Source organism: Homo sapiens, chromosome 6 (genome assembly GCF_000001405.40).
Source record: "Homo sapiens chromosome 6, GRCh38.p14 Primary Assembly".
In the NCBI taxonomy this organism is placed as follows: Eukaryota; Metazoa; Chordata; class Mammalia; order Primates; family Hominidae; genus Homo; species Homo sapiens.
The window spans coordinates 37758250-38669199 of NC_000006.12; the positions used below are offsets into that span (position 1 = coordinate 37758250).

Genomic DNA, 910950 nt, shown 5'->3' on the forward strand with positions numbered 1-910950 from the left:
AGATACAAAAGAATACATTCTGTGTGATTCCATTTATGCAAAGTTCAAAAATGGGAGAAGCTAGTCTATGGTGTTGGAAGTCACATGAGGGTTACTCCTGGCAAGGGGAGGTGACAGAAAGGAGAAATGAAGGCACTTTCAAGGGGCAGGGTGGTATTGTTCCATTTCTTGATCTGGGTGATGAATACATGGTGTGTCACTTTGTGAAAAGTCATCAAGCTGTATGGTTATGATGTGGGGACTTTTCCAAATACATCCTTCAGCAAGAAGTTGAGAAAAAAAAGTTTGGTGTTGGTGGCTGGAAAACAGAATCCACTCTTCTTCTCTTGACAGGGTTGCCAGACTGACAAAAAGGAAACCATGTCAGAAGTGATGTGTCTTGTCTTCACTGAGAAATGTGACAAGGCCCCTTGTGATGTCCTTGAGAACAAACAGACAAACATGCCTGGGTGACTGTGTAATTAGGTGGATTGAACCACTGTCCCCAAAGGGTACTGATTAAGGAATCTGTGTCCACCTGGAGGGAAACTTCTAGTGCCTCCAGGCTCTGTCCTCGGCTTGGGCAGTCGAACACTGTTATCAGGGACTGCAATGAAGACATAACAGGCAGGCTTATCACCTTCGCGGATGACACAGAGCCAGGAGGGAGAGAGAGGACAGGGCATGCAGAAACAAGATCCAAAATGATTTTGGCAGAATGGTCAAATGGAGCAAATTGAATAAGATGAAATTGAGTTGAAGATCTGTGGAAGGCTCTGGGATTGGAGCTAAAAGCTAACTTCGTGGGAACAGGATGGCGGCACAGGGAGTCATGAAGTTACAGCTGCCGCTATGCAAGTGGAAGGTATAAGCTCCCCAAGGGCAGGGACTCTCCTGTTTGTCTCTGCATCCCGGGGCCTACCTCGGGGCCTGGCGCAAATGAAACACTCTGAAATTGTTGCCAGGTTAATCCATGAATGAAGGATGAGCAGTGCCTAATTGTGACACCTTGGTCCCAAGGCCATTTGAGGGAATCAATGGTTGCATGGAGTTGAATATCCTGCTCTGGCAGATGCAATCAGGAAGCTGTCACTCAGTTCCGGGCCCTTCTAAAGGAATGTAGACAAACTACCACCAGGTCAGACAAGAAGCAGGGAGCTGTTTCTGAGGAATCATAGAAGGCACTGGTCATGTTTACCCAACAAAAGAGAAGCCTGGGGATAGAGGCAGGGGTGAGGAGGATCAGCGTCAAAAACCTGCAGGGCAGCCCCGTCCTTCACGGTCTCACAGTCCATGGACAGAACTGGATTCGCCACGTAGCTGATGCAGCTTCTGCTTCAGGGCCGCTCACTTACATAGGCCCCTTCCAAGGTCCTTGGAAGGGCTTTAGCAAACATGTGCACGTGGTCATATGGCTTTGTATAATTTGCAAATGTAGAAACTTCAACCATGATCAGTTAAGATCCCTGTCTCTTTTCCACTTTTTCTCTTCATCACACTTTCCCTTGTGTTGGGTGGTACTGGAGTGGCCATGGACATTTATGGGATCCAGCTCAGGGGAATTTGAGTAAGAGATCCATTTAGGTTGGGTTTAGTGGATATGTTTATTTGATTTGCAGTCACTTCCATGTTAGCTAAGGAATACTCCTGACACCCACTGTGCTGACTGACTCATTGGGCAACAGGACACAGAGTCAGAAGTCAGATCTCCGTGTGACTGTGCCCTGCCTGGCACCAGAAGTATGTGCCCAGCAAAGAAGAAATAGTTTCAAATGTGCGGGGCTGGAAAACCAGAGCAAATCAAAAAAAACCCTGCAGGTTGGTCGTGTGTGAGGTGTTACTCATACTCCATGGTGCTAAGGTTCAGAACAGGGACCAAGGGCAGAGTTTTGGGCTTCATACGAGAAGACTTTCTTTTTTTGTTTGTTTTGTTTTTGTTTTGAGATGGAGTTTTGCTCTGTTGCCAGACTGCAGTGCAGTGGTGCGATCTCAGCTCACTGCAACCTCCGCCTCCCGGGTTCAACTGATCCTCCTGCCGCAGCCTCCCGAAAAGCTGCATACAAGGAGACTTTCTAATAGAGCTATGCAAAGAAGGGCAGACATTCTTCATGTTTGTCTGTGTCTTCTAAGTATCCAGCATTATCTTGCATTACTTTTCAGCATGGATGGAGTGAGCTCCTGTCACTAAAAGGGGTTTCCACATAGGATGAAACACCCACCAGGGGTATAGGAGAGCAGGCTTGCCTTCGCTGACTTCAAGAGTCTAAAGTTCTAACCAGTTCATTCAGGAGGTGAATCCCCAGTTGGTGCTATTAAAGGGCAGCCATCTATCATCTAGTGCCTTGACTTCATGGAGCATCCCAAAGCAAGATTTTTAAGGACTTAAAAAAATTGTTTTAATTGTGATAAAATACATATAACATAGAATTTACCATCTTAACCATTTTATTTTTTATTTTTTGAGACAGGATCTGGCTCTGTCACCCAGGTTGGAGTACAGTGGTGTGATCTCAGCTCACTGCAACCTCTGGCTCCTGAGCCACGCCTAGCTTATTTTTGTATTTTTTGTAGAGACAGGGTTTTGCCCTGTTGCCTAGGCTGGTCTTGAACTCCTGGACTCAAGCAATCCACTTGCCTCAGCCTCCCAAAGTGCTGGGATTACATGCGTGAGGCACCATGCCTGTCCCATCTTAACCATTTTTATGAGTACAACTCAGTAGATTTAAGTATATGCATATTGCCGAGCAACCACTTTCCAGAACTTTTTCATTTTGTAAAACAGAAACTCTGTACCCGTTAAAAAAACAACTGATCCTGCCTCTCTCCCTGCTGATCCTGGCAACCACCATTCTGCTTTCTGTTTCTATGAGTTTGACCACTGTTGATGCCTCAATAAGTGAAATCATACAGTATTTGTCTTTTTGTGACTGTTTAGGGTTTGGTTTCTGCATTTTAAAAAACGAAGTATAATTTACATACAATAAAATACGTAAATCCTAAGTGTAAAGCTCAGTGACTTTTTAACCTATGCATACGTGTGTGTTACCACAACCCAGATCAAGATATGGTCCTTCCAGTTCCCCAGGAGGCTCCTGTGTCCCTCGTCCCACCACTACCCTCACCTGAAGCTTACCCACATTACTGACTTCTGCCAAAGTTATTTCTAGCAGAACACACTAGCCGAGCTTAGATTCAAAAGTCCTGATTTCTCTGCAGCCTCAACCTCTGGGGCTAAAGTGATCCTCCCACCTCAGCCTCAGGAATAGCTAGAACTACAGACACGCACCACCACGCCCGGCTAATTTTTGTATTTTTTGATAGAGATAAGGTCTCACTGTGTTTCCCAGGCTCGTCTCAAACTCCTGGCCTCAAACAATCCTCCCGCCTTGGCCTCCTAAAATGTTGGGAATCCAGGCATGAGCCACTATGCCCGGCCTCTTCCCTTGTTAACAGTGCCGCTTTAGGCAAGTTAGTCTGAGCCACGGTTTCCTCTGCTGTGAAATGCGGATGCTAATGTCTACAACACAGGAGCTGGGAGGGATCCAAGACATAGCTTATAAGAAAGAGCCCAGAAGAGACTCAGAACACATTGGTCGAAATATGAATGTCCTCCCCTCATAGTGGCACCACGGTGCGGTGGGGTGTTGAGGGAAGGACACTGTACCGTGGGTGTAATGAGAGGGGTCCTAGGCTATAGATGACTTCAAGAATGAAGGTCCATGGCAGGAGCTGTTGGGAGTGTCCCACTATGTGGAAAACCTGGCCAAACCAGCTGAGCTACCAGCCACAGACCTGGGTCCACAAACCCATAAATAGCCTCATGTGCAATCTGCTGATCAGCCACACCAGCTCTAAGTCCCACAAGTACCGAGACTATGACCCTTGTACCCTGTGGTTCAGTGTTCTCCAAAGTTAGCAAGTGCCAGAAGCACCAGGAGGAGCTGCTAAAGCAGAGCTTGCAGGGCCCCACACCCAGAGTGTCTGATTCAGGATTTCTGAGATAGGACTTGAAATTTTTCATTTTCCACAGGATGCAGATACTGCTGGTCCAGAGGCCACACTTGGAGAACCACTGGTGTAGTGCAACCTGCTGATAGCATGCCTGGAGCCCCTGCACCCACGCGGGTGCACCCATCCCTCAGCTACTGTGGATATTGGCTGCTAATGGCTCCCAGCTGCCCCTCTGCTGGGGTCTCACCATCTGCTGATGGGAAGCACCTTGCCCTGGAGGTTACCCACCCCCCAACAGCGCACAGGTAATGACCAACTGAGGAGGGAGTGGGAAGGGCTGGCCCTCTTCTTAAATGGGGAGAAAACTTTGCAGTGTGGCGTACACTCCAGAGCCCTCTGTGGATCAAGTCGAGGCTAGACTTTAGCTGAGAGCACATCCTCGCTCGGCCTCCTCCTCTGCCACGGGTTCCTGAGAAGTGAGCACTCCCTGAGTAAGCAAAGGTGTCTGAATCCCTGTCTCGGGTTCTGCTTCCAGCAAACCTGATCCAAGACATAGAGCAGGTGCTTAGTAGTATTTGTTGAGTGAATGAGCAAGTGTGAGATGCACCAGGCATGGGAAGACGAGCCCCTTCTTTCTACTCCCCCTACCCAGCTCAGACTGCAGGATCCGAGGTTCATGTGGTCTGGGTTGGCAGGGCCTCCCTGGCTGCAACCTGGTTGCAGTGGCTGCTGTCTCTGTCTGCTGTGCTGTGTCCAGGAGAGGCTGTCATGGGCCTCCCCAGATGGATTGATTAATTAATTATCGCCATCCTGACAGCTCCGGGCTGCTGGCAGGGCCCTCGGCACCCCTCCCAGTTCCTTTTGGCAGGTGAGATCTTCATTTCCCAGCACTTGGCAGAGTCAGGCTGGGGAGGGGGTAGAACTGAATGTTGCAGGTTGTGGGGAGTGCAGGGTGGAGGAGTAGTCTAGAGGGAGAAGACACAGGCAGAAGAAAGGCCTGGAAAATTGGTATTTCTTAGGCTCTCATCTAGGGTCTCCATGTGGAGAAGTTATCCCACTGTCCAGATTGAGAAACTGAGGGCTGGAGATTTGCCTAGGTTCATAGGTTTGGCAGAGAGAGGAGCAACATCCCAGGCCCTTTGCCTCCCAAGTTGGCTTTTGGCCTGCTTTGGAGTGTGGGTGGTAAGGGAAGAGGGATTTCTGGTAACTTCTCTCCCCTTTTCTTTTCTCTACTGTAAACCTTCCCCATCAGCAGGTGCCTCCCCAGCTTGAGACAGACCAGGAGAAACCTCATCCATGCACATTCTCCAGAAGGGACCAGGAATGATGAGATGTTCCACTTCCAGCTCTTTGAGTTTCTCCATGGCTCCCCCACCCCACTCTCCATCCCATCCTCCCCTGGGCTGAGCTGACAGCTGTCAGGCTAAGAGGAGTGACAGGTGCTTTTGTGATTAATCACTGCAGACCACACACCAAGGAGAAGGGAATCGGGGCGAACAGAGGGGAGGACTGGAAGGGCCCCCCCAGCCTTCTCTTGGTGGGAGTTTTCCAGGGTGGGCATCCTCTCTGGTGTTCTCTTTGTTGCCCTGTACAAGCCTGGTTACAAGCCTGGCATTAGTGTTTGCAAGGGAGTCCATGGGGCTGTCCGCTTTTGATGGGGAGATAAGAGTTCACCTCTTTGGCCAGGTGCAGTGGCTCATGCCTGTAATCCCAACACTTTGGGAGACCAAGGCTGGATTATCACTTGAGCCCAGGAGTTCGAGACCAGCCTGGGCAACATAGCAAGAGCCTCGTCTCTACAAAAAATAAGAAAAAATTAGTCAGACATGGTGGCACTCACCTGTAGTCCTAACTACTTCTAAGGCTGAGGCAAGAGGATTGCTTGAGCCTGGGAGGTCGAGGCTGCAGTGAACTGTGATTGCACCACTGCACTCCAGCCTGGGTAACAGAGTGAGACCCTGTCTCAAAAAAAAAGAATTCACCTCCTGGTGCCTCAGTTTCCTCATCTCTAAAATGGAGACAGTAATAATTCCTACCTCAGATGGCTGGGAAGACCCAATGAGTTAATACATGTAGAGCAGTTAGGACAGTCACTGGTGTGTTGTAAGTACTATAAGCACAGCTACTGCCATTTTTCATTCAATCTAAGCTGTCATGGTTTGGACACACCATGACTTTATGTATGTCTAAGAAAAAAAAAACACTGCTGGAAATATAATGTTTGTTGCTTGTAAGGCACTTCCTAGTTTCAGAAATGTTAAAATTGTGGGGAAAATATGCTTCTTAGAAAGAAGAAAAATGGCATTATTCTCATTCTTATTGCTCTCTAACTGAAGCACTTAGCCCCCCACCGGCAGCGCAGCAAGTGCTGAATAAACATTTGTTGAACAAATGGATGACAGGCCAGCACAGGTTGGAGGAAGGCAAAGGGAGCCCAGCCCCTCTACCTCACACTGGCTCCTGACTCCCTCACCTGGAGCCTCCAAGGACAACAGTTTTTCCATCTCTACCCCTTCCCCTTTGTCCAAACTCCAGCACCCGGCACAGCTCCCAAGGGGTTACTTGGGTAGACTGGCTAATGGCCCCTTCCCCACTCCTACCCATCCAGTGCTCCGCCCAGATAAAACACACCTTCTCTGTGGGCCCCTCAGGAGTGACTGGTCACAGGGAAGAGCAGTTAGAAAGAAGGAAGGACTTCCCAGCTCCTGAACTGGCTGCAGAGCAATGCTCTTGGGGTGGAGGGATGGGATGAGGAAAGGGCAACAATGTGTGTATTCCCCTCCTTTGCTTTTTTTTTTTTTTTTTTTTTTTTTTTTTTTTGAGATGGAGTCTCACTCTGTCACCCAGGCTGGAGTGCAGTGGCGCAATCTCAGCTTGCTGCAGCCTCCGTCTCCCGGGTTCAAGCGATTCTCCTGCCTCAGTCTCCCTAGTGGCTGGGATTACAGGCGTGTACCACCACGCCTGGCTAATTTTTGTATTTTTAGTAGAGACAAGGTCTCACCATGTTGCCCAGGCTGGTCTCAAACTCCTGAGCTCACGTGATCCACCCGCCTCGGCCTCCCAGAGTGCTGGGATTACAGGTGTGAGCCACTGCACCCAGCCCTCTCTCTCTTCCTTTTCTTCTCCCCTCTCCTCTAAAAGGAGATTCAAATCCCAGCTGACATTAGCAGCATGACCTTGGTCATGTCACTTAACTTGGTGAAACCTCAGTTTTCCCTATCTGTAAAGTGGGGCTAGCAATAGCAACTCCCTCCTGCACTTGGTGAGAGAGGTAAATAAAGCAGTAGACTGGCAAAGGGCCCCACTCCCTTCCTCCACCCTCCCCTCACTGCTTGGCTCCCTCACCTGCTTTTTCTTTCTCTCTCCTCCTACCACTCTCTGGCCCTGCCCTATAACCTACTTAATACAAAGACTGATTAATTTCCCCTCTTGCTGCTGAGATGCACTTTAATCCTGCGGGGAGAGAGGAGGGTGGCGGGCCCAAGGCCAATGGAAACCTGGGGCTGGGGGCAGCGGTACCCTGAGGGGCCTTCCTCACACAGGGAATCGCACTCTGGCTGTTCCCACAAAGATTTAATTTGTGTCTTAATGGGCCTCAGCCTCCTCCGTAAAAGCCCTAAAGTGCCTTTTTATTTAAAAAAAAAATAAAAGTTGCTGATTGTGTCTACTGCTTCCTGGGGGATGGTGGAGGAAGGGCAGAGGAAAGGGAAGACCGGGAGAGAAGAGGAAGGGGTGGTAGGGCCTTAGGGCTGTCAGATTCTGCTTTTCCCCTGGCCCCCCATTTCCCAGGCCAGCACCATGGGGAATCAGCCCTGGGGGCAGTGAGGATGTGGGTGCTGCTGGCTGACGTTTTAGAACAATTGTGGTCTGAATTACTGGACCCTGTTTCCCTAGGTCCCAGCCCCTGGGAGGTCAGGGAAGGTCCGGCTGCAGCCATTCAGCTTAATCCAACCAACAACTGGCTGGGCCCAATGGCTCACGTCTATAATCCCAGCACTATGGGAGGCCGAGGCAGGCGGATCACGAGGTCAGCAGTTTGAGACCAGCCTGGCCAACCTAGTGAAACTCCATCTCTACAAAAAATAAAAAATAAAAAAAATTAGCTGGGCATGGTGGCGGGCACCTGTAATCCCAGCTACTTGGGAGGCTGAGGCTTGAACCCCGGAGGTGGAGGTTACAGTGAGCCAAGATCTTGCCATTGCACTCCAGCCCGGGTGACAGTGCAAGACTCCATCTCAAAAAAAAAAACAAAAAAAAACAAAAAACAGCTGATCAGACATCCTACACTGTATGAAGATCTGTCAGGGGCCCCTGGAGCTTTAGGGAGAAGGGGAGGGATGGAAAAAGGAGCCAAATATTTTGCCAAGTGCTTAGTTGGTTCTCACTGGAGAATTGTAGCAAGTTCCACCTCCCTCTCCCTCCCCACACACAGCAACTGCTCAGCATCCCCTTCAAAGCCTCCTGGCAGAGAGAGATGAGTGAAGACCCTGGCTTTGTCAAAAGGCAAAATTACAACAGATTTATAGATTTCACTGGCTTCTATTCACAATTCATGAATCAGAGGAGCCTCCATTCTATGAAATAGAATGAGAGCTCCCACTGGGCAATGGCAGAACAGTGGGTTTGTAAAATGGGAACACTGAAACAGAACAATAGAAATAAATTAATTAACATCAGATTAGTTCATGTTACCTTTCTGTAAGGGGTAAAGTAGAAGGGGCTTCCTTATTACGCTGACTCAGGTAGACTGGAATCTCCTGTTTTCAGAAAAAGACTGGTATATTTTGGGATCTGCTTCCTTAAAGTTGCAGTTTGACTATATGCCATTTAGCATGAGTGACTCCATTTTGGTTTGGGCTGGTCTGCTGGGGCCTAGGGCAGGAGCTCAGTCCAAAACAATGGCCTCTCATAATTTCAACAGCCTCAACCACCTCTGCATCTGTAGCTCCTCCTGGAATCCCTCTTACTGCCTTTTGTCTCTTTCATAGCTGAAAAATTCCCACACCCTCCAATATTGGAGCAGATGAGTATGGAGACAACTGAGGAACCCAGAGTGTCTCCCAGCTGGAGACACCAATTCCAAAAACAGGACTCCCAAATCATTGTCTCTTAGTATCAAGATCTCTCCTTCCAACAGTGGAGCCCAGGTAGGTAGTTGCAATGGGGAGGAGTAGATATATCTGAGCAATACAATTCATTGCCAATCAAGATAACATGTTGCACTGCAGATAAAAGTGAAAATAGCCAAGCACCCAGCTTTCCTTCTGTTGAGGCTTCTTATGTCTTTAAAAAAATTTCTTTTGGCCGGGCATGGTGGTGCATGCCTGTAATCCCAGCACTTTGGGAGGCCAAGGTGGGCAGATCACCTGAGGTCAGGAGTTCGAGACCAGTCTGGCCAACATGGCGAAACCTCGTCTCCACTAAAAATGCAAAAATTAGCCAGGTGTGGTGGCAGACGCCTGTAATCCCAGCTACTCTGGAGGCTGAGGCAGGAGAATTGCTTGAACCGGGGAGGTGGACGTTGCAATGAGCCAAGATTGTGCCACTGCAATCCAGCCTGGGCAGCAGAGCCAGACTCCGTCTCAAAAAAATTTTTTTAAATTATTTGTAGAGACAAGGTCTCACTCTGTTGCCCAAACTGGTCTCAAACTCCTGGGCTCAAGTGATCTTCCCACCTTGGCCTTTCAAAGTGCCGAGATTACAGGCATGAGCCACTTGCCCGGCCAGAGGCTTCTCATGTCTTTTTTTTTTTTTTTGAGACGGAGTCTCGCTCTGTTCCCCAGGCTGGAGTGCAGTGGTGCCATTTCCGCTCACTGCAAGCTCCGCCTCCCGGGTTCACATCATTCTCCTGCCTCAGCCTCCTGAGCAGCTGGGACTACAGGTGCCCAACACCACGCCCGGCTAATTTTTTGTATTTTTAGTAGAGACAGGGTTTCACCGTGTTAGCCAGGATGGTCTTGCTCTCCTGACCTCATGATCCGCCCGCCTCAGCCTCCCAAAGTGCTGGGATTATAGGCTTGAGCCACCACGCCTGGCTCTTATGTCTTATTTCACTGTGCCAACCTCATTCCACTGGGCGTTGATGATTGTGCCTATTAGTCAAATAGGAAAACTGAGGCAGTAGAAAAGAAAACAGGAGCCAGTAGATTACACGACTAAGGAATCAGAAAGTCAACCAAGCTAAAGTGAGCCAGCCTTATTTCCCTCCTCTCCTAGCCCAATTTCCTAACTCTAATTCATTCTACTTCTCTAGCCCAGTTCCAGGATATTTTTAATGGGAAGAATTAGGCAGAAGTTACATTGCCAAATACCTCCTTTGCCATGGTGCCATGCTTCTCTGGAATTCTGATCTCTAGAGGGTACCTCAAGCAGTGATAACTGCAGAAGGAAGCCAGGTAGAAAACATAAATGTGCAAATCAGACCTTGGGCAGCACTGCAGGGAGTGGGGAAGCCTGAGGCACACTAGACAGTGCATGAGCTTCCTTACAGCAACCAATCTTAAATAATTAAAATTAAGAATGTGCGTCTCCTGATTAAAGTAATTGAGTATACTCATTTATCTCTTCTCCTTCCTAAAACACCACTAAATGGCAGTCAAAGGTGTTTTTAAATAAAGGCAAAACCACACAAAACAGTGAAAGATGATAGCAGATGAGAGAGATTACAATTTTGGAAAGTTGGAAAGTTGATGGATGCGTAGCATGAAGGTTAATTTATGTGTTAACTTGTCTGGGCCAAGGGATGCCCAGATAGCTGATAAAACATTTCTGGGTGTGTCTGTGAGGGTGTTTCTGGAAGAGATCAGCATTTGAATTGATAGACTAAGGAGGGAAGACATCATTTCATTTACCGAGGGCCAAAATTGAACAAAACAATGGAGGAAGGGCAAATTCACTCTGGGTTTTTTTTTTTTTTTTCTTTTTGAGAGGGTCTAACTCTATCACCCAGGCTGGAGTGCAGTGGCGTGATCTCAGCTCACTGCAACCTCCGCCTCCCGGGTTCAAGAGATTCTTGTGCCTCACCCTCCTGAGTAGCTGGGATTACAGGCACGCACCACCATGCCCAGCTAATTTTTGTAGTTTTAGTAGAGACGGGGTTTCACCATGTTGACCAGGCTGGTCTCGAACTCCTGACCTCAAGTGATCTGCCTGCCTCAGCCTCCCAGTGTGCTGGGATTACAGGCGTGAGCCACCGCGCCTGGCCACAAATTCACTCTCTTGAGCTGAGACATCCATCCTCTACTGCCCTTAGATATCAGACCTCCTGGTCCTCGGGCCTTTGGACCCCAGGGCACACACCAGTCCCCTCCCCTGACCCCTGTGCAAGTTCCTGAGCTTTCAGACTCAGGCTGAATTGTCCCATCAGCTTTCCTGGTCCTCCAGCTTGCAGATGGCATATCATGGGACTTCTTGGCCTCCATAATTGTGTGAGCTAACTCCCATAATAAATCACCTCTAATGTATCTATATGTATATTCCATTGGTTCTTTTCTCTGGAGAACCCTGAGTCATACAGGTGGTAATGAATTTTTACTGTATAAAAAGGAGAATCATAACCCTGCAAGTTTGGGGGTTGGGAGGGGATTTGCCAACAAAAAGCCAGACAATTCGCACCAGAGAACCTCAGCAAGGCCCAAGTGAGGACACCAGGTACCACTGCAGGTGGGAGTGAGGGGAAGGCTGAAAACTGGAATATTAAAAGCCTCTAGTAGATACAATGACAGCCTCAGATCTCAGCCAGTTACTCCGCTGTCACTCCAGCAGAAGACTGAAGGTTTATTCCCAGGAAAGGTTGAACCAAAGGGCCCCTGGTCACAGGACTAACAGGCTAGCTGAAGGTGGGGTGCTGTACAAATGCTCCTTAACTTACAGTGGGGCTATGTCCAGACAAACGTATCATAAGCTGAAAATATTATAAGTTGAAAATGCATTTAATACTCTAATAAACCCAACATAAGGTTGAAAAATTGTAAGTCAAACTGCTGTAAGTTGGCAATCTTATAAGATTTTTTTGTTGGGTTTTTTTGTTTGGTTGGTTGGTTTTTGAGACAGGGTCTCACTCTGTCACCCAGGCTGGAGTACAGTGGTACAATCTTTTTTTTTTTGAGACGGAGTTTCCCTCTGTCGCCCAAGCTGGAGTGCAGTGGCGCAATCTCGGCTCACTGCAAGCTCTACCTCCCAGGTTCACGCCATTCTCCTGCCTCAGCCTCCCGAGTAGCTGGGACTACAGGCACCTGCCACCAAGCCCAGCTAATTTTTTTGTATTTTTAGTAGAGACGGGGTTTCACTGTGTTCGCCAGGATGGTCTCGATCTCCTGACCTGGTGATCCGCCTGCCTCGGCCTCCCAAAGTGCTGGGATTACAGGCGTGAGCCAACGTGCCTGGCCCAGTGGTACAATCTTGGCTCACTACAACCTATGTCCCCTGGGGTCAAAAGACCCTTCCACCTCAGCCTCCCAAGCAGCTGGGACCATAGGTGCACACCACACCTGGCTTTTTAAAAATATTTTTAGTAGATATGGGGTCTCACCATATTGCCCAGACTGGTCTTGAACTTCTGAGCTCAAGTAATCTGCCCACCTCGGCCTTTCGAAATGCTGTAATTACAGACATGAGCCACTGCTTAGGGCCTTTTTTGTTTTGTTTTGGAGACAGGGTTTTTTTGTGTGTGTGTTTTTGAGACAGGGTCTTGCCCTCTTGCCCAGACTGGAGTGCAGGCGCTATCACAGCTCACTGCAGCTTCAACCTCCTGGGCTTAAGCAATCCTCACAAGCAATCCTCAGCTTCCCAAGTAGCTGGGACTATAGGCAAGCACCACCATGCCTGGCTACTTTTATTTTATTTATTTATTTTGAGACAGAGTCTCACTCTGTCGCCCAGGCTGGAGTGCAATGGCATGATCTTGGCTCACTGCAACCTCCACCTCCCAGGTTCAAGCGATTCTCGTGCTTCAGCCTCCCGAGTAGCTGGGACTACAGGCACATGCCACCATACCCGGGCTAATTTTTGTATTTTTAGTAGAGACAGGATTTCACCATGTTGGCCAGGCTGGTCTCAAACTTCTGACCTCAAGTGATCTGCCCGCCTCAGCCTCCCGAAGTGCTGGGATTACAGGCCTGAGCCACCATGCTCAGCCCCTGTATAAGTTTCCAAGAATGGCCATAACAACCCAAATTGGGTGGCTTAGAACAATAGATATGTACTGTCTCATAGTTCTGGAGGCAAGAAGTCGGAAATCAAGGTGTTGGCAGAGCTGCCCTCCCTCCAGGAGCTCCAAAGAGATGCCATTCCTTGCCTCTTCTAGTTTCTGGTGGCTCCAGGTGTTCTTTGGCTTGTGGCTGCATCACTCCCACCTCTGGCTCCATCTTCACATGCCCTTTCTCCTCTTCTCTGTGTGTCTCTCCTCTGTGCGTTGCTTATAGAACACTTGTCATCGGATTTGGAGCCCACCTGTGTAATCCAGGATGACCTTATCCAGGATACTTAATTATATATGCAAAGACCCTTTTTCCAAATAAGTTCATATTAGGCTGGGCACGGTGGCTCATGCCTGTAATCCCAGCACTTTGGGAGGCTGATGCGGGCAGATCACGAGGTCAGGAGTTCTAGACCAGCCTGACCAACATGGTGAAACCTCATCCCTACTAAAAATACAAAAATTAGCCAGGCATAGTGGCGCACACCTGTAATCCCAGCTACTCAGGAGGCTGAGGCAGGAGAATCACTTGAACCCGGGAGGTGGAGGTTGCAGTGAGCTGAGATTGTGCCACTGCACTCCAGCCTGGGTGACAGAGCAAGACTCCATCTCAAAAAAAAAAAAGGTTTATATTAAAACATCCACAGCCAGGCATGGTAGCTCACACCTATAATCCCAGCACTTTGGGAGGCCGAGGCAGGTGGATCATGAGGTCAGGAGATCGAGACCATCCTGGCTAACACGGTGAAACCCCGTCTCTACTAAAAATACAAAAAATTAGCCAGGCGTGGTGGCTTGCGCCTGTAATCCCAGCTACTCGGCAGGCTGAGGCAGGAGAATGGTGTGAACCCGGGAGGTGGAGCTTGCAGTGAGCTGAGATTGTGCCACTGCACTCCAGCTTGGGCGACAGAGTGAGACTCCATCTCCCAAAAAAAAAAAAAAAAAAAAAAAATCCACAAGTTTCAGGGTTTATAACATGGACATATCTTTTTGAGGGTCACCATTCAGCCCACGGCAGACACTTTGCTGGAAAAGGTGATAAGGTGAAAGTCGGTATTCTGAATAGTGGAACTACAGCCCTCTCCCTCTGCTCAGTTCTCAGTATGCTGGCAGTCGGGTTTATACCCTCAGGCAGGAGATTGGAGAATCTCTCCTTGGAGAAACTGACTGGCTCAAGAGAAAGTGTGTATATACTGACACTGGGCATCTGCCAAGGAAGCAGCTGGGTCCCCACCTGATCACCCTTCCATGAGGCCCACATAGTTGACAGCTTTCCCATGGAGCTGTCAAATGATTTCCTAGTAACCCACTTTTAAATATGAACAGACAGCAGGGATCATCACATGGGTACAGAAAGTCTCCAACTTGAAAGACAGAGACCAAAACAAACAGACAAAAAGGAAATATGAGAAAACATAAATTACGCAAGAAGCAGATTAAAACTTACATAATAAAAAAGCAATATAAACATTATTTGTGGAGAGATGAGACTATGTTATACCCATGAAATAAAAATAATATAAAAGGAAACAGAAAACAAGTGCTCTTAAAAATTAAAAATAATTTCAGGCCTGGCGCGGTGGCTCACACCTGTAATCCCAGCACTTTGGGAGGCCAAGGTGGGCGGATCACGAGGTCAGGAGATGGAGACCATCCTGGCTAACACGGTGAAACCCCGTCTCTACTGCAAATACAAAAAAAAATTGCCGGGCGTGGTGGCGGGCGCCTGTAGTCCCAGCTACTCAGGAGGCTGAGGCAGGAGAATGGCGTGAACGCGGGAGGCGGAGCTTGCAGTGAGCGGAAATGGCGCCACTGCACTCCAGCCTGGGCAACAGAGCAAGACTCTGTCTCAAAATAATAATAATAATAATAATAATAATAATTTCAAAGGATAATGGCTTAAAATCAATATAAAGGTTGAAAGATCAAGTTGTGGGACTCTCCCATGAAATAGAAAAAAACAAAACAAAGAGTGGGAATATGAGAGACAAAAATAAAAAAATCCAAAGATTAGTCAATTAAGTCTAACATAGGACTAATAAGAATATCAGAAAAAGAAGAACAGGCTGGGGAGCAGTGGCTCATGCCTATAATCCCAGCACTTTGGGAGGCTGAGGAGAGACGACTGGTTGAGCCCAGGAGCTCAAGAACAGCCAGGGCAAAATAACAAGACCCCATCTCTAAATAAGCAAGTAAGCAAGTAAGAAAAAGAACTGAGACTATAGAGGGAAAAAATAAGTAAAGAAATAATAAAAGAGGCGGACGCAGTGGCTCACGCCTGTAATCCCAACACTGTGGGAGGCTGAGGCGGATGGATCACTTGAGGTTAGGAATTCGAGACCAGCCTGCCCAACATGGTGAGACCCCGTCTCTGCTAAAAATACAAAAATTAGCTGGGCGTGGTGGCAGCCACCTGTAATCCCAGCTACTAGGAAGGCTGAGGCAGGAGAATGGCGTGAACCTGGGAGGCGGAGCTTGCAGTGAGCAGAGATCACGCCACTGCACTCCAGCCTGGGTAACACAGCAAGACTCTGTCTCAAAAAAAAAAAAAAAAAAAAAAAAGGAAAGCAAGCAAGAAAGAAATAATAAAAGAAAAATTTCCAGCACTAAAATACATGTTTGAGATTATCGAGAACAATGAACAGAGACCAATACAAAGCATACATCATTATGAAATTTCAAAACACTAGCGATAAAAAAGAAACCCTAAAAGCTTCCAGAGGGGGGAAAAAAATTGGTTACTTGCAAAGAAAAGGAAGTCAGAATGAACTCAGATTTTGTTTATCCATAAAAGTGGAAGCTAGAAGACAATTATCAATGTATTTTAAATTCTGAGGACATGGTTTTCTATCTAGAATTGTATACCCAACAAAACTATCAACCAAAGGGCAGGTAGAATAAAGACATTTTCAGGCTTGCAAGATCTCAACATATATGTCTCCTATAGACCCTTTCTCAAATCTTGGAAAATATGCTCCACTAAAAGGAGGAAGTCAATCAAGAAAGAGAAGATTTTATGGCCCAGGAAAGAAGGAATGCAACACAGGCGAAAGGTACATGGCATTTGTCAGATAAGTGTAAAGGGAACTCCCAGGATGAGAGCTGGGCAGCAGTCCCAGAGAAGAATCCATCCAGATTGAGTGGAGGACAGGACACTTCCAGAAAGATATCACTAAAAAGGAAACAAAATGGTTAGCATCTAATGTGTTTAAAAGTGTTAAAGAATTTGTCGGGGCCAGGTGCAGTGGCTCATTTTGTAATCCCAGCAATTTGAGAGGCTGAGGTGGGAGCATTGCTTGAGCTCAGGAGTTGGAGGCTAGCCTGGGCAACATAGGGAGACCCCATCTCTGAAAAAAAGAAAAAATTAAAACATTAGGCAGGCATGATGGTGCACACCTGTTAGTCCCAGCTACTCTGGGGGCTGAAGTGGGAGGATCACTTGAGTGGGAAGATCAAGGCTGCAGTGAGCCATGATCATACCACTGCACTCCAGCCTGGGCAACAGAGTGAGAACTTGTCTCAAAAAAAAAAAAAAAAAAAAAAGGATTTGTCAAATTTGTGATATATATAGGAAAAACTAAGATTTTTTTTTTTTTTTGAGATGGAGTCTTGCTCTGTCGCCCAGGCTGGAGTGCAGTGGCACAATCTCGCCTCACTGCAAGCTCTGCCTCCCGGGTTCACACCATTCTCCTGCCTCAGCCTCCTCAGTAGCTGGGACTACAGGCACCCGCCACCATGCCCGGCTAATTTTTTATATTTTTAGTAGAGACAGGGTTTCACTGTGTTAGCCAGGATGGTCTCGATCTCCTGACCTCATGATCTGCTCACCTCGACCTCCCAAAGTGCTGGGATTACAGGCGTGAGCCACCACACCTGGCCTAAGATTTTTTTTTTTTTTTTTTAACAGAGCCAGTAATTAACTCCACAGGAAGCAGGGTAATACAATTTTCAAAATGTAATCAGAGTCTACTTTTTGGCTCAACCATGAATAATATTTGCAAAATCATAATAAAATAAACATTGAATATTGATGTATTAAAATGTGAAAAAAAGTGGAGCCAGGTATGATGGCGCATGCCTGTAGTCTCAGCTACTCTGGCTGGGGTGGAAAGATCGCTTCAGTCCAGGAGTTAGAGGCCAACCTGGAAACGTAACAAGACCTTGTCTCTATTAAATTAATTTAAAAGATGGAATAAAATGATAAAACTACATTGGTGGAGAAAAAGTGGAGGGTTGGGTTTAGCAAACTTAACGTTTTCATCTTCCATACTATAAAGGCAATAGTTTATACTTAAAACTAAAACATCAATAGGAAAATAAGTATTTTTTTGCATAGAAATCTGAAAATACTAGGAAAAAACCAAAACAGTTAACACTTAAAAATGGCTGCCTCTCAGGAGCAGGACTGCAGGGTGCAGAAGGCCAGTGTGGAAATGGCTGTTTCATTATAAGCCTTTAAGTATTTGACTTTTTAACAATGTCTATGTATAATTGTAATTTATAAACATCAGTGAATATTAATATAATACTAACATGCCAGCCAAACAGAAATTAGTGAGATCGCTAATTTTTACTTCTACCTCCAGCTCTAATTCTCTGAGTCTTTTTTTGAGACAGAGTCTGGCTCTGTTGCCCAGGCTGGAGTGCAGTGGCACAGTTTCAGCTCACTGCAACCTCTGCCTCCCGGGTTCAAGCGATTCTCCTGCCTCAGCCTCCCGAGTAGCTGGGATTACAGGCGTGTGCCACTGTGCCTGGCTAATTTTTGTATTTTTTGTAGAGATGGGGTTTCACCAAGTTGGCCAGGCTGGTCTTGAACTCCTGACCTCAACTGATCTGCTCACCTTAGCCTCCCAAAGTGCTGGGATTACAGGCATGAGCCACCGCACCCGGTCCTCTGAGTCTTCTGTGCCTGATTCTAGCTGTGCCTCAATGCTCTTTGTTCCTCTATCCTCTTCCCACCTCTTCTTTCCTCTCTTCACTCCCTCCTATCTCCCCACTCCCACCACACCCTGACACCATGCTCCTGCCAGTCAGTGAATCTCGGGAGCTGCCATAGTGCCCCCAACTCCCCTCTTACCTCTGGCTTGTCGTCCCCGCCCCCTTGATCTCACCCGCAGTTCAAGGGCTGAACTGAGTGGGCATGAGCACGAAGGCTGTTGTCCGCAGGCCGGGGGCCTATCATCTCCTGAGCCTGTCTTTATGTAAAAGGCTGGTATTCGGTTCTTCATTGTATTAGTTTCTTATTGCTGCTGTCGTAAATTACCACAAACCTAGTGCCTTAAAACAACACAAGTTTATTAGTTCCCAGTTCTGTAAGTCACAGTCTGACACCGGTCTCACTGAGCTAAAAACAAGGTGTCAGCAGGACTTCATTTCCTTCTGGAGGCTCTGGGGGAACATCTGCTTTCTCGCCTTTTCTAGTTTCCAGAGGTTGCTTGCAGTCCTTGGCAGTGGCCTCCAAACGTCTTCAAAGCCAGGCGAGTCTTTCTCACACCATACTTCTCTGACTCTACTTCCGCCATGACATTTCTTTCCCCGATTCCAACTCTTCTGCCGCCCTCTTCTGCTTTTAAGGACCCTTATGATTACATTGGCTCCACCTGGACAACTCAGGCTCCTCCCCCTACCTCAAGGTCTGCTGATTAGCAACCTTTCTTCCGCCTGCACCCGATCTCCCCTTTGCCATATAATTTAGCATATTCACGAATTTTAGAGCACGTAGACCTCTTCAGGAGGGGGGCATCATTCTGCCCGCCACAATCACAGATCTTGTTTTGCATTAATTTTGATTTTTAAAACTAGCTCATTCAAGTATTAAGTCTCTTAATTGCTGAGTTTTTTGGCACCCCTAAAATTTGATGCCTGAGGTGAGTGAGGCACCCTCATCCAGGCCCTGTCTATCTTTCTTTCTTGGCCCACCCCTTCCATCCTCAAGCCCAGCCCAGCCAAGCATCTTGCACCTCAGGCTGCCCAGGATCCAGCCAAGTTCTGCAGGTGGTTTCCCAACCGCATGCATTTCTCTGCTCCGGTTTCAGAAGTGGGGGCTCAGGCTCTCAGGCTGCCGAGTCAAAGATGGGAAGAGAAAATGTTCGATTTCTCCTGGGCCCCAGGGAGGAGTCAGGCCCCAGTCACTAGACACCTGATCCTCCCCTCGTGGCTGCAGAGACAGCAGCCTTAAGGCTGGCCACAAGCAGCGGGGCCTGAAGCTGGAGGAGCGGGGAGGAGAGTTGAAAGAGGATCCTAGCACTGCTTGAAGGTCATGGGCAGCCAGCGGGTGTCTGGGCCACCACAGTGGGGGATACTGGAAAGCTGATGTGGCTCTCACACTGGAGAGGCCCCTGGGAGGTAGAGGGCGTGATTCCCAGCCATCCTAGCAATGTCACAAAGGAGACTGCTGTGTTGTGGGGGGACGGGGGAAGACTGGGAGGGGAGAGGAAAACTGGGAGAGGAGTGGGTCTTCCTGAGGCTGTGGGGGAAGGGGAGTGGCTACCAAACATTCTGCAATGGAGACAGTGCGTACCTGAGTTCTCAGGAAGGTGGGGAGGGGGTGGTAGAAGGAGAAGGGCAAGTAGAACCAGCATGCCGCCGTAACTTACACCTCTCCATGAGCCTGCAAAGCCACCCTCATGGGGAGGCCATGCACTTGAGACCCTACCCTTACATAAAACTTTCAAGTCCCCAGAGCACCTCAACATTCTCATCTGATTCCCACAACCCCAGGAGGCAGGCAGGAGCACCCCCATTTTACAGATGAGGAGGCTCCATGCAGTGACTTCCCACTTTCATCATGGCTCAGAGAGCCCCCACATCTCCCAGCTCCTCCTCTTTGCCTCCTGGCTTCTCTTCCTAGAAGGAAAGGGAGTGTGATGGAGAAAACTGGGGAAGAGGTGAGGGTCCCTGGGCCAGATAAGAGACAAACACCACCACCATTGCCACCCCTAACAACAAAGTGTCTGACTCCAGGAGTTACTGTGCAGGAAAATGCCAAGCTCAACACATCCTCCTGGAGTCAGCACTCCACGGAACTGGCATGAGGATTTTAGGGGCTCCTCCCCTACTGTCCTCCATCCATAACTGCTCAGAACTGCCTGGTGCCCCCTTGCTACCCACATCCACCACTACTGAGGGCCAGACTGTGGGGTCCAGTGTCACTGGTTAAGGCTCCTGTCACCCCATCCCCTGGGGCAAAGGTTGGGCCAGATGCCTCCTCCTTCTACCCTCTGGGTCTCCCTCACCACCTGCTTCAGGGGCCCCTCACTTTCCCAGAGAATGCCCCAGAGATGGAGTTCCCCACTCAGGCCCACAGGCCTACAGACCTCATCTTGCTGGCAGGGCACATTGAGGAAGGGGGTTTCAGAAAAGGTGGTTTCTCTGAATACATTGTGCCCACTCCTTCACTTCATTTTATAGCACTGTACCCAGAGCACTGCCAGCCACATGGCAGGGACTTGGCAAATACAGTATTGATTAATTTACTTCTCTCTCCCTGCCGTGGCAGAGACCCCAGGAAGAATTTGCCCCCTCAAGTGGTCTTGGGGGCAGGCTCAGATATTCAGAAGGTGATGGGATCTCCCTGGGTCCTGCCAGCATGGAAAGCCCTCCTTATGTGCCCAGCATGGCCTGGTGGGAGGCAGCAAGATGGACAAGCTGCCCTCAGAGGCAGGCATGACTGGCAGCTCCCATCAGCAGCTGCCGGTGTTCTCAATGAAGTGAGGTGATAGAGGAGGTCTCCCTTCTCCCTCCCTGCCCCAGGGCTGGCTGGGCCCTCTAAATGTGTCAAATGAGAACCAGGTGCAAATTAAGTGACTGAGGCACAAAGGCATTGAAGTTGGTATTTCCCATCCGAGGTACTGAGGCAAGGTCACTGGGAATCATTAACAGGTGGAGAGAGGGAGGAAGTGGGGCTATTCAGACAGAGGCTGAGAGGCCAGAGGGAAAAGGGTAGGGTGGAGGGGGAGGGAAGAAGGGAAATTTGCACACCATGAAAGGGGAGGGGAGAGAAGAGACTTGGCCCCAGTACCCTCAGTGGGTGAGCTTGGCATGGCCGCCTTGAGGCTGAGGGCTGCCTGTGCTCTGGAGCAGGTGGGGCGGTTTGTAGCATGAACAGAGGTTTCTCTGATCCTCCAGCTGCCTGGATCCCTTATTGCCCAGGGGTGGTGGCCTGGGAGGCTGCCCAGAAGGGCTGGTGACCTGAGGGGCTGGAGGTCCTGGGCCAGGCCCCCCAAGGTCATGCCAGCTGGCCCTCCCCTGGGCCCAATCAGAGGCTTGGAGTGCACAGCTGCCAACTTATGACTCAGAGGACCTGAGTAATTGACCCACAACTAATCACTAATGGTTTGCATATTTTGCATTTACTTTACATTCTCCTGGGGGTCTCTCTGCAATCACTCCCTACAGGCCCCTCCCCCTGCCCCCATCCCCCGTCCTTCTGTCTCCCTGCTATTTCCTCCAGGCCCAGACCCACAGACCCCCATCTCCTGTCCCTGCTCTCTCACCTGGGATCAGATAGGGCAGGTCATGGGTGGGAACATCCAAACTCCATCCTCTCTGACTTGAGGGCGCAGCAAGGGCAGCTAGGGGCACCTTGGGAGTGGCCAAGATCTGTCTGATAATTAATCTTCCTGCTAATGGAGGCTTCTCTGCCATCAGGGCTTTTAAGGAAACTCAGGGAAGTCCTTTAGTGCCATCAGCGCTGTCTCTGAGGTCCATAGGGGGCTCATTAGCAGCCCTCCACCTCACAGTTAGTGGCCCCTCCTCCAAATGGCTGCAGGAAGGGAGGAGAGCAGCCCAAGGCCCTGAGTGGAACTACTGCAGCCTGAACTGCTTCCCCACTACACCCCCCGCCAAATCTCTGAAGTGGAGTGAAGCGGCTCCTGCCTCTCTTCCAAAGTACTCCCCTTAGCTAGAAAGGACCTATCCTAGACAAGGAAAGCAAGGTCCAGAGAGGCTGAGTGATTTGCCCGAGGCCACCCAGGCAGCGGGACAAGCTGAACTGCAGTCGGCTGTAACCTCCTAACCTCAGGTCTCCTCTACCTCCATCCCTAACATGGGGAAAGGCAGCCCTTTCTCCAAGGGCTTTGGAAGGCAGGCAGGCCACTGATCCAGTTGGGACTGACCCCCAGGCCAGAGGCCAAATGGGATGACCCCTGGGAGTTTCCCATCATCCCAGGATGCTGGGGTTCTTTAGTACATTGAACCAGACCTCTTTCACTTTCAGGACAGGCTGTAAAGCTCTCCATTGTTTGTCACAGCAGTTTAAGGCCAAAGAGGCCTCTCTCAGTGAGAAATCAGGTGCAGAGTGGGGTGGTGGGCAGCAGCCCTTTTGGGGCTGCCCAAAAGGAAGGATCGGGCACAGAGGGCTGCAGTTTCCACCTATTCTACAAACAGGAGCACCCCCCTGAGCTAGACCCTCTGCTGGGTGTGAGAAGTCCCAGGAGTGAAAGAGACGTGTTTTACTTTCAGTAAATAACTGATCAAAATGGATGGAGTGATTTGCAGCAAATCTTTTAAAGTATTCTGGGATTCAGTTTCCCCATCTTGTTTTGTTTGTTTGTTTTTGAGACAGAGTCTTGCTCTGTTGCCAGGCTGGAGTGCAGCGGCACGATCTCAGCTCACTGCAAGCTCTGCCTCCCAGATTCAGGTGATTCTCCTGCTTCAGCCTCCCGAGTAGCTGGAACTACAGGTGCACACCACCACGCCCGGCTAATTTTTGTATTTTTAGTAAAGACGGGATTTCACCACGTTGGCCAGGACGGTCTCGATCTCTTGACCTCGTGATCTGCTCACCTCAGCCTCCCACAGTGTTGGGATTACAGATGTGAGCCACCACGCCCGGCCTCCCCCACATCTTTAAGATGGGAATCTGATCTGATGCTCGAGGAAGCCTGAAAGGCCACAGAGAATCAAGTCTCAGGGAGCAGCCACAGATGCTGCCTATTGCCACAGATGCAGATGATTCACAGATTGGAGAAACAACAATATAATTCTGCAGCACAGTACCAGCCATGGGAGTGCTCGAGAAATGGTCATGGGTACTCTTAATATTACTTTGTGGTGGTGGTGATTGCTTTTTGTTTTTTTGAGACGGCGTCTCACTCTGTTGCCCAGGCTGGAGTGCAGTGGTGCGATCTCGGCTCACTGCAACCCCCACCTCCCGGGCTCAAGTGATTCTCTTGCCTCAGCCTCCCGAGTAGCTGGGATTACAGGCACCTGCCACAATGCCCAGCTGATTCGGTGGTGGTTGCTTTTGAGATGTCTTTCTGACCTCAGGTCCCAGGCTGGAAATTCTATATAGCAACCTTCTTTCCCAGCTTCCCACAGATTATGGGGATAGAAGAAATGACATTTATTAAGCACCTGCTGGCACTGTGTTGGACACTTTGCATGTGTTATCCCATTTAACCCTCATGATTTCCTAATGTGATAGCTAATACCTTCCCTCCCTCCCATTTTAGAGATGAGAAAATTGTGGCTCAGAGAAGTTAGGCACCTTGCCCAAGGTCACACTGTTCTTAATGTGCAGAATGTTACAGGTATTAGAATGTGCATGAAGCTTTATTCATAATAGCCAAAAACTGAAAAAAAATCCAGCTACTTATCAGCAGGAGAAGGGTTGAATGACTTGTGGAACGTTCATATGATGGAGTACTCTATAGCAGTGAAAAATAATGAGTTACCGATACAAACAGCAACATGGACAATAGACAGACATAAGTTGAGCAAATGAAGCCAACATAAAAAGATATATACTACATGATTCTATTTATATGAAGTTCACCAACAAAACTAATTTGTGGTGGTAGGGGTCAGAATAATAATTACCTTGGCCGGGTGCAGTGGCTCAGTCCTGTAATCCCAGCATTTTTTTTTTTTTTTTTTTTTTTTTTGTGAGACAGAGTCTTGCTCTGTCGCCAGGCTGGAGTGCAGCGGCGCGACCCCAGCTCACTGCAAGCTCCACCTCCTGGATTCAAGTGATTCTCGTGCCTCAGCCTCCCGAGTAGCTGGGATTACAGGCACGCGCCATAACACCCAGCTAATTTTTGTATTTTTAGTACAGACAGGGTTTCACTATGTCGGCCAGGATGGTCTCGATCTCCTGACCTCGTGATCTGCCCACCTCAGCCTCCCAAAGTGCTGGGATTATTGGCACCTGGCCAATCCCAGCACTTTGAGAGGCCTAGACAGGTGGATTGCTTAAGGTTGGGAGTTCGAGACCAGCCTGGCCAAAATGGCGAAACTCCATCTCTACAAAAAATACAAAACTTAACCAGGCATGGTGGCGGGTGCCTGTAATCCCAGCTAGCTACTTGGAAGGCTGAGGCAGGAGAATCGCTTGAACCCAGGAGGCGGAGGTTGCAGTGAGCCGAGATTGCGCCACGCACTCCAGCCTGAGCGACAGAGCAAGACTCTGGCAAAAAAAAAAAAAAAAAAAAAAAAAAAGAATAATCGTTACCTTAAGGTGATGAGGGGATGAGCTTGAGCTCATGGTGATTGTGGTATGAGGGGACTTCTGGGGGTGCTGGAAGTGCTTTATCTTGATCTAAGTGGTTAGTGTTATGTGAGTGTGTGTATACTATGTAAAAACTCATCCCGCTGTACCCTTAAGATTTTTCTTAACAAAAGAGAAAGTCAATAAATAAATGTCTCATATATATCATTTTAAAAGATGCAGGTCTAAGATTCGGGTAGCTCAGTTAACTCCGGCTGTGCATCCTGGCAGGAAGTGGGGCTGGGGAGGCCGACCCTGCCCACTATCCCTTTGAAGGCACACGTCCTGAGTCTTTGCTCAGGGACAGGGGTGTGAGCTTCCAGTCCCCAGCAGCACACCCTGCTAGCAGCTCTGCTTCCTGTGTCCACCCGGCAACTCGTGGGTAGGGGCACGTTTTCTCCAAGCCGCCCCTGGTTTTGAATTGGGTGGGGTGAGTTCAATAAGACCTTCTTAGGCTTCCCGGGAGGAGGCCTGGGGATGGCAGGAGGCTGGGAGGCCGGGAGAGAGACATTTCTGTGCATTTTGATGGGCCCTGAAGAGCATTCTCCCTGAGTGCTCAATGATATGCCAGAGCATGTCTCAAATGCGGAGGATGGGGAGGCCGGCTCCCTGGCAGATCTTCATGGAGAAGCTGACTCCAGCCGGCTTGTGTGCCCGTCCCAGAGGAGCGGAAACAGAGCCGAAGCCCACACCCCCAGGGCCCAGGCCCAGCCCTTCCAAGTCCGGAGCTCACCCAGCCTGCCCCTCGGCTCCTTCATCCTCCTCCAGACACCGTCCCTTCTTCTGTCTCTGCATTTCCCATCCTCTCCGCCCCTCCCTGTGCTGCTCTGTCTCCACCTCCCTGCCCCTGTCTCTCCATCTCCATCTCTCATTTCTCCCCCAGGCCCCCTGCTCCCCGCTTCCCCGGGCTGTGCTTCCTCTCTAGCCCAATATAAATAATAGAAATTAATTTGTCAGCCAGCACACGCAGCCCAGGCGGCGCAGTAGCGAGCTGAGGAGGAAAGCTGGTCGAAATAATTATTCTTGACTTACGAAATCATTCTTTTTATTCCTGAAGGCTAATGTGCGAGCAGCGCCGGGCCGGGCTGTGCTAATGGCGGACAGCGTGGGCCTGCGGAGGGCGCGCAGCCTCTTCTGTCCTCCTGTAATGAGCAGAGCCCCCACTCACAGCCCATCCCACTCTTCATTTAAAAGGCAAATGAAGCGTGGAGAGGCACTCTCTCGGTTAATGCAGTCACAGGTGTGGTTTTAAACAGGATTTGTCCTCAGGAGCACTCCCTCTGTCCCGAAGTTCCCGTCTCAGAGCGCGCGCTCTCCCCAGGTCAGCTCCAGGCAGGTGTGGGGAGGAAGCCCCTCCGCAAGGGGAAGGAGCCGATGGTTACCGAGGCTCTGCCGTAGGCCAGGCACTGTGCCACGCACGCGACTCGCGAGCACGCGTTGAATCCTTGCAAACATCCCGGGAATGAAGTCGGACAATTATTCCCACTTTTCCCAAGAGAAAACTGAGAGCATAAGCAACTTGTGCAAGCTCAAAGGGAAGAATCACCAGTGACCAAGGGAGATCTACAAACTCTCTCGCCCCGCAAGAGGGTGGAGGGAGAGGGAGGCGGTGGGGGGTTGAGGAGTGTATCAGTCAGTCCTGGCAGGGAACACAGGAAACACGCCAAGGTTTCATTGAAGGGGCATAAATGAAGAGGCTATTTACAGAGGTGGGGGGCAGCTTTAAGGAAACTATGATAAAGCACCCAGGGTGGCTACCATCCCAGGAGGAGAGGGAAAGGGCGGGAGCTGTGGCCATGGGAGCTGGCAGCCCCCGCAACAGGAGCTGCAGCCTACAGCCTTGGTAGAGAAATGTAGCCGCTGCCCAAACTGCCGCCTGGCAGCGAGGGAGGGGGTGGATAGACGCCCTGGGCTTTATCTCCTCCTGCCTTCAGATCTACAGCAGTGCCTCCCATTGCCTGCATCCAATTAAAAGCCAGAGGGCAAGAGAGTCCAGTGATGCAGTCGTAGAGGTCAGCCTTCCAGGCACAAAGCAAAGTGGAGGACAGAAACCAGCACCAGATGAGATGTTCTCCTGGAAGCTTTGGGAAAGGCCATCTCAGTCCCATAGAGACTGGAGACTTTAGGAAGAGAGAGCCCCCAGTCTTGGAAAAACAATTCCTAATAGGAGAGACACCAGTTCCTGTTCATAAGAGGTACCAAGTTGGGCGTCCTTGGACCCAGACATAAGCTGGGGAGCCAGAGAAACCTGGATGGAACAGGGACCCTAAGAAGTGGCTGAATAACCACCAGGAGAGAGGGAGTGGCTTCCTGAACAGGAGCTGACCTGCAAGACCGGAAGAGGGAGGAGGAGAGGAGCTGGCTGAGTGATGAACAGGGGCCAGCACTGAAGTACTGGGAAGAGATGAGGGGCTACAGCGTTGGTGGCAGGGGAGCGCAGAGCCTGCATAAAAGCATCCAGGTAGGAAAAGGTGTCTGGAGAGGTGGGCAGGCAGGGACGGGGGACCCAGGATGACTCCTGGGTCTACCCAGCAGGAGGCTGAGGTCATGAGTGAGCTGTGGGCTGAGTGAATCCGTCTCCCTGCTTCATTTTGGAGGTGAGGCAATGTGGCCAGAAAAGGCTATGATTACCCCAAGCCCACATGGGAACGGCTGGGTGGGCTGCCAAGCCGGCGAGGTGAGTGGCAAGGCCTATGGCTGGAGTGCCCAGCTGGCCTCCCTGCTGCATCTGCGGCCCCTCATCCCATCCATCTTCCTCCCACACAGCAGCCACCGGGATCTTTCCAAAACACGAGCCCGATCACGTCACTCACACTTGAGCCCACTGGATGCTCTCCACTGCACGGATCAAGTCTAAAGTCCTTCACTCCTTCCAAGGCTGACAGGAGGGCCATCAGCCCCCCTACACTTCCCCGTATTGAATCATAGCGTCTTATGTCTGCGCCTTGTGCAAGTTCCCTCAACTTGAAATTCTCCTGCCTGCCCACTCGGGCCCCATCTGGCGCCCAGCCTCGCTGTACTGTCACTTCCCTCGGGATCCTTTCCCAACACTCCTCTGCCTTTCTAGTTCTCCCGTTATAAAACTTACCAGGAGACAAAGGCACCTGTCTGTGTTCTTATCTTTGTCTCCCTGACTGTAAACCCCAGGAAGGCAGTAACTTTGGCTGGGTTGTTGTTACAACCTCACTGCTCAGCAAACGCACAGTGCCTGGCACTTAGTAGGTGCTGCATGTACGTGTTATAATCCATTCAAGGGAACAAGCGAGGAAAGCTTGATGTGTGCTGACATGGAGCCACCACCACGACACACTGTCAAGAATTCAGGACAGGCTGGGCACGGTGGCGCATGTCTGTAATCCTAGCACTTTGGGAGGCCAAGGCGGGCGGACCACTTGAGGTCAGGAGTTTGAGACCACCCTGGCCAACATGGTGAGACCCCCATCTCTACTAAAAATAAAAAAATAGCCGAGGGTGGTGGCGCAAGCCTGTAATCCAAGCTACTCGGGAGGCTGAGGTAGGAGAATCACTTAAACCCAGGAGGCGGAGGTTGCAGTGAGCCAAGATCGCGCCATTGCACTACAGCCTGGGTAACAGAGTGAGACCCTGTCTAAAAAAAAAAAGAATTCAGGACAGTGTGTGTTTGTATAAAACAGAATATACGTGTATTTATGGATCTGTACATAATATCTTCACAAGCAGACTGAAGAAACTGATAAGGTGATTGTCTCTGAGAAGAGCTGGGTGAGTGGAGATAGGAGTAGAAAGACATGATTAACACTAAGTGGGAAATATTTAATAATTAATTGGGGCTGGGCGTGATGGCTCACACCTGTAATCCCAACACTTTGGGAGGATGAGGCAGGCAGATCACTTGAGCTTAGGAGTTGAAGACCAGCCTGGCCAACATGGTGAAACCCCCATCTCTACAAAAAAAGAAAAAAAAAATTAGCTGGGCGCAGTGGCACGCACCTGTAATCCCAGCTACTTGGGACGCTGAGGCACAAGAATTGCTTGAACCTGGGAGGTGGAGGTTGCAGTGAGCTCAGATTGTCCCACTGCACTGCAGCCTGGGTGACAGAGCAAGACTCTGTCTCAAAAAAAAAAAAAAATAATGATAAAAATAAAGGGGTGGCCTGGACACCCTGGAGTGTGGAATTATGGGTTTGGTTTGGAGCAACTTGCCACTGCCACCCACTCCTCCTGGGATGTCCAGCCACCAGTCACCCTAGTTGAGATGCCCAGGTTGTCCCAGGTGCCATCCCAGATCTGAGGTGGACCCTAGGGGTTGGTGCAGACAGCAGCCAAGTGAGTCTTCCCTAAGTGAGGAGGGTCTGGTAGAGCTGTCTCGGGGCTCAGAAGAAAGGCAGGGAAGTGGGGCCTAGAGAGAGTGTCATTTACCTCCCTGCTCCACTGTACAGATCAAGTCTAAAGTCCTTCACTCCTGCCAAGGCTGACAGGAGGGCCATCCTGCTGGCTCTCCACTTCCTCTGAGGACAGAGGGCTGGGAAGAAACTCAAACAGGAGGGATGGAAGTTAGATAGCAGAGAGAACTTCCCAGAAGTAAAGTTCTCAGATCAATGGAATCACACTGTATGTGATTTTGTTGTGCCTGTTTACTTTCACTCAATACCATGTCTGTGAGATTCATCCATGTTGTTGCATGTGGTTACAGGAATTCTCTTCATTACTGAGTAGTACTTCATTGTATAATAAAGGAAAGGGCGGAGCTACGATTTGTTGGTGGTCTGTTCTCATGGTACCTCAGGGCTGGCTAGAGGGCAGGGACTCTGTTCTCTCTTTCCCACATAGTAGAGGAACTGTGTGTGTTCTTTCCCTTGAACTGGGACTAATAATCATAGTTCTGCAGGGCATCACATCAAGTGCAAGCAGTCCACCTCTCCTTACTGCCCCCTCACTCCATTGCTGCCTCTTACCCCAGGTCTCCACTGCATTAACTTCTACCCTCTGCACTCCCAGCCAGCTACTAAACATGGGAAATTGTCTTAAAGCAAAAACCACATGGAAAATTGTACTGAAAGGGTTCAGCCCTTCTCAGGGTGGCCAGCAGAGGTCTGTGGGGTGGGGGAAGGGTAAGGAAGGTGGTGTCGTGGACACAGAAAAGAAGGAAAGCTTCCAAGTTTCTTCTCCCCTGGGGAGCGATGTGGGGAAAGACAAAACTTTCGAAGGACTCCATACACCCCCATAACCAGCCCAGTGACTACACACATCTTCCTGTCTTCCTTCCCATACATGGGTACCCATGCTGATATGTCATGGCTTTGGTCACCAGATTAGCGGAGAAGCCCGTCCCCAAACCAAACTCCTACTCCAACCTAGGGAAGAGGAGGGCTGGCTCTAACACCAGCTCTCAGCTAACTCACCAGGGGATCTTCTACAAGCTCCTCAACCCTCAGGACTTGTTTCCTCAGCAGTAAACTGCAGTAAACCCTGGAGGTTTGATCGAGATAAAGAGCCAGCAAGGGCCTCGAACACCACCTCTTCTTGAAAGAAATATGGCAGCTCATTCTTTGGATGGGGGCATGGGTGGTGCCATTTGTTCAGTGTGTCTGGAGAGAATCCCAGAGCACAAACCAGCATGCCCAGGGCAACATTCCTTACTGATGACTTAGGGGATGGTTGGGGAAAAAGGGCACCCACCTGCTCCTAGAAAGGGGCTGGAGTATGGAACAAGTAAGTGTCCATCCTGCCCTCTCTGAGAGCCACTGCTGTCCACCTGCTCAGCACTCCCTGCCCTTTTCTTAGGCAAAGCTTTCCTTTACCCATCCTGCTTCAGGTGGCCATGGCTGAGAGTGTGCACAGGGGATCTGGGGGAGCAGCAAGACACATGTAACACCCTGGGAAACATTACCATTATTTTTTTTCTTGATATATAACATATATGCAGTAAAGTGCATAAGGCTCAACGGTACAGCTCAATTAGTTTTTACATGTGTGTACTTTCATGTAACCATCACCCAGATCAAGATAGAGAACATTTCCACATTTCCAGCTCCTCAAAATGTATATGCCCCTTCCTAGTCAACACCCCCCAAAAGGTAGCCACAGTTATGATTTCTATTGCCATAAATTAATATGGTCTCTTCTTGGACTTCATATAAATGGAATCACACTGTATGTGATTTTGTTGTGCCTGGTTACTTTTATTCAATATCACGTCTGTGGGATTCATCCATGTTGTTGCATGTGGTTATAGGAATTATTTTCATTACTGAGTAGTGCTTCATTGTATAAATATATATACATGTATGTATCACAACTTTTTAATTTTGATTTTTTTTTTTTTTGAGATGGGGTCTTGCTCTGTTACCCAGGCTGGAGGGCAGTGGCACAACCATAGGTCATTGCAGCTTCGACCTCAAATGATCTTCCCACCTCAGCCTCCCAAGTAGCTAGGACTATAGGTGCATGCCACCTCACCCGGCTAATTTAAAAAGAAAAAAATTTGTAGGCCAGGCGCACTGGCTCACGCCTGTAATCCCAGCACTTTGGGAGGCCAAGGGGGGCAGATTACCTGAGGTCAGTAGTTAGAGACCAGCCTGGCCAACATGGTGAAACCCCATCTCTACTAAAAATACAAAAATTAGCCAGGCGTGGTGGCACGCTCCTGTAATCCTAGCTACTTGGGAGGCTGAGGCAGGAGAATCGCTTGAACCCGGGAGGCAGAGGTTGCAGTGAACCAAGATCATGCCACTGCACTCCAGGCTGGGCAACAGAGTGAGACTCCATCTCAAAAAAAAAAAAAAATTGTAGGGATGGGGTTTTACTATGTTGCCCAGGCTGGTCGGAAACTCCTGGGCTCAAGCAATCCACCTGCCTCAGCCTCCCAAAGTGCCGGGATTATAGGTATGAGCCACTGTGCCTGGCCCAATCACAGTTTATTTATTTAACTTCTTGTTGGTGGACACTTGTGTTGTCTCCATTCGTTAGCTATTCTTTTTCTTTTTTTTTTTTTTTGGAGACAGAGTCTCACTCTGTTGCCCAGGCTGGAGTGCAGTGGCATGATCTTGGCTCACTGCAACCTCCACCTCCTGGGTTCAAGTGATTCTCCTGCCTCAGCCTCTCAAGTAGCTGGGATTACAGGTGCCTGCCACCATGTCTGGCTAATTTTTTGTAGTTTTAATAGAGATGGGGTTTCACCATGTTGGCCAGGCTGGTCTCAAACTCCTGACCTCAGGTGATCAACTCACCTCGGCCTCCCAAAGTGCTGGGATTACAGGCATGAGCCACCATGCCCGGCCTTGTTAGCTATTCTTAATGAAGCTGCTGTGAGCATCCTTGTACCTGTCTTTTGAATAATTCATTATTTTGAGACACATTTCTGACTTTTAAAATAAATGGCAACATACCATTTCCACCTCCTTCCACTGGGTTGTGCCATGCTGGGATGAGATTACTACAACACTACATCATGAACGTATCTGTGGGAGAAGAGGACAGCCTCAGGACCCCCTGGACGGGCCCTAGAAGCCTCCAAATACAGTCTTGGGTCTTCATGCCATGCATGGCACAGCTGAAGCCCTGACCAAGGTCTTCGCCATGAACCTAGGGGTGGGGAAAAGCAGAAAGGGTTTCTAAACCCGCTAGCCTGTACCTAGCCTGGATTTTATGTATGGCACAGATTTAGTTTACAGATGAGGAAACGGGTTTGGGGAGGTGGAGTGACCTGGGTTCAAACCATGGCTCTGCCAGCTGTTAACTGTGTGGTCTCAGACAAGTTTAACTAAGTTCTCTGACCCTCCATTCCCTCACCTAGAAAAATGGGGATAATAATATTTACCTCGCAGTGTTGTCAGGAGAATTAAATAACAGATGTAAATCACCTTGCATAGCACTTGGTGTCTATAATAATGGTTTCTTTTTCTTGTTTGTTTTCTGCTCAAGGTCACATAGCTAGTAAGCTGAAAAACTCAGAAACAGAGCTTTTGAAGGGAAGGAGGAAAGAGTAAAAAGGAACAGTTTGGGGTGCCAAATTAGGGACTATGACAATGCTTTGTGTCTTTATACCTCTAGTATCCCCCATAATGCCTGGCATACAGGGGCCACTCAATACATGCTTATTGAAGGTTTGAATGGATAAGTGAACAAATAGATCCAGAAATTCACACTAAGATTGCTTTCAAGCCTTGATTTAGACTGGCTACCAAGTGGGATTTATTGGGATGGAGAAACCAGCTTGGGGACAATGGGGTTGCTGGGTATCAGTAATGAATGATCCGCTGACAGGCTCTCACCTCAGCCAGGAGGGTTTGGGCCCAGTAGACAATCAGGTTGAGTTAGAGAGTACATGTCAGGGAGCAGGGAGAAAGGGGCTGCTGGAAAGAGAAAGAGGACTTGGGAGCAGGTGCCTAAGGGAGGGTAGGGGAACCATTTGGTCAAGGAATGGAAGTCTCGCTGGGACTATCAAATGTAGAGGCTCTGGGGGCTGGGCATAGTGGCTGGATCAAGAGGTCAGCCAGGGCACCTGGGAGATAACACTGCCATCCCTGTTCTCCTGTAGACCCAGGGGCTGGACAAGCAAGTTTGCAAAGAATATGCAGCAGCCAGGCAGGGGAGCCACTCTGGGATTCCTGCCCCCGCCTCCAGAAGGCGGGGTTTGTTCTCCAGCTCATTCATTCTTTGGGATGACTCATTACTGAGTTGTCATGTTGTCATCGAGTGCAGAGTTACAGGGAGGAGGGGCAGCCTGTCTCGCCCATCTGTGCACAGGCAGTCCTGGCAGCACTGCAACTGGAGAGTTCCCAGGCTGGCCACATGGGGGCGGGGGGAGCCAGGCCTGACATCCTGGCCATCTGGGCGACTCCAGTTCTGGGAAGAGCACTGGACTGGGAGTCAGGGGCCTGACTTCCTGGGCCTCCTACACCCTGGCCACCCTCTGTGCCTCAGCTAATTCCAAAACAGAAATGATGATACCTCTCCTGCCTAAAACCAGGACGTCTCATCCCTCATTTGTGTTTATACCTTAATTTGTGTGTCAGAGAAATCTCCCTGGTAGTTAGCCATACTCCAGTTTTGTTCGCCCGGAGGACTTAGGGCAACTAGTTTTCTTGAGATTACATCTTGCAGATCCATCCCAGGTGCAGATAGGGGATGAGAGAACACTGCGGTGCCAGGCAGGCCCTGTGCGAAATGTTTCGCTCTCACCAACCCTGTAGCCCTCACAATCACCTTTTAGGATGGACTTGAGAATGAGGGGCATCTTTTCTGTTTGTTAACTTTTTTTTTTTTTTTTTTTTTGAGATGGAGTTTCACTCTTGTCGCCCAGGCTGGGGTGCAATGGCGTGATCTCAGCTCACTGCAACCTCCACCTCCCAGGTTCAAGTGATTCTTCTGTTTCAGCCTCCCAAGTAGCTGGAATTACAGGCATCTGCCACCACATATGGCTATTTCTTTTTTTTTTTTTTTTTTTTTTTTTGTATTTTTAGTAGAGATGGGGTTTCACCATGTTGGCCAGGCTGGTCTCGAACTCCTAACCTCAGGTGATCCACCCATCTCGGCCTCCCAAAGTGCTGGGATTACAGGCATGAGCCACTGCGCCTGGCCTATTTGTTAACTTTTATATTGGGCTATAACTTACATGTTAGTAAAGTGCCCTTATCTTAAGTGCACATACAGCCGGATGAATCTTTAAATGTATGTACACCTGTGTAACCGCCCTCCACATCAAGATACAGAGCATTTCCAGCATCCCCTATGCTTTGCCCCAGTCAAGGCTGCCCTGTAGGTAACCTGTATTCCTACCTCAAAATAGTATTTTTGCCCATTACATAGATGAGGATACTGAGGCTCAGATATGTACAGATGGATACTGATGCTCACGATAAACTGCTGTGCCCAAAGCCACATAGCTAGAAATACTACTGTTAATGCTTTTGGAGGCAGAGGGTGGTGGGAGAACTTGAAAGAGGATGTAAGACTGCTGGAACCAAGACTTCCCATTCAGCAGCTGTCCAGCATCATCTGCGCATCCTTGCACCCTCGATCTTCAGCACCCACACTTCTCATTGCACCCAGCTTTAGGCAGGAAATGCTTTTGCCTCTGCTGGCCTAGGCTACACCCTCCCTGGCTCTCTGCTTCTTGTCCCTGCTGGTGCCAGAGTGCCTCCCCTTGACTGGAGGGTCCCCTCAGGAGAACAGAACCCTGCCCAATCCCAAAGGGTTAAGCCTGAAAGCCTTTACTGAAGAAGTGATTGAGGCTAAATTCTAGGAGCGAAATGCAGCAGTTTCCTATTCGCAGCTGATAAGCCCTCTCCATAGCCCAGCACTGGGCCACCTTGGAGTGCTGCTGCAAACTGTCTTGTCACGAGGAAACTATGCTCCCTCCCAGGTCCTCCCTGGGGGCCTGGCTGAACCCGGGCTACAGGATTCTGCCTCTTGAAGCTGTTGCCCAAGAAGTGACCTAAGTCCTTCTAGGAGACTTACCCCAACCTCTTCCTCTACAACTAGTGACATCACGCGTATTTGCCAGCCCCTCAAGGAGAGATAATCCACCCCTGTGGGACCTGACTCAGTATGTGCATTTTGATGCACAAGTTCCTGTTGATCTTGACCTCAGAACTCTCCTATCTCCAACTCCTAGCATACTCTACCCTCTCTTTAAAAAGTTGTAAATACCTTGCCCTATCCTTTTGATTAGAAGTGTCTCATAGAGATGGGCTTGAGTCCCAGCTTTGGCGAATTCTCCACTGTGTGGCCTTAGCTAGGTTACCTAACCTATCTGTGGCAAAGACTGCTAGGGTTGCCTCTCTTCTTCCACAGCAATAGAACTTCCAAATTTGGCTGGGTGTGGTGGCTCATACCTGTAATCCCAGCCCATTGGGAGGCTGAGGTGGAAGGATCACTTGAGCCCAGGAGTTTGAGTCCAGCCTGAGCAACACAGCGAGATCCCCTCTTTAAAAATGAAAATTTATGGGAGGCTGAGGCAGGCGGATCACTTGAGGTCAGGAGTTCGAGACCAGCCTGGCCAACATGACAAAAACATGTCTCTACTAAAAATATAAAAATTAGCTGGGTATGTTGGTGCACACCTGTAGTCCCAGCTACTCAGGAGGTCAAGGTGGGAGAATCACTTGAACCCACGAGGTGGAGGTTGCAGTGAGCCAAGATTGTGCCATTGCACTCCAGTCTGGGTAACAGAGCGAGACTCCATCTCAAAAAATATAAAATAAAAATTAATTAATTAATTAAAATTAAAATTAAAAAAATAGAACCTCCAAATTTTGGCTTAGCACATGACCACCCAGAAGACATTTCCCAGATTCCCTTAGTGAACATATAACAAAGTTTTGGCCAATGGGACATAACAAGAAGTACCATGTGGCAGCTTTAGCAAAGCTTCCTTAAAAGTCATGCACCTGGCCAGACGAGGTGCCTCACGCCTGTAATCCCAGCACTTTGGGAGGCCGAGGCAGGTGGATCACGAGGTCAAGAGATCAAGACCATCCTGACCAATATGGTGAAACCCCGTCTCTACTAAGAATACAAAAATTAGCTGGGCATGGTGGCACACACCTGTAATCCCACCTACTCAGGGGGTTGAGGCAGGAGAATCCCTTGAACCCGGGAGGTGGAGGTTGCAGTGAGCCAAGATGGTGCCACTGCACTCCAGCCTGGCGACAGAGCGAGACTCTGTCAAAAAAAAAAAAAAAAGTCATTCACCCTTTGCTCCCTTCTTCATTCTTCCCTTCATCTCTACCTGGAACAAACATGATGGCTGGAACTCTAACTACCATCTTGGACCATGATAACAAGGGGCACGTCCTAGAGACGGTGGAGCAATGAGCCCAAAGGACTTGATGCGGCAGAGCTGCAATACCTGGACAGCTCACCTCTGGACTTTCACTTAAGTGAGAAATAAACTTCTCTCAGGGCCTCTGATACTTGCAACAGAACCTATTCCTAATATACCCTGTAAGTCTCAGTTTCTTGGTCTGTAAAATGGAGATAACATTTTAAGAGTAATTCTCTGAGGAGGATCAAGGAGGGTAACATACAAAAAGAGCATGGCATTCATAGCATGTGCTAATAAATACCTGTCCTCTCTCCCCACCCCAATGTCTGTACTCATTCAGTACAGCACTGAGCATCTGCTGTGTGTGCAACACCATGCTGAGCACTGGGAATACAGAAATAGAAGGTACAGTCATGACCCTCAAGCAGTGCCCAGGCCATGGGAGTCAGACTGGCAAACTGTCAATATAACAGAGAATACGATTACACACACACTTAAGAATGTTTGTTAGAACTCTGCTTGCAAGCAATAGAAACTAACTTAAGGACAAAGAGGGAAATGTGTTATTATAAAGACAGAGGAGTGTCTTGTGGAATCCAAAGATACCATCACAACTTGGCCCCAAAATACATAGTCTTTGCCCAAAATGAGCTTAGATTATAGGACCAGCCTCAGGTTGAGTTTGACTCAGGCCCCCTACAGACAGCTTTCTCGCGCTCTCTTTCTCTCCATTTCTTTTTTTTTTTTTTCTTTTGAGGCAGGGTCTCACTCTGTCACCCAGGCTGGAGTGCATAGTACAACCACAGCTTACTGCAGCTTCTACCTCCCATGCTCAAACGACCCTTCCACCTTTGCTCCAAAGTAACTGGGACTACAGGCATGCACCACCACACTTGGCCTTTTTTTTAGAGACGGGGTCTCACTATGTTGCCCAAGCTGGTCTCCAACTCCTGGGCTCAAGTAATCCTCCCACCTCGGCCTCCCAAAGTGCTGGAATTACAAGTGTGAGCCACTGTGCCCAGCCTCTCTCAATTTCAAATTCCTAGGTAGAGCCTCTGAATGTCAAAGTTCTGGGCAGGTGCACCCTGATCCAATCCCAGGGTCACAGTAAACTAACTTGGTCCCTGGGAGACCATCCCTGGAGAAGGAAAGAGTGGGGAACAATTTAGGGAATAATAGAGGATTGGGTAACTAGCCCCACAGGAGTGTAAGTGATAAGGAGGAGGAACCACAGAGACCAAGATGAGATCAAGGTGTACTTATTCTCAATTCAGAGTCTTACAACTAATAGTAGGAATAATGATGGTAATGATAAGACCTATGCCATAGCCAGGCATGGTGGAGAACTCCTACAACCCCAGCTACTAGGGAGGCTGAGGCAGAAGAATCGCTTGAGGCCAGAAGTTAGAGACCAGTCTGAGCAGCATAGCGAGACCCTGTCTCAAACAAACAAACAAACAAACAAACAACAACAAAAAATACCCATGTCATATGGAGAACTTATTTGTTGCTGGGTGTTGTTAGAAGCATTTTAAGTGTATGAGCTCATTTAGTCTTCAAAACAGCACTGTGAAGCCAGGCATGGTGGCGCATGTCTGTAGTTACAGCTATTTGGGAGGCTGAGGTGGGAGGATTGCTTGAGTCCAGGAGTTACAGGATATAGTCAGCTATGATACCACCACTACACTCCAGCCTGGGCAACATAGTGAGACCCTATCTCTAAAACAACAACAAAAACAGCCCTATAATTAGGTATTATCATCACACTCACTTGACAGATGAGGACACTAAGGCAAAGTGATTTATTAACTTAGTCAAGGTTGCACATTCAGAAGCCAGGATTTGAATCCAGGCAGTATGGTTTCAGATTACTTTTGTAACCATTGCACTGTTCTTTCTCACCCTCATCAGGTTACAGAGATTTTACTGTGTGTCCCAAAGTGAGTGTTTGAGCCTTGGCCCTGACCCCACATGCATGCACAGCAGGACTCGGGTGTGTGCCATTTTCTATTTGGCTTCTAGCCCAGGCTCAATCACAGAAAACTGTCTGGGATAAAATGCCTGACCCTAGGCCGGGTACGGTGGCTCACGCCTGTAATCCCAGCACTTTGGGAGGCTGAGGCAGGCGGATCATGAGGTCAGGAGATCGAGACCAGCCTGGCCAACATGGTGAAACCCTGTCTCTACTAAAATTACAAAAATTAGCCAGGCATGGTAGCACATGCCTGTAATCCCAGCTACTCAGGAGGCTGAGGCAGGAGAATCGCTTGAACCAGGGAGTCGGAGGTTTCAGTGAGCCGAGATCACGCCACTGCACCCCAGCCTGGTGACAGAGCGAGACTCCGTCTCAAAAAAAAAAAAAAAAAAAGAAAAAAAATGCCCGGTCCTGGCTACATGAGGTCTCTATCAGCCCTTACTTCAGGGCCAACCATACCCAGGCCAAATTGTCCCAAACCCTTTTGCCTTCTCCCTTGTCTGCTATAAAACCTGCTCTGGTGAAAGTAGTTGAAACTCATTCTCACAAGGATGTAAATGACTGAGAAGAGCTTAAAATACTATCCTGCATTTAATAATCCTTAAAACCCAATCCTGGCTGAGACAGTGGCTCACACTCTGTCACCCAGGCTGGAGGGCACTGGCGCAATCACTGGTGCTCACTGCAGCCTCAACCTCATGGGCTCAAGTGATCCTCCGACCTCAGCCTCCCCAGTACCTGGGACTACAGGCGTGCACCACCACACCCGGCTAATTTATTTTTATTTTTTGTAGAGACAGGGTCTCACTATGTTGCCCAGGCTGGTCTCGAACTCCTGGCCTCAACAGATCCTCCCACCTTAGCCTCCCAAAGCACTGGGATTACAGGCCAGGGGCGGTGGCTCACAACTGTAATCCCAGCACTTTGGGAGGCCGAGGTGGGTGGATCACCTGAGGTCAGAAGTTCGAGATGAAGCCTAGCCAAAATGGCGAAACCCCATCTCTACTAAAAATACAAAAAAATTAGCCGGGTATGGTGGTGAGTGCCTGCAATCCCAGCTACTTGGGAAGCTGAGGCAGGAGAATCACTTGAACCACAGGAGGTGGAGGTTGCAGTGAGCTGAGATCACACCACTGCACACTCCAGCCTGGGCGACAGAGTGAGACTCCATCTAAAAAAAAAAACCCAAAGCACTAGGATTACCGATGTGAGCCACTAGGCCCAGCCACTATCACTGTTCCAGCACTTTAGGTATATTAGCTCATTTGACCCTCACAATACCCCTATGAAGTAGGTACTATTATTGTTCCCATTAAATGCTCGAGGAAACAGGCACAAGGTGATCAACTCAGCTCCTGTGGCTCCTCTCAGTCTACCCTGGTCTCTGTTAGAGCCCCATTTTGATTCTCTTCTCCTTCCAACCCATTGCTTTCTTTCTTCATCAGTCAACCATTGTACCTGGGCCTCGCGTTCTGCCTCCTGTTTCTGTCTGCCTCGCCTCCCCTCATCTGCTTAGAAAACACACATACACTTCCCCACTCTAGTCACTCATCATTCATCACAGTCAAAGAGGGGGAGCTGGCACAGTGGCCAAGCTCTGTGCCATCAATAGAGTGCTAATGCCCCCATCTTGAAGGAGGCTGTTGGAGAGAAGGCTGGGGATATGGACACCTGCTACTGGTGGAGACCGGGTAGGAGGGCAGTGCCATGGTGGGCAGAGAGTCTTGCTTCATCCTATTTGTCCTAAAAGGGCTTTGCAGTAAAAATGGCATGGATTCAAACCTTAGCTCTCCAGCAAGGGTCTGGAAAATCTGGATTCCTTACACTCCTGCAATTATTCCTGACCCCGTCCTGGGACACGGTAGGGAGAGAGAGTCCATGAAGTTCACTTTGTATGCCAGGCCCAGCTCCTAAGGATGAGGCTCCATTTGGAGCTGGGAGGCTGGGACAACCCAGGGAGGGCTGCGGCAGGAGGGAACAGGCAGGCAAGGGCCCAGGGAAACTGCGATACAAAGAGGGGTTCTGTAGAGGAGGTGGAGGAGTCACTGAGGGCAGAACTTCAGTCCTTGCCACTGCACTTTAAACCCACTCCTTTCCATCTGTCCTGAGAGGCTGGTGCACAGTGTCTACCGGTATGGAACGATCAAAGCGGCTCTTCTGTACACCTGGAAGGGATGAAGGCTGTATTTGAAAGTCACTGCCATGCTAACAGAGCGATGTGAAGATATGTGAAGTGCTCACCCATCTGTTCTATCACTGGATTCTTTATCATCTGCATTAGGGTGTCCTAGCATGGCAGAATTAGCAGGAAAAAAATTAGTCCAAAGACTTAGCACAAGAGCGGTTGGATCTGGATCAGCACATTACAATAAGTTAATAAGCCCAGCAGCCGTGGGTCAAATAAACATCCTACTGACACAAAGCTGGTTGATGGACAATTCTCCAGATTGAGTGTACTTTTGGACCATGGCTTTTTACTGACTTCCCAAAATCAGAAATTCTGGCAGGAACAGACTTTGGCAAGAGGCAGAAATACAGCCGAACACATACACACAAATCAGATTATGAGGAATTACAAAGGTGGGAGGTGGGATTTTAATTATTTTGTGATAGCGAATCCAGTAGGAGGTGGGGGTGCCTCCCCATCCCCTTTCCCTGCTCCTGTTGTATGTCTAGGCTCAGGCTTTGTCATGTGATTATAAACATGTTCTTTGATTTCCTCTGCGTAAACTGGAATGTTCTGGCCAGGCCTTCTTCTGGACCACATAAAAGCTTTAGGAGATGTATAAATAGAGTTAAAGTCACAGGATCGTTTCCCCACAGTTTGTTCTCTAAATTGAGAAGGCTAAAGTGAGAGGTGAAAGGACACAGGGGATGGGGACTCGCCTCTGTCCTCCCTCTCCCTGGGCAAATTCATTGTCATTGCCTCTGTCACCAGGACTTTGAACCCTGGGAGATAATGCTCCTCGTGCTTCCTGGCTTTCTCTTGTCCCAGCTCGAGGAAGCAGAATGTGGAAGTTTTCCACCAGCCCTTGCCCTGCCCTGCCCCTTCTGGGCGCGTGGGCAGTTGAATACTAGAAAGATATCGACAAATTCTAATAGCCCACTCAGTCAGAAGTGTTGAGGCCCTACTTCTGTTAGAAAATAGCCTCCTACTTGGAATTTCCTTCTTTCAGAAATCTCCTCTTGGCAAGAAATTTCTTTCTCCTTGGAGAATCTCAATGTATTGAAACCTCCTTCACCTGGGGCATCTCTGCTAATGGAGAATCCCAAAGGAATCTCCTTTCTTAGCTTTTTGGTTCTTGAGGCTGAGCTGGGTACATTGCGGGACTGGAGTGGGAGAGGGTGGAGGAGGCTGCTGGAGGGAAGAGTTCCTGGTGTTTAGTCCAAAGGCTTAGATGGCCATTTATTACTTATGTTAGAACAATGTTGATAGATTTTAGATGCCATCTTGGGGGCAGGCTAGATGAGACAGAGTGGAAAGACGTGCATGTCTTGTAGGATTCTGTCACCCACTCCTCCTATGCACCCTCATTTCCCTACCTTCCCTGCAGGGCTGTGGTTCTCAATCAGAGGCGATTTTGGCACCCTGACATCAATTGGTTTTTTTTTTAGATGGAGTTTTGCTCTTGTTTCCCTGGCTGGAGTGCAATGGCATGATCTTGGCTTGCTGCAACCTTTACCTCCTGGGTTCAAGCGATTCTCCTGCCTCAGCCTCCCGAGTAGCTGGGATTACAGGCTCCTGCCACCACGCCCAGCTACTTTTTTGTATTTTTAGTAGAGATAGGGTTTCACCATGTTGGCCAGGCTGGTCTTGAACTCCTGACCTCAGGTGATCCACCCGGCTCTGCCTCCCAAAGTGCTGAGATTACAGGTGTGAGCCACTGCATCCGGCCTGCCCCTTCTTCAGCCTCAGCGCAAACCTACCTGGACCACCTGATTGCTTGCCACAGATACTCCCATTGCCACTGCCCCAGCCCCCTCAGTGTCCACATTTTTGGAGCTTTAGAACAGGGCAGAAGGACTTTTTCGAGCTACTCAGGAGGCTGAGGCGGGAGAATCGCTTGATCCCGGGAGGCAGAGGTTGCAGTGAGCCGAGATCATGCCATTGCACTCCAGCCTGGGTGAAAAAGTGAGACTCCATTTCAAAAAAAAAAAAAGAAGAAGAAGAAAAAGAAGAGGTGAAGGTGCCACAGCCTCTCACCCCTCCCACTGATGAATGTGGAGAGTGTAGTCTGTCCCTCCAGAGCAGGGAGGATGGAGGGGTGACGGTGTGAGGGGGGCACAAAGCTGGCCACGCTGCTACTGTCAGAGCGTCTCTCTTCACAGCTGATCTCAGGGGCAGCATTACTGAAGCCCATTACAGCCCTAACCAGAGACAAATACAGCAGCATTAATTTAATTTTATTTACATTTCAGAGTCATTTAGAGGGAATAAATTGAACCAAAGTTGATTGAAAGTGTCCTACAGGATGGCCCCTGAGCTTCCTCAGGCTACTGGGCTTTGATAAATGATGGCAGCAGCCTCTGCCCAGAGCACCAGCCCCCCTTGAAGGCAGGAGGGAGAGAAGCCAGGGAGGGGCAGCCCACTCCAGGCAGCCAGCACGGGGGCCCAGCCCCCTCTCCCTTCAGCACCCTCCACCGACTCCTTAAACAATTTGTCCTCTCTCTGCTCCAGTTGTCCTCACAGGCCCAGGACCTCTTCGTCCACCCACACCCGCCAGCCATCCTTTAATTAGATCCAAATAGGACACGCACTAATTGAGCTCTGACCATGTGTTCTGACACTTTGCTAAGTTCTGGGGCTACAGAGATGAACAAGCCAAACTTCATGGACTTTGGAGTCAGGATTCAACTTCCAGCGTCACCAGTTATGAGTTTTGTGATCAGGGCAAGTAATTTAAACTTTCTGGGTCTCAGTTTCTTCATCTCTAAAATGGAACAAAAGCAGGACATAAAAAGTGTGCTATGTTTTAAGAAGCGGATGTGGTTCCTCCTACCTCCTGAGTAGATGTTTCTTTCATTTAGGAAAACACCTTGATGAGTCTTCATAGAACATTTTGGTGAGAAAGAGGACAGACTGTGGGCCCAAGCTGGAAGAGAAGACCAGGCTAAGAGGAACTGAATTGCTTTGCATAGCAAAGGAGCAGGGTAGGAGGCCCAGAAAGGAGAAGAAGAGAGAAAAGCCCAGGGTTCCCAGCTGATAGCACTGACTGGATGCAGACCTCAGGAATGTTGGTTGGAGCTGAATATGGCTGTCCTTGTTTCATGGAGCCTGGACCCCATGGTTCATCCTAGTCCCTCCTTGAACCCATCCACTTTGGCTGCTTTTCTGTCCCAGGTAGGATTTAGAATTTGTGATCCTCACTGGGCCTAGAGTGCAATCACGTGCAATCACGTGCAATCATAGGATCAAGAAGGAACCTAGGAGAGACCCCCTCCAATGACAGAGAATGGCCAATACCTTTGAGTGCCTGCTCTGTGTTCTAAGAACAGGCAACACTCTAACCTATAGAGATAGAAATCAGAATGGTGATAGCTTTTGTGAGGGGCTGGCTTCTTGGGTGCTGGAAATGTTCACTATCTTTTTTTTTTTTTTAGACGGAGTTTTACTCTGTCACTCAGGCTGGAGTGCAGTGGCAGGATCTTGGCTCATGGCAACCTCCACCTCCTGGGTTCAAGCGATTCTCCTGCCTCAGCCTCCTGAGTAGCTGGGATTACAGGCGCCTGCCACCAGGCCCGGCTAATTTTTGTATTTTTTAGTAAAGATGAGATTTCAACATGTTGGCCAGGGTGGTTTCGAACTCCTGACCTCAGGTGATCCACCTGCCTCAACCTCCCAAAGTGCTGGGATTACAGGCATGAGCCACCGCGCCCAGCCGGAAATGTTCACCATCTTGACCTGGGTGGTGGTTATACAGAGGTGTGGTCTCTGTGTGTTTCTGTATATAAGTCAAGCTGTACATTTTAGACGTGCACTTTTTTGTATGTGTTAGGTTGGTGCAAAAGTAATTGCGGTTTTGACATTGCATATAATGGCAAAAACTGCAATTACTTTTGCACTGACCTAATACATTATACTTTAATAAAAGCAAACAAAAATTGGCTGGGCATGGTGGCTCACACCCGTAGTCCCAGTGCTTTGGGAGGCCAAGGTGGAGGATTGCTTGAGGCCAGGAGTTTGAGGCCAGCTTGGCAACATAGCAAGGGCCTGTATCTAAAAAAAAATTAAAAAATTAGCCAGTCATAGTGGTACATGCCAGGAGTCCTAGCTACTCAAGAGGCTAAGGTGGGAGGATCCCCTGAGCTCAGGAGTTTGAGGGAACAGTGAGCCACGCACTTCAGTCTGCAACAAAGCAAGATTTGTCTCTAAAACAACAACGACAGCAAAAACCCAAACAAAAAATAAGGAACAACAGGAATGACTTTATAAAGTTACAGAATGGTGCAACCCTCACCACAATCTTTTGCCCATTTGGCCTCATTTCTTTTCACACCCCCAGTCACTGGTAACCACAAATGTACTTTCTGCCTCTATGGATTTGTCTCTTCTGGACATTTCATACAAACAGAATCATACAATATGTGGTCTTTCACTAAGCATAGTGTTTTTGAGGTTCATTCATGTTCTAACATGTATCTGTGCTTTTTCTCCTTTTTCTTTTTTCTTTTGAGGCAGGGTCTCACTCTGTTGCCCAGGCTGGAGTGCAGTGGCATGATCTCAGCTCATTGAAGACTCCACCTCCTGGGCTCAAGTGATCCTCCTACCTCAGCCTCCCAAGTAGCAGCAACTACAGGTTCGTGCCACCATGCCCAGCTAATTTTTGTATTTTTTGTAGAGATGAGATCTCCCTGTGTTGCCCAGGCTGGTCTTGAACTTCTGGGCTCAAGCGATCTGCCTGCCTCAGCCTGGCAAAATGCTGGGACCACAGGCGTGAGCCATTGCACCCAGACTTTTGTCCTTTTTATTGCTGAATAGTGTTCCAATGTATGGCTATACAATTCACACGTTAATGAATATTTCAGTTTTTTCCACTTTGGGATATTATGAATAACACTGATATGAACACTTGTGTTCAAGTCTTTGTGTAGAATATATTTTCATATCTCTTGGGGGGTAGATACATAGGAGTGGAATTGCTGGCTGGTATAGTAAACTTATGTTTACTCTATCAAGAAACTGCCAAATGATTTTCCAAAGTATCTGTACCATTTTATATTCCTATCATTTTACATTCCACGTGAAGTTTCCTACCATTTTACATTCTAGATGAGGGTTCCAGTTTTTCCATATCTTCACCAAGACCTGTTACTGTATGTCTTTTTGGTAACAGTCATTCCAGTGGATGTGAAGTGATATCTCACTGTAGTTTTGATCTGCATTTCTATAATGGCTAATGATGTTGAACATCTTTTCATGTGCCTAATAGCTATTTATATACCTTGTTTGGTGAATTATCAATTCAAATGTTTTGTCTGTTTTGTTTTGTTTTTTAGGCAAGGTCTCACTCTGTTACCCAGGCTGGAGTGCAGTGGTATGATCACAGTTCATGGTAGGCTTGGCTTCCCAGTTTCAAATGATTCTCCCATCTCAGCTTCCCAAGTAGCTGGGACTACAGGTGCATGCCACCATGCTTGGCTAATTTTTTTGATTTTTAGCAGAGACAATATCTCACTATGTGGTCCTGGCTGATCTCGAAATCCTGAGCTCGAGCAATGCTCTCACTTCAGCCTCCCAAAGTATTGTGATTGCAGGCATGAACAACTGTGCCCGTCCCTTTTGTCCATTTTTAATTGTTGTCTTTTTATTATTGAGTTTCAAGTGTGTGTGTGTGTGTGTGTGTGTGTGTGTGTGTGTGTGTGTGTACTTCTTGGATAAGTTTCTCCCAGTCTCTGGCTTGTCTTTTCATTTTTTGGATGGCATCTTTTGAAGCATGAGTTTTTATGGACTTCTTTTCTTTTTTGCTTATTTATTGATGTATTTATTTAGAGGCAGAGTGTTGCTCTGCTGCCCAGACTGGAGTGCAATAATGCAATCATAGCCCACTGTGGCCTCCATCACTGTGTCAGCTGGACTTTTTAAAAATGAAACCAAAATAAACTGCTGTTGTGCTTAAGCCACTGTTTTTTGGGGTGTCTGTTATAAGCAGAAAATAACTCATGCAAGGCTGTTTTTCATGCACCAGTTCCCGTGGGCCATGCAATATGTACAGTATGGAGCATGAACAAGAAAGTGCAAAATTCTAAGAGGAATATTGGGAAATAAACCTTCTTTGGGTATTTGGCATTTGAGTTTGGAGATGAGTCAGGAAGTTTTCTTAGGCAACTCATCTGTCAGTTGTCTTCAGGTTGCTGATACTCACTCAGTCTGGCCAAACTAGGTCCCTTCAAGTTTTCAAAACAAATTCTATCAGTCTCTGTATTTTTTGGGAAAAAATTGAGGGGTGGATTCTAAACAATTTCATAGGGAAAGAACTCCCACCGCACAGCACACAGCTTCATAAGCCTCTATAAAATTAGACTGCTCTCCCTCAGAGTTCTGAGTGGGCTACCAACCTGGGAAACTGTCCTCACTCCCCTAAGCCTATGTCTTTTCCTGGGTCCCTTTTCTTGGATCTCTCTCAGGGAAACTTTCATTGTATTTATTTATTATTTATTTTATTTTATTTTCATTTTTTCTTTATTGAGATGGAGTCTCACTCTGTCACCCAGGCTGGAGTGCAGTGGTGCGATCTCAGCTCAACTGCAGCCTCTGCTCCCCAGGTTCAAGTGATTCTCCTGCCTCAGCCTCCCAAGTAGCTGGGATTACAGGCGCCCACCACCATGCCCAGCTAATTTTTGTATTTTTAGTAGAGATGGGGTTTCACTATGTTGGCCAGGCTGGTCTCGAACTCCTGACCTCAAATGATCCACCTGCCTCGGCCTCCCAAAGTGCTAGGATTACAGTCGTGAACCACCACGCCCAGCCTACTTATTTATTTTGGAGACAGGGTCTCACTTTGTCACCCAGGCTGGAGTGCATGGCAACATCATGACTCACTGCAGCCTTGACCTACTAGGCTCAAGGGATCCTCCCACCTCAGCCTCCTGAGTAGGTGGGACCACAACTGGAACCAGAGGTATGCACCACACTCAGCTAATTCTTTATTTTATTCATTAATTTTTTTGTAGAGATGAGGACTCACTATATTGCCCAGGCTGGTCTTGAACTCCTGGGCTCAGGCAATTCTCACGCCTTAGCCTCCCAAAGTGCTGGGATTACAGGTGTGAGCCACTGCACCCAGCCCAGGGATTTTACTTGTAGAGCTTATCAGTTAGTCCCAGCTGCTGCCACCAACCTTGTGCCAGCCTGCCCGTCACAGACCAGGTCCCACCCCATGGGTAATAAATCACTTCGTTCTGGCCACGCAGCTATCCAGTGTGGGTGAGGCATCTTCCACCTGCCAGCCTTTCTGATATTTGAGGAAGCTCTCAGATTCCAGAGCATCTTTTCTTCCACTTTCCAAACACATCTTTACTTGAATGCCAGCCATGTACCATGCTCTGTGCCAGGTGTTTTAACTATATAGTGTCATTTAGTCCTCAAAGAGCCTTTACTACCAGTGACTGCATTGCACAAGGAAGGTAACCAAGGTTCTGAGGGGTTGAATAGTTCTCCCTACATCCCACAGGGAGTAGAGGATCCAGCTGGGGTGTCCATGCTGCTATCTTCTCTTGGCCACTGCATATTGACCACATCTGGTGGCCCAGTCTTTACACTTAACTCTCCTTGTCACTTCTCATTCTCCTTGTAAGCTCCCCTGGAACACTCAGCTCAGAGTCCACTGACCTCAAGACTTTCTACTCCACAGCCTAGAAACTTCCTGAGGCTCAGACTATGTCCCCGTGATTAGAAGAGAAGCCCCATAAAGGTAGGCCCAGTGGTGCTTTCTTTCTCTAAATTCCTCTCAGCACCTGGCAAGGTTTTTCTTTTCATTTTGAACTCCTACTGAGATGAAACATTCATACAGAAAAGTGTACGAACCATACCTACACAGCTCAATGAATTCACACAAACTTAATGCACCCATGTAACTAGCACCAGGTCAAGAAATACAATATTACCGACTGGATGCAGAATTGCTGGAGCCCAGGAGTTCAAGCCTGAGCAACATAGTGAGATCTCATCTCTAAAAGAAATTTTAAAATTAGCCTGACATAGTAGTCCATGCCTGTGGTCCCAGCTACTCGGGAGGCTGAGGTAGGAGGATCACTTGAGCTAGGGCATTCAAGGCTGCAGTGAGCCGTGATTGCACCATTGCACTCCCGCCTGGGTGACAGAAAATATTACCAATTACTAGCCCCCCACAAGTCCCTCCAGTGTCCCCTTCCAGTCATTCCCTGCCCCTTGCAAGGCTAACCATTCTCCTAACTCTTGATATCATAGATTAGTTCTGCCTGTTTTTGAACTTGATATAAATGAAATCGTGTAGTAGGTATTCTTTTCTGTCTGGCTTCTTTTGCTCAACATTAATTTTATGCAAATCACTCCTATTGTTGTGTGTAGCTGTAGTTTGTTGGTTCATTCTCATTGAGAAGATTTAGGAGAGGATGAAAATTAAATATCATGTACTGTGGAATAAGAGACATGGTCTTGAAACCGGGCTCTGCCACTTACGAATTGAGTGTTGGACAGCTCATTTAGCCTCACAAACTTTGGTTTCTCATCTGTAGCATAAAGAAGATAAAATTTCTTTTGAGTGGCACTTGTAAGATTTATATTAACTACAATAACCAAAGTGTATAAAGCACCTACTAAGTTACTCCATGTGGAAAGCATTTAAAAAACAGAAGCATTATTAATTATTAAGGACTTATTTGCTCAATGATCTCTGAGAAGGAAATTGAACGCAATAGTTTTGAATTCTCAATGTTCATGTTTCCCCCGTATGTGCGTGCGCATGCACATATATAAACACATCTAGCTTCACACCTGTGTACTCACACCTGTGTGTACACACTCCTCCTGTACATGTGTATACACGCACACCCTCCCACCAGCATGAGCAGTATGTGGATTTTTTCTTCCAGCAGCCCTTTCAAGAACATACACCAGATGGGATTGGGTCTGCTACATGACTGAGCAGCCCCCACATCAGAAAGTCATCATCATTGAATCCATCATGTGGTGCAGCCTTGGCAAGGGCACAGCTCCTCGTCCTGCCCAATGGGCCGTGGAGGAATGCCTCCTCCTCCAGAGCAGAGAGCAGATATGGGCAGGCAGTTGCCAGGCAGTTGAGCCGGGAGAACAGATGGCAGCTGCACAGCCTCCTTCTAGCCCAGTTTCCTGGCTGCCGGGGAAGGAGTTGCAGGCGGCAAGGATCCTGCAGAAACCGCCCTCCCTATAACAGGCCATCTTGCCCTCTATCCTCTTACTGGGCTTTGGAGGTCCCAATCCTGCCCTGGTTCACCACCTGTGTGGCTTACCAAGCTGTGCAACTTGGGGCAGGATGAATATCCTGAGTGCTGGTACTAGAACTCTAATTCTCTAATCTCAGTTATAACCTCAAGTCTGCTCCTTTACTCCTAATCAGAAGACAACTAGCCTTACCTGATTAATCATGACCTTAGGAAGAAACCCCTGGATAATTTTAGCAAATATCACATCTCTCAAATCTACACACACACATTGTCTCCAGGTATAGGAGACACTGTAGATGCCAGTCTGGTCCGTATCCCTCAGCCCTTACCACTTCAGTGATCCCACCAAATTCCAATGGCCCGTCTCTGCATGTCTTTGCCTGAGGGTTTTCTCTGAAACCAGAGAAGCCTGTTTTGCCTGCAAAGGCAGGCTGAAGTGCAATGATCTATGTCAACTATTGATGGAAGTGGGTATATAAAACTCAGTGTGCCACCTCCCCCGACTCCTCAGATGGGATGGCTTTAATGTGAGGTTTTGCACAGTCACTCCCAATGATAACTGGCTCGATGATACACCCTTTATTGGCCACCTTGCCATCCCCAGCTGTGTTCTCTGTACCCCTCAATCCTTATCTCAGGCTCAGCTTCTGGGGAAACCCAAACGAACACACCAATCTTTTTTTTTTTTTTTGAGACTGAGTCTCGCTCTGTTGCCCAGGCTGGAGTGCAGTGGCGCGATCTTGGCTCACCGCAAGCTCTGCCTCCCAGGTTCATGCCACTCTCCTGCCTCAGCCTGCCGAGTAGCTGGGACTATAGGCACCTGCCACCACGCCCGGCTAAGTTTTCTTAGTACAGGTGGGGTTTCACCGTGTTAGCCAGGATGGTCTTGATCTCCTGACCTCGTGATCCACCCACCTGGGCCCCCCAAAGTGCTAGGATTACAGGCGTGAGCCACCGCGCCTGGCAATGAATACACCAGTCTTAACCTTTCGACTTCATCCTGTACATCTGAGCTTCTTTCCAGGTCATAAGCCTTTCCTTGAGCCACTAATTCTGTCTGGCATTCCAAATGTCTACTCCTGACTCTCAAGCCCAACCTCCCCAACTCTGGCTCCTTCCCTAATTTCACCCTAATAATGAATTCTAACCGTTTTATCCTAAAACTCTCTTTTTCACAAACAGCCTTGGTTCTTCTCCTCGAGTCAGTTCTTGGAGTCCATCCCAGCCACACATGGTGCATTCACCCCTAGAAATGATCTGTACAAACAAGCAAGGGACTTGATAAAAAACTTCAGGCCAGTCTCTGGGATCTCAGAGTTACATGGCAGCCTGGCTGTGGCTTCTGGCTGCTTTTTTAAAACCTCTAGACAAGAACGGGGAAGGCTGGGGCACGTGTCCTGGATGGTTCACCCCAGGGAGCTCAGGGCTGGCATCAAGCCTGATGGGCTGGGCCAATTCATGAAGTTCTTGGCCATTTATTGGTCTCTAAGCTGAGCCCGCTTGAGATGAGGTGGGATGGGGCAGGCTGTGGGGGCAAGATTTCTCTCAGCTGCCTGCTCCCCAATCCCTGCAATATCCTGTCTTTCCCCCTTTAATTTTCTCCTTTTCTTTTTTGCCTTTAAGCAACAAATAGAGGACTTAAAAAAGAGTGCCCATGTAGGCAATTCAAACATTAGCCAAGGTTAATTCACATATTTCAACTGCATTTTAGATATCTTGAAAATCAAAATTCCGAAACCATCATTCTCAGCAAACTATCGCAAGGACAAAAAACCAAACACCTCATGTTCTCACTCATAGGTGGGAATTGAACAATGAGAACACATGGACACAGGAAGGGGAACATCACACACTGGGGACTATTCTGGGGTGGGGGGAGGAGGGAGGGATAGCATTAGGTGATATACCTAATGTAAATGACGAATTAATGGGTGCAGCACACCAACATGGCACATGTATACATATGTAACAAACCTGCACGTTGTGCACATGTACCCTAAAACTTAAAGTATAATAATAATAATAATAATAATAATAAAGAAAATCAAAATTCCTAGATACAATTAAGAGACAAATGACAGAGAAAGAATTTGCAGTGCATATGACAATGAGTTAATATTCTTAAAACCAACATTAATGGCTGGGCGCAGTGGCTCATGCCTGTAATCCCAGCACTTTGGGAGGCCGAGGTGGGCGGATCACTTGAGGTCAGGAGTTCAAGACCAGCCTGGCCAACATGGTGAAACCCGTCTCTACAAAAAGTAAAAAAGTTAGCCAGGTGTGGTGGCAGGCGCCTGTAATCCCAGCTACTGAGGAGGCTGAGGCAGGAGAATCGCTTGAACCCAGGAGGCGGAGGTTGCAGTGAGCCAAGATCGTGCCATTGCACTCCAGCCTGGGCGATAAGAGCAAAACTCTGTCTCAAAAAATAAAATAAAATAAAATAAAATAAAATAAAATAAAATAAAATAAACCAACATTAATATCTTAAGCTAAATAAGAAAAAAAAAAGCTCCTGTAGAAAAACGGACAAAGGACATAAACAGATAATGCCATATAAAAGTAAATTCAAATTCAAATGGTATATTTATATACATTAAAAAACCCAGACCTCATTAATAACTCCCAAAATGCAAATTAAAACATCTATTATGTGCCATTTTTTACCTTTGCATTGGCAATGATTAAAGAGAATGATGATATCTCCAGGCTACGGAGGTATGGGGAAATCTGCTTTCTCATTCACTATTGGAGGGAGTGTAAATTGGTATGAGCTTTCTGGAGGGAAGTTTGGCCATATACAATGAACGTTAAGTGGCATTGAAATTCTTTTTTTTTTTTTTTTTTGAGACGGAGTCTTGCTCTGTCACCCAGGCTGGAGTGCAGTGGTGCAATCTCGGCTCACTGCCACCTCCACCTCCCGAGTTCAAGCGATTCTCCTGCCTCAGCCTCCCGGATAGCTGGGACTATGGGAATGTGCCACCATTCTTGGCTAATTTTTTGTATTTTTGGTACAGACAGAGTTTCACTGTGTTAGCCAGGATGGTCTCCATCTCCTGACCTCATGATCCGCCCACCTCGGCCTCCCAAAGTGCTGGGATTACAGGCATGAGCCACTGCGCCCAACCAGCCTTCCATTTTTTTTTGAGATGGAGTTTCGCTCTTGTTGCCCAGGCTGGAGTGCAATGACCTGATCTCGCTTCACCACAACCTCCACCTCCTGTGTTCAAGCAATTCTCCTGTCTCAGCCTCCCAAGTAGCTGGGATTTACAGGCACTTGCCACCATGCCTAGCTAATTTTTACATTTTTAGTAGAGACGGGGTTTCACCATGTTGGCTAGGCTGATCTCGAACTCCTGACCTCAGATGATCTGCCCGTCTTGGCCTCCCAAAGTGCTGGGATTACAGGCATGAAACACCGTGCCCGGCCTGAAATTCTTTTCCTAAAAAATTTATCTAAGACATTAATAGGACAAATGGACAAAGATGTTCATTGTAAAATTGTTTATAAAAGTGGAAAGCTCACGCCTGTAATCCCAGCACTTTGGGAGGCTGAGGCGGTCGTATCACGAGGTCGGGAGATCGAGACTATCCTGGCTAACACAGTGAAACCTCGTCTGTATGAAAAATACAAAAAATTAGCTGGGCATGGTGGCGGGCACCTGTAGTCCCAGCTACTCGGGAGGCTGAGGCAGGAGAATGGTGTGAACCCGTGAGGCAGAGCTTGCTGTGAGCCAAGATCGTGCCACTGCACTTCAGCTTGGGCGACAGAGCAAGACTTGTCTCAAAAAAAAAAAAAAAAAAAAACAGTGTGTGGCATTCCCCTGTCCCCCAATTCTCTCTTGTTCTTGCTTTCACCATGTAAAGTACCTGATCTTGCTTCACTTTCTGCCATAAGTAAAAGCCCCTTGAGGTCTCCCCAGAAGCTGAGCAGATGCTGATGCTATGCTTCCTATGCAGGCTGCAGAACCATGAGCCAATTAAATATCTTTTCTTTTATGAATTACCTGGTCTCGGGCATTTCTTTATAGCAATGCAACAACGGCCTAATACAGTGCTCAGTAAGTGTCTTTTGAATGAATAAATGAAAGCAAATGAATCAATGAGAGAAATGAATCAAGAGGAGATTCTTTAAATAATTCACCCATACAATAGTCAGTAGCCATTAAAAAGAAACAAATAATAATAACAATAGCACGTGTTTATGGAGCTTTTTTTTTTTTTTTTTTTTTTTTTTGAGACAGAGTCTCCCTCTGTGGCCCAGGCTGGAGTGCAGTGGTGCAATCTCAGCTCACTGCAACCTCTGCCTCCCAGGTTCAGGCGATTCTCCTGCTTCAGCCTCCCAAGTAGCTGGGATTACAGGTGTGCGCCACCATGCCTGGCTAATTTTTGTATTTTTAGTAGAGACAGGGTTTCACCACGTTGGCCAGGCTGGTCTAGAAATCCTGACCTCAAGTGATCTGCCTGCCTAGGCCTCCCAAAGTGCTGGGATTACAGGTGTGAGCCACCATGCCCGGCCTGAGCTTGTACTACACACTACATACTACGCTAAGATTTCCTCACAGATTATATACTTTAATCATCACAATAAACCTATGAAATAGGTAGATACTACTAGGGATGGTCAGGATTTTCTCATGGAACATAATGAAACTCAATTTAAATTGTGCAGGTAAAAGAAGGAATTTATTGGCCCATGTAACTGAAAAGTCCAGAGGGTAGCTCTGGCGTCAGACTTAGTTGGATTGAAGGACTTAGACAACGTTGTGATGATTTAGTCTCTCTCTCTCCAACTCTCTTCTTTCCCTTCTGTGGGCTCGATTCCCCAGGCAGCCTCACTACAGATGGTAGGTCCTTCAGCAGCTCCAGGCTTACATGGTCTTTGGGACACTTGATCTCAGAAGACAAAGCTCACAAGTCACCCTAGGGAGGGCCCTGCCTTTCCCTGAGCCAATCCCAATTCCTGTGTCCAGAAGGATAGGGCTCCCTGACGAAACCAGTGAGTGTGTGCACCCCTGAAGAGCAGGGAGAAGTAGGCAGATAAAAACCACAGCTCATTACAAATGCCTCCTTTACAGATGAGGAAACTAAGACACAGACCAGCTAAGTAACTTCCCTCAAGTCTCTGAGCTAGTAGGTGGCAGAGCCCACATTTGAACTTAGGCAGCCTGACTTTTGAACTTAGGCAGCCTGAGTTTGGAGCCCATGATTTTAGTGTGATAGTTAATGTTACATGTCAACTTGACTGGGCTGCACAGTACCCAGATATTTGGTTAAATATTATTATGGGTGCATCTTTGAGGTTGAGATTAACATTTGCTACAGTCTGAATACTTGTGTCCCCCAACACACATAGTCCCCAGTTTATATGTTGAACTCCTAATCCCCATGGTGATGGCATTAGGAGGTACAGCCCTTTAGAAGATGATTAGATAATAAAGGCACAGTCCTCATGAATGGCATTAGTGTCCAAGGGAGCTCATTTGCCCCTTCTACCATATGAAGACATGGCAAGAAAGTACCATCTATGAACCAGAAAGTGGGCTCTCATCAGATCAAATCTGCCAGTGGCTTGATCTTGGACTTCCCAACCTCCAAAACTGTGAGGAATAAATTCTTGTTGTTCATAAGCTGCCCACTTTATGGTTTTTTTTTTTTTTTTTTTTTTTTTGAGATGGAGTCTCACTCTGTCGCCCAGGCTGGAGTGCAGTGGCGCAATCTTGGCTCACTGCAAGCTCCGCCTCCTGGGTTCACGCCATTCTCCTGCCTCAGCCTCCCGAGTAGCTGGGACCACAGGCGCCTGCCACCACGCTAGGCTAATTTTTTGTATTTTTAGTAGAGACGGGGTTTCACTGTGTTAGCCAGGATGGTCTTGATCTCCTGACCTCGTGATCTGCCCACCTCAGCCTCCCAAAGTGCTGGGATTACAGGCGTGAGCCACCGCGCCTGGCCCTTATGGTATTTTGTTATAGCAGTTTGAATGAATTAAAACAAAATGGTAGACTGAGTAAAGTAGATTGCCCTCCCCAAGATGGGCAGGCCTATTGAAGGCCTGAACAGAAGAAAAGGCTAAGCAAGAAAGAATTTGCTGTCTGCCTGAAAGCCTTTGAGTTGGGACATCCATCTTCTCCTGCTTCCGAATCAGACTAGAACTTACACCATGGATTCTCCTGGTTCCCAGGCCTTTACACTGCAAATCTTGGGACTTCTCTGCCTCCATAATTGTGTAAACCAATTCCTTATAATAAATCTCATATATAATTTCCCATTGGTTCTGTTTCTTTAGAGAACCCTAACTAAAAGACTATACTGCAGAACTATATATGGAAGATGTACGTGACTTATTTCAAAGTTAAAAAAAAATCAGCTAGAGTATACTATGTGTTACATGATTCCATTTATATGACCATACACAAATGAAAAGCCTAGACGGCTATATACCAACTGTTAGCAAAGGGTATCTCTAGAGGACGATGGTATTAGGGAGGACTTCTGCTTTCTCATTGTTTGAATTTCTTTTTCCCCACAAAGGTCAAGTATTTCTAGGAAAAACAATTATTTCCATTCTTGAAAATAAATTTAAAAGTCAGCAAAATCAAATTTCACACCAAGATGGGTGTGAGCAGCAGGGAAATCAGCAATTGCTTCATGAACGTGAGGAACATGGGACGTGAAATGGCAGCATTTTCTCCCCTCCTCCCTTTCTCCCCGTCGCACTCTTCATTTTATTTAATTCATTTTTAGTTTCCTGAGACAGGCTGGAGATGGTATGCTTGGTTGCCCTTCTTTTCCCTTGGCTCTGAGAGTTTATCCATGCCAACTGGACCATAAGTGACTAAAAGAATCAACTGCACATCAGAAAACTCAAGGGCCAGAAGGAACCTTAGAGAGGATCTCGTTCAATGCCTTTTGAAAAAAAATTTCTCATCCCCTTGGAAAGCCAAATTCAAATGAAAGAGGAGAGCAAAACTCAGAATTCTTGCTCTCTGAGAACATAGCGTAAAAGCCACTCGTCTAATCTAACCATATTGTTTTGCAGAGGGGTCACTCGTCTAATCTAACCATATTGTTTTGCAGAGGGGTCTCAGGTCTTCCACTGTAGGCCAACTGTACCTCACATTCCTGAGTCTACATAGGTGACTTGGAGTGCATGTATTCTGGACTTTCAGAGGCTTAGTAGTCCCTGAATTAGGCAACAAGAAATGTGACTGGGCAGGGTCTCTGCCTCCTGCTCTGGTCACAGATGCCCCACTTTCTCTTTCCTGGCAGCCCAAGGCCTTGGATCCAACCTGGATTATTGAAATTGGCTCTCATTCTCTCCAGAGGTCCAGGATGTTATAGGGTTCTCTGCTCTCATTCGTCAGTCAGGGTCAAGGGACCCAAGAAAAAGGAGCTAGGGAAAATAACTCAGTGGCAAGGCAAAGAGCCTTTGTTAAGCTCATAAAACTAGAGTTGGGAACTGAGATTAAATTTTACAGATAATATTAGGATTAGAATTAAATCTAGAGTTTGGATTGGACATTGGGGCTAATACTAGGTTAGGATGGATTATAATGATGACAAGTTTTGAACTGAGAGTGAGTTTCAAGGGTAGGGATTAGAATTAGAGTGGAGGATCATCTGCTTTCTCTCAGGTCTCTACAAGTCCCTTCTTTTTGGTAAAGTCTTCCAGGGCTAAGTAGGTCTTTTGAATTCTTACCAAGAAGGCAGCCATTGTTTGCTCCTGACCTTGAATCATACCAGGCTCTTTTCTATACACCCTCAGTTCCTACTTCAAAAGCTCTGGCTGCTGAAGAATTAATATTATCCTTTACTAGACCCCACTGAGCACGTAGATGGCTCCTTTTGGGCCAATGGTGATTGCAAACTACTCCCAGGAGTCACATCACAGGTTCATCTGGAACATAATACACGACAGAAAATAGTCAAGACAATTACGACAAAAGCACTCTGCCAATTACCCCCACACTTTGCTCCCCTAATTTGATGATGCCCTGAAATTTTATGTCCTCTCTGAGCTTTCAGTCAACTAAGTGGGCTTGTTATAGGAATTGGATCAAGGGCTCTATAGATAGAGACACTGGGAACTAAGAGTAAAGAGTTATCTGGCTAGGAACGTCATAAGCAGCAGCTAAATACTGTCTCATCTCATACAACTTCAGTGTGACAAAAAAGCTGGCAGCCTTGTGATGAATGAGGTCAGAAAAAAAAAAAAGCAGAGAGCTTCAATGTCTTCTAGGGAGGGTGGGTTGGTAACTAAGACATTCCCCCAGGATTGTCTAACTATGACTCCAATCCATTTGTGGGTCTCACATTGACTAACAAATTATTGTGCTTTTATTCATACAACATTTATTGAACGCCTCCCAAATGCACCTTGAGTATTGTGTATATCACAGTAAACAAAACAGACATGATTTTTGGAGAGGAGACTCACAAATACATATTTAAACTATGATAGGTACTATAAAGAAAAAGAGTGCCATGTAAGATAATAATGGGGCCACCAAATTTTGATTGGGGCTTGGGTCAGGGATGACTTCTTTGAAGGAGTTCCATTTAAATTCAGGTCTGAATTTGTTTAAGTAGGAGTCAGTCTGTTGAAAATCCTTAACATGTCAATTGTTCTTTATGCTTTTGAAGTTCAGCTGCAATTTACTCCTTTATGGTCTGTGGTGGACATTTTTTGGAATCTTTGCCAAGTACATAACTTTGAGAACATAGCCTACAAAGATGGGGTTCTGGCAGCCATGTCTGCTTTACAAAACAAAAAGACCTGACTACATAACTGCCCTGTTGGTCAAAGGTGATTGTACCAAGAGTACACAAGCGGACATAAATCGAACCAATCAGTTTCTTTCTCCTGGGGATTGGGATTCATAGATACTAATTAGTCTCTGTTTGTTCTTGAAGTGAGGCTGGGTAAACCTGGATTACGTTCCCAAAAAAGCAGTGAAAACAGCTCTGCCGAGATTATAAAGCAGCTTTGTAGAGAGAAGCAGAGATGGAAGAACCTGTAACCAGAGAGAAAAAGATATCGAAAAAAACCAAACACTTGGCTTCCTGTTGATGTATTAGGTACCTATTTCAGTCCTTCATGCGATCTTACTGCTCTCTGTGTCCTTGGGTTGTATAAGATTATCTCCTTGTGTTGTGTGTATACATATAAAGAGAAAAGGCAGCTGAAGCAGTCAGGAACAGGAGGACAAAGGAATGGAGATGTGGGAAAGCAAGGTATTTGAGGAATGGCAACTAGTGTCTGCTTCGCAGAGTGAATAGAGAAGAGTAGAAAATGAAGTCTGAGAGGAAGACTGGAACCAAATTATCTACATTATATGTAGGGACCTGCTGGTGAATGCTACATTTTATTAATCCTTTTAGTCTCCAGAGTGCTTAGCAAAGTCCTTGTGTATACTGGGTACTGAATAAATGTTTGTTGAATAACTGGCAAACAGGAAAGCAGTTTGGAAAATGACAATCACTTTTTATGTTGAATTCTCCTTTTAGTTGTCGAGTTTCCTTTTCTGTACATAAAAGAAAATCATCAAGATGCCAAGAGAGATAATCCCACTTAATCTTTGTTAAACTCAAAGGCTGTTAAGTATCTCACGCATGTGGGAATTTTATGTCGGCTTAAATGAAGATTTAAGGGTAATATGAATCCAATGAGAGCAAGGTGTGCTGTATGGCTTTATCCTTTCTATGCATTTTTTCTTTCTTTCTTTCTTTTTTTGAGACAGAGTTTCGCTCTCGCTCTTGTTGCCCAGGCTGGAGTGCAATGGCATGATCTCGGCTCACTGCAACACCCGCCCTCCGGGTTCAAGCGATTCTCCTGCCTCAGCCTCCCAAGTAGCTGGGATTACACGCGTGCCACCATGCCCGGCTAAGTTTTTGTATTTTTTTTTTAACTAGCGACGGGGTTTCACCATGTTAGCCAAGCTGGTCTCGAACTCCTGACCTCAGGTGATCCACCCGTCTTGGCCTCCCAAAGTGCTGGGATTACAGACGTGAGCCACAGCGTCCGGCTTTTTCTATGCACTTTCTTACAGATATACTTATTGAAGGCTTTGGAAAATCCACCAAATTAAAACTAAACATTGTGCATAATAAATCAGCACTCACATTTTAGGGTGTTTTGGCTTTAAGTGCTTGATTTTTGCAATCATTAACTTCACCATCAACAGCATCTGTGGCATATTAAGCTAAATGCGATCCTTGCTCTTTAGAGGCCAAAATAAACATCAATGTTAACAAACCCACACAGTATGCACAAACAGAAATGTGATTTGGTATATAAAGAAATAAGATAGCAACATTTGGTAATCAAATTAATCTAGGTAATAGTCTCTCTGAGGCTCTGATATACCCGACAGGCAAGGAGGGTATACGGCAGCTATTCCTAAGAGCCAGGAAGTCTTCCTCAGCGATGGGTCTCCAAAAGGTCTGGAGGATGTTGCCTCCGTGTTGAATTAGTCATCAATAATCGATTTCTCTGTTCATGACTAACTGGAGATCAGAATGAGCTCAGGATCAAGGACTAGGATCGTTAAAGGACTCATTTTTTTAGTGTCTCAAACTTCTTTGGTCACTTACCAATTTCCATTACTGATTCAGCTACAGCTCCCCTTTCCCCTCCAAAAACCAAACGTGTCAGCTGTAGGAAGAAGTGCGGCTCTCCTAGCCTGGGCATAGGGACTCGCCTGGGCATAGATAATGTACTTGTGGCTCTGTGGTTGGGAGTGGAGACAAGGAACTCCCCAACACCGGTGGGGGAGAAGAGACAAGGAAGTTGCCCCAGACAAGGGGCTGGGGGAGGGGCATTTCCCAAAAGTTCCTGTCAAGAGACCAGTATACCGGGTGGAACTATAAGAGTTGTTTGGGTGTGGCGGGACCAGGAAGAGAGAGAGAGATGCCCAGGGAGTTGGCAAATTGGGGAGAATGGCTCCCCGGAATCGCCCAGGAGCCAGAGCGGCAGCTCCAGGGACCTTGACTCCGACGCCCCCGGGAAGCCAGAGCTCCACTTCCGCGTTTGGCATTGCTCCCCCAGGCCCCTCCTCGCACTCGGTTACGGGTTCTACGGGCGCATGCGCCGCCACTCTGGGACTGGCCCAATTTACCCTACACAACTAATCTGCTCCTCCCCCTCCCGCTTGGAGCGCACCATTCGCGTTTAGGGGGAGGCACCGCGCCCCGGAGTACTCAGAAACCTGCTCCCCTTCTTCAGACAGGGGGAAGATAAGTTTGCTTCAGATTCTAAAAGTTCTAAGAATACGAAGGCCTCAGCCGCCCGTCGCCGGGCGACAGCCCGAGGCTCTCGTTTTCTCCCACAGCCCCGCACTCCGCCTTTGAGGCGCGGAACGAAGTGGCACGCCCGGATCCCAGCTGATCAGCGGCTGGGCTTTGGCGTTGGCTCCCCCGGGCGAGACCATTGTGACTCCTCGGGAGGGGCGCACGCCGGGGAGGGGGCGGAGCGGCCATTGTCCGGTCAGCGCAGCCTCCGGGGGAGGGGACGGTGTTACGGAGACAGCAGGGCCCGGGGCTTCAGAGCGGCCGCTGCGACTCCGGAGCCGGCGGGGGGCTCCGGTCCTTCCCTGCGCCACCGCACAGGACATCTCTCTGGCTGGGGAGCGGCGGTGAGACCCGCCGAGGGCGTCTGTGTCCCTCCTCCCCCGCGGTCCTCGGTGCGTCCGCACGCCCCTCCTCCTCGGCTCCCTCCTTCTTCTCTCCGCGCCTCTCCGCCCCCTCCCCGTCTCCGCAGGCCGAGTGGTGCGGCCCGCCTCCAGCTGACCGGCCTGGAATCCCGGCTCCGAGCCCCGGACTCGCGCCCGCCCGCGCGCCCGCTCCTTCCCCCTCCCCCCGCCCCGAGCCCCCCGACGCCGCCGCCACCGCCTCCTCAGAGCGGGGCCCGGGCCCAGCCGCCGCCACCGCTGCCGCCGCCGAGCTCCGCCGCCGCCGAGCACCATGGGAGACGCTGGGAGCGAGCGCAGCAAAGCGCCCAGCCTGCCGCCTCGCTGTCCCTGCGGCTTCTGGGGGTAAGTGCCCGGCCGGGTGGGGGCGGGGGGCGGGGGCCGGGGGCGCAGACGCCAGGGCAGCCTGGGCAGGCCTCGGGGCCCGGGAGGCCGGAACCTTGGAGGCTGGGCCCAGCCCGGGCCTACGGGGAGGGGGTGGGGGTCGCGTTCCGGGGAGGGGTGCCGGGTGGGGAGCTGGGGGTGGGCAGAGAAGGCCCTGCCGGGGGTGCGTTGCTACCCTTTGGGACTCGCCGGCCTGAAGCTCGGGCCCACGGGGGCCTCCTGGGCCACGGGTGAGGGGGGCAGGGCGGCGGGGAGGGATGAGGGGGCGGCGTTGACCGCTCCGGGAGGAGCAGGGGTGCCCCTTCCGTGGGCATGTGGAAGCCAGCCCTTCCTCCCTCCCGGGGCGTGAGTTGGTGCCCAGGCACTAGGAGGGTATTTCCTCTGACTTCTTCACCTCCCCTCCTCCCCGTCCTCCGGAGACTTGCATCATCACTTCCTAGATTATATCCCAGTGCCCCATTTGCTTTTAGGAAGCTATTCACACGTCACCCGTTTGTAAAAACCGAGTCCAGAACCAGGCTGGGGTAAAGTTATAAGATTGTTGAGGTCTCACCTTCATGTAAAACACGTTTCAGGAGATATGTAAAATTTCCTTGTCAAAAAGGAAGAAAAAAACCACACAAAACCTGAAGTCAGCCTGGATTGGGGAATATGAGATCCAGTTTCCTCAGTTGGCTCTCAAATTCTCCTCTTTCTCAATTTAAGTAAAAATGATAAAAATGTTGACAGTGGGTAGCATATATTGTTTGGCCATCATGTGTTAAGGCGAAAAAAATGTGAGGTGGGAAATCAGCTCCTCTTCCTCCCCCCATTACTGTTTAAATTCTCCTGGTAACACTTTAAGCTTCATGGATTGCCACCTAACAGGTGCCTCCATCATACCACATGACTGTAGTTCTGCAGTAAGAAAGCTGGAGACTTTGAAGGCTGGCTTTTGTGATTTGAGTCCCTTTTCTCTTTTATCGTTTTGTTTTAGTTTTATTTTTTGAGAGATTCCGTATATTTGGAGACATAGAGGCAGGAAGGAAGATTGTTTCTGGTGAGGACATCTTGGGAAGAAGTATGGAAGTAGTTTTCCCTTTGCTATCTCCCATATTGTAGGAATGGTTAACAGAAATTAAGAGTAATTTTGGGAGTGCAGAGAAAGATTAGAAAGTGGATCTTAATGTAGACTTCTGTGGAAGTTGTCGTATCTCAAGGTTATGACAAAGAAGTGGATTTTCATTTTCTCATTTTTCTGCCTTTCTCAAAAATTTCCCTGTGGAAGGACATTAGTCAAAAATAAGTTGTGGCATATAAAAAGTCCTAAAAATGTGAAAATATTTCTAGTCTTCCCTTCATTTTGATTTGAAAATAATTGGTTTGCCTGTGAAGTGCTTTCATGGACTGTCTAATTCCCACAAGAATCTTGCGAGGTAGGAACCATTATCTCATTATTAGCTGGGGAAACTGAGGCTTTGGGTGGATAATTTGCCGCTTCACACAGGGAGTGTAGGGTGGAGCTGGTGAGCTCTTTAGAGTGCGTAGTACCATCATGTTTATGGTATCAGTCTGCTGCCCTGGAAAAATCTTGTGTCACAAGCCTCAGATTGTAACTCATTGTAAGACATATGTCCTAAAGAAAGTCGCTGCCAGTGGCAGCTAATGCTCAGGATGTATCAGGTCTCTTTCCTGGCAACACGTTTATGTCCTTCGGACTGTTACCATGAATGGAATCTTTATCGAAAGACTTATATCAAGGCTTAGAAACTAAGGAAATGGAATAGCCTTTTACCTTTATTTATTTATTTATTTTTGAGTCGGAGCCCTGCTCTGTTGCCCAGGCTGGAGTGCAGTGGCGTGATCTCGACTTACTGCAGCCTGCACCTCCCGGGTTCAAGCAGTTCTCCTGCCTCAACCTCCCAAGTAGCTGAGACTGCAGGTGCACACCACTATGTCCGGCTAATTTTTGTGTTTTTTAGGAGAGACGGGATTTTGCCATGTTGGCTAAGGTGGTCTCAAACTTCTGACCTCAGGTGATCTGCCTGCCTTGGACTCCCAAAGTGCTGGGATTACAGGCATGAGCCACCGCGCCCGGCCAGCCTTTTACCTTTAGCCGGTAGGGTTCTGATAATGCCAATAGAGTTTGGTGGCAGCAGACAGGAAAAGTTACACTAATGTTGTACTTGACCTATAAGCAACCAGGGCTTCTTTTTAGATATTTTCAGTCTGATACTTTTTATGAACTTCAGTTTACCTAGCAGGAGTAGTGACCACAAAACTAGTATTTTTATCGTGAAAAGTGTTCTTTTTGGTGCAATGTTTTAACCTTTCCTAAGGACGTTTGTAGACAATTGTGTAGTTTGTATTTTATACCAAAGCATAGCAACATTGCCGCCTTGTTTCCATCGTATCACAACTGACTTTGGACATGTTTCCCTTACTGTATGGGCCACATTCATATTTTGTTCACTGAGTAAACTTAGAATATATTTAACAGATATTTGAATGCCTGTGATATAATGGTGGGCAAGGAGGTGCTGGCCCCATACTCTGGGGCAGGGGGCACAGGGAAGTAAACTGACAGTTGCAATACGTTGTACAGGTGCTCTAGGGGAGGGGCACCTACCCTAGCTGGGGTGGAGGTAGAGGAAAGTAGCCTGGAGAAAGTGACACTTTAGCCTAGACCCACAGGAAGGGTAGAAGTAGAGTATGGAAACAAATATTCCTTTCAGGCAGTGGGACTAACATGGGTGAAGGCCGGGATGTGAGTGAGAGCACTACTCATTTGAGGAACAGGTTTGTTGGGTCTGTTGATAGATTGTGAAGGGGGATCACAATCTAGAGATAAGGGGGTCTGTTGGTAGATTGTGAAGGGTGATCACAATCTAGAGATAAGGCTGGGGAATTGAGAGGAATTGGTGATCCAGGGCCCTCATAGCATTGTAATGCTGAGGACTTTGGACTTTTATCCTGAGTGCAGTGAGGAGCTACTCAAGAACTTTGATCAGGGAGTGATGTATATCTTTAATGTGAAAGACTATTGGTGGTTCTTGAGAATGGCTTGGGTGTGTGGGTATGACTCTGTGTGTCTGTATGAATGTGATATACGTGTTTCCGTGGAACGTTGCCAAGTCCAGATTTGCCCTGTGGTGGCGTGAACCAGTGTAATGCCTGGGGAGAATAGAGCGAAGTACATAGAAGTGAAAGCCATTCAGGAGGTATCTTTTGCCTTTTCCCTTCATGAAAATGAAGGTGAATATGTTTTAAAAATTTTATGCAGCTTTGCACTCCTTGGAAGCTCTAGGTCTAAAGTCAGCTAGCCAGGGCGCACACCCAGCCCTTTGCTGAGGAGCCTCTCAGCAGAATGTTTTGGCTCCGGCAGACTAACGGCAGTTCCTTTAGGATTGCTGCTCTTTCGAGTGACTTAGGCTGCAGGACTTGCTGCCCAGCATTGCCCAGTCAGGACACTAATCAGTGTGGCTCGGTTGAATAGGAGAGCTTTAACTGCATTCTCTTGTGAGAATGCAGTTGAAGAATGCCAAGAGGAGTGTACAATTCAAATGCGTTAGTGCTTGTAACACGTGGTTCCAGTTCTCTCCCTCTTGGCTTGTATGGTATAAATTGTGTACAGGTAATTAAGTTATTTTATAGAGGCCATCTCCACTGGGAAACTTTGCTGCCATGGAAATTGTTGAATATTAACCAGTTGATGATAAAGTTGCAAGTTGTTTGTATTATATATGTATTTTTTTGTATTTTTTTTTGGGGGGGGGTAGGAAGTTTTGCTCTCATTACTCAGGCTGGAGTGCAATGGCGCAAGCTTGGCTCACCGCAACCTCTGCCTCCTGGGTTCAAGTGATTCTCCTGCCCCAGCCTCCTGAGTAGCTGGGATTACAGGCACGTGCCACCACACCCAGCTAATTTTTTATTTTTAGTAGAGACGTGGGAGACTGTTATCGAACTCCCGACCTCAGGTGATCCTCCCGCCTCGGCTTCCCAAAGTGCTGGGATTACCGGCGTGAGCCACCGCGCCTGGCCGGTATATATTAACGTCATATTTTTAGGATTAAAACAAATTTTTCTTGGAGACATGGACTTAAAACTTTAAGTGAAATATGAACATTTTCTTGGCTCATTTTAGGCATTTAGTACTCAGGCAAAAAACGTATTTGTTGATAATTGTTGTATCTGAAATGAAATAGTCAATTAGTACACTTTCTTTAGATGAAATATACACATACACGAAAACACTTTTAAACTATACAGATATAAGTGGTATTAGTTGAAGCTGTATTTTAAATTATTTAGACATTTAAAAAGTGCTGAGGTGTGTAGATTCTTCACAAATGTGAAGACCTAGAATATTACAGAAAAGATAGGAAGAAAAATAAGTATAAGAATATAGTATGTGTATTATAGGATAATAGGGTAATTAGGATGGAAGATGGAATTGTTTTCTAATTCTATTTAAGTACAGAAATATAATTACTATTGATATTTTGCTTTTACAATTGGAGATAATCTCGTGATGACATATGGAAACCTTGGGAATTACTATTTTGTAAATAAGCTTAAAGCGTACTAGACATAAATGTTCAGTCTGGTATTTAGAGAATAATGGAATAGTTAAATATGGGGCTTATTAGGTAAATTATTCATTGTTTTGATTTTAAAAAAGAAGCTCTTCTAACAAGTCATGACAAAGCAAATATCATATGGGTTCATTTTCTTTAGGGAAATAGATTTTGTTAGTATTTCATTTTTATAATCATTGCTGTTGAAGCATTTTGCCTACAAACTAAATTGGCTGGATAAAAGATGTACTTTAAGATAGGGATGGGTAGAGATAAGGATAGGGGTAATCTCCTAAAATAAATTTCATTTCTGAAATCGGTAATAATAGAAAGTTGATTGAAAACATAACATGATTTGTTTTATTCCACTTTATTTTTGGCAATCATAAGATACTGACTAGTTTAGAATCAATGTATATATTTTTTCCCTCTGAGCCCAGGCTTAGTGAATTGCTGTCAAACATCACCTTTGTTACTGTCACTGTGTAGATCATCTAGCTAGTGTGCTTGGCTCCTCATAGTGTGTGGACTTCACACTCATTTTGCCTCTTCAGTCTCAGTCTCCCAATTGTAACATGTTGCCACACTTTAACCAGCTTAACTTGGGCTTTCAAGATCATGTGAACACAGTATGAATTACTAATCAGTAGAATGTTCGTTCCATTGATGTCACTACTTATCCCTTGATTATAAAACCCCCTTAAACATTCTATTAAAAAACAAAATGCTTGCTTGTGGAGTTTTACTTTGCATCTTTGAGTATTGTGTGCATCTGAAGATAAAACATGATTTAAATTAAGTATTCACTGTCGGTTCATTTATCTGCTTGCCCTATTTTCCTCATTACATTTGGGGGATTCAGAAAATAGGAAACTCGTCCCTTTGATGTGATGGAACACAGGGAAATAATTTTTTTTTTTAATTTAAAGAAACATAGTCTTCTTTCTATTGGTTTGAGGCAATAGCTTTTTAGAGTTAGGTCCAGTTAGCATATGGCTCTTTTGGTTTTATCATCTTCTCTTCTCCATTTACCGTCTCCCACTCTTCCAAAATAGAAGAGAATTCTAAACTTTAAATCATACTGAAAAGTTTTGACTAAAAATCTCTTTATAATCCTTAATGGTATCAAAATTAACATTAGTTTTCACAAATTAACCTTTCCTTGCTCTAAAAATCAGAGAACTAAGAAGGCTTTGAAAAGAATAAAGTCCTTAAAAAGAAACCAAGAACAGTATATAAAAGATTATTTATTTAGAACAGAATACTTAGAGGGTGAGAACTAATATCATTTGGATTTTTTATTAGGTCATAGGGAGGTTCTGTCCATGCAAAGTGATGTAGTATTTTGAATTCTTGCAATAATCACAGATTAAAATTGAGGTTAAATATTGTTGTTTTCTTTTTCACCCAGGCCTGGGACTGGCAGGCTGCATGGCTTTGTGGCTGAGGCTGGAAGCAGAGCCTATCAAAGTCCCCTCTCTTGCAAAAAAAAAAGAAATTCTTTTCTGTTTTTGAAGAAAGGTTAAGGTTGATATCTCAGCAAAGCTACTTGAAGGAAGTGATTGGTCTTGACCCAGCACTTGTAATGCAGTACTTACAAAATCATCCAGATTCTGGCTTTTTGGATTTCGTGGGACTTTGTGTCAGAGTGGTTTTCAAAAGAGGGCCTTCATTCCAACTGTGTGGATGACACTGATGTTACTCAATTTTTCTAGGGTTTCTGAGGAACAGCGATCCTGCTCTGGGCTGGGTCCCTGTGTAACAAGATTACATTGCTGAGTGAGATATTTAAACATAAGACATTTCCTGTAAGTGTCATATGCAGAAAAGGAGGTTAAGGAACTTTATTTACAGTGTCTTGGCTGGATGCTGTGGCTGGCGGCTGTAAACCCAGCACTTTGCGAGGCCAAGGCGTGAGGATCACTTGAGGTCAGGAGTTTGAGACCAGCCTGAACAACATGGTGAAACTCCGTCTGTACCAAAAATAAAAAAATTAACTGAGGTGGTGGCATGCTCCTGTAGTCTCAGCTACTTGGGAGGCTGAGGCAGTAGATTCGCTTGAATCCAGGAGGCAGAGATTGTAGTGAGCTGAGATTGTGCCACTGTACTCCAGTCTGGGCAACACAGTGAGACTCCATCTCAAAAAAAAAAAAAAAGTGTCTAATAATCAGAATCTAAAACTGTATCCTAGAATGGCACTGCCCAGTATGGTGGCCATTAGCTGTAAGTAATAATTTAAATTCAGATTAAAGTTAAAAATGTGGTTTCTCAGTCACAGTAGCTACTTTTAAGTACTCACTAGCTCAGTAACTAGTGATTACCCTATTGAGGAACACAGATATACAACATTTTCATCCTTCAAGAAAGTTATGTTGGACAGTGCTGTTCTAGAATGTTGACTGATGGGCAGCCAGAATTTTCAAGCCTGTTTTCTTGTGGGCTCTCTAGATCCCTTTTTTTCTTACATTCTGAACATGAGGGACTTAGCTAATTTAGCTCTAAATTTCTTTCCGGCCCTAACATAGTTTATTTCCACTGGGAGAAGCAATGCTATTGTTAATCCAGATTACTGGGATGTGTTCCTTTGGTCAGGAATGGGAATTAACATTTCAGTAATGGGAATTATAATGTAGTCTGTAATTTGAACCTTTTTTGAAGTGTTACTTTTGAGTCAGACATTTTAGCTCTTTTAGCACTGTTAAACTGGCAACCTCAGCGGCTTGTACAGGGAGGTATTGGTCTAACAATCAGTTTCTTTTTGGTTCAAAGAATTTTTGAAGCTACTCACCTTTTTGAAAGTTGATAGGTTGTAGATAGGCTCTAGTTAGCTTTTATGACTTTTGTGGAGGAAAAATATTTGTTTTCACAAATGTAAATCTCATGGCAGCTTTTTATATGTGATTAGGGATAAGTGCATTGGATTTTCTGGTAAATTCAGGTTACCATATATAGAGAAAGGTGGGGTATATTGGAATTTCCAGCAGTAGTGGACAAAACCAAACTGATCTGTGATGCACCCAGGCTAATAGAAATAAGTGAATGAAAATGCATGTCATCCATGAGGCTGAGGGACAGAGCTGCAACAGTGCCAGGCACCTGAAGTTTTGGCTACAGCTATTAACTCGAGGGATGATGTACTAGCTAACTACATCTGTTCATTTAGCTGTACCAGATGTCCCATATCATAGGCAAGTTCGAATTTATTAGGGCAGAAGAATGTCCTGGGAGAGGTCATTGATGCCACTTGCTACCGCTCTGGCCTTGGATGGAAGAGGAGGGCCAAGCCACACCAGAGCATTTTGTTTCCAGGTTGTGGATAAGCTCTAGTTAGCTTTATTGATACTTTAGTCATTACCTGGCAGAGTGAGGTTGGTGATGTACTTAGGACCTTTTTGGGAGTGTCTTTTCTCATTTATTTCTGCTGAAGTAGAGTGGTGTGGAGGAACAGCTGTTGATGTATCTGCTTCTTGGACTCTTACACACTGATAAGTTGAAGTGCAGTTGCATAAAATAATCACACTCACAGCCACACTTCCTGGAAGGAGAAACATTCTGACCGTTCAAGAATATCACAAACACTCTTCCTGTAGTCAGCTTCTTTGTCCAGGCACTTGGTTTTATTCATTTATTTTTTACAAGAAAGTAAAAAAAAATTTCTGTGGCTTATGGTACCTAACTGGAAGAGTGGAGGCAGGAAGTTGAGGAACACAGAGTGGGTGGTGGGCTTTGCTGTCAGTTCTGTGCTTTGAAAGCTTTTATCTATTTCAGATCATAATTTTTTAATGGCAGCCCTTTCTAGGATGCTTTCGGCAGAAAAATGTACTGGCAAAATCGTCTCCTGAAAAGATTTACGATGAGACACATAAAGTACATTGAGTAGTATAGTTATTCTTAAACTAGTCATAAGAGTATTAACTAGCAATAAATAATAAAAAATAAACCAGAGGTAGGAGAAGGTATGGTGATTTCAATGTGAGTTGCTTTTGGATTTATGATTTCTTGGTTTCTGTGCCTAAGGAGGCATGGATGGTATTATTTTCTTTTCTTTTTTTTTTGAGACGGAGTCTCGCTGTGTCGCCCAGGCTGGAGTGCAGTGGCGCCATCTTGGCTCACTGCAACCTCTGCCTCCCGGATTCAAGCCGATTTCTTCTGCCTCAGCCTCCCGAGTAGCTGGGACTACAGGTGCCTGCCACCACACCCGGCTAATTTTTTGTATTTTTAGTAGAGACGGGGTTTCACCGTGTTAGCCAGGATGGTCTCAATCTCCTTACCTCGTGATCCGCCCGCCTCGGCCTCCCAAAGTGCTGGGATTACAGGCATGAGCCACTATGCCCGGCCTGGATGGTATTATTCTTTTTCTTCAGTTGCTGCTGAAATCTAAAAAAACCAGGTTTTTCAAGTCCTTATGTGTTCGTGTGTGAAACTTTGCTTGTACATACAAAATTTTTACATTGTTTAACTTTACTGCATGCAGTTTAGTTTGCCTTTTCCTTTTAATATAACTTAAAGGTATTCTCTTACGAAGTGGAGAACTGTTCTGTGGACTGATCAGCAGTGGGTTTGAGCCTGTAAATCGCCACTGCACTCCAGCCTGGGTAACATAATGAGGCTTTGTTGCTTTAAAAAAAAAAAAAGTGGAGGATGCCAGACTTGGTGGCTCATGCCTGTAATCCCAGCACTTTGGGTGGCTGAGGTGGGCAGATCACCTGAGGTCAGGAGTTCGAGACCAGCCTGGACAACATGGTAAAACCCCATCTCTACTGAAAATACAGAAATTAGCTGGGCTTAATGGCCTGCGCCTGTAATCCCAGCTACTCGGGAAGCTGAAGCAGGCGAATCACTTGAATCAGGAGGTGGAGGTTGCAGTGAGCCAAGATTGCACTACTGCACTCCAGCCTGGGCAATAGAGTGAGACTCCGGCTCGAAAAATGAAATGAAATAAAATAAAATAAATGGAGAAGTGTTTTTGTATATTGACCCACAAAAATACTTGCATGTAGAAACTTTTAATTTTTTTTATTGATTTGGGAGGACATGTTCATGTAGTCTCTGAGGCCTGAGTTCCCTGTTTCTGTGGATCAGTCACTGTTAACTAGCTCACCCTGTTCCCCCAACCTCACCCATGCTGTAGCACTTCCAATATGTGCTTAAAACCGTGCATTTTATTTGTAAGGCTGATGATCTTCTTCAGGGAATATTGAGCAGGATCTATTAAGGAACAGTTGCTTTGACTTAAATGAAAAAGTCTTTGCAACTGACAGATAAAATCTTGAGTGAAAATGTGTGGAGTACTGCACTCTTGTATAGTAGGATCTCTTTAGGGGATCTCAAAAATCCTGATCTGTGGAAGTGTATGTCCCTACAAACTGCATTTTCTTACCCTTGGTTTTAAACTTTCTAGGATTATATATTCTAATATGATAGTTGAAAGCCACCAAATTTACCTAAATAGTTTTCATTCTAAATAAATTAGATTTTTACATTGTGTGTGTTTTTGGTTGGAGTTAGGGACAGGAAGAGTAGACTGTTGGTTTTGTGTTTAAAGTTGCGGTGCAGAAAAGTCATTGGACAGAGATCTGTGTAATTTGGAGGTGAGTTGGAAGGGAAAGGACACAGAAGGTGGTCAAAGGGGAAGACTGGGGCAAGGGGGATGAGGATGGGGACACACAGAGGAAAGTAGAATGGTGGGATTATAATTGGGAATGAAGTTGCTTTGTGGCCACCATCGTTTAGTCAAACTGTGAGAGGTGGTCTCATCTGTAAGGCTAGAGTAATTAATGTGAAAAGGTGGTGGTTAGGGTGAATGAGATGTTCTGTCTTTTCTTGAAGTGTGGTATGTGAGTCCCCTGGGACCTTACAGGAAAGTGCTAATGATCACAGGATGACAGCTGAGATACAGATTCCAAACTAAAGTTTAGTGGAAATAGCAGCAGCTTTCAGCAAAATTGGTGTTCCATCATTTTAGAAACCCACGGGCTCTTCTGCTAAGACCATAGATACCTTCTTAGCCAGTTAAAGAAAAATGCTTCATGGTTTCTCTTTGCAGCAGGCCATGGAGACTCAACCTACCTTTCTTTTATTGATATTGCCACAACCTATTAATTCCATTCCTTGGGATTGATTTTTCTTCTCTCCTCTTTCCCCCATGCCTGGTGGGGAATTCAACAGTCTTGCCCATCGTCTGTTTAACTTGCTCTTCTTAGAAAAACAACTCACACAAGCCCTTCTTTTTTAAAAGATTTTACAGTGAATACATATGGGGAAGTTACATTAGATCTTAAAGAATTTAACAGTAGTATTTCCTGGGGAATGGGACCTTTTCTTATTTGCTGAGAGGCTGATGAAGGGCCCCCTTTCTCGTCTATCCCAAACTCCTCCAAAACTCCGAAGATGAAGGGCATACTGATCTCTTATCTCCAGAAAACCAGCTGAACCAAGTGGCTAGGCATGGGTTTTGGAATCAAAGATCTGGATTGGAATCAAAGACGTGAGTTTACCTCTGTGTCTCTTTATCTTTAAAAAAATAGTATCTTAGAGTTGGCTTTGAGATTTAATGAGCTCTGATGCCTCTCAAGCCCTTGCCACAGAGCCTGGTCATGGTAATTACATTTATTAAAGGCCAGCTTCCCAACTTGAAAGAAGGAGCACTGATGGCAGATTAGTAAATACAGAACTATCTTACCTCATATGGGAAATTTGCATTTATAGTGATCTCCAGACTGATGCCACCTTATTAATTGGTGAAGTTTCTGACCAGCTTTTGGCCCCTTTGGCCATTTTCCAGAGCCAGTCCTTTTTCCAGCAAGTGTTAAGCACTCTATTGTGTGTCTTGAGCTATGCTAGGCAAGAGATACCTTGGTCTGGCTTCTGCCCTGAGAAAGCTCACGGTCTAGAAGGGGAGATGGATCAATAAACTGACAAAACAGTGTTCGAGAAGTGCTCTGGGAGATCACTGAGTATTGTGAGAACTCTAATGGGCAGCTTACCTAGATGGGAACTGAGGGCGGCCAGGAGAGCTTCTCATGAGTTAGGTTTGAGCTAGATATGAAAGACGAGCAGAAGTTAACCACATGAAGATGGTAAGGAGGGGATTTCTGGGCAGAGGGAACAGCATGTACAGAGAGGCACAGAGGAATGGGAAAGTGTGCTGAATTAAGAGAGGTGCAAACACAAGTCCATATGTTAGCTGCAGTGTATGGCAGGAGGCAAGACAAACCTGGGGAGATGAGCAGGGGCCAGTTATGAAGATACTTCATTGCTGCACTGTTGAACTTAAGGATCAGGAAGCAACTGGGAAGCATTTAAAGATTTTAAGCATGGATAACAGATGATATTTATAATATGTTTCAAAAAAGTTAATGTGGAGGATGCATTGGAGTGTATAGGCAGAGAGACCAGTTAGAGCAATTAAACCTTTTTGGACCATGGATCCCTTTGGCAATCTGGTGAAGTCGTGGACCCCTTCTGAGAATAATGCATAAAACAAAACACTTGTAATTACAAAGGAAACCGGTTAGCCTGTGGACCATGGGAGCCTGTGGACCCTAGATAAAGTAACCCTGGGAGAAGGCAGCAGTAGGGGGCTGAAAATAATTGTAGGCTGGCAGTGGGGAGTGAAGAGGGGGCTTAAGTTTAAGAGCAGCGACAGATTGGATGGTGGGGAGTGGTGGTAAAGGAGAAGAGAGGCAGCAGGGTCTGACATGGACTGCAGGATGGAAGATGATGTCAGGTCACTTGCGGTGGGTGTAGAAGTTCTTTCACTTACAAACTCTAGATATGAAAGGTCATTTGTGAATTCATCTATTCCTAAATCCAAAGTGAAATTGGAGAAGCAACTAGTAGTGCCCTCTGTCAGTGGTATGCATTGTTTTGTACAGTAGGAAAAAGTTCATGCTTTGGAAGTTCTTAAGTTGAAGTGATTCAGTGAATTTGTACTAGAAGATGGTAATGGGTGGTGAGAGAGATGATTAGTTTTAGACAGGTTAAGTTTACTTACTGGTGAATTATAGACAGCTTATAAGACAGTTTCTTGCTTTGCTTTGCTTTTCTCTTCCCTTCCCTCCCCCTCTCCCCTCTCTCCTCGACAGGGTCTCGCTCTGTTGCCCAGGAGGCTAGAGTGCAGTGACAGGATCATAGTTCACTGTAGCCTCGAACTCCTGGGCTTAAGTGATCCTTCTGCCTGAGCCTCTGAAGTAGCTAGGACTACAGGTGCATGCCACCACACCTGCCAAATTTTAAAGTTTTTCTTTTTTTTTTGTAGAGATGGGGGTCTGTCTCTGTTTCTCAAGCTGGTTTTGAACCTCTGGCCTCAAGTGATCCTCCCGTCTTGGCCTCCCAAAACATTGGGACGGGCGTGATCCCACTACTGATGAGCACAGGAGTTTTGACCTGCTCCATTTCTAACCTGGGCCAGTTCACTCCTCCTTTGGTAACCTGATGGTCCTTTGTTCATGGCAGGTCACCATATTGATGCTGAATTTAGTGTGGACACCTGATCAGCATAATGCAGTACTGCCCAGAACTCCTGGGCTCAAGCAGTCCACCTCAGCCTCCCAAGTAGCTGTGACTACAGGCATGCTACCATTGTATCTTTTTTTATGTGAATTTTTTATTGAAATATAAATAATGAAAAATACATGAATCTTCAGTGTATAGCTAAATGAATTTTCACAAAGTGAATATGCCTGTGTAACCAGAAATAGCTAACAAGAAATAGCATTTCCGGCCCCCAAGAATCCCTCTTCCTGTCCTCTTCCAGTAACTGCTCCCTTCCTCTCTCAGGGGTAATCACTATCCCAACTTGTACCATCACAGATTACTTACAATTTTTTTCTTCTTAGATGTTTTTCTACTTTTTAATTGAAGTATGACTTAGTTTACTGCAAACATTTCAAGTGTGTACTTTGGTAGATTAAAAAAAATAGACTTCATGGCCGGGCACGGTGGCTCACACCTGTCATCCCAGTACTTTGGGAGGCCGAGGCAGGCAGATCACTTGAGGTCAGGAGTTAGAGACTAGCCTGGCCAACATAGTGAAACCTCGTCTCTACTAAAAAATACAAAAATTAGCTGGGCGTGGTGGCGAGCGTCTGTAGTCCCAGCTACCCGGGAGGCTGAGGCAGGAGAATCACTTGAACCTGGGAGGTGGAGGCTGCAGTGAGCCAAGATTGCGCCACTGCACTTCCAGCCTGGGCGACAGAGTGACACTGTCTCAAAAAAAAAAAAAAAAAAAGGACTTCATTTTTGAAAAGGAGTTTCAGGTTTACAACAAAATTTACTAGAAGGTAAAAAGAGAGAGTTCCCATATACCCTTTAACTGTCTACACACACAGCCTCCCCTACTATCGACATCTCACATTAGTGTGGAACATTTTATAGAATTGATGAACCTACAGTGACACATCATTATCACTCAAAGCCCATAGTTTGCAGTGGGATTCACTCTTGGTGGTGGTATATTCAGTGGATTTTGACAATGTGTAATGAATCTACCATTATAATGTCATATAGAACATTTCACTGCCGTAAAAACCCTCTCTGCTCTGCCTGTTCATCTCTCCCTTCTCTTCAACCTTTGGCAACAACTTTTCATTGTCTCCCTAATTTTGGCTTTTCCAAAATTTCATATTGTTGGAATCATACAGTATGTAGCCTTTTCAGATTGACTTCTTTTATATAGTAATAAGCATTTAAGTTCCTTCCATGTCTTTTCATGGCTTGCTAGCTCATTTTTAGTGCTGAATAATATTCCAGTGTCTGAATTATACTACAGTTTATCCACTTACCTACTGGAAGACATCTTGATTGCTTCCAAGTTTTGGCAATTATGAATAAGGCTGCTAGGAACATCTGTGTGCAGGTTTTTGTGTGGACATAAGTTTTCAGCTCATTTGGTTACATACCAAGGAACACAACTGCTGGATCATATGATAAGAGTATGTTTAGTTTTGTAAGAAACTGCGAAACTCTAACAAATGATTGTACCATTTTGCATTCCTATCAGCAGTGAATGAGAGTTCCTGTTGCTCCATATCCTTGTCAGCATTTGGTGGTGTTGAATGCTGACACTATATGATACATATGCATATATCATTATGTATATATAATGATATATGCTCATATGCATATATCATTATGCATATATAATGATATATGCTCATATATGCATATATCATGCATATATAATGATATATGCTCATATGCATATATCATTATGATATATGTGTGTATGCATGTATGTTTCAAAAAAAAAAACTAGATACTACCAGTTTTCAAAAATGATTATATCGGTTTACATTCATACCACCAGTATATGAGAGTTCCGGTTAGTCCACATTTTGTCAATAGTTGCTGTTGATGGTCACTTTCATTTTGGTTGTATAAAGTTATTGCATTTTTCTTTTAATTTATATTTCTCTGATGACTAACAAAATAGAGCATCTTTTTTCATTGGCCATTTGGCTAAACTTTGTTGTGAGGTGCCTGTTTAAGCATTTTGCTTACGTTTCTATTAGGTCATCTGCTTTTTTCTCATTCATTTGTAAGAGGTTTTTGTTTTGTTGTTGGAGATAGAGTCTCACCACTCTCTCCCAGGCTGGGGTGCGGTGACAGAGTCATGGCTCATTGCAGCCTCAGCCTATGGGCTCAAGTGATCTTCCTGCCTCAGCCTCCCATGTAGCTGGGACCCCAGGTGTGTGCCACCACACTCAGCTAACTTAAATTTTTTGTAGAGACAGGGTTTCACCATGTTGCCCAGGCTGGTCTTGAACTCCTGGGCTCCAGTGATCCTCCTGCCCCAGCCTCCCAAAGTGCTGGGATTACAGGCGTGAGCCACCATGCCTGGCCTGTAAGAGTTTTTTTTTTTTTTTTTTTAAATGTATTCTGGATGAGTCCTTTTTTAGATAGCATGTACATGTACTGTATGGTTTTGTATTATTTTAAATCCTTTTTTAAAAAAATTATAAAATGAGTGTATTTGTGTGGTAAAAAATTTAAACACATAAATGGGTATATTATGAAAAGGATGTCTCCCTCCTAGTTTTAGTCCCTTACTGGGAGACCATAGCCTTAGTCCCACTTAGTCATGGTTATGTTCTTTTGAGTATGTTTCCTATGCATGTACTGCATTTGTTCTTTTTTTTAACACAAATAGCATACGACACACTATTCCGGAACCACCTCAGTTTTTTCAGTTAACGTATCTTGGAATTCTTTCCAAATGAGCATATACATTTCTAGCATCCTGTATAATAAATGGCAGAACAGTATTCCAGTTAGGTGCATGTACCAGATTTTATGTAATCAGTTTATCTAGTTCCTTCTTGATGAGTATTATTATGCTACAAAAGTAGCATGAAATATGTTGAATTTTAGGGCTTATGGACAATCTAAGTGTGAAAATGCCTTAGGTGTCTGAATTAGGAGAGAGGATGAGCTAGGGCTTTATCATTTAGGGTGACATGAGTGTGTATTGTCATAACTGAAGCCAAGGGAGCAGGTAGAGTCACATAAGAAGTATTGTTAGATCAGTGATTCTCTGTGGGATAGAAATGGAGTTGTCAGAATCACTTCGGGAGTCTTTTCTAAAAAACACATTACTCATGCTTTCCCTAGCCCCAGTTTAGTGGGTCCACGATAAGGTTTGGATAGTTCATCCTTGACCTTTTTTCTTTCATCTCTTGAAAAAGTGTCACTTTCTTTTGAGACCCAGTGGTATAGAGTGAAAAGATAACTAAGGATGGAACCCTGAGGAACACAGGTAGAAAAAGATGAGTTTGGAAAGGAGTTGGATACACTGAGATAGGAGGTAAATCAGGTGAGTATAAGGTTAGTGAAACCAAAGGAGGTGATATTTCAATGAAGAAATGGCAGTAGGTTCATGCTGCAAAGAATGGTCAAGTTAAGATGATAATTGAGACATCTCTGCTCCTTGAAGGTCCTAGAAGAACTTGAGTAATGCTTTTAAAGTCATGTTAGTGCCTCTCAGCAGTATTCTGGCCCAGCATGGTACCAGGGTATGTTTTGTGAAAAATTGTTGTAATTACATCCTATGTGTACCAGAAATGAACATCTTTCATTAATCATTCATGAATCTAACCATCATGAATTGAAACTTCTCTTGAATCTATATTTTCACTTCTATTAACACTTCCAATAATATATATGTTTTTAGGGTAATTTTTTAAAAAACTCTTGAACTTCAACTTCTTAGTCTTCTAGGTTCTGGCAGACAAGATTGCGTTCACCTCATTTGTCTTGATATTTGACTTAATTTTATAGACCTAACCATCTCTCTCAGCTTTTGTTTTTCTAGGAAGAAGTCCCTTTTATTTAGTCTGGACTTCGATTCCTATAAATATTTAGATGTCTTTTCTGAAGTCTTTCCAATTGTATGTTATGTCTTTTTGAAGTGCATCTGTGTTGCTGAAAAGATACTAATACTCAGATTCCATGTCTCTCCCCCTCCCCCGTATAGGTTGAGATGTCATAGAAAGAAGGCGTTCATGTGGGAGATAATGAAATATATTTCTTAAGAAAAGCTCAGTATATATATAGGAAAAATTAGGTGAAGTATGAGGTAAGATGAGGGGACAGACTTCTTGGCTGATACTGGTTTATGCTATTTTATTCATGACATGTGCTGTATGTGTCAATATGACACAAGAAGAAAGGACATATTGGAATTATTAGAGGAGACAGTGTGAGGATTAAGGTCAAGTAGTTTTTTTCAGATATTCTAAAAATCTTATTTTGCTGTGTGTGATTTTCTGTAAACATTCTTCAGCGTATTTTGCTATATGTAACTGCTCTGTTGTTATTTTAGGGAATTTTAAGCATTTCAGCATTGGAACTGTGTAATCAGAGACAATGGGTCCTTTTAATGTATAGATAGTCCTTTTTTTTTTTTTTTGAGATAGAATTTTGCTCTTGTTGCCCAGGCTGGAGTGCAATGGTGCAATCTTGGCTCACTGCAACCTCTGCCTCCCAGGTTGAAGCGATTCTCCTGCGTCAGCCTCCCGAGCAGCTGGGATTACAGGCATGCGCCACCACACCCGGCTAACTTTTTTGTATTTTTAATAGAGACAGGGTTTCTCCATGTTGTCAGGCTGGTCTCGAACTCCCGACCTCAGTTGATCCGCCCACCTCAGCCTCCCAAAGTGCTGGGATTACAGGCATGAGCCATTACGCCCGGCCGATAGACTCTTATTAAAGAACAACATATATAGAGAACAGCGTGTATACCAATATGCTAAATATACACAAAAATACACTTTGTTTAAAATTATATTGATACAATTTAAATAGTGTCATAAATATTACGGCAACTTGATGTTACTTTATTTTAGAATATCCCTGGAGGCCTTCGAGGTTGAAGCTGTTTTGATTTCACACCCTTCTGTTTTAAAACATAGGGACTGACAGGGAGACCCAGGGCTGCAATCTGGGTGGTGCTACATTTGTAGACAAGGACAACTTGCTGTATTTTAACCCAGAAACATTAGAAAGTTTGTTCTTGAACTTCTGGCTCAGATTTAGATGCATCTTTGAAGTGCTGATATTTGGCTTATCTGAAGCTTTGGGATTATCATTTTCTAGTTATGAAGGGAATGAAAGTGTTCATAACATTTTTGCAGGTGGAAGGTAAAGTTGTTGTTTTGTTCCTCAAATTTTTTTTTGCTTAATTTAAAAAATATTGAGATATAATTCACCTACCATAAATTTCATCCTTTTGGAGTGTATAACTGTGTGTGGTTTTTAGTCTCTTCACAAAGTTATGCAACCATCACTACTGTCTTAATTCCAGACAATTTCATCACTTTGTAATTCAAGACAATTTCATCACTTCATAAAGAAATCTCATATCCAATAGCAGTCACTTCTCCCCTCAGCTCCTGCTAAACATGAATCTACTTTCTGGTTCTATGGATTTGCCAGTTCTGGACATTTCACATAAGTGGAATCATACCATATATGACCTTTTGTGTCCGGCTTCTTTGACTTAGCATAACGTTTTCAAGGTTCTTCCATGTTGTAGTGTACTTCATGTCTTTTTGTGGCTGTATAATACTCCATGTGGATATACCACATTTTGTTTATCTGTTCATCAGCTGATGGATAATGAGTTGTTTCAGGTTTTTGGCTATTATGAATAATACTGCTGTGAACATTTGTTTACAAGTTTTTGTGTGAACACCTGTTTTCACTTCTCTTATTTGAATACCTAGGAGGGGAATTTCGGGATGATATGGTAACTCTGTTTAACTTTTGAGTAAACTACCACCCTGTTTTCCAGAGCAACTACATTATTTTACATTCCCACCAGCAATGTATGAAGACTCCAGTTTCTTCACATCTTTGCCAATACTTGTCATTGCTGCTCTTTTTGATTATAGCCAACCCTGTGGCATCTCCATTGTGTTTTGATTTGCATTTCCTTAATGACTGATGATGTTGAGTATCATTAAATATGCCCATTGACCATTTGTGTATCTACTTTGGAACAATGTCTGTTTAAATATTTTGCATGTTTTAAAATTGAGTTGTATGCCTTTTTACTTGTAAGTTGTAAAATTTCTTTTTTTTTTTTGAGACAGAGTCTTACTCTGTCGCCCAGGCTGGAGTGCAGTGGCGCGATCTCAGCTCACTGCAACCTCCGCCTCCCAGGTTCAAGCGATTCTCCTGCCTCAGCTTCCCGGGTAGCTGGGACTACAGACGCGTGCCACCATGCCTAGCTAATTTTTTGTATTTTTAGTAGAGACGGGGTTTCACCGTGTTAGCTGGGATGGTCTCGATCTCCTGACCTCAAGTGATCTGCCTGCCTTGGCCTCCCAAAATGCTGGGATAACAGGCGTGAGCCACCGTGCCCGGCCAGTTATTTTTTTATTTTTTATTTTTTGTTGTTGTTGTTTTGTTTTTTTTTTTGAGATGGAGTCTCGCTCTGTCGCCAGGCTGGAGTGCAGTGGCGCGATCTCAGCTCTCTGCAAGCTCTGCCTCCCGGGTTCAAGTGATTCTCCTGCCTCAGCCTCCCGAGTAGCTGGGACTACAGGCGTGTGCCATTACACCTGGGTAATTTTTGTATTTTTAGTAGAGACGGGGTGTCACCATGCTGGCCAGGATGACCTCGATCTCTTGACCTCGTGATCCACCTGCCTCCGCCTCCCAAAGTGCTGGGATTACAGGCTTGAGCCACCGCACCCGGCCATAAGTTGTAAAATTTATGTATTCTGGTTACTAGTTATTTATCAGATACAGGATTTGCAAATTTTTTTCCCATTTTGTAGGTGGTGGTTTCACGTTTTTTGGGGATGTGTCCTTTAGAGCACAAAAGTTTTAATTTTGATGAATTCTTATTTATCTTTTTGTTGTTTTTGCTTGTGCTTTTGGTATATCTGAGAAAACTTTACCTAATTCAAGGTCACAAATATTTACACTATGTTTTCTCTAATAGTTTTACAGTTTTAGCTCTTATTTTACATTTAAGTTGGTTATCTATTTTTTTTTTTGAGATGGAGTTTCGCTCTTGTTGCCCAAGCTGGAGTGCAGTGGCGCGATCTCGGCTCAGTGCAACCTCTGCCTTCTGGGTTCAAGCGATTCTCCTGCCTCAGCCCCCAAAATAGCTGGGCCTACAGGGACCCACCACCTTGCCTGGCTAATTTTTTGTATTTTTGGTAGAGATGGGGTTTCACCATGTTGCTCAGGCTGGTCTTGAACTCTTGAGCTCAAGCAATCCGCCTGCTTCAGGCTCCCAAAGTGCTGGGATTACAGACATGCGCCACCGCGCCTGGCCAATTTTATTTCATTAATTTCTGTCTTTATGCCAATGTCACACTGTCTTGAGTACTTCCTTTGTAATAGGTTTTGAAACCAGGAATTGTGTGACTTCTACAATTTCATTCTTCTTTATCAAGCATGTTTTGGCTGTTTTGGGTCCTTTGAAATTACATATGAATTTCATCAGCTTGTCAGCTTGTCAGCTTGATCAGCTTGTCAGCTTCTGCAAAAAAGCCAGCTTGGAGTTTGGTAGGGGTTGCATTGCATCTCCAGATGAATTTGGGGAATGTCTCCATATTAACAATATTTAGTCTTCCTATCCTTGAACATGGGATATATTTTCATTTATCTGTCTTCAGTTCTTTCAACAACATTTTGTAGTTTTCACTGTACAATGATCTGGTCTTTTGCTTTCCAAAACCAGAAACTCTTTTTTAAGTTGAAGGTTTCTTAAGACTTTTGGGGAGGCAGTTCTGCTAAACAAACAGAAAAGAGAACATTTGGTTAGAAAAAACAGAGATAACAGGAAGATTAATTATTTTAATAATAAAGCAAGGAACCAATTTATTAAAATTTTTTAGAATATGCTTTGTAACCATAATGCTTGAATCTGTTATACATTTGTCTCAGACTGGAAGTTCCCCTTTGTGACTTCAAGATACTTGAGAAACAATCAGTAATCAGTTAATGGGTTGCTGGGTTATAGAAAAATCAACACAGAGGAAATTTAGAGATCTTGAGTAAATATTTCACTTTAGTTATGAAAGAGGGTAATGAATGAAAGAGGGTATTTTAAGAAGGGTTTCCGAATAAGTTTCAGTTCTTTGAGTAATAACTTTATGGAAAGAGAGACTATTTCTCTAGTGTCTGATTTTCTCCTCCCCCATAACATTTTATCATGAGAAATCAAGAATTGTACATCCATTTATTTACTACCTAGATTCTGTAATATTTTGCTTTATTTGCTTTCCATCCTTCTATCCATCTATTAATCTTATTTTTTATTTTCCAAGTAAATTGTAGACTCAATACATTTACCCTTCTGTACTTCAGCATGCATATCATTAACTAGAGTTTAACATTTGTTTTTAAGTTTTTGTTTTGTTTTGTTTTGTTTTTGAGATGGAGCCTGGCTCTGTTGCCCAGGCTGGAGTGCGGTGGCGCGAACTTGGCTCACTGCAAGCTCTGCCTCCCGGGTTCACGCCATTCCCCTGCCTCAGCCTCCCGAGTAGCTGGGGCTACAGGGCCTGCCACCATGCCCGGCTAATTTTTTTGTATTTTTATTAGAGACGGGGTTTCACTGTGTTAGCCAGGATGGTCTCGATCTCCTCACCTTGTGATCCACCAGCCTCGGCCCCCCAAAGCGCTGGGATTACAGGCGTGAGCCACCGTGCCCAGCCTGTTTTTAAGTTTTGAAGTACAATTTATATACAGTGAAAAATACATCTCTCAAGCATAGTATTCAGTGAGTTTTGACAAATGCACATACCTGTATGTCTTAGTTTGGGCTACTATAACAAAATACTTGGGTAATTTATAAACAGTGTAAATTTATTGCTCATAGTTCTGGAGGGCAAGGTCAAGGTACTGGCAGATTCAGTGTCCGATGAGGGCCCATTCCTTATAGGCGGCACCTTGTTGCTGTGTCCTTATGTGGCGGAAGGGTCTAAGGTGCTCCCTTCATCCTCTTTTATAAAGGTACTAATTCCATTGATGAGGGCGATGCCTTAATAACTTAGTTACCTCCCAGAAGCCCCACTTCTTTATACTATCACATTCGGTATTCGGTTCCAACAAATGAATTTTGGGGAGGACACCGACATTGAGACTGTGGTACTCTGTAACCCAAACCTTTACCAGGAGATATACTATGTAATGCTACTCTCGCTCCAGAAAGGTTCCTCATGTCCCTTCCTAGTCAGGCTGGTCCCTTCTGCTGTTTCTCGTACCCTATCAGGCAGCCATGGTCCTGATTTTTTTCCCCATCATAGATTAGTTTTGCCTGTTTTGAAAGTCGTATAAATGGAGTCATATGCTGTGTACATTATATACTCTTTGACACAGTGTAATGTTTTTGATATTTATCAGTGTTGTATGAATAAGTTTGTTCATCTTTATTATTGCATACTTTATATAGTATTATTTCATTGTATAACTATACAACCAGTTTCTCTATTCTCCTGTTTATATATACCCTAATTTGCTTTTTAAATAATAATAATAGTACTATAAAAATCACTTATCAGCAAACACCCTTACTTGACATCAAGAAAAGGACTAGAATAGATTGGAATTTACTTAGATAACTTTATATTCCATCCTTGCTCTTTTAGTTGCCTTAATTTTATTTTTAGAGTTTGGGAGATACCCTGGCCCTATGAGCATCCCAATGTTAAATAATCTCATTCATTATGTTGTGATTTCTGCTACAGGATGATCTTTTAAATCTTAATTTCTTTCTGGGTGTGGTGGCTCACGCCTGTAATCCCAGCACATTGGGAGGCCGAGGTGGGTGGGTCACTTGAGGTCTGGAGTTTGATACCAGCCTGGCCAACATAGCAAAACCCCGTGTCTACTAAAAATACAAAAATTAGCCAGGCGTGGTGGTGTGTGCCTGTAATCCCAGCTGCTCAGGAGGTTGAGGCACAAGAATTGCTTGAACCCAGGAGGCGGAGGTTCCAGTGAGCTGAGATTGTGCCACTGCACTCCAGCCTGAGCAACAGAGTGAAACTGTTTCACAAAAAAAAAAAAAAAAAATCTTAATTTCTTAAGCCCACTGTGCCTTGACTATTCAGGTGATTTTGTTTCTTTAAGTGTTCCTGGCTGAGTGTGGTAGCTCATGCCTGTAATCCCAGCACTTTGGGAGGCTGAGGCAGGTGGATCACGAGGTAAGGAGATTGAGACCATCCTGGCTAACACGGTGAAACCCCATCTCTACTAAAAAATACAAAAAAATTAGCTGGGTGTGGTGGCGGGCACCTGTAGTCCCAGCTACTTGGGAGGCTGAGGCGGGAGAATGGCTTGAACCCGGGAGGCGGAGCTTGCAGAGAACCGAGATCGTGCCACTGCACTCCAGCCTGGGTGACAGAGTGAGACTCCGTCTCAAAAAAAAAAAAAAATGTGTTCCTGTCTTTGCTTGTTATACAGTTTTGTAAAATCCTATCTGTTTCTGTTTCTCTGAAGCTGAAATCAGATCTGAGAGCTAATAGGAGAATTTTGTTTTGAGAACTATGCGGTCCACATTATTCCTGTTTAGAGACCAGTGTTTGCTTAATGGCTTGGGCCTGTTTTTGCAATTACTCAGCATTTTCCTCACTAAAAAACCTTTAATATACTCAACAATCATTGGTAAATGAGACCTCTTTTTCTTTTCTAGCTGAGACATTGCATATTCTTTTAACATTTCCAACACTGATAGTTTTCTGTCCTTGTGTATCCTTGTAGTTTCTAAAAAAAAAAAAAGCTAATTTGAACATATTCTCAAAGTTAATAAATACTAACAAATGCTGAATACAATAAGATTATTTTTTTTCTATTGTTTTCTTTTTTTGGGGGGACAGAGTCTCACTTTGTTGCCCAGGCTGGAGTGCAATGGTGTGATCTTGGCTCACTGTCACCTCCACCCCTTGGGCTCAATTGATCCTCCCACCTCAGCTTCCTGAGCAGCTGGGACCACAAGACCACCACGCCTGGCTTTTTTTCTTTTTTTCTTTTCTTTTTTTTGTGAAGACAGGGTTTTGCCAGTTGCCCAGGCTGGTCTTGAACTCTTGGGCTCCAGTGATCTGCCCGCCTCGACCTCCTAAAGTGTTGGGATTATAGGCGTGAGCCACTGCACCTGGCCAAGATTGATTGATTCTTTGTCTGTCTGTCTTTCTGTCTTTCCTTGTCTTTCTTTCCTTCTCTGTCTTTCTTGTCTTTCTTTCTTGTCTTGCCCTGTCGCCCAGGCTGGAGTGCAGTGGCGCAATCTTGGCTCACTGCAAGCTCCACCTCCCAGGTTCATGCCATTCTCCTGCCTCAGGCTCCCGAGTAGCTGGGACTACAGGCGCCCGCCACCACACCCGGCTAATTTTTTGTATTCTTAGTAGCGATGGGGTTTCACCATGTTAGCCAGGATGGTCTTGACCTCCTGACCTCATGATCTGCCCGCCTTGGCCTCCCAAAGGGCTGAGATAACAGGCGTGAGCCACTGCGCCCGGCCAGTTTTTTTCTTTTCTAAGTGAAACAGTGTTTAGGCTATTGGTGTGGTGAAAGGCCTGAAAACTGGAGCTGTGGTCTGCTGGCTGAGGTTCTGCTTACTTGTTGCTTCTGAACAAACCACTTTAACACTTAGGGTCTTAAAAAGCAATTATCGGCTGGGCGCGGTGGCTTACTCCTGTAATCCCAGCACTTTGGGAGGCCGACGTGGGCGGATCACGAAGTCAGGAGATCGAGACCAGCCTGGCTAACACGGTGAAACTCCGTCTCTACTAAAAAAAAAAAAAAATACAAAAAATTAGCCAGGCGTTGTGGCGGGCGCCTATAGTCCCAGCTACATGGGAGGCTGAGGCAAGAGAATGGCATGAACCCAGAAGGTGGAGCTTGCAGTGAGCCGAGATCACGCTACTGCACTCCAGCCTGGGCGACAGAGCAAGACTCCGTCTCAAAAAAAAAAAAAAAAGCAATTATCATCTCTCACAGTTGATGGGCTCAGTTGGAGACTGGCATAGCATCACTTCTACCATATTCCGTGGTCAAAGCAGTTATGGAGCCTGCCCAGATTCAAGAGAAGGAGAACTGGACTCCATTTCTCAATGAGAGGAGTAGCACAGAGCTTGGGGCCATCTTTAATCTTCTACTGATGGTGTGACTGGCAAGTGGCAATCTTGGGAGGCAGACGTAACTGAATTACAGACAGCAGTCATTTTTAGGTGTTATAATGTGTTATATACACCCTCCTTATCACTCACATTTTTTTTTTGTTTTTTAATTTTCTTCTGGGTTAAAATTTACCATGCCTAGGCACAGCTCCAAAGTAAACCTGTTTCGTTGTCTTTGTTGGCAGAAGGGTAAACATAAATGAAATTTGGTTAGGGGAAAGGTTTTTAATGATACAGATAAGAAAATAAACTGTAGAAAAATGTCAGATTTCCTAGCCCCTTTTCCTCAAAGGAAGCATGTATAGCTTAATCTTCCAAGAACTAACTTGTTTTATTGCTTTTTCGTACTGTGAGCTGTGGTAACTTGCAGCATTTAGGAAAATGGTTTTTGAAGCAGGTTGCATGTATCATCAGTAGAGCAGCGTATGCCAGTCTCTACTCCCTCAGAGACTTGCTAGGCTGGACTTGTCCCTTCCTTGTACTCAGCGTCCTTGGAACATACTCTCTTAGATAAAATGTTTGTAAAGTGCTTTGGGAAATAATGATGAAATGGGTTGAAACCAGCATTGTTCATAATTTTCCTAACTTCTGAGCTTAAAGTGAGCCTTAGCTTATCCTTCATGATGTTTACCTTTTAGAGGTCTAAAGACTAATGGTACAGTTTTTCTTTTCCTGGTTAGATTTTTAAAATGAAACATTATTTTTGGAATTTTAGAACTTGCACTGCCCTGCATCCTGGAATTTGTGAAGTGAAGTGTTCTCTCATCTCTACCTCAGCTCTTAGAATTGCTCTGTGACCCAGGCCCTGATTAAATACCTGTACAGCTTTTCCTGATCCCATAGGACACTCATGTTGGCTTTTGCCTGTTCCTGTTATAGCCCTGATTCATCATTTGTATATGTCTGAGTTCATTTTAAGCTGTTTGAGGGTTGAGGCCATCTCAGTCATCTTTAGTTCCACCACAGTGCCTTACATTATGCTTTGCTTAAATGTATTCAATGAAATATACTTCTAGGTGCACAATATTCCACTAAGAACCCAAGCCTTAGCAGAAACTAGCAAGTGCTATTAAAAAGTGTGGAAAATTGAGCCAGGTGCAGCTGTTTGGAAGGCTTAGTTAGGCAAGAGGATCCCTTGAGCACAGGAGTTTAAGTCCAACCTGGAGAACATAGCAAGACCCTTGTCCCTTTAAAATAAAAGGGAAAATTATAGTATTAAAGTTATGAAGAAAGCCATCGAGCACCTAATAATGGCAGCTGATATTTCTGTAGCACTATGTAGTATACAGACCCTTTCACATAAGTTGAATTGCACGCTTTGACTACTCTTGGACGTTGCAGATATTTACTCCTTAACAGTAAAGAGTCTGGAACTTGCCGAAGCTCACTCATCTAGAAAGAGGTGGAGCTGGAACTCAAATCTAGTTTGTTAGTATCTGAGGCAATCCTATAATTTATACTTGTGATTTTTTTTTTTTTGTTTTTTTTTTTGGAATGGAGTCTCGCTCTGTCGCCCAGGCTGAAGTACAGTGGCGTGATCTCGGCTCACTGCAACCTCCGCCGCCCAGGTTCAAGCAATTCTCCTGCCTTAGCCTCCCGAGTAGCTGGGACTACAGGCGCATGCCACCATGCCTGGCTAATTTTTTGTAGTTTTAATAGAGATGGGGTTTCACCATGTTAGCCAGGATGGTCTTAATTTCCTGACCTCGTGATCTGCCTGCCTCAGCCTCCCAAAGTGCTGGGATTACAGGCTTGAGCCACTGTGCCTGGCGTATACTTGTGATTTTTATTCAGGTAGGTTTTGCATTTGAAGTTACAAAATAGATTGAAAGATGATAGTTGAATTATTGGCTTTACTAAAAGAATGTTTATTTCTGGTGATATATTAACCAGAGATTTAATTTGCACCAGTTTGATTTATATCACCCGTTGGCAATATACTACATGTGAAAGTTACTTTTTATGTTTTTTATATTTTGAGAATTATTTTAAAATATTAGCTCATGTAAGGTTATTTGCTCAAGTTAACAAGTGCCCCCAAAAACCTCATCAATCGGCCGGGTGTGGTTGCTCCCGCCTGTAATCCCAGCACTATGGGAGGCTGAGGGGGGCGGATCACGAGGTCAGGAGATCGAGACCATCCTGGCCAGCATGGTGAAACCCTGTCTCTACTAAAAATACAAAAATTAGCTGGGTGTGGTGGCATTTGCCTGTAATCCCAGCTACTTGGGAGGCTGAGACATGAGAATCGCTTGAACCCAGGAGGTAGAGGTTGCAGTGAGCCGAGATCGCGCCACTGCACTCCAGCTTGGCGACAGAGTGAGACTCTGCAGAATATTAGACAATCAGAGTACTATTGATACACAGAAAGTGTTATGGGTGATTATTTTCTCTATTCTCCATAATATGATACATAATTGGTACCATTCTAGATACATAGGAAAGAAGTTAATCTGTTACATGTAAAGGATGCCTTGGGAATAGGTCAGTAAACTGCCTAGAGCCAGATCTGGCCAGTGAATTCAGAATTTTTTTATAAGAATGATGTTACGTTTTTAAAGCCTTGGAAAAGTATTTTTGTGTGAAAATTACATGAAATTCAATTCAGTATGTTCATAAATAAAGTTTTATTGGAACACGGTCATGCTCATTTACTTATCATTGGTGGTTAATTTTGTGCTACAGTGACAGAATTGAGTAGTTGTGACAGAGATGTAGTGGCCTAAAAGCGTAAAATACTTACAGAAAGGTTTGTTAATTTTTCTGCCCTAGGGCATTAGTGCCTAATTCTGCCTTGTGGAACCTCAACTGAGAAAGGGCTAAGATTACCAGTGATGATCCCTTTTAGATTGCTGCAGTCTTCTTTATATTTAGTAGGAAAGTACAGATATCATTACTGTTTTGAGAACTTTATCCTTTCTTTACTCTTTGTCACTTGGCTTTGACAGTTGCAACCTGGATTGGGCACTCAAGTTTTATTTTGTTCTAACATGCTGAGTTTGACTAGTCCATTGTATTTGGCACTTTGAAAAGTACTTTTTAAAAATAGCTTACATTGAGATTTGCTTTTGAGAAGCTACTAATTGGCAGTTCCAAACTGGACAGATTGAGGCCAGGTAAAGCCTGTAGGTGCCTGTCAGGCAGCGGTGAAGTTAAAAATCACCTGCTGTCAACACCAGGGAATTCTGTAATCATTTTCATTTTTGAATAAATGGAGAATCATTAGATTCCTGGAGCTGCAGCACTGAATGGGGAAAATGGTTATTCTGCCTATGTGCACTATTTCCTTTGTCTCTGTAGCCTCATCATAAGTTACTCTTTGCTAACCTCTTTCTGGCTTTGGTTAAAAATTATTTTTCTGGTAAGTTTTTAATTAGGAAATGCAGAAATAGAGCTGCTTGAGTTGTCGTAACTTAAACTAGCCATGAAACTTACAAACTGGAGAGAGAGCTGTCTCGCTTAGAATGTAACTGAGTTTATTGTTGAAGTTATGTTTAAAAAGAAAAAACTTGGGAGGGTTGTGTTTGCGTCTTTATGTTTTTTTCTTCCTCAAAATTTTTTTTTAACAATGTTTGGTGTCTCGATGCTGGTAGTCTGGTATTATAATGATGCTGAAGACAATTATAGACAGGCATAAGAGAATTGTTGAGAGAGCTGTCAGCTTCTCCTTTAAACTTCTATTTTGTATGGAACTTTTTAAACTTTGATCTAGTTTGACAAGTGAAGTTCTTTAAACATCATGTTTTTCTGTGGAAGGGGAATTTGAAATAAAAAATCAACTCTAAGATTTGACAGAAGTCTTAAGGCTTATAAGCCAATAGTGTCTTCTATTATTCTGGTAATTATGATAAACTGCTTTGCAAGTTGAGATGAATTAGTTTGGATTCTATATTCCTGCTGCTCATCAACGGGGGCTGCAGGGGGCCAGAAGGTTGGAGTGAAGATGGAGGAGAATGGGAGAGACGGGGGAGGACCATAGACACACTGCATTCTCAAGCGAGAGCTCCCCTTTTAGAGTTGCATTGTTCTATTCAATTTTTCTTTTTGACTTTTTCCCCTCTCTTCTTCTTTGGGCTATGGGGAGGTAAGTAATTCATAAACACCTGTCTTCCCCAGATGAATTGCGTCATATAATAGTTTGTGCTTGTGCCATTAGTATTTTTATTATTTTTCTTCTTATTATTTTTGAGACGGAGTTTTGCTTTTATTGCCCAGGCTGGAGTGCAGTGGCGTGATCTTGGCTCACTGCAACCTCTGCCTCCTGGGTTCAAGTGATTCTCCTGCGTCAGCCTCCTGAGTAGCTGGGATTACAGGCACCCACCACTATGCCTGGCTAATTTTTTGTATTTTTAGTAGAGACGGGGTTTCACCATATTGACCAGGCTGGTCTGGAACTCCTGACGTCAGGTGATCCACCTGCCTCAGCCTCCCAAAGTGCTGGGATTACAGGCGTGAGCCACAGCGCCTGGCCTTGATTTTTGTTTAAAACTTCACTCCTTTTAAAATGATATAGAGTTGTGATAATAGATGGAAAATGTCCTAAAGGGCAGCAGATGGACTTCCTAGAACTTGATTTAAGAGCCCTTTTGGGAAGGAATGTTACGGTCCTGAGTAAGGGATGAGTGAGGCTCTGTGGGTTCTGCCACCATCTCCCATCCTTTCCTTTAGTTTCACCTAAATGTGATTGCTTTCTCTGCTGTACTCCTTCCTCTGTGCTTCCTTCTGTCTATCCTTGCTGCTGCCACCACTGCTTGCTGCGGGTACCTATAAAATGGCTATGTGGTATCTCAACAGCAAGTTGAGCAGTGGACCATTAGTGAGAACATTCCATTCATCCTGGGCACAGCCCTAGTAGGTTTATTACTATAGTAGGAGGTCTGTCTTGTAGCCCTTGAGTATCTTATCTGAATTGGAAGCTAGAGAAGAATAAAACGTAGATGACTGAAACATAACCAGAAGCAGGATGGTTTTATTTCAGTTGAAGCTCTTTAGAGCCAGTCAGGAGAGGCATTTTGGAAGAGATGAGGTTTTTCTATCTGAGGAGGGTTAGAATGGGATTAATAGACCTTTAAAAACTGGAATTGGGAGTGAGAATCAGTTAGTCAACAAATATTCTGCTGTTTACTTTGTGCCAGAAATGACTCTAGGCACTGGGCATACGGAGAATAAGTCACTGCCCTCATGTATCCTGCATGAGGATGACACGTCTAATGGGTAATAGTCATGTCAGTCAGTGACAGACCACAAATACGAAGGTGGTCCTATAAGATTATACTACTGTATTTCTACTGTACCATTGCTATGTTTAGATACACAAATACCACTGTGTCACAGTGGCCAACAGAATTCAGTACAGTAACGTGCTGGTTTGTAGCCTAGCAGTGATAGGCCATACCACATAGCCTAGTTGTGTAGTAGGATATATCATCAAGGTTTTTCTAAGTACACTGTATGGTGTTTGCACAACAATGAAATTACCTAATGACATGTTTTTCAGAACATATTCCCATTGTTAAGCGATGCATGACTATAGTTAACGGAGGCAGCGATGGGTCTTGCTATGTTGCCAAGGCTGGTCTCTGACTCCTGGCTTGAAAGCAGTCCTTCTGCCTCAGCCTCCTGAGTAGCTGGGATTACAGGTGTGAGCCACTGCACCTGGCCCTTTGACTCTTTATACCCACTCTGTTTCCCACCCCATTAGTCACCAAATTGATTTTCTTGGTTTTATCTGTCTTGTCTCTCCCTCCTTGCCATCACTGTCACCCTAATTCAGTGAGCCTCTGCTTCCTGCTTGGCCTCTTGCCTCTTTTTTTTTTTTTTCTTTTTTGAGACAGTGTCTCGCACTGTCACCCAGGCTGGAGTGCAGCGGTGTGACAGGCACATGCCACCATGCCTGACTAATTTTATCGTTTTCTTTTTTTTTTTTCAGGTAGAGATGGGGTTTCACCTTGTTGTCCAGGCTGGTCTCGAACTCCTGACCTCAGGTGATCCACCTGCCTTGGCCTCCTTACGTGCTGGGATTACAGGTGTGAGTCACCACGCCCAGCCATTGATCTGTTGCCTCTTACTAGAGCTTCTTGTTGGATTCCAGTTTTTTCCCACTCTATTTTATTCATTTGTGGCCTTTGGAAAATAGATCTGTTCATTTCATTTACCCACCAAAAAAGGATAAGTTCTTACTCTTTGAAATAAAAATCAAACTCCTTAGTCTGCCTCCTGAAATAAAAATCAAATTCCTTAGTCTGCCTCCAAACTATCTTGTTTAGCCCAGTCTCCCACCCTTTCCCACATATACTGTATTTGAGCTACGTAAAACTAATTGTTGTTCCCTACTTACAGTATTCTCTGAAGATCTCAAAGTGTTGTTGCACAGTTATGAATGGATTTCATAATGACCCTGAATCCTAAAATAGAATTATTTTTAAAATTTTTGTTCAAGAATGAAAGGCAGTATATGTATAGAAGTAAAGATTTCTGTCCAAGAGAGTTAAAATTGGAAAAAAATACCTTATATCTAAGGGGACAGATTTTCAGCCATTAGGAAAAATTGGCTACTTAGAGAAGATACTCAGGTGCACAGAAATTTGACCAGCTATTATAGTGTAAGTTGCACATTGCCTGTTTGAGCTCCCTCAGTAGCTCAATTTCTGTTGTTGTTTTTGTTAATTAAAGATTGATTCTTTAAAGGCACAGAAACAATAGCTGATACATTGCAGTAAAGTGTTCATCTTAGGCATATAAAAATAATTTTGATCTAACTTCTAAAGAATTGTTGTTAGCCATTCTAATTATAATGTAGGAATATCACAGAGCCTACTGTGACCAGTGCTTTTGGGCTTAGTTTATATTCTAGCTGTAACAAAACCCAAACTAGGCTGTGCGACTGTAGCAAGTTATGTGACTTACCAGGAAATCAGTTTATTTATCTCATAAAGGGAGTTGGACTAGGTAAGTGGTTCTCCATGGGGGTGAGGAGGATGGATTTGTCTTCCAAGGGAGCATGTGACAATGTCTGGAGATATTTTTGCTTGTCACTACTTGGTGGGAAGTGGTGCTAATGGCATCTATTCAGTAGAGGCCAAGGATACTGCTAAACATCCTACAGTGTACAGGACATCCTCCACAACAAAGAATTACCTGGCAGTGACTCAGTTTTTTTGTCTATTCAAATCTAACCTGTACTTGTTTGCTTGAAGATTTTTCTTTTTCTGCCTGGCTCCATAAGTCTACCTAATCAAAACCATGCTTCTGTCCTACTTTATCCATTGTGGTGTCTCTATCACCTCATGCACATATCTTGCCGTTTCCAAACTCCATGCCTTCTTATTTCTTCTCTTTTTGGAATGTATTTCTGCCACCTCTTATATTTACAACTTCTCCAGACATAATTTTTGTGTTCCCTTAGCATTTTGTGTTAATTTAGACTAATCATAGTTCTTTAGTTTCACACATTCTTATGTGTATTTCCTTTTTCTTTTCTTTTTTTTTTTTTTTAAAGACAGAGTCTTGTTCTGTTGCCCAGGCTGCAGTGCAGTGGCATGATCTCGGCTCACTGCAATCTCCACCTCCTGGGTTCAAGCAGTTCTCATGCCTCAGCCTCCCAAGAAGCTGAGATCACAGGCGTGAGCCACCATGCCCAGCCTTTATGTATATTTCTTAAATTTTAAGTTTCTCAAAGGGTGTCCATTCCCTGCTGCTAATATTTTCTTCACTATAGATGTCTTTGTGAGAAGGTTTGGTACTTTTCAAAACCTGTTGGTCTTAGAAAGAAGAAGGTAAGAATTGTGAAAAGCTGATTGCGACTGGTGCCCTTGTAGGTCAATAATGTCTATTTTGATGTGGCCTGAATATTTCACTTCATTTTATATGGTCGGATGCTCCATGTTAGGATTAAGGGGTAATTAATAGTAATGTATGTGGAATTCAGTGTGAGTTGATTCATTCATCTGATTCTGTATTTAATATCTAAATGGGATCAGTGACACTGGTAGGATGGGTGAGAGAAGAAAATTGGCTAAAATTGCATCATGGAAGATCAGGCTTGGATGGGGTGCCATAGGTGGGCCTGAGGGGCAACATGAGATCCCAGGAGCACAAACTTAGAGGGGTGTTGAAAGATACCAAGACAAACTGTCTGCTTTAACATTTTGCCAACAGCCCTTCTGAGCCTCAAGAAAAAAAAAAAAAAAAAAAAAAGAAGGTGGACTCATTCTTGCTCTTTGGTGGCATGACCCTGGATTTCAGAATCTGGACCAGTAACTCTTACTACTAGAATTCAGTAATACTATAAATATTTTTGGGGGGTTAACTTAGGAATTTTAATCATACTCACAACATTGTTTTTAAGGGAAAATGAATTCTGAGTTCCAAACAGTTGAATTACAAATGGATTATATTCTAAAAGGGAACTGCTGATATATAAAATATAATATGGTTTTAGTAAATGCATTTTGTTTGCAAGCCTTTGCTCATGAGCAATGTAATAGGTACAGAAGTAGGAAGAAAATACTAAAACCCCTAAGAATCTAAACTATTTTATTAGGCACCTGAATAAATAAGTAGATTGTATAATAATTCTTGATTACCAGTAAACTATTTCGGGGGGAAAACACTAATCTTACAATGTCTATTGTATTTTCTGATTATAATAAGAATGTATTTTTAGTACAGAAAACTGAAACACATAAAAATAGGGCTTTTGCCTTTTTAAAAAATTTTTTTTTTATTTTTTAGATGGAGTTTCACTCTTGTTGCCCAGGCTGGAGTGCAATGGTGCTATCTTGGCTCATTGCAACCTCCGCCTCCTGGGTTCAAGCGATTCTCCTGCCTCAGCCTCCCGAGTAGCTGGGATTATAGGCATGCACCACCACACCTAGCTAATTTTGTATTTTTAGTAGAGATGGGGTTTTTCCATGTTGGTCAGGCTGGTCTCGAACTCCTGACCTCAGGTGATCCGCCTGCCTCAGCCTCCCAAAGTGCTGGGATTACAAGCGTGATCCACTGCGCCCGGCTTGCCTTTCTTTTTAGTGGACTAACCCACTCTAGGTCTACAAGGTAGGAGGAAAACAACAGATAAAACATTTTCATGAATGTCCCATCTTTAGGGGAGACATGAATTCAGGTGAAAAGCATATTATTGATTTAATTTCACATGTTTTGGACATTTAAAGACAAAGTTACAGAACTTTATAGCTCAAGTCCCTTTACTCTTTAGAGATTGTTGGAGGTGGTGATGGATCCAGGTCCCCAGGTTATTATAATGTATTTTAAAGCCTAGAGAAATGTTACTAATGATTAAAACATTTATTGAGCATTTTCTGTTTGCCCGGCACTGTTCTAAGAGTGTTATGTGTATTAATTATTTCCTTTCTTCCTTAAGAACTCTATGAGACAGGTATTAGTAATATCTTTATTTTATAGATGAGGAAACAAGTACCTTATCTGAAATCAGGCAACCATGTTTTGATTCTAGAACTCTCTCTTAACTGTATTATATTTTATTAATGAGACTACATAGGCTAAAATGCCCCCCCCCCCCTTTTTTTTTAAGAAGTAGGCTGACCTGAAATTGAGTCACTTAATTATGGTTGTTTCATGCTTAACAGAAGCTCTGCAGTTATATATGTCTTTGGTCTGAAAAGCTAAAGCTAATAAGTTAGTAATGAGTACAGTCTAGGAAGCAAAATTATTACCAGTTGAAAGGTTACAGGAGAAAAATAATAGGTGTTTTTTTTTTTTTTTTTTTTTTGGTGAGGCATTTGGGATCTTGCTGGATTATGGTATGGTTGCTCACTAATTACCTCTTCTTTTTAATCTCTGGGTGATCCCCTCTGATATCAACAAATCTTTGCTTTCTAAAAAGCAAGGTAGCGCTAAGGGAGTCATTTTGGATTTTGTGGCAATTTAATTTTTTTTTTTTTTTTTGAGACAGAGTCTCACTCTGTTGCCCAGGCTGGAGTACAGTAGTGCCGTCTCGTCTCACGGCAGCCTCCACCTCCCAGGTTCAGGCAATTCTCCTGCCTTAGCCTCCCGAGTAGCTGGGATGACAAGAGTGTGCCACCATGCCTGGCTAACTCTTTTTTTTTTTTTTTTAAGTAGAGATAGCGTTTCACCATGTTGGCCAGGCTAGTCTCGAACTCCTGACCTCAGGTGATCCACTTGCCTTGGCCTCCCAAAGTGCTGGGATTACAAGCATGAGCCACTGCGCCTGGCAGCAATTGAAATTTGTGTCCATAATTTAGTTCAGGGCAACACCTCCCCGCCCCATATTCTTTGGCAGAGGTTTGAACCCCATATTCTTTGACAGAGGTTTGAACCTAATGAAAGAGGGAAGGAATTTAGTTTTGATGTTAGAGACTTTTTTCTTACCAGGGACACTTGAATCAATATGTTAAAATTTGAAGAGAGGAGTGAGTACTCTCTCTAGTATCTTTTCTTTTTGGGGGGCAGGTGGTGGGACTGCATTGATTTAACCATTGTGAAATCTAGGTTCCATTTTGAAAAAGAAGAGCATATGTAGACCTTCATGTACTTTGCATATACACAGTGTACTTCGTTGGTGCCTCAGTCTTTAAGGATTAACTAGGAAGAATTTTCTTTCTGCATAGAAACTTTATAAAATAACGACATTGTTAATAATTCAGGCATAATATTACATTATACCTTTCTTGAATGCTGACGTTGCATACAAGGGTGATCTGTAAACCTCCATCATTTCCTTGCTCTCACTTTTAGACCTATTTCCTGACATAAAACCTTGGTGGTAGTTCTGGTTTTTTTTTTTTCTTCTTCTTTTTTTATTTTTGAGACAGGGTCTCACTGTGTCGCCCAGGCTGGCTGGCATGCAGTGGTGCTCAAGTGATCCTCCAGCCTGTGCCTCCTGAGTAGCTGGGACAACAAGCACAAGCCACCAGGTCTGGCTAATTTTTATATTTTTGGTAGAGACCCAGTTTCGCCATGTTGCCCGGCCGGTCTCAAACTCCTGAGCTCAAAGTGATCTGCCCCACTCGGCCTCCCAGATTGCTGGGATTACAGGCATGAGCCACTGTGCCTGGCTGGTTCTGTTTCTTCTCTAGTCTTACTTCTGTCAGGCTCACTTACCTGACTTCATGTAGAAGCATTCTTCCTGGATCCATGTTATTCTCTTTTCTGCTAACCTGATATTCTCTTTCTAGCAGTGCTAGTTACTTGTTTCTTTCAGTATTCAGCATATATAGCTTTTCGTGACTGCTTCAGATTACACTCAAAATTCCACCTGCACAATGAAGCAGATACCACCTACGGACTTCCACCTTCCCTTATTTCCCCTTCCATTTAGTCAGGGGCACCCTCCACTCCACCTGTGTATGGTTTGTATTTACTTTAGGTTGTCTTTAAGTTCTAAACTCCTCAAGGCACAATTTGATTTTGTTCTCTTGATACTGTGCCTAATACCTTTGTATTTCATAAATAATAAAATATACATATTTCTTATTTTTTATATACAATAATTTTGTGAGGATGTATTTAATAATGCTAATTAACAAAGCAAATACTGTACCTAAAACAAAATGCATGGTTATAATTGTCCGTTTGGTTTTTTATTTTTATTTTTTTTGAGAGTGAAAGTTTATTACAAATGAAAGATTTGACAAATTATTAAAAAAGCTGACAACCCACATAAACATCGCAAAATCTAGATGATTAATATTATTTATTGTTTAACTCTTGACCTTTTTTTTTTTGAGACAAGATCTCACTCTGTTACCCAGACTGGAGTGCAGTGCCGTGATCAAAGCTCACTGCAGCCTGACCTCTTGGGCTCAAGCAATCCTCCCACTTCAGCCTCCCCAATAGCTGGGACCACTGACAAACGCCACCATGTCTGGCCTTTTTACTTTTTGTAGAGATGGGGTTTCACCATGTATAGCTGTCCTTTTTATGTGTTTGTGCAACTATATTAGAAAATCCAGAATAATGGAATCATAAAAATAGCCCACGTTCAGATATGCTTTATAATAATCTGATTAGGATAAATATTATGTTTATCAACACAATTGTTTATTTGTTAAGAATGAAACACTGTGCTAAGGCTCTGCAGAAACATATAACATGATAAATACCTTGTATTGGGGAGACAAATGAAGCGAATACAAGTGAGTCTGAAAAACATGGTACTGTGGAAACAATGGTAAGTAAACATACCAGGCAAACTGTGTGGGAATAAAAGTATCTATTTTTAAAGAAAAAAAAAATTAGAGGCCCAGCAAATTTCAAATACTATTTAGCATGGGGCAGTTTTTTTGGATTTATAAATTGGATTGAATCTCAAAAATTCATTGAAATGATGTGTGATTTATGGAACAAACTAAACATATGGAGGGTTTGTAGAGTAAAGGAGTTTCATTTTCAGCAGTTGTAGAAGTCTTGCTGAGGAGGCGACTTGTCGAGCAGCTTGAGATTATTATGGATTTTTACAGTAAGAGAAAATTGTAGGTAATAGCCTAATATGGTCTAATCTCAACTTTACCAGTCCCTGCCTCCATAAGAGTATAATAGTTTATGTGATGGCTTGAATGCCAGATGACCAGGTCCAGTGTGTGTGAGGGTGTGGTGAGTGAACTTGTTGGTATGTCTAGAGAACTTGGTCAGTTGTATCAGATAGACCTTTTAGGGTTATGAGGAAGAGATGTTAACTTCAGGAATGGGCCTTTGAGTGTACAATAGTGTAGGATAGTGTCTGTTTATTAATTGTGCATTCACTCTGGGTCCTCTTCCTTCCTAGACTAGGAGTTAGAGTACTCTTGGTGGAGAGAGCTTAGAATCACTTGGAAAACTGTGTAAACTCTAGTGACCTGCCCTCTCTGTGCCATAGTGTTTGTGAGAGGGTCTTTTTGGATAGTTTGCTAACATTCCTGTGTAGTTGCCCTTGTTGAGCCAAGTTTGACCCTAGGTGTCCAGTCAGTCTATGGCATCCTTTGCTGGGACACCAATAGCTGGTTCAGCCTGGCACAATCAGAATATTAGGGTTGTCTTCACTGATAGACACTGGCAACTTTATGCTGGAAGAACTTCTTGGGACACTTTTCCTGGGGAGGGGATGGTAGATTGTAGGTGGTTTGTAGCAGGTACTAAGGACCTTCAAGACTTCACCAGAATGCCAACATGTGGTTGTAAGAAGGGTTATGCTTGACGTGCCGAAAGGTTAGAATAAGATTGAAAACTAGCATTGGAGTAGGCTGTGGAGTAATAGAGCTTTGAAATCCTTTTTGAGGCTTTATGTGCTTTCAAAGAGGATGGCTTCTGGCAGTGGAGAGTAGTTTTTTCCATAAAACATTTACTTTGCAAATATATAACAAAAGACTGTTTCCACCTATATGACTGAAAAATGGAGCATTGACTATAAAACACATCCTGTTATATTTTCCTGATTTGAACACAAAAGACATGTATTGCTCATCTAACACTGTGTATTTAATATTTCCTGCGTATGAGTGAAACCTGTTAAACAAGGTGAAGAAAATCTATAAAAGGTTAAGATGTTTTTAAAAACAATTTTTGGGGCAGCGTTTTGAAGACCAGTGTGTTTACTCCTTGAGGATTTATTAATGTTTAATTGGCTCTTTCGTGTTTATAGTGCTCTGCTGCAAACACCTTTTTTGATTTTACCAGTAGCTGCACTGCCATTTCTTTATACTAGAAGAGCTAGAAGATTTGCTGCCAGGGCCAGCATTGTGCATGTCGTACTTTCATGCATGTATTATTATTTTAAAAAATCCTGTGTCTGTGGGAGCAGGTCAGCTACATTTCTGATACACGTATGTTTTAGCCCTGGCTTCAACAAGGAGCAGCATGTTGTGATGTAAAGAACTTTGATTTTGGAGCCAGAAAGCCCAAGTTAGCATTTTGGCTCCACCACTTGTTAGCTTTGTTGCCTTGAATAAGACAACCTCTCTTTATTTCAATTCCATTACCTGCTTTACAGGATTGTTGAAAGGATCAAGTATGTTAATGTATATACTAGTACTTTTTAGCTGAACAGAGAAAATTTATGTTTAGATTCTATCCATCTCATTGATTCTTTCTATTAAAGACAGATGATCCTGGCACACTTTTGCTTAAATTTTATTTCAGTGTTCTGTGTTTGGCAATTTGGACTTGGCCTGTAATATCTTCTGTTGCTGAACCCTTTCTTCTCTTCATCGCTCTTCCATACCATCTGTAGCTATGATTGTCTGTAGTTGTCACCAGAGACTTTGTTGCTCTTTAAATAGTATATTGTATGTTACAAAATACATAATTTCTACCTACCAATTTTCTGATCTTATGGTCTATTTTCATATCTTATGGTCATGAGCTAAAAATTAATGTTTGCTTATTGGGGAGGGGCATGATAGCAGCAGGCTGGAGACCTTCAGGTGAGGCTTTGATTTCAGTGATAGGTGAGGATTGAATTCATGAATGGCTTGCAAATATTGTGGGACTGGCCTTGTACCTCAATCAGTTTGTGTAACATTTTAGAATGTAGTAGCTTTTCTCCATTGTCATTTGAATTTTGATGAATAATGATTTATTTTTCTGTCTTTAAAAAGGGTTTTTTTTTTTCCTGAGATAGAGTCTAGCTCTGTTGCCCAGGCTGGAGTGGGTTTTTTTTTTTTTTCTTTCTTTTTTTGAGATAGACTCTTGCTCTTGTCACCCAGGCTGGAGTGCAGTGGCGTGATCTCGGCTCACTGCAACCACCACCTCCTGGGTTTGAGTGATTCTCCTGCCTCAGCCTCCTAAGTGGCTGGGATTACAGGAGCCTGCCACTACGCCCAGCTAATTTTTTTTTTTTTTTTGTATTTTTTAGTAGACGTGGGGTTTCACCAGGTCTCGAACTCCTGACCTCAGGTGATCCACCCGCCTCGGCCTCCCAAAGTGCTGGGATTACAGGCGTGAACCACCGTGCCAGGCCAAAAAGAGTTTTTTTTTTTTTTTTTTGGAATGTACCTGTAAACCCAAAAGGACCTGAGGTAAGAAGTGGCAGTTTTATGGAGTACTTACATAGTAAAGAGGAATAATATTATAAAATATTATGGTTTTAAAATGCATGGCCTCCAGTAGTTTTTGTGGCTTATATTCAGAAGTTTGACTTAAAAAGAAATTCCAGAATTTCAAAAATTTGTTAGCCATAAGTATTTTGTGACTATGATGTTAATGAATTTGCACTCCCCCTGCTGGCTGACTTTTTAGGAAGACAGTGAGTTAGGAAAAGCAGAATCCTAATTCAGACCTGAGAATATCTGTCAAATTTTTTATTCTCTGTAGAAGTGGCTAAAGTTATAGGGGGTATCATTTTGAGTAAGAAATTGATTGCATTATGTCTTTCCTCATTTGGACTTGTTTGCAGTGATGTTTAGTGCCAAGGGGATATTCACTTAGTTTTTTTTTTTTTTTTTTTTAAGTAGGTTTAGATTTTAGTTAACACTATATACCATATATTTACTCTTCTCTGTTTGTGACGGCCACATCAGGTACCTTTTTCACCCAGTTTTTTTTTTTCAAACAGAACAACTTGTAATTTCTGTGCCTTTATTTGATCATTTATTCATTTATGGGATGTGGCTTAGTTTCTGTAAAGCACTGATAGGTGTTGAGGTGGATGTAGAAGGATGAGATATGGTACTCCATGAAGCCTTAAAGCTTCTCTGCTGGAAATCTGTACCATATGCCAGTGAAATGTTAAATAAAAATGAGAGCAATGTCTAGTTAAATAGCATAAGGCCGGGCGTGGTGGCTCACACTTGTAATCCTAGCACTTGGGAGTCCCAGGCGGGCAAATCACTTGGCAAGGAGTTCAAGACCAGCCTGGCCAACATGGTGAAACCCTGTTTTTACTAAAAATAAAAAAATTAGCCAGGCATGGTGGCACACTCTTATAATCTAAGCTACTTGGGAGGCTGAGGCATGAGAATTGCTTGAGCCTGGGAGGTGGAGGTTGCAGTGAGCCAAGATCGTGCCACTGCACTCCTGCCTGGGCGACAGAGCTAGGCTGTGTCTCAAAAAATAAAAATAAAAAAATAGCATGATGAAAGTAAACAGTTTGATTTCAAAGATGAGAAAGGCTATCATAGTGTTGTAGATAAAGTGGGTATCAAGAGTGACTAGAAAAGGACACTGAAGAAATGATGTGGTCTAGGTAGACAGGAGCGGGGAGGAAAAGGACAGGCATTCCAGGCTGAGGGGACAACATGATAAAAAAGACGAGTAGGAAATTAGTGTAATTTATTAAGGGTACAGTGAAAAAAGAACTGTTTCAGGGGCTTTACGTACTTACTTGATTTGATCCCAGCATTAATCTTCTGGTGTGGTATGAGTGTCTACATTTCACAGGTGAAGAAAGTAAGACTTACAGGGGTTAAAACTATTATGAAATATTATGAAAGAATTATGAAACTTCTAGGTTTTCATCCTCCATATATCTGGCTGCAAATAAGTCTGTGCTCCTCTAGCAATAACTTCAGAGAGAGTTGGTTAGTACCACAGAGCCTTATGTATTATGATGTGTGGTTTTCACACTCCAAAATTTACTTAGAAATACTTCTTTTTAAGCATTACATATGGATAACTGGAGCTTTATTCTAATATTTCACTGTTTTTAGAGCCTTGTAAGCTTATTGAACTATTTCAAGTAGAAATAGAAAATATGTTGTATGTGTTTTGCTGCTCTGCATCATAAGCATTTTCTTATAATCTTTCCCAGTGTTGTCACTGATGCAAATGGAATAATTGATTCATAACATTCTTTCTTATTAAGTTGGGCTATGACTTCAGAATTATTTTTTAAAAATGTGCTCAAAGAGGAAATAGCCTAAGAAAATTTTATTTTTTAAGTTATGTTTTGATTTCTGTTTACTTTTTTATATGTTTACTTTTTATTGAATTTTTTAATGTTAAAAAATTTAATTTTTAAGTTATATTTTGATTTTTGTTGTTTTTTAACCATATGTTTACTTTTTATTGAATTTATTAATATTGCAAAGTTCTTGCACTGCCAAACCATGCCTAAGAATTCAAAGAAAGAAATGGTACAGTAGACGGCCTCATTCACCCATCATACAGTATCTTAAAACTTGATTCATGTACATTTTGATATTTTCATAGTCTTTTAAGAAGTTATAACGAGTTGGAATTTAAATCTGCTGCAGGGGCTGAGCACAGTGGCTCATGGCTATAATCCCAGCACCTTGGGAGGCTGAGGCTGGAGGATTGCTTGAGCCCAGGAGTTGAGACCTGGGTGACATAGTGAGACCCTATCTTTCCAAAAAAAAAAAAAAGAAAAAGCAGGCATGGTGGTGCTTGCCTATAGGCTCAGCTACTCAGGAGGTTGAGGTGGGCGGGCTCACTTGAGCTCACTCAGGAGGCTTGAGCTGGGGAGGTCAAGGCTGCAATGAGCTGTGATCGTGCCACAACACTCCAGCCTGGGTGACAGAGCGAGATCCTGTCTCTAAAAAAAACAAAACAAAACAAAAAAAAAACAAAGTGCCCTGGGCCTTCAGATGTCTAGCATAGTATGGTATTACAGAACATCTCCACGTATTCATGTCAGTTCATTCCTCAATAACATAACCCCTAACAAAATTTTGCTGGGAAAAAAAAATGGGTATTTTCCAGGGAAAATATTTGGGCCAACTTCCAACTGATTATTTGTTAACGTTTTTTTTTTTCTCAGATGAAGCCTTGTCTAACTAAAAATCCCCTATTTCTTATTTAATCACCCAGCCTCCCCTTGGCTTGCTCAGCTACTCACCCAAATCCATCAGAAGGCAGGCATCGAGTAATGGCAACACTATTGCTGTGGTTGGCAGGTCTTGTCAGGAGATACTGTAACCTTCCTAGGAGTCTGATTCCTGCGCTGACACTTTGATCAAGACTGAACTCCAATAGGAGAATGCTCCCACATCAGGATAAGTTTATTCACCTATTTGCTTTATTTACTCTTGCCAGAGGCAAGTCTGCAACTCCCTGCATTTGGCAAAGGGATTTATTAGAAGGAAACCCACATTCCACATCAAGTGGTCACATACCACTTTGAAATATTTCTATTGAATCAGATACAAAACTAGTAAATTGCCAGACTGTCTCATTAGGTGGAAAGAAACTTCTGTAATCCTGGGTAGGTTCCTCAAGTCCCTTTTAAGGACCAAAAACCGCAATTACTTTTGCACCAACCTACAGGTAGTTTAAACTGTAATTATTAAAAACAGAAGTGCTACATCACTTGTCTTTCACCCTGACTCTTCAAATGACAATAAAGACACACCAAAAGGTTGATAATAGAACTAGTGATTTCTTTGATTTTTAATGATGACCTGTTTTAGTGTTATTGCTTAACAGTTTTAGGTTTCACAGGTTTTTTTTTTTTTCTTTTTCAGTTTAACCAAAATGGTTTCTGAAACATATTTTCAAATGGGTAAGCAGTCATGGCTTTGATTATAGTATCCACTTAATTAGGACCAGGCAGTCAGTCATCTGTTCTGGGAGACAAACCAGTCCAGGACAAGTAGCGTTTGGACAATATGCCAAATCCTGTCACATCACATTGTTGCTCTAAAATGGGTGGATGGATTGGGTTGATGGCATACGCTAAGCTCCATGAGGGCAGGGATTGTGGCTGGACTAAGTCTAGTGGCAATTAAATAGAGCTCAAATTAAATAGAGCTTTTGCTTTGAGGTCTGAATCCATCTCCATGATTTGTCACTAGACTAGTGACAAACAGTGGCTGGGATAGCATATGTTGTTTAGACAGCTTTTGCTTGTTCTAAAAGTTTGAATGTGAATTGGGGTTTGCAACTCAAAATTTGTGTTTAATATTTGCACCTTATGTTTAATGAACATAAAGTTTGTGTAGGCCATGTGAAAATCAGAGACTGTATATTTGGCTGAATTGCTCTGTAATACATATATTTTATTTGGGAGCTCTCTGTATTACCGAGGACCAGGATAGAGACTCTTACTGTTTCTGACCTGATCATTTAAGGGCAGGTTTTTGCCAGGTTATGAGACTGATGCATCATGCCTTGACCAGTTAAGATTAGTGACAATTTAAATTTTCTGCTTTTGATTTAAGTAAAAATTCAAATTAAATAGAGCTTTTGCTTTGAGGGCTGAATCCATCTCCATAATTTCTTTCTACATGCACATGTGTAGACAATTTCCCTTTATCTGTTCTTACAGATAAACTTCTCCATAATTGCACACTTATCTGGGGATCTGAGATAAGCAAAATGATGGTTTCTTAATTAAATATGAGTACTGTGCAGTAGTAACCATAATTCTAAATGAGGATTATGGATTTTTCTGGAAGATTCTTTTTTCCTGTGGAACATGATGAGAAATGTTTAGGAGAGGGGACATAGCCATTTTTGTATGAAGACCAATTCAAGAAAAAAATATATGTATGTGTGTGGGTGTATATGTGTGTATATATGTATATATGTGTGTATGTTCATATGTTTATGTATGTTTATATATGTGGTTATACACACACACACACACACACACACACACACACATGCACACATACACGCACACTCTCACTCTATATTTATTCTTTGGTATTCCTGGGGGATTGATTCCAGAACCTCCTGTAGATACCAAATCCGAGGATGCTCAAGTCCCTGATGTAAATAGCTTAATATGGCTGGGCGTGGTGGCTCACATCTGTAATCCCAGCACTTTGGGAGGCCAAGGCGGGCAGATCACTTGAGGTCAGGAGTTTGAGACCAGCCTGGCCAATATGGTGAAACCATGTCTTTACTAAAACTACAAAATAGCTGGGCATGGTGGCGGGCACCTATAATCTCAGCTACTCAGGAGGCTGAGGCACGAGAATTGCTTGAACCTGGGAGGTGGAGGTTTCAGTGCGCCGATAGCGTGCCACTGCACTCCAGCCTGGGAGACTGGGTGACACTTCGTCTCAAAAAAAATAAAAAATAAAAACTTTAGTATTTCCATAAACTTGCGTACATCATCCTGTACGCTTTAAATCATCTCTAGATTGCTTATAATACCTCATACAATGTAAATGTTGTATAAATAGTTGTTGTATTGTTTTGTTTAGGGAATAATGACAAGAAAAAAGATCTGTACACGCTCAGTACAGGTGCAATTTCTTTTTCCGAATATTTTCAATCTACAGTTGGTTGAATCCATGGATGCAGAACCCACATTAAACAGAGAGCTGACTGTATGTAAAATATGGCACACACAGATACACACGCACACACTTGTCTCTTGAAATTATGCCTTTTAAACTCAGATCAAACAATATCTGTCATTGTACTTAAGCCTTATCTCTGAAGAATTTCCCTTTTTTGATGAAAAGTTAGAAACTACATATTTTACATGCATTGCAACATCTGTGACTTTGGGTTGGGGATGTGGTTTGAACAGTTTGGGTGGACAAAATAAATTGACTTCAGAGTTAAGTTGTAGACTCAGGACACGAAGGACAGTTGTGTTATAGCGTCACAGGTGCAGAGGAAGTCAGAGGCAAGGGAGTTGCCATTTGGAATGGAGAGCTGGGTTAAATAGGAGTAGGTCACAAAGAGTGTGGTCCGTAGGTAGGTTGCAAGTCGAACGGTAGGTGCAAAAGTGCAAAAACTTCTCTTTTCCAACTATGAAACTAGGAGTGGGGCTTTCACCCTTCAGTCTTCCTGCATCTTTAGCTGCTTTACTTAATTTCTGGTCTGTGTGCCCTAATGCCATATCTCTGGTGGCAACTCCTATCTTTTTGCCCCTCACTGCTGTAGAGATGGAGGTCTCACTATATTGTCCCGGCTGGTCTCAAATTCTTGGCCTTAAACTATCCTTCTGCCTCCTCCTCCGCCTCCCAAACTGCTAGATGTGAGCTGCCCCAGGCTCTGTAGTGGCAACTCCTACCTTAACCTGGAGATAGTAGGAGCTCTGTTTGTCCCAGGTGGATAGTAGGAGAGTTGATTGGAATTGTTCAGCTAAAGGGAAGCTTTTTAAAAAAAGTATGTTAGAATGGGATTAGGTGAGATTATCATTCTTTTATTTTCCAGTCTTTTTTGTTTCTTCCTGAAATTAGATTTGAGGGTGGTATTGTGAAGTTAGGTGGTTTGGTCTATATATAGTTTGCCCAATGTTGTTATATGATGTGGTATTTGAGAGAACTCTAAATTATCTTGATAACCCCCACTTCTTTTTTTCTTAGATGATTAATAAGAATAGAATTAAATTAAAAGACAGCTTTTTAATTTTAAAGACATTATTAGACTGTCCAAACATGTCTGAATTCTTAGAATTAAAGGGAAGTTTGAAATTAAAATATTGGCTTATCCAGAAAGTAGTCATGTTAAGGCTGTTTTGTTGACTGCTTGATTAAAAATTAGGTTACCCAGTGGTTTTCACAGGACACTCCCAAAGATTGTTGAAAAAGACATTTTGAGTGTAGAAGTATCTGAGATACTGGTGCACTGTACTTGGTGTAGTGTATTATCCAGTGACCTTTGAATTTTCTGTGTCACTTAAAGAAAAGAGGTTCTTATTTTTACTTCAATCACTGTAAATGTCAGTGAGAGATAGCTCTGTGGTCACTGACTTTCAACAGTGGTAAGGTCAGGTAAGAACTTCACGAAGCCTTTTAGGAATTTGTCTGTAAAGGGCACTGTGTTGTCATGAAACATACGGACTGCTTTACTAAGGACCTGGGATGCTCACACAGAAGGCAACTCCATTTGTGGAGAAGGCTTATTTTGTCTGAATTGTTTAATGTCTTGTCTCAGACAGATGATGACTCAAAGTCAAATGTTCACCTTTAGGGGACCCAAAAGGATACAAAAGAGAATGCATAGTAATGATTGGCCTATAGGCGGTTGAGTGGCAAAGCTAGTTTAAAGAAGAAAAATCCTTCCTATCTTTTTTTGTAGTTCTGTAAGCATTATTTGAAGAAACTTGGATTTCCCTGTGTGCTTTAAAGTGAAGTGCATGTTGTGCAGTAAAGAAGCAGATCTAACCTCATTGTGGAACTTGCTTGCTGTGGTGAATCACAGAAGGAATGATGTGAAGGCAACATTTATATTTTCGTGCGTGAAAAATTCATATGAATCACAGACAGAAACTCAGAAGTGGCCATGTCACTCTGGTTTCTCTGTTAAGGAGCTGTGGTCCTAAGCTTGCTGCTGACAGGTAGCGAATTAGAAATACATCTTCAAATTACCAATTTTTCTGCTGCATCTGCTGCATTTTAGACTAGTAAAGGGAAGGAGCAGACCAATGATTATGCCCTTTCCTCTCTGTGGCACCCCTATTTAAGGAAAGGGGATTTGAGGTTGTTGTATGGGTCCTTAATGTGGGTTTAAAAATTTTTCATTCCACATTAGTGGTACTTGTCCAATTTTTTTTGATCAGCTAATGAAATATAATAACTGTTTGCATATTTTACTGCCTATTCGCCATAGTTACCTAAACTAGTGGCATTGCTAGAAAATGTTGAGAATTGTCACAATAAGAACCAGTACTCAGTCTTTGATAAAGTTCCCAAAGTATGCTTTGTAGGAGGGACTAATTGTCCATTGTGACATGAACCTGAATATTAGAGATAGTGTACTATAGTGAAAAAGTACTTTGGGTGAAAGACTGGATTCTTGCCTTGGCTTTCTTACTTGAGTATATGATTTAATATTTTTGACCGAGAGTTGCTATTATACCAGGGGACAATAACTTCCTCCTTTTTTCTTTTTGTTTCACATTTAAACAGGGTGGTTGTTAAGACCAGTGAGAGATAAATAAGCTAATGTAAATGTTGACACCTGCTACTTGAAAGTTAAGAATGATGTTAATTGTTAAATTTTTCTTAGATGTCTTTACTAGATTGAAATTTCCTTTAATTCTTAATTTGATGAGTTTTTTCCTTCATAAATGTGTATTGACATGTGTCAAATGCTTTTACTGCATCTTTTGAAATGATGATATGGTTTTTCTTCTTTATTCTGTTAATGGGGCATTCCCTGCCCTGTAGGAGTGATAGTTGAATAGAAAGAAAAACAAAGAAATGGTAATATCTGTTGTGATTGAGGGTTACAAAAGATGCAGTGGGAGTGTAGAGAGAGGAGTAATGAAATCAACCTGATAAAGTTAGGAAAACTTTCAGAGAAACTGGAACAAGATGGAGCTTTGGCATTTGTGATAGAGGGAGGGAGGGGAGTGGTATATCTTGGGCAGAGGACATGGCCATTGTAGTGGGAATATGGGGTACATAGTGGAGGGTACTACCTAGAGATGTGACTGTAGCGCGGGGCTGGGGTTGTGAAAGGAGCATTACATGCTGTGTTAAGGTTTCTGTCTTGTATGTGGTTATAGGAAGCCAAAAACCAAGCCAAAGAGTTTTGAGAAAGTGAGGAATGTGATGAGATTTTTGTGAAAGATCTCTCCTGCAGTATTATGGTGTGGGTGTTGATGAGTTGTTTTAACAACCTTACATTCCTGTGATAAACGTCACTTGGTCATGATGAATCATTTTTAAATATATTACTAGACTCCATTTGTTAGTGCAGTATTTTGTTAAAGATTTTTGCATACGTGCTCATGTTTTCTTTGTCACAATTTGATATGAGGTGTTATGCTTGCCTCAAAATCAGTTGTTAAATATTCGTCTATTTTTCTGGAAGTGTTCAATTGATGTTAGTTATTCCTTAAATGTTTGAGAGAATTTGCCATTTGAACCTGTGGTTTGGTTTGTGTGAATATTCGCATTTGATAACAAATTCAGTTAGTAGAGTTAGGGCTATTAGGATTTTTTAGTCTATAGTATGTCAATTTTGATAAGTTATATTTCTCATGGAATATGTCCATTTTGCCTAAGTTGTCAGATTTTTTTGGCATAAAGTTCATTGTATCGTTCATTTAATAATATATGTATGGTCTGTAGTGATTTTGTCTTTATTTATTTATTTTTTGAGATGGAGTCTCGCTCTATCATCCAGGCTGGAGTGCAGTGGCACGATCTTGGCTCACTGCTGCAACCTCCACCTCCCGAGTTCAAGTGATTCTCCTACCTCAGCCTCCCGAGTAGCTGGGATTACAGGCGCACCACGCCTGGCTAGTTTCTGTATTTTTAGTAGAGATGGGGTTTCACCATGTTGGCCAGGCTGGTCTCGAACTCCTGACCTCAGGTGATCCACGTACCTGGGCCCCCAAAGTGCTGGGATTACAGGCGTCAGCCACCGTGCCTGGCCGTTATTTTGTCTTTCATTCATGATATTGGTTAATCTGTATTTATCAAGTTTGTTAATTTTTTTTTTTTTTTGAGATAGGGTCTTGCTGTCACCCAGGCTTAAGTGCAGTGATGTGGTCATAGCTCACTGTAACCTCCAACTCCTGGGCTCAGGCAATCCTCACACCTCACACTCCTGAGTAGCTGGGACTACAGGCGCACACCATTGTGCCTGGCTATTAAAAAAATTTTTTTTTGTAGAGTTGGGGGTCTCACTTTGTTGCCCAGGCTGGCCTCGAACTCCTGGCCTCTAGTGATTCTCCTGCCTTGCCTCACAAAGTGCTGGTATTATAGATGTGAGCTACTGCACCCAGTCTTGATTTTGTTAATCTTAAAAAAAAAAAAAATTAACTCTTGCCTTTGTTCATTTTCTCTATTGTTTTTGTTTGCCCTGATGTTTGCTTTTATTTTTCTTTCTTTCCTTCTATGTTGGGTTTAATTTGGTCTTTTTCTAGTGTCTTGAGCCAGAATCTTGGGAGATTTTATAACTTTCTTCTTTTCAGATATTGGCATTTAAAGCTATACATTTTTCTCTCAGTACTGCTTTAGTTGAATTCCACAAATTTCGGTACGTTGTGTTTTTATTTTGATTAAATTCAAAGCATTTTCTGATTTCATTTGTGATTTTTTTCTTTGAAGTGTGTTGTTATTTAGAAGTGTGTTGTTAGCTGGGTGTGGTGGCACACGCCTGTAGTCCCAGCTGTTTGTGAGCCCGATGTGGGAGGATTGCTTGAGCCTACAGTGAGCTGTGATTGTGCCATTGTACCCCAGCCTGGGCGACAGAGCGAGACTGTCTCAAAAAAAAAAAAAAAAAAAAAAAAAAAGGGCGGGCACAGTGGTTCATGCCTGTAATCCCAGCACTTTGGGAGGCCGAGGCAGGTGGATCACCTAAGGTCAGAAGTTCGAGACCAGCCTGGCCAACGTGGTGAAACCCCGCCTCTACTAAAAATACAAAAATTAGCCAGGCATGGTGGCACGCGCCAATCCCAGCTACTTGGGAAGCTGAGGCAGGAGAATTGCTTGAACATGGGAGGTGGAGGTTGCAGTGAGCCAAGATAGCACCATTGCACTCCAGCCTTGGCGACAGAGCAAGGCTCTGTCTCAGAAAAAAAAAAAAAAAAAAGAGCACTTAACATGACCTTCCACTGTCTTTTGGCCTTAGTTATTTTTTTAACTAAGAAATTAGTAATTCTTTTGTGAATGAATGAGACAGGGTCTTGTTCTATTGCTCAGGCTAGAGGGCAGTGGTGCGATTATAGCTCACTGCAGCCTCAAACCCCTGGGCTTCAGTGATCTGCTTCAGCCTCACAAATAGCTGGGATTACAGGTGTGCACCACCACTCCTCGCTATAAATCAGTAATTCTTATGATTGTTTTCTTATATGATTTGTCATTTTTCTCTGTTTTAGCAGTTTTGTCTTTTTCGTTGTTGACCATTTGACTATGATGTGCTTAAGTGTTTTTCCTTGTATTTTGTCCTGCTTATGTTTCATTGATCTCCTAGAACCTGTAAATTTCCATCTTGTACTCCGTTTGGGAAAATTTTGGTCATTATTTCTCCAAATATTTTTCTCTGCCCCATTCTCTCTTAGTTCTGATTATAGAATTCCAATTATACCTATTACATGTAGGTTTAGACCTTTGATGTTGTAATACACAGTACTCTTCAGTTTTCTTATTTTTTCCCTCTGTGTTGTTCAGATTGAATAGTATCTATTCTAAGTTTACTGACTCTTCCTGTCATCTTTATTTTGTATCCAGTGAATGTTCTTATTTTGGTTATTGTAATTTTTGGTCCAGAATTTGTGTTCTTTTATGGTTTCTGTTTCTTTGCTGAAATTTCCTATTCATTTATTAAGAGACTATTTTACTCTTTAATCCTTGAGCATAGTTATAGTAGCTGCTTTAAAATTCTTGTCTACAAAGAAAGACTGGGGAACTGTCTCAGACTGGTGGAGACTGAGAATATGTAGCAACTAAATGCAGTGTGGCATCTTGGATTGGATCCTGGGCCAGAATAAAGATATTGGTGGATTGATTGGCAGAATTTACATAAGGTTTATAAATTCCTTGATAGTATTGTATCAACATTAATTTCTTGGTTTCTATAGCCATATTAGGGTTATTTAAGATACTAACATTAGAGAAAACCAAGTGAAGGTAGCTTAAAAAAATCCTTCTCTAATTACACATTCAGGTTATCATAGTGTTGGTCTGCATAGATCACCTTTTCTCTTTGAGTATGGGTCATGTTTTCCTGTTTCTTTAAATGTCTAGTAATTTTGAAATGCATCCTAGACATTGTGGACAATTTATTATAGAAATACTGGTTTCTGTTGTATACCTCCAAATAATATTAATTTTTGTTTTAGCAGGCATTTCACTTGAATGGTCTCAAAATTGAAACCATCTTTCCCACCACCATCAGCAGCTAAATTCTTTATTCAGTTTTTAGTCTTACCTGGGCTGCTGTAGTCTATCCCATGCATGTATATTTCATGGATCAGCTGGAGATTTGGGCCAAGTTTATAGGTAGATTTGAACCTCTCCATTTCTGGCTTTCTCCTTTTCTTGATTTCCCCCTCCACTTTCCACCTGATAGAATCACTCTGAACTCTGTCATCTGGTTCTTCATCTCAGTAAGACAGTAGTTTCTATCTGGATTCTATTACCTAACGTGGCTTACGTAGGCCTTCCCTCAGGCAAAAAGCCATTTAGAAAAACAAAAGGAAACTTTCTCAATGCAATTCCCATTTTCCGGTGCAGACTCACAGTTTCTGCCTGGTTTTGATTGCTGTTCAGCGCCTTCAGGTAGTTACTTTTTATGTTTTGTCCAGAGTTTATGGTTTTTACGTATGGAACAGTGGGGCCAGTAGGAACATATTCAGTTCCACTTCTAGTAATCTTAGGAAGTATCTCCTGGAAGTGGAACTTGTTTTTTGTTAACCTTTTTTTGTTGAAATATATCATACACACCCGCAGTAGGGAAATAGAATATTACCAAAACCTCAGAAACCCCTTTCATTTCTCTTCATGTCCCTTCTCAGTCATTACTCCCACTTGCCTCTCCAGAGTACCACTCTCCTACTCTGGCACCATAGATTAGTTTTGCTTGTTACTGAAATTTACGTAAATGATATCATTCATAGGTTTTGCTTTTTGTTTGGCTTTCATCTTTGTGTTTATGAGGTTATTCTATGTTGCATGTAATTTGTTCATTCTCATTGCTGGGAAGTATTTCATTGTGTGAATTTACTGTGATTAGTTTATCCCTTCTACTGTTGATGGGCATTTGGATTACTTTCAGTCTGGAGCTATTCCACAAAGTACTGCTTAAACATTCTTTTACGTGTCTTTTGGTATACATGTGTATGCATTTCTGCAACCTTAGTACATGCTGCCAAACAGTTGGCTAATGTGGCAGAACTTAATTGTTTCATTGCATTAACAAACATTGAGTTTTTAGCTTTTAGAAAATTGGGGCCAGGTGTGGTGGCTCACGCCTGTAATCCCAGCACTTTGGGAGGCCGAGGTGGGTGGATCACGAGGTCAGGAGATCGAGACCATCTTGGCTAACACGGTGAAACACCTTCTCTACTTAAAAACAAAAAAAACCCCCCAAAAAATTAGCCAGGCGCGGTGGCGGGTGCCTGTAGTACCAGCTACTTGGGAGGCTGAGGCAGGAGAATGGTGTGAACCCGGGAGGCGAAGCTTGCGGTGAGCCGAGATCACGCCACTGCATTCAGCCTGGGTGACAGAGCGAGACTCCGTCTCAAAAAAAAAGAAAGAAAATTGGAACCTAAGGAGTTAATGCAGACACAATTAATCATTCTTTCTGTGTGCTACCCCCTAGGGTTTGGTCAATAAATCGGTATTTTTATAATAGAAGGTAAACACAGCCCTAATTCATACATAATCACTTGTTTGCTTGCTTGCTAGAGCCTGTCGAATTTTATTGGGATCATTTATGCGGTTGTGATTCTTGGATCTATCGTTGAGAGTTGTATGAGGTATTTTATATAGTTTTATCCGTCACATAAGTTCTTGCTGACAGTAGTGGACTTAACAGATTGATGGTCCAGGGATATGTAAATTGTCTGTTGACCTAATTTTTAGAAGAAAAGCAGAATAGTGAAGGTCAGCTGGAAGATGGAAAATGATAACAAATTGATCTTCTTAGGGAGCATGTACAATATAAGGTGTGATGTTTTGTAACACAGTAGTTTTTCTCAGATTGGCACACTTTTCTGGAAAGTGCTATATTTTAGCCTTTGTGGGCCACAAGCTCTCTGTTGCAGCTACTCACCCCTACATTGTGAACACAAAAGCAGTTTGTCATAGGTAATACATAAACGAATAAGGAATAAATGTGACTGTGTCCCAGAAAAACTTTACACTGAAATTCGAATTTCGTATAATTTTCACGTCTCAGAATAACATATTTTTTTTAACCACTTGAAAATGTGGAAACCATTTGTATTCATCTGCCAGGGCTACTGTAACAAAGTGTTGCAAACTAGATGTCTTAAGCAACAGAAATTTATTGTCTCATGATTCTTTCTGAAGGCTGTAAGTCTGAAATCAAGGTTTGTTGGCAGGGTTTGTTCCTCTTCAGGCAGTGAAGGAAGGATGTTTTCCAGGACCTTCTTCTTGGTTTGTAGATGGCCATCTTCTCCCTGTGTGTTCACATCATCTTTCCTCTGTATGTATCTGTCTCTGTGTACTAATTTCCCTTTTTGGCCGGACGTGGTGGCTCACGCCTGTAATCCCAGCACTTTGGGAGGCCAAAGCAGGCGGATCACCTGAGGTCGGGAGTTCGAGAACAGCCTGATCAACACGGAGAAACCTCGCGTCTATTAAAACTACAAAATTAGCTGGGTGTGGTGGCGCATGCCTGTAATCCCAGCTACTCAGGAGGCTGAGGCAGGAGAATCACTTGAACCCGGGAGGTGAGGTTGCAGTGAGCCGAGATCGTGCCATTGCACTCCAGCCTGGGCAACAAGAGTGAAACTCCGTCTCAAAAAAAAAAAAAAAAAAAAAAATTCCCTTTTTTACAAGGACACCAGTCATATTGGATTAGGGCCCACCCTAATGATCTCATTTTAACTTGATTGCCTCTGTAAGACCCCATGTCCAAATAAGGTCACATCTGAAGTATTGCAGGTTAGGTCTCCAACATATCTTGTTTTTGTTGCCAGGGGTTTAGGGTAGGGGAGGGACACAATTCAACCCATAATACCATTCTTTCTTTTTCGTTTTTGTAGAGATGAAGGTCTCGTTTTGTTGCCCAGGCTGGTCTCAAACTCTGGACTCAAGCAGTCCTCTCGCCTCAGCCTCCCAAAGTGCTGGTATTACAGGTGTGAGCTACTGTGCCTGGCTCTGTAACACCATTCTTAGCTGTGGGGCTGAAAAATATGGCTAAAGGGCTAGACTTTATCAGCTGGCTGCACTTTGTCAGCCCTTGGCTTATCTGATTGTAGGAGAGATGATACCTGTAAATCTTACAAAGGCCTGTGTAGATGTATCTTTGAATGAGATGGCTAATCTTGTGTACCTTTCAAATACACCAGAAGAACAATAATCATTTTCATTTTTGAATGTGAAGGACAGCAGTTTATACTGATGTACCTGAGTATAGGATTATGTCTTCTCAGACATTTAGAATTCAGGTTCAAATACCATTTTTGTGTTATTTTTAATTTTAAAAATAATAGACTCACCCTGGCCCCCCAATTGGAGATATTTTTGGGAGTGGATTGGAGTTGCAATGTAATAAAAGAAGGCTTGGAAAGTGATTTGAAATAGTTGTCCAGCATTTTGTAGAGATGCTTTTAAGGATTTTATAAACATTTGATGAAAGTGTTATTTTAGATGTTATTCAAAAAATAAACTTAATTTTAGTACATGATTACCAATAATGCATTAGTTGTTGCTGTTCTGTTAATTCATTTTTGTGAAGATCTTAAAAGTAAATGATTTTTTTTTTTGGCCTGCTCTACTTAAAGAGCATCCCAGAACTCTGAGGTGAACTGTTTAAAATAAAGATAAATCTGTTATCAGCAACTTATGTTCATGAACAAGATTTTCTTCGTTGTCATCTATATATTAGTTCTTGTTTATGTAATAGTTAATTTCTGTATTTTTTTTTTTTTTTAAATAGAGATGAAGTCTCATTGTGTTGTCAGGCTGGTCTTGCTATGTTGCCCAGGCTGGAGTGCAGTGGGGCAATCACAGTTCACTGCAGCCTTGACCTCTTTCGCTCAAGTGATCCTCCCGCCTCAGCCTCACAGGTAGCTGGGACTTCAGGCATGCACAACCATGCCTGGTTAATTTTTGATTTTTTTTTTTTTTTATTGGTAAAGATGAAATCTTACTATGTTGCCCAGGCTGGTCTCAAACTTCTGGGCTCAAGTGATTTTCTCTCCTTGGCCTCCCAAAGTGTGGAGATTACAGGCCCAGCAGTAATTTGCTTTATAATATGTGAATGTTTTATATTTGAACTTAGGAGATATATTTACCCTAAAATCACTTTTTTTTCTATTTTATATTCACGTTCTTTGCAAGGTTTAATTTGAAAGAAAGTTTTACTGTTTGAAAATTTGGAAAATTGCTGATTCAGTATATGTAACAAATTGGAAAAGGTGAAGCAGGAAATAAAGGAAATTGGTTATTTTAAATTGAGTTAATATTCTGATGGGGAGGGCACAGCAGAAATGAAATCAGTTCAAATTTCTGTTCCAAGTTTTGTTTTCATTTCTTTGACAACTTTTAGAATCCCGTAGGCATTGATTTGTTTCTGCCTTCAACTTCAGTAGATACAACTTAATTATTTCCTGTTAAGTAGAGTTACTGGTAGCTCCTGAAAAGGTGAGAGAACTTCTTACCTACGTGTTAGTGGTAAGTGAAGTCATCTCAGTCAGCATTACGGCAAAGCAGGTAAGTCTAAAAAGGCTTTAAAGTAAAGGTACTGCTTGACTGCCAATAAAATATAGAAGAAAATAGAGAAAAGAAAGAGCCCCTACTGTTGTAAAGGCTGTATATTTGGAATATGTTCTCATTGTAGGAGTTCTTGTATATATTCATGTAGTTGAAATGATCAGAGGTAATGAGATAGTTAATTTTATCTCTGGTCAGTCTTTCATATCAATTCGTACTCTAAGAATTTGTAAAGAATGGCTGACATGGTGTGTGTCTTAGTCTGTTTGAAAGGCAGGGGACATTTTGGAGTGTGGTTGAAAGAGCAGTAAGCCTCTTTTGCATATATTGATAGGAAAATAATGTTTATAACCATGACCCTTTTGGCTTGGGACACTCATCTCATGATCTTTTTGCCTGTGAGATTAAAATACACGTACATATACCTTGGCTAATTGAGGTTATTTTCGATGTTTAGTTGTTTTTATGCTATTAAATTCCTTTGCTTTGAAGATATTCTTTGTCCACTGTGGAGACTCTGGAAATGCATCAATTAGTTCTATGCCTGCAACAATCATTTCCTTGAGTGACACACAGATCCTAGGTTTTAATCTTTGTGTATTTATGCAAGTACTTTATGTATATGAAAGGAGGGCTGGAGGGTTTTGTATAGGTCTTTAATTACACACACGTGCATGCGACATTTTTAAAATTTATTTCACCAGTGGGAATCAATAAAGTGGGTGATTTATTGTTTATCCTGATTATGGACAAATCATACCACTTCTTTCTTGGGAGCATTGTTTTGTTGGTATTTCTTCCACACTTGTGAGGGAAAAAAAGTCCTTAGTGCAGCATTGTCATTTCTTATCCTGTACATATTTAATATGAACCTCAGATTATCATGGAAATTGATTGTTTCCTTGGTAGCTGGTTGTGGAGTGTTTTTGTTTTTGTTTTTGTTTTTTAATTTTTCCCTGTAAAGAATTGAAGGGTATCAGAGAAAAAAGCAGGAGTCCAGACGAGATAATGGTGGCTTGGATTACAGTAGTAATAGAGGAGATGGTGAGAAGTAGTCAGTTTGGGGCTATGTTTTTGCAAGCCTTGTGATAGACTGGATGTGAGGTGAAAGAAGAGGAGTCAGAGATAATGCTTAGGTTTCTAGTTTAGCACTGAGCAATCCAGTGGATGATGGTTTCACTTACTGAGGTGGGAGGATCTACTGTGTAAACATAATTTGTTAAGAACTTTACATGCTTGATATTGCTTACTTGTGGCAGGGCTGGGATTCAAACCCAGGGAGGCTCACAACAAAGCTAGTGTTCCAAACACTACAAAGTACTATGTATTAATAGCTTCTTCTGGGAACTACTGATATTGAGAGGAGATGCGGAGAGAGAATGAAGCAAGAGCCAAACCAGACAAAGTCTTGGTCAAGCTAAGAAGTCCGAGTTTTATTTTAAGTGAAGCAGACGCTGGAAGGTTTTAAGCAGGGAATGACTTAATCAGACTTACACAATGCAAAAAGATCAATCTGGCTGCTTTCGTGGAGAACAGATTTTAGAAATGAGGTAGGAACAACAGCTGTATCAGTCCAGGCAGGAGATGATGGTGGCTAGATGGTTGGTGACAGCAGTAGTTGGAGAGAAGTAGGCAGATTGGAAACAAATTTGCAATACAGTGAGAGTTGTGTGGGAACTCGTACAAATGTGGACAGCCTGTGACACTGGAGGGAAAGTATGATCCGATCCAATCCAATCCCTATTTGATTTATGGAGGTTCTCCACACAGTCATTAGCTCAGCTTGAGTCACTCCAGGAGCTCACTGCCATTACTATCCGTGGGACAGTGGGAGAGACAGATTGAGGGCAGATCACTGGAGTGATGAAGGGGGCTTGATGCAGCACTATGTGTGAGCCCTATCCTGAATGAGTTTGGACAGACAGAGGCAAGCCGAGGTCAGGCCTTGAACGCCCTGCTGAGTAGAGGGTTGTGTTGTAGGCTCCCCAGCGCTTGATGTAGCTCTGAGAGGTGAGGCAGGGCTTGATGTAGCTCTGAGAGGTGAGGCAGGGCTTGATGTAGCTCTGAGAGGTGAGGCAGGGCCTAGATCCCTCCCGCTTGGCATAGCCCTGCCCCTGTGACCTGAACACCCCACAGCAGCACCCTGGGGCTGAGCAGCTGGGGAGTCCCACCACTGGCAGCTACAGCCTCCTCCTCTGCTGGCCGAGGCAGTTTGTCCTGCTGGTTGTGTAGTTTCTTGAAACTAGGAGAAGTGAAACAACTTCAAGCTGTTAGATTTGGGAATTAGTTTAGTTTCTGGAAAGGATTTGTCCTAGCCTAGTCTGGTTGATCAGATTTTTTAGTGGCAAGGAAGAGACACTTAGTAATCACAGGGATGGAATGAGAGGTAAACATTTTGTGTCATTTATTATATAGGCACCCAATCTCCGTGTTCCTGGTGAAGTTCTTAAGAAGCTAGGAAAGTGTCTGTTTCTCCAGGACAGGTCAGCTGCTCCAGGTAACCTTTCCCAGCCCTGTGAGTTAATTCTAGAGCTGGATTGGATTGATTTTAGCATTCTTGTGCCAGGGTCAAATATCCTTCTTGGTCACAACTGGAGTCAGGAATCTCAGAGGAAGAGCCCCTTATCCCCAACCCGTATGTAGTTGAGTATTAGCCAAAGTAAATTGATTTTTCTTCATCCAAACCCCTGTGACATGTGTAACTGTTGGTTTTATGTTCCTTACAAAGTATACCTTGGAGAAATCACTGAAGAGTGGGATAGGGTGAGAGAATAGGTTGGGACCACCATGCTCAGAACTATCTTTGTATGTGATGGGATGCTTAATATCACTTCTTTGGTCCAGCAAGAACAGGTTTCTGCTTTACCTCTAATTCCAAATGCAGAAGTTTTTTTTGTTTTTTGTTTTGTTTTTTTTTTGTGGGGGAGCGGGTGGTGGTGGTGCAGGGAGTAGGTAGGGGAAGATTGGTGTTAGAAATGGGGGGAATTGCATGGAACCATCTTTATTATTCTTGATACCCACATGGACTTGCATACTTGGGTTAGTTATTTCTTGTGGCTGTGAAATGGAGTTTTCTCTCTGTGTAACTGACAAATATATAGGTATATCTGTGTACTAGAACCCAATTAAATGAGTTAACTGTAATTAAAGGTACTTAAAAATGTGTGTTTCTTAAACTTTATTTTGCCTGTATTTGGTGAATATTTTAAAAGAGTATTCAAGTAACTGGGATGAATGAGCATGCTTTTTCTCAATCTGGATGATAGTAAATTCATTATTGGTAGAAGATATTATCCTGCCTGTTATAGAACTTTCAGAATGTGAGTTAGGGTATGAAATACTGAATAACACTTGAAACCAGATATATCTGGTACTTAATTCTTTTGAACTGAATACTGCATTATTTTCAGGATAGCATGAAGATGTTGGCTTGGAACTTTTGAAGGGGCTGCGTTATAGACTCTGCATGGAGACAAACCATTAGTACTAACCACCTGGCTGTATTCTAAGGCTTAAAAGCAAAATCTTTATGTGTGATGTTTTGTATATTTGGCTTAAAAAATTCACCAGCTTTTAGAGGTTGTGAGATATGGGTCATTTTTGTTCAGATAAGAGAGGTCAATAAAGCATTTACTAACATGAAATGTTTTTCTTTTCTCCTTTCTCAGTATTAAAAGAAAGGTGAATGGACAAAAAGCCAATAAAGGGCTTAATTTTAAAAATGTAGCAACAAAAACTCACACTCTGGCTGTCATGGTACTTGAAGCTTCATATTTCAAAACTGTATTAACAGCTTTAGAAATAAACTTTACAGTAGCTGCATGGTGTCAACCAGTGCTTTTCTCCTTTGCTTTATCCTATTGTGTCAGCAGGGATGTTGCAGCAATTCTTTTTGATCTAAAAATTACTTTGTTCTGGAGCTGAAAAAGAAAAATGTTCTAATCTCCCACTAAAATTTTACCTGACAGTGAGGTCAGTCAAACAATGGAATAACTTGCTAAGGGAGTTCAGTGAGAATCTTTCACCAGAGATGTCCTGAAGTTGACTAGAATGAGCCAGTTGGAATCTGAAGATCAAGTTGGAAAAGTCCTCCAGGATGAGATACCCCCTCTGAACCAAATTTTTAAAAAGGAGTTAAAAAGTGTGTATTACAAGGTTTGAGAAAACAGTGCCTATTTATTCAGAACTTAGTTTCAGGTCTGTTTTGTACTTTACAAAACATCTTTCATGAAGGATATATTTGATAATGGAAAGTATTTTTTTTTTAAAGCTGTATAGTTCTGAATCACAAATGATTGTGCTATCGTGTATATTCTGAAAAGTTCGTGATTAAATCACCTACTGTTGTGTGCTAGCACCTCATAAAAAATACTCTTCAATGAGATCACATGGACACAGGAAGGGGAATATCACACTCTGGGGACTGTGGTGGGGTCGGGGGAGGGGGGAGGGATAGCATTGGGAGATATACCTAATGATAGATGACACGTTGGTGGGTGCAGCGCACCAGCATGGCACATGTATACATATGTAACTAACCTGCACAATGTGCACATGTACCCTAAAACTTAGAGTATAAAAAAAAAAAAAAATACTCTTCAAGGGAAGGCTGATTATGATAGTCTTTATTTTTATTTATTTATGTTTTTTGTTTTTTTGAGATGGAGTCTTGCTCTATTGCCCAGGCTGGAGTGCAGTGGTGCAATCTATACTTACTGCAGCCTCCACCTCCCGGGTTCAAGAGATTCTCCTGCCTCAGTCTCCCAAGTAGCTGGGACCACAGCTGCACGCCACGATGCCCAGCTAATTTTTTATTTAATCTTTTTGTATTTTTAGTAGAGATGGGGTTTCCGTATGTTGACCAGCCTGGTCTCGAACTCCTGGCCTCCAGTGATCTGCCCACCTTGGCCTCCCAAAGTGTTGGGATTACAGGCGTGAGCCACTGTGCCCAGCCTATGATAGTCTTTAAATTAAAGACCTAGTTGGGTGGCTGGCAAGACTGTCAGTCATTATTAATGCCAGAGATCTGGATTTGATGGTCTGTTCTGTCTTTCTGCTTAGGCCAGCAGGAGGTAGGATTGCTGCTGGAGGGGAAGCTGTTAGCTCTGGGGCAGGCTAAATCTTTAATCTCTCCACAGGTTCCTCTTTCACTAATTAGAAAAGAAAACAGCTGGGCTGCAGGAGCTTTGCTGTTTTCAGATCTCCTTAGCCAAAAAGTACGAGCTATATAGGGTTTTGAACATAACAATAGAGCACTAAAAATACGAATTTTTAGTCTTTGGGACCTTCATAGAGATTTTTGTTCCTTGCTCCTTAGGGTTTGAAAGAAAAGTTCAGTGTTGAGAGCTGGACTTCAGGGATAGGGGTAGGCAAGAGTAGAGTTGAATGCTGTTTGTATTTAGAATTTCAACAATTTTAGTTAAAAAAAAAAACATTCCTTTGGATGCTAGTATATGGTAAGAAGTACAACGAATTCAAAAACATTCCTGTATAATCACATGAAGACTATAGGTCAGTGGTGCAGAGCTCAGCATGTCGTCTGTGTCATGACAATTTTGTTCTTTTCACTTCTTAATAGCCAATTTAATTTTGCAGCAAAATGTGTCCAATGTTGAATTTTCCAGGTTCTCTAAAGTATGTCTCGTGCAAAGATAGCTCTGACATTAGGGTCCTTTTCAGTGGTCCAGTTGGGTGGCCATGTTGCTGGAGTGGGAGGGGAGTGGGATTTAACTTTAGGCCTTGTGTTAGCAAAAGTATTACTCTTTGTTTGTTTGCCATGTAGGCAGTCCAACCTCCCCTGAAATAGAAATGACTAGTAATGATTTGTTTCTTGTCAGTATGAGGTAGACCACACGAAGCCCCTCCCCGTAGGCTCTTCAGATTCTGTTTATTTTGGGGGCAGTAGTCAAATCAGAAGCATGATATAGCCGCCCCCCCAATTCTCTTCCTCCTTCCCTTTGCCCAAGGATAGGATACTTGTTAAGGTTAGGGCTCCCAGGCCTAGGGTCCCTTTGATGCTTGAAAGGATTGCATGGCAAGCTATGTTTTTCTGGATTAGTCCTAGGGTTTAGTCCCTGCTACACACACTGCTGCTATACTTCCCCCTTGGAGAAGGAAATGAATGTAATTCCCATATAATTGGGAAATGCCAACCTCACTGGTCTGTGCCCCTCCCAATCCCCACCACCCCCATTTGTTTGGTTTGGAGTGTTTGTGCCCCCCACCCTTCCACCCTTTTGGATATTAGAGATGTGGGCCATGGCCAGACTAGGTTAGCCCACTACCTGGTCTGGGCTGCATACAAAGATAATGAACAGGGAGTAGCTGGCCACTTCTTTTGGCATTTCTTTACAGAAATCCTCTTTGTTTCTATGTCTGTTCACTGTGGGACTTTGGAATTTCTTTGTGTTTATCCCATAAACATTTTCTCTTGCTCAGGACATTCCAGTGGTTGCTTAATGTTTCTCTAGTACCATCCAGTGTATGGCTATATTTAAAACATGTAGCCTGGGTGCATTGTCTCATGCCTATAATCCTAGCACTTTGAGAGGCCAAGGCAGAAGAATCATTTGAGGCCAGGAGTTCAAGACCAGCCTGGGCAACATAGTGAGACCCCTTCTCTACAAAAAAATTTAAAAACAATTAGCTCGGTATAGAGTTGTGCACCTGTAGTCCTAGCCACTTGGGAGGCTACATTGGGAAGATCCCTTGAGCCCAGGAGTTTGAGGTTGCAGTGAACTATGATCACGCCACTGCTCTACAGCCTGGGTGACAGAATGAGACTCTTTTTGTACAAAAACACAAACAAAACTAAAGCATCTTACAGTCCTAGTTAATAAAGTCAATAAAGTGAGTCACACATAGTACAAGCAGTGTACAAAGCACATCCAGAGAGTAAGTTTAGCATCCTAAGATAGTTTTATCTTACTGTACCAGCAATATTGTCACAGTAAAGAGAATTAACATTGGATGGCCCCCACCCCCTACCCTTCGCTGTTGAACGTATAGAAAGTACCCAGACTACAAATGAGTTTTGTTTGCAGATATTTTAAATAATGAAGACTGTAGAAATCTACCCCATATTTAAATGATGTATACCTTTTCTTTTCTTTCTTTCTTTTTTTTTTTTGAGACGGAGTCTCGCTCTGTTGCCCAGGCTGGAGTGCAGCGGCACAATCTTGGCTCACTGCAACCTCTGCCTCCTGGGTTCAAGCAATTCTCTGCCTCAGCCTCCTGAGTAGCTGGGATTACAGGTGCCCGCCACCATGCCTGGCTAATTTTTGTATTTTTAGTAGAGACAAGGTTTCACCATCTTGGTCAGGCTGGTCTTGAACTCCTGACCTCATGATCCACCTGTCTCGGCCTCCCAAAGTGCTGGGATTACAGGCGTGAGCCGCCGTGCCCGGCTTGATGGATACCTTTTCATTATCTATTTCCCTTTCTCCCGTCCACCTAACTAGTTCATAATGTATGTTCAGGAGATTCGCCAGGCCTGGGAACCTTTAGCCAGAGTTTCTGAAGGTTATAGTCATCCTTGGTGGAGAAAACTTGGATGACCAAGAGCTTTACAAGGGCCCTAGAGCTCCTGGGTAGGGAAAGATGTCTAGAGTTCTGATGTATGTGTAGCTCTTATAATAGAGATTGATTTTTAACTTGATCACATGGAAGTGGGAGATTAGAATGGTTTTGATATTGTTTGAGTCTAATCAGGGCTTTACAAGTGATTGAAAATGAAATATACCTTGATTCAGGAAAGTGAGAATTGAGAATTACGTCAGGTGGCTGGATGCGGTGGCTCACGCCTGTAATCCCAGCACTTTGGGCGGCTGAGGTGGGTGGATCACCTGAGGTCGAGAGTTTGAGACCAGCCTGGCCAACACAGAGAAACCTTATCTTTACTAAAAAATACAAAATTAGCCAGGCGTGGTGGCGCATGCCTGTAATCCCAGCTACTTGGGAGGCTGAGGCAGGAGAACCACTTGAACCTGGGAGGCGGAGATTGCGGTGAGCCAAGATCGCGCCATTGCACTCCAGCCTGGGCAAAAAGAGCGAAACTCTAGCTCAAAAAAAAAAAAAAAAAAAAAAAAAGAATTACATCAGGTAAGTTTGCATGTCTTTTGAGAGATTGTTAGGCTGTAATTCCAGTGTGGCTTCAAGCTCCAGACCAAAATACCAATGAAATACTCTAGACCAAAAGGCCAAATGAAAATCATTTGTCATTTATCTGCTACTCTAAATATCAAGTGGCAGGGCAAGATTACCAACAAGTACATTAGATTGTAGGGTCATTCCAGGTATGCAGTGATGTCACTCAGAACGCTTTTCTGAGAGATGTGAATGAAGAAGAAAAATTATCAGTGGATTCCTCAAGTTGCTGTTGCATAGAGAACATTTATCATACTTCAGTCACTCTAGCCCTTGCCAGATAGGACTAGTTTCCAAATCCACATGTGAATTTTGGGTTGGAATTTTGAATTCATCTATATTTTCCCTCCACCTTCAAATTCCATTTCTGATGGAAATGAGATGAGTAAATCTAACAAGGCTCTTGTAACAGACATCCACATGATTGTTTTCAGAAATCTAGTTTTCGAGCCTCTTTCTTCCAACAGTACCATCATTGCTCAGAATGTCTTGGGGGCCTCTTGAATCTGTACTCAGGTACTGAAGAGCATCTCTGGTGGCCAATCATCTTTTGGAGCTTGTATTTGTCTTTGGGTGGGAGAAATGATTAACATGTTTTTTAGAGACAAGATTGGGAAAAAAGGGGTGGGTAATTGTCAAGTTGAAGGATACTAAAGGTCTCTATTGAGGTGACTATAAAGAGCAATGAAAAGAATATTTCCAGAGATTTGGAGTCACAAGACTTGTGTGACCTTGGTTTCCTCATCCCTAGGAATACATTTATATGGTTTATAAATGAAGATCTGGGCTAGACGCGGTGGCTCACGTCTGTAATCCCAGCACTCTGGGGGGCTGTGGAGGGCAGATTAACTGAGGTCAGGAGTTAGAGACCAGCCTGGCCAACATGGTGAAACCCCGTTTCTTCTAAAAATACAAAAATTAGCCAGGTGTGGTGGCATACGCCTGTAATCCCAGCTACTTGAGAGACTGAGGCAGGAGAATTGCTTGAGCCTGGGAGGCGGAGGTTGCAGTGAGCTGAGATCGTGCCACTGCACTCTAGCCTGGCTGACAGAGCAAGACTCTGTCTCAAAATAAATAAATAAAAATAGATGTAGAGCTGAAGACAGTTCTGAAGAATTTCAACCTTATTTGAGTAATGGTGTTGATGTCCAAAATTATTTCCTTGAGATTACTCCTTTAAAAGACAGCACTTAATTGGGCATAGAATTTGTTTGCTTGGGGAGAGGGGCAGAAAAAGTCAGTATACTTTGCCAACTCCTAGGCTCAAGTGATCCTCCTGCCTCAGCCTCCCAAAGTGCTGGGATTACACGTGTGAGCCCAGCCAGAAGTCAGTATACTTCTGAGCGGAAGCAACTGAACAACTATTTTAAGTTCGAACAGGCCAGGTGCGGTGGCTTATGCCAGTAATCCCAGCACTTTGGGAAGCTGAGGTGGGTGGATCACTTGAGGTCAGGAGTTCGAGACCAGCCTGGCCAAAATGGTGAAACCCCATCTCTATTAAAAATACAAAAACCAGCCGGGCGTGGAGGCAGGTGCCTGTAGTCCCAGCTATTCAGGAGGCTGTGGCAGGAGAATTGCTTGAACCCAGGAGGTGGAGGTTGCAGTGAGCTGAGATTGCGCCACTGCACTCCAGCCTAGGCTACAGAGCGAGACTCTGTCTCAAAAAAAAAAAAAAAAAAAAAAAAAAAAAAAAAAAAAAAAAAAAGTTCAAAGAATATGCTGTTACTCAACCTTGATTACTACAACCAACCTTAATGACAAAGAAACCAATGGTAGGTTTAAATTCAGTAATGTGATCTTAGGTAAATCACTTGTGCATCTCTGGGCCTCAGTTTTCTGTCTGTACAATTAGGAATTTAGATTTGATTTGTTAGAACACAAGCCTTGTTGGTTTGAAAGGCTGAATCCTAAAATAGTACAAGTTGTTTGGGTCAGAAGTAGTGGTTTCTAATCACAGGAGATTTTCTGCAGTCATATCATGGAAAGGACCCTTGATTCCACATTGGTCTCTTCAGCACTGTTGCTCAGTAAAGCTATTAAGAAGGTGGTACTGAGGTACATGTGCATGAGTATCCATGCATATGCTACAAGTGAGAATTCCATGTTTTGGATTTTATAATTAAGAAGCTATTAGTTGTCTGGACGTGGTGGTTCACGCCTGTAATCCTGATACTTTGGGAGGCCAAGGTGGGCGCATCACTTGAGGCCAGGGGTTCAAGACCAGGTTGGCCAACATGGCAAAACCCAGTCTCTACTAAAAAAACAAAAAACCCCAAAATTAGCCAGGTGTGGTGGCACATGCCTGTAATTCCAGCTACTCAGGAGGCTTAGGCACATGAATTGCTTGACCTTGGGAGGCAGAGGCTGCAGTGAGCTGACATCACATACACTTCACCCCAGCCTGGGTGACAGAGTGAGACCCTGTCTCAAAAAAAGAACCAAAAACTGTTAGTTGTATATCATTGTATATCATACTCCTATTCCTTAATCTGGTAATGTATTATCAATCTGAAAATTATCAAGCATAAAGAATGTTTTAATGAAGTAAGAAGTGTTGTGATATAATGAATAAAAGCCCGTTTGGCTTTCCTTTTAAATGTCATTCTAAGTATGAATTTTGCTCTTGGATTTGAAAGCAGTGAAATTACAGAGAAATGGAAGTAATTCTCTTGTAAAAACACATCAGAGTTACTTCTCAGTTTAAAAGAAATGCATTTATTGTTCTTGGCATATGTAAGAATTTGTATTAAATATGTAATAATCTTGACTTTCTTTTTAAAAATCAAAATCATGAGTACTTTGTACCAACTAAAGCATTTGTTTTATATCAAAATTATTAAAAGAAATATATTTTAAACAAGTTAGGTAACCTTAATGTATATTATGAGGAAAGTCATAATCAAATCAGAACTTACTATGTTGGAAATTAACTTGTGATAAAAAGAAAAAAATCCACCCTAAATTGTATTCCCTGATGGGAAGAATCTTATCTAGGCTAAGGCTGATAAAAGTATGAAATTGTATTTAAGTTTTGCTTCTATTTAGATTGGGGAACTTTGGTTTGGTGCTAGATGCAACTGTCGTAAATATACCATGTATGCATCTTCTCTGTTAAATGATTATTTTATGTAGTGTTAGGCATTTAGCCAACAAGAGTTAATCTAATTAAGCTGTGAAGATGTTTGTTAACTACCATATATGTAATTTCTGGCCAAGTTCTCTTAGCCATTGATTGTAGAAGGAGGAATATGGTTTATTCTTTGAGATATTAATGTATAGCCTTTTGGAAAACAAGTGGCCTTGGCAAACACATTTACAAAGTCATGCTATCTCAAGTGCAGTTGGGCTTTTCATTGTGTTGAGATTTTTGACTTGTATGTTCTCATCTATCCGTCATTCTTGACTATACTAAGAAGGCATTCATAGACTCTTCTTCCTGAGCATTTTCCTAATTTACTAAGTAGAAAAAACAAAACAAAACTGTAAGGTGGAACTGGAAGTTAAGGATTTTTTTTCTTAATTGTGTTACATCTTTCTGGTAAGTACCTACGTCTACAGCTATAAATTTTTTTATGTGTATGTTTCAGCTTCCATATATTAGAGTATGGTTAAAATTTTTGCAGGTTTGATTAGAAAAATAAATTTTAATGTATGAGTAAAAAGTTTCTCATTGTGCATCGTTTGAATGTCATTAAAACCAGACTTGCAAGTTTGAATGTCACATAGCTCAGTCTCTGATACTGTAATAGATCAGCTTGACTTAGCTCTGAAGTAGTTTAATGAAGTCAGATAATTTTCTAAAGAGAATTAACATCTGAAATGTAGTTGCATAATTATGGCATTATCAATAGGAATACATAATGGTTCAATCATTTATGCTTTATTCTTTTAGAGCTTAATTTTTTCACTTAATTTGGATTGTATGTGCAATCCAAATTATGTGAAATTATATATGCATTGGCTTGTATATCCCTTTTCTTTTTTTCCACGGTGCTCTGGAATCCTTGGAAATATGATTAGACAGGAGACCGAAATCCCATTTTCCAGATCACATTAGTTTATATTTTTGTTTAATTTCCCTGGATATGTTTTACTATTTGCGGAAAGGTTACCCTTAAAATGGGTGAGGATATAAGAAGACTTGTATAGATCTCTTTCTCTTTGATGTTGCTGAGACCTTGGACTTTTTGGCTGCAAGAGACTTAATACCCAACTGAAAGTGGCCTAAAAAATGCTATTTCTACTATATGGTAATTGACCTTTTTAAACAAAATTCAATTAAGTGCAAACTTATATTTTGTAAATACAATAAAAATGCTGCAGCAGTATAAAATTACTATGAAGTTTCTAAATGTTTGCTCTCTGTTCCTGTATTTATCCCACTGTGGATTGGAAGCAAACCTTTTTTGCAGACTAGCAGTAGCACATGGACCATCTTTTGAGTAACACAAGCATAAACTACACAATTATTATTTCACTTAACAAGAAGTCTGGATTTGGTGGTTCCAGGTTGGGTTCAGCAGCTCTGCAATTTGCTTGTCTTTCTCCATTACGTAGTTAAAAAATGACTACAGCACCTCTGAGCATGCCCTCCTCAAATGAGGACATCCAAAGCTAGAGGAAGACGGAGGAAAAAAAGGAAGCTTTCCTTCGTCTCTATTTTCTATATTAATGGGGAATAAAACTTTCCCCAGTGATTCATCTGCCACTTTGCCAACTTCCGACTCCCAGAAAACTTCCCTTTACATGTTATTTGCCAGATCTGGGTCACATAGCCACATCATCAATTGTGTGCCAAAAGGAATAATGGATTGCTATACTGGCTTAGACCAATTTTGATTTCTCCCCTGGCACTGTGTCTAGGGCCACCAGAAGTAAATGGGGATTTTATTAGTGAGAAGGATGGAGTAATAGCTAGGTATGTTACCAAGTATTAACTGCCACACTGACAAGAGAGGTCAGAGTGTCTTAGACATTGAATTTAATAACTTGTTTCTTTGTGTTATAGTTAAGAAAGGCATACAAAGTTGATAAGAAAATGGTAAATGCATTAGCCTGTGAGACCCAGTGTGCTTGATACTGAACTATGACTCCTCTTGGTGAGTCCTGGAATGTGCCATGGGGCATTGCTGTACTTGGCTGCTAGCTGGAATATCTGATTTGAACCATAGTTTAATAACTGGCCAGGTAGTTTGAAACAATAGAACATTATTATTGTTATTGATAGAATCTTTATTGTGTAATGTATATTATTAGGACTTTCAAATGTGTTTCATTTTTAGAAGCTACATAATACATATTTTAAGCAGCGATTTATTTCTGATTATTTTTGCAGTATGTTAGAAAAGTAAAATAATTTGACATGTTAAGACGTGTTCCATCCATCTTCAGGGTACTTCTCATGACATTTCATTTGAGCAACTAGGCTTTGTATTTTGTTACTGCTTGCATTTAGCACTCAATTCTTACTTTTAGATAATAAGAAAAAACAGGTATTTTAAAAAAGGACATGTAGCTGCTAATAATAGCATGAGTCCTATGGTTCCTTCTCTGTTCATATCCTAGCTGACAACACATACAAGCATTGCTTTGCTGGAATATTCTGAAATTAACAATTTTGAATAAGTTTATACATGTATGTTTATAAATCCTTTCCCAGTTAACATTTTTTAATTTTGTGTTTTTAAGTAAATAGCACTTCAGTTTGAGTCCCTATAGGTTGACTATTATCAAATTTGAGATGCTTACATGAGTGATCCCCGATTGCTGATATTTGGACATTTGGGTCTCAATAGAGAGATTGCAGGTTGAATGGAAAGACCATGAACCTGAGAGCCAGAAGCCCTCAGCTCTCTTGTTCTGACACTGTTACTATCTGAATGGCTGCGAAGAAGCCCTTTATTTCTTTGAGATGTGGTTGCCTTTTCTGTAACATGTGATCTGTATTGTTCTACCTCATTGGGTTGTGTAGATAGAGTTAATACTCTAAACAATTTCACAAATATATAGTGGATATTATTATTAATAGTAAGTTTTATGGAGTAAACATATTAAAAGGTACTCAAAGTGTCGGAAGTATGGCCAGACTAACACTATCACATTAGTTATAATTGTTGCTAATTCACAAAACCAGATTGCTTTATCAGTTTATTTCAAGATAAGCACACAGTTCTGGTATTGTAGAGTTCTTGATAATCTGAGATTTGAATATCAACATATAGAACAGCAGTAGTTATTCTAAATTCAATTTTTATTTTGAAACAATTTAAACTATCTTGACAATTCATCCTAGTTTTCAGTATGTTAAAAGTGACTCTAGCCAAATGGCAGAGCAGGCAGCTCCAAACACACTAATCTCTTTACAGAAACATCGGAAGATGAGCAGAAACTGTCAGAAACAACTTTATCGAAACTCTCAAAATAGTCAAAGCGTTATAGTAACTAAATGTTTTCATCACCACACACACACAACAACCCTGTATGTTTTAGCTATCACTTCTCTATCCCCCAAACCCGGAGTCCTCATATCCACTTGCTGTCTAAAATTTCCTTCTTTGGGACATTTCATATAAATGGAATCATACAATACGTGGTCTTTTGTGACTGGCTTCTTTAACTTAGTATAATGTTTTCTAAGTTCATCTGTGTTGTAGCCTGCATCATATCAGTGCTGCTCTCCCTTTGATGACTGAGCATAATTCCATTATATGGTTGTTACCATTTTTTGTTTAGTCATTCATTAGTTGATGGGCATTTTGGTTGTTTCAACGTAGAGCACCAAAATACATGAAGCAAAACTGACAGAAATGGATAATTTGACAAATAGTTGGAGATTTCAGTCCCCCCCCCCGCCTTTAAAATACAAAAATTAGCCGGGTGTGGCAGTGCATGCCATGCCTGTAATCCTAGCTACTTGGGAGGCTGAGGCAGGAGAATCACTTGAACCTGGGAGATGGAGGTTGCAGTGAGCCGAGATCACACCACTGCTGCACTCCAGCCTGGGCTAAATAAATAAATAATAAATAAATAAATAAATCATAGAACAACTAGACAGAAGATAAACAAGGAAATAGAAGACTTGCATAACACTGTTTAAGCAGCTAGAGCTAATACATTTATAGCACATTTCACTTAACAACAAAGTATACATTATTCTTTTTTGTTGTTGTTGAGACTGAGTCTCGCTCTGTCGCTTAGGCTGGAGTGCAGTGGTGGATCTCGGCTCACTGCAACCTCTGGCCTCCCAGATTCAAGCGATTCTCCTATCTCAGCCTCCCGAGTAGTTGGGATTACAGGTGCATGCTGCCATACCCTGCTAATTTTTTGTATTTTAGTAGAGATGGGGTTTCACTGTGTTGCCCAGGTTAGTCTCGAACCCCTGAACTCAGGCAATCCACTCGCCTCGCCCTCCCAAAGTGCTGAGATTACAGGCGTGAGCCATAGTGCCCGGCCAAAGTATACATTATTCTTAAGGGCACATGGGACAGTCTCCAGTATAGACAACGTAGTAGGCCATAACATAAACCTCAATAAATTTAAAAGGATGGAAATAATACAAATCATTTTCTCTGACCATATGGGATGAAATTAGAAATCAATAGCAGAAAGAAATTTGGAAACTCTAATACGTGGAAATTACAGCATACTCTTAAACAATTAGCTGGTCAAAGAAATCAGAAAATACTTTCAGATGAATTCAAATGAAGACATAGCATGTGAAAATGTATAGGATGAGCAGGGTGTGGTAGCACGTGCCTGTAGTCCCAGCTACTTGGGAAACTGAGGTGGAAGGATCCCTTGAGCCCAGGAATTTGAGGCCAGCCTGGGGAAGCAACATAGTGAGATGCTCTTAAACATTTTTTAAAAAATGTATTGGATGGAGCTTAAGTAGTGCTTACAGAGAAATTTACAGCTGTCAATGCCTATGTTAAGAGGGAAGAAAGATCTCAAATCAATACCCTGTCCTTCTACCTTCACTAGAAAAAGAAGAGCAAGTGAAATCTGAAGCAAACAGAAAGAAGAACAAAAATAAAGATTAGAGCAGAAATTAATAGAGAATAGAAAAATAACAGTAAATCAATGAAATCAAAAGCTGGTTCTTAGGAAAGAGCAACAAAATTGACAAACATTTATATAGATTGAACAAGATACAAAGCGAGACTCAATTAGCAGAATTAAAAATGAAAGAGGAGACACTACTGTTGACCTTACAGAAATACAAAGGATTATAAAAGAATACTGTGAACAAATTGTACACCAGCAGATTATATAACTTAGAGGAAATGCATCAGTTCTTAGACTCTGAACTTCTGAAACAGACTCAGAAAGTAGAAGAAAATTAGAATAGGCCTGTAACAAGTGCAGAGATTGATTCAGTAATTAAAAAGCTACCTCTTAAGAAAAACTTAGCTCTAGATGGAATTCTGAGGGATTCTACCAAACATTTAAAGAATTAATACCAGTTCTACACACACACACACGCATGCACACACACACGTTTAGGAGGAAGCACTTCCCAACTCATGAGGCCATTAATACCCAAATACCAAGACCAAAAGTAAAGTATCATAATCACATTCCAATATCTCTTATGAATATGTATGCCAAAATCCTTAACAAAATGCTAGTAAACCAAATCAGAGATGCATAAAAAGAATTGTATCCCATGACTAAGTGAGATAATCTCAGGAGTATAAGGTTGGTTTAACATCTGAAAATCAATTAATGTAATACATCAACAGAATGAAAAACAAATTATATCATCATCTCAATAGAGGCAGAAAAAGCATTTTATGAAACAACACTTTTGATAAAAACATTCAACAAACTATGAATCGAGTGGAACTTCCTCAATCTGATAAAAGGCTTCTAGCTATTACTTTTTAACTGTGTTATTTTAGTGGTTACTTTTATCTTTAACGTATGACAGTCTGCCTTCAAGTGATACTATACAATTTCAGGATCTTCTGTTTTTGTTTGTTTGTTTGTTTTTTTGAAGGTGGAGTCTTGCTCTGTTGCCCAGGCTGGAGTGCAGTGGCACAATCTCGGCTCACTGCAACCTCTGCCTCCCAGGTGCTAGCGATTCTCCTGCCTCAGCCTCCTGAGTAGCTGGGATTACAGGCGCATGCCACAATGCCCAGCTGATTTTTGTATTTTTAGTAGAGACGTGGTTTTACCATGTTGGCCAGGCTGGTCTCGAACTCCTGAACTCAGGTGATCCACCTGCCTTGGCTTCCCAAAGTGCTGGGATTACAGGGGTGAGCCACCGCGCCCGGCCCAGGACCTTTGTTTCTATCTCTTCAACTTTGTGTTATTGTTGTCATGCACTTTCACTTCTCCATATGTTATAAAACCCGTACTACACTGTTACTAATTTTGCTTTACACATTTGTCTTAGGCTGGGTGCCGTGGCTGACACCTGTAATCCCAGCACTTTGGGAGGCCGAGGTGAGTGGATCCCTTGAGTCCAGGAGTTCAAGAGCAGCCTGGGCAACATGGTGAAACCTCATTTCTACAAAAATACAGAAAATTAGCTGGGCGTGGTGGCTGGTGCCTGTAGTTCCAGCTACTCAGGAGGCTGAAGTGGGAGGACTGCTTGAGCCCAGGAGGTGGAGGTTGCAGTGAGCTGAGATAGTACCACTGCATTCCAGCCTGGGCAACAGACTGTGCCTCAGAAAAATAAAGCAGTTGTCTTTTAAGGAGATACGAATAATTAGAAAAGTCTGTTTACTTGTGCTCATTTCTTTGTGTAGGTTCATATTTTCATTTGGTATAATTCTCCTGCTCCTTGAAATCCTTCCTTTCCTTTCCCTTTTTTTTTTTAAGTCTGTTGCCCAGGTTGGAGTGCAGCCGTGTGATCATAGCTTATTGTAAACCTGGAACTCCTGGTCTCCAGTGATCTTCCCACCTCAACCTCCAGAGTAGCTAGGACTTAACCGGTGTGTGCCTTACTAATTTTTTTATGTTTAAATTTTTTGTAGAGACAGAATCTCTCTATGTTGTCCAGGCTGGTCTCAAACTCCTGGCCTTAAGCAGTCCTCCTGGCTTAGCCTCCCAAAATGCTGGGATTATAGGCAGGAGCCACCACACCCGGCTTTAATATTTCTTGTGGTGCAGATCTGCTCGTGAGGAATTCCTTTAGCTTTTATGTTTGGAAATGTCTTTGTTTCTTCGTTTTTGAAATATATTTTTGCTGAGTATAGAATTCTAAGTTGATAGATTTTTCTGTCAGTATCCTAAAGATGTTGCTCTACTGTCTTTTAGCATGCAACATCTCTAATGAGAAATCTGTCACTGTCCTTATCTTCTTTCGTTTATATATAATGTGATTTTCCTGGCTGCTTTTAATAATTTGTCTTTATCACTGGTTTTAATTAAGCAGCTTTATTATGTGATGTGCGTTGGTGTAGTTTTCTTTGTATTTTTTGTGTTTAGTTTTGTAGAGATTTTTGGATCAAAGGGCTTATTATGTTTCCAATCAGTTTTTAAACATTTCTGCCATTATTTCTTCAAAAAATTTTTTGCCTCCCTTCTACCTCTTCATAGACTTCAGTTATACATATATTAAGCCTTTTAAAGTTTCCTCACTCATAGATCCTTTTTATTTTCTTCATTTTTTACTGTTTTGTTTTATTGTGACTATTTACTGCTAGGTCTTCAGGTTCCTTTTTTCTTCATTGCTTAATCTGCTCTTAATTTCATCCAGTGTTTTTATCATCTCAATATAGTTTACATCTGTAAGAGTTCTATTACGTTCTTTTTCTCTTTTTTTCTTTGAGACGGAGTTTCGCTCTTGTTGCCCAGGCTGGAGTGCAGTGACGTGATCTCCGCTCACTGCAACTTCGGCCTTCTGGGTTCAAGTGATTCTCCTGCCTCAGAGGTTCTTTTTTTTTTTTTTTTTTTTTTTATCTTATATGTCTAGACTTAACTTTTTGAATTTTCTTTTTTTTTTTTGATTTAGTACAAAAAACATGAACATACGGAATACAGTTATATTTATTGGTTTAATGTCTTTGGTTACTATTCTATCATCTGTTTCAATTCTGGATCACTTTTGATTGAGTTGATTTTTCTTGTCACTGTGGGTCATATTTTCCTGCTTCTTTGCATGCTAGTTAAAAGTTTAAATTGTATACCAGAGATTGTGAACTTTACCTTGTTTTCATAGATATTTTTGTATTCTTGTAAATATTCCTGACTTTATTTTGGCATGCTGTTAAGTTTCTTGGGCAGAGTTCAGTCATTTCTTGTCTTTCTAAGTTTTGTTAGGCTGTGGTGTACCAAATCAACATTTAATCTAGGGTTCATTTACTCCACTACTGAGGCAAAACCCTTTTGAGCACTCTACCCTGTGTCCTATGAATTGTGAGGTTTTCCATTCTTACTGATGGGAACACGCACTATTCTAGGCCCTGTGTAAGCTATGGCATTTGTTCCCTCTAGTTATTTTCAGAAGTCTTTGTCCTTCCTTACATTGAGTAGATTTACAGATGTCATCATAATGGTTATGGTTATACTGATTTTGTTTCTTATTTGAAACAGAAAGCTCAGCTTTTCACTGTTAGGTTTGATGTTCCATTTTGGCTTTATTTAAACCTTTTTTCTTTTTCTTTTACAGTATCCTTTTTTTCTGAAAGAAAGTTTCCTTCTGTTGCCTTTGATTTTTTTTGTTTTACAAAAAACCGTGGATGAATATTAATTTTTATCCAGTTATTTTTCTCTGTCCATTGGATGCTCAAGTTTTTTTCTCCTTTATTTTGTTAATGTGGCCTATTACATAAATGTTTGAGTATTAAATCAGCCTTGGACTCCCATGAAAAAACCCAACTTTATTGTACCATGGTATTTTATTGCCCATTTTGGTTTGCTAAATTTTGTTTACATTCTTTGTATCTGTGTTCATGAATGAGGCTGGTGTCTTAATTTTTTTCCTCTTTCTTTTCTTTCTTTCTTTCTTTCTTTCTTTCTTTCTTTCTTTCTTTCTTTCTTTCTTTCTCTCTTTCTCTCTCTTTCTCTTTTTCTTTCTCTCTCTCTTTCTTTCTTTTCTTTCTTTCTTGCCTTCCTGCCTTCCTGCCTGCCTGCCTTCTGTTTTGTGTGTGTGTGTGTCTGTGTGTGTGTGTGTGTTTTAAATACCTATAATGCCCTTATTGAGTTTTGGCATCAAGGTTATGCTGGTCTCATCAGGTGAGTGGATGAGTGCTCCTTCTCTTGCCCTGCTGTGTTTAAGATGGATTTATTTCTTAACTCTTTGTAGAAATTGCCAGTAAAGCCAACCGAGACTGAGATTTTCTTCATTTCTAATGAAGTTCTAAATTTTGGATTTATTTTCTTCTTCACTGTAGGATTGGTTAGATTTTGTTTATTCTTTTTGGTTTTGGTAAGTTTTTTTTCCCTAGAAGTTTAAAATTTATAATTTATTAACATGATATTGTTGATAATATCCTCTTTTTAAATTTAGATATGACTTACATATAATAACAAGTATGATGTTAAATTTACAACGTAATGAATTTTCATACATGTATATTTCTATCTATATATGTCTATATTTGTGTAATCAACAGCTAGAGCAAGGTAAAGAATATTTCCTTCATACCTGTAGGCTCCTTCTTGCCCTCTTCTACTTAAAGCCTTGTCTGTACGTAACTATTATTTTGATCTCTATCACTGTAGTTTTAGTTTTATCTGTTTTAAACATCATGTAACTAGAATCATAGGCACTTCTTCATGTCTGGTGTGTTTTGCTCAACATTATGTCTGTAAGGTTCATCTTTGTTGTTGCTTATGGTAGTAATTCTCATCCCATTGTGTGAATACAGAACAGTTTATGGATTTATTCACTTGTGGGTAGACATTGGCTTATCTTCCGTCTTTGTTAGGTGTAATGCTGCTGTGAATGTTGCTTTATATGTCTCTTGGAAGAAATTCAGCTTCGTATTTCAAGAGTATATAGATGAGAGGGAATCGGTGAGTCATAGGTTATCAATGCTAAGCTTTTGCGGTAGTGGCTATACCAGTTTACTCTCCCAGCATCAGCGGATTAGTATTTCAGTGTTCCACACCTTTGCCAGAATTTGGATATTTTCAGTCTTCTAGCCTCTGGTGGAGTTATATTGGTGTGGCATTTTAATTTTAATTTGCATTGTCTGATGTCTACTGATGTTGAACTGTTTTCCATTTTTTTATTGACCGCATAGATGTCTGCATTTTTGAAGTGCCTGTTCAAGTCTTTTGTCCAATTTAAATTGGGAATCAACAGTCAGCAAGTAGTCAGAAAAGAATAGCAAAAACACACAAAATAAATAAATTGGGAGTCAGTCTTCTTATTGATTTATAGTTCTTTTTATAGTTTACGCACATACCCACACACACACCCCATGTATGTGTATTGCAGCTATCTTCTCCCAATCTGTGGTTGACTTTTTTATTCCCTTAGTGTTATCTTTTGATGAACAGAAGTTCTCAATTTTAATGCAGTGTTATCTATCATTGTTTTATGTGGTCAGGACTCTTTGTGTTTTAAGATATCTTTTCCTATTACAGAGTTAAAAAAGACATTCGAGTTCATTCTTCTAGTTTTATTGTTTTATATTTCGCATTTGGGTCTACTGTACACATTTACATGTGATGTAAAGTAATGGTGAAAGTTCATTTTTTTTTCACACTGATATCAAGTTGACCCAGCTCCGTTTATTGAAAAGACCATTTTCCCTAGTGCTTGCTGTGGTAGTGTTAAGCCACATGCAGGTCTGTTTCTGGACTTTTAATTCTGTTCCATTGGTCTGTTTGTCTGTTTCTACATCAGTGACATGCTGTCTCTATTGCTGTAGCTTTCAGATAGGTTTTCATATCTGGTAGTGTAAGTCCTTCAGGTTTTTTATTATTCTTCATGATTGTCTTAGCTATTCCACAGCCTTTGAATTTTCATATAAATTTTAGAGTCAGACTGTCAATTTCAGTTAAAAAGAAATGCTGTGGTTTTGATTGAAATTCTATTGAATCTAAGCATAGTATATATATTTCCATTTATGTAAGTCTTTAATTTCCCTCAGAAGTGTTTTATAATTTTCAGTGTAGCAACCCTGTACATCTTTTAGATTTATTTCTTGGTATTTGATATCTTTTGATATAAGTACTATGATTTAAATTTCACTTTTTAACTTGTTTATTGTTTTAAATGAGGAAATAAAATTAATTTTTGTATGTTGACCTTATTCAGTGACCTTGCTAAATTCATTAGTTAATTCTAATATTTTACAGATTTCTTTCCATGATACCCAGTCATGTTATGTATGAATAATGACAGGTTTACATATTCATTTCTTATTTATTTATTTTGAGACGGAGTCTCACTCTGTTGCCCAGGCTGGAGTTTAGTGGCGCGATCTCGGCTCGCTGCAAGCTCTGCCTCCCGGGTTCACGCCATTCTCCTACCTCAGCCTCGCAAGTAGCCGGTACTACAGGCGCCCGCCACCACGCCTGGCTAATTTTGTTTTTGTATTTTTAGTAGAGACGGGGTTTCACCGTGTTAGTCAGTGTGGTCTCGATCTCCTGACCTCGTGATCCACCCGCCTCGGCCTCCCAAAGTGCTGGGATTTACAGGCATGAGCCACCACACCTGGCCATTCGTTTCTGATTTTTAAGATTCCTTTTTCTTTTGATGATGTTGGCACCACTAATCTTTTTGATTCTTATTTGACTTTCCTTGCTTAATTCCACTTGCTAGAATCTCTACTATAATGTTGAGTAGTTGTGGTGATAGTGTACCTTCTTACTTTTTTCCTGCATCGGGGAAAAGCGTGCAATATTTCACCATTTAATGTGATATTAACCTATTATTGTTAGCCTTTAACAATAGTGGCTGAGTAGCCACTATTATTGTTAAAATGTGCCCAGCCTGTTCATTTTTGTGTTGTGACTTTTTCTGAGGTTTCATGAATGCTTTAATGATCCGAAGTTATTGTTCATTTGTCCAATTTAGATGTATATTTGTATTTAAATTGTAGATGTAAACTAATACTTGAAATAAGCACTGTTTAAATAGGATTGATCTAATTTTAGCCCTTATGTTTTAGACGTTAGAGATGCCCGTTATTATCTTTGCATATTTCAAATAAAATTTCTTTACAATTCTTTAATTGCCCTGTTTTGAAGAAATAATACAACTAATGCACATGGTAAAAATTTAAACAGTTCAAAATGGTTTACAGTGAAAAGTAAATATTTTTACTTCCGTTCACAGTTCCATTACCCCGAGGGCAACCTATGTAACCATGGTGTTTTTTGATGGGGAGTATCCTTCTACTTTGTACTGTGCTTAACCATTATACATTTAAACAGTATATGTTTGGGCATGTACTATACATACTATTCAGCTTCTTATGATGTGTTTTATTGATTGTTTTATAACAGTGTATGTAGAATTACGTCATTCTTTTGGGTAAGATTGTTTTATATCAGTATATGTAGAATTATTCTTTTGGGTAGTGTCATATTATACTCAATAGATTCAGCATACTTTAGTCTCTTTTTATGGACATTTAGGTTATTACCAATCTTGTTTTAACTGTTTAACTGTGATTTAGTTATGTAACTATTTTAAACAATACTGCAGAAACCCTTGCAATACAAGTTTTTCTGCGTATGTGTGGGAATTTCTTCCCATATTATCTTAATGTTTTTATTTATAACTTCTTTTATACTGTGTTCTGAGAACATTACATAGCAAAGTACTCTTTCAGTACTCTTGAGAATTAGAAATTACTATTCAAAATTTTACTCTCTTGGAATAGGCTTGCAGAAGACATCTCTTTTTCAAGAGGAGAAACTCATCTTACAAATGGTGTTTGAGCAAACTTCCTTTTGTGTAGAAATTCAGTGTAAAATTTTAATATCAAATAATGGGCAATATTGAGTTGTTGCAATTTTCATTACTTTTAAACTGATTTAGTTTTCTAAGTAGAGTGCACTAGTTCTGTAGATTTTTTTCCCCTCTTTTTGGAAAAGCACTAGTATTTTGTAAAGAATACATTACTTGCTTGTTGTTAGTATTTGTAGTAACAAGGTTATTAACTCATTCAACAAATACTTGTCACAGGTCTGTTATGTTCCAGGTAGCGGAAATTCCATGCTATGGAAATATATCAGTAAAGAGTTCGTCATGGAGCTTTTATGGAGTTGCAGAATCGGGTGGGGCAAGAATAAAATAATTGATTTAATTGTAAATAATAAAAATATGTTGGCAGGCTAATTGGTGATCAATACTAGGAGAAAAATAAAGCATGCAGGCAGAATATGGAGTGCCGAGATTCAGAGTTTAAAATAGGATATACCTTAGGGAAGGACCTACAAGAAACTGGTGGTTGCTTTTAATAGAGGGGAACTGAGTGTGTGAAAGACAGGAGTGGGAATGAGACATACGTTTCACTAGTACTTTTTTTGTGCCTACTGAATTTTTTTTTAACATGCAGTATGTTTATTGGAATAAATTCAATTTTATTGAAAGATAGGCTACTGTGGTGTTAGAGGTGAGGGAGCAAGGGAGCAAGCCGTCCAATTTTTGGCAATTCATTCTGGTGCTTTCACTGTGGCCAGGCCTTCTTACTCAGAAATGAGTAGTAAGTGGTTCTATAATCGTATATTCCTACCGATAGCATATTAAGGAAGGAAAAGGGCATCCTGAGAAAGCAAGGGAGATTTGAGTGGTAAATGGGTAAGAGATGAAAAGTTATCAAATCCAGAAAAACCTTTTACTGTTATTTTAAATCATGAACAAGGCTGTGTTGGCCAGGTGTGGTGGCTCCCGCTTGTAATCCCGACACTTGAACTGAAGTTCGAGACCAGCCTGGGCAACATGGTGAAAACCCTTCTCTTGAAAAATACAAAAATTAGCGAGACGTGGTGGCACACACCTGTAGTCCTAGTTACTCATCAGGAGGCTGAGGTAGGAGGAGGATTGCTTGAGCCCAGGAGATTGAGGCTGCAGTGAGCCGACATTGTGCCACTGTGCTCCAGCCTGGGTGACAGAGTGAGACCATGTTTCAATAACAACAAAAAAAGGATGTGTTTGTCTTTCTAATATGGAAATGAAATCATCAATTACTAACTTCCAGTATGTTTCAGTTAAGCCTTTTAGAGGGGCTTCAGCCTTTTGAATGAAAGCAGTGAGGTTGAGTGAAGGTTTGATACTCACTTCCATGTTCTGTTTGCTGCATCTGAACCACTAGCAGACTGACTTGAGGTTTCTCTCACAAAAGCTGAAGGGATTCACAGGTGCTTAGGTTAAGTACTGGAGAGACCTTCTTGCTGAGGCCTTTAACAAAATTGCAAAAGACAAAAGTAATTTAATTCCTTACTTGGTTCTCTGGTGCTGTATATAAAACCAATTGACATGTAACACTTGTAGCTGTTGAGGGTTAATTTTAAATATTCTGTTAGTTTGTTGAGTGTCCTCTGGTAATTCTGTTTTTAAATTCAGCGTTTGTATTTGTATATTTGGAAAGTATAGATACTGCCTGCAAAGGGTAAAGGTGGGGTTAATTTGGAATCTGAATATAAAATATTTGTTATAAAATGAATATAATAGCATTATGGCCAGGTACAGTGGCTTACTCTTGTAATCCCAGGACATTGGGAGGCCAAGCCAGGAGGATTGCTTGAGCCTAGGAGTTCAAGACCAGCCGAGGCAACATGGTGAAACAAAAAATACAAAATTATTGTATTTTGTATTTTTAATACAAAAATTAGCTGGGCATAGTGGCACATCCCTGTAGTCCCAGGCACTCGGGGGGCTGAGGAAGGAGGATTGCTTGAGCCCAAGAGGTTGAGGCTGCGGCTGTGGTGAGCTGAGATGATACCACTGCACTCTAGCCTGCCATGCACTCTAGCCTGAGTGGCAGAGTGAGACCCTGTCTCAAAACACCACCACCACCACCAAACAAACAAAACAAATATAACGTTAGTAAAAATTATAAAAGAAAATGTTGTTCATATCTTTTCAGGTGTGTTAGACCCTTCTAGTTCTTGTCTGTTGCTTCCACATCTGTTTCCAATAGCTGTAATCATGAATTAGATCCCATTTCCTTTTTTAAAAAAGTAATTTTAATTGAATGTAGACTTTTTCTTTTCAGATAGAGATGCAGCAGCAAGCTTCTTTTACTTACTTTTTTTTTTTTTTTTTTTTTTTAAGAGATGATGTCTCACTATATTGTCCAGGCTGGACTTGAATTCCTGGGCTCAGGTGATTCTCCTGCTTCGGCTTCCCAGGTAGCTGGGACTATATATAGGCATGAGCAACTGCACTGGCCATGTCCCATTTACTTAACATTTTACAAACATTACCCTATGTTGTTACTTAGTTTGGAAGTAGTTTCATAGATGATTTTAAATAGTAATAATTTCAGAGTAACATAAAGCTGGAAAATTGGCAAAGCATGTCAAGCTGTGTGCAGTAATTTAGGATGGATCCTTACACTTCTCTAAAAAGTATTCATTTTTAAAAGGTTGCTTTGATCACCAGTCTTGAAAGTTTTGAGAGTCTTTATTGGTACATAATGAGAATTTTTAAGCTTAGAAAACCAATTTTGTGTTAAAACTTCTTTATTTATTGGGTAGACTTGTATCAGAATTATAATTACCTGTATAATTGAAAAATCCTATAATTTAAGGTGTAAATATTTAAGCTTTCTAGTTAGAGTCACCAACAAAATATATAGGAATATTTAATTTCTTCTTTGACACGTGAAATATTCTGGCAAGCTTTCAGACTAGTAGAACAGTTTCCAGAGATTGAATAAAATTGTTTATCACTAATTTACTGGTCATCTAGATTACCACATTGGTTTTCTGGGAACTTCATCATTCAGGGGCTAATCATCCATTTTCTGAATTTTCTAAATTACTGTCAAAGCGTCTCCTATCTACTGTATCACCTTTCTTGCTACCAAGCTTTTACTTACAGCGCATATTCCGTTTAGTAGAGTAAGATGGAATAGCAAGAGTATGTAACATTGACCCTAGGTCAGTGGTCTGTGGTTCTTGGGTGGGAGAGATAAAGGAGGTTTAACAATTGAGAATTTCAAAGTCATCAGTGGCAGAGCACGCGCTCTAATAGCATGAATAATTTAATCATAACTAAGGTAGGACTGATGAAAATTTTAAACGTGCAATTCATAAAAATGTGCTTGCTTTTTAAAAATTGTTTTCCATAAATAAGTTGGAATCTATCCTCTGTACCTTGTAAGTTGCTAGCTGCTATTCTAAACAATAGTCCCTTTATGAGGTGAGAGGTTTTTGTTCTGTGGATATTCTCAAAGGGCAATATGACGAAATTCTGAAATAAAGGGACAGATTTTCTTTAAAAAGAAACAAACTACTTGGCCTGCTTGGAAAGGAATAAATAACTATAGCCTACAGTTTTTGCTTTTCTGGAATGCCAAATTTCAGCTCAGAGCAGATTCTTCAGCTGAGCAATAAACCTTTGAAAATTGCTTTATAATGGAAATGCTGACAGACCATTAACTATAGTGGTGCAAATGTGCTGCTCTGACATACATAAGGTTGTCCCAAGTTGCTAAATAGAATAAACCATGTTGGGCAGTGTACATCCTGTGGAAGCCTATGTGGGTGTATACAGTTTGTCATGTTATGCCACCTGATTATTAATGGGCGAAGTTCCATCATATCACCTTTGACATGCAGCAGAAGTACCGTTTTAGAAGGAAGGAGTGGTTTAGGCTCTGCTGATGCTGATAGCTCATTTTATATTTGCTATACTGGAAAAGGCCCAGGGTAAATTTAACATGATGCATTTAATCACCATTCCAATCACAGTGCCACTGAAGCAAATCAATGTTTTCTTACTACCAATTCATTGGAACTTCCAGGTCATAAAGTATCATTATTAGGCATATTGGAAAGTCTCAGCCCAATGAAAATGTGGATTCTGGGATTTTCCAGTTGCTTTGAAATAGTGACAGAGGCTGCCTGGCTGTACATTTTCCCCATGTATAATGAAAACTGGAATTTAAAGGGATTGATACGACAAAGCAAGAATTATATAATGACCTAGGGAAGGATGAAGCAGAATGTTCACTTCTAAAAGCAAAATAAGGAAAATGATGAAGAGGGGTGATTATTTCCATAGTAGCCTGCTTAGTGACTCATGTCCCTGCTAATAATAAGTATTGTGAGAATGTGTCTTATTCTTGGCTATATTCACAGCGCCTAGAACAGTGCCTGGCACATAATGTGGATGTCAGTCAATGTTGGATTTACTTGTGCTTGTTTATTTAAAAACTATTTGGGGTTAGATTGTCAGGAACCCTGCTACATGTTGTGTAAGGCTTCTAGTGTGTACGTGTGTGTATTTCATATAATACATTTATGTGTATGAGCAGTTGGAATTGATCACTAAAATATTTCTTAAAGGTAATATAAGTACAATTTGGTATGTTGAGTATCATGAATGAATCAATGCAAAGATTCAAGTATCTTTGGGTAGAATCATGTCCTTTGAAATGTCAGTGTACAGTAAAAAGGTCTGACATCATAACTAGATTATAAATCCTATACTCTTGTACTCCAAAGTCAGTATAGTTGGACTGGCTTGTATGTCCTGTTTGACAAAATATAAATTTTACTTTCCTGTGGCAATTCCCAAACTGGGCTGACCACTTGGACTTTTAAGAAAATGTAAGCACTCTTGGGCATTGACCCAACGATTTTCATTCACTAGATCCTGGGGTGGGGCCTAGGAATCTGTGTTTTTTAATAATTTCCTTTCTGTAGGTGTTTACATATAGTCAGTTTCTCTGCTACCCACCTTTCATGATATACTTTGAAATTTGGTGACAATCACCTTGGACCTTTTGGGTTCTCTGGAAATGGTAACCAGTAAGGTAATTAATAATTAATATCTTATACTGGTAGAGGGAAAGAAATGCTAACATGTGTCATACTAAAGATCTTTTAGGACTAGTGCTGACTTTCTGTTCATATATTTCACTGGAAAGCTATTGTCAGGACATTTTGCGGAAGGTGTTTTTTAAAATGTGGCATATTCATAGAGTTGTATTGCTGGAAGTTACCTTAGAAATCATTTAGCTTATTCCCTTTTATATTTGAGTTAATCTTAAAAATGTTAGGGTTAGGGTGTACCACTTATTAGTTAAGTTGCCTCATTTCTCTTAGCCATGGTTTCTTAAGCATAAGATGGGAATGATAATACCTACCTACCTTATAGTTTTTTTTAAGGATTTAACTGAAATTCAAAAAAAGTTGCTAGCATACATCTTGTTTGTAGCAGTGTAGCAAGTGTTCAGTAAATGTTTAATATTTTGACATACCTATAATATGATCTATGGTATACATAAAAGCCAAAAGAGGTAGAAAAAGTTATAGTAATTAAGTTCAAGTTAAAAATGTTGTACACCCACAGGCAGAGTTTTATTTTTAAATTATGGTATAATACTTACACAATACACCATTTTAAACCATTTTAACCATTTTTAAGTAAATCATTCAGTGGTGTTTAGTACAGTCAGTGTTATGCAGTCATCACTGTCTAGTTTGAGAACATTCTTATTACCCCAAAAGGAAACCTGTACCCATTGAGGAGCCACTTCCTATTCTTTTCTCTGTATCCGCTTGCAGCCACTAATCTATTTTTTGTCTTTATGGATTTGTTTATTCAGTCTCTTTCATATGAGTGAAATAATAAAAAATGACTTTTCACTGTATAATGTTTTCAGGGCTTATCCGTGTTGTTGTGTGTATCTTACTGCATAACTTCCATTTTTTTTAAATGACCGAATAACATTCCATTGTATGGATATAACAGCCTTGTTTATCCAGTAATCAGTTGATAGACATTTAGGTCCCTTCCACCTTTTGGCTGTGTGAGTGGAGCTGCCACGAACATGCATGTATAAGTTTTTGTTTGAACACCTATTTTCACTTTTTGGGTATACACGTGGGTGTGGAATTGCTAGGTCTTGTGGTAATTCTATGTTTAACTTACTGAGGAAGTCCAAACTGTTTTCCACAGTGGCTGCACCATTTTACACTCCATTAGCAATGTATGAGGGTTCCAGTTTCTCCACATACTGGCCAACACTTACTTTCTGTTTTTTTTTTTTTTAATTAAATTTTATAGCCACCCTAGTGTATCTTATTGTGGTTTTGATTTGCATTTTGCTGATGGCTAATGACAGGCATCTTTACCTGTGATTTTTGACCATTCGTATATCTTCTTTGAAGAAATGGCTGTTCAAGTGCTTTGCCCACTGTTTAATTGGGTTGTCTTTTTGTTGTTGAAAGCAGTCTTTTGATTATGAAATTAATTTATGTATTCTTCTCTAGGGAGCTTATTTGGAAATATATACTTGGTAATATAAAAATTTATTTCGGAATATAAAATAAAGGACTGGACTTCATTACTTTTTAAGTAAACTTTTATTGGATGCTTCCTTTTAATGTATTTTTTTTTGTAGAAATGAAATTGTTTTAATTTTATAGCTTAGCCTGATGCCTGATTCCATGCTTGCACTGACTCTCTGTCTGCACTAACAAATTATCAGATTTATTCCTTTCCAAAATATCATTGATTTTTTTTCAGATCATAGAATATTCCTCTCCCAACTTTTTTGTTGACAGCTTTACTGAGGTGTAATTTACATGCCATAAAATACACCCATTCTAACTGTACGTAGTTCAGTGATTTTTAGTCAACTTAACAGCATTGTACCACAGTTAACACAATGCAATATTATAGCATTTCTATCATTCTGAAAAGTTTTCCTCAGACCTTTTGGAAGTCATTTTCTGTTCGCGCCCCTTGGTGAACACTGATGCTTTCTGTTACTCTTGATTTGCCTTTTCTGAGTATTTCACATAAATGGAATCATAATGTATAGTCTTTTGTGACTAGCTTCTCTCACTGAACGTGTTTTTGTGGTTCATCTGTGTTGTCGCATGTATCTGTAGTTCTATTTTTTATTACTGAGTAGTATTTCATTCTGTGGATAATACCACATTGTGTTTATTCATTCACTAGTTGATGGGGATTTGGATCATTTCTAGTTTTTGACTATTATGCATAATGAACATTCAAGTACAAGTCTTTGTGAGGACATCCTCTTTCAACTTTTTATTTTGAAAAATTTAAACCCCACAGAAAGATTGAAGTAAGTAGTATAGCAAACACCTATTTACTCTTCACCTAGATTGACTATTAACATTTGCCTGCTGTTCTTTGCCTTTTTCTATAAATATACCTTTTCCAGAACCATTTGTAGATATTATACTTTATCTCTTATGTATTTCAGCATGAATTTCCTAAGAATGAGAACATTCACATACATAACCACGATTTTATCACACTTAAGAAAATTAGCAGTAATCTCATGTCAGCTACTTTATAGTCCATATTGAAACTTGTCCCAAAAATGTCTTCTGTAGTTCCCACCCCGCCGTTTCTAATGTAACATCCCCAAATGATTTATGAATCGCAGTTGGTTTGATATTTCTCTTAGTCTGTCTTAATCTAGAATGGTTCCCCTTCTTTTTGTTTGTCCTGTCAGTGAGGTTTGGAAGAATACAAGCCTTCCACATTTTAGATCTGTCTCATTGTTTTTAATGATTTGTTTTAGGTTAAACATTTTGACAAGGATTCTTAATTTTAAGGTGAAGTTGTGTACATTTTAGCACACCAGTGATAAAGTGAAAAAGTGAGTTATAGCACAGATCTAAAAATACCTTAAATGCTTTATTTTAATGTAAAACGTAAATGTACATTGCCATTAGTGTGAACATAATGTCAAGTTCTCCCCTTGTGTAGAAAAGTTTGATCACATGTGCCATGCTGGTGCGCTGCACCCACTAACGTGTCATCTAGCATTAGGTATATACTAACCTGCACAATGTGCACATGTACCCTAAAACTTAAAGTATAATTAAAAAAAAAAATTAAAAAAAAAAAAAAAAAGAAAAAAAAGAAAATAATTAGGGAGCTTCCTGATAGCTTAACACATGGAGGTTCCTGGAGAGTGGCCCACTCAGGAAGGCTTGGAAGCTCCCAGCACCTTCCCCACTACCTTGCCCTACACATCTCTTCATCTGTATCCTTTGCAATATCCTTTATAATAAACAAGTAAACTTAATTTTCAAAGAAAAAAAAAAAAAAAAAGAAAAGTTTGATCACTTGCTTAGAGGTACTGAATGCCAGATTCTAAAGGAATGACTTTCTCTTTGTATTAAGTAATTTGTAGGATGAAACTTTGAAACCGTATGGGATCTTGTTTGTCAGTAACCTTTTACCTGATTGTTTCAGGGTCCTTGAAATAATTATTACATTGGGAGAATGCTTTAAAAAATAATTTCATAAGTTGTGTATTAGTTGAAGACATTTGACATTGTCTCCTTAGGTTTCTGTACTTGGGTAAATATACCCCAGATGTCTCATTGACTTGTTACATTGTATTTTATGCTTAACTCTTTCAGAGAGAAATTTACTTATGAATTTGTTATGGTAGTAAGTGTGGAGATGGATTTTGTTTTAGAAGTTGCTTTTGATTTTACATTGATAACTCGATTGCACTTTAGCACTCAGCAAGATGATAGAGAAATTAATGGAATCCATTAAGAGGGAAGACTTTCTAAATAGATGTTCACCTGACAAAACGAGATTTTTTTTCTTTTTTTCTTTTTTTTTTTTTTCTTTTTTGAGACGGAGTCTTGCTCTGTCGCACAGGCTGGAGTGCAGTGGTACGATCTTAGCTCACTGCATCCTCCGCCTCCCAGGTTCAAGTGAGTCTCCTGCCTCAGCCTCCCTAGTAGCTGGGACTACAGATGTGCGCCACCATGCCCAGCTAATTTTTGTATTTTTAGTAGAGTCGGGGTTTTGCCATGTTGGCTAGGCTCCTCTTGAACTCCTTACCTCAGGTGATCCACCTGCCCTTGGCCTCTCAAAGTGCTGGGATTACAGGCAGGAGCCACTGCGCTCAGCCTAGGTTTATTTCTGAATGTTAAGAATTTTGTTCAGAATTCTTTTTTTTTTTTTTTTTTTGATGTTTTGCTAAAGCTTTTGGTGGAGTTTCCTGTTTTGTCCTCTGCATTTCTGAAATTGCTTATACTATAGTTGTGCTGATTAATCATGGGTAGAATCTCAAAATGTTACATTCAAGCCTGTAAATACTTCCATTTCTTTTCCTGGGAAAAGAGAATACAGCATGTCAATAATATCAGTAATTAATGTGAAGCTCTTTGCTCTATCATTGATTTGTGACTGGCTTACACCAGAACATGGGAAATGTACATCAGAAGTCTCTTATTCAAATTGATAAAACTGATAGGTAAGTAAAAAAATGTGTTAAAGCATGGAATCTTAAAAAGCAACTTGAATGTTTAGTTTAATTTAAAACATAAATTTACATGATTTGCGTTTTTAAATGTAGGTCTAAGGCTTGTTCTTTGCATGTCATCAACTGATTTGAGAGCCATACACTTGTTTCTGCATAAGCCACACAAATAATACATAGTCTGTGATAATTTAGCATAGTAGAATGTGGCCTCTGAGACCAGGCCTCCTGGGCTGCAACCCTTATTCTCTTTTCTTACTAGCATATGAACCAAGGCAAGTTACTTGACAGTTCCTTGCCTCAGTTTCCCCATTTGTAAAATGCAGATAATACCAGTGAGTCAGTAATTGTCAAACACATACTAGTTTAAAATGATTAACTCATTTAATCCTGTTGGTAACTGGCATGTAAGTGCCTAAGTAATTGTTAATTAAGTAATGTCCAGTTTTGGTTTCATTAAGTGACATGAGAGTCTAAATACATTTGTGAAGCAATCTGAAGGTACTCTTTCTAGATTTAAAAAAAATATTTTAATTAAGACTTTTTAAATCTTGCAAATATAAATTGTGTATGTTTATGGTGTACAGCTTGGTGTTTTGATATATGTATACATTGTAATGGCTAAATCAAGCTAATTAACACCTCACACACCTATCATTTTTGGGGGGTGGGAACATTTAAAATCTCTTAGCAATTTTCAAGTATACAATAAATTGTTACTAAGTATAATCACCATACAATTGATTTATTCCTCCTAACTGAAATTTTATGTCCTTTGATGAACATATCCCCAACCCCCCATTCTACTCTCTGCTTCTGTGAGTTGGACTCTTTTACATTCTGCACATAAATGAGATCATGTGGTATTTGTCATTCGGTGTCTGGCTTATTTCACTTAACATGATGTCCTCCAGGTTCATCCAGGTTTTTACAAATGAAAGAATTTCCTTCTCTTTTAAGGCTTAATAGTATTCCGTTGTGTTTATATGTCACATTTTATCCATGCATCCATTAATGGGCACTTAGGTTGATTTCATGTCTTGGCTATTGTGAATAATGCTGCAGTTGAACATGGGAGTGTAGATATCTCTTCAGCATCCTGATTCCATTCCTTTGGATATATACGCAGAAGTGGAATTGCTGGCTCAATTCCACTGGTAGTTCTATTTTTAATTTTAATATACTGTTTTCCATATTGGATGTACTAATTCCAATGAGTAGTATACAAGGGTTCCCTTTTTCCCCCACGTCCTTGCCAACACTTGTTGTTATCTCTTGTCTTTTTGGATCATGGCCATCTAACAGGAGTGAGGTGATAACTATTCCACTGCAGTTTTAATTTGCATTTCTCTGGTGATTATTAATGTTGAATACTTTTTTGTGTACCTGTTAGCTATTTGTATGTCGTCTTTTGGGAAATGTCTATTCAGATCATTTGACCATTTAAAAAATTGGGTTATCTGTTTTCTTGCTATTGAGTTGAGCTCCTTGTATATTTTAGATGTTAAAGAAGTATGGTCATCAGAAGTACGGTTTGCACATATTTCCTTTCATTCTGCAGGTTGTGTCTTTACTCTGTTGACTGTTTCCTTTTCTTTGTATAATCTTTCCAGATTTATGATTTTTATCCATCCCAGTCTTTAAGTTGTCCTGACCATGCTTGGCAGTATGTCTTTTGATCTGTTCAAAGCAGTCAACATAGATTTTATAGAAATAATGCATCCTTTTTGCACTTACTGGTTTGGGTTGTAACTGATTATATTATCTACAGTAACAGAACAGGCATAATTATAAGGCAGATTTGGAAACAGAAACCACTGATTCTTGTTAGACATTCAGTTCAACAGGTGGGAGTGGAGATGAGCTTGTATATTGAAAAATAGCTTTGCTGCCTGAGATGGCATCTGGCAAGCTGTGGTTATGTCATCCTATTTTATGGGGGGCCTCACTAGCATAGGTTACTACAGTCAGTTGAGTAGAGTGTTGCCAAGAAAACTTAATGCTGCTTTCTTTGAAGATGAGTATGATGCAGATTCACCATCTTAGGGTGCCTAATGTAGGTTGGTTGCTATGGATCTGTCTTCTGCCAGTCTTTTATCTGTGTGTGTGTGTGTGTGTGTGTGTGTGTGTGTGTGTGTGTGATGGTGTAGGTAGCATATGTTTGTGAGAGGTGGCAAGTTTTGTGGCTAAGAAGATAGACTGACCTAGGACTATCAAGATCCTCTGAGAACAATTACCTGTGGCTCATCACCAGTCCCCAGCACTGAGGAGGGGGACCATGCACTCTGAGTTGAATTCTGTCAGTCGGATCCTGATCCCAGTGCTTTTTAATACTTCCGCCAGAGTCTTAGATGGTAGCACACAGAGTATGCTCATTAAGATTGTGAAATGGCATCAAATTGAATAGGTGGCTCAATAGAAAACTTGATTAAATTTCAGAATACCTGATGGTTCAGGAAAGTTGGCGAATATACATATGGCATTTAGCTGGATCAGGGCAAGATAATTTTCTTAAGGAAAGTAAATAGTTGTTGAAATTTGGTATGGGAGTAGAGTTTTTGTACTACACATGATAGTACAAAGTATCCCAAAGTGCTGAGAAAAACCAGTTAAATAAGGGTCATTGATAATGCTTTTGTAGTTGGTCCAAGTGTTGTGGGTTATTGTTAAGCTGATAATGCCTTTGCATTCAAAATCATTGATAAGAAGTCATATAATTGGAATGGTGCTTATGGAAATTACAGGGCTTCACTGTACTTAGTATTTCACAGTGTAAGCATATGATAGGGATATCAGAAAGAAATGTTCTGAGTGAGAAAACTGTTTGAAAAACTAGTAAATAGTCCTGTAGATGAATGTTGTAGTAGATACTTAGTTTAGAAATATTAGGAAATTTAGTAATTCTCTTAATAAATTACACAGGTATACCTTACAGATAATGCAGTTTTTGTTCCTGACCACCACAGTATAGCACAAGTTACACAAATTTTTTGGTTTCCGAGTACATATAAAAGTTATGTTTATACCATACTGCAGTCTGTTAAATGTATAATAGCATTATGTCTAAAAAATGTACATACTTTAATTAAGATATATTTTTGCTTAAAAATCTGCTAACAATCATCCAAACCTTCAGTGAAGCACAACTTTTTGCTGGTGGAGGATTTTCCCTTGATCAAGGTGGTGGTTGCTGAAGGCTGGGTGGGGGCTCTGGCAGTTTCCTAAAATAAGACAACAATGAAGTTTGCTGCATCAATTGCCTCTTTTTTATGAAATATTTCTCTATAGAATGTAATGCTGTTTGATAGCATTTTACCCACAGTAGAACTTCTTTCAGAATTGGAATCAATCCTCTCGAACCCTGCTGCTGCTTTATCAGCTGAGTTTATGTAATATTCTAAATCCTTTGTTATTTCAACAGTGTTTACAACATCTTCAGGAGTAGATTTAACTCAAGAAACCATTTTCATTCATTACTCATTCATTTCAATTTTATTATGACATTGCAGTGATTCATATCTTCAGGCTCTACCTCTGATTCTAGTTCTCTTGCTGTTTCCACCACATCTACAGTTATTTCCTTCACTGAAATCTGGAACCCCTCAAAGCCATCCATGAGAGTTGGAATCAACTTCCAAACTCCTGTGAATGTTGCTTTTTTGACCTCTTCCCATGAAGAGGTATCACAGATGTTCTTAAGGGCAACTAGAATGGTCAGTCCTTCCCAGAAAATAGTCTATTATTTACTTTGCCCAGCTGTCTATGGCAGCTATATTCTTTTTTTTTTTTTTTTTTTGAGACAGAGTTTTGCTCTTGTTGCCCAGGCTGGAGTGCAATGGTGTGATCTTGACTCACTGCAACCTCCGCCTCCCGGGTTTAAGCGATTCTCCTGCCTCAGCCTCCCGAATAGCTGGGACTATAGGCACAGGCCACCATGCCTGGCTAATTTTTTTTATTTTATTTTTTCATTTTTAGTAGAGATGGGGTTTCGCCATGTTGGCCAGGCTGGTCTTGAACTCCTGACCTCAGGTGTTCTGCTCACCTCAGCCTCCCGAAGTGCTGGGATTACAGGTGTGAGTTACTGCACCTGGCTGGCAGCTATATTCTTATGAAATGTATTTCTTAATAAGACTTGAAAGCTGAAATGATTCCTTGATCCATGGGCTACAGAATGAATGTTGTGTTTGCAGGCATGAAAACAGCATTCATTTCCTTGAACATCTCCATCAGAACTCTTGGGTGACCAGGTGTGTTGTCAGTGAGCAGCAGTATTTTGAAAGGAATTTTTTTTTCTGAGCAGTAGTTCTTAACAGTGGGCTTAAAATATTCAGTAAACCATCCTGTAAACAGATGTGCTATCTTCCAGACCCTGTTGTTTCGTCCCTGGAGCATAGGCAGAGTAGATTTAGCATAGTTGTTTTGTTTTGTTTTTTGAGACAGGGTCTCATTCTGTCACCCAGGCTGGGGTGCTGGAGCGCAGTGGTGCAACCTCTGCCTCCTGTGTTCAAGCGATTTTCCTGTCTCAGCCACCTGAGTAGTGGGGATTACAGGTGTACACCACCACACCTGGCTGATTTTTGTATTTTTAGTAGAGATGGGGTTTTGCCATGTTGGCCAGGCTGGTCTTGAAATCCTGGCCTCAAGTGATCAGCCTGCCTTGGCCTCCCAAAGTGCTGGGATCACTGGGATCACAGGTGTGACCCATAATTATTTTCTTTCTTTCTTTCTTTCTTTTTTTTTCTTTTTTTTTTAGTGGAGACGGGGTTTCGCTGTGTTAGCCAGGATGGTCTTGATCTCCTGACCTCGTGATCTGCCTGCCTCGGCCTCCCAAAGTGCTGGGATTACAGGTGTGAGCTACCGTGCCTGGCCAGGTGTGACCCATAATTCTTAAGGGCCCTAGGATTTTTGGAATAGTAGCTGATCACTGGCTTCAACTTAAAGTCACCAGCTGCCTTAGCCTTTAACAAGAGAATCAGTTGGTTCTTTGAAACGTTGAAGCCCAGCATTGACTTATCCTTTCTAACTACGAAGTCCTCTGTAGTATCATTTTCTAGTATAAGACTGTTTCATTGGCATTGAGAATCTGTTGTTTAGTGTAGCTACCTTCATTTTAGCTAGATCTTTTGGATAACTTGTTCCAGCTTGTACAACAGCACTTGCTGCTTCACCTTGCATTTTTGTTATGGAGATGGCTTCTTTTTTTTAAACCTCATGAACCAACCTCTGCTATCTTCACACTTCTCTTATGCAGCTTCCTCACTTCTCTCAGCCTTTATAGAATTGAAGAGAGTTAGGCTCTTGTTCTGGATTAGGATTTGGTTTAAGGGAATATTATGGCTGGTTTGATCTTCTGTCTTGATACTAAAACTTTCTGCATATTCGTATGTTCACTGGAGTAGGATTTTAAATTTCCCTTCAGAACTTTTTCTTTGCATTCACAACCTGGCTAACTGGCATAAGAGGCCTAGCTTTAGGCCTATCTTGGCTTTCAACATGCCTTTCTCACTAAGCTTAATCATTTCTAGTTTTTGATTTGAAGTAAGAGACATGTGACTCTTTTCAGTTGAACACTTAGAGGGCATTGTAGCATTATTGACCTAATTTTAATAGTGTCCCAAGAAAATGGGAGACAGATGGAGGAATGGCCAGTTGGCAGAGTGATCAGAACACACATAACATTTATTGATGAAGTTTGCTACCTTGGGCTTATCCATTGCACTCTGGATGTGCTGACCCCTGCAATTTTCCACAAATGTGAGAAACTTGACTGCATAATTTATGGTAGTGGGAGGCTGCGTTTGCACTCTCCCCTGATGCTATGTGTTTTTAAAAAATTTTTTGTTTATTTATTTTTTCAGACGGAGCTTCACTCTTGTTGCCCAAGCTGGAGTACAGTAGCACGATCTCAGCTCACTGCAACCTCTGCCTCCCAGATTCAAGTGATTCTCCTGCCTCAGGCTCCCAAGTAGCTGGGATTTCAGGCATGTGCCACCACGCCCAGCTAATTTTTTATTTTTAGTAGAGACAGGGTTTCACCATGTTGGTCAGGCTGGTCTCAAACTCTTGACCTCAGGTGATCCGCCCGCCTCGGCCTCCTGAAGTGCTGGGATTACAGGCATGAGCCACTGTGCCCGGCTGCTGTGTTTTTTTTAACTTAAAAAAAAAAAAAAAAGTTTGCTGGCTTGTATGGGCATAGTTTATGGTGTCCCAAAACAATGACAATAGACATTAAAGACACTGATCACAGATCACCATTGTAGATATAATAATAATGAAAATGTTTGAAATATTGCAAACCTTATCAAAATGTGAAACAGATATGAAGTAAGCACGTGCTGTTGAAACAAAGACTTGCTCAATGCAGGGTTTCCATAAACCCTCAACTTGTAAAAAGTACAGTACCTCCAAAGTGTGGTTAACTGTAGTGCTATAAAACCAGGTATGCCAGCCGGGCACGGTGGCTCATGCCTGTAATCCCAGCACTTTGAGAGGCCAAGGCAGGCAGATCACGAGGTCAGGAGATCAAGACCATGCAGGCTAACACGGTGAAACGCTGTCTCTACTAAAAATAAAAAAAAATTAGCTGGGCGTGGTGGCACGTGCCTGTAATCCCAGCTACTCAGGAGGCTGAGGCAGGAGAATTGCTTGAACCCTGGAGGCAGAGGTTGCAGTGAGCTGAGATTGCGCCACTGTACTCTAGCCTGGTGACAGAGCAAGACTCTGTCTCGAAAAAAGAAAAAAGTAAGGTATGCCATGTATAATTACAGTGGTCTCCCTTTATCCATGTTTTCACATTTCGCAGTTTCTGGTACCTGCAGTCAACCATGTTGTGAAAGTATTAAATGGAAAGCTCCTGAAATAAACATAAGTTTTAAGTTGCACACCATTCTGAATAGCATCATGACATCTCATGCTGTTCTGCTCTGTCCTGCCCTGGTGGCGAATCATCCCCTTCTCCAGTATAACCACACTATGTATACACTACCTGCCTGTTAGTAGCTGTCCTGGTGATCAGGTAGACTGTCATGGTATCTGTCATGGTATCTCAGTGCTTGTGTTTAAGTAATCCTATTTTACTTAATAATGGCCCCAAAGCACAAACATAGTGATGCTGACATAGTGTTAAAATTGTTCTGTTAATTATTGTTGTTAATCTTTTACTGTGTCGGATTTATAAATTTGGAAATCTGTTTGTATAGGAAGAACACAGTATATATAGAGTTCAGTACTATCCATGATTTCAGGCTTCTGCTGGGAGTCTTGAAATGTATCCCTCAAGGATAATGGGGGACTACTGTATATCATTGTGTGATCATAGATTTATAGAATGTTAGCGGTCATTGGTCTCAGTAGCTCACTTTATTTTAATGGGTGACAAAACCCAATTGCGACGTCCCACCTTCAAGCTAAGCCCTTTCTTCCCAAGTCATTGCTCTTAACACTACCCCTGTAGCAACTGTTTTTACCCTGAAGACAGAATTATAAAGTTTACAACAGTGGGAGGAAATATGTGTTGGACATTAGAAATTTATGATTACAAAGGCAATGAAATATGATACACAAAAAGCAATAGAATCTCTGGTGATTGTAGAACAGGAATACTTTAAGTCTTTTTGAGGCAGAGATAGAAAAGATGTACTCTTGAGTTCCCTTCTGTTTTTTTGCTGGGGGTTATAACCAGATAATTTTCTCTTGCAAACTCTGGTCAATCTTGTATTTTGTGATGAATAATTAAAATAGGAAATGAATATTTTGAACTTTGAGCTTCACTTGTCAGTGAGCATTGGACTGGGAATAAGGAAAGCAGTTTATTTTCTGCTGTCACCTTTCAACCATTCCTTATCTAGTTTCGTCGTAGGTGTGGTATCCTGACTCTTTCACAAACTCCCTGAGAATGGCCTAGTAGATTGATGTAAGGTATAAAATGTTTGGAATTTGAACAAATGAAAGATGTTGAAGTACAAATGACATTTAAAAAATATGTCAGTGACATTATGTATACATTAAAATTTTTCTTATATGTGCATATTGCTAGATATTGCTTTCTCCTCCTCCATATTTTGTAGATGTTCTGTCGGTATTTTTATCTTACCTGAATGACATGAACAGAAATGTTGCATCGTGTAGAAGTCTTTTTTTGTTTTGTTTTGTTTTTGTTTTTTTGATATGGAGTCTCGCTCTGTTGCCCAGGCTGGAGTGCAGTGGTGTGATCTCGGCTCACTGCAAGCTCTGCCTCACGGGTTCACGTCATTCTCTTGCCTCAGCCTCGCAAGTAGCTGGGACTACAGGCACCCACCACCACGCTGGCTAATTTTTTGTATTTTTAGTAGAGATGGGGTTTCACCATATTAGCCAGGATGGTCTCGATCTCCTGACCTTGTGATCCACCTGCCTCAGCCTCCCAAAGTGCGAGGATTACAGGCGTGAGCCACTGCGCCTGGCCTGTGTAGATGTCTTTTCCTGGATATCCTCCAGCTTCTAGAAGTACCTTGTGCTTTTCTTTCTCAGCCATACAGCTTCCTTGCTAGCCTGTTTAACCTTGTAGTTTGAACCCTTGTAACTCTATTATCTCCCAGGTTTATGTCTCATTTTCTGACAAGGAAAGATCTAATAATAATACTTTAGGTTACTTTTCATCTTTCATTAAAATTATCATGCCTTTGATTTAATTTACCATAAATATGGATAAATCAGAGCCTCTCTCTGTAAGCCTGAATTATCTTAATGAGAGTGGATGAGTGGATGAAGCAAAAATATTTGGCACTTGGGTAGGACAGGTGAATATTTAATTATTTTGACACACTTTGGGAAAAAGTACTCTGAGCTCCATAAATGTTGTTGTTCTCCCAACCCCACCTATTTTCAAAAGCAACATTGTTAGCCAGAAGAAAAATAAGGTCAGATAATACCTTATTGTTATCTCTCTTAAATTTGTCATTCTCAGTTTAATTCTCAGATACTTGCTCTTGTACTAGATGGTTGGGAAGTTTTCTGTGTGTTTTCAAAACATGAAAAATGCCTTTTTTTTTTTTTTTTTTTTGAGACGGAGTCTCGCTCTGTTGCCCAGGCTGGAGTGCAGTGGCGCAATCTTGGCTCACTGCAACCTCCGACTCTCTGGTTCAGGTGATTCTCCTGCCTCAGCCTCCCGAGTAGCTGGGATTACAGGCATGCGCTACCACGCCCAGCTAATTTTTGTATTTTTAGTAGAGACGGGGTTTCACCATGTTGGCCAGGGTGGTCTGAATCTCCTCACCTCATGATCTGCCTTGGCCTCCCAAAGTGCTGGGATTACAGGCGTGAGCCACCGCGCCGGGCTGAGAGATCTTATATATATGTTCACCCATTTTGTCCTGATGGTAACTGCACATGCATATTTAAAGGTCATGGATTATATAAAATTATATGTAATTTGTATATGCTCGTAATATAAATTTTAAAATGTTACTTTTCCTAGTTATGAACAGATTTAAATTCTCCATGTCTGCACAGACATCAGACTTCAATATTTACCAAATTATTATTTAATATTTACCAAGCCGTTTTAAAAGTTATTGACCATGGTTTTTCAGAGAATATCACATTCATTTTTTTTTTTAGCCTCCAAGTTGTTTGAGATAAAGCACTTTAAAATCTGTAAATGTTGCAGTCACTGGAAAATTTATCCCAAGCCACAAGAATTCATTCATGTAACATTAGGAGAGTTGTCATCATCTTGACGTCATTTATGATCTTCCTCACATTTCAAGGCTGTTACTGCATTGCTTTCTAGAAGATCTTCAGAGGCCTTCTTCAATGGCAGCTACTATTTGTAATCACTCTCCAGAAATAAGTATTAAATCTGTGTTTAAAACCGAATCCTCCCCTTTTTATAAAACTAGTTTGTTGTTGTAACCATGACAAAGTATCCAATATTAGAGTTGGCTTGACATCCTTCCATACCTCAGTGTCCCTGACTAGTGATGAGAACTTCACTGTCTCAGCCATTTCACAGACTAACTGGAGAGATGCCTCTGGGACTGGGACTCTACATTCCTCTTTTGAAATCCCAAACACCATTCCTTTCCCTGGGCATGACTGCATACTTGGATTTCTCTTTCTCACTTCCAGGTTTTTTTTGAAGCTTTTTTTTTTTTTTTTTTTTTGGCCCTTGTTAGTATTTAGTATAAAATAATTGGTGTCTGCCTCAAAAGTAAGGATTTAATTGTAAAGCAATTCCTTCTTTCTGAAAGATAACTTTAGGGAAGAAAACCTTATCTTATGTTTGGGGATATATAGTGGGACAGTTGCAATCATTGTATATATTGGGTGTGTTAGAGTTGATAGCCTCATTAAGTTTCTCTTATGTGGAAAAATTATTTGGCATTTTAATTCACTTCATTGTTTTTTTTTTTCTCCTTTTCTACAGGGGCTTTCATTCATATATTTTAATTTTTCTTGTTCTTCTTTTGACTAGTTTATTGATGGCCATGCCTCATCTTGTCTGTAATTGTTAGATGGTGCTGGACTAAACTTTCAGTAATATATACAGGGCCACAGATGATAATGGGACTAGTTTTACATCTATACACTATAACTTTTAGTGCAAGTACTTGAAACACACAAAAATCGAGGCATTTTGCTCTGCTGTCCTTGAATTTGGGCATAAAATGCTAAAACCACTGCTAATTACAGTAACCCACTTGGAATCTAAATTGTTACATTAAAATTAGTTTTTAAAGTGAGCAGGATCCATATTGCTACATTATAGAAACTAATACCCTTATTAACAGCTCCATCTTCTCCATTGTAATATTTCCTTAAAAAGAAAATTTGCAGACATGGTCTGAATGATTTAGAGTGATGTGTAACAGTTTGGACAGGCTGGTTGCACCCCTGAAAGCCTCCTTTGTCATTGCCAGCTAGGATGTCATCTGTTTGAACTGGTCTTTTTCGTGTTTGCCTAGGGTGAGTAGAGAGTGGTGATTTAGTAGAGCTGTTGGCTGCTTCCTGGCTGCTGTAGGAAGTTAGTTTTTCTGGCTATATGTGTATGAGGCGGGAAGCAGATTGTTAGGAGTCTTTAATATTCTAATTTTACCTCTGAGAAAACTGGGATGACTTAGAGTGTAGTAGGTATTGTGGTTTGTTTTTCCCTTCCTTTCCTTTACCACCCCACTCCTCGCCGCCTTCTCCTTCTCTTTGTCCTCTTACCCATCCCTCCCCTTTCCTCCTTTGTCTGGATTATTAGAAGAGGTTGAATTCAGAAATGTGACTAATTTTTACAGATTGTGTTTTTACAGACTAGTTTTTAGAAATGTGACAGTTTTTACAGATTGACTCCCTTCACTGAAGAAGGAACTTTCTTTGTAGTCTAGATTTTTTTAGTTTTATGATACATGTCTAGTGTAGAGAAGTTCAGGGACCATAGGACTGGAAGAGCTTGGTATACTTACGTGCTGGTACTGTTTTTTTTTATACTTTTCTCTATTTTTCTTGTGCCCTAGGTTTTTCCTTCCAGTTGGGTTAAAAAAAAAAAGTTGTTGAGGAACATTGATATGGTGAAAGAGTTGTTTTTTATTTCCATATTTATATTAAAATAGTTTTTTGCATGTGTATGTTTCTCTGAGTGGGGAGAGATAGTAGTCTTGTGTATGTGTCAGGAAAATATTATAAGATGTTTCCAGAATTCCCAGAAATTAGGACTGTTACTAGAATTCCCCAAGATGAATTAGCATGAAGGCTAATTTGTCATTAAAACATTGATATCCTTCAAAATTGAAAAAAAAATTTAGAAGAAACATTTAACAACATAATCATTTCTGCCATCAAGTAAAAATTAAAAAGTACAACAGTGTTGGCCAGGTGCAGTGGCTCATACCTGTAATCGCAGCACTTTGGGTGGCTGAGGCAGGTAGATTGCTTGAGCTCACTAGTCAGAGACCTGCCTGGGCAACATGGCAAAACCCCATCTCTGCAAAAAAAAAAAAAAAACAAACCCACACAAAAATTAGCTGAGTGTGGTGGCATGTACCTGTAGTCCCAGTTACTTTGGAGGCTAAGGTGGGAGGATGGCTTGTGCCCAGGAGGCGGAGGTCACAGTGAGCCGAGATCACACCACTGCACTCCAGCCTGGGCAATAGAGCCAGGCCTTGTCTCATAAATGAAATATAAAATATAAAATAAAATAAAATAAAACGTTGTTGGCAAAGATGTATTCAAAATAGTATGTAGAACTTACCTGGAAGGTAATTTTGCAATATTTACCAAAATATACTTTTTCATCTAGTAAGGTCTCCTTCTCAGAATCAGTCTTAAAGCCATTCAAATACAGATTTATGATTAAAGATTTAAGTCCAAAAATGCTCATTATAGCAATATTTATAATAGGAAAAATTGGGGAAAAACAATTATACATCCAACAGTAGTAAGAGTGTGACTACATTATAGTATTAGTATGTAATGGATTGTCACAGAGCAACACACATGTTTTTGAAGAATATTTAAGGCGTGATAAATATTAAATGTAAATGTAAATTGAAAAAATGATATCTGTAGATTTTCATTATGCATTTCTTTATGAAATTTTTGTATATACACAAAAGAAAATAGTCATGCATTGCTTCATGACGGGGACATATTCTGAGAAATGTGCTGTTAGTCGGTTTCATTGTGGAAACAAATGTTGAACATCATAGAGTGTCCTTACACAAACCTAGGTGGTATAGCCTACTCCACACCTACACTATATGGTATAGCCTGTTGCTCCTAGGCTACAAACCTGTAGAACATGTTACTATATTGAATACTGTAGGCAGTTGTATTTGTGTATCTAAACATAGAAAAGGTGTGGTAAAAATGTGGCATGAAAGATAAAAAAGTGTACACCTGTCCCAGGCACTTACCATGAATGGAGCTTACAAGACTGGAAATTGCTCTGGGTGAGTCAGTGAATGAGTAGTGAGTGAATGTGAGGGTCCTAGGACATTATGTTACTGTGGATGTTATAAGCACTGTACACTTAGGCTACACTAAGTTTATTTTTAAAATTTTCTTTAATAATAAATTAGCTTTAGCTTACTATAGCTTTTTTACCTTATAAACTTTAAAAAAATTTTAAACTGATGACTCTTTTGTAATCACACTTAGCTTAAAACACAAACACATTGTATAGTTACACAGAAATATTTTCATTATATCCTTATTCTATAAGTTTTCTTTATTGATTGATTGACAGAGTCTCACTCTGTTGCCTAGGCTGGACTCAAAAGTCCTGGGCTTAAGTGATCCTTCCTTCTCAGCATCCTGAGTAGCTGGGACTACAGGTGCATGCCACCAGGCCTGGCACCTTTATTTAAAAAATATTTTATTTTTTGCTTTTAAAGCTTTTTTGTTAGGCCCCAGCACACAGACATGCACACAATTATCCTAGGCCTGCACAGAGTCAGGAGCATCACTGTCTTCTGCTTCCACATCTTTTCCCACTGGAAGGTCTTCAGGGGTAGTAATTGGTATGGAGCTGTCATCTCCATGATAACAATGCCTTCTTCTGGATACCTCCTGAAAGAGCTGCCTAAGGCTGCTTTACAGTTAACAACTACTTCTTCCTCTTCTTTTTTTAGTAAGTAGAAGAATTACAGTCTAAAATAATGATATAAAGTATAGTAAATACACAAACCAATCACATAGATGTTTATCATTTTTTATCAAGTATTATGTACTATACATAACTGTATGTGCTAGACTTTTATATGACTGACAGCACAGTTGGTTTGTTTACTGTGTTGCTCTAACACTACAGCTATGATGCCATTAGGTGACAGGAAGTTTTTGGCTGCATAATAATCTTATGGGACTTCTGTTGTGTATGTGAACTGTCATTGATGAAAGTATCATTATGCAGTGCATGACTATATGTAATGTGTATATATGGTATGAAGCATAATAAAATGAACACCTGTGAACATACCATACAACAACCAATACTGTAAATATAATAAATTCTGAATTATAGATATCTATCTAAAAAAGTATTTCTTATTTTGGGGAATTATAAATGAGTTTTAGTTTTTACTTTTTGTTTTTTTTTCTACATTCTGTTCAAGGGGTATGTATTTTCAAAACCAGAACATACTATTAAACATTATTAGAAAAAGAAAAAAATTTAAGCAGATTTCTCACTCCGTGTCATTAGAAAGAAACTTTTAAAAGTGTCTGCCACCTGTTATATTCTGAGTGACAGATCATGGCCAGATACATAGGATGACGTTATCTACCAGCCATAGGTAATGCATTGTGACAGAGCTCCAGAAAGATGACAGGCTGACAGCCACAGGAATTGTGGAGAACCTGTCTTCTAGCTGGTGTTTGACCTCTACAAAATACATTTCAAATATCTACTTAAGTGCTTTTTTTTTTTTTTTTTTAATGGTTCAGGCCTTCAAAAGAGATTTTATTTCTTCATTTAACAAGCATTTATTGGGTACCTGTTAAATACCAACCAAGAGTGACCAAAGGAGTCTTTGCTCTTATGGCACTTACATTCTAGTGGTGAAAGATAGCAGGCAAACAGGCATGTGGTGAGATATCAAAGAATGATGTGAAAGAAGAAAACAGGAAGAGGAACTGATTTAAATTGGGTGGTCAGGCCACAGGAGTTGTAGCTCACACCTGTAATCCCAGCATTTTGGGAGGCTGAGGTGGGAGGATCACCTGAGCCCAGGAGTTTGAGATCAGCCTGGGCAACAAAGTAAGACACCATCTTTACAAAAAATAATGGACTGATGTGTGCCTAGAGTCTTATCTGCTTGGGAGGCTATAGTGGGAGGATGGCTTGAGCCTAGGAGGTCAAGGCTGCAGTGAGCTATGATTGGGCACTCTGGTCTGGGCAACAGAATGAGACCCAGTCTCAAAAAAACAAAAAATAAAAAAATAAATTGGGTTGTTGAGGGAAGGCCAGTGAGGAGGTTTGAACTAGGATATGAGCAACAAGAAAGAGACAGCATTACAGTGATTTGGGGGTACAGGGAACAGCATGGGCATGAGCCCTACAGCACAGTCAGAGAACAGAGAAAAGGCAAGCATGGTTGAAATGTGGTGAATGAGGGGGCAGAATGATAAGAGAGCAAGAGGGGAAGTAGGCATAGTCAGATCACAAGGAGACTTCCAGACTTTTTTTTTTAAAAACTTTCTCCAGGTAAAAAGTTTGGATTTTATACTCAATAGGAAATTGTTGGATAGTGTTAAGCAAGAAAATAACACGCTCCAACTTGTTTTAAAAGATGACCATAGCTGCTATGTGGAAAAATCATTGTATAGGGTCAAGAATGGGAACGAGAAGACCAATAAAAAGCTATTTACAGTGGCCTAGGTGAGAGTTAATGGTGGCCATCATAGAAGCATTAAGGAAGGAGAGGAATACATAGATTTGAGATCTATTTGTAAGTAGAACTAATGCATCTTGCTGAGTGTTGTATCTGTAAGACTACAGGAAGGACGGGAATCAAAAATGGTTTCTGCTGGACGCGGTGGCTCATGCCTGTAATCCCAGCACTTTGGGAGGCCGAGGTGGGCGGATCACCTGAGGTCAGGAGTTTGAGAGCAGCCTGGCCAACATGGTGAAAACCTGTCTCTACTAAAAAATAGAAAAATTAGCCGGGCGTGGTGGCGGGCGCCTGTAATCCCAGCTACCTGGGAGGCTGAGGCCGGAGAATCGCTTGAACCCAGGAGGCGGAGGTTGCAGTGAGCTGAGATCATGCTCCTGCACTCCAGCCTGGGCAACAGAGCTACACTCCATCTCAAAAAAAAAAAAAAAAGGTTTCTAGATTTTTGATGTGAGCAACTGGGAAGAAGGTGTTTCCCATTTATATGAGTGGAAAAGATGGGTCAGGCAAATTTGTGGGAAATACTGAGAATTCTAATTTGAAATACTAAGTTTGAGTCAAACGTTGAGATGTCAAATAGGCAGTTAGATATGTGAGTTTGGAGCAAGGTAAAGAGATTTGGGATTGAAGGTAAACATTTTTGCATCTTTCGTGTATAGATACAGTATTTTAAAACCATGAAAGTGTGGGAGATCACTACCAAATGAAAAGTAGAGGTAATGAAGACTGAGTTTCTGGACCTCCAGTTAAGGGTCTTTGCAGGGGAGGAGCAGTAGCAAAGGTGGCTAAATGGGAGCAGTTGTGGTGGAAGAGGGTTGTTTGATCTGGGATTTGAGTGACATGAAGGTATGTGAAGAGTGTTCCGGAAAGAAGGATGGATCTAGCTGAATGCTACTGAGAGGGAATATGCTATGATCAGATACATAACCCTTGTATATTAGTTTTCTGAGGCTATTGTAACAAATTACCACAAAGTTGGTGACAGAATAATAGAAATTTATTTTCTCAAAGTTCTGGAGACTAGAAGTCCAAGATCTGGGAGGGCTTCCTTCCCTCCAAGGTGGCTCTGAGGGAGAATCCATTCTTCACCTCTTCCAGCTTCTGGGGGCTGCCCCAGCATTCCTGGGCTTGTAACCCTGTTACTCCAGCTTCTGCCTCCATCTTCATGTGGCTGTTTACTTTGGGTGTCTTTCTGAATTCCCTTTGCTACTCCCTTGCAAAAATGTTCTTTGCCTCTCTCTCTTGTGATGTCATTTAGGGTTCACCTGGATAATCCAGGGTAATCTCATCTCAAAATCATTAATTAATTTGGAAAGGACCCTCCACCCCCTGAGTAAGGTAACTTCGGGATTAAGACTTGATATCTTTTGGTAGCCATTATTCAACCTACTACCCCTTGGTTTTAGAAACGTGGTACCCATTGGAGAGCTCAATAAGAGTAGTTTCACTGCTCCAGTGAAACTTTACCTTTCATGCTTACTGTCAAAAAGAGAGCTCTGTTGTCTGTTCCAAGACCATGCAAGTTGATTACACTGCTTTTTGTTAGGTAGCGAGTAGTTGTATGCCTGTGATTAGCTTCAAGTTTCCCATGTTCAACATGAGAAAGGATCAAAGTTCCCGGAAGTCTCTGCCAGTTCTTTTGGATTCAGTGTTCTTGACCCATGTGATCCAAGCTGGCATTGTTTAGAATGACCATTATTTCGGTAGCCAAAGTCTGGTTTATTTTAGATTTAAAACATCTCTGTTTTGAGTAATAATATCAGTAGTTATATTATTTCTTTTATAACCTGATTGACAACCATGTTGCTGAAAAATTTCTATCCAGAATGTGGAATGGATGTCATTTAGGTAATACATAGGTATGGTAGGCATTTTAAATACATAAATTATCTGAAGAGAGATCAAGGGACTCTGAGAAAAAGGCCATTTTGCCATTTTTTTAAACCAGGTTTCTGAAACTCAGATGTTAAAACTGGCACACTGGTTGCCAAGTTATCCTCTGAAGGCTTTCCATGATTCCTGCTGGGCAATTGGGAGTAGCAGAAGTTATATGAGTTATATCTGGCTTTTTGTGGCATTGCGTGGACAAGAGATAGTGACCGCATCAGAAGGGCGCCTGATTCTCTGGCAGGGAATTCTGGCCCCTTCAGAGAAGTTGAGTGGAGATGAGAGGGGAGGGGACAATCCCAATATTCCAACAATAGAGAATGTTCTGCAAACTACAGATGTGTGTATACTGCATCCATACTAGTCATCTCTTTAGGATGGAGAGGCGCCTCTAGTTCAAGTTCAGTTAGTTAAAACAGGCATGTAGGATTTTCTTCATTCTCACTTCTTCCTTGCGTTGGAACTGAAATGACTGGGAATCTTGGGTTGTTTTCCTATATGCCTGCAGGGTCAGGGAGAGCAGAAGTTGTGCTTCTTCTAGATGAGAAGCTTTACTTTCTCAGGGAACTGACTTGATTTCCATAGACATTCTCACAAACCACCAGAGTGCTGGTTCTGGACTGGTATATGCCCCTCAGCTTCTATATTGGGGCAGAGGCCGAAGTTTGGCATGATGAATAGAATACAGGTGTTGGAATTAGACCAGATTAATTCACTTACTAGTTCTGTAATCTTCGGCAAGTTACATACCCTCTTGGGACCTCTGTTTTCTCAATGGTAAAATGGGGTTGAAGGTATCTGGTATTGTGCCTGCCACATTATAGGCATGTAATAAATGTTAGATGCTACCATTAACACATCTCTTTATCTTTTTACTCATCTTATTCACTTGTTGATACTCAATTTTCCTCATTGCTGTTGTGTTTATATTAAGCAGGATTCTAAAGGAATATCTACTTGTTGACAGCATCTTTTTTGGGAAAGAAATAATGACCCCCTTTCCCCCATCTTGTGACAATTGCTGTTAGGTCTTTGGTTCCAGCACATGGGGCAAACAATCAGCATCAGAGAATACTTCCTGAGGGAGGCTTGCTTTAATTGTAAAACATAGTAAAGAGGGCAAAAGAAGGTTGGCTTATTCTATTTTTAGGGGCAGTTCTGGTCAAAGGCTCAAATCTTGGGAATGGAGTTGCTGAGGAATGAAGTTTTAAATAGGTCAGCTTGCCTAACGTAGAGCACTCCAGGAGGTCTTTGGAAGGAAGAGCTGTTAAGAATGAGTCCGCTTGGGAGAGGATCAGGAAGGGAAGCAGCGGTGAGATGAATGTAACAGAAAAGTCATTATTATTTATTATTACTATTTTTTGGAGACAGAGTCTTGCTCTGTTGCCCAGGCTGGAGTGCAGTGGTGTGATCTCAGCTCACTGCAACCTCCGCTTCCTGGGTTCAAGCGATTCTTGTGTCTCAGCCTCCCAAGTAGCTACAGACGTGTGCCACCTCTCCCAGCTAATTTTTTCTATTTTTAGTAGACATGGGGTTTTGTCATGTTGCCCAGGCTGGTCTTGAACTCCTGAGCTCAGGCATTCCGCCCACCCCTCAGCCTTCTGTAGTGTTAGGATAACAGGCGTGAGCCACCGTGCCTGGCCAGAAAAGTCATTATTGATTGCCCACCATGTAGTCCCTAGGGTGCTGTGCTGTCAGGTGCTGTGTTGTGAACAAAGGATGTTGGGTTGGCCTTTGGAGATAGCTTACACCCAAGGTCAGATATTTTTCTGTAGTTCCTAGCTTTGTGACCTAGAACAGTCTGCCCACCTATGTAATGGGGATGAGACTGTATGTCTTTGATTTCTAAGACCCCCTTCTAAGTTGAATAATGCCTTGGCAGAGGAAGGGGTAACATAGTGTTCCATTATTGGAACACTAAGCATGTGGGAATTATTTATATCCTGCTCAAGGTCATTGCCCTGGTCTCACTGCAAAAATTCAAAAAATTCCAACCTCTGGCATAAACGGGTTAAATTATTCATCGCTTGTAACCAATTCTAAGGTATTTCCTTGTTACAGAAATGCTAATGTGATTTTTTTAAAAGTGCGTTTTAAAAGCAAAACAATATGGTAATACCCATCTTAGTGATGTTGGGACGATTAATAAGATAATGTATGCGAAATGCCCATCCAAGTTAGTATTCAGTGAATTGTAGCTATTATTAATGGATGAAAGGACATGAAAACTAATTTGATTGGCGTATCTGAAGAAAGAATTTTAAACAAGAAGGTCATAATGTGATTAGGATCTGAAATAGGAAAGATCAAAGTTCAGCTAATGTTATAGAGATAAATGACTGTGTATATGAGGAGAAAGTTTTACCCATTTACGAAGTATTTGTGATAACTTCATATATTTTTCTGTATGAAAAGAGGGAATGTGGTAATCATGTGGTTTAAATTGACTCCCATACCATCTTCTGGGCATTTTATAATGTTTCTGAACTTGCTGCTATATAAGCTGCTAATATACGCAATAAATAAAAGCAAACATTGGCTAATTTACAGGTAAAAAATAAAAATAAAAACCAAGTGTTTATATTTTTGTTTTTTTTTTTTAATTTTTATTTTGTTGAGGGGGGAGTGGTGGCTAGCTAGGGACTTGTTATTAATTTATCAGTTTATTAGTTCAGTTGCCTGACCAGAAAGTTCTTTGCCTACGTTTCTGACATCTTATGTTTTGATTAGAGTGATATGGAGTTTTTAGCTCTTCTTTCTTTCTTTTCTTTTTGTTTGCCCCAGGTCCAGCAAGACTATGAATCTCTGTTCCAAATGCTTTGCTGGTAAGTGCAGAAAAAGGGTTTTTTAATTTACTTTCATTTTTCTTTCTTTTTTTTTTTTTGGTTCTTTTTAAGACTAAATCATTTGACCCTAAAGGATTTATGCATGGGGTTTTGTTTTCTTAGCTTGTGTGAGAAAGCAGTTTCACCTTACCAAGGTGCTTCATATATTTGCCTAGGACGGTTGAAACAGTTTTCCTTGAATGAAATCCTATCTCCTATGTACTTGCACCAAACAAACTTTCCTTGGTTTACTGTTGTTGGTATACAGTAGAACTGTAAAAAATGCGTGCTCATCTTGACTTGAATGATTATTGGTTAATGTTGCTCTATCAATGAGAATGTAACAGAATATTTTCATGTTGGAGTCAGGAAGAGAATCAAGCTGAGTTAGCCCATCATCAGATCCATCATAGAGGCTGCCATGGTGTCTCACGCCTATAATCCCAGCACTTTGGGAGGCAGAGACAGGAGGATTGCTTGAGGCCAGGAGTTTGAGACCAGCCTGGGCAACATAGTGAGACCTTGTCTCTATAAAAACAAAAAGCCTCCTGCAGATCCCTCATTCAAATCACCTCGGGTAAGTCACGTAATCTCTTTGGACCTTGGATTCATCATTATAAAATGAAGGACTTGGGCTTGACATGTGCCAAGGTCCTTTTCTAGCCCCAGAGGTAATTGGTTAACTTCTGGAATTATGACTCCTTCATGAAGTTGAAACTTTTAGGTCTTTTTATTTTTACTTTTTAAAAAACTTTCTATCTAGCGATCCTATATAAATAAGTCTTTGCTAATTAGGATATGTTTAACTTTCCTTCTTTATTCATTTTGTCAAAGGTAAACAAAGCTGCATACTAGCTAAAGTTCTAAGGACAGGTTTTAGTCAGTAATACACTTTTGCAATAGGGAAGAGAGTCCAGTATGAAATGAAGTCAATGTTGATTTGCAGAGATGACTGGGAGTTTTAAAGGGAGAATGGCAGGGGACTTGGCAGGGTGGATAAACGGAATCTGTAGACTCAAAGAAGTGAAGAATTTAAAAAGATTGGTAAAATATGGTGATTAGGCCAGCTGTGCCTGTTAGCTGACACTGTGACTGGGGAATAGATACCCTATTTTTCCTGATGGTTACATTTTTAAAGGAATGGCTTTCAGGTCCTTGAGAAAGACACTCCTGAGTTGTAGGAGTACAGCTCAAAGGGACAGAGGAAGGATTCACAGTTGTAAGCCCTTTTTAGTAAATGATCTAAGAGGATAGTTAGGGCCTATCTTCAGATGCTGGCTAGAACAAACAGTAGATTCTTTGGCAGCCTTGAGCTTTAAGAGGCAGACAATTTGAGAGAGGCTAGGGTCATCCTAGGGAGGTAACCTTGAGCTGTTAGAAATGTTAGTATTTAAAATTAGCTGGATGTGGTGGTGTGCACCTGTAGTCCCAGCTACTCCGGAGGCTGAGGCAGGAGAATTGCTTGAACCTGGGAGGCAGAGGTGCAGTGAGCTGAGATTGCGCCACTGCACTCCATCCTGGTAACAGAGTGAGACTCCGTCTCAAAAAAAAAAAAACAAAAAAAAAACCAACCAAACAAAAAAAAGAAATGTTAGTGTGTGTAAGTCTTTTAATGTGAAAGGAGGGAGTGGACCAAATCATTTGTTTTGAGAGTCTGTAGTTTTTAAAGGTCCAGGTTGAGGCCTGGTCCAGAAGAGGGCTCAGAGGAGGCTGGCTAGATTTTTATTAAAGAGATTTTTTTTGTTGTTGTTAATTTTAATCTATTCATTATGCTATTTGGGCAAGGAAGTAATCATGGTGTAAGCTTTAGACCGTTACATTTGTGCCTAAACTAGGGGTTAGATGGGAAAGAATTGGGGAAGCTGACAGCTTTTATAGGTTCAAAATTTGGAATTTGTCAGATACTTAGGTTTTTAAAAGAAAAGAAATATTGGTGGGTTTTTATTCAGCTTTTAGCAGTATTTGTGCCATGTTAAAGGACTGTATTCAGGCCGGGCGCAGTGGCTCACGCCTATAATCCCAGCACTTTGGGAGGCCGAGGTGGGTGGACCACGAGGTCTGGAGAGCGAGACCATCCTGGCCAACATGGCGAAACCCCGTCTCTACTAAAAACACAAAAATTAGCTGGGTGTGGTGGCCCGTGCCTGTAATCCCAGCTACTCGGGAGGCTGAGGCGGGAGAATCGCTTGAACCTAGGAGGCGGAGTTTGCAGTGAGCCGAGATCACGCCACTGCACTCCAGCCAGAACGAGACTCTGTCTCAAAAAAAAAAAAATAAATAAATAAAAGGACTGTATTCTGCTGCTTACCTTATGTATCTACAATTACAGATATGAAGAAATGCTTCTTCACTGATGAAAGGTTAACTTTATAGTGAAGACGAAAGTAGCAGTGAGACAAAATGTATACAGGTTGAGAACCCCAAATCCCAAATCTGAAATGCTCCAAAGTGCAAATGTTCCAAAATCTGAGAAAAACAAATCCCAACACTTCTGGTCTCAAGCATTTTGAATTAGGGGTACTCAACCTGTATTAGATTATATATTTGTCCCCACATGGAGACCCCATTGTAATTTAGTAAAGTATGGCTTTGGGAGAAGGCCAGACACCTTTGAATAATAAGGTGGTTCACATCAAATACTCCTGAGGAACTATCTTGTGCCCCTAAATGAATACAAAGTTAAAAAAATTTTAACTATGAAGCTAGAGTTCAGCCATGGGCTTTGTGTTTCTTTGGACTTGTTACAGTTTTACTTTCTGTGTTTATAATTATCTGTCTCGTGATCTGTGTCTATTTACATTTTATACAGCCTTGCCATTTTTGCTTTTATAAAAATATTAGGACATTTTCAAGTATCTAAAGAAAATATTCGCTTCTCTCTATATTTTTTACCTACACACTACTGCTTTCTCCAGTTGCATTTGCGTGGCATGACTAGTTAATATCCTGTCTGCTGAAACAGAATTTTATGTACCTTTAGAAATTCAAAAGAAAAGAGATCATTGAACTTTAAAAATACATTTTTGGATGTCATCTCAGTATGAACATAAGGAGAGTATAGTGAATGCAGTATTACAGAAGAGCCATGAGTTTTACAAGACAACATAAAGATTATTTTGGCCAAAGCCACTGTGATCTTAAAAGACTCTTTTTAAAGTATATTGTAAAATGTACAGTGTACTTTAAAAGATGGAAAAATCACTTTTTAAATAGTTATTGTTTGCCACTAGGTTAAACATTTTCTTTTCAAGATTCCTTTTCAAAATCTATGTGGTGAAAAAATTAGTTTGTTATAACTTGTTTACATAAAATTGAATGAAATGGGAAAAACATCTTTAAAGTCTTACCGAGAGAATACGTTGTAGGTTAGGAACTAGGGGTGTGTGTGTTTACTTGGAGAACTGTTTTGCTGCTGGTGAAATATTCTGCTAAGTGGTGAGCACACACCTGACCCAATAGCCATCATTACTTAAGCTGTTTCTCCTTTATAAAATATTCTTGGGATGTTTGAATTTAGAGGAAAGGAATAAGAAAGGAGAAATGAGTATATGCAGAGTGACAGTTGCTAAAAGCCATTGAAATGTTAGTTGCTGGTAAACTATATACCAAATTATAATGCTTCTGTGTATTGTTAGAATGAGAAATGTTTGTATCAGACCTTTGCATGTATGTGGAAGAGGGCCCAACCTGGCTGGGCTGGATTTGCTAAAGACTCGAAGCTCAACCAAAATTCCTCTCTTTGAAATGAGAGAGGTTTTTTTGTTTGTTTGTTTGTTTGTTTTTTAAACTTTTTGACAACTATCTTATCATTAACCCTGGTTTGGCCTCTGTTACCTTTAAAGGCTAAAATCATTTAAGACTGTTTAAAGGATCTCTCTCTCTCATTTTTTTTTTTTTTTTTTTTTGAGACGGAGTTTCGCCCTTGTTGCCCAGGCTGGAGTGCAGTGGCGCGATCTCTGCTTACCGCAACCTCCGCCTCCCGGGTTCAAGTGATTGTCCCGCCTCAGCCTCCCAAGTAGCTGGGATTACAGGCGTGCGCCACCACGCCTGGCTAATTTTTGTGTTTTTAGTAGAGACAGAGTTTCTCCATGTTGGTCACAGTGGCCTTGAACTCCTGAGCTCAGGTGATCCGCCCACCTTGGCCTCCCAAAGTGCTGGGATTACAGGTGTAAGCCACTGCGCCCGGCCCTTTTTTTTTTTTGAGACGGAATCTGGCTCTGTAGCCCTGGCTGGAGTGCAGTGGTGCCATCTCAGCTCACTGCAGCCTCTGCCTCCCGGGTTCAAGCGATTCCAAAGGACTTTTCTTCACAAAGACATTTAAGTATACTTCTTTCTCAGTCTTAAGAGAAAGGCCTTGACCTAGAAACCTTTATCATCCAATATTTTCTATGCCAGGATAACTACGACACTTACAGTTAAGTATTCTGGGGAAGTACCAGGAAGTGATTGACTCAAGTATTAGGATTTGAGGTAAAGTGGACTTAAATTGCTCATCTACATTCTCTTTATCTGAGGTCATTTAGTCTATTTAAAAAAAAAAAAAAAAAAAAGTCCAGACCCGGTGGCTCACGCCTGTAATCCCAGGACTTTGGGAGGCCCCAGGTGGGTGGATGGATCATTTGAGGTCAGGAGTTCGAGACTAGCCTAACCAACATGGTGAAACCCTGTCTCTACTAAAAATACAAAAAAATTAGCTGAGTGTAGTGGTGCATGCCTGTAGTCCCAGCTACTCGGGAGGCTGAGGCAGGAGAATCACTTGAACCCGGTGGGTGGAGGTTGCAGTGAGCTGAGATTGTGCCACTGCATTCCAGCCTGGGCAACAGAGTGAGACTCTGTCTCAAAAAAAAAAAAAAAAAAAAAAAAAAGCAAAAGTTAATCTTACCATACTATATTCTCTCCATTCCTGTAAGAATTCCTATTTGTTATTTTTCTACCTTCCCCGTCAGTCCCCCTTTCACATATTCTGTATTTTCTTTTCTCAAATTACAATTCAGTACATTTGTTTGGAAATGTGGATCTATATCTCTCAAGTCTAAGACTATTGTGTAGGTAGAGAAGCCTGAAATTCCTGGAGTTTGCATAAGGACCTTTTAGTTGATATATAATTCTTCCCAGTCAAAAGTGTTGATTATTTTTATATTATTGCTAAAGAAAGGTTTTGCTTAACAGCTTTGCATTTTGAAGTTGTGGAGACTTTCTAAACTATTGAAAAGGATGGTATGTAAGCACCCTGGGACATGAGTTATCAATTGATTTTGCCACAAATCTTTCCAATTATCAGAGCTGGTCTGAGGATCTCTTATGGCCTAATTTTGGCTTTTCTTACCCCCTTGATAATATTCTACCTGTCACACTGTCCTTTCATTAAATATTTTTATATTGTTTTATATATGATTTTACTTAAATAAGTAAATGAATATAAAAAGCGAGAAAATTTTATGACATAGTTATGGCAAATTAACATTTATTGGTTGAAATACTACCTCTTAATGCAGTTTTTCAAACTGGGTATTGTCACTCATTAGTGGGTAGACAATTTAATGGGTCATGATTAGTATTTAAAAAATTCTGAGTAGAATAGAAAATATCAGTGTATTGCACATAGTAAAGTTATTTTGTGAAACCTTTGTTTGACTTGCATTGAGTTGAAAATAATGTGTAATGGGTTATAATGTAAATATGTGTATATTACTATTATGATTTTAAGTTTGAAACCCAGTGAACTGCAGGAGTATGGCTTTGGAAAATCTTGGAATCTAATTTGCTTTGTAAAATAGGGAATATTTCATTTGTGTCTTCAGGCAAGAGGTTAATAGTTGATTTCTTGTGATCTTTGTCAGTTCTGAGCTGTTGAGTAGTTTAGAAATGAAGCTTAAACTAGACCCGATAGCCTACTACAGTGTTAAAATACATATGAAAAGTCAAGCATAGAGTCTAATGAATATTCCTGCCTCTTACAAAGGTAGAAATGATACTGCCTATGGTATTTTTTTTTGTTTGAGTGCAAATCCAATTCATGAATTTGTGCATTTTAGTTGACCAGTGTTTAATATTTAGGAATAGTTAGTACCTAATTCATGATGACCTCTTGTTCTAGCATACTGAAGGCCAGCTATCATTAAAGCAGTGCTTTTCACAGAATGGTTTTGCTGACCTCCTAAATAGAAGTGTGGATGGCAGAAGCATCAAAGAGGATGATCACAAGTGGGGAAGGCAGAAATTTTAAAAGAACTGACTGAAGTAACTCCTCTACTAATGTGACACCATCTCTATCCCCCACAAACCCTTGGAAATACTAGTTTTGGGAGAAGAGAGGAGTATGGTGACTAGAAAGTAGCTATAACCTGTTGATCATTGTATACTTTATAAGGCAGTGAGTCAGAAGATATGTTTAAGAAATGGAAGGTTGTTGGAGTAGCTCTGATGACAGATGCTTATCATAAGGCAAACTTAATATATGTTCCACAGTGTTCAGAATACCACTTGGTCGGTGGACTTTTAAATGTGTGCATACTTAATTTTTAATAAACCGTAGACATGGTATATTTAAACATACTGTTTCATTTAAGACTAACTTTTAAGAAATTTGCTATCACGTGGTTCACATATGATGTACAAGTGTATAGTTGCATGAGATAAAGCTGGAAGATGACATGAAAAATTTAATTGTGGTAGTCTCAGAGTAAGAGTAATTGGGGAGCTTTAAATTTTAATTTTGTCTGTGTTTTCAGATTTAAGTATTAATGTAATTGCACAAATTACAAATGTTTAAAAAGTGAAGTGAATTTATACAATCTAGAAGTGGTTTGTTTCTTTCTGGAATGAGCAAAATAAAATTAGCTATCGCCTGCAGCATTGGGAATCTAAGTGTTGACATCTAAGGTGAGTGATATAACAATGCTGGGCGCAGGGTGAAATGGTAGATAAGCCAAAATGCTAACATTTTTCTTGAAAGTGACTTGAGTTTCATGATAGTTCCAGAAGAGGATAACAAATTCCCATTTCATACCAAGTAAATTAAAATATTTCCTTATGAACTTGCAACTTAGTGGTTGCAGTTACATACTAATCTCTTTCCTGCTTTCATTTCCTGTTAGAATACCAGAGTAAAAGTGGTCTGATTCTAGTCACTTTTGAAAAGCAAAGAGTTGTAGGTTACAGCTGAATTTTGAGGCTTTACAGTAAGAGAAACAGAGTGAGTCTGACAAATTTTAAGCTCATATATTTTCCTTTTAGAAATGTAGGAACTCTGCACAAATAATGTAGAAACAAATTACCAATTTCAATACAAAAAATTTTGCAGGATAGTGGAATTTGTAAGCTTGTCATACCTTGATTTTTTGAATTCACCTTTTCCCAAAAGAAAGCAACTGTTGGCCAGGCACAGTGGCTCATGCCTGTAATCCTAACACTTTGGAAGGCTGAGGTGGGCGGATCATGAGGTCAGGAGATCGAGACCAACCTGGCCAACATGGTGAAACCCCGTCTCTACTAAAAATACAAAAATTAGCTGGGCCTGGTGGCACATGCCTGTAATTCCAGCTACTTGGGAGGCTGAGGCAGAAGAATCGCTTGAACCAGGGAGTCGGAGGTTGCAGTGAGCCGAGATCACGCTGCTGTACTCCAGCCTAGCGACAGAGCGAGACTCCGTCTCAAAAAAAAAAAAAAAAAAAAGGCAAAAAAAGTAACTGCTGCTCTTAAGACGAAGTGTTTGAATAGAGTATTTCTGTTTTTGTAATCTTTTTGACTTGATTGCTTTTGTATACTCTTTGATTTCTTCTAAGCCAGACGCCCAAGAGGGATTTCTCGTGTAACACACACACACATTTTGGTCATGTGTTTGTTAAAAGGGGACAGCTCAACTTACCAGGCTCTTCTTAACCATTATGTGTCTGTTGGTAGGTATCTGTTGGATGGTTGGGTGTCTGACATTCAGAATATCCACAAACCCACCCAGAAGTAACAAATGTTAATGTTTTGCCTTTTTTCTTATCACACTAAAAAGGGCACTAAAATGTCACAGTTTTCTTTTACCCTAGTCATCATCTTCCCAACTCAGAGACAACTACTCTCCTTCTTATCCTTGTATTTACACTTTTTATTATGAATGGGCATTTATATAAATATTGTTATGATTCTGTTTTTAAAATGTTTAAATGGTATTTTGTACTAGTCTACAACCTGTATTCTTTTAAATAATGCTTTTAGAAACTAATCATGTTGACACGTTGCTCTTGTTCATTTTAACTATAATATTCCATTATAATTAATGTCTAGATTTACCTAGAACAATCTCCGTTTATGCATTTTGTGCCAGTGAAAATACTAATAGTACCTCTTTGTACCAAACTGGTACTATTGTAAGTGTACCAATTTGTTTGATACATTAATTGGTCACCTTCATTATAATGTGCCCTAATTTATTTATCTAGTCCCCTGTAGAGGGACATTTGTTTTCAGTGGCCATTTTTATACCACAGTTGCAATCCTGTGTTTTCTCTCTCTCTTTTTTTCAGCACTTGCTTGACTATGTTAAAAGAATGTTTCTGTAGGAAACTCTGTTCTTTATGGTGTAGCCTCCCTTACTCTGAAATGCAAGCAAGACTCGGGCAACAGTTCCTTAACGGATTAGCAGTGCTGGACTGTGGCAGCCTTTTCTAATCTCTTAGTCTATAGCAGTTTGATGTCTTACTAATAAGCATTCTTAAATTGTGTGGTTAATTATTATGCTAGTCAAGATACATGAAGCAGTGTGTTAAAGATGATGATGATGATGATGTTATGGAAATTATGTCAAAAATAATTGTTGCATTTCTAACGGGAAACAGTGCTCAGTGCTGTGAAATAGCTGAGAGGTGGCTTCTTTCAGGCCTCAAGTGGGAAAATTGTGACCATGTGTTAGAGTATGATAGGGAAAATGGAAGAAATTTAGTAGTTACTAGGTCTTTTAAGATAGTTTAGTCTGTCACTTGGCTTTATTTCTTCCCTCTTGTTGGTCTAAAGCTGTAGTCTCTTTGTGGTAGACAGGATTATCCATTGTGGCATAGAGAGAAAATGTTAGAATTCCTACTTGTGTTTATTTTTGTCCTGTATACATAATCTCATTGGTATCTGTATTAGTTTCCTAGGGTTGCCACAACAAATTGCCATACACTTGGTGGTTTAAAACAACAGAAGTTTATTCTCTCACAGTTCTGGAGGCCAGAAGTCTAAAACCAAGGTAATGGCAGGGTTGGTTTCCTCTAGAACCTTTGAGGGAGAATTCATTCCATGCTGCTGCTTGTTTCTGGCTTGTCAATAGTTCTTGGCATTCCTTTGCTCATAGACATATCATTCTAGTCTCTGCTTCATCCACATGGCCTTCTCCCCTGTGAGTCTCTATCTTTCCCTCTTCTGTCTCCTCTAAGGACAGTTGTCATTGGCTCAGTCTTATCCCGGATTATCTCATCTGGAAATCCTTAACTTAATTACATCTGCAGAAGCTTTTTTTCCCAAAATTATCACATTCACAGATTCTGGGTGGACATATTTTGGGAGGTGGGGACAGGGACAGGGTGCATCATTCAGTCCACTACGGGAATATGTAACTACTTTTAAAACAGAAATGGAAGAGATGTGCACTCAAATTTTATGCTGATGGTACACCTTTATCAAAGCTTGGAGACTTCTAGTTTAGAGAACTGTTTGGGTTGGATACAGTTGGCCTCTTTTCATGTAATTAGACGACCCTCTGTGACATGAAAAGTAGTATAAGAGTTAAGGCCAGGAACGGTGGCTCACACCTGTAATCCCAACACTTCGGGAGGCTTAGGCGGGCGGATCACGAGGTCAGGAGTTTGAGACCAGCCTGGCCAACATGGTGAAACCCCATCTCTACTAAAAATATAAAAATTAGCTGGGAGTGGTGGTGCACGCCTGTAATCCCAGCTACTCCGGAAACTGAGGCAGGAGAATCACTTAAACCTGTGAGGTGGAGGTTGCAGTGAGCTGAGATTGTGCCACTGCACTCCAGCCTGGGCGACAGAGCAAGGCTCTGTCTCGGGGTGGGGAGGCGGGCAGTGTGGGGAGTTAATTGGTAATATTCCCTATGTTTCATATCCTCAGTAGACTAATACAGGCTACTGTATCAGAATGACCAGGCTTAGGTTTATGGGCTCCCTTTTAGACTTGTCAGGAATATGGATAACTTTCAGATAGACTCAGAAAAGCACGGGACTGTTTTGTGCTTCAGAGGCTTTGGCTCCACCAAGTTTCAGATACTTAGCGTAATTCTTGTTCTGGCTGTTGCCTTTGTGTGTGAATTAGAAGATTATGATGAGGTTGCTTTTTGACATTTTTCCTGGATATAATACCCACTTGTACTTAATTCTTAGTCCACAGTAGGGATGATGAGTAAAAAGATGGGACATTATTTTTGGGCCATTAATGTATGACTAAAATATCATCTTTCATGCTATAAAATTTTATACCCTTTAAAAGCTTCAGTGCTTAGCTGGTTCTTGCAGTGTAAAGTAGATCTAACTGTATGTTAACAGTCTTAACTATTTTTTTTTTAATTTATAAAGAAAAGAGGTTTGATTGGCTCACAGTTCTGCAGGCTGTACAGGAAGCATAGTACTGGCATCTGCTTCTGGGGAGGTCTCTGGAAGTTCCCAGTGATGGCAGAAGGCCAAGCAAGAACTTGCATATCACATGGCAAAAGCAGGAGCAAGAAAGAGAGAGTGACAATTTTAACTATTATCAAAGGTTGTTTTACATTTCTTAATTTACTTTTAAACTAAATATTGGGGAGAGAGAAGAAAAAATACCTTAAGACTTCCGGCTTGAAGAAAAAGAAAAATGACACATAATCTTAAATGGAGAATGCTGAAAGACAGATATTTTAGTAGTGGAACAAGAATTAGTTTTTGTGAAAAAAGAGAGGAAAGGCATAGACAATTACATGGGTTTTTGTTTGTTTTTGTTTTTAAAGGCAGTAAAATCCTGAAATGAAATAATTGCAATTGTAACTAAGATTGCTGCAGCCCTTTTATATTATGAAGTCCTTTAATACAATATTATCACATTTGATTCTTACAATGTTGGTGATTTTATAGCTCCATTTTACAGATAAGGAAACTGACTCAAATGGGTTAACTCATGTTCCCAAGATTAAATAAATTTTAAAGAACTGAGATTTGATCAATGGAAGTTTAGACTTGGATCTAATCTCCACTGTTTGATGTTATTAGGATGAAAGTAGTAGACTTAGATGGAATTGTACTGTGAAAACCAAAGCTAAATAGATTAGTCGGGATTGTACTGTGAGGATGTAACAGTAACATTGTTTTGCATTTGTGTGTAGGAGTATTCTCTTTTCTTCTGCTCTTTTCTTTTAGTTCAGTTGTAGTTTGCCTCTAGATCCCCTCATAATCAGAGAAACAGTGCTGAAAGCTTCACAAGAGTAGCTAATTTAGGAAAAGGTGTGCATATGTGGTGGGGGGAGTGTTTTTGTCTAACACATTTTCTGTTTTGGTGGTGAGATCTTCATTTCTTAACATCTTTCTTGTTCTTGTTCATATGACTTTTAGCTCATTAACCTTGCTCTCTGTGCTGCGTAGTGAAGCACCATTTCTATTTAGTCTCCTGTGTTTAGCTTCTCAGAAGAATTTTTTTGAAAATGTTTGGAAGTGTGATTTAATTGCAAGGCTGTTTGCACATTGTCAGTGTGAAAGCAAAGATGAATTTCGTATTTAGACTGTGCAACCTGCAGATTTCATTTGTTAAACCTTCCAGTTGGTACTCCCGTTCTCTCATACATGTGTGCATAATAATAGTATGGAAAAAAACTCCTGTTTTGTTGTATCCATATTTATCAGTTTGGTTGAGTTATGGAAAAGCCTGTCCTTTGCTTTGTGTATTTGCTCATTTGGAAACCTTGTATAGTTTATAGAGACACTAGTGATTTGTTCCCCAGCTTCCCTGTGGGTTTTGTTCCATATTACAATCTAATTCCACCTCTCTGTCCCATACTCCTGAGCTGTTAATTTGTACATTTCGATGCCGTTTGTTTCATCCTGTGTTTTTTAATCCAAACTGAATGTAATGGGCTGTGTGCTTTAGGGACCTGGCTTTGCCTTGCCAATTAGAACAAAGTGGTTACTGAGTAAGAGTATGTTTTAAATAAAACATGGCACCTCTGAATGGTGCTGATACTCATTTGGGAATAAAAGAGATGGTTTTAACCCTTTGACTCACAAAGAAGAGCCATTATAAAAGATCATATATATATATTTTTTTTTCTTTGAAAAGAAGGGTAAAGTTTACCTCCATAAAATGTGGTTTTACAAGTTTCTTAAGGTAACTAAATAAATTTAAAAGTTTGTCATTAAAAATGTACTTTTTTCCTTCATGATCATTTGAGACATGTTAGCAAAATTCTGTAAATTTATGAATATTGAACCAATGGCTGCTGCTGAATTTTGAATTTGTTCATGTTTAGGAAGGTGAGGGTATATGAAACCAATAGATATGTCAGCCTCTTTTTATTTTTATAATATATCAAGCCAAGTTTTCAATTTAGTGGTGACACTCCTTCCCCCAGAGATACTTAAAAATTATGAAGGTGAATGTAAGCTTCTACAATCTTGTGGGAATATTATTTTCAGATAATTGAATTTTGAGCCATCAATGACTTAAGGCTATTTGGAAGTTTAGCTGCACTTTCACCAAATATTTATAGCACAGATGTTTCTGAATAGACCATAGGCTAATAGTTTACTAATTCACGTCATAGAGAGACACTTCATCAGTTACTTCTGTTATTGTATTTGCATCTACCCTAAAAATAGAGTTCTCTTTTTAGCTGATATAGCAGATAAACTGTAATTCATCATTGGAATAAGGAAAACATAAAACTTACTTTGAAGAAAAAGTGGGACTGTATCAAAAACTTTGAAATAAAGACATCCAAGGGAAAGCTAGACGTAGAAAGACTTGGTGACAGGTTTAGACAACATTATAGCATGTATTAACCTATGCAAACAAGAGAGAACAAAAGGAATGCATTTCTGTAGAACAGTTCAATTAAAAAGTATGTAGGAGTATCATGTTGAAAAAAAAGGTTTCTAGAAAAATGATGTCTGTAGTAGAGGAGGCCAGTTAATTGGACTAAGTGAAACTAAACATAGGCATTTCTAACATTGTACTGGGAAAGTCTTGCAAGCCCTACTGCTGGTTTGAAGAGACGATCATTGTAACAGTATTACTAAATGCCCTGTACTTCAGATTTGAAGATTAACCTCCATATTGCTAGTACTTTAAATTGTTCAGTTTTCTGAGTAAAGATATTAAAGTTTAAATGTGCTTCCATCTTCTCCTCAACACTGTTTTAACCTGTAGCTAAACTGACAGTCCAGGAGATTGAATTTTGTTTAAAAATGTTTGATATCTGTAGAGAACACTGTATTTTCCAGCTTTGCATAAAGTGACAGTGTTTTCCTTAACTCATATGTTTTAGGATCCAGTAGCTGTTAATTTCCATGCCTGAAGCACAAATTAATGTCAGGAAATCTTTCTCAAAAATTATTTTCATGCAGGTCCCAGGCTTCCAATGGCAACTGAAAGCTGGGTTATTCATTTCTCCTATACCTGTTACTCAGTGTGCATCATAAGTATTTGTAAACACTGGTTTTGCTTTTAGGAACTCTAGAAGTGCGAATCCCATTAATCATGTGATATTAGTAAATGATGATCATAGAATATTTGAGTGGAAAGAATTTTAGAGCCCTTTTCTTACCAAAACACTGGTACTCAGTCCAAATGTCTACTGAATTAATGAGTTTCAAAGTAAACTGAAGTGGTGAGGGTAAAGTGGCTTATTATTTCATCTTTTATTTGCATACTTCAACCTCAGTTTCCTTTCTCCTTCCAGTGTTACATGCTATATTAGTAATCTTGAAGATGAGACTAGAAATAAATCTATAACAAAGTTGCAACAACCCTTTAATTTGTAGATACTGCTTTAGGATTGTATGCCTTTTTCTGTTTACTATCTCTTAATTCAGGTGCTGTTAGTCTTGCAGGTAAACATTCATTGTTCTGTAGAGTTGATACAGTTGTCAAATTTTTGTGTATTTGTGTGTATGTGGGTTTATGCACATGCATACAGTTATTTAGATGTGTTGATTATAATTTTTAATTAAAATTTTTATTTAAATATGACAGTTGGATTTTATATGAGATTTTATACCATATAGCAATTACAAGAAGAACTAAAACGTCCAAAAACACTATCTGCATCATTAGTACCTTAAAGAAATTTCCCCAAACTTGATGAAAATCTTTATTATAGATTTTTAAAAAACCCATGATAAAGTGTTTCATGTTCTAAGATACATACTCTGTGGAAATGGATCTTTTTTATAGTGTCCCTCTATCAAGTAGCCTGGGTTTATAAAATATCACAGAGACAAAATTCTTTTCTCAAAATCCCTACATGGCCCTACAAGAGGAGGAGCCTAAAAAAAGAAAAGAGAAAAAACTGTGTGTATGCTTCCCTTAGGCCAAAATTTGTCTTCATTGAATGGGAAAGGCAAAACTACTAAATCGGTTTTTCTTTTGTGATGACTGAGGTCTTGTGTTTTGACCTACAGCGTATATCACGTGGAGAAAGGTGCTTCATATAACTTGGGTAGCAATTTGAGAACTTAAGTAATGACAATACTAAGTATTTAATATTTTTTCTTTTGGGCTGATACCAGTGGGCTGGGGGAGGTCCCTAAATGCCAGTGGGACATCAACTCTGATCAATGGTCAGGCTCTTGACAGTGTCTTCAGTAGGAATTCAAGGATGAGTTGGAAAATAGTGAAATGTACTAAGATTTATTGCAAAATGAAAAGTACATGCTCAAGAAAGGGGAGTGCGAGCATACTCCAGACAGGGTTTGGCTTCTATCTGTATGGGTTTCTTTAATCAAGGGGTGGAGTATTCATGAAGATTTCTGGAAAAAGGTGAAAATTTCTCAACTTTAGTGCCACCCATTTTTACACCAGTATGGGTGCTCCCGGAACTGTCTTGGCATTGGTGGGTGTGATTTAGTATGTTAATGAGCATATAATGAGGTCCTAGGTGAAACCTAGGTCAAATCCAGTGCCATGTTGGGTCCACTTCGTCTTAGCTAGCTTAACCCACACTCTGCTTTTCAGGGTCTTCTTGGCTCCTAGCTTATGTATGTATTTCAACAGTTTCCTTTTTGCTAGTCATGTGAAACTGCTGCCTGGAATTTTCTTTTCCCCTTCAACCACCCTGTATTATTCCTGTCTCAGGGCTTGGGGGAAACTATATGGTATTCTGGAAAAATACCACGTGGAGGCAGATAATTTTGGACAATGGGAAATTTTGCATTGGAAGATCATTGACATAGTCTTTTTTTCAAGACAGAGTCTCGCTCTGTCTCCCAGGGTGGATTGCAGTGGTGCAGTCTTGGCTCACTGCAACCTCTGCCTCTCCGGTTCAAACAGTTCTCCTGCTTCAGCCTCCCTGCACCACCATGCCCAGCTAATTTTTGTATTTTTAGTAGAGATGAGGTTTTGCCATGTTGGCTAGTCTAGTCTCGAACTCCTGAACTCCAGTGATCCACCTGCCTTGGCCTCCCAAAGTGTTAGGATTATAGGTGTGAGCCATGGCACCCGGCCGACATAGTCTTATTTTAGTTATCAGTGGTAATTTATTTTTGGACACACCATATGGTTTAATCTTTATAAAGCAAAAATGAATGTCTTGTCTAAAACACTGTTTTATATAGTTGTCATATAAAATACCTGACTTTGTTTTAGCAGACTTTTTCCTTTTTTGGTGTCAATACTCTGAGTTTATGAAAAGCACAGCTCTTGCTTGAGTGCTTATCAGACACCTGGATACCTGAGGCACTGCTGGTCACCACTTCTTGTTAAAATTTGGTCAGTGATTCTAGTTGCATTATAAATTAAAATTCAGAGAAACAACCCCACCCTAACATCAGAGTGGTGTTTTTGGTGTCTTAAAGGGTTGGTGTGGTTTGTTTAGTGGCTCCATTGAAAGGCTGCCTAGGACTTCTGTCTGAATTTTAGATGGACATAAATACAGGGTATTCATTGTGGAGGTTCAGAGTGAGAGAATAATGGGGAATGTAAAAGCATACAAGTCTGTTTTTTAAAAACTGCAACCAAGGGAACCTTTTCAAAGTACACTGTAAAGGTCAAGTGTCTTGTATTTCCTACCTGATCTCTATGTGACTGAATGGAGGCTATTTCACTTCTGATTTATAAGATACTTACCATGACTCAAGGTTTTGTGAACATCTGACATTATTAGCGCTTTTGTCTTTTGCATGGCTCCACCCTTAAGAAGGAAAACACAGACCTAGTTTACATTTAGAGAAGCCCTTCCCTATAGGCCTTTGTCGCACAGCTCAAAAGAGCAACAACCTTAGAAAAGTAATTGGGTTTTTCAAAACACAAAATTACAATTTTTCCCCCCATTCCTTCATGCACACTGTAAAGTTACCAGGATACCCTTTCTCAATAGTTTAAAATTGTGACCTATTTTTTTCCCCCTTTTTGGTGTCCTGATCAGGGTTGGGGGAGAGGGAAGCATTAATTTTTTTACTAATTTCCCTTGAATTCACCAGTGCCTTAATTTCTCACAGCATTATCAAATAATTGATGTTTATGCTGTTTTGGAAACTGGCTTTTAACAAGTGTTTTTGCTATAGCGTGAATGAACCTTGACAACATTATGCTAAGTGAAATAAGCCAGTCACAAAAAGAACAAATACTATTTATTCTGCTTACGTGACGTACCTACAGTAGTCATATTCATAGAGACAAATAGAATGGTGGTTTCCAGGGGCTAGAGGGTGGGGGAACTGGAGAGTTGTTTAATGGATAAAGAAAGTCAATTTGGGAAGATGAAAAAAAGCTCTGGAGATGGATGTTAAAGCTCTGGAGATGGATGTTAGTGGCAGTAGTTGCACAACAACGTGAATGTACTTAATGCCACTGGAACTGTACGATTAAAAACGGTTAAGATGGTAAATTTTATGTTATGTGCACCTAACCCCAGTTAAAGATAATGATTAAAATAGTGTTTACTTTTGAGTACAGTTTTGTTCTTTACACTTGCCAAAATCTTTCTTTGTTCAAATTTCTTTTAAAAATCTGTTAACAGGAGGTTAAGTGTGAATATTTCATCTTGTTCTGTGACAGTAAACTAGTCATCTATAGTAGAGAGCAGAAAATAAAAATATTTCCAGAAATAAAACTGAGATTTAAAAACAATTTAATTTTTTTCCTTTTCATATTTATCTGTGTAGATGATGCCATAACAGGCATAATTTATATTATTTATATGATTAAATTAAAAAGTTGTGGTGGCTTAGATTTTGGACAAGCTACTTTACCTGAAATATTAGTTTCCTCATTTGTCAAATTGGGGGTTACTATACCTCCTTCCCTGGGAATAAAATTAGATGATATAGATGAAATCTCTTTAAAGGTATTTTATTAAAGTACTACATGTATGTAGTTTGAAAAGTCAAAATATTACATGTAACAAAATGCCCTGCCCTTTCTACTCCAAGTTTCCCCACATGCAGTGATTAAGAGGAAACAATGACTCTGAATTCTGTCTGCTGTTTCATCTAAATTTATACTTCTCCATATTTATGATTAATATACATATATTGCTGACTTTTTGATTTATCAGTTGTACACATTTTTTTTTTACCTTGTTGTGATATATAAAGCCTTTGCTTTCTTATACCACCCTCTCCTATTCCCCCCAACATATTTGTAGTGAAGTTTTGGTTAAATCTTCAGTATTTACTTTTTTATGGGTATATAAATATTATGACATTGGAGCATTTAGCTTAGTATTTCCTTTCTTTTTTTCCCTTCCTGGAGGATTTTCCAGAGATCTTTCTGTTACTTCTATTTTTATTCCATTGTGCTCAAGAAACATTTTGTATGACCCTCATTTATTTATTGAGACTTGTTTTATGACAAAATACGTCTTGGAAAATGTTTTGTTTATATTTGAAAAGAAAGTGCATTCTGCTGTTGTTGAGTAGTGTGTTCTTCAAGTGTCAGTTAGGTCAGGTTGGTTGACAGTGTTCAAGTTTCCATGTCTGTTGATTTTTTGCTTACTTGTTCTGTCAGTAACAGAGAGGGATAGTGAAATATCTGAATACAATCATGGATTAAAGCAGTTTTTTCTTATATTTGTATCATATTTAGCTTCATGTGTTTTGAAGCTGTCTTACTAGGTACATAAATATTTAGCATTTTTACATCTTTATAAATTGACCCCTTCATCATTATGAAATGATCTTTTTAATTGCAGATAATGTTATTTGTTGTGAAATTTACCTTGAGATTAATTTAGCCATGCTAGTTTTCTTTTGGTTAATGTTCACCTGGCATAGTTTTTTTCTTTTTGTTTTCTTTCCAACTTTTGTTTTTAGACTTAGGGGGCACATGGGCACATTTGTTACATGGGTAAATTATGTGTCATGGGGGTTTGGCGTACAGATTAGTCACCCAGGTGATAAGCATAGTACCCAATAAATAGTTTTTTGATCCTCACCCTCCTTCCATCCTCCACCCCTAAGTAGGCCTGCGTATCTATATTTGCCTTGTATCCATGTGTACTTAATGTTTAGCTTCCACTTATAAGTGAGAACATGTGGTATTTCGTTTTCTGTTCCTGTATGTGTTTGCTAAGGATGACTTCCAGCTCCATCCATGTTCCTGCAGAGGACATGATCTTGTTCTTTTTTATGGCTGCATAGTATTCTGTGGTGTTGTCTGTACCACATTTTCTTTATCCAGCCTATCATTCTTGGGCATTTAGGTTGATTCCATGTCTTTGCTATTATGAATAGTGCTGCAATGAACATATATGTGCATGTGTCTTTATAATAGAATGATTTACACTCCTTTGGGTATTTATATTCCTTTAGGTATACAAACTCAGTAATAGATTGCTGGGTCAAATTGTAGTTCTTTGAGAAATCTCCAAACTGCTTTCTTCAGTGGCGGTACTAATTTACTTTCCCACCAGCAGTGTATAAGCATTCTCTTTTCTCTGCACCCTCACCAGCATCTGCTGTTTTTTGACTTTTTAATAATGTTCTGACTGGTGTGAGATGATATCTCATTGTTGCTTTGATTTGCATTTCTCTAATGATTATTGACTTTGAGCATTTTTTCATGTTTGTTGGCCACATATTTGTCTTTTGAGAAGTGTCTGTTCATGTCCTTTGCCCATTTTTTAATGGGGTTATGTGGTTGTTGTTAATTTCAGTTCTTATTGTGTGGGGAAAACTCTGTGTTTTTCCTCTACTCTCACACCACAGCAGTCATTTATGCAAAGAAAACTCCTGTGACCAAATGTGTGTGGGGGGGTCTCTCCCCACCACCAAGCAGTGGACACCAGCCAGGTATCCTCCAGTTCAATTCTGACACTATCTACCTGGAGGTGTAGTGCCAGATCCCACAGGTTGAGGGCTCCTTCCCCAAGACTGCTCCCTCCTTTCCCCACCAGTTGCAAGCCCAGGTTTCCGGAACTTCTGACACACACATCAAGTTGAGATTCCCACAACCCCCTCTTTGGGTTCGATTAATTTGTTGGGGCTGTTCACAGAACTCAGAGAAACACGTTTACTAAGAAGGATATTTTAAAGGATACAGATAAATAGCCAGATAAAGAGGTACATAGGGTGAGGTCTGGAAAGGTCCCAAGCACTGGAGCTTCTGACCCTGTGGAGATGGGGTGCACGACCCTCCCTGTACATGGAAGAGTTCTTCTTCACCTTCCTCTTGCCCTATACATGTTCAGCTATCTGGAAGCTTACTGAACCCTCTCTTCTTGGGTTTTTATGGAAGCTTCATGACATTATCATTTCTTCCCACAGGGTATAGGGTGGGACCCTCTCATGGGAGGGTATTAAGACCCACAATCAGAAAAGGTAGGGGAACATGAGACAGGAACTGTGGATTGTGGATGTTGGACCTTTGTTGGGTGCATAGTTGGCAAATATTTTCTCCCATTCTGTAGGTTGTCTGTTGATAATTTCTTTTGATGTGCAGTCTGTTGATAATTTCTTTTGACGTGCAGAAGCTCTATACTTAGGTTCCACTTGTTAGTTTTTGTTGCAATTGCTTTTACAGTCTGCATGAAATCTAGGTTTTCTTCTGGGTTTTCATAGTTTTAGGTTTTACATTTAAGTCTTTAATCCATCTTGAGTTGATTTTCGTATGTGGTAAAAGGAAGGAGTCCAGTTTCAATCTTCTAGCCAATTATTCCAGTACTGTTTGTTAAATTGGGAGTCCTTTTTCCATTAATGTTTTTGTTGACTTGTTTTTTTTTTTTTTCTGAGTCAGAGTCTCGCTCTGTCGCCCAGCCTGGAGTGCAGCAGCGCAAACTTGGCTCACTGCAACCTCTGCCCCCTAGGTTCAAGAGATTCTCCTGCCTCAGCCTCCCACGTAGCTGGGATTACAGGCGCCTGCCACCGTGCCTGGCTAATTTTTTTGTATTTTTGTGGAGATGGGGTTTCACCATCCTGGCCAGGCTGGTCTCAAACTCCTGACCTCAGGTGATCCACCCACCTCGGCCTCCCAAAGTGCTAGGATTACAAGGGTGAGCCACCGTGCCCTACCTGTTGACTTTGTTGATGGTTATAGTTGTATGGCTTTATTTTGGGTTCTCTAACCTGTTCCGTTGGTCTGTTTTTTACCAGTACTATGCTGTTCTGGTTACTATAGTCTCAAGGTGGGTAATGTGATGCCTCCAACTTTGTTCTTTTTGCTTAGGATTGCTTTGGTTATTCTGGCTCTTTTTTGGTTCCATATGAATTTTAGTATTGTTTTCTTCTAATTCTATGAAAAATGTCTTTGTAGTTTGATGGGAATAGCATGAAATGTGTAAATTGCCTCGGGCCGTATGGCCATTTTAACAATATTGATTCTTCCTATCCGTGAGCATGGAATGTTTTCCACTTGTTCGTGTCATCTCTGATTTTTTTCAGCAGTGTTTTATAATTCTTGTTGTAGAGATCTTTCACCTCCCTGGTTAGCTGTATTCCTAGGTGTTTTATTTTTATTTTTTTGTGACTACTATAGAAATGGGATTGCAGTCTTGATTTGGCTCTCAGCTTGGACATTGTTGATGTATAGAAATGCTGCTGATATTTGTCTGTTGATTTTGTATCCTGGAACGTTGCCGAAGTTGTTTATCAGATCTAGGAGCTTTTGGATAGAGATTGTATTTTCAAGGTATAAAATCATATCATGGCTGGGTGCAGTTGCTCACGCCTGAAATCCCAACACTTTGGGAGGCCGAGACAGGCGAATCACGAGGTCAGGAGATTGAGGCCATCCTGGCTAACATGGTGAAACCCCGTCTCTACTAAAAATACAAAAAAAATTTAGCCAGGCATAGTGGTGGGTGCCTGTAATCCCTGCTACACAGGAGGCTGAGGCAGTGGGATCAGTTGAACCCAGGAGGCTGAGGTTGCAGTGAGCCGAGATTGTGCCACTGCACTCCAGCCTGGGCGACAGGGAGACTCTGTCTAAAAAAAATAAAAATAAAGATTAAAAAAACCATATATCATTTGCAGAAAGCGATAGTTTGACTTCTCTCTTCATATTTGGATGCCTTTTATTTTTTTTCTCTTGCCTGATTGGTCTGGCTAGGATCTCCAGTACTGTGTTGAATAAGAGTGCTGAGAGTGGGCATCCTTGTCTTAATTCTGATTCTCAAGGGAAATACTTCTAGTTTTTGCCTGTTTAGTATGATGTTTGCTGTGGGTTTGTCATAGATGGCTATTATTTTGAGGTATGTTCCTTCAGTGCTTAGTTTGTTGAAGGTTTTTAACACGAAGCGATGTTGACTTTTATCAAAAGCCTTTTGAGACTGTTAAGATGCATTTATTGAGATGTTCACGTGGTTTTTCTTTTTAGTTCTGTTAATGTGATAAATCACACTTACTGATTTTTGTATGTTGAAACAACCTTGCATCCCAGGAATAAAGCCTGCTTGATCATAGTGGATTAGCTTTATGATATGCAGCTGGATTTGGTTTGCTAGTATCTCATTGAGGATTTTTGCATCTGTGTTCATCAGGGATATTGGTGTGAACTTTCATTTTTGTGTGTGTCTCGGCCAGGTTTTGGTATCAGAATGATGCTGACCTCATAGAATCTGTTAGGGAAGAGTCCCTCTTCCTCAGTTTTTTGCAATAGTTTCAGTATGATTGGTACCAGCTATCCCTTATTTGTCTGGTAGAATTCAGCTGTGAGTCTTCTGGTTCAGGGCTTTTGCTGGATTGGTAGGCTTTTTATTACAGATTCAATTTCGGAACTTGATATTGGTCTGCTTAGGATTTCAATTTCTTCCTGGTTCAATCTTGGGAGGTTTTATGTTTATAGTAATTTATCCATTTCTTCTAGATTTTCTAGAAGAAATGTGCATAGAAGTGTTCATAATAGTCTCTGATAATTTTTTTTTAAATTTCTGTGAGGTCAGTCGTAATATCCTCTTGTCATTTATGATTGTGTTTATTTGGATATTCTCTCTTGCTGAGGTCCCATTTCTGCCACTTCTCCATACAGCTCTTCCTGTCAGCTCAAATGTCTGTGGGGGTCCTGGGGTCTCCTGCAGCTAGGATTCTAGGTCCATAGTGAGAGTGGGCTACTTCTCACCAATTTAACTCACCCCTTCCCCAGGAACGACTGTGGGTCAGGAACAAGTCCTGGTGCTCAGCAGCCCCATGCAGGGTTCCCAGCTTCCTTCTCCTCTAGCCCAGAGTCTGTGTCCTCCCTCTTTCCACTCTCGGTGACTTTCTTCTGCAGATCTGCTTGGAGTGTGCTGGTCTTCTTGATGGTCTAGTCTCGGTGGGAAATATTCTTCCTGGCTATGTCTAGTTGCCCATCTTGGCTCTTCTCCCATTTATTTTTTCCGTAGTTTTTTTTCAATTCTTTTAACCTGTGGTGTTTTTATATTTAAAATGCTTTTCTTGTAGGAAGTAGGTAGTTGAGTGTTGCTTTGACGTGTACTACAAGTCTTTACCTTTTAGTTAAGGCATTAAGATGATTTTATTTAAATGTGGTTATTGGTATAATGAAGTTTAAATCTCTCATTTTGGTTTTAGTTTTCTATTTGTCCCATCTCTTCTTTTTTTCTTCTTTCCCTGCTGTCTTTTCAATTAGTTGAACATTTTTAATGATTCTAATGTATCTCCTTTGTTGACTTATATTAATGATTAGGCTAGGGTGTATCATATATATTTAACTTCTCACTATTTGTCAAGTGATATTCTATTACTTTATATGTGGTATAAACTTTATAATAATATACTTTCATTTCTTCCTTCCTGATCTTTATGCTACTGTTGTCATACGTTTTACTTTTGCATAATTATCTTTTTTTTTTTTTTTTTTTGGCCTTTCTTGAGACAAGGTCTTGCTCTCTTGCTGAGGCTGGAGTGCAGTGGTGTGATCATGGCTCACTGCAGCCTTGACCTCCTAGGCTGAAGCAATCATCTCATCTTAGCCTTCGAATAACTGGGACTCAGGCATGTGGCACCACACCTGGCTATTTTTTTTTATTTTTTGTAGAGACAGGGTCTCAGTATATTTCCCAGGCTGGTCTTGAACTGCTGGGCTCAACTTGTCCTCCTTCCTTGACCCCACAATGTCCTGGGATTACAGTCGTGAGTCATCACCCCTGGACTATAGTCAATTATCTTTTAAAGAGATTTAATTAAGAAGATATCATATGTACTTGTCTATTTAATAACCGTTTCTGCTGCTCTTGACAATATAGATCTAGATTTCTCTCTGGTATCATTTCCTTTTTGTCTGAAGAATTTCTTTTAACATTTCTTTTGGTAGGGGACTATTGGTGATAAATTCTTTCTTTTTTTCTAACTTTGAAAAAGGATTTCATCTTTGTTTTGAAGATATTTTCACTGGGTATAGAATTATAAATTGGCTTTTCTTCTTTAGTATTTTAAAGATACTGCTCCACTGTTTTGTCACTTGAATTGTTTGTGATGAGAAATTTGTTGGCTTTATTTTTGTTCCTCCATATTTAACATATCCTTTTTTTCTCTGGGTGCTTTTAAAATTTTCTCTTTATGGCTGGTTTTGAGTAATATGATTATGATGTGCCTGGTGTAATTTTCTCTTTCCTATGCTTGGAGTTCATTGAGATTTTTTGGACCTGTGGGCTTATACATTTCATTAAATAGAAAACCTTTTTTCTATTTTTTAAACACCTCCCTTCCCTCTCCCCATCACTTGAAGGAGATAACTGATAGTTATCCCACAGCTAACTGATGCTCTTATTTTTTTCTTGTTTCTCTGTGTTTCATTTTGGATAGTTGTTATAGCTTCATGTTCACTAATCATCTGCAATTTCTAATCTTCTGCTAATCCCATCCAGTGTATTTTCAATCTCACATGCTACAGTTTCCATCTCTAGAAGGCCAGTTGGGTCTTTTATATTGTCCTTGTCTCCCGTCTAGCTTTTTGCACACAGAATATAGTTATTCCGTATGTTTTAATGTTTGTATCTACCAATTATCTGTGCCAGTTCTGGGTTAGTTTTGATTGATTTTCCCCCTTCATTTTTGGTCATATTTTTATTACTGTATTTTGTCTCGTTGCATTGGATATTTTTGTATTCCTTAAAAACTTCCCATGCTTTATTCTGGGATACAGTTAAGTTACTTGGAAACAGTTTTATCTTTTGTGGTCTTGAATTTATTATTTGTTAGGCAGCCCTACAATTCACAGTCTAGGACTAATTATTCCATGCTTTTGAGGCAAGATGTCTCCTGTACTCAACAGTGTCCCATGAATTGAGAGTTTCAACCTTGCCTTGTGGGAACAGGCACATTCCCTGGCCTTGTGTGAGCACCAGGTATAGTTACCTCTAACCCTTTCAAATGGGTCTTAGCCTCAGGCTCTTTCCTCACACAGATGCCCTTACCCAGTAGTCAGCTAAATACTCCAAGGGAGCCCCTCTGTAGGTCTCCTGTGTTCTGTCTCTTCCAGTACTCTGTCCTGCAAATTCTAGCTGCTTTGTTCTCTGTGGACTCTCAGCTCTGCCTCTTCAACCAATTTTTGTGTGTGTGTGTGTGTGTGTGTCTCTAAGGGAATCACTGTCCTTATCTAGTGTATTGAAAACCGTTTGATACATTTTGGCAGTCTATTGGTTGTTTAAGACAGGAAGATAAACTTAGTCTCTCTCCATCTTAGCTAGAAGTGGAAGTCCTCCAGATCATCTTTATTAAAGTTAGTAGGAAAGCTAAAAGATATGTTGTTTAGTTCTGAAAAATAGAAAATCTCAAGGGAACCAAAGTTTGGTTGCTTTTTAAGGGACTTTCCGCTGTCCTGTCAGTTTACATTGGCCTTTAGTGATATATGTGCCATTCATTTCTGCTGTACAAGTCAGTAGTATTATATTTGAGCTTTTAAAGTGATGGAGCACCCCAGGATAGAAAGGCTCAGTGTTGGATCATAGGAAGAGAACGGTGGGTACAATTTTTTGGCTGCAAGTGCCAAAGTAGTAAGTTCTGCTATGACCCAGTAACTATTATAAACCACTTAGGCTCTGAAATAGGGAATTAAATGATGCCAGTGCTTTGGTGTACTCCAAGGAATCAGTGTAGCTTAATGAGTGAGAGCTTGAGCTCTGGAGGCAAATAGCCTCTTCCTGGCTCTGCCACTTTACCTCAGGGCAAATCACCAGTATAAAGTCCCAGATCAGCGCAGTAGTATGGGAATAGGAGCAAGGGTGAAATCTAAATTACATTGGGATAAAAGAATCCATGGGTTCTTGATGGGAATCATATGTAAGGAAAGAGGAAGAAATAAATGTGACTATAAGGTTTTCAGTCACTGAACAGAATAAGAAAATTGGTTGCCTGTGCTTGTGGGTGTGGGGAGGGTGGTTTAGAGTCGGGGTGGAGGGTTGTTGATGAACTGGGTTTTGGACGCAGCTTGAGATAATTTGGGAAGTGCATATGCTGTGTAGGGTACTCAGAATTTGGAACTCTGTGAAACATCTAAAATCAATTTTGAAAAATTGCCACGTTAAGATGAGGTCCTTGCACATAGCTAGTATTCATTAAATGTTTGAAAAACAAAATAATAGAGTTGAAGCTTACTGTGCTCAGGGCAATATTTCTAAAACTTGAGCATATACCTAGAGGGGCTGTTAAAACTCACATTGCTGGGCCACACTCTACAGAGTTTCTGATTTAGGAGGCATGAGGTGGGGCTGGAACCATTTGTGTGTCTTAAAAGTTCCCAGGTGCTGCAGTGGTCTGTGGATGACACTTTGAGAACCAGTGGCTTATGGAAGTAAATAGAACACAAAGGAATGCTCAGATCCTTGGAGGAGGAAGCAGAAAAGGAGATAAATGAAGTCACAGAGGTCACAACCATCAGTCAGAGTTAGATGACACTAGTGACATAGATTATAGAAAGGGGATATTTTAGGATTTCAACTTTGGGTAACAAATGGCATCAAGTGAGGTAGGGAGATTAAAATGAATGAGAAATGATTATTGGATTTAATGAATACTGTTATTTGTGATCTTGGAGAGCAGTGTTTATCTTTTTGGGGTCACGGAACTTTGAAAACTGATGAAAGCTGTGGATCCCTTCAGAAAAATGTGCAAGTGCTCATAGTTTTGCATATATTTCTAAGGAGGTTCATGAATTTTATTGAGGCACTTGCATCTGAAGTAATTGAGGCACTTACATCTGCTTTAGTATGGATGGTCTCATTAAGAGTGCTAAGTGTGGAAGCCAGATATGAAGAGAGGGAAAGCGTGGGAAGAAGGAAGTAATTGTGGATATGAACAGTCCTTCGGGATTGCAAAGCCTTTTGGGAGTGGACTGATAATTGTCCAGTTTCCTTACTTGGAGGTCTAAGCCTGTGACAGTCTTCACATCTCGCTGAGTTTCTAGGGATATTGTGAAAAAAAATGTACTCATTTATGAAAACTGAAATGACCCATGGCTTTCCTGACTTCCTGGTCACTTGTTTCTTTGCTGCTCTTCAGCTCTGGTGTGGTCAGAGTTACTGTGTTTGAAACGATTCAGTCTTTTAGTCTTTCTGTCCATGTGTTAAGCAAGTTCCCCCCCTTTCTTCCTCTCTTTTCAGGAATAACGCAAATTATCTTTTTCTAGAAGAACTATTCTATAACTTGCCAATTCTAGTTGAAACATTTTACCATTTCTTATATCCTTAGTCTCATGCTCTGGATTTGGCATCAATTTTTTTTTTTTCATTGAATTCCAAGACTCTTTTTGTTGATTGTGTAACCTTGGACAAGTGACATAAATGTCTCGGAGTCTCAGTTTGCACTTGTTCTTGGTGGGGATGGTGATAACCTGCTTTACAGTAGGTTTGTAAGGATCAAAATAAATTAGTGAGGCACTTACTAAACTTTCAACATGTATACATGTAAGTTGTTTCTTATTAGGTACAGTGTAATAAAATATATTGGTAAGCAATGCTAGGGTCATCTAGATTTGTTTTTTACTCAAGCAGAACATTTGGCTGTAGTATCTTGAAACTAGAAGCTGGTATGGAATAATTGTTGCACAGATTTAAAATGATGGATGGAATGAAAATAGAGTTGCCAGCTACTTTTTAGCTAAGAAATATGGTAGAACTCTACCCTTAGTTGTTTTCAAGGACACATGATCTACTCTAGGAAACTTGTCAGTACTTTTGTATGCTAGTTGCATACGGACCTAGGCCGAAATTATGAGGAAAAGCAGCAGGACCCTGGTAAATATTCCTGGTGGGATAATTTATGCATATACCTTTGGAGAAAAACTCCAATATGCTGTGTGTGTGACATATAGGGTGTTATGCTCTATGATTTGTTTGACTATATTTAATCCAAAAATCGTGTACACAAATCAAATAGAGGGACTGGACCAGATCAATGAGATCAATAACAAAGGTAAATTTGGATTTTTTTTTCTTGGAAAGAATTTATAATATGACTATGGACAGACAATTAGTCATAAAATTTTAAAAAATATTTGTCTTTATTCTTTAGTGGTGTCCATTCAGATCTGTAAATTTTCAGTACAAAAATATGATTTTAAAAATTGCTCATTTAGGCTGGGCATGATGGCTCACGCCTGTAATGCCAGCACTTTGGGAGACCAAGGTGGGCAGATCACCTGAGGTCAGGAGTTCGAGACCAGCCAGGCCAACATGGGGAAACCCCATCTCTACTAAAAATACAAAGATTAGCTGGGCGTGGTGGCGGGCGCCTGTAACCCCAGCTCCTCGGGAGGCTGAGGCAGGAGAATCGCTTGAACCTGGGAGGTGGAGGTTACAGTGAGCTGAGATTGTGCCACTGCACTTCAGCCTTAGTGACAGAACAAGACTCGGTCTCAAAAAAAAAAAAAAAAAAAAATTCTCATTTAGGTAGATTCTGAACCATTTTATGTAAATGAGATTTTTAAAAAATAATGCTGTATTTCTGCCGTCACTCTAATTAGCAATCCTGGAAGCAAAATATTTGACTTAAGATAATGAGCACTTGAATTGACTTATACTTAGGGAAAAAATGGAACTACATAGTCATAGCAATTAAGCTTGGGATGAGTATGTATACATCACCTTTTCTTCCACACTTAAGACTTCTAAAAAACCTTGCTTGGCTTTTCAGGACCGCCCCCCCCTTCCCCACCCACCGACGGACAAAATGTACCTTGTGTTTACATTGCTTGTATTTTACAATTGTAAATTTCCATAGGGATAGACGTGAATTCTGGTAAAATTTCTCCCCAAACCTTGCTTCATTTATTTTCCAAACTTTAAGATGACTGGCCCCCATTAATGTGTCTGTAAAGTTTGAACCTTAGTCAAAAGTACAAAAATGGTTAAAGGGCTTTAGGAACCAAATTCCTGCCATAGATTTTATCACCAACATCTTTCCTCTGGGTCATTACCCATTTGTTGGCTTCAGTGGAAGTATTGGTGAAGAATGAAAGAGCTAAGTCCTTGGGGTATAGAAGTGGAATAGTGAGTAAGCTGAGGTGTGGTATTCTCGGCAGCCCCCATTTCACCTTCTGAATTTGCTTAAATGCAAGACTTTGCTTTTGTGCTGGTTTTAACCAATGTGATGCAGCATAGCCTAACACAACACAGTGGTTTGTAAATCAGGCTCCAGTCTAGTTCTGTGACATTAATGTGCAACAGCAGAACGTGTTTCAACATTATCAGTGCAGTTTCTCTCCACGGTAGTGATGGTTTCCTGCAGATGCACTTAGTCTGACTTCATCAAAATGGAAATGTTAACATTGGAATTACATAGATGGCTCCAAATCCAGAAATTCTGTCCACTATTGTTATGTAAATGAACAGTGTCAAGAATGGATTTTCACTTAATTTTTTTTAGAGCCTAAAGTATTAATAGTTAGCCTATTCTCTGTTGGTTGTGGTAGTATTCCATTTTTGTTGCTTTACTGAATGTCAGTTTGAATAATATGGATTCATATTATGTATAGAAATGGTAATGATTTCACATAAATTGTCAAATATGTAAATATTTGAATATACAAGAATTTGATGTAGACATTATTGGAACTTACTATAAAAGACCTTACACTTGTGATCCTTGCTTCATATGGACAAGCATTTTCTGGAGCTGTTTCCTGGTTGTATCTGTATTTTGAAAGTCTTTCCATTAACTTTCATCTTCTAGATCCAGAATTAAATTAAGACTAAATAGAGGCTAGTTCCTCAGGCTTACAATTTAAACTGCTTTCTTCTTGAGAACACTTATCACCTAACCTGGGCCCATGAAACTTGAGAAGGCGAAATCTGTATGGAAATAAGTTGTATTTGTTCAAAAGATTTTCTTGAATATCTGCTTTGTTTACTGCCTTACATTAAGCACTTTAGGGAGAAGTAAATATATACTACTTGCTCTCAAAATCCTTAAAGTCTAATTGGGGAGGGTAGGCATAAGCATTGAAATAGCAACACAGTATTTCAAGCAAGACCACTGAAATGTGTTCTGAAATCTTCAAGATACCGCAGTGTAGCATCTATCTGTCTTAGCTATAAAATGGGGATAATAATAGCCCTACTTATTTTTCTGAGGATTAATTGAGATCCTGTGTTAAATAAAATAGTAAAACCACACTGAGCTGGTCAGCTTTAGGCACACTGACCAGCCAACTCACTCATGCCTGCAAAGCTGTCCTGCAACACAGGTAATTCAGATTCATACTTAGCAAAATCATTTGTTATATGCAGTGAACCTTGAAACCTCAAATGTCAGATCCTTGAATGCCAAATGTTTAGTGTGACAAACATTTCAAGTCTATGTGGGCAGCAAACATTCATATACATATACACCCTTTACTTTGGACAGAAGGCAATGGGGAGTACCATCAGTGATGTTTGCCTGAGCCTGGCAACTTAATTCCTTTGTGGCACTGCTCACTTTCCATGAATTACATCCTCTTAGCACGTACACATTCTGCTGATGTTCAAACAACTACCTTAGAATCCTGTAGCTACCTTCGCATTTGTGTGCCTTCCGTTTATAAATAAAGGGAATAAAGGGAAGTTTAGAAAATGTTGCTGTATTTACATGTTCATTCATTCTAGGTATAGAAACAGAAACTTCTCTCATCACAGTTTTTACTCATCTCCAAGTTAAATGACATTCATCTGTTCTGAGAGTTCTTCCCCACTCCTTTCCCTACCCCTTGGGAAAAAAAATTGACTGGTTTTGGTGGCTCACACCTGTAACCCCAGCACTTTGGGAAGCCGAGGCAAGAGGGTCACTTGAATCCAGGCATTTGAGACCAACCTGGGCAACATAATGAGACCCCACCTTTACCAAAAATTAAAAAAAAAAATCAGCTGGGTGTGGTGGGATGTACCTATAGTCAGGAGGCTGAGGTGAGGGTGTTGCTTGAGCCTGGGATATTGAGGCTGCAGTGTTCTGTGATTGCAGTACTACATTCAGCCTGGGTGATAGAGCGAGACCCTGTTTCAAAAAATAGTAAATAATCAGTGCTCTTAGGATCTCTGATTCCAGGACTTGGCTCTTGGATGGCATTTCTGGACCTGCCCTGGGCCACCAGACAGGAGCCCACTCCCTTGAAAAGTGAGTCACTGCCAGGTGGTAGTTGGGCAGTACTCCCTGTGGGCCTGAGGTATCAGTGGACACGAGGTGAGGCTCCTCTGCCTTTGGAAAGGGGAGGGAAGAGTAGGAAGGACTGTGTCTTGTGGTTTGGTTGCCAGCTCAGCCACAATGCAATAGAACACCAGGTGGACATCTAAGGTTTTTGACTGTAGTCTCTGGCTCCAGGATAGCACCTCTGGCCCCTCCAGGATCCTGGGGGAGCTTGCTGCCCTGAAGGGAAGGACATAGGTCTGCCTGGCTTTGCTACCTGCTGATTGTAGAGCCCTAGGACACTGAGCGAACAGAGGTGACAGCCAGGGTGTGGTTACAGTGGGCCTTGGGTGAAACCCAGTGCTATGCTGGCTTCAGGTTTGACCCAGCGAAGTCCTAGAGCTGGTGGCCATAGGAGTACTTGTGTCAGTCCATCCCCATCTCTAAGTGGCTCAGAGCAGAGAGAGAAAGAGATTCTATTTGTTTGGGAGAAAGTACAGGAAGAAAACAAGAGTCTTTTTCTAGTAATCCAGAGAACTCTTGGATTTTGTCCAAGACCGTCAAGGTGGTACCTCTTAAGAGTCTGCAAGAAACACAGTCCTGCTGGGCTTGAGGTCCCCCCTAAAGCAGATACAGCTTAGATCACAACACCTAAGTCCTTTAGAATATCTGGAAGGCCTTTCCAAGAAGGATGGGTACAAACAAGCCCAGACTGCAAAGACTACAATAAATACCTAACTCTTCAATGCCCAGACACAGAGGGGTGTCTGCAAGTATCAGGATGATTGAGGAAAACATGATCTTACCAAATCAACTAAATAAGGCACCCGGGACAAATCCTGAAGAAATAGAGATATCAGACCTTTCAGACAGAGAATTCAAAACATCTGTTTTGAGGAAACTCAAAGAAATTCAAGATAACACAGAAGGAATTCAGAATTATATCAGATAAATTTGAAAGATTGAAATAACAAGAATTAGGCAGAAATTCTGAAGTTGAAAAATGAAATTGGTGTACTGAAGAATGCATCAGTCTTTTAACGGCAGAATTGACCAAACAGAAGAAAGAATTAGTGAGCTTGAAGACATGCTGTTTGAAAATATGCAGTCAGGCAAAAGAAAAAGTAACAATGAAGCATGCCTACAGGATCTAGAGAATAGCTATAAGAGGACAAATCTAAGAGTTACTGGGCTTAAAGGGGAGGTAGAGATAGAGATAGGCATAGAAAGTTTATTCAAATGGCAGGAAACCTTACAAACCTAGAGAAAACTATCAATATCCAAGTACATGTGAGAGGTGAAGCCGGCTGGGCTTCTGGATCTGGTGGGGACTTGGAGAACTTTTCTGTCTAAAGGATTGTGAACACACCAATCAGCGCTCTGTGTCTAGCTAAAGGTTTGTAAATGCAGCAATCAGCACTCTGTAAAAACGCACCAATCAGCGCTCTGTGTCTAGCTAAAGGTTTGTAAATGCACCAATCAGAACTCTGTAAAATGGACCAATCAGCAGGATGTGGGCGGGGCCAAATAAGGGAATAAAAGCTGGCCACCTGAGCCAGCAAGGGCAACCCTCTCGGGTCCCCTTCCACGCTGTGGAAGCTTTGTTCTTTTGCTCTTCACAATAAATCTTGCAGCTGCTCACTCTTTGGGTCCGCACTGCCTTTAAGAGCTGTAACACTTACTGTGAATGTCTGCGGCTTCACTCCTGAAGTCAGCGAGACCACGAACCCACTGGGAGGAACAAACAACTCCGGACGCACCACCTTTAAGATCTACATGTAACGCTCACTGCAAAGGTCTGCGGCTTCACTCCTGAAGTCATGCGAGACCACAAACCCACCAGAAGGAAGAAACTCCGAGTACATCTGAACACCTGAAGGAACAAACTCTGGACACACCATCTTTATGAACTGTAACACTCGCTGCGAGGGTCCGCAGCTTCATTCTTTAAGTCAGCGAGACCAAGAACCCACTGGAAGGAACCAATTCCGGACACATGTAGCCTATGGAACACCAAGTAGATTTAACCCAAAGAAGACTACTTAAAGGCATTTAATAATGAAGCTCCAAAGGTCAAGAAATGGAAAAATTCCTTGAAACAAATGATAATGGAAACACAACATACCCAAACCTGTGGGATATAGCGAAAGCAGTACTAGGAGGGAAGTTCATAGCTATTAGTGCCTACATAGAAAAGAATAAAAACTTCAGATAAATAACAATGCATCTTAACTAAAAAAGCAAGAGCAAACCAAACCCAAAATTAGTAGAAGAAAAAGTAAAGATACGAGCAGAAATACATGAATTTGAGATGAGAAATAATACAAGAAATCAATGAAACAAACAGTTGGCTGTTTAAAAGTTAAACAAAAGAGACAAACCTTTAGCCAGACTAAGAAAAAAAAAAAGATCCAAATAAATAAAATTCGTTTCTAGTTCTTCAGCTTCCATCCTGCTTCACCAGCAACAGTAATACCTTCTCTTTATGATAGTTTCCAGTCTGCTTCTGAATGTAGAAGCCTTCTTTCCTCCTTTTCTTTCTTTGACTTTCTGCTGTTTTTCCTCTCAATCTAGAATTTAAAGATGTTCTATTGATCTAGGTGTCAAGCCCTCTTAAGATCTCTCTATTGGATATAGTACTCTCTCATACAGCAACAGAGTAAGTAAATAATGCAAGGTACATTATAGATAAATAGCTGTGCGTTTTCCTGTACTATTCCCAACATCTCAATTATGAGTCTGTTATTTTACAAATCCTACTTTTCTGGAAGAATTGTCAACTGTTTTTGGCTTGGGCTAGTGTTCCATATATTATAATCCTTTCCATATTTTGTTCTGTTGTAATTCTATTTCTCCTTCTGTTTCATTCTTTTTTCCCCCCTCAGGTTTTCCTTGTCCTCCCTTCTCCTAACTCCTGCAAAATAAAACAAATCTTTGAGTGCAAATCTTTCCTCAAGACTTCTGGACTATTGCTGTCTTTTCAAAGATCAGGTAATAAAGTAAAAGAGATATGAACTTTGATGTCCTGCTCTGATGCCTAGCTGTTACAGGTGCATTTACCTAGGTTCTGTATCACATGACTACCCTACCATGCTACAGGACCAGAAGGGATGCTTGATTCATAAGGTAGCCAGTCTATAACTTCTGACCTGTGTGGCTCTTGGGGAAAATGTGAACTTCTGAGAGAGGCAGAGGGAGATTAAACTGGTGATGTGCAGGTGTATTGGGCTGGGCCATCTTTGGTTGTGCAGGTTGAAGAAGAAGAAGACCTTGGCAAAGAGAACAAAGCAGAACCACTCATAGTGTCAGTGACTGCACAGCCCCTTAGAGACAGCCAGCCATCTTTGATTTCTGACATTGATTCAATCCCTGCCTTTGGATCCCAATGAGACGTATGTATTCTTGTATGCAGTTTATCTTCACTTGAGCCTAGTTAAGTAGACTACTCTCTTATATACCGCAGAGCAAAGCCAAAATACCCATATTCAAAGAACACCAACTGGTCTATCATGCATTCCGGCATCCCTTCTTCCATCATTTCTCAGTAACTTTAGTTTTCTTTTATTACTTTATGTGGTTTTCAGGACTCTATGGCTTAGTGATTAAGGGCTTAAGTTCATATCATTTACTGTGGAACTTAAGCAAGTTGTACATCCTCTCTGAGCCGTAGTTTTCTCATCTGGGGAATGAGGGTAGTAATAGGACTTAGAGCCCTGTGAGGATTTAGTGAGATACTGGGTGGACAGCATACAGTAGCAGGCATGTAGTAAGTGCCCAGTGAATATTAGCTTATTGTGTGTAAATGTAGGATATGAAAATTAGTGTGTTGCTTTTTAAACTATCTGTGGTAAAAGACCAGTTCTTTTCTTCCCTCAACCTATGACAATTCAGTATTTTTGTAAAGTACAATAAAAATAACTTGATTTTTAAAAGCACCAATTGTAAAGACATAAAATATGTCCTGATTTTTATTATTATATTCAGCAAACTTATTCTGTCAAGTTATTATAAAATTTTCTAAATTCTACCCTTAATTTCTCTACTTACTTTGTTTAGACCAGTAACTACTTATTGACCAGTTACTGGTCTATTTTTTTAGACCAGTAACAATTTCCAGACCGGCACTGATCTGTGGACTGTGAGTAGCACTGTCCTGGTGTATACAGACACAGTCTCATGGATGTCAGAATATATATGCGCACACATGTAATTGGGGAAAATACCCCAACCATTTCTATAAGGTTAATAGCGAGTAGCCGGGAGTTCATATATCCATTTCTTGACCCGGACAGTATACAAGGGACATCTGAGACCTCTGGAATTCCTTCCTTATATGATTGTTATTCCACTGCTTCCCAGGTGAGGGTTGTCATTCTTTTTTTTTTTTCCTTTGAGTTGTGCTGTTCTTCCCTTCTTGTCCTTCACTTCATGAGGAAACTATACTCCCTGAAGGCCAGGTAAATATATGTTGTCTTAGACAAATCAGCTGTGCTAAGTAGTTGAGAATAGGATACTGAATACTGCTGCCTTATGGACTGAAGTGAAGCAATCACTGGCAGTGTGGCCAGAAGAATAACTTTTTAAATTTGAGACAGGATCTCTGTAACACGGGCTGGAGTGCAATGGCATGATCATGGCTCACTTCAGCCTCGGCCTCCCTGGGTTCAGGTAACCTTCCCACCTCAGCCTCCTGAGTAGCTGGGACTATAGGCATGTGCTACCATGCCTGGTTAATGTTTATATTTTTTGTAGAGATGGGGTTTTGCCATGTTACCCAGGCTGGTCTTGAACTCCTGGGCTCAAGGAATCCTCCTGCCTTGACCTCCCTAAGTGCTGGGATTGCAGGTATGAGCCACATTTCCTGGCCCAGAAGAATAACTTTAATGATCCTTTACACAACCGCAAACCAGACTGCATGGTTTGTAGACAAAGGGGGAATGAATCATAGAAGAGGTTGGCATTTGCATTTTCCTTCTATGCAAAGACAGTGACAGACCATGATACAGAATTGCAAACAGCAGGTTCTAGAAATAGTAACTGTGATTGATGACTAAAAGTCTATACAAATGCTAGAATGTGACCAGGGTTGGGTATTCTCTTCCAAGTATTTTAGGGAAAACTAAGCATTACAGTACCAGATTTTATTTTCAGAGAAATTAGAATTTTCAGTTAAAAAGCACATACAAAGTGCCAGGCATTGTGCTAAGGTGCCTTATATCTCTCACTTAATTCTCACCACAGGTTGATCCTCATTATTCACTGAGCAGACAACGCTTAGAGAGATTAAGCAACTTGTCTGAGGCCTTGCGGTTCATAAGTGACTGAACCTGATTTTGAACCTAGGTTTGCCAGACTTACAGTTGAATTTTCTGGATTTTCTCATAAGTGGATTTTCTGGATTTACCTTAAAAAAAAAAATCACCATAACTTTGCTGGAACCATTTGAGAAGAAGTTGCCAGCTTGATGCTCTATCACTCCCAAATACTTTAGTGTTTATTTTCTACAAGAACACTTTTCTTTGTAACTAAAACAAAATGTCCAAAACCAGGAAATTTGTATTAATAGATTGTTACCATCTAATCCTCAGGTTTAATAATATCTTTTATAGCACACGTCCCCATAATGCCCCTTTATTTCCTTCTGGAACAGTTCCCTAGTCTTTTCATGATTTTCATGAACTTGGCACTTTTGGAGATGACAAACCAGTTATAAGTTGTATTTTCCTTGATTTGATTTTATCTGTTATTTCCTCATGTGATGCAAGCTATGTACCTTTGCAGGAATATCATGTAAATTATGTTGTTCTCATTGTACTCTGTTGTTACAGGGCATACATTTTCAGTTTGACTGATGACTAATGATGACCTCTCTAACTGCTTCATTAGGGTGATATCTGCTGGGCTTTAGTACTGTAAAGTTACTCTTCTTGTTTTTGTAATTAATAAATGTTTTGTGGGAAAGTATTTTAAAACTAGGTAAGTATCCATCTTTGTGACACTGTTTACTCATTTAATTTGTATCTACTTATACTCATGGTTTCCTATTTTATTCAGTGGATTATGATCTTCTGTACTGTTATTGGTTTTGATGCTCAAATTGTCCTAGATTTGGCCTGTAAGAGCCTCTTCAGGCATTCTATGTCTATTTTGAGTAGTTTCAGTAGTTTCTTGCTTTCTGGCACAAAAAAGATATTCTAAGCTCACCTTGTACTTTCTGCATCCCAGCCCTAGATAATCAGTCATTTCTCCAAGGAGCCTTGGTTCTTTTTAAGGGAAAGAAGTATTTAGAAGCCAGGATCTGGGTAACCAGTGTGCTCATTACCATTGGGGTGTTGCTACTTCCAGATCCTCTCAGTGGATACTTTTACATTTACCTATATTTTCTATGTTTATTTCTATGTTTAAATATATTGAAAATTGTGAATTAATACTGATAACTCCAGTTCCAACTCAATACCTCAGGATTCATTCTAGTTTTCTCACTTTCTTTTATAGTGTTCTCTTACAGCAAGAAACTTGGTTTCCATTATCCTTGATACACATGCTAAATGATTGGTCTTCTCTTGTATGTTGCCAACCTCCCATCTTTGACACTATTTTCTCCCCTTCATGGATGTCCTGTTTTTCCTTTTTAAGTGTTGACTCCACATTCCAGACACTTCCCCTTTTTTGATGTAGTCACCCTTTTCTCTCCATGTGGGCTCTCAAGTAAATTTACTTGATGATTTTATTTTACTAACATAATCCTCTTGTTTTGGTGTTTTTGCTGCCATACGTAAATTGTAACATTAAAGGTTCCCTAAAACAATTGCCCTGCTGGTAGGAGAGCACCAACTAGAATATCTAAATGGGAGTAATTGAACATTAGAACTGAAAAATAACATTTCCTGGGATCATCCTGGGTCAATAATTTGTATTCTGCAAGTGATCACAGGACTAGAATTGGTTTTTTGACAAGAAATTGGGATTTAATGGGCTATCTCTAGAAGTCTCATTAGAGATTTAAAAGAAAAACAAGTTTTACTATTCTGTAGAGGATGTAGAATGAGATACGTTCCTGGGGAGGCAAGAGGGCTAAGAATGGATGGGGGAAAAAAAGCGTTTTTATTGAAATTATTAATTGGGTGAGGCCTAACCATTGATAGGATATTATGCATTTAGTAAGCCAAACAAGATAGAGAGGTGGGTTAGCGAATACTAGATGCAGACCCCTCCTTGGAAGGGTGAAAAACCAGACCACCTGACAGAGGATCAGTAGGAAGCCTGAAGCTGGGTGTTAATATGGGGGTGTGGTATTGGTAATATTTGGTGTGTGCTGCTCCATGGGGAAAATAAGCAGTAAGGATGGCTAGCAGTTACTACGAGAGAGGCTTTAAATCTTTTCAGAGTGAGAACTGGGACAGGGAGTGACCAGGGTTGGCACACTCATTCCCAAGACCACATACTTTCTCATGTTTTCTCATCAGGCCAAGCTGATCAAATTTATTCAAACCCTTCCCCCTTCCCCCTTCCGCCTTCCCGCTTCCCTTTCTCTGTGTTGCTGGGGCTGGTGTTAAACTCCTGGTCTCAATTAAGTGATCCTTTCACCTCAGCCTCCCTGGTTGCTGGGATTACTGGCGCAAGCCACCATGCCCAGTTGACCCTGTGTTTTTGAAACACCCGAGTGTGTCCAGTAATCTGCGAACATTATGAAGTCCTACCCCTAAAATTCTTAAAGATATATTTCAGTGCAGTTAAACTGCAGTCATGTGTCACTTAACAATGAGGATATGTTCTGAGTGAACTTCCTAGAGTGAACTTCCACAAACCTAGTTGGTGTAGCCTACTACACACCTAGGCTATATGGTATAGGCTATTGCTCCTAGTCTACAAACCTGTGCAGCATGTGACTGTACTGAATACTACAGGCATTTGAAACACAGTGTTAAGTGTTTGTGTGTCTAAACATAGAAAAGGTATAGTAAAAGTACAGCATTAAAATTTTATGGTATCACTGTCGCATATGTGGTCCATCATTTACAGGAATGTTATGTGGCACATGACTGTTTATGCTATTTGGAGTATTTTTAAGCAAGAGAAAGGTATATAGGGGAATCAAATACAGATGCTTCTTGATTTAAAATTAGGTTACATCCTGGTAAATCCATTGTAAGTTGAAAATGCCGTAAGTCAAAAAGGTGGTTAATACCCTTAAGCTGCCAAACATTATAGCTTAGGCTACAACCTACCTTATACATGCTTAGAGCACTGACAGCCTATAGTCGGGCAAAAATCATGTAACAGAAAGCCTATTTTATAATAATGTGCTGAATATCTCATATTTTATTAAATAGTGTACCAAAGTGAAAAACAAAATGGCTGGATGAGTACTCAAAGTATGGTTTCTACTGAATGTGTATTGCTTTTGTACCATGGTAAAGTTGAAAAAGTATGTAACTCAAACCATTGAACATCAGGGAATGTCTGTATACAATAGTGGTCAGAGTAGTGAGTTACTCAGAAGAACTAAAATATTGTGTGTGAGGGGAGGGGACTTGCTTCAGTAGTTATTGAAATTTGCTTTAATTTTTTTTTCTCTGTTCCCCTGTACTAGATTTGAGTATTTGGGAGATACTTACTCCCTAAAAATCTGAGGGAAACTGCTTCTTTGATGGGAACCTTGCTTAGTAGATTCTTGCTCAATGTTTATTTTTAGGAAACAATCAAATCCCCTTGTGGTTATTAAATTAATTTAGTATCAGGCCGGGCGCCAGTGACCTCAGGAGTTTGAGACCAGCCTGGCCAACATGGTGAAAACCCTGTCTCTACAAAAATCCCAGCTACTTGGGAGGCTGAGACACAAGAATCGCTTGAACCCAGAAGGCAGAGGTTGTAGTGAGCTGAAATGGCACCATTGCACTCCAGTTTGGGTGACAGAGCAAAATAAATAAATAAATAAATGAATAAATGAATAAATATAAAAATAATTTAGTATCATTAAAATCAGAGAATTTAGAAGGCTTGTTAGGATGTAAAGTCATACCCAGAAGAAAAACATGTATAGGTCAGGGATCAAAAATGTGTCAGATTTTTCATAACAAGAAAATGTGAATAGTTGGTAAGTCCGTAAATGGTATATGGCAGATCCTTGAATTATGCTTGCAGTTTTTGAAAGTTTGAAATTAAGTAAAAATTAAAAGTCACAAAAGATTTTGCATGTCAAGATTCTAGCCTTTTTCTTCTGGTGTACTGAGAGGCCAGAGGAGCCCATTCTAGGGACTAAGTATTGACAGAATTTGGTTCTGTGGCAAGAATTACCTGGTGTCCTAGCACTAAGGACCAGTAGGTCAGAGCCCTTGACTTAGATTTCAGGACAAGAAACAGAAAGATTGGAATAGGATTGGAATGGAGTCTCCCCGTGATTTTAAAAAACACTTAGTATGGGGCCAGGCGCGCGGTGGCTCAACGCCTGTAATCCCAGCACTTTGGGAGGCCAAGATGGGTGGATCATGAGGTCAGGAGATCGAGACGGTCCTGGCTAACATGGTGAAACCCCGTCTCTACTAAAAATATAAAAAAAATTAGCCGGCCGTGGTGGCGGGCGCCTGTAGTCCCAGCTACTTGGGAGGCTGAGATAGGAGAATGGCGTGAACCGTGGAATCAGAGCCTGCGGTGAGCTGAGATCGCACCACTGCACTCCAGCCTGGGCTACAGAGCGAGACTCCGTCTCAAAACAAACAAACCAAACAAACAAACAAACAAACAAAACCCACTAAGTATGCATTGGTCTAGGACTACCATTTATGAATATCCTTAGTCTTTCTGTGATGATCCTTGTTGAAAATTTAGATTGATGATGTAGTTTGTGATGTTGATACAAGTGTATTTGTTCACAGAGATTTGAGCATATTCCTTTCAACATCAGGAATAACTTTTAGTTTTTGTTTGATTGTAATTTTTTAGTCTCCATTCTCTGTAATGTGCTTTACGTTGAACAAAGTGCTTTTGTAGTTCTTGTTATTTTGAACCCATAATCTGAGACCTTTTTTTCTAAGCCGTCTCGTGCCCCAGCCCTTACTTACTGAGCCCTCTTATTGTATATACTGAACGCATTTTTAAATTGAAGAGATACTATTCTGTGTATCTTTGCAGGCGAATGAGTCCTAGGTTGGCCAGTGTCTCACTAGTTGAGATTAAATTTTTGCTTATACTTGTTGATTTGACTGCCTTCTGAATAGTATTAGGAACACATTGTAAATTTGTTGTTGATGGCTGGCTGAAGTTTTCCAGCACATTTCTTGAGGTTGCCAAGTTCTTCTACAATGACTGAATCTACTCTTCATTCATTCTAGTCAGCAGTCTCACACTTAATTCCAAGGTTTACTTAAGATTTTTTTCTGAAAAAGCAATGCTTGCTTTCCATATTTGCATATTTTTTCTCTGCCTTAATAGCAGAAACAATGGCTTCATCTTGCATTTGTATCAGATTCTTTCCATTGATATATCTTGTCCTTATTAGCTAGTTGTTTCCCAGCTGGGTGCAGTGGCTTATGCCTGTAATCCCAGCACTTTGGGAGGTCAAAGCGGGAGGATTGCTTGAGCCTAGGAATTCAAGACCAGTCTGGGCAAAATAGTGAGACCCCATCTGTACAAAATGAAAAAAAAAAAAAAAAAAAATTAGCCCAGTATGGTGGTGTGTGCCTGTAGTCCCTCTACTTGAGAGGTTGAAGTGGGAGGATTGCTTGAGCCGTGATCTTGCCACTGCACTCCAGCCTGGGCGATAGAACAAGGCCCTGTCTCAAAAAAAATAAAATAAAATAAAATAAAAATCTTTGCTTTCAAAAAGGTTTTTGGTTGCATAGGAGGGAAAGAAAAAAAATGGAATATCGAAATTAGTTGTGTATGCTGAGTTTTTCTACCACTTCCTTCCTTTGGGTTAAACAGCCTCTCTCCTATTTATTTTAACTTGTTTGCAATTTATTAGGCTTGGTAGGACCCAGCTGTTATACCTCACTCAGCACATTACCCATTTTGCTTTTTTAAAGTGACTGAGGCAGCAGCTGTTCTCCAGCTGCACACAGAAGGCCCACATAAAGCTGGGTTTAGCACATAAGCCCCACTCTAAGAGCATTAATTCACCAACCCAGTCTTTCTATTTTGTCAGCCACTCAAAGTTTATACTTGCCTCTGTGAGGCTTCAGAAATAATGGATAAATCTTCTGTTAATGAAAATACACCTCCAGATATAATATTCACACTAAGTGTGGTGTTAGAATAACAGATATGGCTCCTCAGTAGTTTTTGGACTCTTGTAGGTATATGGAATTGTGAGACTGTTCATTTTGAGGATCTGTAAAGAGTTAGGACTTACCAGGTATGATTTGAAACACTCAAGATTGTCTCTTGGAGTCTCACACAACAGCTATTATTTTATTTGAATGAGATTATTAGCAGATTGATAGTTGGACCAGGTGCTATACTTTATGCCCTCTCTTCCCTTTGTAAGGTTTTCAGGCCTATTAATTTTTTTTTTTTTTTTACACCATTGGGGTAAGATTTTATTTTGGCTGAAGGTACTTAAAATGGGTGGGTGAGTGATAGATAATATTTGTCTTCACTATTGGCTGTAAACTGGGATTAGAGTAGATTTATTTATTTATTAAGCAGTCAACTAGAAACAAGTGCTGTGAAGTCAATAATATATGGCTTTAGTGAAGATTCCACTTAACTGAAAGTAGACCTGAATTATTCATGCAATTTGCCAACATTTATATCCATTAATAAAGTGGTAGTTTATTTTGAAAAAAACTTTGCACTTACTGAGTTTTTGTTGGCATTTCCCTCCCTCGAGTTCATTTGTCAAAGTCATCATGAATATACTGTTAGTATATTCATGGCTTTTGATTGTTTCACTGCTTTTTCTTAGTTTCTGAGTTGCTGATTTGGTAAAACTGTCATGATTTTCTTTGTCAGTTTTCAAATGTTGCAAAGGGGGCAGAACAACTTTGAGTCCCATAGATGATTGATGGTGCTTTGCAAGTAGTTAAATACACCCAAGGTAAAGGAAATTTTATGGGATTAAAAAAATTCTATGCTCCATTCTAGGTTGATAGTATTTGAAGCAAATTTCATTTCATTGGTGGGTGGCCTCAGTACCTAAACTTTAAAAAGCATGGATTCATAAAACTGTTACAACACCACTTATGAAAGTTTCTGAAGAACTAAAGAGTTGTTAAAAAGCTACTGTCTTTCTCTAAACTTGGTTACTGTGGAGTAGCACTGTCTGATGCAACTTTTTGTAATGATAGAAATGTTCTCTATCTGTGCTATCCAACATGGTAGCTACATGTGGTTATTGAACACTTCAGGTGTGGCTAGTGTGACTTAGGAACTGCATTTTCCATTTTATTTAATTGTAGTTAATTTAAATAGCCACATGTGTCTATTGCTTTCTGTATTAGATAGCACAGCTCTGAAGCATTACACTGAGTACTTAAGCTAAGCTAGTGTTTCTGAGAGAAAGTGATCCTTTGTGATTTTCCTGAAGCTGAAGAAGGCCTGTGTATGGCCTGGAGTCAGAAATTGTTGTGACTTTTCTTGATTTTTTCATGAAATAATTTAAGGACTGTCTTTTCTTTCAAATCTGGGAAAATTCTGAAATGTTCTTTCTCATCTACTTAGAAAGCATTTACTATCACCTTTGACGAGCAATACAGTGGCCAGTATATTGTGTTGTAGGTTTGATTAGTTCTCTATCTCAGAGAGACAGCTTTAGTGACCGAGAGTTTATTGCCTATCTGCAGGAAAATAATAAAGTTTTCCTGTACTCAAAATTGCCAGACTTGGAAGTAGAAATAGCAGCTTTTGCCTTTCTACAACAAATAATTATTCTTTTGGCTAATTCCCATACCTGCCACCTTTACCTTCATTATTTTCTCTGAAAAAGAAATCTGGGCTCATTGCAACCTCTGCCTCTCCCCTAGGTTCAAGCGATTCTCATGTCTCAGGCTGCCGAGTAGCTGGGATTGCAGGCGCCTGCCATGACACCTGGCTAATTTTTGTATTTTTTAGTAGAGACGGAGTTTGACCATGTTGGCCCAGCTGGTCTCGAACTTCTGACCTCAAGTGATCTGCCCTCCTCGGCCTCCCCAGACTGCTGGGATTACAGGCGTGAGCTACCGTGCCTGGCCTGAAATCATGCATTATATACTCTCTCTCTCTCTCTCTCTTTTTTTTTTTTTTTTTTTGGAGACAGGGTCTAGCTGTGTTGTTCAGGCTGGAGGGCAGTAGCGTGATCACACCTCACTGCAGCCTCAACTTTCTAGATTCAGGCAATCCTCCCACCTCAGCCTCCTGAGTACCTGGAGCTACAGGCGTGCGCTCCAACACCTGGATAATTTTTGTAGAGATAGGGTCTTGCTGTGCTGCCCAGGCTGGTCTCAAACTCATGGGCTCAAGCGATTGTCCCACCTTGGTCTCCCAAAGTGCTGGAATTATAGGTGTGAGCCACCATGACCAACTATATATACTCTTGTTTGGTCTGGCTACTTTCACTCAGCATATTTTGAGATTCATCTATGTTGTTGTCTATATCAATAGTTCATTCTTTTCTTTTGCTAAGTAGTATTCCATTATGTGGGTAGTACTACAGACTGCCTAATCCATTTATTAGTTGATGGACATTTGGTGGCTTTGAGCTCCTGAACTCATGTAGTCCTCCTACCTCAGCCTCCCAAGTAGGTAGGAATATAGATGTGTGCCACTATGTCTGGCTATCACATAAATGTCTTTATATGGATGTATATTCCTTTGCTTCTGGGTAAATGCCTGCAAATGAAATGGCTGATCATATCATAGGTTGTATGTTTTAACTTTTTAAGAAACTGCCAAACTTTTCCAAAGTGGTTATATTGTTCAACATTCCTACCAGCAGTGTATGGAAGTTTCAGTTCCTCCATATCCTCACCAACACTTAGTATGGTTAGTCTTTTTAATTTTAGACCTTCTAATAGGTGTGTACTGATTCCTCATTATGGTTACAATTTGCATTTCTCTAATGACATTGAGCATCTTTTCATGAGCTTATTGCCATCCATGTATCTTCTTTGTTCAACCGTTGAAATTTTTTTGCCTATTTTTAAATTGGGTTTTTTTCTTTTGTTACTGATACTATTAATATCCTTTATTCTGGATACAAATCTTTTTCATATTTATGTTTGCAAAGATTTTTTCTTGCTCTTTGACTTGTCTTTTTTATAACAGTGAGTTTTGAAGAGAAGTTTTTCATTTCAATGAAGTTCAGTTTATCCATTTGTTCTTTATGCTTTTAAATATTTTTTCTGCATTTTCTTCAGGAAGTTTCATAGTTTCAGGGTTTATATTTATACTGATGATTTATGTAAATTTTTATATATGATATGGAGGTATACATCTGAGTTTATTATTTTCAAGCACCAGTAGTTGAAAAGGCTATCTTTCTTCACACTGCAGTGCCTTTGGGACTTTGTCAAAAGTCAGTTGTCCATATATGTGGGGGTTTTTTTTCTGGAGTTTATATTCTGTTGCATTGATCTGTTTGTCTGCTTTATGCCAATACCTCTTTTGATTACATAAACTTTATAATAATTCTTGAAATCAGGTAGTGTTAATCCTTCAACTTTATTTTCAGAGTTGTTTTGGCTATTCTAGGCCCTTTTTATTTCAATATGAGTTTTAGCATCAGTTTGTCAGTTTCTCCCAAAAATCCTGCTGGATTTGTGGTTGGGATTGCTGTGAATGTGTAGATTAACGGGAAAATTTACATCTTAACAATGTTGAGTCTTTCAATCTATGATAGAAGTGATCTCTCTTTAGGCCTTCTTTAATTTCTCTCAGCAAAATTTCATATTTTTTGTTGTATAGGTCTTTCACATGTTTTGTCAGATTTATCTCTAAGAAGTTAATATTGTTGATGCTACTTTAAAGGGTATTTAACCTTTGAAAATAGTATGTGATGGTTCATATATTGATTTTGTATCTGTAAACTTGGTAAACTTATTAGTTATAGTAACTTTATTATTTATTCATTGGGTTTTCTATAAAGATGTATTAGTCCATTTTCACACTGCTGTAAAGATACTACCAGAGGCCAGGCGTGGTGGCTCATGCCTGTATTCCCAGCACTTTGGGAGGCCAAGGTAGGTGGGTCAGTTGAGGTCAGGAGTTTGAGACCAGACTGACCAACATGGTGAAACCCTGTCTCTACCAAAAAAAGACAAAAATTATCTGGGAATGGTGGCACACACCTATAGTCCCAGCTACTTGGGAGGCTGAGGTGGAAGAATCACTTGAGCCCCGGAAGTAGAGGTTGCAGTGAGCCGAGATTGCGCCACTGCACTCCAGCCTGTGTAACAGAGTGAGACACTGTCTCCAAAAAAAAAAAAAAAAAAAAAAGATACTACCCGAGACTGGGTAATTTATAAACAAAAGAGGTTTAATTGACTCACAGTTCTGCATGAACAGGGAGGCCTCAGGAAACTTACAATAATGGTGGAAGGCAAAGGAGAAGTGAGGCATGTCTTACATGGTGGCAGGTGAGAAAGAGGAAGGGCCACACTTTAACACCATGAGCTCTTGTGAGAGCTCCCTCACTATCATGAGAACAGCATGGGGGAAACCACCCCCATGATCCAGTCACCTTCCACCAGGTCCCTTCCTGGTGGGGACACGTGGGGATTACAATTTTAGATGATATTTGGGTGGGGACACAGAGCCAAACCATATCACCAGACAATCATGATGTTTGTGAATGAAGACAGTTTTACTTCTTTCTCTCCACTTTAGATACCTTTTATGGTCATGTGTCTCTTAATTGTGAGGATGCATTCAGAGAAATGCATTGTTAGGCAATGTCATCATTGTGCTAACATCATAGAGTATACTGCACCAAATACTGTAGGCAATTGTAACACAATGGTAAATATTTTAGTATCTAAACATAAGTAGAAAAGGTATAGTAGAAATATAATCTTATGGGACCCTCATTGTATATGTGGTCTGTCATCGACTGAAATGTTGTGTTACGTCGTATAACTGTATTTCTTTTCTCACATGATTGTACTGGTTAGACTCTTCAGTACTATTTATTTATGTATTTATTTATTTTTGAGACTGAGTCTCGCTCTGTCGCCCAGGCTGGAGTGCAGTAGCACGATCTCAGCTGACTGCAACCTCTGCCTCCCGGGTTCAAGTGATTCTCGTGCGTTAGCCTCCCGAGTAGCTAGGATTACAGGTGCCCACCACTACGCCTGGGTAATTTTTGTATTTTTAGTAGAGACGGGGGTTTCACCATGTTGACCAGGCTGGTCTTGAACTCCTGACCTCAAGTGATCCGCATGCCTCAGCCTCCCAAAGTGCTGGGATTGCTTACGGACATGAGCCACTGCACCCAGCCTACAATGTTGAATAGAGGTGGTGGGAGCAAACGTCCCTTTCTGTTGCTGATCTAAGAGGGCAAGCTTTCAGTCTTTCACCAGTAAGTATGAGATTAGCTATAGGTTTTTCACAGATGCTCTTGATTAGGTTAAGGAAGCCCCCTTTTATTTCTGGTTTGCTGAGTTTTTTGTTTTTTTTTTTTTTCAAATGAAGAATGAATGTTGAATTTTGTAAAATGCTTTTCCTTCCTTCCTTCCTTCCTTCCTTCCTTCCTTCCTTCCTTTCCTTCTTCCTTCCTTTCTCTCCTCTCCTCTCCTCTTCCTTTCTTCCTTTCTTCCGTTCTTCCTTTCTTCCTTTCTTCCTTTCTTCCTTCTCACTCTGTCTCCCAGGCTAGAGTGCAGTGGCTTGATCTCAAGCTCACTGCAACTTCCGCCTCCTGAGTTCAAGTGATTCTCCTGCCTCAGCCTCCTCAGTAGCTGGGATTACAGGTGCCCACCTCTATGGCTGGCTAATTTTCGTATTTTTAGTGGAGACACAGGGTTTCACCATGTTGGTCAGGCCAGTCTCGAACTGAGACTGTGCCTGGCTGTAAAATGTTTTTTCTATGTCTGTTGAGATCATGTTGTTTTTCTCCTTTAATTCATTAATATAGTGAATTAATTACACTGGTTGGGTTTCAAATGTTAAAGCAGTCATACAATTTTGGGATAAATTCCGTTTGGTTGTGATACATTCTATTTTTGGATAAAATTTTGCTTAGAATTTTTGCATCTACATTTCATCATGGATGTTGGTCTGTAGTTTTATCTTGTAATGTCTTTGTCTGGTTTTGTTATTAGAGTACTTCTGAACTCATAGAATGAGTTGGAAAGTATTCCCTTCCTCTTTAATTTTCTGTTAGGGGTTTGTTTAGAGTTGCTGTTGTTTCTTCTTTAAATGTTTGATGAGATTCATGAATGAAGCCATCTACACAGGGAGTTTTCTTTGTCAGAGAGTTTTAACTGCAAATGCAATTTCTTTGATAATGATACACGGTTATTCAGAATATCTATTTCTTCTTGAGTGAGCTTGTCTTTTAGTGCGTTTGTCCATTTCCTCTAACTTGTATTTATGGCATAAAGTTGTTTATAACATTTCATCCGTCTCAGCTCACTGCAACCTCTGCCTCCTGGGTTCAAGTGATTCTCATGCCTCAGCCTCCTGAGTAGCAGGGATTACAGGCGCCGGCCACCACACTGGGCTAATTTTTGTATTTTTAGTAGAGATGGGGTTTTACCATGTTGGCCAGGCTGGCCAGCATTTTATGCTTTTAATATGCATAAAACTGTAGTGAAGACACCTCTCATTTCTGATACTGATAATTTGTGTCTTTTTTTTTTTTCTCTAGTCAGTCTGGCTAGACATTTATCAACTTATTGATAATCTCAAAGACCCCTCTTTTGGGTTTCATGGCTTTTTTCTGTTTCATGAATTCTCACTTTAATCTTTATTTCCTTCCTTCTACTTTGAGTTTAATTTGTTCTTATTTTCTTTCTTAAGGTGGGAACTGAGTTTATTGATTTGAAATCTTTTCTAATAAAGATTTAATGCTAAAATTTTTCACCTCGTTACTGCTTCAGTGGCAGCCTGCAAATTCTGCTGTGGTGGTGTTTTAATATCCATCTCTGCTAATTTCAACACCTCTGTCAGTTCTGAGTTGGTTGTGATTATTCTTTTCATGGTGGGTCAAGTTTTCTTACAACTTTGTGTATTTGATTATCTGTGTTTGGGTGGCAGATACTGTGAGATTTACTTTGTTGGGTGCCATGTATTTCTGTAAATGTACAAATCTTGAGCTTTGTTCGAAGATGCAGTTAAGTTACTTGGAAGCAATTTTGTCTTTTGGAATTGTGCTTTTATGGTGTGTGTGTGTTTAAAAGTGGGTTTGGAGAGGTGCTCAATGTAGAGTTAATTGTTCTCTACTTCCAAGATAAAACCTTCTTGAGTACTCTATGCAATGCTCCTGAATTATGAGTTTTTCCAGTCTGACATTGGGCACAGGCACTATTCCTTGCCCTGTCTATGTGCGTCTCAAGCCCTGTCAAAACAATCCATTACGATGGTTCTTTGCCTGGCATCAGATAGTTTTTTCGTATGCATGTGCTGACCTGTACTTGGCTGAATAATCAGGATCCTCTCCTGATATATAACTCTTCCTTGTGTGTTTTTCTGTTCTGTGAACTCTAGCTGCTTTGTTCTCATCAGGCCTCTTAGCTTATTTCCTCAACTTACCACATCTGCTGAGTAGGACCAGCTATATAATTAGCAGGGCCCAGTGTAAAATGAAAATGTGAGCCTTTGTTAAAAAATTATTTAGTTTCTTAAAATTCTAATTTTAATCAGATCATTAAACCAAGCACTGCACCCTTCGGAGCTGCAGCTGCACAGGTTACATGCCTACCAAGCCAGGGCTACTGCTGTACTCCACTTCATGTTCCCTTCTCTGTTCCATGGCCCAGTAATTCTCTTCAAGGCAATAAGCCAAGACAATTGTAGGGCTGGTCTCCTTTGTTTCCCATCTCTCAGAGGTCACTGTCTTTTTTTTTTTTTTTGCTAGATATCCAGAGTCATGAAAATTGTAATTTTTGTCTGTTTTTATTTGTTTTTGTTTCAGGCAGGAAGAGAAATCCAGTCCCTGTTAACCTGCCTCGCTTGGATGTAGTTGTTTTTAATGTACATTTTGTTTAAGGACCTTGTAGTAGCTGCTTTTGTGTCAGACTAGGCAAAGATTTCCCTATTTGGCCTCTTGGCTTGGTGCCTTGTTTAGAGCTGTTTGGGTAAAATCTCTCTTGTATCATTTGCTGATCTGTTTTCCAATTTGTTTTCCTGGTAACCATCAACTCATTTTCTGAATTGTATCACTTGATTTGAAGCAAGTATTAGCTTCCTGCTTGAAACCACTCTACCCTTATTCTTCTTTCTGCTGCATTTAACTGCAAACTGCAATGGGTGAGGACAATTCTCTTCTTCCACCTCCTGCACAATACATCCCCTTGCAGTACAATTTGATCGGCATTTGTGCAGTAAGGTATTAACAGCTTTTCAGATATGCCCTGCCCTATTAGCAAGAATATACAGTGATACAAAAATGAATTTGTCAAGAGTTTTATGACTTCATGATCTATCGTACAATATTAATCCTGCTGCAGTGTTATTAAGTCATTTTTCATCTCCCCTCAAATTAATGTTGACGTTCTATTACTGGATTTGTTCTTGTCCCCAGATTAAAACATAAAGGAAAAAAGCCTTCCCTGCTGCAATATTAAAATTAATTGTAGGGTAAGCAGTACCTAGCTTGGTGAAGTAGATTCCTGCTGGAAAATTTATAATGGGAATTTATTTCTCTGCTTTCTATTTGTTCTTGTGCACAAAAAAGCACAATTGGAATATACTTCTGAGGGCACCAGGAGAACATAGCAAGGAGCAGGGGGTACATTTAAAGTACTGAGTTTCCTAAAAGGGAAATGAGGAATCAGTGGTCTGAGCCTAAGGCAACCATACCTAGCTGGTAGTTCCAGCCTAGAGGCTGATAGGGATGCTTGTGGTGATAGATGTATAGGTAGAACAATTTTGGCTGACTTAGGATGGTATTTTCTTCATAGGAATAGCGTGTTTCTTGTATTTCAAGACATTTGGGGCACTTAAACAAAAACTACAACATGGTGAGGTCAACAGTTATAAATCACAGTACGACCTTGTTCAGGACTCTGGAATGAGAAGACAGCTGTTATCTTTGTTTCAGATTTGGACTAAGTGATGCTGTTCTGTGAATATTCTCTTTTAAAAATAACTGTTTTCACCCATATTGAAGCCAGGATCATCAGCTTCATGTCTGTGACCACTGTAGTGAGATCTTAGGGTATTGTGATTTTTGGTCATGGTTAGGTAGGTGCTTTAGAATGCTCATTGTTACTGTGGGAGGATCATGGAATTCTCAGTAAGTTTTGTTATAAATTCTAAATTTAAAATTTGTAATATGTAAATATATATGTGTATGTTTTTGATGGGAAACACCAAAATATATAGTGTTTGACTCTGGGTGGTGGCTTGTGGGGAAATAATATTATTTAAAAAATTTTTCCTTGTAGAAGGTCAACATGAGTTGTGTAAACCGAAGAGTGTCTGAGATAAGTCTCAATTTAGGAAGTTTATTTTGCCAGGGTTAAGGATGCACCTGTTACAAAGCCTTGGAAGGTCCTAATGCCATGTGCCCAACGTGGTCAGGGCACACACAGCTTGGTTTTATATATTTTAAGGAGACATGATACATCAGTCAGTACATGTAAGATTTACAGTGGTTCAGTTTGGACAACTCAAAGTGGGGAGAGGGCTTCTGGGTCATAAGCAGGTAAATGACAGTTTCATTCTTTTGAGTTTCTGATTAAGGTTTCACAGAATACGCCATTTACAAGGATAGTCATTTATGCCTTAGTCTGGCTTAGTGAAACAATAGGGCAAAGGAAGCAATCAGATGTGCGTTTGTCTCATGTGAGCAGAGGGACAACTTTGAGTTCTGTCTTCTGTCTGTCCTTTGTCCACAAGGAATTTCCTTGTGGGCAAATGGTGAGGGAGGTATGTAGCTTTTTTTTTTTTTAATCTTTGTATGTATCTTATTTAGGGATAGAATAAGAGTCAGGTTTGCCATATGCAGTTCCCAGCTTGACTTTTTCCTTTGGCTTAGTGATTTTGGGGTCCCGAGATATATTTTCCTTTCACAGTTGTGCAATAAAAATGTAGCCAATTATATATATTTTTATATTTGTAAATGACATAAGCAGTGGAGCAGCCTTCTAGAGGGTGAAAGATGATGCAAATATAGTCATGTGTAACAATGTTTGCATCAAGGGCAGACCACATATGCAACAGTGGTCCCATAAAATTATAGAGGAACTGAAAAAACTCCTATTGCCTAGTGACGTGGTAGCCATCCTAACACAATACATTACACATGTGTTTACGATGATGCTTGTGTAAGTATATCTACTGTGCTGCCAGTTGTATAAAAGTATAGCCAGTACAATTATGTACACCACATAGTGCTTGATAATGACAAGAAATGACTATGTTACTGGTTTATGTATTTATTATGCTATCTATCCTTAGAGTATGGTATTTATTTTTTTAAAAAGTTAACTGTAAAGTAGCCTCAGGCAACTCCTTCGGGAGGTATTCCAGAAGAAGGCAGTGTTGTCACTGGAGATGATAGCTCTATACCTGTTACTACCCCTGAAGACCTTCCAGTAGGAAAAAATCCTTGTGGAGGTGGAAGACAGTGATGCTGATGATCCTTACCCTGTGTTGACTTAGGCTAATGTATGTGTTTGTGTTGCAGTTTTTAACAAAAAGTTTAAAAAGTAAAACAAAAAATAAAAATGTTTTAAAATAGACAAAAGCATATAGAATAAGGATATAAAGAAAATATTTTTGTACAGCTGTACATTGTGTTTGTGTTATAAGCTAAATGTTAATACAAAAGAGTCCAAGGTTTTAAAAATTCAGAAGTTTTATAATATAAAAGTTACAGTGAGCTAAGTTTAGAAGTAGAAGGAAAAAATATTTTAAACAATAAATTTGGTGTACCATGTGTACCGTTTATAAACCCCACAGTAATGTGCTAGGCCTTCACATTTACTGACCATTCACTTACCCAGAGCACCTTCCAGTCCTGTAAGCTGCCTGCATGGTAAGTGTCCTATACAGGTGTACCAGTTTTTATCTTTTTTTTTTTTTTTTTTTTTTTTTTTTTTGAGATGGAGTTTTGCTCTTGTTGCCTAGGCTGGAGTGCAATGGTGTGACCTCAGCTCACTGCAACCACTGCCTCCCGGGTTCAAGCTATTCTCCTCCTGCCTCAGCCTCCCAGGTAGCTGGGATTACAGGCATGAACCACCACACCCGGCTAATTTTGTATTTTTAGTAGAGATGGAGTTCCTCCATGTTGGTCAGGCTGGTCTTGAACTCCCGACCTCAGGTGATCCACCCGCCTTGACCTCCCAAAGTGCTGGGATTACAGGCGTGAGCCACCCCCCACCCCTGGCCCCATTTTTTATCTTTTATATGGTGTTTTTACTCTGCCTTTTCTGTTTTCAGATATGTTTAGATTCACAAATACCTTTGTTTTATAATTGCCCACAGTATTCAGTACAGTAACATGCTTATACAGGTTTGTAGTCCAAGAGCTATAGGCTATACCATATAGCCTAAGTGTGTAGTAGGCTATACCATCTAGGTTTGTGGAAGTTCACTCTATGATGTTCACACAACAATGAAATTGCATTTTTCAAAAGATAACCCCATTGTTCAGCAACACGTGACTTACTTTGGGCAGTGCAATGAAAAAAGCTGAAGGATAATTATTTATTTCATGATTGCATCATCCTTCACTGTAGGTGATTCCATCATTTTTCTTTTTTGGGTTATAGTCTTTTTGAAAGCACAGTTGGATATAATTGATGAGTAGTGGTAAACTATCTGGATGATGAAATGTTAACATGTTTCAAGATATAGGAAAAATAAGATCGCTAAACTTCCATAATGTGTCTTATATTTATAAAGTGAGTCTATTGGACCAATATGGTAATTGCAAGATAGAGCATGAAATTTCTTGCAGTGACTCAAAAGTATAAAGGTCATGAAATGCCAATTCTTACAATTAGTTAGAACTGCTGAGAAAGAAACTAAAACAAAAATTGAGTCAGATGAACTAAGTGTTAAGAGCTTTAAAGGTAAAACTGTCCAGGTTTCCCGTTGTACATATGAGAAGAGGGAGTATATTATCAGTGGCAGAGCCATGGGTTGGAATGGGGGCTCAGATGTGCAGTCTTAGCTTTCACATTCCCTCAGGTGGTACTAGAAAGCAAACTAAAAATTTGAACAACAGTCACTCCCTTGTGAGTTCCTCTATAGTTGATGGTAGGATGTGAAGATGGTACTTTCTGAAAACATTTAAATTGTATATGATTACATAATTTGAACAAAGCAGTGTATCAGTGCTAAAAGCTAGTTGGCAGAAACTTTTGTCTTAAAAGTGATTTATTTAAAACTTCTACTGAAGCCCAGTGGACTTCTACATTCCAGCATCCAGGTGTCCAGTACTCTCATCTATAAGAGTGAGCTACTCGTCTAGAGGCTAAGGCAAGTTTCAGCTAGATCCAGCTAAGCTGGTCTGAACTAGTGGAATGAGCCAGTTGTAGCTGTTGTCATTGCATCTCCCTTTTGAGACTATGGAAGCCTAGGACTTAGTCTGTTAATTATCAGAGAGGTCATTGCTGTATGTGTTACGTGTTCATGGGGCTACTGCAGCAGTTATACTTTTTTCAGCAGTCTCAAAAAGTTGAATGTGAAAAATGTCTGAAAAAATTAAAAAGGGATGTTTTATTTCTAATTGTTCAATGATATAAGACTTCCAGTACTTTAGTTTTAGTTTCTCTCAGTCTTTAGTTTATTAAATAAAGATCTATAAACTAGGCAATGAGTGTTTATTGAGCATCAGGTATGTAAGGCACTAGAGGAATGTGATACTCAAGGGAATTCTTTTATAAAATAAAATTTCAGCTGGGTGTAGTGGCATGTGCCTGTAGTCACGGCTTCTTAGGAGGCTGAGATAGGAGGATCACTTGTGTCCAGGAGTTTGAGGCCAGCCTGGGCAACGTAGCAAAATAAAAATAAAATAAAACAAACATTTCTTTGTAATGAAATAACTCAGTTTAACAAATACTGATACATTAAGAACCTAGGCTCATGGCTGTAATCCAAGCACTTTGGGAGGCTGAGGCGGGCAGATAGCTTGAGCCCAGGGATTCGAGACCAGCCTGGGCAACATGGTGAAACCCTGTCTACACACACACATGCGCCTGGTGGCACGTGCTTGTGGTTCCACACACACACACACACACACACACACACCCCCACACACGCCTGGTGGCACGTGCTTGTGGTTCCAGCTACTCAGGAGACTGAGGTGGAAGGATTGCTTGAGCCCAGGAGGTTGAGGCTGCGGTGAACCAAGATTGTGTCACTGCTCTCCAGTGTGGTGACACAGTGAGACCCTGTCTCCAAAAAAAAATAACAATAAGTAAAGTTTAGGTTGGTGTTATTACTTAAGGTTCACAGTGCCACCAACATACAAAGCACATGTAGTTGAAAAGTAAAAAGAGGAATAGATAAAGGAGAATTAAGTTAGAAGAGGTAGATGAGACAGGAGAGGCAGATGTTTGTCAAATTGTGAAGCTATGTGGAATTTGCTTTTATTATTCTAGTCTCTTTTTATGCCTGAAATATTTTGTAATCTCAGATCTATCCATCCATCTAACAAGTCTTTATCAAGCACCTCCTGTGCTAAAAGCATTTTGTTGCTGTCCCAAGACTGAAACAGATAACCAGCTCTCTCAGGGACATTTGTATTTTAAAAGGAAAACACAAAAGTAGACATTGTCTGCAGATACGTTTGATTTGGCCTGCAGTGTTTTCAAAGTAGGGGAGATGTCACATAAATTCTGAGTTTGGGTTCTCTTTACAAAATATAATTTTTTTTTTCTTTTTACATTTCTTTGTGGCTCTGGTTGGCAGGAGTTGAGTAGATATTGCCCATTAGACTGGCAGGTATCCTTGAGTTTGCCAGTCTAAACTACTGCCTGTTGTCCTGAGCCTAGCTTACTTTACTCACTTACATTACCTGCCTTATCCTTTAGACATTTGAGTTTGTGGTCTGTTAAGTGACTGAGCTCTCATGGGATTCACCAGCTGTTACCTAGGTGAGTATTTGAATGGATTTTTGGGGTGGTGGCAGTGGTTGCATGTTATAGGCACCAGAAATTATGTTCAGTAAGCCACTACCAGTACCTGCTGTGCAAAGAAACATCTTCCTTGGGGAGTGAAGAACTAACCACCAGTTTTCTTGTGACATTTGTTGGTTTTTTTATCCTTAGTTTAGTGGATAAAAATAAGCGTTTAATTAGTGAAAACCCGACTACCTCCCAACCCCGTCTGTCCAGCTTTATGTTGACCTGGCTTTTAAAATCATTTATGTATTTATTTTCGCATTTTCGCAGTTCATTTAGTCTTCTTTCTCTATTTAGGAAAGTTTAATCATTATAGCAAAGGATGAGTCTCTGAAGAAGGGAGGATTGTTATATTATTTAACTATCCATACTTAACCAGGAAGGAGCATATTTTCCCCTCATTAAGAAGCCTAAGTATTAAAAAGCAATTAATACTTTATTAAAACCACAGTTACACCAACCTAATAAGTGACAACTATGTCAGTGGAAAAAAAAAATCTAGAATGTTTACTAAATGTTCCAGGCACAGGGAATACAAAGATAAGTAAGACATGGACTCATTCAGATAGCCCACAACTTATCAGTGTCAAAATTTACATTTCCTGAATATAGGGCAATGATTTATCTCTGAGAATTAATAGCCTTGAAAATATTTAAGAATATTTAGGCTGGAGTGGGACTTTACTTTGAATCAGATTGTGTTACCTGCTGTAAAGTGTGAAATTTAATCCCAGTTCTAGAAAACATTATAAACTCAGAACAAAGGAGTGGAGTTAGAAGTGAGTGGCCAGTGGAACTCTCAGCATGAGAGAAATTCATTTTTGTGATCTGATGAGTCAGAGGTTGCGGGTGGTGATGTTCAGAGGAATACATTTCTAGATTTTGGAAAAAATGATTCAGTTTTGAATTTGCTCAAGAAGTCCTCCTAGTAACAATATCTAGCATTTCTTTCAATTGGTGAGTATTAACCAAAAATGTTTACAATCAAATAAGAAGTTAGTAGTAGGCATAGAATTCATTTTATAGAAACTTTAGACCCTGGAGTGAATTATTCTGATAAAGATGATGATACCTATAATTGTGTGTGTTAGTGGGACTATAAATCTGAATCTATAAATCTAAAAATGTAGTAGGCATCTCAGTGAAGTGATTGTACCCTTTCAAATGGTTGTTCCAACTCACCTGCAGAACCTTTGTAAACTTTAAATACCCTGGCCCTGCCCCAGACTTAGTGACTCTAAATCTTAACCCCTGTGTAAGCACTGCTGTTCTGCCACAGAATTTCTGAGATCATTTGCTAGCACTTTGTTGAATCAGGATGGAGAGAGGGGAGAGGAGCAGGAGCCAGATACTCAGGTTGGGGTGACATGCCAATTCTCCTCACTGGAAAGTGGCACAGATGTAGTGACCCTCGGTCATGGTTTGTTTGGTCTCAGCTGCCCTTTCTTTAGAAAGTTGCATTATTACTGTTGGACATGCCTTCAAAATGAAATATCCTCTTTAAAATAAGCTCTTTTGAATAGATTTAGTATTTTCCGGGAATAAATTCTGAGTTTCTCAGGCAAGTCCAGAACTAAACTAATTACTTGCATATTCTTACTCTTACAGAAGCATGCTTTAAAAACTGCTGGTTAAAGTTATTGCAGTTAGAAGGAAATATTGTGTGAATTAAATTTTTTAAAAAAAGTTTTTAATGCTTCCTTAGAAGAAAATATTAATTTTGCCAATAAGTAGAAAAAACTGGAAGCAAAGTTCCTATAGTAACGTTATCTTTGCCTTTACACAGCTGCATTATTATTACCCCATTGGCCTGTGTGATTAATGCTTTTTCCTCACAACTGTGGAAGCACATAGGATTCTTTCTGTATCACTGCATATGAACTTCAATGCTGCTTTCCTAGTAAGCTGTGTAAATATGTGGTCTCAATATGTATCTCCAGTTTGACCTTTATGCTTTTACTCCTGCCAAACTTTGTCCTTGCTGTGGTATCTCACTACATCTATTGCAAACTTTTCCTCATCTGCCAGAAATGTCATTGCTCTAAAAATTTTTATTTTGTCTTTGTATCTCGCAATTCCTGACATTATGCATTATTTTCCCCCATGTAGTTCAAGCTGTTCATTTTCTCTCAGTAAAGCTTCTGTTTATAAGCTTACTGTTTTTTGTTGTTTTGCAAAATTAAAATATATTGCTTCCTAAATGCTTATTTGGCTCCCTGTCTTTGAAGCCAGCCTCATTCTGAGTTAAAACAAATATCTTACATTGATTTGTCTTCATAGTTCTTCTGGTTCCTCTTGTTCCTGTTGGTTATTTAAGGATGTGGCCTTAACTTAGATTCTTAGCTCCTCCTTTCCTCCCTCCTTCCAACATTATTGAATATTTGCTCTATGTTAGGGACTCTTTTGGTCTCCAGAAATAGAGCAGAGAGCAGCTTCCTGAGTGGTGTGCTTGTTCGCATGTTTTTTTAAGGGTCTAGTTTTATTCATTCCACAAATATTTAGCTGAATTTTTTTTTTTTGAGACAGAGTCTTGCTCTGTCACCCAGGCTGGAGTGCAGTGGTGCGGTCTCAGCTCACTGCAATTTCCACTCCCGGTTTCAAGCAATTCTCCTCCCTCAGCCTTCCCAGTAGTAGCTGGGATTACAGGCACCTGCCACCATGCCTGGCTAATTTTTTGTATTTTTAGTAGAGACAGGGTTTTGCCATATTGGCCAGGCGGGCCTCAAACTCCTGACCTAAGGTGACCTGCCTGCCTTGACCTCCCACAGTGCTGGGATTATAGGCATGAGCCACCATGCCCAGCCTAGCTGAACATTTAAGGTATACCAGGTACTATCCTAGCATAGGGATATAGCAGAAAATAAAACTGGCAAAGTCTCTATCTTAAAATACCTTGGTTTGGGTGGCTAAAACAATAAATTTATTCCTCATAATACTACTGAAGGCTGGGAAGTCCAAGATTACATGCTGGCTATTGTTGGGTTCCTGGTGAAGACCCTCTCCTTGGTTTACAGACACCTTCTTGCTGTGTCCACATGGCAGAGAGAGAGAGAAAGAGATCAGCTCTCTTGTTTCTTTTTATAAGGGCACTGATCCCATTCGTAAGAACTCTACCTTCATGACCTAAATAGCCCCACAAGTCACCACTTTCTAATACCATACATTGAGGAATAGGCTTTAACATACGAATTTTGGGGGGACACAAACATTCAGTCCGTAGCAATAGATAAAGAGCAAGCCACATAAGTTATCTGGGGAAAGAGTGTTAGGCAGAGGTGACACCAATTGCAAGGGCCATGAAACTGGGAGTGTTCCAAGATGGGTTCAGGAACAGCCAAGAAGCCAGTGTTGGCTGGCACGGTAGTTTTTGTGATTTTAGTTTTTGTGATTTTATTTGCATTTAAATCTGGAATCCATCTGGATGTTAATGAAATGAAATGCTGTTTCTAGAAGAAGGTTGTTGAAGTAATACTCTAGAAAGTTAGGATGCAGAGCCAGAGGCACAGTGCTCACCTGATCTGGGACATGGAGCAGTTTTCTCGAAGAGTTTCAAGAAAAGATACCATAACGGAGACGAGCCTTGTCTCATGCTTCTTATATTTATCCTCTGGGAGGATTTCGTTGGCTGTTACTGGTATAGCCCAGGACAGTGGTTCTCTAACTTTAGGGCTGAATCAGCATCATCTGGAGGGCTTGTTAAACTATAGACTGTTAACTAAGTAAGTCCCACCTCCAGAATTTGACTCTCTAGGTCTGGGTAAGAGCTGGAGAATTTTCGTTTTTAGTAAGTTTTCAGGTGATGGTGATAGTCCTGGACAATACTTTGAGAATCACTGGCCTAGGGGTTCTGAGCTTAAGCTCTGGAATGAGAGTTTTGCATTCAAATTTCTGTTCTGGTATTTACTAGGCTATGATTTGGGGTACTTTTGTGTGTATATTCCCCCTCCCCTCAAGCCACAGTTTGCTTTCTTTGAACCCAGGGTATGTACTTCCTAGAGCCACTGTGAAGACTAAAGAGAAATACTGTATTTGAAATAGCACATAATTGAAACCTGGCAAGTGCTCCTAATAAATATGAGTTGCTGGTGCTTTTACTGAGCTCTCTTTTTGGTTAGAGTGTGTCTGACCCAGTGCTGCTCAATAAAAATATGTAACATAATTTTAAAACTTCTAGTAGCCATATAAGCAAAATCAAAACAAGGCAAAATAAATGAATAATTTTAACACAACATACATGAAATATTTTAAAATATAATCAGTATAAAAGTATTAAGGTTTTAAAATATTATTTTCTTTATACTAAATCACTTAATTTGGTGTGTCTTTTGTACTTAAGCACGTTTCAGTTCAGACCAGTCACATTTTAAGTGCTTAATAGCCACATGTGGCCAATGACAGCTGTTTCACATGGTACCAGTTTAACCAGCACTCTTCCTCACCCTTTCCTCTTGGCCACCTCCATTACAGATTCTTAGTCTAATTAGTTATAGACGTGGAAGTAAGCTTGTTTTAGTTAATGCACAAAGAATGACCCCAGGCATGGCAGGCATCCTTGACAGGCTTTTCTGTCTCTTAAAAGTTCAGTCAGGGATAAGAGTTTGTCTTTGTGGGAGTCAGTTTTCACTAAGGATGTCATGTCACTTATAACCCAATGTCCTTTGAAAGATCTCTTTTTTTAAGTTCTGTGGGTTTGAATATTTCCCACTGGAGGAGGGTCTCTGGAAACCTCAGGAGTCTAAGGAATAACTCCGCCTGATTCTTAAAAGCTAGTCACGTGTGCTAACATTGGTTTCCAGAACTCAGCGTCTTGACTCATTGGACAGGCATTTTCCCTCTGTGTGTCTGTGGAGACTGTTGTGAAGGAGGATCCCCTTAGGATTTGTGATTATTTTTATTTTATTAATTTAATTTAATTTTTTTCATTTTTAAAATTTATTTTATTATTTATTATTTACTTTATTTTCTTTGAGACCTAGTTTCACTCTGTCACCCAGACTGGGGTGCAGTGGTGCAATCTTGGCTCACTGCAACTTTTGCCCCCCAGGTTCAAGTGATTCTCCTGCCTCATCCTCCCGAGTAGCTGGGATTACAGGCGCCTGCCACTACACCTGGCTAATTTTTGTATTTTTAGTAGAAATGGGGTTTTACCATGTTGGCCAGGCTGGTTACGAACTGCTGACCTCAGGTGAGCCACCTGTCTTGGCCTCCCAAAGTGCTGGGGTTGTTGCAATTTTAATAAACAGGGAAATTTCACTTGCCCCTGTGTTTCTGCACAGTAGCATATTTCAAAGGCTTGTGGTGTACTTTTGTCTTCAGTTAAGTATTCATTTAGCAAATATCCGAGTACCCACTGTGTGTCTGTCAGTTTTCTTACGCTTTTACAGACCCTATTTTGGAGTTTCATATTTTTCAGTGATTGTTTTTTAATCTTTTAGCTTTTATATTATAAGCTACTCAATGAAATCCTACCAGAAGGAGTTTTGGTTATTAAACTTTTGTATTTGTTCAGGATTCTTTTGACATTTAACCCATTTGAAAATAAATATATGAAATGTTAAGATTTTTTTGCCTGTGGTGATAAATCATGTTTGGTAATACCTTTAAATTTATAAATGGACAATGTGATTTGCATTTTTTTGAAAATACTTTATTCTTGCTGACTGGCTTTTTAAAAAATTGATTGGGACTTTTCTTGCAACTTATGTAACAAGTTTGGGAACTGTGTTGTTTCTTAGACTAGGCTTTTAAATTCACTCACCCTTGAAGGGCTCTCTTTTGAATTTGTATTTCTAGGTAGTATTTCCTATGCTTACAAAAAAAGGAATTTTTTGTCTTTGCTGCCCATCATGTATCAGCATTTAATTTATCTTTTGCTACTGAGAGAAAATGATGATTTGGGTGTGTTTGGCAATAGAAGCAAAACCTAGTATAGTGCAAATAAATGAAAAGAGTGGAGCTCCCACAATCATTCTTCTCCTCTATCAACTTTATTGTTTAAAAAGGTTCAAACCTACAGGAAAGTTAAAACACTAGAACAGTGAATTCCTATGTATCTTTCACTGAGACTGAGCAGTTACTTGCATTTTTCCACGTATGCTTTCCCTCTCTTCTTCTCCCTTTGTTTTTTTGCTGTCTTGTAGCTGGTTGCAAACATTGACACTCCACCCTTAAATTCTTCAGCTTATTCTCCCCAAGAATAAGGATATTATTTTACATTGCCACAATATTAAGAAATATACCTAAGAAAAATATCAATAATTCCATAAAATTGAATATACAGCCCCATTCAAATCTCTTTAATTGCCCCTCAAATGTTTTTTATTGTAGTTTTAAAATTAATCCAAGATTAGGTTTAAGTGTTTTATTATGTCTCTCTTATTTTCATCTACGCTGGTTCCTTTGACAAATTTTGGTTTGTTTTTTTGTTTTTCCTGTCATTTTTTTTTGAAGAGTCTAAGCCTTGATCAAAGTCTGTTTTATACAGTGTCCAACATTCTGCATTCATCTAATTGGTTTCCTCACAATTCACTTTAGCCTAAACATTTTTTGGCAATAATACTTTATTAGTTGACATGCATTTGTTACTGCATCACATTCCATAACATCAGATTGTGCTTCTCTTGGTATTGCCATGTTTGATCATGTACTTAAGTTGATGACCACCAGATGATTTCATTGTACACATACATTTTTCCATCTGTAATTACTGTGTAATCTGGTGAGTTCAATCTCACGTTTGGATTAAAATTTTTATCGTTAAGAAGTGTCTTTTTAATCTAGAAAAAAAAACAGGTTATTTAATAGCCTATGTCACATTTTGTTTTTGTCTCCTTTATGTGACATGATGAAACCATAGAGCTAAAAATACAACCTTTGCTGATTTCTGTTCGCCTTTAAAAAATGATTTTATTTTATTATTTATTTATTTATTTATTTATTTTGAGACTGAGTCTTGCTCTGTCACCCAGGCTGGAGCGCAGTGGCGTGATCTCAGCTCACTGCAACCTCCACCTCCTGGGTCGAAGCCATTCTCCTGCCTCACCCTCGCAAGTAGCTAAGATTACAGGCGCGTGCCACCATGCCTGGCTAATTTTTATATTTTCAGTAGAGATGGGGTTTCACCATGTTGGCCAGGCTGGTCTTGAACTCCTGACCTCAAGTGATCTGCCCACCTTGGCCTCCCAAAGTGTTGGGATTACAGGCGTGAACCACTGCACTTGGCCTGTTTTATTTTTAAAGAGACTGTTTTTCTCCAAATTATTGATAACATGAACTGCTTATTGTTACCAATAAAGTATGTGTGCACGTGTCATTTCCTTTAAAAACTCAGGAATTTAAAGTAAAAAAAAGTTTTCTGAAATATTTCATAGCTTGCCTTTATCTTACTCAGATCAAAATTGTCACGTGATAATGATTGGCTTAAATGTACTTACATTATACAACACAGTAGTATTTTTGTTTTGTTTATTTAGCATGTAACTCTAAGTTCTTTAGGCTCTTTGTGATATTTTCATTTTTTGCAAAGATACTAAAATCCTTGAAAAAGTGAATGTTACCAGTAAAGATAAATCGTTATCGAACTACCATTCCAACAGAGTATATCATAGGACCGGTAAAAGAATTGGATTTCTAACTTTTTAAAAAAACGATTTTTACATTTGCTTACTAGAATTATGTGTCTGTAGTTCAAAGAACAAGTTCATGGAGTGTGTGTCTGTGTGTGTGTGTGTGTGTTTTGGCTTCTGTTACAAAAAATATGATTACTTAACAATTATAATGTTATGATCCTGAAGATGATGGAGTCACTGTAGGAAAAATCCTTCAGTGTCTTCCATAGGACAGCAGCTTATTTCGCCTCCATAGTGGACCAAGGAACTGACAAAACACTCTTTTGTTTGGTTTTTATTTTTCTTAGAATGGCTTCTACTCACAATCAGGTTAGGCAGACCACCTGGTGTCTGCCTGTGAATGGGGATATTTATGAGCAGTCTGAAGCAGTTCTTAAGTGTCCACTTCTTTGATAGAGAGAGACTGCTTATTCCAAGCTCAGACATTACTTTTCTCTCAGAAATTGCCTGCCAACACCCCCCTCATAGTAGAATGACTAATTATGAGCTGCAGTCTTAACATTTTTCATTGTTTTGACGTTGTATGCTTGGCAGGGTATAGGGTAGCTCTTTACTTCTTCAGGCTGTCTATATTTATCAAATACAGTGTAGATGCCTTTATAATATTAAATATGTGATTTGTAACTCTTACTCTCCAATTTCTATCAATAAAGCACAGCTGCTTAGTTACAACTCTGGCTGGATTAAGCAGTTTGTTTTATTTTGTGGCTCACTAGAGTAATTTGAAACAATGAAGATTTACCAAGGATATAAGGCCAGATTTTTGCAGGTGCTGTTGTGTGTTTTGTAAACAAACATTCATCTTTAGTGGCTAGATATCAGGCAGGTCCCCCCAAATTTCTGGTGTACACTAGAGATCAGCCCAGATGTTTCTTATCCGGGGTGGGGGTAAAGAGAGGGTGACCCTAATGATCATGCTCAAGAGTGTTATGTTTGGCTGATCCAGTGGTTCTGACTGCCTTTGTTCCAGGCAGTGTGTAGCAGTTTAACAGCTCCTTTGAATGTGTTAGTGAATGAATGAGAGAGTAAAAGTTGGGGATAAAAGCAGAAAGGTGGTGGCATGATAATACTGGAGAACCTGCGTGAGCATATTAATTATATGGGTGCAGTATGCCATGTCAAGGCAGCTGCTGACTCTTGACAGATCCTATTAACCCCATGTTTTTTTCTTCTTCTTTTGAGGTGATCTTCTTAGTAGAAATTTAATTTTAACCTCTTTCTTAAAATAAGGAAAACTAATCTTGGGTGTCAGTCACATTCATAATTGTAGGGGCAAGCATTTTAGAAGAACTTAACTGTTTTCAAGCACTAAATTCTCAACCTGAGTTGTCTTCAGCAACCTAAGGTATTAATATGTCTAAAGAGCCCGGTCTCTTGGTTTCTTGTGCACGTAGTTTTTGGGTTTCTATTAATGAAAGGTTCTGGAGGTTCTAGAATAAAACAGGTATACCCTTTTGGAAATTGCATTATTAACATGCAGTGATCATTATTTCTTCACCATGTTGTTGGAAAATTTAATTTTGCAGTGGGAATAAAAAATGTTTAAGAATTCAATTGATGTTTATTAATTGTTGCCTATATATGTTATGTACTGTGCCTGGGGAGGGGAAATACAAAGATGAGTAAAGCAGGACCTCTTCCTTAAATGAAATTTTAGTTTTTAAAAAGCCTTTTAATGAGCACAAAAAGCCCTTTAGTGAGCAAAACAAACACAGTTAGTAAGTAAAATGAGTGCATGTGATTTTTTTTAAAGGAAACTATCAAATTATTCTAAATATAAAAATTTTAAACGAAATTTAAAACAGTGAGACTTGGCCGGGCACTGTGGCTCACACCTGTCATCCCAGCACTTTGGGAGGCCGAGGCAGGTGTATCACTTGAGGTCAGAAGTTTGAGACCAGCCTGGCCAACATGGTGAAACCCCATCTCTACTAAAAATACAAAAAAATTAGCCGGGCGTGGTGGTGGGTGCCTGTAATCCCAGCTACTCGGGAAGCTCAGGCAGGAGAATCGCTTGAACCTGGGAGGCGTAGGTTGCAGTGAGCCGAGATCACACCACTGTACTCCAGCCTGGGCTACAAGAGCGAAACTCCATTTCAAAAAAAAAAAAAGAGACTCTTATCTTTCTTATCTTGCAGAAGAAAAGGAATTTTAAGTGCAGATTTTCAATGGTTATAATTTTCCAACACCAGACAAATAATGAACACAAAATATATGCTGCTGTAAGATTATATTGATAGTCTCACAGTATTTCTCTTCAGCATTATTATCTGATCAACACATATATGAATGGAATAGTAAAACTTAACATTTATCATACACTTGTTATGTACTTATTTCTTTTTTATTATCACAAAAGTATAAGTGTCCTCAATTTAAATGAGGATGCACAGAGATTAGTAACCATCCCACAGTTAACAGAACTAATAGTTTAGCAGAGCCTAGATTCAAGCCAAGCAGTCTGATCTTTTATCCAACATTTCCTGAGTTCAGTTATTCTTAGCTGCCCCTTAACCCCCTAATAGGTTTTTTTTGTTTTGTTTTGTTTTCTGTTGAGTATGGTTTGGAAGAACCTGCAAAACTCTATCTAAAATGAAGGGATACATTAACTTTTCTTCAGACTAATATTGTAAGAGAAAAAATTTAAGGAAAAATTTGGTTAATTTAATTATCTAAATCATTTTCTGTATATTTTCCTTCAGGTTCTTTATATATATGCATATTTTTGCAGTGTATAAATATATTTGTAACCTTATATTCTACAATATGAGACATTTCCCATGTTTCTATTTTGTTTTCCAATTATTTTGAATTGTTGCATATTATACCATTGACCTAATTTATTCACATTTGCTCATCTTTTGGGATTGTTTTGGTTGTTTCAGTTTTTCATTATTATACATAACATAGTAATGAACATTTTCTGCATAGCATATTTTTCTTCTCTTGAATTATTTTTGTAGGATACATTTCCAGGAGAGTCACATGTACTCTAGAACTTCATATGTTAGTTTGTGCCTGGCAGTGCCTTTATTATGTGAATTAGGTAGGGAGAAGTAAATTTGCAGAATAAAATGTGTTATATTCCTTGTAAAGTCATTTTTGCATTATCCAGTCATTTTGCATATAAATAGTAGAAAGGGGTTTAGTTATTTATACTGTTTTCTTATTTCCATTGGGGAAAGTAAGAATTGGGGAGATACAGGCAATATTAAATTAGAAGTGCTTTAACGTATCAGTCTTCTTCTTCGGCATAGTCTTTTAGTTCCTATATTTTCAGGAGTATGGCTGGTATATGATTCCAGGCCCTACAAAGAAAATGAGAATGGAGGAAAGAATAGCATTGTAATGATAGAAGAGGGTTAAGGAACACCTGTTGACTCTGATGATAAGAATTATGATGGATTTGTCATTCGTACAGAAAGCTAGGAACTTAGCTCAGATGCATGCATAGTGTGAGAGACAAGACTCAAATAAAAATACACAGGTAGTTCATATCACTAGAGAGCCCCAAGCTAGTTTCTACTTGAAGTTAAGACAGCCACTGCAAGGAGGGAGGGATAGCTGTTGGGGTAAGCTTGGGAGCACTGTGAAGCACTTCTGTGGTCCCTTGTGCTCCTGGGTGAATTAACTGGAGGTGCTTTGCTTTCCTCATAGAGGGCCATGACCACTGTTTCATTCATCCTTTGAATCCTAGTGTATACAGTGCCTGACACATAGTAGGCCCTTAGTAAATGTTTATTCGATTTAGTAGAATTCATAGGTCCGTCAGCTTTGAAAAGAGTGGCTAGCACATGTGCAATTAAAATTGTGCTAGAGAAATAGAGGATTATTGGGCAGATGCACCAGTTTGGTGGGAAGAGACTTTGGTGACTTCAGTGGATAGGTAGCAGAATTGGAAGATTGTTCAGGAAGAAGGGATGGTGTTAACTGCTATATTGAAATTTCCTTTGAAAACTTAGGTTCACAGAAAAACCTGCATATGAATGTTTATCATGGCAGCTATATTATGATCTCCAGAAAATGGAAGTAACTAAAGATGTTCTTCAATAGGTGAATGGATAAACAAACTGTAGAATATTATTCAACTGTAAAAAGAAATAGGCTGTCAAACCACAAAAAGACATGGATGAATCTTAAATGCAAATTACAAAGTGGAACCTGATTCAAAAAGGCTGCATTCTATATAATTTCATTAGTATGACATGGAAGATGGAAAACTAAAGTGATAGTACAGAGATCAGTGGTTGCCATGAGTTCAGGAAGTGAGGAGGATTGAATAGGTGAAGCACGGGGGAATTTTTAGAGGGATGGAACTATTCTGTATGATCCAGTGGAATAGTGGCTACGTGACAGTTGTCAAAACATACAGAACTTTTGCAGCACAAAGAATGAATTTTAATGTGTGAAAATTAAAAAGAAAATGTTTAGGAGATCCCAGGATAGAATGCAGAATGTTTTAAAAACAGACTATTACAGATGTATGAAACATCTGTAATGAGGGGGGCGGGAGGGGGAGAGAAAAAAATGCTGAACTAAGTAAATTTGGAAGTAAGTGAATTCTGAAAGACTAAAGGCAAAAGAACCTGCACCTGAGTATTGTATTCTAGCTGATGAAGTTGTTTTTCATGGGTGTACAGGTTAACAGTTCTGATACTGTTATACATGTATACTGGAATTGACCAAATAAATAAATGGATGGTGGAAGCCAGATTTCTCATTGTTGGGGTGGGTATTTACAGAAGAGTAAGGGGAAGAGGCTAGAATGGTCCATGTGGTAATGAATTAGAGAAGGATATATCAGTAATGTGGATACTTAATGTGGATACAGATGGTTACATATAGAAATATTTACAGAGATGAATGTGTACACAGATTGGTATACACATATATTTCCTTGCTCTGTCTGCTGAGAGGGCCTAGATGCAGCAAACAGTGATTATATGTAGCACCTAGATCCTGGTTTCTAATAACCATTCTCCAATAGAAGCAACCAGGGCTCTTGGAGAAGTGGTCAGTTCTAGGACTGGAGTAGGAAATATATAAATTGAGCTTTGAACATATTATAGTGCCAAAAAGTAAAGTGCTTTAAAAAACCCCACAATGAAGGGGGCATGTCAGAGGGACACAGGAGCCAGCTGAAGAGCTCCCAGTGGCCCAAGCTGGAAGGAACTATTTGAACAACAAAATAAAATACTAACAAGTTGTAACCCGAAATATAAAATAAATATCCATGAGTCCATACTGATATATAATTAGTGATAGATAACTAAAAGAGGGAGAAAGAGATAAATTTGCCATGTAGCATTCCAAATAATTTATGTAGCTACTCTGCCATTAAGGAGCAAGGGGAGCCTGACTCTCTGTTCCTTAAGTGTGGGCTGTGCTGTGACTTCCAAGTGTGGAAAGGGAGGGAAAGTAACTTTAATGGAGAAACCTGACAAACACTGCCTCAGCCAGGTGATCAAGATTAACATCAGCAGTGATAATTCATATTGATTGCATATACCCTTGATATGGTGTGATGAGAATGGCCTCTGTGATCTTCCTCCAATCCCATTAATCCAGTTTAACCATGAGAAAAATCAGACAAACCCAAATTGATGAGCATTGTACAAAATACCTGACCAGTACTCTTGACAAATGTCAAGGTTATCAAAAACAAGGAATATCTAAGAAACTATCACAGCTAAGAGGAACATAAAGAGACATGACAACTAAATCTAATGTGGTGTCCTGGATGAGATCCTGGAATGGGAAAAGAACATCAGGTAAAAACTAAGGAAATCTGAGCAAGTGTGGACTTTAGTTAATAGGGTGTCAATATTGGCTCGTTAATTGTAACAAATATACCATACTAGTGTAAGATATTAATGATAGGAGAAATTGGCTCCTGAGTATATGGGAATTCTCTGTACTATCCTGGCAACCTTTTTATAAATCTAAAACTATTACTAAAAAATAAAGCTTTATAGATTCCATTGATTAGAAGGAAAAAATAAATAAAGCTTTTTTAAAAAAGGAAAATACTTCTGGGTGGCACAAGTAGAATTGCTTTTACTTATCCCCCTATTGGAGTTTAAACAATTTTTAAAAAAATAAAAGCAAATTCAGATACCAAACAAACCAAAAAACTTACTGTGATGATCCTGAGAGGTTTTGAGATGATGTTGATCTCAGATTGATATTGATCATTTGCGAGACCCATAGCACCTTCCATTAATTAATTATAAATTCTTCTCATCTAATTCTGAAATTGAGAAACTGTATTTCCCATGCCCTCCAAACAAATTTGTGAAAGAGCGAAAATTTCATAGATCCTGACTGTATTTATTAGTTCATTCTTATACTGCTAATAAAGACATACCCAAGACAGGGTAATTTATAAAGGAAAGAGGTTTAATGGACTCACATTTTGGCATGGCTGGGGAGGCCTCACAATCATGGCAGAAGACAAAGGAGAAGCAGAGACACATCTTACATGGTGGCAGGCAAGAGAGCTCGTGTAAGGGACCTCCCCTTTATGAAACCATCAGATCTCATGAGACTTAACTTATTTACTGTCAGGAGAACCGCCTGGGAAAGACCTGCCCCCATGATTCAGTTACCTCCCACTTGTCCCTCCCATGACACGTAGGAATTATTCTCTAGTAAAACAATAAATTAGATCAAGGATGCTAAACTCTGTATTCACCTAATATATCAATATTTAGACTAAAAGAAAAGACTAAAAGACAAAAAGAAAAGATATCAGACCAACAGCCATAACTCAGTTCTCTTGTGTGTAACTACTTTTTACTCCTAGAGACAAAGGAGTTGTCTTTACTTTTATTCCAAAATGAGATTTGGGTGGGGACACAACCAAACCATATCACTGACTGAGTCTTGCGCCTACCTTCTGCTTAATGCTTCTTTCTTTTTAGAAGTAGAAATATTCATGAATGAGAAAATTATAGGCACTGGACCTTCCTCTGATGCACTGAATAAAGCTCAGAGTTCGCTCTAATCACACTTGAAGGAGAATAGGTTGAAGAATGCAGGGTAATTTAGAAATGCAAGAATGCTTGTATATCCTTTTACTAAGGAGATTTTTAAAAAATCTTCAAAATAACTCTGACCACCCTTAGTGTAGAAAGTATTCTAACTCATTTTTATTCATTCTTTTAAATAAGTTACTTTCTCTTGACCTGGAGTAGGACAGTCCCAACTTCCAGTTGAATAATAATCCCCTAGAAACAATGCTTTGTTATTTCTGACACTGGTTCACTGCTCTCCTCTTCACAGATCCATTACTACTAGTGTTTGACCTTCTGGAAGGCACAAGGTGCTCCTGAAATCATAGTTAGGACTGGGAACTGAAGGGCTGATGCAAATGTATCTTGTAAGACAGTCTGTGTTCTGTTACAAATGATCTCCATCCTGGTGTTCTTTCCTGCCCAGTTCATTTATTTTTCCTAGGATCTTTGCACAGAGCAGAGCAACATAAACTCTATTACAGTCTTATCTTTTAGTGGGCTTTTGGCCAAAGGTTCAGAGCTCTAGAATTTAGAATTACTTTTTACTTCATAAAATCACAGGGTTGATGTTAGCACTTTTTTTTTCAGCCATTAATTCATCCCTTGGTCATATGTAAATAAACTAAATTTGTATGATGTAGTTGGTGGAGTGAGATGTCTGGTTTATTCAGCTTGGAAAACCTCTTTCAGAACATGGATAAACATGTATTTGTGCATTCCCATAGCTTCCGGCAAGCTCTGTAGAGAAGGTCAGAGGAATAAAAGTAAAGGCAACTCCTTTGTCCCTAGGAGTAAAAAGTAGTTGCACACAAGAGAATTGAGTTATGGCTGTTGGTCTGTTATCTTTTCTTTTTGTCTTTTAGTCTTTTCTTTTAGTCTAAATATTGATATATTAGGTGAATACAGAGTTTAGCATCCTTGATCAAATTTATTGTATTACTAGAGAAGTACATTTTTACCAGTGAAAATACAGTCAAGTGTGAACATTTTAAATGCAGAAAGCCTGAGATTTTGTCCTATTCAATAAAACGGCTGAATTATAGAATACTCAAGAGATGTTGTTTTCCTTAAGAAGATATACTATAAATATTCATGCGTACTAAGCCTATAGAAACATAAACTAGGCTTAGTTCAACAATAAATACTTGCAAGCTCAATGAAGACATAATGGATACAAAGATGATACCCTCAGGAAGCTTATAGTTTAGTTCTAAATTACACTACTGTATTTTCTTTTCTTTTTTTTTTTTTTTTAAAGAAAACAGTTTAACATCAAATGTTTCCCAGGTTTACTTTTTGCACAGTGCATACAGTTTTGGGAAAATATGTGGTTACAACACGATATTCTAGGCCAGTTATGTTGGCTCACACCTGTAATCACAGCGCTTTGAGAGGCTGAGGCGGGCGGATTGCTTGAACCCAGGAATCCGAGACAAGGCTAGGCAATATGGTGAAATCCCGTCTCTACAAAAAATCCAAAAATTAGCCTGGCTCGGTGTTGTGCCTGTAGTCCCAGCTACTCAAGAGGCTGAGGTGGGAGAATCACTTGAGCCCAGGAGGTGGAGGTTGCAATTGCCACTGCACTGCAGCCTGGGTGAAAGAGTGAGACCCTGTCTCAAAAAAACAACAACAATAAAAACAAAATAAAACACCCTATGATAGTCCACAATTTGTTCGATGCTACTCTAGATCATCCTAAAGGAAAAAGCAATCAGTACGACACCAAGTCTTTAGAATTTCGAGGATTGGTTGATATTATCTCCCAGTAGATGAGAGAGCAGATCTTATTTTTTTTCTGTGAGCAGATTCGCTGGCTTCATCTGGGCCTTCCCTATGCTAAGTTCAATTATTGATATTTTCTTTTTAAAAAGCCACATACCTTGCTAACACGAGAAGAGGGCTGGGGGGAAAATGCCACACTTGGACAGAATGACTATAATTATCAAAACCAGAAGGCCATCAACGTTGCCTCCAATGATGGTAGGCAAAGAATGTTACTTCTCATCTTTCAGGAAGATGACAATGATCTTAGTTCGTTGGTTCTCTATATTCAGCCCCTCATATAGAGATTTGTTGAAAGGATCCACAGTTCAGTTACATATCTTGGTAACAGTTTAGAGTGACCCAACGAAATCTCTGCAGCCATGGTTACATTTTCTTTATGTGACGTGATGGCATAGCTCACTGAATGCCATTCTTCCACATGCTGAACTAAATTGATCTCATAAGTGTGCTTCTGACTTTGGATGCACAAAGTGTAGGCCTGAAATGAAAGCTATTCCTGGGATGCACTGAGCAAATAAACTGCCATAGTCATCTGCCCCCTCTCCTCTATACCGCTGTATTTTAATTTAGTTTATAATAATTAAAACAGCTTGTACATTGTATTTTATTATAAATGCAATTAATGAAATATGAGTAAATGAACCTTTAGTATTAAAAACCATCCATAATCTTTTTTTTTTTTTGAGACGGTGCCTCACTTTTGTCGCCCAGGCTGGAGTGCATCAGTGTGATCTCAGCTCACTGCAACCCCTGCCTCTTGGGCTCTAGCAATCCTCCCACTTCAGCCTCCCAAGTAGCTGGGACTACAGTCATGCACCACCACGACCAGCTAATTTTTGTGTTTTTTTTTTTTTGTAGAGACGGGGTTTTGCCATGTTGACCAGGCTGGCCTTGAACTCCTGAGCTCAAGTGATCCACCTGCCTCAGCCTCCCAAAGTGCTGGGATTACAGGCGAGAGCTACAGTGCCTGGCTAGTCCAGAATCTTAACATTGCTATTTGTATATCTTTTTCCTTCTGCCTTCAGGGAACCCCTCAATCACTGCTTATTACTGTGAGTTTGCTCTAACCTGCTGCCATCACCTTCTGTCGTCCGAATGAAAAAACTAATTTTTTCTTGATGACTCTAATATTGTTTGAGGGGCAATTCTTCTTTTTCTCAGCTTTTCTCATTAATGTTGTTATCTTTTATATGAAACTGAAGGATGGCCAAATCCCATTATCCAGCTATCCTGGGTCAGCTTTCTAGGTTTTACAGTGGTCCCTTGGAGGATTTTAGGAGTCCTGTATTTTAAAAATTTGGTGACATGGGGTTTAGTGTAGAAGATGCAGAGAGGCCATGGGAAGGGATTCCAGTTTGTATCCCAGAACATGGATATATTCAGGTTGAGATCTTGTGATTGTCAAAAACTCTTGTGTATTTTGAAGGTGATTTCTGATAGTACATATTTGGTAGAATCTTACCAAGGAGGCATTTGATTTCCAACACGTTTGCTCATAGCATTATATTGCTTGCCTTGGTGATACCGTCAGTGTTCCTCCTCTGCAGGATTTTTATTTCTTTTAAATTTTTCTTTTCTTTTTTCTTTCTTTCCTTTTCCCTCTCCCTTCCCCTCTCCCCCTTCCCCTCTCCCCCTCTCCATCCCTCTTTAGGACAGCAGTGTCCTGATAGAGTTAACACACTTGGAAGTGCTAAAGCTGTCTACACACACACACACACACACACACACACGAATGAATAAGTAGGTCTTCAGATTGAACGGTATTAAATGTAACAATATTTTCATTTATACTTTGATCCTATATTTTCTAAATTTTCAATAATAGAATATGCAGAATATAAGTTTATAATCTTCAGACTTGAATTTTTAGCCCAATACATGATGTTATTGTAGAGTAGGAATGGTATGGAAAAATGAAATCGAGAGATAATTCTCAACCTTTATTCTTAATCATTTAAAGTCAGAATTTTTGTCTCTTCCATTAAATGTCTGGCTATAACACAGATCATCATCATGTGGCAAAGGTATGTCAGACTGAGAAAGAGAGTGGCAGTTCTTTTGGGGGGCTCAGTAATTAGAGCTTACCTAAAACCCAAAATGTTGAACTAGAAAATCACTGTGGTCTCTTCTGATTCTAAAAGTTGGTGATTTTCTTGACATCACAAATTCATGCAGTTGCGTGTGTGAATAGTGAGATGTTAAACCTGTAACAAGAAGAGATAGATCTTCTTCAGTGAGATAATCAGCTTCTGGGTGGCTGAGAAGTTTTTATATGAGTAAGATCAAAAATGAGAGTCTGCTCAGCAGATTTGCAGAGAGTCTCTGATAAATTTCTTTAGTGCCATTTCAAACCCCAGGAGCTCCACATATGATGGTTTTATATTGGGCTCTGTTATGGGCATATTCTATATCTCTACTCTCACTCTGCAGATCTGTCGAAGCATGTTTTGATAAAGAGTATTGAAGTCTCAAAGATGGGTTTTAATATCTTTACCAAAGGATGGCAGACATTGACAGATGGTTTCTAAGGATAGTTCCTTGCAATCAAATCTTATTTATAGTGCCAGTATATAAAATGAGTATAGGTGGTGTGCATTATTACATTATCAATAAAAACTAACAGTTGATTTCCACTGTCAATGGCATCTGACTTTTCTAGATCAGAATCATGTAATGTGGTAGAAGGAGCTCTTAAGTAGGATTGACAAGCCTTTATCTATCCTTCCCTCTCTGTTTTGAGCACTTGGGCAAGTCATTTGAGCTACCTGAGAGACTGTTTTTAGAATGAATCACTTTTCTTATAATGATGGATTTTTAAAAATCACATTAATTTATTATACAGTTGTTACATTCTGCATGGTTAATAAAGGATGACTTGCCAAGAGAAATCTTAATTTCATCAGGTTTCTAGAACAGTTTTTAAAACAGTATTGAAAACATTACTATGTTTTTATACTTCTTCACTGTGTATGAGGAAAAGTTGACCACTTGAGTGTTGTTATCAATGTACACTAAACTAGATGTACAGTTCAGGGGACATCAGCACATATATGGACATTTGGCAGATTTCTTGAGCCAATAATTCTGGTCCTTCTCTTTTAAAAGTTCTTAGTTAGGTAACCACAGATAATTGAACCAGAGAAGTCGTCTCATGGTGTGCTAAGTAAACACAGATGAAGATAGAGCCAGCTGACTTCAGCAACTCTTCTCTGCATGGTGTGTCTCTGAGACTTACATTGAAGATGTATAATATGGGTTACTTTTACTTCAGTTTCTTGTAGTTACAGCTTCTGCATGTATCATGCCCCAGAAAAAGGTAATCATCTTCCCATTATGACATGCAGTATACAATTTATAGTCTTTTTTGTGGGGAAGGAGTTGGGGAAGAAAGTGAGTTTAATGGACCTGAGGTAATGTTTAATAACAGGATATGTAAGTTAAATTGACCAGCTGTTGTATGTCTCTGTGTTTGCTGTGATAGAATTTGGGATAGTGAGAAATTTCACACTAATTTTATTCACACTAAACAATTCTAATTGTTTCTTTTTTATAAAAAAATGTGAAATTTGCCTAATTAAGAGGCTGTCCTTTTTAAATTAAATATAAATTTGGTGTTCTTCTGGAACTCTGCTGTTTCGAGTGCTTTTTGTCCTCATTCAGTATTATTAATGCAAGACAACCTGCTTGCATGCAGCTAAGCATGGCTTCTTTCTCTTATGTATAACACAGAGTGGGCAGGGTGTACAAAACTCATCTACATCCTTCTCAGAAAACTTCTGTGTAACACTGCCATGTGCTAAGCCTACGGAGGTGAGGAAGAGGGTTTTTTTTTTTTTTTTTTTTTTAATTGATGGTTTTGGCTCAAGCTTTGGAGGGACGAAGAAATGGTGTGGATTCTGTGAAATCACAGGATGTCTAAGTTCCAAGGGCTTTAGGAATTGCCTCATATCGTGCGTCTAAATATTGCACCCCTGCCCCTCTTCCAGTCCAGACTCATCCGAGAGGATCAGCACAATTCCATTAGTAAATGAAGTCACAACTTGGGGATTGATGGGGATAATTAATAAAAAGGGCCACAAGTGGTTCCAAGTGCTCCTGCAGTCATACACACACATACTCTGTTTAGCATCCCGAGTTCTCAGAGAAGGAAGAGGTGTGGAGAAGTTATTTGAATTTGTTAGTTCTCAGATTTTTTTATCAGGGTAAGCAGTTTTTAAAAATTAAAGAGTGAAGAGAAAGTGATGGACATACACTTGCCAACTTTTATTCATTTGGACATTTAAAAGGAAAATCATCACCATAGAGTTATAAATAAATTATAACAAATGTAACAATATAGCATATATTTAGCTTTATGAAAAACTGATATTGTCCTTCTCATTTAACTATAAAAATTTCATCACTGGCTGGATGCTTGGTGGCTCATGCCTGTAATCCTAACACTTTGGGAGGCTGAGGATTACATGCCTGTAATCCTAGCACTTTGGGAGGCCAAGGCAGGAGGATCGCTTGAGCTCAGGAGTTCAGGACCAGTAAAACTCCATCTCTACAAAAAATACAAAAATTTGTCCGGCATGATGGTATATTCCTGTAATCCTAGCTCTTGGGAGGCTGAGGTGGGAGGATCACTTGAGCCTAGGAGGTCGAGGCCACAGTGAGCTATGATTGTGCCACTGCACTCCAGTCTGGGTGACAGAGTGAGACCCTGTTTCAATTTAAAAAAAAAGATCACTTAGTTCGTTGTGTAGGATTTAGGAATTGCTAATCAAGTAGTTATAATTAACTTGAAGAATAATTTAACAGTATACATTTTAAATTTAAAACTATGGTATTAGCCTATATCAGCTCTAAGTGAATTCTTGCCTGATGCAAGATGTGATTCCTGCACAGCCACAGAGGGGTATTTTTAATTAATTTAGGCTCAATAAACTAAAGAAGCTTTTGGAAAATTTGAACACAACTGAGAAAGCAACCCACATCAGTTTCCGTAGGTACTCACAAAGCTGGGTGGTGGTGTACATTGGTTATATTATTTACAAATACAATTTTTGGGAGACTGTGGAAGGGATAACTTGAAATCTTGAAGAATGATTTAGGGCCTTGTTACCCAAAGTCTGATCCAGGGACTAGCTACATTAATAGCACTTGGGAGCTGCTGGAAATACAGGCCTCACCCCAGACCTGCTGGATCAGAACCTGCATTTTAACAAGATCCCCAGGTGATTCACATGCATAGCAGGTTTAAGATACTGATTTAGAGTACCTTTCTGAAAACAAGGGTTTCAGTTAGGTAACTTTCACATAGCCTTTGCCTTATCTAATTAACAAGTGTTCCAAAACCAGGATTATTAGAATAAATAGGTTGTTGAGAATAGCAATTAAGACTAGCCTTAAAAAAAGGTAGTATAGAAAGGCCTTGAGACCTGCATTAATGATAATATAGCTTATAATTAGCTTATCAATTAAATATGCATGGCTGTATCTAAAGGGCTTGAAAACTGTTTTTAAGGTTTTTCTTTTCTATCTTGATTTTATATTTAGGAAAACCCAGGTAAACTCACAAATAGAGGAACATTTTTTTAAGCAGGAAAATATGTAACAATTTTTGGGCCAAATGCTTAAGAAGTGAGAATTTTGAAATGGAAACAAAAGTTGGAATCTGTCTTAGAAGTAATCTACTCCACCCCTTCTCTCCCAGCAGTTTGAGTGCTCTATTTAAAGCTAGAATTTTGAGCATGAGAACGCCACTGTGGACAACAGAGAGATTTTCTCTCTCTCTCACCTCTTCTCTTTCTCTCCTTCTATCTCCCCCTCCACCACCATCTCTCTCATCTTCTTCCCTTTGTCCCCACCCCATTGCTTTTTTCTTTCTGCTTTTCCTGTTCCCTATCCTTACGCAGGATTGTTTTACTGTTAGCCAGGTTAAGTTTAAGCTTCTTGAGGACTTTAGTACTGAAAGACAATGGCTCACTTGTAAGACCTAGTTGAAGAGTACAGATTTAGATTTGTTCAGTGTGCTGTGATCTGTAAAAAAAAAAAATCACAATGGGATTTCTACTAATGGATATGTAAATATATAATCATTCCTTTTATGCTTACATCCAGGGTTTAATTAATCCTTTGGTAATTAAGAATCCCTTCAAAGTTTGCTTGTGAGCATGTTGTTCCGACCAGCTATTAGCTCCTATACTAAAATTGGTTGCCTTGCAGACCTGTGTTATCAGTAATAAGCACCTCAAAAGTCACTCAGGAGGAAAACCGAATGGAAGACCTGAGCAGAGGGAATCTTCATTGTATACCTTTTTGTGTCTTTTGAATTGAGCCCTTTGAGTATATTAACTAATCAAATAAATAGTTAAATAAAATTTAAAGAGAAAACTTTCTAAACTTTTTCACTATGAGTGTGTGATCTCTGATGCCAGGTACTGTTTTGTGGAAGGGGAGAAAATACTAGGTTTCGGTAGCATCTTAACAAGTGATAAATGCTTTTGGCTTTATTTCTCACTGACATCTTGTACTTCTGGTGGTGTATTTCTTCTTTCTACTGACCAGCAAGTAAGTTCCAAAATACTGCTGAATATCAGGTTAGAAGAGAGCCAGTGTTTATTTCCCACCCTGCAGTCTTCAGTGTAAATATCTGAAAATGGTTATATTGGGAGAGACAAAAAGATCTTCCAAATCTCTCTTATACATCTGTTAGTCTACAAGAGCTTGCCAAAACTGTATTCTGAACTTTTACAGGATCCTGCTATAACCCAGCATACGTAGCCACCATCCAGATTTTGTTTTAAAAGTAGGTGTGGTTTAATTTATATTGAAGGAGGTTTCCCAGGAAGTTCCTGGGCCAGATTAGGTCTCCTCCTTCATCTTAAACTCCAATAGAAATACAGAAACCTCTCTGCTTTGATCTGAATATGTTTTAAGAGACAATGTTATGACTGGTGGTTACCGTTGCATTTTAAGTTATAAACAGTATGTAGCCACTTGCCAGAATTAACAAATAGGTTAGAGTTACATTACATTCTTTTGAATCTGAAATTGATATTTTATCACTTGTTTTGGCCTTTTTGCTGAAATGAGAATTTGTGGACGGTGGGGGCGCAAGAGAAAAAAATGTTGGTTCCATGTCTGTCAGGTAACTGGCAGAGTTAAATTCCTATGGCATATTTCTGGTCGCAAAAACATCACTAAATGTCTAAATAAAGACCAAAACACTTCTAACATTGAATATTGACATAAATGTGAACTGTACATATATTTAAGACAGAAACTAAGCACAAGATAATATTTACCCAGTTATTCCAGCTCAGGGTGCCAGGTGAGAACCAGCCCTGGACAGGGCACCATCCCATTGCAGGGCGCACTCACAGTCACTCATTCTGGAACCGTTTAGACTCATCAATGAACCTAGCATGCATAGCTTTGGGATGTGGGAAGAGTACGCAGAAAAAAAACAGGTGTGCATGGGGAGAAGGTGTGAACCATATAGACAGTGGCCTCAGTTGGGAGTTGATTTTTTTCCCCCCTTACCATCCTTCTAATGAAATGATGTTGAAGGAAACAGTGTTATTTGAGGAGCCATTGTACAGGACTTTAACTGGGATTTTGAAAGTTTATATCTAACACTGTCATTTTGATTAGATTAATTCAGGTTTGGTGATATGTTGCTTGCTTTTGTCTTCAGCTGTTAAGTCTTTTCATGCCCTGGTCTATGACAAACATGGACCTGTTTTCTGTCACTATCATTTTGCTTTTACGCCCCCAACCTTTTTTTTTTTTTTTTCCGAGACAGGATCTTGCTCTGTCACCCAGGCTGGAGTGCAATGGCGCAATCTCAGCTCACTGCAACCTCCGCCTCACGGGTTCAAGCAATTCTCTTGCCTCAGCCTCCCGAGTAGCTGGGATTACAGGCGCCTGCCACCATGCCTGGCTAATTTTTTGTATTTTTAGTAGAGATGGGGTTTCACCATGTTGGCCAGGTTGGTCTCAAACTCCTGACCTCAGGTGATCCGCTCACCTCGGCCTCCCAAAGTGCTGGGATTACAGGTTTGAGCCACTGCGCCCGGCCCAACTTTTTTTTTTTTTTTTTTTTAAAGAGATGAGGACTCACTGTGTTGCACAGCCTGGTCTTGAACTCTTGGGCCCAAGTGATCCTCGCACCTCAGCGTCTCAAGTAGCTGGCACTTACAGGTGCATGCCAATGACTGGCTCATTTTGCTTTTTCTAAAAATTCATATTAATGGATGTATACAGTTGTGTCTGGCTTGTTTCAATTCGCATAATACGTTTGGGACTCATTCATGTTGTTTTCATGTAGTTTGTTCCTTTTCATTGCTTTCCATTGCATAAATTTACCACAGTTTGTTGAGCTGATGGATATTTGGGTTATTTCCAGTATTGGAGTATTTTAAGTTTCTGTAGACCTTTGAGTACAGGTCTTTGTATGAATGTATGCTTTTATTTTCTTGCATAAATACACACAGTAGAATTTTGGGGTTGTATGATAAAGTACAGCAGCTGTATGCTTAACTTTATAAGAAACTGCCAAACTGTTTTCCAGAGTGGCCGTACTGTTTTACAAATTCCCATCAGTAGTACATGAGCGTTCCAGTTGCTCCATATCCTTGCCAACACCTGGTGTTGTCAGTCTTTAAAAAATTTTGGTCATTCCACTGAGTGTGGAATGTAGTTTTAATTTGTATTTTTAATTTTAATTTGTAGTTTTAATTTTCATTTCCTTTTGGTTTGTGGATTTGTACTTTGTGGCATTTATGCTAAAAGTACCAAGGAGGAAGAAAGTTGTTTTTTTCTTCAGATTGTTATCATCTTGGTTTGTAACTTGTATGTTCTCAGAACATTATTTGATTCTCCACAATCAGTAGCACAATTAATTTTATATTAATTGGTTTTGTAGTTGTCCAGAACTCTATTACACTTAAAACGTGATCAAATACTATAAATTATTATATCATTTATGATCACACCTGATCAATTAAGAGGATTCGGGGAAGGTAAAACTTCATGTAAATCTTTGGAAAATGGTTTTAACCTGTTTCTCAGCTAATTAAAGAATACGTAGCTATATTTCTTGTCATTCTTTTTTTGGAAACTATAATATGAAAGTTCAAAATATAAAAAAGATACTTAAAATTAGACATTTGATAGTTGGGATATGTTATAGTACTTTGAAACAAATTCTGTAATAGTATTCAGAATTGAGATGTTTAGCACACACTGCGTCAGTTATGTTAAATGGTGGGGATGGGGTGTGGCAGGCAGTAGTGGAATGTAGAATGCTGCTGTATGCTGTGTAATGTAAGCATCTCCGTTCCTAGTGGAGAAGTTGCGTCGTGTTCTCAAGAAGCACAGAGGGAGACATTTGGTAAAGTACCAAGTAGTTGAATGAAATACAGTACATAGCAGATAAATTTTGTATATACTAACAAATCAGTAGCTATATTTGATATCCTGGGTAGCCGTATTTGATATCCAAACTATTAACACTTCATTACCCTGAAGAGCTTCCTCCTTTCTTTTTGATAGTATTTTTTTTTTTTTTTTTTTGAGTCGGAGTCGTGCACTGTCACCCAGGCTGGAGTGCAGTGGCGCGATCTTGGCTCACTGCAACCTCCGCCTCCCGGGTTCAAGGGATTCTTCTGCCTCAGCTTCCCGAGTAGCTGGGACTACAGGTGCGTGCCACCACGCCTGGCTAATTTTTGTGTTTTTAGTAGAGACTGGGCTTCACCATATTGGTCAGGCTGATCTTGAACTCCTGACCTCGTGATCCAGCCGCCTCGGCCTTCCAAAGTGCTGCAATTACAGGTGTGAGCCACCATGCCTGGCTGATAGTAATTTTTAATCTTTATGTGATGAGGTGTGCAGGTCCAGAAATCGTAACATGAATGGCAGTTAAAGGCCTTTGAGAAAGTAGGGGAGGGTGATGGATGCATCAGCCTCGGCCACCCTCTAGTGGCTGCTCTGACCATATTGCAACTTCAGTTGATCCTCTTAAGTGTACATCAGGAGGGGGAATGGCTGAGGGGCTTGTTGTTTTTTATACAAAATTCTTTTTTGTATTATAAAACATCTGGAGTAATCTAGAGGAATAACTTCAGTAAGGAGTTACCTTAAATATCAACATTGGTTATTTGGGTACTAGGATTATGGATGATTTTATTTTCATAATTATACTTGAGTGTATTTTCTAAATTTTACGTAGTCAACTTTTTGTTCTAAGTCAGAGAAACAGAAAGGAAGACTCACTGATCACCTCTGTGTGCCAGACACTGTTATATATATCATTCCTAATTCCTAATACACGAATTTGAGTTACATTGATTAGTATATACAAAATTTATGTCCTGTATTTTCAACTTCACTTGGGGCTTTAATGGAACACTATCATTCGCTAACATTTTTGTGGCACAGACTTCTTGCTGATGTTGTTTACCAGAGTGTCCTTTGATTCTACTTCAGTCTTGCCTAGTAAAGTCATCTTTCTCCCTTAATGAATATCTCACCTTCTTTCGGGACCACTCACCAGTCTGTGAACCTTCAAAACAAATACATTCCATGTTCTTATTCATGTTGACATATGTTTGATATAGTACATACTGCCGTCTGTTGTAGTTATTTGTGTGTATTGCCTATTTCCTAGCTTTGCATCCTACAGCCCCAGAACAACACATAGAAAGCACACAGTATTTGCCTAAAACCATATATTGGAAGCTTCTACCTGCCTCAGTTTGTGATGTAATGGTATTTGACTTATTTTAATCAGTTGCTTGGCATTGTAGCACATTTTCCTAGAACCAGTATTTCAAATGGTGTGTAGGTGCCTAAGCCCTGAAATACTGGTTTTAAAACTTAGCCACACATTTAAAAACTGGAGAGTTAAAAAAAAAACAAAAAAAACCTCCAATGTCCAGGTTACACCTCATACACGTGGAATCAAAGTATTTGGAATGGAAGCCAGGTATCAGTATTTTTAAAAAAGACACCCCATGTTATTTGGATGTTCAGCAAAAGTTAATGAACCACTACCCTATTTAATCTATACTGCATGGGTACTAAAGTTAAACTCCTGACATTTAAAGTTTTGCTTTTGGGGAAAATACTTTTCTCAAGCCAGATGCAAGAGGTTTTGATGGCATAAGACCTACAGATAACTAACAGGCTTATTTAAGCCCAGGTATTTATTGTTAAAGGAGGTATTTGTCCAACTTACTCTCAAATAGTTCCCAAAAAATGTTTGCAAGGGGAGAGAGAGAGAATGAGAATGGTAAAGCAAATGGGGGCAAAATGTAAACGGTTGCTGAATTCTATAAAGGCTGTATGGGATTGACTAATATTAGTCGTGCAACTTTTTTGTAAGTTTGTAAAACTTTTTAAAAGTTTTGTTAAAAAGAGAGAGAGAATTTGTTAACACAGATAAATCACTAATTGGTGAAATAGTAGAGATTTTTGTTTGTAATTTTACTTTATTATTATTATTATTATTTTTTTTTTTTTGAGATGGAGTTTCACTCTTGTCGCCTAGGCTGGAGTGCCGTGGCGCGATCTTGGCTCACTGCAACCTCCACCTCCCTGGTTTAAGCGATTCTCCCGCCTCAGCCTCCCGAGTAGCTGGGATTACAGGCACCTGCCACCATGCCCAGCTAATTTTTGTATTTTTAGTAGAGACGGGGTTTTGTCATATGAGTCAGGCTGGTCTTGAACTCCTGACCTCAGGTGATCTACCCGCCTCAGCCTCCCAAAGTGCTGGGATTACAGGCGTGAGCCACCATGGCCAGCCCTAGATTTTTGTTTTTAATTTTTAAAAATATTGGAGTGCACAGAGTATATCTGGCTTCAATCATCTCTTTTCATTCATGTTGCTGTTTGACTGAAATCCTCTTTCTCCTGGCGGATGGGATTGGCGGGTGGTCCTATTTTCTAAAGGGAGGAGGCATTTCCTATTTAATCTTGAGGATACAGGGAAGATGGTATAGAGTTAAGCATCAACCCACTTCTCTGTCTCTTCTTTTTGCCTCTTCTTTCTGCTTCATTGGCACAAAATACTGTTTCCATTAAGATGCTTAAAAGTGATGCAGGTGCAGTTCTGCAAATTTAGAAAATAATCATTCGTTGGAAGATACGTTAGATCGTTTAATTTTAACCTCCTGCTTTTTACCAATATGATGACTAAACCAAGACTGGTAGATGTAACCTTATACTTTATTTAAGGTCTACAAGGAGGAGGAGTATATATTTTACTGTTTCTCTTGTTATCTAGAATTTAACATGGGATATTTACCTTTAGGGAAATCTTTTATATTATAACTCTGCCCTGGATGCTTAGTTAGTTAACTGTGCTTTTGTAGTTTCTTTAAGGATTGTGGCTAGTAATTATGAAAATATACTAAATCTCATTACTAATCAGAGAAATGCAAATTAAAACAAAAATGAGGTAATTTCACACCATTTTATTGGCAAAAATTAAAATGTCTGGCACTGCCAAATGTTAATGAGGATGTGTGGGCTCTGCTATTGGTGGGTGTAAGAATTGAATACTGCCTTCATGAACAGTTTGGCAATATTTGATAAAGGAGGCATTCCTTTTGGCCTGACATTTCTAAGTCTGTATTCTGGAAATGCTTGTTCAAAGGAGTCAGGTACAAGAGTATTCATCATAGCAGTGTTTATGTTAATGGAAAACTTAGAAACAAGCCAACTCTCCAGCAGCAAGTGAATAGATTAATTGTGGTTTGTTCATACCCTAGAACACTATGCAGCTATTAGCAAGGAATACATCTCAAAAACATGGTTGAATTAAAAAACAAGTTTCTGAATGATGTGTATGTATGACACCATTATATAAAGTTGGGCAACTTGCAAAATCTTGTGTTTGTGGATACTTATTTGTAGAAATAGTATTAAAACATGCATTGGAATGCAAACCCTGAACCAAATTTAGGATAGCAGTTACTTCTAGGAAACAGAGAAGGGTATAGGATTTGAGGAGTACACACAGATTTTCAACTTGACCTGTGGTGTTTTCTTTCTTATTAAAACTCTGAAGCAAATATAGTGAAATGTTAAGATTAGACAAAGCTAGCTAGTGGGTGCAGTTGTTGTGTTATTCTCTGTAACTTTCTGTATATTTATAAAATACATGATTAGATACATTGAGGGTAGTATGTTTATAATGGGCCATACATTCAGTCACCAGTGGTAACATAGAACAGCAGACTGTGTCTTGCAGATGAGACCTAAGACAGTAGTTCCTTAGACAGTAGTTCAGAACTTAGGTTTTGGAGTCAAATATACCTGGATTAAATTACAGCTTATCCACTTGTTAGCCATCTGACTTTGGGCTTTAGTGTGCACATCTATGAAGTAACAATCAAACTTACCTCTTAGAGGTGGGTTGTGAGATTTTAAAAAAGTATGCTTCAAGTAATACCCACTCAATATATGATAGCTTCATTTAGCCTTTAACCACCTAGATTAAATAATTCTTGTTTCAAAGAACCATACTTCAGAGAACCATGGGACGATATGTTACAAATACAATATCGCTTCTTTTCTGTATGACTGGCATAATTAAAAGTTTCTAAAAGGCAAGTCCATGCCAGAACTTAAGAGAACACACTGGAGTTATATTCTGTACTGAGTTCCACCTACAAACTTAATTATGAAAGATGGTTGAGGTTAACTTTGTTATTGTGCTTTCCTCCTGGATAAGCTTGCTTTTTAAAAGGAAAAAGCTCCTTTAAAAATAGGTTCAGTTAAACTTACAATTTTGCAGCAACCTCAAATCCTCACTCTTAATGGATTTGTCCAGTGAAAATGGTAAACAAGAACACATACATGGTATGTAAAGGTAGATATAGGTACAACAAATGAAAGTATATTTTCCTGGACTGGAAAAATTCCTTTTTGCAAAGGTTATGTTTTTGTTGATCCTTTTCTTGATTTTCAGTGCAGAATTACTGTTAATATATTTTAATTGACCTTTGAGAGCTGTCTTAGGGATCTCTAGAAATATTATTAAATATATTCATAAGCCAGGCTCAGATATTCATAATCCATAGCGAGGAAAACTCTTCCTTACTATGTGTCAGAAAGAGAAGAAGGTAGATGACCTCTCTCCCCCAAATGTCTTGAACTTCCCTTTTCTAACCTGGCATTGCTTGCTTGCCTTCTGACCAAATTCATCACATTGGGAAGTGGAAGTATACATTGCTATCTGATGAGATTTCATTTTAAAAGTTCTCCCCAGTGAAAGCATTATAGGCACTTCAGAGTTGTGGGTGTTTGGCAGGTGTCTACAGCCAAGGAGAGTGAGGGAAAAGTGTTTCAAGCCCAGCTGTGTGGTAGAAATGGAGCATCTTCATCCAGCATCTCCCAGTGAATTGATCATGTGTGGAAACACCAGTCCAAAAGGTAACTCACAGCTTATGGAGGGACCAGAAGCTTTGGAATAAAGCACAGGAGAAGGAACCCATGTGAGGAAGTTGGGCAGGAGCTGTTTGGCGTTACAGTTAGAAGCATTGCCTTTCCATTCCACGATGACTTCAACTGGTATTTGAAGCTAGTTATTAGTGTGCCCAGTGAGCCATGCATTTCTGAGGTATCTCAGTGTTTTTAAAATAAAGTCTGAAATCTTGATCTGCTTAGTTCCACCAAACCCTGTTCAAATTTTCTGAAGGCACTTTAGCAGAGCTTGTCTTTTCATTTTGTGAATACTAAACTGTAAACAATGTTCTTAAAGCGGTAAAGGGAATATACATTTTTAGAATTTCTATATTTGATACTTGAAAAGTTGGGATAGAGGAGAGACCTGGTGTTTGTGTCTCACTGGAGAGGGAAACTCCTGCTCCCATTAAAAAAAAAAAGAATCATATATTTCTAGATGTATATTTCAGTCTTCCGGGAAACTCCCTTTACAGTTTACCTTCCTAGGCAATGATACAGACCTGTTTGTTTTATGGAAATGAGTGTTAACTATATTTTCTCAAACTACAGAAAATAATATTCATGTTATTCGTGTCAGCATTCTTGATCTCTGGTTTTGGGTATTGTCCCCTCCCCCAAGTCTTATCTCATTCTCAAAAGTATGCCTTTTCCTAGGTTCCCAGAAAACTACTTATAATTTGCCCTTCCCTCCTTTTTGCGGACTTTGAGGATCAGCTCCCTTTTGCAGTTGTTGGTGGACTAAAATGACATTATACTATCACAGTTGAGGTGCCAGTTATCTTAATATAATATGAGTTTAGCATGTTTATATGTGGCTTTTGGAATAAGATGGGTCAGGTAATATCACCTGTAACCTGACTCCTATTTTTATAAAATGGTCATTAGCCTCATCATCCATAATCTTTATTATAAAAGGGGCCCACTGATACTACACATTCCTTTAGTATCTTCTCATATTAATAAATGAAGAACATTTTAGTTAGGTTTGCATTTTGAAATGAAATACAAAGAACCTAAAACTATTGTTTTGTAATATATCACAAGTGATTACAATAAAGCCATTATCAGGTAACGTTTTCCTCTTTACATTCTATTTTCAAAACATATAACGTTTTATTTTTTTAAACATAAAAACATACTAAGTTTTTGAAGGGGAAGTACACACATTCCACAGAATTTTTAAAAGGTATAAGGGTATACGCTAAATCTCCCACCTGCTCCTGATCCCCATCCACACATTTATACTCATTTTGTTTTTCATATTTACACCTCTGCTGTGCCCTTTTCTTTCTACTCAGAATTTCTTGGAGGTCATTTCGTATCGGTACCAATGCTCATTCTTTTATTGTGGCTGTATAGTTTTACATTATACTGCCATTTATTAAACCAGTTCTCTGTTTTGGAGTATTTAGATTACCCCCTCCTAGGCTTTTACTAAAACAACTCTCCAGTTATTATTTGTGTATGTAGGGTACTTTGTACATGCAAGATTATATCTGTAAGATCAACTCTTTGATGTAGAATTGATGGGTCAAAGTGTATGTGCACTTTTCATTTTGATATTGCCAAATTGCCCTCTGTAGAGGTTGAAATAATTTACACTCCCACTGGCAGTGTTTGAGAGTCCATTCTCCTGGCAGCAGAGAAGAAACTTTTTATTTTTGCCAATCTGATAGACTTTTTTTTTTGGGACAGAGTGTCACTCTGTCACTCAGGCTGAAGTGCAGTGGCGCCATCTGGGCTCACTGCAACCTCCACCTCCTGGGTTCAAGCAATTCTGTCTCAGCCTCCCAAGTAGCTGAGATTACAGGCATCTGCCACTACGCCCAGCTGATGTTTGTATTTTTAGTAGATACAGGGTTTCACCATCTTGGTCAGGCTGGTCTTGAACTCCTGACCTCGTGATCCACCCACCTCGGCCTCCCAAAGTGCTGGGATTACAGGCATGAGGCACCACACCCGGCCTGATAGATTTGTTAAAATGATATCTTATTTTGCTTTAGTTTGTATATGTTGAGGTTGAACATTTTTAATACACTTAAAGAGTAATTCAGATTTCTGTGAATTTTGTGTTCATGCTCTTTGTCCATTTTTTCTATTAGACTTTGGGTCTTTTTTATTTGTGGGAGCCCTTTTCACATTAAGAAAATGAGTCCTTTTCTATACTGTGTGTTGCAAATATTTTCTCCAACAATTTGTCATTTGATCATGTATGGCATATGTTGAAATACAGAAAGTTTTTATTTTTACGTAGTCAAATATATTAGTCTTTACTTTTATGGCTTCTGGGGTTTTTTTGGGTCATTCTGAAGGTTGTCCCTTAGAAAAATTTATGTTTTCTTTAAATGCTTCTTCGGTTTGCTTTTTATAGTTAACTAGGCTTATGTTTTTGATGAAAGACATCTTAAACATTAATATCAAAACACCATTTTGTGTTTGTTTTTTGAGATGGAGTCTCACTCTGTTGCCCAGGCTGTAGTACAGTGTGGCACGATCTCGGCTCACTGCAACCTCTGCCTCCTGGGTTCAAGTCATTTTCCTGCCTCGGCCTCCCAAGTAGCTGGGATTACCGGCACATGCCACCACACCCAGCTAATTTTTGTATTTTTAGTAGAGACGGTTTCAGTATGGTGGCCAGGCTGGTCTCAAACTCCTGGCCTCAAGTTATCTGCCCGCCTTCGTCTTCCAAAGTGCTGGGATTACAGGCGTGAGCCACCACACCCAGCCTCAAAACACTATTTTGGCCTTCTCATAATGCCTTTGCTGTTTAACTGCAGGATGGGCCTGCATGGCATAGACTGTAGATCCAGGCACATGGGCAAATCATAGCTTTGTTACCTAACTGCTGTGTGAGATAGACAGATTAATGTATCTAACTTTGTTTTCTCATATGTAAAATGAGAATAATTATACCTGCCTCCAGAGTAGTTACGAGAATTGGAAGATAATGTATATATTAATTATATTCTTAAAGCACAGTGTTATAATTTATAATCCAACACACATTAGTTTTCTTCCTTCATCTGACTTAAACATCATAGTGATCGGAAAGATAATTAAAAATTTTTTTTTAAGTAGAATCACTTGGTGGTTAAAAAAAAAAACATGTTTCAAATTATCTCAAAAAAATACTGTGCTTTAGTAATACTTTTGTATTAACAAACAAGTCTCCAACATAACTCTATCCCTCTATTTATTGCATTATTTATAAATAAATGGTAGCATTTGCTTTCCAAAGAGGAGACAACTGCTGGCTTTTGTGTTAAAGCAAGACAACTATGTAATGGCATGTGGATAAAAAATATTTTTAAAATTCTTCCTCCTTAAAGGGAAGTTTAGGAAAATACATCTCCTTATTTTGCCTCTCTCCCCATTACACAGCCTGATATTGTCCAGATTGCTGTGGATCTTCTCACCAAATGAGTTTTGTATCTCTAAGTTAATTTTCTGCCAGAATCACTTCAGGCTGATGACCGTGGTGTTTGTGTATCCATTAAGCACACTGCCAGGATATGTCCACTACTTTCCACCTCTCGTATTAAACAGCTGTCAGCAGGTTTACATAGCTACTCTCTTGCTCTGCATTAAGTGTAGGGAGCCAAAGGATGCTATGTAAAATGGTCTATAAAGGAGTTACATAGAGCTGGCTTAGAAATCACAGAAGATAAATTCTGTCATCAGCTGGGTCAAATTTATTAGTGTTTTATACTTATATGAACAGAAAATATATGAAAGGAAATACATTTTAAAAATTCTGTTTCTTGGTTAACCTTTTCCTTTCTTCATTTAACAACCTCCAACTAGTAAAATTCAACAATTCAGAAAAAGCACATATTGGAGGAGTCTTGGGTAAGAAGCTCTCATTAAAGTTGTATATAGCACCCTGCTGAGCTTTACAATTGGTTTTGAAATGAAAATCTGTTAGATTAGAGCAAACATTATCCCAGCTGCCGCGATAAGTAATGTGGAGAAGATTAATGATTTGTCTATGAAAGCCAGTGAGCATTAAAGTCTGCTACTGTGCCCTTTTTAAAAGGTGCAGGTGAGAGAAGAGGTAGGAAAGAAGGGAGGACTATGCTATTCATAGCTACATGTTTATCTTCTTCATATGAGTTAGTGATTCCCTAGCTTTTTTTTCCCTTGATAAAACCAAGGAAGCTTTAAATTTCAATGATACCCCCAGGACTAGAATTTTTCATTGACTAGGGAAAGTAAGGTGGAACCGGAGGAAAAAAACACTGCTCTTATGTAACATTGAAGGTTCTCCCTTCTTCCAATCAGCAACGAAATTTTCTTCCTCTTTTCATGGAATTAATTGCAGTACCATAATCTGTCTTCTTGTGGTAAATGTCTGAAGATATATGGGTGAAAATTAGTGATGGTAGAGTTAATACTTTTCCTCTTCACCCATTGCATGCATCATTGAAGGTAAAATAGAGCAGGGCTGCTGTTATATAACCTTAGATTTCCTGGCTTGGTAGGGCTGTCCAAGACAATTCCTGCTTTCCCCATTCAGCAAGTGCCCCTGTTTTCTGAGACCTTCAGTGTGAGGCAGGGAGAGTGGCACCAGCACCACTGTGTGAAAATAGTGCCCTGACAGAGAAAGAATGGCTTAGATGAGTATTTAGGAGACCATCAATACTTAAATATAGGTTTATATATCATAGCAGACTTACAGTTTTATTAGCACAAACCTAATCTTGTGATTTGGAAATCAAGTCTGGTATTGGAACCAAAGTTGATTTTTATTGTTGTCTTTTTGAATTTTGGTATCCTGTAAACTCTTGCCATTCAAAATGTGCTCCTTATCACCTGAGAGCTTGTAAGAAATGCAGAATCTCAGGTCCTGCCCCATGCATTCCAAATACTAAATCAGAATCTGTATTTTAACAAGACTACAAGTTATTTGAATGCACATTAAAATTTGAGAAGCTCCGATATAAACCATGGCCTGCTTTTCTAAAATCAGCATCTATTATACTTTTCCTCTTTTCCAAAGTAGGCAAGAAGGCTTTAAAAATAAAAAAGGAAAGAAAATGCTTTTTGTTTCACCAACAGGAAGCCTGATCATGATTTTAATGTCATAGCAGTGCCATGTTTTTTGATGCTGTTTGTGCATCTTCCTGGAGACACTGTTTTAAAATGCAGCTATTTCTTCTTAATCCTTGCAACAGAAATAAGTCAGCTCTTTGCTGGTCTTTTAATAACAACAGCCACCATTTATTAAGAGTTTGCTGTGTACCACACGCTATACAAAGTTTATACAGTGCTCTAATCCTTAAAATACCGTCCTCTTCCCACTCCATTTTTCAAATGAGGAAATAGGCCCAAATAATTTTAATGTGACTTGCTTAGGTCATGTAGCTCCTAAGTATTAATGGGGTACAGACTTGATTTTGTTTGAGTCTAAAGACTTTAACCTTGCTTTTCTATCCCTTTACCATTTGGTCAGAATTTATCTAAGAGCAGATAGGTAAATTGTGTAATTTCTACTAACTTGTAATATGTACTTAACTTTAGGATTACCATTATTTTGATCCTGCAGGGCACAGCACAACTTGATTGGAACAGCCTTGGGCTGGAGTAAGGACTCTTAGTATAGTTCAGCCACTAGCTGTCTTGATGACTGTTTTGTTTTCTTTCCTTTTTCTCTTGTAAAGGCAAGGAACGGGTATGTGTGTTGGGAGTGGTTAGCTTTAAGGACAAAGAATGCATATTCTTTGAAAATAAGTAAAATCAAAGTTGCTACTAGAATGTACTATTCTTTGTGAATTCATCAATTTGTAAAAATTACTGGGAGAAAAAGCGTTTGGTAATACCTTTCAATACACTCTAACCATGAATCTATAAGGCTACAAGGAGCTTTCAGAAGAAAGCTAGCCAGACACTGAATCAAGGAGGGTTTTATCCTTCCGATAGGTTTTTATTCACAAAACCTCTCTAGAGAAGGAGCTATGCATGTGTGTGTAATATGTATTTTAAGGTAGACATTACCCCTTTTCATTGAAGACAGTTGATGTGATTGAAGTATTATTCCCAACAGCTTAGCATGAGACATTTAATAACATTTTAAGACATTTCAATAACAACATGGAAGTTTTATATTTTAAAAAGATTTGAGAGATCAAAAAATGATAAGTATATGAAGTAATGCATATGTTAATTAGCTTGATTTAGCCATTCCACAATGTGTATATATTTTGAAACAACATGTTGTGTATGACTATGTAATTTTTATTGGTCAACTTAAATAAGATTTGAAAGTTTTAGAATCTAGAATGTCCTGCCTCTAAGCTACCTGTAATCTGACTTTTTGGCATAGGCAAGGAAGAAACTTTTCATTTTGGCATGAGGAAAATATTCAAATGTAAGAGCAGTTTCATACACCTATAGACAAATGTCTTTTACTTGTCTGGAAAAATCCAGAACAATTCAAGAAGAAGAAATAGCTTTTACAAAAAAGTGATGTATAATAATTTAAGTGGTATTTCCGCTTCCTTACTCAGTTTAGTCTCTGATACGTCCTATCACTGTCTAAATTACTCCATTATTAGGGGAAAAGGCCAATTTTTAAAAGCAGGTTGGGTGCAGTGGTATGTGTATGTAGTCCCAGCTACTCGGGAGGCTGAGGCAGGAGGCTTGGTTGAGCCCAGGAGGTCAAAGCTGTAGGGCACTAAGATTGAGCCTGTGAATAACCACTGCACACCAACCTGAACAAAACAGTGAGATACCGTCTCTTTAAATCAAACAAACGAGACGAAACCAGGTTACTACTATTGACCAACTGTAGAAATCACTGGGTTCAGTATTCCTTTCTTTAAAAATGTATGATTCAACCCAGCAGTTCCAATACTAGTTATTGAAAATTCAAAACAGGTGTATAAAAAAGTACATATATGGCCAGGTGTGGGGGCTCACGTCTGTAATCCCAGTACTTTGGGAGGCCGAGGCGGGCAGATCATGAGGTCAGGAGATCAAGACCATCCTGGCTAACATGGTGAAACTGTCTCTACTAAAAAATACAAAGAATTAGCCAGGCTTAGTGGCTGGGTGCCTATAGTCCCAGCTACTTGGGAGGCCGAGGCAGGAGAATGGCATGAACCCGGGAGGTGGAGCTTGCAGTGAGCTGAGATGTGCCACTGCACTCCAGGCTGGGCGACAGAGCGAGACTCCGTCTCAAAAAAAAAAAAAAAAAGTACCTAAACGTGCATGTTTGTTGCAGCACTATTCACAATAGCCAGTAGGTGGCAGGCAGCAGCCTATTTCTTCCATTGGATGAATGATTAAATAAATGGTGGTATATCCATACAGTGGAATATTACTCTGCCATGAAAAGGTATGAAGTACAGATGATACATGCTACAACATGGACAAACCTCAAAAACATTTATGTCAAGTAAAAGAAACCAGACACAAGAGGTCACATATTATATGATTCTATTTGTATGAAATATGCAGAATAGGTAAGTCTGTAGAGGTAGACTCAGATTGGTGGTTACCAGGGGCAATAGGAGAGGGAATGGGGAGCAATTGCTTAATGAGTATGGGGATTCCTTTTGGGTTGATGAAAATGTTTTGGAACTAGAGAGAGGCAATGGTCAAACAAAGTTGTAAATGCACTAAATGCCACTGAGTTATTCACTTTAAAATGGTTTATTTTATGTTCTGTGAATTTCACTAAAGTAGAAAATACATATGTATTGTTCATTATTTCTCCTTTGGTTAAATCCTTTAATATATCTGGTATCCATTCACATGTCACATGATCATTCTGAGAGCTACTCTTCTCAGATTTCACATGTCTAGTAGATGTTAATATTGGATCCATTCATTACATTCCTTTGTTTTAGAAATATGTTTCCATTTTCTGACTCAGGGCTTAAGCTGCTGTAAAAATGGCAACATTAAAAATTCATTTTTCCTATAGGAATTCACAAGTCACATACTCTTATTAAGGGACATTACTCAGGAGAGACAAAGGTCTTTTTTTAGTCACATCAATACTTTTTCATAATTACTGGTGGTACTTTCACCTCTTAATTAGAAGTGGTGGTTTGTTTTTATCCCCCCTTTTTTAGGAGGCACAATATCCAAGTAATTTAAGTGGTATTTAAATGGTATGGAAGAAAAGATAATTTCTCTGAATTTTTATTTTTTTGAAACTTGTATTAACATCAGAGTCATTACTACAAAAAGTATACATGAAGATATTGAATCTTGTGAACTCCTTTTTTTTTGGTCTGTTTTGTTCTTAGTGAAATAGTTATGCTGAATTAGTGGTATTTATTACTATAAAACATTAGCCTTTAAACAGAAGACTAGTTTGGCAAATAGCTTGCTTACTCATCTTTTGGCCAGTCTCATTCATCCATACAGGGAATATTATTCAGAGATATAAAAGAATGAAGCACTGATACATGCCACAACATAGATGAATTTTGAAAACTTTCATGCTGTGTAAAAGGAGCCAGTCATGAAAGACTGTATGTTGTATGATTTCACTTATATGAAATGTCCAAAATAGGCAGATCTACAGGGACAGAAAGTAGATTGTTTTGCTTAGAGCTGCCGGTGGGAGTTGTCTGGAAAGTCGGAAGGGAATGAGTGGTCCTTGCTAAAGGGTACAGGGTTTCTTTCTGGGGTGATGAAAACAATCTAAAATTGGTTGTGATGCTTGCACAACTCTGTGAATATACTCTGCCTAAAACTATTGAACTATTGAATTGTACACCTTAGGTGAGTTTTATAATATGTAAATTGTATCTCAATAAAGCTGTTACAAAAATAACCTATTACTTAAAATATAAATTATTGACAAATTCTTTATCAGATCCATTTCTAAACCAAGTTCTTCAGCAAACCTCTTAATGTCTCTGTCCCCTAAATACACTTACATCCAGTTTATACTGGATCATTTTTATACTTGATATATTGTTTTATGACTTTTCTTCATAAATCCTGTTTCTCTAGTCCCAAGGTCCAGAACTACTCCTTCTTTTGCCGTCTGTTTTAGCACTGTGATCAGGAAAACACTAACTATATAAGGTCTCAGAGGATGATTACTTAGCCTTGACATTCTACATTACATTATGGATTCTGCTAGCATTTATTATTTGTATTACTTTAGGATTTTTTTTTTTTTTTTTTTTTTTTTTGAGACAAGAGTCTCACTCTGTCACCCAGGCTGGAGTGAAGTGGCAGGATTTCAGCTCACTGCAACCTCTGCCTCCAGGTTCAAGTGATTCTCGTGCCTCAGCCTCCCAAGTAGCTGGGTCTACAGGTGTGCACCCCCATGCCCCACTAATTTTTTGTATTTTTAGTGGAGATGGGGCTTCACCATGTTGCCCAGGCTGATCCTGAACTTCTGAGCTCAGGCAGTCCGCCCACCTTGGCCTCCCAAAGTGCTAGGATTACAGGCGTGAGCTACCACGCCCGGCCAATCCAATTTTAGGATCTTATGTGGTAGATATTATGGCTCTTTGCATTTTAATAACCAGAGAGAGAGAGAGAGAGAGAGAGTGTAATTTAATACTAGGTATCTCCCTCAAGGTTTGGGACACTATTTGGGAAGCAAATTTAGTTTTATTTCCTGCCTGCACATTAGCTAATTTACTCTTTACAGATGAAATTCCAGGTCTAAGTTTTTGAATCAATTAGTGTTTACTAAGTAAGGAATAGATTTACTGACTTTTTTTGGTGGGGGGAGGGCGGAACTAAGTAAATTCCTATTCCGTTCCCTAAATATTTTCCCCAGTCCACGAAGAGAGGTCTTCAAGAGCCTACAGGGCTCTAAGGACACAGGTTCTAGTGATGGATAGTGAACAGTTAGCTCCAAGTGAAATGATGTTGTCTTGGGGTTACAAACATGTTTGTCTCTCAAAATGAGGAATAGTTACGAGAGTAGATGATAGTGATTTTCTTGCGTGACATCCTACCTCTTGCTTTTTAAAATATTTCTCCCAAATATGAATTTGGCAAGTGCCTTTTAAATGCCTTATTGTCAACAAATAGTCTCATTCAGTACATGTTCAGAAACCGCATGGTGGATTTATGGAATCTTTAAGGTCCTTCTCAAAAGAACCAAAGAGCTTTGACTAGCCTATCGAGATAACCTTTTTTCTAAGGTTACCTTTTCCTTTTGTAGGTATATTTTAGTCTACAACTTGCCTTTCTAAAGGCATCTTTTTTATAATAGAGCATTTGTAATAGAATATATTGTTTAGCTGCCTTGGAATTAAGTCTATAAAATATCAATGAATGTACTAAGGCTTGAAAAACCCAGTGGTATATGTGTGTAACTTATCTAGCTTTCAGAAGCTCAGAGAGAGTAGCAAGGAATCAAAGCAAAATTTTGAAGAAAAACTGTTCTTCATGGCTGGCTGCCTCGGTAGGTATAAAATATTAATATTTGTGCAAAAGGCGGATGCTCTCAGCAGAGGCTTTGAAACCAATCTGGATGTCTTAGGCAGATGGGAGGTATGGTTGGGTAAGTGGAAGACTGACTCAGCAGAATGTCTCAGGGAGCCTGCAACTACAGTTTGGGTAGGAACACAACTAATTTCATTTGAGCACAAGTGCTCCTGAAGCTCATGACTGCCCTGCTATGGAGCCTTTCTTTTGTTTCTCTGTAATTTGTGCAGGGACTGAGAAGACATTGCTTTTTCTGAGGCTGGGCTTAAAGGTGGTTAGCCGGCATTCCCCAGGGCATTGTTTGCTCTTGTCAAGTTGTCTGCTCTGTTTAAGAGAGCACATTTGCTACAAGAATATTTGGAATTTGTCTTCAGTTTCTTATATCATGGATGGTTCATAAGTCTCCCTTCAGCCAGTATCCTAGAATGACAATCAGTTCCAAGAACAGGCTAAAGCACTTCCTTCCTTTTCTCTGTTCTGTAGTTTGTGCCTCATATTGAAATTTAGTTTTAAGAGTACTCATGTTATGTGGCATACTTGTACAAGACAGTGATGTATATGAGTTAGAAAACAAGTCTCTAGCTTGCATTGTTAATTTTGAGTAGGGTTTATAGGACCTATATGTTAGTGTAGTAGATATATTATTAAGAGAATTTTAGATACACATTACACCAAATTTTCTGTGTTGTATTACAGTTTTTAGAAATACTCTATTCCCCTCACATTATCTTTTTTTTTTTAAGTGTCTTATCACAACCTTGGTAAATTACAAATTTGAATGTATAGTGGTCTATATTCCATGCTTGCTTGTATTTATTGTCTAGTCAAGATGTCCTTGTTTTGAATTAATTTTCTCAGGCAACTGCTGATCTGCTTGATTAGATCCAGGGGTAGTGTCCCATTGCGACTAAAGTCTGCCTGACCTAGGGTACTATTGTAGTAAAGAATCCACTTAACTCTCCTTTGCAGTGTAGCAACAAAATAAGCTCAAAATTAATGTGCCAGTGAGTAAATTCCAAGTTGTAGCTCTTTACCTTGGCTTGAAGTGATTCTGTGGGGTCTTGGTGTGGCTTCTGGTTATCATGGATACATTTCCTGTATTCTATGTAGAATTCTATTACAGAGTATAGCTAGGTGACTTGGCTTTTTCCTTTCTTTGTGAAGCAAGGCATGGTGCAGAATAGTCCATTCCAAATCAAGCTCTATTTTTTGCTTGTAAGAAATTGTTTTAATGACTTCTGATTAAATGTGTTTTCAGTGAGGTTGACCTTGTCTCTCATTACAGAATCATGTCTTTCTCGACTGTCTTGATTGAACTTTACATAATAACCGGTGGAAGAAAAATAAGTTAGTAGAACCCAAATATTCAGTCTTGGGCATGCACAGCTATTTTAGTTTTATCTGAACTCTCTTACCTTGATAAAATGAAAGTTTGTAGAAAAGCCATTTAAAAGTCCATCAAGCTTCTTTACTCATCTTATTTAAATAGTACAGCTTATAAAACACTTTTGAAATGTCTCCATCAGGCCATATCTACAAACGAGTACGGGTGGGTGGCCCTTCTTTCTGACTGCTGATCTCAGGGTAACCAGAATAAATTGATTATACAAATTTTCAGCCTTTGGATTTCAGGAAGAATAGCTATTCTGATTTTCGTTTTATGTTTTGACTTTATTTCTACTAAATCAGTTTCTGTATTACTAAATACCAGCAAGCAAAGCATTTTTTAAAAGTTGGGTAATGAAATGTCTTCCTTGTGATTTCTTTTCTTTCTCTTAAGTATTCATTTGGATCTCTCTAACACCAGTGAAACAGCACAGCATTTATGGTTGTAATTGGCATAATCTCAGGCAATGACTAAAGTATGGACACATAGCCAAAACATATAAAGAATACCTACATATTAATTGAAGAGACATTCCCCCTCAAAAACCTTATAGATAAATAGGCAAAAATTTGGGTACTTTAAAAAGGAGAGATATTCATAAACACATGAAAAATATGTGTAACCTTTAGTCATCAGGGAAATACAAAGAAAATATGAAGCGTTGGTGAGGATGTGAAGTAACGGCAATCCTCATGCATTTCCAGTAATCGTATAAATTATCGTCATGTATTTTATCTTTGCATATGCTTTAAACACACAAAACATTGCTACTATGTTTGTTTTAAGCTTTTACTGATTAGAGCAAATACAAATAAGAAAAACATAAAGTTTATATTTGCCTTAAATTATTCTGTATTTAGTGCTTTTCATTTCTATGTGTAGATCCATGATTCTGTCTGGTATCAAATTTATTCTGCCTTGAAGAACTTTCTTTAGCATTTCTTGTTATGTAGTTCTGCTGGATATATATATATATATATATATATATATATATATATATATATATATATATAGCCTGAGAAGGTCTTCTTTTCATGTCTAATCTATCTTTTATTTTTCTTTCCTTTTCCTTTCCTTTCCTTCCTTTTTTTCCTTTAAAATTTTTTTTGTTTTGTTTTGTAGAGACAGGGTCTCTCTATGTTGCCCAGGCTGGTCTCACACTCCTGACCTCAAGTAATCCTCCCCACTTGGCTTCCCAAAGTGTTGGGATTACAGGCATGATCTACTGCACCTGGCTGTAAATATATGCATATATTTTTACCACAGTAAGCACTGTTTTTTTCTCATTATAATTCAGTTTGGGTATTTTCTATAGCTGTATCATCAAAACATACAAAATATAGAGCAATTCACACCAGTACTTACTGTGGTAAAGCTCACCATATGGGACAACAGAGAATTGGGGAACAATCATAATATAGCTACCCCAAACTAAAGTATTCAGAGAAAAGGACACATTTCATTCCAAGAAGCAGTGATAAGACCAGCAACTGATTGTTCAACAGAAACAATGAACTCCAGAAGGCAGTAGGAAGACATCTTTAAAAGGGGAGAAAGAAAACAATTGTCAAGTTATAATGTAAGCACAAGGAAAATACCCTGCAGAAATAAAGGAAAGAAGACATTTTTATCCAAACAAAAACCAAGGGAGTCTATGACCTACAGGTCTGCATTGAAAGAAGTACAAAAAAAAAGAAAAAAACTTCATGGGGGTAAGGGGATGCCAGACAAAGTGGTAGAAGGAATGGAGAACAGAGGATGAAGTAAAATTGTTGTTTAAATGAATGTTGATTGTGAAAACTAACAATTCTAGTGTCTTCTGGAGTTGAAAATAGATGCAAAACCACAATGGATGGCAGTAACATAATGGAAAGAGGGCAATAAATGGTGCAAAAGCTTGCTAGGGTTCTAAGTTGTACCTGAGATGGGGTAAAAGTAATTTAAATAAGAATGTGATAGATCAAGGATACAACCAGTGGAAAGAGCCAACCTTTCTTAAGGTTACGTAGCCAAGATAGGACCCAGGTCTTTCTGTATCCAAGGTGCTGCTTTTTTCACTACGTAGTTTTTTGTTTCTTCTCCGTTCTTGGTGCTACTACCTGTTTGTTTGCCTCTGTATTTGGGTCCCCTCTTTTTCAAAAATACTTAGTTACTCTGTAATCACATACCTGGATTTTGCTAGAAGTTTCTTTCACCTTCTGACTCATCTCCTCAATACTTAATAAAGTTTCAGATTCATCTTCTATACTACTATTGTCATTAAGCCATTCTCCTGATCTTCAGCAGATCTATGTTTTATGCCTTAAACTTTTATCTGTGACCCCACTATGCTCAGCCATTTTCTTACTTTGCCCTTCGGGAAACAACAAACTCCCTTTAGCATGTTCAGTCCTGTCCTCAATTCATTATATACTTGCAAGCCTGTCTCAGTTATGGCATCTTTCTTTCGTGCTGGAGGAAAGTTCTCAGACTTTGGAGTCCAGTAGACTTGAGTACTTGTATCCTGACTCTATCACTTCCTAGCTTTGTGATTCTGAGCAAATTTCTTAACCTCTAGGAGCCTTAGCTTCTCCAATTGTAAATGAAGATATTAATAATTATAACCGCCTTAAAGTTTTGTTGGTTAATTGAGATAACACTTAATTGCCCAGTAGAGTACCCACGTAGCCATTTTAATACCTTTTAATGTATCTCCTTTGTTATGCATATGTAGACTCCAACTTACAGTTTCATATTCTGCCCCTCCCCCCCCGCCCCACGCTGTCCCAGGGTCTTGCTGTATCACCCAGGTCCTTGCAGTGGTGTCATCATAGCTCACTGCAGCCTCAATCTCCTGGACCCAAGTGATCTTCCCGCCTCAGCCTCCCAAGTAGCTGGGACTACAGGGGTATGGCACCATGCCCAGTTAATTTTTGGATTTTTAGTATAGATGAGGTCTGGGTCATGTTACCCAGGCTGGTCTCTAACTCCTGTGCTCAAGTGATCCTCCCTCCTCAACCTCCCAAAGTTCTGGAATTACAAGCGTGAGCCACCATGCCTGGCCTGTATGCTGCATTTTTTAATGTATTATGAGCATTTATCTATGTTACTATAAGAGTGCTAGTAATACTATTATAGATTACTGTAATATAATCAATATAATAGTTACAAGATTTATATTTTATAGCAAAGATAATATTTGAAAATGTTCTTAATGGTATAATCCTAGGCTAAAAGGACGTATTATAATTTAACTATTTTATCATTGAATATGTCAGTTGTTTGAAAGTTTCACCAATAGAAATAATTTTGTGGAGAACATTTTTGTCAAGTCTTTGAGACAGTTAAGTTGTATCAGAAATGTCATTTGAACTCTGCTCAGTGGTCATGGAGCTGTGATAGGAAGTGTCTTTAGTGTCAGAGCAGATTATAGGAAGACATGGACCTCATTACCCAAAAGAGAATAAAACTCTGAGCACCTACTTTACTTAAAATGTACTGAAGAACTCTTGGGAAAGGTAGAGGTCTAATTGTTTTCAAAGGGCATTTGATAAATATCTTCATCTCTTTATTAAAAGCTAACATTAAGAGCAGCTGGGAGGAGTTGATTATCTAATAACTGTGGAGGGGAATGGTGATCAAGCAAAGCACAAAAGAGTCCCTGAACTTTATTTAGCTGAAGTTGTGCCTGCACAGTAGATGCCATGTCTTATCTTACCATGAACGTAGAAAACTTCTTTGCTTATAATTAGCATTTCATTGATTTGAGTGGTGTGTTTGAAATTGAATTATTATTATTTATTCAAATCTAGGAACTAAAATGTAAAGATAAGTTTTGGTTTTGTGTGTATGAATGTACTATGCAGAGTCCATGTTGCTACTCTGTATAAGACCCAAGCCTTGATTGCCTCCCCGGAATGCTAATACAAAGGCTGTCATAGTTACTTTGTGGGCTAAAGCTGTATCCTTTAGGAAGGCAGTGAGAAACTTACTGAAAAAAAATGGAAGCCTGCTAGCTGAAAAATTTAAACACATTAACCAAAATGGCTGCAAGTAAACTCTTATCCAAGAGCTAAATTCCTGAGAGCTGTTTGAAATAATTTATTTAGACCTGTAAGAAGATCAGAAAGGGGTTGGATTTAGTTTACTCTCTCTAGAAACTAAACATCATATAATATAGACTCTCATCTATAATGAGAAGGGATGTTGTATTCAGGAATAGGCTGGAAAATATTAATCCAGCTTTTCCAATCTTCATTATTTTTTTAAAAAAGGAAATTTTGCCTTTCTCTGTGTAAATCAAGTTGAAATGTTTCTCTAGCTAGAGTTGATGTCATTGCACCAGCCACTTGTTTGACCTAGTTAATAGAACTTATATTTATTGCAACCTTCCCCTCGTCACCTCATTTTAAGACAGGGGTTCACAAGGAATGGCCTGCAGGCTGCTTTAACCAGGTAATTAGAACAGCATGTGTGTGACAGCTAGTAGTTTAAAGCAGTAATTCAGCTGTGTCTGAAAAGATTATTCACCTTTCCATTTACTCATTTCTCTATTTGTACTGAATTTTACATGCCAATCCACAGTTTTCTATGTCAGTGCCTATAATTGACTGTACTTGTTACATAATTAGCAACTGTGCCTTGAATTGAAACTCCTTCTATCTTTTGTTTTACTGATAGCCAAGAAGCAGGTAGATTTTCATGTTCTCTCTGAAAGCTTTCAGGGATAGCTCAGTCAGTCAGTCAATCACAGGGTATCTCTATGACAACTCTTGTGACATTTATTTAATGGCACTTGGCAAAATAATTAAAATTAATAGCTTATTTAAACAAGCAGAGTTAAAGCTTTGTTTAAAAGGGTACTTACTGTTTCAAAATAAATTTTATTTTACAAATGACTTAAAATTCTAGAATTTAAAAAGACTTCTAATGAAAAAATATTTTCTAGCTTGTGCATTGATTTTCTAACCTTTTGTCCATTTAGGGATCTGAAAAAAAGTGGTAGTACAATGTTGGGCTTCTTAAACAGTGATTTCCTCAGCTTTTTAAGAAAAGCCTATTATGTTTTACATTCAGTTTCATCTTTTGTGTGAACTTAAATGTGCCAGATTGCATCTACAGTGTTTTTATTTAGTGGGGCAAACTAGTCTCTTCCTTTTCTCTTTGTATGAAGCTTTTACCTTCTCCACCTCTACTCCAACCCATGCAAGAAATGGAGATGTTAAAATGCAAGAAAATAATGCAGAATAAGAAAGGATAAAGTCCATTGGGGTTGGCCTAATATACTGTTGCTAAACCTGCTTTACTGAAAAGCCGCCTGATATATTATACTGGGATGTATCACCCTTTGATAGTTATTTTATTAGGAAAAAAGTATTTGCATTTCCAGTTCAAGATATAAGGAGCATCTAAGAAAGAACTACTGCAAAGCCAGCAGAGGGAGCACATCATGTGTTTGCTGGCTTGTCTTGAAAAATATGCAGTATCTTTTGAAAGATTCTTGACCAATGTAACTAAAAATAAACAAGATCATTTTTTCCAGTGTGGCTTCAAAATTAATATTTTAAAAAGGGGAAGAAAAAAAGATTCTTTGTCAAAAGCTGATAATGGATCTTCTCCCCAAATAGGGACTTCTAGGCATTTTAAAAAGTTGATCTAGACAAAAGAGGAATTAAGTTGAGTCCTCAGCAGGAATTGTAGCTTGTTCATTGAATGGTATTTATTTTCCCATAGGCCTTTTTGATTAATACTTCAAATTTGACTTTTAATTTGATACATACAATTGTTCTCATACCACTTCCCAAAAAGGGTTTTATTTTTATTTTTATTTTTTCTAAGTATGGAAATAGCAGCACATAAGAAGGTTCCTATTACATGTATAGGATTGTTGATGGTTGTCTTGCTTCTAATTTGTGCTGTTAAATAGTCACAGTTTACTGGAAATTTAAGTTTTTACACTTCCTGGGCCTAGTGTAAAGTTGATTTCCTGTTGAGCTTTCGGGGTTCATAAATATAGGCCTGCTTTTCTTTCTTGGTGGCTTTTTTGATGCATGGGATTATGGAAGTTTTATACATGCATTAAAGTTCTTTTTCCTTGGTGAACTATAGCTGAAGTGTGTAACTCGAGAGCAGTAAGAAATACTTAAAAGTATTTTGCTTAAGAAAATATCTTCACATGTGACATCCCGAATCTTCTATTATGTTTCTTTACTTTGCAGTCTCATTTTCAAAATATATTATCATAGCCAAGGCATTTTTCTCTAAACTTCTTTTTAACAAAGGGTTCCCTCCTTATGCTGCTCTAATTTTGCTTATTCAGGACGTGTCTCACGGTTTCTAAGCAACCAAGATAATACATATATAATAATTGTGTATTTTAGCTTTGAAAGTCTTAAAAATAATCCTCAAAAAGGGAGAGAGGGTGATTTGTTTTCTTAGGTACCCATGTTCTGAGTTATCAATATTGTTTATATTTAGACACTGACGAAATAGTAAACTTAGGTTGCTTAATTAGCATATGGGAGATCCTCATTAATGTAATTCTCTTATTGTACTTAATACAAATTCCTGCCTTTTCTTTTTCTGTAATATGAACTGTTGTGTAAGCAGTATTGAGTCATTCAAGAACTCAGCAAACACCACTAATCTAGGAAAGGTGCAGATTCTATCTCATATCCATGTTTTAATTTTCTAGAAATTGTTTAGGGTGGGAATTTCTAGAATGCTGGTGTGTGGAGCTTGGTTGACCTTCTAGGTGAAAAGGCCATTTAGTTAAAATTATTTAAAGCAAAACATTTAAAGTCTCTGGAAATTGTCCTAAGGGCACACAGCAAATGGAGAAATACTTTCAATAAAGTCTACTAAATCTCAGTAAGAACTGGAGACCTTGTGGCATTTGAGCCACAACCAGCTTCCATCCATTACCTCTCCCAGCTCCATGTTATGGAAAGTCTCCTCCAGGAGAGTGCAGCCAAGAATTCAGGGTCCCCTCTCTCCCAGACTCTTGAGTCTGTTCTCCCTGGCTAAAGACAGGACAGAATAATATATTCCCTGAAATGTGATAGCAGTTTCCAAGCACCACATATTTTCATTAGTAAAGGGTGAAAATCTAACTGGCTAAGGAAGCTTAAGCACTACCTTTGACCAGTAAGAAGTTTATGTGAACCCAGGGGTGACCCCTAAGAAGCCAGGCTGAAAGATAAAAACAAGGAAAAAAATCTGAGCAGGGACATCAGAAGCTGCATACTGCAGGGTAAATAGGCTTCACAGAATTATTCCAGCCAAGCCACTAAACAAACAACAAGCAACACCAGAACAGGGATAGGATAGGAGAGGAGGATAGAGGGTACATAACCAGACTTGGTTGTATTATCTAAAATGTCCAGTTTTCAACAGAAATTCATGCAGAAAAACTAGAAAGTGTGACCACCTACTGGGGATAAAAACAGAAAACAGAAATTGCCTTTGAGGGGGCCCAGATGTTGGATTTAGACCAAGACTTCGAATTATAAATACATTTCAAAATTAATGTAATTATAAGTAAATATAAAAGAGGTATGATTACAGACTCATCAAGTAGAGATTATCAATAAAGAGATTATACAAATAATCCACATAGAAATAGAGACTTAAGAAACTAACTTGACAAGCATGTTTTTAACATGTAAATACTAAATATATGAGTATATATTTTTTATTAAAAATCTTTTTCTTTCAAAAATTTTAACAGAAACAGGGTCTTAACTATGTTTTCCAGGCTGGTCTCAAACCCCTGGTCTGAAGCAATCCTCCTGCCTTGGCCTCCCAAAATGTTGGTATTACAGGCATGAGCCACCATAGCCAGTCTTAAATACATATTTTAAAAGGTAAACCATCTGAAGAGATATTCAGAAACTGTAAAATCAGAATTTATCTTATATATCAGTACTTTTTCATTTAGTTCTGCTTATTTTATGTAACACACCAAGTTGCTTCAGAGTTTGAAAAATGTCATGTTCTAAATAGGATCTAAACTCTAGTCATATATCCTGCCAACTCAACACATTCTTTGAGCTACTCAATCTTTTAGTGAATAGAGAATAGATATCCCTTGGCCATGTCTACCTTAGAACCTCTTAAAGGTTTGTAAGGTATAATGAATGGGTAAGTACACACAACGTAACATAACAGGCCATCAGTGGGAAATATTTTTAGTGTTATTTGAGTGACAACCAATTCGTGGTGTAGCCTTCTTATTGTCTCCCTGATGTCTGATACAAGCTGGCAATCAGCAGTTCAGTAGAACAGAATTTCTGGAAAGGGTAGTTGAGTTGTAAATTCATGTCAGAGTTCTGGTTTTAAGAGAAGTATGACTGCTAATTTAACAAGCATTATAATCACCAATCCGTCACCATTTCAGAGGTAGATGCGTATGTAACTTCTTGATAAAAATTTTTCCATGACTCGGATTGCGTGTGAACTTGGGTGACTGAAAAGCATTTAATTGATTGAAAAGCATCAGCTAACAGGTAAAAGGTATACATGCTTTAATGTAGGTAAAGCAAACAACTTATTCATGCCCAGAGTAGGAGACATAAGCAGCACTTCCATTGGGATGGGGCCACACAAAGGGTGCACATCCACGACTAACTCCTTGATTGGGCTGAAGACTTCTTGGGCCCTTTAAAAAGGCTCACCTTTATCATTCTAATGAAAGGCGGGCGTGTAGGTTATGCGCTGTTCTGGAGACCAGCCAAGTGGATGCCTGTTCACCAAGTAGAAATAACTGATAACAATCCCATCATATTCCTGAATGTTTACTGCAAAGTTGTATGAATCAAAGATTAATTTTCCATGCTGCACATTTTTAATCCTTTCTTGCAGTGAGTGACTTTTCCTTCACATGATCTTGGTATGTATTATATATGAGGGGGTTATGTGGAAGAAGAACGTGAGCTAATTAGCCAAAGAACAGAGAGATTGGAGGGTAAAAGCATTAAGGAGCCACACTCAGCTCCTTCATGGCAGTCTGCGTGTAGGGCCTCCAGGGCTGCTGTGCGGCCCAGCAAGTCAGTCTTCAAGGATTAATCAGCTGGCCCGAGGCCTCTAGTCTTTCACATCTTCTCCTGTCCTTCTCTTAGCCATTGAGATATTGAATACCCTAAAAGTAGAAGTAGCTCTGTTAGAGAGCTTTGTTACCCTCTAGCATGTTGACGATACATTTTGCTTCCTCCTCTGTGGTAAAGGCAGAGATGATGGATGCAGTGCAGCCTTTTGATTGCAATTAAAAAGGAGATTCTGCTTAGCATGGTGGTCAATTAGCTCTTTATGAAAAGGATTCTGACCTTTTATTTCATACAGATATTTAAAAATATGTGAGCCTTAAATGAATCTTAGCAACTAAAACTGAAACAAATGTACCATTTTAATTGGGTTTGGAAATACTGTACAAGATAAATTGTTTATAAAATGAGATATTTTTAAATGGCAGGGTTCACCTTAGGCCCCCAGGAGGATATTCTGAGGCAGGGTCTCTAAAGACATTCATATAGGAGAATGAAAGTCGTTTCCCCCCCGCTTTGGTGCTTTATTTTATTTTTTTTAAGAGAGAGAATAAAAAGTTTCTGGCATGAGATGGAAGATTCAGAATTGTCACCTCTACCTTTTCATGGTCAGTAGACTTTCATAGTCATTTGTCTTTACCAAATAACTTTAGTCTTCAGATGTTTACATGTCATTTTAGATGCAAAGATCTTTGAAAGCAAGGCATACCAAAAAGGAGCTGAATCTATATCATATAAGCGGCTTGGGGCAGCACTATCTCTCAGAAGCTGTTGGATCCCATCCTGAAACCTGGTTCATTTGAAGCTCAAGCTAACTGGGATCTGGCTGTTTTGCTTTTGAGAAGTAAAACTACGGAGGTTGAAGTAAACAGGTTTGGTTTTAAGTATCAGATAGGTTGGAAATAAACCTAGATCACATTTCTCAATCTGGAATCACCATACTATACTGTTAGTGTTCCAGAATTTCTCAAGTTTGAGAAACCTTGGCCTAAAGGAGTTTGCCAGTTATCTCTTCTCTGTATTTCTTTGTGTTTTGTTAATAAAATTTTAAAAGGTATTGGGTCTTATTTCTACAAGGTATGTCTTATTCCTCTTAAAATCTGCTTCCTTACTAAAGGACAATCTTAAAGGACCGTAAGTATTATTTGGAAAGAATGAGATGATCTGAGGGTGTATAGAATCTCAGTGTTTTGTCTCACATCAATGATTTTTAGCAACTTGAAGATTAAAATTGTTCATAGCCAGCTTTAAAACATACCTAAGGTCATGGAATGACCTAATTGGCCACTTTCTTCCTCTTTAACCTTTTCTATACACATTTGTGTTCTGGGTTGTAAAGGATTTATAATTTTCCCCAGGATTTGCCTCAGAAGGAGACACAAGAGGAGTATAATGTATTCATAAGGTAGAGTAGTAGTCAGAAGATAAAATGCATAAATTAGATGCATATGTGTCAGCATGGATATACATAAAAACGAATTGAGGAAAAGCTAGTTATAGTGTAAGACATGCAGTACAGTACCATTTATGTAAATTTTAAAAATCAGTACTCTGTAGTGCATGGAAAAGTATAAGTATGTGGTCTACAAGGAGACATTCCAGAGTCATGATATTGGTTGTGTTTACAGAGCAGAAAAGCACTAGGGAGGAGAACCGTAGCTTTATTAATAATACTTAAAAATTTTTATATGCATTCATATGCATAATGCAAATATGACTAATATTAAAATGAATTCTAAATGGTGGACCAAGTGGTTATTAGGCATGTTTTCTGTGCTTTGTTTTTAATATTTTTGAAAATACATGCTTACTGTGAAAGAAAGCCGACTATTGTTCAGAAAACAATATTATTCTTCCTCATTCTCTCACCTGAATATTATTACTCTTAAACTTATGCATCTCTTGAGACATTGGGGAGAGAAATGGATTAAAAACTAGAAAAAAAACACTGAAAAATTTTATTTTTGTACAGTCAGTATATAAAGCATAGTACTTTATAAGCCTGCATTTTCTACTTTTTTTCGTTGTCTGTATGTAGATACCTGCCTCAGCTCTTAAAGGACCTTCTGGTTGTTAACACTTACAGAAAAGGTTGTAGTGACTATTCTTGCATACACATCTTTTAAAATTTTTAAAAATTCATTATATATTTTTCAAACTTTCAAATTGTGGTAAAATTCACTTAACATAAAAGTACTATCTTAACAATGCTTAACTATACAGCTCAGTATTTTTCTTTCTGTGACTGGCTTATTTCACTTAATATTCTTAAAGTTCATTCATATTGTAGCATTGGACAGAATTTCCTTGTTTTTTAAGATTGCACAACATCCTGTTGTATGTATATACTACATTTTGTTTATACATTCATCTGTCAGTGGACACTTCAGTTGCTTCCATGTACGTATCTTTTTAAAACTTTAGTTTTGATGTGAAGTACAGCATTTAAAAACATAAATCTTTTAATTTTGATACAATTTCAAACATATACAGAAAAGCAGCAAAAACTAATACAAGATCTCCAGTATGTCCTTTATACAGATTCGGGAGTTGTTTATGTTTTGCCCCATTTGTTTTATTCTGTATGTATGTTTGTATGTACACACACCCACGTGCATATTTTTCTGAACCATTTGAGCATAAGCTGAAGACATCAAGCCTTTTAATCCTTGAATATTTTCATGTATACTAAGAACAAGGACATTCTCTTAATTTAACCACAGTACAATTATCAAAATTAGGAAATCTAATATTGATAAACTTCTGTTATCTGATCCACAGTCTATATTCAAATTTCATCACTTGTCTCAGTAATATCCTTTTTAAAGATAACTATTCCCTGCTGCCGCCTGTGCCCCTCCCCCTGCCATCAAGTTCTAATTCATTTCTGGCATTTAGTTATGTCTCCTTAGTCACCTTTAGTGTGTGACAGTCCCTTAGCCTGTTTTTGTTTTTCTTGACCTTTGATATTAGTAAGGGGTATGGGCCAGTTATTTTGTAGAATGTCCCTCAGTTTGTGTTTGATGTTTCCTCATGATTAGATTGAAATTACGCATTTTAGGGAGCAATATCACAAAAGTAATGTGTGTCTGTAGTGCATAGTATCAGGAAGCATGTGATTAAGGTAGTGTGCTCATGTCTCTCCACTATAAAATTCCTGCATTCCCTTACTAATTAGTAAGAAATTGTGGAAGATACTTTGAGACTATATAAATGTCCTTTTCTTCATGGAAATTTCACTTACTAGTTTTTTTTAGCATCTATTGATGACTTTTGTTAACTGCATAATTTCTTCTGTGTTTATTAGTTTGCTTTCCACTGTAAGAGCTTTTTCTTCTCCCTCATTCTTAAATTATATCATTATAAACCCATGGATTTCTATTTTATTTAGTAAGCTATCCATTACTAATTTCTATTGTTATTACTATTATTGATGCTCAGATTGTCCCAGATTTGGCTCCTGGGCATCCCTTCAAACTGATTTCTGTTTTGTGATGTCACCACTGTTTTTTTATCTACTTTTTCTTCTTCTTCTTCTTCTTCTTCTTCTTCTTCTTCTTCTTCTTCTTCTTCTTCTCCTTCTCCTTCTCCTCCTCCTCCTCCTCCTCCTCCTCCTCCTCCTCCTCCTCCTCCTCCTCCTCCTCCTCCTCCTCCTCCTCCTCCTCCTCCTCCTCTTCTTTCTTCTTCTTCTCCTCTTCTTTCTTCTTCTTCTCCTCCTTTTTTTTTTTTTTTTATATGAGACAGAGTCTCGCTCTGGGCCACTGTCATCCAGGCTGGGGTACAGTGACACAATCTCGCCTCACCGCAGCCTCTGCCTCCCAGGTTGAAGTGATTCTTGTGCCTCAGCCTCCCAAGTAGCTGGGACTATAAGTGTGCACACCACACACGGCTTTTTTTTGGGGGGGAGGGGGAGAGACAGGGTTTCACCTTGTTGACCAGTCTGGTCTTGAACTCCTGGCTGCAGGTGACCTGACCTCAGCCTCCCAAAGTGCTAGGATTACAGGTGTGAGCCACTGCCTGGCCTAATATATATCTTTTGTACTTGTTTTGTTTTCCTTAAAATGATTTTCTTAAAATAGAATTTGCTGCATTAAAAAGGTTATGCATTTAAAACAATGCATGGACTAAGTAAATCACACTTTTGGCCATTTTGAGGAGGAAAATAAAAGTATGCATGTCACATATAACTCCTTCTTGAGCTTGCTTTTTTTTTTTTTTTTTTGAGATGGAGTTTCGCTCTTGTCACTCAGGCTGGAGTGCAGTGGCGCCATCTCGGCTCACTGCAACTCCACCTCCCGGGTTCAAGCAATTCTCCTGCTTCAGCCTCTTGAGTAGCTGGGATTATAGGCGCCCACCACCATGCCTAGCTAATCTTTGTATTTTTAGTAGAGATGGGGTTTTGCCATGTTGGCCAGGCTGGTCTTGAACTCCTGAGCTCAAGTGATCCACCTGCCTCAGCCTCCCAAAGTGCTGGGATCGCAAACTTGGACCACTGCACCTGGTCGAGCTGCTTTTTAAGACCTCTCTTTTAAAGGAAATTTTGTCATTATTGGCTCTCACAAGAAACATATGCAAGAAAGGAAGGTAAGAAAAACAAGAGTATCTTTTCAGTGCCATTCAGGACTAATAGTTCACAACTATCTGAATGGTTGAACTAGGTTTATAGGGTGTATTTTCAAGAATAGATGGTTAACAAAATAGATCATTTATATTAAGTAATAAAAACCTACTTGAGAAAGTCATAGATTAGCGTTCATGGTGGGAGACGTTTCCCTTTTCAAATCAGACATTTCTGTATGTTTCTCACTTGAGCTCCTGCCAAGGATGCCCAGGACAGGTTGATATCTTCCCTTCTGTGCCTCACTTTGCTCGGATAAAAAAATAATGTATTAGATCATTGGTATTATAATCTTTTTGACTACAGCCTACATTAAGAAATATATTTTTTATTGTGATCTAATATACACATAAGTGTGCATAATAAATATATATTACAAAGTCAGAAGTTTTATAAGAGACAGTTTAACCTTACTGTGTGTAGTGCATGCTGATATTTCCTTTTCTGTTGTTTCTCTCATCTCGTCTTGTCTTGTCTTGTTTTTTCCTTCTTCCTCCCTCCGTATCTCCCTTTTCCCTTTCTACTGCCACCCTGTGAGCCACCATGCCCAGCCCTCTATTCTGTTTATTTAAAATGTTGCTAATACCATTGACCTTGATTTTAGGTTAAAAAAAAAAAGAACTCGTAGTAGATTTTTGCCTCTCCTCTCTCCTCCCCCTCTCCTCTGCTCCCCTTCCCTCTCCTCCCTTTCTCTTCTCTCCCCTTCTCTCCTATCCCCTCCCCGTCTCTTCTCTCCCCTCCACCTTTTTCTTTTAGCTTTTCTCTTTTCTTCCTCCCTTCCTCCCTCCCTCTCTCCTTTTCTCCCCTCTCCCCTTTTCTCCCCTCTTCCTCCTTCCCCTCTTCCCCCTTCCCCTCTTCCCCTTCACCTCCTTCTCTTCCTTTCCCTCTCCCGCTCTTCCCCTTTCAACATGGTCTTGCTCTGTAACCTAGATGGAGTGTAGTGGCATGACCTTGGGTCACCACTGCCTTGATCTCCAGGGTCCAAGGACTCCTCCTGCCTCAGTCTCCTGAGTAGCTAAGACTAAAGGTGCAGGCTCATGTCACCACACCCAGCTTGCTTGCTTGCTCGCTTGCTTATTTATTTATTTATTTATTTATTTAGAGACGAAGTCTCACTGTTGCTCAGGCTGGTCTCAAACTCCTGGCCTCAGGTAGTCCTCCCACCTTGACCTCCCAAAGTGCTGGAATTACAGGTGTGAGCCCCTGCGCCTAGCCCAAGTAGATTATTTCTAAAAGCCCTTCATCTACAGAATTACATGAGTATATTCTGTGAAACTATTTTTAAATGACACAATAAAAAAAATTCTGGGACAAGGTCTGTCAGGGCCAACAGTCAAAAATAACAGCTTCTCTTGTATACGTAATTGTGGCCATCTCAACAAAAACTAATCCAATAAAAAAGCATTCCAAAGTCTTTAATCTGTTCTTCTGAATACAGTCACTACTAGTATAAGCTAATTTTGGTGTTTTTGTTTTCTCCTTTAAACTGACCCTTTTCACACTTTTCCTTACACCCATAGCAGTACACTAATTACTGTCTTTGGTGCATTTATTTCTGGCCATGACTAGTTAATGGAGAAGATTTATTTAATTTAAAAAACATATTGCTGGATTTTAATTTGGTTGAAAGTAAGTCTAGTTAACACTCTTACTTTTTTTTTTTTAGATTGGCAGGGTAACGTTTTTAGTTTGTCTGAAATGAATGAAATTGGTCCTTTGGCCATCTTGCAGAAGAACTTGAGCGCCTGAGTGCTAGAGCCACAGTTCACTCTTGACTAGGCATCTTTAATGTCTCAGCAAGACCTTTGCTGCAGAGATGGTAATTTTCCTTGTCGCTCTTAGTTTTAGTTTTTCTTTCTAGGAAAAAAGATGAATGGAATCTAACTATCGAATTGATAAACAGTATTAAAAGAGGAATTGGGAATGTGCTGCAGCCTTTCTTGACATGCTAGTTTTTCCCTTGAGTTTGCACTACAGTGTTTTTCACATACAGAGCTAAGCGAAATGGTAAATCACTTTCATGAAATGGGAGTTTTGGGGCTGTTTGTGCGGAAGATATTTTTGCGAAGATGCAAAAGTAATTACTGTTTCTTTTTTGAGCCAGTCTTTTTAGATTTGTATGATTTCTGCTGAGACAATTGAAGTATAAAGTGTTAAGGAAATTGTACTGCTTTTGTTGTATTGTAGCTAGCCTCCAAAGCGTCTTCTGTTGATTTTTGTCTGTGGTTTTTCAACTCCTCCTGTTTTTAGATCTGTTACTTAGACTTGGCATGTCTTACCTTAAAACCTGTTTAGTTATAGCTGTCATCTCCCCATGTGGAAATTCTTTTATTTATTTATTTATTTATTTATTTATTTATTTATTTATTTATTTATTGAGATGGAATCTCACTCTGTCGCCCAGACTGGAGTGTTAGTGGCGGGATCTTGGCTCACTGCAACCTCCGCCTCCTGGGTTTAAGCAGTCCTCCTGCTTCAGCCTCCCAAGTACCTGGGATTACAGGTGCATGCCACTATGCCCGGCTAATTTTTGTATTTTTAGTAGAGATGGAGGTTTTGCCATATTTGCCAGGCTGGTCTCAAACTCCTGACCTCAAGTGATCCACCCAGCTCGGCCTTCCAAAGTAGTGGGATTGCAGATTTGAGCCACTGTGCCCGGCCATTCCTATGTCGAAATTCTAATACATTAGTTGATATTTCTTATGCATGCATTCTTTGCCTTGAAAGATAAAATGAAATAAGAATCTAATCATAGTTCCTTATATAGGAATTCTAATGCAGTTCATGTAAAATTTTGTTCCTAATTTGATATACATTTTTTCTAGCAATTTTTCTTCCTTTTAATCAGTAGTCTTCACTTAAATATTGATACAGATATAAATATATATTATCTCAAATGTTTATGAAATCTCCCACATAAAATAAGATTATGGTATTTTATTTAACACTACCTCTTTCTAATAAGAGTAGTTGAGTAAAAAATATCATATATAGATTACAATAGTTTTCTTTTTAAAATGATGATATCAGGACAAAGGGAAAATACAGATTGAGTAGTAAGACCAAGATGAGGAATTTGAACACAGAAATCCATATATAAACATCTATATAATCATTAAAGACAGTGCAGATTGAAATCTGAGCTTCCTAGGGATCAAAGCAAAAATGGAAATACTGTGTAAGCAGTTCAAAGATCATTGTGTTATGAACTCTAAAGTGGTTAGCGAGAAGAGTAGCGAACAGTGTTCTCAGTAACAGCTCTTCAAAAAGTGTTTTTTACATGGCTTTTTCTTACACCATCCCTCATTATAGAAGCCAAGGGCGTTATATTTGAAAAATAAGTACCGGTGATGATGACTGAACTATATCTCATTTTCCTTTTGCCCATTTGTCAGAATTAATGGTAAGCACCATCTCTCAGACTAATGCAAGATCTAAGCCTAATAAATTGCCTAAATGAGAAAAAAAATTATAAAGGATTTTTGATCTATAAGACTTCCTATTGAGCTGCATGGAATAAGAGTAAGAGATAATGGGAGTTGTCGTCTACATAGAACTTGATCGTTTAATTTGTTTAGTGCTATCTGAAGGAATTTGCCTATATCACATGCTATTAAATATTTGAAAGATAATTTCAGAATGGATAACTTCTGCCTCTTCCGCTGTTCCATTCAAGACATAATTACCCATGCTTGCAAGTGAAGTAAAAAGCATATTCCCAAATGAAAAATATTTCTAAAATGTGTTAGTTATACCCAATTTCACTTGTCTTAAGTGAAATTTAGACAAACCAGATTGGATTAACTAGGTATGAGGCAGTTCATTCCTAAGAAGGGCTTTGTAATAATTTGTTTTCTCTGTTTGATAGGGAGCTATAAATAAAAAAATTTAATACATTGACTTAGTAACCGGTGTCCATTTGAGAATCAGGAATGAGCCTGACTCGTAATCAGTAAAAGATAAAACCAACATGTCGTGGTCCTATTAATTTAAAACACAAAATTTTGAGTCAGGGTTAGATTATCTGATATTTTATAAAGAACAAGGATTTTAGTTGCTTGGAAATACAGTTGTTTCAGACAAAACTTTATTTTCAGTAAGCCAGTATCTGCTTAATATGGTTTTATGGCATTCATACACTCAGATTTTTATTAACGCTATTACAGAATTTAGTACAGCCTGGTAGAAAGTTCAGTTGATACCCCAGCCCACATTGTCTAGTAATCAGCAGCTGGGAAAATCAGAGTTAGAGCTAAAGTGTACTGATCTAGTATTATAATTAGTAATGGCTATATGTTTGAAATACGACTTCTGGCCAGGTGCGGTGGTTCACCCCTGTAATCCCAGCATTTTGGGAGGTATGCGGATCACTTGAGGTCAGGAGTTCAAGACCAGCCTGGCCAACATGGTGAAACCCCGTTTCTACTAAAAATACGAAAATTAGCTGAGTGGTGGCACACACTTGTAATCCCAGCTACTCAGGAGGCTGAGGCAGGAGAATCACTTGAACACAGGCGGCGGAGGTTGCAGTGAGCCAAGATCACGCCACTGCACTCCAGCCTGGGCAACAGAGGGAGACTCTGTCTCAAAAAAAAAAAAAAGAAAAGAAATATTACTTCTTTCAAACCCAATCTGACTTTTTCTTTGGCCCTTTTGGTCTGTGATCTGTGATGCTTTGCAGAATATAGTATCTTTATTCCTTTATCTGAGAGGGAAAATGTGCCTATATGCATATACAATATTGCATATAGTTTAATAAGATTACTCAAAATTACATGCAAAAGTTTTCTGTGCACACACACTATGAATCCCAGATTATTGTCCCCACATATTTGGTGCCCCTCCCAGTGTGAGGCTCATACTTCCCTGTCCTGATCATCAGGCTCAGCTACGTGACTTCTTTTAGCCAATAAAATGTTAATGAAAAATTTATTTGGCTTTTATGACCAGAAACTTTAAGAGCTGTTAGGTGGTTCCATTTCTCTTTTCCCTTTGCAGTGATACCAGCAGTGTTCCATTAAGGGCCACTCCTTCATTCTGGGTTCCTGGAATGAAGATACGTGGAGCAGAGCTGCTGTCTACCCTCAGTAGACCTATAATGTGATCAAAACAAATAAACCATTGTTATAAAGCCTGTAGATTATAGGGTCATTCGTTTTTGCAGGTAAATTAGCCTAAGCTGACTGATAATAAGAACCGTAGGTTAAGAAGATCTGTTCCAGACCTAGGTTTTTGGGTTTTTTTTGTTTTTTTTTTTTTTACTTTTTGTGTGTGTTTGTTTATTTATTTATTTTTGCGACAGGGTCTCACTCTGTTGTCCAGGCTGGAGTGCAGTGGTACAGTCATGGCTCATTGCAGCCTCACCCTCCCTGGGCTCAGGTGATCCTCCTACCTCAGCCTCCTGAGTAGCTGGGACTACAGGCGCGCACCATTATGCCTGGCCAATTTTTGTATTTTATGTAGATACAGGGTTTCGCCATGTCCAGGATGGTCTTGAACTCCTGAGCTCAAGCTATCTGCCCACCTCCGCCCCTCAAAGTGCTAGGATTACAGGCATGAGCCACCATGCCCGGCCCCAACATTTTTTTATTGGTCATTAAAAAATATATTCAGGCCGGGCGCGGTGGCTCACATCTGTAATCCCAGCACTTTGGGAGGCCGAGCCGGGCAGATCACGAGGTCAGGAGATCGAGACCATCCTGGCTAACATGGTGAAACCCCGTCTCTACTAAAAATACAAAAAAATTAGCCAGGTGTGGTGGCAGGCACCTATAGTCCGAGCTACTCGGGAGGCTGAGGCAGGAGAATGGCGTGAACCCAGGAGGTGGGGCTTGCAGTGAGCCGAGATCGCGCCACTGCACTCCAGCCTGGGTGACAGAGTGAGACTCCGTCTCAAAAAAAAAAAAATTCAATGCCTGTTTTATGAGGGGCAGCTGCATTATCTGCCATCCTCACAACAATCCTACACAGGTTTTAACGTTTTTGCAGTTGAGGAAACTGAAATAAAAGTAAGTAACTTTCTTATGGTCATGCAGTTTCTAAGTAGCTTAGGCAGGATTCAAACAGGTCTGTCTGATTCTTTGTGTATTATACCTCTAAACTTTCCTGTTTGTTCCTTGCATTTATTTCACATATATCTGATCAATCATTTCTTTACTGATATGCAGAATCAATAATGCAGTTTTCAAAACTTTTATATAATAAGTTCATTTGTCTCTGTTTAAATCAAGGGTCTTACATTTTTGGCTTTCAAGGCACAGACGTCTTGTATTTGGAGGTTTTTATTTTTTTTACATTTGAAATCACATGCCTTTAGGTGAGACTTACACTTGCCAGTTAGCCACAATGACTAGCACTCCCTGTTGTGTTAGGCCACCTAACTTCACACATTCATGATACCCACCTGGTCCCTGAAAACTTTCGTATTTGTATCCCCAGGATTGGCTTGTTAGTGTACATTGTTAATGAAGCCAAAGACTTCGCTATAATTCATACCAGAGAAATTATTTTCATTGCATTAGTCTCAAGCTAGCAACTTTTTAAGAAGTCGGAAGAGGAATAGCAATCATGGTTAATCCAAGATTTACTATATGTCAGGCACCGTTCTAAGACTTCCACATGTATTATCTGATCTGCAAAATAACTTTATTAGGTAGATAGTATTATTATTCTCATTTGTAGGGAGAAAACTAGAGCAAGAGAAGTTAAGTAACTTGCCCAAGGTTACACAGCAATTAAGAAATAGAGCCAGGATTTGAACTCAGGCAGTCTGGTTACACACACCCTACTGGGACAGAGGATATGTAGGTTAGTTGTGCATGAGCTTTTCTCACTAGTGGAGAAAGCTTTTGTATCAGTAGTTGATAGCCTTAATATGGAGATAGATACCTTTTAGGAATTGTGAATTATATAAACATCATGTATTCTGATACCTTGGATTCACTGGATAAAAATTAGTCAGTTAGCCCTAATCTTGGGAAGATCATTGTCATCTTCTCTGAACATCCCCCTGATATGCTTTAATAGATGTAAGAAGAAAGTGTTAGTAAGCCCATCATTTCATCCTTCAAAAAAATATATCTTAGAAGTTTGAACCACTACTTGGTCTTTTACTCTTTGGGAAAGAGATTGACTCTCCTCGCTCCCCCACCCCCACCCCCACCCCCTCCCCCTCACACCCACCCCGTCTTCATTCACCACTTTTGAGTAGGCAATTAATTTTTTTTTTTTTTTTTTTTTTTGGGGGAGACAGAGTCTCTCTCTGTCTCCCAGACTGTAGCACAGTGGTGCAATCTTGGCTTTCTGCAACTTCTGCATCCCAGGTTCAAGCAATTATCATGCGTCAGCCTCCTGAGTAGCTGGGATCACAGGTGCACGTCACCACGCCTGGCTGATTTTTGTATTTTTAGTAGAGATAGGGTTTCACCGTGTTGCCCAGGCTGGTCTTAAACTCCTGACCTCAGTTGATCCACCCACCTCGGCCTTCCAAAGTGCTGGGATTACAAGCGTGAGTCACCGTGCCTGGCCAAGAAGGCAATTCATTCTTTGCTTCTTTTTCCCCTTCTAGAGATGGAGTTTTGAGATGTTACCTAGGCTGGCCTGGAACTCCTGGGCTCAAGCAATCCTCCTACCTCAGCCTTTCTAGTAGCCAGGTGATATGGTTTGGCTGTGTCCCCACCCAAATCTCATCTTGAATTGTAGTTCCCATAATCCCCACATCATGCTGGTGGGAGGTAATTGTATCATGCGGGCGGTTACCCCCATGCCGTTCTCGTGAAAGTGAGTGAGTTCCCATGAGATCTGATGGTTTTATAAGGAACTTTTCCCTGTTTGCTTGGCACTTCTCTCCTGCCACCTTGTGTAGAAGGACATGTTTGCTTCCCCTTCTGCCATGATTCTAAGTTTCCTGAGGCCTTCCCATCCATGTGAAACTGTGAGTCAATTAAACCTCTTTTCTTTATAAGTTACCCAGTCTTGGGTATTTCTTCATAGCAGCATGAGAACGGACTAATACCCTGGGACTATAGGCGTGCACCACTGTGCCCAGCTGACATTCTTAAAATATAACATATTGTATTTCTTGAATTTAAGCTGAACATTTGCAAGTTTTATCTTAAGGGAAAACGTGTCTCAAAAGTTAATATCACCACTCTAAGTTGAATTTACTGAAACAGATGCAGTGGTCAGCTTAGTAGCAGAGCTTAAATGAAGGAGACCTGAAGATTGGTGGTGTGTGACCCTGGTAGGAGATGATGAGGCTGAGAACTGAGTAGAAATACTCAGGGAGTATTGAGGGAGTATTTAGGGGTAGGAATAGCCCCTTAAGTCAGGAGCTGCCTTTGTGAATAGAGGGAAGCAAGAACGAATAGGACCAGATTGTAAGAGCATACATAGGTGGGCAAGAGCAGTCCCACCACCGCTCTACCCAGTCCCACCACCTAGGCTTTTCCCAGTCCCACCACCATCCTCTCCCTCAAAAGAGAGGTGCAGTGGGAATTATTTTTTTGTCTTTTCTCCTGTCACATCTGCATGGTAAAATGAAAGGCTAATAGCATTAGGACTGTGGATACAATTATAGAAATAATCAGTGATCTAAAAAGGGGGGTGCTAACCTGCTGTTTTTGCTAATTTATTCCCAAATACTTTTCTACTTTTCTATTCTGTTGTCATTGAAGTCTTTATGGGACATTTAAAGCCTTAGGTCTGGGGTAAAATATTGCAGCCTCCAGCCTCTCCAGCAGTTACGTTCATGCCACTTCTGTGCCATTGGAGTAATTCATGAATGACACTAAGGACTAATGGCTTGAGGGGAAGTCTTTAGATTATACCAAGGATCAACTGTAAACAAAGAGAAGTTTTTTGTTTTGTTTTTAGGCTCCAACTTGCCTATTTTATTTTGTCAGCTTTACCCAGTTTTTCCACAATATGCCAAACCCTATCTGTAATTTTGATGGCTGAACTGTATGTATATATGCGCACACAGCATAAAGTGCATATTTTGTTAGAACTAGATTAATGCCACAATATTCAGAAAACTTCTCCCTGTGTTTTCAAAAAATTGACATATTTTGTGGTTAGACTGAAATGAGGTAAATGTACATGTTATTGTAGTACTAATGGATTGTTAGATATTTGCTGTAATGTTAACAGTTAATTTATGCCCTGTAAATGAATATTGAATATGAAACACTGTTACAGGGAAAACTGTATAGTCTGCACAATAAATGCTGTATAGGAAACAAGCCTTACTCCAAATAATTTTTTTTGCTAGTTCACACCTCTGAGTAGTTGGCTCTATAGGTGTGAAGAATCTAGAGAATGTATAATTTCAGTGATAAACTAGATTATAAAGTAAGTTTAATTGCTGAAAAGAGTAAGCTTTGCCAGCTTCATATATTCTCTTGTTGCCTGTTTTTGCAAGACACATTTCAGGATATGCTTTTGGGAGCCAATCTAATGTTACCTGTATTTGCCTCTCGTAAAAATCTTAAGCTTTGTGATTTAAATCTAAGCAAGCAGGAAGTGACTTGAGAGACCTTGTAAGTCCTGTTAGGACCAGTTATCCATGATGAATAATAAGGAAGAAATTTTTATATGTGTGGGGATAATTTATGAAATCCAAACATCTACTTATTGACAGGGTGCTTAATATTTCTCCTGTAGGTAGGAGCACTCTTGCTTCCTATAAATACATTTTGTAGCAATTTAAAATCCATTTTAAATTGTCTGTAAGAGAATTAATATTTTTCAACTTTGTGTGTTCATCAGTATCCAATACGCTAAATTCAGCAAATTTATATTATGTATTATGTGGCAGGCATTTTGCTAGGGGCTGAGGCACACTGTGAATAAGACATTCATTTATCCAACAAATATTTAATAAAGTACCTTCTATGGGTAATCTTAAGGACTTCCCTTAGGAAGTAGTGCTTATATTAAGAGTTCAAATATGAGTAGGATTTACCAAGGTGAATATGAGGATAAAAAAATCTCCCACGTGTCATGATTAAAGCACTCCATGTTGACCGCCGGGCGTGGTGGCTCACGCCTGTAATCCCAGAGTGATTACAGGCACGAGGCTGAGGCAGGGAGATCATTTGAGATCAGGAGTTCGAGCCTGGCCAACATAGTGAAACCTTGTCTCTACTAAAAACACAAAACTTAGGTGTGGTGGTGCACGCCTGCAATCCCAGCTACTTGGGTGGCCAAAGCAGGAGAATTGCTCGAACCCGGGAGGCGGAGGTTGCAGTAAGCCAAGATCGTGCCACTGCACTCTAGCCTGGGCGACAGCGCAAGACTCCATTTCGAAAAAAAAAAAAAAGAAAAAGAAAAAAAAAATAGCACTTCGTGTTGAGAAAGAGCATGGAGTGTCTGAAAAACCAAGAGCACTGGAGATGGCTAAAGCAAGGAGAGGGAGAGGAGGAGCAGTGGCATCAAATGTGGCTGAAGAAATAGCTAGTAGCTGGTTCTAAGTTCTAAGCCATGGTTAGGATTCTGGATCTGGTTGTGAAGGCAATGAGAGACCATTGAAGGGTTTAGGCAGGGAGGTGATGTTATCAGAATTTGTTTTCTTACAATTTTTTTTTTTTTTTGCAATCATTGTGGTTGCTTTGTGGAGAGTAGATCAGACTGAGCCGAGAGAGGACACAAAGATTTCAATTAAGATGTTATCGAGTCTGGGCATGGTGTCTCATTCCTGTAATCCCAGCACTTTGGAAAGCCAAGGCAGGCAGATTGCTTGAGGCTGGAAGTTCGAGACCAGCTTGGCCATCATGGTGAAACCCTGTCTCTACTAAAAATACAAAAATTAGCCACACGTGGTGTTGCACACTGGTAGTTGCAGCTACTCGGGAGGCTGAGGCATGAGAATCGCTTGAACCGAAGAGGCTTGAACTCAGGATGCCAAGGTTGCAGTGAGCCGAGATTGCACCACTACATTCCAGCCTGGATGGCAGAGTGAGACTCTGTCTCAAAATAAAAAAGATGCTATCAAAGGAATCTTATAGATGATGATGGCTTAGACTACAGTGGTAATGGAGAAATAGATGGATTCAAGAGATATTTAGGAGTTGTAAATGACTAGAATGGTAATTTGGGGGATACAAAATTAAGAAGGGAGAATGTGAAGTTCAAGATAATTCCTGGCTTCTGACTATTCTCTATGTGAATGTTGATATCATCTGATGAGATGGGAGGAAGGGCAGAAGACAAGGTCTATTTTTTTTTTTGAGGTATTACTCAAATTGCAGATTCATGGACATAAATAGGGAACATAGGATAGGAGTCATTTATCATCATTAGGATATATACAGGTAGAGGTGTGTGTGTGTATATTGTATGTATATATTTTTAACTTATTTGAAAGGACATAGGCTGAGCATGGTGGCTTACACCTGTAATCCTGGCACTTTGAGATACCAAGGTGGGAGGATCTCTTGAGCCCAGGAGTTTGAGACCAGCTTGGGCAACATAGTGAGACTCCATCTCTATCAAAAAAAAAAAAAAAAAAAATTTAAGGTAGCTCGGTGTGGTGGTGTGCACCTATAGTCCCAGCTACTCAGGAGGCTGAGGTGGGAGCGTCACTTGGGCCCAGGAAGTCGAGGCTGCAGTGAGCCATGTGTGTGCCACTGCACTCCAGCCTGGGTGACAGAGCGAGACCCTGTCTCAAATTAAAAAAAAAAAAAAAACAAGGAAGCACACAAAAACCGTGCAGTGTTATTCAGTCTGTCTATTCTGAGATCAGTGAAGAGAGTCTGATTTTTTAAATTAATAAAAATAATTTTTGAAAGAGAAAAAAATAATAAAAATAATTTTTTTTAAAAAAGAAGATAGTCTGATTTTTAAAGAGAAGGAATCGCCATGAGAGGTTGGGTGAGAATCTGATAGGTAAAGGCGTTTTGCTTTTGCTTTTTAAAGAAGCTAGAAGATAATATTCATGAAAGGACACCTAAGTAAACTTAGCCACATTCAATAGCTCACAAGTCCACATAAGCTACAACATATGCATAAGGTGATAAGGTTTTCATAGTAACCAAGTCCATAAGTGCATTGGTTCTTGCTAACTCCTGTTTAAACAGTTTATTCTTGCTGAGGCTGTTAACCCAGATTAACATCCAACTACCAGAATTTTATTAAGATTTTAATCAGAAGGCTAGAAGTCTGGTTTATGAATTGGCTGGCTACTAATGGCTTTGTAGCTTTTTAAAATAAGATATTTAAGTTTTGCGGTTGAGATGGGGGTGGGGGACAATGCAGCTTTAGAAAACTAGAAATGTTTCTATGAACGGAAGCTGTAGCCTATTATGGACATAAATTGGGTGGAGAGGGGATGGTGAGCAGAACCCTGTTCTGTTAAAGGAGACCTTTATACAGTGCCTTATATGAACCAAACTCTTGAGATATGGGAAATGAATTTTTATTTTTAAGTGGATTGAGAAACAAAAACCCCTGGCAACCTTTTCCATTTTTTAAAATTTGACTACTTGAAACATGAAGTATTTTATGGTGTGAAATACCAAACTAAAGCTTCTGGTGGGTGCATGGATTTGTAATCTGTGATTTATAGTCAGATGGGGTTTGGAGACTGAGAATGGAAATGTGGGAACCAGCAGTGTACCCTGTGCAGGCTGTGAGCTGTTAACATTTTGGGAAGCTGGGAAGTGGTTGCTTCAGTGGTGCATGCTGTAGTGGGAAGAGCACAAACATTAAGAGTCAAATAAAGCTGAGTCTCAAACCCTAGCTCTAGCATTTGTTAAGGAGGGAGCAGGTTTGCCCAGTTTATTTTGAGGGCTAAATGAGAAAATGAATGCAAAGCCCCTGGCAGAGTGCTTGACTCACAGGAGGCGCTTAATTCTTAGTTCCTCTTCTACTTCGAATTTGGTTTCCTATATACCCAACTTTAGTGTCTACAATAAAGATAGAAGCCTTATTAGTGAGCCCAAGTAGTCCTAATGAGTAAGTTGGAACAAGTGCAGTTGAATTTCTCATCTCTACTTACTGATTATGAAATTAGAAATTCACAGGTATTAAGCACTTTATCTTTTAGAAATGCCGACCCACATGATGCTAAGAGTACCCTTAAAGACACACAAAACAGTTTATGAAAGGTTTAAAGTAACAATTGATAAATACTTTTAAATGTAATCCAGTGATGGACTTTCTGCAGGAAAGCATTGGCCACTTATTTATCCAGTTAATGTTTATTGAGAACCATTTTTTGTCCTGGATCCTGAATAATGTAGGAGACTGACAAGTGAACGGATGATTCTTATATACCATAGTAAGTCTTGTGCTATGGGAAATCACAGAGTGCTGTGCCAATAGAATTTGATAATACGTACCAAATGCTGTAAAAATGTACGTCCTCTCTTACCAGTTGATATACTTCTATGATATAACTTAAGGAAGCTCAATGAAATCTTGTTTATAATAGTGAAAAGTTGGTAAATGAAAACGTGTAACACTAGTGGATTGGTTTAGTTCATGTATCTATAAATGAATGAGACCACGTACTCATTAGTGATCACCCATTTATATTTGACAAAGAAGAAACAGTCATGATTCCTTGCTAAGAGGAAAAAAATAGGTTATGGAACAGGGTTAAAAAGAATTAATTTGTTTTCAATGAGAGAAAAAGTTTAGCAAAATTACCGAAATTCTTTCTAAATATTTTGAAGAAATCATTCTGAAAGACGTATTATTGTAATAATCTAGAAGTGGGATTGGGGGTCTAAGCATCTTGCCAAATCAGCATTGTACATCTGAAAGATAAACAATGGGGCATGTGCATATCAAAGGGAGTATTGCATAGTGGCTAGATAGGGTGTAGTTCTAGAGAGACTGCCCAGGTTAATGGGCTTGTGAAGCAGGACAGGACAAAGTGCTTTCACAGTGCTCCCAGTATTTTAAGTGCATTTTGTAGTAAGAAGATTGACGTGTGAAAAATCATTCTGAAAACAGTGGAGAAAACTATGCCAGTGAGTATGTGGGTAGCCAGTCCCTGGGACTTCACTTTGCTAGCACCATTAGGTCACTTTATCTTCTGGAGACATTCCATTTCTGGGTACTAAAGGTTTCAAGCATATCTTTGTTGAGAAATTATTTTTCCCCTTAGATGATAATAAGGTAAGTTGCCAAGATTTGGGCTGCTGTTCACTCTTAACAGTATTCCCATTAAAGTGCAAACGTTTTTAAATTCAGTTTTTACAAGTAACAGTTTGCTTTGGAAAAGCTTTATTCACATAAACCTCTCTCAGGCTGACAACTTTATTCAAGACAAGTTTAAGACCTTTGGATATACCATTAACTAACTTATAAAATTAGTTATTCCTAAGTTTTTTTCTCATTTAGAGAGGTGGGTAAGCTTGGAGACTTCTAGTTTTCTCATTTATATGAGAATTATAAAATATATCAAGGGAACAGACCTTCACTGTGTCTGAATCAGATGCAGTGGCTGTTTCTGGACCTTTCATCTGCACTGCTCTCCAGTGTAGAATGATGGGAGGCAGGCTCTGTGCCTCATATTTTGTTGTTTACTTCTTTACATGTAATATAAATCTGTTCCCCTTCATTTTCAGAGTAGACTTCTGAGAGTTTCTTTCTTTTTGGCAGTAATCAGAAGTTGGATGCTGGGTGGTTCAGAAAGAAAGGCCTAAGAGAATAAGAACTGTGATGCAAATATCAGGGCCAAAATGAAGAGATAACTCTTACTTAGTGCCCCTTTCTTTAAGTTAGGAAAATACCTTTTCTTTTTAATTCTGTCATTTGTTAAGTACTCATGTGCTAGGTTCTTCATGTACATTATCTTATTTAATCCACATTTTCCTGAGAGGTATAAATAACCACCTCCCTTTGTTTTACAGAAGGCCTCAAAAGATTAAAGAATTTGCTTTTAGCTATATGCCCAGTAAATAGCCAGGTCAGGATTTGAATCCACGTCGTCACTCTAAAGCTCTTTGTATTGCACAGACTTTGGCATGGAAGTTAGAAAATTCTAACTCAGTTTCTGGTGAGTTGTAGTAATTTTCTCAGCTCTTGCATTCTCTATCTGTAAAATGAGAGGATTGAGCTGAATTTTTAAAGCCATTACAGGTTGTAACATTCTGTGATTCCTGGATTCTTTTTCAGATTCAAGTAGAGAATATATAGAGCTTCTACTCCTCTCTTTGTGAGCAGCCAGTTGGGTTTGTATGTTAGCCAAATGATGTTATGACACCATCACCCTGTGCAGGTGTAGAAAAGGCATAGAAGGAGTATGGGTTAAAAGAAGGTACACTGTGTCAACTGCTGATTCCTAAAAGAAAACCTGAAGTTTTTGAACTGCCAGTTCACAAAAGAGAACTTGAAAGTACCTGAGCATCAAAGTAGCATGGCAAGCATGGGCTGGAGAGTGTGTGGGTGGGACCTGGTATTCATAATTGTCTTTAGATACCAACATCCTTCACCTTCAAAGGCTTATTGTGCCTGAGTGAGTAAGTTTCTGTGTGTGCATCTGTCTCCAGGCATTGGGGATTATGCTAGATGGTACAGTGATGACTCAGTTTCAGTTCTTTCAGGATCATATAACATTTCCAATTAAATGGTAGACAGATGGTTATGGGAGGGACACAATGATTATTGACATAGGAGAGCTAATGAGATTACATGACATAAAAAAGAAGTATCATTATTGCAGTATTTTTATTCCATTGATATAGTACCTGTTTCTTGAAGGTGCTATACAAATAACACTGAGATAATAAGCCATTTTTAAATGTCAAAACATGGAAGAACAAGAAAGTGGCTAGGAGAAATAAATACACAGAAAAGAAGCAGTGGGGGCTTTAGAGCACTGATCACCTTAGCAGTTACTAACTGGCTACATTCATTGCACTCACTAGTGGTGCTGGAAATGGCTGGGGGCTTGACATGGAGGTCTCTTTCTTGGGCCATCTTGGTGATCACAGTGCCACATCCTGTGGTTGTGATTGAAGACCATGGGCTTTGTTGTCAAATGGACCTGTCCTTGCTACTTATTAGCTGTTAACTTAGAAAAAATTACCTAAACTTTCTGAACCTCAATTTCTTTATCATTAAAATGATGTTATTTATACCTTCCTTGTTAGGGTTTTCCTGATGATTAACATAAATACGTTATACACATAAAACATTTAGTTCAGTGCCTGGCACATAATAAACGCATCATAAATGCTAGCTATTCTTACGCTGAGAATATGTCAAAAGGTAATGATTCTGATGAAGTTATAGAGTATGATAGCAACACTTCCCTCTGGTTCGAATGCTATGTCAAGTTGTAAGAATCTTGTACTTCTCTGAATTGATATAATAAACTATAATCTGTACTTCATAGAGTAGCGTTAGATTTTTAAAATATATAGAGAATAAAGACAATAATCACACTCAGATACCTACCAACAGCTTAAGAAATAAAAAATTACAGAACAAGATAGAAGACCCGTTTTTCTCCTTATCCCTTGGCCTCAAAGAGATAATCACTGTCCGAAATCTGGTATATTATTTCCTTGAATGTTTTTATCTTGTAATTATTATCATTCATGTATCCATAAACAATATGCGGTATTCTTAACATATTTTAAATTTTTATATAAGTATTATTATACCGTGTATATCTTTCTGTAGCTCACTTGCTTTTCTCTCTCAACATTCTTTTTGAGATTTTTCTATTATACTTGTAGCCTTATTCATTTAATCACTGTAGAGCATTTTAAGATCAATTTTCTGTTAATGGACATTACCTGTCTTTGGATATTTTTGTGTGCCTCTCACCATCATACCACCCTCCCTCAATCTGAGATTTAACTGCTATTCTGAATTACGCTAATATTCAGGGGCTTTGAAAAGGTTTAAGGCCACAGGCGCTGTGGCTCACACCTGTAATCCCAGCACTTTGGGAGACTGAGGCGGGCAGATCACCTGAGGCCAGGAGTTGGAGACCAGCCTGGCCAACATGATGAAACTCTGTCTCTACAAAAATACAAAAATTAGCCGGGTGTGGTGGTACACGTCTGTAATCCCAGCTACTCGGGGGCTGAGGCAGGAGAATTGCTTGAGCCTGGGAGACGGAGGTTGCAGTGAGCCGAGATCATGCCACTGCACTTCAGCCTGGCCAACAGAGTGAGACTCTGTCTCAAGAAAAAAAGAAAATAATTCATTCTCTAATTGTTGGATACTTGGTCTTTGTATGCTTATTAATTATTTTGTGTGAGCGTTACATTAAAATCGTCCCCTGTAGGAAATTTGTCAGTTTCTCATCAATATAACCATTTTTGGTTTAAGTACAGTTGGCCCTTGAACAACACAAGTTTGAACTTTGTATCCCTGCTTATATGAAGCTTTTCAACCAAACCCAGATTGAAAATACGGGATGCTAAACCTGTGTATATGGAGGACCAGTATTTAATATACGCTGGTTCAGTAGGGCTGACTGTGGAACCTGAGTATATGCGGGAGTTCTGAAACCAGTCCCCTGTGTATACTAAGGGACGACAGTATTTTGTGGCTTTGGAGAAGCCTCTTTTACTATTTTATAATGATCCTCTTCACCTCTAATAATACTTTTGACTTAAAGTGTACATATTCTGACAGTACTCTAGCCATAGTAGCTTTCTGTTCATCCTCTCCTCTCCCCTCCCGTTTTTCTTTTTCTTTCCTTTTCCTTTCTTGGTTCTTTTTTTTCCTCTTCTCCTCTCCCTCTCCCCCTCCCCTCCCTTTTCTCCTCTCTCTGCTTTCTCTGTTCCTGTCCTGTCCTGTCCTCCCTTCCCCTTGCCCTGCCCTTTCCCCTTCCCTTTCCCCCTCTTTCTTTCTTACTCCTGGACTCAAGAGATACTCCCAAGTAGCTGAGACTACAAGTGTGCACCACCACCCTCAGCTCATTTTTTAAAACTTTTAGAGATGAGGTCTTGCTGTGTTGCCCATGTTCGTCTCAAACTTCAGGCCTCAAGCAGTCCTCCCGCCTCAGTCTTCAAAAATGCTAAGATTATAGGCGTGAGCTACTGTGCCCTGCCTGTTCATTTATATTTATTTGCCAGGTACATTTTTTTTTATATACGATTGTGTTATACTTGGGAGATTGGCTACAGGACTCCCCTGCATATACCAAAATCTGTGCATACTCAGGTTCATCAGTCTGCACTGCAGAACCATCGTATATGGAAAGTAGGCCTTCCATATATGATTTTTGCATCCCGTGAATATTGTATTTTTGATCTGCATTTGGTTGAAAAAAATCCACGTGCAAGTGGACCCACACGGTTCAAACCCATGATGTTCAAGGATTAACTATACTTTAACATTTTGTTTATCCTCTCATATTTATGTTTTTAGTATGTCCCTTGTAAATTGAATACAACTGGACTTCATTTAGTCCAAATATTCTGCCTTTTAGCTGATAAGTTCAGTCTGTTTACATTTATTACCATTACTGACATATTTGTACTTATTTCTACCATCTTATTATGTGTTTTCTGTTTACTCTGCTGTTTTCTCTGCTGCCTTTTTCCTTATGACCTTTCCTTCTGAAAAGTTTGAAAAACTATTCTTTATTCCCTTTTTCCTTCTGATTACCCTTAAATTTTTAACATGCGTCTTTGGCTTTGCACAGAATGTTAAAATCAGTATGTTTGCATTCTTCTGAATAATAAGGGACCTTGGAAAACTTTTAACTCTAGTACCTTCCACTAATCTTAAACGTTTTTGACCAGTGTTTTACTCCCATGGTTTTTTAGTCACCCAGATCAGTCTTTATTATTGGTGTTGTTGCATTTAATTTTTGTACCAACTTCCATTGTTTTCTAATCCTCAGAGACTGTGAACTCCTTAATTAAGCTCGTTTTCTATTTTTCTTCAGATTTTCAAAAGAAACAGCCAGACGATGATTCCGCTCCAAGTACAAGTAACAGCCAATCAGATTTGTTTTCCGAAGAGACCACCAGTGACAACAACAATACCTCGATAACCACGCCAACTCTTAGTCCCAGCCAGCAGCCGCTTCCGACAGAACTGAATGTAACTTCACCGAGTAAAGAGGAGTGTAAGTGTCTGGCTTCTGAGGGGTGGTAGAGAGAGCAGCTTAAGAACTTTAGATGAGCATCTTGGTAATGCCTGACCCCAGAAAAAACAGCACTTCTTTTAATTCAAGATAAGTGTCCACATACAAGGCCCAAGCTCAGCAAGTTAGAGAATAAGTTTCAGCCATTCCTGAAGAAATAGCCTTTTATACCGTCAAAGTACATGAAGTTTGAACCAGTCTAGAGAGCAGTGGCTCTCACCTATGTCTGCACATTAGAATCCACTGGGGGTTTTTAAAACAATTTTAATCTTTAGCACCATTCCCTCGTTCTCATTTAATTGATCTGGAGGGAGGCCCAGGGATCTGTTATTTTTAACTCCGCAGAGGATTTCTAATATGCAGCAAGGGACCAGTAAGGGATTCTAACCCTAAAACCCTAATTTAGGAGCCTTAGATTGAAGCTTTACCTCTGTCACTAACTGGGCCTTGACTGTTTCTAAGCATTTAACTGAGATAGCACTATACTTCATAGAACATAGGATGTTTAAAGGAAGGAGGAGATGGTATTACTCTTCTGTAAGTCTTCAGTGTTGGAATGCTATTATGTAGGTTAGAAGTTCACTGTCTACTTAATTTCTTTTTTTTTTTTTTAGATACTCACTCTGTTGCCCAGGCTGGAGTGCGGTTGTACCATCTCAGCTGACTGCAACCTCTACCTCCTGGGTTCAAGTGATTCTCCTGCCTCAGCCTCCTGAGTAGCTGGCATTACAGGTGCCTGCCACCATGCCTGGCTAATTAGTAGAAACAGGATCTCACCATGTTGGCCAAGCTGGTCTCGAACTCCTGACCTCAAATGATCTAACCACCTTGGTCTCCCAAAGTACTGGGATTACAGGCATGAGCCACCATGCCCAGCCCATTGTCTGCTTAATTTTTATAATGTCATAATATACATCTCTTTCCCTCCATCCCCCATCCCTGGCGGTATGTGAGATATACATCTCTTTTAGGGCACAAATATAGTTGATAGTATTTGTTGAAAATTATAGGGATATTATGACATAGTAGTTTTTGCCTTTTAAAAGCTCTACTTGGCCAAGCCAGGAGGATTGCTTGAGGCCAGGAATTTGAGACCAGCCTAGACAACATGGTGAGACTCTTGTCTCTACCAAAAAAAAAAAAAAATTAGCCAGGCGTGGTGGTGTGTGTTTATGGTCCCAGCTACTTGGGAAGCTGAGGCAGGAGGATCTCTTGAGCCCAGGAGTTCAGGGTTACAGTGGACTGTGGTCTTAACCATTACACTGCAGCCTTGTGAGACCTGGCCTTTTTTTTCTTTGAAAGCTAAGTTGAAATTTAGTATTTCAAGTTTCATGAATATCTAGAAACACAGTAGGTTAGAATGTTCTGTGTTCTGTATACTAACTTTGGAAAGGTTAGCAGAAAACAAATATTTATCTAAATCTGTCATAAACTGCTATATTTGGTAATATCGAGAATATAAAATAAGCAAGGTCATAGTCTTTGTCCTCAAAGAATTTGAAGGGGAAATTAAATATATTTGTTGTAGTTTATCAGTGGTTATCAACCAAGAGTGATCTCCCACCCCACAGCCCCAGAACATTTGATAATGTCTGGAGACCAGGAATGCTGCTAAATGTCCTGCATCACATAGGACAGTCCTCTGCAACAAAAAATCATTCAGCTCACGATACCAGTAATGATGAGCTTGACAAACCCTGATACATGTTTGCATACACCCATGTTGGTCCTTATGTATTAAAGACAGCAACTGTTGAAGGGCATTGACCTACTGAGGAAGTGGTGGTAAAGATGGATAGAAGGTGGTGAAGAGACATACTAGACAGAGTAGAATGAGCTGTGGAAGGAAAGCTGCATGGAGTTTCTCAATGGCAAATGACTGTCTTAGGGCCATTTGTGGAAGAGAATGAAAGACAAGGCTGGAAGGGTAAGTTGTGGCCAAGACATAGAGGCTAAATGTCCAGCTAAGCTATTTGGACTTGAGACAGTAGCCATGTTTTTGAGCAGAGGAGGTGATATTATTACAGTTCTTTGGAGAAGTAACCTTGGTTGTATTGAAAATGGAAAGGATTAAACAGGAATAACATTGCAAAGAAAGAATTTTTTAAATATTATAACTTATTGAATAGAGGCCAAGGTGTAGAAATCATATAAGAGGAGAAAAAAAAAAACGGTGAAAATGGTAGTGGTCATGCTAAGGCAGTAGATTTTGTTTTGTTTTAAAAAATCTTTTCAAGATCATGTACTTACTGAGGAGTTGATGACAGCTGTGGCCTCTTGTCCTAGAAAAATATACACCATCCATTTATACCCAATTTTGCATAAAATTTCTCTACAGCTTATTATGGCCCTTGGGTTAAGAACTCCTGGTCTAAGGAAAAAGTTGGTCAGGATCTCATCTGATGGAAACTGGATTGGATTCGTGCATACCAGGATCGGGCCACCACAAATCAATTCAAGCCACCAAAATGCATGTGAGGCTGAGATAACAGTAGCTACCATTTATTGAGCACTTTGTATATGAGACATTATTCTACATGCATATTTTCTCATTGTTTTTCGTGATAACCCAATGAGGTAGATAGTGTCATTATACTCATTCCATAGATGAGGAATTAGACACAAAAAGATTAAGTAATTTGCCTGTGGTCACAAACGAGTAGATACCAGAACCAGGATTCAAATTTAGGCATTTGGCTTCAGAGTTCATACTTTTAATCAGTTAATTCACAATGTGAAATACAACTGTCATAGAGAATAATATTTGTGTGGGCAAGAGGAATGCTTTCTCTCCCTGTCATTAAGATATGTGGAAATCCACATCATAACCAAGAGTTACTTGCCAGTTTAGGCCACTGTAGACTGCTATGGGCTTTTTTTTTTTTTTTTTTTTAATATGAATACCTTCAGCCTGATTAAAGATGTCTAGTTCTACTAGCTTCGTTTCCTTTCTCTCTCTTCTTGGTGACATCATTGCTTTGAACCATTGTATGTTTCTCTTAGACTTATACTCTCTGAAGCTAATCTCTTTCCTAATTCCTCAAGTTTCTACAGATCTAGGGAAATGAGATTTGCCAGTTGGAGATATGGTGATGACTTAAGTTTGTATTGTGTGCAACTGGGCAGGTTGAGTTGGAGCTCAGAGGAGTGAAGTCAAGATTGGCTTCATCCACATGGAGATGATAGTTTAAGCCATAGGTGTTAAGTGAGGTTGCCAAGAGTGAGAGCAAAGAAAAGCAGGGAGGGCTGGGCACATGGCTCACGCCTGTAATCCCAGCATTTTGGGAGGCCGATGCGAGCAGATCACAAGGTGAAGAGATCAAGACCATCCTGGCCAACCTGGTGAAACCCCGTCTCTACAAAAATACAAAAATTAGCCGAGCATGGTAGTGCGCACCTGTAGTCCCAGCTACTCGGGAGGCTGAGGCAGGGGAATCGCTTGAACCCGGGAGGTGAGGTTGCAGTGAGCCGAGATCACTCCACTGCACTCCAGCCTGGCGACAGAGTGGGACTCTGTCTCACAAAAAAAAAAAAGAAAGAAAAGAAAAGCAGTGAGGATAAACCTGTGAGTGAAACTTCTGCACTTAAGGAGCAAAAAGGATAGAGGAGGCAACTGAAGAAGTCAGGAGGAGAATGATAGTGGGCAAGGTCACAAAAGCCAAAGAACGAATTTCAGTTTAGATAATAATAATGTTAGCTCACATTTATGAAACATTTGCTATATTCTAGACATTCTTCAAAGTTCTTTAGATGCGGTAACATTTAATTTTCAATATAGCCTATTAGGGTAGGTGCTTTTATTATACTTGTTTTTACAGATGAGGACATTAAAACTTAGAGAGGTTCATTAACTTTCTGCCCTAAGTTATAGAGCTATTGCAAGGCAGTGAAGCCCATGCTCTTAACACATGAATTTGGATCTAGAGCCTATGCTTTCAGTCACTATAAGATATTGTCACAATATTATGAAAATGCTACCGAGGCTGTAAACTGACAAAGAGGCACTTGGATTTGGTGATCATAAGAGGGATTACCTAAATAAACTATTTAATAAACTGTTTCAGTGGTTTGTATATTCATTTAGCAGTCTTTGCTGAGTGTCTGCTGTATGTTAGACACTAAGTTAAGTGCTGAGTATAGAAATGAGTAAGATTAGGTCTTTATAAATAAGGAGGTCACCTTTTTGACTACATATGTCTCTCCCTGGGAGTCTGGCTTGTTCTCCCCAACAGGTGCATAAGAATTTTGGGGTGGAAGGGGGGAAGTAGCTAGTAGTGGTTAACAGGCATGTCATTTGCAAAGCTTTTTCAGGTCAGCTTTGCTCCCTCACCTAGGTTGAAAGCAGCTGTGCTAGAGTGAGGAAGATGTGTGCCAGATTTGGGGGTTGAGAATATGGCGTAAGAAAAGTACCTTGAGTTTGTTAAGAGCTGTCAGGGTGGATGCTTTAAAAATCAATGGGAGATAAAGTGATTGCCTAGTAGCAGTGAAGACCCAAGTGAGACACTAAACAGCCTGATCCATCTACATCTTGCAAATTTTTTAAGCTGTGATCTACCAAGGTGACAAAGGATGGCGGAAGAGGCAGCAGGAGATTGCCTATGTTGATATTTTAGTATCCTCAAGGGACCAGAATTTCATCTGTGGGTTCCTTCTTAGCTTCTCCTGAAGAGATGTGGAGAAGTAAGATGTAGCAGTTGTTGGAAAATGAATTTGGGATGCCAAATCCAAGTACCGTGAAATTTGTAAACTATTTAGTAGTTATGGATCCATTGTTATTGCATAGAGCTAGAAGTGCTACATTTTGTTTGGGGCTTGTGGAAGGTTTTATTATTTTTTTTCCTAATGTACAAGAAAACAGATGTTGCTTAAATCTACTTTCACCTTCTTACTATCAACATGAACTTGAACTATGAACATATCAACAGAAAGTGGTGAGAGTCTGGGTACATTTTCTTTTGAAAAGACTGCAGATAGAGCAATAACTATTGACAAAAGTATGTAAAACTTAGAAACAGGACTAATTTTTACCCAAAAGAATTTCTTAATACGCTTCCCTGCAGGTAAATGAAGCAGGTATCTAAAAGCTCTTAAGTGATATTTCTGTATCTGAACATAAACATATGTCTCCCTGTCCCAAACTGTGTGTGTCTGCAGAAGAGTCCATGGAGCTTAGCCGTTGGAAGCCTTTTCCAAAAATATGTAAACAAAATTCAAATAGTGACTAAAGGACTTGTTACAGCATTTAAATGCGATAGTAATGGTAACGGCTCACAACAAGTATCCTTGCTAAGTACCAGGCACTGTTCCAAGTACCTTATATGCACAATCATCCCTCATTATACACAGGGGATTCGGCGCATACTCAAGTCTCACAGTCAGCCCTGTGGAACCCACTTAGTGAAAAGTTGGCCCTCCATATATGTGGGCAATACTTATTTTCCATCTGTATTTGGTTGAAAAAAATGTGCATCTAAATGGACCCACACAGTTCAAACTGCTCTTGTTCAAGGATCAACTGTATTAACTTACTTCATCTTCATAATTACCCTGTAAGGCAGGTACTTCTATTTTATCCATTTCACAGGTGTGAAGATGGAGGCACAGGATGATTATCTTGCCCAAGATCACAGAGCACTCTGGCTCCAAGGGCCTGGGTCTCTGCCACCACACCATAGCTGCCATTCTCTATCATGATTTACGATCTAAAGGACATTGCATGCAAATTAGGCTATACAGTGGAAGGTGTGTTGGACAAACTCTTAAAAAGAATAAAACATTTCTTTCTGCTTTTGCTACTGCCTATTTACTGTTCTCCCAGTTTTTAGATTTTTTCTGAGGGAGATAAAGTGTGATTTGTAGTTAAGTTTTTTGACCCAACTTTTGCAGAGAGAAAGGATAATGCCAGGTTGTAGTTAGAACGCTGGAATCAGTTGTTTTGTTGTTCTCAAGTACAGGCAGATGATTGCTCACAAGATGAGGAAGTGCCCTCTTAGCTCTTTATACAAGTCAGCTTTTCTGTTGTTATGCTTTTAAAGGCCTGAGCATCCCTATTTATGACCTGTTTGGTAACATGATGTGCATGTCTACCTGAGTTTTTGGATTTTTCTTCCCAGTCCCACTAGCATATTGAATGGAAATGGAGGTGTTTGGGGGGTCATGGCTGGTCTGTCTCTTTCTAGGCAGGAGAGGAAGAGAACTGATACCTGCTGCTAGGGAGGATTAATGGCAAGAAATGGACTTGTTTTCAAATAGTCTGATATTCTAAACTAGCAGTTAGAGAGTACCTATCTCATACAAAACAGTCTTCTAAGCTCTGTGGAGGTACATACTAAGAATTAAACAGCAACCAGCTCTTACATAAAACTATAGTTTACAACAGGGGTTGACAAGCTATAGCCTACAGGCCAAATCCAGCCTATCATCTGTTTTTATGCTGCCCACAAGCTAAGAATGATTTTTATTCTTTTAAACAACTGAAAAAAATCAAATAAATATTTTGTGAAATGTGGGAAATACATGAAATTCCAAATTCAGTGTTTATAAGTAAAGTTTGATTGGAACACAGCCCCACTCATTTGTTACTGTATTGTCTGTGGCTGCTTCTGTGCTACAATAGCAGAGTTGGGTAGTTGCTGTGGAGACCCAATGGCCTATTACAGAAAAAGTTTGCAAAACCCTGTTTTACAGAGTTCTTTGATACACATGTTCCTAGAATCATCTTGACAGTGTGCAGCATAGGTAGGGCAAATATTCTCCTTCCTATTCTATAGATGAAAAAGGGAGGTTTAGATAGTGACCCTCCTTAAGTCCCAAGAGAGGGCCACAACTGAACTCTGGGCCTTTTGCATCTATAATACGGGACTCTGGTTTTTTTCCTGCTCTTGTCTACTGCATCCACCCAAGACATACTTTTGTTGTAGTAAAATAAAATATACAGAAAAAGTGAGAACCATATTAACTGGCATGTTAGTGAGGATTTTTAATGACTAAAGCTTCGTTTCCAGGTGCTGACTGGATTTTCCTTTAATATGACACTGATTCCCAAAATAGAAATTTCAGAACGTACTCCACCTCTGGTTAAATTAATTTGGTTGAACACAGATTTCCATTGTTTCCTTGGAAACTGGTTTCTGGTGATATCGTAGCTCCCTCAGGGATATTTAAAAAATGGTAGTGCCTTTTAACAGATGTCCTTGCTAGACTGCCCCGGGTCTTTGAACATCCATTGGGCGTCATTGGCTACATATCTTCATTTCTGTCTGACAAGCCTTAATCTGTTCCCTGGAAATTTAGTATCACTGCCACCAAGCGGCTAAACTTCTGATTTGTTTGTTTTTACCAATTAAATTTCTAATAATCTCTAAATGAAACCAGTGTTCCCTTTTTCAGACTATGCCTACTTCAGGAGGCCAGATATTGGGCAAAACAGGCTGGTTTCTTCTAGTAAAGCATTTAGAAAATATTGCCTATTAAAAAATATTTTATGACTTCCTGCTGGGCTGGTTTTAAGTGAAATATGGTGGGGAGATTTATTTACAGTTCTCTGTGTGTGTGTCTTTCTCTTTGCTTTTCTCTAATGAAGCTCAAAGCATCAGGCCATTTATCAGAGATAATTATACAACAGATGGAGTTTTTCCGATATATAATAGTCTCAAAGTGGAAGATTCTTTCCCATAATGAAGAATGCCCAAACTTTAAATGTCTCTTTTGATTTTAATTTAACGGTGTTTTTTTCCCCAGTGCATTTATTCATTCATCCCAAAGCTGGTTCTGCAAAGCATGCTGCTTTTATTAGGGCTGTGTTCTGAAAAGATTGATACTTTGCAGTACAGTATAATAATGTACAGTTATATGCTATATTGAAGTGAAGAGCCATAATTTATCAAAAATCAATGTGTGAGATCATTAAGTTAATCTCTGTCAAAATACAGGAGTTGAGCAGTTCAGCAGTGTTTTCTTATAGAAATTCTTTCTGTTCCATAATGTCAGTTGGATAGGAACTTGTTTAAGTACTGGTAGTATCATCTGACCTTCCATTTGTAGTCAAAATAAGAACCAGATTAAAGCAAAACCATGATTTTTAAGTTATTCATTTTCTGGCTTGCTTTTCTTTTTCAAAACTTTTAATCCTATTTTTAAGTATGCAAGTAAAACATGACTACATTCTCAATTTTTGAATTACAAAGACACAGGTTTAGATAGAATAGAACATGAAAATATTCTAACGTCACCACCATCAATCACCACCACCCAATTCCTACTTTTTACAGAAATAACCGCTGTTTATTCATTATGGGTTGTATTTTTTCTATGCAGCTGTGTACATGTTTACATACAAGATTTTATCTTGGCTGGGTGCTGTGGCTTGCGCCTGTAATCCCAGCACTTTGGGAGGCTGAGGTGGGCAGATCACCAGGTCAGGAGTTCAAGACTAACCTGGTCAACATGGTGAAACCCCCACCTCTACTAAAAATACAAAAATTAGCCTGGCATGGTGTCAGGCCCCTGTAATTCCAGCTACTCGGGGGGCTGAGGCAGGAGAATCGCTTGAACCCGAGAGGCGAAGGTTGCAGTGAGCCGAGATCACTCTAGCCTGGGCAACAAGAATGAAACTTAGTCTAAAAAAAAAAAAAAAAGATTTTATTTTTATATAAATGACAGCATACTGTATATATTGTTTTATAACTGCTTTTTAACTTAATATATTTTAGAGCTCTTTCCAAGTCTACACATGGAGATCTGCCTTACTCCTGCATAATATTCTATATTGCCCTTACTATCCTTTTCTCTACTCTCTTCTCTGGAGGTTGTTTTTAATATTTCACTATTATGAGCCATGTCAAGTAAACAGTTTTGTACGTGGCTAATGGTGCATATGTTATTTTTCCATGATAAATACATAGAAGAGGAACTAACAAGTCAGAGAATATGTATATTTAAAATTTTGATTTGCATGGCAATATTACCTTCCAAAATGACTGTATGACTTTATATTCCTAAGAATGATGTTTGAGAGTGATTGTTTACCACAGCATTACCAATATTAGGTGGGTTTTTTCTTTGTTTCTTCTTCTTTTTTTTTAATAAGTTGGGCAAAAGAATAGCTCATTTTAACTTGTGTTTTCCAGACATCTCCTGATAGTGAGATTCAGCATTGTTTTATGTGTTTATTAGCAATTTATAAGTCTCCAGTGATTTGCCTATCAGTGTTGTTCTTTGCTTATTTATTTTTTATTAGCTATTTTTTTCTTACTGATTTGTAGGAATTCTTTTATATATATATATATATGTAACAAATTCTGGATAAGTATTTGTTACATATATGTAAAAAAAGAATTCTAGATAAGTATTTGTTACATATATTGCCAGTTTCTTTTGGTATGTTACTTGGCTTTTAATTTTCATTTGAGTGCCTTGTATTCATTAGAATTTTTTAAACTTTAAGTCTGTTGGTCTTTTGTCTTCCAGTTTTCTGTCTTTCTTAGAAGGCTGTCTGAATCGTAGAGTTATAAAAATATTTTTCTATGTACATTTAATACTTTCATGGTTTATCTTTTTCTATCGTTAGCTCTTGAGCCCATCTGGAATTTATTTTGTATTTAAGGCATAGAGATTTACCTTTATTTTTTTTTCCCAAGTGGATAACCAGTTATGCAAAAACCATTCATTGAATAGTCCTAGTTTAAAATGCTAATACTATTACATAAAGACATAGATCTGTTCCTAGGCTCTTTATTTTGTTTTATTGGTCAACCTGTATATTTCTGAAACTGGAATATACCTTTATAGTATGTATCAGTAGCTTCTGATTTGGATTATATTGAATATATAGATTTTTTTCAGAATAATTGACATTTTAATAAACTTTTGGGTCTTCTCATAAAGGAATATAGTTTGTCTTTATTTATTCAAACCTTCTTCTATGTTCTTGGCAAGAGAATGTCATCTCTCTGCACAAGTTTAGAGACTAAGCACCAAATTAGCAGAGGCTTTATTTTATGCTACTTTGCTCTGTCCCAGAACACCTAGCACACTGCTGGCATAGTACTCAATAAATGGTTAGTGATTTAAATATTTAGGAAAAGTTTTGTTTTTAATTTTTCTTACTTTTAGAAACCTACTTTATGTGTTTTGATACATTAAAGAAGGGACTTCTCATTGCCTGTACCTGATTTTTGAATAGCTACTTAATTTTTTAAAATAATTTTCTGTACCATACAGTAACCCCAAGACAAAGCAACTCAAAAAAAGGCAGTGTCCCTACCAGATTTTGAAAATTTGGATGCTTTGTGGTGGTAACAATTCATCTCAGACTTTTGGAATAATGAGAGTCATTTTCTGTTTCTCTCTCTCTCTCTCTCTCTCTCTGTCTCTGTCTCTGTCTTCAGTACAAATAGGCACTTGCCTGTTGTAAAATAACCATTTTTGCTCGTTGGTATTTATCACCTAAATTTCCCTCTTGAAGATTCCCACTTGCAAGAGAGAATACTAGCAAGCTTTTAATACTCATTTTCAAAAGTCCCTTAAGAAGTCTGCAGATCTGAAAGGTTAGTTTCCCAAAAGATTACCTCAGTCACTTGTGAGATTATACAGTTACTGATATTCAAACTAGATTTTCAAGCAACATCATCACTGTCCCCCCTGCCCCCAATATGGATTTCTTTAAATGTTCGTATTAAATTAAATGCTCTGTCCTTCTCTGTGAAAGTAAAGGTCATGTAAACAACCACACTTCACACAGCTTTAGCTCTTGCACTCGTCATATTTTTATTTTGTGTAGGTACAAGTAATATGTGACACTGTGCTGATTTTAAATTAAATCTAAGCTTTATTTATGACAAAAATGTTTGGCTGAAAAAAAAACATAATGGCATTTATGTGAATGTGTTGAAGCAGCCATTTTAAGCTTACATAAATATATTTTAATTGTGCTTGTGAACTTCTTTCTGAAAATTCAGAGCTGCCAATGCCAAAAAATGACTATGTAACTGTACATTTTGTATTCATGGCCTCTGTTACTTTATAAACCATCTCACTTTTTGATCCATCAAAAAGATGATTCTTTAGATTTAATAAAAACAATAAGATGGCACCTTAGTGAGGAATTTTTAAAATTCTGAAATATCAGTATAATCCCTTCACTACACAATTAAAATTGTGACATTTTCAACTATTAGTTGCAAAGAGAGATCCTATTATTAAGACCTGACAGTGTTCACTTCTGCCTGTAAAGCAAGACAGTTGGACTAAGGTAATTTCTGTTTAGTGTCACTCATCATATTCCAGCTGTGGTACAGCTAGCTATGGGAAAGGCTCAGCAAAGAGGCAGAAGAGAAGGGCACCGGTGTTCCAAGTTGTTTTTACAAGTCCACGCAACAGTACCTGTGGCCTGAATAGATGTCTTTTTTTCATTAGTCCTGAAGCCTCTTAGGAAGAACATGCACCAGTCATTTCCCTTTCTAAGGAAAGTGTTGCAGCCTTTTTTCAGTAGCTGCTGCAGGCTGAGATTTATGAGAATAGTCTTGCTAGCTGAACTATGTTTGAAAAAAAAAAAAAAAAGCTCTTCCAGTGCTGAGTGGTGTCTCCATTAATGTTGTTATGAGAATCATGCTTGTGTTGATGGTAAAATGCAAATGATGCAAATCTAGAAATCGGAGTTGAGCCTTAGTTAAGCCTGTAAATAGTCAAAAGTGAAGCCTAAATTGGAGAGGTGACAGCCCCTAATTTTGTATTCGTATTAAATATGCTTTGTCACAAGAGAAAAACAAAACAGTGTCTAAAATTAGTACTGATTTTATTAGCCAGGTGATATTTTGACCTCTAATAAAATGGGGATTATTCTATTTTTATCCCCAAGAGGGTGATGATGTCTTAGAATGTCACTGTTAATCGCTGTTGGACTTTATCACATTTTGAAGTATCAGTGGTAAGCGTTTGTCAGCATCTTAACATATGGAAAGGTATAGGATTCTAGGTGAGAGATTACATCTGAAAAACTAAAATTGAACATATTTAACTGCTTACCCAGAATCCTTTGAGAGTTCCATGAAACATGTTTTTACTCTTCTTACATACGTAGCAGAAATGGAATGTCTTGGTTTGAAATTTTGACTAGCTTATTCCACTATCCCTTACCTTTATTTACTTAAATATTCACATTTTGTTGAGACTGGGAAACCCTTTTACTGTTATTTACACTTAGTACATCAGTTGGTTTCTGCAAGACTAGAAATAAGTCAGTTGGCACGTAAGGAGTATGGGGAAATTGGATCTTATATTAACCTTTAGGTTCACTGGTTCTATACCAGTGGTTCTCAAATGTGGTCCAAAGATCCATAGAAGTCCCCAAGTCCCTCTTAGGGCATCCATGAGATCTTTCCTTTTCCAACTACATATTTATGTAATAGTGTGCTTTCTTCATATTCATATAAATAGATTAAATACAGATATAGACATGAAAATCCAAGTAGCTTCCTTTAAGCCAGGCCACTCTCATTATTTTTTAAGTTGCAGTTATTTTTCATAAAAGAGTAAGTTTTTATGTTGACATCTAATTATTTTAATTTTAAATGAAAACATTTTTGTCAAGTTATAATTTCATATGGGATAAATATCAATGATGTAAGATACATAAAAAAAGTTTCTTAGTGTCCTTAGTAATTTTTAAGCTTTAAAAGTTCTCAAGACAGAAAATACTAGCATGAGGACTACCATGCTAGTAAAGAAGTTACAGAAGAAAAGCTTGGAGTTAGCAGAGGTTGGTTCATGAGGCTAAGAAAAGAAGCCATCTCCATAAAAGTGCAAGGTGAAGCAGCAGTTGCTGATGTAGAAGCTGTAGCAAGTTAACAAAAATACCTAGCTGAGATCGCTGATGAAAGTGACTACACTAAACAGCAGATTTTCAAAATAGCGAAAATAACCTTCTATTGGAAGAAGATGCCATCCAGGACTTACAGGAGGAAAAGTCAGTCCCTGGCTTCAAAGGACAGTATGACCCTCTTGTTAGGGGCTAATGTAGCTGGTGACTTTAAGTGGAAGCCAGTGCTTATTTATCCTTCTGAAAAATCCTAGGGCACTTAAGAATTCTGCTACATCCGCTCTGCCTGTGTTCTGTAAATGGAACAACAAAGCCTGGATGACTGCACATCTGTTTATAGCATCATTCACTGAATATTTTAAGCCTACTGTATAGACCTACTGCTGAGAAAAAGATTCCTTTCAAAATATTATTGTTCATTGACAATACACCTTGTCACCCAAGAGCTCTGATGGAGAGGTACAAGGAAATTTATGTTTCCATGCCTGGTAACACAGCATTGATTCTGTAGTCCATGGATTAAGGAGTCATTTTGAGTTTTAAGTCATAATTATTTAAGAACTACATTTTACAAGGCTATAGCTGCCATAGATACTGATTCCTCTCATGGATCGGCCAAAGTAAATGGAAGATCATCTAGAAAGGACTCACCATTCTAGATGCCATTAAGACCATTTGTGATTCATGGGAGAAGGTCAAAATATCAACATTAACAGAAGTTTGGAAGAAGTTTATTCTAACCCTCATGGATGATTTTGAGGGGTTCAAGACTTGGGCAGGGGAAATAATTGCAGATGTGGTGGAAATCACAAGAGGAGTAGAATTAGAAGTGGAGCCTGATGAGGTGACTGAATTGCAATCTCATTATAAAACTTTAATGGATGAGGAGCTGCTTCATATGATTGAGCAAAGGAAAGTGGTTTCTTGAGATGGAATCTACTCCTGGTGAAGATACTGTGAACATTATTGAAATGGCAACAAAAAATCTAGAATATTACATAAACTTAGTTGATAAAACAATAGCAGAGTCTGAGAGGATTGACTCCAATTTTAAAGAAGTCCTGTGGGTAAAATGCTGTCAAACAGCATTACTACAGAGAAATCTTTTGTGAAAGGAAGAGTCAGTTGATCTGGCAGAGTTGGGTTTTTTTGTTTGTTTGAGACAGAGCCTCGCTCTGTCGCCCAGCCTGGAGTGCAGTGGCGCAATCTCTGCTCACTGCAACCTCCACCTCCCGGGTTCACGCCATTCTCCTGCCTCAGCCTCCCGACTAGCTGAGACTACAGGCGCCCGCCACCACACCCAACTAATTTTTTTGTATTTTTAGTAGAGATTGGGTTTCACCGTGTTAGCCAGGATGGTCTCAATCTCTTGACCTTGTGATCCGCCTCCCTCAGCCTTGCAAAGCGCTGGGATTACAGATGTGAGCCACCGATCCCGGCCTCGTTTTCTTTTTTTAAGAAATTGCTGCACCTACCCCATTTTTCAGCAGCTACCACCCCCTGATCAGTTAGCAGCCATCAACATTGAAGTAAGATCCTTCACTAGCAAGAAGAGTATGAATCACTGAAGACTCAGATGATCATTAGCATTTTTTTTAGAAATAAAGTTTTATAAAATTAAGGTATGTACATTGTTTCTTGGACATCATGCTGTTGCACACTTAATAGACTCTACAACATAGTATAAATATAACTTTTATATTCATTGAGAAGCCAAAAAATTTGTGCAACTCGAACTTTATTGCCATATTTGCTTTATTACAGTGGTCTGGAACCAAACCCATAATATCTCTGAGGTATGCCTGTAATTGTTTAGGGGAGTTAAGGTGGAGTGGTAATACGATTTTGTTGAGAAAGACACCCTTATTAGCAAAATAGATAAGCTACCAATTGCAACTTTTGACCCACTTTGAAAATTCCCTTCTCGTAAATTACTAATTTAGATTTAAATAGTGTGAAAGATCATGCACTGAGTTAGGATTAGAACTTCTAACTCTGGGAGATTAACACTTAGATTCCTTAAAAAGTTTTGTAAATGGTTTAATTTGGAAGTTTCATTTGGAGAAATAAGAGGGCTATTATCTGTGTGTTGAAGAATTTCTGTAAACTTAGATTCCAACTCACTATATGTATCCTTGTTTTTAATTGATGGGGCTTTTCAAACTCAATTATATAGACAGCCTAGGTGTGTCCTTTCTGATTAAAACAATTCATGAATCCCAGGTTTAGGGTGAGGTTGGAGATTAGGGTTTTCTTTTCTGAAGAGATTACTTTTCTTGTGCATTCTACTGTGTACCTGATACACATTAAATACTGTCAATTCTTTGCTATTTTAAATCTCCATTTGTATATTGAAGGTAAAAGAAGGAATATTTAACTGCTCAAGAAATGTAGATTGTTTGAATTTTTTGAAGATAATTTTACATTCTTAACATGGACACATCAGGAAACAGTGCAGTTTGTTTCACTATCTCCATTGCATAGATTTTTTGAGGTTTATTTTGTCCTTTTTTTTTTTTTAAGAGGAATCCTCATCAAGAAATTCTTGATAAGATATCCTGAATCTCTCTCTGCCCAGGGAGGCTTAGGAGGAAAAAAAAAAGATATTCTGAATCTCTACAGAAGGGAGAGAATTGTAGCCCTTTAATTTGTTGTCCAGAATTACCTTTAGAACTGTGAGCCTGGAAAAGTGAGATGCTGCAAAGGTAAACAATGTACAGATTATGATAGAGTGGAATTGACAAGCTGGTTAAAAACGGATGATGCATTTTTAATTAGCCTACAGTGCCTTTAGTTGATAAAATAATTAGATACTTTTATGTAAATGTCATGTTAAGTAAGAAAATTGAAGTGTTACAGATCTACAAAAGGAATGGCTATTTTTGAGTATTAATGTTTTACAGTTACTATGAAAGGACTGATAGTAGAATATTTGATTATTGTGCTTCTGGCAATGTTTAGCTGACCAATTCCGTGGTAGTCTATTTTTTTCTAATTGATGTGCTGTTATTTGTGTTGAAGGTTTTTAGCACATGATTAACTGCAGCAAGTGAGGGCTAGTGGAACCAGAAGCCAAAAATAACCAGTCGTCACAGCTATTTTAACAAAACTTTTCAGAGTAGATTGTTGATCTCTATTTCAAGATTAAGAAGAAATGGTATTTTTCTGTATTTACTCAGCTGTGGATTTTGAGTGCGTGAAAGGCTAAATGCAGCTATCCTCCAAACCACTGTTCTTGACTTCCTCCTTGAGTTGTAGTCTTCAACTAGCCGATGGGATTGACCACTACATGAGTAGGTAGCCCTGGGTTTTTTGACATGCTCAGTAACTCTATAGGAGACTGGAAAAATATAAGAATTCTGGTGCTTCACTTTGAAATGTGTGTGTTGATAGTTAATGGGGTATCTTTATTTACTTCTGTTTTTGCAGGTTACAGTGAAGTGAGTATGCAGATTTGACCCATGTCTTCAACTTTATAGGGCTGCAGTCAGTACTCTTTCCCCGGGAAAATCTACTACCATATTGCAAATGCTGTAACAATTTCTACTTGTTGGGAATACAGCTGAAGAATATAGTTTCATGGCTTTTATGTGGAATTGCAAATGTGATCCATAGTGCTGCATTATGTATGACATCTTTAATACAAGAATAGAAACATCCCTAGAAGAAAAGGTAGAATATTCACTCTTCTCTAGTCACAAACCAGTTACCAGAGGCTTTATTCACATGCAAACTCCAAACTTTAAATTGTTGAAACTTGACATTTTTTAAGGAAAAAGTCCTCTGAATGTAATATCAAATGCAAAATGTTAGTCTGTTAATAAATATCTCCGGATAATGAAGAAACTTGAAAAAATTCAGTTAATTTGCTTTAGCAAAAGAAAGCAAAAAGCATTTATGATGATTGGCTAAAAGTTATTTCAGGTTGGTTAATCTTGATATCATCTGGCTCAGAATCCCAAGAACCTGTTGTATTAAGCAAGGAACTTTGTAATTTTTTTAGACATTAATAAACCCAAACTCAGTTGCCACTGATACAGGCTAGAAGATAATGGTTTTAATTGTTCTGTGCTTAGAAATACATCTATTGTCCCAACCTCAGTCCCGGTCAACACACACACATACGTACTACATTTATCTATAGAACCCACAATCATGAAGAGGCTTTCTCACCTTTTTCTTTAGTTACTACCTCTGTCTACCCTGTTGTTTGGAAAGAAGAAGAAAGGTGAAAAATGGGAGCCAAGTTTACAGTGAGTCATGGGGACTTACGCCAGCCACACTCTCCGGCATTAGAAAGTCCAGAGAGGAACTTTGACCCTTAATGTCAACTCTCAAAACTATTTTGTTTGCTGCAACCAAATGTTACCCATGTTATATATTTTGTTGTTGTTGTGGACAGAAACCTGAAAACATTTTCTGTGAGTGGCCCTTAATTTCCTGCATTGATTTTAACAGAGTTGATTTGGAACTACCTGTAATTGTGTGGATGACAGCGCAATTAGTGTAGAATATATGTGTGGTGCTGACATGTTCCTGTTCTGGGTTTTAAAGTGTTTCATAGGTTGTAGTTTGCCAGACCAAATTTAACTCTAAGCTCTCTGTTTATAACATTGCCCAATTATCAAAGCTGGGATATATTATTACTGCCAGTTACTCTTGCTGTCAATTTGTCTTGGCTCAACTATGGTTCCATTTGTACTTTACTGTAATATAGTGAATACATTGGATTAGGTTGTTAGTTTAACAAGCTCTCTGGAGAACACCTTCATGATGATGCATGTTGAGATATGCTAGGAAGCCTTAAAGTTTATTTGCAGAAACCTACAGAAATGTATTCACTAGAAATTTTTAAAAGAATAAACTCTCAACCTAAAGACAAGGTAAAGATTCTCTTATTTGATAATCCTCTAGAACATATGTAAATATGTGTTAATTCATGAGTCTCAGCCAGATTTCTTTAGGGATTTTGATTTGACAGTTTCTCCTTTCTTATATAATTCTACTGGATGAATTATTTTATGTGCTTTAAAAAAAGCATTTTGTTAGTTAAGCTGTTACCCTTGTGCACTGTGCAGCTCATGGTGTTATGGGAACTTAGTGATCTTGGCCAGATACCGAGTTAGGGGTAATCAGAAATTAGAAATGACTGGACTGTTAATATTTACATTGTGCTCAGCTGGTTTATAAAAGTACACTAACTTCCTCCTATGTCCACCCCAATCTCTTACATCAAAATTTCCAGGGTCAGGGCTTGGGAACTTGTATTTTAAAAAATGATCCCCAGGACTTTCTGGGTGTTGGGAATGTTCTCATATTTTAATCTATGGTTGTTACATAGTGTGTATGTGTTAAAATCCCTCAGGATGTACATTTAAGTTCTATACACATCATTCTAATATTGCATTCTCTCAAATGTTACACCCTAATTTTAAAAGTTCCTCCAAAAAAAAAAAAACACCACATGTTCTCACTCATAAATGGGAGTTGAACAATGAAAACACATGGACACAGAGAGGGGAACATCACACACCAGAGCCTGTCGGAGGGTGGGGGTCTAGGGGAGGGATAGCATTAGGAGAAATACCTAATGTAGATGACAGGTTGATGGGTGCAGCAAACCACCGTGGCACGTGTATACCTATGTAACAAACCTGCACATTCTGCACATGTATCCCAGAACTTAAAGTATAATATATATATATATATTAAAATATATAATCTGTTACTCTTCTGATTAAATAGTTCGCAGTAGTCACTTAATGAACGTTATTAAGCATTCACTGTCTATGTAGCAATGACCCAACAGTAGATAACAGTGTGATTCTTGATCCTTGGGAACATAAAATCAAGTGGAAGAGAAAGTGATAATACATAATATAAAGTTTTATGGTTTATGACATCTTTCTGTACAGATGATTCATCAAAAGTCGCTTATTGGCAGTTTTACTATTTCCATTTTTTTGTTTGTTTTGTTAAAGAAACCGAGGATCACTTATCCAAGATTACTCAGCAAGTAGGGAGTAGTTGTCAGACTTTAACTCAGTCTTCTAAAAAGCCTATACTTTTCCAGAAATAAGAAGGCTTCAGTTAACAAAAACAAAGAACCCTTACATGGAAGCAGAAGTTACAGCATTTTATGGAGCTATAGAAGCCAGTCCAGGAGGGTTTTTGAGGATGTTGAGGCTGTGTTAGCTTTGCATGTTTCTCATTGTCTCTTCTTGTTCCCTGTTTTCATGTCGCAGTTTACCATTTGAACCTCTGGAATTTTAGTCCATTACACTTTATCTGGTGAATGTGGCATTTGTAGAAAAATGTTCAGTTGAAATTACTCTGCTCTCTGGTCTGCCTTTCGAAACTGCAATTTATTCTTGCCTCATTTTCAAATTCTTGCATTTCCAAGTAATACAAGCCAATGATGAATGTTCTCCTTCCTCATTACATATAGCCTTTATTACCTGTTTCATGTTCTTTGGCACTCGGCCACTTTCTATCTAGCTATTTATTGCTGTCATGTATTGTTCTGCATTTATGTACAGAAGTTTTTTCTTTTTTTTTTTTAAAGAAAGATTATGATCTCCATGACTGTGTGGTGACACATAGTAGGTATTTGCTAAGTGTTCTTTGAAGTCAGCAGTGCACTTACTTGGTTTTTTCCTCTTTTAAAATTTCCCATCTGTGTCTTCTTACACTCACTAAGGGTTGTTGCTGTTATGGCCTTGTTATAGTAAAGAGTAAGCTAAGAGGGAGCTCCTTAGGTGGGCTCTCCAAGTCCTTAAACCCATGAATCTCGGCACTATACACTCTAGGAACAGGTCTCAGAGCTCTTTCATCTTTCCCTCCTTTTCAGTGAGTAAATTAAATGATATGAATTATTGTTGTAGGAGATACACAACTCTGCCAAGTAACCATCTTTTACTTCTGCTAGTCACAGTCACCTGGGGACCCTTTTTAAAATAAATGTGTAACATTTGCCTATGTGTCCTATTCCTTTATGATCACCACTGCCCATCCCAGGGCATGTCATTGGGGAGTGTTGGGGTATGTATCAATATCAACCTCAGAATGTGTTGAAGGTCTTGATTTTGCAGAATGAAATTATTGATTTTCAAGCCTTCACTCACCCAACAACTATATCTCTTGCATACTCTTGAATTATGCTTATGCATCAGATCTCTGGGCCCACCAAGATTCCATAAAGGGCCTCTCGATATCATATTTCTTATAATGAAACTAGATATTCTTCCTTGGTCAGCAATGCTTTCTTTATATATGAAAATGATTCTTATTTCTTCTGACAAGCAGTTTATTGTTTCTTAAGGCCCCCTCCCCTTATTATGTAAGGCTAGTTTTTCAGTAAATTCCAAGGTAGAGTGACTGCTGAGAAACCAACCTAAGAGAGAGTACTCTTGCTCATCGTTCTGTGGAAGATTGCATCTCCCCAAACTTGTGGGTAATTTCCTCTCACCCAGATCTGAATTCTAATTAAATTTTTATTCTTTAACTTGTTAACATTATGTGAGACTCGGCTGTTTTTTTTTTTTTTGTGTGTGAAAAGCATGTTAGAATGTAGAAAGACTATGCATCTCTGTAGACTAAATTGCTGAACTAAAATTAGGTCCTTAGAATTAACCCACCACCACCGTCTTTCCTACTACTTCTCCTCGTTATATTTTCAGGTTGATCTTTTCCTTTTTAAAGTTTCTCTTTACTCAGGAAAGCAACTATATGGGCATGTAAAGGATGTGTCCTGACTGATGCACCTGCCTTTCTGTTTCTAGGTGGGCCATGCACAGACACAGCTCATGTCTCATTAATCACACCAACAAAAAGATCCTGTGGTACAGGTATGTACGTCATTCTTATGTGAATTCATCCTTATTTGAATTCTTCACAGAAGTTAGCAACTGGTTCTAACTTGGTGTGCTTCTCAGGGTACTCTGATTTCTTCCGTCAGTTGTGAGGTGATATGTGCTTAGTATTCACGGCGGAGTGTCAGCAGAGGTCAGAATGATGTTTTTGGGGAGTCAGATTGACTGAGTAAATGCAGCTAGATCCAAGAAGGTGGACATCAAAATATACATAATTTCTAATATCTGAAGAACGTTATTAAGACACAACAGAAATGCAGATCATTGCCCAGTTTGTAGCATGTAACTAATCTGAGGGCCAAGATTGAAATTTTAATAGTTTTAATGTAGAAAATCAGTGTTTTAAATTGACTATTGTAGTATCCTACTATTTTTGGATAATTATTTTCTGTCATTCGATTTAAAGCCGTGGATATACTGAAATTTCTCTTCTAGATGCATAGAATCCCAAAAACATCTTTGTGCATCTGTGACATTTTTATTAAATATGAAGTCATGAATCTTGTGGCTCTCTAAAGAGCAGTCAGAATGCCCATTGTTGCCTTCGCCTGTAGCTTAATTTATTTTAAGCGATATTTGCCTTTTCTAATAATGCTGTCTGCTATTTAAAATATCTCAAGGATTATATTTGGAAGAGTCAAAATAATTATATTGTTTTTCTAAAGGTCACAGAGTATTTTTCATAACTTAAAAAATCCTTGTAACTCCCCAGCAGAAGTAGCACAAACTGTTTCCATGTACAAACTTAACACTGCAACCTCAGCTCCTTTAAATGCTCATAATTTGATGCTAGGCCTCAGTCAGGCCCATGTTTGCATAGTTTCAAAGTAACATCCAGGCACTGAATTCTAAGGAACTCAGTTGTACTCTTCTCTTCCAAATGACCAGCTTTGAGGTAGGGTAGGGGGTGTGAGATAGTCTTGGCATGTTCTTATCCCTCTTGTGCCCGGTTCCCAAGCTCCACTAGGTAGAGTAGATTTCTTTTTTTTACTGAGGTAGAAAAGAGCTGTGCCTGAAGTGAGATAGACCATCCTGATTTTAGCCAGCGGGAAGTCAGAGAGCCAACTACCTGCCCACTCCAGCCAGAAGCTTGAAAACATTCAGTGTCCTTTGATTTGAGGTCCAGCACTTCAAATGCACAGTACTTTAGTCTTTTGTTTTTCCTTCCAATCTTGGCCCTCAGAGAAGGCTTTACTGTTAAGCACTACCACTATGTTCAGGTAGCAGTCAAGGAGTTGAACCTTGAACACACTGGGTCATCCTGAGAGGTTTGGGAAGGAGACTCATGTACTCAGATGCTGAAACAAGCAGGAAACTCTGGTGAATATCATTTACTTGTGTCCATCTTCTAGGTAGATCTGTTTCCTCCTCTCTGATCCTATACTATTTTGTGTATCTAAAACTAATAATGATATTTATTGTATGCTTACTACATTGCCAGGTATTATTCTGTATATTTTATATACATGGTAATTTAATTTTCAGAACAGTTCTTCAAGATAGTTATTATTTTTCCTCTTTTACAGATGAAAAAAATGTAGGCACTCATAAACTTAAGTATATTTTCTGAGATAATATTGCTAGTAAGTGATGGAGCCAAGACTTGGACACGGATCTTTAAGACACTAAAGCCTGCGCTGTTTTCCCCTATATCATGCTACTGCTTTTCACATTTTATTGTAATTGTTTCTTCTCCTAACCAGACTGTGGAAAAGCAGACTGTTGAATGAAATATGGAAAAAATGAAACATATATTTGGAAATATAGCATACACTAAAGTAGTTTGAAAATGTGAGTTCTAAAATCACATCTGGTTTCAGATCTAAGCTTAGCCACTTACCAGTTGTGATTTTAAGTAAATAAGTTAACATCTCAAAATTTTGTTCTTCATCTGTAAAATGGGATGATAAATCTCTCAGGTTTGGTGTAAGAAAAAAATAATATGCTCACCTAATAGACCTTCAATTACTGGTAGTTTCCATCATCTTAATGAGGATTATATCTTTATAGTGAGCACCCATTAGATGGTGTTGATAAATACATCAATGAGTATTTTAGGCAGAAAGAAGAGTAAAGTAGAAGTACTGGCATTCTTTGCTGTACTCAGTTTTATTAACTGATTTTATATTGATCACGTTCTTTGTTACATGTCAGTATTATAGTGGCAGTTGAAGGTGGTAATATTTTTAGATCTCCGTTAGTGAAATGACAGGCATTGAGCTCTCAGTCATACCTTTGTAGGCCTTCGTTGAGGTGAATACCTACCTCTTAACTAGAAAAAGATGGAGAATTTCTTGCTTGGAAGGAAATTAATGCAATGTCCAGGTCATCTCCTAAAAAGCCTGAAGGAAAATTGAGATTTCTCAGCAATGGACATTAAAGGTCATCAAGTTAAGCCAGCTGTACTTCTTTTCAAGAAGACTGTTCTGTGCCCTCTTAGGCTAGCCAGACTGCCTCAGCCTTAAATATTGGCCCTGACTCTAAAGGACAGAGCTTCCTGATTTTGAGAGGTAAATTGAAATGATTTATTTTGAGAACCACAGGTTGACTGTCTTTGTCTCCATCTTTCTCTGTGTCCTGCAGTCAGCAGGTTGCCCATGGTGGGGATTTCAATCATTTTTCTTCTGAACCACCAATTGTTATTGTTATTTTGCTGGAATGTTCTTTGTAGCCTTTATGTCTAGGCTCTTCAAGTTAGGATTCATATCTATGACATGTGCTGTACAGTGCTTCTACTGTGAGGTAGTCTCCCAGACAGAAACCACATGGGCCTTCAGGCATAGATGGTCAGTAAATAATTACTTTACAGTGGTGTCATTTCTTAGGAGACACAGAGTGAGACCTTAAGTGAGATCTTACCTACCTCCTCCCATCCAATCTATCCATACAAGGTTGGACCTAAAGCAGCCTTGAGCTTAATAATGATGTGTGTTAGAACAAGGATACTGAGATTAGACTAAGGTGGTTCTTTAAGTCAGCCGTCTCTGACAAAGGGCACACAATGTACTGTCTGAGGTGTGTGGAGAAAATAGCAAAAGCTCTTTATCTCAGCCTTAATTTATATTTTGCAAATTCACTTTATTATATGTGTGTGTGTTCATACATATACTTTTATTTATTTATTTATTTTTATTTTTTAATAAAGACAAGGTCTTATTATGTTGCCCAGACTGGTCTCAAACTCTTGAGCTCAGGCAGTCCTCTCGCCTTGACCTCCCACAGTGCTAGGATTACAGGCATGAGCAACCGTGCTCAGCCCATACATGCAGTTTATAAACAGCAAATACACACACAAATATATACATATTAAAGGTACATGGCCAGTTAGATAGGACTATGCAGTTTAAAAAGGTTAATGACTTCTTCAGTAAACAGATCATTTTCTTCTTAGTACTTTGAAAATTAGCTCTAAGGATTAGCATTAGACCCATTATTATGTGGTTTAGTAAGTGAAGACCTCAGTGATTGATTAATCAGTCACCATTTGTATTTCAAGCAATTACTGTTTTGATCAGGTGAAGGGTATTGTCATATTTTAGAGGTGGGCAGCAGTGTAGAGTGGTTGGTCTACAACTATCAAAATGAGAGAGGCAGCTCTTTTTTAAGAAATTGTTTTGTGATCACTGTGAGTCTACGAAGCAGATTGCAAAAAGTAGCTGTAGTAGCAAATGAAAGATCAGTTTGTCTTTGTGAGATAGATGGGAAAGACTTTTCTTTATATGATGGCTTTTAGCCAGACAGAATTATTAACAGTTAAACTCATTGTAATCTTTAGATTAAAAAAAAATAAAAAAGCAACACGATGATCATTTTGGTATTTAAACAGAGAGAAATTAGATAGATGAAGGGTGTGTGGTCGTTCCCACTCCACCCCACCCCTACCATCTTTGTAGAGTTCTAGGATCTCCACAGTCAATGAAGAGTTGAAAAGTACTGCCAAGTCCTAGGTTGCTTTTGGTTAGAATGTGTGAGTTAAAGCACATCATACCTTCAGATTACTAGACAGAGTTTACATTTCTTCAGAGCTCAGAATGTTTTCCACATGTTCCCTTGTTAATTCTCACAACATTCCTGCCAAGAACAAGTATTTTGTGAAGGAAAGAGATCACTTTCCTTGGCAACAAACTACAAGAAGATTCCCTTTTGTCCCTCATCTTTTCTAACCGTCAAGTTATACCTTCAGCTAATAAAATACTGTAACCGGAGTTACAGTCATCTCCTTTAATTTTATTTGGAAGGTATTTGGATATTTAGCTGGCTATCTTCATGACAGTATATTTTTATGTTTAAAGTGGGCACAGATTCAATGCAATCCCTATCAAAATACCAGTGACATTCTTCACAGAAATAGAAAAAAATCCTAAAATTTATATGGAACAACAAAAGACCCAGAATAGACAAAGCTATCGTAAGCAAAAAGAACAAAACTGGAGGAATGACATTATGAGACTTCAATTTATACTACAGAGCTATACTAACCAGAACAACCTCAAACTGGCATAAAAAGATATGTAGACCAATGGAATGGAATAGAGAACCCAGAAACAAATCCACACACCTACAGTGAACTCATTTTTGACAAAGGTGCCAAGAACATATACTAGAGAAAAGAAAATATCTCCAATAAATGGTGCTGGGAAAACTGGATACTCATGTGCAGAAGTATGAAACTAGACCCCTGTCTCTCTCCACATACAAAAATAAAATCAAAGTGGATTAAAGACTTAAATCTGAAACCTCAAACTATGAAACTACTACAAGAAAAGATTGGGAGAAATATCCAGGACATTGGTCTGGGCAAAAATTTCTTGAGCATACCCCACAAGCACAGGCAACCAAAGCTAAAATGGACAAATGCGATCACATCAGGTTAAACAGCTTCTGCACAGCAAAGAATACAGCTAACAAAGTGAAGAGACAACCCAGAGAATGGGAGAAAATATTTGCAAACTACTCATCTGACAAGGGATTAATAACCAGAATATTTAAGGAGCTCCAACAACTAAATAGGACAAAATCTAATAATCGATCAAAAAAACAGACAGAAGATTTGAATAGACATTTCTCAAAAGAAGACCTATGAATGGCAAACAGACATATAAAAAGTTGCTCAACATCATTGATCGTCAGAGAACTACAAATCAAAACTACAATGAGATGTCATCTCACCCCAATTAAACTGGCTTATATTCAGAAGACAGGCAATAACAAGTATTGACAAGGATGTGGAGAAAAGGAATTCCTTGTACACTGTTGGTGGGAATGTAAATTATTACAACCACTATGGAGAACAGTTTGGAGGTTTCTCAAATAATTGGGCTCCCATATGATCCAGCCATTCCACTGCTGGGTACATAGCCAAAATAAGGAAATAAGTATACTGAAGTGGTATCTGCACTCCCATATATATTGCAGCACTATTCACAATAGCTAAGAATGTTTCCAGCATGAAATGTTTCCTTGCTGTTAGGTTACTGGAAGTTTATATGATATTTTAAAAATTGATTCAGAAGCTAAAGAGTGTTGGTATTAAATCAGAAGTGGCCCCATAAATCTTAGTAATACCTACACTTATGTGTTTTATCTCCTGGTAGAGTCAATATTCATGGAAACAATATTCATTGGAAGCAACCTAAGTATCTACCAACAGATGAATGGATAAAGAAAATGTGGTACTTATACACAATGGAGTATTATTCAACCATAAGAAAGAATGAGATCCAGTCATTCTTTTTTTATCTGTTCCATCATTTGCAACAACATGGATGGAACTGGAGGTCATTATGTTAATTGAAATAAGCCAGGCACAGAAAGACAAACGTTGTACTTTCTCTTTTATTTGTGGGATCTAAAAATCAAAGCCGTTGAACTCATGGACATAAAAAGTAGAAGGTTGGTTACCAGAGGCTGGGAAGGGTACTGAAGGGTTGGGGAAAGAGGCGGGGATGGTTGATGGGTACCAAAAAAATAGAATGAATAAGATTCACTATGTGATAGCACAACAGTGTGACTACAGTCAATAATAACTTACTTAAAGAGTGTAATTGTATTGCTTGTAACTCAAAGGGTAAATGCTTGAGGGGATGGATACACCTTTTCATTTTATAGTCCTTTTATTTCTGAAATTAAAATAAGAAAGAATTCATAGGCAAGTTTGTGGACTTGACAGTATTGTCAACAGACTTTTGCTCCGCTCTATCTATATTCACTTTTACTCTTCTTCCAGCACATATGTTGAGTAGATAATATTCTCTCTGATAGACTTGAAAAAGGATGGTTAAAACATGCTGTGTGTATGTTTAAAATGTGATTATAATTAGTAGAGCAGCAAATAAAATAACTATTTGTGAGGCCATAAGGGAGCTGTAGAAGTGTCTGAGATTAAAGCAGATGAGACTAAGAACTGTTCCATTAAATATCAAGGCAGTTTTTCCAGAAAGTGTCATCTTTTTACCCTATAAGAAGCATGTTAATTCAATTTTACTTTATATCCCTCTCTCCCTCCCTCCCTATTTTCGGTCACCTGTTTTCCTTTCAGTGTGACAAACAGTGACATGAACTAGAATAGCTTTGTATTGTTCATTGTTCTCTTTTTTCCCCCAAAAAAGAGAACAGTTTTTCCCTTTTCTTGACTCACTTCTTTTTTTATTTGAGATAGAATCTTGCTTTGTCACCCAGGCTGGAGTACAGTGGTACAGTGGTGCGATCTTGGCACACTGCAACCTCTGTCTCCCGGGTTCAAGTTATTCTCCTGCCTCACCCCCACCCCCCAAGTAGCTGGGATTACAGGCACCTGCCACCACACCCGGCTAATTTTTGTATTTTTAGTAGAGACAGGGTTTCACCATGTTGGCCAGGCTGGTCTTGAACTCCTGACCTCAAGTGAACCACCTGCCTCGGCCTCCCAAAGTGCTGGGATGACAGGCATGAGCCACCACACCCAGCCTTGACTCACTTCTTTTGTACAGCCTGCTTATGATATTGTTTCTTCTTGCAAAGACGAGAAGAAAACCCCCTTCATCTGGAAGTTAAGAGAAGATTGATGTGCTGAACACTTTCACATCAGTGTTTGGAAGCCAGTTAAAGGGAAATGTTTCCTTGTTGTTAGGTTACTGAAAAGTTTATATGAGATTTTTAGAATTGATTCAGAAGCTAAAGGTGTTGGTATTAAATCAGAAGTGGCCCCGTAAATCTTGGTAATACCTACACTTGTGTGTTCTGTCTCCTGGTAGAGTCAATATTCATGGAAACATTTCAGCCAGTACATTTAATCCTAGAGAGTTGTGTCAGTGGCTATGAACTGTATTGTTCAATATTACACACTATAGTTGGCTCTTCCAAGGAGGACTTCACATCTTCCTCTGCTCTGTGAAGTTTTGTTTTTGTTTTTGAGAGGGAGTCTCGGTCTGTCACCCAGGCTGGAGTGCAATGGTGCGATCTCAGCTCACTGCAATCTCCATCTCCCGGGTTCAAGCAGTTCTCCTGCCTCAGCCTCCTGAGTAGCTGGGACTACAGGTGCGTGCCACCACACCTGGCTAATTTTGTATTTTTGGTAGTGACGGGGTTTCACCATGTTGGCCGAGCTGGTCTCGAACTCCTGACCTCAAGTAATCTGCCCACCTTGGCCTCCCAAAGTGCTGGGATTACAGGTGTGCTCTGTGGCATTTTAAAGGGAGGTAGCTTCGGGTGTGAGTTCAACTGTATAATTCACTTTTCAAATCTTTCTTGTTGGTCCTTCAGGTATAGCTCTTCCCTCAGGTCTGCAGTATCAGCATTTGAGGCAGAAAATTAGAAATTTGACCTACTTATGTAATATGCAAGTTCCCATCAGGAGAATATTAGGGAAGATATAAACCTTTCATTTTTTATTAGTGTTTAATGTAACCATTGAAGAAAGATCAAAACAGTAAATCTGTCATGGCAAGGAAAAAGTATTTAAATAAATGTTTTACCTTATGCACTCATCATCTTGGGTCCTGAAGGAGTTCATTTGATTCCTGGGGCAGGGGACAAAAGGAATATCAAATATTTGGCAAGATTGCAAAAATTTCTCTAATCAAAAAGGTGCCATCTGACCATGTTTTGCCACAGAAAGCAGTTCTCACCAAAGTTTATCATGGCATGTCATAGTGGCTGTTTGCTGACAGTGTGTGGGTTTTGGCCATTCAGTGGATGACTGGGAAAGGGAAATAATCTACTAATTGCTTTCCCTTGGGTTTTTTGTTTCCCTGGAAGAACTTTAATCAGTCTGCTTCTATTGTTTATGTTGAAGAATAGAATGAAGGAGTGAGGTAAAATATACTAATAATTAGATGATTTGATACTCAATATGTAAATAATAGGTGGGTTTAAAGGCACCTCACACAATGTATAGATTTCAGATAAGATGAGGGAAAATTAACTGTTTTGTAATTGGAGCCCTAAATGAGAGTTAGGTCCCATTGCCACCTACGTTTGTGTTACAGCACAATGTATAATGTGTCAGTTTGCTATACTTAAAGTCAAAAACTTGTATCCAAGGCCTCGTTTGGGCTTTACTCAGGAGAAGCAGGGGCTCCTCTTCTGAGAAAAGGCTGAACATAAGTGAATAAGTGGAACATCAAGCCAGGATGCAGTCTAGTCAAGAGGAATTTTTGCACTTGAAAAATAAAAATGCACTCTAGTATAAAAACGAAGGGAAGCGTCATGTGGCTTGTTGCTCTTTTGGAGATGTGTGTGTGTAAGAAGTCCAGGCTTTGCTGTTGAGCTTTTCGTGATTCACATGCTTTGCACAAAGTCAGTTTGCATCAGTCCACAAATGCAGTTACAGCTGGTTTTTTTTTTTAATAGTCATTTATTTTATCATAGGTTGCATTCTTACCAAGGAGAAAGAGCCCTGAACTTTCATTAATTAGCTGTTCTGTTGCTCCACTGGGGCAAAATGCCTGAGCCAATACTATTTAAAAAGCATATCGGGAATTTAATTCCCCTCTCCTCCTTTGAAACTTTAGGATTTTTTTTTTTTTTTTTTTTTTTTTTTGGTGGGGGTGTATAGGTCTGGGGAGTGCCTTTCAGGTGCTGCTCCATAGCATGTGTGTGCCTGTTAGAAGGCAGCATGTTAGAAACGCAGCCTTCCCAAAGCAGTCTTACCAGAAGGAGTGGGATAGAACAGCCACAAAGCAACATTATAAATCGTCTGAGCCTTGCAATGATACTGCCCATTAAGGAGCCTTTTTTTTTTTTTTTTGCCCCACTCAGTTCCTGGCTCTACTAATAGAACAGCGCATCAAGCAAGGCTGTAAATAAAAGTTATTACATAATAGGTGGGTGCCGAAGTGGAACAGACGGAGCTGAGGCATGGAGGCCTTATTACTGCTCATCAGCAATTATAAACAGGATAAAGTGTCTGGGACTTGCGCTGATGCAGCGAGGGCTAATAGAGGCTGGGGATGACACTGGGCAATGATAGGATGATGTATGCTGATGGGTTTTACTGCCTCATCTTGCTGCTAGCTTCCAAGACAAGTTGTATTCTCTGTTTTCCTGCTTGCTCATCTGTCTGAAGAGATGGTCCCATTGCCTCTCCCGCCAGCAGGTGGGCTGGCATTTATTCCTCATACCTGTGTCTGCTTCCAAGGCACCCCCCTCGAGAAGGATCTTCAGAAATATTTCATAATCATGGCCGATTAAAGTTGTAATCTTATTGTATAGTCTGCCATCATAGTTACAGATCACACCCTCAGAAGGAGTTGCTTATGTGGATTATAGCACCAGCTGAGACACTGTGGTTAGGCAGCCAGTCCAGCACTTTACTAAAAGACTGCTGTGACAGAGTCCTGTAGTAGATTCTGTAGGAACATGCAAAAGAAGTGATAAATGTGTATCTTGCCCCTGGGAGCTTACACCATAGAGAGAATAAGTACAGAAACAAGTACAACTAATTCCAGCTTTTGCGAGCAAGAGATGTAACTTATGTTTATTTCAAAAAGTGAAGAACAGGAAGATAGATTATGCCAATCATTAGGAGCAAATATAGTACTAATGTTGTATTTTTCTTTTCAAGAATTATCTTCCTCGTGAAATGCTTAGAATTCACTTTAGAGTCATGGGGAATGATGAAGGGATACTAGAATGTGGAGGGAAAGTCTAGGAGTAGGACTGTGTTTTCCAGTGAATGGAAAACTTCAAATGTGACTTGGCAATGCTTTTGAGTAGCACATGAGCACCTAGTACTTGGAAAAACTGAGATACAGCTCTGTTCAACTTCGAGTGCTCAACTTCACTAAATCACAGTAATGAGACCTTTGAGATAGGAGAAATCTGTAACGGAGCCACAGAAGAATACTTTTTGGAAAGGGCTTTCCGGTTTGATCCAGGAGTTTATCAGCATTCTGGTACTTCATGTATTTGTCATTTGTGCCTTTAAGTAAATACACATCTTTATGTGTAGTACCCTCAAAACTAACCTATCAGGAGACTTCCTACTGTTAGAGATATTGTAGTTTTTCTCTGATGCCTTAAGGTGTGCCTAGGTGTATCTCAGTTTTGAAGAAGCCTAATACATGCTAATCCCAGTAGTATAAGCTACATAAACTAAGAATTAATGTTATAGGAGGATCCTTCAGTCTATAAAATGCCTTGCCATTGGGTTAATGTAAATAGGTTTTTCCTTTTGCATATAAAGTAATACTTGACTTGCCAAAAAAACCAGTTCCTACTGATTTATTCAGGAATGTTCTGTGGGTAGTGGCCAGTGGAATAGAGAAAGAGAGATAAATCTGATTAAGATATGTTTGAAAAGAGTAATTGACAGGATTTGATGGCTGATTAGAGTTGGCTGAAGAAAGACTGCAAAGTATAAATCTGGAGAACTGAGGGAAGAAAGATGTAACTGACAGGGAAGGAGTAGGAAGAAAACTTGATTGAAACTATTTTCAGTTTCTGATGAGTTAAATTATTATAGTCCTATAGAAAATTATAAATATGAGCCTGTTTTAGAAATTGCTAATTTAGAAACAATGATTAAAACTGTGCAAATGAATAAAGAAGAAGAATGGGGGGTAAGGACTGTGTTTCAGGGCAGGAAAGAGAAAGAGGAGCCAGTGAGTTAAGGAAGCTAAAGAAAGGAGAAAGCTTCCCACAGGATCATGAAAGATGCATGAGAAGAGGGATCAGGAAATGTGAGGACTAAGGAAAGCTATGGCCATGGCTAGCAGAAGATCACTGGAAAACCTGAACGAAGTTTGTGTAATGTGTGGGAAACGAAAGCCTGAAATCATTAAAGAGGGCCTTGATAACAAGGAAATAAAGGCAGCAGACAGAAATCATTCATTATGGAGTTAATTGAACCATTAAAAACTAGCAAATAGTGGTGGTTGGAGGGAGAGACAGGGTCGGGCATTTTTTGGTGTGGAGGTGGTTAAAATAGTGAACTATTTTGCCCCTACTAAAATACAAAGAAAAGGGATCCAGGAAGAGAAATAGAAAAGATTAGAGGAGAAATGGAAGAGGCATACAAGCAAGACTCAGCAGAGGCAGAAACCCAGAAGGGTTATTTCTATCTAAGAGTGTAAGGAAGGACATACAGTCAGAGATTTTCTCAGTAAATGAGTAGATAGTTAGCTGAGACAAGATGAACTAGGGAGTTTCTCCTAGAAAAGGTGGTCGCCGTGTTCTGATTAAAGGAAAAAATAATACCATAAGTTGTAAGTAGCAGCAGAGAGCTGAGGGTATAAGGAAGGAACTATTGTGGACTGAGGAGGGAAGATAGCATCTACAAGTAGTAGCTAATTCAAGCTGTCATTAAGTAGTTTAAGTTTATAGTGGGCCAAAGTAACACTTTCCATGGGTACTGCATTTAATCCAGAAGAAAAAAAAAAAGCAAAGGGGAACAAGTGGTGCTCTCTTTGTTTTTTAATAAGATTTCATTTTTATAAAAGTAACATATGGTAACACACCATATCACAGAATAGCTTAGAAAAGAAAGTAATAACTTGGATATGATCCTACTCCACAAAGCTGACCAGTGTTTCTCTCTTGACAGTTTTAGTACCTTTGTTCTGTAGGTTACCTTGTAATTATGAGAGGAAAATAATGCTTAAAGTCCTCCTTTTTGAGATGTCAACTGGCATGAAATAGGAAGATTTAGCTTATACTATTCCTCATCCCAGTGTTTGCTATTTTATTGTTGATTTTCATTCTTTCCTGATCCATCAACTTTCAGCATCATCTCTTAATGAGGATATTAATACATCTGATTGGAAATACTTATTCATCATATCTTCGGTCGGCTACACTTGTAATTTTTATATGTCATGGTTGTTAGTTAATACAGGTTGAGTATCCCTTTATCCAAACTGCTGGGGTCCAGAAGCGTTTCAGGTTTCAGATTTTTTAATATTTGCATTATACTTACTGGTTGATCATCCCAAATCTGAGAATCCCAAATCTGAAATACTCCAATGAGCATTTCCTTTGAGCACCATGTTCCAGAGCTCAACATTTTGTAGCATTTTGGATTTCAGATTTGAGGATTAGGGATACTCAACCTGTATTTACAGTCAGGCTGTAACCAGAAGCAAATCCTCCATGTATGTTCATAGGTTGTTCCTAAAAAATTGAAAGCCCAATATATGACATTTACATTATTATGACTCTGTAAACGTTCCCTGTCAGGCCACCGTGATACATGCTAAGAATATATTTCTTTTTCTATGGGTCTAATGAAAACAGTTAATGGTGAACTATTTAGAAAGCAAGCTTTCATTTACTTTTCAGGGCTAGCATCTGTGAGCCATTGCATAAGAATCTCTGAGCCATGGAAAAAGAATGTTACTACAGCAAAGCCAAATTGATCCTTTATTATATTCCATCAGTTGCTCAAAAATCATGCCACATCTTAGTTTGCCTTATATTTGCATTATAGCTTTTTAATACAGGTCCCCCCACCCCTGGCATTTATAATTGCCTTTCTTTTTTTTTCTACAGTATTTGGTTTTACGTCACCACTTACTTCCTAACTCTGTATTTACACCTTTCACCTGAAACCTTTTTCCTAGCGCCTACCGGTCTTTCCTCTCCAATCTGAACTAGATTCTGTAAGCCCGCGGTGACATCCTAGAATTTCCTTTCACTGCTCAAGCTTTTATTCTCTCATTTTTCCAAATACACCCCCAAGTTAGTGCCTAAAAGAAGCAGTGTTAGAGTTCCTGCATATCTGAAAATTTTTTTCTGCTTCCATTATGTTGGAAAATTTGAGTAACAATTCTCGGATGAAAGTCATTGCTTCAGCCAGACACGGTGGCTCATACCTGTAATTCCCAGCACTTTGGGAGGTGGAGGTGGGTGGATTGCTTGAGCCCAGGAATTGGAGACCAGCCTGGGCAACATGGTGAGGCTTTGTGTCTACAATCAATACAGAAAATTAGCCAGGCATAGTGGTGCGCACCTGTGGTCCCAGCTACTTGGGAAACTGAAGTATGAGGATCACCTGAGCCCAGGAGGTCGTGGCTACAGCGAGCCATGATTGCACCACTGCACTCCAGCCTGGGCAACAGAGCTGAGATGCTGTTTCAAAAAAAAAAGTAATTGCATTCTTGTCTTCTAGTATTCCATGTTACTACTAAGAAGTCAGATGCCACTGATTATCATTTTTATGAGTAATATACCTGGATTTTTTTCACTTTTAGAACTCATTAGGGTTTTGTTGTTGTTGTCCCCCCCAACCCCCCGAGACAGAGTCTTGCTGTGTCACTCAGGCTGGAGTGCAGTGGTGTGATCTTGGCTCACTGCAACCTCCGCCTCTCGGGTTTAAGCGATTCTCCTGCCTGAGCCTCCCAAGTAGCTGGGATTACAGGCACCTGCCACCACATCGGGCTAACTTTTGTATTTTTAGTAGAGGCGGGGTTTCACCATATTGGCCAGGCTGATCTCGAACTCCTGACCTTGTGATCCACCCGCCTCAGCCACCCAAAGTGCTGGGATTACAGGCGTGAGCCACTGTGCCCAGCCAGGGTTGTGTTTTTATAAGCTTAGTGTTCTAAAATTTGTAGTGAAGTGTGTATTAGGCATCCCTTTTTTCCATTCAAGATGCGAATACTTGCTAGGTCCCTTAGATCTGAAGACTGATGCCCTTCTTCAGCGCTGGAACTCTTTTATTTTCCCCTATCAACTTTGTGGGGGTTTTTTTGTTTTGTTTTGTTTTTCTGGGATGCTTATAATTTAGATGTTGGAAGTGCTATTTTGATAATCTTTCTCTAATTCTTTTCTCAGAGTCTTCATTTCCTGTTTTCTGGATGATTCTGTTGACTTTGTCTTCTGACCCTTTTATTTCAACAATCATACTTTGAGCTCACTTTTGTTCTCTGAAGATTTTTTTTCGTAATGTTCTTTCCTTATTTATGTATATAATAATTCCATGGTAATGTCTTCTAAGCATATTCATTAGCGGTTAGATTTGTCATTGTGCTCTTCTGTTTTCTGAATTACCAGTAATTACCTTGAGACCGGGTTTTCTGTTTATCTTGGTCTTCTTCATGCTCTAATTCTCCTCATTTACCTGGCAAAGCTTGGTTTTCTGTTGACTTTTAAGAAAGAGGCTGTGGATGAGTGGGGAAGATAGGACTGTTTTGGTTTTTGAGAGTCTCACTCTATTCACCTAGTCTGGAGTGCAGTGGCGTGATCACCGCTCACTGCAGCCTTGACCTCCTGGGCTCAAACGATCCTCCTACCTCAGCCTCCTGAGTAGCTGGAACCACAGTCCTGCACCAGCACACCCGGTTAATTTTTCATTTTTTTTTTTTTTTTTTTTAAGAGACGGAGTCTCGCTTGTTGTCCAGGTTGGTCTTGAACTTTTGCTCTCAAGTGATCCTCCTACCTCTGCCACCCAAAGTGCTAGAATTACAGGTGTGAGCCACCGCACCCAGCCTAGGACTGTTTTCTACTATATCTCTTTGTTATGTGAGAATTTTTACTGGGGGCTGTGTGTGGGAAGCAGTGAGTATAGGTATTAACTGGCAGAATTAGTGGTAAGGAGGTTGAGAACCTGCTGTTAGGCTTTCAAATTCAGGAGGAGAATTCGACTATAAGGGACCATAGAAACAGCTTTGCCTAGACAGATCATCCAGTTGCTTTGAAGAAGAGCTGTCTAGATTTTTGCCAGGTAAACGTGGGCTGGCTGCCATAAAGTTATTATGAAGGAAGTGAGATAATTTATCTAAAGCACCTCACCTAGCATGATGCCTAGTAAATGCTCAGTAGATAATAGAGATGTAGACAGATGGTACCTGACAATCTTGAATGAAATGAGACTGAAGAGAAACTTGAGGGAGTGTAGAGGAAAGTGAGAAAGAACTTAGAGATGGAATCAGAAGCTGATAATAAGCACCTGAGGCCAGTCAGATTGGAGAATGCAGACATGGAAAGGAGGTAGAAGTCAGTGGAGATAGGGAAGGAGGGAGAGCCATAGCAGCCCTTGTTTGAACAGGTGAGCGCTGTGAATGACAGGAAGCTCAGAAAGCCCCTTTGTCCTTTCTTAAGAAAATTGAGAATTATAATTGGGAAAATCAGACTTCCTTTTTTGTTGTATTGCTTTTTTCTAGCCTGGCCCCACCCCGCTTTTTGAGATAGGGTCTCACTCTGTTGCCCAGGCTGGATACAGCAGTACCATCACAGCTCACTATAACTTTGACCTGTTGGGCTTGAGTGATTCTCCCACCTCAGCCTCCCGAGTAGCTTAGGACTACAAGCGTGTAGTTGTCTCACTGCAATCCCTGCCTCTTGGGTTCAAGCAATTCTTCTGCCTCAGCCTCTGGAGTAGCTGGAACTACAGGTGCATGCCACCGTCCCCGGCTAATTTTTGTATTTTTAGTAGAGACAGGGTTTTTTCACCATGTTGGCCAGGCTGGTCTCCAACTCCTGACCTCAGGTGATCCACCAGCCTTGGTCTCCCAAAGTTGTGGGATTACAGGCATGAGCCACAGTGCCTGGCCAGAAGTTTAACTTCTAAATGAATGTTGTAAGAAAATGAAAACAGTATTGCCCATCTTTTTTTTTTTTTTGAGACAGAGTCTCGCTCTGTTGCCCAGGCTGGAGTGCAGTGGCACGATCTTGGCTCACTGCAACCTCTGCCTCCCAGGTTCAGGTGATTCTCCTGCCTCAGCCTCCCAAGTAGCTGGGATTACAGGTGTGTGCCACAATGCCTGGCTAATTTTTTTTTATTTTTAGTAGAGACAGGCGTTTCACTGTGTTAGCCAGGATGGTCTCGATCTCCTGACATCGTGATCCGCCTGCCTTGGCCTCCCAAAGTGCTAGGATTACAGGCATGAGCCACCGAGCCCGGCCTATCTTAAACACAGTTAAAGTAAGTCCTCACTTAACATTGTTAATTGGTTCTTGGAAACTTTGTCTTCAATACATATATATATGTGGTTTTTGTTTTTTGTTTTTTGTTTTTGTTTTTGTTTTGGTAGAGATGGGGTTGCTCAGGCTAGTTCAAACTCCTGGTCTAGGCCTTGGAAGTTAAATATTTCCGTATGTATTGGTGGAAAGTAATTCTTAACAGAGATTTCACAAGCTTGCCTTTTAAAAACATAAATATTCCTATTTCCTGAGGTCTCTAAGCTTTTATACTAACAACTGAGAACTCTTCTTTCTAGGGCACATCACAATTTAGGGGCCACAGAGGGTTAATAGTTTCTTGCGATTAAAATCTGGGTAAGAAAGACTGGCTGTTGCATCCAAACCAACAACATGAGAAGATACTTTAGCCAATAAATTCACTGGTTTATGATTAAAAATCAGACAGTTTAACCTTGGAGGCATTTTTGTCATGGGGGACTTAATATTGTGATTAGTTATCTGAACAGCCAAGTGCCTCTGTGGGTTCAGTTAACCAGCCTCCCACTATATATGTATAATTATTTCTAGTGCATACACATACTCTGCCATAAAAGCTTATTTGGCCTTATGCACCCCGTCATTCTGAATTCTCTGTTTCATTACCAGTATCCACCCACAGAGTTTCAGAAAGCCATTCCCAAATAGCAGAACCACAACTCAGAATTTTAAATAAACTACACCTCCATTAGCTCAATAGGACAGGGGAATTAGTTACATGCTATGCATTTCCCACACCCATCCACCCTTTCAAAACTTACTAAAAATGTATACATATATAAGCAAGAAAATAGGGCATTTAACTCAGATTGTGTTAATTTTTCTGTTACTTTAGCAAGGAGTAAAGAAAAAGACTATAGCAGACAATCTTTAAAATTTTTACCTTGAATATGGGTCCCAAGGTATATATGTATTTACTTGAAAAATGTACTGGGTGCTGCTGCTTTTTTTCTAGAGGAAGTCAAACAACTCTCTTCAAAGATAGTGTTATTACATTACAGCTTGAATTATATGTCCAAATATGCAGATGGCTTTTAAAAGAAAGCTGTATGCAGGGAGAGAACTCATGTAGTACCATTTTGAATGAGAGGTGTTAGCTGTAGCAGAATTTGTTTTCCAGCTTGGCATTAACTGATAGTTCCTGTAACTGACAAGATTCAGCTCCACTTTTTCCTTGGCATCCTGTTGATAAACCTATTTCTTTTTTTCTTTTTTTTTTTAAGACGGAGTCTCACTCTGTCGCCAGTCACCAGGCTGGAGTGTAGTGGCATGACCTCGGCTCACTGCAACCTCCGCCTCCCAGGTTCAAGTGATGCTTCTGCCTCAGCCTCCCAAGTAGCTGGGACTACAAGCACACACCACCACGCCAAGCTCGTTTTTGTATTTTTAGTAGAGATGGAGTTTCACCATGTTGGCCAGGATGGTCTCGATCTCTTGACCTCGTGATCCGCCTGCCTCGACCTCCCAAAGTTTTGGGATTACAGGCGTGAGCCACCACGCCCAGCTGATAAACCTATTTCTAGAAGATTAAAATCATATCTTAAGGTCTTGGTCATCATCCTTCCTAGAATAGCCATTGCAGTAATTAATGCAATGAAAAATAGGTTCTTATTGGTGTTGGAGGAAGTAAGGACCAAGAGATGACAAGTGAAAGTCTGTGAGTAATCACTGAAGTGTACCTACAGGTAAGTTTTGACTTCACTGCAAACCCGGAGAAGCATGAGTTCTGACCCTACTGTTGATTACCAGCTACAAACATGTTGTCATGTACTTTCCCATCAGACCTAAGCAGTGTCAGCATTTCTGAGAAAGAATTCAGTAGGCACTCCAGCCACTTATCTCTAAGGATAGCTGCTCTGGAATATAGTTATGGATTTTTCTTTTTTTAACATAATTTCAGACTTCAGAAGTTATAAGAATGTTTCCTAAAATTCTTAGGTACCCCCCTACCCAGCTTTTCCTAATGTTAACATTTTATCACATTGGCCTTATCTCTCGCCCTCTTTGTGTCTGTCTGTATACATGTATGCATGTGTATTATATCCATATCCCTGACCATTTGAGTAAATCGCAGACATGACACCCTTTTATACCAAAACTTCAGTGTGTAATTCTTAAAATCGGAATTATTTTACACAGCTACAGTACAATTGTCAAAATTGCGAACTTAACACTGATATAACATATAGTTGAGTTTTAGTATGGTGGATCACAATGTGGACATCTTGATAAATCTTTTAGTGAAGATGGTTGAATTGAGGTTACAATGTTAGATAGTTGCTCCTCTCATGTTTCAAATACATACTAAAGACAATTTTCATAATAATGATTTTATGCAGAATTCCTTGCTTCCGATTTTTCAGCAGCTCATTTTGCAAATGGAGTTCTCTTTTTTTATATATAAACCATTTTCTTAAAGCAGCTTTCTTCAGCTCTCTTAAACGTTGTACACACTTAGTAGTGCCTACATCAACACTGACACAACCCTGTATAAGGAACACCTAATATACTCATTCAGGGAGAAGAAAAGGTGTAAGGCTTTCTCTGGGCACTCTGTGTCATAATATACCAGAAGAAATCTAACTTTTGGTTCATTTAGCATCACATCACATGAGGTGCAGAAGTTATTTATTTATAAGCTTAAGGATTTGTCTTGAGAGCAGTGAGTCAAAAGACTAAATTTCGAGGCGGGCAGATCACTTGAGGTCAGGAGTTCAAGACCAGCCTGGCCAACATGGTGAAACCCCATCTCTACTAAAAATACAAAAATTACCCGGGCATGGTGGTGGGCACCTGTAATCCCAGCCACTTGGGAGGCTGAGGCAGGAAAATTGTTTGAACCTGGGAGGTGGAGGTTGCGGTGAGCGGAGATCGTGCCACTGTACTCCAGCCTGGCAACAGAGCGAGACTCCCTCTCAAAAAAAAAAAAAAAAAAAAAAAAAAGACTAAATTTTGGGTGGAAGAAACTAAATGATAGGTAGGGAGAGGAACTGAATTAAGCTGATGCTAAACTGGAAACAAAAATAGTTTAAAAACAAATCAGCTATTTAATTTTAGCATCTACTCAGTTATGCATTCAAGCTGATTTTTTTAAACAGCAAAATATAAACGTTCAAACATTTCCCCCTTACATTAAACCTGGAGCATATCCCACAGGATGACAGTCTCTCACTGCTAGATTACCATCATTAGCAACTTGTCCTGTTACAGAAATCATCTTCCTCCTTTCTTCTTTCTTCTTCCTCCTCCTCTTCTTCCTCCTCTTTCTTCTCTTTCTCCTCCTCCTCCTTCATCTTCTTCTTCTTCATCTTCATCTTATTGTTGAGTACCAGTAGAGTACTGAACATAGCTGATTCTGCTCCCACCCTGAAAGCTTGCATTATAAGTCAGACAGGCAAAACATTTGGAAGATGAGAAACACTCACGAGTAGGGTACTTAGGCATCATAGGGGTGGGATAATTTACATGGGAATATCTGACTTTTTGTCTGTATGTGTGTTTTTGATAAAAATTCAGAAAATTTACTTGAATTAGTGTCTCATTCATCTTTACCCATTTCCCCACCTCACCCCTACACTCAGTGTTTCTCCATAAAGGAAATCTATTTTCAGTCTTTTTGGCAAAGGACTCAGGGCCAGATTAGGTTAACCCCTGGGCAAGTCATCTATACTTAGAGACCAAGGTGTTGGGGTACAGCATTATTCGAAGACTTCTAGCTTGTCTCTTCCCTCCAGACCTGTCCAAATATAAGTCAACAGTAGGAGGAAGTGCCCACAGTTGCAGGTACTATCCAGCTGCCCAAAAGTTGTATAATTTTATAAGGCTGAATTTAAATGCCTCTAGGCTTCACGTAACTACAGAGTAGGCAGGAGACTTACTCTGTATTTCTAGAAAGTTTAACTTTTTTGTTTGTTTTTTTGAGGCAGAGTCTTGCTCTGTCCCCCAGGCTGGAATGCAGTGGCGCGATCTCGGCTCACTGCAACCTCCGCCTCCTGGGTTCAAGCAATTCTCCTGCCTCAGCCTCTGGAGTAGCTGGGACTACAGGCGCGTGCCACCATGTCCAACTAATTTTTGTATTTTTAGTAGAGATGGGGTTTCACCATGTTGGCCAGGCTGGTCTTGAACTCCTGACCTCAGGTGATCCACCTGCTGCGGCTTCCCAAAGTGCTGGGATTATAGGCGTGAGCCACCGCGCCTGGCTGGAAGTTTAACTTCTAAATGAATGTTCTAAGAAAATGAAAACAGCATTGCCCATCTTAAACACAGTTACAGTAAGTCCTCACTTAATGTTGTTGATTGATTCTTTCAAACTGCGACTTTAAGGGGAACGACAACAGGTCCTCAGATAACATCATTTGGTTATGACGTTATGAGAAAAAAAGTTGGCTTTGTTATATGTTGTTTTCCTTAAAGTCACAGTTTCTAAGAGCCTGTCAGCAACATTGAGGACTTAACCGTATATGAAAATAAATCTGGGTGTGTGTGTGTGTATGTATATATATATATATATATACACACAATATATATATACACACACACATATATATACACACACACGTATATACACACACATATATATACACGTGTATATATATACACACATATATACACGTGTATATATATACACACATATATACACGTGTATATATATACACGTGTATATATACACATATATATACACACACACATACATACATACACACTTCACGGACTTCTCAAGTTTCTCTCTTTTGGCAGATGAAAAATCTTGGCTGATTTTGCTCTTCTGATAAATACTGCAAAAGATAGTAGAACTGAAGTTCTATCTAGTCTTAACACTGTACGAACACTGTACAAATCTTTGAATTCTTATGGTTATAGACTGACTTGGGGCCAAGGAACAGATTAAAATTAGGGGACTTGGGCATGTGGACTTTGAGAAGTAGATTTTTCTGTTAGGTTTTTCAGTTTTGCTTTTCTGTCTGTTTTGTCTTAACTTAGAGTACTACCTTATTCGGTACTCCACTGATGCTATAAATGTAGTATTTTTAAACATCAATGCATTGTAATGTTGTTGAACTCCAAAATGCCCAAGCATGTTATAAAAAGGAAAGGTTATCTATTGAGGTTCATTTGTCATTTACAATGAGAACTGAAAACTTTATGAGAAAAAAGTAATATAGTTGGGCAGGCAGGAGAGGTCTTGCTGATATGGAGAAGCTAAAACAAGGAAATGGTGCTAGGCTAAGTATCAGCCACAAAGGATGACTGCTGTATTGCTAGCCTGACAGGTTCCACTGACCAGACACCTCTTTGAGGAATTTAGCTCCTGGCAATGCCCTTTCAGTAATTAGTGCAGTGGAAATGGCACTTAACAAACAGGGATGGTGGCTGCAGTTTTTCAATGAACCCATCCTCATCTGTGCCTTTTTGGTAAAGAGACCTCGCGTATGAGCTGTAGGACACTCTCGGGGTGGTTGAGAAGAGGAAGCTTTGACTTCTGCCTGTGAGACCCATATAAAGCTGAGAAGACATGTTTTGCCTTATCTGATAATTAAAAGCAATAAAATTTCAAATGAAAATACCTAGGTTTTCTTGTGCTAATGGGGAGAAGTTTTTTTTGTATCCTACAAGTAATCAGTAAAGAAACTTTTGTGGATGAAGTCTTTAAAAATAACATGCAAGTATCTAAATCCAAGATTAAGCCTAAGATATGACTGGTGGAATGATGTTGTACATCAGAAAAGAAGATAATGAATAAATTAAGTACTATATGACTACAGTCCACAGAAATCCAGAGAGTTAGCAGGAGTGGAAAGAAAATCATGTGAGAAGTCTTATAAATCATATTCTAAGAGCAGAGAACAAGTAGATTTATTCAGCAGAGATATATCCTAGATAAATTAATAATCATATTTGGACAAGATAATTTTATGAAATAGAGGAGCTTGTTTTCATTCCTATATTTGCCCCAGGATCTGTCCCCTGCCCTCATCCCAGAGACAGCTGGGTCTTTGTATACGCAGAAAGTAGCAGAAAGTTGTCTTCGTAATAAGGTACTCTTATGGGAAAGCAGAAGTAGCATCTTTAAGTGTAGCAACTGTTGGAGACAGGATATATAGTAGTTAAGAGCAAGGACTCTAGGCCAGGCTACTCTTCACTTATTTGTTGTGTGACTGTGGGCAGTTCACTTAACCAATGCCTCAGTTTCCTCATGTGTGAAATGCAGGTAGTAGCTACCTCATAGCCTTGTTGTAACACCAAAATGAGTTAATATATGTAAGAGCATTTAGAAGGTGCTGATAAAGAATATGTGCTTTGTGTTAGTGTTCATTATTGCAATTATTAGGAAGCTTAACTTTAAGGAATCTCTTTTGTCATATCCACCTTCCATGATAAGTGGCCTTAAAAATAGGCTTGTACAAGTCCAGGCATGGTGGGTCATGCCTGTAATCCCAGCTACTCCAGAAGCTGAGGGGAGGATCGCTTGAGCCCAGGAGTTTGAGGCTGCCGTGACCTGTGATCATGCCACTGCACTCCAGCTCGGGTAACAGAGCAAGACCCAGTCTATTAAAAAAAATTTTTTTAATGAGTTTGGACACATGGGTTGTGTACACACTGTATGGTTCCATGTATATGTTCACATATGTGACATTCTTGAAATGACAAAATTCTGGAAATGAAGAAGAAATTAGTTTGTCCCAGGTTGCCAGGGATCAGTGGGGAACAGAGGGAAGTGGACATGGCTATAAAAGGGCAATAAGAAGAATCCTTGTGGCGATGGGAATGTTGTATGTCTTGATGGTATCCATATCAGTATCTTGGTTGTGATGTTGTACTAGAGTTCTGTGAGATGTTACCCTTGGGGAAAACTGGATGAAGGGGGCATGGGATCTCTCTGTATTATTTCTTGTAACTACATGGGAACCTACAGTTACCTCAAAATAAAACATTTAATAATAAAAAGAAAATGGGCTCGGAACATTCCTAATAGAGAAAAATTGGCAGTGAAAGCCATGTGTATATCTGAACAGACAGACCAATATTAGGTAAATAAGGCAAATAAATATCACAGAAGGAAAACTGAGCTGACCATTGACATTTTAGTGAGATGTTCATGGGCCCCCAAGAAAAAAATTGAGCCCCGTGGGTTCAGAGGGAGGGAGAAGACAGACAACAGCTTCATTTCCCTGAAAACTCATCAAACTGGCATTCTCCAAGGGCCTTTGCTTCCCAGACTGTGAAATGTTCTATTTAGTGGATGGTTTTTGGTAAAGAGAAGAAGGTAGATGAGTAGCAACTTACATACAAATGACATTCTTTTTTTTTTTTTGGAGACAGAATTTTGCTCTCACTGCCCAGTCTGGAGTGCAATGGTGCAATCTCGGGCTCACTGCAACTTCCACCTCCCAGGTTCAAGCGATTCTCCTGCCTCAGCCTCCCAAGTAGCTGGGATTATAGGCATGCACCACCACGCCCGGTTAACTTTGTATTTTTAGTAGAGATAGGGTCTCCATGTTGGCCAGGCTGGTCTCAAACTCCCAATCTCAGGTGATCTGCCCACCTCGGCCTCCCAAAGTGCCGGGATTACAGGTGTGAGCCACCACTCCCGGCCTACAAATGACATTCTTAACGGCAGGCCTATGAGAAAAGAATGTGGGGATGACAGGTATGAGCTAAAAATCATCTGTCTACATGCCTGGAAATATAGTAATTAAATCCAGGAGATACCTTGTCTGACTTTTCTCTCATCTACTTCTTAAGCACCCCATCCCCCAGAGTTTATCACTTTTACTTTGTGTGTTCATAACACTCCCCTCATACCACTTAGTATGGCGCTAGTTGTTTGTGTGTGTGTGTGTGTGTATATGTGTATGTGTATATCTTTCCTTCTGGATTGGGGCCACCTTGAGGGGACAGCTCACTACTGTACTTAGTTTTGATTTGTTACTTCAAAGCCCAATGTCTGTTGCACAGTAGGCACTTATGAAATAATGAATGAGATATTGGCTGTTGTCATGGCCCTGGACAGAGTAGACATTAATCGAGAAGCCTATATAAATTAAACAGATCAAATAAACTGGGAATATTATTGCACTAAATGAAATTGTGGTTATTTTTACAAATGAACATTCCTGGGCTTTTCTTTATGTTTTTTAGTCTGGTGAATTTTTTCCTTAGGTTTAAAATAAGAATTTTAGAGAATTGAGTAATGCAGCTATGAAGAGATGTCTTACAGCAACTACTAACAGCAGTGTGGTGTCAGTCAGGAGGTAAAGGGCAATCAGAAAAAGACAAGGAGACCATTGGAAAGGAGATAATTGGAAGAATGACTTGTGTGGCCTGCTGGGTTCAATTTCAGTCACAGAGAATGCCATCAGACTAAAACAAATCATGATTGAAAGCACTAGTAGCAAGCTTATCTCTTAATGTTTGTGTAAGCATCTCCTCCTTGCCAAGACACACATGAGCCATATTCTGATGTCCAGTATGTGGAAGAGGTGAAGTGGAGGCACCTAAAGGAACAGCATTCTTCTCCCCAACTGCAAGGTGCAGTAGAAACTGGGTTGATTACACAGTACCTTCCCTTCACCTTCTTTACTTACGCCAGTCCTCCAGCCATGCCATGTGGGCTTGTCAGGTGCCTGCTGGAAGTTTTACATTTCTGGTTCTGAATGTGTAACACAGAAAGTATACAATTAAATATTCCCTTCCTGCCAGGCACAGTGGCTCACACCTGTAATCCCAGCACTTGGGGAGGCCGAGGTGGGCGGATTACCTCAGGCCAGGAGTTTGAGACCAGCCTGGGCAACATGGCAAAACTCTGTCTCTACTAAAAATACAAAAAATTAGCCAGGCGTGGTAGCTCACACCTGTAGTCCCAGCTACTCGAGAGGCTGAGGCAGGAAGATCACTTGAGCCCAGGAGGTTAAGGCTGCAGTGAGCCATGATTGTGCCACTGCACTCTAGCCTGAATGAATAAATAACCACCTGCTTAAAAGTTACAGGATACCATTGATTGCTTGATTGATTGATGAAGGAAAGAATAAATCCAGGTGGTGGTACATTCCACAGGAAAATTAAGAAGGACTGTTAAAAAAAAAAAAAGCTCACGTTATTTGAATGAATGAACAAATAGTTTGAGGGACATACTGTTCTAAATTAAAAGAGATTTAGACATAAGAGCCAAATGTAACACATGAAACTTGATTGGACATGCCTTTAAGAACAATGAGGGTAATTTCACTATAGACTGAATATTAAATATTGTGTGACATTGGGGCATTCTTAATATTCTTAGGTATGATATTTTGGTCATGTAAGGAAATGCCCTTATTATTAGATATCTGTGTATTCCAGGATGAAGTATTTTGATGTATGTAGCTTATTTTCAGATGGTTCTGGGAGAAAAAAAGTATAAATATGGAGGGGCGAGTGTATTAGGATTCTTCAGAGGGACAGAACCAATAGGATATATATATTTATAAAAAGGAGTTTATTAGGGAGAATTGGCTCACATGATTCCAAGGTGAAGTTCCATGATAAGCCTTCCGTAAGCTGGGGAATAGAGAAGCCAATAGTGGCTCAGTCCAAGTCCAAAAGCCCCCAAACAAAGGAAGCTGACAGTACACGCTTTAGCCTGCAGCCGAGCTCGAGTCCCTGGGAAGCCACTGGTGCACCTCCAGAGTCTAAAGGCCGAAGAATCTGGAGTCTGATGTCCAAGGGCAGGAGGAGCAGAAGCAAGCATCTGGCGCAGAAAGAAGAAAGTGGACCAGAAGACCAGCAAACAGACTTATCCCACCTTCTTCCTCCTGCTGTGTTCTGGCCATCCTGGCATCTGATTGGATGGTGCCTACCCACATTGAGGGTGGATCTTCCTCTCCCATTCCACCAACTTAAACGACAGTTTCCTCTGGCAGACACACCCAGACACATGCAGAAACAATACTTTATCAGCCATCTAGGCATCCCTTAGTCCAATCAAGTTGATACTTAGTATTAACCATTATAGTCGAGTTAAAGGAATGTGATAAAACATTAATTGTTGAATCTGAATGGAGTGTACACAGGCGCTTAGTGTATTATTCATTAACCTTTTCTATATGTTTGAAATTTTTAAATTTATTGAAATTTTTAAAATAAAAAGTTGGGTAAAGACTAAATGCATTTTTCCTATGGTTGGCAACAAACCAAGGGTGTCCTCTCTCAACACTCGTATTCAGCATCATACCAGAAGGACTAGCCAGCACAGGCAAACAAAAAAAAATGGAAGGCATACAGATTAGAAAGAAGAGTTAGAGGGAAAACCTTGCCCTCTAAAACTGTTGGACTTGCTGCCATGACTTTTTTTTTTTTTTTTTTTCTTGAGACAGAGTCTTGCTCTGTCGCCGAGGCTGGAGTGCAATGGCGCGATCTTGGCTCACTGCAACCTCCACCTCCTGCGTTCAAGCGATTCTCTTGCCTCAACCTCCTGAGTAGCCAGAACTACAGGTGTGCGCCACTACCAGCTGATTTTTGTATTTTTAGTAGAGACAGAGTTTCACCATGTTGGTTGGCCAGGATGGTCTCAATCCCTTGACTTCGTGATCTGCCCGCCTCAGCGTCCCAAAGTGCTGGGATTACAGGCGTGAGTCACTGCGCCCAGCCTGCCATGACTTTCATTTAAGATTGTTCTATTTGATGGAGAGCTGTTCCCCCATGGCCCATTAGCTTCTCCTGCTTGATCTTTTGATGAGTTCATAGTCACTTGTTTCTGGTATCATGGTGTACCGCCAAAATCAGCTTCCAAGTTCCTGTGCACCAGAAATGGGAAGGGAAGATGGGCTGTGAGGAAGTGAAAAACCTAATCTCAGTCTTTAAAACATACCTTTGGGGTTTTGGGTACTCATCTCCTGAAGGGCATATGATAATTTTATTATGACTCCTGACTTCTGTGTGTTCTGCGGCTCTTTAAACTGTCTTCTAGTCAAAAATGTCTCCGCAGAAGCAGCTTCTGCGTTGCTATCCGGAGGACCAAAATCTGATTGGTAGATGATAAGAGTTGGCCCCAGGAAGATTTCTGATGCCGTATGTTTTTTGAGCATACTAAGGACAAAGACCTCAAAGCTCAGGTGCACTCCCAAGATGGTCAGCCTTCCTGATCAGCCATTCCAGATTTCCCAATCTTGTGTTCCCAGGAGGAGAGGGAGACTAATGCTTAGGAATTATACTGCCTGGCAGTTTGTGAACAACTGACTTTTTAAATGTTTATGATCTAGGACATGGCATCCTAGGAGTATTTCAAGCTAGATTCGTCTCCATATCAAATGAAGATGATGGCATTCTCCACAAAATTTTAATAATCAGCCTCTTGAACCTTGTTCTCTGTCCACACAATGGCTTTTCAACAGATGTGTTACTCCAAAATTATTTTAGGGTCATTGGGAACATTAAGAAAGGAAGGGAAAATTTCAGTCAAATGAGGTGGGAATTTTTTTTTAATGGGTAGCAAGGTGTTTTCTCAAAGTCTTTCATGGCACACAGAGTAAAATGTCAGGAGAAGATGAATCTAATCCCAGCATATACCCCGAAAGCAAAGCATGAGGAGAAACACAGAAAGTACCTGTAAAGCAGGTTTTTTTCAAGTCTCTTTTATCAGTTTTTCCAGTGAGAGTGTGGTATTTTTCGTGGACAAAGGTTTTACCAGCTAAAAGCTCCTTTTAAGTGGTCGAAGGAGAAACAGCAGTGATGTGTGAGGGTTCGTTAATTATTGCTCTTACTGATGTTTGCACAGGCTGTTGGGATCATAAATGTCAATCTGTCAAGAGACTGATAGGTTCTAAAAAAACTGATTGAGTACCTCAAGAGCTGTCATAGAGCCTGAGATTAAACAGATTCATCTTTCGTAGAAGTAAGGGACGGTGTGGGTGAAGGGAATAGCAGAAGGCTTTCTTCTCTTTGTTGCCGCATTGCTTCTCCCACTCTCCTATTCTGTATTGTGAGTGTTGGCTTGTACGGAGGCCTAAAAGCCTGTCTGCCTGAGATGTCAGGAAGCCACAGCCATGGTTAGTGCACGGGGTGTGTGCAGGCTGCCAGCTGCAGGGTGACAGGAGATTAAGAGAGATTGAGATTCAGCTTTGACAGGCATGACACAATTTATTTGGAAATTTTCAGGCGGGAACATGAGTAATAAAGACAAGAATGACAGTAAGGAACAAATGTGAATTTCTGCCAGAGACAAAACAGAATTTTAAAAGAAGTAGCTCTGTTTGTTGTCTCCAGTTAAGCTTTCCAGTTAAACTGTGTTCTTAAATTGAAAGTCTTAACACTACTTTCTGAGACTGGCTAGGAAAGTACAATTAGAAGAATTCCTCTCTTCAGAAGATTCCATGTCTTTAAAATTACTGTACAACCAGCCCACCATATCCATGGGTTCCACATCTGTGGATTCAACCAACCATAGACTGAAAATATTTGGGAAAAAATGGATGATTGTGTCGTACTGAACATGTAGTTTTTTTGTCATTATTCCCTAAATAATACAGTATAACAACTATTTACATAGTGTTTATATTGTATTAGGGATTATAAGTAATCTAGAGAAGATTAAAGTACAGTTGATGCTTGAACAACATGGGTTTCAACTGTGCAGGTCCACTATGCACAGATTTCCTTCTGCCTCTGCCATCCCAGAAACTGCAAGACCAGCCCCCCACTCCTCCTTCGTCTCCTCCTCAGCTAGTCAGCGTGAAGACAACAACGATGAAGACTTCGATGATCCACTTTCACTTAAGGAAGAGAAATTGTGTTTTCTCTTCCATATGGTTTTCTTAATTTTTTTTTCCTGTAGCTTACTTTATTGTAAAAATACAGTATGTAATACATAAAACATGCAAAATATGTGTTAATTGTCTGTGTGTTATCAGTGAGACTTCTGGTCAGCAGGAGGCTATTACTAGCTAAATTTTGAGGGAGTCAGAAGTTATATGAAAATTTTCAGCTGTAACAGGGGTCAGCGCCCCAAACCCCATGTTGTTCAAGGGTCAGCTGTATACGGGAGGATGTATGTAGCTTATATGCAAATACTTTGCCATTTTATATAAGGGACTTGAGCATCTATGGAATTTGGTATCCTTGGGGGGTCCTGGAACCAATCTCCCTTGGATACCGAGAGACGGACTGTGCAGTACTTGTCTCTCTGTCGAAAATTAAGCGCAGTTACTTTCAAACCAAGAAAGCTAAATAGGCAAAATCCTTCTTCTTAAGATTTTCCTTCCTTATTTAATCACATTATGATTCTTGATCAGACTTTCCTTTGACTAGATCTGATGTGATATCTTTCTCATTCTATTAAACATTGGCAGAGAAAGCAGGGGTCTGGTGAGTACCAAGAGTTGTGAACGTGGAATGGGGGAGCGGCAGCTCTGTGTGGGTATATCTACTACACTAGATTATGTTCTCAAGTAAAAGCATACTGGAAAAAAAGAATCTGCTTTGTTGGCCCTTTATGAAGGACCTTAATTAGAAGTCACTGTTAACTCCTGGGGTGGGAATGGTTTCCAGCTTGGCACGGGAGTTCCTCCTGCTACTAATGAGCATGCTCCTTGCAAGGACTCGCTGCTTCTGACAGTTAAAGCTGCATTGTAAGAGTTATTTCTTGTCACCTCTCTCTCCACATTTAACTGTTACTGCCCAAGTTCAGAGTATGTAAGTAGACTGTTAGGTGTTTTCAGGAAATTGGCAATGCTTCACGGTAACAGGGAATGATATTTGTGAGTAAAAGTAAATCATTACAGGTTAATTTATTCAAATATGGGTAGTAGATGGTTGCTTTAATGTCAACCATGTTTGGATTTTTTTTTCCTGGTAGTCTTTTTCTAATTGACATAAAACTTACAAATGAATAGTTGAATTATTTAATTCATTATCATGTCGTTAGAACCCCTGCCCTGGACATCTGTTTCTCTTATTTAAGCAACTCGCCCTGTGGCACAAAGGTTTCATTAACTAATTAGCAGAGGAAATGTAAATTTCTTATGCAAGTGAGGATGATTCTATAGATTACTATTTATTTCATTAGCTTCTCATTAAAACACTAAGTTGACTTGTGAGAAAATGCCGGAGAATGGTTTGCTTCTCGAAGAAATTACACATACACAGTCACCTTCTTGGGCAATAGCTTGTGGAGGATAGTGAGCAGTTTTGGAAGCTTATTTACCCTCGCTCTTGGTGGCAGGGAGCATTAGAGAGCATCTAACAGATCTTCATCTAGGGAAGGGTAAGTGGGCATATTCCAGAGCTTCAAAGGTGTGGATCTCTTGCTATCTGGAATAGTTCTTTGATTCTAAAACATAACACATTCTGTTAGACATTTCTTCTGCCTTGCTTTAGAATCATCTAGCATTGCTTCCTGGGGCCCAGACTTCCTGTACATGGATGCCTTTGGTCATAGACTTGTACGGATGCTGGGACATTGATTGTCAGAGGATCGAGTAGGGCTTAATGGTGTTCTTTTAGGATGATCAGTATATCATACCAGAAGCTGTGGCAGCATCAGAAACCTCCTTTAGGATTCATTGTTCAAGAATATTCCATGCCTACTGCCTACCAGAACAAATAACTCAGTGGTCTTTATATTAATGTGGAATAGATCAAGGAAAATCTCAGCATGGGATCATGTAGACATTCCTTAGTGTTGCTATTGAATGCCCATTGGTCAGGTAAGATGGGGAATTAAGAGAAAAAGAGGTCAAGACTGCACAGGCCTCCTAACTTTGCAGGGCAGGGGTTGGGGGGTCCCATCAAAGTGGGTTGTTTGGTGATGACTAATGATTGTGATTATGTAAATATGAATTCTATTTCTCAGCCATAGGACTCATACATTTAAAAAATTTTTCTTCACATATCTAACTCCCTTACTTATTTGGACATAGTTACCTTATGGATAATATTGCCACACTGAAATTCTTTTTGTCTTTATTTTTTCCCCCGGCTTCATTGACACAGTGAAATTAAATTGTCTTCTCCTTGCAGGAAAGGTTTGTTTTAGAAATGGGTGCTTTGCAGATGAACAGCATGTTTGACGGTTTGGGATAGATTCATGTAGAAAGAGCTCTAAATGTGAACTCTGCATTTTCAGACACAGAGGTGTGAAAGAAAGGGGCTCAGGGTCTGAGCAGTTCTGTGTTAGAGTAGAGGTGTGCTGGCATTGTGCCAAGGCCCTCCAGATTTTAATCATAGTAATAATGAAAAGGCCTCAGCTGCCTCCCCATCTTGTGCTGACACCTGCCTCCCAGTGGGAGTAATTTCCTATAAGGATGCTTTGAATTTAGGACTTTGTCTCAGAAAAAAACATTTTTTGTTACAGTTTTTACCCTAGAATTTTCTTGTTACAAAAAAAAAATTCTAAATAGGGTTATTGATACAAATAGAGCCATTGCTGGTTTGTGTAAAAGGACCCCGCCCGCAGAGAGCAGTGTGGCTCATACAAGGTGAATTTCTTTCAGCTGACTGCTTTGTAATGATTTATATTTAAATTGTTGCTTGTTGCTCTTGTAGAAGAAGGGAGAGCGCCTGCCCTATCTGTAGCCACCTTACTCACCACACTGACTGGGCCTGGACAGCTTTGCTCAGCAGAGCTGGGAAATAGGCTGAACTTGCCTTCAATTGTTTTCATCAGAGTCCTTATTTAGTTGGTTTGTATTGGGGCAAAATGTCATGTAGGACTGGAAGAATTAAATGAGATGAAAAATGAAGTCTGTAGTTGCTAAGAATGGTGCAGGGCCTCCATATGCCAGTACAGCACAGCAGGGCTGGGGGACTATGAGCAAACTACCAGCATCACCATCGGGGTCCACTGGACAATCTTGGGTGAAGTGCAGCATCTTCCTCACACACAGGGAGGCTAGGAAAGGGCATACAGACAGCCTTCACTAAAATACATCCTATAGGCTGTGGCTTCTCACTAGAGCCACTTTAAGTAGAACATTAGGACTGCCTAGGAGACAAATTCATTCATTCAAAAAATATTTATTGAGCCATAGGCATGGAGGGAACATCAGTAAACAAAGCAGGTGAAATTTCCTGCCCTCTTGGAGTTTGCTTTCTTTTAGGGCATAATGTTAAAGATAAGTGCTGTGGAGGAATAAAAGGGAAACAGACGAGGGGAAGTGCTAAGAATAGGGATTCAGTGATCTAGAAGTGATGATCAGGGAAGAAGCCTTCAATGAAAATGTGACTTTGCAAAATAAAATTTAAAAGAAAATGTGACGTTGGAGCAAAGATATCAAAGGGAATGATGCAGGGCCTCCATATGCCAGTACAGTGCAGCAGGGCTGGGGGACTGTGAGCAAACTACCATCATCACCATCAGGGGCCTGGGTGATAAAAGAGATAAGATCCCATGTAGATCTGGGTGAAGAGTGTTTCAGACAGAGGGAATAGAAGGTACAAAGTACCACAGGTAGGAGACAATAAGGAGGCTAGTGTAGAGATAAGCAAAGGAAGGAAAGCAGCAGGAGCTGAGCGTGGGGCAAGTCATGCAGGGTATTTGAGAGTCTAAGTATCTGGACTTTCACTCTGACAAGGGGAGCTATTAGAGGGTTTTGAGCAGGGAAGTAACATGATCTAACTTGATTTTTAACAGAGTCACTTGTCTGCTATGTGGAGAATAGACTGTAGAAACAAGGGGATGAGCAGAGAGACCAGTGAAGAGGCTCTTGTAGTAGGCTTGATGAGTTGGTAATGGCTTAGACCAAGGTGGGGGTGACAGAGGGGTAAGAGGTGTGGCATCTGGATTATTTTGAGGAAGACTGTTTAGGAGACTCCCTTCTGGAAGTAATTTAGCACAAACAATTTGGAACTTGGTAAGAGGTACATCGTGGGTATGCAAGCAGCTGTTTCAGGAATACAGAGCCCCAAAGAGCTGCCCAGTTTATTGAAGGCAAGAGTCGTTTACAGCCTTGCCTGTGATAAGAGCTTTGTTGCGTCTTAATTACTTTTTTGAAGTTGTGCAAGACACAGTTTTCACAGAGTACACCCCCCTCCACCTACCATTTTGGCTCCACCTCAAGGTGGGGTGCCTGGTGCTGCTGCTGCTGCACCACCCCATGGTGGAGTTCATAGGGCAGCTTGCATGTGTACCAGCAGAGGTGCCCCTTCATTCTGAATCAAATTGAACTAATTGTCAGTATTAGAACCTGACTTCTGTGTCTTTAAGAGTAGAAACGTGAGTAATTTTACTATAAAAGATTACAGATCACTCATCAAACGCTGGCTTTGGGAATGGAATTGTGAAAGCATAGTGATACAGAGATACATTAGACATAGTCCCATCTCTAAAGAATTACGGTCTACTTGAGGACAAGCAAATGCCCAAGAAAAGATATCTAACCAATACAGGCAGTAAGCATCTAGGTCCCAGCAAGGGAATACAAAGACAGGACCCCATTTCTAGCTGGAATGGTCTCCTCATAGAATCTCAGCTCTTTTTAAAAACAACAACATAGAACTGGTTTTTGTTGAGCCACCCACACCCTCCTCTCCAGCTCAGGCCTAGCTTGTTAGAAGTCAGCACTAAAGGTACACGTTTGTCATAGTTTGTGCAGTATAAACCAAGCAAGTCAGAACTGGCTCTCACCTGTCTGATTCCTGGACAAGGGCAGTAGCCTGGTCAGGAGAATGCCTGGAAATACATTAATCAACTGTGCTTGCCAGGCCAGGCACTAATCCTGATCCCCAAATATGTTGTTTTGGTCAGATTCACAGTCTGAGAATGAGGCTTCACCAGTAAAACGGCCACGACTACTTGAGAATACGGAACGGTCCGAGGAAACCAGTCGATCTAAACAGAAGAGTCGACGTCGGTGCTTCCAGTGCCAAACCAAACTGGAGCTGGTGCAGCAGGAATTGGGATCGTGTCGCTGCGGTAAGCATCTCCCCCAGTGGCGTGATGGAGACTATATCCTTAACACCTTGGCCCAGCTTTGGAAATTTAAGTGGCTGAAGTCTTTCGTTCTTCTTCTGAGTACTGTAAGTTTGCTACAGTAGTGCATGCGATATAGGTTTGGGGCTTGAGAAATCAGGAGCATAGTATGTTTGCCTCTAAACACCCTTTATTCTCACACATGCAAAAAAGACAAAAACATCCCCATGTTCTTAATGCATATCTCCTTAGAGCTACATCTCACTGCTTAGTGCTTTCAACTTCCCCCCACCACTTACTACTCTGGTTTCTTCTCACGACTTCAGAAGTTTACCAAACAAGCAAAATTCTGGAGTATGTACCATAAAATTCAGATATTAAGTTAATTTTGAATGAGCTTCTTACTATTTATGATAAATGGAAGATTTTTTTTTCTCCATATCCCTGTTAAATTAAGCTTTGATTAGAAAATTACCTTTGAACCTTAGTTCATCTAGTCAGTTAATACCTTGAAATAGCCTTTTTTTTTTTTTTTTTTTTTTCCTGGGCTGAATCCATCCTCCTGCCTCTGCCTCACAAAGTGCTGGGATTACAGGCATGAGCCACCATATACCCAGTCTGAAATAGCTTTACAGTCACCTTTCCTTCTGTATTCTGTAGTGTAATACCTTTTAGAATTGCTGCACAGGGATGCCTACCCACAGTGGAATGAAACTTAAGTCAACCCTTTCTCTCTTCTTGACCACATGTATCATGACACATAGGAACGAAATTGTGTAGCAGCATTATTTTAGGCTGATTTACAGTTTCCTGTACTTGTTTTTATTTCCTGGTTTTAAAACCTAATATTATAAAATTGTTTGAGGACCAGTTCAGCTGTCATCAGGTTGACTTTGAGACCTGTCTGTAGCCTCTGAGAATCCTATTTCTTTCTTTCTGAGAAGTCAGCTTTAGAAGCCCCCTTTCACTTCTGGGACAGCCGAAGATATCCTACAAGTACTATTGCTGACAGTCAGGACTAAATAGTTCACTCAGCAGTTATAAAGTAATGGTCACTGGAAGTTTACTATCTTCTGAAGCGGCAGCCTTTGCTGCTACGGTTCCTCAATTATCTGCCCTATTGGAAATGGGAAGGAAGAGAGAGGTTATTAGCTTTTCATAGAAACTACGTTGGAACTCCTATTCCTGTTTTGACCAGATACCTGTTTGTTACACATTCTGGTGTATGCGGTACTCCACGAGATTAGAAGTGCATATTCAACTGCAGAAACCGGAACCAGCATGGGGAGTCTAAATGTTACCAGATAAGGTTTTTAGGGCATTTTGGTTATAGTGCTAAGCATTTTTGGGAAACCGTAAAGAGGGTTAGGATAGGTGGTGGGAATAGAGGCTGACAGCAGTTTTCAGATGTCCGTGTGTTCATGCACGCAGTATGGCCCAGGTAAGTTCAAAACCTTATTCTTAGGCTATTTCGATCAACCCTGCCAGGCAATTTTAAATTCTTGGTGATGTAGGGCAGGGACACTGTGGATGGCTGAGGAAACTCTGGGCTCTGCTGGCTAACCAGCTTCGCTCCACTCTGCAGAGGCTGTCTCATCTTTTGTGATCTGCAAATTCTTGCTTTGGTCTTCATGTGAACTCTCAGGGAATTTGAGCAGTTCAGTCTGTTACCAGTGTTGTGAGCCTACCTGGTCATTTTAGCTGTTGCTTTTGTAACGTAGGCTTTTGGTTGTTCCTCAGTTAGAATTGTGGGACTTTCCTGAACCTTCTGTTCTTGTTTCTTCCTTGAAAGTAACTGAATCCTGGGTATTACACAGGATTTGCCATAGCGGATCAAGCAATTGGTCTATCAAGTATGCTGTCTTGTCCCCGGCAGTGGCTAATGCTTCTTCTTCTTGTCAGGCAAACAGGAGATTTCACAATTTAGCACTGAGATCTAAAGATGTAACCAGGTCTCCTAGTTTACCCTTCAGCTTTGACGCAGACTACCTAATTTCCTAAGGTCTTAGCATCCACCTGAAAAAAAAGAAAAAAAAAAAAACAGTAATATATGTTAGATGACTTCACATTCACTCAAGTAAAGCCAACTTGTCTAATCTCTGGTAAATATAGATTACTCTGCCATGCTCTTAACCTTTGTGGGCAGGAGGCTGGATTGCTAAATGCATATTGGGTTTGCTTCAGTATGCATCCTTTTTAAATGTTCTAACATGTAGTCTCTTGGCTTGTGCCCAATTCCGAAAGTCTGCTTTTAGGGAGATTTGACTTTTTCTGTTGGAGAAGAAAGCCCTGAGCTTTCTGCAGTCTCAACAGGATGTAACTTTCCTAGAGTCAGCTGGGCATTCAGTTTGACCCACTGAGAGCATTACACTTATGTGCCCAGAAAAATGACTGAGTCGACTGTCACCCTTCAAAAGATGAAGGACAACAATGGGAACATGCCATAAAAAAGTCTGGGACTGTTTTTGACAAAGAGCTCTTGTGTTCCTCCTGCCTGCTTGGATCTCTCTAGGAAAGGGTGAGTTGTACTGTTATTTCCTTGAGGATGCATGGATGTTGGAGAGATGTTTAACTGCCCTGAAAGGTTTTAGAGGGGGGATAACACAGTAATTTACTACTGAAAGTGAAGACTCAGGAAGGTAGTTTGAGCTCAAACAGAACACTTCTTCCCTGCAGAAAATCTTTTTTTAAATATATATTCGCAATCTTTTCTTCCATTTGCCTTCCATTCTGTACAGGTTATTAACTGCTGACAAGAAATTCACATCTCATAAATAATGCTTAAGAGCCATTGCTATATAAATTGAATGTGTTATGAATTGTGATGGGCCTTTTTGTAGCATTCGATGCCTAGAGCAGGAAGAACAGAGGATGTCATTTTCATTAATTTCTAATGAGGTGCCAATTAAAGGCAGGGAAGACGCTCCAAAGGGAAGAGTGGCCAAGCTCCCCTGAATCCTCCGCCCCAGGGCTGTCGTCCAAACACTGCCAGTGAGGCCTTCTCTAAAAATTCCATTAAATTACAGTCTCATCGAGAGCACACACAGACACATTCAGCTTCCCTTTGATCTTCAAAAGAGCAATTTGTAAGGCGAGTTCTGAGCCTTCTTACATAGGGAACAGCTAGAGGTGATAGGAATTGTTAATTGCCAAGACACTTCATGGGCTTTCAGTAAGGAGGAATTTTGAATACGAATTCTCCTCTGCCTCCCTGTGACTAGATAACCTTTAAATCAACAATACCAAAGTAACACCCTTTTCCTGTGAAATCTTTCAGGGTGCCAATTAGAAAAGGCATGTGGTTGCGAGGCTGGGATTATATCCTGCATCTTAGAGCATCTTCAATAGTTTAACTTCTCAAGATAGAAAACAGTTGCCTGAAAATGGATCTATTTGTTTCATTTTCTACTCAGTAAGCAAATTGATCAGCTCATTGTCATTGCAGGAGTCTTGTCTCCTGAATTGACACCTAGAGGATGTTCTTCTGCAATCTGGCCATCTTCATCAAATCTGGGCCACGTCACAGCCACAAGAATGCCGTCTTCTCTGAGCAGATCTTGATTGATACACGTAGCTTGGCTTCCTTTTTTTTTTTTTTTTTTTTTTTTTTTTTTGTGGAGACGGAGTCGCCCAGGCTGGAGTGCAGTGGCACGATCTCAGCTCACTGCAACCTCTGCCTCCCAGGTTCAAGCAATTCTCCTGCCTCAGCCTCCCTAGTAGCTGGGACTACAGGTGCACACCTCCACGCCTGGCTAATTTTTTGTATTTTAGTACAGACAGGGATTCATCATGTTGCCCAGGCTGGTCTTGAACTCCTGAGCTCAGGCAGTCCACCTGCCTCGGCCTCCCAAAGTGTTAGGATTACAGGCATGATCCACCACGCCCGGCCTTCTTGGCTTCTTAATCACTGTGCAATGCTTGCTAGAACTGCAGAACTAATTTTTAAATACCAGTTGAAGAGTGTAAGTTTTAACATATTTTCAATTGATGGTGCATTAACAAACTTAAGTGGATATGCTCCCTTTGGGAACAGTAGTGCTTTTATTAACCTCCTGAGTAATCTGACATCCTTTATTGTTTTCAAAATAAGTTTTCTCTTCACTTTAGAAACCTGAAGTGATGTGTTAGCTGGGGCCTCTGGAGTAGTTGATCATCTCCAAGTGCCTCAGTGGTCATTGCTGCCTTATCATTCACTGTCAAACCAAATTCATCAAGCATTTACTGAAATCTGAATATGCAGAAAGCATTTTCTTAGGTTTTATGGGGAATATAGGAGCTAGAAATACAGAATCTAAGAGCTTACAGTCTAAATCTGTGGCTTCAAGCTTGAGTAGGGGCCTGGTGTGGTGGCTCATGCCTGTAATCCCAACACTTTAGGAGGCCAAGGTGGGGGAATCCCTTGAGGCCAGGAGTTCAAAACCAGCTTGTTGCCCGTCTCTATTTTTTGTAGAGATAGGCAACATAGTAAGACCCTGTCTCTATGAAAAATTATTGCCAGGCAAGATGGTGCAACCCTGTGGTCCCAGCTACTTGGGAGGCCAAGGTGGGAGGATGGCTTTCAGCCCAGGAGTTCGAGGCTACAGTGAGTCTTGGTCACACCACTGCACTGCAGCATGGGCAACAGAGAAAGACCATGTCTCTTAAAAACTAAAAAACAAACAACAAAAAACAAGAACCAAAACTTGAGGGAGCATCACAATTTACCTGGAGGGCATGTTAAAAACAGATTGTTGGGACCCACACCCAGAGGTTCTGATTTGGTAGAACAAGTTCCCATGGAATGTTTTCACAGCCTTTCTGTTTTTTTATGATATTGACATTTTTAAAGAATACAACCCTCTATCCCTCCCCTCACCTATTTTTTAGTAGAACACTCTTTATTTGGGGTTTTAATAGAACACTCCTTATTCTGATATTTCTTCATAATTAGATTCAGGCTACGAATTCTCACCCAGACTACTACATAAATAATCACGCATCCTTCTCAGGGTTTTATGGGAGGCACAGATGTCCATCAGCCCTCATTGTTGATGTTAATTTTGATATACCCACCTAGTCAGGGCATTCCCTGGTTTCTCCACTATGTAGTTACTATTTTTCCCCTTGCACCTATAAACCAATCTGTGGGAAAACACTTTAAGACCAAGTAAATGCTCTGCTCCTCGTGAAAAATTTTCCCTAGATTCATCATCCATTGATGATTCTTGCCTAAGCCAGTCTCTGCTAGGAGGGTTGCAAAATGATGATTTACTAACTCTAGCACTCCCTCAGCATTTACTATTTGGCACTCAGCATTCTTCTATAAGTGAAGCCACCTCCTCTCCCCCATTTATTTATCTGTTACTGGCATGGACTCATGGGCTCTTATCTTTTTTAATGGTTTATGATTTGTTATGGTACAGTTGTCCCCTGGTATCTGCGGGGAATCGGCTCCAGAGCCTCCCATGGATACCAAATTCAAGGATGCCTAAGTCCCTGATATAAAATGGTGTAGCATTGCACATAACCTACGTACATCCTCTCATATACTTTGTCATCTCTAGATTACCTAGAATACCTAATACAATGTAAATGCTATGTAAATTGTTACATGCTGTGTTGTTTAGGGAATAATGACAAAAAGAAAAAACCTGTGTCAGTGCAGACACAACCATCATAGGCCTAACTACATTTTTGATCTGTGGTCGTTGAGTGCGGAACCCATGGATATGGACAACCGACTGAACTTAATTATTTTGGTGCTCAAATTGTCCTGGATTTAGCCAGTGGAAGTTATTTTCTGCTGGCTCCTGTGCTCTTGTGGCATACTTCCCATCTTTCTTCAGTGGTGGGGGGAGGATTTGGGAGCATTCCCTTATTCTTTGGCGTAACAGCATGTGTCCCTAAATTTCCCCAATCCTGGAATCAGCCACTTCTCCAAGGACCCCCAAAGTGATTTTAATATGCACTCAAGTAGGTATTTGCTGGGCCCAAGAGGAAGGCAGACATACATAAAATAACTGGAACAGCCTACCATAAGCATTTATCAAGGTATAGGTATAAGGTATAAGCCTATGTTATAGTGATATGGAGAGGGAGAGATTAATTGCAACTCAAGATTCTGGACAGGCTTTCACAATTGGGGCTTTAAAGGAAGATTGGGACTCAGATATGGGAAATGAGGGGATGCTTGGGCAAAGCTGGTATTTAGGAGATGAACTCTGTTCAGCTGGATGAAGTCTTGGAGTCAAATGAGGACAGACTGTTAGAAAGGGAGGAAAAGGATTCCAGATTCCAGGCTGAGGAGTTTGGATGTTCGTTTATAGTGAGAAGCCATCAATAGTTTTGAATACAGTCAACATGATCTAATCTGACTTTTAGAAACATGAAACATGTTGGAAAGCCATGGAGGTTGTTGAATCTTTTCAAGGGAATGATCTAGAGAGAATGTGAACTGATTGAGTCAAAAGGAATATGCATGTGTCACAACTGTTGCTGCCATTGCAGGGGGCTACACAATGAACAAACAGTGATATCCGTAAGGTCTAGAGTGGGGCAAGGAGCTGCAGTGATTAGGACACATGTTGGGGACATGCATTACCAGGCTGATCCATTTCACCAGCATCAGAAATCAGCCCACGTGTCTGTGCCTTAATTTTAATTCTTATTCAAGTGTAAACCTGTCAGGAACATTTGGCATTCTGTCTTATGTCTGTAAAGGAAAGTGAGGCAGTATGTTCTTATAAAAAGCCTTATTCTGTTCACAGTGTTCTAGCCTAGATCCACCAGAAAACCCTGTTATGCAGAGAAACACCTGAGATCTTTTATTATGACCAAAACTGATTTGACTGGTGAAATGTTATCATTATTGCCATTGTGTGGAGAGTCCATGCTCTACTATGAGTTATAGGGAGAGAGTGTATCCATCTGGGTCACCAAAATGTGTCCGGAATTGGTGGGTTCTTGGTCTCACTGACTTCAAGAATGAAGCTGCGGACCCTTGCGGTGAGTGTTACGGTTCTTAAAGGTGATGTGTCCGGAGTTTGTTCCTTCTGATGTTCGGAGTTTCTTCCTTCTGGTGGGTTCTTGGTCTCGCTGGCTTCAGGAGTGAAGCTGCAGACCTTCGCGGTGAGTGTTACAGGTTATAAAGGCAGTGCAGACCCAAAGAGTGAGCAGCAGCAAGATTTATTGCAAAGAGCGAAAGAACAAAGCTTCCACAGTGTGGAAGGGGACGCGAGTAGGTTGCCACTACTGACACAGGCAGCCTGCTTTTATTCTCTTATCTGGCCCCCACCCACATCCTGCTGATGGGTCCATTTTACAGAGCGCCAGTTGTTTTGACAGGCTGCTGATTGGTGCGTTTACAATCCCTGAGCTAGACACAAAAGCTCTCCACATCCCCACTAGATTAGCTAGATACAGAGTGCTGATTGGTGTATTTACAAACCTTGAACTAGACACAGAGTGCTGACTGGTGTATTTGCAATCCCTTAGCTAGACATAAAGGTTCTCCAAGTCCCCACTAGACTCAGGAGCCCAGCTGGCTTCACCCAGTGGATACCGCACTGGAGCCGCAGGTGGAGCTGCCTGCCAGTCCCGCGCCATGCGCCCGCAATCCTCAGCCCTTGGGCAGTTGATGGGACCGGGCGCCATGGAGCAGGGGGCGGCGCTCCTAGGGGAGGCTCGGGGCTGCGCAGGAGCCCACAGCGGGGGGCCAGGCGGGGAGGCTCAGGCATGGCGGGCTGCAGGTCCTGAGCCCTGCCCTGCCGGGAGGCAGCTAAAGCCCGGTGAGAAATCGAGCGCAGTGCCGGTGGGCCGCACTGCTGGGGGATCTGGTGCACCCTCTGCAGCTACTGGCCTGGGTGCTAAGCCCCTCACTGCCCCGGGCCGCTCCGAGTGTGGGGCCCGCCAAGCCCATGCCCATCTGGAACTCTAGCTGGCCCATAAGCGCCGCGCGCAGCCCAGGTTCCTGCCCGCACCTTTCCCTCCACACCTCCCTGCAAGCTGAGGGAGCTGGCTCTGGCCTCAACCAGCCCAGAGAGGGGCCCCCACAGCGCAGTGGCGGGCTGAAGGGCTCCCTGAGCATGGCCAGAGCGGACGCTGAGGCCGAGGAGGCGCCAAGAGTGAGCGAGGGCTGCGAGGGCTGCCAGCACGCTGTCACCTCTCAAGAGCATGGTTAAGCAAAAGACCCCGGCCTTTAGGAACTCCTGTTTATATGCTGAGTCTGGGTGATGAAAGACTAAAGCTTCTCCAGTACTCCTAAGACAGCAACAATTGGGATGTATGTTACCTGTGACTCAAGAGAAGAAAGTGTCCCATCCATCCCCCCAAAAGGAAAAAAAGTTCCACAACCTTTTGATGGGAGTTATTATATATGTGAGAGCTAAGGGTAACTAGAAATCTTGAGGCAAATTCTGAGAAAATTTTCTTCCTTTGCTATACTCCTCCCTTCACTCTCACTGTACTTTTTACCTAAACATAAGTATGCTATCTGTATTCCCCATTTAATCTTTGATGTGTAAGTGTTCCAGTCTAAAACCAGATAGATTAGTCCCTCTGCTGCTCCTCTGTAAATTGCAACTTGAGATGTTAGAGCAAAACAAATGAAACCTTTTACTGAACACGAACTCCATGTATTTAGCCCATTAGTGCAGGACTGTCCCAGAGACCCAGCCTACCCTATGTTCTTTGACAGGGCTGTAGAGAGATGTCAGAAACATGAAGAGCTCCCTCTCCCTAAGCAAAGGAGTATCAAAGACTGAGCTCTTCTTACAAGACCGAATGTGCAGGGCACATCCGCTGCAGCCTGTGTCACATCCCCACCCATCCCATACTGACAGGTATGGCAGAAGACCCTTATCCCATGGCATGAGATAAATTTCCATCTTTTTAGCATACTTGCAGCTACTTGTATAGTCTAATATTAGTGGCAGTAACAGCACAATAATAGTGTTACCAAAAGGTATTTGGATAGGTTATCCTGCTTAGAATACCTTTTTTTATGGGGAGAAAAATTATTATAAAAGGAAGTGAATTATTAGTGTCTTTTATTTTAGTTCCAGTAGTAAATAGTTTTAGTTAATTCTTTGTTTAATAAAGTTTTTAAAACAGCTTTTTGAGAAATAATTTACGTACCATAAAATTTGCCCATTTTATGGTTGAATGAGTTTTATTACTTTTTTATTTCTTTAATCTTGTTTCAGACCCTGATTTTTTAGTTCTTATTACATTATTCATTTCTTTTTAAAATCTTTATTCAGAAGTTGAATGAGTTTTAGTAGATTTGTGTAAGTTGTACAGCCATCACCAAATTCAGTTGTACAATACTTCCATCATCCCAAAAAGTTCCCTCATGCCCCTTTTCAGTCGATCCATATTCTCTCCCACCCTAGCCCCAGCCAACCACTTAAAGTCTGCTTTCTGTTGCTATAGTTTCACCTTTTCTACAATTTTAATATCAGTGGATTCATACCTACATAGTATGTTGTTTTTGAAATTCATCCATATTATATATCAGTAGTTCATTCCTCTTTAATGCTGAGTATTATTTCATTGTATGGATATACCACATGTGTTTATCCATTTGCCAGTCGACATACACTTGGGTTATTGCCAGTTTGGGGCCATTATGAATAGAGCTGCATTTATGCAGAAGTCTTGTGTGGACATGTGTTTTAATTTCTCTTGGGTATATACATAGGCATGGAGTTGCCAGGTTAAATGGTAAGTGTGTCCTTAACATTGTAAGAAACTTCCAAGATCTTTTCCAAGCTTATATCATTTTATATTCCCATTAGCAATGCATTAGGGTTCCAGTTTCTTCCTGTTCTCGCCAACATTTAATATTGTCAGTCTTTTTAACTTTAGGTATTCTAGTGGCTGTGTAGTAGTATCTCATTATGGTATATTAATTTGTATTTCCCTAATGACCAATGATGTTGAACATATTTTTTATATGTTCTTTGGTCACTCATATATCTTCTTTTATGAAGAGTCTGTTCACACTTTAAAATTTTAACCATGTTTACAAAAAGATTCACAAAATTGCCATCTTAATATTGTAACTCATCAATATGATATGTCTCTCTATTTAGGTGTTTCTCAGCCACATTTTATATTTTCAATGCATAGCTTGTTAAATTTATTCCTAAATATTTTAGTTTGTGATGATATTGTGAGTGGAATTTAAAAGTTTTATTTTTAGATTGTTTTTTTTTTTGCTACCACTTAGAAATATATCATTTTATATCACTTTTTGAATACTGCAGCTTTGCTAAATTTAACTTGTTAGCTCTCGATTCCTTAGGATTTTCTACATCCATGATCATGTCATCTGCAAATACAGTTTTACTCCTTTCCAATCTATATGCCTTTTATTTCTTTTTCTTGCCTTATTGCACCTCCAGCATAATGTTGAATAGAAGTGGAGTCATCCTTGCCTTTTCCTTGATCTTAGGTAGAAAACATTGCATTTCATCACTAAGTATGATTCAGCTATAGATTTTTCATAGCTGCCCCCCACAGGTTGTAGTTGATTAATACATTCTAGGAAAACATGGGAAATGTTCAAATATGTTCACCAAAAACAGATGATTATTTAACCCATGGTAGGCTACCACGTAGCCTGTAACTGGTCAACAAAGCTGTGTTCTAAAGAGTTTTGCCATCCCATAGACTCATTTCTGTTTGCAGATGAAGCATATTCCCTGTGTTGATAGTCATATGTCACGCGTGTGTCTAGCTAGAGTGGTGAAAGCCTGCAACCTGAGCTTAGCCCTCTTATTTTTAAACCAGTATCATAAGAGACACCCAGATAGCTGTCCTGGGCTATACTCACTTGAGGTGATGAAAGCAAGCCACAGTGAGAGATGTTTAGAAATGCTTTGTTTGAATTAAAGGCATGAAAATTTGTGTGTAGATAATAGAATCACGTACCACCAGAATTAGAAGGAGCCTTAGTAATCATTTAGTCTCATCTCTTTTTTTTTTTTTTAAATAAATGAGAAAACCAAGATCGAAAAGGTAGTCCCTCACCTCAGATCACACCTGTGTGCTAAATAGTGGTATTCCATGTAGCCCCTGAACTAAACTTCAAGGCCTGCTGAAGAGTTTCTGTCCAGGGACCCCTCATGGCAGTGCCTGCTCCTCCCTTCCTTCAGCTTAGGTTTCAGCCACACTCACTGTACCTCCCTGTCACTTCTTCCTGCCCTGTAGTCTCTATTGAACCCAGACTATCTCTTCTGAAGTACCCACATTTCTTGGTCTTTCTTCCAAATTCACCAGACTCTCTTAACTTCTTCTTGTTAGTTCAGCCTCTAAAACCTTGCCCAGGACTTGGGACCCTGTGTGGAGCCTTTGCAGCAGAACCACCAAATAAGGCCAGTTATGGCAAACACACGCACACGCATAGTAGTTAGTATTTAGTCAAAATAATCGGATTTTTAAAAATGTTTTCTTTCAGATCAATAATAAATTACAAAGTTTTACTAAAGTTATGTCCTTTCCAAAGCCTTTAATGTGTAGTTAAAACTAATTTATGTTAAGCACATTGTATGCAAATACCTGCTACTAGGTACTCTTAGTCACCCTAATAGATTCTTCCTGTGATTCCCCTCTTTTAAAATTTTTATTTCCATAGGCTATTGGGGAACAGATGTTGTTTGTTTACATGATTAAATTCTTTAGTGGTAATTTGTGAGATTCTGGTGCACCCATCACCCAAGAAGTATACACTGCATCTTATTTGTAGTGTTTTATCCCTCACCCCCTTCCCACCCTTTCCCCCTGAGTCTCCAAAGTCGTTGTGTCATTCCTATCCCTTTGCATCCTCATAGCTTAGCTCCCTCTTAGGAGTGAGAACATACAATGTTTGTTTTTCCATTCCTGAGTTACTTCACTTAGAATAATAGTCTCCAGTGTCATCCAGGTTGCTGCAAATGCCATTAATTCATTCCATTTATGGCTGAGTATTACTCCATCATGTATATATGTATATATATACACCACAGTTTCTTTATGCACTCATTGATTGATGGGCATTTGGGTTGGTTCTACGTTTTTGCAATTGCAAATTGTGCTACCATAAACATCCATGTGCAAGTATCTTTTTTGTATAATGACTTCTTTTCCTCTGGGTAGATACCCAGTAGTGGGATTGCCGGATCAATGGTAGTTTTACTTTTAGTTTTTTAAGGAACCTCCACACTGTTTTCCATAGTAGTTGTACCACCAGCAGTGTAAAAGTATTCCCTGTTTACTGCATGCACAGCAACATCTATTATGTTTTGATTTTTTGATTATGATCATTCTTGCAGGAGTAAGGTAGTATTGCATTGTGGTTTTGATTTGCCCTTCCCTAATCATTAATGATGTTGAGCATTTTTTCATATGTTTGTTTGCCATTTGTATATCTTCTTTTGAGAATTTTCTATTCATGTTCTTAGCCCACTTTTTGATGGGATTTTTTTCTTGTTGATTTGTTTGAGTTCATTGTAGATTCTGGATATTAGTCCTTTGTCAGATGTATAGATTGTAAAGATTTTCTCCCACTCTGTGGGTTGTCTGTTTACTATGGTGACTGTTCCTTTTGCTGTGCAAAAGCTCTTTAGTTTAATTAAGTCCCAGCAGTTTATTTTTGGTTTTATTGCATTTGCTTTTGGGTTATTGGTCATGAAATCCTTGCCTAAGCCAATGTCTAGAAGGGTTTTTCCAATGTTATCTTTTAGAATTTTTAGTTTTAGGTCTTAGATTTAAGTCTTTAACCCATCTTGAGTTGATTTTTGTATAAGGTGAGAGATGGGGATCCAGTTTCATTCTCCTACATGTGGCTAGCCAATTATCCTAGCACCGTTTGTTGAAAAGGGTGTCCTTTCACCACTTTATGTTTTTGTTTTGTCAGAGGTCAGTTGACTCTAAGTATTCGGGTTTATTTGTAGGTTCTCTGTTGTTTTCCGTTCGTCTGTGTGCCTTTTGTTATGCCATTACTATGCCGTTTTGGTGACTACGGCCTTATAGTTTAGTTTGAAGTCAGATAATGTGATGCCTCCAGATTTGTTCTTTTTATTTAGACTTGCTTTGGATATGTGGGCTTTTTTTTTTTTCCATGTGAATTTTAGGATTGTTTTTTCTAGTTCTGTGAAGAATGTTGGTGGTACTTTGATGAGAATTGCACTGAATTTGTAGATTGCTTTTGGCAGTATGGTCATTTTCACAATATTGATTCTACCCATCCATGAGCATGGGATGTGTTTCCATTTGTTTATGTTGTCTATGATTTCTTTCCGCAATGTTTGTAGTTTTCCTTGTAGAGGTCTTTCATCTCCTTGGTTAGGTATATTCCTAAGTTTTCATTTTGATGGTTTTTTTTGTTTGTTTTGTTTTTGCACCTATTGTAAAAGGGGTTGAGTTCTTTATTTGAGAGCTACTGATTTGTGTACATTAATTTTGTATCCAGAAACTTGCCGATTTATTTAATCAGTTCTAGGAGCTTTCTAGAGGAGTCTTTAGAGTTTTCTAGGTGAACGATCATATCATCCATCAGCAAACAGTGAGTTTGACTTCCTCCTTAATGATTTGGATGCCCTTTATTTCTTTCTCTTGTCTGATTGCTCTGGCTAGGACTTCCAGTACTATGTTGAAGAGGAGTGGTGACAGTGGGCATCCTTGTCTAGTTCCAGTTCTCAGAGGGAATGCTTTCAACTTTTCCCCATTCAGTATTTTGTTGGCTGCAGGCTTGTCATAGATGGCTTTTATTATATTGAGGTATATTCCTTGTATGCTGATTTTGGTAAGAGTTTTAATCATAAAGTGATGCTGGATTTTGTTGAATGCTTTTTCTGCATCTACTGAGATGATCATGTGATTTTTGTTTTCAATTATGTTTGTGTGGTATATCCCATTTATTGACTTGAGTATGTTAAACCATCCCTGCATCCTTGGTATGAAACCCATTTGATCATGGTGGATTATCTTTTTGATATGTTGTTGGATTTGGTTAGCTAGTATTTTGTTAAGGATTTTAGCATATATGTTCATCAGGGATATTGGTCTGTAGTTTTCTTTTTTGGTTATGTTCTTTCCTGGTTTTGGTATTAGGGTGATACTGGCTTCATAGAATGATTTGGGGAGGGTTTCCTCTTTATCTTGTGGAATAGTGTCAATAGGATTAGTACCAACTCTTCTTTGAATGTCTGGTAGAATTCTGCTGTGAATCCGTCTGGTCTTGGACTTTTTTTGTTGATATATTTTTAATTAGCATTTCAGTCTTACTGCTTGTTATTGGTCTGTTCAGGGTATCTAATTCTTCCTGATGTAAGCTAGGAGGGTTGTATCTTTCCAGGAATTTATCCATCTCGTCTAGGTTTTTCTAGTTTATGTGCATAATGGTGTTCATAGTAGCCTTGATTGATCCTCTGTATTTCTGTGTTGTCAGTTGTAATCTCTTCCGTTTCATTTCTTATTTAGCTTATTTGGATTTTCTCTCTTCTTAGTTAATCTTGTTAATGGCCTATGAATTTTATTTATCTTTTCAAAAAAAACAGCTTTTTGTTTCATTTATCTTTTGTGATTTTTTTGTTTCATTTAGTTTTACTCTGATATTGGTTCTTTTCTTCTTCTGGGTTTGTGATTCCCCTCTTAAGGAGTACTTCTAAGAAGTGTGGGCCTCAGCCCAGCGCTTTAGAGTCCTTCTTTAGAAGGTAAAAACGCAGTTCTTTAAGTAATTTTAATGTACCCCCAAGTTAGACCATACTGCCTGTACATTTTATAGACTCATTTGTTCATAGGAAACACCAAGATAATTTAGAAACAAAGAGAATTACTGGAAATTGCAAATGAGTAGTACCCACATCAATGAGGTTTCATATTGGTTCCAGTCACTTCCATTCTCTCTCACTTAGAGATTTATACCTTTTGGGTGTGTAACACATACCTTCCTCCCACTGTTGTCCCCTTCCTTGCCAGACTCAAAAAATCTCAGCAGGCAGGAGTACATGATGCTCTGTAACTTCCCACAGCCCCTATTGGAGTATGTGGCCTGTAGTGGCTGCCCAGTCAGTGGTGACTAATAATGTACAAGAAAAAATGGAAAGTCCAAGAAATGTGGTGTCCTCATGAGCCTGCTGCTTATGATTAGGGGAAAGCCCTTTTGGAACAGTGTTTGAAAGCAGGCCCAACCACAGCTGAGTGGGAATATTTCTGGGCCAGTAGCCATGTAAATTCTTGAGGTCCAGGGTACATGTGCAGCCTCAGGATTTCCCAGTGGATTATTTGGCTGAACGAAAAAGATCCAGATAGAGTGTTTCCCCCCCACCAATTTTTATTGGTAGAGGAAGAAAATAATTCAGACTAGACATATATGCTGTCAGATAGGGTAGTGTCCTTGCTTGCTTGAATTAAAATTATTTGGTATGCTTATGAGTTTAATTAAATAACTCAACTTTGGGGAAGGGTGTACTTGCACAAATAAAACCTGTGTTTGTATTAGTACTTGGACATGAATAAGATGGGTTCTGTGGGCTGGGTGCGGTGGCTCACACCTGTAATCCCAACACTTTGAGAGCCAAGGTGGGAGGATCGCTTGAAGCCAGGAGTTCAAGACCAGCCTGGACAATGTAGCAAAAACCCGTCTCTACAAAAAAATAAAATAAGCCTAGTGTGGTGGCATATGCCATAGTCCTAACTACTCAGAGGCTGAGGGAGAGGAATTGCTTGAGCCTAGGAATTTGAGGCTGCATTGAGCTGTGATCATGTCCCTGCACTCCAGCCAGGGTAACAGAGTGAGACCCTGTCTCATAGAAAACAAAATACATGGGTTCTTCGGAGGTCACAGACCTACTGTGTGTAACCGCACTAGTCTCTGATTCCTGCCTAACAAACTTGCGATTCCTTGACATATAATCCAAGTAATTAAGGTATCTTAGAAGCCATCCATCTGGTGCCAGTCCAGACCCCTAAACTGACGCTGCATAAACCCCATCAGCAGTTTCCTGGCAGGTAGTCCCACTGTGTACATCTGCATGGAGGGAGTGTGGCATCTCCTGCATGGAGGATGTATGGCATCTCCTGTTGCTGGGCAACTTAGATTGACTAGGTGCTTCCTCTACCCAGCTTAAACTGGCCTCCCTCTAGAACACATACTCATTCCCCCTCACTCTGCCCTCCGGAGCAGTCTGTCACAAATCCTCTTCTTCAAGCCTGTTCACAGATTTGAGCACTGTGATGTAAGCTTTCCAGCAGCCCAGCTCCCGCAGTAACAAATTCATTCTCAGAGACCACAGAACTGATATTGGAGCATGAAGGACAGGGTCAGAAACAGGACTGGACTCAGTGTTTGTCTCCACAGTTTTTCTCAGTGAGGCCCTCACAAAACCTGGTGTCTTTTTTAACAAAACCCTTCATCTGGTGATCTCCCCTGAGACAGCTCAACAGTCTTCTCTTCTGTGGAGTCCATGGTTGGCCTCTGTTTATGATATATGTCTCAGAGCATATTGAAATTGTCTGTTTACATGTCTGTCCTTTCTCCAGACCATGAGCACTTAACGATATTCTTCTGCAGTTCTCGGCTCTTACTGCAGTGCCTGGCGTGCGGTGACACATTAATAGACACTTGAATACACTGTGAGATCCCTGCGTCTTGCAGTTGTGATCATCTGGGTGAAGGAAAAAGAGGAATAGCTTTATTGAACAGCTAGTATATCCTGGGTACCTGTACTTGAGTTATATCATTTGACTCTTAAGAGCATTGTTGGACAAGGCCGGGCGCGGTGGCTCACGCTTGTAATCCCAGCACTTTGGGAGGCCGAGGCGGGCGGATCATGAGGTCAAGAGATCAAGACCGTCCTGGCTAACATGGTGAAACCCTGTCTCTACTAAAAATACAAAAAAATTAGCCGGGCGTGGTGGCGGGCGCCTGTAGTCCCAGCTACTCGGGAGGCTGAGGCAGGAGAATGGCGTGAACCCGGGAGGCAGAGCTTGCAGTGAGCCGAGATCACGCCACTGCACTCCAGCCTGGGTGACAGAGCAAGACTCTGTCTCAAAAAAAAAAAAAGAGCATCATTGGACAAATGGTACCTCCTTTTTTATAAAGTTGAAACTGAAACTTTGAAGCTTAGAAATATGAAGGTAGCACCTGGGATTTGAGCCCAGGTCTGTTGAGCTCCCAGAACCCCACCACTTTTTCATATCCCCAAGCTGGCCCATGGGGTCCCCAAAACAGTGAGGAGAGGACTACAGCAGTAACTGTCCATATTTTCAACCATACAGAATTTAGTCCATTCCTTAACCACTTCCCCGTTTCAGAGATGCTTTTTATTGAATGGTAAAAATGTATGTACCTGACTGTGAGAACCACTTAAGATGGGGTAATGAGTCATCCAGTGCACTGTGTTTTGTTGTGTCCCGAATGCCACATCTAGATAAGATGCTTCTGGAAAACCGGGTCCACAGCATGGTCACCTTTTGGTCTCCCGCTGTACCTGGGTAATATGAGACACAGTGGCATTTAATTCTGTTGACATGCACATTCCGTTCTCCTGAGTGCTAATTCATATCCTCATATTCCTTGAAAAGTTACCTCCTCCAAGATCCCTTATTGCAGTTGACTTCCCCTTGGTGCTCCCGATTTATTACACATCGGTGAATTATATTGATTTTATTTGCAGTTGATTTCTTGCTTTGCTCTTTGTGACCTTCAGCTATTTTTCTCTGCATGTGTCTCCAGCTATCTTAAAAGGCAGGAACTAGTGACTTCTTTTTTTTCCTTCTCCTCCACTCAGCCCCTAGAATAGAGCTCTGTAAACAGTGCACAGGTGACCAATAAATACTTTTGACTCCTTGAGCTTGATAGCTTCTTTCCCTTGCTGGACTGACAGCCTAACACTGGAGCCTGAATCCTTTATTTATTAGATGAGATTTCTATAGCACCTTTACTCTGAGAAGATCAGTATCAATGAAGTTTGTTTCTGCTTCTGGAAAGTGCTTTTTACCTAAGCAGACCAAAGTCCTGATAAGACCACATGACAGCCCTTACTCCTCAGCTGCTGGGGCCTGGAGACGCAGACTAAGAAAAGCCTCACCACTTCACATTTTGCTGTCTTGTTGCCAGCCACGAGCCTGAATAAGATTCTGTGCCAGCATAAACTCTAATGTTGGTGGATACTGTAGTCAGTGTTACAAAAAGAGCATTTGCATTTGGAGAGCATTGCCATCTTTTGGAAGGGAGACATGGAGAAGACTGCCTTAGAGGTCAGTATATCTGCCAATAACCAGATCCCTGTGAATGGAGCTTTCATGGGTTGTTGGCTTTCACCTAGTGCCTGATGTCAGGGGGCACTAGAACTGTTCAGTCTCTCGAAGTCGTGTTGCTTAGTGAGCTAAGGTTACTGGGACAGGACCCATGAGGGGCGTGACAGGTGATACATTCCCAGAGACTCAAAAGGAACAAGCCCTGGATAAGTTGGGAATAAGCGCTGAGAGGTGACACTCTTAACTGTTGGGAAAAGGGGCTAGCACACTTCAGATCTGGATAGTTGAGACTGACCATGAAATACTACAGCAAAGTTCAGAGGCAAAAAAACTGAAAAAGGTGGATGTGTTAGCCCTATAGTTCATTGGAGAAGTGCCTAAAATAATTGGATTAACTGGCTTCTCTAAGAAATTTCTCACCTTTCTACATCTCCGTGTTTTGTGCAGGCATCCCCATCCATAATTCAGGGTTAGACAGAGCTCAGTTAAGAAATGAACACGTGAGGCCGGCCGTGGTGGCTCACGCCTGTAATCCCAGCACTTTGGGAGGCCAAGGCGGGTGGATCACCTGAGGTCAGGAGTTCGAGACAAACCTGACCAATATGGTGAAACCCTGTCTCTACTAAAAATACAAAAATTAGCCAGGTGTGGTGGCGTGCGCCTGTAATCCCAGCTACTCAGGAGGCTGAGGCAGGAGAATCGCTGGAATCTGGGAGTTGGAGGTTGCAGTGAGCCGAGATCGCGCCACTGCATTCCAGCCTGGGCAACAGAGCAAGACTCCATCTCAATTAAAAAAAAAACAAACAAAAAAAACACGTTTCCGGTGAGCTGTGTAGACAGATGAGAGGTACACACGTAAGAGCTGCTTGGTGTGGACACTTACTAGCATCACCAAGTTTGGCCTGCCCTTGAGCCTGCAGTCCAGAAGGCTCCCTTCTCTGTGGAGCAGGTATTAAGGCAGTCATAGCTGTGGATTTCCTTTTCCTTTTCCTTTTTTGAGAAACAAAAATGGTCACAAGTAAAAAGAAATCCATGTGTTGGAGAGAAAAGAGACACAGTAGAGAAGGACTAGAAATGTCTGGAAATGGAGGCGGGGCAAAAATGGAGGTGTGATGGTGGGTGTGGGAAGTCCACTGGCATTGACCTGAGAGAGGTGTTTGGACACAGCTGCCAGTGCCTGAGGATGCCACCGCTTATTTCCTCCTGAGATGTGAAGGATGTTCCCTTTCTCTGTTGTTGCCTGTGGAAATGAGAGGCAGAGCCACCTGTACTGTCTAGTGTATTGCTATACCCCAGTACAGTGCCTGTGACACAGTCCAAGGAAGATTACAGGGAATGTCCCATGTAGCTTTGGATACTTCCTTGTTCGTGATCACAGGCCACACCAACTGGTGCACATGCTAAAATGTACAGTGCCTGGGTGGGTGACCGGAAGACAGATGACTCTGGCCCGTGGGGAGTACTGCCTGACTGCTGTCTTCCATAGAAGACAGATCTTTGCATGATCCAAGGCAGGCCTGCTTCATTTACTCTGATGGCTCCTCCAGAAAAGTACTTTGGGACGGCAAGGGAGCTAGGGATGAGTGTGTTCCATGCCGATACTAGATTTCTTTGTTAGTATTAAATACTTGCTTTTGCTCTAGGCCACAGGGTGGGAGGTGGCAGGCAGTGGCTACCACAGGTGAAGATGGGTCCTGTGGGTCCAGGAGACAGGCTGGCAGCCACCTGTCTGTGCCTTGAGGACTGTAAGGGTCATCAGGACACGTGCTGTGCACAGCAGGCCACTGTTCTCCACACACCCAGTGCTGTTCTTTCTTGGACCATGGCAGCTGTGAGTCAGCGCACCGTGTAGTTTGTGCATCCTTGTGATGAATGCACAGGATGACATTTGTTTCCCTGAGCTCTGCACCATATGTTCTAGATTCACCCAGGAAGTGGGGGTTCCAGATTTACAAACTAAAGGGCTAGGTTTATGTTAATACTCTTGCATCAATTAAATTGCTCTTCCCTCAAATCCAGGATTAATTTTCCATGGAATCTGGAGTAACTGACCAAAATACCAGGGTGGAATAGGAAATGGATGTCAGTGGGAATTGTGTGGTTACATTCAATTCTGTGTTGTCTGTACTCCGCTTGTTTGTAATTATGAGCAACAGCAAAGCTTCAGTTCCAGGAGAGTATCCAGTGCTATCTTGGACATTTCTGGGTTACCTCTAAGAGTGAGCTCAGCAAGTGTAGGCTCCTATGAATAACGGCAATAGAAAGGCACTGTTAGGAAAGTAAACGTGCTACTGCAAAAAACAGGATACACCACAAGCCAGACAGCAGTAGTTTTTCAGTTGTGCCCAGTGCACTTGTGTTCACCCAGGTAACTGGATGAACTGTGTGGTGATGGTGTTCTCCTGTGAGGGGGAGGGGCACAGTTACTAGCATTAAATATTGCTAGAAGTAATATTTTTCTGTTTTTCTATCTTGTTGCTAGAAGCAATATGTTTCTATTTTTAATGAGTCAAATGCTGACTCTATTTATTTATTCATTCTGTTCATCTTTATTGAGTTGTAGAGGAAGAGCAAGGGGTAAAACTGACAAAAGTCCCTGACCTCTTGGTGCTTTTATTCTTTAGGGGAGAGATGCAGTAAGCAAGGGAACAGATAAACAAGGTAATTTCTGATGGGAGCAGGAGATATGATGTAATAAAATGACAGTGTGATAAGGGAAAGGGGGAGCTGCAAATAGGGAAGGGGGAGGCCAGCACCTGGGAGGACATGAAAGCTGAGCTGAACATAAAAGCTGGGAGAGCCAGCCATTCAGAGAGTTGGGAGAGCAGTGCCCTAGACAGAACAAAGGCCCTGGAGGGAGGAACAAACTTGGTGTATCTGAGGAAGAGAAAGCTGGCCAGCCCGGCCAGAGCACAGTGCGTTGCGGGAGGAGAGTGGAGACGCAGCAGGGATCAGTCGGGGGCTTGCATGTCTTTGCAAAGAATCTGATTATTGTAAACATAGTGAGAAGGCATTGAATGGTTTTAAGCAAAGGAGTGATCTGACTTAAATTTTAAAAATATTCCCCTGGAGAGCCAGGCACGGTAACTCACAGCTGTAATCTTAGCACTGGGGACGCGGAGGTGGGAGTATCAGTTGAGCTCAGGAGTTGGAGACCAACCTGGGCAACATAGTGAGACCTTGTCTCTATTAAAGAAAGAAAAAAAAAAGAAAAATATATTTCTCTGGGAGAGAAACACATGCTTGTGTATGCACAGATGCATGGACTCTCAAGAATACATAAAAATAGACAGTGGTGGTGGTTGCTGGGCTTCTGGAGAGGGTAACAGAATGAGATGGGAGACTTACTTTCTGCTAAATATCATTTTATACAATTTGAATTTTTATTATATTCATGTACTACCTTTAAATAGGCAAAGTAAGAATGAACAAATACAAAACAAGTACATCTCAGGTCAATTTTTTTTTTTTAAATCCAGAAGTTCCCTCCAACTGCTGGGAGGGGGACGGCTTGGAGGGCAGCAAAGGCAGAAGCAGGCAACACGCCTGAGCTCTAGCAGCCTGGTGGAGCCATCGGCCTCACCGCATTCCAGCCCTGCTGGCTGCCTTTCTCTTCCATCAGTATGCTGAGCTTATTCCTGCCACAGGACATTTGCATGAGAAGAGGTGCAGAGCCGATTCAGGACATCATTTAGATCTAACTAGACCTCTAATAAAGTCAGTGTGAGGAGTAAGGAAAAGAGAGGAATCAAGAATTGAGCCCACAGTTTGACTTGAACAGCAGCTGGGTGGATATATTGCCACTCACACTGAGGCAGAGAAGATGAGGAGATAAACTAACAGAGGTCAAGAAGATGAAGAGTTGTTTCAAACATGGTACAGTTGAGATTCCTAGCATTATTCTAGTCAGACGTGTTTGTCAAGTAGGCCATTGGATATCGGGATTTGGATTTGAGGGGAATTCATAGATGGAAATATAAGTTCAAGAGGCATCAGCATGGATACCCTATTTGGATCTGGATGAAATTACCTAAAGGAGAAAATGCAGGAGGACGTGATGCTGGGTGATTTTAGAGGAGAAACCATGAAGGATTCCAAGGAGCAGCAGTTGGTCAGGTGGGAAGAAAGGAGTGTGACATCACAGAAGATGAAAAATAAAAGTATTTTAAGAAACAGAAAAGTGGACAAATGCTGTAGAGGTTGAGGTGAGGATATTGGATTTCGCCCCTTGAATACCTGATTGGCCTTTGCTTGCTCCCTAGGGTTCAGAGAACACAGTCTTTCTATACCTAACCTATCATTCATTTACCTGACCAAAATATTTTGAGTGAACCAAGCAGTATTTTAGGGATAGAGGATATGTGATAAATTACAGAAGCATGGTGCTTGATTTTATGAAATCTAGCCAAGGAGACAAATTAAATGAACAAATTCCACAAATGACGCTAAATTAAAATTGTGACTAGTGATTGAAGGAAAAGTTCAAGATGCCTTGAAAGCATCCAACTGGGCCCTAACCTAGTCTGAGGGTCCAGGAAGATCTTCCTGAGGAAGTCATTGAAGCTAAGGCCTGAGTAAGCAAGAATTTCCTTTGGAAGTCAGTGTGTCTGGGACATAGAATGCAAGGGAGTAAATGGCACAAGGGGAAGCGGCAGCCAGGGTTGAGATCGTGCTTCAGTGGGGAAATTTTTATTGTAATCAGTGGAGCACGGTAATCACAGACAGGGCTGGATCTCATCATCTCATCATGTTGGCTGCCCTGAGGAAGGTGGCTTTGATGTGGGGCGACCACCTAAAGGAAGCTGTTGCAGTAGCCTCGGAAAAAAGTTACTGGTCTCTTTGACTAGGTGGTGGCTTATGACGCTGGCTGCTCTGAGGAAGGTGGATTTGATATGGGGCGACCACCTAAAGGAGGCTATTGCAGTAGCCCTGGAAAAAAAGATTCTGGCGGCTTTGACTAGGTGGTGGCAGTAGAGATGGCAAGAAGTGAATGGATTTGATTTTTGGAAATCGTATCCACAAGACTCGGTAATTGAATGTGAAGAGTAAGTAAGGTATCAGTGATGACTCCAGGTTTGTGTCATGAGCCACTGGCTGCATGGTGGCCCTATTCTCTTAGAATGGGAGACATTGAAGAAGAAGCAGATTTGTGAGGAAGTAGCAAGTGTCCTATGTTAGACATCTCAAGTCTGAAATACCTGAGATGCCAAGTAGATAATTGAATACACAGATATGGAGCTCCAAAGAGAGGTCTGGGGCAGAGAGATAAATTTCAGAATTGTTAGCATACATAGTTAGAATTTTAACCTTGAAGAAGAGTGTGAAGAGTGTAGGATTAAGACAAAAAGAAGGTCCAGCACTGAATAATGCTAATATTTCAAGGATAGCAGATGAAGAGCTATCAGAGAAAGAGAAGGAAAACAAGGTAAGCAGATGTCACAGAGCCCACAGGAGTAGTCAGCTTTCTAGAGGTTCTAAGTGATAATTGAAAAGGGTCATTAGATTTAGTGATTTTCAGGCTCCATTCGTAGGGTGTTTTGTTTTGTTTTGAGACAGGGTCTTGGTCTTTTGCCCAGGCTAGAGTGCAGTGGCTCAATAATGGCTCACTGCAGCCTTGACCTCCTGGTTGCAAGTGATCCTCCTGCCTCAGCCCCACAAAATGCTGGGCTTACAGACATGAGCCACCATGCCCAGCTGTTCATGGGGTGTTTTTTTATACCCAAATTGTAACCATTAGGTGAAGTCATCATATCTGAGCCCCCTCTCCTACACCCCCAAGTGAAATGGAACTGGGCTATGTGGTTATTAATACCTTCCACACAGGAGATTTGTAGAGTCCTTTAGTGGGCTATCCATTCAGTAGGGCTTTCACTATAGTGTGTAGTCTGACTTCAGATTTGAACTCATGTCTGCAGAAAATATTTTTCTATACTGAATAAGCCTCTTCCCCTTCAGGGCAGGTGTTTTTAAATAAACTAACTTTAAACATGGAGAATCAAGAAGCCAGCTTCTCTGCCCGCCCCCACCCCCACCCACACCACACAGTCTTATAACAGTGGACAGCAGACATTGTAGGACTTCTGACCTTGCAGTTCAGATTTTGTGGAAACGGGGCAAAAGCATGCTTGTACTTCTAAGCTCCTCGGAATGACCTTTTTGAGTTATCGTGGTGAAAACAAGAAGCCCTTAGAGAAACTTCATTCTTAAAACAAGCACATAAAACAAGTGCATGTGATGCTGGCACAGTTTGGGTGAAAACATAGATTGTTTGCAGAATGTCTACAGCCCATTCCTTTCTCCTGCTCTTCCTTTCACTACAGCTCCCAGCCTGACAGTCTTGGGGAAATAGACATGAGGCTTTTCAACAAACAATCAGTACGTGACCAAACTTGGCAACACATGCTCTGCCTCTGTTTGTGACAGAGGCTTGCAGAATACTCAGCTGTACCTGTAGAGGAGCTCCTCTCTGATGTCCTTGGAAAGTTTCCGTGTCCCTTTCATGGTGTCCCTAACCACTGAGTACTTTCCAGGCTGCACTATATAGTCTTTGTATATTTAATTCAGATTTCTCTGAAATTTGCATATCTTCAGAAATTTTTACTTAGCTTGTCACTTAGCATGCATTTATAGTCTGTAAAGACAGGCTTGTGGAGGGGGAGAGAGGAAACTTGTACATCATATGTTCAGAGGAAGATTTCCACATTCGTTCTCTTTTGTCGGCAGTGACTTCTCAAAGGAGAATGGAACCAGAATCTAGATGGGGAGGTAAAAGCAAGTGGGGCAGAAAAAATGTTGTGTGAATGGAGGAGGAAGGAACAGACATGATGGGGGAAGGGGGTCAGAGTCATAATGCCAAGCATGTCAGCTGCACCGTGTAGGGCAAAATGGCAAAAGGGATGACCCCACCCCGAAGAATCATCCCAGGACCAACCAGCCTTCCTTGAGCACATGCCGGGTGCTTCACAGGCACGGTTTTCATTTATGCCCGTAACAGCCCCATCTTAGAGCAGACACAGCGGAGGTTCTTCAAGGTTAAATGGCCTGAGCCACATAACTGTCAAAACAGGGCAGCAGGAACCTGAATTCAGTACTTGGGTCTAAAGCTCACACTCCATGCTGTATTATCCTGAAAGAGAATGTGTAGTTCAGCTGTTAAGGGACTTGCTGTGGAAGCAGGGTTGAAACTAAGTTACAGGTCTCTCCCTACCCCAGTTTCTCATCTTCATACTCCCTGTGATCCCAGTGTGTTGATTGAAAGGTCAGTTGGGAAAGATGGGGAAAATGTTCCTTTCTTTTCCAGGTGTTTCTCTGGAGAGAGATGTGTGGCATTTATAGTCTGATGCCCCCTGACCACGTTGCCACTCGGACATTCTGTGACTTGGATGAACTGACTCTTGCCTGCAAAGGTGCCTTCAGGGAGGCTAAACAGGCCACAGCTCCCTGGTGAGCCATGTGTCAGGAGCCTGGCAACTGAGTTACCCCCATGGGCCCAGGCTGTGTCTTCAGCAGCTCCTGGATGGAATGCGTGCCTCCCCTTTTGTCATCTCTACTTTAACTTTGGAGCTGGTTTTGTAGGAGACTGCTCTGTTTGAGAAGATAATCTTTTAAAGGATTGGGAAATGCTGAAAGAGAAAGCCAAACAAATCAGGAGCCTACTGAAAGGAGGATAAGGTCGTTCCCAAAACAGAAGTTTCGTACCAGCACAGCACTCTTCCCCTGAGAGCCGTGTAGAGGCTGGAGGAGGTGGAGGGGCCCGCCAGCAGTGCAGGTGCCTCCTTAGGGGTTTTTGGACCCTAAAGACTGCCCCAGGTACCAAGTGGTTAATGCCATCTGCTTTCAGCTACTGAAATGAAATGATGTTTGAAAGAGCAAGTCATTTCATTATTCTTGTGGCAAAAACTGCCTTGAGCCATTTTCTCTTAGTTTTTAAATATATGTTCATCTCCAGATAAAACAGCCTAGCATATGAGCCTGCAGCCAGCCCCCGTCTCCTTGTGGGCTGGGCATTGAAGGGCTTGCTTGGAGGAGAGTTCTCATAAGTCACAATATCTTTCATGGTGTGGGCCTCCTAACCTTACCCTACCCGCTGGGTTGCAAAAATAGGTTTTCCTATATGGAGGCAAAAGAGTAAGCGATGGAAGGTTTGTTCTCTGGCTGTCAGGTAAAGTGAGGGCTGCTTGAGCTGGGTGATAGAAGGAGACATTACTGGGACGAAGCCGACATTCTCCACAGAGGAGAGGAAAGAGGTAATTAGAGCTTTTGCAAGAATGGGGCTGTCTGGAGAAACAATAATAAAGGACATCAACAGTGGTGAATTTTTTTATACTTTTAAAATGGCATGTGTACAAACTGCATGGGGAGCTTCGTTAGCTGGACTGTGGCACAGTTTTCTTGCCTGCACTGCTGACGGCTCTCTGAGAGCGATGTGACGGCACATGCCAAGGGAGGGCTCTCAATCACCGCTGACTGCACACAGCTGCCTTATGAGTTCTTTGCACAAGGCTTTTGTATCTTTGCCTCTATCATACTGCTTTTGGTTCTAACATTTAGCTGGCATGTAACTGATATTTTAATTTATTTGGGGGAAAGCAGATGATTGCTTCTCTTTTAAAGCTGTCTCGATATGATTTAGTGTTTCTTATGAAATTGTTGAGGAGGAGTGTGGGCTTTTCTAAATTGCAAGTTTTCCTTCTCTTTGAAAAGCAGACAGACTGATGCCCAGCTTGTTGATTCACTGTGGCTTTGGTTCCAGTGCCCTGGGCAGCTGACTTCTGTCCATCCAGTGGTTCTCTTCTCAGCCCAGCAGAGCACTATGTCAGCCAACTCAGCAAGCTGGGATCCAGTTCTGTTTATTGGAGTCTAATGATTTTCCCCCTACCATGCAAAGCCAGGGATGGAGGAGAATGCAAAGCAGATGCCTTCCATTCCCAAAACACCTGCAGCTGCTTTGCCTGTACCCTGGCCTGATGAAATAAAATGCATTTAGATCCTTTAATATAATACATTTCTGTGCTACAAATTCTGCCTTGGGCATTGGGTCACCGGATGTGGTATAATCCAGGGATTGCTGCTGGTGGGAGTATAAATGGCTAATGCTTTACAACAAGCTTCCTTGTAACCACCTGCTGTTCCCAACGTGTACTTACATATGAGCTATGAGGTCAGTGAGCTGTCCTAAGCTTTAAACAATTATTACCTTGCTAGAAAAATGTGATATATATATATAATATATATATATATATATATATATATAATATATAATATATATATATATTTTTTTTTTAATAAGGTTGCTTGATCATTTAAGGAAGATGGGTCGGGGATATTTGTCATTTATTTTTGAAATAGACACTTTAGATGCCAAGTGGTTCATGAGTTGATGTACCACTTGAGATTAATGAGTTGAGATTTGGAGGGTCAACTCAGGATGCTTTGGGAGGTCTTGGATAGCTTCTGTCTGCTGGAGCTCATGTGCATCCACAGGAATAGTCTCTGATTTACCAAAGAACCAGATCTACCTGCCTGGGCCCCATCACTGTGCTGCGCCCAGCACAGGCTAGGGGGTGGTGAGCAGGTGCCTCTGCGCAGACAGCAGCGTGCTGCCACCTCGGGCTGCACACCAGCAGAGGCAGAGTGTGTTACAGTACCACATCCCCAAGGCTCATCAGTATTTTTAGGTCCTCCTTCAACTTTTGACAATTTAAAATTTAAATGAGCAAGAAGTGTAAAACATTTGCAAATGAGGTAAAAACACCTGAGCAGCTGGAGCTGCAGCCCTCCCTGGGCTGTGGCTTTAATAAAACAGCCACTTGAGGGAGCTTCCAAGTGAGGGATCTGCAAGAAAGCAAATGTTTAATTTATTATAGTCCAAAAGTATCCAGAGCTGTCCAGTTTTGCCAACTTGAAATAATTCTTTTTACTTCAAGATAAAGCCAATATTTAACATTTCTGTCTGGCACCGATTGAATCAAAATGTCAGGGGCTCAACTTTTGTGACTTTCAGCATCACCTTCTTTGTCTCCCTCAGGAAATTCTGTGTAAAAGGGCAGTTCAACACCTGCCCAATTCTTAGGGATTGGAGGGAAATGCTGGCCTGTAGGGTCCAAGGGCCTCAGCCAAGGGTAGAGGCCTCACCTCAGGCAGGATGTAAGGTGGGCTCCTTCCCTCTGCCCTCCAGCTCCTGCTCCACCCACCTCTCCAGACCCCTTACAGTAGCCATTCCCTGTGGCCACTGGGGGAAGGGAACCAGCGGACGCTACTTGACTTGGTTCAGCTGCCCTCTGTGCCTAGCCTGCCAGCATTGTCGAGAGGTAAAGAACACAGAACACACACCCAGCCCGACCTTCTAGGTTGAGTTACACCTTGGAGTGTTCCTTTTGGGCAGTGATTGATGTTGATTTTTGTATATAAGTGAGTGAGATGTTGTTACAATTTTCACAGCACTTAGAACAAGGTGTTAGATGTTGTGGCACCTTTGCCTAATTATGGCATTTGTGCAGATTGTTCTCAGTCATGTAGGTTTAGTCTCAAAACATCCACTCCTCCTCCCTGTGTAGACAGAGGTAAGCTGTGGCTGTGGATGAGAGCATCTGAATGAATTGTATCCATTTCAGATGTTAGCTTTAAAAGCTATAGGGTCATGTTAGAAGTTTGGTTCCCGCCAAATGAGTAATTTTAGAGATCTGCACATCAGATCTTTATGGGTCTTGGAAAAATGCTCCTCCTCAGTTCAATTTTCTGCCGGGAATGTGTTTCTAAGGCCCTTTAGGTATTGGGCATCTTCAGGTTTATGTGGCACATGGGTCATTAGGGCCATAGGCCCCATTTCTGCATCAGGAGGGCTGAGTCCAGATGTTCTGGTTTAATATTTATGAGTGGCTTCCATTGAAATACCTGTCCTTCCGAGAGAAGTGCCCCTACCCCCTGCCTCTCTATTCCGGGTGAGTGAGCTGAAAACTGCCTCCTGCTTTTCTCATTCACATGGGATTCTTTCAGAACAGAGTTTTAGATAGGTCTTGAATTGTGTTTTTGCCTTTTGCCATAATCTTGTGTCTTTGGTAGCAACAGTCAGGGAAGTGATTGCTCTACCCCCATCACTGTGCCAAGCCACAGGCTTGGGCGGGGCCCCGGGATGACAGCCTTCGGTGGTTCAGCCACTGTGGCTGTCTGGACAGGCATCCTCTTCTTCCATTCCTGTTCCATGTGCCCCCTCGCGATGCTGTCTGCTCACTTGAAGGAGATCTTCTCAGATGGAGGGTGTAGCTGGTGGAGACCCTGGGGAAACCTTCCCCCCAGATCACAGGGGGTGTCTGGTACTACTTGCTGTGGTTGGGCCTCCTCACTAGTCCTGCTCTCTCTCTTCCCATGCCCAGGGCAGCCTGTCAGAAGCCAGAATGGTAGCAGGCAGAGAGAGGCCTCAGTCCAGAGGGCCATGGAAAGTGGAGTCATGGAGCACAGTGCCTGCAGAGCTGCTGTTTTTCCCTCCCTTTGAAATCGAGGGCTCATCCTAAATTGCTCTTCAGTGCCAACAAGCAAAGGGACGCCCACACAAGTTCTTCAGCATTTTGTACAGATTTACTGAACGCAACTCAGGCATCCTTAAGGAAGCTCTGCAGCTTCCTCCTGGACCAGTATTTCATGAAAATCCAGTAATCTTGGGCTCTAAGGAGCAGGGTAGCCAGTCATGTGACTTGGCAGGGGAAAGGGCTAAGGTTAAACCACATTTAGCAGGCAGATTACATTTTCAGCCACTTTGCCATGACTCTTCCTCTCTCTTTTTGGGGGGTGAGCATCCTTTTAACCATATTCCCCTATCCCTTATCCTCCTTTATCCCTTCAAAGCACCAAATGATATATAGCTGTAGTAAGCAAAAATCTGTTGAAATGTTTTTAAAATTACATGCTGCTGAACGATAGGGCCATAAGGAAAGTGTAGATATGGGAATGTATGTATGTGAATGAGTCAGTGAATTTGATTTTTTTTATTTGTACAAATGTATGGGGTACATGAGAAATTCTGTTACATGTATATAATGCATGTGATCAGGTCAGGGTTAGGGTGTCTGTCACCCGAGTGCAGTACATTTTTGCTAAGTATAGTCATCCTACTCCACTATCTAACATTGAATTTATTCCTTCTATCTTACTATGTGTTTATACCCTTTAATCCACTTCTCTTCATCCTCCTCCCTCTCCACATTCACCCTCCCAGTCTCTCTCTTTTCACTCTCTACCTCCATGTGTTTAAATTATTTAGCTCCTGAATATAAGTGAGAACATGGGATATTTGCCTTTGTGTGCCTGGTGTATTTCACTTAAGATAATGACTTCCAGCTCCATCCATGTTGCTGCAACTGACATGATTTCATTCTTTTTGACTGAAGAGTATTCCTTTGTGTATATATACTACATTTTATTTATCCATTCATCCCTTGATGGACACTGAGGTTGATTTCATATCTTTGCTTTTGTGAATAGTGCCACAATAAACATGCGAATGCAGGCATCCCTTTGATATATTGACTTTTTTTCCTTTGGGTAGATACCCTGTGGTGGGATTGCTGGATCAAATGATAATTCTTAGTTTTTTGAGAAATTTCCATAGCGGTTTCTATAGTGGCTTTCCTAGTTGACATTCCCACCAACAGTGGGAGTCCTTTTCTCTGCATCCTCGCCAGGATCTGTTATTTTTTTGTCTTTTTAACAATAGCCATACTGACTGGGGTAAGATATCTCATTGTGGTTTTGATTTGTATTTCTCTGATGATTAATGATGTTGAGTATTTTTTATTCACCTATTGACTGTACATCTTCTTTTGATAATTGTCTATTCATGTCCTTTGCCAGTTTTTAATAGGATTTTTTTTTTCCTGTTAAGTACCTTATGTACTCTGGATATAGTCCCCTGTCAGATGAGTGATTTGCAGATATTTTTTCCCATTTGGCAGGTTTTCTCTTTACCTGTTTGATTATTTCCTTTGCTGTGCAGAAGCTTTTAATTTAGTTAAGTCTCATTTGTCTATTTTTGTTTTTGTTGCCTGTGCTTTTGAGGTCTTAGTCATAAATTCTTTGCCTAGATCAATGTCCATAAGAGTTTTCCCTAGGTTTTCTTGTAGTATTCTTACAGTTTCAGGTCTTGAGTTGAAGTCTTGAGTCCATTTTGAGTTGATTTTTGTGTGTGGTGAAAGATAGGGGTCCAGTCTCACTCTTCTGCATGTAGCAGGCCAATTCTCTGAGCACCATTTATTGAAGAGGATTTCCTCTTCCCAGTGTAAGTTCTCATTGGCTTTGTCAAAGATCAGCCGGCTGTGAATATATGGCTTTATTTGAATTTGATTTTAATATATAACTTTTTAAAATCTGGGGAAAAAAGAATTACATGCTACCCTGGGTAATAATACCAGAGCTGCTGTCGTAGTTCAGCAGGTCAGTTCTGTGTACTCAGTGTTTTCATCCCTTCTGGATGCCACCGTCCTTGGCCCTCTCTGGAAAGGCCCTTGTTGGTTTCTAAGAAATGAGGTAGAGGAAGTGTTAAGGCTGGCCTAGCTAACATGACTATAAATCCTCTGTGTTTTAAAACTGCTCATATTGAAATTATGGAAAATAATCTTCTGTAGCAGCCTGGACTCATCTCTCTCCTTACCCAGCTTGGATCCCAGAATTCAATCAGAGAGCAACCCAAGGTTCATGACACTTGTAGTGGTTTCTGGAAACAGATCTGTGAGTACCAAGAAAAGAGGATAAAGATTCATCCCATCCACCAGTCATTCCCATGCACCTCTACCCGCCATCCCCTGTATCCAGGACAACCCCCTTCTGACACCAAAATGCATTTCACCATTGGCTGCTGTCGGTAGATAATACCTGCTCAGCATTTGGGACAAGTTCCAGACATAACTTCCTCTTAGTGAATGATCCTGACAGGAGAAAGAATTGAGCTTAATTTATGCCATCTAATAACCTCAGTGCAGCTACTTGGGAAGTTAGCCCTCCAGAGTTTCCCCCAAAGTTTTCTCCAGTGAATTACAGTGCCATATATTCTCATTGCTACCAGCGCTGCTCCCAAAATCTATCTGCTGTTTAATAGTTTTTACCTTTCAAAAATGCAAGCTGGCTGGGCGTGGATTTTTGAAAGCATTCCTCCTGCCTTGGCCTCTCAAAGTGCTGGGATTAGAGGGTGCCTTCTAATCCCAGCAATCCAGCACTTGGAAAGGTCAAGGCGGGAGGAATGCTTGAAGCCAGGAGTGTGAGACCAGCCTGGGCAACATAGTGAGACCTTGTCTCTACAAAAATAAAGTATAAAAAAACAGCTAGGTGTGGTGATGTGTGCTTGTAGTTGCGCTACTGGGGAGGCTGAAGCAGGAAGACCTCTTGAGCCCAGAAGGTTGAGGCTGCAGTGAGCTAGGATCGCACCACAGCGCTCCAGCCTGGTGACAGAGCAAGACCCTGTCTCAAAAAAAAAAAAAAAAAAACCTAAGCCAAGTGTCAAGATGTGTCTAACAGGTACACAGAACCTGGGCAGAGAAATAAGGTGTTTTGGGCTGGTAGAGGGAATGTCAGGGTAGCTACTGTGATAGAGGGTAGAGGGAGTATCAGGTAGCTACTCCTTGGGCGGTAGAGGGAATATCAGGGTAGCTACTGTGGGTGTCACTCCCTGTTCCTTTTTCCAGAGTCCTGGGGCTCTCACATCCACCAAGCTGGCTGCTCACTAGCTGGCGGAAGGCAAGCTAAGCAAACATGGAGAAGGGGGGCCAGATGTAGCATTTCCCTTCCACCCCAGTCCATCTTTGACTAATGAGGTGTTAAGCTGAGCCAGGAGCCAAGTTAATTCCAGCAGTAATCCATTTCCTGCTGCTTTTATTCAGCCAGCACCATTCATCAGAAAGAGAGGAGAGCCCTTGGGACCTTCTGAATCATCCCAATATCTTGAAGAAAGGGAAGGGGCAGCAGGGGTCCACCCACCCCTTATTATAGATGCTGAAAGTACAGAAGTATGTCAGGACTTGGTGACAAAAATGTCTATAGACACATCCTGATGCCATCCTGCTGGTGCCCCTACCCTAAGCCCTGACTGGCAGCAGGTTCTCCCTCACCAGGTAGGCTTTGCTACAAAAAGATGAATTTACTTGTTAGATGGAGGATGCATATTGAGGCCATCCATGCCTCTGCTGCAAAATCCTTTAGGAGAAAGACAACTGGTATCCAATATCTTCGAGTAATGAACTTATCAGTAAATGTAACACATGAGCTCATTAATCTTAACTTTGCTTTTGGACCAAGTGGGAGCTCGGCTTCTCGGGAGACAGAAATTGCATCTCTGTTCTTTTCCTTAAACCCAATCCCAATTTAGAGTCAAACATACTGCCCTGCTCTCCCTGGGAAGCAGTTAATAATGTTTCCTCACACAATGGATGGCCCAAGCTCAGCTGGGTCACTCCAGCCCCCTAGGCTGTGTACATGTCCCTTGCACACAGCCTGGGCTCAAGACTTCCTAGTAGGGTGTGAGTGCCAGCTACATCCTTGAGACTGGTTAGTCCCCAGCCATTGAGTACATCACACACTTTTCTTCCCTCAGGCTGAGGAATATAGGTGAAGTTAATCTTAGAAGTTAAGGCTATTGAATCTTAACCTTAAATCTTAAGGCTGTTGAAACTCTTCATCCTGTGGCCACTTCGTCCTTGCTTGGGCTCTTGCTGTTCTTCTAAAAGCACAGCCTCTACATCTCTGAAAAGAAGTTGAGGATGTGAGGAGGGATGAGTCAGTTTGCAAGGGGTGGCTGCCTGTTCTTTATGGCCTGGATGAGGGCTTAAAAGAAAGAAGTCTGAAAAGAGATGCTGTTGGTTGGAAAACAAGTAAGGAGAGTGTTTGCTTGGGCAGGCTGCTGTGGGATGCCTGCTCCAGACAGGGAGAACAGGTTTAGGAATGGATCTAGATTTACCTGGAAGCTTGCTCCTGTGGACCTGATCCAGGCCCACGGGGCCTGGAGGTGTGGTGAGATAATGCTGATGGGATGAGAAGGTGATGAGGAGCCAGCCAGCACTGGCAGGTGTCTTCCTAGCCCTGATCTTGTTCTCCCCAGCGTTTTGAAAGAGGCGGCCAGCAGACTCTGGGGACCTCAGACGTCTGTGCTCCACATGCGTATCGGCCGCTCTAGAGATTGCCTGGGAAGCTGGAGGGAATGGGAGACACCCCGGTGCAGCTGCGCCCTGAGTTCTCTGAGCCTGGCTCCTGGCTCCCTGCAGCCCTCCCCTCCTTGTTCCTGACCCAGAGTGACTTTACCTGTACCGGCTCCCTGCTCGATAGGCCTCTTGATCTTTCATCACTGGTCTTTTTCTCTTATTTGCCAGACCAGTGTCTCCCTTGGATTTCTCTGCTTCAAAAAGAGCCTTGCAGCATCCTGCGCTTCTGGGAGGGAAAGACAGCTGGAGGCCTGAGTGTGGGCATCTCAACCTCTCTCACCTACCCAGTGGAGTGAAGGACAGCTGGGGGTCCGAGTGTGGGCATCTCAACCTCTCTCACCTACCCAGTGGAGTGAAGGACAGCTGGGGGTCCGAGTGTGGGCATCTCAACCTCTCTCACCTACCCAGTGGAGGGAAGGACAGCTGGGGGCCCGAGTGTGGGCATCTCAACCTCTCTCACCTACCCAGTGCAGTTAGAAGTGTCAGATTCCTTGGAGATGGCGATTGGAGCCCAGCATTGCTGTCTCCTCTGTTTCTATCTAATACTTTTTCTAGCACTAGAAATAATCCACTTTCCTTTGAGAGCTCCCACTCATTTTTGGGTTGTGGTTTGATCACTCCCACCATCCTCTCAAGCCCCGGCTGTACAGGAGGTGGAATGTCATTTAAGACATAATCATTTCTCCTGCCTCCTAGAAATGGTGGGCATCCTGTGGTGGAAATCACAGTTTGCCCGAGCCAAGCAGAGAGCTGAGCTGACAGCCTGTGCTCTTCCGCCTGCATGGTGCTGGAGAGGAGCGCAGAGCCCACTCATTTGCAAGGACAGGGCTGTGTCTCGCAGCCATCAACTTAGGGTTCTACCCTTCAAGGGTCCAGGCAGGGACAGGCTTGAGCAGCTGTGGAATGCAAAGTGCTGACCCTCTTGCTCCAGGGTGCAGGTGTTGGAGTGAGCTCTCTGCTGCATCAGGAACCCCTGCAGTGAGTGTTGTCCACTCACTGGGATGCCCCTCCATCCTCTGGACAAAGGCAATTGTGAGGCTCTGCGCACTTGGAGGCCACCCTAACACACTCTTTCCTCTGCTTCTCCCGCTGCTGCAGGTTATGTGTTCTGTATGTTACATCGCCTCCCCGAGCAGCACGACTGCACATTCGACCACATGGGCCGTGGCCGGGAGGAAGCCATCATGAAAATGGTGAAGCTGGACCGGAAAGTGGGGCGCTCCTGCCAGCGCATCGGGGAGGGGTGCTCCTGAAGGCCAGGCATGGCCACCACGTGACGCTGTTCTTAGTTCACTAATGTTAGCCTTATTTAGGACAAAGTCAGCCAGACACCTTGTACTGGGCACGCGTCAGACTGCAGCCAGTCCGTTTCCTTTCTTTAGCCAGCCATCCTGGTACTGTAGTTTAGGGGTTGATGGTGGTTGAAATTGATTTCTGGCTGGTTACTAAGGTGCCTGCTAGCCATTGTATAAAATTAAAACATGAAGAATATTTTTTTTTTGAGCATGGCTAGTGGATTTAAAACAACACATACCTGTCACTGCTGGAGTCAAACTTATAAAAAGCCTTAAGTGGAAAGTGTTCCAGACGGAGACTCTGAGTTAATAGAGGAGTAGAAGCTGGTGTTAAAGTTCCCACGACGCACATGGCTTTGCCAGAAACTCTGTTTAATGATCGGCCTTTCACCTCTTCACTTATCCTTAGTCCCAGTAGCCAGGATACCTGATGGCCACGTGTGCCTTGGCCACGGGAGGCTGCTGAGATTGGCCACGTGGCTGGGCTGGGTGGTGGCCTCACTCTCCCACAGAGCTGGAAATGGGGGGTGGGGGACAGATTCTTACGGAAATTTTTTTACCTGACTTGCTATGAAAAAACTCATCACACAAGAAGAGAAACAGTAACCTCACTTTGAAAATTAGCTCCACTCAAGACTAGTCCACGAACGAGACCCGCCTTTTCTACACAGGATCCAAGGTCACGAGAAGCAGCCAGAGTGCCCCGCCTCCGCCGGCTCTGGTCTGCCATTCGCCAGTGCAGGGATCTGGCACGGACCAGATGTGGCGAATGGCAGCACAGCGCGGTGGCTGGGTCTGCACACTGGCCTCTGCAGCCAGATTTCTATATTGGGAGTTTTTTAAAAAGACATTTCATAGCCAACAAGAATCAGTAGAAGTGCTGGGAGCAGCAGCTGGGGAAGCTGCCGCCCACGGGCTCTGCCCCTTCCAGCTGGAGCCGCCCGTGCCTCCAGGGGCCAAGAGGATGATGTCGTGGCCTCCATTCTCGTTTCTATGCAGCCCCATAGTCCAAGGACACCCAGTCCACATCTACCATATAGCAAGTTTAGTAAGGGAAGGCAGCATACGTCCCAGGGACAGTGGGTTTGGATCTGTCTAGAACAGCGGTTTGTGGCTGTGGCCCAGCTCCGAGAGTGATATTTGCTCTGGTAGGTGAGGGCCTGAGGGTACATTTCTCCACCTGTGCCCCCTCATGTTCACAGAGGATTTCAGCAGCTGCAACTGCGCACGCCAGGTGGGGAAGGGTGGGGGTGGGCCTGGTTGCCCCATGTTAGGAAATCACTACCAGTCAGGTGGGGCTGGGGCTGGGTGGACAGGATCAGGATTCCCTTGAAAGCCCAGGCAGGGTGAGCAGTCCCAGTGGTCCTAGTGCCGCATCAGATCCAGGTGGGTGAGGGCAGGAGGCCCCTGCGGAGGCAGCGTGGATCTGCCCACACATAGGCTACTGGAATAGTTTAACCCAGCAACTTTCCTTTTTATAAAACAACAAATGGTTCAACTCTGTCTGCAAATTAACAGCTGAACACCTGCAACTGCAAATGTTTTTTGATCCGACGTACTGAAATAGGAAGTCATGCTCTTCCCACCCTCCACCCACCAGAGTGGAACCCGCTGCAAAATCCCCAGCCTTAATTCTTGCTTCAGGACCCAGACCGGTGTCTTGCTCTAGGGCAACCCAGGGCAGAGGGGCCAGGTCTGCCCAGCGTTTACCACTGCTGTCAAGCCACAGCCCTTGGCCACCATACGGGCCATCCTCAGTGAGGCAGCCCCCCATAGGCTTCCGCCAAGCTCTGGTCCCGAAGAGGCTGTGCGAGCCCTTCCCGGCCCTCCCCAGGGCCCCCCGCCCCCTCCTCTGCCTGCTGCGTGGAGGCAGCCATGGGAAGGAGCCCAGGGGAGCTGGCCTGGGGGAGCGAAGCCCATGTTCGCTTCCTGACTTAGAGCTGGGGGGGGTGGGGGGTGGGGCTTGTTCCCCTGCAGTATCTGTTCTGTGAAGTTTGTTAAATGTAAGGAAAGCTTAAATTCTTGTATCTTTAAAAGAGAAAATCTTATTTAACCCTTTTGTGTTCTAGATTTACTTACACACATAGCCTAGAGCTCAGTTTTAGTTTTAACATTGTGAAAATATTAAAAGAATCTTGTAACTTTATTCTTTTTTCTCCTGCTGAAAAAAAAAATTAAACCAATCGTATGAAAGTTTGGTTTTCTTGTTTCACCCCTTCTCCTAAGTGCCCCCTGGGTTGCTGGGAAAACTGACCCATCTCCCTGGCCAGGGCTGGAAAGAGATGGGGGCCTGTGTGCAGAGACCGTCTGCAGTACTTGGAGGCACTCGTCCAGTTAGTGTCCAGGCTAAACAGCCGCTTCCTTGCTTTCTGTTGGGAGCCTCTGCCCTGGGAAGCTGCGGGACTGGCCTTGGGGTAAAGGTGGGTCTGCAGGGCCAAGCCTGTGCCAGCAGCCAGGAGGTTACACACTGGGGGGGATCAGAAAACGAGCCCCAGCCCTGAGGGCCCCAGGCGTGGGTGGGGTGGGTGCTGGGTCCTGAGGGAAGGCAGCATGCCCTAGACCCGAACCCCACCCTAGGAAGGGCCTCCAGGATGGATGACGAAGGCTCCCAAAGGCTGGCTTGGAGGAGGTGTGTGCTGTGGCACTCTTTGGTGTATAGGATGAACTTAACTACATTTTTAAATGTTCAAAAAACATTTGGCAGGGCAGGGGCGAGGCACAGGAGTGGGACCTGTCCCCACTTCTTTTAGGACAGAGATATTGACCGCATAGTTGTCATGAGCGTGATGAAAATCCTCAGAGGAAATCAGAGGCCCAGTGGCGATGAACAAGCACGGGGGCAAAGGGCAAGAGAGGGCCTTGGTGGCCTGGGTGTGAGGCGGGCCTGCAGGGAGCAGTGGGCTGTGCTCTGCCCACTGGTCCACAGGAACTGGGTCTGCGTCAGCTCCTTCCTGATTGCTTCACAGAGCAACAGTCCACAGCAACAACATAACTGTTGTTATGCCAACAACAGTCCACAGCAAGAAGAGGGGATGGTGGGAAGACAAGCAGAAACCTTCCTGCTGGGTGGCGTGAGAAACAGGAAACCATGGGTGGGAGTGGGCCGTGGTCTTCAAGGGAGCCATCAGCAGCACATTCAGGGAGCTGTGAGCAGCCCCTCTAGCCCCAAGAAGGGGGTCTCCAAGAGAGAGGGCCCCAGATGGGCACAACAGTAACACAGATACCCAAGAGAAGTCTGCAGGAGTCTCAAAACCTGATTTCCTCAGCAGCCATTCTCGCAACTACATGGGGGAAGGCTGCAGTGAGGGAGGAGTGATCGGAGAAAGACATGGAGACTTGGGACCTGGGGCGGGCTCTGGGGGAACTCAGCACACAGCTCGAGGCCTGCGAGGTGGCCCCATATCTTGTCAGCACTGGGTCCTGTCAGAGGGCTTGGAGAAGGTCTAAGAATCAGAGACAGATACAGACAATTAAGCAAGTAATAACAGTGTATTAATGCCTAAGCAGAAATACACAGGAAGAGGAGCTGCAGACCCTGTGTGACTCAGCTGTGAATAATATTTACGTACAAATAATGTAAACACAAATACTAGTGAATATTGCTCTGGTAAAAATATATGCTGGATCTCAGTAGGAGACTGGGAGAGGGAAAGAATGTGCCTGTGTATTGGTGGCAGAGGATAAGAGAGCCAAGTTCTTGTTCTTAGCAGGAAATCAACAAAGGATGTCCAAAGCTGAAAACTTGAGAGTAGTATGTTATTTAGAAATATGGAGGTAAAAGAGGAGGAAAAAGCTTAGAAGTTAAAATTGGTTTTCTTTGGGGTAGGAGATAGGAATGCAGTAGGCCTTATATTTACGACTACAGTTAAACATATAACATTGATTGAAAAATTGAAATGCTTTAATAAGGGAATGATGGAAGCCCTTCCTGGGAACTGAGGGGCCAAGTCCTCAGAAACCTGCCTTACTGTTCTCTGAAAGTGGGTTTCAGGGAGTTCAGGTCTCTGAGATGCAACATAGAGTGTTGGTTTTGATCAGAGCTGCTTTGGAAGATGCAGGCAGCTGGCACATCACAACACAGCACATGTTTAAAACCCTGAAGGCTGAGGGCGGTGGCTTGAGCTTATAATGCCAGCACTTTGGGAGGCCAAGGTGGGAAGATCCCTTGAGTCCAGGAGTTCGAGACCAGGCAACATGGTGAGACCTCATCTCTACGAAAAAATATTTTTTTTTTCTTTTCAAACCCTGCATGTGGCATGTGATGCAAAAAAAAAAAAAAAAATTTAATTGCTGCGGGGAGCGGGTGGTGGTACACGCCTGATAGTCCCAGCTACTCAGGAGGTGGAGGCGGGAGGATCACTTGAGCCCAGAGTTGGAGGCTGCAGTGAGCTAGGATTGCACCACTGCACTCCAGCATGGGCAACAGCCTGAGAGCCCATATCTAAACATATATATGTATTTTTTTTTTTAATTTAAAAACCCTGGGAAAGGTGGCTGTGGCAACACCAAGCTTATTTGTTACCAAAAAAACTTTTCTTAATCAGCACACCTTGGGAAAAGTTGCCCTGGTTCATTGAGCACCTACTGTGCGCCAAACACCTGAAAAACTCTCCCTTGATCCTGTGTGATTCCACTTGGAGGTACCTAGAGTAGTCAAATTCACTCCCTTCAGGTCAGCCTGGAAGTTCCTATCTCCGGGCTTCTGTGGTATGCCATCCAGCAACCCAGATGTTTGGCTGGGCAGACAGATGGAATGTCACCTTTCCTTTGGCTTAAATGCTGTGCCCAAATTCACACAGAAACACAGAAGGGTGTTTCCTGCCCGTCACTGGAGAGCCTGGGATGGAAAAAGTGCCTGGAGCAGGAAGATGGCAACACCGAGTGCGTGCTGGGCCCAGGCCTGGCCCTCCCGCTGCACACCCTCTGGAGCGTCCCACAGGGTTAGGTGATTGAATTGTTGGCAGATGAGAGCACCCCAGACCCGGGACCTAATAAAAGGCCTTTTGAGTTTTCGACCTGGAAGGACCCCACACCTCAGGCTCCCCTCCTGGCCACCTCTTCCAGGCAGCTCTATCAATCCTAGCAGTGAGGAGTGCAGTTGAAGGGGCCTGGGGCACACATCACAGGGTTCGATGGGAGAACTTGCTGACAGGGAGCTGGAGTGTCTCTGGAGTCCTCAGGCCCACATCCACCAAACACCAGGAGGAGCTGAAGAGGAGGGACTCCCAGACTAGGAGGAGAGGGATCTGCTGTGTATGACAAGGTGCCCAAGTTCGGGGTGGGGGTGGGGACCAAGACATAGACCCCAGAGGTAAAGCTCTGGGTCTGCACCGTGGCAGCCCCATTAGGGGCATCTTCCAGCCCACAGCCCTGGCTAGGGTGACCTTCATTCAACACCTGCTATATGCCAGGCAGCATCCCAGACACTGGGGATATGATGGTGACCCAAACTACAGCTATAGGGAACAAAATAAGGGCAGTGCAAAGAATATTAGAGGGGTGACAGGCATACACGATACGCAGGGGGAAGGGAGCAGGGGGAGAAGCATAGGGTCTGAGGGTCTTTGTCTGCGATGGGCATGGAGGGCCCTGCCTGCCGCTTGGGGGTTCGGTCAGGCTGCCACTGTGCGAGGAACAGCCTGCAGGGAGTGAGGGAGGTACACAGACCAGAGGACCGGCTGGCTGGTCCGGGAGGCCAGCAGGAAGGCTCAGTGCTCCAAGGTGGCAGGGAGGTGGTGAGAAGAGCAAGATCCTGGACTGATTTTTGAGGATGGAGATAGCAGGAGTCGCCGATAGGCTGGGTGTGGGTGAGAGAAGAGAGGAACTATAGACAATTTCTAGTTTGGAGTGTGAGCCGCTGGAAAGATAGAGATGCCGTTAATGAACGACAGGCAGGAGCGTGAAGGGGGTGGGATGAGAGCAGACGGCTGAGGTGTAGACGAGACACCCAGCTAGAATGTGTGTGTGTGTGTGTGTGTGTGTGTGTGTGTGGCGGGGCTGGGGGGTTGGGGAGGTGGTGCCTGGATACACAGTTCCAGGGCTCAGTGGAGAGGTCCTGGCTGGAGATGGGCATTTTTCCCCAATAATTTTTATGGTAGTAAAATATGCAGAACACGCAGTTTCCCTTCTGAACCATCTTTAAGTGTACAGTTTAGTATTATTCAATCTATTCATAATGTGGTGCAACCATTGCCACCGTCCATCTCCAGAACTGGAAGTGGAATCATACAGTACTCGTCTGTTTGTGTCTGGCCGATTTCACCCAGCACGATGTCCTCCGGGCTCATCCACATGGTAGATATGTCTGTGTCCTTCTTAAGGTGGATGCTACTGCACCGTATGATGAAACACACGTGCTTGCCCACCCCTTTGTCAGTGGGCACTGGGGTTGCTTCCATGTTGTAGTTACTGTGAATGAGGCTGCTGTGGATGTCGGTGTACAAATGAGATACACAGTTTCGAGTCACCTGCATAGAGCTAGTATTTAAAGCCACAAGCTGGGCCAAGGACACCAAAGAAGGGAGTGTAAATGTAGAAGAGACGGATGGAGGCTGTGCCTGGGGATGCCATCCAGAGGGACGGAGGAACCTGCAGAGGAGACCTAGAAGAAGCTGCCAGCAAAGCAGGAAGAGACAGAAAGATGGGAGTCCCAGAAGCCAGGCGGGGAAAGGAGCATTTCGAGGAGCAGGGAGTGGCCACTTCTGTGAGCTGCTGCCCAGGCACCAACCGTCCCGGCGCTGGGGACCAATTCCTGGGGAGGGAGACTGGAAAGGTTGCCCAGCTGGACCTCTTCTTCAAGCAGTTTTGCTACAATGGAAGCAAATGGGCAGGAGAGTGGATGTGGGGGCGAGGGAGTTTACTTTTGAATAAGGAGAAGTTGCTGCATGTTTTTATGCTGTTGGAATGATCCCGTAGCGAGGGAGAAATTTGGGATCGATGCCCATGATGGGGTGTAGAGCGCAGGGTGGCAGGTGTGGGCACAGGGCAGGCAAGCGGGGGTGGTATCCTTCTGCTCTGTGTTCTCACGGACATATGGAACAGGGTCGTGAGGAGTGAGTGAGGTTGGGTGAGGGGGTAGCAACAGTTTGGTGGGGCACTGGCATGGATTTACCGGGAGACAAAGCCTTAGCTTGAGGCCCCTCACTCGTGATTGGGCCTCGGCAATGTGTTTGCATGTTCCCAAGATTTTATAAAATTTGCAAAAGTGAGATACTTTAACTGCAGTTGGTTAAAACCATTCCCTCCTTCCATTCTAACTTCCCTTCCTTCACACTTCCTGTTCTGTTGGGTGATGTTGAGGCCACATGGTACTTTTGGGTTCTGGCTAAGGGTAAGCAGAGTTAGGGACACGATTCGTTTGAGGTTAGTGGGATATATTTGTGCGTTCACAGTCACTTCTGCATTTAGTAGGTCATTGCCAGTCATCCTGGGGTAGGGCTGGCTTCAAGAACATGCTTCTTGTCCATTGCCTGACACCTGGTGTCGTAACCAGAAGGAGCAAGGCCACGGTTGTACTGTGATAGGAACGTGTCCTACGGGACCTGGAACAGGGAGTACCGGTTGTGGAGGAGAGATGAGGCTTGATATATGTGGAGCCGGAAGTCTGTGGAAAATTCTTCCCACCAGCAGGTGTGTGAATATAAACCAGGAAGACTTGATTCTCATCAATACCTGCTCGATACAGACATTCGCTCTTAGGAACACGCTCGACAGTGCCGCACAATCAGAAGCGCACCACACTCCTGTCAGAGCATTAAAGATGAGTTTAGGAATGCTGGGGGTGTTCTAGAATCTTACAGCTCAGATATGAAAGAAACTTGGTAACAGTTGCCCCACATTTGATGACAGTTCTAAAAATTTACATGACTATGCCAATAAGAGTTGTGAAGATGACAGAAACTTTTCTAAAGTATCAATAATTCAAAACAGAGATCGACCATGCTCAAGGAAAGATTGAGGAATCTTTCTATTCCTACATGATATTACAAGATCATTATCATGGGAAAGGGTGATGAAAGAGGACACAGCCAAGCAAAGTAGGAACAAAATGTGACAGATGTGTCACCACCAGTGAGGGTGAACTGCAGACATCTGGGTGTTTGTTGACTTTAAAACGTGTAATTTGTTGGGAATTCTTTTCCCATGTTGTACCTAATTTGGGAGTCAGAATTTTTACTCTTTTTCTTAAAGGGGGGCTCCCAAACTGTATAAACTTCCGGCCCTGCGTAACCTGGGGGAGGCTCAGAGTACCTGGGGTCTTCCGCTGTGTCCCAGGACCCTGAGAGGCAGCGCAGTTGGGTCAGCTGACAAGACTGTCCTGACGAAGGGGCAGCATGCTGATGTCTCTTCTGGTATAAGCTCCTTGTCTTGTGACGAGATGACACGTTGAGTGGCACTGGTCAGAGAGCGAATGAGAAATGTTGTGGAGATGTCGTGATTGTTAAACATGTTCTTTCCCTCAATTCTGGCGCTCCTCCCGTGGAAAAGCGGAGCCTCTCCCCTTGGACACGGGCAGGAGCGCGTGTGGTGGAGGTGACCTTCCCGTCCATGAGGCCACATCTGAAAGTCGCGTGAGAAGACCCATCTGGCGCTCTCAGGCGACATGAGCCTTAACACGGGCTGGCGCGCAAGAAGTCTGGCTATTCACATCAGAAGGCTGGCGATAATCGAAGAGTGGAAAGTGCCAGCGAGGATGTGGAGAGGCTGGAACGCTTGCGTGTCGCTGGCGGGAATGTGAAACGGCACAGCCGCTGTGGTAGACCCTCTGCTGGCTTGTCAAAAACTCCAAAAGGAATCACCACGTGACCCAGCAATGCCACTGCTAGGCATACACGAGAGAGAGCTGAAAGCTGGGACTCACACAAGTCCTCCCATGTTCCAGGCAGCCCTGTTCATGACAACCCAAAGTAGAAACAACCCAAGTGTCCGTCAGGGGGCCGAAGGATACACAAAGCCTGATGCAGCCCCGCAGTTCAGCCATAAACGAAGGAAAGTGCTGACCCGAGCGGCAGCCCAGGTGAACCTCGGAAACATTCTGCAAAGTGAAAGGAGCCAGCCACGAAGGTGAACGTGTGGTTCCGTGTACATGCAACAGCAGGGTGGGGAGCGCGGCAGAGACAGACAGCAGGTGGGCTGGCACCAGGAGCTGGGGGAGGAGAGGATAAGAGCAACTGCCCAATGGGTGTGGGGATCCCTTCTGGGAAGTGGTGGTTGCACAACACCATGATGTGCCGAATGCCACCGAATTGTTCATTTTAAATGGTGAATTTTACGTTCTGTGAATTTCACCTCAATTAAAGAAAAAAAATATTGCTCCTTTGAAGCCTCCATGCTGAAGAGACCATGTGGCAAGACCAGACGGAGACAGTGGTGCCCAGGTGCCCAGCTGTGCACCAGCAGCACCCATGGCCAGTGAGCAAGGCTTCAGATGGCCCACCCCAACCTTTGGGCTGACCTGGTGGTGCCAAGCGGAGCAGATAGGAGCCGTCCCTGCCAAGCCCTGGCCAAACTACAGGTTCCCCAGCAAAACAAACGTTTAGGCCACCAAGTCCTGCAGGGATGGTTCTGCGATGTCAGAGGGCTTGCAGGGAGCTGTCGGCCCCACAGCAGTCATGGGTTGAGAGTGGGCTCAGTCAGCCAGGTTCCAGAGGGTGTTGCTGGGCCCCCCAGGTGGCTGTGCCAGGTGAGGATGGGACTAGAGAGCTGTGTGGGGACCAGATAGGGGAGAGGGCCCTCCTGGGGGGCCTGTCATGAGCAGGGACAAAGGGTGTGACATCAGCAGTCCTGGTAGACTCAAGGCAGGAAGTGCGGGTAGGGCAGTGGACGGCAGGAGGAGGGAGAGTTCTGGCACCTTCCATGAGGCACTCAAAGGAAGACCTGCCCCTTCCAGGCCCCGCGGTTCCTCCTCCACTTGGTCAGCTCTGGCAGCAGGGAAGGGAGCCCCGGGCCTGGAGTCAGGATGCGGTTCTGGGCCAGATCAGCCTCTCCTAGGCTGGGAGAGCTCTAACGGGGCCCCGGCCTCTCGTTCCCTAGCTGGAGAATGTGGAAGGTTCCACAATCTCAGACCCTTGCCTGGTGGCTCTCAGCCATGACTGCCTTTAGAATCACCCGCGGAGTTTTTAAAGATTTCCGTGTCTGAATCCGCCCAAGACCAAAACCAAGTCAGTCTCTGGGGTGGCCGGTCAGGGGTGGTTCCTCACAAAGCTCTGCAGGCAATTCCAGGGTGCAGCCAGATCAAAGCCACCACCCTAATGCAGCCTTGCTGCTGCCCTGCCGCGCGAAGGCACGAAAGCCTGAATCTGGAACCTGCGACACCCTCATTCTCCAACTGGAGCGCCCCAGTGTGCAGACGGAGCGAGTCCTGGGTGGATTTTCTCAGAAATGGCTTCCCATTTTTTTTCCCCTTAAACTTGCAAGGCCCATGGAAGCTGGGCAATAGTGTGTGATGGAGGACATCGGACTTGGCCCCACATGATGTCATTGTCTTCCGTGGGTGCTAGGTGCTTTTCATAGGCCCCTGGGCACCTCCACCTCCAAGCAGGGCCCTGGGGCACACCTCCCTCCAGGCAGGGCCCTGGGGCACACCTCCCTCCAGGCAGGGCCCTGGGGCACACCTCTGGCCTCCAGCAGCTCTGAGGGGAAGCTCGGGTTTGCCAGGAGCAGCAGCCACTTTCTTGCATCCTTGTCTCTTAGTGATCTGCTGCCCCAAGAGGGCTGTGGTGACAGGTGGGCATCAGGGCATCACCGGGAATGGCACAAATACAGCAGACGTCTTACCACGTCCGTGCCTCGCTCCCACTGGCCCAGTGGTCAGGAGTGGCCAGGCTGCCACTTCCCTCTTGCGTTTCTGTCCCCCTCAACCCCTGCAGGCTCCTGAGCTGCCCCTGCCCACTTCAGGGCATCTGAGCAGTGTCCTTGGCCCTCGGTCACATCTGCAGTGTCGTCAATCGGGGTGGGCGCTTGTGGTCCCATGGAAGGGCCTCCCGGCTCGGGCCTGTTGCCCTGTACCCAGCGCTGCTGCCCCTCAGACTTCCCTCGTATCTCCCCAACAGCTTCTGGAGGCCAGCAGGGTGCCCCAGGGCCCTGCCCACTCCCAAAGGACCAGGCCCCTAGAGGTGGAGGTGTTGGGGGGAAGGTGGCTCCAAATACTCTGAGGAGCCCACATTTCCAAAAGGGACCCAAAAAAGACAGGAGACACAGCCGGGAGGAGTGCGCAGGAGTGGAGTGGACGGAGGTGCCTGACAGTGAAATGCAGTGTTAGGACTATGTTGTAATAAAAATGCAGGCAGAAAGGGCCACTGGTGTAGACCCAGAGAATGTTAACATCATCACAACGGCTGGCGTCTCTCTCGCTCGCTCTCTTACACACACACACACACACTCACCACCTCCCCCAACCCCTGCCCCAGGCTCATTTAACCCTCACAGTCCCAAAAGGTGCTACTGTTAGCTCCACTGGACAGATGAGAAAACCAAGGCTGCTGAGCAGGTGCGGGGAAGGAAGGAAGCCCCATGGCGTTCTTTGCCTTGGAGCAGATAGGGCCTGCCCTGGCGGAGGCGCGGCCACTCTGAATTGCTCGTGGGTCCAAGGACTGGGTTCAACATGGAAACGTCCAGTCCAGCCTGCCCGGGGCTTTGGGTCATCCTGTTTCTTGGCTTCCGCCATTTCCTGAGCTGCTGGCACCTTCTTGTTTTCCATTCTGGTTTTGTTTTTTTGTTGTTGTTGTTGTTTTTAAACGATTGGTCTTTTTGGTCATTGCTTATGATGGGGTGAAGGGGTGTAACGTGCTTATCTTACCTTTTGCACACATTCCATTTTAGTCAAGACTGTCAACTTGCCCTCCAAACTGGCAGTCTGCCACCTGGAATTCAAAGTCCAAGATCTTTAAAATTAAACTAGGTGAAACAAGTAGAATGTTCTGGAATTTTTGAGGTCTCAGCTAGGTGAGGAGACAATGAAATGTGGAGCCACTTCAGAAGAGTCTGTCCTTCCACGTCCTGGGCCAGTGAATCCTGGTATGGAATACGCAGGGTGGCTACGGGGCGCTGGTGGGAAATCCCGTCAATGGAAGAAATGCTAAGACTCTAGAGGTGGGCAAAGGGTGTCTTTAGAGTCTGTCGTCAGTCCCCACCAAAATGAAAGACCATCAGAAAAGGAAAATGGGGTCCCAGACCCCACACAGGAGCTTATAATGAGCCTCAGGGACTGTCCCAAACTCCAAAAACTACGTGAGCACCTACCAGAGCCCGATGCTGCCCGTGGGCCTGGCCGGCCCTCAGCCTCCTCTTGCTTGAGCCCGCCCTGCCTTGGGCTGCATTGCCAGCTGTGGGGACAGCCTCGGAGCCCTCAGCCTCCCTCACTGTCCCCTTTTGCCTCCGTAGGCTCCAGCTGCTTGGCTACCCAGGGCTCAACGTGGGACCAGCCCCTCTGCCTGGTCCCCTCCTCTAGGCTCTTGGTTCTAAACACCGGAGATGCCAGTGACCCCAACCCCTCCCTCTAGCTGGGACCTCACCCGTCCCCGGGCTCAGGGTCCTCGCCGCTGACTGCACATCTAGTCCAGCTGTCCTCTGAAGCGCTGGGTGGGTTGTCAGAATCAGAACCAAGGAGAGCACTTAAGAATGCCAACCCCTGGGTCCACAGCAGCCCCCCAATCAGAGCCTGTAGGGGCGGGTGGTGTAGACATGTCACTTGGTCAAGTTCCCAGGTGATTCTTACCCACCACACAGTTTGAGAACTGTTCTAGTAGTCATCGAGCAAAACAGAAACACATTACAACCTGAGCCAAACCAAAATTATCAGGTCATCCTCACTCGTTCTGGAGCTCAAATAATAAAATCTTAATGATTTCCTACAAACTGGGACTCCCAGTGTTTTTGGTTTTTTGTTTTGTTTTGTTTTGTTTTGAGACGGAGTCTCACTCTGTCGCTAGGCGGGAGTGCAGTGGCGTGCTCTCGGCTCACTGCAACCTCCGACTCCCTGGTTCAAGGGATTTTCCTGCCTCAGACTCCGTAGTAGCTGGGATTTACAGGCACGCACCACCACGCCCAGCTAAATTTTTGTAATTTTAGTAGAGACGGGGTTTCACCATGTTGGCCAGGATGGTCTCGATCTCCTGACTTCGTGATCCGCCCGCCTCGGCCTCCCAAAGTGCTGGGATTACAGGCCTGAGCCACCGCACCCGGCCCCACTCCTGGTGTTAAAACGGTTTTACTCTGCTGACGTCTGAAGACAAGGCATGATCCTCTGGCTTGGGATAATGTGAGGAAGTTGCTGTTTTTCCATCACAGACTAGTGTGAACTTTAATTTGTGTCATTTTCTTTACTTGTTGGGGTTTGTGTTTGCGGTTTCTAAGTCTGGCTCCCTGACCTCCTCTCTCTCTGGTAAACCCAGCATGTCCAAAACTGACCACCTCCAAGCGGCTCCTCCGCAGCCTTGCAAGTCCGGAAACGGCAATCCCATCTGGGGGTCAGCCTTGCCTCTGCTTCTTCTCTCAGGCCGTGCGTGCAGCAATCCTGCGGGGGGGCCCCCCGGGATAGCAGAGCCCTCCACCTCCCCCCTCTGCACAGCAGAGCCCTCCACCTCCCCCTCTACCCGCACAGCAGAGCCCTCCACCTCCCCCCACCCGCACAGCAGAGCCCTCCACCTCCCCCCACCCGCACAGCAGAGCCCTCCACCTCCCCCCACCCGCACAGCAGAGCCCTCCACCTCCCCCAGCACAGCAGAACCCTCCACCTCCCCCACGCACAGCAGAGCCCTCCACCTCCCCCACGCACAGCAGAGCCCTCCACCTCCCCCACGTACAGCAGAACCCTCCACCTCCCCCCTGCGCACAGCAGAGCCCTCCACCTCCCCCACCACCGGCACAGCAGAGCCCTCCACCTCCCCCACCACCGGCACAGCAGAGCCCTCCACCTCCCCCCTCCGCACAGCAGAGCCCTCCACCTCCCCCTCTACCCACACAGCAGAGACCTCCACCTCCCCCCACCCGCACAGCAGAGCCCTCCACCTCCCCCCACCCGCACAGCAGAGCCCTCCACCTCCCCCACGCACAGCAGAGCCCTCCACCTCCCCCACGTACAGCAGAACCCTCCACCTCGCCGCTGCGCACAGCAGAGCCCTCCACCTTCCCCCTCCGCACAGCAGAGCCCTCCACCTCCCCCACCACCGGCACAGCAGAGCCCTCCACCTCCCCGCCGCCCTCACAGCAGAGCCCTCCACCTCCCCCGCACTCCCATAGCAGAGCCCTCCACCCAGCACAGCCTCCACCTCCCCGTGCACAGCAGAGCCCTCCACCTCCCCTCTCCGCACAGAAGAGCCTCCACCTCCCCGTGCACAGCAAAGCCCTCCACCGCCCCTGCTCACCCCCCACCGTCGCCATCCTCAATCCTTCCCAGCCCCATCGGCCCCCAGTGCACTCTCCAGGCAGCGGCCTGGTGAGCCTGTCCCAGTGTGAAACCGACCAGGGCCTCCTGTGCTCAGAACTTTCCACTGGCTCCCACCTCAGAGACAAGCCCGATTTTCCATAGGGATCCATGAAGCCTCCTCACCGCCTCACACCGGCCCGCCACCCCTCCCCCTCCTCCGCCACACCAGCCAGGAGGCATCGAGCCTTCTTCCCCTGGCCCCCTCCTCCTGGAAGTCTCCCCCAGAGGGCCACGACTCTTGTTCCCCACCCCTCAGGGCTTTACTCAGCTGTCACCTTCTCTGGAAGCCTCTCTGGGCCACGGACTTCAACATGCACGCCCAGCCCGGCATCCTCTCCCTCTGCACATGGGCTGGGCCACATTCACACTGACGCTGGTGTCTGCTCCCTGGAAGGTGAGGGAGGGCAAGAGGGGCAGCCTCCCTGCTCCATCCCCAGCACTTGGGAGGCAGGCGGCATGGGGGGGTGGTGGGGGGGTACAGTGGCCTGGGCGGGGCGGTGGCAGGACAAAGCCCAGTGCTCTCTGGATTGGGTTTTGTCTTGTTCAACACTCACGTCAGCCAATTATTGGCAACAAGTTGTCAGTTCTGGAAGATCGAAGCTAGGTGGGTGTGCTCCCGAAAGGATGCCTGCATGGTTTGGAAATGGAGCACCTGACTTGGAGCCCCAGTGCTCGGCCAAAGCCACCAGGTGGAAGTTAACCAAAAACATGGAGAGTCCCTAGTGCAGGTTCCAAGAAAAAATTCCACTGAGAGGAGCAGACCCCTGCCTGGTTTCCACGTGACAACAGCTCAGGAGGAGGCCAAGGCTCCAGGTGGCCGGGGTCCCTCATGTTCAGCGCATGGAGCCTTGGGCCCCACATGCACCAGCGGAGTTGCTGGAGACTCAGGCCCAGTTGTGGGGTCACAGGAGAGGGCACTGGATCCCAGACGGCAGGGCCTGCAACACTGAGTTCACACACCCAGGACTCGAGATTGGGGCCAGGGAGAGCGGCAGCGCCTGCAAGGGGCCGCCTCCTGGCTCACTGGTTCCCTTCCCCGCATCTCCCCTGGGAAGCAAGATAAATGGGGGAAGTTGCTACCAAATACTCACGGGCTCATCAGGTAGAAGAAGCAAGACATGAGGAAGAAAGCAGCTGGGGCTAAGCTCAGAGGAGGAGAAATGACAAGGGAAGGGGACTGGGTTCAAGGTGGTGTTTCCTAACCCCCCAAAAATGGCATCGAATAGGCCATGGGGTGGGGTGGAGAGAGTGCCACAGGAGGTGGGAGGGAGCTGGACAGCCCCTCCACCCTGAGGGAAGGCCCTCAGAGCCGGTGACAGTGCTGGCCCAAATCCGCTGGATCTGCCCACGCCGCCGCCCTGGAGCAAGCCGGCCTCTCTGTGCCTGCTTTGCTCCAGGGCTGTCTGCCTCCCTCCACAAGGCAGAGGAAGCGAGCGGGGGCCTGGGTGGACACCCCTGAGTGCCTGGGCCTGCAGAGAGGGCCGGATGGCAGTGTCCATATGAGGGCACTGGGGCAGAGGGGCTGACCCTGGCCTGGGCCCCCTGCTTGTCCCTGGGCATCGAGAGGGGTTGCTGCAGAGAGTGACGACTCGAATACAGCACAAGTCACCACTTTATTTCTAAGAGAAAACCTGCATTTTCACACACATGGACTCAGGGGTTTCGAACACACGGTTTGTACATCTGCCCGCTTAGGTTGCTCTGCAAAATGAGGAAGAAGCCGCATCGTGCTCACAAATAATACACATTCCACATAGCAGCACAGCCTTTTGGGCATCTTTGGAGTTTTAGACGGAGCTTCTGGAGTCACAGAGCCATTCCCAACCCAGGCCTGGCATGGTCCCTGCCCTTGCATCAGAGTGGCCTGGGAGGTACACACATCTTTACAGGCCCAGAAACGCCAAAGGCTGGGAGGCTCTTGTTCTCTGGTGAATCCGGATTCAAGACAGGCTTCGCAAAAGCAGCTCTTGGGCCGAGCTCCAGGCCTAGCCCTGAGGACCCCTGGCCTCCTGGCGCCCCTCCAGAGTCTCACGCTTCTCCAGGCACTGGGGGGTGGGGAAGGGTGGCCTCAGGGACATAAGGACCAGGGAGCGTGTGATGGAGAGATTTCTCACTGTTCTTCTGAGGGGGTGCAGCCTCTCTGAAGGTCACTGTGGAGGGCGCACCAAGGCCTGGAGAGCCTTGGGGAGAGATCAGGCCCCACAGACCTGGAAGCTCTGCCCCAGTATCCCCCAGCCTGGGCGGCCGGGCTGTGCTCCCTGAGGACCTTACTGGCAGCACCCTGCCCTGCTGACCCTGGAAGCAGCTGATTGAGGGGCCTGGGAAGACCCCATGGCCTCCAGCAGGTCTCAGAATGACTCCTGTAGTGGCTAGGACTAGGGCACTGGCCGCACCCTCAGGCCCAGGTGGGAAGTGTGGGCTGGGGGTAAACCCAGCAACTCAGGACTAGCAGCAGCCATCAGGGGCTGTGGTGCAGGAGCAGCCACCAGGGCAGCACCAGGAGGCAAAGGCCCTGAGGGAGATGAGCTGGTGCCGTCCCCTCCCAATTCCGCTCAGATGGGCACCCTCGCCTTCCTGGGACATAAACCCCTGGGGCTCATGTGGTGGGGAGCAATTTGGCAGCAGACGGACTAATATCAACGTCTCCAGTGACCCAGGGCCCAGTCCCTGCCCTGAAGGCTGCTCAGCCCCTCCAGCCCCCGTCCCGCCTCGCAACGCCTCCTCTGCGCCAGGGCCAGGGCCTCTCCCCCTAGTGGAGCGACTGTCCACTGGCTTTCAAAGGCGGCACTCCTCAGCTGTCACAGCCGCAGTGACAGCCTTGGGGAGGCTGAGGGGGCTCTGTCAACCAGGGGACACTAGTGGGGACAGGTGTGTAGCTCCTGGCTGCAGGGCCTCCTCCACCCCCCCTCCCCCCCGCCCATTCAGGGCTATAAATACTCACGGACGCAAATGGTAAATGCTCCCAGACATTTATCATAAATTACAGGTGGATGATTGTGAGTCTTCAGGCCATGAGGCCTCTTGGGGACTATTTCAGTTCTTTAAAAAAAAGAAGACACGAAGCTGATGGGGCAGGAGGGCCGTTCAGCCTGGCTTCTGACTGGAAGCTCGCTGGGTGCAGCAGACTGGCCTGGGAGATGCCAGGGTGCTGGGTGGGTTGGAGGCTGGGCCAGGGAGCACCGTGACCAGTGGTGGTCACAGAGGACGTGAACGATGACGTGGGCCCAGGTCGGAAGCAGCCAGAGCCAGATGAAGGGCACCTGGCCCCTTCCGCGAGGTTGGAGCATTATGCCAGGAACAGGTGTTCCCTGTACACTTTTTTAAGTGAGTAAAGAGAACAGTGATTTTCAAACAATGGTGTGTCGGGTGGGGCGGCTCTTCCATGCACCTGTCCCCTGCCTCTGCATGAGCCCAGCAGAAAATCCTAGCTGGAAGGCCGTGGGGCTTGGGGCCAGCACTGTGCAAAGGATGGGTGAGCACGCTGTCCCTCGGAGCGTCCTCAGTGGTGCAGCCAAGAGCCAGGAAGGGCACAGCCTCTTTCCTCCTCCCTGATGGAAGCCAGAGACCTACCACAAACAAAGACCTGCTGCCTCCGCCCCTCCTCCCTCCGCCTCGCCTCTGCAACCGGTCTTTCCTCCAAGCAAACCTTTTCCGCGCCCTTCACCATTCACTCTGCAAATGACCAGGGCCTCCAAATCCCGTCCAGCCCCAGGTATGACTGGATCCGTGTCAGCGAGAGAGATGGGGGCATTCCAGTTGTCCTGCATGCCATTTAAACCTTGCCCTTCCCTCTCTTCTGGAAACTCTGAGCAAACACCAGGCACTAGGACAACTTCTAATTTAATATTATAATAATAAAAGCCACGGTGGCACAGAACCATGAACTGCACTTTAAATTCCTAACTGAACTCCTGCCGGGGCTGTTGTCAGGAAAAATATGCAGAATCAATGGCTGCAGCTGCCAAAACAAATGGAGTATGCCCACCTCTGCCACGGCATCGCTGCAGACCTGCCCTGCCCGGGCCGTGCCCGACCTGGGCATCGCTCGGAGGAGCTGGTCACCACATAGAAGGTAAGATTAAAATAATAACACCGACAAGCAAGCACTAATGAGGAAAAACTCCTGGAAGGAAGCAAATTTAATTTTCTTTTCCTCTTTGACACCTTTCTTCCCTGTCCAAAGGGAGGTTCTTAATTGAAGTCTGTGAGGGGAGCGCTCCATCTCTTTATCACCAAGTGGCCTCAGTACACAGAACGCTCGCTTTTTATTGTAGATTATACCTTCCTTTTCCCCCTTGGCTCTGGAAAGGATAAGTGATTACAATTTTGTTATCTTCTAAATTAAAAAGAAGGTGAAGTTGACTGGGCTGGAGCCATCTGCACAGCAGTTTGACAACTGGGGCGACAGCATAATACTGGGCAATTTTTTGCACAATTCAAAAGCTTTTTTTCTCTTTTTTGCCAAGGAATCAGTTTAACAAACATCCTACTCTTGCTGAAAATAATTTCTTTTCCCAACTCTTCTAGGAATAAAACACTTTTAATGTATTTGTCAGGAATCGACACTTCATTTAATAGGATTTAAAAAGTGACAATTTAAAGAGCAATTGAGAAGAGTCCCACATCCATCATGGCTTGTGCTTCTAACTAAAATCAAAGGAATGAAAGCAGAAAAAGCACTGAGAAAATGGTAAAACGGGTGTGTGTGTGTGTGTGTGTGTGTGTGTGTGTGTGTGTGTGTGTGTGTGAGAGGGAGAGACGGTGGGGGCGGGGGGTGGTTCATAGCTGCTTCAAGTCCAAAGTGCTCACAACGGCTCCTGTGAGACTGCCCTGCTGGGTGCTGGCTGCATGGACACAGCTGCTGCCCAGCACACACCCTACCTGCCCTACACTCTCAGTCCACCCCAAATGACCCTCCCCAGAGCTGCCAGAAGGTGACTTTGAAGGCTTTTTTCCCCAAAAGCTCCAATGAAGTTGCCTTTCTACTCTCAAAAAAAAAAAAAAAAAAAAAAAAAAAAAAAAAAAATAATAATAATAATAATAATAATAATAATGAAAAGTGAAGGGTGGGGGTGCTGGCCACCTCCCATTTCTTTGCCTGGGTGGTGGTGACCATGGCGCCCTTGTGTCCTTTCCATTGGTTACTGAGGACCATTGCCCTCATGGGCCCAGGCCACAGGCACCCACCTGTCAGCCTCACCTGCCACCTCTCTCCATGTTGGCTTGTTGCCCCTGGGGCTGGCCTGGGCATGGGGGAGCTTATCTCCCCGACCAGGGGCTTGGCCATGTCTCCTTCACAACCCCCGCTCCCCACGGACTGAGCCTCCACTCTCTGCTGGGCTGAGGGCTCTGTGGTGCCCAGGAGCCCTCCCAGCCACGTGCCAGCCCATCCCATCATCAGCACTTGCTTTTAGCTTCAAGTGTTTAGGTCGCTTTGGTCCTGGTGGCCCAGGGGAGAAGTGCTCTGTAGGACCAGCCAGGCTCTGGGGAACTCCAGGCTGCCCGGGGACTTTCTGGTAGCCACTCACTTGTCCCTGTTCCCTGGAGATGAGGTCCTTGCCCTGGTGTGTGGTGTGACACACCTTGACTTGGCCTCCAGGCCCAGCTGGACACACGAAAAGAGTTCCTGCCCCAGTCAGAAGGCCCCTCAGGGAAGGGCAGTACCCCTCCAGCCTGGGAAAGGAGGTGAACCCGTGTCCTTTTGGAGTCCAGGGCAGGCTCCCAGCAAAGCGAGGGGGAGGCGAGCTGGCAGCGCGGCTGTGAGGGAATGAGACTTTGCCATCAGTCCTCACCAATGACATCTACTGTTAGTGCCACCCCATCGTCCCCATACTTCTCTTTATCTGATGATAAGGGGCATCTTTAAAGTGCTAGAAGACAGGAGGGACAGAGATCTGGAAGGGCATGCCCCGAAGGAAAGAACCGCCACAGGCCAGGGAGCTGCAGATGTGGGTCTAGGGCCGAGGCTTTGCAGCGTATTCCTTTTCAGATGCGAGGCCGAGCTGCCAAGCTGCTATCTCGTTCCCGGAGCACAGGAGGGCTCTGCGTGCTCTGTGGGCAGGGGACTGGAGGGTTGCAGATGCAGGGCCGGGCAGCTCCTCCAGCACCCCCACCAGCCCACCCTCTCTTCCCAAGGTCAGCAGCATGCTGCTTCAGGCCAAGGGCCTCTGGGCAGGTGATGCCCATGTTTAAAAAGAAGCATGTGAATGGCTCATTTCAAAATGTTTGAACTCTGCCCTTGATATGACTGTCTGGCTCCTTTGTCCCCATCTGGGTAGAAAACACACTGGGGAAGGAAGTGCTGTGTGTGCAGGAGCTCTCTGGCTAATTGGCAACCCGGGGCTGGGGGCTGACAGAGTCAGCAACCATGCTGGAGGGCCCCCCACTGTGAGCGGGCGCCCACCGTTCCTTACAGGAGCCTCCTCCCATTATGAAATGCCTGGCATCCCAGGAGTGTTCCACTCTCCCACACAACAGGGAAGTGGCAGAGATCAGAGCTGAGGGGATAGGAAGCAGCTCAGCCCTGCAGCTGGAGCTACCGGGGAGGATGGAGAGCTGCAGACCCTGGCTTCTCCTCAGGAACGTGTCCACCCTGCCCCGGTAGCCCTCTGATGTCTGCCATCCTGTGTTCACACGGAAAGACAGTCTTCCAATTTAATCACGCAGTTTGATGCTACCCTACTATTTCCATATGGACAAATCACTCAAAATCAAGTTAAACTAGGAGGAAGCGGCTGACCCGTTGGCTCTTTCTAGAGCGCAGCTGATATGTCTTTGACACACCTGAAAGGAAACTCCCACGCCCTCACCCTCCTTTGATCAGGGTTGCAGGTTGGCGCCGAAGACCCAAGGACTGCAGTGCTGCTCACGTGCCATGCCGTCCTGGGGAGACTCCCAGGCTGATGCTGATGGCGACAGAGGCCGGAGCTCTGGGGACAGCGGAGGGGCAGGCAATGTTGTGCGCAGTTACCCAGGGCAGGCAGCACTGGAATGGAAATCACTAAGTAGGAGACGGAGCCACATCAAGCCACCATCGTCAAATGAGGTCCTTTTGATGAGGATTAGGAGAAAAGCTTCTTGGAACTGCTATTTTTCAGTCCCCAGTTGAGTACTGTGGTGTGGGGGAAGCACGGAGTCCCAGTTCTGCGTTCCTGACGCTGATGGGCAGGTGGCTGCCTCTCCAATGCTTCGATAAACACAACTGGAGGGGCAGCTAAGCCACGGCAGTCCCCGGCAGGTTTGGCCACGCCAGAACTCGGTATATGTTTATCTACATGGACTTCGGAACAGTGAATTAGCAGCGGGCATAGTAACTATTTCCTTGTCAGCCTCCCAAGCTTAAAGGCTGGATCCATGTCAGGAATGACAGGTGAGTAACTCAGCCACACGAGTGACTATTAACTCCAGTGTCCACAGGTTGATTTGCTTGTGTGCATTTGTGGCACTTCCTCTGTGGCCCAAGTGCCAGGATGAGCTGCATCCGTGTCTCATTTAGGAGACATGCACGATGGGTCTCTGTCCCCGCAAGCTGAACCGTTCAAAACCAAGGAAGGAAAATTATAGCATCAAAAGGGATTAAAACTAGTGATTTGCTGTTTGAGCATTTCAAATAGATCCGGAACACCTATGATTCACTGAGTGGAGAATAACTAAAACAAATAAAAAATCATTTAGTTGCCAGGGCAATGTATTCCAGCAGAATGAACACTCTATGGAGGCCCATTCCTAAAGGGTGCCTCCAGGTAGCAAAGGCCCAATGGCTTTCTCCTCCGCCTGAGTGTTTGCGTGCCATTTTTGTATTCCAACACAGGCCTGTCTATGACTTCCTCCTGTTCCCTGCGCCTGGGCTAGATTAGAGAGGTAGGGTGTTAATGGTGGACTTGATGAAGATTGAAGACCCATTTTCTCCCCCTTGAGACCTGCCTGATTTGGATAAATTGAGAAGAACAAAGCAGCCCCTTTCTGTCCTTGGGAGAAAACCTGTTCGGTGTCTGCTTTTGCAGCTAGGTCGGCTCCTCCCTGGAAAGGGGCAGAGGTGGGGGCAGTCAACAGAGACCCCTGCTCAGGGAGGAGACCGTTTCCTGCCGTTGCCCGAGCCCACCAAGTCACACCAGGCCCGCTGCCTCCTTTATTGGTGCTGCCGGTTGGGGGAGCGTGAGTTGGAGCCTGGGCTGGAGGGTAGTGAGCTGCCACTAGGCGCCCGCAGCGCATGGGAGTCGAGCTGCTGACCGGCCAGGCTGGTGTCCCCTGTCCCCGATTCCTCACTATTTTCCTCCTTCTGGCTGCTCTGCTGCTCTGGACACTCAAAGTGGACACAGTGGAACACCTGGGAGAGAAAAGGAAAAGACCCCATGAGTGAAGGGTCAGCATGCGGCCCTGGAGTTGCCGCAAGTTGGGATACTGCCCTGCCCAGCTTTGGGGGCCACCACGAGGGAGTTAGAGGAGGTCCTTCCCACTGCCCACGCCTGCCCCGGCGCAGACACCTGATGGCAACTAGCATGCTGTAAACACATTTTGATCAGTCAAGAGGAAAGGAAATGAGCCAGTGGCCCAAAAGTTAGAGACACCATGACACGGATTCCCACAAAATCTTCACACTGGATTACTCCGTTTTTGCCAACCTTTGTCTAATGGGCTCTTTTTTCTTTTTTAATTAATTTTTGTATTTGGCAGTTGGGTTAAAAGTCAACAGGAGTTGACTGGTGGTGGTGGTGGTGGTGGTTCGATTCTGTGAGGTTGTGGAAAGCAGGTCCACAGATAACGTCCACCATCTGTGTGGCATCTGCGTGGGTTGTCTCTGGGTATTCTGGTTTTCTCCCGCGTCCCAAAGCTGTGCACTTGAGGTTCATTGGTGTGTCTGCAGGGTCCCAGTCTGAGTGCATGTGAATGTGTGTGAGCGTGCCCTGCAATGGCATGGTGTCCTGTCCTGAGCTGGTTCCTGATGCATAGTTCTCCTGGCCCTGCAATGGTTGAGCACAGACCCTGCTAAGCAGCCGTGCTGGGGAGTGGACTTCAACCTCATGTGGCTCCAGCCAGCCTGGAACAAACGCCCCCAATGTGTAGAAGCCAGCCACCTGGCCGACAGTCACCCTCTAGGAGCTAAGAAGAGTTTGCATACCTGACAGCAGGTCAGCCTGGAAGCACCATGAACTCTGTGCCAACACCGTGCCAGCACTGTGCAGACAGGGCACAGCACCGAGCTCAGCGCCCCGCAAGCAAGGGTAAGCCATGGCCCTGACCTGGAGAGTAGACAACGTGCTTCGGGGGGTCCTGACATGCATGTGTGAGCTGTGGGGTGCAGGAGAGAAGGGCGGGGTGGGGGCTGTCGTTGCCACTGCACGAGCATGTGTGCACATACATACACACGGCCTTCTACCGTAGAATCAAGTTCACAGAGACAAATGTAGTATCAACTGCAGAATTATATTGAAAATATAAATTCCACGCTTACCTCCCTGCATCACTGTTTTTTCCATATTCCCACTTCAATTCATTTATTGACCACTGTTTTAAATTTCACATTTTCTCATATGAAGACTGAGACCGTGTCTTCCTGGTGTGTCCACTCTGTTTTGGGAGCTGCCATTTTCTCTTAGAGGGAGCTGATTTCTCTCCTTATAGGGCAGGGGCTCAGGCACGGTCCTCGCCTCCTGCAGACCCCTCACTGCCTCACGGCTGAAGCTGTCCCCACTTAGCCTATGTCTCCCTCCTTTTCCTTTCTTTCCTTCCTTCCTTTTTTATAAAATCTCCTTCTGTGGGTCCATCTGCAGGGCTTACCAGTCAACAACTGGAGGGGCTAGGTCCTAGGGGAAGGCCTTATGTGGAGATCTGAACACTATTTGGGCCATCAGCTCTGCCCTGGGCTAGGCCAGGGGAATCTGAGAATCATCCTCTAGGTGACAACCATTAATCCACTCCTTCATCAGCTTCACAATCTTGCAGCTCTTCAGTAACAACACCGCCCTGGGCATGTCGGCCACTCATGGGTCACTTGCCTTATAAGTGTTCCTTCTTCCACACCCAGGGATAGGTGAGGTCAGGCTCTGCGGGGCCAGGACACGCCTTGAGAGTGCAGTCCCGGTCCTCAACACCCCCCCCACTAAAGCTTCTCATAACCCAGCAAATACGCCTTCTCTTTTGCAGTATGACCCAGAGCCATATTCTGTTCCCACGCCCACACGCAGGACTTTTCAGGACAGGCTGTGTTTTACTGCTCCTTCCCCCTGCTGACACAGGAGCTCTTTATCCGGCCCCACCATGTTCTTTAATTGGTTATTTGTGTAATCCCTGCTCTCCCTGCTCGGTCAATATCTCCGGAGGCCGCTCCCCAGAGCCTCAGGCTGACACTAATCCTGGAATTGACTTACGTTTGTCCTACTCCTTATTACCTTTTCTCAAGCTCACTCCTCTGGTATTGAATGGTTTTTCTCTCCTTTTGCTCTTGCAACGTTCTCTACAGTCCTGTTAATTTCCAGGCCAGCTCTTCCCCCACCGGCCCCGCAAGCCTTCAGGGTGCCTCCCGCTCCGTGGCCCACCCCGCTGCCTGCCTCCTTCTACTGATCTGTCAGCTCCGATCTGACTCAAGGACCAAGGCTTAGTCGTCCTTCTACCTGCTCGGGTTCTTGCACAAGAATAAACAAATCGATAAAAACCCTGGATTGAGAGATAAAGTTAAAAAAGACCTCAGAGTGGCCTGGTGCTGCGGCTTGCTCTTCACAGCCGGCCTCTCACTGGAGGAGGGATCAGGGCGGGTCTCTGCTCCGCACTGCGCTGGTAAGAGCCTGGGAAGAGATGCTGTCTGTGGTGAGCACGTGATAGACATTCCACGACCCGACCTGTCGGTGCCCTGGTTCTCATTGTTTCTTCTCATTTCCAGCTGCATTTATCTCTTGTCTAACTTGGGCAGTGTTAAGGGCACAACTGTGTTTAGCCCATTAGCCAATTTGTTTTCAGATAATAATGCAAATGGCTGTTACTCCCAACACACCTAACAAGACTGACAGCCAATCTCAACTGCTTCTGTGTTTTCCTATGGATATTTCTTCTAAAGAACTCCTAACTATCTCTCTCCCTGATGCCACAGAGCTCACGGCAGGCCCTGCCATCAAGTTAGGGGACCCTGGAAGCCCCTGGAAGCCCTAGGCCGTAACTGCCTGACTGAGCTCCCTGTGGCTCTGCAAGGAACTGGGGCCATCTCAGAGCTGCGTCCCAGTCTGTGGCCCCAGAATCCCAACTAAATGAAGTGCAGTCTCCCTGAGCATCTCCACCAAGCCACGCAGGTGCTGCCAGATTCAAAGGCAATACACAGGCAGGAGTGAGTTACCTGTATTAAATCACAAACTGTGTGGCGAAGATTCTAAGTGGAAAAGAGTGTTTTTACAAATGGATAGGCGGGTGAAGACACAGAACCTGCCATGGGTGGGGGTGGGCAAGCTACAGGTGACAGGTGGGGAGGGAACAGCCTCTGCACACCAACAGAGACAGGATGAACATCACATATGCAGCAGACACGGCCAGAGGATGACGCTGCACACGTGAGCAGGGTCAGGAGGTACACACGTACCACAAGCATGAAGCACCTCCTACGTGCCTGACTGGGCGAGGTCCCAGCTGCCCTCAGAGGGTGTACGGTCCAGTGAGGCCAGCAGACACATAAGCCAGGGAGAAGGAGCCCCAGGGCATAGAGGAGTGGGACCCAGCCAGGCAGGCGGTCAGGGAAGGCTTCCTGGGGGAGGAGACATCTGAGGTGAGTCTGGAAGGAAGAGGCAGCCAAGCTAGAGAGGATGGAGGAGGGGGGGACTTGGTGTGGAAGAAAAACAGGAAGAACTACACAGGTTCTCAAGCCAAAGGGTGGCAACAGAGCAAGGAGGGCCTGGGAGCAGCAGGGTGTGGGGGGGAGGGGTGGGGCAGAGGCCACACCCAATGGGACAGGGCGAGGGCCTGGCCTTAAGCTGGGCAGGGATCCTGATACTCTTGGACAAAGGAGGCTATTTATTTATTTATTTATTTATTTATGAGACAGAGTCTCGCTCTGTCGCCAGGCTGGGGTGCAGGGGGGCTATCTCAGCTCACTGCAACCTCCGCCTCCCAGGTTCAAGCGATTCTCCTGCCTCAGCCTCCTAAGTAGCTGAGACTACAGGCACGTGCCACCACACCCAGCTAATTTTTGTGTTTTTAGTAGAGATGGGGTTTCACCATGTTGGCCAGGATGGTCTTGATCTCTTGACCTCATGATCCGCCCACCTCAGCCTCCCAAAGAGCTGGGATTACAGGCGTGAGCTACCATGCCCAGCCTACGAGACTCTTTAAAAACTAATATTTCTTAAACTAAAAAAGTTATTTAAAAAGGAATATACATTTGTGGTGACAAATTCAAATAACAAGTATTTTAAAAATCTAGATGACAACAAACCTTTAAACCTTGGAATCCCCTGATTTAGCAATTTGGAATCAATAGGCAGGAGTCATTTTCAAATCAAGAAAGATCAGAATTTGGTAACAGACTGGATGAGACTGATAAAGGAGAGCGCCCACAATGACTCTCAGGGTTCCCTGGAAGGGACGGGGGCGGGCATACTGCGGTGCTACAGAAGGTGGCAGCAGCAGGTCCCAGGGCTCCAGTTACAGCAGCTCAGACCTGCACTCATGCCAAGGACTCTCACAGACCCTTTCCCTGCAATGATTTCACTGAGTGCAGACTCCAGCAGGTGCGCCCACAGCGCAGCTCCTGCCCTCAGGACCTCTCAGGCAGTTGGGGGCAGAGGCACCTCTGTGCAGGGGCCTGTGTTCACTCTTCTGCAAATGGCGAGTGGCAGGCTGGGAATGAACCTCAGGGCTGTGCCTTCCTTAAGCCTGGACTGTTCCACTGTATCAACATACCTGCCTCACACAAACAATTCTACCAGCACGGGATCAGTAATATTTCATACATCAGAGGTGTGTGAGAAACTAATTTTGCCTGGAAGAGGGGTCAGGGCAGGCTACAGAGAGGAAGGTGTGCACAGGTGAGGCCTTGAGGGGTTGGGAGGCAGGGAGGGGAGCTGCTTTCCAGGCAAAGGGAACGAGGAGAAGATTTCCACATAAAGATCTGGGCCTTGGCACCTCACTCCTGGCAGCCTGTCTGTAATTCACTCTGGTCACCCCTCTGTGGAGCAGTGTGCCTGCCTCAGTCATCTCTGTTGATGATTTAAGCCTAGCAGCCTTCAGCCAAATGTGGCAACTGTGTAAGCCAATACCCAGCTAGCTCCTGGACCACTCGGATGCCCATCAACATGTACGAGGCTGGGGTTACTTCTCCTGGGATCCCAGAAATCCTCAGATTTGCACGCAATGCAAATGGGCATTCGGGGGGGCCTGTGGGTGGTCCCGATTCTGTTCTTGGGAGCGGGAGTGAAAAGCAAGCCTGTCGTGGGGAAACTGGCACCTTCACTGGTGGCCACGCTGCTGGGGCTGGGCGTGAAGCTGCCTCCGGCCCTTGGAGAGGAGTGTGAGGGAAGGGAGGCGGCAGTGCTTTTTATACACAGGAGCTGGAGGAGGGTGATGGCAGCTTGGAGGAAGTCATCACTGCCATGGTAGGGGGGAAATCTGGAAATATTGGGCATGTGGCCCTCCCCTTCCCACCGTAACCCCAAGCTCCTCAGCCCACTTCTTTCCACCAGGCACCTTTGGGCTTCCCTCTAGGTGGAACAGCCAAGTCCTGAGTCTCTTTGCTCAGAAGCTCAAGTGATTCAATTTCTTTTCTCCAAACTTTCCCAAGACTGCAATACCTCTTGGAAAGGACGTGACCAAATGTGGCTGAGACACACTGGGCAGAGCCGCACTACTCATTTATGCAAAACCATTACTCTGGCCGCCGCATCAGTCTCCCTTCCCCTTTTCAGCAATCATGTATCCCATTAGCCTGTTTGATTGCCGCTGCTCACAAAGGGGCGCCTTCGCTGAACCGTCTTCAATGGCCTCTGGATCTCTCCCCTGAGAGAAGCCGGCTAATTTGGAATGTGGTCGTGTGTATGAATCCGACACAGCCTCAGTCACAATCGGGTGTCCTTTTCTGTAGCTGCTGTTTATGATCACTTTGCCTTGCCTCTCTGGGAGCCATAATTCACCACATACTGGAGATAGGCTGGGTGTTCTTTTCCCCGTGAATCCTGGACAGGATGTACACAAATGTGCTAGCCCCTTCTTGGTGACCAGGCTAATTCCTCAGTGGCTTGGTGGCTGCTGCCTCTCATTAGAGGGATTCCCTAAGCACTATTTGCTTGACAAATTTTCAAGGTTTTTAAAAGCAGAAGCCTTTGCTAATTTTCCCAAGTTGGCCTAAGAGTCCACTGTGAACTGCAGCAGAAATTGGGGAAATTTAATAAATGTTGATCAATGACTCTGCCTTGCTTTCCTGGTTCCTCCTGAATAATTTCCACAGACTGCTTTCATGCCAACCAATACAAATAGGATTTCTGATCCAAGTTTTCAACTTACAAATACAAGTTGACAAATCTTTATAAAATAGATATCTACCTCTTGATGTCTGTCCATAAGTCAGATGCAAAGCCATGACTTCTAACTTACACTCCCCTAAAGATCCCCTATTTCCCTTTCACAGTGGCTGATGTGGTGGCATCACACACCCACCCAGCGTTCAGTGACATAACAGATCCTGACGATGGTCACCATTAACATCTCTCTTATGCTCGCCTCAGAGCAGAAGGTAACAGTCCATCTACAGACTGCAGAGATGTTTTGTTTTTGTTCTTTAAAAATGAAGACGAGTGCCTCCAACAAAATATCCCTTTTGATAAACCTTGGTTTTTTATGTGCATCTGAACAGCCCAACACATTGTTTTCAGTTAGGGGCCGGGCATGGTGGCTCACACCTTATAATCACAGCACTTTGGGAGGCTGAGAGAGGCGGATCACTTGAGGTCAAGAGTTCGAGACCAGCCCGGCCGACGTGTCAAAACCTGGTCTCTACTAAAAATACAAAAATTAGCCAGGTGTGGTGGCAGATGCCTGTAATCCCAGCTGCTCGGGAGGCTAAGACAGGAGAATTGCTTGAACGTGGGAGGCGGAAGTTGCAGTGAGCCGAGATCGCGCCACTGCACTCCAGCCGGGAGACAGAGCGAGACTCTGTCTCAAAGACAAACAAACAAACAAACACAACAAAAAACAAAACTAGGAATTACTTCATAGGGAGACATTTCCAAATTGCGAGCAACAAATTTTCAGTATTGCTTAGGGTGATAGGATACCCAAATATTTTTGCACTAAGTATGGAGGTAAGTTTCTGGGTGACAATGCTTATGTACGGCAACAGCTTTTAAAAAAACTTTACAATATCATTTTCTCATATTCACATAGGCCAGGATATCCACAGATAATTGGAACTCTGATGCTTGGAAGGTTCTGGAAGAAGAGGCTTTCCAATCCCTATCACCCCAGGCAGCCCTGGAATTCCTGCCCTGTTTTTTATGTGTGTACACTCCAGAGTTCCAGGGAGAGAGTTACTTTCTTGTCTTAATGGATTCGGCTATAGAGTGGTAGAGGTATCTTTTAGTTATTTTTTTGAAAAACTAAGAAACAAAAAAAGGGAAGTGTTCTTGTTCGCAGGCTTCTGGGATGCCTGAATCTCCCCACCTGATAGATGTGGCCTCACCAGGGCCCCCTTCCCACACCAGACAGGCACCAAGAGAGCCTAGCCATGGCCCTGCTCTCCCCACAGGGCTGGCCCATGTGTCTCCAGCTGCCTGGGCGGTTCTTCACTTTGTGTGACCAGGCTCCGCATGTACCTTCTGTCTCAAAGGGCTCCAGCTGCGTCGAGGCTTCCAGCATCACCCCTCACTGCTGGCACAGCAATGGGACACATCTGAGGGGACCCTCACAAGCTGCTGTCTCCATGCGTCTCACTGCTGGGAGGCTCCTGGGTACTCATCTGCCCAGGTCTGGGGTCACTTTCTCCCAGGCCAGTTGAGGATGGAGAATTATTGTTGCTCCAATATGACAGGTCTAAGGATTGTGCAGTGTCTGAAACAACCATATGTGCTCAATGTTGTCCTGCTTTTCCTCTCTTTTTTTCCAATAAAATCTTTCATAACAAACATTTAAATATAAAGAAGCCCACAAAAGGTCTTCTTTTTTTTTTTTTTCTGAGACAGAGTCTTGCTCTGTCGCCCAGGCTGGAGTGCAGTGGCACGATCTCGGCTCACTGCAAGCTCCGCCTCCCGGGTTCATGCCATTCTCCTGCCTCAGCCTCCTGAGTAGCTGGGACTACAGGCGCCCGCCACCACACCTGGCTAATTTTTTAATTCTTTTAGTAGAGATGGGGTTTCACCGTGTTAGCCAGGATGGTCTCGATCTGACCTCGTGATCTGCCCGCCTCGGCCTCCCAAAGTGCTGGGATTACAGGTGTGAGCCACCGCGCCCGGCCTAAAAGGTCTTCTTTTATAATTATGAAACAAACTAAATATTTTTCTGCCTTTTTTCCTGTCTCACTGGGAAGGAAGCTTTAAGATCTAGTTCACTCTCCTTATTTCAAAGGCAAGTGTCCTGAGAGGCAGGGAGGTAAAATGACACTGGGGCCACACAGCTGGCTGGAGGTGAAGCTGGCACCAGTGCCGAGGCCCCCTCCCTTCCTTCCACTCACTGCTCGCTCCCCTCAGTGCATCCTCTGCCTCCCTGCCTGCCCAGTGCTGGTTCATGGAACCAGCTTCTAGAGCCTCCACACCCCTTTCTTCTTAGCCTGGCTCTTCTGAGGCACCTGGCTTTGATCATTATCTGCAGGTATAATCCTTAAATCCAAGTTTTTGTTTGGATGGCTCAGCTTTCACTGCCTCTCCCCCAGCCTATATTTTTGTGCAACCGAATGCTTCCAGACTCTCTCATAACCATCAGAGCTCTGCCATTCTCCAAGGGCATGGCAGTCACAGCCTTGATGCCATCTTCAGTTATTCCTTCATCTGGCTTCAGGCTGTCACAAGTGATTCCTGAGAGCTCATTCCCTTTGGAATCCCACACCAACGCTCTGGCCCATGGTCTGATTTATGGAGGGGTTACTGTGTGCCAGGCACTGGGCTGGGTGCTGAGGACACAAAGATGCTACAACACAGTCTCTGCTCTCAAGAACTGCAGTGTGGTGGGGAGCCAGTCAGAACCTCCTGCTTTTGAAGTTTCCATGAATGTAATCCTAGTATACGTATTCTTTGGTGTCTGGCTTCTGTCCTTCAACACGCCGTTATGTTCATCCACCCACAGTCCCTGCAGCCTGTTGTATGAGATGCTGTGTTTGCTTACCCATCCTCTGTGGATGGACGCTCGTGGTATCCCGTTGGGTTCAGGATGAACAAGGCTGCGGTGACAGCATCCTCACTCTTGCCTCCTAAACTGGTACAATGCAGATTCACAGGTACCAGGCTGCCCGCTGGGCTTGACTATCCCGGCTGTCCCTGCACTGCCTCCTCTCTGGCCCAGTACCTCGCATGCACCATACAGGGCCTCCGTGCTGCCATCTGAAACCTAAGTTTGTTTCCATTATTTCTATTCCCAAGCAGGTTTTCTTTGTGGGCATCCATTTCCAGTTGCTGGAACATGAAGCCCCTGGAGGGCCAGGTTCCCTCCCACACAGAAGTGGAGTCTGAAGGCTGGAACTGGTGCTCTCTGCAGACCAGGAGCTTTTGCAAGGAGAGGGCTGCCTCTCCATTTGCTCTCTCTGTGCTCTGCCACAGAGCACAGAGAGCGCCCACTGGGGGTTCTGGCCCTGGGGCCAGCATGTGACTGCTTTGAGGTGCTTCTGGGCTGAGACGATGGTCCTCTGGAGGATGCTGCCGGGGAAATCCTCGGGGGGCCAGAGAGAGTGGAATCAGACCTGGGGCAGGGGGACCTCGGAAATAATTATCACCATGCCAGGAAGGAGCACTTGTTTCATTTTTTTCTTTAAGAGTCTGTTTCCCTGTTTTGTTTTTTTCCATTAGAGCCACATGTTGCTATGGGAACGAGGGTGGCATGGGAGCCCAGAGCCACTCACTGGTCTGACCGAAGCCAGTAAATAAATTCTGCCTCACTCCAGGCCCTGAGCCGAGTGGTCCTGGAGGGCAGCTCAAGTAGCCACTTGCAGACTTTCTGTCCTGCTGCTGTCGGCCCATGCAGATGCTCCTCTGACACGCTCGTGGGCTGATCACTCTCCTTGGAATAAGGAGCGGTGAGCCTGCAGAGTGCTCTGCACCCTCCCACCCTCCCAGGTCCTCTAAGACATAAACTCATTCATGGCTCCCAAACTCCAAGGGCCAGGATCACTCGATCCGTTTTACAGATCAGGACTCACCCTCCTCCTTCAGGGCTGGCTGCTGTTTTCATTCACTGATGTCTCTACCATCAATCAGGTACAGCCATTTGAAATCTCACCCAGAGTTAAGGGGCTTTTTAATGGGGATTCATTTCTACCAGGTGGTGAAGCTGCCATCCCCTTAAGGAAGGGTCCTGCCTCAGTTTCTCCCCAAGATCTAGCACAAACTGGTGTACACAGCATGCTCAGAGCCACCTGCTTATCAATGCCTGACTCATAGAGTTCTGGGCCAGGGTGCAGCTGGGCTCATTTTGCACATTGCCGTCTATTATGCCTTTGTGGGAGACGCAGTGGCCTCGATGTTACAGCCAGACTGCCTGGATTCACATTCTGATTCTGCCACTCAAGACTGGGTTGATCTCGTACAAATTAGTTAACGTCTCTCAGCCTCGGTTGCCTCTAAACTTTTTACTGCCAAAACTGTATGCTATAAGGCACAGTTTTCCCATAGAAATACCATGTGGGACAAGAAACAGTGGTGCCTCCCCCTCACTGAGGAAACCCCAATTCTGGCTCAGATAAGATTTGTCCCCTTGCTTTCTTTTTCTTAGCAGTTTTACCACTTGTGTATGCATGAATGTTGTAGTAAAGCTTTGCCTGCTTTTGAAGTTTCCATGAATGTAATCCTAGTATACGTATTCTTTGGTGTCTCGCTTCTGTCCTTCAACACGCTGTTATGTTCATCCACCTACAGTCCCTGCAGCCCGTTGTATGAGATGCTGTGCTTTGCTTACCCATCCTCTGTGGATGGACGCTCATGGTGTCCCGTTGGGTACAGGATGAACAAGGCTGCGGTGACAGCATCCTCACTCCTGCCTCCTAAACTGGTACAAGAGCTTCGTTGGAGAATACAGATAGGAGTGGAAGTGAATGCTCAGCCATAGGGTGAATGTGTGCATATGCTCCTTTAGGACAAAACACCAAACTCTTCTCCAGAGTGACAGGGTCAGTCCATCTGCCCACAGCACTGGAGGAGAACTGCCCACTGCTCCACAATTTTGCCAACACTTAGTATTGAGTTTCCTCATCTTTAAAATGAGGATGAGAGTGGAACCTACTTCATATATGAGGATTAAATCATGTAATAAATATAAAGGGCTGGAAGATAACCTGGCACACAGTAAGTGCTCAGCAAATACTAGCTACTATTATTGTAATTAATAATAATGATGATTATTATAAGGGTCCTAAGCTAGGAGATGCTGAGATATCTGGTGCACATACTTTTCCATTTACAAATGTTTCTGGTTTAAGAAAATCCTCCATATGACTATAGAAACTCTGTATTGGAATGCCACGGCCTCTTGATAATGAAAAGTTGGTTTACTACATCTTTTCCTTTATTGCTTTCTTTGACTGACTGACTGGGAGAGGGAGAGATGGGTGTACAGATGAGATCACTCACCCATTCATTCAGTTAACAGGTCCTCTATGCTTACACATGCCAGGCACCACGCTAGGTGCCAGGGATACAAAGATGAATATGACACAGCCTCTCTCCTCACTATATAAATTCAGTAAGTAAAATGGAACCTGAGAGCTGCCTAAAGCCTGTCAATACCATCCTCAGTTTCTGCTATTGACTTGGTAAAAGCTTTCATGTAGGTTCTTGTGAGCAGAAACCCTGTCTTTCTGAATACATTGCAGAGAATTTCCTTTTCCTACAGTCCTTTTTAACCCTCAAGACTGCTTGTGGGCCCCTGAGCTCCCAGCGTACTGAAAAAAATCACTCCAGAACTTTCAAACCCACGTTTTTATAAAAGCCATAAAAAGAAACAGGCGTAGCTTCTGTTTCTTGAACATCACTGCCTGATTTTCATGGGTGCACAGACTTGATCTTATTTACTCCCAGCCGGGTTTATTTAAGGATGTAGGCATGTGCCTTTGCTATTTGCTCAGATAATTAGTAACATGAAATGGAAGGGTTTCTGGGAGACCCCGCACATCAGAACCAGTGTGGCTCTGAGCACAGTCTTGGGGGCTGAAACTAAAGACTCCCTCGACGTTTGTTAACGTTGTTGACAAGGCCCAGTTTATTTTAGACGTGAGAAACTTAGAAGAGGAGCAGTGTCTGTCTCCCCAGTGGCTCAGAGTTGATTAGCATTGAAGGCAGGTGAACGACCACACAGGAATGACCATGAACTTGCTAAGCTGGCAGCCGAGACCACCTTAAAGTGACTGAGGAAATGGTCAAGAAGGACCTCCTTGGCCACAGGCAGTGGGGACAATCAGATGCATGGAAACAATGGAAGCGGAGGGTGGATGTGCTGAAAGACACACCGACATCTGTCTGCCATCTAGTGCTGAGCATGGGAGGAAGACAAAGGAGTCGGGGGAAGCGTTTGAGGGTAAAGAAAAAGCCACACGTGAGCACTGGGCCAAGCACAGGGGAGCTTCCAGAGCCAGGCGAGCAGGGAGCAGAGGACGACAGAAGCACACAGTGGGGGGGAGTGAAAGTGGAGTGTGCTGAGGAGTTCAGATAAATGATAAGGATGATGCTGAGTACACAAGGAACAGGGGTCACAGAAGGAAGTGGTGGAGTCTTTAACAGGTAAGCATTGGGGGAATTTACTGACAGAAGTCATAAACATAGCTAAAAAATTAAATGAATTCGTTGCTGCGGTGCTCACAAAGGAAGATGAGAGACAGATGCCAGCAGCAGACGTACACTTCCCAGAGGAGAGGGATGGAATGCCGCAGGAAATCAGAAGCGTGCCAGAGCAGGTGATCAAGAAATCTACACTCTCAGACTGCCGAGGCCACTGTCACCTGAGAGCTGGACGGATCGGAGGGAAGCGGGGAAAATTAGCATGCAGCAGACGGAGACTGAGCCTTTGGATGCAGGAAGACCTGGCCGACTGGAGCAAGACAGATGCACACCTACAGCAGGCAAGAAATCCCAGTCCGCCTTAGCTCAGTCAGGCCAGCCTGGGGGGCCTGCTTCCACGCACTGCCTGCTGTCCGCCTTCTCCTATTCCAGCAGCTGCCGGGGGTGTTTGGAGTTCGGGGCAGTTTCCATGGTCCCTGTTGCAGAGCTATCAACCCACTGAGCTCCTGCCTCCAAGAATGACTTCAGGTCTCTCTAAACAGCCAGCTGCTCTGCTAGCTGCTACTTACACACTGTCCAGGCCACTTCCCAACTTTTGCCAAACTGCCCAGCCACCATCTTCTCTTGAATGCTCTTCCATAGGAGCCTCCATGCTGCGCTTCCCCACCAGTCCCTGCTCTGCCCGCCTCTCTCTTGATGGGGAAGCACCTGCAGAAGACAGGCCTACCTGGGCCATTCGGCAAAGCGTGTGTTCACGCAGATTTCCCTTTATTGTACACACACAGACAGACCTTTCCATGCCATAGACCAAATCCATCGATAGTTTTTGAAGCTAGCACAAAGTCTCTGGGTTCACAAACACTGAGTAGCTAAAGGGAAACAGAGTGTTTCTCTGGCTCTGACTAAAACGAAGGCCACTGTTATGGACTGATGCTTGTGTCCCTCCCAAATTCCTCTTTGGAAGCCCTAATCCCTAATGGAATGGGATTAGAAGTGGGGTCTTTGGGAAATGATCAGGTTCAGCGGAGGTCATGAAGGTGAAACCCCCGTGATGGGATTGGTGTCCTTATAGGAAATGAGACTGAGCGCTCATGCCTGCGCCCTCTGTCACTGTCTCTCGCGAAGTGCACACACCAAAGAAGGCCGTCTGAGGACAGAACCCAGAAGACGGCCCTCACCAAGAACCAGAGCCTGCTGGCACCCTGACCTCAGACTCCCAGCCTCTGGGACTGTGAGAAATCAATGTGTTACTTTAGCCAACAGAATAGCCAGCTGAGACAGCTGCTGATGTTACTTAGCAAACAAGCAGGGACAGACAGAGGAAACCCTGCATCCTCTGCCCTCCAGGCCACGCTCCATAGTGAGAGAGGTACCCTGACCCCTGTTTTTGATGGCACAGTTCTGGCTCCCATGGGACTGTGAATCAGGGTGGTGCTGCACTCTCATCTCCAGCCTCCTGTCCTATGCTGCGGCCCTCCCCAGCTCCACGAAGTGCTCTTGTCCATGCGGTCATATCCTCTAGAGCTGTCTCTCCCAGGAATCCTGCCTGACCCAAGTCATCCTCCTTCCCTGATGTGACCCCGTCCCTCACGCCTCTGAACTCTGCCATACTGGCTTACACATATTTCCATTGTTCTCTAAGATAGGTGTTACAACATTTTTCAAATAATGTCCCAGAACCCAGTATGCTGCAGTAAAGAACATTCTCTGAGGGTTTGCTGTATTCTTGATGCCCAATAAAGTTCAGCTTTATTGTACATTTTTTGTTTTTTGAGTCAGGGTCTCACTCTGCTGCCCAGGGCTGGAGTGCAGTGGCATAATCATAGCTCACTGCAGCCTCGAACTCCTAGGCCCAAGCGATCCTCCTGCCTCAGCCTCCTGGGTAACTGGGACTATAGGTGCACACCACCGTGTCTGCTAATTGGTTTTCTTTCTTTCTTTTTTTTTTTTCTTATTGAGATGGAGCCTTGTTCTGTTGCCGAGGCTGGAGTGCAGTGGCACAATCTTGGCTCACTGCAACCTCGGCCTCCTGGGTTTAAGCAATCGTCTTGCCTCAGCCTCCCATGTAGCTGGGATTACAGGCACATACCACCATGTCCAGCTAATTTTTGTATTTTTAGCACAGACGGGGTTTTACCATGTTAGCCAGGCTGGTCCCAAACTTCTGACCTCAAGTGATCCACCTGCCTTGGCCTTCCAAAGTGCTGGAATTACAGGCGTGAGCCACCAGGCCCAGCCTTTTTTTTTTTTTTTTTAAGTAGAGACAAGGTCTCACTATGTTTCCCATGTTGGTCTTGAACTCCTGGGCTCAAGCGAACCTGTGGCCTCAGCCTCCCAAAGTGTTGGGATTACAGGCGTGAGCCAATGCACCTGGCTTATTGTGCCTTTTTTTGTTCTCTGAGAATGAGATCCTGTTCATTATTTATTTTATGACTTAAGATGATTCCTGGCCCAGCGTGGTGGCTCATGCCTGTAATCCTAGCACTCTGGAAGGCTGAGGCAGGTGGATCACCTGAGGTCAGGAGTTCGAGACCAGGCTGGCCAACATGGTGAAACCTGTCTCTACAAAAAAAAATTACAAAAATTGGCTGGGCTTGGTGGCAGGCACCTATAATCCCAGCTAACTGGGAGGCTGAGGCAGAAGAATCACTTGGACGCAGGCGGCAGAAGTTGCAGTGAGCTGAGATTGTGCCACTGCACTCCAGCTTGGGTGACAGAGTGAAACTCTGTCTAAAAAAAAAAAAAAAAAAAAAAAGATGTTTCCCAGTTGACAACACTACTTTGAGGCTTTTTTTCCCCTGATCAATAACTGATTCAAAAAGACAACTGAGCAAGTTATTCACTAGCCAAATGGGATGGATCACAAGTTAACTAGTGACCTACTATCCAACCCATTTAAAATGGCTGGTCCAATCTCCACCAAAGTGGTTGGGGCCCCTTGCACAGAGATTTTTGGGAAACTCATCATCAAAGAGAGGTCTCACACTCCAACTTCCGAGCTCTGTAATGGGAAATCATTCTTCATCTAGAATAGCTTTGAAAAAAAAGTCCAAGATTCTCTTCTTCTTCCTTGGTCACTGAGGTAACAGGGTTGGGACCTAGGGCAGCCCTAGAAGAAGGCCCTGGGCAGACTTGCCTTGCTGCTTCTTAGCCTTTTCTGACTTGAGAATTCCTTCTGTTATAATACAAAATTTCAGGGTTCCATTTGGGAATTAAAAAACTAGTCTAAAATTTTTGGGGGGATGCAGTGTATAAAAAGCAAGAACTGCAAATGAAAAACAGTTAATTCGATTTCAATATGTTACTATGTAAAAATTTCAATTGTTTATGACCTGGTGTTTATAATTCTTGAATTTTTCTTTAGAAAAAATCGGTTGGTTTACTTTTATAGTTTTCAGATTTGTTTTGAAATAAAGAGGCAAGAGGAAAAGTTCCAGGTTTCTGTTTACAAGTTCCTCTCTGCAAGAAACACATTGTAGATGTGGACCACTTTTATTCTAAATAAATAAAAAGCCAAAATGAATTTAAATTATCACAATATTTTCACGTTTAAAAATGCTTTTTGAAGTACCAGAAACACCTTGATGTGTTCTGGGGAAATTTTAATTCCATAAAGACAATGCATGAATCCCAAGCACAGGGCCCATTTGCTGGATGGAAACGAGAAGCCCTGTGTTCATAAAGCAGTAGAAAACCTTTCTGCTTTCATCTAGGGTCTCTCTCTCAAGCTGTCACGCTGGTTATTATTTGCTACTTAATGTTGTGCTCCCTCGGGCACAGGGACACCCCACTGCCACCGCCCTGCCGGCCAGTGTAGCCCCTCACAGGCACCCAGGGCACTATCCTGTGACTTGAGCTCAGGACTCACACCAGACTCGGGCTCCGCCCATCCCTGTGCCAGGGCCCCTGTTGGGAGTAGAGAGGGCAGTGATCATGGGTGAGATGAGGATGGGCAGGCCAAGCAGAACCCAGGCATCCTGGCTCAGGGAGCGGGTGGCTGAGAGCTCATGGCAGGAAGGTGGGAAGGGGCAGGAGGCGGGATTGCGTGTGGGCTGAGGCTCCAAGGTCCTGGTGTGTGTTCCGCTGTGCCGTGGAGCTTCATTTATAAAACACAATTCAAAGGTAAAAAGACCCTAAGCATTTCAAGATGGTGCCACAGAGCATTAAACCTCAAGCACTGGGTCCCATGCGACTGTCCTGGTGGCACACCATAGAGCCAATCCTGCATAAATCTGAGAAAGATCACAGAAAGGTAAAATTGCAGAAATGTTGCTACTTTTATGTTTCTCATCTACCTGTTGCATTTCGACCCATCATTTCCTATGCTGCCTCTCTTAAACCAGAGGTTCCTCGGAGGCACACGCTTGACACAGTGTGACTACGAAACAGCAGGGGAGTGATAAGTCTGCAGCACGGCCGCCTGCTAGACGCCACGCTCAGAGGGGCAAGAAACCTCATACAACTGCTGTCACTTGGGAGGGCTGAGGACTCAGAGACAAGGGATGGGGTGTTTGACCTCTCAAGCCCTCTGTGGTTGGCCGATTCCACAGAGAGCTGTAGGAATTAGCAAAGCAATAGGGGCTGGCTTTCATTTGCTAATGAAGAGATATCCAAAAATGATAATGATAACCCCACTGTGCAACTGCAGGACTTTCTCCACACCAAGCTGTCTGAATAGCAGGCCATTAGCAGGCAGAACAAACAATTCCACTTAACTCAGGATGTAGCATTTACCTGTACATCATGAAATCTCATGGCACCTCTCATGAAAAGAGACCCTTACCTCATTTGCTGTGTTGTGTGTCCCAACGATACGGATGAAGGAGGCAGGCTGCCTTTCAAAAGTTACTGACTGCCAGGACCTGTGAGAGGAAACAACCATTTGCCTGATTAGATGGTGCAGTTGACTCTCTGGTAGTGTGGCCGATGGAGTCATGTCCACTGAGGAGGGAGGGCTTCCTGTCCTCGGAGACCTGCACTATAGGAGGGGCAGGCAGCTGGGCTGCACCTAACGTATGGCTGAGAGAGGCAGGACATACACAGTGTCCCTATTCAGGAGCTTACAATCCCATCACAGAAGGCACTCCTCCCCATCTGTGAATGTCACTTAGGCTTCTTACAAAGCCCTCCATAAACAAGCACAAAGGGCAGACCAAGCTCATTACAACAAGGGGTGGGGGGAGGGGGGAGGGATGGCACTGGGAGATATACCTAATGTTAGGTGACAAGTTGATGGGTGCAGCACACCAGCATGGCACATGTATGCATATGTGACAGGCCTGCACGTTGTGCACATGTATCCTAGAACTTGGAGTATAATAATAATAAAAAAAAAAGTGCGGACAAATAGATGTAATCATGGTGGCAGGAGTTCATAAATACATTTCCCCATCTATAAAATGGGGCCATGATGGGGCCTACCCCAGGGCTGTTGGCAGAATGACCTCAGTCGTTCATCAGATGCGCATCTGAGCGGGAGCAGCTACTCAGCTCGGCAGGCTTCTGGGAGGAGGAGAGTTTTGAAGAGGGCAGGCATGCAGGAGGGCTGCAGAGGTCAGCACTTGGGCTGGGGCAGTGGGGGTCCTGCACCACCCTCTGACCCCACCATGTGAGTGATGGCACATGGGGGTTGTGGCAAGTTCTCCACAGGCCTCTACCCCCTTCTTTCCTGCTTCCAAAACGCTGCCCCCGACACTGTCTATTCTTAAGACTGGCCTGACTCTGTCTGGGTGGTTTCGAAAGCATCCCCGATATTTTCAAGGCAATTCCTCATTGATCAGCATGGGCCAGGCCAGCTCATTTAAGACTCAGCAGAGCAGGCCCTGAGCAGATCCTGAGAGGAGGAGTTCTGCTCTTGGTTGAACGCTCAGCAGCTCATCAGAATGCACTGGAGGAGTGCATGGCACCCACGACTGTAAACTCCAATAATATTTTCTGTAATAAATGTGAGGAGTTCACAGTTGCTGCCATCCCTCCTCCGCTCTCACAGTGGAAATGCCAGCTGCTGGAAGCTGTTTCCTGTAATTGTCTAATTACCAAGTAATGTTAGCAAAGAAAATATATATGTATTTGCAGTTTGTTTTTCCCCCTTTGGTTTCAGGTGTTCCATCTTCCCTCTCACTATGAACCTCCCACTGAGATTGATTCACTGCTGCCTGGACACCAGTCCCCTTAAGGTCATTAAAAAGTCATTACCATCTTGTGTGTAAAGTCTGTGCCCCTGAAACCAGTGTTCTGGAAACAAAGAAAAATCACTGTCTCCATAAAAATGCTCTTATTCACACATGAAGGTGACGCCATCTGACCATGCCCAGGGCTTGTGCTGGTGGCCTATTTTCTCGGTGGGCGACTGCTGTCCTCCCAGACCCCCAGCTCTCTTGGGGAGTTTGCTAGATGGGATGCAGCCCATGGGCCGGCAGGGGAGCCTGCAAGGCCCTGTGGGGTTTCCACAGGCCTAGCTGTCTCTTGCGAGCCAAGCAGTGGAACTGACCACACACTCATGTCCTTCCTCCAGCAGGTGAGGGGAAGTGAAGGGAGCAGCCCCTGGCCAAGGTTCACACTGTTTGGGACATCAGAGTCCCATCCCTGTCCCTAAAGGAAGCTAAGAGTACACTAAAGCTGGCCCACTGGCTGCTTCTCAGGCCACGCCTCCAGAAAGAGAAAAAGAAGTAGGATGAGTGACAGTAGCTGGTGACAGCTATTAGGTTCAAGTCAGTTTCACAAAAAGGACTGGCTTGGGGAGGCGGTGGGAGTGGAAGAAACTGAGCAAAGATTTTGTTCTTTTCAGCCTTTTAGCTCAATGCCTGTCAAATATCCAAGTGATTCTGGACAGTTGGAAGCTCTTAGTCCTCAACAACATGCGTGTGGCTCTGAGAGTGAAGGCAGGCCCAGAATCACGGCCCTGTGGTCCCACGCACTCCTCCCTCCAAGATGTAGAGGAGGTTTGAGGAGCCCAGGCAGTGAGGTCTCGCTGGGAGCCGTCCTGGGCAGAGCTGGCCTGAACCTGGGTCTCCCTCCCCTATCTCCCTTGCTGCTCCTCTTGCCTCCACTCTCCTCTCCCTACGTCAGTCTGGGCTCTGGGCTCTGGCCCCACTGCCCTTGCTTCTGCATGGGGAGGCAGGAGAGGCAGGGGAGGCAGGGCTGGCAGGGCAGCAGTCTGAGCGGGAGGGAACTTTGAGGAGTAAGAAGATCAGAAGGTCTCAATTTAATACCAATCTTCCATTACACTGCATTAATGTCTAATCACACTGGACTTCAGCCTGAGAGTTGAATATATGATTTCATTTTCAGCAGAGCCGGATAGCAATTCTAAACCAAAGTATCAGTAGTAAGGGAAGTTGGTTAGGACAAGGAAATGAGCATCTGTCTCCCCCCATCAGATTCCATTTCCCCTGAACTTTTTCAGAATAACTTGCCATGTTGCTTGAAGGGGAAATGACAAGGTGGCACCAGAGTGGTCACCACATTTGCAATCACTATGAAACCTCAAAGGAGCTGCCTTGGCTGAGATTTCACAGGGCCAGAAAACCACCTGCATTGTTTAGTCAATGCAAAACCTTGACTGCCATGTTTATTGGGCTTTATTGATAGCTGCATAAATATTCCAACTCACCAGGTACCCAGAATCTCTTCTCTAGTAGGCAAAACCTCCAGGAAAGACAACAGACTGCTAGAGGCATGGCAGCCCGCCCAGTTCAGAGCCAGGGCTGGGCGCTGAGAGGAGGGTGTTTGAACAGGAGCAGTGAATTGTTAAAAAATAAATATGGTCTTAATAAAAACAAAAAAGCTTAATAAGAACAAAAAAACCCACGCAGGATTGATGTCCCAACCCCATACTGGCTCTGACTGGATGAACCGTTACCCTCTCCGGAATGCTGACAGAAATAACACCAGTCACCTGCTCACAGAAACGCATCTAGAATGAGGTCCCAATTATGTCCAATTTAAATATGTATCTATACACATACGTATTATTTTTAAATTTTTAATTATTTTTTATTTAATAAAAATTTTAAACTTATTTACTTTTTAAATTATTTTTTATTCTTTCCCATGCACACATGTGCAGAACTATACACGTATGTATTAAAACATAGATGTCTATAAGAATGTTTGCCAAAATGTTGGTCCAGATTTTAGCTTTGGACGGAAGAATTTCAAGAGCCATTTAGTTTACTTTGGTGCTTTTCTGTACTGTTTGAACTTGGTAGAATGTCTAATACACATAAGCATTAAACAGAGTACCTATCTTGCCTATTGTCCAAGGATTTAACAATACAGATCACACGGCCTGGAGCCAGTGAGAATGCCAGCACTGTATTATTACGCCAAGTATTCCAGTGGAGAGGGTCATGGGTGACGGTCAAGACAGCAGGCTTTACTCCTGGTCTTTCGGGACTAGGGGCAATGTGGCACAGGGGTGGAGAGCATGGGCTCTGTACCCTGGCTGCCAGTGTTTGAATCTTTATTTTGTGCTTTTAACAGCTCTAGGACCTTAAGCAAGTTGCTTAGCCTCTCTAGGCTGCAGTCTCTTCATCTGTAAAATGGGAATAATAGGAATAACTACCTAAATTATTTTGGTAAAGATTAAATACATTAACAAATATAAAACATCTAGAAAAGTATTGGCATATATTAAATACTACAAAAATTAGTTGATAGTGTTATTACCACTATAATTACATTCAGCCAGTGAGATACAGTGTTCCTGGGCCTCATCTGTGAGCTGTCAAGTTTGACAGTATATGATTCAATGATTACCACAGAGGTTCTTGGGACACCCAAGGTGACTCCCATCAGCACCCATGTCTTGGAGGCAGACAAGCAGCTGGGCTTTGGAAGAATTAAATAAGTATGTTTTGAATACATTCTTGTGCATGGCACCGGCTGGGTGTTATGGAGGACATGTGCAAGATGTAGTGCCCCTTCCTTAAGAAGTGTGTAATCTCACCAGGGAGATGAGCTCTCCTTCCACAAACTCATTAGACAACAATGCAAACAGTACAGTGGTCCCAACTTATAAACAGGTGATGTTCCAAAACTTGCCTTGTAGTTGGTTGTTTGATGCTTGGAAACAATTTTTCCATAGAAATAAAGCTATAAATTTTGAGAGGGTGCCCAGACCCACCCACAAAACTCAATTTAACCCATAATGAAGCTAAAATACTATGTATATGTGAAAGAGGCAAAAAAGAGATATTGTTGTCAGAGTAGTAATTAAGCAAGCCAGAAAAACAAGGGATTTAAAACAATCTTTCTAAAGCTGCTGCTTGAGGAATGAGGATTAAATTCTGTAATGCAAATGAAATCATGGGGATGTAGCTGGAACATGGTAGGCGGTCTGTTAATAAGGAAAGTTAAAATAACGGGCCAGGTTTGTCATCCTAAAAGACTTCCCCATCCACAGACCACTGTCTGGTTTACAAAGTGTCTTAGAGTCGTGATCTATCTCATTTGGTTCCCAACACAATCTTTTGGGTAGGCAGCCAGGCAATCTGAATCCCATTTCAGAGGCGAGGAAACTGAGGCAAAGAGAAGAGAAGTAATCTGTGCGACATCCTAGAGCTGTCAGGATAGAGTCAGCAATAGAAGCCAGATTTAATGACTGTGAGCTTAGTTTCTTTCCACCAAAGGGCAAGATGAAGACCTTTCAAATAATTTAGAGGCCAAGGCACTGACTAGTCACTGTCCCCTGGGTTTTATTTTCCTGGCTCCCAGAATATTATTGACACCTCATTTACGTGTCTGTGTCATGCCTCCGGGGCCAGAACCATATGGATCATACACACGAGTGGATCATAAGGTGGCCTCAGGTAAGTGACCATCCGCTAAAGTCTCCGTTTCCCGTGTGAAGTAGGGGTGATAACAGTACTTACCATTTGGGGTTGTGAGGACTCAAGGAGAAAACACAAAGAGCATGGCATGTGGTGAAAGCAAATTAACTGTTGGCTATTACTCTCACATCTTTACATTCACACATATGGCAAACTGGAAAGAAAAGAGGCTCAGCAGGTGCTCTATGAAAAGATCAGTATGGAAAAAGATCTAAAACAGAAGCCTTGCTCAAAAGCAAGTTAGAGGACAATATGTACAATATGGGATTACACACACTAAACTGTATGCATGACTCAGGAAAACGTACAGGTCTGTAAAATAGTGTGAAATATTCTGGAAGGATAGATGCTAAATTCTTGACAGTGATTGTTCGCTGAGGAGAGGGCGAGGACTGGGACTGCTGATGGGGAACAAAGGAGATTTCAGCATTAACTAGAATGTTTCATTTCTTTGATTAAAATAAAAAAGACTTGAAGTATATGCAAAAAATATTAAATAGGGTCAATTCTGGGGATAAGTATGTGAGCAAATGTTTTATTATTTTTATTCTCTTATGGATTTTAAACAGTTCTTGAAATAAATAAAAAGAAAGAGACAGAGGAGGAGAAAGGGATTAAAACAATGTCTGTGTTCAGGTGGGCAGGAATTTGCTGGAGATGGAATTAGCTAAACTATAAATATAAAAATTAGTGGGGGAAGTGGAGTTGGTCCTGCAGTAGCAGTGTGGATCTCGCAGGTGGTGCTGCTGGCTCCAGCCAGCTGTGTCACCATCGGAAAGAAGCAGAGGACAGGAGAGCCACCGGATGGGAGGAATGTACGGTCGCCATCAGCAAGGGAGGGTTTGCGTGAGTGGCTCTGGATGATAAGGACACTGCACAGGCCCATAAGTGACGAGAGAAAGGGTGACCGTAGTGCTCAGCAGAGAGCAGCTCTCTGTCCTGAGCCTTGTTTTGCCTTCTCTGAGGATTCAGGATCCTGTGGCAAGGGTGAGGGTGCCTAGTCTTCTTGAATCTGGAAAACTATGTGACTCTACTGCACATACTATAAAGAGAAAGCACATATCAGAACTTTTCTGCAGCAGACCTGTTGAACACTGGGGAGACAGAGACAGGAAAGTATTTGGCTAGGGCCAGACTGGCAAGTAAACACAGCAAACTCAACACATGGCACAGAATGCATTCTTTCCACTAAAATGGCACTAAAGAAATATTTGTTTCCCATCAAATATATGTGTTATATATTAATTAATTAATACATGCAGACACATGCATGACCACAAAACAAAGAGGAAGAATGAGGAGGTATGACTGTCTCTCTGCATCGGCACCTCAGAGAGGAAGGCACACAGAAAGCAAGTGGAATCACACCACAGAACCCTAGAAAGGCTCAGATCCTCAAGTCACCAGCTACCTTTGAAGGTGGAGGTGTGCAGGGGGCTGAACCAGGAAGACTGGTTGAAAGAAGGAAAAAGGAGCAGGTGCACTCCTCAAATCCCTTCCCCTCCTTCCTGCATAGTGGGGACAACCATCCCTTCACCTTGACAGGAGACACACATTTCCCTCTGGAGACCATGAACAGAGAAGATCTGAACTCCGGGGACCTAGGCACAGCAGAGGGTAGAATCCTGTAGCAGCTGAGAGCAAAGGAGTTACATGGAAGTCATATCCCGGATGGTGAGACCCCCCCAGTTCCCTTCCCTCAATTGGCTTTCAGGCCCCCGTGATACAGTCTTAAACCCCAGGCAGGAGACTGGAGAGTCCCTTTCGGGAGCCGCTGACTGGCCCAAGAGGAAAGAGCTACAGATACTGAACGACCTTCCCTCTCTCTGTCCCTCTCTCCTTTCTTCCATAAATATTGATCAAGTCCTTACTATGGAATAAGCCCATTTTTAGACCCTGAGGATATAGCATACAACAAAGTTCCTGCCCTCCAAGAGCTTATGTTCTAATGGGAAGGAGACAGAAAAAAAACAAATTTATCAGCGTTAAAAAGGGGCTATGGAGAAACACAAAACAGTGTTAAGTAGACTTGGAGGAACACATTGCTTTAGTTAACATATTTAGGGAAGGTCTCTTGGGTAAGGTGACAAATGAGCTAACACCTACACAACTGGAGGACACAGCCATGCAGATCTGAAAGGGCATCCCAGTGAGAAGGCACAGAAAGCACTAGTGTGCTGGGCAGGGGTATCCTAGTGAAACATCTAATCCCTGCCTGATAACCCTCAGTGAAGCCCACAAACCCATCCATATACTAGAAGCTTCCAGCCAGCTTTCACAATGCCTAACATTTAAAGGGGAATGGGGGCAAGAAAAGCCTGGGCTGCTGCCCCTAAACTGTAGGCAGGGGTGACCATGGGCTACCATCCTCGAGGCTTGGGGTGGAGGCACAAACAAAGCTCTATTTTAGGACCTGCCTCTACAGACTGCACACTGTCCTGGATCCCAGTGAAGCCAGACCTGAGGTCAGGAGAAGCATGGCCTGCTGTCCTCAGGGCTTAGATGTGCACAGGCTATGCACTCAGGGCTGAGGGGCAACCAAGGTGCTGGCTACCACAGCAGGGGCTGAGGTATGAGCACCACGGGCATTTCCCACCTGCAGGCCTAGGCTACTGTCACTGAAGGTGGCACTGCCCTCTCCAGGGAAACAAATGAAAATGAAAACAAAATAGACCAAAACCTGTGGGACACTGCAAAAGCAGTACTCAGAGGGAAGTTTACAGATTTAAGCCCCTATATACAAAAGTAGAAAGGTTTCAAATCAACAATATAATAATGTACCTCAAGAAACTAGAAAAGGAGGAACAAATCAAACTCCTAAATTAGCAGGAGGAAAGAAACAATAAAGATTAGAGCAGAATTAAATGAAATAGAGACTACATAAAAATACAAAGGATCAATGAAATGGAAAATTGGTTCTTAGAAAAGATAAACAAAATTGATAAACTGCTAGCTAGACTAACCAAGAAGACAGAAGACCCAAATTAACAAAATTAGAAGTGAAAAAGGAAACATTACAACTGATGCCACCGAAATACAAAAGATCATCAAAGACTATTCTGAACAACTATATGCTAACAAACTAGAAAACCTAGAAGAAATGGATAAACTCCTGGAAACATGCAATCTATCAAGATTGAATCAGGAAGAAATAGAAAACGTGAACAGATCAATAATGAGTAGTGAAATGGAATCCATAACAAAAAGTCTCCCAACAAAGAAAAGCTCAGGACCTGATGGATTCACTGACAAATTCTACCAAACATATAAAGAGGAACTAATACCAATCCTCTTCAAACTATTCTAAAAAATTAGGTGGCACATGCCTGTAATACCAGCTACTTGGGAGGCTGAGGCAGGAGAACTGCTTGAGTCTGGGAGTTTGCGATTGCAGTGAGCATTGATTGTGCCATGACATGCCAGCCTGGGCAACAGAGCAAGACCCTGTCTATAAAAAAAATAAAGTAAAAATAAAAAAAAAATCCCAAAACCAAAGAGGAGGGAATACTCCTTAACTCATTCTGCAAGACCAGCATTACCCTGACACCAAAACCTGACAAGAACAAAACAACAAAAGAAAACTACAGGCCAATATCCTCAATGAACACAGACACAAAACTTCTCAAAAAAATACTAGCAAACCAAATTTAACAGAGCATCAAAAAGATAATACACCATGATCAAGTGGGATCTAACCCAGGGATGCAAGGATGGTTTAACAGACACAAATCAATAAACGTGATACATTAGATCAACAAAATCGAGGACAAAAACCATATGATCATTTCAATAGACACAGAAAAAGCATTTAATAGAATTCAACATCCCTTCATAATAAGAAGTCTCAACAAACTAGCCATATAAGGATATACCTCAAAATAATAAAAGCCATCTATGACAAACCCATAGCTAACATCGTACTGAATGGGGAAAAGTTGAAATTCTTTTCTGTAAGAACTGGAACAAGACATGGATGCCCACTCTCACCACTCGTATTCAACATAGTACTAGAAGTCATAGGCAGGGCAATCAAGCAAGAGAAAGAAATAAAAGGCATCCGAATTGGAAAAGAGGATGTCAAATTGTTCCTTTTTGCAGATGACATCTTATATTCAGAAAGACCAAAGGATTCCACCCAAAAACTCTTAAGGGTTGATAAGCAGATTCAGTAAAGCTGCAGGATACAAAACCATCATACAAAATTCAGTAGCATTTCTATACACCAATAATGAACTAGCTAAGAAAGAAGTCAAGAAGGCAATCCCATTTACAATAGCTGCCATGGAAAAAAATTCCTAGGAATAAATTTAACCAAGGAGGTGGAAAATCTCTACAACGAAAACCACAAAATACTGATGAAAGAAACTGAAGAGAATACAAACAAATGGAAACTCATCTTATGCTCATGGATTAGAATAATTAATACCATTAAAATGACTGTACTGCCCAAAACAATATACAGATTCAATACAATCTCCATCAAAAATACCAAAAATCCAAAAATGTCGTTTTTTTTGTTTTTTTTTTTTTTTTTTGAGATGGAATCTCGCTCTGTTGCCAGGCTGGAGTGCAGTGACACAATCTCAGCTCACTGCAACCTCCACCCCACAAGCTCAAGCGATTCTCCTGCCTCAGCCTCCCGAGTAGCTGGGACTATGAGTGTGCGGCACCACACCCAGCTAATTTTTTTGTATTTTTAGTAGAAATGGGGTTTCACCATGTTGGCCAGGATGGTCTCCATCTCTTGACCTAATGAACCACCTCGGCCTCCCAAAGTGCTGGGATTACACACGTGAGCCACTGCACCCAGCCCAAAAATGTCATTTTTTACAGAAACAGAAAAAAAAAATCCTAAAATTCATGTAGAACCAAAAAAGAGCCAGTATAGCTAAAGCAATCCTAAGAAAAAAGAACAAAGCTAGAGGCTTTGCAGTCACTACCTGACTTCAAAATATAGTACAAGGCTATAGTAATCAAAACAGATGGTATGAGTATAAAAACAGCCCAACAGAGTATACTGGAACACCCAGAAATAAATCCACATATCTACAGCCAACTGATACTCAACAAAGGAACCAAGAACTTACACCAGGGAAAGGATACCCTCTTCAATAAATGGTGCTGGGAAAATTGGATATCCATATGCAAACTGGACCCCTATCTCTCATCATATACAAAAATCAACTCAAGATTGATTAAGGACTTAAATGTAAGACCTGAAACTATAAAAATAATAGAAGAAAACATAGGGAAACCAGTTCAGGATATTGGTCTAGCCAAATGGGACTGTATTAAATTTAAAAATTTATGCACAGCAAAGTAAATAATCAATAGAGTGATAAGGTAATCTGTTGAATAGGAGAAAATACCCGCAAACTATTCATCTAACAAGGGACTAATATCCAGAATGTACAAATAAAAATTTCATTAAAAAATGGGCAAAGGACATGAATAGACACTTTTCAAAAGAAGACATACAAATAGCCAAAGGGTATATGAAAAAATGCTCAACATCACTAAGCATTGGGAAAATGTAAATCAAAACCACAATGAGATATCATCTTACCTCAGTTAGAATGCTATTATTAAAAAGACAAAAATAATAGATGTTGGTAAGAATGAAGAGAAAAAGGAACTCTTATACACTGTTGGTGGGAATGTAAATTAGTACAGAAACCATGGAAAACAGTATAGAGATTTCTCAATAAACTACTACTATTTTTCAAGCTGAGAAATAAATTTTTAAAAATCTAAAAGTACAACTATAGGAAATGGATAAATTTCTGGAAACATGCAATCTACCAAATGATCCAGCAATTTCACTTCTGGCTATCTATCCAAAAAAAAAGAAATCAGTATTTCAAAGGGATATCTGCACTCACATGTTAATGTGGCACTATTCACAATAGCAAAGAGATGGAATCAACCTAAGTGTCCATCAATGGACGTAAGGGTAAAGAAAATGTGGTATATTTACATAATGCAATACTGTTTGGCCATAAAAAAGAATGAAATCATGTCATTTGCAGCAACACGGATGAAACTGAAGGTCATTATGTTAAGTGATATCATTCAGGCCCAGAAAGACAAACCCCACATGTTTTCTCTCATATGTAGGAGCTAAAAAACTTGATCATATGAAGATAGAGAACAGAATGATAGATGCCAAAGGGTGGGAAGGGTGTGAAGGTGGAAGGGGGAAATGAAGAAAGGGGGGTGAATAGGTAGGAATTTACAGTTAGTTAGAAGAAATAAGTTCTAATGTTCCATAGCAGACTAGGGTGACTATAGTTAGCAACAATGTATTGTATATTTCAAAGTAGCTAAAAGGACTTGAAATGCTACCAACACATAGAAATGATAAATACTCAAGATGATGAATACTCCAAATAACCTGACTTGGTCATTACACATTCTATGCATGTAAAAAGCATTCACATGTAGCCCATAAATATGTAAAACACTATGTATCAATAAAATTAAAAATTAAAAAAAGATAACAGCAACTGTTGATGAAAATGTGAAGAAACTGGAACCCCTATATACTGCTTGTGGGAATGTTCAAAGGTGTGGCCACTTTGGAAAACAACCTGGCAGTTCCTCAGGTGGTTAAATAGAGAGGTGTGATATGATCCAAAAATTCTACTTCAAGATACATACCCAAGAAAAATGAAAACACATGTCCACACAAAAACTTGTTCATGAATCTTCACAGCTGCATTATTCATAATAAAAAGTGGAAACAACCCAAATGTCCATCAACTGATGAATGGATAGATAAAATGTAGTATATCCATACACTGGAATACTGTTCAGCAATAATAAGATTTTGATACACGCTATTAATATAATATGATGAACCCGCTAAGTGAAAGAAGCCAATAACAAAGGATCATGTATTGTATGATTCCATTTATATGAAATGTATAGAATATACAGACAGAAAGTAGATTAGTGGTTGCCTAGGGCTGGGGAATTAACTGGGGGGATTGGGAGGTGATGGCTATTGGGTATGTGGTTTCTTTCTGGAGTAATGAAAATGTTCAAAAATTGATTATGGTGATGGATGCAAACTCTGTGAATATACTAAAGCCATGGAATTGTGCACTTTCAGTGGGTGAATTGTATGGTATATGAATTGTATCTCAATAAAGCTGTTTAAAATGTTCAAAAAAAGACTGTAACATGAAAGATGACCAACAGCAAATAGAGAAAAGTAATGACTCAGAGGACATGGATACAGTTCAGTAAGCAGAATACAGCTTCAGGAAAAAAAAACCCTAAATTATCCTCAGAAAGATAAAAGGAAGCATTATTACATCTTTGAAATAGGAATAAATAAAATGATATGAAAAAATAACATTTAGTGAACAAGAAAGTGCTCTTGTAAATTAAAACTATGAGCGACATAAATAATTCAACAAATGGGTTAGAAAGTTAAGTTGAGGAAATTTCCCAGAATGTCAAATCAAATGACAAAGATAAAAAATAGAAGAGAAAGTATAAGAGAATAGAAGAATCAAATGAGGAATTCCACCATCTAATTTAGATGTTCCAGTAAGAAATATGATGTTCCAGAGAAAATATGAGCTAGGAAAGTGCCAAAGTCACACAACAAATTTTCCCACATATGAAGGACATAAGATTCCAGGTTAAAGATCCTACTAAGTAGCCATTACAAGAAATGAGAAAAGATCCGCACCAAAGTATATTATTAAGAAACTTTGGAAGATCTTAAAAGTTCTGGAGGGGGAAAAAGCAGGTCATCACAAAGACCTGGGAATCAGGTTCACATAAATTTTTCAAAAGCAACACTGGGGGTGAGAAGATAATAGATCACTTCCTTCTAAATGCTGAGGGAAAAATTAGTGACCATTCCCAGACAAAGTAAATGAAGTATGAGAACAGAATAAAGAAATTGTCATTCAGGCATAAAAAAAATTCACCTTCATCCTCTCTTTGTATTTATGCGAAGAAAAATAAAAATAATAAAATAAAAACTTCACCTCCAATGCATTCACAAGGAACTACCAGAAAATGTGTTCCACCAAAACAAAGGACCAACTTAAGATAAAGAAAGTTATGGGATACTATCACTTGAGGCCAGGAGTTCGAGACCAGCCTGGCCAACATGGCAAAACCCCTTCTTTACTAAAAATACAAAAATTAGCCAGGCATGGTGGTGCGCACCTGTACTCCAAGCTACTCAGGAGGCTGAGGCATGAGAATTGCTTGAACCTAAGAGGCGGAGGTTGCAGTGAGCCAACACTGTGCCACTGCACTCCAGCCTGAGAGAGCAGGAGTCTGTCTCAAAAAAAAAAAAGAAAGAAAGAAAGAAAGGAAGTTATGGGATCCACAAAACAGAGAATGTGAAATGGAATAAAGGCAAGAAGAATTCCTAAGATAATGGGATGGGAGATCCCAGGATGAGAGCCGTAAAACAGGCCCACAGGACAACTAGTCCAGACTGCAGAGGGAAGGCGGGCAGCTTATGGGAACATCTCAAGGGAGAAAGAGAAACTAATTGACCAGATGTATTAACCAGGTTACAAGAATTTGTGTTGCTCTGACAACACAAATTGTGTTGTGGGGGAAGAATCAGTGATAGTACACAGAAAATTAATGAAGGATAGGTATACAGAAAACTAAGCAATTTTTTTTTTTTGGAGATGGAGTCTTGCTCTGTTGCCAGGCTAGAGTACAGTGGCATGATTTTGGCTCACTGCAACCTCGCCTCCCAGCTTGGGAGGCTTGAACCCACCTCCCGGGTTCAAGCAATTCTCTGCCTCAGCCTCCCAAGTAGCTGGGATTACAGGCACCTGCCACCATGCCCAGCTAATTTTTGTATTTTTAGTAGAGATGGGGTTTCACCATCTTGGCCAGGCTGGTCTTGAACTCCTGACCTCACGTGATCCACCTGCCTCAGCCTCCCAAAGTGCTGGGATTACAGGCATGAGACACTGCACCTGGCCACTTTTTAACTCTAGGGAAAACAAATGATAAAAAAAAAAAGGTGATCATAGTACACTACATGGCTTGGCTCTGAACGATAGTTACATAGTCATCCTAATGCCAACAAGAAATCTGATACAAAGAAAAACTGTGATTTAACTAAACAGGAGGATGAAGCAGACAGGTGCATGTGTGTACTTGCAAGGGCAGAGGGCAATGAAACTAAATCCTTATCTTTCAAAGTAGGAACACAATAGATAATTCCAGTAATGTAATTAGGAAATAGCAGAATAAGCACATAGTTTAGAATATGAAGATACAGACCAAAAAAAAAAGAAGTCTAAAAGAGATGAATATGTTTGCCTCAAAATCTAAAAGTCTGACCATGTGTTATATTGGACAAGGTAGGGTGACACAGGCACTCTGACATATTGCCAGAGGAAGTACAAGTTGACATACCCTCAACTAGCAAAATGTTAAATGCACATACCCCTAGAGCCAGCAATTCCCTTATACTACTTTAATTTATGATGTGTTTGCAGCATAGGGAAGAAGAATAGGGATTGCACTGCAGCATCATTTGAACAGCAAGAGAGCCACCTAAATGCTCATCACTGGGGATTGGTTAAGTACATTATGGTAGATTCCTATCCTTATAATGAAGGACTATGAGCTGGGGGATGGGGGATGGGGAGAGGGAGGAAATGCAAGAGATCTCCAAGGTACAGAAAAATCTGTGTTAAAAGAAAATGGGGTCAATGATGTAATGGCATGTATTAGCTGAATCCAGAGTTGATATGAGTTCTAAAATTACACTGAAGCTGGGTGTGGCAGTTCATGCCTGTAATCCCAGCACTTTGGGAGACCAAGGCGGGAGGACTGCTGGAGCCCAGGAGTTCAAGAGATCAGCCTGGGGCATATAGTGAGACCCTGTCTCTACAAAAAGTAAAAAATTAGGTAGGTGTGGTGGCACATGCTTGTAGTCTCAGCTACTTGGAAGGCTGAGGTGGGAGGATCACCTGAGCCTGGGGGATCAGGGCTGCAGTGAGCCGTGACTGCACTGCTGCATTCCAGCCTGGGCGACAGAGCGAGCCCTGTCTCAAAAATAAACAAACAAACAAACATTAAACATCAAATAAAATTACACTGAGACCTTGAAGGAAAAAAAAAAGTAAATGGGGAGAATATATATACTTGTTTATGCATAAACTATCTCTGAAGGAAAAGGTAGGAGGGAAACATTTCAGTCTACAGTTTTAGATTTTTAAATAACATTAAATATATTTTTTGGAATATATAGTTTTTTTCAAAATTACTTTTTAAAAGAGGAAAAAGAAAAGCAGTTGCTTTCCGAGAATGGGACTTGGGGTAGGGAAGGATGAAGCAGAGGACTGCTGCTTTTTGTTAAAAGTCTTGTGGTTTTACTTCACTCTCAAAACTGTCCATGTATAACTTTGATAATTTTTTTTAATTACAATTAAAAAAAGCAGAGCCTAAGAAAGGGAGCAGAGCCTATGGTGACAAGGAGTGGAAAAGGTACATGGGAAGCATATGTATTTACAGCCTTTGGGAGCAGGGCTGGAAGGCAGGCATGAACCTTTGGAACAGATTCTCGAAAAGGGAAGAAATAATAAAAGCTGTCCCCTGTCAACTGAGCTTACGGCAGTGACGGCGGTGCCCTCTCCAAGTTGCGTGGCACTGAGACGTGACGGGTATTAAAGGCCTTGAGTGAGCATGGAGACTTGCCTGAAGATCCCTCTGACAGTTCTTTATGAGTGAGCCTCTTGAGCTGACCCCACAGCTGCCCACTGTCCCTCCAAGCATGCTGCTCTTATTGTCTGGCGCATTGTAGTGATGGGCCAAGGACCACATTCATCTCTTTAATCATATCTAAAGATGATCTATGGACTGGGGATATGAGAGAGAGAGCATTTTCCAGAACACTGGGTGAGGTGGGAATTACTGTTTAACAGCCCTTAAGCTGGGCCTGCATGTCTGTCCCCGCTAGGTCCCCAAAGGCAGAGCTAGAGAGGGTGTCCTATGTGGCAGAGACTCAAAATCAGCCCGGATCCTGTTTATTCCCTTCTGAAGAGCTTCCTTGGCCCCAGATCTCTGATACCAGTCTAAAGTGGAGACTCAGTGTGCAGGCCTCTGTCTAATCTGGCACCCCAGGAGTATGTTCTTTTGTTCTGCAGGATGCTTAACTGGATTTTATAGCTGTCTCGCTGTCCAGACTTACAGGGAATTCTGGGTTCGTTCCATTCACCCTGTTTGTCCATTCAACAACTATTTATTGAGACCCTCTATGTGTCAGGCTTAGGAAAAATGGGGCCAAGTTGATCTAACCTGACTGCAGACCTGAGGCAGCAAAAAACCGTGTTAGGAGCTATGGGAATTAGTGATTGTTTTGGCCACACGCTGACTAGCCAAAGGCTCACTAAGATCAAAAGTCGCACATGGGAGCCTCACAGACATACCTTGCTGGTTTCCTGAGTATTTTTTAAAAAGTTGAGTTAGCTGCCACTTAAACATTGGGAAATTTCACAGCAAAACAGAGATGCCTCCCTTCTCTTGAAAACCAGAAGATCTGGCATGCATGAGTCCTCTTCCCTGCCTGACAACAGCTGGAGATGAGGAGAGCTTTTGGTGGTCTCTCTTACTGCCTGCGCCTGCCCTGGCCTGCTTTGCTCCCTCACATCACCCATCTGGTCCAAGGAGGTGGCCGAGTGTCTACCCCAGCCTTAGATAGAGCTCGGTGTTAAAATGGACTCTTGTACAGTAATCTCACCAGGTTCAAAATTCTTTGCGGATTTAGCACCAGAACTGACATAAAAATCATGTTTCAGGATTAAGAAAAGTAAATCCTTATACTGTTTTGTTCTTGGCCTCGAGACAGGTACAGCTGAGGACATAAGAACTAACTACAGTCCTCACTTCCTGCTGCCTGCCTTCCCTTGGCTGTGGTTAGCAGAAGTCTGGTTATAGCTGGACCGGTGGGTCTTAACCTTGGCTGCACATCAGAAACACCCGTGGAGCTAAACTTTTGAACTCCCAGACCACAGCCCACACCAATTAACGCTCAAAACCTCTGGGGGGGTGGGCCCTGCTTGAGTCCTTTTTAAATTCCTCAGGTGATTTCAATGTATGGCCAAGGCGGGCCCCTTGCCCAGGTTGGGGATTGAGTGTTAGGAGCAGCTTGCTAGCATGGACATGTGGCATCTTCTGTCCCGACTACAGTCCGCTTCCACCTCCCTGCCTGACTTCCTTCCTGGGATTCCTTGATCTAGGTAGGTGAGCATTTGATGCTTTCTGGCAGAGGAGGAGCTTCAGACTTCTGTCTGGTAAATGCACTTGCATCTACTGCTCTAACGTAAGCCAATCTTGAGTTTTGCCTTCTGTGCTCATAGCATAATTTTCCCTTTTAGAGGGGTTGCCTCTCACAGAGAGCGGCAGGACCCTCCCGCCAGCTCCTCATATTCTAACGCTGTGGCAGCTACAGAAAGGGATGTGTCCCAGGGGCGTCCATGGCGGTTTGAATGACTACGTGGGGAGACAGGGGAAGGGGGTGTTTTAATGCTCGACGTCTCACTCAGTACCCCAGCCCCAACCTTGCTCCCACTCTGCCATACAGCCTCCTTGATTCCCCTAAGGGGATGCAGTAATTGATGATTAGCATTCCAAAGCTTGGCTTACATCCTGCTAGCCCGTCATATTTAATTACATTTTAACTATATTCGTCTTCGATAATAGCACGAACATAATTTAGATAATTATCTCTCTCTCTCTCTCTTATTCTCTGACTCTGTCTCACTTAGAACTTCCTGCAACAAAAATCACTTTCTCGGCTCAAACACATAAACAGACTCTGGGGCCAAGTGCTTTTCTCTCTCCTGCAGCAGCAGCTGTGCTAGAAACGCAATGATTTTGAGTATCATGCAGAAAAAAGCAAATTCGTGTTTCTTCCTGTCTCTGTATTCATGTTTGTACACAAGTGGTGGTGGGAGAGTGCGTGTGTTTGTGTGTGTGTGTGTGTGTGTGTGTGTGTGTGTGTGTGTGTCTGCATCTGGGCAAGAGTTTTTGTGTAGTACAGAAAGAGGAGACGCCTAGTCAATCAAATTAGTCTATGAAGCACCCTCTTGGTCTGGCATTTCTTTCTTACAAGGTTTAATGGTTTCGCTCCCAAATTTAAACTCTGTTGAAACAGTTCTAAATGTCTAGTAAGTCTTTTGAAGAGATGTGTTCTTTCCAATAGGGTTTCTGTCACACTTGGATCTTATAATTAATTACCTTTACCCTTGTCTATTATCCGCCTTCTCCAAGAGACCATCAGGTATGAGAGAGAAACTGGGACTCTTCAGGGAGAGTGTGTCTTGAACACACTGCTACACATTACCAGGCGTCCCAGTCCCTCCTGAACACCAAGTGGGTCACACACATCTGAGTTCCTCGGCCTAACAGCTCCCCTCCCCTTCCCCATTCTGGGCAAAAGGTATCAGAGCCTTTGTTGGTTTTCCTAGAGAAGCTGGCCATTGTAGCTGAGCTCTTTAGGTACAAAGATTTTTATGTTGCAAAGTTCAAGTCTCTGAGAAGATTCTGAACAAATAAGGAATAAGAAATGGGTTCATAAGGCCAGGCACGGTGGCTCACGCCTGTAATCCCAGCACTTTGGGAGGCCGAGGCGGGTGGATCACGAGGTCAGGAGATCGAGACCATCCTGGCTAACACGGTGAAACCCCGTCTCTTCTAAAAATACAAAAAATTAGCCGGGCATGGTGGCGGGCGCCTGCAGTCCCAGCTACTCAGGAGGCTGAGGCAGGAGAATGGCGTGAACCTGGGAGGCAGAGCTTGCAGTGAGCTGAGATAGCACCACTGCACTCCAGCCTGGGCAAAAGAGCGAGACTCCGTCTCACAAAAGAAAAAAAAAAAAAAAATTCACTCTAGGCTATGTGCAGTGGCTCACACCTATAATCCCAGCACTGTGAGAGGCCTAGGTAGATGGATCACTTGAACCCAGGAGTTCAAGACCAGCCTGGCCAACATGGCGAAAGCCCATCTCTACTAAAAAATACAAAAATTAGGGGGGTGTGGTGGTGCATGCCTATAATCCTAGCTACTCAGGAGGCGGAGGCACGAGACTCGCTTGAACCCAGGAGGTGGAGGTTGCAGTGAGCTGAGATTAAGCCACTGCCCTCCAGCCTGGGCAACAGAGCAAGATTCTGCCTTAAAAAAAAAATCACTCTGGCTCAACCTTGTCTGATGTTGAACAGGAATATGGGGCTATATTTGTGTAGTTAACAAACTCTTGCTGTCACTTGCTTGAGGCCAAAATTCCTAGCTGTTCTTGGCAATAAACACTCAGACCAGATTTCAGGAGCTAGGCAGAGTGTCTAGACCAACATTTTGCCACCACTGTGTTGAGTCCACCAATTGACTCTTCTCGTGTGACTGACCCATGGCTGGGTGATGTGGGGAAGGGAAATCAGCAATTTGCTGATTCTGGCAACTGCGTAGTAACCTGTTGACCCACCAGAAAAATTATTATAGAAACCATTTAACGTGGTCCCAGGAGAGGCTGTGGGGTCCTGTCCTTGGTGATGTTAAAGAGGGGCACAGGAGTGGCCCTCCCTTGGTGGCCAGGAGAATGTTAAAGCCTGGAGCTCTTTCTGAGCAGGGGCTCTCCACCCATGGTGCAGGCTCTGGGCTAATCACTCCCATTCCTCAGCGATGGCTGCTGGGTAGAGTGAGGTGGACGCAACACTGGGCAACACTGGTCTGTGCTGAGGGGCCTGCCTGGGGCTGTGGTTTCATGTGTGTGAAATTCCTATACAGAACAAGCTGGGCTACTCTGGGCCAGCCTGCGCTGGGGGACAGGAAGGTTGAGAGGGGGTGACACAGGACTATGGGGCATGACCCTGCACAGGCTTCACAAACTTTGATTTGCTCCCTGTTGCTCAGAAAGTTGTTCCTACTTTTGACCTCTCAGTACCTAGCTTAGAGGCTTGGGAATTTTGCTGAAATTTGCCTGAAAAATAACAAAAACCAGGGTGTAGGTCTCCACTAAATGGCAATGGCAGAGCCAGCCGCTTGGCCACACCCCTTGCCAGCAGGCATCTCTGGAGGCTGGTGAGGGGAGGGAGAAAATTCAGTCTGCTGTTCCCCAGAGGATTTCCTGCCCCCAGAAAACACAATGCTAAACAAAGTTATTGATTTAATGACGTCAGCAGCTCCTTTCAGCCTGTGAGGAGGGCAGGTGAGCTCTGAAAAGCCTGCTACCTCCAAGGAGACGGCCTCCTCCTCCTGGCTCCGTGTGGCTGTCCAATACCACCCCCTTCTCCCCCAGCAGCGCATTCCCTCCCAGAAGCACCCTGGAAATGTGAAGACTAGGCATGGGCAGGAGCCAATTTTCAAATGTTAAGAATTTGGCAATTTCATTTCCTAATGTTTTAAATACCAAAGGGATTTAGAATACAAAGAGGACTAACTGGCCCCTGAATTTCAGGTGTTTTTTTTTTTTTAAGGCTGCTTTTGTGGAAATTAATGTCAAAAGCCCATGCAAAACAAAGCCCAGCCCTGACCTATGATCTCACACACAGCTAAGCAAGCAAGTGGCCTTCCAGAAGGATCACCAGACGGTCTCAGAATCAAACCTGATCAATTTCATACCTAAAAGTTACACTAAACCCCTGTGGGTATTTTAGATCTAATGACAAGCCAAATTCGTTCAGCACCTGACAGTGGGGAGATATTCAGTAAAAACTTTAAAAATAGACTCTCCCTCTCCAGCCATTAAGGGCCTGATATTTGCAGCTGAACAGACAGGAAGTTGGGAGCACTTGGGAGAGCTTAAAAAAATCTCTGGAGTAAAAAAAAAAATGTTTTCCTATGATGAAAACCATTGCCCTTAGCACAGAGCGGCCCAAGATTAGCCTAGAGCTATTTAACACACTGGAATCTCTGAATATGAGTTCTGTAATAAAAAGGTGACAAGTCTTTGAGGCAGGCCCCATAAAGGCCCTTTCCGGGATCTGCATTAACTGTCACATTCAACACAAAGCACTGCATTCAAGACAGTGAATGATCTGCAAGCCAATGTGAGGCAGTATGTGGCATGTAACAATCTTTCTTCTGGGACAGTTTCTGTCAATAAAAAAGTTGAATTAAAAAAAATAAAAAAATCATGGCTGGGCGTGGTGGCTCACGCCTGTAATCCCAGCACTTTGGGAGGCTGAGGCGGGCGGATCATGAGGTGAGGAGATCGAGACCCTCCTGGCTAACATGGTGAAACCCCATCTCTACTAAAAATACAAAAAAAATTAGCCAGGTGTGGTGGCAGGCGCCTGTAGTCCCAGCTACAGGCTGGGACTGAGCTGGAGGCTGAGGCAGGAAAATGGCATGAACCCAGGAGGCGGAGCTTGCAGTGAGCTGAGATTGCGCCACTGCACTCCAGCCTGGGTGACAGAGCGAGACTCCATCTCAAATAAACAAACAAAAATAATAATAATAATAATAATAATTTCTCCCTCTTTTCAAACATTTTCTTGATTTAAAAAAAGTCACCATTAGCACTCTCTGGTGTTGATGACTTTTCGGGTCTGTCTGTGTTGGCCTAGATTTCTCTCAGGCTTATAAAAGGTGCATGTTCTCTCCAAGGCCCCTCACTCCCCACTGGCTGGCTCCAAGTCACTCTCTGGCCCCTCCCTCAGATTCCTGCCATACACTGGCCTAGATGCAGGCAAGGATGGGCTTTCTCTGCAACCCTGCTTTTTCCTGCACATCTCAGCGCCCTCAGCCAGGCTGCCATGTGGCATTATGCCAGTGCCAGAGTGTAGCAAGGACTGACCTAGCCCGCTGGCTCCCTGTGAGTTCACAAAGAAGGTGGACAATGAGACAGGACAGGTGACAAGGGCATATGTTAAGTACATACATTAAGTTAAATAATTTAAATCATTTGACACAAAAACCAGATGCCAAGACAGGCAGGGGGATCAGCTGGGCACTGAGAGAGGCTAAAGGTGTGACAGGGCAGGGAGAGTCTGCAGGTCACTTTAGTTGGCCAGAAGAGCGAAAACAGGGAGGAGGAGGCTGCAAGGGAGGTCGCGTGCTTTTTGTGAGGAATCCTAATTCCCCTCAAACCAGCAACCCCAGAGATTCCCAACCCATATTTTGCCAGCCTGGGCTTCCTGTGTGCCCAAGGTTTGATGCCATGTATTTCATTACACCTGCTTTGAATTTTGTTCATGCCGTCAGGGCTAAGATATCAAGCAATGACTTCTTTACTACTTCATAGTAAACAAGCAGCCATAAGACACAAGAAAATATGGCTTCCTTTCAGACTGTGTTTCAGTCTACCCCTAGCTATTCACCGTACCAGTCCCCTGCCCTGAGGGTTTTGCAGAGCTGAAGGCAGATGCCAAAAAGTCAAAAATTGCATTCAACAAGGTTAAAAGTTATCCTTGGCACACGGAAATCTCTCGCAATAAAATAACATAAGGCACTTGCTGAAGCTACATCAGCTGATTTTTCTGTATTATTTCTTGAGGAGGAAGGTTGCTGGGTGAAGGGGATGGGTGAAAAAACTGACCAGTAACTCTTTCTGATTCTATTGTCAGGCTTTAAAATCAGATGGATCAGCTATTAATCTCAGAAAGCCAGCAGTGAACGTGTGCAATAAATTTGTCATCATTTTATGAATAAGCTCTCGGTCATGAGGGCTTACTGTCTGGCAATTCACCTTTTCCATGATATTTTCTATCACTTGTATTTTGGAGCAGCTTAGAAAGAATATTATTTGTGTTCCTGCAGATCTGAACATAAAAAGCCCTTAGAGTGATGGAGACGAACAGGCAAGCTTCAATGTCGGCCTCCGGGCTCGCTAAGCAAATAGTTTACCCACGCGCGAGTGAACAGCACCAGGGGACAGGAATCACTCTTCCCAGGCCAGGAGAGCACTCATCCCCTCAAGAGCTGCTAATGAAGGCCCTGTTAGCGCTGGATGACGTCGCACATACCCATTGGCTTTCTGTCAAAGATTGTCAAATAGAGCTGTTGGTAATCACAGCTGGCAAGTTATTTAGTCAATATTTTTGAAAAGTTCAACGGAGTGTGTGAAAGCATAAAGTAGATTTTCCTAAAGTTATCAGATGATTTACTCATCTCCCCACTTTGTGATGGCTCAGCTGCCATCAGAATCACACTGGTGTCCTGCTGGGCAGCCCTGGAGGGGTGTGGGGCAGGAGATGTAGAGACAGATGAAATTTCAGCTGTTTTATCATTCAGCTGTTTTTTCCCATCAAGTCAGCAGAACTCTAGATCTGAAACTCCATACTGCGGAGGCTTTAGAGATTAACAATAACAACAAAAAAATCAGACCAATCCCTCCCCACCTGCGCCCCCCACACCACTGCCACTAATCCTTCCATTGTTCCATTCCATCCCTTGCCTAAATACTGCCCCAGGGGGAAGGCCCTCAATATCAATTTTCGGGTTCTGAGGAGGACATCTCTATTTTCACCTTTCACTTCTTGTGAAGAAGCACGGCTCTGTTCTATAATTAGAGATGACAAGTATTCTTTTGGGGCCATTTCTTCTGGATGTAACAAAACATCACAAAGGGGAAACACACTCAATTAAGAATGCAACTCTGACATTGTACAGTTTGTTGACTCAGAGCACGTGATTGGGCCTCTACTCTGAGTGATGGCTGTACCCTTGGGGTATCCATCTTTGTTTTTATGATTTTCATTTTCTTATCTTCAGTTTTATAACCTTCATGAGAAAGAAAAACCATGACTCCCAACTTTGGGTCAAAATGCCCCAATTAGCAGACAGACCTGTGGACCAGCAGACTGGTACAGGATCTGTGGAGCACTCCTCACAGTCCTTGGCTAGGACTATGGTGGCCAAGCAAGTCTATCAAGCCTTCTGCAGAAATGGAAGCATTTGGGAAACACAGGCTCCCTCTTAAGATCTTAGACGTTAGAATTCCCAAGTCTGAGTCCCTGGAGAAGTGGATTTTCTGCATGTATAATGGCAGGTTTATGTCCCATCTCCTAAACTCTATTATTTCCCTGTGGACCACAGTGGTTGGCAGCTGGTAAAAGCATCTGAAGGATTTGTCATGGTAGTGAAATTCTCACTGGTCCTCATAACAGAACCACTATACAATGAACTGTGTTGCAGCTGTCACTAACACCTTCATAGTCAGTGAGGAATACAGCAACCACCTTCTGGGCAACCCCAGTGATGCTCTAGTCCAGGGCTTCCCATCGGTGGGGGAGGGGTGTGCATCCACAAGTGATTCTGATGCACATTCTGATGCGCTATTCCAAGGTTCTCAAACATGAAGTTCAGCATCACCTGTTGGGGATGCTAAACACAGACTGCTGGTCCACCTTGGGGTTTCAGATTCAGTAGGTAGGAGAGGTGGGGCCTGAGAAGTTGCATTTCTAATATGTTCCCAGGTGATGCTGATGGCCTGGGAGCCACACTTTAAGAATCCCTGTTCTGGGCCAGGCGCAGTAGCTCATGCCTGTAATCCCAGCACTTTGGGAGGCCGAGGTGGGTGGATCATGAGGTCAGGAGATCAAGACCATCCTGGCCAACATGGTGAAACCCTTTCTCTACTAAGGATACAAAAAAAAAAAAAAAAATTAGCCAGGCCTGGTGGCGGGTGCCTGTAGTCCTAGCTACTCAGGAAGCTGAGGCAGGAGAATCGCTTGAACCCGGGAGGCAGAGGTTGCAGTGAGCCGAGATAATGCCACTGCACTCCAGCCTGGGTGACAGAGCAAGACTCCATCTCAAAAAAAAAAAAAAAAAAAAAAAAGAATCCCCATCCTACAACAAAGTGGTCAAACCTATGCTCCATCAGGTAGAAGGTGGCAAAGTGGAAAAATCAAGGGAGGCTTTAAGAATAAGAAAGTAAGGAAGACTTAGGAAGATAATTTTAGTGACAGTGAGGATGAGGGACTGACATGGAGATACCGTGGGCAAGAAGGTTCCAAATGCAGCTCTCAAAAGTATTCCACAGGTATCCTGGTCAGGCGGAGAGGTTTGTGAATCCAGGATTACTAGGGTGGGAGAGGGGCTGTGATGGAACAGAATGTCTAACAGACTAGGAATCACAACATCTGGGTTTGGGCCCAGTTTGGTTTTTTAAACATTATTATTTTTTTCTTTTTTCTTTTTTTTTTTTTAACTGAGAGAGACAGCCAACACGTGGGCCCAGGTTTTGCCCTTCACTGGCCGCATGGCCTTGGGCAAATCACTTGATCACTTGAGTCTCTGCTGTCACACCTGGAAAACCCTATGCTGCAGGGAGCTGCGCAAGTCAAACGAGGCAGAGGCTGGCAGAGGCTGCTGTAAACTATCCCTATGAAGGTAAGGCCTTACCCTGCTGCTGCTCCATTGTACCCAAGGGATGTCCTACCTGTTGCAGGACCAACTGACCCTCCCTTACATGCTAAGTCTACCCTGGGCTCTGCCTTCAATCTACTCCTTAGGAAGGAGGAATATGGGAACTAGCTCAGCAGTCACGTGAGCCTTGTTCTGGATCCCGTTCTGGTTGTGTAGTTGGGTCCTAGGAACTGGCTCTCACTGGTTCCTGATAATTCACCAGTATGTCATACCTCTGGTTCCAGTAATTATTCTATATTCAAGTCTATGCCTACCCCCAGGGGCAACAAATGTTTTCTGTAAAGAGCCAGATAGTAAATATTTTAGGCCACACAGATCTCTGTCACACATTCATTTTTAAAATGTAAAAACCATTCTTAGCTTTGTACTAAAGCAGATTGCGGACAACTTTGGCCCTAATTCCTGTTCTACCCAATCCTCTGAACTTCTGAAAGGCCTAAGTTCCTGTTGTAACCTTTCCAACCCTCTTTGTGCTGCAGTCTGTTTTCTGAACCTGCTACCACTTGCCTGGAACACTCCCTAACTGCCAGATTCTATGCTGTGCTAATTTACCTGTTGTCCTGAACAACCCAACCCCTTGGACCTGCCAGATGTCCCCTGGGATTTCTTATCCTGACTTTCACTCATTTCTACTTTAGATCCCTTCCCAAATATTCTGTGCCATTCCAGTAGGTGTGGCCCATGTCCAGGCCCTGACTTTCCTGGTCTGGAATGTCTACCACTAGTTGCCTAGCCTCTAAATCCTGAAGTTGAATGTGTGTGTGGCACGGACAGAAGCTCACAAGAAGGACAGCCATACTGAGGCTATGATGGGGCAACTTCATGAAGGAAATGCTGGTCAGCTTGACTTAATTTTTTTTATTCTCAAATCCCAACTGATCAACTGACTATATATTTCTCAGGCATAAAAATTGAATGACAATTTCTAGTTCTACATGGCATTTTATCTGATATGGGAAGAACAATCCATTTATGAGGGTGACTTTTAGAAAGACCATCTCCAGTATACTTTTTTGGAGTACCCGCCCAGGCTGTGTACCAGGTTTGGTGATACTGACAGTTACTAATGACTGACTAGCTCTTTGTATAGGGTCTAGCAAGGAGCAATACAGCCCAAGTGCTGCCCAGTCTATTTCTTCAGAAGGAGGATGAGGAGAGGGACAGATAGTATTAAGTCATTACTATCACTTTCTTTTCTTTTTTTTTTTTTTTTTTTTTTTTGAGACCGAGTCTTGCTCTGTTGCCAGGCTGGAGTGTAGTAGCACAAGCTTGGCTCACTGCCAGCTCCGCCTCCTGGGTTCAAACAATTCCCCCACCTCAGCCTCCTGAGTAGCTGGAACTACAGGTGTGCGCCACCACACCCAGCTAATTTTTTTTTTTTTTTGTATTTTAGTAGAGACAGGGTTTCAGCATGTTGGCCAGGATGGTCTCAATCTCTTGACCTAATGATCCACCCACCTCAGCCTCCCAAAGTGCTGGGATTACAGTTGTGAGCCACCATGCCCGGCCTCACTTTTTCTTTTTTAGACTAAATACTCTCTCTTTACTGAATCACCCACCTAGGTTCACTTCTCCACTTTCAACTTTCTGAGTCTCTGACTTAAAACTGTTCCATTACGTCATATCACCTAGATGCTGGGTTGTCATGCATCTTACCTGAGCTATTATGAAACAACACAATAGCAGAATTTGGTTATTCACTAAGAATAAATAAAGCCAGATGGTCTCAAGATGAGTGTGTGTTCTTACAGTAAAATGAACTCAGCAGTCACTAAAAAGATGAAAAAGCAGATACTGTTGGCTGGTTTTGCCATATAAGCCACCAATAAACATTTGTTATACTTTTCTGCAACATGATGACCTAAAATACATATACAATTATAAATCGTTTCAAACACTAAGGAGGGCATTTGGCTATCTCTGCCATCTTTCCTCTCCAAAGAGCTGGATAATTAGACCCTCTTTGAAGGATACATTTTTAATATGGTATATCAGTAATATTTCATGTTATTTAATATGGTAATATGGTATATCAGAGTCATGTGTTGATGTGGCTTTCTGTGCTTAAAATACCTAACCAACCACGGAAGTAAATTTGTTAACTATCAAGATAATGAAAAAGTGCGTCTACCTCTTGGGCTGATGTGTTTTGCGTCTCTGGGCTGGTGGCAATGGAGGTGGGTACAGGGAACATGAGGCTGAGAACATGGCAGTGGGTGATGGTGTTGGGGGACATGCCCTAGATGGTGAGCGTGCCCTCTCAGGGCACGGCCCCACCTTCCTCAGCACTGTGGGTCTGCAATACTGACGTTCACTAGTCCCACTGCAAAGCAGGCTGTGTTCTCACAGCTCCAAACTGAATACAAAGGTTCTTTGAATGGGAGTTTACTCTTGGCTTTCTTTGAATAAGCTACTGATTCACTTTGGCAGTGAAAAAAGCTCCATCCCACCCCAAAGTAGCTTGTACTTGAAATACAGCTTCTAAGAAACAGGTATAACCCTATCAGTGTTTTCACTAGGACTTGAATCCTTTCTGCATGGTTTGAAAATATACATTTGTACTGGCCAACAGGGATCTTTTACTCAACTCTCATAAAGTTTTACAATGTATGATTCATTTTAGAAATGAGACTTGATAATGCAGATTTATCACAATGAGAAGGCTGCCTTTAAAATGTGATTTAATGATGCCTATACTTATTTGCTGACATCTTTATAAAACTGTTAGTGTGGAAATATATTTGTCTTTTCAAAAATAATTCTTCCTTTTACAATGTTGTGCAACACAAGAGCCATACACTAAAAATGCAGCCGAAAGAATAGCAGTGGTTTAATTATGCGAAGACAATGTCACACCAAGCACCATCGCTGCCTTCTTGAGATTCTTGGGACACTACCAGGCCTGGCAAATATATTCTCCTTTCCAGCTCCCTCCACCCATGCATGTGAGTCTAGGCTTGGGGATGCTACTGTAACCAGAGGGTAGAGAAAGGCTCTCCAAGGTCATACAGATGCAAGAATGCAGTAAATAAACAGGCCACTGATTATGATTTAGCACTGCTTTTCTTTCTACTCAACCAGGGTTACGAGCAGATCTTGATGATTTAACCTTTCAGCCAATTAGAACAGAAGGTTTGATTGACAGCCAATGAATAAATAACATTTTAGTGCAGGAGACAGAATCATCCTCCCCTATTAATCAGTCCCTCTGCCCATGTGCAGGTAACACAATATTTATCTCGCCACTCTGTTACAGTCCCTTGGGGTATCATTTCATGGCCTACCAGTAAAAACTTCACATCTACAGCAACTGCCCCTCTATTACTGTCGATAACATCTAATTGATATGTCAAACCTCCAAGGAATGCAGTCAATCGAAACACTGCCTCCCAAAAGAAACAGGCAAAAAGGTAAATCAGCACCTGCTTTCCTGTAATCACCCAGCCACCTCCTGTCCAAAAGCCTCCCCCCAGGGAGCCACCACCACCATCTGCCCTTCAGTCTGAGACATCCCAGCATCCCAGATGAAGGGACACATGGGCCAAGAGTACCACTAAATTCCTGCCCACAAAATGTCACAGTGATGCCTGAGGAGTGCCGCCCGTCAATGAACCATTGCATTGAAATAATTTTGCCAGGGGAAACCCAGCTAGACTGTGAATGCCACAAGCATTATGTGGGGTATAGTTTGGAAAAGAACAGTAATAACAACCCAATAACAATATTACAGACTTCCCTCTGAAGAATAAGCAATGCTGTAAGAGATATGATCTCAAAAGGCCGGGTGCGGTGGCTCACGCCTGTAATCCCAGCACTTTGGTAGGCCGAGGCAGGCGAATCACAAGGTTAGGAGTTCAAGACCAGCCTGGCCAATATGGTGAAACCCCACCTCTACTAAAAATACAGGAATTAGCCAGGCCTGGTGGTGCATGCCTGTAGTCCCAGCTACTTGGGAGGCTGAGGCAGGAGAATCGCTTGAACCTGGGAGGCGGAGGTTGCAGTGAGCTGAGAGTGCACCACTGTACTCCAGCCTGGTGACAGAGAGAGACTCTGTCTCGAAGAAAAAAAATAAAAAATAAAAAATAAAGAAAGATGATCTCATTTATCTTCCAAATATCCCTACAGGGTAGGGAGGAGCTGGAATAATTATTCATTGAAGTCCAGCCAAGGAAGAGACTGGTCTAAGTACTTATCATGAATTGGGTATGTTTGACACTGGAATATAAGATTTGTCTTAAATCACAGGGCTCTTAGCTACTCAAATATAAAAATCATATAGCTGAAGAGAGAAAGGACTAAATTAGCCTTAATAATTCATTCAGTTGTTTTTTTTTTTTTTTTTTTTTTTGAGACAGTCTTGCTCTGTCACCCAGGCTGGAATGCAGTGGTGCGATCTCGGCTTACTGCAAGCTCTGCCTCCCGGGTTCACGCCATTCTCCTGCCTCAGCCTCCCGAGTAGCTGGGACTACAGGTGCCCGCCACCATGCCCATCTAATTTTTGTATTTTTAGTAGAGACGGGGTTTCACCGTGTTAGCCAGGATGGTCTCGATCTCCTGACCTCGTGATCCGCCCGCCTTGGCCTCCCAAAGTGCTAGGATTACAGGCATGAACCACTGCGCCAGACCTTGATTTTAATAATAGACAACATGAGATATATTATATATCATTGTGAGGGGAGGGCACCAGGGATGGTAAAGCTTCCAGTTGAAGAATATGTAACACTCATCTCTGTCTCTCAAAAACAGAAATACTCACATTTGTATTCTTACACCTAAGGGTAAAAGGTAGCCAGGGCATGGGAACTATTTAGCAAAAATAAAAAGTAAATGTAAAGATAGACAGACAAACAGGCAAAACATATTTAGAGCTAAACATGTTATACACACGAAAGGAGGTTTGTAGCCTCACATGTTCTTTCTGGCATCCTATTCCAGAAGTTTCGAACCTGAGTTTAGGGGAAGGTTTTATTTTATTTATTTATTTATTTTTTAAGATGGAGTTTTGTTCTTGTTGCCCATGCTGGAGTGCAATGGTGCAATCTTGGCTCATTGCAACCTCCACCTCCCGGGTTCAAGCAATTCTCCTGCCTCGCCTCTCAAGTAGCTGGGATTACAGGTTCCTGCCACCACGCCTGGCTAATTTTTTGCATTTTTAGTAGAGACAAGGTTTCACCATGTTGGCCAGGCTGGTCTTGAACTCCTGACCTCAGGTGATCCACCTGCCTCGGCTTCCCAAAGTGCTAGGATTACAGGCATGAGCCACTACGCCCGGCCTAGAGGAAGATTTTAGATTATCACGACAAACAAGTGAACAGCATCTTAATAGTCAATCCCATGAAACTAGAGCATTAAATAATCACCCTTCTAAATATGGAAAGGTTTTCCTGTGCAGGAATTCTGAAGTTATTTGTATTTTTTTAGAGACAGGATCTCACTCTGTGTCCCAGGCTAGAGTACAGCAGAGCAATCATAGTTCACTGCAGCCTCAAACTCCTGGGCTCAAGCAATCCTCCCACCTCAGTATTCAAGTAGGTGGGACTACAGGCACGAGCCACCATGTCTGGGTAATTTTTATTTATTGTTTTTGTAGAGATGAGGTCTCCCTATGTTGTCCAGGCTGGATTCGAATTCCCGGCCTCGAGTGATCCTCCCACCTTGGCCATCCAGAGTGCTAGATTATAGGTGTGAACCACTGCACTCAGCCAGAGTTCTGAATTTAACATCAGTCCTCTTCCTCTCTGCTCAATTCTGCACCCATTCACGGCTCTGCCCTCACGCTGTCATACTCAGTTTTACCATTTCTGCCAAACATTTTCTTCCATTTCCTTTTTGGATTCTCCTTTTTTTTTTTTTAAACGAAAAATTGGTTATATCCAGCCTTAACATCTTCCCTAAACTTTTCCAATTTCTCATCTTGCTTTAGAAATCCCTGTTCTAGGTTTACTTCTTTCTATAGTTTTTTTGGAGTGACTAGAAATTCCTTAAAATAATGAGGTATGGCCTGGCGCAGTGGCTCACATCTGTAATCCCAGAATTTTTGGAGGCCAAAGCAGGCTGACTGCTTGAGGCCAGGAGTTCAAGACCAGCCTGGGCAACATGGTAAAAACCCACTTCTACTAAAAATACAAAAATTAGCAAGGTGAGGTGGTAAGCACCTGTAGTCCCAGCTACTTTGGGGGCTGAGGTGGGAGGATCACTTGAGCCTGGGAGGCAAAGGTTGCAGTGAGCTGAGATTGTGCCGCTGCACTCCAGCCTGGGTGACAGAGCAAGACTCTGTCTCAAAAGAAAAAAAAAACTTATGAGGTATGGACAATTCAGTAATAAGATTTGAGTCTCATAGTCTGCACGACCTCTTTTTCTATGTTTTCATTCCTCTTGGATTTGTCTATTTTCCTGGCTCAGTTGGCAAGCGCCTGGCCTGAGCAAAATTCCTAATCTCAGATATGGCCATGAGCGTATTTCTGGATGAGGGCCATCTCATTATGATGAGAAAGGAAAGGACTGTCCAAATCCAATGCTACTGCTTCAGGGAAGAGGACCCTTGGGGTAAAACCAATGTTGGATGAAAAATACTTAAGAACCTCACACAAAGGCTTTTTAGAGATTACCATCCAAAATACACACAATGGAGAAGCTCTATCAACTGAAAGGTCTGAACAAGAGTAAGGAAACCACACATGAAGAGTAAAAAATACAAAAGAAAAAACTTGTGTAAGACCAAGATCTATAAGAGAGAGAATGATCCATTATTGAGTCAAAGATCAATATGTAGCTGGTTCAAGTACAAAGGTAACTTTTTTTCCACTTCTAATTTTCATAATTTACATATTTAATCAGAGCTATCCAAATATCACCCATTACAAACCAACGCTTAACGTGGAGCTTGTTTCAGAATATGTGTGTTAGGTAGTACTTACATTGTTTACAAGGCTTGGTCATTCAGAACAAAAATGTAATTTCAAGGTAATAAGTATGATGTTGCAGTTCTATAATCTAACTGGGTATATTCATAAATGTGAGTCAGAAAGTCACACTTAGTTTAAGGTAACTAACTTCTGATGGAATTCTTGCTGGTAGATGGTGAATGTGGGTCTTAATGAGCTCTCCTATGAAAGGGGCACTTACCATGGACAGGAAGATATGAAAAAGCATGCTGGCTCTGTGAGTGCCCCTCAAGGCAGCCTTTGCATTTGTACCAAAATTCAAAGGACGGAAATGTTCAGTCAGAAGTTCTCTTACCTACCTCACTCCAGCTAGGGAACCAAGGCCATCTATCTCTTTTCCCACAATGCCATGGACAAATGGAATAGAAACAAATCAGCAAAGGTAGCTGCCACATCTTGCCCAATGATGTGTCCTAGAGGCTCTGAGATTCACTTGAATGAAGTCACCAGCAGTGAAATTCACAGTTAATGGGAAGATGCAAAATGCTCAGGAGACATTAGAAAGCTAGCCCCATAGACCCTGAAGGTGAAGACCAAAAGCTTCCCCAGTGGTAAGATATAGGAGAGAAGGGGCATTCCCTGGCCCTAAACTTACTAATGTCCTCCTGTGGAACCATTCCTTTAGTAACTATTAATAAAAAACTGTTAATATGTGCCAGGCATTTTATAGGTGCTAAGAATGTAGATATGAACAAAGCAGACATGGTCTCCACTTTTAAGGAACTTAATGCCTAATGGAAAAACTTAAGTTATAAATAACTTAAAATTATAAATTGTGACAGGTGCTATGAAGGAATAACAGGGGAGGCCAACTCTAGCTTGGCTGGAAAGGGTCACTTAACCAGCCAGGCAAGGGCAGGGGTACGAGGGACTACCTATGAGAGGAAAAAGAAGCATCAGGGGCAACCCAGGACTTCAAGGTGCTTACAATCTAGTCAGAACGACCTAATGACATCTGATGTTTGTATAGAGTTTTACCACTTACAGATTACTTTCATTGCATCAATTTATTTAAGGCAGATATGACACACACATAGAGAAGACTAACAATACTGGTACTTGATGACTGAGCACGTTTCATTGGCAAGGCTTAACTATGAGGCCAAAGGCCAAAGGTGGATTAGCTTCTCTACTTTCCAGGGTTCCCAAATCCTAAGGCACACTAGTCTTTTTTGCTCCAAAGTACTTAGCTCTTCCTGTGCCTTGCTTATTTTCTTATAATAACACTTGCTCTCACCTGCCCTCTCTGTTTCTTTGCTCCATCCATAGGAATGTTAGTTAGGCTTGTTCAGGTTACTAGGATAGGTCACCTTAGGTTTCAAAGGGGGGTGGGAGTGTGAAACCACCTCTTTTGTGGAGAACTGATAAGATACTGATCCCCGCGCCTGCACAGTTCAAAGCATGGCAACATATGTATAAGCAACTGTCTGTGGCCACCCTTCTCAAGACAGAACAGGGAACCAGGCAGGACTCAGCAGCTCTTACAGTAACTGAACAGAGCACTACAGTGATGACAGAGTGGGGGCAGGGGTTCCTTGCTGCTGCTCCAACTCTGCAAAAGGAGTCAGGAAATGGGGCTTGGATGGCGTGCAGCAGCCAGCAAGATGGCAGAGGTTCACAGAGAATCTCTAGCTCTGTGACTGCAGATGAGACACAGGCTGAGATGAGTCTGGCTGTTCTGCCCCAACTGCCCCCAAAACAACACACACAACTGAAGAGTAGGCAAGGAGAAAGGTTAAGAATCTAGGGGTGATGGCAAGGTTTTTGACTCTGGAAAAACAAGTATTAAAAATGCTCAAACCTGAGATTTGGGCATAAGAACACTTAAATCTCAAGGTGCTTGCTCAGGGGTGAGGACAGGTGTGTACACACACAAACATGCACACACACACACGCACTCACAGAGTTACCTCCACTGACATAAGAGGCTTCTAAAGTCATTTGTGGTACCATGGGGATCCAATTAACTACAGTCTCTCACAAACATTAAAATCCTAGTTAGACATGAAAACCACTGCTGCGGCCTATCAAAGGCAAGCCTACAGCTGACAGAGCAGCCTTGAATAAAACAAAGATCCAAAGACAGCAGGTTTACTCTGGAAGCAATTGACTTTATAACCACAATTTGACCCAGCATTTTACAGTGGCGACTAGCAGAGGCTGGGGCAATGTGAGGGTTACACTTAACAAGTATGTCCTGGAGAGGCTTGCTCACCCACTGTGTGCCTCAAGTCCCCTTAGTGCGAAGTCACTAGAGAGAGAAACCAAATGCTATACTGAAAGGAGATGCAGAACACTGTTTAGAGGAAGGTCATAAATTTTCTCTGGAGTTTTCTGAGGATTCTGGGATTCTGATTTGCTTCCAAATGAGACCACTTTTAGGGTTTGTACTTTGAGGTCCTGGCTGTCGGCATTAGTGCTGCCACTTGGTTTTGTTTTAGGAGCACATATTTAGTAGGCGGTTACATTCTTCTATATGCTGGTTTTTAATTCCTTGGATCTCTAATCCAAAGATGCTTGAAGGCCTAAACAATGAACCTCTCAAAAATAGGAGAATAAAGAGGCACACAATGAGGTCTGGCAAAGTGCTACAGAGCCCCAGACAAACATGTCAGTTACTGTCCCTATCCCTTCCGCCTGATGAGGCTGGGAAGGAAGGTGATCAGAAAGTGGCTGGGACGGCAGGGCTGGCTGGCCACAGTGGCAGGCTGAGGAATAGGTTCAAGAGTGCTTCAGAGAGGCCATAAAGACTCCTGCAGAAGGTCACGGCTGCATATCTAGAAAGAAACAAGGGATCACTTTCCTTTATGTATGCAGCTCTGCTGCTGACAGAGCTCTGAGAGTATAATGGAGAAGGGGGCCTGGGACTGGCATTCTCTCCTTGCCAAGAACTCAGGGATCTTGTGCTCTGATTAGCAGCCAGACTGGAGAACAGTGAGTTCTGCGGCAATGGGCACTTCTGGAATGCTGTGTGGTCTTTTCTTCTGAAGAAATTCAAAAGTGAATCCTAACTTACATGACATTCTGGAAAATGAGAAACTACGGAGGTAGTAAAAAGATCAGTGGTTGCCAGAGGTTGGTACTGGAGAGTTGGGGAGTAGGGATGAGTAAGTGGAGCACACACTCTGTATGATACTATAACAATAGATGTCATTATACATTTGTCCAAACCCATAAAATGTATAACACCAGGAGTCAACCCTGGCCAGGCACAGTGGCTCAAACCTGTAATCCCAGCACTTTGGGAGGCAGAGGTGGGCGGACTGCTTGAGTCCAGAAGTTTGAGACCAGCCTGGGCAAAATGAGGAAACCTTGTCTTTACAAAAAGTACAAAACTTAGCTGGGCATGGTGGCCATGCCTATAGTCCCAGTTACTCGGGAGGCAGAGGTAGGAGGACTGTTTGAGGCTACAGTGGGCTATGATAACACCACTGCACTCAGCCTGGTGACAGGGCAAGACCCTGTCCCCCCCCCCAAAAAAAAAAAAAAAAAAAGAGAGAGAGTAAACCTATGGACTTTCGGTATTATGGACTTTGGGTACTATGATGTGTCAGTGTAGGTTCATCAAATGCAACAAATGTACCACTCTGGTGGAGGATGTTGATACTTGGGGAGGCTGTGCATGTAGAGGGGCAGAAGGGATACGGAAAATCTCTGTACCTTCCTCCCAACTTTTCTGTGAACCTAAAACGGCTCTTAAAAAAAAAACAGTCTCTAGGCTGGGCACGGTGGCTCATGCCTGTAATCCCAGCACTTTGGGAGGCCGAGGTGGGTAGATCGTGAGGTCAGGAGATCGAGACCACCCTGGCTAACATGGTGAAACCCCGTCTCTACTAGAAATACAAAAATTAGCCAGGCGTGGTGGCATGCGCCTGTAGTCCCAGCTACTCAGGAGGCTGAGGCAGGAGAATCGCTTGAACCCAGGAGGTGGAGGTTGTAGTGAGCTGAGATCGTGCCACTGTACTCCAGCCCAGCGGCAGAGCGAGGCTCCGTCTCAAAAAACAAAAACAAAAACAAAAACAAAACAAAAACAGTCTCTAGGCTGGGCATGGTGGCTTACGCCTGTAATCCCAGCACTTTGGGAGGCTGAGGTGGGCGGATCATGAGGTCAGGAGTTCAAGACCAGCCTGGCCAACATAGTGAAACCCCGTCTCTACTAAAAATACAAAAAATTATCTGGGCATGATGATGGGTGCCTGTAATCCCAGCTACATGGGAGGCTGAGGCAGGAGAATCACTTGAACTTGGGAGGTGGAGGTTGCAGTGAGTGGAGATCACACCACTGCACTCCAGCCTGGTGACAGAGCAAGACTCTGTCAAAAAAAAAAAAAAAGTCTCTAAAAATCCTGAAAACATATTAATTAGGTACTTCATCTGATACACACAGAAAATAGTAACTGGCAAAGAGTAGACAGATGCTCATTACATGTGTGTTGAAGGTATGAAGTAAAATTTTGTTAAGTGCAAACCTCTGGGTTAACAGAATGTAGGTTCTCACAAGACAGCTCTTTAAATTATATTTAAAGATAATTATCATGACCCTACAGCCCCTTTGATGGTTTACCTGGATCTTGTTTTATCCCTAGTTCCTTTAATTGGTCCCCCCATGAAACAGTTTCCTGAACTCCCATCATCTACTTTTGCACAGGTGCCCAGGCGTGTCTTGACCAACACAGAGCACAATAGGAAGGTCATATGGATATATGAACACCTGGCAGACAGTGTAGACTAAGACTGCTCAAGGTTTGTAGCAGCCCCACCTAACTATTAGCTCTTATTGAATTTGTGGCCAATCAAAACCACAGTTCTTTTTCCCATAAACTTCTCTCAAGCTTGACTGCTCCCATCCTGTACTTGTAGAATTGATTTTCTGAACCTAAATGGAGAGCATCACATTTATCCCCATTAAATTCCATCCTGTTGGTTTGGTCTCACATTAGGGCCTGGAGAGATCGTTTTGAATTTCATGTCTGTCATTTATCACATTAGTCATCCCTCCTAGCTTTGTCTCATCCAGAAACCCGAGAAGCATGCCTTTCAGGGCATTGATAAAAAGAGTGAAATGTTCAGGACCAAGGACAGAGTCAGAAACACTAACAAGACCTTTCTCTCCTCTCCCTCATCCCCATCCTGACCGCCAGTCCATTCTACCAGCAATACATTTTCCATAGCCAGCTGCTTCTCATCATCTCCACTGTAAGTGCCCTAGTTCAAGTCATCTCTCATCTGTGTTAGAGCAACAGCTTCCTTACTAATCTCACAGTTCCATATTTAGCCCCCTTCTGATTTGTTCTCCACACAGCAACCAGAATGAACTTTAAAAAGCAGACATAAGGAGCTGGGCGCGGTGGCTCATGCCTGTAATCCCAGCACTTTGGGAGGCCAAGGCAGACAGATCACCTGAGGTCAGGAGTTCAAGACCAGCCTGAACCAACATGGAGAAACCCTGTCTCTACTAAAAATAGAAAATTAGCTGGGCATGGTGGCAGGTTCCTATAGTCCCAGCTACTCAGGATGCGGAGGCAGGAGAATTGCTTGAACCTGGGAGATGGAGGTTGTGGTGAGCCGAGATCGTGACATTGCACTCTAACCTGGGCAACAAGAGCAAAACTCCATCTCAAAAAAAAAAAAAAAAAAAAAAAAAAGACATAAGTTCTTACTACTCCCTTGCCTAAAACCCTCCAATAACTCCCCCACCTTGTTCCTAGAATAAAATTCACACTACTTACCAAACCTAAAGGTCATATATGATCGGAGATCTACTGGCCTCATCCCATCTCATCCCAACCTCTGCTTCCTTCACCGGCTTGGGAAGCACAAGCCATCCTTCTGTTCTGCACACATACCATGTTAATTCCCTCTTCAGGGCCTTAACTATTCCTTAGATCCTCTTTTCCCAAGGCTTTGGAAGGCTGGCTTCTATCTATCACTTATTTCAGTTCAAATGTCACTTTCTCAGAAAGGCCTTTCTGGCCTAAAGTAGCTGCTTCTTGCCTACCACAGCCTAGTCACTCTCTAATTACCTCTCCATTTCATTTTCTTCATGGCATTTATCAGTAGTTGAAACTTCCTTATTTATCTGTTATTTCCCCCTACTAGGATGTAAACTGATGAAAGTAGGGATCCTGTCTGCCTTGTTCAATGCCTAAGACTTCATAAGTGCTCAATTATTATTTGTTGAATGGTGAGAATTATAGAATTGGGAGAAATTCTCATAATGGTGAGAATTATAGAATTGGGAGAAATCAAATACATTTGCTATGACCTAACTTGCATTACTAAAAATGGCTCTTGGTTTCATTTTTATACCACCATTATTATCTACTTTGTTATCAATATTTTATGATGCCATCAAAGAATCAAATTGAATTACCAGCATTGAGTTAGGTCAGACAATAATTGGTAGTAGAAATGCATTATGTGGGATAACACAGACATGCTACTTAAAAACCATGCACTATGAGAGACCTCCACATTGCTGGTGCAGAATTAACATCTCACCTGCAGCTGTGTGGCTACAGGATTAGACTGTTTTCATATGAAAAGTACCACTTAAGAGAGTTGCTGCTTAATCAGATAAAGTTCATGGCAATGTCTCTAACTCCTTCATTTATATATAATTTTGCCCAATATAACATTAAGGGCAAGGATAATTCTGATTTCAAAAATCTGAATTTTATTTACTTAGAATTCCATCACAATGCCAGTAGAAGACTCTATTTACAGTAGGAACTCATACTGTTGACCTAGTAGTCAACACATAAAGTGGGCCATAAAAGAGGCTAGAATGGCCCATCAAGAGCCTGGCAGCTCATCAACCCCAAGCCATCAGGCCCACTCACCTGAACCTGCACTGGCACCCAGCAGTGCTGTGGCCTAGCCGCATGGGAGAAAGACAGGACCAAATTTCCTACTATGACAGCAGGGCATTCTGGTCTGTGTTTTGCCCTTCTCTCACCCATAAAATGAAATCTTTCCATTTGAACACATAAATTAAAATGCATTTCAGATGTAATCCCTGATCCAGCCACATATTTGTGAAGAGAGAACCATGAGAAATAAGGAAGGGGTGGGCAGGGACAGGAAATAGGAGAGAAGGGAAAAGGGAATCTGTTTACCACACCTCTCTTCCTCCTTCTCAAAGGAATTGTAAGGAAAAAGCAGAGAAGAGTTATGTTTCTCTGCTATAGTTTCAGTTTAGCCCCATGAAAAGCATGTGGCCCTTTTGCCAGCCAAAAGCTGTAGGGGTTCTATAATCTGGAGTATTCATGGTCACAAAACAGGACAAAGTGAGGGCCTTCCGACTGCACAGAGCTGCCCTGCTCCCTGGCATGGACAGTCCTTCTTGTAAGGGTAGTTTCAGCCCTGGTCTGGAAATGTCCCATAGTCTCTGTTTTCTTTTTTTTTTTTTTTAGACGGAGTCTCGCTCTGTTGCCCAGGCTGGAGTGCAGTGGCACAATCTCAGCTCACTGCAAGCTCTGCCTCCCGGGTTCACGCCATTCTCCTGCCTCAGCTTCCTGAGTAGCTGGGACTATAGGCGGCTGCCACCACGCCCGGCTAATTTTTTGTATTTTTAGTAGAGATGGGGTTTCACTGTGTTAGCCAGGATGGTCTCGATCTCCTGACCTCGTGATCTGCCTGCCTCAGCAGAAAAGAGATTAAAAGATACAAGAGAGATGTAGTATAGCACAAAGATCTTCCCAAAAGATTTGTTATTGGACTTTCTAGCTACAGTTCACTTTTATTTATTTTATTTTATTATTATTTTTTCACATAAACCTTTCGCAACTTTTTTTTTTTTTTTTGAAGATAAGGTCTCGCTATGTTACCCAGGCTGGTTTCAGACTCCTGGGCTCAAGCGATCTTCCCACCTCAGCCTCCCAAGTAGCTAAGATTACAGGCGTGCATCACTGCGCCTGGCTGAGGCCTTTTTAAATGAGTCTCTCTGGATCACGGATTAGTAACACATAAGAGGCCAGGCTTCCTCCTATAGCCCAGGCTAAACCTGGCTGATTCCAACAAGCCCTTCCCAGAGGATGCTGTGTTCACCCTGGGTAACCATCCCTTTCCAGAATCCACCCACTGAGGAGCTGGGCCAACTGGATTTTTAATTCAAATTTTAGGCAGGATGGTCATGCTTCCTTGGTGGGAGGCCTTTTCTTTCCAGATCTGTGGGAGGGCTCAAGTGTTTGATCTTCAGGATAGTGAGCAAGAATTTGATTTGGATTAGTTTAAATCTCATTTTCTGCCCTTCCCTAGTGATAACCTTTATCTAATTCACTATAAGATGGACAAAATCTGTGTTGTAATTCAATTTTTTAAAAAAGACAAGTTGTTCCCAAAATATAACTACTTACTCCTTCATTCCTAAATTCATTCACTATTTTTTTAAAAAAATAACGAAACCATTTTTAAGCTCCTACTACATGTCAGGCTCTGTGCCAAGTTGTGGTGATTCAAAGATGAATAAGACATGGTCCCTGACCCTTGAAGAGATATCAGATAAACCCATAATATATCAGAGCAGTTCTTTGCGGCACATATTTAACTTCTGTGACCATAGCCTCCAAATTCTCTAACAGTGCGGTATTCTGGAAAGAGCACACACCCCTTATGCCCATTCTACTGCATCCAGCACACAAGGCTGGGCAGAAAGCAAGGTTCTCTGCAGCAGCCTACCCTGGAAGTTTCAACACAGCCACTGCACTATGACTGTGGCCTTACTTGGCCTGCCAGCGCCTTTCAGTGCTTACCTTTTGGCAGGTAGAGTTTAACAGGAAGCAATAGCCCTGCTACCAAATGACAGAAGAACACAATCTGAGGGTTGATGACCTTTGTATTAATTTAAACATCTCAACCTTTCTCAACCAGGACAGGCAGCCACCTCCACTTGTGAACCTGAATTCGGCTGCCACAATTTGCATGCATAATGTACTGAAAAGCCTTCTTTATAATGTTTACTTCTCTGTTTCTTCCAAATGAAATCACTGAAGGGCAAATTTGATTTTCAAATCAGTTTTAAAACATCTGCCTTCTAAAAAAGTAAGAGTAAAGAGATAAGGCTTTTATATTACAGGCAAGGGCTAATTATTTTAACTGATACCACTGTGTCCATGCTAAAAATACAAATGTGGAGACATTTTTAATGCAAACCCAACATCTAATGGATGTTAATATTTCATTAGGAAAAGGATTCCAGTCACGAGGTATGTACCTTGTGATTTTAGAAGGAAAAGACTAACTTCCTGACCTTTCTTTAAATATAAACTCATCTGACCTTGTGCTTCAGCACCTCTATTTGTTGTTCTATATGACTCTATTTCTTTCAAATATATAACTATGTCTGTCACAGCCTTCGTCTCCAGGAAGCTCAAGGTGTTTAATATATTTCAGTTTGTTATTTTATTTTCTCACTTTCTGCAAAGAATATCTGAGGGTGCAGGCTTTGCTCTAAAGGTGGAGCTATCACCCTGCAGCTGCTTGGGCCCAGGTATGTGACAGTTAAGGACAGTTTCAAAGGGCTAAGGAGGTGGGGAGAAGCAGTTACAAGGGTTGGCTCGACCCCACATGGAAGAGTTGAATGCTCACACATGTATTTTATATATACAGCATTCATGCATGTGGGTGTCTGTACATCTGTCAAGGCAACACACATTAGAAGAAACTTTAGAAGTAAATCCATTATATTTTATGTCTTACATAACTATTATATACTTTTACTGATAAAATAACAATAAACGGTATTATTTTAATAAAAACAGCCCTTGGAGCCCAGCACCAAGCCTTGTTTTAGGAATGGCATCTTACAGACGTGGAGACAGAGGCACAGAGAGAGTAAACGTCTTGCCCAAGGATGCTCGGCTAATCGGCGGCAGAACCATGGCTAAGAGCCAGGCCTCCTGATTTTCAGCCCAGGGATTTTTATTTTGCCTTTTTTACTTCACTCATGTACAGATAATGCTGCCATATTTCACACTTTTCTTGCTGGTGGCAAATACTAGTAAAGAGTCTAATAACACAATCCCTAGTATAAAGGCTAAGATTGAAATAATTTTACATTAAACAGAAACAATTCCAACACAGATTTTCACTTTCATACATGCACCCCTTATTCCAGCAATTACACTGTACTTCTCCTGGGGACAGGCTCTGAGCCCTCCACCAGTTAAGTTCTAGTACATAGTGGGTACACAGTAACTGCTAAACCACAGGAGGTTTGCAGCTCTTGTTCCACAGCGAGCCTGCACTTTACACTCTGACAATCACCAATCACCGTGGGCTCTTTAATTTTGTGGTCAGGCAGATTTTTGCCTGCCACAGTACTGAACTCATAGTAGGTACTTGATAAAAAGGGGTTGAATGAGTGAAGAAAGGTCTGCATACGTTTCCTGCAGGTAGACACTGCATTTTCTTATCAGTAAAATGGGAGTCTTGAGAGAAGGTAGTCAAGACTGGAGGGTCAGAGCAAGGACTAAAGGAAAGCCAAGGGCTGGTCACATTTCCCAGACTCAATCTTTTAGAACCAACCTTCAGGGCTGACATGCAAACAGAGCTACAAAGAGGGAAATGATTCTGAAACCTGAGCTAGTGAGGAGGGCTCAGGTTTTGCTGCAAACTCCATCTGGCTCCCAGTACCACTGGCTGAAGTTTAACAAATGAGATCACCATATTTCAAGGTTTAAGATAGGGAGGGGTCAGTGACAAAGATGAGCTTGACGTGCTCATCTTAGCAGCTCATGGCCCCAAATGTAGGGTGCACACCAGATGGAAAAGGTCACAGGAGACCAACAGAAATCAGGTAAAGGAATGACACAATAACACAGTAACAGAGATATCTGTAACTGACACTTCCTATTTTCATTGAAATGTCTGCTTTACTCAAAGGTTTTCATATGTGAGTATTCAGCTGACCCTTGGATCTTCCCTTTTTTGTGCCAGGGATCTCTCTGGCACTCTGTGAAGCATATGAATCCCTTCTCAGAATGTTTTCAAATGTATAAAATAGAACACACAAGAAACCAATGTTACTGAAGTACAGTTGTGTGCACAGACCCCTTGGGCATAGTGACAATGAAAGACCCCTGGCCCGAGGTAGAAAGGGTAGGCTTTATCAGCTGGGAAAACAGGGCTGCGTATGGGACAGGACATCAGAGTCGGGAAACTGAGACTCTGGATCTCTTTACAGCCAGAACTCTTATTTTTCAAGAAAACATAAGTTAGATGTTCTTATGTAGGAAAGGAATGCCTCACTTAAGAAATAATAAAAACAGCAACAGCTTTGACACTACTTTTCCATACCCTCTTTTAGATGCGTTTCTCCTCTTCATCCCCTTTTCCAAATACAATGGAGACCAGGAACTAGCAACACTACTATAGATTTTAGGTCCTCTCTGAAACCACAATTCTCAGTTCTCCAGAGCTCCCATTTCCCACTTTACTTTTCATTTGTAGTAAAATTAACAAATCATATGACCTAGACATTTCTAAAGACTACTGGTCTGTGACATCATTTCAAACCATCCCCAAACCTGAAATCCAAATAGCCAACATCCTAACAGAGGCTAAAGAACAAAGCACAAACCCAGTGAAGGGGAAACCACTTCTGTTTTGAAGGAAAGACTCATTTGGATTACGACAGTTAGCCAACACACGCAGGTCTGTAATGGGGGATATCTCCATATAAAATTCCTAAGTAAAAGGGTCACAAGAACTATAAATCCTAATTTAATTCAGCCAATCTAAGTAAATCCCAAAGAAACATGCTGGGCTAGAAATCAAATCCCAGTAAACAACTGGAAAATGTGGGCACAGTAATATGAGGACTCCAGAGATTTCTGCAGCAAATGGATTGTTCTAATGACATTTGATTAAAAATCTGCTTCCACCTGGGTCAGTGCATTTCATGTGCAGAGTGGATTCAGTTCCGCATGCAGAATAAAAATTTCAATGGAAGGCACAGTGGGAGGAAGAAAACAATAGCTCCCCAAACCCACAGTCATTGAATGTTGTGTCCAGGTTCAGATCTGGGAAACAAAGAACTGTGAGATGAGAGATGGCTGTGCCAAATGAACAGGATGCATTTTCCCTGAGCATCACTGCAAAAGGGGCCCAGGGGAAGCCTGATCTCAGGCCAAACACACACTTTTCCTACACCTCACTGCTCAGTAGCTGAACTCTGTAAAGGTGCAACTCACTTGCTTTTTAGTTTTGTCTTCATAAATTGCACACTTGTCTGTGATTTGGACAAATTTTTAAGCAGACACGGAAAGCAAACAATCATTCAACTTCAGTTTGCTTTGTAGGTGACACTTAGGAAGAGTCAGTGTATTGGAGAGTCTTTTTGAGGTGTATGTTGTTTTCAAATCAGACTACAGGCAAGTAGTCTATCTTTTCTTTTCTCCCTAACTCCACACAGAGCTCCACATAGAGAGGGGATCTATCATTCTGATCAACAAATCCAACTTTTTGTGCCAAAAGGGCAAAATAATTTCTTAAATGTAAGGTCAGTTCAAACAACTCCTGCATGTTAGTTGCCACCATTCACTAATATCCTGGTTTTAGCAAGTCAGATGCACCAAAGTACCAGGAAGGCCACCTGTGTGGAGATAAATGGCAGTCCCCGGTGATCATGGAAGTACCAGGGCTCCCATCAACATGATTCATAAAATCACATGATATCACAAAATCAACAGTTTCTGGTCTTGCTTAAGCCATCTGATAGGAGTAAATGGTTACCAAGATGCCTACAGAAACTAATGAATGAATAGATAATGCCAGCTATATCTCAGAAAGAAGAAAAGATAATCTGATGAAAAAACAATCTTAATTCCTTACAAAAAAGTGCTGAATCTTATGGTATTTCAAGTGTCAAGAAAAAATAAACAGATGACTTTAAAGAGAGGTGGGGAGGGTTACAATGTAAAGCATTTGTCTGTTTCCTTTTCAATGGTATTTTCCAATGTTTTAAAAAAAAAAAATCAGCCAGATATGGTAGCTCATGCCTCTACTCCCAGCACTTTGGGAGGCTGAGGCAAAAAGACTGCTTGAGGCCAGGAGTTCGAGACCAGCCTGGGCAATAAAGAGAGTCCCTGTCTCTATTTAAAAAAAATAGAAAAATTAGTTGGGCATGGTGGTGGCATGTGCCTATAGTCCCAGCTACCTGGGAGATGGAAGCAGGAGGATTGCCGGAGGCTAGGTTTAGAAGCCTAGGTGACAGAGCAGGACTTTGTCTCTTAAAAAACAAAACAAAATCAGCAAGCACCTCATTCAATCTTTTTTAAACAAAAAATTTGAAGAAATTGATTCTGAGCCAAATATGAGTGACCAATGGCCTGTGATACAACCCTCAGGAGGTCCTGAGAACAAGTGCTCAAGGTGGTCATTTGGGGCACAGCCTAGTTTTATACATTTTAGGGAGACGTGAGACGTCAATCAAATACATGTAAGATTTACATTGGTTCCACCTGGAAGGGTAGGGCAACTCAAGGACGGGTGCTTCCAGGTCATTAAAAATTTTCTGATTGGCAATTGGTTGAGAGTTATTATCAACAGAAAGGAATGTATGCTTTACAGTAAGCTGTTGCGGAGACCAAGGTTTTTTGTTTTTTTTTTTTTGAGACGGAGTCTCGCTCTGTCGCCCAGGCTGGAGTGCAGTGGCACGATCTCGGCTCACTGCAAGCTCCACCTCCCGGGTTCACACCATTGTCCTGCCTCAGCCTCCCGAGTAGCTGGGACTACAGGCGCCCACCACCACGCCCAGCTAATTTTTTTGTATTTTTAGTAGAGACGGGGTTTCACCGTGTTATCCAGGATGGTCTCGATTTCCTGACCTGTTGATCCGCCCACCTCGGCCTCCCAAAGTGCCAGGATTACAGGCGTGAGCCACCGCGCCTGGCCGAGACCAATGTTTTATCATGCAGGTGAAGCCTCCAAGTAGTAGGTTTCAGACAGAATAGACTGTAAATGTTTCTTATCAGACTTGAGATCTGTGTTGATGTTAATGCTGGTCAGCTTTCCCTGAATTCTAAAAGGGAAGAGGGTATAATGAGACATGTCCGACCCCTGCTTCCATCATGGCCTGAACAAGTTTTTCAGGCTAACTTTCTAATGCCCTTGGCTGAAAGAAGGGGTCCATTTGGATGGTTACTCCATTCAATCTTAATGGGGTGGGACTCGGGAGAAGAGTACAGAACATAAAAGGCCCTCTTCCTCTCTCAGGAAAGGACACCAAGTCATCTAGTGCAAGTTCACTTTACACTTCAGATATAATCTCTTGGCCAGGAGCGGTGGCTCATGCCCATAATCCCTGTAATCCCAGCACTTTGGGAGGCCGAGGTGGACAGATCACGAGGTCAAGAGATCGAGACCATCCTGGCCAACATGGTGAAACCCTGTCTCTACTAAAAACACAAAAATTAGCTGGGCGTGGTGGCGCACGTCTGCAGTCCCAGCTACTTGGGAGGCTGAGGCAGGAGAACTGCTTGAACCTGGGATGTGGAGGTTGCAGTGAGCCAAGATCGTGCCACTGCATTGTAGCCTGGCGACAGAGCAAGACTCTGTCTCAAAAAAAAAAAAAAAAAAAAAAGATATAATCTCTTATAGGAAATTTAAAACAATAACCTGAGACATGGCAGTTTTATCACCCAAGCTACTGGGCTAAGCTTCAGGATACCAAACCCTTGAGTAAAAAGCACAGCCAGGAGACAGCTAAAAGGAGCTTAAGAATGTATATAGTCATTTTATTATAAATGGCTACTCTGGAGCCAATATACTTGACTTTGACTTTTTTAAGGCAAGATTAACCATGACACATTTTGGTCAAGCTTAGGAAACAACTTGCTAATAATCTATCTTGTGAAAAAAGATGCCTCTGGAAATTCATCATATTGGTGGAGGGAGAAAACACCTACATTTTGGCTGTCACTAAAAGCCAAACAGAAACTTCCTGTTTTCAAGGGTCAGTGGAAAATTACTGCTTATTATATAGTATTACATTTACAGAAACTGCAAGTGCTCATCACAAACTGAACGTCACACTTACCTTATCAGAAAGAGCAGCCTGGCACTGGCACAGGAGTGCAACAAAACACGGTCAATTTACTAAGCCTCCCGATAGCCAAGGTTATTGTTGGCAATACAAAAGGTAACAAAGGAGTGGACTGGCTGAGCGTGCAAGGCTGCTATCCTGCCATCTCTGGGAAGATCTGAGCTCAAGGCACACCTGAACTTCCCTCCAGCAGGCTGAAGAGAGAACGAGTGATTTTCTTGTATCCACCAAGGCCAGGCCCATTCCATCTAGGTAGTAAGTACTTCCAGATTTAGCATGCTGCCTACTCCCATAAATGTTATCCCTACTGAGTCACTCAGAGAAGATTTGGTCTAACTCCATGTGTCAGAATCCACAAATGCCTCTATTTGCATTGGGATCAAGGCCCCTCAGTCTCAGCTGGTCCTGAGCCAATTGGGAAGGCTTAATTAGTGAGCCCATGAGAGGAGGGAAGTGCCCAGCACAGAGCCTGACCTAAAGCAGTGGCTCAAAATATGTCCACTAAATTAATGCCTAGATAAATATCAGACTTTTGAGTTAACATAAGCCCATGCCCTACAGTTTAGGGTTCCTGGCAGGGAAATGATTCAATAGTATTTGAATGATAATTTTAATTAAGGAAATGGCAAAAGAAGAAAATACTGCCTGAAAATATCAGTGGTTCTATCCCCCAAAATGAAAAGCTTAGAAAATTGTGCCCTGTGTTCCCTTCTCATCTCCTCAGAAATTCATAAAGTTAATTAATATTAATGTAAGAACACCATATTAAAGCAATGTGAAGGCATAAATTTGAAAATCAGACTAGAAATTCAAAAATGAAGGCATTTGGAATTGTAGATTCACAGTACGTGCCATGTCTAACTAAAAACTTGATTACTTCTTAATGTTATTGTGGCTCTGTCTTCACAGGGCAATTGAGGCTTTCAATTAGCCTACCAGATCCACGCTCAAACGGGCAGAGGCTGTGATAGGAGGGGCTCAGTGGTGCTCCGAGAACACCAACTCTGAAGTCCTGTTGGTTTAAATCTGTGACCCTGACACTAGATTAATGTAGATTTGGGTTTTGATCTTAATTAGGAAAAATGAATTCTGAAGATTCAGAAATGTGAAACAAACAAACAAGCTTCCAGGAGCCCCTCCTTCTCCCACCCTCAGCATACCCTAAAGAAAAGACTATACATTTCAAAGCTCCAGCATCAGAATTTCTATTAAGCTTATATGTCCACTGCTAAATCCTACAGAGAATTCAGTAACTCTCCAGAGAATCAGGAAGGAAAAAAGAACGATATAAACAAGTTCTCTCCTCTAATAGAGCAGTACCAACATATGCTATCTTCCTTTGCCTAAGAATCACCTCACAGCAGAAATTTACACTAAGGCTCTGAGAACCGCAGATGAGGAAGCAAGCAGTATTATCCAGTCTTCCTCATCTGAGGAAAACCACGAACTCTCTGGGACAAATTTAATGTGCAACATTGCCTCAAGGTAGAAGGCCGAACAAGATGACCACTCATCAGGTCAAGATTGCTAAGCCACATTACTAGGAATACAAACATTCTTTTGCTCCATTTAGGTTTATTACATGGGCTCCATACTGTTGTATAAATTTGGATAAAGAAGTGAAAAGTGTATGAGCAGAAAGCACTCGCAAACTCCCTCCAAAGCAGCTGGTAAATGTGTGCAATTCCAGATGATCACCACTCTGAAACTATACTTTAGAACTTTGTAAGAAATGTTTATTACTGATACTCAGTACATAATTTATAACACCACGGTGAAATTCACTTACATTCCATTTCAAGGGATGGTGAAAAGAAAATGTCAACTGTGGGGAAAATATGCTTTATAGAGCTTGGCTTAAAACAGAGGGAAAAAAACCACACATGCAAGTCTCTTTTCGTGGAAGGAAACAGTCTAATAAATGGCCTAATGAACAGTGTAATGATTTTTTTTAAGTAGGCAATAGGAAGGAAAAGGGAAGAAAAACAGGCTAATATACTCTACAACCTGAATAATGAACCCCTAGATAATCTAGATTTGACCACTGGTGTAGAAGCTATACTTTTAAAACCAATTTTAAAGTATGAATTATGATACAGCTAATAGGCTGGACAAATTAATATTCTGTGGAAGTAGTACTGACAGCAAGGTAGGGAATCATATAAAAATAAAGGTGGATTTCTTTGTATCCATAGTCTTCATCATACTTCTGGAAGGTGGATAGTTGACTTGTACCTTTATGTGATTTTAAAATCTGAAGTTCATAGCCTCCTTGGGTTGGGAAATCACCAGTCGTCCCAGGCACAACATGAGCCAGTAGCAGATGGGTAGGCTCAAAATGCATCTTTTCAGAAAAATTTCCCTAACTCCATCCCATACTCTGATAATGTTTATATACTTACAGTACTTACATATCTGATTTTTCATGTTTACTGTGGTCTTATAGGCCATGCAAAATTCTGGGAAAAAGGGACTCAGAATCAGGAGACCTGAGTTCTAATCCAGGGCTTGCCATTAGATGAGAACTTGGGAAAGGCACCTGTGACTGCTGTCTCATCTGTAAAATGGGAGGCTTGGGCTATGATTTCCAAGGTACTTCTACCAGTTACAGTATTGTTTGATTCTAGGATCTTGTTTTGTATTTTACACTGTGTGTGCATATGTGTGTGTGTACACAAACAAGATGGTTCCCAAATGTTCTGTATAACCTGTAAGTTCCTTCATAGAAGAAATGTCTTCCTGTCTCCTCAGAATTTTCCTTCACAATGTATTAATAGTATGAGCCTCTACCTACTAGGGTCACTGAACAAATATTAGACTGAATCAAAGTTGTGCATTTGACTACAGACCTACAGAGATGACTCTGGGAAAAGCTGCTCCTATACTTCCAAGGGGATAAATCCCAATGTACCTTGAAAAATGGCTAGATTTTTAAAAAGTAACCTTTCTCCTGGACTAGGCCCTTATTTCTTCCCTTTTCTGAAACAGACCCAAGAAACAGTAAATGTATCAAGTTATATGCATGCCAATTACAGTGGACATTCACATAATGGAGCAGTCACTTGTGTTTGGGAGGAGAAAGATCAAGGAAGAACTCATAGAGCATTTGGCTGGGTCTTGAAGGGAACACTGAATAGGTGGAGACTTGAAGATCAGCCAGAGCAAATAAAAATAATTAGCTTACCTAAAGCATGGGCTCATTTAACAATAGTGATTAGGCCAGGCTGAAAGGAAAGTAGGAATATAAGGACTGTAAAGAGAGAATTACAGAAATAAAGGTTAGAAAGTCTGGTTAGAGTCAGAGAGATATGGTAATTTTATATTTGAAATCTGGACATGTGGTTTAACAGGAGGCAGGATATTTAAAAATGAGATGTTTAGGGAGAGCTGGTCATGTAGAGATAGAAGATGACCCAGGTAAGGATCGGAGGCTTTCCTCACTGAAGGTCCCTGTACAGGGATTAAGAAATCACAGCAACGACAACCTAGCAACAGTGTTCTAGACTCTAGTACAGCAACAGACGTAGAGTATAGAAATTCTCTGCAACAGTATTGAGGGAAACTCACTAGAAGCTACTATAAATACTCCAGGAAATAAGTATGAAGGTCTGAATACGAATGGAGGCAATGGGAATGGAAAAAAAAGATGAAAGGGTATAACAGAAAGGATATAGCACCTGAATGACTGTGGAGGGCAAAGAAGAAAGACTCAAAGGGGTAAGAGATGCCCAGGGGAAGGGAGCTACAACAACAAAAGCAGGGACACCAAAGGAGTGGAGCTGCTTTATGGAGAATGACAATGATGAGTTTAGTTTGAGACAAGTTGTGTTTGAGAAACCATTCTAGAAGGTGCCAATGGAAAATATGAATGAAAGAGACAGCTGAAGCCAAGAGAATGAGCTAAATGGTGATTCTGTGTGCATGCTGGACCCCTGAATTCATAAAAATGCCCTTTTCCTTCTTCTTTTTTAAACACAGGAAGAAAACACGAGCCTCTTAGTTCTCTGGGATAGAGCTGAGCAAGCGTCAATCATGGTATAATTACCAAAACAGAGCCTTCTCATTAGATCCAGAGGCTGGCTGCTGACTTCTGATTATAATTTAGTAAACTGAGGCAGGTCACTTTAAGAAAATAAGATCAAAACGACCATGCCTTTCCTTTCTGTTACCTTTATTCACTGACCAACAAATAGGCTCTACTTTCCTTTTTTTGCAGATGCCCATGCTGACTGTTACTGTGGTGCCCGCTGCTCAGTTTGCTTACCTACCTTGGGATCATGTGACTGACAATGTGCAGCAGGTCCCTTGTCTGTACACCCATTTCAGGGGAGGGGTTAATCAAGACTTGGTCATGGTAAGGGTGCTGACTGAGCACCTCTCTGGATGGTGGTAGGCTGGACCCTCTGCAGCCATCCTGAGACCATGAGAGGTACAGAGAGCTCTAGGATTCCAGAGTGAGGTCTGTTCTGTTGAACAGACTCTTTCCTGCTGGGAGAGGTACATGTGATGCTCTGGCAGGCAGTTTAGAGTCCCTCTTCAGAGTTTAAGTTTGGGCTTTTTTTTTTAACCTTTTACTCTAAAAATCCAGAGAAGCAATTGAAACATTAACCAGACGAACTTGGGATTTTAAATCAAATCAATTTCTGAACTGAAAGGGGCACAGCTGGAAAAGAGTTTTAAAAGCACTTGGCCCCTCCATAAAAATAAACTTTACTCTCTCTAAGAGTGGTTAAAAATAAAGGTAATGGACTTCCAGCCAGTAACCAACTTGAAGTGATAAACTGTTACCAGGGGATCCAAGTCACTAACGTGAGGGGCAATGATAGATGTAAAAACCAAAGAAAACTGAGCCTCTGGCAATACTGAATTAAAATTTGTGGAATAATGCTATAAATGAGCCAAAGATGACAGATCAATAATGGGTTAATAAAGAGAAGTTAGGAAGACACATGTGTAGTTTACAAGGACTACATCACCATGGGCAAATCTTATTCTCTCCCATAAACTCTTCCTTGCGCTTTATGTGACAGCATCTGAGCTGGAATGGGCAAACTTCCCAATTGGGCTTTGTGACAATGACACCTCCAGACAGTAACAAGACAAATGAAACCAACATGCATACGTGACTGGAGACAGAGCAATGGCACGCATGCTTCTATTCATTCAGATCAAGTACATACTGACCCCTACAAGTGTTAGGTGCTTGCTAGGCTACTACTATGGATCAAAGAGTGAGTAAAACACCAAATCCCTGCTCTGGAGCTTACCTTCTGGTGCAAAAGAACAGTAACTTAACAGCCATGCTATGAATGGGTAATTGCAAACTGCAACAAGGGCTGTGAAAAAAAGTAGCTTGGTTTTATGAGAGGGGATAACACAGTGATTTGATCAAGATGGGTGGTCAGGGCAAACTTTCCTGAAAAGTGGCCCTTGAGCTGAGAAGGGTAAGTGGGGGTGGTTAATGAGACAAAGGGCAGAGGGTGGGCTCCAGACAGAGACCAGCATGGCATGCGCAAAGGCTCTGTGTGAGGACAGAGCATGATGGATGGTGGGAAAACAGAGGATGCCAGGGAGATGGGAACAGGGAGAGGGATGCAGAGGGAGTATGGAGAGGCAGGGGGCCAGATTGTGCAGGGCACTCTAGGCCACGCAAAGAATTCTGTTCTTGATTCAGAGAGCAGCAGGAAGCAGTGCAGGGTCCTAAGCAGGACGATACTAGAGTTGTGCTTGAAAAGTGCCACCTGCCTATAGTAAGTAAACTCATGGGAGGGCACAGAGGGAATGTGGGGGGGTCAGTCAGTAGAGTGGAGTGGAACAGGTAAGTGATGATGGTAGGTGAACTAAATGTGATCTTGATTTATTTTTAATCATTTGGAATATAACATTAATAAGAAAGTTATTTCCATAATAAAATAAAAATTTCTGACCATGTACATTTTGTGTGCTCACACAGCTCACTGAGAAAGTTTTATTGAGGTATGCTTCATTTTTTTTATAACAGGCATGGAAAAAATTATTACCCTCACAGAATAACGTGGCTCCTGGGTTAAGTAAGAAAGAAGGAAATAGGAGCTCTCAGATTCTTCTTCCTGATCATTTGCTACCCAAGAGGACTTCATTTCCTTCTAGCTCCTTTAACTTCCAAATGTTCTGGGTAGAGAGGAGCCTCCCACTGGGGGTCCACAGGATCTGCTGGCAGCTCTAAATTTAGAACTCAGGCAATTCACATACTTAGCATCAAAATCTACTTTCCACATGCCTCCCAATGTTTGGGTAAATTTATAATAAAAACTTCCTGCAATACAAAAGATAAGTCCCCTTTAAATGTGCAGGTATGACTGGCTGACTCCTTATTGCTATTTTCTATTCTAAAATAAGCATCAGCTTTAGGTACTTCATAACCCCATAAACAAGTGTGAGTAACTGGTGTCTCCAAGTGTGGCCTAACGTATAGATGACTTCTATAGGGCAAGCCTGCTGATATCTCATCATTAACACAAGGATCTGCCTAGGGTCAGACTTGGCGCACGTGCACGTACGTGTGTGTGTGTGTGTATTGTCTAAAATCTGCTATTTTCTTCATTTTTCATTTTTTGAAACCATTCCTCTTACAGGTACATGTTTCTTCATTGTTCAAGTTCTAAAGCTCTTGACAAAATTAACACCAATGTTTGCCCTTTAAAAAAAAAAAACAGAAAAGAACATGACTGGCTTTTTTCATTACTGTCAAATGCTGTGTAGAAAAACGGAATTAAGTATGAAAAAAGAAAAATAAAATCTTCATCGAGCATTTCAAAAGTGACAATTACACAACCAGAACTCATTAATTGGTTCACGCTTCTAGAAGGAACAAGCAAACATACTCCTCCAACCTGGTAGGGCAGAAAAATCTGAGGACAACAGCCCTGTCTGTTATTACCAATATGGGATTTATGCGACAGTCAAGTGCTTCAATCTTCTTGGAAACTAACACGTCACCCAACTATGAACTATGTCTCATCATCATTAGTATCAATGAGGAAGACATTTCCTCCTTTATATCCTGCTTTCTTTCTGTTGCATCTTATTTGTGACATCAAGTTCTTTACACAAAACTCCAAATCACATGGTTAGCAGTGACCTCCTGGAACCAACCCAAAGTTTTTGTTAAGTGTGAGATTAAGAAACAAAGCAGGCAAAAAACAAATATCAAACCTTTCTCAACATTGTCACTAACAATGGCAAAGAAGATGTAAAAAAAAAAAAATCACAGGCAAAGTAAATTGTCTCTAGATTTAAATGTACCATTTTTCAATCTTGCTATACTTTGGAAGACTTTACTGAGGCTATAACTCTCCACCTTTAATTTATCCTGTTGTCCTCAGCCACTGCAGCACTTAGAAGAAGAAATATTTTCCTCTTTCTACCATTCCTAGGGAATAAATAGCAGATACAGAAACAGATCCCAGGACTAAGTGGCAGTGCATTCAGCAAGGGGACAGACAATGCTTCTCGGATATGAATACAATCATGCTGAAGACCAGGCAGCAGATGGGTGGACTCCACACATGTCTTTCCAGGTGACAGGGAGACAGTCAAGGTGCTTCTCAGGGAAGGCACAGGGGAGAAGCTTCCCAACATTAGGTTGCTGTAGAGATTGCCTGCTCCAAGGAGGTGCTCTAACCTGCCAAGTAGGCCAGGGCCCTTGGAGAGGGCAAACTCAGATGGGAATGAACTTTGGGTGTCCCAGGGAAAGGCAGAAGAAAGTACTCTCAGAGAAGCGGGCTTTAAGGAGCCCATGGAGAGAAGCATAAGGAAAATGTAGCTGGAGTGTCCTTTCCAGGGAAACACAGCTTTTGTGCTTGGGCTAAATGGCAAGGTTCTGAAGAGCTGCTGGGATATTGCTATGTATAGCACTTAATTTTGTTGATTTACTGCTGGCAGTGAATAAACCATGCCACTCTGCCAGCATATGCTACTCAAATAATGGCAAGGACAAGCATCCATAAAACACTTATGGCTCTAGCAAAAAAAAAATTTTTTTTTTCAAGTAAAGTGTTTTTAGATTTTAAAAGAAATACATGTAAATTGGTCAGAAAAATGTTGAAAATTAGAAATAATTTCCGTAATCCCTTATACAAAGTCGACCATTATGAATATTTTGGCATATTTCCTTTTGGCTTTCTTCTTCCGTAATTCTTTCTACTTATGATAACACTTCTATAATTTTGTACACGCTTTTTAAAAATCTTAGGTATTTCCTTAAGTTATTAAAAAAACTCTTTGCAGCATCATTTTTAATAAACACCTAGATTGGGGGAAAAATTTACTCAGAAGGGAATTTAGATGATAAATCTGGCAGGAAATAGAAAGTTTGTGATAAAATTAGAAGCTAAAAGCTAGAAAGACTAGGTAGTTCCATATTAGGACTACAGAATTCTCAAGTGGAAAAAGAAAGTTTTCATTACCTAATTCTTTTTATCTAATCGTTTGTATTTGCCAAAATGTTTGCGAGGGGCACAGTTTTGGATAGATGATGGCTGAAGTCACTAATACTTTGGCAGACAGAATTACTATTCAACGGGACCATGACAAAGCAAAGAAATTGTTTAAAAAATGAATGCAAATGAGGACAATACGTGAGGGAGTATACTCTGACAGGAAACAAGACAGCTATATAACATGGCAGAGGCACAGCCAAGCACACGAAAGGTAAGGAAAATGACTTGGGGTCACTGGGGACTATCAACAGCTGACTACAAGTCAGCACAGGCCGTGGTGCTTTTGGGAATTCAGGTCCAAGATGGCTGACATTGTAGGCACAGTTCGCTCTCCCTTCCCGGAAACCACTGACATGCCATCAAAGAAATGCAAAGAGAATACATTCAAAAAGGTTGCAAATTGGAGAGGACATTAGTAAATGAAAAATCTTGGTGAATTTCGAGAAAATGATATGCACATGAAATATTACTCATTTATAAATCGAGGAGAACTGGGCAGATTTCCATACCGAAGCAAACTGAGCAGGATGAATGACAAATGACCCACATCCAGCCATGTCACTGTGAAATTTGAGACTACCGAGGTGAAGAGAATATCCTAAAGGCTTCTATAGAGAAAAATAAATTACTGCAAAGAACATGAGTCAGACTGACATCAGATTTCTCATCTGCAACATTAGATACTAGAGGGCAATAAATCCAAGCTGTCAGACTTCTGAAAAAACTGAATTCTATACCCAGTCAAACTATGATTCAGATATGCTGGGGTTCTGAAAATTTGTTTTCTATATCCCTTTTCTGAAAAAAATTACTTATAGATTTGTTCTCTGCAATCGCCATGAGTGATCTTCTTTCTTTCTTTCTTTTTTTGAGACAGGCTCTTGTTCTGTCACCCAGGCTGGAGTGCAGTAGTGTGATCTTAGCTCACTGTAACCTCGAACTCCTGGCTTCAGCAATCCTCCCCGCTCAGCGTCCTAAGTAGCTGGAACTGCAGGTGTGTGCCATGATATCTGGCTAATTTTTTTTTCACATTTTATTTATTTGGTAGAGACTGGGTCTCACTATGTTGCTGGGGCTGGTCTTGAACTCCTGGCCTCAAACAATCCTCCTGCCTCAGCCTCCCAAAGTGCTGGGATTATAGCAGTCTTTTCAACTAAATGTTTAGGCTCAACAGACCCAAACAAGCCATAATTGGCTTCAGATTCACCTAGGACACAGAATGGGAAACACAGCAAGCCCCCAGGACAGCACCAGGTATTTCTTCCCTTCGGGAGTCTTTGTAGCAGTCAACACAACTGTCTGGGAGCTATTCTTTTTGGCCTGCAGGTGACAGCTCAAATAAGAGCATTAAGAATCAAAAAAAAAAAAAAAGTATATAAGACTCAAGGAAAAAAAAAGAGTATATAAGACTCAACAACGGGTAAATGTGGAGCTACTCTGGCTTAGAAGCTTCACATTCCAAATAGAAACTAATACTTCTTGTGACAGCTCCATAAGCACAGATCCCAGAATTACAAGGAATAAGCCCAATTACAAAAGTCTCTGCACTCAGGGAAGCACAAGGATCTATAGTTTCTGACCAGATATTTACAGTTCTCCCAGGCCAGATGCAATTTACCATTCAGGGGTAATTTTTTAAAATCATAAGCAATGTTGCTTATAACGCAGCAGACATTCCACTACCATCAGGTTTTCAGGGGAACAGGTCTAGAAAAGTAACAGGGGCCCAAGGTCAATATCTTAAGAAAAGGGAAAGGGGTTTTTTTAAAACTGTTTACCCACATTCCACAAAAAGAAAATGAAATTGAGGAAACAGTGTTACTAATGATAGGAAAGAAGAAGAAATTTTAGGATTGCAGACATAAACAATCTGTTCAAAATCAACCAATGAACAAACAGTATGCTTTAGAAGCTTCTGCAACGGAAAAAACTAATCAGGAACTTCAAGAAAACAAAAAGCTGTCTAATAGGAAGCTATTTAACATGTGGAATAATTCTGAGCACTTGTAAGAAAATCTAATCTGTTTCATCAGAACAGTACAATTCTTCCAAGAGGGGAACAAGTTTACTGACATATTTCCCTAACTCTAGATCCAACCAATTACTAGATCTGTCATGAACAATGTTTATATGATCATTATATTTTAATGAGTTCTTAGTGTTTTTCCCTTTTCAGGATCAATTTATAGTTAACATATAGATGGTTTAACTATAAGTTACAGAACAAAAAATAACTATCACAATGTCAATATAGTAAAGCAGCTAACAGAAGATGAGAAGTAGAATGGGAAAAATGAGGGAAATGTAGTGGGTGGTAATTTCTTCATCAACGTAGTAAAGAGTCGAGAAATATTGTCTATAACTGATGGATTAAAAAACAGAAGTTTAGGCCGAGCGAGGTGGCTCACGCCTGTAATCCCAGCACTTTGGGAAGCCGAGGTGGGGGGATCACAAGGTCAGGAGTTCGAGACTAGCCTGACCAACGTAGGGAAACCCTGTTGGTGAAACCCCTCTACTAAAACTACAAAAATTAGCTGGGTGTAGTGGCGTGTGCCTGTAATCTCAGCTACTCAGGAGGCTGAGGCAGGAGAATCACTTGAACCCAGGAGGCACAGGTTGCAGTGAGCCAAGACCGCGCCATTGCACTCTAGCCTGGGCGACAGAGAGAGACTATGTCTCAGAAAAAAAAAAAATAATAATAATAATAATAGAGGTTTAAGTATATTGTTTAATTTTAAAAGATAAATACTAACAGAACTAAAAAAACATAACAAAAATGAGGAGTGGTTAAATGAGCTAAATTTCTCATTTGTTTTATATCAAGGAGTTAGTAAAGTTGTTAAGTTAATAAAAGAGGTGTGATTTTTTTTTTTTTTTTTAAAGATGGGCTTGCGCTCTGTCGCCCAGGATGGAGTGCAGTGGCACAATCTTGGCTCACTGCAACCTCCGCCTCCCGGGTTCAAGCAATTCTCCTGCCTCAGCCTCCTGAGTAGCTGGGTTTACAGGCACGTGCCACCAGGCCCAGCTAATTTTTGTATTTTTAGTAGAGACAGGGCTTCATCATGTTAGCCAGGTTGGTCTCGAACTCCTGACCTCAGGTGATCCACCCATCTTAGCCTCCCAAAGTGCTGGGATTACAGGTGTGAGCCATTGCGGCCAGGCTGCTTTCTACCATTTTTTTAGTTTTTAAAACTTCTCAACTATAAAAATATTTCAGCCAGGTGCGGTGGCTCACGCCTGTACTTTGGGAGGCCGAGGTGAATGGATCACCTGTGGTCAAGAGTTCAAGACTAGCCTGGCCAACATGGTGAAACCCTATCTCTACTAAAAATACACAAAATTAGCCAGCCGTGGTAGCATATGCCTGTAATCTCAACTACTTGGGAGACTGAGGCCGGAGAATCACTTGAACCCAGTAGGCGGAGGCTGCAGTGAGCCAAGATTACGCCACTGCACTCCAGCTTGGGTGACAGAGTGAGACTCTGTCTCAAAAAAAAAAAAAAAAAGTGAGAGCTTTTAAAATAAAGGGTGCAGGTCAAAGGGTACAGGATTACACTGTATGAAGAAAGAGGGGTAAAATGTAATTTTAAAAAATTAGTCACTATAAAAATGGAGTTATCTATAATAGAAAATGACTGCTTATCCTGAAAACAAACCAAGAGAAGCTCCAACTATAGCAGACTTAGGAGAACTATGGAGGAAAATATCCCACTCCTGGAGCAGAGAGACTAACAGAGACACTGGAGAATCTTATTTCCCAGGGATTTTTCAGAGGACAGCAAAAATCTATGTTTTGATTTCTTGACGAGGTAGAATGCTATCAAGAGGCGGAGCTATGATCTTTCAAAACTCCATATAATTTCATTTATAACCGCACGCACTCTGTTTCAATAAAGAGCAGACTACAATTCTTGAAACTAATAGAGTCCTCTCTTGAGGTCTGCACTGTAGCATATTAGTTAAAAAGAAAAACCTTTTGCCTTTTATCATTTACATATCTTCTATATTTCTTAAGACCTAACTTTAAAAAGGGAGGTACAATACATTCAAGTTACGCCTATAAACATAAAATCATAACCTCTGGTTCCATTGATTCTTACAAGGTTAACAGGCATATTTGCCTTCTTATTACTACTTTTGTTCTTCTAATGTATTATTTATTTATTAATTTGTAAAACAATGCTATCGCATCTAAGTGCTATACAAAGTTAAAAACATATAAATTATTTAAATCCACCAATGAAAAAAAATTTAAAGAGAGAAAAAGATGTTGGTAATTTAATGCAAAGCTACTAGAAGAGGATCTAATGAGTGAACAAGACTTTGAAATCAAAAAAGTCCCCATTTAACTAAATACAAAATGAATATGACACCTACCTGGTCAACAGTTAGTCAATCAGCTCTTGTTAAAAACCCACACTGGGCCGGGCACTGTGGCTCATGCCTGTAATCCCAGCACTATGGGAGGCCAAGGTGGGCGGATCACCTGAGGTCAGGAGTTCAAGACTGGCCTGGCCAACATGGTGAAACCCTGTCTCTACTAAAAATACAAAATACAAAAATTAGCTTGGCGCAGTGGCACACACCTGTAATCCCAGCTACTCAGGAGTCTGAGGCAGAAGAATCACCTGAACCTGGGAGGCGGAGGTTCCAGTGAGCCGAGCTCATGCCACTGCACTCCAGCCTGAGCGACAGAGTGAGACTCTGTCTCAAACAACAACAACAACAACAACAACAACAAAACACCCACATTGTATAGCACCTTTGTGTTAGTCCGTTTTCATACTAGTATAAAGAAATATCCAAGACTGAGTAACTGATAAACAAAGAGCTTTAATTGACTCACACTTCCATATGGCTGGAGAGGCCTCAGGAAACTTACAATCATGGCAGAAGGCGAAGGTTAGGCAAGCACCTTTTTCAGAAGGCAGCAGGAGAGAGAAGAGTGAAGAACTTCCAAACACTTCTAACACCATCAGATCCCATGAGAACTCACTCACTATCACAAGGACAGCATGGGGGAAACTGCCCCCATGATCCAGTCACCTCCCTCAACACATGGGGATTACAGGTCCCTCCCTCAACATGTGGGGATTATAATTCAAGATCAGATTTGGGTGGGGACACAGAGCCAAACCATGTCAACCTTTAACAGAGGGACATAAAAGAGAAGAGGAATCCAGTTTACAACAATAAATGACAAAAGAGACCTGTGGTGGGTAAGACATGTACAAGATGACAAGCTTTGAGGAAGTACAAGGTCTGGTCTGGGAGCTGTGGACCCAATAAGCAAAGACTCTGGAAAGACAAATGCATAGTTGTTCATGGGCCGTGGAGGCCCTCGTATTGTATAAAAAGGGTTCCAGGAGCTTGGGATAAATTAACCACTTTGTTTCCCCCTTTTCATCATCTAGCTCGGTACAGTCCTCTTTAGCAGTGTTTTGAGTCCTAAGAGGCAATATGGTATAGTGGCAAGAAGCTGGATTTAAATCTCAGCTCTGCTTCTGGAAGAAGAGGCTGAGATGGTAACAAGATCTGTGCTCCACTGGGAAGTGGCTACCCAACCAGGAACTGACTACATTTCCCAGCCATAGTAGCATCTAGTATGTCAATGTGACTAGTTCATCTCAGTGGCATGTGAGTGGAAGGCATGTATGCTACCCCTAGAGCAAGGCTTTTCAGAACTAGGTGTACCTTCTCTGTTCTTTCTCCTGCCAGCTAAATGTGGCTGATGCTGAGGAGGACCTAGATGGCAGAACAACAAGAAAGAAGCTGCCTCGGTTCCTGTCACTTCTGGGAAAATCACTTAACTAGGAACACACACACTGACTGTCCCATGACTGAGAAATAAACTGTTGTATTAAGCCACGGAAATACTGAAGCTTATTTGTTACAGTAGCAAGAGTTAACCTAACCAATATATATATGCTGATAATTACTACAATAATAATGGTGATGGTGTCAGACATTGCATCAAACAAGCCATCATTAATACTGTTAAGAAATCTTGGCCCAGCCTAGGCAATATGGTGAGGTGCTGTCTCTACAAAAACAAACAAACAAACAAACAAACAAAAAAAAACAATTAGCTGGGCACAGTGGCATGCAGCTATAGTCCCAGCTGCCTGGGAGACTGAGGTGGGAAGATCACTTGAGCCCAGGAATTTGAGGTTACAGTAAGCCTTGATTGCACCACTGCACTCCAGTCTGGGCAACAGAGTGAGACCCTGCCCCCACCCCAAGTAAGCACATGAAAAGATGCTCAACATCATTAGCCATGAGGGAAATGCACATGAAAACCATAATGATATGCTACTTCGTCCCTACTAGGATGGCTATGGTCAAAAAGATGGGCAATAGCAAGTGCTTGTGAGAATGTGGAAAAATTAGAACCCTCAGCCATTGCTGGTGGGAATGTAAAATGGTGCAGCTGCTGTGAAAAATTTTGGCAGTTCCTCAAAAAGTTAAACGCAGAGTTATCCGATGACCCAGCAATTCTACTCTCAGATATATACCCAAAGGAATTGAAAATATATGTTCACATAAAAACTTGTACAGGAATGTTCATAGCAGCATTATTCATGATAGCCAAGAAGTGGAAACAACTCAAATGTCTATCAACTGAAGAATGGATAAACAAATGTGGTATATGCACACAATGGAATACTATTCAGCCATAAAAAATGAAATTCAGATATATGCTACAACACGGATGAACCTTGAAAACACTATGCTAAGTGAAAGAAGCAAGGAACAAAAGGTCACATACTATATGATTCCATTTATATGAAATGTCCAGAGTATGCAAATCCATAAAGAAAAGACAGAAAGTAGATTATTGGATGCTGGGGCTGGGAGAGTTGGAGGGAAATGGGGAGTGACTGCTAATGGGGAAGATGTTTCTTTTTGGGGTGATGAAAATGTTCTGGAATATTAGAAAGCAGTGATGGTTGCACAATACTGTGACTATACTAAAAACCACTCAATTGTACACTGTAAAAGTGTAAATTTTATGGTATGTGAATTATATATCAATTTTAAAAAGAAAAATAAAAAGAGAAACGCATTTGCTCCACCTTGCCTCTTAGAGATTCTGGCTCTACACAAAGAGGTACTGATCTCTTTTCATGTACCATGATGCTAGGCTGCTCAGAACCCACAGACTCCTTCCTCCTATCTTCTGCTGCAAGCAGACAAGTCTAAACAGCCCCAGTGCCATATGCATTAAATGCCTCTGTTTGCATGTGGAGAAATAAGGTACAAGGCTTTCCTTAGTTTGAGTAACAGCATAGTTAACGAGATGAGATAAATAAATATTGACGCTAGCCCTGAGAATGCTATGAGTGTGGGGAATAGGATAGAGCCCCATAATAACTACTGAAGTATGTATTGCTTCAGCAAAGTTCTCTAAGGAAGAAAACAATCCTAAAAAATGTTCTCACTCATAGGTGGGAATTGAACAATGAGAACACTTGGACATACGGTGGGGAACATCACACACACTGGGGCCTGTCGTGGGGTTGGGGGGGTAGGAGAGGGATAGCATTAAGAGAAATACCTAATGTAAATGATGAGCTGATGGGTGCAGCAAACCAACATGGCACATGTATACCTATGTATCAAACCTGCATATTGTGCACATGTACCCTAGAACTTAAAAGTGTTAAAAAAAAAAAGTAGTGTGGGGTATGGTGGGCATGGCGGGGTGGGGGGTCTGAGAGAGGATTGCATAAGGAAAGTTTTTTCGCTATTTAGGCACTCATGTCATTTTCAAAAGTGTGAGTCAAATTCACACCACAGAATAGAGAAACCCTGTTTGGTGACATCAAGTAAATTTCATATAAGTATTTAATAGTCAAAACTGAAGAGAAGATCACTGGAGTGTGTTTTCCACCTCCAAATAAGAATGTAATTTGGCGATTCTATGAATTTTCTTTTGAGCCTCCCAATCCACTGGGAAGACTGTCTTTTCAATAGGAATAAATTCCTGAAAAGACACAACTTACTTGCAGGAGACTTTAGTTCTGTCAGCAACCATGGTCCACTGTTGCTGGTTGGTAGAAACCTCAACGTAGTAGCTATAGCTTCGATCATCACAATCCCAAAGTAGTAACCTGAACAAAGGGAAAAACATAAGATTGCTGTAAATGTTTTAACTGGTTGTTTCTTTAGGTTGTGGGCATATCCCTCCCACCCACCTCCTTTGTTCAGCACATTTCTAGGACTGGACAAAGAAGGTGAATCCCAAAAAAGTATGAAGAGAACAGGCAGAGTCAGTCTGCAGTGAGAGGCTTTTTATCTTTAGTTCTTTTCACAAGTCCCCCAATCCCAGGCAGGCTCTGCCCCACTGGTGGCAAAGTTCTTTATACTGGTTTAGTAGAGAGATGTCCCCAGATCACCTTTCCAGCTTCTTCTAGCTCTCCTCTCCAGTTGGCTCGGCTGACCACTGCTCATGGGAGAAACTGTAATTTCGAGTTGATTTTTATTTTTATTTTTAGAGACAAGGTGTTTCTCTGTCACCCTGGCTGGAGTGCAGTGGTGTGATCAGTGGAGTAATCACTTGTGTAAACAGTGGAGGCTCACTGTAGCCTCCAACTCCTAGGCTCAAGTGATCCTCCCACCTCAGCCTCCTGAGTAGCTGGGACTATAGTTGCACACTTCTTTTTTTTTTTTTTTTTTTTGGTAGAGGCACAGTCTCACTATGTTGCCCAGGCAGGTCCTGAACTCCTGGCTTCAAGTATCCTCCTACCTTTGCCTCCCAAAGTGTTGAGATTATAGGTGCGAGCCACCGTGCCCAGCCTAATTGATTTTTTATTTTTAGAGCAAATTTTCACCCTGCTGCCCAGACTGGACTGCAGGGATATGATCATAGCTCATTGCAGCCTCCAACTCCTGGGCTCAAGTGATCCTTCTACCTCAGCCTCCCAAGTAGTTACAGGCATGCACCACCATGCCTGGCTATTTTTAAATTTTATGTAGAGTCAGGGTCTCGCTATGTTGCCCAGGCTGGTCTCAAACTTCTAGCCTCAAGTGATCCTCCCACCTCAGCCTCCCAAAGTGCCAGGATTACAGGTGTGAGCCGCTGTGCTGGTCTAATTGATATTTCTTATAGTATTCTCTAATTGATGATAACCCCATCACCTTTATTATCGTGTTTTAGTTTCCTTCTTATTCTCACCAGGATTTTTACATAGCTGTAGTAGGATTATCTGATTTGGAGATATAGGCAAATATACATTCATTTGCAAAACTTTCATTATTTAGAAATTGATTACCTTGGTCCTGTTCTTATCCCCCTTTTCTGCCCAGATAAGAACTTAAGCATTAACTGTGTAATTCCATTTACATGAAGCTCAAAGCAGACAATTTATCTGTTGGTGACAGGAATCAGAACAGTGGTTAGTTCTGGGGGAGGTATCGACTAGGAAAGGGTAAAAGGGAACTTTCTAGAATACTGGAAAAGTGCTATTTTTGATCTGAGTGGTAGTTACACGGGCATAAATGCATGTAAATAATCACTGAGCTATACATAAAAGATCTGTTCACTCTGTGTGTGTTATTCCTCCATTAAAAAAAAAATATATATGTATATATATATTTTGAGATGGAGTCTCACTCTGTCTCCTGGGCTGGAGTGTAATGGCGCGATCTCGGCTCATTGCAACCTCCGCCTCCCGGGTTCAAGTGATTCTCCTGCCTCACCCTCCCGAGTAGCTGGGATTACAGGCATCTGCCACCATGCCCAGCTAATTTTTGTAGTTTTAGTAGAGATGGGGTATCACCAAGTTGGCCAGGCTGGTCTCGAACTCCTGACCTCAGGTGATCCACCTGCCTCAGCCTCCCAAAGTGTTGGGATTACAGGCATGAGCCACTGCGGCCGGCCTAAAAAATAATTTTAAAAAATAATCTGAGCATTGCAGTACAGGATTAGTGTTTTGCTTCTGACAGTGCCACAGGGGAGACAGATATTGTTTTGTATTATTTCAACCTTAAAAGTCCTTCCCATACAAACTATGTGTTTTACTGCTTTATAGTTGGTCATATGTGTTTGCTTCTTCTACCAGCTGGCATAGATAGTGAGCTCCTTGAAGGCAGTGTCTACGTCTTACTGATTTTTTCTATACCATTCACATAATGTCTCACATGGAGCTTAAACTCAGTCAGTGCTTGCTGAGCAAATCTATTCTTTGTAACTACAGCAATAATGGCCGGGCGCAGTGGCTCACGCCTGTAATCCCAGCACTTTGGGAGGCCAAGGCGGGTGGATCATGAGATCTGGAGATTGAGACCATCCTGGCTAACACAGTGAAACGCCGTCTCTACTAAAAATACAAAAAATTAGCCAGGCGTGGTGGTGGGCACCTGTAATCCCAGCTACTCGGGAGGCTGAGGCAGGAGAATCGCTTGAATCCAGGAGGCGGAGCTTGCAGTGAGCTGAGATCATACCACTGCACTCTGGCCCAGGCCACAGCGCGAGATTCTGTCTCAAAAAAACAAAAAACAAAAAACAATCAATAATAATGATCATGATGGCCAACATTTCTTTAATGTTAACTGTGTATTAGGCCCTATGTTAAGTGCTCTGTACAATTCGTCTTATTAAAATCCTTCTAAATATCCTCTTAGCAAGCACTATTATTATGAAATTACAGATATTGAAAGTGTGAGGATTAAAGCATGTTAAGTAACTTGTCTAAACTCATACAGTAACTAAGTGATGGAAATGATACAAGGTTCTAACCTGGTACCTTCACCAAAAGCCCATTTCTGTAATCCCACTGCCAAATGTTTCCATTACTCTCAGTTTACATATCTGGTTCACAATTTACAACCTCTAACCTATCACTCTATAAAAGTAGCTTGTATTATTTTCCCTTAATCTTATGATTATAATCAGTGAAAATCCTTTGCACAAGTTCAGTTTAGTATCACATATAAAGCTATTACTGAGGACTAGGATTGCCTGTGTTTTCCGTTTTCCTTCACCGTTACCTTTTTTGTTGTTGGGGAAGGTTGGGAGGACAGCTTCTCTCTCTGTTGCCCAGGCTGGAGTGCAGTGGTGCAATCATAGCTCACTGCAGCCTCAAACTCCTGGGCTAAAGCAATCCTCCTGCCTTAGCCTCCCAAGTAGCTGGGATTACAGGCACACACTACCACACCCAGCTAATTAAAAAACAAACAAACAAAAGATTATTTTGTAGAGATAGGGTCTCACTGTGTTGGCCAGGCGGGGTCAAACTCCTGGCCTCAAGCTACCCTCTCGCCTGGCCTCCTAAAGGGCTCGCCTTCCCTTTCATTCCTTATTTTCTATTGTAATTCTGTTTGCTATCAATTACTAAACCCATGCTACCTAATATTTTTGAACTCATCTTTTAAGTAGAGAAAACTGTTAAATGGGTTTGGAAAGCATTAGTAGATGATACCTACTGATTCTCTTTAATACGCCTGAGTGTTTAATCTCTCCAAGTACCCTGAATGAATCAGAAAGGATTCCACTCTGTTGTTCTTAAGTGGCCCAAAATTCTACTCTTAGATTACACTAATTTTCTTATAAGAACGTGAATCATTTCCTTCATTAGTCATTTCCTCAAATATTATCCTAGTCTGTAAGCACTTTTATGCAGTCAGCCTATGCTAATTTATATTTATTTTGAGTAACTTTTAAAAGTGTATTTTTTGCTCCTATGTTTGTCTGGTTCTTATTTTGATTATAAGAACTTTAGAAAGATGTTTGGTCTTTCTCTTTTTAAAAACTCTGCTTCAAACATGTAGGCTCTGTTCATGGCATATGTTCCATATATGTTCTGGATTGAAATCATTCGTAACTCTGACACAGTAGAGTAAAACTAGGGGAAAACTTCAAATCAATTAATCATTCTCTTCATTTAACAGTTCTGTTACCATAACTGTTGTTGGAAGATAATGTTGAGGTTATTTTCCCCAGTGGGATTTTTAATTATTTATGGAGAGCTAGGTTTATCATATTCCCTATCCTTCTAGATAATCATAAGCTAGTGTTTCTACAGAGGACTGAAATGAAAATGGTCAGTCCGTTTTGGGATAGAACCTAACCACATCTCAAAACATTTCATGGAAAATGACAGCCTTGAAGAGGATATGGGATATGGAGAAGATAAAAAAAAGAAGGATAAATTATGAGTATCATATATGTTCTAGTAGATATTCTTGGAGTGATAACATATTTGAGGAAAATTTTAAGTTGTATATATCATGCTCTGTAAGTAGCTTATTCTATAAAAGTCCTCCAATTTGTTTCAAGGCAAATTATTATCTTAAAATGAAGGTAATCTGAAATTCCAGTAACTTTTAAAACATATACACACAGTGCATATGGTTTGTAACTTGCTACTTTTGCTTAATGGTCTATTATGAATATCTTTTTGTAACATCAAATATTCTTCTACATCATATGTACTGACTTCATAGTATTTCACTGTATGGATGTCTCATACTTTATTTAATCAATCTATTATTATCTGACACTTAAGTAGTTAATATTTCACTGTTATGAAAATTCTTTTTTTTTTCTTTGGAAACAGGGTTTTGCTTTGTTGCCCAGGCTGCAGAATGCAGTGGCACAATCATAGCTCACTGCAGCCTCAATTTCCTGGACTCAAGTGATCCTCCTGCCTCAGCTTCCTGAGTAGCTAGGACTACAGGTGCACACCACCACGCCCAGCTGATATTTTTTTTTTTTTAATTTTGTTGCCTAGGCTAGTCTCCAACTCCTGGCCTTAAGCAATCCCTCCACCTCAGCTTCTCAAAGTGTTGGGATTAAAAGCATGAGCCACTGAGTCCAGCGTATTATGAAAATTTTGTGATAGACATTCTTAAGCTAAATCTATGATTATTGTCTTTGAATGATTCTGTAAGTGAAACTCCTGGAACAGGGCATATAACATCTTGAGGCTTTGATGTATATCATAAAATAGCTGTATACTTCTATTCCCCCCAACCCCAAGCAAAAATCTATACCAATTTATATTAACACTACCAGCACTGCATAACAAATGCCTGTTTCTGTGCATCATCACCAATATTATATATTATGTTTAAAAATACTGCTAATTTGATAGCTGAAATATCTTATTAATCTGCAATTTTTAACTTATTGAGCTTGAACATTTTACCCATTTTCTACTTATATGTATCTTTTTGTTAATGACTTACAAAATGTCCTCTATATTTAAAGGATATTAATCCACTGCCTATCATAGTTTGCATGCTGAAGGTATTAATTTTTATTAGCCTAGTCTATCGATCTTTACCTCACTAATTTATTCTGGCCTAAATTCTTTTTTTCTGAACAGCAGCCAAGTGCTCATACTGGTTGAGACATCCTCTCTCTAGTCCTCTATTAAGAGTCCCCAGGGACTGGAGATGTGGGGTCATGGTGACTCCTGAGTGGAAAAGGGACACTGACGGATCTCAGGTCATCGAGCCTAGGGCTCAGACTCAACCTACATGTTGAAGTTTTAAAGAGGACTTCTAACTCATGCCTAGGATGCACATTTGCTTGGAATTTAGGCTTAGCCAGGAATTAAACCCCTTTGTTGATTTGACTGAAAAAAGCAACTGCAGCTGAAGAATACTAAAGGAAAAACTGATTCAACCTCTGCTTTTCCATTGAGAGGAATTTTGCTCTACCAATTCCCTTCACTTCTTTGGCTGCCTGCAAAGTGTATTCTTATGTCTTTGTGCCTGCAACAACAGAGAGCTATTTCTGACTTGTAAACTAGCTGGGAATGTTTGCATGGTGAGCTCATCCAGGACAGACACTCTCTATGACCTTAACTGAAATGAGCTCCTTAAACATACACAGCACACTTCCACCCATAGATCAGAAGCCATTTTCAAAAGGGGCTGAATAAAGGAAGTTGCTGGCCAAGATTTATTGATGCAGATCAGGTCGGTGTTTAGCTGTTGCCACAAACCTCTCTAACTAATGAGCACAGCATGAAATGCCTGGTGATATTATATATGTTGTCTCCTCCATCTTCCCTTATTCTCATTGTGCAGTTTCCCTAAAAGCAGTGAAGTGCTGGGCTTTTTTTTTTTTTTAATTGATTAGCAGATGTGATTTTGCTTACATCTTCCATAAATGCTCTGGCTGGCTGCATACCATTGATTACCAGGGGTTCAGTTTACAGCAACTAATTGCTCTCCTTGCTGGTATTTTGATACAAAATTCAATAGCGAATATGTTTTCAAAACTCTTTTCTTTGTGGCTTGAGTCAGAAGTGACTCAATGCAAACCCAGTGGACTGAGGTTTCCAGTCTTTAAAATAGTTGCTCTCTCATCAGTCTGTGAAGAAAGTTTCCAAATTGTAGCATTTTAATTGGAAAGTCTACATTATGCATGCGATGACAAACTATGTTGTGCTGAATGGCACTTTTTTCATCCTTTTCTTAAGGGATTAATACTGTGCCAGATTGTGAACAATGGCTGAAGTATAACAGTTGAGGTCAACAGCTTCTCCACTGAATTGGTGCCTTTTAGACCAGAAGCAAGGGCCTGTTTTGCCTGTTTCTAACTGTCCATCATTTGTGGGAAATTCCACTGGAAGGCCTGGGACCATAATGCCACTGTTGCTAAATTTTCTCATTTGGGTGAAAACCAACTAAAGGAAGATCAGCAACCAGGATATTAGTGACAGTGCAATAACTTATGATCAAATCCATTCCTAATCTTTCAGTTAAAGTGAAAGATACTCCTGATCTCAAAAATGTATACAGTATATTCTTTGGTAAAGATCCTTTAAGTTCTTCAGAAATAATTGTCTTCCATTCAACAATTCAAAAAATATTTACTGAATAACTACTCAGTAACATTAGGCAAGTCACTTTACTTATACTTTGGTTTCATCCTTTGTGACATTAAATGTCGAGATTTGATGGCTTCTCAGCACTCTTCCAGTTCTAACATTTAATATTCTGTTATAGCATATGCAGAGGTTTTTTTGGTATGTCTGTACATTACACAGTAACTCCTGTCTTTGACAACTCTTTCCAGCACAACCTCAAGGTGGACATGGGAGATTCCTGAGCTCAGTTTATCCTCTGGACTTGGAAGCTGCCCAATCCATGCTGGGCTAATCAGATTTCCTTTCTCAAAAATTTAGAATTATGTGAGATTCCAGCCTAACGTGCCCTGTTCACTTAAAATGAGATGATGAAAATACAGGCATTCTGGGGTGAGTCTCTTTGATCACAGGCATACAGAAGCAAAGAAAGATACCTGCAGTGAGAAGCAGAGACCACAGGCTGTGCAGTCCAGGGAGGGCTACCTGGGGTCCCGACAGATTCCAATGTCTGGTTTCAAAACCTACTAGGGCCCTCCGAGTTTCTCCTCTAGTATTCCGTGAGAAATCTTCTAATCACTTAAATAAAGTTACCATTTGCGGCTTAACCTATCTTTACTTGGTTTCTGTTACTTGGAACTAAAAGGGCCAAAGATAAGCTCCTGGTGGAGTGCACTGGACAGAAAAGGTACGCAATAAGAGTAGATGTTATGGCAGTGAGGATAGCAATGATACCGTGATGGCTACAGGACCAGAGAGACAACGAGGTAAAGAGCAGGGGTGGTGGGAAACCTCCCTTATGATGGCAATCTTTTCGTTCAATTATGAAAGAGGATTCTATGTAGAAACGGAGAGCGGTAAGACTGTGGTGTACGGTGGCAAGGCAAAACAGGCTTTGGAGTGGGCTCAGTGGCATCAGTGGAGCTGCAGGGAGAGAGCCTTGCAAAGATGGAACAATCAGTGTAGTTTATAACTCTCCTCAGCGGTGGCACTGGGGAAGCAGGGCCAACAGTGACAAGGAGGATACAGGCCAGGGTCAGAGAACGAAGGGCCAGGAAAAGTAATGACCACCTGTAGGCTTCTGAGGAGGTAAGTGGGATCAGAGATGGTAGACTAATGTTCAGAACAGAGAGAGACTGGAGGTCATGATGCAAAGAACAGATGCGGCAGCTGTAAAGGTGAGGGAGAGAGGTAAGGAGTTGTGGTGACAAAGGGAAACTTCAGCACTTTCACCTAATTCGGAAAAGTCCAGTTCCTGCTCCTCTGGATGAGAAGCAGAAAGACAAACAACACATTAGGGTCCCTATTCTAATCTCTGCTACTGAGGGGCAGGAGGGAGCCTGTAACAGCTTCCAGAAGGAATTAATACAGCTTCAGAGAAACAACTCTGCCGGTGAGAAAGAGGGACTTTCCCAAAGATGAGAGGGCTCCTTATCGTCAGCTGTCACAGGGTTCGATGACGTGGCTTCACCCTCAGGTGGGGAGCAAGGTCCAGCTGAGAAGAGCTGCTGGAGGACGCTGAGTCCAAAATGAGATTCTCAGCGGGAGCCTAGAGCCCAGTAACCATGTTTTCTTAAAAGTGTGTGAAGTAGACCAGGCGGCTGCCCTGCAGATTCCAGACATGAGAACCCCTGAGGTGTTGCCACTGCAGAGGCCTGCCTCTGAATGGGCCACGACCTTTCAGGGCAAAGGGAACACCAGTCTCCTAATAGCAGGAGGAGGGAAAAACTGGCTGCTCATCAGATGGAATGGATTCTGGGGAAATGCATTAGTCAAAGGACATCAGAGAGTCTACCTACTGTCTCATAATGTTTAATCTCTCATATCTGGGACGTGGAGGGTGATTTCTCTAAAAGGGGAAGAAACGATGGCACTGATTAACAATATTCTCTTGCAGGTAGCCAGAGAAAAGGCAAGCAGAAGCTCTCGGGTGTGTGGCATATGTAGTTTCTGTGTTTAGTCAACTGAAGTCCAGGATTACAAAAATGTGAGGAGGTGGCAAGTATACATTTTGGCTCCACTGTGTAGGCTGGCTCATTGAGAAAGGGGGATATTTAAGGAGGGATTTTCTTTCTCATGAAATCTTATATTTGATATAGTATAATTATTTATTTATTTATTTAAAGCCCACATACCATGAGAAATATAGTATAATCTAGGTATGTTATCTGAAAGTGGAAAAATATCAATGGAGAATATGCCTGGAGGATATAACTGTGGAAAGCTGGATGGGGCAAAACTTTCCAAAACTTGGAGACAATACAAAACTACCAATCTTTTTTTTTTTTTTTTTTTAAGACAGGGTCTCAATCTGTTGCCCAGGCTGGAGTTCAGTGGCGTAATCTTGGCTTACTGCAACCTCTGCTCACTGCAACCTCCACCTCCCGGGCTCAAGTGATCCTCCCACCTCAGCCTCCCAAGTAGCTGAGACTACAGGCACTCGCCACCAGGCCTGGCTAATTTTTTGTATTTTTTTGTAGAGAAGGTGATTTGCCATGTTGCCCAGATAGGTCTCAAACTCCTGGGCTCAAGCGACCTGCCTGCCTCAGCCTCCCACAGTGCTGGGCTTACAGGCGTGAGCTACCACACCTGGCTAAAACAACCAACTTTTAACAGCTAACTAAGACCATCTTTTCACTTCTTAGAAAGATTAAGTTTTTAACTTCAAGTTTTAGGTGATAACATAAAAGCTAACACCACATTACCAAATACATGGCTGCAGCTGCAATATTCATTAGATACTGAGTGTGGAATGAATGGTGAACAATTAATCATAGTCCCACCTCACATTCACACAGTCCTCACTAGTTTCAAAATGTTTTTGCATACATTATCACATTTGGAAAAAAAACAATTTATAATCAGCACATTTCCTGCTTTCAACGCAAATCTATTTTCCTAAGTTTCCTGGTTAATTTTCTTACATGGGCTAAACACTGCCCAAGCAATCTTTTACAGATTATTTAATCACTTGACAAACTCTTTTTTTTCTTTTAACAAATAAATTTTGCCCCAGGCTTATGATCTAGACTTCATACTACACAGTCCAATTTAATGAAAATTCTCAGCCAGGCACGGTGGCTCACACCTGTAATCCCAGCACTTTAGGAGGCTGAGGTGGGTGGATCACCCGAGGTCAGGAGTTCAAGACCAGCCTGGGCAACATGGGGAAACCCCATCTCTATTAAAAATACAAAAATTAGCCGGGCGTGGCAGCGTGCACCTGTAATCCCAGTTACTCAGGAGGCTGAGGCAGGAGAATCACTTGGACCCGAGAGAAGGGGGTTGCAGGGAGCCGAGATTGTGCCATTGCATTCCAGCCTGGGCGACAAGAGCAAAACTCAGTCTCAACAAGAAAGAAAGGAAAGAAAGGAAAGAAAGGAAAGAAAGAAAGAAAGAAAGAAAGAAAGAAAGAAAGAAAGAAAGAAAGAAAGAAAGAAAGAAAGAAAGAAAGAAGAAAAAGAAAATTATCTCATTTTATGCTTTCAATGTGGAAATATGATAAAAATTTGTCCAGGCCAAACAGCCCTTGAGAAGAAAAGCATTCTTATATTTTGGAAAGTGACTCTAATACAGCCCCTTCCTTAAGCAAAATGTTGGCATCAAAAATATTGGGAACCCCTCAAATGGTCTTATGATATTTTAAAAGGTGAAGTCACAATATGTTACAGACCTTTTGGGCAGTGACACACTAGGCAGGTATGCAGCTTTTACGGATCTTCCCCCGTGTTTAAATTTGGCATCACCAATTCCCCTCTCCAGCAAGGCCATCTGCCTTGATCCCAGCAGCTTCCTCCTCTTGATGAATATATACAATCAGTGAGATCAGCCTGATTTGGTTCACCGGCAGGATCAGAAAAGGATGTGTGAGAGGCAGAAATGCCGAGGTCCTGCCCAGACGATAGGGCTTAGCTCCCAGGCATCAGGTCCAGCTGGCTTTTAGCTTCATTTGCTAGGAAGGCTATTACGGGCTGTTGTGAATGTAAAAGGCCAGAATCAGTTTCTTCTGTTAATAGCTGAAGGCAATATGCATTTGTGTGAGCTTTTCTGTTCTCTGTCCTCAATTCTATGAAATTATTAGGAGGGCGATAAGAACAGACAGACACATTAAAGAGCTCAAAATGTACTAATCTACAGCTGAGTGTTAAGAATTCTTGGATTTTTACTTAACATTTATGACTCCTGTGAAACAAAAGGCCCCAGTGTGGGCCTTCATCCAACAGGTAGGGGAGTAGAGTCACCTTGGCTCCAGGTTCCCTGCATAACACCATCCAGTGGCCCCTCCCTTCAGCTTTTTGGACCAAGTCCATTCAGGAGAGCCCACTGGATCATGCTTCTACAGTGCAGGGACCACGCATGGCTAATGACCTTGGTATTTCCCAGCACAATGCCTTACACATCATAAGCTCTACTAAGTTAAACCGAAGGAGAGGGGTCGGGCACGGTGGCTCACGCCTGTAATCCCAGCACTTTGAGAGGCCAAGGTGGGTGGATCACGAGGTCAGGAGATCGAAACCATCTCTGCCTAACATGGTGAAACCCCGTCTCTACTAAAAATACAAAAAATTAGCTGGGCGAGGTGGCAGGCGCCTGTAGTCCCAGCTACTCGGGAGGCTGAGGGAGGAGAATGGTGTGAACCCAGGAAGCAGAGCTTGCAGTGAGCCGAGATCGCACCACTGCACTCCAGCCTGGGTGACAGAGCGAGACTCCGTCTCAAAAAACAAAACAAAACAAAACAAAAACCGAAGGAGAAATGAGGAGCAGAAGAGGCGAATTATGATGGAAAGAGGTGAGGCAACTATAGATACATCACTCCTCTCAAAAAACCTGGGTCACTTATTCCTGTACAATATCTTCAGTGTTCTATAGAATGAATTATGTTTCAATGCAAAAACAACCTCCCCCAGCCAGTACTTCACCCCTAGCCCCAACACCATTTTGGAGAGTCTCACATAAGTGATAATTTATGAAAAATATCCATTCTGACTGCTATTTCATCCACTGAGCTTATTCTCCTGCCCATCCGCTGAACACATGCTAATAGGTGCCCACACGCACAGCCTACAATGCACCAAGAAGCAGCGCCAAAGAGAAATTTAATAAGTGCCATGGCTCCTCCCTGTTCCCTTGGATCAAGTTTTCAGAAGAATCCGTATCTGTGGGAGAACTCACAATTTAGCTACATGCAGATCTTTGTATTCTCTTGACCTGGTGATAAAGGGAAAGAACAGAAGGGCAAAACAGGTGGGAAGGCTCAACTCTGAATATTACAGTCAGGAGGATGTTCCAGCAGGGATGAACGACCGGCAAAACTCTTCCTGTTCAATCACGTAATCTCTCTATTTTTGTTCTTACCAAATCTCTTCTCTGGTCTCTCTTAACACAACCAGTACTATTTTCCCACACCTCTTTCTCTTTCTTCTCAGACTGACCTTTTCACCCAAATCAGATCTGGGTTTCAACCTTTGCTCCAGCTTTTAAATCATCTTCTTTTCCCCACAGAGCACAATCTACAAAGTCTTGAGCTCTTGCTAGAAATGATTTTAAAACACTTGCCTATCCAATTCAGACCTCCTTCAGACTTACTACCAGCGTGAGCTGCGACTCGTTCCTCCTTCAGGTTCTCCCTTGGCGAACTTACTACTGCCCCTCTCCCACTGCATTCCCAAATCTGTTTATTCCGGTGGGCCATGGACAATGAAATGCTGTCTCTCTATCTACTTGTCCTGGAATTTCCTCCCTGTTAGTCCCTCCTCTAATGGACTTCTTTCATGAAATAGTTAGTGAAGGCTCTCACATGAAAACAACTACCCTCTAAAACACAAAACAAAACTATAATAAGTTGCAAGTGCTATACAATTTAAACACTTAGAATAAGTACATTTTTCTGTTTGAAAGCTGAGGTGTCTGATAAATCATAATTCTCTATGTGGTACATGACTTACCATTAAAAAAGAGAACATTAATGAGAAAAATAATAGCAACATCTCCACCAGTATATAAAGGTGAAAATCCTAACTACCAACTATAAATTCTTATAAACAAAAGATAATTAATCAATTTAATATGTAACTGTGTGATAAATCTTTTGAAGAATGGTGAGAAGCCAGAAAAATAAAGCAACATTTTATGTATTTTTTTTTTGTAGCAGCTAGAGGAAAAAATGGCTCATTAAGTTTTTCAGTGCAATTCTTTTGATCACTGGCCACTCAGTATAGTTTTCTTGATCCAGGTCTTCAAAGCTGGGATCACAAGTTTTAATTCAAACGTTTTCAGCTGAACATTAATAACGCTGGCTTTCCTAACTGCTAAACAGCTGTAATTAAACCAAACTGGTGTGGGTCATAGGACCAAAGGCTAAATGGGCAGTTGCTTTTTTTTTTTCCCTGCGATCACCTATACTGAACAGGAGGCCCAGGCAAAGGCTCTGCAAAGGGAGGGTTTGCAGTTCTCCCCACTGCTGCAGAAGATGTGAGGATGTTGTTTCTGTCTCATGAATACTCCCCAGAACTGCAGAGTAGCTTCCCTTCTTCCACATTTGTTTGGTTGAGGGAACATCAGACAGGAAAAGCATTCCCTCTTTGGAATGTATTCTGCAAGAATTGCCTTTCTAGAAATAACCCTCCCAGGTGCCGACATGAATATTCACCAGAGTGTACTGGGCACAGAGGCCAGTCTCCGTGCCATGTACACTAATCCTTCAAAATGTATTCCAGGCAAGCTACCAGGGTAAACCGTACAGAAACCAGGCTTTCCGGTGATAGACACTGGATGACTGAGAGAAGGAAATCTGAGTGATGGAAGCAGAGATGAATAAATCACTCCTATCTAGCTAAGGCCCTGCTGCAGCTAGACCTTGCGACATTGACTCAAGCACAGCATGAGGCTTCATTAGAATATTGCACTCTGCAAATTAAACTGTTTCTTTTGTTCAGCCGGCTCACTCTTCCTCATCAAGAACAAACATTTATGTCCTCTATGCCTTATAATCCTTTTTGCTGGACCCCTTTTAACTTTCTTCTTATTTTGGCTGATAGGACCTACATGGGCATCCTGAGAACACGGTCCTCGTGCCATGCAGCCATCCAATGCACATGCAAGCTTACCCCCCACCCCCCACTACCCCTCTGCATCACTGCCCTGACTCCCATTCAGGAAGGTAGAGACAAAAAAGATCAGGAATTTTCACAAGCCAGGAAAGAAATCATGCCAAAGGTGGGTGAGATCTCAGATTTCTCAGGATCCTCCCACTCTGGCACTGAATCCCCAAGAGCCAGCATTGATATTCCTGTGGTGGGGCAGAAGAGGACCCCAGCCTATCTGAGTCACACATGAGAGTGTTTGGGTGTCAGGGGCTGGGAAATATCCCTGAGGTAACCTCCAAGGCGCTGGTGCTGGAACTGTGTACAAAGGATACATATGAATAGCCTGGGGGAAATGAGGAGCTTGGAGGCTCCTAGCAGCCAAAAGGAAGAGGTAGCATGAGCAGGTAAAAGGAAAACAGTGAAGTTACTAGTTATTTCCTTAGCCTATTAGGACCACAAAGGGTTGCAATGACTCTCCTTGGGCCTCTGATGGACACAAGGCTACTGTCCACAATTCCTTGGAATGTGTAATGAATAGCAGTAGTTTCAGATGGGAGGCAGGAGTCCCAACTCTGACTCTGTCTTGCTTCACAACTGTATCCTCTCAGATTTATAATCTGGGAAGTGGGTGGTAGGGGGATAGGGGAAAGGAGGGAGATGGATTTTAATGTACGTGATTTCTGATTCCTTTTTCAAGTCTATTTTTCCCTTTTAATTACAAAGCGATATATGATAAATCTTTGGCACTTTTATAAAGTATCCATTATAAAGAGGCATTATACAACTTGCAAAGAAATATAAACCAATATTTAAAAAAATATTCTTTAGCAGCAGAATCTCTTTTACAAACAACATCTTGGCAGAATCTCAGTATCTAAAACAGATTAAAGTAGAAATGCTCTTCTGAGGTCAGAGTTGGGGAATGAAGCCTCATCCACCAGGACTTCCTGTTGGCCCCTCCTTGTGGCAGCCCACAAGGCTCATTCAATAACAAAACACAGTAGGAAAAACCCAGTGGTCATGGTATTATATATTGTCCCCAAACTAAATGCTGATTTTAATATTCCTATCTTTCAATAACAGGATTATTATTATTATTCACATTTTTTTGAAACCATGAGGGGCAAATGAACTTCCCTAACACTTCACTTTTACCTGTATGGGCCAGAAATGTTAGTGAGGAAAGGAACTGAATGGATTAGGCATTGGTAAGCCATGGCCTGTGGATGCCTATTTTTGTAAATAAAGTTTTATTGGAACACAGCCATGCCCCTCAGCAGGGTCGAATAGTTGCACCACAGAGACTGTATGGCCTGCAAAACCTAAAATATCTACTACTTGTCCTTTTATGGAAAAACTTTACCAACCCCAGGCATAGACAGAAAACTAAAGCTGTTCTATTTGAGCAGTAAAGAGTTATGGCGCCAAGGTAAGAAATAAAGATACAGTTTAAACTAAGGCTGAGCTTAGCCTAGAAATGTCTAAAGTCTCTTTCTTCTGTTGTTTCAAGAGATTTTAATGCAGCAAATTCTACATGGAGCTTTTAGATTGTGCTGTAGTCACAATCTCATTTTTGTTACTGTGACAACTGCAGTGGCAATTCTTGGCTTGCCTTTCACCCTAAATTTCTGGTATTTCTCCTAAAAGAACTACAAAGAAAATGTGGGGGGAGGGGGGGAAGCAGCAGCAGCAGCAGCTCCAATTAAAAATGAAAACCATTTCCATTCCCAAACCCTCGTTACTCCCTGAACTGATCAAGTGCCCAGGAGCTACATTCTCAAACTGATAGGATAGTCATTGACCACTACCCTCTAGAGCCCTACTAAAGGGGATGGAAGTAGTAGGGTAGGGTGAAGAAATTACAGAGACATTTAAAGTCAATAAACAATATGTCAAAAAAATAAAGTTTTATAGTCTTTGATAAGGCAGTTAATATGACAGTAGTAAAATAATAATATATCAGTTATAGAGGAAGATGACACTATAGACTAAAACACACTAATTAAGTACACAGTGCTGAGTTGTTTGTTGGTGACCAGGAGAAAATGGATTTGTACAGATCTATCCTGTTGCCAGCTCTGTCTACTGTAATTATAAAAAGCATTTTACAAGATAGCTGGCCAGGGCAGTCTATGACCACAGAACAATAAAAACCTTATAGTACTTGGCATTTTAACAGAACTACTCATTTAGACTCTTTAATGAAACCAATTTTAAATGGATGACTCTGTTAAACACGTTCTTCTCAAATAGATGCAACTAATCTCCATGAATTTTCTGCTTGTCTCTGAGTCTAATGTATACAGCTAAAATCTCACTACAGTGAACACAACCGTGACAAAGTCATTTTCCTATTTTACTAGTAGGGCTATTATCAACAAGATATTATTTATCTGGTTACCACCAATTCTCAAACAATTCTTTATAGATGATGGTTTATCTATTTCTAACAGGGTTCCTATGAACCTTCTAATAAAAACAGTACTTGATTATATGCTCTTTATTATCTTTTAACCTCAGAAAGGAGATGAATACAGAAAGGTCAGATATCAGGAAAAGAAATGACAAGAGGTTTGCATTGGACATCAGAGGACAATTAAATGGTATATAACTGTCTAAAGGAATTAGAGCTATTGTTCTAGATCCCAACCAACCCTTCTCACAAGGTTCCTGAGGTAAGTATATGCCAAGGAAAGTTCCAGCAAATGAGAAGCAAAGGGATACTTTATTGTTGGTACTTGTACAATTTTTGGCCCAAAACCCTAATGCAAAGGGTGTATAGGACATGGAGCACTCCCTGTTCCCAAGTTGCTTATGCCTGAACAGCTTCAAACCAAAGCAAGCCAGGAGGCCTTCTCTGTCCCTTTGTCAACATCCAAAGCTTATTCTTGGTTCTTACCACTATAATGTAAGGAAGAATCAACCCAGTACACTTTGTAGTACAGTAATGTCCTTTTATCCATGTGGGGTGCATTCCAAGACCCCCCAGTGGATGACTGAATCCACAGATAGTATACAACCCTATATTTTGTATACTATATTGTTTTGATTTGATAACTGAGATGGCTACTAAGTGACTCCTGGACTACGGTCCAGCTGCACATGTCAGACAAGGGGATGCTTCACATTCCAGGGAGGATGGAGCAGGCCAGTGTGAAATCTCATTACACAGTCATGCAATTCAAAAGTAGAGATAATGACATGCAATTTAAAACTTTTCCATTGTTTACTTCTGGAATTTTCCATTTAATATCATGCACCACAGTTGACTACAGGCAACTAAAACCACAGAAAGCAAAACCACAGATAAAAGGGGATGACCATACCAGAGAATCAGAGTAAATATAGGGAGATCATTGCCCCCCATTGCCTAGCACTGAGCTGCCCCTGAGCTGAGTTAGAAATTGGTTTCATTAAAGATTCTTACTCTTACTGCCCTAGGAAACAAAAAATAAGGGTATCCAAGGAGAGAAAAGGATGGATCTGCTTACCACTTTGTTGTAAAGAACAGAATAAAGGAGAAGAGTCAGGAGAGATGGAGGAGAGCGAATTACAAAGCAGGAAGGCAGGGCCTCCTTCTAGGTTGTAGTGGTCCTGGCTCACGCCACTTAGGGCCCAGTGGGAGACCAAAGACACAAGTGATTCCACTAAACTATTCTGAGCCTGCTCTGAGTGCTGCAAACAGACTAATCTGATCATCATCTTCTTGTCCACAATTTCAGGAAGGAGTGAAGATGGATATAGGGGAAGGCATGAAGAAATGGTCGAAGGAAGAGGTCCTTCACGTCCCTTGTACGTTGGATTCCTAGGTATTTTATTCTCTTTGAAGCAATTGTGAATGGGAGTTCACTCATGATTTGGCTCTCTGTTTGTCTGTTATTGGTGTATAAAAATGCTTGTGATTTTTGTACATTGATTTTGTATCCTAAGACTTTGCTGAAGTTGCTTATCAGCTTAAGGAGATTTTGGGCTGAGACAATGGGATTTTCTAGATATACAATCACATCATCTGCAAACAGGGACAATTTGACTTCCTCTTTTCCTAATTGAATACCCTTTATTTCCTTCTCCTGCCTAATTGCCCTGGCCAGAACTTCCAACACTATGTTGAATAGGAGTGGTGAGAGAGGGCATCCCTGTCTTGTGCCAGTTTTCAAAGGGAATGCTTCCAGTTTTTGCCCATTCAGTATGATATTGGCTGTGGGTTTGTCATAGATAGCTCTTATTATTTTGAGATGCGTCCCATCGATACCTAATTTATTGAGAGTTTTTAGCATGAAGGATTGTTGAATTTTGTCAAAGGCCTTTTCTGCATCTATTGAGATAATCATGTGGTTTTGTCTTTGGTTCTGTTTATATGCTGGATTACATTTACTGATTTGCGTATGTTGAACCAGCCTTGCATCCCAGGGATGAAGCCCACTTGATCATGGTGGATAAGCTTTTTGATGTGCTGCTGGATTCGGTTTGCCAGTATTTTATTGAGGATTTTTGCATCAATGTTCATCAAGGATATTGGTCTAAAGTTCTCTTTGTTCGTTGTGTCTCTGCCAGGCTTTGGTATCAGGATGATGCTGGCCTCATAAAATGAGTTAGGGAGGATTCCCTCTTTTTCTATTGATTTATAGATTCAATACCATCTCCATCAAGCTACCAATGACTTTCTTCACAGAATTGGAAAAAACTACTTTAAAGTTCATATGGAACCAAAAAAGAGCCCGCATCGCCAAGTCAATCCTAAGCCAAAAGAACAAAGTCGGAGGCATCACGCTACCTGACTTCAAACTATACTACAAGGCTACAGTAACCAAAACAGCATGGTACTGGTTCCAAAACAGAGATATAGATCAATGGAACAGAACAGAGCCCTCAGATATAACGCCACATATCTACAACTATCTGATCTTTGACAAACCTGACAAAAACAAGCAATGGGGAAAGGATTCCCTATTTAATAAATGGTGCTGGGAAAACTGGCTAGCCATATGTAGAAAGCTGAAACTGGATCCCTTCCTTACACCTTATACAAAAATTAATTCAAGATGGATTAAAGACTTAAACGTTAGACCTAAAACCATAAAAAGCCTAGAAGAAAACCTAGGCAATACCATTCAGGACATAGGCATGGTCAAGGACTTCATGTCTAAAACACCAAAAGCAATGGCAACAAAAGCCAAAATTGACAAATGGGATCTAATTAAACTAAAGAGCTTCTGCACAGCAAAAGAAACTACCATCAGAGTGAACAGGCAACCTACAAAATGGGAGAAAATTTTTGCAACCTACTCATCTGACAAAGGGCTAATATCCAGAATCTACAATGAACTCAAACAAATTTACAAGAAAAAAACAAACAACTCCATCAAAAAGTGGGCGAAGGATATGAACAGACACTTCTCAAAAGAAGATATTTATGCAGCCAAAAACACATGAAAAAATGCTCACCATCACTGGCCATCAGAGAAATGCAAATCAAAACCACAATGAGATACCAACTCACACCAGTTAGAATGGCGATCATTAAAAAGCCAGGAAACAACAGGTGCTGGAGAGGATGTGGAGAAATAGGAACACTTTTACACTGTTGGTGGGACTGTAAACTAGTTCAACCATTGTGGAAGTCAGTGTGGCGATTCCTCAGGGATCTAGAACTAGAAATACCATTTGACCCAGCCATCCCATTACTGGGTATATACCCAAAGGACTATTAAATCATGCTGCTATAAAGACACATGCACACATATGTTTATTGCGGCACTATTCACAATAGCAAAGACTTGGAACCAACCCAAATGTCCAACAACAATAGACTGGATTAAGAAAATGTGGCACATATCCACCATGGAAAACTATGCAGCCATAAAAAATGATGAGTTCATGTCCTTTGTAGGGACATGGATGAAATTGGAAATCATCATTCTCAGCAAACTATCGCAAGGACAAAAAACCAAACACCGCATGTTCTCACTCATAGGTGGGAATTGAACAATGGAACACATGGACACAGGAAGGGGAACATCACACTCCGGGGACTGTTGTGGGGTGGGGGGAGGGGGGAGGGATAGCATTAGGAGATATACCTAATGCTAAATGACGAGTTAATGGGTGCAGTACACCGACATGGCACATGTATACATATGTAACAAAGCTGCACATTGTGCACATGTACCCTAAAACTTAAAGTATAATAATAATAAAATAAAAAATAAAAAAAAGAAATGGTCAAAGGAAAAGCAGACTGTATTTGTACTTCTTCTCCCAAGATTTAAAATTGTCGTATTGCTATAATTACCCTCCCACAGACTGTACTTCTTGTTTCAAATGTCCCGAAAGTCAGGAATACTCATTATACTCCTAACAAAAAACCAACCATGTTAACCAAGAAGTTAGAACAGCAAAAGACTGGAGGTAGTATGACGGTCATTGCCTGTATCTTCTTTGAAAGTAAGAGGTCTTTTTTTAAAAAAAATCTATCACTTCATTCCAAGGCAAACAGACTTGACTTTTTCAACTCCAGATCTTAAAGACTGAAACTACTATTTATAGTGGGACTTTTGATATAATTAATCTGTCACTACAAAATAATGTAGGTATGCCGTAAAATTTCTGATCTTGGAATGTTGTATGTATACAAGAAGAGCCAACTCTGTTTTGGTTGATCAAATACATCTGGTTAACAGACTCCATGTAAACTGACAATTTAGGTAAGAGTTTGGATATGGTAAACTATAGTTAACTAAAGTAAAACGAAACCAAATAAAATTTATTCTGATTTTGATCAATCAGGAGGTACTAGTAATCTTGCCCTGCCTCCCAAATTTCATCGTGGCATGAATTATCACTATGCTGGCAAAGCACAGGAGACCAGTTACAGAAAGCCAGTATATTAAGTGTTTGCAACAGAAACTTGAAGTTTTTTTCAAGAAGTAAGTGTCATGAATATGAAACCAAACATATATAATCAATGAAGCCTCTCATTTTGGGTCAGAATTGTGCAATAAACAGACATAGGCTTTTATTTACAGAACTTTTTTTTTTTTTTGAGATGGAGTCTCACTCTGTCACCCAGGCTGGAGTGCAGGGGCGTGATCTCGGCTCACTGCAACCTCTGCCTCCTGTGCTCAAGCGATTCTCTTGCCTTGGCCTCCTGAGTAGCTGGGATTACAGGCGCCCACCACCACGCCTGGCTAATTTTTGTATTTTCAGTAGAGACAATGTTTCATCATGTTGGCCAGGCTGGTCTTGAACTCCTTACCTCAGGTGATCCGCCTGCCTTGGCCTTCCAAAGCGCTGGGATTACAGGCGTGAGCCACCATGCCCAGCCAGCTACAGAACATTTTTGAAGCTGAGAATAAGAGAAAATATTATTATCATAGTACTGTTTTAGATACATCCAGAAGCTGTGGACTCTAAGGGAAGCTTTTAAAAATAAAAGGGAAAAAGCCCCCACTGAATTATATACTTTAAATGGGTGAATTATATGGCATGTGAATTATATTTCAATAGAGTAGTTTTAAAAAATAAACAGAACACATGAAATATGGAGATCTGTTAAAATTCCAAAGCACATGTGAAATGGCAAGCAGGAGGTAGTGTTCTGTGGCAGAGCTGTTGGCTAGATAAGCCAACCCCCTTACCATGACCCTCAGTTTCTTAGCCAACCTTGCTAGGGCTGACCGTATGACATAGTTCTACCTAATAATTCTAAGTGAAAGTTGGCTGGGTAGGGCTTCAAATAAAGCTTTGGATTTTCCTAATAAAAAAGGAATAAACTTGGCTGGTAGGCTTTTATCCTTGTATCCCTTTGTCCTTCTTTTTCCTGCCTAAACACAGACATGGTAGCTAAAACTGTAGTCCCTATCTTGTTTCTCTGGGGCAAAATACACATGGAAAAGACCAAGAAAATTGTAGAGATCACTGAATTGCAGAACCAATATGGGCAGCCATGCCCCTGTGGACTTTTTGTTATGTGACACAAAAACAAACAAACAAAACAAAAAATAAAACTGAAAAAACAAGTCTTTCTTAATGAGATTATTTGTTATTTGCAGCCAAATGCAAGCTCCTTTGGAACAAATGACCTCTAGTAAAACAAATGTAAAGTCTCAGTTGCAACATATAATGGCAGTTTCTATAATTTATGACCACAGAAATCAAGGGTGGATTGAACCATAAGATGTGATGGCTCCTTTCATTTTCTTTGTAAGGCTATAGGAGGTTCTGCAGGATCACGAAACAAATTAGAATCTTTGGAGCTGGAGTTTTACCATGGGTTGTGTTGTCCTACTCCTGATGGAGAGAAAGGGATGAAACTCAAACTATGCTTTGATTTCTTCATCTTGTAAATGAAAACAGTGAGAGCAGCTAAAGCTCCAGAACCACTGTAAGACATGGTGACCAAAAGAACCATTAGCCATTTCTAAAAATTAAACTGTACAGAAGGTCTAAACACTCTTGGCTGGTGTTTGGTTACAGTAAAAGAATAATGTGGCAAGGCAGGTAATATCATAACCATTGAGGGATATGGTTTCAGGCATAATAAGGTAAAAGGAAGAAAGAAGATCCTGACCATTAAGTCTTAAGGGCAGCAAGGAAAGAAAATCCAGGGAGAAGTAAAAGCATACTCTGCATTTATCTATGTAACCAATCCCCCTTGCACTGAATCTGATACATTGCTGAAAGAGGCAGTGCAGCAGGCAAATAATGATTCCTCAGCTAGAGCTAAGACCCTGAGTGTCCAGGAAAGTTGCTGAAAGGAGTCCTTGACGGGCACCAACCAGCCTGTCATCATAATCATCTTTCCTAGAAGAAGAATGCAGAAATGGAGGTAGACAGAGAGGAGAGGCAAGAAGAGGAGATGAAAGAGTTTTTCTTGGTCTCAGTGCTTCTGCTTGTTCTTAAGTAGATATACAAGCATGTTTTGGTCAAGTGCCTCTGTGGTTACCAATGTAAGGGGCTAAGCTTTTTAAAAAGAGAGATACACTGACATCAGGTGCTATCGAGATGTACCAAAAGTATCTGAACAAAGTGACAAAGTTGGGCTCCTGGGAAAAGAGTCTCTGATTTAAGGGTACTTGGGGAAAGAATAAGAAGATTTTCAAAGGTAGATCACTGCTTTGAATTAATTCAAGAATTAGCCTTAAATGACTGTGACCCTTCATCAGTTTTTTCAGAATAGCTTTATTCTGAAAAATACTCAAAAGCTATATTAAAGCAATTTGATGTATTAAATGTGTACAAATTTCAATTTGCTTGAAGTCCTATGCTTCTGTTAGCCCTCATGAGAATAGCTGCATTTCTGTGACCCCGTGTGGCCTATCCTGGGGCAGCAGCATATAAAACATCTGCCACAGAAGGAGGAGGCTGATGCTTTCCACTCATTTCGTTTTCCAAGGTGAACAATTCTGGTTTTTAAAATGATTGCTATAATCACTACCGGTGAAGTATTTGTTTTAAAGAGTTCTTAACAATTCTAGATAATTACTAAACACACACGTGTGCATGAAAAAATGGGTCAGATGGGGCCGAAATCCTCTGTAAAAATGTCTTATTGATGGGTTAAAATCTTGGAAAGCTAAAAGGATTCTTTTCATATATCCAGCTATATCTTATGATGACTACTTGCCAAGTTCTCCAATCACTCAACAGAGGTAAATGGTTGACATGTGAGGTAAATCACACACATGAACACACAAACATATTTTTTTTTTTGGCATTTAACTTTTCCTGCTTTTCCAAAGAACATCTGAATTCTAGTGCTCCTCCTGTATTTTTAACACACAACTTAGTTGCCATAGCAATACTGTCTGGTCTTGAAATACCTCTAGGATGAAACTGGCTGAGGCATATTTACCATGCCCCCAAACTATCCTGCTATCTGTTTCCAGGATCCAGGATTTCTGGCCCTCTATGCATTCACACAGTTCAGACTTCAGCACCTACTGGGAACCATAGATAAAATTATTTGCTGTATGATTTTTCTGGGAACCAGAGCTCTGAGGTCTGAGGGTGATAAAAGAAGACTTTAGAGTGATGCAGATAGGCTCAGAGAGAAACAACACTTAGTAATAAATCATGGATCAGTGAGACAAGGAAGAATTCCTTGGTTCCGGGCTGTGACAGACGACATTCAGCATGACTGATATGAAGCAAATTTTGTAAAATATCTTTCCAATTTTGACTAGAATTATAAGCAATCTTAATCCAAGCCAGAAGAGTCATATATTTAGATGTTTGCTGTATTCTTCAGGCTATAAAAAGGAAATTTCTAGCTCTCTAGGTTGCAAAGAAGGCTGTCTTAATGTAAATAGATGTACTGCTTGCCTGTGCAGCACTCAGACAGAATGAAATGGAAGCGGCATGGAACAAGTGAGGCAAGCATTTTTACCTGTGCTAATGTCATCACCTGTGCTAATGTCAGAGCCTAACTCCAGAGCTCAATCTCAGTCATTTGCTGGAGATGTTGGATCTTTAGCAGTTTCCTCACATACACTTAGATAAGACACACTGAGCAAATATGATGTCCAATTTAGTTGCTAGATAGAACTCCCTTTAGTTGCACTAGCATCTATGTTGTCAGTTTAGTCAATGAGTGTTTATTGAGTACTCACAGCACAGAGAAGCATACTATGCATTTGGAAACTGCTGCAAAGACTCAAGCTCATCACAACATTAAAAAATCACTATCTTCAATTTGAGATTATCTGTGGTCCTACTAGAGATTGAGTGCAGCACAGATGTAGAAAATACTCAAATAATTACAAAACATTATTTGAGTCATTAGCCCCAATTCCTCTACCCACCCTTATTGACTAAGCCTTCATTTGGCTATTAAGTAGGAAAAAAATGGCATTTTTTACAGTTCCTCTCCTTTTTCTTTTCTGTGCTTATCCTTCTGGAGGGAAGTGCATGAGCAACAGTTAGGCAGGGTGGTAAGCAGCAGGAAGAAGAAAAAATAGCAGTCTAAAGGAGGTCACGGTAATTTACAAACTGAATAGATAATCTAGAGTTGGTTGTAGCCACACAATAGTGAAAGGACAATTGAACTCGGCATGGGCTTGACAGTTCACAGAGAAAGAAAAATATACCAGATGAATAAGGACCACAGTGGCATATGTAATTCTTTTATTATTATTATTTTTTTAGGATCAACTTGCTATTACTTCTTTTTATCTACTTAATAACTACAAGACATAAACTGATTTGTGGTTCAGACAGTCTGTGCCAGATTAACTTTTTAAAGTGGTAGAATTGTTTTTTCCTTCTGCAAAACAAAAAGAGCTTCACCCCACAGACTAAAGAGATTATGAATACCCATCAAGAAACTATTTTGGGCTAGACATCTTTTGTCCTAACATATTGCATTTATATAATATTTTCCAACTGAAGAACTCAAAATGTTTTTGTGTCATTAACTTCTTAATACTCACAACACCCACAGAGACAATGGGTTTAGTTAGCTGCATCTATCTAAACAGTCTTATCTTTTGACACCCTATTTACTATTATTTGTTATTTAAAATATTTTGGGTATTTCACTTACTCTATTGCACATATCAATTGCAAAAACATCGTTCAAACCAATGTAAAAATTGTTAATTTAACTGACTATCTTATAATTAGGGTTTCAACAAAGTGCTGTCATTTATTAGCTGGAAAAGACTGGATGATAGGTATACTTAATGCATAGCATATTTGAGTTCTCATACTAGCCTGAAAACACTAAAAAGGATATCACAATTAGCAAGTAGAAAGATAATAAGTCTTAAACTAAGGCGACAGAGGGACTATAAACTAAGACATTAGGTGGATTTGGTTAGTTATTATGACTCTACTCTGGTCTTTTTATGTGGTCAAGCCTCTGAAGACTTCCCGTTATTTAAATTTTAATGTTTTTAAAATGGCATGAAAATGATATAATTACTATTCAATTATCCACTTTTAAGGCACATTTCAGGTAATTTCTCTCTCTTTTCTTGAAAATAAAATGCGTAACTTTTGCTGTGCTTGTAAACCTAGCAACACCAAGGACAAACTCCTTTATTTCCCAGTTATGCTACCTTGGGAATGAGAAAGAAATGCAAGAGACGAAAGAGCTTCCTGTTAAATGGTAAGTTAGGACACCTCCTGCTGTTTCTTTTCTAGGAGCGGACTGGATCAAGGAAGGTCAGGAGCAGACAAGGTGGTTTCTAAAGGCATGAGGGCCTCCCCATCCCTGCCCCTCCTCTGCTCTGATGGCGCTGAAGAAACACTGAAACATGGGTGGTGGTGGCGGGGTGGGATGGAAACATCTCAGGCTGTCACCTCTCAAAGCTATCTCTCAGCTGGCCATGCTATCCCCTCCCTCCTGCTCCAGCCACACTGGCCTCCTAGCTGCTCCTGTGGCCTGCCAGGCAAGCTCCACTCCAGGGCTTGGCACTGCCGGTGATGCTCATCCCCAGAGGACTTACTGTCTCCATCCTTTGGGATCTGCTCACACTTCACCCTTCTCAGTGAGGCCTTCCTGACCACCCAATCTAAAACTGGACTCTGTCTCCAACCCGGTTTTTCCTCCTGATTCCCCCATGGCACTTCTAAATATCAGCCATCTAAAAAACAGCGTTTATTATCTCCCCTCAACCCCACTAGAATGTCAGTTCCATGAGAGCACCAATGTTTATTTTGTTTATTCAATGCCATATCCCCAGTGCCTACAATAGTGCCTAGCACATAGTAAGAGGATTAGTAAATTTTGTTGAATGAATCAACGAAAATGCGGGTATAGAGAGAGGGTCAGAGATCATGTTTGGAGTCTACCCTTTCTAGTATACCACAGGATATTGGTATCTGACTCACTAAGAGGATTAGACAGCCACTGACCATGCTTACTTAGGCCCAAACATTTTTCATCAAGAAAGAAGGTTCTACTTGCCTACCCAACTACGGAGTAAACTCTCAGAAAAGGAAGAAATGGCTTCTGTGGATGAAAACAGCCAAACAAAAGAAATCCTTATTCACAAAGCAATTATGTCCTTCACTTAGCAATAGCAAATGCAGTGACCAAGATAATTCATGTTTGGCCAGGTGCAGGGGCTCACACCTGTAATCCCAGCACTTTGGGAGGCTAAGTCAGTAGGATCACTTGAGCCCAGGAGTTCGAGACCAGCCTAGGCAACAAAGCAAGACCCTGTCTCTACAAAAAATTTTATAAACTAGTCAGGTGTGGTGGTGCATGCCTGTGGTCCCAGCTGCTCAAGAGGCTGAAGTGGGAGGATTGCTTGAGCCCAAGAGGTCAAGGCTGCAGTAAGCCATGATCACACCATCATGTTTGAGACCTTTGCCTCTGTAGTCACCAAATATAAAGGAATCTGAATATTTAAAACCAATATACCATTGATTGGGCCCTACCACAGCCAGGGTAAGAGAGGGTTTCCAGGATTTCCAGATCTCCTCCCTCCTAGATGGGGAAACTGTTAAGTCACTGGGCTCTGTAATACTCTCCCTCTGGTGTTGATGCAGAATCACTGGGTTTCTTCAGATACAATGCCTAGGAAAGCAAGTCAGCCATCACAAGCAATAGAAGCTGTGGGTCAAATGTCACTGACTAATCAACCTGTCATTGGTCAATTACTCATCCCCATGAAAGGGGTACCACTCATCTAGTTTCCTGTCAATAAATGTCTATCTGGCCACATCAACTGTCGCTAACTGAAGCCTGCCAAGATCTCCAGCATTGTCACAAGCATTGGTGGCTAAGCAATCTCTCTCCTTTTCCTCTTAATAATGTCACAGAAGAGGCAAATGCAGTTCCTGACAACATAATGTTAGTTTCACAGAGACGTGTCTCTTTGAAGGCTCAGCCAGTTATACAGAGCTTCAATTGCATGGATTTTTTTTTTTACTGGGAAAAAAAAGCGGGCTTAAGGAAGTTGGAGGCTTCATACTGTGCTGAGATACACAATTCTGCCTTTGGTGTGTTCATGCTCATCATCCCCGCTCTGAGTCAGGAAAAGAAAAATTGTTTGGGAGAACCACTTTCATTCCACATTTTAAAAAAACCCAAATGGGCACTGTTCTCTCTTGTCTTAAGCCCCAGTGACAGCCTTTTCTGGAGTCAGATTCAACATCTCTGATTCTTTGGGTAGAGCTAGAGGCCAAGGTGGCCTTGCCACATGAAGAGCCTGTTTGTTTCTCTGAGTTGTCACCCTGATAATAACCTCATGTAGTCCACACTAGATTAAAGATTCTAGGTTTCCTGTTGTACCCCCTCCCCCCAGTTTCCCCTTCTTTTTTGATAGACTACCTCATCAGTACATTGAATCTTTCAAGGGAAGAGTATTCTGAGTTGCCACAGGCTTTTATGTATCAGGTATGGCTGGGAGGAGGCAGCAAGTGAACATTTATAATACAAATGCTCTGATAGAAATTGTATACAAAATTTATGGGATTACTGAAGAGGGATCTATCAATAAGTTCAGGAGATAATGGACGGTTAGAGAAGCATTCCCAAAGGAGTGGAGCCTAAAAGGGGGAATAAAAAAAGAGCCAGGTAAAAAAGGAGGTAATGAGAAGGTAGTGAGAGATGCAAACAATGATATCAGCATGATCAAAGAATTGGAGGCAGGAGGGTAAGAGAGGGTGGAACCCATGTGCAATGCTCTTATCGCTGGATAGGCTGTGACAGAGTCCAGAGTAGCACAGGGTTGGGGAGGGTGGGGAGGGGTGCACACGCAGGACACGAGGTTGTATAGACAGAGGTAAGTCAGATAGCTCTTAAATGCCTTAGTCTGAACTGTCTCCTGAAGGGAACTACTAATCATGATTCCTCTGAGAGAAGGGTGTGGCCATATCAGATGTGTGGGAGGGACGGTTGTGGGTGGGGAACTGGGGGGCCCAATGGAGGTCTGGAAGATTGGGTAGAAAAGTGAAACAACTATTGTGCAACTATGGTAATGCAGTGGGACACAGAAGAGGGGAAGGATTTGTGAGATGTTTAGGCTGTACTGACAGAACTTTATGGCTGACTGGATGAGAGAGGAAGGTGAAGGAGAGGAAGGAAATCAGGGAGATTCCCAAGTTTTTGGCTCAAGTAATGGACAAATGGATGGTGCCACTGAATGAGATGGGGAATCATGACATGACGTGACTTGAACAGGGAGGGAAGGATAATGGAATTCCATTTTAGGCATCTTGGTTTGAGATGCGCATAGAACACTGTTAGATGGTGGCGGTGGTGGGGAGGGAGGTGTGGGGTACCAGGTAAGCAAATGGAAAACGGAGAACATTAAAAGAGAGTGGGCAGAGCTACTAAACTTCCCGTTTGCTTCAATCTTCATTGGCAAGGAGACTGGTCTTCAAATTAGAAATGTCAGAACAAACATAATAAAGAGAAAATTGAAGTCCCAAATAGGTGAAGTCAAAGAGAGTATCTAGTCAATTTAAATGATTTCAAGTCTCCTGACTCAGATGAGTTACACCCCAAGCCTACTGAAAGAAATTGCAGATGTAATCTCAGAGACACGATTGGTAATCTTCAAGAAATTGTGGAGGCTATCAGGGGTGCCAGAAGACAAAAGAAAGACAACTGTTTTCCAGATTTTTAAAGTAAAAAGGGATAGGTTGTAATGGAAAATATAGAGGTTTCACATCATCTTTAACAAAAATTCTAGAATAGCTTACTAAATAGATGGTTTACAAGTACTTTAGTTAATGCATACAGATGACAGAAAGGAAGGTGGGGTATTATTTGCTATTCGACAGAAGTTTATTTGTACAGGTAGCTGATGTGGCTTGTCTCTTTCCCTCCCTAAGCACAAAGTAAGCTGGTCTGGCCTGAGGTACAAACTCGAGGCTTCTCTATCTGTGATTTGTTGCCTATGGTACTCAGCCTGTAATGTGGCCCTTTATAAAAAAGGGTCAACAATTTAAATGAAGAATCCACAGTCTGAATTCTCCAAGAAACCCAGCATCAACTCCTTAGGGTGCCCTGGGGAACCAGCAAGCAGCATCAACTTCTATGGTTATTAGCCTAAACATCAATAAACCTTTGCTTATTAGAATATTAGTACCTTATTTTTTGTGCTATTTCTTTCTTTATACATACTGATTTTCAAATGAGAACAGGAAACAACAAAGCAAATGTGGTGGAACATTATGGGGGAAAGGCAGTCATGTCTTGCCAATACCTTTACTCCAGGCAGGCTAAGATATACATATACATATACACACACATACATATATATATAAACATTATATGTTTTCATTAGCCCTTCAGAGACCTTCTTAGAACATTAAATAATAAAAAGAAGAGAAGAGAAAAAGCAGCTTACTTAAGACCCAGATGGCAATCTTCAACTAAAAGTATAGTCATGCACTGCATAATGAGATGTTTTAGTCAAGGACGAACTGCATTTATGATTGTCTCATAAGATATAATGAAGCTGAAAAATGCTTATCGCCTAGTGATATCATAATGTCGCAGCACTATTACTTTATTAAAAAAATTTAGTGTTGGCTGGGCGCCATGGCTCATGCCTGTAATCCCAGCACTTTGGGAGGCCGAGGCGGGCTGATCACTTGAGGTCAGGAGTTCAAGACCAGCCTGGCCAACATGATGAAACCCCATCTCTACTAAAAATACAAAAATTAGCCAGCCATGGTGACAGGTGCCTATAATCCCAGCTACTTGGGAGGCTGAGGCAAGAGAATGGCTTGAACCTGGGAGGCAGAGGTTGCGGTGAGCCAAGATCGCACCATTGCATTCCAGCCTGGGTGACAATAGTGAGGCTCCATCTCAAAAAAAAAAAAAAAAAAAAAAAATATACACACACACACACACACACACACACACACACACATATAGCAGCCTAAATGTACAATGTTTAAAAGTCTACAGTACAGTAATGTCCTAGGCCTTCACATTCACCCATCACTCACTCACTGACTCACCCAGAGCAACTTCTTGTCCTGCAAGCTCCATTCATGGTAAGTGCCCTACACAGGTGTACCATTTTTTATGTTCTTCTTTTTTTTTTTAATTGAGATGAGACCTTGTAATGTTGCCCAAGCTGGTCTCGAACTCCTGAGCTTTCAAGCGATCCGCCCACCTCCGCCTCCCAAAGTGCTGAGATTACAGGCATGAGGCACCGTGCCCAGGCACCATTTTTTATCTTGTATATTATATTTTTCTTGTACGTTTTCTATGTTTAGACATGTTCAGATACACAAATACTTACCACTGTGTTATAATTGCCTACAGTCTTCAGTATAGTAACATGCTGTACAGGTTTGTAGCCTAGGAGCAACAGAACATACCATCTAGCCTAGGTGTGTGGTAGGCTATATACCATCTAGGTTTGTGTAAGGACACTCTATGATGTTTCCACAATGACAAAATTGGCTGACAGTGCATTTCTTACAGTGTGTCTCTGCCATTAAGCAATGCATGACTGTATATCCTCTGAGGGATATCACCAGTCTCACGTTTAAAAATTATATAATCCTATAAATCAAGCAAGGTTAAAGTTCCCTTCTTAAAACAAAAAGGAACAACAAAAAGCCCAGGCGCAAAGATCACTAAGATTATTCAAAACCAGATCTCGAATTCAGATCTGTTTGGTTCATATGTAATTTATTAAAGTTGAAAATGATTTTTCATTCTATATAACCTATCTTGACATTATCCTATAAGTCTCTAACCAATACAAATTGAGACTTGAAAAGGACATAAGCCACCCAGGGAGAAGCCTCTTGTCTAGTTCCTCCATGAGTCTAACTTCAGTGTACTGCCCCAGTGGAAAATCCAAACAAGCACGCTATATCTCGTTGTTGTCCCTTCCTTCGGCTCCCACTCCTTTCTTGATACTTAGAGCAAAGAACAGTAGAATTTCTTCACTGAAGTTATTAGGATTATCATTTTACCAAAATACAATCTATATGTGTATCTTCCATTTTAAAACTTATGAATGAGGAGGAATCTTCTTACCGTATTGACCCAATCATGTACGGTTGTGCCAACTGAACCACAATCGCACCACTTCCTAGCTGGTGACATGTGTAGCCAGAATCCCAGTCATAATTCTTAGTGTCCCCATTCAGCAAGGCATTTCGGCTCCGACTGACTCCTTCAATCACACTGGCACAATCAGCAATTGTTGCAACATTCTCCATGGGAACTGTGAATCCAAAAACAAGATTTGGCATCAGGATAAGAGAAGCCAAATATATCTCTATAGTGTGCTCAGAACAAAATTAATTAATTGCTATCTCAAATCAATGATAAAAGAAAAATTAGAACATCTGGATTATCTTCAGATATGAATACATTTTCCATGCCAAATAGCTTTTTAAAAAATGTTAAGCCCAGTGGGCATGGTGGCTCACACCTGTAATCTCAGCACTTTGGGAGGCTGAGGTGGGCAGATCACTTGAGGTCAGGAGTTTGAGACCAGCCAACATGGTGAAACCCCATCTCTACTAAAATATAAAAAATCAGCCAGGCGTGGTGGCGTGTGCCTGTAGTCCCAGCTACTCGGGAGGCCGAGGCAAGAGAATTGCTTGAACCTGGGAGGCAGAGGATGCAGTAAGCCAAGATCGCATCACTGCGCTCCAGCCTGGGTGACAGAGCGAGACTCGTCTCCAAAAAAAGAAAAAAAGAAAAAGCAAGGCATAGAAAAACACAGGCTATGTATTCACTTATACAAAGTTTTCAACAAAGTCAAAACTAAAACATACTTTGTTTAGAGCTATATACATAAAACTAAAAAGGGAATCTAGGAAATTAATACAGAAAATTAAAAATAGCAGCCAGGCACGGTGGCTCACACCTGTAACCCCAGCACTTTGGGAGGCTGAGGAGGGCAGATAGCTTGAGCTCAGGAGTTCAAGACCAGCCAGGATAATGTGGTGAAACCCCATTTCTACCCAAAATACAAAAAATTAGCCAGGCGTGGTAGCACACATCTGTGGTCCCAGCGACTCGGCCTACTGAGGTGGGAGGATTGCTTGGGCCTGGGAAGCAATGGTTGCAGTGAGCCGAGGTCATGCCACTGTCCTCCAGCCTTAATAACACGGTGAGACTCCCTCTCAAAAAAAATTTTTTTTAATTGATTTTATGTCTAATAAATACTGCTCTTGTTCTATATCTTAAGCTAGCTGGTAGGTACATAGGTATTTGTTTTATTAGTAGTCTCTAAGCTGCAGATATTTTCTATTATTCTGAATAATATCTATTATTCTGAAAGTCTGTTTAAAGAAACATGTTAAATTCAGAATTTTGAAACTCACATAATAGGAAAGTGATCTGAGACCTGGTACCAAACCCATTTCAGAATATACAGTTGCCCTCAGCCATGATTAATTTCTTTTTTTTGTCTACTATTCTGTGCATTGCAACATATATGCTCTTCCCATTGTTCATGAACTGCTGCATCTTAAAAACCCAGCTGTTCTGATTTTGAGTCTCTCTCTATATAACTCAAGTCTATATCAACCTGCTCATTTATAAAAGTCAAGAACTTCCACAAAATGATGGATGCTCACTATGATGTAAGTTCTCTAAACACTGAGAAGAGAATAAAAGGTGAGGGCCTTTTAAGTCCCCTGGGACCTTTTCTGCACGTTTAAAACAAAAACCTTTAATTTTCTTCAGACATTTAAGTTATTTAACCAAAACCTACTTACATTCAAGGTTTGTAGCTTACATCAGATAAATTAAAATAGATTGGAAAAGAAAAAAGTAATTTTACATATATCTTCTATGCAACTCATTTATTTTCCAAAGTTGGACATGCTTGTACTTAAGCCCTCATCTCGTATGCCTTCACTAATTGCTTTGCTCTCTGTAGCTGAGTAAAGCCACCCACAGAGAAGAAAGGAAGGGAGAGGAGGGAGAGAGAGAGGATGAATTTTTCTGGTGATGAATTCCTTGATTATGAAGCTTAATTCCAAAGCAACAAGTAAAAACACCGGTGAAATTACCTGTAAGGACAGTTTCCTGGCAGAGAAGGAGCTCAGAGAGAAGCTCCCTGTGACTTTGGAAAGAAACAGAAGTGGACTATATTTAGAAGGTAAGTTATGGTACTTCTATCTCCTGGAAAAAGGGCAGTATTCTTTGATTTGGAAGAGAGAATGAAAGGAAGTGGTATAAGATGTACAGTAAATTGAGCTGAGACATAACACTGTAGACAGGTTATGCTGCAGCAACTGACAGGCCCCTACTCTCTCAGTGGCTTAACATAGCACACATTTATTTTTTCACTCACCCTATGTATTCAGTGACGATCAGCCAGGAGGCTCTGCTCATTGTATCACTCAGGGATCCCAGTGACAGAGGCTTCATACTGACATGTGCTTCCCCAATCACAGCCGCAGTGGGAAGAGAGTAAGCTGGGCACAGGCTCTTAAAACTCTTCCCCAAAAGTAATGCATGTCACTTTGTACATATTTCATTGTCTAAGTCACATGGTCTTATCTAACTTCAGAGGGGACTAGAAAGCACAACCCTGCTGTGTGCCTGGGAAAAGCTCCAGGGAGAAAAAATGGGGTATTTGGTGAACAACATTTAATGTCTACTACAAACATTAAGCCTGGATGAAAGAGCATTTAACAGACAGGTACATCTGGGTCATCTGTTTCAAGTATTTAAAGTATTTCAATGTATGAATATTCTAAGATTTATATATCTATTCTCTTGCTGAAGGACATTTAGATTGTTACCATTGTTTTCTTTGCCATTACAAACAAAGATGTCTTCTTGTATTCCCAGGTAAGAGTTTCTTAAAGGAATACTTGAGATTTCTATGTATGTGGAAGTGGAATTACACTCATGGCTATGAGTTAACTTCAACTTCCCTAGATATTGCCAAATTTTTCACCAAAGTGGTTGTAAAACTTTATACTCTCTCCTTGAAGAGGTCCTTTACATCCCTTGTCAGTTGGATTCCTAGGTATTTTATTCTCTTTGTAGCAATTGTGAATGGGAGTTCACTCATGATTTGGCTCTCTGTTTATCTGTTATTGGTGTATAGGAATGCTTGTGATTTTTGCACATTGATTTTGTAACCTGAGACTTTGCTGAAGTTGCTTATCAGCTTAAGGAGATTTTGGGTTGAGACGATGGGATTATCTAAATATACAATCATGTCATCTGCAAACAGAGACAATTTGACTTCCTCTCTTCCTATTTGAATATCCTTTATGTCTTTCTCTAGCCTGATTGCCCTGGCCAGAACTTCCAATACTATGTTGAATAGGAGTGGTGAGAGGGCATCCTTGTCTTGTGCTGGTTTTCACAGGGAATGCTTCCAGCTTTTGCCCATTCAGTATGATATTGGCTGTGGGTTTGTCATAAATAGCTCTTATTATTTTGAGATACGTTCCATCAATACCTAGTTTACTGAGAGTTTTTAGCATGAAGGGGTGTTGAATTTTATCTAAGGCCTTTTCTGCGTCTATTGAGATAATCATGTGTTTTTTGTCACTGGTTCTGTTTATGTGATGGATTACGTTTATTGATTTGCGTATGTTGAACCAGCCTCGCATCCCAGGGATGAAGCTGACTTGATTGTGGTGGATAAGCTTTTTGATGTGCTGCTGGATTCAGTTTGCCAGTATTTTATTGAGGATTTTTGCATAGATGTTCATCAGGGATATTGGCCTGCAATTTTCTTTTTTCTTTCTTTTTTTTTTTTTGAGACGAAGTTTTGCTCTTGTTGCCCAGGCCGGAGTGCAGTAGCGAAATCTCAGCTCACTGCAGCCTCCGCCTGCCCAGCTCAAGCAATTCTCCTGCCTCAGCCTCCCAAGTAGCTGGGATTACAGGCGGTTGCCACCACACCTGGCTAATTTTTTTGTATTTTTAGTAGACACGGGGTTTCACCTTGTTGGTCAGGTTGGTCTTGAACTCCTGACCTCAGGTGATCCACCAGCCTCAGCCTCCCAAAGTGCTGGGATTACAGGCATGAGCCACCACGCCCGGCTGAAATTTTCTTTTTTGTTGTTGTTGTGTCTCTGCCAGGTTTTGGTATCAGGATGATGCTGGCCTCATAAAATGAGTTACAGAGGAGTCCTTCTTTTTCTATTGTTTGGAATAGTTTCAGAAGGAATGGTACCAGCTCCTCTTTGTACCTCTGGTAGAATTCGGCTGTGAATCCTTTTGGTCCTGGGCTTTTTTTTGGTTGGTAGGCTATTAATTACTGCCTCAATTTCAGAATTTGTTATTGGTCTATTCAGGGATTCGACTTCTTCCTGCTTTAGTCTTGGGAGGGTGTATGTGTCCAGGAATTTATCCATTTCTTCTAGGTTTTCTACTTTATTTGCTTAGAGGTGTTTATAGTATTCTCTGATGGTAGTTTATATTTCTGTGGGATCAGTGGTGATATTCCCTTTATCATTTTTTTATTGTGTCTATTTGATTCTTCTCTCTTTTCTTCTTTATTAGTCTGGCTAGTGGTCTATCTATTTTGTCAATCTTTTCAAAAAACCAGCTCCTGGATGCATTGATTTTTTGAAGGGTTTTTCATGTCTCTATCTCCTTCAGTTCTGCTCTCCTCTTAGTTATTTCTTGTCTTCTGCGAGTTTTTGAATTTGTTTGCTCTTGCTTCTCTAGTTCTTTTAATTGTGATGTTAGGGTGTCGATTTTAGGCCTTTCCTGCTTTCTCCTGTGGGCATTTAGTGCTATAAATTTCCCTCTGAACACTGCTTTAGCTGTGTCCCAGAGATTCTGGTATGTTGTGTCTTTGTTCTCATTGGTTTCAAAGAACTTATTTATTTCTGCCTTAATTATATTATTTACCCAGTAATCATTCAGGAGCAGTTGTTCAGTTTCCATGTAGTTGTGCAGTTTTGAGTGAGTTTCTCCACTGCTCAAGGAAATAAGAGAGAACACAAACGAATGGAAAAACATTCCATTTGTTTTTCATGGATAGGAAAAATCAATATCGTGAAAATGGCCATACTGCCCAAAGTAATTTATAGATTCAATGCTATCCCCATCAAGCTCCATTGAATTTCTTCATAGAATTAGAAAAAACTACTTTAAATTTCACATGGAACCAAAAAAGAGCTTGCATAGCCAAGACAATCCTAAGAAAAAAGAACAAAGCTGGAGGCATTATCCTACCTGACTTCAAACTACACTACAAAGCTACAGTAACCAAAACAGCATGGTACTGGTACCAAATAGATATATGGACCAATGGAACAGAACAGAGGCCTCAGAAATAATGCCACATATCTACAACCATCTGATCTTTGACAAACCTGACAAAAACAAGCAACGGGGAAAGGATTCCCTATTTAATAAATGGTGCTGGGAAAACTGGCTAGCCACATGCAGAAAACTGAAACTGAACCCCTTCCTTACACTTTATACAAAAATTAACTCAAGATGGATTAAAGTCTTAAATATAAGACCTAAAACTATAAAAACTCTAGAAGAAAACCTAGAGGCAGTACCATTCAGGACATAGGCATGGGCAAAGACTTCATGACTAAAACACGAAAAACAATGGCAACAAAAGCCAAAATTGACAAATGGGATCTAATTGAACTAAAGAGCTTCTGCACAGCAAAAGAAACCATCATCAGAGTGAACAGGCAACCTACAGAATGGGAGAAAATTTTTGCAATCTATCCATCTGACAAAGGGCTAATATCCAGAATCTACAAGGAACTTCAACAAATTTACAAGAAAAAAAACAAACAACCCCATCAAAAAGCATGCAAAGGATATGAACAGACACTTCTCAAAAGAAGACATTTATGCCAACAAACGTATGAAAAAAAGCTCAACATCACTGGCCATTAGAGAAATGCAAATCAAAACCACAACGAGATACCATCTCATGCCAGTTAGAATGGCGATCATTAAAAGTCAGGAAACAACAGATGCTGGAGAGGATGTGGAGAATTAGGAACACTTTTACACTGTTGGTGGGACTGTAAACTAGTTCAACCATTGTGGAAGTCAATGTGGCGATTCCTCAAGAATCTAGAACCAGAAATACCATTTGACCCAGCCATCTCATTACTGGGTATATACCCAAAGGATTATAAATCATGCTGCTATAAAGAGACATGCACACATATGTTCACAATAGCAAAGACTTGGAACCAACCCAAATGCCCATCAATGATAGACTGGATAAAGAAAATGTGGCACATATACACCATGGAGTACTATGCAGCCATAAAAAGGATGAGTTCATGTCCTTTGCAGGGACATGCATGGAGCTGGAAATCATCACTCTCAGCAAACTAACACAGGAACAGAAAACCAAACCCCACATGTTCTCACTCATAAGTGGGAGTTAAACAATGAGAACACATGGACACAGGGAGAGGAACATCACACACAGGGGCCTGTCAGGGGGTGGGGATCTAGGAGAGGGATAGCATTACGAGAAATACCTAATGTAGATGATGGGTTGATGGGTGCAGCAAACCACCATGGCATGTGTATACCTATGTAACAAACCTGCACATTCTGCACATGTATCCCAGAACTTAAAGTATAATAAAAAAATAAGAAAATAAAATTTTGTGCCAAAAAAAAAAAAAACCTTTATACTCTCAACTAATTGCTCCACATCCTCACCAACTCCTGGTAATGTCAGACAGGTAAGTGTGAAATGGGATCTCAGTGTGATTTTAGCTTTTAACTTTTTTGTTAGGTGAAGTTGAACATTTTTTTTTCTCTTTTTTTCCCTCTGGAATCATTCTCAATTTCTCTTCTGTAAACTATTTTTATCTTTTGCCTATTTTTCTATTATCTTTCTAATTGATTTTCAGGATGCCAAGCTTTTGTAGGTCAATTTATTGAGTTGAAATATTTAATCTTTTTCTTTATGACTTATGCTTTTCCCTTTTCAAAAAAATTCTATTATTGTTGTTGTTGTTGAGACACGGTCTCATTCTGTCATCCAGGCTGGAGTGCAGTGGTACGATCACGGTTCACTACAGCCTTGGACTCCCAGGCTCAAGCAATCCTCCTGCCTCAGCCTCTCGAGTAGCTGGAACCATAGGCAGGTGCCATCATGCCTGGCTAATTTTTTAAATTTTTTATAGAGACGAGGTCCCATTTTGTTGCCCAGGCTGGTCTTGAACTCCTGGGCTCAAGCAATCCTCCTGCTTCAGCTTCCCAAAGTGCTGGGGTTATAGGCATGAGCCACCACGCCTGGCAAACTTTTCCTTTCTTGTTTATAAGTTCTTTCCTACACCAAATTCATAAGGATATTTTCCTAATTTTCTCCTACAATTTCTCAAACTTTTCTTTTTATGTTTGTTTCTTTAATCTATTCAGAATTTATTTTTAGTATGCTGTGAGATGAGGATTTTCATCTTTTATTTATAAATATGACTAATTTCCCCAAATAGCATTTAGTGAACAGCCCATCCTTTCCCCCACTAATTTATGTTACTTTAGTCACATATGAAGTTTTTGTATATATTTGCATCTCCATTTAAGATCTGTATTCTGAGGCTGGATATGGTGGCTCATGCCTGTAATAATCCCAGCTCTTTGGGAGGCGGAGGCAGGCGGAGCACTTGAGGCCAGGAGTTTGAGACCAGCTTGGCCAACATGATGAAACCCCATCTCTACTAAAAATACAAAAATTAGCTGGGTGTGATGGTGCATGCCTGTAATCCCAGCTATTGGGAGGCTGAGGCAGGAGAATCGCTTGAACTTGGGAAGTTAAGGTTGCAGTGGGCCGAGATCATGCCACTCCACTCCAGCCTAGGCAACAAAGCGAGACTCTGTCTCAAAAAAACAGAAACAAAAACAAAAAAAGATCTGTATTCTGTTTCACTGGTTGATTTGACTAGCCTTGTGCCTTTACCATGCTGTCTTAATTACCATAATTTTAAAGTAATTGTAAATCTTAGTTAGCTCCTCTTCTCCCCCTCCTTTTCCTTTTCTTTTTTCTTTTACATTGTCATATATTCTTGGCCCTTTCAGGAAAATTTTTTATTTTGTTTAAGTTTTCAAACATACTGGCATACAATATTTCACAGTATAGCTCTTTTTCATTCAAAGTATTATTTATTATACCTTGCCTTTCTTTTTTGCCCAGTTCTATACAGGTTTATCTATTTTATTAGTGCTCTTAAAGAACCAACATTGGGTTTTGTTGATTCTTTTCCTTATTTCCTATTTTACTAAATTCCTGTCTTCTCTTTATTATTTTCTTCCTCCTGCTCCTTTGGATTTATTCTATTTTTTTCCTAACTACTTGAAATGAATGTTTAACTCACTAATCTTTTTCTTTTCTAAAAAAATGTATTTAAAGCTAATATAGTATTTTACTTCTAACTCCTGTTTCACCTTTACAATTTTTTGATATTTAGTGTTTTGAAGTGTACCAGTCAGGTATTGTGTAGAATGTCCCTCAATTTGGGTTTGTCTGATATACAGTATTTTAAAAGTTAATCATTTCTAAATATTTTATAATTTCCTTTATCATTTTTCCTTTGACCCACGAATTATTCAGAAGTACGTTTTCAACTTTCTAAACATCGTTTTTCAAGTTGTCTTTCTGTTACTGATTTTTAATTAAATTGCAATGTGGAAAAAAAACTGTGGTGTGTCCGATGTGACTTCGTAAAATCTTAGATTTACTTTGTGGTCTAGTACATGGCTAATTCTTATGAATGTCTTATGTGTGCCTCAAAAGAATGTATATTCTCTAATTTGGGGGATGTATGGTTCTATATATATTTATTAGATCAAAATTGCCAATTGTATTATTCGAATATTTATATGCTTACTAATTACTGGGAGATGTTTGTTAAAATCTCCTGCGGTCAGGCGCGGTGGCTCACGCCTGTAATCCCAGCACTTTGGGAGGCTGAGGTGGGCGGATCACAAGGTCAGGAGTTCCAGAGCAGCCTGGCTAACGTGGTGAAACCCCGTCTCTACTATAAATACAAAAATTAGCTGGGCATGGTGGCGCGCACCTGTAATCCCAGCTACCCAAGAGGCTGAGGCAGGATAATCGTTTGAACACGGGAGGTGGAGGTTGCAATGAGCTGAGATTGCGCCATTGCACCCCAGCCTGGGCAACAGAGTGAGACTGACTTGAAGAAAAAAAAAATCTCCTGTTATGACTATGACTATAGATTTGTCAGTTTTTCCTACAATTCTGTTGATTTTTGCTTTATGTGTTTTGAGACCACATCATCATGTACATCATCTTAGAAATTATATCTTCCTGGTAGATTGAACCTTTCATCATTATGTATTACTGTTCGTTATTCTTAACAATGTTTTTGCCCTAAAGTCTATGTTGTCTGATGTCAAGTAACTATAACACCTTTACATTGTCTACTATTTCCTTAGTATCATGTCACTTTCTATTTTTCTGGTCTCTTGTAAATAACATAATAGATTTTTAAAAGATTCAGTGTCCTTAACTGGCAGTGCGTATTTTAACTGGCAGATTTACATGACTCCCATTAATTGTTATTACTAATTTATTTGAACTCGCTTTTATTTTCTATTTACATGTTTTTTCTTTGCTGTTTCTCTTACCTTTCTGCCCATTCTGCTCCAGTTTTCTTTTTTTTTTTTTTTCTGAGATGGAGTCTCGCTCTGTCGCCCAGGCTGCAGTGCAGTGGTGCTATCTCGGCTCACTGCAAGCTCCACCTCCTGGGTTCATGCCATTCTCCTGCCTCAGCCTCCCAAGTAGCTCGGAATACAGGTGCCTGCCACCACACCCGGCTAATTTTTTTATTTTATATATTTTTTATTTTTAGTACAGACGGGGTTTCACCATGTTAGCCAGGATGGTCTCGACCTCCTGACATCGTGATCTGCCCGCCTCGGCCTCCCAAAGTGCTGGCATTACAGGTGTGAGCCACCACACCTGGCCTCTGCTCCAGTTTTCTAAGAATGGATAGATTATTTCATTTCCCCCACCAGCTATCCCAACTGATTTGGTTTGGAGGTTATATATACATTAAATTTTTATCCTTTTATGTCTCTTAAATTTTAGACAAGCATACCAGATTTAATAATCTCTAAAATTAATAATTATATATTCCTTCTCCTGACCAATATAAAAGACCTTAACACATTTTTGCAATTAAAAATAGTTTTGACACATAATATTTGTACATACTTATGGAGTACATGTGATATTTTATTACATGCATAGAATGTACAATGATCAAGTCAGAGTATCCCTCGCCTCAAGTATTTGTTGTTTCTATGTACTGAAAACATCTCATGTCCTCTCTTTAAGCTATTCTAAAATACACAATACATTGTTATTAACTGTAGTCCCCTACTCTACCAACAAACATTAGAACTGATTCCTTCTATCTAACTGTATATTTGTACCCTTTAACCAGTCTCCCTTTATCCCTTCACCCTCCCAACCCCAAACACACACAAAACCTTCCCAGCCTCTGATGCCTATTTCTTTACTCTCTACCTCCATGAGATCAACTTTTTAAGCTCCCAATTATGAGTAACAACATATGATATCTGTCTGTCTGTGCCTGGCTTATTTCACTTAACATAATGACCTCCAGTTCCATCCATGTTGCTGCAAATGAAAGTATTTCATTCTTTTTTTTTTTTTAATATACTTTAAGTTTTAGGGTACATGTGCACAACGTGCAGGTTTGTTACATATGTATACATGTGCCATGTTGGTGTGCTGCACCCATTAACTCGTCATTTAGCATTAGGTATACCTCCGAATGCTATCCCTCTCCCCATCCCCCACCCCACAACAATCCCCAGTGTGTGATGTTCCCCTTCCTGTGTCCATGTGTTCTCATTGTTCAGTTCCCACCTATGAGTGAGAACATGCAGTGTTTGGTTTTTTGTCCTTGCGATAGTTTGCTGAGAATGATGGTTTCCAGCTTCATCCATGTCCCCACAAAGGACATGAACTCATCATTTTTTATGGCTGCATAGTATTCCATGGTGTGTATGTGCCACATTTTCTTAATCCAGTCTATCATTGTTGGACATTTGGGTTGGTTCCAAGTCTTTGCTATGGTGAATAGTGCTGCAATAAACATACGTGTGCACGTGTCTTTATAGCAGCATGATTTATAGTCATTTGGGTATATACCCAGTAATGGGATTGCTGGGTCAAATGGTATTTCTAGTTCTAGATCCCTGAGGAATCGCCACACTGACTTCCACAATGGTTGAACTAGTTTACAGCCCCATCAACAGTGTAAAAGTGTTCCTATTTCTCCACATCCTCTCCAGCACCTGTTGTTGCCTGACTTTTTAATGATCGCCATTCTAACTGGTGTGAGATGGTATCTCATTGTGGTTTTGATTTGCATTTCTCTGATGGCCAGTGATGATGAGCATTTTTTCATGTGTTTTTTGGCTGCATAAATATCTTCTTTTGAGAAGTGTCTGTTCATATCCTTTGCCCACTTTTTGATGGGGTTGTTTGTTTTTTTCTTGTAAATTTGTTGGAGTTCATTGTAGATTCTGGATATTAGTCCTTTGTCAGATGAGTAGGTTGCAAAAATTTTCTCCCATTCTGTAGGTTGCCTGTTCACTCTGATGGTAGTTTCTTTTGCTGTGCAGAAGCTCTTTAGTTCAATTAGATCCCATTTGTCAATTTTGGCTTTTGTTGCCATTGCTTTTGGTGTTTTAGACATGAAGTCCTTGACCATGCCTATGTCCTGAATGGTATTGCCTAGGTTTTCTTCTAGGGTTTTTATGATTTTAGGTCTAACATGTAAGTCTTTAATCCATCTTGAATTAATTTTTGTATAAGGTGTAAGGAAGGGATCTAGTTTCAGCTTTCTACATATGGCTAGCCAGTTTTCCCAGCACCATTTATTAAATAGGGAATCCTTTCCCCATTGCTTGTCTTTGTCAGGTTTGTCAAAGATCAGATAGTTGTAGATATGCAGCATTATTTCTGAGGGCTCTGTTCTGTTCCATTGGTCTATATCTCTGTTTTGGAACCAGTACCATGCTGTTTTGGTTACTGTAGCCTTGTAGTGTAGTTTGAAGTCAGGTAGCGTGATGCCTCCAGCTTTGTTCTTTAGGCTTAGGATTGACTTGGCAATGCGGGCTTTTTTTTGGTTCCATATGAACTTTAAAGTAGTTTTTTTCCAATTCTGTGAAGAAAGTCATTGGAAGCTTGATGGGGATGGCACTGAATCTATAAATTACCTTGGGCAGTGTGACCATTTTCACGATATTGATTCTTCCTACCCATGAGCATGGAATGTTCTTCCATTTGTTAGTATCCTCTTTTATTTCATTGAGCAGTGGTTTGTAGTTCTCCTTGAAGAGGTCCTTCACATCCCTTGTAAGTTGGATTCCTAGGTATTTTATTCTCTTTGAAGCAATTGTGAATGGGAGTTCACTCATGATTTGGCTCTCTGTTTGTCTGTTACTGGTGTATAAGAATGTTTGTGATTTTTGCACATTGATTTTGTATCCTGAGACTTTGCTGAAGTTGCTTATCAGCTTAAGGAGATTTTGGGCTGAGACAATGGGGTTTTCTAGATATACAATCATGTCATCTGCAAACAGGGACAATTTGACTTCCTCTTTTCCTAATTGAATGCCCTTTATTTCCTTCTCCTGACTGATTGCCCTGGCCAGAACTTCCAACACTATGTTGAATAGGAGTGGTGAGAGAGGGCACCCCTGTCTTGTGCCAGTTTTCAAAGGGAATGCTTCCAGTTTTTGTCCATTCAGTATGATATTGGCTGTGGGTTTGTCATAGATAGCTCTTATTATTTTGAGATACGTCCCATCGATACCTAATTTATTGAGAGTTTTTAGCATGAAGTGTTGTTGAATTTTGTCAAAGGCCTTTTCTGCATCTACTGACATAATCATGTAGTTTTCGTCTTTGTTTCTGTTTATATGCTGGATTATGTTTATTGATTTTCGTATGTTGAACCAGCCTTGCATCCCAGGGATGAAGCCCACTTGATCATGGTAGATAAGCTTTTTGATGTGTTGCTGGATTCGGTTTGCCAGTATTTTATTGAGGATTTTTGCATCAATGTTCATCAAGGATATTGGTCTAAAATTCTCGTTTTTTGTTGTGTCTCTGCCAGGCTTTGGTATCAGGATGATGCTGGCCTCATAAAATGAGTTAGGGAGGATTCCCTCTTTTTCTGTTGATTGGAGTAGTTTCAGAAGGAATGGTACCAGCTCCTCCTTGTACCTCTGGTAGAATTTGGCTGTGAATCCATCTGGTCCTGGACTTTTTTTGGTTGGTAAGCTATTAATTATTGCCTCAATTTCAGAGCCTGTTATTGGTCTATTCAGAGATTCAACTTCTTCCTGGTTTAGTCTTGGGAGACTGTATGTGTCCAGAATTTATCCATTTCTTCTAGGTTTTCTAGTTTATTTGCGTAGAGGTGTTTATAGTATTCTCTCATTGTAGTTTGTATTTCTGTGGGATCGGTGGTGATATCCCCTTCGTCATTTTTTATTGCGTCTATTTGATTCTTCTCTCTTTTCTTCTATATTAGTCTTGCTAGCAGTCTATCAATTTTGTTGAGCTTTTCAGAAAACCAGCTCCTGGATTCATTTATTTTTTGAAGGGTTTTTTGTGTCTCTATTTCCTTCAGTTCTGCTCTGATCTTAGTTATTTCTTGCCTTCTGCTAGCTTTTGAATGTGTTTGCTCTTGCTTCTCTAGTTCTTTTAATTGTGATGTTAGGGTGTCAATTTTAGATCTTTCCTGCTTTCTCTTGTGGGCATTTAGTGCTATAAATTTCCCTCTACACATTTATGGGGTAAAGTATGATGTTTCGATACGTGTATACACTGTGTAAAAATCAAATCAGCATCTTCAGGATATATCGTCTCATACATTTAACATTTCTTTGTAGTGAAACATTCACAATCCTCTCTTCTAGTTATCTTGAAATATACAGTGCAACACTGTTAACCACAGTCAACCTACTGTGCAACAGAACACCAGAACTTATTCCTCCTCTCTAACTGTAACTCTGTACCAGCTGACCAGTTTCTCCTTACCTCCCAACTCTTCTCAGCCTCTGGTAACCACTACTCTACTCTCATAGCTATGAGATCAACTTTACACTTCACATATGAATGAATCATGCAGTGTTTGTCTTCCTGTGCCTGGCTTTCTTATTTCATTTAATTATCTCCAGGTTCTTCCATGTTGCTGCAAATGACAGCATTTCATTCTTTTAATGGCTGAATAATATTCCATTGTGTGTATGTATATATATATATATATATATATATATATATATATATATCACATTCTCTTTATACATTCATACATTGATGGACACTTAGGTTGATTTTATGTCTTGGCTGTTGTGAATTATGCTGTAATAAACATGGGAGTGAAGATATCTCTGTCATAGATTTCATTTCCTTTAGATATATACCCAGTAGTGGGATTGCTGAGTCATATGGTAGTTTATTTTTAGTTTTCTGAGGAACTTCCATACTGTTTTCCACAATGGCTGTACTAATTTACATTACCACCAACAGTGTATAAGAGTTCCCCCTTTCTCCACATCCATGCCTGCATTTGTTCTTTTTTATCTTTTTGATACCATCCATTCTAACTCAGGTGAAGTAATATATCCCTGTGGTTTTTATTTGCATTTCCCTGATTAGTGATGCTGAGTATTTTTTCACATACCCATTGGCCATTTGTATGTCTTCTTTTGAGAACTATCTATTCAGATCTTTTGCCCATTTTCCATTGGATTATTTATTTATTTTGCCGTTGAGTTTACTTCCTTACATATTCTGAATATTAACCCCTTATCAGATGCATACTTTGCAAATAGATTCTCCCATTCTGTAAACTGTCTATTCACTCTGTTGACTGTTGCCTTTGCCGTGCAGAAGCTTTTTAGTTTGGTGTAATCCCATTTATCTATAATTGCTATTGCTGCCTATGCTTTTGGGGTCTTATCCAAAAAATTCTTGCTCAGACCAAGTCATGAAGCATTTCCCCCATGTTTTCTTCTAGTAGTTTTATTGTTTCAGGTCTTACTTTTAAGTCTTTAATTCATTTTGAGTTTATTTTTGTATAGGTAACATTCTATTTCTTAGGCTGCGTGATGAATATGCGACTGTTCCTGCTCACCAAACTTTATATATATTGTATTTATGTTCTTTTGCACATATGGAATATTGGTTTTTTAAAAGTTTCACACATCTTAACACTGTTTTTATGAAAACCAGAAAGATGGTAAGCCTCTGAAAGTATAAAACCTTTTATGATTATGTTGAATGCTGATATCCTCTGTAGACAGCTTGGTCTCACCAGTTGTCTCTGTTTACTCTGTGTTAGTTTGTCAGTTTCCACCTACGCTATGCCTTACTGCTTCACAATTTTATCCCTAGGTAATCTAATTCAATTAGAGCATCAACATCACAGACTATCACAAAATCATTACTGATATGCTTTCAAACTCTTTGGGAAAAAAAGGCTGGGATCAGCACTCAGAATTCCTTTTCTACAGACACATTTATAAACGGATTTGTTAAACAGATTATTTCTGTCTCCAACATATTTTCTAAGTTGCTAATATCTAGCAACTTTAGTTGCTAGATATATATATATATATATATATATATATATATATACACACACACACATGTGTATATATATACGTGTATATATGTGTATATATATATATACACGTGTGTGTGTGTGTGTGTGTATATATATATATATGTGCTGGTGAATAGCATACTATTCTTTCTACTTTGATCTCGACATAATTATTCATTAATGTTTATTAGTCAAAGTATGGATCTACAAAACGAGCCAAACAGAGACACAACCAGACACACTCCACACACTCACATGTATGTATATATATCAGTGATATATATGCATATGGATACGTGTATATCAGTGAAATCTACCCCAAGTCCTAAATTTCCTTTCAAGAAACAGCTTTTACTAGAAATCAACTAGCAATTTGATAATCAACTCTACTATCTAATTCATAAGGCAAAACATCAAAAGAAGGCTGGGTGTGGTGGCTTACACCTGTAATCCCAGCACTTTGGGAGGCCGAGGTGGGCGGATCACGAGGTCAAGAGGTCAAGACCAGCCTGGCCAACATAGTGAAACCCCGTTTCTACTAAAAATACAAAAATTAGCCAGGCATGGTGGCGGTCACCTGTAATCCCAGCTACTCGGGAGGCTGAGGCATGAGACTCGCTTGAATCCGGGAGGCAGAAGTTGCAATGGGCTGAGACCATGCCAATACACTCCAGCCTGGGCAACAAAGCAAGGCTCCGTCTCAAAAAACAAACAAAAAAAAAAAAAAAACCAACATCAAAAGAATACCATCTCTCTTAATTCTTTTTTTGTTTGTTTGTTTATAAAGACAGGGTCTCTACATGGCCCAGACTCCTGGGCTCAAGCAATCCTCCCACCTTGGCCTCTCAAAGTGCTAGGACTACAGGCATGAACTACCATGCCTGGACTTCTCTTAATTCTGATTCCTACTTTTTGCTAATAAGTCAAATTAACAGTATAATAACCAAATGATGCTGACACCTGGAAAGAAGAAGAAAAGGACCTAAGGCACAAGCCCAGTGGATTTACCTTCTGTAAATCACCAAGATGAGGCAATCATTCTAGCACTGTCCCACTTAATAGCCAAATCAGTACTACAATCTGATCTAAACTGACAGCCAGAGATTCAGAATGTGAGTTTCATAAGGGCAGGAACTTTTTTTTTTTTTCTGCAGCTGTATTCCCACCGCCAAGAAACAATGCCTAGCACATGGTAGGCGCTCAATAAATATTTGCTGAGTAAATGAATCAAAGATAGAAAACGATGCCTATGTAAGGTTGTGGCGCTTAACCTTGCTTAACATAGTTCTTTACGGAAAGCTAGGAAAATCTAAAAGTTACTGAATAAAGCAGAAAAAAATTGCTTTATCAGTGGAAGTTTTCTTAGAAAAGTAAAATATGATCAATCTCTGGGTCTTGACCTAAACATTAAAAAGAAAATAAATATGCCCATGGTAGAAGAGTTGCTATCTAAGCACTACCCACACCTTCTATTCTCTCAACTTCTCCCCTAAAAGTCTGCCCCACATGCAGAAAGTTTGGTCACTCATGGTAGACTAAAATATTGTTTGATGGAGAAAACATTTTGAGGGGCAAAAGTGAGAAGAAGAATGCAGATAACAATGTAGCTTTTAAAGACTATAAAAGGTTATTGTTTTTGTTTGTTTTGTTTGTTTTTGAGATACAGTCTCACTCTGTTGCCCAGGCTGGAGTGCAGTGGCACGGTCTCAACTCACTACAACCTCCAACTCTCAGTTTCAAGCAATTCTCCTGCTCAGCCTCCCGAGTAGCTGGGACTACAGATGCACGCCACCACACCGGGCTAATTTTTTTTTGTTTTTAGTAGAGATGGGGTTTCACCATGTTGGCCAGGCTGGTCTCGAACTTGTGACCTCAAGTGATCCACCTGCCTCAGCCTCCCAAAGTGCTAAGATTACAGGTATGAGCCACCATGCCTGACCCTTAAAGACTATAAAAGGTCTTTTATGCCCGAGGGGGAGAAATGTCTGCTTTAGTCACACTTACAGTAGTTGTGACAGAAGATGTTTGTATCAAATGTCACCACTGGTTTACTAATATACATAGGCCAAATCCTCCATTTCAGCAGGGAATAATTGTGTTATGAATTTTTCTTTCTAGAAACACAAACCTCAGCCTACCTAGTTGGACTGCCTTAAACAATTACTCAATGGTTTGAATAAGTTCTGTGGTCTTTCTTACTGGGAAAAATTAGAGAGTGATTCTATATCTGAATGCAGCACACAGAAGGTTCCACACTGTTTTTCTTCCCAGAGGAACTGGGCCACTCCCCATTTTGAATGTTCATTATCGTCTTTCATATGCGTCTGATAAATTTATTAAAAACACCATCTGGATGGGACTGAGCTTTCTGCTCTATTTCTAGTCTTCCAGTTTCCTCCCTTGTCCCACTGGAATTTCTGTCCCAATTTGTGTCACTTTGTTTACAAAACCATGCTGCCAAAACCCAGTGTCTTGTATCTGTCTCTTTCTGGTGTTCCTTTGCCATCCCTCACCTACATCCCTATTACAACAGCCTGTGCTAGGAGCAAAAGGCAAAGGTGAACCGCCTGGACAGAAATTACTTTTCCCCCTCTGTGCACATAGCAATTCTGCTCAGACAAATTTAATCTGCTGCTTCTGAATGCAAAAGTTGCATGTTAACAAAGTGTATACATTCTGCAAAGTGTATGAATATTGGAATGACTCAGACTGCAGGGAACTGCAGAAAAAGTGATCTGAAAACAATTTTACTGCTCTCTGTTCTTACAAAGCACCAGGGGTGGCCAACGACTTGCCTCTAAATTTAATTCAGGAGTAATAAATTTTTTAAAAGGCAGTATTACTTCAGTAGGACATGACCTGAGGGCCACCTGTACCAGCTATATTTAAAGATAAGACTGACATGTTATTTAACTGTCTCCAGAGATCACTTTTGAGAGGTGGAGGAAAAAGACCCACTTGAAGCAGATTTTGTAAAAGGAAATAACACTTAGCAGTTACAGAGGACTGTCATCTTCAAACACTGTGCTCTGCTGGGCTTTATTCAATGTTTCCCTGGCTGTTTTCATTACAAAATTGTTTTCTAACAGCACAGTGGTTCATGCAGCAAGCAAATGGTTAATAATCTCTGAGTAGATCATTCTCTATTGCCAAGATTTTCATAGAGATACAAAGATTTCCTGTTTAAGAAGATAACTATTAGCTTAAGGTCCTACCTAGAGGTCTTCCCACAGACCTATCACTTCTTTTTTTAAAGGAGGAAACACACCAGTGGCCTAGCCCCAGGCCTACACAGGAATTTGTTGCTGATCAGGCAAGCTTCTAACCCAACTGTAATCCAACCTTCTGTCAAATTATTCAAGAGGAAAAAATATCCACAGCTGTTCTGTCTTAACAGCTGTAAAAGAACAATAGCTAATTAGAGAACAAGCCCATCTTTCTTGGAAACTATCAAAAAGCTGTAAAAATGTATTCTACAACACAGGCACTTAGTTATATTAATGCCTAGTTTTATCTATCAGGTTAAGAAAATCACTTTTCAATCATATATTACATCACCAAAGAAAAACCATGGGTTATATATAGCATACAATTTTTAAGCTTTTCCTTTCCCAAAGTTTCCCCCACCTGCTTCTGTGAGAAGGCTGCTTCTGAACACACTTCCAGAGAATTCAGTCCTGACCACCTCTCCATACCTGTGGGTGAAGCCCATGGGTGGAAAACAGGCTATGCCTTTTGAAAACTGGAGCCCCTTTCCCCTAATCGATTTTTCCTTCTTTCTTTGCTATTTTGTCTGTTTAATTAGCATTAATCCAGTATTCTGATCTTTCCTGTTCTAGCTCCAATTTTTACATTAGCAAGGTTGCCCAAATCACATCTTATCTTAAGATTATAAGGGCTCCAAAAATCATGCTGAGTCCATTTTAGCCAGTGATAAGAAGAGGTTAAAACTTCCCTAAACTTCAGATGTGTTCCCCTCCACCTTTTGCCCCTCAAACACATGCAAATTTTATGAAGCTATAGCTCTAAACACTTCAGAGGAAGTGGCCTGCTTTCTAGAAGATAAGAAATCAGAGATGGTTATCCCCAGGGACAGAAGTGAGGTGATGTGGCAACAGTAGATCTCAAACATACAAGTTCACCAGGATCAGTGAATTTTCTCTCTCTCCTCACACTGGGGCCTTTGAATGAAAGCACTTTCCAAAAATAACTGTATGGTTTACTCTCTTATGTGCAGTTTGACAATCCTGTAGTTTAAATGCTAGAGGTTTTAGCTGAGAAAATCAATTCAAAGGCCTTAAAGAATCAAGCATCAGATGTTAGCAGTAATAACCACTGCAGTATATCAAAGAGGGATTCACTCTGAAGGTGAGGCCTTGAAATTGAGGACAGAGGCATTTCCAGGTATAAAGAAAAAAGATAAACCAACCATCCAATTCTGTGTTTGAACTAACAGGCAATATCTCTATTTTTTTCTTTCCTCCGGACATAACTTGTCAGGGAAGAGACTTTACATCTGCACTGTAAACATAACGTGATTTATACAAACACAGGAGAAGGAATAACCAACATACAAATAGTCACTTAAACTGGTTTTGCAAGTTTTCAAAATGATTTCTCAAAAAATTAAGAAGTTTTAATATAAAGGGCATCTTTTTCTGTGAGTAGTATCATAAGTTTCACATGAATTTATTTTTCCTTCTTCCCTAAAAGATGTTCAAATTGTTGCAGGATTGCTACTTAAAATCAACAGAGTTTTGTTTTGTTTCTGTTTTTTTGAAGCAGGGTCTCACTCTGTTGCCCAGGCGGGAGTGCAGTGGCATGATCACGGCTCACTGCAGCCTCGACCTCTCACAGGATGAGGTGATCCTCCCACCTCAGCCTCTGGAGTAGCTGGGACTACAGGTATGTGCCACCAAGCCTGGCTTATTTATTTATTTATTTATTTTTTGTATTTTTTGTAGAGATGGGATTTTGCTATATTGCCCAGGCTGGTCTCAAACTCCTGAGCTCAAGCATTTCTCTTGCCTCAGCCCCCCAAAGTGCTGGGATTACAGGCCTGAGCCACTGCGCCTGGGCCAACAGAGTTATTTTTGTACCACACTACGAGTTTAAAGGGTCGTCAGGTCACAACAGGTTTGTGACTCAAGTCAGAGATGTCACCACAGCTTGGGGAATATTTCTCATTCACATTGAACAGAGAACAAAAGACATGCAAAAGGTTGTTTAAAAAGCCCACAAAAAGGCCAGGTGCAGTGGCTCATGCCTGTAATCCCAGCACTTTGGGAGGCTGAAGCAGGTGGATCACCTGAGGTCAGGAGTTCGAGACCAGCCTGGCCAACATGGTGAAACCCTGTCTCTACTAAAAATACAAAAATTAGCTGGGCGTGGTGGTGGGCGCCTATAATCCCAGCTACTTGGAAGGCTGAGGCAGGAGAATTGCTTAACCCAGGAGGCAGAGGTTGCAGTGAGCCGAGATCATACCATTGCACTCTGGCCTTGGTGACGGAGTGAGATTCCATCTCCCAAATAAACAAACAAACAAACAAACAAAAAAACCACGAAAAAGTGGTGGTTTATTTAATACTTTTTTTTTTTGAGATGGAATCTCTCTCTGTTGCCAGGCTGATGTGATCTCGGCTCACTGCAACCTCCAACTCCCTGGTTCAAGCGATTCTCCTGCCTCAGCCTCCCGAGTAGCTGGGACTACAGGCACGCACCACCACGCCCAGCTAACTTTTGTATTTTTAGTAGAGACGGGGTTTCACCATGTTGGCCAGGATGGTCTCAATCTCCTGACCTCATGATCTGCCCTCCTTGGCCTCCCAAAGTGCTGGGATTACAGGTGTGAACCACTGCGCCCAGCCTATTTAATAATTTTTTTTAACGATCCTTTAATAAAGAATAAAGTAGCAGCCTTTCTTTTTTTTTTTTAAGCTAGAGGCTGTATCTGGTTCAAACATTAATATTTCTTTAAAATGCATCAATAACTATAAAATTTGATTTTTTCTAAAAGTAGTACTAACAGTGAGGTGTTTAAACATTAAATGGAGCTGGGTATGCTATAGAGAAAATGTCCCCATCAGATCTGTGGCAAGTATGCTCCTACAATCCCACTTTGGCAGAATCTTCCTGCCAGAGCCTTTGGAGGCAGAGAGAAAAAGGTGAGACATAACACCAAATCTCTTGTGCCTTAACCCTCACAAACCATCCTGGATTGAGTGAGAGGTGTGAGAAGGAAAGAATCTCCGCAGATCTCATGAAAGTAAGACTGGAATGTCGAAGAAACACACCAGGGGGAAAAGTGAGTACGAACTTCTGAATACTGCATTCAGTATTGAGACTCCTTAATCAAACCACAAAGGGTGCCTGAGGGAACAACTTGTCCCACTGGGCACTCTCAGTTCTACCCTGAGGCACCAGTCCAGGTCTGTGGGTAAATTGGGCAAATCCCTGAGTGTGAAGGACGCCTCCTGAGCTGTGAACTTGGAGACCTGGCGCAGTTTGGCTTCAAAGGCAGCCAAAGTCTTCCAAATCACCTGGAATGACCCTAATCAGACTTCTGAAGTAGTTATCAGAAAAAAAAAAAAATCTGGGCAAAATATATAATTTATACTATGTTCTGGGGGCCAAAATTAATCTAGATTGAGGAAACAAGATCATGCCATGTTTTTCAGTAGACTTAACTGAATGTGTGATGAAAAAAGTACAATAAAAGGTAATTTTAAAAGAGCCTTTTACTATTGTTTTAAATTCTTTTAATGACCTACATTCAGTGCTTTTGGAAATGAAAAAATGGATACAGTAGTTTTTTTTATTTTTTAATTTTTGCGGGTACATAGTAAGCATATATATATTTACGGGGTATACGAAATATTTTGGTACAGGGTATCCATCACCTCAAGCATTTATTCTTTGTGTTACAAACAATCCAATTATACCCTTCTAGCTTTGTTTTGTTTTGTTTTGTTTTGTTTTGTTTTTTGAGACGAAGTCTCGCTCTGTCACCCAGGCTGGAGTGCAGTGGCGTGATCTTGACTCACTGCAACCTCCCCCCGGGTTCAAGCAATTCTCCTGCCTCAGCCTCCTGAGTAGCTGAGTTTACAGGCAGGCGCCACCTCACCTGGCTAATTTTTTTTGCAGTTTTAGTAGAGACGGGGTTTCACCATGTTGGCCAGGCTGGTCTCGAACTGCTGACCTCAGGTGATCTGACTGCCTCGGCCTCCCAAAGTGCTGGGATTACAGGCGTGGGCCACTGCACCCGGCCTTTCTAGTTATTTTTAAATGTACAATTAAATTATTATTGACTATAGTCACCTTGCTGTGCTATGAAACGCTAGATCTTATTCATCCTATTTTTTTTTTTTTTGTATCTATTAACCATCCCCACTTGCCCCCTACCCACCCACTGCCTTTCACAGTCTCTGGTAAGAATCATTCTACTCTCTATCTCCATGAGTTCAATTGTTTTCATTTTTAGCTCCCACAAGTAAGTGAGAGCCTGGCTTATTTCACTTAACATAAAGACCTCTAGTTCCATCCACGTTGTTGCAAATGACAGGATATAATTCCTTTTTATGGCTGAATAAGTGCTCCATTGTGTGTATGTACCACATTTTCTTTATCCATTCATCTATTGATGGAGACTTAACGTTGCTTCCAAATCTTGGCTATTGTGAACAGTGCTGCAATAAACATGGGAGTGCAGATATCGTTTCAATATACTGATTTCCTTTCTTTTGGGTACATATCTAAAAGTGGGATTGCTGTATCATATGGTAGCTCTATTTTTAGTTTTTTGAGGAACCTCCAAACTGTTCTCCATAGTGGTTGTACTAATTTATATTCCCGCCAACAGTGTACAAGGGTTCCCTTTTCCCCACATCTTTGTCAACATTTGTTATTGTCTGTCTTTTGGATAAAAGCTATTTTAACTGGGGTGACATGATATCCCATTGTAGTTTTGGTGTGCATTTTTCTGAAGATCAATAATTTAGAGTACCTGAGCACCTTTTCTTTTTTATTTTTATTTTTTTGAGACTGAGTCTTACTCTGTCGCCCAGGCTGGAGTGCGGTGGCGCGATCTCGACTCACTGGAACCTCCACCTCCTGGGTCCACGCCATTCTCCTGCATCAGCCTCCTGAGTAGCTGGGACTACAGGTGCGCACCACCATGCCCAGCTAATTTTTTATTTTTAGTAGAGACGTGGTTTCACTATGTTGGTCAGGCTGGTCTCAAACTCCTGACTTCAGGTGATCCACCCGCCTCGGCCTCCCAAAGTGCTGGGATTACAGGAGTGAGCCACCATGCCCGGCCAACCTGAGCACCTTTTCGTATGCCTGTTTTCCATTTCTATGTCTTCTCTTGAGAAATGTCTATTCAGATCTTTTGCTCATTTTTAATCGGATTATTTGATTGTTTTCCCTATAGAGTTGTTTGAGTTCCTTATATATTCTGGTTATTAATCCCTTGTCAGGTAAGTACTTTGCAAATATTTTCTCCCATTCCTGTGGAATATTTCTTTGCTAATTGTTTCTTTTGCTGTGCAGAAGCTTTTTAACTTCATGTGATCCCATCATCCATTTCTGCTTTGGTTGCCTGTGCTTGTGGGTTATTACTCAAGAAACCTTTACCCATTCCAATGGCCTGGAGAGTTCTTTCAATGTTTTCTTTTACTAGCTTTGTAGTTTGAGAGAGTAAATTTATGTATTTAATCATTTTGATTTGATATTTGTATATGGAGAGGGAGATAGAGGGGTCTGGTTTCATTCTTCCACATATGGATATCCAGTTTTCCCAGCATCACTTATTGAAGACTACCTTTTCTCCGGTATATATTCTTGGCACCTTTGTCGAAAATGAGTTCACTGTAGTTGTGTGGATTTATTTCTGGGTTCTCTATTCTGTTCTATTGGTCTATGTGTCTGTTTTTACGCCAGCACCATCCTCTTTTGGTTACCACAGTTCTGTAGTATAATTTGAAGTCAGGTAATGTGATTCTTTCAGTTTTGTTCTTTTTGTTCAGGACATCTTTGGCTATTCCAGGTCTTTTGTGGTTCCATATAAATTTTAGGATAGTCTTTCTATTTCTGTGAAGAATGTCATTGGTATTTTAATAGGGATTGAATTGAATGTGTAGACTGCTTTGGATAGTATGGACATTTTAACAATATTGATTCTTTCAATCCATGGACATGAAATATCTTTACTTTTTTTGTGTCTTCTTTAATTTCTTTCACCAATGTTTTATAGTTTTCATTGTAGAAATCTTTCATTTCTTTAATTCCTAAATATTTAATTTTATTTGTAGCTATTGTAAATAAGATTACTTTCTTGATTTCTTTTTCAGATTGTTTGCCATAAGCATATAAAAATGCTACTGGTGATTTTCTATCTTACAACTTTACTGAATTGATCAGTTCTAATAATTTTTTGGTGGAGTCTTTAGGTTTTTTCAAATATAGGATCATATCTTCAAACAAGGGTAATTTGACTTCTTCATTTCCAAACTGGATGCTCTTTATTTCTTTCTCTTCTCTGACTGCTCTGGCTAGGACTTCCACTACTATGTTGAAAGTCCTAAGTGGTGAAAGTGGACATCCTTGTCATGTTCCCGATCTTAGAGGAAATGATTTCAGTTTTTCCCCATCAGTATGATACTAGCTGTGGGTCTGTTTTATATGGCTTTTATTATGTTGAGGTATGTTCCTTCTATACCCAGTTTCTTGAACTTTATCATAAAGGGATGTAGAATTTTATCAAATGCTTTTTCATCATCAATTGAAATAATTATATGGTGTTTGTCCTTTATTATTGATATGATATATCATGTTGATTGATTTGCATATGTTGAACCATTCTTGCATCCTTGGGATAAATTCCACTTGGTCATGATGAATTATCTTTTTTTTTTTTTTTTTTTTGAGATGGAGTCTCACTCCGTCGTCCAGGCTGGAGTGCAGTGGCGTCATCTTGGCTCACTGCAACCTCCGCCTCCGGGGTTCAAGTGATTCTCCTGCCTCAGCCTCCTGAGTAGCTGGGACTACGGGTGCATACCCCCACATCCGGCTAATTTTTGTATTTTTAGTAGAGATGGGGTTTCACCAGGCTGGTCGCAAATTCCTGACCTCAGGTGATCCACCTGCCTTGGCCTCCCAAAGTGCTGGGATTATAGGTGTGAGCCACTGTGCCTGGTGAATGAACTTTTAATGTGATGTTGCTAGTATTTTGTATTTAAAATATTTATGTATTTCAAATACAAAATACTAGCAACATCACATTTGTTGTTTGTTAGTATTCTGTTGAGGATGTTTACATCAGAGGTATTGACCTGTAATTTTATTTTATTTTATTTTATTTATTTATTTTTGAGCTGGAGTCTCGCTCTGTCGCCCAGGCTGCAGCACAGTGGGGTGATCTCGGCTCACTGCAAGCTCCGCCTCCCGGGTTCACGCCATTCTCCTGCCTCAGACTCCGGAGTAGCTGGGACTACAGGCGCCCGCCACTACACCCGGCTAATTTTTTGTATTTTTAGTAGAGACGGGGTTTCACCATGTTAGCCAGGATGAATTTTATTTTTTTTTAATGTGTCTTTGTCTGGTTTTGATAACAGAATAACACTGACCTTGTAGAATGAGTTTGGAAGTATTCTCTCCACCTTTATTTTTCAGAATAATATGAGTAGAATTAGTATTAGTTCTTCTTTAAGTATTTGGTAAAACTCAGCAGTGAAGCACTTGGGTCCTGGGCTTTTCTTTATTTCTTTCTCTTTCTTTTCTTTCTTTGGGAGACTTTTTATTACGGCTTCAATCTCGTTACTTGTTATTGGTCTGTTCAGGTTTTGGATTTCTTCATGGTTCAGTCTTGGTAAGTTGTTAAGTTAGAAATTTACCCATTTCCTCTAGGTTTTCCAATTTATTGGCATATATTTGCTTATAGCAGCCTCTAATGATCCTTTAAATTTCTGCAGTATTGGTTGTAATGTCTTCGTATTCATCTCTGATTAATTAATTTATTTATTTTTGAGACAAAGTCTTGCTCTGTCGCCCAGGCTGGAGTGCAGTGGCGGGATCTCGGCTCACTGCAAGCTCCACCTCCCGGGTTCACGCTATTCTCCTGCCTCAGCCTCCAAGTATCTGGGACTACAGGCGCCCGCCACCACATCTGGCTAATTTTTTGTATTTTTAGTAGAGACGGGGTTTCACCATGTTAGCCACGATGGTCTCGATCTTCTGACCTCATGATCCGCCTGCCTCAGCCTCCCAAAGTGCTGGGATTACAGGCGTGAGCCACCATGCCCGGCCTCTGATTTTCTTTCTTGGCATCCTCTGTTTTTCTAAGTTAGACTGGCTAAAGGTTTGTTGATTTTATTTTTCAAAAAGGAAACTTTTTGTTCCATTGATCTTTTGTATTATTTTCTTCATTTCAATTTCATTTACTTCTGCTCTGATCTTTATTCTCTCTTTTCTTCTACGAACTTTAGATTTGGTTTGCTCTTGCTTTTCTAGTTCTTTAAGATAAATCATTAGGTTGTTTATTTGAAGTTTTTCTTCTTTTTTTGATGCAGGCACTTAACAGCTATAAACTTCTCTTTTAGTACCGCTTTCGCTGTATCCCACAGTTTTGGTTTTTTTTTTAAATCCCACAGGTTTTGGTATGTTGTGTTTCCATTATCATTTGTTTCAAAAATATTTTCAATTTCCTTCTTAATCTCTTCCTTGACCCACTGGTCATTCAGAGGCATACTGTTTAATTTGCATGTGTTTGGATAGTTTCCAAAATTTCTCTTCTTACTGATTTCTAGTTTTATTCCATTGTGGTCAGAGAAGATATCTGATATTATTTCAGTTTTTTTGAATGTTTTGAGACTTGTTTTGCGGCCTAAGATATGGTCTGTCCTTTAGAATAAACCATGTGTTGAGCAGAAGAATGTGTATTCTGCAGCTGTTGGATGAAATGTTCTGTAAATATCTATTAGGTCCAGTTGGTCTATAGCACAGAGTAAGTCTGATGTTTCTTTATTGATTTTCTGTCTAAATGATCGGTCCAATGCTGAAAGTGGGGTGCTGAAGTCTCTAGCTATCATTGTATTAGAGTCTCTCTCTTTAGCTCTAATAATATTTGCTTTATATATCAGGGTGCTCCAGTGTTGGGTGCATATATATTTATAATTGTCATATCCTCTTACTGAGTTGACCCCTTTATCACTATATATGATCTTATTTGTCTCTTTTTATAGATTTTGTCTTGAAATCTATTTTGTCTGATAAAAGTATAGCTACTCCTGTTCTTTTTTGGTTTCCACTGGCATGGAATGTCTTTTTGTATCACTTTAGTTTCAGTCTATGTGTTTCTTTATATGTGAAGTGTGTTATGTGTAGACAACAGATTGTTGGGTCTTGTTTGTTTATCCATTCACCCACTCTATGCCCTTTGGAGAGTTTAGTCCATTTATATTCAGTGTTATTGCTGATGAGTAATGACTTACTCCTGCCATTTTATTATTTGTTTCCTGGTTGTTCTGTGGTCTTCTCTTGCTTTCTGTCATCTTTTTAGTGAAGGTGATTTTTTCTGGTGCTATGTTTTAATTTCTTGCTCTTTATTTTTTGTATCTATTGTATGTTTTTAGATTTGAGGTTACCATGAGACTTGCAAGTAATATGACCCATTATTTTAAACTGTTAACAACACTGATTACATAAACAAACAAGAAAAAAGAAGACTAATAAAAATTCTATAATTTAACTTCATCTCCCCACTTTTTAACTTTCTGTGGTTTCTATTTATATATTATTGTACTATATATGTCTTCAAAAGTTGTTGTAGTTATTATTTTAATCAGTTCCTCTTTTCATCTTTCTACTTAAGATATGAGTGGTTTATATACTACAATCTCAGTCTTCAAATGTTCTTTTTCTGTGTACTTATTATTAGCAGTGAATTTTGTACCTTCAGATGACTTCTTATTGCTCATTAACAACCTTTCCTTTCGGACCAAAGAACTCCCTTTGGCATTTCTTGTAGGACAGGTCTAGTGTTGATGAAATCCCTCGCCTTTTGTTTGTCTGGCAAAGTATTTATTTCTCCTTCATGTTTAAAGGATATTTTTTCTGGATATACTATTCTAGGGTAAAAGGTTTTCCTTTAGCACTTAGTTTTTTATTTTTTTTTTAGATGGAGTCTTGCTCTGTCACCAGGCTGGAGTGCAATGGTGTGATCTCGGCTCACTGCAACCTCCACCCCCTGGATTCAAGTGATTCTCCTGCCTCAGCCTCCCAAGTAGCTGGGATTACAGATGTGCAGCACCATGCTCAGTCCATTTTTGGTATTTTTAGTAGAGACAGGGTTTCACTATGTTGGCCAGGCTGATCTTGAACTCCTGACCTCGTGATCTACCAGCCTCGGCCTCCCAAAGTGCTGGATTACAGGCATGAGCCACCGTGCCTGACCTTCCTTCAGCAGTTTAAACATGTCATGCCACTCTCTTCTGGCCTGTAGGTTTGCACTGAAAGGTCTGCTGCCAGACATACTGAGCTCCACTGTATGTTATTTGTTTCTTTTCTCTTGCTGCTTTTAGGATCCTTTTTTTTTATCCCTAACCTTTGGGAATTTGATTATTAAATGCCTTGAGGCAATTTTCTTTGGGTTAAATCTGCTTAGTGTTCTAAACCTTCTTGTACTTGAATATTGATATTTTTCTCTGAGTTTGGGAAGTTCTCTATTATCTCTTTGAACTGACTTTTTACCCCTATCTCTACCTCCTCTTTAAGGCCAATAACTCTTAGGTTTGCCCTTCTGAGGCTATTTTCTAGATCTTGAAAGCATTCTTTCTTCTTTTTTATCCTGTTCTGTTTTGTCTTCTCTGACTGTGTAATTTCAAACAGCCTGTCTTCAAGCTCAGGCTTTTCTTTTTTCTGCTTGATCAGTTCTGCTAGTAAGAGACTCCAATGCATTCTTCAGTATGTCCATTGCATTTTTCAATCCAGAATTTCTGCTTGATGCTTTTTAATTATTTTCTTTGTTAAATGTATCTGATAGGATTCTGAATTCCTTCTCTGTGTTATCTTGAATTTGAGTTTCCTCAAAATAGCTTTTTTTTTTTTTTTTTTGAGACAGAGCCTCGCTGTGTTGCCCAGGCTGGAGTGCAGTGGCGTGATCTCGGCTCATTGCAACTTCCACCTCCTGGGTTCAAGCGATTCTCCTGCCTCACCTGGCTAATTTTTGTATTTTTAGTAGAGACAAGGTTTCACCATGTTGGCCAGGCTGGTCTTGAACTCCTGACCTTGGGTGATCCACCCGCCTCAGCCTCCTAAAGTGCTGGGATTACAGGCGTGAGCCACTGTGCCCAGCCAAAACAGCTATTTTGAATTCTCTCTTTGAAAGGTCAAATATCTCCGTCTCTGCAGGATTGGCCCCTGTTGCCTTATTTAATTCGTCTGGTGAGGTTGTTTTCCTGAATGGTGTTGATACTTGGAGATATTTGTCAATGTCTGGGCATTGAAGTGTTAGGTATTTCTTGTAGTCTTTGTAGTCTGGACTTGTTTGTACCCATCCTTCTTGGGAAGGTTTTCCAGGAATTCTAAGGGACTTGGGTGTTTGATCTAAGTTTTTGGTCACTGCAGCCATATCTACACTAGGGACACCCAAGCTCAGTAATGCTGTAGTTCTTATAGACTCATAGAGGTACTGCCTTGGTGGTTGTGGATAAGATCCAGAAGAATTCTCTGGATTGCCAGACAGAGACTCTTGTTCTTTTCCCTTACTTTCTCTCAAACAAATATAGTCTCTCTCTCCCTCTCTGCTTCATGCTGGGGGAAGAGTGACACAAACACCGCTGTGGCCACCACTATTGGGGCTGTGCTAGGTCAGACCTGAGGCCAACACAGCACTGGGTCTTGCCCAAGGACCACTGTAACCACTACCTAGCTACCACCTATGTTTGTTCAAGGCCCTAGGGCTCTACAATCAGCAGGTAGTGAAGCCAGCCAGTCTTGTGTCCTTACCTTCAGGGCAGTGAGTTCCCCCAGGCCCCATGCAGGTCCAGAGATGCTGTGTAGCAGCCAGAGCCTGGAATCAGAAACCTTAGAAATCTACCTGGTGCTCTATTCCACTGCGACTACGCTGGCAGTGAAACCACAGACAAAGTGCTTCCCACCCCTTGCCCCAGCCAGAGGGGTCTCTCCTCATGTCCATTACCACCACAAGCCCACAGGGAGTACTGCCAGGGTACCACTGATGTTCACTTCAGGCCCAAGGGCTCTTCAGTTAGTTTGTGGTGTATGCTGCCAGGCCTGGCACTCACCCTTAATGGCAGTAGGTTCCCCTCTGGACTAGAGTAGGTCCAGAAATGTTGTCCGAGAGCCAAGACCTGGAATTGAGGACCTAAAGAGCCCACTTGGTGCTCTTCCTCACTGTGGCTAAGCTGGTACCTAAGCTGCAAGATGTTGCTCTACCTATAAAATAAAGATAATAATCCCTTTATTATTCCGTCTCCTTTTCTCAAGCAGTAGGAGTCTCTCCTCATATCCACCACAGCTGCGAATATGCTGGGCCACACCCAAAGCCAGCATGTCTTAGAGTCTCACCCAAGGCTCACAGTGTGTACTACTTGGTTACCACTGCTGATTATTCAGAGCCCAAGGGCACTTTAGTCAGCACGTGATGAATCCTGCCAGGACTGGGTCCTTCCCGTCAGGGCAGCAGGTTCCCTTCTGGCCCAGGGCGTGACTAGAAATGTCATCTGGGAGCTAGGGCCTGGAATGGAGGCCTCAGGACTCTGCCCAGTGTCCTATTCTACTGTGGATGAGCTGGTATTCAAGGTGCAAAACAAAGTCCTCTTTACTCTTCCCTCTCCTCTCCTCAAGCAGAAGAAAAGGGTCACTTTCATTGCTGTGAGCTGTGCTGCCTGGGGTTGGGAGAAGGATGGTGCAAGCATTCCCTTAGCTGCCCTGGTTGGTGTCTCACTAGGTTGCATACTCCCCAAGTCACTGGCTCTTAGCCCAGCACAGCACTAGGGCTTGCCTAGGATTTACAGTCCTTGTGGCCTAGACAGCCTTTCAAGTTTATTTAGAATCCCAGAGCACTTTGCCCTGTGATGGTGAGGCATGCCGAAACTCAAGTTCCGACTGCTGGGATGGGGGATCTCCCTCTGGCAAGGGCTTGTCTAAGTGCTCCCTCCACGGGCATTGGCTGTGTTCTGCCCAGTGTTGGCAGCACTGAGTTCCAATGCAAAGCCCCACAATCGCAGCACTCTCCCCCTCCCCCAAATGCACGGATTCTCTCTCCATGCCGTGTGGCTACTGGGGGAGAGATGGCATCAGCAATTCAAGACTGTCATTCCTATCCTTTTCAGTGCCTCTTTCAGTGATATTGAGTTAACCAGGTACTGTGACCACTCACCTGATTTTTCATTCTTACTAAGGTGCTTTTTTGGTAGACACTTGTCAAATTTGGTGTTCCTGGGGGGAGGATGACCAGTGGAGGCTTCTATTTGGCCATCTTACTCTGCCTCCTTCTCAATACAAGTATTTTTAAATGACACTTTACTATAAATATTTTCGTATCTGCCTTTTAAGGAATATCTTATTTCTGCATTTTAACTCTCTTTCCATCATATCTACATATTAATTATGCGGGAGGAAAACAGCTGCTCTTCCCTTCCCAGCTTCTGCTTGAAAGTCCACTGCACAAGGCAATGGACTAGAAAGCAGGCATTCAGAGAACTAACCTCACTTCTGTAAACAGCTTCCTAGGCAACGTCAAGGAAGCCATTTAACCATTCTGTGACTGTTTCTCTACCTATAAAGATAATAATCCCTTCTTCTCCCTGCCTTTTTATGAATATTGACAGAATAAGTTAGACAATGTTTACAAAAGAATTTTGAGAGTTTCAGAGAAGCATAAGACCTAGGCTTGGCACTTCCCCAGACACAGAAAGCCAGATTTTTCCCCATGTGGAATGGGTAGGTGGGACCAGCATTTCATAAATCTGGGTATTACACAAGATGGGGGACAAGCCACCTTTAAGGATAAGAGGCAAAGGAAGAACCAATAACAATTCTACCGACCTGCAAAAAACTATTAGCACCTGCTAGTGTAATATGCAGCTGGCAGTTTCAGAATAACCGAGAAAGCAGTTCCTTCTGATCGATATTTGCTGGGGACAGCAATTTCTGACCTACTGAATCAGATCAAGATCATCTGAGTCATTTGACCAAAGTAGCCTCTTTGTGCTAACAGTACAGTGGCTAAGGGAGGTCTCTTTTAATTAAACGAAGGGGTCTTCCCACAGTCTGCCTTTTACAATCGTCACTGCTTTAAGGTTTCAAGAGCTATCACAAAGGAATAAGCAAATCACAACATATGAAACGAATCACAGACAGAAATAGGCTTATAATTTATCAGTGAGACACACAGTGACATTGCCATGTGGCTGCTCCATTCTTCTTGGGGAAAGGCAGGAGGGAGAAGAGGGAGAGAGGAGAGAAAGAAGGAAAGGTACCCTACAGTATTTAGATGGTCTTCAAATGTTCATAATTTCCTTAGGGTGTGCTCGTTGCCAAGTTGACAGATGTTGCAGGAAAAACCTGTACTATTCTGAAGAAAGGCTAACCTTTCAAGAGAGGAAGAGGGGGAGGGAAGCAGCCCATCCATTCGGTGAAGGGATGACATTAAACTGGACAGCAAACCACCCTTAACATGCTGGATCTTTGAAAGGCTGTGTGATAACACTGCCAAAGAAAACTGTTCTGGAAGAAATCTCATTTCACTATGGTTTTCCTTGCCATAAGTTTAAATTTGTTTTTAACACTAAATATTAGAACTCCTTAGACAAGAAAATGATGATTATTACTTTTCATACCACCATGACTCCAAGTGATAAGTTGCACAACACTCCTCTAAGGGAAGCCATGGGTATGCCATATTACACTTTCTCCTGTTTGCCTACTTTCTTTTTCATTCATTCCTTCTTGTTTTATACACACACACACACACACACAAAACTACACACCACACATATTTACATATATATATAAAGAGAAACAGTTTTTTTCAAAGCAGTCACTGTCAATTCTTTCATCCCAGTCTTCCCACTGGGTGCAAACTTACACTGCTCTTCTGCTTGCTTGGTCCTTGACATTTCCTAAAAAGAGCCTTCTAACAAAGGATTGCGAATGCTGTGTATTAGTATATGAGACAAAATGGTAGTTTTACAAAGCCCTGGCCCTTTCCCACCAAACGAGAAGGAAGAAAGCACATTAAGACTTCCTTGTTTAGGATCCTCAGCTGTTAAGTCAGTCAGTGCAGCAAAATCAGCATTCTGGCTGATAAGGACGGAGAAGAGACAGCCAAGCTATATCCCTTCTCACTGTACATTGCCTTGGTCCTCTTCCTGGGGAGGATTGCATCTCCAAGATACTCTTCCGTTATTTCCAACTCTAAACCTCCTGCTTAAAAATCCACATGCTCTTGCTCACTAATGTGACTATTAGTCATTTTTTCCTGTGCCCTAGTTATACCTAATGTTTTTGTCAGCTGTGACTTACCTAATGCATTCTTGAGGAAGGCAGATTAACTAACCTATCCCTTTAAAGATTAACAGCAACATGCCATAAGGAAAATTATACCTCCAGCATGAAAATCTGCAATTGGGGAACCATTTTACAGGATCACATTCATTTATATCAATTATCTTGTTTATCAAAGACAATGAAACACCAACTGGTAGTAAAAAGGTACAGAGGGTACAGTGAGGAATAATTAGGTCTTACCCACCCAGAGGCCAATAGCCATTTACCGCTCCATTTTGGGGAGTGACGTTTACAGCGTCTGTTTTATAACTCACTTCACATTAACTTTGAAATGTCAAAAGCAGGCAGTTAATTGTTTATTATACAAAATGTCACAAATGTAAAGCACTGAGATATAAAATTATTATAACTGATTTACTACAAGAAATCCTGCCTTTTAGCTTTTATAGCTTGTTTGACAGTCTCTGGATCTCAGCTTAACTACCATAATGTAGCCTGTGTGTGCCAGACAGTTACTGTCTGATAAATAATCTTTTCTTCACGTACTATATCCTCAAGACAATTGAAAAATAAAAATAACATGATATGAAAATTACTAATATGGTTTAAAGTAATATGTACTCAGAAGAAGGGGAGATGTCTGAATAGTAACATCATGTGTTCTGATTTCATTCTAGCTGAGACTGAGATTCAGAGAATCATGACACAAAGCTTATCGAAGTAGTTTAACAAGATTGGGTGTGCACTGCCCAAGTTCTCCAAAGCTGCTACAGGTCTACAATAACATTATGTATCTACTCTAAAATCTTTGGGTCATGAAATTACACAGCAGCATGATAATTTTTTCCCATCACCTGCCAAATTTACAGAAACCAAATCCCCTCCCTCTGCTAACCACTATTTCAATTTTGCCATTTTGCCAAACCTACCCTTTCGGGCAATCCCCTTGTCTTTAGGCTCAAAGAACTCAGTTTTCCTCTAGAGCCATAAAAATCAAACAGATGGGAAGAAAAAGGGTGCAGAGGGACAGAAGGGATAAAGTAGGAGTAGAACAAAGCAGTGTGTCTCCATGGGGAAGGAAAGAAGAGCCAAGGAAGCCAGCTGGGTAGGGGTGAGTGTGAGGTCAGGAATGCTCCTTAAAATTCTATTAGATACAACTTATACATCATATGTTTTGTGGCAAAAATTTAGTAAAACAAATAAATGACAATAGATATCAGTGGACTACTGAACTTCTGTTTACAGTCGTCAATTTCCATATGAGAGAAAACACACCATTTTGTACTTATAGTAGGTTAACTCTCCCTCCTAGTATTGCTGAGGTCTTAGATATATGTTAATTTGCTTGGCTAATTCACACAACTGGTGAAGGCCTGGTAAGAATCTCACAAGCATGTGATTCACCAAATCATAAAATTAATAGTTAAAAATTACTCTGTAAAGCCCAGGTGTGGTGGCTCACACCTGTAATTCCAGCACTTTAGGAGGCCAAGGTGGGAGGCTGCTGGAGCCCAGGAGTTCAAGACCAGCCTGAGCAACATAAGCAGACTCTGTCTCTACACTTTTATTTTTCTTAAAATTACCCAGGTGTGGTAGCATGTGCCTGTAGTCCCAGCTACTCAGAAGGCTGAGGTGGGAGGATGGCTTGAGCCCAGGAGGTGGAGGCTGCAGTGAGCTTTGATCATGCCACTGAACTCCAGCCCAGGTGACAGCCTGTCTCGCGGTACGGGGAAGGAAAGAAAGAACTTTGTGTAACACTTAGTTCAAAAAACGGATAATTTACATCTTGTTATACATTGGTCCAGAAAACAGAAAAAGAGGGAAAGCTGTTCAAGCCATTTTAATATAGCTTTGTTTATAAAAACAGCTTAGAGATAGGCCAAGAAAATAAATTTATAGACCCATTTTATTTAAGGAAACAGATGCAAAAATTCTAAAATACGCATTAGCCAACCAAAGCCAATAATTACTTATAGAAAACGTCATGTCTAGGCAGCAGGTGTCCTAGGAATGCAAGTATGGGTCATCATTAGAACATCTATCATTTCAGTGGATTAAAGAAAAAATGCTCAGTGATTTGAGCAAAAGAGTGTTCTATTAGATTATTCTGACTGAAGTGTGGAGAAGGATGAGAAGGACTAGAGAAGCTGCAGGGCCTGCTGAGCAGACAGACTATGGCAACAGGGAGAAGAGGTGATGGTAGCTTGTACTAGGGTAACAGCAGTAGTGGTGGTGAGAAACTGACCAGGAATCACAGCAGTGATATACTACTTTATGGCCTTCATAATGGCAAAGGGTACGTGGGAGGAAAAGGGCTCTTTTGTACTCCTGGCCCTGGGAGTATGAACTGACAGGAAGACAATCTGGAAGTATGAAGCAAAATTAAATATGTGCATACTTTAGTACTCAGGCATCTCACTTTTGGATAAAGGTCCCAGAGAAACTAACACACAGGTGCAAAGGAGATAGACACAAGGAAATTCATTGCAGTCCTGTTTTGGAGAACAGGAAGCTGAAGACAACCTAGGTTTCCATCACCAGGGGAATCAATGAATGAAACACGAGAAAAATAATGGCACCTACCTTGTGAGACTGTTGCAAGGGTTAAATGACTTTATGTAAATTGCTTAGAACAGTGATGACATACGGTAAGGACTATATAAATTTGCTAATAATATATTTGTAATTATTATGATGGAACATTAAGTAACATTAAGACACATGATGTATAAATCTTAATACTGGGTGAGAAAGTATAAAAAAGAATAAGATCTATAACATAAAAACATTTCTGAAAATTAAAACACATATACAAAATTGCCCAATATTATAGATTTTACAAGAATAGGAGTATATTAAGGAAATAAACATACTAGAGATGGTATCATAAAGAGAAGGGAACAGAAGCAGGATTCAAAGAAGAAAAAATATGAATAAAAGAGAAGGTATTGCATGGAAAACTAAGGATGGCATATACGATTAACACAGTTCTCTATACCTAATGGATACCTGTTTAAAAACAACAAAGAGGCTGGGTGCGGTGGCTCATGCCTGTAATCCCAGCACTTTGGGAGGCCGAGGCGGGCGGATCATGAGGTCAGGAGATTGAGACCATCCTGGCTAACATGGTGAAACCCTGTCTCCACTAAAAATACAAAGAATTAGCTGAGCATGGTGGTGGGCGCCTGTAGTCTCAGCTACTCGGGAGGCTGAGGCAGGAGAATGGCATGAACCCGGGAGGTGGAGCTTGCAGTGAGCCAAGATCGTGCCACTGCACTCCAGCCTGGGCAACAGAGCAAGACTCCGTCTCAAAAACAAAAAAACAAAACAAAACAAACAAACAAAAAGAGCCCCAGCTCATTAGGTTAGTTTTTTTCATTTTAGAAATTAAGGCTCAGAAAGATTGTCTTATTTATTACATAGTAAATCAGCAGCAGAGTGGAAACCAGGATTTGGGTTGATCTTCTGGTCCTCAGAATGCAACACATCATTCCACTTATTCATTCATTCAACACTTACTGAGTATCAGGGTTCCAAACGCTGGGAATACAGCAGTGAACAAAACAGACAGGCTCTTCTATTATCGAACCATGTAAATAAATGTATAGTTACAAATGAAACTAAGTGCTCTGAAAGAAAAAAACTCCACATCTATAAGCATCATACTAAGAAACTTTACCAAGACTAGGGGTAGGGGGGGTCAGGGAAGCCTTTTCTGAAGAAGTGACATTAATCTGAAACTTAAAGGTATAACAGAAGGTCATCTTAAATAAAAGGGGTGGGGTTTGACAAAGTGAGAGGAAGGATAAGGAGAGGGTGAGGGGCATTCCAGAGCGAACAGCAAGTGCAAAGACACTGTGGTCAGAGAATGAATGGTGTATTTTTGAAATGGAAAGGCCTGTGTGGCTGGAATACAGAAAGCTAGATGAGAATTGGTATAAAATGAAGCAAATATGCAGGCATCATACCATGCAGGGCCTTGAGCGCCATGGTGAAGATTTTGAGCTTTCTCCTGAGGGCAACAGAAAGTCTCTGAGTGATTTCGCGTAAGAGAGCATCCCGATAAGACAACGCTGGGGGGAGCGTGGAGAACAGCAAAAAAAGACTAGGGAGGACATGAGACCAGTAAGTAGACAGAAATGACAACGGTGAGGAGAGGTGGTGGTGGCTTGCGCTAGGGTGGCAGTAGCAGTAGTGACAAGAAGGAACAGATTTGTCATTTGGAATATAGTATCAATATAAAAGTTTTCTATAATTAGAAAATCTCTCTGATCATGTATATTTTACTTGTGTTTCCACAGCTTACTGAGGTTTTACTGAGATGTGCTTCCAACTTTTTATAACAGGCATCTACTGAACATTAATTCATCAAAGAATCACTGCAAAAAAAAAAAAAAACAGCTGGTGTTGCGGGTAGGGGTATCCTCCTCCTCTACTTTCCCCACAGCCGTGGGGCCTGTCTGTACTACTGACAGTTCTGAATTGAGAACTCAATCAACTCATGTTTGATATTTTACAGAGTCATTTCCTGAAGATTCCAATTCAAACATTCTAGCACCTTCTGCACTTTTACACCTCACTTGAGTCCCTCACTTTTACATTCGGCTTTATTACCACTTTAGTTGATTTCATCACAGCTTCATGGAAAACAACTTCACCAAGGACCATTTCCTGTCATTACAGGGGCAGAATTGAAGTAATCCCCTGCTTGAGCACTAGGTAGTTTTTATGATAATTTTACCACAGGTAATGTTGTGATTTTTAAGTATATTTCCCTCTTGTAGCACTGTACCAAATCCTGTCTTAAAAAAAAATAAGTATCTAATGCAGCTATAAAAGAAACACACCCATCTTCACAATATTAACGAGCCAATAAATTTAAAGAGATTGCTGTGGCCCAGACTGGCTCACCCACCAGGCTTCCACTCCTATACAATCATTTCTTTTTATGCAAAACGGTGACAAGCCCAAGCCCTGTTATATCGGATTATGAAGCAGGAAGGGGCCAGCAGGTTTAGAGGCCCCTTCCCAAAACTGTATACAGCAGTCTGCCCCCATAGCCTCCAAATACTAAAGGTTTCTTTTGGTTCACAAAGCACAGCCCCACATCACTATTTTAATAAGTAATACTGTAATGCCCCAAAGACTGCCAAAATCTTTTCTTCCAGTGCCCTCTCCCATTTTCAACATCTTTCCTGAGACATAACTGACATATAATAAACTGCACATATTTTAAGTGTACAATGTGAGTCCTGATATATGTAGACACTCGTGAAACCATCAGCACAATCCAGATAACAAAGCTTTCCATCATCCCCTGCCCATTTGTAATTCTTCCCCCAAGCTTCAGAGATCTGTAGATCTGCTTTCGTTGTCACAGATTAGTTTGCATTACTTAGAATTGTACATAAATAGAATCACACAGTACATATTTTTTCATTTGGTATCTATCATCTAGATTCTCAACTCTTGGTTTATTCAGTAGAATCATCAGGTGTATCGCCACATTTCATGAAGAAATTACCCTGTCTCACCCAGAAATAGGACTTTTCTTAGTTTAGTGGCTATATTTGGGAGCGCGTGGAGTGCTGAGGCGCACCAGAAGGCACTGCTGCTGGCCCTGCACATCCTGCCTTGTCCCTCACTTAAAGTAGGCAATGTGGAAATAACTTTTTTAAAATTAACTTTTTTCTGATTTTAAAAGTAACACATATTCACTGAAAATATGTAATACTTTCATTCATAGAAAATATATAAATACAGGAAAATGTAATAAAAACCCAATAATCTCTGGTAATCCCATAATCTAGAAAACGTGTGAACATTTAGATGTTCTTCCTTACAATTTTACGCACTATTATGGACTGAACTGTGTCCTCCCAGAATTCATATACTGAAGCTTCACCCCTAACTTAGAATGTTACTGTATTAGGAGACAGGGGCTTTAAAGAGGAAATTAAGGGTAGGGCACTAATCCAATATGACTGATGTCCTTATAAGAAGAGGAAGAAACACCACAGGCCACTCAGACAGAGGAAGGGCTATGTGAGGGTATAGCGAGAAGGTGGCCATTTACATGCCAAGGAGAGAGACCTTAGAAGAAACCAAACCTGGCAATACCTTGATCTTGATCTTGGACTTTCAGCCTCCAGAACTGTGAAAAAAATATATTTCGGCCATTTAAGCCACCGTGTGTGTGTGTGTGTGTGTGTGTGTGTGTGTGTGTGTGTGTGTGTGTTTTATGGCTGTCCTAGCAAATTCATACATGCAATTAAAAATACGTATATTTGGGGCCGGGCGCGGTGGCTCACGCCTGTAATCTCAGCACTTTGGGAGGCCGAGGTGGGTGGATCCCGAGGTCACGAGATCGAGAACATCCTGGCTAACATGGTGAAACCCCGTCTCCATTAAAAATACAAAAAATTAGCCAGGCGTGGTGGCGGGTGCCCAGAGTCCCAGCTACTTGGGAGACTGAGGCAGGCGAATGGCGTGAACCCGGGAGGTGGAGTTTGCAGTGAGCCAAGATCGTGCCACTGAACTCCAGCCTGGGTGACAGAGCAAGACTTCGTCTCAAAAAAAAAAAGAAAGAAAATATGTGTGTGTGTGTGTGTGTGTGTGTGTGTGTGTGTGTGTGTGTGTAATTTAAAAATACTGGCATCGATCTGGCTATAAAGATGGCATCCTACTTCTATTTTATATTCTATTATGGTTATTTCCCTATATTATGAAATGTATGAATATTCAGAAATTTTGATGTGTGAGTGTGCCATAATTTATTTTGTTATGCCATATTATTAGACATTCATAATCTTCCTCTTTTGCGGTTATTATAAATAACACTGTGCTGAACATTTATGTAGAAGAAATGCTGTTCCTGAATATTCCTTTAGGATGAATTATTAAAGGTCAAAGTAGTAGATAAAGGAGTATTTTAAAGACCTTTTTTTCCTTTTTTTTTTTTTTTTTGAGACAGAATCTGGCTCTGTCACCCTGGCTGGAGTGCAGTTGCATGATCTCGGCTCACCGCAACCTCCGCCTCCTGGTTTCAAAAGACTCTCCCACCTAAGCCTCCGGAGTAGCTGGGATTACAGGGGCGTGCCACCACACCCAGCTAATTTTTGTATTTTTGGTAGAGGCGGAATTTTGCCATGTTGGCCAGGCCGGTCTCAAACTCCTGACCTCAAGTGATCTGCCCGATTTGGCCTCCCAAAGTGCTGGGATTACAGGGCTGAGCCACGGCGCCCTGCCTAAAGACTCTTAATAGATATTGCCAAGTTGTCTTCTATAAAACATGTACTGGCTGGGCACAGTGGCTCACGCATGTAATCTTAACACTTTGGGAAGCTAAGGCAGGCAGATCACTTGAGGTCAGGAGTTCGAGAACAGCCTGGCCAACAGGCAAAACTCCCTCTACTAAAAATACAAAAAACTAGCGGGGCGTGATGGCGGGCGCCTGTAATCCCAGTTACTTGGGAGGCTGAAGCGGGAGAATTGCTTAAACCTGGGAGGCTGAGGTTGCAGTGAGCTGAGATAGCACTATCGCGCTCCAGCCTGGGCAACAAGAGCAAAATTCCATCTCAAAAAAAAGAAGATACTTAGTATTACTGAGACTGGTAAGAAATAGGCAGTCTCATATGCTGCCAAGACGTGGATGGTACATGTTTCCTTTTTTTCTTTTCTTTTTTTTTGTTTTATTTTGAGACAGAGTTTGGCTCTGTCACCCAGGCTGGAGTGCAGTGGCGTGATATTGGCTCACTGCAACCTGCACCTCCTGGGTTCAAGCAATTCTCCTGCCTCAGCCTCCTGAATAGCTGGCATTACAGGCGTGCCACCACACCTGGCTAATTTTTGCATTTTTAGTAGAGATGGAGTTTTGCCATGTTGGCCAGGATGGTCTCGAACTCCTGACCTCAGGTGATCCACCCATATTGGCCTCCCAAAGTGCTGTGATTACAGGTGTGAGCCACTGTGCCTGGTCAGTATTTTCATTTAAACTACCTTTGCCAACAGGATTTTAAAAATGAAACTTGAGCCAGGCACAGTAGTGTGCACCTATAGTCCCAGCTACTTGGGAGGCTGAGGTGAGAGTATCACTTAAGCCCAGGAGTTTGAGGACAGCCTGGGCAACATAGCAAGACCTCGTCTCATAAAAAATAAAATACCGTCAAATTATTAGAGACGCCATCTCTAAAAAAAAATTTTTTTTAATGAAACTTGACAAGCCGATTTTCAAGTTCATTGGAAAAGAAAATTGGAAAGAATAGCCTAGAAAACTTAGAATAACTATGAGTGTAGATTTGCAGCACTAGAGAGCAAAATAGATGACGAAGATGCTGTGATTTAAATGATACAATGCAGAAGCTAGAGTAGATATAAATCTATGATATATCTATTTTAAGTCAATGAAACAAAGAATAAAATAAGCAAGAAAGAATTTCAAGACAATTGGCCACAAATTTTAGAAATAAAAGTTAAACCTCTACCTCAGACCAAACACAAAAGAAATGTTAAATGGAGTAAAGAGCTAAATGCTTACACACACCCCAACAATAACAAAAAAACAACAAATCACTGACAACTACTGCAGAAGAACATGTTTTTATATTTTGAACTGGGGAGGGAGTTTCTAAGCAAATCACAAAATCAGATGACAAAAAAAATGACTGATAGGAATAACTCAAAATTAAAAATATCTATGCAAAAAGGCAACATACACAAAGTTAAAAGGTAACTAACAGGGTGAGAGAAGACATTTGCAATGTATATAAAAGGCAAGGAATAAATATCCATAATCCACAAATTAATAATAAGAAAGAAGCAACAGGCCAGGCGTGGTGGCTTATACCTGTAATCCCAGCACTTCGGGAGACCGAGGTAGGAGGATTGCTTGAGGCCAGGTGTTTGAGACAGCCTGGCCAACATGGTGAAACCCTATCTCTATTAAAATTACAAAAATTAGCTGGGAGTGGTGGCGCATGCCTGTAAGCCCACCTACTCAGGAGGCTGAGACATAAGAATCACTTGAACCCAGGAGTGGAAGTTGCAGTGAGCTGAGATCACGCCACTGCACTCCAGCCTGGGCAACAGAGACAGACTCCCTCTCAAAAAGAAAAAAAGAGGGGGGGCCAAGAAATATTTAAAAATACTCAGTTTTAGTAATAACTAGGCTAATGCAAGTTGAAATACAAAAACATTTTATTTTGGCCAGGTGTAGTGGCTCACACCTGGAATCCCAGCACTTTGGGAGGTCAAGTTGGGAGGATGGCTTGAGCCTAGGAGTTCAAGACCAGCCTGAGCAAACATAATGGGACCCCTGTCTCAACAACAATAACAAAAATAGCTGGGTGGGTGGTGCATGCCTGTGGTCCCAGCTACTTGGGAGGCTGAGGCAGGAGGATCATTTGAGCCCAAGAGGTCAAGGCTGCAGTGAGCTGTGATTGCATCACTGCACTCTAGCCTGGGTGACAGAGACCCTCTCTTGGAAAAAAAAGCAAAAAAAGAAATATTTTACTTATGTACTTCTGTATTGTTTGATTTTTGATGAGACATGACTTTGTCTTATTTATATACATATAAAACATTTTTAATGAAAAATATTTGCCAATTAAACAAGCCAAAAAATGGTATTTTGTTTCGATAAGCACTTAATTATTAGCGAGGCAAAACGCTTTCAAGTTTATGGACTATTACGTTTTTCTTTCTTTTTAAATAACTGCTGTTTATATACATTTTCTGTAAGGGAATCATCTTTTTTTTGTACTTATTTTGTCATGTATGTTGCAATTATTTTTTCCCAGTTTGTCAAACACCTTTGAATTCTGTTTATGGTTTCTGCCTTTGCTTTTGTGCTGAGGAAGTTGTTCCTCACCTTGAGATAAGATAAATACGTATTAATACAGTTTCCTACAGCTCTTTTGGAGTCACATTGTAAAATCTACCTCTTTAACAAGAAATGCTTTTGTATCTAGCATGAGGAAAAAATTTCATGTAACTGTTTGCAATTGTTAACTGTCTCACTTGCTGTGTTATCCTTCGGTTCTTAACTGATGTGAGATGTCACCTTTATCTCACATTATATTCTTACACATACTGGGATCTAATTCAGAGTTTGGATGATTGCTTTATTTATCTACCAGTTTGTTCTTGCATTAATGCCACATTACTATGCAGCACTAATTTTAACACCTGCTGGGAATAGACCCCTCATTCATTTTTTATTTTTTATTTTTTTCAGGCTTTTTTAAGGGGATGGGGAGAAGGAAAAGATATTTTTACTTATTTATTCTCTTGGAAAATATTTTAAAATAACTGAGCAAAATATTAAAAAAACACACACATAACTGGGATTTTGAGTAGTAGTACTGTATTAAATTTATACATTAAAATGGGAAGAACCAACATCTTTGCAATATTAAATTTTCCTATCCAGGAATATTTCTTTCCATTGTTCAGTGCTCTTTAAAAATTTATAGTTTCTTTACATTAAAGCCTGTGGATTTAGTAACTTTTTTCCAAGGTAGGCATTTGTTGTTTGTGGGAGAAACAATTTAAAAACTCCAGCAGATCTCCTTGTCATGCTTACTTCACAGCAACAGAATTTGTGACTGCACATCATCCTACTGCCTCCCACCATTGTTCTAGACCGTTATCCCATCTCTAATGGCATGAGGTAGGTCAGGGGTGGATGGTTCTTGGTAATATGGCTAGTGATGGAGTAGAAAGAAGGCAAAGGCATTCCAAGAAGCACCAATGACCAATCTCAGATGCAGATGCTGGCCATGTAAAGATGTTCCTGCTTCTATCATATCCTTTTTCACTTTTGTTATTACCCTGTATTAGCCAAATACACATGCTGAAAATAATGATGTAAAAAGAAAGGGCAAGATAGGGCCACCCATAGGTCCCTTCCCTTAAGTCTTTCCTTATTCATCAAAAAGTCAAAGGTAGAGAGTATCAGTAAAATGTGCAAGTATTACGAAGTGAAATAAAAACAGTTAAGTTAGTTTTGTGCAGTATTTTCACTCTTCTGGTAAAAACTTAGATACATGTATGATATGGTTTCAATCTGTTTCCCCACCCAAATCTCATGTCAAATCGTAACTCCCAGTGTTGGAGGCGGGGCCTGGTGGGAGGTGACTGAATCATGGGGTCAGACCTCCCCTTTGCTGTTTTCATGATACAGTTCTCACAAGATCTGGTTGTCTGAAAGTGTGTAGCACCTCTTCCTTCACTCTTTCTCTCTCTCTCCTGCTGGCCATGTAAATAAGTGCCTGTTTTCCCTTCGCCTTTTGCCATGACTGTAAGTTTCGTGAAGCCTCTGCAGAAGCAGAAGCCCGTACAGCCCACAAAACCATGAGCCAATTAAACCTCTTTTCTTTATAAATTACCCAGTCTCAGTTATGTCTTTATAGCAGTGTGAAAGTGGACTAACACAGGAAACGTGTACCAGAGAAGTGTGCCATTGCTACAACGATACCTGAAAATGTGGAAGCAACTTTGGAACTGGGTAATAGGTAGAACTGGAACAGCCTGGAGGGCTCAGAAGAAGACAGGAAGATGAGGGAAGGCTTAGAAGTTCTTAGACTTGTTAAATTGTTGTGACCAAAATGCTGATAGTGATGTGACAGTGAAGTCCAGGCTGAGGGGGTCTCAGATGCAGATGAGGAACTTATTGGGAACTGGAGTAAAGGTCACTTTTGCTATGCTTTAACAAAGAGACTGGCAGCACTGTGCCCCCTGCTCTAGGGATGTGTTGAACTTCAAATTTGAGAGAGATGAGTTAGGGTATCTGGAGGAAGACATTTCTAAACAACAATGCATTCAAGATATGTCCTGGCTGCTTCTAAAAGCATATGCTCATATGCATGAACACAGAGATTATCTGAAACTAGAACTTATATTTAACAGCTGGGCATGGTGGCTCATGCCTGTAATCCCGGCACTTTGGGAGGCCAAGGTGGGAGGATCACTTGTGGTCAGAAGTTCGAGACAGGCCTGGCCAACATGGTGAAACTGTCTCTACTAAAAATACAAAAATTAGCCAGGCGTGGTGGTGCACACCTGTAATCTCAGCTACTCGGGAGGCTGAGGCAAGAGAATCACTTGAACCCAGGAGGCGGAGGTTGTAGTCAGCGGAGGTTGTAGTGGTTGCACCACTGCACTCCAGCCTGGGTGACAGAGCGAGACTCCATCTCAAAAATAATAACATAACATAACATAACATAACATAACATAACATAACATAACATAACATAAAATAAATAAAATAATAAAATAAAATAAAACAAAACAAAACAAAACAAAACAAAAACAAGCTGTACGCATTTACATTTACCTAGACACACACATCCATACTACTATATGTATCCATCCTTATAATAATAAGGGAATACATAAGTAGAGCCCAAAAATTCAATCCTGTAAAATAAAGTAAATCCTATAAAACAAGAGCAGTAAAAATTTTTTTCCCGGCAATCTTTATTCTTAAAAAAAAATGGAAAGGATAATAAGATACATATTGATATGGTTTGGCTTTGTGTCCCCACCCAAATCTCATCTTGAATTGTAATCCCCACGTGTTGAGGGAGGGACCTGGTGGGAGGTGACTGGATCATGAGGGTGGAATTTCCCCATGCTGTTCTCATTATAGTGAGTGAGTTCTCCTGATATCTGATGGTTTAAAAGTGTGGCACTTCCTTGCTCTCTCCCTCTCTCTCCTGCTGCCATGTAAGGTGTGCCTTGTTTCTCCTTTGCCTTCTGCCATGAATGTAAGTTTCCTGAGGCCTCTCCCCAGCCATGCACAACTGTGAATCAATTAAACCTTTTTTCTTTATAAATTATCTAGTCCCAAGTAGTTCTTTTATTTTATTTTAATTTTAAATTTTTTTTTTTTTTTTGAGACAGAGTCTCACTCTGTTGGCCAGACCGGAGTGCAGCAGTGCAATCTGAGCTCACTGCAACCTCCGCCTCCTGGGTTCAAAGGATTCTCATGGCTCAGCCTCCTGAGTAGCTGGAGCTACAGGCGTGCACCACCAAACCTGGTTAATTTTTGTATTTTTAGTAGAGACAGGGTTTTGCCATGTTGGCCAGGCTGGTCTTGAACTCCTGACCTCAAGCAATCCGCCTGCTTTAGCTTCCCAAACTGCTGAGATTACAGGCGTGAGCCACTGTGCCCAGCCTCCAGGTAGTTCTTTTTTTTTTAGTTTTTTTGAGAGGGAGTCTTGCTCTGTTGCCAAGGCTGGAGTGCAGCAGCATGATCTCGACTCACTGCAACCTCTGCCTCTCAGGTTCAAGCGATTCTCCTGCCTCAGCCTCCCGAGTAGCTGAGACTACAGGCGTGCGCCACCATGCCCAGCTAATTTATTTATTTATTTTTTTGAGATGGAGTCTCACTCTGTTGCCCAGGCTGGAGTGCAGTGGCACAATCTTGGCTCACCGCAACCTTTGCTTTCCGGATTCAAGCGATTCTCCTGCCTTAGCCTCCCGAGTAGCTGGGATTACAGGTGCCCGCCACCACACCTGGCTAATTTTTGTATTTTTTTGTAGAGATAGGTTTTCACCATGTTGGCCAGGCTGGTCTCAAACTACTGACCTCAGGTGATCCACCAAACCTCAGCCTCCCAAACTGCTGTGATTACAGGTGTGAGCTACCGCACCCGGCCTCCAGGTAGTTCTCTATAGCAGTGTGAAAATGGACTAATACACATATGTACACACTGACCACATACTAAGCTGAGAACCCTAGAAGGGAAAAGTGAAAGGCTACAGCTCACTGTAACTTCTACTCCAATTCCTCCATCAGGTGCAAGGTGGTCCACTAGAAGGGGCTCTGCCTGTGGAGTGGGTCGGAAATAAGCTTTTGCACACACTGACCATTTTGTGTGAATCTCTCCTGAGCTTCCCCACTCTTCCCTTCCTTAAGGACTGACTGTATTATTCCATTCTCATGCTGCTATGAAGAAATACCCGAGACTGAGTAATTTAGTAAAGAAAAGAGGTTTAATTGACTCATAGTTCTGCATGGCTGGGAAGGCCTCGGGAAACTTATAACCATGGCAGAAGGGGAAGGAGAAGAAAGGCACCTTCTTCACATGGCAGAAGGAGGGAGAAGTGCCGAAAAAAGGGGGAAGTCCCCTTATAAAACCATTAGCTCTTGTGAGAACTCACTCACTATCACAAGAACAGCATGGGGGTAACTGCCCCCATGATTCAATTACCTCCCACCGGGTCCCTCCCACAACATGTGGGATTATGGGAACTACAATTCAAGATGAGATTTGGATGGGGATACCGCCAAACCATATCCCTGACCCAATTTATACCCTCCACTAGGAGGTCTTCCTGATACCAGTACCCCAGCTCTGGTTAGTGCCCCCTGTTCAGTGTTCCTACAGCATCTGCTGAAACTTCCCGATACATGACTTATTTTACTGAGTTGTCACCTTCTGTTTAAGTGTCTTTCTTCTCTATTAGCTCTTAAGATCCTTCAAGGCAGAAACTACACCCATGTGTCTTTCTCTCCCCTGTGTCTAAGATACACTCAGCAGCCTCTTAATAAATGTCTGCTTAATGCCAAGAAATTTACAGTAGCTAAAGAAGTTAAGCTTTACTGACAAGCAGAACCAGCCTTAATATCTGGTTAGAGAAATAGGACTTGGAAAAGCACAGCCTCCTGGTCTAGACTAGTTCAGACTCACTAGTGCCACTGTAGGAAACTATCTGCATTAAGGCCCTTAAGGCCCCTCTGCCAAGCCAGGAAGTTTGCTTCTTTGCCACATTCTAACACCTTCATCTGCTACTGAACTTCCTCACACCCAAATCTCTGTTTCTGCTCCAGAGGACATTCACTTTACTAAACACAGTTGTGAAGCACAGAAGTTGTGTTATACGTCTAGGTCACTGGATGCCAAAAACCCTTAACAGCCCAGATTTCCAACTCTGTTTACTTTCCCAAAAATTTTACAGCATTCTAAACATACTGTTACAATCTCAAAATAGTTTTAAATGACAGTAGTAACCATAGACAACCTATTTCTATTTACTATCTTCAGCTCCTCTGAGGGAAACGGTATTATTGCTATGTAAATTAGCACTTCTGTAATGCTCCTTAATATTTACTGAATTTTCCAAGGCCTAGCTCAAAATACCATTCTTCATGAAGCCTTATCTTACTAGGCAAGAGATACGTTCAGTTCCTTTGCAGCCCAAATCAATACTTAACCTTTCTCCACACCTGTTTATGCCTTTGTCTGTTGTTCTCCACTCCACTTATTTCCATACCTTGCCAATGTGACTGTCCGGCTACTTTGAATCAGATGGTAAGTTTCCTGTTGGAAGGAGCCCCCTTTACAGTGCCTGTCTTCCGGTCTTTGTGCCAGGAATCTGTTTTCTTTCAGCTCTATTCCTTCCCTTGTCCTACACTGGATCTCAGAGGCTAAACCTTTGAAAACTACGGTTTCCCAGACTCCCCTTACCAGCCTGTTTTTTTGTTCTGCCAACAGAAGAGACTGGTGGAAGACTGAAATATAGGAGGAAGGAAAAAGACATGTTCTTGTCTATTTGTTTCCGGTGGTACTGAAGGTAGCAGCAGGTGAATATGGACTCCGGTGTTTCTGTTCAGATAGCACAGTTCCAGTGGTGGCAGCAGTAGTAAGTGTACCGACAGCTTCAGCAACAGAGTTCTTGTGCTTCTGCTGCTGATTTTGGTTGCCCTAGATCCAATCCCAGTAGTCCCCCCTTATCTGCAGGGGATATGTTCCAAGATGCCCAGTGGATGTCTGAAACTTCATGTAGTACCAAACTCAATATACACTATGTTTTTCACTACACAGTAACAGGCAGCTAGCATATACAGCATGGATACACTGGACAAACAGATGATTCACATCCCTGGTGGAGCAGAGTGGGATGGCACAAGATTTCATCATGCTACCAGGAATGGCATGCAGTTTAAAACTTATGAATTGTTTATATCTGGGATTTTCCATTTAATATTTTTGGACCACAGTTGACTACAGGTAAATGAAACCACGGAAAGCAAAACCACAGATAAGGGGGTCTACTGTACAGAACAAAAAGTTACCAGTCTTCCTGGATCCATGCTGGTAAGACACAAAAGTAACACTTTAACGGCCTAAAGCTGATAATAGAATCTTATTCCTATTCTTTGAAAGGGTTAAAGAAACCATAATTTTGAACCTAGAGCTCTATGCCCTAGTTATTATCTCTCAAGCAGAGAGGTAGAACCAGGGACAAGGATGAGAGGGACATATGAGAACTTCTATTTTCCAGGAGAACCAGGAGACCTTAGGAAGCACAACCAGACTTCTGTAATGCTGAATGCCACACTCTAATCTCAGTGTAAAGTGTTTACTGCTCCCCCAAGTCTTACTAAAAGCATATTCTCTATTCACCTAGAAGACTCATAAGAAGAGAAGAGCCATTTAAAAAAGAAAAAAGGGAATGCAAATGGCCCTTAAACATATGAAAAGATGCTCAATTTCTCTCCTAAGAGAAATGCAGTTAAAATTGCACTGAGATACCATTTCTCACCTATCGAACTGGCTAAAGTCCAGAAGTTTGACAACATGCTCTGCTGGCAAGGCTGTGGGGAAACAGTCTTTATCATACAATACCAGGGAGAATTTAAAAATGTTATAATCCCTGTGAAAGTGAATTTGGCAATATCCAGGAAAATTCTATGTGCATTTACTCTTTGATCATACAATCCCTTCTCTAGAAATCTATCCCAAAGATATATTGGCAAAAATAGGAAAAGACTTATACACAAGGCAATAGCACTATTTGTAGTAGTGGAAGATTGAAAACAACCCAAACGGTTCATCAATAGAAAACTGTTTATTTAACATCAGTTAAATAAACGATGGTATATCTATACTAATGAGGACCATGCAGCTATAAAAAGAAACAAATAATATCTTTCTCTATAGCTAGCTCCAAAATAAGTGTTGTACAGAAAAGCAAGGTGAAACCAAGTGTGGTGGTATGTGCCTACAGTCCTGTTTGCTACTCAAGAGGATGCCTAGAGCCCAGAAGTTCTAGAACAGCCTGGGCAATAGAGCAAGACCCTGTCTCAAGAAAAAGAAAAAGAAAATAAAAGAAAAAGAAGCACAGTAAGGTAAAAAATATATAATATGTATGGTATATAGTGTGCTACCAATTATTTAAAGACGTTGGGAGGATACAAAATATAAATTCAGAAATAAATATATTTTCCCACTTTTAAATGGAAGGATAACAACAACAACAAACTAAAGGAGGAAAAAAAGAGATTACTTACAGAGGTAGAGAGGGCAGGAATAGAAGCTTCATTTCTCTGAATATAGCTCTTTTGCAGGTTTGATTTTGGAACAATGTAAGTATTTCACATAGTTAGGAAACAAAAGTCTTTTAAAGGCAATCCCTAAATATTGAAAGCAAAATGGAACAGATGAACCTAATTGTATACTGAAATAGTGGCATAACTACACAGAGAATCGTTGCAAGTGACTTCAAAACATAGTCATTTTACTGTATATTTCTAGAGACAGAAGGACCTAAAAATCAGTAACAAAAATCTTAAAACTCATTTCGGTAATCATATGGTTCATAGCTGTTATGTATGTATTGGGGATAGAGCAAATGAATATTGTACTGTATCACTGATAACCAAGATTTTACCTATGAGGAAAAAGAGATGAAAGAAAGATCAAAAGCTTAAACAAAAATCTTGAATGTGAATTAGAAGTGTCAGCATATACTCATGATATATTTCATCTGCTAAATATATGTCATATAAATAATTAAGTGTATGTGCACGTATTTCCTAGTTCTGTCTACTGAAGGTCTAGAAATAGCAGCAAACACAGTAGCAAAGATCATCTACAGTATCTACACTGAGGTTTCCAAATGTCATTTTCCTCTATACGGTATCAAGCCTTCAGGAAGGAATGGCTGATTCTAGATCAAGGGCAGGAAATGTACAAAATAAACCTAGTACATCTTGTTATGCCAGAAAGCACGGAACTATCAAGGACTACTAAAGTCTTATCAAAAGGACTCAAAAACCAATTTGAAGAGACTAAAGATACAATGATTTGAATATCATTACTAATAACTGCAAGTGATTAAAAGATTTCAATCGTGTTTATTCCCACAAACTCAAAATGTATGTACTTACCTCCCCCTAACAAATCCCACAAACAAACCTTTGTCACCCTTGAAGGATGCTAGGGAACCACCTCTTTATTTTGAAAACTGGTGAAGAATGTAACATTTATCCTTCTTTTCCTGAGCGAATTGTATCTCAGGGTTACTAAATGAGTGTTGAGGAAAATTTTCTCTTTCTAGGGACTAAATGAAGAAGGAATGACGTATTTGGAAAATAACCATTTGCAATCCAAAATTACGAAATAATGAACCCAGGAAATAATCATCAATGGATGTGAACATCCAAAACAGAGAGACAACTAGAGGTTTTCTCTGCTTCTGGATAGATACACACAACACTACCTATGGAGCATTATTACCAAAAAATAATAGTTGAATCTGATTAAGGCTCTATCTAACTACCAAGTTACAAGAAATGCAACAGATAAACATGCTAAATGTTACCACGGAAATTCAATGGCCAAAATCCAGACTGGTAGACACTCTATACGAGAAAAGCCTAGTTTCTTAACAAATAAATAATTAGAGAAAAACAGACAAAGATAGACAGATAAATAGAAGAGAACATATAGATTTAAAGAGATTAAAGAATCACAACAGCTATTTGCCTAATATGGACCTTAACTGAGTTCTGATTTACTCAACCTATAAAAACACATTCTCACTCCAGACTTTGAAACAATTAGGGAAATTGGAACACTGACTGCATATTTAATGCTCTTAAGGAATTACTGTTCAGTTTTAGGGTAGTATGACGGTATTGTGTTTATGGCTACAATAAGGAGGCCTTACTTTTAGATGTGTATAATAAAGTATTTATAGGTGAAATGATAAAATGTCCGAGATTAATTTCAAAATAATCTGATAGGAACAAAGTAGATCACATACAGATAAAACTAGGTTAGCTGTGAATTGATAATTTTTTAAAGCTGGGTGATAGGTACTATTCTCTCTACTTGGATAACTAGTAGGGCATTAAAAAGTGAATTTAAACACAAGATTAAAAGGAAGATTTGGAAATCCTTACAAAAAGCAGAAAAACTTGGCAAATACTATGCAAGTATCACCAAAGTGGAGTGCTAAGGCAAAGTAAATACATTCTTTGGGAGGTTGAACATTTATGAAATAGCAGTCACATCTCTTCTAATTACTTCTTCCATGTCTCACTGGTAAGACAAGTTAGGGTTTCTTACAAATGCCTCCTAACACAGAGGAGACAGTCATCACAGGCTGACTCTCCCAGGAAAGAATACATTCTAGCAAGATCCAGAGGCAGCCACCAAATGAGAAGAGGCTGTAGTGGCAGCAGCAAAGGTGGAAGAAAGGCCCAGCTCTGGGCAATGTGGTTGAGCGAGGGCCTCTTCTCGTGGCTATATGAACCCGAGGACTACAAAGCCTCCCATGAGTCTGTGCAAGTGAAGCTGCATGAGGCATGACACACAGTCATAAAAATGGGAAAGAACCCCTTTGGTGGGAAAAGAAGACTAAAATCTCATATAGTGGGTGTGCTTAATTTTACTTATGTTATTTCCTGTCATCATTATATATTTTAAATAATAACATTAGAATCTGACTTTTTAAAATGATAAATATTATAAAAGTGATTTTTAAGGCCTAGAGAATAACTAAAGGAGCCTGCACTATGAAAAGAAGACCAGGAACTATGAAAGAAAAATGTTCTGAATCTAGAAACATAAAGGTAGGATTTGAGGGCCGGGCATGGTGGCTCACGACTGTAATCCCAGCAGTTTGGGAGGCTGGGGCAGGTGGATCACCTGAGGTCAGGAGTTCGAGACCAGCCTGACCAACATGGCGAAACCCTGTCTCAACTAAAAATACAAAAATTAGCCAGGCGTTGTGGCCGACACCTGTAGTCCCAGTTACTTTGGAGGCTGAGACAGGAGAATTGCTTGAACCCAGGAGGTGGAGGTTGCAGTGAGGCAAGATTGTGCCACTGCACTCCAGCCTGGACAACAGAGCGAGACTCTGTCTCAAAAAAAAAAAAAAAAAAAAAAGTAGGATTTGATACTCTAATTACTTATGATGACATTATCTTAGTTTTACTTTTTTTCCCCCAAGAAATCATGGAGTTCATATCAGTGATTCTCAGGAGGGGAGTGCATATTTCACAGGATATAAGAAAGTGTAAGAAGTAAGCATCTGCAATTTAAAAATAACTCCAGGTGATTTTGACATACCTGTACCCCCGTAGAGGACCTGTCAAGGACCAGTAGGGTGACTGGCCAAGGCCTGTGTGCTGCTAAAATGCACCTGAGATTATCAACATGGAAAGCTGGAGATTACTGTTTTAAACACCTCTGTAAGGTAAGCAGAGCTGCAACGTCAGACAGAGGATAACGAAATCCCCCTGAACTTCCTCACCACCCACACCACTGCCGAGGATGAGCAGCTCTGAGCTGTGAGGATGGTCCAAGGAGGGTCAGAGGGGGTTCCACTGCAGGCAATCTTCTGGCAAGCGCATGTACATATCTGCCTACCTGCACCACTGCTCCCACTTGGCTGAGGGACAATAAGAGGCAGATGATTACAGTGCTCTTTGCAGTCAAACTTGTGAGCACCATGGAAGAGTGCTTGAAGAGTGTTTAACCAGACACCAAAAACACTTCTTGTTTCTCTGTAATTTTCTTTCATCACCAACATATCTGAGACTGTTACAGCTTCTGATGATGCTGACTAGTTCAATTTGGACAAAACATGCATGCCAACAACAGCACCCCTCATTACAACTAATCCTGAGTCTCATGCCAGATAGGCTTATTTCTTTCATAATTACAGTGTCCACAAACCTGTTCTTCCTAAGAGGGGGCTGACTGATGTAGATGGTACCTTCCATGCAGCATGTTCAAAATGCAGTGCTCTGAGCTGAAATGAGTAGCCAAATGCTACACATCTTGTAAATAAGAAGGGTCTTGGTTTCTAAGATCCTTCTCACTGAGGGCTCTCCTAACTACACAGTCAGATATACAGTGAGGCCTACAGTCTATGGAAGAGCCTGGACAACAGGTGAAAAAGAATGCCCTCCCCACAACCCTCCATCACCACAATTCTGTACAGCCTATAGAATTAAAAAACAATATCAGGTAATGCTTCAAACTTGATAACTTTCAAATTACTTAAAAGTCACACAAATTATTAATATTTATATTTAATGTTAAAATTATGTTCATAACAAAATTAAAACCAAGGCAGCTATTTCAGTTGAGCTCTAAACACTCTCTATATTGGAAAATTTTCCACTCCTGCTACTTTATTAATATTATTCTCCCAAATCTCTATAAGTAAAGGATTAGGTTTTAGACACAGCAGGTGTTAGGAAAATTTAGGCTACGACCATTCAAAGAGTTAATAAACATTTGCAAGTTACACTCATCTTTCCCATTATAGTTATTCCCATGCTTTTAGGTCAGTATGGACATGTGTGCCAACATGAACAAAACTTGGGAAAGAGAGGAGACATGAGTCCCTTTGTAAAGGTACAGAATTCTGTTTTAGACCACAAGGCAGGGACATCTTATCCCCACACCGGAACATATGAAGTCCCTTCTCAAAGCAAACTGCAATAAAGGGACAGAATCAAGGAGCTAATTGATCTAAGCATGATCTTTGCAGCAGGTGAGTGAAAACCTATGGGCATGGGGGAAAAAAAAGCAGAATAAACAGTCTGGATGGGCAAAGCCACTCATGGTATCTAGAATGTCAAGACCTGGGATGGACTGTGCACAACGCCCAGACTACCCATTACTGAAAATAAAAACAAAACAAGACAGAAAACAACCAAGCAAACAATTACACTAAAATTTAAAATCCTCTTTCCAAATATCAGTCAGGCAGTATTTCCCACCAAATAACTTGACTTTTGCAATGACAATTCAAAAGTGACAATTCAGTCACTTTGGTCTTACTTAAATTATATGGAGGCACTTTTGTGAGTTGAACTTTCTTGAGGCTACTTCGGGCAAACATGAATTCATATATCCATGAAAAGAAGATACCTCCACAGCTAAGCATACCACTCATATCCAATCAAAGGCCAAAATACCTGCACAGCCATGGAAAGTCTGAACATCCAATCAATATCATACAGACTTCTCTTCAAACTCGCCTATCATTAAATCCCTTGGTGTGAGGGGCTTCACCTGACTATCACAAACATTCCCTACATAGCAAATCTGAATGAATTACTAAAATATTTTCAATTCTTTAGCACTAGTACAACATTTACATTCATTCTTTTAAGTTCATTGGAATTACTATATTGAATACTTCTAAAAAATGTAAGCCATTCCCTATGTCACCTAGCAATAAGGCATTTAAATCAACCAGAGTCCTTAGAACTGATTAAGATAAGTTAAGAGAGTAACAAAGTATTTGAAGATAAAATATCCAAATATACATACAAAAATCTAATGGTAATACTTACCTATCAGCCCCTTCTCAAGAGTGAAGGTTTTGTTTGTAAACATACATTCAAAAGCCACAATGTGAAAAATCTTGTTCACTGTGTTGTGAGTCCCAACAATTCGAATATACCTGACGGTAAAAAGAAAAGAAAATGTGTTGAAAATGAGCTCCCACCACAACCAATCCAAGGATAACAGAGTAAGACACGTCACCTAAACATAGAGTGCACCAGGATATAGACCAAAGGAGACTCTGAGCTTGACTTCAGACTCTATATCTGCTCCTTATGGGTAGCTCCAATTGAACCTAGAAGAATTATAGCAAAATAAGGGACATGTCATTTTGCAGGGAATTAAGTAGAACTTAGATTTGATTTACCCAGAAAACCAAACCAGGTACTGTTCAGTTCAACCCTTGAATGTCAGTCAGGTACATGACCGTAAGACATTTATACCGGAGAATAACAAATAGCTTCTGCTCTTGCCTTGTGGTTAGGAATGTGCTGGAGCACATGTGCACAAGCAAATGCTTTCCAGCTCAATGGAAGATTTAATCCACTGCAGATGAACACACGAAATCAATATTGCTTTCTTGTTTAAAAGAAAAAATCCAGAAACTACTGAAAACTACTCACAGTTTCTTTTATTTTACTACTGCTCCTAAATCTTTGTTAGGAAGTTAACCTTATATACTTACGCCAGCCCCCCACTTGACTGCTGGGAAGTCTCCTGACCACAGGAAGCGATCTGTAGAGATGGCCCAGCCTGCTCTGCAGCCTCCCTCCTGGCCACGTGAATCTGGCACCTGCACACAGTGCAGAGTTTCACTGGGCAGCCCTTGAGCATCTTGGCCTGTTCATCCTCTTTAACTCCCTGGAGACTTCATCTCCGACAAACAAGCATTAACCTTGGAGTAACTTGCTCTCTTCACTCTCCAAAGGGACCTGACAGTTCACAGGTTAATGAACAAACTCATTCTTCTGAGTGTCACACAATTCCATGAGGGATGTGCCACACACCGTCTTACTGGAATTCAAAGTAAGAACCAGGAAAAATAACTAGATTAACTGATAATGCCTCCCAGATTATGAACTATGCACTCTGAAGGATGGGGTATATTAAATGAACAGATTTCAATTAGGATATGACAGACTGGACAAGGTTTTAGTAATCTCCTCCCCTCTGCTGTGTAAAACAACCTTCAATTTAGACGATATAATTTTACTTCTGAGTTAATCGCTATTCACTAATTTGGTAATTTCCTTACATTTCTCATCAGTCCAAGTTAACTGTATAATGTAAATGCTGATTTAGAAAATTCACATTAAGGAAACTATATTTGGGGTTTTTATATCATGGGCTATTTTCCCTCCTGATTCTTCAAGCTTGACTCTCACGGCATTCCCTGTGCACCTCATTTAGCCATCTGCTCCTTGACATAAGCTGATCACTCACCTTTATAACCAATATTAATGCTATGTCCTGAACTGACTGTCCAGTGTGCTCACACCTACTGCAAGGAGACACCACTCTTCCCGTGTTGAGAATCAGGGCAACTGCTACATGTACCAGAGCCCACTGGTTAAGCAGGAATTTGGCCCTAATCTGTTCCTTCAAGCCCTCAAGGCAGACAGAAGGTATTGATTTTACTGGGTTTGGGTGGGTGGGTAGGTTCATTCAACATAAGTTCTTACCGGTCTGGGTAGTAAAGATTATATTGTCCTTCACTTTGGCAGTGACAATCTCCCTGGTGCTTTCTGGAAGGGAAGGGGTGTATTAATTCTGGCACCTTGGCCTGAATCTAATTTTGTCCATTTCCTTAAACCCACAGGAACTCAACCAGCATAGCATTTTTCAACTACATATGGCTGTGTCAGCCTGAGTGCTGCTGTCTGCAACCTTGGAGGGAATAGAGGGAATGTGGTTTAGTGGAATTTGATCAGATCATTTCGCTATTCTCTAGCTCAAGTCTCTACCAAAGGAGAGACAGCTCTCCTACTGTGCACAGAAGAGCCAGGAAGTGACTAACAGGGCCTTTTCCCAATGGCGGTTCTTAAGGTTAATATATTCCAGGCTGACCTAAGGGATGCAATAACCTTCCTTCCCTCCTGTTCTTTCTTTTTAAAACACTATATGGAATCAGATTTTCCAAGTTTAGATAACTAATTTCCCAAATTTTACCCAGTGCAAACATTAGGAATGCGAGAAAATGTGCAACCCTCCCCTCCTTTGCCCCGCAGTTATAAGCAACTGAGAATAAAAAGTTATACTGGAATACATTTTATACCCTTATGATAGTATTTGTGATCACAAACAAAATAATATATATGGTGGGAAAAGCATTGAGAGATGCCTCCAGATAAAAAGTTCTGTGTAAATGAAGATAATGTTATCTCTGCTGCATAATCCTGAAGTCAAATTAGCAATTCACCATTATATCTCACACCTTTTGATCAGCCTGTTATATGTAATGCTCATAACAAGTTTAATTATTCTAGTTCTACAATGCTAAGTTTCTAGAAAAAAATTGTAGCATAATTTGCAAAAATGGCATAAAGTCCCTACTCAAATACACATTTTAAAAAATGTGACATCAAAAGAAAGAAGCCAAGCTCCTTTTTCTCAAGCAAAAAGTTATAAATATCCTGGACCTTCCCCATATAAAGATCTAGCCTAGAAATGGCAAAAGGCTTCAATTAATGGCCCAACATCAATGACTGGTAGGAGCAGCCTGAAGCTCTACATTAAGAATTCAGGGCCAGGCGTGGTAGCCCTGTAATCCCACCACATTGGGAGGCCTGGGTGGGTGGATCACTTGAGGTCAGGAGTTCAAGACCATCCTGGCTAACACGGTGAAACCCCATCTCTACTAAAAATACAAAAATTAGCCAGGCTTGGTGGCACGTGCCTGTAATCCCAGCTACTTGGGTGGCTGAGGCAGGAGAATCGCTTGAAACTGGGAGGCAGAGGTTGCAGTGAGCTGAGATCGCGCCACTGTGCTCCAGCCTGGGTGACAGAGTGAGATTCTGTCTCAAAACAAACCACAACAACAAAAAAGGCGCTGTCCAGCACAGGAGTAGTGCCCTGCTCCATGAGCAATGACTGAAAGTGGGAGGAGGGAGCACAGGTACCATCCTTGACAACGAGCATATTTCCTTAACGGGGCTCACGGTGGAGCATCCCAAGATAAAAGAAGTTATTACTACCCAAGTTATTGAAAAATCCAAGGGATAGGAATGGGAGAGTCCTCTCTCTTTCTGCTTTTTCTGAAAAACAAAACAAAACTTGGTTCTCGGTCATAACACCAAAACGGGAGAAGTAGGTATCACATTTTCTCTGTCACAAGAAATCCTGAATATAGGTAAAGTTTAAGATTTATTTCTTTGCCTTTTCAGCACAAGTCAGACTCTGATTTAACCAGATAATAAGGGCAGTGGCAGCTAGTGACTTCATCAGTGTGTAGAGAGGAGAACTGCTGAAAAATAGAACAGATATCCTTTGTTCTTGCTGAGGTCCTCAACAGCAGCTCAGACAGTTGGAAGATAATTAAAACTTAAACAGTGCAGAGAAAGGCAGATATGCAACAGATTGGCCATTTCTGATGAGGATGAACGCTGTCCACGTGAGCCATAGTGTAACAGTCTGTTTCCAATATTCCCCTCCCTTCCCTATGTTAGCTGTCTTCAAGTAGCTGACAAAGACTGGATACTGAACATAGTTCAGTACACAATGTTTCAATACAGAAATTTTCTAGGAGCTATAAGATTACGGGTGAATGGGATTCTGTCTTCTTTAATAAAATAAAACTGAAACCCTCCAAGGACAGCACTCTAAAACTGAAAGGCACTACAGAGTTTTGACACAATGTGGCTTTTAGCATCCAACAGAATCAGGTTTGTTGCCCAGCTCCATCAATTAAGTGTGTCACTTAAGGGAAAAAAATAAAATATGCATATATTTTTTGAGACAGGGTCTCATTCTGTTGCCCAGACTGAAGTGCAGTGGCATGATCATGCCTCACTGCAGCCTCAACTTCTGGGCTTAAGTGATTCTCCCACCTCAGCCTCCCAAGTAGCTGGGACTACAGGCATGCACCACCATGCCTAGCAAATTTTTTTGTAGAGATGTTGCCCACATTGGTCTCAAACTTCTGGGCTGAAACGATTCACCTGCCTCAGCCTTCCAAAGTGCTGTGATTACAGGTGTGAGCCACCGCACCTGACCCCCAAATTTTTTTTTAAAACTTAGTTTCCTCCTCTATAAAATGAGGTCAATAACACGAACTTTACAGGGTACTTAAATGAGACAAGTATTGAAAATATCGAATGCAGTGCTTGGCAGAGTAGGATACCATTAAACAGAAATTCAAAGAGTAGATTATAGGATGCAGAATTTCTTGGTTAGGACTTTGAGAATGCTGGTTGTCTTGGAGAGTACAGTAGTTAGTCCCCCCTTATCTGTGGTTTTGCTTTCTATAGTTTCAGTTATCTGCAGTACAGTATAATATTTGGAGACAGTGAGAGGGAGAGAGACTGCATTCCCATAACTTTTCACAGTATATTGTTATAATTGTTCTATTTTATTATTAGTTATTGTTGTTAATCTCTCACTGTGCTTAATTTATAAATTAAACTTTACCATAGGTATGCATGCATAGGAAAACATACAGTATATATAAGGTTCAGTACCATGCATAGTTTCAGGCATCCACTGAAGGTCTTAAAATTTATCCCCTGAGGATAAGGAGGGGATTACTGTATTACTGACTTTAGATGTTAAAATGGTGCATCTATGAGAGGCAGGCCAAGGAGAAGACTTCAGGAACACAGGGAGGGGCTTGTCCTTCCACTTAGGACACCACAGTATGGGGTCTATGGGCCATAGAAAGCAAGCGACATTCAGAATGTAGATTTCCTAGCTCTGTGGCACTTCTCGCTTTAATCCTCAAGCCTTTAAAAAATGTTCTTGACCTGTCTTAGCTAAGCATGAGGAAGCAAGGGAACAATCTTTTGCCCATATTTGGGTTTAAAGTTTAAAGTATCTTCTCCCTTCCTCCAACCCAGGATCCCTTCTTGGCAGAGAATGTGAAATCCAGGGAGACTGCTCAGGGCCATGTGGTCCAGCTAACCATACCCAGTGACGTGGTTCTTTTTTTGTAAGCCCTGGAAGTTAGGAATTTGAATTTGTTAAGAAAAATGAATTTCTTTACAGAGAGACAGCATAGTACTATGACCTAAAGAAATTTTGCTTTGGAGATTTCACAGCATTCTCTGCCTGTTCTGGGAAGGTACGAGTTCCTTTTCTTAATCTAGCTTTCCGTCATTGCTTATGAGGATGCTACTAGATTTAATTTCTAAGGCACATACAGTACACCTTTAACATACTAAAGACAATATAGAAAAACAGCAACTTCTGCATTCCAACTTTAAACCCGTGGTATTCCGCAGTCTTCAGTTCTAGTGGAGCACAAGCCTACCTGTGGTTACAGTTAATCCTTAACCTTTGCCTTAGTTATGTGATCACCTAACTTCTGTACTGAGCACATTTTATTACAACATAAAATTGAATTTGGTAAGAAATATTTAAATGAGCTCTCAAGGGATTAACTAAAGCTAAAATCCATCTGAATTCCACTCTTTGGTAAACAAATATTTATTCTCAAATTGAACTTTATATTCTTAGGTTAAACAAAGAATCTTGAAAACTAGAGTTAGCCTGAGATTGGTACAAAAGAAGGGAACCTTAACATTTTGGCTCTTCCTTCAGTAACCATAGAGGACTCTGCGGAGAACATTGTTGTTTGTTGTGGCCAGAGGCAGGCACCTAACAAGAACTTAAGCTACAGCATTCACTAGAGATTTGAGATCACCCAAGGTTTAGATGCACCATTTCCAAGATTCCTATTTGACCTTTTCCTTTAAGGAGATACTAAGATTATACACAAATAATTCTCTAACCCAAGAAGCACGTAATGCCTGTGGTTTTCCCCAGTGTAAAATTTTCTTCTAGTTCTGTGTATAATGTTAGTGCTCTTATAATCAAGCCACTGACTGGAGGGGGTGTGACTTCAGGTCTTGTTGCTAAGGCAGCAAGTGGAAAACAAGTTTACTGCCAGAATGACAAAAAGCTTCTAGAAAAGCATGTTGCAAAGAAAGATTTGTTACTCTTAGAAAACCTTCCCTCTGGCTGGTCTGTGGAGCTATAGATTCTCTTGTACTGACTTCAGCAAAGGGGCCAAGCAGCATTTGCTTGTTTGGGAGAGGAAGGATTATTGAAAGGTTAAACACTACACACAGGGCTAAGCAGAGGCTACTGTCTCAGAGAGCAGCCTGATGCTATCTGACCATTTGCCCTGCAAAGGGAGCTATCATGTCCTGGCACCTCCACTATTCAACCTGAAGAGCAAACAAAACAGAAAGTCTTGTTTTTGAGAGAAAACTCATACTATATAGAATCAATTATATGGAAGGGATGAGATAGGTAGAAATAATTACTAATACACAAAGCCATTCCAATACTAAAGACAAATATTTAATTGTTGTTGTTTTTTTTTTTTTTTTTTTTGAGATGGAGTCTCACTTTATAGCCAGTGCAGTGGCGTGATCTCAGCTCACTGCAAGCTCCGCCTCCTGGGTTCACGCCATTTTCCTGCCTCAGCCTCCCGAGTAGCTGGGACTACAGGCACCCGCTACCACGCCGGCTACTTTTTTGATTTTTAGTAGAGATGGAGTTTCACCATGTTAGCCAGTATGGTCTCGATCTCCTGACTTCGTGATCTGCCCGCCTCGGCCTCCCAAAGTGCTGGGATTACAGGCATGAGCCACCGCCCCAGCCGTAATTGTTTTTTATTTGGGGGAAAAGTGAATTTTGAACAGTAGGCTTTTGCTGTTCACCAAATATGCACAATCTAAAACCTGCCATGATGTGCCTGATGTGCCTTCAGTGTATGAAATTATATTTTGAATTAATATCACAAAAATTATAATATTTACATAAATCATATAAAAATGACATAAGATCTAAAATGTATTTAATTCATGTACTTTTTTGCCTGCAAATATACCATACGATAGCCTTTAAGGTATACTGGGTAAATCTGCTAGTATCAAGATTTAATAAAAATCTACTAGGGGTCAGGCACTGTAGCTCATGTCTGTCATCCTAGCACTTCAGGAGGCCAAGGTGGGAGGATCACTTGAGCCTAGGAGTTCGAGACCAGCCTGGGCAACAGAGGGGAACCCTGTTTCTACTAAAAATTTAGAAACTAGCCAGGCATGGTGGTGCACGCCTGTAGTTCCAGCTACTTGGGAGACTGAGGTGGGAGGATCAATTAAGCCCAGGAAGTTGAGGCTGTAGTGAGCCATGATCATACTACTGCACTCCAGCCTGGGTGACAAAGTGAAACTCTGTCTGAAAAAAAAAAAAGAAAAAAGTCTACTAAATAATGCTAAGCCCCATGAGGAATCGGCCAGAAGCCTTGATCAGACATAAGCCTTGATCTGGACAAGTTTATAATACAGTTTGGAAAGCAAGATGAAAACATATCAAACTATATGAATTGACAGAACTGAATCAAAAGAAAGGCCTAGGTTCTAGTCAGAGCTTCATAATGCATTAGATAATACAAATGGGGTAAGCTCCTTAATTTTTCTCAATCCCAGGCTCCACATGTGTAGTAGTGGTAGAGAGAAGGCCATAAGAGCTTATTACCTATTCACATATGGTAGCTTAATCTTGAAACACTGAATTTAGCAACATGAATATTAAAAGTCCTCCCAGGAACTACTCTTGCTTCAAAGACCAAAATAAAACAAACATAGCTAAAGGAGAATTAATTCTCTTCCTACCCGCTCTTCCCAACTCATGATCACTGATTCATCCAACAAATATTAACTGAGCACTTACTATGTGGTAGCTATTGCTACTGGGTGCTGGGATATGGGACTGAATAATACAGATAAAATCCCTCCCTCACAGATTTTCTATTTAAAGTTGAAATAAACAACAAATTAAAAAATCAAATAATTATCCAATGATTGATAGGTGATCTATTTAGCACTGAACTTTATAGACAAAGTTGCTAAATTAGAAGGATAAACAGACATAAAACTTCTACCTTCTGGAATAAAAGAAGAGTCAAACGGGAAAGTACAACTAGCTCTGTCTAAGAACACGGCTATAATGTAAATGAGTCTAAGGTGTAAACATAGTACACCTATTATAGCTATTTAGCAGGATACAGGCAAAAATCTAATTAAATAGGCTTCTTAGCATCTGGAAAGAGGAACTGATTTGAATTTCAAGCAATGTCTTGCTTATTTCATGGTTTAGTTTTCTTTTTGTTCTTTCCATTTTTTTCAGATTGTAATTTTCAAGGGATTATAGAGAGAGAAAATGAGATGTGGAGTATATAAAATGAAAAATGAATAAGGGAGAGGGGAAGAAGAGAGACGGGGGAGAAAAAAGGGAGGGGGATAGAGAAAGAGAGGAGCAAGGGAGAAAGAGAAAAACGAATATGAACAAACCAACCCCTTCTCCGTCTCTGTTATGTGCTAATGTGAACAAATTCCCATATGGGAATAATTTTAACCAATGTCATTACTCAATAAAACATCTGAAACCAAGAAGTATACTTTAAGAAATAGAACTAATTTACCAAAAGTTCAACATTTGCATTTTTTCACTACTTTTCCCCTAGCCCAAGATGCTGGGGGTGGGGAAGAGAATTTCACTAGTTTTATCTTCAAAATGTCTGCATTATCTTTTCCAGTTTATCCAATAAGCTATGCGTTTCCACGAATGTAGACAAATGAGTCTAATGGAATTGTGAACTAGAGAAAAAGCAGAACAAATTTAAATTTGTTAGTTTCCCTATGAATCTATAAGAACTCATTTGGCGACTATGACCTGTAACATGCCTGCTACTTAGTGTCAGGGCAAGGGAAGTTTCTCCTCTTTTTAACCTAAGACTAGGGTGGGCATATGCCGTTAATTGTAACTTAAAAGTTTAAGGTTTGGAAGAATCTGTTTTTCTCCTTTTTTTTTCTTTTAGAGTAGAGAGTTAAATAGAGGAGGAAGAGAGGCAAAAGAAGGAAAAAGAATTAGTCTCTCCCCAAAGAAAAATCTAAGAATACTTCTAAGAATGTAAACATTATATACCCTGAGAAATCAGAACAGGAATTGCCCAAGATGGCTTAAAAAACAGAAGTGAAAACTAAGCATCAAAACCAAGAGAGTGATAAAGAGAGCACAGGGAGTGAGGAAATCACAAATCCTTACTCTAGACTCCTGAGAAACTAGCACTGGAATTAAAATAAAAGCTAATCACTTCTGCATATTGTACAAACAGCATCTGCAGGCATTATTTCTTTTCATGGAAAACCCATACTCCGTACACTCATACAACCAGTTGTGTTGTATGTTCATATATATAATATATCTAATGAATATATCTAATGTATACAGTATTGTTATATATGATAATACTATAGGTTCAGCTTCAGGCTAGAGATTTCAAAGCTCGACAGAACATATGGTCCTTGAAGCCTCTGTATTCTCTACAAGCTATGTAAAGAAACCTCTGTTCCAGGCAATTGCTTCTTAGAGAACTACTTGAAATGTATTGATAGAAAACAAGCCCAATGCATTGAAGTCCCACCTATGCCACATACTATCCCTAGACTGCTTCAATTTTCACAGAAAATTTCAAGGACCCTCCTTTTCCCCTTGTGAAATTCTGAACCTCTACTTAGTGAAAGGATCGTTAAAGAAAAAAAATCCAAAGATTTACTTAGCATGCAATTTGAGCATCAATAAACTTATGCATAAAGCTACCAAAAAGAATCAGAATAGTCAAAGTAAATAAAAATAATACTGCAGAAAACTTGAGGAAAATGCTCACCACAGCACAGAAATGCAAACAATAACAGGAGAGAAAGAGAGAGACAGAGAGAAAGAGAGAGAGAGAGAGAGAGGAGACACACACAAGTATTTTTGTGTTAAGTGCCAAAACTAGTATAGATATGTATAATACACTATCCCAGGGACTGTCAAAGCTGGAAGTGCATGACCAATTTCACTGTGGAAGCCTATACTCCAGTTTCCAAATAGCATGAAGGATTACTAATTTCAGCACTACTGGTATAAGAGATTTTGCTGCTGAAATCTGTCAATGTGTTAGAACTTTAATGCAAGCAAAACAGAAACCAAAATAGCAAGACGCTCCAAGTGGCACTATTTGGTGGTCTACAGAGACTGCTTATAGTAGGGGCTGAGCAGACATGGGATTCAAACCTAACAGTCTACCCAATCATTTAAAAAGACATTTCCCCAGATGTACACTTTATGTGTTAGGAGTCCTATGCACTGTTGAAGTTCAATTTTGAAGCCTGTCTCCAATCCATATTTCTGGTGGATTAGCAAGCAGGTTGGGAGGGGGAGTAGTTTGGCAAGGCTGTTTTTTTCCCCTCCCCAAAGCTTCTTGAGAGTTTTACCATTCATGACCTAGACTCTGCTGGTACAGCATTAGTGCTAAGCCAGTGATCAGAAAGAAAATGTCAGTCCTCACACTTGTTTCAGAAATTCAGAAAAAGAAAAACTTAACGAGTGGAATGAACAGAAAGTAAACTGTGTACTTTGTAAGAAAGGACGTTTTTTAATATGCAAGAAGATTCTATCATATTACTAATAGTCGTTGCTACTGCTGTGCTGCTTGGCCTCTTCATTAAAACAAAACAAAGCTGGTTTCACTATGAAGCAAGCTATCATCCTGGGATCAACCTTCACCATCACTGTAGGGATTCTTTCATCTCTCTCCTGTGTTAAACAGCCTGCACACTGTATCTCACACTTTCTTCTTTCTTGGTCTCTTCTCTCATTTTGGTGGAGTACATTTACAAACAGTTTCCTGAGATATGGTTTCAAGGAGATAAAATTTTTAAGACGTGGTCTGAACATTATCCTTAGTCCACCTTCGTATATGATTGGTTGTTTGGCTGGGTACAGAATCTCAAGTTGGAAATAGATTTCCTTCAGTACTCTAAATGTATTGTTTTACTGCCTGTGAACCTTCTAGTTTTGCTTTTGAGAAGCCACTATGATACCAGATCAGGTTATTTTCTTCCTTTTGTCTTTTTTTTTAAAAAACCATGTCCTGCTCTTGGAGCATGTAGATTTTCTCTACATCCCTTATATTCTGAAATTTCATGACAATGATGACGTGACTTGCTGTGGGTCTATTTTCTTCCAGTGGGCTGAGCACTCAGAAGGCTCTTGCAATTTTGAAACCCATGTTTTCAATTTTAGCAAATTTTCTTGAATTACTGTTATTAATTTATTCCCCTGGATTTTTTCTAATTTTTCTTTATGAAACTCTTAGTTTTCAGTATTGGACTTCCTCATCTTGACCTGCATTTTTATATTTTCTCTATTTGCCATATTTTTGTCATCTTGTTCTACTTTCTGGGAGAGTTCCTCAACTTTATCAGCTATGATGCCTCCTGAGTTTTCCATTTTTCCTTTAACATTTTAAATTTCCAAGTGTACTTCTTATTCTCTAAATGCTCCTTTCTTTTTGGTCTAGGGTTGCCATATGTACCTCAATCTCTTTAAAGATAGCAACATTTTTTTTAAAGTTTCCATATCCTTATACAGGTTCCCTCTATTTGGTGTTTTTGTTTCAGATTAGTTTCCTCACATGTCTGGTTGTCAGGAGGGAAACTAGAAATGCAATAAAGATTCTAAGAATATAGTGAGGCTCATAGACTTTTAGCTTCATGTTAGGATTACCTAAATGGGTTCACTGTTAGGAAAACCCTACTTTTAGATTCTTTAGCTCTTCCCTCTCAAGATGATCAGATTATCCTAGGAAGATGTTTCTAACCCTTGCATGGAAGACATGGGCCTGACTACCAGAGTTCTAGAAGCTAAGTGGTGAAACAGGATAGAAGAATGTGTTTGTGGATGGGGGTGCTGGGGAGGGTGGTTATGTGTGTTGGAGGTGTTACTGAGTTACTGAGAGGTAGGGTCTCAACAAATGACCACTGAATCCTCCTATGGTATGACCTTTCTCAATTGTGCACGTTGTCTCTCCTGTTTTAGAGACACTCTGTTTTATCCACCTCAGAGAATAAATTTCCAATTTTCCATCAGGATGAGGGAGAAACGGTCAGAGTTCTAGAAATAGGGGAGAGGATCTAGAGCTCTTGATTGTTTCATAAACATGTAGTTAACCAATCTTCCTCACAGTAGCCCTTCCCTACCCACTTCATTCATCACAGTTTCAGAGGTACCTGGTGCCTTTAATTCCTAAGCCTTTGAGAATTCAGTAGCTTAGGATTCAGTGTTTTGGGGGCCTGTTAAGTCATTTACCACTTGTTCATCTGCTTTACATCTTTCTCTTCCACATCTTTGCCTCCTCTTCCCATTTTCTTTATCCTTGTGGGTTTACACCTAAAAGAAAATCTCTTTACTGTTATTTTAGTGGAGTTTTGTTCAGAAGGGAGTGAGAATTGATGTGTTCTGAAGGGAGTAAGAATCTGCCATCATAACCTGAAACCTTAACTATTTTTCACAAGAACAAAATGGATTATTCAGGCTCTCTGCTCCACTCTCCCCATCCCTTTGGTTATTCCTGTAAAAATAAAAATTTGAGCAGAGGTCTTTGCTGGACTTACTGAGTCTGAGATCTTGGCCTTTCCAGGCTGCTATCACTTGGGTACAACCACTGAGACTGTCTGGTACTAGGACAACAATACAGGAGACGATAACCATTTCTCTTCATTTCCTTTCCCATCTTCAGCCTGAGGGCTACAACTCTTTATTCCTTCTTGTCTTAAAATAAAATTTCACCTTGTTGCTGCTCCTCCATCCCCCTCCTTATCCCATTCCTTCTACCAGGTCTTCAAATGGCTATCTTAGATTACTTAGCTATTTTATCTTCTGAACTTGTTTTTTCACTAATTAAATTCCAAACAAGGATATGTCCAGACATTCCCATAAATTATCACCATTCTGCAGAAAGATTCAAATCATTGAGTAATTTTGTTAGCCGGTCTCTCTCTTTCTCTCTCTCTCTCTAAAAGAAAGAGGGGGTGTGTTAATTCCTACTGAGTAAAAATAAAATAACTCAGCTCATCCTCACACTGAAACAGCTGCACAGACAGCACTGGCTGCTCTGTTTATCTTGATAACTGTGGAAAAACACCATCTCCTCCCCTTCCCGCTCTCTCCAGAACAATCACTATATTCCACATGCAGATGGGGTGATTTAGATCCTCTCAAGCAGAGACAGGCTTGTCTGGTGTTCTTCCTGCACATCCACACTGCACCCTTCCTTTGCTTCTGTTGGCACAACCCAGTTGCTTCAGATAACAGCTGCTTCAGGAAGACCTGATAGATTCAGCTGTGGATCCCCTGTAGGCTTCCTGATGCCCCAGCTTAGCCAGCTGCATCTAAGCAGAGCTACGGGAATAGAGTGCCAAAGTAGGAGAAAGTACATACTGTACATCCTCTTTAATCCATGGAGTTACTGCCGCAGCAGCAAAACGGGAGGGGAAGGAAAAACAAATAAATACCTCATAGGTATGGGGAGCAGGGTGGCCAAGGATTCTAACTCAGAGGAGTAGTGAGCAAAATGCAGGTGAGTAGGAAGAGAGCTTTCAACAAGGGTCCATTCCATTTTACTGCTTACTCCAGGGAGGCCAAAGAAATCCTCTGTTTTTTGTTTGTTTGTTTGCTTTCCTGAGTCATTCAATGACTCAGACAGGATTTAAAGACAATAATAAATGATTTCAATGGATTGTGACCTTTTTTTTTTTTTGAGACGGAGTCTCGCTCTGTCGCCCAGGCCGGACTGCGGACTGCAGTGGCGCAATCTCGGCTCACTGCAAGCTCCGCTTCCCGGGTTCACGCCATTCTCCTGCCTCAGCCTCCCGAGTAGCTGGGACTACAGGCGCCCGCCACCGCGCCCGGCTAATTTTTTGTATTTTTAGTAGAGACGGGGTTTCACCTTGTTAGCCAGGATGGTCTCGATCTCCTGACCTCATGATCCACCCGCCTCGGCCTCCCAAAGTGCTGGGATTACAGGCGTGAGCCACCGCGCCCGGCCGGATTGTGACCTTTTTGTTAAGCTAAGGAAAGTTAAGTTAAACATGCAGGATGGCCAACTATCCAGGTTTGCCTGGAACTGTCCTGGTTTTAGCACTAAACATCTCCTATCCTAGGAAACCACTCAGTCTCAGGCAAACCAGGATAGTTGCTCCTCCTACGCCACCAACAGCCATTTCCCATTCCAGGGTCTATGTGAAACTGGGCAACATTCAAATTCTACACAGCACCTTCCTTTTCTTCCAGGGCCGCTCCTGCCACACAAACTCTCCTCAACCCTAACACTCTTCAGTCTAACAGACGAGAGCATGAAAAGGCCATTCTGTGCTTGACTCTCAGCAGAAAGGCAACTGTGTCATTCTGAGTTCTCCCAGCTTGTCTTCTGGAGTCCCTGTCAGAAGCACAAGCCATCTAGCCCAATAGAACTGAATCAAAATGATGATGGCAGAAATGTCTTACTGCCTAGAGAAACAGTGCATCCCTCAATAACTTTAAAATGCTGAACTCTGAAAAGGAAGCCAAAGAAAACTCAGTTACACAGGGGCTGATAATTCAGTATGTGCATTACTCAGGCTCTCCCTTCCCTCTGGCCCGTCATTAGGCCATTTCACTGCTCATTAGCAGGGAAAAGGAGGAAGGAAAGGTGGGGGAAAGTTGAACCAGCCAATTTTTCTATTTATGAGCAGGTTTCCTAGGAAAGGTGTTCAAACTATCGGCTCAAGAGGTTCTTTGGTGGGGATAGAAGGTTAAGCTTTGGGGGTTGTGGCACGACTTGTTGATTTTCATCACTTGATCTCTCCTAATTCTCAAACAGAATGAACTGTTGGACCTCTGTTTTCATTGAAAGGCTAGCAAAATTACAAATGTTAGACAAAAAAAAAAAAAGTACTAGTTAAACTATACAAGATCCTATCTTTTTAAAAAGTCATTTGACAAACACTAGAAAGAACTGGTAATGCTAACAATTTACAAGACAAATATAATTGGATAATTATATACTGTGCTTTAACGTTTTTACAGCTTAAATTAAAGAAGTCCCCCAATCCAGATTAAGTGTGAAATACTAATTTGGGAAAGATACCAGAAAGAGCAATTTGGTTTTGGTTTATTCACTTAACTTCTCAATTTCCTCATCTGTAAAGGGGAAAATAACAGTACCTAACTTTGTGGGATTAAATAATACATGTGTTAAGTGGTAAGCACTTTACCAAGAACATACTAAGTGCTCAATAAATGGTACCTAGCATATAGTAGGTACTCAAAAATGTTAAATAAATAGATCATAATTTATTTAGCATTTTTATTGCACAACTACTATATGCTGAGCACTTTTAGGCACTAGATATGAAAAAATATATGAACAAGTCAATCTCTAAAAAAGGTCCCCTCTTTTAATGCAGACAGGAAATTACAATACATATTAGTACATTCTGTTATATAAATTCCACACAAATAGCATGATAGCACATAGGAATGGTACATAATCCAGACACAGACAACCAGGAAAGGCTTCCCAGATGTGACTGCTAAGTATTGAAAGATGAGTGGGGGTTGTGGGGGATGCCAGGAAAAAATGTATGGGGAAGGAAAATGCAGGCAGAAGAGTAACATGTGCAAAATCTAGGAATATGACCCTAGGACCCTAGGAAGACAGGGGAGCGCAGTAGGACTGGAGTCTACACTCAACTGGGATGGAGAAGTAAAGGCGGAACACAGGGTGTGGCTGTGAGGAGAACAACAGGATGGAACAACAAGATAACGGCTAGAGGGAGACTGTAGAGTCAAAAGAGGGATTTGTTTTGTTTATTAGTAGGTAAAATTGATTTTAGCAAGTTTAAATGCTGCAAAGGGAAAGAGCCAAGAGCAAAGAGATGAAGGTTGCTGCTTCCAATCAGTGTAAGGGAGGACCAGGATCTGACCTAATGGCATCCCTTTCCAGTTTTAATGAGGGTCTCCTTGGGTGCCTCTGTGAATCTGTTCAAGCATTGAGGGGTCTGGATCAGTGTTTCTTGACCCTGGTTGTGTATCAGAATCACCTGGGGGACTTCGGAAATATATGGATGCTACCCTTAGAGACTGTCATTTAACTGAAATGGGGCAGAGAGTCTAATATGTAGCTAGGGGGTGGGGACTATATTAGTCTGAATCATAATAAATACCCATAGTCAGACATAAATAAAAACACGTATTTCAGTTGAGAGCAGTGGCTCATGACTGTAATCCCAGCACTTTGGGAGGCTGAAGCGGGAGGACTGCTTGAGGCTGGGAGTTTAAGACCAGCCTGGGTAACATAGCAAGACCCTGTCTTTACAAAAACAGGAATTTCAAAATTAGCTAGGAGTGGTGGCACATGGCTATAGTCCTAGCTACTGGAGGGATGGGAGGATCACTTGAGCCCAAGAGTTGGAGGCTGCAGAGAGCTGTGATCATGCCACGGCGCTCCAGCCTGGGTAACAGAACGAGACCCTGTCTCTTAAAAAACAAACAACAGCTGGGCATAGTGGCTCATGCCTGTAATCCCAGCACTTTGGGAGGCTGAGGCAGGTAGATCACCTGAGGTCAGGAGTTCGAGACCAGCCTGGCCAACATGGAGACACCCCGTTTCTACTAAAAATACAAAATTAGGCAGGCGTGGTGGTGCAGGCCTGTAATCCCAGCTACCCAAGAGGCTGAGGCAAGAGAATTGCTTGAACCCAGGAGGCAGAATTTGCAGTGAGCCAAGATTGTGCCATTGCACTCCAGCCTGGGCAACAAGAGTGAAACTCTGTCTCAAAGAAAAACAAAAAACAACACCACAGGAAAAAAAAAAAACAAAAACAACTCCACAAGTATTTCAAAAGCAAAGATTAATTACTTTGAGGTTAAAGGTCCTTTGGATTAACAGACTGCTGGTCTACTTTTTCAATGTAGAGGACCCAACACACCTCCACTTGCTTTTCTGGCTCTATTACTAGCTACTTCTATCATATGCTCTATGTTTGAAACATGGGTAATTCCCCAAAAGTACTTCAGGTGTCTTGGCTTACTCACATGGATTCTGTTCCTAGGTATGCCTTTCTCTCCTTACTCCCATAGTGAACTATAACTTTCGCCCAGCTCAAATGTCACATATTTTATGTAATTTCTCTTGAGTACTGATTCACCCCAAGAAGCATTAATTTCTCCCTCATCAGTGCTCATATAACTTCTATTATGGTGTGTCTCACGTTGTATCAAAGTTAAGTGTCTACTTTTCAGCTTCTTCTACTGGACCTGATCTTTCTGAAAGCAGAGACCATTCCTTGTTCATTTTCCTTTTCAAAGTACCCATACAGTGTCCAGTACAGTACACGGAATGCACTAAAATGTTTACTAAATGAATGAATCAATGTGGGTAAACAAATGGTAATCATTGTAAGAACTGAAGAATAATTTTAAAAGATTGCTAAGATTCACCACAGCAAATAATATTTATGTGAAATTATTTCTTAGAAGAATATAAATTACTCCCAAAGAACAAATAATTTTCCCAGTGGTATAGAGTATGAAACGTGATGCTTAAGGCTTGGTACATATAAATCTCAATTAGACAGTGTTTCTTTCTTCAAAAATCCTTTTTATAAGGTAGCCATATACTGGTGGGATAACATTACGATGTACAGTGGCAGCAGGATTTGATGAGTATAGCAGAAGAAAGGAAAACCACCAGTAAGGTTTCTAAGTGACAACTGTCAGCAGGCTGGAGAACTGCTTGTAAATACAACAGAATTAAATAACCATGATATGATGGCAGAGTTGCTCAAACATAATCACCAAAGAGATAAAAATTCCTCTCTAGAAGGATAATATTATTGCAATCTGGCTTTCACTCATGGGAATCTCAGTAATAGGAGAGAGTGGCCTGGAAATGACAGAACCACATGACAGGAGAAAACGGGAAAAAAAGAAGCTGAAAATAAAAATTATCCCAATTGTTGCTAAGAGAAGGTGTATATTGCCTGCTTTCATGGAATTCATCAGCATCAACTTTTTATTTTATTTATTTTATTTTATTTTTAGAGACAGCATCTTGCTCTGTTGCCCAGGCTGGAGTACAGTGGTGTGATCATAGCTCAGCGCCACCTCCAACTCCTGGGCTCAACGATTCCACCTGTTTCAGCCTCCAGCATAGCTGGGACTACAGGTATGCACCACTGCACTGGCCAACATCAACTTTTTACAACATTTCTCTAGGCTGGGAGTAATGGTTCATGCCTGTAAGCCTTTGGGGAGGCCAAGGCAGGAGGACTGCTTGAGGCCAGGAGTTCAAGAACAGCCCTGGCAACATAGTGAGACCCCTGTCTCTACAAAAACAAAAACAAACTAACAAAAACCTAAACAATTAGTTGAGCATGGTGGTGCACACCTGTAGTCTCAGATACTCTGGAGGCTGGGGCAGAAGGATGGCTTGAGCCTAGGAGCTGGAGGCTGCAGTGAGCTATGATTGATTGCACCACTGCAATATAGCTTGGGTGACAAAGACCCTGTCTCAAGAAAAAGTTACTCTAACTCTGAAGAGCTTGCATGTAATACACTCCAATTCTATTGGCAGGATTGTATTTATCATAACTACTTTGGGAAAAATAGAAAGGGAAGAGATAAAAATATTTATGTAATCAGAGAAGTACAAAGAGAAGAAAATAAAATGGTTTGAGAGGCATATTACTGGGAGTAATGGGAAGAAATTAAGAAAATGGTGAAATTAGGTTACATATCACAATTCTCTCAGCATGATTTTTCCTGTGGTATGAAAGCATCTTCTGGAATAATAATGCTAATTTTAAATGCCCTCTTAATAAAATGTTCAGATTGCTACAGCCTATTAGACAGCAATTTAAACCTTGTGGGCTCCACTTCTCCTGTCTTAGGTCTGCTGCAGTATGGCTGTCACAGAGAATGAGGCCTTGAGAATCCTGGTCACTTGGGGGTTACACTAGCCAGGTAAAAGATGGAAGGCCCATCATTCAAGTCACTTAAAATTGGACACAACATTAGAGAAAATGCAATGGAGCTGAGTGGGATGAACTAGAGAACCTAATGTAGCATTAAAAAAAAATCACATTCATTGGTGCCAAGGGACATTTGGAGGACACTGTGTTTAAATTTGGGGATCATTTTATAGGAATGAGCGTCAACTGTCCTTGATCTTGCAGCTGACTCTACACACAGGAACTCCCTCGTAAAAATATTAAGAAAAGCGCTGTCATGCTGACAGGGAATAGTTTAAATCCCTAGCTCCCAAAATGATTTCCATTGCTTCCTCCTTTGGTTCAGTGATGATGATGTCATCATGCATCTGCAGTTTGTTATTTTTATATGAACACAAAAACAGACAGAAAATACATTAAAGTGATATGTAATTTTCTATGCAAATGCTTTCAGACTAACAAGAGTTGTGTTTTATGATTAAGTGGAAATTGGTTATTTGCTTTAAATATTTATGATAAAGTATTTAGAATTAACACTTAAGCAATTCAATCCAGGAGATTTAAAAAACTGCAATACTCCTTGCCTGACCTTGGCAGCTAAGGTGATATAGCCCATGTTACCTTAGCTGTGGAGGGACTTTATATAATAAATCACAACAAATAGTAGTCAAAATGGTTTTCTGCGTAGTTCTGCTACCAAACCCAGGTAACCTAAAGCAAATCCTTTAATCTTACTTTTTAGTGTGTCTAACAGGATAAAATGGAAAATACTAACATATCATACACTGGAAAAAAACTAAACCAACTAGATTGACGAACAAGACAAGGCCCTGTAGATCTTGAGAAAGAGAGATCTTCTCTGTTCTGAGACTTCTGGAGATCCTCAAAATCATTCAGCCAGGTATTAGTTTTGTGTAAATGAATCACATCCTAGGACATGGGAGTCCTATGATAGCAGATGTTCCAAAGTGCTTGGGGGAGACTGTGAGTAATCCAGTCTCCAAAGGTATTTTTAGGACTAGGCTAAATAGTAACACTTATAACATTGAGGCAATGTTGAATGGTTTGTAATAATATATTATAATATTTATGACAAGTTTTAAAAAAGTAATTAACATTTATTAAATACTTAGTCTATGCCAGGCACTACGCTAAGCACCTTACCTGTTTTCACTCATTAAATTCTCTTAACTTATGAGGTAGGCATTATTACTATCCACATTCTGCAGATGAGTAAAGTGAGGCATAACCAGAGTGTTTAACTAACTCATTCAAGCTCACAAGCTGGGAAGTGATGAGCTATGTTTTGGGCCTGGCTGAACAGCAAGGCTGTATTTCAGAACATTATAACTGAAGTAAAAATAACCGGAGGAAAAAAATCTGACATTGCTGGTACCATCCATACCAGCAAGAGTAACAGGCTACTCAAGATACTGAAGGTACAGGCTGGATGTGGTGGCTCACACCTGTAATCTCAACACTTTGGGAGGCCAAGGAGGGAGGACTGCTTGAGTCCAGGAGTTCAAGGACCAGCTTAGGCAACACAGGGAGACAAAATTTTTGTTTCTACCAAAAATTTTAAAAATAAGAAAATTTGCAGGGCGTGGTGGCACACGCCTATAATCCCAGCTTCTCAGAAGACTGAGGTGGGAGGATTGCTTGAGTCCAGGAGGTTGAGGTTGTGGTGAACCAAGCTCATGACACTCTACCTTCAGCCTGGGCAACAGAGCAAGATCCTGACTCAAAAAAAAAAAAAAAAACATACTGAAGGTACAATCTCCCAAGGCCAAATGCTACCGATAAGTAACATTTCTGCATGGTCCACAATAAATAATTTGAAAATAATTATGGAAAAATAATTTCTGTATTTAAAAACTGGAAGGAGAGACTGCTCACAAAGTAGACAACTGCTGGTTCTCAAAAACAAGGTTCAGAAGAAAGAACAGAAAACAGAGATTTTCATTTCCATGTTAACTGGATGCTTCTCACTCAAAAGGATGAAATTATATTGAACTCTGGTTCTCATCTTTGCTTCCTAAAGGTATCTAGTTCTCCAGTGCTTCAGGGTGAGAAATACCAGCTTTACTAACTCAGAATTAAAAGAAGAGTATGACCTGCTTCATAAGTATATAGGTTTGATTTATCAAAATGTAAAGAACTTACAAGTTAAATATTTTTAAAAATCCACTGAATCTGATTTTCACTTGTCTAGATAAGAGGGTGACAATTTTAATTTGCAAAATAAGTACCCCCTTCCTTGCTTCCATCATAGCCTAAGTGTCCCCTTAGAATGACATACACAGGCATTGCTCTGCCTCTAGCTTCCTTTCAAGGAAAATCTTTTCTTGTCTATAGATTAATTCTGACAGCTATCTGGAGTCACCAAGAAACCACTCCATTTCCCCAGCACTGCGGGTCCCAGTCAGCTGACACAAGAAGCAGGTTTCGAAAAGGAAAGCTGTCCCCTAAGCATGTCATACAAAGCATGTATATACTGTATACTTTATAACAGGGCAGAACCCAAGAGTAAAATGAGGCCTGGCCTTTCCTTAACAAAAAAGAATTGTTGGTTTATGAATTAAGGCCAAAAGACACATATTTAAAACGAAATATTTTGGAAGCTGCTAAACATTGAAATGCTCCTAAACAGTATCAAGCACACAACTGTGATTGGTCCCATGAAGGAAGTGGAAAAGAATGATGAATGTAATGGTGATCGATCTTATAGGGACTTTTTGGAAGAATAAGAAAGGGAAGCCTTTCAGCTTTATGGCCATTCACTAGGAATAGAAAGAAGAATGATCTTTTCTTCACGTGATATATGCTCAGTTTCTTCTAGCATCCCTGTATTGTTGCTATTGCAATTTCGCTGCATCGGTCTTTGGTTAGGTAAGGTAAGCACACAAAGTGTGCTCTCAATGTCCTGACTATAGAGACCTGATCAAGGCTCCAGTTTTAGTAATAAGACTTCAAGGTGAATACAGATTCAAAGGGCCGAGTTGTTTTTCTTGAAGTGCACAAAGCAGACACCCTATGAAAACCCTCGCCCAAAAATGTGAACACTTTAGAACAAGAACTAATACAGATAAACGATTTCTGACTTAATGAACCACAGTGGCCAGAAACCTGCTGATCCTGCTTTCCCCTTCCAAAACTTGCTGCTCTCAGCTCTGGCCCCGAGGGTGGCCTATAATTTACATTAAAATAAAATATTGGAAAGATTAGTAAAATTTGGTTAATTTGTCCATCTTTTTTCATAAGCAACACATAAAAGAATTAAGATTAGAAATATACATAATACATTACACAGTTGAGTGGTAGCCTCTTGCTACTTTATAGTGACTTAGATTTTCTTGAGAAGGAGGACTCAGAGCATGATTTCTGACAGTTACACCATAGCAGCTGCATGCCTCTGAAAAGAACTGCTGTTTCAACTTTTAGGGGAAGAGAAGCTTCTCAAGGACTGGACTGAGTCCTCTTTGAACTCTGTGAAATGACTAATATTTAGATCTGGTGTCATGTTTGCAGTGAGGGCTCAATAATTATTCAGTGGAGGAAATTATTAGCTATAGAAGAAGAGACAGAGAAAAAACCCTGGAGAGTACAATCCTTGGAAGTTTCAAGCCCTCTCAGACCACAAATGGTGCTTTCTTTATCAATGGGCAGATAGGGTAACTAAACATATCTATTGTGCAAGACTGATTTTAAAATGTGCTCCTACCTGTAGATATTTATAAAAGCAATTATGTATATCATCTTGCAAGAGTGTTGCACCAGAAATGGCAAAAAAAAAAAAAAAAAAAAAAAAAAAAAAAACCATCCCTGCCTGAAAAGCTCCATGTTTTCCCCTTATTCTGTGTATCCATAGTAAACTCAATTCACTGTAATAAACTTTTCAGAGAGTATATGTGTGTAGTGGTGGTGGTAGTGATGGTGATGCGATAATAGAAAGGAGGAAAGGTGTGCTATAGCAATAGTGCCGTCAGCAATAAAAACTACAGATTCTTTTTGTTCTTAGCTTTTAGACACTAACAGTAAAACAGAAGAGAACCCAGTGCACCTCTTACTCCACACCAATGTTTTGCACCTCTTTCTTTATTATTACTGCCTTAAGGAAGCTTTTAAGACATTTTTAATCACTCCCCACTTTGAAATTTTAATACCACAGATATACTGTATATCTGCTTATGTACCACATGTATATCTGCACTTTATACATAAAAAAGAGGGAGACTTTTTTCCCCCAAAACCAATTTCCATCCCTTTGGGGGAATACATTGCCCCTTTTGATGCATGCGCTATACTAGAGCTCCTTTACCCTTTTTTTAGGGGGCGGGGGAATGGAGTCTTGCTCTGTTGCCCAGGCTAGAGTGCAGTGGCGTGATCTCAGCTCACTGCAACCTTTACCTCACGGGTTCAAGCGATTCTCCTGCCTCAGCCTCCTGAGTAGCTGGGATTATAGGTGCCTGCCACTGTGCCTGGCTAATTTTTGTATTATTAATAGAGATGGGGTTTCACCACATTGGCCGGGGTGGTCTCAAACTCCTGACCTCATGATCCGCCCACCTCAGCCTCCCAAAGTGCTAGGATTACAGGTGTGAGCCACCATGCCCGGCCTTTACCTTTTTTTGACTCATGTATTCCTTTGAGAATCTGACAGAAGTTATGAACCCCCTTCTTGCCCCCTGTCCAAAATATGTACAAAATTTTATACACAATCAGAGCATTCACTGGATCCCCTGGAGCCTACCCATGGCCCTCAGGCTAAGGGTCCCTGCTCTGCATGCTCTCCTTAGGTGACTGCACACATTTTCACACCTCTAACTTCAGGGTATTCTTCAATCACAATTCACAGCTCGATCACTAACCTCTGTTTCAGGCTCAGATGTGTAGGCTGAAGACATAGCCATTTAGATGTCCCATAGACACTTCAATTTCAATTGTCCAATTCTGAATTCATCGTCTTCTACTCAAACCTGCTTCCAGATTCCAGTTTAATTCATGCCGCCATACCTTCCTAGTTTCTCAGGGAGAATTCTGAGTTATCTTTGATTCCTTTCTCCTCACTTCATAGCCAATCAACAAGTCCTTCCCACTGTCTTAACTTAATATTTCTCAAATCTGTGCCTCTTTTTCAGCACTCTGCCCTAGTTCAGGGCTTGTCATCTCCCACCTGAAACACTCAAATGATACCTCTGCCTCTACTCTTGCCATCCTCCATCAAATCCATTCTTCAAACTTCTCCCTAAGGAAGCTTCTGAGAATACAAAATCTGACCATTTCTGCTTAAAATACTTCAATGACCAAGCCCCTGAAGAAACACAAATATACAAATGGGCTTCCAGGTAAAATTGCCTTCCTAGATTCCTAATAGAATCTCTGAATCACCTGCCCCTCAAGTCTTCTTTTCATGCCATCCCCCTCCCTACCTGATGCTCTCCTAATATCCATCTGAGGACAGTTCACTCTAGACGTTGTGCAGCTTCACACTCCCACCACTTCCTCTGCCTAAAACAACTTCAGCACCTTTTCTTCCCTTCCGCACCTTGTGAAGTGATTGCTCTCGTGAACAAAACTTCTCTGAAAAGTAATTTCAAGGAAAGATGTTTGTAATACTCACAGAAGAAGAGAGATAGGTAAGGAGGGGAAGAGAGAAGGAATACAAGAAATATCTTGGGCAAAATTGGAGCTTTAGCTCTGCTGCCCTTCTGGTGCCGCGCTACCTGTTCTCTTGGCCAGGGCTCTTCAGGTACCTGACTAAGCTGGGCCAATCAGGTTCTATTTCCAGGAGTTTGGAATTAGCAATTAGGATTCTAGCTAGTTGGTTGGTGTTTCTTGAATTGGGAAGTAATATAAATCTGAAATGAAGGCAACTATCATTGGCTATGTATTCTCACTGAAGAAGAGGATGTCTGTGGATAAAACAGTAATGACAGAGAGGAGACTACACAGGCCTGGAAGGACAACAAAAATAACATCAGCTCGTGAGCGCTTTCCAGTCCCTATTCTGGTCTCTAATAAGGCCTGACCATCTTTCCTTCCTTGGTTCCACCAACAATCTCTGTATCCTGATTGTAAATTCCAGTTTGTTTCAGCCAGTCTGAGCAGATTTCTGCTCCTTGTAATATAAGGGACTTCATTATGTCAGCATTAGTAAAGAAGTGATATCCAGTATGGAATCCCGATCACCTTCTTTTGTTTCATAGCCAGTATTACTCACTCAGCCTGCCTCTTTGAATATATTATTTTTGTGTAAATGGTAGGGCAATCATATTAAAAGTCATAAATGTACCTCATTTAAATAAACTATCCAAGCTTCAATGCTCCAAAAAACATAAAACAGAATTGAAAACAAATGAATCTTTGCTTTGGGCTTTAAGGCTTATGAATTAAATGAGCTATTAATCAGACTTGGAAAGATACTGGCTTCTTTCCCATGGTCATTACTATAGAATTATTTTAAAGAATCAATAGAACTCACTAACCTACATGACTTTCTAGTACTTTCACTCTCCAGTTTACTCCAGAACTTATTGGTAATTACTGTAGGTCTAAGAGAATCCACACACAAGTGACAAAAGACATAAATTATTTACACAGCTATTCATCTGCAATGGACATCCCATCAGATTCAACCTTGTAAGTGTCATAGGACCAGTTATTTTTAAATCAGATTGTATTTTATAGGAAATAATAAAGATGCTACAGCAGCACAATAAATTCACACTAACAGCAGATCTGCATTTCACTGCAACAAATGTCTCTACTCTATTAAGCAAGTACTGAAATTTGCCCTTAACATGTCACGGAGTCATGGGTTTCCCTGGAGATGTCTGCAAACCTGCAGTTATCTGAGGGTGAGGGCCTGGTGTGGGACATTTTTTAAAACTTTTTTTCCACATTTCCCAGTTTCCACATGGGAAATGAGACTGCCTTAGATTTCAAAGAACTTGCTCTCACCTAAAAGGACCTTGCTCCTGGCATGTGTTTTTCTCATCTGAGAATTTTTTTCTTCTCTGCTGTGATCCATTTTGTCTCTGCAACAGAACCATGTTTATCATCCAGGACTTATCACATTGCTCTTGCTGACTGACTGAGTGGTCAGCAAAAAAACAAGTTGATGAGTCTGGGATGTGAGTACTTGGCAGCCCCCCATTGCTTTAATGGGTCTCAGCAGTATTAGTTTACTGAAAGACGATCCAGTCTGCCTGGGACAATTTACCACTCTGTGTATTGTGCACAGATGAGACCTTTTATTTTGTTAGAGTTTAACTTTGGCCCTCTCTCCAAAAGACAGAGAAATTTAAACTCTGAAAGTGTTCCAACAATCAGGCAGCAATAAATAAAATCAGCCCCATGTGATTGTGATGGATGCTAAGAACACTTAGGATTACCAGACGATCACTGGCTGGGAGGACTAGGGTAGACCGTGAGCCTTCCTTCCCAGGATCTCATCCAGCACATGACAGACAGGCCCATTCTGCCCAGTGGTGTTTGCGAGACACAGCCCTGTGCAGAGGCACAGGGTGAACGAGATGGATGACTTCTCAAGGTCACTGCCATCGCCATGATTCATTAATGTCGGCCAGGCTGCTGCTCTGAGCTGTGTTTTCCTAAAGCAATAGACTCTACTGTCCACCTTCTGTAAATAATAAATCTCTCAGCTTCCCAATCTTTCTGTAATCTGCACACCAGCACATTGAAAATAATGTAAACAAGGTCAGCTCACAAAATAAGGCATGGACCCATAGTGAGTCCAATAAGTATGGTGTGACTGTTTTTCGTTAATGTCCCCAAACCATTTATATCAATATCTAACCTATAATTACAATTGGGGACATTAATAAAATTTTTAAATTCTTGTACCTTTTATGGCCTCGGTGTCAATTTCTAATTTTTATAAAACTGAAGGGAAGATTTGTACATACTAGTTTTAGACAAACCAAATAAAACAGTGGAAGGCAATTTTACCCACAGAGTAACAACTATAACAAATCACACCTCAGTGTAAAAGAAGTAGGTTCAATTAGATGTCCTCCTCCCACCACTCCTCCCAGGTCCCATGGGAATCACAAAATGCACATAATTCACCATCTCCTGGGCCATCAGTGCCACATGTGCCAACAATGAAACCAATGTCTTTGGGCCTTGAATGAGAGAATTTTTAGATGCACCTCAGCTCACTCATAAACCAAAATCTAAAGTGATTAAAATTTAAGTATCACCCCAATTCCTGGAAGATAATATCTTTGTACAAACTGCTAGTTTATTCTCTTGCCATGTGGAGTCACATTCATTATTAAAAGATGTTAAGCCTAATCGCAGTATGATGAGGAACACTAATTTGTCACATCCTCAGGCTATTTCTGCAGCTGTGAGTTGGGGTTTTAGTGGGTTGGTATGGACTGACATAACACATTTTCTAAAAATCAAACAGTGCTACAGCAACTAAAAGAAAATCCCGCTCCACCAATCTACACATCCTTCAAGAAAAAAATAACACTTTTAAGTATGAAGCAGGGCAGGATAAAACTCTTTTCATCCATATTTGCAGGAACAACAAATTAATACTTTTCTGTGTTTACTTTCCCTTTTTAGGGGCTATGTTCTTGTCGTTTTCAGCACTGAGACCGTGGCCTACCCATCTGGTGCTAGAAGGTCCTAGAATGGCTGTTCAGACCTCCTGACTTTTCCCTCTGTACCCTCCATTCAGACGACATAAGCCTCTCTCCAGTCTTCCTTCCAACAATTTTCCCAAATCTGACACAATTTCTACCTCTGACACATCCAAATGCCTTCCATTCCAACCATAAGGATCTTATATGTGCCATGAACATGTATAGCAAAGGTCTGTCAAATTCTATACAAACTCTTGGCTGGACTTATTTTTGCCCTGTTTGCTTCTCCATGTTTTTCTCCCTGATGCTAGGTTTCTCTGTATGTCCTGCAAGCATGCATTTCCTTTTTTATGGGGGAGGAAGAGAGTGAGGTCCTTTTATTGGTTTTTCTGCAGTTTGAGGGCTGCTGGCTGTGTGTGTGGTGACCAGCAGCAAGCACTTAGAGACCACTATTTGACAAGGACCATGGTCCTTGGTAGATACATATTCACAAGAGATCAAAAGAGTAAAATGTGTCATTTGCTCTTTCCAGTGATTCCCTGAACAGCACCGAAAATAATCTAGGATTCAAAATAATCCCTGATGAAGGTGATTAGTAGACTGACTGTACATTTCAAGTAGTATTATAAATAATTAGTCATAGACTATTCATGCCAGTCTGCTGCTTTTGGGACATATTATTCTGTGCACGATCTATTTTTCTCTATTGAACCTCATTTTAAGTGAACTGAATATAAGAATTATGATTAAATCATCTCTGTATTTCCCACGTTCTTAGTATATTACTTAAAGCCCCATTATATATTGAAAGAAACTTAATGTGACAGTTTCCTTTGTAATAAAACCATAAAACATGCACTTCAGAAGGCATTCTGCTATACCTAGTGTTGGGAGGTGCATATAAACTTGTTTTCTGAAGACAAGGTCTCACTCTGTCACCCAGGCTGGAGTGTAGTAGCATGATCACAGCTCACTGCAGCCTCGACCTGCCAGGCTCAAGCGATCCTCCCAGCTCAGCTTCCAGAGGAGCTGGCACTACAGGTGTGCACCACCACATCCAGCTTTTTTATTTTTTGTAGAGACAGGGTCTCACTATGTTGCCCTGGCTGGTCTCAAACTCCTTGCCTCAAGCGAACCTCCTGCCTCAGCCTCCCAAAGTGCCAAGATTATAGGTGTGAGCCACCACCTCACCCAGCAAAACTTGTTAACATTGGTTTAAAATTCAAGTTTAAAAGTTTATATCATTAAAAATCAAAACTGAAAAAGGATATACAGATATTAAGGCAAGCAACATTTTACTCTGCTTCCATGCCTAGCATCTTTCTGAAAAATCAGCTTTTTAAATATCTACACTCAGCTAGGTGCAGTGGCTCAGGCCTATAATCCCAGCACTTTGGGAGGCCAAGGCAGGCAGATCACTTGAGGTCAGGAGTTCAAGACCAGCCTGGCCAACATGGTGAAACCCATCTCTACTAAAAATACAAAATTAGCCAGGTGTGGTGGCACACGCTTGTAATCCCAGTTACTTGGGAGGCTGAGGCAGGAGAATCGCTTGAAACTGGGAGGTAAAGGTCGCAGTGAGCCGAGACTGTGCCACCGTACTCCAGCCTGGGCGACAGAGTGAGGCCTTGTGTCGAAAAAAAAAAAAAGTATATATATATATGTATATATATGTATATATATATATATATATGTATATAAAATCTGTACTCAAACTATATAAGAGTAAGGAGAGACAGCACCGAAAAGTTACATTCTGTAAACTTCAGAGGTACATTAATATTCAGAAATTTCTAAAGAATCACATTATTTTTAAATCAAATATTTTAACTTATTGTATCCTAATAAAACAACTGTCTCTCTGACACTTCAGCCTCCCACAGTTCTGGGATTAAGGGTGTGAGCCACTGCCCCCAGTTGAGACATCTCTTTTTTAGCATAATCAATAAAATGAACAAACCATTTAATGAAGTGTTTTCAATTTAAAACAAATTATTTGGGGAAAAAAAGTTCTGCATACATTCAGACATTACCCACCTCCCCCAGCTCTTGCACACACACAACAGACACCTTCAGAGACAACTAACCCTGCATAGAAATCAGCACGAAATCAATACCTTTTATGTGGCCCTGAAAGCACTGATAGACCTATGGATACCCCCACTGCATCTTAGAGAAGTATCATTGGCTTTTTTCCTCTGACTATAGTGGCAAGGAATTGGAGTCAGAGTTGGCAGCGACATTTTAGTGATCTTTGGAACACAATGTCCAAAAACAGAAGGCAGTCACTAGGCGTAGCTGAGATGTGATAGCCATCACTCTGGAGATTTGAGGGAGGAAAAAGAAGCTTGCAGTTGTCTTTCATATGTTTCTGTCTTTAAGGCAGGAGTATATACTGAATCATTCTCAATATTCCTTCCATCTATGGAATTCTAAGTCCCTTGATAAAACCAGCGTTGAAGAAGTCAGGAGGCAAGATGTGCCAGGACTAGATAAGTGCCAGGAAAGTTAATGCAAGAAATGCTATTGAGTTGTCCACATGATCTTTTCCTCAGAATGTAAAGTACTGACAATCAATGTAATAATAAAACACAGACTTGGTCAAAGTCATGCTCAAGGTTTATTTGGACAACTAAATTGCTTGTATCTTGCTTTTTATTAGCATCAAATATTTTTTTCTTCTGTCCCTGCCCCCAGCGTCAAATATTTACTAAGCAATCATAAAATGCATGCTATTGTGTGAGGGGCTTGGCATTAAGAAGTCTTAGTGTGAGTTAGAAAGTCTGCACCCTGAAGATGCTTACAGTTTTCAGGACCAAATTCTAGTCATTGCATCCATTAACTACAGAGGATGAAAAGTCAGCAAGTATTAAAGTCAGACAGCTGAGTCTGGGAACATCTTCCACATTTTTGTCTATCACTTGCTAACCACAGTATGAAGGGTTACCAGATATTTGAACTCTGACAACAATATCAGATCTTTTCTTGCTCAGAGGAATTTAACTATCTGAATTATTGAATAGATTTCTTCAAAGAAGACAAGGTCTGTGGAAAAGGGCAAGTTGGAAAATCCAGCTATGGTTTGGTTGCGAAGGATAAACACACAAACACTGCATACTGTGCAACATTAATTCTTTTAAAATAGAAGTAGTAGGTTTTGGACATCAGTTTATTACTAAAATAAAAATGTAAATTTGGACTTAACTAAAACTTTCCCAAAGCAATTAACCTTGAGTCTACAAACAAAAGAAAGAAAGAAAAGAAAGAAAGAAAGAAAGAAAGAAAGAAAGAAAGAAAGAAAGAAAGAAGGAAAGAAGGAAAGAAAGAAAGAAAAAACGTGTAGGCATAACTATGACAAGAAAATAAAACTAAGTCTGCTGTCTTATATGTCATGTTCAATATAACCAGAAAGCATACCCAAAATTTAGGAGCAAAAAGCTAACTCCAAATTATCCCTTGCTGCTTAATGAGTACAGGAAGCCACAAAAGAAAAATTGCCCATGTGGCATTTTTTTCCCCCACAAAAGACAGATGTTATACAAAGTAAAGAAAATTTAGGGTAAAAATGTGTGTGAAGAAAGGCTCACAGGGAATGATTTAAGCTCAAATATTGTAAGAGTTCAACACAGACAAGTGGACTAAGGGCCAGCTAAATATGGACCTGCTCGCTACAAATAATGCTGAAGAGTATTCCAAGGATGAAAATTAATTTTAGGGGTAATATATATTAATGTGGTAGGAAACAGGGAATTGAGAAAAAAATACAAATAAAATTAAAAGAAGGAAAATTTATCCTAAATGCTAGAACTTTCTCACAATCTATGTGATCTCAATACCACCTAAGGAGGTTAATGTATAAAATACACACATCTCAAGTGATAAAGGCTTGCATGCAGATAAACATTCAAGTTAAACAAAATGAAAACTGTAATAAAATTATTCTAAATCCAGAAACAAAAGCTGTGTTAACTTTCTGATAAAAGAGAAATCATTATATAAATCATTAACCCCTAAAAAACCTCCTAACACCCTGCAATGCACATCAAATTTTATTGCAATTATGTACAAAGAAAACTGGAGACAAGCTGATGTATTCTGATATCATTCATTTTAGCTAGTCTAAATACTCTGGGTACTCAAGAACTCTGTGTGCTTATTATGTTATATTTGTCCTTCTTGGAGTGGTTATACTTGTAAAAAGCTATCCAGTACCTTCAACAGACTGGATAATTAGAATTACAATGACTGCCATTTGAATATACTATGCCATAATTTCCTCTAAGTGCATTATCCTACTTGATGATATACTTGCCCTCTCCCTGGCCGGTTATTAAAGACTGCTTTCCAAGGCAGACATAGGTTCCTTGAGCAAAGTTAGGCTTATCTAAACCAATTGTTTTAGTTGACAGATGAGGTCTCCAGTATTTCATCAGGTTCACTTACCTGAACCTACTGTATTTCATTTATAACCATCTTATTCTGTTCAGAAAGTACATGTTTCTCATTCAAAGTGCTACCAGTCGATTTTGATTTCTAGATAAATAAAAAGTAAACATTTTACATAATGCTTTCATACTCCTTTGTAGAAGCTGAAGTTTATTATATAACTATATACTGCTACCTAATACATTCTTTTTGGAAGAAACCATGTCGGTCACAGCAAGGAAGCTACTCTGGGGCTAGGACTAGTGTTTCCATTGGAAACAATTACTTACAACAGAATGAAATCTTCTCTATTCAGGGATGAAAGGACAGACATTATTCATTATGGTACCTTTTAAGAATATCAGAAACCAATGATAGTATGCAACTGTTACAGCTGAGGCCAAAGCAATCTATTACCCAAATAAAAGGAACAAGATATAATGTCTACTTTGGTATTTCTCAATTTACTGTGCGTTTCACTCTTGGGTTCTTACAAACTAAGAACATGCACAGGTGCATACAGGCATGCACACACACACGGACACCCACACATACCTTCATCAGACCTACCCAGAACTATACCTCACTCACTTTAATAACTCTGGACTCTCCTTGGAATTCCCAGTTGCAATATTTGAGAAGGTTATTTTTTAACCATCTATCAAAGAAGATTGATGTTCCTATCTTCTTTTTCATAATCATATTTACCCAAAACATTAATTTTCCACATAGTATTTTTTTTCTTGTTAATAGAATTACTACTTTTTCTAATACAGGAATTGTTATATAATCAATAGGGTGGTATAAGAAATCAATGTACCAACTTCTTCCTTAAAAAGAAATCTTTAGATTCCTTCTTGAAAAAGATATTTTAAAAGATACAGGTGCTGCAGAATTTTGCTCCTTAGTTCAGCTAAAATCCTGCTCTACTCACCCTTCAATATGTCTGCGTTGTCTAAATTTTCCTGGTCATGTGATTCTTCCCCTGGCAAACAGTGTGAACTTCCGAACTTCCCATGGCTCCGCCCCGTCCTCCCAGTGGAGGACGACTCTCGGGGAACCCTCCCCCTTATCTGCCTCCTGCATCTATCATTGACAGGATTTCCTTATACAGCAATATAGCTAACTTATGTGCAGAGAAACCCCTCCTCATGAAGAACATCTAAAAATCATAGGCAAAACTTTTCTTTTTTTTTTTTTTTTGAGATGGAGTCTTGCTGTGTCGCCCAGGCTGGAGTGCAGTGGTGTGATCTTGGCTCACTGCAACCTCCACCTCCTAGGTTTAAACAACTCTCCTGCCTCAGCCTCCTTAGTAGCTGGGATTGCAGGCACATATCACCATACCTGGGTAATTTTCGTATTTTTAGTAGAGACGGGGTTTCACCATGTTGGCCAGGCTGGTCCTGACCTCAGACGATCTGCCCACTCTGCCTCCTGAAGTGCTGGGATTACAGGCATGAGCCACCGCACCTGGCCCTAAACGAAACACTTAAACTTAAATTCTCTTAAAAGTATGGTTAAGTTGGCAGTAAAGGCCAGGTGCAGTGGCTCATGCCTGTAATCCCAGCACTTTGGGAGGCCAAGTCAGGTAGACCGCTTGAGGTCAGGAGTTCTAGATCGGCCTGACCAACATAGTGAAACCCCATCTCTACTAAAAATACAAAAATTAGCTGGGCGTGGTGGTGGGTACCTGTAATCTCAGCTACTCGGGAGGCTGAGGCAGAAGAATCACTTGAACCCAGGAGGCGGAGGTTGCAGTGAGCCGATATGGCACTACTGCACTCCAGCCTGGGCGACAAAGCAAGACTCCATCTCAAAAAAAAAAAAAAAGAAAAAAAAGGGGAGGCAAGAATCGTTGGAAAGGAACCATTCCCCAGGGATGAGTAAGACTTAGAGCTGGTGTTTGCTCTGATGTAGGGTGACCATATAATTTATCGCCCAAACCCGGACATTTTTAAGTATGAATAACTAGGCTACAGCAAATTAATAATTTTCCAGGCATACCAAGATATATGATCACTCTACCCTGAGGTCATCTGCTGATCCCCGGTAGCAGTTTGGATTTTAACAGGCCACATGTAGGCTTGGGGAAAGGAGATAAAGCTTGGGGTCTGAACAGGGAGAGATGCTGAAGCAGAGGCTCCTGAACAAAGTCCAGACTCCCAAAAGGCAACATTTTTAGTGGCTGACTTTCAAAAAAGAAAGAAATCTATCTTGCAAAAGGAGATAGGGCTGAAATACAGGTAAGAATGGGGTGAAAGCTTAGAGGGCAGCCAGTTCAGACTGAAGCAACTTAATTCAAAAGACTTGAATATTAAAGGCTCTCATCACCACTGTAATCTCTGTAATCTGACAAATCTTCTAGCGGGTTTGCTCTACTAAAATAAGGGATTAATCCAAGAAATGGAAGAGAAGAAATCAAAGAAGTATGAAATTCAATTTGGGAGACAGGCAAAGAGAATTCCAAGGATAGCAACAAAGGAGAGGCTCAGATTGACAGCTGTGCATAAGGCTGAGAAAGCAAGAAGGTAAAGAAGGTTCTAGAAAGGATATCTCTTAAGAAAAAAAGGAAACAGAGTGCTGGGAGAAAACTGTATTTAGATGCTACTAGAAGGTGTAAAAAAGATTATCAATAAGTATTAAAAACTAACTTCAGGAAAAACAATCAAACAAGAAGGGAAACAATCATACCACATATGCTCGGATATTAATTATATTTGCATGACCACAGTGAAAATTACTTTTACTACAAATTGTAACATAACTATATTGGGAGGATAGGGAAGGAATGCACAGGAGACGGCAGTGTAAAAGAGCCAAACAGTCATCTATTGTCATATTAGGAAATTAATAGAAGGTGACTACAATTGATTAATCAAAAGAAAGATGTCCCACATAGAAAATATAGGTATGTATAAATGCCCAAAGAAAGAGCTAAAAGAGTGGTAAGTCATTGCCTTTGGAGATGGAGACTGGAGTAAATGAAGAAAGGTGGGTGTGGGAATTGCTGTATTTGTTATATACTATATGCTCTTTAGTACTATTTGACTTTTTAAAGTATATGCCTGTATTACTTTAATAAAAATAAAAAAATTGTAAACATATATGAAATGAAATTATTTTCAAGAATATGGGTGAAATAAAGATAGAACTTTCATAATTTCAAAATAAGGAATTTCCAGACAAAGAAAAATAAAAGAATTCATCATCAACAGATTCTTACTAAAGGAAATTCTGAAAGATATACTTCAGGAAGAAGAAAAATGATCCCAGAAGGAAAATCTGAGATGCAAGAAGGAATGGTGAGCCAAGAATAGGAAATATTTATGGATAATGCTAAACACACATTGACTAGATAAAACAATAATATTGTCCCACTTGTGGGTTAAAAATCAAATAAAATTCTAGGAAAGAACAGCATATAGGTCAGATCAAGGGTGATGGGAAATAACTCTCTTCTAACATCCTTATTGAGTCTAGAAGAGGGTAGGCTGGGTGAGGTGGCTCATGCCTATAATCCCAGCATTTTGGGAGGCTGAGGCAGGAGGTATACTTGAGGCCAAGAGTTTGAGATCAATCTGGGAAACACAGCAAGACCCTGTCTCTAAAAAGGAAAAGGAAAGAGTTTTTTTAAAATACAGCTGGGAGTGGTAATGTGCGCCTGTAGTCCCAGCTATTCAGAAGGCTGAGGTGGGAGGATCCCTTGAGCATAGGAGCTCTAGGCTGCAGTGAGCTATGATCATGACACTGCACTTCAGCCTGGGCAACAGAGCGAGACCCTGTCTCTACAAAGGAAAAGGAAAAAGGGTAAAGAAATGGTTTAACTTTAGAATAGCAAATTAAAAATGCATGTTAGAATAGCAAATTAAAAATGCATGTTAAAATTTCTGAAATCTAGTATAACCACTAAAATAGGATGTATAACTTCCAGTATAGTAAGAGGGGGTCAGAAACCAGAAAGAAGAAAAGCAACAATACAAAAGTAAACATAAAAGGAGGAAAGAATAAAAGAAGTAAAATTTAAAAAAATTCAACAAATAGCAAAAAATGATAGGGGAGAAATAGATCAAATGTATTAGGAAACATAATTAATGTACATGGACTAAATTCTATAGTTTAAAAGACAGATAACCAAACTGAAGAAAAGTAAAATCCTATGACACGCTATTTACAAGAAACAATAAAATATAAGGGCAAAGGAAGCCTGAAACTAAAGGTATGGAAAAAGACATAACAAGTGTAGATGCAAAAGTTACAATAATGTCAGAAAAAACAGACATTAAAGCAAAAAGCATTACTCAAGAAAGAGGGTAACTATATACTGATAAAAGGTTCACTTAATTATAAATATATAACAATTCTAAGTGCATATGCAGCTAATATAGTTTCAAAATATACTAAGCAAAAAGTAGCAAACTGAGAAACTGAGAAATCCACTATCAATGGCAGATTTTAACTGCTTTCTCTCAGCAACTGATAGATCAACCAGACAAAGTCAGAAAAAATATAGAATATTTGAGCAACATAATTAAAATAACATGAACATAAAGAGAATAATGTTCTCAATAACTGAAAAATATACATTCTTTTCAAGTACACAAAGGATTTTATTTTTAAAGACTACGTTCTAGGTAAGCGTCAACAAATTTTAAAGGATCAGTATCACACAGATCACTTTCTCTAATCACAATCAATCAACTGGAAAACAATAACAACTCTACATACACACATACATACACACCTTAAAAATAACATCAAAAACACACGTACGACTGCAATCTAAATACATTTCCAAAGAATCCACGGGTCAAAGAAAAAATAAGTAATGGAAATTAGAAAATACTTAGATAATATAAGAATAATAATGAAAATAACAATTAATGAAAATAACAATTACTAAAACTTGTGGGATGACATCACTAAAAATAGTGTAGTAAGAGACTCCAGGGTTCCATCTCTTAATGAAAATCAACTAAAGTACTGGCAAAAACTGTCCGAATCAACTTTTGCAGAATTATGGAACCTAATTAAAACCCTTCAACAATTAGGGGAAGGCTTGGTGAAGAAGGAAGCTGCTGCAGTAAGAGAGCACTGTGGTGTTTTAAATTGCCCACCTACTATCTCCCACAACACCTTAGATTTGTGGTGGCTGTGAGGACAGCAGCCCACACTGCTGGTGAAGGTGTCCAGTGCCAGAGGGAACAATAAGAACCTTAATCTCAACTAATTGTGGTTGTGGATTTTGACCTACCTGGTAGCTCCCTTAAGGACCAGCTCAAGAGTTTGCCTTTGTTCTGCCAGCCTCAGATCCTTCCCAGGAGTGAGGTGGCTTCCCAAGTAGCTTTTACAGAACACATTTAAAGGCACAATTATTGGTCACAGCAGCCTGGGGAGGCTGCAGTGAGCTGAGATTGTGCCATTGCACTCCAGCCTGGACAACACAGCCAGACCTTGTCTCAAAAAAAAAAAAAAAGAAAAGAAAAAAAAACAACAGCAGTAGAAAAAGGAAATAATAATGATCAGAGCAAAAAATAATGAAACAAGAAACAATGACACAGTACAGATAATTTTAAATCCAAAGAAGGTTCTTTGAAAAGGGTGACAAAATTTAAGAAAGATGGATTGATAAAAGAGAGAAAGGACAAACAATTTTAGGCATGAGGAAAACAAAATACTTAAGATGCTAAAGAGATTAAAAAGATAAGAAATTATAAATAACTTTAAGTCAATAAATTCGAAACCTTAGTTGAAATGGACAAATTTCTAGGAAAATCTGAATTATCAAAACCAACTCAATGAGAAATAGAAAACCAGTGTGGTGCTATAAACATTAAGATATTTAATCAACAGTTAATAGTCTTCCCACAAGGCCCAGAAAGTTTTATAGGTGAATTCTACCAAACATTCAAGAAACAGACAATTTTAATATATACAAATTCCTCCAGGGAAAGAAAAAGAATACTCTTCAACGCATTTTATGAGGCTGATACAACCTGAAAACAAAATTAGACAAGCACAAGAAAATTCTAGTTGACCTCATAAACACAAATGCAAAATCCTAGAAAAATTTCAGCCAAACAAATTCAATGATACATAAATAATCATCATGACCAAATTAGGTTTATTCCAGGAGTGCTAGGTATATTCAACATTAGAAAATCTTACAATATAATTCACACATTAACTTTAAATGAGAAAAACCCTGTGATTGTCACAATATTTCCAGTAAAAACATTTGATAAATCCAACCACTATTTAAAAATTTAACAAACACTCAGCAAACCAGGAATATAAGGCAATTTTCTTAACTTGTTAAAAGGCATCTATCAGAATCCTATAACAAATGTCTTTCTCAGTGGTAAAATGATAGAAGCATTCCCTTTAAAATTAACAAATAAACTTCAGAAGGATGATCACCATTGTTCCTTCTATTCAACTGCATTTCTATACATTCTGCAGCAAGCAAGCAGAATACATTGAATTAAAAGACACTGTACAAAATGGCAACAAAAATAGATGTTACATCTAGAAATAAACCTAACAAAAGATGTAGCAGATATGGAGAAAGTTATAAAATTTTGTTGAATGACGGTAAAGAAGACCAAAGTAAATGGAGGAACACACCATGTTCACGTATACAAGGATCGAACCTTATAAAGTTGCCAGAAGAACTGGTAACGTTCCATCTGTTACACTAAACGGTGAGTAATGGGTCTTCATTTTATTGAAACTCATTGCTATAGATTGAATGTTTGCGTCCACCCCTCCTCCAAATTCATATGTCGACATCTTAACCCCTTGAAGCTGATGGTATTTAGGAACTGGGGAGGTGATTTTGGATAGAATTTTGCCCAAGTCCAGGGATGACTGAGTGGGCTGTGGCAGACAGTGCCTTTTGTATTGGATAGCTGACAAGCTGCATGGGAATACGCACTCCTCCTCAGTCATACATTATCTTCCTTTGGCAGGCTGGCAGCATAGGGCTCGGTGGGAAAACCTTAAGCCTCACTTTAATAATGGTAGCACATAAGGCACAGTGATTCTGACTCAGTTGCAAGCTGAGTGCAAAATTGGAGTATATTCTACCCTTAAATCTCACCTTTAAAAATTTCCTTTTTCTTTTAAGCTTGCAATTGATTCTTTCTGCGAAGTATCTTGTGATACTGTGAATTAGGCTATATAAATATAAAACACACTGCATTATATAAAGTTTTACTGCTTCTCTGCTATAACATCAAATATGCTTGATTCTCTAGGCCTAATTTGTGTATCTTTAGACTCACTGAGTAGGTTTTACCTGATGAAGAATTCAATAAAATGGTATTAAAAGAGACAAAGATTGCTATCAGATATAAATCCCTTTTTATCTTTCCTCTGAGCTTAGGCCTTTGGCAAATGGTTCTTTTGGATATGCAAAATGTATCCCACAAACAAAAGCCTGCTTAGTTCATACAGAAGTTAGACTAGTCAGCACTTATAAACTGCAATAACCCATCACTGTGAAATATATATTAGAAGGTCTTCACAACTAGTATTTCCTAAGAGTCACATAATAAGGAAAACCACAGTGCTTTCAGGCCTCAGAAGACTAGAAAACAATTTGATTGGGGTAATATGTGATAACTCCTAAATAACCTAACATTTCACAAGAAGACAATGCTTAAATATGGTGGCCTAGAAAAACATTCCCAGGGTAAAAGGCCTCTAGGGTGCACAGGGAATTTTGTCTCATCCTGTATGTCATAAACTGACAAAAATATACTTGCTCTGTATCAGAAATGTTCAGGATTCTTTTAGCATAAATAACAACATGGGGAAAGCAAGTTCTGTCCAGTGTTAGTGTAGGAATATAATCAAGTTCAGCTTTAACTGTAGCTATCTGTCATTTGGCTTCAGCCTCAGCCTTTGAAGGGGCGCTGAGAGCCTAAGGTCTGCTTCAGTGTCAATTCCGGTATCCCTGAATGTATTCAGGATCAGTGACCATGTGGTCACACAGGTTCCTAAGATATCTAACTAGCATAATAACTACAGAAATATGAACAAGGTATGCCATTTGGATCTAGGGTTAATATCTGTTTATTTCACTTACTTTTGTAAGCATACTAGATACAACTTGGTGTGAAAATCTTACGTACTTTTTTTTTTTCTTTTGAGACAAAGTCTTGCTCTGTCGCCCAGGCTGGGGTGCAGTGGCTCAATCTCAGCTCACTGCAACCTCCGCCTCTGGCTCAAGCAATTCTCCCACCTCAGCCTCCCAAGTAGCTGGGATTACAGGTGCCTGGCACCACACCTGGCTAATTTTTGTATTTTTAGTAGAGACGGGGTTTCACCATGTTAGCCAGCCTGGTCTCGAACTTCTGACCTCATGTGATCCACCTGCCTCAGCCTCCTAAAGTGCTAGGATTATAGGCGTGAGCCACCACACCCGGCCCTTTATGTACTTTTGATATTAAAATCTTAACAGTCAGCTGAAGTCTGAATGTATATTTATTATTGCAAGAGTAAAATGTTACAATAACCATGGTGACTATATAAAAATTATTGACTTTTGTACAAAGTTAATTATTAAACCTAGAGTGCTCAAATAAATGGGGAGACAGGTTAATAGAACAAATATTAAGAAATAGTAGATTGGCTAGATATCTTTAAGAAGAACATTATATGTTTTTTGAATCAACATGCCTACAAAAATTTTTTAAAAACAAGCAAACTATTAGAGATTAAATAATATCATACTTTTTTTTTTTTTTTTTTGAGACAGAGTCTCACTCTGTCACCCAGGCTGGAGTGCAGTGGTGCAATCTCAGATCACTGCAACCTCCACCTCTCGAGTCCAAGCAATTCTCATGCCTTAGCCTCCTGAGTAGCTGGGACTACAGGTGCATGCCACCATGCCTAATTTTTGTATTTTTAGTACAGATGGGGTTTCGCTATGTTGGCCAGGCTGGTCTCAAAAAACTCCTGGCCTCAAGTGATCCACCCAACTCGGCCTCCCAAAGTGCTGAGATTGCAGGCGTGAGCCACCACGCCCAACAATAATATCCTACTTCTAATCTTTATAATATTATTCGGTGAGAATATTGTTATTTGTAACCCTAAACGAAAATCCTTTATTTAATTTTTGTTATTTCATTCCACTTAGGCTACAAGTTTCAAGAAACAATTCTGTTTCAGAAATCTTCATGTCAGAATAAATTTAAGGTAGGATATCAATTTTGCCACCTCAAAATTTCATAAGGAAAAACTCCAAAGTAATATATAACAGCATCCATGATAAATTATCTTCAATTTAAACGGAATAAATATAAGAAGAATGAAGAAAATAACATAAGATTAAAGAAATGTGAGATGCTCCAAAATATAATATATTGCTCCTCCCACAGACTTCAGTTGAAAGTGAATGTCTACTGTCACAAATGTGCAATATAGCGCTCACAGGCTCATTTAGCAGGTGCTGAGTGCTCAGAATTCTGGTTCCTGCAATGTAAGGTCAAATTTTAAAATTCTGATCAATATAAATGTAGTAAAATTATAGTGATATTTATATTTGGGATACATTTTCCAGTTTACTCTTTTTTTTTTTTTTTTTTTTTTGGAGTGGGGGGCCAGGGTCTTGTTCTGTCACCCAGGCTGAAGTGCAGTAGTATGATCTTGGTGTTCTGCAACCTCTGCCTCCCAGGCTCAAGCAATCCTCCCACCTCCGCCTCCCAAGTAGCTGGGACTACAGGTGTATGCACAACATCCAGCCAATTTTTATACACTTTTGTAAAGACAGGGTTTCACCATGCTGCCCAGGCTGCTCTTGAACTCCTGAGTTCAATCCATCTGCCCACCCTGGGCTCCCAAAGTGCTGGGATTACAGGCATCAGCCAACGCGTCTGGCCCAATTCACTCTTGTTACCCAAAAGTCCCCTCTGTGTTGGTAATATTACTGGTCCCAATTCCCCATTTGGCCAAAATGTTTATTTGATGCATCTCTAAAGTGACATTCTATATTGTGTAGTAAGAAAGGATGCTTGCAGGTAGAACAAGGAAGCACTTAAGAATTTACTCTTGGACATTCACCTTCCTACAAACTTCAAATTAAACAATCAAATCATGTTTCTTTTTCAACTATGTTTCTGAATATAAATCTGTACATATTTGTTTGTTACAGGGAGAGACTATAGTAAGTCTAGGATAATAAGACAAAAGTTGGCCGGGCACAGTGGCTCACGCCTGTAATCCCAACACTTTGGGAGGCTGAGGCGGGAGGATCACCTGAGGTCAGGAGTTTGGGACCAGCCTGGCCAACATGGTGAAACCCCGTCTCTACTAAAAATACAAAAATTAGCCGGGTGTAGTGGCACATGCCTGTAATCCCAGCTACTCGGGAGGCTGGGGCAGGAGAATTGCTTGAGCCTGGGAGGCAGAGGTTGCGGTGAGCTGAGATCACGCCACTGCACTCCAGCCTGGGCAAGAAGAGCAAAACTCCACCTCAAAAAAACCCAAAACAACAATAACAATAATAATAATAAATAAATAAGACCAAAGCCATATGAAGGCATCATGTATCTAATATGCATGATTCAGCAGTTGGTATCTAGTCAGTATGACAGACACTGTGAGTAATGGCCACAAAATATAACATATGGATCTGCAAGAAACCTTCTAAAAGTATATAATTCATTTTGTTCCATTTATGCCCAGAGGAGAAATCTGCCAATAGATAAATTCTTGGGAAAAGGACTTGCCCAGATGCCAAATACATCCATGCAGAATCATAAAGGAGAAGAGCTAATTCACAGGGTGTCAGACATTTGTGGCAAAGAGGCCTGAAAACCAAGAGAGAAAAATAACGGCCCGCTTCATTAGCATTCTATGTTCTCAGAACTAGGTAGCATCAATTTGAAATGCATGTACTCACTTCACACTGATAGGATATACCAATTCTACCTTCTCAGATACCCTTTCTAATCACAGTCCCTGGGACTGTAGTCTAGAGTGAAATGTAATCTCCAAGTGAAAAATAAAAAATGATGGAATAAGTAATTTCCTCACTCAAGTGAAATCTGGTTTTATGATGCTCTTGCTCAAGAGACATCTGTTAGCACATCTGGATTTAATTGTTCAGATATGCACTTTGTTCCAAGAAAATGCTTCTGGTGTAACTGCCCCTGACAAAAAAAAAAAAAAAAAGTCTACTTTATTACAACAGCTTTGAGGTTCACAGTTTAACTGGCTGGAGCCAGACCATGTTGTTGGTAACTATGGCCCCTCTCCTATTTGACTTGTACAGTAACAGCAGCATTAGCTCTCTAACATTAGGGGCTGTTTTGTTCTGTTTTTAAAAGAAAGTTTGGTATAACTTAGTGCCTGTATTAGCTGTTAGGATTACAGTCTACTTAGACTTTTATAATGATTTGTTTTCAGCTTTATGTGTTCCACTGAAGAGAAGGGAACTAAAATGCTTTGGAATAGGGAGCTATTTGTGTATTTTCTGCACATGGTATATTAGATTTTCCTATCTCCTCACTGTATTACCAGAGTTCATATTGACTGAAAGAAAATATATCAACTGAATTTAGTGTGTTTATAGATTCAATATGGCCATTTTCAAATGAACTGTGTTGAAAATGACAGTGTCCATCAATCCTTTGGCCAGTAGTTTTTTGTATATGTATAAAAACACCTATTCTGTTTCTAAACTTTAACCTTGAAATACTAATACCAAGAACCTGAGGGTCATTTAAACTGAAAACTAAAGTTAAACCTTCAGGACTTCTGAAATATTAAAGTGTCATTACAAAAGCTACATTTAAAAAGAGGTTAACAAATTGTGCTTTATGATCCACTGTCTTACCCTTTCTCAAGAAAGAAATCTGAGTATTGTTATACCACAGGTTTTATACTAGCAAGAGAGCATTTTAAACAAAGGGGGAAAATGACAACAGGACAATAATAATTTATTTTTAGCTCTATGTAATGTACCAAACTCTCTACTAGATCTTCTAACTGTCTTTAACTGGCAGGAAATCTGTGATAATTTATAGTATAGTGATTAATTAATAGAGGTGAGGATTTAACAAAGAATCTTTTAAACTTATTTTCACCACATTTTAAAGACATATATTATATCTATGGCCAAATTTCTTTCTACTTACCCTTGCTGGGAAAGTTTCATTTCCTTTAACTCAATACATAAAATCTGCACCTTTGTCTGTCAGAGAAATATGCTCAGATGTGTTCTGTTTCATGGCTTGATACACCACAATAAATTGTTAATGATACATTACTGCATCAAAAAAACAGGCAAATGCAATACTTTCTTCTTTGTACATTCCAAAAAGACCCAGGAAATTTCAAAATACTCTCTCTTTAACCCTTCAGCATCAAAGATGCCACCAGTAAACACGTATGAAGCACCTGCACTACACATACAGCCCCATGCTGGATGGCGTTGGGTGTTCACTTTCATTCACAACTGACTATGCTTTACAGTCACTTCATGGTATGCAAATATTTTTACAACAAATGTGCTGTAATTTTTTACCACCTTTTTTCAAGAATGAATTACTCAAATGCATAGATATCCAAATTGATTATTGTCAGCTGACATGACACAGAAATGGCACAAAGGATCAAGAAGACTAGCTTACGTGAAAAAAGAAAATATTGAATAAAAAAATCAGCTGTCTTAATTTGGTATGAAATTGCTTTAAAATCCTGGGAACTGTGAATATTAAACTATACCAGTATTGTACATTTTACAGGTTATATTTTCTCTCTGGCTTCTGGTGTCTTAAGCTTTATGTTGGTGATTTATGATTTATATTGTCAGTCAAAGCTCTTAATAAAAATACAGCTTTATGTTATGCAGCTGGGAATAGAATTTCTTCCTTTCTCTCTCCGTAGAGTCCCACATACATATTGAATATATTCTAGTGGTAATTATAAAATACGAGGTTATAGGGCTATCACTGATTGTCATCATATGCCACTCAAACTTCTTCCTGATGGTACAATGAAGTGACTGAAAATACCTCTCTGCTGGTGCCGTCACATATCTCAGAGTGTGCTGCGCTACAACACAGAAGGCTTTCATTCTCCTCGGGATGTAGAGATACTTCCAAAGATTTTCTTTCTTTTTTTTGAGACTTCCTCAGCCCCCTGAGTAGCTGGGATCACAGGCACCTGCCACCATGTCCAGCTAATTTTTGTATTTGTAGTAGAGATGAGGTTTCACCATGTTGGCCAGGCTGGTCTCGAACTCCTGACCTCAAGTGATCCACCCACCTTGGCCTCCCAAAGTGCTGGGATTATAGGCATGAGCTACCTCACCTAGCCCATGTGTAAATTTTTTTACTAATGGGTACATGATCCAAAAAAGTTGTGAGACCCCTGGCATAAAGTTCTCTAGCAATTTCAGGAGCAGTTATCCAATATAAACCCCAGAGAGCATTCTGAAGAAACAATAACAGCTAATGTTCAAGATACTGAAATCTTCATGAACAACAAAAATGAACATTAATAGGTGAAATCAAGACAAAAAGCATGGGAAATCAAAGATCAACCAGACATGGATGCCTAGACAATACCCCCAAATTCAGGACATTACACAACTCTAAGGAACATGCACAGTATCACCTACATTGTCACCACTGCTTAAACTGATACATGGCTCCACTCTCATTACAAAGAGGTAGATGGTGATGCTTTAGTCACTTCTTTAATACAATCGTAAGCAATTTAAAGAACTGTACTTTTTTGCAAAAATTATATCCACTCTACATTTTGGTGTTATAGAACAACAGTGACAGTCAACATCTTTACTTAGCAAAATTCCTTTTGGAAATTGCACTGGTCTGTGAAATCCAAAAGTCTGGGAACTCCTGCTTTAGTACATACCTTCCACTCTAGAAAAGACCTTAGGTCTCCCTAATTTACTCTATCATTCCTGCTTTTATATGCTTATACTTATTGTCTCCGTAATCCTGGAATATCAAAGCTTCAAATCTTACCCATTTTTAAAGACTTCACGTCTTACTCATTCATTCAGTCAGTTTACTCAAATATTTACTGAATATCTAAGTGGAAGGCATCAGGCTGAGGGGAACAGAATTTGGGTGAGGAATGTGTGCCAAGATGATTAGCTCATGAACCTTACTCTCAAAGGTTTTACATACTATCCTTTTTATCAAGTCTTAAGTTACAAATTTGGTTAACAATTTCCTAATCACATCATCTGTTAATAGAATGATGAAGGGCCACACTATTTTAAATCAGAGCTGCTCTGGAAAATCTAGCACATATAGGTCACAGTACCCATTACATGATACACAGTCTCTTGGAGAAGGCTTTTTGGATGAGTCACAGCTTTAAATAGGAAAGAAGGCAATAATGAAGGTCATACCTGAAGTCAGATCAGTGAAGCAGAGCTTCCTATCTTCTTACATCTAAGAACTAATGTCAACAAATCTTCTGATTATTTTACCAAGAAAGAAAATGCTGTAATGATTAATTCTCTTTTAACTAATCTTTTTGATACCTCAAACACCAGAGTGGTTGTTTCTGAATAAAAACTTGCTTGTTTTTCTTTTTTTTTTTTTTTTATAGCCATTCTCTCTCTAATCCTTACCCTGCTGAATTTAATTGCCTTGGCAATGCCAAAACAATGTCTGATCCTAATAGGTCAGCATTGATCACTCTAAACCAATTGGTTCCTTCATTAGCAAGAAAATGAAGTAAAGCGAAAAGGCAGGTGGCTCCCGAACAGGCAGCTGGGTTTTTGCTCCTCTTACAGCGCCTCTCTCTCATTAAACAGTAGCTGATCGATCGGCAACTTGCTCAAAATCCACAAGAACTATTCATCACTTGTGACACAGACCTGTTTTAACAGGCCACACAACTCAAGATTTGGATACCCCAGGCAGTCTATTTGTGGGGCCCATCACATTCTTCCCAGACAGATGTCTCTTTGGATCACATGGAGGAAAAAATGTGGACACATCATGCAATAGACCACTTTCTGGCAAGACACCAAACAAAGTCCAGAATGGCAAATCCCAGCTCTGAGTTTCTGGAGCAAAGTCTTCCAAGAGGAGAGTCCTCCTCCCAGAGTCTAGATTCTATGGCACAGACCAGCAAGAGGAAGCAAGGAGGGTTAAAAATATCAATCATCATCAGACAGAAAGAGAGAAAAACGGAGTCAAAGAAGAAAAGGGAATGCTTTAAAAAAAGAAAAAAAAAATCACAGGAAAAACAGACTGCGTTACCTTGGTTAGTTGGGAAATGATCCAAGAAAGAGAATGGACTAGGAGTTTTGTCAGATGGCTTAGGGAACTGCCTCTCTGCTAGAATGAGTGAGTCCCTCATTCCTGGGGCAACAATCACACGACCAGAGACACAGCAACTCCTTTTTAAGCTGGGGAATACAGCCTAAGAAAAGGGGGTGCTACCCAATCTTGACTAAGCGTCTACTATACCAAAGACCTTGTTAGGCAGTTTACATAAGCTATCCCACTGAACCTGATGACAGTCTTATGAAGGAGCTAATTTTATCCTCATTTGCCATACTAAAAAGAAAAAGTTTCAGAGATATAAAGTAACCTGTCCAACAACACGTAGCAAGAAAGAAATGGCAGTCAGAATCTGAATGTAGTTCTGATTAATTCCAAAGACCGTGCCCTTTTAATGAACCTCTAAGAGGGAAACTGAAAACAAAACAAAACACCAAAAAATATAGAGTTAATTTATAAAGCACAAAAATAAAGAAAAATATAACATAAGGCAATGATTTTTAAAATTTTATTTATTTTGCTCATCCTTAAGACAATGATTTTTTTTTTTTTTTTTGAGATGGAGTCTTGTTCTATCGCTCAGGCTAGAGTGCAGTGGCATGATCTTGGCTTACTGCAACCTCCACCTCTCAGGTTCAAACAATTCTCCTGCCTCAGGCTCCTGAGTAGCTGGGATTACAGGCGCGTGCCACCATGCACAGCTAATTTTTGTATTTTTTAGTAGAGACAGGGTTTCGCCATGTTGGCTAGGCTGGTCTTGAACTCCTAACCTCAGGTGATCCGTCCACCTCAGGTGATCCGTCCGCCTTAGCCTCCCAAAGTGCTGGGATTACAGGCGTGAGCCACTATGACCAGCCAAGACAATGATTTTTAATGGGAATAAAAAGAATAAGAGGAACATGTAGCCATATTTAAGGCTATTGCTTTCATTCTGGAGGTTCTTGCAAATTGACTCTGGGTTCTGCATATTCTGAGGGGAGGAGGCAGGGCCAACATTGTCGACAAGTCTCCCTTTTGCTTGCTGCCTTTCCACAAAGCTAGCAGAGCCAGAAGAGAACTGGCCATAGAAACAACTGAAACCACAATAGTAGGTCAATTTTCTCTTAAATTTCAAATCCAGAAACAGAAAGAACTTATTCAACTTCTATGCCAGTAAGTAATTCCTTGGTCTAATAAAAAAAAAAAAATCTACGAAAAACTTCTCACTTCCTATACTAGCCACAACACAGTTACTCAATAAAAAGCACTTAGCAATATGTTGAATTTATTCACCAATCATTCACAAAACACCTTTCATGGTCAAGGTACTTGCTAAAGCCTGAATGAACACTGCTAGGGCTGTTATACCCTCTCATTACAAATACAAATTATCTGAAATTGTATTACAATGTTGACTTACAGGGGAATGTCTGCAATATTTGACAATAAAAATAACCAAAAGGTGAATTTTTGACATAATCAGATTTATCACTTATGACAGACAGATGGAGATGTGGAGCATCTCAAAATCTTCATTCTATTAAGAAGAACTGGGAGAAAGAGAAGAAAGGAGAAAGGGATATTTAATAGGGGCCTATTATCTGTTTGGGCACTATGTAATATCCTGGGGATACAAAAACGAAAAGATGAGGGCACAGTTCTCTAGGAGTTCAGAGTCTAGTAGAAAAGACAAGATGTTTGGTCATTCATCCATCCATCCACTCACCCATCTATACCTTCCTTCATTTTTCCAACCAGCAACTATTTACTGAGAACCTATGATGTGTTGTCAAGTACTATGCTGGGTACTGAGGATATAACAATAAACCAGAAGGATGTAGTCCTTGCCCTCATGAACTTAAGAGTCTAGTGGGGAAGTCAGGCCAGGAAACAGGCAACTATAATAAAATGTAGTAAGTACTACGAAAGGAGAAAGACAGGGCATTCTAATGGCATAGAATAAGTAGGCAATTGGTGCTGATGGTGGTGATAGGGTGGGGGCTGTCCTGGTAAAAAGAATGCTTCTCACAGAAAGACATATCTGGATTGGAACTTGAGGGATAAAAAGAAGTTAGAAAGACAAGCAAGGAGAAGAGAAACAGAAGGGAGAAGTTTTTTGTGGCAAGAAAGAACAATATGTAGCAATATCCAGAGACAAGTCAGGGCATGCCAGAGGGGCTAAAAAGAAATTTTACAGATGCATCATACAGTGGTAGCCAGCCTCCAAAATGGCACCCAATGGTTGTGTTCTGTTATTCATATCTTTATGTCGTTCCTTCTCATACTAATATCCTATTGGTTACAAAGGTCAGTCCCAAAATGACAATGTCTGACTTTCAAGTCTAGGGGGGAAAAAAAAAAACATGGCAGCTGCTGCTTTGCTTTCTCTTAGATCACTTTCTCTGGAGGATGGCAGCCACCATGCTGTAGGGACACTCAAGCAGCCCTCTATATAGGAAAATGTGGAAAATCTGCCAACGGCCAGTGTCAACTTTCCAACCATGCAAATGGGCCACCTTGAAAAATGAATCTCTCAATCCTATTCATAACTTCAGATGACTATAGCCTTGGCTGACATCTTGACTTTAATCCTATAAGAGACTGTGTTGTAGGTATGAGCTGACAGATGATATAACCAAAAAAGAGAGGGGAAAAAAAAAAGAAAAAAGAGACTGTGATGATCTGAATATTTATTTCCCACCCCCAAAGTTCATATGTTGAAATTCTAACCCCAATGGACAGAATTAGGAGGTGGGGGCTTTGGGGAGGTGATTAGGTCATGAGTGAGGAGCCCTCATGAATGAGATTAGTTCCCTTATAAAAGAGGCCAGAGAGCCAGGTGTGGTGGTTCACACCCATAATCCTAATACTTTGGGAGGTTGAGGTGGGAGGATTACTTGAGCCCCAAAGTTAGAGACCAGCCTGAACAACATAGTGGGACCCTGCCTCTACAAAAAAAAAATTTTTTTAATTAACAGGGCATGTTGGTTTGCACCTATAGTCCCAGCTACTCAGGAGGCTGAGGTGGGAGGATTGCTTAAACTTGGGAGGTTAAAGGCTGCAATGAGCCATGATCATACCAGCTTGTCTCAAAAAAAGAAAAAAAGGCCAGAGAAAGCTTTTTTGTCCCTTCTGTCATGTGAGGCCACTGCTAGAAAGCGCCACCTATAAATGAGTAAATGGCCCTCACCAGATGCCAAAATTGTTGGCACCTTGATCTTGGACTTCTCAGCCTCCAGAACTGTGAGAAATAAATTTCTGCTGTTTATAAGCTACCCAGTTAATAGTATTTGTTAGTAACATAAGACAGCGACCTCAAGCCAGAACCACTCAGCTAAACTACTCTCAAATTCCTAATCCCTAGAAACTGTGAGATAATAAATGTTTACTGTTTTTTTTTTTTTGTCTTTTTGAGACAGAGTCTCGGTCTGTCGCCCAGGCTGGAGTGCAGCGGTGTGATCTCGGCTCACTGCAACCTCTGCCTCCCGGGTTCAAGCAATTCTCCTGCCTCAGCCTCTCGAGTAGCTGGGATTACAGGCATGTGCCATCAAGCCCAGCTAACTTTTTGTATTTTTAGTAGAGATGGGGTTTCACCATGTTAGCCAGGATGGTCTCGATCTCCTGACCTCGTGATTCGCCCGCCTCGGCCTCCCAAAGTGTTGGGATTATAAGCATGAGCCACCGCACCTGGCCTTGTTTTAAGTCACTATGTTTGGGGTGATCTGTTACACAGCAATATATAACTAATACACACAGCATTTAAGATGAGAGGAAGGTGACTGAGGTAAGAAGTTAAAAAGACAGGGCCAGATCAAGTAAAAATTTTAATGAAATGATATTAGCCTTTATCATGAAAACAATGGAAGTCACTGGAGGTTTTAAAAGAGGGAAATGACAGTCAGAGCTACATTTAGCAAGAATATCTGGCTACATTGTTCTTGTTTGGGAACTGAACAGAAGAAAGATAAAACCAAAACTAAAAAGCTTAGTTAGTGTACTGAATGTGAACCTACTATGTCTCTAAGATTCCCTCAGCCTCCACCAACTTTCTCTTTAACATATACTGAGTCACCCTTCTACCTGTGAACTTGGATAAAATGTCATACTGCTTTCTGAACAGTTGCCAAGCGGTTGGAGGAAGTCAATGGGAAACAAAAAATTAGGGCGAAGCCGTGTCTGAACAACCTGCTGTGTGTCTTGCCATGACCAGCAAGGTAAGGTGCTATATCATACTTTTCCCTCCTTGATTTTCCTTTATCCTTTACCCTTGCCACTTTGGGCTGGAAGTTACTAAAAAAATGTCAGCACTTTAATTCTTCCTTCAGGCTCTACATCCTACAGCTGTTAATGCCTACTGCAGTAGTCACTGCCCACAGTTACCTATTTAGAGGTAGAAATGTGGTTAATCTAAATTAAGATGAGCTGTAAGTGTAAAATACACACTGGATTTTGAAGACTAGTATTTAAAAGAAAATTTTAAACACGCCGCTTTTTATGTTGATTACATGTTGAATTGATACTTTGAATATATTGTTTAAATAAAATACATTATTAATTTCACTTGATTCTTTTTTTCTTTTTCTTTTTTTTTTTTTTTTTTTTTTGAGACAAGGTCTCACTCTGTCGTCCAGCCTGGAGTGTAGTGGCGCAATCTCGGCTCACTGCAACCTCTGCCTCCTGGGTTCAAGTGATTCTCAGGCCTCAGCTTCCCAAGTAGCAGGGATTACAGGTGTGCACCACCCCACCTGGCTAATTTTTGTATTTTTAGTAGAGACGGGGTTTGGCCATGTTGGCCAGGCTGGTCTTGAACTCCTGGCTTCAAGTGATTTGTCTGCCTTGGCCTCCCAAAGTGCTGGGATTACAGGTGTGAGCCACTGCACCGTCTCACTTGCTTCTTTTTATCTTTTTTAACGTAGCTACTAGAAAATTTAAAATAACATAATATTTCTATTGGACAGCACTGTTCCAGAGGACCTAGAATAAGACAGTACACAAGTTAAGCAAGAAAAGGGCAATTAGTTATTGCAATGGAGATGTAGAAAAGAAGACTGGAAAAGAATTTAAGGACAAACCATTGCCAGATAGAAATGACTGGCTGTGGAAGAGGGGAGGAATGAAAGATGACGCCCAGCTTTGTGGATGGGGCAACTCATTGAGATGAGAACTTCAAAAGAAGAACATGTTGGAAGGTAGGATTAATTACCTTGAGGCATTCTGTTGTGAATTTCAGGTGCCTGTGCATCACTCTAGTGAAGCTATGCAGTGGCCATACTTCAGCGTGCTATTTGCAAGCACAGGAGAGAGAACTAGGCAGGAGATGAAGACGTGTTATTAACAGATGCCATGTGAGCCCATGAAATTGCTAAGAAAGAGTGTGCAGAGTGAGAAAAGTGGAAGACACAAACAAACACATTAAGAATATCATTCTAGATTGTGATAGGTGTTATACAGAAAATAAAGCAGAATCACAAGACAGTGATAGATAGGGCTGAGGGGTTAGTTAAGTTTGGGGATAAATGAGATGGGAGTAAGGAAGTATACTGGACAAACAAAGCATTCTTGTGGAGGAAACGTCAAGTGCAAATGCAGAGAGTTATAAATAGCCTGACAGGTTTACCGAAGGAGCAGGAGTGCGGTACTATTGGAATATATAATAGAGTAGAAGGAATGGAGCAGGAGAAACTGCATGGGCACAGAGTGGGCAGATCATGAAAGGCTCTGCATTTTAAGCTGTGGATCTTGGACTTTATGCCATAGGTGAAGAGGAGCCCTGAGAAGTTTTAGTAGAGGAGTGACATGACTTCGTTCGATTTTTACAACTTTCATCAAGATACATGTTCCTAACTACAAGGAGCCCCACCTACTTGGTTCTGACATATCACTGGGTTCTATGAAGCACAATTTTAAAAACACTATATTAAATGACTTCTCTAGGCCTTTAAACCTAAACAGTCTATGGTTAAAAGATCAGTGAGAGAAATATAAAATTGTACTTGTGCCAGGTTCACAAGTCTCTCTTTCTTCTCTGTCCCAATCCTCCCCTCATTCACACTCAGATAACTGTGTGCATGGCAAGCCTGAATGTTAGGAATATAAGGCCATACCAAGGAATCAATGTCACATATTCAGACAAAATACATGGGAAGGAGGAAGTAAATACCCTCTTGAGGGCTGTCATTGAACCATCCAAACTAAAAAGAAACAATACAAGTCACAGCCTGATTATTCTGCAGTGGCCTCATCCAGGCCCTTTCGCCATCCTCTGTCTACCTGCTCACTGGCTATTAATGATTTCATTGCCCACTCACCCTCCCTTCATAGGCACACAGGTCCAGAAAAGAAGGAAACCCCCAAAGAAGTTAGCTATGACAACAAAGGAGAAGAAAATTAGCTAATGGCTGAAATAGAGTTTAACATTATCTGTTTATTTCAACTTTACTTCATCAAAGCACTTACCATTTTTTCCTAATTTATTCTTATACCCATTTAAACATATAATTATTTAATTTAATTTAATTTGTGGCCAGAAGAAGTGACTTGTGGAGATATACACTCCCTGCCCTCAGTTCAGAGCCTTTTGCCATCACACTACTTTCATTCCATCATGGGTTTTCTAAGATGAAATGTTTCATAACACTAAGAGAGAGAAACATTTGTTTTTAGTAGGAAAAGGTTTGTTTTTAAAATAAATGGTGTTCAGGAATAGCTTTCACCAGTGTTCACAGTCCTTATGATATAATAGCAGGTCCTATGGTGAGAAAAATTTGCAAACACTTTGTAAAAACACTGAGAAATGACTGTGTCTCAACAGCCAAATGGGTTTCTGAACAAAAACTAAATTAAATCCATTATAAAAAGCTTTTCAATGGACTACATCTAAATCCCACTGATTTCTTAATCTTTCTAGACTTTAATATAATGCACCCAATACTACCTAGATTTAGAATATTTAGGATATCTGGAAGTAAATCTCTAAATCTTAAAATTGTCTACTAGATTAACTACAAATACTACACACATATAATCACATGAAAGGCAACAGTGCAAGTGAAAGAACGCTGGACTTGGGAGCATAAAGACTTGTTTCTGCTATGTTTTCTACTCATTGTATGAATTGCAGAAGCTTACTTAAACTTTGTGTCAATAAAATGAGTCAATAAAATGTCATTAAAATGAGGTTACCAGTAACTAATAAATAATTTAAATTCCCTATATAGGTTCACCAACCACCCCAGATGCGTTTGGTAATCTATGGCAGAGACTGTGAGTTGCCTATCCAAGAATCCATCTATTCTCTTTTTCCTAAGTAAAACAACCTAGATTTTTTTTTAAGCTGAACCCATAGCTGCCTAGAATAAAGGCTGTATTTCCCAAAGTCCTTTGCAGCTAGGAGTAGCCATCTGACTATGTTCTGATCTTTTCTTTCTTTCTTTGTGGTTTTTATTTTTTTCTTGAGACAGAATTTCACTCTTGTTGCCCAGGCTGGAGTGCAACGGCGCAGTCTCAGCTCACCACAACCTCCGCCTCCCGGGTTCAAGCGATTCTCCAGCCTCAGCCTGCAGAGTAGCTGGGATTATGGGCATGTGCCACCATGCCCAGCTAATTTTTTTTTTTTTTTGTATTTTTAGTAGAGACGGGGTTTCTCTATGTTGGTCATGCTGGTCTTGAACTCCTGACCTCAGGTGATCCGCCCGCCTCGGCCTCCCAAAGTGCTGGGATTACAGGTGTGAGCCACTGTGCCTGGCCTTGTTCTGATCTTTTCACTATTTTTGGCTTTCCTGTCACTCTTCCTTTCCAAGGCATACCTCTGTACCTGTGTTCCTGACCCCATCGGGTCCTGTTTCCTTCACCAGTTCCTTCTTCTACCTGTCCCATCAGCTATTTCTTCTCTGTAGTATCTTTAATTGCTCTCTCGCTGCTAGCCACTTCCTCTCAGCCCAGATCCTTAAGCAACACACCTGTTTTAAGTAATCAGCCCCTCTTATCTCCCCTTTCTTATCAAACTTCTAGAGCCCATAGTTTATATACCCACGTTCCACTTTCTCATAGGCTTAGTGTCTCAATCTATTCCTTTCTCCTTTGCTCTACTGAAACTAATCTGAAAAATCACTCAATGTCCTCTAAGGGCCAAACCCCATGGCCTCTTTTCAGTCTTTACCCCATTTGACAGCCTTACAGGTATCTAGCATGATTAACCACCCTTTCTCCCCAAAAGCCTTCTTTCCTCCGCCTTTTGTAACATCTTCCCTAGGTTCTTCTAATGCCTCTCTGACCAATCCTTCTCAGGTTCTTTTGCACCCTTATCCTTTTTCATTCACTCCAATCATCACTCCCTAGGATACCAGCCCAGATTCCCTCTTGTCTCAGCAAATACACAATCCAAGGTAGTTTAGTCTCTCTCAGAGCATCAACTACTTTTAAACGTTTATTTGGCTTTCTGATTACAAAAGTATTCATGCTCACTGTAACAACTTTAAAATAATTTTTTAAAAGAATTTATTTTGTGCCTGGTCTAGGTTAGGAATTCTCATGTGTACTATTTATTTAAGTTTCATCATAATCCTATGAGATAAACATCTCCTATTCCTTCTGCTACAGTGCTCCTTCCCCCACTTTAAACCAGGCTAATTACTTCAGGCCAGGTCATGGCTCAAGAGTCTTTTCCTTCCCTGACCTTCTTTCCAGATTAGGACATCATATTACTCTCTGTCATAGCACCCTGTTCTTTCCTTCCATAATATGTATCACAATTGGTATTTGATATGGTCTGGCTCTGTGTCCTCACCCAAATCTCATCTCGAATTGTAATCCCCACATGTCAAGGGAGGGACCTGGTGGGAGGTGACTGGGTCATGGGGACTGTTTCCCCATGCTGTTCTCATGATAGTGAGGGAGTTCTCACGAGAGATGATGGTTTAAGTGTGGCACTTCCTTGCTCTTCCTCTTCTTCTCTCTCCTGCCACCATGTAAAATGTGCCTTGCTTCCTCTTTGCCTTCTGCCATAATTGTAAGTTTCCTGAGGCCTCCCCAGCCATGCAGAACTGTGAGTCAATGTTAAACCTCTTTCCTTTATAAATTATCCAGTCTCAGGTAGTATCTTTATATCAGTGTGAAAATGGACTAATACAGTATGTATACACCTTTTGTTTACTATGTTTGCCTCCAGGCTCTATAATGGCTCAAACAGTCTTGCTGAAGGATCCTTTGAAATTAAAATTTCCCAAAGGAGGAACAGAATCATTGTTGTATAAAAGTGAAATGATCAACCCTGGTAAAGAGACAAGAAGTAGAGACCTGGAGAATATTTCCATGTTGCTTAATCTATTGTCTAGGTTCCAGGATAGAGCTATTATGAATTATTCACAAAAAGGCAGTATGTATAGTCAAATGGTTAAGAAAACAGGCTTTGGAGTGAGTGACCTGGGTTCAAGTTCCAGCTCTGCCACTGATTTATCGTAGGACTATGGACAAGGATTCTTCATTGTAAAATGAAGACAAAAGTTAGCATTAAATGAGAATAATTCATTGTAACATACATAGCAGCTTAATGCCTGACACCTAGTAAGTGTTCAACAAATGTTAACTATACATACTCTACTCTTTAAAAGAATCCTAAGGAAGACTACAAGTGGCTTTCTATATTGGTTCCAATATATTTGAAATTATAACCAGAAGATGTTCTTTAAAATTGCTAATATAATCAATACACAAAATCAATTGTATTTCTATAAATGAACAATGAAAAAATGAAAATAAAATTAAGAAAACAATTTCATTTACAATAGCATCAAAAAGAATAAAATATTTAAAATATATTTAGCAAATATGCAAGACTAGTACATTGAAAACTATAAAGTATTGTTGAAAGAAATTTTAAAAGTCCTAAATAAATGGAAAGACATTCTGTGTTCATGGATTAAAAGATTTAATATGTTAAGGTGACGATACTTCTCAAAGCGATCCATAGATTCAATGCAATCCTTTTCAAAATCCCAACACACTTATTTGTAGAAATTGACAACCTGATCCTAAAATTCATATGGAAAGAACCCAGAATAGCCAAAACAATCCCCCATCCCCAAAAGAGTTAGAAGAATCACATTTCCTGATTTTAAAACTTATGACAGACCACAGTAATCAAGATAGTGTAACACTGGCATAAGGGTAGACATATAAACCAACAGAATAAAATTGAGAGCACAGAAATAAACCCATACATCTATGGCCAACTGATTTTTGACAAGGCTGCCAAGACAATTCAAAGGGGAAAATGTGCCTGGGACAACTGGATGTCCAATACAAAAGAATGAATTTAGACTCTTGCCTCACACTGTATATAAAAAGTAACTAAAAATGGATCAAAGACCTAAACATAAGAGTCAAAACTATAATACTTTTAGAAGAAAATAGAGGTGTATGTTATCATAACCTTAGATTAGGCAACAATTTCTTAGCAATGAAACCTAAATCAGCAAGACTTGGTGGCTCATGCCTATAATACCTGCACTTTGGAAGGCCAAGGAGGGAGGATTGCTTGAGCTCAGGAGTTCGAGACCAGAGTGGGCACCATAGTGAGACTCCATCTCCACTAAAATTAGAAAAAAAAATTAGCTGGACTTTGGTGGTGTGCACCTGTCATCCCAGCTACTCAGCTGGTTAAGGTGGGAGAATTGCTTAAGCCTGGGACACAGAGGCTGCAGTGAGCTATCATTGCACTCCAGCCTGGGTGATAGAGTGAAACCCTGTCCAAAGAGAGGAGAGGGGAGGGAAGGGGAGGGGAAGGGAGGGGAGAAGAAGGAAAGAAAAAAGAAAAGAAGAGAAGAGAAGAAAAGGAAAGGAAAACCTAAATCACAAGCAACCAAAGAAAAAATAAATTGGACTTCATCAAAATTTAAAACTTTTGTGCTTCAAAGGACATTATCAAGAAAGCAAAAAGACAACCCACAAAAGGAGAGACAATATTTCCCCACAAAATTAAATCATATATCTGATAGGGTTCTGGTAATTATATACATATGTATATCTTAAAACTCAACAATTTTAAAAAATCCAATTAAACAATGGGCATATAAACAAAAACCAACTCAATTTAAAAAGGCATAAAGAATCTGGATAAGACGTTTTCCAAATAAAACCCTGTAAATCCCCAATAAGCATATGAAAAGACACTCAATGTTATTAGCCATCAGGTAAATGCAAATGAAAACCACAACTGATATACCCACAAGGATGGCTATAATCAAAAATGTCTGATAATGACAATGAGTGTTGATGAGAATGTTGAGAAATTAGAACCATTTCATACTACTAGCCGGAATGTAAAATGGTACAGTTTCTATGGAAAACAGTCTGGCAGATCGTCAAAAAGTTAAAGACAGAATTTCCATATGACCCAGCAATTCTACTCCTAGTTATATACTCAAGGGATCTGAAAACATATGTCCATACAAGAACATGTACATAAATGTGTATAGCAGCATTATTCACAGCAGCCAAAAGACTAAAATGGCCCAAATATCCATCAACTGATGAATGGATAAGTAAAATACTGTATATTCATACAATGGAACATTATTCAGCCATAAATAGAAATGAAGTACTGATATATGCTATAACACAGATGAACCTTGAGAGAATTATATGAAGTAAAAGAAGCCAGACACAAAAGGCCACATATTGTATGATTCCATTTACATGAAATGTCCAGAATACACAAATCCATAAAGACATAAAGCAGATTAGTGGTGGCCAGGGGATGGGGAGAGAAGGGATTGGGAAGTGACTGCTTATGGATACTGAGTTTCTTTTTAGGGTGATAAAAAATGTTAGTGGTGATGGATGCACAACCTTCTGAATACACTAAAGACCACTTAATTGTACACCTTAAAATGGTGAATTTATGGCATATTAACTATATCTCAATTTTTAAAATTCCAAAATAAGCCGCTAATATAAATCCATTCCTTTAGCACACTAGCCCATTTTCTTTCCTCAGCAGACTTAGAGAACAAGTACTCTTCATTTACCATAGCATGATTTTGTGAGTCTTTAATATCTTCAAACAGTAGTAGACCCAGTTAGGTAACCTTACTTGATACAGAAGTAGAATAGACAAATTTGCATCTTATCTGGCACAGTTCCAAAACAGAGGATGCATTCATTACCGACAGCACAGCTAGGACAATAGAAGAATCACACATTTGAAAAGTGAAAGCTTCCGCCCAGAGCAAGTCAATAAAAAAAAACAAAACCCCAAACTACTAACTCTTCATCCCTGAGCCTGCCTGGCATGCATGGGATCTCATTCTGCCAAAAACCAAATTCAAAACAAATATCAAGATTCTAGGGAGGGCAAAGTTCAAACAAGCAAAAGCATTTCTAGTTGTTACTGCAGATAAGGGATAAACTGATGTGTTTCATTCTGGGCTTGTTATTATCAAATTGACCCTGGCCAGCAGAGGATAAAATTAGGATGGTTTCACTCCAGGTAAAAAGGTAGAGCTCAGTTCCAGAGTGGCCCGCACTTGAAATACTTTCTACTTCAATTAATTCTGTCAGAAAAGAGACAAATTCAGAAATCTCTTCAGGTTAGAGCCCTAGCCCTTTTCAGTGTTGTAAAATTCATACTGGGAAGAGGCTGAGGTAGGAAATATTACTGTCATCACTGAGGCTTTCAGTGCTTATTGTCAATCGTTATGAAACGATCTTGTCTGATTCATACCTCTAAACAATCAGAAGAAATCAAAGTAACAATGTAAGAGTTTCAGGAACAAATACAAAACTTGCCTGATGGTTGTAGCTTTGAGTTGTGCAATTCTAGGAATGTACCATGATCTCTGGCTTCTATCCAGAATGCTAAATAGACAATCTATCTGAGGAAGGGCCTGATCCCTCATACCTGGCCTGGGCAGGTCTGTGACTACATGTGTATCACTCGCTTTGAACCTGATACCCTATAAGACAAGGGAAGAAAATCTGGAAACTGGCAAAACAGTTAAAAAAAAAATTGGACAGTCATTGTAGGGCTCCTGCCAACTTCTGGTTTCTTGCCATAGAGAGTAATGATTCCTGCCAGTCACTTAGAAAAAGAATAGCTTCTAGAAAAGCTAAATTGCTATGACCTGAAAGCAGCAACTCTGCATCAGCACATAAAAACTTATAGGAAGTTGGAAGTCTGAAAAATCAGATTCATATTCAGAAATTTAATCTCTCCTCCAATACTGAAGCTATAATGAGAAATAAGCTCCTGCAAAAACACATATTAATCATTTTATTGGTTCTGTTGTTAAAAAAAAAAACAAACAATAACACCCAGCTAGTGTTACATTCTCAGTGCAAATGATATAAGGTTTTGTGATGGCAAAACCTTCAAATTATTTTATCCATATTTGTTCTATAACTTTTTAATACTAAATATTCCCAAATAAATAGAAGTCAATGGACTCAGGAAAGCAGCCATAAAGCCTATTTGAGTTTCCATACTGATCGCAGATCTTCTAGTGTTGGTCTAAATATTCTAGTGATAAACAATTCAGCACCTAGAATAATTCTCCATGTCAGCTGTGCACAACAGTTACAAATGAAATTTTGAAAATGTCTTTGGGGGAATAAAAGCTTTGTGAAGATGCTGGGGGAGGGGCAGTGAAATGTGGGTGCTTCAGAAATCAACAACAGTGGACAGGATGTTAATGAGCTATGACGTCAGCAGAGACATGTATTGGTAAGCTACTATTCAAGTGGGCTCAACTTTAGGCCTCTCAACCCAAAACCTGAGCTTAGATCCAACACACATTCATAGGTCTTTAGGTAAAAGGCAAGGGAAGATAAGGAAAGAAATTCTTCACAACTCTGTAGGACAGGGACCTAGCACCTTCTTATAAATCTTTGGCTCCTACACAAATCTAACATTTTAGAGTCCCAGAAAAGAGTAACCATAAGGAGCATCAGCATAGGCCAAAGGCAAAATTCTTTGCCAAGCTCTAAGTGCTGTTGAGATTTTGATCTAAAGCCCGAGAATTGATTGTGTGTGTGTTTTTTTAATCTCCAAATTCTACTGACTATCAGCAAGTTGAAGCAAGCCCCACATCACACTGTAGAGGAATATACATACATTACCATTCCATTAAATTTCTTGTCAGAATTGGTACTTGGAAAAGACCTCTTAGATTAGGGAATACATTTTCATTTACAGTAAGGAGTTGGCATTCCCAATTCCCAGTGGTAGTACTAGAAGAATTGGAAAAATAATTTTCTGATACTCTTACTCTCAAAAACAATGTTAGAAGATTAAAAGACTAGTCCTGGATATGCAATCTTAATAAGAAGAATCACATTGGGGAAACTAAATTTCTACAGGTATCGTGTCATCTGAAATCAATAATCACCTTGGTGAGGAAGGTAGGACAAAGTACTTTCTTATTATGATATTTTAATGGGGATCACACTTTGCTGCCCAGGCTGGAGTGCAGTGCCTATTCACAGACACGACCACAGTGCACTGCCGCCTCAAACTCCTGGGCTCTAGCAATCCTCCTGCCTCAGCCTCCTGAGTAGCTGGGACTATAAGCGAGTGCCACTATGCCTGGCTATGATTATCACCATGCTCAAGGAAGCTCAATGACCAGTCTGAGCAGGATTCACATGGTAAGTAGCAGAACCAGGTCTGGAAGTGAAGTCAGAGTTCAAATTCCTTGTTCTGTTTCCACTACCTGGCTGTCTTTTGTAAGGAGAATGGGAGGCAGAAATGGGAGTGAACAAGAAGAAAGCAGAATAAAAATGTATGTTGCACCTGAGTATTTCTCAAATAGATTTTAATTTTATTTTCCTACAGGTTTGGAAAAGTATTTGATGACATCTTAACTGTTTAAACTTTTATTTTCCTTTTGAATCCGACTTGCAACACATCTGTTGATCACATATAAAATAAAATTGCCAGAGATTAAGCAATGAGTTGTTTTCAATAAATTCTAACTTTTGTTCCCAGTCCAATTCAAATGGCAACTTTCAGAATGAGGCCAAATTGAAAGATCATTTCAGAGCAATAAAAGAGGAAGTTCTTTCAGTAGGGAATCACTTTTGAGTTCTAGTTCTTTGCAATGTTATATTTAAGACCAATTACTTATCCAGTATGCCTGTGTACCAGCCTGGCTATGCCCGGATCAGGACGAGAAGCAGACCAGCCACAGTTCTTCCTGTGTGCAACCTGCAGCAGCCCCTTGCAGAGTCTAGCTGGGGTTTTGAAGAATTCTAGTCATGCATTTAATAAAAGTCATTTTCCCAATGTGCTAGACTTCAGTTCTAACTTGGAAAAAGGGAGCTAAGTTGGGTAAAGTTAAATGTGGGGAAATATGCAGGACAAAATCAGCTAAGTGACTGCTTTCAACAAAAACCAAAAACTATTTCATTTTCCATGGGTATTTTCACAATGTTTTCCTATGTTCATGACTATAAAGATGATCAATTGTAAATCCTGAAGTAGCAATGGAAATAATTATCAAAACTGGATTCAATTAGAAGACTAACAAAATCCATCATGCTTGCCTTTCCATCCAGATAAATTCAAGAATCCCTGCATTCAAGGTCCTCAATGGAACAACTCTGATGTATAATCAGATCAAAGGAAAGCTGTTTTTGCTTTCTTTTTGGAGATAATTTATTTTTCCTAAAAAAGGAATCCCAATGAAACAGCTGATACATAACCTAAAATTAGGCCACTTTACTTACTAACACTTGAAGGACACGATTTAAAATCATGGCACTGGCAAAGCGTGGTGGCTCATGCCTGTAATCTCAGCACTTTGAGAGGCCGAGGCAAGAGGATCACATGAGGCCAGGAGTTCGAGACCAGCCTGGGCAACACAGTGAGACCCCCATCTCAAAAGAAAATAGAAAAATTAGTTAGGTGTAGTGACATGCACCTGCAGTCCCAGTTTCTTGGGAGGCTGAGGCAGGGGGATCACTTGAGCCCAGGAGTTCAAGTCTGCAGTGAGCTATAATCGTGACACTGCACTCCAGCAACAGAGCAAGACCCTGTCTCTAAACAAAACAAAACAAAACCAAAAAAACAGTTCTCATATTCTCTTACTTCCTTTGCCTACTATTCTAATGCTTAAAGGTTAAATACATTGAAGAGAATCCAAAAAGAATCCAAAGCTTTGTGATCTGGATAGGGGATGAACCCACCAATGTTTGTTTTTCCTTTGCTCGGGTTGAAATAATTCCAAGACTGCCACATTGACACCTTAGCCTTACATCATGAGATATAGTTGTTAAGGTCACTATATTTGCATGTTGGCTTAACAAGAAAAATCCCTGAAAAACCACTGAACATACAAACTATAAATACTCCAAAGTAAACAGTTGCTGTGTAGAATCAACAAAAAAAGAATATATGCAAAGAGGGAACATCTTTTATTATTTCCTAAGTCTTACCAACAACAGGCTTCCAAATTAATTTTGTCTTTACCCCTCTTTGTCCGAAAAACTAAGGCTAAAAGCAGTAGCATTTCTACCATCCCTCCCTCACTCAGTCCATTCTCAGGAAACACAGAGCCCAAAGGAAGTATCCAAAGGAAAATGATACGAAATTCTAATGCTTAGGTACTACTTCAGGTACCAGTGCTATAGAAAAAGACCAAAGAGAAATAATTGGTGGACAGGCGCAGTGACTCATGCCTGTCATCCCAGCACTTTGGGAGGCCGAGGCAGGTGGATCACTTGAGGCCAGGAGTTCGAGCCCAGCCAGGCCAACATGGTGAAACCCTGTCTTCACTAAAAATACAAAAACTAGCCAGGCATGATGGCAGGTGCCTGTGATCCCAGGTACTTGGGAGGCGGAGGCAGGAGAATCGCTTGAACTAGGGAGGTGGAGGTTGCAGTGAGCTGACATCACATCACTGCACTCCAGCCTGGGTGACAGAGACAGACTCCATCTCAAAACAAAACAAAACCCAAGACAAATAATTGGTGGCCTACAACATAATGTGAATTAACTTAATTCCTTAAGCAAGCTTAATCAGCATACTTTTCTGAGATATTCTATAAGGGCTTAATAAGTGTTCATTAGTTTTGAAATGGGAGAAAAGATGTAAGATAGAGTACCCTGTAGTTGTTTTTTAAATACTTATTTTTAATCTATATTTCTAAAATTCAGGAAAACAGATGTTCATAAACTCCTGTTTACTGATTAAGAATTTCTTGAAAAGGCTATCTCTAAAATATGTGATCTGGCTGAGCATGGTGGCTCACGCCTGTAATTCCAGCACTTTGGGAGGCCGAGGTGGGCAGATCACCAGGTCAGGAGATTGAGACCATCCTGGCTAACACAGTGAAACCCTGTCTCTACTAAAAATAAAAAAAATTAGCCAAGTATGGTGGTCCGTGCCTGTAGTTCCAGCTACTTGGGAGGCTAAGGCAGGAGAATCTCTTGAACCCAGGAGGTAAAGGTTGCAGTGAGCCGAGATCATGCCACTGCACTCCAGCCTGGGCAACAGAGCAAGACTCTGTATCAAAAAATAAATAAATAAATAATAATAAAATAAATAAAATATGTGAGCTTATGGGTGGTTGTACAAGTGTGTGATTTCCTGAGTATAAAACCAAAAACAAGGCATAATTCGAACTAATTTATCCAGTCAGTTATCTCCCTAGCATGAACCCAATTCTGTAATCATTTTCTAGAGCTAAACCGTTATATTTTCTGGGCTCTAACACATCAATGAGTTTTTATTTTAAAAAAAGAAATCATTCCACTTGCTCAAAGAAATTAATGACTTAAAGAATATCAAGAGTTTTTATTTGAATATGTTTACATAGTTGATAAAATCCAAAACATCTATCTCTTATATCTTAGAATTAGAAACAAAAATCTAGTTGTCCAGGCATGGTGGCTCACACCTATAATCCCAGCACTTTGGGAGGCTGAGGCGGGAGGATCACTTGAGTCTAGTAATCACTTGAGACCACCCTGGGCAACTGTGTGAGACCCCCACATCTACAAAAAGTTTAAAAATTAGCCAGGCATGGTAGCATGCACCTGTAGTCTCAGCTACCTGGGAGGCTGAGGGGAGGATCACTTGAGCCCAGGAGGCTGGGGCTGCAGTGAGCCGTGACCACACTACTGCACTCAAGCTTGGGTAACCAAGTGAGACCTTATCTCAAAACAAACAAACAAAAAAAAGAATAAAAAATAATGTTAATGGAATAATCTCAAAAACTTAGCATTTTTTATTCCATGAAACTGAAGAACTGTGCTATGGAAGATTTTTTAAATGAACAGCTCTAAAATAACTTTCATTGATAAGAAAACATGAAAATATTACCTGGTCATGTAACACCTATGAATTAAACATCTTCAGTGAGGAAGTTCCTTAGAGAATGATACTGAATGACTAACTTAACAATGCAACAGTGTGCAATGTCATGTCACGAGGGCCGGGTACAGTGGCTCACACCTATAATCCCAACACTTTGGGAGGCTGAGGTGGGAGGATCACTTGAGCCTGGGAGTTCAAGACCAGCCTGGGTAACATAGTGAGACCCTGTCTCTATAAAAAATAATTTAAAAAAACAAGAAAATATCATGTCATGAATTCACATATTATTCATGCAAGTGGTTCCCTGCATGTATCTCCAGTCCAACCTCTCTCTCTTGTGACCTCCTGTCCCACATTCTGATTGCTGACCAGGTAGTTCTACTTGAATATCCTTACCAACTCTCCATACTCAACCTGGCCCAAACTGAGGGGCAACATGCATAAAAAAGAACATGGCATGAAAGTAGACTTGCACGCCGTGTTCTTGGAGAGGAAGACAAGATCAGAGGATGCCACTACTCTCTAATTCTAATTAATAACATCTCAGTAAGAATACCATAACCCATTCCCCATCAAAATTAGATAAGTTGATTATAAGGCTAATTTAGAAGAGCAATCATGCAAGAATAGCCAAGAAAACCCTGAAAAAGAAGAGCAGATATTAAAACATGTTATAAAGCCTCTATAAATAAAATAATGTAGTATTGGCACATGAATCGACTGCTCAGTGGTGTGGAGTAGAAAACCCAAGATATAGAGCCAAACTACATTTGAAATTGTATGTTTATTATTTAACAGAGGCAACAACGCAAATCAGGGATGGGCTTTTTAATAAGTATTGTTGGGTTAACCAGATGGCCATACGGAAAAAGATAAAATCGGATACATTCTTTCTCAATGTGCTTTAGTTCCAAAGCAAACAAACAAAAAATCAGATCCATCTTCATACTGTACATGAGGATAAATTCCAAATGAATCAAAGACTTAAATATAAAAAATGAAAAAATATTAAGCATAAAAAAAATGCCAGGTGTAGTGACTCACACCAGTAATCCCAGCACTTTCGGAGGCCAAGGCGGGCAGATTACTTGAGCTGAGGAGTTTGAGACCAGCCTGGGCAACATGGCAATACCCCGTCTCTATAAAAAACATTAAAAGTCAGCCAGACACGGTGGCGTGCACCTGTAATCCAAGCCACTCAGGAGGCTGAAGTGGGAAGATCGATAGAACCCAGGAGGCAGAGGTTACAATGAGCCAAGATTGTGTCATTTGGGCAACAGGGCAAGACTCTGCCTCTGCCTATATATATATATGTGTACACACATACACACACATATACACACACACATACATATATATGTACACACACATATATATAAAATAAAATAATTTTAAAATGGGTCAATTCCTCTATATTCTGAAAGTAGAGAAACATTTCCTATGTGACTCATCATCCAGATGCAAAAAGGAAAAAGACTGATCAATCTGACTACATAAAAAACAAAATTCTACATACTAAAAACAAAAAAAAGCAACACAAAAGTACAAACAAAAAACTGAGAAAAAATATCTGCGACTTCTATCACAGAGAGATTAATATTCCTAATATATAAAGAATTCCTAAAATAAAGAACTGAAGCCTGTGTTGAAAACTGGAAGACAGAACCAAGCGGAGTTCACAGAAAAGATCGGCAAGCATCCCCAAAACACACGAACATATGCTCAACTTCCTTCTCGATAACAGAAATGAAAAGCTCTCACCAACTAGATCTCTCAAAGTTTGAAAAACATACTCTGTTGTTAAGAGTGTAGGGAAACAGGCCCTCTCATACACTGTGGGTAGGAACTGGGGACATTTGAGGGAGCAGCTGAAGTCTTACGACTATGTAACAGTGTACAAAGGAGCCAGCAGCCATTTGGACTACATTAAAAAAAAAAAAAAAGTCTGACCAGGTGCGGTGGCTCACACCTGTAATACCAGCACTTTGGGAGGCTAAGGTAGGCAGATCAAACGAGGTCAGGAGTTTGAGACCAGCCTGGTGAACAGGGTAAAACCCTAACTCTACTAAAAATACAAAAATTAGCCGGATGTGATGGCGTGTGCCTATAATCCAAGCTATTCAGGAGGCTGAGGCTGGAGAATCACCTGAACCCAGGAGGTGGAGGTTGCAGTGAGCCGAGATCAGACCACTGCACTCCAGCCTGGGTGACAAAGCGAGACTCCATCTCAAAACAACAACAACAACAACAACAACAAAACAGTCGGAAATTTTGTAAACTGCCTTAGAAATTCCCAGTCTAGCCCACTGTGTATAGTTGTATATGATGAGTAGTTGCACATGGACTATATAAAGTGGTACTTAACGGAACTGTTCAATGTGTGGCCCTGCTACCAACCGCCTAACCCTTAGGAAATCATTTCTTCCTACCAAACTCTTCTTTTGATTCAAATTAAGCTTAGTCCTTCCATCTCCATCCTTTCCTTCTTTCCTTCCTTCCTTCTTTTTTCTTAACTATGCCCTTAGGGAGGACAATAACATCCCTCTTTTAAAAAGTATTCTTTCCCAAACTTAGACTCCTCTTCAGTAACGTGGCTTAAACTAGGAAAGACAAACTGAAATGTCCACGTGGGTGGCATGCGAGCTGGATGAGGACAGACTGGAGAACATATGCTTATACTCACTGCAGTGAGGCAGCGGGGGCTGTGGATCTGATGTTGAAAAAGTTTCCTATTTTTCAAGAGCAGCTGGTGATTTGGATATTTTTAAGAGAAATTTCCCAATTTTTAAGAGCTGGCATCCAATTTTTATTTCCTTACACTGTATAGGCCAAACAAAAATGCCACTGTTTAGACCTCTAGTTTGCAAGGCCTGTTTTACATCTTTTCTCAGCAGGCTTATTTTTTAACCAATTAATCATCTAGATTGCTCTTCTCTAGACCAGCCAGTTATTCATCACTTTCAAAATACAGAGATCAAAAAGGGACATCATTTTCTAAGAATGTGATGTGACTGGTACATCTCTGTTTTACATGTCATTTTCCTGTACAAACATTCTAGGACTTCATGCTTTTTTTAAAGAGTAGTGTATCCCATCCTATGCTGGAACTTGCTCATGGTCACACAACTACTATTTTTTTTAAACAATATTCTAATTAGAAACCAATTACTTTGATGCCTGGTTCAGCCCTTCTGTCTCACTGACCTACTGTGTAACCTTCAAGTTTCCCAACCATAAAATGAGAATAATAATAATAATCCATAAAATGGTTGTAATAAGGTGTCTATTGATGGGGTTTTCGTGAAGACTGAATGATTTGTTATGTGTAAAGTGTTCTGCACAATGCCTGGCACCTAGATACACTTTCCAGACAAAGTGACAAGTGCTGTTATTGTAGCTATTATGCAGCTATATGCTCATTTAACATAGTCCAGAGTACCCCCAAAAGTTTCACAGAAGTTTAGGTGTTACATTTATTACCTTATCTTTATGTTTGTGGACTATCACTAAAAGAGACTGAACTGACAAAATTCGCCATTTACAAAAACAAAATCATTGCTATTCAGTACCTTGTGCTTGTGAAGGTGCTTATTTTAAGTGGATTGCTTGATAATATGTTGTAATATTCTCCCTGCTATCTGGAATAGGAAGACATCCATAACTACTGGGGTCATCCAGAAGGTATTCTCTCATTCTTATAGCTGTCTTTTGTGTTCCATGGCATCTCATACATAATAGCTAATAGTGGCTCTCCCAATAAATTTTACTCATTCTCTGAATAATGAAGGATGTAAGTCACAAGGCCCTGATGATTTGAATTCATCATTTTTCCCCCAACCATATATTATTTTTTAAAAACAACCAACAGAAAGACCCTTTTCTCCCTCTGGCTACTGCCCTTTCTCCTTTTTTCTTTTTCCTTCACATCAATCTCCACTTTCTTTCTTCCCACTTATTCCTCAGCATGCTGCCTGCCATTGGTCTTCCACCCCCACTACTCCATGGGATCTGTTCAGATATTTTTCAGCCCTGCTGACTGCTATGCACTCTTAATGTAACTGACTACCCCATTCTTCTGTGATATCACTCTTCCTTTTTTTCTTCCTGCCTCTCCTATGCTGTTCATCAGTATCCTTCTCCTTTATGCATGGCCCTCTCCCTTTATGCTGTCCCATAAACAAGGGTGCTATTTAAGAGTTGTGCCCGGCTTTCTCCTTTTACTTTATATACCTGTCCTAGGCAACTCATGTATATCATGATTTTAGCTACTCTCCTAAAACTACTGACACCCAAATTAAGAATTACTAAGCTCCAGACCCATACTTTCAATTGCCTACTAGACACTTCCCCTAAAAGGTTCTACAGGTACTTTAAACCCTAAACATCTAAAATAAAAGTTATCATCTCAATGTTCCCACTCTAAGTTGCTTTTTTCCCCTTTCTAACGTAGCAAATGGCATCATTATCAATATAGACCTAGCTACCTACAAAGGCATACCTTTCGTAGGTAGCATAATGACCCTCCCCAAACATGTCCATATCCTACTCCCCAAAATCTGTGAGTATATTAGACTATATGGCAAAGAGAATTAAAGTTGCAGATGGAATTAAAGTTGCTAATCAGCTGACTTTAAAATGGGGAGATTATTTACCCTGGATTATCTGGGTGGGAACAATGTAATCACAAAGGCCTTTAAAAGTGGAAGAGGAAGGCAGAGATTGCTAGCTTTGAAGAGGGAAGGGAGCCATGAGTCAAGGAACATGGGTAGCCTCTAGAGTCTGGAAAAGCAAAGAAAATGCTTTCTCCCTTAGAGCCTCTAGAAAGGAATGCAGCCCTGATGACATCTTGATTTTAGCCCAGTGAGACCCATTTTGGAATTCTGACTTCCAGAACTCCAGGATAATTATTTCGTGTTGTTTTAAGCCACGAAGTCTGTGGTAATTTGTTACAACAGCAATAGGAAACTAATACAGCACCCAAGGTAGAAGGTGGAGAGTTATCCTCTACTTCTATTCAATTACTCTCTAAGCATTGCAGCAGTTATTACCTAAATAACTTTCAAATCCAATTCCTCTTCTTCTTCATCCCCGTTATTGCAACGTGATAATATTTCATCTAGACTATCACAGCCTCCTACTGGTTTCTGTCTTGAGTTTGGCACTCTCATCTATCTCCATTCCTATCCACTGATCCTCCATTCTTGCTAGGCTGCCCAGGCTGCAGTCCTTAAAAAAAAAAAAAATTCTGCCTCACTCATATTTCTTCAAATGGCTCCTCACTGACTTCGGGATCAAGTTCAAACACCCTAACAGAGTCTATGAAGTCCTAACAGAGCCAGAGAAGTTGGCCAGAACCAGACAGATTGGCTAGATGTAGCATCAAAACATCGCTAAGGCACTATACATTGCTAGAAATGTAAAGAAAGAGAGGAAAATTACACTTAACAGAATTCCATAGTACCAAGTACTCTATGAGACTGGAGAAAAACACTTCTGATTAGCCACTGGGAGGTGGGTAGGGTAGGGTAGGGTGGAATGAAAGCCCCAAAGAGATTCTTCAGTGGCACAGATAGATGTTGAGTTGTAGATAGTTGGGATAACAGGCGTGAGCTACCCTGCCTACCCTAATCTCTTTATTTGTAAGGGCAGCTTCTAAGAGGTAGTGCTGTAGTCAGCCCTATGGAGGAGTCAGGTGTCCCCCTCTGTACTTTTTTTTTTTTTTTGAGATGGAGTCTTGCTCTGTCACCCCGGCTGGAGTGCAGTGGCGTGATCTCGGCTCACTGCAAGCTCCGTCTCCCGGGTTCACGCCATTCTCCTGCCTCAGCCTCCCGAGTATCTGGGACTACAGGTGCCCGCCACCATGCCCAGCTAATTTTTTTTTTTTTTTTTTTTTTTTAGTACAGACAGGGCTTCACTTTGTTAGCCAGGATGGTCTCTATCTCCTGACCTCGTGATCCGCCTGCCTCAGCCTCCCAAAGTGCTGGGATTACAGGCATGAGCCACCACGCCTGGCCCCCTCTCTGTACTCTTACATTGCCTGGAGCCACTCTCTAATGTCACACTTACCTTATTCACATCTTTCAGTTTCCGCATTTAAATACAAAACATGGCTGAGGAGGCTCTGCAATTTGGGGCACAGTCACCAAAGGGCTCAGCCCTTGTCCTCCTCTCCAGCCCTCAGTACTATTGAACATTTCCAGAAAGGGTGCCAAATTACTGGTCTACCCTAGATCTGGAAGCTACATTGCTCTATGTGTGACATGCAGGTCCCAGCCTTTGCCCAAGGACCTCGTGGTTTTGTTTTGTTTTGTTGTTTGTTTGTTTTGAGACCGAGTCTTGCCCTGTTGCCCAGGCTGGAGTGCAGTGGTGCAATCACAGCTCACCGTAACCTTGTCCTCCTGGGCTCAAACAAGGTGCTCTGCACCTCAGCCTCCCAAGTAGCTAGGACTACAGGCACATGCCACCACACCTGGCTAATTATTCTTTTTAAAATTTTTTTTGTGTGGAGACAGGGTCTCACTATGTTACACAGGCTGGTCTCAAACTTTTGGCCTCAAGGGATCCTTGGCCTCCCAAAGCACCAGGATTATAGGCATGAGCTACCCTGCCCACGCTGACCTCTTCTATTTGTAAAGGCAGCTCCTAAGAAGTAATGCTGTAGTTAGCCCTGTAGACAAGTCAGGTGTCTCCCACTGTACTCTTACATTGCCTGGGACATGCTCTAATATTGCACTTATCTAATTCACATGTAAAAGTTAACTGTTTTTAAATCCATATCCTTGCCTAGAATGTAATCTCCTAAAGGGTAAGGCTTTGTCTTATTCACCTCTGTGCCCTAGCACTTAATAAAGTGTTGACACATAGGTCAGTGCAGTGGCTCACATCTGTAATCCTAGAACTTCGGGAGGCTGAGGCTAGTGGATCACTTGAGTCTGCGACTTTGATACTAGCCTGGGCAGCATAGCAAAACCACGTCTCTACAAAAAATACAAAAATAAGCTGGGCATGGTGGCACGTGCCTATAGTCCCAGCTACTTGGGGGCTGAGGTGGGAGGATCACTGGAGCCTGGGAGGTTGAGGCTGCAGTGAGCCCTGATTGCGCCACTGCATTCCAGCCTAGGTGACAGAGCAACACCCTGTCTCGAGGAGAGAGAGAGAGAGAGAGAGAGAGAAAAAAAATATTGACACATAACTGGTATTTTTCAAATAAATAAGTATATGAATATTAGTTTTAGTTGACTTTCATTTTCCCATAATATGAAGCAGTCTTTGTTTTGGATAGCCAATCATCACAGCTAACTTTTTCCCAAAGGGGAAGATTTTTTAAAAGGCACACCTTTTAAAAGTCATTCATTTATCAGCTTTCTACCATGGGAAAGAAAGCAGCTGAACAATGTACCCTAGAATTCTTGCCTCCTATAATTGAAGAATGCTTTTTTCTATCATCATTTATGTCTTGCTTATGGCCCATAAAAAGTCAGATTTAACCGCATTGGAAATTTAAGGGAAAAATATAAAGGATCTTGATGAAACAAAAGCATTGGTATGAGATGAGCCTTCCAAGAGAAATAAATTACACAAAATCACTCTTTCTGACTCTAAATACAGGAATAAATATGTTTAGGGTTGCACAACTACCGTGTAAATGTGTTAAGGCTCAGATGCAGAAATTGGCCTAATTGTATGTAAGGCTATCCTTTCACAAATCAGACAGTCTGGACTTACCTACTGAAGTGTATGCTGGCCATTTCTCCTCTTTATCTCTACCACTTCCACTCTGCTCCTCCCCCACCAAAGAGAAAAAAAGGATGCAGAGAGAAGAGAATGTATGTGTGTACCAAGATGAGTGAGTGAGTGAGTTTGCTGGTTGCTATAGGAGAACCTTAGGAAAATCTTCTAATAGAACCTGAAATTTCTCAGGTCCCTCTGAAGTGATGAGTTTTCTCCTTATGGCAGTATTGCTCAACCTGTTTTTAATTATGACCACCCTAAGGAGTTTTTCAAAACATTTTTTCCCCAACTGCTCCCTACCCCTCAAGAAATTTTAGTCCCACAGCTATACTGTGTATCCGTTTGTGTACTATATGTATAACTGTATTTTATACATAAAAAGAGTAAGTTCTTTTAGACCTCAGGAATGAATTTTTACTCCCTTGGGGCAATATCACCTTGGATGAGAATGCATGGACTAGAATAGCAACTGTGCACAGTGGCGCGTGCCTATAGTCCCAGCAGCTATTTGGGAGGCTAAGGCAGGAGGATTGCTTAAGCCCAGGAGTTTGAGTCCAGCCTGGACAAGTGAGACCCTGTCTCTAAAAATAAAAATAAATAAAAGGGGAATGCATGGACTAGAAGATACAACTATGATAACCACTGTTGTGAAGCAAGGTATGCTAAAGATCACTAAACCCATTCTTACAAAATAGCAAGACAGGCAGGCTAAAGATCAGTAAATAGCTGTGTGTTTGTATTTAAGGAAAATAAACAGATGAAATTACAGTATAGGATTTACCTTTATTTAGGATACCGCTATTAATAGTTTACTATTTTAATGCATGTATTTTGTAACTTTTCTAGGTGTTGACCCTGTCTCTTTACTTAAGGTCTACTGAAATAATGGCTCAGAGGACATGGGCCACTATTATATTAAACCTGTTAGGTTGCTTTGTGAGGGAATGAAAATGTTCTAAAATTTACTGTGGCACTGTAAATCACTGAATTACATACTTTAAACAAGTGAGTTGTATGGTATATAAACGATATCTCAATAAAGCTGTTACAAAAAATAGTGCTATTAAAAATATTTGTACATTTCATTTATGAGACCTGTCAATCTCTTACTTGACCTGAAACTTAAAATACATTGTGATTAAAAGAATCAGAATATCATCTATTTATAAAAGAAGGGAAAATGCTAATTTAGGAAGACTCTAAAATACTCGCTTAAAAATACTAAGGGAGCTGGGTGCGGTGGCTCATGCCTGTAATCCCAGCACTTTGGGAGGCCGAGGCGGGCGGATCACCTAAGGTCGCGATTTCAAGACCAGCCTGACCAACATGGAGAAACCCCATCTCTACTAAAAATACAAAATTAGCCGGTTGTGGCAGTGCATGCCTGTAATCCCAGCTACTCAGGAGGCTAAGGCGGGAGAATCGCTTGAACTCGGGAGATAGAGGTTGCGGTAAGCCGAGATCGCGACACTGCACTCCACCCTGGGCAACAAGAGCGAAACTCCATCTCAAACAAAACAAAAAAAATACTAAGGGAAACTATTTTAACATTTTTTATGGTATTCAAAGCAATCTTCCTTTCAACAAACTAAATGTGTAACAACAAGGGAATATAAATAAATGATACTAGACCTGAAATAGTCAAAACTGATTTATCCCAAGGTACTCATAAATCTACAAATTCTGAAAAAAAACACTGACATCTCATTTCCTAACAAATAAGTAATAAAAAAAATCAATCTTTCTAAGCTTTTAATTATTCTGTAAGTGGAAGACTACAACAATTTATAATACTAATAATGCCAATTTTGCCACTAAAATGAACACTATTCTGCATCATTACTATGATGACTGATATCCAGGAACTTATCTAACTCTCTGAAGAGATTTTTCTTTAATGACTTTATAAGAGTTATTGTGCATATTAAGGACCAGTAGAAAACAACAGAGTGGCACTGAAACGCTTATACTGGGCAGGAAACTATACTCACAAGCTGAGAAATGTATTCAGCACACATGGGGTAATAGCAGCAGTGACTCAGACTTGTGCATCAATAAAATCCCTGGGTCATGGACCTTTGAGAATGTTTCTCACTTGTTAAATCCATATCCAACAGTAGGATTTCTCAAAATAATGGAATATCATGCAGCCATTAAAATTGGTACCTGTGATGGCTACACAGAGAAGGTTAAAAAAAATAATAATAACATCCTAGGCCGGGCACAGTGGCTCACACCTGTAATCCCAGCACTTTGGGAAGCTGAGGCAGGGGGATCACAAGGTCAAGAAATAAAGACCATCCTGGCCAACATGGTGAAACTCCATCTCTACTAAAAATACAAAAATTAGCTGGGCATGGTGGCACACACCTGTAGTCTCAGCTACTCAGGAGGCCGAGGCAGGAGAATCACTTGAACCTGAGAGGCAGAGGTTTCAGTGAGCTGAGATGGCACCACTGCACTCTAGCTTGGCAACAGAGTGAGACTCCGTCTCAAATAATAATAATAATAACATCCTAGAATAACATAATAAAACAATTACATAAGAAAAAAGCACAAACTTTTAAAAAAACTATACATTTTATAACTTATATGCATTTTATAACTGTCAAATACAGTAAAAAAAGTTACAGTGATAGGATTGTCTAAAGCTTTTAAGATCCTTATTTTCTTTTATGATGTCTTAAAGGGTATTTAATAATAAAAATGTATAGGGCTGGACACAGTGGCTCACGTCTGTAATCCCAACACTTTGGGAGGCCGAGGTGGATCATTTGAGGTCAGGGGTCCAAGACCAGCCTGGCCAACATGGCAAAACCCCATCTCCACTAAAAATAAAAAAAAAATTAGCCAGGCGTGGTGATGGGTGCCTGTAATCCCAGCTATTAGGGAAGCTGAGACACGAGAATCACTTCAACCCAGGAAGCAGAGGTTACAGTGAGCTAATATCGCACCACTGCACTCCAGCCTGGGAGACAGAGCAAGATTCCATCTCAAAAACACAAACAAACAAACAAAAAAGAAAACAGTAATAGGAGGCAAGATTATTTAGAAGACAAGATTATTTTATTCATTTGTTTTTAAACATGTGTTTTGGTTTCAAAATTTTTATCTACTAATAATTTAATAATTCTTAAGCCTGACTTCGGTCTTCCTTTGTACATGTATGTCTAAGGCTGCTGACAGCCCATCTCAAAGACAGGCTTCCGTATATTGGCCTCAGGATAAAAGCACATGGAGCAGCAGATTTTAGTGGTTCATAGTAATATAGCTAGTCATAATCATCCTCTATGTCTAACATTTCATCCATGACCAGATAAATGGACGAGAGGCCGACTCTACTGAATTTTGAGATGATAACAAACAGTAAGGCATTAGCAGACACTAGAAGTTCTGACCAAGGTTAAATTATCAATGAAATAATTAAGTTCATTAATGACAAGTACAGGGTACATCAGTAATGCAAAAGAAATAAAGAAAGAAAAGTAAATGGAGAGTATAAATATGAAATGCAGAAAACTTGGCAAAAAATATGCATGTTTGTGACTGAAAGTAATGATCAGTTACTCTTGGATTCCATTAAGTTCACTGATAACAGGTTCAGAATGAAGCATAAGGGATTTAGGATAACTAATTAAAAACAGTTTTTCAATTCATTAAACAAAAAGCCAGTGCCTTCAAATGCAATTGTAAACCTCCGTACAAAGTTAATTTTCTAAACCAGGGGTTTTCATGGGGGGTAGTATCATTCTGGGGAGCATTCTGGGTTCTGCTGGAGCACTTCACCCTTCTAGTCTAATTATTTCATTTCTCCTTTATGGTACAGCTAGAACATAATATTGATTTAGTCAAACACCCTTTCTGTGATAGAACCAATATATACAAAAATGGATAAAGTATAAAGGAATAACTTAGCAAGCTACTGTAAAATGAACTCCTACCCAGCATCTCAGAAGCCCTCATGTGCCCCTTCCTACAACCCATTCTTTTCCTTCATAGGTAACTTGGCTACTTTTAATCTTTATACTTTATACATTTTAGAATAAGCTGATTAAATTCCACTAAAAACAGTTGGGGTTATATTGATTTTTTAAAAAAAGTTTATGTGTGTGGGCAGGTTATATTTTCTATAAATTTTATTTCAGGAGAGTAAGGGGCACTGGATAATATTTCTTTTAAAAAGGGAATATTGGTGCTGATAGGGATAAGAACCAATGTTCTAAATGAAATGAAGATGTAGAATAGGGATCCCTGTAGAACAGGGATCTAACATTCTAAGACTATATCTTCTATGAAAAATAAAACTCAAGATAATCACTGAGAATATCTCCATTTAAAAAACTTTCTCAGAGGTCACGATTTGCCTCCCTAATTATTTTACACAGGGTTTTCTAGGCACTGGTATATTTTGACGTTCTTTATCAAAATCCATTAACCCCTTTATAAATCTTCTTTTTGGCCAGATGCGGTGGCTCACACTTGTAATCTCAGCACTTTGGGAGGCTGAGACGGGAGGACTGCTTGAGGCCCGGAAGTCATGATCAGCCTGGTCAACATAGTGACCAGGTAAGTCAGATACATAGTGAGACCTCATCTCTATTTAAATATATATTTTTTAAATAGATTAGATGTGATGGCTGAGGCCTATAATCCCAGCACTTTGGGAGGCTGAGGTGGGCAGATCACATGTGGCCAGGAGTTCGAGATCAGCATGGCCAACATGGTAAAACCTCGTCTCTACTAAAAATACAAAAATTAGCCAGGCTTGGTGGTGCATGTCTGTAATCCCAGCTACTCAGGAGGCTGAGACACGAGAATCGCTTGAACCTGGGAGGTGGAGGCTGCAGTGAGTCAAGATCTCTCCAGTACACTCCAGCCTGGGCAACAGACAGAGACTCTGTCCCCCCCAAAAAATACATAAAATTAAAACCTTATTATTATTATTATTTTTTTAAATAGTGTGAGATAGGGTTTTGTTCTGTTACCCAGGCTGGAGTACAGTGGCACGATCTCAGCTCACTGCCACTTCCGCCTCCCAGGCTTAAGTGATCCTCCCACCTAAGCCTCCCTCGAAACTGGGACTACAGGCATGTGCCACCACACTCGGCTAATTTTTAAATTTTTTGGAGAGATAAGGTCTCACTATATTGCCCAGGGTGGTCTCAAACTCATGGGCTCAAGCAATCCTCTGCCTCGGGCTCCCAAAGTGCTGGGATTACAGGTGTGAGCAACTGTACCTGACCAGCTCCTTTACAAGTTACCATAAAATGACCAAAGGACACAAATATTAATGCCAAACAGGTTATTATAAGTAAATCTTTCATTTTGGGAATTAGACCCAAAATAATTAACAAAACTTGAAATCCACCAGGTCAAAGCATAAAAGTTAGTACTGGGATTTTGTAGTTAAATCATATAGTAAAAAATGGTAAGGCAGATACAATGCATTAAAAGAATGTCTTCAGAATTAAAAATTCAATTCAGTCTTGGTGGTCTAAGATGAATAAGCGACTATATTTTTAAGTAGTTCACGACAGGGCCCGTGCCATGTTCAGCTTTTTCACTTCCTGTCTACAGGACCATGGGCAAGTTACTTGACCTTTCAGAGGCTTGGTTTCCTTCTCCGCAAAATGAAAATAATCCTGGCATTCAACTTTTTGTGTGAATTACTGGAGATATGTATTCAAAGCATCTAGGCTAGGTACCCAGGATAAACTAAATAAGTGATGGTTATTAGCATGAATTTTATACTCATTCATTGACTAATGAAAACTTGTGAATGACTGAATGAGTTTCAAGTGGATTATATTTCCAAGGCATCTGCACTGTAGGCTTTTACTTCTCATTGCAGAATAAAAGTCTCTGGTTCCTTTAAAGAAACTTCAGGTATCAGCAAGCAGATAGCATAAGTTCACTGAAAATTCATCATACAAGGTCATATAGTCCATTCAGTTTATAAGAAACAAATTTGGAAGCAATTGGGAAATTCTCTGTGATACAGAAAAAATATAATACCGCCCAACAACTGGCTCAATGACAATGCTCCAGCTCATTGTAAATGTTTAGTCAATTATGGGCCACAAACATTAGGTAGATCTCTCAACCTACTAGGTGTGAATCTGAATGAGTTATAAAAGTTATAAAAAGTATATTTTTAAATTTTTTATTCTTTTTGAGATGGAGTCTCGCTCTGTCGCCCAGGCTGGAGTGCAGTGGCATGATCTCGACTCATTGCAACCGCTGCCTCCCGGGTTCAAGAGATTCTCCTGCCTCAGCCTCCCAAGCAGCTGGCATTACTGGTGCACACCACCACGCCGGGCTTATTTTTGTATTTTTAGTAGAGACAGGGTTTCACCATGTTGGTCAGACTGGTCTCGAACTCCTGACCTCAGGTGATCCACCTGCCTCAGCCTCCCAAAGGCCTGGGATTACAGGCATGTGCCACCACACCCAGCCTATTTATCTTATTTTATTTTTATTATTATTATTATTATTTGAGACAGAGTCTCACTTTGCTCCCCAGGTTGGAGTGCAGTGGCACGATATCGGCTTACTGCAACCTCCGCCACCCAGGTTCAAGCAATTCTCCTGCCTCAGCCTCCCGTAGCTGGGATTACAGGCACATGCCACCCAGCTAATTTTGTATTCTTAGTAGAGACAGGGCTTCACTATGTTGAACAGGCTGGTCGTGGTGATCCACCTGCCTTGGCCTCCCAAAGTGCTCGGATTACAGGTGTGAGCCACCGTGCCCGGCCTTTTTTTTTTTTTTTGAGTGAGAGTCTTGCTCTGTCATCTAGGCTGGAGTGCAGTGGCGTGATCTCAGCAACCTCCGCCTCCCAAGTTCAAGTGATTCTCCTGCCTCAGCCTCCTGAGTAGCTGAGATTACAGGCACCTGCCACCACGCCTAGTTAACTTTTGTATTTTTAGTAGAGATAGGGTTTCACTATTTTGGCCAGGCTGGTCTCAAACTCCTGACCTCGTCATCTGCCTGCCTCGGCCTCCCAAAGTGCTGGGATCTCAGCTACTCAGGCGGCATAAGTCACCGAGCCCAGCCCTAGTTCTAACACTTATAACACTAGTGTGACAGTAAGCAGCACATTTAATTTCTACCAGTTTCAACATCTCATCTAAAAATGAGAGGAATTATGTGGGATTCATTTTAAGCTCTGAGATTCTACGTGTAAAGTACATATAGGGAGAGAGAATAGGAGAGGGAGTTCTAGTTTGTCCCTTGCAATCACATATTATTTAAGGATAAACCCAGGCTGGACATGATAGCTTATGCTTGTAATCCCAGCACTTTGGGAGGCTGAGGTGGGTCCTCCTCACTTGAGCACAGGAGTTTGAGATTAGTTTGGGCAACACAGTGAGACCCCATCACTACCAATAACTAAAAAAAAAAAAAAATTAGCAGGGCTTGGTGGTGTGTGCCTATAGTCTCAGCTACTCAGGAGGTGAAGGTGGGAGGATTGCTTCAGCCTGGGAGGTCAAGGCTGCAGTGAGCCATAATTAAGCCACTGCACTCCAACTTGGGTGACAAAGTGAGACCCTATCTCAAGAAACACATACACACACACACACACACACACACACACACAAACAAAAGCAAGCCCAGACCAGAAGCTATAAAAGCAAGCCCAACCAGAAGCTACGTGTGTCATAATTCTTGATGTCTTTACAAAAAGTAGGATCAGGATGGACCTCCAGGTGGAGAGGAGGGGCTGTCCAGAGCTGCTTCAAGCCTGTTCCCAGGGGATGCAGTAATTAATGAAGAATGTTTGATGTGGTATTGAGAAACAGGACTAGCTGGATTTCCTAGGCCGACTAAGAATCCCTAAGCCTAGCTGGGAAGGCCGCATCCACCTTTAAACACGGGGCTTGCAACTCAGCTCACACCCAACCAATCAGAGAGCTCACTAAAATGCTAATTAGGCAAAAACAGGAGGTAAAGAAATAGCCAATCATCTATTGCCTGACAGCACGGCGGGAGGGACAAGGATCGGGATATAAACCCAGGCATTCGAGCGGGCAACGGCAACCCCCTTTGGGTCCCCTCCCCTTGAATGGGAGCTCTGTTTTCACTCTGTTTCACTCTATTAAATCTTGCAACTGCACTCTTCTGGCCCGTGTTTGTTAGGGCTCGAGCTGAGCTTTTGCTCGCCATCCACCACTGCTGTTTTGCCGCCGTCGCAGACCCACCGCTGACTTCCATTCTTCCGGATCCGGCAGGGTGTCCGCTGTGCTCCTGATCCAGCGAGGCGCCTATTGCCACTCCCGATTGGGCTAAAGGCTTGCCATTGTTCCTGCATGGCTAAGTGCCTGGGTTCGTCCTAATTGAGCTGAACACTAGTCACTGGGTTCCACGGTTCTCTTCCGTGACCCACAGCTTCTAATAGAGCTATAACACTCACTGCATGGCCCAAGATTCCATTTCTTGGAATCCATGAGGCCAAGAACCCCAGGTCAGAGAACACGAGGCTTGCCACCATCTCGGAAGCAGCTTGCCACCATCTTGGAAGCTCTGTGAGCAAGGAACCCTGGTAACAGTATCATGTCTAGACAAAGAGAGAGACCATCCAGCCTCCAGTGTCCCCTGAAATGTCTCAGTGAAGCTTCAATTCCCCATCTCCCCAGATTCCCAGGTAGCGATTCTACGTTCTGTATCCTACATCCTAGGCCTGTAGGACCTCTCTGCCCTCCACAGCACCCTGATACCCATGTCCATTCTCCTGGACAAATAACCAAGAAACCACTGTACCTCTATCCCTTTATGGCAGTGCAGTTCAGCCATAGCTGAATATTAAAATCATCTGAGGAGCTTTAAAAAAAAAAAAAAAGCTGATGCCATGCTGAGTATGGTGGCTCCCACCTATAATCTCAGCTATTCAGGAGGCTCAGGCAGGAGGATTGCTTGAGCCCAGGAGTTTGAGACCAGCCTGGGCAACACAGCAAGACCTCCATTTCGAAAAAGGAAAAGAAAAAAGAAATACCGATAGCAGATGCACCCCAGACCAATTTCATTAGGTTCTCTGTGAGGTGAGCTCTAGGCACTGGGCTTTTGTAAAAGCTCCCCAAATGATTCCAGTGCACAGCTGGAGCTGAGAAAAGTACGCACCAGGGAGCTGGAGCAACCATATACTGCATGGGCTAGCCATGCACAGAAAAGATGCCTCCCTAGAAAGGAAAAGAGGAAATCCCTGCAGCTAGAAATGCTGGAGTTTTGTTTTTCTAACCTGTGTGTCAAAGTATTTGTGTGTGTGCTTATCAGTGAACCAAAAAGATTAAATTATAGTGGTCTCAAAAAACACCCCTGTCAACAATCAAGATAATTATAGGTAATGGAGAACTAACAAAAAGAAGAGAAAATCCACAAAGATCTGTTTCCACTGCATAAAATAAATATGAATTGCATTCTCTTAGGTCAACCATTCTCTACTTGACTAATTATAATGCAGCACAATAACGATGAGGTATGTTATTACCTGTACTGTGTTAACTAGAGTAAGTTTTATTTGATTGCAAGATTAAACTGTTCCTGTATGCTTAACCTTCATAGTTAGTTACTCCTGAACAGTGTAATGTTTGAGGGAACATTGCTCCTGGGCACTAGAAGTGTTAATGTTCAACATTTGCATAAGTCAAGGTACTTTTCTATATTTGCATAAAAAGAGGTAAGCAGGCCCCTTCAAAGGAATGAGGAACAAAGAGCAGCTACTCTGAGGGCTGAAAGTTCTAGGAAGGGAGCTTTTTGGGTGAGGGGGATAACAGTGGGGCAGAACAGGCACCAAAGATTAACGAGATATATCCCTGACATTTGAACATCAAAGGTGCTTCATGAAGGACCTTTTAAAAGGGGACTGAGAAGTTTGAAGTGGTCACTCATGCTTCTTCAGGAGTTGGGCCCTTGAAAGGAAAAGCAGCATTGCAATAGAATAGCACCCTGGTTGAATTGACCACTCCCATCTTTAGGCCCCCAAAAACCTTTGTACACAACTCTATGTTAGCATGTTAGCACTTGCTCTATTAATGCCCCACCCCCACCCACTCCCAACTAAAACTACGTTCTCTGTTGCCCAGGCTGAAGTGAGTGGCATGATCGCGGCTCACTGCAGCCTCGAACTCCTGGGCTCGAGTGATCCGTATTAAAGCATTTTTTTGGCACACTCTATAAGGTCCTTGAAGACACAGGGTCCATGACTTGTTTCTCTTTGTTTTCTCATGCATTCCCAACACCAAGAACAGTGTTTGATACAAAGCTCTCAAAAATGAGTAAATGAATGAACCAATGAATGGTTCCCAAACAACTGTTAAATAATACAGCTTATTCAGGCATTGGAATGATTTTTCGTTTTTTCTTTTTTTTTTTTTTTGAGATGGAGTCTCACTCTGTTGCCCAGGCTGGAGTGCAGTGGCGCGATCTCGGCTCACTGCAAACTCTGCCTCCCGGATTCACGCCATTCTCCTGCCTCAGCCTCCCGAGTAGCTGGGACTACAGGCGCCCACCACGCCCGGCTAATTTTTTGTATGTTTAGTAGAGACGGGGTTTCACCGTGTTAGCCAGTATGGTCTTGATCTCCTGAACTCGTGATCTGCCTGCCTTGGCTTCCCAAAGTGCTGGGATTACAGGCGTGAGCCACTGCGCCCGGCCCCAGAATGATTTTTCATTTGACTCTGTCATCTACTGCATTAGTTCTTTCCACTTGCCTATTATATTTTCTTCTAGGTTTCTGGTCAGGAGAGAGCCAAGAGCAAAATCCAGTGATACCCCATTAGATACTTCATGGGCATCACTGATTCAAGAACCAACAACTGGGCTGGGCATGGTGGCTCACGCCTGTAATCCCAGCACTTTGGGAGGCTGAGGCAGACGGATCACTTGAGGTCAGGAGTTCAAGACCAGCCTGGCCAACATAGTGAGACCCTGTCTCTACTAAAAATACAAAAATTAGCTAGGCGTGGTGGCAGGCACCTGTAATCCCAGCTACTCGGGAGGCTGAGGCAGGAGAATCGCTTGAACCCAGGAGGCGGAGATTGCAGTGAGCCGAGATCGCACCATCGCACTCCAGCCTGGGTGACAAGAGCAAGACTACGTCTCAAAAAAAAAAAAAAAAGAAAGAAAAACGGATTTGAATATAATTTTACCACCCTATTGAGCACCTTGCACACATACGTACTTAAATGTTAACCTATCCTTCCTCTTATTTGCAAAACGTCATAAGAAACTCCATCAAATACTTGGCTAAAATCAAGTTACACTGCATCTACAGTGTTGCTCCAATTTTCCAACAATAAAACCCTAAAGGAAAATCTATTTCGGAATGACTTATTTTCAGAAAATTCAAGTTGGTTACTAGTGTTACGCATTTTTTCTCAAATGCTCAGAAACTATCAGGTTAATTGCTAGTTCTAGAATGACTGCCAGGGACAAAAGCCAAGCCTCTTTGCATAGAGAATTTCTCCTTTTGGGGGAAAAACAATCACATATAATATTAGGCTTCTTGCTAAAAATTATGCTGAATGAAAATTCCAAAATCAGATCTGAAAGTTCTCTGAGCTTCCTGGGATGTAATTCAGCAGAACCTAGAGATCAGAATTAATTTAAAGTGGAAGATACTCATTTAATCTCCCTTTGATTCTCTTACCTACCCTGGGCTCCCATATCTTCTCAAACATGTTTGTTTTTTCCTTTCCTGTTTGAAGACCAAACTCCTTACTGAAGAAAAGTAAAGTAAGGTAGGAGATTATAATTCTGTTTTGTCACTGATAGCAAATAACATCAGATGATTTTTCCTAGGTAGGTACTATCCTTTTCCTTACTTTTTTTCCTTATTATTCAGAATGTGGCTTTAAACTTTTTTATTTTATTTTATTTTTTTAGAAATAGGTTCTCCCTCTGTTGCCCAGGCTGGAGTGCAGTGGCATGATCATAGCTCACTGAAGCTTCGAACTCCTGGGCTCAAGGGATCCTCTTGCCTAACCCTCCCAACTAGCTGGGATCACAGGCTTGTGCCACACCACACCCAACTTATGTTTTATGGGTTTTGTTTAGAGACAGGGTCTCATTATGCTGCCCAGGCTCATCTTGAACTCCTGGCCTCAAGCAATCTTCCCACCTTGGCCTCACAAAGGGCTAGGCATGACCCACCGCAGCTGAAAAAAAAAAATTTTTTTTTGAGACAGGGTCTTGCTCTGTTGCCCAGGCTGGGGTGCAGAGGCATGATCACAGCTCATTGCAGCCTTGAACTTCTGGGCTCAAATGATCCTCCTGCCTAGGCCTCTTGAGTAGCTGGGACTACCCTAAGTATTCCTGGCTAATTTTTGTTTTTTAAATTGTTGTAGAGACAGGGTCTCCCTATGTTGACCAGGCTGGTCTCGAACTCCTGGACTCAAGTGATCCTCCAGCCTCAGTCTTCCAAAGCGCTGGGATTACAGGCATGAGCTACTCCAATAGGATTTTCATTCCCATCACTCCACTGAAATGTTTCCTGACAAGGCTGCTATCAATTAATCCTGTGCCAACCCAATGGTCAGGTCTGTCCTGGTCTTACTCTTCTCAGCGTCATTTGATGTGGTTGACTTCTGTCTTTTAATGCTTTCTATACTTTGCTTTCACAATGCAGTACCCTTCAGGTTTCCCTTCTGTCCTTTGACAGCTCCTTCTCATTTCGTTGTTGACTCTACGCCTTTGTCTTGACCTCCAAAGGTGAAGGGCCCCATTCTTCAGTCTTTGTCTCTCTTCTCTTCTCTCCTCTCTCCATAGGAAATCTCACCCAGTCCCATGGTTTTCAATACCCATCTGTATGCTAATAACTCTCAAAGTTTATCTCCAGTCCTGATTTCTCTCCTGAGTTCCAGACTCATAAATCCTATTGCCTCTTCAATATCTCATGTGGACATACACTAATATTATGATTATGGGTAATAGTAATAATATTAACAGTAGCAGCAACAATAGCTAACATTTACTGAGAACACAGTATGTGTCCAGTTGTGTTTTAAGTGCTTCAGGGCATTAATACATTTAATTTTCATGTAAACCATATAGCATACATACTATTACCAACCCAGTTTCACAGATGAGGAAATTGAAATAATTTGTTCAATATTCCACAAGTAATAAATGCCAGAACCATGCATTTAAAAATTAAGATAGCCTTCAAAAACCCTAGATTCCCATCCCTCAAACCTGCTCCTCCCCATTGTCTTATCTACCATCATTCACACCCTTGCTCAAACAAAAAAATTCTCTCCTAATCTCTATCTACTCTGTCAGCAAATTCTGAATATAACCTGACTCTGACCACAGGTCTTCAATTCTACTGCTGGCACCCAATGCACATCCCCTATCATTTCTCCTCTAGACTGATAAATGAATAGTGTACCTCCTTACTAGTTTCTCTGCTTTCTACTCTTGTCTGTCTATATCCCCATTGCAGCAAGAGTGAAACACTTTTTTAGTTTTTAAAAAGCTGTTTAAAATCTAATGGCATCCAATCTCATTTGGAATACAATTTAACCCTGCGACATGGCCTACAGGGGTCTTGCTATGGGTTGAATGTGTCCCTCAGAATTCATGTGTTGGAAATCTGGTACCTGGTCCTGGTATGGTGGTTTTGGGAGGTGAGGCCTTTAAGAGGTGATTAGATCTTTAAGAGGGACTAATGTTGCTCTTTCAGATGAATTCTGGTGGAAGTAAGTGAATTCTTCCTCTCACGGGACTGGATTAGCTACCTCAAGAGTAGGTTGTTTTGAGGGAAGGCTATCATGTTTTGTCTCTTTTGCACAAGCTTTCTTGCCCTTCTGCTTTTCACCATGTTATGATGTGGTAAAAAAGCCCTTGCCAGAAGCTGCCACCATGCCCTTGGATTTCCCAGCCTCCAGCGCTGTGAGCCAAATATAGTTCTGAAACTGCCTTTGCAAAGATCATGACAGTGAGAGAAATCTCGCATGGCTGACTTCATCTTGCCTCTAGCCTCACAGGCTGACTGTCCTCACTCATTCCTGAGCGGGAGGAATTTGGAATTAAGTATGATAACAGTCCCTCCCTAAAACATCCCCTCCTCATTTGGGGCTGAGACACCATTTGTAAGACTAATGAGAGGCCACAAGATTGGGATTATGGGAGGGTCCTGAATTCTGCTAAAATGTAGGCATAGTTTCCATAATCCCCTTACTGCTCAGAATCACATGGACAGAGGTCATAAGATTTGTGAATTCTCCAACTGATCCTATAGATAACACCACTATTGTAGAACCTAAGATTGGTCTTCTGAGATGTTTTTCAGACTTTTGCATTCTGGCAACCCACTGACCTCATGACTAATGACTTATGATTCAACAGGTCCTGTGGCACACACCCTCCCCACCTAGAGGCAGATTCAGTGTATGAGGACCATTTTCCACACTCCTAAGATTACATCGCCAATCAGCAGCATCCATTCCCTAGTCCTGTGCCCACCAAACTATCCTTGAAAAACCTTAACTTCTGCTTTGAGTGATACCTCCAGTTCTGTTGCATGGCCAGCTTCACATTAATAAAACTCTTTCTCTACTGCAATAGCACAGTCTCAGTGAATTGGTTTTCTCTGTGCAGCAGGTAGGAACAACCCACTGGGTGATTATATTTCTTTTCTTTATAAATTACCCAGTCTCAGATATTCTGTTATAGCAACAGAAAACTGAATAAGATAGCCCTATATGATCAGGCTCTCAGCCACATCTTCAGCCTCACATACTACCACTTGCACTAGCTCTTGCACAAACAGGCCTTCCTCTGTGCCTTGAGTATACCAAGTTCATTCCATCTTTGAGGATTCTGCAAAGTTCTCCCTTTACTTGGAATGCTTCCCCTTGAGATTTTTACTTGCCTAATTCCTTCATGTCAGTTAAGATTCAGCTCAAACTTTACCTTCTATGATGATCCAACTCAAAAGTTTCTCATCCCTCTACTGTCAGGCCTCTGAGCCCTAACTAAGCCATCATATCCCCTGTGACCTGCACATATACATCCAGATGGCCTGAAGCAACTGAAGATCCACAAAAGAAGTGAAAATAGCCTTAACTGATGACATTCCACCATTGTGATTTGTTCCTGCCCCACCTTAACTGAGCGATTAACCTTGTGAAATTCCTTCTCCTGGCTCAGAACCTCCCCAACTGAGCACCTTGTGACCCCCGCCCCTGCCTGCAAGAGAAAAACCCCCTTTGACTGTAATTTTCCACTACCCACCCAAATCCTATAAAACAGCCCCACCCCTATCTCCCTTTGCTGACTCCTTTTTTGGACTCAGCCCGCCTGCACCCAGGTGAAATAAACAGCCTTGTTGCTCACACAAAGCCTGTTGGTGGTCTCTTCACATGGACACATGTGACATCTACCATGTTTTATTTTCTTCTAGCATTCATTATATCTGAAATTGCCATGTTTATTTCACTGTTTATTTATTGTCTTCCCTTCCTCCACCATAATATGTAAGTTCCATAACAACAGAGACCATGTCTGTTAAGTTCACTGCTGTATACTCATGACTGGAACAGTGCCTGGCACTCAATCGCTATTTGCTGAAAGTGAGGACTAAGCTCTGATTTTTCTTATCCTGGCCAAATTCTTCTCTAAGGGGTCTGGCGAGTCATGCTCTACAAACCATATATTCTCAGCAGATGAGTTTTACTTAACACTATATATTCTGACTTACTTTCCATTCTGACTCTGGTATAGCATTATGTGACAAAGAAGAAAATCAAAATATTTTACCCCAAGTTTCTTTGCCATATTCTGAAATGGCCCTGCAAAAAATTTTGTGGGGCAAAATTTGCATCTGTAAAGAATCTCTATTAACATAGCTAGATCTTTTTCTTCCAGTTTCTCCCAACCCTGAAGAGATTAACAGAGTCTAGCACCTTTTAAAGGTCTGAATAGAAAACATTCGTCATCTGTTGTCTCTAAGGTCAGCCACTATGAGACTTCAAAGGAACCTTGGTCTCCACAATCTTTTATCTTAACCTGAATATTTCCTTTCTATTGATCCCAGGTCTTTAGACAAACTCAACCAGAAAATGTTTAAATGCACCTATAGCCTGAAACACCTCCCAGCCCCGCTTTGAGTTGTCCCACCTTTCTGGACCAAACCATTGTATTTCTTAAATGTATTTGATTGATGTCTCCTGCCTCCCTAAAATGTATAAAAAACCAAACTGCACCTCAACCACCTTGGGCACATGTTGTCAGGGTCTCCTGAGGGCTGTGTCACGGGCCAAGGTCACTCATATTTGGCTCAGAATAAATCTCTTCAAATATTTTACATAGTTTGACTCTTTTTGTCAACAAAAGACTGAATTCAAATTCAAATAGCTTTCTCTTACACACTCTCCCTAGTAGTAGTCTATCATGCAGGAAATTTGTGATTATGCATTAAATTTTGTTTTAGTTGTTTTATATAGACAGATATATGTATACTACAGTCCCGCAGTATCCACTGGAGATTGGTTTCAGGACCCCTGCAGATAACAAAATCTGCAGATGTTCAAGTCCCTTATATGAAATGGTGTATTTGGCCGGGCACAGTGGCTCACGTCTGTAATCCCAACACTTTGGGAGGCCGAGGCAGGTGGATCACCTGAGGTCGGGAGTTCGAGACCAGCCTGACCAACATGGAGAAACCCTGTCTCTACTAAAAATACAAAATTAGCCAGGCATGGTGGCACATGCCTGTAATCCCAGCTACTCGGGAGGCTGAAGCAGGAGAATAGCTTGAACCTGGAAGGCAGAGGTTGCAGTGAGCTGAGATTGTACCACTGCACTCTAGCCTGGGCAACAGAGCAAGACTCTGTCTCGGGGGGTGGGGGGGAAGTTAATTGCTAATATTCCCTATGTTCCATATCCTCAGTAGACTAATGCAGGCTACTGTATCAGAATGACCAGGCTTAGGTTTATGGCGCAAGACCAGACTGGCCAATATGGTGAAACTCCATCTCTACTAAAAATACAAAAATTAGCCCGGTGTGGTGGCGGTGCCTGTAATCCCAGCTGCTCAGGAGGCTAAGGCAGAGAATCGCTTGAACCTGGGAGGCACAGGTTGCAGTGAAAAAAAGAAAAAGAAAAGCATGGTTAAAGTTTTGTTCTTAAAAAAAGTCTAGAACACACTAGAAAAGAAAAAACAGCCAACTTTTGCACCAAAAAAACTCACAGACCTACTTTTCTTTCTTTCCTTCTTTCCTTCCTTCTTTCTTTTCTTTTCCCTCCCTTCCTTCCTTCCCTCCCCCTCCCTCCCTTCCTCCCTCCCTCCTTCCTTCCTTCCTTTCTCTCTCTCTCTCTTTCTTTCTCTCTGAGACTGAGTCTCACTCTATCGCCCAGGCCGGAGTGCAGTGGCGTGATCTTGGCTCACTGCAACCTCCACCTTCTGGGTTCAAGCAATTCTCCGGCCTCAGCCTCCCGAGTAGCTGGGATTACAGGTGCCCGCCACTGCGCCCGGCTAATTTTTGTATTTTTAGTAGAGATGGAGTTTCATCATGTTGGCCAGGCTGGTCTCAAACTCCTGACCTCAAGTGATCCGCCCACCTTGGCCTCCCAAAGTGCTGGGATTACAGGTATGAGCCACCTCACCCAGCCCAGAGAGTATACTGGTATAACCATAGGCCCAAGGGGACATTCAATATTAACATTCTAAGTACAAAGTTAACAATTTGGAGCAAAATCATGAAATGTCATAAATTCCTTAAGTATCCTGAAACTGAAAGTTATACAGAATCTGCCTAGTACTGATAAGTAGATAAATAGAAAGTACCATTTCAATAAACGTAAAAAATGAAGTTAAGAGGTAAAGATTCCTGCCCATAGTCAACATAAGCAGTAGAATGAGGAACACCCAAAAAGACACATTCCAATTTCCTGTCTTAAATCCAAATCTCCCACGCTACTTTCTATAAATACTTTATTTTCCAACACTGAGAAGAAGGGCTATAGAATCTTCTGTATGTGAAACTAATGAAGCAATAATATCTACCCCAATTCTATTTTTTTTTTTTTTTTTTTTGAGACGGAGTTTCACTCTTGTTGCCCAGGCTGGAGGGCAACGGCACGATCTCGGCTCACTGCAACCTCTGCCTCCCATGTTCAAGCAATTCTTCTGCCTCAGCCTCCTGAGTAGCTGGGATTATAGGCGTGCGAAACCACGCCCAGCTAATTTTTGTATTTTTAGTAGAGACGGAGTTTCACCCTGTTGGTCAGGCTGGTCTCAAATTCCTGACCTCAGGTCATCCGCCTGCCTTGGCCTCCCAGAATGCTGGGATTACAGGCATGAGCCACCACACCTGGCCCAAATTCTAATTTGGATATATGTTGACATCAACTTTCTCATTCAAGGGGTTTTTCATAAAAAGAAGGGAGCGGACAGGTTTGAATGCCTTGCTTGCGCTCCCAACTCCCTGGCTTTACCCTCAGTAAGAACAGCATCTCTGACTCATGGTTGTTGGCATTATTCAAGTCACAGAGTGAGTTTCTCTCAGTATCTGTAAACAGGAAGTGCTATAAATTACAAGTCTACAACGATGATGATAGTTGTAGTCATAGGAATATGTATATGTGTACCACTCTTCAATCACTCAGCTTTTTCCTGGCTTTCTGTGATATCTAAAGCAAGCCAGTTTTTCCCTTATCCTCCTAATGTTGCACAATCAAACACAGTATCAAAAAGGGCTGGGTTGGTGATAATGCATATTAAGCATCTAATTAATACAAATTACAATAAACCTAAGGCTTAAGGAGTATGAATACATAAATACAGAGTCAACTATGATCACGTGTATATTTTTAAGACTGAAAGGTCAACGTGACACAAAGACAGGTGGACACCAAAGATGCTAACGACAAAGCTCCCCTGGATGTGTGCCACTGCCTCAGGGTAGCGAAGGGAGGGTCACGGCAGCTGGTAACTCCTGACAATAGAGAAGCGGGGTGGTCCTAGTGAGTATCTTACCCCTGTCCCCCATGGCTCTGGAGTTTATCAACTGCAGGATTTGCCAGCTCACAACAGTTTTCAGAGGAAGAAATATAGGACGATGCAAATACCTTATCTGGATTCATGTTCTTTTCCCATTACTATTAATTTTTACTTCTATTCACTGAAAAGAAGACATGTGAAAATAATATATGTCTTTTTCTGGGTTTATTGTTATTTCTTTGAAAAAGAAAGACATTTTGAGAAAGACTGTGAAAACTGTAATGCCCTTTCCACATGTTTTCTGATGTGTTTCATCTTTAATCTTATACCCCAGACATATCTGTCTTACTTTGTAATGCTTGTAAGGATTCCAGGCTTTCTGCTTAGTACAGAGTTCACGTAGAGAAGAAGGTTTCATTAATGATAATTAAGGTTGAAGATTATACTGAAATGTTCAAGAGTAAACTAAAATACAATTTTTAAGCAGGGGACAGTGTTCAAATAGGATCTCTGTATTTAGGCTTTGAAAAATCCAGTGGTCAAGTCTTTTTTCTGGGTGGGGAATGGGAAAACAAAATGAAAAGGGGAAAGAAAGGAAAAGGAAAGTAACCTATGTTGAAAGGTGACATGTCAGACTCAGTCTCAGATTTTAAGAAATCTTTTCAAGGTCACATAGAGCTATGTAAGTATTGAAGATGGAATTCTAATTTAAACAAAGTCTACTGGTTCCAAAACCCAGGGATCTCCTGGGATACGAAGCGAGGATATTTTCACTCACATCAACAGCACTGACTGAAGCCTGAAAACATTTGTAGAAAGGATCTAGCTTGAAGAATACTACTACTTGATTCAGTAAGGCCAAACAGGAAAAAAAAAGGAAGGAAGGAAGGAGGAAAGGAGGAAAGGAAGGAGGGAGGGAGGGAGGGAGGGAGGGAGGGAGGGAGGGAGGGAGGAAGGAAGGAAGGAACAGACTACTACTGGATTGCAGCTTATGGCAATTTAGTACACAAAAAACTGCTTTCACATACTTTGGATCCTCAGCATAAGCCTGGGCAGCAGAAAAACCGTTGAAGTGGAGAAATGGTACAAGGTGCAGAGTATAGCTGATAGTTTTTCAGAACTAAGATGGCAAGTAGATAATTATAATTCTGGCAGAGGCATGGGAGTGATGGGACAGTGCATGAGTTCAGTGGAGGAAGAAATAAAAAGTACTAATTAAAATATCTCCTGTTTCTACCAACAAGGCAACATTTTCAACACTACCAGGAAATAAACCTTTCCGTCATTTAGGTCTCAATTAAATGGACAGATTCCTTTCCTTTGGAAACTACAAGGAAGGGTGAAAGTTCATTCTTTCAATCTTACAAGTATATTTATTGAGCATTTACTATGTACCAGGTATAGTTCTAGGTGCTAGAGAGCTTCATTTTAGTGGGGAAAGATAGAGACAACAGATTAAAAAGACAAAATAAATTAGTAAAATATATTTGGTTATGTGGTGATCAATACTATGCAGAAAAACAAAACAGAAGGAAGATGGGTGTTTGGCCTTACTAAGGCCTTACTGAGAAAACGGAATAGAAGTGGAGGCCTGAAGGGAGTGAGGAAATAAGCCATGAAGATATCTGAAGAAAAAAGCTGCCAACAGAGGGGACAGCAAGTCCTGCAGCAAAAGTCTATCCCTTGTGTGTTCAAGAACAGCAAAGCGTGTCCTGGAGTGAAGAAAACAAGGAAGAGAGTATAGTAAGACAGTCCAAGAGAAGACAGGACACCTGATAATGTGGGGTCTTGTAGGCTCGTGTAGCAACTGACTTTTTTTTTTTTTTTTTTTTTTTTGGTGAGATGGAGTTTTGCTTTTGTCACCCAGGCTGGAGTGCAATTGGACAATCTCAGCAGCTCACTGCAACCTCCACCTCCCAGGTTCAAATGATTCTCCTGCCTTAGCCTCCCAAGTAGCTGGGATTACAGGCGTGTACCACCATGCCCAGCTAATTTTTTTTTGTATTTTCAGTAGAGATGGTGTTTCACCATGCTGGTCAGGCTGCTGTCGAACTCCTGACCTCCAGTGATCTGCCTACCTCGGCCTCCCAAAGGGCTGAGATTACAGGCATGAGTCACCATGCCCAGCCTGTTTTTTTGTTTGTTTTTGACAGAGTCACACTCTGTTGCCCAGGCTGGAGTACAGTGGCACAATCTCTGCCCACTGCAACCTCTGCCTCCCGGGCTCAAGTGATTCTCCTGCCTCAGCCTCCCGAGTAGCTGGGATTACAGGTACCCACCACCATGGCCATCTAATTTTTGAATTTTTAGTAGAGATGGGGTTTCACCATGTTGGCCAGGCTGGTTTCAAACTCCTGACCTCAAATGATCCGCCCTCCTCAGCCTCCCAAAGTGCTGAGATTACAGGCGTGAGCCACCACACCTGGCCGCAACTGTGACTTTTAATTTGGGCTTCAATTTTAACAGCTCACTGCAGCCTCAAACTCCTGGGCTCAAGAAATCCTCCCTCCTCAACCTCCTGAGTAGCTGGGACTACAGGCATATGCTACTGTTCCACGTTCTGGAAATATTCTGAAGGTAAGAACTAAAAGGACTTGCTGGCAGTCAAGAAGAGGGATATGACAGAATGATGGCCTAAGCAAAACATTGGAATTACTATCTAGTAAACTCCTGAAGACTGCAGAAGATGGGGGATTGTAGAGGCTAGCTCAGGAGTATGGCTTTGTTTATGTTAAGTTTCAGATTCCTATTAAACATTCAAGTAAAAGTGTCAAGTAGGCCACTGAATTTATGAAGCTTGGGTTCAAGGAAGTCCAAGCTGGATATATAGATTTGGGAGTGTTCAGCATAGATATAGTTTAAAGCCCTTGAGACTTGATTGAGGTCACCAAATTTGAGCATGCTTATGTATAGAAAAGAAAAGAGGGTCACAGATGAAGGCCAAGGCACTTCAGTTTTAGAGGCTGGAGGAGAAGGAGGAACCGGCAAAACGCACTAAGTAGAAACAGCCAGTGGGATAGGAGGAAACCAGAGAAGAGAGGTGTCCTGGAAGTCAAGTAAATGACATTTTTCAAGGAGCAGGGTGTTAACAACTGAATCCAGTGCTGCTGCTAAGTGAAGCAAGACAAGGACTCGGAAGAGACTACTGGGCTCAGCACTGTGGTAATAATTGGTGACCTTGACAACGGCAGTTTGAGGGTGTAAGATGAGGGAAGGCCTGTTTGGAATAGGTTTCAGAAAGAACACAACCACTTCTGGACAACTTTCTTTTTCAAACATTCTTAGATAAGCTTTTTAAATTCTTCCATCAAGTCCCTTACAATTGTAAAAAGCAAGCAACACTAATGTTAATTAAATGTTTAGTGTATATTATAGTAACATATTACTTTTAGGTATGTCAAATTTATGGCATAATAGACATATTTTAATGTGTTGAATGTCTACTTTATAATGCATTAGGGCCTTCTGTACCACATATACTAATTAAACATTTATGTATATTTTATAAAACTTTTAAAGCACAGATAATGAGCTATAGTAGATATAACACCGGTCAGGGAGCCAGGAGATTTGGGTTTTCTAATACAGCATTGGCCAAATCTAGAATTTTTTTTGATATTGAGTACTAAGTTAGCAAAGTAATTTGCACTTATACTTTTCCTGTAGGAAAACATAATCCATTTTATCATATGCTTCCCAGAAACACCCTGTGGAGAAGTGGAGAAGCTGGGTGACTGCCTATGAAGGCAATAAAGAGAATCACAACCCCAAGGGTAAATTTCATAGAACTCAGAGCCAACACTAAGGTAAAACAGAAACCTTCTAAGGAGCACAGAAACACTGGGTGACACAATTCCAGGCCCAAAGTGTTGTGGGGCTGCTGGCCAAGGTAGCCTGTGTCCCAAAAAGGGCCAATTTAGAGGTCCTGCTTCTAGGTGAAGGGCTAAGAATGTGTTCTCTTGGGTGGTAGTAGATCCTTTGGAGGGACCTAGTCCCTCCCCATTTGTTTGCCAATTCCTACAAATTTGGGGGTGGGGAGGTGGTTGCAGGAGACTTTTGAATACAGAATCCTATATGAGATGCTATAGAGAGTTACAGAGAAGAAACTTATCACCTTATCCTAGGAGATGTTTTTGTTTTAGAGAGGGGGTCCCAGTCTGTCGTCCGGGCTGGACAACGCGAGCCAATCATGGCTCACGGCAGCCTTGAACATCTGAGATGTTCCCACCTCAGCTTCGGGAGTAGCTAGGACTACAGGCACCCGCTACCGTGCCTGGCTAGTTAAAAAAAATTTTTTTTCATAGAAACAGATCTCATTTTGTTGCTCAGGCTGGTCTTACACTCCTGGGCTCAAGTGATCCTCCCACCTTGGCCTCCAAAAGCACTAGTATTAAAGGCATGAGCCACCACACCCAGCCTCTGAGAGATATTAAGAAAGCAATAATAGCTGGCATTTATTGAGCTTTTACTGGGTGCCAGATACTATTCTAAGTGCTTTACATATATTACCTCATTATTCCTGACAACAACCTATGAAGTGGATGTTATCAACAGTCCAATTTTACATATGGCCCAAACAAAAGTTAAAGTCATACAGTTATACCTAAAGGTATACAACTAGAAAGTACAGAGCTGAGAGATAACCCAGTCTGGTTCTACAGCCCCTCTCTGATGCATGAAGCCTTCCTCCCAAAATTCCCGAGATGGTAAAAGTTCCTATTTTAAGGGACCAGGCAAAACTGCGGCAAGAGAGAATAGCTTCCCAGTACTAGATTGCACAGAAATACATATAACAAAATCACAGTGCCTTCATAATGCTGATGTTGGTGAGACAGTTTTTGTTAGGCTCCATTGCTGTTTTGTAGGGGCAACATTTTGTCTGTGAATTCCTATAATAACAGAGTCTGGGCCGGGTGCAGTGGCTCACACCTGTAATCCCAGCACTTTGGGAGGCCGAGGCGGGCAGGTCACGAGGTCAGGAGTTCGACACCAGCCTGGCCAACATAGTGAAACCCCGTCTCTACTAAAAATATAAAAATTAGCTGGGCATGGTGGTGCCTGCCTGTAGTCCCAGCCTACTCGGGAGGCTTGAACCTGGGAGGCGGAGGTTTCAGTGAGCCAAGATCACGCCACTGCATTCCAGCTTGGGCAAGAGAGCGAGACTTCATCTCAAAAAAAAGTCGTACTATATATATATTTAAAATAAAAACAGAAGTACTAAGTACATGGAGAGGAAGAATACACCCAAAGAAGTTAATATGATGACCCCAGAAGCTTCACCCAGTCCACACTGTTTAACAACAGATGTCCCTCCTGTGAAGAAGGAAAGTTGGAGGTCATATAGAACAGACTCATTTGTACTCTTTTTTTTTTTTTTTTTTTTTTTTTGAGATGGAGTTTCGCTTTTGTTGCCCAGGCTGCAGTGCAATGGTGCAATCTCGGCTTACCGCAACCTCTGCCTCCCAGGTTCAAGTGATTCTCCTGCCTCAGCCTCCTGAGTAGCTGGGATTACAGGCATGTGCCACCATACCCAGCTAAATTTGTATTTTTAGTAGATAGGGGTTTTTCCATGTTGGTCAGGCTGGTCTCAAACTCCCAACCTCAGGTGGTCTGCCCGCCTTGGCCTCCCAAAGTGCTGGGATTACATGTGTGAGCCACCGCGCTTGGCCCATTTGTGCTCTTAAAACATAAAAGGATCAAGGATTTTTTAAAAAAAAATTGTAAGAAACTCAAGCTAGACAGAATCATCTTAATTTCTGCTATGTTTGTGAAGCAAGTATTGACTTGGCAGGCAAATGGATTGTGGTGGTATGACTTTGTAACACAATGGACCACATGAACAATTTAACAAACAAAGCTAGAATTCTATACTAACTTTATCAGAGAAGAAAAATTCAGGCTGCTGTGAGGGGAATCAACAGAGACTGAAACCCTGACACTGACAGACAAATGTCCTCTGAAGCCAATATATAACACACTTAAGATTAGTTTAGGCTGGTCTTGCTTCTAGGTGAAGGGGTGAGAATATGTTTTCCCTGGCTCAACTTACCACACCTCAATGCCTACAGATGTGTTATCACCTAACTGTTCACTTGTTTCTGTCATGTGTTTTCATGTTCATTTCACAATGCATGCCCTGCCCCTGTCTCACTTTCCCCTTATTCTGGCATATCAACTCGTATTTCCCAATTTCCCACTATAAAGGGCATACAGTGCTACCACTTCCTCTCTCCTCCAAAATAGCTTCTCCACCATTCTCACTCATTATAGGGATTAGCAAGCAGGCAGCTGCTCAAGCCAGAAATCAGGAAGTTGGCCCTGAACACACTCTCTTTGTCTCTCTCTCTCTTTCTCTCGCTCACTCATTTCCACCTCTTACCCACATGCACACATCCAATTAATCGCCAAGTCCTAAACTGGCTTCCTTCTAAATCTCTCAAATCTATTTACATCTCCTGCCCTTGTTGCTACGACCTTAGCCTCCTAGCTAGCATCTCTTCTCTCATCAAAATTACTAAACAGTCTCCTTACTGGTCTCCCCATCCACTCTGAGCTCCCTCTAATCCACTCCACACCTCTGCCCAGGGGTATGATTCTTCAAAACGGAGCGGTTTTGAAAGATACAAATCTGCTTGTGTCATTCCCCTGCTTAAGTGGTTTCCTGCCTCTACAGGCTGCATCAGTGTGACCTAATCTGCTCTTGCCTTTGGTCACTGTGCTCTCTTCTTAACAGGCTTCTCCCAGTTCTTCACACTGGGTACCTGATCACTAAGTGCTGGACCTTCTTTGTCCATACCTTTTTGCCTTTCCTTATCTACCTCAGCTCTAATAGCAAAGAGCCAGGCTTAACCATCTAGAAGAGGTTAAATCCCCTGGCCATGTGTCTTCATTGGACGTTTTGTGCTTTCCTTCAATGACTGTCTACTTCATGGGAACTAATACTCTGAGAACAGGGATCAGTCATGTTTGTGTTATTCACTACAGTAAATTCCTGGAGTCAGCACAGTGCCTGGCGTGCTTGATAAGTATTTTGTGAATTTACTCCAGAATCATAAAAGAATCATATGGCTGGATGGAAATTTCCTGGTTACTTAGTCCAGCCCACTGCTGATACTTCAATTCTCTTCCTCTAGAGAACTGGAGTCTTTCTTATAGCATATAGAATAATTAGTTAACAAATATTAATAAGGAAAATGGTTGTTGTGAAAAAATGTAAAGTATCCTACGGCCTAGTGATTACGAGCTTGGACTCTGGAGCCAGACCACCCAAGTTAAAATCCTAGCTTTGCTACTCACTAATTATGTGATTTTGGGCTTCTTACTTAACCCCTCTGTACTTCAGACTCCACATCTATAAAATGGGGATAAAAAGGGTACCTTTTTCATAGGGCTGCTATGAGGATTATACAGACTGTTATGTTGGTGTTGGCTACTATTATTATTACTTGGTTTTATATTAAGTGTATGCCACAATTTAAATGTTAAAACAGCTTTATGGAAATGGGCTGACTTGTCAAATACAGTGCTAAAAAGCTACTTGCCCCCATGGTAACTTTTCACTAACTAAAAGAAGATTTATTCATTTATTCATACATAATTAGAGTCATTATTTCTACTTACTGATATCTAGATCCAGTTCTCTTCCTTCTGGACACATGGAAGACTAAATTTCCTATTCCTCTTTGGCTGGCTGGGGCCATGTAAATTGTGAGTGGGAGTGGCAGGAGTCCTGTCTGAACTGGAATATTGAATTGCTAGAGTGAGACCCTCTAGAGCTCTTTTTCCCCTGACTCTGTGATCATGGAAGCATGTATTGAGTCTCTGTCAGCGTGGGTCCCTGAGTAACTACAATGAACAAAGACCCTACCAATTCTTACTGAATTTGTTGTATGAGTGAGAAATATGGCACTAAGATTTTTAGAGTGGTCTATAACTACAGTATAACCTAGCCTATTCTGACTGATATAGTAACATCTGCAGGCTATTACTTTCTTAATCAATCCATAGGAGAGAAAACCTTGATAGGATTCTTTGGTCTTAACTATTTTTCTGTTGACTATCCTCATATTTGACCAGAGTTAATCTGAAGAGTTTAATAAAAGGCTGGAGAAAGTCAAAGTCTACCAGGAAGGGAAGTGACCAACCAACCAGTGGTATCAAGTTAATGTAAGATGTGTCAGTCTGAAAGAGAGTTAGTGTAATCCAGTGAAGTCTCCTCCAAGTCAGACTGTCTAGTATTATCATTTTATTATTCTGTAGTATTACACATTCAAAGAATATGGGAGATTCTATCTGTTTATGAAACACATTCCTAAAATAGACTTGTTAAAAAAATATTCTTTTTGGGTTATCTGTATCATCACAGTTTTTTCATTAAATACAGACATGAACTGAAAAAGAAAAATGTCTAAATGACTATATATTGAAAGAAAAAATGTCATCATCAGATCTTAAAAATGAGAATGTGGAATTTACAATTCCAGAAGACATTTGTATTGATACTGTTACCATATAATCTGGCAAGATGAGTATGGTGGGAAGGACAAAAGGCCACATGCTTATCTCTTGGCTAATATAAAGTTATTGAGAGGCTAAATATAGAATATCATGCCAAGTACTGCTGAAAAGGAAAAGAAATTAGAAAACTCATTTCTAGAAGCACATAATTTAGACGGTAGTTGAAAGAGTATATTAAATGTTTGTAATGCAATTTCTATCCCCCTTAGACAGAGGCCTTACTGGTCCTCTGAGGAAAGTTCTCACTGAACCCAAGGGTAAAAGATTAGAGCAAAACAAAAAGTAAGACACGTGAGTAGTGAGGGCTCCACTCACATGGCTCAGATAACTGCAGACTTGCCACTTTCTAGCAGAAGTATGTGGGCAGCTGAAGACACAGCACATTCAGTCAGTGTAAACCATCACAAGAGATTGACCACAGAAAGGTAGCCCCTTTAAATGCACCCTGTACTTCTGCCATGTAGCATAGGTAATCATAATTAAACAACTAGTTTTTTTTTTTTTAAGAGTGAGGTTAAGAGCAGAAGTTTAATAGGCAAAAGAAAGAGAATAGCTCTCTGATGCAGAGAGGGGTCCCGGAGAAATGGGTTGCCCTAATCAACTAGTTTTATAAGGATTTGTTGAGAGTCTGTCTCTACCAGTGGACTGTGAGGTAGCTGTTCACTTTTGTTTCTGTCACGTGTTTTCACATTCATTTCACAAGGCATGCCCTGCCCCTTTCTCCCTCTCCCCTTATTTTGGCATGTCCACTCGTATTTCCCATTGTTTCATGGAACGACCCTAGTCACACTGATACTTGGCATTTATTGAGTGGTAACTCTATGCCAGGCACTGATATAAATTTTTACATTTATGAGTTCACCTAATCCTGGCAATAATTATGAGGCAGGGTCGAGCTTTAGCCATATTTTACAGACAGGGAAATTAAGGCTTAAACAAGTAGCTTACCTAAGGTCATATAGTTGAACTTGAACCCAGTTTGTTGGACGTCAAAGCCAATGCTCACTATACTACACTAAATAGCTAGGCAGAGCGGGATCAGTCTTTCTAGCACGTACTGCAAAGTCCTAAAGTGAAACCCTGCATACAAATCTAGACAAATTAAACCAGGGCAGGCAAAATTCCTGTACACATGGCTAATTAGAAAGTCTGAATGATCCTCAAAACTCCTTGGTTTAAAAAAAATCAGTACTAATAATTCTTCAGTGCAACATTCATATTTTTCTTCTTTAATGGCATTTCACAGCTCACCAAACAATTGTCATTGCTTAGATTTTTGCAAAGAGTACTTGACCACAGTATTTGTTGTTTAGCAAGTAAATGAAAATATATCGAGATCTGTAAATGTTGGCTAGTACTGAAAGAAAATGTTGCAGCAGAGTGAAGACTCAAAAAAATCCTGCTGGTTTGTCAGCATGGAAACATGCATGGCCCATCCATTAGAGATACAGAATTTGGGTCACTGTATATAGCAATTCGTTACAATTCGGCTGTCAATTTTGGGATCAGAAAAATGAGAAGAGGCTCAAAGGACTTTTCAATCACCTGACGTAACAAGCAACGAACAAAAGACATTGCAAATAATTCAGCAAAGTCAAAAAGAACCTTAAACATTAGTAATATTTGGAAACTGTGACTGAGTTCATGTAAAGCGCACTGACATCCTTATTCTAGAAGAAAAACACCAGCAGGAGAAGAAACAAGAGCTCTAACAGTCATCAACAATTTAGCATGTTGCTAAAGAGCAAGAAAGTGGAAAAATTCAAGGATGTTACAGTACAGACTCTGTACCATCATACTGAACTTTGACACAAAAGAGCTAATTACTAGACATCTTTTCTCAGCAATTAAGATTACAAAGCAAGAAAAAATATGGAGCTGCCTGCCTCGGGAAGAAGAAAAAACCCTGTATCTCTTCCTTCTTTTTCCCTATTCACCAGCCTCTTTATTGGAAGAAGGCTGTACAATGTAGTTTATCATGTCAGAAAAACATCTCATCTTAACATGATTGATATTTAAGCTTTTCCAGGGTAAAGTTAAAGAAGCTGGTGGGATACAAAAAGTAAATTAAAGTTTTAGTCATAGGATGAGTGAAGACTGGAGAAAGATACGTGGACATTTGGTCCTCATTCAATAGCTTTAAAACGGATCTCTGGACCTATATTCACATAACTCTCCAAAAGGCAATTTATGGTTTAAATTCAGCTTGTTCAGTTGCAGCTCTGGTTAACTCCAGAGCTCAAGCCTTGTTACAGTAATCAGGGTGTGTCAAGGGACATACGGGAGGAACCAAAGGGATGGAAATGGCAAACTTTGCTTCATCCCCAGCCAAAGCCTCTCTTCCGCAACCAAAATTCTCCACAATAGTGTATCACTTTGTCCCACCTGAAAGTACCTGGAATGAGGGGAAAGCACAGATAACTTCTCTAACCTTACACATGCAAAATCCTTATCAAATGAGGAAAGGAAAGGTAAAAGAAAGAGAAGGAGAGGGGAGAAAGAATGCAATGTAAGAGGGAAGGTGACGGTGGGAGATAAATATTTTTGTAAGCCAAGGTATAGAGTAAAATTAAACATGGAAGGAAAAAGGACAAAGACAGTATTCTAGCTTATTATATTCCATTCTTAAATTTAGTAGCTGACAACTACCAAGCACACTAAAGGCCAGTTCCTATCCCGCTCTTTTTTTGCTTGCATATCATCCCTCTCTTTTTTTGAGACAGTCTCGCTTTGTCTCTGCACTCCAAGCTGGAGTACAGTGGTGCAATCTTAACTCACTGCAACCTGCACCTCTTGGGTTCATACAATTCTTGTGCTTCAGCCTCCTGAGTAGCTGGGATTACAGCCGTGTGCAACCATGCCTGGCTAATTTTTGTACTTTTAGTAGAGACGGGGTTTTGCCATGTTGGCCAGGTTGGTTTCCAACTCCTGGCCTCAAGTGATCCGCCTGCCTCGGCCTCCCAAAGTGCTGGGATTACAGGCATGAGCCACCGCACCCGGCCCCTTGCTGGCATATAATCTCTTAATAAAGGTTATTCCATTCAGCCCCTTGTCCCCAGAGTTCTATTATAGTATTTATGAGGACCATATGAGAAAATAATTGATATAACCACATGGCCCATCTGGGTACTATTCAATCACAACTCAGAGACCATGGAGTAATAGTGTTTAGTTCTGGGTGCTACACTTTACAAAGGTCATAAAAAAACTGGAATGCACTCAGAGGCAAGTGTTTAGGACAAAGAAAGAACTCAAAACCAAAACAAGAGAGGACCTGCATCTGTTCAGCTTACAGAAGAGAGGCCTTCCAACACTTGAAGGGCTCTCATAAAAGAAAAACCTGGTTACTGTTTTTCAAGGGGGAAGAGCTAAAATCACAGGTAGAAGAGGCAGAGAAATTTCAGCTCGATAAAAGGAAAAAGATTTCTAAGCAGCAAGTCTACTCAAAGAAAGAATAGTCTGCCTCAAAAGACAGAGTCTCACCTGGAATAGACAAAGCAATCTTGAGCAAAAAGAACAAAGCTGGAGGCATCACACTACCTGACTTCAAAATATACTACAAAGCTACAGTAACCAAAACAGCACAGTACTGGCATAAAAATAGACACATAGACTAGTGAACAGAATAGAGACCCTAGAAATAAATCCACACATTTACAGCCAACAAATTTTTGACAAAAGTGGCAAGAATATACAATGGGGAAAGGGCAGTCTCTTAAAAAAAAAATGATGCTGAGAAAACTAGATATCCACATGCAGAAGAATGAAATTAGACCCTTATTTCTCACCATATATAAAAATAAACTCAGCTGGATGCAGTGGCTTATGCCTGTAATCACAACACTTTGGGAGGCCAAGGTAGGAGGATTGCTTGGGCCCAGGAGTTCGAGACCAGTCTGGGCAACGTAGTGAGACCTCATCTCTATTTTTTTAAAAAAGAAAAAAAAAAGATAAAAATCAACTCAAAATGGATTGAAGCCTTAGATGTAGAACCTGAAATGATAAAACTACTAGAAGAAAACAGAGGGGGAAAGCTCCATGACATTAGTCTGGGCAATGATTTCCTAGGTATGGCCTCAAAAGCATAGCCAACAAAGGTAAATAAATATAGACAAATGGGATTACATAAAACTAAAAAGCTCCTTCTGCACTCCTATGTTCATTCCAGCACTATTCATAACAGTCAAGATATGGAATCAACCTAAGTGTCCATCAATGAATGAATGGATTAAAAAATGTGATATAGATAGATACATAAATGGAATACTATTCAGCCATAAAAAGAAGGAAATCCTGTTATTTGGATAAGTCTGAAGAACATTAAGTTAAATGAAATAAGCCAGGCCAGAAAGACAAATACTGCAGGATCTCACTCATATGTGGAATCTAAAAAAGTTGATCATATAGAAGTACAGAGTGAAATGGTGATTACCAGAGGCTGCGGTGTTTAGCAGGGAGGAGAAGATGGGGAAATGCTAGTCAAAGAATACATATTTACAGTTAGACAGAATAAGTTCAAGAGATCTACTGTACAGTACAGTGACTACAGCTAATGACGATTTACGGCATTCTTGAAAAACGCTGAGAGAGTGGATGTTATGTGTTCTCACTACAAAAATGATAACTATGTGAGGTAATGCATTAGTTAGCTAGATCTACTATTCCACTAAGTATAATACTTCAAAACATCATGTTGTACATGATAAATACAAACAATTTTATGGGTCAATTAAAAAGAAAGAAAAAAAAGAAGATGATGACAAAGTCCCAGTTCAGGCAACAGGGAGACAACTACTTAGCAGAGATGCTTAGAGAGAGATTTAAGTACTAACTGAATGTCCAGGATCAGGTTAGTGCTTCTCTAAGTGTTGTTCAAAGACAAACTGAATTAACCATCGACTTATAAAAAAATGTAAATTTAGCAAATAATAGAAGTTCAGAAAATAATGCAAGTTCCTGAATCACTCTCTGGGTTCCGTGACTCAGAAGGGGACAATGCTTGTGAATGTGCATTCTAACAAGGTCTCCAGGTGATTCTAATGTACACTCAAGGTTAATAACTAGACTAGTTGACCTTTGAAGCTTCATCTATCACTTATCCTCTAATATCACTGGGCTGTCCAAATAGTTTCCCTGCTTTCATCACTTTGTTTGTTGCCTCTGTGAGAAACTTACCCTCACTCAGGTTTCACTAACCTCTTCTCTATTGAAAGTCTACCCATTCCTTCAAGATGAGCTAAAATGAGTCAGTGATTCTTTTCTGCTTTTCCAATCACATATGATCCCCGATTACTCTAAACCTCTGTACCACTACTTTGTACCACACCAACGGAACTTGTTACTGCACACTAGAGTTAATAATAGTCACCTATCACTATAAATACTTTGAGGGAAGGATCTCTGTCTCATTCCCCATTTTATTCTCATTGCCCAGACACATACTGTGTTATAAACATAACTTGACAAATACTTGCTCAATGAATAAATGTAGATATTTTGTGCTTACTAAAGTGCAAGTTCTTTGAAGACAAGTGCTCATCTCTATCACTGTAGTCCTAGCACAGTGCTTAGACAAGAAGGTCTGATAAACCTTGACTCAAACTAACTTATGAGTAACTGACATTTTCTTTCAGCGTTCTCAGGTAACAAGCAATTTTTACAAACAGTTGTCTCAGACAGTACCCATTGTTACCTCTTATAACTCCCACTCACCTTAAATACATATCTTAATACTGTTTGAAAATGGCAAACATTGTTGCAGAAGAGAGGCAAAAGAGTACACTCCTCTTTCTTCTATAGAACAAGGATGATGGTGACCACATATGAAGACGATGATAGTACCCAAGTGCCATGTTTACTACTGGTATTTGTTGCCAAGTCTTGATTCATCCTTGATAATTTCTGTTCCATCCACCTCTCTTTTTCATTCCCATCTGACACTGACTGTTCTATGAACTGCACTCTGAAAAGTAACCATCAAATTTCTAATAATCAAAACCAGTGGTCATTGATCCTTGGGTTTGCAAAGTTTTAGTTCATGTACCTGAAAAATACTGTCTGTAGTGTACTTGAGGAGAGAAGACTCTGATATATTTTACAATGTGAGCATCTTAAGAACTACAAATTTTTTAAAGTCCTCATTCTTTGAAAACTTTAAAAAGTCCTCAGCCCTTCCAATGTAGAAGAGCTCTTTTACCTAACGCTTTTAATTGGAACTATTCTACCTGGTTCCATCCTCTACTCCCTGTTCCATTTCTCCATTTTATCCTCACAGATAACAATAACAGGAACAACACTTCTACTAATAATAACTATCATTAATTGATGTCACTAAACTATGTATTTTACAAACTGTGGTTAATTTTTATAAGACTATCATATTATTCTCCCCATTTTCAAATGAGGATTCCTATGCCCCAAAAAGGTCAAGTAACTCAGTCCCCAAGAGTACACCACTACTAAGGGATTAATTTGGGATTCCAACCCATATCTATTTAGTTCCAAAGCCAATACAGTATACCACTATACTATGCTGTCTCTTAACAACATTAATAACTTCAATTACTATTGCAATCATTTTGAAACTTTGAAATTGCTAAGTTTAACAAAAACCGTGTTTTAGTAAGATAAATCTAGTGATGATGTTCAGGATGGATCAGAAGGAAATTAACTGGATGTTGGAAAAATCAATTAAAGATGTAATAATTTAGGCCTGAGTCCATAATGCTCTGCATTAGGATGCTGGCAATGAGAATGGAAAAAAAAAAGATGAATATAAGAGAAATTATGAGAGATGAATGAAAAGAACTTGGCAACTGCTTAAACATATGAAGAGTAGAAAGGAATCAAAGCTGATTTAAATTGTAGGTCTATGTGACTAAGAAACAAAAGGGGTGCCATGAAGTGAAATAGGTAAAACAAGGGGAGAAAAATGATAAATTTCTTGTTACTATTATTGAAAGTAAAACAATGATATGACTTAGATGTAGGAAGGTGATCACTTTGTAATACATCTATCTTTAAAATAAGAGTAAAAACACCATTATGCCTTTTCCTTAATGTGATACGGAAACTGAGGAAAAGGACATCAATTCACATAAAAACACAGATCTCTGACTGGAGTAAATACTCGTGTTTTCCTTGTATGCAATCCCTTTCTCTTCCTAACTTGTAAGAAGTGCAATGCCTGCAAATTCCAATACCATTCATTCAAAGGAAATAGCTAATAGGTCTCATCTGTTTAGCTAGAAAGCGTATAACAGATCCTTCATAAGAAGACCACAGACAATAGTTTGAGTGAAAATTTATGCAAAGTAACAGACTAGTAATAGTTTTATACCAGCAGGGCTTCATGTCTCATTATTTTATACAGACCACTAATAGAGTTTAGTATTAGAATTTGAAAAGGAACAGAAAATGGAAAGCTCTCCCCGTAGAATTTATTGTCATCTTTCAGCTATTATATGGGTTTCATTATGGATTTCTATTCCAAGGCGTTATTCTTTGTTTTATTTTCAAAATGTGGCTCATACTTTTAAAATGGCTTTCTGGGAAACCTCCACATTTGCATGAATTCAAATGAAACTCCGTTCTCTGTTGTCATCATTCTGTTCAGCAGCTTGTTACATATTTTATAGGGTTAGGAAGTGATTAACAGTGGACTCCTCTACAGCATTCCATAAAACAACAAAATCACCAGTAAGGATCAGCAAAGTAAACATCAGAGTGGTTTTAAGTATTTGGTTTTATCACTTTTAAATGACAAGTTTTTTTAAAATGCTATGATATAGTTGAGGGTGTAGCTACAGCAACACCCCCCTGAGGACAGCCTGACAACTGGATAGATTCTGTGTAAAGAATGCCCCTTAGTTACTTAGCTCTTCAACATTCTCTTATGATCTCAACTGGAACATCAAATGTCCCTCTGCCTATCATCCCAAATGGAGAGAGAAGATGATAAAGGGAATTAAAATGCTACAACTGCAATAACCGCTATATAAATAAATCAAGCTGCTTTTTGGAAGAAGACATTGGAAAAAGGGATAAGTTTCAAATAGTGGGCGAATGTTGAAGACACATTCCAAATCCAAACTTGTATATTCTATATATTTAAGAAATAGAGCGATACACACCACACCAGGTCGTGCATCAGCAGGACAAAAGTGGCTCCTTTTTATTGAGGGAGATAATAGAAAAATAAATGCTAGGAAGTGTTTCAAAGGAGATCAAAAGGTGCAGTGATTAATGACTCTGATGTACTTCAAAATGAAAATTCTTCAAGCAAGTAGGTTTGGGTTTCAAGTAATTAACCTAACACTTGAACAATGGACTGTTACAAAATATAATGAAGTTAAGTACAAAACACTGTCTGATAAATGTTAACTCAATGTTCATGTCCTCTGGCGGACACAGCTATTTTATTGCATATAAGGACAAACTCTTAAAAAACGGGGGAAATATATTATTATACACCTTATTAGTTGAATTATTTTTGAGGTTAGAGAGTTTAAAGTTTACATATGGAATGTTGGATCATAAAGCACTGAAAATTGTCCCACTCTTAAGAAAATTCAAATTTAAAGACATCTTTTCACAGTGGTTTTTAAGAAGCATCATTACCATAATTAAATATTGGCCCTATATTTAATTATCTTAAATATAGGGCCAATATTTAATTATCTTAAATATAATATAATTAAATATTATATGTGGTGGCTCATGCTTGTAATCCTAGCACTTAGGAGGCCGACACATGAGGCTCACTTGAGACTGAGAGTTCAAGACCAGCCTGGGCAACATAGTAAGACCCCATCTCCACAAAAAATTTTAAAAACTAGCTGGGCATGGTGGTGTGTGCCTGTTGTCCTAGCTACTGGGAGGCTAAGGTGGGAGAATTGCTTGAGCCCAGGGGCTTGAGGCTGCAGTGAGCTATGAATGATCATGCCACTGTATTCCAGCCTAGAAGACAGAGCAAGACTCTGTCTCTTAAAAAAAAAAAAAACACTAAATTTCAGAAATAATCAAGTTCATGATAAAATGAAACCTCACTCATTTAACAAAAGCTAATATAAATGAGGAGAATTAATACAACATTATCAGCTTAAAGAAAGTCATTGCCATCTGGACTGTGCAAGAGGAACCAACACTTCCTATAACCAGATACCTCTGTTCTGGAAAGAAGAATAAAACTGATTTTTGTTGGCCTTCCAGCACAACAAGCATTATAATGAAACAAACAAAATAAATAAATAAATAAATATTTACTCAATACCTAAAGAGCACTGTCCATGATCTTTTTGCTTTCATTTTAAGTGTATTTTAAAATTTACAGATAGTAAAAGTCCCCCTTTTGGTGTACTGTTCTATGAGTTTAAAAAATGCAGAGACTCATGTACTTACCACCACAACAATCACAAAACAGATCCATTACCCCAAAACTTGGGCTGCCTTTTTGTAGTGAAATTCTCACCTCACCCTTAACCCTGGCAAACACTGATCTGCTTTCCATTGCTATCATTTTGCCTCATTTTTTTCTTTTGAGATGGGGTCTTGCTTTGTTGCCCAAGCTGGTCTTGAACTCCTGTGCTCAGGTGATCTTCCTAACTCAGCTTCCGGAAGTCTTGGGATTACAGGCGTAAGCCACCGTGCCCAGCCTCATTTTGCCTTTTATAGAATGATATATAAATGGAATCATACAGTATGTAGCCTTTTGAATCTTGCTTTTTTCACTTAGCATAAAACATCTGAGATACATACATGCTGTTGTGTGTGTAAGCTGCAAATTCCTTTTTATTGTGAGTAGTACTCCATAATATGGATATACCACAGATTTTTCACCCATTTATGGATTGAAGGGGTATTTCAGTTACATCCAGTTTTTGTCAACTTTTTTGTTTGTTTTTTTGTTTCTGAGAAGGAGTTTTACTCTTGTTTCCCAGGCTGGAGTGCAATGGCGCGATCTCGGCTCACCGCAACCTCCACCTCCTGGAGTAGCGGGGATTACAGGCATGCGCCACAACACCCGGCTAATTTTGTATTTTTAGTAGAGATGGGGTTTCTTCATGTTGGTCAGGCTGGTCTCTAACTCCTGACCTCAGGTGATCCACCTGCTTCAGCCTCCCAAAGTGCTGGGATTACAGGCATGAGCCACTGCACCTAGCCCTTTTTTTTTTCTTTTTTTTCTTTTGAGACAGAGTCTTGCTCTGTAGCCCAGGCTAGAGTGCAGTGGCGCCATCTTGACTCACTGCAGCCTCTGCCTCCGGGGATCAATCAAGTCATTCTTCTGCGTCAGCCTCCTGAGTAGCTGGGATTACTGGCATGTGCCACCACGCCCTGCTAATTTTTGTATCTTTAGTAGACAGGAGGTTTCACCATGTTGGCCAGGCTGGTCTCAAACTCCTGACCTCAAGTGATCCACCTGCCTCAGCCTTCCTAAGTACTGGGATTACATGACTGAGCCACTGTGCCCGACTTGTTTTTGTAAACTATTAATAATGTTGTTGTAAACATTCTTATTCAGGTTTTTGTGTGAACGTACGATTTCACTTGTCTAAGGAGTGAAATGGTGGTATCATATGGAGGTTTATGTTTAACTTTGTAAGAACAACTATTTTTCCAAATTGGTTATACCATATTGCATTCTTACCAGCAGATTCCAGATGATCCCCATCCTGACAGGACTTGGTATTATCAGTTGTTTTGTTAATAAAGTCATTCTATTAGCTGGGTAATAGTTATCTTATTATGGTTTTTGTTATCTCAGTGTGGTTTTAATCTGCATCACCCTAATGACTAATGATAATGGGCATCTTTTCATGTGTTTGGTTGCCATCTGGATATCTTTGTGCCTGTTCAAATATTTGCCCTCTTTTCTTAAAAAAAGTTGGGTTGTCTGTTTAGTTACTTTTAAGTTTTGAGAGTTCTTTATATATTTTGGGTATAAACCCTGCGTCAAATATCTGGTTTGCAAATACTTCCCCCCCAAACTAGTCTTTTTTACTTATCTTCTCAAATATCAGCTAGTTAAAGAAATATATCATTCCCCTGCTCAAACAATTTGCCATACCCTTTCACTAAATTATCTGGCCTAGCATTATAAAAAGCACTTTGAAGGAAATAAATACAGTGACATGATAAAGATAGAGTTATCAGGAAAGAGTCTCTGAGGTGATATTTAAACTAAGGTCCAAATGATAAGAAGCCAGACAGAAGAATATCCAGCGAGAGAGAAGAGCAAAGCAAAAGCGCTAGGGTGGGAAAAATGTTGGCAAATTCAAGGACAAGAAGGTAGAACATCCTGGCTGGAGCTCAGTCATGGGGGCAGAATGAGATAGGAGATGAGGACAAAGAAGCAGAGGCAGACAGCAAACCATTTAAGGTCACATAGGCCTTGGAGGGATTTGGAGGTGAGACACCAATGAAGAGTTTTATGCAGAGAGTAATTTGACCCTGCTTAACTTTAAGAAAATTTATCTGGCTGCCACATAAATACTTTACTGGAAGACCAAGCAAGAAGACCAGTTAGAAGGCTCCCACAGTCTGGGCAAGAAATGGTGTTGGTGTCAACTACAGTGGTGTTAGTGCAGATTGCAGTAGATGGATTTAAGGTATATTTTAGAGTTAAAACCAATATGACTCTCCAAAGGACTGAAATGTGAAGAGTTAATTTTTTTTTTTTTAAAGGCAGGATCAAGGATGAGTCCTAAGCTTGGGGACTAAAAAATAGGATGGATAATAGTGACATTTAGTGGGATGGAGAATAACTGATTGGAGGAGTGAAAAATCAAGACTTCCATTTGGGAAGCTTGAGATGCCTAAGAGATAGTACAATAGAGATTTTAAGACAATGGCTAGAACACAAGGGAGAGAGGCCTGGCCAGAGAGATTAAATTTGAGAGCTAGGAGCATATACATGTATAAGAAAGGAGAGTATAAGTAGAGAAAATAGGGAGTTCAGGATGAATCTCTTAAGCACTCCAACATCATACTGAAATTATCAGTTTACATGTCTCTCCCCCAACTGGTCTGTTAGTTCTTCGGATCCACAGATCATGTCTTTTTCATATCTGTAATTAACAAATCGTATTGCCTGATACTTAATAAGTGCTTACTAAGTGTTGCGGAACTCACACAGGCATGATATGTAAGGGAAGATGATATCATCATGTATGTGGCGTATAAGGATTGCTGAAGACAAACAACCCTAAGGAGACTGTAGTCCCAGAGAGCAAGCTTTACGCGCCAGATTTTGCCATATCCATGATGGGCAACTAGTCTCTCAAGCAAAAAGGAGCCCTTCAAAACAGCAGATTATTGTTTCCTATAACACGATTGGAAAAAAACAAAACAGATTAAAATATTTGTTTGCAAGTAAAAGAAATCACTTTTCACCTAGAATTATTCTGAGGGTTCTCTTTTCTACTAATTTTAAATTCCTACCTGCAAAATGAGTTCTTTCATTAGAGTTTACAAGCTAATATGTCAGATAACCAGGGTAAATTGAGACTGAATATTTTCTATTTGATAATCTGAGTATGAACAACTCCTCATGTTCCTAAAAACGCAAAAGGACCCAGTAGTCCCTGCACTGCTGCCCTACATTCCTTCCACATTTGATTTGTCCTCCCAAAAGACTCAGGAAATAGCCTTCCCTAAAAGGCTTAGAAAATAGCCTAAACAAAAGCTCAGGATAATCCTATCATGATATAAGATTCCCCTCCTCAACAGTCTAGCTTTATTGGAAGGAAAAATGTAACATCATAACTCAGCAAAAACTAGAATAGACAGATCCCTAACAGGAAGAACTAACCAAAGATACCTGACATCATTCTAGCAGTTTTCAAAATATACTGTGAGTTTTCACTGTAGCAACATATTTCTACACAAACAACACACACAAAATCTCACTTTGTGGTCAGAAGCAAGGTCATCTGGATTATTTGAAAAATGGCAAATGGCAAAGTACCACTTATATGAATAATGGTAAATTGAAGAATATATTGATTCTGTTTCCCCCCTCCTTATAACAAATGAGAATACACAAAAAATTTAAGTATGACAAAAAAAGGCCATTTTATGAGCATCTTTGCCAGTTGAATACTTTAATTATATGACATCAAATGTTCTATTAAAGGTATTATTTCAAAGATGCCAGGCAAAGCGTAATTCATGCTATATAAAAGTCTGACCATGCTTTTATTTTTTATTTATTTTTATTTTTTGGAGACAGAGTCTCACTCTGTTGCCCAGGCTGGAGTGCAATGGTGTGATCTCGGCTCACTGCAACCTCTGCCTCCTGGGTTCAAGCAATTCTCCTGCCGCAGCCTTTCAAGTAGCTGGGATTACAGGTGCGCACCACCACGCCTGGCTAATTTTTGTATTTTTAGTAGAGACACGGTTTCACCATGTTGGCCAGGCTGGTCTCGAACTCCTGACCTCAGGTGATCCCCAGCCTCGGCCTCCCAAAGTGCTGGGATTACAGGCGTGAGCCATGTGCCTGGCTATGACCACCCTTTTATAACAAAGACATTTATCACTGAATATCCATGAGCTCTCCCACAATTCTCCAGCTAGTTTGCAGTTAGGTGAAGTCATGTTACTGGTTCTGGCCAATGGGTTGTGAGTTGAAGAACATACCACTTTCATGCTGAAAAATGTAAATGCTGGTGTATGAATCATCAACTCTGGCTTCCCATGCTGCAGTGCTGAAGGAAGCTACATGTTCCAGATAGTACAGCTATAAGAGGATAGAGCCTCCATTAGCCTAAGTCCCTGAGAGCCTACGAGGAACAGAATCCTTGACCTATGGCAGATGTGTAATGTCAACAAGAAATAGACTTTTGTTATGCTAAGTTACTGAGATTTTGTTTTTGTTGCTGTTATTACAATACAGCTTAGCCTATCCTTACCAATACACCTTCACAGTTAAAAATTATGTTCATAATTTGCTCAAAAAACCCACTTCACACTGCACACAGGTACATTTAATTTGCAAGTATAATTATTTGCAAAGACCATTTATTTTAAAGTAGAAGTCAATATGTAGCCTTTGATTTTAAAAGAGCCATTTTATTTCTTACTGTGACCTCCAGAATTGATTTGTCTACCGTGGTTTTACAACATTACGAGAACAGAGTTTTAGCTTTGTATTATTTCATTTCTTTCATCATTTTAGAAGATCATCTCAAGCTAGCTTATGATATAAATTTCAATTAGAAAATCCTAGCAAAACAGTCTATTTAACAGAGTGGGAAGTCAATGCTAATACAATTATTTCGGGGAGATAATCTGTTTGCTTATATTTTAACACCTAAGTTAACAGACTTCTCTGTTACAACACTAAACTTCCAAGGATCTGCATCTAAACCTTAGGCAGTAAGAAAATGTAAACATCACATTTCTGTAATACATGAGTTTCTCTGTACTGTCTATTTAAGTTCTGTGTTTTCTTCCTTTCCAATTTAGCAATATCACAGCAATCATCAAACAGCTGGATCCGAGAAATGATCAAACCAGTCTGCCCCTTATGTCATTTCTACCCAGGAATCTGACAACACATTCCTATTTGTTTTGTGGTTAGTAACAACATTAGTCTGAACATCATTATGCACACCGCAGTTGCGTATTTATTTCCCCTTCCAAGAGAAAAAAGAATTTACTGGTGTAATATAAGAACAATAGGACACCCCTACACTAATAGCTAGTGAATTTATAATAAACAAAAAGAAATGTTTCTTCACATACCATATAGACACTCAGCCAACCCACAGAATGTGTTACTAATCATTTCACAGTTAGGGTTTTTTTTGTTTTTGTTTTTGTTTTTTTGAGACGTAGTCTTGCTCTGTCACCGAGGCTGGAGTGCAGTGGCGTGATCCCGGCTCACTGCAGCCTCTGCCTCCTGGGTTCAAGCAATTCTCCTGCCTCAGCCTCCCAAGTAGCTGGGACTACAGGCGCCTGCCATCACGCCCGGCTAACTTTTGTATTTTAGTAGAGACGGGGTTTCACCATGTTTCCCAGGCTGATCTCCGTCTCCTGACCTCAGGTGATCCGCCCACCTTGGCCTCCCAAAGTGCTGAGATTACAGGTGTGAGCCACCACGCCCGGCCCCACAGTCTGGGTTTTTTTAAAGGCTGGATAACTTAGTAATTAATGAAATATTTTATGTTTGTCACCTAACTATGAAAGTAATTAAATTTGGTTCTTCAGGAAATTGCCTCCCTGGTTCTAACCAGGCGTTTCACGCTCACTCTGTTTACCCTCTTGGGGTAAAGGGAATGGCACAGTAAGTTTTATAGTTACAGACCTCACATTCCCTTCTTAAGGAGAGTGAAGCTTTTGTTTGCTTTTAACAACTTTATTGAGGATTAATGGAAACAAACTGTACGTATTTGAGATGAACAATTTGTTAATTTTTGACCTGTAAAACCATCACCACAATCAAGATAATGAATATATCCATCACCCCAAAAGTTTCCTTGTGCTATTTTGTAATGGTTCACTCTCATATCTCTCCACTCCCTACCTCTGTTTCCAATCTGTAGTGCTTTCTGACATTATAGGTTATTTTGAGGTTTCTAAAATTTTATATAAATGAATCATACAGTATGTATTATTTTTTGTTTGGCTTACTTTGCTCAACATAATTATTCTGAAGTTCATACATATTGTTGCATGGATCAATAGTTCATTCTTTATCATTTAGTATTTTATTGTACACAATAAATTAAAACACAATTCGTTTTATCTGTTGATGAACATTTTGGGTTGGTTCCAGTTTTGCATATTAAAAATGAAGCTGCTGTGAACATTTATGTGTAAGTCTTTGTATGGGTATATGCTTTCTTTTCCTAGGGGTTAAATACCTAAGAGTAAAATGGCTGAATCATATGTAGGTATATGTTTAACTTTTTAGGAAACTGCCAAGCTGTTTTCCAATGCGGTTATACCATTTTAGATTCCCACCAACAGAGCAGCAGAGTGTTAGAGTTACAGTTCCTTCACATCCTCTCCAACATTTGGTATGGTCAGTTTTAAAAATTTTAGTCAAACTAGTAGGTATGTAGTGGTATCTTATTTTAGCCTTAATTTGCATTTCCCTAACATCTAATGGCATTGAATATCTTTTCATGTGTTTATTTGCCACTCATATATCCTTTTGGGTGAAGTATCAGTTCAAATGTTTTGCCTTTTTCCCCCTGAGGTGTTTTTGTTGTTGTTGTTGAATTGTAAGAATTCTTCATATGTTCTTTATTAGATATACGATTGCAAATATCTTCTCCCAGTTTGTAACTTATCTTTTCATATTCTTAAAAGTGTCTTTAGAGGAGCAAAAGGTTTTACATTTGAAGTCCAGTTTTTCAATTTTTTTCTTTTATGAATTGTTCTTTTGATGCTATATCTTAAATACGTTTGCCTAAACAAGAGAAAACAAAGGTTTTCTCTTACGTTTTCTTTTTCCTAAAGAAAGTTTATAATTTTAGGTTTTACATTTAGATCGATAATCCAGTTGGGGTCAATTTTTGTCTATAATACAAGGAATGAATTTTAAGTTCATTTTTACATATGAATATCCATTTGTTGAAAAAACTTTCTTTTTTCCACTGAATTGCCTTTGCACCTTTGTTGAAAAGCAGTTGTCCATAATTGTGCGGGTCTACCTCTAGGTTCTCTATTCTGTTCCATTATCTTTTATATGACTACTATACTGTTTTGAGTAAGGTAGGTTTATAATATATCTTAAAGTCAGGTAAACGTTAAGTCACTAGTTTGTTTTTTTCAAATCCGTTTTGACTAATTTGGCTTCTTTGCATTTCTACGTGAATTTGAAAATAAGCTTGTCATTTTCTTCAACAATGCCTGCTGGGATTTTATTGGAATTGCACTGAATCTATGGATAAATATGGGGGAGACCCAAAAACTTTACAATATTGAGTCTTCTGACCCATACACAATCTCTCTCTCCATTTATTTCTCTAAGCTTTTTTTGTTTTGTTTTGTTTTGAGACAGGGTCTCACTCTGTCGCCCAGGCTGGAGTGCAGTGGCGCCATCTCAGCTTACTGTAACCTCCACCTCCTGGACTCACACTATCCTCCCACCTCAGACTCCTGAGCAGTTGGGACTACAGGCACATGTCACCATACCTGGCTAATTTTTGTATTTTTTGTAGAAACAGGTTGCCATGTTGCCCAGGCTGGTCTCAAACTCCTGGGCTCAAGTGATCTGCCTGCTGCAGCCTCCCAAAGTGCTGGGATTACAGGCATGAGCCGATGCGCCTGGCCTTGCACATCTTTTATCAGATTTTTTCCCCTAAGTATTTCAAATCTTTTGATGCTATAATAAATGAGTTTTTAAAAATCAATTGTTGATTGTGGATAGCATAGAGAAATACAATTGATTTTTGTACAGTGATTTGTATCCTGCCACTTGCTAAATTCACTTATTAGTTTTAGTAGCTTTTTTGTGGATTCCATTGGATTTTCTGCATAGACAATGATATTGTCTGAGAATTAAAAAGTTTCACTTCTTCCTTTCTAATTTGGATGCCTTTTACTTCTCTTCCTTGCCTTACTGCATTAGCTAGAACTTCCAGTACAACGCTAAATGGAAGACATGAAAGTGGATATCCCCAACATAGTCCTGACGTTAGGAGGAGAGAGTATGTAACTTTTGACATTAAGTTAGCTATTGAATTTCTAGAGATGCCCTTGATCAGTTTTAGGAAGTTTTCTTATGCTTCTAGTTTGCTGATATTTATTGGGAGTAGGTGTTGGATTTTACAAAATTCTGCCTTTATTAAGAAGATCACATGATGTTTAGTTTGTGTTATAAGCTCAACTGTGTTCCTTCTACCCCCTAATTCATATGTCACAGTCTTAAACCTTGGTACCTAAGAAAGTGACTGTATTTGGAGACAGACTTTAAAAAGGTAACTAGAATGGGCATGGTGGCTCACGCCTATAATCCCAGCACTTTAGGAGGCCAAGGCAGGTAGGTCGCTTGAGTCCAGGAGTTTGAGACCAGCCTGGCCAACATGGCGAAATCCCATCTCTACAAAAAATACAAAAATTAGCCAGGCATGGTGGCATATTCCTGTGGTCCCAACTACTTGGGAGGCTGAGGCAGAAGGATCATCTGAGCCGGAGATGCAGGGGTTGCAGTGAGCTGAGATCCCACCACTGCACTCCAGCCTGGGGAACAAAGTGAGACCGTCTCAAAAAAAAGGGATATTGAGTTAAAATGAGTTCGTTAGGGTAGGCTCTAATCTGAGAAGTGTCCTTATAAGAAGTGATTATGACACAGTCACACACAGAGGAGTGACCATGTGTGGGTACAGGAGGAAGGCAGCCATTTGCAAGCCAAGGAGAGAGAACACAGAAGAGATCAAACTTGCCAATGCCTTGATTTTGGACTTCTAACTTTCAGACTCGTGAGAAAATAAATTTCTGTTGTTTCATCTATCTAATTTATGACATATTGTTATGGCAGCCCTGGCAAACTAATAGTTTTGTTAATTTACTAAGTGACATTGATTGACATTTGAGTGTTAAACCAGCCTTGCATTCATGAAAAAAAAAAACCCACTTGAAAGAGTTGTCCTTTTTATGGATTGCTGGGTTCAATTTGTTAAAATTTTTAAATTCTGTGTTCCATGAGGAATATTGTCTATAATTTTCTTTTCTTTTCTTTTCTTTTTTTTGAGACAGAGTCTCACTCTGTTGCCCAGGCTGGAGTCCAGTGGCACAATCTCGGCTCACTGCAACTTCCACTTCCTGGGCTCAAGCGATTCTCCTGCCTTAGCCTCCCAAGGAGCTAGGATTACAGGTGCCTGCCACCGCGCCTGGCTAAGTTTTGCATTTTTAGTAGAGATGGGGTTTCACCAAGTTGGCCAGGCTAGTCTTGAACTCCTGACCTCAGGTGATCTGCCTGCCTCAGTCTCCCAAAGTGGTGGGATTATAGGCTTGAGCCACTGCACCTGGCCTATAATTTTCTTTTTGTATAATATCTTTGTCTGGTTTTGGAAGTAGGGTAATGCTGGCCTCAGAGACTGAACTGGGAAATATTCCCTTCTGTTCAATTTTTCTAGAAGAGTTTATGTAGAATGGATATCATTTATTCCTTAAATGTTTAGCAGAATTCATCAGTAAAGCCATCTGAGCCTGGTGTTTCTCTGTGGAAAATCTTTTAGCTTTAAATTCAATTTCTTGCCCATGTGGGGCAGCTCATGCCTATAATCCCAGAACTTTGGGAGGCTGAGGCTTTAATTCAGGAGTTCAAGACCAGCCTAGGCAACATAGTGAGACCTCATCTCTGCTAAAGTTAAAAAAAAAATTAGCTGGGTATGGTGGTGTGTGCCTGTAGTCCCAGCTACTTGGAAGGCTGAGGCAGAGGAATCACTTGAGCCTGGGAGGTTGATGCTGCAGTGAGCCTTCATTGCGCTACTGTGCTCCAGCCTGGGCAACAGATAGAGACTGTCGCAAAAAAACAAAAAATCAATTTATTTAATATATATGGGTACTCAGGCCGGGTGCGGTGGCTCACGCCTGTAATCCCAGCACTTTGGGAGGCCGAGGCAGGCAGATCACGAGGTCAGGAAATCGAGACCATCCTGGCTAACAGGTTGAAACCCCATCTCTACTAAAAATACAAAAAAAAAAAAAAAAAAAATTAGCCGGGCGTGGTGGTGGGCGCCTGTAGTCCCAGCTACTCGGGAGGCTGAGGCAGGAGAATGGTATGAAACCAGGAGGTGGAGCTTGCAGTGAGCTGAGACTGGGAGGCAGGAGAATGGCTTGAATCTGGGAGGTGGAGCTTGCAGTGAGCCGAGACCACGCCACTGCACTCCAGTCTGGGTGACAGAGCTAGACTCCATCTCTAAATAAATAAATAAATAAATTATATATATATATATATATATATATATATATATATATATATATATATATGTATGTATGTATGTATTTCAGTTATTTATTTCTTCCTGAGTGACTTAGGTAATTTTTATCTTTTTCTTTCTTTTTTCCTTTTTTTTTTTTTTTTGAGACAGTCTCACTCTGTTGTCCAGGCCAGAGTGCCGTGGTATGATCATGGCTCATTGCAGCTTCAACCTCCCAGGCTCAAGCAATCCTCTCATCGCAGCCTCCAGAGTAGCAGGGACTACAGATGCATGTCATCATGCCCAGCTAAGATGGGGGTCTCACTATGTTGTCCAGGCTAGTTTCAAGTTCCTGGTTTCAAGTGATCCTCCTGCCTCAGCCTCCCAAAGTGCTGGGATTACATGCATGTGAGCCACTGTGCCCAGCCAATAATTTTTATCTTTTAATAAATCTGTCCTTTACAACTAAGATGTCTAATTTATTAGCATAAAGTTGTTCATAGTACTCTTTATTAGTCTTTTAATATCTATGGAATCTGTACTGATGTCAGAATTTCTAAAGTTGACTGAAAATCTGAGCTCCATGCTTCCTTTTCCTTTTTTTTTTTTTTTTTTTTTTTTTTTAGATGGAGTTTCACTCTTGTTGCCCAGGCTGGAGTGCAATGGAGCTATCTTGGCTCACTGCAGCTCTGCCTCCCGGATTCAAGCAATTCTCCTGCGTCAGCTTCCCGAGTAGCTGAGACTATAGGCATGTATCACTACGCCTGACTAATTTTGCATTTTTTTAGTAGAGACGGGGTTTCACCTTGTTGGCCAGGCTGGTCTCAAACTCCTGACCTCAGGTGATCTGCCCTCCTCGGCCTCCCAAATTGCTAGGGATTACAGGCATGGGCTACCGCACCCGGCCCTTTTTCCTTCTTAAAGAAGGCAAAGCAGGTTTTTTGTGAGTTTTTGTTGGTTTGTGGTCTTGAACTAAAACTTCCCAGGTTCAAGTTATTTTCGTGTCTCAGCCTCCTGAGTAGCTGGGGTTACACGTGCCCACCACCATGCCCAGCTGATTTTTGTATTTTTAGTGGAGAAAGGGTTCTGTAATGTTGGCCAGGCTGGTATCGAAGTCCTGACCTCAAGTGATCCACCTGTCTCAGCCTCCCGAAGTGCTGGGATTACAGGCGTGAGCCACCGTACCCTTCCTCAATCACATTTTTAAGACAACTATATATCTGGAACATCACTCATGCCTAGAGAAGCTCTATTATTGATAAAATAAAAATCCCAAAATTCAAGTGCAATTAACAGCAACCAGTCTATGCATAACCAAACATACATGGAGAATCCACTAAACTTCAGTCAATAAATCAGGGAACATTTACATTAGAATGTGCTAATGAGAGAGCTGATTAAACAAAAATACAAATGGCAGATTTTCCTATTTGTGGTCCTGAATTAAAACAAACAAACAAAAAAGAATTACAGAATTAAAAGAAATTATTAAGACCATTTCCTAAAACCACAGAGAAAGAATGCCATAGAAAAGGATCTCATTCTATTTTTGTCCCTTTTAGCTTGGTTTTCAGAAACCGTCAGACGCTTCTTTTCCTCAAAGTTTCTTCCCCTACAGCTAAGAGAGGATGTCTGTCATTTTCGCCTGAACAAATACAAAACTATCTGTTTCTGAATTTGTGTTCTGTTAGAGTCTATGTATACAAATACCTTAGAAATAAAACCAATGTAAAAATCAGAAATTACCTCCCCCCATATTAGGCCACAATACCAACTTATATATTATTCAGGTATACTAGAGATAGTTGAACTCAGGTCACAGAAAGTTAGAGTTATAAGAAACTGCTGAGCAATTTGTTCCATTCATATCCATTGCTTCAGCTTGTACAGCATCAACTGAGAAGGTGATCTACGCCATGCACCACCATTCCACATTTTCACCTGCCTCTGGGACAAAATCACTGATACCTTGTGGACACTTCAGTTACAATGTGTCCAAGAGATTCATCAATTCATCAAAATGCTTTTTCCTCCTTCCTCTTGACTTCTCTATTTCTATTCTGGCTCCACAATTTTCCTAAATTACCCAAGCTTAAAAATTTCATCATGTTTGACTCCACTCCTACTTCTTCACTCTTTCCATCCTCCTCTGTAGATTCTATTTCCAAAATGTCATTCAAATCTGAACTTTCTTTCATCTTTCCAAGTTCAGTGCCTCGTTATCATAGCTTACTTTTTTTTCTTTAAACGGCCTTACTTAGGTATTACTGGCATATATAAACTGCACATGTTTAAAGTGGCTCTACCTTTGTTTTTTATAGGTAATTCCAATAGAATTTCTGAATTCCAATTTCTCTGTACCCTCTATCCTTCATTCTAATCTATTTTACTCATGGCTTTCCAGTACATTTTTCTTAAACTCTTGGCCTCAATTTTCCCACCTTGGCTTCCCGAAGTGCTGAGATTACAGGTGTAAACCACCATGCCCAGTCCCCCAGCACATCCTTCTAAAGCACAGTTCTGACTGGGTAATTTCCTAGTTTTCAGTCTTCAAGATCAACTATCATGTAAATTCAACCCTTGTTGCATGGCATATTCAAAGTTCTATTCTGACCCCAACCTATATATCAACCTTATTTCCTAACATTCCCTACATACCTCGCACACACCTTATATTGCAGCCAAACTGAAGCACTTGTCATTTCCTAAATATGTCCTTTCTCACTCCTGTAACTTTTTCCAGAAATACATTTCTCTGCCTCTTCTGTCTAAAGAAATCCCAGGCATCTTTCAAGGCCTAGTATAAATATCGTAAGGAAACCTTCCCTGCAAATATGGGCTTCCTTCCTCTAAAATCCTAGAGCATTTGTACTTCTATTACCTCACTTAATACATACTGCTTTATTATTTTGCATCTATCAAACTGTAAGCCCCTTGAAGGCAGAAATCATGTTTTATTCTCCTCTGTAACTCTCAAGTTTCCCTAGGATAGTCCTTTAAAATTCAACTCAAAAGAGATCAAATCATCTACTATATAGAGTATACCCAGAAAAGATACTCAAACATTTGGTGAATGAACCAATGAATGAATATCACAACCTTAGAATATAAAACTTTCTTAATAAAATAACATTTACAGACAGAAATACAGTTTCTATATCCCTCCTCAAAGGTTGCTTTACCTCTCTCTGAGCAAAGCTTCTCTCAGCCTCACTCCCCATCCAAAATATTTAACTTTGACTATGTAGGGAAAATCCCCAGAGGACAGATTTGGGACTCAGAGGATTATTAAAACATTTTGAAAAACCTATGAAAAGAATTTCAATCCTTACTAAGGAAATAAAATATCACTTGTCAGTCCTACTAATCTTGTTGGTATGTCTGTAAAAATCTAAAGTTGCATTAAAAAAAAAAGGCCTATTTAGAAATGTGTGGATGGTCAACAAGTAAATAATCTGAATGAGGCAAAAGCAGTGGATGGCCTACCTCACCATATTTCACTGACTTTCAATAGTGCTTTTATATCCCTCAGCTCCAAATAAAAGTGTCTAGGAACTTTCTTAACCATGTGTCCTGAGGAGTACAAAAAGGGGGATTAGGGCATTTAAGGAACCCACTCTCTCTTTTTTTTTTTCCTTTTTTTTTTTTTTTTGAGACAGTCTCGCTCTGTCGCCCAGGCTGGAGTGCAGTGGCATGATCTCGGCTCACTGCAACCTCCGCCTCCTGGGTTCCAGCAATTCTCCTGCTTCAGCCTCCAGCGTAGCTGGGACTTACAGGCACATGCCACCACGCCTGGCTAATTTTTTTGTATTTTTAGTAAAGACGGGATTTTACCGTGTTAGTCAGGATGGTCTCGATCTCCTGACCTCATGATCCGCCCATCTCGGCCTCCAAAGTGCTGGGATTACAGGCGTGAGCCACCGCGCCCGGCAGGAACCCACTCTTAAAATACCCTGTATGATTCATGGCATCGTAGCCTCCTTGTCATTTAAGAGACTTTGTTAGAGGACCGTTACACAGATACCAGGATTTTGTCGTCTGAGTAGTTTTAATTTGAATTGCACAAATATCACTTAATTTTCACCTTGAACTATAGCACCTCTATTCCACAGCCACATCTTTTGCCCTTTCAATAAACTCTCACACTCACTTTCATTTATTATATGCCACATACTCTTTCAGACTTGAGATACTTGGAAGCCATACAAAATATTGTAATACGTAATTCAAAATTGAGCACGTACACAAGAATTTAGAATTACCTCAAAATTTTATCACTGTCAGAAAATACTGTAAAATACTTCCTCAGAAAACAAAAGACATCAAAATAACATCCTGGAGACCAGACTGATCCTCCTAACACCAACAAGTTCCAAAGAGAAAACAGAGAAAGAAAAGAGAAGGAAAATTTTAGTGAGTGGTAAATTTCAATTCCTTATTAAAGACATAAATATGTTTTGTTGCCAGTAATCTTTAAGGTCTCTGCAGACTGTGTGCTTTGCAGTTGTTAAACGGGCTTTGTTCTCTTTTCTACAAGAACAGAAAAAATAACCACGGGAGGACAGAAAATAACCAAGTGGAGAACCTAGCCATGAAATGCAGTCCAATCTTCACATTTATCATCCTGGCCAGTACAGGCCTGTGTATGCACTGGCCAAACTTAGATGGGAAGACAACCATGATCCTGGCCACAGAAGTGTATCTAGCCAAAAGATGTCTTGTTCTTGAAAATGGAAGCATAGGTTGAAGACGGACTGGATTATAACTCAGGGAATTGCACACAATGTCCTGTCTGGACATAAAGGTTGATTAGGGAGGGTTGGTTTTATTGTGAACTCAGAAAAAAGGACCTTTGTGGAAATCCTTCAGATACCATCCCATTTATCCTAGTGATCTACTGGTTAGCTTTCAGAAAATGCTTTAGCATTTTAATGTGAACATTTTTGAAGTTTCTAAGTCAAACAACCAACAAGAGAAGAACTGGCCTTCTCAACAAGAGAAGAGTGTGTACCTCTGCAGAGCAGCTGATGATGGCATGAGCCATCTAAAGCATGCGCAGCACTCTGCTGATAAAGCACCCTTCACACTTAGTCTGCCTTCAGAAGAGAGGAGCATTAGAAGCCCTCCTGCCTCAGTCCAACAGGCCAAGCAAAATGCCAGTGAGTATCAACTGGAAAGTGCCACCTCAGAAGCCTTTAAAATCACATTTAATTATACGATTCACTGCTGCTTCTTTAACATGCACTGAACGAAGTAGTAAATTAGAAAAGAGCAGTTTTCCAAGATTCATTTGCTACATTAAAATTCTTTGGGAGTTGTTTATAAAAAATCTCCATCGCAAGATGATGACTTTTGGAGCTCTAAGGAACATGTAAATAGAGGATGGTAAACTTACCATAGCATCACTATTTTAGGGGCAGAACCAATGGCCTTAATTTTCTGCAAATGTACTTTAAATAAGTTGTAAGGTATTCCATTTATAAAAATGGCTATCAAACCTTAACATACCCTTGAAAAGTGATAAAAGCTCAGCTCTGGGTGACCTAACTGGCAACTAACATCAGTCTATTTTTAAGGCACAATAATCATTTCAACTGGCTAACAAGTAGCAACTTTGGGTTTACTAGGTGGTACTCGGCAGTGATGCTTCCATCAAAGCAAGGAAGATGAGGTCAGTGCACAGTTTGCCTCACCCAAGGAATCCGACCCACTAGGACCTCAAGAACAAAACTAACTTGTATAACTAAGATTAACCCACAATCCACTTCTTTCCCTCATTTTTACTAATGAAAGGCAGGTTTAGAGCTCAGAATAAATATAGGTAACAAGTCTAAGTGACTTGTACTGACTAAAGGTTTTTCGTTGTTGTTGTTGTTTTAAGCAGGGATGAGTTCTCACTATGTTGCCCAGGCTGGTCTCAAACTCCTGGCCTCAAGAGATCCTCCATCTCAGCCTCCCAAAGGGCTGGGATTACAGGTATGAGCCACTGTGCCCACCTGTGACTGAAGTTTGCTCAAAATGATCCACAGAAACTCTTCCAAAGCCCTACACCTTTCATCCCTGAATCGTCTCCTCCAGCTCAAGGTCACCCAGAGAAAGAAACTAAAATGTCATTACTTGGAATTATGTCTCTTCATTACCAAAAAGAAGATCCAACTTATGTTATTTCTGGCCCATTTAATAAATATTTTTTGAAGGTAAAAACATGGTCATTGAAGCAATAATGATTGCCTCTTTTGAGTTGAATATATTTGCAATTTCAGGCCTCTATAAGCCAGTTAGAAATACAGGGAATACATGAAATAACAGAGCTTCTCTGAACATTCTGCAAGATTCCACTTTGCCTCTGTAGAAAATGTGGGTATTATATGTAGATTTTCTGCAAAGTGCTCTGAAAATTCCATAAATCCCATCCTGCAGGGATTTCACTTTTCTGTAGCCTTTCCACCACACTTGTATCCTATCTCCGCTAAATATATGCTGCAATACCAACATTTCCATAGACAAAGCACTGCACACTAATAAAACACAACACTGTTTACATACAGTGCAAATATATAACATATTTTTAGCATAGGTTAGGAGCAATATTTTTAGATGGATGGAGCCTGCAGTGCTATTAGTAACAAACTTCTACTGTAAATTACTGGCCTAAATAGAAATTTATGTTCCATAAAACCCAGCATGAAACAATAAGTTAGAAATATTTAAATAACATTTTACAGAGTGTTAAGCAGCAAGTGCAACTGTGTCAGGCTGAGTTGGTTACTGAAAAGGAGAGTTGGGCACTGTCATAGAAAGGTCCCCAAGCAGCAAGACGATTCCTTGGTCTTTTATATAACTTAAAAAAAATTATATATGAAATCCAGATTTGCCATACTAGTATGTCAAAGGTAGCCTACATGTTGAAAACAAGTAAAAAATAACCAACCAGTCCAGGAATAAAATGTTGCAACTTCTACAGACAAAAGGCCAAATGGCACCTACAGGAGATGGGATTTTGGTTCCTACCTTCATTCGTTTTCTAAAAATACGCTAGGCCTGCAATGTGAAAAGATGAGCTTATATCTAGGTAGGCCTTTCTAAGATCTATAATCCTGCTCAAGTCATAATCAAGCCCACTCTTGCATTACTCACATTTCACAGAACAAAGAATATTTCTATGATTTCTTGGGGGAAAATCAGCTTCCAATTTAAATGTATCTTTGCTCTTCTGCAAAATACCAAGATTTTAAACACTGTATTCAAAATCTAATATTGTAAGCCTGATACTATGGTTGGATCCTGTGAAGTATGTGAAAACACCATGGAAGCTCCTGAAATTTGTAATTTAGATATTTTTCCAAAATAATGGAAGTGAGGATTGGCTGGGGAGGTGAGGAAGGAAGAAAAGGTCCAACTTCTGTTTCTCTTCCAAACAGAACAAGAAGTCTTCAGGGATTCAGTAATAGAGATGACAGAATGCCATGTCTTCAAGTGAAAATAAAATGATAGCTTTCTCTCTTCTATTTATCCATCTGCAATTCAGTAGGACAAATGCAATACTCTTTTTAAAAAATGGGCTCTGGAACCTCAATAAAAAGAAGTGAGTTCTCTGATTCATAAATAATGTCCCCAAATAAGAAATAAACAATAGTTTTGGGTTATGGTTTTGTTTTATTAAGGCAGGAGATTGGTACTGGCATGCTGATTTTTTCCAATGGATTATCCAGTTTTCATCCTTAAATTCCACATGCCTAAAATTGGATTCATTTCTTTCCCAATCTGACTTATCTCTTTGCCTATTTCTGTCAGTGCTATTTTAATTCTACCAACCGTCTACATTAAAGCCCTCATTCATCACTTCTGATTCCTACTCTGCTCTTATCGGTAGAACCAATATGGAAGCTCAGTAAGAGTACAAATCCTAAGTACACTGGGATGGTGTCTCTTATTCACCTTTCATTCATTCTTTCGCCCCTACCATATGACAAAGACAGTGATAGGTACTGGGTAAAAGTGAACAAAACAGTCACAATCCCTGCCTTCATGGAGCTTACAATCTAGTAGAGAAGACATACATTAAATAAAGATATAATAATAAATTGTGATAAGTGCTTGAAAGAAAAATACTTGGTATGGAGGAATTAATTAAGGGGTGATGGTAGTCAAAAAGGCTTCTCTCTGGTAGTAAAAACTGAGCTGAGACTAAAGGGTAAGTATAACATATAAGTAAGCTAGATGAAGACTAGGGGAAGAGTATTCTAGAAAGAAAGGCAATGTGTTGGGAAACCCTAAGATAGGAAAGAGCTTGGCACATTTTAGGAAAATGCACAAAAGGCCAATAAGGCTGGAGTATTTAATAAATGGGCAGTACAGTGGCCTTGTAGACCATATTAAGAAGTTGGGTTTTATCTCATACTTCCATATAATGAGAAGCTTAATGGGTTATGTACATGATCTGATTTATGTCTTAAAAAGAACACTCTAACTGCTGAGTAGAAAATGGAGAGAAGAAAAGATGGAAACAGGAAAACTAGTTATGGGGCTATTGCAGTAGTTCTGGAAAGAGCTGAGGCTGGGCGTGGTAGCTCGTAACTGTAATTCCAGCACATTGGGAGTTGACGTGGGCGGATCAACCGAGGTCAAGAGCTTGAGATCAGCTCGGCTAATATGGTGAAATTCTGTCTCTACTAAAAATAGAAAAATTAGCCAGGCGAGGTGGTACATGCCTATAATCCCAGCTACTCAGGCGGCTGAGACAGGAGAATTGCTGGAACCTGGGAGGCAGAGGTTGCACGAAGCTGAGATGGCACCACTGCACTACAGCCTGGGCAAAAGAGTGAGACTCTGTCTCAAGAAAGAAAAAACAGAACGGAAAAGAAAAGAAGAGAAGAGAAGAGAAAAGAAAAAGGAAAGAGCTGAGAGTAACCTGAACTAATCAAAGCCATCTTCATTCCCAGGGCCTAGCACAGCTCCTGGTTCATACAAATACATGAATCAATAACAGCATCAGTTCTCAAAGCTCTTTTTTTAATAGTATTTCCACTTGTTCCAGCATAGAGATATCCTCCTGTCTCTTTCTTAAACATAATTACATTCATTTCCAGGGCCAAATTTTTAGTCCACATCATGATAAAAAAAATTAGATGATCTCTAATGCCTATAATTTGAAGTTCAAACTCAACTGCCACATTAAACTCCAAATGAAAGTAAAGTATACTTTTAAAAAATCTCAATCAGATAAATAAGCAAAAATTTATATACAAGAATATTCATCAGAGCGTTATTTACAACAGCAAAACAGAAACTATATGTGCTTCAATATAGGAAAAGTCAAATTATGGTACCTCTATATAATGAAACACTATACACCCCTCGAAAATGTTTTCAAGGAACATTTAATAATGTAGGGAAAAGTAAAACAATGTTAAATGAAATAAGCAGAATATAAAACATACATAATATGATCTGAAGTTCAATTTTAAAAAGAATACATACATATACACATGGCCAAAAAGAAGTAAAATGAAGTACTGAATTAGTGGTCTACGGACTATAAGATTATGGGTGATTTTTACCATCTCAATCTTTTTCTATTTTCCAAATTTTCTTCAATAGTAATACTTATATTCTCAGAAAATCTCCTAGTAACAGTTACATTTAAAAGGAAAAAACATCTTCAGCTGGATCCACATTGCTGTCTCCATCTTTGTTCAAATCTGTGGCTGTGTTTCCTACAGCCCAGCTTCCACCATTGCCTGAACATAGCATATTCCTGCTCTGCAGCTATGGGTCTGTGAGGCTTCCCTCAGCATCTCAAAGCCTGCCCTCAACATTTACTACGCAAAGCACTAATCTGACACAACATATGCTGCCTTTAGCTCTCATCTTCTCTGTCCAATTCACTGTTTTCTGGTTTTTTGTCCTTCCCCACAGCACCACGCACAGCATCATCCTATACAGGAATGTAATATTTGTTGACTGCCCAGAATGAACAAGTTATTCCAATATAAGGGCCACAATTTGGTTCTGAGAAGAACAGCATACCCATGATCTCTTGGGTCTCTGCTGTTTTTCAGCCAAAAGCTGCTGCCATACTTCCCAGTTTGAACCACGGACTGATAGGGCAGGGAAGAGAAGTGGAGAGGAGGTCTAGCTCAACCCCTGAAATGAACACTGAGTTCTAAAGGTCCAGAGAGATTCTCTGAGAGTCTCAGAGAATCTGAGCCAGGCCTGGAAACACGATGGCTCTAGATTCAGTGGTCTTATTCCCAGTCTGTTCTATGGCAGCTCCCTCCAAGAGCTCTTCTCCCTAACTCTTCAAAGAATGTAAACTGGCTAATTAAGTCTGGAAATGTCCACTCGATTTCCTGAATGTCCATTTGGCAGGCTGGAAAAAATTAATTTGGGGTTGCCATTGTGTTTTTCACTCTGTATAATTTAACCGTTAAATATCAAAGGTTCACTGAAGTAAATGAAAGTAGTTTTTAAGCTTAACGGTTAGACACTTTAAAAATTGTTTTCAAGGCAGCACAGCACAAAGGCCAGAATCATCTGATCACAAATTCCTCCCAGGGATATAAAATTAAAAGCATAATTCAGTGTACTTGTAAGGCTACATCTTCCCTTCTCACATCCTTGGAATAAATGAATGCAGACCTGAGTGAAGCCAGGGTGCATAACATGTGCTTATGAGCCAGCCTGAAAAGTACACATTTCACAACTCCAGGAAGACATATTAAAGTCACTGATGAATAATTATTCTGATAAAGCTCTAAGATCCTATGAGGTTAGGCTGTGATTTGAGTTGACAGCTTTGCTTATAAACATTGGTTCTAAAAAATACCAATTAATGATTCATTTGAATCCTGCTTTGCTCTGATACTGTCCAAATTCTGGCATTTCATGTCATGTCGTCGTCTTTTACCATATAAACTTCAGTTTTATCAAGGCAAAGACAGTAAAAAATACTTTCAAGTAAAAATAATACAAATAACAAAGGATCTATTTTACTGTTGTGAACTCTGACAATTTCCTCTTTGCATTAAAAAAGATAATAAGTGTCAAACCAGTTATTATAACACATGACAGCTTCAGAATAGAGACAGCGTATCCAGCTTTATATTATTCAGTATAGACACATGGGAAAAGAGCAAACAGTTTTTCTAACAGATTTCTCTGCCTCAATGCCAATATGGCAAATAATCATAGGAAAATGTTATTACTATACCTAATTTTCCCTTGGAGCTTTTAAATAGAAACTTTTGTTAACTGATTTTTAAAATATGCACAGGGAGTGAGGACAGCAACAACACTACATGGGGCCCTGCCAGTGACATTCAGGCTTCAGAGAGGTGACACCTGGGATGGGTGGGGTTCTGAAGATTAATAAGGGCTGAGGACCAGGGGATGCATCACAAAGACAGATGTCTATCCTAAAAGGGAAGAGCTCCTGAAATGGCATGAATTCCACTGAGGGAGAAGTTGGGGAAATGAAATGAGAAAGCTTAATCTGCGCTTTCTTTCTCTAATTACTGGGGATGACAATCAAAATTAGAGGAGAGTAAAGTAATCCAGATGTACAAGGAACAGAAGCAAAATGAAGTAGTTAAAAGACATTTTATTAGAGACTAAGAGCGATTCACTTCAACTAAGTGTTACCTAGTACCTACTATGTGCTAGCTGTAACATCGAAATACAATTGAATAGACAGGGCTTATTTTGTAAGAGCAAACTCTCATCTACAGGACATGCCAGGGGCAGAATCATGCTTACAATAAGATGCTCAGAAGCAAGACTGTCTTTTCCTTTATACCTAAAAAAGCTTGTTTAGCAAACAGAGTTATCTTTATCTGAAATGCTTCTAATCCTGTGCTTTGTATTTATATCCATACCTTTTAGATAAGACCTACTTTATTGCCAATTCTCACATTTTACTGAGCTAACGAGCAGTATCTATATTTGCTGATTTTATTTTCTGTCACCCTAGTGTTATCATAACTTAATGCTATCAGGGAATAGGAAAGAATCAATGCTGATTATAGTTAAGAAAGCGAGGATGAAAGCAATACGAACTGGGGGTATTTGAATTTGTAAAGCCTCTACAGGAGGTCTTCTTATCCTCGAGTCATTTAAGAATTACTCACTTAACTCAAACTGAGCAACGATGCCACGAACACATCAAGTAAAGCCATCAGTGGCTCTGTGGTGAGGCAGCATGGTTTAGTGGAAAGACAATTCACACAAGGTCTTTAGAGTCAGGTGAACCCGTTTTTGAAATCTGGCCCCATCACTTTTTAAAAACGGTGCAACCTCTCTGGGCTTCAATTTCTTCATCTGTAAGAATGAGAATACCCCTGCTGCCACAGGGATGTTATACAGGATTAGGTAAGACAAAAAGCATGTGTGAGTGCCTAAGAGGAAGCAGCATGTGGTCAATACATGCTGTTTCCTCTCTTTTCCCTCAACTGCTTCCTACCAGGAAGGGGGAGGGGGTCAGAAGTTTAAAAATTTTACCACCAGTCTCTGATTACGTGCGTATATATGTGAGGAGAAACATGTGCAAAGGAAGGTTATATATTTCTGAGTACTGGGCTCTCATGAGCTTTGCCACCTTTAAAATATTTTGGTTTTATTTTATTGATTTTGACTATCATATTAGCTTACTCATATATATCATCTGACACATCCATTTACTGGTCTTTTAAGCATCTCTGGGCATGTGGATGCTTGAAAAATAGTTTATTAGTATGATTTGACTATCTCTATCTTGTCTCCTATTTTTTTTAGAGAATTACATGGCCGGCAGTGAGGATGGTGTCAAATCTCATCAGTCATCTACAACCACTTTCTCTGACCCTTTCTGCATCATTGAATTTGACTCCCTTTCTTCCCATACTCTCCTTAGAGGACCTAAGAGGAAATGTGCATGGGCAGACAAAACAGAAAACTAAAGGAGGGAAGATAAGTGGGTTCTTGGCTTCCGGAAGGATTCTGACCTACTTCACTTGCCTTCAAATTCTGTGTGAATTTATTTCAGAAGCTACAGGGAAGAGCTAAGAACTCCTGTTTTCCTTGGAGAAGGGAAGAAACAAATGCCAGATTAAAACTCAGAGGAAACTCTGGAAATTATAAGCGAGGCTGCTACTATATAATGACCAAGTCGCCTTGGTATGTCTTGTGAGCTAAAATTCCATTTCACTTTTATCATATATAAAACCAGGATTATAGCTCCAGGAGGAGCTACAATCTGTGTTCTCTTTGGTCTATCTGAACATCCCAAATAGTATCACAGTCTACCTGAAGAAGTGCTGCTGAAATAGACTGACAATGCTTCAATTATTTTGGCTGCAGGCAAAGACAAAATAAGTCTCAGGAGTTCTCCAAAAGCTCAAAAAGTTCTCTGTAAACTATGCTGTTATCAAATGGAAACTACAAGAACGCGACCAACACCACAGGAGGAGAGATTTCCCTGGGCTTTGCTCTGGCTATGAAAGAGTTTCCAAATATACAATGAAAAGTCAGTGGAACCTGACAGGCGCCCAATGTGGAGCACAGGGGTTCAGACACACAACCCCTCCAGCTCCTCTCCCGACGGCTTCCCACCCACTGAGCACTGGCCAAACCCTGGTTAAGCGAGCACTGACCTTCCTGTTTATCTGATAATCCACACAGTGTAGATGGGAAAAAATTGAAAGATAGAAAGGAGGAAGCATAAAAAAAATCATTTCCTCAATGTTAGTAAAAACATAAATTGGTTACATGACAAACATGAGGTGGTGACTATGTTAATGGTACAATGGCAAAGTTATTACAATCTTTGGAAGAAAAAAAAAATCCCATTTCTTCACAACTTTCCAACATTTTAAAATCCAAGCCCAGGCTTGAATCACTGCTTTATGAGGTAACACTCCCTTTCTGACTGCATCCGTGTGACTGGGCCACCAAGTCCCACTGATGTAGTTGGTATTACTACTGCTCAATCAACACCTCTCAGAACAACAACTTTCACTTCAGAATCCAAGCCTCAAGTTATAGGGGGCACTAAAATCTTTTTTTATTTTTATTTTTATTTTTAAAAGACAGGATCTGGCTCTGTCGCCCAGGCTAGAGTGCAGTGGCGTGATCTCGGCTCACTGCAACCTCCACCTCTCGGGCTCAAGCAATCCCGCTGCCTCAGCCTCCTGAGTAGCTGGGACTACAGGTGTGCACCACCATGCCCAGCTAACTTTTGTATTTTTGGTAGAGAAAGGGTTCCGTCATGTTGCCCAGGCTGGTCTGGAACTCCTGGGCTCAAGCGATCCTCCTGCCTCGGCCTCCCAAGGTGTGGAGATTACAGGCATGAGTCACTATGCCCAGATGAGCACTAAAATCTTTAAATAAACGCTCTTTTCTATAGACTGCTAAGAGAAATAGAAGGGAAAAAAGCAATACAATACTTAAGATTTACTGGAGAAGTACTACTGGGAATTGAGGGGAGAGTGTACTCTTTGGAAACAGATAAACGTAGCTCTGAAACCCTGCCTTGCTCCTTGCTAGCTGCATGATTCTGAGCAAGCTTCTTGATACTCAGCTTCCTCATCCATAAATACGGGGAGCAATGCACTTCCTTTGCAGGGCTCTTGTGGGCTGAGAGACAGCATGCATTCAACACTCAGAGTACCTCTCCTTTGTCGGTGCTCAATAAACAGTAGCTCATCTCTGCCATTCCTGGAGTTAAGGCAGAAGACCCACAGTACAGCACTCTGCTTAGGAGCTCTTATGAAAGTGTAGGTCAGATTGGTGCAAGTCCTGTCAAATGGGCATTGGTGGGTTACACAATCTGCTTTTAGCCTCTCATTTAAATTAAGCATGGGCCAGAACATCAAACTCTTTTCAAGAAATCAGTGCTGTAACTGGGACCCTGAGACTACCTCCATGCAAAGTAGTATATAAGTAAAAAGCTCTAATTTTGCTTGTAGCTCAGCTATAGAACACGCCAAAACCCCCCACCAAACCCACTGTTCTAAGTAATGGAAGTGTACTCTGAGAACCATCTGAAAAGAAGCCTGACAACTTGCCTGTCTTATTCCCCACCTGACCTCAATCTTTCTTCCTCTGAGTGGATGATTCCAGTGCCAGTTTTAGATCCAGTGCCTACCCAAGATTTGGCGCTTCCCAAACAGACTGTAGTGTTGGTAGACAGCATATAGCCATCACACAGGCTGACACTAAGAGATAGTGGGTATGAATGTGCGCTCTGTGCAAAATCCTCATGGGGAAGGAAGGCAACACCTGGGTACCTTTGGCAATGTAAAAATTCCCTTCTTTTAAAAATGCTCTTTAAACAAAGAGCTTTATATCTAGACTCAAAAATGCCTTTCCATCAGTATCAGCTTCTCCCAGGTAAAAGGAAGTGAAGACAGAAACAATGGAAATCCCATTGAGTAGGGAGAGGCAAAACAGAAAGGTTTATTCTAACGTGAGAGGAGCCCATGATGATGTGAAAGGGAAAGAAGAGAGAAGAATGGCATATAACCTGGAAGATTCAAGTACATTCACAGATAGATACTTTCCCAAGGTGTGCAGGAATCTAGCCCTTCTTCAAGGAGACAACCATAGCATCATATAATTCAAATTAATTCCTTTCTGAATGAGAGCTGAGTAACAAAGACAAAACTTGGCAAGATGGCACAGCACAGTGAGTGCAAAATTGTATTCCCAGTTGATACTTGGTGAGATGTTAGGTTGTCAGCTTAATGTAAAATAAAATGAGGCCGCACATCGTAAAGTGTTTTGAAAAGTAAAAATCCAAGGGAGATAGGAAGGCAGCATTTTAATGAGTCTAGAGAAAATGAATTCCAGGGTGAGCAGCTCTGCTCACGACCTCTTTTCAGTTGGTATCCCATAGGCCTCTGGGAAGCGGGGCACATGAGGGAGGGGCCAGTGCCTGCCTCCACACTACCCCCTCTCCCCTAATGAGGCTGGCAGCACCATTTGCTAGCACCTGGCAGATGAGAGAGAAAGAAAACCTGGTGTGGAGACCCCCATCCATTAAAGGCAAGAGAGTGAAAAGTGGGAGAGAAAGCTCCCAAGTTCAACAGCAGTGACCTAGGGTCATGCAGTGAGGACTTACAAAGGTATAAAAGCTTCTTTATTCAGGTGGTTCCTTTCAGCGCAACTTATTTGATGATGCTTAATGCAGGCAGTTAAAAGAACAGTTCAGTTGGATATAACTTACAGTACGTCACACAAATCTGGAGTGCCCAAGGAACATTAGTTTCAGGGAACACACTGAGATTATAACCAGCCTTTTTGCCAGGGGCAGCTTGTAACTCAGAAAGTCATGTTTCATTTAGGATGTGCTGTATAATGTTGAAGGGGAAAGTAACTATTTTGTTTTGTTGTGTTTCTTCCCAGTCCAAGAAGAAAGCATTTGGAGAAGTGCTACACATGCTCAACTGAACTTCCTGTCAAATTGTTCTCACTCGTTTGGGCACAAGTCTGCTTAAGCCATCTCTCATTAACATTTACTCTTGCCCGAAGCCCTCTACGCCCCCAACCCCTGCTAATCTTCCACAAGCAAGCTGATCACACTGGGATCTCCTTTTCCCAGACACGTTTGATTCTCACTTTCTCCTGAACCTAGAAATGTGCTTCCCACCAAAGCATGCCAGGCACTAACTCGTCCCTACTGAAAGGGGCTGTTAAAAGCTCATCTTCTTTCCAGATGGTAGTGAGGTGTGAGGTGATCCTTTCTCTTTCTTTTTTTTTTTTTTTTACTTTTAGCTACCCCTCAATTCTGGTGTTCAGTAACAATGTATTCCACTTAAAAGAGAGAAATCATATTAATTATTCTAAGATATAAACACTTAATTTTATTCATGCTCTTGAATTACTTTCCTTTCTACCGCATGTTTGTGTAGCTGTTATATGAGTCCTTTCTACTGATGTAGCTGTCATTCCTTCAACTCAGTTCTTGCCAAACACTGAGCTATGTCTGGAGATACAAAGATAACTACTCTTGTTGAAGAGATGCCAGTTTAGTGGGGGAGACAGACATGTAAACAGATCTGTATCTGAGATAGATGGCCTGGGTAGGAAAAGAATATATATAGCACAAATAACTCAGTGGACCTGCAAAAACAGAGCTTGAGGCCATGATATACCACAAAGACCCACCAAGGCACAAGCACTGTCAACATGAAGGTAAGGCTTCCATTTTTGCCTCTTTCAATCTGGGTACATCTATTCTACATACTCTGCCTTTCCTCCTGTTACAGGAAAAGAAGGAACCTCAATTCTACCTAAAGTCAATCTTCTCCTTGAGCTAGAGATCCAGCCCCTCTCCCATAATGAGGTACACGGCCCCTACAAAGATCCACTCTCCTGCATTATCAAATCCTCCCTCCCTGTGGTATCATTCCAGTCCACACACACACATACCTTAACATCATCCTCCCTTGACCCTAGGTCCCCCTCCATCCTCTTCATCATTTCTCTGCTTCCCCTCCCAGTGATACTTTATCTTCTACATGTATTGCTACCCCTATTCCCTCAGCCTCTATTCCCTTCTCCCTTGACTCCACTGAAATGGCTCTTAAAGGACGCCACTAAGCTCTATCTTGCTACAACCAGGAGTCGATTTTCTGTTACCTACTGCCCTCTCCCATCTCCCCTCCTCATACCGAAAGACTGACTTTTTAAGACTTCCATGAAAATGTTGTCCTTGTTTTCTTCCTGCCTCACTGGCAGCTCCTTCCCAGTCTCTTGTATTCACTTTTCCTTGCCCACCTGCTGTCTGGTCTTCCCTATAGTCCATTCTCACACTAGATCACACTAGAGTTATCTTTCAAAAATCTCAACTACCATCACCTGGTTTAAACCCTTCTATGGTTTCCCATCATCCTTAGAATTCGACACTATCAAGTCCCTGTAGGACATGGCTCCTGTCTATCTGTCTGCCCTCATTGCTAAACATACCTTCCTCCCAACACCCTACAGACTATCTACCCACCAGATTTCAGAAACACATGGCCTTCTTTCTGTTCCTCAAAAACCCCAAGCTAGTTTCTACTTCACAGCCTTTACTCTTGCTGTTCCCTAGCCTGGAACACTTCTCCCTTAGATTGCTGCATAGCCAAGCCAACTTCTTGTAATTCAAGTTTTGGCTCAACTCACTTCCTCAGAAAGGCCTTCCCTGACCGTTCTGCTCAAGTGCTCCTTCCCCAAACTCAACCACTGGCTAGCTTATTCCCCCATTCCAATTTTGTCAAACTATGACTAGTCAGTATCACATTTATTTCTTTACATCTCATTTTTCTCTCTCTCCTACTACAATGTAAACTGCGTTAAGCAACAACTTAATCTCGTTTACTGCTATATGTCTACTTCCAGGCACAGTGTTTAGTATATTGTGGGTGCTCCGTAAACATTTTACTCAATGGATAAATGAAATGACGATGAAATCCTTGTTTAGAATCCTGTGTTCAGCTCTTTGCTCTTCAACTGTAGACATGCACAGAAGCATAAAGGTGAGACATAATAACTAGTGCACAGGGAAATCAGACCTATGAAACTAGAACTAGAATTACTAAGGAAGTGTTATATTTTTATTCTTCAGGGGTAATCATTAGTTGTTTTTTAAATGTCTAATGAGGATTAAATAAAAAGAAATGGATTAAAGGTTCAGCAGATGGGCAAAAGTTCTAGAGTAGATAAAATGTGGGTTAGATTTATAAAAACACTTCCTGGGACTGACTACTATTTGAGATTATAATCAGTTCCTGAAGAAGAATACTGGATATCTTTTTAAAACAAAAAGAGATAACAGTAATCCTTTATCAACTGAGTGCTTCCTTTGTACCAAGACCTCTGCTAAGGCTGTTTTACAAGCCTGATCTCCTTTGACATTTGTAGCAACCCTATGAGACAGGTACAGGGATAGCTGGGAGATGTCATGGGTTCAGTTTATGACCACACAATAAAGCAAGCCACACAAATCTTTTGGTTTCTCAGTGCATATAAAAATTACGTTTACACTGTATGGTAGCCTATTAAGTGTGCAACAGCATTATGTCCAAAAAAAGTACAGATTATTAATTAAAACATACTTTATTGCTAAAAAATGTTAACAATCATCTGAGTCTCAAGTGAGTCATAACCTTTTTGCTGGTGGAGGATCACGCCTCAATGTTGATAGCTGCTGACTGATCAGGGTGGTGGTTGCTGAAGGCTGGGGTGGCTGTGACAATTTCTTAAAGTAAGACAATGATGAAGTCTGCTGCATCTATTGACTCTTCTTTCATGAAAGATTTATCTGTAGCATACGATGCTGTTTGACAGCATTTTTACCAATAGTAGACCTTCTTTCAAAATTGAGGTCAATCCTCTCAAACCCTACTACTGCTTTATCAACTAAGTTTGTGTGACAGCCTAAATCTTTTGTTCTAGAATCTACCATTTCAACAATATTCACTGCATCTTCACCAGGAGTAGATTCTATCTCAAGAATTCTATCTTCACTTTCTTTGCTCATCCATAAGAAGCAACTCCTCAACCATTAAAGTTTGCAGCAATCCAGTCATATCTTCAGACTACACTTACTGCTGTTAATATTTTGACCACCTCTCACGAATCACAAATATTCTTAATGGCCTCTAAATGGTGAATACTTTCCAGAAGGCTTTCAATTTGCTTTGCCCAGATCAGAGGAATCAAAAGAATTTGCCATCAAAGGAATCACTATCTATAGCTATAAGCTATAGCCTTACAAAATGTATTTCGTAAATAAGACTGGAAAGTTAACATGATTCCTTGATCCACGGGCTGCAGAATGGATGTTGTGTTAACAGGCATGAAAACAACATTCATCTCCTTGTACAGCTCCATCATAGCTCGTGGGTGACCAGGTACATGGTCAATGAGCAGGAATATTTTGAGAGGAGCTGTTTTGTCTCAGCAGTAGGTGTCAGCTGTGGGCTTAAGATATTCAGGAAACCATGCTGTAAACAGATGTGCAGTCATCCAGGCTTTGTTGTTCCATCTACAGAGCACAGGCAGAGTAGATTTAGCATAACTCTTAGGGCCCTAGGATTTTCAAAGTGATAAATGAGCACTGGCCTCACCCTAAAGTTACCAGCTACATTAGCCCCTAACAAGAGAATCAGAAATGTCCTTTGAAGCTTTAAAGCCAGGCAGTGACTTCTCCTCTCCAGCTATTAAAGTCCTGGGTGGCATCTTCTTCCAATAGGAGGCTATTTCATCTATCTTGAAAATCTGCTGCTTAGTGTAGCCACCTTCGTCAATGATCTTAGCTAGGTCTTCTGGGTAACTTGCTGCAGCTTCTACACAAGCAGCTGCTGCTTCTTCTTGCATTTTTATGTTATGGAGATGGCTTCTGTTCTTCATCTTATGAATCAACCTCTGCTAGCTCCAAGATGAATCAACCTCTGCTAGCTCTAAGCTTTTGTTTTGCACCTTCCGCACCTCTCTCAGCCTTCACAGAATTGAAGAGTTAGGGCCTTGCTCCGAATCAGGCTTTGGCTTTAGGGAATGTTGTGGCTGGTTTGGTCTTCTATCCATACCCACTCAAACTTTCTCCATATCAGCAATGGCTGCTTTGCTTTCTTATCATTCCTGTGTTCACTGGAGTGCTTGGACTTTCCTTCAAGAACTTTTCCTTTGCATTCACAACTTGGCAAACTGTCTTAAGAGGCTTAGCTTTCAGCCTATCTCAGCTTTCAACATGCCTTCTTCACTAAGCTTAATCATTTCTAGCTTTTGATTTAAAGTGAGAGAGATGTGGCTCTTCCTTTCACTTCAACACTTAAAGAGACTACTGTAGGGTTATTAACTGGCCTAATTTCAATATTGTATCTCAGGGAATAGGGAGATTGGAGGACAGGGAGAGATGGGGGAACAACCAGTCAGTGGAGCAGTCAGAATACACACATTTATCTATTAAATTCTGTCTTCTATGGGTGTGGTTTGTGATGTTCCAAAACAATTACAATAGTAACATCAAAAATCATCGATTACAGATCACTACAATAGATATAATAATAATGAAAAGTTTTGAAATATTGTGAGAATTACCAAAATGTGACATAGGCACACAAGTAAGCACATGCTGCTGGAAAAATAGGGCCAAAACACTTGTTGAACACGGAGTTGCCATAACCTTCAGTTGGTAAAAACAAAACAAAATACCACAGTATCTGCAAAGTGTAACAAAAAGGGGTATGCTTGTAGCACTATTCTCATTTTAACTTGAAATGGTCAGATAGTTGGTAAATGACCAAGCTGGGACTGAATTCGGTCCATTTAACTCTAAAATCTGTGCTTAACACTTATGTTTACAAGAGAGAGTTGAGATGGGCCCTGCTGAGAGCATGAGAGTTAACTACTTGAATCTGTACCCAAATCTAGGATTCTAACATATTTTCAGGAACAGCACAAAGGACACAATATAAAGAACAATTTAAAATAGTCCTGTGTAAGGTAGATTCCATCTTTGAGCTTTTGGTTATAAAGACATTTGAAGAACTAGACAAAATTATGTGCTTGTGGTTATCCATTATATAAATTATCTCCTGTCATTCTGAAGGATTATTTTATTTATAATCTGAAGACCTACCTTAGGAGGGGGTGGGCTGGGTGTGGTAGCTCATGCCTGTAATCCCAGCACTTTGGGAGACCGAGGAGGGCAGATCACTTGAATTCAGGAGTTCAAGACAAGCTTGAGCAATGTGGGGAAACCCCAGCTCTACAAAAAATACAAAAATTAGCTGGGCATGGTGGCACATGCCTGTAATCCCAGCGACTCTGAAGGCTGAGGTGGGAGGATCACCTGAGTCCAGGGAGGTCGAGGCTGCAGTGAGCTGAGATCACGCCACTGCATTCCAGCCTGGGTGACAGAGCGAGAGAGACAGAGAGAGAGTCAGCGAGAGAGAGAGAGAGAGAGAGAGAGAGAGAGAAGGAAGGAAAGAAAGAGGAAAGGAAAGGAAAGGAGGAAAAGAGAAGAAAAGAGAAGAAAGGAAAAGAAAAGAAAAGAAAAAAGAAAGGTGGAGGGGAATCGAGTTTGCAAGTATCACCAGGTATGACTAAAACAATTTCTTGCTCCTTTAAGGTTTTGAACAGAGATCAGCAAACTATGGCCTGCGAGCCAAAAATAAATTTTATATTTTTAAAGTATTGTTTAGAAAAAGAATAATTTGTAACAGAGACTTTATGTTGCCCACAAGGCCTGAAATTTTTATTATCTGGTCCTTTACCAAAAACATTTGTTGACCTCTGCTCTAGATCTTAAAAATGGGTGCACAAAGTATGAAATAGGTGTAATAGAGAATAAAGTCCCTAGTTAGAAAAAGCAATTCCCTAAAGGTTGTTTTTTTTGAGACAAGGGATCAAGCCATCCTCCCACTTCGGCCTCCCAAGTAGCTGGGACTACAGGTGCATGCCATCACCTCTGGCTAATTTTTAAATTTTTTGTAGAGACAGTGTCTTGCTGTGTTGCTGGTCTTAACCTCCTGGCTTCAAGCTATCCTCCCACTTCGGCCCCCCAAAAGTGTAAGCCACCATGCCCAGCCCCTACAGGTTTAAGTGTCCAAGGGATTTTTTTTTTAATATCAACAACAAAGATTCCCAGAGTCAGATTTTCAAATGGATCTAGCCTCCCAACTTAGCATCAATGAGATGATATTAGGGGACAAAAAAAGAAAAAGAAGATGCTGAGAAGCTTGGGGAAGAATCAGAATTATCCAGGTTTAGAGCTGCAAGGAACCGTATAGAAACTATGGACCAACGTTCTCTAGCTCCGTAAATGAAGAAACACCCAGGGACGAGGCAGTGACTTCAGGCTGCGATGTGTCGGCATAGCACAGTCCTGTCTCCGGGCTCCTAGGCCACGTCTATTCTCACTGTGCCATGAGGCCTTTACCTTATTACAGAGACATGCTCTGCAAACCAAGGTGTGGTGGACAGCTTTTTAAAACGTCAGACGAAAACCAGCAGCTCTGCAAAGAATGTGTGATCTGAAGGTGAAGTCTCAACCCATTTTGTTAAGAAAAATTAATGTTTCTTTTTTTATAATGCTTTTTTGAATTTCAAAAGTGGTACACATTCATTATAGAATTTTCATTAAGAAAATTATTTTTCAATAAGGAAATTCAAAAAAAGAGAATAATTATTCATAATCTCTCCATCCAATAATAAAATATTTTCAACATTTTATTATTTCCTTGCAACTTTTTTTTTTTTTTTTGAGACAGAATCTCACTCTGTCATCATCCAGGCTGGAGTACAGTGGCATGATCAGGGCTCACTGTAGCCTCGACCTCCCAGGCTCACGGGATCCTCCTGCTTCAGCTTCCCAAGTAGCTGGGACTACAGGCATGCTTCACTATGCTTGGTTAATTTTTGTATGTTTTGTAGAGATAGGGTTTCACCATGTTGTCCAGGCTGGTCTTGAATTCCTGGGCTCAAGTGATCCACCTGCCTTGGCTTCCTGAAGTGATGGGATTATAGGCGTGAACAACTGTGCCTGGCCCTTACAGCTTTTTTAAAAATGCAGATACACATATGCCATTTGAAAAATTAGAATATTCCCAGAAGTTTGAGACCAGCCTGGGAAACATAGCAAGACCCCATCTCTACAAAAAAATTTAAAAATTAGTTGAGCATGGTGGCACATGCCTGTAGCCCCAGCTACTAGGGAAGCTCAGGTGGGAGGATCACTTGAGCCCAGGAGTTCAAAGTTGCAATAAGCTATGATTGTGCCACTGCACTCCAGCCTGGGTGACAAGAGTGAGAAGACCCTGTCTCAAAAATAAATAAATAAGTAAATAATTACAGTATTTTTTTTCACTTAATGTCAGCATTTTTGTGTCACGTAAATTTTCCTAAAACCTTTTAACATTATACAATTCCATTGTGTGTATGTATAATAATTTCTGTAACTTCTAGGACGGACCAGCTTATAGAAAGAATGTTTTACCTCGCCCTCACCAACAGTGATTATGAGCATTATTCAAAATATTTTTCCATTTGATAAGCATGAAATGGTTTCTCTTTGTTTCACACTGACGTTGATCCTTTCTTCACATGGCATTTATTTATATGCCATCTTTTGTGAATTGTCTATTCCCAATGTCACACGTCCTATTCCCATTTTTCTTCTGAGGTATTCATCTTCTTTTTGATGATAAGAGCCAAACAGAAAAGATTTTAACCTTTTCTTCTATCACAAATATTGTATGTTTCCCACTTTTCCATTTGCCTTTTAATTTTGTCTTTTTAATTTGTTGTTGTTTTAATCTTGAAATGTAGCATTTCCAGCTAGTCAAATCCTCTGCATTTGTCCTTTGTAATGCCATATAAGGGATGATCTACCGAAGCTGGCTAATGACCTATTAGTTTCTAAAAAGCAGCCAGTGTAAGTCCCCCAAATCTGCACAGCCTGCAGAGGTTCCACTCAGTGTTGGCCAGATGGAAGGAATGTGGAGTAGAAACGCTACCAGATGGACTATGAGTCAGGAGGCCCAGATGCTTGTCCTGGGTTTGCTGCTTGCTTGCTGCAAGTCCTTAGGCAAATCTCCCATTCTCTCTGGGTACCATAACCCTCTGTCAACAAAATGAAAGGTATGGACACTACACTCTCAAAAGACACATCCATTTCTTTTTTCTTTTTTTTGAGACAGAGTTTTGCTCTGTTGCCCAGGCTGGAGTGCAGTGGCGCAATCTCGGCTCACTGCAACCTCCGCCTCCCAGGTTCAAGAGATTCTCCTGCCTCAGTCTCCCGAGTAGCTGGGATTACAGGTGTGCACCACCAGGCCTGGCTAATTTTTGTATTTTTAGTAGAGACCAGGTTTCCCACGTTGGCCAGGCTGATCTCGAACTCCTGACCTCAGGTGATCCACCCGCCTCAGCCTCCCAAAGTGCTGGGATTACAGGTGTGAGTCACTGTGCCCGGCCGACACATCCAGTTCTAATGCTCATTCTTATTTGACATGTGAAAGAAGGGAAGTCAGTGCTAGATGTTCCAGGCTAGTCAGAATCCACAACCCCAGAGAGACCTGTCAGTGAGAAGAGGGAAGAAGGTGAGAGATGGTAAAAACGAATGTCTGACAGGAGAAAACTTGCAGCCCTTTTGACATGTGGCTTATAGAATTTATTTCAAGTAAATCAGCATGATCTGGAAAGTCAAAGGCAGCAGAGAACCAAAACTGAAAAAGGGCTTACTTCTAGTGCATAGATTTTTCCCAGAAAAGGCACCAGGTAATCTGACTGTGACTTCCTCTAAGCCAGTTGGGGGATTATAAATGTTGGATATGGGCATAAAAGCCAGAATAAAAAGATCCAAAAGGGATGTGGATGACAAAAGTGGTACAAGTTTTGATGTAAAAGGGAAAAGCTGTTCATGAGGGTCATCATGTTGAGAGAGATCTCTTTGAGGGCTGGTATAGATCAGATCATAAAAACAAAAGGGACAAAAGACAACGAAACTCAAGCATAGGAGAAGAAATGGTCTCAAGACAGTTTGGCAGGTTTGTAGTACAGATGAAAGTGATGTCCTCTGTCCCGTGGAAATACCCGCAAACACAATATCGTGAAATAAGAATATGTGCTTTGAAGTATTAAGGTGCTGGCAAGAAAGGCAAGGTGTTAGTTACATAATAGTGGCATTGTGTTGTGGGTGCCACCAACAAAGCCCTGAGTCCAGGTGACACAGGGTCATGAGAAATCACATTAATGAGCTAAAGTCCTTACCTACCATTGCTAACTAACTAGTATTTTATTTATGTGTATTTAACAATTATTTTTTCTTGCATAAATTAAGTAATAACACCTGTTTTCTTCACTTTATTGCTACTTTAGTAGTTATTTATCCTTTCCATTTTATTTTAGCACTGATTAAAACATAAAATGTCTTTAGGAAATGTTATGTCCTAATTTATGGTTTATTTTAATCTTAGCAGTCAAACACTGATGACATTGCATCTCTTTAAAAAATTAGCCTATTATCACACACCAATAAATACATTCTTTAAAAAAAAAATCTCATTCTCAAATGAGAAGAAACCACAAAGCAATGAGGCAATGAAGGAAGAAAAACAAATCCTGAGTCTTTCACCTGGCCCAACAGGGTGTATTAAGAGTAATTATGGAGTGTATTAAGAATCATTAAAGTAATATTTCCTTGGGTTTCTGTGATGAAGGATGGCTCATCTGTTCACTTCCAATACTTAATTTTTTCAAGCTTGCTGTCTTTCATGTAAATAAAAAGGAAAGAGTAACTTTCCTTTTCCAAAAAACACAGAAGGGCAAAAACTACACTACAAATAGCTTTTACCCTCAGGCTCAAAGTTCTCAATAAATTAAATCTCCATTATTGTTTACTCTGTTGTGGATACAACTGAAAAAAGATTAACCGGGTCCCACTTTAGAGATGAGAAAATGGGCCCACAGAAACAGCCTAAATCAATCTATAATACACAAAGAAACAAAGGCCAGCCTTTCCATCCAAAGGCCTCTCCTGGGATCTCGGTTCACAGTCTCCATTCAGGGTTCAACAGCACCCCTTCAGGACTGCACCCTAAGTTTTTAAAGGAGGGAGATGTGCAGGAAGGAACACTGACCAGGAGCAGGTAACTGAAGCTCAGCCCTAGCTTTAGCCCATGCTATTTCTATGATCTTGGGAAAGTAATTTTCATCTTCCTATGGCCCCATTTCCTTCAATATAAAATGGAGATAATATTTACACCTACTGCCTCAGTGTTTATAAAGTTCAAATGGAGGAAAGGGCTCTTTTCAAAATACAGGCCACCTGTGTTATTTATGAATTTAAAATAGAAGAATAAAGCAACTAAAATAATGATTTTTAAACTTACATCATCCTCTCATTCATGAATTTCATAAACTCATCTCCTTAAAGTGCTACATGGCATACATGTAAGAATAAACATAATTTTTTATTTCAATTATTTGTTTTAATCAACTAAGAGAACTATTTTGTGTGTATGTATAATATTGACATTTTATGGTAAGGAAAATTATAATGTGGCACAAATAGCATATCAATTCTTTTCTTAAAGTGTTGATAAACCAAAAAACTGTCAATATGCTAATAATAAAGTTGCATTTTGCTCTAAATTAAATGTACACTTTCGATTTAAGATTTTATTCACAAAATAAACAGTACCACTGCATAAAAAAATTACATGATGATATAAAATACTATGTGAAGGAGTTGGCAAATTATGTTTATAGCTGTTCTTTAAACCTAGACAATTCTAATCTAGAATTCGATCTAAAAATAAGATACTTCTGCATTTTTAACCCTTAAAAAATTGTCCATTCAATACTACTCATTAAAGCAAAAAAGAAAAAAATTTTTCAACTTACATACAAAAATTCCATGAGTTTTAAAATAATAAGAAAGTGTGCTATAACCTACCGATTACTTTGAATAAAGGATATTTATCAACAATTACACTGGGTAAAAACGTTCCTTTCTCTGAAACCCTGGAGGAGCAATGTTTAATGAGAAAGAATTATTTATGCCTACAAACACAGAACTGTAATAGGTAGTTTTAATGTAACACATCACAGCAGTAGATGCAGGCGGCCAGAAACGTGTTACCTGGTTTTGACTTATACCCAATTTCCAAGACCAGACTAAGACTTTGTAAACAGCAGGGGCTTTTAGTTTTGTTTTTCCTTATTATTGATAGTGGATGGCAACAATATTTGTGCTGACGGGGTCTTTGGGAGGAATACTGAGGTTCTCCCTTTTCCTGAGGAAAATGAGGTCTCACTCATCTCCTATTTGCCAGGACTAGTGATCTCAGCACATGCTTTGTTCTTTTTTCTCTCTGTTTAAGTGCTGGTAGTAATTTAGTGATTTCAATCATTGCTACATTCATTTTGGAATAATAAAGTGATGTTAGGAGATTCCTGTCATTGCGAAGACAGGTTTTAGGAGGAAAAGGATCTATAGTTAGTCAGTTTTGCTACCAAGAGTAGCCTTTGGTACACTGAAATCAAATTAACTACAAAAACATCAGGGATACGTGTGGGGATGGAGCTAGCTGTGGGGAGATGAGCACTGAACCCAAACCAGTCTGGGCCAGAGGAAAACTCTACAGTCTCATCATGCAACAAAACAGGGAAATTGGTTTTAGCGTTTTTAACTTTAATTAGTCACATTAATTAATGCTAAAAACCAATGTTAACAGTATATTATTTTCATCTAGTTAAATAAAGGATTACACACATTTGAGTAAATTACACAGCATTAAACATTTCGATAACTTGAAATGAAGCCATTACTGTCATTCAAACAAGTTTCCACAGCTAAAGGCTGAATGTTAAGTATGAACTGATTTGGCATTACAAGAATATAAATCCTTTATCTTTTTACTGAGAAGAAAAAATGAAGAGATTCGATGACTTCTGACTTGAATAAGTGGTTTGCAGTAGCACAGCGCCCTCCAGTGGCCAAATTTCAAAATGCAGTTTCAAAGGACAAAGTTCAGTAGCAAATCTTTTCATGTTGAATGGTGTTAAGCTGGTAACATTAGCTCCTTTTTCTTTTCTCTTTTAATATAATTGTTTATCTCAGCACATATTTTCAATATCAAACCATTTTTCTATTGCCAAATTTCCCTCACCAAATTAAAATTCTTCTATTCAAATCTGATTTGTTTTCCCTCAGAAATATTCTGAAAAGTAAAAAAGAAATCAAAGCGAAACAAAACAAACCTAATGTGGACACAGACAACTGCAATGAGAGGGAATTCTCTATACGCCTCAGATAATGGCGAATGCCAGCACTAGAGTAGTAGTAATGAATTCTTAAGTGTTAAAATCCAAACTCCAGAGTAAGATTATACAAATTATGGAACTCTATTTTGCCTGATATACATCATGATGAGTACATATGGTGAGTTCAAAGTTGTAAGCATATCTTTTACTCATTTTTTCTATATGTGAACATTTCTGTTTTTAAATAACAGTATAAAAGATTTCACTGTATGCACATTCTTTCACTATTACAACTCCTATTAAAATGGATCCAAATATTTTTCTGTGGAAGTAGGAAAAGATAACCCTTTGGTTACCTTTGCAGATTACCAGAAAAGCTCCCTTAGGCCAATCTAAAATACTCCTATTCTTGAAAAGACATTGATTTCTCACAATGAAAAGAGATCATAATTCCACTTTTAATAACTACTGCCATAGAGTAAACACTTATAATATTCTTGGTCTGCCAAATAAATACTGCAAGGCATCTGGGGGCATACAAGCATTGCCCCGGATCCTATACCAAATAGTTACTAGGTAGCATGAGGGAGTTTGCTATCAAAAGGATAATAATAACTAGCTATTTTTTCCCTTTTCTGCCTACCCAAAGAATAGAAAAGTTTAAGCATGTTTTAAAGAATCATACCTTTCACCGAAACCGACAAAGCAACTCTATATAATGTCAAGAACAATGGCTGTGGCCTTGCATCTTGTTTCCACCGCTACAGATCAAAACAGGCAAATAACATCTCTGTGTTTCGTTTCTTCATCTATGAAATGAAGATAATTGTTCCCATCTCATGGGAATGTGGTGAGGATTCATTGTAATGATGCAAATGAAATAACTAAGCCTGACTGCCTGAAACTCACACGGGAGATCTTCAAAGAATGTTAGTTCTCTTCTCCATCTATTCTTACCAACAAAAGAATGCAGAAGACCTATTTTCACCAGAAGGAGGACTGGAACCAGAGTTAGCAGGTATGGAGTCACATGGGTGAATCAATAAAACCCACTCAAAATTTCATCTATGAAAAACCTGTCCTTCTTTATTATACATTAGAAGACCCAAAGATGGTTCTGGAAGCAAACACACTGAATTCTGGAAAGGGGAGGAAAAGGAACAGAATTGGCATTTGTTATGTGCTTCATGTGCTACTGGTTGCACCCAGCTTTTCTATACATAATCGTATTACTTAAGGCACCACAGAACTCTATACAGCAGTTAGAACTGTGATGGAACCAGTGAGGCTGGCTTCCTCTTATCCAAGTATGACTGGAGGACAGGGCTCAAATGACCGTGCAGGTGCATCTGGGCGGGGGGGCGGGGGTATAACAATGAAGAGGAGGTGCAATAACAGCCCCGTGGGGATGATGACAGACAGAATATGCTCATGAATAAGAATGTCTTACTTATCCCATCTTAATTACTTTCTTCTGTCTCTTTCTTCATGTTTAAGTATTAAGAGCAGTGAGGTGGTAAGAAATGGTATGGGAGTCATATCAGAATCCTTTGGAGAGAAGAGATGGGCACATGTGTCATCTAAAAAAGCATTTTCAAAATTATAATAAAATACACAACATTTGCAAAGCAGGCTTTCTGCCCGTTGTGACCGTGAAAACAAAGCAGCTGAAGAGGCCTGATGTGAAAGTGACCTCCTCTGTGCTCTGTCACTGGCAAGAACAGGAAAAACACTTGGGGCAAGCAAGCCAGCCCCACTTTCACACATGACTCACACGACTGAAGGAAAGAAAGGGCATCCTTCTCAGGCTGTCACTGCCTTCTTTTATTACAATTCTTACTTTTTATAATATTTTAAATAATATTAAAGGAGATGTAAGATTTGTAAGTTTATCAAAGAGACATGAGTTTTTAAATGTTGAGAAACACATTTTTCTAAAGATGCAAATCAGCCAGGCGCAGTGGTTCACACCTGTAACCATAGTACTTTGGGAGGCTGAGGTGAGAGGGCTGCTTGAGCCCAGGAGTTCAAGACCAGCCTGAGTAACACAGGGAGACTCTGTCACTACAAAAAAAAAATTAAATTAAATTAGCTGGGCACGGTGGCACACACATGTAGTCCCAACCACTCAGGAGGCTGGGGCAGGAGGACTGCTTTAGCCCAGGAGGTTGAGGCTGCAGCAGGACATGATCACACCACTGCACTGCACTGCAGCCTGGGTGACAGAGCAAGACCCTGTCTCTTAAAAAAAAAAAAAAAAAGAGAGAGAGAGATGGAAATCAGCTTCAGGAAAATGAGAGGGTAAAGGGAAAAAGGACTCAATGGACAATTTTAAAAATTCGGGCTTTTGGCTAATGGTCATTCCAATTAAAATGCAAATGAATGAGGCTTCTAGCTTTTGCCAGCTTGCCAAGTACCCTATGACTTACTAGTGGCAACAGCCATCATGCCTTCCCTTGCTACGTTAGTGTCTAAAACAATGCCCTAAAAGCTTAAGAGAGCTGGTGGCAGACAGCAAAGTAGCCAGGGCCTAGCCACATGCTCTCACCAAGATCCACCCTGAAGGTGAAAACTTTCAAGCAGGGAAGCAAAGGTACCAGCATGCCCCCTTATCAACATGGGAAATACCTTTTTCTCAAAAGACAAATGCCACAATACAGAACTATGACCATCTAGCAAGCAAATGACAGATGGGTCTAGACACATAAGGTAAAGGACAAAATTGGTTTTGGTGACTCTCTGAATATTCATGGAATCTATAAAAGTCCAATTCTTTTAGGATGCAGTCTGTTAGAAATGAATATGCAACTGTACCAAATAAAAACAGTGTATTTCTCAAAATGCACACAGGGAGGGGACTTTTCCCACCTCCCACTGCTGTCACAGGCAGTTGCTGTATACGATCTAGTATTATCTGAACTGTATATTGATTTGTGATTTATATTCTCTAATGTAGGTCCCAAGGATACACTTTTTTTCCCCAAACTGTACTTCCTCTGGAATTTCACACATCACAAAAGATGCAACATTCAGTAAGATGTTTCCTAACCATAGCATTAGAACGGGCTAGCTCTTCAAAATGATCAGGTTTCCCGGACCCTACACATGGCAGCAGTATGGAGTCCCTTTTTGCAAATTTACCAGTTCATGATATGGAAAGAAAGAGAACGAGAAAGGCAGTGAAGGGGAGGAAAGGAGAGAGCAGAAAAGATGAAAGGGAGGAAAAGAAAACTGAGAAGAATAAAGTATTCAGCAAGAAGGAACTGATGTCAAAAAGGATGACTACTTACAACTAGACCTATTAACAATAAAAACCATTGTATGGTAGAGGATTTCCAAACCTTGTTGCTACAAAACTCCAACTACTGAGCAACCATTACAGCAAGCAAAGGCTTCAGAGCTGGCTATTCTCTCAAGTCCCAGGCAGAACCGAAGGTATTATTTTAAGTCTTAATTAAGCAAGCTAGGCTACAGTCAAACTGCAAGCAACCCACTGAGGTAGCAACAGCTAGGTTTATAGAAAGAGGTATTTAATAAGAATAATGTGTGTTAGGCATGCTGAAAAATGGATTTAAGGCTGAGATGCCCCTTGGTCTCAATACTGTTATGTTTGAATCTTGTTGGCTTTATGGAAACAATAACTATAAAGTGTCTTTCACATTAATAAGAATTTCCAGCACAACCAACATCCAAGTGATTCCCAACAAATTATCAGACACAGAAATCTGATCATTTACAAAAGTGGTTTACTGTACAAATTCAGCTGCCTGACGCACCTGTCTATAATATCTAAAACCAAATCCAACCTATCCCAGTTTTTCCACAACTAGGTTGTTCCAGGACTGGTGAGGTATCAAGGATGAGTCACAACACCAGAGCTGGACTCTGCCATCCACACTCCATGTTCATGGGCAAGAGAATGCTAAGCATATTTCTTCACAGACTGTACTAAACAGTTCTACATCACATAAGCTAAATTTCTTTCATTATTTAGAGACACATATATTTCAAAATTTGTATGGTTCTATCTTTTTCTATCTAGTACTAAAAAAAAAAAAAAAAAACAAGGCAAGAAGTAACCCAGAAAAGGATGTAAGAGGAATACTAGCTTTTAAATGCCTTGGCTCAGAAGTGTCCTGTATCCCTTCCACTCATAGCTCGTTGGCCTGGGCAAGTCACAAAGCCCAAATCCAATAGCAACAAAGGCTGGGCAACATAAGGGGACACATGAAACCTGTGGTGAGCACCACTATTTCTACACACCATCCAATTTCAAAATTATTTGATTCTAAAACCCAAGAAGCCCCGGACCACTCCTCCTGTAAGCGTCACTATCCACACCAAGGATGTGTGTACCCTCTACTTTGGTAACCCCCCACGCCCCACCCCAGTTGATACTGAGGCAGACCTCAGTTCTGTGTTGATTTTCTCACAAAATTACATTCAAAACAAATGGAGCCCTAAAGATATAAATTCCACAGAACAAAGACCTGTACAATCAAGTTAAATCCCCACACATTTTTATCCACATCAATTATGTGTCATTTAAAAGAAAGAAGCCATAGTAATGAATGATCTAACATAACTGGAGTCTAAACAATGCCTGTCAGCAACTGCGAGAGGTTCATCTTTTATAGTTGGTCTTTTGCTGAGCCTATTTTCGTCCGCTTTCTTATTTTCTCTTTAATTTTGCTAAGTGAACACTATTTTGACAGGAGGTTAAGCAATACACCAAAAAAAAAAACAGAGAAAAAATATTAACAAATTAAGCACTTTTGTCTCATCCTCCTCAGCACACTGCCAAGTATTGCCCATTGTACACTGCAGTCTCAGAAAACACTGCTCACAGGGACCGCCCGCTCTGCATTCAGCACACAAATCACTCTGTGATCACATGCATTTCTCTTTATTTTTAAAATCTCCTCATTGTTGCCCATGGCACTTGAACACTATTATTACTAATCCAGCTACTCCTAATAATAGTATTTAAGTAACTTGTCATCTTGGGAACTTTATAGACAATAGCTAATTAATTGTCAAGCATTTAATGTAACAGGATTCTAATCTCCAACCTCTGAAGCAGGGTATTTATTTGTTATAATGGTAAAACTTCTGTTTAAATTGCTTATTTATGCAATATATATTCTCTATCATCTCAATTCTAATTTTTATATCTGCTTTGTAAGTAAAATAAAGAATCCCATGCAGAAAGACACAGACAGTACACTTCACAAACAGTAATGAATCTCTTGTGACTTCTTTTATTCACACTACAATAGATTCTATATTACCATGCAGAGAAAAACAAAACAAAACACCATAGATTATTTCCCTCGTTTGCTCACAGTATTCTGATAGCAACAAGAACTTGAAGGTGCAGCATGCTGTCTTAGGACTGTGAGTAAATACGATATTCTGTTGACATCTTGTTCCTGCTTTCAAACAACCAGGTATGTTACATATGAACTGTCAGAGCGCTGAATAAGTTTTCCTGTCTAAATGTGCCCACATTCTTTTCAGAGACGTCATCTTAAGCTGAGCTCCGTATCTTAGTTGAATACTGCAGTTAACAATTTCTTAACTTGCAATAGTCATTTCAAATCAATATTTAAAAGGTATAATCATTACTACTTGTCTGCTAACCTTCCCCTCACACACACCATGCATACTTTCCATGTGGCAATGGAAATGGTCTGAATCCAGCAGAAAATAGAAAGGTGTCAAAGAAAGAGAGATAGAATCTCTTTCTCAGGCCCTTAATGAGGTCTCCAGAGCCAAAGGCAAACCAATAACAAATTGTATTTTCCACATATTGGGGGATGGAGGGGGGAGGAAAAGGCAGCAGAGGGGTGGTAGTAGGGGGGACCTGGAGCTTGTCATCTGAAATTAATTGAATTTAGCCATGCCAAGAAAACACTGGTAATAAACCCTCCCCATCTAAATTAAGGGTTTTATACCATGAAAAAAAATAAAAATTTACGGCAGTAATTTCATCTGGGTTTTTCAAAAAGTGCTTGCTGATTTTCTTGTACTCAGTAGAAAAATCCCCAAGGAGCAATGCAGACTGCAATAAGGCAGACTTCTAAAAAGATACCATTTAATTTCTCACTCCTCCCTTTGCACTATTACACACTTCCACTTTTCTCTAACTCAGTATTAACTCTCTCAACACAATTCTCTTCCATTAACTCTGAGCAACATCTTACAGGGCAGGTGAGAGTGCCTGATCTGCAAATGCCTATCCATTGCTCTTAGCAAGATAAGGACAAGTCAAGAAAACCAGAAGCCCCGGAAGCGCATGCATGAATTCTTTATGATACCTGGCCATCTTAATTGAAGGCATCAAAAGTCTTAAAGGCTTAAAAATAACCCCAAAACAAATCCATCACTCAATGTCTTTAATGCCAGTGACAAGAACAGATGAGTGAATTCAGTTCCCAACTTGTGGGTCATAGGCGACATGGCAGGTACAGAGGCCAAGCACAGATATATCTGCAAAGGTTCTGCAGATCTCCATGGGTACAAAGCACTGGCTGAAGACCAAATGTTTAATGTATACAATATAGAGTATTCATTTTCTAATGAATTTTCTATCTAATGTCCATAGATATTGCTGTGATGAATAAAACAGAAATTTATTAAAACGAGAACAAAATTCACAGTTGCTTTTTGTTCACTTTCTCAATGGATGCTGTAAGTTAAAAAGTTAACTTACAGTTCTAAAAATTTTTTTAGGCCAAAATGAGCCTTCACATTGAAGAAGACAGAGAACACCTGACGCGAGTGTTAGTGCAGGTTGAGTATCCCTGATCCAAGCATCCAAGATCCTCCAGAATCTGACTTTTTTGAGTGCCAACATGATGAGCAAAGAAAATGCTCATTGGAGCATTTCAGATTTCAGGTTTTCGGATTAGGAATGCTCAACCAGTAGGTATAATACAAATATTCCAAAATCAAAAAAAGTTCAAAATCCTTAACACTTCTGGTCCCAAGCATTTCAGATAAGGGACACTCAACCTGTATCTTCAGTGCTTTCCACTTGGGCACATAGTAAACACTCAATACTTGTTGATCATAGATGTGAGTACATTTTTCTTGGCCCCTTTTTGCATCTAGTTTTTCTTTCACTGCAGTCCCTGCCAATTTACATCACCAATCCCATCCCTTGGTGTATAAGAGAGCAACAGTTCTCAAAATGTAGTCTGGGGACTCCTGGGAGTCCCTGAGACCCTTCTGGGAGGTCTGTGAGATCAAAACTTCTGAATTCAGAGAAGTTATTTACCTCCCATGTCTGTGCACTTGAGCTTTCCACAGGCTCCATCACCTGTTCTGTCACAACAGATTGAATGAGAAATGGAGAATCCAGCAGTCTTCTCTTTATTATGCCAGACATTAAGATTTGCAAGGCTACTCTCTCCATTAAATTAATTTTTAAATAGTTATTTTTCATCAAAAATGATATCTATATTGACATGTAATGGGTTTACTGTTGTATTTTTAAGACAACAAATAAATATTGACATATCCTGCATAAACAAAAGCTCTTTGGGGTCCTCAACAATTTTTAAGAGAATAAAGGGCTCCTGGGAACAAAAGTTTGAGAACTACTGGTATAGAGATAGCAATCTGCAATATCCTGGTGTCAATGAGAAGCTGGTTTCTATTGTCAAGAACTCTGCTAATCCCTAGAGATGCTGATGCTGGACACCTGCCAGATGGGGATGTTGTAAAGGGGATTCAAATGTTGGCTTGGGTGGCTGGGCCAGCTGCTCACCATGGTCTGTTCTAACAGAAGATTCTATAATTCTGTCTGAGAGGGAACCTAAAGAAGTCTTTCAGAGCTTTGGCTACTGACATGGAATATGAATAACACTTAATTTACCTTCATTTTGCTACCCACGAAACAATATGAGTACATTTTTTTTCCATGGTGTATTCTCTTCATTTTGGTATAATATTTCCAACATTTTGGAAGCAAGGTGATTTTTAAATTTTGCTTGTTGAGTTTTTATTAAAAGAAAAGCTTTCTCTTCCATGTCCAGCCTCCTACCATGTTCAAATCACAAAGACCAGTACCATTTGCTCTGAAGGGAAAGAATGCTAAGGGAAGAGGACTCTGAGAATGTCCTATAGACCAAGGTCAATAACGAGGCAAACATTCTGCTGACAGAAATCCCCAAGGCAAATACACAAATACCAAACCTGCAGAGATGAGCAGGATATCTTCATCTTCTGCGCAGGTCTTACTCTTGCGTAACACAGAAATAGGATGGCTTATCATTAATGAGCACACTGTGCCCACAGAAATGAATAAGTTGTTTAGAATATATGGCATCAGATTCATGAAGGGAAAGAGCTATTAGGAAAATAAAATGACCATACTTGTGCAATTTGATTCAATTCAATGAACGTTAACTGAGTGCCTGTTACATTCCAGCCATTATTCTAGGTGATCATGAAGAGAGGATAAATAAGCTTTACTGTCCAAGAACTCACACTCTGAAAGGGAAAACAGGTAAATCACTGTAACGCAATGTGATAAGTGATATAAAAGTAGGTGCTCCACACTATGGAAACAGATGAGAAAGCAATTAATTCAGTTTGGTGGAAATAGGGGAAAACTGACATTCTACGTGTAATGAAAAGGGAGGGAAGTGAGTTTATGCCTAACTCACTCTCCAATCTCAGCTGAGCCCTCACTATCTCCTCATGCTCTTTCTATGTGTCACTTCTATTATTCCATTCTCCACAGCAGCTACATCACACCTCCTCCATTCCTCTCATGTCTCCTACCCAATCCCCCATCGCCCTACTCTCAGCAGCTGTTCCCGCTGCCTTCTGCAGAAATGAAAGAGGAGGGGCAGCCTCTAGCCAACAACCCACAAACAGGGCTGCTGCCCTCCCCCTTCTCTCCAGGAGACGGCCCAGGCTAATCTCTCCACCAAGACTTTACAGCCCATCTACCTGTTCTCCCTTCTCAGGTAGCTCTGCTCTTCAACCTCTCCCTCTCCAACCTCTCTCTCTCCTGATTTCTTATCACTAGCAGTTAAACATGCTTCCCCAACAGCCCTCTCAAGTTACTATTTTTTTCTCTTAATGCCCCATAAATCCCAGAGCCAGGAGATAGAGGAGGCAGCTGTCCTTGTTCCCCCCTACTACTCTCAAACCACTTCATCCCTTTTTGCTTGCAACTCTCCCTGCCCTTTCACAGTTCTAGCTCCACCCACACCAGTCACCATTACCTACCAACTTCACACTCATCCCACCAAACTAAAAACTTACACTCCTGGCTCACTTTTCCTCCACTCCTACTGCTGGCATCACACGCCAACAATAATGCACACTATGTAAACAATATATTGGCCTCCCAGGTCCTTCATTTCCTCAACTACAGGGATCCTTTCTTCCGTTAAACCTCAGTGATTCAAATCCATGGGCAACTCCTTCAGTTGGTCAAGAAAAATCATAACTCTGCCAAAATCTAAATGCAAATATATCACACTCTAACAGCCCTTCCCATCCTTTCTATTCATTTGCTTTATTGTCTCCATTGCTAAAAATTCTTGCCCCTCTTTGAACCTTCTAATCCACTGATCCCGCCACAGTCTCACAACCCCTTTCTGCCCTCATTTCCCTCCTCTGTTCAGCTTAGATACTATGGTCTATATATAATCATTCCCTTGCAGAGTGCCCTCACTTCCCCGTCTGTCTCTTTCCATCATACATGCCTGGCAAACTTCAGCCCTAGATGATCTCAAGTATCCATCTTCTCTGGGCACAAACCCAAGTAACTGCATACGGCTAGAGAAAAATCACACAATTGGACTTCATTTCAAATGCAACACTGCTCAGCAATCTTACTACACTCCCGCTCCTACTTTCTAGGAATTCTTTTGTGCTTTGAGCTTTCCAAGTAACCTCCTCTTTAACTGATGATGGGCTATTATTTTACGGAGACTACAAACTTCCTCATGTTACCACTACCCAAACTACAAAATTATGGGCATCTATAATTTTCCTTCCTCCCTTTCCCTATGAAAGTCCAATCCCTCTACTGAACTTTAGACCACATCTCCTCTTACCTTTTGAGGACTTTGCACTGTCACTGTCAGTTAGATCCCTCTTCTCCTGTATCATAGATCTCTCATAAACTGCGGGTGAAATGTGGATTTTTTTAGGCTTTGGGGGAAGTTATTAACAATATAGTTTAAAATTATATAAAATACACCTATCTTTCAACCCAGGAAGCCCATTCCTAGAATGTTTCCTATATAAATACATTGTACCAGTGTGTAAGGATGAACACAGAGACAGAGAAACATGAATGTTTATTGTACTATTATTTTCAGTGACAAAAATGAAAACAAAGGGAATGTTCATCAATAGTGAAAGGTTGAGTAAATTGTGGTAGAAGCATCTATGAACCATCATACAGCCTTCAAAAGAATGAATTAGGTCGATTCCGGTGCAATTGCTATGGCTCTACTTCCTTTCACTTGTCTGCTGTTTCCACCAAAACACTGGAAATGCTTTTGTAATAGCAACCATTAATCTAGATGATGCCAAATTCATAGACACTTTTCTGACTCTATTAGAACCATTTAACAAAGTTGCTTATTCCTTCATTCCTGAAGCACTACCTCTCAGCTTCCACTATACTACCTTTTCCTGAGTTTCCTCCTCCCTCATAAGCTGCTTTCTCAATTTTTTCTTACAAGTTATATCTCCTTTGACCACTAAATACTGGCATTCCTCAGGGCTTAGTCCTGTATCCTCTTCCCAGGTGATCTCATTCATTTTCATGGCTTTAAGCAAATCTACATGCCAACGAATTTTAAGTATCTGTCTATAGACCAAATCTCTCCTCTAATTTCCACGTGTCTACATTCCACATATCTACATTCAGTTGCCAACTTAAAATCCCCTATGGAGGCCAGGTGCGGTGGCTCACACCTGTCATCCCAGCACTTTGGGAGGCCAAGGCAGGCAAATCACTTGAGGTCAGGAGTTTGAGATTAGCGAGGCCAACATGGTGAAACCCCACCTCTATTAAAAATACAAAATTAGCCAGGCGTGGTGGCAGGCACCTGTAATCCCAGCTACTCAAGAGGCAGAGGCAGAAGAATTGCTTGAACCTGGGAGGCGGAGGTTGCAGTGAGCCGAGATCGCACCACTGCACTCCAGCCTGAGCGACACAGCGAGACTCTGTCTCAAGAAAAAAAAAAAATCCCCCATGCAACTGAATTTCAGTATATATAAAAAGAGAACTCTTGGGCTAGGTGCAGTGGCTCACGCCTGTAATCCTAGCACTTTGGGAGGCTGAGGTGGACAGATCACAAGGTCAGGAGTTCGAGACCAGACTGGCCAATATGGTGAAACCCCATCTCTACCAAAAATACAAAAATTAGCCAGGTGTGGTGGCATGCGTCTGTAGTCCCAGCTACTCAGGAGGCTGAGGCGGAAGAATCACTGGAACCCGGGAGGCAGAGGTTGCAGTGAGCTGAGATTGTGCCACCGCATTCCAGCCTGGCAACAGCATGGCTCCGTCTCAACAAAAAAAAAAAAAAAAAAAAGGAACTCTTAATTCTGCATTTCCACACAGCTCCAAATTGTGCTGCAACTCTGGGTCCCTCTCATTTTTCCTGCCTCAGTAAGTGGTGCCACCATCTATGCTGACTCTAAAACCAGACACCAAAGTTCTCCCTCCTCCCTGTCTCTTGACCCCTCAGACAATAGCCAAATCATCTTGATTCTATACATTACACAGATGATCCTTGTTTTACAATGAGTTAAGTTCCAATAAACCCATCATAAGTTGAAAATATTGTAAGCCAAAAATGTGTTTAATACACCTAACTTACCAAACATCATAGCTTAGCCTATCCTACCTTAAATGTGTTCAGAATACTTACATTAGCCTACAGTTGGGCAAAATCATCTAACACAAAGCTTGATCCATAAACAGTGTTGGATGCTCATATAATTTACTGAATAAAGTAAACTGCAGAGATTCGGCTGTTACCCTCGTGATCCCGTGCTGGCTGAGCTGCAGGGCTTGCTGCCACTGCCCAGCAGCATGAGAGAATATTATATCACATATCACTAACCTGGGAAAAGATGAAAATTCAAAAGTCAAAGAGTTTCCACTAAACACATCCTGCTTTCACATCATTGTAACACCAAAACTTCCTAAGCTGAACCATTGTAAACTGGAGACTATCTGTATTTTACTAGCCAGTCTCTTTTCTCCACCTCCATTGCCACCAGCATAATCCAATCAGTCATTAACTGACCCCTCTGCTTCTGTTCTTGACCCACCTCCATTTATAATCTATTCTCCACAAAACAGTCATTGTGACTTTTTTTAGAATGTAAATCAGACTGTATCACTCTGCTTAAAATCTTCCAAAGGCTTTCCATTTTTCCTGAATAAAATACAAATTAATACCATGGCATAAACGACCCAACTGGTCTCAAGTTTCCTATCTCTTCAGCACCATCTCATTTATACTGTTTTTCCCTAACTCACCTCACTATGGCCATAAAAACCTCCTGTTCCTGCTGGCTTCTAGAATAACCCAAGCTCTTTCCCATCCCAGAGCTAATGCACTTGACGCTCTCTCTGCATGAAATCCTCTTTCCTAGGCTCTTCTCACCTGTCTCCTTCACATCCTTCGGATCTCAGTTTAAAATAACACCTTCTCAAAGAGGCCTTTTCTGACCACACAATCTTAAGTAGGGCCTCACTGTTATTCCTGACCACAGCTTGCTGCTTACTTCCTTCAGAGCCCTTCTAATTCTTTATTTGCTATTCTTTTATTGGGTAGCTACTTCACTAGAATTAAGATCCATGTGGACTGGGATCTATTCTCAGCATGTAACACAGAGTGTGTCTCACAGAAGACTCTTACTAAATGATTACTCCAGGAAGAAATGAACAGAATGATCAAATTTCTCCTGTCTCAGCAATTCTTCAACCCCTCCACTCCCAGCTACCACCTATCTGCCTATTCTGTTTTCTCAAACTTTTTGAAACAATTGCCTATTCATGATTATTTTACTTCACACTCTTCAACCCTCTTCTCTCCATACCATCCAACTGCTCTCCCTTCTGATGTAACATGTTTGTTGTTAAAGCAAATGGAAATGTCTTACTGACCTCTCCGTGACATTTAATCCTGTTCATCACTCTTTCCTTCTCAAAAAGTTCTCTTGCCTTAAATGACAATTCACTCTTTTGATGTTCCTCTTACCTTTACCACTCCTTCTCAGTCTCATAAGCCCCCCTCTTCTCTTTTCCTGAAACGTTAGTGCTTCTAAGGATTCCATCCTAGACCTTCTCTCTATATATACACACTAAATCATCTCATGTACTTGTAGAGTTTCAGTTACTATCAATATGAAAATGTCTCCCAAATTTTTTTTTTTTTTTTTTTTTTTGAGACGGAGTCTCGCTCTGTCGCCCAGGCTGGAGTGCAGTGGCGCGATCTCGGCTCACTTTACGCTCCGCCTCCTAGGTTCACGCCATTCTCCTACCTCAGCCTCCCGAGTAGCTGGGACTATAGGCACCCGCCACCACACCCCCCTAATTTTTTGTATTTTTAGTAGAGACGGGGTTTCACTGTGTTAGCCAGGATTGTCTCGATCTCCTGACCTTGTGATCCACCTGTCTCGGCCTCCCAAAGTGCTGGGATTACAGGCGTGAGCCACCGCACCCGGCCATGTCTCCCAAATCTTTAGCCCAGATCCTGCTTCCATGCTTCAGACAATTTGCTCAAATATCTAGTTGACAACTCTATTTAGATGTCTTTTTGCCACTACCAACTCAATATATTTAAAGTGACTTTATCACCTTCCTCTGTCAAATTTGCCTTTTCTTGTGTTCCCATCTTAGTGAATGGTACCTCCATCCCTCCCATGACCCCAGGCTAAGAACCCAGTCTTTGTTACTTCATGTCCCTCAACCCCTCCCCCAAATAGACACATTTATTTTTAACCAAGTTCAGTGTGTTCTACAAATGAAGTTATTTCTGGAATTTGTCCACTTCTCTTCATTCCCCCGCCACTGGCACTTCTTACCTAGACTTTTGCAAGTCTACAAATTCTCTTCATATTTCTCTCAAAGCCATTTTTCACAGAGCAGCAGGAGCGATTATATGAAAGCATAATAAATCTTATCACATCACCCCACTACTTAAAACTCATCAATGGCTCCAAATGTCTACAGGATAAAATTCAAATTTCTTGGCCCAGCAGACAAAGCCCTGAATGATTTGGACTCTGCTTGCTTCTCCAGTCTCCCCTCTCACTGCTGCTTGCCTCCGCTTCTATGTTCCACCCACAAAAAACTACCAACTTCCCATGCTCTTTCTTCTTGCAGTCCATACATGTTATTCCCCCAAATCCAAGACAGGCTTTTGCCTTACATTCTGTATTCATACCCTCCCCACCCCTCCATCAACCGTAACCTTCTAAGACTAAGCTAGGCAATCCTCTTCTGTGCTCATAAACTATCCCAGAGCCCTACTTCAGAGAACTGTAATTTCCTATTAACTTGTCAGTAATCTTACCTACCCACCTTAGAACCAGTGAGTCAGAATCTCCAGGACAGGGACTCTAGCATCTGTATTTTTTAAACACTTACTTGTATAGCTAATGCACAGCCAGCACTGAGGGACAACTGTTTTACTTCCCTGAAGACAAGAAGTGTGATGTTTACTGTTGTAACCCAATACCCAGCATAGTGCTGACACATGGAGGTTACTCAATAGGGGGAAGGGGGAAATGATTATACATTTAAAATAATCCTCAAGAACAAGTTTGGATGTTCTTCTGCACAAGGGTAAAAGGACATATTACCAGGAGTGCAATTTTTAAGAATGAAATTTCTATTTTACTTTCAGTGTTAAGTTTTTCTTTGCTACTGCTAAACAATGTTCTCTTTGCATCAACTATAAGTAAAGAATGGCAGCTAAGATATGTTAGTCCTAAAAAGTTCAGTACAAATCAGCTGTCACATCTATAATTCTGCATATTTTGCCTTCTTGACCTTATAAATACTGGCTGGAAAGGCACAGGTCACAGAAAAACATCAGCTATTTGAGCATCTGTACTTTCTCAAAACGCAGTGAGAACTCCTGAAATAAAGCACTGAAGTGGGTTAAAATGGTTCTGAACCTTTTAGAGACAAAAATAACTACACAATACTTTAGTAGCAAGCATGTATAAAATATAAAAAAAAGGCATAGAATTAACACTTCCGAAAAGAAAAATCTAATAAAACTGAACTCAGGGAAGAGGCACTGCACAAAACAGGGAAGAAACATCTTTATATTTCCCTCATTGCCCTGAACACAGCAGCCTCAGTATATATTTGTTGAATGAATGCTTGATAAATGATAAATAAACACAGTTCTGAAGGGATTACTCATATTTTCCTATCCTGATCAAAGAGCTGGCTACCCCCAGCTTCATGTTTCATCAAAAAAATATTTATCAAGTGTCTAAAGCTACCTGGTAATGTGCTAGTACACAGCATACCAAAAGAACCACAAGAGCTGGCTTTTGCATTTCAAAGATTACTATGCAAATCCTACAGTTGGCTTTGTCTCCCAGCACTAGCACCACCAAAAAACACACAAACTCCACAGTCTAGCCACATTCCCTAAACACGCCATGTTCTTTCATGATGCCATCAGTTTTCACATACTGTCATGCTTAACAACTGGGATACATTCTGAGAAATGCAATTTCATCATGGCGTGAACATCATAGAGTATACTTACACGAACTGGATGCCATAGCCTACTATACACCAAGGCTAGATGGTATAGCCTATTGCTCCTAGGCTACAAACCAGCACAGCATGTAACTGAACTGAAGACTGTAGGTAACTGTAATACAATGGTATCTGTATATCTAAACACAGAAAAGGAGAGTAAAAATATAATTAGCACTTACCATGAACAGAGCTTGTAGGAATGGAAGTTGTTCTAGGTGAGTCAGCGAGTGAGTGGTGAGTGAATGTAAAGGCCTAGAACATTACTGAACACTACAGCTGACTTTATAAATACTGTGCACTTAGGCTACACAAAGTTTATTTTTAAAATTTTCTTTCTTCAGTAGTAATTAAACTTAGCTTACTGAAACTTTAATGCTTTATAAACTTTTAATTTTTAACTTTCTGAATCTTTAAAAATAATACTTAGCTTAAAACACAAACATTGTATAGCTGTACAAAAATATTACCTTTATATCCTTATTCCATAAGTTTGTTTTCTATTTACATTTTTTAACTTTTGAACTCTTTTATTAAATACTAAGACATAAACATATATATTAGCCTAGGCCTACACTGGGTTAGGATCATCAATATCTCTGTCTTCCACCTCCACATCTTGTCCCACTGGAAGGCCTCCAGGGGCAGAAACGTGCATGGAGCTGTCATCTCCTATGATAACAATGCCTTCTTCCGAAATACCTCCTGAAGGACCTGCCTGAGGTCGTTTTCCGGTTAAATTTTTTTTCATAAGTAGAAGGTATATGCTCCAAAATAACTCTAAAAGTATAGTGAATTACATATGCTATACTTTTATATATAGGGTTGCTTACACCAGCATCACCACAAACACATGAGTAACGTGTAATACTACAATGTTATGATGGCTATGACATCACTAGGAGTTAGGGATTTCTCAGCTCCTTTATGGGATCACTGTTGTATATGTGACTTGCTGTTGATGTAAAGATTATTATGCAGCACATAATTGTTACTGTTCCCTCTGCCCCAAATAACCTTCCCACCTGAAAAACTCCTACTTATCCTTCAAGACCTAGATAAATGTTACCTTCCTTACAAAATATTGTCTGAATTTCCCAGACATAATCATTTCCTCATCTGTGTCTGTTCCACAGTATTTTGGAAATGCCTTTTTTTTTTTTTTTTTTTTGAGACAGGGTCTCACTCTGTCACCCAGGCTGGAGTGCAGTGGCATGATCGTGGGTCACTGCAGCCTTGACCTCCTGGGCTCAAGTGATCCCCCTGCCTCAGCCTCCCGAGTAGCTGGGATGACAGGCGCCTGCCACCACGCCTGGCTAATTATTTTATTTTTTGTAGAGACAAGATCTCCCTATGTTGCCCAGGCTGGTCTCGAACTCCTGAGCTCAAGCCAACTGCCTGCTTGGCCTCCCAAAGTGTTGAGATTACAGGCATGAGCCACCGCTCCTGGCTGTAAATACCTCTGATGTAGCTTGAATCATATCTAAATTATGATGATTAACTTCATATTCATTAGGCGCAATTCAAAGAATGAGGGGAAACCATATATTTGGGTCATTTTTCTCACAGATATGGAAAAGTTTCACATGGAAAGGCAAAAGGTAAAGATTTGCTTGCATAGATGACAGGAAGGGCGTTTCAAACATAAGGCGCAGTTCTGGGAAGGACTTAACCTTAGATGTGTACATGTAGAGGAAAGGGAAATGAAATGGTCTAGGACCCTCTTGAAAGCTCAGAGTAGGAATTTTGAGTTTCATCCACAGAGCAATGAAAACCTACCACTATTTTTCCCCCTTTTTTTGAGACGGAGTTTCACTCTTGTTGCCCAGGCTGGAGTGCAATGGCACAATCTCAGCTCACCACAACCTCTGCCTCCCGGGTTCAAGTGATTCTCCTGCCTCAGCCTCCCCAGTAGCTGGGATTACAGGCACGCACCATCACGCCTGGCTAATTTTGTATTTTTAGTAGAGATGGGGTTTCTCCATGTTGGTCAGGCTGGTCTCAAACTCCCGATCTCAGGTGATCTGCCCGCCTCGGCCTCCCAAAGTGCTGAGATTACAGGCGTGAACCACCATGCCCGGCCACTACTATGTTTTAAAAAAGGAAAGGGATACTACAGTTTGCATCACTCATTTGATCAGATAATTCCTGTGGAACATGTACATACCAAACCCCATATGGTGACTATTAATTAGGTGTCAACATTTAGATGACCCATGTAAAATTCACTCTTCCAGTAAACTGTGAGCTATTTAAGAATAAGGATGTGGGCTCATTCACCACTGTATCATCTCCAGTGCTAAGGAAAGGGTGGGAGCTTGCTGACCGAGCTGAACTGAATTCTTCCACACCTTTAAGTAATATGCCCTGCAAAATCACTACCAGCTTCCACAATAAGGAGGACTGTGTTGCTGTGAGGTAAACCATTTTGCCCACCCTTTCAGACACACAAAAACAAACACACAAATAATTCTTTTAGAGGCAGCCATCACTAGTTTAATAAATTTCACTAACTCTCTTCATTACCTTTAAGAAGTGAGTTTTTAACTCTGAAGGGGCAGATTTTTAATAAATCCATATTATTACAAACCATTCTTTATATAAATACGTTTAGCTATTATATTGATAGAATTTTGTAGTTGAGATCTAAGTACTTCCATATAGCTTAATGCTAAAGTTTAACATTATGGTATATGTAATGTAAAAATGAGGTGTTAAGATGATGTATAGCCTGAAAATACCAAAGTTAACAAAAGTATAATAAGAAGCTAGTAAAAAAGCTATGCTAACAAGTACAGAGGTTCTTAAATGGGTTGGACCATACACTCCTAGTATAAATTCCAAGGAGTTCTTAGTGCCCGACCTTTACCCCAATGCCTAACCATAGAATCCATTAGTGTCCAGGCAATCCTAAGGTTTACTTGGCTTACAGAATTTTTCTTATAAGGTTCATTTAACAAAAGCACATTTGAAGAAGTGCTCCTGGCTGGATGCAGTGGCTCATGCCTATAATCCTATCACTTTGGGAGGCCGAGGGGAGTGGATCAGGAGTTCCAGACCAGCCTGATCAACGTGGTGAAACCCCGTCTCTACTAAAAATACAAAAAAATTAGCCGGGCATGGTGGTGCATGCCTATAGTCCCAGCTACTTGGGAGGCTGAAGCAGAAGAATTGCTTGAACCTGGGAGGCAGAGGTTTCAGTGAGCCAAGAACGTGCCACTGCACTCCAGCTTGGGCAACAGAGTGAGACTCTGTCTCAAAAAAAAAAAAGAAAAGAAAAAGAAGTGCTCCACCTTGGTTAAAAAAAATCCCACGACACTTCCAACAACTCCAAATTAAATGGAAGAGATGTTCCTTGGGCTGACAGTAAAATCAAATTAGGTCTACTACTCATAAAAATGAACCCAAGCAATGATTCTGCTTTGGAGAAAAAGATTAATATGAAGACACACACACACACATACACACATCATTTATAGCTATTTTCACAGTCTATTATTAATCGTAAAACTACCAGCAGAGGTGGGGTAGACAAGCAAAAGTACCAATGCCATGACTAGACATATTCAAGTGGTGGCTTTTTTGGGGAATCAGGTGAGAGGAAGGCTGTCTGTGCGTACCAGTGCAGTGTTCACTTAGATGATATTTTTATTTTTGTAGCCTTACTAACATATTCCAGGTTCAAAAATGCAGGATATGAGTCTTGACTGTAGAAACAAATTGCCAGCTGTCACATAAAGGACAACCTCATTTAGTAGAAGGCAAATGCTAGCACAGAACAAAAGTAAATAAAGATGGCTACATATGCTCTAGCTTTCAAACCAGAAAGTGACAGTGATGAGAGAAGCAGAAGAGGGAAAGGATTAAACATGAAGAAGAAGAGCTGCTACCAATAGCAGACTATCTGACTATTCAACCAGTCTTCTGGTGCAGTAAGAATGCCAATTAAAATGGCTGGTATAAGGATGTGATCCAGAGATCTGATGGCTAAAGAAACCATGGGGGTACAACCAACACACTCCTGTTATTGTATAACTAAACTCAGATGTTATGTGTAAAAGTGCTTTATAAACTACAATGCTCTACAGAAAGACATCGTACTGCTATTATTCCTAATATGTGTCTATTCTTCTTTTAATTGTAAACTTATTTTTTAAAGTCCCAATTCTTTGTCCATTTTTTCATTTCTAATAAAGAGCTGTAATTGTCAATACCACTGTTATTTTACCTTTATTTTTTCAAGAACCTTCAGATAATATATGCTGCTCAAATTGAGTATCTTATAGGAATAAAGCATGAATGAAATATGTAATTTATATGAGAATGAACATGAACAAAGTCCACCCCTTTCATGTCTTACAAACATGTCCATAAAATGTCACTCATACCTATTAAAATTCTCATATGTCCTGGGAGTTCCCATATCTTCACAGAACCAACCACTCATTAAAGGTTAGGGCAGGAAGGGGAAAATAAATAGCTGCCCTTTCCTGACAAAGAAGGAGGGCTTGGTGATGTGCTTTCAGTGGGTAGAATAAAATAAAAAGGTTTTAAAAGGGTCAAAGGAAGAGCTTGAAGAGAACCTTAAATGTCTGACTTCACCATCCACCTTAAAAGGACTACTTCATCCAACTAAAAACTAAAATGGACCACCACTAGCTATTAGAGAACCATCTAACAAAGAAAGAATTTTTACAAGTGACCTCTGGTTACCCTTCAACACTGCAGACCTTCGAAACAGACTGGCACCAGAGCAAATGTAGCCAAGAAGAACCTAACATTTATATTTTATGATTTTATTTCAATTTTTCATATAATTTTTAGTAGACCTACTTATGTGGATATAATTTAATTCTAAAGTATTTGGGAAATACATTTAGTCCAGTTGTGCCTGGAAAAAAAAAAGGTAATTTTCCAGTTTTACAGATGCTTCCAGAATTCTGTCTGAAGATGGATTAATCTACAGTTACTCAGCTGCAGAATATTACTTCTATTCCACAGACTTTCTATATGAACTGTTAAATCCATTAGATCGATAGCAATTCCTCCCACCTACTCTTAAAGAGCGGATTTAATGAGAACATGATTTTCTTATTCAAGGCTTTCTTTCTTAAGAGAACAGTCAACATTTCCTCTTACATCATGACAACTTCATACAAACAGAGCCTGGGGCAGGGCAATGAGGCAAAATGCTGGGTGGTAAATAAGCGAATTTGCTTAAAAGATATCACTATGGAATTTGAGCTTAAAACTGGCCTGGACTTTAAAAGCCAGTAAACTAACACTATTTTCTTTCTCAAAAACTCCTCAAATCACACAGGAACTAATGGCATCATGACATTGAACAAAGAAGTGTTATTTTCTTACTACTAAGCATAGAACTATCCAGCATTAAATAATTTATTTCAATATCCTCTCTCCATACTCCTCTCCTACAACTAAAAGATAATAGGGGAAGAGATTTACTCTTTTATTCTTTCTGGGCCTGCATATTAAGAGAGACAACAGAGATATTATGTCTATTATTCTTGGTTTAGACAAAATAAGCAATGGGAGGCCTCGAGACATAGTCACTAGCTACTAAGCTCTCTCTCTTCTTAGCCTTTACACATGAAAAGCACAGAATAAATCATAAAGTACTACTTGACGCACCAAAAATTAAAAATGGAGACAGAGGGTGGATCAATGTGCACTGTCTCACAAACACAGTTTCAAAGATAATTGGTAATGTTCTCTTTTTCCAAAGAAGTGAGGGTTAAATATAGTCACTCTGTACAGAGACTGATGATCTTCAGGATGTGTAAATTATACATTGTAGTTACATAACAGACTAAATCACAGTCATCAACAAAAGAAAATTCGGCACAATTCTTGAATTTTTATTATTCTAGCTCATAAGTAGAGCCTCAAAAAGGAGAAAATATCTCACCTTAATCAGCCCTACAAGTAGCCTCACCTCAGGGCAGGAAACAAGTAACCAAGGTAAATGAAAGAGGAAAGTGATCACCTTCACTGGACTAGAAAATAGGAGGGAGAGTACTTTGTATTTTCAAGATTATGTTACATGAAATAAATAAGTCAGCCATTCCATGAATTTAAAAAAAAAAAGAAGGGTTCAACTAACCAGATACATGTAGAACTATGTGTTTAAACACCTATAGAGCTACTGTGACTTTATGTCCCTAGGTTAAGGCCAGGCATGAAAACCAGGTGAAAGAACACAGATTCCTTCAGAACACTTTCAAAAATCTGGATGGCACAAACTACAGACCGGCAAAGAATTTCCATGCCTCCAATGCAGCTTGAAGGGCTACCTGGTCGCAGACTCTGTCATGCCTGCACTGCCCAGTGTAGGCAATTCAGAACGGGTCAAGAGCATTCAGTAGGTGACATGCTAGGAAGGTCCAAATGCTCTGCCTCAACTCCCATGATGACACTGAAGCAGGAAATCTCAGGCTTATTAGATGCACCCAATTAACATTCATCTCTGACTAGTTCATCCTTTTATCTCCCACATGAAAACAGCTACTATTACTGTGTAGTATCTATTAAGCAGTCACAGTGATCTGAGTAAAGTATATTAATGGAAAAAATAAAGAGATATTTAATAAAAAGAAAATGGAAGACACATATGAGGAATGCAAAGACCAGACCAATCAAGAATACATTATTTCCTTCATTCCATCAGATTGTGCCTCTTCTGCCACCAACTCAACACAATTTGCTCACTGCACTCTGAATAAAAAGTGAAAATTGTTCTCTTTAAAATGAAGTTGGCATTGTAAGAACTTACAGAATTCAAAGCTAATATTCAGAGGTTTTCCAAGTGTCCAGAGCTCCAAAGAGCCCATCAATCCTGATAAACTTGGAGAGACTAGACAATCTAAGGGTACTCAGGGCCACTCCACTCTACCTCAGTCATATTTCAGAATGACTACAAAGGAGTCAATGTTGACCTAGATCCACAGCAACCAAGATGATCTGTGAGCTCTGGAACACTGCCAACACTTCCTAAAGAGATTTCCAGATCTGAGAAAGTAAACCAGTTCATAAGGTTAAACTTTAGAGCTTTGGATAACAAAAGCAGTATCTGGCTTACTTTGAAACTAGTATGTTTCTGAGTAATCAAATACCAAAGTAATGCTACAGCAAAAAAAGTTTGACTTCAACCTTCTTGGGTGTATTGGGACACAAACCTTGTGTATCTTGTCAGCTACGTGCAGCCAACTCCTTCTCTGCCTCCCCCACCCGCTGCCTGGCCACCTTCCCCTCTCCTTCTCTTAGTTGGTGCCCCATCCAAGTCACTTTTGGACTTGTATGAAAAACCACAGTGTAGTACATGGGATCTAGCATCCTGAGTAGCCACAGAGAGCCAGAATGACATAGCCTGGTCATACAGAGGAATTAGCTTCCTGTGGAGTAAACTCCTATTAACTAGGAACAGGAGACAGGAAGAAATATCAGGCAGATAAATTCTCCCCCTTCTTTCTCTTTTCCAAGGACTACTCTTAGTTCCTCCTTGCAACCCTTTCAGAAAAAAGCTGCATGCTTCCTGAGTCACCTTCCATGTCTCTTCTTAGTTTGTTGTAAAGCAAAAGCTAGCTGGCTCTATAACACATCGAATCCATTTCTTTGCACCTTCCCTTCTTCCTTTTGCCCTTACCCTTATAGACTTGGACCTGCAACCCTCCAAGAAAGCATTACCACCTTAATCCTCACCTCAGGCTCTGTTTTCCAGAGAACCCAAGGCTTAGCCACTAGGCTTATAGGAATTAATTCCAGATGAAATTAAGAAGAAATCATTAAAACGCACATTTTCAAAATACACTGAGTCAAAGAATGACAAATATTAAAAAGTAGAAAAATATTAAACACCTAAAAACCTAAAAGACCAGGGCCAATACAGTAGCAAATGTCACTAACTGAGAAACCATTCAGGCAGCAACAATAATTACATATAGAATTTCTTTAATGTGCCCCCCACCCCCGAACCAACTTCAGAGGACAAGATCAGGCATTTTCATTAAGGAATAATGCTGTGTAACAGATGTTGTTGCCTATAGAATTTTCTTACTAATTGTATCAGTCCTAATTGTATAGTATTCTCTCCTCCCAACGTGAAAAGAGGAGGAATGCCCTTTACAGGCATAGATCTTGAATAGTAATCACCATGGTTCCATTATCTTCACCAATGACTGATATGCGAGTGATAATTTCAACTGGTTCTCGCCAATTGTGTATGGAGATCTCTAGGGAGATTCTGGGAAAGGTTTCTTAGCTCTTTCGAGCAATAAAGGGAAGAGATGCTTTGCATTTGGACCTTATGCCTGGACCTGTAACAGTCATACTGTGATCATGAAAGGATCCAGTTTGAGCACAAAGCTTATATAATGATGGCAGAGTCTAAAAAACAGAAAAGCCCAGATCCTTGACAATATCATTAAGCCACCAAATTAACCAACCCTGAGCTGACCAATCTCTGTGCTTCTATATAAGGACATGTATAATACTTCCTTACTATTTAAGGCTCTTTGAGTCACAGTTTCCTCTTATTTGTAGCTATAAGCACCTTTACTAACTGCATAAAGCATCTGGCTGGTTGGAGAGGCATGTGAATGGCTACTATAAGGTGCCATTATACAAGGGATAAGGTTAGATTTGAAAAGAACTGGTCTTCACTCTCAAGAGCTTATAATCCATTTTTTATAAGACATATAAAACAATTGGGAAAAAAGTGATATACCAATTAAAGAAAAAATAAAGGAGCACAGGTACCCAGAGTAAAGAAATCATCAGTGAAGGACATCAGAGGCAGTTTTCTAAAAGAGATAAAACCAATACATATGCTTTTTGTGCAGCACTAAATTCAATTAGTGTAATTCAACTTCCAGGAAGCTTTCTGCTGCAGATATGTATAGTTCTATCACTTGAGCACAGCATCCTCTTGCATGTGGGAAATGTGACTTCCTTTACTCTGAGCTCAGGGATGGGCACCAGACCCAAGGTGAACTAGCCAGAGCCATTTTCTTAGATTTTTTAAAACTTGGGATCATAAGGGCTCATAAGGATTTGGGTTACACTGTTGTATGGACTTGTCCTAAGACTTGTGCATTTCTTTGTAAATTTTGTATCAAAAGAAAAAGATAAATAAGTATTGAATTCTATAATACCTATGCTGAAGTATTTAGGAGAAAGTATACTGATAGCTGCAATTTATTTTGAAGTGAATTTTTTAAAGATGCAGTGACAGATGAAGACAGGCTGATAGATATGTGACACAGCAAGCAGAGTAACATACTTGTATTTATATATCCTTGTACTGTAAAGTATACTAAACTGTCACTTTAAAATCCTTTCAACCTTGCTTTTTCATTTGAAAAACTTCATTAATAAAATTTGGGTGTGGGAGGAACTCAAGCTGCAGTCCCACTCTGCTGGCAGTGCTGTGAGCAATAGCTCAGGAGCTCTCTCTGGTCATGTTTTCCAGGGTTTCAGTAAACAAGCATGCAGAAAGAATCAGGAATAAGGAGTGAAAGAGTTTTGAGTTGTCTGAGTTGTCTCCAGCTCCAGCTACCCTTGAGGCCTAGCTGCATCCCTGCCATTTCAGCTGTTACATAAGCCAAGAACTTCTGGTTTGCACCTAAGCTAGATCAAGGTGAGTTCCTACTGCTTACAACCAGAGTCTTGACTAACATACTAGCCTAAGGCAATAATAAGCATTGCAGACAAAGAAAGATAACCACTGTAGCATCACTTATAAGAACAAAATACATAAATTACCTAATCATTCAGTAAAAGAAAAATAGTGACAATTTTATGGTGTTTTAAAATATTAAATGAAAATCTCACAAAACTATATGTATAAAACTATATACACACACATGCATATGCATACACACATACATATACATTATGATCCAATTTTGTAAAAAGAAAAAAACTGACAGAAAAAAAAAATCACATGAAAATACACAAAATTGTCGGCCAGGCACAGTGGCTCACACCTGTAATCCCAGCACTTTGGGAGGCTGAGGTGGGTAGATAACCTGAGGTCAGGAATTCCAGACCAGCCTGGCCAACATGGCAAAACCCCATTTCTACTAAAAATAAAATGAAATAAAATTAGCTGGGTGTGGTGACACGCATCTGTCGTCCCAGCTACTCAGGAGGCTGAGGCAGGATAATCACTTGAACCCGAGAGGCAGAGGTTGCAGTGAGCCGAGATCACACCACTGCACTCCATCCTGGGAGACAGAGCAAGACTCCATCTCAAAACAAAAAAACAAACAAACAAAAAATACACAAAATTGTCAACTTTGGTTATCTCTGGGTTTAGGATGATTTTGTTAAAATTTATACTTTACTTACTAAGTTTTCTTCAATAACCATATATTACTTGTAGAATAACCAAAAAGGAAGTTAGTTTTAAAAAATTAATTTACTGCCATTAAATATTTAAAAGGCCAGGCATGGTGGCTCATGCCTGTAATCCCAGCACTTTGTAAGGCTGAGGTGGGAGGAGCGCTTTAGCTCAAGAGTTCGAGACCAGCCTGGGCAACACAGAGAGACCACATCTCTACTAAATATTAAAAATAAAAAATTTAAAAAAAAGCCAGGCCTGGTGGCGCATGCTTGTAGTCCCAGCTACTTGGGAAGCTGAGATGGGAGAATTGCTTGAGCTCAGTAGAAAGAGGCCACAGTGAGCTATAATTGTGTCACTGCACTCCAGCCTGCTTGACAGAGTGAGACCTTGTCTCAGACAAAAAGAAAAAAAGAAAAAAGATATGGGTTGCTTCCTAGGCACCATTCCCACCATAAATGATCTAAATATTCATATGTGTCTTAAATCTGCCATTCATTTCCCAGGGCCAGGGACACAGGAGCCCAACAGTTAAGATCGTGACCTTACACACACTGTGTACCCACAAAAACTGAAAATAATTAAAAAAAAAAAAAGATATGACCTGTAAAGTCACACCACCTCAGTTCAAATCGCCACTCTGCCCTTTATTGAATGTATGGTTTAGGGAAAATCAGTTAATCTTTTTTACCTTAATTTCTCCATCTACAAAATGTGGAAATAGTACCTTACTATTACAAGTTTAAGAAATAAATGAAATAATATATATAAACATTTAAAACAGTGCTTGAAGCACAGGAGATGTTAACCATCATTGTTACCATTCTTATTAGCAGCTTTTCTACTTTAATACAGGTTGAGTATCCTTATATGAAATGCTTCAGACCAGAGGTGATTCACATTTCAGATTTTTTCAGATTTCAGAATATCTGCATTATACTTACTGGTTGAACATCCCAAATTTAAAATTCTGAAATCTCAAATGCTCCATTGAGAATTTCCTTTGAGCATCAAAAAGTTTCAGATTAGGAAGCATTCAGATTTCAGATTTTCAGATGTGGGAGGCTTACCTGTAACACAATTTAACTCCTCAGGCACTATGAATTCACTCATTTCTACCTCCTCACTACTTCTTTTTTTTTTAAATGGAGTTTTGCTCTTGTCACCCAGGCTGGAGTGCAATGGCACGATCTTGGCTCACTGCAACCTCTGCCTCCTGCGTTTAAGCAATTCTCCTGCCTCAGCCTTCCAAGTAGCTGGGATTATAGGCGCCTGCCACCATGCTTGGCTAACTTTTGTATTTTTAGTAGAGACCAGGTTTCACCATGTTGGCCAGCCTGGTCTCCAACTCTTGACCCCAGGTGATCCACCCGCCTCAGCCTCCCAAAGCGCTAGGGTTAGAGGTGTGAGCTACCACACCCAGCCCCTCCTCTCTACTTCTAAGTTATCAGTTTTTACACCTAGCCTATTCCCTCTTTTCAGTCATGCCCTGTCCTAGGCACAAGACAACATCCCACTGCCCGAGTGTGGGCCTCCTCCTTTCTGAAGCTAAGCTCGCAGGCTCCGTCTTATCCTTCCCATCTGCTCCAGCTCCTTGCCAGTTCATTCCATCTCCCTCTCCCTAATCTTTCAAATGCTTAGAACAGTGCCTGCTAAGGCTTTGTTCTCTACTGGCTTTTCTCTCTCTGGCTGAAAATGTACACATATGCCATTTTTTGAGAAAAAACAAAAAAACAAAAAACCAACAATTTGAACCTACTAGAGCTATTCTATATTTCTTCTTCCTTTCACATTTATACTTCTCAAATTAAAGTCCCTATACTCTACTGAAACTTCACTTAATAAGATTACTAATGGCCTTCTTATTGCCAGATTCAATAACTATTTTAGGCTCATTCTGTTTGTTCTGCAGCCTCTGACATCACTGACTATGTGCTCTGTTTGCAAATGCTTCTTTGACGTCCGTCTGGGTCTTCTCCCAGTTCTTTGGCTGCTTTGCCACATTCTTTCAAACCAGATGTTCTTCAACAAATAAGCCCAGCTCTTCCCATTGCCTCTCTTGGAGATCTTGATGCTTCCCATGGCTTCAAATATTAGCTCTAAGGAGGTGACCATATATCTAACTCCAGTTCTGACTTCTCAGTATCAGTCCTTCTTCTTGAGTTTCAGCCATCCATTTCCAACTACCAGTCAGGGATTTCCAATTGGCCTTTCAATCTAACGATGTCTGAAAAGTCTGATATTCCACCCACAGACAGCTCCCTATTCTAGTTTTCCCTCTGTAGTGAAAGATACCAAGTGTGGGGAGACTGCATACTAGGCAGGAGAAATCTGCTCAAAAAAAGAGTCAGGGCTGGGCACAGTGGTTCATGCCTGTAATCCCAGCACTTTGGGAAGCTGAGGCGGGTGGATCACCTGAGGTCAGGAGTTTGAGACCAACCTGGCCAACATGGTGAAACACCATCTCTACTAAAAATACAAAAATTAGCCAGGCGTGGTGGCACGTGCCTGTAATCCCAGCTACTCAGGAGGCTGAGGAAGGAGAATCACCTGAACCCAGAAGATGGAGGTTGCTGTGAGTTGAGATCGCTCCACTGTACTCCAGCCTGGGTGACAGAGCAGGACTTCGTCTCATTAAAAAAAATAGAGGCAGGCAAAATCCTTTGAATTTTCCATGATGACACCTCTTGCAGACACCTCTTCTTCTCCATTTTTACTGTACTACCCCAGTCTAGCCCTGTGCTATAACATCCTAACTGGTCACCCTGCCACCACTCACCAACCGTCTCCACCAATCTAGCAATCTATTTTATATTAAAATTAAAATATTGCTTGTACTATAACACTTACAAAGATCAAATCCAAACTCCAGACAGTTTGGACTTTCAGAAGTTTGGAAGTCTCTGAGAGTTGGGCCAAAGCCTACTACCCTTGTGCCCTGCCTTCAAACCCTCCTGTTTCAGAGAGCTCTGTCCCAACCAAACCAATCCACTCAGTGCCCTCTACACACCTTGTAGTCTCCCTGTCTTGCATGAACAGGTCTCTCCCCTCCTCTAAGATTATCCAAATGCTATCTGCCCTTCAAATATCTGCTTAATCCCACCATAAGTTCTTCCAACAACATTTTAGCCTACAGTATTTTTTTCATTATCATTAGCAGGCACTGTATCATTAGCAGGCACTTTATAGATAGTAGCTAACTTTATTTAAATCTCACAATAATGCTCTAAGTCAGGTACTGTTATTATCTATATTTAACAGATGGGGAAACAGAGGCACAGAAAAGCTAAACAACTGCTCAGACATATTGCTAATGAATGGCAGATTCACGGTTCACACCCAGGCAGTGTGGCTCCAAAGTCTGTGCTCTTAAACCACTGTGTTCTGCTGCCTATGTGGAATCCTTTGGTATTTCTGACTACACTATTCATTTGTCAATAAGCTGCTTTGAGATATCTCTTCAATTATTAGGTTACAGGACATACTTATGTCTTTTCTCCCCAATTAGAGAAATTTCTTAGACAGCAGAGGGTGAACTTTTAATTATTTTGATTTCTCCGCAATTACTAATCACTATCAATAAATATTAATTTATAAATTAAATATAAAATATAAGAAAGTGACAGAAATAAGAGTAACTAGCCAAGATTTTAAAATCTGAGAGGTGACTTCAAACAATTTTTAAGTATACAAAAGGTTTAATTAAAGGAAAGTGGTTTTTAGCTGAGTTTCCATTTCCAAATGATAGAACAGTATCAGGAAAAAACTAATTATTACATATTATGAAATGTAAGACATACTGAAAAATTTTTCTTCTCCTTAGAATTCATAAGAAGTTAAAAAAATCCCAGAAAAAAACTGAGTAGTCTTGCCTGAAAGTAGAGAAATGGATTAGTATTAGAACAGTAAGCACGTAGCAAGAATTAAATCAATGTTTATTTAACAAATGAATGAGCTACCTTGACCACAAAATTATCTAAGTTGTCCCTTATAGAACATGATTTTAATGCAGAACTGTAGTCCAGTAAGTCCAACATTATGAGTCTTCTGAAAAATGTACACAATGACTAAATAACATAGGGTTATTTAGTTCTATCCATTTAGAAACTGAAACTGGTTTTAGTTTTGCCATAGCTGATATTCATTTTGGCAATATTTAAGTAACAAATTCAGTCACTTCTTGAAGCCACCCTTGCTTGATAAACATTATAAAATTAACCCACAAAGAGTTTTGAACTCTGCCCTCTAGCTAAGTTTTTCAAGACTCACAATAAAGGAGTCAACAGAGATCAGAATAATTCATTCCTTCCTTTTGTCCTTCCTTCCTCTCTTTATCTCTCTGTATCTGGAGTAGCTGGTAGTGTCAAACAAAGGAAGGCCAGCAAAACTGACTAGCTGGTTAGTGTCTGGGTGATCAGGCCCTTTGAGATGACTCACCCTTAGTAAAATTTATTTAAGACTGACATAGGCACTAGAATGGTTTATTATTTTAATATTTTGTCACATGGGGGATATCATGATGGCACGATCAGCACTGATATGGTTTGGCTGTGTCCCCACCCAAACCTCATCTTGAATTGTAATCCCCATGTGTCGAGGGAGAAAGTTAGTTGGATCACAGGGGTAGTTTCCCCTACACTGTTCTCATGACAGTGAGTGAGTTCTCACGAGATCTGATGGTTTTATAATCAGTTTTCCCTGCTCTTGCTCGCTCTCTCTCCTGCAACCTTGTAAAGAAGGTGCCTGCTTCCCCTTCTGCCATGATTGTAAGTTTCCTGAGGCCTCCCCAGCCATGTGGATCTATGAGTCAATTAAACCTCTGTCCTGTAAAAATTACCCGGTCTCAGGTAGTATCTTTATAGCAGTGTGAAAATGGACTAAAACAGTTAATTGGTACCAAGGTAGTGGTGTACTGCTATAAAGATACAGAGAATGTGGAAGCCACTTTGGAACTGGGTAACAGGCAGAGACTGGAACAATTTGGAGGGCTCAGAAGAAGACAGGAAGATGAAGTTTGGAACTTCCTAGAGACTTGTTGAATGGTTTTGACCAAAATGCTGATAGTGATATGGACAATAAAGTACAGGCTGAGGTGGTCTCAGATGGAGATGAGGAACTTACTGGGAAATGGAGTAAAGGTCACTCTTGCTATGCTTTAGCAAAGAGACTGGCAGCACTGTGCTCCTGCTTTAGGAATCTGTTGAACTTTGAACTTGAGGGAGATGATTTCTTCTGGAGGAAGAAATTTCTAAGCAGCAAAGCATTCAAGATATGGCCTGGCTGCTTCTAATCGTGCATGCTCATATGTGTGAACAAAAAGATTATCTGAAACTGGAACTAATATTTAAAAGGGAATAAGAGTGTAAAAGTTTGGAAAATTTGCAGCCTGGCCCTGTAGTAGAAAAGAAAAACCCACTTTCTGGGGAGATATAAAAGCTGGCTGCAGAAATTTGCATAAGTAAAGAAGAGCAAATGTTAATAGCCAAAACAATGGGGAAAATGCCTCCAAGGCATTTCAGAGACCTTCACAGCAAACCTCCCATCACAGACCTGGATACCCAGGAGAGAAGAATGGTTTTGTGAGCCAGGCCCAGGGCCCTGCTGCTCTGTGCAGCCTTGGGACACAGTGCCCTGTATCGCACCTGCTCCAGCTCCAGCCACAGCTAAAAGTGGCCAAGGTACAGCTTGGGCTGTTGCTTCAGAGGATGCAAGCTCCAAACACTGGCGGCTTCTAAGTGGTATTAAGCCTGTGGGTGCACAGAGGGCAAGAGTTGAGGCCTGGGAGCCTGCACCTAGATTTCAGAGGATGTATAGAAACATCTGGATGTCCAGGTAGAAGTCTGCTGCAGGGGCAGAGCCCTCATGGAGAACCTGTACTAGGGCAATGTGGAAGGGAAATGTGGGGTTGGACCCCCCTACATGGAGTCCCCACTGGGGCACTACCTAGTGGAGCTTTAAGAAGAGGGCCACTGTCCTCCAGACTCCAGCATGGTAGATCCACTGACAGCTTGCACCGTGCACCTGGAAAAGCCACAGATACCAGACACCAGCCCATGAAGGAGCTGTCCAAGACTGTGGGAGTGCACCCCTTGCATCAGTCAGCATGCCCCAGATGAGAGACATGCAGCTAAATATCATTTCAGAGCTTTAAGATTTAATGACTGCCCTGCTGGATTTTGGACTTGCATGAGGCCTGTAGCCCCTTTGTTTTGGCCAATTTCTCCCATTTGGAAGGGGTGTATTTACCCAATGCCTGTATCCCCATTGTATCTAGGAAGTAACTAACGTGGTTTTGATTTTATAAGCTCATGGGCAGAAGGGGCTTGCCCTGTCTCAGATGAGACTTTGGATTATGGACTATGGACTTTTCAGTTAATGCTGAAATGAGTTAAGACTTTGGGGGACTGTTGAGAAGGCATGATTGGTTTTGAAATGTGAAAAGATGGCTGGGTGCGGTGGCTCACGCCTGTAATCTTAGCACTTCGGGAGGCCAGGCAGATGGATCATCTGAGGTCAAGAGTTTCAGACCAGCCTGGCCAACATAGTGAAACCCCATCTCTACTAAAAACACAAAAAATTAGCTGGGCATGGTGGCATGTACCTGTAATCCCAGCTACCTGGGAGGCTGAGGCAGGAGAATCACTGGAACCCAGGAGTTAGAGGTTGCAATGAGCCAAGATCGCACCACTGCACTCCAGAGCGAGACTCTGTCTCAAAAAAAAAAAAAAAAAAAAAAAAAAAAAAAAAGATGTGATTTGGTGGGGGCCAGGGCAGAATGATATGACTTGGTTCTGTGTCCTCACCCAAATCTCATGTCTAATTGTAATCCCCATGTATCAAGGGAGGAAACTGTAATCCCCACATGTCAAGGGAGGGAGGTGACTGGATCACAGGGGCAGTATCCCCCATGCTGTTCTCATGATAGTGAGTGAGTTCTCACGAGAGGTGATCATTTTATAAGGCAGTTTTCCCTGCTCTTGCTCACTCTCTCTCCTGCAATCTTGTGAAGGTGCCTGCTTCCCCTTCTGTCATGACTGTATGTTTCCTGAGGCCTCCCTAGCCATGCAGAACTATGAGTCAATTAAACCTCTTTCCTTTATAAATTACCCAGTCTTGGATAGTATCTTTACAGCAGTGTGAAAAGGGACTAATACAAGGACATTCTACATTGTAGTTAAACCACATCAATATAAGTCAGAATCATAATCAGAAACCAATTTCCTAGGAAAGGAAAGACTCTATCACCATGATTCCCACTTTTTTTTTAATCATGACAAATCACTCTCATGAAAATCAGAAATAGGAAGGCAGAATAAGACAGCCGAACAGAATCCTCCGGTGATCATCCCTCCAGCAAGAACACCAAATTTAACAACTATCCACATAAAAAAAGCCCCTTCATAAGAATGAAGAGTCAGGTAAGTGATCATAATAATATTATATTAAGGAAAGAGGCACTGAAGAGGGTAGGAAAGACAGTCTTGAATCACCTACAACATCCCTTCCCCATTCCCCAGTAGTGGCCATGGCCATGTGGCACAAAGAGAGAATCTGTGCACTTGGAGGGAGGCAGAGTGTAGTGACTGTGGGACTTTGCATTGGAACTCAGTGCTATTTTGTCACAGTGGAAAGCAGCACTGGGCAGAACTCAGTTGGCACCTATCAGAGGGAGCATTTAGACCAGCCCTAGCCAGAAAGAAATTGCCCACCCCAGGGCTCAGAACCTGAGTCCTGGCAAGCCCTGCCACCACATGCTAAAGTGTTCCGGGGCCTTCAATGAACTGGAAAGGCAGTCTAGACCACAAGGAATTAAATGTCTATGCAAGTCCTGGTGCTGTGCTGGGCTCGAAGCCAGTGGACCTGGGGGGCACGTGACCCAGTGATACACAAGCCAGGGTGGCCACGGAAATGCTTGCAACACCCCTCCCCCAATCCCAAGCAGCACAGCTCGCAGCTCTCAGAGAGACTTCTTACCTCTGTTTGAGAAGAGGAGAGGAGAAGGAAGAGTATTTTGTCTTAACATGGATAACAGCTCAGTCATGGTAGAATATGGCACCAGGCAGAATCCTGAGGCCCCCATTCCAGGTGCTAGCTCCCAGATGACACTTCTAAACACATCTTGGGCCAGAAAGGAACTGTTGCCTTGAAGGGAAGGACCCAGTCCTGGCAGAATTCATTACCTGCTGACTAAAGAGCCTTTGGGCCCTGAATAATTAACAGGAATAGCCAGGCAGGCAGTACTCATTGTGGGCCTTGGGTAAGACTAAGAGCTGTGCTGGCTTCAGGTGTGTGACCCACCACATTCCCAGCTGTGGTGGATACAGGAAGAGATCCTTTCTGCTTAAGAAAAAGAGAGACAAGAGTAAATGGGACATTGTCTTGCAGCTTGGGTGCCAGGTTGGCCACAGTGGGATAGAGCACCAAGTGGGCTCCTGGAGTCCCCAGTTCTAGGCCTTGACTCCTGGGTGGCAATTCTGGACCTGTCCTGGTCCTGAAGGGAGCCCACTGCCCTGAAGGAAGAGACTCAGGACTGGCAGCATTCACTACAAGCTGACTGAGAAGCCCTTGGGACTTGAATGAACATCAGCCATAGCCAGGCAGTGGTCACTGTGGGGCTTGGGAAAGACCCATTGCTAAGCTGGCTTCAGGTCTGAATTAACAGCCTGTATCACCCCTCCTCCAGTTCCAGGCATCTCAGCAGAGAGAGACTCCATTTGTTTGGGGGAAAGAAAAGAAGAGTCTCCACCTGGTAATCCAAGAAATTCTCTTGGATATTACCCAAGACCACCAGGGTGGTACCTCTATGAGTCTGCAAGACCCACAGTGTTACTAAGCTTGGGGTGCCCCCTAAAGCAGATATAGCTGCAGTGACCAAAGACTTAGATCCCTTTGACTACCTGGGAAGCCTTCCCAAGAAGGACAGATACAGACAAGCCCAGACTGCAAAGACTACAACAAATACCTAATCTCAGTGTCCAGACTCTGATGAACACCCACAAGCATTAAGACCATCCAGGAAAACATGACCTCACATGTTGCGGGAAGTCAGGGACCCCGAACAGAGGGACTGGCTGGAGCCTCGGCGGAGGAACATAAATTGTGAAGATTTCATAGACATTTATCAGTTCCCAAATAATAACTTTTGTAATTTCTTATGCCTGTCTTTACTTTAATCTCTTAATCCTGTTATCTTCATAAGCTGAGGATGTACGTCACCTCAGGACCACTATGATAATTGTGTTAACTGTACAAATTGATTGTAAAACGTGTGTTTGAACAATATGAAATCAGTGCACCTTGAAAAAGAACAGAATAACAGCGATTTTTAGGGAACAAGGGAAGACAACCATAAGGTCTGACTGCCTGCGGGGTCAGGCAAAAAGAGCCATATTTTTCTTCTTGCAGAGAGCCTATAAACGGACGTGTAAGTAGGGAAGAGATTACTAAATTCTTTTCCTAGCAAGGAATATTAATATTAATACCCAGGGAAAGGAATGCATTCCTGGGGAGAGGTCTATAAACAGCCACTCTGGGAATGTCTTGTCTTCTGCAGTTGAGATAAGGACTGAGATACGCCCTGGTCTCCTGCAGTACGCTGGGCTTACTAGGGTCAGGAAAAACTCCACCCTGGCAAATTTGTGGTCAGACCAGTTCTCTGCTCTAGAACCCTGTTTTCTGTTGTTTAAGATGTTTATCAAGACAATACATGCACCGCTGAACATAGACCCTTATCAGTGGTTCTGCTTTTTCCCTTTATCCTGTTCCCTCAGAAGCATGTGATCTTTGTTAGACCCTTATTAGTAGTTCTGCTTTCTGCCCTTTGAAGCATGTGATCTTTATACCTACTCCATGTTCTTACACCCCCTCCCCTTTTGAAACCCTTAATAAAAACTTGCTGGTCTGAGACTCAGGTGGGCATCACGGTCCTACTGATATGTGCTGTCACTTCTGGTGGCCCAACTGTAAAATTCCTCTCTTTGTACTGTCTCTGTTTATTTCTCAGCTGGCCGACACTTATGGAAAATAGAAAGAACCTACATTGAAATATTGGGGGTGGGTTCCCCCAATACTCACAAAACAAACTAAATAAGACACCAGAGACCAATCCTGGAGAGACAGAGATAGGTGACCTTTCAGACAGAGAATTCAAAATGGCTGCTTTGAGGAAGCTCAACGAAATCCAAGATAAAACAGAAGGAATTCAGAATTCTACCAGATAAATTTAATGAAGAGACTGAAATAAAAAGAATCAAGCAGAAATTCTGTAGTTGAAAAGTGCAACTGACATACTGAAGAATGCATCAGAGTCTCTTAACAGCAGAACTGATCAAGCAGAAGAATTAAGTGAGCTTGAAAACTGGCTATTTGAAAGTATACAATCAAAGGAAACAAACAAGAAAATAATTCAAAAAAGAATGAAGCACACCTACAAGATCTAGAAAACAGCCTCAAAAGGGAAAATCTAAGAGTTACAAGTTTTAAGGGGTGGGGGTAGAAAATTTATTCAAAGTGATAATAACTGAACTTTCCAAACCTACAGAAAGATATCAATATTCAAGTACAAGAAGGCTATAGAACACCAAGCAGATTCAACCCAAAGAAGACTACCTGAACACATTTAATAATCAAACTTCCGAAGGTCTAGGATAAAGAAAGAAACAACATTCAAAGGAGTTCCAATAGGTCTGGCAGAAGACTTCTCAGAAGAAACCTCACAGGCCAGGAGAGAGTCGCATGACATATTTAAAGTACTGAAGGAGAAAAACTTTTATCCTAAAACAGTGTACTCAGCAAAAATATCATTCAAACATGAAGGAGAAATAAAGACATTCCTAGAAAATAAAAGCTGAGGGATTTCATCAACACCAGACATTTCCTACAGGAAATGCTAAAGGAAGTTCTTCAATCTGAAAGAAAAGGATGTTAATGAGCAATAAGAAATCATCTGAAGGTACAAAACTCACCGATAGAGAATACAAAGAAAAATGGAATACTATAACAAACACTGTAATTGTGGTATGTAAACTACTTACATCTTAAGTAGACAGACTAAAAGATGAACTGATCAAAAATAGAAACAACAACTTTTGAAGACAGACAGTATAAGAAGATATAAACAGAAACAGCAAAAAGTTTTAAAAAAGCAGGGAGGTAAAATTAAAGTGTAGAGTTTTTATTAGTTTTCTCTATGTTTGTGTATTAGTTTGTTTATGCAATCACTATTAAGTTGTCATCAGTTTAAAATAATGGGTTATATTATTTTCAAGCCTCATGATAACCTCAAATCAAAAAACCTACAACAGGGAGAGGCAGGGAGAAGGCACAGCAAGATGGCTGAATAAAAGGCTCCACTGATTACCCCCACTCCTGCTCCCACAAGGACACCAATTTAACAACTATCTACACAGAAAAAGCACTTTCATAAGAACCAAAACTCAGGTGAGCACTCACAGTACCCGGGTTTAACTTCATATCCCTGAAAGAGGTGCTAAAGAGGATAGGTGTTGAATTGCCAACACCACCCCCTCCCCATCCTGTGGCAGTGGCCACATGATACAGAGAAGGAATCTGTGCAATTAGGAGAGGGACAGCAGCAGTTGCAAGGTATTGTACTGAACTCAATGGTGCCCTGTCATAGCAGAAAACAAAACTGGGCTGAACTCAGCTGATGGCCACAACAGCAGGAGCATTTAGACCAGTCCTAGCCAGAGGGGAATTGCCAATCCCGGCAGTCAGAACTTGAGTTTCAGTGAGTCTCACCAACGTGGGCTAAAGTTCTCTGGGATCCTAAATAAACTTGAAAGGCAGTCTAGGCCACAAGAGACTATACTCCTAGGTGAGTTCTAGTGCTGAACTGGGCTCAGAGCCGAGGGACTGAGGGGACAAGTGACCTACTGAGACACCAGCTAAGGAGGTGTTTTCGCCATCTCTTCCCCAACCACAGGCTGCTCAGCTCACTGCTCCAAAGAGACCCCTTTCTTCCACTTGAAGAGAGGAAAGGGTACCATAAAGAGGACTTTGTCTTACATCTTGGATACCAGCTCAGCCACAGTAGGATAGGGACCAGTCAGAGTCCTCAGGCCCCTTTTCCAGGACTTAGCTCTCAGATGACATGTCTAGATGTACCCTGGCCAGGAAGGCAACCTGCTGCCTTGAAGGGAAGAACCCAGTCCTCGAAGGATCCATCACCTGCTGACTAAAGAGCCCTTGGACCCTGAATAACCAGCAGCAATACCCAGGCAGTATGCCATGGGCCTTGGATGAGACTCAGCATATCCCCAGCTGTGGTGGCTACAGGGAGAGACTCCTTCTGCTTGAGAAAAGTGAAAGGAAAAGTAAGGGGGACTTTGTCTTGCACTTAAGTACCACCTTGGCCACAGGCGAGTAGAGCACAAAGTGGGCACCTTCACTAAAAGGAAGACAGGAATGAAGAGAAGAACACAGAACAACCAGAAAACAAAAAACAAAATGGGAGGAGTAAGCAATTACTTACCAATGATAACAGTGAATGTAAATGGACTAAACTCTCTAATCAAAAGACAAAGAATGGTTGAATGGATTAAAAAATAATAATAATAATAAAAAAAACAAGACCCAACAATCTGTTGCCTACAAGAGACATACTTCACCTATAAAGATACACATAGACTGAAAATAAAGGGATGGAAAAAGACATTCCATGCTAATGGAAACCAAAAAGAACAGGAGTAGCTATACTTATATCAGACAAAATAGATTTCAAGACAAAAACTATAAGAAGACACAAAGAAGTCACTATATACAATAAAGGGGTCAATTCAGTAAGAGGGTATAACAATTATAAATATATTTGCACCCAACACTGGAGCACTCAGATATATAAAGCAAATATTAAAGCTAAAGAGAGAGACTCTATTAGAATCACAGCTGGAGACTTCAACACCCCGCATCCAACAATGAACAGATCTTCAACAAAGAAATGTCAGGCTCAATCTGCACTTATAGACCAAATGACCTAATAAATACTTACAGAAAATTTCATCCAATGGCTGCAGAATACACATTCTTTTCCTCAGCATATGGAACCTTATCAAGGATAGACCATATGTTAGGTCACAAAAAAGTCTTAAAACATTCAAAAAATTAAAATAATATCAAGCATCTTTTCTGATCACAATGGAATAAAACAAATCAATAACAAAAGGAATTCTGAAAACTACACAAACACATGCAAATTAAACAATATGCTCTGAATGACCAGTGAGTCAATGAAGAAATTAAAAAGGAAATTGAAAAATTTCTTCAAACAAATGATAATGAAAACACAACATACCAAAACCTATGGGATTCAATGAAAGCAGTAGTAGGAGGAAAGTTTATAGCTGTAAGTGCCTACATCAAAAAAGAAAAACTTCAAGTAAACAACCTAATGATGCATCTTAAAGAATTAAAAAAGAGCAAATCAAACCAAAAATGAGTAAAAGAAAATAAATAAAAATCAGAGCAGAAATAAATGAAACTGAAACAAACAAACAAACCAATTGGAAAGACTGATGAAACAAAGACTTGGTTTTTTGAAAAGATAAAATTGACAGATCTTTAACCTAACTAAGAAAAAAAGAGAGAAGATAAAAAAAATCAGAGATGAAAAATGAGACTTTACAACTGATACTGCAGAAATTCAAAGGATCATTAGAGGCTGCTATGAGCAACTATATGCCAATAAATTGGAAAACCTAGAAGAAATGCATCATTCCCTAGACACATAAAACCTACCAAGATTGAACCATGAAGAAATCCAAAATTTAAACAGACCAGTAATAAGTAATGCAATCAAACCCATTAAAAATTCTCCCAGCAAAGAAAAGCCTGGGACCCGATGGCTTCACTGCTGAACTCTACCAAACATTTAAACAAAAACTGATACCAATTCTACTCAAACTGTTCAAAAAAAAAAAAAAAATAGAGGAGGAGGGAATACTTCCAAACTCATTCTATAAGGCCAGTATTACCCAATACCAAAACCAGACAAAGACACATCAAAAAAAGAAAACTACAGGTCAATATCCCTGATGAACTTTGATACAAAAATATACAACAAAATACTAGCAAAAGGAATTGAACAAAACATTAAAAAGTTCATTCATCATGACTGGAATTAATCCCAGGGGTGCAAGGATAGTTTAACATATGGAAATAAATCAATGTGATACATCATATCAACAGAATGAGGACAAAAACCATATGATCATCTCAATTGATGCTGAAAAAGCATTTGATAAAATTCAACTCCCTTCATGAGAAGAACCCTCAAGAAACTGGGTACAGAAGGAACATACTTCAACATAATAAAAGCGATATAAGGCAGACATGCAACTAGTATCATACTGAATGAGGAAAAACTGAAATCATTTCTTCTAAGATCTGGAACATGATAAGGATGCCCACTTTCACCACTGTTATTCAGTGTAGTAGTGGAAACCCTAGCCAGAGCAATCAGATAACAGAAAGAAATAAAGAGCATCCAATTTGGAAATGAAGTCAAATTATCCTTGTTTGAAGAGGATATGATCTTACATTTGGAAAAATCTAAAGACTCCATCAAAAAACTATTAGAACTGATCAATTCAGTAAACTTGCAATATAGAAAATCAACATACAAAAATCAGTTGCATTTCTATACACCAATGGCAAACAATCTGAAAAAGAAAGTAATCCCATTTACAACAGGTACACATAAAATTAAATACCTAGGAAATAAGTTAACCAAGGAAGTGAAAGATCTCTACAATGAAAACTATAAAACATTGATGCAAGAAATTGAAGAGGACACAAAAAAATGGAAAGATATTTCATGTTCATGGACTAGAAGAATCAATATTGTTAAAATGTCCATATTACCCAAAGCAATCTACAGATTCAATGCAATCATAATCAAAATACCAATGACATTTTTGACAGAAATAGAAATTACAATCCTAAAGTTTATATGGAACCATAAAAGACCCAGAAGAGCCAAAGCTATCCTAAGCAAAGAGGACACAACTGAAGGGAATCACATTACCTGACTTCAAATTAAATGACAAAGCTAAAGTAACCAAAACAGCATGTTACTGGCATTAAAAAACAGATACATAGACCAACGGAACAGAATTGAGAATCCAGAACAAATCCACACACCTACAGTGAACTCATTTTCAACAAAGGTGCCAAACACATACACTGGGAAAAGGACAGTATCTTCAATAAATGGTGCTGGGAAAACTGGATATCCATATGCAGAAAAATGAAACTCTGTCCACAACAAAAACCAAGTCAAAATGGATTAAAGACTTAAATCTACTATCTCAAACTATGAAACTACTAAAACAAAACACTGAGGAAACCCTCCAGGACATGGAGGGAGCAGAGATTTCTTGAGTAATCCTCCAAAAGCATAGGCAAGCAAAGCAAAAATGGATAAATGGGATCATATCAAGTTAAAAAGCTTCTGCACAGCAAAAGAAACAATCAACAAAGTGAAGAAACAACTCACATAATGGGTGAAAATATCTGCAAACTATCCATCTGACAAGCAATTAATAACTAGAATAAATAAGGAGCTCAAACAACTCTCTAAGAAAAAAATCTAATAATCCACTGAATAGACATGTCTCAAAAGAAGACATACAAATGGCAAACAGGTATAAAGAAAGATGCTCAACATCACTGACCACCAGAAAAATGCCATTCAAAACTGAAATGAGGTATCATCTCATCCCAGTTAAAATGGCTTTTATCCAAAAGACAGGCAATAATAAATGCTGTCAATGATGTGGAGAAAAGGGAACCCTCGTACACTGCTGGTGGAAATGTACATTAGTACAAACCATTATGGAGAACAGTCTGGAGATTCCTCACAAAACTAAACACAAAACTACCATATGATTCAGCAATCCCACTGCTAGGTATATACCCAAAAGAAAGGAAATCAGTATATCAGAGAGTTATCTGTACTCCCATATTTACTATAGCACTATTCACAATAGCCAAAATTTGGAAGCAACCTAAGTGTCCATCAACTGACGAATGGATAAAGAAAGTGAGGTACACAGTGGAGTAATATTCAGCCATAAAAAAAGAATAAGATCCTATCATTTGCACAACATGGATGAGGTTATTATGTTAAGTGAAATAAGCCAGGCACAGAAAGACAAACTTCATGTGTGCTCTCATATTTGTGAGGCTAAAAAAATGAAAACAATTGAACTCGTGGAGATAGAAAGTAGAATCATGGTTACCAGAGGCTGAGAAGAGTGCTGGGGGTGGAGGAAAGTGGGGATGCTTAATGGGTACAAAAATCTAGTTAGATAGAATGAATAAGATCTAGTATTTGACAGCACAATAGGGTGACTACAGTCAACAATAATGTATTACACATTTTAAAATGGCTAAAAGAGTATCACTGGATTGTTTGTAACACAGAAAAAAGAACAAATACTTGAGATGATGAATATCCCATTTACCCTGAGGTGATTATTACACATTGTATGCCTGTATCAAATATCTTATGTAACTCAGAAATATAAACATCTACTATGACCCACAAAAATTAAAAATAATTTTTTTAAAAAATTGGAAATACTTGTAGACTGTAGAATTGTTGCACTGTTTTGTGTATAGAGAATTATACAGGAATTATGGGGGTGCTTGACAAGTCTCTACTCCAAAAAACAGAGTTAAACGATCCAAATGAACAAAGGCATCAGACTACAATAGCCATACTCTTAACCTTGGAAACAACCACTCCCCTATGAAGTGCTTAGATATACTCTACCAGAATTTATCTCAGTTTGAATTTCTTTTTATTATCTTCCACAAATGGCCAGCAGGCCTTCTGATGGACGTATTTTTGTGGATATGTAAATATACACAAATTATCAAAGACTCCTGCAGGGCAGGAAACAATTCTATCAATTTCTGCAGATTTTTCAGAACTAATGTATCTGGTTAATCTTCCATTTTAACACAAGGGCAAGCATATCTCTTTAATTTTTTACTTATTTTCGAGAGGTGAGAATGGGGAGTTAGAGAAAGTGCTTCATTTTGGCTCCAAGGTATTGACAATATGACATGGAATTTTATGCTATGTACAAAGAAAACATTAGATAAAAGATTGGGTGGAAGACCTTCAAAACTTGTCCTCCCTTCTTCTACAGCAAATTTTAGCTGGCACATGGCTACCGAACTTAAGACTACACTTTCCATTTTCCTTTGCCAGTAGGTGTAGCGAATAGCTAAGTTCTCACCAAAGGAACGTGAGTGGTAGTGATGTATAACACTTTCAAGCCTTGGTCCTAATACATTGGGCATACTGTACTCTGCTATCACCAAGTCCACCAAAGGAACCATGTAAATCACCCCTGAAGGATGGCAGAGCCCCCTTGCCAGCCTGAGTACCATGAGGTCATAAGAAAGAGCCTGCCTATCAGCCCTGGACTATTAAGTGAGAGAAAAATAACCTTCTACTTTTATAAAAGTCATTGGGTCTTTTTGATGCAATTGTTTAATCTGTACCCTTACTAATAGTTATTGATAAAATTAAACATCAGACCCACATGTTAGAATCCAAAACCACTCTTTGCAAATTTATAGTACTGAAGTACTAATTTGTCAGAAAGAATATCTCAGTATAAATCTATTCCTACACACTTGATGCCTAGGAATTCATTAGTTTTTTAAGATAAAAAAGTAATGGTTAAGTCCATAGTGTTAAACCCAAGAGACAGAATTGCAAATTACTTTGGGGAAATTAAGGGGTTTCTGAGGAACACATGCATTGTCAACACTAATAATAAAAGGCAAATGGGAGTGGGGGGAGTGGGAGGAGTAGGAGAAATGATAAAGTATTCATTGTGATTTTAATTCTGCTCTCCAAGTACATTCTGGGAGTGACAGGTGTTATCTACATAATATTTTAACATTCTTATATATAAGCAGGAGCAATTTCTTTTAACATTTCTTATATGTAAGCAGGAGTAATTTCAATACCCCCAAATTATTATCTAGATTAGTTTTTCATCACAATTTACCTTAGTAAACAGTCCTTTGTTTACCTTCCCCCGCCCCCCAAAAGAGACACCCAGCCTGGGCGCAGTGGTGCAATTATAGCTCACTGTAACCTCAAACACTTGGGCTAAAGCCATCCTCCTACCTTAGTCTCCAGAGTAGCTGGGACTACAGGCATGTGCCACCATATCTAGCTTTTTCTTTTTCTTTTTTTTTTTTCTTTTTGAGACAGAGTCTTGCTCTGTAGCTGAGGCTAGAGTGCAGTGGTGCAATCTCAGGTCACCGCAACCTCTGTCTCCCAAGCTCATGTGATCCCTACACCTCAGCCTCTTGAGTAGCTGGGACAACAGGCACACACCACCACATCCAGCTAATTTTGATGCAGGGGACAGGAGGGGTTGTTGTTGTTTTTGAGACAGGGTCTTGCCCATGTTGCCCAGGATGGTCTCAAACTACTGAGCTCAAGTGATTCACCGACCTCAGCCTCCCAAAGTGCTGGGATTACAGCAAACCTAACTAATTTTTAAGCTTTTTTTGGAGAGATAAAGTCTCGCTGTGTTGCCTGGGCTGGTCTCAAACTCCTGGCCTCAAGCAATCCTCCCATCTTGGCCTCCCAAAGCACTGGGATTACAGGCATGAGCCACCGCACCCAGTCCTGTTTACCAAATTTTTAATAACATTTCCCATATTCAATGTCAACAACGAATGTGACATTAATTAATGACTGTATCTTAGTTCAACCCAATAATACCAACTTCAGTTTTATTAAGTATATTTATTCCTCTAAACAAATGAACCTGGGGTTAACACTGATTTCAAATATGGGTAGGTGTTTAGTAAAGAATCTGAGACTCTGGTGTGTAAATTCATATAGGACAGATGGCTGATATTATAAGTATTATAACCAGAAGACCACTGTTCTGCTCAAGAATTATATTGTGCCACAAACAACTTTTGATATTAACCAAAGGTAGAAACACGGATGATCAAAAATAACTTGCAAACCACTACTAGTTGGCTTTGAATGGTCTATTAATTTTTAAAAGAGATTTATTTGATTACATTTTTCTCAGAATAATATGAAAAACGACCTATGTTCCTTGGGTACAAGCCAAGTGATAAAAGCAAAACTAGTGGCTAAACCAATTCAATTTGGGTATAAAAACCCACCACAAATAAAATAGAAAGTAAACCAATTGTAAGAGATAAATGAGATTTGACTACAGGTGTTAAAAATAACATATTTTAAAACATGATTCCATGTTAGGCTCTATATGGAATCAGGCTCACAGATGTGCAACTAAAGAAAAATTGTGCTCTATTAGAGTTCACAGGCTAAGAGAAATAAGTATTTCTAGCAACTTTTAGGTGGTTGGATTACCGATCTTAAAGGTTTCTCAGAGGGCAGGGATGTTGATGTTATTAGTGCTTTTTCCTTAAAAGTCAAGGTTCTTTATCAGTACCTAAAATGAATGGGACATGACAATCATAAGCACTTCTATATGTACTCCAAATTTTAAAATGGGGCTGAGATAGTTTAGGACTCAAAAGTATACTAGGGGCACAGGCGCCAAAAAGGCGGCATATAGGAAAGCAGGACTTTTCTTCTTCTACCTTGCTACTGTGCCAAAGTATCAAACAACTTTTTGGCCTGGGTCAAGTTCCATCTTTTGATTTTGTTCAGAGCCTAAGAAATCATTGGCATGTAATAAGTGCTAAGTAATAACACACACGGTGGAGGTATAATAAATTAATATGAAATACTCCATAGGGGGTCCAATTTTATGGAATAGGCTAGTAATCCATGAGCCATATTTTTGATAAATTGGTTTATGTTACAATAAACTTTATTGTATTACAACAGATTCCGCTGGCTTGCAGCATATTACACACTTGCAAATCCCAAACCTATAAAGCATTTATTTTTATTTAAGATTGATAAAATCATGTCCATCTTAAGATGCCTCTGGGCACTTACATGGTATAAAAGTAGACACAAAATTCTAAGAAAAAGAAAGCCTGGCTCTGTTCAGATTTAGTTTTTGTTCTTTTTTAAGTACTAAACAAAGGCAGTATGTCTTATACCTGAAGGTCAACCCAAAGTGCAAACTTTATAAAGATTTATAGAATAAAAAGTCTGTCTCAAGAAAACACTGGTATCCCTGGACAGCAAAGACTTGTGCCGACTAGCAGGAGAGCTTCAGCGGTGCCTCACTGGAAGCGAATGTTAAGATACCTAAGGGCTTAAGTATAAATTTTTTAAAAACATAAAATCACTACTCTGAATTTAACTCCAAAGCAAAGCAGAGCTGTGATGTACCTCATGCTGCGTTCTATGATGTTACATGCTAGAGTGGCAATACTTTATACACAGCATCACCTTCCCATGGTCTGTACTAAACAGGGCCCTTCTCTTTCACATACATTCACAGCTTGATGAGAAGGACATCAAGTCAAGAAAACACAGTAGCTGTCTTAATGCTGGACGCAGATGCAATGATGAATAGAAACTTAAAGACAATGTTTCTGGTCAACTCAGATGAAAGACTCCTAAAGTGAAGTACATATTATTCATATTTATTCTAATTTTTGTTTTTAGGCCTCCCCTCATATAAAAAGCATGAAAAAAATGAATGTCACAATAATAGAATATTTGAACATGTTATTACTGACAATAGACAATAAGCTTCATGGTTTTGTTTTTTGTTTTACTATTACATTACCTATGCATATACAATGCCTTGCATATAGAAGGTACTCAAAATATTTGAGGAAAGAAGGGAAGGGAATACGGGAATAAGGAAGAGGGAAGAATTCAAACAGGAGGGAATTTTATAACTGGAACATGGACATAGAGGTCAATTATAAAATTTTCATTCTGGCCAGGCGCAGTGGCTCACGCCTGTAATCCCAGCACTTTGGGAGGCCGAGGCAGGCGGATCACGAGGTCAGGAGATGGAGACCATCCTGGCTAATATGGCGAAGCCCCGTCTCTACTAAAAATACAAAAAATTAGCCGGGCATGGTGGCACGTGCCTGTAGTCCCAGGTAGTCGGGAGGCTGAGGCAGGAGAATCACTTGAACCCAGGAGATGGAGGTTGCTGTGAGCCGAGATCGCACCACTGCACTCCAGCCTGGTGACAGAGCAAGACTCCATCTCAAACGACAACAACAACAACAAAATTTTCATTCTGGGATTGACCCACATTGAAATCTCTACTAAGAATTAGTCAAAGCTCTGCTTTCTTCCTCTGCTTCTAGAAAGTTTAATATAAAGTCAGCCATCTCTTCCATTTGTATATGAGTAGAAATTCTAAGGTTCCTAAGATTGCTGTCATGCTTACTAAAAAGATAAAACAGTTTTTATTTTCTGAAATAGAAAACTTATATGAACTTGACTACATATTTAACCCATAAATTTATACAGAGAATATACAGGGAGGAGAGATCAGAGATGGTTATCAAGAGAGTACAGTTATGACTCTACAGCTGGACAGGTGGCCTTCACTACTCTTTCCCTAGTTGATTTCATCTACCCAACAGCTTCAAACAACCTACATGTCAGTAACTCTCAATTTGTTATCTCTTGTATATACACAAGACCTGTTTTCTAAGAACAAGTCTTGCGTATCCAACTCTCTCTGGAAACTTCCATTTGATGACTCACATGCATCTCAAACTTGGCAAGTCTCAACTAAATGTTTGGTCTTCCCGCACCCACAGTATGTCTTTTTTCCTGGTTTCTGTATCTCAGTAAATTGTACCCCCATTCACCCAGTTTTCATGCCAAAAACCCAGTGTCAAGGATGTCTCCCTCTCTCATTCTCTCCTCTATCCATTCTCTTCCACATCCACTCTATCCATCATGTTTGTCATTACCACCCTCAAAATATACCTCAATCTCATTTTCCCCCTGCATTTCCACTGCCATCACACTAATACAGAGATTGCAAAGTGCCACCCATGAGATCCTATCTGACCGGTAAGGCTGTTCCATCTGGCCCATAGTATTTTTATAAACTACTTACTATAAACTATAAATATTAATTGATGATATTTATAAATTTAAGACTTTAACAAAACACTCTAGATTCCTTACTTCTCTTGGAAAATTAAAAAAGCTGGCAAAACTAAGCATATGATTCCACTTGCCCTAACCTGGGCGGGACTCAGGAGAGGCTACACCTCTTAACACAGGGTCTATGCTCTCTATTGCCTCCTAAAACTTAGGCCCAAAGAAAGTTGCTATTATCAATGCAATCTTATTTTGCTTATAAGGATCTGTTTAATACTTTTGTACTACCTGGCCACTGAAAGCAAACGAGTTTGTGAACTACTTTCTGTTTTATTTCTCTAACTCCATTAAAATGTGAACCAGATCATATCACTTCCCCGATTAAACCTTCTAATGACTTCACATTGTCTTAAAATAAAAATCTAAACTCTTACCTAAAAGGCCTTAACATAATCTGACCTGTCCAGTCTCATCTCCTGCCCCTCCCCTGACTCACCATGTTCTACCTGTACAAGCCTTCTTTCTTGTCCTTGTTACCAATCTACAAAGGCTCTTCGCACAGATATCCACATGGGTGACTCTTCCCTGTCATTCAGGTGTTAGCTCAAATATGACCTTCTAAAAAGGTCTCCTCTGACCACAGAGGTATTCCCCTACTTCCCCACCCAAGCCTATAACCCACCCTCACCACGTTCACTTTCTACCACCTTGTGTTATTTTCTTCACAGCAATCACTGATCTTTAACATTACCTTGCTTACTGATTTATTTACCTATTGTATATATCACCCCTCTAGAATGTAAATGATGCAGGGACCATGAATGTCTTACTTGCCACTGTAATTCCAGTGATTGGCACTTAGTAATAAATGTTTGTCAAATAAACAATGCACTACAATAAGAGCTCTTACAATTTTCAATGGGCTCGGTCAATACCCATTTACAATTCATTTCTCATTTTTTCTAATCTAGAGGCTAGCCTTTTTTGCAGGTTGGCATGCCATGACAGAGTTCATTTACTCATTCAAAAAATATACATTGCACCTGTTTGCGGTACTGAGATCAAACAACCAAAAAACCTGCCCCGCCGGGCGCGGTGGCTCACGCCTGTAATCCTAGCACTTTGGGAGGCCGAGACGGGCGGATCACGAGGTCAGGAGATCGAGACCATCTTGGCTAACACAGTGAAACCCCGTTTCTACTAAAAATACAAAAAATTAGCCGGGCGTGTTGGCGGGCGCCTGTAGTCCCAGCTACTTGGGAGGCTGAGGCAGGAGAATGGCATGAACCTGGGAGGCGGAGCTTGCAGTGAGCCGAGATCGCGCCACTGCACTCCAACCTGGGAGACACAGCGAGACTCCGTCTCAAAAAAAAAAAAAAACCTGCCCTGAAGGAATTTATAATCTAATAGGGAGGGACAGATGATAAACAAAAGTTAGTAAATTATATAGTAAGTTGGCTCTCCATATCCATGGATTCCACATCCATAGATTCAACCAATCAACTGTAGATCAAAAATATTTTTTAAAAATAATAAAAATTGTAAAACTTAAAAACCATTACAGTATAACAACTATTTACATAGTATTCACCTCATATTAGGTATTATAAGTAATCCAGAGATGACTTTAAGTATACAGGAGGATATGTGTAGGTTATGTGCAATTACTATACCATTTTATATAACAGACTTGAGTATCTGGGGATTTTAGTATCCATGGGAGTCCCCATGGATACTGAGAGACAACTATATATTATAAGCTGATAAAACTGAATAAAAACATAAGGGGCAAGAGAGAGTGCTGTAAATGTGTGTCAGTGAGTGTGTGTGTGTATGTGTGTATATGTATGTATATGGGGAGGGTGCTACAATTTTAAATAGAGTAGTCAGGAAAGGGCCCACTGAAAGGGTGTCATCTGAGGAAAACTGGAAGGAGGTGAGAAATGAAGCATTCCAGGTAGAGGGAACAGCAAGTGTACAGGATCTGTAGCAGGAGCTCATCTGGTGTGGAACAGCAAGGAGGCCAATGCGGTTGAAGAGTGATGAGGGTGTGGGCCAGGCTCGGTGGCTTATGCCTATAATCCCAGCACTTTGGGAGGCCAAGGCAGGCAGATCACCTGAGGTCAGGAGTTCGAGACCAGGTTGGCCAACGTGGTGAAACCCTGTCTCTACTAAAAATACAAAAATTAGCCGGGCGTGGTGGTGGGCACCTGTAATCCCAGCTAGTTGGGAGGCTAAGGCAGGAGAATTGCTTGAACCCAGGAGGCAGAGGTTGCAGTGAGCCAAGACCGTGCCATTGCACTCCAGCCTGGGAAACAAGAACAAAACTACATCTCAAAAAAAAAAAAAAAAAAAAAAAAAAAAAGAAGACTGATAAGGGGAGATGGTTGTAGGAGATGAAGCCTGAGAGGTAAGAGGAAGCCAGATCATGTAGGGCACTGCAGAACATTCAAGAAGTTTGACTTTTACCCTGAGATGAGGAATGACTGGACAGTTTTTGTTTGTTTGTTTGTTTTTTGAGACAGAGTCTTGCACTGTCTCCCAGGCTGGAGTGTGGAGGCGCAATCTCAGCTCACTGCAACCTCCGCCTCCCGGGTTCAAGCAATTCTCCTACCTCAGCCTCCCAAGTAGCTGGGATTACAGGCATGTGCCACCACAACCAAGTAAATTTTGTATTTTCAATAGAGACAGGTTTCACACTGTTGGCCAGGCTGGTCTTGATCTCTTGACCTCTGGTGATTACAGGCGTGAGCCACCATGTCCGGCCATGACTGGACAGTTTTAAGGAGGCTTTGACTTATGTTTAAAAAGGAACAATCTCTGGGTTTAGATAGCGGCGATGGCTGCAGAACTTTGGGAATATACTAAGAAACACTGAATTGCACACTTTAAAAGAATGAATTTTAGGCTGGGCGCAATGGCTCATGCCTGTAATCCCAGCACTTTGGGAGGCGGAGGTGGGCAAATCACGAGGTCAGGAGATCGAGACCATCCTGGCTAACATGGTGAAACCCCGTCTCTACTAAAAATACAAAAAATTAGCTGGGCGTGGTGGCGGGCACCTGTAGTCCCAGCTACTCGGGAGGCTGAGGCAGGAGAATGACGTGAACCCAGGAGGCAGAGCTTGCAGTGAGCCGAGATCGAGCCACTGCACTCCAGCCTGGGTGACAGAGTGAGACTCCGTCTCAAAAAAAAAAAAAAAAAAAAGAATGAATTTTATATGTGACTAATGCTTTAATATTTAAAACACACACACACACACATACACACACACACACACACACACACACACACACACACACACACACACTGCTCCAGGGGTTTGAGAACAGACTATAGGAATGTGAGAATGGCAGCAGGCAGACCAGGTATCAAGCCACTGCAATAATCTAACAGAGAAGGTGATGGCTTGCATCAGGTAGTAGCTAGTGGATATGGTAAGAAGTGGTTCCAATTCTCTATATATTCTGAAGGCAGGGCCCCTAGGATTTGCTGATGGATTAGATGTGGTACATGAGAAAAAGGGATGTAGGATGACACAAAGGTTCTATCCGATGAGTTTTCTCTTTCCTGATATAGGCCTTGCCCCTTCCTGTTAGACTTTCTTGTTCTTCCTGCCTGGAATATTGACAAAGGGCTGGAGATGGATCTACAAGGACAAGAATGAGGACAAATGCCAACATACCAAGAATATCAGAGTGGAAAGACAGAAATAACCTGGCTTCTGAAGGTACTGTTGAATTCCTATACCAACCTATCATCTAATAAGAATAAACACCTCAATTATTTAAGCCAAAATTTCCTGTGATTTGTACTAAAATGTATCCCTAATTGATATACATGGTGATTTTTTTAATGCAAATATACTTCATTCTATTTGTCTTTGATTTATGACACTGCAGATACTGTGTTTTTCAAAAATTGAAGGTCTGCAGCAACTCCATTTTGAGCAAGTATATTAGCACTATATTTCCAACAGTGTATGCTTGCTTCATAACTCTGTCACGTTTCAGTAACTCTTGCAATATTTCAAACCTTTTCATTATTATTATATCTGTTACGATACTGTTTTGTTTGTTTGTTTTATTTTGTTTTGAGACGGAGTCTCGCTCTGTTAGCCAGGCTGGAGTGCAGTGACATGATCTTGGCTCACCGCAACCTCCACCTCCCAGGTTCAAGTGATTCTCCTGCCTCAGCCTCCCAGATAGCTGGGATTACAGGTGCCCACCACCATGCCCAGCTAATCTTGTATTTTTAGTAGAGATGGGGTTTCATCATGTTGGTCAGACTGGTCTCGAACTCCCGACCTCAGGCGATCCACCCACCTCAGCCTCCCAAGTGTTGGGATTACAGGCATGAGCCACTGCAATCAGCCTATGGTGATCTGTTATCAGTGTTCTTTGATGTTACCATTGTAATTGTATCTGGGGCGTCACGAGCCTCATCCATATAAAATGGTGAACTTAATGGATAAATGTTGCTCCATTTATCTGATTGCTCCATCAACTGGCTGTTCCCCCATGTCCCTCTCTCTCCTTGGGCCTCCCTATTCCCTGAAACATGACAATATTGAAAGTAGGCCAATTAATAATGTGACAATGTCCTCTAAGTGCTCAAGTGAAAGGAAGAGTGACACATCTCTCACTGAGCAATATGGCAAAACCTTGTCTCTACAAAAAATACAAATAATTAGCTGGGCGTGGTGGCACATGCCAGTAGTTCCAGCTACTCAGGAGGCTGAGGTGGGAGGATCGCTTAAGCCTGGGAGGTCGAGGCTGCAGTGAGCCATGATCATGATGCTGCACTCCAATCTGGGTGACAGAGCAAGACCCTGTCTCAAAAAAATAAGATAAAATAAATATAAACCTGCTAAAACAAATCCTTTAATAGCTTCTCCTTGTTCTCATAATAAAGTTCAAAATCCACAACAATTTCACCTTCTCTATCCTTGTTTACTTGCTCCATCCACATTGTCCAACCTTTTGCTTTTCTCAGTTCTTTGAACCCATCAAGTTCCTTCTCATCTCAGGGTCTCTGTACGTGCTGTTCCTTCATCCGTTCATGCTGTTCCTTCATCCTGCACCACCTCTCCTTCTCCTCCACCTGGTTACCTCCTGTCTTTCCTCAGGTCTCAGCTTAAACATCATTTCCTCAGGGAGGACCTCTCAGAGAATCCTGAACTTCACAGCACATATCATATGATAAGTGAAATGGTAGAATTAGCTACATGATTCCTTATTTATTATCCATCTTCACTACTAAAATATAAGCTCCTTAGTGGCAGGGACTTTTTCTGTCTTATTAATATTATCTGGCACACTGTAGACTTTCAGTAATTATGTGTTAAATGAATACATGAATGAAGTTTCTTTTCCATTGTGAAAATTTTGCTAGGTTCTAAGGAGTTAAAAAGAAAAACATTCCCACCCACACAGCAATACTTCAAATTTTCAAATTTTGCAGTGTAAATTACATAAAACACTATTATACCCTTATTTTTTATACTCATTTAGTTACCTCTGATTCAAAATTATGTTTCTTTGCAGCAAATCTATAAGTATACTATTCTCTAGAAACACATCAAAAACATTTATATGTTATATTTTCAGTAAGAAGTGATAGGATTACTTCAATTTCACTCATTTTCACTCCACCAAAATGGTACAGATTTTCCAGGCTGAAACAATTCATTTCCCTTTCATTTACACACTTATCTGTGAAGGCGGCATGAAGTATGCCATTGGAATCATCTCTCTTCGAAGTCTATTACGTATGCTTTGTAATTTACTGAAAATTGAAATCATCAGTAATCATTTCTTCCTGTTCTCTTTTCGGGCTAGAGTTCTTTTTTTGTAGAGCTTTCTTTTCAGGTTTTGCCAACACATTTTTTCAAGTCATTTTTCCTTTTCCTTTAAAATGAAAATGTGCCTACAAAGTTCAAAATCGTGCATTCCTAGATGGCATCTTGGAAGAAAGAATAGAGCAATTTCAAAGCAAAATATCTATTTTTTTTCCCAACTCACGCATTAATCTTTCCCTAGAGATATGTAAATAGGTAAAGAAGTGAGGTCCATACATAAAAAGAAACAGTGTACTAAGATGTTTACCTGAAAACCACACTATAATTCAAATATTGTTAAGGGTCATTGTCAATATGTTTAGGCCAAGAGCACAATCTACTTTTAAACTGTTGTAACCTGATAAAAGGGACAAAAGTTTGACACAGTATTCCTCTAAAGAGAGCAATGTAAAAAGATGAGCAATAAATCCATAAGGAAATGGATACAGCCAGGCAGAAATTATAGAAAAGGCACCAGGAAAAAATCAATAACTGCAGAAAGGGACAAGAGAACCCATGGGTAAAGGTGACTTGTAAATTCTAAGGATTTAAGATCTTTTAGAGGATTTTCATTAGATTGGGCTGTTTTTCCCCAAATCTAGCCTCTCAGTATAAATAAGTGAAGGCTATCTTCTTAACCAGAAGTTCACAATATTTTTTAAAAGTAACCTACAATGTGACTCCTTTTAATGCTCAGTTTCATAAAAATGCCTTGCACTTCAGAGACATTCATAAAACATCCCTCAGTATTCCAATGAGCTATGAACGCTGGTAAGATAAAACATGATGCTAAATCCCAGTTATTTACCTGTAAGGTTCTCTTTATGAATCTCTATCACCCAACCAGCTATTATGGTTAAATAGATAATGGATATAAAACACTCAACACTGTGCTAGCACAGAAGCACTCAAGATATATTAGCTATCTTTTGTTCCCATGGCATTGCCCCAAGTCTTAGGAAATGTGATGTCTCTAAACTGAGAGCCCTGGTAACCTGCTTTGGAGGGCAGTATGTTTGTCCCCAAACAGGCTGGCTCAGTATTTTTGCTTACTATTTGAGAATCAAGAAGAAAGTAAGATTTCAGTAGGTCCTCACTTAGGAACTGTCAAACGAAAGGAGAAAAGCAATCCAAAATGACAGCTGTCAGGAGAGGGAAAAAAAAAAATCTTAGTGGTAATAACAAGGTTTCTGCAAAAATAACTTTTCCCAGACAGTTGACACCAGAAGTGACTGTGCAGCTAAGCCTTCAGAGTAGGGAACCACCCTACTGCTTTCCTTTCTTTCACAAGTAAGTTTCTCAAAATAGTTGTCTATACATGCTGTTCCCAGTCCCTCTCTCCATTTTGAACCTACTCCTATTCAGCTTTCCTCCCACCACTCCTCTAAAACTGCTTCTCAAGGGCATTCAGGATCTCCATTTTGCCAAATCCAGTCATCAATCATCAGTTTTAATCTTACATGACCTCTTGGCACCCGACACAGTTGATCACTCCATCCTCTGTGAAAACACTTCCCTGCTTGGCTTTCAAGAAACTATCCTCGCTGAGCCACCACTTTGTCCCTGCCTCACAGGCAGCTCTTTCTCAGTCTTGTGTACCGGATCTTCCTCTGTACCTCATCCAGTCTCATGGCTTAATAACTTCTAAATTTATGTATCCAGCGCAGACTTCTCCCTTGGACGTTAGACATATATTCAACTTCCTCTTCAACATCTCTACCTAGACATCTAAAAGGCATCTCAGATCTAAAATGTTCAAACTGAGGTATTCCAAAACCTATTCTTCACATTCTTCACTGTCCTTATCTCAGTCTAACATAGTTCTATCCTTTCAGTTGTTCAGGCCAAAACTCTTGATATCATCCTTGATTTCTTTTTCTTTTTCTTTTTTCTTTTTTTTTTTTGAGATGTTGCCTCGCTCTGTCGCCCAGGCTGGAGTGCAGTGGTGTGATCTCGGCTCACTGCAACCTATGCCTCCCGGGTTCAAGTGATTCTCCTGCCTCAGCCTCCCAAGTAGCTGGGACTACAGGCACATGCCACCACACCCGGCTAATTTTTTGTATTTTTAGTAGAGATGGTGTTTCACTGTGTTAGCCAGGATGGTCTCAATCTCCTGACCTCATGATCTGCCCACCTCAGCCTCCCAAAGTGCTGGGATTATAGGCATGAGCCACCGTGCCCAGCCTCTTTTTTTTCTTACCCCATATCAAATCTATTAGCTAATGCCACTGGCTCTACCTTTAAAATATGGCAGAATCTAAAGCAATCCCTACCTCCACTGCTTCTACCCTCATCCAAGCCACCACTATCTTTTGTCTAAATTATTCTTGTTAGAATGTGTCTGCCCTTATACAACCTATGGTCTACCTAGTAGTTAGAACAATCAAATCACAGGATTCCTTGGCTCAATACCCTCCAGTGGCTGTCAATCTCACTCAACCAAGCGCTCTGCAACCTGGCCCCATTTCTTTTCTGACACCGTCTTATACTACTTTCTCTTCAGCTTCAGCCCTAGTGCCCTCCTTACTATTCCAGGAGCATACCAGAGCCAGTTGCTGTTCCCTCAGCCTGGAACACTCTTTGCCCACATTGGCTTGTTCATTAATCTTCAGGTCTTTACTCAGATGTCACCTTTATAATGAGGCCTTGCCTATTTGAAATTGCAAACCCACCCCATAAACATCCTCTTCCCTGCTTTATTTATTTTGTTGTCTCTCTCTCCCCAGTAGAACATAATTTCTATGAAGACAGACATGTTGTCCAATCTGTACTTCACTGAATCTTCAATACCTACAATACTCAGGTTATTCAGACTGGTCTGGGAATCTTCAGAGTGAAGACAATGCTCAGGCATCAGGCAGGGCGATGTTCACTCCGGGCAAAGGGCATACCATGTTTAAAGATACAGAACAATGAACTAGCACAGTGTACACTTGGAATCTAGAAGCAGTTTGGTTTGGTTGGAGCTTAGGGTTTCAGCAGGAAATGAGACTAGCAAAGTAGGCCGGGATCTAACACTTACTAAGTGTTACCCTACTCTAGGCATTGTTTTAATCCCTTTATATTATTCTTATGCAATTTAAACATCATAGCAAACCTTCTCCTACAAAGAAGCCACTATTGTTATTTCCATTTTATAGACGTGCAGACTGAAGACAGAGAGGGTAAGTAACTTGGCCAAAAATCACTCAGCTAATAAAGGAAAGCCAAATTCAAAGCCAGGCAGACTGACTCTAGAACTGCACCCTGAACCAATACACTATATTGCCTCTGTGCTATGGATCTTGGGTTTCATGGTATAGACAAGGAGGAGCCACTCAAAGGTTTTACACCGGCAAACAATAGGTTTAGTCTGCATTTTAGGATCACAGCAATGTGGAGAACGGATTAGAAAAGTGTAAAGAGACCTGCAAGGTCCAAGCTATAGAGATGTTGAAGGCAGGGTTTAAGGCAGCAGTATAAAGAAAGGAAGACTTTACAGACACCCAGGAAGATTTTATAAACACCCAGAATGTAGAAATTATTAGGGATTTTAAGAGTGTGGTGGCTGAAGACCCAGGAATTCCTGCTCTGCCATTTACCATTCTCTCCATATGCATTTACATTTACAGAAAATAAGAAATCACAAGCTGAATGAAAATCAAAGTATGATACTATGAGGTGGCTCAGCATCTAAATACCACAGAGCAGGAATACAGTAAAACTGGACTGGAACATTTGGCTTAGGATCAAGATGCAATTAAGGGCCTCTATCTTAAGTCCAATTCTGTATCTTGGGATTTTCCTATCTTCAGGCCAACAACACAGTATAGAAATCGGAAGCAGTGTCCAGCATACTTAGGCTTACATGCAAAGAGAGAACAAGAATGAGACACAGAATGAATGCCTGGGTTGCACAAAGTGTTCTGGTTGAACTTACTACACTGACTATATGGAAAGAGGAAGTATAAAAGTAGTCCAGAAAGAGGAAGTAATGGCAGGACTAACTCATCGCAAGATACTCTCAAGAAGAAGAGTAAGATGGCAAGGCTGGCCCAATCTCAAAGATTAATGAAAAAATAAAAATGGGCCGGGCACAGTGGCTCAGGCCTGTAATCCCAGCACTTTGGGAGGATCACCTGACGTCAAGAGTTCGAGACCAGGCTGGCCAACATGGTGAAACCTCGTCTCTACCAAAAATACAAAAATTAGCCGGGTGTGGTGGCTGGAGCCTGTCATCCTAGCTACTCGGGAGGCTGAGGTAGGAGAATTGCTTGAACCCAGGAGGCGGAGGTTGTAGTGAGCCAAGGTCATGCCACTGCACTCCAGAAAAGAAAAGAAAAAGAAAAAAAAAAAAAAGAAAGAGGGCTGTATGGCTGCATGGTAAATATAGCCTGATCAATATCCTGGACTCTGACTAATTAGGTTAGCATAATGTTAATATATGTTTGTCCCTTTGTATGCATGGGGGATTGGTTCCAGGACCCCCAAACCCCCACCAAGGATATCAAAATCTACAGATGCTCAAGTACCTTACATCAAATGGCACAGTATTTGTATAGTATAACCTACACACAACCTTCTGTACACATTTTTTTCTTCAATCCACATCAGTCAAATCCTGCATACTTTAAATCACCTCTAGATTACTTATACCTAACACAATGTAAATGCTATGTATATAGTTGGTGCACTGTATTGTTTTTCATATTTGTTTTTTAAATTGTATTGTTATTTTTATTGTCTTTTTTTCCCCAAATATTTTCAATCTGCAGTTGGTTCTATCTGTGGATACACACAGCTGACTGTATCAGAAAAGCCATCAGACCCTAAGTATGATGAAAATGAAGGGGGCAGAAGACAAACTGGATTACCACACCATGATGGGTCAATCTGAAAGTCAAATTAATGCCAAGATTGTGGTGAGGGGAATATAATTTCACTTGATATTGATTAGATTTGGAGGGGGCAGGCTGGTCACTAAAACAGATCCAACACAAAGCTGTCATCTTAGCCAGCTTAACTTAATTCTAGCATCTTTAAGCCTGATGTTTTGAGTGTTGGAAAAGAACAAACTGGTTATCCCTTACACTATATTCCCTAATACTAGTTGAGGAGTGACCTCTCTAAAAGATCAAGAGCAAAAAGTCTTTTTAAAAGATTCTAGACAATGTAGGATACTCTTTGCCATAAGAGCCAAAGCCAACAGAAATAATCCTTCCACCCTTGGGAAAAGAGATAATGGCAAGACTTCTCGTTAATAATCTAGCTAAATGATAGAACTTAAAAGATCTTTGACTAGCTGAGTGTTGTGGCATGTGTAGTCCCAGCTACTTGGGAGGCTGAGGTGGGAAGATCAGTAGAGCCCAGCAGTTCAAGGCTGCAGTGAGCTATGACCATGCCACTGCACTCCAGTCTGGGTGACAGAGCGAAACCTTGTCCCTTAAAAAAAAAAAAAATCTAAGACTGATTACTAAACCATTGGGAACAGGAAGTTCTGGGTTCAATGAATTTCTATATATTTTTTCATACTGGACACATGAAAGACATTAAACAAAACACACTATTTACTAGTTTAGCCGTCTCAGTGTCAACTTTTCAACATTTTGATGAAAATTTTGATCATACTAATAAAAGAAACCATATGGTATTGAATATTTTCAGCATCTAAGAAGGTAAATCTCAGAGTCAAATCCTCAGACAAACATAAATTAAGATTTATGGCTAGCATGATATATGAGCTACATGATTTGCCATAAAATAGAGAAGAAGGAGTCAGTCACACATCATACTTTTGAGTGAAAAGCAATCTCACAACTATTAAGAGATTCATGATGTGCCTGTCACACAGATGCTATAGACAGCCACACAAATCCTGTGAATGTTTTGTCCCCAGATCAAGGGACTTATCTCAACTATACAGTGACTAATTCAACCCCTCTCAGAGGAATGAACTTTTCCAATAAAAGAAAAATAAATGGAAGTGCCAGCCACTTTAAATCAAGCACTTAACTAACGTGTTGCTATTTAAATTGTAGATAAATATTCTGGCCTAAGTTCAAGGGAGGCATGAATGCAAACGTGGGTCATAATGAATGAGCTCTATTTAGAAAATGGCTTTAAGGTATACATTTACTTTTCAAGTTCCCAAAAAAATAATCTTCTGATTTTATTAGAACGGAGCTTGCATACTGTTTGGAAGTTACCAGAAAATCAACTGTGCATTGTAATTTCAAGTGATATATGTTCTTTTCACAGATTTCAAAATCCCCAAAACACTGAATTCTTGGATACTATCACAACCTTGGGGTATTCCCCAGACTCTAAGACTTAAAAAAAAAATCCAAAAAGGAATGGTATCCTCAGAAATAATGGGCTTCCAGAAGCTTGGCTGTAGTGAAAGCAGCCAGCAGGGTATATGAAACTCCACTCTTGCTGTTGCAGCGGAGCCTGCCAAGTCTACCAGTAGGCCAAATTAAGGCTGGTAAAGTTACAAACACGTTTTCCTTTTCAAATGGATTAGGAAGCTCCAAAATGTATTCATCTTAGAGTGTGAGTAACATCAAAGCTATGGGTGATGCTACTAAAGAGAAACAAAGACTTCAAAAACAATATTGCTACAGTCCCCTCCAGTACCCCCAAACTGGAAATCTTTATTTATGTAATGCCTTTTGATTTAATGAGTGACCTGCAGTCCTTTCTCCAAGATAAAAGTATAATCTGCTGATTAGCTACTCTTCTAGAATAGATTATTGCTCATCAAGGTTCTGTTTCTTTGCCTCACTGGTTAAAAGACAATTTTACTAAGGATGACTCACCCCATCTCTAACTCTCCTTGCCTGTGTTTGTTGCTGCTGTTCGTTACCAGCAAAACTGGAGAGGGAAGACACACAGACACATAAAGACAAGTATATAACCCATTACAGGAGGTTCTCATTATTCCAGAACAACAATTACCTGAAAAAGGACATTTAAAGTGAATTCACTTGAAATAACGACCAAAATTCCATAGTGAATGTGGAAAAGGGGTTTCATTACATTAAAAATTGAGATTAAATGTAAGTATATATTTAATCTTCTACTTAACAAAACGTATGTAATAAATGCAACTATGTGCTAACCAAAATAGTAGTAGTAGCAGTAGTAGTGATAAACAGTTGTTAGATATCTTTTAGTTTTTCTAGCATTTCCTAACTTCCCCAGCACAATTACAGTGAAGAATATTCTTCCAAAAATACCTGGACATCACCAACATTCCTTTAATTTTTAATTGTCAGATTCTTCTTTTGAAATGCTTACCATGTCATCATTTTGGTGGATTTTCTCTTTCTCAATTATTCACTGGTCTCATGCTGCCAGAATTTTATTTGCCAATGGCTTCGTATGTCAGTCTGGCAGCTTTTCAACCTCACTTTTCTCTATTTCATGAAATCTTTATTTCTTGTATTTTTGCAAAATCTGCCATCTGACTTTGCAATTGAGTACACTGATTTTACATCTTCCGAACAATCAGTAAAACACTATAACTAATGGGATGGGCAGGAATAGAATTCACAGGGATGAATGTTTGAGTGGGAACTAATTTTACACGTGGACAGTTCATTAGTGAACATTTTTATACTATGATTACTTCTGTTTCCCTATGCAACCTTCAAAACTGCAAGGCTCGAGGTAATGAATATTCAGCTAACAAGGGCATCATATACGAAAGGCCACAGTCATCATGGAAATGCCTGTCTTTGGGAACTAGAAAGGTTTCTCAGGGAACTAGAAGCACATCCCAAGGTACATCCTAACATTCTACATTTTAATGTTTCCTGTCTGCATGGCCTATCATCATAGTATAAATAGACTAAATAAAATGATAACTAGTATGCATCCCACTATTTGATCATGAAAATGATTTCAATCTGGCACCATTCACTAACTATAACAGCAAAATTAAAATCTTGATTTATTAATTTAAGCATTCAAATGTATATCTGACAACTGCCAGATTCCAGACCTACTAAGGGGTCTGGAAAGTCAAATGGCAAATGCTTTTAGAAGATTAAGAGATATATAGCAAGCATATGGATATTATCTTTGTCCTATAAAGTGTGTGTGTGTGTGTGTGTGTGTGTGTGTGTGTGTGTGTGTGTGAGAGAGAGAGAGAGAGAGAGAGAGATTTGATCACCCAGGAGTAAAAGTTATTACTTCAGAATCCAAAGTCCAAAATAAAACATTTTTTTTTAATCTTTGAAGCCTCACACACAAAAAAAGATAATACCACAAGATGATAAACAGAGATGAAAAAGACAGCACTGTGTGTTTAAAAAGACCTTCGGCCGGGCGCGGTGGATCATGCCTGTAATCCCAGCACTTTAGGAGGCCGAGGCGGGTGGATCACCTGAGGTCAGGAGTTCGAGATCAGCCTGACCAACATGGTGAAAACCCGTCTCTACTAAAAATACAAAAATTAGCCAGATGTAGTGGCGCCTGTAATTCCAGCTACTTGGGAGGCTGAGGCAAGAGAATCGCTAGAACCTGGGAGGTGGTGGTTGCAGTGACCCGAGATCGGGCCATTGCACTCCAGCTTGGGGAACAGAGCGAGACTCCATCTCACCAAAAAAAAAAAAAAAAAAAAAAAAAAAAAAAAAAAAAAAAAGGGCCAGGCACGGTGGCTCACATCCTCACATCTGTAATCCCAGCACTTTGGGAGGCCACGGTGGGCAGATCATGAGATTGGGAGTTTGAGAACAGTCTGGCCAACATGGCAAAACCCCGTCTCTACTAAAAATACAATAATTAGCTGGCAGTGGTGGCAGGCGCCTGCAATCCCAGCTACTCAGGAGGCTGAGGCAGGAGAATCACTTCACCCCGGAGGCAGAGGCTGCAGTGAGCCAAGATCGTGCCATTGCACTCCAGCCTGGGCGACAAGAGCAAGACTCAGTCTCAAAATAAATAAATAAATAAATAATAAAAAGACCTTTAGAGTCAGACAGACCTCAGCTTCAGTCCCAGCGGTTATGTTCTAGCTGTGTGATTATAAGTTCAATATGCTCTCTAAGCCTCAGTTTCCTCATTTGTGAAATACAATAGTTGGACAATAATACTTATTTCCTGGGTAAGACCAAATGAAATACTCAGTGTCTGGAAAATTGTGGGCCTTACCTATGTTATAAACCATATCTTAGCTAATAAATAATTTTCCTCCTTCTTCCAGGCATTATGACAACAATGTAAACCTTCTACCTGTTTATAAAAACAAGGTATTAGGATATCACTATGAGGACTCTGTCAGAATCCCTTGATAACGCCAATATTATAAACAAAGCTTCCCAAAAAAACAGAGGTCCCAGACCAGGCACATATCTTCTAAGCCTTACAAATAAGGGGGGTAAAGTTATTTAGATATGAGAGTAGCTTCTTTCTCAGTGACAATGTATAACACAACCAACTGTGAAGTTGGACATAGCCAAGTTAGAATCCACTTTTCTGATTTTGAGATCTTAGAGAAATTACTTAACCTTTCTGAGGCTGTGTGAAATGAAGATAATAAATAAGGCCTGCCTCCAAGAGTTGTTTAACGAACTCTTGGTGGTTCATGCCTGTAATCCCAGCACTCTGGGAGGTCAAGGCAGGACAATTACTTTAGCCCAGGAGTTTGAGACCAGCCTGAGCAACACAGTAAGACCCTATATCTAGAAAAAATAAAAAATAAAACCAGCCAGGTTTGGTGGTATGTGCCTGCAGTCCTAGCTACTCCAGAGGTTAGAGGGTAACTTGAGACCAAGAGTTCCAGGGTAAAGTGGGGAATGATTTTGCCACTGCATTCCAGCCTGAATGATGCAGTGAGACCCTTTCTTAAAAAAAAAAAAAATCTATCAGGTCTAGGAGCCTTTTGGTGGAGGCTTTAGGGTTTTCCAAGTATAGAATCATACTGTCAATGAAAAGAGATAATTTGACTTCTACTCTTCCTATCTGGATGCCTTTTATTTCCTTCTCCTGCCTGACTACTCTGGCTAGGACCTTCAGTACTATGTTGAATAGGCGTGGTGAGAGTGGACATCCTTTCTTTTAATGTTTTCAAGGAGAATGCTTCCAGCTTTTGCCCATTTAGTATGATGCTGGCTATGAGTCTGTCATAGATGGCTCTTATGATTTTGAGGTATGTTCTTTTGATGCCTAGTTTGAGGTTTTTTATCATGAAGAGATGTTGGATTTTACCAAAAGCTTTCTGTGCATCTATTAAGATGATCGTATGTTTTAAATTCTGTTCACGTGGTAAATCACATTTATTGATGTGCGTATGTTGAACCAACCTTGCATCCCAGGAATAAAGCCTGCTTCATCATGGGGAATTAACTTTTTGATGTGCTGCTGGATTTGGTTTGCTAGAATTTTGTTGAAGATTTTTACATCTATGTTCACCAAGGATATTGGCCTGTAGTTTTCTTTTTTCCCATATCTTTGCCAGGATATCAGGGTGATACTAGCTTCACAGAATGAGGTAGGGAGAAGTCTCTCCTCCTCCATCGTTTGGAATCATTTCAGTAGAATGGGTAGAATGGGAACCACCAGCCCTTTTCTGGATAGCTGGTAGAATTTGGCTGTGAATCCATCTGGTCCAGGGTTTTTTGTTTTTTGGGTCTTTTTTGTTTGTTTTGGTTGCTAAGTTTACTATAACTGATTCCATTTCGAAACTTGATATTGGTTTGTTCAGGGTTTCAATTTCTACCTTATTCAATCTTAGGAAGTTGTCTGTTTCCAAGAATTGTTCCATTTCTTCTCGATTTTCTAGTTTGTGTGCACACAGGTGTTTTCATAATAGTTTCAGAATACAAAATCAATGTACAAAAATCAGTGGCATTTCCATACTCTAATAACATTCAAGTTGAGAGCCAAATCAAGAATGCAATCCCATTTACAATAGTCACACACATACAGGGAAAAAAAAAACTAGGAATATGTCTAAATAAGGAGGTGAAAGATCTCTACAAGGACAACTATAAAACACTGCTGAAAGAAATTAGAGATGACACAAATGAATGGAAAAACATTACATGCTCACGGACTGGAAGAATTACTATCGTGAAAATGGCCATACTGCCCAATGCAATCTACAGACTCAATGCTATTCCTATCAAAGTATCAACATCATTTTTCACAGAATTAGAAAAAACTGTTCTAAAATTCACATGGAACCAAAAAAGAGCCTGAATAGCTAAAGAAAATCCTAAGCAAAAAGAACAAAGCTGGAGGCATCACATTACCTACTTCAAATGACACTATAAGGTTACAGTAATGAAAACAGCACGGTACTAGTACAAAAACAGACATGTAGCTCAATGGAACAAAATTGAGAACCCAGAAATAAAGCCACACACCAACAACCATCTGATCTTCAACAAAGTTGACAAAAACAAGCGAGGGGGAAAGAATTCCCTATTTAATAAACAGTGCTGGGATAACTGGCTGGTCATATGCAGAAAAATGAAACTGGACCTCTCCCCTTCATTATACACAAAAATTAACTCAAGATGGATTAATGACTTAAATGTAAGACTTCAAACTATAAAAATCATAAAAGAAAACATAGGAAATACCATCTATCTATACATCAGCCTTGATAAAGAATTTATGACTAAGTCCTCAAAAGCAATAGCAACAAAAACTGACATGTAGGACCTAATTAAACTAAAGTTTTGCACAGCAAAAGAAACTATCAACAGAATAAACAACCCACAGAATGGGAAAAAATATCTGCAAACTATGCATCTGACAAAGGTCTAATATCTAGAATTTATACGGAACTTAATTCAACAAGCAAAAAACAAATAGCTCCATTAAAAAGTGGGCAAAGGACATGAACAGACACTCCTCAAAAGACCTACAAGTAGCCAAAAAACATATGAAAAAATGTTCAACATCACTAATCATCAGAGAAATGCAAATCAAAACCACAATGCGATACCATCTCACATTAATCATAATAGCTATTACTATTATTTTTGACTTGTCAGAAATCGATAAAATGTTTTATTTGTATATATGCAAAATCAAAATCTTTTTGTACACAAAATATTTGCAAATTAATAAAAACATAACATTACTGCTAAATATAATCCTTTATATAAACATTTTTAAAACTACACAATATTTTGCTTTCCCTTTTTTGAAATTTATTTTTTTTAACTTTTAATTTAGGTTCAGGGATACATGTGCAGGTTTATTTATATAGGCAAATCCGTGTTACAGGGGTTTGATGCACAGATTATTTCACCACCTAGGTACCCATTATAGTACCCAATAGCTATTTTTCTGATCCTCTCCCTCCTTCCACCCTCCCCGCTCAAGTACACCCCAGTGTCTACTGTTCCCCTCTTTGTGTCCATGTGTTCTCATTATTTAGCTCCCACTTACAAGTGAGAACATACAGCGTTTGGTTTTCTGCTACTGGATTAGTTTGTTAAAGATAATGGCCTCAGGCTCCATCCATGCTCCTGCAAAGGACATGATCTCGCTCTATTTTTATGGCTGCATAGTATTCCATGGTGTATATGTACCACATTTTCTTTATCCAGTCTACCATTGATGGGCATTTAGGTTAATTCCATGTCTTTGCTTTATAAATAATGCTGCAATGTACATATGCATGCATATGTCTTTGTGGTAAAACAATTTATAATCCGTTGGGTATATACTCAGTAATGGGATTGCTGGGTCAAACGGTAATTCTGTTTCTAGTTCTTTAAAGAAATAGCCACACTGCTTTCCACAGTGGTTGAACTAATTTACACTCCCACTAGCAGTGTATAAGTGTTCCCTTTTCTCCACAATCTCACCAGCATCTGTTATTTTTTATTTTTTTACTTTTTAATACAGAATGGCTATTATTAAAAAATAACAGATGCTGGAGAGGCTGCGGAAAAACAGGGAAGGATTATATACTGTTGATGGGAATGTAAATTAGTTCAGCCACTGTGGAAAGCAGTTTGGAGATTTCTCAAAGAACTTAGAACTACCATTCAATCCAGGAATCCCTTTATTTGTTATAGACCCAAAGGAAAATAAATTGTTTTACAAAAAAGATACATGAACTCATATGTTCATTGCAGCACTATTCACAATAGCAAAGAGATAGACTCAATCTAGGTGTCTATCAAAAGTGGACTGGATAAAGAAAATATGGTACATATACACCATGGAATAATGCACAGCCATAAAAAAGAATGAAATCATGTCCCTTGCAGCAACATGAATGCAGCTAGAGGCCATCATCCTAAGTGAATTAACACAGGAACAGAAAACTACTCTCTTACTCATGAGTGGGAGCTAAACAGTGGGTACATATGTAAATAAAGATGAGAACAGTAGACACTGGGGACTACGGTGGGGGATGGGGCAAGGGCTGAAAAACTACTTATTGGGTACTATGCTCACTACCTGGGTGACAGGACCATTTGTAACCTAAACCTCAGCGAAACACAATATACCCATGTGACAAACCTGCATATGTGCCCCCCGAATGTAAAATAAAAGTTGAAATTAGAGAGAGAGAAAGAGAGAGCATGCAAGTGCACCTAGTACTATAAAGCATCTATCCTTATTACCAATACCCTGCAGATAATGCCATTTTCAAAACAAGATATTAACAAATTGTATTTTTCTTAAGAAGCCAAAATCTGCAAAGATCAAATTATGATGTGGACTCCTTCAGACCCAGATTCTGTAGGGTACATTTAAAAACATATGCTTTGCAGTCTTGAAGATAGCACAGGAAAATAGAAGTCATCACAATACGAAAATATAACATTCTTTCTGTTACACAAAATGGAGATGTGTCTTATTCCATTGACTGTCTTTCTCCTTCCCTCTTCAGTTTCTTCCTCCTGAATCCGTTTAATCAGTATTTAAACATGCTTTAGCACCTCTCGTCTTTAAAAAGTACATGCATTTCTAGTGTCCACCAGGTACCTTTATTTACCTTCATGGCGAAGTTTCTCAAAAAAAGTGATCTATTCTTTTTTTCTTCATTTCCTCATCTCCCAGAACTTTTAAAAAGTAACTTCAACTCCCTATTTATTTTTTAAAAATGATCGCATAGCCAAGTATAACAAAAGATAAATAAACATCTACTACTACTTGCTTAATCAATATTAAAGTTTGGTGTGTATCCTTCCACACCATTCTCTATTCTCATATAAATCCAAATAAACATTTATATACATACGTAAGGTTGTTTATTGACAAAAGAAGTATCTCTAATATGTGTTGTTCATCTAACAATTTTTATTAAAATCCCTCTAGGTCAATTCATACAGATATAATCAATTCCTTATTGATGGGCATTTTGGTAGTTTTCAGTTTTTTGAAGCTATAAGCAATGCTACAATAAACATGCTTACATACCTATTTTCTTGGAATGAATTTTGCCAACAAGGGGATTGCTGGCTCAATGGGTGTATGCATGTTTAATTTTATTATAAAGTATACATTTCCTTCTTTAACCCACTCTAATCTGACTTCCACCACTACTGTATCAGTAAAACTGCTCCTGCCAAGGTGAACCATGCACTGAGTGTTGCCAGGGCTGATGGACACTTCCCATTCCTCATCTACTTGATCTGCCACTGATGACCTGTCCCTCTTTCTTGAAGCCACACATTCTTGACTGTCCTTTTCTTGCTGGCTATTCTTTCCCCATTTCATTTTACAACTTCTCTTCTACCTGAGCAAATTTTGGAGCACTTCAGACTCAGTCCTAGGTCCTCTTTTCTTTTTCCTCTACACTTTACTACATTCTATTTCCTTTGGATCTAATTGGCTCCTATGGTTTCAAATATCATCTTCTAAGACAACAACTCTTAAGTTTCTATTTCTAGCCCAGACCTCCTTTTCCATCTTCAAGCCTGTATCTAACAATGCTCCCTGGAAGTCACATAAGCTGAAGAACACATCTCAAATCCACTCGTTTCTCTCTGACTCCACTGCCACGATCCTTACACAAGACCACCACTCCTCTCCTATGCTACAACAGAGGTCTCCCAACTGGTTTCCCTTCTTCCACTTCGGCCCAACTCAATCCATTCCCCACAAGGAGGCAAAGTCTTTAAAAAACTAAAGTCAGATCATGTCACATCCCTCAATACCTTCCTAGGAGCTGCATTTTTGATAGACTACCACAAGCTCTTTAACGTGCCCCACACACACATGCAGACCTGTACGACCTGGTCATTACCCACCTTTCCTCCTCTACCTCGCTGCCACTCCCAGCACACTGACATCTTTTCATTTCCTTAAGCAAGCCAAGTTCTTTCCTCCCTCAAGATTTCCCTACCTGTCTCTGCTCCAAACGCTTTCCCCTTTTGTCTGCCTATCTAACTTTTTTTTTTTTTTTTTTTTTTTGAGACGGAGTCCTGCTCTGTTGCCCAGGCCGGAGTGCAGTGGCACGATCTTGGCTCACTGCAAGCTCCGCCTCCCGGTTCCATGCCATTATCCTTCCTCAGCCTCCCGAGTAGCTGGGACTACAGGCGCCCGCCACCACGCCTGGCTAACTTTTTTGTATTTTTAGTAGAGACGGGGTTTCACCGTGTTAGCCAGGATGGTATCAATCTCCTGACCTTGTGATCCGCCCACCTCAGCCTCCCAAAGTGCTGGGATTACAGGCGTGAGCCACCACACCTGGCCTTGCCTATCTAACTCTTAATCATCACTTAGGTCTCAAAGATCTCTTCCCTGAAGGACCTCCCCTGACTCCCCAGTTTAAACTGTATTCGTGTTATACCTTTACTGTCCACTTGTGCTTTTCTCTCTCCACATTTATCACAGCTTTCTTTCTTTACTTGTCATTACTGTGTTTAATATCTGACTCTCCTACTAAGCTGTAAGCTTTAAGGGTGGGGGATGTGTGTTCAAAACTCCCCACTGTTAATTCTAGTCCCAGTACAGTTCCTGCCATGTAGCAGGCACTCAGTATGTTTTTGTTGAATAAATGAGGAAAAAATACTTTTATTTCATTGAGGAGATCAAAAATTCTCTGGAAGAAGTGGCATTTCAGCTTGCTAAATGAATACATGGGATTTCAGGAGTGGAGATGAGAGAACATTTCAGAAAGAGGAACTGAGACCACATGTTTGGTACTAGTTAGAGATTTTTTAATCTAAAATCCAGCTCAATCCTGGCACCAAGCATAACATAAGAATCTCACTATATGGCCGAGCACGGTGACTCACGCCTGTAATCCCAGCACTTTGGGAGGCCAAGGTGGGCGAATCATTAGGTCTGGAGATTGAGACCATCCTGGCTAACATGGTGAAACCCCATCTCTACTAAAAATACAAAAACAAAATTAGCTGGGCGTGGTGGTAGGCACCTGTAATCCCAGCTACTCGGGAGGCTGAGGCAGGAGAATCGCATGAACCCGGGAGGCAGAGCTTGCAGTGAGCCGAGATTGCACTGCTGCACTCCAGCCTGGGCGACAGAGCAAGACTCTGTCTCAAAAAAAATAAATAAATAAAAATAAAAAAGATCTCACTATATAAAAACAAAGCAGATAAAATAGCAAATGTCACCATTTTTTTTCTTAAATAATAATTCTGCAACTAGCTTAAACTGATTCCTTCACAACTTCTGTCTACCTATGTCATTCCATTTCCTAGCCATTTAGGTTCTAAACTTCAAAATTCTTCTTGATTTTTTTTCTCCATATTCAATCAATCATAAAGTTTGACTGGTTTTTCTTCTGAACTGTCTTTCACAGCTATTTCCTTTCACCCTTTTAATGAAAGATATTCTAATTCAACCCCCCTTCACTAATCACATTACTGCATCCTTTTCCTAAACAGAGTTTCTCAACCTTGACGCTATTGACATTTGCAGCTGGATAATTCTTTGTTGTAGGGAGATGTCCTGTGCATTGTAAGATGTTTAACAGCATCTGTGGTTTCTACTCACTAGATACCAGTAGTATGCAACCCCTCAAAACAGTCTCCAGACATTGCCAAATATCCCTTAAGGGAGCAAATTCACCCCCAGTTGAGAACCACTGTTCCCATGAGATGACCTCTTGGGAAAAGCCCTATAAAACCATCTGATCAAAACTCTATCCTTTGAGGCTAACTCGACTTTCATCTTTTCTATGAAATTGTGATATCTATCAACAACAAGTGCACAGTTGTTTAATTTTTACAAATAATGAAAAATCTGCATAAAACAAATGAGACCATGATTTGCTTGTCAGTTCAAACAAAGATTCAAAATAATGATAATGCCCATTGTTGATAACAATGTGGGAAAATGGAAACTATCATTCATGGAGAGGAATAAACGTATAATATTTGTGGATAGCATTTAGTAAAATGTTTCACACTTTGAGATGATTATAATACTTTGACCTTGCTTGTTTAGAGATAATCAGACAAATGGGCAAAGACTACATTGTTCTGTAATTGCAAAACTGGAAACATCCTAAAGGTCCCTTAATAGGGGACTGGTCAGGTAAGCAACAAGCAACAATACATTTAGAACACTTTGCTATTGTTTAAAAGGATAAAGTAGGTTGGTCTGAAGTAGTGAGTTATCTCGATTGTTCACAGTCAGTTACAGATCGAAATCCTTATTCTACTCTTTGTCCACTTCTCACTACTGCACTTGACTAAAAAAAAATTAAAGATAAAAAAAATTTTAAGGGGAAAGTAGATTTTATTGATATAGAATAACAACCACAATAAATATAAAGATATATGTGTAAGGTTTCAAAACAGCATATACTACATAATACCATTTTTGTAAATAACATGTTTGTGTATGATTACACATAGAAGGCTAAAAGATATGTCAAAATATTAACAAAATTTCTGTAGTCAAATCATATTTTAAATGTATTAGAGGAACTGCTAAATCTTCTTGAAAAATCTTAAAGAAGTCAAGTATATGAATCTATACTTTAAAATCTTCAGTTTACTTAAAGCAGGTATATTCTCCACCTTTATTTCGGGCAAATATCCTGAGTTGAAATATTTTTTCTTAACCATACTTTTGCCCTAGAGAAATCAATGGTAAAAAGGAAGTTTACAGAGAAAAATATACTTTTGTGCAGACAGCTTACCGGTGTGATGCAGCCATGAATCACACTGAAAATAAGTCCCTTGAAATCAAAGAAAACAATATGTTTATACAAAGAATGTGCCCCAAAGTTCCCCAACAAAGAAAAGTGTTTAATCGAAATATTCGTTGACAGCTGGTTAGTGCTGATTCTCAAGTAGAAAAGAAAATCAGTGTCATTGTAGTCTATTGTTTTGTGTGTAAGAGCTGAATATGCAAATGAGACCAAAATGGAGACTCATTATCTGTTTTACACTTCAAGTGTGATTTTAAGCACTGTAGGTATACATACACACACACATCCAGAATACACATATATCTCAACAAACCATGCACATCATCTGTTCAGAACTGGGAAACGCGTGCATGCTTCTACAACATTAAATGGAAGGCAGATGGTAGTCACTGATCAACAGACATAAAATAAAGTCCTTCTAAATCCTACTCTCTCTAACAGTCCTTCTAATTTTTTTCCTTAGAAAAATATCAAGCAGTTTTTCATTACTGTTGATTTGCAACTCCAAAATTACAATGGGCAATGCAAAACAGGATTTAAAAGAAGGAAAAACGTCTTTTGGCACAGATTTCTCTTTCATAGTCTTAGGCAGGCGATAACACTAACTTTGAAACCATAGCATACTGTAGTTTTATCAGTAACTAATGTGTAAATTAGTTCTTTCTATAACTGAAGGTTTAGCTTTCAAAATAATTACTGATCATTTTAGTCTGCATCACATTTCTTTTGCAAAATGAGATGAACTAAAACAGCTGTTACATTCTAATAGCTTTATAATGTGCACAGAATTTCTATGACTATTAGAAATTAAACCTATAGCTTCTTATCATGAAGGACATATTCATGTGTATATATGACCCATATTATTTGGAAGAAGAATTATTAACTAATGAAATTATAATTTGAAACATAAGTAAGGCCGCTAAAGAAAATATTACAGCTCTTAAATGAGGTCAATGCCAACAGTCCACTCCAATCCACAATCCACTCCCCCCACCTTTCTTCGCATCAATAAAGTGCTTTGGGCTGAAGGAAGTCCAAGTGTTCGTGCTACCACCGTTCCTTGCAGGGATTGAGCCCTCTATTTTCATACTGGGAGATGAATTTTTAGAAGATGAACCAGGCCTGGCACTCTGCCCAGATTTTCTGGCAGCCGACAAGCAATCTGGTTTTACTTCTGGTCTACTCTCCCTTGAGCTAACCTTGTATCCACAGACAGCACCCTGATCTAGGGAACTTCTACCATTTATAATGATGACTGAGAAAGCTCTGATGATTTTACTAACCGTGGGACTTGTACTCACAGTCTTCTTTAAACATATTTCCTGTGGAAAAAAAATATAAAATTTTGTTTCCTATTATTTCCTTCTAACACTGGCAAAAAAAAATAGCAGTGTTAAAAGGGTATTTTCCAGAAAAACAGATTATTATCCAGGCACCTGCATTCAGGGATTTTAGAGAGCTAAAGAGATTCAACAAGATACCTGATGAGCCACTACCACCAAAGGAATATAAAGCAAGGTCCAGGAACTGCAAAATGATTTCAAAAGTATACAAGATATATAATTAATGGCTAATTGGGAGATTCAAGCTATAAATACTATGAAAGGTCAGAGCAATCATTGTTAAGTAGTATGGGGTGAAATCTGAATGTACAAGATTTAACTCTCCACTGACAGAATTATTAACTACTCAACAATATCATTTTTAGAGCACCATTGCCAAAGTAAGCAGGATAGAAAAATGACTATGTAATTCACACACAAAAAATCTGTATCTAAGTTTGTTTGTTTATCTACAAGATCTAATTGTCCCTCCATCTTCTTGGTCATCCAAAAAGCAATCAATGAAGTTTTATTTCATTGACCACATTTTCTTATTCACTTTAGAAGCTGGATTGAAGGTCCTAGAAACTCTTCCTCACCAGTTTCATTAATTTCTGGGTTCCATTCCCAGTTCCGCAGCTCACTTTTGTCTCTGTTCCTTGTGCTGGAGGCTCTTGGCTCATATTTAGAAGCCCTCAGGTCCTGGATGGCATTGCATTCTGTTCCTTCCTTGCTTCAGGATTTCCTAAGTTTCATAAACAAGTGTTGGGAGAGTTGCAGTACACCAAAACAGACTCCTAAAGGAGATTTCACAAAGGAAAACTGATAGACTAACATTCATTTCCTCACATGCAGCATGTACCCAACAATGAAATATCTATGAAATGTATTATTTTTCTAAGCAAAAGTCACTAACTCAAGTCCTGCCTCCAAAGGAGGGGAGGGGTACTTTCTTTACTTCTTGGGAATTTTTACTGTTTTCTGTGACAACGTAATTTATACTTCTTCGCAGGGAGTCTTTTAATCTTAAAGAAAGAAGTTTTAAAAGCGACAGCTTTAACTAAAACCAAGTAACTCCTAGATACCTTACACAGTTATACAAGGTAACACAGAAAGAGAAGATTGTCATTTATGTATGTTCTCTGAGCTTAGGGACATAGGTAGGAATTACGGGTGGGTAGATGGTAAACAGACAATTTTGATTAGTGAGACAAAAAAAGGTATTCTTTGTAAGAACCAAGAATGATGCTATAGAAGCAGAAGAACCTAATGATGGAGAGCTTTGAGAGAAGGGTTTAGATTTGGCCAAGTCCAATGTAGAGTCTACCTTAGGTAAGTGTCCTGAATACACATTATTTTGCCTGGAAGGGCAAAAACTATATCATGAAATTCTTGACAGCGGCCACTGTGTCTTGTTCATCTTTTTATGTCTGGCACCTAAATGAGGTGCCTACAATATAGCACGTGTTCAATAAATGTTTCTTGCGTGAATGTCTGAATGAATAAATCCCATAAGTAATAAAGTAGTATTCAGAAGAAAAATATGAGAAAAAAGATGTTTGATGATCAACATAGAAGGTGCTACCTGAACTTAATCCTGGGCCTAACTGCTTGGGAAGCAACTGTTAGCAGAGGCAAATATAGTTTTTGCCCTTTCAGAATGAAAAACAGGCAATGGCTATTTGTGGTAATAACAACAGGTGATTAATGTTAGTAACATCATCTCATGCAATAAGCTTATTAGGACACTAATTTATATTCTAAAATTATAAAATACAATGCAAAGGAAAAGGGCAATCCTGTTCTGTTTTCTCACACAAAAGAAGCTCAACATGTTATTATCCTCTAAACAAAACAAAACAAAGAAGCTTGGATTCAATTGAATAACTTAAGGACAAACAGTCATTTCTCAAAGGTCTTACTGAATATAAAACATGGCGGGGTTTTGGGGGATTTTTTTGCTATTGTTGTTGTGTTTTCCCCCTAATAAAAGGGTTCTAGATGAAAATAATAAACAGAAAATTTCCCAACTAAAAAAAAAAAGCAACTCAAGGTGTGAAGAGATCTTGTAAATAAAAATTTCCTAATATATGGAATTTGTTTCTAAACACAGTTTAATGAAAACAAGCTAGGATTCAAGAATATTAGGTTCACTCTATAATAATACTCTAAAATGATCTTATGGAGAACTAAGGGGCAGGAAAATTCGAAGCTCTACAAACAAACTGACAAAACATACCTAGATAAAGGATTGCTGCACTCCCTTTGGAGCATTTTAAAACAGAAAATATCCCCGGTTGTTCATCATCATTATTAGTATAATGTGTGTGTAGTCTGGGTGGCTGTGACCAGCACTAGTAGAATTTGGCCACAGCAGGTCCTCCCCTACAGGATTGCTGGAAACTGCTCCTTCCAAAGAGGTAGTAAGAGCTTCTTCAGGGCTCAATGCCTCCTTCTCCTACTCTAAGGTAGAGCTATTTCTTTACCTTGATTCTTGCATCAGCAATGTAATGTGGAGTCAGGCAGACCTGGTTACAAATTTAGCTTTTCTAAGGCTCAATTTCCTCACCTATAAAATTAAGTAGCGGTTTTTCTCCTACAGGACTATTGTAAGAATTACACAAGGTAATGAGATGTGCCTGACCCACAGAAGATACTCAATAAATGTTAGACTGTTCCCTTCCTACCACTTCTGAGGTCCTGTAACCTCATTTCTCTTTATCCTCATTCCTCTTTTCTTCTGTTTTCTGATTCCTTTTACATATTTAGAGAATCTATCTCCTATCTCCTTTGAGTTACTCCTCTCTTTCAAAATTCCAAAGGAAGGTTAAAAAATATATATATTTGCATGAAACTGAATAGCTGGACTACAGAAGCCCACATTTCTCCTATGCCTTGCAGATGACAACTCAAGAACTAGCTAGCAAGCACCAAAATATATACCTCTGGACTTTGGACATAATTAACGCTCCACATCAGCAGAAAGACTTAAATAGTACAAATAGTTTCACATGTTATTTCACAAATCACAGACTTTCAGAACAATTTATATTTAAATATGATGGTGTAAAAAAGCAATTTTTAAATTCTCTTTAGCTTCGAGTAAAATTGTTATAATTTAGTGACACCATGTGGCTACACTTTGCTTTGCATTCTTAGAAGAAAATGTTCCTCTATGAGGGTTGCTCTTGCTAGTTCAATTGTAATATCAAGGTTGTAGGTAGATGGACAACTCAAACTAAGTATGAACTAAAAAGATAACTTTTTAAAAAATGAAACTAATCCTGTTTCTTTTACATCTGAATAAGGCATTTCTTGAATTGTGAAGCTCTTCAGTCATAAGAAGAAAGTAAAGGCTCAGTATTATTCTAGCTAGGATTCTAAAGCAATCTAGTGAACACTGAATAATGTAAGAGTGTCTACCTTTAAAAGTAAATAGATACATCAATGCCCAGTTATGGGCAGAGGTGTAGGGAACAAAAGAGAAATGAAAGAAGACATATGTTATACAAGTGTTAATATAGCAGGGAAAGAATGCTTCCATAAATAGCAATGCTTATTTTCTCATTTATTTTATGTAGATCTATAGCACTATGTAAGTACTATAATCTAATGAGAATAGGTGAAAAAAAATTATGCTGTATCTATTGACACCAGGAATGAGGGGGGCCTAGAATGTATAGTAGCAATAAATGAGATTAAAATGCCATATACCAAAACACAGTAAAGTTAGAGTATTCCTCTAATGAGGTCTCCCACAGTAGACCAGCTACTGCCAAATAACATTCAATGTACACCAAAGAAAATATTTAGATGTTGTGTAAATATCTAAAACAATGGGCCAGGCATGGTGTCTCACACCTGTAATCCCAGCACTTTGTGAGGCTGAAGCAGTCAGATCGCTTGAGTCCAGGAGTTGAAGACCAGCCTGGGCAACATGGCAAGGCCCCATCTCTACTAAAAATAGAAAAAACTAGCTGAGTGTGGTGACACATGCCTGTAGTCCCAGCTACTCAGGAGGGTGAGGTAGAAGAATCATTTGAGCCCAGCAGGCAGAGGTTGCAGTGAGCCAAGATTGCACTACTGCACTCCAGCCTGGGTGACAGAGCAAGCCCATCTAAAAAACAAAGAAACAATCACACACACACACACACACACAAAACCAAAAACAAATAAAACAATGACCAGAAAATATCACCCCCTTCATCTCAGCTTAAAACACCTACCCCCCATCTCTGGCCTTTTCTAACCATCCTATTTAAAATAATCCTTCTCCCCTGACTTCTGTTACTATCACAGTACCATCTTTGCAACACTTATAATTATGTGATGTGCTTATTATTTGTTTGTTTTAATCTGTTTCTCCCAAATTCCAAAAGCACAGAAACCTTGGCAATCTTCTTCAGTGTTGTGGCCTCAATATCAAGTACAACAATAGCATAAAGTAGGCGCTTATTTGTTGAATGGGTGAGTGACGAATGAATACATAAAATCTATTTCCTTAGCTGGTGAAGCATGCCTAAATTTCCTGTTGTAAGTGAAAGTAGAACCATTCTAGTGAGATGTTTATCATCACTTACGGCCTCTAATGTGACTACAACAACCAGAAGACAGCCTAGCAGATGCTCTATGATACCCTTTCTTTTTTCTATGACACATATGGCACACACAATTTCTCATTCTAAGAAAAGAAGAAAAAGGAGGGAAGTGAACTACAATAATTAAAATACTTTCAGCAAGAATCAAAGAAATCAGTGGAACTGAGTAGGGTATATGCTAGAATCCAGCTCATCATAAATATGGCTGATCACATTAGGATAGCAAGAAATGATTATCAAATAAATGACTTTAATCAACTGACTATCCCTACCTGAAAAGATCTATGCAAAATATCCTGACTGTATTAAATACTTAAGATATAAGGCTTAAAAAAAAAAAACAAGTAGTGGAAAAAATATATATATATACATAAAAGTTTAACATACTTTAATATTAGAGTGAGGAATAATCTTCTAATCATAATACCAAGCCAGAAATCATTTAAAAGACTGACAGATTTGAATACATTTTTTAAAAAGTAAAATTCTATATGGCAAAAAGTACCAATAAAACACTAAAAATGCGTTAACAAATTTCATATATGACAGGCAAAAGGATAATGTCATATATATATATGTATTGATACAAAGTTCTCACAAGACAAAAAGAAAACTATCTCAGAAGAAAAATATGCAGAAGACAAAAACAGGCTTTTCATAAATAAGAAATTAACAAATGGCCAGTATTAAAAGATACTTTAACTCACCAATAAAGAAATTCAAAGTAAAATAGGATTTTTGTTTTAAACAAATTATGTATTACATTGGCAAAACGGTGACAGTGTCTGCATTGGTGAAGGTTCACAGAAAGGGGCATTTTTACATGCAATTGGTAGAAATTGAGTACAACATTTCCAGATGGCAAGTTTTATCAATATTTAAAATATATACATTATAACTTTATAATGAGAGATATTTCCATTTTGATAATTTTTTAAAAAAGGAAATAAAGAAAGAAACCGTTTTGTATTAACCAAGTTCATCTCTCCTATGCCAGACTCTAAATTGTCAATTTACACCCATCTCAACACCCTGTCTGGCCTTGTCTCCAGTAAACAACGCTCCTAATCCTCCTCTAAACTCTGACCAGCCCCTGAAGTAAATACCTCTCCCACCTACGCTCTTGTTCCCTCTCTCAACGGGCATAACCTTGAGAACGTTGCTTTTAGCCCTGCTTTCTTCTCTCTCAACTCCCAGGTTTTAGACCAAGATCCCACTTGCAATTCCAGCCACCAGTCACATGCACACTTTGAATTCTACTTCTATCCATTTTCGCTCATGTTCTAAAGTTTTCTCATTTTTCAGCAATATTATATGGCTGCCAAATTAACAGCACCATGTTGAGGAATAGCTCAAAATTTTAAGAGCACCCCCCAGAGTACTCAATATCCACCATTCATTACTAGTGTTTTCTGTTTAGTACTAGGCTCGATCATCTAAGAAAGCTGTGGAAAGGACTGGGAGAGAGTTTACCAGATAACCAAGAAGACAATTTGAAGGTTACAGATTATGGGTAAAGCGGAAATTGCCTTTCCTGAGAAAGAAAAGGCTGATAAGACATAACATGGTTCTCAAGGCATATGAAAAACTAAACATAAATTGATGAGTCACTTTTCTCCATCTCCAGTTAAAGGCTGAAGAGGATAACTGGTCTAAGCTTTTGGCTACATAGAGCAATCCCCACTTAACTCACGAACATTCCTAAAATGAGTCCAGAAAGGCAAAGCGAACCATTGCTCTGAGTTCATTATCATGGTTGGAATGTTCACACTGGCTTTGAAGCCTGATATTATCTGCCATTAGATAACATCGACTATCTTGGTGAGGTGAATGCTGACTGAATTACATTTGACAAGATAGATGAGTGGCAAATCTTATGTTATATATATTTTACCAACCAAAATATATGAAAACTCCTAGACATATACAAAGATAGGCCGGTTGTTAAGATAAAACTGTTTAAGGCATGTTTTGGACTGTATGTATGGGTTGGCGATACAAAAAAGTACCAAAAAGACTAGGGTCTTTAGAGGTTAGAGTGAGAGCCACCTCACAGTGAGAGCTACCGTGACCAACGAGGATGGCAGGGATGACTCTCTCTGAAGGTCAACCACCATTCAGGAGTTTCTGAAATTAGGAAAAATAATAAAAATGACTGCCATTTATTGAGTCCCTCCTTTCTGCCAGAACTGTGCTCTGTACATGTAAATGTGCTGTATCATCTAACTCTCACATCAAACCCCATGAAGAGGTGTTGGTATTCCTATTCTTTATGGATGCAGATACTAGGGCTCAGAGAGGCACAATCGTATTACAACACAAATATGAGGTGAAACAAAGATTTGAGAAGAGCTCTACCTAACTCCACAGCCCATTGTTTTAAACAAGAATTTGAGAAGAGTTCGACCTAACTCCACAGCCCACTGTTTTAAACAAGAATTTGAGAAGAGCTCTACCTAACTCCACAGCCCATTGTTTTTCTACTACACAGTTCTGATTTATATGCAGTTTAGCCTAAACTCAGAGAGAGGACGGGGTAATCTCAGATTTCTCATACATAAGGTATCATTTTTGTAAATGTATTAGATGTAATCTTTCATCAATACATGACACATTCTTCAGGAATAACCTCCAAATTCAGTTTCCTGAAGAAAAAACAAAGTAACCTTTGCAAACAGTTCAGAACCATTTACCATTACAGAGAATTTTCCAGCACTCATACATGTATTAATGAATACATTGATAAAAAGTCTCAAGGAATATATGTACATATTAATGTTCCCATCAATCTCTCTTCATTACATAGTCATTGCCTTGACACCATGAAACCTGTGCTAACATTTATAGAGTACCTACTGCATACAAGGTCACAGTCTGAGCACTGTGCAAGAATAATAAAAGATTAGAATCCATACTGCCTGCCTCCAAGAGCTTATAATTTTAGTATCAGAGGCAAGATAAACACGCAAAGGACACTAAAGAACAAAGCTGACATACAAACGTGCAAATTAACTAACATAATGCAAACTGAACACTTACGTGCTAAGGAAATAAACAATTTATTTGCCCAGTGAAGTTCTTGGAAGAAGTGCAGTTAGAACATTGTTTAGGTAGACAATGAATAATTGTGAAGATAAGAAACACCAAGACATCCTCAGTTAATCTACAGAGACATATTCTTAGGTTCATTTTTAAATACTATCAAAATTATAACCTAGTAAAAAAGACAGTTTACTAAGGAAAGTAGTAATATAATAAAGTGGCTATAATTTTTAAAAAATTCTTATTAACATGGATATCAAGATTCTTTCCTTTTCTTGTTATCATTATCACTAACATCACTGTTGCTCATTTTTTTTCAACCAGAATTGGGAGCTGGCTATACCAAGACAAAAACTGCCTTCATGAATACAGCCAGTCTCTAAACACGTAACAGCTCTACCAACAAAGTCAAGGCCAGACAGGAAAGACAAAATAAGGAGAGTATAATAATGCTCACTAATATATAAAGGTAAAGTATATTTTCTAAAAGCCAGAGATCATGATCAAAGGCACGTTTCCATACATACAACAGGAGCTTTCAGGTGGGTAAAGCACACAGGCTGTCATGGCTGGTATTATTATATTCATAATGATTTGTTCTGGGAGTCATGTTCCTGTTGTTTCAAATTAAATGCAAACACACAGTCCTTCAGTCCATATCAGACGCTTTGTTATGCTGCCTGTGTTTTAATCAGATACAACAGTAATAACCTGAGTCAATGCAGACTCAATCTCCTCCTCTATGTGGGGGTCCCTCTGTCACTCTGGAAGTATCCCTAGGCAGCTCTGAGATATGGAATCTTCACTCAATTTCTTGTCCCTCTTATTTTAATCCATTCAAAACTCCTCTGATAAAAGAGCAACCGCTAGACCTGAGACACTTTAGTCTGTCTTTGGGGAAATGAAATTGATTTTCTTCATTTTCACACAAGAGGATCCCTGGGTAACAATATTGTGTCCGGTCATACCAATAAAAAAAATGTAGGCAACGTTCTTTACTGTACCAGAGGCTGAACGGTTTTGTGAAGTTCCTTAGTGGAGGTAAAAATTCAGCCTTTTGCTGTTAGACCATAAGTTTCACAAGTATAAGAGTAACTTCTGACCAAGAGACTAAGTGCTGTGGTGCCTTCCCATCTGCTCCCAATCAGCCACAGTGGGAGATCAGATGGGTCATGGGTGAGGGGCCAGCTCCACATTCTCCATGGTGTACACTCACCATATCCCTTCCCTTTTCTTCCTGAGCAAACAAACTAATCACTTTCTACCTTTAATCTTTTGACTTTAAGGTAAAGAATATCTAAAGGCAATTTCCAGTGAGAAAACACAGCAGAAAAAAGCAACAAAATTTTGGGGGCCTTTAACCACCTAAACAAATTCACTAATTTGTATAGGCTTTACAAAATTTCAGAAATTTTAAATGATGGATTATACCTAAAGGGAGAATATGAAATATTAAAACAGTAGCTTTTTGATACTTTTAAAAGACAACCATATCGAGGGCTGCGATACATAACAAAAATAAAAGCAGAGGTGCTCTGGCTGAAGAGAAGCTCTGAGCCTAGAGCCCCACTAGCTAAGCCTCATTTGCCCCAAATGCAACCCCACTTGAAACACCTGTTCTGTCAAACCCCATTTGTTAACCACTAACCTAAAGGAAAAAACAGATAACCAGAACATGTACAATGGCATTCAAAGATGTCCTCTGGCCCTGGCCATTCCCAGGGAAGACTCCAGAAATATTTCTCATGGCTTTCATAAGAAGAATGCACCCCCTAACAATAATTCTGCTTTCAATGTATCACAATGAATATTACCATTCACTGTATAGCACGGAGTTTAAAAAGCATTCCACTTCTCAAATGTTCCCTGTCCCTTCTCATTCATTCACATGTGTACTACATACATATTATACAAGACATGTTGTATAAATAGTTCCACAACACACTGTAAATATTAAGATGCATGATTTTCCATACTTTCCTAAGTTTTTTACTTGGGATATGTTTAGTAGTTGACATCCTGAATAACTCTTTTTTCAAGATGAAAAATGCAGTTCTGCTTCTCCAAGTCCAAATCTCCTTATATAAGAATAAAAATCATTTATTAACCACTGAAAACTAACCTGCAGACACGGGCTGGAAAATATAATTTCTGCCAAGAACGACACAGATATTGTGAATGATCTATCACTCTGACCCAATCAAGTTCATCCATTGACACTTCAATGAAGTATGAGTAAGACCTGTGAATCAAAAGGAAAAAGCAGAAAAAAATTACCACATTAAAAAACAATACAAAGCTGTACTTTAATAAAGTGTTAAAAGGTACAAAAAATACAGAATTCACTAATTACATTTTCTACATAATCAAATTCTAATAACAAAAGAATGTTATGATAGCATTCACCTACAATGCACTGAAATTATCTCTCAGGTTGTCTGTCTGCTTTCTCAAATCATAAGCTGCTTAAGAACAAAGGCCATCCTGTACTTATATTCATATCCCCAGGGTCCTACACAGTGCTTGGCACATCAGGCATGCAAGATATTTACTCCTTTTCAAACATGGTCAGGATGTCTCACCTATACCATATTAGAAGATAAATGATGCCACGAGAGAGAGAAAGAACAGAAAATGGAGAAGCAGGAAGTATGCTTTCTCCCTCTACCTTCCCTGGCCAGGGTGTTCGGCCACCCCTCTAAGGAAGAAAGTCAACTTGGAATGGCTCCCTCACAGAGGGCAGCTTATCTCCTGCTGCCTCCCAGTCTCCTACCCTCCCACATACAAGCTACCTGCAAAAAAATCAATGACACCAGTCAAGAGATAATGCGTGTTTCGTACAACTTAAAACTTGCCAGCTGATAATCTGGCAGTAACGAAAACAGCCTATAATCCTCCCCTAGTCAGCTACTCCGAACCATTACATGCAGGTCCCATCCTGAACAAATCTATATTCCCCTGTCATAAGCCAAATTTAAATTTGAGATGCAGTTATTACTTGTACTGTAATATCAACAGGAACAATCTTGGAAGATTTAGGTGACCATAAATGTCATCCTGCAACCCACAGTTGTGACCAGAAAAGGTCAGCTTATTTTGTGTCATCCCCTCACTTTCTTTGCTGTCCCCTCACTCTCATTCATTTTATCACTCAGTCTCAAACTGGTTATAACCTTTTATTGAACTTCTCTGGGTTATCAGTAACAGAGGATATAATTTTACAACATGTCAGAATCTTTTTGGCTTAAGATTCTGAATTTTTCACCTTTGCTTAGAATGGTAACAATTTCTGTAAGAAAAGAACTGTTATGTGGTAAAGTTAAATCCCCCGTGAATGTAATGCACATACTGACACAAAGTGGCCTATAAATATTAACATCACAGAAACGATGACAACCACTTTGCTTCAAACATACTAAACTTTTCTTTTATTATTTTTATAATAACTTCACTATTAGTTAAATGAGTGAAATACGTAAAGCTTTTAGAACAGTGTCTACCACATAAAAGTAATGAAAGTACTGCATATACATATTATTATTATACTGTTATAATTAATCAGAGACTCTTGGAAATGAGATATGTGGATTGGCTCCACTTTGCCAATTAAAAACATCAAATTATATCCATAAGCTACATATCAGAAAATATATTCTTAATAAAAAGGAAACAGGAAAAGATAACCTGGGGATCTCACACATCATGTACATGGGAAATGCTGACTCACACTTCATAAAGCTTCCCCTCATACTTGGCTCAAATGGCCTAAAAGGCCAGTATAGTGGCAGTTGTGCTAACAGAAGAAACACACTACCTTGTAAGGTTTGCAGGGCATCATCATCATTACTATTTAAGCCCTTCATGCCCAGATCTGAAGAGGCATAAGTGGGGCACAGTTTCTGGGTATGCAGGGTTTAGGTTTATGATAAACAGCAATGAAGGAAACAGTTCAGTTCTTGTCACTCATACTGCTCTGGTACTTCTGCCATTATGGTTGAACCTAGAAGCCACAGTGGGTGAAAGCATCACAGTGGCTGGAAGAAAGGCAGAATTCTGAAGCCCCCAAGAAACTAAATGGGTTCCCAAACTGGAGTTCATTAAACTTTTTCACAAATTTCTTTTGTTTTGAGGATAATACTTATCTACACACTAAAAGACATTATTTCTCTTCACCATATGGTAAAATGCATTTAAAAGGTTATAATATTCAAAACCAATGAATCAAGTAAATAATGTTAACTCATGGTAGAATACAAAACGACTATTAAAAATACATTTTAGAGGAATATTTTTTAAAGGGTAGAGTGTTCACAATGTATTAATTTAAAAGTAAAATTAGCTTTTTGTATATCTAATCTTCATTTTATAAAACTATGTTTGTGCAGGTTTCTGTTTTGTGTGTGTATGTGTCCATGCATAATTGAAAAAAATGCTAGATACATATGAAGATTAATAATGGGTAATGAGATTACTAGCAATTTTTATTTTCTTCTATGTGCTCTTCTATATTTTCTATGGTTTCTACAATAAACACATATTTTTATAAGAAGAAACAAACAAAAAAGTGTATTTCTTTTAAAGAAATATATCCTTTAACTCCTTCCCCAAAACCAACCTTCAAGAGATAGCAGAATGATCACAAAGAAATAAACCATCATATCTGTAAAACAAAAGTAGATGACCACAAAGCTAAGTCATCTCAAACATAATGTCAGTTTCTAAGTCATGCTAATCACTTACCGGCTATCTCGGTCCCACAAGAGTATCCGTATGTGATTGATAATGGATGGCTGACCTAGCTTAATCTCGATGCCGGAACGGCAGTCATCATCAATTGGGTGCCTTGAAAATCCATGATCCAAATCATAATTTTGAGTATCACCATCTAATAAGGCTGATTTCAGCTCCCCCTTTACAACTTGGGCTCCATACTTCATAGTTGCAATGTTTTCTTCTGGTACTACAGTTAAAAATAGAAAAAGCAAGGTTAATGATTACTTATTTATTCTGTATTTTTTGAAAAAAATACAATTCTAGCATTCCAGTTTATTCTAGTATCTGCATTTAAGAACAGCATAGACAAGTTTATTGGATAGAAAATACAGAACATCTATGAGGATTAAGACACCATTCAGAGGCCGGGTGCAGTGGCTCATGCCTGTAATCCCAGCACTTTGGGAGGCCGAGGCAGGTGGATCACTTGAGCCCAGGAGTTTGAGACCAGCATGGGCAACATGGGAAGACCCTGTCCCTATTAAAAACAAACAAAAAAAATGTTCAGAGTTTAAATGTAATATTAGTATCACAACCACAAAGTGCTTGAGACTAATGTTATTTTTCAAAAGTTAATAAAACTAGAAAAGGCATGTACTAGGACAAACAAATCAGCTCTGCTGAGTTCATTCTACTAGTAACTTTAATATCTACTAAACAGGCGGGGTGCAGTGGCTCATGCCTGTAATCCCAGCACTTTGGGAGGCCGAGGTGGGCGGATCACCTGAGGTCAGGAGTTCGAGATCAGCCTGGGCAACACAGTAAAACCCCGTCTCAACTAACAATACAAAATTAGCCAGGCGTGGTGGCACATGCCTATAATCCCAGCTACTCGGGAGGCTGAGGCAGGAGAATCACTTGAACCTGGGAGGCAGAGGATGCGATGAGCTGAGATCGCGCCATTGCACTCTAGCCTGGGCAACAAGAGTAAATCTCCGTCTCAACAACAAAAAAATCTACTAAACAAAAATAGCATGTAAGATGACCTGTACCTGCCATCTGGACTGAGGACAATGTATAAAAGCAAAGCAAACAGGTCAGAAATCTGTTAAAACAACAGAAAAAGAAAGGTTCCAATATAGCATAGCTGTTAGTTATATATGAATATGCTGAAATTAATTAATCTAGCTTATAAAACAAGATCGTTTAAAAAAGATATCTTTTTTCTGCACTTGAGAATTTTTAAAAATGAAAATTGATAGTCTGTCATCAAAATCAGTATTATGGTTATTATTAAATCCCCTCCCCTCACCAACATTAGATTTATTAACCACCAATTGTGCCTGGGACTCTGAAGTCCTCCGTGTAAATTATGCTTCACAGATGTGGAACCTATCTTCCAGGTACTAACATTCTAAAACTGACACTCTCCATGGAAAGACAAGAGGCTGCAGAAAGATATTAAGAGCTTGAAGAGTCAGAGATTAAACAGTGGCTCCACATTTAGCCAGGTGCATCACTTTGAAGAAGTTTCCCTCTCTCAACTTCCATTTCTCAATGGGGTGGGGGGGAGACCATATCTATCCCCCAGGTGTTTCTGTTTAAGAATTAAATGAGATGATGTTTGTAAAGCATATTATGAGCTCTACTCATATATACATATATTTTCAAAATATACAGCCATTACTATTAAGAAAACATATTAAAAAGCACACGATAAGAGAACTATGTATGTTTACAGACTGTAAAAAAATACCGAATTCTCACAGTACACATACATTTTGGTTGTGTGATTTGAATACGGGAAAGTCTGGGCTATAATCAGGTTATTGGCAAAAAGATAGTAATTCATCATTGCAGATTTCTGGAAAAATTTTTTTTAATTTCAAATGAAGATGAGTAAAGAGAGTGGCACCAGAAAAGAACAATATATTGCAGCTGAAAAATGGAAGTTTAAAATGGAAGCAAAAGACTGTAGCAACCCAGCAAAAATAAACAAAACATCCTAGTTATGCTTAACTTCTTACCATCAGAAGTTTAAGTGCTATCGATTTATAACTTTCTAAATTCTATTAGCGTGTGATAATCACCCATATTCTTCCTATTTAACAAATCTTCTATAATACATGACGTGCTAGACACTGTCCTAAGCACTTTGCAAATATTAATTCCTTTGACTTACTCCTCATAATAATCCTTTGAGTACAGTACTATTATTACATCCATTTCACAGATGAGAAGTGGAGGCAGAAAAAAGTTAGACAGACTTACTTGTCCCAGGTCACAAAGCCAGGAAGTAGCAGAGCTGAGATCAGAACCTAAGCAGTCTGCCTGCAGAGGCCCTGTTTTTAACAGAATATTCTGCTCCTTCCCTCTTGAAGGGTTTCTGATGAATGGCCATACCTTCTCCCTCTTTCTAACCCCCACTTCCCTCTAAAATTGCCTTAGACCCAGAGGAAAGAAACAAATAGTATGATATAGGGGAAAAAAATGTTAAAGTGAAAAAAACCAAGCTTAAGATTCAGGCTCTATCATTCACCCCCCTTGAGTAAGGCCTGTTAGTCTCTCTGAATCTGCTTTCTCATCTAAAAAGAATACTTTGTCCAACTGACCTCATAGGGTTACTGTAAAAAATACACTACAGATAAAAATTACACTACAGATAATATATGCTAAAGTAACATATAAAGCGCTCATTCAGTATTCAGTCAAAAGGCATTTTTCTGAGGACTCATCCTGTACCAGGCACCATGCAAGGTATCGGGAAGAATTAGTGAACTCGACAGAGATAGGCCCTGCCCTCCTGACACCTCCAATCTAGAGAGGAAGTACTTTATAAGCAAGCAAGCAAACAAAAGCTTGAAATCCATGCTATTCAGATATCAATGATGCATAACTACTTGGTAAAAATAAATGTGTTTTCCCTTCTTACTAGGCATAAAAAGTGGAGGTGCAAAGTCTGTTGCTGCTGATCCCTGGAACCATCTCCTGCAGTCCTGACACCACAAGTCAAAACTAAGCCAAAGGCTGGGCACGGTGGCTCATGCCTATAATCCCAGCAGTCTGAGAGGCCGAGGCAGGTGGATTGCCTGAGAGGTCAGGAGTTGGAGACCAACCTGACCAACATGGTGAAACCCCATCTCTACTAAAAATACAAAATTAGCCAGGTGTGGTGGCATGAGCCTGGAATCCCAGCTACTTGGGAGGCTGAGACAGGAGAATCACTTGAACCCAGGAGGCGGAGGTTGTAATGAGCTGAGATGGTGCCACTGCACTCCAGCCTGGATGATAGAGCCAAGACTCTATCTCAAAAATAAAAAATAAAAAAACTAGGCCAAAGACGGGAACATCAAGCTCTCAGATTTAGAATCTAATGCCACTTTTGGATTTTCTCTAAACATAAGTTTCTTCAACACTAAAACTTATGAAGCTAGGGGTAACATACCAGGCACAAGAGTTTCAAGTGATTGTGACTAAAGTCTAAAATGGAAATGAAATTTCTACCACAAGTCTAAGTCTTCTTTTGAAGTTTATTTCAAGGGTACTTGAAAACTTTCCTAACCATTCTTGATACAGACAGATTCATTCCCTGAGAGTATTTTTCACTTCAAAACAGAGAACATCTACACAAGTGGAAATTCTCTCATGGTAACTATATGAGTATCTCATTGGATAAAAATATAACTCCAAGAATTTTTCTGCAAAATCCATAATTAAGTGATGAATATAATAGGAAGAATCATCATGAGAAAATTCAAATCATAATAAAATAAATCAAACCATAAATATTCTTAGTGCCTATATCTGTCTATCAGTAGAGAAAAAAAAAAGCTCTTCAAAAAATACAAAGTGCTGGCTGGGTACAGTGGCTCATGCCTGTAAACTCAGCACTTTGGGAGGCCGAGACAGGTGGATTGCTTGAGTACAGGAGTTTGAGACCATCCTGGCCAACATGGCAAAACCCCATCTCTACTAAAAATACAAAAAATTAGCTGAGCGTGGTAGTACATGTCTATAATCCCAGCTACCTGGGCAGCCAAGGCAGGAGAATCACTTGAACCTGGGAGGTGGAGGCTGCAGTGAGCCAAGATCATGCCACTGCACTCCAGCCTGGATGACAGAGCAAGACTCTGTCTTGAAAAAACAAGGTGATAAAGATTAAACAAGATAGTAGATAATCATAATTTTTTACACATAATTTTTAATGCATAATATTAAGCTTTGAAATTCTACAGCTAGGTAGAGATTGCTAATTATTAGAAGGAAAAATTAAGGAGAAATGAAGCAGAATGTACCCCTAGCTACACAGTGCCAAAATCTGAGAGGAGTGCTGGGTTAATTACCTTGTGCTTTTCTTTCATTGCTTTATGTTCTTAATTATCTTTTATCGAACTCTCTATTACATGTAGGTTGACATGGTCATTCGCCCCAGTGGATTATTTGGATCCAGACTTAGTTCTCTTCCCAAAGCAATCTACTTACCCAATTCTGTCACCTAAATCATTTTCTACTCCCCATCCCAACTTCCCTAGAAAATGTATGGATGCTCCCTTCCTGTGAATAATCCCCAAGAACTGCAGCATTACAAGTGACTTTCTTGACAATTCCTCACTTACCTTAACTTTACCTCCCCCTTTTTCCCACTCTCTGCAGGCCTCCTTTCCACATTTGACAGTACTGGCACTCAAACATACCACAGAATGGAAATAAAAAAGAACCCAGGCAGAAGAATCTATGGAAGAGTATTTGCTTGGTGAGTCAGAAGACCAGCACTTTGGTTCCAGTTCTGGCATTGAATTCACTTGGTAATTTAGGCAAGTTACATAGATCACAGAGCTGAAAGGGACCGTCATCCTATTAAATTAAAAAAAAAAAATCCTAGGGTGCTTCCTATGTGCTGCTCACTGTACTAGACTCAGCCCTCCCGAGCTCACCATCTCAGGAGACAAGAGCATGTGTACCGACACTACACACTCCCATGGAGGAATACTCATTAGAGATGATTTATACATCCCCTATTTACAGATGATAGTTTCTCTAGCACAATAAACTATAGTTGGGAAGATACAAATAGCATCTTCTATCTTTGAAGATACAAAGCCAAAGAGTTTTATTTATTTTACTTGTATTTTTTTAGAGACAGGTTCTTGCTCTGTCACCTAGGCTGGAGTGTGGTGGGATGATTATAGCTCATTGCAGCCTCAAACTACTGGGCTCAAACAATTCTCCTGTCTCAGCTTCCCAAGCATCTGGGACTACAGGCACACACAATCACACCCAGCTAATTTAAAAAAAATTTTTTAGAGACTGCATCTCACTATATTGCCCAGGCTGATCTTGAACCCCTTGCCTCAAGCGGTCCTCCTGCCTTGGCCTCCCAAAGTGCTGGCATTACAGGTGTGAGCCACTGCACCCAGCTCAAAGAGCTTTGAAAGTATTAAAGGTTCACTGTTACTATTACTGTCTTTATGTGATAGATGAGACAAATTTAAATTCTAGTTTAGAAGCCAGGGATGGATTCATTCAGCCACTCATTTATCACTTAGCAAAACAAAAGTCTAGATTCAGGCACTGTGCTACTAGGTAGGTGCTTGAAAAACAAAGGCAAAACAACATAATTACATTGTTCAAAAAGCTCAACCTAGTATAAGAATCTAAGCAAACAAACCAAGAAATATAATATCACAGTTGCAAGCTCCCTCAGTCTGAGGAAACTATAGGGATAGGTACAGGGTAAACAGGACAGACCACACACACACACACACACACACACACACACACACACACACGCATATTTATGTGTTAACCAATAATGTAACTTAGCAGTCCTATGAACAGATTGACTTTTTATTCAATAAAGATATCTTGAGGATAGAATTTGTGATATGCTCCCTACTATAAACATTCAGAAACAAGAAATTACTCTCTTTCCCCAAATCTAAAACCTGAGATATACAAAATGAAATATAACTCAGCCTTAACAAAAAAGCACTAACTTTTTAGGATAGATAGAAATATCTCCACAGCTAAGACAAAGCTAAATGTTTGGCAGAGGTACAGGTAGTTCAAATATCCTAAGAAAAAAAAATTCATTAAAAAGTTAATTCTCTTTCCCCAGCTGTATAGAAAAATGTTCATCATTATATATGCATAAAACTAGTCTAAACTACCTTCCAGAAAGACCATCACAGATAAGTTTAAAACACTGTTTGGATCTTTTTTTTTTAAGGGGGAAAAAAAATCCCTGTAATTTGGTAAAAGCCTTAGGACATGCAGCTCTAAGAATTAAACTTTACAGTAACCAACGATAATAAATTCAAAGAAAAAGCATTAGTCTCTATATCCCAGTCCCAAGATAAAACCTCTCTACACTTCATGAGAAGTCCCCAAAGACACAGAATCTACATCCAGATTCTGAACAACAACAACAACAAAACCAAATTCTGTCAATAACTTCAAAATAAACAGACCTATCTTTTCAAGTCGTCAGCCCAGGAACACTTCTGAAATTTTATATCCTTTTTTTCCCCTAACAGTGAAGAAATTTGATAAAAGAAAACAATGTCATGAATGTTAAGATAACATTTACTGGCCAGGCGTGGTGGCTCATGCCTGTAATCCCAACACTTTGGGAGGCTGAGGCAGGTGGATCACCTGAGGTCAGGAGTTCAAGACCAGCCTGGCCAACCTGGTGAAACCCCATCTCTACTAAATATACAAAAATTAGCCAGGCGTGGTGGTGGGCACCTGTAATCCCAGCTCCTCGGGAGGCTGGGGCAGGAGAATCACTTGAGCCCAGGAGGCTGAGGTTGCAGTGAGCCGAGATTGTGTCGTTGCATTCCAGTGTGGGTGACAAGAGTGAGACTCCATCTCAAAAAAAAAAAAAAGGATAAAATTTACTTAGAAAATAACCTATTTTTGGAGATTGGGTGGGCCCACATGAGCCTACAAGTGAGGTGCAGTGGCCATGGAGGGCAACCGAGGGGTCAGTGACCACAGACTCCCTGCAACACCCCAGCCTGGCGGCCTGACATCGGCCCAGTCAGTGGAGACCTGTGGAGAGGTGGCGGTGGTGGCCTCCACAAGCCCTCTTTTTCTAGGGTTGTATAGATAGAACATCCTGGAGTCCACCATGAACAGACAGTTGGACCTAAGTGGGAAGGTAATCATGAAAGCTCAACTTGGGGAGGATATTCCAAAAATTCCTATTCATAATGAAGATATTAATATTACTTATGATGAATTAGTGCTAATGATGCAACGAGTTTTCAGGGGAAAACTTCTGCGTAATGTTGAAGTAACAATAAAGTATAAAGATGCAGATGACGATCTTATAACAATTTTTGATAGTTCTGATCTTTCCTTTGCAATTCAGTGTAGTAGGACACTGAAATTGACATTATTTGTTAATGGCCAACGAAGACCCCTTGAATCAAGTCAGGTGAAATATCTCTGTCGAGAACTGACAGAACTTTGAAATAAAGTGAATCACTTATTGGATAGCTTGGAACCACCTGGAAAACCAGGACCTTCCACTAATATTCCTGAAAATGTTACTGTGAATGGTAGGGAAGAAAAGCCTGCTTCTTCGGATTCTTCTGGAAAACAGTCTACTCAGGTTATGGCAGCAAGTATGTCAGCTTTTGACCCTTTTAAAAAACCAAGATGAAATAAAAAATAATGTTACGTCGGCATTTGGCTTAACAGATGATCAGGTTTCAGGGCAACCCAGTGCTCCTGCAGAAGACTGTTCAGGAACATCTGACAGCATTGCCGCCTCCTCCTCAGTAGCAGCTCACCCACCAGGAGTTCAGCCACAGCAACCACCATATACAGAAGCTAAGATACAAGCAGGTCAGACTGAAAGTCAGCTGTATCAATAGTACCAGCAACAGGCTAGCTATGGTGCACCGTGTCTGCGGGCTCTACCTCAGCAGCCTCAACAGTATGGTATTCAGTATTCAAAAAGCCAGAGTCAGCAGACTGGACTCCAAACAACCTCAGCAGTTCCAAGGATATGGCCAGCAACCAACTACCCAGGCACCAGCTCCTGCCTTTTTGGTCAGCCTCAACAACTGCCTGCTCAGCTGCCACACAGTACCAGGCAAGCAATTATCCTGCACAAATTTATACTACCCAAACTTTTCAGCCTACTAATTATACTGTGGCCCCTGCCTCTCAACCTAGAATGGCTCCAAGCCAACCTGGGGCCTATAGACCAAGATCAAGTTTTACTTCACTTCCTGTAAGTAGCATGACCCCTCCTCCAACTGGGCCTAATCCTTATATGTCCTCCCTTTGGTCAGGGCTATACCAAACCTGGACCTGGTTATCGATAACGAGGCTTATCTACACCAATTAATGTAGCTGCTAGCTATTGGCCTCCCAAAAGACTCCAGTACTGTTTTAATCTGTAATGAAGTTCACAAATTTTAAAAGCAGAGCATTTGTTATATCTTTGTTGCTGTTAATTGAAAGTATAATTTGCTGGAACACAAAGACCAAAATCAAAGTTCTTTCCTCCCTGCTTAAAAATATAGCAACTTCTTAGTTATTTTGGAACACTACTCTTACATGTATGTAAAGTGATTGACCTAGCTTCCCTTGTCCAGAGGATATTAAAATGCTAGTGTAAGGTTTAGTCATCTTACTTGGCTTTCTGCTATTAACATGATGTACTAAAAGTAGAGCCCTTTTAGAATACGACTAGATGTCATGTATAAAATGTAAGACTGATAGATTAATAAAGATGATTGAATTAAAAAAACCTATCTTTTCAGGGTCTGACAGGGAAGTGTAATGCTTCCTTGTATTTATATTATTGATTTTATTATTCACATGCTTTAAAAGTCAGGAAAAACAGACTTACTTAATCATTACTCAAGTTCAGAAGTTAGATAAAGGATTCCCAAACATTTACATAGTCTCTTCCTTGAGCTCCCCCTCATTCACTTCAAAGTGAAGAATTTAACATTGATGAACAACAATCTGTGTATGTGTCATTCCAGAACTGAGTGACTCAACTGGCTAAGTTCTCCCTTTCGCAACTCATCTCCTGAGTTTCTTGTAACCCAGGTACTACCCTTATACTGACCAGTTGATCAATTCCAAACTACCAGTAACCATGTGAAATGTCCAAAACAAATCCTCACTCCTGCAAACATGTCCCAAGATTATCCCTATAATGAATCCAGTTCTAGGGCCTTTTCAGCACTTCAAATCAAATGCAGGGCAAGAGAGGGAAAGGAACTTATATAAGACAGGATCCGACATGATAATTTGAAAAGCCTAACACTAATTACTCATCTTACTACCTCTTCACTTGCCATCCTCCCACACTTTATCCAAGGCTGACACTTAACTAGTACCATTCTCTAGCACCTCTGATTTCTTCCTGGACCTCTCCCAACCTGATCTCTCTAGCTACCATACTATTTTTTTACTACCTTACAATCCAATTCACAAATCAGACAGACAATATGTTATCTCTATTATCTTTTCAAACATCCATGGCCTAATTCCCTGGCAGCCAATCTTCTGTCCAGATTACTTATCAACTAATCACAATTTATATCCAAAAGTTGTCTCTCAATTTTCTTGACCTCCCTATCGTGAGCTACCATTGACCATTGGATCCATAGGAAAGCTCTCTCCTCCGGTTGTCCTCTGTAACTCTATTCTATCCCAAATGTCTTCCTTCTTCCTTCTCTACCTTAAGTCCCCTGGCAATAGGTTTTCTCCAAGTTTCAGACTTTGTTTTTTACTTCTTTTTCTATACTCTAGCAGCTCAGGTTTCAACTCTTTTATCACCAGCTTTGACTGGTCCTAAAGAGTAATGTGTTCCTATTTCCTATTAGACATTTCTCCCTGCATTCATTCACTAAGCATTCACCAAGCATTCACCAATTACCCATTATATGCTATTTGGTGTGTTAAATGTTGAGGATATAGAGATCAATAAGGCCTATAAAGATCATCTCTGCCTTCAAGGATCAAAGACAAGTAAACAAAAATGTTTAAAACAATGTGATCAAGGTGGTAATTCTCACACAGATATACACAGAAAAAAAAACACATCATAATGATATATGGTAACAATGGTTTCCTATATTGAGCTTGCACACATTATTTTAATTAAGTCTCATAACAATGCTAGGAGATATAAAAGGTAAAATTCCTTAAATAATTTAATACCAGATTGTACAACTAGTAAGTGACTAATTCAGGATTTGAAGTCAAATTTGTCTGGGCCAAAACCTATGTTTCTTCTCCTATGCCCAGTGAAAAGAAATCTAGACCTGATAAGTCAGGAGAGAATTCTGTTAAGAACATCTATTTAAGATCAATCAGTATTTCAAGAGAATGTTTAAAGGCATAGTCAAGAAGAGATAACTCAGGGAAATGACTAGTTTGGGACAGAAGTTACAACTTGCAACCCCAAAACCCTCAAACTCAATCTAAAAATCAAGCTCAGCATCTTCTTCAAAGAAGTACTGTACTGTATTTCATTACAGACATACCTAGTGTTCAAATTTTTAAATTTCTGAAATCGCAGTGTAGACATCATAGTGTGTCACAGTTAATTGGCAGTATTGTTTCTTTTCTTAGTGGAACATAAAATAATGGTGCCTGAGAATTTCTGGCTTCTTAGATTTGATAACAAATGGTAACTTTCTCCTAAACTTAATCCCCACATTTATATCCCTTGAATCATCAAGATCTATTTTTTTCCATTGTATCCGTTCTAATCATCCATTATTTTCCATTTTCCCTGCCACCAATCTGGTTTGAGGTAGTATCAATTGTGCACAGATTAAATACTCTCCTCACTGGTCTCTCTGAATCAGTTTTCCCCTATTCTAAATACTCAAATACAGCACTATGGATCAGTCTTTCAAAACCACCACTGCATGCATGCCACTCTCCCTCTCTCAAATTGGTTCCTCACTGCATGTAAGGGAGATTCCAATCTAGTTTCCAAGACTTCCATAAACTGGCCTAAGCTGACCTTCACATAGTTTCTTTGCTATTAATCAATAAAAGCCTTCTACTCTAATCAAGCTCTTCTATTTATGGTCTCTTCAAATGCTCTAACCTCTGTCTATTAACCTCATGATTCTTCCCATCTGAAATTCACCCAACTCTTATACTATTCAAATCAAATGTCAAGGCTCAACTCAAGCTTCATAACCTCCATGAAATCTCCCTCAACCATACCAAGCCACTTCTTCTGAAGTTCTATAACATGTACTCCCTTGAATATTGTTGTATTTAACTTTTCATGGGAGTTTATGTCTTATTTCCACAATGAAATTAAAAGGATCAAAGGCAGAGACTATGTTTAACAATTATGCAGCATAGTTTAGTGGTTAATTACACAACTTCTGGAGCCAAACTACATAGGTTTGACTCTCAGCTCTGTCATCTTTCTGTGTGACCTTGGGCAAGTTACTTAACTTCTCTGTTTCAGTTTCCTCATTGTGTAAAATGGAGTCAATAACAGTATATACCTCAAAGAGTTGTGAGAATTAAATCGTGTAGGACCTGTTCTTGATACATACTATGCACTCTGTAAGTGTTAATTGCTATAAATCCATTAATAAGAAAAATCACCACTTAAGTGGTGATAAGTATCATAAGTGTTAGCTACCTTATGTATGTATGTTACATAAGTGTTAGCTATTATTATTGTTATTTAGAATCTCCATGTTCAGCCGGGCGTGGTGGCTCATGCCTGTAATCCCAGCACTTTCTGAGGCCAAGGCAGGTGGATCACCTGAGGTCAGGAGTTTGAGACCAGCCTGGCCAACATGGTGAAACCCCGTCTCTACTAAAAATAAAAATTAGCCGAGTGTGGTGGCGGGTGGCTGTAATCCCAGCTACTCAGGAGGCTGAGGCAGGAGAACCGCTTGAACCTGGGAGGCGAGGTTGCAGTGAGCCGAGATTGCAACTTCCATTCTAGCCTGGGCAACAAGAGTGAAACTCCATCTCAAAAAAAAAAAAAAGAATCTCCATGTTCATGGTACCCAAAATAATAAGTACATAGAATGTACTCAGTATTTATTTGATGGAGGAAGGAAGAAAAGGTCTTAACATGAGCAGCAGCTTTTTAGGAAAGTGTCCATTTCTGACATTCTGGGGAGGAGTTGAGAAATCTGTCCAGGAATGGCAAGAAATACCTATTTGGGGGTCTACAAAAGCTAATCAATCTCAGGAGGAATTAACAGGAAAATGAAAGGGAAAGACATTCCATAGGCTAGCTGTTTATAAACGTACATATTTCATGTACACCTGCACTACACGGTTCTGTAGTAGCTTTGCGGTTTTAATGGCATGAGAGGCATACCAAGCTTCTTGGTTGAGTTTAGGATAGACAGGTACTTACTGAGCATGCCTCTATAATTGAGGTCCATATCCCGGCTCTCAGATCGCACTTTAATGGCATCCAGGATGGCATCAGGAGACAGCAGTCCTGAAGGCCTCACAACATTCAGAAGCTCTGTGAGGCTCATGAGAGGTAAACGCACAGCCTGCATGATTTCAGCATGATTCTCCTTTGAATTGTGCTTACACCAGTTTAATAAGGCTAGGAAAATATCTTTTTCGGGAGCTGCAAATGAGTCTCTTAACACGATGTTTAAAAGTGCTGTCTGAAAAGGATAAAAAGGTAAAATTCCAGTTATATGAAGTTCAACCACTGCATGACCAATCAGTAAAAGCTTACAGGACAAGTATAACTTAGCCAATTAACTCTTTTTGACCCTCTCCTTCCCTTATGCTTTGTGCCACATATTCTCCTACTCATTATGGCTGTGTAAACAACCAAGACGGTAGCACCATTCTTTTATGTTCAGGTATCTTGTACCACTACATCAAACATTTAATCTTTCCAAACACATCTGCATTCATCTTTTTTAAAACAGCAAAAAGAAAAACGCCAAAGTGAAAAGCTGTCAATACATTCAGATTCTTCAAGAGAGTGTACATTGTTAAGTTAGAAAGACATATTTGGCATTTAAAATTCAAATTTTGTTCCACAGTATTACTTCACTACCATACTTTTGGCTCTCAGATCTCCAAACTGACCTCCAGGAACAATGTTGCAACCCTCAAAGATCATTGTCTTTAAAAATTAAGTAGAAAAAAATGAAATAGGATAACACAGATCTTAATTTACACTCAAATCAAGATATGTAGCTTTTCAATAGATTTTTCTCATTAGAAATATCCAGGTTCTAGAAGGAACACAACAAGGCAAATGGAGAGACAATCACTACCCAGAGTTCAAAGGAAGATTTGAGCAAAACAGTTTTACTCTAGCTATAATACTGAATTTTAAGCCAGCAAAAAAAGCAGGGACTTAAAGACATCAAATGTTGCATCAGATCTCCTCTATGAATTTGCCTGCTTGCTCTAAGGAATTATTAGTCACACTCTCTGTCAGAGAAAAACAAAACCAAAAGGTAGTATGCAATACCAAAAAGGACCCTATTTGATTGTCACTACCTTGAAAACAACCACACAGCAGCACAGTCTCTTTTGCACATAAAACTTACCTGAAGAACCTTAAAAGAAAACACAACCAACCAGCCCCTCTCTTTTATGATCTAGAGTCCTGGTAGCTAGATGCAAGTGGCTAGACCAGATAACCAATGATAACGCTTTGATACCAATGATTTTTTTTATTATTCTTAGTCCATTGCTATACTTCTACAGTATAGGTATAAATAAAACAATGCATGCCTATAAATTACTTGTAGACAAATGACACACCTTAGAAAGGGAGAGGAAACCTTCACTTGAGAGGACTTCCTGAGCATTCCTATCCATAAACATGCAGCACATACAAGTTAACTTGGGAAGTGAGTAGAGACTGGCAACATCAAAAGTCATGCAGACATTCTGAATGTTAAGTATGGTGCAGAGATACTCAGAGGTAGAATCCTCTAGCTCTGGAAATCCATATTTATGAGCCAGGCTCAAAAAGTCCAGCAGCACCTCCTCCTTCTCATCTGTCAGCGTTGCCCGCCCAGTGTAGATATATTTGAGTAGCATTGTGAATGCTTCTGCAGTGGTGTCTTGGAGAGGAATTTCTGCTTCAGGCTGAGACTCTCGCATTCCACCATATAATAATGCTCTGCACATCAGGGAAGAAACACATGAAGAAACCCTCAAATAGGATTTGCTACAAAATATTGGAAATAACAGTTATCAACATTATGCAAATATAAATTTTTTTAATGACACAAAGATCCAAGTGAAAAAATGCAAAGTAATCATTTAAAATGGTTCTTTACAGGACACAAGAGGAATGATTTTAAAACTATTTGAATTAATTCTGTAAGCCACTGAACTAATGAGATACTCTGAAAGCTCAAGATATGTGACAGATATTAAATAGAAAGATGAGAGTGATCTTTTGAGAGGCACAATGAAGTTGATATAAAGATGTTAAAGGTCAATAAGGCAATTTAAAAAGTAAAACTCTATAGGAAAAGATATAATCAGATAAACACTAATATGATGCCATTCTCCCCTGTAAGACTGGCAGAAATTAAAAGGCTTGTTAATATCAGTGCTGCAAAAGCAATGGAAAAACATGTTCTTTGATATGCTGCTTTGAGAGTATAAATGGCAGCCCTTTATGGAAAGTAATTTAGTAGCATCTAGTCAAATCTAAAATGTGCATACCCTTCAACTCAGTAATCTCTCTTTTAGGACTCAATTCTAGGGAAGTAATACAGTAAAGAAAAATGTGTAAGAAAACATACTGAAACACTAGTAAAAATCTGAATGTCCATCAGCAGCAACATGGTTAAAAAAACTGTGATATACGCATTCTATGCAGCCATTAGAAAGATCAAGGGAGATCAACAGGTACTGTTTTGAAAACATGTCCAGGATATGGTAGGCAAGTAAATAAAATTGCAGATCCATATGTACTGCATTAAAAAAGTACATAACCAAATATTTACATGTTTATGCACATATGTCTACATCGGTATTTCTTTAAATCAAGAAAAATCAGAAGAAATTCATATTAAACTCTTAACATCACTTATTTCTGGGAAATGGTATTAGATGGCTGGGAGACAAAGACTTTCATCTGTTACTTTATAAATTAAAAATGAAATTACTGATAGGATTACAGTGATTTTTTATTTTTTTCCTTTCAGATTAAACAAAAAGCCCTACATTATTGCTTATCTAAAAAAATGAAAACTAGACAATCCAGTTAGGTAATGAATTTGAATTTCTACCTCTATCAATCAAGAGGAATAATATGAACCAATTAAACTTCCAATCTATCAGGAAAGAAAGGACGAAGAGGACAAGGGAGAAGTGCAGAAAAGGGAGAGAAGAATACAGAATGAGAAAGAAAAGATGCAAAAGTGAGAGGAAGAGACTGGAAATAAGAAAGAGATTCTCCGTGTTGCTAAAATTCTCAGAGTAGGACTAGCATTTCAGGTTTACCTACCTGGAACTTGTCCCACCCTCCCCCAGGACCTAGCATTCTTGCTTGCCCCAGAAAAATAGTTGAAACCACCCAGAAAAGATTCATGAATATTCTGAGCATACCTCTTCACTGGGTTATACTCTGCCTAAAAGTACCCCTGAAGGTTTCCATTAATCCAGAGAGCATCCAACCATTACCCTAAAATTACCAAATTAAAGAACTTCTCCTTCTCGGGGAGACCTCAAGACTTATCCCCAATCCTGTATGATCCATGGTATTTATTTGGATTCTCAATGCTTTAAAAGTGGTTTTGATGAGGCTCCCTTGGAACAATAAACATGAACCCCCAACTTCAACAAGGAGACAAGCACAGAGGTTCAATGTTTACTATGAAGTTTCCTCCTATACAATTCCTTATCTGGGAATTGATAGGCTATTATGACAGCACTTAGGCCTCTTCTGACAGCTGACAATTAACATTCCTTTGCACATGAATACAGTCAGCATTGAGAACCTGTCTAAGGTAGCATTGAGCTTAGCTCTAAGGTAGACTTAGAGGTAGAGCTTAGCTCTAAGATAGTCTAAGGTAGACTCTGAGCTTAGCTTAGTGAGCCAGCAAATATTACGAAGGTTCAATATCTACAAAGACATCAAGAACAAGGTCAATAAGCGGGGGGAGTATATTCCATTCACTCAATACGATCTTCAAATTTCTCAAAGTATTTGAGTTTTTTTTAAGGATATACTAATCACCTAAAAGATATCCTCATAGAGTTGTTTCAAATTATTTTTGAAAGAGGACAAGGTACACTGTACTAATAAACAATAAACACAGGCTGAGAAGTTCTGACTTAATAAAAAGTGGGCTCTTGGCCAGGTGCAGTGGCTCAAGCCTGTAATCCCAGTACTTTGGGAGGCTGAGGCGGGCGGATCACAAGGTCAGGAGATCCAGACCATACTGGCTAACACGGTGAAACCCCGTCTCTATTAAAAATACAAAAAAATTAGCCGAGCGTGGTGGCAGGCGCCCGTAGTCCCAGCTACTCGGGAGGCTGAGGCAGGAGAATGGCGTGAACCCGGGAGGCGGAGCTTGCAGTGAGCCGAGATCGCGCCACTGCACTCCAGCCTGGGCGACAGAGTGAGACTCCGTCTCAAAAAAAAAAAAAAAAAGTGGGCTCTTATAAAACACTTTAATAGTAATGACTGGACCAAAATTTTAAAAAGAGGAAGAAATATAAAAGGAAAAGTGTGCAGAGGACAGAGGCTGATAACAAATAATGGCTAGACCAAGGTCGGATGCCTTGGCAGAGTTGACCACTAGGAAGAATAGGAGAGTGCTAGAACTTTTAACAGACTCCTCACTTTTCTAAGCTCCCGGTTTCATCTACAGTGGCATTTTACATGTGTAAGATTGGAAGTTCATGAAAAACCATAGGAGCTCTAGCTACAGAGTAAATATTTCCAGGAGACACACTTTACCACAACATGTCTGACTCTAGGTGTTGCTGTCTTGCTTAATTCTGACTATAAAAGCCAGACACTGCAGTTATCACTACAAGGTAATTGAAATTTTCTCTAATCCAATGGAATCTCCATTTTAGATACCAAGTTTCCCAGATAAATCTATAACTCTGTGAACCATCTTTATCCTTAAAAATAGAAAAAGATCCATTATCATGCATAAATTATAACTCACTCAGTAATTAATTCAGTGATGACTCCCTTTTGACAAATATTAGGTAAAATGTAGAGTAGTTAAAGATCAGCTTAAGATTTATAACCCTGGAAATTAAGGACCCAAGTAACCAACAACAGCTGCATACAAGTGCACGTCTTAGATCTGCTGGGTTACTAACAGCTCCTAGACCTCAAACCAAGGGGTATATGTGTCCATTAGCAGGTCCACAGGGCAGTCTACCTATGCAAAAAGAAGCTTTAGTCCCATTAGCCATCTACTGGGAGGAGACAGTGAGGGCAACGAAGACTTAGCCTGAGAAACATTCTTGAGACCTTGAAAAATGGTTGATTGGGCACTATTTGGTCTGGGAATCCTTCTAACCCTTTAATTTTAAGGTGGCTCCTAAAGGAAAAGGTGATTCTCAAAAAATAACAAAGTCTACAAGGATGAAATCTTCATAGATATTGAATTGAGAGACTGCAAGACTTTGTCATTATACTTGGTTATATATTTTTCATAGAGCAGAAAATACCAGTGTTTTCTACAAGTGAACTAAATTTTCAAAAAAAGTATTACACACTTACCGAAAATATTGGCACCTGGCTGCTAAAATTACCCTGTGGGCAGGAAAACGTTTCTTTTCCACCACGAATGTGACGTCGCCATATTCTTCCCCAATCAACAAGGCACCAATATGTTCAGACAAAATGTGCACATGATCAATTTCCCCCACTGCAGTAAAGGGGCGAAGAGGGTGGCTGTTACTCATCTTGTGGAATAGACGATAGTCGTTGTTCTATCATATAAAGAAGGAATGAGAGTTAGTTGGGGGAGGGGAGTACACATAGAAAATCACTTACCATAAACACAGCTAAGTAAAAATTTAAAGTGCTTAGAAAAATTCCTATGAGAGAGTTAATCAATGGTATCCTTATTAACCCATTTATTTTGAGAAGGAATTCAGCCTGCTTCCCTTAACTGTACTCCCTTCATCACACTAGCAAAGCAAAAATGCCAGATCTCCAAACACTAACAGCACTTGGAGCCATCACAGTCTAGAAAACTGAGCCCAAACACAGGTCTCATATTCCTTACAGTACCTTAGGAAAAGAAAAATCAACAATCAGAATAACTTCTCTTTTACATAGATATATTGAGCAAGGTTGGGTACAATTATACCGAATAGAAAAGTCATTCAGGCACCGATCTAGGCCTAAATTACAAACAGAATAAATGAAATAATCAGATTTCAAATAAGAAGTTTTGGTACGAAACCATCTCAAATATTTCATTTAAAAAAAATCTTCTGGGGCCAGGCACGGTGGCTCACGCCTGTAATCCCAGCACTTTGGGAGGCTGAGGTGGGTCGATCACCTCAGGTTGGGAGTTCAAGACCAGCCTGACCAACATGGAGAAACCCCATCTCTACTAAAAATACAAAATTAGCTGGGCCTGGTGGCGCATGCCTGTAATCCCAGCTACTCCGGAGGCTGAGGCAAGAGAATCGTTTGAACCCAGGAGGCGGAGGTTGCTGTGAGTCGAGATGGCGCCATTGCACTCCAGCCTGGGCCACAAGAGCGAAACTTCTTCTCAAAAAAAATAATAATAATAATAATCTTCTGGAGTCACAAAAATAACTTGACATTTATTAATGAACATTTGCAGTAGCATCCTAAGCTCCCCACATCCAACAAAAGAGTAATTCCAACAGTTTTCTCAAGACTGTGGCTTCTTTTCCAAACTTGTTGCTCTGATGATCAGGCTGCCAATGTTTACCAGAACATCATTACATTTTGTCTCATTTCCAGGCACCTTCCTTGCTTTTGTATACAATGCCTTTCTACAAAATTAACTGAAAATCAAAGGGCTAAAATATGATTAACAGCTTTACGTGTAAGAAAGTGGGGGGTTATAGTCTTAGAAAGCTAAAAATGTTTATATTTTTTAATACCGAATGTACTTGCAGGTACTTAAAAAAAAAAGTTGGTCTTGTTCTGTTGCCCAGGCTGTAGTGCAGTGGCGTGATCACCACTCACTGTAACCTCGAACTCCTGGGCTCAAGTGATCCTCCCACCTCAGCCTGCCAAGTAGCTGGGACTACAGGTGTACACCATCATGGCCAGCTAATTGCAGGTACTGCTTTGATAAGTGTAAGTAACTGGCAAGTATGTCAGAGGCTTGGCTAGCATTCAGATGCCCCCGGTGAAGAGGTAGTTGATAGCTCAGAGGTAGCCAGCTACGCCTCTGCTGCATCAGAGACTAGAGAAATTGAGACAGATATGTTATCTCTGCTAGACCTCCACACCTTTTTGAGCTCTCCAGTTGAACCACAATTAAAGGTTGAACAGCTCTTAATCTTTAAACTCCCACATCCAGATCATTATTAGCAAGGTGTGTCAAAAATAGTCTTTCTCTTCTGTGACTGCAATGGAAGATCTTCATGGACCAAGTTCCGAATCTGCCTGCTTTAGTTAACCTACCACCATATGCCCACCCTCAAAAGGGGGAGCAATAGCAGCGATGCAGAAGAACATGGAAAATGAGCTAAGCAAGAAAACACCTACCCAGGTAAGTGAGCAAAATCCTGGTTCTCTACAGTAGGAACATCAGAGAACTAGCAGGATAATCCCTTAACTGCCAAGGTAAATCCTTCTCCCTCAACTGCAGCCTCCATTTGAAAGCCCTAAAAACAGAATAATCTCTAGTCACTTGTGTATGAAAGACCAAATTCAGCTTAAGAGGATCTATTTGAGAGTATGAGCAAGTAATGTGTGACACAGTAGTCTTAATGTGTACACACAACAACTGTGTAATATAGGAGCTGGAAAACTTTCTATAAAGGGTCAGACAGTACATGGTTTAAAGCTTTGCAGGTTATACAATCTACGTCAAATGATTCAGCTCTATGGTAGGAGCCTAAAGGCAGCCACAGGAAATAAGAAAATGAATAAACATGGCTATCTCCAGTAAAACTATTTCTAGAAAAGACCTAGATTAGACTCGCAGGTCATAGTTTGCTAGCCCCTGGCCTACCCCGTGATCAAGGACTGACGTCAGGGACTGACTGTACCCTAGGCAAAGGATCAGACTGGGAGTTTTTTTGTTTGTTTGTTTCTTGCTGGGTTACCCAGTTGATGTTCCTATGATCATTTCCTATGTTGGTCAGGAAATTCAGAAAGCTACTGGTACCTGACTTCAAAACCTCTTCAATACAAACTCTCACATCACTCTCCAATATTTCAATGATCGTGCATGATTCTAAACAAAACGCTCTTCCTGGCTGAAAAAAAATGCAATGTATATACCCAGTAAATATATTTAATATATTTTCTGGTATATTTTCTTAATATTTTATTGAGGTCATGGCTAATACTCATATTACTTACTAAATGACTCTTGATGAACAACGATTGATTTTTGGTTAACCAGCTCAGAAGGGAAATTTATTTCTTAAACTGATATATCATAAACATTAATATTACATATGTATCTACCATAATAAGTTCTCCAGATCTCTACTTCTCAATACATCTAATTTCATTTTGCTAAACTTGCATTTTAATTATGTTTTTCCAAATGGAAACATGAAACTGTTTCGTGTATAGAAAACAGCCACTTAGGATAAAATAAACACAATTTTATTGGCATACATAAATAATTTTAATTAGACTAGTGATTCTCAATGAGCTTGCCCAACATTGGAATCAAATGGGGAGCTTAAAAACAACAAAAAAAAAGATGCTCGAGTCCCACTCATCAGAGACTCTTATTTAATTAGTCTAGAATGGGGCCCAGGCATTGGAATCACCATTCTGAAGTGATTCTACTAAGCAACCTGGAAAAACAGCCACTGATTTAGACTCTATATTGTTGTAGGTTTCCATCCCTTGCTCAGGTGTACAAGTATACAAAAACATCCACAGAAAAAATTTATTTAGGATATAATTTAATTTGAATCTTATTGCAAAGATGTAAAAGATACTAACAAAGTTACCAATGGCACAGCTTTACGCAGAAAATGAGTATTGTTTCACCAATGGGATAGTTTACCTACAAAGTGATAGTTTCAGTCTACCTATGTGTATTTTAAAAAGTATGCTGGCCAGGCACAGTAGCTCATGCCTGTAATCCCAGCACTTTGGGAGGCTAAGATATGCAGATCATTTGACACCAGGAGTTCAGGACCCTGTCTCCACAAAAAAATTTAAAAATTAGCCAGGCATGGTGGCATGAGCCTGTAATCCCAGCTAATTGGGAGGCTGAGTCAGGAGGATCACTTGAGCCCAGGAGTTAAAGGCTGCAGTAAGCTATGAATGTGCCACTGCACTCCATCCTGGGCAACACAGCAAGACCCTGTCTCAAAAAAATAAAAAAGAAAAGAAAGAAAACCAAATTAAAGTTAAATGGATTAGGAAACAAAGAGGCAAAAAAATCAATATTTGCAGATAATGACTGCCCACATGAAAAATCCATGAGAATCAACTGAAAAAAAATTAGAGAAAATAAGAGGGGTTCACTAAAGTAACCACATAAAATAATTATATGAAAATATCTAGCATTCTTCCATGCCAAAAACAACTAGCTAGAAAATATTAGTAAAAAGATCTGCAATTTATAATTGCAAAACACATGTAACATGTAGTAATAAACTCATAGGACATGTAAGGAAATTATAAAACTCCACTGAAAGATTTAAGAAAAATACAAAGACATAAGTTGTTTGGGGATAGAATGATCCAATATTATAAAAAGATCCATATTTTCAACTTACCATGGGTTTATCAGGACGTAACCATATTGTAAGTCTAGGAGCATCATTTATATAAATGTAGCATTTCAATTAAATGGGGGAAAATAAGGATTTTTTTCAATAAAAGGTATTGGCTAGCCATTTGGAAAAAAGCTGAACAGTCACATAAGAGTACAAAATGAAATATATATGGATGTCAGCTTCAGCACTTTCTGTAAAGCAAAAAAACTGGAAAAAACCCTGAAGGCCCATTTAAAGAGAATTGGTTAAATAAATAATGGTATGTCTATACAATGAAATATTATAAATTATTTAAAAAGAATAAAGTTAGATACTAATGAACAAAAAAATCTTAAGTATGTGTATTTACATGCAAAAGACAATCTACAAAACAATAGTATAGTGAAATATCTTGTTTAAAAAAATACACTGAAAAAGCAAGAATATAAGTCAAATTGTTAACCAAGGGTTAAGTCACTAGACTGGGGCTGTTGGAAAATTTTACATAGTGCACTACATACTTTGTAATGTTTACAAATTTTATAATGTTTATTTGTAGTAAAACTATAAACAAATATGTCAGTAAGTTTGGCCACAAAATTACAAAATAAATTGCTTTGTTTGTGAGATAAGTGTTTGGATTTGCCATAAGCAATAGAAATTGATTTAGTGACTAAGACAGAAATGGCAAGCAGAAGGGCTATGTATTATCTCCACAGAGAAAAAGTAATTAACAACTTGAAGGCAAGGACATAAAGTTCATTACATTAAAACTGGCAAGAGAAAAAAAAAGTTCATTACACTAAGACAGGTAAATCAGATACCTGGGTAGCATGGCCTACTAGGACATTCCATCTGATATATCCCAACTAAAGATCTTCACCTAAGAGAGTTTCAGTCTGACTTTTTCTAGACTTAAGGCAGATTTTCCCAGATGCAAAGTGTTCTTCAATTTGCCCCTACTGACTGTCCTGGAGTCTAAACTTGCTGATCCTCACAGCATAGGGCAAGGGTAATGTATTCACTCAAACTGTTGCCTCAAGGTGGGAGGAAGAACAGTAGGAAGGCAGGGGGACGAAGGACTTACACTGAGAATGGACAGGAATATCTCAACTAGGAAATGGTACCTTTCACGGTACCATACACAATTATTAGTTTTGGATTCTGGGACCTCATATGAATTTACTTACCAGGGATGGTGGCACAGAAACTATACTATTTTTCTTGGCTAGTTAACTTTCATGAATTCAAATGCACTAAAAATCAAAAATGACTAAAGCAGCAGTACTAAAGTCCTGAGGGTTATTGCCTGCTTATTATTCAGTAAGAAACCAACACCCATTTGTTCTAACCAAAATAATAAACAATGTCCATCAATACACTGAGAGTACCATATGTAGTTCATAATGCTGGAACGTTATAATTGCCCCTTAAGGGGGAAAAAACCAAGTTGACCCAAACATCAATTTCTTTACTTAAAGCTCACTTATACAACTGTTTACAAACTTTAACCAGAGCTAACTACATTTTTTAGAATTAAAGTTTATTCTCCAGTGTTTAACCAGGAAATAGTCAAAGAGCAAAGTTCCACAAGGTGGAGACGCCAAAGAGTCCTTGAACACTGTATGAATCTCCCCTGGGAAGCCCTCTCTGCCAGGTGTATTTCCTGACTGAAAAGCCTTTACGGGAAAAAAGACCTTCTGCTCTTTAATTGCAAAATATAAATGATCCTTCTCTTGAGGAAAGAGATAGCATTTACAAGCATATGGTTTAGCAATTTCTTTCTGGTCTTGGTACCCATGTGCTGTGTAATTTGAAGTAGTATTCCTTAAACTTTAAGTTAATATCGCTTGGGGAGATAAATGATGTCCTGTCTGCATCTTAAACACTCTCCAAAAAAAATCACATTCTACTTCTCACAGAAAGGATACTTCACTTCTCTTGATATATACTCTACCCCTGTCATCCAAAAGTCTAAGGAACAGGTGAAGACTGACCGTGCTGCTAGATGTAACCTTGACTCTGATATTTTGCAAACCCAATTCTAAACCTTGCAGAAGAGAATTATCCTCCAGCCAGTAAAGTGCTACGTAAGAACATGACTGGAGTTCACATGACAGGATTCCTGACATACCTTCTTCTCTGGGAAAGATTTTGAATGTCCAGTTAAGCTCCAAAGTCTTGTCATTCTGTAATTTTATGTTTGTAAATAAATGTTTATAAATATGCTCCGGTTTGACCACTAAAGAATAGTATCATAAAAATATTTGACAAAATTATTTTATTAAGCATGCATGTAATTCCAATTACCAGTTAACACATTGATTCTCCACTTCTTTGCCAATGAACAAACTAGTTTCTGAATATGTATATGATTCATTCAATTAAAGATTTATTGAGCTCTCTCTACAATACAGGCTCAGTGCTAGGCGACAGAAACACAAAGATTAATAAAAGTCTCTACTTTTGAAGAACTCATTGTCTACTAAGGAAAGTAGGACCAGATAACAAGTAATGTAAATTCTAAAACTCATAGGGTGGCTATGATTTTATGAAATTTAGAAAGTCAAATACTTCCATAAGTACCATACCAAAACAACCACAAAGATGCTAAATAGAATACTAAATGAACAGAACTCAGAAAATTATCAGTTATATTCTTATATGAGAGTAAGGGTTAATATTCAAATAATTGGCTATGTGCTCTCCAAAGTGGGCTGCTCATATTCGAGGGAGACTGCAATACAAACCACAGGAATTTGGAAAGAAAACATTAACACTTATATTGATGTGTTTGTATGTATTTATTTTAGACATGAGGTCATGCTATGTTGCCCAGGCTAGACTCTTAGGCTCAAGTGCTTTTCCCGCCTTAGCCTCTCAAGTAGCTGGGACTACAGGTGCACACAACCATGCCTGGATTGATATTAATTTTTAACCTAGAAAAATGAGAATAAAAATCAGCTTTGCTAATTCTTTTTTTTTTTTTTAAAGGCAATCTTGCTCTGTCACTCAGGCTGGAGTGCAGTGGTGTGATCTCGGCTCACTGCAACCTCCACTTCCTGGGTTCAAGTGATTCTCCTGCCTCAGCCTCCCGAGTAGCTGGGATTACAGGCGCACACCACTATGCCTGGTTAACTTTTGTATTTTTAGTAGAGACGGGGTTTCACCATGTTGGCCAGGCTCGTCTCAAACTTCTGACCTCAGGTGATCTGCCTACCTCAGCCTCCCAAAGTGCTTGGGATTACAGGCGTGAACCACCATACCCAGCCAGCTTTACTAGTTCTTAGTAAGTGGATGGCACTGCCTCCTTCTCATGATCTACATGTCAAAAACAGTCATTTGTGTCATCAAATAAATAGGTGACTTGAGAGAAGAGTGGGAATTCCACAAAGATGCAGGGCTGAAGGTAGTGTCCTTACTTGTGCATGGGAAGTATTAAGTTAACATGTGCTTGCTTAAGTGAATTTTCCAAAAGTTATCTAGTTTTAATTAAATTCTCTCTCACAAAATGACAAGTGAATTATAAAAAGGTTCCCACAGTCTGGGCAACATAGCAAGACCCCTTATCTACACAACTTTTTGTTTTTAAATTAGCCTGGCATGGTGGTGTGCATCTGCAGTCCCAGCTACTAGGGAGGCTGAAGCAGGAGGATTGCTTGAGCCCAAGAGGTCGAGGCGGCAGTGAGCCATGTTCATGCCACTGCACTCCAGCCTGGGTGACAGAGCAAGACCCTGTGTGATGGTTAATATTGAGTGTCAACTTGATTGGATTGAAAGATGCAAAGTATTGTTCCTGGGTATGTCTGTGAGGGTGTTGCCAAAGAAGATTAACATTTGAGTCAGTGGACTAAGAGAGGCAGACCTACCCTCAATCTGAGTAGGCACCATCTAATCAGCTGCCAGCATAAAAGCAGGAAGGGTAACAGCCGACTTGCTGAGTCTTCTGGCCTCCAACTTTCTCCCATGCTGGATGCTTCCTGCCTTCGAACATCAGACCCCAAGTTCTTCAGCTTTTGGACTCTTGAACCTACAGCAGTGGTTTGTCAGGGGCTCTCGGGCCTTTGGCCACAGACTGAAGGCTGCGCTGTCGGGTTCCCTACTTTTGAAGTTTTCAGACTCGGACTGGCTTCCTTGCTCCTCAGCTTGCAGAGGGCCTATTGTGGGACTTCACCTTGTGATCGTGTGAGTCAATACTCCTTAATAAACTCCCCTTCATATATACATCTATCCTATCAATCCTGTCCCTCTAGAGAACCCTAATACACCCTGTCTTAAAAAATAAAAAAGGTTCCCACAATGAAACCACTGATTGAAGATAATATAACATTGTCAACACAAGCAAATAATAAGAAAATGGCCAATATGACAACTTTACTACTTACTGGTAGTAAAGATTTTATAAGAAAGTGACCTTTGATTATTTTAAATGATTAAATCATTTGAAACATACAATATAATTAACAATGAACCTCCACACAAAAAGCATTAAAATATTTGTTGACTAAATATATATTCGTTGGATGTATTAATCTGAAAACAAGCTTAAAACCAAATTAGAATCTGGTAACAAATTAACCATTTTATAGTAGGGACACTGAAAGTACTTCTCATCTAACAATAATGGCTACTATTTATTGAAGACTTACTTATAAGCCAGACACAGTCCTAGCATTTTTATATATATCATCTTATTTAATATTCAAAAAATTGAATTAGGTAGGTACTTTTAAAATATCCATTTTACAGACAGGAAATTGAGACACAGACAAGATTCGGTAATTTGTCCAATCACATACCCAATAAGTAGCAGATTCAGAAAGGGTTTGTCAAGGTCCTGAACTTATAAAACCTTGCTAAGTAAATGTAAGATATCAGAAATGATTCTGACTCTGACTTCTAGACCTGTCAGCTAACTCCTCAGAGCAGCAGTTCTCAAACTTTAACATACCATCTTCAGACTAGGTAAAATATGCAAGGGTGATAAGAATGAAATGCTATTTTTCAATTCTCTTTGGAAAGATTATACATACATGTACTTTGCTAATACAAAGAGAATAATTCATATTGGAACTGCAATGTACAATCTAGTTACTTAAAAGTTACAAAACAAGAATACTGTTGACACAAATATGCATCAATATATACTACAGGGTTAAGTGAACAACCTGTAAGAAAAATAAAGACTAAACAGTAATTTATAATGAAAAATTAAGAATAGAAACCAATATAAAGCTCAACTCAACATATACTGACGATATATGTCTTTCTAAAATGTAAAGTAATTCCATTTTATGCATGTTCATATGTTCATATGTGGAGCTTTGCAATGTTGCTACACGTTGGATAGTATCCAAACTTCTTAGTAGAAAACTTAAATTAGAAGCCTTTATAAACTGTAGTATTATGCTAATGTGGGTTTATGTATGCCACATTTTGCATACTCTTAATGCTTCACTTGATTGGTTATCAGTAAGTTGCCAAAGGATATACATAAATGAAACACTATGAGATCTTCTGCTATTTGCCAATATGTTTTGGACCAGTGGCCTTGGGCCATCTTTTGAGAAGTGTTCTTCTAGACTATGAAATGCTCCAGGCTCACTTTGTATAATAACTAACTCTGTGGTGGCTGGGAGAAGCTACTCCTTTATTATTTATTATTTAATCACAAAATATCAAGACTCCCAAGGCAAAAAAAAAAAGGCTCAATTTATAATTTGCCAAATTATTTTTATTTCAGTTCAAGCCCTCTTCAGTCTCTCTGGATTCAATCTCTTATTAAAACAACCTTTCCCAAGTAACTATGAAAAAACAAACAGAATCATTCAAATCTTCCAATAAAATAAATATCAAATGACCCAACTGAGCTTCATTCTGATTTTAAATTCCCCCAAATCCTGAAACTTCCTTCTTCCTCTTCCTTCCCTTCAGAAAGGATCAGGTACAAAAACTTACCAGATTTTCATAATCTAAGTTCTAAATGTTTACCTATAAACTACCTTATTCAGTCACAAACATTCCCCTCAGTCTCTTACTTCTCATTTGCTCTAGTATATGACTCCCTATAAGGCAATCTCCCATAAAATAAGATGACTTTTAGGAATGACAAGTCATAGATTGCAACTCTAAGAAGTTGCTATCACTTATAGATCTCAGAGATTATATAACTATCCTTTTCCATACTCTCAGCCTTATTGGTCCCAAGCCATTGAAAACTGCATGATCTGTATTCTGGGAGCAGAAAAATATATGCACCTAGAGCCAAAAAGCAATGAAAAAGTCATGATGAGCGCAGAGGTTATTAGTTGTAATAATATTTGAGAATACAAGACAAGCCATTTCTGTTTAATTTCTTCAGCGGCAACTTATGGGTCTGTAACATTCTTGCTCAGATTTAAATTATATGATATTTTCCTAATTAATAAAGGTTATTATAGCATGAACTCCCATTAAAGCAGTGGAATCATCAATTGCAGCAATTTAATTTCTTTGTAGCAAAGCTACTGTGAACATTTGCATTACTGTCTGTGTAAAGGAAATTGGCTTTTCATTTGTAGAATGTTATAAAAATGTTCTACTATGCATACTTTGACTACTGTTTGTTAAACCTAGTATCTTGGCTATTTTCTGTGGAATTGTAAAATAAAAAAAGATCAACTCTGAGAAATTTGTACAACATAAAATATTGATTTATAAGTTTATTTGTGCCATTCTAGAACATAATCTAAAGGAAATGTTCCACGAATTATACTAGTATTTTGCTCTTTTTCCCCTATATAACCTCTTCCTCATTTGTTTTATGAACATTGACTTTATTCTAACTCCAACATAACATTCTGTACTGTGATTTTAAAAAAAGAAGAAGCAGAAGAAAAAGAAACTCAGAAACAAGTATCTCCATGCAGTCTAGGAGTTACTGTCCAAAACCTACAGCCATTGACTGCCTGAGCTAAGGGGCCACTGAATTGACCAAGAATTCTTCCAAATCCAAATCTACAGTGTGTATGTAAGAATAAAGGAATGAACAGGCACAACTCAAGCCAACAACTTCATTTTAGGAACAGAAAAAGCTTAGGCAAAAAGAGTTTACAGCCTGGGCAACAAAATGAAACCTCATCTCTTCAAAACAAACAAACAAAAAACTAGCCAGGCATGGTAGCGCACACCTGTGGTCCCAGCTACACTGGAGGCTGAGGCAGGAGGTTCACATGAGCCTTGCAAGTCAAGGCTGCAGTGAGCCATAATCACACCACTGCACTCCAGCCTGGATGACAGGGCAAGACCTTGTCTCAAAAAAAAAGAGTTTAAGTCCAAGAAGTCCATGTCTCTAGACTTTTCCTATAAAACTATCAGCCTTTAATGTTTCAAATTTAATTTTACCACCAGACTTCCACAAACCCCCAAGAATAAGCAAATATGTGGCCTGCCTTTCACCTTCTTCTATGTGTACATACACTTCACCTACAGTGTGGGAGAATAAAATCCAATTAAAAAAAGACACAGAATATATTTTTTCCTTCTGTTTTAGAACAAAAACTCTAAAGGGTAGTGGACGGTTCTTCTGTATTCTGTTCACTAATACCCTCAAGACACTAATGAATAATTGATGAGCTTATGATTAGACTGCTATCCTCAGTTTTGAACAACATTCATGGAACAAATTTAATTCACATCTAATATTGAATTCTCTTTCTTTTATCATGATTGAAATATGCATCAAGGTTGATCTCTGTTCCTTAGAATTTCATCAGTTGGTTCTTTACCTAAAGTCATAATATTGGTATTTGACCAACTCAGCTAAAGCACCAACTTGGGATGTCACTGACACAAATTCTCATAGCCCATCAAAAGAACATATTGGAACTATGCCTTTGTAACAGAAGCTTACAATGCAGGTACCTTAGAAATAAATATACTGACACAAGAAGAGAACCTATTTACACTTTATAAGCAGAATACTGTCTGAAGGTCATTTCTAAAAGAAAAAATAAATTGTGGTTAATAAATTTTTTAAATGTTGTTAGATTTCATTAGTTGAAATGGCATCACATTATTTGACAAATATAAAGCCATCAAGTGTAGCAGAAATGTTGTAAAAGACAAATGCCAGCAGAAATGTTGTAACAGATAAATGCCAGCTTCTCGAAGTGTATATAAACCAAGAAGCTTATGTTTTACTTGGCAAACAGGAATCAGCCGCTGATAACGAAACAAGATTCATAAAATACTCTCTTTGCTGTAGCCATGGTAAATCTAAAGCAACCCATACGCGCTGTGGATAAAGTGAGATTTAAGTAATTAAAGAAGGTAGCTTTTTAAGGATATTAAATGAAAGATATTCCATGCAGACAACACAGCAAGGGGAGGAGACACTCAGTGGCACTAATGGAAAACGTGAGATTGAAAAGGAAGTTTGTTCTGAGTAGCAACAGAGAAGAGACAGAAACAAATAAACACTGTGGTGGATAGAATCTTACAATATAAAATGTGCCTAAACTACAATGTCTTCATAGGAACAAAGATCAGAAATGGAGAGGTGCTCATAGTTCTGTGGGGGTTAAGATCTGGGCAGATCATTTTAAGTCCCTTGAAAAAGGGAAAGGGAGATTAGGCCACATTCTGTAGTCCTTCAAGCTCTAAAACTGTAACAAAATCATGTATGTAGGAAACAATGTTCTCATATACTGTTGTAAGTATAAACTGGTTCAGCTTTTTGGAGGTCAGTTTGGCAGTCTATCAAAATTTTAAAAATACATTTCCTATGGCCGAGCAATTTAGTTTCTAGAAATATATAAGGTTATTAATTACAGCATTGCTTGTAACTGCAAAAAACCGGGGTGGGGGGGGGACTAAACGTCCATCAATACGGTGAATGGAAAATATATTACAGTGCATCTATACAATATAGCCATCAATAAGAATGGAATAGATCTATATGTTCTGACTTGAGCACCAAAGCATGGTCAGTGACATAAGCAAGCAGACCTCATACAATAGGATCCATTTATTTAAATATACGGAATACATGTGAGGATATATATGTGTTTAAATACATATACGTATATGTACATGCATGGTATCTAGAAGGTACCTAAATATTTATTAAGTAAACACAGACATAGAAAAAAGAATTCCAAGCACACACATCATACTGTTTACAGCAGTAACCTCCAGAGAGGGAAGTGGGAATGTAGGAAGATAGGGAATGACTGGGAAGTTTTATGATTAAACTTAATGTATTTCTCAAGTGTTTCCTTCTTTTATAACAAGAATGGATTTCTCTTTTACATAAATGACATTTTGAAAAATTTAAACAGTGGAAATTACTAAAGAAATATTTATCAAAAGGATGCATTTTTAAAAATGCATTTTCTTAAAAACATAGATGACCTCCTACTTGTACCAAGAAACAGTGCAATGAGACATGAGCAAACACTGATGCAGACAGAATTTTAGTTAACAAGAGACTTTTTAGAATTAGCTAAATATGTGTCCAAATGCAAATCCTGGAGGGCAGTGACTAGGTCTTTCTTCCCGGTGTCCCATAAGGATGCAATAAACAAGTATGACACTAAACACAAATGTGAGACTCCATGTGAGTCTCAGGAATTGATTATAAAATATACATACCCATCTTAAAAATATCTCTCAACTATTTATCATCAAATATTTTCATTAGGAAGTTCTCCATTCCCCTTGTATTCAGTGGGTATTTAGTTTCCTCATTTCTACTTTACTAACCAAGGTTATACTCCCTTATCACACTTTGTATGTTTCTCATTTTTTTCCAAATATATTTAAACTTACAAAACCACTTAATTATCATACTGCATCTTTCTTGGTGTTTGCTCTCAAAGTCTCTAGCGATTTAGGTTTTGTTTCCAACTGTCAAGTCTATAAATACTTTGAGTGGAATGTAAACAAACCTTAACAACGCTATTATCCTGAGAATCAACACCTTAAAATCTCTACATATCACTATTCAATTTTTCCATTCACAAAAATATAAAACTCATGGTCAGGTGTTTCTAGATGGTGCATAGGTGTGCATTTTCAGAACACAGGAAGGGTAGGACTCTGTTCTTTCTACACTTCTATGTTATTTAGTTTGTTAGTTTAGTTATAATGGGTAGGACCTATGAAAAGCAAGTGTATAAGAATGGAAGTTCATGAAATAAGTGATTCACATAGCTGACTTTCAAGAATGTCTGCTCTTCAACTAATATTCAAGCCAACAACTGGTAAAGGCCTATTCTGAGCCAAGCCCAGCCTAGCCACAGTGGAATAAAGAGCAGTTAATACCCAGATACCAACTAACCAAGTTTATTATCCTTCTCTTGTGCTGTAACTTAGAGATCATAGGCAAAAGATAACTGCAACTCCTTCTCCAAACACTCCCTTCGCAATCAACAAAAGATGACATTCCAAAAACAAATTATATATAAGCCTTTGAATTCCTAAGTCTTTTCATTAGAAACAATGTTGCAATATCTGGTGGCCAGTCCACAAATGCCTATTTATTCCCAAGATGACTTAAGGAATGGGGTATTATGGAAATCCATGATGAGTAACAATGTGGGGAAATGCAGAGTCTCAATTTAGAAAGAAAAAAAATACCTTACTAGCTTCCTGGCAATAAAAGGACAAACTCTTTTCCATTCTCCACACTCTCCCCACCCCCAAATCCCCTTCAAGTCTGAGATGAAGAGGCCAGGGGCACTCTCTGTTATCAGACACAAGAATTACTACTCTTACCTTCTTCCCTTTCAATTGCCTTATCTGCTGATTTTCAGCAAACCAAGGTTTGCTCTCTTGGGCTCATGAGGCTGTAGAATGCAGTGTCTAATTTCCATCAACTCTCCTGTCCCTTTGGAGCTGCAATGGCCACAGTGATGGCCACTTGCCACATGTGGCTACCGAGCACTTGAAATACAGCAGGGCCAAATTGAGACGAGCTGTAAGTGTAAAATATAAATTGTATTTCAAAGACTTACTAAAAAAAGAAAACCATGTTTTTATTGAGTAGTTGTCAAATTGGTAATATTTTAGATATATTAGTCTTCATAAAATATATTAAAATGAATTTCAACTGGTCCTTTCTACTTTTTTCATCAGAATAGCTATTAGAAATTTTAAAATTACATACAAGGCTTGCGTTTGTAACTCACATTATAGTCCTGTTTGACAGCGCTGCTTTAGAGATTGTCTTAGGAAAGGCAATAAAGAGTATCCAAAGTCATACTGCCAGAATTAAAATCTCAGGCCGGGCATGGTGACTCACGCTTGTAATCCCAAAACTTTGGGAGGCCAAGGCAGGTGGATTACCTGAGGTCAGGAATTTGAGACCAGCTTGGCCAACATGGTGAAACCCCGTCTCTACTAAAAATACAAAAATTAGCTGGGCATGATGGCGGGTCCCTGTAATCCCAGCTACTTGGGAGGAGGTGGGGTGCAGGAGGTGGAGGCCGCAGTGAGCCAAGATCATGCCACACTCCAACCTGGGCGACAGGTTGAGTCTCTTTAAAAGACAGAGTGAGACTTTATCTTTTTTAAAAAAAAAAATACAGCCCATATGGACACATGTATTACTCAATGACAGCATTTTGTGTATTTCCTGCACATTTTGTTTCAATATAAAAATGTCAGAGGGAGCCTGGGAATAAATGGTTAAGGGGTACTGACATTCCTGTAGCAATGTAAGGAACCTCAATCTGGACTCTGGGAGATGTGGGCCCTGACTTTCCTATCAGCAAATCAGCTGTCCTCTTTGGCTTTTGTTAATCTCATTTGTAAATGAGAAGACAGGGCTAAAAGTTCTCTGAAGTCCCTTCCAGCTATGAGTATTCTCTTCCTCTCCTTCCAAACAGCTATGTCAAGTCTCACCAGAACGCTTACCACCATAAAAACATCCAACTTAAGCAGACTTTGCTGGTGAGGAGCCCTCCTGCTTATTCACCTTGTTCACCAGTTAGTGAGAGCCAGGGATATGGAGCTGCTGGCTCTTCTGAGTTGTCAAGTCTCTCCTCTCATACCTCCAGCCTTTTACTATTGGAACTTCTTGTATTCTCCTTGTCTGGCTAATTCTGCCTCTTTCAAGGCTCAGAACAAGCTTCAAGCCCTTCAGCAGAAGCCTTCACTGACGCTGCCAATCTAGGTCACCTCTTCTGTCAGATTCTGTTCCCCCATCACCGCCCCTATCATACCTTGCTATGATTTTGTTACGGACCTGTCTTGTTGGTTAGTAAGCTCCCAGAGGACAATAACCAGAACACAGAGACTACAGGCACTCAACAAATGCTGAATAACATCTTACTCATCTTTACATCCCCAGCACCTTACAGTGACTGGCATATTTAAGACCCCAAAATTAACAAAAGAGGCCATACAGATATTAACAGACCTCTCTTCCAAATTCCAGACCCCTATATTACCACTGCCCACTTTACATTTGCACTTACTTTTCTCAAAGATACCTCAAAACTCAATTCACACTCTCTATGCCCCTCCCTAGTAAAAGCCTGTCCTTATGCAATGTTCCCTAGCTCAGTGAATCCGGCTGTGGAAGCCAGAAAGACACTGCCTTCGACCTCAACCTAATCCATCAGCAAGTCTTTTGTTTTTACCTCCTAAGATAGCTTTCAAGTCAATTTACTTCTTTGCAACTTCCATGCTACCATTCTAGTTCACTCCACCTTCATCTCTCACTCGGACCCTCACATAGTTCCTAAGTGATCTCCCGCTTTCCACTCAGACCTTCCTCCAAACTGTCCTCCATGCAGGAGCCAGAAAGAATTTCTCAAATTACAAAACTTGAGTATAAACCATTTCCCTCATCCTTTCCCTCCAGAACTCCTGTCCCTATTTAAAACCCTTCAGTGGTATTCCACGGCTCTTATCGTAAAAGAAGCACAGAAAAAAACGTTTAACTGGGCCTTCAAGGCCTGTGGAATCTGGGCCCTGCCTAACTCTAATCATTCCCCCTGACTTTCCCTAGCACTGACATGCTCCCTTATGCCACAGGGCTTTGGCATAAGTTGATCCCTTGTTGGGACCATGCTTCTTCTTTTCACCTTCCATCATCCAAGTGCAACTCAGGTGCCATTTCCTCATGCAGCCTTCCTTGACCTGGGTCTAGCCAGCGCTCTTGTCATCTGCACTTAGAAGGCTTTTCTTTTCCTTCACAAATTGTATCTCTTTGTATTTATACATTTCCACCCTTACATGCCATTTCTCCACATAAATCTTTTGAAAATATAAATCAGATCAGTCACTCCATTGCTTAAAACACTTCAGTGCCTTCCTATCTCATGCTGAATAAAAATCATACTCCACCAAGATCTACAGCTCTGCAACCCAACCACCTCCCCAAACTCATCTCCAACTCCTCTCCTGGCACATTCTGCTCCAGCCACACTGGCCTTACTGTTCCTTAAACACAGTCAAAGCTTATTACTGACTTAGGATCCTTATCATTACCTTCCCTCTACCAGAATGTTTTGTTCCCAAAGCTTCATACTACTGGCCACTCACCATTCAGGTCTTGGCTCCTAACCACCCTACATACCCTACTACCCCCTTCACTCCCATACCATTTCTAACCTTCTACTCCATTTGATTTTCTTCACTGCTCTTAGCCCTAGAAGATAACCTCCATGAGAGCATGGGTTCTGCCCTATTCACCTCAGTGCCTAGAAAAGTACCTGGCATAGAGGTACTCAATACCTGTGTGAATGCTTAAAGTAATTATTGCGGTCCTTTTTCAAATAACTGCACTTCACTGACAGTGAAGAGTTACACATATGAGGATGGGATAATGTTGGCTGTGGTAGGCAGAAATGTAAGATGGCACCCAAGATCCCTGCTCCCAGATACACACACCCATATAATCCCCTCCCCTTGAGAGTGGGCAGGACCTGGAAATATGATGGGATAGTTACTCCAGTAACTTTATATAAGAGTCTTGTAGCTGACTGGAGGGAGATTCTCCAACTAGCCTTGAAGAAGCAAGCTGCCATGTTGTGAGAGGCCCATTGGCTAGGACTTGGGGGTGGCCTCTAGGAACTGAAAGCTACCTCTAGCTAACAGCCAGCAAGAAAAGGAGGATCTCAGTGGTATAATCACAAGAACCAAATTCTGCTACCAACCACTGAGCTTAATAGAGGACCCTGAGCCTCAGATGAGATTATAACCCTGCTGACACTTTGATTTCAGCATAGTAAGACCCTGAGCAGAGAAGCCAGTTGTGCCATGCTTGGACTTTTACTTATATAATGGCCATCAATACTATCAGACCCAACGCCTACTTTTTATAACAAATATTTTATTACAACGCCCTACTATTCTGAAATAAAATTCAGAGATATATAACCTACTAAACACTTTTTTTTAATGTATTAGCAAGCCAGGCACATGTCTAATAGTCCCAGCTACTCGGAAAGTTGAGGTGGGAGTGGGAGGTGAGGCCAGCTGGACTTCCTGGGTCGGATGGGGACTTGGGGAACTTTCCTGTCTTACAAGAGGATTGTAAATTGCACCAATCAGTGCTCTGTAAAATGCACGAATCAGCAGGATTCTAAAAGTAGCCAATCGCGGGGAGGACTGAAAAGAGCGCGCTTTGATAGGACAGAAACGAAACATGGGAGGGGACAATAAAGGAATAAAAGCTGGCCACCTCAGCCAGCAGCAGCAACCCGCTCAGGTCCCCTTCCACGCTGTGGAAGCTTTGTCCTTTTGCTCTTCACAATAAACCTTGCTACCGCTCATTCTTTGGGTCTGTGCCATCTTTAAGAGCTGTAACACCACAAAGGTCCGCAGCTTCATTATTGAAGTCAGTGAGACCAGGAACCCACCAGCAGGAACAAACTCCGGACACATCTTGGGGACTTGTCCAGGATATCGCTATGCGGTGAGTACTATCGGACCCCTTTCGCTTGCTATTCTGTCCTATTTTTCCTTAGAATTCAGGGGCTAAACACTGGGCACCTGTCAGCCAGTTAAAAGTGACTAGTGCGGCCACCGGACTAAAGACACGGGTGTCAGGCTTTCTAGGAAAGGGCTCTCTAACAACCCTTGCCTCTTCGGAGTCGGGAGCGTTGCTTTGCCTGGAACCAGCTTCTGCTTTTCCTGCACTTCCGGGCTGAGCCGAGGGTCAACAGAGAGGAAAGCCATTCGGCTCCAAAAAGTTGGTTGACCCTGCAGCCATGAGCAGAACTCTCAAGGTTACATCACCCAAGCGAGACTTGCCCATCTATTCTATCTATCCTGACCCTTGCCTCCTGGGTCCCAATGCCTCTCAGAGAAGTTCCTCCCACCTCTCTTCTCCAAGGCTAGTCCTGCTTCTCAAAACCACTCCCTGTCCCCGATGCTCTTCTAGTTTCTCCTATAAGGATAATTTGTAACATAAATTTCAGGACTCTGTTCCCTTCTTTAGGCACCCAGGCTTACCAATCAGAAAGACATAATTTTTGCCCAAAGCCCCGTCATAGGGGGTACTATCTGGAATTTTAGGATGCCTCCTCAGACTAGCAGGCCTAACAAAGGCCATTCCCAAAGCCAGGATATGGAGAGCCTCAGAAATTACAGACTCCAAAATTGGGGGGATGTCCTTCCTATTCAAATGATGAGAAGTGAGGACAAAAGACGTCACTGTTCCAATGCTGGAAATCCCTTCCCTCCCTCAGTGTATGGCCCTCCACTCCATTTTGAGGCATATCATCTTCATAGGACAAGGGTAAGGTCCCAGCACCAACAGGAGAAAACACTTAGGACTCTAACTAACAGGTTTTTGAGAATGCATCCGTAAGGGCTACTAAATCCAACCTTTCTCGGTCCTCTTTGTGGTCTAAGAGGAAAGGCAAGGGTGCAGGTTTTTGAGAATGTGGTGGTTAAGAGCCACTAAATCTGACCTTCCTCGGTCCTCTTTGTGGTCTAGGAGGAAAACAAGTATTTCCACTGCTGCTTCAGTGAGCGCAACTATTCCAAACAGCAGGGTCCAGGGACCATTGTGGGTTCTTGGATGGGGAAAAATACAGACCAAAACCACGGACGGTTTTTCCTTTCAGATGGGAAACACTCAGGTATCAACAAGCTCACCCTTGAAATGCATCCTAAGCCACTGGGACCAATTTGACCCGCAAAACCTGAAAAAGCAGCAGCTTATTTTTTTCTGCACTACGGCCTGGGCCCAATATTCTCTCCCTGATGGGGAAAAATGGCCACCTGAGGGAAGTATAAATTACAGTACTATCCTGCAGCTTGACCTTTTCTGTAAGAGGGAAGGCAAATGGAGTGAAATACCTTATGTCCAAGCTTTCTTTTCATTGAAGTATAATCCACAACTATGCAAAGCTTGCAATTTACATTCCACAGGAGGACCTCTCAGCTTATCTCCATATCCTAGCCTCCCCACAGCTCCCCTTCCTATAATGATGAGCCTCCTCTAATCTCCCCCACCCAGAAAGGCAAAGAAACAGGCAAAGAAATCATCAAGGGACCACAAAACCCCCCAGGCTATCGGTTATGTCCCCTTCAAGCTGTAGGGGGAGGGGAATTTGGCCCAACCCAGGTGCATGTCCCCTTTTCTCTCTCTGATTTAAAGCAGATCAGGGTAGACCTGGGGAAGTTTTCAGATGATCCTGATAGGTATATAGATATCCTATAGGGTCTAGGGCAAACCTTCAGCCTCACTTAGGGAGATGTCATGCTACTGTTAGATCAAACCTTGGCCTTTAATGAAAAGAATGTGGCTTAAGCTGCAGCCCAAGAGTCTGGAGATGCCTGGTAACTTAGTCAAGTAAATGACAGAATGATAGCCGGAGAAAGGGACAATTTCCCTACCAGTCAGCAAGCCGTCCCCAGTATGGATCCCCACTGGGACCTAGACTCAGATCATGGGGACTGGAGTCGCAAACATCTGTTGACCTGTGTTCTAGAAGGACTAAGGAGAATTACGAAAAAGCCCATGAATTATTCAATGATGTCCACCATAACTCAGGGAAAGGAAGAAAATCCTACCACCTTCCTTGAGTGGCTATGGGAGGACTTAAGAAAATATACTCCTCTGTCACCTGACTCCCTCAAGGATCAATTGATCCTAAAAGATAAGTTTATTACCCAGTCAGCCACGGATATCAGGAGAAAGCTCCCAAAAGCTAGCCCTGGGCCCTAAGCAAAATTTGGAGGCATTATTAAACCTGGCAACCTTGGTATTCTATAATAGGGACCAAGAGGAACAGGCCAAAAAGGAAAAGCAAAATAAAAGAAAGGCCACAGCCTTAGTCATGGCCCTCAGACAAACAAGCCTTGGTGGTTCAGAGAAAACAGAAAATGAAGCAGGCCAATAACCCCGTATGGCTTGTTATCAGTGTGGTTTGCAAGGACAGTTTAAAAAAGATTGTCCAAAGAGAAACAAGTCACCCCCTTGCCCATGTCCACTATGCTGAGGCAATCACTGGAAGGCACACTGCCCCAGAGGACAAAGGTTCTCTGGGCCAGAAGCCCCCAACCAGATAATCTGTCAACAGGACTGAGGGTGACTGGGGAAAGCACCAGCTCATGTCATCACACTTACTGAGCCCTGGGTAAGTTTAATCATTGAGGGCCAGGAAATTGACTGTCTCCTGGACACTGGCACAGCTTTCTCAGTGTTAATCTGCCCTGGATGGCTGTCCCCAAGGTACATTACCATCTGAGGAATCCTGGGACAGCCTTGTAACCAGGTATTTCTCCCACCTCCTCAGTTGTAATTGGGAGACTTTGCTCTTTTCACATGCCTTTCTTGTTATGCCTGAAAGTCCCACACCCTTATTAGGGAGGGACATATTAGCCAAAGCTGGAGCTATTATCTATATGAATATGGGGAATAAGTTGCCCATTTGTTGCCCCCTACTTGAGGAGGGAATCAACCCTGAAATCCGGGCATTGGAAGGGCAAAAAATGCCTGCCCAGTCCAAATCAGGCTAAAAGACCCCACCACTTTTCCTTATCAAAGGCAATATCCCTTAAGGCCTGAAGCTCATGAAGGATTACAGGATATTCTCAGATATTTAAAAGTTCAAGGGTTAGTAAGAAAATGCAGCAGTCCCTGCAATACCCGAATTCTAGGAGTACAAAAACCAAAAGGTCAGTGGAGACTAGTGCAAGATCTTAGATTCATCAATGAGGCAGTAATTCCTCTACATTCAGTTGTACCCAACTCCTATACCCTGCTCTCTCAAATACCAGAGGAAGTGGAATGGTTCACTGTTTTGGACCTGAAGGATGCCTTCTTCTGCATTCCCCTGCACTCTGTCTGCCAGTTTCTCTTTGCCTTTGAGGATCCCACAGACCACACGTCCCAATTTACATGGACGGTTTTGCCTCAAGGGTTTAGGGATAGCCCTCATCTGTTTGGTCAGATATTGGCCCAAGATCTAGGCCACTTCTCAAGTCCAGGCACTCTGGTCCTTCAGTATGTGGATGATTTACTTTTGGCTACCAGTTTGGAAGCCTCATGCCAGCAGGCTACTCTAGATCTCCTGAACCTTCTAGCTAATCAAGGGTACAAAGCATCTAAACCGAAGGCCCAGCTCTGCCTACAACAAGTCAAATATCTAGACCTAAGCTTAGCCAGAGTAACCAGGGCCCTCAGCAAAGAACGAATACAGCCTATACTGGCTTGTCCTCGCCCTAAGACATTAAAACAGTTGCGGGGGTTCCTTGGGATCACCAACTTTTGCCAACTATGGATCCCTGGATACAGTGAGATGGCCAGGCCACTCTATACTCTAATCAAGGAGACCCAGAGGGCAAATAGTCATCTAGTAGAAAGGGAACGAGAGGCAGAAACAGCCTTCAAAACCTTAAAGCAGGCCCTAGTACAAGCTCTAGCCTTAAGCCTTCCCACAGGACAAAACTTCTCTTTATATGCCAGAGAGAGAGCAGGAATAGCTCTTGGAATCCTTACTCAGACTCACGGGACAACCCCACAACCAGTGACATACCTAAGGAAATTGATATAGTAGCAAAGAGCTGGCCTCACTGTTTACAGGTAGCTGTGGTGGTGGCCATCTTAATATCAGAGCCTATCAAAATAGTACAAGGAAAGGATCTCACTGTCTGGACTACTCATGATGTAAATGGCATACTAGGTGCCAAAGGAAATTTATGGCTATCAGACAACCACCTGCTTAGATATCAGGGGCTACTCCTTGAGGGACCAGTGCTTCAAATACGCACATGTGCGGCCCTCAACCCTGCTACTTTTCTCCCAGAGGATGGGGAACCAATCAAGCATGACTGCCAACAAATTGTAGCCCAGACTTATGCCGCCTGAGAGGAACTCTTGGAAGTCCCCTTAGCTAATCCTGACCTTAACCTATATACTGATGGAAGTTCATTTGTGGAGAATGGGATGCGAAGGGCAGGTTATGCCATAGTTAGTGATGTAACAGTACCTGAAAGCAAGCCCCTTCCCCCAGGGACCAGCACCCAGTTAGCAGAACTAGTGGTGCTTACCCAAGCCTTAGAACTGAGAAAGAAAAAAAGAATAAATGTGAACACAGATAGCAAGTACGCTTATCTAATCCTACATGCCCATGCTGCAATATGGAAAGAAAGGGAGTTCCTAACATCTGGGGGAACCCCCAATAAATACCACAAGGAAATCATGGAGTTACTGCATGCTGTACAAAAACCCAAGGAGGTGGCAGTCATACCCTGCCAAAGCCATCAAAAAGGTGAAGAGAAAAGGCAGAAGGAAACCGTCGGGCAGATGCTGAGGCCAAAATTGCTGCCAGGCGGAACCTCCCAACAGAAATACCTATGGAAGGACCCTTGGTATGGAACAACCCTGTCCAAGAGATTAAGCCCCAGTATTCCCTGACCAAAACAGAATGGGGACTTTCACAGGGGCATAGTTTTCTCCCCCTGGGGTGGTTAACGACATTAGAGGGGAAGGTACTCATACCCGAAGCCAGCCAGTGGAAAATACTTAAGTCCCTCCACCAAACTTTTCATATGGGTATTAAGAACACTCATCAAATGGCCAAATCCCTATTTACAAGGCCAAATCTCCTCTGGACCATCTGACAAGTAGTCAAAGCCTGTGAGGTGTGCCAAAGGATAATCCCTCGGTCCGTTGTAAGGCCCCTCTGGGGCAACAAAGAATAGGGCACTATCCCGGGGAGCACTGGCAGTTAGACTTCTCCCATATGCCTAAGTCAAGGGGATTTCAATACTATGTTAGTCCCTGTTGATAACTTTACAAATTGGATAGAAGCCTTCCCCTGCAAGACAGAGAAGGCTCAGGAAGTGGTTAAAGTCCTAATTCATGAAATAATTCCTAGATTTGGGCTTCCCCAAAGCTTACAAAGTGACAATCGTCCAGCTTTTAAAGCCACAGTAACTTAGGGAATTTCCAGGGCACTAGGGATACAATATTACCTTCACTGCACCTGGAGGCCACAATCCTCAGGCCCCATCTCTGATAGGACCAAAAATACCCTAATAGGATACGCAATCCAGCTTTTATGCTCTTACATTTCCAACCTCACCTATTACACAAGCAATGAAAAGCCTATACATGGCCCTGTAACCACGAACACCGTGTTAACTTTCCAAGCCCCTTTATGCATCCAATGCAACCTGTTATCAGGCCTGCCCCTGGGGCACCTACTATCCCATCAGTGTAATTACACCCTACAACTTCAAGCCCCAACTGATCATAGTAACTTCCCAGTTACCCAAACAGCTCCATTCAGATGGCTTGTCGCCCTGCTTCACAGTCTGGGTTTTGTAATGGCAAACATACTCCCTGCATGACCATTCATCCCTGCAATCCCTGCAGCAGCACCCCCACCACTAATGAATGCCTTCTCATCCCGTCTTTCAATTACTCTCTTGAATGGTTCCTAGTAGATACAAAACAGTTTTTTCTCCAATGGGAAAACAGAACACAGGGAGCCACTCAGTTTGCTCCCAACACCCCTTTCCAGCCACTCACCGGGGCTACCTTGGCAAGTACTCTAGGAGCATGGGAAAATGAAAACAACAAACTCACACACCTTTTTAACATACACAACCAGTTCTGTCTACCCAGCTAAGACATATTCTTCTTATGTGGAATGTCAACCTATATCTGCCTCCCCACCAACTGGACAGGCACCTGCACCTTAGTCTTCCTAAGTCCCAACATTGACATTGCCCCAGGAAATTAGACTCTATCAGTGCCCCTCAAAGCTCAAGTCTGTCAGCACAGGGCCATACAACTAATACCCCTACTTATAGGGATAGGAATGGCCACTGCTACAGGAACCATAATAGCTAGTTTATCTACTTCATTATCCTACTACCACACACTCTCAAAGGATTTTTCAGACAGTTTGCAAAAAAATAACAAAATCTATCCTTACTCTACAATCCCAAATAGACCATTTGACAGGAGTGACTCTCCAAAACCACTGAGGCCTAGACCTCCTCACTGCTGAGAAAGGAGAACTCTGCACCTTCTTAGGGGAAGAGTGTTGTTTTTACACTAACCAGTCGGGAAAGTACAAGACGCTTCCCGGCATTTACAGGAAAAGGCTTCTGAAATCAGACAACGCCTCTCAAATTCCTATACCAACCTCTAGAGTTGGGCGACATGGCTTCTCCCCTTTCTAGGTCCCATGACAGTCATCTTGCTATTACTTGCCTTTGGGCCCTGTATTTTTAAACTCCTTGTCAAATTTGTTTCCTCCAGGATTGAGGCCATCAAGCTACAGATGGTCTTACAAATGGAACCCCAAATGAGCTCAAGTCACAACTTCTACCAAGGACCCCTGGACTGACCCACTGGCCCTCTGACTGGCCTAGAGAGTTCCCCTTGGGAGGATACTACAACTGCAGGGCCCCTTCTTTGCCCTATCCAGCAGGAAGTAGCTAGAGCAGTCATCACCCAGTTCCCAACGGCAGTTTGGGTGTCCTGTTTAGAGGGGGGATTGAGAGGTGAGGCCAGCTACACTTCCTGGGTTGAGTGGGGACTTGGGGAAGTTTCCTGTCTTACAAGAGGATTGTAAAACGCACCAATCAGCACTCTGTAAAACGCACCAATCTGCGCTCTGTAAAACGCGCAAATTAGCAGGATTCTAAAAGGAGCCAATTGCGGGGAGGACTGAAAAAAGTGCACTCTGATAGGACAGAAATGGAACATGGGAAGGGACAATAAGCGAATAAAAGCTGGCCACCCCAGCCAGCAGCTGCAACCTGCTCAGGTCCCCTTCCACACTGTGGAAGCTTTGTCCTTTCGCTCTTCACAATAAACCGTGCTACCACTCACTCTTTGGGTCTGTGCCATCTTTAAGAGCTGTAACACTCACGGCGAAGGTCCGCGGCTTCATTCTTGAAGTCAGAGAGACCACGAACCCACTGGCAGGAACCAACTCTGGACACAGGAGGATTGCTTGAGCCCAAGAGTTTGAGACCCACCTGGGCAAAAGAGTGAGACTCCTATCTTTAAAAAAATTAAATATTGCTTCTCAGCCTTTTGGCTAAAATCAAGCATAGTAAAAAAATAAAAACAAAAATAGAAATACATTATGCAACAGAATGGTACACAAAATGGTACACAAAATCCTACCCCCCATCCAGAAAAAAAAAACACTGTAAGACAGAAACAAAATAAAATAATTTATAATGAAATAATATTTATCTCATAAAATTACATTAGAAGACAAAGATACTCCTATAAATTTTCATCATGTCCTATGAGGGGAGATTCCATGTCTAATAAGAACTGGTTTCAAGAATTAGTGTACCTAGAATACATGGACTCCAATTTAGGAGAATAGTTAATCTTGAAATGTCTAGTATTTGCTAATTTTGTTTCTTTTTGTATCATGTTGTAAGGCAGTTTTCATAGTTACATTAGTATTATATTTTTATTCTAACCTTTTTCCAAAATGGACTTAGGTTTGAAAGCTTCATAATTTCCCTTTTGTCCTTCTCCTCCTCAATTATTAAGTACTCACTGGGTACATGACACTATTTCTTGAAATTAATTCTCACAATTAAGTAGACCTTTAAAGCTTCTAATTCATTTCCCAACTCACATTTTTCAGATGTGAAGAGAAAATCATCATCATCTAGTAGCTCATTATACATGCTATAAAATATTTCACCGTTTCACCCCATCTGTGAAGTTGGCCACAGTAAACATGTTTTGTTGCCTTAGTCAAGATTTACGATAATATAATAATGTAATTTTAAAGGCCATATGCCAAAGTACTTCCTAAATTAATAAAAATACTTAGCATTTAACCTATAACACACTTTAAAATCATCACATAATCTTGCAGGTAGCTACTTGCCCATTTGCCCAGGGCTAGTAACAATTGATGGAGAGCCTGTCACCAAGCCTATTTACTTGATTTATTTTACAGTAGCTTTCTAAGGCCACATACATAATGGGTACTCACTTTGTGATGGGAAAATAAATTATTTGGTCTGGACAACCTGACAGTGTTACTATTAAGTTATTAATTTGCTAAGAGGGAGTAATTCCCTGAATAGCCTTCTTTCCTGCCCAAACAAGAACACAATTAGTAAATATTCACAGATTCCTAGAACATAGAGCTGAAAAGAATTCAAGCATCATAACTATGACTTTTTACAGATGAGAAAACTGAGGGACTTGTTCAAAGTCACAACATTCAAAGGCAGAACCTGAGATAGAATAAGGAGAGATACAGCATCTCAACTTTCTCATTTAGAAAATGGTCGCTGCCCCTAAAGGGTAACTATGAGGATAAAATAAAACACATGAAGGACATAGTACAGTGCTTCACATGTAACAGTCATTTCATACTATCATTTTCCTTCTCACATTTTCTTTCTGACATGTATATTGCACTGACAACAAATTACACTCCATTCAGGAACAGGAGTCACCTGAAGGCTACAGAGGAATCACCTAACCCCAACTCTCATAAGTTAAGTCTATACTCCCAAAAGTTTCAAGGACTTTCAATTTGTTGGACTGAGCCCAAGCCAATGTCCCCAGAGTTGAGAGTATGCAGTTTACAGCCAACTGTTCAACCTTGTGCTCCACACATACTTAAAAAAAATTTTATTATTTAATTTTTGTGGGTACATAGTAGGTATATACATTTATGGGGTACATGAGATGTTTTGATACCAGCGTGCAATGCATAATAATCACATCATGGAAAATGGGGTATCCATTCCCTCAAGCATTTATCCTTTGTGTTACAAACAATCCAATTATACTCTTTTTAGTTATTTTTTAAATGTACGATTAAATTATTATTGGCTATAGTCACCTTGTTCTGTTTTCAAATACTAAGTCTTATTCATTCTTTTTTGCTTGTTTGTTTGTTTGTTTGTACCCATTAACCGTCTCCTACTAGACTACAAGTTTTTTTGTGGGCAGGAACCACAAATGATTCTCCTTTGGACCCAGAGCACCTAATATTACCTAGCAAGAGGTCAACACATGTTTGCATGGATGAAAGAGAAGCTGCCTGGGCATCTCCTTCCCAGCTCCACCTGAATTAGGTCAATTCTTATCATAAAGGAGCCACACCATACTCGAATTCAACTTACATGAATTTAACTATTTATATGGAATAAGTTAGAAATAGCGGGGCCTACTCACCACTCCACTTAGTGACTACATGCTCTTTGCTGCAATCAAGCCTAAAACAAAAGGTGTGAGTGATTTTAGAAGTTTCTCAATCACTGGTAAACAAGTGAGGAATTAAATGAAGGCCCTAAAGAAGCACTGACCACAAAGAGCTAGAGAAATAGTAGAACACAGTCATCCCGCCTTGAGAGAATTAACCTTCCTTAAAAAACTCATTTGGTGATTTCTCCACATCAAAAGAATTTAATTACCACTGAAATAAATGGCACACAATTACTTCAGTAAAGTATACATATTTTAATGTTTACGTAATTAAACTTTCAATCTAGGGGTGACAGACCAGTAAAGAGAGCAAAGAAATCAATGAAAACTATGCAAATGCATACAAGATTATTACCACTTTAAAGCAGCAAATGAACTATCTGAGAGAACTTCACCAACCCACCAATTACACCACGGCAAAGATGGCTTCACAGTGGTGCTTATGATGCAGGTCAGAAAATAAAGGTGGCACTCATGAAATGAGGTGCTGATAAGCCAGATTAGGGGTGTCTTATAAAACTAGTAAAATTAAATTCTCATAATCCAAATTAGCTCATTTTTGGACAAGCTTGTATTAAGAAATCCATGACATGGTGCTCTGTAGGCATTAAGGTACTGATATGGAACAGCCTCCAAGATATAATGAGAGAAAAGCAAGATGCAGTACAATATATATGGGCTTAAGAATAAACATTAGAATATGCCACATATACACAGCATGTTTCTGAATAGATATGCAAGAAACTTTATTATTTTCAATCTCCCCCAGTAGAATGGACACTCCATTAAGGCAGATCTTGGCCTATTTTGTTCACCCCTGCATCCCCAAACACAAGAACAGCACCGGTGTTGGCAATGAACCAATGGTAAGCTGTTTCAAAGAGGTGGAACTGGATGTCTGTGGGGTCAGGATGGGAGGGCGACTTAATTTCCACTGTAAATGCTGTCATATTTTAAAATTTTGTACCATTTTTATAAATTACCTCCTTAAAAAGTGATTTTTTTTTAACAAATGAGTCGCTCAATGAGATGTTACAAAGATTTATTAGGCTGACTTTCATCTCCAGGACTTTAGCAAGGTACTAACTAAAAACTGCAGCATGAGTATTAGCAGGCTTGACAGGAGTGAGACTCATGCTGTTACTAAAAAGGATCAATAATAACTAGAAAATTTTAACTGGTTTAACCACCTCAGAAAACAGTTTCCTACTATTTACTAAAATTGAAGCTCTGCCTATCATATGACTAAGCAATTCTATTCCATATATCCTAAAGTAAGGTGTATTTGTGAGGCATGCGCAAAAAGGGTCATAACTTTTTTATTGATAAGCAGATTATCTATCTGGGAGTGGGTAGGAACAAAGTAGAAGGGACAGAAGACATGGGAGTGACACTTCTCTGAGAATAACTTCAACTTTTGGAACCATGTTAACATTTCACATACTCAAAAAAGGACAATAAATAAAATGAAAAATAGAGAGAGGGGCACCTAACATGAAACATAAACAGAATCAAATGAACCAAACTGTAGTTCAAATGAATAACATAACCACACAGAAGAAAGCAGGGGAGAAGAGAAGTACTAACTCCTATAACTCTGAATACAGTATTTGGACTACAGGTCCCCACGCTAACATTTGTTAAAATGCTAACCTCTAGTTAGTGGGTTTCTTTTTCACAAAGGTATGGGCTAACAATTTTGAACCTACTTTCTGGGTACATTAAGAGTATACAAATAAGTAAATATGTTGTCAATAAAGGGAGTCAGGTTCTTACTGTTGAACAAAGGCGTTACAAACACGAAAAGGGGAATGGGTAGAATAAACTCCGCAGTGTAGGGTTGAAACTGGAGGTGTCAGTATGAACTTATGGTTAATATAGATATACAAAAATATAGAAATGTGTGGAATACACATACATTGAAACTGAAGGTGTCAGTATGAACTCATGGTTTTTAATATAGATATACAAAAATATAGAAAGGTATGGAATACACACACACACGCACATGCAACCCATAACATCTATTTGCTAAGAGGGCCTAGAAGCAATGATACCTCAGTAGCTCTGAGCACACCTAGCACTGAGATCTTGTTTCTAAATATAATTTTCTACCAAGTGTTCCTTGGAGAAATAGCTGATTCCAGGGAAGGGGTAGGGAAAATATGAGATAAACCTGGTCTCTCTTGTTGTGCCAGAAAATAAGAAAGTGATCAAAGAATCAAGGGGACATGATAGACAGACACAGACCCAGCTTGAAAAGGCTGGTCAAATACGGAACAATATGAGTTTAAAAAAAAAAACAAAAACAATGATAGTAAAAAATTAAACCCATTGAATAACATAAGAATCCATGAGATCACTGAGATATTAATTAACTAGTTAATTAATGGGGGCAAGTCAACTAATAAATGTAAAAGGAGTGATGGAATTAGGAAATCTTCATTTGGCAACAATCATGACAATAATGGATTCAGCAAATAGTCATCAATGAAGCCTAAAACTAGTCGGTGAAAGTTTGAGGAGTAACAGGATATTTACATCCTCTCAAAGTATCTCCCAGAAGATACCATTTACAAAGGAAAGGCAGAAACTTTACAGTGGAGAAACCAGGCAGAATCCATCTTAACTAAGTGATCAAAATTAACATCACCAATAATAGAACAAATCAACATTAGCATCTTCAAATGAAGCACTGAGAAAAATACATCACATCTATATTACCGCCAAAACTGCATAATGTGGATCTAATCATAACCAGATAAACCTCAAGTGAGAGACATACTATTAAAAAAGTAAATAGGCCGGGCACGGTGGCTCATGCCTGTAATCCCAGCACTTTGGGAGGCCGAGGCAGGAGGATCACGAGGTCAAGAGTTCTAGACCAGCCTGGCCAATGTGGTGAAACCCTGTCTCTACTAAAAATACAAAAATTAGCTGGGTGTGATGGCATGTGCCTGTAATCCCAGCTACTAGGGAGGCTGAGGCAGGAGAATCGCTTGAACCCAGGAGGTGGAGGTTACAGTGAGCTGAAATCACACCATTGCACTCCAGCCTGGGCAATAAGAATGAAACTCCATCTCAAAAAAGAAATAAATAAATAAAAACAAAACTGGCCTAAACCCTTATATAATGTCAGTGTTATAAAGACAAGATTGAGGCACTATTCTAGATTAAAGGAGACCAGGCCAGGCGTGGTGGCTCATGCCTGTAATACCAACACTTTGGGAGGCCAAGGTGGGCGGATCACCTGAGGTCAAGAGTTTGAGACCAGCCTGGCCAACATGGTGAAAACCCCGTCTCTACTAAAAATACAAAATTAGCCAGGCATGGTGGTGCATGCCTGTAATCCCAGCTACTTGGGAGGCTGAGGCAGGAGAATTGCTCCCGGAAGACAGAGGTTGCAGTGAGCCGAGATGGTGCCACCGCACTCCTGGGCAACAAGAGTGAAATTCCGTCTCAAAAAAAAAAAAAAAAAGGAGACCAAAAGAAAAAAAGAAAAACTGAATGCACCACATGGCTGGTTTTTTGTTTTGTTTCACTTTGTTCTTGTGTGTTGGATTTTTATTGTTTTTGTTGCTCTAAAGGGTATTCATTGATAAGTCAATTGGGATAATTGATGAAATATGAATAAAGCCTATAGGTTAGCTACAACGATAGTATTTAATGATTGTAAAACAGTTAATAAGAGAATATCCTTGTTTTTAGGAAATGCACATTGAAGGATTGGGTATTATATCTGCAACTTTCTCTTCAACAGTTCAGTGGGGCAAAAGGAGAGAGAGAAGGATAAAACAAATGTGGTAAAATGTTAACATTTGGGAGATGTGGTGAAGGTTATAAAAGAATTCTTTGTACTATTCCAGCAATTTTCCTGTATGTCTAAAATTAGATTAAAATTAAAAACTAGAATAAAAGAGTTAAGCAGGTAATTTATACTTGTTAGGGGTCAGGATAGTGAAAGTTAATATCTGACATGAAGTGCCAAAATATAAACCTAACTGCAATATGTTCTGAAAAGGTTGCCTAAGCCAATTATGTCCTACATACACCTTCTAAAGAATGAGACTTGAAATAAAATGGATCTACTTAGGACCTTACTTGAGGATAAAAGTTAGTAAAGTACCCAAAGGACTGGATTATAAATTAGCAGACTCATCTAAGCCATGCAGCCCAATGTCACTGTACCATATGGAAATTGAAACACGTGCCTTCAGACAGTGGTTGAGGAAGCATTTTTCTTCTAAAAGTTTGGAAAGTGAATTACCTTACCTAGAAATGTTTGGTTCTATTTTAGATTAATTTAAAACCATTAAATATGAATACAATTGTATAAGAATAAATGTATAGAATAGAATAGGATAAAAATGAAAACATTCTGGCTGCATTAGTACTAAAGCTAATGTGATGGATATAAAACTTCAAGGAATCCACAACAAATCTGTAATTTGTGAAAACTTTCCTTAAAATTTAAAAACCACTACCTTTTCTTCAGAGCATTTCCAGAAAATACCATGAATATACAAGTCAGAAAAATTATTGCATGTGCTAAAACAGAGACAATCAACATCAACTGAAGAAATGGCTTCACGGGAAAAAGGATTGATGGTTGTTTGGAAATATGCCCACAAATTATTTGACTCTCCCCTCAAAAAAGGTGGAACCTAACTGCCTTCCTCCCTGAGTATGGGCTAGACTTAGTGCCACGTTATAACAAATCAAATATAGAAGGAGTAACAGTGTTATATTCAAAACAGGACATAAAAGGCACATGGTTTCCTCCTTGCTCTCTCTTGCATCACTTGCTCTGGATGAAGCTAGCTGACATGTTATAAGGATACTCATGCAACCCTATGAAATTTCTGAGGTCCCCTACCAACAGCCAGCAAGGAACTGAGGCCTCCTGTCAACAGCCATGTGAGTGTACCATCTCGGAAGCAGATCCTCCAGCCCCAGCCCCAGCCCCAGTCAAGCCTTCAGATGACTGCTATAGCAATGGTCAAAAGCTTGATTGCAACTCATCAGTGACTCAGCCAGAACTACCCAGCTACGCTGGTTCTGAATTCCTGACCCACAGAAATCATAAGATTAAAAAATGTTTGTTGTTGGCTGGGCACGGTGGCTCACGCCTGTAATCCCAGCACTTTGGGAGGCTAAGGCGGGCAGATCATCTGAGGTCTGGAGTTTGAGACCAGCCTGACCTACATGGAGAAACCCCGTCTCTACTAAAAATACAAAATTAGCCTGGCGTGGTGGCGCATGCCTGTAATCCCAGCTACTCCAGAGGCTGAGGCAGGAGAATGGCTTGAACCCAGGGGGCGGAGGTTGCTGTGAGCCGAGATCGTGCCACTGCACTCCAGCCTGGGCAACAAGAGCAAAACTCCATCTCAAAAAAAAAAGTTTGTTGTCTTAAGCAGCTAAATTTTGGGATAATTTGTTACACAGCAATAGATAACATAGAATTTGATTTAACAGTTATTCCATTTGCAGAATTATAAATTTATAGAAATATTTCTTGTAAAATTAACTGAAATTAACTATCATTTACAAAGATAGTTACAGTCTATATTTCCAGGAATGTATAAAATAGGACCAAAGAGTGACTTAGTCAAACTGCAAGGAATGAAAACCTTGCAAGTCAGAATAACTACACTGAACCATAAATAGAATGTATTAATTTTGTAAATAGGTTTAAAAATAAACACCTAAGTGGAGGAAATAAGTAATGTGCAGAGAAGGGAGATTAGCTGGGAAATCTCAGGTAAACATTGTTTGGGGTGAAGTTTTAAGGGATTTTTTAAAAGAGTTGACTTTACTAAAATGTAAACTTGAAAAATGTAAACTTGAACTGTACTTGAAAAAGTACAGTTCCTCCTCTAGAAAACTTGGCACCTATACATAAAGAAGTGGGGCTGGGTGCAGTGACTCACACCTGTAATCCCAGTACTCTGGGAGGCCAAAGTTGGAGGATCCCTTGAGCCCAGGAGTTCAAGAACAGCCTAGGCAAACAGTGAGACCCTGTCTACATAGAAACAAAAATAAATTAGCCAGGCATGGTGGCATGCACCTGTCATCCCAGCTACTCAGAAGCCTGAGAAGGGAGAATTGCTTGAGCCCAGGAGGTCGAGGTTATAGTGAGCTAGGATCACACCACTATACTCTAGTCTGGGCAAGAGAGCCAGACCCTGTCTCTATTTGAAAAAAATAAAAATAAATAAAAAGTGGGAAATCTGAATATTCATGTAAGATCTCCTGTGAGTCAACTAAAAAATAACTGGGGTCAAATACAGCACGTCTTCATAGGAGAATCAGCACTGGGGCCATTAATTATCCAGCCCCCATTCCCTTCCATCCCTAACTATATTATCAAATTGTCTTCAAACATTTAGGCAGTTACTAAAATTCTAACTTCCTCCAGTAACTTTTCCTAAAACAGTAGAAATGAGACTGCATTTCTACATCAAGATATTAACATGCTGAAGACCCATGGTGACATAAGGAATTGGCATGAAGTAAAAAGAACACAGGCTGCAGAGTCCACACCTGGGTCTGTACTGGAGCCCAGTCCCACTTCTCACTGGCCACAAGCTACAGACAAACAGTTCCCATTCTGGAACTCAGTTACCTTATTAGTAAAATGGAGATAATGTCAAATTGACAAGGTTGTCATTACAAGGATGAAACAGTATATAGAAAGGGCCTTGCATAATGTAGCCATTAGATAAATAGCACCTTGTTTTTAATTACTCTTTTGCTTATATGCATTATGCATATACTTCCCAAATCAAGAAAATAGGGACACAGACTGCCAGAATATTTTTGTGTCTCATATTCAGATGCAAAGGCAGCCCAGGAGGTTAATGTGGACTTATGACATGTTATAATTTCTGAAACATTACAATAGCTTATGAGTTGCTGTTAAAACTGAACACTTAGCTGCTTAAGAAGCCAGAGTACCTAGTCTGTAATCAATATTTATACAGTACTTATCGTATTCTTTTTATTACTCCAAATATGTTCTTTCTCCTCTATCAAATTACAAATTTGATTGCTAAAAAAAAAATATACATCTCTATACGCGTCATGGCCCCATCCCTATACTCGTCATGGCCCCTTGAATACATAAGGCTGAATGAATTTAACTTCAAGTCCTCAATGTCTCTTCCTTCAATATAATCTTAAGATTATAAAAGTCAGGCTCCTTCACCCTGACAATATGCATACATGTGTGCACATTCCTTTCCCCAAGTAAAACCAGAATTAGGTGCACAAGGCAATTATTGTTTTCTCTATGCCCAGCACTTCACACGATTTCTGGCACACTATAAATGCTTAATGAATGTTAGCTGGGAGATAAATGAGAGAGAACAAGCACCTAGGCAGAATAGTGAGTAGCTAAGCTGTCAGTCATGAAGCTCCAATTTAACTCCAATTTCACTCCCTTTACAAATGTGTTTATAATTTTGCACAGCTACTGTTTTATTTCCTTATATAGTGGAACTCCCTTATAACTTCCTCTCACTAGGACTAACATGTGTGCTATATGCCAAAAGTCTTCAGTATATGAAACATGTAAAACCCAAAGAATATTGGCAAGCAAAGAATATGTCCTTAGATTCAGATTCTCTACATCCATGTTTCTGTGATTATACCTCTTCCTGTTTCTTTCCTGTGGGTTTTGCTCATTTCACCCATCTTATCTGTAAACTTCCCAGGAACAGGGAATATATTATTTGCTTCCCTTTTAAGACTCAATGTGCCTAATACAGGACACAGACTGGAATCCTGGCACATATTATTAAAAATTATTTTGCAAACTGGATTGTTCCTTTTTTTTAAAAAAAAAGGGGGGGGAGAGGGCATCTAACACAAAGTCAAATGCACATAGCTACACACCAGATATATGAAAGAAATTTTCTGTAGTTATTTTGTGTGTGTGTAAAATTAGAAATCATATCCTCCCCATGACTCATCAGAGATAAAAGAGGATAAATGAAATCTGTGTGTGAGGTACATGCCATCATGCACCAGGACAGTATTAAGCAGCTTCAAAGGTTATTGCTATGTATCAGGCATTATAATAGATTCTGGAGAAAACAAAAATAAGAATGAGATAAGCTCTACGAAATTGGAAATCAGACTGGTAGACCTAGAGAGTCTGGAGGCTGTTAAAATTCTTATTCTTCTCTAAACTATCTCCTGGTTCTCCATACACTTCAACCACTTTGTTAGTGCTGGTTCCTTTTCTTTCATCTATCCTCTAACAGCACCATCAGCATCACCTGGGAACTTGTTCAAAAATGCAATTTTTCAAGCCCCAGTCCACACCTACTTAATCAGAAACTATGGGGGTGGGACCCAGAAATCTGTGCTTTACCAAAGCCTCCAGCTATTTCTTTTTTTTTTTCTTTTTTGAGATGGAGTCTCGCTCTGTCACCTAGGCCGGAGTGCAGTGGCCTAATCTCGGCTCACTGCAATGTCCACCTCCTGGGTTCAAGCGATTCTCTTGCCTTAACCTCCTGAGTAGCTGGGATTACAGGTGTGCACCACCCCACCCAGCTAATTTTTATATTTTTAGTAGAGATAGGGTTTCACCATGTTGGCCAGGCTAGTCTCAAACTCCTGACCTCAAGTGATCCACCCACCTCAGCCTCCCAAAGTGCTGGAGTTACAGGCATGAGCCACCACACCTGGCCACCTCCAGGTCTACCCAATGCATTTTCAAATTTTAGAACTACTATGGTTTGCATGTGTCCTCCATGTGTTAGAGGAGACATGATTCCCCAATGCAACAGCAGTGAGTGGTGGGATCTTTAGTGATTAGGCCATGAAGACTCTTTTCTCATGAATGAATTAATGCCAGTAGAGTGGGAATAGGTTGACATGATCAGTTCAGCCCCCTTCCCTCTCTCTCTCACCCATGTGATGCCTTCTGCCATGTTATGACACAGCAAGAAGGCCCTCACCAGATACTGGCACATTGATCTGGGACTTCCTAGCCTCCAGAACTATCAGGAAATAAATTTCTGTTCTTTATAAATTAACCAGACTGTTCTTTATAAATTAAACTTAGATCAGTTCTTGTCTTAGTTTGTTTTGTGCTGCCATTATGAAACATAAAATATGAAATAGCAGCACAAAACAAAGACAAGAACTGATCCAAGTTTAAATACTGATTTAAACGTCCAAAAGTTCCATTCACCATCTTTTCCAGTTCTCACTCTCCATTTTTCTGGCATTGGGGCCTCTCCTACTATCTCTACATCTATAACTACTACTAACAATAACAGCAACAGCTGCCATTTATTATATTAAGCATCTATAAGACAGGCATTGTGTTAATCACTGTGCACATAGTACCTTTGTGTTAATCACTGTGCACATGTATAATCTCCACAATTCTTTAATTCAGATAAGAAGCCTAGGCTTAGAGAAGTTAAATAACTTGCCAAAGGTCAGCCAACCAATAAACAGCATAACAGAGATTTGACCTGCCATCTTCCTAACTCCAAAGTCCACTAAGTTAACTACTATACTAACATGCCTCCTAGAAGGTTGCTACTCCCACAGCCTCAGCGGACATCTATATTACAATTGTCCCTAACCATCTCATAAACTCTGAAGTAGCATTTCCAGTTACTTAGTGGATCTCTCTTTTTAAACTCCCCACAGAAACCTCAGAATTAACACTGCCATTATTTCTTCTCTCCACTTCAAACCTGTTCCTCTTCCTGTGATTTCTAACTTAATGTCATCATAAGCAAACAGTTGCTCAAACTAGACATATTATCTTTGACTTCTCACTCTCCCTTACCTCTAGCTGGTCATAAATGTAGAGATTTTAACATCTAAAAATGTCTCCAAAATCTATCCATTCCCATTGTCCAACATTTCTCACCTACACTCTAGTCTCCCTGCCTCTCTACTCTAATGCAATCTGCACACGAACTGTCAACTTTCTGATTATTCTACCTTCTATGGCTCTCCACTGCCAATGGATGGGAGGAGTCTAGACTTTTTAGGATGAAGTGGAAGACCCCCTCATAATTTGGCTCCAAAAACAGCTTCCTGCCTCATCACTTCCCCCATGCAATAAGAAGTGATTAGGCCCTCATGAATGGATGAATGCCATTATAGCAGGAATGGGTTCATTATCTCAGGAATGGGTTCTTGAGATGAGTTCAGCCCTCTCCCCTCTCTTGCCCACAAGAAACAACTCAAGATATTTCCAAAAGCGCTATTTAATTTTAATATTCAGCAACTTTGCTTATGCTGGCCCCTGGAATGCTCTCTTCCACCTCTACATGTGGCGAAATTTTATTTAACCCTCAGAGCTAAGCTCCATCCCCTTCTTCTCAACATGTTCCCTATCAGTTTTTTCTCCAGCCAAAGCACTCTACTCCCCCAGCACATTATTCATTCCAAAAGTGATTAATTTGTCACAGCACATAATGGTTAGTGGTTTATCTCTTCTGATGAACACTTAGTATGCTGAGCATATACTGTGTCTTAACTTCTTTGTCTTCCCAGCACCCAACGAAGTGTCTCGCCATAGCCAGCACCCAGTAAGTATCTGCTGAGTTGTTAAATAATGCAACATTTGCAGTTGTAACTTTACACATCTTGGTTAGCAATTCAACTTCAGGTTTACATACCACTCAAAAGAATTTTCACATAACAGAAGATGTTATAAATAAAGACCAAGGGTTCAATATTCAGCAGCAGGGTCTTTAATTATTCTGAAATCTCTTTGGTCAGTATTTTTAAGCATCGTTCATCAGAAAGACTCCTTTCCCAACTAACATTTGTATATTTTACAGGATCAGCAGTAAAGACAAACCTCAGAGAGATAATCCCAAGCAAAACTATGTCACTGAGTGTGACTGGATGACTATTGGTACATCATTTCAGTAAATTTCCAATACAATGGCCCAAGTACATCAGGTAGATTTTAGATAATGAGACATGCACCACTGACTACCTAAAATACATGCACATTAGTGAGGCATCGATTCCAATTAGTAATTGAAATCAAAAGTATATTAACAACCTGATATTGGTTCAAGCGTAATATCCTTTACTTTCAAGTAAGGATAACACTTATTCTTGTCAAAGACTGTACTCTGATTAATACAACCTCTATCCCACCTTACAAGAAGGCTGTATCTTGTTAACAGTGGGATGCTGATAAGCCCGCCTTAATCCTTAACACTTTGCCTTCCCAACCTGCTAAGCCATCTCTCTCCAGTATTCCCCTATAAGAGACGTTCCGCTCCAGTTACCAGACATAAAAGTCGTCTTGGTATATCCTCCAACAACCAAATTCACATTATTATTTTCTCAGCTCCTGGTTTATTTCCTAACAAATTTTAACTTCTTTCAGAGACCAAGTCAAATCTTGCCTCTTTCAAAGAGTTCCCTAACTCAGCCTACACATCCTATCTTTTCTGATTTTCTACCACATTTATAGTCCTCAAACAGCACTGGTTACCTGCTACTTAACTTGGTTTTATAATTATTTTATACATCTCCTAGCTAGACTACTGCTCTCAAAGGGAAAAAAAAGACAGGTCTTCTATGTCATTTTTCACTCCATAATCCTCCTCCCACACCTATCATGATACTGGGCAGAGGGAGGCACATGTATTAAGTACTTGATGGACTGAACTCAATGCTTTCTATACATAGATACACCACTTGAGCATAGTGTGCTATATAACAAATATCCATTGCATGCCTACTCTGTGGCAAGCACATTTTTCCTATGTGTTAGACATAGGGCAAGGAGGAAAACACAGATGACTCCTGTCCTAAAAGCTATTACAGTGGAGGGAGGAAGACACTTTGAATTCCGAGTAATCTAATAAGTGTTACAAAGCAAGGTTATTACTGGTTCCAAGAGGTAACATACTTTACAGATTCTCAGTTATGAAACAGAATCATAGAATTTTAGACCTAAATGAGAACCTTGAACTTATTTTCCTCTATCCTCTTACACAAAACATTAGATTTCAGTACAGCCTATCTTTTCACTGGTTCTACAAATTGCCTTAATCAACAGAAAGAAAAGACTGGCTTCTTCCCTGTCTCCAATATTCCTCGCTCCCAAGTATGGTAACCACAACCCCTATACATCTACCCATGATAGAGTCCAGAGCACTGAGAAGACAGCACAGGGCTGAGGATGAGCTACACCTTTACATGCTGGGTTCTCCCATCATCAACACTTTCCGCCCACACAGTGAACAGAATCCGTATTTTCTGCCCAGAAAATAGCAGCCTGTACTGCCTTTAGGAAAAACAAACAAAACATGCTTCCATACTTCCTTGGATCTACTAATGACAAAAGCACAACACGGTTCTGGGAAATATAGCAAGATAACTAAGTCTATGAGGAAGTAAGAAATGAGGATGCCTATCAGCACCTTGGTCTCAAAATCTGTAACAACAATGTACTAAAACGCCAAGGAAACACATGCACATACATGTGAAGTTAGAAACTCTAGGCAACAGGTTGGCTGCCCCGGATCTATACTGACAGGTCGCCCTCCCAAGGTCGTGGGTGTGTCTGATGCCGCACGCAGGCACTGATTCACAACTCTCTCCATAACAACCAGCTCCTACTCAGAGGCTGGCCAGGGCAGGGGAGATGAGGGCCCCAGCAGTCCCAAACTTTCCAAACCCCCACCCCGGGGTCCCGGGTTTCGCCTCCTCAGTCCCAGGCAACGTCGTCTCAGACAGGATACGAGACTGCTAGGGAACCTGGGCTGCCCCTGATTCGAACTCCTCTCTTTGGGAGGCTGGTAGAGCCACCCCGAATCCCCGAAACGTCTACTTCCCACTACACCTTCGTGGACTGCGAACGGGACGGCTACCGCTCTCCCAGAGCACCCGGGCCCAAGAAATGACCCTCGTCAGGCCCCGTCCCAGCTCCTCCCCCGCCCCCGGAAAAAGCGGCGGAGGGGCGGGGGGCGGTGCGCGCGGATACGGCGGGGGCGCGCGTCCCCGCGCCGCAGGTGCGGCCAGGCCCCACCTCCCCTGCAAGGACCCGGCTACTCACCCCAGCGATGCTCCTCTGAGACCAAGCTGCGACACAGACGCCTCTTCCGCCCGCTCCGCACCCCTCTCTGCGCCACCGCCCCCTTGGCCGCTTCCGTGGCCGCCGTCCTCGCCGCCGCCCCGGCTGCTGCGGCGCGCGTCCGCTTTCACGCACTCCGCCGTGGCCGCGCACGCGCCACTGCGCGCTGGCGTCACTTAGCAACCGATCGACAGCGGGCTGCTGGGTCCGGCGATGCAGGCCCAGAAAGTCGCCTAAGGCAGCTTCCGCGGCTTTTTCGCATCGGCCCGACCCTCTGCCCCTCCAGAACAGGGGGCCCCAGGGTGTGGCTGCCCTGCCGGCACCTGGCTCCGGGTAAGTCGAGTCACCACACGTCACTGTATGGCGTCACCGGCGCACGTCACTACGGATGAGAAGGTCCTGGGCGCCTGTGGAGTGACCTCGTCCAGACCGCCGCAGACCCGATCGGCAAGTTCTTGGAGGTGCAGGAAGGTTCTCCAAGGAGTAGGACCAGAAAGGGATGAGAGCGCGAGCGCGGTTAATGTCGAGGCTGCTAAGTGATGCTCGTTAATTTCGCAGCAGGGTGTGACTGGCCCAGCCTTGACTCTCAGTTTCCTCTCTCAGTAAATGGGCATAATAATACCGGTCCAGCCTACGCTGGAGAATTGTGAGGTGAAAATGAAATAAGGTATGCAAAGGTACTTTGTAAGTATAAAGCCCATTTGACTTGGTGGCTCAAGCCTGTAATCCCAGCACTTTGGGAGGCCGAGGTGGGCGGATCGCTTGAGCTCAGGAGTTCGACACCAGCCTGGGTAACATAGTGAAACCCCGTCTCTACAAAAAAGACAAAAACTAAATGGGCATGTTGGCGCGCGCCTGTAGTCACAAATGCTCGGGGGGCTGAGGTGGGAGGATCGCTTGAACCTGGGGAGTTCAAGATTGCAGTGAACCGTGATCGCGCCGCTGCACTCCAGCCTCTGCAGTGAGAGCAAGACACTGTCTCAAAAAAATGTATTTATCTATCTACATAGATAAGAGTCCTAGAAATCCGGGTGCAGGTCTGACTGTAGCTGGTGTAGGAAAGTCAGTTATCCCCGACGCTGGAGCAAGCTAGGGGACCGCCCTTGCAGTTGTTGGAGGAGACAAATTGGGAAGGACTTAATTCCGGGCAAAGGAAGCTTCATGAGTAAAAGTAGAAAGTGAAAATGGTCAGGAAAAGCAAGGCTTGGGGCAGGGAGACCCATTTTTAGGCCATTGCAGTACTCCAGACAAGTGATAAGAACATTAAACAAGGCATTGGCAGTGGGAATAGAGGAGGGGATAGATGTTAGCGCCATTAAGGTGGTAGAATTCACAGCACTGAGTGCGGATAAATGAGTAGGCCAGGTTTCTAGCATGAGTGCTGAGGTAGACAGTGGTAACATTTAGCAAGATGGCAAGCTACATGAGTCTTGATTATCCACAAGTGTCTAAGTTACTATTATAGATAGTGATGGTGACATTTCTTAGGAGGATGACCAGATATGTGGAGTATGATGATGAGTTCAAATATGGATATGTTTGTTAGGGAAACATTTACTCTCCATTCACAATGTCTTTCTTCCATATGGAATGATATCCATTAGTGTAATACTCTCCTGGTTTCTCTTATACCTGTCTGCAACTCACTCTTGCCTAGAGGAGTGACTTCCTGATTGGTGAACTTAAATGGGAGAAACTGGACATGTGGCATCTATCCCATTCTTTTTCTCTTAAAAGATAACTATCTTCAGGGAACTGTCCTGGTGTTCTTTTCCGTTTCTTCTGGAGCAGGGCCTGTGGGTAGGGACAAGGGTGCCTAGTCCAGGGCTACAAAGAGAGTATATGTATTTAATTCCAGAGTTTGGCATTAGGAAGCTGTCTGTCCACAGATAATATTTAATACCAGCTTTGTCAGCTGTGTTACACAGAATAATGATCCCCCCCAACCAAAAAAAAAAGGATGACCACACCCTAATACTCAGAACCCATGAATATGTTATATTATGTGGCAAAAGGGACTTTGCAGATATGATTAAATGATGTATCTAGGGAGATTATCCTGGATTGTCTGACTGGGCTGGAGGCAGGAGGGTCAGAGTCAGAGAAGGAGATGTGATGATGGAAGCAGAGGTCAGACAGAGATTTGAAGATGCTATACTGTTGGCTTTGAAGATGGACCCAAGAAACGCAAGCAAATTGTAGATGCGGGAGAAGGCAAGGAAATGGATTCTTCTCTAGCACCCTAAGAACACAGCCCTGCCAACACCTTGATTTTAGGACTTCTGACTTCTAGAACTGCGAGATAAGAAACTTGTATGTTTTAAGGTACCAAGTTTGTGCTAACTTGTTACAACAGCAATAGGAAACTGATACAGTCAGTAATAAAGATAATAGTTGGTTTCCTGCAGCTTTCTCCATTACCTGGAAAAGAAGGGTACAATTCAGTAGGTCCCCTCAGAGACTATAGCAATATGACTGTGACCTGATGGAACCTCCACATCTAGAGAAAAATGTCCAATAAACACTCAAACTGTACAGGTCTATGAATGAGGAAAGAGGTTGAGTTAAAATAGATTTGGAAGAAATAAATTAATAATTGGTAATTTAAGCCCGAGGCATGGATGAGATCAATCAGGGAGAAAATACAGAAGACATAATAAGGAGAGGCAAGGATAGGGCCCCTGGAGAGCACTAACTTTAAAAGGAGGTGCAGATGATCAGAAGCCCAAAAAGAAGTCTGAGGAAGAATGGCCAGAGAGAGAAAAGGAGAACTAGGTGAGCCTAATGCCTCTGAAGCCAAGCAAGCAAGATGGAGAGGGGTCAACAGAGTCAGAGACCACAAAAAGGCCAAGTATATCAAGAACTGGAAAGCATTCACTGGATTTAGCAACAGAAAAGTGATTGGTAACCAACAATAGCAAACTTCAGTGGGATAGTGGAGATAGATACCAAATCACTGAGATCTGAAAGGCAGATCAATATAGTGGATTGGCCTCTAGACTAGTTTGATGGGAGTTTTGAGATTCTAGTCTTGATTCTGGCCATTAACTAGCTAGATAACTTTGAACAAATCCCTCAACTACTCCAGGCTTTGGTTTTCGCATCTGGCAAAGGATGAGATCAAGCTGAGTCTATGATTTTCTCATTAATTCCTAGATAATCCCCCCAGTTTTATTTTTTTATTTTTTGTCATATCTGATTCAATACTTTTATTTATTTTTATTTTTTATTTTTGAGACAGCATCTTGCTCTGTTGCCCAGTGTGGAGTGCAGTGGTACAATCTTGGCTCACTGCAGCCTCAACCCCCGGGCTCAATCACCCCAATTTCATATCAGACTCACTTGCTTATAACAGCACACTTCAAATCCTTCTCAGACCATTTTCCAACCACTAAGAATCAGTATATTTCATGCCAGCTTCTGTCCTAGATACTATGGCTATAACACAGTTTTCAAGGAACTCACAATTTGGAGAGAGAGAGAGAAATACTAAGTATGTAACTAGCTGTCATAGTTCTTTAAAAAAAAAAAAAGAAAAAAAAGTAAGGCCAGGCGCGGTGGCTTATGCCTGTAATCCTAGCACTTTGGGAGGCCGAGGCGGGTAGATCACCTGAGGTCAAGAGTTTGAGATCAGCCTGACCAATATGATGAAAACCCGTCTCTACTGAAAATACAAAAATTAGCCGGGCATGGTGGCATATGCCATCATCCCAGCTACTCAGGAGGCTGAGACAGGAGAATCACTTGAATCCGGGAGGCAGAGGTTGTGTAGAGCCAAGATCTCGCCATTGGACTCCAGCCTGGGCAACAAGAGCAAAACTCTGTCTCAAAAAAAAAATTAAAATAAGTAAATAAATAAAAATAAAAAATAATAAGATAGACCTGATTGTGGTGGCTCATGCCCCGTAATCCCAGTGCTTTGGAAGGCCAAAATGGGAAGATCACCTGAGGCCAGGAGTTTGAGACCAGCCTGGGCAATATAGCCAGACACCCATCTCTACAAAAATTTTCTAAAAATTAGCCAGGTGTGGTGGTGCGCACCTGCAGTTCTAACTACTTGGGAGGCTGAGGCAAGAGGATTGGGTGAGCCCAGGAGTTTGAGGTTACAGTGAGCTATTACCAGATTACAGTGAGCTATGACTGTGCCAGTGCACTTCAGCCTGGGCAACAGAGCAAGACCCTAAAAGCTAGATATAAATATATTGTAAGTATAATACAATATACTATAACAGAATCTGTATGAAGTGAAATGAGGGATATATAAAGTGATACAGATAAGGGCGCAGTTAGCTCTATCTAATGGAAGTCAAGAGTGTTGTACTTACCTACACTGTTAAGTAAACACAGTATGCCTCAAAAATGGACACAAATATATTAAGGCATTTCCATGGAGGTAAAAAAAGAACAGGAGAATTGTGCTAAACCAGCGTTGTCACCTAACATTCCTTCTAGGTAGTTTTGTTGTGATCTAAATGAATATTTATATATAACTGTTTCTAAACTAAAATTGGTTAGTTGTTAAAATGGACACAAATAAAAGTTAAATGCAAGAATAATTTATATTTTTCCAGTAGATTCAAGAGGAAATATTTTTTGTCACTAATGCCATGCTTTAATACATTTGCTTGTCTAATCCTCATGTATTATCTTACTTAATTTTGTAAACATTAGCTTATTGTATAGATCACTGACAAAGTATCTGTTTTAGCAGATAGGGACAAAGTTTAAATAATTTGGCCAAGGTCATAGTAGACCAAGATTTGGACCCAGCACAAGCATCCTCTTTCCAGGAAACCTTCCCTCAGGCCCTTAGTTGGTTTAAGTGCCCTCTCTCTGTACTATTAGCATATGCACACACATTCATTTTAGCGTTGACTTTAATAATAAGGATGTTTACCATGTACCAGATACATAGTACTTGCACCTATGTTATCTATGTTTAAGTGTTTTGTAGGCATTAGTTCATTTAAGCCTCATAACTGCCCTTTGAAGTAGGTGATATTATTCACAATATTTTATAAAACAGGAAGCCAAGGCATAGAAAGTTAAGTAATTACTCAAGGTACAATTAATAAGTGATAAAGCTAGGATTCGAATCCATGCTTTTAACCCCCCAGGCTTCATACTATGTACCCTTTCCCTTATACTGAGGAATTCTAGAAGGCATAGTTGACAGGTTGTTGTGTGTGATATCACTCTGTGTTCCTCATATGAACACAAGAGAATTTTCTCTCTGAGCCACAAGTCATGAAATATTTGGCTACCCTTGAGTAACTGATGTGTTTTCTCTTTATAGGCAATGTGAATTATATAACTGCCTGTTTTTCACTTTTCACTTTGCCAAGAAGCTCTGAGTAAATTTGTTGGCTCAGCGTTTGTAAGTGGGTGAATTGGCCTGCATATCTGTATTCTGTTGCTTTGAAATTTTTAAAAATAAATAGTTGAGAGAAAAATAATGTAAATTTTCTTTATTTTCCAAATTGTTGACAATGTACAATGATAATTTTTATAATTAGAAAAATAAACTTTGTTCTTAAAAGAACGTTTGAAGCTTCAAATGATTTCTCATGCTTTGACTCTGTGAATAAGAGCTGGTTTCAGGTTAAGTTGCATGAGTTAAATATAGAATCCAGGTTCATATAAAACCAAGACTTCTGTATGACCTGGAAAGTCCAGATCAATAGAATTGTTCAGACGGATCAAAAAGTATTTTAGGTAGCATAAAATAGTTGTAGCCCTTCTTGTTTTTAACTTATGTTTAAGTAATTTGAAACCACTTTTAGGTTATTTGGACACATGCTCCCTCGCTTTAGAAATCAAAAAACCCATTATCTTCCTATATGCTGATGATATTTTATTATAATAAACTTTATGGCTGATTTTGTTGCTCACCGTTTATCAGAAGGAATGGATCAAGATCACCTGTTCCAAAACTAAAATAATTTTTTAGGGCACATGTCCTCAAATTTAATTGGCTTAGATCCAGTAACTAAATACCACGTTAATTTATTTACTTAAGGGTATGTTTTGCAAGTAATTCTTCCAGGTAGATTTACTGGCCAGCCACTTTGCTAAAAGCCATACATTTCATGGGAGCATTAATTAGATTTTCCTACCGTCAGAGTGAGCAACTGATCATTTCTTCTTTGAAAAATTTCAATCCAAATTTTGATCATTCTCCAACAGAGCATTCTAATGCCTAAATGGCCTAGGCAGGTGGGTAAGTACTCTATACTCAGCCCAGCAGATTGTTGCTATGTGGTATAAGCATCCAAAGTTGCCAGATTTGAAATCTGTTGACCTCTAAATATTGGTAACTAATGGGAATTTTTTTTAAAGAAAAGAAAAACATGACTTGTCTGTGAGTTCGCAGACCTCTTGCTCTATTGGATGGAACTTGATGGTCTTGAACACTTATTTTTTTTATTTTTGAAGTGTTGTTTTTTTAAGGAAAATCCTAGATTGCCTGCAGGGGCTCTCTCTATTCACTACCATATGGAGAGGAATGTTCCTATTTAGGTGAGAATCTTAATAGGGTGACTCACTCTTCACAAAAGGCTGTCAGCCCTCTACCATCTGCTTTTTAGATTACTGAATTCTAAACAGTATGTATCTGCCTTTAGTCAGCCACACAATATTAGCTGGTCCATCAGGACACTGCATACCTGACCATATTGTCCTGAGCACACACACAGAAACTTTCCTCATCCACCACCAAGAGTGTTTTCATGGCTTGTATTTTGAGTATTGTGTCTTCTGCATATGTTAAGCAATTCTGGAAGAGACAACTCCACAGAGCCCACCAGTGCATTGTGTGGGCAAATAGGCAAAGCTTCCCCTCTGCCCTCTGAAGCTGTGCTGAAAATGAACTGACAATATGCAGATTAGGAGAAAAGGGTATGCAAATTTATTAACGTGCATAAGCACAGGGGAATCACAGGAGAATGATTATCCAGTAACACAACGAGGTCCAGATGCTTATATACCCTTAATAAGAGAAGGAGAGATGGGGGAGATGTGGTAATTTTAAGGGACAGTAAGTTATTTTTAGGAGGAATAAATGGCTCCAATGCTCAGGCAATGGTTAGTAAATGATTCTCTTTGGGAATTGAGTGGGAAGGGAAAGTGGATGATAGTTTGGGACAAAGTTTGGGCTCTACATGTGGTGTTTAATTTTCAGTCTCTTCCTCTGATGTGAGGTTTAATCTCTAGTTAATTTCAGGGAGGGAATCAAAGGCAATTGTGTTCCTCTTTGATGGGTCCAATTTATAGGTATATAAGGGAACTAAAGAGAAGAGCCTCATCCTGAGCTTTAGGAGAGATAAGATTGGAGATGGGATGTGGGTGAAGAGGTGTCAGATTTTGAAGCTGCTTCTTTAGTACTTCAAAGTGCCATATATTGGGGTATCATCTTCTAAGCTCCAATAGCTTTTACTATAGGATTGTTACTGTGCACTTGATCACATGAGAATTTTCTTTCAGAGCCAGGTATCATGAAGAGCTTGGCTACTCTTGAATAACTGATGTGTCTTGCTTACAGCAAGTGAATTGCATAGCTGGATATGTGTTCCTTTTCACCTTAGCTGCCATGAAGCTCTGAGTCAAAGTGTGGCTCCATTTTAGTGCCTGAGTAGAAACCTGTGGTCTGTATATCTGCATTCTAATTTGTTTTCTACTGGTACTGAACCTTGTACTTAAGTTTGGGTTTTCTCCTTCTCTGGTTTATCTATAATTTCCTTTTGCGACGGAATCTCACTCTATTGCCTGGGCTGGCTGGAGTGCAATGGCGAATCTCAGCTCACTGCAACCTCCGCCTGCCGGGTTCACGCAGTTCTCCTGCCTCAGCCTCCCAAGTAGCTGGGATTACAGGTGCATACCACCACGCCTGGCTAATTTTTTGTATTTTTAGTAGAGATGGGGTTTCACTATGTTGGCCAGACTGGTCTTGAACTCCTGACCTCATGATCCACCCACCTCGGCATCCCAAAGTGCTGGGATTATAAGGGTGAGCCACTGCACCCAGCCGGCTTACCTATAATTTTCTACATTCTGTTTGTAATTTCACTAGCCACTTCAAGTTGTTTGTGAAAAAACTAGGAAAATGAATGGTAAATACACTTATGATGACTATCTTATTCCTAGTCCCTTTCCCTCACTTCAGGTAAAAGTTAAAACTTATACACCTGGCCAGGCACAGTGACTCATACCTGTAATCCCAGGACTTTGGGAGGCCAAGGCAGGCAGATCAACTTGAGGCCAGGAGTTTGAGACCAGCCTGGCCAACATGGTGAAACCCCGTCTCTACTAAAAATACAAAAATGAGACAGGCATGGTGGTGTGTACCTGTAATCCCAGCTACTTGGGAGGCTGAGGCACGAGAATTGCTTGAGCCTGGGAAGCAGAGGATGCAGTGAGCTGAGATTGTGCCACTGCATTCCAGCCTGGGTGACACAGCGAGACTCTTCTCAAAAAAAAAAAAAAAAAAAAAAAAAAAACGTATACACCCTTCTCTGCTAAGAGTATATCTTGTTTATGAGTTCTCTAGCATTTTACATAAGATAAATAGAGCTAAAACGATGAATTGTCTTTTAATGTTATTGCAGCTCTGCAGCATGTCATTCTCTTAACTTTGCTTTTTTTTTTTTTTTCCTGAGGGAGATGGATAGGTGAAGTAATGGTTGACAAGCATAAGTGGGAAGCTTCAAGTCCCAGGTTCTCCCATCAAATCATTTTCTCACAATCTTGCTCAGTATTCTCTTCTAGTAGGCCAGAATTTGAAGGATTAGCTCTCTGTATATCTAATCTAAATCCTACTCCTTGTTTTAAACTCTTTGATTTCAAATATTAATGATCTGGTACTATTCACTAGTGTATCTATTTCCACATACTTTCTTTAACTGAAGGTACATGGAAGATTCTAAGCAGGATTCATTGTTGTCTTAATACATCTTTTATATTTGCTAAGTTGAAGGCAGAAAGGTAACTGAGTGCTATGACTATTCTTAGGCATTGTCATCAACACCAATGTGTCTATGATTTAATATTTTAATACTGTACTTACCTTGAGAACTGGACAGTAAAGTTGCTTTGTAAATGTAAGGTAAACATTTCAAATATACTATAATCTTTGTAGTCATATTTTGTATTTTTTCATTGCTTAATATACCCTGAGCCAAAAACAAAAAAAATAGCCTAGGCTATTTTCTACTTCAATTTTCATTTACTTGGCTACTTTGTGCCAGGCACAGAGGGGATACAGAGATGGAGGATATCGTTTCTGATCTAAAGGAGCTAACAGTCTAGAACTGCACTGTCCAGTATGGTAGCCTCTAATCACATGTGGCCATTTTAATTTAAATTAAAAATCCAGTTTCTCGGTCATACTAGCCATATTTCAAGAAGCCAATAGTGGGCGGGCACTGTGGCTCACACCTGTAATCCCAGCACTTTGAGAAGCCGAGGCCGTAGAATTGCTTGAGCCCAGGAGTTCGAGATAAGCCTGGCAAAATAGTGAAACCCCATGTCTGCAAACATAAATAAATAAATAAATAAATAATAGCGGGGCACGGTAGTGTATGCCTCTAGTCCATGCTACTTAGAAGGCTGAGGCAGGAGAATCGCTTGAGCCCAGGAATTTGAGGCTGCAGTGAGCCAAGATCTCACCATTGCACTCCAGCCCAACCAACAGAGGGAGACCCCATCTCAAAAAAAAAAAAAAGAAAAAAAATTGTCAATAGCTACTGTATTGGACAGTGCATGTATACAACATTTCTATTATTGCAGAAAGTACTTTTGGATTGTGTTGGTCTAAAACTCATATAAGACTCAGACATGCAAAGTAGGGCAAGGCAATTTCAGACAGAAAGATCGTGTGTGAAGTATGCATAAGAATGACTTGGGGGGCATGTTGATTCCTGCTGCCAGATATTCTCATTTAAGGGGTAGCAGGAGAGCCTGTGTTTTTAACAAATACCCCAGGTGATTCTGATGCGGAAGGTGTGTGGACTACACAGAAAAATCATGTAGGGTAAGTGGCAATCGCCTAATAGAATGATTCTGAACTTCCTACTTAAATGGCATCTGGTGCTTGAGCCAATCTAATTTTGACTTAGCCAGATAAGAGTGCAGTGAATACATTTGTACCTCAAGTGTTGTAGAGCATTTTGTACTCTTTAGGTGTCTAAAGACATATCAAAGGTTATAGGTGTCTTGAATTTGTCATGTACATTTTGAATACTTTAAAAGGATGTGTTTAGGTCAGGATAGGCTAGGTTATGCAACAGTAAAAACCCCAAAAACATCAATGTATTTTTCCAAAAGGGAAAGAGAGAACTCTAGAGGATCTCACACTACCAAGAGTCCAGAAAAGACAGACATCACTTCTCACAAGTCATGTCAAAACTCAACACAGAACCAACCCTAAGGAAGCCAGAAAGTGCAGTCCTACCATGTGTTCAAAAGAGAAACAGAACCAGATAAGGGTGAGCAGCACCTATGATTACCACGTGATGGTAAAGGAAATAATGGTGATCGTGCTGCAAGACAGATGAGACTTCCAGACACACATAGTGGTGGTGAGTGGCAGAGATGTGTAGGACTAGGATGAGTTTTAGAGAAATTCTTGACTGAGAGAAAGAAGCCAGCATGAAATGACGAAGAACTGAAAGTTGAGTTAGAGTGTTTTGTAGACAAACACCGTTGACTACCTCTCTCTTTAAGACAAAGGCTTGATCCTGAAAGGGATCTTAATCTAAGGTTTTGGGTTTTGTTTTGAGACAGGGTCTTGCTGTGTCACCCAGGTCAGAGTGCAGTAGTGCAATCACAGCTCACTGCAACCTCAACCCTCTGGGCTCAAGCAATCCTCCTGCCTCAGCCTCCCGAGTAGCTGGGGCTGCAGGCATGCACCACTGTGCCCAGCTAATTTCTTTTAAATTATTATTTGTAGAGATGAAGTCTCGTTCTGTTGCCCAAGCTGGTCTGGAACTCCTGGGCTCAAGCAATCCTCCTGCCTCTGCCTCCCAAAGTGCTGAGATGATAGGCATGAGCCACCATGCCCAGCCTGAAGCTTTGGGTTCTTGAGAGGATGATGTAAAATATTATGATATAGGCAAAGGGACACATCTGTAAGCTGACAGTGCTATGTCAGAGAAGGATCAAAGAGCCAGCAGTCTCAGAAGAGTCCTGCTTCTGTCTAATCTGGGGAGAAGACTGTTCAGTCCAATGCTACCTGAAGGGCCCCGGGCAGTAGACCCTGGTGTAGAAGGAGAAAAGTAGCTCCAGGAGAAGCCATTTAATTCCACTGATAGCAGGAGTCAGCTATTCTGGATTTTGGTGGTTTTGTTTTGTTTTGTTTTGTTGTGTTTTGGTCTTGGTTTACTTTCTTCAAGCTATTGAATGCCCCTATATATGACTATGATTTTTCTAATGTCTGCACACATCAGTGTGTGTATCTAAACTGTATAACTCATAAATATTCAGTGACTCACCTTGTAAAAGGATTTCAGTCTCTTGCTCTAGTGAAGCAAGATCATGTGAACACTAATCTTGACCAGCGAAATGTAAATGAAACTAATGTGTATTAGTTCTAGCTGAAGTTTTTATGCTCTCTGTTCCTCTGCCAAGATGACCAACAGTGTTCCAGAAAAAAAACTGCCATTGATTTTAGCTGAGACCCTCAGAGGCCTGTGTAGTGTGAGGAGAAATAAATCTTTGTTGTTGTAAGCCACTGATTTCGGGGATCATTGTTACTGTAGCATAACCCAGCCCATACTAACTGATATTATGTGGATTCTGTCACCATCTGTGCAGAGTAGGCCATTGAGATACATCAGGCAATGATGGATTAGAATGAAAAATAAAGGAGAAATGTATGTTCCAAAATACTGTTTTATAATGATAAAAAGCCAAATGAAGAAGATATAATTGGGCCAGGCATGGTGGTTCATGCCTGTAAACCCAGCACTTTGGAAGGCCAAGGTGGGCAGATCACCTGAGGTCAGGAGTTGGAGACCAGCCTGGCCAACATGGAGAAACCCTGTCTCTACTAAAAATACAAAAATTAGCCAGGCGTGGTGGCACGCGCCTGTAATCCCAGCTACTTGGGAGGCTCAGGCCGGAGAATCGCTTGAACCCAGGAGGTGGAGGTTTCAGTGAGCCAAGATCACGCTATTGCACTCCAGCCTGAGCAACAAGAGTGAAACTCCGACTCAAAAAAATATATATATAGTTGTTATAAATCTCTATACATCAAGCAGTTTAGTAGCAAACTACATAAGGCAAAACCTTTTAAAAAATACAAGGAGATTTTCATAAAACTATAATTTTATTAGAAGGCTTAATACGTGTTTCTAAACTTTGATGTACCAAATGACTAATAATAATAACAAGGCTATGGAGGATTTTAATTAAACCCTCAACGAGCTTGATATAATAGTTTTGAATAGAACTTAGTATCTTATAATAGAAAATACAACTATTCTTGTCCAAGGAACATTCACAAAAATCAATCATACACTTGTTCACAAAGAAAATTTTAAAATGGTAAACTTCAAAAAGAAGAAATGATACAGTGTATGTTCTCTAGCCACAATGAAATTAGAACTAATATTAAAAGATTGCAAAATAAAAATTATCTTGAGATAGAGGAAATATAAATTGCAATTATTTTCTTTTAACTTTTAGGTTTGGGGTGCATGTGCAGGTTTGTTCCATGGGTAAACTTGTCTCACAGGGGTTTGTTGTACAGATTATTTCATCACCCAGGTATTAAGCCCAACACCCAATAGTTATCTTTTCTGGTCCTATTTTTTTTAATTACAGAAGAATAGCAATGGGCACTTTACATATCAAAAGCTGTCTTGTGTAACCAAAACTATTCTCAGAGGAAAAAAATAATAAATTAACTTTTGAGACCAAGCATGGTGGCTCACACCTGTAATCCCAGCACTTTGGGAGGCCGAGGCTGGTGGATCACCTGAGGTCAGGAGTTCGAGACCAGCCTGGCCAACACGGTGAAACCCTGTCTCTACTAAAAATACAAAAAAAAAAAAAAAATCAGCCGGCGTGGTGGCACATGCCTGTATCCCAACTATTTGGGAGGCTGAGGCACGAGAATCATTTGAACCCAGGAGGCAGAGGTTGCAGTCAGCCAAGATCGTGCCACTGCACTCCAGCCTGGGCAACAGAGGGAGACTCCATTTCAAAAAAAAGTACTTTTGAGATTTAAAAAAAAAATTGTAAATAAGTGAATTAATCATTCCACTTAGAAAAAAGAAGGGAGGTCGGACACAGTGGCTCATGCCTGTAATCCCAGCACTTTGGGAGGCCGAGGCGGGCGGATCACCTGAGCTCAGGAGTTCAAGACCAGCCTGGACAACATGTTGAAACCCCGTCTCTACTAAAAATACAAAAAATTAGCCGAGCGTGGTGGTTCATTCCTGTAATCCCAGCTACTCAGGAGGCTGAGGCAGGAGAATTGCTTGAACCCAGGAGGCGGAGGTTGCAGTGAGCCAAGATCGCGCCACTGCACTCCAGCCTGGGTGGCAGAGCGAGACTTTGTCTCAAAAAAAAAAAAAAAGAAGAAGGGAAACTGAGAAACTGGGGATGGAGGTGGATATAGAAGTGTACCAGTTAGTTATGGCTACAAAAATGCTGCATAACGAACACACACAATCTCAGTGGTATACAGCGATAAGCATTTATTTCTTGCTCATGCTGATCAGCTAAGATCCCTGTGCTTCAACTGTGGAACACTCTGGAGTCCAGGTGGGAAGGGCAGTGGCTCACTGGAGCATGGTTTTCTCATGGTGACGGCAGCAGTGCAAGAGCACAAGCCTGACCACAGAAACATGTCGGGTCTCTGCCCAGGTCACATCTGCTAACATCCTCAGATCCTACCACTCTCTTTCTCACTCACTCCACTGTAATTGCTTTGGCCTCTTTGCTCTTCCTGCTGCTCTCCCTGTGCCACCACGCCAGCTGATTTTTTTTTTTTTTTTTTGTATTTTTAGTAGAGACAGAGTGCCCTCCCCTAGCACATTCATTCCCATGGCTCACTACCTCACTTCAGGTTTCAGCGTCAATGTCTTTTGTCAATGAGGTCTTTTCTGACCAACCTGTATAAAATAGCAACTTTACCTGTATTCCACCTTTCTCCATAGCAGCAACTATCAACAGCAACTTATATCTACACACATACATGTATACTTGTTTATTTATTGGCTTCTCCACTAGAATGTAAGCTCTGTGAATTTAGCACTTTGATTTGCTCACTGCTGTTTCCCCAGCACCTTTAGCAGTAACTGGCAAATAGTAGAACCTAAATAAAAATGTATTAAATGAAGAAGTGAGAAACCATTTCATACCAATCAGATTGCAAAAAGTAAAGTTTGATCCCTCCTGTTGTTAAGTTTGTGGAGCAACTTAACTCTTCAACACTGCTAGTAGACATGTATAGTACAATAGTATTATCAGTGTTTCAGAGACTGCTCATTTACTTCCAATATCAGTTTTCCCTTTCTTCCTTAGTAATAGAATCCACTATTTTTTGTAGAGCATTTAACCACCCAGAATAAAGATGACACATCCCAGTCTCTCTTGCAGCTAGGTGTGATCAGGTGACTAAGTGCTGGCCAACAGTATATACTTGGAAGTCTTTCTTCTCCTCTTCTCCCTTCTTGCTGGCTGGAATGTGTATGTGATGAGTGAAGTTTGAACATCCATATTGCACTACAAGATGAAGACCGCATGCTAAAAATGGTGGAGCAGCAAGACGGAAGTCTCCTGTATCCCTGATGATTTTGTGAAGCCACCACTCCACCCTTGCACTGCCTAGCTCTGGATTTATTTTATGTAAGTGAGAAATGTTTTGCTATTTTTAAACCCGCTATTATTTTGGGCTTAGTATCACTTGCAACTAAACCTAATCTTAATAGATAAATCACTTTGGAGAATAATTTGACATATCTAATGAAGTTGAAGATGGCATGTGCCAGGACCCAGAAATTTCACTCCTAGGTGTAACTCCTAGATGTAACCCTAGATATAGTTCTCCCAGCTGGGCACAGTGGCTCACGCCTATAATCCCAGCACTTTGGGAGGCTGAGGCAGGCGGATCACCTGAGGTCGGGAGTTCGAGACCAGCCTGACTAACATGGAGAAACCCCATCTCTACTAAAAATACAAAATTAGCCGGGCGTGGTGGTGCATGCCTGTAATCCCACCTACTCGGGAGGCTGAGGCCAGAGAATCGCTTGAACCCAGGTGGTAGAAGTTGCAGGGTGAGCCGAGATCACACCATTGCACTCCAGCCTGGGCAACAAGAGTGAAACTCTTTCTCAAAAAAAAGAAAAAAAAAAAAGAAATAGTTCTCCCATATCTATTCATGGAGACATGTACAAGCATATTCATAGTAGTGTTGCTTCTAATAAGAAAAATATGAAAGGCCGGGTGCGGTGGCTCATGCCTGTAATCCCAACACTTTGGGAGGCTGAGGCAGGCGGATTACCTGAGGTCAGGAGTTCGAGACCAGCCTGGCCAACAAGGTGAAACTCCGTCTCTACTAAAAATACAAAAATTAGCCGGGCGTGGTGGCACATGCCTGTAATCCCAGCTACTCAGGAGGCTGAGGCAGGAGAATTGCTTGAGCCTGGGAGAAGGAGGTTGCAGTGAGGCAAGATCATGCCACTGCACTCCAGCCTGGCCGGCAGCACGAGACTGTCTCAAAAAAAAAAAAAAAGAAAGTCTTTAATATCTAGAAACAGAAGAATGGATAAATAGTGGTATTTACAAATAAATATTTACAAAAAACAGTATACAACAGGGGATATGAATTAACTAGCATATACATATCAACACAGATTAGCTGTATATTATATTTTTGCATACGTTTTTTAAAAAGCAAAAGAATATTACATATTGCTAAGAAGAGAACACTCTTCATCTTGCTCCTAACCAAAAGTGTTCCTCCTGGCTGGGCGCTGTGGCTCACGCCTGTTATCCTAGCTCTTCAGGAGGCTGAGGTGGGCTGATCGCTTGAGTCCAGGAGTTTGAGACCAGCCTGGGCAATATGGTGAAACCTCACCTTCACTAAAAAGACAAAACATTAGCCAGGTATGGTGGCATGTGCCTGTACTCCCAGATACTGGGGAGGCTGAGGTGGGAGGATCACCTGAATTTGGGAAGTCAAGGCTGCAGTGAGCAGAGATTATGCCACTGCACTCCAGCCTGGACGACAAGAGTGAGATCCTGTCTCAAAAAACAAAACAAAACAAAAGTGTTCCTCTTACTCGTTTTTTTCCCCCATTTATAATTGTTTCCTTAAAACAGGATCTCACTCTGTCGCCCAGACTGGAGTGCAGTGGCACGATCTCGGCTCACATCAACCTCCACCTCCGAGGCTCAAGCGATTCTCTTGCCTCAGCCTCCCGAGTAGCTGGGATTACAGGCATGCACCCCTACCACCTGGCTAATTTTTATATTTTTAGTAGAGACAGGGTTTCACCATGCTGGCCAGGCTGATCTTGAACTCCTGATCTCAAATGATCCACCTGCCTCGGCCTCCCAAAGTGCTAGGATTACAGGCGTGAGCCACCGCACTCTATCAACCTTTTGTTTTTAATTGAAGTCTAACATATATACAGTAAAGTGTACAAATAATCATTATGCAGCTTCTTGGATTTTCACAAAGCAAGCCCAGGTCAAAAAATAGAACATCGCCAGCACCCCAGATAGCCCCTATTATTATTATTTTATTTTTATTTTTATTTTTACTTGTTGAGACAGGGTCTTGCTATGTCACCCAGGCTGGAGTGCATTGATGTGATCATGGCTTACTGCAGGCTTAACCTCTCAGGCCCAAGTAATCTTCCTATCGCAGCCTCCCAAGTAGCTAGGACCACAGGCATACACCACCAAGCCCAGCTAATTTTTAAATTTTTTTGTAGAGATGAGGTCTCACTATGTCGCCCAGGCTGGTCTCCAACTCCTGGGCTCAAGGGGTTCTCCTGCCTCGGCCTTGCAAAGTGTTGAGATTACAGCCATAAACCACTGCACCTGGCCTTACCAGTTAGCCCCTATGATACTGAAGAAAAGGATTTTGTTCAGTCACTGGAGGAGAGTCGCTCTCTCTGTGTCTCCTGCCAGATGAAAATCAAGAAGCATCTATCCTAATTGTAACTAACAGCCATCCTTAAACCAAGAGGAATACCAGCTGTAGGATGAAAAAAACAATACTGAAGGTCAGAGTAAGGAGACAGAAAGAGCCTGACACCTTTTGATGACATTATTGTTTGAACTGTGTCAACCAAAACTGAAATGTACTTTCCCTCTGTACCCCAGTTACATGAGCTTTTAGTTTCATTATTAAATCTGATTGAATTGATTTTTCTGTTTCTTGCAGCCAAAAGCATTCAATGTGATACAAACAGGTTAAAATCTATCATTATTTTATTTCATTGATTTAGGTCAGAACTTGAAATAGCTAACATGTCTTTCTTTTTAATTCTATTCAAAATTCACCAAGCCAGATATTGTTTTCTTTCATTTGATGACTATTATTAGAGAAATAATAATAGATAATGCTGTTTATTACATGCCCGAAACTATTCTAAGCATTTTTACATCTATTAACTAATTTCACGTCTTCAGCAATCCCGTGAAATATAGAATATTATGGTGATTACACCATTATACAGATGAGGTTTAACCAACCCCAGCCCATTTCAAGAAAGGAAAATATGAGAATACTCTAGTACATTACAGTACAGTAGCCACTAGCCACCAACTGCGGCTATTGAGCACTTGAAATGTGGTCTAAGTATAGTGCTGTATGCACCAGATTTCAAAGACTTTGTATAAATAATAGAGTATAAAATATCTCGTTAATAAGTATATCATATTGACTATCCATTGAAATATATATATATATTTTTTGTTGTTGTTGTTTTTGAGATGGAGTCTCGCTCTGTTGCCCAGGCTTGAGTGCAGTGGTGAGATCTTGGCTCACTGCAACCTCCGCCTCCCAGGCTCATATGATTCTCCTGCCTCAGCCTCCCGAGTAACTGGGACTACAGGAATGCACCAGCACACCCAGCTAATGTTTGTATTTTTAGTAGAGATGGAGTTTCACCATGTTGGCCAGGCTGATCTTGAACTCCTGACCTCAGTGATCCGCCCACCTCGGCCTCCCAAAGTGCTAGGATTACAGGTGTAAGCCACCGTGCCTAACCTATTAAAACTATTTTTGATAGATTCTGTTAAAGCATATTAAATTAATTTTACTTTTTTCTTTTAAGAGACAGGGTCTCATCGGGCCTCCCAGCTGAAGTACAGTGGCACAATCATAGCTCACTGCAGCCTTGACCTCCTGGGCTCCAGTGATCTTCCCACCTCAGTCTCCAAAGTAGCTGGGGCTACAGGTGTGCACCACCACTTCTGGATAATTTTTTTTTTAATTTTATGTAGAGATAAGGTCTTGCTATGTTGCCTATGCTGGTCACAAACTCTTGACCTCAAGTGATCCTCTCACCCTGGCCTCTCAGAGTGCTGGGATCACAGGCAGGAGCTACCACGCTCGGCCTACTTGTTTCTTTTTATATTTTTATGTGGCTCCTAGAAAAGATGTTTAATTCTACATGTGGCTTGTGTTACCTTTCTATTAGACAGTGCTACTCCAGTGTGGTGGTCCTCACAGTGTGGTCCTGGACCAGCAGCATCAGCATCACTTAGCAACTTGTTGGAAATGCAAGTTTCTGCTAAATCAGAAACTCTGAGTAGAGATCTACTACTTTCTGAATCAGAAACTCTTGGAGTGAGGCCCAGGAATCTGTGTAACAAGCCGTTCCTGTGATTCTTTTTTCCCCCCTAGCAACTGTGAGATGTAAGTTGCCTGTTTAAAATGTGTAGTTTAGTGGTTTTTAGTATTTCAGAGAGTTGTGCAAACATCACCACAAAAAGCAATCTCATTCCTGCTGTCAGTATTCCTCATTCCCCCATACCACCATCCCCATCCCCAGGCAACACCTAATCTGCTTTCTGTCTCTACAGATTTGCCTATTCTAGACATTTCATAGAAAATGGAATCATACACCATGCAGTCCTTTGTGGCATCTTTCACTAAGCGTAATGTTTTCCTCTGTAAATTCTTATATGCTGAAGTCTGAGAACTGCTGTCCTAGGGTAGAAGTGGAAAGGAAGTAGTCAGAGAGAGTGTGAAAAACCAAGAGTATGAAAAAAGAAGAATGCCCCGATCATGAGATAGAGAAAAGAAATGACACCAGAAGGACATTAACAGCAAAAGGTAAAAAGCAGTTTTTTCCATGTGGGAAAATAAGCTACCAGCCTTGCTCCCAAAGTCCAGGAAGACTGACACTGAGGCCAAATATAATTATATATTATATTCATGTTTTGCTCTGCCTATATTATAGCTTTAATCTTTTTATCTCCTTAAATAATAATCAAACAGATGATAGTTAAAGCCATGAGAGTAGGTGAAACTGTCCCAGGAGGAAGATATTACAGAAAAGAAAAGGCTACTGCTGAGGACAGAATATTGGAGGAATGTCTTTCATTCCTATGTTGCAGTTTTCAAAATGGTTCATGCCCACTTTCTCCCTTGAATCTATCCGTAACCCTGTTAGGAAGTAAAGTGAGTATCACTATCTGGACTCCTTATTTAAGACGTGATTTCTCACACGGATATAATTTGCTCAGGGTGTCATGTTGAGTGGTTGAGTTGAGGTTTCTTCTCCACTCAGTATTTCTCATCTGTATTTAAAGGGAAGAGGAAGAAATGGAGACAGAAGGGCCGGTCAGGAAGGTAGGAGTAGAACTAGGTGGGTACAGTTTCATGGAAGCAAAGGGAGGAGTGTTTCAAGGAAGGCCATCTTGTTTGCTCCCTTGAATTAAAAAAAAAAATTCTTCTAATGAACAGAGTGTGTTCTTTGTTGAGTGACCAATCATACTGTGCAGTAAAGAGGTATCGACGTGAACAACCCGGGGAGAACATGCTTTCTCTTGGTTCTAACCTACAAAGTCCTCCTCTTGGCATTAGTTTTCCATTTATCATAGGTCTCTTAAAAAAAAAACAACTTTTGTTTTTAATTGAAGTCTAACAGACATAGAATGAGGTACACAAATAATTATATAGCTTATTGGATTTTCGCAATCCAGGTCAAGAAATAGAACATGACCAGCACTCCAGAAAACCCCTATTCTCTCTCCCAGTTACTATCTTTCTCTCTTCCCCAAATATAGCTGTTTTCCTGACTTCCAAATATAATGGATTATTTTGAGAAGAGGGCATGCCAGAGTGGATGGTCTATGTGTGGCCAGAAAACCTATCAGTTGACTGTGTCCCTCAGAAATGCCTGTAAGACATTTCATTTACCAAAACAATAAAGAGTGCCAGTGATGGCACTGGTGTCATTGGAAACTCAGTGGTTGCTCTGTACTCCAGAGCTGATGGCAAAACATGCTGTTGCAGAACTGAGCTGCCTGACAGTAATGGGGATGAAAGGTCTTGTAATAATAGAGGGCATGCACTTAGCCTTCAGAAATAAGGTGAGTGCAATTATTATAATGAGCAGCAAGGTCAGGGTGGCAGTGGTGAGGAGAGGAGGATCATCTGGAGAGAGCTATGGAGAAGATTAATAGAATATGGATTCCCTAGGGGGAAGTAGATGGACAGCAAAAAAAAGTATTGCTCAATCTATAAACCTGTGAATTATGTCAAGTAAAATAAATGTATTACTCAATCTGTACAATCAAAAGAAATCAAAGATAGATAATGAAAAAATGAAAAGGCTAGTGCCATTGACCCAATATTTTAAAAAATCACAACTTCTTGCCTAGTTCCCAAGCATGAGCCTGTTTTCAGACCCAGAATCTACTGACTGAGTGAGAGGCCAGGTTAACAGAAAGAATGACCCTGCAACACCATAGAAGTCATATCAGTCACGACTTCCCCCCAATCATTCCCCAGAGGAACTACAGTCATTTACTAGGGTAGCCATACGTTGGTGAAAGAGGAATACTCAGTATTTTGAAGACTGTTGGACACAAGGCTCAAGTTGTCATTGATACCTGGGAACCCGAAGCATCATCATGGCCCCTGGGGCTTAAGGGAGTCAGATAATAAATGGAGTCCTGGCCCAGGGCCAGTTCACATACCCAGCCAGTGGTCATTTCACTCATCTTCTGCTATATAATTGGAACCCACTTTATAGTTGACAGAACACCCATGTTGTTTCCTTGAACTGGGGGGTAAGAGCTATCCTAGTGGCGTAGGTTATGTAGAAATTTCTGCAACATACCCCACTCTGGCCAAAATAATAAATAAAAAATCAGTATCAGATCCTGGGAGGAATGGCAAAAATTAATACCAGCCTTAAAGATGTAAGGGATGCATGGGTGGTGAACCCCGTCTTATCTCCATATAATTCAGCAGTCTGGCCTACATAAACACCAAGTCGATCCTGTAAGATAACTGTGTTCTACTGCAAGTTCCACAAGTAGTTGCCCAGTTACAGATGCCCTACCAGATGTGGAATCTTTGTTTAAGCAGATTAACACAGCTTCAGTTATACATTGTGAAGCCATTTGATCTAAATGTATTTTTCCAGAGGACTAGAAGCTAGTTTGCATGTTCATGGGATGGACAAGATGATACATTTACTATCTTGTTCTGAGGCTATGGTGACTTTCGCCCTGTGTCATAGTTTGAAGTGATCCGGACCACCTGGACATTCTGTAGAATACCACATTAATTCACTCTATCAATGACACTATGATCACTGAATTAGATGAGCAAGAAATGGCAAATATATTTAAGGTCTTTGTAAGACACAGGAACACTAAGAAGCATGAATAAAACACACAAAGATTTAGGGACCCAACATATCACTGATGGTTTTAGGAATTCCAGGGTCTATGGTATGACAGGTCATCCCCTCCAAGGCAGAGGAGAGGCTGGGCACAGTGGCTCACACATGTAACCCCAACACTTTGGGAGGCTGAGGTGGGCAGATTGCTTGAGCCCAGGAGTTTGAAAACAGCCTGGGTAACATGGTGAGACCCTGTCTCTACAAAAAATACAAAAATTAGCCGGGTGTGGTGGCTTGCACCTGCAGCCCCAGCTACTTGGGAGGCAGAGGTGGGAGGATTGCTTGAGCCTGCAAGATCAAGGCTGCAGTGAGCCATGATTGTGCCATGGCACTCCAGCCTGGGTGACAGAGTAAGACCCTGTCTCAAAAACAAACTAACAAAAAATGACAACAATAACAACAATGGAAAAAACAAAGCATATCTCATACTTGGGGATACTGCTCTGACTCATTTATTGAGTACCTCACAAGGCTGCCAGCTGAGTTCAGGCCAAAGTAGGAACAGGCAATGCTGCAGGTAAGGGCGGCAGCCCCACTGCCTCCTAATGATAAGGATCACTTACTTCTTTCAGAATGGTGATTCTTCTTGTTGCTTGAAGTAGCAGGGCAGCAATCATAGCTTAAAAATTAATAGTACTCATTATATTGGTTCCCTTTGGGAACCAGGACCTCTAGACAAGCAGAGCCCAGAGTTGTGGGGCTGGGAAGTACACAGGCCCTGAGTGGATAACTGGGAGCAATGTTGAAAAGGGGGTTACTCGTGTTTCCAACCCTTGGTTTCTGAACCCATGTATAATACCTTTTGGGAATATGGCACTAATAATGATCATTTATTTAGGGTATTTAATGTGTCCTGGAGGATAGCACCTCATCATCACAGAGTATGGTCTCCAAGATGGCACCTCAGCTGTACCTTGAAAAGACCAGCAGCTTCTGGGTGGTGCAGCATGTGGTAGGCCTAGTGGATCCCATGGTCATGTACGCATTACCATTAGGTTGGGGCAAAGGTAATTGCGGTTTTTTCCATTGAAAGTAATGGCAAAAACCTTAATTACCTTTGCACCAAGCTAATACATCTTCTTTTTGTAAAATGGGCCTCTCGGTCTAATGAGACATTGTGTAAAATCTTGTGTTGCTAAGGATCAAAAACTCTCTAGGCCCTTGGACACTCATGCTAGCTGAGGTCCCGTGGTCAGAAAGGTAAGCACATACCCAGAATACATGCTGATTCCAGTCAAGATGCATTACTGCCCCTAACAGATGGAGATGGCTCAATGAAATCAACCTGCCACCAAGTCGCTGATTGTTTTCCTCAAGGTACGGTGTCATAGCAGGGGCTCAGCACTGGTCTCTGCTGCTGACAGGTCGGCAGAGTTGAGTGGCAGTAGCTTGGAAAGTGAGAGCCAATGCTATGGGACCCATGAATGGCTTTCGTCTCTGCCACTGTGACCAGTTCATTTGTGTTGTCCAAAACTGATGGCTTATGACAGAGGTTGGCTGGTGTGAACTGGCCAGGTTATCTGTCTTCTTGGTTGTTTAATGCATCTTCTATGGTGGATGCACAGTGGCCAGTTAGTAATACGCTTAGCATTCTTCAGTCTTAGTATCCATTTAGGTCTTGGTATTCCTATGCTCAATTTTGATGGCAAATGGACAAATGTAGGAACCCTGGCTTGCCTTGGAGAGACATGGTGCCAGGGGCTTGACCCTCCAGAAATGACAGTCTGGATCACTCCATCAGGTGAGCTATGCAGACTAGTGTAGATGTTAGCCAAGGACGAAGAGAATCTATAGTGGCAGTAGAAGAGATAGATGATGTGTATCGGTTGTGGTCACAAAATCAGCTGCAGAAGTAAGGTCAGTAGTTAATTCCATTTAACCTTTCCCTTACAGTAAGTTTCTCTAGAAAAAAAGATCAATCAGAATCCTAGAGGAATGGCTTCCAGATAGATTAAACTTATTATATAAAGTAAGGATCTGAGTGGTGCAAGGGGTACACTCTATTGTTGGCTGTGGTGAGCTTTCCAGATCTCTGTTTCAGGACCAAGATACCCACTCCTGCAACTACTGGAAGTGTTGCCTGCTGATAGCTTATAACTGAGTCTTTCCCCAGGAATTTTCCTTAGTGGAAGAGAGCTGCATCATCCAAGGTTAGATTCCCTTGTTTGCATCTAATGACTGTTTAGCATAGGGGTACACACGCCAAGGATGGTCCCCTTGCCTCAAACTGCAGTCTCTCTAAAAGGCCATTGGAATTGGCTGAGACCTCTGTTGCAACTGCATTACAGTTAAATCTCTCCTTCTGCTCAATTGTGCTTGCTTTATTTCCTTACAGGTGTTGTTCCTGAAAGCACTCCCCCATAAAACACCTGCATGTGAATCTCCATCTTGAAGCCTGTTTCCTGGGAACCTGCCTATAGCATTGTCCTTTACCTATTTCTCTGCAGTGCTACCTTTGTTTTATTTTTATTTATTTATTTATTTATTTATTTTGAGATAGGGTCTCACTCTGTCACCCAGGCTGGATGCAGTGGTGTGGTATCAGCTCACTGCAACCTGCACCTCCCAAGTTCAAGTGATTCTCGTGCCTTAGCCTTCCGAGTAGCTGAGGCTACAGGCTTGTGCCACCACTCCAGCTAATTTTGTATTTTTAGTAGAGACAGGGTTTCGCTGTGTTGGCCAGGCGGGTCTCAAACTCCTGGACTCAAGTGATCCACCTGCCTCGGCCTCCCAAAGTGCTGGGCTTACAGGCGTGAGCTGCCATGCCTGGACTGCCTTGTTTTAAATCTTTGTTGTACACAGATTATATGAAGATCTGTTCCTGAACTTTATATTCTGTCCCTTTGATCTATTTGTCAATACCACCCTGCCTTAATTATTGTAATGTCATGATAAGTCTTGATATCTGGCAGAGAAAGTTATCCAATTTGCTTGATCAGTTCCAATTTGCAGATCAGATGTGATCCAATTTGCTTTGATCAGACCAAAAGGACTATTTTGGTCCTTTGCATTTCCATATACATTTTAGAATCAGCTTGTTAGTTCCCATAAAAATCTTTCTGTAAGTTTGATTGGAATTTCATTCAGTCTAAAGATAGATTTTTGGAGAATTTACCTCCTGTTAACTTCCAATTTATAAAAATGATATGTCCCTCCATTCCTTTAGGTCTTTAATTTCTGTCATTACAGTTTTACAGTTCTGTAGTTTATAGAGGTCTTGCACATCTTGTTAGATTTATTCCTAGGTATTTGACATTTAGATGCTGTTTTAAATTGATTTTTTTTTTTTTTGAGATGGAGTCTTGCTGTGTTGCTCAGGCTGGAGTGCAGTGGTGTGATCTCGGCTCACTGCAACCTCCACCTCCTGGGTTCAAGCGATTTTTCTGCCTCAGCCTCTGAGGTAGCTGGGATTACAGGTACGTTCCACCATGCCCAGCTAATTTTTGTATTTTTAGTAGAGATGGGGGTTTCACCATATTGGCCAGGCTGGTCTCGAACTCCTGACCTCAAGTGAGGAGGCGGTCTTGCCTCGGCCTCCCAAAGTGCTGGGATTACAGGTGTGAGCCACCATGCCTGGCCATGGAATTATTTTTAATTTTTTTTATTTTGAGAAGGAGTCTTGCTCTGTTGCTCAGGCTGGAGTGCAGTGGGGTGATCTTGGCTCACTGCAACCTTCGCCTCCTGAGTTCAAGTGATTCTGTCTCAGCCTCCTTTGTAGCTGGGATTATAGACATGCGCCACCATGCCCAGCTAATTTTTGTAGTTATAGTAGAGATGGGGTTTCACCATGTTGGCCAGGCTGGTCTCGAACCCCTGACCTTGGGTGATCTGCCCACCTCGGCCTCCCAAAGTGCTGGGATTACAGGCATCAGCCACCGCACCCGGCCAGAAATTATTTTTAAAATGTTATTGTCTAATCGTTTATCACTGTTTTATTGAAATGCAATAGATTTTTGGCTGGGGAGGTGGCTCATGCCTGTAATCTCAGCACTTTGGGAGGCCGAGGTGGGTGGATCACCTGAAGTCAGGAGTTCGAGACCAGCCTGGTGAACATGGCAAAACTCCATTTCTACTAAAAATACAAAAATTAGCTGAGCATGGTAGCACGCACCTGTAGTCCCAGCTACTTGGGAGGCTGAGGCGGGAGAATCGCTTGAACTTGGGAGGCAGTGATTGCAGTAAGCCAAGATCACGCCATTGCATTCCAGCCTGGGCAACAGAGTGAGACTCCATCACAAGAAAAAAAAAAAAAAAAGAAGAAGACGAAATGCAATAGACTTTATGCATTGAGTCTATATCCAGCAATCTTGCTAAATTCACTTATTCATTCCTCACCCTCTGGTCGCCAGTCTATTAACAAGCATCATCATATTGAGGTAGATCTCTGGAAGCAGATTCTGGAAATCTTGCTGAACAAGGAGAGCAGGTAGAAATGAAATGCTGAGAATATGGGAGAATATGTTTACAATGGAACAAACTTTCCGTGGGTATACTGGGAGGAACAGGAAATGGAGGGAAAACAGAGCGAGGAGTATGTTTCTTAACTTTAAGTCAATGCATAGATGAGGGACTATCAAGAATAGACTTCAGCTGGGCACAGTGGTACACACCTGTAGTTCCAGCTACTCAAGGAGGCTGAGGCAGAGGATTGTTTAAGCCAGGCTCTAGTGCACTGTGATTGCACCTGTGAACAGCCACGGCACTCCAGCTGGGGCAACCTAGCAAGACTCTGTCTCATTAAAAAAAAAAAAAAAAAAAAGAATAGGGATTTCATTTATGCCATTTTTGGAAAGAGAATTGAGACTAACCAAAGGACACATCTTAATTATGTTGAGTGGGTCTGCAGGTGAAAGGATGAGGGATATCAGGAAGGGCTGCAGAATAGATGATTTTACAGCGAGTTTGTAGAGTGGAACCCACAAATCCATGGAACATGTTGATAGTGCAGTTTTTCTCAGTGTGGTCCATAACAAGCATCAGCAGCACCTGGGAACTTGTTAGAAATGCAGATTCTAGGGCCCATCCCAGATCCACAGAATCAGAGTGGGGCCCAGACACCTGTATTTAGGCACACCCTTCAGGGGATTCTGATGCATGCCAAATTTTGAGAACTGTCCATTTAGGAGTGAATGCCTCAAACTAGTCCTTCAGGTGCTATAACTTGCCACTAATAGCCCCATGAAGAGTCCCAAATAGGGTAGTTAGTATTGCTTTTAAACCTACTTTATTCTTGTTTATATTTTGCTTTGCCGTTGTGTCTTAGTTTTATGCACTTTGCTTCCATAGATTATAATATTCTCAGTATAGAATCCATGTCTCATACTTGCAGTCCTCTGGCTCTATAAGAACACTTCATGTGATTGTGTAAGGATCTCTCGATCATGCTGTGCATACCCCACTAAGTCCTTTATCCTATTATTCACATGACAGGATATTTTAAAATGTTTTCTCCGTGCATTTCTATGTAACACAATGCCCATCCCCATTCAGGCAGCTAGATCATGGGTCCAAGGATGTTACCAAAGGAAAAACAAAAAAAGGCTTTGACTTCCAAAAATCTAAATCTAAACCTTCATGCTCTGAGTTGTAGGGAGGGGAGTCAGGAGGGAGAGCCCTTAGGTCCAATGAGTCCCTATGAAGAGATGTTACTTTCTGTTGGGAGCAGGCCCCCCCCAAAATCTGGCCATAAACTGGCCCCCAAACTGGCCATAAACAAAATCTCTGCAGCACTGTAACATGTTCATAATGGCCCTGACGCCCAAGCTGGAAGGTTGTGGGTTTATGAGAATGAGGGCAAGGAACACCTGGCCCGCCTCGGGTGGAAAACCGCTTAAAGGCATTCTTAAGTCACAAACAATAGCATGAGCGATCTGTGCCTTAAGAACATGCTCCTGCTGCAGTTAACTAGCTCAACTTATTTCTTTAATTCGGCCCATCCCTTCGTTTCCCATAAGGGATACTTTTAGTTAATTTAATATCTATAGAAACAATGCTAATGACTGGTTTGCTGTTAATAAATACATGGGTAAATCTCTGTTCAGGGGTCTCAGCTCTGAAGGCTGTGAGACCCCTGATTTCCCACTTCACACCTCTATATTTCTGTGTGTGTCTTTAATTCCTCTAGCGCTGCTGGGTTAGGGTCTCCCCGACCGAGCTGGTCTCGGCAACTTTCCTCTGCACCTGTGGTTTAAGATAAAGAGAAATCATGGAGTCCTGAGACTTAGGTGTCTGGGAATCTAAAAGGAGGGGGTGATCGGGAGCGGGGCTCACAACTGTAATCCCAGCACTTTCGGAGGCTGAGGTGGGAGGATCACTTGAGTCCAGGAGTTCAGGACCAGCCTGGGCAACATAGTGAAACCCCATCTCTACAAAAAAATTTTAAAAATTAACCAAGTATGGTGGCACACACCTTAGTCCCAGCTACATGGGAGGCTGGGGTGGAAGGGTCACTTGAGCCCAGGAGTTTGAGGCTGCAGTCAGCTAAGATGATGCCACTGCACTCCAACCCTGGGTGACAGAGTGAGACTCTATCTCTAAAAATAAATAGGTAAATAAATAAATAAAAATAAAGAAGAGGGGCCTCGTATTTGACTTCCCAAGTAGAACCCTTGGAACTCAGCAAGATCCCTGAGAAGAAATGGCTGTGAAATGTGCCTATTAAGCAAGACCTTTTATAAATTTCATAGAGTTAGTTTCCCATGATCTTGTTTGATGTTAGAGCAACCGATTCAGTGCTCTGTGGGTAAATGTAGAGAAGAAATCTAAGCTCCAAAGATTTCTCTGTATGCCAACATAGCATGGAAATAGCAGAATCAAATAGCAAGGGAGACTTGAAGTAGCCTCAACAATAAGAATGAATGATGGTTTAATAGCAGTCTACAAAGACTTACAACAAAGGACCAAATGGGATATTTGCCATTTTGTCAAATGCCCATAGAAGGGGTCACCTATGGAAGACTAGATGCTCAGTCCCCTCCAACCTTCTAGACATTACAGGAATTTAAGACTACCCAGGACAGGTGTGGTGGCTCACGCCTGTAATCCCAGCACTTTGGGAGGCCGAGGCGGGTGGATCACCTGAGGTCAGGAGTTCGAGACCAGCCTGGCCAACATGGTGAAACCCCTTCTCTACTAAAAATACAAAAATTAGCTGGGCATGGTGACGCGCCCCTGTAATCCCAGCTACTGGGAGGCTGAGGTGGGAGAATTGCTTGAACCCAGGAGGTGGAAGCTGCAGTGAGCCGAGATCGCACCACTGCACTCCAGCAGCCTGGGCAATAGAGCAAGACCCTGTCTCAAAAAAAAAAAAAAAAAAAAAGAAAAGAAAAGAAAAGCAGCAGGAAAAATCCTGAATTTCTTGAGGTTCAATTTCTAACCTCTCAGATAATGGGGGGTGGGGGCTTTAAAATTAGAATAAAATAGAGAAAAATTCCACTTGTTACATTCCTGTGTTTATGGATTATATACATAAAACACTTTTTTTAATAACAAGAGTTTTACT

The 910950-nt window shown here is 40.9% G+C and overlaps 2 protein-coding genes, 6 long non-coding RNA genes and 5 pseudogenes across 24 annotated transcripts, besides 45 other annotated features; 9 read left to right on the forward strand and 4 right to left on the reverse strand.

The window, feature by feature from the left end:
- Positions 4170-4671: an enhancer, noted in NCBI's record as "H3K4me1 hESC enhancer chr6:37730195-37730696 (GRCh37/hg19 assembly coordinates)". NCBI's record gives its function as "activates a minimal SCP1, AML or CMV promoter by ChIP-STARR-seq in naive H9 embryonic stem cells {active_cell/tissue: H9 hESC(naive)}" and the evidence as "EXISTENCE:reporter gene assay evidence [ECO:0000049][PMID:30033119]".
- Positions 18202-18752: an enhancer, noted in NCBI's record as "H3K4me1 hESC enhancer chr6:37744227-37744777 (GRCh37/hg19 assembly coordinates)". NCBI's record gives its function as "activates a minimal SCP1, AML or CMV promoter by ChIP-STARR-seq in primed H9 embryonic stem cells {active_cell/tissue: H9 hESC(primed)}" and the evidence as "EXISTENCE:reporter gene assay evidence [ECO:0000049][PMID:30033119]".
- Positions 18820-19751: an enhancer, noted in NCBI's record as "H3K4me1 hESC enhancer chr6:37744845-37745776 (GRCh37/hg19 assembly coordinates)". NCBI's record gives its function as "activates a minimal SCP1, AML or CMV promoter by ChIP-STARR-seq in primed H9 embryonic stem cells {active_cell/tissue: H9 hESC(primed)}" and the evidence as "EXISTENCE:reporter gene assay evidence [ECO:0000049][PMID:30033119]".
- Positions 19346-19415: an enhancer, noted in NCBI's record as "active region_24479". NCBI's record gives its function as "activates an Ori minimal core promoter by ATAC-STARR-seq in GM12878 lymphoblastoid cells {active_cell/tissue: GM12878}" and the evidence as "EXISTENCE:reporter gene assay evidence [ECO:0000049][PMID:35858748]".
- Positions 33144-33438: an enhancer, noted in NCBI's record as "tiled region #15353; HepG2 Activating DNase unmatched - State 1:Tss, and K562 Activating DNase unmatched - State 8:EnhW". NCBI's record gives its function as "activates a minimal TATA promoter and a strong SV40 promoter by Sharpr-MPRA in HepG2 and K562 cells {active_cell/tissue: HepG2 | K562}" and the evidence as "EXISTENCE:reporter gene assay evidence [ECO:0000049][PMID:27701403]".
- Positions 33144-33458: a biological region, named in NCBI's record as "Sharpr-MPRA regulatory regions 13021 and 15353".
- Positions 33164-33458: an enhancer, noted in NCBI's record as "tiled region #13021; HepG2 Activating DNase unmatched - State 1:Tss, and K562 Activating DNase matched - State 8:EnhW". NCBI's record gives its function as "activates a minimal TATA promoter and a strong SV40 promoter by Sharpr-MPRA in HepG2 cells, with weaker activation in K562 cells {active_cell/tissue: HepG2 | K562}" and the evidence as "EXISTENCE:reporter gene assay evidence [ECO:0000049][PMID:27701403]".
- Positions 48410-48579: an enhancer, noted in NCBI's record as "experimental_91469 CRE fragment used in MPRA reporter constructs". NCBI's record gives its function as "activates a minimal promoter by MPRAs in K562 erythroleukemia cells, with activity observed for the non-introgressed 6:37774520 or rs539039121 variant allele {active_cell/tissue: K562}" and the evidence as "EXISTENCE:reporter gene assay evidence [ECO:0000049][PMID:34662402]".
- Position 48495: a transcriptional cis regulatory region, noted in NCBI's record as "Neanderthal adaptively introgressed variant 6:37774520 (GRCh37/hg19 assembly coordinates) or rs539039121 in the experimental_91469 CRE". NCBI's record gives its function as "modulates activity of the experimental_91469 enhancer by MPRAs in K562 erythroleukemia cells {active_cell/tissue: K562}" and the evidence as "EXISTENCE:reporter gene assay evidence [ECO:0000049][PMID:34662402]".
- On the reverse strand, positions 58065-61138 carry ZFAND3-DT (ZFAND3 divergent transcript). Of its 2 annotated transcripts, none has more exons than XR_001744107.2 (2): positions 60329-61138; positions 58065-58749 (listed from the first exon to the last, which is right to left on the reverse strand). It is a non-coding gene; the product is annotated as a ZFAND3 divergent transcript (long non-coding RNA). The 2 variants fall into 2 exon arrangements; XR_007059569.1 differs by having other exon boundaries at positions 58065-60241.
- Positions 60685-61074: an enhancer, noted in NCBI's record as "active region_24480". NCBI's record gives its function as "activates an Ori minimal core promoter by ATAC-STARR-seq in GM12878 lymphoblastoid cells {active_cell/tissue: GM12878}" and the evidence as "EXISTENCE:reporter gene assay evidence [ECO:0000049][PMID:35858748]".
- Positions 61044-61846: an enhancer, noted in NCBI's record as "NANOG-H3K27ac-H3K4me1 hESC enhancer chr6:37787069-37787871 (GRCh37/hg19 assembly coordinates)". NCBI's record gives its function as "activates a minimal SCP1, AML or CMV promoter by ChIP-STARR-seq in naive H9 embryonic stem cells {active_cell/tissue: H9 hESC(naive)}" and the evidence as "EXISTENCE:reporter gene assay evidence [ECO:0000049][PMID:30033119]".
- Positions 61125-61504: a silencer, noted in NCBI's record as "silent region_17154". NCBI's record gives its function as "represses an Ori minimal core promoter by ATAC-STARR-seq in GM12878 lymphoblastoid cells {active_cell/tissue: GM12878}" and the evidence as "EXISTENCE:reporter gene assay evidence [ECO:0000049][PMID:35858748]".
- ZFAND3 (zinc finger AN1-type containing 3) lies at positions 61478-396375 on the forward strand. Of its 4 annotated transcripts, NM_021943.3 has the most exons (6): positions 61478-61767; positions 171710-171750; positions 303344-303526; positions 324143-324208; positions 358323-358490; positions 393986-396375. In NM_021943.3, exons 1-6 carry the CDS (start codon positions 61697-61699, stop codon positions 394138-394140), a joined length of 684 nt encoding a protein of 227 aa, NP_068762.1. In that variant the 5' UTR covers positions 61478-61696; the 3' UTR covers positions 394141-396375. The 4 variants fall into 4 exon arrangements, with proteins under 4 accessions (NP_068762.1, XP_011513092.1, NP_001397833.1 ...); XM_011514790.3 differs by lacking the exon at positions 358323-358490; NM_001410904.1 differs by lacking the exon at positions 324143-324208.
- Positions 61545-61774: a silencer, noted in NCBI's record as "silent region_17155". NCBI's record gives its function as "represses an Ori minimal core promoter by ATAC-STARR-seq in GM12878 lymphoblastoid cells {active_cell/tissue: GM12878}" and the evidence as "EXISTENCE:reporter gene assay evidence [ECO:0000049][PMID:35858748]".
- Positions 61935-62104: a silencer, noted in NCBI's record as "silent region_17156". NCBI's record gives its function as "represses an Ori minimal core promoter by ATAC-STARR-seq in GM12878 lymphoblastoid cells {active_cell/tissue: GM12878}" and the evidence as "EXISTENCE:reporter gene assay evidence [ECO:0000049][PMID:35858748]".
- RN7SL285P (RNA, 7SL, cytoplasmic 285, pseudogene) lies at positions 74673-74936 on the reverse strand (annotated as a pseudogene).
- Positions 108810-109010: a silencer, noted in NCBI's record as "peak5795 fragment used in MPRA reporter construct". NCBI's record gives its function as "represses an SCP1 promoter by STARR-seq MPRAs in K562 erythroleukemia cells {active_cell/tissue: K562}" and the evidence as "EXISTENCE:reporter gene assay evidence [ECO:0000049][PMID:32103011]".
- Positions 109954-110023: a silencer, noted in NCBI's record as "silent region_17157". NCBI's record gives its function as "represses an Ori minimal core promoter by ATAC-STARR-seq in GM12878 lymphoblastoid cells {active_cell/tissue: GM12878}" and the evidence as "EXISTENCE:reporter gene assay evidence [ECO:0000049][PMID:35858748]".
- Positions 120200-120269: an enhancer, noted in NCBI's record as "active region_24481". NCBI's record gives its function as "activates an Ori minimal core promoter by ATAC-STARR-seq in GM12878 lymphoblastoid cells {active_cell/tissue: GM12878}" and the evidence as "EXISTENCE:reporter gene assay evidence [ECO:0000049][PMID:35858748]".
- Positions 121450-121650: a silencer, noted in NCBI's record as "peak5796 fragment used in MPRA reporter construct". NCBI's record gives its function as "represses an SCP1 promoter by STARR-seq MPRAs in K562 erythroleukemia cells {active_cell/tissue: K562}" and the evidence as "EXISTENCE:reporter gene assay evidence [ECO:0000049][PMID:32103011]".
- Positions 123000-123565: an enhancer, noted in NCBI's record as "OCT4-NANOG hESC enhancer chr6:37849025-37849590 (GRCh37/hg19 assembly coordinates)". NCBI's record gives its function as "activates a minimal SCP1, AML or CMV promoter by ChIP-STARR-seq in primed H9 embryonic stem cells {active_cell/tissue: H9 hESC(primed)}" and the evidence as "EXISTENCE:reporter gene assay evidence [ECO:0000049][PMID:30033119]".
- Positions 153554-153603: a silencer, noted in NCBI's record as "silent region_17158". NCBI's record gives its function as "represses an Ori minimal core promoter by ATAC-STARR-seq in GM12878 lymphoblastoid cells {active_cell/tissue: GM12878}" and the evidence as "EXISTENCE:reporter gene assay evidence [ECO:0000049][PMID:35858748]".
- RNVU1-33 (RNA, variant U1 small nuclear 33) lies at positions 157324-157493 on the forward strand (annotated as a pseudogene).
- Positions 166292-166361: a silencer, noted in NCBI's record as "silent region_17159". NCBI's record gives its function as "represses an Ori minimal core promoter by ATAC-STARR-seq in GM12878 lymphoblastoid cells {active_cell/tissue: GM12878}" and the evidence as "EXISTENCE:reporter gene assay evidence [ECO:0000049][PMID:35858748]".
- Positions 170388-170889: an enhancer, noted in NCBI's record as "H3K4me1 hESC enhancer chr6:37896413-37896914 (GRCh37/hg19 assembly coordinates)". NCBI's record gives its function as "activates a minimal SCP1, AML or CMV promoter by ChIP-STARR-seq in naive H9 embryonic stem cells {active_cell/tissue: H9 hESC(naive)}" and the evidence as "EXISTENCE:reporter gene assay evidence [ECO:0000049][PMID:30033119]".
- Positions 193934-193993: a silencer, noted in NCBI's record as "silent region_17160". NCBI's record gives its function as "represses an Ori minimal core promoter by ATAC-STARR-seq in GM12878 lymphoblastoid cells {active_cell/tissue: GM12878}" and the evidence as "EXISTENCE:reporter gene assay evidence [ECO:0000049][PMID:35858748]".
- Positions 244583-245064, reverse strand: ITGAEP1 (ITGAE pseudogene 1; annotated as a pseudogene).
- Positions 254344-254638: a silencer, noted in NCBI's record as "tiled region #1536; K562 Repressive non-DNase unmatched - State 12:CtcfO". NCBI's record gives its function as "represses a minimal TATA promoter and a strong SV40 promoter by Sharpr-MPRA in K562 cells {active_cell/tissue: K562}" and the evidence as "EXISTENCE:reporter gene assay evidence [ECO:0000049][PMID:27701403]".
- Positions 361177-361979: an enhancer, noted in NCBI's record as "NANOG hESC enhancer chr6:38087202-38088004 (GRCh37/hg19 assembly coordinates)". NCBI's record gives its function as "activates a minimal SCP1, AML or CMV promoter by ChIP-STARR-seq in naive H9 embryonic stem cells {active_cell/tissue: H9 hESC(naive)}" and the evidence as "EXISTENCE:reporter gene assay evidence [ECO:0000049][PMID:30033119]".
- LOC124901314 (uncharacterized) lies at positions 364878-389214 on the forward strand. The gene is made up of 2 exons (XR_007059570.1): positions 364878-379370; positions 380189-389214. It is a non-coding gene; the product is annotated as an uncharacterized LOC124901314 (long non-coding RNA).
- Positions 379918-380762: an enhancer, noted in NCBI's record as "OCT4-NANOG-H3K27ac-H3K4me1 hESC enhancer chr6:38105943-38106787 (GRCh37/hg19 assembly coordinates)". NCBI's record gives its function as "activates a minimal SCP1, AML or CMV promoter by ChIP-STARR-seq in primed H9 embryonic stem cells {active_cell/tissue: H9 hESC(primed)}" and the evidence as "EXISTENCE:reporter gene assay evidence [ECO:0000049][PMID:30033119]".
- Positions 394788-395408: an enhancer, noted in NCBI's record as "H3K4me1 hESC enhancer chr6:38120813-38121433 (GRCh37/hg19 assembly coordinates)". NCBI's record gives its function as "activates a minimal SCP1, AML or CMV promoter by ChIP-STARR-seq in primed H9 embryonic stem cells {active_cell/tissue: H9 hESC(primed)}" and the evidence as "EXISTENCE:reporter gene assay evidence [ECO:0000049][PMID:30033119]".
- Positions 403443-404411: an enhancer, noted in NCBI's record as "H3K4me1 hESC enhancer chr6:38129468-38130436 (GRCh37/hg19 assembly coordinates)". NCBI's record gives its function as "activates a minimal SCP1, AML or CMV promoter by ChIP-STARR-seq in primed H9 embryonic stem cells {active_cell/tissue: H9 hESC(primed)}" and the evidence as "EXISTENCE:reporter gene assay evidence [ECO:0000049][PMID:30033119]".
- Positions 409941-410571: an enhancer, noted in NCBI's record as "H3K4me1 hESC enhancer chr6:38135966-38136596 (GRCh37/hg19 assembly coordinates)". NCBI's record gives its function as "activates a minimal SCP1, AML or CMV promoter by ChIP-STARR-seq in naive H9 embryonic stem cells {active_cell/tissue: H9 hESC(naive)}" and the evidence as "EXISTENCE:reporter gene assay evidence [ECO:0000049][PMID:30033119]".
- On the reverse strand, positions 410202-881680 carry BTBD9 (BTB domain containing 9). 13 transcript variants are annotated; one of them, XM_011514279.4, is made up of 13 exons: positions 881551-881680; positions 854585-854784; positions 841641-841759; positions 839661-839872; positions 835715-836078; positions 834327-834591; positions 821969-822188; positions 819351-819470; positions 586735-586844; positions 530023-530212; positions 498160-498267; positions 434270-434348; positions 410202-416933 (listed from the first exon to the last, which is right to left on the reverse strand). In XM_011514279.4, the coding sequence occupies exons 4-13, from the start codon at positions 839843-839845 to the stop codon at positions 416736-416738; spliced, it is 1839 nt and encodes a 612-aa protein (XP_011512581.1). In that variant the 5' UTR covers positions 839846-839872; positions 841641-841759; positions 854585-854784; positions 881551-881680; the 3' UTR covers positions 410202-416735. The 13 variants fall into 13 exon arrangements, with proteins under 13 accessions (XP_011512581.1, XP_047274101.1, XP_047274102.1 ...); XM_047418145.1 differs by lacking the exons at positions 841641-841759; positions 854585-854784 and adding an exon at positions 587412-587519; XM_047418146.1 differs by lacking the exon at positions 854585-854784.
- Positions 410572-411203: an enhancer, noted in NCBI's record as "H3K4me1 hESC enhancer chr6:38136597-38137228 (GRCh37/hg19 assembly coordinates)". NCBI's record gives its function as "activates a minimal SCP1, AML or CMV promoter by ChIP-STARR-seq in naive H9 embryonic stem cells {active_cell/tissue: H9 hESC(naive)}" and the evidence as "EXISTENCE:reporter gene assay evidence [ECO:0000049][PMID:30033119]".
- Positions 411204-411835: an enhancer, noted in NCBI's record as "H3K4me1 hESC enhancer chr6:38137229-38137860 (GRCh37/hg19 assembly coordinates)". NCBI's record gives its function as "activates a minimal SCP1, AML or CMV promoter by ChIP-STARR-seq in naive H9 embryonic stem cells {active_cell/tissue: H9 hESC(naive)}" and the evidence as "EXISTENCE:reporter gene assay evidence [ECO:0000049][PMID:30033119]".
- On the forward strand, positions 416929-431243 carry LOC124901315 (uncharacterized). The gene is made up of 2 exons (XR_007059571.1): positions 416929-417828; positions 419067-431243. It is a non-coding gene; the product is annotated as an uncharacterized LOC124901315 (long non-coding RNA).
- Positions 433430-433939: an enhancer, noted in NCBI's record as "NANOG-H3K27ac-H3K4me1 hESC enhancer chr6:38159455-38159964 (GRCh37/hg19 assembly coordinates)". NCBI's record gives its function as "activates a minimal SCP1, AML or CMV promoter by ChIP-STARR-seq in primed H9 embryonic stem cells {active_cell/tissue: H9 hESC(primed)}" and the evidence as "EXISTENCE:reporter gene assay evidence [ECO:0000049][PMID:30033119]".
- Positions 433940-434449: an enhancer, noted in NCBI's record as "NANOG-H3K27ac-H3K4me1 hESC enhancer chr6:38159965-38160474 (GRCh37/hg19 assembly coordinates)". NCBI's record gives its function as "activates a minimal SCP1, AML or CMV promoter by ChIP-STARR-seq in primed H9 embryonic stem cells {active_cell/tissue: H9 hESC(primed)}" and the evidence as "EXISTENCE:reporter gene assay evidence [ECO:0000049][PMID:30033119]".
- Positions 449025-449096, forward strand: LOC124901525 (uncharacterized; annotated as a pseudogene).
- Positions 457153-457654: an enhancer, noted in NCBI's record as "NANOG hESC enhancer chr6:38183178-38183679 (GRCh37/hg19 assembly coordinates)". NCBI's record gives its function as "activates a minimal SCP1, AML or CMV promoter by ChIP-STARR-seq in primed H9 embryonic stem cells {active_cell/tissue: H9 hESC(primed)}" and the evidence as "EXISTENCE:reporter gene assay evidence [ECO:0000049][PMID:30033119]".
- On the forward strand, positions 484052-488367 carry LOC105375045 (uncharacterized). The gene is made up of 2 exons (XR_926772.4): positions 484052-485390; positions 488288-488367. It is a non-coding gene; the product is annotated as an uncharacterized LOC105375045 (long non-coding RNA).
- Positions 588338-588944: an enhancer, noted in NCBI's record as "OCT4-NANOG-H3K27ac hESC enhancer chr6:38314363-38314969 (GRCh37/hg19 assembly coordinates)". NCBI's record gives its function as "activates a minimal SCP1, AML or CMV promoter by ChIP-STARR-seq in primed H9 embryonic stem cells {active_cell/tissue: H9 hESC(primed)}" and the evidence as "EXISTENCE:reporter gene assay evidence [ECO:0000049][PMID:30033119]".
- Positions 632665-634059: an enhancer, noted in NCBI's record as "VISTA enhancer hs1366". NCBI's record gives its function as "enhancer in: midbrain (mesencephalon)[6/7]" and the evidence as "EXISTENCE:transgenic organism evidence [ECO:0001131][PMID:17130149]".
- Positions 674705-675397: an enhancer, noted in NCBI's record as "NANOG-H3K27ac hESC enhancer chr6:38400730-38401422 (GRCh37/hg19 assembly coordinates)". NCBI's record gives its function as "activates a minimal SCP1, AML or CMV promoter by ChIP-STARR-seq in naive H9 embryonic stem cells {active_cell/tissue: H9 hESC(naive)}" and the evidence as "EXISTENCE:reporter gene assay evidence [ECO:0000049][PMID:30033119]".
- Positions 676783-677474: an enhancer, noted in NCBI's record as "H3K27ac hESC enhancer chr6:38402808-38403499 (GRCh37/hg19 assembly coordinates)". NCBI's record gives its function as "activates a minimal SCP1, AML or CMV promoter by ChIP-STARR-seq in primed H9 embryonic stem cells {active_cell/tissue: H9 hESC(primed)}" and the evidence as "EXISTENCE:reporter gene assay evidence [ECO:0000049][PMID:30033119]".
- Positions 677475-678167: an enhancer, noted in NCBI's record as "H3K27ac-H3K4me1 hESC enhancer chr6:38403500-38404192 (GRCh37/hg19 assembly coordinates)". NCBI's record gives its function as "activates a minimal SCP1, AML or CMV promoter by ChIP-STARR-seq in primed H9 embryonic stem cells {active_cell/tissue: H9 hESC(primed)}" and the evidence as "EXISTENCE:reporter gene assay evidence [ECO:0000049][PMID:30033119]".
- Positions 719137-719660: an enhancer, noted in NCBI's record as "OCT4-NANOG-H3K27ac hESC enhancer chr6:38445162-38445685 (GRCh37/hg19 assembly coordinates)". NCBI's record gives its function as "activates a minimal SCP1, AML or CMV promoter by ChIP-STARR-seq in primed H9 embryonic stem cells {active_cell/tissue: H9 hESC(primed)}" and the evidence as "EXISTENCE:reporter gene assay evidence [ECO:0000049][PMID:30033119]".
- BTBD9-AS1 (BTBD9 antisense RNA 1) lies at positions 723347-724278 on the forward strand. Its single transcript, NR_144472.1, has 2 exons — positions 723347-723537; positions 723818-724278. It is a non-coding gene; the product is annotated as a BTBD9 antisense RNA 1 (long non-coding RNA).
- Positions 794000-794200: a silencer, noted in NCBI's record as "peak5797 fragment used in MPRA reporter construct". NCBI's record gives its function as "represses an SCP1 promoter by STARR-seq MPRAs in K562 erythroleukemia cells {active_cell/tissue: K562}" and the evidence as "EXISTENCE:reporter gene assay evidence [ECO:0000049][PMID:32103011]".
- On the forward strand, positions 829031-830477 carry TFGP1 (TFG pseudogene 1; annotated as a pseudogene).
- Positions 829705-829902: a silencer, noted in NCBI's record as "fragment chr6:38555730-38555927 (GRCh37/hg19 assembly coordinates)". NCBI's record gives its function as "represses an EF-1alpha promoter that drives an FKBP-Casp9 reporter gene in an ReSE screen in K562 erythroleukemia cells {active_cell/tissue: K562}" and the evidence as "EXISTENCE:reporter gene assay evidence [ECO:0000049][PMID:32094911]".
- Positions 881343-881542: a silencer, noted in NCBI's record as "silent region_17161". NCBI's record gives its function as "represses an Ori minimal core promoter by ATAC-STARR-seq in GM12878 lymphoblastoid cells {active_cell/tissue: GM12878}" and the evidence as "EXISTENCE:reporter gene assay evidence [ECO:0000049][PMID:35858748]".
- Positions 881642-882142: an enhancer, noted in NCBI's record as "H3K27ac hESC enhancer chr6:38607667-38608167 (GRCh37/hg19 assembly coordinates)". NCBI's record gives its function as "activates a minimal SCP1, AML or CMV promoter by ChIP-STARR-seq in primed H9 embryonic stem cells {active_cell/tissue: H9 hESC(primed)}" and the evidence as "EXISTENCE:reporter gene assay evidence [ECO:0000049][PMID:30033119]".
- Positions 881943-882022: an enhancer, noted in NCBI's record as "active region_24482". NCBI's record gives its function as "activates an Ori minimal core promoter by ATAC-STARR-seq in GM12878 lymphoblastoid cells {active_cell/tissue: GM12878}" and the evidence as "EXISTENCE:reporter gene assay evidence [ECO:0000049][PMID:35858748]".
- On the forward strand, positions 882146-905961 carry LOC105375044 (uncharacterized). The gene is made up of 3 exons (XR_926767.4): positions 882146-882235; positions 896170-896418; positions 905785-905961. It is a non-coding gene; the product is annotated as an uncharacterized LOC105375044 (long non-coding RNA).
- The last annotated feature ends 4989 nt before the right edge of the window (positions 905962-910950 follow it).

Excerpts from the sequence above, each read along its gene's own strand:
- ZFAND3 (NM_021943.3), top strand. The coding sequence starts at position 61,697 with ATGGGAGACGCTGGGAGCGAGCGCAGCAAAGCGCCCAGCCTGCCGCCT. Across the intron at positions 171,751-303,343 it reads CTGTTCCAAATGCTTTGCTG|ATTTTCAAAAGAAACAGCCA; the intron begins GTAAGTGCAGAA and ends ATTTTTCTTCAG. Across the intron at positions 303,527-324,142 it reads TTCACCGAGTAAAGAGGAGT|GTGGGCCATGCACAGACACA; the intron begins GTAAGTGTCTGG and ends TTCTGTTTCTAG.
- BTBD9 (XM_047418145.1), bottom strand. The coding sequence starts at position 839,845 with ATGAGTAACAGCCACCCTCTTCGCCCCTTTACTGCAGTGGGGGAAATT. Across the intron at positions 530,213-586,734 it reads TCTTGAGAAGGGGCTGATAG|TTCCCATGGAGAATGTTGCA; the intron begins GTAAGTATTACC and ends TTGGATTCACAG. Across the intron at positions 416,934-434,269 it reads CACACAACACAGCAAATGAG|GTGTTCCACTGTGTCCACTT; the intron begins GTAAGGGTCTCT and ends TTTCTCTCCCAG.